General features: G+C 45.9%; 6 protein-coding genes and 1 pseudogene across 15 annotated transcripts in view; 4 read left to right on the forward strand and 3 right to left on the reverse strand.

Annotated features, from left to right (window-relative positions):
- The window catches only part of PRKAR1B (protein kinase cAMP-dependent type I regulatory subunit beta), a 516,439-nt gene extending 504,080 nt beyond the window's left edge, over window positions 1–12,359 (reverse strand). The window contains exon 1 of the mRNA XM_086940549.1: window positions 12,172–12,359. The gene's annotated coding sequence lies outside the window, so the exon portion shown is untranslated. The remainder of the gene's footprint in view (window positions 1–12,171) is intronic.
- A 142,531-nt stretch (window positions 12,360–154,890) lies between these two features.
- On the forward strand, window positions 154,891–350,703 carry DNAAF5 (dynein axonemal assembly factor 5). 2 transcript variants are annotated; one of them, XM_086940560.1, is made up of 14 exons: window positions 154,891–155,523; window positions 158,800–158,984; window positions 175,063–175,187; window positions 203,266–203,384; window positions 241,231–241,463; window positions 244,239–244,451; window positions 248,114–248,257; window positions 248,937–249,105; window positions 250,584–250,731; window positions 267,786–267,936; window positions 273,130–273,286; window positions 282,596–282,787; window positions 327,342–327,545; window positions 349,491–350,703. In XM_086940560.1, exons 1-13 carry the CDS (start codon window positions 154,914–154,916, stop codon window positions 327,494–327,496), a joined length of 2,601 nt encoding a protein of 866 aa, XP_086796686.1. In that variant the 5' UTR covers window positions 154,891–154,913; the 3' UTR covers window positions 327,497–327,545; window positions 349,491–350,703. The 2 variants fall into 2 exon arrangements, with proteins under 2 accessions (XP_086796686.1, XP_086796685.1); XM_086940559.1 differs by lacking the exon at window positions 349,491–350,703 and having other exon boundaries at window positions 327,342–328,551.
- Window positions 349,513–761,692, reverse strand: LOC147684713 (uncharacterized). 2 transcript variants are annotated; one of them, XM_086940561.1, is made up of 6 exons: window positions 761,543–761,692; window positions 452,412–452,483; window positions 439,901–439,936; window positions 439,676–439,813; window positions 386,569–386,687; window positions 349,513–349,650 (listed from the first exon to the last, which is right to left on the reverse strand). In XM_086940561.1, the coding sequence occupies exons 1-6, from the start codon at window positions 761,622–761,624 to the stop codon at window positions 349,519–349,521; spliced, it is 579 nt and encodes a 192-aa protein (XP_086796687.1). In that variant the 5' UTR covers window positions 761,625–761,692; the 3' UTR covers window positions 349,513–349,518. The 2 variants fall into 2 exon arrangements, with proteins under 2 accessions (XP_086796687.1, XP_086796688.1); XM_086940562.1 differs by lacking the exons at window positions 452,412–452,483; window positions 761,543–761,692 and adding an exon at window positions 443,965–444,243.
- LOC147684714 (uncharacterized) lies at window positions 586,202–587,074 on the reverse strand. The gene has a single exon (XM_086942267.1). It carries the CDS (start codon window positions 587,072–587,074, stop codon window positions 586,202–586,204), a length of 873 nt encoding a protein of 290 aa, XP_086798393.1.
- On the forward strand, window positions 599,360–608,587 carry LOC147684715 (uncharacterized; annotated as a pseudogene).
- SUN1 (Sad1 and UNC84 domain containing 1) lies at window positions 657,303–973,575 on the forward strand. 8 transcript variants are annotated; one of them, XM_086940550.1, is made up of 24 exons: window positions 657,303–657,547; window positions 666,985–667,079; window positions 733,466–733,663; window positions 776,031–776,227; window positions 798,359–798,385; window positions 798,478–798,669; window positions 822,218–822,337; window positions 823,161–823,280; window positions 823,895–823,978; window positions 824,349–824,459; window positions 826,051–826,149; window positions 826,838–826,931; window positions 842,948–843,006; window positions 870,347–870,486; window positions 870,716–870,949; window positions 872,231–872,317; window positions 910,635–910,681; window positions 911,251–911,392; window positions 912,031–912,282; window positions 963,153–963,237; window positions 963,950–964,065; window positions 967,395–967,562; window positions 970,450–970,542; window positions 971,181–973,575. In XM_086940550.1, exons 2-24 carry the CDS (start codon window positions 667,003–667,005, stop codon window positions 971,295–971,297), a joined length of 2,859 nt encoding a protein of 952 aa, XP_086796676.1. In that variant the 5' UTR covers window positions 657,303–657,547; window positions 666,985–667,002; the 3' UTR covers window positions 971,298–973,575. The 8 variants fall into 8 exon arrangements, with proteins under 8 accessions (XP_086796676.1, XP_086796680.1, XP_086796677.1 ...); XM_086940551.1 differs by having other exon boundaries at window positions 657,321–657,547; window positions 911,254–911,392; XM_086940554.1 differs by lacking the exon at window positions 823,161–823,280 and having other exon boundaries at window positions 911,254–911,392.
- A 68,448-nt stretch (window positions 973,576–1,042,023) lies between these two features.
- GET4 (guided entry of tail-anchored proteins factor 4) overlaps window positions 1,042,024–1,102,907 on the forward strand; it is a 102,122-nt gene continuing 41,238 nt past the window's right edge. Inside the window, exons 1-3 of the mRNA XM_086940563.1 lie at window positions 1,042,024–1,042,243; window positions 1,083,762–1,083,840; window positions 1,092,854–1,092,935. Coding sequence (XP_086796689.1) covers window positions 1,042,095–1,042,243; window positions 1,083,762–1,083,840; window positions 1,092,854–1,092,935 — 310 coding nt within the window. The 5' untranslated portion in view covers window positions 1,042,024–1,042,094. The remainder of the gene's footprint in view (window positions 1,042,244–1,083,761; window positions 1,083,841–1,092,853; window positions 1,092,936–1,102,907) is intronic.

The raw sequence follows: 1,102,907 nt of genomic DNA on the forward strand, positions 1-1,102,907 counted from the left end.
TGTTACAGCGCGCGAATGGTGCTTCTGGTGTGAGAGGTCGAGGTGTTCAGCAAGCTCCTAGAGGTAGAGGACGTGGTGTGTTGCCCCAGAACGCGCGTTCCTTGTCTCCACAGAATTCGATGAATTGTTTTGATCAGCAGAATGGTGTGTCTGGTAGGACGACTCAGTACTATGCGGACAACTACTGTGTCGAAGGTGAGAATATGGACGGTAATGATTGCTAGGACAGCCATAGACAAAGAGAGGGAGTTGTTTCAGTTCCAGTAGATCAGAGTGAACCTTATATTGAAGTGATTACATCAGGTGTGTCAGAGCCTTTTCTGTTGGATACTGGTGCTGCGAAGAGCTCTATTATGCACTCTAAACTCCCTGGCGCACCTTTGTCTGGCTTGACGAATGTTTCAGTAGGTTTTTCTGGCACCCCGGTTAGTAATCCGATTTCTAGTCCTTTGTCTCTTTCTGTTGGACCTTATGAATTTGAAGCACCCCTTATTCTGACGACAGGTTGTGGTGAGAACTTGTTGGGATTGGATTTGTTGAAAAGATTGTATGCAACGCTACATTGTTCTCCTTCAGGAGTACAGCTTACATTAGGTAAGAGAGTGATCTCTACGATGTATTTATCTAAAGATTGACTTCCAGTAGAATTGTCTTCTCTTCCTGATTCTCTTTGGGCTACTGGTCCTAATGATGTGGGTCTCCTGGAGATTCCACCATATGTTGTGACATTGAAAGCGAATGCTAGATTGCCTCGTATTCCCCAATATCGGATTTCCAGTGATGGTGAAAGAGCACTTTTAGCGATCATCTATGATCTGATTGAGAAAGGTGTGATTGAAGAAACGAGAGGTAATGTGTGCAATAGTCCGGTTTTGCCTATTTTGAAACGTACTGATTCTTCTCAGCCGCCTGTGTACAGATTTGTGATTGATCTCCGCGAGGTGAATAAGATTGTAGTTCCGCAATTCCCAGTTGTGCCATATATCACTGCTTTACTGACTGATTCCAGCTTCTGCTACTTGGTTTTCGGTGATTGATTTGAAGAATGCTTTCTTCAGCATCCCGATTGCCGAGGACAGTAGAGATATTTTTGGTTTCTCTTTAGGAGGCCGAAGTTTCCGGTTCAAGCGCGCTCCTCAAGGCTATTGTGAGAGTCCATTGATCTATAGTCAGGCTTTGAAAACACAGCTTGATACGATTGTCTTACCTGATGGTGCTGCCCTTATCCAGTACGTCGATGATTTGTTAGTTGCTGCTGATAATGAGGAGATTCGTAAAGATGCTATTTTGTCGTTGTTGCGTCATTTGTCTGCTTTCCATCATAAGGTGTCTCTTTCGAAGTTGCAGTATTGTCGACAAGAAGTGACCTACTTAGGTCATCTCTTATCGAAGGAGGGAAGAAGATTGACCCAAGAAAGAATTCAAGCGATTGTGAAAATGAGTGTGCCAATGACACAGAGAGAAGTGCGTGCTTTCCTGGGTATTACTTCGTATTGTAGACAGTGGATCCCGAATTTTTCGCTTCTTGCGAAACCTTTGATAGCTCTTACTGTCAAGGATACCCCGAATCCTCTTCCTTGGACTGATGAATGTCAGTAGAGTTTTTCTGAATTGCGTGATGCGTTGTGTTCGGCTCCTGTGTTGGGTACTCCCGACTACAGTAAGCCTTTTACACTCTATGTCCACGAGAGAGAGGGATGTGCATTGTCAGTTTTGACACAGCAGTTCGGCGATAAGCAACGTCCATGTGCGTATTTCTCGTCGACTTTGGATCCGATAGCTAGAGCGTTGCCGAGTTGTTTGAGAGCTACAGCGGCAGCGGCTGTCTCTATTCGACAGTCTGCTGGTTTGGTGATGGATAATACTTTGATTGTAATGGTTCCACATGCAGTGGATACCTTGTTGAATAGGACCAAGACACAGCACTTAACTAGTGCTCGATTGTCAGGTTATGAGTTGACACTCTTAGCGAGTCATGTGCACATAAAGAGATGCAATACGTTGAATCCAGCTAAGTTGTTGCCGATTTCAGTAGAGACAGATGTTTCTGAACAGCATGATTGTTTTCTTAGGACAGAGGAGGAAACAAAAGGGAAAATAGACCTTAGGGACACTCCTCTTGCGAAGTGTGATGGTACCTTATGGGTGGATGGTTCGTGCTTCACGCTTCCGAATGGTGATACAACTGCGGCATATGCTGTTACGACTTAGCATACGATTGTTGAAGCTGCACGTATCCCACATAATTCAGCTCAAGCAGCAGAGTTGATTGCATTAACAAGAGCGTGTGTGTTGTCAAAAGGGAAACGAGTCACTGTATATACCGACAGCCAGTATGCGTTTGGTGTGGCTCATAGTTTTGGTCGCTTGTGGAAGGAACGTGGGTTCCTCACGTCTCATGGAACGAAGATTCAGCATGGTCAGTTGGTGAATGAACTTCTTGAGTCGCTTACCTTGCCGTTGCAAGTTGCGATCGTGAAATGCAGGGCACATAAGAAGGTTACCGATGACGTTGGTCATGGTAATGCGTTTGCGGATGAAGTTGCGAAAGAAGTGGCGAGGGATGTGATGAGTCGAATATATGTTGCAGGTCCGGCGAGATGGGTTCCAGATAGAAGTATGTGTGAAGATACGATAGAAAGTGTGAAGTCAATTCAAGCTGAAGCTACAGAGAAAGAGTTGAGCGTATGGAGAGAGAGTACGGGTAAATTGGATTCGAATGGTTGTTGGGTTGAGTTGTCAGAGCATCAGCGATGGTTGTTACCCGATGCGTACATACTTGCAGTGGTTACGATGGCGCATGGAATGGCTCATATCAGTGCGAAAGGGATTTGTAAGTTGTTGGCGCCAGTATGGCAAAATGCTGGAATTCCTAAGTGTGCAGAGAATGTGGTCAAGAATTGTATGGTTTGTCTGATGTACAATCCTGGTAAGGGAACTCCAACTTCAGCTGGTCATTTTGCGCCTCCGACGTATCCGTTTGAGGTTTTGCAATTAGATTTTATCCACATGGAGAGATGCAACAACCTGAAATACGTACTCGTGGTTGTTTGTGCCTTTTCGAGATGGGTAGAAGCATATCCCCTGAAAGATAATACTACCTTGTCCACAGCTAAAGCCCTTGTTAAGGAGTTTTTCCCTAGGTATGGTTTGCCGAGAATGGTCTGGAGTGACAATGGGAGTGAATTTGTGGGTCAAGTGATGAAGAGCGTGTGTGATGGTTTAGGTATCCGACAAAAGTTTCATGCTGCAAATCACCCCCAATCTGCAGGTTTAGTTGAGTGCTATAATGGCACCCTTACATTGAAATTGGCCAAGATACAGGCGAGCTCTGGTCTCCAATGGCCCGATGCTTTGCCATTAGCACTTTTGTCAACTAGGATGACTGTACATTCTCGAGTGGGACTTAGTCCATATGAGATCGTTTTTGGTCGCCTGGCAAACATATGGGGAGTGCCGAGGCCGACCAAATTCAGTGAGATTGAACACCCTGTATTGCTTGACTATCTGTATGATTTGACGGCTAAATTGCGTGTCTTACATCAACAGGTTCATGATAGCCTCCCACCCGCGTCTGTGGACCCAGGTCACACCATCAATCCAGGTGACTGGGTGTTAATGCGCAATTTTCAGCGGACCAAGAATGATTAGCCCCTCATCAGGTGTTACTGTCTACAAGGACATCCGTGAAAGTTTTTGGTAAGAAGAATTGGATCCACAGCGTACAATGTAAGAGGGTACCTTTACCTCTGCCGTACGACTAGTGGATCCGTGAAGGTATTGCAGACACCGAGACTGAAAGGTTGCCAAAGTTCACACCGTTTAGCGACGCTGAGTTGGTATGGAGAGGGTCTGAAAAAGAAGACGACAATGTCCTACAAGCAGCTGTGCCTTCACCTCTGAGACTGGGCACCACCGAACCTGAACTGTTATTTCGAAGCCAGACAGAGCTTGGTAAAAACCGTTATGACTTACGGCCTAGAGACAATGAACTAATAAAGAACAAATAATTCCCTTATGATTTTGAGTACTGCACTCTCTCAGCCAAGAAACTGTTTTGACCTATTTTTCTTTTTCGAACCGCCATGCGGGTTCAGCTGTAGGGTCGCGGTGTAAAGACTTGGGGTTGCAGCCGTGTAGACACAAGGTCGACGGTTTTGGTTGGTCTTAGGGCGTTCCCTGGACTGACAGACGCATTCCTTAGCACGGAAGACCCAACCGCCGCGAACAGCATGGTTAGAGGATGGAGTTTTTTGAGTTTGAGAGAGCTGTTGAGAATATGAACTTGAAAATGAAAATGCGTAGTATAATGCATAGCAAATGTTTCCTGATCACATGTATTTTGATGTGCCTTAGTATGGCGTTAGCTTTGGTGGGTGGGATTGTTTTTGCTACCCAATTGACTTCTGCACCCACTTCCCAACCTATGTCTTCTCCTACTGTTACTTCTTTGCATTCTTTTCACCCTTTTCCTGAACATGAGCAGGTTAGAAGATCAGAATTCGTAAACAATTCTTTTGTACAGGTCCTGCATCAACACCAGTTGGTAGTGAACACCACTAATTGTTGGGTGTGTGGTCTTATGCCACATACTACGGATAGAGGTATTCCCTATCTGGTTCTGCCGTTTAGTCAGAGTGGGTCTTTATGGGCTTTCCAGACGATGTTCATTTATGCCATCGAATTCTATACCCTGCGTTCCACGAGAGACAACACATGCAATAGTGCCTTAGTGAAAGGAATAACAGATATGATTAGAGATATCGATACATATGAGACTTTTCCTAAGGATGAGGCGCTAGCTTATATCGGTTGGAACGCGACCGGATATAGTATTACTCTGAGTGAGAAGCAGAGACGGAAGAGGTCACCTCCGATTTGGATAGTACCCCACCGAGGTCATTATTGTCTGCAAGGTAATGGCAAGAATCCAAGAGCTCAGTTAGGGAAGAGTGTTTGTACTCAGACATACGTTTTTGCGTCTCAGTCTTCCCCTCCCTTTTTGGCAGCTAAGGGTATGTATTTTGTTTGCTACAACAGAGCATATACATGGTTGCCCCCTGATTTTTCAGGAACATGGTATGTTGGATATCTGTTGTCTCCTACATATATTGCTGCCGCAGATTACCACAAGACAAGAGTTGTTAGAGGTGTCTTCGATCAGGAAGATACCGCTGGACAAGAAGTGGGAGACTTCTTTAAGGGTTTCCTACCGTTTTGGGGCCCTAAGGTTAACAGTAGAAATCTGCGGCAATTGACAAGAGTGGTTGAGTCCACTGTAAACGAAACTGCTGGTGCCCTTAGTAATTTGACAGCTGAGCTTCAAGCGGATCGCCTTATGACATTACAGAATCGTATGGTTTTAGATGTCATACTTGCGGATCAGGGTGGAGTATGTAAAGGGAGCCAATCAAGTTGCTGCGTTTTCATTCCAGATAATGCTCCGACAGTGTACCAGGCCATTTCCAGGTTACATAAGATCTCCGAGTCAATACATGTGGACGAAGGAGATTGGTCGTTAACTGGATGGTTTTGGGAACTGTTATCCGCTTGGGGATGGAAGATTCTGACGGTCATTGGTGTGGCTTTAGTGATTCTTTTCTCGTGTTGTCTTTGTGTACAGTGTGGTCCCGCCATATGTGGCCTTTGTGCTAATACGTGTGTAAGGAGACCGCCTGTCTCAAGAGACGTACAGAGAGATAGGATGATGCTCCAACAACACCTTGATGAATATTGACATTGATTCAGATATAGACTGAGTGATTGCCTATGTAAGGGCAAAAGGAGGATCTGAGGTTCCGTGAATTCTGAACCTGGGTCATAAAGGTTGGGGTTCTGTTACGAATTTGGTAACAGCGAACCGTAAACAGTGATTTCAGCAAGTATGAGTGTTTTCGTCATGTTACACCGATGGATTCCCTGTGTATTTGAAGATTTTGTTCTGTACCCTCGGGTTCCATTTTGTGCATGGCAGCCATTTTGTGGTTGCCCTCACATAGGCTGATGACTGTGGCCAAACAAGTCTTTTGGACACATACACCTTAGCTTGAGTTTGTGCTGACTTCTGTTTGACCTGAGTGAACTGACCCTGTTGCCTGAAGCTGACCTTGCCAAACCAGTTCTTGCCCTTTAGCTGATCAAGATTAAGGATCAGAGCACAGGACATCGTAAAGTTTTACCACACACAGACATGCCTTATCCTACTTCTATCTGTTTCTGTTTCCTTCTTTATGGTCTATTTATGATGTGGGTTGTGGTCCTTTTTTATTATGGGTTTGTCCGGCTTGTCTAAAGAAGAATGTTTATCTTGAGTTTGTTTAATGATTATTATGGGCTGGACAAACTGAAAAATGGGTTTGTCGTCATGCAATGCTTTTTGTCGTGGAAACATGTGAGTGGTCAAACTGTAAATAAGGAATGTTTGCCTGAAGCACAATTTTTTGTATAAAAAGGGATGGCTTGCTTTGTAAAGTTGAGCAGTCTCCTGAGAACATACACCGTGTTGTACTTCTACGACCTCTGTTACTGGCTGAAGCTAATAAATGTGATCTTTGACGCCACCAAGAAGTATCCCGTGTCTCTGTATTCTAAGACAGCTGAACCCGAAGACTTTGGGCGTGCCCCTGGCGCCGCTGGGTTTAAATCCCGGTTCTTCAGCACACTCTCTCTCACACACTCTCTCTCTCTCTCACACACACACTCTCTCTCTCTCACACACTCTCTCACACACACACTCTCTCTCTCTCACACTCTCTCTCTCTCACACTCTCTCTCTCTCACACTCTCTCTCTCTCACACTCTCTCTCTCTCACACTCTCTTTCTCACACTCTCTCTCAAACTCACACTCTCTCTCAAACTCACACTCTCTTTCTCACACTCTCTCTCTCACACTCTCTCTTTCTCACACAAACTCTCTCTCTCACACTCTCTCTCTCACACTCTCTCTCTCACACTCTCTCTCTCACACTCTCTCTCTCACACTCTCTCTCTCACACTCTCTCTCTCACACTCTCTCTCTCACACTCTCTCTCAAACACTCTCTCTCAAACACTCTCTCTCAAACACTCTCTCTCTCACACTCTCTCACACACTCTCTCTCTCACATTCTCTCTCTCACACACTCCCTCTCTCACACTCTCTCTCTCACACACTCTCTCTCTCACACACTCTCTCTCTCACACACTCTCTCTCACACACACACTCTCTCTCTCACACACACACACACACACACTCTCTCTCTCACTCACAAACGCTCTCACACACACACACACTCTTTCTCTCTCACACTCTCTCACTCACACACACTGCGCACAACATTTGGACAGTTAATGTAGCTCGTAATAATTGGAAGCTGCAGACTTAGACACACATTGAGTTATGCTTCAAAGTGCTTGTTTGCTCACAGAGTCACGCTTAATCTCACTCATGGCACGAATATGAGATTTGACAACACTTTTTTAATCACTCTGAGCACGCACTATAGTTTACCTTGACTTGATGTAATTTCATGTTCTTCATGGGCAGCTGCCCAGTGCTAAACAATGCTGACAGTGCATGGCAAAGTCGTGCTGTCTGAACAAACATATTTTTGGCTACGTTAACCTGTGACCTTGGCAGTATCGTAGCACCCAAATATTCAAAAGAACTTATGTATAGTGAATGGCATGCTCGTCTACCCAATAACTTATAATAGGTGATTTTACTGACTGCCCCTCTCTTGGGTCAAGTGCCCATATGCTAAGCCATCCTAGTAAAGCAATCGGCACAACGTTTTAGAGCAATGTATATGTACATCAAATGGTATGTGTGGTGTCCAACACCCCTTTAGTGATCTTTCACCTCATTATTCTGCATCTCCACGCCAACCCTTCTTTCTCCCCTCTTCTCTCCTTTCTCTTTCCTACCCTCTATCTATCCTCCTTATTACCTTTCCACAGCATCACTCAACACCACAGCATCACTCAGCACCACTCAACGCCACAGAACCACTCAAAGCCACACAACCACTCAACTCCACAGAACCACTCAACTCCACAGAAACACTCAATGCCACAGAACCACTCAACGCCACAGAACCACTCAACGCCACAGAACCACTCAACGCCACAGGGCCACTCAACGCCACAGCACCACTCAACGCCACAGCACCACTCAACGCCACAGCACCACTCAACGCAACAGCATCACTCAGCGCAACAGCATCACTCAGCGCAACAGCATCACTCAGCGCAACAGCATCACTCAGCGCCACAGCATCACTCGGCACAACTGAATGCCACAGCACCCCTCAATGCCACAACACCACTCAACGCCACAGCACCACCCAACGCCACAGAACCACTCAACGCCACAGAACAACTCAACGCCACAGCACCACTCAACACCACAGCACCACTCAACGCCACAGCACCACTCAACGCCACAGCACCACTCAACGCCACAGCACCACTCAACGCCACAGCACCACTCAACGCCACAGCACCACTCAACGCAACAGCACCACTCTACGCAACAGCATCACTCTACGCAACAGCATCACTCTACGCAACAGCATCACTCTACGCAACAGCATCACTCAACGCAACAGCATCACTCAACGCAACAGCATCACTCAAGGCAACAGCATTACTCAACGCAACAGCATCATTCAGCGCCACAGCATCACTCGGCACCACTGAATGCCACAGCACCCCTCAACGCCACAACACCACTCAACGCCACAGCACCACTCAACGCCACAGCACCACTCAACGCCACAACACCACTCAACGCCACAACACCACTCAGCGCACAGCATCACTCAACGCCAAAGCATCACTCAACGCCAAAGCATCACTCAGCACCACTCAACGCCACAGCACCACTCAACGCCACAGCACCACTCAGCGCACAGCATTACTCAACAGCACATCATCACTCAACGCCACAGCATCACTCAGCACCACTCAACGCCACAGCACCACTCAACGCCACAGCACCACTCAACGCCAAAGCATCACTCAACGCCAAAGCATCACTCAACGCCACAGCATCACTCAACGCCACAGCATCACTCAACACCACAGCATCACTCAACACCACAGCATCACTCAACACCACAGCATCACTCAACGCCACAGCATCACTCAACGCCACAGCATCACTCAACGCCACAGCATCACTCAACGCGACAGCATCAATCAATGCCACAGCATCACTCAGCACCACTAAACGCCACAGCATCAATCAGCACCACTGAATGCCACAGCATCAATCAGCACCACTGAAGACCACAGCGTCACTCAGCACCACTGAAGGCCACAGCATCACTCAGCACCACTGAACGCCACAGCATCACTCAGCGCCACTGAACGCAACACCATCACTCGGTGCAACCATTCAACAACAACTGGTTCTAATATGTTCTCTCAATGTTTCAAGCTTTATTACAAATGTCAAAAAAGATGTTAATATTTCACTGCTGTTCTTGGATTTTTATCACAATAAAATACACTGAACATAATCTTCCCAAAAGTTATTTACAAAAGTTTAAGCTATTGCCATTATAAATTACTATAACTTTTATTTAAGTATTAATTATCAAAAAAATAAAAGGTATTGTTATTTGTATTATTAATACATCTAAGTCATGTAAATACAACACATATTCCATTACAAATGCTATAGTATAGGTGTCACGTTTTCAAAAGTTAAAACTTTTGGCATTGTAAATGACAAAGCTATCAATTTCCTATTTTCAAAACCAACACATAAATAAAATATTTGTCATTTACAATACCAATAGCTCAAAATGTCCTAATGCGAGACCTATTGCATTGCAAATGCTTGTTTTTGTGGTGGCAGATACATGCAGAATACACTAAAGAGTAATTCCATGAAAAAACAATCATCACTTTTGTCAAGGCTTCTAGAAATTTCTAGATAGCTGCTTAGATCACCAATACAGATCTTGTAGGACTCACATTTGGCAAACGGAGGTTTATGTATATATTTATTTATGCAGTAATAGGTTAGTACACTGTCCACAAAACACCAGATTTGTCTTCACAACCACTATGCAAATTAGCAATATATACCCAGCTATGTCTTCGTAGTTGTAAAATGTAGTTGAACCTTGCACTGGTAGGCATTCAATTTAACGTGCTACCATAGATATGCTTTCAGAATATTAAATTCGAAATTTACTTTGATTTTGCGTACTTTTGCTGTAAAAATTTGTATTGCCATGTAAATACCTCTTCAATTGCATTCTTGAAAATAAATATTAACCTCTATGAAGTTAAATGTGTATAAATTACATGTAATTTTTTAAAAAAAGAAAACAGTATTGCTCGGGTTTCCGTGCTTTTGGCATTAAACAGACAATGTGTAACCCAGAGATATTTTTAACAGCTCACTTCCCACTCAAATCGTATGAATACAATTGCTTGCAAGGCACTGAACACATGCAAGGGTGTGTTTTAGCAAGATGCTGAGAGCAGATCTTTTTATTTCATGCACTGAGTTCAGATGCTTGAACTAATAAATCTAACGTACGGTTATGCACATATGATGTAATTAATTTGCCCTAAATTCTGATAAATATAAACCAAGAGCTCAAAGAAGGTCCTATAAACTAAAATAATGCTACGTATACAGACTACTTGGTAATCATTGCTGTGCTGTTGCCCAACCAAACCATCTAAACGGAATGTAGCTATAGATTATGGTTGATTTCTGGCCAGTGAAGAAACAAGAAATCATAACATTTGATTAAAGTGGCAGTTTGGCACTTATCATATGGCCGTCAAGTTGAACTGTCAGGGGCAACTTTTGCTGTCACATCAGACTAAAACAACATACCTATACAGAAAAAAGCTTCCAACTGTGTTATACGCTTGATGTAGCTACTCTTAGCAGTGTAAATACATTACACCATTACCACTGTGAGGTACTCAAAAGTACACTGGCATGCAAGGAAATTATGAGGTCCTCCAGCACACCACTGGTTCGCGATCACAAAGTAGGTATGGCAAAATCAGTCACGTGCCTGGCAGACCCTGATGTGTGACTGCCACAGATCTAAAGGGGCAATATCCATGCTGCCCGATAAGCCAGACTCATCTGACAGAATTTAAAAACAAGGTCGCTGCGATTTCAGGACCGTGTACATCCATGCCATGGCAAAGGACGAGACTGCAACTGTTAACCAATGACTACGAGGCAATGAATGATCCATCTGTATTCAAAACGTATCCCAGCCTGTGGCAAACGTATATTTCACTGTTCCCTCGCATGTTATCAATTGCTTTCATAAATTACACAATATTGGGAGGTAAGGACATTTCAGTGACGAGAAGCCAACCAGTTATGTCACAGGAGACGAAAAATAAATAACAGCTGTTCTCTCACGGCACTTCCGCTCTCATGGCAGAGCTGGGCTGCAGGAACTGCTTGTTCCCAGTACACTGTGTGTTGTTTACCACCATACTGTACATACAGTACAGGCTGCTGTTACCTTCTCCTGCAATGGGCAGGTGTCTGTACATTCATGGAAGGTGAACAGCATGCATAGAAGCCCTCAGGAGTTCAAGCACAGCAATGGGAATGGGTGATGCTGCTGGGATTTAACACACAAAGACTAGGAGCTAAATTCCCTGGTGGGAAGGTGGAAATAACAGAAACTAGGCAGCTCGTGCATACACGGAAGACACAATGGATGCTCCTTGTAGCTCTTCAGCCTGGGGTTTAAGAACGTATTTGGGAGGAGGCATAATACATACAACTAGTACTGTCTTAAAATTAGTGTATTATTTCAAATATATACTACACTACACTGAACTCAATGGCAAAAAATGACAAAACACAGACAGTTCCTCAAAACCAGAAAAAGATTAAATATGTGAAAAAAACATTTGTCTCTTCCTGCGGTATAATTCTATTATTACACGTCCCTCGCAACGTCTACCTTCTCTGTTGACAAATGGCCCTAGCCCTTTACCAAGGTGGCAGACAGGTCGCGCCACTGTGCTTGGTTTCTTTTTGAAAAACGCACCGGGCCACTAAGAACTTTGAAATAACAGCGGCTTCATCCCCGAGACAGGGGGCCGCGGGGGGGGGGGGGGCTCGATAACGGCTGAGGGGAGCGGGGCGGTGACAGCGAGGCAGGTGCCGGGGGAGCGCCCCCTTACCGTGGCCGCCGGTCAGCTGGACCCGCGAGCGGGCGGGCAGCAGGCGGAGGGAGTCTGCGGGGTGCCGGTCGAGCTCAGGGCGGAGGGGCGAGGATGTTCCAGCGGCTCGGCCTTTCCCAGGATGCTCGGTGATGCCGCGGCCGACGTGTTTGCTGCCGCCGCTGTGACGCAACAGCGAGCCCGCCTCTGTACTGTAGCCGGTGCTCTGCGGCACGCTCCCCGCGGCGGCGGCCGCTGCTGACGCGGATGGGGCTCCCGAGCGCGAGCCGGGTTCAGAACCAAGCGCGAGCCGGGGTTCAGAACCAAGCGCGAGCCGGGTTCAGAACAAAGCGCGAGCCGGGGTTCAGAACCAGGCGCGAGCCGGGTTCAGAACCAAGCGCGAGCCGGGGTTCAGAACCAAGCGCTGATGCTCAATCAAGCCACAGGTTTTAGATAGCAGCAGGAGCCCTTTTAGTTTTAGGTCTGGTTTTAAACACTTTAAAGTGTCCCATACTCCTATCATTTTTAGGCAGAATATCAGGAAATACTTATTGTATTGAATTGAAGGAGAATTTATACAGCGCAACTTTGCCCGTGGGCGTCAAGGCGCTAGTGATGGTACAGACTGTGCAGGACAGAAAGGAAAGGCGAAGTTACGGCTAGGTCTCCCTGAAACCAGGTCTTTAGAGCCTTACGAAAGAGGGAGTGGGACGACTGTTCCTTAATATCAGCCGGGAGGGTGTTCCGGGTCTTGGGTGCTAGGAAGCGGAAGGCCCTCCCGCCCCATCTGGCTTTGAAGGTTTTGGGAATCACCAGGAATTTTTTTTTGGCAGATCGAAGGACCCTACCAGGAATGTAAGGGGTTAGCAAGGCTTTGAGATCTTCTGATCCGCCGGCATGCAAGGCACGGTGGGTGAGACGCAGAACCTTGAACTCTATCCTGGCCTGTATAGGAAGCCAGTGAAGATCCCTCCTAATGGAGGTTGCTGATGAAAGTCTGGGGGCATCGACGACAAACCGGGCAGCTGCGTTTTGAACCATTTGAAGGCGCTGTACCTGTTGTTTGTTGATACCCAGGTACAGTGCATTACAATAGTCTAACCTTGAGGAGATTAGTGCTATCGTAACAGTTTTCCGGGCCTCTGGGGAAAGATAGTGTACCAGCTTCCTCGGGATTTTAAGAGCTCCACAACAGGTGGAAATCGTCCTGCTGACCTGTTTGTTAAAAGAGAGTTTATTGTCGAAGATGACACCCAGATTTCGAGCGGACTGGGAGGACGTGGGACAGACCCCAAGTACAGAGGGCCACCAGTCCGTTGACCAGATCTCCTCCTTGCCTCCGAAGACCAAGACCTCAGTTTTTTCTCCGTTCAATTCGAGAAAATTCCTGATCATCCAGCCAGCAACTGCTTCCATGCAGTGTCTGAAATTCTGGGCTGTGATGTCGGTGGATTGTGAGAGGGAGACCATAATCTGGGTATCATCGGCATAGGACAGGACTTCCAGCCCGAAGGATCTTACAAGTCTGGCAAGTGGTGTCACATAAATGTTAAAGAGTGTGGGGCTCAGGGAAGACCCCTGAGGAACCCCACACTGCACCGGTTTTGCTGGCGAGAGGAAGTCGCCCAGTTTGACCCTTTGTGCACGACCCTCCAAAAAAGATTTCAATAGGCTAAGCGCCGGCTCATTCACTCCTATCTCCTTAAGACGTTTGACTAGAATAGAAAGAGATAGGGTGTCAAACGCGGCTGTAAGGTCGAGCAGGACCAGCAGGGTAGCCTGGCCATTGTCGACCCTAGCACAGATGTTATTGGTGACAACAGTGAGAGCGGACTCGGTGCTATGAGCCCTGCGAAAGCTGTGTTGGGAGGGGTCAAGAAGACTGGCGTTCTCCAGAAAGACACTCAGATGGTTGTTAAGGTGGGCCTCTAACATTTTTGCGGGGGCAGGAAGTAGCGAAATAGGCCGAAAGTTCTTTAAGATACCGGGATCCAGTGAGGCCTTCTTGAGAAGAGGCTTAACCATGGCCATTTTCCAGGGGGTGGGGAAAACCCCTTCCAGGATTGCCAGATTAATTACTTCAAGGAAAGAAGGAAGAAGAGCATCTCTGCATTCCTTAAGAGTCTTTAGGGGGCAGGGATCCAGGGGGGAATCCAACTTCAGCTTATCCAAATGCAGATTGAGCTGTTCTAGCGTGAGCTGGGGGAAACTGTTAAAATTGCTATGAGATGATTGAACCGAATCCTCTTCCACAAAACGTGGGACAGAGGTAGCTGAAAGTTCTGGTTCACGATTGAGAGCTTCTAGATCTTAATAGATATCAGTTATCTTTACATGAAAGAAAGTGGATATCTGGTCACATAGCTCCTGAGATGCAACCGTGGGATCTGGCGATTGCAGGGCTGATAGGGAATCAACGATATTAAACAGTTCTGGATGACTTAGTACAGAGAAGGTTTTACAGTGAGGCAAAATTGTGCCTGTGTCATTCAGAAACAAATCTTGGTTAACAGGTCCTTTTATTTCTTTAGAATGATGTAATTTGGTGTTTGGGTGCCAACTGGGACACCAAGTACACCAATGGTGGCCATGAATGAACACACTTATGTAATGTCAGAATTATACCAGAGGAGTCTATCACATTGCTATGGATACCCATACTATGGGAAAAAGTACCCCCAATATGCGATGTCCGACATTTTACCAGACTTTGAATGCCTCTGTATGCCAAATATACCCACCAATGTGCCAGGACCACTGTTTTGGGAAGTGTCTTTTGTGCAGATTTATATAGCGCAAACTCGACCCGATGGTATTGGAGAGCTTTACATGAGCTCCGGTTACGTTACACAATACAATAATGTTTTTTTTTTCTTTGGTAGGCACGGGGACATTACGTGATTTGCCCACAATCACAGGGTGGGAGTAGATTGAACATACCAGTATGGGTACGCTAAGCCTCGCCTCCATGTCCTTAATAGAATATAAACTTGCCGTTATGATAGCTAGGACATTTTTCATTCTATGTCAGGACCTGGAGGCAAGGATTAGGCTGGTCCAAAGCTTATCCACCACTCACGATGCCAGATTTGCAACGAGTTTGAAGTAAAACCTCTTGAAGGTAGAGTCCGAGGACCAGTCTGCTGCATTAAGACTGTCTTTGAAGCGCGCTCCCAAAGAAAAGGCTCCTCTTACCAAATTAGCCCCAAACTTGGAGGTATCAATAACGGCTTCCTGCATGGCCTAGCTGACCCATCTGGCAATAGTAGGGAAGGAAACAGCTCTATGCAGTTTCGTAAGGGCAATAAGCAATTGTTGTTCACATTGAGGATGAATGTCCACTGTTATAGATTCATAGGCCTTAATCACCCCAACCACACACAATTTTAGAACATCACGAAAAGACGGGAAATAAGGCCATTTTTTGAATTGCACTTCATTCTTCTAGAAATAAAAAAAGGTTACACCCTCTGGAGTAAACACTCTGCCTGTTAGATCCAGTGCTCTCACATCCAAGCCTTTGCGACAGGACACCAAACACACTAAAGTAGCCAGCTTGGCTGACATCTGTTTTCTTGACATATATTTATTTGAGGGTCATGTCTTAAAAATAGGCTAGACCTTGTTAACATCCCATAATGTCAAATACCTGGGTTCAGGCGGAAAGGATAGCCTGATTCCTCTTAGGAGTTTGCAGACCAATGGATGTTCTCCCACAGGTCGCCCCTCTACTGGTGAGTGACCGGCGGAAATGGTCAATCCAAAGGTATTAATGGACCTGTAAGCTAGCCCCTCCAAGACCAGGGAGGCAAGGAAATAAACTTCAATTCAGAGAACATTATTTACATGGTCGTATTCCCCTGCGACTTCCAGTATATTGGCATGCAACAGGCAAGATACTCATCAGAATCACTGAACATCAGAAGTCAATGCAGTAGTACTCGTATGACTAACAGCTACCTAGAAAAATGCCACAGCAAAAAAAACAATAACTGCAGAAGGAATAACGATGGGTCTGCAAGTTACATACACATGACTGGGCTAAATGATAACCTACCCTAGGCCTAACCCAAGTCTCTGAAATCTGATACATAGCACCATTTTTTTCTCAAAGTAATTATTCCTTTAGACTTTTAAGTAGATACTTAATATGTACATCGTTTAGCGAAGACCTGGTTCGTTATCCACCTAAGTGCTCTGTCCAGTGAAAACATTCTATGGTGCGATTGCACTCCTGAATACAGAGAGATGAGACGATCTTAACCAATTTTCAACTTTATTCATAAATTAACTGTTTACGGCTACTGTATTTTTTACCATTCAGCATTCACAATAAATATTTTCATGGCAAATAATGTTTTCATTTTTATCGTGCTGTACATTTTTCAACAAAAAACAAACAAAACAGAAAAAGACACACAAATGATGGATGGAATGCAGAACAAACACATATTCACCCCAGTCAGGAGAACTAGGTTAAATCCATTGTTCTTTTGCTCACCATGCCACCCCAGTTTAGACACAGCCATATGCAAATCAGTCTTGACCCTGCTCCTCATGAGACCAGTCCAGCCTGAACTGCTAAGCCAGGTCTTCCCTTGATCAGAAACAAGCATCCTGGGACCAGTTTTGTGGTATCACCCCTCATCAGCCAGGCTAGATTGAATCCAGTGACACAGTGAGCCTGGAAACCATGTCTGGGCATACCTGGCACACTTAGGGCAAGAAAGCAAAAGACACACAAATGATGGACGGAATGCGGAACAAGTCAAACATTAACTCTCAGTCGACAGATCTAAGTTAAATCCATTGTTCTTTTGCTCACCATGCGACCCCGGTTCAGACCCATCCATATGCAAATCAGTCTGGACCTTGCTCCTCATGGGAACAGTCCAGCCCGAACTTCCAAGCCAGGTCCTCCTTGGACCAGAAACAAGCATCCTGGGTCTGGTTTCAGGGTATCACCCCATATCAGCTAGGCTAGCTTGAATCCAGTGGCAAGTGAGCTCGGGACCTACATCTGCGCACCTAGGGCAAGAAAGCAAAAGACACACAAATGATGGACGGAATACGGAACAAGTCAAACATTCACCCTCAGTCGAGAGATCTAGGTTAAATCCATTGTTCTTTTGCTCACCATGCCACCCCGGTTCAGACCCATCCATATGCAAATCAGTCTGGACCTTGCTCCTCATGGGAACAGTCCAGCCCGAACTTCCAAGCCAGGTCCTCCTTGGACCAGAAACAAGCATCCTGGGACCGGTTTCGGAGTATCACCCCCTCATCAGCCAGGCAGACTTGAATCCAGTGGCCCAGTCAAGAGATCTGGGTTAAATCCATTGTTCTTTTGCTCACCATGCCATCCTAGTTTAGACCCAGCCGTATGGAATCAGTCTTGACCCAGTTCCTCATGGGAACAGTCCAGCCAGAACTGCAAAGCTAGGGCTTCCCTGGTCCAGAAACAAGCATCATGGGTCTGGTTTTAGGGTATCACCCCATATCAGCTAGGCTAGCTTGAATCCAGTGGCAAGTGAGCTCGGGACCTACACATCTGCGCACCTAGGGCAAGAAAGCAAAAGATACACAAATGATGACCGGAATGCTGAACAAATCAAATATTAATCCCCAGTCAAGAGATATGGGTTAAATCCATCGTCCTTTTGCTCGCCATGCCACCCCTAAGTGGGAAGGGTATGCCCAGGCCTGGGCCTCCTGCTTGCTATGCCACCAGATTCAAGCTAGCCTGGCTAATATGGGGTGATACCCCAAAACCGGTACCCGGATGCTTGTCTCTGGTCCAGGGAGGACCTATCCTGACAGTTCGGGCTGGACTGTTCCCATGGGGTTCAGGGTCAAGATTGATTTGCATATGGCTGGGTCTAAACTAGAATGGCGTAGCTTGCAAAAAAATGTTGGGTTTAACCCAGATCTGTGACTGGGGGGTGAATGTTTGATTTGTTCAGCATTCCGTCCATCATCTGTTCTTTTTGCATTTGTCGCACTGAGTTGGAAGGATATGCCCAGAAATGGGTCCTGTGCTTGCTACACCACCAGATTCAAACTAGCCTGGCTGAGGAGGGGTGGTACCCCAAAACAGGTCCCAGGATGCTTGTTTCTGGTCCAGGGAGGATCTGGCCTGGCAGTTCAGGCTGAAGGGTTCCCATGGAGAGCAGGGTCAAGACGGATTTGCATATGGCTGGGTTTAAACTGGAATGGCATGGTGTGCAAAAAAACAATGGATTTTACCCAGATCTATGACAGCGGGTAAATGTTTGATTTGTTCAGCCTTCCGTCCATCATCAGTTCTTTGTAAATTATTCAATAGCACTTCATGTCACTTGCAGTAGAAAAGTTACATTTGCGTAACAATTTCCGACTCAACAAATTGATCACAACTTGATGCTTTCTTATCAATTGCAATTTCTGGACATACCACTTCAAGACCTAATGCTATCTAAAAATACCCCTACACCCTATTTGGGTGTATTGTTCGACCAGAAAGGATCCTGGGGCCCTCAGATAAGAGCAAAGAGATTGGCCGTAATTAGATCATCTTCAGCACTTTTGGGTTTTGCTGACAAGCTAGGGGCCAGGCCCATGGAAGCCCTCTTAAAAATCTATATGAGTAAACCTGTGGCCATAGCGTTATATGGTTCCCCTTTGTGGGGGTATGTAAATCTCGACCCAATTCAGAGAGCAGAGAATAGATTTATCAGATCCCTGCTCTCTGTACCACAGTCAACCCCAACTTATTCTATTCATAAAGAGGTGGGCCTACCCTATCTGTCAGATACATTGAGTCTAGCCCCCCTGATTCTGTGGTTGAAAATGTGGTTGAATGAAGATCTCCCCTTGAACTATAAAATTCTGCGTGACGTCTTATCCCTGGACAAATATAGTAGTATCCCATGGTTGGCCTATTTAGTTAAAACATTTACAGATCTGGGTCGCCCGGAACTTTTTTCATCCCAAGAGAAAATTAGGGTACAGGATATAGACTTTATAAAAAAGTAATTTAAGGAAAGGCAAGAAGCGCGACGTGAGGAACACGAATTGTTGAAACCAGCGGTAAGGGAACATAGCCTTCTGGTTTGCTCATCTTCACTCGCTCCTTATCTGAGTTTTGTCACATTCCCTTATCACAGGTTTTTATTAACCAAGTTTAGATTTAATTTGCTACATTTTTATTTGGGTTCTTTTAAGAGTTGGCAGAAGCCAGATTTAGCCCCTCCCTGTAGCTGCGACCATTTTTCTGTGCAGGATACAATGCACTTTGTCATGTTCTGCAGTTTGTATCGAGAGCAGAGAAAGAAATATTTGCTCCCTATTTTGAAAGAAGCCGGCTTTACACAGGTGCGACCGGCATTGCTCTTTTTACAACTTTTGTCCAATCCTCGTATTACTTTCTGCATGGCAAATTTCCTGGTAGCCGCTGCTAGGGCGAAAGCAGTTGGCCAAATTTCGCCTTAAAGTTAATAGTTTTACTATGTATTTGTGATATGAAATGTAAAATCTTTTTTTTCTTTTTTACCATGTATATAACTTTTTAAATCGTACACTTAGATGGTTGTCCTCTAGGAAAATGTAGGAATAAGTATTGCATGTAATGGTTTTTATTGTTTTTGTTTCTTTGTATGACTTGGAACAAGTCGAATAAAGATATTCTGACTGACTGACTGACAACTCTAAGAGTAGCAACAATTATGCAAAACTCTCCTCTGTATTGATGCAGCGCACTTTACGTGATATTTAACTTGTGTCTGATTAATGTGAGTGCTCTTTCCTTTTTGGTATTAAGTGTTTATAAAATATATAGGAATCATTGGCAATGTCAATTGATTTGGCTTTATAGGAATTTTGTATGATAATGTGAAGCATTACCAGTAAATAGCAATTGAATGGATATGTATTTGTGTGGAAGGAAAGAACTGTAGAATAATATTAGTGTAGGTTAAAAGGTCAGGTGACATTTGCATTGTCACGCTGGACTTTAAAATTAATGTAGGTTAATGACTACATTCCACCCATCTGTGCTGCTGCCAGTGAATAAGCAATATAAATTACCTAGTTATCTAAGACACTATAATGGCATTCCAATGCCATGTGTGTTCTCCTGGAAAATTCAAGCTTAGGCAGTAGGATAAATAAACAAAATGATCACAGCTGTGTGGAGAGCAAGCACTTTTTTTGTGGAAGCACACATCTGCCCAATTAAATTATGTACTCCTGTCTCCCAACATGTGGGCGGAGCCAAAGCCCCTCTCCACTGATGCTCACAAAATTGTCTGGTGACAGCTGATATTCAGCATGGCTAACAGTTAGTGGGGTAAAGGAGAGTGGCATGGAGTGGAGTGTCAACGTTGAATACAGTGGAGTGTTATCGAGTAGTGTGGAACAGCGCAGAGTGGTGTAGAGTAGAGCTGTGTGGCATGGAGTGAAGTAGAGTGTCATGGAGGGAGTAGAGTGGTGTAAGGTGGAAAAGTGTAGAGTGGAGTAGAGTGTCGGAGTGAAATAGAATGCCATAGAGTGGCATGGCATAGAGTGTCATGGAGTGCTTTACAGGAGATGGATTAGAGTGGTTTAGAGCGGAGTAGATTGCTGTAGAGTGGAGTAGGATAGAGTGGAGAAGAGTGTTGTAGAGCTGAGTGGTATAGAGTAGAGTGAAGTGGCATAGAGTGTCATAGAGTGAGTGGCATAGAGTCAAATGCAGTTGTGTAGAGTGGAGTGGAGTAGTGTGTCATAGAATAGAATGGAGTAAAGTAGCATGGAGTTGTGTAGAGCGCTTTAGAGTGGAGTAGAGTGGCATTGAATGGAGCAGAGTGTCAGAGTGGTTGTATGATGTTACAACACATACTTTTACAGCGCATACCTTTACAACGCATTTTTTACATCGCAACATCCTTTACATCACAGGGTTTTACATTGCATGTTACTACAACACATTTTTAGAAACTACCTTTACAATGCATTCCATTACATCGCATTATACATTTACAACGAATACCATTACAACGCATACCATTACATCGCATTATACATTTACAACGCATACCATTACAACGCATACCATTACATCGCATTTAAGGTAAGTGTTGGATAGTGTAGGGGTAATAATTACTATTCTAACTTCGTATCCTACTTGAATTTTTTAAGCACACCATAACCCTGGTCAAATTTTCTCTTTTGGACTTGTTTGGAACCATCCCAATTAGTTTTAAGAGCTTAGGGCCCGATGTAGGTAAACGGGATTTTCCGATTTCAAAATACCGAGGCGGGCCGAATCGGTATTCTGAAATCGGAAAACGAGATGTAGGAAAAAAATACCGACTGAAGACCGATTCGGTCGGCATCGGTAATGAGATTCGGTACGTTCCGATTCAGCTCGGTCCGAATCGGAAATTACCGAATCGGCCAACAACGAATCGGATAATACCGAATCGGCTACCACCGATTCGGATATTTCCGATTCGGCGAATACCGAATCGGTAAAAGCCGATTCGGTAAAAACCGATTCGGCAATCATAGACCCATGGCGAAAAAGCCCATAGGAATGCATTGCATGACCCGATTCGGCTTTTACCGATTCGGATAATACCGAATCGGATTTTACAGAATCGGATTTTACCGAATCGGATTTTACCGATTCGGATTTTACCGAATCGGTAAAACCAGACTCGGCAATAGGCGATTCAGCCAATGAGGTGGCTCCCCCTCCCCCACCCAAACAGGGAGTGGCAACCCTGGCAGGTGCAGCCAATTAAGAAGTTTCTAGAAGTTTCTGGAAAGCCTGCCTGAGCCCAACACACAGTTAGCAGCAGTGGGAGAAGGAGGTTGCAGACTGAGCAGGAGCAAGAGAATATGGCAGATCAGGCAGGAAGCCAGAAGTCCTCCCAAAAGAGGAAGCCCAAATTCACCACCACAGAACTACAGGTGCTGGTTGAGGAGGTGGTGAGGGTGCACCGCCAGCTCTTTGGCAAGCTGTCCCTCAACGTGCCAGACAGCACCAAGAGGCGATTGTGGGCAGACATCGCCCAGAAGGTAAATGCTGCTGGAGTCACCCCCAGGTCCATTGAGGAACTTAAGAAAAGGTTCTATGACCTCCGCAGCCTCACCAAGAGGAAGCTGGCCGACCTCCAAAGGCAGGCAGGACTCACCGGAGGAGGCAAGAACCCGGCGCCACCCCTCACCGAGCTGGAGGAAATTGTCTCCAGCACCATCGAGAGGGAGAGCATTGTAGGGATCGGGACCCTGGACAGCACTGCGATGGCCACAGCTACAGGTAAGAAGCATGCGCATCATGACACACCCTACCAGACACCTCCCCATTATACACAATGCATAGGCAAACACCAGCACTGTACTGTCACCAACATACAAGAGACAAGCATCATGGTACATGTAGTCAGCAGGAGTTAGCCAAATATGTCAGTGCAGAATCACAAGACAGGAAACAGTGTGACACGGTGTAAGGAGATGCAAGGACATGTGGAATGCCATAATTGTACTGACTGTAATACATCGGCACTCAGTTTACAAATGCTTCTTTGTACCTAGGGGCACCATCAGGCGGCACCACTGTGGCAGCAGAGGGAGCTTCGACTTCACATACTGCAGTGGCAGGGCCGAGCACCAGCCAGCCTGGCCAGGAGGAGGAGGAAGAGGATGAGGAAGGAGACACCCCAGGGCTTGGGATGGAGGGAGTCCTGGTGATTGATTTCCAGGCAGTGCACTCCCCAGTACTGCCCAGCTCACCCCCCTTGCAATTTTCCCCATACAACTCCCCAACAAGGCAGACCATTCCGCCGACAACATCTCCTGCCACAACCGTGGCCTTGCCACCCGTCCTACCTGTCCTGGGAGCAGGGGCTCCGGGACCGGCCAGCACCACACCACCACCAGTGGCACCCCAGCCCACTCAGCAGGCCGGAGGCAGCAGTGCCAGACGCCGTGCCACCACCACCACCACCACCACCACTGCTGCACCAGCACGGGAGGGCAGTGTGTTCCTGGGCCTGGAGGGCCAGATGGTCAAGATCCAGCGCCAACAGGCCAGATCCACCATGGCCTGCCAACGCCAGCTCCTGCAGCACAACCTGCAGATGGGGGAGTTGGTGAAGGGGTTCCAGGCTGTTGTGGACAGCAACAAGGAGGTGGCAGCAGGGTTGGGCAGGCTGACCACTGCCATCACCCACTCCTCTGCCAGGCAGGAGGAGCATGAGGTTGCGCGCAGGAGGGATGCCCGGGTGCTCAACCGGGCCATGGCCCGCCTTGCAGCGGCGACTGCACAGCTGTGCCATCGTAGCGCAAATCAGGAGTCGGTGCAGAGTCAGCATACTGCTGAGCTGACCAGGGGGATGGCCAGGATCACCACGGCCATGGAGGCCATGTTAATTTCAAACGCCGCCTCCAATCCTGCCCTGGACCTGGGTGATGCTGGTGACAGCAGCAGCCGCAGCAGCCCGGCCAGCGCTGCATCAGAGCCAAGGAGGAGCACCAGGCGCTCCGCTGATGCTGCTGGCCATTCGGAGGGGGCCGAGGGACACCCCAGTGGGTCTGGAAAGCGGGCCAAAAAATAGGCTGGCAAGGGGGGATGATCATACCAGAACCCTGGACTTTATTTGTTTTGACAGACTCCATTTTTCTATGCACTTCAGTGATGTAACTGTGGTGCATCACTATTAAAAAGTTTATTTTCCAAGCAACATTTAGCTGTCTTTGCATCTGTACTCAGTCAGAAATAGTTCTCAGTGATCTCCTCACGTCTGTATCTGCCATCACATGGCGTACACACCCCAGCTGGCTGTGTCAGTGGCACAGCTTCGTCGTCGTCATAGTCCTCGTAGTCAGACAACTCCACCTCAGTGCCCTTCTTGACCGCAAGGTTGTGTAACATTGCACATACAGCTATGATCTTGCAGCAGGTGATGGGGGTATACTGCCTTGCACCTCCACTCTTGTGCAGGCATCTGAATCTACTTTTCCAGATGCCAAAGGTCCGTTCAACAACATTCCTTGTGCGTATGTGGGCCCGGTTATACCTCCTTTGGCTGGGTGTGGAGGGGTTGAGGTAGGGGGTGAGTATGAATGAGCGGAGGGCATATGCACTGTCGCCTGGAAGAGAAAGGGGTCACATTAGACACATGCATACATGTATTACACCTACCTACTATGTGTTATGGGGGTCTGATGATGTGGCTCACCTAGGAGGTATCCTTCTCCAAAATCGCCAGCCATCAGCCGTGCATATATGCCGCTCTGTTGGAATATATAGGAGTCATGGGTACTCCCTGGAAATTTTGCTACCAGGTCTGTGATGGTGCACTTGGCATTGCAGATCACCTGCACGTTGATGGTGTGTGTCGATTTCCGATTGCGGTATATGTATTCGGTGTCCGCTGGTGGGCAAATCGGAATATGCGTGCCATCTATGCAACCGATGACTTGGGGAAAGTGTGCCATCTGGTAGAAGTCCGCTTTGGTTTGTAGCAGTTCTGCGTGGGTTGCAGGGAATGAGATGTATTGGTCCATCCTGTCTATCATGGCGTCAAGGAATATGTGGAAGAACCTTGACAGGCTGCTCTGGCTCACCCCTCCTGCTGCTGCTACTCCACTTTGATAGCTGCCAGACGCTACCAGGTGTAGGCTGCATAGCACCTGGACGTGCGCAGGGATGGCGTGTGCCCTTGGGGTGTGGTGGTCCAAGTATGGCTTAAGGTCCCTGATGAGCTCAAGTATGGTGTCAGAGTCCAGCCTGTATCTCTGTAGGATCTCAGCCTCAGTGAGCATGAACAGGGTTATCCTCTGTCTGTAGACCTGTTCATTTCTTAGCCATTCCCTCAGTCCTTCCTGCTGTAGCCGTAGCCGCCTCGCAATGACATAGAAAGCTGCCATCCTGCAAGTTGCAATGCATTTTGGGACTGTTTATATGGGTTGGAGTTGGTTACCACCTGATTGCAATCCATGGTAAATACCGAGTGAATTCTACCGATTTTGAGCCGATTTCGGTGTTTCTGTGCCTCCCTACATCTCCCCAACTGTCGGAATCGGGGAATTTCCCGATCGGAGATTTATACGAATCGGCATGTTTTCCGAATCGGATCATGTCCGAATCGGTATTTTTTCCGAATCGGTACATGGACCGAATCGGTGATTTTCCGATTCGGTGTCGCTAACGAATCGGTAGTGGGACCGAATCGGTGATTTTCCGATTCGGTGTCACTAACGATTCGGTAGTGGGACCGAATCGGTGATTTTCCGATTCGGTGTCACTAACGATTCGGTAGTGGGACCGAATCGGTGATTTTCCGATTCGGTGTCGCTAACGAATCGGTAGTGGGACCGAATCGGTGATTTTCCGATTCGGTGTCACTAACGATTCGGTACATGGACCGATTCGGTCTTTGTAACCGAATCGGTGTTTTTCCGATTCGTTACATATCCGATTTTCGGTATGTACGTATCGGATTCTTTCACATTCGGTACACATTCCGATTCGGTTTTCTGTCCGATTCGTTCTGTTTTTGGTCCCCTACATCTCGATGGCTGTTTACCGATCGGTAAGGGCCAAAAATCGGTATTTTCGGCCGATACCGATCGGTAAAGCCCTACCTACATCGGGCCCTTAGTGTATAGATTGCAGGTCTGAAAAGTGCTAAAGACAAGCAACAATTAATAGCAGAAATTGTGAAACTTTTAATTATGAATTATGATTATATGAGATGTCTGTGGTCCTCAATAAGTAGTATAATTTCTACCTCTGGTGCAATATAAAACAAGAAACCTACTGTTCCAATTTCTGCTTCAGTTGTTCCAGCTGCAAAACTGTTCCCCTACAGCCCGCCCCCCTGCATTCCCATTCGCCACCCCGCTCCCGCCTCCCAGCTGCTCCTCCCTCCCTCGTGCCCTCATATGGAAGCCGCACAGCGGTAGAGAGAGCAACCCTTGACCCGGTCACCAGGCAGGTCGCTCCCCTCACCGCCACGCAGCCCCCCTGTGTGACCTCAGCTGCTGCCGCCCATACCTGGTTTGTGCCCCGCTAATTACTGCCTGCTTCTTGCATATACTGTACCTCTTCTGTCTTTTTTACTCCCTTGTGCCCCATTTGTGCATTTTCTCCTGTGCCCTGTTTCCTGTGCCCCCTTGCCTCTTGTGTCCCCAGCCCGCTCCCCACTCCGTGTTCCCGCTGCTGCGTCCCCTGCTGCCCGCCCCCCTGCATTCCCATTCGCCACCCCGCTCCCGGCTCCTAGCTGCTCCTCCCTCCCTCATCCCCTCATGTGGAGGCCGCGCGCAGCGGCAGCGCCACAGGCTCGTCGAAGGCAAGCCCGTCTGCACCGGGACCGCGCCCAGCGCCAGGACCCCTGTCCCCTGCACACACCACGATGCCCGCCTCTGCTACGACTCCAGCACCCTCCACGCACTCAACACTGGATGATCACGCACCTGCTGCCTGGCCACCCCGAAGCGCAGCCAAAGACCCTTCGCCTGCCGGAACTGCAGCTTCACCAGCATCCAGCCCGCTAACCCACCCACCGAAGGTCCCAACTTCCTCAGATGTATCCTGCTCAACGCCCGCTCCGCCCGCAAACACGCCGTCGAACTCTGGGACCTACTCGACACCAACGTCCCAGACATCGCCTTCCTGACAGAGACCTGGCTGACCCCCTCCTCGGCACCTGACATCGCCATAGCCATCCCGGAAGGCTACAAGATCACCCGCAAGGACCGCACCAACTTAATAGGAGGAGGAATTGCCATCGTCCACAGGAACACCCTCAAAATCTCGACACACGCCGATGACACCCTCAACACCGCCAAACACCTGCACTTCCAGATTCACACCGACTCCAACATCAACCTCAGAGGCACCCTCATCTACAGACCCCCTGGACCCCGACCGCAGTTCAGCGACTCCATCACCGACTTCATCAACACACATGCCCTCACCTCCATGGACTACATCCTCCTCGGCACCTAAACTTTCACCTCGAGAACAACAACAACGCCAACTCCTCCACCCTGATCGCCAACCTCGGCAACCTCAGACTCAAACATCTCATCACAACACCCACTCACTCCGCCGGCCACACCCTTGACCCCATCTTCTCAGCAAGCACTCACGTCTTCTTCGACCGCACCACTGAACCGACCACCAATGCATCCACTTCACCTTCCCGAAACCCACCACACCCAGCAGATGCCCCGCCGCAGCTGGGGCAAGATCACCGAGGACCAGCTAAACGCCACCCTCGCCTAGAGCCCACCCGCAGATCCGACCGACACCGCAGCCCGCAGCCTCAGACAATGGATCAACGACTGCGAAAACACCATTCTCCCCGCTCAAGAAGCCCCCCAACACCCACACCAGCAAGAGAGCCAGCTGGTTCACTGAAGACTTCCAGGCCTCCAAGCGAACTTGCCGAAAACTAGAAAAAAACTGGACCCGCGAAAGAACACCAGAAAGCTTCTCAGCCTACAGGAACGCCAACCGCCAACACCACCAACCAACTCATTAGATACGCCAAAAGAACCACCTTCAGAGACCGCATAGACAACAACGCACACAACAGCAAAGAGCTCTTCAGCATCGTGAAGGAACTCTCCAACCCCAGCTCCAACACCAACGACATCCCAGCGTCACACGACCTGTGCGACTCACGGGCCACATTCTTCAACTCCGTCACCACCCCGGCAACCACCGACACCCCCGCTCCCACGACCACCACCAGCACCAACCGCCTCCTTGCCTGGACCAACATCAAGGACAACGACACCATCAAGATCATGAACACCGTCCACTCCGGATCCCCAGAAGACCCCTAGCCACACCACATCTTCAACAAAGCCAGCAGCATCATCGCACCCCACCTCCGGAAAACCATCAACATCTCCTTTGAGACAGTGACCTTCCCGGAGAGCTGGAAGCACTCAGAGATCAACGCCTTACTAAAGAAACCCAAAGTAGACCCCAAGGACCTCAAGAACTTCAGGCTTATCTCCTTGCTCCCGTTCCAGGCGAAGGTCATCGAAAAGGCCGTTAAACAACTGACCAACTCCCTCGAAGAGAACAACATCCTGGATCCGTCCCAGTCCGGGTTCGGCAGCAACCACAGCACTGAAAATGCCCTCATCGCCGCCACCGACGACATCAGGATTCTGCTCGACAACGGAGAAACAGAGGCTCTCATCCTCCTAGACCTGTCAGCCCCGTTCGACACAGTTCGCCACCGCATATTAAGAGCACGCCTCCACGATGACGGAATCCAAGAGAAGGCCCTGGACTGGACCACCGCCTTCCTCTCCGGGAGAACCCAGAGCGTCCGCCTCCCCCTTCTGCTCCAAAGCCACCAAGATCATCTGCGGCGTACCCCAAGGCTCATCCCTCAGCCCAACGCTGTTCAACGTCTACATGGCACCACTCGCCCATGTCGCCCGACAGCACAACCGCAACAATATCTCCTTCGGCGACACCACCCAGCTTATCCTCTTGCTCACCAAGGACCCCCACACTGCCAAAACCAACCTCCACGAAGGAATGAAGGCCATCGCCGACTGGATGAGAAACAGCCGTCTGAAACTGAACTCGGACAAGACGGAGGTCCTCATCCTCGGTTCCACCCCCTCAGCCTGGGACGACTCCTGGTGGCCGATGGCACTAGGAGCACCCCGACACCCACCGACCACGCACGAAATCTGGGGATTATCCTCGACTCCACACTCTCCATGACAAAGCAGGTCATTGCAGTCTCCTCCTCCTGCTTTAACACCCTTTGCATGCTTCACAGGATCTTCAAGTGGATCTCCACCGAAACTAGAAGGACAGTCACCCAGGCCCTCGTCAGCAGCCGACTGGACTACAGCAACGCACTCTACGCAGGAGCCCCGGCCAAACACCGTCTCTAACGCATCCAGAACGCCTCCGCACGCCTAATCCTCGACATCCCCGCCGCAGCCAAGTCACACCTCACCTGAAAGAGCTGCACTGGCTCCCCATCAACAAGAGGATAACCTTCAAGCTCCTCACCCACGCACACAAAGCACTCCACGACACCGGACCAGCTTACCTCAACTGCCGACTCGGCCTCTACACCCCTGCCGTCCAGCTCCGCTCCTCAGACCACGTCCTCGCCACCGTCCCCCGCTTCTGAAGAGTGACCGCCTGCGGCCGATCATTCTCCCACCTCGCTGCCAAGACGTGGAACACCCTCCCCATCCACCTACGGCAGACCGAAGACCTCCTAACTTTCAGGAGTCTCCTCAAGACCTAGCTCTTCGATTAGTAAAAGCTTCCCTCCATAGCGCCTTGAGACCCTCACAGGTATGTAGTGCGCTTTACAAATGCTATGATTGATGATTGAAAACAGTAGATATGTAGAAATGCACCAGAAGAGAGAGGTAAATTATGTACTATGATTATAGATTACTTCAGGAGTTCAGCCTTGGGGACAAAAGAGTGTTCTCTAAGAGCAGGTTGCTGATGATTAATTCCTGAAAGGTATAAAGTATCAATATACGTGAAGCAATTAGTAGCCATAAGACAGTGTTGTAACTATTGAGTAACGGTAGGTCAACAATGAAATGTAATGTGATCGTGTGACTTCCAGGTCGCCCGAAACGCACCCACTGACCCTTCTCCTGCCACACCTGCAACTTACTTCACATGTGACAGAACCACCAAAACCCCAAGGAATGGACCCAACCACCTCCGCTGCATACTCCTCAACACCCGCTCCGCACGCAAACACGCCGTCGAGCTCTGGGACCTGCTCGACACCACCGCCCCAGACGGTGCCTTCCTGACCGAGACCTGGTAGAACAACTCCTCGGCACCTGACATCGCCATAGCCATCCCGGACTGCTACAAGATCTCCCGCAGGGACCGCACCCACGGGATGGGAGGAGGAATAGCCATCATCCACAAGTCCACCCTCCAGGTCCAACACCTCATAGATGACTCCCTCAACTCCGCCGAACACCTTCACTTCCGGATCCACACCGACCCCAACACCACCCTCAGAGGAACACTCATCTACAGACCTCCTGGACCCCGGTCCTTCTTCAGCGACTTCGTCGCCGACCTCACCAGCAATCATGCACTCGCCTCCACAGATTACATCCTCCTCTGGGACCAGGACTTTCACCTCGAGAAAAACAACGAGGCCAACTCTGCCGCCCTGATCGACAACCTCGCCAACCTCGGCCTCCGACAACTCGTCACCGAACCCACCCACGCCGCGGACCACATGCTCGACCCCGTCTTCTCCACAAGCACCCACATAGCCCTCAACCACACCACCAAACTCTACTGGACTGACCACCGATGCATCCACTTACCCTTCAAGAAACCCACCACACACCACCGCACCCAACAACTGCCTCGCCGCTGCTGGAGCAAAGTCACTGAGGACCAACTGACCTCCACCCTCGCCCAGAACCCGCCCACTGACCCCACTGACACAGACGCCGCTCGAAACCTCTGACAGTGGATCGACAATTGCGCCAACACCCTCTCCCCAATCAAGAAACCCTCCATCAACCACCCCAGCAAGAAAGCCGCCTGGTTCACCGAAGAACTTCACTTCTCCAAACGAACATGCCGGTAGCTGGAGAAGAAATGGCCCCACGACCGCACACCAGACAGCCATGCAGCCCACAAGGACGCCATCCACAGACATCACCACCTCATCGGAACAGCCAAGAGATCGTCCTTCAAAGCCCGACTGGACATCAACGCACACGAAAGCAGAGAACTTTTTAACATAGTGAAGGAACTCTCCAACCCTAGCGCCAACACCAACGACATCCCGCCCTCGCAAGATCTGTGCGACTCACTGGCCACCTTCTTCCATTGCAAGATCGCCGACATCCACGACAGCTTAAACTCCTCATTCGCCCCGACCGCAACAGACTACACCCCGAACGCCACCTGCACCAAACAGCTGACCTCCTGGTCCCACGTCAACGACGAAGAGACACGGAAGGTCATGAACTCCATCCACTCAGGTTCTCCATCAGACCCCTGCCCACATCATGTGTTCAACAAAGCTGACTCTACCATCGCACCCCAACTGCGGAAAATCATCAACACCTCCTTCGACACAGCGAAATTCCCGGAAAGCTGGAAGCACGCCAAAATCAACGCCCTCCTCAAGAAGCCCAAGGCGGACCCCAAAGATCTCAATAACTTCCGGCCCATCTCCCTGCTCCCCTTCCAGGCGAAGGTCATCGAGAAAATCGCCAACATGCAGCTGACCCCCCACCTCGAGGACAACCACATCCTAGACCCATCCCAGTCCCGATTCAGACGCAACCACAGCACCGAGACTGCCCTTATTGCCGCCACAGACGACATCAGGCGCCAGCTCGACAACGGCGAAACCTCAGCCCTCATCCTCTTGGACCTGTCAGCCGCCTTTGACACGGTCTGCCACTGCACACTAAGAACACGCTTCCAAGAAGCTGGAATCCAGAAGAAGGCCCTGAACTGGACCACGTCCTTCCTCTCCGGCAGAACCCAGAGAGTCCGCCTCCCGCCCTTCGATCCGAAGCAACCGACATCATCTGCGGCGTACCCCAGGACTCATCCTTCAGCCCGACCCTGTTCAACATCTACATTGCCCCCCACGCACAAGTGGCCCGCCAGCACGACCTGAACATCATTTCCTACGCCAACGACACTCAGCTCATCCTCCCCCTCACCAAGGACCCGCACACCGCCAAAACCAACCTCCACGAGGGAATGAAGGCCGTCGCCGAGTGGATGAGGAGCAGCCGCCTGAAACTGAACTCGGACAAGACGGAGGTCCTCATCCGAGGCCCCACCCCCTCTGCATGGGACGACTCCTGGTGGCCGACCACACTGGGAGCAGACCAAACACCCACGGACCACGCACGCATCCTAGGATTCATCATCGTCTCCTCCCTCTCCATGTCGAAGCAGGTCAACGCCATCTCCTCCTCCTGCTACAACACCCTCCGCATGCTTCACAGGATCTACAAGTGGATCCCGACCGAAACAAGAAGAACAGTGACCCAAGCCCTCGTCAGCAGCCGGCTGCACTACGGCAACGCACTCTACGCAGGAATCCCAGCCAAACATCTGCGACGACTACAACGCATCCAAAACGCCTCAGCCCGACTGATCCTCAATGTCCCCCGCCGCAGCCCCATCACCCCCACCTAAGAGACCTGCACTGGCTCCCCGTCAACAAGAGGATTACCTTCAAACTCCTCACCCACGCACACAAAGCACTCCGCAACACTGGACCAGCCTACCATAACAACAGACTCAACTTCTACACCCCCGCCTGAATGTAAATGTAAATTTAAATGTAAATGTGTGTGTCTTGTAAAGCGCACTGCTATCCGGAGGCGTCCTGGCGCTATAGACCGCTGGGGAACCCGTCCTGGCTTTCCCTGTGAGATGTTCCCTCCTGGGTATCTCTAAGGTGAAACCAGGCATCCCCGGCGTTTGTGGGGGGCCGATGTGGAGATGAGGCAAGCTAATGCCCAGAGTTGCCGAGTGTGATCCCTGGTTAGAGTAGGCACCGAGGCGTGAATTATCGAGTCCGCTGACCCTGGTTCACGACCCTGCCGCGTCAGTAATTGAACCCTGGTCCCGCGCCGTCCTCTGCTTCCGGGTCTGCAGCCTCTAACCAGTGAGCCACTCCACCTGACAGCTCCGCTCCGCCAGCCTCGCCCTTGCCGCCGTCCCCCCATCCAACGAACGACCTCGAGCAGCAGATCCTTCTCCTTCCTCGCCGCCAAAACCTGGAACACCCTCCCCAACCAGCTACGGCAGACCCAAGACCTGCTCACCTTCAGAAGGCTCCTCAAGACCTGGCACTTCGAGCAGTAGCAGCACCCCTCACCCCCAGCGCCTTGAGACCCTCACGGGTAAGTAGTGCGCTTTACAAGTTCATTGATTGATTGATTGATTTTGGCATCTCTGGCAGGAGAAGTTGGTAGTGCAAGCTCTAGTGACCTCCTGACAAGGGCCCCAGCACTTTTTGTTTCACAAATTAAGCATGAGCCCTAACCGGCATTGCCTTTGGGGCGGTTTGACCTGCTGAATGTCCATGTAATTCGGATCTCAGCCTCAGCCTTACAAATTTAGTCTACAATATGTGCCTGTATAAATTACTTGTTAGACCTACAATATATTTAAATGAGGGCATGTTTATGCTTAGGACCTGCAATCACAGTTAGGCTGTACATAGTACATTATGTATTTATACAGCTGGACTAATGTCCTGATGAGACCTTCTGACTCTTTCTTCTAGGTTCAGAATGATAGCAATACAACAATGGTTGTTTTTGATGAGCACTTCAACCTGCAGAATCTTCACCTCTTGAAAACTCCTGCAAGAGCCAGACTGGTCCGGAATACTCCTTCAGATGCTGGACTGGTCTGTAAATGTTCTGTTCTTGCACTATATATCTTATGTGATGTAATTCTCATCCTGCTGCTTCAGTGGCACGGAAAAATCGATGAGAAACCGACGTCAGTATGATGGTGTGGCACTTTACAGGGTTAGGGATGTCACAGGGGCGTCACTTCCGGCGGCTAATTGAGCGGGAACCCCCCTACAGCAGGGGTCTTCAAGCTGGAGGGAGGGCCCCCCTAGGGGGTCCTAAAGTGATCCTAAGGGGGCACCAGGCACGGCCAAAAGAAGCATTATACTGATAACAGTCCTTTGTTTTGAACAGGAACAAAGGAGCAGGCTTGGTAATGGGCCATCACTAACAACTGTTGTCATTTATATTCTGCTGGGAGAAGGTGACAAAAGGAAAGGGACTCCAAATATTCTTCAAAATCCCCATTTCTAATAATCACACTGTGGATACTTTTACACACGTTAGAAAGGCCTGCCGAAACAGAATAGTATGTTTGGCAATCATGCATTTGATTGCATTTGTAAAACGGTAACAATCAATCAAGCATTTGTAGAGGGAACTAATCACCTGTGAGGGTCTCAAGGTGCTGAGGGGGTTGGGTGCAGCTATCGTTCGAACAGCCAGGTCTTGAAACGTCTCCCGAAGGTCAGCAGAACCTGGATATGTCGCAGGTGGGTGGGAACGGTTTTCCATGTCTTGGCGCGAGGTAGGAAACTGATCTGCCGCCAGTGGTCGTCCTGTGGATGCGTGGAACAGTGGTGAGCGTGAGGTCAGCGGAGCGAAGCTGGCGGTTCGGAGTGTAGAAGGTGAGTCGTTTGTTGAGGTATGCTGGTCCGTCGTTGTGGAGTGCTTTGTGAGCGTGGGTGAGGAGCTTGAAGGTGATCCTCTTGTTGACTGGGAGCCAGTGCAGGTCTCTCAGATGGGCTGTGATGTGGTAGGGGATGTCAAGGATAAGGCGTGCAGAGGTGTTCTGTATGCATTGTAGTCTTTTCTGGAGTTTGGCCGTGGTTCCCATCGTAGAGGGCGTGCCGTAGTCCAGTCTGCTGCTGACGAGGTCCTGAGTGATCGTCCTTCTGGCTCTGGTTGGGATCCATCTGTAGATCTTGCGAAGCATGCGGATGGTGTTGAAGCAGGAGGAGGAGACGGCATTGACTTGCTGGGTCATTGAGAGCGATGAGTTCAGGAGGAAGCCCAGGTTGCGTGCGAGGTCGGTGTGTGTCGGTGCGGCTCCCAGTGCAGCTGGCCACCAAGAGTCGTCCCAGGCGGAAGGGGTGGAGCCCAGGCTGAGGACCTCTGTCTTGTCTGAGTTGAGCTTCAGGCGATTGTTCTTCATCCATTCAGCGTCGGCCTTCATTCCTTCGTGGAGGTTGGTTTTGGGATTGGCGGGGTCCTTGGTGAGTGAGAGGATCAGCTGGGTGTCGTCGGCGTAAGAGACGATGTTAAGGTTGTGCGATCAGATGATGTTTGCGAGCGGTGCCATGTTATGTTATATGTTCTAAAGGGATTTGTATTGCGCACTGCTACTCAAGAGTGTCCTGGCGCGCAGGGGAACAGTTACACAGGAGGCAGCAAGAGCTAGATGGACTGTTTAAACAGATGAGTTTTTAGAAGTTGTTTCCACAGGGTGGCGGCTTTTACCACAAAGGACTGCCCCCCGCGCTCGCCGAAATCTGGGGATCACAAGCTGTCTATGCAAAGCAGAGCGGAGGGGACGGCTAGGAAGGTAAAAGGAACCTGGAACTAATATAGGCAGGGCCCGAGCCGTGGAGTGCCTTATGCGTCATGGTCAGAGCTTTAAAGTGCACTCGCTGAGCGACGGGCAGCCAGTGTAGGTTGCTTAGCTGCTTACGAAAGCTCACATACCTCGGGATGTTAAATAGAAGCCTAACTGCAGCATTCTGGATGGCCTGCAGCTTTCCCAGGTGGTACCCCGGGATGCCAAGGTAGAGGGCATTTGTTTGAAAACTAAGGAGTTAGGTCCGTACAAGGAGTGGGGAAGGCTGGACCCTATTTGTAAATTAAGAAAAACACAACTTGCCAACACCCACTTTTTAATTTCAAGGAAGCCAATTATTTATGAGCAATAGAACAAACACAATTTCTTTATATTTGACCTGGTATATTTATTTATACCCATCAATTTCAGTATTTTTTATTCTTTTATACTTTTTTTATCAAAGAAGGGCAAAATATACAATTACCTATTTTCAATAAATCTATACAACACTATCTACACAACTCTTAATATATACAATTCACTTATACAATTGACAAACATTCTACATGTAATACAAAAAACACACACCGATTAATTCAAAATATTGTTCAATGAAATGATCAAATCAATGCTCATACAGAAAAGGAAAAAAGAGACAAAGTCAAAGAGGAAGGAGTGATAGTTTATTCTTTTGAAAACGTTTAGTGTTATAAATAATTCCCTCCAATGTGCCGACGCGTTTCTAGTCCAAAGAACTGAATTTCTGGACTGTCATCAGGGCTCTGTCACTTGTCTGTCAAATTTTAGCCACAGTTGGTGTTCTTCAGGGCTGAGACTTCTAGACTGTTGTCTTATCTTTAAGTACTCCTGACGCCAACCCCACTCTAATTTTTTACATCCTAGCTGATCCGACCAGGTAACAGGCCTGAAGCTTGAAGTTGGAGCATACTGGATCTAATAGGTGACCACATTTGTGAGTGGAGTCAGGGACCCGCTGGGTCAGGTTGCATAGATCCGACAGGTCCCCCGTCCCTGGAGCTAGCGGGTTCTCCACATGAATATTAAAGTCTCCTAACAATATAACCCTGGAGAACCAGAGCACTCGCGAGGCAATAACCTCGTCGAGAGATTTAAGAAAGGTGACCGGCGGGCCCGGGGGACGGTAAACCAATACCCCACCCAAAGTAAAATGAGGAGATATGTTCAGCGAGAACTCAAGAGCTTCGCCTTCCATAATCTCCCCCGTGAGTTCCTTGGTGAGAGTCCACATTTCTCTAAAAACCACTGCAACACCACCCCCTCTACCTGACTGACGGTCAACCCTGACTATCTTATAGCCCCGAGGGATAGCTCATTCGACCACTGGTGAGCAGGAATCATTCAACCAGGTCTCCGTGACAAACAGAAGATCTAATTGTTCGTCAACGATCAGCTTGTGCATGTCCGCGGCATGTTTCGCCAGCGGGCGTGCATTAATAAGAGCCACGGGAATATTAGTTTTCCGTACCGGGGGAGGGGGGGATCGTGCTGGTCTATTTGAAAGTGAAAGTGACAAGAGGGACAGGTCAGCTCATGTCATTAAGAACCTCCCACTTTCTAGCACTGTTGCAAGAAATAGTGTCTAGCTTTATTAATGTCTCCCGGTCGTAGGAAAACCTTTCAGACGCGGCCCTGGCCGTGTTACATCCAGCGTTCCTGGCACTGTGCGCTGCCGAGGCGTGAACGGGCGCAGACGGGCTTACCTTAGGCGCACCTTCGGCGCGCCCGCTGCGCTCGTCTGCTGCGCGCACGAGGACACATGTGCGTTTTATGGCGTGCTCCCACAAGCAGCTGGACCGCTACCTTCGGTCCAACCGTGCTTCGGGACGCACCCAATATGGCGCCCCGCCCTCCACACAATTGGCACAAACAGCCGCAGTAGACCGGGGCAGGGGAGGCCACAGAGAAAGGTAAGAGATGCTCTGGCAATGAAGATTTAAAAAACGAAGCTTCACAAAGTGCAAATTAGCAGTTATTAAAAAAAGATCGGCGCCTGCATCTAAATCATGCTGGAGCAGTCAGCGTAATTCCAGCAATGTCTAAAATGTCATCAGAGCTTAAAGTGTTAATGCTGCCCCTCACTGCCACAGTACCCCCAGTGGGAAACAGGAGCTGCCACCACCTGAATAGACCACAGCGAGCCCAGCGCAGTCTGCCGCTTTAGGGCGTGCTCCCACGAGCAGCTGGACCGCTAACTCCGGTCCAACCGCGCTTCGGGAAACACCCAAGATGATGCCCCGCCCTCCACACAATCGGCACAAACAGCCGCAGTGGACCGGGGCAGGGGAGGCCACTGAGAAAGGTAAGAGATGCTCTGGCAAAGAAGATTTAAAAAACGAAGCTTCACAAAGTGCAAAGTAGCGGTTATTAAAAAAAGATCGGCGCCTGCATCTAAATCATGCTGGAGCAGTCGGCGTAATTCCAGCAATGTCTAAAATGTAATCAGACATTTAGACGTTGAAAAGGGTTGGGCTGAGGGATGATCCTTGGGGTACGCCGCAGGTGATCTTAGTGGCGTCAGATCGGAATGGGGGAGGCGGACCCTCTGGGTTCTAGCGGTGAGGAAGGGGTGATCCAGTCCAGGACTTTGTCGCGGATCCCTACGTCGTGGAGGTGTGTACGTAGGGTGTGGTGGCAGACGGTGTCGAAGGCAGCCGAGAGGTTCAGGAGGATGAGTACCGCAATTTCGCCTTTGTCCAGTAAGGTCCTGATGTCGTCGGTGGCATCGATGAGGGTGGTTTCAGTGATGTGGTTGCTGCAAAATCCGGATTGGGACAGGTCCAGGATGTTGTTCTCCTCAAGGAAGTGGGTCAGTTGCCTTCTGACAATCTTCTTGATGACTTTCGCCGGGAGTAGGGAGATGGGCCAGAAGTTCTTGAGGTCCTTTGGGTCTGCCTTGGGTTTCTTGAGTAGGGCGTTGATCTTGGCGTGCTTCCAGCTTTCCAGGAAGGTGGCGGTCTCGAAGGAGCTGTTGATGATCTTCCGGAGTTGAGGTCCGATGATGCGGATTGCTTTGTTTAAGATATGGGGAGCCGGAGTGGATGGTGTTCATGGTTTTGATGGTGTCGTTGTCGTTGACTTGAGTCCAGGAGATCAGGAGGTTGGTGAGGCTGAGGGGTGGTGATTCTGCCATGTCGGCAACTGTCGAGAAGGTCTGGGTGTTGAAGCTGATGTGGATGTCTGTGATCTTGTTCAAATGTTTAAATAAGTCTAGACATATTTAAACATTGGAGGTTTAATAGAATAATTGTGGAAAATTGAAGGGGGCCCTAGTGATTTGTTTACCCACTGGTGGGGGTGGCATTAAAAAGTGCGAAGGCCACTGCTCTACAGTCCAGAAAGTAGGAATTTTCTTGCCTGACCCTCCAGTGTGCCTCTGCTAGGTTTGTGTATTGCATGTCTGGCTTTTCGATGAAAGGGGCTGGAGAATTATGTGGCTCCAGAAGTCTGATGAGTGAGGGCTGGGCTGAATGGACTTGGGTTGCATTTGGAGTAGGGGGAAAAGATTTCCTTTCACCTGCCGGGGCCTGGTCTGCCTTCAACAATGCTGTCTCCACCTCCTGCCAGAAACCTGCACCAGTGAGGACAGATCTGATTTTGGCTGGGTACAGACACTCTCTGCCTTCAGAGAACAAAGGATTTGTGTGTATAAAAAGTGGGGCCCAGACCCCAGACTTTTAGATCACTTTTGAGAAATCAAGAGGAAACCTTTGCCAAGGAGAAGAGCTGGAGAAGCTGAGGAGGAATTCTGCCCCTGTGCTGTTTGCTGTCTGGGGTTGGCCTGCAATGGCTGCTTGCTGCCAAGGAAAGGAGAAAATGACTTTGCTGTTTTGCTTTGTCACCTGCTTGAAGAAAAGATCTCCAAGAGCTTGAAATTGAGCTTGCCTCCTGTTCTGAATTCTCAAGAACACAAAGACTTCACCCCTTCTGTCTCTCTGCATCTGGAACTGCTCTTTCAGCACCGACGCTGGCGAGCAACGCCTTAACCTGCACTGAAGCCTTGAGCTCTGCTCCGACTTGCGACGTAGGCCCGCCGCCTGCTGCCGTGCCTCATCGACTCCGAAGCGGACTTCATCATCGCGGAGCCCATCCTCGACGTGGGTGATTCTCGAATCCATCAATATTGCGCCATCGTAAGGAATAGAGGCTTCGGCGCCATTGTGACGTCACCTCTCCGATGCAGTAAGGAACAGTTGTCTCACCTCCCTTGCGCTGCAGTAAGGAACAGATTAAAGAAATGGGGTGACCCAAACGGTACTGGACCTGGGTAACGTATTAGTATAAACAAACAGTGGTCCGAGACCTATATATTTCAAATATGTAAAAAATCACAATTTAATCAATTAGAAGGCGTATGTTATTTTAACAGCCCTGATCAATTAATGATGAAAAAAGTAGAGAATAGGCAACAGCAACAAACTCAAAATGTATATGCAATATTTTAATCTATTGTCAAGTTTTTAGAAACAAAAGCACAATTCACAGTATTATGTACTTTTCTTTATATACATTTTCCCGTATTCAGAACGTGCAGTAGAGCAAAAGAGGTGTCAAAAGAGCGTGAACGTGATAAGGTGAAAAGAAGTTAACACACAGATTTGAGAAATAATATTCCGAACAATTCAAAAGAACACCAGCCAATGAAGGCCGGAACCATATATATCCTGGCCACTTCAATTAGTCAGCACAATTTCCCTAAATATTATTCCTAGGCATACGATGTAAAAAATGTCTGCACTATATCATTGGGGGTGATATGATTAGTGGTCCAGGTTCATTAATAAAATGTCGACGTTTCGACTCGTCTTGCGGCCTTGCGGTCGTTTATTCCTGGGCCATGCGAGTCTTCTTCAGGACAGGTGGGGCGGGACAATATAGGGATCTCATTGATGACCCCTTCTAGGGATATAATGGTCGTGATTTCCACTCCAAATTGACTCAGTCCTTACGTTTCCAGGAAGGTTATCCAAGTATTCTCTGCAGTGTGGTTTGTTTTCCTATCCACGTTGGATATACATGTGCCACTACATGTCTTAAAAATCTGGTCCCAATCGTGGGTATTGGACAGTTTCAATATAGTTTAAATCAGGCGACTCTTCACGAATCAATCACTTGGCCTGAGTAGGTGAATTGTCTTGCTTAAAGTCGGTCACTTAATCGATGCAGGCAAAATCAGGCATCGAAAATTAAGGTCAGAGATTCTTAGAAGAGACACGCGTCTGTCGGGAATCACAAGCGAAATGCTCAGGAGTGAGCATTTCGCTTGTGATTCCCGACAGACGCCAAGTGATTGATTCGTGAAGAGTCGCCTGATTTAAACTATATTGAAACTGTCCAATACCCACGATTGGGACCAGATTTCTAAGACATGTAGTGGCACATGTATATCCAACGTGGATAGGAAAACAAACCACACTGCAGAGAATACTTGGATAACCTTCCTGGAAACGTAAGGACTGAGTCAATTTGGAGTGGAAATCACGACCATTATATCCCTAGAAGGGGTCATCAATGAGATCCCTATATTGTCCCGCCCCACCTGTCCTGAAGAAGACTCGCATGGCCCAGGAATAAACGACCGCAAGGCCGCAAGACGAGTCGAAACGTCGACATTTTATTAATGAACCTGGACCACTAATCATATCACCCCCAATGATATAGTGCAGACATTTTTTACATCGTATGCCTAGGAATAATATTTAGGGAAATTGTGCTGACTAATTGAAGTGGCCAGGATATATATGGTTCCGGCCTTCATTGGCTGGTGTTCTTTTGAATTGTTCGGAATAATATTTCTCAAATCTGTGTGTTCCCTTCTTTTCACCTCATCACGTTCACGCTCTTTTGACACCTCTTTTGCTCTACTGCACGTTCTGAATACGGGACAATGTATATAAAGAAAAGTACATAATACTGTGAATTGTGCTTTTGTTTCTAAAAACTTGACAATAGATTAAAATATTGCATATACATTTTGAGTTTGTTGCTGTTGCCTATTCTCTACTTTTTTCATCATTAATTGATCAGGGCTGTTAAAATAACATACGCCTTCTAATTGATTAAGCAGTAAGGAACAGAGGCATCACCTCCCATGTGTAGAGAGGAACCGACACTGTGCAGCGCCAATAAAGCATCACTTTCCCGACGCTGTGAACTGTCTTTGTTTTCATAGTTTCCAAGGTACTGTTCTTTGTGGGTCTGACGACGCGCACCTCGCGGTCAGCGCCGTACTTTGAGATTTTCACCGTTCACGACGTCGTTATAACTCCAAGTGTATTATTTGTTGCTACAAGCTTTATTTGAGTGAATAACCTATTTTTGAAAGAAGTCATATTTTGATTACTGTATTGTGGACTTTTGTCGTTTGGTCTCGTTTGGTTTAGGTAAAGATTACTTATTTTTCTAAACTGGTGTGGTGTTCATTTGTAGTGTTTTCACTGTATTACTGTATGTGTTCACAAATGCTTTATACACTACCTCTGCTCATGCCAAGCTACCAAGTGGGTGAGCAGGGGTTATTTTAGAAGTGCATCCCCCTTACCCTGACTAGAAATGGGGGCCCTATTTGGACAAAGGTGCAAACCATTGCCAACTAGAGACCCCCATTTCTAACAACAGCAAAAGATCAAAGACAATTGTCATTTCAACTGACCAGGGCTCACGCTAGAAGCAATCAGTTGAAGCCAAAAGTGTAAAGTATAAAAACAAAACCAATATATACAGGTTTTCTCTCAATACAGGTCAATAAAGAAAAACGTGTGACATAAACTTGTTACTCTCAGTGAAAATCTTTCTAATATGCAGGCGGCAGGATCTTCCCCTCAAGGAAGAACAAAGCGGCCTTGAGGAGAAGATAAGATTTGTGTACACAACACTAGGCTTATTGTTCTCACACAATCCTGCTTCCCTTGCCAGGTTTGAAAACAAGGTTATGCTGTTAGGAAATGTGCACGATGCAACCCTGAACCCTGGCCTACTAGAACCATGAATGCTTGCAAATATATTCAGTGTCACAGGAAGCCTCAAGCTAATACGAAACAACAACCATATTTGATGGAATGTTTGATACATTCCGAACTCCTATGCGGCTCCTAATACTGAGTCACATAAGAAGATAAGAACGTGATACAGACAGATACTAATTTGTTTTCACAAGTACATCCCTTATAGTGCTCTAACCCTCTTGGTCTGTACTCTTGCTTGTCTCCTGTGACCCCAGTTTCTTCAGAGAGCATACTTGTAGTTACCTCTTCTGCTACCTTGTTAAGTACCATCTGATGAATGCCCCTCCCCAACCTTTGTTTCCTGACACCCGGTGCTGCACTCATTGGCAGTGACAACTACAGATAATGAGAGGTGGGTGTGATACCTAGAACATGACCATGATTTCTTTTGTATGTGCATTTCAAAAGGATTGGTCTGCATGTGCCAATCAAGAGATACAGAGTCCCACTGTTCAGAAGCCATAAACATAAAGAGTTTACTGCTCTGGCAGCTATATTGGATTATGAGGAGACCTATAGATGCCACAAAGCTCATTTTTCAGCTGTACTGACAATGTTAAAAGCAAAACAACTGAGAAAGACTTCAGAATGTTGAAAGGCCAGTTCAGAGGTCTACACTGCAACCAGGGGGCTTTGCTCTATGTTTTAGATAAGGTGCAGTCCGTCCAATGTGCTGCTCAGTTGCATGCTGCTTAATATAGCTTTAAGCATTCCTGAAAATGCAATCAGGGTTAATGAGGGAGATGAAGACGCAAGTGATGGCGAAGAAGAGGTACAAATTAGATTTGCCAACTGCGCCAGGATGTCAGAGTGGAGGCATACTGCCCTCCCATCGAGGACACCTGGAGGTACGGGTAGTGAGAAGTTGGCCTGGTATATGATGTCCGCTATTCTAGTGGGCACCTTGCACCAGTCCAAACGACCCTTATTGATGGTAGGTTGTAAAGTCAACCTTATAGAAAGCTATCCTAGTGGTAGCTGTGGAGAGCAGCCTTCAGGCTAAGACTAAGAGGCGAGTTAAGCAAGTTGTTTTACCATTTATAATCTCTTGAGTACCAAATGAAAGCACACCACACAAGGTATATATCAAATATGTATGATTTTATTCTAAAGACAACCCCTCTGGACTCTTTATGAGGTCAGAGGTAAAAGTACAATACAAGTAACTTAATTAGCATACAATAAGTTGCACAGTATATGTTTTGCCCTCGGGGCTTCACAAACCATATACTAAAATAGTGGTATAAGAACCACGGGAGGAATAGAAAGCAGGCCTAGGGCTTGGGGAATCGCTGGGGCTGTCTAGAACCACTAATGGATAGGGTGCAGGAGGCCCCGGGAGACACGTGCAGTGACTAAACACAGCCACGGGTTACCATTGACTTTCTAAGGGAAACAAACAAGTTACAATTTTAAAGATTAAGGACACTTCTAGGTTAACTACGATGAAACCCTTTTAGACTAGGACACTTGGAGGGCCAATACCCTAGGCACTACCAGAGTACTCGTGTTACCTCACCCATGGAAGCCGGGTGCATAGGTGTCTTTTGGCGTCGGGTTTTGTCGTCGATTCCAATGGAGAGCTGCGAAGAAGTGCTGCAGGCTACCAGAGAAAAAGTGTCCGGGTGGATCCAAGGGTGGATCGAGGATCTGAAGAACCTGAAAGCAGAGGAGACAGAGTTTGGGCCACTTGCCAGTGACCAGGGCAGCAATAGGAAGATGCCACCAGATGTCGGGTGATTTCAGGTGAAAAGGTGAAGTTTGTCTCTTCAGCCACGAGGTCCAGGAGGCTTCAACGACGACCAGGAGCGAGATTCGAGCTGTCCCATAAAGGATCTAGTTAAATAAATCGTAAATCATACGTTCTTATATAGCGCCTTTCACCGTAAGGTCTCAAGGCGCTTGCTTTGGGAACCCGTCCTGGCATTTCCCTGCGAGATTACCCCTACTGGGCATCCCCAAGGTGAAGACCAGGCATCCCATCGCAGTGGGGCCGTAGTGGAGATTAAGCAAGCTATTGCCCAGAGTTGCAGAGTGTGAACCCACGATTCGAGTAGGCACCGAGGCGAGAATTATCGAGTCCGTGGACATTTTGAGCTCAAGGCCCTGCCGCGTCGGGGATTGAACTCTGGTCCCCGGTCTGACCTCTGCATCAGGGACTGCCTCCTCTAACCGGTGAGCCACACTTCAACTGCGGTGTTGGTATCCGGATTGGACCCAACAAGCCTTGGATAACACAATCCATGCAAGATGTAGAGATTGGCTTCGGTGCAGACCAGCAAGGTTTGAGGAACTTCTCTTTTGGGGAGAAGTTGGAGCAAGCCTGGAGCAACCAGGAAAGCAAGTTTAATAAAAAAGTTAGTCTTCTTGGGGGCTCACTGGCCAACGGACTAGGAACCGCAAAGACGCATCGAGCTGAAATGCACAAAGTGGGCCCACGGGACACTCGTGGAGTGTGGGCCTCTGAGCTTTGGTGTAAACGGTGCTTGAGGCTGGGGCTTCAAACACCCCAATGCACAACTACGGGATACCTTGGGAAGTAGGTGGATCTTGCAAAATGCAGGATTTCCAAGAGGTCCGGTCCCACGTCTCTCGTTTCCGCCACAGGTCTCATCTTTGCTGGGAACGTAAAGCAGCATCAGAGATGTCTGGAAGTCTATGTCCTGTGTCGCAGAGTCTTCAGGATCCGGCGGGAGCCTCGACAATGCAGACCGGCAAAGATGCAGTTGGTGCCTGTTTGAACAGGGTGGTCAATCCTTGACCACAAGGGAGATTTCTTCCATCTTCCAGTCGATATGGAATGTCGAAGGTCCAAGATATATGTTGCAGAGTTTCGTCCAGGGTCATCTAAAGTCCTAAGGACTGGGATTCTATTCTTATAGTAAAAATAGGGGATGGACTAACTCTATGGCCCCACCTATGGGAGGGCCAGGGGTGGGGGTGGTTACACCCCTTCCTCTTTGTCCAGTTTCGTGCCAGAGCTGGGGCTGAGTGCCCCAGCAACCGGTTTGAACTGGGAAATGCATGGAGCACCTTGTGTGCCCCAGGCAGTGTCAGAAAAGTATTCACTGAATGCAACCCACCCTGCCCCAATACACTAAAGCCTGTCTGGGAAGGTGCTGGCACGTCCCTGGACAGGAAACCTTTTGTCCAAGCCTTCCCTGCCAGAGTTTCATCCAGCAGCAGGAGGGCAGACTCGTGTCTGTGGCAGCAGCATCCATTTTGTAATGCTGAAGCTCTGTTTAACTTTAACCGGGTTTACCAGTAACTACATGTCTTCTCCGTCTAGACGGGTGGAATGCTACCCCCCTCCGCCAGAACTGACGGGGGTAGTATTCCAAAGTGTTTGACACCTTACACAACATGTTCTGATAAAGCCAAACCAAAGTTAGCATTAACCGCAAGAGTTATAATGCACTTAAGAGTATATGGTATGGCTATATCATAGAACAGCTATAAGGAGACGGTTCCGAAAGCTGCAGAGGGGCTCAGCTCATGGCAGGGCACCCTCTCACATAAAACCAAGCACTCTGCCTCCAGGATTGTTAAGGCCTGCCATAGGAGTGACTTATAGGTGCATATGTGTCTATATATATATACATATAGATATAGGTATACTATATCTAAGTAAGGGGTGATTACACCACCTTACCCAGTTTGCAATTGCTGACCTGTGGTGTCAGTCTGGAGGCCCAACCAGGGGTGGCACAATACATGCTGCAGCCCCTGGTAGGCCCCTGGTAGGCACCTATGCCCTGGGTACCTATGGTACACTATACAGGGACTCACAAGGGTGACCCAGTACCCAATCTGGTATGTACCTAAAGTACATGGTTTCAATTGAGGGAGAGAACAGCTAGGCTGTGGGCCTGATTAGCAAGACCACAGCCATACTAAAGTCGAAAAACCAGTGAAACACAGCAAAAAGTGGGGGTAACCATAGGAAGCAGACCCTACTCTCCTACACGGGTGCAGCGCTGAAGAGCGGAGGCAGGCGAGCCTAACTCGGACGGTCGTTGTTACTATACCGAGATCCCGGGTGCAATGATGAAATGCGGAGGGGAGCATTGGTGAAGCGACGAGGCAAAAACACCTGTAGCCTCACACTTGAATCAGTGTTGCTCAGGGGTGATCACGGGTGGATGTATGATGTTACAACGCAAACTATTACAACGCACACCCTTACAACGCAGTTTTTACAGTGCAGCTTCCATTACCATGCATGCCATTACAACACAAGCCATTACAACGCATGTTCCATTACAACGCATTTTCCATTTCAACGCAAGGTCCATTACAACGAAAATTACTATTCTAACACTGCCGGGTGCTTACCTCAGGGAAGGTGCTGATCAATGAGGGATATGTGTTGTAATGGCATGCGTTGTATTGGAACTTGCGTTCTCTGGACTGCGTTGTAAAGGCATTGCGTTGTAATGCCCATGTAGTAATGGAGGTTTCCCTCACATGTGCAACAGTGAGGCATAAATACATGGAGCCCATGCCAGGACCATCATCACTGCTAGCTCACGTGTCAGTAGTTGCAGACATCCAGTCTGGGTATTCACGTCCCACTGAGCTCCTCCATATTGGACTTGTTAAACTTGGCTCAAGTCTGAAATCAGGCAGATTTTCTACTTGCCATGCGGCCTCTTTTTCCTTCTTTATGTTATAGACGCAAAGTCTTTTCCTTAGTCTCTTCCTCTATCCTACCCATCCAGGATAGATCGCAAAGATGTCTGCCTCCGGTCACAGCCTCCTCTACACCGGCTGGCAGAGCACGCCCAAGCAAGCGGCGAACAGCAGGGGAGGTGGAGATATGTTAAAGTGCAGGATAGTGGCATTTTGGGTCAAACCTTTTCATGGAGCCATTCAGTCAAAAACGCATTCCCTTCAGGTGTGCCACATCTCCATGGCAACCCGCCTCCAGGGCAGCTGCCCCTCTCAGGTAGGGGATTGAGGACCAAGTGAGTATCGTCCATAAACTGTTATTGCTGGGAATGATATCCAAGGTGGTGCAGGGCTGGGTAGACAACTAACTTTGTTTGCTTAAGATGTGCAGCTTTACAATTCCATTGGCTATAGCACTGGTTAAGGTGTTGTTCATCTAATGCCATTGGCTAGGCTCACTTAATGAAAGGATCTTCCTGTTCCAATCAAGTGCATGGGATTTGGACTCAGATACATGCTTTGGGCTTTGCAATGGTTTCTGCATGGAGGGGCGGCATGAGGTGCAAGGAACAGACAAGGAAAAGGGAGACAACAATTCAGACAGCCACTGAATGCAATAAACCACCCTATAACACTAGGACTGCATACTTTTCCAGGGGTCCTAAGCGAGGGTAGTCAAAGAAAGAGCACCAAGATTTCAAATCAACATTGTGTCAAAAACTGTAGGTCCTACGCCAGGCACCAAATACCCAAACACTCTGCTAACTGTACATTGAGACTCTGAGACCTAACCTTGGTACCTTACCCTACCACCTTTTAAACTTAGTTGGGACTGTGTTTGTGTTTGGTTGATAGCAGTAGGTAAGTAATCGTTTATTATGCTTGATTAGTTAAAACCATTGCATACATTAAATACGCATTAAAACCAGCTCCTTGCTCAAATATAATGAATTAAAACTATGTTTGGAGTGTCCACATTATTTTTCACATACATAAAGTTAAAAAGATTTTCACATAAATGTTTCCAATCGAGCCAGTTAATACATAATCGATTAAAACTCACATTAGTGAGGAATTAACAATTAAACTATCAACTCTCAAGGTAATCCTTTGCAGACCTTACTCTCATGGGTATATTAGTAGACTGTGACCACGGGGTATTTCCTAGACTACAGTTAGCTTCTTCAACACCTGCCCAGTTTTAACGTCTTAGGGCCAGATGTAGGTAGCTAAATACCGGTCGGTAACGGCCGAAAATCAGTGATTTTCCCGTTAACAACTGGTATTCAGCCCTTTCTGATGTAGGAGGCTGGTTTTAAGGATTCGGTAATTTACTGATTCCTTATTTTGAGGATTCGGTAAAATACTGATTCCTTATTTTAAGGAATCGGTAAATTACCGAATCCTTAAAACCTATGAAGGTAGCACTCAAGTGAGTGCATATTTGCTTTGAGGATTCGTTATTTACCACCAACTACAAGTTGGTGGTAAATACCAAAAACCTTTAAAAAGCAATAATTAGCTTTTTTCAAGGTGCCATGCGGCAGACATACATGCCCTTAGGGCATGTATGTGCGCCACATGTGCACACATGCACGATTCGGGGGTGCAACAGGGTGTCAATCTGCCACCCTGCCACCCTTGAATATGCTTCGCTATTACCGATTCGGTAAATACCGAATCGGTATTAGTGAATGGCTTCCCATTAATTCCTATTGGCCTCCAGGCCCATAGGAAATGGGAAGGTATTTCTTAATACCGAATCGGTATTACCGAATCGGTTATAAGAAATATTACTGAATTGGTAAATTTTACCAATTTACTGGCAGATGCATCAACATAGCCTTTTGCTATTCCTAAATAGCGATTTTTAAGGAATCGCTATTTAGGAATAGCAAAAGCCTATGTATGTAGGAATCGCTATTAAAATAGCGATTACTTAACATTCCTTAATTGCTACTCGCAAATTGCTAGTCGCAATTAAGGAATGCTGTCCCATTCATTCCTATGGGCCTACAGGCCCATAGGAATGTATTGGAGATTGCATGAGCAATTTGCGAGTACCAGTAGATACTCGCAAATTGCTCATGCAATTTCAAGGGTGTCAAAATGACACCCGGATGCACCCCTGAAATTGATCTATGCACATGTGTTGCACACACACATGCCCTAAGGGCATGTGTGTGCGCAACATGAACCTTTGAAAAATGCACAAATGTGCTTTTTTCGGGGGGCAGAGCCGGGCCGGCGACCAAGATGGCCGCACGGAGTCCCGGCTCCGCCGACCTTCTCCCCTCACCGCCTGATTTACTTGCCTGCACCGTGCGAGAATGGAGCTTCTGTGCGTCGGAGGGGTCGCGAGATGAGGCGTCCGACTCCGGCGAAATTCTGCGCTCCAGGGACGAAGATGTGCTCCTCCGCTCAGGGAGGCCCGCCCGGGTTGGGCTGAGGGATGATCCTTGGGGTACGCCGCAGGTGATCTTAGTGGCTTCAGATCGGAATGGGGGAGGCGGACCCTCTGGGTTCTAGCGGTGAGGAAGGGGTGATCCAGTCCAGGACTTTGTCGCGGATCCCTACGTCGTGGAGGTGTGTACGTAGGGTGTGGTGGCAGACGGTGTCGCCTTTGTCCAGTAAGGTCCTGATGTCGTCGGTGGCATCGATGAGGGTGGTTTAAGTGATGTGGTTGCTGCAAAATCCGGATTGGGACAGGTCCAGGATGTTGTTCTCCTCAAGGAAGTGGGTCAGTTGCCTTCTGACAATCTTCTTGATGACTTTCGCCGGAAGTAGGGAGATGGGCCAGAAGTTCTTGAGGTCCTTTAGGTCTGCCTTGGGTTTCTTGAGTAGGGCGTTGATCTCGGCGTGCTTCCAGCTTTCCAGGAAGGTGGCGGTCTCGAAGGAGCTGTTGATGATCTTCCGGAGTTGAGGTCCGATGATGCGGATTGCTTTGTTTAAGATATGGGGAGCCGGAGTGGATGGTGTTCATGGTTTTGATGGTGTCGTTGTCGTTGACTTGAGTCCAGGAGATCAGGAGGTTGGTGAGGCTGAGGGGTGGTGATTCTGCCATGTCGGCAACTGTCGAGAGGGTCTGGGTGTTGAAGCTGATGTGGATGTCTGTGATCTTGTTCAAATGTTTAAATAAGTCTAGACATATTTAAACATTGGCAGTTTAATAGAATAATTGTGGAAAATTGAAGGGGGCCCTAGTGATTTGTTTACCCACTGGTGGGGGTGGCATTAAAAAGTGCGAAGGCCACTGCTCTACAGTCCAGAAAGTAGGAATTTTCTTGCCTGACCCTCCACTGTGCCTCTGCTAGGTTTGTGTATTGCATGTCTGGCTTTTCGATGAAAGGGGCTGGAGAATTATGTGGCTCCAGAAGTCTGATGAGTGAGGGCTGGGCTGAATGGACCTGGGTTGCATTTGGAGTAGGGGGAAAAGATTTCCTTTCACCTGCCGGGGCCTGGTCTGCCTTCAACAATGCTGTCTCTACCTCCTGCCAGAAACCTGCACCAGTGAGGACAGAAATGATTTTGGCTGGGTACAGACACTCTCTGACTTCAGAGAACAAAGGATTTGTGTGTATAAAAAGTGGGGCCCAGACCCCAGACTTTTAGATCACTTTTGAGAAATCAAGAGTGAAGGACTGGGTTATTTAAGACCCAGCGGTGCCAGGGGACAACACCTGAAACCTTCGTGGGTAACCTGCTCCGGCGTACGAATGACAGAGACACGGGACACTTCCTTCGGCGTCAAAGATTCAAGGTTTATTTACTGCAGGGAACACAGAAGTCACAGGAAGTACAACGAATGTAGGTTCGAGGAGACTGCTTCAAATTGCTACTGTGGATCGCTCCTTTTATACAAATTTCTCCCATAAGATTGCATGGTACACAAAAGTTTACAACTCGGTTCCCATAATTATCCCCGAGAGGGGTCACTTTGGTCGCTTTGATACATCCAAGGTCCGGGGCATAAGTGCGGAAACATTTGGCGGTTCCCAACTGTAAAAACCCATCTTCCCACCATTAGTACATTCCAATCGGCAGTAAAACAGATCGAAGAAGGAACAAGGACAGGTGCAGAGGAAGATGGAAACAGTGGGGAGAGCGAAAAGGGTGTAAAAGGGAGGTATCAGGAAACACGAGCTACAGGCATCAAAGGGACGTGCCTAATGAGATGCACGGCTGAGACAATAGACCGGCACGGCAAGATGAGCCTCGAGCGGGGCCATCTGCCTTACAGTATCATCCCCCTCGTCATAAAGACACTTTCAAAGAACATGTGTCTTCCGTGGATGTCTTGGGAATCCCAGGGTCGCGAAACGGACAACGTCCGTTCGCTGGCTACTTGAGGGCAAGAAACAAAATGGATGCCGTATCTAAGATGGAACCCGTGGGTACAGATGAATAAACCCACGTAACAAACGAACGGTTTGAGTTAGCACAGCGAAACTACGCACACTTACTAAACTCGTCATTTGCGGTTCGTAGATACCAGACTCGACCATATTCGTGCGAGTCGAAAACACCACTTACAATTGTCACGGAACCTCAGACGCTCCTTTTGCCCTCATGTAGGCAAGCACTAGTCAGAATCATACTCGATATTCATCAAACCATCTAGATGTTGCTGTAACATAGCTCTGTCCAACCGAGTCCCCTTGGTAACAGGTGGCTGTCTTATACACGTTGTAGCACAGAGGCCACATAAGGCAGGACCACACTGCACACAAAGGCAACACGTGAACAGGAACGCCACAACAACTCCGATGATCATCAGAATCTTCCAACCCCAAGTCGACATCAGGCCCCAAAACCACCCAAGTAGCGTCCAATCCCCTACATCCACGTGTATGGATTCGGAGATCTTATGCAACTTTGAGATGGCTTGATAGACGGTCGGAGCATTATCTGGAATGAAAATACAGCAGCTCGAATGGATCACCTTACATACCCCACCTCGATCTGCTAAGATCACGTCTAAAACCATACGGTTTTGTAACGTCATAAGTCTATCCGCCTGAAGTTCTGTGGTGATATTACCAAGGGCACTGGCAGTAATATTAGCTGTCGATTCTACCACTCGAGTCAACTGTCTCAGGTTCCTACTATTAACCATAGGCCCCCAAAATGGGAGGAAACCCTTGAAAAAGTCTCCTGCCTCTTGACCGGCAGTATCCTCTTCACTAATTACGCCTCTCACAACTCTAGTTTTGTGATAGTCTGCGTCTACAGTGAACGTCGGAGGCAACAGATTTGCGATAAAACATGAGCCCATAAAGTCAGAGGGCAACCATGCATACGCACGATCGTGGCAAACAAAGTATGTACCCTTGGCAGCCAGAAACACAGGGGACGAGACCATCGGCAGAATGTAATTCTCGGTGCAAGCACTCTCTCCAAGTCGGGCTTTCGATCTTCGGCCACGACCCATTAGACAAAAATTACCAATGTGGGGTACGACCCATATCGGAGGCGAGCTTTTAAGCTGTTTTTCACTCGTGAGCGCACTATACTCGACCTTACTCAGGACTCTATAGGCTTGTACCTCTTCCTCTGGGATGAGCGACGGCTCATAGATATCTCTATCTAGATCTTCTATCGCTATAGACAAAGGCTTATGATACGAGCCAGGGCCAAAGTAGGGAGAACGTGGCTCTCGACTGGGGTAAGAATCTAGTGCGCTTCGAAACATTGTTTGGAATGCTCGAGCTGAACCCTGGGAACTATACGGTAAGACCAAATATGGAATTCCCTTATCCGTGGTATGTGGCATCAGTCCACACACCCAACAATTAGTAGTATTAACCACTAACTGGTGCTGATGAAGGAGCTGAATAAAGGAATTATTTCGGAATTCTGCACGTCTAGCCTGCTCATGTTCAGGTAGGATATGGAAAGAATGAGGGGATGCGGTGGAGGTAAGTTTAGGGTCAGAAGTAGGAGTAGGTATGGCAGAAGGTAAGAAGTACGACATCATGTAATACACCCCACCCGCCAATAGCGCAGAAACAATCAAGAGCAATACAAACATTTGAAACATAAAACATTTGGTACGAATTAGTTGTTGTAGCTTGAACCTTTGCGCCTGAGCTTCTTCCAAGTCCATCAGCTTTGAAAACGCCATCCCCTATGACCGTCCGCAACGTTTCTTGACGCACTTCGTTCTGTGTAGCAGTAGTCAATCCCTAGGAGTTCCCAGGAACCGACGGTCTTTAACCTAGCGTCAAGACCTACTAACCAGAAGGAAGTACACGCGCGGCCCTACGGCCTTTATTCACAATGTATATGCAAAATGTCTCTCAGCTGTGGAAGCAAAAATACATGTGGAACGAAACTCAATATATACAAAAATAATTACAATGATACGGGTGTTCAGACTGGTCGTGGAAAACGGGATAATGCAATTGTCAAGGGACAGAACGAAATCTTTTTATTTGTCCTTAGTGCTGGAACGCAAAAAGTATCGAGTTTTCCCAGGACGTGTATGTTCATCAAACAAAGGATCCGATGAGGGAACAGAGTCCTGTCGATCAGTCGAATGTTCTGGTCTCGAGTCTTTTGATGACAAATGTTCAACAGTGTCTGTCTGCTGCACTGAGGATTCTCCGACGGGTTGTGCGTCACTAAAAGGTACAAACGCCGGCAATCCTTCGGATTCAGTTGAAGCAATGCCCCTCCTCACCCACGAGTCTGCCGGTAAAGGAATAGGAACTTTCTTCGTATGGGTGGCATGCACCCAATTTTTTCGACCCTCTAAACGGACGGCAGTTCTCGTGGCAAGGAGGACCTGGTAGGGTCCAGTAAACCGGGGTTCCAAATTCTTCTTGCGGGCAAAATTTCTGGTTACCACCCAGTCTCCAGGCTGGAGCTGGTGGCCTGGACCCTCCGTCTGCTTCGGCAATGCTTCGTAAACCTGTTGGTGAATTAACCTCAGTTTAGCAGTCAGATCATGAAGATAGTCAATCAACATTGGATATTCGAGACTGGAGAACACACCCGGTCTAGGGACCCCCCACACATTCGCAGGACGACCGAACACTATTTCATAGGGACTAAGCCCTACTCGGGAGTGTACGGTTGCCCTAGTTGAAAATAAAGCTAAGGGTAAAGCGTCAGGCCACGAAAGACCAGTCGTAGCCTGAATCTTCGCTAGTTTCAGTTTAAGGGTGCCGTTATACCCTTCAACCAAACCAGCTGACTGGGGATGATTGGCACTATGGAATTTTTGATTAATTCCAAGGCCCTTACACACACTCTTCATCACACTCCCCACAAACTCACTTCCGTTATCCGACCATACAATCCGAGGCATTCCATACCGAGGAAAGTATTCCTTCAGTAGCATTTTCGCAGTCGACAGGGCAGTATTGTCTTTAAGAGGGTAGGCTTCAATCCATCGGGAGAACGCGCAAACCACAACTAAAACGTATTTCAGGTTGTTGCATCTCTCCATATGGATGAAGTCTAATTGGATCACCTCAAAAGGACATGAAGGGGGAGCAAAGTGTCCAGGAGGAGTTGGGGTTCCCTTACCAGGATTGTACAACATACATACCATACAATTCTTAACCAACCGTTCAGCACATTTCGCGATACCATCATTCTTCCACACATGGGATAGCAACTTACAAATACCTTTCACACTAATATGTGCTAACCCATGCGCCATTGTCACAAAAGCTAGCACATACGCGTCTGGCAACATCCATCTCTTATGTTCCGACAAATCAACCCAACAACCATTCGCATCCAACTTTCCCGTACTTTCTTTCCACTTCGTCTTTTCAGTCTCGGTGGCCTCATCTTGAATCGCTTTCACACTCTCGATAGTATCCTCACACATACTAGTCTCTGTAGGCCACCTAACCGAACTCGTCACATACATTCTAGTGCTAAGGTTCCGGGCAGTCTCCTTAGCAATCTCATCCGCAAATGCATTACCACGACCAACATCATCCGTCACCTTACGATGTGCACTACATTTAACAATCGCTACCTGTTTGGGCAACGTAAGTGCATCCAAAAGATCATTCACAAGTTGTCCATGCTGAATCTTCGTACCATGCGACGTCCTAAAACCTCTCTCTCTCCACAACCGTCCAAAGCTATGTGCGACGCCAAATGCATATTGGCTGTCGGTAAACACATTCACACGTTTCCCTTTCGCTAACACACACGCTCTAGTTAGAGCGATCAGCTCTGCAGCCTGAGCAGAGTTCTGATTCAATCTCGCAGTTTCCACTACAGTATTCAAAGTCACAACAGCATACGCAGTAGTCACATCACCATTCGGCAATTTAAAACATGAACCATCCACATACAAAGTTCCATCTGGATTTTCTAAAGGAGTGTTTTTAAGGTCCACTCGACCTTTTGTTTCCTCTTCAGTCCTCAGATAGCAGTCATGGGCTGCTATTTCATCTGACTCTGTGCTAATGGGTAACAAAGTCGCCGGGTTCAGGACATTACAACGTTTTATCTGAATATGACTTGCCAACAGCGTCAACTCGTACCCAGACAACCTCGCACTCGTCAAGTGCTGAGTTTTCGTGCGATTCAAAAGAGTATCGCATGCGGAACCATCACCGTAAGCATATTATCCATGACCAATCCTGCTGATTGTCGGATGGACACCGCAGCTGCCGCTGTTGCTCTCAAGCAACTCGGCAATGCTCTAGCTACCGGGTCCAAGGTCGAGGAAAAATATGCACATGGACGTTGCTTACCACCAAAAGGTTGCGTTAAGACACTCAAAGCACAACCTTCCCTCTCGTGAACATATAGTGTAAACGGCTTACTGTATTCAGGGGTACCTAACACAGGAGCCGAGCACAATGAGTCACGTAATTCAGAAAAACTTTTCTGACATTCTTCCGTCCATGGTAAAGGAGTTGAAACATCCTTGCACGTAAGAGCCACCAATGGTTTCACTAGCAATGAAAAATTTGGAATCCATTGCCTGCAATACGACGTGATACCTAGAAAGGCACGCACATCTCTTTGGGTTATTGGCACAGTCATTCGCGCAATTGCTGCAATTCTCTCTGGGGTCAACCGTCTTCCCTCCTTTGACAATAAGTGACCTAGATAGGTTACTTCTTGACAACAATATTGGAGTTTAGAAGGTGACACCTTGTGATGTAAGTCACAGAGATGTTGCAGCAACGACACCGTAGCAATTTTGCAAATGTCCTGAGTATCTGCAGCCACCAATAAATCATCGACATATTGGATTAAGGCCGCACCAGCCGGCAACGAAAACGCATCCAGTTGACCCTTCAAGGCTTGACTGTAAATTGATGGACTCTCACAGTAGCCCTGAGGAGCGCGTTTGAACCGGAAGCTGCGACCACCAAGAGAGAAACCGAAAAGGTCTCTGCTTTCTTCGGCAATCGGAATGCTAAAGAAAGCATTCTTCAAATCGATCACCGAAAACCAGGATGCAGAAGCTGGAATCAGAGTCAGTAGCGCCGTGATGTCAGGCACAACAGGGAACTGAGGAATCACAATTTTATTCACCTCCCGTAAATCAATAACAAAACGATAAACAGGCGGTTTCGAAGGATCTGTACGTTTTAGAATGGGTAATACAGGGCTGTTGCACACGTTTCCCCGCGTTTCTTCAATAACATCTTTCTCGATCAGATCATAAATGATCGCTAGCAGTGCTCGTTCACCATCAAGAGAGATTCGATACTGGGGAATACGTGGCAGCCGTACATTAGATTTCAGCTGAACAACATAAGGGGAGATGTCAAGCAGGCCCACGTCGTTGGGACCTGTTGCCCACAAAGATGCAGGAAGAGAACGCAATTCCGGTGGAAGCTTATCGAGAGACAAGTACATAGGAGAGACAACCCTCTCTCCTAACGTAAGCTTTACACCCACAGGAGAACAGTACAAAGTTGCATACAAACGTTTTAGCAAATCCAGGCCCAAAAGATTTTCACCACATCCAGTGGTCAAAATCAAAGGAGCTTCAAGCTCACGTGGCCCAATTGTAAGTGGCAATGGGCACGAAACCGGATTGCTAACAGGGGCGCCAGAGAATCCAACGGAAACATTTGTTAAGCCAGACAAAGGTGCGCCAGGGAGTTTCGAATACATTATGGAACTTTTCGCTGCACCAGTGTCCAACAGAAAAGGCTCAACGACGCCCGATGCAGCAACTGCGACGTAAGGCCCTCTCTGATCAACCGGAACTGATACCACTCCCTCTCCTTGTCTATGGCTATCCTAGTAATTACTGTTGTCAGCATCCTGATCGACGTAATAATCGTCCACATTGTACTGCGCAGATCGTCCTTGCGATGATCCACGTTGGTCAAAACAGTTATTGGAATTTGATGTGTTATCTGAACGATCATTCTGAACACCACGACCCCTACCACGTGATGACTGCTGAGAACCACCACGACCTCCTCTAGATGAATTACCACTATTACGATCGCTTAGAACAGGACAGTTGAATTTTAAATGACCCTCCTGTCTACAATAGGCACACTGATTGTACCCTAACGAAGACCTTTGGGAAGAGGAGTCATTTCGAGGTTGCGACCTATTCGATTGCGACTGCGGTCTATTTTGCTGAGGAGCGTTCTGATTCGAACGCGGAGGATAGGCCTGCTGCAACAACACTTTTGTTTTAAGTTCTTTCGTCTTTTTATCAGCGCGGTCGTTCTCCTCTTTCTCTCTGTTCTCATAATACTGTGCCGTAGCCAATATTTGAGCAGATGTAGAGACGGCCCACGCACTCTCAGAATTTCTTAATTTATTACTCAAATCGGGCAATAAGTTAGAGACAAATTTATCCACAAACAACCGTTGACCACCCTCAGTGCTCATATCCTGACCACTATGATCGATGAATGCCTCCTCAAATCTCGTAAAGAAATCAGAGACACTCTCGTCTTTCTTCTGTTTACAGGCTGACAACTTGTCCCAGTTCACCCTCATCGCTGGCATAAGTGTTTTCATTAGTGTAATTATTCTTTGAGGGAGAGCAGTAATGAGCTGTTCAGGCTTAGCCCCGCCAACTTGTCGTGTATCGGCCGCAGTAAGAGCAGCCCAATCGCCACCTAATTCGTTCTTCATGCCGAATCTTAGCCCATACCGGTTGCGGTACAACATTACCAAACAACATATCGATATCGGCAAGATTCATTATCGTAGCATCTACGAGCTGCGACAATTCTTTATAATACCCTGCAGGATTTTTGCGAGGGTCAGGCAAGGATTGCTTCACCTGTAAAACTTCTGATCGTTTCCATGGGAGATGTATCCATACTCTCTGGAAATGTGGCAGGATCGGTGGATTTTGAGCAGCATCACCTGGCATCCACACTGGTGGAACTTCACGCATAGGAAACTGACCAGACGGATCTAACTGACTCTCAACATCCTCAACGAACAAGGCTTGGGGTATAGGAGTGGGACGGAAAGATAACAACCGCTCAACAGCACGTCGAACGTTAGTATCCACTATCAGTCCGTTCGAGAACTGAAGCTGCAGATCAGACAAAGCGGTCAACACACCGTCAGGTGCATCGGCCGAGATCTGATCACGCAGAGTCTTGCACATTTCTTCGAACACGTATCTTTGTGTCGGTACATTGAATTGACAGAACGTATTAAGTACAGCACGTGGAGGATTTCTAAGAGGGTGCGTCATCCAACCCATCGCCATATTATATAGCGCAGCACGTTCCCTGTTACCGGGAAGCTGACTACGTCTTTGAGGACCGTCCGAACCAGCGGACCCAAAAACAGGTCCAAGAGAATTAAAGAAGCTAGCCGCAACCGGAGGGGTACGACTGCGAGTAGATGGAGAAGTATAGCACAAAGGACTAACAAGAGAAGGGGTAGAAACAGAGGAAGCAACAGGAGTAAGTAAAGCAGGAGCAGTAGCGGGAGCAGGAGTATGTGGAAGCGGAGGAGCAGTAGGAATAGCAATAGGCAAAGGAGCAGGAACAGTCGGAAGAACGGGTGCAGGTTGAGGAACAGGTTGAGGAACAGGTACAGGGGGGACCACAGGAGCTGCGGTACCCTGTACGTACGGAGGAGGTGACTTCATAAGATAAGACATTAAAGGATCCTCAACTGATTCTTCCTTCTTATCCGACTCCATAGGCAAAGCAGGATAGCATTTATCTATAGACATACGCTGTAGCCTATCAAATACTTCCTTTTCCTTATCCTCCTTATCACGCTGAAACTGCTCTGCTTTCTTTACAATGGTAGCAACACCATCTCTCTGATTACGTTTAGTCTGTCTGATCTCTTTCTGTCGGGCTTCTTTACGCCACAACCGAAAGGCATCAAACATGGCCGGCCTTGACTTTTTCTCAAACAATTTAGCCTCAAGATTATCTAAAATCGTTGTCTCAAAACTACCATGAGGTGGCCAACTAAGGGCACCATCTTTTTTGGTATAACGAATCCAGTATTTATTAAAAGTAATCGGGCCTAGCCCGTGCCTACTGTAGAGCTCATAAGTGGGAGTTCCAACCGGAGGTATCGGACACGAGTCCTCCAGTCGGGAATCCGTACCACAACGTCTGAAACAACTAAACAAAGTACTACGACCAGGCATCTTGCACACTAGCCGAGTTTCACAAACGTCAAGGGTTACGGGATTTACCAAGTCCCTGCAAAAAGCAACAACCCTCGGTCTTTGGCGGCTGCAGTCGTCAAATATCACAACAAAGTACCAAGAACCACAAATGCAATGGAACCATGCAACAACTAAGCAACCACAACCAAGAACTCTGGGAGCGACCCACAAATACTTAACTCAAAGATCGATGGCGTCACCGGGAAGGCCCGTCAGTCGTCTCGCTATACCAAGGTCTACGCCAGGCGCCAAAACAGGTCTACAGTCAGGGCAGCACTCCGTCGCAGCCGTCAGGAGGCGGGAATCTTCGCAGGAAAAGTCTTCGGGCCACTTGTTTCGACAACAGGATCGATGAAGCGGAGTGCACCTTCCCTCGGAGATTTCACACGAAGTTCCTCACGATCGTCGGGCTTGGACCGGTACCACTGATGCAGCCCCAAGTTGGGCGCCAACTGAAGCACTGGGTTATTTAAGACCCAGCGGTGCCAGGGGACAACACCTGAAACCTTCGTGGGTAACCTGCTCCGGCGTACGAATGACAGAGACACGGGACACTTCCTTCGGCGTCAAAGATTCAAGGTTTATTTACTGCAGGGAACACAGAAGTCACAGGAAGTACAACGAATGTAGGTTCGAGGAGACTGCTTCAAATTGCTACTGTGGATCGCTCCTTTTATACAAATTTCTCCCATAAGATTGCATGGTACACAAAAGTTTACAACTCGGTTCCCATAATTATCCCCGAGAGGGGTCACTTTGGTCGCTTTGATACATCCAAGGTCCAGGGGCATAAGTGCGGAAACATTTGGCGGTTCCCAACTGTAAAAACCCATCTTCCCACCATTAGTACATTCCAATCGGCAGTAAAACAGATCATAGAAGGAACAAGGACAGGTGCAGAGGAAGATGGAAACAGTGGGGAGAGCGAAAAGGGTGTAAAAGGGAGGTATCAGGAAACACGAGCTACAGGCATCAAAGGACGTGCCTAATGAGATGCACGGCTGAGACAATAGACCGGCACGGCAAGATGAGCCTCGAGCGGGGCCATCTGCCTTACAGTATCATCCCCCTCGTCATAAAGACACTTTCAAAGAACATGTGTCTTCCGTGGATGTCTTGGGAATCCCAGGGTCGCGAAACGGACAACGTCCGTTCGCTGGCTACTTGAGGGCAAGAAACAAAATGGATGCCGTATCTAAGATGGAACCCGTGGGTACAGATGAATAAACCCACGTAACAAACGAACGGTTTGAGTTAGCACAGCGAAACTACGCACACTTACTAAACTCGTCATTTGCGGTTCGTAGATACCAGACTCGACCATATTCGTGCGAGTCGAAAACACCACTTACAATTGTCACGGAACCTCAAGAGGAAACCTTTGCCAAGGAGAAGAGCTGGAGAAGCTGAGGAGGAATTCTGCCCCTGTGCTGTTTGCTGTCTGGGGTTGGCCTGCAATGGCTGCTTGCTGCCAAGGAAAGGAGAAAAGGACTTTGCTGTTTTGCTTTGTCACCTGCTTGAAGAAAAGATCTCCAAGAGCTTGAAATTGAGCTTGCCTCCTGTTCTGAATTCTCAAGAACACAAAGACTTGGACCGTTCTCCTGCTTCTCCTGCAAATTTAGCGGCACCGACAACATCTCCGCTACGACCACACCACAGATTCCCGACCCCAACCACCTACAAGGCATCCTTCTCAACACCCGATCAGTCCACAGGCACGCCATTGACCTTTGGAACCTACTAGACACCATCTCTCCTGACGTCGCCTTCCTAACGGAAACATGGATGAACGCCTCCTCCGCCCCTGACATCGCCATCGCTATCCCTGATGAATATAAGATCACACGCAAGGACCGCACCGACCATACAGGAGGAGGAATCGCTATCGTCCATAAGAAATCAATCCGCATCTCAACCAGCTCTGACGCAAACCTCGCCAACTCCGAACACCTTCACTTCCAGATCCACATCGACCCCAATACAACTCTCAGAGGCACCCTCCTCTACAGACCACCAGGACCCCGCGCAAAATTCAGTGAAGACATCACGGACTTCATCACCCCACACGCCCTCCCCTCCAAAGACTACATCCTTCTGGGAGACCTCAACTTCCACCTTGAAAAGATCAACGACCGCAACACCGCCACCCTCTTAGACAACCTCGCCAACCTCGGACTTAAACAACTGGTCACTTCCCCCACCCACATCGCAGGTCACACACTCGACCCCATCTTCACCTCCAGCAACCATGTCTCCTTCAGCCACACTACGGATCTCCTCTGGACTGACCACAGCTGCGTTCACTTCACCTACAACAAGCCGAAACCCATCATCCACCTCCAACCAACTCTACAAAGAAACTGGAACAAAATCACCACGGATCAGATCTCCACATTGCTCCTTCGAACCTCCCCAGCCCTCTCTTCTAACGCCAACGAAGCCGCCTCCAACCTCACCCTTTGGCTATCCAACACCGCCGACACCTTAGCACCACTGAAAAAACGTCAACACAAACTTGGCAACAAGAAGGCCTCATGGTTCAACGATGATCTCAAGAAGTCCAAGAAACTGTGCCGCTCCCTTGAAAAAGCCTGGAAAAAAGACCCATCCACCAGCAACAAGGACACCTTCAAAAGCGCCACCCGTACACACCACCAACTGATCCGAAAAGCCAAGAAAACAGCATTCAAGGATCGACTTGACAACAACGCCCACAACAGCAAGGAACTTTTCAACATCGTCAAGGAATTTTCCAACCCCTCGGCCAACTCCAACGACATCACCCCCTCTCAAACCCTCTGCGACTCCCTAGCCTCTTTTTTCCACAACAAGATTGCTGACATCCACAACAGCTTTGACAACCAACCCGGAAGCCAACCCACCCTACCATCTGCTGACCATCTTCCCCCCGTAAACACCCTTAACGACTGGAACCCTATCTCCACTGAGGACACCATCCGCCTGATGAATTCCATCCACTCTGGATCCCCCACAGACCCATGCCCTCACCACATCTTCAACAAAGCAGACTCCATCATAGCTCCGCACCTCCGAGACGTCATCAACTGCTCCTTCAACTCCGCTACCTTCCCAGAAGACTGGAAACACGCTGAACTCACCGCCCTTCTGAAAAAACCAACAGCAGACCCCACCGAACTCAAAAACTACCGCCCCATCTCACTTCTTCCATTCCCGGCCAAAGTCATCGAGAAAGCCGTCAACAACCAGCTCGCCGCCTTCCTCGAAGCCAACAAATCACTCGACCCCTCACAATCTGGCTTCCGAGCCAAACACAGCACTGAGACCGCCCTCATCGCAGCAACAGACGACATTCGAACTCTACTGGACAAAGGGGACACTGTCGCCCTCATCCTCCTCGACCTCTCTGCAGCCTTCGACACAGTCTGCCACAGCACCCTTTTACAACGCCTCAGAAACATCGGAATCCAAGGAAAAGCACTGGAATGGATCACCTCGTTCCTCACCGGAAGAACCCAGAGAGTCCGCCTCCCACCATACAAGTCCGAGGCCTCTAAAATCATCTGCGGCGTACCACAAGGATCCTCACTCAGTCCCACCCTCTTCAACGTATACATGAGCCCCCTTGCGGCCATCGCCCGCCAACACAACCTCAACATCATCTCTTACGCGGACGACACTCAACTGATCCTTTCTCTCACCAAGGACCCCAGCACCGCCAAAACTAACCTACACGAAGGAATGAAAGAAGTCGCCGAATCGATGAAACAAAGCCGTCTGAAACTGAACTCAGACAAAACAGAAGTCCTCATCTTAGGCACATCCCCCTCTGCATGGGACGACTCCTGGTGGCCGGAAGCCCTTGGAAAAGCACCCATCCCGACAGACCACGCACGGAACCTTGGCGTCATCCTGGATTCTTCACTCTCAATGAACAGACAAGTCAGCGCCGTATCCTCTTCCTGCTTTAACATTCTTCGCATGCTCAGAAAAACATTTCGCTGGATCCCCTCCGAAACAAGGAAAACAGTCACCCACGCTCTAGTCACGAGCCGACTGGACTACGGAAACACCCTCTACGCAGGTACCACCGCTAAACTCCAGAAGAAACTACAACGTATCCAAAACGCCTCAGCCAGGCTCATATTAGACATCCCACGCAACGAACATATCTCTTTTCACCTTAAAGACCTCCACTGGCTACCCGTCAATAAGAGGATCACTTTCCGACTGCTTACCCACGCACACAAATCACTCTACGACATCGGACCAGATTGCCTCAACTCTCGACTGTCCTTCTACACCCCCTCCCGCCAACTTCGCTCTTCCAGCCAAGCCTTCGCCAATGTACCTCGCATCAACAAGACCACCATGGGAGGCAGATCCTTTTCATACCTGGCTGCCAAAACATGGAACTTACTCCCCGCCTACCTTCGCCTCACCCAGAATCACCTAGCGTTCAGAAAGCAGCTTAAAACGTGGATATTTGACAAATAATCCTCCTCCCCTTCCTAAGCGCCTTGAAACCCTCTGGGTATGTAGTGCGCTATACAAATTTTATGACTTGACTTGACTTGACTCTCTGCATCTGGAACTGCTCTTTCAGCACAGACGCTGGCAAGCAACGCCTTAACCTGCACCGAAGCCTTGAGCTCTGCTCCGACTTGCGACGTAGGCCCGCCGCCTGCTGCCGTGCCTCATCGACTCCGAAGCGGACTTCATCATCGCAGAGCCCATCCTCGACGTGGGTGATTCTCGAATCCATCAATATTGCGCCATCGTAAGGAATAGAGGCTTCGGCGCCATTGTGACGTCACCTCTCCGATGCAGTAAGGAACAGTTGTCTCACCTCCCTTGCGCTGCAGTAAGGAACAGAGGCATCACCTCCCCTGTGTAGAGAGGAACCGACACTGTGCAGCGCCAATAAAGCATCACTTTCCCGACGCTGTGAACTGTCTTTGTTTTCATAGTTTCCAAGGTACTGTTCTTTGTGGGTCTGACGACGCGCACCTCGCGGTCAGCGCCGTACTTTGAGATTTTCACCGTTCACGACGTCGTTATAACTCCAAGTGTATTATTTGTTGCTACAAGCTTTATTTGAGTGAATAACCTATTTTTGAAAGTCATATTTTGATTACTGTATTGTGGACTTTTGTCGTTTGGTCTCGTTTTGTTTAGGTAAAGATTGCTTATTTTTCTAAACTGGTGTGGTGTTCATTTGTAGTGTTTTCACTGTATTACTGTATGTGTTCACAAATGCTTTATACACTACCTCTGCTCATGCCAAGCTACCAAGTGGGTGAGCAGGGGTTATTTTAGAAGTGCATCTCCCTTGCCCTGACTAGAAGCAAGGGTCCCTATTTGGACAAAGGTGCAAACCATTGCCAACTAGAGACCCCCATTTCTAACAACAGCAAAAGATCAAAGACAATGGTCATTTCAACTGACCAGGGCTCACGCTAGAAGCAATCAGTTGAAGCCAAAAGTGTAAAGTATAAAAACAAAACCAATATATACAGGTTTTCTCTCAATACAGGTCAATAAAGAAAAACGTGTGACATAAACTTGTTACTCTCAGTGAAAATCTTTCTAATATGCAGGCGGCAGGATCTTCCCCTCAAGGAAGAACAAAGCGGCCTTGAGGAGAAGATAAGATTTGTGTACACAACACTAGGCTTATTGTTCTCACACAATCCTGCTTCCCTTGCCAGGTTTGAAAACAAGGTTATGCTGTTAGGAAATGTGCACGATGCAACCCTGAACCCTGGCCTACTAGAACCATGAATGCTTGCAAATATATTCAGTGTCACAGGAAGCCTCAAGCTAATACGAAACAACAACCATATTTGATGAAATGTTTGATACATTCCGAACTCCTATGCGGCTCCTAATACTGAGTCACATAAGAAGATAAGAACGTGATACAGACAGATACTAATTTGTTTTCACAAGTACATCCCTTATAGTGCTCTAACCCTCTTGGTCTGTACTCTTGCTTGTCTCCTGTGACCCCAGTTTCTTCAGAGAGCATACTTGTAGTTACCTCTTCTGCTACCTTGTTAAGTACCATCTGATGAATGCCCCTCCCCAACCTTTGTTTCCTGACACCCGGTGCTGCACTCATTGGCAGTGACAACTACAGATAATGAGAGGTGGGTGTGACACCTAGAACATGACCATGGTTTCTTTTGTATGTGCATTTCAAAAGGATTGGTCTGCATGTGCCAATCAAGAGATACAGAGTCCCACTGTTCATCAGCCATAAACAAAAAGAGTTTACTGCTCTGGCAGCTATATTGGATTATGAGGAGACCTATAGATGCCAAAAAGCTCATTTTCAGCTGTACTGACAATGTTAAAAGCAAAACAACTGAGAAAGACTTCAGAATGTTGAAAGGCCAGTTCAGAGGTCTACACTGCAACCAGGGGGCTTTGCTCTATGTTTTAGATAAGGTGCAGTCCGTCCAATGTGCTGCTCAGTTGCATGCTGCTTAATATAGCTTTAAGCAGGCCTGAAAATGCAATCAGGGTTAATGAGGGAGATGAAGACGCAAGTGATGGCGAAGAAGAGGTACAAATTAGACTTACCAACTGCGCCAGGATGTCAGAGTGGAGGCATACAGCCCTCCCATCGAGGAACCCTGGAGGTACGGGTTGTGAGAAGTTGGCCTGGTATATGATGTCCGCTATTCTAGTGGGCACTTTGCACCAGTCCAAACGACCCTTATTGATGGTAGGTTGTAAATTCAACCTTATAGAAAGCTGTCCTAGTGGTAGCTGTGGAGAGCAGCCTTCAGGCTAAGACTTAGAGGCGAGTTAAGCAAGTTGTTTTACCATTTATAATCTCTTGAGTACCAAATGAAAGCACACCACACAAGGTATATATCAAATATATATGATTTTATTCTAAAGACAACCCCTCTGGACTCTTTATGAGGTCAGAGGTAAAAGTACAATACAATTAACTTAATTAGCATACAATAAGTTGCACAGTATACGTTTTGCCCTCGGGGCTTCACAAACCATATACTAAAATAGTGGTATAAGAGCCATGGGAGGAATAGAAAGCAGGCCTAGAGCTTGGGGAATCGCTGGGGCTGTCTAGAACCATTAATGGATAGGGTGCAGGAGGCCCCGGGAGACGCGTGCAGTGACTAAACACAGTCACGGGTTACCATTGACTTTCTATGGGAAACGAACAAGTTACAATTTTAAAGATTAAGGACACTTCTAGGTCAACCACGATGAAACCCTTTTAGACTAGGACACTTGGAGGGCCAATACCCTAGGCACTACCAGAGTACTCGTGTTACCTCACCCATGGAAGCCGGGTGCATAGGTGTCTTTTGGTCTCGGGTTTCGTTGTCGATTCCAATGGAGAGCTGCGAAGAAGTGCTGCAGGCTACCAGAGGAAAAGTGTCCGGGTGGATCCAAGGGTGGATCGAGGATCTGAAGAACCTGAAAGCAGAGGAGACAGAGTCTGGGTCGCTTGCCAGTGACCAGGGCGGCAATAGGAAGATGCCACCAGATGTCGGGTGATTTCAGGTGAAAAGGTGAAGTTTGTCTCTTCAGCCACGAGGTCCAGGAGGCTTCAACGATGACCAGGAGCAGGATTCGAGCTGTCCCATAAAGGATCTAGTTGACTACGGTGTTGGTATCCGGATTGGACCCAACAAGCCTTGGATAACACAATCCATGCAAGATGTAGAGATTGGCTTCGGTGCAGACCAGCAAGGTCTGAGGAACTTCTCTTTTGGGGAGAAGTTGGAGCAATCCTGGAGCAACCAGGAAAGCAAGTTTAATAAAAAGTTAGTCTTCTTGGGGGCTCACTGGCCAACGGACTAGGAACCGCAAAGACGCATCGAGCTGAAATGCACAAAGTGGGCCCACGGGACACTCGTGGAGTGTGGGCCTCTGAACTTTGGTGTAAACGGTGCTTGAGGCTGGGGCTTCAAACACCCCAATGCACAACTACGGGATACCTCGGGAAGTAGGTGGATCTTGCAAAATGCAGGATTTCCAGGAGGTCCGGTCCCACGTCTCTCGTGTCCACCACAGGTCTCAGCTTTGATGGGAACGTAAAGCAGCATCAGAGATGTCTGGAAGTCTATGTCCTGTGTCGCAGAGTCTTCGGGATCCGGCGGGAGTTTCAACAATGCAGACCGGCAAAGATGCAGTTGGTGCCTGTTTGAACAGGGTGGTCAATCCTTGACCACAAGGGAGATTTCTTCCATCTTCCAATCGAAATGGAATGTCGAAGGTCCAAGATATATGTTGCAGAGTTTCGTCCAGGGTAATCTAAAGTCCTAAGGACTGGGATTCTATTCTTATAGTAAAAATAGGGGATGGACTAACTCTATGGCCCCACCTATGGGAGGTGCTCGCGGACTTCGGAAGCATCATCTTAAACAGAACCCCCGTTAGAACGCTCGAGCACCATTATACAAAGTGGTAAATACCCCCAGCCTGTGCAGCTGACAGCGCTACTAGATCAAGATTAACTACAAAGAAAGTGACTTAAAATCTTGTACCTCTTCGGCGGTTTGCCTTGTGAAAACAATACTTCACAAATATCAGATATCTAAGAACCAGTTTTCAGGATTAAGGATCCCAAAGATTCGCTTTACTCTTCAACCAACCAGATTCACCATAACCAAAATGTGATTTGGTGGATAGAAAGCCCTGTGGCAGGAGTAAATAAGAATATCTAACAGTGGACAAATGATATTAAATGTGTCACCATAAGAAGCAAAAGTGTTGATACGTCAACCTGTCCCTTGTTGTGTTATATCACTTTTTTTATTTATGTGTAATATACGAATGACGGTCACCTGACGAAGGCCTCAGGCCGAAACGCGCGTAGTTCCACTCAACCGCATTGCCTTCATCAATTATACCAACAACTGAATATTTCGTATATCACTGGGTTAATGTGTATATGTATTTATGTTTATGTAAATTTGTCTGTTCTCACTTATTAATTCTATACATCTTTGATTGTAAATAATTAACTGTATGCTTATGTTTTTGATATCATGTAATACACATCAAGGTTCTTTTTAAATGTGAACAATGAATCAAAAAAGTAAATGAATTTTGCTTAAAGGATATAAATAACAAACAAAATATACTAAAAACAAAATATAAATAAATTAAAGGATTTTTGTATAAATTTTCGTTTCAGCACACACTTATTTGATTGCTCTAGAGGGTCTATTATTTTGTTTGGATTTTGATTCAGGGAATATTTACGCCCTTAGAGTTTAGCTACACTGTCTTTTTCTACATAGCCCACCTATGGGAGGGCCAGGGGTGGGGGTGGTTATACCCCTTCCTCTTTGTCCAGTTTCGTGCCAGAGCTGGGGCTGAGTGCCCCAGCAACCGGTTTGAACTGGGAAATGCATGGAGCACCTTGTGTGCCCCAGGCAGTGTCTGAAAAGTATTCACTGAATGCAACCCACCCTGCCCCAATACACTAAAGCCTGTCTGGGGAGTTGCTGGCACCTCCCTGGAAAGGAAACCTATTGTCCAAGCCTCCCCTGCCAGAGTTTCATCCAGCAGCAGGAGGGCAGACTCGTATCTGTGGCAGCAGCATCCATTTTGTGATGCTGAGGCTCTGTTTAACTTTAACCGGGTTTACCAGTAACTACATGTCTTCTCCCTCTAGAAGGGTGGAATGCTACCCCCCGCCGCCAGGACTGACGGGGGTAGTATTCCAAAGTGTTTGACACCTTACACAACATGTTTTGATAAAGCCAAACCATAGTTAGCATTAACCGCAAGAGTTATAATGCGCTTAAGAGTATATGGTATGGCTATATCATAGAACAGCTATAAGGAGATGGTTCCGAAAGCTGCAGAGGAGCTCAGCTCATGGCAGGGCACCCTCTCACATAAAACCAAGCACTCTGCCTCCAGGATTGTTAAGGCCTGCCATAGGAGTGACTTATAGGCGCATATGTGTCTATATATATACATATAGATATAGGTATACTATATCTAAGTAAGGGGTGATTACACCACCTTACCCAGTCTGCAATTGCTGACCTGTGGTGTCAGTCTGGAGGCCCAACCAGGGGTGGCACAATACATGCTGCAGCCCCTGGTAGGCCTTGGGTGCACCTCTGCCCTGGGTACCTATGGTACACTATACAGGGACTCACAAGGGTGGCCCAGTACCCAATCTGGTATGTACCTAAAGTACATGGTATCAATTGAGGGAGAGAACAGCTAGGCGGTGGGCCTGATTAGCAGGACCACAGCCATTCTAAAGTCGAAAAACCAGTGAAACACAGCAAAAAGTGGGGGTAACCATAGGAAGCAGACCCTACTCTCCTACACAGGTGCAGCGCTGAAGAGCGGAGGCAGGCGAGCCTAACTTGGACGGTTGTTGTTACTATACCGAGATCCCAGGTGCAATGATGAAATGAGGAGGGGAGCATTGGTGAAGCGACGAGGCAGAAACACCTGTAGCCTCACACTTGAATCAGTGTTGCTCAGGGGTGATCACAGGTGGATGTATGATGTTACAACGCAAACTATTACAACGCACACTCTTACAATGCGGTTTTTACAGTGCAGCTTCCATTACCATGCATGCCATTACAACGCAAGCCATTACAACGCATGTTCCATTACAACGCATTTTCCATTTCAACGCAAGTTCCATTACAACAAAAATTACTATTCTAACACTGCCGGGTGCTTACCTTAGGGAAGGTGCTGATCAATGAGGGATATGTGTTGTAATGGCATGCGTTGTAATGGAACTTGCGTTGTCTGGACTGCGTTGTAAAGGCATTGCGTTGTAATGCCCATGTAGTAATGGAGGTTTCCCTCACATGTGCAACAGTGAGGCATAAATACATGGAGCCCATGCCAGGACCATCATCACTGCTAGCTCACGTGTCAGTAGTTGCAGACATCCAGTCTGGGTATTCACGTCCCACTGAGCTCCTCCATATTGGACTTGTTGAACTTGGCTCAAGTCTGAAATCAGGCAGATTTTCTACTTGCCATGCGGCCTCTTTTTCCAATTGTCGTGCAAGATAGAACAGCATACCAGAATGAGTGTCTCCGATTACTGGCAGACCACAACAGCTACCGTAGACTACCGGTGGACCCAACGGAAGATCTGAAAAGCGAGATAAAATCACTTGTGGAGTACGGTGAAACAGAGGGATACATATCAAAACAGGAGGCAGATTTCCTATGTAAAAGTGAGGGGAAGATATCCTACTTTTATACACTCCCGAAAATACACAAAAATAAAATGCCCCCTCCTGGTAGACCAATTGTCTCCGGTCTGGGTTCCCTCTTGGAACCTTTGTCACAATTCTGCGACGTGTTCTTCAAGACTTTGGTGCAGAAAACCAGCACGTACCTACAAGATACCAAAAGCTTACTACAAATTTTGGACCAACTCACCGTGGATAATGACACCATCCTGGTGAGTTTTGATATTGAGAGCCTGTACACCAGTATACCCCAGGATGCCACACTGGATGTACTTAGGAAGGCGCTAGAAAAGGAGGAGTGGACATCGAGAACCCCTAGGCAATTCATTATGGAGTGCGCCAGACTGGCCCTCAAAAGAAACTATTTTGAGTTCGAAGACAAGATATTCCTGCAGACTGGGGGTACATCCATGGGCAGCACTTTTGCGCCGAGCGTAGCGGGTCTCTATGTCCATGATTTTGAGGAGACGTACCTCCTCAGCAATACCAACCCCTACAGTGCCAATATTCTATTATGGAGAAGGTACATCGACGATGTGCTGACCATATGGAAAGGTAGAGAAGAAACCCTAATGTCTTTCTTTAACTGGATTAATACATGCGACGACCACTTAAGGTTCACATATGAGAAAGATATGAACACACTGGTCTTCCTAGATCTGACGATTACAAAAGAGAACGGAAAATTGACAACGGTCACTCATTACAAACCGACTGCCAAAAACAATTTACTACGGTTTGAAAGTTTTCACCCGAGACCACTACGTGAAAACCTGCCCTACGGGCAATTTCTGAGGATCCGCAGAAATTGTAGCGAACTGGAGGACTATAAGAAGCAAGCCCACGACCTTACCCAGAAATTGCGGAACCGGGGGTACCCAGAAAGGATACTACACAAAAGCCAGAAGCGAGCGCGAAATCAACCTCGAGCAGCTTTACTGGAGGATACAACTAAAACAGTGGATGAAATCCCCCTGACCTGTGTTACCACATATAACACCATTTCCAATGAAGTTACCAGAATAATAGGGAAGCACTGGAACATTCTCAACACAGGTAACCTGAGATGGGAGAAACCCCTTTTCTCGTACAGGAAGGCGCGGAGCATCAAAGATGCAATAGTCAACACCAGGCCAAAGAAAGAAACCCTAGAGAGAGAAACAATAACCAACTTATGGGGTCTACCGAAAGTGACAGGCCACTACAAGTGTGGGAGTTGTAGCATCTGCCCATACACTAACAATACCAAGACACTACAATTGGAACCCAATAAGACCTGGACAATCAGAAGGCAGACTAACTGTAACAGTGAAAACGTCATCTACAGATTAACATGTCCTTGTAACCTACACTATGTGGGAATGGCCAGTAGAAAAGTAAAATTACGTATTGGAGAGCACAGGAGTACCATTAGGTGCAAAAAATCCAACACAAGACTCACTGAACATTACTTGTCGGTGGGACATACACCTGACGATTTACAGTGGACAATCATTGAGCAGATCAAACCAGGAGCCAAGCTGAGTCAACGCCTGTTCGAGAGAGAACAGAGGTGGGTGTACAGACTTTCTACCCACAAGTCTGGTTTGAACGATAATATCCCGTGGAATACAGTGATGGGATAAGCACGTTGTCCTACAGTTTTGTTAATTAAGCTGAGCATGCTCTTATGAACCAGGAAGCTGCTCTTAAAAACCAGCAGGCTACTCTGCGCCACATTTCCTTATGGAAATACCATGACAATATTGATATAAGACCCCTGTGGTTTACCTGCCATTCCCTTCCTTTACCATTCTGTCAAAATCCTTTATACCCTATTATTTTCTGTTCAGGGTAGGAGTCCGTGCGATATTAAACCCTCTCCTCCCGCAAAGGAGAAGTGGCTAGCATGATCCCCATGGTAACTAGACTACTGCGTAACATGCTGCAGCCAATATGCGATCGGGTAGAGGTAACAGTCCCCTCCACCGTAACGCACTCCGATTGGCTCACGTAGAATCACAAGCCAAGGCCAGGCCCAACCAGGAAGTGCGAACGGCTTACTTCCTCGGCATCCCGTAGACAATCCGGTCATTCCACGGGGCACCTCCAGCAGTAACCAAGTAGGTTTACCGCAAGACGAACAAAAGCCGCAAGTAAGTGCAATCATGCTGACCTGCGTGCGGGACAGCAATCCACCGCACGATACTACTGAATTTACTTCTCTGTCCGATTCGGGCAGCTCTTGGCTCATACTTTGCCTCTGTTTCTAAACTTACAGGTGACGGACACTTGCCGTCTCGGAAATGTTGATGCCCATAAAGCGGTATTTTTCGCCTCAAGTGTAAGCTTAACAATGTCGCCATTGTGATCCACCATAGCGACTTTAGCATTACACGTAACAACCCACCTACGTAGCCGCCCACAACGCAGCACGATAGAGATCACTCTCCCTTACTACGCCCCCCCCCTTTTTTTCACTAGATCCCCAGTTGCCAAACCAGTTCGACACCTCATCCTGGCGCTGGTTTTTTACCTCAGGCACTTTCCGGTAAATATCACTGGAGCACTTTTGTCCTGATCGCAATAGATGGACCCTACTGTTTTAAACAAAACGCTGGCATGACTCCATCTATTGATTCTTCGGTTGTGACTATGACCAGCGGAATATGTGTTAAATGTTATTCATTGTTCTGTCTACCCTGGTGTGTGATCCCAACCTTCTTTTGTTCCCCCGTTTGTCTTACAGGTTTTTTCCCGAATAAGGAAAATACACACCTTTTTACACCATATCGCAATTTGCAGTCTCCAATTTGAACTAGGGCAGGGCGCACCTTAGCGTGTGCGGACCACCCAGTTCATACATCACGGTCCTGACGAAAACCAAAAAATCACATCAATGGTTGAAACATGTAGACCTAATTATTAGTAGTTTTCTTGTAAAATCTCACATAGCACACCTCGCTATTTTTAACACACCATACTTCTTAAGACACCAAAGCCTACCTAATTAGGCACGGGTGCCACACTGTTTTTACAAGGGTTCAAGCACTCAAGAATAAATACTTGAAGTGAGTAGTTTTGGCCCTTTTTTAATACACTTGTCAATTCTGATAGTTATGCACATATAAAAGAAAAACTAACCAGCTCCACTGTAGTCAGGTGTCGCTGCACACCCTGTGGGCACTCGGCCTATGGGGTGAGACCCCTATGATGAAGCATGTCACCAACTAGGTTGGTGAGTGAGGGGTCTTCTATAAGGATATGCATTATCCGACAACGGGTTGGGGCATAATGTGCTGACTCGAGCGCTAAACCCTAGACTTAGAGAATTTTCTCTGCCTCCCTTGATGAGGGGATACTCCTCCATTGTTTTTGTAAATTATTCCGGGGACCAGGAGTTCCCACCTCACATAGTGTATGTAAATTCCCTGACTCTCTCCTTTGATATAGAGATTGCGTTGTAATGCCCATGTAGTAATGGAGGTTTCCCTCACATGTGCAACAGTGAGGCATAAATACATGGAGCCCATGCCAGGACCATCATCACTGCTAGCTCACGTGTCAGTAGTTGCAGACATCCAGTCTGGGTATTCACGTCCCACTGAGCTCCTCCATATTGGACTTGTTGAACTTGGCTCAAGTCTGAAATCAGGCAGATTTTCTACTTACCATGCGGCCTCTTTTTTCTTTCTTTATGTTATAAACGCAAAGTTTTTTCCTTAGTCTCTTCCTCTATCCTACCCATCCAGGATAGATCGCCAAGATGTCTGCCTCCGGTCACAGCCTCCTCTACACCGGCTGGCAGAGCACGCCCAAGCAAGCGGCGAACAGCAGGGGAGGTGGAGATATGTTAAAGTGCAGGACAGTGGCATTTTGGGTCAAACCTTTTCATGGAGCCATTCAGTCAAAAACGCATTCCCTTCAGGTGTGCCACATCTCCATGGCAACCCGCCTCCAGGGCAGCTGCCCCTCTCAGGTAGGGGATTGAGGACCAAGTGAGTATCGTCCATCAACTGTTATTGCTGGGAATGATATCCAAGGTGGTGCAGGGCTGGGTAGACAACTAACTTTGTTTGCTTAAGATGTGCAGCTTTACAATTCCATTGGCTATAGCACTGGTTAAGGTGTTGTTCATCTAATGCCATTGGCTAGGCTGACTTAATGAAAGGATCTTCCTGTTCCAATCAAGTGCATGGGATTTGGACTCAGATACATGCTGTGGGCTTTGCAATGGTTTCTGCATGGAGGGGCGGCATGAGGTGCAAGGAACAGACAAGGAAAAGGGAGACAACAATTCAGACAGCCACTGAATGCAATAAACCACCCTATAACACTAGGACTGCATACTTTTCCAGGGGTCCTAAGCGAGGGTAGTCAAAGAAAGAGCACCAAGATTTCAAATCAACATTGTGTCAAAAACTGTAGGTCCTACGCCAGGCACCAAATACCCAAACACTCTCTAACTGTACACTGAGACTCTGAGACCTAACCTTGGTACCTTACCCTACCACCTTTTAAACTTAGTTGGGACCGTGTTTGTGTTTGGTTGATAGCAGTAGGTAAGTGATGATTTATTATGCTTGATTAGTTAAAACCATTGCATACATTAAATACGCATTAAAACCAGCTCCTTGCTCAAATACAACAAATTAAAACAATGTTTGGAGTGTCCACATTATTTTTCACATAAATAAAGTTAAAAAGATTTTCACATATATGTTTCCAATCGAGCGAGTTAATACATAATCGATTAAAACTCACATTAGTGAGGAATTAACAATTAAACTATCAACTCTCAAGGTAATCCTTTGCAAACCTTACTCTAATGGGTATATTAGTAGACTGTGACCATGGGGTATTTCCTAGACTACAGTTAGCTTCTTCAACACCTGCCCAGTTTTAACGTCTTAGGGCCAGATGTAGGTAGCTAAATACCGGTCGGTAACGGACGAAAATCGGTGATTTTCCCGTTAACAACTGGTATTATGCCCTTTCTGATGTAGGAGGCTGGTTTTAAGGATTCAGTAATTTACTGATTCCTTATTTTGAGGATTCAGTAAAATACCGATTCCTTATTTTAAGGAATCGGTAAATTACCGAATCCTTAAAACCTATGTAGGTAGTACTCAAGTGGTTGCATATTTGCTTTAAGGATTCGTTATTTACCACCAACTACAAGTTGGTGGTAAATACCGAATACCTTTAAAAAGCAATAATTCGCTTTTTTCAAGGTGCCATGTGGCCGACATACATGCCCTTAGGGGTGCAACAGGGTGTCAATGTGACACTGTGCCACCCTTGAATATGCTCCCGCTATTACCGATTCGGTAAATACCGATTCGGTAAATACCGAATCGGTAATAGTGAATGGCTTCCCATTAATTCCTATTGGCCTCCAGGCCCATAGGAAATGGGAAGGTATTTCTTAATACCGAATCGGTATTACCGAATCGGTAATAATAAATATTACCGAATCGGTAAATTTTACCAATTTATTACCTACATCATATTTAGCGATTCCTAAATACCGAATGGGTAAAATTTGGTATTTAGGAATCGGTAAAATGAGATTACCTACATCTAGCCGTCTTTAAAAGATTGAATTAGATTTAACAGGACAGTTCAAGTGCTACTAAAGTTTGTTGTTGGGGAGTGATTCCTAACCAAGGGAGAAATATTTTTTCAATCTCTGTGCTGTAATGTCAAGAATTATTTTTTAAAGTGCAGTTTAACTGCACTAACGTTGGATTAACGCACATCATAGCTGCCTGTCTGCATGACCTGACCCCTTGCTGGTTAAAAAGAGGTTTTAATAGAGAACACACTGCTTGTGTTTGGTTGATAGCGTTTTGGGAGAATGGATTTTTGCACTGTTTGTGTTTGAAACCCAACTGTGGGGTCTCAAACCCACTGAGTTGTTCCGCTTTGCTCCCAAAGCAAAAGACACTGAATGAGGAGGTACACCCAAGTGTAAACTGTATTATTCTGTCTCACACCTCTGTCCAGAGTCTCCATGATCATAACTTAAGCTAGGGCTTGAGTTATATGTCTAAACCAATTTGTCTAAGCCAGTTCAATGGTTTGTCTGTAAGATAATATTCGCCATAGAACCCTATATTGTTGGTGTTTCTTTCTTTCTAATGCTTCACTGCAATAAATATGTATCTGGCCTCAAGATGGGCTAGCACCTAGTTGTCGTTTGTGTGCATTATTTAGCTGCCTACATTCATACCTCACTTCCCGACTTCACTACTCCTGGAGACAAAAGCCCATAGGGAGAAACTTGGTTATCGAATTGAGACGCAATAATATAGATCGCTCTCGGACACAAATGATAAACAACTATATCTACTTAGGCCAATGCACAGTAACCACTTACTTATAGAGGAGCTCTAGAATAGGGCTCACTTGAGGATAATGGGATTTGGCATTATCAAGCCTGATGAGGATGATAGTTTTGACCAATGAGATGAAAGGTCAAAAATAGCATCAATTTCTAAAGTGCAGCTTGCATAGGAGTTCACCAACGAGTTGACTTGCTCCAATGAAAACTCCTTGGTTTTAAGCAGGTGTAAGAGGTTGCGTACCTGCAGAATTAGGCCACTGAAAAAGGGGTGTTGGGGATACCAAGGGCCTTATTTAGAGTTCGGCCGAAGTAGGGCAGTTGCAGATGTACCATCCTTCGAGTGCACTGATGTTAAAGGCACTCTACGTAAGGCAGATAGGGCACCCACCACCCGTTGGTGGATGTCCCAAACTCCCAAACTCTGGACAAGGCCCCAACTTGTGATATTCAATTTTTTGTTATGGTCAACCAAGGCCTTTGTGTCATTCTGTGATAGGAGACGTTGGTGCGCAGCGCTCTACCTGGTGCAATGGGTTGGGTGCATCCAACTAGATTTGGTGCTCAAAATGTTAATTCTTGTTGCCTTCACATAAGACCTCAAATAAGCACTCAAAGAAATGAGTAAAGGGAGAAGAAGTCTTGTAGAAATCTGAGGTCAAGCCGGTGGGGTTGGAAGCAGGGTGGATCCATTTTCAAATGTTGGGAGAATTTGGTTAGGAAATATCTCCCATGCAAGATACAGATCTGAAATTGAAAATCATTCTTATATCCAGGGCCACTGGAACTATGCAATTCTGATGCCGCAGAGTTTTCCGTATAATTATAGATATGCCACATTTGCCACATAATCTGTTATCTACTTCATAAAACTGCAGATTCTAACAAAACAAATTGTTTCTAGCTCAAACTGATCAAAAAATTACTAAATCAGAGCGATTTGTTTTGATGCACAGTGCAAGGCCCTATGCCAAGACTTTACGGTCAACTTTCATGTACTTATTACTGTATTTGTATGTTATGCTGGTACTAATGAGTGAATCCCTTGCCCAAATAGTGTTATAATGTGTCAAATTGACAAAATTATGAAGTAATACTAGCACACAATGTGCCGTATTAGGTTGTATTATTTGCCTTTTCTTGCAGCATAATTTAGTCATCCCTGCCGCTAAATTTGGATCTCCCCTGCAGCATAATACCAGTTTGTTGATGGTCATTGCAAAAGCGAGTCGCACCGTAAACTGTAAACGTTCTAGTATTGGAAAGATTATGAGGGCTCCGGGGGGCCGATATTTAACAATTTTTATTTTATTTTGCGAGAAACCTTCGCTGGGGTGTACTCAACAACTTCACAAAGTTTCATGGCGATCGGATGAATGGTGTAGTAATGCATAAAGGACAAACAGACATACTTTCGTTTTTATATATATAGATGAGCCCCCTAGTCCAGTTTTGTGGTCCGACCACTACATATTAAAATTTCAGATTCAAGCACCTCTGACTACAAAAAACACACTCAGAGAACCCACACTGTGTAGGTCATGGGACAAAGTTAATTTAGCCACCTTCTCTCTTGATTTTACCACCCCTTTCAAGGCAGACACCGATAATGCAAACACGGCAGCTGAGTCTTTCGAGGCAGAAATAAGTCGGACCCTAGACAGAATTGTGCCTGAAAAACAATTCATCGCCATCACAAACTGTCACCCTGGTCCACTGCCGACCTAAAATCTGACAAACTAGCCACTAGGAAAGCAGAACGCAGGTGGAGACATACAAAAAGTACAGTTGACAGACAGATTTACAAATCCACCCATAGGCAATATCTCGATCATATAGCCAAGGCTAAAAAAATCTACCTCGGGGACAGAATCCATCAGGCCTCTAACTCCCACAAAGAGTTGTATAAAATTTTAAAAGAGTTTACCGGCCCTAGCTCCTGTCAGCCAACGCAGCTCTTATCACAAGAGTGGCTGGATACTCTGTCCGTTTTCTTTGAGGACAAAATTGATAACATCAACAGCCTTTTCCCCCACATAGACCACAATAAACAATATCATGAGTCTGACCTCAACAACCCTCTGACTTCCATCTCTCTCTACAAATTTACAGAATTCTCCAAGGAGGATGTCAGAATCACTCTTGGTAAGGTCAAATCTGGATCTCCCTCTGATCCAGTTTCCTCACATATTCTGCCCAAAATTGGGCCAGCCCTTCTTCCCGGCCTAACCAAGTTCCTCAATCTATCTCTAGCAAACTCTTTTGTCCCAACGAAATAGAAAGAGGTCATGGTTAGACCTATACTAAAGAAGTTCACTCTAGACCCCGGCCAGTCTAACAACTACCGACTGATGTCCCTTCTCCCTCTTTTCGTAAGGTCCTCGAGTCATTAGTCAATAAACAACTGTCCACCTACATTGAAAGTAATCATCTGCTGGACCCCTCGCAGTCTGGGTTTCGGGCCTCTCACAGCACCAAAACGGCCCTGCTGGAGATAGTTGATTACATCAGACTTTATCTCGATGCCAAACAATCCACCATCATGGCCCTTCTGGACCTGTCGGCAGCCTTCGACACCATCTTCCACAGTACCCTTCTGAACCGTCTGCGGGAGATGGGTGTCGTGGACCCCGCCATGAATTGGCTCAGAGGTTACCTGACGGATCGAACCTCCAAAGTTCTGATGGGTTCATTTGTCTCCAGCAGCCAGCTCTTAGATAAGAGTGTCCCCCAGGGCACCATTCTGAGCCTCACACTCTTTAACTTGTACGTGGCCTCTTTAGCTAGTGTGATAAAAGCCCATGGCTTTGACACGGTATTGTACGCCGACGATATGCAGTTATTAATCACGCTCGGCCCAGACCCCACTGACACCAAACTCCGGTTCAGACAATGTATGTCTTACAGCCACCACGGGATGCTAAATAACCACCTCCAACTTAATGCCAGTAAAACCGAATAATCCTTTTCGGTAAAGCACAAAGCCTGTGGTCAGGTGACTGGTGGCCTCCCAATCTAGGCTTATGTCCCTCTCCCAAGCCGGTAGTTCGTAGCTTAGGAGTGCTGATCGACAGTGAACTTTCCATGTCCAACCACGTCAACCACTTAACCAGCATTTTGCTACGGACTAATGCATAGCCTTCGTAAGATCTTTAAGCGGGTCCGACTGTAATCATGCCACTGGTACAAGGATTGACCATAAGCAGGTTGGATTTTGGCAATGCCCTTCTAGCCTCTATCAACGAAGAGCACCTGACCAAACTCCAGGTTCTTCAAAACACGGTGACCAGGCTAGTATTAAACCTGCCACTGCGATCCCCCTCGGCTCCTAGTTTGAGAGCTTTGCACTGGCTCCCTGTGAGAAAACGTATTACATTCAAAATCAACAGTCTAGTTCACAAAAATCTTTAACGGTCAGGGCCCCCGCTCCCTTGTTAATAAACTGAAAAGGTACCACCCCTCCAGAATTCTTCGATCCGCAAATAAGTTTACCTAAGATCTGCACCGCCAGGAACGACAGTCGAAATTTCTCTTGTCTTGCCCTATGCTGTGGAACACTCTCCCTTTTCATCTTCGAACTGAGACCAACCACAGAAAGTTCTGCAAGTCTCTTAAAACTTGGCTGTTCTGAGGTTGTTTCAACCCCAGTCAGCCCCCTTTCTTCTTTCTACCCGTTACCTGTTGCAGGCTAGCGCTATGAGACCTTTGGGTGATATATGCGTGCAATAAAAACCCATACATAACATACATAACATATCAACATGCATAAGTTAATGTGATTTAATAAAAAAATCCAATAAAATCCTGTTAAAAACGAAATTCCTTAAAATAGACCAAATCTGTGTGTCATCACGTTGACCATTTTTTGCGAGTACTCACTCATTATCATAAATTATTTACAATACTGGTTCCTACATACACATAAAAAAACGTTTACCAGCAATCATAAACCTCCCAATAGCACATGCAATAGCCAGATATTGCATGTTGGTTAAATGTTCTACAGCTTGTGCATGATTTCTAATTCCATATCTGAGAAGAAATTGGGTAAAAATTCAATTTCCACTAGTTCAAAACCTTTAAACAGTCAGATAGAATGTGCAAAATATTGCATTTTATGCTCAGATCTCATGTACAATTCCCCCCTGGCATCAGACATTAACACTTATATCTTACCATTGACATAGCGGGGTTAATTCCAATCCTTAATTTTAGCAGTTAGTATCTAAACCAGCAATTAGGTTATACATTTACATACGGGAACCATGCTTCATTCTGCCAAGAGTTAAGCATAAATTGGACTGACTTTTTTCCCCTCAGATACTGCTGATCATATTTACTCTTTTAGACCTATATTTGTAAATTCTGAGGGCTTGGCTTAACCTTCATATTCCTACAAACTACCTCCCGGCTTTATTTGACACCTTTGGCCCATATCAGCATACTGTGCTGGATCTCCTTTTTACACCATGGTGAGACCTTTTGCTCCTCCCCTGCACTCAGGCATTGATAGAATCTTATTGACGCCACATTTGGACCAATATGCTTCGGGATATCGTGCCTGTCTCCATTCTTACTGCATGAACAATATAAGTCTCCGGTAGGAGACAGTAAGCTTTATAAACATTTCACCTCCTCGGCATCCCACCCACTTTTGTACCTAATACAGAGCAACTCAGCTCCATATTGAAACTGTGAGGTATTATGGACACGTAGGCTTTTTAACACAAGCATGAGTGACATCTCATCATAATCCCTGTTACATTTTGTCAGGCAATGAACTGAGGCAAGAGCCCTTACTTTCAGGGATTCAATATGGGCATCCCATTTCAGGGATTTGTCAAACCAGACCCCTAAATACTTATATTTGTTAACTATTTGCAATTTGGTTTACCAAAACTCAACACCTTAGTCTTATCCATATTTACCACTAATGTTTTATGGTTACAATTTCCCTAAACGTATCCAACTTCTTTGCAAGCCTATCTCTGTTTGATCTAAAATTACGAGATCGTCTGCATACAGAAGGCATGCAACATGTTTAACATTTATTTGGGGGCTAACTCCCCCAGCCACCGCCAAGGCAGACGGCAAGTCAGATATAAATAAGGAAAAGAGTAGGGGGGCCAGGACACATCGTGTCTCAGCGTATTGCTGAACGGAATTTTCTGTGTCAAGGTCCCCTCGGTGTCCATGATAACTTGAGCCCAGTTGTGCATATGTAGGTCCTGAATTAAAACAAAAAGGCCTTTTGGAATGTCCCATTTTACCACTATTTCCCATAAACAGTTCCAGTCCACCAAATCAAAGGCTGCACGAAAGTCTACGAAGCAGCAGAACAGGTTGCCCCTCTGCTCGACTGACTTCCGCGTGATGGACCGGAGGAAAAACAGTGATCAATTGTGAAGTGTCATTCCTTGAAATCCCACTGTTCTGGGGGCACAATATGGCTTCATTCAGGCCATTCCTTCAGAATTCCCAAGATAATTTTTGTGAATACTTTTCTCCCTCATCGAAAAGGTTAATCAACCTGTAATTCTTGTGAGCTTTTATATCTCTCTGTTTGTGAATGAGTCTGATAATTGTGTCTCACCAACAATGGGGGACCTGACCTCTCTTTAATATGTCAGAGAACATCCGAAAAAAAGAATTCTGCCCACCAATCCAGCCCGGTTTTTATTAGACTGGCTGGGGGGGTTATCAGGTCGGGCTGCTCTAGTCAGGGTTAATTTCGCTATAATGTCTAATATTGCATACCTTGAACTGAAATCTAATGTCCTTATCCACACTTGGCCATAGATTTGCTCTCCTCATTGCAGACTCTGCCCTTTTACCATATATTTTGTCCAAATACTCCTCCCATACATCTTCCACCACGCAATGCATGGCCCCCTGCATCTTACCTGAGCCTCCCTGTACTAACTCCAGTACTTTTTACATTTTTTGTTTCTATTGCTTCCAACAAATTTCGCCAGCACTTCTTTTTATATGTTCTTTTCTGAATTCTGTATACTTTCCTTCTCTTTCAATGTCATACCTTACCTTAAGGCTTATTTCCCCTTTCCTTATCTGCGCCTTTAGTTTCCTACGTTCCTCATTAAACTAATCATTTCTTTTATGCCGGTTACTCTGGCTCCTATTATCCCCAGTTTTATTTCCTTTTAAGTCAACCCTTAGACAGTGGACCACTTGGCTGATAGTATTTTCATACCACTCTACATTGTTGACAGGGGCATTAATCAATGTTTGGTTTGGCTCTGCTGGAAGTTGGCCTGTTTTTCCTAACATTTAGGTAAGTGTGTAAGTGCACTATAATGCTTATCAGATTACATAACAAATACAAAACAAGGGTTTTAATTCACAACTGAGACCTTACTTGATCTTACTTCAAGTAATTGTGTATTTCCTATATTACTGCTGGTGCTTTTAACCCCTTGCCCGCGGCCAGAATTCCGCTCCTGTGCGGCACATTCCGATCGCGGGCGTGGTCATGACGGCCTCCAGCCATCATCAGCACACAAGCACTGTGTGCCATGACGCCTGGGGGCCGTCATCAGCATGGAAGGGGTTAAGGTTAAAAGCCACCTTTCTGACAATACCTCACAGTACTTTAATGTTTGCATTGCTGCTGTTCATGCCTGGTCCAGCAAATTCCTTGCGGGTGCCAGATGCTAAAAGCTGGCCTTTTTCCCTTTTCATTTCCCATGCCAGCCCACTTCAGCCATTGGCTAATTTCACTATGAGTGATGGTATTCTGCTACAAGGAGTACATCTGCACATAAAGAAGTTCACTTTTTTGCCAGTGACTGCAATGGCAATATGTGATCTGGAACCCAAATACGTATTCTGGCTTCTAGCCATTACTTTTGTTATATTGGCAGGGTCTAGCAGACCCGCCTACAATAACGCTTTACAAAAATCATGACAAACAACCATGTAGAAAGCCAAAGGGCCGGCAGCCAATGTTGGTCCATTGGCCTTGCCATAGGCACTGGAAGTAAGGGTGCGGGGAGGTGCTGCAGCATCCCCAAAATAAACATGCTGCAGTTCCGAAGGTGAATGAGCATACATTTGCCTTTCAATTTAGTTTTTGTTTGCTGTGCATTTAAAGACAGAGGTAAAATCCCAGGCTGTCTTGTGACAAATTTGTGCTCTTCTTTTATACATGGAAAGTGGTGTTTACTTTTCTTTCTCTGACCACAAATTGAGAGGATTTTGTAAAATAAACTATGTGACAATATTGCTGCTCAGAAAAGAAAGTGTGCAGGATACCAACACATAACAAAATTTAAATACATACAAATGAACTGTACATATATTTCAAAATATATCAACAGTTAAGAAAGGACAAATGGGTGTTTATTTGTAAATCTGAAGTGTGATGAAAACCAATATTTTACTAGGATTAAAACAAATCAAGACACTTTACTCGGTGATGTGCAAATGACAAATATTCACTGAATCTTGATTTCCATATGCTATCGCCTGTGCACTATATAGTTTTGTGAGAAAAACTGTATGTCTCTGCAAATTTAATGGCCATTTCAATGGATAATTTGCTGGCCATAAATGGCAGTCCACCACCACACCATGCTTTAGCAATATATTTCCGACAGTGTGCTTTTAAATGCACCACGAGCTACATACTGCACCCGTGCCACGAATGGCTGTAGATCGTTTGCTTCACTTGTTCTTTGTGTAATTTTTGTACGTTTCAGAATCCTTATAACGTCAGTGATGTGACATTGATGGCAGCACCCCCACTCTGGAAAATGTTCCAGCACCACTGGGCTTTGCCAATACTTGTTTCAATTTGTTATCTATTGTTGTATGTAGTCAACTTCTAAAGGTCGTTTTTAAGGGGGTGTCATTGTTTTCAAGTTATTATTAAGCAGAGTTAGTGCTACTGCGCATGCTCATGAGAGAACATATCCATGCTGTAAGTGTACCTTTCTCTGCCACTCAGTAGCTCAGTAGCAGCACCTATGGGCGAGTGAGGGCCTCAGGACCAGTTTGTAGAGGTCTAGGGGGGGTCAGCATCTTCCCAGTGTGTCCTGAGCCCTTGCAAAGGCGAGACACATAAGACCTGCAATCCCTTCTTTTTTGAAAATCTATTAATCCTAGGGACAGGAGATGTTGTGTGTGGCTGTTTCATCCTTTGGAGTGTCACACAAATAGGTTTGGGACAATTTTCCAGTCATGCTATTACCCATACGAGCTAGCTCCCCTCCACAGTAATGGTAAACACATATGTGCCAGTGGGTAGCTGGCTCAAAGGGTCTTGTAGCTCACAGAACAGCCCTTTAAATACGTGCACTCGGCCTCAGTGTAGAAAGTCCAGGTTCTTTCAGAAGAGACTAACAATTTCCAAGGGAAATGCCATATAACTGGAGGGGGTGTGGCCTAACAACCAGAGCTGCCAACTTTGGAACTGGGGAAACAAGTTCGAGCCTCGGCATCCTGTGATTCTGGGCAAATCACGTAATCTCCCTGTGACTATTAGGGACATTGCATACAAGTAATTTAAAAAGCACATTCAGCTTAAAATCCTTAAACATTTTTTAATAAGGTAAAATGACAGGTGTTGCTGGTGACATATTGTATGCATTCTTGGAACAACGATCCCCAGGTCTGATGAAATGCTAGCACCGTCATGATATTAGCAATATTAACCTTCCTTAATAAAATAATCACTAGTGCTGCCCGAAGCCTCACCCCATAAGATTGGTGTGATCTGCCTATATCCATTCACAGATCCCCAAAAATACTCACACACCCACACAGGCACTAGACAGCTACTCTGACACCCATACAGTCACTCTCACAATCAGTTACACACCCCCAAAGCCGCTAACAAACCCACTCATACAGCTATATAGCACCTCACACACCCATATAGTTACTTACTCCGCTACTCACAAACCCATACACGGGCAGAGATACAATTATATAAATTGTAATAGGATATGTTTGTGTTAAATGTGTTGTTTTGTTTTGGATGTGTGCTTTTGGTTAGGAACGGATCCATCACGGATCTGTCATGGATCTACCTGCAACATAGCCAGCATACCCCTAATTTGGCTGAGGTTCCACATCAAATCCATGCATCCAAGTGAGGAATTAGAAAAAAGTATTTGAAAACACAAAGAACCAGTGTTTGGGAAAAGGGTTGGCTCTAAAAAGAGCCTTTGTGTTTATGTTGTGTAGATAATAATTATACATAGAACAGTATGCAGTTTTTAAGTTGTTGAGGAACATCCTGTTGGCTATGTCTGTGAAATGGACTACGTCTTTTCGATATAATCTGTCCATGTCAAAGTGTAAGTTGAGTAAGTATATAAAGCCCATGTTGTGGGCTCCGAGAAAATCTGAAACTGGTTTTATGACATGTTTCCTGTTTTTCTCTATCTGCTGACAAAATTAGGTTGACCACTGCCATTTCCGTCATTGGCAAATGTTGGAGAACACCACTGCAGTATGTGGAAAAGTTACATTAATTGCAGTCCTTCCCTAGTTATTGTGTCTAGGTCATTGCCACCATAGTGCACATCCATGAGATCTGGATGTTAGCAATCCACAATGCTTTCTACCAAAGTTAGCAATTGATGCCACTTTAACACTCTCTGGCTAACCCAAGTCATGTCTACATTAGGTACACTTGATGTAAGTGGCTGTATCGATTGGTAACTGGCTGTGTTAGTGGGCATTTGGGTGTGTAACTGTGTGCAAGTGGCTCTGTTAGTGGTGGATGCATAAGTGCTGTGTGGGTGTGTTAGTGAATATTTAAGTGCCTCTGTCGCTGTCTGACTGGGTGTGTGCGTGGCGGTATGGTTTTGTAAATAGGTATGTGAGTGGCTGTATGGGTAGGTGACTGGGGGTATAACTGGGTGTATGGGTGTGTAAGTGTGCATATAATGGACTGTCTGAGTGCTGGGTCCATTAGTGGCTGTATAGGTGTGTAAGTGGGTGTTGAGGTGCCTGTTTGGGCGTGTGATTGACTATAGGTGAGTAAATGGGTGTGTGAATGGTTTTATGGGTGTGTAAGTCACTGTCTGGCCATATGAGTGGTGGGTACATAAGTACTTTTGTGGGTGTGTAACTGGATCTGTAAGTGCCTGCCTGACTGTGTCAGTGGGTGCAAATTACATACAATTAAATTGCATCCTAAAAGCAACCACCACATCTAATTTCAATCACATTCATTCATTCTGGCTCAATAAAATAACGATATTTTCAGTATAGCAATTCCTCTTCACCCTTTGTTGCTCACTATGGGCCAATTGTATCAAACAATTTTGCATTTGCAAACGGTGCAAATTGACAATTTCAGCCTTTTGCAAATGCAAAATAACCTTTCAAGATGTATGAAAGGCTTTGTAGTCGCAATTTTAGGTAACCGCCAAAATAGCGATTACCTAAAATTGCAATTACAAATAGGGAATGCCTTAGCATATGTACCAAGCATTTTTTAAATGCAAACTGTGCTTTAAGGAAAATGCTATTACCATTGACTTTAAGTCGATAGTAACCATGTGCAAATTTTGAAAAATGCACAAAAATGCTTTTTTCAAAGTGCCATGTAGTGCACACAGGGCATGTGTGTGCATTACATGTGCATATTTCTTTTTTTGGTTGCTTCAGGGAGGGCTTAGGCCCCTGGGCACCGTTGTCCTTGTATTACCCAATTTGCAATGACCAATTAGGTAATCGCAAATTAGCTTAAGGAGAAAGTGGTAAAATTACGGCGCAGAGCGGTATCGTCCTACCTTGCACCACCTGTGGTTTGGTGCTGACCGAAAAACCGCAGTGGATAAGTGGCGATGGTAGCAGACGGCCAGCCCCTGAGCCTGGTATCATGATGAGTTGGATGGAAGTGGGACGAGGCAGGAGCTCCAGTCAATGTTGCTGGAAGATAGGTGCTCTGGCATAAGGCCCGTCTCCACTCCTCAAAAATGCAAAGATTTGGGAGCAGGGTTCAGCTTGAAGCAGTGGAGAGTAGGGAGAGCAACAAGCCTCAATGGAGGAGCGTGTAAAGGAGAAATAAAGAATACTACATGCTGCAATTTTAAAGAACTTTTGATCGAGTTGATTGTTTTGCACAAGGACTAATAACACTGTAATACTCTTCCTGCAGACTGGGACATTTATTTTTCGGCCAGTTTGATAAAAGAAATACAAGGAGGATTTCCTTTATTTCAATGGAGGGACCGATTTGCATTAATTAAACCAATCAGCACGTGATTCTAGATTGAAAAAGGCAGGCAGTGCTGAAACGGGTCTCTGGGAAAGACAAGCAGCTTTAAATAAAGTTAAATAGCCCACCCTCCCTGGAGTGTAAGGACTCTTTTGTAACTTAAGGAGAAAGTGGTATATATATATATATATATAAATATATATATATATATATATATATATATATATATATATATATATATATATATATATATATATATATATATATATATATATATTTTTTTTTTTTTTATTTTTTTATTTTTTTTCCACGCTCCAAATCCTTTCTAGTACATCGATAAGGAAACAGCACTCGCGGGGCTTCAGATAGCAGCAGTGGTATTTTTATTTCAGGCGCGTTTCGGAGAAATTTCCTTCGTCAGTGTGAAGGAAATTACTCCGAATCGCGTCTGAAATAAAAATACCACTGCTGCTATCTGAAGCCCCGCGAGTGCCGTTTCTTTTTCTATGTACTAGAAAGGATTTGGAGCGTGAATATTGTGCGGTGCACCACCGCAATACCGGCACCAGCACATGAGTGCCCCACCTTTGGTGCAGCAAGGAGCGGGATATACATATATATATATATATATATATATGTATATATATATTACCTACTGGCGGTCGCCAGTAGGTAGTTATAATTAGGATTATTTTGTATAGGGAATTTGCAACATTCTATTGGGAATAACTTTGGCGCCGGTTGAGGAATCTGCCTGAAATTTTCCTCAAATTTGCCTTGCGGCGCTCCGCTCCTTCCCTGAAAGTTTGGGGGGGGGGATTCGTCAAGCGGGGGCCGAGATAAAAGGGGGGTCCCAAAACGTGTTTTCCCCATGTTAATTTCCATAGGGCAGTCAAACTCACTTTTAGCCCGAACGGCTGAATGGATTTCCACCAAACTTGGCAAAATTGTAGGGACTGGTAGCCCGATGTGTCTTTGCTATGTCTCAAGATATGTGCTCCAGTGGATTTTGAGTAATTTAGGTTAAAAAAAATATATATATCTATAAGCGCGCCCCGGTACGCGCACCGGGGCGCGAACCAGCGCGCTACGCAAGTTCGCGCGCGGAAAGCTGATTGGCTCTCGGGTGTCTGTCAACATTCCAAACAGTCAGGAGCGGCCGCCATCTTGTGTCTCGGTAGGATCGAGACACAAGAGGTGGCAAAAACCAAGGGGGAAATGACCAAAAGGGGGCAGAGTAGACCCCCCCTGACCCCCTAGGTTTGATGTGGGGGCCATAAAAGGGCCCCGCGGGGGAAAAAAACACAATTTTCTTTTTTTTTCCGATTTGCGCGGGGGGAGCGCCTGGTACGCACACCGGGGAGCGTACCGGGGAGCGTATCATGGGGGAAAAAGAATGAGTTTTTAAAAAATGTAGCCTTTTTTTATAAATTGGAGGTAGTTCTAAAAAGAACTGTTTTTTTCTTCTTTTTGTTGTTTTATATTTTTTTTTGAACATTTTGTACTTTTTTTGGCTTTTATGAACAATTTTATATTTTTTTGTTATTTTTATGGGGATAAATAAAAAACAGGGAATTGTTAACGGCTCGACTGGAGCAAAATAAAATCAGGAAAAAAGTAAGTTTTTTTGGGGCAATTGTGGTTGTCACCAGCACGGTTGATGAGCTTTATGCTTTGCTCACCATAGGTGATTGTTTTACCACAAAAAATACAAGTGATCTTGTATTGCCCAAACTGTGGTTGTATGTTTGGGACCATCTCCCTTGCCTCTGGTCCCGATGGAGGGGGTTGCTTTCTTTTGGAGGTGCTGGGTGAAGATTGGGGAGGGTTACTGGCCAGTTCTCTCACCTCTGCCGCAGCATAGTTGTTAGGGTGCTTGCGTTGCATATGGCGAATCATGGTGTGATTACCAAAAGAATATTTTTTTGTAGGGTTCCCCCTGGAAAGTTCACAGCCACAGATCAGACAAGTCACTTTTGCTGCATTGACTTTCTTCTGGCCTCTTGGGAATTTAAAAAACTCCCACACAATGTGCTCTCTCGGTTTGTAAGGGGGATTGTCTTCAGGAAGGAACGTCCTCTCCTCCTCCTCCTCCTCTTCTTCACCACCAATGTGGTGTTGTGGTGGTCCTTGTGGTGGTGGTGCAGATGCTCCTGCTGCTACTGTAGCCATTTCTCAATGAATGAAAACAGGTCTTCCTCACTCAAAGAACAAAGTGAGAATGAGGAAAAAAGGTGGGAGCTTTCATCATTAGGAAATCAGAACTGTCCTGAACCAATGAAAAGTGTTGTTTTCAGGTCACATGACCAGGGCTTTCATCATTTGGAAACCAAAACTGTCCTGACCAATAAAAAGTGTTATTTTTAGGTCACATGACCCGACGCGCTTATGCTACGCGCCCCGGGGCGCGCCCAGGGCGCGTCGCATAAGTGCGTCGGATGGTTACGTAGCGCGATCGTATGCGTATGGCCGGGATGCCTCTCACCCCCTCCCAACACAATCCCCACTCTCTAAATAAAAATTGTACATCCTAACATTACGGGCCAACGGCAAGGTCGTAACCGGTGTCAGATCCCTACCACCAGATCTCCCCCCTCACGTGTGAGGGGCGGGCGCACAGAGGACTGTACCTCTGTGCCAACTTCCAATTTCCCTTGTCTTAGCGGGGGCCCCTTATTTAACTCGACGCCATCTTAATGGTCGTCCGAGGACTCGTGTGAGGTGTCTAGAAGGTAGCGTGGAACCCCCTCCCACCGCACACTGTTCATCACATCCGCCGTCGCGGATATCCTGGCCCCGGGAAATTCCTAGGAGGGGCATCGAGCCGCCTCCTCCCCCGGGAGGGGCCTATGACCGCCTTCCCTTCGGCGACCCCATACTTAGTGGGTGCCGCCTCCCCGTGTGAGGGGCCAATGGCCACCTCCCCCGGGCGCTCCCATCCATAATGGGTGGCGCCCCTCCTCTAGGGATCTTGAAATTACTGCTCACCGATCATGACCTTACCGCCCGACCAAAATAAATACGACGTTTTTGAACTTAATTAAGAGCGGAAAAGCAGTTAAACTGACATTGCAATATTCATCCTCTTATCTACACATGTAACACATTTTCAATTAGACTGTGATACTCCGCTCAACTGAGTGAGAAAACATGCTATGAAGCAGATCAATGTATTGCAGCTCAAATAGTGAAATCTTTATTACACACGAAAAAACCTTGGAGAAAAAAAAAATATATTATCAAAGCAAATCAACTTAATTGCACTATTAATCGTTGCCATAAGGGGCTGGTGGGTGGGTCAAAATTGCTCCTTGTTCCGTCGAGGGCTCACGTGCAACGAGAGGGTGCAGCTTCCAAGCAAAGGAACAAGAGGATGCTTCTTTGGATTGTTGCTCCTTTTATTCCTCTTCGGGAGGGCGTGTACCCTCCTCTGGTACGCCTACGGGGCGTGGCCAACGGTGTAGGTGTCTAGGACAACCCCTCTTGGGTGGGAAAAGGCGTGCCCCGGCTACGCCGCTTCAGGCATACCAGCCGAGACACGCCCTCCCCGCCCAAAATGGTTTCCCGGGGGGATCCGGGCCCCCTACCATACGTTCGGGGGGACCGAGTGGTCGCCCCTTTCCATATGGCCGGGATGCCTCTCACCCCCTCCCAACACAATCCCCAAGGATGGGAAGACGGATGCAGTTCTGAACTTTTGGAAAGCGGGAGGGAGTTACCCTCCCGGCCGTATTTATTAAAATATGAAACAAAATTAAAACATTAAAATAACAGTTTCATATCATGTACAATTTTTCATTTATACATTACGATGTTTATTGGCTAACCTTAACAAATCTCTGATACAAAGGTTCTCCTAGCCGAGTCTAAACATCCTGCAAATGCATACTCTCTAAATAAAAATTGTACATCCTAACATTACGGGCCAACGGCAAGGTCGTAACCGGTGTCAGATCCCTACCACCAGATCTCCCCCCTCACGTGTGAGGGGCGGGCGCACAGAGGACTGTACCTCTGTGCCAACTTCCAATTTCCCTTGTCTTAGCGGGGGCCCCTTATTTAACTCGACGCCATCTTAATGGTCGTCCGAGGACTCTTGTGAGGTGTCTAGAAGGTAGCGTGGACCCCCCTCACACCTCACACTGTTCATCACATCCGCCGTCGCGGATATCCTGGCCCCGGGAAATTCCTAGGAGGGGCATCGAGCCGCCTCCTCCCCCGGGAGGGGCCTATGACCGCCTTCCCTTCGGCGACCCCAAACTTAGTGGGTGCCGCCTCCCCGTGTGAGGGGCCAATGGCCACCTCCCCCCGGGCGCTCCCATCCATAATGGGTGGCGCCCCTCCTCTAGGGATCTTGAAATTACTGCTCACCGATCATGACCTTACCGCCACAGGCCGGATAGTTGACCGGCTATCCGGACCCCCCACACTCCTACTAAAGGTCATGATTACACAAACCCCTCAACCAAGCTATGAAGTCTCCTATGAGTAAGACATTCCCCTCCCGGGACAAATGAACCCCATCCTCGAGATACATATCATCCCCCCGAATACATCCATGCGGAATACAGTGCAACTGTCCTGAACGAAACAGTCTACCCAGCTTGTTATTGACTTTCTTTACTGAATGATTCAAGGCTGACACAGAGAGGGCCCCCCGCCACACCTTCCTTGGAATCATGTGTGACCATGCTATCGTGCACCCCGGAACCCTCTTTGCCAACCAGCTAACAGTGGATAGAACCCGCTCGAGGAGTACTCGCCGACCGAGCGTCACCAAGTCATTGCCCCCCAGATGCACTATGATTATAGACGGCGGTGACCTTGTCCGCCCTAACAGTCCCTCAACAAAACATTGAAACTGGTCAATACAGAGCCCGCCCCTTCCGTGGAAGGTCACCCTGTACCCGTATTCCCCAGCTGCGTGAATCATGTCACCTGCTTTGAATACGTCCGCGGCACGCCTCACGTATGAGTGGCCCACGACCCACACCACTCTTTCCACAGCCGGTGGTCTTTGACCGCTGGTCTCCAGGTGTCGGGTCGACTGCACAGTCCGCCCCGCCTCGCAAGCTCGCGAAACTGTAAACCAAACAAAAACAAGAAGCGTGAGTGCATGACATTAGCTTCACAACATGTGCAACCGCACATACCTTTTATAACAGTTTGAGGACCAACGCCCCAATTGTTTCACCATTTCCACACTCTGACCCCTGGCTGTAGCCTCTGTAGCAGCCCCTATCCTGAAGGAATGGGTCCCAAAATCGCTCGGGTCCAAGCCCGCTGCCGCGATTGCCAAAGTTAACACCCGCTGAAACTGAAACCTTGTCAGTGGGGTGGCGTCAGTGTGTCTCAGCAAGCTTCCCCCCCATGATGCCGCCCTTTGCGCCAGATATTCTTCAACGCACTGCACCGGGCATATGGGGGACCCTCGCATGCGCTGGACTACAATACTATCCCCCATCGCACCCTGATCAGTTTTAGACCTGGCGATTGTGATTACCATTGAATCACCCTTAATCTGGACATGCTCCCGACACAGGCCCTCCCCCACATCCTTCTTATTTCTTGCCACCAGCTCGCTCACCCGCATAGCCCCATGGAATGCTAATGCGAAAGCGGCCCGGAACAGAACTGCTTCGGACTGGGAGGAACATGTCGCGGGGAGTACCGACATCAACAGAGACAGTCTTTCAAACCCAATCAGGTGCCTCTCGTCTACTCTACGACCCTCGAGGCGTTGCCACCCTCGCAGTGCCTTCTTTACCAAAAAGGACGATGTGGGGTCCCTGATGCCATACGCCTGCGCCATGAATGCAATGGCGGCCCGGTGCCCGGTGCCTATTAGCCGTTGCTGCTGATCGGCCTGCCTTGTGGAGTGCCACTAAAAATTTCAGCACATACTCCTCCTGCCCCCACTTATCCCCTCCTGTTGGACCCAAAAAAGCACAATAGGAACGAAACGCTCCTTCGTACGCCTTCCATGTCCTGGGGGCTAAGCTGGCTCCCACGAGGTCCTGTAATCCGGGGCACCGAGTGACCAGAGAGCTTCGGGAAATGGTGCCGCCACCAGATCCACGGAAGGTAGATACCCCCTGAAGGCCTGCATGTGGGAACGAGAGAGTGCATCAGCTGCCTGATTCAGTACACCCGGCACGTGTCGTGCCCTAAACTGAACGTTCAGTCTCATACACAGTAGTACAATTTCCTTTAACAATCTCAAAATCCACTTGCAGCGTGCTGCCTGGTTATTAATGCATTCAACCACAGTCATGTTATCAGACCAGAATACCACTGAGCGATCACGGAATTCATCCGGCCATGCCTTCCGGGCCACAAATATCGGGAACAACTCCAGAAACCCAATGTTACCTGTGAGCCCACTGGTGTGCCACCACGTCGGCCATGTTTGCGCCGACCATCGATTCCCAAAGATGGCGCAAAAGCCTACGCTCCCTGCCGAGTCGGTCCACAAACCCAGCTCTTCAGAGGACGCTGGTGGTTTGCTCCATACCACTCGACCGTTGAAATCCGCCAGAAATGCCAACCATATGCGCATATCCTGGCGGACCTCTGCAGACAGTCTCGTGCGGTGGTGTCCTTCCTTGAGACCAACCATGGCTTGTGCCACAGAGCGCAAAAAGGGGCGGGCCATTGGTATTACTCTGAGGGCAAAGTTAAGCTGGCCCACCGCTTGTTGTAACTGATGTAGAGTCACCTTGTCTTTGCTAATGCACACCTCCAACGAGGCCCTAAATTTCATTACTTTGTCCCTGGGCAAACGGAAGCACCCCTCCACTGAATCGAGCTCAATTCCAAGAAACTCGAGTGAAGTTGATGGCCCCACCGTTTTCCCCGGTGCCAATGGCACGCCGAACCGTTTCATGAGATTGCAAAATTCCAGTAGCGCCTGTGCACATTCCGTGTCACCGGCTGGCCCCAAGAACAAAAAATCATCTAGGTAATGCATGACCTGTGTATAGCCCGTAGCTCTGGTGAACGCCCATTGCAGAAAACAGCTGAATTTCTCGAAATAGGCACAAGAGATGGAGCAACCCATTGGCATACATTTATCCATGTAATAGCGTCCTTGAAACACAAAACCTAACAGACGCTGATCCTGAGGGTGTACCGGGAGCAACCGGAACGCTGATTCAATATCCGATTTTGCCATCAGCGCTCCGGGCCCCAGGCGATTCAACATGGCGACGGCCTCATCAAAGGATGCGTACCGTACCGAACAGACTCCTGGGTCAATCGCATCATTTACCGAAAGACCCCTAGGGGCCGACAAGTTATGAATTAACCTGAACTCACCTGGGTCCTTCTTGGGGACTACACCCAATGGTGAACAAATAAAATTAGGAACTGGCGGGTGCCCATATGGGCCAGCAACCCGGCCCCGGGCAACTTCCTTCGCAATCTTGCTTTCTACCACCACCGGGTGCTGCTGCACGGACAATTGATTCTTACACAGTGAGTCCCCCCGAAAATCCCCCGCCGGGATGCGGAAACCATTCGAGAAGCCGTCCCGCAACACCCCAGCGGAGGCATGATCAGGGTATTCGTTTAGCCAAGGGATCATTGCCATAATGTCTACGGGGGTAGGTAGTGGTACCCCTCGGCCAGTATTAGACCTGTTTGGCACCTCCTCTACCCCCGGTATCCCCATTCTTGGCCCTGCACGAACTCTCAGGGTGTGAAGAATGTCTGCATCCTGCACACTCATGCCTGAACTTACATGTCCCCTGTGGCCTCGTGCACCTGCCTCTGTTAAAATTCCAGCAAACCCCTTTTCTACCCCCATTCCCACCACTCCTGGGTTGGTGATCACTAGCAGGGCTTGCTCGAAAGGGCGCAGCTGATTGATGGCGGGAAGGCGCCGACCCATACTCGCCGAGCAAGGACGACTTTGTCGTGCCCGGCAAGAGCTGCTTCTGCCAAGAGACGGAGTCGAGACAGTCCCACGTCAGAGAAGAATCGTGCTCCTTGGCCTTACGAAACTTACTATCATAACCCCTCCATTGATCGCCCTCATACGTCTCATAGAAATCCATTATGCGTGTCTGATAACAGGCCAATTCACTCAAAATTTCCGGCTTACGTTCACCCATATTAGCAGTAAACATCCCAAAGGCCTTGGCCCAATTAGAGATCGTCTCATCCACCCTGAAGCCCGCCATTTTTGCGCGCCATGCACTCGGATGCAACAAATTCTTCTGAGCCTTAACATACTCAATCTCATGATGGTCAGTCAGGAGCGAAAACATATTTACATATTTATGAGCCCAAATCATTTCCTTCGTGGCCAGTGGAATATGCTGAACTACTCTTTCCCTCCTTGAGGGCAAAGACCCCCCATTTGCCATTGGCAATGGCTGCTTACCAGACTCCAAAGCTGGTCCCGCTACTTTTCCACCGGCAGCCGCTGGTTCTTCCGAGGGAATCTGTGAGGGGATAAGAGGGAGATTCGCCTTTGCAGCATCTCGCGTTTGCCGCAACTGCTTCATTAGCAACCTAGCCTCTTTAGCTGTGTCTCCGGGTGCCGTTGCACCATCGGCATTCTTTCCAAGCCATGCGGCCAACTGGGCGGCTAACTCCGGAGGCATTTCCTCCTCGCTGGTGGGCGTAACTACAACCGGAATCGGCTGGCCTGCATCCGGGATCGGCACCGGGGCCTCGACCGGACTAACTGGGCTTACCGGGGGTGACTCGGGAACTGGGGCCTCCCCCCCTGCCGCCCTATTCCTGGCCCTTTTACCTCTCCCTGCGGGAACTACTCCCGGCAATGCTGGTCCGATGACTTTCTTCGGTCTGCCTGTATTGTTCATTGCCGCCATTTGCTTCTTCATGCTCGCCATATCTTTCATCAGCATGCGGAGCATCTGCTCCGTCCCTGCCTTCTTTCCGACCTTCTTGCCAGGCATCGTTGTTCGGATACTCGACCCTTGCTGCTTAGCTGCTCAACGGGGTCCTGGATCCGGAGGTCCGAGGTGAAGAGAAGGCTCCTGGAAGAGAAACACAAAAATTACAAGTTCTCAAAATTGCTCCTTGTTCCGTCGAGGGCTCACATGCAACGAGAGGGTGCAGCTTCCAAGCACAGGAACAAGAGGATGCTTCTTTGGATTGTTGCTCCTTTTATTCCTCTTCGGGAGGGCGTGTACCCTCCTCTGGTACGCCTACGGGGCGTGGCCAACGGTGTAGGTGTCTAGGACAACCCCTCTTGGGCGGGAAAAGGCGCGCCCCGGCTACGCCGCTTCGGGCATACCAGCCGAGACACGCCCTCCCCGCCCAAAATGGTTTCCCGGGGGGATCCGGGCCCCCTACCATACGTTCGGGGGGACCGAGTGGTCACCCCTTTCCACTCGAGTGCTTCCGGGTGCGCTTACGCCGTGCGTATCACGCGGATGCGGCTAAGCGATACGTCACGATAATGTTTTTGTTCGCGGAAAAAGCGCTAACGGGACGCTCACCGGTACGAGCCCTGGGGCGCGCAGAAAGACTGCGCTTACCGGTGCGCTCACCGGGACGCGCACCGGGAGCGCGCCAGGGCAAAAAAAAAAAAAAAACATGAACAATATACATAAAAAAAATTGTATTACATAAATATACAATATAGGATTCATTATAAAAAAATATTACATTTCATACCTATAGAAATTTGCTATTAAAAAACCTTTGAAATTCACTGAAAAAACCATAGGTTTCCCACCAGTTATAGTTAGGAATTAGCATTTAAAAAACCTATGAAATTCACTGAAAAAACCATAGGTTTCACACCAGTTATAGTTAGGAATTAGCATTTAAAAAACCTATTAAATTCACTGAAAAAAACATAGGTTTCACACCAGTTACAGTTAGCTGGAACTTTTACTGACATAAAGCCATTGAAATTCCCACGTTATAGTTAGTTGGACTCACTATAACTTGCGCGCCTGCAATGCACTGCTGATGACGTCACATATTACATCACTCATGACATGGTCAGTGACATCACTCATGACATCACTGATGACACCATCCTTCTGACAGACTGACAGACCTCCTTTCAGTGTAATGTAACCGTTGAAACACATATTCAAAAATAGAAACTAACATTTTCAAAAAAATGGAGATACCCATACCAGTTACAACAACCAATTCAGTAATTCCACCATCTATATACACATCCACTCATTCAGCAACAGTTCTATATAGTTACTCATACATATACTCACTCATCATATGTAGTGATACACATATACATCCTGTTACACACCGACAGTCATCCAAAAGTTACTCACACACATACTCACACATGCAAATAACCTATTGAACATCCATTTATTTGCATATACAACTATACACACACTACCACATTACTTCTAAGGAAATGTACACAAACTTACTCTCTTAACACCTTAGCTGCGTGTAAACATCCCTCCCCAGTGCTGCGCTGTCCATTGGAACCAGTGCTGAATGGACGTCCAATGGTCGTGCGCAGCACTGGGGAGATAGCGCTGCTGACGACCATTGGCCGTCAGCAGCACTTAAGGGGTTAAACAATCACTTATAGAAACACATACTTATTTAAACAGGAACTCTTTCTATCTCTCACTCTCATATATACTCACTTATATACATCAATACTCACATATACTAGATTAAAACATATGTAGTTACTCATAAAGACACTAGTGAGGCAGGCATTCACTCACTAACACACACATGTAAACACTCATCCACCCATACAGTCCTGCACATATGCTGTCTTCAAAACACATACAAACAGTGAGTCCGTCACCAACCCATGCAGCCACTTATACACAAAGTGAAACACTGATACATATATTTAAATATTTAAAAATTACTCGCTAATATATGTATTCACGAAGATACACTTAATAAGCCAGTTAAACAATCAATTTTTTGTTTTAAAACATCCATTTTCTTCCATCGACCTTTACAAATACATTTGTAAAACATATTTATTTTACAGAAAGACACACATTCACTAGATGGTGTCATCAGTGATGTCATGAGTGATGTCACTGACCATGTCATGAGTGATGTAATATGTGACGTCATCAGCAGTGCATTGCAGGCGCGCAAGTTATAGTGAGGCCAACTAACTATATATGGGAATTTCAATGGTATTATGTCAGTAAAATTTCCAGCTAACTATAACTGGTGTGAAACCTATGTTTTTTTCTGTGAATTTAATAGGTTTTTTAAATGCTAATTCCTAACTATAACTGGTGTGAAACCTATGTTTTTTCAGTGAATATATATATATATATATATATATATTTTCGCTCCGTTGCACCAAAATCCGGGTCACTCGCAGGCGGGTGCCTCTCGTGGCGGCGCCCCACGTAATGAATCTCAGCTCAAGTTTCTTTCAAATCCAAGGAAAGAAATTACGGCACTCACAGGGAAAGTGTTCAGTATGTTTTTACTTGCTCAGCAGACAAACGCGTTTCGGTATTCCTTCGTCAGTGTCTACCATTGACACGGAAGGAAGCGTGTTTAAAAGGTTTACATCGCATTTGTGCATGCACATAGAAAGAGGACTGACGTTATACCTCCGTGAGAAACGCTATTTACATAGTAAATTACTTTTTACATCAACATTTCAGAATTCACAATCATAAAGGCATATGAATTACGTTTCAAATATTAAGGCACTTTGTATTTTGTGATTTACCAACATTTTAGCATACAAGTGTAAAATATTTTTGCCTTTGTTGTGTGGTGTGGGTTATTTAGCCGTGGATCGGCATTGCTCACGGGGCGTGAGCAATGCCGATCCACGGCTAAATAACCCACACCACACAACAAAGGCAAAAATATTTTACACTTGTATGCTAAAATGTTGGTAAATCACAAAATACAAAGTGCCTTAATATTTGAAACGTAATTCATATGCCTTTATGATTGTGAATTCTGAAATGTTGATGTAAAAAGTAATTTACTATGTAAATAGCGTTTCTCACGGAGGTATAACGTCAGTCCTCTTTCTATGTGCATGCACAAATGCGATGTAAACCTTTTAAACACGCTTCCTTCCGTGTCAATGGTAGACACTGACGAAGGAATACCGAAACGCGTTTGTCTGCTGAGCAAGTAAAAACATACTGAACACTTTCCCTGTGAGTGCCGTAATTTCTTTCCTTGGATTTGAAAGAAACTTGAGCTGAGATATATATATATATATATATATATATATATGTATATATATATATATATATATATATATATATATATATATATATATATATATATATCCACAGAAGGCTTCTCACCACTTCAGAAGAAAAACCGAAGGGACACAGCAGGGGAGCAGGGAGACACCTTTAATTTCATACAGCAGGCATGACGCGTTCCAACATAAATGTCTTCTTCAGATGCCCCAACACTGTAAACTGTCACTGCCGCTATTTAAACGATCCTTTTAGCTTCCTTTGGTGGAGCCCCAGCACGGCAATTGATGTTAGAAACGCCCTCTCGTAGTCTCGATCGGCAGACTACGGCTCCCAGAAGGCACCATCCCAGCCCTTAGGTAAGTGTTTCCTGTTGCCTCATTCAAACTCAAAGTGAGTGCTGATGATTGAAAAGGGCGTGTGTGGTGCAGTTTTTAAATAATCCAGTGTCCAAATGAACGAAGGCTTCCCTCCCTAGTCCCCATCGACGTCTCCCCGCAAATGCCAGGATTTTGCAGGATCGAGGGGTAGACTGCAGTGAGCCATGTCCTTCCGTGCAGTCACGGACTACAGTCTGTAGCGAAACTCTGCTGTTCCTGGAAGCGGGGGCCAGAGCATACCAATCCCTTGGTCAGAAGCCAAAATGACAGCACCGAAGCACTGCCTTTGCCCTTGTTGCTGGAGCCAAAAACGAGACGGGTCCCTCCCGCACGCCCAGGGCTGGCGCGCAAATATCCACAGAAGGCTATATATATATAGAGAGAGAGAGATATATAGATAGATATATATGTAGCAAGAACCTGTCTCCACATCCAATTTTCTGGACAAACGAAAACGGACCCAGGTAAGCAATTTGCAGTGCTTTATTTCTTCAGTGTACCATGTACCGCCATGACGCGTTTCGGGTCCGATGAGCCCTTGATCACGTGACGTTGTACAAACAAGCCCCAACATTTAAAGTGCAACAGTGCATACCACATGACCAACAGGCCTATGGACATAGTCAGTCAGTCATAAGCTTTTATTCGATATGCAAGATATCTTATAAGCACATTTATAATACAATCAATATAATGTACAAATAAATCATTGCCACAAGAAGTCAGTATAAGATATTAAAAGAGATAAAAGGACGTAAAAGCCCGTTGATAAATTAACTAAAAAGAGAATTAAACAGCTACTGACAATCTCTTACAACGAATAAGCCAAAACTGCTTTAAAAATTTAGCTGTTCCGTACACAATAGGGGGGGAAGTGTCCGTGCTTAGGATACGCAAGGCTACTAAATGACTACGTGTGCCCATATTTCGGCATAGTGGTTACAGCCAGAAACTCCTAGGCCTTGCGTAATCCGGGCATTCAAATAAAACATGCTCAATGGACTCAACCTTACTCGGGCAACATGCACAGTTGGGAGAAGTACGGGCCGCTAGTGACCAATTCGATACCAAAGCACCTAGCGGGAGGGAACCAACTCTAAATTTAAAATAAAGAGCTCGGTCAAAGGGGAGAGTAATCAAGTCCAGGTAGGGTTCAAAGGCCACAGTGTCTTTAATTTGTAGGAAGGCGGCAGTGGACCTGCAGTGGTTGGAGTTTGTAATTAGACGCTCCGCAGTCCATTTCCAATAAAGCGCCTTGACAACTTCTTTTGGAGGGGCTGAACGAGATGACCAGCAGTCTCCTAGTCCGATATTCTCCAAAAGCTTTTTGGTGTCACTTAACCAACTTATCTTAGCCCAACCCCCCAGGCTCATTATGTCTCCCAGGGCATCAGCATAGGATTTTAATTCTTCGCTCCTCCAAATCCGTGTCCACAACAGGAGCGGGCGAAGCTGGGCCTGGTCTTTGATGTTTTTACATCCCGTGTCCATCCATACTGGTACTGATGGTGTGCTCAGCGGAACAGAGATGAGAGATTTTAAAAGCTTGCTCTCCGCTGTCACTAGGGCATCCAATCGGCAGTGGCCCCACAGTTCTGCCCCATACAAGGCTGATGTCGCTACTTTGGCCTTGTAGATGTCGAGTACTGGGGTAAGTGATCTCCTAGTTGAGGCCCTGTATTCCCTCATGAGAGCTCCTCCTACTCTCCTATGATTAAGGACCATTTTATCAATATGGTTTGCCCAAGTCATCCTATCCGTAATCCGGATACCAAGGTAGTCGAATTCGGCTACTTTCTCTAGGGGGATAGAATTAAGTGTAGGTGGGCGGCCCAATTTTTTAGGTGGATTTACAACTAAGTATTTCGTTTTGTCCACATTTATTATTAACCGTTTTGCAGCACAGAACTCCTGGAATCGTGTTAATAATTTCTGCAGGCCTTGTGGGGTCTTCGAGATCAGGAGCGTGTCGTCCGCAAAAAGCAGGGTTGGGATGCGGACACCTCCAAGACAGGGGGCGTCGGCTGGTTCTTGTTGAAGATGTTTTACCACCCCATTCAAATATAGTGAGAATAGGGTGGGCGCCAAGACGCAGCCCTGTCTTACGCCCCTGGACACTGGTATCTTCTCAGTGAGCTCTCCGTTTTTACCCCAACGGACCTGTGCAAAGGTGTGATCATGGAGGCTTATGAGAAGGGACAAGATGTAAGCTGGTAGTCCCAACTCACGAAGGACCCTCCAGAGCTCTTCCCGGGGAACTAGGTCAAAGGCAGTCTTCAAGTCTATAAAGGCTAAATAAAGACTACCCTTGCCCAGTTCCACCACCTTCCACCCCAAAAGGGACAGCCTAAACACCTGCTCTATTGTCCCCATACCAGCCCGGAAACCTGCCTGAAAGTCTGATAGGATTTTATTCTCCTCCACCCAATGGAGAATCCTACCAAGGATAGCTTTACCAGCTATCTTTTGGGTGGAGTCTATCAGACTTATGGGGCGATAGTTTCCCGGGGTTTCCCTACACCCTTTTTTGTAAATGGGGACCACCACCGCCCCTTTCCAGGATTCTGGCACTACTCCTCCCCTCATAATATCATTTAGGAGAGCTGCTATGATCCTTCCCCATTCCGCTGGGTATGCCCTCATGAGGTCACCCGGAAGGCCGTCCGGGCCCGGTGCCTTGCGAGGTGCTACCCAGCCTATAACCCCCTCGATCTCTAAGGGAGCGAAGAGGTCATAGGCATGAGGTTCAGTTGCTAGTGTGAGGTCCCTCCCCACGGACAGTTCCCCATCTGGAGGGAGGTATAGGGACCCAAAGTGTTTTACCCAACTTTGAGGCGGGATGTTGCAGGGTCTCATGTCTGCATCGGATTTACTCCGTTTGCTTATGAGATTCCAAAAGGCCCCTGAATCCCTGATTTTACTAGCCTGGAGTAGGTCTTCCCAATATTTATCTTCCCACTCCCTCTTAGCCAATTTAAGGGACTTTTTATAGGCCTTCCTTGCTTCCTGGATCACACTTTGGGATTTGGATTTAACCGCCTCAACCAACTTTGCCTTGTGGCCCCTACATGCTTGGGTGTACCAACCATCAACTGTTTTTTTAATTTCTTTATTGCCCGACTTTTTAGGATACAAGGTAAACACGTTGGTTAAGGCTTCAATCAGGGAGACAAAAAACCCACTCGCTTTACCCACCCCTTCTAGGGAGGTTCCGAGGGATGTTACCACACGGTTTAGATGGGATTGAATTTCCCCAACTTTTGCCTCAGATAGAACCAGTTTCGCCCATTTTATTCGTCTACCACAAGGGGAGACTTCCGACTCATCTGGTGGTACGGGTGCCAGGTTAATGTTGGCCCTCCTTAAGGGTTGCCACCACTGTTCCATTTTTAGGGAGAGTGAGTTGTGATCACTTTCTGACGAAGGGACCACCTGCATGTCCCTTACATAAGACCATAAGCACACATCTATCAGAATATAATCTAGCCTAGAGGTGTGCCCTGGTCTATTGTAGGTGTGGGCACCCCCCCTATCCGAGGAAGTCCTCCCATTCGCTGCCCTTAGGTTAAATTCAAGACTCAGGGAGTATATCTGGAGCGCCACTTCTGTCCACCTTTTTATCGGTGGGATGTCCAGTGCCGGGATCCCCCGCCTAGCATCCTCCTCATCTTGGTCGAGGGAAACGTCCGAGCCCAAGGGCTCGAACGTGCAGTTCATATCACCTGCAACCAAGGTGCGTGTCTTATATGGGGTGTTGTTTAGCAGGGTCTCGAGGAGAGATATTACTGGAGACTTTCTCCCACCCTTTGTACCCCGGGCATACACATTATAGACGTTTAAAACAATTCTTCCCCTTTGATCTATAAGGGTGATATTTTGTAAGTCCGGGGAACCTGTGGGAAAGTCCACTACTCTGCAGTTTAGTGAAGCCGCGACCCAGATGAGAAGGCCGCCCGAAGGTCGCCCTCTCCCAGATTCCGAGACCAGCGCAGGGGAGGAATAGGAGGAAAATCCCACCCTATGGACCGGCACCAGGCTCCATGTTTCCTGGAAAAGGCACAAGGAGTGCTCATCAACCCATGCAGTAAAATCCGGAAGAGCCAGTTTTCCTGCAATCCCTGCGACATTCCAGCTGAAAACCTTAAAGACCAGGTCCGTCACAGCTGGAGGGTCGCTGGGCGCCTGAATGCCCCTATCTATAGAACTCCTCCGCAGTATCCGAGGAGAACAGGGATCTTGTGGAATCGCTATAGAGTCTCCCATCCCGCTTGCAAGGTTTGTTTGGGTGGGTGGTGCTCCTACTGGGTCTTCTCTGCTCACTGTTTCCAGTCAGCAGGGGCCTATTGCCCACATTTGGTTCTCCCTGTTGCCCCCTACAACCCCAGCCCAGTTTTGACCAAAAATAGGGGAACTTACACTTCCTCCATTTGGGCTAACAAGGTGCCTAGGGTAAAAATACGAAAGATCTACAAGTTTAACCCCCGGGGCCCCCATATTTTTGATAGGAGTACAAATGGATGGAACTACTCTGGGGTCTTGGAAGTTTATGATTACACAATCCCCCTCCTGCATTTTTTTCCCATGCCCTACCCAACCCACTCTGCGGACACTTAGGATAATGCCGTCCACACCCAGGGGGATTGGCTTGTTTGCCTTCAGCCAGTGGATGCACTTGTTCTTGAGTGATTGATGGTTTTCCAACTGGCCTTCCTTTAGGGGGGGCACATTAACCATGACAGCAACAAAAGGTTGACAGTCTGGTGGGAGGTTAACCGGGGGGATCCGTCGTGCTGGATTACTGGGGGCCGGTGGGGCGGTAGATGGGGCAGAAGATTGGGTTACAGGCCTAGGGGCTTTCCCTGTCGTTAGCCCGTTGGATTTGCTACTCCCCTCTGGTTTTTGTTGGGCTTCCTTTTTACCACTAGTTATCTGTTGCTGCTTTTGTGGAAGAGGCTTGGGCTTATTATTGTCAGGCTCTATATGTGTTGATGGTCCCTTGTGACTTGGGCCTGCTTTGGGATGGGGAGGAGATTTAGGAGTTGGGATTACTGGACTATTAGGAACAGCTTTGTTTTGAGATATTAGGGGCTTAGGGCCTCTCTGAGCTGGTTGTTCATTCCCCTTTGCACCCAAGTCCTTATTTTCAGTCACTCTGATTATTTGTTTAATTGTTGTTTTGAGTGAGTGAAACCCGTCCAGGGTTGACTGTTCTAGTTTGTCAATCCTCTCCCCTAAACCCTTGACTTGTGCTAGTAACGGTTTCAAGAGGGTATATACCTTCTCCAAAATATTTTCAACTGTTACTAAGTCAGGTGGCTTTGAGACCTTGGCTGGGTGTAACCCCCTGGGAGAGATCAGAACATCCCCTTCTATGTCGGTTTCGTTCAGCATAGGGGCACCCCTTGTAGTTCTCGTACTAGATACAGGAGACTTCCTTACTCTTTGGTAGAGGGCGGCCTGTCTCACTAGCCTACCCTTTTTGCGTTTACGCGGCTTTTTACCTAAGGGCAAAAACTCCTGCCTAATATCAGGATTTTCGGTGTTAGGTGAAGCCCCAACTAACTCCCCTTCTGATATAGCTGTGGGGGGAGCAAGCGATTTTGAGGACTCAGGATCTCTGATGGCTTCGCTTGTGGGAATAGGTGGTAATGATGTGGACAGGTTACTAGGGCCACCGTCTTCCACTGTAACTATAGGTAGAAGAGCGGCCAGATTTTCCAGCCTATCTATATTTTGCTCTATACCAATCAACTGGGGGGGGTCTGAGGGAACGCCGACCACACTAGGAGGGGTACCTGCTTGAACCCAGACGATGGCTGGTGTGAGCGACTGGGCGACTGCCCCCAAGGATGAGCGTCTTGAGGGGAGGTAAACTTCAGATAGACGCCGCTCAGACATAGCGATCTCCTTTTCAATCACCGCCGCTACCCTGGTGATAAAACGGTCCATTGTTCCTATGACAGGGCTCGCGGCATTTGATCCCCTTTCAGCTTCGCTCCTGAGAGGCTTTCCTGAACGGGTAGACATGGTTTGGGCAACAGAACGGGGACAGGCGCCGGGCGTATGTCCTCACGGCTGGTAGAAAAGAAAGGGACGTGGCCCAGCCCAGCCTCTGACAGCCCCTGACTGCCACAGACTGCCCGCCCTTTGCTCGGGCTTCGCTCGGCGTCCCGCTCGCGTCCCGCTGAGCGTCAGGCTGTTTGCTAAGTAGTGGGCGTTGCATAGAAAACATTGCCACATAATGTTTAAAATATTGCATCAAATAGTATTAATATCTACACCATAGACAAGTAAAAGAATCAGGAAACAGCGCCAACTGATAACGTAGTGCAAACAATTTAAATATGTGCAAATTACGCCAAAGTTGTGCAAATGTAACAGTCTAACCATGTAATAGTGCACATTTATATATATATATATATTTTTTTTCTTGTTTTTGTTTTATATATATATATATATATATATATATTTATATACATTTATATATATATACACGCGCACACACAAAAGGTCTTGCCTAAAACTGGACCTAAAAAAGGAGGCGAACTGACACTAGGAGGTAACATTACTGTCTCTCAGACATGCCCTAGAGATTCCATCAATTACGTTTCCATCACTGGCAATCAAACTGCATTTCTCCCACAGACAAGCTGTTCAGTAGTTGTCCCAATGGTGTTGTTATGGTTGATCCTACCGTCAAATGAATGCGAGTGTCTCTATGATGAACATTGTTTGAATAACATTTTGTAAACTAATGCTTAAAATTTTAAGTATCTCACGTTTTAGTTTGTTTATTGTTAGTTGCCGGCACATACGTGACTTTTATTTTATGCAAAACAACTTTTATACGTCTGTAAATGTAAATGTAAATGTGTGTATACTTGTAAAGCGCACTATCACCTGACAGGCATCTTGGCGTTGTATACCGCTGTGGAACCCGTCCTGGCTTTCCCTGTGAGATGCTCCCTACTGGGCACCCCCAAGGTGAAACCAGGCATCCCAGCGCTGTGGGAGTACATGTTAGAAATACGGGTACGTTGTGATTAGGGAGAAAATGGGACACTCATCCTTCAAACGCAGAAACACTTTTTTCTTGCCGTATTGAATAGACACAATTTCAACTAAGCTATTTGCTGTAAAGCAACGTCTTTGCGCATTATAATCACCTATTGTAATTTTGCACAAGAGGCTATTTGGTTTTGTTATGTTGCTATTTTGTTTTTAATGTTAAGTAGTTGCCAGTTTTCCAATTAAATGTAACAAATATGTGTCAGGGTCTGCACTCATAGACCCATAAATGACAACATCCTTATCTGCTCGTTGGCTGAATTGACCATAGGATCTCCTTCTTGATTGGTGCTAAACTTATTTACACTATCGGTGTTCCTATAGTGGTCTAGCTTGATACACCAGGACATTCCATTGATATCTGCCATGATGTCTTCAGTAGTCGACTTTACATCCCATACATTCATGCTTGATTACTGTTGGAAATCCTCAAGTCATCAAATCCACACATGGAAACACTTAAATCTGAGATTGCCATTGGTTTTCTGGTGGTGCCGTCTTTGAGTACATAGATTTTCAGCGCTTTCACTCTCACCTAATTTGCAAAGGTACATTAAAGGAGCATTGGGATGTGTAGGAAATTTGCCTTTTCTCCATGGTCACCCTTGATTTTTTTACAATTTGCTGGACCCTATTTTATTGCTGGTTTTTAGACTCCATGGCATGAAATGTTAACTGTGACCTGTGGACTGCAGCACTTATTGTCATATCCACCAGTGAGACAAAAGAAAATATGGCTTTAGGCCTACACAGTGTAGCATGACTGCTGCAGTTTAAAACCTGTAGTGCAACCTGTTTAAATGCTCCTTTGTAACAAGTAAAAACCTCCCTTTTAAATATTAGTAAGTCACCCCTATGCACGCCTTGTACCCCACAAGGTAGGGTACATGGTATTTAATGGTGGGACATGTAGAAAATTAATGTAACCATGTACCTTTACTGACAAGACCCTAAAAGCTATTTTCACTGTGGTAGGCATAGCTGTCAAATGCAAAAAGTGTACAGATTAAACAAGCATTTACAATGCAATGGTCTCGGCATCATTAAAGGTGGAGCTATTGGCATTGCTCATGACATTTCTTTTTTTTCTTTAAATCATAAATAGATGGCATTGTCATTTACATTGCCAATACACAGCACTCTGCACTCAACAGCACACACCACTCTGCACCTGCACTCACTGCTCTGCACACTCACTCTGCACTCACTGCTCTGCACTCACTGCTCTGCACTCACTGCTCTGCACTCACTGCTCTGCACTCACTGCTCTGCACTCACTGCTCTGCACTCACTACTCTGCACTCACTACTCACTGCTCTGCACTCACTACTCACTGCTCTGCACTCACTACTCACTGCTCTGCACTCACTACTCTGCACTCACTACTCACTACTCTGCACTCACTACTCACTACTCTGCACTCACTACTCACTACTCTGCACCCACTACTCTGCACTCACTACTCACTACTCTGCACTCACTACTCTGCACTCACTACTCTGCACTCACTACTCTGCACTCACTACTCTGCACTCACTACTCTGCACTCACTACTCTGCACTCACTACTCTGCACTCACTACTCTGCACTCACTGCTCTGCACTCACTGCTCTGCACTCACTACTCTGCACTCACTACTCTGCACTCACTACTCTGCACTCACTACTCTGCACTCACTGCTCTGCACTCACTGCTCTGCACTCACTGCTCTGCACTCACTACTCTGCACTCACTGCTCTGCACTCACTACTCTGCACTCACTGCTCTGCACTCACTACTCTGCACTCACTGCTCTGCACTCACTACTCACTGCTCTGCACTCACTACTCTGCACTCACTACTCACTGCTCTGCACTCACTACTCTGCACTCACTACTCACTGCTCTGCACTCACTACTCTGCACTCACTACTCACTACTCTGCACTCACCACTCACTGCTCTGCACTCACTGCTCTGCACTCACTACTCTGCACTCACTACTCTGCACTCACTACTCTGCACTCACTACTCTGCACTCACTACTCTGCACTCACTACTCTGCACTCACTACTCTGCACTCACTACCTACTACTCACTACTCTGCACTCACTACTCTGCACTCACTACCTACTACTCACTACTCTGCACTCACTACCTACTACTCACTACTCTGCACTCACTACTCACTACTCTGCACTCACTACTCTGCACTCACTACTCTGCACTCACTACCTACTACTCACTACTCTGCACTCACTACCTACTACTCACTACTCTGCACTCACTACTCACTACTCTGCACTCACTACTCACTACTCTGCACTCACTACTCACTACTCTGCACTCACTACTCACTACTCTGCACTCACTACTCACTACTCTGCACTCACTACTCACTACTCACTACTCTGCACTCACTACTCACTACTCTGCACTCACTACTCACTACTCTGCACTCACTACTCACTACTCTGCACTCACTACTCACTACTCTGCACTCACTACTCACTACTCTGCACTCACTACTCACTACTCACTACTCTGCACTCACTACTCACTACTCTGCACTCACTACTCACTACTCTGCACTCACTACTCACTACTCTGCACTCACTACTCACTACTCTGCACTCACTACTCACTACTCACTGCTCTGCACTCACTACTCACTGCTCTGCACTCACTACTCTGCACTCACTACTCACTACTCTGCACTCACTACTCACTGCTCTGCACTCACTACTCACTACTCTGCACCCACTACTCTGCACTCACTACTCACTACTCTGCACTCACTACTCTGCACTCACTACTCTGCACTCACTACTCTGCACTCACTACTCTGCACTCACTACTCTGCACTCACTACTCTGCACTCACTACTCTGCACTCACTACTCTGCACTCACTACTCTGCACTCACCACTCACTGCTCTGCACTCACTGCTCTGCACTCACTGCTCTGCACTCACTGCTCTGCACTCACTACTCACTACTCTGCACTCACTACTCTGCACTCACTACTCTGCACTCACTACTCACTACCTACTACTCACTACTCTGCACTCACTACTCTGCACTCACTACTCTGCACTCACTACTCTGCACTCACTACTCTGCACTCACTACTCTGCACTCACTACTCTGCACTCACTACTCTGCACTCACTACCTACTACTCACTACTCTGCACTCACTACCTACTACTCACTACTCTGCACTCACTACTCACTACTCTGCACTCACTACTCACTACTCTGCACTCACTACTCACTACTCTGCACTCACTACTCTGCACTCACTACTCTGCACTCACTACTCTGCACTCACTACTCTGCACTCACTACTCTGCACTCACTACTCTGCACTCACTACTCTGCACTCACTACCTACTACTCACTACTCTGCACTCACTACCTACTACTCACTACTCTGCACTCACTACTCACTACTCTGCACTCACTACTCACTACTTTGCACTCACTACTCACTACTCTGCACTCACTACTCACTACTCTGCACTCACTACCTACTACTCACTACTCTGCACTCACTACTCTGCACTCACTACTCACTACTCTGCACTCACTACTCTGCACTCACTACTCACTACCTACTACTCACTACCTACTACTCACTACTCTGCACTCACTACTCTGCACTCACTACTCTGCACTCACTACTCTGCACTCACTACTCTGCACTCACTACTCTGCACTCACTACCTACTACTCACTACTCTGCACTCACTACTCTGCACTCACTACTCTGCACTCACTACCTACTACTCACTACTCTGCACTCACTACCTACTACTCACTACTCTGCACTCACTACTCACTACTCTGCACTCACTACTCACTACTCTGCACTCACTACTCACTACTCACTACTCTGCACTCACTACTCACTACTCTGCACTCACTACTCACTACTCTGCACTCACTACTCACTACTCTGCACTCACTACTCACTACTCTGCACTCACTACTCACTACTCTGCACTCACTACTCACTACTCTGCACTCACTACTCACTACTCTGCACTCACTACTCACTACTCTGCACTCACTACTCACTACTCACTACTCTGCACTCACTACTCACTACTCTGCACTCACTACTCTGCACTCACTACTCTGCACTCACTACTCTGCACTCACTACTCTGCACTCACTACTCTGCACTCACTACTCTGCACTCACTACTCTGCACTCACTACTCTGCACTCACTACTCTGCACTCACTACTCTGCAATCTGCACTCACTACTCTGCAATCTGCACTCACTACTCTGCACTCACTACTCAGCACTCACTATTCACTACTCACTACTCACTACTCTGCACTCACTACTCTGCAATCTGCACTCACTACTCTACACTCACTACTCACTACTCACTATTCACTACTCACTACTCACTATTCACTACTCACTATTCACTACTCACTACTCACTACTCACTATTCACTACTCACTACTCACTACTCACTATTCACTACTCACTACTCACTATTCACCACTCACTACTCACTACTCTGCACTCACTACTCTGCACTCACTACTCTGCAATCTGCACTCACTACTCTGCACTCACTACTCAGCACTCACTATTCACTACTCACTACTCACTACTCACTACTCTGCACTCACTACTCTGCAATCTGCACTCACTACTCTACACTCACTACTCACTACTCACTATTCACTACTCACTACTCACTATTCACTACTCACTATTCACTACTCACTACTCACTACTCACTATTCACTACTCACTACTCACTACTCACTATTCACTACTCACTACTCACTATTCACTACTCACTACTCACTACTCTGCACTCACTACTCTGCAATCTGCACTCACTACTCTACACTCACTACTCACTACTCACTACTCACTACTCACTACTCACTATTCACTACTCACTATTCACTACTCACTACTCACTACTCACTATTCACTACTCACTACTCACTACTCACTATTCACTACTCACTACTCACTATTCACCACTCACTACTCACTACTCTGCACTCACTACTCTGCACTCACTACTCTGCACTCACTACTCTGCACTCACTACTCTGCAATCTGCACTCACTACTCTACACTCACTACTCTGCACTCACTACTCTGCAATCTGCACTCACTACTCTACACTCACTACTCACTATTCACTACTCACTACTCACTACTCTGCACTCACTACTCTACACTCACTATTCACTACTCACTACTCACTACTCACTACTCACTACTCACTACTCACTACTCACTACTCACTACTCACTACTCACTATTCACCACTCACTACTCACTACTCTGCACTCACTACTCTGCACTCACTACTCTGCAATCTGCACTCACTACTCTGCACTCACTACTCTGCAATCTGCACTCACTACTCTGCACTCACTACTCACTACTCTGCACTCACTACTCACTACTCTGCACTCACTACTCACTACTCTGCACTCACTACTCACTACTCTGCACTCACTACTCACTACTCTGCACTCACTACTCACTACTCTGCACTCACTACTCTGCAATCTGCACTCACTACTCTGCACTCACTACTCTGCACTCACTACTCTGCACTCACTACTCTGCACTCACTACTCTGCACTCACTACTCTGCACTCACTACTCTGCAATCTGCACTCACTACTCTGCACTCACTACTCACTACTCTGCACTCACTACTCACTACTCTGCACTCACTACTCACTACTCTGCACTCACTACTCTGCAATCTGCACTCACTACTCTGCACTCACTACTCTGCACTCACTACTCTGCACTCACTACTCTGCACTCACTACTCTGCAATGTGCACTCACTACTCACACTCTGCACTCACTACTCACTATTCACTACTCACTATTCACTACTCACTATTCACTACTCTGCACTCACTACTCTGCACTCACTACTCTGCACTCACTACTCTGCACTCACTACTCTGCACTCACTACTCTGCACTCACTACTCTGCACTCACTACTCTGCACTCACTACTCTGCACTCACTACTCTGCACTCACTACTCACTACTCTGCACTCACTACTCGGCACTCACTACTCACTACTCTGCACTCACTACTCGGCACTCACTACTCACTACTCTGCACTCACTACTCGGCACTCACTACTCACTACTCTGCACTCACTATTCACTACTCGCACTCACTACTCGCACTCACTACTCGCACTCACTACTCGCACTCACTACTCACTACTCACTACTCTGCACTCACTACTCTGCAATCTGCACTCACTACTCTGCACTCACTACTCTGCAATCTGCACTCACTACTCTGCACTCACTACTCACTACTCTGCACTCACTACTCACTATTCACTACTCTGCACTCACTACTCACTATTCACTACTCTGCACTCACTACTCACTATTCACTACTCTGCACTCACTACTCACTATTAACTACTCACTATTCACTACTCACTATTCACTACTCTGCACTCACTACTCTGCACTCACTACTCTGCACTCACTACTCTGCACTCACTACTCTGCACTCACTACTCTGCACTCACTACCTACTACTCACTACTCTGCACTCACTACTCACTACTCTGCACTCACTACTCACTACTCTGCACTCACTACTCACTACTCTGCACTCACTACTCTGCACTCACTACTCTGCACTCACTACTCTGCACTCTGCACTCACTACTCACACTCTGCACTCACTACTCTGCACTCACTACTCACACTCTGCACTCACTACTCACACTCTGCACTCACTACTCACACTCTGCACTCACTACTCTGCACTCACTACTCTGCACTCACTACTCTGCACTCACTACTCTGCATGCTGCATTCACACTCTGCACTCACTACTTCACACTCTGCACTCACACTGCTCACTCACTCTGCACTCACTACTACTCACTCTGCACTCACTACTTCACACTCTGCACTCACACTCTGCACTCACTACTTCACACTCTGCACTCTGCGCACTCTGAACTGTGCGCACTCTGCACTCACACTATAATAATCCTTATGTAGAATTCCTCTAAAGTATAAGCAGCTTGGGTTTTTCCTATAGGCGCCAAAGAGTCAATGATAGGAAAAGAGGGCAGAGAGTGCTAACCCCATCTCCCCACCCACAGACAACAAAAAATTATCTTCTGCGTTGCTTTGTTCTAATAATATGAATAAGGAATTTAAAGTATATGTAAGGGCGAGTGGAAGGTGATCTATCGTATTCAATATATTTTAACACAGTTGGTGTTCATGGTTACCTTTACAAACGTGAGATGAAGATGATGCTCACTTTTTAGTTATATAAGGATATTTTGTCGAGTACATTCAAGTTCAACCCACTGGCTGTAAGCAACAAGCTGAGGATCAACGGGCGCGAAACAGCGTGGTGGGCGCGCACGAGACGCAGCGTGGGCGTGCACATCACCTGAAGATCCCTGGAGAAGACACCGAGTCTGCCTGCTGCCATGACTGACCCGCTGCGAGGGAAAGAGCCCGGTGAGTGGGGGTCGAGGGGGGGCGGCAGAGAGGGAGTCGGCAGAGAGGGAGGGTGTGTGTGTGTGTGTGTATGCATGCGTGCGTGCGTGAGTGTGTGCTTCCGTGAGTGTGAAGCACTCACGGAAGGGTGAAGAGCAAGAGATGTGCACGGCTCCAGGAGGCTCGGCGTGCGCGTCCACGAGATGCAATCGGCGCTCGTTCACCGCTCTGGCTCCGTTGAGAGTGAACTCAGTCACAATAGGTCTCGAAGCCGAGACCTAAAAACGAATACTAGATCTCTGGAATGGGGCCTGCTATATTAAATATTTAAGCCACTATTTTAAATAGTTATACAAATCTAATTCAATGGTGAAATTGGATTTTTATTAAATATTAAGGAAAAGTAACATTTAGGAAGTTCCCCGTTACCTGCTTGATATGTCAGATGGCTAATTAGCATACACCTCAGCCAGCTCTCAGCCTGTGTCCCAGCCTTGAATAGGTGGTGAATGAGTTGTAAAATGCCTCCCAGGAGCAAACAATAGGTTGACCTAAATGGGCAGAGATGACTACAATGAACGCAACAGAATATTCAGAGTGCGGGCTGTGGAAAATCTGTGAACCCACACTGCCAAATCCTGCTTAACACATCTGTTGAGCAACGTTACACTTAGGGCACACTTGAAAGGGAGATAACAAGATGCTAATGCAATTCTTGTGTATCCCTTGTTTGGTTGCTGAATGTCCCTGCGTTTGCTTTACCAGCAGTGCTTAATTTTATCTGGTGGTTTCCAGTGTGGACTACAGCAATTATTTTTGGGGACTGGCACTTATTTTCCTACATCAGAGAGTTGCCTAGTGCATGAGAGGGAAAAACACACAAATCAAGTTTAACTTCACAGCCCCGGCTTCTGAGCAGAGCTTCGGGCACCAACAGTCTTAATATCACAAATTAAGCACTGCCTATGGGGCTACTATATTTGGGTTTGTTGTGGTTTTAGTGCCTGCTTCAAACTGGATCTTAGTGTTGGATGATGGAGGGCACTAGGATAATCATAGTACACTCCTCCCCCGATTACCACAATACACTCCCCAAACACACACACACACACCCAGCCCTCAGAGCCTAAGTTTAGTGTGGCTGAAGATTTTCACCATCTTGAAAATGCCTAAACACATGGAATTTCTAGCCTGTTTGCAGTAATAGAAACTTGAACTACTGAAAAGGTGGGTAGGTTTGGCCCAAATAACTTTTACCCCACTGGTTAGAGAGTGCCAAGAAATCATCCACACCCACAAGCTGGTTCCAGGCATAAATGTGGCACCTCCAGGACCTGGATCTGCTCCCTCCCGTACCCAGGACAGAGACGTGAGTTCCAAGGGACCTCCTTGCTTCAAGGAGATCAAGTTTGAAGAGACCTTTTCCTGGATGTACCCAGCTGAATAGTGGCAACTGGAACTGGACTGGACCCTGCTGGTGGCTTCTGTCTGAGTCTGTGTAAGTCTCTTGAGTGCCTCCACTGAGGTACTCCTGTATTTGGGCATCAGAAAAAAGTCTGGGAATATTTCCTCTAGATCAGAGGGACTTTAAAGACTAAGGGCCTGATTTAGATCTTGGCGGACAGATTACCCGTCCGCTGAAATATAAATCCCATAGGATATATTGGGATTTATATTTCAGTGACTGGGATATCCGTCACCGTTGTGACAGAGAAACCATCCCCTAAGATCTAAATGAGGCCCTAAGTCAGGAGGTAAAATATTTTACCGCGATGAACCTGCTTGGTATACCCAATTTGCACTCCATCACGTCCACCTAAAATTGCACCTAGGTCCTGGTCTTCCACAACCAAAGACTATATTGGGATTAGCGCTGTTCTACTGACTTCACTATCTCATCTAGTCTATCAATTTTTAGTCTGCACTGTAGAGAAACCAGTGACATACCCGCTCCTTCTAGCCAGAGGTATGGCAGATATTTCCTCTCACTCATCACTTGTATCAGAAGAAGAAGATGACTTATTGGTGTGTCAAAATCCTATGTGTTCATAGAAGATAACCTTTAGTTTTGCTTTGCTACCAAACTACGGCTCTTAAGACTTTAGCATAATGATTCACCATGCTGCACATTGAACTTATTTGTCATTTTGCAGCATCAGCCTGTCCATGGTTGAGTATACCAATAAATTAACTACACCTGGCTTTGGATCTGAGCATATGTTGAAAAACCCTGCAAAAACAGGTATGTGAAGGGAACACTTAGTTTAATGTCTTATTCTTCCGATGATCCTAAAATATTTGATGCTTCTCTCATTGAAAAATGTCTTCATGGCCACAAACAAAAACTGAACTCCATTGTCATTTACCATCTGCTTGGGAAACCCTGTTTGTGTAAACAGCTGTCCAAGAAATGTGATCACAGCTTTAGTAGTAGGCTAAACTATGAATTTTGCTTCAAAACATTTACCATAATAATCTACTAGCATTTCTCAAGAGGTAAGCTATTCCTGGGTCCCATAAGATCAATGGCAACTTTTTGTCCAGGTCCATCAAGAGCAAACAAGGGTGTTATGGGACATTTGTGCACCTTTAGAGATTTATCAAACAACTCACACACAAGATATCCTCTTACACACATTTCTACATCCGAGTCCATTGTACAACACCAGTAATTCTGCCTTGTTAGGCTACATATGCGCGCCTTCAAGATTTATTAGCCAACTCATGCACAAGATATCTTCTCACATATATTTCTATATCCCAATCCATTGATAGACACCAATAACTCAGCCTTATTTAGTGGACATGTGTGTGCCTTTGGAGATTTCAGTCGACTCACACAAACAGTATCCTCTTACATAGATTTCTATATCCCAGTCCATTGTAGGACACCAGTAAATCAGCCTAAGTTGTTTCCTTGTGCCAGTTACAACTTGGTGTCCTTCATGGTCTAGTCCTACTAATGTGTGTCTATATATATATATATATATCGCCACACACTCCCAAACTGTTGTGTTCGGAAAAAACGGCAAGCACTCCGATGTCGTGATCTTTAGATTAATTTATTTCCAAACCCCCCCAGCACCCCCGACAGACGCGTTTCGCTCAAGGCTTCGTATATATATATATATATATATATATATATATATATATATATATATATATATATATATTTAGGAGTTTCAATCTCATCTTCTTCCGCAAACATACTGTCTTCAATAGATGGTTCTTGACCAACTTCTCAGGATTCATTTATAACGTTTTATATAGCACGAACTTGACCCTAGAAGGGTATCATAGCACTTTACAATTGGTTAATGTCTCAAATTCACACTCTGGGCTTTTTCCTTAGGACATTGTCCTACAATCATCCTTCTTGTGTTCAACCCATACTCTGTGTCTATTCCTTTCTATTGATGGCACACAATCATTTATCGTCACCAGTCACCCAAGCCACAGATACATCTTCAGCTTCAAGATCATCTTCATCCGCCTCACTTTTGCTAGTCATATGCGACAAGTAATCATATGGTAAATTTGTTATACCGCACTAAATACATACTCATATAAATTTCATGCCAGTTTGGCTACTCATACTGACGACTTTCATGTTCTCTGGGTCATCAAATTGGTTTCTAATGGCTTGTTGTCAGGTTGAATGATGAAAACCTACCAAACAGGAAAGTCTCATCTTGTTTACCGCCTAAACACATGACCTCAATTCCACTTCGACTACCAAGTATCTTAATTATACGACTATGTGTTTTCATGAGGCAAAGGCTATTTTCAGTACACTTTAGAACCACCCATTTCAGTTAGTACCGCCCCCTGCCCTACTTGGCTGGCATCCCCAGTCACCACATTCACAAGAGTTGTATCGAAAGATTGCAGGTGAGGTGCTGCATGCACCTGCTCCCTAATCCTTCTCATGCAACCTTCACACACTGTGTTTCCTTCAAAGCTCACTTCCTACTTGAGCACTCTACATTGAAGCTGAATCTTCTCTGAGAACCTCTCAAGGAATTTTGTGCAGAGCTTGAACATTCCAAGAAAACTCATCATTTCCTGCTTATTTTTGGGAGCTGGTGACTTAAAAAGAAGTAGAGAAGACTTTGGGTGAACACTTTCTGCATCAGTTACATCCCTTAAATACAACGTGTGACTGCTTGAATAGGCACTCGTCTTTTTCTTAAGACAGCCACTCTCCTTAATTCTGCTCAAAACTTAGTACAACACTTCTAAGTGCTTTTCCACTGCTGAACTACCTAGTAATACAAATACATTTTGCTGGAAAGCATGGACTCCATTCATGCCCTCATTCATTCATAGTCCAAACACAACCGAAACTCAGCACAGTGCAAAAGGCAGTCAAAAGAATTAATATGATCCTTCCGGAGTAATGAAGGCAGTAAGGCTTCCTGAGTTCCTGTAAAGTTTCATCTGGCAATAGGCTGCTTTAAAGTCTGACACTGGGAAAACACATCACTTGCCAAAAGTCACACCATTTTTAGGTTTCGCCTGCCGAAGTCTGCGCTCTGCGCAGCTTTTCGGCGCAGGCGAAATCTATTGTTTACTATATGGGCTTCAAGAACGTCCCCTGGCTCCCATTGGCTAGCATATATCACAGAAAAGTATCAGAGGGTCAAGAGTTCAACAGGCAACTATTCCGCACAGAGAGGGTGAAAGTGAAATGCTACCTCTAGCCATATGACTGAAAAGATAGTGAAAAGGCCAGGTCAAGTTGGTGTCTGGTCTCTGGCACCCATCAGTCACCACTCGGAACCGCCCTTCATCATTTGGGGCTCCGAGGACCAACACTGTACATGATCTTGTTCTCTAACAGAAAGAGATTGGCCTTCCTGTTAGTCAGTGTATGTTGGTATTAGAGTGTTGGTGATGTAGCCAATGGGGTAAAAAACCGTGCAGTGCAAGGGAAAACCAAGGAAAAGAGTGAATAAAATTGGTTTAGGGAGCGAAATTTTTTTTTTAATAGGGTTAAACTCCCAGCACCAATGTTAAAAATAGCCAAGACAGGGAAACTTTATAAACTGTCTAGTGGTGGAACGTGGTCGACATGTTTCAGCAAATAGGGCCAATAGCCTTGCTTTCTTCAGGACCTATGTATTTCGCTACTGCAAACAGAAAAAAACCCCAAAAAAGTGATAGAAGTGTCATAAATTAGGAGAAAAAGATAGTACTGGAACTACATCAATGTGTAAATGTCACCTGGACATCCTAGGTGTGCTTGTTCCAAGTCTTCTCACACAGTCTGCAGTGGACTGAAAAATAAAAGCATGGCGTAAGCATATCACTCACCATCCGTCCGAAAAATGCCTTCTGTTACACCTGTTGTAGTTATCAACTTAGGTGAGATCCATATCTAAAGACTATGGATGAACACACTGTTTATACTAGTGTAATAGCGTTTTTAGAAATTGAAACCTTACAAGTTTCTCACACTACTTCTTACCTGGTTTTTGAGAAGTAGAGACCTCACCCCACCTGGCTGCGGCTCAGGATATTGGTGAAGCATCGCTCTGTAAGGGTGAATAAATCCAAGTAACTGAATTACTCACCGAAAAAGTGCTGAACACAGGTCTATCTTAACTGGATGAGTATGATGTAAAATTTAGCACAGCATGCGGGGCGGTTTTTAGAATGTTCTAACTGCCCCAGATCAAGGATTCATAACCAAAAACCAGCTGTTGTCAAAACGGACCAGCTGTTATCATTCTGAAGTGAAGAGCGCACATTGGTATCTCAGCACCTAGGTAATGCCCCCGTAGTCTCACAATGCCTAGACGAACACTCTAGAATCTTTCAGAAGCACTCATATTTTTAATATAAATCATAGTGGTAAACTAGCAATGTAGTTAAGAGTGTTCTAACCGCTCCACATCAGGGGTTCATAGTCATACATCAGCTGTTGTCAGTGTAGACCAGCTGGCTCTGATGTGAAGAGCGCATATTGGTATCTAAGCACCTAAGTAGAACTACCGTAGTTTTACAATGCCTGGATGAACGCTATCAAATGCACTTGTATTCTAGTTTAAATGATGGCAGTAAACTAACAGTGCAGGAGCGCATATTTGTATCTTAGCGCCTAAGTAATGCTCCCGTGGTCTTACAATGCCTAGATGAGCGCTCGAGAATTTAACAGATGCACTCGTGGTAAAATTCAAATAATCGCGGTAAACTAACAATGCAGGAGAGACTGGCCAATACGCTCTTCGAGGATGCGGGTATTGAAAACGGGGGGCCTCAGGCGATGAGGACACTCACCTAACCGTCGGTACTCCAGCGCGGCATCTGTGCCGTCTGGGGAGGTACCGGCGGGTTGTTGTCCTTCAGTTTTATTATCCTCCTACCGATTGGGCACAAAGGTCACGTGACGCGCTAAACGTGCGCGTCACCCATCGAGTGTGTTACCGATGTTTTGATTGGTTGGGCCAACAGCGGGATTAGCCAATGGCGCGCTTCCTAGATGTAGTTGATGTTGTAAGTAAACAAACATCGGCAAAAAGTGCCGATTTCGGCATTTGGCAAAGAGGGAATGTTTTGGTTACTACAATGGACTAAGGTTTCATTCTGCAAGTAGATCTCCATACGTTAAAGGATATGGATCTATCTGTTAAGCATGGTTTTTTGTGAAGGAATTAATGATCACAAATATCTTGGTCAGGCAAATATTATAATGATTTCAGAAAGATGACCAGAGTATGTCATCATTTAACCCTGTACGGTCGGTACCAAGCTTTAAAACCCATTTCTGTTCTTTCTTGTGAAGGAATTCACTCACATTAGTGACATGAGAGGGGATGAATGGTTTTTCTAAAACTGTCCATATGAATGATGTAGGTGAGTGATTTAGAGTGATGAAGGGGGTAGTGAGTTTGGTGGCCTGCCTTCTACAGTTGATGGTACTTCTGTGTTCAGACAGCCTCACCTTGATCTTACGGGTGGTCATCCCCACATATCTAAGCCCACAGGGACAGGTGATTAGATAAATGAGTTTGTCACTGTTACAGTTAGTGAACTTCACCTGTTTCCAAGGCCTAGAAGTCCCGATGTCAATTTCTGTAGTTTTAGTTGTTTGAGCGCATGATTGACATGTGCCACATGGATGGTGGCCGGACACTGGTGGTAAATCCCAAAGGGTACCTATTGCTCTGGGGGTCTCATCACGCGGTCTGGTATGAACCATTCTGTCTCGCAGATTGGGTCCTCTCTTGAAGGAGAACAGTGACTGTTGGATAGAGTGGGGTCCTGAATTTAAGATGGACCACCGTTTCTTCACAGCTTTCTTAATATTGTGAGACAATGTACCGAAAGTATGTACAAAAGTCAACCTTTCTAGTGGTGCTTTCGGAATTTTAGGCTCCAGTAGTGCTGTTCGGTTATTGTTACTCGCTCGCTTCATGGCTCGATGCACCAAACGAGGAGGATATTTTCTTTTGACCAGCTGGTTTTTGAGTGCAGTGGAATGGGTCTTGAAAGCCGTGTCTGTGGAACAATTTCTTTGTACACGTAGAAATTGCCCAAAAGGCAGATTGTCCCGTAGGGACTTCGGATGATGGCTGTCGTATAACAACAGGGAGTTTCTGGACATGGGTTTTCTGTAAAGTTCGGACTGCAGTCCCGTAGTGGTTGCTTTGATCATCAGATCAAGAAAGGCCAGACTGTTGTCGCCAATCTCTATGGTGAAACGTAGAAAAGGATTTCGGCTGTTCAACCATCCCAGGAAATCCTGGCAACTTTCTCTGGAGCCCCGCCATACCACCAATATATTGTCGATATATCGTTTCCAGGTTCTTATCTGCTCAAAGTATGGATTTGACTCATCCAGGACAAACCGTTGTTCGAAGTAGTGTACGTAAAGGTTAGCCAAGCTGGGGGCATAAACGCTCCCCATGCTGGTTCCAGACACTTGTAGGTATATGTTCTCTTCGAACTTGAAAAAGTTTTTCTTCATGGCCAGAGTGGCACAGGCCATGATAAAATGTACCGGGGTGATGGTATCCCTCTCGGTAGTGTCAAGCAGAGAATGGATGACTTCCAGGGTTTCGTCCTGGGGTATCGAGGTGTATAAAGCCTCTACATCGAACGAGACCAAAAGGTCAGATGTACTGTCAAAGTCCAGGTCGGGTAGTAGACGTAAGACGTCGGTGGTATCTTTAAGGTAGGTTGGCATTTTTAGGACCATCGGGCGTAAAAAGTGGTCAACAAAAGTCGACAGGGGTTCTAGGAGCGACCCAATGCCCGAGATGATCGGTCTACCCGGTGGCGGACGTTTCTCTTTGTGCACCTTGGGTAAGATGTAAAAGTATGGGATCACTGGATGTTCGGTGTTGAGGAATCTGGCCTCTGGCTCAGTAACCCATCCTTCATTAAGTGCCTCTTCCGTCATGCTACAAATAGTTCTTTGTAGGTCCGCTGTTGGATCCTGATCTAGTAGGCGATAGGATCTAACATCGCTGAGTTGCCTGAGGCATTCGGCTCTGTACGTCTCAGTATCCAGGATGACAATGGCCCGCCTTTATCGGCGGGTTTGATGGTTATGGACTTGTCAGCTGATAATGATTTGAGAGCCTGGTGCTCTGCTTTCGGGAGATTGTAAAATGGCTTCACATCATGTTTAAACAGCTCATCGATGTCCCTTTCAATTGCCTGTTCAAAAGCCAACACATTAGCTGGCATGAGGTGAGTTGGCGGATTAAAGGTTGATTTTGGTCTGAGTCCTGTGTTAGTCATAGCTTCCTCTTGGTCTGATTTCTCCTTATCAATGAAGAAGAAGTGCAGTCGCACCTTCCTGATGAACTTAGCCAGTTCTAATCAGGTTTCAAAATGTTCATTCCGATAAGTGGGAACAAAACCCAAGCCTCTATTGAGGGCCGTTTGTTCAATCTGAGTGAGAGTCCGACTGCTCAGATTGATCACGATGCTGTCTCCGTGGGGGCTTGTTCTTTGTTCTTGGCCGTGGTGCTCCGTAGGTTCCGAGTCGAGCTCGTCGTTGGTGGTGAATTGAACTGTACTTGGGGTTGTGCTGGTGTTAGAGCTGGAGTATGGCCTCTCCTCCTGCCCCGTGACCTGCTGTGGCCATGCCCTAAAAAAGGCTGTCCATTGAATTGTGCGGGGAAAGCAGGTGGAAAGTTGGGTAAAAAGGGGCCCATGGGAGGTTGGAACGGATTCTGTTGATTAAAAGGGAAACCGGGACCCCCATATTGCCAGGGGTTGGGTGGCCACCACTGTTGTGGTCCCTGATTATGTTGGTTCCCCCGCCAATACTGATTAAAGTTTCTCTTGCCTCGGCCCCTGTATGGTCTGGACTGATTTTCACTGCTAGAGTCACTACCCGAGGTGTTACCGTCTGAATCAGAAGTACCATAGTTGGAACTGGTTTTGCGATTATTAGAATTGAAAACGGGCGGAGCATAGGACTCACTGGTGTAGGGGTACACCCGTTCAAGTTTGAATTTCTCAAGGTCCTTCTTAAATTTCTCCATTTTGGTGAAAAGAATGTGATCTTTATAGTCGCTATTACTTTTGTCAGACTCCTCTTTCTTCTTGCGGAAGATTTTGTCAGAGAGGGTAGCCTTAATCTTAGATTCAGTGATCTGGATTTCAACCAAAATGGCATCAGCTGCCAATTTGGAAGTCTTAATAATCAGAATTAGCCAATCCCTTGTGCAGCGCCAAGCGATCATTGCCCAACTTTTTAGAAACTCTTTGTCTTTTAAAAATAGCCTGGGGGCGTTGGTAACTATAAGCCCAGTAGGGGCGCAATCATTACGTAGATATTGGGCCATAATAGTCCCATGTAAGGCTGTTCTCGTCATGGATTTTTTAAGGCCCAGGAGCTTGCCCCACTCCTCTTCACTGGTCACAACAGTTACAGGTGTGACATCTAGTAAGTATGGGAAGTCGGCTAATGCCAACTGTAAGTCTGCATCATCAAATGACAGGCCATGATTCTCTGCCATTGCTGCTAGAAGAAAATCAAATATGCTCAGCAAAAAGACAAAGCAAGAAGAACCACCCAAATGCGGGTGGATGCGGTGTAGTCTATTCAAGATCAGAACACCTAAAAGGGGGTCCGCAGTCCAGCGACTGCTCATATACAACTAAACTACATACAATACGGGGGACCCAAGGGCAATTTTAACGACCAGCTCTGAATACACGCCCAACAGACATATATCACAGAAAAGTATCAGAGGGTCAAGAGTTCAACAGGCAACTATTCCGGACAGAGAGGGTGAAAGTGAAATGCTACCTCTAGCCATATGACTGAAAAGATAGTGAAAAGGCCAGGTCAAGTTGGTGTCTGGTCTCTGGCACCCATCAGTCACCACTCGGAACCGCCCTTCATCATTTGGGGCTCCGAGGACCAACACTGTACATGATCTTGTTCTCTAACAGAAAGAGATTGGCCTTCCTGTTAGTCAGTGTATGTTGGTATTAGAGTGTTGGTGATGTAGCCAATGGGGTAAAAAACCGTGCAGTGCAAGGGAAAACCAAGGAAAAGAGTGAATAAAATTGGTTTAGGGAGCGAAATTTTTTTTTAATAGGGTTAAACTCCCAGCACCAATGTTAAAAATAGCCAAGACAGGGAAACTTTATAAACTGTCTAGTGGTGGAACGTGGTCGACATGTTTCAGCAAATAGGGCCAATAGCCTTGCTTTCTTCAGGACCTATGTATTTCGCTACTGCAAACAGAAAAAACCCCCAAAAAAGTGATAGAAGTGTCATAAATTAGGAGAAAAAGATAGTACTGGAACTACATCAATGTGTAAATGTCACCTGGACATCCTAGGTGTGCTTGTTCCAAGTCTTCTCACACAGTCTGCAGTGGACTGAAAAATAAAAGCATGGCGTAAGCATATCACTCACCATCCGTCCGAAAAATGCCTTCTGTTACACCTGTTGTAGTTATCAACTTAGGTGAGATCCATATCTAAAGACTATGGATGAACACACTGTTTATACTAGTGTAATAGCGTTTTTAGAAATTGAAACCTTACAAGTTTCTCACACTACTTCTTACCTGGTTTTTGAGAAGTAGAGACCTCACCCCACCTGGCTGCGGCTCAGGATATTGGTGAAGCACCGCTCTGTAAGGGTGAATAAATCCAAGTAACTGAATTACTCACCGAAAAAGTGCTGAACACAGGTCTATCTTAACTGGATGAGTATGATGTAAAATTTAGCACAGCATGCGGGGCGGTTTTTAGAATGTTCTAACTGCCCCAGATCAAGGGATTCATAACCAAAAATCAGCTGTTGTCAAAACGGACCAGCTGTTATCATTCTGAAGTGAAGAGCGCACATTGGTATCTCAGCACCTAGGTAATGCCCCCGTAGTCTCACAATGCCTAGACGAACACTCTAGAATCTTTCAGAAGCACTCATATTTTTAATATAAATGATAGCGGTAAACTAGTAATGTAGTTAAGAGTGTTCTAACCGCTCCACATCAGGGGTTCATAGTCATACATCAGCTGTTGTCAGTGTAGACCAGCTGGCTCTGATGTGAAGAGCGCATATTGGTATCTAAGCACCTAAGTAGAACTACCGTAGTTTTACAATGCCTGGATGAACGCTATCAAATGCACTTGTATTCTAGTTTAAATGATGGCAGTAAACTAACAGTGCAGGAGCGCATATTTGTATCTTAGCGCCTAAGTAATGCTCCCGTGGTCTTACAATGCCTAGATGAGCGCTCGAGAATTTAACAGATGCACTCGTGGTAAAATTCAAATAATCGCGGTAAACTAACAATGCAGGAGAGACTGGCCAGTACGCTCTTCGAGGATGCGGGTATTGAAAACGGGGAGCCTCAGGCGATGAGGACACTCACCTAACCGTCGGAACTCCAGCGCGGCATCTGTGCCGTCTGGGGAGGTACCGGCGGGTTGTTGTCCTTCAGTTTTATTATCCTCCTACCGATTGGGCACAAAAGTCACGTGACGCGCTAAACGTGCGCGTCACCCATCGAGTGTGTTACCGATGTTTTGATTGGGCGGGCCAACAGCGGGATTAGCCAATGGCGCGCTTCCTAGATGTAGTTGATGTTGTAAGTAAACAAACATCGGCAAAAAGTGCCGATTTCGGCATTTGGCAAAGAGGGAATGTTTTGGTTACTACAATGGACTAAGGTTTCATTCTGCAAGTAGATCTCCATAAGTTAAAGGATATGGATCTATCTGTTAAGCATGGTTTTTTGTGAAGGAATTAATGATCACAAATATCTTGGTCAGGCAAATATTATAATGATTTCAGAAAGATGACCAGGGTATGTCATCATTTAACCCTGTACGGTCGGTACCAAGCTTTAAAACCCATTTCTGTTCTTTCTTGTGAAGGAATTCACTCACATTAGTGACATGAGAGGGGATGAATGGTTTTTCTAAAACTGTCCATATGAATGATGTAGGTGAGTGATTTAGAGTGATGAAGTGGGTAGTGAGTTTGGTGGCCTGCCTTCTACAGTTGATGGTACTTCTGTGTTCAGACAGCCTCACCTTGATCTTACGGGTGGTCATCCCCACATATCTAAGCCCACAGGGACAGGTGATTAGATAAATGAGTTTGTCACTGTTACAGTTAGTGAACTTCACCTGTTTCCAAGGCCTAGAAGTCCCGATGTCAATTTCTGTAGTTTTAGTTGTTTGAGCGCATGATTGACATGTGCCACATGGATGGTGGCCGGACACTGGTGGTAAATCCCAAAGGGTACCTATTGCTCTGGGGGTCTCATCACGCGGTCTGGTATGAACCATTCTGTCTCGCAGATTGGGTCCTCTCTTGAAGGAGAACAGTGGCTGTTGGATAGAGTGGGGTCCTGAATTTAAGATGGACCACCGTTTCTTCACAGCTTTCTCAATATTGTGAGACAATGTACCGAACGTATGTACAAAAGTCAACCTTTCTAGTGGTGCTTTCGGAATTTTAGGCTCCAGTAGTGCTGTTCGGTTATTGTTACTCGCTCGCTTCATGGCTCGATGCACCAAACGAGGAGGATATTTTCTTTTGACCAGCTGGTTTTTGAGTGCAGTGGAATGGGTCTTGAAAGCCGTGTCTGTGAAACAATTTCTTTGTACACGTAGAAATTGCCCAAAAGGCAGATTGTCCCGTAGGGACTTCGGATGATGGCTGTCGTATAACAACAGGGAGTTTCTGGACATGGGTTTTCTGTAAAGTTCGGACTGCAGTCCCGTAGTGGTTGCTTTGATCATCAGATCAAGAAAGGCCAGACTGTTGTCGCCAATCTCTATGGTGAAACGTAGAAAAGGATTTCGGCTTTTCAACCATCCCAGGAAATCCTGGCAACTTTCTCTGGAGCCCCGCCATACCACCAATATATTGTCGATATATTGTTTCCAGGTTCTTATCTGCTCAAAGTATGGATTTGACTCATCCAGGACAAACCGTTGTTCGAAGTAGTGTACGTAAAGGTTAGCCAAGCTGGGGGCATAAACGCTCCCCATGCTGGTTCCAGACACTTGTAGGTATATGTTCTCTTCGAACTTGAAAAAGTTTTTCTTCATGGCCAGAGTGGCACAGGCCATGATAAAATGTACCGGGGTGATGGTATCCCTCTCGGTAGTGTCAAGCAGAGAATGGATGACTTCCAGGGTTTCGTCCTGGGGTATCGAGGTGTATAAAGCCTCTACATCGAACGAGACCAAAAGGTCAGATGTACTGTCAAAGTCCAGGTCGGGTAGTAGAGGCAAGACGTCGGTGGTATCTTTAAGGTAGGTTGGCATTTTTAGGACCATCAGGCGTAAAAAGTGGTCAACAAAAGTCGACAGGGATTCTAGGAGCGACCCAATGCCCGAGATGATCGGTCTACCCGGTGGCGGACGTTTCTCTTTGTGCACCTTGGGTAAGATGTAAAAGTATGGGATCACTGGATGTTCGGTGTTGAGGAATCTGGCCTCTGGCTCAGTAACCCATCCTTCATTAAGTGCCTCTTCCGTCATGCTACAAATAGTTCTTTGTAGGTCCGCTGTTGGATCCTGATCTAGTAGGCGATAGGATCTAACATCGCTGAGTTGCCTGAGGCATTCGGCTCTGTACGTCTCAGTATCCAGGATGACAATGGCCCCGCCTTTATCGGCGGGTTTGATGGTTATGGACTTGTCAGCTGATAATGATTTGAGAGCCTGGTGCTCTGCTTTCGGGAGATTGTAAAATGGCTTCACATCATGTTTAAACAGCTCATCGATGTCCCTTTCAATTGCCTGTTCAAAAGCCAACACATTAGCTGGCATGAGGTGAGTTGGCGGATTAAAGGTTGATTTTGGTCTGAGTCCTGTGTTAGTCATAGCTTCCTCTTGGTCTGATTTCTCCTTATCAATGAAGAAGAAGTGCAGTCGCACCTTCCTGATGAACTTAGCCAGTTCTAATCGGGTTTCAAAATGTTCATTCCGATAAGTGGGAACAAAACCCAAGCCTCTATTGAGAGCCGTTTATTCAATCTGAGTGAGAGTCCGACTGCTCAGATTGATCACGATGCTGTCTCCGTGGGGGCTTGTTCTTTGTTCTTGGCCGTGGTGCTCCGTAGGTTCCAAGTCGAGCTCGTCGTTGGTGGTGAATTGAACTGTACTTGGGGTTGTGCTGTGTTAGAGCTGGAGTATGGCCTCTCCTTAGGTGGCTGTGATTATTGTCGGTCACATGCTGGGACACGTGGACGCTTAACACGGTGCCCCTTTTGAGTGGTGCTGGTATGTGCTAACGTAGCACCCTCAAGGTAAAATTACCTCAAATTGCGTGTCATTATCTAGCTGCTTCAGTGATGCCCCATATGTAGGGGTTTGAACGACGCACTTTTGCGTCTCTTCTTTATCTTTCACACAGGTCCATAACTTCATGAAAAAACTGAGAATTTTTTACCCCTCATTGCCCTGATGAAATCGCTAAAATTGCAGCGATGAAACATGTCGGCTTGAGATTGAAAAGAGTTATGGTACATATTTACCATTTTTAAGAAGTGGGGTTCTGCTGCATCAGAATAAAACGGTAAAGCAAGCACAACCCTACCACACTTTTACATATTATTTGTGTGTTTGGTTAGGGGTCTGTACATCTGCTCTGCACACTTTAAATTATGTGTCAGCGGTGAGACGTTTGTCACTATTTGTGTTTTTTCACATCACTATTCTCACGTCTGCACTTTTATCTTCCTTTAGTGCACTTTTGTCTTTTCACATAGAGAGAGTGGCCAATGATGAGAAGTGGGTATACCGGCAATTACTAACCGGGAACCCCCTCGGGTGGTGCTACCGTGAGGTACTCTCTCTATCTTTCACACTTTTCTGGTGGATGAAGTAATAGTGGTCCTGTGTGATTTTTAGTATTTACACACATCCTAACCATTGGATCCATGTCATTGACAAATCCCTGGGGACACTAACAAGGAGGGGTCCCTACTCTTGGTGGTTTTTTATGTGGATGTGTAGACATATAGGTGAGGCTCCAATTGTTTAAACACTGTACGAGTGGGGGCCGCCTTACCTATTCCCTTCCCCCTATACCCCAAGTGATTGTTATGTCATCATTTAACCCTGTACGGTCGGTACCAAGCTTTAAAACCCATTTCTGTTCTTTCTTGTGATACATAGGTCCTGAAGAAAGCAAGGCTATTGGCCCTATTTGCTGAAACATGTCGACCACGTTCCACCACTAGACAGTTTATAAAGTTTCCCTGTCTTGGCTATTTTTAACATTGGTGCTGGGAGTTTAACCCTATTAAAAAAAAAATTCGCTCCCTAAACCAATTTTATTCACTCTTTTCCTTGGTTTTCCCTTGCACTGCACGGTTTTTTACCCCATTGGCTACATCACCAACACTCTAATACCAACATACACTGACTAACAGGAAGGCCAATCTCTTTCTGTTAGAGAACAAGATCATGTACAGTGTTGGTCCTCGGAGCCCCAAATGATGAAGGGCGGTTCCGAGTGGTGACTGATGGGTGCCAGAGACCAGACACCAACTTGACCTGGCCTTTTCACTATCTTTTCAGTCATATGGCTAGAGGTAGCATTTCACTTTCACCCTCTCTGTCCGGAATAGTTGCCTGTTGAACTCTTGACCCTCTGATACTTTTCTGTGATATATGTCTGTTGGGCGTGTATTCAGAGCTGGTCGTTAAAATTGCCCTTGGGTCCCACGTATTGTATGTAGTTTAGTCCCATTGGCTAGCTCCATAAATGGAGGCTAGCTATTGGGAACCGGATCTGTCCGTCAAGGCTGGACCAGATTCGCGGGCGTTCCCGCGATTTTTTCCCTCTCCACCCACTTCTGATCGTCATCGCGGCGGTGAGTGTGTGTTATTTTTTTTTTCGAGTCGGCCTGTTTTCTTCCTTTTACAAGTGTCTGTTGTTGGAGTTGGCTGCAAGATTTGAGTTCCCACGAGGCGATCAGGTAAGGAGCATTTTTTTTATAAATGTGTTTTCACTTTGTAAGTTTACGTATTTTGTCCTGTGCCCGTTCCCGGCCCCCCCGTCCCGCTGTCCGTGCGCCGTTCCCGCCCCGCCCTCCCGCTGTCCGTGCGCCGTTCCCGCCCCCCCTCCCGCTGTCCTGTGCCCTGCTAAATTCACTGCGTACCTTTGTCTTTGTATGGAGTCCAAGATACAGAGTCCAAGAACGAGCAAACTGGAGGTTAGCTGAAGGTGAGCGGGGATAGATGAAAAGTTACCCCCAGACCCCCCCCCCCAGGCTCGCGGTACTTGCCCACTGCACCGTATGGCATGGATCTACTGCAACTGCAGCAGCGCCCCGACACCTCGGCTCCGCCCTCAACCTGGTTTGCCGAGTCCTCCCTCAGCCAAAGCCTCATCAAGTCTGATATGAAACAAGAGAGCGGGGCACTTTCGGCGTTCCTATCTCCTGCTCCCATACCGCTCCCTCTCACACTGCTGCTGCACTCTCTCTCGGTGAACTAGAAACTCCGGACCGCACTACCAATCAAGGCTCCCTTGTACCTAAATATTACATGTATTGGGAAACACCAGTAGTATGGGATCTTCTCAGTCGTGAGTAGTTTTGACTTTTTTCAGGGGCCTACTCACGGCAAGTGTCAAATTTCAGACGTCATGAAATAGCGTGAAATACTATGGTTTCACCCCTCTCATTTTCAGATGGAAATGATGCTCTCTTGTTATGACATCAGGAGTTCATTTGTTAGTTTAAAAAGAACTAATAACCTGTGTGTGCAGTACACAAAACTGTAGGCATGTCCTGGTCCTGCAATAGCAATGCGAATAGCTCCTGGACATATCTGGCCAGGTCCTGGTTCGTAACCAGTTCTTAATACCTCCAGTACGTATATTTTGCTGTGATCGGATTCTCCCATCTTCTGCTTTGTCAGTTAGCCACTGGCATAGTTTCACTCTCTCATAGGGCCCCTTCAAGATGGTCCACACTTACCCAGCATCTAGCCTACATGCACTGGATTGACTAGAGACTTCATAAAGTCTGCCTTAGTAGACCCATTTCTTTTGTAAATGCCATCAGCTTTCGATTGGATGTCTCCCCTGGTAGCCAGGGAGTCCATATTCCCACTGGTCTCACTGTAGGCTGGACTGGCTCCTGTCGGTTGGATTGGCTCTCATTAGTCATGGTGCTTGCGGGTGAGGTTGATTTATACTGTGGATTCCGGGTACTCAGGAGGTCTCTTATGAAACACCCTCCCTGGTCTTCCGTACAAGCCTTTTCTTTTAATTCCATTTCACTCTCCCAGGTTTGGAGCCACCCAGAATATGCAGTGAAGGCATCCAATAATAGTATCAATAGCTCTCCAACTTGGCAGACTTCTGGTCACTATTAGTCATTTTGGAGGCTAGGCACCCTCCTCTAGGGCTCAGAGTGTCTCCCCACTCCTCTGGCTGCGATCTTCCTTTTCATCTTGTCAATCCTCCAAAGCTTCTGGGGTCTTTTATTGTAGACACCATGTCCCTGCGCCTAGGCGATGCCAACCAGGAACTCTTCTCTCAGGGCTCTGTCTCCAATTTCGGCGCAGGCGAAATCTATTGTTTACTATATGGGCTTCAGGAACATCCCCTGGCTCCCATTGGCAAGCTCCATAAATGGAGGCTAGCCATTGGGAGCCGGATCTGTCCGTCAAGGCTGGACCAGATTCGGGGGCGTTCCCGCGATTTTTTCCCTCTCCACCCACTTCTGATTGTCATCGCGGCGGTGGGTGTGTGTTATTTTTTTTTTCGAGTCGGCCTGTTTTCTTCCTTTTACAAGTGTCTGTTGTTGGAGTTGGCTGCAAGATTCGAGTTCCCACGAGGCGATCAGGTGAGGAGCATTTTGTTTATAAATGTGTTTTCACTTTGTAAGTTTACGTATTTTGTCCTGTGCCCGTTCCCGCCCCCTCCCTCCCGCTGTCCGTGCGCCGTTCCCGCCCCCCCTCCCGCTGTCCGTGCGCCGTTCCCGCCCCCCTTCCCGCTGCCCTTGCGCCGTTCCCGCCCCCCCCGCCCCCACCCCCTCCCGCTGTCCGTGTGCTCGTGGTGCTTGTGCTTGTTTCTTTCTTATTTTTTCTTTTGTCCTATTCAGTCCGGGTGATAAGTAGCCATGATCATGCCATGACTCAATCTCTCAATGGGAGTGGAAGTTTCTGCGTTAAGCAGGTTTATATAAATATATTTGAATGAGTGCTTTCTCTTCGCACTCTATTGTCACGCTTTAGTGCGGCAGCAGGAATTCGCAGATGATTGTCTGGCACAATTGTTGCTACCGCTCAGAATGCGCCTTTCTAATATGCGCTTCTTTATGTATACTGGATGTTTTTAGGACGTTCCCCACATACGTATTGGACCTTTAGGAAAGGACCGTTCACACGCGACCCTCTGTTAAATGGGATTTCGAGGGCATTATGTATGGGGTATTTTTAATATGACATTTGTTCCCCCTTTTTTCACAGTCCTTTTTTCACAGTCTCTTTTTCAAATTCTGTTTTCTCAGTTTTTTTCTTGTGATCGATCCTTTGATTCACAATTCGTTTTAGCCAGGTTAATATGGCTGCCGGGTCCTCGATAGTAAGAGGAGCTCCTTTGTTGAAATTTCGTCCTTCATTTATGTTCACGGTCACATTCTGTCTCGTCACTTCCGCTTACGGAGTTGGACGTCGACGCAGGAAAAAAATGGCCTTTAAAAATGGGTTTGCATTTGGGTTCTTCGTTTGGATCCACCATGTTACCATGCCGGGAGGTCGTTATCATTGACCGGGGTAAGTTCTATATGCACACCGCTATTTACGCTCGAGTAACGTCTAATTTAGAGTGTGGGGTCATCCTGTTTGTAACTTTTCGTAACTCCCAGCGTGTTTAAATTTAATTTCCGCCGTAAGGATAGCTTTGGGAACCACGGTTATTTGCCGTTGCATATAAGATAAGGATGCTTGTACTATATATTGCTGCAATAATTTCTTTTACGGCACCCCGTGGTTTTATGCCTAATATTTACAGGCTCATATGCTCTCCTCTGTGAGTGGCGCACAACATGCAATTACCTCGGACTGGGGCCATTGCATTATTTTTAAATTAGCATTTACGACAATTTGGTTTTGTATGTTGTGCTCGGACAGTATGCACACTTCAATCCAGTGTGTGGCTTGTAAATGTACAGCTGCTTGTTTTCCTGGCATATTATCCTATCGACATATCGGATTGCCTTCTTGACACCTATATGTATTTTAAATTCTCTAATAGAACTTTAAAGGTCCGCGTGGCTGCTGTTTGGATTTAGACGCAGGCCAAGGTCAGTGCTAGTTTAATGTGGGGGATAGGATATATGTCTCGACACTATCGGGGCTAACTAATACTGAAATGAGCTTGGGCAGAGGTGATTATCTAAAACTTTCATTGCACTATTAACTCGCAGCTGTCTTTTCTTTCAATCGCGTAATATTTGGTATTAGCAACACATGTTGCCTGCTTCTATTATAAATATAGATCAATTTAGGGTAGTAATGTTATTATCATGGCATATGTATTTCAGATGCCATATTTATGGGGCTTCTCTTTCCCCTTCAGCATCCTCTTTTATAGATAGGAGGCAATACATACTGATCAAAAATTTCACTTCGCAATCAATTATCTTGGCGTATATCGGAAGGGCCAGGTAAGACATTGGGGGCTTTTTATCTTCTATTGATACACTCTGTTTTTGGCGTTTTTTTGTCTTCTGGCATTAAGTTTTTCTTTTCAATATAGGAGGTGATATATATCTCTAAGAAGTCACTTTTCATCGTTTGACTCAGGAGAGTTCTTCTGTCTCAGGTAAAGCATCACGCTATTGCTATAGTTATGATCCTTTAAGCTCTATACATCTAGTGATTTGTGTTTTTGAATTCTGCACGTTGATACAACTTGATGAGATGATACGCCGATCAAGCTGGCCTTCTATGTGATTTAGATAATAGCTGCAACTAGAATATTATAATACGGCCCGCTTACTAATTTCACTATTTACTTTATATTACGTGTTTCACATTGTGGTCATAGCCAAGAGCTCAGCCTGCCATGTTCTGTATTGTTCTTAATGTATTTCTTTTTGCACTTTGGATTTTTTGGATTTCAGTGCTTCCTTCATTGGTAGTGGACTGGGTTTTCTCCTCCTTCTTGCTCTCTCTCTCCTGCCATCCCTCTCTTTTCTGCCTTCTTACTCCCTACTGGCCTCCCTCTCCACCTCTATCTTCTGCTCTCTTTCACCTTCTTGTCCTCCATCTCTCTCCTGTTCTCTCTTTCCTGTCCTCTCCTCCTCTAGCCCTCCTTCTCCTTCCCGCCCTCCCTCTCCTAGCTGCCGCCCTCTCCTTTCTGCCCTCTCTCACACACTCCTACCTTCCCTCCTGTCCTCCCACTCCTTCTTGCCCTCCCTCTCCCTTCTGCCTATTTTCCTTCTTGCCTTCCCTCTCTCTCCTGCCCTCTCTTCCTTTTGACCTCTCCTCCTTCTTCCTTCTTACTCCTGCCCTCCTACATTCCCTCCATTTCCCTTCTGTCCTCTCTCTTGCTCTCCCACTATTTTCTGACCTCCCACTCCTCCTTGCATTTTCGCCTTCCTACCCTACCTCTGTATCCTCCCCACTCTTCTTTGCATATGCCTTCTCAACATGCGTTATCACTGCACACAGCCTCTCAACACACGGCCTCTCTGCACATGCCTCTCTCCATATGATTTCTCTGAACAGGGCCGTGTGTAGAGAGGGCAAGTGAAGATAAGGCATGTGTAAAGAGGGTGTGTGCAGAGAGGGTGTTTTCCAGAGAGGCACTCCATATTTCTGTGTAAAGTAAAACACATCAACGTTTTACACATAATTCAAAGAAGTTAGAAAAGACCATTTGTCAAAAGCAATACCAAAAGCACAAACTTTAACAAAGGCGAAACCATTGCATTGTAAATGCTTGTCTGTATTGGAGTAAAGGTTGACAATCTACCACAAATTGATCATTAAGTTGTTACAAATCTATTCGCTATCGGAGTTCTACTCCCCTCTTCTAGAGGTGGTTGAGCCAACACATTTAAAGGGAGAGCCGGGTCGGGAGTCTGGTTCGGCTCTAAGAACTCATCCATGAGCCAAGCCCTGAAAATGTTTGCTGTATACAACAAATATCACATAAAATATGATGAAATCTCTTCTAAGTTCAAAAAAGTGTATTTCTTTAGCATGTGGAAGCTTCAAAATTAATAATGAGAACTAATTATTAAAAGTTATAGTTTTTAAACATGAACCATTAGTGAACTATGAAGCAAGACAGTTGTCAAGTAACCCCTGTATGTGGCCCAGATTATTATAGAGCAACAAAATAGTCTATTAAATCAAACACAATAGGTTTTTGTACAACTGGTATTCTGACCTCACATATTTGAAAGTGCTTTCATGTGTGATAATGAAGAAAAAGGAGTTTTGGTGAAATTAAATATTTGCCTAAGATCACGTAATTTAAGCAAGGAAGATGAGATTTATTGAGGTATTCTGGTTTCACTTTCTACAAATCAACTACTAAATGGGTATCTTTTCATTTTTATGTTAATTCTTTGTTTTTACCTCTTTGCACATTTTTATGCAGTTTTTATACAGCACAAACTCGACCTGAAGGTATTGGAGCAGTTTACATGAGCACAAGTTACATCAGAGAAGGACGGATGTTTTTGACTCAGGGAGATTAAATGATTTGCCCAGAATAACAGGATGTTGAGCTGATGCAGAGATTCGGACCTGGTTCCCCAGTTCCAAAGTCTGCATCTCTGGCAGTAACATAATATCCTGGGTAGAGGGAGGGTGGCAGACAGGAAGGCAGAAACAACTTCAAAGCTTGGCTTGTTATGGGCTTGTAGTTCCAACAGGACCTAGAGCTGAACCAGAGCCAGGCGCTATGCTTGAGCTTGACTCGAGCTTTCAGTGGCTCGCTCACCTCTACTTTCTTCCAGACAACTACCATTGGAAACAGCCATGTGAAAGCATTGGTTGGCTTTCACTAGCCCTCCAGTGTGTTCTTGACTTTTGACCTCACTGAAAAGTGAAGATTTCATACTTTCTCTTTACCTGGTATAACTTTAACTTTTAATGTGATGCGAGCCATTGAAAGCTCAAACTAAATGCCTGGCACTGGCTCAGCTCGCGGTTCCCTTGGACCCTCAAGCCCAAAAGGAGACAAGCTTTAATTTGGACCCATGCTTTAACCTAATGTGTCAATAATTAACAAAAAAATGAACCTGTGATTTAAAACAGGATAGGGATCTAATGGCCGAATTGCTGAATGGCACAATGTGAAAACAGAACGCCTAGGAATTTTACCTTCTGCTAGCTTGACCAAACTGTGTGATCCAGGCAAATATTTTATTTCACAGTACTTCCTTTTTCCCTATAACATTTGAAAGCACTTTGAAATACATGAGTTCAGGGTGAGCTCTACATGCACCTCTCTTGTGTCTGATTTAAGCAGACTGTAATGTTGCTCCAAGTAAAAGTCTAGGTCACATACAGGCTGCACGACTCAACGGGACTGTAACTATATTCATGTTTAAAAACTGTCACTTTTACCAAAGGCCTCTCGGGGCACTAATATAATCTGATGTATTAAGCTGAAACGTTTCTGCATGTTTAGGAAATGCACTTTTCTTAAAATTTGAACAGTCTTATCATATTTTAATATAGTATTTGTTGCACAGTTTACGTGCCAAGCATTTTCAAGGCTCAGCTGGTGCATGGACTCTTAGCGCCCAGCCAGACCCTAGGCTCTGCTCTGCTTGTTATTTTGTGGGCTCACCCACCTCTATGCCCATATGCATCACCAATGCTGAAGATCCGCATGAATACAGCTACACGAAGGGAACACTAAGGGTGTCATTCTGATGGCGGTTGGACCCCATCCGACAGCTCATCGGATGCGGTCCAACTACCATCTGCTGCTGCGGTCCGATCAAAGCATTACAATGCGTGCAGTCAGAGGCAGCAGGCAGAGGGACAGTAATCTCTACAATAGGGGTGGTGTATGCTCAGGCACCGCCGTAAGGATTACAATGTCCCTTTTGGCTGCCCATTCATGGCGGTTGGCCGTCCATGAAAAGTCAGGTGGGAACTGACTTTGGGGGCCCCTAGTGGGGCCCCCTGCCCCCATGGCCCTCTGCTATGAGGCCTGGGGGCACCTATGTTGTCCCCCAAACATCTCTGCACCATGTGGCAGGCGCCGCATGCTGCCTGCCACACAGTGCAGGGATGCTTTTTAAAGTGTACATTTTCTATTTCCTTTATGAGTCCAGACGTGTCTGTAGACGGCTAGAGAAGAGATAGAGGAGCAGCAAGACCCTGGAAGACCACTCAGCCTTCAAGGCTGCTGTCACCGCACACCACCACCCCACCAGAACAACTAAGAAAGCAGCCCTACAAGAAAGGATCAATGCCAACGCACTCAACAGCAAGGAACTTTTCACCATGGTCAAAGACTTCACCTGACCCAGCAAAGAGACAGCAGGCATCCTCCCCTCTCAAGACCTCTGCAACAACCTCGACACCTACTTCCACCACAAGATCGAGGAGATATATGACAGCTTCTACAGCCTATATCCAAGACCCTCCCACCCCACCACCCTACTCAGATGGACCCCAACAGACCCTACTCAGCTGGACCCCCTTCACTGCGGATAACACCCTAAAGATCATGAGGAGCATCCACTCTGGAGCACCCTCGGACCCCTGCCCACATCACATCTTCAACAGAGCAGGCACCACCATCGCACCAGAACTCTGCCACACAACAATGGCTGGATCAACTCCACCACTTTCCCAGTAGACTGGAAACACGCAGAGATCAACTTGTTGCTGAAGAAACCTTCTGCTGACCTGATGGGCCTCAAGAACTTCAGATCCATCTCTCTCCTCTCCTTCCCAGCCAAGGTCATCCAAGAAGCCATCAGTGCCTAACTTTCTGAGTTCATTTAAGTGAATCACATCCTGGACCTCTCCCAATCCGGCTTCCAAAGTAACCACACCACTGAGACCGCCATCCTCGCTTCCACAGACGGCATCCATGCCCTCCTCGACTGAGGCAAAACTGCAGCCCTCATCCTTCAGGACCTCTCAGCCTCCTTCAAAATCATCTCTCACTGCACCCTATGCACAAGACTCCATGATGCCGGCATCCACGAGAAAGCCATAGAAAGATCCGCTCCTTCCACACTGGCTGAAAACAGAGAGTCAGAGTCTGTCTGTTCCTTTTGGAACCCACAGAGATCAGCGGCGGAGTATCTCAAGGCTCCTCCCTGAGCCCCACTCTTTTCAACATCTACATTACCCTGTTCGCAGCCATTGTCAGAAACCATGGACTCAACATTGTCTCCTACACAGACGACACCCAGCTGATTCTCTCCCTCACCAACGAACCCACAGTCACCAAGAACAACTTTCACGATGGGATGAAAGCTGTCACCACCTGGATGAAGAACAGCTGTATTAAGTTAAACTCAGAAAAGATGGAAGTCCTCATCATGGGGTCCGCCCATCTGCCTGGGATGACTTCTGGCGGCCCGTAGCACTTGGAACCTTTCCCACACCCACAGACCATGCATGGAACCTCTGCATCATCCTGGACTCCTCGCTTACCATGATCCACAAGATCAACTCCATCTCATCATCCTGCTTCTACACACAATGCTGCTCTGAAAGATCTTCAAATGGATCCCCACCAAGTCCAGAAAGATGGTCACCCACACACTTGTCAGCAGCAGAATTGACTACGGGCATACACTCTATGCCTGCATCACCCTGAAACTCCTAAAGAAACTGCTGAACATCCAGAACGCCTCTGCCAGACTCATCCTCAACATCCCCTGCCGCAGCCACATCACCAGCCACCTCAAAGATCTCCACTGTATGCCAGTCAACAAAAGAATCACCTTCAAGCTCCTCACACACACACCTACAAAGCCCTACACGATGCAGGACATGCGTACCTTAACCACTGCCTCGCATTCCATGTACCCACCAGAGAACTCCGCTCTGCCCAAATGGCCCTGGCTACCTTCACATGTATCTGCAAGCCCACAGGCGGAGGAAGATCCTACTTCTACCTCACAGAGACGACCTGGAACACCTTGCCTCTCCACCTCAGGCAATCACCGTCACTCCCTCAATTCAGGAAGGACCTGAACACCTGGCACTTCGACTGCACCAAAGCACCTTCGACGGACCAGCAGCTCCCCCCAGCCCCCACCACAGCACCCTGGGACCCTTACCGGTGTGTTGTCATGCTTTTCAAGCCACTGATTGATTGATTATTGCAGCTTGTGCTGCAGCCCGCAGCACAAGCCAAAATAGGAAATATACACATTGCGACCACCGTGAAGGCAGTTGCATTTTAAAAAAGGGCAGCGGGACAGCCAACTCCTTGTCGGGCGGTCCCGCTTCCACGACGGTGCCGGTTGGAAAAGAGTCCGACCAGCATTGTAATGATGTCCTTCGTTTATTGTCTTATTATTTGTTTGCTAGCCCCAGAATGCACATTACCCTCTCCAAACTATCCTCCTCCTCCTGCCAAACCAGAGTTATAACCATCTCTGATGCTAGCACAAGCCAAAATGAAAAGGAAAAAACTACAAACCACGGAATACAACAGCATAAGAGAACTTCTCACTTGTCCATCATGTTTTCTCTCTGCAACAATTCTGTAAGTCGGATCATGCCGGACACAGACCTCTGCGAGCACATTTTCCAAGTGGGTTGCCCAGGTATGTTGAAGATCATGCGACTTCAAGCACTGATTATAGACATGTTGGAGGCCCAAGCTTGGAAAATCAGCACCCGTGAATCAACCAGGCCCTCACTGCATCTTTATGGTCAGTTAGTTCACATTAGCTTGTCACTTTTCCCAAAATTGTATTGAAATTTAAAATCAACTCCTCTCCTTCAATTGGCTTTTTATAACACTACCATAGTTTGCTTTACCTGGGACTTTAAAAATATGAATTTATGGCAGCCACTACAGCGCTGTAACCTGTTGGGTTCTCCTTTTCATTCACACAAAGGAAAATGTAGAGACAGGTAATCGTACTAAATGGTGCTTTATTGGAAATACCCCTCTCTATCCATTTTGTCCTTCTATTTCTAGGGAACTTGCTTCAAGCATGCTGGTGCTGCACTATGCTATATTGGAGTGCCATGCTCCACATCAAATTTCTTGTCCACTGTCCTGTAAGTACTAAGCTTTGGAGGGTCTCAGTGCTGTTCTCATGATATGACACCTCCCACCTCTTTAGAGGAAAATTACATATCTTTGATTAAAAAAAATGTAATTGTCAATATTATTATTTATTATCCTCAAAAAAAGTTTGGAAAACTACTAGACACAAAATTGAAGGTATTCACAAAAAAAGGTAGGAATTTCCCACCATGTCTATATCCCGAGTGGCTACAAAGCACCCCCTGATGTAGATTATGCATCACTTCCATTTTGTTATATGGGTAGAGGGTACCAAGCACAGGTAACAGGCGATGACTTACAGTTCGGGGTAAAAGCTGCAGCTGCATCCTCCCCAAACATGTACAGATCACTCCTATACCCACTTGTGCTCAGTATTATGTCCTGGGAGTCCATGAAGCAATCAATGCCCTTTTCTTCGTGATTTACAATGAATTGTAATGTAAACATTTGTGACTTGCAATGCTGTTTTGATACACATTGCTTTGGTTTATGAAGGAGAAACACTTTTACTCCATCAACTAGCTTGCACTTCCTTAAAATGACTGGTTAGTTACCAATAAATCTCAATATGCTTATCCCCTAATGTACTTGTCACAATTTTTACTCTTGAGATAAACTGCACCCCAACCAGGAGGAAAAAAAAGGGAAGTCTGCATAATGTTAAATGCCATGTTGACACAATCACAGGTTGGTTTCTTCAAATCAACAGAAAAAAGAAGTTGAGAAGGTACCTCCAATAGTATTTCAAAATCAAAAGCGAATCGCTTGGAAGGACCGAAGGCCTAGATGTAGGTCTAAAGATAGCAAAACTCTTTAACAGCCTCCCATGTAGCTAGAAAATTCTTATCCACCCTCCGCCCGGGAGGAGTGATCCTGTCTCAGGATAGTCAGGAATGCTGGTTTCTGCTAGGAGATCCAGATTTCCCCTACTGATCTCCATGATTTCTGGAAACCTTGTCATTCTGTTTTCTGTAATAGTAGAACTCTTGTTACTGCTCTAGATTTCCATGCTGACGGAAGAAGGATTTAGACAAGACAGAGCGGAATCCAGATGAACTCTCACTCTGACAAAAGGACAGAGAATACTTCATCTCTTTAGAAATTATATGTAATTTCTCCTCCATGTCTGTACCAAAACGTTTATTTCCTTTAAAAGCCATTCTTAAGGCCATAGTTTTTTTATCTGCATCAGTGTGCCACTCCTTCAAATAAAGATTACATCTGGTGGATATGGAGACACTCTCTGCAAGTGCCAAAGCACTCACAATGTCAAACGAGATATCTGACAAAACCTCTACATTGTTTTTCCAATGCTTTCATAAGTTCTGAACACTCTGTGTTTTCTTGAACTGCTTTAAACAAGCTAAATAACAATTTTTGGAGCACACATGCACAGTTCAAATTCTTAATTAGTAAAAGTCAAAGAAATACAGCAAAATATCAATGGGGCTCTTGTTGTTCCTTTCATTACTTTCACCACACTCCAATCCCTCTGTGCGAACGCGTTTCGCATTGGTAGGGTTTACCTACGGCTTCGTCAGGGCTGGAAATAATACTGAATTACACATTTGTAATTACAAACAGTAGCACTGTAAGTGCCAATAGAGCCCACAACATTGCAACCCAGTGCAAAGGAACTTGTCAAAAATTCAGTGTGAGTATCATTTTGTAACAGTCCTGTAATTTATCTTGTTGTTATCAAACACCCTCATAAAATAGAGCGCGAGTACATGTTTCAAATCTACAAAAATACAAAACTACAAAGTACATCCGTATTCTCCTATAACATCTAGTTCATAGTGACAACCTGATCATCCACTCTCAACCCCGATTTGACCAAGGTGTATTTAAGTTTAGGTAGCCCATGTGAAAATGAAAAGTAAGTGAGCATCTATCTGATGCCTGTACCTTTATCTTATCTCTGATGTTTGTTCCTAATAAGGTAGAGGATAGTCCCTGATTAATTCACAGAAGCTGCGAGGCAAGGTTAAATACTTCAAGGTTATCTTTATTAAGTGAACCACAAGTATAAAAGAATAAATCCTACCTCGCTGAAGTTATTTATTTGTTGCTGACTACGTCCTCAAAGTTCCTTAAAATTAAGCAGTCCAATTCCAAAATTTCAAAATGTGGTCCCAGATATTCAGGGAATTCAGGGAATGTGTGAATATTTTTCCAATAAATTGAAAACGAAGTGTTCAGTCTAAAAACATAAGGTGTGTTAGATCGTATTATTCTTAGCCAAATATCCAAAATCTCCAAGATGTTCACAAGCTATACTAATTATTTATTCAAAGTCTCTTCTTACCTCCAGACGAGACAAATATACTCAAACAATCTCCCAAGTACTGGACATCAGAAATCAGAAAGTGTGAGATATAAGTGGAGTGGAGTGGTGTGGCTCACTGGTTAGAGGCGGCAGACCCGGAAGCAGAGGTCGGCCTGGGACCAGGGTTCGATTCCCGAAGCGGCAGGGTCTTTGTCCATGGTCAGCGGACTCGATAATTCTCGCCGTGGTGCCTACTCCAACCATGGGTCCCACTCAGCAACTCTGGGCAATAGCTTGCTTAATCTCTACTAACGGCCCCATCAGTGCCGGGGATGCTTGTCTTCACCTTGGAGATGCCCAGGAGGGACCATGTCACAGGGAAAGCCAGGATGGGTTCCCCAGCGGAATACAGCGCCGGGTCGCCCCTTTGCTGGGGCAGCTGTGCGCTTTACAAGTATACGACATTTAACATAAGCCCAATAGATACCGGCCCTCATTGCTAGATAAGCTCCTGCATATGCATTCTTCCGGGGAGAATCAATCTTCTTTTCTATCTGGTCCTTAAGGATGAGTTCCTCTTGGATGTATGACCTATACATGCATGCTTTTACAACGCATGACTTTACAACATGGGCAATACAATGAACGTGTCGTTACCACACGTTCGGTTACAATGCAAGTTGTTACAACGACTTGCCTTAGGGAAGCGCTGGACTTAGGAATATTATATTTTACTACTCAAACTCCAATTGTGCAACAGCAGGGAAGGTGTTGGATTTAAAATCCAACAATGCCTTTCCTAAAGAAAGTCATTGTAACGTAGTGCCTGCGTTGTAATGGCACCGCGTAGTTCTGTCTGCACTGTAAACTATTTCCCTTTCCTCGGTCATAGACATTCTGGCACCCACAGAACCCACAGACTCAGAAATAGACTTCTACAACTCTGACAAAGAATAAAACCGGGTCATTGATTTTGTCTGGGCCCTTTCAGTCCCTCTTCACTACATCCACAACATGCTGATGATTGGGAAGGCTCAGTACTTTGGGTTGCTGAAATTGCCTTAGAATAGGTTCTTCAAAGGTACTAGGCACCTCATTTGAAGGTAGTGCCATATTCTGCCTAATCCTGGCTAGGATTTCAGGCATCAACTTTGTATTAATAGATTTACCCTTCATGTCAGAAGAAGCCAAGGCCCTCCAACTTCACTGGTTAGAGGACCTCCAAATAGATAGGGGCACATTTCTCCTCTAACTCCTGCCCTATACATGCAAAGGACTCCTTAATCACCCCGTGCCAGGCGCAATGAGAATAAAGGGAGTCAAGAAGGGCCCAAGCCTGGAGGAGGTCCACATGCCTGTTCTCATTCCAGTCGTCAGGAATAAACAAGCATTGGAAATGCAATAGGGCTCGCATTAGGAAAGTTTGAGCTATTGGTCTTATAAATGAATTTTTTTTTATTTGTGTTATTTTTTAAAATAGCTAAATAAATAGCTTTGTCATTTACAATGCCAATAGTTCTAACTTTCGCAAACACCTATAGCATTTGTAATGCAACATGTTTTGTATTTACGTGACTTAGATGTATTGATATTACAAATAACAATGGTTTTTAATTTTTGTAAATAATTAATACTTAAATAAATTTATGTAATTTGTAATGGCAATAGCTTAAACTTTTGTAAATAACTTTTGTGAAGATTATGTTCAGTGTTTTTTATTGTGACGAAAATCCAAAAACAGAAGTGAAATATTAACATCTTTTTGTGATTTTTAATAAAGCAAGAAAGCTTGAAAACCGCTTGAAACATTGAAAGAACATATTTGAACCAGTGATGCTGTGGTTGCGCTGAGTGATGCTGTGGTTGCCCTGAGTGATGCTGTGGTTGCGCTCAGTGGTGTGTGCATCAGTGGAGCTTAGTGGGTGCATTGGTGGAGCTGTGTGGTGGGTGCATTGGTGGAGCTTAGTTAGAGCATCGGTGGAGCTGTGTGGTGGGTGCATCAGTGGAGCTGTGTGGTGGGTGCCTCGGCGGAGCTGTGTGGTGGGTGCATCGGTGGAGCTGTGTGGTGGGTGCATCGGTGGAGCTGTGTGGTGGGTGCATCGGTGGAGCTGTGTGGTGGGTGCATCGGTGGAGCTGTGTGGTGGGGCATCTATGGAGCTGTGTGGTTGGGGCATGTGTGGTGGGGGCATGTGTGGTGGGTGCATCGGTGGAGGTGTGTTGTGGGTGCATCGGTGGAGGTGTGTGGTGGGTGCATCGGTGGAGGTGTGTGGTGGGTGCATTGGTGGAGCTGTGTGGTGGGTGCATCGGTGGAGCTGTGTGGTGGGTGCATCTGTGGAGCTGTGTGGTGGGTGCATCGGTGGAGCTGTGTGGTGGGTGCAGCTGTGGAGCTGTGTGGTGGGTGCATCTGTGGAGCTGTGTAGTGGGTGCCTCAGTAGAGCTGTGTGGTGGGTGTCTCGGTGGAGCTGTGTGGTGGGTGCCTCGGTGGAGCTGTGTGGTGGGTGCCTCTGTGTAGCTGTGTGGTGGTTGCATCAGTGGAGCTGTGTGGTGGTTGCATCGGTGGAGCTGTGTGGTGGGTGCCTCGGTGTAGCTGTGTGGTGGTTGCATCAGTGGAGCTGTGTGGTGGTTGCATCGGTGGAGCTGTGTGGTGGTTGCATCGGTGGAGCTGTGTGGTGGTTGCATCGGTGGAGCTGTGTTGTTGTTGCATCAGTGGAGCTGTGTAGGTAGATCTGTGTGGTGGGTGCATCGGTGGAGCTGTGTCGGTGGAGCTGTGTGGTGGGTGCATCGGTGGAGTTGGGTGGTGGGTGCATCGGTGGAGCTGTGTAGGTGGAGCTGTGTGGTGGGTGCATCGGTGGAGCTGTGTCGGTGGAGCTGTGTGGTGGGTGCATCAGTGGAGCTGTGTGGTGGGTGCCTCGGTGGAGCTGTGTAGGTGATGCTGTGTGGTGGGTGCATCGGTGGAGCTGTGTGGTGGGTGCATCGGTGGAGTTGGGTGGTGGGTGCATCGGTGGAGCTGTGTCGGAGGAGCTGTGTGGTGGCTGCATCGATGGAGCTGTGTGGTGGCTGCATCGGTGGAGCTGTGTGGTGGCTGCATCGGTGGAGCTGTGTGGTGGGTGCATCGGTGGAGCTGTGTCGGTGGAGCTGTGTGGTGGCTGCATCGCTGGAGCTGTGTGATGGGTGCCTTGCTGCAGCTGTGTAGGTGGAGCTGTGTGGTGGGTGCATCGGTGGAGCTGTGTGGTGGGTGCATCGGTGGAGCTGTGTGGTGGGTGCATCGGTGGAGCTGTGTCGGTGGAGCTGTGTGGTGGGTGCATCAGTGGAGCTGTGTGGTGGGTGCATCGGTGGAGCTGTGTAGGTGGAGCTGTGTGGTGGGTGCGTCGGTGGAGCTGTGTCGGTGGAGCTGTGTGGTGGGTGCATCGGTGGAGCTGTGTGGTGGATGCATCAGTGGAACTGTATGGTGGATGAATCAGTGGAGCTGTGTGGTGGGTGCATCCGTGGAGCTGTGTGGTGGGTGCATCAGTGGAGCTGTGTGGTGGGAGCATCGGTGGAGCTGTGTGGTGGGTGCATCGGTGGAGCTCTGTCGGTGGAGCTGTGTGGTGGCTGCATCGCTGGAGCTGTGTGATGGGTGCATCGCTGCAGCTGTGTAGGTGGAGCTGTGTGGTGGGTGCATCGGTGGAGCTGTGTGGTGGGTGCATCGGTGGAGCTGTGTGGTGGGAGCATCGGTGGAGCTGTGTGGTGGGTGCATCGGTGGAGCTCTGTCGGTGGAGCTGTGTGGTGTCTGCATCGCTGGAGCTGTGTGATGGGTGCATCGCTGCAGCTGTGTAGGTGGAGCTGTGTGGTGGGTGCATCGGTGGAGCTGTGTGGTGGGTGCATCGGTGGAGCTGTGTGGTGGGTGCATCGGTGGAGCTGTGTCGGTATAGCTGTGTGGTGGGTGCGTCGGTGGAGCTGTGTCAGTGGAGCTGTGTGGTGGGTGCATCGGTGGAGTTGGGTGGTGGGTGCATCGGTGGAGCTGTGTCGGTGGAGCTGTGTGGTGGGTGCATCAGTGGAGCTGTGTGGTGGGTGCATCAGTGGAGCTGTGTGGTGGGTGCATCGGTGGAGCTGTGTAGGTGGAGCTGTGTGGTGGGTGCGTCGGTGGAGCTGTGTCGGTGGAGCTGTGTGGTGGGTGCATCGGTGGAGTTGGGTGGTGGGTGCATCGGTAGAGCTGTGTGGTGGATGCATCGGTGGATCTGTGTGGTGGATGCATCGGTGGATCTGTGTGGTGGATGCATCGGTGGAGCTGTGTGGTGGGTGCATCGGTGGAGCTGTGTGGTGGGTGCATCGGAGTTGGGTGGTGGGTGCATCGGTGGAGCTGTGTGGTGGATGCATCGGTGGAGCTGTGTGGTGGATGCATCGGTGGAGCTGTGTGGTGGGTGCATCGGTGGAGCTGTGTGGTGGGTGCATCGGTGGAGCTGTGTGGTGGGTGCATCGGTGGAGCTGTTTGGTGGGTGCATCGGTGGAGCTGTGTGGTGGGTGCATCGGTGAAGCTTAGTGGATGCATTGGTGGAGCTGTGTGGTGGGTGCATTGGTGGAGCTTAGTTGGAGCATCGATGGAGCTGGGTGGTGGGTGCATCTGTGGAGGTGGGTGCATCGGTGGAGCTGTGTGGTGGGTGCATCGGTGGAGCTGTGTGGTGGGTGCATCGGTGGACCTGTGTGGTGGGTGCATCGGCGCAGCTGTGTGGTGGTTGCCTCGGCGAAGCTGTGTGGTGGGTGCCTCGGCGGAGCTGTGTGGTGGGTGCCTCGGCGGAGCTGTGTGGTGGGTGCCTCGGCGGAGCTGTGTGGTGGTTGCCTCGGGGGAGCTGTGTGGTGGGTGTATCGGTGGAGCTGTATGGTGGGTGCAACGGTGGAGCTGTATGGTGGGTGCATCGGTGGAGCTGTGTCGGTGGAGCTGTGTCGGTGGAGCTGTGTGGTGGGTGTGTCGGTGGAGCTGTGTCGGTGGAACTGTGTGGTGGGTGCATCGGTGGAGTTGGGTGGTGGGTGCATCGGTGGAGCTGTGTCCGTGGGTGCATCAGTGGAGCTGTGTGGTGGGTGCATCGGTGGAGCTGTGTAGGTGGAGCTGTGTGGTGGGTGCGTCGGTGGAGCTGTGTCGGTGGAGCTGTGTGGTGGGTGCATCGGTGGAGTTGGATGGTGGGTGCATCGGTGGAGCTGTGTGGTGGATGCATCAGTAGATCTGTGTGGTGGATGCATCGGTGGAGCTGTGGGGTGGGTGCATCGGTGGAGCTGTGTGGTGGGTGCATCGGTGGAGCTGTGTGGTGGGTGCATCGGTGGAGCTGTGTGGTGGATGCATCGGTGGAGCTGTGTGGTGGATGCATCGGTGGAGCTGTGTGGTGGGTGCATCGGTGGAGCTGTGTGGTGGGTGCATCGGTGGAGCTGTGTGGTGGGTGCATCGGTGGAGCTTTGTGGTGGGTGCATCGGTAAAGCTTAGTGGATGCATTGGTGGAGCTGTGTGGTGGGTGCATTGGTGGAGCATCGATGGAGCTGGGTGGTGGGTGCATCTGTGGAGGTGGGTGCATCGGTGGAGCTGTGTGGTGGGTGCATCGGTGGAGCTGTGTGGTGGGTGCATCGGTTGACCTGTGTGGTGGGTGCATCGGCGGACCTGTGTGGTGGGTGCATCGGCGCAGCTGTGTGGTGGGTGCATCGGCGCAGCTGTGTGGTGGGTGCATCGGCGAAGCTGTGTGGTGGGTGCATCGATGGAGCTGTATGGTGGGTGCAACGGTGGAGCTGTATGGTGGGTGCAACGGTGGAGCTGTATGGTGGGTGCAACGGTGGAGCTGTATGGTGGGTGCAACGGTGGAGCTGTATGGTGGGTGCAACGGTGGAGCTGTATGGTGGGTGCATCGGTGGAGCTGTGTCGGTGGAGCTGTGTGGTGGCTGCATCGCTGGAGCTGTGTGATGGGTGCATCGCTGCAGCTGTGTAGGTGGAGCTGTGTGGTGGGTGCATCGGTGGAGCTGTGTGGTGGGTGCATCGGTGGAGCTGTGTGGTGGGTGCATTGGTGGAGCTGTGTCGGTGGAGCTGTGTGGTGGGTGCATCGGTGGAGCTGTGTCGGTGGAGCTGTGTTGTGGGTGCATCAGTGGAGCTGTGTGGTGGGTGCATCGGTGGAGCTGTATAGGTGGAGCTGTGTGGTGGGTGCATCGGTGGAGCTGTGTGGTGGGTGCATCGGTGGAGCTGTGTGCATCGGTGGAGCTGTGTGGTGGGTGCATCGGTGGAGCTGTGTGGTGGGTGCATCTGTGGAGCTGTGTGGTGGGGGCATCTGTGGAGCTGTGTGGTGGGGGCATATGTAGTGGGGGCATGTGTGGTGGGTGCATCGGTGGAGGTGTGTGGTGGGTGCCTCGGTGGAGCTGTGTGGTGGGTGCCTCGGTGGAGCTTTGTGGTGGGTGCATCGGTGGAGCTGTGTAGGTGGAGTTGGGTGGTGGGTGCATCGGTGGAGCTGTGTCGGTGGAGCTGTGTGGTGGGTGCATCAGTGGAGCTGTGTGGTGGGTGCCTCGGTGGAGCTGTGTGGTGGGTGCCTTGGTGGAGCTGTGTAGGTGAAGCTGTGTGGTGGGAGCCTTAACGGAAATTACAACTCACAAAACAAAAAAAAATCTATCCTTTAACGATGCTGGATAAATTATGACAAGTGCTTGCTACTGTTCCAACAGATACATGCAGAAAAATATGTAGGACTTTATTCTGGAAGTAAAACTAAATCACAGAAAAGAAAAGAGTACGAACCGTAAATGAGAGGTTTGTTTGTTAACATCTGCATTGGGAGAAGGTTTTGTTAAACCTGTCGGTGTTTAATTAATACCGAAGCTACACTATATTTTAAGGAATGACGAATTTTAAAGGTCTGCTTAGAAAATGATAAGTAGCAGGGCAAAATAAATCGCAACAATGTGTGCAGAAAGGAAAGAAAATATATATGAATGTTGTCTGGGCACGGCAACAGCACATGGCAACATAACTGCGCCTTAGCTAGCTACTACACAGTGCACTCAGTACTTAAACCAAAACTCCGAAAAGCCCTCTTAAGGAAAGAGTGAATAGATATATGAAGGACTTCAAGAACATTCACCGCCCATATAAAATCAAAAGTACAAGGCCTGTGTTGTAATTAAATTATGCTCTACAAAGATGCAGGGAGACCTGTTCCTTTGTCTTGAGTGTTGCTATTCTCTGGCGAAACCTGCTTGGCCCAACAGCCAGCCCGAGAAAGCATTTCTTAGTGGTCGGCATAGCCCGAACACCTAAAGCCCACCCATGCATCCTTAATTAAGTCTATCAAGCCACTGGCGGTAATTGTTTGAAACAAAATTGACGCTTCACGCACTACTAAAGGTGACGAGAAAAATTATTTGAAGGGGCCAGGTCATGGGACCCAGGCATTAAACGCAACCCCTTACGCCGGTGCCTGAATCACACTAAAAGTAGGAAAGGCAGCGCTGCACTGATGTGAGAAACATAAAATGGCAAGGTTTGATTGTCTTCAGACCGTACGTGGCAAGCCAGTAAATTCATAAATACAAGGTTTCCAAGGTGAAAGAATACACGATAAAAGGTAAGACAATATCAGACGTACTGCCAAGGTTTGGCTAATGGGGGCATACATCAACACTTGACTTTATGCAAACATCCCATTGCAGCTTATGACGCTGCCGACCTCCACTCCAGCCTGACCCGACATCTCCAAAGGCTAACTGCTGCGCAGCTGGAGAACGCAGCTTGACATACCCGAGCTCTCAAAATACTAAACCATGTGCGTCAGCACAAGGAAACGAATAAAAATCGATCTTGTCCATGGAGCAACTTAAATGTCTGGCCTTGAATTTTTTCCAATCTCACCTCCCGTGCAAACACGGGATGTAGGGAAAAAGTGACTAGTGCTGGAAAAAAGCAATCAGCAGGTCGAGACTTTATGAAGAGTGGGTGGTAGGACAAGGCAAGACAAGCCAGCCGCCTAGGGTGACAAGTAGAGGATTACCCACTGTCACTACAACCAGGAAAAGATGTTCCTTTGCTCAGGGACAGGGGGTGGCAACAAGCTGTCACTTCGAAAAGGGCACATAAATCTAGCATTAGTTATGAATCTACAGTATTTTAAACTATCCACGATGTGTTGCAAAAAACAATCAAACTGCTACCTGGACAATTCTTCACATGGGAACTAAGGATTAAAGCCGGGGGTCCTTTTCGCCCAATCCTGGTTCCTCACCAGACAATGAAGACTAGTCTGTCTAATTACAGATCGAAAAAGTAATTCATTTTGGAAAATACACTAAAAAACAGCTAGACTCGGGTGCAATCTAATGGGGCAAGAGATAACTCAACTGATGTGTGGCATGCCTTCCGCTATAACTCCAGGAGAATGCATACTTTTGTAAAAGACCCCAAGAAGATAAGTAGTGCATGGAAATATCTTTGCTTTTCAGATTTTCAGTTAGTTACATCTAATTTACAAAAACTTTTTTTGGGACGAAAAGTGTGAAAGAAAGGGTATTGTTGAGCGCAGAATGTGATATACTGCACACTAGGACAACAGTTGTGCACGCCAACACATCCGATTTCGGCAGGAGACTTTAATTTTGAAAGCCAAAACTTGCTCCACCTCTGTGCAAATCAAAGGGGAAACTAAATTCCCAGATTTTTAAAGCAAATAATGCAACATCATAATAGCTAGTCCCAAAACCTGATAGGTAAAATGGAATTCGTGGTCCTGGATACAGCATGCATTCCATGTTTCTTTTCAAGCAGAGCATAAACAGTTGTTGCAGCAAGGGGCGGGAAGATTAGGAGACGAAACTGAAAATACGGCCGGCAGGCAGTGAATAATTAGGAGGTGACAAATGACCTGGGATGGCTGCCTTTGATGTGGTAATGCGAGGCAGGCAGGCAGATGGCTGGTGGCATTGTGCACGCGCTTTTTAGGGCTTGCGCTTGCGCAATGACCTAAAAAGCACATGCACTTAAAGGAATCGCCAGTGGAATCGCCAGTGGAGGTTCAACACTGGATAAGCCCCTATAGAGCTTCCAGCTGTGCTCATGCGCACAGCAGGCGAGCCCTAAAAACAACAGTAAGTGTTGTGGGTGAAAGGGGTGTTTACGCTACAGGTGGTAGGGCTTACCATACCACTTCCTGGTTATTTTCTCCTGGTTGAGGTGGAGTTTACCTAAAAAGTAATGACCGGGACGTGGAAATGGGACATATGGAAGACATCACTTTCAAGCGAAAAGCTGGTTGATGTTAGATACTAAACCAACCTGTCATTCTATCAGTACAGTGCATTTAGCATTATGCAGGCATGTATTTTACATTGAAGTACGGGCAGATATAGTTATTTGTCCAGAATCACACGATTACTGGTAAAAGGCAGAAAGGATTAGGACTCCTAGCCTCCTTGACATGTCACAAAATACCGCAACCAGAAGGGCGCCAATAGTGTAGAAGGTACGTGCGCCTTGGTACTGGTAAAGTGCAGAGGTAAAAGTGGGCAGGGAAATGAGGGAACGACGTTCCCTAGGTTTGAGTCGTTACAGGTTGAAAGATGAGAAGAAGGGCCTCCTGTGCTGTGAAGTCAGAGAAGGGACAGGCACCTAAGGAAGAAGCAAACGTTCTCCCCAGAATGCCTACTATCTGTAAGAAATGAAAATGTGTGCAATTAGTTAATCGGTCCGCAAATGTGAAGGCTACTTGGCAGTCAGTATATACTTTAATTGATAGAATCTGGAATGTGTCTTTTAAATGGAAACCTATAAAAAGGCCTGCACTAGATTCAGTGAGTGTATTACTATTAACTTTTATAAGCATTGTAAACGTTTAAATGTAATCTTTTTACGTTCTTTGAGACAGCCCATTTATACTCTGTTTAATAAAACATTTTTTAATAAATGACTTACATATTCACAGTGCTTTCTGTCACAAGCTTAGACATCTTATCACTATAAATACATGCCACTATTTTCCCAGTGCAGTGACCAGGATTGCGAAATATAGCAAAGTATTTTCGTTCTCTAGTATAGTTGGAGAACTATGCTCTTCGCAGTGGGGAAAATCTCCACTTAAAAACTCACCTTGGTATTGCTAATCTATTAGCCATACGTAAATGTGTGCGCCTAGTTTTCAATAGTGTGTTTCTGTCTGGTAAAAAACTTCTAGAGTATGTCGTAAAAGCTCTCATGTGAACGATAAATAGCGTCACTCTAACTCGAATGAAACACACTTTGCCGTAAAGCACCTGTGACGAGCCTAATTACAACACATCTTAAGAACTAGACCGCACAATCACTTTTGTAAAAGGACGAAGAACACGTAGTTAGTGATTGGCCTAATAGCACAGCTCACTGCTTCCATTGGACGGTTGAAATATTACCTACACCCAAAATGGCGCCCTCTTAGACTTTTTTTAACGCATTTGACGGGTACGCGGTCTAGTGTTTCAAGATGTCTGTCGGAAGAAGCGTTGGATACGCTGTGAGTCCCTTGGTTACCGAGGGAACAGCATGGCGGCGAATCCGGTAGCAGAAAGAAGTGAAGCCATGGGTGTTACGCAGGTTTCAGACAACCAGGGAACTGTAGAGGCTCCGCAGGTCGGTGAAGGTCGGGCACCGACGGAGGTGTTGCAGACACTGGCGCGACACCTAAACTGCCTGCAGGATGACAATAAAGCAACTCGGCGTCGGGGGCTGTGCGGCCTGCGACAAGCACTGCTGGACCCCGGGCTGTCGGGCGCTACACTGCAAGAGGTGTTTAGTTCTCTTGTGGCCTCGCTGCTGCGGTGCCTGACAGACCCTGCAGAGAGCTGCCGGGAGCTTAGCCTGGAAGTGCTCACAGAGGGACTGCGCTGTCTTCCCAAACCTCAGCAAACTCTGCCCTACCTCATGCCCGCCCTCCAGCAGCGCTTGGGGCAGCCCACCCTTGTGGAGCCCTCCGAGGAACTGCGGCTGGGCCTAGTGCAGCTGCTTTCTCTAACTGTGGAGGTGTGCGGGGCCCGTCTGGCTCCTTACCTGGACGAGATGGTGAGGATCCTGCAGCGAACCATCGTTGACCCCTTCCCTGAGGTGAAGAAAGAGAGCTGCAAGTGTGCGTCGAGCTATGCCAAGAGCATCCCAGGTATCTAAATCCTTCCTCGGTGATATCGGAAGAGTGTTCAAACTCTTCAACCCAGTAGCACCCTGGGCACAATCCCTAGTGGCATCCTTGAAAGCTGCCTCCAATGGCGTCTTGGATACCATCACCGGTGGCAACCAGGGTACCATCACCCAGTGGAATCGTTAGCATCTTCTCTAACTAGCATCCTGGGCAGACGTGCCCGATGTCATCTTTGGCACACACTGTCTTAGCGTAACTTCTCCCGGCTTCTGTCAAACTATTCATATCCTTTAAAACCCTGCTTTCATCACAGTATCTTAGAGCTGAGCAGGGAGCACATGGTCAAAGGAGGAAAAGCCGTAGCATTCTCCATTTCTCACAATACCCAACACAAATGTTAAGAACATAAGGCATTTTCCTCCATCTCAGTCCGACATTTGGTCAATTTTCTCCCTCGGTGAAGCAAAAGTTGATACCCCAGGGTACAAGTTCTAAAAAAGAAGTGGTTGGGAATAATCAACTTAGGCAGTATGCAAGTGACATCACGGCACGTGACATCTCAAGTGGCATCACAACCCATTACCTCACAAGAAGTGACATCAGATCTTAAGATCTCACACATATGTTTAGCAGATTATCTTGAGTACATTTGTGCTCATTGTAATAGTTAACAAATGAGTTTGTGTCTGCGTTGCGCCTAAAAAGTGGCACAACCCAGACGCAAAAGCTAGGCCTCAAATTATACATTTGTTTTTTTTAACCTGGTTATAAAGAAATTGCCAACAAGGCGAAACATGGCAGTAAAACTGTTCTTAATTAGTTGCCAAGTGTGGATTTTAAAATATATTATGGGGGTTTAGGCACCTGCTGCAGAAATCGTTTTGTGCCCAGTAAATCTCATGGAATAATAATAGCGGAAAAGTATCTCAGGAGGTTAACATATTTGCTGGAGAGATTTGTGCTTTGTCTAGTCCCAGTTTTGAATCCAGGTACAATAGAGGGATAATATGTCTCCTGCAAAGTGCGTCATGCAACACGCAGATGACAGAGTTTTAGTTTAAGGAAATTGGTAAGTGGGTTACTGCTTTTAACTCGGAGATCCTTTTGTTATTTGCAGTTCATAAATTGCAATCCTTCTAATATAGCACAGCAAGCTATGAAGGAATGTGACTCGTACACAGTGTAACCCCCACTGTTTTATGTAACCCATCCTGTAAACTGATTTACACACAAATGCTTTATTGTTAATGTATAATGTGTACGTGTGATTAAAGCGTCTGACACCATGCATTGGAATGAGTAGTGCTGTAGCGCTATAAAAGAAATAAAACAAAATTGTGGTATTTAAATTATGTGTGTAAATAGTGGGACAGACCAAAACATCTGACATTCTTACAGCCCATGCATATGTCTCATATGACAGAAAAAAGCCAACAGCATGCCTCTCTTAAGTACTTGCAAAGTAATAGCAAGCTGTGAACCTTTGTTTATCTTCCATTGCATTTGCATCTAGGTGTAAGGCCAGATAGCTCCCAGCCATGATACCAGATTGCCCCTTAAGTTTGGGTTTTGATTTGAGCCCAGCTGGAATTTAAGATAGCAAAGTCCCTCGCCTGCACGTTGCTGCTCAGAAGGAATGCAGACAATGTGCAGGCACCGCTGAATGTGTCCCAGTATCTGAAACCCTGTGATTCAAAGCCTGACCCATCCTAAGATCCTCATGGTCTCCTCTCCCAAGCCACTTCTCTCCGTGTTTGGCAAATATCCCTTTATGCATTCAAAGGCAGAAACTATTTAGTTTACGGATATAAGCTGTTCTCTTAAAATGTAGCTTTAATTATGAATCATTTTAAAGTTTGATTGAACCAATACATGGTTTACATTCTTGGTGTGCTAATGCATTGAGAAAACTAGAGCTGGCTTTTTACAATATAAAGCTTTGGTGGGATGAATAAAGATGCTTTATGTGTCGAGTTTTGATAGGTTATGTATCTAAAGAGGGTGCTTTGACTAGTGCCAACAGTGATCAGACATAGCTGCCAAGTTTCCTAGGTGCATGTGTGATGTGCTGCTCCAGTCCAGATTTGTCCTTCGAGTTGTGGGACTTGCAGTCCATTTTTATAATGGAATAAGCAAGACTACAAATCCCAAAATTCACAGAAAAAAACATGGACTGGAGCAGCACATCACACTTGGACCTGGGACACTTGACAAGGCTGCACAAAGGATAGAATAAAAGTGGGGTTTGAACTTAAATTTTAACCTTCTGGTAGGACGCACATGAGCAGGAAATATGAGAAGCTAATCCCTCTTTTTAGGAGGGGCGCTTTACTTGTAATGGGGCTTTTGCAACACTGCCTAGCAAAGCTGCCGTATTTTAAAATGCACTATCAATGACTTCTCATTATTCCTGTTGTGCTTTAAATCCGAGAGTACCAAAACGTCCCACCTACGGCGCTATACTCCTGATTGGGTAGAACTAACTGCTAGATGTTTGATGTGCACTAGTTGCACTTCTTAGCAGGACTTTCATATTTTAATTGCAACAGTGTAGGCACTTATATACAGGTTGTTTTATACATAGGACATTATGGGCAATTTTCAGTAGGGCTACTATACATTTAATGGGACTTTATCTGCACTTCATCTTTGTCGTCTTCTTCATTTAAATACCTTTAAGATTTCCACTGCAGTCACAAGCATCAGCCAAGTTTTACACATCACCCCACCTCCACGTTACCTTGATGGGCCTTCTAGAGCATCACAAGCTAATCAGCAAAACCAGGCATTCAAACCTTGGATCTCTCAACCAGTAGGTCCTCTTGAGCGCCCAGCACGCTTTAGAGAGATGACGTTTCTACACATCAGACAGTCCTTCCTACCTTATTTTGAGATATCTCATAGTACTTAATCTATTCCTGGGGTTCAGGTATTGTCTCTGGTTATCCAGTACAACATATTCAGCCAGGGCCTATTTGCAGCAATCTAAGGCCGAGGCACACATCTCTGACCTTTCACACCTTGTCCAATGATGTTTCACCACGAAACCCATGGTTCTAACTAACCCTTCAAGTGCCCTTCTCGCCCAACTCCTTCACCCTGCTCTTGGAAATTCGGATCCGGAAGAGTTAGTATTCCCGCACACCCTTATAGGTGTTTTCCGCCATGGTGATGTAAACTTATATTCTGCTGATAAAAATGGTTACATCCTTTGTTTCTGTTGACACTAATCAATTAGTGTTTTTGAAAAATACATTTTATACTACAGTATTCATGTCGTTTTTTCCCCTTTTTCAGAACATTTCCATATGCAGTCCGAATCGTTAATCAAACCTTTAATGCAAACCATTTCACACCAGCACTCTAAGGTTCGTGTAGCTGTGATTCAAACTACGGGGACTGTGATCCAATATGGCAACGGGAAGTCTGTGGATGATGTTCTTTCTCATCTGGCGCAAAGACTATTTGATGATTCACCACAGGTAACTTACTAAAGGGAAAAATCTTAGCAAAGCGTTGTCAAGCAATTATCTTGCTTGGATTAATTAAACTTTTGTAGCTGGCACCCAAATATATGCTTTTTGCTAATGGTGATGTTGCTATTATGTGCTATAATATTGGAACTGTCATTATTTGTTAACAGTCTGTGCTTTGAGATGTTTTCCTGCACTAAGAGGAAATGTGAAGGTTATTAAAACGTCACTTTTTGTAGAGTGTAAACTCCGTGGCGGCTCCTCTGCTAAGGCGGAGGAGCGTCATCCCACTGCCTAAACGAAAAATAAAAATGATGATGATGACGTATGTTGTTATCATTTTATTTTCCCTATTGCAGTCAGTGGTGGGGTGGGGCATGGGGCGTGGCTGGCCAGAACAGGGGATGAGTTGTGTGCACTCCCTAAGTGCGCATGAACTGTTTGGCAGTTTGGCCAAACAGTTCATGCGCACTTTGCATGTTCCTACCAGGCTGCATTACACAGCCTGGTGAAGAACATGCACAGGCTCCCTGTTCTAGTCTGAGCGCCGATCCACCATACTCAGACCAATCACAACGCTGCATTGCAGCATTGTGTTTAGCTCGGGGGAGCCTGTGTGCCCTGGTGCTTCCTTCTGCTTGCAGCAGCAGGAAGATGAAGAGGACAGAGGAGTGGCGGCAGCTAACCATTAAAGGGAAGTCATAAAAAAAATTAGATTCTCCTCTCCCGCCCACCCACCTCCGCCTAACCACCCCTGTCCGGTAGCAGTCGCTATTGTGTAAACCTCACTAGTAGGAAGTGACTTTAGTCCTCATTTTGAGTGTGTTGGTTTGACCTTTGTCTGTCAGGCAGACAATCTTATGTTTGCCACTCTGGCAGACAGAGGATCGCCATATTTAGAGATCACAGACCGCTTAGCGCTGATATCTGTATGTTCACAGTGGCTCCTGTGAAGGCAATGAAAGTTAAGTGCGCAACCACTGTGTTTTTAGAGGCCACATACCAGATTTTTTTGTTTTTCAAAACATACTCCCAAAGTGGGTGTTTAATTTTGAAAAACCAGTAATGATTGTGACAGTGTACCCTGTCGGCCCTTATATTTGGGTTCTAATGATTATGACAAATCCCCCCTAACACCTCCCGCCAAAAATAAAAAAAACATTGATACCTCATAATATCCAGTGTATCAATCACAGGGTTGTCTCTGCACACTGCAGATGTTTTTATCACTGAGATTGTTTTTCAATTTTGGATAATCCAATATTAATACTTTCCTATACTGAAACCAGATGCTTCATTGTATTGATCCACAATTTCAACCCGCTCAACAATTGTGTGTTTAAGTATTAGCCTACTGCCTTTTTTCTGATGAACCCACAAACTACAAATGTGTTTACAAAATGTATTAATGCAGCAATTTGACTATTTCCAACAAAAGTATTTCCAAATAAATCGGATATATTGGTGTGATTTGAGAGTGCGATTAAACAATGGCTTCCTAAAAATATTAGTCGGGATTCTCAAGTTTCCAATGCAGTCAAGAGAGCTAATTATAGTGTTGACATTAAAGTACTTTTTGTATAATTGCCGATTAGAAATTATCATTCAGCAAGTGAAGTAACTGTCAGGTGGCTAAATTTGCAAAAGCAGGTGGCAAGGATCGTAGTCCCAACTAGCCCACCTGCACTGTTTGTGATCCTGGGCAGTTGCTTTACATCAACTCGGGTATCTGCTCTAAATTGTATTAATGGTGGGTTAAAGCACCCAGGTGACATTTACGACAAGTTCAAAATGAAAATCCATACTGTAGTAAATGTATGGTTTTATCTCTCCTCAGCAATCTGCTCTGTACTTCTCTATTCACTGTGTAACCCCACTCTCCAATGCCAGCTCTGCTGTCCCATACTTTTTGAACTGCTCAAGCCGATTTGCCTAACATGACTGTGAGCAGATGTAACCTATATAGGACTTCATTAAAAAAAAAAAAAAGTTTTATATTTTGTAGCCACAAACGGAGATAGATTACGTGGACAGACTATTTCATAAACAATATACCATTAACCTCATAACGGCTATGGAACGTCCAGCTCCAGTGCTGGACGTTCCATTGCAGCTATGAGGTTCGAACGTTCAACGGCCGAAGGCAGCACTCCTGAGGTAGTGGTGCTGTCGGCCGCTGAACGTTCGAAGCACTTAAGAGGTTACACCAATCGTAATCATAAACAGGAGGAAAGAGAAAAAAACAAAGAACATATAAGGGCATGAACAGAAAACAGAGACATAACCACATTATAATTTAACAAATACAGATTAGTCTCTCAGTCCCATTGAAGGCAAGACCATGTCCTATTCAATTTACGCCAAGTCCTAGGGCCTCTAGCTTTAGCTAATGCCATCTCCATTTCATAGATTTCTCTTAGTAAAACCCAAAATTCATTAACACTTGGACTCCTGCTCTGGATCCAGGAGCGAGCTATACATAGACGAGCACCAGCTGATACAATAGAAGCGAAGGACTTAGTAAAACAGCCTGACTCTGAGAATATTCCCAACTCCTGCTCTTTCTCAGTGACCGCATTATCGTACCCAGCCCAGACTGCGAGAGCGAGGGTAATACCAGACCAAAATTCTTTCAGTTAGGACACAAAAAGAACAGATGGTGTAAATCTGCAGCAAATTCCTGGCATTTCGCACAGTATGATTTAGTATTGTTAGAGCTAGTAGCCCATTAAGAAACACGCTCCGTAGTATACTAAAGCATAAAAATTAGTCTAATTTTCTGGATCTTCAGATTGACTGAAGTTACTGCTGAGTCTATGGTTTCCAGAGATTCGTTAGTCTCCTCCTTAGTAACATTGCAGTTAAAAATCTGACTTAATGTAGCCGCTATTTGTATAACGTCGTCGCTACCCCCCCCCCCCCCTATAAGTTTCTGGTAAGTTTTGCCGATAATACCTCGTCTAGTAACCCCAAAAAATGCAGACAGAGCCTCAGAGGAGCTGGATAGCTCTAGCAGGCCTCGGATAAAATAGTCCCTGATTTGCAAGTATTTGAAAAAATATTTTTGTGACAGGCCGAACTCTTCTTTCAAAGACTGAAAAGATCAGAAACTCTGTCAGTCGTATAGATGACCGGGCCGAGTCACGCCTGTGTGTTGCCATTCTTTTCTGACATGGTCATGGAATATACTCGGCAATAAAGGATTTCCCCATAATACAGTATATACATGCAAATCAGGGAATTTGTATGTCTTAGAAATTTCACGCCATATATTAGTTATGTCTCTTACTATCTTGAATCTCACCCTCTTGAAGTAATTCGGATCAAGTGTTTTATATAGTAAGTACCCAGAGTCAGATCCAAAAGCCAACTGGTATGAATGCCAGCTGGCACCAGCTTCAGGTCCTTTGACTAAACTCTGTATTCGCCCAGTGAACGCAGCCCAAAAGTATAACTTAAAATCTGGAAGTTTGAAACCACCCTGCTTAAATGATAATTTCATATATTGTAAGGCTCTCCTGGCACGGCGGTATCCCCAAATAAAACTACAGACATCGCTTAAAAAAAGTTTGGGGCACCCTCAGAGGGATGGTACGAAAAAAAGACAAACATTTCGGGAGGACATTCATTTTAACGACGTTACATCTCCCATATATACTTAAGGGGAGCCGGTGCCAGCATCATAAGTTCGCAACTACTTTCCTCAACAAAGGTTCATAGTTCAATGAAATAATATCCCTAACTTCACTACTAAGAGAAATTCACAAATATATTGCATTCTTTGTTATGCCTGAGGCTGTTGGGAGATTATCAGGTTGAAAGTTCAGTAGTGTCTGTGTTTTGTTCAAATTGAGTTTATAGCCGGAAAAAAGCCAAATCTCTGTGCCTCAAGAGTCAGAGCATTTACCGGCTGACTCCAAAAAACAGCAATATCGTCCACATGTACGGTTAGTTTGAGAACCACCCCATTTAAATTAGTCGGGATTATATCGGCACTAGATAATAGATGTTTAATAAATGACTCAATATAGATGGCGAACAGCAGCGGGGATAGTGGACAGCCCTGCCGCGTACCCCTGTGAATTGTACAACAAACGGATGACTGGCCATTCAGTTTGATTGCTGCTTTTGGGCTCCTATATAGTTTTTGTACTTCCGAGATAAACCTTTGAGCAAGGCCCATGGAAGACATCGTTGCTCCTTAGAATTCCCCAACTTACTCGGTCAAAGGCCTTCTCGGCATCCAACATCCGCATCCCCAGCTGCTGACCAAGTTGTCCTGAGACATCATATACCGCAATCACGGTATTATTAACCGCCGCTGTGTCTCTTCCGGGAACAAAGCCGTGCTGTTGATCTGAAACTAACAGATGAATGATGAGGACCAATCGCATAGCAACAATTAAAAAAAAAGTTTTGCATCAGCATTTATCAGTGCAGTAGGATTTAAGTGGGTTCTACTAATCAGTAGGTCCCCATTTCATCACGTTTCAGCTCTGTGCTATACACATTGTTCGCTGCCCCTAGTGTAGCTAAGGCAAAGAAGTATCGAAATGAGATTGATGTACTTCCCTTCTTGTTCACTACCCTCTATCCCAAACCCCTGGGGCCTCACTCTTTATTTACACACTTTGTCAGGTAAAAAGGAGTGGCACTAATTTTCAAGTGGGATACCTGGTCCAGGCATGATTGTGGAGTCTACTTTGCCACACATCACCCATAAATCCCCAAAACAGATGGGAGAGGTGGTGTGGGACATAATGGCAGACTTGACTCCCCAGCATAAGACCGCATAAGACCTCGGGAATATGGGGGATTTTGGCACCATACTTCAGGTGCCACCAGAATTCTCCAACTGCATGTCATTTGCGCGTCCTCTCCTCCACCTGCTAATCTCTATTTTAAAGTAATGCCACCTCTGCCCCTAAAAAAACAACAGACTTTTTTTTTTTTGTCAGCTGTCGACTTGCACACATTTTGTCAGATTGTGCGCTTGTATCTGTCTGGCTGCACCCAGACAAACTCAGTTTTTGATTACTTCGATATCTGTCCGTGGGGCAAATGTAAGGTGTCTAGGTTCCTATGAATACTTGCCAAAGGTGCCCAGCAGCAACCACTGGCTCATACATTATAGCAGTATGGTGGCCAATTAAGTTTTAGGAAGCCAAATTATGGCACCCTTTTCAAAATCGATTTGATAGCGTACTATAGCTGCACCACTGGGATGTGTTAATCCAAAAACCAATCAATGGTCCTAAGCTGTTATTATTCGTTCAACGAGCCAAACTTCTTTGAAGTTAAATTTTGATTGTATCGGTAAAGCTGTGAATTGGTTTTTTCTGTCTTGAGATTAAGGACGTTTGATATCCAGTTGGAAGGTTTTGAAGACCGGTTTTCACAGTATGCACAGCATGAATGGAATTTCTATAAATTGGCAAATGGAGGCACTTAACTCCACTATCACCGTTCTAGTGGGCAACATAAACGAGTTGAACAATGCAAGGGCCAGATGCAAATCAATGAGACTCTTCAAGTGATCTGCATCATGTCTGGGGAGAAGGTCCTTATTATTATCAGCTTTTTATGGGTGGCCAACAATGAGGTGAACCAACATAGAACACGTCCTTTCAAGCTCTTGCATGTTTTCCGGACCTAAAGAAGGCCTTTGTTGTGATAGACTGTGTTGGAAGGACGCTGAGAGTTCCATAAGGACAAGGAAACGTAACATTTACCCACTATGTGGTGTATTTCTTCAAGTATGTTTTAAGTTGGTGGTTTCTGCGCTGAATCCTTTTTGAAATCGTGATTGTTCTGGTACTGGGATCCTTATTTTCAATGAAAGTGTGAAGTGGCTTGGAGGGTCAGTTGTCGATCATTTTATGGAGTCTCGAGGTTTTTGACATGCCAATAGTTTTGAGTTTATTTAGATGCGCTTGGGCCTTTTCTAGTAAGGAGGTGAGATGGCTTCTGGATAGATTCCTTTCCTTAGTGATAAGTTATGAGTTGGCACCATTGCAGAATTGATTCCGTTTCTTTTTGATAGTCGTGACTGGGATGACGTTGTATAATGTTAGTTTTAGCTCTTTGGCTGGTTTTATTAATAGTCCCTCCTAATTGGGTAGAAAGTTGCCCAAGCGTATTTAAGAGATGATAATAAAAAATATATTGTATCCATGTGCAATTGCTGGGATGAACGTTTCAATGATGAAGGAAATAGAGTAGGACAGAATATTTTTTATCGCAGATGTACATTTGAAATTCTTGGCATTTGAATTGTGTTGTAATTTGTCCTGTCTTTTTTAACTCAGCTCTGTTGTTACCTACAGAGTCTTAGGGGCCTCATATAGAATGGTTGGGTGTCCTGGGCAGACAGGTCAGTTGGTTGGTGACTTGTCTAAAGGAGGCTGTGCTTTCTGAGGTGGATGCAATAAAGAGATATAATACAACTAATGCAGTGCTGGAGTCTTTTAAAAAAAAAATTGGTGATGAGTTGGTGCATCCACTGATAAACCCTGCACGCGATTACTACAAAATCTGGATTTCAACACAGTCGAGTAAATTGTGAAACTAATTTTTACTTGAATTTATAATGGATAACCGGCGATGATTTATTGTGGGTGCTTAAACTCCTAGATTGGATCGTATCCCTCTATTTTGTGGCTCTTATCCCATTAACATGCCGCTAGGAGTGCGAGTACTGTTCCTGCATTTGAAAAGACCGTGTGCTGCCGCCATGTATTCTAAGCATGACAATCTAGTGCGCCATTATGAAAGGCCTGTGAGCCTGGTTGGCGCTGTGGTCGGAGATCCTGATGGAGATAATTGCTTTCCTGTCCCCAGCGCAAGTGCAGCACGTAGAGTCATGCTCATGTCTGATATGCATTTACAGCTAATGGGCACAGTGGGGAGGATAAAAAGCAAATTGTGATGTGACAGCTTGCAGATGGATTGGGAAGTCCTTGGTGGTGCAACACACATCAAAACTATGCACTTTTGAAGTGGAGAGAACAAAACTGAACTGTTTTGAAATGGTCAGCCAGACAAAGCCAGGCCACATATACATGAGCCGCATGAGTGACACTTTCCCTGAATCACAGTTTTTGTGGGGAAAGGTGCAAAGGTGTTTTTTTTGGGGTGGGGGGGTTATTGTTAGGTAGAGGTATCCAATGATAGTACACACAAACAGGTATTGGAGTATGTGGTAGGTTGGCTGAACATCTGCAAAATATCTGAAGGGGCCAAGAACATTTAGGAATGTACATGAGGAGCGGAGTATTGTTGACAATTAACTTTATCGGGTGGAACGGTTGGTTCCTCTGGAAGGTCTATAGGACAAGATCCTCAACCTTGCCAATTAAGTAAATTTTTGCCGAAATTTAAGCAAATCCAGGGTGGGGAGAATTTCTAGTGTTGTGCACTTCCAAGTGGTTTGCGGCGGCTTGCATGAATACTGTTGTAACTAAAACTGTTTTGGAATTCTTGAGGGATGTCTTTGCGTGTGAAGGTATTTCCAAAACCATTGTGATCAACTATGAGCTCCACTGCACTTCACTGGAGAGCAAGGAGTTTCTCGAGGCTCAGGCAATTGTGCATCACCCCAGTGCCATGTATGCACCTCAGGCAAACGGTTTAGTGGACAGCATGAACCATCTAGTGAGAGCATGTGCACAGATTGCCTTAGAAAACGGGTTACCATTGAGAGGGATCATGCATGAGAAATTGTGGGCACATCACACTACACCTAGCAGTGGACAGGAATCTCTCCTTTCCAGAAATTCAAGGTTCGAATTGCTGGTTCCAAACCAAACCTGTTTTGGTTCAGTGGTCATAAGGTTGTGGAGTACAGGTCATCACTTAAGATTAAGAAATACCAAGAGGCATTTATGAAGCGATTTGATGAAAAACCTGGTGCGAAACAAAAGAAGTGGTAGGTGGGCGATTTGGTTTATGGGAAGAAACCAGTTAGGACCCCAAAAGGAGACACAAAGTTTGTGGTACCGGAACGCTTAATCGAAGTTAGGAAAACTTTTGTTGTGCCATGTTCATTGGTGCATTTTTATTCTTGGGGAATCCTGTGTTCATTATTGTAATCCCATGCAAGATTAGAAGTTGAGTTTTAGTGAGTGACCTATATCATATTTCGTATGGGCAATGCTTTGCCTTTATAATGTTGCAACCTTTGACTCCAAACCCTTTCTAGTTTGTGGGTCGCATCTTATGTTTTTTTTACTTATCTTTTCTTTTACTTATCACTGTTTGCTGGTTATTGCATATTTGGGAGGAAGATGTGTTGTAACTTGTCTCTGTCCCTTTAACTCAATTGTAACCTACTGAGTCTTAGGGGCATCACATGGACTGGTGGGGCGAACCTGGGCAACCAATTCAGTTGATTGTTGGCTTATCTAGAGGAGGTTGGGCTATCTGAGGTGGATGCAATAAAGAGAGTTAATACATTCTTGGCGGTGCTGGACTCTTTGTAACAAATTGGATAAGACTTTCAGGCTATTTATTTTTATTTATGGAATTTTTAATGCGCAGCTACTACCCAAGGGTGTCTAGGCGCAGTATGGGATTTGATGTTGATTTTTACTACGCAAAAGATTCCTTTTGGATAGCTCTTGGCGTGCCAGATATTGTCTTACAGGACCGTGTCTTTTACAGTGATTGTACTAGGCTTGTACTCTTGTTCCAGGTTACTTTAACTGCAGATTAAACTCTTGCGCATTTGATAAAATTAATCTTCTTTTCAATTTATGTAGACTTTTTGTCTTCGCCTTCAAATCTCAGACCCTGTGCAGCTCTTTTGATTTTAGAGGTGCCAGCTTATTAATGGCAGTTTGGATTGCTTCATTATAATTTCCAAAGGCATTGCTCACCTCCAGACTCTCTTTTAAATCTGCTACGGTTGAGCTGATAGTTTGGGGCAGTGCGACATAAGGAACTCTCTTTATTGCTCTTTACAATATATAATTTTTTGAATCGGGTCACATACATTTTTTTTGCAGGTAAAATGAGATAAAAGTGTAATCTCCCCGCGCAACTTCAAGGGGTTTGAGGCGTTATGTTTTCTTGTGGCTGGGAATTGCTTTGTCTAGGATTCTGCTTTTATCTTGTGTCTGATGCATGGAAAGCTCCTAAGGTCCTTGTGTTCTAAAGTTTTGATGAAGGGGGACTGCAAGATGATAAGTGGTGTTTCACAGTTAATGCTAAAGACCCTCATGTGTATTTTGTGCAGTAAGAATTTGTTAAACACTGAAGTCATTTAACCCTTCAAATAGGTCTTTGTTTACTTTGGGAGGAGGTAAATTATGTGCAAGCTGATAGATTCAATATGAAATATGTTAAATGCTATTTTTAAGGATTCTAATAGCAAATAGGTTTATGTTATATCTTGTGTAAATGTTAGTTATGTATTGATACTGTCACCTACTCCCCTGCTCCAGCTCCTGGTAGGGAATTTAGATTGTAGAATGTTAGAGGAAGGCTCTGTCAGGGGACAGGACCTGGCAGGTGGAATGAGAGGTGGCTGTTGGTCAGGGATCAATGCTGGTAGCTTAAAAATACCTTTAAATATCACATGTAGAGTGATTTAGCTCATCAATATAGATCTTGTCTGTGGCTCTTTATTCCAATGGAACCAGTTTGTAAGGAACCGCGACCCCTGATTTCACTGGAAAGACTTGGCAAGCAGTTTACATCTTCCCTATGCTGATTAAAGTGGGGGCAGAATTTCCTGTGGGCGGCAATTTTTTTTGGTGTGTTCTTGCAACTTGTATGTGCCCTAACCCGTATAACGAATCACTGATCTGTTGAGGTGCATGAGAGCCTGCCTGCTGGAAGTGCTTTGAGTTGCTACGGAATCGGCAATTAGCAAGTAAATTTTCATGTGTTCATGCCTGGATCGTAACTTGTGTGGGCCTTAATCCGAGTAACGTGCCACTGCGCGTAGATCCGTTGTGATGGGCGAGGTCCTGCCTGCTGGAAGTGCTGTAGAATCAGCTCGTAACTCTATCTGCGATGCTCTTTGTGTGGCCAAGTTTGCGGTCTAAGCCAGCGTGCATTGTCTGCCTGGGGGAAGTTTACCAGATCGGTCCGTGAGGGGTGCGCCAGAGTTCATATTGGGCCTCTGATTGTTAGTTATTTGGGGCATAAATAGCACCTCTTCTTTGAGTTGGGCCTCATGTGGTGGGAGAGTGCGCCAGTGATCGGGTGTGGGATTGAGCCTCTGCTGGTTTGGGATTGGAAGCAGGGCACGCCTTCCGCGTGTCTAGAACACATTGTGACTTATGGCAGGAAATTGGAAGACTATGGGGTGCTGTTGAGTAAACATTATTTAAGTTGGCCTAATGTTAAAAAAGGTCCATTTGTGTCATGATAATTGCCCAGGAGTATTGGCTGGGAGAATAACTGCTGCGACTACGGTGTGGTTCATCTGACCGTGCATGTGGCTTACTTATGGCCAGTTGTCCAGGCAATAATACAGCTGGTAGAGAACGGTTGCATTATTGGTGTATGCCCACTCAATTGCGTATGCCCACTCAATGACATTCACTCTAAATGCATTGCTGAGTTAAATTCTTGGGTATATAATGACAGTTGTGCTATTTTATTGGGGTGCAAAAGTTCATATGTGGAGGGAAATGTGCTGAATTGTGTGCTAAGTCCAAGAAGAGTGCACTGTTTCATGTTTGCTAGGGACCATTTGTGTTCTCCAACTGATTTGTCTCTAATCATACTAAAAGTAGTACGACAACGTTGTTTAATAGCATAACGTGGTGGATCTTTTAAAAAAAAAAAAACTCTACATTTTAAGTAGTTTCGGCGCTGTCTATTGTAATATTGCTAGTGTGCTTTCACTGTGTAACTAAAATATCAGTTCTAGGAAGCATGACCGGGCAATCTATTCCGGCACCTCTGATGTTTTTTTTTACAGGATCCAGGGTCTTCGAGTATGGCCTAGGAGGATTGAAGGGATGCGTTTGAAACGTATCTGGAGGCCATATGAGGAGACATTTTTGATGCTATGAGAAAATTAGCCGTATTAAAGCACAGTCTAGGTGTGGAAGGGAGAAAAGTCCTTAAAACGTTACTTGTAAGGGTGAGTGAGAATAGCAATGCAGATGCAGGCTTTGATGTGGATGGGGATGATGTGTGTTTGAGTGCTTTGAAAGCATTAAAAGAAAATAATGGCAAAAATACAAGTATCATGATAGAAAGACACAAGTTATTTTCGTGAGCTCAAGTGCAGGGGGAAACTATTGAGCAATATGTGGCGGTATGTTATGTTATGTTATGTTAAAATGTGTTTATATAGCGCTCGGCTACTCTAAAAGAGTGTCCCGGCGCTTTCCACATAAAGCTACAGTGTATAACAACATAACAAGAAAAACAAAAGCCCAGGAGAGAACAAAGAAGAAAATCCACCTAAACAGAAAGGTTAAAAAGCCAAGTCTTCAAATTCCCTCTGAATTGAAGCAGGGTGGGAGTGCTGCGAAGTTCCAGTGGAAGCGAGTTCCACAGCTGGGAGGCCTTGAGGCGGTATTGAGAAGGTTGGACATTCCGTGTAAGTTTAAAGATTTACATGATGAAATAATAAGTGCTCAGTTAATAAATAGAACTAATAATATAAAAATACAAGAAACGTACGATTTGAAAGATCCCTCACTGGAAAAGACAATTGACATCGCCAGGTATGTGGAGAATACTTCACGATATGTGAAGGAATTAAATTGTAATGCATCCACGGTAAAGATGGGAACAAGGTGAGAGTACAGATGTGAATGCAGTGCACAAATCTTCATGCAAAACTGAAAATACTGTATTTGACAAAAGTGCTGTAAAAGCACAGGACATGGATAAGAGAAGGGTGTGCTATAGGTGTGTTGGTGTGAGGCATACTGCAGAAGCAAGTAATTGTCCTGCTTCGAGGGTGAAGAGTTTCAGTTACAAGAAAGTGGGACACTTCTCTAGAAATGTAAGAGATGGGGAATTCCAATACCCAACAGAGTGTTAATCTTGTGAATGAAGGTGAAGCATTGCAAAATGAGGACAACGTCAAAGTGATGGTAGTGTGTGGAGGGGAATCCCAGGGTGGTATGAATTTAGTGAGTGGGGCTTACCACCCTCTGAAGTGTACCGTGAAGGTGAGCGTCATAGAAGTACAAGTATAGGTAGACTCATGTTCACCATTCACTTTGATGGACAACTCTGTTTGGGAGGACATAGGAAAGTGTGAACTTTGTCCCACTGATGCTGAACCAGAGTATTACTTTGGGAGCAAATTGCCAGTGAATGAATATTTCTCAGCAGAATTGGAATTTCAAGGGAGGAACGCAACAGGCACGGTCTTTATGTAGTTGAGAAGAATAGAACATTGCTGGCGTGGTAGGAACAAATGGCTTTGGCCCTGATACTAAATCCCAACCAACCTTATCAAGTCATGCTCACAGCACAAGGGCATGTGAATAAGTGGAGTTCTTTGTTCCCAGACTTGGTTGCCAAAAAGTTGGGTTGCTTGAGGAAGTTTGAGCATAAGATTGTACTGAAGCGAGATGAGGTGCCAAGGGTGCACAAGGTGTGGAATTTTCCGTTTTCCTTGCGTGGACCGTTAAAAGATGAATTGAAGCTTTTGAACGACAATGGTGTGATTGAGCCCATCGAGGCTTCAGAATGGCTAAGTCCCGTTGTTCTTGCCAGAAAAATGAATGGCAAGATTCAAATGTGTGTGGACCTGCGTGATCTAAACAAAAATATATGGATAGATCAACATCCCCATCACAGGATAAATGAGATGTTGACTGTGAAGGGTACTGGGCATTTCACTACCTTAGATCTGTCGAGTGCCTATCATCAGTTACGACTACATCCAGAGTGAAGGCATCTCATATCTTTTCTGACTCCCGAAGGGGCTTACTAATTTATTCATATGACATTTACTGTGGTATCTGCATTGGCTGTCTTCCAGAGAATCATGCAGGGTATATTGCAGAGACTGTCTAATGTGTTGGTGTTCCAAGATGATGTTTTGGTGTGGGGTAGAAACGAGGAACAGCATGATGGCGTGTTGATGGAAGTTCTGAAGGAAATTGGGGGAGCATGTCTTACCATAGGACTGGACAAATTCAAGTTTGGAGTGGAGGAGGTTGAGTATCTGGGCCACACACAATCAAATGAAAGGGTCAAACTGAAGTTTAGCTTGGTGAAGGCTATTGAGAATGATAGAGGAAGGTTCTGTTGGGGTAGAGGAGCTGGCAGTTGGAAGGAGAGGTGGCTGTTGGTCAGGGGTCACTGCTGGTACCTCAATCAACTACCTTGAATTATCCTATGCAGAGTGACTACTTCCTAAAAGTTTGTGTGGTTAACGTTTTGCTTTTAAGGGGTTTACGATAGATAAAAACAATTACTTCTACAATCCTATTCTGTCTGTTGGATCTGATGAACTAATACCCTTTCAAGAATATGATATATGTGATCACATGTGAATTGTTATTGAAAGTTTCTGTGAAAAAAATATTGCTTACAAATTAGATTCTGGAATAGTGTCTGAGATAAATACGCCATTAATGTTTGTTGAAGTGAATTTCTATAAAGCACGTTTCATTGTGTTCAATAGTCTGTTGATTTGTAGCTTTGCTTCCCGGCAATGTGGGGGAGGTTGCTTTGCCGACTATCCGTCTCTGACTCTATTTGTAGCTTTAACATTAATAATTTGAATTAAAACTAAACCTGTGTTTAGTCAGTCATGGGCTAAAAGTTAGAACACTCAGTGATGATGTAATGAAGATGAAACAAGTAGTTGTTGTAGACAAACTTTTTTTGGGTGAAATAGTAATTATTCTTTACTTTCACATGCTTAAGATTTAATGTTGAGAAGCAGGGGGAAAGCACAATTTATGGCAACAAATTGGTGGTAGAAAAAGAGGAAACCGTCTTCTTTGCAAGATACCTCCTGCTTTAGTCTTCCTTTGTAGCTTCTTTTGCCTGTGAAAATATGTGCATCATTTCCTGATAGCTACTTTTCCAGTTGTATGTGTTTATTGTTTTGTGTTTCAATGGAAACCTCAGTAATGGGTCATTTTACCAGTAACATTCAGCTGGAGACACAACTGATGCCAACAGTTTGATTGGTAGAAAGTGAAATGAAGCTCTCTTTCAAGTTTTAGAACGTTTATAGAAATGTGGCCCCGCTGCACTAATAGCTGTGAACAATCTGGTTGGATAAGTAGCAGTATGACACTCTGCTTAGGGTGGGCTCTTCAATCTACCCAACTGACAGAATATTCCAGGTGACTCCAACCAGTCGATCGCGAGCTACCAGTAGCCCACAGAAACCTTCAGAATAGCTCCCTGCCTTGAGTTGATTTTTACCTAAAAACTGCAACAAATAAGTGTTGCGACTCCTTTTAAAGTTAAGGAAAGGCTATATTTATTTTACATTATATTCAGGATGCAGACAGCAGAGCCTGATAATGAGCAGTGCTCCACTCAGATTTATGACCAATGTGGGTCACAGAGGTTCAAAACTGACGCACAGAGGCATTTAACTCTTAAATAAGTCGTTCTCAACTCAATATTGGAGCATGACAAGAAAATTATATTTCTGAATGCTTTTAAATGAGAAAATTCAAATGAAGCGTTAACTTAAACATCAATTAAATGATTCCCCTATCCAAAGTGTCAACTGGCACCTTAGTCCAGTGGCTGCTAGACACACTGAAAAATAGTCATTTTCTTTTAAATGGAAAACATTTAAAGTGAGGAATTTTTTTTCATTAAACATTGTCTTTTCACAACTTAAAGTTAAGCCACTTAAGTCCTAATGTTTTATCAAGCATGTTTCACTTCACTTCACTTTAAATTCCTCACACTTAAACAGATGACTGTATTCACCTGTTATAAATATAGCGCAATGTCTACAGGCCACTGGAAGTAATACACCTACTGTGTGTAAAGACACTTTGACAATGGAGAAAATGATGAGTTTTATGTAATGCATATAAACATAAAGGTAACTCTCCAGTTTAATTTTCTCCGATTTTTTTTTGTTGTTGAAGTTTTGCATTTACACACACCAGGCATCTTGTTCCCAGTGGCTGGTAGATACACTGCCATTTTTATAACTGAAAAATTCAGCCGTTTTTAAAATAGGGGAAATGGAAAGTGAAGAAAATATTTCCATCTAGTGCAGAAAAATGTTCTTTATTAAGAACATTTTTCTGCACTTTACATTTCTCCAATTTAAAAAAAAAATGAAAATTGTTGTTTGTTTGTGCTGTACATGTAACGGTGAAACATGTGGCGGAAGGTATGTCCTGGGCTGCAAGTACATACGACACAGGCTTTCAGTCACCCATACACATAAATCCCATTCATTCACACACGTTCATACATCCCCTCAGACCATGCACTCACTGACGCACATGGGAACCCTATCATAGTACCCCTAGTCACAGTATTTTGTTTAAACCATAGCATTGGGCTCCATGGACATTAGGTTTAAAGTCAATGAAGCTGAGCGAGGGGTGTCTGATAACTATGTGCACGTTGTTTGTCCTACAATAGCTCACGACGATTTTCACTGATCAGAAGTAGCTCTTATTACAGAAAAGGGTTGAGACCCCTTGATTATTCCATTATTAACAAGGGACACTTAGTGTGTGGCAAAATAGAAATATTTTGTACTCATGGTTATGAATAATTTTGTGGGTGAGTTGCAGTGTATGTTACCAGTTTTTGTGGCAGACTTTTGCAGCCAGAAATACATTAGTATTCAACTAGCCCATTAGACGGGGTCAATAACATGTTTCAGAGCAAATCTGAAAAATAATGAAAAAAAACATTTCATGACAACAAAATCTGATTTAGAGTTGGAACTGTAAGTAAAGATAATTTCAAGATGTTCACGAAAGGCACAAAAGTCACAATTAATGGTAATAGACATGTATTACTTGGCAACGGTTTCAGCTGCTCTAATTTCAAATGTCTATTCTACAATATATCTGCCTTTCATTCGTGAATGTTTTCCTATTGCTTTTTTACTGAGCTGTAATTTGTACCAATATTCTTCATTGTTTCCATTTTTTACTAGGTGCGGCAAGCAGTCATGCACGTCGTTGGAAACTGGCTCTTGGAGCTAAGAGACAGATATTCATACTTTCACAAGCTCATCCCCCTCCTCTTGAGTTGTTTCAGTGATGAAATGCCAGACATTAGGTAACCAGTGAAGTTGTATACAATTTGCAAAATCCTTTTTCATGCTGAATGTTTTAGAAAGTAAACTTGCTGTCTCAGAAAAAACCTGAAAGTAGAGTTGTCAAAAGTCCTTTATTTCATCTACTAATCATGTTGGCATAGAGTGCAGACACCCAAAGTAGACCCTCCATTTGTTTTACAGCTTTATTTTATGGCTTATTGCGGATGGGTAAAACACACATGGAAGATGCAATTCATCACTGTGTACATTTTACAGGTACAAGAAAACGAAATAATCAGTAAGAAAAAGAGAAAAAAGTGTATAGATTTTGACATGACTGAGTCACATTCTGATGTATTGTACATTTGCGAGGTTACAAATGTTGGGCAATTTGCTTCATGCATGGCTTTTTCAGGTGCTAGGGTTTGTCTTGTGATCATATTCAGAGGAGGATATACAAATACCAGAGCTGGCCGAGTCCTAGACATTGTCATAAGGATGCCACATACTCTCTCCTCGTTCTCTTTTCATGTGAGTGATAAATGGACGACATAGTTTCAAGTTTCAAGTTTGTTTATTGCACAGTTAATTAAAACCAATGCGATACAGTACACAAATAGCAAAGTTAAAATACTCATAAAAACATGCGTTTAAGATCGATTCTATTCTATATTGCAGAAAACAAACAGTTCAGCATACAAGTTGATTTTGTTTGCTGGCCGCCCACGTTAGGCCTTCTGTACTTCTCATCCACTTTATTTTTGGTAGTTTTTTTTCCACTGCTTTTAAAAATTTCACAAAACTGCAACTGAGCTGAGGATCCTGTGCTGAGAAGCAGGTTAGCACTGCACTCCTTCGTGTGCGTACCCCCTGTAAAATAAAGTGGCGTTTCAGCAGGAGCTTTCTTTCTTCTTGTAATTCTTCACACGTGCATAGCAAGTGCATCATGTCTTCAGCCCCAATGCCACATAACCTGCATAATGTTCCAGCTTTCGATCTCAGCCAGTGAGGGAGGTATAGAATACATGGTAGCAGGCCCAGTCTATATCTTAGAAAGGACAATTTGTTTTTTTTTGTGTAACCTAGGCCAAGATAAGGCTGGGAGGCTTGTGTCAGGTATGTATTTAATACCATCCATGCGTGAGATCTTTTTGATAGGGTTGCTTTGTCCTGGACCCATGACTGAAGCTTGATCGATTTCTTCACCAGTTTGTTGAATGATTTGTGATCTACCGGGGACGCCCAGAGTTCTGCCAGTCCGGTGTTCACTATACTCTTTGCCGAATATTTTGCTGCTGTCGAATTTTGGGTCTGCTCTAGTTCTTTCCATAAGTATGCGTTCAACGTTCCTTCGGTCGTTTTTCTTATTTTGTCCCATGAGCAGATATATGCCCCTTGTCTTGCAAAAAACTGTGACTGAATACCAAACTCCAATCTGATCTGTGCTGGGGAGGATCGCTTTGGAAGGCCGAAGATGATTCTGTATGCCGAGACGATTGTACTGTCAAGTGTTAAGGCATCTCTGCCTCGGTGGGCCTCACTCCCATAAGTTAGTGTTGGTAATAATTTTGCACGTATGACATGTAGTAAAGGGGTCAGAGAAGGGCCAGAGAGGTTGTTATTTAGTGTTTTTAAGGCGATTGCCAGAGCAAGGCCTTTACCTCTTATGCTGGCCCTTTGTTCACTGAATTGGCCACCCCTATCAATCTTCACACCTAGATATTTATACGACGAGGTGTTTTTGATGCGGATGTTGTTCCAGAACCACGAGAAGCTTTTCTTGTGTTTGTTCTTGCTGATTGTCATTGTTTGCGTCTTCTCGAGGTTCGCTGTTAAATCATTTAGCTCAGAATATCTCTGGGTTGTATTTAAGAGATTTTGAAGCCCTACTTTAGTATGGCTTATTAACACCAGGTCGTCTGCGTATAGGAGGCATGGTAGATTTAGGCCTCCTAATTTTGGCGAGTGTGAGTTGCAGTTATTTAATAGGGGCACCAGATCCGCCAGGAACAGATTGAATAGTGTGGGTGCCAACACGCAACCCTGCTTAAGGCCGTTGTTGGTTTGTATCCGCCTTGACAGCATTGAGCCGTCCCCCACCTTGATCTGAATCCAAGTGTCTGTATGTAGGTTAATTAATGGCTCCAGCAGACCTTTTGGGATACCCCAATCCTTGAGCTTTGTCCATAGTAAATTGCGGTTGATGTTGTCAAATGCCGCCTTGTAGTCTATAAAGCAGAGGTGCAGGGGCATTTTTTTCATCTCTGCCTTGTCTATTAGCATGCTCATTGTCAGTATGTTTGTTGTTGTCCCCACGGCTTTAACAAAACCTGTTTGATTGACAGGTATTAGAGACTTCCTCGTGGCCCATGTCTTTAGATCTTCCAGTATTAGACCTGCAAAATACTTCGCATCATTATCTATTAGAGCAACTAACCGATAATTTTGAGGAATACCTCTATCCCCTGCTTTATATATGGGGGCAATAACGGAGCCCTTCCAAGTGTCTGGTAGGATGTTAGTATGCCTGATCTCCCGAAAGAGGGGTTCCAGTGCCGCTGCCCAATAATCCATGTCTTTTTTAAAAAGGACAGGCGGAATCCCGTTTGGACCCGGCGCACCTTCCCTTCTTCCTTTCTTTATTTGCTGCTTTATTAAGGGTTCCAAAGATGTATAATCTGCGTCTCCTGCCATTTCCTGATTGATTGGGTGCATTTGTAGCCTATCGCCGACATCGTGGCCTCGTACCTGGCGAGATTTGCTCATAATCTGATTGGCCGACAGATCTCGGTTAAAGTGGTTTTCAAGATATGCTGCCCAAGTTGCTTCTGCAATGTTAGATGTAATCTCCATTTTTGCAGGGTGCGTTAATGAATTTATTTTCTTCCAAAAATTTGCACCGTCATTCTTTTTTATGTCCTCATGGAGTGTTGCCCAAAGTTGTTCCTCTTTAGTTCTATTTGCTTCCCATTTTAGTTTTTTTAGTGAAGCTTTTAGTTTAGAGAGTTGATGCAGCATCCCTTTGTTGTTCTGATCTTGTTGTACTGCTCTCATTAACTTTGAGATTGAATATTTCATTTCTTTTACTTTCCCTCTATATGCTTGGGGAAGGGTGCCCAGGTTATTCATCCTTGTGTGCGCTTTTGGCTTTGTTGCATATTGCCCCAGAGTAGTAGTGAACTGCACCCATTTCGCTACTTCATTGATGCCTGTGCGCTCCATATAGTGTTTTTTTGCCTGTCCAATCAAAAGTTCGCCCATTGCAACCGAATACTTGATCTTTTTGAAGTTTACGGTATAGATGGACTCCTTGGGAGCCGTTGAACGCTCATAATTTGGTTTGGCAAGATCCATAGTAATTTCCTGAGGACAATGGTCACTGTCTGTTTGATTCCCTATCCGATAAGATGTTCTAAATTGAAAAAGTGGGAGTGACACGAAGGTATAATCTAGCGTGTTACTCGCTGTTCCCGAGTGAAAAGTTGAGGCTGGCGGGTTATCCCCTGTAAACCTGCCGTTTAGTGCCCTGATATTAAAATTTTCTAATGCCTCAAGTACCTTCTTTCCCAGTTTTGATTGATCGGCTCTTTGTGGCTTGCCTTGTTGTGGTAGTGCCCAAATAGTATTTTGTGCCAGGATGCCCTCCTCTTGTGTTGTTCCCATGAGATTGAGGTTAAAGTCCCCAGTGAGTACTAGATTCGCTGTTTTTTCACCCATGATACACTCTTCTATATATGCATATAACTCCTCCGCTGCTTTTTTCTTTTCTTTGGGGTGTATATAAGCATTGACCAGGGTGCAGGTGTTAATTGTTTTGCCTTGTCCTGTAGTCAGAGTCAGATTAACTGCAAGTGCAGCTGTCGCCGAGGGCCCGATTTCTTTGGCCATCACAAAGCTGGTTGTAGCTACATATGTTACCAAGCCTCCTCTTAAATGACCATACTTGGCTAAACTCTTTGCGCCAGAGAAAAAACGTAGGTATCCCTGAAGGTGCGGAGGCTCAGCAAGCCAAGTTTCTTGTAGCGCGATTAAGTCAAAAGATCGTATATAAGCTATGAAGTCCAAGTCAAGCATTTTGGATGCTTGGCCATTTATATTCCACGAACATAGGCGCAATTGATCCTGTAGGTGCTCCATTGTTGTCCGCTGCATTTGTCAATTGCTGTTTGTTATGGTCCTCACGAACCGTCTATGTTCCTGCCACCCGTTAGGGGCTTGTCTTCCATTCTGCTCCCCTAGAGTGAGTTCAAGGAACCCATTTCTATCTGTACAACTAGGCCCGACAGCACCCCTGAGAACTGAGATAATTCTTCCTTTTGCCTGCTCCCTCGGGTTCAGGCTTCTCTCAGAGCACAGTACATCCGGGTATCGAGGCTTTGAAAAGGGCCTCAACATGATGCCCCAGTTTTTAAAAGTCTCAGATTCCATAAGGATCTTTTGTGCCAGATCTACCGAAGACCAAATCGTCTGCGTTGCTTCTTTTCCTGTGCCTTCCACGGCTATGAATTCAATGGACTTCAGGTCAGAATTTGCCACAGTTGTTAGTGAAGGGATATGGCCCAATAATCGCAAGATGTTGCCTCTGTTAAGGATATCGTGTCTCCCTTTGGAGGTATAGTCAGGGGTGAACCATATGGTATCCGAAGCTTCCCCTTGGTTGATGGCACCTCCAACCACATTGTCCATGTTTAATCTTGCTATTAACTTCATATTACTTGTTATGTTTGCTGATGCCCCGGAGCCCTCTTGATGGTGCTCCCGTGCTGGGATTTGATCACTTGCACATACAGTAGGATCAGTGGTTTCACGGAATGGAAGCTGCTTGTTTAAGGTCAGGTCTACATGTGCAATTTTTGACTTTGACTGTTCCGCTTGTAGGTAAGTTGGCACAGTTTCGTGATGGCTAATATTTGGTTTTCAGGGGGACCTAGATCTTGTCTTCCTTTTTTTTCTCCCCTTGGAGTTGTTAAAGCTTTCGGGCTTGTGCAAGGCTTCATATTGTGCATTAGCCCGCTCCGTAAACCAGGGTTGGCCAGTGAAGTGATGGACCCAGAAAGTTGGGGCACCACAGCTTGGTTTCTTGATGGAACAGCTGCTGTTTCCTCTGAGCTTTTGTTTATTGATTGTGGAATGTCTTCAGGTGGGCCACATCTTTCGTCGTGTTCACGATCTAGTGATAATTCTTCCACCAAGTTGCTCATGCTTTGTTCTGCAGTCTTTGTTTGCCCAAAAAGTTGCCTAAAACCTTCACGTTTAGAGCAGAGCTTTTGTTTTCTTCCTTTACGTTTTTTCGCTCTCCTCTGTTTGGCATTTAATTTATAGTTTGTATCAGTGTCGTCTTCGACGCTTGCCAAAAGAGGTGTTGATGGCTCCGTCCTGTTCTCCCCTGTATCCTCAGTTTTCTCTACCATCCTTGGGTGATCATGCCGTTTGGCATCATTGTCCTTGCTACAGGTAGCGTCAGTCTCAGCCTCCTTTGTTTGTACTATAGACACTTTACCGGGACCATTTATTTTTGGGCAACCCAGTGCGTCACTGTCGATCCTCTGTCTATAACCGGCAGATCTTTTGAGGTGTCCACATAAGTCTGACATTAGTGTTGGCAGAGTGGCCAGTTTATCAATGATTGGGCCACATTCACACTCAATGCCATTTCTCCTTTTGGAGTCCTCAGGTTGATTTAATTTGCTCTGAAGAAGCGAGTTTAATGTGCCCAACTTCCCATCTATTACAACTACAAATACTGCCAACGTGTCTAACAATGTTAGTTGGGCGTCCATTTTCTCCGATTGGTAGTGTGCTGCGTCCACCAGGAGTTGTACTGTGTTAAGAAGACTGGGCCACGCGCTTTCTTGCCTGTCCTGAGCTGGAGTTGCCTGAGCCGGGATTGTATCCTGATTTCCGTGGCACTCTTGGAGTCCCGCTTCTTGGGGCACCGGTGGTTTTTTTAAGGGTTGCGCTGTTCCTGGCCCCCCTACGCCTACTATATTTAACTCCAGCTGTGCCGTTCCACATTTTGTTGACTCGCTGGCCAGCCTGCTTGCACTCAGGTCTTTTGGATAAGCCGCCATGAGTTCCTCCCACTCCTCTTTCCTTAAATAAGAGGAGATTTTGATCACCTCTGGTGTGCAATTCTTCTGACTTATATCTTTATTTCGCATCCCTTCTGATGCCTTGGATACTTGTATGGATTCGTTATTTGTTGTATCGAGGACTTATAATGAGGGTTCCATCTTCGTTAACCATACTGGTGGAGTTGCAGTTTCCTCTTTTCTAGTACCCTGCTCATTGTTACTTATGCCCTCCTTGCCCTCATAGCCTGGTTTGTTAGTCATGCTGGCATTCTCGGTTTTACCGTTGATGTTTGAATTCTTCTTCTCCATAATTGATGGCAGCAAATCCATAGTTTCCTTTGGCCGATGTATTTGTATTAGTTTGGCATCTATGATTAGTTCCCGTCCTACCGGGGTACCTGTCATCTCGAGCTTTGGCCCGAGCTTTTCCCCCATTTTGATGTTATTGCGCTGAGGTGTAGAAGTTTTTTGGGGTGGTGTTATAGATGTTGTACTTTTGTCTCCTCTGCTGTTACTGATGCTATTGCTGTAGCTATCGTCCAATCGGGGCCGCTTACCTCTAGGATGATGGTTAGAGGCTGATTGAAATGGTTCAAAAGGCGATTGAAGGCCTGATGCTTTGTTAATCTTTGAAAATAAAACGCCCCCTGGACTCTTTAGAAAACAAAATTTTGTATAAATTTTAGGCTGAACCAGAGTTATGTTCATTTTATTTCCCCCTTCTTTTTTCGTTGTTTTTCTTGTTTGTATGGTCGTGGCAATTTGGTCCTGTATTTGTTCCATTGTCTCACTTGCTACTGTCAGGTCAGTTGTTTCTGGTAGGGGGGTGTTCCCCCTAGCTGTAGATGTAGAGACGTCCGTCTGAGCCTCCATCACCCCCTTAGCTAGCTTAGACCTTTGTTTTCGCTTATTTTGCCCTCCTTTGTTCGTTTGGCTCCCCCGAATCTTGCCAGATCTCATGTTAATCTATTGGTATTAAGATGCGGCCCACCAACAGACAGACAGCGGAGGGTGGAAGTTGGAGGGCTGGGAAAAACTAGGGAAAGCTTAGGATGCTCACTGACCGTGATATTGATGTTGCTGTCCCAATGGAAAAAACACACTAGTCCTTTTTGTCCCTTAGCACCCCCCCTGCACCCCTGCACTAGCACGCAGCACACCAAGCCCGCCACTCACCGTTTTTTGTCCTGTTATGTATCCAGCACCCGGAATGATCAAGTTCTACTGGCAAAAGTCAGCGGCTTCACGGGCTCGTCCGCGTGGACTCCATTGCAAACTATTTTGAGGCAAAGGTCCAGGATCTCACAAAAGCCTTCCCCACACCATTGTTGAGATATAAAATAGGAACATCAGACCCAGATACCAGAAAGGCGGAGCTGAATGAATTTCTGCCAATTAGTCTGGAAGACAGCCGCCAGGCAATCTTGACTGGAAGATCCGGTTCACCTTTTGATCCATGCCCCCCCCCAAGATACTACACTCTTTGATTGACCTAGTGAACCCGATTATTAATAACATAATAAATTCCTCTCTTACATCAGCTAAAATCCCTCAGGAATGGAAGTTAGCGGCGGTCAAACCCCTAGAGAAGAAAGCGATGGCCGATCCCACCACTCTATCAAACTTACGGTCAATCTCATTACTACCGTTTCTCTTCAAACTCACCGAGGCAGTTGTAAACAAACAACTGACCAAATTTCTGGAGGATGAGGATCTTTTACACCACAACCAATCAGGTTTCAGAGCCGCCCACTCAACGGAATCTGCTCTCCTTTATACAACGGAGACACTGAGGGCCGCCATGGATCAGGGGGACAGGGCAGTCCTTGTTCTCCTGGATCTGTCGGCGGCCTTCGACACGATCTCACATGAGATACTGATTAACCGTTTAACTACGGTGGGCATAGGGGGCACGGCCTTGGCATGGATGGAAAATCTCCTTGCGGACAGGAAACAGACTACTGTCCTTGGACAGTATTTATCAGCAAAAAAATCTAATCCAACAGGTGTACCCCAGGGATCAAGGCTAAGCCCGGTGCTGTTTAATCTATATATGACACCTCTAGTTGAGCTAATAACATCATTTAACATCAATACAGTATCATACGCAGATGATACTCAGCTCATCTTAGTCTTAGACAGCAAATCTATAAGAGCGGAGGAGAATCTTGGAAAGTGCCTCACCGCTACCTTTAACTGGATGAAGACTAACCATCTGAAATGCAACACGGGCAAGACTGAAATTCTCCCTGTGGGTCCCCAAAATCTGTTCTCCCCCCAGCTATGGTGGCCCCCTAATGAGGAAATCCCGCCAAAAACAGTACTATCCGCACGTAACCTGGGAGTCAGATTTGATGAAAAACTCTGTTTTAAACAACAAGTGAATGCAGTGGCAGGATCGTGTTTCAACATCATACGTGGTCTTCGAAAGTTTTTCAACTTCATCCCTTTGGAAGCAAAGAAGACAGTTGCAGTGGCACTAATTTCATCACGTTTAGACTACTGCAACAGCATATATGCAGGAGTGAATAGATCTACCCTGCACAGGTTGCAGGTTATCCAAAATGCTGCTGCACGCCTGGTGCTTAATCTTCCAAGGAGATCTTCTGCTTCTGCTGCCTTAAAACAGTTACACTGGCTCCCCATACACAAGCGAGTGCTCTTTAAGATACTGGTAATTACTTTTAGAGCATACCACAAAAAAGGGCCTAAATATCTGCTCCCACGGTTCAAGCCGTACATACCTAGTCGGAACTTGAGGTCATCATACATGTGTCTCCTAACAGTCCCCAGATTTAGACTAGCCACCAAAGGAGGAAGATCGCTTGCCGTCCTTGGTACTAAAGCCTGGAATAAACTCCCACAAAGCCTACGGCAAATCTCCATTGAAATCGAATTCAGGAAAGCCCTGAAAACCTGGATTTTTAATCTACCAGACACGGCTAGTAAACAGTTAGTCTAGGCTCAAATAAACCTTCAGGTACTTTGAAATTGATGTGAGTAGTATTTCCGGCCCACCATTCCAGGCTACGGTTTTTACAGCGCCAAGATGCTCCGTGGAGCGATAGCATGCGCTCTATAAAAACTATTTTACAATTACAATTACAGGAGGAAGGTTAGTTAACCGATTGTCCGATGACCTTGCACCCCTCTGCTTGGCTGGCTATCCCCTCCCACGTAGTCTGTGCTGTGCTGTTGCTGTTTATGTGTATACTGTGGCTGTGGAAGAAAACTGTTGCAGGTCTTTTCAATTGTCACTTCGGGAAATTACTTTGCCCCCTTTGCTCCATTGTTTGCCGGTTGCCAGTTGCTGATTACCGGTTTGCCCCTTCTAACTCCGTTGGTGGCTGAGGTCCTCCGTGCAGCCCTGCTCCGCTCTGCTCTCCGCTCTGCCCTCGGAGCAGACGGGCAGTCAGGCGATCAGGCAGCGCGCGGGAGTGGGAGTGTGGGTCAGCCGTACTATGATGATCAGCAGCTGCCCTTTGCTCTTCGCTCCTCACCCCCCGCTCCTCGCCTCTGCTCACAGTGTACCGCTGCTCGCACCTCCCCCCACACTCTGCCCTCGCTCGTAATCCGCAGGAGGAGAGTGCGGGAGGGAGCACACCAAGACTTCTCTCGACGCGGTCCGGTGATCTCTGGCGTTCTCGGACCGTTGCTTCCGCTGCTCCGCTGCTACTCGTCACTGCTCTCTGCTGGCCTCTACTGACCACACCACCTGGACGACATGTTTTCTCGAGTTGTGGACTCGATCATGGATTAGTAGGAATAGTTTTTCCATGGCGTGTAAGGTCCATATTTTTCCCCACCACCAGTTGAGTGTTGGAGTGTGTGGTTGTGTCAACATCTAGGCAAAGCAATTTTGTGTGGTTGTTGGATACACTCTATAATCTCCTAAGATTATGAGGAGTGGGTCTTAGGTTAGGGTAACATTTGTTATAGCTTGGATTTGTAAAAGAACCTCTTGCCAGAAGCACTGGATGTGAGGGTATGACCACCAGGTGCGGAGGAGGTGGCTTGTTCAACACTACCGTTCCAACATAAGTCGGGGCTGCCAAACATCTTATTCAATTATGCTCGGCTTAGTTACCCCGTGTTAGTATTTTATATGCATTTGCTATGTGACCTATGCATATTGAGGACTTTGCAACCCTCTTCCAAGTAGTCTCACAAGCCTGAGAGATTTCGCTCCTCAAGTCTCTCTCCCATTGGGTAATATAGGCATGATTCTAATGAGGAATACGCTCAAGAACATAGCAGAAAAGCCTGGAAATACCCCTGTATGATTTTGTTGCTGAAAAGGGATTCTATAGGTGATGCATAACTAGACAGCATTTCTTGGATAGACATCCTCCAAAACCCATTGTAAGGCCTGTGGGAGCCTATAGACGTTGTGTCTGTCCAGACTACATTTTTCAATTAAGTCGGTTCTATTCTCGAGATCACCAGTCCAAGAAACCCGTTAGGAGGATGGATGTTCCAGGTGTGAAATCTAAGATCTATCATGCATGGAGGAAAGTCTTGGCTTTAATCAGCAGGGGTCAAAGGAAAGAGGTAAGAAGGAAATGTCTGTTTGTGGAATATTATTTGCCTCATCTTGCGGGATGGCCATAATACACCTTTAATGGAAAGGTCGAGAATGTTTGTTCTACTTGTATCCAGGGTTTGCTCTCTGGGTTATGATTCCAGGCCAGAGACTGACGTATCTGGGTCTCTAAAGTGTAGAATATTATGTCAAGAATCCTAAACCTCCCTTGTCTATGAGGCGTGAGAGGTCTGTGCATGCCACTCTTGGGAACTTGCCTTGCCATGTAAAGTTAAGAAACTTTTGTAAAATTAAAAACAATGTTGTTTTAGTTATTGTGAGAAGAAGTGTTTATAATGTATAGACTAAGCGTGACATGAAAATCTTTTTTAGACAGCTCAACCTACTCAACCAAGAGATTTCAAGTTTGACTCACTGATATAGGATATTAAATAGTGCAGTGATTAGTGGTGCGATGTTGCTCTCATACAATGCCTGAGTGTGAAACGGTAGATTGACCTCTAGCTATTTGATAGTTGTTTCAGTCTATGTGAATCCCCCATGGTTGGCTCTCGTAAGTGGTTGTGTGGGTTTGCCATTCCCATGCTTGGCTATTTGGAATGATTCATTTTGAAGCCAGACACTTGTGCAAAGCATCACAGTTCCACTTGTAATGCAGGCATCATTCATTCTGGGTTAATCACAAAGCAAAGGTATTTGCAAATAAGGTGAGTTTATGCTCCTTATTTCCCACCATCAGTCTGTGTATTTTGGGGCTTCTCTGTATACTAGCTACAAGTTGTTCACCGGATAATGCAAATATTATGAGTGGATAGGAGGCACCCTGTCTCATTCCTCTAGACAAAGGAATCTCTGGTGTGTAGTCCCCAATCGTAATTTTGGTGGTCGGTTTTTGGTAGTTCACCTGAATTCATGGCTTTCATCTTGGGGACAGTGTGAATTTCATCTAGCAACTTCGATATATATGGCCAATCCACCCTGTTTAAGGCCTTCTCTGCATCTAGTGAGTAAAGTGTCATCTGCTGGTTCCATCTCTTGGCAGCATGCATTAGTCACCGCCAGTCTGGCATTATCATTTGCTTGCCTATTCAATATAGTATTCGTCACAGCCCCTGTTAGAAAATAATTGTTAGAAAATATTTAAGAACTGCTGTGAGGGTTTGACTAATAGGGAGGCATAGGCCTTGTAAAAAGAGGCAGTATAGTGTTCGGGCTTGGGGAATTGTTGCGGGTAATAGTTTGATTTCCTCACGCGCCTAATTAATTGAGATGTCCTCTTCTAAGACATGCATTTCCGCCTCCAAGTGCGGGGCCGTATAATCTCGGAGATATTCATCTTGTGCTTACTTGTCTAGTCCCCTGGTAGTGGAATAGGGTTGTGTAATATCATTGGAAAACAGATGGAATCTCTTGTGTTTCCTGGACCATCTGGCCTTCTTCATTTTCAATTGCTTTTATATGGCTCTGTGGACAGTCTATGTTTATATGCTAGTAGCCTATCCGCCTTATCGCCCTTTTCGTGATAAGGTTGAATAATATAAAGTAATATCTTGGCCACTTCCTTCATTTGTATTTGTTCGAGTTAACCCTCTAATTCATTGGAAGTCTCTCATGGTTCTGGCAAATCCTACCTAGGCCTGAGATAGTTGCAGTTCTAAGTCTGCTTTGTGTTGTTTGGCTAGGCTTTCGAACATGGCTGTAAGGGACACAAGTTCACCCCAAACTACTGCTTTACCTGCATCCCAAAGGATAGAGGGGGTTACTTCATAATTGTCTTTTTCTGAAAAATAATGTTAGATTGTGTCCTTGATACATTCTTTACGGGTTGGATCTCTCTGTGTTATTTTGTTTATTATCCATGGCCGTGGCAAGACTTTCTGAGGTGTTAGAAGGCTCACCAGCAGCCAGATTGGGGCATGATCGGACAGTGGTTTGAAATCTTAAGTAAAATCTATCAGTCTGGACAGCAGGCTCTTAGAAGTTAGGAAATAATCAAGTCGGGAGTAAGTGTGTGGATGTTGGAATAATACATACAATCTTTCCCGCCATAATAGTAGTGACACCAAGTGTCCACAAGGTTAAAGTCCTTTATCCCCTGAACCAGTGAAGGGAGTGTTCCCCGTTTCTGGAGTAGGAACGATCTATTGAGGGGTTCATTAAAGCATTATACTCTCCCCCCTCTATAATGATGCCTGAGGCAACAGAAGAGCTTCTAGGAAAAAGAGCAGCATAAGAATTCTCTTTATACTCGTTGGGACCACAGAGAGAAATAAAAGTCAATGGAGACATGCCCAATTTACAGCATATACCCATTTTGGCGACCCCCTTGATCTTTGTATGTATTGTTGAGTTGGAAAGTTAGGTCTCTCTGTATGAGTATTACCACACCTCGTGTTTTACGGATGTACGAACTGTGGAATTGCATGAGGTACCTATAACAATGAAGTCGTTTAGTGTCTGCTTTAAGAAGTAGGGTCTCTTGAAGTAGTGCACAATCTACCTCTTTCTGTTTGAGCCATAGCAAAAATGCTTGCCGCTTGATTGGAGTGTAAGGCCTTGCACATTACGCAAGACTATCTTTAGGGGTGTCATGGTAGTGAATGGGGTGTTGTGCAGTGTGTGAGGGTGGTAGAGAGAATAGTCAGTAACTTTCTTGCAGTTACCTGTAGTGTCCTTCATTTTTGTTTTTGTGTGTTGGAAAAATTGTGGCAGCGTTTTAAAACCGAAATAGAATAACAGTGGGATAAACTGGGAAAGGGTCATGACCTGAAACAAAGTTGAGATATTTGTCTCAATCTTATCATTTTTAGTGGACCTGAACCAGGAAGAATAAAGTAAGGAATTGAGGTATTGCTCCTATATCTATTGTGTGAGCCCTTCCCCTTTGTTCTTGGACTATAAGAAAACTGTTATCAGCTTGACAGATATTCTGTTTGTTAGGGTCTGGTATTCTTATGATTGTTAATGGTAGTTTTACTCAGTGTTAGAAATGGGGTCTCTAGTTGGCAGAGGTATGTACCTTGTCCAAGTAGGGACCACTACTCTAGTGGGGTAAGCTAGATACACACTAAAAGATAACCTGTGCTCAACCTCTGGTAGCTTGGCACAAAGCAGTCAGGCTTATCTAAAGAGGCAATGTGTAAAGTTTTTGCACAAAAAACACCGTCTCCGCATAGAATCAATAAGCGCCTGGGAAGCTTACCTGGTTGTGCTGGACTGGGGCAAAGTCAGCAGTTCAAACCAACCAGGATAGAGCGCAGACAGGGGACAAGAGCCACTTGGGCCCAGTGAACAGAGTACCTTGATCCTGGTCGCAATAACGAGATGCGTCAATGTCAAGTCCACACTCGAGGTGATGCACCGATTTTTCTTCGCACATTGGGGGGTGATGCTTCGAGTCCGTTGAGTAAGGTGGTGGTTACGAAGATGATGCGCCTGATTAATCCACGCTGTAGGGGCGATGCTTCTATCTCCTCCATGCGGTGGCGGGGATGCGTTGGTTCCGAAGGGCTGGTTCCAGACGGGATGCAATGGTTCCGAGTATGATGCGCTGATTCTGCTCCTGCAACAGAATATACTGGAGATGCGTCGATTTCTCTGGTGCAGGGGTAGAGGCTTTGATAGGCCTGAGTCTCGAGCAACAGAGGGTAAGCCATCAAGCCCTTAGGGATCACTTCAGTTGGGAGGCAGAGTCCAGCTCTCCTCAGCAAGTTTAGAGAACAGCAGTCAGCAGGGCAACACAGCAGAAAAGCAAGCCTTCCAGGTCGGCAGTCCAGCAGAGTGTCAGTCCTTTATGCAGCACAGCAGTTCCTCTGACAGAGTCCAGTTGTAAGTCCAGAAGTGTCTGATCTGGTGGGATGTGACACCCAGTACTTACACCCAATTGTGCCTCTAAAGTGCACAAAGGTCCTTTCTTTCCATCCCTGGCTCCTTACTATCATTAGAAGGTAGTCAGCCCTTTGTGTGGGGACAGGACACTACCTATTGAGGTGCAAGTGTCCGCTCCTCCCTCCTTTCCTGCCCAGGAAGAGGCATCAAAATGCATGCGAGTGGTCAGACACACCTAACCTTCCTGCGTTTGTGGCTGTCTAGAGGGAATGCACAAAGTAAAGCTGTTACCCACCCCAGACGTGTATTGAAGACAGGCTGCATGCACATAGAACAGTAAGAAAATAGAAATGGCCACTTTCTCAAAGTGGCATTTCTAAAATGGTATTGTTAAATCCAACTTTATCAGTTAAGATGATTTATCATTACTATTAAAAAGATATAAAACATGACATATCTACTCTTTCCAATCAGGAATTACAGCTTAAGAGTCTATTAAGAAATGATCAGTGTTAACCTATGAGAGGAGTAGGTCTCACAATAGTGAAAAATGAAAGTAGTCGTTTTTCACTACCAGGACATGCAAAACCTAAAAGTACATTTCCTACCTTTTACTTACACACCACCCTGCCCTATGAATTACCTAGGGCCCACCTTAAGGGTGACCTATGTATAATAAAAGGTGATTTTAAGGCTTGGCAAAGGGTTTTAAATGCCAAGTTGAAGTGGCAGTAAAACGTCACACACAGGCCCTGCATTGGCAAGCCTGAGGCAAGTTTACAGGAATACTGATGTGGGTGGCACAATTTGTGTTGCTGGCTCACTTGTAGCATTTAAGTTAAAGCCCTGGGTATATGGTATATGAATTTGCAAGGGACTTACAAGTAAGTTAAATATGCCATTTGTGTATACGCCAACCATGTTTAGAGGAGCACATGCACTTTAGCACTGGTCAGCAGTGGTAAAATGCTCAGAGTTCTAAGGCCAACAAAAAGAATTAGCAAAAAGAGAAGGTATGCAGGCAAAAGGTTTGGGGAAAGACCACCCTAATGCTGCGGGGTCTAACACTCAGGGTAGACCATTTTCCACTGATGACGACAGACTGCGCTCATTTTCCTCCTGGCATCGAGGTTTCTGAATCTTCCAGTGAACATGCAGAATGGAAGCACCAGCCGCCACCCTGGTCCAGCAGGTTGGAGTGGGCCGGACCTTGGGCTCGTTGCGATGATGAAACTAAGGAATGCGAAAGATCTATTGTGCCTCTAACGCATGGTGCTTCTCTTTATAGATGAAAAGGAGCCGAAAGGGGAACCACTCCAAATGATAAGGGATCTTTTCCTTTTGGAGATGTTGAGTAATTTAGCGAAAGTCCTTCTGTTATGCCAGTGTTTAGGCTGAGGTATCTTGGAAAAGTAGGATAGTGTCCCCTTGGAATGTTAGTCTCCCATTGGTGAGCCGCAATTAAGAGTTTTTCCTTATGTGGAAGTAGTGAACTCTGGGGAGAACATTGGGAGGGAAATCACTTTGTTTATGATAAGTGGAATTAACCCTGTAAGTGCGGTCTTGGAGAAACTGAACATCTTTGAGCAGCTGAACTATGTGGATGAATAGGGTCTGAATATTGGCATCCAAGTCTGCTGTGGTGATTGCTGGTATATTGTCCTTAATCCTAATATTGTACAGCTGGTCCGATCAATATGCTCATTGGCCTGGTCCCCCACTGTGGTTTCTACATGTTCTAAATGAGTCGGTTTGGCATAGTGTGGTGGGGTCTGTCAGGGCTCTAATGAATATGTGACGGAGAGACGTGATGTCCTTACGAAATTCTATTAGCAGTGTCTGGATACCTTCTTGGGTAGCTGGCGTACGAGGATCTGGGCTCTTGTGTGACTTGAGTGGCAACGTTTGGCAGCTCCCTCTTTGCAGTTGTGAAGCCTTGAATTTCAGAAGTATGTTTCTTATGGAGGAGAATCGAGGTGTCTTTGTTTGTTTGGACGTTATGGTCTGCGCTTTAAAGATGCATGCAACATGATTGACAGGCAGGAGATGTGTCGGCCACCAGGTGGGTGGCGGCCATTGCAGGGCCCTGGGCCGCCTTTGTGGTACCTCAGTTCAACACATTTGTGAGGGCAGGTCAGTAGTCGGAGATGCCCCCCTTCACTTTCTCATAGACTACAACCAGTGGTAAGGCCTGCAAAGTGTTCCCTCTCATGCTACCAACTGCATCTGGTGTACCCAGGAGAGCAGTGTGCAGCTTGATGAAGACCACCATCTTATCCAGGCTGGGCGCAAATTGGTCAGGGGAGATACCTTTGCAAGTGTAATCTGTCCTCAGGTGACTGAGCTTGGCGCCTGCACTCCTAGGTCTGCTCCATCCCCTCAAGGTTCTGGACTTTGGCGTCTTCCTTTGCTAGTGGCAGGGAGCCCTCCCTGAACCCCTAGGGTGCCTGCTTCAATGCCCGTGTGGGTCGAGAACCCTGAGGGGAGGGGCCCAGTGATTCCGCCTATGCAATTGTCACAATGTTGGCAGGGGTGAGGGGCACAATGGCAGCATGGCAGGGATTAGACCTTTTGTGCCTTTGCTGTAGTTGCGGGAAGCTCTTCTCCACCAGGCGGTGGAAGTGAGTTTGTGGCAGCGGAGGTCTCGCATTGTTCCCATCTGGAAATTGGGTTCACATGGTGTTGTCTTGTCGCCCTCCACCGTCACGCTAGATTCAGGGGAGGCCCACAGAGCAGTGCCCACTTGCACCTCATCTTTCTTATTGCCATTTGTTATTTGATCTTGGGACACCCTGGGATTCATATGGCCTCTTGGAGCACTTGGGTCGGAATTAACTGGTGTCTGAAACTTAAGGCGATGATTTCAGAAGCTCTAAGGCCGGGTTGGTGAAGCTGCGGCTGCCTTCTTGGTCTCTGCCTTGTAGCACCCGGTTTGGCCTAAATTTGGGGGAAGCCGACGGCGGCAATTCGGTGCCTTCACTTCAGGCCAGAATGTGTCGTTTATTCTCGTGGTCCTGCTGGTTAAGATAACATTTAAGTGGTAATTTGGGACTCAGATTGTAGAGCTCAGAGGAGAAACGTCTTGGAGAATCTCCACTCTGGCCTTGCCCCCAAACCCTCCATTTGTAAAGGAACAAACTTTGCTTAGTTCCTGGACAAATGCGGTCACCTTTTTGTACTCTTGTGTTCCTTGAAGTTCTCACTCATGCAACTGAAAATTTCATACAATATTGGACTCCATATCATTCAAGTAATGCTGGTACTGCAGGTTGGGAGTTTTAGTTGGAATGTATCAGTATCTGATGCCTCTTGTCCTGTGATTCTTCCCTGCAAATTGGATATTGGATGTGTGCACAGAAGATATGTAGTTAATTTTGTTTTGGTGGTGTTGTGATATATCCTTTAGTTACCTGGCGTCTGAGACTCCATAGTTAGAAAGAGATTACCAATTGGTAAACCTTAGAAAAGATGATGCTATCATATGGGGAACTTGAAACTGGTCGTCTCCAACACACACTGCGCTTGGATACTTGACAGTATCGGATTCCTTCTGCGGCTGTGTCAGTCCTCATAGTCCCAAGCTTCTCTGTGATCATTTGCTAGTCAGTCTGCCACTTTGTTTCAGAGTGCCATTCTAATTGTGTTACTTAAAGGTGTGCAAAGTTGCCTCCAGCTGAATTTGCTCCTGGCTTCTGTATTTAAGAGTGAATATGGCTTCATATATAGTAGCCCCAGCATTGGTTGTACCTTGAAACTGCTGTTCTCAGGTAAGCGTGAAAAAATGACATGCAAGAGGGAAAGGAACCTAGGAGGAAGAAGGAATGCTGGAGCTTAGTCCTGAAAGGCTTGAGAGTGCAGGTCAAGATCAAGCACTTATCATTATCAACAAAATTTCAGTCATTATGAATATTAAAGCAGGAGTGTGAATCCTTAGCAATGTGTGCTGAATAATCTATTTCAGATAGCATCCAACAGTCCATTTAGGTCTGTAGTGAACCGTTCTTTTCGGTTTGTACTATTGAACAGTCCATTTCTTGTTATTGCAATGTGCAGTCCATTTTCTATTGCTGCACTGAGAAACTAATTTCTCTTTCAGTCACATGCAGTTGATTGTTGTGTTCTGTGCTGAATAGATTAGTTCTAATTGCAGTAACTCTGTTCGTTCAGTTTATTTCATTATTTTAGTAGGTCTCCTTCATTGTTTTGGTAATTAACTAATAACAAGTGTATATCTAAAGACTTCCACAATGGAAGGATAATCTTTCTAATTTTCTTAATAAGTATAATTTTGATTTGAACTGTATTTTAGCTTTGGAGCAAAGTGCAGCTCAAATCAGAATATTTACTAAGAATATTAGAAAGGTGGTTGCTGCCGACGATTATTGCCACAGTAAACCTGATCTGGTAGTTGATCTCACTGGAAACTTTATATACTGAATATTTTAAATAGTTTGCCCTGGTGTAAAGCAGAGGTCTTCAAGCTTTTTTAGGTTGAGCCCCTTCCCCCTCCCCCCCCCCCCCCCCCTTTCCAGCTGAATTTGTTAAGATGTCGGCCCCCCCCCCACTATCACCTGACAGAAATTTCGGGAATCTGTTTCACTACATAATCAACCGCCATCCGCATATCTCACGCCAAATCTGGCAAATAACGGATTGAACCTACTACACTCACAGCCACTTAGAAACATGAGCTTCAAGCAGTAAAGTTTTGAGCTAAACAATGGACATTGTAATTTGTTTTGTTTTACTGAGATGAACAATGTCCTTCAGCACATTAATCCTTCCATATAATGTTCATATCGTTAGATTTGTGAAACCGTTTCTATATATTCTACTAAAAAGAAAAAAAGAGGGATCACTGGTTCCTTGCTATGTAGATCACCATGGTGTACCCCGGTTTTATGGTTCAGGAAGTTCCAAACTTTCCCTTCCTGGACTTTTAGGTGCCTTATTATTGAATGCTGTTCGGTATGCTACAGCATTTTCTACAAATTGATGCTTTTATCCAGCTTGCTTTCTCTGATTCCTCATTTTTTCCATGTGTTCTGCTGCTGGGCCTGGGCTACTAAAACCTCTGATGCTGCAGCTCACCCTAAACCGGTCTGTTGATCTTAAGTTTGGGTTATGCTAGCTTGTTCTCTGTGACCTCTCTGCCCTACATTGCTGTGAAGAGGAACTGGACTACAGTCAAAACTATCTCAATGAACCCCAATGCTGACTGGGCTTACTGTTCTAAATAACTGAAAATGCATGCTCCTAACCCTGTCTGTTCCTACTGTCCAGGAGCTCCAGCCTGCCCTACCCTTTTAGTTTATTTATTTATTTATTTGGGATTTGTAATGCGCATGGCTGGCCCAGCAACGAGGCGTCCCAGCGCAAACCAGAAACCAGAGAGAGGACAGGGAGAGCTGCAGGCGCCTAAACATCAGATAATGGAAACAGCCAAGTTTTTATGGTCTTGCGAAACATCAAGAGATTAGGAATACCTCTGATGTGCGCCGAGAGAGAGTTCCAAAGTTTAGCCGCTGAAAGGCCACACTTGAGGGACACAAGCCCACGGTCGGCAGATCTCAAAGCGCGTCTGGGCATATAGGGCTTCAGTAAACAGGATAACCCAGTAGGAGCTTGGTGCATCAAGATTTTATGAGAGATGCACAGCACCTTAAACTGAATACGCTGTTCGATGGGCAGCCAATGAAGCTTAGGGAGCACATGCACCACCGAAACAGGATCTGGGTAGAGCCACTAACAGAGGCTCCGCTGCGTTCTGAACTGTCTGCAGGCGTTTGATGCTAGCTTTGTTGGCACCTAGATATAGAGAATTTCCATAGTCAAGCCTAGCAAGAATGGAAGCCTGCACGCTAGTCTGACGCACTCTGAGAGGAAAAAAACACCAAGCAAGGGTCTCAGTCCTCTTAAGAGCCCAAAGCAGACCGCGGCAACAGCCTTTGTCTGTTTCTCAAATGTCAATCTATTATCGAACCAGACACCAGGTTCTTAACCGCCTCCTTGGGTGACGGGCTGGTTTAAGATGGTCAGGCCACCACTGTTCGGACCAGAGTTCCTGGTCCTTCCCAAACAGTAAGATCTCTGATTTGCTGGCATTTAATTGAAGACAGTTCGCCCTCATTCAATCCAAGATGACCAACAAATCCTCCTTAAACCTCTCCAGGTTGGCACAGCAGTTGTTTGCAAAGGCAATCACCAGCTGGGTGTTGTCGGCGTACAACACCAAGGACAGCCCCCTGCCTAGTTGGGTACACCTTGATGCTTGTTAGGAAACCTCAGATTTGCACGCCCCTAACATTATTGAAAAGGTATGCCTCCAAATGCACATTCCTCTGGAAGAACAAATAATACAGCTGTGCTGCCAGGTATTTGTGTGCTCCCTTTACCAAAAACAGAGGATCTGTTGAATACACAGGGATTAGCACCCTTTCCATCACAAGAAGACTAACTTTGTAAATGAACCCCAAACTAGCGTATTACAAAAAGGAGATGTCTTATTTCATGGCAGAAAGCAAGAGGCCATCACTTAAATGTCTTAAATGTATCGCTTGTGGTGCTCCTTACTGACCAGCCTTTCTATATTACTACCATGGATAATGCACATTGAAGTAAAGGTTGCACACCACTCCTTACTGAATCCACATACATCCAAGTGCTCAACATATGTGACCAGATAGTAGTGGACCCACTCTTCGCAAAAAGGCCTGGTTACTTGCCTTGGGATACTCCATTTCCAGGCCCTCCTCTACTACCTTCATATAGTGGCTTCTGCTGTATCAAAAGGGGCCATGCAGGGTAGTGTCTACGAGGGCTACAATCAATATTTGCTCTGTCAAGCCTCCTGCTGTACCACCTGCATCTGGAGTACAAAACTCCTGAAGGCATCGGTGCTTTGGGGGATTGAAAGGTTGTTCACAATTTTAAAGACCTAATTGAAAAGATGGGTTGGCACTCACCATTGTCCCCTGCTAAAATGACTTTAGTGTTCTTGTTAAACAGCTGTTGGGCATACCTCTCCACCTTTAGACCTGCTTGAAGAGCAAAAGCCAGACCACCACAACTATGACCCCAGCGACAACACAGGGAGAAAGCTCACATGGCCTTTGACATCAGGTCTTTGCTACCTAACTAAGTGGCTATCAATTTATCGACCTCAGAAACATGTATTGCTGAATAGACCTACAGGTAATCGAATATGTGACCATGGGATCGAAGACATTACTGAGATAAACAATGGGGCTGGCACCCCATTCAGAAAAGTACACAGAAGCACATTTTCATCATGTGACTGCGCTGGGACAGCTGCATCTTTTCATTCATAGTTCTGAAAAACACGGACCTTAGTTAATTAGCAAATGAATACACAAACTCGTTCAAAGACAGCGGTTAAACATTTAGGGCCCGATGTAGGTAAAAGGGATTTTCCGATTTCAAAATACCGAGGCGGTCCGAATCGGTATTCTGAAATCGGAAAACGAGATGTAGGTAAAAAAATGCGAATTAATACCGAATCGGTCGGCATCGGTAATGTGAATCGGTACGTTCCGAATCGGCACGGACCGAATCGGGAAGTACCGATTCGGCTAACACCGAATCGGAAAGTACCGATTCGGCTAACACCGAATCGGAAAGTTCCGAATCGGCTAACACCGATTCGGAAATAGCCGATTCGGTAAAATCCGATTCGGCAATTATAGAATCGTAGCTATGAAAACACACCCATGGCCAAAAAGCCCATAGGAATGCATTGAAGAAACCGAATCGGTAAAATACGAATCGGATAATACCGAATCGGATTTTACCGATTCGGTAATATCCGATTCGGTAAAAGCCGATTCGGCAAAAGCCGATTCAGCCAATGAGGTGGCTCCCCCTCCCCCACCCAAACAGGGAGTGGCAACCCTGGCAGGTGCAACTAATTAAGAAGTGTCTGGAGAGCCAGCCTGATCTCAACACTCACAGTTAGCAGCAGTGGGAGTAGGAGGTTGTGAACTGTAGTGAAGAACATGGCAAACCAGAGCGAGAGCCAGAAGTCCTCCCAGAAGAGGAAGCCTAAGTTCAGCACCACCGAGCTTCAGGTGTTGGTCGAGGAGGTGGTGAGGGTGCACCGCCAGCTGTTTGGAAAGCTGTCCCTCAATGTGCCAGACAGCACCAAGAGGAGGATCTGGAGCGAAATCGCCCAAAAGGTGAATGCTGTGGGTGTCACCCCCAGGTCCCTGGATGAGCTCAAGAAGAGATTCTACGACATCCGCAGCCTCACAAAAAGGAAGATGGCAGACATCCAGAGGCAGGCTGGAGTCACAGGTGGAGGCAGGAACCCGGCGCCACCCCTCACAGACCTCGAGGAAATGGTCTCCACCACCATTGAGAGGGAGAGTGTTACTGGAATTGGGACCCTGGACAGCTCTGCCAGAGCTACAGCTACAGGTAAGAAGCATGCGCATCATGACACACCCTACCAGACACCTCCCCATTAGACACAATGCATAGGCAAACCCCAGCACAGTACTGTAACCAACATACAAGAGACAAGCATCATGGTACATGTAGTCAGCAGAAGTTAGCAAAATATGGCAGTGCAGAATCACAAGACAGGAAACAGTGTAACACAGTCTAAGGAGATGCAAGGACATGTGGAATGCTTTAATTGTACTGACTGTAATACATCGGCACTCAATTTACAAATGCTTCTTTGTACCTAGGGGCACCATCAGGCGGACAAACATTGTCATCAGAGGCAGCAGCACCATCTGACACTGCACTCGCAGGGCCGAGCACCAGCCAGGCTGCTGAGGAGGAGGAGGACGGAAACACCCTAGGGCTTGGTATGGAGGGAGACCTGGTGATAGACTTTGAAGCACTGCACTCCCCACAAATGCCCAGCACACCCCCTTGCAGTTCTCCCCAGAGAACTCCCCGACAAGGGACCCCCTTCCACCTACACCAGCTCCTGCCACAACCATGGCTTTGGCACCAGTACAACCTGTCCTGGGAGCAGGGGCTCAGGGACCGGCCAGCACCACACCCCCACCAGTGGCACCCCAGCCCACTCAGCAGGCCGGCAGCAGCAGTACCCGGCGCCGTGCCATCACCACCACTGCTGCACCAGCACGGGAGGGCAGTGTCTTCCTGGGCCTCGAGGGAAAGATGGTCAAGATACAGAGGCAGCAGGCAAAATCCACGATGGCCTGCCAACGCCAGCTCCTGCAGCACAACCTGCAGATGGGAGGAATGGTAAAGGAATTTCAGGCCTTCGTGGAATCAAACAAGGAGGTGGCAGCAGGTTTAGGCAGGCTAACCACTGCCATAACCCAGTTGTGTGGCAGAATGGAGGAGCAGGAGCTGGTGCGCAGGCGGGATGCCCGGGTGCAGAACCGCTGCTTGAGCCGCCTTGCTGCGGCAACGGCACAACTGTGCCAGCGCAGCGCAAACATGGAGTCCAGCCTGAGTCAGAATACGGCAGAGCTCACAAGGGGAATGGCCCGCATCACCACTGCTATGGAGGCCATGATCATCTCGAACACAGCCACAAATCCTGCCCTGGACCTGGGGGATGCTGGGGACAGCAGCAGCCGCAGCAGCCCGGCCAGCGCTGCGTCTGAGCCACGTAGGAGCACCAGGCGCTCCGCAGATGCTGCTGGTCATTCAGAGGGGGCTGAGGGACACCCCAGTGGGGCTGGCAAGCGGGCAAAGAAATAGCCTTGCAAGGGCGGGTGAGGCAACCTGGACCTTGGACTTTTGTTTTCTTTTCCATTACACCATTTTTTTGTTGCACATCAGTGCAGTAACTGTGTTGCAACAGTATTAAAATTTGTTTTTTCCCAACAACCATTTAGCTGTCTTTGCATCTGTACTCACTCAGAAATAGTTTTCAGTAATCTCCTCACGTCTGTATCTGCCATCACTTGGCGTACACACCCCAGCTGGCTGTGTCAGTGGCACAGCTTCGTCGTCGTCATGGTCCTCGTAGTCAGACAACTCCACCTCAGTGCCCTTCTTCACCGCAAGGTTGTGTAACATTGCACATACAGCTATGATCTTGCAGCAGGTGATGGGGGTATACTGCCTTGCACCTCCACTCTTGTGCAGGCATCTGAATCTACTTTTCCAGATGCCAAAGGTCCGTTCGACAACATTCCTTGTGCGTATGTGGGCCCGGTTATACCTCCTTTGGCTGGGTGTGGAGGGGTTGAGGTAGGGGGTGAGTATGAATGAGCGGAGGGCATATGCACTGTCGCCTGGAAGAGAAAGGGGTAACATTACACACATGCATACATGTATTCCACCTAGCTACTATGTGTTATGGGGGTCTGATGATGTGTCTCACCTAGGAGGTATCCTTCACCAAATTCGCCAGCCATCAGCCGTGCATAGATGCCGCTCTGTTGGAAAATATAGGAGTCATGGGTACTCCCTGGAAATTTTGCTACCAGGTCTGTGATGGTGCACTTTGCATTGCAGATCACCTGCACGTTGATGGTGTGTGTAGACTTCCGATTGCGGTATATGTATTCGGTGTCCGCTGGTGGGCAAATCGGAATGTGCGTGCCATCTATGCAACCAATGATTTGGGGAAATTGTGCCATCTGGTAGAAGTCAGCTTTAGTTTGTAGCAGTTCTGCGTGGGTTGCAGGGAAAGAGATGTATTGGTCCATCCTGTGTATCATGGCGTCAAGGAATGTGTGGAAGAACCTTGACAGGCTGCTCTGGCTCACCCCTCCTGCCGCTGCTACTCCACTTTGATAGCTGCCAGACGCTAGCAGGTGTAGGCTGCATAGCACCTGGATGTGCGCAGGGATGGCGTGTGCCCTTGGGGTGTGGTGGTCCAAGAATGGTTTGAGATCCCTGATGAGCTCAAGTATGGTGTCAGAGTCCAGCCTGTATCTCTGTAGGATCTCTGCCTCTGTGAGCATGAACAGGGTTATCCTCTGTCTGTAGACCTGTTCATTTCTTAGCCATTCCCTCTGTCCTTCCTGCTGTAGCCGTAGCCGCCTCGCAATGACATAAAAAGCTGCCATCCTGCAAGTTGCAATGCATTTTGGGGCTGTTTATATGGGTTGGAGTTGGTTACCACCTGATTGGAATCCATGGTAAATACCGAGTGAATTCTACCGATTCTGAGCCGATTTCGGTGTTTCTGTGCCTCCCTACATCTCCCCATCTGTCGGAATCGGGGAATTTCCCGATCGGCGATTCATACGAATCGGTATGTTTTCCGATTCGGCTCATGTCCGATTCGGTCTATCTACCGATTCGGTACATGGACCGAATCGGTGATTTTCCGATTCGGTGTCACTACCGAATCGGTACATGGACCGAATCGGTTATTTTCCGATTCGGTGTCACTACCGATTCGGTACATGGACCGAATCGGTGTTTGCATACGAATCGGTGTGTTACCGATTCGTTACATATCCGATTTTCGGTATGTACGTATCGGATTCTTTCCCATTCGGTACTCATTCCGATTCGGTTTTCACTCCGATTATTAATTTTTTTGGTTCCCTACATCTCGATGGCTGTTTACCGATCGGTAAGTGCCAAAAATCTGTATTTTCGGCCGTTACCGATCGGTAACGGCCTACCTACATCGGGCCCTTAGTGAGCGCCTGAGTGGTTTTATTCACTCGGCTCTGATCTGTATTTACAGATTTCTGTATCTCAGCCATTTGATCGGGAGAGGTGACCTACAGAATAACCCAGTTTACTTTTTGCTTATGCTTAAACAGAAAACAGGCAGGCTCACTGTGTATGCATGTGTGCTGTTTTTGCGTGAAAAATGGCACCTTTTCTTACCGTTCGGAATTGCTGTCATGTCTTAGCACAAGTTCAGCCAGTGTGCCACATCATTGTCTGAGAGGCAGGTTTGGACCAGACCCCATCACATTGTCGGAGTCGCTGAGAGAGCCGAAGACAATAGGCAAACGTTTTTCTTTAAACTACAAAAGTATGGGCACGTCGTACAATGAAAGGCAGGGTCAGATTATAAAGTGAAGTGCGCGCCCCCCTTGAGATGATGTTGCCCCCCCCCTCCCTCCCAGGGGGCGCGCCCCACAGATTGAAGAACTCTTGTGTAAAGTGACTTATTTTCTTATTAAGGAGTTTGTAATGAATGTGTTGTGCATACCCTAATTAAAAACTTTCAAGGTAAGTTACTCCACCAATAGGGAACCAAGATTTTACAACACTTTATACGCAAGTCATAACTCTCCAAACTAGCATGTTTCAAATGTGCTGTATGCCGTACTAGAAGAAATTAGGGAACTGTGATTCTATCCAAGATCCCCCATAACTCTCACTTGGCCCACCTCAGCTTTCTGTTCTTATCTCTGGTACCATTTGGTTGTTTTTCGTGTGTAGTTGTAAGCTTATCACGTATAAGCAGGTAAAATTACATGCATTAAAGGCTTTCAGTTTTCTTTTTTTACAGATTTTTTTTAACAGATAAACACAGACAGAAAACAATCGATTTTCTGTCTGTTGATTTTTAAAAGTGGAAAAAAACAAAAAATGATGCTTGTTGTGAGTCACTCTCCTTGTTGTCCTCATGAATTCCATACCAAATGCTAAGCATATAGACACCATGGGGATTCAAAAACAGATTGAGGTTCCCTTAAATACAGGTTTATGTTTACAGACATTTGTATGAAATGCTAATATTTATCTGTCGGAGTAGTGTTTAGTGGAAATATACCATTTTACGACTCCATTTATTCTCAAAACAAAAAATAAATATAGATAAATACCAATGAAATGGATAAATACAGACTGATATATATAAAAATATACCATAACACCGGGAGCCCTACATGTATAATGCACTCTTTAAAAAAATTAAAAATGTTTTATTGATTTTATACAATGTTACGCCTTGCTTATGTGCTTATGTACTGCTTTAATTGGTACGTAACTCTTGTAACTCATTTACATTGTAGCATAATCTTCTTAACATTTTACATTCAGGTTCAAATAATAGCCCCTTTAGGATCGACCAATTGTATTGGCTATTTCAGTTGTATGTTTTCCAACAAAATCAGATAAAAACAGAACATTTCTTAACTACCCCCCACCCCCTTCCTCTTTTCTGGCTCACCCCAGATGTATAATGCACTCTATAACACTATAGAAATGCAATGTAAGTAAAATAATGAAATATCAGATAATTGTTAAACATGCATAGATGTTAAGTTAGAAGGTAAAGATCTTGATGAGTTAGCATAACTGGGAATACTGCAACTAGCAACCATTTTTACATAAATCCTGTGTTTGTGCGGTCCTCTGAACTTTTCTTTCAGAAAATTAATTTGAAGTACATTTGTGATTCCATAGTTATTTCAAAGAGGCATGTGCAAAGAAAAAAAGGAGGTAGGTTACCCCAGGATATCCAAAGATGTTCCTTTTGCTTAACTTGGTTTTCTTGAGCACAGGTCAGCTAAATGTTTTGTACAACAGTGATTAAGTTGGAGCCACATCACGGTCTGTATTTGGCCTCTAGACATTGGTGTATCTTTAGAAATAAATTTTTTTGTATATCCTACTTGTGACAAACATTTTCTTTGGCATTAAATTGGCTGTATTTGATGCATCAGCATTTCCTGATCTGCACACACAAATGTTGTTTTTACCTCTCTGTTTTGACTGTAGACAGTTGGCAGCAAATTACTGGGAGAAGATTGGCTTGAAGTGGCAGCAAGAAAATGAGGAAGATCTAAAGGACAAACTGGACTTTTACAGTTCTCCTAGCCCATGCTATCCTGAAGGAGGTAGGAATTGTAATGAAATATTCATAGGAAACAAACTATTCCTTGGGCTGTTAATGGTCCTCACTATTTCTGCACAGTACTTATGGTCAATTATACATTCCATTAGTTTTCTTGTCCGATTATAGAAACATTTAATCATTTGTAGACATTGTACCAGGTACCTACTGTGTAATACATTTATTCCGTCGGTTCAGGGGTCTGCAAACTTCTTTTGTAACAAGAGTTAGTTATGTTCAATGAAAATTATCCCAAGCTACTGATAATATTAGTGATCACATCAGACCAGATTACATTAGTGGCCCCATATGCAAGATTCCTAGTAGTGATCACATACCTACACCAGGCAACGTTGCCAGCAATATTGTAAAAAATGGCTTGCCAATTTGGAATGCCACTAAATGATACATAGCATCCAATGCTGCAGTGCCCATGGCACCAACGATATATTAATAAGTGCAAGTCTCCGCAATACCACCTTACTTATCACTCAAATATCACCTTTAAATATATTTAAAAAATGTAGCCATGTTCCTCCAAATTTCAATTTATGAGTTCTGAAGACACAGCCATTTTCGCCTCAAACACACACTTTCAATTTTGGTATACTAAATATTTCAACTAAGCAAAAGCTTCTCATTTAGTAATGGGCAGCACACAGCAGTGATGCTTACAGATTGCTAATGAGCTTCCAGTTGCTCGTTCGCTACTTGTTGGAGAAGGTTGGTCTAGTTCAATTCCAGTGTAGTATTCTGCAGTGTTTTATTTTCCTTTTAATTTTCGTATTGTTACCTAAACTGGACACTTAACAAATATTGAAGAATTTTGATTGAGTTGTGTTTTTAAACGTCTAGTGTGGAATTTGTTGTTTGTTTTGGTATTAAAGGATATGTAAAAGGGAAACTATTGTTTGTCACTATTTGTTAGATTAATCCTATTACACCGGGTTATCATATCTTCACGTTAGAAAACTGCAACATGGTTGGCATCCAGAGGTAGTGTAGTACGAGGAGTGATGAGTCACTGACGCAGCGGGTAAACTGTGGTGTTATAGGAAATTATTTCACTGGAAGATTCTATTTTTCATTCCATCTTGGAGCAACGAATGTCAATCTTGTTCGAAACAAACATCGAGAACATTGCTTTGTTGTCCAAGTATTGTGTTCAAAACACCCTCTTTGTCTCTTATCTTCCATTCGTAATACATAGGATCTTAGTACAACCTAGATTCTCTAGCAACTCATCCAACCTGCATTCCAGACCAGGCTAGTGGTACTGGTACCACCTGTGAAAGAAGCCTACTCCATCTACACTGTTTGTCTTTCAATTGTATCCAGACTTCCTTTGTAGTATTAGTTTATCCTGCAATTTGTTTGTGGACTAAAGAATTTTGCAACAGCAGCAAGCTTGGAAACTGACGCATGGACACAGATAGTCTTTTATGAATGTGTCATTTATGAACGTGCTAAAATGTATCCTGAAAAATGGAAGATAACTGAAATCCACTGCATACTTCCATCCTTTTAATTGTACTATTCTGTGGGAATGGTATAGAGATGACTGACTGGTGTGACATTGTGACGTTTCAAGGCGGATCTTGTGTTTCTGGGTTGGTCTTTTGTCCTACCTTTGGCCAAGCGGCAAACATACTTTTTGCTTTTTTGAGGGCCTAGCTGGACAGAAGGGCAAAGAGTGACAACTGCAAAAAAAAGCCTGTTTACTCTCTGTTCCTGCTGTCCATCCTTTCATGACCTTGGAGAATCAAGGTAGCACGGGCAGGTCCCGGGGTCGCAAGGGTGAACCAGAGATAGTTGCTTCTACCTCTGACTCAGCTGTGTTGTCTTGGTGTGTTGGTAGGCCCATCATGCGGTATCATGGATTGTTACTGTCCTAGCTGTGTCTTCTTAGTGTGTTGGTAGGCTCATCATGCCCTTTCATGGCTTGTCATTGTCCCAGCTGTGTTGTCTTGGTAGGCCCATCATGCGCTATCATGGCTTGTCATTGTGCCAGCCATGTTGTCTTGGTGTGTTGGTAGGCCCATCATGCTGTATCCTGGCTTGTCATTGCTCAGCTGTGTTGTCTTGATGTGATTGTAAAACCATCATGTGCTATCATGGCTTGTCATTGATCAGGCCGTGCTGTCTTGGTGTGTTGGTAGGCCAATCATGTGCTATCATGGCTTGTCATTGTTCAGGCCGTGTTGTCTTGGTGTGTTGGTAGACCTATCATGCGCTATCATGGCCTAGCGTTGCAGTGCGCAGCACTGCTCGTGCAGCGAGAGACCTCTTGGAGGGGATTTCAAAATCGCCCTAGGAATCGCACACGCTTGTGCCTGTGCTTTTCCTTTTGGGCCATGCGATTGTCCTTTCCGTGCGCTTTTTTATAAAAGACAGCACGCAATTGGCCTAAGGCAGGCGCATTGCTCCGCCCCTGGCCTATTGGTGTCTGTTACGCGCACCATGGCATGTGGTTTCAATTATCGTAACCGAACACAGGCGTGATAATTGAAATCACTTGTCTCGCTGTGGCGCGCGCGCACCACTCTCGAGTTTGTTTTACAATAGCGATCGCTTTCACTGCAGCTTGTTGCCTTCTGTGTTTTTTTTCTGTAAAGCATCTGTGAATCAATGGTTATGTAAAGTAGGTCATGTTCACTTTTAGAAAATGCTTGTTACTCCATTTCAATTGGGGGTGCTGGGAGAAGAGGGGGGAGACTAGTGTTAAAGATGTCTTCTGTAAACACTTCTCCTGCTGAACGACTCTCCTAAGGGGCACATAAAAAAACACAACACCGATGTGTACTCCGTGCAGTTCGCTGTGCACTGCACTTGTGTTTATGGGTGAATATGCAACTGTTTTACAATTGTCATGACTGAGGCGTAGAGCCTATATTGGTCTTTGCTCATAGTCAAGCCAGTGAACTCAGTATTAAAATACCATATTCTGTCTTCCATTAATAGTAGTTGCATTTATTATATCATTCCATGATGTTTGTTGCTTTTATCGTGCCTAGCCTGTTAATGGGTCGTGACCTGCCTCCTAGAACCAAGCCAGACACCCTACTTATTCATTTACAAGCCTGTACGCGTTTGTTTATAAGGAGAAAATGTGTAAATCGCGTTATTACTGAAATAAAGCCACTTTTTTTTTTTTAACAACTCTTTTTATCGACAAATCGCATAAAAGATACAGCTCTCCGTACCCCGGAGGAACTGCGGCAAATACAGTACAGCATATTCAGCGATTCAGTTTACAATAATATAAAAAGAACCCCCAACCCCTTACCCCTTACCCCAACTACCCTGACCCACCCCCTCCCCTACCTATCCCCTGCACGGCGTCTCTCCTGCACTGTATAGAGTGTACATACATGACAATAAGGTATGGAGCTTCTTACTCATGTGCCCGTCACATCCGCCCCTCCACATCTCTTGTCTGTGCCGGAGGTTCCAGCCACAGACCCCCTGTGGTCCGCCCATCTTCTCCAGATTTTATAATGCTTTGTGGGGCAGCCTCTGGCCTCCAATATCGGCCGCTCCAGACCCATGTAGAAGTCTAGGCCCTTTTTCCACACAATCACTTTGGGAGTTCTGGGGTCCTTCCACGCCTGAGCCACATCCCTTTTCGCCACCGTTAGGCCCAGCAGTAGTAGGTGTCTCTTATAGATGTTACCCCCAACCCCTTCGAGGACATGAAGTGGGCCTAATTTAGGGGTACGTGGGAGGTCCCAGCCCAGCACTTCCGACAAACAGTTCCACACCCCAGTCCAAAACCTCACCAGACCAACACAGAAATAAAGCCACTTTTAGCAACTCTATATGTCTTCACTGCTGGCATGCCTCCAGCGAACGGGAAGAGCGTGAAAAAATAGAAATTTTATTAAAATAAATCATCACTGCACATCAACGATTAGTTAAGCAACAAACCATGATGAAATCCAAGCAACAAACATTCGAAATCTTTCTTCCAGGGACATGCATCCGGCCGGTATAGCGGTCTTGCCCACAAACCCAGAAACTCTATTACTAGCCCAGCTGTTGAATCTATCAATTGCTACTGAGATACATGTGTGCCCATCCACAACACTATGGCAGTCTGTTGTTAACATATGTAAGTTCCATTAAACTTGCCTTTAAAACGTTAAATGCTGAGAACACTACCTGTCCTCGGACTCTTCCAGAGTGGGGCGCCGGGCCTCAAACCGCTATATCCCCGAGAAGGGAACTTTTTGCTGGCTTTTCGCGCCCCGCCCTCCTCCCGTTACGCGCAGAGCGTTTCAGAACTTACACTGTTCAACGGAGCGCCACCAGCCGCATTTCCCGCGTGCACCCGTTCACAAACAACTCGCACTATAGATTCCTCCCGTGATTGGTCCTTTTGCTAGGCTGTTGGCTTGATCGGCGGAGTAGTACCTGTATGCTAAATGAAGTAAAGTGCGGCACAGTTTCCCCCCCACATTAAAATGTTACCCAATGCGTAACCCCCACTTACCTGGTCAGTATAGGTCACACTTAGTCAATGAAGGTATATGGTATTTAACTGAAGAGTGAGGAGCCAGTGGATATGTCTGGCGCAAGCTGGAGCCAGCTGTCCATCACTTTCATGCGCTGCTCTGACCAGGACTCAGTGCTTTTCCAGCTTGTTGTTACGAGTAGCGGCGGTGATACTTTTCCGCCCGACTCATTTTTCTTTCTAGTGCTGCGCTGGCACTACAACTTTATTTATTCTGGCCGATTAGGAGTTGCCGCCTCAGTCACGGCGGTTGTTTCTTTCTGGATTTGCCGCTTCAGTCACAGCGGTTGCTTCTTTCTGAATCTGCCGCCTTAGTCACAGCAGTTTTTTTCTTAAAGTGGCATAGCCGCTTTTTTAGCCGTGGTTATTCCTTCACCCGGGCGCATTCATGTGACTGTTATTTGCGCCTTTGGAATATAGAGCAGCTCCTCAAACCAGCTCTTCCGATACAGCCCCTGAGTATAGATTTTCTTCAATTTCTTGTGGACATCGTTTCAGTAGCAATCCAGTGAAGCCTGAAACCTATACATATTCTCGTCTCAGTGGTTGTGTGAGTGAGAAACAACCACACTGAGTTCTTGCACCTTCGTGTTTTGGATACCTGAGCAACTTTTTCAGCGTTTTATCTTGCTGTCCACGGTGAGCCTGAGAGAGTACACAACAACATAGACAGGGTGTTGTTATTAGCAATGCCAATAGCTCAAACTTTAATAATGCGAGACCTATTGCATTGCAAATGCTTGTCTTAATCCAGGAACTTTGACAAACCATTTATCTGCGGGGCACTACAGAGATCCCCTAATTATAGCTGTGGTCACACATGGTGTGCTTGTCTGTGTTTTTTACCATCATAAATATGTTATATTAGCTCTCTGAGGATTTGTCGAGGGGGCTGCGAGGGTGGAGTAGGTGAGGGGCAATTAGTGCATTAATTCTGTGCATTTCTGGAGACACACCAGAGCCAGTTGCATATGGAATTTCCCATTTCCTTTGTGCACAATAACTTTGGATTTGTAATTATGGGAGGGGTCAGTGGCTTGAGCGTTCACAAAATACTTTTTTGAAATCTCAAACAACTGGCTTTGGGTCAGTCAGATTTGTGTTTGGGACATCTGATCAGCCTGAGCCTTCCCTTTTCAGTGCCTTATTGGTGTCTGACTCCTATTAATGTATTTTCAAAGCCCACTTTCTTTACTGCAATGCTAATGTGCTCATAGTGCCAACAATATTTGCACTGTATATATATTTTGAGGTGGGTCTACACCAAGTGTCCGTCTCAGGCTGCTATCTTAGATGCATACTTTGTGCAAAGTGATTGTTCACACAGAATGTAGAATTGGAGATGTTTCCAAACTGGAGCACCCAAACATATCCCTTATGAATTGTGAATTTCGCACCTACCTGTAATCAGACTCCCTGAAGTGGAATCAAAGACAGGCAAAGGGCAGGCCTGATCTTGGAACACCCTCACCTTGAACAACAAAAAAATGTAGTTCCACCATTCCCCCACAACCACCTTCCAAATGGCAAAGTTGAGAAAGAACTAATCAGCAGACCTAAGCTAACCAAATCTTTAATACATCTCTAAAGATAGCCCAATCCCCATCTGCTTTACTTCAGTGTCTGGATCTACAACCTCCACAGACATGAATGAATACAGGCAATATACTTCCACTGCCTGGGAACGCTGTCTTCATCTAACCCTTTGAGCCATGCTAAACCAGGAACATCCAATCGTACATGCATGTGCTCATGAAGAGGCCAAAGCCTCTATCCCTTGCTGCAAAGCAGTGGACCTTATCTTAAAAGAAGGACACTCACAGTTGCACTCTCAAGTCAATTTTCACAGAATTGACTCTGAGTGAGACTCCGTTAGGAAGACTCACTCACAGTAAAAGTTCAAAACTGGGTTGTTCAAAAGCAAGGAATTCAAGGGGATTAAATGGACTGAACCCATTTGCTACAAGACTTCACTAATTTCAGTACTTAGACTAATATATATTCAGTCCTGCTACACGTGTGCTAAATGCATGTTACATACTCTCTCCTCAAACACGCAGGATGTCAGTGCAAGGTGCATAAATTTCACATATCAGCAGAACTATACATGAGAGAAGCCAATCGCCCATAGCCTCACTGACACAGATAAAAAGGGACTTGTCAACTATTAGATCATGAAACCTTATATGTTACTCCCACCGCCTTATGCACTAACTTGAAGATCAGGACCATAGTCCTGTTACCACTCCGAATGTACCCTTGATGTGTTCCCCAGGTCTCTGGACAGGTGCTGAAACTTGCATGGGCAAGTACAGGCTTAGGTTTCTGAGATCACACTAGATCAGTGTGATGACAGGGCTGAAATAACAAGGTGGCATAAACATAGTCAGGGATACAAGCAAGGGTTGCATGTCCATATACTATGAAAAGGGCATTACTCTTCTAAAACGAAATTAATTCCTGTGGCAGAAAGACTGTTTTGCCCGATTCTAGTGACGATCAAAATACGCTGCAGCGCTATCTCGTATACAAATATTGTTTACCTTTCTACAGTTTTAACATCCTGAGTTTGCATGCTATCCTAAAAAGCCTCATCCCAATTTATTCTAAAATCCTGCCTGAAAATGTGACTTTGACGTAAAACTTTAAATTGCTGCCTGATCTTTCCTTCTTTTTAATAGCTCCCCTTCATACAGCCATCCTCTGTATGTGTCCTCTGTATGGTTATAGCCCATTCTAAGTTACGTGCCAGTTTCCCTTAATCTCATTTACTGTATTTCTTCAAGTTGCCTGCACATTGTATGGTTGATAACAATGTCCCCTCCTTTGAACAATACCCATGCAACCTAACCAAACATAAACTCCTCTACCATATCTATTCATCCCACCAAACATTTGCAAAAACTCTCATAGGCCCCTCTTATGATCACACCTAACGTCTGTTAATCTAATCTACCACAAGAACCTCGAGCAAACACATGGGATGGTTTTCTAGGGGGCACAAGACTAATCTCAATTAACCACCAATAATCAATAACCACTGGCTGACCACCATTCTTTGTTCTGAAGTAATTTCTTGTTATAAAGTGCTTCTACGCCTCATCAGACTTGTATAAACCAAATTACATTGCAATACAAGATTATATATATAATTTTACTAAAACCATAGGGGCACATGCATCAGTGTAAGGAATTGGGATTTCTTAATAGCGATTTTTAAGAAATCGCTATTAAAGACTCTCAATTCCCCATGCATGTAGGAATCGCTAAATAAATTGTGATTCCAACACATTCCCTATTAGCAAATCACAATTTGCGATTCGCTAATGGGGAATGCCTTCCCATTCATTCCTAAAGGCCCATAGGAATGAATGGCCCATAGGAATGAATAGGAAACCACTTGCAATTTGTGATTGCCAAAAAGACAATCGCAAATTGCGATTCCCTAACTGCATTCGCAAAATAGGTAATCACAAATTTTGCGATTACCTATTTGGCAAATAGCTTTGGGCTTGATGCATCCCAAAAGGCTATTTACCAGTGGCAAAGGGGACGATTCTGCACATCGACCCCTTTGCGACCAGGTAATTAGCTTGATGCATGTGCCCCATAATGTCTTGTCTAACACAAAATCTAAGGGGCACATACATCAAGCTAATTACCGGTCGCAAAGGGGCCTATTAGCAGAATCTGCCCATTTGCAGCCGGTAAAAAGCCTTTTGGGATTCATCAAGCCCAAAGCCATTTGCAAAATAAGTAATTGCAAAATTTGCGATTACCTATTTTGCGACTGCAGTTAAGGGAATCGCAATTTGCGATTCCCTAAATGCAATGCAAGAATCATTCTCAGAATGCAACTTTGCATTAAGGAATCGCAACTTTTCAGAGATTTTCAAAGTGATGGTAATTTGCTATTCCTCAGAAAAATGCACAAAATTGCCAGGTTGCGTGCATACATGCCCTTAGGGCATGTATGTGCGCCAAATATGCACACTTACCTGTTTTGGGGGTGCATCGGGGTGACCTTTTAGGGGCACATGCATCAACCTAAATACCAATCACAAACGGGCCCATTTCCAGAATCGGCCCCTTTGCGACCAGTATTTAGGCAATTGGGATGAATCAACCCCAAACCCATTCGCAATGTAGGTAATCGCAATATTTGTGATTAGCTAAATTGCGAATGCTTTTAGGGAATCGCAAATTGCGATTCCCTATTTGGGATGCATCAAAGCCTTTCCTAAATGCAACTTCGCATTTAGGAAATTCTAATTACCATCAACCGCAAGTTGATGGTAATTTGCAAAAACTTTGAAAAATGCCCAAAAGTGCATTTTTCAAAGAGCCATGTGGCGCACACATATGCCCTTAATGCATATGTGTGCGCCACATGAGCATACATGCCAAATTTGGGGGTGCATCAGGGTGGCCTTTAAGGCCCCCTAGCACCCTTCAAATTGCATTTGCAATTTGCGAGTTCCTATTTGGTACTCGTAAATTGTAAATGGCTTCCCATTCATTCCTGTGGGCCTATAGGAATGAATAGGAAGGCATTCCTTAATTGCAAATCACAATTTGCGTGTCGCAATTAAGGAATTTTAAGGAATCCATTTTTTTTACGAATCCTTCATGCATTGCATTTTGCGATTTCTAAATAGCGAATCGGTAAAATTCGCTATTTAGTAATCGCAAAATGCGGGTTTGATGCATGTGCCCCTTGGCCCCCTATCAGCCTTGAAATTGCATTCGCAATTTGCGAGTACCTATTTGGTACTCGCAAATTGTGAATGCCCTCCTATTGATTCCTATGGGCCTCTAGACCAATAGGAATGAACGGGAGGGTATTCCATAATAGTGAATTGCAATTTGCGATTCACTATTGAGAAATATGTAGGAATCGCAATTTTTTTTGAGAAACCTACATGCATAGGTAATTGCAACTCCCTAATAGCGATTCTTTAATAATCGCTATTAAGGATTCGCAATACCCTACTCTGATGCATGTGCCCAATGTAGTTTGAAAATGTGACGCTATAATGAGTGATTTAATAAGGCTTTGGCAGTTTTTAGTTCTGGATTGTGCCAGTGCAGAAATCAAACCAACATATTGCTTACAGTATACATAGTGTAAGTTTATGGAGAGCCCATTTAAACCATCATCTTTCTTCGAGCAGCATCTTTCAGCCATTGGCTTGAGACGTTGTCAGTCGCGTCGTAACTCATCCCAGTGGAGTAGTCATTTCTCACCTAATGATATTTGCTGTTTTGATGTCTGCTTCTGCCTCCACTCGTGCGCTTGCAATCAACTGTCTGAGGGGGCTACTTTATAACCGTAGCTTTCTCTGTCCACTCCAGCTGGCTTTCTCCCATGTATTCCACTCTAATGTGGTAACGCTGCATGTTTGGCCTATTTAAAACAAATCTGTTGTCTTTGCCTGTGCTTGTCTGAGTAAGTCATTGAATTTATAGTTTCATTGACCAGAGTGGTTGTCGCTGGAGTAGGTTGTGACTGGTACCCCTAAACCAGTGGTTCCCAAACTTTTTTGACCCGTGGCTCCCTTGACCTAATTGACAGTTGGCCGTGGCTCCCCACCATTTTTTTACCGGCGCACCGGGGTGCCGCGGCGCACACTTTGGGAACCACCGCAGTAGACCTTTGTACTCTCTACTATTCCTATGTGACTCTTAGAGCTTATCCATTTGTATCTCTTCCTTGAGTGACTTTGCAACCTGTACATTTGCAATTTTTTATATTTGTCTCTTCCCTGTGTGACTTTACAACTTGTACATTTGCAGTTTATTTCTGTTTATATCTCTTCCCTGTGTGACTTTATAACTTGTACATTTGCAATTTTTTTCTGCTTGTATCTTTTATGTAACTCATGTAATCCTAAATCCTTATGTATCGCAACTGGTTCTTATGTAAAGCGCTCTAACACCTTCCGGTAATGTTTGCGCTATATAAAATCGCATTAAATAAAAATAAAACCGAAGGGTGTACGTTCTGATATGTATCTTAATGTAGTGATTTTTCTGCTTGGTTTTAATTGCAATTAGGTTTCACTGTCTCATGAAGCACACTTAAACCCTAGGAACCATGTGATATATGCAAAGCGATACTCGTTTGCGTCTTGTCCGGTTTTGTAAAATTACACACACAAAAACACAATGGTCATGTCTTACGAATTCATGTAACTTTTCATTTCACAGACAAACACGTGTGCCCAAGGAAAACCTATCTGTTCGCACCGAGTCAGATGTGCAATCTTGGGAACGCATGCATTCAATTAATCGTGCTTCGGAAGTCGAGGAGACAAAGTCTGCACATTTTATGGGATACAGCATTTTATCTATCTCTTCCTTTAGGCAGCTGCAGTTTTAGCCATTTCGCCCGCTGCTACAATTTTTTTATTTGTATTTTATTTATTTGAAAAGTTTTATATAGCGCTGGCTAGACCCGGAGGTATCAGAGCGCTTTACATGAGGACGAACATTGTTTCAGAGCATAATTACAAGTTACATGAGTTACTGGAGCGAAGTTACATGTGTTAAATGTTATTCCACCTCCAAATACCAACAAGGGGCGACAGGGACAATGTCTGATGCTTTCTCACATGCGTTGGTTTTTCAAGTTAAGAATAAAAATCGTTACTAGGCCAGAAATAAGAAAGATATCAAATGACTCCTAATTCCTGCAAAACTACGATATTAACGCACACAGAGAAGTGTAGTTTTGCTGCCTCAGTGATCCCAGGCAATACGATATCCAAAAGTATTTTATAGGTAACTGGTACACAAGTGTGGTAAACACTGATTATTTTAAATGCGCATGCATGTTTAAGAGCACGAGCGCAATGCGCCACAACTGTTTTTAATACAAACTGCTTTTAGACTGCATTCTGTCAGAAATTTTACAAAATGTAAGCAAAGTTACATTATCAAAACGCTAAATAAAGTTATTACGGAACTGTTAAAAAAAGGATTACAACCACTTGCAACATGGGATAGATAAAGATTAACATTTATGCTCTGCTAACAAAAGAAATATACTCGGCAACGTGCACCCAATATCTAATTAAATCACTGTTTAAATGGAAAAGAGAGAGCTTTACCTGTCTCCCTTTGGCTTTCGTTTCTGTACGATCTTCCCTTTTGGCCGTCGCTCACCGAGCTCTTAATTGAGCCATTTAAATGCAGAGGTCGAGGGCTGGGATCACGTTCAGAACAAAGGAGCCACATCCTGGGCGGCGCCGCGGCGCCCCTGGCTTCTCATCACGGCGCACTGGGGCGCCGCGGCGCACACTTTGGGAACCCCGGCCCTAAACTGAGATTAATTTGCAAAGACTGGTGATTTTAGATGCCAAAGCAAATAGCACATCGCAGAAATGGGTCTTGGCATTTAAACATGTGGTAAACGTTTCCCAAGCCGGATCATCAATAACGTTTTACTATCTTTCCTGTGTGGAATTCAATTCATTTTGTAGTGCTTTATTTTCATGACTTATCTTTGCGCCCATTTAAAACTATAGTGCCGTCAGGGCATTAAAAAAGTAAGTGACATTATGTGCACATCGGTTTTGTGATGAGCATAACAATCATCATCTGTATAACTGGTACCAGGGACACATTCAGATGAGGATGGGCTTAGGGCTCGGTGGTCCTGGTGCACAAGCACCCCATGGTGCAATGGCACTGGGGCTCAATGGTGCAAGGGGCCCACTGCACCCCAACCCTAGTTTTTATTGCTGAACGAAGGAATTGGGACATTTTCCTACTACCTGACTCGGAGTCTAGTGGGGGCACGAGAGCTTCAATTTGGCAATTTATTGTGACTGGGCTCGTAAGGAAGTTATTTACATCACCCAGCCCTTTCCTCTCTGCTGAAATGGTCTCTTTTTGTTGAGAGGGTCTCGGGGTGACCTGTAAATTCTACTAGTGATACATCTGCTTATTGGAAGACATGGGCTTTGGACCAGCCGCTGATTGTTATCCTCGGCCCAAAAAATAATATATAGCAGAGTTTCAATGTGTTTTCCTTCTACGGAGCCATATTTAGTTAATCGATGAAACTTCTAGTGTTGGGGTGTTTTTAGCCTTGCCCTGGCGGCTTAAGTTAACTATCAGAAATCTGCAGAGGACGCAGAGATGAGACCGAGCCTCGCGCTGCCTCCCCGGCCGGTCTCCACCGTGATTGGCAGCTCTCTTGAGGCGGGAGGGCCCGGCATCGGCTGACTGGAGTCCGTGCCTCATGACGGACGCTCCGAGGGGTGCCCCGGGGCCCTGTCGCGCCATGACAGGCGGTTCCGGAGCGCTGGTCTCCTTTGAAATTATATTTTTGTTATAATGTATGTTACCTGGCAATGGCGGAGCGCAAGGGGAAATATTTCACTCTGGTGACTGATTTGACAGCGCAGGCTTAACCTTGAAAGGAGTATGTTATTGTGTCTCCCCTCCGTTTCCAGCTACCGCCCCACTACCCTTGAAAACCAAATCAAATCTGTGGATTTAAGTCCGTTAAAAGAATTCCATGTAGTTCTGTCCTGTGATGAGTATTTTTCCTCCCCATGAAGTCGCGTTTGTCCTTCTTTTATTTCACTTACAATGCCAACTAAATGTCCCTAAATGGAGTTTACGTCTCATCCTGGAAATGAGTGTTGACAATGTGATGTACTCATTCGCTTTGATTTTGCCTTCTGCATTTGTGGAGTGTGCCTTCCTGTGTTTAGTCGCGCTGGCCCCTGAAGGCCTCATTACCCTCATCATCCTATTTTAGCATGGGTACCAGAAGCATAATGATGGCTGGGCACAGAGCATAAGTGCTTATGAAGGTGTATGTAAAAGGTATTGAGTCACTTTCCCGTGCGCATTCTGGGAAAATACTGTATGTTCCATACTGTGACATGTTTTCACCCAACCCCTTAGCAAGGACGAACTTTGTTTTGAATGAAAAGACTGTGTCTCTGATTGATGGATATCCACAGGAGCTTTGTCGCTTAGCTGCGTTTAAGTTGTTAGATGCTTTTTCATTTGTTTGCTTAGCAACAGTGGTTGCGGAATGTGGAAAGCAAATCACCTCTGGCAAGGCATGGGCACCCTTATTCAGCTCAAGAGCTTTCTGACCCGATAACTGATGTTCTTTTACTAACAAGTTTACCTTGGAGAAGATGACAAGTCTGCAGCAGCATTTCTCCTGCCTGCAAGCTAACAGGAGACTGTTCTGCAGGGGCTTTACACAGGCTCATGCAACGCAGAGGCCCCAGTATTCAATCTAAGGCCTATGAAAAGCTCTGTGATATGGGAGAGAGACAGGGGCTCACCACGTTTTGCATGGACACCCTGTTATTTTGTGTTATGCCACTGCAGCAATCATTCGAAAGGCTTATGGTAAGAAATGTGGGTATTAGTTGGGTGGAGTAAGGAACCACCTCAAATTATATCCACAATTCTTTTCAGGGTGTACCACCGAAGACCCTAAATAGCCTGAGCTGAACGTCCTGTTAGCTATGCCAAAGAGCAGACAGACTTAACTTAGAGGCAATGTGTAAAGTATGTATGCAGCACTCAAACAGTAATAAATAAAAAAAAAAAACAATAAACATCCCAAACCAATTAAAAAAGGGAATTTTAATCGGGGATCTGTGGTCTAAGTATTTCTTTGTTTCCATTGTCTTCTCACACCTGGGGCAACAGGACAGGGGATCTCAAGTCTTATAATCACCCCTCAGGCTGATTAATTTTAAGACGCCCTTGAATGATTTTTTAGGAAGAACAGACAAAAGTTATTTACCCAGCATCTGCCAGCTTTCGCACCTCTCTCTCGTCTGGGTCCCCGAACCCTCTGCAAATTTCAGGAGCTATAAAATAAATTCCACCCCTTGCATCTCATGGTTGTGGGCACAAATTCTTTGTGACCACCTACACAGTTACAAAGCATGCAATGGTTCTTGTCTTCTATACAGACTGCAATGGACATGCAGTAACCATTTACAAAGTGCAAGCAGTCAATATTTGACAGCGGACAGTGTGCATGTGCAGCATAAGAGCATAGTGAGGTGCAGGCAGCGTTTCTACAGACTGGACGCTGGAGTGGAAACTATAGTCAGCGGAATGGTAGCAACGTGAAGTTTCATGAGGGAGCTCTGTATTACTTTGCTCTGCATTAGCTCACGTCTTGGCAGATGCCATCAGTCCAATACTTTACTCAACGTTTACAATTTGAGTTTGTGTGATAATAGAGCTCCCGAAAAGTTGTGCTTCCCACTGACAAAGTGGAAGCATCCCCTAGCGCACAGCTGTTAAATCCTGCTGGGAATCACCCAGAGTTCCTCAAAAGTTCAAAACAAATTTTTTGACTGTTTGTATGTTTCTTTATTTTTCAAAGAATATCATATTTGATTAAATTCATCAACTTTTTTCTTATGGATGCATTTTTTAGTACTTAAGTCCAATGCATTTCGGTCATTTAGATCTTCATCTGGGACCACATGAGCTGAAACAAGGTATAACAAAAAGACGTGTCACAAAAATCATTCTACATAAAAATCATACTACATAAAAAGATAACTTAATACATATTCAATAATCATAGTGACTAATTGTGAAATACACCCCAGTGCGTGAACCAGCTTCTGTGTAATGGTGACAATTTATCGCAAAAAACGCCCATGTGGGCACTCACATTTCTAGTATTAGCCAGCGTCTCGTATCTTATGCTTGTGGTCGCATGGGTAAAAATGTCAAGGAGAATATGTGAATAACTTCAATACAAAGTCCACGTTCGTAATCCTAAATGCTCAAAAAATAAATTCACACTCGACGAGTGATTAACAAGTTATTCACTTACTTTCTCGACGCAAAAAACAGCGTCTTCTCTCTCCTAGTCTCGAATAAACAGCTCGGTCAATCTCCCGGCATCCATTAGACGCCGGACCAATCCGTATCCATATAGCTCTCACTGCGCTAATAGTAGTTCACACAGTTACTGTGATTGGGCGATTCCCGGTCATGTGATCGGGATAACGTCCAATCCCAATCTGTTACTAGTTCAAAGGCGAATTGATAAAACATTTCAAAACGTAAATATAAACTTAAACAGTATCTGATTTCATTGGAATGTGAACGCTTTGATAATACATGAACTATGTTAAATAAAATAGTGGAGATAACAATAACATGAATCATCTAAAATGTTAAACAAAAATCAGAAATGGATGGCTTTTGCATCCTCCAGTGTAGGTAAGGCAAAGCACAAAATGTGCTTAATTCAACTTATTATCCAGTTCATAAATAGCACATGAATTCTATCCGATCATTGAGTCCACAGGGCTTATGGGTATTCAACAGGTACATCCAGCTATTCTCCCTCTGAAGGAGAAATCTGTTGTTATCACGACCTTCTCTTTTTTCAATTACTTCCAAGATCGTAAATTGGAGTTGGGAAATATTATGTTTAGCTTCGTTGAAATGTACTGCTATTGTAGACTTGGCATTAGCCGTTCTTATATTTGATTTATGTTCATTTAGTCGTGTTTTGATTTTTCTGGTTGTTTTTCCCACATATGCCTTTCCGCATGGACATTTAAGCATGTAGATAGCGTTGCTCGTGTCACAGGTAGCATTGACATGTAGTTTTATGTTGTGACCCTTCATAGGATGTGTGATCGTGTTTCCTTTTATGATGTTATTGCAGTGGCCACACTGCAAACATGGTCTTGTTCCTCTATATATCTCATCTTTAGAAGTCTTTTGTTTCAACAATTCTCCTAGATTTTTACTGCGGGTAAATGCAAAGATTGGCTGTTGTTCAAAACTGGGTTTGAAGTCAATTTCCGCTCTAAGGATACTCCAGTGTGCTCTTATGATCTTTTTAAATCTGTAACTCATGGTTGAGTATTTTGATACCACTGTCATTCTTTCCTGTTTGTTCTTTGTTTGTGTTTTCAAAAGATCTGTCCTCGGTATCTTGTTCACTTTTTCAATGGATTGTTCAATGAGAGTATTAGGATATCCTCTTTTTCGAAACCTGTCACCCATCGTTTTCAAAGTAAGATCAACTTTGTTCTCCTCTGAAGTGATTCTTTTGGCTCTCATCATTTGAGATATTGGAAGATTGTTTTTTAGTGATTCTTGATGAAAGCTTTGAAAGTGAACTGTGTTATTTCTGTCGGTTGATTTTCTGTGCATTTCCGTTTCAATTTTTCTATCTTTTAGATTGACTCGCACATCCAGGAATGTTATTGTGGATTTGGAAGTTTCCCATGTCAGTTGAATTCTGTCGTGTTTCTGGTTCAATTCCGTTAACGCTAGTTGTAATCTGTCTTCAGTGTTCTTCCATATTAAAAATATGTCGTCTATGTATCGGACGAATATTTTCAGATTGTTTGTCCATGTTGGGTTGTTTAGTATATGCTCTTCTTCATAAGCCTTCATGTATAGATTCGCATATACAGGGGCCGCACAATTGCCCATCGATGTTCCGACTAGTTGTTGGTACCAATCATCATTAACCTTAAAGTAACTGTGGTATAGCGTAAAGATTATTAGTTCTAGAAGAAAGATTTGCATGGATTTATCATGATCAGTTGCCAGGATAGCTTGTTCCATTGCTTCGATGCCACTTCCGTGGGGTATCGAAGTATATAGAGACTTCACATCCGCTGTACAAAGAATCAGTTCCTCATCGTCTTTAAGTTCCAACTGGTTTAGCTTGATCAAAAAGTCGGTGGAATCTCTGATGTATGTAGTCATGTTTTGGACTGAAGGTTGCATGTATTTATCTATGAATTTCCCTGTGGCTTCATGTATGCTGTTTTTTGTAGATACAATGGGACGCAATGGAGGGTCCATTAAGTTTTTATGCACCTTAGGTATCATGTAGAACGTAGGACTGTTAGGATTCTCTTTCAACAGAAATTTCTTCGTTTTGTCATTTATAGTACCATTCTCCCTTGCTTTGTTGACTATTTCAGTCAGTTTTTTGGTATATTCTTTTGTGGGGTTTGAGTTCAATTTAGAATAGGTATTGGAATCAGCTAAATGTTCTTCGACCTTTTGTTGGTACATCGTAGCTTGCATTATAACAAGGGCTCCGCCTTTATCAGCTTTGGTGCATCTTATCTCTTTGTTATCAGCAAGTTTTTTCAAAGTATCCAAATCTTTATTGGTTAGGTTTCTACGAGGTCTTCTTTCAAACTTTATTTTGTTCAAGTCTTGCTTAACCATGGTTTCAAATAAGTCAAGGGTTTTATGACTTGATGGTGCCATAAACGTACTTCTGGTTCGTAATCCTTTTAATTGATCCTGTTCAGTTGCCACAGGTTTATCCACTACATGGTCAAAAAAGTAACGTAACCTTAGTTTTCGCATCAGTTTGAAAAAACTAATTTCCAATTCCAGTGGGTTCGTCAAAGTGGTGGGAACAAAAGAAGTACCCTTTTCCAAAACTGTGAGTTCTTGGTCTGTCAATTTATAGTTTGATATATTGATCACTAGGTGGGTTTTGGTGTGGTCTTCTTTTTCTCTTTCTCCTTTATTTTCGTTGTCATGCTTCTTGTATTTGGAGGTTCGTTTTCTCCTCCTGGATCTCCTTGTGGGTCTGGGCCTTCGGCTAAAAAATGATCCTCTGTGACGCCACCTGTTGCTGAGGTCGTAGGTTCTTCAGTGGGCTTATCTATTCCAGTAGTTCCCTTCTTAGTGGTCCTTTCTTCATTGGTTTGTGCATTCTGTGTTGTTTTCTTAGATTGATAGTTTCTGTTGGGAGGTGGTTTGTTACTGCTATCGCTTCCTGATGATGAGGTATCGGTGTATGGGGTGTATGGGCGATTTCTTCTTCTTTGGGCGTACACATCTGCCCATGTGTACACCTCCCCAAGCTTATAGTCAAGCGTGTCCCGTTTAAATTTTCTTAGTTTTCTCTCATTAACTTCTTGAGTATGACGATCTATTTGTTCTCTAGCATCCTTTAAGGCTTCGTCTAGTTCTTCTGTGGTCATCATTTTTGATAAGTCTTCTGTGAGTTCCTCCATTTCTTTGGTCAAGTCTATCAGGATAAGCGAAAGTTCCTCTATGATTAGTAGAATGAGATCCAATGAACAGCGATTCAAAATGGCATACCATTTTTCTTGGAAGGGCTTGGAGTTTTTGCACAGAGATGGTTTGAGGGCCCCATACACCGATACCTCATCATCAGGAAGCGATAGCAGTAACAAACCACCTCCCAACAGAAACTATCAATCTAAGAAAACAACACAGAATGCACAAACCAATGAAGAAAGGACCACTAAGAAGGGAACTACTGGAATAGATAAGCCCACTGAAGAACCTACGACCTCAGCAACAGGTGGCGTCACAGAGGATCATTTTTTAGCCGAAGGCCCAGACCCACAAGGAGATCCAGGAGGAGAAAACGAACCTCCAAATACAAGAAGCATGACAACGAAAATAAAGGAGAAAGAGAAAAAGAAGACCACACCAAAACCCACCTAGTGATCAATATATCAAACTATAAATTGACAGACCAAGAACTCACAGTTTTGGAAAAGGGTACTTCTTTTGTTCCCACCACTTTGACGAACCCACTGGAATTGGAAATTAGTTTTTTCAAACTGATGCGAAAACTAAGGTTACGTTACTTTTTTGACCATGTAGTGGATAAACCCGTGGCAACTGAACAGGATCAATTAAAAGGATTACGAACCAGAAGTACGTTTATGGCACCATCAAGTCATAAAACCCTTGACTTATTTGAAACCATGGTTAAGCAAGACTTGAACAAAATAAAGTTTGAAAGAAGACCTCGTAGAAACCTAACCAATAAAGATTTGGATACTTTGAAAAAACTTGCTGATAACAAAGAGATAAGATGCACCAAAGCTGATAAAGGCGGAGCCCTTGTTATAATGCAAGCTACGATGTACCAACAAAAGGTCGAAGAACATTTAGCTGATTCCAATACCTATTCTAAATTGAACTCAAACCCCACAAAAGAATATACCAAAAAACTGACTGAAATAGTCAACAAAGCAAGGGAGAATGGTACTATAAATGACAAAACGAAGAAATTTCTGTTGAAAGAGAATCCTAACAGTCCTACGTTCTACATGATACCTAAGGTGCATAAAAACTTAATGGACCCTCCATTGCGTCCCATTGTATCTACAAAAAACAGCATACATGAAGCCACAGGGAAATTCATAGATAAATACATGCAACCTTCAGTCCAAAACATGACTACATACATCAGAGATTCCACCGACTTTTTGATCAAGCTAAACCAGTTGGAACTTAAAGATGATGAGGAACTGATTCTTTGTACAGCGGATGTGAAGTCTCTATATACTTCGATACCCCACGGAAGTGGCATCGAAGCAATGGAACAATCTATCCTGGCAACTGATCATGATAAATCCATGCAAATCTTTCTTCTAGAACTAATAATCTTTACGCTATACCACAGTTACTTTAAGGTTAATGATGATTGGTACCAACAACTAGTCGGAACATCGATGGGCAATTGTGCGGCCCCTGTATATGCGAATCTATACATGAAGGCTTATGAAGAAGAGCATATACTAAACAACCCAACATGGACAAACAATCTGAAAATATTCGTCCGATACATAGACGACATATTTTTAATATGGAAGAACACTGAAGACAGATTACAACTAGCGTTAACGGAATTGAACCAGAAACACGACAGAATTCAACTGACATGGGAAACTTCCAAATCCACAATAACATTCCTGGATGTGCGAGTCAATCTAAAAGATAGAAAAATTGAAACGGAAATGCACAGAAAATCAACCGACAGAAATAACACAGTTCACTTTCAAAGCTTTCATCAAGAATCACTAAAAAACAATCTTCCAATATCTCAAATGATGAGAGCCAAAAGAATCACTTCAGAGGAGAACAAAGTTGATCTTACTTTGAAAACGATGGGTGACAGGTTTCGAAAAAGAGGATATCCTAATACTCTCATTGAACAATCCATTGAAAAAGTGAACAAGATACCGAGGACAGATCTTTTGAAAACACAAACAAAGAACAAACAGGAAAGAATGACAGTGGTATCAAAATACTCAACCATGAGTTACAGATTTAAAAAGATCATAAGAGCACACTAGAGTATCCTTAGAGCGGAAATTGACTTCAAACCCAGTTTTGAACAACAGCCAATCTTTGCATTTACCCGCAGTAAAAATCTAGGAGAATTGTTGAAACAAAAGACTTCTAAAGATGAGATATATAGAGGAACAAGACCATGTTTGCAGTGTGGCCACTGCAATAACATCATAAAAGGAAACACGATCACACATCCTATGAAGGGTCACAACATAAAACTACATGTCAATGCTACCTGTGACACGAGCAACGCTATCTACATGCTTAAATGTCCATGCGGAAAGGCATATGTGGGAAAAACAACCAGAAAAATCAAAACACGACTAAATGAACATAAATCAAATATAAGAACGGCTAATGCCAAGTCTACAATAGCAGTACATTTCAACGAAGCTAAACATAATATTTCCCAACTCCAATTTACGATCTTGGAAGTAATTGAAAAAAGAGAAGGTCGTGATAACAACAGATTTCTCCTTCAGAGGGAGAATAGCTGGATGTACCTGTTGAATACCCATAAGCCCTGTGGACTCAATGATCGGATAGAATTCATGTGCTATTTATGAACTGGATAATAAGTTGAATTAAGCACATTTTGTGCTTTGCCTTACCTACACTGGAGGATGCAAAAGCCATCCATTTCTGATTTTTGTTTAACATTTTAGATGATTCATGTTATTGTTATCTCCACTATTTTATTTAACATAGTTCATGTATTATCAAAGCGTTCACATTCCAATGAAATCAGATACTGTTTAAGTTTATATTTACGTTTTGAAATGTTTTATCAATTCGCCTTTGAACTAGTAACAGATTGGGATTGGACGTTATCCCGATCACATGACCGGGAATCGCCCAATCACAGTAACTGTGTGAACTACTATTAGCGCAGTGAGAGCTATATGGATACGGATTGGTCCGGCGTCTAATGGATGCCGGGAGATTGACCGAGCTGTTTATTCGAGACTAGGAGAGAGAAGACGCTGTTTTTTGCGTCGAGAAAGTAAGTGAATAACTTGTTAATCACTCGTCGAGTGTGAATTTATTTTTTGAGCATTTAGGATTACGAACGTGGACTTTGTATTGAAGTTATTCACATATTCTCCTTGACAGTTTTACCCATGCGACCACAAGCATAAGATACGAGACGCTGGCTAATACTAGAAATGTGAGTGCCCACATGGGCGTTTTTTGCGATAAATTGTCACCATTACACAGAAGCTGGTTCACGCACTGGGGTGTATTTCACAATTAGTCACTATGATTATTGAATATGTATTAAGTTATCTTTTTATGTAGTATGATTTTTATGTAGAATGATTTTTGTGACACGTCTTTTTGTTATACCTTGTTTCAGCTCATGTGGTCCCAGATGAAGGTCTAAATGACCGAAATGCATTGGACTTAAGTACTAAAAAATGCATCCATAAGAAAAAAGTTGATGAATTTAATCAAATATGATATTCTTTGAAAAATAAAGAAACATACAAACAGTCAAAAAATTTGTTTTGAACTTTTGAGGAACTCTGGGTGATTCCCAGCAGGATTTAACAGCTGTGCGCTAGGGGATGCTTCCACTTTGTCAGTGGGAAGCACAACTTTTTGGATTATTCAGTGGGTGTCCGAAGGCAAGAGACGCCGCCCTGACTGCACGCAAAAACTGATAAAAGGTACAAACCACAAGGCAGAATACAACACGTCAATAAAATAAGCAGTGCGCTCAAAACCTCATTTTTCTTTCAATAATAGAGCTCCCGCCCAGAGAGGTGTCTTGTGTGTTTGTAGGATGTCTGCCCCCCTCAATACAGTTCATAGAGAATGTAAATCTAATGTTATTTTTTATATGATCAAAGATATTATACATTAATAGCCAAAGTGCTGTGGATGAATTACACTGTAATTTCTCAGGGCTGGAGTTTAAAATGACACCACTTTAAACATTCTCTCTGATTGCTGTTATTCAAGGCTGAGTGGATTGTTAAATTGTTGCTGCTGTTCTGCGCCTCGACCCGCAAGGTTTTGTCCTTTTTGTGCAGTTAACTAAGTTCACTTGTTCATTTATCCTTTCACGGATCTCGCCCGCCGAAACACTGTAATTATGTTTTAAAGGAAATGCTCGAAGATAATTACAGAGTAGATCCCGCACCTGACCCTATAAGGCTGGTGCTTAGAAGTTCAGAACAGCAGAGACCCTCAGGCCTTGGGAGATGTCTCCGCAATTCATTTTGCTGCCAGGCTGCATCCGATCGTTCCTGTTCAGCTGTCGCCTAATAACTGAGCGACGATGAACGCCCACCTTTGATTTTTAATAAATTAGGATGTGTAGACAAAGGAATAATTCCTGCTGAAGACATGTTGCCTACGTTACTTTCTGTGCTGCACTCCTCTTGGGTGTAATAAATTGTGTCTGGCCATCCTTTTCTGCTGTCATTTTTCTCACCATGACCTTGAGGTGCTTTGATCTTATGGTGACAGGTGGTGAAGGTCGACGAAAAGTGAATGGTGCCTGGGTCTGTGGGCCAACCCCCTCCACCGGGGGGGGGGGGGGACTTTCCATTGAACAGAAGCAAGCACGCTTCAGGCACAGGGGCCGACAGATGATGGTGGAAGGGGAGGTATGTGAGCATCAGCCTGGAGGCAGACACTGTCTAAAATGGATCCTCTCCAGGTCAAACAAATGCTACTCTATAGTTACTCGATATTTAATTGCATAGACATTTTTCCCCCTCTTGCTTGACCCGTTGCCATCGCTTGTCAACTTTTGTAACTTGTAATTGCTTTCTTGTGAAAGCATAAAGGAGGATGGTCTGAAATACCTCACACGTGCATTAAAACGCATTCTTTGAGGATTCTTTTCAAACAAGGGTTGGTTTTAGGTCATGTGGGTCCCTTCGTTCACCCTCCAGGCAGTTTCTCGCGTGAAGTAGAGTTGGTAGAAAATGTGAATGGGTATTGTCTTACCTTTTTTTTATTATTATTATTATTTTTTTTACTGTCAATATGTAAAATCTATTTATGAAAAAGAATCCATAACTTCAATGTAGCATCGCCGCCATGTTATCATTTTTGTGTAATTTCGGATTCTTTAGTTACAATCATGTTGAGTATAGTCCAAACACACACATAACACACACACACACACAACACACACACACATAACACACACATGACACACATACACATGACACACACACATAACACCCACACACACATAACACACACACATAGCCACCCACTTAGCACCTACTTAACACACACATACATCGTTGGCTCAGTATGACTAACATGAGGGAAAAGTAAACCTTTTACTCCAAATTCCGTCTCACCATTCCAGGTAGTAAGGTCTTGCTCCACCTAGTAGGAGGTACCAGCCCCTTAATGCTATTGGAAAATCGAATGAAAGAAGGATCCATGCAGAATAGCTATGCCAGCTGACCATATGCCAGCAAAGTCTTATGCACCTATATTATGCTTGACACCCCACTACATCTGCAGTTCAAAGTACACTGCATATGGGAACAAATACAAATGTAAATAGGAGCTTTCAAAAAAGTGTAACCAAGCATTCTTTCAAAATTGTATTTGGCGTTTTAGACTGTGAATACCAGATCAGATTTATATCCGTTCCATATCAGTTTCACATCTAATTTATTCTGCAGGTCAAACACCCACTGGGGAACAAGTGCCAGGGCCTTGAGCGTGTCTCAAACTTAATTCACTGCAGTCTCCATTTGTAAATCTGCTCATGCACTCTTTTGAGACACTAGCAAATTACTTTTGAGCTGGGCTACTTTCCCTCATCAAGTGAATGTGGCATACTCAGGTGTTCATTCCAAATTACTCCTAAGAGCGGTGCAAGGATTTTTGGCACTCAAGGTGGTTTTGAGTTTTTACCTTTGGAACGCTTCCCATGCCGTTTTAAAGCCTTCTATAAGAGGGGCATCTGAACCATGTTGTTGATAATATCTATAGTAAGATTTAAATAGTACCACTCTGCCACCCCTCAGATTTTTTGGCAATGAGCACTGAATACTACACTAGAAGTTAGCCTATTCTGTGGTTATGATGTAGGTCTTAGTACAATATATCAGACTTCCTGCAATTGTTTTTAGCTTTTGCTAGTTGCTGCTGGCACCGGTTTGATTGAACAGTGTACCAAATGACCCCATAATGGAAGGGGGTCATAACATAAAGCAATTCTCACTGCTTTGCTCTTGTTCCACGACCACGATATTTTAACCTATGGTTAATTTGCTTTATTTCTTACTTCTGATGACTTCAGCAGATACTTCCACTCTTAAAAGTACTCCTTTGTAAGACGAAGCAAGGGACTTCGAGTGGACGATTGCATTTCCATGCTATTGATGACATTGTGCACACCTAATTTAAGGGTGATGGAAACACAGTTGATTACTGATTGCAGCCCCTCTTTTGGAACTGCCTTCCCGCCATGTTACAATGATAGTGATTGCTTTCAATATTTAAATATGTACCTAATATCAGGCTGGGACCTTGGTGATTAGATTGATCTACCAAAGCTTTACAATACCCGGCTAATATCATCCTTCCATTAAGGGAGTTTCACATAAAGAGCATTTAGCTGTGGTACTCACCAGTTTTGCTCTTGTCTGACCTATGGCAATGACCCCTGTCTCTCTCGGATGACATCTAATCCTAGTAATCTTCTATTAAATTAAGAGGATTTTAAACCCTGCAAGTGAAATACCAATAACGGATAAACACTACAAGGTGTCCTGCTAACACTTGGCAGAGCTTTTACTTTGTCATTAGCAATCACATGCTAACTGTCCCTTGTGTTTGACAACCTGGCAACCAATTGTATGAGTGTTTTTTTTTTATTTGGTCTTGCATATTTTGAATACCAGCATTTTAAAGTACTCCAAGCCAAACCAACATGTTATTTAGCATGTGTAGTGACCTGAGAGTACAGAGTATTTCCTAAGTGGGATAAGGACACTTGGGACTCTGCCTTTTATTACATTTTCAATCAACTCTTCACAAACTGTTGTCTGAGTAATATTCAGTTGCTTCTGCATTATAGGTGTAACAAAAAGCATCTGTGTTCTTGCCTTATTCTCAACTTCCTCCGTTTTAGCTGGATAGACTGGATAAATACATTGCAGACTAAGTATTTCTGTGCTGCCTCTGTTTCTCATCAAAGCTGATCTGTTAAGAGATTTGTTGTTTTAGTAATTCTCAGCTGCTTCTATGTTGCTCCTGAGCTGACTTCAAAATGAATTTATGGTCTGAGTATTTCTCAGTAGCCGTCTCATCACACATCTGGGTGAACTGGATAAGAGTCACATGAGGTGAGTAATTCATGCATGCCCCTTTTAATGACGTCACAAAGCTGGCTTGGAACCTGAAAACCAAATAAGGATGTGTGTTCAGAGTTAATTTCTCTGATGCCCTTATTCCTTTTCTGGTTGAATTATTAGAAGATCTGTCATCGAAATATTTCTGTTTCCACTCTCGCCTCTCACCAGAGTGGGAAGGACAGAGGACCTCAATTCGGATAATGATTCAAGCTGAATAATTGTAAGATGCCCTTGGGTGATTTTTTTCAGGAAGAACTGGAAAATGCTCTTTACCCAATATCTCCCAGCTGTCGCACTACTCTTTTATCTGGGTCCCTGGGCCAGGTCCAAATTTCAGGAGCTAAAAATATACCAAATACATGCCATCTGAAGGTGAACACATCCTCAGCAATAGTAAAACATGTTTTCTCTCTTTATCCTCACATTTTATGGACTGCCATCTTCAGTCATCTTCCACTATGTTATATCACTGCTCCTCACTCTTTTCCATGCCACCCCTTATTCTCTCCTGCCACATTCACACCTTTTCATTGCCCAGTCCTTGAGACTTTCTACCTTTGACCCATTCCTGGCCCTGCAGGTTATTCCTTTCTGATGCTCTCCATCCACTCCTCACCTTCTCTTCACTCTCAAACCCAGCCACCATTCCTCCTTTTGACAGGTATCCTTCCCACTGATCCCTCTTTTTTCACTCCCTGTATTTGACCTCTTTCCTTAGTTTAACCATTTCACACATCTTTCCCTCTTTCCTTCTTCGGCCTCTTCCTATGTTATCTCCATCCTCTGTACATCCCCCACATGGCCTTCTTATCTCCTTTGCCTTACTAGTGGGCTGCTCTTCTGATGACTTGCACCTCCTTTCATTTTTTCCTCACTTTAACCCCTGCCATTCCTTCCCCTTATTTCACTATTCTTTCAACAGCCTTCCCAAATGAGACAGTCGAGGAGTAGCTATTATGTACGGAAATACCTTTTTTACCCCCCCCCCCTTTTCTTACCTCTTCAGCTACCAAATGTGAAACTTTCCCTGTCGGGTGGATGTTTTATCACAACACCTCTCACTTCTTTCTCTTTGTATATGTGCACCTTTCTAGAATTGTCCTGAATTTGTCCTTTGAAACTAGCACCCTTAATGTTTACCTCAAAGTCTTATGTTAAATCTATACCCAACAAGCCTGATGTTGGCATAAGCAACATAGTACATTGGAGATCCATTGCAAAACAGTACTTAATGTTATCGTGGTAAATTGGCTGTTGTGTTTGCTCTTGGAAGCGGAACATCTTGGTCATAAGGCACTGTACACTTACGCCGGATCTTAAACAATAGCTTTAACTAGCAGTTGGATGGGGTGGGGAGTCTGCGGGGGGCAGGGAATGGTTTGTGAGCTTTTGTAAAACTTGTGTGGTCTAGAATCACTTTCATCATTCATTGTTGACACGTGAAGTGAACTTCAGGACTACTAATCCAAGTTCATCCATTGACCACAACAGTTTAGATGGTACATAATGCCTAGTTTATCCCACAGAAAGACTTGACCCAGTTCTTTAAACTGGATCCTTTTTTCCAGGAGTCAGACAAGTCTTATATGCAGCGTTCCATTCAGAAAGACAAGGGGTTGTGTCATGACCTCATGTTTAGCCTAGATGAGTTCAATTCTCAGATCCTCTTCAGGTGCCTCTGGTTTCACTTTTACTTGCACAAAAAGTGCAGATGTGGTGCCCAGTACTTTACAAAACATCATAATTAAATGTGTTTATTTGTTGCCAAACCAGGTTTTTCCGGTCTCAAAAATAGACAGTATTTTGGCTTGCTTTCTGTACCATTGGGGTTTGTTAATCAATATTATGCATATGTTTTGTTGGAGATCCTTACTGAAGTCACTAACTCCTCTCCCAGAAAATCCTTCATTTAGAAAGCAAATTGACTTTTCAGTGGGTGGCATTTCAGGTGTCTGTTTCCAAATTGAATATAGTATATTTAGCAATTGTGTTTGTTGGGAAATTTGAGAATGATAGCTTCTAAATACATTTGCTGCAAATGTTTATTTAGTCGAGAACTGTAGGCAAATCCGATTTTTTTCAACACCTTTGAGTTTTTGTTTAGACCGAACTACATATAATAGTACAATGCATACAATAATAAAGAGGTCTGTTCATATCATCAATGATGGGGCTAAATTCTCATCAATAACATTATTTCACTACAGGACATTTCATTGCCTAGAGGAGCGAGTGATAAAGATTGTGTCCTGCCTGTGCAGTTGTTTCAAGTGCATTTGAAGAGGGCCATTCTCGCCATTCCTAACCACCTTATTACATCAGGGATGAACAAGACTGCCATGTCTAGCACAGGATAGTTTCTCAAACATCTGACAAACTGGGATCATACCTCCTCAGATTTGCAAAGATTATTGTGGATTATCGCCATCAGTTTTACAATGGTTAAACATTCCTCAACTTGGACCATCATATGCTCAATTGGGTTCTAGTTTGCAACCTCTATAATGGCACAACAGAGTCTCACGGCCAGAAATATATGTGTAGTTTCCCTGTAGGAGCGTAAGTGCGTAGAATCTGTCATCTCCAGGTTAACCCAGCAAGACTGTTATATGGTTCGGGTGTCAGAGTGATGCAAGTTATTTCTTGGATGGTGTTCAGTATTCATTTCCAATGTTTTGAGTGTCAGTTCACAGCCACCACATATGGTTCATTGTTCGAGTCATGGAACTCCCTATAGCATTGGCTCGAATACATGTACATACATTGCAATCTAGTTGATGAAAAGTACCATTGTAGCAACATTTTGTTTTAGTTTTCAGTATGATGTGTGCATAATAAGGACTTTACAGCCCTTCGTATAAGCGACCATACATCATCTGGCAACTCTTTGCTTTGCTCAGCCTCCCGTTTGGTCATGTACTTGTGCTCAATATCTGTGTGTTATTTTTGCAGACCTGCTTATAGTCTGGTTATTCTACTTCTTGTATATTGTTGGGCATAAAGGGATTCTATAGGGCCTTATCCCAACCAACCTATACTTTACATTTTTCTGTGCTGGAGCAGCAGAGATGGTGAAACAATCTAGAATTACCTTGTGATTATCAACCGAAAGTTTTCAGACAGCTCTCTCTGATTATCTCACCAGCCATTCACAATTCTGTCTTGTTACACTCTAACCTAAAGCTTTACTGTGAAACAGGACCAATACTGGAGTACAGGCCTTGTCAACGTGTGGCTTGTCAATGCCACTTTCACTTCTGAGTTTAAAGAAGTAGCTTTTGCCCATCATGCGGAATTTTGGTTTTCCAAACAAAATTCGACAACTTTTGATTAGATGGTAGCCTGTGGAATGAATAGAGGAAGAATCTGGAGGACATAAGGAAGACTGGCATGAAATATATTTTAATGCTTGCCACTTGGCCCAGCGATGAAACCTCCAGCTATCCCCATCTATGTAGGTCTTTGTATAGTGTGTTGATTATGTGGGGAATGTTTGCTCCTAAGAACAAGGTTCTTGAACTAGGGAGATGAATTGAGGTAGGGAGGTAGAATTAGGACCTTCTACAAATATGTTAACATGACCTCTATTGTTCTTTAGTAATCAAAACACCAATTCTGACTGACTTTGAAATGTTAATTTTAAGCATGAGACTCAGTCTCTGTTAGTAGTTCGGGAAGTGAGGTACCAGGATCTTTTAGAAAATGGAGAATGTCACTCCCAAACAAATCTTTGGTGACCTCTGACCTTTTTAATTCTCTTGGTTCATGGGTTTGTCTTGATGCCTTGAGCCAGAGGCTCCATCAACAGAGCAAGGAGGAGGGGGACCTCGGACGTCCCAAAATTGTTCCCATGGGAAGTTGGACAGCCATGGTGAACCCTACATTTGTATTTATTTTCGTAGCTGGTCTTGCAAAGTTTGACCAAATGTATCTTTTCATGTATAGACCCAGGCCTGAACTATTAGGGAGATCATTCTAAAAAAAAAAAACAGTCAACTTTGACCAAGTCCTCCTAGGTATCATGGGATAGAAGTACCATGTATTGCTTCTCTTGCTTTGCTATGTTTATTCTAGTAGGTCAGCAGACATATGGATATTGTCCCAATTCTGCCTCTCTTTAATTTAGTCTGGCTGAAAAGCTAACATGAAATCAGGCCAGGATTAAAGTGTAAGACTTGGAATCCAGTTATTTAATAGTTCTAAAGGTCTGTAGGAGCGTCAGTTGGCCACACTGTTTTTAGGTCTCGCCTGTCGATGCGCATGCGCATCGAGCAAGCGAGACTATTGCGAGTTATCCACTCTTTATCCACACTGCAAGGAATCGTGGCGATTCCTTGCAGTGCCCGTGACTTTTAAGGTCAATGCGCATGCGCATTGAGCTTATGCGCATGCGCATTGACCTTAAAATCGCGTGCGCGTGCACGTCCGTCTCCTAACAACACACACACACCCTCTCCCCCGCTCCGCCCCCTCCCGCCGTGTCGCATTTCTCTTTCTCCTCCCCCTCCCCTCTCTCCCCTCCGTCTCGTTTCACACACACCCTCTCCCCCGCTCCGCCCCCTCCCCGCCAACACCGCCTCGCGAGCTCGTCATTCCAAACCCGCCCTCCCCCGCCTGACCCCGAGCCTAGTTTTCCTGGTCTCTCACTATCCGTTCCAGCAAATGTATCACATTTCAGTTTTCTGAGAGGGCTGACTGAATATAGCGGCAGATACATTTTCATGTTTTTGAGTTAGGATCTACAAATCAGGCCCTAGCAGAAAACAATTTAGTTGTCACAGATGATACTGTGAGTAAAAGTTACATATAAACCATTCAGTGAATAATTGTCTGTGTTTTCGGTGCGTGAAATTAATTAAATTGTTTGGTCCATCGACACACCCTCTCCCCCGCTCCGCCCCCTCCCGCCGTGTTGCATTTCTCTTTCTCCTCCCCCTCCCCTCTCTCCCCTCCGTCTCGTTTCACACACACCCTCTCCCCCGCTCCGCCCCCTCCCCGCCAACACCGCCTCGCGAGCTCGTCATTCCAAACCCGCCCTCCCCCGCCTGACCCCGAGCCTAGTTTTCCTGGTCTCTCACTATCCGTTCCAGCAAATGTATCACATTTCAGTTTTCTGAGAGGGCTGACTGAATATAGCGGCAGATACATTTTCATGTTTTTGAGTTAGGATCTACAAATCAGGCCCTAGCAGAAAACAATTTAGTTGTCACAGATGATACTGTGAGTAAAAGTTACATATAAACCATTCAGTGAATAATTGTCTGTGTTTTCGGTGCGTGAAATTAATTAAATTGTTTGGTCCATCGGTCAATTTAAAATGTCTGTCTATTTTTGAAGAATTTCCCAGCTTGGAGTTTTTAGAATATGGTCACCCTAGTTCAGGCTCCTACACTATGCTAGCTTAAAACACTCCGACTAACCCTCAGTAGCCCTCCTTACAGGCCCCTCCTGTTGCAATCTATGGAGAGCCCCCGTCTCCCTGCTGTGGGAGCCGGAGGATAGAGGCCGGAGAGGTCACTCCTCCAGGAGCTCTGAGATTGCTGCCATGGCCGGGCTGGGCTGCACGCTCTGTTCCTGCTCTTGGTGAGTGTTTATGCCACCGGTGTTAAAAGGCTGCCTCAATTCCGGTGTACGCTCTTCCCTGGTTAGAAATTGGTGTCTTGTTTCTAGGGAGAAGTTTTCGGGTGTGGAGTAAAAACATTTTTTTCCTGCACTAGTTGGAACCACTGAAGCCGGTCCCTCCAGCGGGAAAAGAGGCGTGCCGCGGGCTGCTAAAGACCAGTACACGGATGCAAGTAAAACTGCGCCAGTGGCTCGTATGACCTTGAGCGATCCATTCAAATGCTTCTCTGCATCTATCTGCTGCTACAGCCATAACAATGTCTCTGCTGGACTCGGGTTTAGCCTGCATGTTATTGGCTCCGGCGCCAAAGGTGGTGGTTTTCAATGGTGCATTATCTGAAGGTAAATTCACATACCCATGTTGCCGTGGTGCCCTCTCGGAGTCAGCCCTTATGCTCTGTTCTGCTCCTTGCAAAGTTGGCGAATGCTTGGTATGCGCAAGACTGCTTTGCACGTTCAAATCAACAGAGACATTATTTGTTTACTTACATTTCCTTGATGATAATACTTTCTAAAGCAGGCGTCTGTTTATTGCTGCAAATCGGGTGTAACTTGGGCAAGCTTTAAAAAAATTGTCCAACAATAGCGACTTTGCGCAGCATGACCGGATTTTTATCCCTTTTTTCATATTTACCTTTGCAAAAACTTGCACAGAGCGCAGACGATGTCAGGAGTGAGTCAAAGGGAGAAAGCTTGGGAGAGGATGTGGTCTGACGGCTAGAGCTGCTGACTTTGGTGCTGAAAACCAAGGCTCAAGCCTCGGGGTCGACTCCACATCCTGTGATTCTGGGCAAATCACCTAATCTCCCCGTGCCTACCAGAAATTTAAAAAAACGAATGTGGCCCTTAGAGCTACTCACCCTCACTCACCCTCACTCACCCTCACTCACCCTCACTCACCCTCACTCACCCTCACTCACCCTCGACCCCTCACTCACCCTCACTCATCCTCACTCATCCTCACTCATCCTCAACATCTCACCCTCACCCACCCTCAACCCCTCACCCTAACTCACAATAACACTCTCTCACCCTCACCCTCACTCACTCTCACTCACACTCACCCTCAACACCTCACTCACCCTCAACACCTCACTCACACTCAACTCCTCACTCACCCCCACCCTCACTCACCCTCACCCTCACTCACCCTCAACACCTCACCCTCACACAGTGCAATAGGTCTCGCAGGATTTTTAGTTAAAGCTTTTACATTTGCTTATTGCTTTTTTGATTTGTAATTCTTTTGCATTGCCTACAAAAAAATAAAATGCAAAAGATTTACAACAAAAAACCTATAAACAATTCTAAAAGCACTAACTCTAATGCTGCGAGACCTATTGCATTTCTAATGCTTGTTAGATTTTGACAGCTGTGTCAGCACAGACCCCATTATGGCGTCTTGTGTGTGGAAGTCAGAAAGGAACACCTTGTTAAGAGCCTCCATTAAAGTATCTTGGGGAGTCTTATAAGATGTATCCGTGAACCCTTCAGAGACTCCTATATGAGCGCCTGTAATTCAGATATCCTTAGTGCCCCTTCATGGTATTGTTGTTTAAGGTAAAGCATGTTATGGCCTGACTCTCCTATAAGAAGTTATTGAAGCTGCACTCTCACCCTCCTTCAGGTTTCTGTACATTTTCTGTCCGCCATTGCGTGTTTATGCTACTGTGCAAGTCTATGTATTTGAGTTTCAGACACAGATTTCTTTTGTAAGTCACAATCGTGTTATAGTCTGTGAAATAAGCTCTCCCTTGATTCCTGCTTTAGCAACATCCCAGACTGTGCCTCTATATGTCCAATAGATGCATCTCTTCAAAACCGTGCTTTTGGACGTTTATTGTGTCTGACAAAGGCTACCCCCTGGAGAAAGGATTGATATTTGGGCTGGACATGGTTATAGTTGCCCTTTAGCATCAAATTTTCCTTGATAAAGTCTGAAATTATGGGCAAAAGGTCCCTGTGAAACTTTTTTTTTAATTGTTAGTAGCACCAAAGATTGAGAATAAATTGAATGATCTTCCTGCCTGTGTTCCCCGCAACACCAGTACTCTCTCGTCTCTATCTCTGATGATCCCCAGGAGCCGCCTGCTCCGCTCGCCTCCTGGAGGACCTTTACCGCTGCGCGATTCATTCCGAAGATTGATCAAATCGAACTGTAACTGGCTAAGCGCAGATAAGCCTTCTGATCTTTGGAATTCAAAGCCCATCTCTGGATTTTCACCAGTTCTTGGAGCCTAAGGAGTCGGTTTACACTTCCACCCCAAAGTATGTCTTTTATATAAATACATTGCAGATTGCTTTGTCTATCTGTCATGGAGTATCAATTCTAAGGTGGTTTCTCTCTTGAATCCCACATATACATCTGGTCGCCCTGATGAAGGTATGACCCACTTTGGGTTAGACATCGAAACGCGCGTTGGCGTTGAACAACCTCGTGCTTCCAGATCTAGCTACTGTCTTCAACCCAGAGAACGCACAAGAGCTCCCTCTGTTAGCTAATATCCGCTCTCTGTATAGGATTGTGTACCATTTTGTAATCGTAATTGTGTGGTTTATTTGTTGCCTAAATGTTGATGACTGGCTGAATGTTTGAGTGTGTATGAATTCTGAAATGAGTGTTGGTCATTATTGTTGGAATGTGGGACCGTATTTATATGTACTTGTTTTACCAAAATTGACAAATTAAACAAATGTTAACAATGAAAATATAAACTCTATACTTTGTAATAAAAAAAAGTTCTTTGTATGTTAGCCCAGTTTTGTTGATTATTGAGTGACCTTAACAGGCACATGGGATATTATTAATAGACAGGTTGAGTTCCTTAAATTGCCTTGGTCTATCTCTGTTAAAGTCAGCCCATGTTTTAAAAGGATAGCAATTTTCCTTTTCTTGCTTGTGGCAATCCAGTGGAACTGGGACGGATGCCAATATGATCTGAGGTGTCCTACGTCTACCCTATTCGAGTGGGTCTCTTGCTATATCTGTTTCATTAGTAGTTAACCATTTAAGCCTCATTATGCTCTTCATGGGTGAACTGAGGCCCTCCCTGAACATTTAAAGTCGTGATTTGAATCAGTGTCATTGTATTGTAGTATCAGGCACTCTCTGCCATATTCCACAATACCAATATCCCCACATATATGCCTCACCCCGGAATGAGTCTCCAAACATGGGGCTCTGGGCGTAGGCAGGCTCAGGGAATGGACCACCGTGGACTTTCATGTCAGATCTTTACTTCCATTGTCGTTTCGAACTATTTGGAACAATAAACAAACGAAAACCACAAATTTAAAAAACAACAATTGCTGAGTTAATTGCTTACTTAGAAGCTATGTCAAATGTGGAAACCGGAGGTATTAACATAGTGAACCAGTGTTAATCATCATAGAGGGGCAGTAATCGGGAAATATCAGACACCTACCAGGTCTAATTCTAATCCTAGGATGCCCCCATCCAAGCCAGGCTAGTATTTTCTCATGGAAAGAGCGGGGAAACTCCTCTAAAAGGATGCCAGTGCATGATGAACTGAAACTTGTTTCCAGATTATGGATGTAACAACAAGAGAGTGGGAGAACAGTAGATGTAATCTAATTTATAGGCAAGGGGGCCACAGGCTCGAGCATGACATTTCAGTTATCAGCTGAGTCTGCCTCTACATCAGTCTCCTGTCGGATCTGCAAATTTCATGTCCTTCTGCACTACCTGTTTCAGCATATTGTTGTCAAACCTAGAGTGTCCTCCCTCAGAGAAGAGGATAGCTCTAAGTTTGTGTCTTGATTAGGGTCATGTAGCCCTCACAACTTTTGGGCCTTTTGGGATGCTCACCATGTTATGCTGTTTTTTTTTACAGTAAATATGAGATCGAAAGGATGGAATGTTGTTACCTCCTTGGGGGGCGAGGGGTGTGTGTGTGTGTGTGTGTGTGTGTTTGTTTGCTCGCTCCTTCGCGGCAGAAACCTGTGTACTCTAAAGGGGGAATGGCGTGCAATGGGGAAAGAAAAGAAACTATAACAATGGCAAAATATTTTTTTTGTTCTGATTTCTAAGCGATAGAGTACAAGCATCCCACTAGCTCCACACCCTAGTGAAGAATTGTCATGTGCATTTTAAATTAAGCAATGGTCTTTACGGAAAGACCAGAGGATACTGGGATAATGGTAGGTCTTTCCATGTGAAAAGCACTTTAAAGCTATGCAAGTAGATTGAGTCTAGTTATGAGCTAAAGTTCAACTAGAGTCTAGAACCGGAGACTGCCGGTGCCACAAACTGCGCTGTAAACTAAAGACAGACCTGCGCCATGACTGTTGCATTAGTCTCTCACGTATCCTAATTGTGTGCACGCTGCCGTAATCATAGCAACCAGTAAAAGTTTATAAACAACACTTTTCGACTGAAGTGTATCTCTCGTCACATACTTGTTTTATTGCATCCACTAGCACCACCCAGTTACCTTGACAGCCTTAAACACTTAAATATTGCTGTTGTGTATTTTCTAGCTTTAGCTAACACCTCTGTGCTGAATTCCAGTAAAATGTAATGTTTAATTTTTCCCGGGCAGAAACGCTCAGTACAATTTTTGTTTTCACTCAAGACACCTCTTGGAAATACTCAGGTGTGCCTTCCATCTGCCTGCCCGGCGCTCCAAGTTTGCTGTGCATTGTGGATAGAATGTATAACTCAGTTAAACGTTTTAAAAAGCATAACTGTCTGGTTTCACATAGCCTCCACATTTATGCTTTCATTGACCTAATAAGAGTGGACTCAAGTCAAGGGTTAATTATTTTACATTTGCACAAGTTAGAGATCCCTACTTTAACATGTGTACTATCCAGGCCCCCTTCTTATGAAAAAAGCAAAAATTATTTTTTATATACTCCTCACCCACCGGGGATTCCCATTGGTGGCCTGCTTCATCACTAGGTTCTTTCTTGTTCCGCTGCCGAGTGGGACGTGCTGCGACCAATGAGCTACACAGGAGCACTGAATAATTTCAGACTCTATAGAAGACAATAAGAGTTGGGGCGGGGGGTGTCTGTAAAAAAAATACCTGACTGGTAGCATCTGTTACTTTAATAAATGCCCACCCTCATCATCTAAGGGAGAATCTCCCTTTTGGTCATTTTTTAAGGATTAGGCGCAGTTGCACTGATACCAGCGATTACAATGCACAAGCTGCAAGTATTGCCATCAAGTTCAAAGCTAGGAAATATCCAGACAGAGTGGTTCAAAAAGCCATGAAGAGAGCATGAAACAATGACCGGATGCCCTTCTGGATCATACTCCACAGATACCAGACATATGAACTCCTGATCTGCATCACGATGTTTAACATCGCACCCGACACAGTCGGCAAAATAACCAACAAGAATTGGGGCATCTTGAACAGTGACCACCTAAACTTACCCAAGCCAATGTTCTCACATAGGAGAGGAAGAAGCTTAAGGGTCTCATTGGTTCCCACAAGACCACTTACAAAGGTATCTGAGATTAGATAGATACCAGGGACACTCCTGTGGGTAGTGGGACACCACCCATGTGGTAGATGCAATGTTTGCACCTTGACGAAGACCACAAAACAATCAATTGGGGAACAATACGCGGTGGAGGTTGAGACAGTTCACCAGCTGTAACTCACCAAGGGTGGCATAAATGTTAACATGCCCATGTCAACTCCCATACATAGGCATGGCAACCCGTAAAGTTGAGATACGGATTGGAGAACACTAGAGTAATCTTAGATGTGGGAGAAACACAACTAAGATGTCGGCACACTTCACTGAGATGGGACACAAGTCGATAGATTACCAGTGGCTGGACCTAACTAACTAGCTTAGAAAAAGACATTTCTCTTTTATGGCTTCAGACTGGCAACTATGTTCTAACGTGGCCCTGTGATTGGTCTTTCTGGTATAAATGCTTCATTCTCAAATAGGAACAGAATAAAAAGCCAATTTAAATGACAATAAATAACATCACTGGCGGGACTGTTGTCATAATTTCACACAACATTTTTTCTTCTCACAGCAAGCTCTGGATGTGATTGGTGTCTCAAAAGGTTTTCGTTGGGGACATACTGGTATTTGCGTGGAAAAAGTCTATTCGAAGTAAAAAATGTGTGGTAAATGTACTCCGAAGTAAAAACTTAGGAGTAAAGGCTGTTTCCCTTGTATTTAGTGATGGAGTCTTTACGTTCATCCTTTATATTGATTTGCCGTAATAGCATTTTTCTACCCTATCTTTCTTTTAGTCATTCGGCCGCAACTGGGATGTCGTGAACTGATTCACAGAAACCTCTTAAAAATCCTTCCAGCTATCAGCCATGACATCACAGACTGGGTCGTGGGAACCCGAATAAAAGCAGCCCAGCTTCTAGCTGTTCTCCTGCTGCACGCGGAGGATCACATCACGCAGCACATGGAGCTGATACTCAGCACCTTGTACCAAGCATGTTCAGATGAAGAAAGTCAGGTGGTCAACAACGTAAGTTTAATGGCGTCTGTCACCTCTTTGCATCCCAAGACACCAGTAGTTACAGTTCGTTTACATAAAAATACTTCCAGGGGTCCCGCTTTATGAGCGTACAAACCAGATGACTGCAATCTTCCCTCTAAAGTTGTGAAAGCCAAATATTGCTCCCATGTTAGTTTTGCTGGACACCCCTAAAACAGTTATCATAGATCCTTAGATTTTAAATGAAAAAGTAATACACACCATTCTCATTTAAATATTCATTGCTAAATGTCTCTTATGTGAACCCGCTTATTCCCAGCTAATGTTTCTGCTGTTGCCTTGGGCTAGTCCATCGTATTTCTTGAATCATCTACATTTTCTTTCATAAGTTCTATTTATGTTTTGTCCATAATTGTTTTACAGAGGAATGTATTGTGGAGAATTATTTGGTTTTTGCTCATTCATTCCAAAGGCTCCTATCATCAAACCTGTTTCGGGTTGGATTACATTGACATTCCAACTGGACTACTGTGATAACACATCAACCCCCTCATTTTTTTGGGTTTCCTACAAGTGCTTTGTTTTTGCTTCCTAGGCTATTGCTCCCTTTTACCCTTTTTTTGTAGTGTTATGAGCTAATGTTGAATGACTGTATCTCACCTATTCTGCCAGCACGAGGGAGTGTATGCCCTCCTAACATATGCAACAACTTAATTAAGTGAATGGTTCATTTTCATAAGAAAGAAGTATAGCACAGTAATACCCACAAAGAAGTCAGTCTGGCCATAAACATGTAGCACAAAGATCTCAGTACCAGTTGTAGCTGCTGAGAGGTATGAACAACAACCCCATGATAAAAGGTGACTTGCCTCAATAGTACAAGCACTATTATTATCACAGTGACTATGCTAACACTGTCCCTAAAGTCCCCTTAGAAATCCCATTTTCTTCCATTAAAAGAAGTTCAAGTTGGTGCAGGGTGGCCAGTGTTTGGCACCCACCGCTTCACCCATTTCCTCTAGAACCTACTACTGCTGCAGATGCTTCCTGTGGGCATCTAAACTATTTGCAAGTCTGCTTACCTGTGGTTGAAAGTTTTCGGATTCCTCTAACAGGGGCACTTATTGGATTGATATTTCTTTTGCCTAGAATCATAGTCTTTGCTCAGAAAAGAGACAACCTACTTAAAATTCCAACTCCAGTGGCATAAAATCGCACAGCAGTCTTTTTCTTATTCTGCCCGAAGTTCTCATTCCCTCCTGAGTTGTACCAGACCTCTTCAAATTTTCCAGACACTGATGCCACTGCAATGAGCCACAACAGCAAGCCGCCATTGTTGAAAGTTATGTTAGTCTCCATTGGCCACTCATTCATCAGTTTGTGGATGATCCCAAAGGTCTCACCGTCTGCTTCGGAGAGCTCTTATTCCCATCATCCCACACATTCACAACTTAGAAGCTTGGCTCCCGTAAAACAAATGTTCCACATATTGCATTTTAAATTTGAAAAGGAGAATGAGCCTCACATCTTGGCCTTTCTTGCTTTGGACAGACACTGGTGCCTGCTTTTGGGACACGCTCACTACTGACTTTCACTGTTATCGCACTACTGAGATCTGCTAGAATCTGAAGCCAATGGGAAGAGAGAATCAAGAAGATAGACCTTATTTATTTTTAAAGGATTTGTTTAAGATTCTATTGAAAATGTTGAAACTTAATGCGAGACAGAACATGTGCTGCCACTGCAAATGTTCATGCAGCATTTCCTTAGATATTACTGCGCATCCCAGTCTTACTTCTGTGTCAAAACGTGCATCATAAATTCATTAAAATGTTTCTGGCTTGTGTAAAGACTTTCATTGTAATTTCTACTCCGGTTTGTGATTACCGGTCGCATGGCGTATGCACGCAAGGTACGGTTGAGATACTCTCCCTATGGACTCCGTAGAGAATTGATGCATCCTGGTGAAAATACATTCCAATATTTATTAAATACGGCTGCAGTAGGGTTTTGGGAGGACCCCATGAGTGAAACACTGACGGCAGACTGACCCAATGGACCACCAGTGTTTCCTTTTGCCAGAGCGGTAATGGTTGTCTGAACGATTAAGTATTGATAGGGTGCGCTGGAATTGGTGACCCTTGCTTGAATATTCCTGAATGCCATATGTTGGCGAAACGCGTTGGCTGCACATTTCTTTGCATATATGTGGAATAAAGCACAAACAATAAAGGATAAAACACTCCAACAGAGGACTTTCTTGTCTTATTTACACAAGTCTTCATTATTACTCTGTTTCAAAGATTCATCTGTTAGTTGCCCCTCGTATTTGTTTAAATATATTTTATATTGTTTTATAACATCAGTTTTTAAAAATTGATTATTTTCTTCAGGTAAGTTTAACCTTAACAAATGTAGGACATGCTGATATACAGTGTACTCCGCGTTAACTGCCACTTGCTTGCTTTGTTTCAGTTGGATGTACTGTAGCAACCTAATAACCTTCAAGAGTGTAATGAGAACTGATAGTCTTTCCAACAATCATCTTCTAAATAAGAAAAAGAGGATTCTGTAGGAATTAAGTATTAAATGTACAATCGGGCTTTTAAGGCCCATTTTACTTAGTGCTCTGTGCTCAGTATAGTGAGATGAAGAGTACTTTACTGCTGCAGATGTTTGCTACGAAGGTAAAACGATACTAACAAATAAGGATGTGGGATATTGGCAGGATAGGCAGTTGGCTGTTTTTTTGTGGGGTGAGGGGTTTGCTGCATATTTCTAATGCTTTGTCGTATTACGTTGTAGTGCGTGAAATCAGCGGAGTTGATTGGAGCGTTTGTTAATCCTGAGGTATTTTTGCGATTAATCATGTCGGCGCTCCAGAAGTCGCCCATGCCCTCCCATCTCATGGTGCTGGCTGCCGTTATACGAGGGAGTTCTGGCCAAATGATTAAACCGCATCTGACTAACATTGCTAATGTCCTGTCAAAACCGGAAATTTGCCAAGGATCTGAAAAGGTAAGAAAACTGAAGAATTGTGCTCCAATTCTTTCTGTTATTAGTAATAGTGTAATATGCAGTGTATGCCTCTACTATGTAAAATATCCATCTCTAATCCGATTAAAAACGTTCTTGTAAAGTTGTTACTATCTGGTCCCTAACTAATGTTTCTGCAGAGGATAGCATGCCTTTTTAAACCTCAATCATGCACAGGTTTAAAGAGTAACTCATTAGTTTGTTACGTATTCTTCCTTTTTAACCATCCGCAATTCCCCTTTTTTGACATCTTAGTCTTTCAGAAATGTTGAATTACAAAGTATGTCCATCACGAGGAATTTAAATGATTTGCTAAATGTTCTTAATTTGTCCCTTGTGGTATTTTTGTTTTAGACCTTATGTGATAGTAAAAGTAACCAAATGTGAGAAGATTCCCCATTTTCGCTTTTCTCCGCCTAATAATTTGATATGCATATTTTTGCAATCTTACACCCTATCATTATTTCAGAGTGATGCCAGACTACAAAGGCACTGTGGGCGTTCCAGCTTGCCTGTACTCGGAGTTATTTGTCTATCATTGGGTTGTTTGACAGTGACTGCTTGCTGGGGGATCGCTTTCGAAGAACCTGCCTTAGAGGCATAATACATCCACGCTGTAATAAGCATCTTTGTGTGGTTCATCCCGGAAAAGGGCTTTTCCATTCTTTATGCTCCATAAGCCGCAGAACAAGATCTATTGTCCCTTGACTTCCTTGTGGTTTATTTCCTAAATTGTAATTAACCAGAGAAAAATGTGCCACAAATCACATCTGTCGCCTTCCCTTTCAACGTTGCTCTCAGTTGAAAGCATTTGTGAAAGTCTACAGCCATCTTAAATGTAACTGCTGTCTGTCTCGTGTTAAGTCCTTATGTGGTATATATTACCACAGGGCCCCATGATACGCATGCACAATTACACTGTATTCATATAAACTTTTCAGAACTTCTGCAGGCAAAGCTGCCCAGAGTACTACAGCGAGGTGCAACATGGGCCAGATGTACGACTGGTTTTAACAGTCGCAAATGGAAAATCGGGCCGTTTGCGACTGCTAAAATATGTTGTAGCATGTACAAACCCTATTTGCGAGTTAGTAACCTATTACCGACTTGCAAAATAGGGTTTGGGAGTCACTTCTAGGAAGGGGCATGACAAGGGCGTCCCTTCCTAATAGCAAGTCGCAAGGGGATGTATGATTGATTTGCGACTGCAAATGTGGTCGCAAAACAATCGCAGCTACCACCAATCTCAAATTGTTGGTAAGCCAGTCGCAATGGGGAGGTGTCCCCAGTGGATCCCTTCCCCTTTGTGTTTGGCAGCAAAAATATTTTTTAAGAGCAGGCAGTGGTCGCACGGACCACTGCCTTCTCTAAAAAATAAAAATAAAACTTTTTTAGACGCATCCCATTTTCGTTTATGAAAAACGATGCATGCGGAAAAAAAAGTTGATATTTAAAAATTGAATGCAAAAAGAACAATTGATGGACAGAATGCAGAATAATGTCCTACATTCACCTCAGTGCAGAGATCTGGGCCTAAATCCATTGTTTTTGCTCCCCATGCAATTCCAGTTTGAACCTAGACATATGCAAATCAGTATTGACCCTGCGCCCAATGGGAACAGTCCAGCCCGTACTGCCAGGCCAGGTCCTCCCTGGACTGGAAACAAGCATCCTAGGACCGGTTTCGGGGTTTCACCCCTCATCAGCCAGGATAGCTTGACTGCATAAAAAGCAAGCACAGACATGGTTGACTGCTGTCCCCAACAGGCCACCATCCCTATGATTGCAGTCCATTCCCAATGGGTCACAAATTGCGACCTGCCTCATGAATATTGATGAGGCAGGTCATTTGTGACCCCATTGGGAATTGCTAAATGTGTCTGAGATACATTAGTGCATTCCCTATTGCGAGTCGCAAAAAATCGCAATTTGCGACCCAAAAAACTGGATAGTCTTATGTCTGGCCCTAGAGGTCTTGGGTGTAGTGCTTGAAACATCTACATGACACCACTCAAAGACATAATCAGATCACACAACATCAACACCATCTCCTACGCTGACCCTCAGCTCGTCCTCTCACTCTCCGGAAACCCCAGCTTGACGAAGACCAACTTCCACAGCTGCATGAAGAACGTTGCAAGATGGATGAAATACAACTGCCTGAAATTCAACACCGACAAAATGGAATTTCTGACCTTCAGCAGACACACTGACCTCTCGAATGACTCCTGGTTGCCAGCAGAGCTCGGACCTACCCCCACGCGACAGACCATGCCCTCAACCTCGGCATCATACTGGACCACGAACTCTCCATGAAACGTCAGTTCAACACTGTTACCTTAGCCTGCTTCCACACTATCAGCACAAGAAAGACTGAGACGCAGGCCTTCATCACCAGCCAGCTCATCTACAGCAACGCACTCTATGCTGGCACATCCACCAAACTCATGCATAGACTCCAGACAATCCAGAATGCAGCAGCCAGAATGATCATCAACTTGCCCAAGAGGACACACATCACCAAGCACCTGAAAGACTTCCATTGGCTCCCTGTCCAGAAGAGATGCCAGTTAAAGCTCCTGACCCATGCCTACAAAGCCCTTTATAACCAAGGACCAGGCTACATGAACCACCAGAAACTGACCTGACCTTCCACCTAACTATCAGAAACCTCCTCTCTGCACACCTCGCCCTTGTTCAGACACTACGTATCTGAAGCAAACGCTCTGGAGGATGAACCTTCTACCACCTCGCTGCCAAAGCCTGGAACTCCCACCCCTTCCACCTCTGCACTTCTCCCTCGTTGAACCACTTTAGGAAGGGACTCAAGAAATATTTTTTCGACTGATACCTGCAACGCAACGCCAGGATACCCCCAGGGTGATTAGCTGTGCTATATAAATGATTGATTGATAGTGTATAGGCTAGAAAAATTATTTTACTACTTATAGGGAAAAACAGGAAACATATTTCCGTAAGTGTATGGATCCAAAGCAGTTCTGAACAGACTTGCCTGTTAAAGGATGTTCACATTTGGCTACTGAAGATAAATTGCAAAGTTTCTGTACTACTACTCTTTTTCAGAAGTTACACACAATGTTGCTCAAAGGTTTGTTAAACCATCCTGGGAAGGCAAATAATTATTTTTGTTGTAGTTCTGAAACAATGTACTGGCCAAACATTAAGATGACAAATGCAGTGTTATAATGTAGTGGGACAGTTGTAAAGAAGTATACTGCCTCAAGTAATTTGTCTCAAAACTGAAGTAAATCTACAAACTAATATTATGTTCAAGGATCCTAATAAGTTTGATCCAATTCGAATGTGTGTGTAACAGTGAGTATTCGGGTGACAACAAAGAAAAATAAGTATCCGATATCTAGAGGATCAAATAATATCATAGTAAAAGACTGAAAGAAATCTACAGTTGTTAGAATCTACAAAATACTGGATTGGTTTTAATGGGAGTGATAAACATCTTATACATTTGAGCAACTGAGAAAAATGATGATTTGTCCTGCTGATAAATGTCCAGAATATTTCATCTGATCGCTTGCCTCTCTCTTATGTGCTTTATGGTTTGCCCTGTCCTTTTGCTGGTATCTGTGGATTGGGATACACCTGAATTCCCTTTATTTTGTTAGGTTGTGTACCTGGAACAGTTGCTTTGCTGTATGCTGTCAATGATTAAAGCATCTGGGGAAAATTGCAGTGAAATAAGCTTGCAGTTGATGAAGGTGCTTGTGACAATATTGGCCGTGCCAACCGGTGAAGATCTGTTCAACAAGGTAATGCTTCAGATGAAGATATATCTATATATATACGTCAATCATATTGAGGGATTTCGCATGAACAAGTTAATGGTTCTCTCTTGTTATTTTGTTTCTTTCAAAAGTGAGACAAGTGTGGTCCATCGTATAGATTTGGACACTTACTTGCATGTTTTATGTCCATCTCCTGGGGTGTTGAATTGGATGCGTCTATGAGAATGCTACCCTAATCCACACCAGTATTTCCCCCATCTGCAATCTTCTCTCCTGTCAAGCTTGTTTTGTTTACTTGTTTCTCGGTTATTTGATGTTGCTCTACTTGCTGCAAAATGATCAGGAAACAGTTAGTACTGTTGTGTGTAGTTAGGGGCGTCTTCATCCTACTCTGTTTTTTAATTCCCACACACCCGCAGTTGGGCATTTTTACTCACCAGTTTCTATACATTTCTATTAATTTTGTTTGCCTGTTACAGTCTAATTATTTGCATTGGCTGAAAGCCAACCCTTCTTTAGCCATAGCACTCTGATTTTTGGAGTGGCTTTTAGTACCTTGGTGTTTTACAATTTGTCAATTGCAATTTGCACGTAAATGTCTCTTTTAGAAGGTTATGCCACAACAACTGTTTTGGTTCTTTTAAACCACAGCTTAGTGTGGACGGTTTTCTCTAAAATTTGCAACCCATTTTTCCTTGAACAGGTTCAGGCGACAATGCTTTCATTAGCTGAAGTTCAGGGCTTGGCCAACATTCAGGATCTTTACAGACAGCACATGGATCAGCTGATGGAATGGGTAGCATCAACACATGAGCATTGGACCAATTTTTCGGTTGAACGATTACAGTTTGAAATAATTGTCGCTCAATCAGGTAGGTTCGTTTGGAGGAAAGCATATACCCTCAAGTTTGTCTGTAGGTGTCCATAAGATCTTAAAATGTCCCCAGTGGCTTGTTGCTGATGCCACGCTTTTGAAGCACAAGAAAGGTAGAATTTTTAGTAGTTTATTTTAGGTGCTGGATAGGGGCACGTCAAATATTGGGATAGAGCAATGAAAATGATGGAAGTCCAAAATGGAATACAACCAAATCAAGGCCCTCTCAGACGTGATGCTTTCTAATCTCCAAAGAACATGCACATCAGTAACCCCTTGTCCTCCAAACACAGGTCCATGGAACCAAACTGGGCTAGGTCACGAAGTGTTTAATTTAGTCCAACACACGGAAGCAAAAAGCACTGTCGAGCACAATATACTAAATCCACTAACAGCAGTTTTTAGAATTTGCTTCTCAGTTCCTCTTCTCTTAAATGTACAGACGGTGGCCATTGCGAGATCTGAAGTATTCAAAGCCGGGCTGTAGTTTGCAGTGTGAGGTTACCCTAATCTTGGTCAAAAACACCATGCATGCCTCAAAATTCCATGAACGGTTCAGAAGATGTAGATTCGTAGGTAGATCAAAAACCACCAAATTGATGTTCAGTTATCAAAACTGGCTTCATGTTTCCAGTCAAAATCGGATTGTTTTTGGGAGATATAGTTTGTGTCCTGCAATTGACAAACTTATCAGATAATGATAACTTTGAATTGAAAAGCCGTAGAGTAGTAAAATGTCACCTTCAATGCTCCCCAAGAGAGACTACAGCCTCCCCACCTTAAACACACTTCCTCTTGCCCAATGCCCCCTCATCCCCTCTGGCCCACCGAGAAATATTTACCATCTGCTCCGTAGGTAGTAAATATTTGCATTACACTCCTAAGAATCGAGGTAAACCTGTGTAACAGGACCCCATAATTGAAGGTCCGGCTGGTTATTCCCCATTCCATGGTGTTTCAGCTGTGATCCTTGTTAAGTCAAGGGGAGATATCGGCCAGATTTGTGAACTGAGACCCTGGTATCTTCCAGTGGCGTTACAGGAGTACGATGGCCGAAGTGACATTAAGAGGTGTTTGGGCCTTAAATTCTAGCATTTTTCAATGTCTACTGTGGCTGTCCTGTCATAGAAGTCAGGTAGGAGGAGTCTTAGTTTTACTATCCTCGGCTACGCTAAGCATAGTGACTTTCACTGTAGTGTTTTCCTTGCCACATAGTTTTTCTTGACTTTTCTTTTATAATGTTAATGCCATTACTACTTTTCCAAAACAGCCAGGATGACGTTCATAAGTGGCAGGCAAGGAAAATGGCTGGCTAGCAGGGTAATAGACAGTGATGTGTTCTTACTTTAGCAGTTCTTTCAGTCTTAGCTAATACTTATGCTTATGATATGTGTATGGCGAGTCATTCTGCTTAGACCAAGAATGAAATCTGATGGAATATGTTGAATATGTATGTTGTACATCTGTATTTTCCAGGTCCTGTGATAGGCGAAGCACTGCATCACCTTATGCCGATCCTAAAGGTTTGCCTTCACCCAACCAGAGAGCCACAGATGCGCTTAAAGATTTTCACCGTCTTATCCAAACTGCTGCTTAACGCAAATGAGACGGTCAACTCGCGAGGGTAGGTAGAACTATCAGTGTCGGCTTGTAGTGAGGCCATGAAACACCATTCATAGATGAAGAGCAGGGGTGGTCCTCAGCAGGGGTGGTTTCCAGCAGCAATGGGTCGGATGATTTGCAGCAGGGGTGGCCCTGAGCAGGGATGGCCCTCAGCAGAAATGATCCTCAGCGGGGTTGATTCTCAGCAGCTATCTAGGATCTAGGTTTGAGCCAATTTTATACATTGATGAGGTTCACTTTTTGGAAGCTACAGTGAGACCCTTTTGTATTTTTCAGTCTTTTTTCATGCCTCTTTATTTAATCTTGATCAAAGGAACTAGACTTTAAAACGTAATTAATATATCATAATTCCTCCGCCAAACTGTTTATATTTTCTTCACCAACTGTGTTTATGTTGAGGTTTTTTTAAAAAAAATAATAGGAACCAAAACATTTAACCTCGGGTGGGAATAACTACTTCATCCCTACACAATCTGCATTATTTTCAAATGATGGGGCTTGGGCAGACCACTTATGTGCTTCCTAAAACTGAACACACTGAAACTGAATTGCGTTCACCACTCGTGCTTCCTAAAATATTTGGAAGCTCATTCCTGTTTCACGAATACACCCTCATTGGTCTTTTCGCAGGAGTCTAGTTCTACAGCACAGGTTTTGCATAGTTTCAAATGCTTACATTCTTCTGCCACCCGGTGGCTTGGTCAGGAACTTTTGGTACATTTTCAAATAGATGTGCACCCGTGATAAATGTCAAATGTCCTAACTTCAACCTTACAATCCTCTTTTTAGGGATGAGCTTCCAAGAGCATGCGCTAGCGCTTCCAAGAGCATGCACTAGCACATGCATCTCCCTTGCGAGACACTGTTGTTAACAAAAAGGGCTTGAAGCCTGCCTTTTCCTTCCCATTTGTTGGCTTACGTGACACTCCTCTTTACACCCTCCTAAATCGCCAAAGCCGGCCTTACAACATTTCCGTTCCTCTCTGTGGAGCAGGGACCAAGCACTGATTGATTTCAACTTAAACAGTGCACGTCCGCTGTTCCCGACGTGCTCGAGGTACTATTTTGTTCTGTTTAACTTTTAGTGCCCTGCAAACAGAAGGCATGTGACTGACAAAAACTGCCCAGCAGGACAAACAAAATTGTAAAGATTGATTTTCTATAGTTAACTTTGTTTTATTTTGCCAAGTCTTCTTTTCTCACTTTGCACTCTTGTTTTCTTTTGTTTTGCTCATGGACGCTGTTCTCAAAAGACCATTTATAGAGCGCAGCTGATCACCCTTAATGGTCTCAAGGTGCTGGAGAGGCTGAATAGCCAGGTCTTGAGATCTTTCCTGAATTGCTAGATCAAGGGTGCGGTCCTGAGGTGCAGGGAGAGGTTGTTCCATACCATGGCCAACATCTGCAAAGAGGAACTTCCACTGCTGTTGGTTTGGTGGATCTGGGGGGTGTCTGCCAAGAAGAGGGAAGCTGATTGTAGGTGCCTTGTAGGTTTGTGGATAGTCAGATGTTTGTTAATGTATGCTGGTCCTTCGTTGTGTAGGGCTTTGTATGCGCGGGTCAGCATCTTGAAGTAGCATCTCTTCTGGATCGGGAGCCAGTGTCGCTTTCTGAGTTGGGGTGTGATGTGGCCCCTTCTAGGGAGGTCGAAGAGGAGTCTTGCAGCTGAATTTTGTGTTGTCTGTAGTCTCTTCAGGAGGGGAGCGGTGATTCCTTCATAGATAGTGTTGCTGTAGTCCATTCTGCTGGTGACATGGGCCTAGGTGAGGGTTCTTCTGGTGGTAGCTGAGAGCCATCTGAAGATCTTGTGGAGCAGGAATAGGATGTGGAAGCAGGCAGATGAGACTTCGTTGACATGTTTTTTCATAGATAGATTGCTGTCTAGGATGATGCTAATCCAAAACAGCCTGCCCCACTCCAGTCTACCCCACTCCGATCCACCCCACTCCGATCCAGAACAATCTGCTCACTCTATTATGCCCCACTCAATCAGAAACAATCTGCTCCACTCCAATCTGCAGTCCGCGACACCCAATGTGAGTGTCAACTCTCCAGGCACAACCTCTAGAAACGAACGAGGCGTTTTGAAAAAAATAATTCAATGAATTCAGTTCATTTGGTGATATCCTTAATCATCACGAACATTTGCCCATGTGGTTTGATATATACCGGAAAAACCTCTCGCAAATTGAAAACATGAATTAATGAGCACAAAAGTAACATTCGGACTGAAAATGCAAAATCTAATGTGGCAATACACTTTAAGGACAACAGACATAACATAAGTCAACTACGGCCCCTCGCGGCGGGATGCCTGGCTTTCACCTTGTGGATACCCTGCCGGGGTTATCTCACAGGGGAATACCAGGACGGGTTCCCTAAGCAAGCGCTTAGATGCCTGCGATGTGGGTGGTTTGCGCTATATAAATACATGTACATTTTACATTTGAAGTAGTGGACAAGCGTGAGGGTAGAGACAATAATAACTTTCTCTTGCAACGTGAGAATCATTGGATTACATTTTTGCAATCTGCTAAACCTTTTGGTTTAAATGACCGGATGGAATTTTCTTGTTATTTATAAATGAACAGCAATTTTCTTTTGTTTTACTCAGTTTTTAGTTCCTTGTTTTTTCACTGTATTTCAACATATTTATTGTTATATTTTTCCCATTACATTTTTCCCATTATAATTGTGAGAATGTATCGCCATTGTTTCATTTCAAACCGCTGTGTCATTTTGCGTGTAATACACCATTCCAATATGGCTACCATTTTCTGTCCTCTGTCTATCCGCACATCCCATTGATTCTTAACTCACACGCGATACTGACTAACTTTCAATCGTAGCGAAGGACGCACGATGTTGTGGGGTCTCTCCATGTTCAATCTTAAGTAAGTTTTTCTTTCATTGCTGACGCACGTTCGTCTCACCATATCTCATTTAATACACTGTGGCTATCTAGTTCATAATTACGTTTGTTGATGAAATTCTGATTAGCGTGTTTCCTTTCGGTAGTAGGTGTTTCGCTCACGCTCTCACCCGTTCACATAATCGTTTGCGTTCAGTTGTTTATTTCACATAACGGCACCGCCTCGTTTTTAATTTCCTTACCTATCTCGTTCACTTTACCTTGACACTTTTCTGCCTTTCCATTTTGTCATATATATCGAGTTTCTAGCTAATGAATATCGAGTAGACATTTGTGGTATTACTCACAGGATTATATTTGTATTATTTGCAGACTGCCCCTGATGAAGGACTTGGTCCGAAATGCATTGGGTGATGCTATTGGTTTAAAGATGAATTGAACATTTTGTATCTGATATGATATTTGGATTAGAAATTTCAACTTTGATGCAATGGACCTTGAAAACATGTGAATAATAACATGGAATAAATGGTCGTGATGATTAAGGATATCACCAAATGAACTGAATTCATTGAATTATTTTTTTCAAAACGCCTTGTTCGTTTCTAGAGGTTGTGCCTGGAGAGTTGACACTCACATTGGGTGTCGCGGACTGCTTATTGATTACTACACCTCTGTCGGGGAGTGATATCTCTAGTGCACGCCACAAACTTACAATTTGATTATCAGCGGTGTGCGTAATCCAAATAACTTTTTTTCCACTCCAATCTGCCCCACTCCAATCCAAAGCAATCGGTCCTACACCAATCCATCATACTCCAATCTTCCCCACTCCAATCTAAAACAATCTGCCCCCACTCTAGTCTGCCCATTCCAATCTACCCTGCCCCACTCCAATCCAATGTACCCCACTCTAATCCACCTCACACCAATCCACCCCACTCTAATACAAAACATTCTGCCACACTCCAATCCAAAACAATCTGTCCCACTCAATCCAAAACAATCTGCCCCACCCCAAATCAAAACAATCTGCCGCACTCCAGTCAGCCCCACTGCAATCCAAAACAATCTGCCCACTCCAGTTTGCCCCTCTCAAATTTACACCACTCCACTCCAAAACAAATCTGCCCCACCCCTATCAGCCACACTGCAATTCAAAACAATCTGCCCCACTCCAGTTTGCCCCACTCAAATTTACACCACTCCACTCCAAAACAAATCTGCCCCACCCCTATCTGCCCCACGCAATTCAAAACAATCTGCCCCACTCCAATCTTTCCCACTCCAATCCCAAACAATCTGCCCCTCTACAGTCCATCTAACTCCAATCTGCCCCACTCCAATCCAAAACAATTTGCCCCACTTCAATCCATCCAACTCCAATCTGCCACACTCCAATCCAAAACAATCTGCCACACTCCAATTTAAAAAAAATCTGCCCCACACCAGTCTGCCCACTCCAATCCAAAACCATTTGCCCCACTTCAATCCATCCCACTTCAATTTGCCCCACTCCAATCCAAAATATTAATCTCCACTCCAATCTTTCCGACTCCAGTCTGCCAATCCACCACACTCCATTCCAATCCCCCTCACCCCAATCCACCCACTCATCCCGATTCACCCCACTCCAATTCAACCACTCCAATCCACCCCACACCAATCCATTCCACCCCAATACAATATGTCCCACTCAATACAATCCGCCTCACCCCAATGCAATCCACTCTTCTCCTTCCCCAATCCAACCCATCAATCCACCCCACTGCAAACAATCTTTCCCACTCAATCCAAAACAATCTTTCCCACTCAATCCAAAACTATCTGCCCCACTCAATCCAAAACTATCTGCCCCACTCAATCCAAAACTATCTGCCCCACTCAATCCAAAACTATCTGCCGCACTCAGTCCAAAACAATCAGCCCCGTTCAATTCAAAACTATCTGCCCCATTCAATCCAAAACTATTTACCCCGCTCAATCCAACACTATCTGCCAGCTCAATCCAAAACTATCTGCGCCACCCAATCCAAAACAAGCTGCCTCGCTCCAATCTGCCCCACTTTAATCAAAAACAATCTGCCCCACTCCAATCTACCTATTACAATCCAAGGCAATCTGTCCTACTCTAATCTCTCCCAACTCCAATCTCTCCCAACTCCAATCCAAAACAATCTACCCCACTCCAATCCAATTCACCCCACTCCAATCCACCCCACCCACCCCATTCCAATCCACCCCACCCAACTCCAATCCAATCCAATCCACCCCACTCCAATCCACACCAATCCAATCCACCCCCAATCCAGACAAATACAATCTACCCACTCCATTCCACCCTATCCCCCACCACCTATTCAGGCCACCGCACCCCAGTCCAATCCACCCTAATCCAATACACCTCACGTCATTCCAATCAACCTCACTCCAATCCAATCCACTCCACTGCAATCCAATCTGCTGCACCCAATCCACTCCACCCCTCAGAAACTCAGTCCACCCCTCTCCAATCCAGTCTACCCCACTCCAATGCACCCCTCTCCACTGCAGTCCAATCCACCTCACTGTATTCCCATCCACCCCAGTCCACCCTGCCTACCACACTTCAATCCATCCCTCTCCAGTCTAATCCATCCCTCTTCAGTCCACTCCTCTCCAATCCACCCCCTTAAGTCCAGTCCAATCCTTCCTTCACCACTCTAATCCAGCCCACTCCAAACCACCCTACTTTAATGTAATCCACCCCAATCCAATCTTCCCCACCCCAACCCATTCTAATGCACCCCAGTCCAATACACCCCAATCCAAGCCACCTCGCCCCATTGCAATCCACCTAACTCTACTCCAATCTACCTCATCCAGTCTACCCACTCCGATCCACTCCAAACTACTCAATCCAACCCACTCTGCCCTAATCCAATAAATCCAAATATACTCAAATCAAATTCATCCCAATATCTCACTTCACTCCAAACCACTCCACCCCATTCCACCCCACTCCACTATGCCACTCCACTCTATAACACTGACACTCAATGCCACTAAACTCTACTCAGCTCAACGACACTCTACTCAAACAAATCCAGTCTATGATACTCTACCAGCTGCACTCCACTCTTGGCCAGTCACGTCACTAACATTTAGCTTTGCTAAACAGCAGCCACACTGGTGTGCAACATGGCAAAAACACATTGCCAAAGCCAATACATCTTGTATAGGCACGATCTATTGGCTTTGCCAATGTTTGTTTAAATACGGGAAGGCCAAAAAAATGCAGTTTTTCCATTGACCAATTAGACACAACTACAGACAAAACGGCTGAACAGAATGACGCCTAATATGGCAGAAAGCTTGATCTTGGCCCAGGAAGTGTGCCTTTTGTGATTTGGTGTAAATGTGTTCAGTAATGTTTGAGAAATTAAGGTTAAAAATTTCGGAATATTTCATGCTGCAGATCCACCATGGAGGATCTGCTACTGCTAATCCTGCAGTGTTGTGATTGGCTACTGGGACTAAGCCCGATGGATCCTCAGATCTGCGAGGCCAAATGCGTTTTGTGATTGGCTGGCTGCAACCTGAAAGAAAAGTTGCGGCCGCCGTCTTAAGAATCTGGGACCTGGTCCTGGAGTCCTAGAAAATAATATTAAATGAGGTGTAAGGGGCAGGTTTGAGGTACCCTGACCCCCTGAGCCTTGTGGGTGTCCCTCTGGGTCAAATTGTTTTTCACCATTTCGGTGATCCGTGGAATGGGAGTTGGGCGCAGGCTGACTGTGTGCAGCTGGGAGTTGGGCAATGGGTCCCGCCGTAGACCAGGCCCTGCACCCAACCCCAAGCAGCAAACTGCCTTCGGCTGAGCGCAGCTGTGGGATGGGCGCCCCCGGTGATGGGTGTTACACATGGCCACAGGCTGACCATACACTAAACCGCCCACCGTGCATGGCCTTAGACATCTTAATATATATATATATGTGATCAAGGCCGTTTTGTGACGGCCGAAACGCGTCATGCCGATGGCGAGGGAAGAATAAAGCCACTTTTTTGAAATCTAACCTTGGTGTTTTGGAGATCTGTTCCGTGGTGATGTGAGGAGACGCATTGCAGGACTTTGTTTCTATATATATATATATATATATATATATATATATATATCTATATATATATATATATATATATATATATATATATATATATATATATATCTGATTTGCCCTAATAAAGACACTCTGGTAAGAAATTTTGATGAAAAACTACCAAGTATGTTATAGTTGGGGAAATAACAACTAATATTTGATACTGATGATGCAGCTTTGCTCCCGCTAAGTGTAAATATGCACGGAGAATAGAGTACTGCTTATTCCAGAACAGAGACTAATTATAATTAAGGGTAAAATAGCATATTGTAAATTTCAAATGGTGTGGCATGGAGGCTGATGACAATTATGTTGCCGTGCCACAGTTTGTGTGTGTTGGTGTACTTGGTCCACACTCCACAGGCACTAGTCTGTGGACACTGATACAAGATTGATGGTCTTCCCGTTTCTGTGCTTCAGCTGAGTTTCATTCGGAGGTGCATGCTATTGCCATGAGTAAGTCTGGATAATTGAATTAAATCTTGTAGTGGAGTGTGAATTTAGGTCATTTAATTTTGGGTTAAAATGCATGGATCTAACACTTGATCGAAGAGCAGGTCTATACTAATATAATAAAGAGAGAGCCCAAACCTTTGAGGCGGGTAATCTCAGGAACCACAGCACCAATCACAACACCCAATACAGCGTTGGAAAGGGCAGTTGCAGCAGAAGGACATAGGCTATGCAGACGCCCACCATATACATTTAAAAGGTAAAAGAACCGTGCCAGAAAAGTAGTCCCTTGTGGGCGTGTCTGCTTTGTGCTGTGGGCGTGTGCTGGGGCGTCACAAACGCTGAGGGCGTGTGGTGCGTTCCGCCCTTCATGCCATGTCTCATATCATGTGCTAATCCCACCCTGCTCCCTTTAAATACCCCTGCACCCCATAATCATAACCCATCCTTACTCCTTAAAATACCTCAACACCCTTAAACACTAACCCATCCTAACCCTATAAATATACCATGTACCCCAAAACCCAAACCTAGCCCTAAACCCTAAAAATACCCCTGTACCCCAAAACCCAAACCTAGCACTGAACCCTATAAATACCCCTGTACCTCAAAACCCAAACCTACCCCTAAACCCTAAAAATACCCTTGTACCCCAAAACCCAAACCTAGCCCTGAACTCTAAAAGTACCACTGTACCCCAAAACCGAAACCTACCCCTGAACCCTAAAATATCCCTCTACCCCAAAACCCAACCCTAGCCCTGAACCCTTAAAATACCCATGTGCCCTAAACCTACCCTTGAACCCTAAAAATACCCCTGTACCCCAAAACCCAAACCTAGCCCTGAACCCTAAAAATAACCCTGTACCCCAAAACCCAAACCTACCCCTGAACCCTAAAATACCCCTGTACCCCAAAACCCACACCTAGCCCTGAACCCTAAAAATACCCCTGTACCCCAAAACCCAAACCTACCCCTGAACCCTAAAAATACCCATATACCCAAAACCCATACCTATCCCTAAACCCTAAAACTACCCCTGTACCCCATAACCGAAAACTATATCTGAACCCTTAAAATACCCAAACACCCCATAACATATATCTCAGTACCCCAAAACATATACCCCTATACCCATACTTACCTTATCCAAACATTAAAAAAAAAAAACATGCTTTTACTATTCATGCATTTACAACGAATTTCGTTGTAAATGTATGCGTGGTAAAAGCATATAAAATGTAATGCCAAGCGTTATAATGGCATTGCGGAGTCATGTTACTTTCGTAATGACAGTATGCGGAGGGATGGTATGCGGAAAGGAAGTTGCGGAATAATGGGTGTTTACCCTCCCCCTGGTATGTACATTGGTGGCACGGCGTCCCCATATTTCCAGCAACATACATATTTTTTCACCACCCATTTGAAAAATGCACAGGTCTCTCTCATTGATGGCCAGCACCGACATACACTTTTAGACACACCTCCCGCCACAAGTTCTAGAATTGCGAACTTTAGCGCTGGGGAGCTACGTTCGAATCGCGGCATCAGCTCAACATCCTGTGATTCCAGGCAAATCGCTTTGTCTCCCCGTGCCTACCACAAATTAATGTGTTCTTCTGTAATGTAAATTGTGGTCATGCCATGTTGTCGAGTTCGCGCTATGTAATATTGCAAGGAAAAATAAAGTAGGGAAACTCGAGTTCACACACTACTGAACGTGCACTCTTAAGTGCATCAGCAGTGCACTGTGAATCTGAGCGTTTCACAGGCCTGCCAGATAAGAAATGCTATCAAAACGAAATCCTACAAAACAATATACTACTGGCCGGCAGCAATTCATACCCGGAGAACGTCGGGACGGGCTGCTAGTATGTAAGTACAGCACTTGATTTGGCACACAGAAATCCTCAAGCAGGTTAGCTTACCAAGTCAGTATAACCAAGCTTTTTATTGTTAGACATTAATTCAATAGTGCACTCTTGTGTCTTCGTGTATAAATCATGCCTTACATATATTGACCTTGTTGACCAATCAAACATGAAATGTCATTTCCACTTTAATGTGAAAACATCATTGTTACCTTTCCTAACTAATGGCGAAACAGTATTATAATTGTGGAAATCATCAGTAATGATTAGCACAGTCTCACATCTATGAACCATGTATTATTATATGTAGGGATATAATCTATTCAATTAAAACATTAGTGTAGTGCAAGTTTAGAACCAAATGTATGCATCCTAGCAACCAACATCTAAAAGTTTTATAGAATGCCTGTGTATTTCAGCGCCTAACTAAATGTATCCATGAAGAGGGTATGCCTCACCTCACTTGTTTGTTAGCCATAAAGAGCGCTGAACCATGGTGGTTATGCTCCACTATATAAAAATATGTATATAAATGAATAAATATATATGATCTCTGACATTACTGCATATAACCTGGTTTATCCCTAGGAATGTGGCCTCCGTAGAATCTTTCACATGCTCAGATTCTCTGGGATACTCTGTGGGATCCCCGTGGATGTGTGCAAGTTCCTACCAGCTCCTAATTGAAGGCAGCTTGGCTCATGCATCTTTGGTAGTGTTACTTCTCACAGAACCTTAATTTTTGCATCATAGAATCTTTATTGATAGTCATAAACCTTGAATAATTCCGTGCTGCCTGTGCGGACCCCGGAACACCTTATTCCATATATCCAGAATATCCAGGAAAAAGATCTGTGTAGTGTTCATCACTGAAATACATTTTCCATTCATTTGTAGTGTAGGCTGTCAGGGTTGTATTTTCCTGGAACATGCTGGTAGAGATTGCAGGAGGCAGGAACTGCAAAGCTTACAACACTTTCATAAGGAAAAGGGCTGTGCCAGAAAGTGTAGAATGCAAGGAAAAAACATCCTGATAGTGTAACACTAGGAAGTAAAAAATGTGACCTGTACCATTAAGAATCCCAGAGGGAACCCATCCCACAATGCACTGAAGTAGCAGTTTGCCCAAGAGTTTCAGTTCTTTTTTCTGGCTCCTTCTGTCAGGATCTCAGGATACATCTGGTGAATTTTTCCTCTTTATTACTCTTCTAAAACATTTATTACTGCTTTTTAAAGCTTTTTCTTGGCAGTGTTGTATCTCTTCTGCCAAGTAGGTTGTTTTTTAAATTCTTTGCTGGTGGGAAAATGCCTACTTTCTTCACAAAGGGCCTTTCCTGTGGCAGAAAGAAAACTTCCTCTGATGCCCACAGCATTCACACCTTTACATAATGCTAATTCTGCAGCATTACTGGGCAGATATCATAGAGAGACTGGGAAGTGACTAAATCTTTTATCCCAGATCTACCAGAACCATGACAACAGGATTACAGAGACATGATCCGAGAGGGCTCTCATTTCAAATCAGTCCACCAGAGCTGCTGTTGATTGTGCTGATCTGTACCCCACTACCTTTTGACTTGGCATTTCATTAAGATGTACATCCTAGGTAAGACTCCTATTTGAAACAAGACTATCAACTGAAAATGGCAAATCTTCGTTTCTCCAGATCTTCCCTATTTGGGCGGCACACAGAAGATGAAATACTGCACATGAAAAAGTAATTGGAAACGCTCAAGGCAGTGGCTTTTTAACAACAAACATTTATTCAAACAGTTCAAACCGAGGACAAAAGAAGTTTTACCATGGAGTTCAAACCTCTAGGTGGCATTACCAATGCTAGCAACAAAATAGGCAACCTCAGCGTACCTTTCAAAACAAGTACCAAAACGGAGATCATCCCCACACAAGCCCTCACAAACCAAGGATAAACCTTCCCAGTCAAAACAATGAAGATCACATACCCCCCTCCCCCCCCCCCCCCACAGTTGCCCACTCCAGTTGGGGCAGCGGTACAGTTCCATTTGAAAGAGTGGAAAAGGATTGCTACAGACAAATGGGTCTTAAATATAATTCAAAATGGCTACTCACTGTGCTTCACCAGCGCTCCACCAAAAACCTCTCTACAACCGACCTTACCGTCCCATTTGCACGGCCTCAAGAATGAGACCGCTATCCTACAGCGCAAGAGAGCCATAGAGGTAGTTCCACTACATAAGAGGGGCAGAGGAATCTATTCAAGATATTTCTTGATCAGAAAGAAAGATCATTTCCGTCATTTTTGGCCAATTCTAGACCTCCTGACCCTCAACAAATTTATAAAGCGAGAGATGTTCACAATGCTTTCACTGCATAAAATGTTCCTACGCATTAGAAACAACGTTTGGCTCTGTGCTGTAGATCTACAGGAAGCATATTTTCATATTCCCATTCTACTGTTTCACAGACAATGTCTCAGATTTCGAGTGGGCTTTCATCATTATCAATATGCTGTGCTCCCCTTTGGTCTAAAATCAGTGCCACAAACCTTTTCCGAATGCAAGGCAGTCGTCGTTGCCCAACTGAGAAAACAAGGTATTTTCATATATCCTTAGCTGGACGACCGGAATAGCAGAGTCTTTTCACAAAGCAAAGGAAGACTTTGATGCCACAACCTCTCCTCTGGCAAGACTAGATATCCTGTTCAATTCACAGAAGTCCATTACAAATCCAGTTCAGTGCCTAACCTTTCTAGGAGCTATTCTGGACACTCCAAAAGAAAGCGTGTATGCTTCAGTTGAGTCGCCTCAATTCAAATTAAATGTTTTCAAATTCTTCGCCACATCAGACCAAACAGTATGCACTGTAGCATCACTGCTAGGTTCAATAGCTTCCTGCATCAACATTGTAACGAACACTCGCTTGAATATGAGACCTCTACAGACATGTCATGAGGATCAATGGTCTCAAAGAACAGGCTTCTGGAAAGATCGGATTCTCCTGACACTCAGTGTACGCCAGTCCCTATCGTGGTGGACCAACTCGGAAAATCTACTGTAGGGGGTTCCTTTCCAGAAACCAATCCCATCCCAGACCATCATCACAGATGCATCCCTAAAAGGATAGGGTGTCCACATGGACGATCTATCCATCCAAGATCTGTGGTCTTGAAAAGAAATACCATATAAATCTCCTAAAAATTAAAGCAGTTATTCTGGCCCACAAAACGTTCCTTCCATCGTTGTATTCGAAGGTCATCATGCTTTAGACAGACAACACCACCACAATGTTTCATGTCAACAAACCGGTTGGAACAAGGTCCAACCAGTTGTCTCACCAGGCACAAACTCTATGGCATTGGGCTCTGGCAAGACACCTCTCCATTACAGCTTTTCACATTCCAGAATTTTTAAACGTGGAAGCAGATTTCCTCAGCTGCTTTACCGAAGAAAACCATGAATAGGCCCTCAACAACAAAGTCGTAGATGCCATCTTCCAAGAATGGGGCACTCCAACCTGCGATCTATTTGCTACTGCCCAAAACTCAAAATGCCAACATTTCGTATCTAGGGATCCCGAACCTAAGTCTCTGAGCAATGCCCTTTTCATAGATTGGTCAACTCCATTTCTTTACGCCTTTCAACCAATTCTGTTAATTCAGGGGTTGATACAGAAGCTACTGAGTTCACACACCACAGTGATCCTCATAGCTCCGGACTGGCAGAGACAGTGGTGGTACACAGACCCGCTCTACTTATCAATAATCCACCACAAGCGTCTTCCCCTCAGATCAGACTTTCTGTACAGACATCAGGGCAGAATTCTCCATCCCTCGATAGTCACTGAATTTGGCAACATGGCTCCTCCGTTTATCCAATATGGACATCTAAATCTTCCAAAAGATTGCATGCACATTCTGAAAGAAGTAAAGTGGCCTTTCACAAGAGCTTGTTATGCATTTGATGTTGTTCAAAGAACTATGATTCTATTACAGTACAGGAAGATATCATACTAGCTTATTTATTACATCTTGCCAAATCTGGCCTACAGGTGTCCTCAATAACCGTTCACCTAGCAGCAATTACTGTTTATCGTAAATCTCCTATACAAGAGTCCTTTTTCAAAATCTCAGTAGTGAAAGACTTTCTGGAAGACCTCAAAAAAGTTTTTCCTTCTCGAGAAACCCCCCTCCTCATTGGGAGTTGAACATAGTGTTATCAAATTAATGTGTCCCCCTTTAAACCGATCCATAAAGCATCGCTGCAGCACTGGTCATGGAAAACTGCTTTTTTTGTTGCAATTACCTTGGCTGGTAGAGTCAGTGATTTGCAAGCTCTGTCTTCTGTAGAAACCTTTACAGTTTTCCACCACTAGGGTTATTTTACGTACACACCCTTCTTTTTTCCCTAAGGTAGTCACAGATTTCCATCTCAATTAATCTATCAGTCTTCCTACCTTTTTTCTAAATCCCTCTTCTGCAGTGAAGAGAACATTACACTCACTCGATCTTAAGTGTCGTTCATTTTTACCTAGACAGCTCAAAATCAGTTAAGATCCTACAATGCAGAAAGAAAAGTTGCATGCCTGTAGGTATAGCTGGCAGATGACAAAGATTGACATCACCAAACTGTCAGTCTTCCACACCAATAACCTGAGAAGAATTTCGCGCATCATATGTTTGCGAACCATCTCCACCCAGGATCTGCTCACCAAATGCAAGCAGGAGAGCATGGACACCATCCTTATGAGAAAAAGATGGAGATGGATAGGACACTCAACCAGAAGAGAACAATAATCAATCAAAAGCACAGCTTTCCACTAAACCCCAGAAGGTAAATGGAAGAGAGGCAGTCCAGAGAAATCCAGAGGCGATCGGTGGAAAAAGAAATTAAGACCCTGAACCACAATTAGGGAATTGTACAAACACATTCCCAAGATAGACCGAAGTGGAGGTCGTGCATTGATGTCCTAAATGCCAGTTGGCTTAGCAGGCAGTCAGTGAGTAAGTAATAAATTCAGTCCGACAGAATTCTGCAATTTACACTAGGTTTTTCTAGAAGTGCTCTTGCAAAAACACTCAAAGATTGAGTTATTTCTCTTTTCTTGGGATACAAAAGTGCTAGGAAAAAGTATAGCGAGGGATACGAGGTTAAAGTGGTTTATTATTATTATGTTTCTTATATAGCGCCAGAATCGACCCCCGAAGGGGTATCTCCGCGCTTGCCTTGGGAACCCGTCCTGGTTTTTCCCTGTGAGATAGCCCCTACAGGGCATCCCCAAGGTGAAAGCCAGGCATCCCGCCGTGGGGGGGGGGGGGCGTTGTGGAGATTAAGCAAGCTTAATGCCCAGAGTTGCAGAGTGTGAACCCATGATTAGGTCAGGCACCGAAGCGAGAATTATCGAGTCCATGGACGTTTGAGCTCAAGACCCTGCTGCGTCGGGAATTGAACCCTGGTCCCGGGTCTGACCTCTGCTTCAGGGTCTGCCTGCTCTAACCAGTGAGCCACACTTCTCCACAAGAGAAGTTTAGCGGGCTAATGTTAAGCTGTTGCCAGCCAGTCTTTTCTGTGATGCACATCATGTGCAATTAAGTTCTGTTCAATCAAAACTAGCAATAGAATATTGGATAGGGTTACTTCTCCACCATGGAATCTTCTGTAAATGCACAAGATTATCAGAGGTGGCTGCTACTTAACAGGGGTGGTAGGGTAAATGAAAACAACAATTTAAAAAAAACACCTGCAGGCCGGCCGAAGCCTCTCGGTCCTCTTCGGCTCCTCGGTTGACAACAGGAAGCGCAAGGGCTCCCAGACTCCCCTAGCCAATCACGGTGCTGCCTTACAGCAGTGTTGTGATTGGTCTGAGCGCCGTAAGAGGGACTAGGAGGCTGTAATGCCCATCCTGGGTGGAGAATATGCACAAACAGTGGAGAACATGCAAAGTGTCATGCGCACATAGAGTGTGCTCGCCACTCCTCCCCCTGGCCCCTGCTGTGGCCAGCCCAGCGCTTCCCCGCAACTAAGCAGGAATTGAAAACTAAAATGATAATAACATTGGTTATTATCATTTTAGTTTTCCTTTTTAAACTGCTCCCAGAGCAGTGGGGCGACACGCCTCCGCTTTAGCGTAGGAGCCGCCGCTGACTTATGTTGTTGACTGTTTACTGGTTTCAGGCAGAAATCTCAACCACCAGTGTTTATATTTCTTTAATACTAATAAGTTAATCCAAAGAAGTTCATATGACTTAGATTACCCAAACTGGTTTAAGGAAAGGAATGTTTGCAGCACACAATTCAGTGGTATTTGTTTTAAAGGCTAAACAAGCCTTGGGGAAGGGTGCTTCTCCCAGCAAGTTCAATTCATGAACTTCTCCTCTGCATTTAATACGGTAGACTGAGGAATTTTAAGTTGGAAACTCTCAGGTTGGGGTGTGCTAAGATGCTTGATGCTCCTGTTTCTTTCCTGAAAAGGTTGTTCTGAATCGATCGCATGACAATGTGAAGCTGTCATTTATTGTAATGTTTGCATTCTTGTTGTAATGTCTGCAATACAGTTACTTACTATGCAAATGAATAGATTAATGTCCTGCGATCAGTTTATCCTGTAACGACTCACGTACAGTCATATGTGTTGAAATGCAAATAAAGAAATATTTAATAAAAACTAAGATGCTTGATACTCCTGATTACAGTGATCCACAGGGTTACATGGGCATCCGTAAGGGTAGGCTGCACAGATCAATGCAAAGTATTTTTTACTGGTGTTAGGTCTGCGTTTATTGTGCCACTGCTTGCCTCACTGTGTTCCTGTGCTAAATAAAATTGTGAGCAGCTGCCTTGTCCCTTCAAATCTTGGTTCAAAATATATAACCACATTGCATTATGCAGATGAGAAAAACCCCTGTGAAGTCAAACAAGACTGCATTGAAATTAGTACTTCAAGTAATTAAAGGTTAATGTAGAACAGAAGTTAATGACTCATTGGAACAAGACCCAAGCACTGAGATTTGTAAAGGCCAGGTTGGAGGGAACCTTTAGCTGAAGCATTGACGCTAATGATAAATGCCTGAGAGCATATCCGCACAATAAATTTAGAGTCAATTAGAGTTTGCAAAGGCCCTCTAGACCCCCTTGTTCTGTTTGAGCATGATAATATTTACATTACTTAACCCCTTGGCTTGGCTTCAAAGGAGTTAAGTATTTAATGACACCTTCTTTCCATATATAGTTCAGAGCAAATAACAGAGCCAGTATACTACATGGCTAGTGTATCTAGATTGCAAGTCACAAAAATGGCTATGTAGTGCTTATTTACATGGTTGGAAAGGTTATTTGTGAAGAATGTAACTATAAGACATCTTCTTTAATAGCTGAACTCTGAGTCTGTTTTTTTATTTTCCTTAGTAAAAGTTCTTAGCCATGTCCAGTTTTTCCGGATTATAGTAAAGCCTTTATTCTGACATTCCTCTACAGTGTAATGTTGTTTTTTTATTCATTTGCAAGTGTGCGTTTTGGTATCTCTTTGATAAGTGTTGATGTCTTCCTCAAAACATTACAGCTTGGTTTGGGGAAAAATAAATAAAACCGCATTTATCTTTGGTAACAGTCCACTGAAAAGTTCATTGCAACAGAATTTACCAGTCCACAAAAAGATTGGGCTAACGCCAAATTACCTTGGGGAAATAAACGAATTACCTCTGCTTTGTACTGCTCTCACAATGCACATTTTCCTTCTTGTTTCTGGCTTAAGGCAGTTCCATCTTTATCTGGAGACTATGGTACAAGATATATTGGTTCCGAATCTACAGTGGCATGCAGGGAGGACATCGGCTGCAATCCGTACCATAGCTGTCTCTTGCCTTTGGGCTCTTCTGCAGAGTGAAGTTCTTTCATCACAACAGGTAAACGATTGTTTACAATTTGAGCTATAAAAAGTGAAATCTTAGTTTTAAGATTACTGATGGCATATTAGGAATTCAGCAGTAAGTGAATTACCTGAGACTTTTATTCACAGCACATTACACCACAGTAGACAACTTCTTGGATTTAGCAGCATCTCAGTAACTAAAATGCCAATGTCATCAATGACTGTTTCTCAGACTCAGCCCAACCTACCTCGCAATGCCCAGAGTTATCACCTAGAAATCACCTAGACATAGTCATTATTTTTCACACAATCTTAAACTGGATCTCAAACTTCACATACATGGCCTGCATCCTTAAAAATAAATCAGATAAACAACTTGCTTAGTCAGTTGGGGGTTTTTCTTTTAGTGGTCATCTGCCGAAGAATTATAGTATCACCAAATGTAAATCAATTTGGCAAAGACTAATTGCAAACTGCTTTTCAAAATGTATATGACAACCAGAAAAATGTCATCTTGCCAAAAATTACAATTTGAGTAGTGATTTTTGAAAAATATCTTCCCAGCAGGAATTAGGAGGTTAAAATGACAGGACTGTGCCCTGTGAGGAAGGGGCCATTTACTGAAGATCAATGAGAGCAGATTTTACTTATGCTCTTGTATGAACTGTGTAATTTTCACATGTGAGGGATATAGCAACAACATCTTATTTTTGATAGTGGATCAGATGACGTTTTTTAATATCACAGAAATACAAGACCTTGCAACATATGATATTATGGACTAAGGTTATCCTGATTATATGTCTGGCCATAGCACTATTCCACTGCTAATGCTGTTAATCTCAGTGGGACCAAGATTCAAGGCAATTATCAGCAATTCTTCGTTATGTGGTAATCCATTACTAGCACTTGTTTTTGAGAAAGTCACACAGGATCTACATTACAAAGAGGAAATGGCTCTACTATGTAGTCTTCTTGAAGAAATATCCTTTTACAGTCTTTGGTAGAATGCCATGAGAAAATGTATCCTTTGGATACTTTCATGAGGAAATGTTTGCTGTTCCATCAGGATCGTCCCATTAGCTGCTATTCCATTAAGGAATTTGACTACCTAGATCTTCAAGAAACTACCTTGCAGACAAGTCATGTGTCAACTCTGCCCCCCCCCCCACTCCACCCTCCATCACCAGCCCATCCCCAATCCCTATTCTCCTCTGCTCTTGCCCTACTGCTATCCAACTTTGCATGGACTGTGCATGAAGAAAGTCTTTAGCTATACACTGGTAAAACCCTGATTTCCACATACATGCACCTAGGCACTCTAGCCTTCTCAATCACTAGTATAGCTACTTGAACTGAAGAGAGGTTCAAGGTAAATTCCTACACTGTCTTCATTTTTTGCCCTTAAGCCAGTAGTCCTGCCCTGGTGTCTCCTTGTCTTTTCCTTTTCTCCATTCCCTTCTCATGACACGCAATTTTCTGTTCCTAATCCATTGGATTAGTCATTAATCTACACACATTTTAGTGTCTCTAATAGAATGCACTTTCCATTTCCTGGGTGCACTCTTCAAAGTATATACAATGGCTTGTTGCACAATATCCATTTCTATAGATTGCTTACTGCGACAATTGCATTGACGTCACAAAGATAGACCATGGTTAGCAGCAACATAGCCATTCTTGTGGATTACTCACTTGATGCTCCTCAGTAGACTTCCCAAATGATATTCAATGGTTGGTAGCATAATGCCCATTCCAGTGATTTGCTACCAGTCGTCCCTGCTTGATCCTACCCGTGATCACCTTAAGGTTAGACTCGGTGACCCCTACTCCATCTTCTATCATCCTAGAACTTTCAACGGACTTAAATTGGTGGTCTTGAAGTCTTAATTTCCAAGGTTGTCCCAGTAAAGTTGGCCGTCAAAAGCACCTCTCTCAAGTAGGATTTAGGGTTCTGGATCAATATTCCTCCAGGCAAGGTCTGACTGCTCATGGGCAGTCAGAGCCACTTTGAAGAGATTTGATGAAGGCATATTTATCCAGGTTGTTGACTTGCTTTTCTTCTTTCTCCCTATTTCTTACCCTTGATGATGTTGTGGAAGTAATGCAATGTATCAAACCAATGGGAGTCAGAGAAAATGAAGCAGTGCAGGAGTACTGGCTCCGTCCAGAGTCTCATATTCCACCTATACGATAAGCAGAATGTGATCAGTAGGATTCCAGAGCAACCATTAGATTCAAGGCCGCTTCCAAGGGCATTGTACACCAGGTATCGCAATGAGGAGCATGTGGCAGTATCAGTGGTGGGCCCCTGAGTCATATGCAGAGAAGTTAATCAATCAATTAATCAACTAGGATTTGTGGAGCACAGCCAATCACCTGCTAGGGTATCCAGGCACTAGGTTCTTGCTGGGATCAGTGGAAAATCCAGGTCTTGAGTCCCTTTCTGAATTACGCAACAGAGGATGATGTTCAGAGATGAAGGATAAAGGTCAATCCACGACTTGGTAGCGAGATAGGAGAAGGATCGTCCTCCACAGTATCTTTGGTGGATGCGGGGAGTGTGTGTGTGTGAGAGGTGGAGTGCAAGTGTCTGAAGGGTTGGTGGAAGTTCAGATGGTGGTTGATGTGTGCTGGTCCTTGGTCATGAAGGGCCTTGTAGTCGTGTGTCCACATCTTACATTGGCATCTTTTCTGTTTGGAGGGCCAGTGGAGGTTCCTGATGTGGGTGGAGGAAGCAGGGGGAGGGATGATGTGGGTCCATTTGGGCAGGTTGAGGAACAGGCTGGCAGCTGAGTTCTGTATCGTCTGAAGTCTCTCCAGGAGATGTGTGGTGATTCTTGCATGGAGCACATCACCGTAGTCTGGCCTGCTGGTGACTAGGGCTTGAGAGACGGTTTTCCTGGTGTTGGCGGGGAGCTATCTGAAGATCTTTTCAGAGCAAGCGGAGGGTGTGGAAGAAGGCAGAGGAGACTGCATTGATCTGGCATTTCATGGTGAGTTTGCTGTCCAGGATGATGCCCAGGTTATTGTCAGTTTGGATTTGTAACGCGCACAATCACCTGCAGGTCTCTAAGCGCTTGGAAATCGATGTTATTACAATAACTTGCAGGTTGCAGGCGTAATCTGTTGTTGTGAAGGTGGGATCAAGTTCGGAGGGCCACCAGGTGTTCCACGGGGAGGTGGTGTTCCCAAAAATCAGCACTTCTGTCTTGTCCGTGTTGAGCTTCAGGCAGTTGGTTTCATCCAGTTGGCGACAATCGTCCTGCATTTGTGGAATTTGGTCCTAGTGGCGGAGGAGCCTTCTGAGAGTTAAAGGAAGAATTGGGTGTCGTCCGCGTAGTTTGATGTTGAGGCCGTGGGTTGTGACGATGTCGGCCAAGGGTGTCATGTAAGTGTTTAACAAGGTGGGGCTGATGGATACACCTAGAGGGACGACACAAATGGCGGAAAGGACACTGCCTCTTCCTGTGGCCACCACTAAAGCATGAGTATGGAGCACATTAGGGCCCTAAAGCAATCACGAAGTGCCCCCTTCTGCACTCCATAGCCGAGATTTCAATCTGTTCAATCTACTGGCGAAGGCAGGGGCAAGAGTCCCACAAAGTCTTGGCACCGGCTACCAATTACCTCTTCTTCAACCCCTAGTCTAGAGCAGTTCATTTCCAGTATAGTAACATCAGTGCCAGTCCAATCTTTTCATACGGGCTAGAGAAGTAATAACACTGCCATTCCTCTTACCAGAACCAATCCCTTTATTGCAAGTGGCTGCATGGCAGTTCAGTATGCCTTGGAGCTCTATTCTGAAAAAGCCCAGTGATGCAGCACTAGTTTTCTAATGCATTGCATGAGCCAGGCCACGTCCAACCTAAAAGTCCAAGGGTTACCAGCATCTCTGTAGAATGTGTTGGTGACCACCCATGGACTCTTTGCTCTCTTGCGACCTCCAGCTGCTAAAGGTAGGTTGTCAGCTCATTCATTGGCCAAGATCAACAAAGAAAGACCCTCATGTCATAAAGCCCCTCTGGTCCCAAAGTTCCCTTCTCATAGGAGTTGTTGGGAAGGTCACTGTTACTTCCTGTGACCACCAAGACTATGGAGCTCAGTTGACCCCTAAGGAAATCACTGAGGGCCCCCTCCATGGTGCAGCCTTCAATCTGTTCGGACTACCAGCAAAGTCAGGAGCAAGACTTCCGCAGTTTCTTGGTGCTGGTGCTCATATACCTCCTTTTCAAGCTCGGGTTCCACCTCTCTGACAGGGAGTCAAGGACAGGAGGATGAAAAGCCCACTCCAAATGTCCATATCAGGGAGACCCCCTCAGGGAATCCCCAAATTGTACTGCAAGCAGCGACAGACCAGGATTTCAGAATGATATTTTGGGCAATTCGGGAGCTCACAAGTTAAGGACTCATCTTGCCGCGCATTCAGCCACACACCTCTTTACTCACACATTCTTCATCACCAAAAACACTGCATACAATAGATTGATCAAAAGGAAGGTGACAAGAGGATTGCTGGCCATCATCCAAAGGACCTGGTCTAGTGCACTGTTCCTTACGCCTTTAACTCCTTGGAGTTTCTCTGTTTTCTTTACACTTTATTGCTCTTCTAAATAGCCACCATCCACCTCATAAACATCTTGGACTCAGCCAAACTTTTATCTAGCTAATTACAGACTATTCATTACAGCAGACAACTATTCCAAAAGTATATTTTTTTGGGAAAACTCAGCCTCCAAGAAAGCCCCACCACTAAGACCTGGAGAAAGGTTTGCTCAACCTCACTGAGACTCTAACCATCAGTCGGAAAATTGTTGATCCATTCACATAAAAGGCAATGCTGTAAATGTCATAGTTTTCTCATCTGCCAACCTCTGGTGCCACTAAACTGGAATCACCTCCTGTTTCAAACACTTCTATGTTGAGTCTGTGAAACAAGGTCTTACAAACATGGCATCCATTTCAGAGTCACCACACAATACCTCCAACCAACTCGATTCTTTCTACCTCGCTGTAAAAACCATTGTAGATTCTTCTGTACACACCCCCCAAACTATACTCTGTACCATAATCACTAGCTATAATACTTAATAAAGGGCAAGTAAAATATTCCTTCACCAAAGCTGTAAGTGTTTTATAATTGTTAAAAGGTTCCAGTGGTTTTGCAAGTAAGCAATTTACCAGGAAGTGCCTGGTATATTGATGCAGTGTTTTTGTTTATTTCTAGATTTTGCATGTGCAGGACATGTTGATGCCTCAGGTGATTACAACACTGGATGAAGATTCCAAGATGACTAGGTTATTGTCATGCCGTATCATCAACACACTGCTAAAAAATTCTGGGAATCAGTTTGACCCTGATAGACTAAACAAAATTTACCCTGGTAAGAATGGTTTATTATTTATAGAAGCATGATGTATATGACTCTTTTGCAGTCGATGAGGCATTACTTATGTTATAATTGTTTGAACCGTGTTAATACATTTGTGTAACACTGTTGGAATTGGGGGTTGCCCAAGTCTCAAAGGGGGTAGCATGGCATCAAGCGGGCAGGCCAAATTTGGAGGACATGTGAAGCACTCACGCAGTACCCTCAGTCAACACACCAGGCACACTACAAAAGAGGCAGGACACCAATCTGAGTTGGAAAATTAAACAGTTTAGTACCTCCAACCTGCAAGGCAAAAATGCATTCACAGTGTCATCATAACATGGCGCCAACTGGCACCAGAGCCAAGTATTTCAGAGGGGGATTATTTACATGGGACCAAAAAGGGATTGAGTCCATAGTCCATAGCTATAAGGAAAAAGGGATGGTTAATCAAACATTAGACCTGGAGCCCAATCTGGCGGGGCCAACTCAGGGTCTCATCCTCAGGGGTGGGCTGTAATTGCAAACTCTAATATTATGCATTAATACACTTTATGCGTTATTACGCCAAACCCCACCTCTGTAAGGGAAAACAGGACATCACAGAACCTTTAATATTAGACAGGAGTACCTGTAATAAAACATCAGGTTTCTTCCCCCCTCCCCCTAGGGAATTACACGTCAGGCAGGGCCTACTCAGGGTCTCATCCTTAGGGGGGTTGGCTGGAAATGTAAGATACAACATTATGCATAAATACACCTCATGTATTATAACGCCAATCCCCACCCCTGTGAAGGAAACTTCAGGGCATCACAGAAAATCCCAACATACAGGAACACCTGCAATAAATCAGATTAGGGATATCAAACATCAGTCGGAAGCATTAATATGCATTAGCATCAGTAACCTCCTATCACTCCGACACGACCCCTGTAAGGGAAACATCAGGGCATCATGGCACAGAATAGACAGGAGCACCTGTAACAATTCAGCAAGGCTTGCTCCTTAACAGGGGATGGGACTAGGGGCCTGGAACAACATGTCAGGCCAACCTCTGGGCTCACCTGCAATAAAGGGCACCACCCGGTCTACTCCATCATCCCTGTGGGTTTATCACAACAGCCCAAATACATTTAAAATTCGGCACACACCTGCAAAAGAAAAAGTCACCTTCACCTGCCCGGAGGCACAAAAGCCTTAACTATAAAACCACCTAGGCAGTACATAACGGTAGTATCAATCATAAGCAGGGGCGCAATAACCTAAGCACCCAGCATTGACATAAGGTGTGGCCGTGTCTCAGGGGGGCATCGATAATTCCCTGGGGGACCCTATGGGCTAGCTATCGGCCTCCTCCTACTGGCACAGTCTACTGGGGCCACAGACTCCGGCGGGGCCCAACGTTGCAGGTACCCACTGCCAGACGGGGCACCTGATAAGGTAACTCAGTCCCCGGGGGCGGGCACCGGCAATGTACCCCGTTGCCCCCCCTCCCTCCACCAACTTAAGACAGGCCCACACTCACCGGCAGTCCAGGGACTCCTTGGCGGTAGGGGCAGGCACCGACAATGTGCCTCGAGGCCCCTGCCGCACAGCGTTCAACTCACGGGGCTTCCCCGACCAACCGGGAGCCTCGCGGGTCCTGCAGCACCCTCACATCAGGGTGGAAGAAAGGAGGGGTTTGCGCTTCCTCGAGCGCCCCTCCCAGCGGTATCTTTCGGCTTCTCCCGGGCCCTTCTGCCTCACAGGGGCCCGGGGTTTTCAAACGGCGTCGGCGGGGCCACCGGGGACGGCGCAGGGACCTGGCCCGCGAGGGGGAAGCCTGCCTGGCTTTCCTCCCTCCTCCTTCGGGTCGCTTCTTCCGTGTCGGCGGGCTGGCACCGACAGTGTGCCCCGGCCCCGCCTTCTCCACTGGCCCCTCACTCTGGGGCTCAGACCGGCGGGGTGGCCTCCCGCGACGGTCGCTTCTCTCGTCGGGGCTCCCCCTTCGTCCACGGGGGCCCCACACCAGCGCTTCACCCGGGTCCCCCTCCTTCCTCACGGGGACCCGGGGCTCTGATTCCGCCTCTTCTGGCCTTGCCGGCCGTCAACCAATCCCTGCGCGGCCTCTTAGGTCACGGCCGCGCAGGCCAATCCGTGCGCGGCGGGGGCGGGCCGATGACGCGGCCTGGCTCCCCCGTCACGTGATGCGGGAGTCGACGGCCTCAGGGCCGAGCGCGGCCCTTCCTTCACTTCGGCGGCCCTCTCCTGGTACCGGGGGCCGCCGCAACGACACCCACGACAGTGGGGGGTCCCCACGACAGCGCCGGGCCGCGGCAGTGATATCGGCAGCACAAGGGGTAGGCTCCCTTTTTAATTAATTATTTATATGCAGACAGCGCGCTGACACGAGGGTAGGCTCCTCAGCGCTGTTTTCTCCTCACAGTTCCCTCAGTGCCCGGGCTGCGATAAAGGGGTAGGCTTCCTTCCCAATTGACCAATTAAATGGCGGACAGCGCCAAAACGAGGGTAGGCTCCTCACACTCGATCCTCCTCACAGTGCCCTCAGGCCACAGCGCGATTCTCCTCAGCAGATGGCGCTATTTACAGCGCACTGCTCTTCAGCGCTTCACCACACAGCGTTATTCTCAACACACTGCTTCCTGCGCCCACACGGCAGTTCTGGGGCAAATTAGCGCTATTTCTCCTCACAGTCTTCTCAGTGCTATGGCGCTATTCACAGCGCACTGCTTGTTCAGCAGTCCAGGGGCAGGTTGACTGAGGCAGGTCAGTGAGGCACAGTTCCTCAGGGGCACACTCCTCACCTCCTGGGGGGTTCAAGTCCACAGCATTCCTCCTCATGTGGGCACCTCTTTCCTTCAGCGCTGGCGTAGTTCAAGGTCCCACAGCGTCAGTGTCCTGGGTAGGGCCCTCCCTTGTCAGGGGCCCATGGGGACAGCAGCGGGGGGGGTTTATAGGGGTGCAGGGCCCAGCTCACAGGCCCATGTGGCGGTCGCACCTCACAGCAGGTCCCCCTCCCTTCCTTGTCCCAGCGCTGACTGACTCTCTGGTGACACTTCCCCCTATTTATATCCTCCTCCCAGGCAGTGCCAGGACCTTCTAGAATGTTGGCACATCTAGCCTAAACTGGTTCTAGGGGAGGGGGTGAGCACCCTGGGTGCCAGGCTTTCCCTCCAAAAGCTAGGGGTTGCTGGGTAATGTTATCTAGACAGCTGACCTATGTCAGTCAGGTGGCAAAACCCATGGCCATGGCATCCATTTTAAAAACAATACATTTCAGTCAGGTGCGTTTTCAAAATGGGGGATATTTACAAGTGTTCACATTATGTCAGGTAATTACATGTTTCAAAAGAGGTCTCACACCACTCATGGCCTATACAGGTTTAATCCCATGGGGGAGACAATCCAGATAAGGGGGGTCAAAAGCGAAAAATTTTGGGGGAAAAAGGCCAAGTCCAACACGACTCCCCCCCAGCCAAAAGCCAGGGTAGACACATCAATGCCTTGATGGGCTTCCCTGCTTGGGGCGGAAAAAGGTGGACGCAGGCCTGCAACTACTGGAGCACCTGCAGTCTCTCCTCCACTCTGGAACCCAATGGTTCTCCTTCGCAACCCTCCCTTCACCAACAGAACCACCCCACTGGTGTTCCCTAGTGGGATGTCTCTCTTTCCTAGAGTGGGAGGCTCTAGCCTCAGGCTTGTGATACTCTGGAACCACTCTCTTCTCTCCAAATTTCCACTGGTCCACCCACCTGGGGTCTACACCCTCAGAATGACCAGCCCTTAGGGGCGAGGCTCCCCTCCCCCTACTTCTCCTCCTTGGGTTCCTCCATCTCCTACGCCTGGGGACACCCTCACACAACTCTCTCCCCAACCTGGAGTCGAAACTCACAGGCTGAACCGGTGACAGGGGCGAGTCCTCCCTCTCCCTGCACCCCCTCCCAGAATTCTGCACCCTCCTACCCGGAGAAGTACCCCTGGGAGTCACTTCAGGGGGGACTCTGATTACAGATGTCCCTCCCACCAGGGCAGGCAACTCCTGTCCCTGGCCACCCAACCCGGGATCTATGCCCTGTGGCTGAGCTGGTGACAGAGAAGAGACCTTCCTCCCTCTGCACCCCCTCCCAGAGTTCCGCACCCTCCCACTGGAAGTGGTACCCCTGGGAGTCAATTTGGTAGGGACCTGCTTTACAGGAACCCCACCCTCCAGGCCAGGCAACTCCTGAACCCGGAACCCCAGTCCAAGATCTAGACCCTGTGACTGGTCAGTCCCCCGAACCACTGGAGCTCTGATTAATGATGCTCCGGGTTCTCCTGACATAAGGGGATCCCTCCCTCTGGATGACACATCGGGGCAGCCTAGCCTCCCAAGCTGGGGTTCTCTTAAAGAACACTCCAGGCCTGGTGGCCGCAGCTGGGGTACCTTGGGACACCTCCCCGTCTCACTCCCTTCGGGATCATTCCCCTCAGCCTTCCCAGACACTCTGGCACTTACCCAGAGGTCTGCCTCCCGTGCAAGTTCCCTGGGGTCTGAGAACCCGCACTGCAACAGATGGTGACGCAGTCTTGGGAAACAACTCCTCAGCATGTGCTCCCGGATAACGGCATGGCACAGCCCTTCCCAATCCTCCACTGCTCTCCTCACCACCCAATCCTCCAGTACAGTCCAACACTCCTCCTCAAATTCTCCCCAGGACTGATGGGACAGCTTTCCCCTGCCCCTCAACACTAACCCGTCCTCCTCTTCCGGGGAATCAGGCACAGTCTCCTGGGCTTCGGGAGTGGGACACCTTGCACTGGTCCTACACTCGCTGCCACCACTGGATCCCACCCTCCTTGGTGAATCCAGACTCCTGAAACCACTCTCAGGGGTCAACCTACCCACCTGAGCTGATCTCTCTCTGGCGAAGGCCCTCTCCGCCTCCGCCATCCTCTCCAGCGCTAGGACTCTTTCAGTCTCTAGGCGCTGCTCTTCTACCCTCAGCTGCGCTAAGCCCTCGGTATGCCTGAGCTTTGCCAGCGCCAGCTGATACTCCCTCTCTTCCCTCCTATCTACCCATTCTTCTGGGGACAGGGAAAGGGATGGGGCAGTGCCCCCGGGACTGGACCCAGTGCGAGACTCCCTATCTTCGGTGTCCTCCACAGCTACTGGCATCTCCGCCCTCTCCAATTCTTCCTCCTCCTCGGAATAACTACCTCCCAGGGTTCTGGATGGGGAGCCCTCTTTCTGGTCTCTAACCCACTGACCCTTCAACACCTCGGGGGGGTAGTCAGACAAGTCCCCATCAATCTCCAAAGGCTCTCCCCTCTTGAGGGCCTCATAGAGAAACAGGTTCCTCCTAATGTTCCCTACTGGGGGTATCCCTCTCTCCAGGAGGAAGTCTATCACCTCCTGTTCGGTGTATTCCATCAGTTCCACTTCCTGGTAGACCAACCCCATCGTGGCGAGGTACACCCGGGACACACCCTCCCAGTGGAACAAGGGGACAATTCAAAACACTCTTCTGGAGGAAGCAATCAAAAAACAATAATCCCCACAACAAGGCTCGGATTACCTCCAAGCTCTATTTGCAGTGTAACCTGTGGCCGCTGTGGTACTGCGCAAGCACAAGTCCTATCCCACCGCTCTGCCACCAAATGTTGGAATTGGGGGTTGCCCAAGTCTCAAAGGGGGTAGCATGGCATCAAGCGGGCAGGCCAAATTTGGAGGACATGTGAAGCACTCACGCAGTACCCTCAGTCAACACACCAGGCACACTACAAAAGAGGCAGGACACCAATCTGAGTTGGAAAATTAAACAGTTTAGTACCTCCAACCTGCAAGGCAAAAATGCATTCACAGTGTCATCATAACATGGCGCCAACTGGCACCAGAGCCAAGTATTTCAGAGGGGGATTATTTACATGGGACCAAAAAGGGATTGAGTCCATAGTCCATAGCTATAAGGAAAAAGGGATGGTTAATCAAACATTAGACCTGGAGCCCAATCTGGCGGGGCCAACTCAGGGTCTCATCCTCAGGGGTGGGCTGTAATTGCAAACTCTAATATTATGCATTAATACACTTTATGCGTTATTACGCCAAACCCCACCTCTGTAAGGGAAAACAGGACATCACAGAACCTTTAATATTAGACAGGAGTACCTGTAATAAAACATCAGGTTTCTTCCCCCCTCCCCCTAGGGAATTACACGTCAGGCAGGGCCTACTCAGGGTCTCATCCTTAGGGGGGTTGGCTGGAAATGTAAGATACAACATTATGCATAAATACACCTCATGTATTATAACGCCAATCCCCACCCCTGTGAAGGAAACTTCAGGGCATCACAGAAAATCCCAACATACAGGAACACCTGCAATAAATCAGATTAGGGATATCAAACATCAGTCGGAAGCATTAATATGCATTAGCATCAGTAACCTCCTATCACTCCGACACGACCCCTGTAAGGGAAACATCAGGGCATCATGGCACAGAATAGACAGGAGCACCTGTAACAATTCAGCAAGGCTTGCTCCTTAACAGGGGATGGGACTAGGGGCCTGGAACAACATGTCAGGCCAACCTCTGGGCTCACCTGCAATAAAGGGCACCACCCGGTCTACTCCATCATCCCTGTGGGTTTATCACAACAGCCCAAATACATTTAAAATTCGGCACACACCTGCAAAAGAAAAAGTCACCTTCACCTGCCCGGAGGCACAAAAGCCTTAACTATAAAACCACCTAGGCAGTACATAACGGTAGTATCAATCATAAGCAGGGGCGCAATAACCTAAGCACCCAGCATTGACATAAGGTGTGGCCGTGTCTCAGGGGGGCATCGATAATTCCCTGGGGGACCCTATGGGCTAGCTATCGGCCTCCTCCTACTGGCACAGTCTACTGGGGCCACAGACTCCGGCGGGGCCCAACGTTGCAGGTACCCACTGCCAGACGGGGCACCTGATAAGGTAACTCAGTCCCCGGGGGCGGGCACCGGCAATGTACCCCGTTGCCCCCCCTCCCTCCACCAACTTAAGACAGGCCCACACTCACCGGCAGTCCAGGGACTCCTTGGCGGTAGGGGCAGGCACCGACAATGTGCCTCGAGGCCCCTGCCGCACAGCGTTCAACTCACGGGGCTTCCCCGACCAACCGGGAGCCTCGCGGGTCCTGCAGCACCCTCACATCAGGGTGGAAGAAAGGAGGGGTTTGCGCTTCCTCGAGCGCCCCTCCCAGCGGTATCTTTCGGCTTCTCCCGGGCCCTTCTGCCTCACAGGGGCCCGGGGTTTTCAAACGGCGTCGGCGGGGCCACCGGGGACGGCGCAGGGACCTGGCCCGCGAGGGGGAAGCCTGCCTGGCTTTCCTCCCTCCTCCTTCGGGTCGCTTCTTCCGTGTCGGCGGGCTGGCACCGACAGTGTGCCCCGGCCCCGCCTTCTCCACTGGCCCCTCACTCTGGGGCTCAGACCGGCGGGGTGGCCTCCCGCGACGGTCGCTTCTCTCGTCGGGGCTCCCCCTTCGTCCACGGGGGCCCCACACCAGCGCTTCACCCGGGTCCCCCTCCTTCCTCACGGGGACCCGGGGCTCTGATTCCGCCTCTTCTGGCCTTGCCGGCCGTCAACCAATCCCTGCGCGGCCTCTTAGGTCACGGCCGCGCAGGCCAATCCGTGCGCGGCGGGGGCGGGCCGATGACGCGGCCTGGCTCCCCCGTCACGTGATGCGGGAGTCGACGGCCTCAGGGCCGAGCGCGGCCCTTCCTTCACTTCGGCGGCCCTCTCCTGGTACCGGGGGCCGCCGCAACGACACCCACGACAGTGGGGGGTCCCCACGACAGCGCCGGGCCGCGGCAGTGATATCGGCAGCACAAGGGGTAGGCTCCCTTTTTAATTAATTATTTATATGCAGACAGCGCGCTGACACGAGGGTAGGCTCCTCAGCGCTGTTTTCTCCTCACAGTTCCCTCAGTGCCCGGGCTGCGATAAAGGGGTAGGCTTCCTTCCCAATTGACCAATTAAATGGCGGACAGCGCCAAAACGAGGGTAGGCTCCTCACACTCGATCCTCCTCACAGTGCCCTCAGGCCACAGCGCGATTCTCCTCAGCAGATGGCGCTATTTACAGCGCACTGCTCTTCAGCGCTTCACCACACAGCGTTATTCTCAACACACTGCTTCCTGCGCCCACACGGCAGTTCTGGGGCAAATTAGCGCTATTTCTCCTCACAGTCTTCTCAGTGCTATGGCGCTATTCACAGCGCACTGCTTGTTCAGCAGTCCAGGGGCAGGTTGACTGAGGCAGGTCAGTGAGGCACAGTTCCTCAGGGGCACACTCCTCACCTCCTGGGGGGTTCAAGTCCACAGCATTCCTCCTCATGTGGGCACCTCTTTCCTTCAGCGCTGGCGTAGTTCAAGGTCCCACAGCGTCAGTGTCCTGGGTAGGGCCCTCCCTTGTCAGGGGCCCATGGGGACAGCAGCGGGGGGGGTTTATAGGGGTGCAGGGCCCAGCTCACAGGCCCATGTGGCGGTCGCACCTCACAGCAGGTCCCCCTCCCTTCCTTGTCCCAGCGCTGACTGACTCTCTGGTGACACTTCCCCCTATTTATATCCTCCTCCCAGGCAGTGCCAGGACCTTCTAGAATGTTGGCACATCTAGCCTAAACTGGTTCTAGGGGAGGGGGTGAGCACCCTGGGTGCCAGGCTTTCCCTCCAAAAGCTAGGGGTTGCTGGGTAATGTTATCTAGACAGCTGACCTATGTCAGTCAGGTGGCAAAACCCATGGCCATGGCATCCATTTTAAAAACAATACATTTCAGTCAGGTGCGTTTTCAAAATGGGGGATATTTACAAGTGTTCACATTATGTCAGGTAATTACATGTTTCAAAAGAGGTCTCACACCACTCATGGCCTATACAGGTTTAATCCCATGGGGGAGACAATCCAGATAAGGGGGGTCAAAAGCGAAAAATTTTGGGGGAAAAAGGCCAAGTCCAACAAACACTCTAACCTAATGATGTACAACTAAGTACTTGCAGACAAAGGCGTGCAACGTATAACAGAAGGCATTGCAACTTTGCAGCCTCTAATACAGTTATATATAGGATAAAAAAACAGGTTGTTAATAGGTAGCCAAAGATTGGTCAAAGTAGTGGTCCATCCATGATCTGAGAGCTTGCATGAGTCGTGTTGATGTAGTAGCCAGCATATTAGCTTGTAGGTGTGATCAAGTGGTACATCAGCTGAGGGGTTCGTGAATTTTAAATGCATGTGAATTTGTTGGATGTCACACTAATTGAGACCTAAACCTACTATTCCCCACCTTTCTGTTTTTTTTTTTTAGAACTCTTAAAGCGCCTCGATGATGCGTCCGATGAAGTGAGAGTTGCCGCTCTTAAAGCCTTGATCACTTGGTTTAAGAGTATCACAGATGATTATGAAAGGACTACTTTTAAGGCACATGTTGAATTTTTATACCAAGGACTGTTGGTCCATCTTGATGACCCTGACAGCAGTATTCAGGGAGCTGTGTTGGGTAAGTCATAAAAAATACAGTCTGTTGCTTGAGCGCATGATAGGAAAAGAAACACTGAAATCCAAACTCTTTAAACCATCCAATCAGTAGTCAACGTTGTTTCGAATGAATTGAAACTATATGTATTGCAGCATAACAGTGCTTATCGTAGCAAAGTGTTTGAAGAGAGGCATGGGCAAAGGAACTGCACATGCTTTAACAATAAACAGGAAAAGAGTGCAAAGCATCCTTGGGAAAATAATTGAGGAGAAGAGGGAGGGCAGCAAAAAAAGGCAGGGTGTAATGGGGCACTGATGAGTTATTGGGTGAATACATTGGTGAAGGTGAAAAACCTGTGGGTTTAGATTCTGCCTCCCAAAATCAAAATAATTGCCAACTGGCTTTCAGAAAGTTGGTTTTGATGTTTTGGGATGCAAGTATTTCTTTTGGATCATACGACATATATTGGGTATTGCTTAACAAAAAACATTGATCCATCATGAGTAGTGTCCAGTCTGGCTTTGAATGCTGGGTTTCGAACGTCCGGAGTAGCTGCATGTATTCTGTGCATCTTCCTTTATTATCTTATTGCCAAGAGCAGTGTTTTCCTATTAGGCATTTTCTTGGCTGTTTAAAAGTAAAAAGTAATGCAAAAGAATACAATCTAGGTTCCTGTTTCTAAAACATAACATTGGGAACCTCCATGCTAAACTTGTTTTACTGGTTGTAACTCTTAAATATTTTCATTTACCTAACTATTATGTTTAAAATACCTGATATTTTAATACAGCCTCTTGCTGCCATAGACTTTAGCTCTTCCACCAAAAGAACTGGTTTGCGTCTTTACAACAGTGGGTATGCTGACATAGTATAGATGTCTTCATGCTGACAGTTTATATATATTTCAGTGTGTCTTTTTCAGAGTGTTTTACTGAGTCTGGTGAAGATCTTTGCATCAATCATTTCAAGCTTTGCTTGCTCTTAGACCTCCGTACAGCCGCAATATTCAAGCTCTGCGTGGCGTTTTAGAGTGTGCTCATCAGTGATTAAGCTGTATCTGCCAAGTACTGCAGTTCCAACATTTACTTCATGAAAAATCATTTTTCATGTCTGCCTTGTAAAACTGTGAATGCTAAAACATAGAAATGTTTGGAAGCGGATGGCACCTGCCCGCATCCGCCAAGGCTGCTGGATCATCAACACAGTAAAACTACCTTTAAATGACGGGCAATCATTTGATTTGAGCATCATGAATAAATCCCAGTTTCTCTTTTAAGGGTATTTTCAGATAAGAATGGTTTGTATTGCCTTATTGGCATGATATCAAACTCAAATCAAATAACTTCAATTCAAATAAAAGTAAGATGCAACACTAAAAAGTGCAGGTGAAACACATAATTAAAAATGAATTATGAAACTTCCAACTGCAAAAAGATGTTTTTGATTCACAAAACTGTCAATGGAGATGTTTTACCCTCTTGAATTGGGTTTGACATACATGGTAATTCAGCTATGTCTTTCAGGATACAACTTAGAAGGGTACCAAGAGCAGGTGCAGGTACCTGTATTACAATGCAGATATTGTGGGATCACACAGTTATTTATCTGGAGAATTGTAATGCAAAACTGCTGTTAAGAGAAAGAGGTCTACTGAGGGTTGGAGACTTTGGTGATCCATGGAAACATGGAACATCTTATGTGTAAGACTCTCCATATAATTGGTCTTATCTCCGTGCAAGTCAGACATATTAGATTTGTCAAAGCCACCTTGTTTATATACAGGTCTTCCCTACCCAACATGGCCACCATGTGCATTCACTCCCTATTTTGGGAGACAGGTGGTGATGACAGCATAAGAGGCGAGGGTTCCATTCAGTCTGTGCCTTGTCATGCTGAATTGACAATTCATCACCACCTTGTCATGAAGTTCTTTGCGCTGGGATCCTCAGATCTCATGCGGCCCGAGCACCACAGCCTGCACCGTGGTGTTGCCCTGCTGAATATAGGCCGGTCCATCTGCCTGCACGAAGACACCTATTTTTTTTCCAGTGAGAAAGGAATGTCACCTCCTAAAACGAGCATTTAGTCCTATTGGGGAATGTTGCAAATAAATGTCTATGACCAGTTCCCATGAGGTGTACCTTTGGTGCTTATGTTCTTCTAACGACGCTAAGCCAGTGACAACTGCGCCCAGATGCACCCTAAAGTCAATTGGGAGCATGAAACAAAGCTCTACATGGTGAAACACCAGAAGAAAAAAGTCCCTGAGCTTAAGGATATCCCTTATGTCGTAATACAGCCAGCCTAAGATGTTTGTGGGAGGCAGTATCCGACCTAAAGACTGACCTTACAATCTAGTTAAAACTATGTTTTTTCACTAAATGGTGGCTAAACGTCAGTTTGGAAACTCTGTATAAAATATAGTAGAATCATGCAACATTTAAAAACACTCTAATATGCACCAGCAATTAAAATCATCAGTTTATTTCTAAAAATTAATGACATATTCAAGCTTCACAATACATGATAATACAACAAAATACAAATAAAAAAACAAAAGTCGACGCGGCGTTTCGGTGTCTTGTGTAGATAGGTACACCTTCTTCAGGACGGTTTTTTAAAATCACTAAAAAGAAAATGCCACAATTAAAATTCACTTCTAACAGAGTCCTGATGTGTACTGACGTTAGAATTTTATCAAAAGTGGATAGGACACTTGTAACCACTTATACCGAGAGAAGTATTGAAAAACCCTCATAAACGTTGTGTATAACGAGAAGCGGTATATCTTATTCTCCGCCCCACACAGACGTTATGGCAACAATCATTGGGTTTTACAATTAGTATCTTTGCCAGCCTCACACGAGGCGATCTCTGGTTTTTTCGTGGCAGTCTCCAGAGAAAAATTTTAGTCACCCCACTGAAAGTGCGCAATATGGATAAAATAGTTTCCAGACGATTTGGGTACTCTTTATTCGAATCGCTGGACCACTAGGTTAAAAATATCGGTATGCTCTCAGGAAATTTAAGAGTCCATAGCATATATCAATAGGACTGAAAAAACGTCAACATGTTTCTGCTCTCTTGGCCCGTGGGTCTAAGAGCATTCGTCAGGACAAATAAACACACACTTAACACAATTTAAAACTACTATCACTATTTGTGATGTAGATGGGTCGATTTTAACATAAAAGTCTTACCCATTGAGGTTCTTAGGAGTCACCTCTAAGTTGGGTGAACTTGGAATGAACGTCTTGTGCTGACTCTGCCTCCTGCCCAGGAGGCAGAGTCAGCACAAGACGCGGAACACGCTTCCGTCGCGGCCTGGGACAATTGTCCATACCTCCTGAGGGAACCTTGTACAATCATTCTAAGGTTCATTCCAAGTTCACCCAACTTAGAGGTGACTCCTAAGAACCTCAATGGGTAAGACTATTATGTTAAAATCGACCCATCTACATCACAAATAGTGATAGTAGTTTTAAATTGTGTTAAGTGTGTGTTTATTTGTCCTGACGAATGCTCTTAGACCCACGGGCCAAGAGAGCAGAAACATGTTGACGTTTTTTCAGTCCTATTGATATATGCTATGGACTCTTAAATTTCCTGAGAGCATACCGATATTTTTAACCTAGTGGTCCAGCGATTCGAATAAAGAGTACCCAAATCGTCTGGAAACTATTTTATCCATATTGCGCACTTTCAGTGGGGTGACTCAAATTTTTCTCTGGAGACTGCCACGAAAAAAACAGAGATCGCCTCGGGTGAGGCTGGCAAAGATACTAATTGTAAAACCCAATGATTGTTGCCATAACGTCTGTGTGGGGCGGAGAATAAGATATACCGCTTCTCGTTATACACAACGTTTATGAGGGTTTTTCAATACTTCTCTCGGTATAAGTGGTTACAAGTGTCCTATCCACTTTTGATAAAATTCTACCTAGTTCTGGGGAACAGATAGGACAGCCATTCCTCTTCCCTCACATTGATAAACGTGTACTGACGTTAGCAATTACAAATTAACTATATTTTCCTATGAGATCACATTTTCCAATGATTATCACATACAAATGTTGAGGTTTACACCAATCACAAATTATACCCAATAATCGTCCCTGATTTCTTATGAGACCCACTTGCAACAGAATGATCATCATTTTTTTACATTCATTTGGCCCATGATTTATTGCCTAATTCACATATATAATTAATAGCTGTTACATTTGAGCAAAACAATATCGCAACATACCTCGAAATTTGAGGAATTCGAGGTGATAAATGATACCTTGATGATACGGCTTCTTATTCTTTTAGCAGCGTATCTTGCATTTTTGGCAATGGATTTTGTAAAAATTTTCCACCTAAAGAATACGTTTCATGCCACAGTTTACTCAAAACTCTTATTTACATATATTCCATATGTCTATTTTAAGTCTCTATGTATCAAGGATTCCTACCTGAATCCAAATATTCCGTTAATTGGATGATTCTCTGTACCAGGGGTGACCACCGTATGGATAATAAGGTCAGATACAGATTTGCTAGAAATAGACAGAAATACGTGATATTTTGTTTAGCCTATTACACATTTGTATAATAAACATGAGTCTTTTGTTAAAGTCAAAACCTCAGTACCTTTTTTAGGTCTCGGCTAAACGCGCGGAAGCGCGTCTCCGCCGAGATCTTTTGTTCGCGACTGTGCTTCCCAGGAGACAGTTTCGGCCACGCGCATCCTTGGAGCCGATTTGAAACTGGAACGCGCGCTGTGGCCAGGCGCTGTCTCCTGGGAAGCTCAAGCACCACACACGCATGCGCATACACACACACAAGCGCCCATGCACGCACGCACATACATACATACAGAGACACCCCCCCCTGACACATACACACACACGCGCAGACACACAAGTGCACCGAGGCCCTCCCTCCCCCACCGTCACCGTTGCACACATACATACACACATGAGCATACACGCACACACACACACACACACACAAGTGCACCAAGCTCCCCCAGCCTTTTGGAACTTACCTGGCCAATGTCTGGGACTCTGCTCTCAGGACGCGGCGCCCAACCTCCTGCTGGCGCGGCCCCGGGGCTCCACACCGCTCACAGGTGCCCCGGGCACGAGACGCATTTGACTCCGCCTGCCTCCTCTTCCGGTCTGGACGTGGGGGCGGCCGCGGCGGGATTCCACCCGACCATGCTACGCCACTGCTTGTTGAAAGATGTGACGCAGAGATAGGTCATTGTTTTGCTAGAGAATGAATATCGAGTTTGAGACCTCTCGCCCCCACTCTCAAAAATCGCGCAGAGAGATAGGGTGACTAGATTTTTAAAACAAAAGAACATTTCACAATATAAATAGCACTGCAACTACCGAGGGGCACTGACTTAATTAAAGGCGCTCGATCACCAGCATAGACAACATGTAGACCGTAAGTAAGGCAATACGCACAGTGTCATTGGTGGCATCTAAATTCCTCTGTGATAAGGGCTGCTAACTAATATTTACACCGGATCAGGTGAAAACTTCCCTCCCTCTGTGTTTGAAAATGCCTTCTGGGTTTTGTAGTTTCAGACACGCAAACATTTAAAAAAAAAAAAGAAAGAAGGAGATTCTGTAAATAAAACCGGAGAATGCATTTCCCCGATTGACTTCCATTTAAGCAGAGGCAATTTTAGGTGGAAGACATCGCAAATAAAGCCATGTTTTGCTTTAGAAATCGAGTGACTGCCGCCTAAATTGGGTCAATTGACATGTATGCTTGTGCTTTAATTGAGTTTTTAGCACACTTGAAATCAAAGATTTGTAGGCGGAAAGTTCAGGCATGGAATCACTGCACGTAATTACATGGAGTGAGGTGGTCATTCTACTCTGGGAACCAGCCAGGCATTCACTAAGTTTGAAGAAATTAGTCAAAGAAAGAGGTGGGAAACTGGAGATTTTCCAGTAAATCCGCGATGGCCGGTCACCTCACAGAAAGAGTGACAAAAGCTCTTGCTTAAATCGGAGGCTAACATGTTTTTGTTTTCGTAAAGATTAAGATAAACAAGGGAACATAACGTACAGCATGCTTTAAAATGCATTTGTAAAAGTGGCTTTTACTGCGCGGTTTTCATGACGTGTGCTGGACAGAAAAGCAGTGACAGACAACTGGAAAATGCTTGCAAAGTGTTTTTAAACAAGGCAGTAAAAGCAAGAGGGATCCGCCGCGGGTTTAAAGAGTCCATCTGGCTGTCATCGACTTCAAGGCCCCCTCCGCCTCCAGAGAGAGTCGCACTGACTCTTGCGGGGAATAGCCTTCCCTGGTGATGGACACAGTCCATGGCAAAGTGGCTCATGGCAGGGAGCACATGGGCCCGAGTAGCAAAGCTACAATTAATCAATGTGTTGTGTTTAGTGCTGCATGCTGGAGCGGCCAGATACCAAGTGCTAACCAATTACAGCGGACTTAAGCGAGACAGGGGAAGTAAGTGGCCAGATCAAGAATAGATCACACAGGCTGTCAGTGGCATTTGGGACTGAAGCTCGGGAATGCTTCTCTCCACTTCCAAAGCCAGAGCCAAGAGGTAACTCGCCCTCTCCCTTCTCTGCCCGGAGCAGCGCCCAGCTGACAGGACAGGGACTACAGAAGACTTCTGCCCCGGGCAGGACAGACTAGGCCCGCAGGTATTGGCATTCTTTCTGAAAGGTCTAACATTCCTCATAAATCCTTCTTCATTCCTCGCTGGACCTTTGACCTGCACATTTTTTTTTTAATCGCGTTTTATGTCTTTTCCTCCACTGTGTCGTTTCTGTGTGAAACATGGAGACTTCCTTATTCTCTGGATGACAGGCCTCATGCTGCCGAGTTTTCCTACGATTTTAATGCTAGCATTATTCATCTCAGAAACACAAATGGAAATGTCAAATAAAAGGCTTTCAGTGCCTTAACGCCAAATGCCAAAGTGGCCCACACAGCAGCATGTAGGAAACATGTTTCAGGTTTGCACTGAGAACTCCCAAGAGGCAGGGGTGACTGCAAAGGAAGAAGGAATGTGCTGGCCGCGGAGCCTATTGCTGTATTTTTTCTCGCTCATATAAATCATTAAGTTGCAAATTGTAGTTTGATTGCAAAACTTCCTGAAGTGAAAGATGTGTGCTCGTTTAGTAGATCTGAGCTAAATTCACAAAAAAATGTAAATTAAAGATATGCATGCATAAACCTGTTTCCCGATTGGCCGCACTCACACATTGCAATTTATAAAGCATGTATTTTTGGTGTGTCGTCAAATCATTGTGCTGCCAAGGGATTCACTTTTCATTCAACCGCGCTGGGCATACTGGTGCTCGTAGTTTTTCCCCCCTGTTATTTTTTTATGAGTTTACAAGTCCAAACAAACAAAATGCTGGCTCTTAAAATTCAAGGACTGTCTGAAGGTGTCATGCACCTCTGACAACCTTAACAACCCCTCCAGTCACCTCTGTCCTTTCTGTGCCCTCTGCCAACCTTAACACCCCCCTCCTCTCGCGTGTGTGGGTGGCACTGTGTGTGTGTGTGGGTGGCTGTGTGTGTGTGTGTGCGTGGCTCTGCGTGTGTGTGGGTGGCTCTGTGTGTGTGTGGGTGGCTCTGTGTGTGTGTGGGTGGCTCTGCATGTGTGTGGGTGGCTCAGCATGTGTGTGGGTGGCTCTGCGTGTGTGTGGGTGGCTCTGCGTGTGTGTGGGTGGCTCTGCGTGTGTGTGTGTGTGGGTGGCTCTGCGTGTGTGTGGGTGCCTCTGCGTGTGTGTGGGTGGCTCTGTGTGTGTGGGGGTGGCTCTGTGTGTGTGGCTCTGCGTGTGTGGCTCTGTGTGTGGGGGGGTGGCTCTGTGTGGGGGTGGCTCTGTGTGTGTGGGGAAGCTGTGTGTGTGTGGGGGTGACTCTGTGTGTGTGTGTGTGTGTGGCTCTGTGTGTGTGTGGCTCTGTGTGTGTGGCTCTGTGTGTGTTTGGGGGTCGCTGTGTGTGTGTGTGTGTGGGGGGGTCTGTGTGTGTGGGTGGCTCTGTGTCTGTGTGGGTGGCTTTGTGTGTGTGGCTCTGTGTGTGTGTGAGTGGCTCGATGTGAATGACTGTGTGGGTGGCTCTCTGTGTGTGTGTGGGTGGCTTTGTGTGTGTGCTCTCTGTCCGAGTGTAAATGCAATAGGTCTCACATTTGCGAGCGATTAAGCTATTGGCATTGTAAATGACAATCCCATTTATTTATGTTTTAAAAACAAAAACATAAATAAAAATGTCATGAGCAATGCCAATAGCTCTAACTTTAACTTTAACAATGCCGAGACCATTGCATTGTAAATGCTTGTAATAAAAAGCTAGATACAATCCCATCTTGGAGTCATTTGTAGGAGGAGGCTTATGGCTGTTGTGCCGATAAGGGATGGAAGGGTTTTGGTACTTGCTTCCTTCTTCCGTTTTTGTATTATGTACGTATTCTGCATTTAGGTCTAATTGGAAAATTACCCCGTGTTAGTATCGGTATATAACAACCTTATATTTCAAACGCTTTTTTTATACACTTTTATTGTGACTTTCGACCCTTAGATATAGGTCATCTATACCGTTGTTTTGCAAAGCCTTATATATATACTTTTACTACGGCTTCACGAGTATTATGTCAAATTATTTGTCTCCATTTCTTGCTAGTTTGGTATTATCATTCTTCATTAAGACCGCAAATATACTCTTTCGTTTGTTTCGAATTTTAGCCCCTTGAGATATGGCACCATAATGTACCAATTTTCTCTTTACTTAGGCGGACAATACCTCATCGTTAGGTGACCCGCAGAGTGAGTACTATAAGTAAATGTTAATCACAACTCACTTGGTAGTTAGCCTTCTTAAGAATTAACTCTCCTTAGGTGTACTTAGAGCAGCATTCAGCTTATTATGACAAACATTCTGCAAGCTCGAAGGATCATTACTTCAACAGTTCCCCCGAATTTGACCCTTATACCGTATTTAGAGTATTAAAAGTTTACCCGTAAACAGTTTGTTTTAACGCAGCACGATTACTACAGCGGCTCTATTACTACAGCGGCTCTCGCGATTCTAATCCACGTACCTTCTTAAAAAACAGCGGCCTCCCTGTCACCGGGTCCTGGTACAGCTTTTTGATGTATCGGCTGTTTTCTAATTCTGCCGTTTATATCCCGCCATTTAGTGAAAAAACATAGTTTTAACTAGATTGTAAGGTCAGTCTTTAGGTCGGATACTGCCTCCCACAAACATCTTCGGCTGGCTGTATTACGACATGAGGGATATCCTTAAGCTCAGGGACTTTTTTTCTTTTAACCCTGTCTACCCTGTCCCATATTGGTTCAGAGGGTACCTCCCTCCTTGTGTTTTGGTTTTGAAACACCAGAAGACTCAGCATTGATCTAGCTCCACATCAAATTGAAAGCGAGGACCTATTCCCGCTCTCAATCCTGAAGTCGTTCCAGAGGCAGAGTTTTCTCACTGGTGAAGTCTTTGAGTAAGTCGAAAGAGAAACATCGGGAGGCCAAGTGGGACTCCATTCCTTTCCACTTTCCTTGTTCTCTGGAGAAGGAGCAAGTGTTTTACCATGACTCAGGGTCTCGCTCCTACTTAGACAAGATGATTCCATCCAGGAATCCACCTGTGACGTTGTAGAAGGTGGAGCCCTTTTGAGAGGCAATGTTGTGCATCTTTGTCATGCTTCCTGGTCCCTCAGGCACGTCTCCAGGTCCTAAAGCTCAGCAGAGTCTTCCAGTCAGGTCACCACTGGCAGATTTGCCCTAAGCACTGTCTGGGTCCCTTGACCCCACTTCAGGTTCAGTGCCAGTGTCGGGGCCTGTGCCAAATTCTGCACCAGTTCCACAAGCATTGATGCTGGCACAAATGGCACTGGAAGACAATACGCAACCCATCATGGTGTTCGACTTGGAGCCAGCACTGTCTCGACTCGGCAGAGACCAAGTACTGATCTTTATTGTATTGCAGCTTCTATTGAATCTGTCTGACTCAGGCATGATTCCACCGCTGCACATTCGCGCATTATACCAACTTTATGTCTTGACTCTGACCTTAGCCAGCATTATGGAGATGATAGTGATGCAGATGGGGAAGATTTTGCATCAGTATGTGGTGGTGAAAACTGGTACATGAACCCACAGGATGCAAGTGGCCTGGACACCACACCCGATACTGGGTTGTTCCCCACCCACTGGCCACCATCAGAGGAAAGACCTTCATTTATTACCGTGACCAGCATGGCTGCCGAGGTCCATGACCGCCACCTCCCCACTATGGAGGTTAAGACAAACTTATTAATAGAGGTCCTACATGCTGGCCAGACTCCGACGAACCTCCTTCGCCATTCAATGAAGCCTTCACTGACTCAAAGCCAGGCACTGGGGCTAAACCATGTTCTGGTCCCCTAGTCATCCAATAGGTCACCAGCCATAGACCTGGTCCAGGAGAGCCAGACTTCCTAACACAGCATCCATTAGCTGAAAGACTGGTGGTATAGGCAAACATCAATAGAATGAACGCTAACACCTTTCCAACCACGACTCGGGACAGTCAAAATGAGCAAACCCATTTAGAAAATGTATTTTCTCCTCAGCCAGTCTCTGCTTGAGGTTGGTCAACGCAATATGTTTGCTAGGTCACAAAACCCACACACTATAGGGCACAGAAGTGTGAATCTTACCTTTAGTCCCAGGGGACTTACGAGCTTCTTTCGCCCGAACCGTTTAAGATGGTCTGGATGTGGCCAAATTGGTCAGCTGCTTGCGCCTGAACACCACAGACCCTCTGGGTAGAGCTATGGGAACCGGTGTGGGACTTCTGTGACACATCAGGATGAGGTCCACTGGCTTCTCAAAACACGTCCAGGCGTCCTTGATGGGCATGCCTTTTGACTACTCCTGTCTGTTTGGTGAGAGGACAGATTTGGCCTTGTAGCATTTTAAGGAGAGCCAGGTCAGGGCATGCTTCTTGGGCCTTTTCTGGGATATGGCAGGACCTTAGCATATCATCAATGTTGCGCCCCGCCGCCTGCTCCACAGGCATCCCAGACCTTTTGAGGTCCTGAATGTAGGCCCAGTAAACAATGACCTTACCAATAGGGTAGGGCTCCTTTCAGTCTTCTATGGCTTCAGCCACAACCTCCAAGCCATTTTGGTGCGCCCTTACTGGTGTCCACCCATTCTGTAGGGGAGGATCTGACGGTTCCTGTAGCGGTGACAACAAATTACATCCAAAAAATGGGTCCTGCAGATTGTTCAGCGGGGCTACATTCTACCATTCCTTTTCTACCCACTGCATTTGCCACCTGTATCAGACCACTTCTATGTCTGTTTTATGTCGGGAAGTGCAGGCTGTGTTAGTTATTGCAGCCATAGAGATGGTACTGGTCTCGGAACTAGGTAGTGGGTGTTAATTCTGGCACTTTCTTGTGTCAAAGAAGGACTGAGGCCTCTGTCCTATTCTAGATCTGGCCCCTCTCACTGCCTTCCTGCAAAGGACCAATTCAAAATACTCACCTTGGCTCAGTTCTCTGTGCCCGATATCCCAAAGACTGCATGGTAGCACTGAGCCTGCAAGACGCTAATTTTCACATCTCATCCTGCAGGCCTACAGACAATACCTGCAATTCAAAGTGGTCCAAGAGCACTGTCAGTTTGCCAAGCTTCCTTTCAGGTTCACCCGTGCCTCATTGGTGTTCACAAAGGTGATAGCAGTGGGTGCTGCCTCTGGAGCTGGCTGGCTGAATCATCAAGGAATTTTCCTGGTGGTACACCACATGGTGGGATCTTTAAATGCCAGAGCAGACAAACCCACCCGCAGCGCCTACAGGTGTTGTGTAGCGTTTTAGGATCCAAGCGTAATTTACCGATTCATGCCCTTATATAGGTAAAATTCACATTGCCCTTATATAGGCATACAAATCATGCCCATGTTTAGACATAACCCATCCAGTCAAAATACAGGCATGGCTACTTCCACTAGTTCCAAAAAGCCACAACGATTTCTTGGAAAACTCAGCTTCAGCAGTCAGGGACATCCCCTTGCTTGAATATTGATTTGTCCTAGAAATCATGGAGTTTTCAAAGAACTACCATTCCCTTGGGGTTCTTTGGTGATGTTATTATGTCCGACTTTACGTCAAACTAGTCTTCACTGAAGCAAATGCAGTGTTGCATGTGTTTCACTTCTACAAAGTAGAGGATAATCCAACGGAATACACTCCTTTCGAGGATGTGGAAATTCAATTAACATACCAAGAGCATGCGCTTTGGTTTAAAGGCGCCCTACAACATCAAAATCACATTACCAGGCTCGGTCCACTAGGTAGACCAGAAGCAACATGGCCGGTTTTAGCCAGCTATACACCACACCCTGCCATTGAAGAAATGACAGGTGCAGAACTATTAGTTCAACTAAAACAATTAATCAAAATACATAGACAATTGGTTCAATATGTCATGCGGACTCTAAGGGCCCGATTCACAGAATGAACTTAAGACTCAATCCTAAACTTACTACTGTTTTGGTATTCACAGATTGCACTTACTACTTTTGGTATTCACAGAATGAACTTACTACTTTTGGAATGAACAGAATGCACTTACTACTTTTGGTATTCACAGAATGAACTTACTACTTTTGGAATGAACAGAATGCACTTACTACTTTTGGTATTCACAGAATTAACTTAATCATTTCGGTATTCACAGAAGTTAGGTACCTTTCTGCTCTTTCCGCCTTCTTACGGCTGCCTGATCAGCATCCTTATTCAAGTCCCCCATTGTAAATAGGTTTCTGAAGGGCATCACACACATGTTCCCTCCTGTTCCCTTCGTGATGCCCCAGTGGGACTTGAATCTTGTACTTACTTACCTAATGTGTGCTCCCTTTGAGCCGCTCCATAACTGTCCCCTCCGTCTTCTTACTCTGAAGACTGCTTACCTGGTTGCCATCACCTCTGCCAGGAGAGTGAGTGAGCTCCAGGCTCTTTCCTCTACTCCTCCTTTCCTCTCTGTTCATCCGGACAAGGTTGTGTTGCGGACAAGACCTTCCTTTCTGCCCAAGGTTGTCGCGGCCTTCCACATCGGGCAGTCCATTACCTTGCCCACCTTCTTTCCGCCTCCGCATCCCTCGAAAGAGGAAAAGAGGCTCCACCGTCTGGACCCAAAACGTGCGCTCTCTTATTAACTTGATCGCACACGCCAGTTCCGGGTGGATGACCAACTATTTGTTGGTTACGTGGGCGCGAAGAAGGGAAAGGCGGTACACAAGAGGACCATCTCGCGGTGGATCATCTTGTGTATTCAGGCATGTTACTCCATGGCCAAAAAGGAGCCCCCTGCTGGATTGCGGGCTCATTCCACTCGAGCCACGGCAACAACAACTGCCCTGCGCCGAGGAGTGCCCTTGCAGGACATTTGCCAGGCAGCTACGTGGGCCTCGCTGCACACGTTTGCAAGACACTACTGCCTGGACAGTCAAGTCCGGAGGGATGGCTTCTTTGGCCGTTCCGTCCTCCAGGACTTTCTGGTGTGATTATTGGTTCACAGACCCACCACCGGGGTTGGTATTGCTGGGGTATCTATTTTAAGGTAAGGAATCCATCACTAACGTGTCTCTTTCAGATGCACAAGTTACTACTTGTGTAACGATATATCTGTAAGAGACATTAGTTAGTGATGGATTCCTTTCTGACCCACCCACCCACCCATCCTCCCCGTTCTGCGAACCGATATCTAGGGTTAAGGTCATCCCCTTTCAGGGCCCTAGTTTCATGGCACCAGTGTTGGTTCTATCATGGCTCTGCGTATCTGGTGCGGAAAAGCTGTGTATCAGAACTGACGTCAGCGCGCATGGGCGGTGTCTAAGTACTCCGACGACGTCATTCCGGCGCTAACGACGCCGACGACGGACGCGGAGCCGCAGACGACGCCTACCGACGCGCTGGGGTATTGCTACGCAAAAATTTCCGGATCCAGTCTGACGCCTGGGGATATTCTAAGGTAAGGAATCTATCACTAACTAATGTCTCTTACAGATATATCGTTACACAAGTAGTAACTTGTGTATCAGTCATTGGTAAATTGCCTGCAAAAACGGAACACATTCCATTCTGGATAGCTCAGAAAATCACTCAAATCGAGACCGTATTTCCTGACAGTACTCCTCATGAGAAACACAGAATTTTGACAATCTGTTTACCAATGGGGATTGCACCACACTTGGAGGACTGTGACACTTGGGGTACAGTCTTTGCTGCAATCTACAAAAAAACACATGGTGTTCCGTCTATGGCGTCCTGAAACAGATTCAAAATGAATACGGGGCAGAGCCTGCTTTGAATCTGGGTATGAAATTACTGAAAGATTTCAAACAGGTCTCTGCTATGATATTAGCTAACACCTCACAGAAATCGGAAAGAAGAGGACAGTCAGAACACAAAGAAGAACGTGTGAAGTCCAAAGACGATCAACACGTTACAAAAAATTAGAAAACCCAATTCACCAAAAAGAAGGTAGTGGTCTAAAAATCAGACATGCCGAGGATCTTGAGAACACAACTCAAGAACAGGGAGTGGGCTCAGACAATGCTGGACAGCGCAGCAGGGAGTCGCCATAGCTCGCAAGATCTTGAAGGATCCTCTGGAGACATTGGACTTGAATGAGTACATTTAAGTTGAAACTACGATACCAGGGTTAGTGTACCCCATAAGTTATATGAAGTAACGCTCCGGATGGAGGGGGACATAACTAGGAAAATAAGAGCACTTTTTTGGGAGAGGTTCTCTAAGGGTTATGACATCCTTCTAGCTGAAAAAGACTGGCCCAACAAAATTTGTCAGGGAGTGCCCACATGGCGAAGACATCATTATGCCAGCCTTCTCGAATCATATTCCAATTCACTTAAAATACACTTATGCCAGAAAATGGGCTGTAGCCCAGGCTCCAGCATTATATAAAAATCATGTGGGATGGGATGAGGATTCTCCTCACCATAAAATCCAGTTAAAAACTCAACCAACTGCACAGTTGCAGTTTGACTATCTACTTGCCTGATGCAGCTCGCTACAGCAAGTGCCGAAGGAAGCCCACCCTCCAGCTGACGCACTGACAGAGAGGCTGCCTTTCTCTCGCTGAGAATCCAGCTTCAGTGTTTCCAAGCGCCCCTCGCGGGGTGTTGGGAAATCGAGTCTGAGTCAGCGATACCAGACCTCCTTCATTCTAAAACCAAGGTACGGAGCTGATTAGACCCTAAGAGAAATCTTGGATAGATTCTTGGCAAAGAAACTAAACCTATGCTACACCATACTTACTTCTTCCCTCGTACGAGACTTAGGTTAGGTACATTTGGGTAGGCGTATTTTAGAAGCACCAGTTGAGTACTTTTAGCTTTGTTATTTATGTATGTATTCTATGGCTTAGAAACCATACCATGCTTTTACAGTATTATTTTATAATACTCTTCTTGCTGTACGCATTATACTTTACAGCCAGTATTACGATTGTAGCAGTTCATTTTTTTTGCATGAGAAAGAAGACTGTTCAATAAATCCTTTTATTGAAAACGCCCGTCTCTATTTCTCTGCACCTCTGATGAAACGAAGCATGAACGATTGACTGAGTAAAATATCTATCTATTGTTTCCATGACTCTGAAGGTACGTTTTATCTTGGGGAAACAAAGTTGTCATGTTTATGTGGTTGTCAGAAACTAATCCCTTCTTGTGTATTCGAGAAAGTTTCTAGTGACCTCAGAGCTAGCTAGCACTCACAATTAAGTCTAATATAGTCAATAGAGACCTAGTCGACATAAGTCCTACGTCAAATCTATAGGATATGTTATTTCAATGCGCAGAGCCTATTGGTAATATAGGAACTACACTACACAGGGTCACGAATGACCATTAAATCCGAAGGTGGCATAGGGCAGCTTCTGACAGTGGAGACAACCCTGGCTTAATATCTTAGCTACTACATCAGTACTTTTGCTTACTGGAGTTCTCAAGAAGAATTTCTCAGCGATGCATTACATCTAGGGTGGAGCATGATACTACTGTATGCCTTCCCGCTGCTACCTCTCTTGCCCAGAGTTCTGAAGAATATCAGGAACCAGGCCCAAGTCATTCCAGTGGCTGTGGATTGGGCCAGGAGTGTGGTACCAGGAACGTCTGAACTTCAGCATCCATCTCCCGATCAGGCTGTCACTTTGGGAGGACCTCCGGTTGCAGCAGCAGGGCATGGTCTTGCACCCAAGCCTGCATAACCTAATCCTCCATGCATGGAGATTGAGCTGCAACAGTTGTTCTCCTTTATGTCATTTTGGCAGGTAGGTGTTCTTGAACTAAATTTGTGTATGCAGGGTGCTGGTACAAATTTGTATGTTGGTGCTATGCCCACCAGTTGGAATTGTTTTATGCTTTGGTTTTGGCCCAGAGTGGTCTTGCTCTAGGTATATTTAAAGGTTACTTGTCTGCCCTTTCTGCCTTTTTATGTTTACTGGACAATCCAACCTTATTTAAATCACCGGTGGGGATACACTTTCTAAAGTATTTAGAGCACTTTTCAACAGTAAACCTGTGCGATGCCACTGTGGGGCTTAAAACTTGTTCTCACGTTTCTAATTTGTCCCCCTTTTGAACCAATGAACAGTCATCCTTTGCACCTACTCACTCTAAAAATGGTCTTCCTTGTTTGTGATAACATACGCATGCCGGGTGAATGAGCTTCAGGCCCTTTGGGTCGAGCCTCCTGAGATCATCTTCTTTCCAAACAAAACTGGTGATAAAGGACTCGAGCTGCATGTCTACCGAAGGTGTTGATGCCTTTTCATGTTGGCCTGGTCATCAAACTTGGTCTTTATTTTCTCTGCCTCATCCATCGCAAGAGAAAGATGGACTCCATCATAGTTCGCGCTATATAAAACTTTATAAATAAATAAAAATTTAGACCCCAAGAGGCCACTCAGTGTTCACATCATTCACATGAAAGAATATTGGGTGGACAATTCGCTCTTAGTGGGGTTCTCCGGAGCGAATAAGGGCACGGTGGTGCAGAAAAGGGTCACCTCTTGATAGTTTAGATCCTTCTCTGCATTAAAATCTACTATGCATTGGCTACTAAGCAGCCTCCAGAAGGACTAAGGGCCTGACCCACCAGCGCCATGGCAGCGACCACTACCTAGCATGCTGAGTGCCTGTCATTCACTTTTGACATGCAGCCAAAGGGGGCATCGGTGCACACGTTAATAAAGCTCTTCTGCCTCGGCAGGTGTGTCAAGATGGCCCTTTTGCTCGCTCGGTCCTGCTGGACATTTTACTCTGAGCCATTCCACAGACTCACTATCTTGGGAGTTACTGCTTTGGTGTCTGTTCTCAAGTTGAGGAATTCACGGTTAAGAATTATCCATCAGAAGAGTAAGTTATGTGCCTTCAGTAACACTCTTTCTGATGATACATTTATCTAAATGTACATTCCTCACTGCCCTCCTACCTCCGGTTCAGTGGTATGGTCTCGTCCTTCTTAAAAAGTTCCCTATTTTCTTGTATAAAATAGTTAACACGCAAAAACCTGGATTTTTGAAAACATTTTTGCAGGTAGAGTTCCACCCTGGAAATGGTGGTTATTTTACACTGTTCAAAGGCAGGAGTAGATCTATTTTCAGCATTGGACTGGGAAAAAGCACCCTGAAAACTTAATGGGATGTCGAAAAATAGGCTTCTCTGTTGGACATGGGGACATTTTCTTGTGAGAAGCAAAAAAAGGTAGCAAGTGTCCAGACACTTTAGCATCGCATTTCCTTATACAGAAAAGTGAACCTGTACATCTATGTGGGTCATAGATATGCATAATCTTGTTTTATTTTTTTAAAAATGTAAAGTTTATTATGACTTTTCAAAGATAAGATTGACAGTGGTATAAATGATGCAAGCAACTGATAACGGGTATGGAATAAGCATTTTATCTGGACCAGTTATAAGAAACTGTCGCTGACACGGCACCCTCCCCACACCCTCTGACCCGAGCACTTTACTCCATCGGATCTGGAAAGCGACTGAACCCCTGGCTCTTCAGAGCCATCCCTGACCGTGTTACAGACTTGGTGGGAGGAAGACTTGGGTCACCCCATCACGCAGAGAGAATGGGCCCGGCCCCTATCCCTCCCCCACAAAACCTCCTGCAGCGCCAGTTTCCAATACATTCTGCACAACGTAGCTCATCACGTTTCCCTTCCCCAGAGCGGCTCAGCAACATTTTTGCAACCGCATCTTGTCCACGAGGTTTGGTCTTGCACACAGATATAAAATACATGTTCTGAGACTGCCCCAATGGCCGGGCTTTCTGGGACACTGTCTGCACTACCCTTGTGAGAGGCACCTGCCGCTAGGACCTAGAATGCCGACTACTGCAGCTCCAAGACTCATCGGACTATGACCAGATTCCTAGGTCTGACCCTTCTTATTTCCTGACATTCAATCTCGAGGAGTTGGAAGTCACCTAAATTGGGGGGCGGTTTAGGGTGACTAACTGTCATGGGTGCAAATTCAGGACGGTGAGTGTAAAAATTCAGGACAAAGGGTCAGAATTCATGACAAAAATTCAGGACAGGGGGTCAAAGTTCAGGACAAATCTTCGGGACAAAAGGTAGGTTTTACAGACACATCAAAGGAGGTCGCGCAATGGTATATAAGTAATCCCAATTATATCCAAACATATTCATTCATTTGCAAACCTATCCATTGTGTATCCTTCCAGCCATCATTTCACTCATCCATCCCTCCATCCACATTTTCACTCATCCATCCATCCACCTTTGCACCCTATCCATCCATCCACTCTTCCATCCATTTACTCTTTCACCCATCCAGCTATCTTTCGCTTACTCATCCATCCAGTCACTCATCCTTTCACCCATTCACCTTTTCAGTCATCCACCCATCCTCCCTTTCACTCTCCATTGACCCTTTAACTTAGTCATCCTTCCTTCCATCCATCCACCCATCCTTCTACTCATCCACTCATGAATCCATCCATTGACCCTATCACTCATCCATCGTTTCATCCATCGACCCATTCACTCACCGATCATCCACCCTTTCACTCATCCATCTGTCCTTTTGCCCATTATCCATCTATTCACCTTTTCAATCATCCATGAACAAATCCATCCATCCAGTCATCCATCCCTTCACTTACTCACTCGCCAACCTTTTCATATTAATTATGAGCTGAGCCTTCGTCTGCAGAGTTCCAGACAGAAGAGACCCATCAAAAATGTCACCCTTGCTGTAGATCCTAAAGCAAGGGGTTGGGTGGCGGAGGGTTCACTATGCCCTTGCACATAGGCAATCTGAAAAAGTGGAAGTTGTGCATGATGCACAGTGCCAGGATGTGAGGTGACTGTTACATGGTGTTTTCAGGGCTTTAAGCGGGATGAAAAAGGGGGGGGGGGGGCATCTCTCAAAAGGGGGTGTTCGATGTAATTAAGGGCGGGGCTTAAAACACCTAAGCGAAATCTGTTTTTAGCATAGTGTGCCACCGGACTGGTATTTTGCCTCTTCTGTCATTGTATGCAGATAAATAACAAGTAACGTTACACCTACAACAAGCCAGACGTATTGGCTTTGTCAGTGGTTGTTAGATGCATAAATTAAGAATGCAGCAACCATGGCTTCCTGAATATAATATTGAAACTGCACGTTTCTAGAATGATGAGCCTGAAAGAACTCTAGCCCGGACCCCTTCTTTTCAACTTGTTTCACCAGCTTCTTTGAATGAACTGGATTCTGTAGCAGCACTTGCGTGTTTGCACATTTCTTCCAAAATGTGCTGCCCTAGACCGATGCAGGATGAGGCCCACACCATGCAGTAACACTCCAGACGACCCATTGTCATTCTGTATGTGACAATCATCAGCCCCATACAGAATGACAATGGGCGAGTAGGGGCTGCTCTTGTACTCGAGGATGAGTGCAAAGCGGCCCCATCAGAGGGCAGAGGCTTCTCACAGGGGAGCAGTGCTGCTCCCTGTGATGGCCAAAATTACGGACAAAAGGTGTCCGTAAAAAGGATCCTCACGGACAACGGACGTGAGGTCCAATTTACGGACTGTCCATGAAATTTACGGACGGTTGGTCACCCTAGGGCGGTTACCACAGTGGCTTGCCGAAGTCCTCCGTTGGGCCAAAGCGGAATTAATGGCTCTATGGAACGAGGAAGCCAGAGGCAGGGCCGGACTGGGAACCCAAAGCAGCCCTGGCAATTTTGTTGAACTGACCCCCAACCCCGTAAGTGGGTGTGGGGGGGGCAGCATGAAGCACTACTGCTAAACAAAACCGGCCCCCAGCACTGCTGCTTTTCTTACTGGGGGCAGATATTGCAGCATTGCTTCAAACTGGCCCCCACCGCTTAAAAACCGGCCCCCACCCTTACAGCCAGGGGGCATTGCATCGCTGTTTATGGAGTGCTGCAAATATGACACCTTCACATCTACACATTTCCACGGTAATACTACACAACTTGAGATCTCCTTTTCGGCCTTTACTTATCAAATTATTTTGCAGTGGAGCAAAGTGCACAACCCCTGAGCCAATGGTCTGTTTCTGTCTTTATTTGCAGTCCTGTTTTTTAGGTTTGTGAGATGTGGCAGTCTAGTCCTATAGTAGTTGGTGCTGTATTGTAGCCGTCCAGCCAGGGGCGGCTCCTACACTAGGGCGGAGGAGCGTCGCCCCATGCTTTCTTGCAGTGCGAGAAACAGAAACATAAAATGGTAATAATTACTTCCCATTATTACCATTTTATGTTTAGTTGTGGATGGGTGAATGGGCGGGGCTGCTGTGCCAGCAAGAGAGGAATGGTGTACCCACTGCTTAGGGCTGAATGACTGTTTGGTCGGCCCTATGTAGGCAATGCAGCCTACATGGAGAACATGGCCTCCCCGTAAGCTACTGGCTGGGCGGCGTCCCCACCAATCACAACGCTGCTATTGCAGCGTTGTGATTGGCTTAGGGGAGGGGAGGGAGGCTGCCTGCTTCCTGTTCCTGGAGGCAGGAGAGCAGGCGAGCAGGCACCGAGAGAACGCAGGACCCGGCCAGCAGACAGGAAAGTTTTTTTTATTCATTATTAAATTAAACCCATCCCCCCCCCCCCCCCCCCCCCCCCCCCCCACGATTATTGCTGGCTGCGACTGTGTCCAGCCTCCGCGATCTGTACCTACTCTTAGGCATACTTCTGTCTTAGTGGCCTTCCATGTTTTTGGTTTTCAAAATATGGTCTCTCTGCGCCCTGGTAAGTGCATCTCTCTTTTTGTCTCACATCTATTACTCCATCTCAACCTTTAGCATTCAGTATTGTTTGGCATCATGTAATAAAATAAAAACGTTGTCCTGGACTGGGGTTCCTAAAGTTTGTCTTGTCCAGGGCCTAAAAATTCCTAAAATGACACTGCACCCTGGGAACAGTTCACGGTTAAAAAAGGTGGTGTCCTGCCGACACAGCGATTTGGCAATGATAGTGAATTTAGCAAACTCGCCGGTTGTGTTTGTATCTGGAGTTAATTGTACAGGCTTTGCAGTTCACATTTATAACCGCCTGGTGGCATTAGAGGCCTTCAGAAGCGCAGCGGTGACTTCAGCTCCTCTATTCTGTACTGTTTGTTCATATCGCTTTAAACAGCTTGCACAGAAACAAACACGAGTCAGGTTTCTATTTTTGAACCCGTGAAAGACGTTTATTTTCGGAGCTAATTTGTAGTGTTTAAATGATTTAGTTAAAAATACTCCCCAACAGTTGTCACAGGAGACTAGACGATCAGTTTCATGGCTACTGTTGTCATTTGTGCTTGATGTAAATCACTTGTGAAATATACTTTCGTTAGATTTTAGGGGCGGGTTGATATCTGGAGTTGTGGTGAATGAATGACATTCTACTATCCCATAATACGCATCTCCGATGTCAGCGCGAGGATGATGCACTGCGCTGTAAATACACACTTACCGAAGCCGCAATTCAATCGTGATATCTGCTATTCTTAGCATCAGATTGTTTTGGGAACATTTTACGGAATATCCATCTGCAGTGCGTAAATAATGATGCACAAAGAAGAAAGCTGGGCTGGACAGCCAGCTCGTGCTAGCCATGCCTTGTCGAGTTATTTATTTTAAAACACACATTACCCCAGTGAGGGTTTCTAAGCGCTAAATCAGAAACAGTGTTTGGTGTCACAAAGGGGATTTTCCTAACTGATCTATGGCACCCCACAAATGCCAATGGCGTTTGTTCTTAGAGGATGAGGCATGTTGTGCACGAGTGTTGGCTTCGGCTCCTTATGCTGTCTGAGGATTGCAGTGTGTGTGGCAAGATCTTAAAGTGAGCTCTTGTACTGTACTTTCCTGCTGTCAGTGTGGCGAGGGGGTGGCGGGCCAGACACGCCCTTCTCCTTGGTGTAGAACAGAAACTACGACCGGTTGCTCCCATGGCCCTGCCCAGCTGAAAGTACTGTGAATTCCAGCAAAAAGAATGGGACATTGAAAACCATCACTGAAGATGCAGAGTGCATTAAGACAAAAAACAGGAGTGGAAAGCAAATTGATTGCATCCACTGGTACTTAATCTAGACCGCATTCAAATGCATCTTTTATACTCTCTGTGCTTCTACAGACTGGGATCAGCCATCTGCAAATCAATCTTGGTCCTTCCCCAGTAGAACAGTCCAGCCCAAACTTCTAGGCCACAGGTCTCATCCATAAGGTGCAGCTCGTGTTGACTGTCGTATGGTTCCGACTAATTCAGTAAAACTATGCGTTTAGGTAGCATAAGCGTCAAAACTGTGGGGGACTGAGTCCACTCATAGCATCAGAATATGTTGACCTAGTTCCTAGCTAGCTCACAGTGTGCCATCTGGACCTCGAAACCTTATAAGGTACTGGATGGCGTCTGTAACCTCAGAACATGACCACCCTGATTTCCCCAAGGAAATCGCGGAAACAGATCTACCCTTTCGTTATTAACTAAGGCATGCCCAAAGGGAGACACAAGAAATACACAAATTAGTCTCTCCAATATTTATTGAAGCAATTGGATTGTTGTGTAAAATATGTGTGCTGTAATAATGAGTAGAATGAAGCAAAGCACAGTAACTAGCATTACAAGAATGATGGATAAGGTAACCATTGTGCACTTACATTGATTATACAAATACATATAATTGTACTCCTACCTAGCGCTACCTGTCCTAGGAAAAACCTAGGATGTGCAGTTCTGTCACAATACCTTGGAGTGGTCTAACTCCCCATTTACCTACGTGTGTGGGTCATCTGATAGACAGTTTTGGTGTAGAGTATGCTACCGTCCCTCTTGGGATAGTGATGGAATTCAGGTGAGTCATACCCCATTTTAACACTGAGATCTGCATTTCTTTTCTCACAGGGACCAGTGGCCACTGAGTGACACAAACACTGATAGTGCATCTGCACACGTTTTCACTGATTTTCTTTCTTTTGATTTCACACCTCTGAGAAATTTGAAAACACGCACTCTTTTTCTTTATGGTCAAGAAAGTTACTGATTATGACAACGTGGGCAAACTGGTGAGTACCAACCAGCAGCCCCCCTGGGTGATGCTGACATTAGGTACTTTCTGACCTTTCTCACTCTTTTTATTAATTTGGTCACAAATGTTTTGTGGGTGCAAATTTCTTCTTGATGCTTATATGGAATGTGTGGGACTAACAGGTTAGCGGCAGCGAGCCTGTCCTGTGAGGGAACTTTTATGTTGGTTTAAAAAAACTCCCTGTATGTCTTAAAAATACAATTAACTGTTCAGAGCAAGTCGGGTCTTTTTGTACCTTCTAACCTTACAACATGACCTTTGGCACATTGAGCTGTCTGGGCGTAAGCATAGCAAGTAGGGCTTCTCATTGCATACAGATCCCATTCGCGAAGGGTGTGGAGCTCCCGTGCCTTAGAGTACCGTGCAGTGTCTCGGGCTATCATGATACCCACTGTCAGCAGTTGTTTAGCCTATCTATTCCCTTCATGAACTTCCTTTATGCCTAGCACTGCCAACTTGGGGTGTAAGGTTATTATTATCTTTTCCAAGACTTTAGCCTTTATCTGGTGCATTTGTGTCCAATAGTGGACGATAACAGGTGGCCTCATATTATGTGTATTAATTTGCTGATTAGCAAGAGTCTGCCAGACATCTGCTCAGAAGATACCATGTGCTTTGCGACTCGTGTGCCCACCAGGCATGATAGATCTGTTAAATGCCATTACTGGAAGGCCGCCAGCTTCCTCACTTGAGGGCGGCACGTCCCTTGCCAATAACAGTTCTTTTCAAAAATTCACATTCAAGCAATGTTATTAATCCCAGAGGTGCCAGCTGCAACCATTGCAGAGACTGATACAAAACTGTTCTCATTTATAGGCATGTGAAACACACCCATCTTACGATGTACTTTAGTGGAACCTTCTCAGTTGTCCGCAGTGAGATGTCGTAGACTGCCTGATACAGCAGGCAAGGCAAAGAGTAGCGAGCATTTGCAATGCAATAGGTCTCGCATTATGAAAGTGTGAGCTATCGGTATTGTGAATGATATTTTTTTTTTAAATATGTGTTCGCTTTGAAAATACATAAATTAATAGCATTGTTATTCACAAAGCCAATAGCTTACACTTTCCTAATGAGAGTCCTATTGGCTATGGCAATGCTTGTTGGTAGCAAACTAGGACAGTGCTGTTGTGGTGCTGAGTGATGCTGTTGTTGGGCTGAGTGATGATGTGGTTGGGCTGAGTGATGATGTGGTTGGGCTGAGTGATGTGGTGGTGTCCCAGACTGATGTGGTGGTGTCCCCGAGTGATGTGGTGGTGTCCCCGAGTGATGTGGTGGTGTCCCCGAGTGATGTGGTGGTGTCCCCGAGTGATGTGGTGTCCCCGAGTGATGTGGTGGTGTCCCCGAGTGATGTGATGGTGTCCCCGAGTGAAGTGGGGCAGCAGTGTGTGGCGTGCAGCAGTGTGTGGCGTGCAGCAGTGTGTGGCGTGCAGCAGTGTGTGGCGTGCAGCAGTGTGTGGCGTGCAGCAGTGTGTGGCGTGCAGCAGTGTGTGGCGTGCAGCAGTGTGTGGCGTGCAGCAGTGTGTGGCGTGCAGCAGTGTGTGGCGTGCAGCAGTGTGTGGCGTGCAGCAGTGTGTGGCGTGCAGCAGTGTGTGCTGTGCAGCAGTGTGAGCCGTGCAGCACTGTGAGCCGTGCAGCAGTGTGAAGCATGCAGCACTGTGAGTAATGCAGCACTGTGAGTAATGCAGCACTGTGAGCCGTGCAGCACTGTGAGTAATGCAGCACTGTGAGGCGTGCAGCAGTGTGTGGGGTGCAGCAGTGTGTGGGGTGCAGCAGTGTGTGGGGTGCAGCAGTGTGTGGGGTGCAGCAGTGTGTGGGGTGCAGCAGCGTGAGGCGTGCAGCAGCGTGAGGCGTGCAGCAGCGTGAGGCGTGCAGCAGCGTGAGGCGTGCAGCAGCGTGAGGCGTGCAGCAGCGTGAGGCGTGCAGAGGTAGAGAGAGAGGTAGAGAGAGAGGTAGAGGGGTAGCAAGAGAGGGGTAGCGAGAGAGGGGTAGCGAGAGAGGGGTAGCGAGAGAGAGAGGGGTAGAGAGAGGGGTAGAGAGAGAGAGGGGTAGAGAGAGAGAGGGGTAGAGAGAGAGATGGGTAGAGAGAGAGATGGGTAGAGAGAGAGATGGGTAGAGAGAGAGATGGGTAGAGAGAGAGATGGGTAGAGAGAGAGATGGGTAGAGAGAGATGGGTAGAGAGAGATGGGTAGAGAGAGATGGGTAGAGAGAGAGGGGTAGCGAGGGAGAGGGAGAGGTAGAGAGGGAGAGGGAGAGGTAGAGAGGGAGAGGGAGAGGGAGAGGTAGAGAGGGAGAGGTAGAGAGGGAGAGCGGGAGAGGTAGAGAGGGAGAGCGGGAGAGGTAGAGAGAGAGAGGTAGAGAGAGGTTGAAATGCAGATGTTCACCCTGGTAGAAGTTATACATCTTTGCAGTGTTTTTGACATTTCTTAAAAGTGATTTTTATTTTACATGATTGTGAACACATTCATGCCTGCCACCCTGACAACTTTGCTACGAGTGCACAAAGAGTCGATGTGGATAAGACAAAGAATGGCAGCTCAGCTTTTCACGTCTTTCCAATGACAACAAACTGAGCACTGGTGAATTTTGACAAAGCAAATCAAGTTACTTACTGGTTAGCGCTGAGAAAAAACACACTGCGGCATTTGGTGCTATCTTAAAAGAAAGTTATAATCAACGGCCAGTGTATCGAAGAACAACAAGCATTGGCGTTTATTAGTCAAACAAAGACGCGAACACATTGTGAGGGTGAGGGGGCAACGCAGTGGGCAGGATTGCAAACGCCACGGGAGAGGGGAGCAATTGGAGTGCGGCAGAAGCATCAAAGGGCTGGGAATGCGTGGGGGAAGGGGCGCAACACTGTGACATGGAGCAAGCTGGCGCTGCGCATGTTCAAGCTTGCAGCCAGGGAAAACAGGGGTAGCAATTGGAAAAGCCCCTGTACAAAATGTTGCGCAAGCTCGACCTAACAACAAAAAAAGGAAGCAAGCTTGTGTTATGAGATCGCAGAAGTACAAACAAAGTGTATTCCTTAGGATTCACGTGTGACAGAAAATAGTGGGATGAACACCCATGGGACAACTACAGACCAGACAGTCTCTCTCTGATAAGCAACTCTGAGGTAAAGGAGATCGCAGGGGAATGGGGGTTTCTCTGGCCACATAGCGGGTGGTGGTTGGTAGAAAACAGGGCAATGGTTCAATGAAAAAGACCTGGGGGAGAACTGAAGGGGGAAGTGGCAGCTTTTGAAATCTCCGGAGTAAAGACTACATAGCCAGGAAGAAAGGGCATTAGGGGAAATCGAGGGCAGGAAAGAGAAAGGAAAGTTACTGGTTGGTAGCTGTGCCTGTAAGAGGTGACCAGGGGACACACAGTCAAGAGACAGCAATCGACAGAAGAGAAAAATATTTCAAAGTTGTAATTCCTTGTAATTTAACGACACATATTTGTTCGCTTTAATCACGAAAAACACCCTTCACTAAATAAGAATGAATTTTGTTTTCGATTCAAGACAGAAAAGCCCTATTAAATGGCCTTTTACTTGTGTGACAAATTGCCATAAATTCATGGAAATGCAATGATAGTGTTTCATCGATTGTTAAAAGGAGGTGTGCCTTCTTCCACAAAGCCCCCGAGCTGCAGGCATGCGTTAAGAAATGGCTCCTTACTTAATGTGAGATGCTAAAGGAATCAGGTTTGTATTCAGAGATCTCACGTTATCCCACGCCAGGCGGGTATTTTTGTGTGTGTGACCCTGCTGTACAAAGAGAGAGGCTGGACTACAATTAACAGAGTGAAAGATTGCAGACACAAGGCCGCGGGAGCATGGTGCACCGTGAAGTCTCCGCATTTCCAAGGCGCCGTGCATTAAAAACACGCAGGAGCCTCGAGCCCAAACAAGCTCTCGGCCATGCGTGGCGGGGGAGCAGGGGAGCGGCGTTCCTTTGAAGTCTGAAGGGTTGGAGGGAACGAGCATATGGGGTGTGAGCGATAATGATAGGGCTGGCGGTATCCAAAAAAACAAGGTAAAAGACTTTAATTTAAACCAAGCATACTGATCAATACCTGGAGGTCAAGACCATGACAGTAGTGCAGAATCTAAAACATGGGGAATCCTCAAATCCAAATAGGTTACAGACGGAATTAGTGAAAATTCGTCATCAGTACACGCAGTGTCACTTCATGAAAATGAGCCAAGTCAGATGGAGAGGAACCTACATGAACAGAATAACATATATGTGGAAACAGACAATCTGCGCAGATGAAAACAAAACAAACACAGTGAGGAGCATGAAAAAATAAAGAAAGGAACATGAAAAAAATGCACCAAGTTCTATTCCAGACCTTCAGCAAAGGGATCTAATAAGGACTGGAGTTGCTTGGAGTAGAAACCGGACACCGAAGTAGGAGATAGATAGTTTAAGATATTCAAGTCTTATGTTAGACTGACTGTCTGACATGTTGCCTCGGGGTGAACCTCCAGCAAAAATCAGCAAGGAGGGGAACCGACATAACACTGAATAGAAGTGCCTGCATCAAGCATACTTAGGACAGGAAGCTTAGAATGCTGTATAGAGCACGGCTGAGTTAAATGCGGGAGACATCGCTAAACAAGCTCTCGGCATTGCGTGGCTGGGGAGCGGCGTTCCTTTGAAGTCGGGGAGGGAACGAGCATATGGGGTATGTGCGATAACGAAAGTAAGAGGGGAAAGTAAGAGGGGGAGCAGGAAGTGAGGCTGATCACGTGCTGGCGAAGCTTCGTGCTTGAATGCCTCACATGCACTGGGCATAATCCGCACTCCAAAACCTCTTGGTAGGATTTGCTGGTGGCCCTCTATATCTCTCGCCAGCAATGCGCAAGCGCATTGGCAGGCGAGACCTAAAAACAACTCTCATAAACGTGCATAGATTCTGCCTATAACCATAGACCTCCATTGTTTTCAGTTTCCAGTTCTTATGTCCTGTAACCACCGAGCAGATTTCTTTCCCATCAGTGTTTTTTTTTCTCCCTGTCCTTCACTTCTCCTTTTTCCTGCACCCCCTCACCTACTCACATTTCATGTTGCTTCCCTGGCCCATTCTTACTGCACTAATGTTATGTTATTGATTTCGCATTCTAGCACCTCTGTTGGATTTTCTGCCTCAGTCTCAACCTGGAAGCCTATCTCCTTTCACTTTCAGCAGTCTCATTTCTCCTCAGTCCAGTTTTAGCTTTTCCCATGGCCTTTTAATTTCATCCATTTCTATTCAAATGTTTCATTTCTTCTGACTTCCTTTCACTCTCTGATCCTCTCTGCGCACTCCCTGCTTGTTTTTTCGAATCTATTTTTTTTACTAGATACAGGGCCACTGAATTATGCCATTTTGCGGCCACAGTGTGTGCTGCATAATTATGGATTTGGCAGAACTAAACCTGATCAATAATCTGACTTGCCTGCATATTACTCAAAAGAAGCATTTACTCTGTTGATATGGATTTTAGTGCTGTTTAGCTACTATTTCACCTTGCATCCTATGGATCTAACACACCTGTCATCACCTAGTGGCATCCTATTTTTATAACATTAGCCTATATAATTTTCTGAATTTTGATTTCAGTATAAGTACACCAAGTGAAGTTCATAATTAATAATGGAGTCAAAATCAAACTGTTTTGCGACAACCAACTAAGTAAACCCTTCCTTGCCTTAGCTGTGCAACCTGTTCGATTATTATTAAAGGAAATAAAATGTTTCCAAATACTGGTAAAGTAATCGCATTTTAGAGTTTCACAGCGTTCACCGAGATTGGGATATAATCAATCAACATACTGTTTCTATCCGCTTTACTACGAGGTACAAACAAAGAGGCCAGGCATCATCGTATATCTTTATTCGGTCTAATTAGACCATAAAAGAATAAGAACAACCACATGTTAAAGCACATTAGACAGTATACAAAAATCCATTACATATCCATTTTAAAATTCATAAAACATTACATAAAAACAGTGGCCCTCTGTTTAATGGCACATTCAATAAATACAGCAGCAAAAATATAGATATTAATAGTGGGCAAAGACTGCAAGTAAATAAGAGTGGTTCTGCAATAACATATATTTGCCGCCCCAAGAATGGGCAGCAGATAGCATTTCCTCAGCAATGAGTAGAATTTACAGAATAACGTAAAATGTAAGGTGGTTTGGGGGGATTGATCGTCACAACGTAGTTGAGAAAAATAGGAACACTGTGAAGGGAAATTAGTCAAAAAGTGCACGGTGCATAACCTGTGTCTAACCAGTAAAAATGTATGATGCGTATTGCCCACCCATATTAAGTATGGTGCAAGACTGACACTCAAACAAATCCCCATGAAAGTCTGGACCGTTGGCTTGTCTACAGCCCTCTGCATTCTGCCCTCCAGAAAGCCTTCTAGAAACACATTCTACAAAGTCACAATGGAGTTAGTTAGCGCATTGCTGTGAGAGGTGAACAAATCCTCCCTCCCAAACCACGACAGATGTTCTGGATATAGTTCATCCTAGGGATACTCAGACAGTGGTCGAGTTTTAAGCAATCCGCAAGCACGGCCCTGTTAAAAGAAGTCTGGCATTTTGTCCAAATTTTGAGCCACTGAAGGAGGGGTTGCATTTTAATGAAGTCGCTATTGTAACCAATCCCTGCCTCCGTGTGGCAAATAAAGGAGCTTTGGGGTGTGGCTAAGAGCCAGGGTCAGATTGGGATCACAATTCGGCCCGGGCACTGACGAAAAAAGTGGCCCACATTCAAGAGGCGTGGCCCATATTTAAGGGGCGTGGCCAACATTCAAGGGGCGTGCCCTTTCATGAAACACCATTTGCACAGACAAGGAATGAAAGTGGGAGGATACTGTTCTTGCACAGGACACAGGGCCATGGTGACAATGGCCTACATGCTGAGCAACTAAAAAAAATAGCAAGGCCCCTTTTTGTCACAAAATTATTCCAGCCCTCCAGCACAGGAGCACCTGAAAAGCAGCAACGCCCCTGCTATTACTAACCTACTTAGCCCTCCCCAGACCTTCAGCACAGGAGCACCTGAAAAGCAGAAAAGCCCCTGCTATTACTAACCTACTTAGCCCTCCCCAGACCTTCAGCTCAGGAGCACATGAACAGAGGTAAGGCCCCTGCAATTAGTAAATTAATCAACCCTCCAGGCCTTGGGAAAATGTCCTGGCAGGGGAGCACAAAACACAGCTTTCTGGGTCATCCAAGGTAGCCAGGTAGCCAGGGGGGAGGCTGAGGTGAAGCTGGTGCATGGGAAGTGCCTTCCCAGTGTGTTCTGGCAGTTTGAGTATTTACCATTTACTGTAGTATTACCCTTGTACCTGTGTATGGTACCCTTTTGTAACTTGCACACGTCACTTTTCTCTTTTAACACACTGTTTGCTACCTCTCATTTTTGTTTGCTTTAGATACTTGCACAAGTGCCACCATTGCCTACGTAACGTGCTCCTCTTGTATTTTGGTTGCTCACTATTGTCACTTTTCATTCATGTAACTTAACGTTTGCTTTTGTAATTTGTCCACTTATAATTTTCTCTTCATGTATTATTGCTGTTCCTAGTGTGAAGCGCTCTGACACCTTCGGGTAAAATCCGCGCTATATAAAATCGCATAAATAAATAAATAAAACAAAAAAATTCCAAACATCACCGGGCCCCCACAGCAAGACCCATTCTTCCTCGCCCACTATGCCCTGAATGTGAAGGGCTGTGGGCGAGGTGTTAAGACTAACACCGTTTCTGGGCTGCATGGGCCCCAGGGGGGCCGAGGTGCAAATGGCTCAAAGGCCTGAGAAACACCTGGCCCCCAGGGAGGCCGATTATTGCAAACAATCACCCCTGCCCAGCCTCAGCTTGATTGCTTGGCAGGGCAGGGGTGAAGGAGAGGCCACAGCTGACAATGGCTGTCTGGCCGCACAGCGAGGCTGCTTTCATTTTCTGTGTCTCTGTCTCTGTGCACTCCGACTGTGAGCCGTTTTTTTTCTCCCCTTTCCTAGTCCACTCTCTGTGGACTGGGACAGGGGAGAAAAAAAACGGCCCACAGAGGGCACTGAGGCACCGGCCCTTCGGCCCATTCCCGAATGCCCGCCTTGCCAATCCGCCCCTGCTAAGAGCCTCTTAATAAAACCGTTTTCACATTTTTCGAGGCTCCCCCTTACCCTGAAGAGACCAGTTGAGACCAGACTGAACGAAAACCCATCCAATATTCATTCAAAAATGTTAACAAACCCATTAGTAAAATATTTCGAAGCATACAAACAAAGGATGTATACAACTAAAATTCCAGGGAGTGCAACCTACCAAAAATTGCAAAGGCAGGAATACTGAAATACATTTTTGAACCAGAATGAATGCACATGAATAAATAAATTGAATGCTTTGGTGCCAAGAGGCGCTTCGCGAATTTCAGAATTATATGTGCTTTGTTTACCGGACGTGATTAACCAAGTCAGTGGAAAGGAACCTGAATGGGAAACTGATTTGGAGCTGAATTGAGTTTAATGAGAAAACAAGCATTGGTGAAGCTAGTAGGCCTGGCTTTAATGTGCCATTCAATGTATACAAAGGCATTAAAAAATAATGCTTACATGCAAAAATACTATTTAGCACGTTAAAGCCTGCCCTCATTGCTTTGCCAGTGCTGGGAAATAAAGCAGTAGAATTGATTGCTTTCTTAATAGACTGCATACAAGAGCTAAAGAATTGAATACCATAAACAGACTCATGATTGAGTGTACTTTTCAGATGTAAAATTGTTCAGCGGGCATTCCAATTGAAGCATTTCCTAAAAGGCTGAATGACACTCTGCATATTTGAAAGAATTGGTAACAATTTATGTATCAGGCTACTGAACTGTGTCTATAAAGGTCCACAAATGGTGGTCTAACTCGGTGACGGTCAAAGCAGCAAAGGAATGCCAAAGCATACTATTTGTTTAAAATATTTTACCTTTTACAAGAGGGAGATTATGGCCTCTCTGACCTTCATATACGACATGCCGCTAGGTGACCTAGCAGGGAAAATGGGAATGAGGAGGTTTGATGCTGGTATAGTGAAGGACAGAATGTTTGTACAGAAATTAAGCATTCACATTCGGTGATATGTTTAGCTTTTTTTTAAAGCTATGAGGTACCCATTTAAAACATTTGTGTTACATTCAAGGCAGTAAAAAATGGGAAATATATTGCCACTAGAGCTGATCGAGATAAGTGTTTCATATGGAAATAAAGGTTGGAAGTCGAACAGTGGTATATGGAGGAGGGCAAATTAAGCTCACTGAGTTACCTCAGATCGCTGAAAGGGCAACTCAACTTGTTTCTTATGGAGAGGTCAGAGGGGGTTTTGTTGTGGCTAAAATACCTAGTATGCATGACATTAATGGTCTACTCACAGCCTCCTTTCGATTCCTTTTTTTCTGAATCTTATATGAAGACTATATGTTCACTCCCTGCAATTTGGGTGCTTTTTAGCGTTTCTTCACTTAATTGACCCCGCCTTTAACCAAGGTATATAATTCCTTCTTAGCAGCAGAAATGGTCTCCCCACAGAAGCCATGGAAGCCTGCAGACACCTGTTCCTCTTATACACCCACATGTTTTCTTAATTAAGATTTTAAAATATTCAATAACATTCTAGTCAATCACATGAAAGATTACAGTCCCTTTTAGATTGACGCTAATCAATCAGGATTTATTAAATACAGGCAGACATTTGACAGTATTCAGTGAATATTACACCTAATGGAGAAATTGTATAAATAGGATATCCTGTTGGCATCCTTGCACTCACGCCCACCGAAAAAGCATTCTTACAGTATATACTTATTAAGGCATATGTTGGCCCAGTTATGTATAAATAGCATCTGAAAGAAACAGGTTAGTGTTAGATTCCTTACCTTAGAATATCCCCAGGCATCACTGGATCTGGAAAGTTTTGCGTAGCAGTACCCCATTGCGTCGGTAGGTGTCGACTGTGGCTCTGCGTCTGTGGTTGGCACCGGGATGACGTCGCCAGAGTACTTAGACGCCGCCCTCGCGCTCTGACGTCAGTTCTTCTTTTTTCCGCGCCAGCAAGCGCAGATCCGGAAAAAGCAGTACTCCTCAGTCACTTTTTGACTAACTTTTTCGATCTTTTTGATCCTGTTTCGAGTCGTAAGACTATTGGTGCCGGTAGGGATGCCCAGGTTCAAGCCCTGTGCCGATTGCAGCCGACTGATGTTGGTTACCGACCCCAATTGCTGGTGCCTGTATTGCCTTGGGGCCGACCATGACGACAAGTTGTGCCCCGACTGGCTTGATGCCGAAGGCTTGGCGGGAGCGGTCCTGTAAGCGCCTCGAGCTCCGTCAGTCGGCCCCGAACCGTTCACGGTCCAGGTCGAGGAGGAGGTCGAAGGACCGGTGGCGGGGCCACAGTCATTGAAGCTCGAAGAGTCAACACCATTCGTCGGGCTCCAAGTCCTCAGGTACAAGAAGTCGAAGAGACGATATCGCTCTTCCGACTCCCCCCTGACGCTCGTGCGATGTGGCCGGGGGTTCGGGCGACACCGTCCACGCAGCTCCGCTGGAGCTGCAGGCGCCGCTGCCAGCTCCATACCCGCCGGTCCCTGGGCTGAATGCGACGCCGGAAATCGATGCCTTCCCTCATGGCCATGAGGCCGCTCTCTCCTCCGTCGGGTCCCGCTGTGGCGCCTTCGGGCCCCGCGGCCCCGACTGGGAGCCCAAGCGGGCCGGGTGCTTCGCCCCGGCCCGCCGCAGGGCCGGATCCGGGTCGCCTCTGGTTGACCTTACGACCCCCTCCGCCAGCACGAACCCCCAGGGTGTCGCCCCCGACGCCGTCCCAGGACGACGTCCCCGGTCCCTCCCCGGTCCGGATCCGGTGTCGCTCGACGCCGCATTCGACGCCGAGAGAAGAGCAATTCTTCTATGATCCGGCCCCATCCTTTGAACCTGACTATCAGTAGATGGGAGGGGAGGGGGACTGGGAGGGGTCTGAGGACCCTCTGGCACGAGAGTGCCAGTCGTTTCAGGACTGGGCAGTGGATCTAGGGTAGGCCAGTGGGTTGGCCCAACACTGGCTTTGCCTCCCCTCCTACTGTGGCTACGGAGGAGGGGGCTGCTTATAGAGTGGTGCTGACGAGGGCGGCCAAGGCCTTGGGTCTTGAGCTCCCCGTCACTGCCGTGAGGAGTAACCTCCTCACCGAGGTCCTTAGACCGCAGGCAAGCTCTTCGGAGCCTCCACTGCCATTTAGTGAGGCCCTTACTGACGTTCTGTTGGGCACGTGGTCCAGGCACGCTACAGGTCCCCCTGTAGATCGGAACCTGGCCAGGCGCCACCGCCCGGCCCCAGGCGACCCTAGCTTCCTGTCCACCCACCCCGAGAGCCTGGTTATCCAGGCCTCTAACTCCCAGACCGCATTCCCGACTGCACCACCTGATCGGGAATCCAAAAGGTATGAGCAGTTCGGTAAGGATCAGTTCTCCTCACTTAGTTTGGGGTTGCGGTCAGTCAACACCGCTTGCCTTTTGGGCAGTTATACCCACTCTCTGTGGGACACGATCGCGGACGTGCTGCCAACTTTCATGGAGGAGGCCCGGGTCAAACTCGCTCAACCTCTTGCGGAAGGGTGGGATGCAGCACGGTGTTCTATCCGATGTGGGCTGGATACCACAGACTCGTTGGGCAGGGCGATTTCCACGATGGTGGCGTTTTGCCGCCACGCCTGGCTGAGGTCCGCCAACTTTTCGGCTGATGTCCAGAATTCCCTCATGGACATGCCGTTTGATGGCTGTCGCCTCTTTGGCGACAAGGCAGACAGTGCGCTTGAGCGTTTTAAGGACTCCAGGGCTACGGCCAAGTCCTTGAGCCTGTCGGGCCAGCGCCAGCAGACTTCTGCCTTTTGCTCCTTTCGTGGCCAAGGAAGGGGCGCCCCCTGACGTCCTGCCAGCCACGGGCCGCAGACTAACATCCAGAGTGGCGGCGGACGTGGTAACTGCCGTGGCGAAGCCAGGGGACAGCGGCGAGGCCAGTCCACATCCAGCCCGCAGCATCCGCCTCAAAGCTTTCCTAGTCCAAGCTTTCAGGCCCATTCGACTCCAGTGGGGGGCAGGGTTCGCCATCACCTCTTCCACTGGCGCTCCATCAAATCGGACAGGTGGGTGCTGCAAATCGTCCGAAGGGGCTACTCCCTCCCCTTCGAGGCAACCCCTCCAGCCATGCCACCGCAGTACCACCACGTGTCGGAGGATCACTTGCAACTTCTGCAAGAGGAAGTTACGGCCCTCTTGGCCAAGAGGGCCATCGAGCGCGTTCCTGGGCCAAAAGTAGGGTGTGGTTGTTACTCCCACTACTTTCTGGTTCCCAAGAAGGGCTACACCCTATCTTGGACCTGCGGAACGTCAACCGCTTCCTCCGGAAGGAGAAGTTCAAGATGCTGACTTTAGCTCAGGTCTTAGCTGCCCTAGACTCGGAAGACTGGATGGTAGCTTTGGACTTGCAGGACACATATTTTCACATCCCCGTCCTGCCGGCCCACCAGCGTTACCTGCGGTCCACGGTAGGCCACGAGCACGTTTACCGTGCTCCACTTCGGCCTTACCAGCGCCCCTCGGGTGTTCACGATGGTGATGGCGGTGGTCGCAGCCCATCTGCGCAGATTAGGGGTGTCCGTCTTCCCCTATCTCGATGACTGGTTGTTGAAGGCGGGCTCGCCCCACACAGTTGTCAGCCCCCTCCAGACTACGGCCGACCTCTTGCACCTGCTGGGGTTCTCCATCAATGTGCCGAAGTCACACCTGTGTCCCTCTCAGAAGCTCCTCTTCATCAGAGCTCTTCTGGACTCGGCGCAGTTTCGGGTTTATCCTCCCGAACAGCGGGTTCAGGATATTCAGGCTCGGATTCCGATCTTTCAGCTTTTATCCCGAGTCTCGGTCAGGTTGACGCTGCGGCTTCTGGGGCTGATGGCCTCCTGCATCCCTCTGGTGCATCAGGCCAGGTGGCGGATGCGGGCTCTGCAGTGGGACCTGAAGTTTCAGTGGGCCCAGCTTCAGGGCAACCTGTCCGACCACGTCCTGATCTCGGAGGGCACTGCGAGACAGTTGCAGTGGTGGCTCACGGACCGCGATGGGGTCAACGGCAGATCCCTCTCCCTACCCCAACCGGAGCACGTAGTAGTGACGGATGCGTCCCTCCTAGGCTGCGGGGGCCACATGGGAGAGGCAGAGATCAGAGGCCTCTGGTCTCCGGCGGAGTCCCGGCTCCATATCAACCTTCTGGAGCTGCGGGCGATCCGACTTGCACTGAATGCATTCCTTTCCTCTGTCCGGGGAAGTGTAGTGCAGGTGTTCACAGAAAACACCACCGCCATGTGGTACTGCAACAAACAGGACGGGGTGGGGTCGTTGACCCTTTGTCAGGAGGCTCTGTGCCTCTGGCAAAGGCTGGAGCACCAGGGCGTCACCCTGGTGGTTCAACACCTGGCAGGTTCCCTGAACCCCAGGGCGGACAAACTCAGCCACCAGGGCATGAGGGATCACAAATGGCATCTGCACTCGGACGTGGCGCAAGGTCTCTTTCAGCGATGGGGAGAGCCTTGGTTAGATCTATTTGCCACCGAAGAGAACGCGCAATGTCATCAGTTCTGCGCGTTGGAATTTCCAAGGCGGCACTCGCTCTGAGACGCTTTTCGTCGCGAGTGGAGCTGCTGTCTATTGTACGCCTTTCCGCCTATACCACTTCTCCCCAGAGTGCTGAGGAAGATCAGGCGCGACCGGGCCCAAGTCATCCTTGTGGCTCCGGACTGGGCACGAAGATACTGGTATCCCGAGCTACTCAGCATGTCAGTCGATCCCCCGATTTGTCTGCCTCTTCAGGAGGACCTTCTGTCGCAGCAGCAGGGGACGGTCTTCCACCCGAACCGGTCCAGTCTCCACCTCCATGCGTGGAGATTGAGCGGCGACAGTTGAGGCCATTTGACTTGCCTCCTGAGGTCTGTGATGTGATTCTGGCAGTCAGGCGTCCCTCCACGAAATCGGTATACGCCTGCAGGTGGAACAAATTTGTGGCATGGTGCACAGCAAAGGCTGTGGATTCCCTTTCTGCCCCCCTTTCAGAGGTTCTTCTCTTTCTTCTTTCTCTTGCCCAGCAGGGCTCTGCTCTGGGCACTGTCAAGGGCTACCTCTCTGCCATTTCAGCCTTTTTACGGCTACATGATCAGCCTTCTCTTTTCAAGTCCCCTGTTGTAAATAGATTATTGAAGGGAATCACTTACATGCTTCCTCCTGTTCCTTTCGTGATGCCTCAGTGGGACTTGAACCTTGTTCTTACTTATTTGATGTGCGCCCCTTTCGAGCCACTTCACAATTTCCCTCTTCGTCTTCTCATACTTAAGACTGTCTTCCTGGTTGCCATCACCTCTGCCAAGAGAGTGAGTGAGCTCCAGGCTCTTTCTTCCAAACCTCCTTTCCTTTCTGCCATCCGGACAAAGTTGTCTTGAGAACGCGTCCCTCTTTCCTGCCCAAGGTAGTCACATCCTTCCACATCGGGCAGTCCATCACCTTGCCCACCTTCTTTCTGCCTCTGCATCCCTCGAAAGAGGAAGAGAGGCTCCACTGTCTGGACCCAAAAAGTGCGCTCTCATTCTATCTGGACCGCACACGCCAGTTCATGGTGGACGACCAGCTCTTTGTTGGTTACGTGGGCGCTAAGAAGGGACGGGTGGTGCACAAACGAACCATCTCTCGGTGAGTTGTGTTGTGCATCAAGGTATGCTACTCTTTGGCTAAAAAGGAGCCTCTGGTTGGGCTGAGGGCCCATTCCAATCGGGTCACAGCGGCTACTACTGCCCTAGGTCGGGGAGTCCCCTTGCAGGACATCTGTCGGGCAGCCACATGGGCCTCGCTGCACACGTTCGCTAGACAGTACTGCCTGGACAGCCAAGTCCAGAGAGATGGCTTTTTCGGCCATTCTGTTCTCCAGGACTTTCTGGTGTGATCATTGGTTCGCAGACCCACCACCGGGGTTGGTATTGCTGGGTTATCTATTCTAAGGTAAGGAATCTAACACTAACCTGTTTCTTTCAGATGCACAAGTTACTTACTTTCGGTAACGATATATCTGTAAGAAACAGTAGTTAGTGTTGGATTCCTTACCCCCCCCACCTATCCTCCCCGTTCTGCGAACTGATATCTAGGGTTAAGGTTCTTCCCTTTGAGGGCCCTAGTTTCATGGCACCAGTGTCGGTTTTTATCATGGCTCTGCGTTCCTGGCGCGGAAAAGCTGTGTATAAGAACTAATGTCAGCACGCGAGGGCGGCGTCTAAGTACTTTGACGTCATCCCGGCGCCGCCGCCGACGGACGCGGAGCCGCAGACGACACCTACCGACGTGCAGGAGTACTGCTACGCAAAACTTTCCGGATCCAGTCTGACGCCTGGGGATATTCTAAGGTAAGGAATCTAACACTAACTACTGTTTCTTACAGATATATCGTTTCCCAAGGTAAGTAACTTGTGCATATGGGCTGCTTATGAGACACCTAAAGCAAAAGTGTTGACGAATGGTGTGAACTCTTTTATTTACTCTGATCGGCAGAAGGACTAGCAGGGTGTCCCCTAAACCCTTCCTGCCCCCTGATTTACTTTAAATTGACGGCAGAGCCTTTAGCTATTCAAATTAGAAAGAGTCAGGACAGTTTGTTAGGGAGCACACCATACATTTACTTGAAAGTGTTATCCTATTAACTTTAATCCACCCTGAACCGTCCATTTGGTGAATTCTAGAGCTATGGCAAGCACAACAGTGCCTCGGGTTTAAAAATTATTGCCACTGAATAAGAACTGATGGACATAGTGATGGGGCTTTTATTATAGGGAAAGGATTGAAATTATCTTTCCCTTCAGCTGAGCGAAAGATGGAATTAAGTACTAAGAGACTTATTTTTAGGACTCCCGGTTTTATGGTATTGAAAAAAAAAATTACATTTCCGTCTGTATTAATCCATATTTCTTTTTGATAATTTTATCTATATTTATCCATATTGATTTTGGGTTTTGTGAAAAAAATTGAACTAAAATTAGTTTATTTCCACATTTATTGAATCAATAAATATGAACTCCTGTTTGAATGCATACCAGGTTTCAATGCTATGAACACCCGCAGAACATAAATCAATTCACTTAATTGAAAATATGCAAATTTCAATATCAACCTTGTGCATATTTACTGCTGTTTAAGCCTCTTTACTAAAATTAATTTCTTTTTTTTACCTCCTTACTGATCAATCCACACAGCTATGACCTGGCAGTCATGGGAGAGAGTATTTAAAGTCACTCCAAAAGCAAGACAATATCTGTTTTTTTCAACATTTAAAAATAAATACAGACAAGAAAATAAATGTTTGTCTGCATGTATCTGTAAAAAATCAATAAAAACGGGAAACAGGGAGCCTTATTTATATTACACCCAACATGCAAGGGTTGTTTTGCAAAGCAAATTACCCAACTCTTTACAAAGCGCTCAAAGGAGACCTTCAGAGGTGGCACCCATTGGTATTTCATGATTGGGGAGAGTCACAGTACCATAAAGTAATGCTTTACCCCAATGGTTTTATTTATCTGAAGATCTACACAGAATTACCCCCCAAACAGGAAATTGATCTACTGCAAAATGTCTATCATAAAAGTATTGGGAGAGGAGAAGGAGGATACCTAGGCAGGTTATGCCAGCCAAAAAGGAAGGGTGGGGGGGGGGGGGGGAGGCCTAATTCTACTGAACCTAGAACACTAATTGACAGTGGCCTAGTTGTAAGTGACTTGTTTAAATGGCCCCTCCAACAGACTAAAAAACGTTGACCACACATGGAGCACCCTTGCTGGGTAGGTCAGTATGGGACCGTATATAGTTACCTCCAAGGCACAGGCCAGCAATATCATCTGTTGCAGAAATACTGTGCCCACGCATGGATACCTGAAATAAAATATTGCAGAATCCTGTGTTTTTGATTTCCTCCTTTTACAAACCTATATATTACAACACTGACTTAACACATGCCATAGGGGGAGAAGACGTCTGTAAATGAAGTGTAGAGGAATGTTACATGACAAGTGATCTGCACCATTCAAGAACGATTAAGACTTCCATTACCTGTACAAGAGCGTTTTCTGTCAATGAGACTGAGAGGGTATGATATCCAGACCCATCACTGGGCTCTGTCCCTGAACAAATAGTGGAGAAGAAACAATTAATGGATGGAATGCTGGACAATGCAAACATTCACCCAGTCACAAGGATCTGGGTTTAATCCAGACATATGCAAATCAGGTTTGACCCTGTTCCTTGTGGTAACAGTCCAGCCTGAACTGCCAAGCCATGTCCTCTCTGGACCGTAAGCAAGCATCCTGGGACCAGTTTCAGGGCATCACCCTTCATCAGCCAGGTTAGCTTGAATCCAGGGGTGTTGTGAGCAAGGGGCCCACGTCTGGGCATACCCTTCCCACTTAGGGCGACATATGCAAAAGAAACAATTGCTGGATGGAATGCTCGACAATGGAAACACTCACCCCCAGTCACAAGGATCTGGGTTTAATCCATCATTCTTTTGCTCACCACACCACCCCAGTTTGGACCCAGCCATATGCAAATCAGGTTGTGGGAACAGTCCAGCCAGACCTGCCAAGCCAGGTCCTCCCTGTGGGGCATCTATGAGAGACGCGAACCCTTTTGGAAACATTTCTGGCATATATCACCATGGAAGTACTGGTTTCAGATATTTACCAGGTTCTCAGATGAAATGCCTAAATGGCCTAAATGTCCAGGTGTGAGAAAAATTGAGCAAGACAAGAATGCAAGATCAATTGCAGACACTTTGGAAGGATCTACAGGGATTGACTTGCAGTGTAAAAATAGGCATTATAGAAACTCATGTTCAGCAGGTCTAGGACGCTAAATAAACTCAAACCTGTATCTTGGGTGCAATGGGCATGATAGACTCTTTGCGGCATAGAGCGTAATGAACTTCATGGATTGCGGGAGTGCCCAGAGACCAAGACCTACTAGAAAGACATTGTGAGACACATAAAAATAACTCTAGACTACTAAGGAACGCCCGATCCCACTGTTAGATTCTAGATCTAAGACCCCAAAGGCTGGTGATATGGTTGAAAACCTACTGTATTCTCATGATATAGATGTTACTTTAGGTCAGTGAAACAATAGCATCCTTTTGAAGAGTGATGACCTCTCCATATCAAGTGACTGCACGAAACGACTTTGGTTGCTGCTCGCAATGAAGATACTTTAATACGGCCTACATGATGAACGGTGGACACCTGAGACCATCTGAAAGCCAGTGAGGCTCCTTTGTTATCCTGCTGTGATACTTTAAGACTTGTGAAGCTGTTGTGACTTACTGTTAATCGCACCTCAGTGGGTGGACAATCAAAGTAATTTCTTATTTGTCTTGAGGTGACGAATTTATAATGTACATACTAAGTGGGTACATGTGCAGGCTATTGTATTTTTAGCTCCTGCAGTGAGAAAAGGAGGGAGAGAAGAAGTGGGTATAACGGAGAGAGCATAACAGCATTTAAATTGTGTGCTGTTTATCATTCAGTTTCATTTGAAAGAGTTGCCTCTGGAAATTGTGCTACATAAGTTAAAATCATAAAACATCTCGGGGGGGGGAGAACAAATGGAAGTATAATATAGGATTATTTCAAGTAATTAACATTATAAAATGGCATTCACATTCTACTATAGAAATAGAAGAAAAATTGAATGGTAACAAAATGTTCAAAAGCAAGAATGGGCTCAAATAAGATCATAACTTTTGTGTGTCACACACAGTAGGTAAGCAGAAGTGATTCTTTATTAGCAGGTCTCAGACTACCATCAACACATGTAGTTTAGGCCATGAGTGACTGATGGAAGTGGCATGAATAAACTAAGAAAGCTAAGACCTTGCAACTGTACATCAGTGATTAATTGTCAGGATATGGACTTTAGTATGGTATAAAATTCTCTTGAAGGTTGAAGATTTATTTTTCGGCATCTGAATATTCAATTATTTCTGTCATGTAAAATTCTGCTTCCGAATAAGCGTTCTAATGTATCAAGTGAATATTTAGAGTCTGACATAGTTTTGTTTAAATATAGATTTGCTTGAAATACTTAGGCATTTGCATGGAGACATTTTCCTGACGGAGTAAATACTACTGCGAAAGGCATAGAAATTTCAAGTATATACCACATGGTGTGAAATGAACTATGGAAGATTACCTTGAATTATTAAATAGGGTTCGGGAGTAATGTTAATTAGCCCGTTTTCCTTGCAAAGCTGCTACTATTGGAAGAGCGCGGTGAAGATTATATTTGCCAGTAGCTAAAAAAAAAAAACAGCTTTCAAGGTGGTGACTGGAGCGACGGCCCCTCTTGGCTTTTTGCTGAGTCAGTGGACAGATCTAGAGAAGTTCTACCAAGAAAATTGAGAAAGGTTAGCAATGTAAAGGAACTGAGACCGATTTGGGATATCAGACGTTAGTTCAACCTTACTCACGGCTTTAGCACGTACCTAAAAACGTAAGGAGCCATAATCACATTATCTTGAAAATGTGCGTAATGTAATTAGGGATAAAAAAAGGCCAGTGTACCTTCTAATTGGCTTAGTGGCGTGTTCCTACCCACTGTGCATTATATCTTCGGCTCTCTAATCTGTATTCAATCAGACAGCAGGTGATCTAGCTGCAATAACATGTTCTCAAGTATTCCCTTGCTTCTAGGAGCTGGGTTTGTGCGGTTTCAGATGCCTGAAATGATCAAATAAGTCCTGCAAATGGAGTGCTTTCTGTGGAGGCTGCCGCGGGTCATTGAATTGCATTGTTTCAGAACTGAGATAATGATAAAAGGAGTCCTGTAAACTCAGTGTTTACTGTAGAGGCTGCTGCTGGTCACGGAATTTTAACTGTTTCAGACCTGGAATAATAAAAGACGTCCTGTGAACACAGTGTTTTTCGTGCAGGTTGCCGCTGGTCCCTGTTTAAGACCTGAAATAATAATAAAGGTAGTCATGTAAATGCAGTGCTTTCTGTGTAGGTGATAACATGAAAACGGGGACCCCCCTCTCAAGATACTTAGGGCTAGGGAAAAGAGGGGAAGTAAAAGAACATAATACTAATATATTCCCTCATAGCCTATATACTTTGAAAAAATTATGAACCATGTTTCAATTTGTAAAGACCTTCAAAGCATAACAATTACACTTAAAGTGATTCTATTTTTAAATTCTTTATTTATTTTATACCATATTTCATTTTTTCCCTTTTTTTTTAAATATAAAAGTTAATCAACTCTTTTTATCATTTCATGGGTACAACATATAGAGAATCTTTCTGAAGTTTTTTTAAATGATCGCTCTTCTGTACAGTACACAATACTTTTTAAATAACAACAAAGAAACATATTTTTGGTTATTCAAAACAACCACAAAAGCAAAAAAGAACAAATACCTTGGTTACACAGCATCAATATAACTAACATACAGCACTCACACCAATTCATACAATGCTGTGCTTTATGTGGAGGTGGCCTCTGGTCACTGAATTGCACTGTTTCAGACCTGAAATAATAAAAGGAGTCGTGCAAATGTAGTGCTTTCTGTGGAGGTGGCCTTCGGTCACTGAATCACACTGTTTCAGATGCCTAAATCAACAATAAAAGTAATCCTGCAATGGCAGTGCTTTCTGTGGAGGCTTCCGGTGGTCACTGAATTGGAGCCTCTGAATTCTCACTGGGAACAAAAACACTTTAGATACCCCGAGATCTTGCAGTGCTGTCTGATCTGGAATTCGAAGAGTGGAGGGACAGAAAGTGTGACCTTTAACTGCCACACTTTTTATACTATGATTTCTAACGCATGCAAGTTGAACCGTGAATCTGTTTGCCTTTCAGAAACGTTGAAAGAGGGAAGTGCCGTCCATCCAGCCCTGCTAGTGCAAGAAATTGAAGCCGTGAAGCACAAGCATCGAACCCCAGCCTACTGTGACCAGCTTCTACAGCACATCCAGTCCCGGGGATCCCTCCCGTCAGACCCCAGTGTTCTCTGAATGCAAGGCTCATGTCTTCTGAGGAACTCATTCACAACGTTTGTTTTCTGTGAGTGATTCTGTCGTACTCCTGACTTGAGGGTGGCTTACTCTAGAATATCTAAGAGTAAGACCGACTTTACTCGCGGAAAAAAAAGTTGTGAACTAGGCCCTGTGTTTATATTATTATAGAGTTCATTTTATTTATTTCTCAAATTGTGCTTTAAATGTTTTTACTTCAAGCGCCCTTTAAAAAAAAGGCACCAAAAGTAAAAAATATGTAAGAAATATCCATAATTGACACTGAAATCAACAAATGTATTTGTATGCAGTGCTCCGTGGGCATTTACAACTAATTCAAATAACTTACTGAGTGAAGTTTTTCAAGTAGATGCACACATGGAAAACAATTCTATTTGCCAAAATTGACATGAAGAAGAACCATGCTGGAATGTTTACTGATAAATGCGCGCCAACTTATTCACCTTTACTGCCTAAGTACTATGCAATGAACAGCCAATCTTGAGGAACTCTGATGCTGTGCAACATCCAACATGAGGCCTTCTTCACAAAAACCTGCTTCCCGTCCGTTTTTTTTTTTGGAACAGTGTCATTACAATAAAATCGTGCATGCATTTGTTTGTTGTTTTGCATATTATCCAGTCCTCTCTGCACTGTACCGAGACCAGTAAAATCCTGTTATTTTGAGGAAACCAAAACCTAGAGATCCTAGATGCAAATTTAAATGTTGCTTCCTTTTTCAAACTTGGATGCATTGTTGACTTTTTAAATTTCCCCGTACTATAAAAATAGGGAGCCTTCTGGTTGTTGCTCAGAAGTTTTAAAGTTGAAGTATCCTTTATTGTTTTCGACTTTTGATACTATTGATTTGATTTATCTTTCATCTATTGTAAAGTGCTCTGATACCCACAAGGGTCATGTGCGCGCTATATAAAACTTTCTAAATAAAAATAAAACTGGGACAACACAAAAGGTTTGATGTACTTGCATGAATAAGCTTATCTCCCGGTGTGTGTTCTCCCTCGACTGCGAAAATAATAATCACTCGCCTCCCCTGAATTCCTCCTCATTCAACTATTCCCCTGTTTAAAAAAAAATCAATTTTAAATGCAGATTAAAAGAAACTACAGCACTTCTCATTTTTATTTAGGAGATATGTCCAAATAACATGTATAATTTGGAATCCATCAACATTCCAGCATTCACCGTAAAATTAGTGCTGATCTCTTAATACAAAAAAGCAGAAGGAAATGCAGCTAAATAGGCAACAGTCATAGAATGCTCAAAAATGCTGAAAATGATGACCGAAATCAGCTGTTTTTTCTCATTTTTCTTTCAAGGACAGTTGATTGATGTTTTCTCTGTTTGTGAAGTGCCCCATAAGTTGGAGAAAAAAAAGGCAGCCAGTGATCTTTGTTGAACTGTTCTGCCACTCGTACTGTGGATGAGTGATTTATGCAAGTAAATTTCAAAGGTACCATGAAAGATAGAGAAGATATCCGGCTGAGAGGAAGGCAAGAGAATGCCTTTCTGAGGCAGAAGGAGTTCCATGAAACGCTGGAGAGGCAGGCTATAGCGACCAGAGACTGTGTTCCTTCAGCAGAGGACCAACTCTTACTTCCTACAAGCTCCCACAGAAGGAGATAAAGGAAGAAAAAAATGGAGAAAAAATATTGTCACTCCTATTGATCTCAAAGGTATAGAAGTACATCAAATGTATCACCTGCTCACAATAAAAGACTTGACGTCAAAGAAAAGACATTTGCTGTTGAAACACATATCGATGTTTCATCCTTTGACTTCCAAACATCAAATACAGCTTGACATTTGATTTCAACTTCCAAGTTCCTGAATCTCCTGAAGAAACAATATAGTCTGGTATAAATATTGTACTCAATTGCATTCACTAATTATTTTTGGATCTAATATTATTCACTTCATGTTAACAAATTTGTTCCTCCTCAACCAAAGAGATATTCACCACCGAGGAGCTTATCTCCTGTTCCATCGGCACACAACCCAAATGAAGGAGCCAGCCTCTTTTGCAACCACCTCCTGTGGTTTCACAAATTCCTAGAATCACACTTTCAAAGACCCTAGGGTGCCTGCAGACCACCAGCTAATATAAGGCACAGTAAAAACCGAGATATTCCCCAACTCCTACATGCTTGCTTTGCCATCTGTTCTCCAGGGAGAGTTTCTCCTGTTTAAATCATAACTTTCCAGGATGTTTTGGCTTTCAGAGCAAGAAAGCTTATATTCTTCTGAAAATTCCACAAATATCATTGTAAAAACCATACAGCAGAGGGTAATGTGCAAGACCTCGTCTACCACTTGTGTCATAGACGGCAAAAGAGAAGTTCCTTGCTGGGTCCTTCCGTGGCGCAAGGACGAATAGGTCCAAGGAGGAACCAGACTGCAATACTCGGTCTCTTTCTCTGCCAGGCGACCCATGAAGCTTTTTACAAGATAAAACAGATCAAGCTTGAGGGAATCCCCCTCCAACCGTCATAGCGCCTTAGTGTGCGCTACACATAGCCAAAAGACAACACAACCACTTAAATTTAATTTTATTATTTAATCTGCACGTTTTTCACATATCTAAACGGTCCTGAGGAAAGCCAGCTTAAAATCTACAAGGCACTGGCTGAAACATGTAGACCACACTAGACGTTGGAGGTCATAACTAGCACTCCAATCTACGTCTTCCTGCCTTTCATCTGCTAACAGAGGCCCAGTTCATTAAAATTAAGTAACCCTCGGGTGCTGGGACCTACTGTATAGCTTTTAAACTTCACCTTTCTCACCATATTCACTGCACACTCAGCAACATACCAGCTCCGCAGTCACCTGGTGTTGAAGCACACCCGGGGCACATTCGGTGCCACTGTGGTGGGCCCGATGATGAAGCATGCCACCGACTAGGTCGGTGGGTGAGGGCTTTATAAGGAAAACAGTGTTTTTCCTTATTTGTTGACGTACATACCTGAGTCCTCTACTTCCCTTAAACTAGCTAGTCCTTATTGATATATATATACATAATCCAAGGGATACGGTCTAGCTTATCTAGTCCTCTCTCTCTCTCTCGTTGATTTAAGCATGACCAATATCCTCTCTTCTAAAACTAATTGTATCCTGAATCTTCATTATTCCCAATGCAATGGTAAATGTATGACTGTTACAGCAATGCTTACAGGATCCGCAGACTTAGTTGTAAGTCAAGTGGGAGGACAGATTAGTCTTGTCTTCAGTCTGCCACAGAGGAGCCATTTCCAAATCTAATGGTAACAGTTCAGTTTACCCACTTACGTCGTATAGATGGTTATCACAGGTGTATCTTTGGCTGGATGAGTAGTTCCATCTGAGTAGGTTTCTGTACAAGGAATCTCTTTCATGAAGGGAGGGCTTAATATTGTATCAACCTTGAGCGCAGAGCAGTGCATGTCACATAATAGGCTTTCCTACCATCTCTGATGACAAAGAAAGTACTGGTGTGAACATACAATATTACAGCTATGTGCGCTTATAACAAACAAGAGTGTACCATATACCAAACACTCTAGAAGCCTAATCAACTTTTAAGTTGTTCATCTCTAGAAAGTAGTCTATAAATATGGCACATCTGCCAGGGATCATAAGTGTTCTAGCAGATCCTCTGAAAATAAAGTTCTTCTAAAACCACAAATGGATCCTGACAATGACATTCTAGAAGACATCTGCAAATTAATTCAGGAAATGCACAAACTTCATATAGCCATAGGAAATGCCCTTTTGATCAGTTGGTTTTGAAAATATCTTTCTTGCTTTGCCAATACCACTGATGCTTTAGACCCTGATCAAACTGAAACACTTGAAGGAAAGAATGATCCTGATTGTTCTCGAAGGCCAGAGACAGGGGTCATACAATATCCTGCTGCGCCCATAATCAGCTATCAAAATTGATGTGCAGACTGGATTGTTTGTCCTGGATAGAAGGACAAATATGCCATTCACACACAACTTACCATTGTTCTACTTGGCAGCATGGTTCCTGAATAAACACAATACGGGCATATGAATCTCCAGAAAAATTATATTGGTGCCTATCTAGCTAGAGGCTAAAAGACCCTCCACAAGTTTTGTCTATGCTTTTAAATAGAAGAGGTTCTGCATGTTGTACAGCAGAATATCATCAACCTGATTGCCTGACAGGAGGAAGCAGTGTTGCCACACTTGCAAGACTAAATAAGGTCTGAAGTACTCCCCCATCATGGTAAGCCTAGCATATATCACAGTCTACAGGAAAAAACAGTTTCAGACTTCTTTGTTCACAATTCCAGTGTCTTAGGATTTCTTAGAGTGCACAGAGCATTTCCCCCTCCACCCCCATTAAGAGACTGTTGCCTCCTTGGGAGCATAATGAGGTTTTGACAAATTTAAGGTCTCCCACCATTTGAGCCTATTCACAAACTAACTTTGCCACATCTATCTTGGAAGGCAGTCTTTTTAGTGGCAATAGCTTCAGCTTGTAAAGTCTACACTCTGTAGCATGAAACCATACATGGTTTTCCATTGTAACAAACATCTTGAAATACAGATCAATCTATAACTATCTTCTATCTTGAGACAAATTATTTTCTTGGACCCATTCAATCTGGCTGTGTTTCACTGTATGGTACTGAGTTGGCATTATTGATTATTGCAGATGAATCTCAAAATGACTATAGATTAAGACTCACCTCTGTCCTTATACATTTTGAGTTGTCAGTGGGTTGACACAGTGAATCATGTAATCTTACTGTATAGAGTGGCAAGCTGAGGCATACAAGGCAAAGCAAGGCATTAGACTGGATAAAGTCTTCTTGAGGACGGATGTCAAGTGGTTCCCATACCAACAAAAAATCTGTTTTTCATAAGCTAAATTGCTTAGTAGCTCATGGCTTATAGAGCCTGAAATATTTCTGCAGTTATGTTGCTCCACTGTCAAAGCTCATTAAGTCATTTGGATTGTCTGTGATGGCCTATGCTTATGATACTCTTATTGTATGCTTGACCTGTCATCGGAATATATATATATATATATATATATATATATATATATATATATATATATATATATATATATATATATATAGATAGATAGATAGATAGATAGATAGATAGATAGATTCCAGCACAAGAAAGAACGCCGAGCCCCAATTTCCAGTGAAGCAATTTTATTCCTTAAACAGCATTGGCAAACATCACCTGACACGTTTCGGAACCAGCCGGTTCCTTGGTCACTTGGTCAATTGGGGCTCGACGTTCTTTCTTACGAAAACGTGAGGATATTGTGCTGGAATATAAAGGCTCGCAACCTAGCCGGAAGCCCGCCGTCACAAGAAGGCAGAGGTAACCTTGCGAAAGAGATTTGGCTAAATATATAGATAGATATATATAGATAGATATATATATATTCCCAACACAAAGTCCCTCGATCCTCGGGACTGATTTAAAAAAAGAGCACTCAGAGTCGCTCCAGCGTGGTTTGCCATATTTTATTCCAGCATTTGCAGTCTAGCAAGGTTACAAACTCGTTTCGGCCTTCGTCAGTGTAAAAAAAATATATATATATATAATCTAATCTAACTTTAGCCTCTGTCTTTTGGAGGCTGCATCCTTGAATAAAAATTACTTTAAACTAGATGTGCAAAAAACTGAACTTTTGATCAAAGGTGCGTCTCCAGAGCGCCTGACATTATACTTGCGGCCTACTGAACAGGGATCACCACCTCCTTCTAAGAATTCTGTTTTAAAAAAAAACAGCTTTCCTGTTCTTCAAAGCATTCTTCTTTCTAGCCTTGACTGTGCAAATCCTCTTTACTTTGGTGTTCCTAAATAGCTGCTAAAAATCCATATCCTCCAGAATTCAGCAGCCAGGCTTCTTTTTTTAGGATTCCTCATCACCAGAACAATTGTGATGGCTTAGATCAACTATATTGGTTCCCCATTGAAACGGAATGTTTGATTAAGGCTCTTTGTTTTCTCTTAGGGCCCTCTATATAAATGACTCTGTCTATTTGCAGACCAAATGTATTATTTGCCTTTCCATACCTTTTGTACTTCCTCAATATTCCTTAGTCAAAGTCCTAAAAACAGAAATATTGCTTAGATGGTCATTTCTTCTCAATGTTAGCATTTTGGTTTTAGATTTCTGTTCAAAGGGTCTGCCGCCTCAAATCCAATTACTATCTTTTTTGTGAAAAACTTAAAATGATCATTTTTACCTCACATTTGTTTGTTGCATAATCTTCAATTGGTTCTTCCCTAGTGCCAGGATACCTCATGTGAGTAACAACACACTGTAATATCCCTGTCATTCTCACTGTGTAATCTTTCTACCATTTTATAACATTTGACTATTAATGAAGATCCTGTGATGAAGGAAATCTTACTAACTTGAATCCTAGTTTTGCAAAATAGAAATCTTCATTAAGGTCATAAACAACTCTCTTCCAAAAGCTTTAAAATGGTAAAAAGTAAATAGTTGTTATCCATTACAGGCAACATTTCCAGGCTATTGTTGCATGGACGAGTTGTCAAAGAACCCCATTAAATAAGCATGTTTTCCTCAATCTCTGTCTGATTGTATGTTAAGTTTTAAGGATACTTACACCACCTTAAACCTCTGACGAAATACGCAGCAATATAAATAGGAGACACTAAGGGTCTTTTTAACACAAGAAAATGGACTCCACAATCATAAATGATTAGGAGATAAGATGACATTAACATACCATTCTCCATAAAAAATCTACTATACATATATAGTGTGTGACTACAGGGGAGGTGCCTCATGATCGTGACTATGATGGTAAATATTTACCCTAGGGATGCAGTTCCAGAGAAAGGGAAAGGGGAGTGCACAGGTCTCTACTGAATGCCCTCACACACCCCGAAGGATGTCATGATTCATCATTGGGCTGTGCTTCTCGTCGGTCCGTCGCTGCAATGCCCGACGTGCACCCACAAAGGGGCTCTTTGCCGGAGATCTTTTTAAGAGACAGCTGTTGTGTGCGTGGGGGTGGTGGTCAAGGTAGTGAGTTGAGAATGAAGAGTGAGTTAGAATAGGTCTAGTACTACCCTGTGTGGAATACATTTTTATTCTGGGGTGTACTAATCTAACTAAAATAAGTGGACCCTTTCTGGAGGCTATGGTCCTACAGGGTCAAGATAGTGCAAGTGGTCGACATGTTTCTCGCCTTCAGCCCCCAACAGGTCAATCGGCGATTCTTCAGGACCGGTGTATATTTTTATAAAGGGGGAGGAAAAAGGTATTCCTAACTCTAACATTACCTCAAGGTCGGTGCTGAATATCTTTTTGTCACCAGCGTTGCTATTGAAGTTCCAGGGTGGAGACCTGGATAGGTGAGAACTGAAAGGGTAGTAAATGCAGTAAATACAACTCTTGTAGTTTGAGTCCTAGATTGCAGTATAGTCATAAAGTACGTTGTTCCCATGCTCAACTAGATGCCACCAGTGGTGAACAGTGGGAGTGCAATTAGGTAAAGTGAATATAAAAAAATACAGGTTATGACTTGGGACACATCACAGTGTATTGTATCAAAGCAGTCTGAAGCCCTGTGTGGCAGTGCCATCATCTGTGCTAATTAGGTAAAATGGATTTTAAAGAAACTGTTTTTTGATTTAGAAAACATCACAGCATATTGTATCAAGGCGTCCTGAAGCCCTGTGAGGCAGTGCGGTCATCAGGGCTAAAGTTATTCTTAGAAACAGAATGTGATAAGAGTACTCGATTTTGTAGTGGAGGTACTGGTTAAACAGCGTCGGGTGATATCATTAATTTAAACAGGCAGGATCATACGCATCGCGGATAAATGTCGATTATTTTTGGAGTGTAATAGGACTCGGTAAAAGGACGGTGCATCGTAGTAGATAAATTCTGTGCTAATAACCAAACATAGTGACATAAAACACAACAAGTTTTTGCTTTTGCACAACCCGACTAACCGCTGAAATAGAGGTCCGTTGCCGACAGGTTATGCAAAACGAGCCCTTCGTTTCTTGATTCTTTTGGGAATAAAATAAACAAAGGCGGGTGGCCACACATATGTAGAAACGGCAGTAATCCACTCTTACCGGCTTAAGATCGTAGTGTGGAGTTCTTTCTATGCGTTAGTGTTAGGGGTGTTCCATTGCAACTGGCCTGCTCACGTAATCCTGAGGTGCATTGGCTCGCTTAAGTTTCTAGTAGACCGTTGTGATTATGTTAACAACACTGTAATTCTCTGTAATTAGTTCTTTACTGGAAACAAGAGCCAATTCAGTTCTCTGTACAATGTTATTGTTGATTTGCCCCAGCCAATGCTCTCTGTATTGTATTATTGTGGATTTGCCCCAGCCAATGCTTGTTTGCCATCGGCTTGATGGCGACAGTAATTCAGCGCGTGAGTAGAGAATGAGACACTCGCAGCTTCACGCGGGCGAAGACTATATTAGGAACCTTTGCCAACGGTTCAGCGCTTCGTCTGTTGTTGATGTGACGAAGAGCGCTTCAGACCCGCTGTGCCGTCCGAGATCTTGAAATCGTTGAAACCCTTTTCTCCCCTTTGATCAAGTGAGACTATTTAAAAGCAGTCCCTCGACTAAATCCAGTCACCTTGTCCAAATTGAATGCCCGTTATGAAATTCCCTATCTTTCGTTCAACAAGGAGAAGTGCTTGAGGACTTCTTTGAAGTGAAACAAGCGCTGTTGACAGAGGCAGCATTTCCTTCACGACGCTTCGGCAGATCGGAACTTTCCTTCTCTGCCGACCAGAGTCCACGATGAGAAAAGGAGAGTAAGACTTAAAGAATAATTAAATCAATGTAAATAACTTTCTGAGACTGCGCAGGAGCTATTAAGCGATCGAGTTGTTTGGAATCGCTAGTCAGATCTAAATCTAAGGTCAAAAGATAGTAGGCAGAAATTAAACAAGACTTGGCAAAAGCAAAAGGTTTAGTCTGCTCATGTACCTTTGTGTATACACTTAAGGAGGGTTATTTGACTCAAATGTTACGAAACAAGGTGATTTAACTCTGTGGTTGAAACCTATTCTTTTAATGGGCAAGTAATTTAAGGAATAGGTTGCTGTCTGTTTCTTTCTGCTTTCTTAAAACTACAGACCCCCATTTAGCAGATGATGACTGGAATCTTCAGGTATGAGCATATGCATGGGTTCAGAGTTGAATTAGTCTAATCTAATTAACCTACTAACCTTCAAGTTAGTTACTTAAGAGTTGTATTGAATAATTTCAACTTTATCTAAAGGAGTCAGTTAAGTTAATCAGCAACGTTTGACTCAAGACCCAGAAAAGTGTGAACAAGGGCCGTAAATTCAAATGGTCAGTATTTCTTAAGGTGTTAAAAACATTTTAGAAAAAGGATTGCTTGAAGAAGTAGAATTGTTAATTAAATGTATTGTACAACAGGATTACGGGAGTCCAGATTTGCGCAAAGAAAAAACAACGGCCTGGTACACTTTTAAGAGAGACAACGACAGGAAGCAGTGTTGTTTTTGTTGTTTGTTTCTCTCTCCACTTCCCCTTGGGGACTAGTTAACATAGTCAGAGTATCTTTCCTGATTTTGTTGGTTGATCCTTGAGGGAGCTGGGAGTTTGCGTCTTCAAGAGGAAACGTCTGGAGTGACTCTCGTTACTACTCAACAGGTAGAGAAAATACTTACAAACGGGTGGCGCGTAACTTGCCTGCATCGTACCCCTGCTCTGGCTCCCGTACAAGTGACTATCTGGCCCTCGATAATATCGGAAATGGTCTTCGCGTTGGTGCGTGGGAAGCTAGTCTGCGGTGGCCATCTTAGGTTTATCATTTCAACATTTTTTTATTGGAAATTTCAGGTTTTAGTAGCATACAAATCAGAAGTAGCAATGTACATATAAACATTACATAACATTATATAATATGCAAAGAGGATATAGCGTGAGTATTCGCATATAGAGGCTATAGGTCCCTCAATGATGGTCATGGTGCTGGAGGCGGTCTCTATGGTATTGTGGCAATCAGCCGTGAAGCCTTACTAGGCCGGGCACCTGAGATGATAGAATACAGTAGGGAATGGAAGGAAGTGAAGTAGGTAGGAGGAATAAGAGCAGAGAAGGGAGAGAGAGCAAAGAATAGGTGTAAGAGGTAAGAGGAAAAATATACGATAAGAGATGCGAGAAGTAAGGTGGAACACCACGATGCGGCATAGTAGTACAGGGAATGGGTAATCACGGAGGTTTATGGGTTTTGAAATATATATCCAGCGAGTTCCAAAGTTTCCTATGCGAAGGGCGTCCTGGTGTGTTTTGCAGAGAGATGTTGTCAGCCCCTCGAAGGTTAATCACCCAGTTTAGCCAACAGGCAAAGCTTGCCTTTTTTGTGTTTTTCCAATTGTTTAGAATGACTTTCACGGCCGCCGTGAGGAGGAGGTCAAGGAGGGCCCTGTCGGTTTCTGGGATTTGGGTCTCCTTTGTAAAGCCGAAAACAAGATAGGGGAGTTCTTTGCCAGGTGATATGTTAAATACTTTGCGGATGACGTCAAATACCCTATCCCAAAACGTTGCGACGCAGTCGCATTGGAGGATGAGGTGGTCCAGGTCTCCTTCAGCCCTCTTGCAGTTCCAGCAAAATGCGTCAGGGCTGAGTTTGTGCGCGTATAGGCGGGACGGTGTCCAGAAGACTTTATGCGTGAGCCAGAATTTGGTTTGTGATAATGTAGGGCTAATTTTATGGCTCGTGCAAGATTTCCACGCCGCAGACCACTCCAGCTCTGAGATGGAGAAGGAGGCGAATGACGACCAGAACTGTGTTGTTTTGGCATTTAGCATGGATGATTGGGGCTCAAGAGTTTGTACAGCCTCGAGACCTGGTGGCCGATTTTATTTAAGGAGGAGAGGAGTGATGGAAGAGCCGGTTGTTTGGTTGTCAATCCCGCTTTTGTAAGAGCAGTTTTGATGTTAAGGAATATGTAAGAGAATAAGCAGAGCACCCACCATACTGGAACCGGCCACTGGTATATCGTTAGACGCTATTATGGCGTTTGACATGGTTGAGTGGTCCTACTTATTTGTGGTTTTACACAAACTAGGGTTTGGCTCGGAGTTTACGGGCTGGATTTGTTTTCTATACTCTGGCCCTATGGCCCGAGTAGTGGCAAATAACCGCAAATCTCCAGCTCAGCAGGGGGACTCGACAGGGATGCCCCTGTCGCCACTTCTTTTTGCATTGTCCCTGGAACCATTAGCGGCCTGGATCAGACAAGATCAAGTAATCCGCGGAAGGAGGTGGTCGCTAGACTGGGAGGATAAGATATCTTTATATGCGGATAACATTCTTCTCTATGTGACTTCCCCCAGAGTATCGTTAATTGGTCTCCTGGATATACTGGCTATATTTGGGAGGTACTCTGGATTTACCGTCAACTGGTCCAAGTCAGTGGTTTATGTCATCCACGGGGACCCACACAGAATTCCGCTAAACTGCCCAATCCAGATTGCGCCCGAAGGCTTCCGATATCTCGGCATCCATGTGACGCTAGATTCGAGGCTCCGATTTGCTCGCAACTTAGATCCTCCCATGCAACGACTTAAGAGTGCTGTATCACACTGGAGATCCCTTCCCCTTTCCATGTTAGGAAGAGCGGTCCTCTTTAAAATTATGGCCCTGCCTCGCTTCTTGTATGCGCTCCAAAACGCGATGGACTCGGTCCCAGTTTCCTATTTCAGGGAAATAGTCTCCAGAGGCAACTCCTTTGGGAGGGCAGACCCCGCATAGCGCTTCCTAAATTAACTCTCAATTGGTACGACAGGGGGATCAGCCTGCCCGACCTAAAGATTGGGCATCCCAACTTGAGGCTATTAATCATGGGATCTACGGCCGCCCAGATGATCCAGGATATGCCATGGATAGGTTGTTGCTCCCTGGAGGTGACTATAATAGAGTTTTGTATGCCAAGCCCCGTAGATTCCCACTGACTGGACCTGCAGCTCATTCCATCCATATATGGCATGCAGTCAACAAACACCTGCAATGGGAAAATAAACTCACTTTGCCACTACGTTGTGGAGTTCTGAGAAACTTGGGAGCCCTTGGAGTTCTAAAGGGTGTGATAAGTGGGGCCTCATTGGGATCTCGCTAATAAAGGACATCTGGGGGGAGGGTACGGTCCTTCCCTTTGCTTCACTTAAAAAGCAATATAGTTTAGCTGACACTGAGTATTATAGATATCTCCAGGTCAGGCATGCTCTAATCTCCCAGATACAGAGTAACACCACGCTCCCGGAAGCCTCCCCCTAGGAGGATAGAATATTGGATGGGCACCTTCCTGAAAACACCATCTTCCTCATATACAAGAAACAAATTAACAATATGGCCGATCCACTACAGGTCCTCAAGGGGAAATGGAATAGTGATGGGTTGAAACTTGATCAGGAGGCCTGGCAGGTGGTGATATCATCCCCACCGGAAGTTGCAATACCAGCCCGACTGCGGTTAGTGCAGCTCAAAATACTGCACAGAATATATGTAACAGGACCTAGACTGGTCCAGATGGGAAAGGCAGAGAGTGGAGAGTGTAAAAGAGGTTGTGGAGAACCAGGGATGTTCCTCCACATACTGTGGGACTGTCATTATATACAATTATACTGGAGACACATACATAACATTCTGCGGGAGGTATTGGGGGTAAACTTGCAGCCAGAGGCGTGGAGGTGTATCCTCAACGTCTGGGAACCCACAGATCTGAATACCAACTCTACGCAATGGGTAACCCTGACATATATGATCGGAAAAAAATGTTTTCGCAGCAGTGGGGGGCACTCCAGCCGCCCCAATTAAGGAAATGGGAGGTCGGTTTAGTCGGAAAAGTCGGTTTACGTGGCCAGAGGGTGCCCTGGGAAATGGAGTAGGGTGTGGGGAGCGTGGAATCACTATAGAGGCGACATTTGCACCCCACCTAATCGACAGGTCGTCACTGAAACTCTTGATTTACTCAGCTTAATAATCGTGATTTCTATTGCAATATCAACGTCAACAATGTAAAATGATGAAGTCGCTTGCCTGAATACAATTGTTGTGATGTATGTCGAAATTGTTTAATAAAAAAATATAAAAAAATATATATATCTCCCGCAAAGAGCCCCTTCGCAGGTGCCTGTCGGGCATTGCAGCACCGGCCCGACGAGAAGCACAGCCCAATGATGAAGCATGACATCCTTCGGGGTGTGTGAGGGCATTCAGTAGAGACCTGTGCACTCCCCTTTCTCAGGAACTGCATCCCTACTTAGCCGACTGACTTTCAGGAGCACGGTGCAGGACCTAATTTAAAAAGCTCGCAGTTCCTCCTTTTTGTTGAAAATATTTACCCTATTCATGGGTATTTTTGAGGAAGTAAGGTATGAGTGAAGTTTAGCACATGCATGGACTTTACATTTGGCAGTATAATCTTAGACACAGAAAATAGCATTTTGCTTGCCAGTTTGAAGTGCCCTCGATTGGGAGTGAGTCTGCTGGAAGTGACTTTCGGAAAACAAGTCATCCATCAGAATTGATTGAATTTAGAAGTTTGTTAAGAACTTTATTAAGTTTATTAAACTCAAGTTTTTTATATCCTTTTCTCATTATGATTGTTACCTGAAGGTGTCCAAATCTGATCTCACAAGGCAGGCATGGGAGCCTTATACATGATAAATAGCCAGGCAGGTATCATTTAGGCCATGATGAAGACCATTGACCCATAAGGGCTTAGCTATCGGTCGAAGCTTTTCTGCGATAAAGAGTGGATAGATGAATCATTGTATCCCATTAAATATCCATCGAAACAATTTTTTAATCAGATCAAGCAAAACCGCTAATAAAGGGAACTCGTAAGGTACACCCTTAAATATTATTATTTTCTACCTGGATCCCTGCTATAGTCCAGACAAAAATTATCTAAGAACTCTGGAAAAGTTTAGTCTGATGCATTGGTACCTACCTACTCCAGTGCTGAGAGGTTGCAGAAGATGAAGTATGCCACGATAAGTTGTGGTTGAGGCCGCCTCTCTAATATATTGTGGATCCCTTCAGCTGAGACTTTTAGTGGGCAATTTCTAACAGTCTTTGTTAGTCTCTAATTTGTGTATGTTCTGTTGTCCTTACCATCATTGTCGTTACAAATGCTGAATGTCAATAGATGTCAGGGCATGGTCAAATAAAGTTATGTAGCGCATCTCCAGCAAGATCACATTTTGCTTTTAGGCAGTGGTGGCAAGGAAATGATCGAACATAGCATATGTATGATGAGCACTGGATTAGAATGTATTGTATCATTTATATATCGTTTACCACTGAATTTCTGAGACTTAATAATTTTTGATTTAATTTTATTTCAAAACCTAACTATTCACCTGCCCACAACAGTTTTTTTTCTCACATACAATTGCTCTTTACCTTTGGCAAATCAAGTATCCTTGTATGTACTCATCCTATGTAGAATGTAACTAGGATCCTTCATTATATATTGTCCTGAAGATGGTCTCACAAATATATTCCTTTGAGAGACGAAACGTTGACCCCTCTTCTGCATCATCATTGTTTGAAAATAACACACATTTGAGATTTTGGCACTTTTTTATGTGTTTATTTGCATAACAGGTTGACACTGAAACACATTCTCTCAATATTGTACAAACGTGTATTATGCCACCTCCACAGACGTGAATATCCAGAAAAGTATGAACTGCTCAGACCTTTGGCAAATCAAGTATCTTTGTATGTACTCATCATCCTATGTAGAATGTGACTAGGATCCTTCATTATATATTGTCCTGAAGATGGTCTCACAAATATATTCCTTTGAGAGACGAAATGTTGACCCCTCTTCTGCATCATCATTGTTTGAAAATAACACACATTTGAGATTTTGGCACTTTTTTATGTGTTTATTTGCATAACAGGTTGACACTGAAACACATTCTCTCAATATTGTACAAACATGTATTATGCCACCTCCACCGACGTGAATTGCCAGAAAAGTATGAACTGCTCAGAGCAGAGCAATTAGGCCAAGGTATCCCATCCATGCCATGGCGGATTAGATATCCCCCCTTTGCCTTCCGACACCCTCTTCCTCAATCCATAAAACGACTCCACTATTGGCATATTTTGATAAATTTCCTGGGGCAACCCCTACTCTCATGTTAGCCTCTGCACCTCCACACAGGCCAAGTCTTGCCTAACATTTGTTTATGGTCAGCATCGCCAGAGCAGCCCATTTCTGAGCCATGTCTTTCATTTCTGCTGTGAGGGCTAGCATGCAGAATATGAGTTTGGGTCTAGGTAGGGCCACCTCTGTAGGTATTCCTAAAATGAGGTACTGAAGTTATGGGGATATGTCTCACTGTAGTACTTGTTGTTCAGACAGTATTCATTACCAATAGTCCTGCAGTCCAATGCTGCATACAGGAATGCGGCCTAGTCAATCTCGCATTACATACAAATAGGTGTAGATGCACTCCCCAATTAAAGAGCCTACTTTTGTTGTAGAATACCTTGTGCATATATTTCAGCTATATGCGATAGAAGCTGGCCCGTATCGCAACTCCCCTTTGGTGCATCAAGGCCGACTTCCAATCTATGTCTTCCATTTCCCCCAAGTCTGCTTCCCACATATTGGTCAACTTCCAGCGTCCATCTGGCATGTTGTTTATAAGTGCAGACCCAGCCCCAGGATTCCCAGTGGCGCAAATTCAGGGATGTCTCTTGAGTTTAGTTGTTCCTTCTGAAGTGTGTGCTTTAATTGAAGATAATCTGAGACACTTCACTCAAACTAAGGGGCTCCAAAGGGTGCAGTCGGTGGCAGCCAAGGTGGCTCTTAATAGACCATGGAGCTCCTCAACATCCTTGGCACTGAGAGACCTTCACTGGTTACCAATTAAAGAACGGGTCAGTTTTAAATCACAATGCATAGTCTTTAAGGCGGTTCATGGACAGGGTCCTCTACCACTGCTGGATAAATTTAATTGGTACGAGCCCCCTAGGCAATTACGGTCTGCTAACACTGGCCTAGTCCAGGTCCCTAGATTTAAACGGTCTAGAATGGGAGGTAGGGCTTTCAGTGTGACAGCTGCACAGTTATGGAATGGGCTGCCACAGGACCTTAGGGTGGCCAGTTGCCTGTTGAAATTCAGGAAGGAACTGAAGACCTTACTATTTCCTAGGGGCTAGTTCATTTTCTCTAACCTGGAACTTTAGGATACTCGTTGATTCTTGTCTGATCGGCAAGATACCCGTAGGGTGATAGCAGTGCTATATAAGAACACAATACAATACAATGTGGTTGTTACACCTTTCAAGGCCATGTGGATAAACGTGGGTACTCTATATTTCACGTGACCTTGTTGGTGTATATTTACAAATGTGACCCTATTCAAGAATTGTACATATCTTGATATATGATTGTTATTTTAGCATTGAAAAAAACAAGAATGGAAAAATTATCATTTATATTTTTGGTATTAAAAAAAACTTTAGTCCTTTGTCTGTTAAATTAATTTTTGATTTATTTCCAGCACTGACACAGAGTATGTATATGTTTACTTAAAAGTTTATTGACTGTTTAGATTAGATCTATTTAACCAATCATCCAGTAATTCAATAATTCCATCAGGAGTTTTTTTGTTATTAGTTTATACTTACCCATTTCCTGAGGGACGATTGGGTTGCCCTTGTGTTGACAATGTTTAATTTAAGGCAACGTTGACCCTAATGTGACCCCATCTAAACATAAATAATAAATAAATAACATCCTCTTACTCTACATTCGGTAGGACCGTGTATTGTGATGTTTTGCTTCTGTTTTGAATTTCAGCTCATTTGTCACCTTCATTAGTATGTCTGTATCTAACCCGACTATCACTTGTAGTCGTTTATTTGTAGTTGTCCTTACAAGCCAGGTTGGTACCAAGCGTTGGCGGACTGGGAGTTTTTGTAAGTGCATTTCAGCTGTGATTGAGCATCATTTTAAGGTCTCTTTTCTAAAGGATGGGTGCCTACAGTGCCTCCATTGCTCATCTCAACTCCATGTAAAGAACAACAGTTCATAAAAAGTGTTTTGGGGTCTTACTTAGGGGTTGGCAGATGCAGATAGCTGACAAAAAATGGCTTCCGTTCACCTCTAATTTGGACAGGAGAGCTGAGAGGTGGGTGGGCAGATCATATACCATTTGTTCGGCAAATGCCCTACATCCACCAACTCCTATTTGAGGCCAGAGCATTTTATGTTGTTTCTAGTAAGTATATGAAAATAGATCCTGTTTTTGTGGTACGAAAATGGCTTGGTATGCTATTTGTAGTTGTTTTCTGATTCTATTTGAAGTTTATGAGATACAATTAATGGCATTTCACTTCAGAAGACCATTTGCCTGAGGTTAGATAAGATATGGACCAATAACTACCTTTTCTGGCCCACCAGCGCCACGTTTCACAAGATGGAGATATCCAACAGCAACACCATTTAGGAAAATACCATTAGAGGGAATTTGCGCAGAAGCTGCATTTATATCATTGTGTTTATTTCTTGCACGATATTTTGTGCAGTTAAACGAATCTGAATGAAGAAAATTCAGAAGAAATTCACCTTCATTAGTGCTAGGACCTTACTTTTGATATTCCAGGTGGCAAAAACGTCTTTAAAGAGAATACTCCTACAAGAGGAAAAGACAATCTGCTCTACCAGATTAAGAAGCAGTGAAGAACAATTATTTCAAGTTAGTACCTTTATTAAAGGTTGTCTAAATATTTTTGTCGGGAAAGTTACAGTGAGTTAATATGCTACGATCACGCTTGCGCAAAGAGAAATAATGTTCATATACTGTAAAAATGAAAAGGTTAACAGAACAAATACAAAAAATAAGAGTTGATAGCACCTTGTGCCTCTCTCGGTAAGCCTCTCTCCACACTTGCAACAAGGGGCTCTGATTTATAGACTATTCGCCTGGTCATAGTATCGAAGATTCTGGTTTTCAATTACCAAAGTTATGGGTAAAAGCGCATGTGTGATGCAAAATACAGCATCCGTTTACTAACAATTATTAAGGCCAGCAAGCACATCGTTAAAATGTATTGTGCTGTGCAAACGTCCACCCAATTTTTAGTACTCGTTATTTGCTTGCCTTTGTTTCCATTAATATTTCCAAATTTCTCTTGTGCACCATTCTAACAAATGCTGTACATTTATTGGAAGTAAAGTTGTACCTGCAGTTGCTGTACCACTATGGTCTGCAACAACTGTGTGTAGGTTGTTTGTGGCGAGCTAGATATGTTGCCTTTACGCTACCTTTGAGCATGTCTGTGTTTGTAGATCATAACCTGTTCTAAGAGTCCTACATTGGTGCTCAAGATATGAAAAGGCAAAAATCTGTAATGCTTCAGTGAATAAACCCAAATGGACAAGCGCTGGGTTAGTAAAAACAGTTTATGTCTTATGTAAATGAGAAGGCTCTATTGTATTTGTCTTCTTATTCATATTCTCTCTACCACATTGTGGTTCTTGGGGGATATAGGTGTGTAGGGTGGTCCGCTGGTAGAAATATTGATTGAAAGCAGTCCTGAAGAGGGTGGTTTTCAGTTCTTTTCTGAATCTTGGTTTGTTAGGGTTGTGAGCAAATGGTGACGTTTCTTGCAGTGCTCCGATCCTATTACTTTCAGAGCTCTTTTGCTGTGTTATTTTCATATCACTTGTTGGTGGAAGGCCAGGGCTCTGGCAGAGCACGGTTGGGTGGCAGTTCACTTCTTGGTTCTGTTGGAAGCTGGTGAAGGGTTTCCGTTTTGGGTGGTTATAGTGACACAGCTCAAGGCACACCTGCCCCACTCTTTTATTTGCTGGAATTTTGCAGTGTTTGTATATAAAACTTTTATACATGGTGTAGCAGTACATTCAACTGTTGGGGAGAATAAGACTCTTACTTGTCGTATTTGCCAGTCCAATTGGAGCAGGAAGCAGATGTTCATGAGTGTATTAGGCTGGTAATTGTGTTCCTTTCGCCATTGTACTGGTGTGTGGATTAAAGAAACGGGTGATCGACATCTGACTTTCAAGACCTCACTAAATGAGGTAAATCCTCTTATAGCAACAAGCAAGCATTTTAAAATTGGTCTGATTAGTACCCAATCTGCCAAAATGCATGTTCTGGATATTTCAGATCTACTAATTGAAACCCACTGCATCATGCCTAGGTCTGACAGCTGGTTGGTCAATACCACTGTCACCTATTTTAATGTGCTTCTGTCTCTGGCCTTCAAGATCATCCATCCAGCTCCCCTCATTCAAGAGTGTAGTTGCCTGCAGCACTATCAACCTTAACAGCACCTTTGTTACTGCAGTGATCCGCCACCCCTCTGGCAATATCTCTTCGTTCTTCGAGGCATTCCTCAAACTGACTTTGCACCTTCAGACAAAAGAAAAGCACATTTTTGGTTTGGGTCATTTCAATATGCGGATTGACCAGAATCAACCAGCTTGATGCTTTCCTAAAAGCGTTCACGCCTACTGCTTCGCTTGAGTAGTAGCCCTGTCTGACTCAATTTAGCTGGTTACACTTGTACCTATTCATCAAACACAACATGGGCACAGACAACGTGTCAATCAAACCACAGCCTTAGTCTGCCATCTTATTCACCCCCATCAGCCTATCAAACCTGCTCTACTCACCCACCGCCCTTAACAACCAGGCCTCACAACCAATTAAATCAAGGCACAAAGTTTGTCTGTAAATAGGTGTTTTCCTCAGGATCCGTGGGCCACCCAGAGCTCATTTGATTTAATTTTGTTCAGAGGTAGCTTTGGGAGCTTCAGAGCTCCCACAGCCACAGTCCAGTTGCTTTACGCTTTTTACCCCTTGATGGCAAACTCTCCTTTGGATTAGCCATTCAGCGATACAATGCAAGACTGAATAATTCTTTGTTTTGGTAACTTGACATCAAAGGTTCTGAGGGAGACCTCCCATGTGAGAAATCCTAAACTTGCTTACTTCATAAGAGAAGTGAGATGCTGCAAGACATAATGCTACCAGATGTGGAGGACTGGGACAGGCATTCAAATTTAAGATATCGCAGAATAAGCACTAGCGATTTAAAAAAACCAAAGAAGGAACAAACACAAGAAACAGTAAAATCACGGAGAAGCTAGTGAATAAAAAACTATCACTATTCCTAGAAAGTAACAGCTTACTCAGGAACTCCCAGACAGGTTTCCGCCCAGGCCAGGGCACCGACACCGCCCTCCTGGCGGCAGTGGAGGAGAAGGCCAGAAGCATTCTGGACACAGGAGGATCAGTGGCAGTGATCCTCCTGGACCTCAGTGCGGCCTTCGACACTGTAAACCACCAGACCTTAATCCAACGACTGGGAGACATCGGAATTAGGGGCACGGCCTTGAAGTGGCTGATGTCCTTCCTGGATGGTCGCTCCTTTCAAGTCTGGGAGAATGACAGCCACTCCCCCTCAATCCCTCTCCGCTGTGGAGTACCGCAGGGCTCATCTCTTAGCCCTACGTTATTCAACGTTTACATGTCCCCGCTGGAGCAATTGGTCAACCCGTTCGGCGTAACGATCATCAATTACGCCGACGATACCCAGCTGGTGGTGACTCTCTCACACCCTCACCAAGACCCCTCCGACCTTCACAGCTGTCTCACAGAAATCCACAGCTGGATGAACACCTCAGCACTAAAACTGAATGGGTCTAAGACCGAGATCCTGCTGCTCAGACATAAAGGGCCCTCCTTGCCGCCTAACATCTGGCCAGACTGTCTAGGTGACCCCCCTGCTCCCAAGGAGGAGGTTAAGAGCCTGGGCGTATGGCTCGAAAAAGATCTGAGCTTCAGAACTCAGGCCAAAAAGACGGCAGGTATATGCTTCGGTCTCCTTAGGGCTTGCAGGAAGGTCTTCCCCCTGCTTCCTGCCACTTCCCGGAAACTATTGATCCAGGGCCTCATCCTGGCGAGACTAGACTACAGCAACGCAATCTACCTGGGTGCCCCTGAAGCTACATTCAATACTCTGCAGAGAATCCAAAACGCCGCGGCCCGACTACTTACTCACACCCCTGCCAGATCCTCGGCAAAGCCAGCCCTGAAGCTCCTTCACTGGCTCCCAGTCAGAGAAAGGGTTGCTTTCAAAGCCCTTTGTCTGGCCCACAAAACCCTCCATAACACAGGTCCACCCATCTTCAAAGAATTCATCACCCCCTACAAAGCGACAAGAGCCCTTCGATCAAGCGGAGAGAACCTCATTACCGTCCCCAGAGTAAAAAAAGCTCGGTCTGGAGGACGCCGCTTTTCGGTTCACACGGCCAAGCAGTGGAACAGTCTCCCCCGGAGACTAAGAACTGAAACGAACCTCCTTCAGTTCAGGAAGGCACTGAAAACTCTTCTTTTCCCCTGATTCTTATCCCCTTCCGCTGCTATTCCCTCCGGAATTCAGGTTTTATGCGCTGGGATGCTCAAGGGTTACTATGCGCTCTACAAAAACCTTAAATAAATAAAATAAATTAAAGATCAGAGTTGTATTGAGAACAATAGAAGACGTTTATGAGTGTATCCTTATCCGAGTATAGATTGTATGGCAGAGCAGAACACAGTTAATCATAAAAAGAAATTCAAAGAACTCTGTGAAACTTATAATTAAATTGCATTGAAAGCTCTTTAAAAGGCTTTGTAGTCATGGCAGGTGAGTAGAATGAAGAGAGACTACCAAGTTTGTTGTCTATTTTATTGTGACTTCAGTATGCAGCAAAACTGTCTTTACTTGCAGCATCATTTTTTCACGCCTTATAAAGATTGCCTGACTTTACAATGGCTGCTGTGATTTTGTTTCCAGTTGTCACTCTTCATATTCAGTATAGATTGTTTATTTTAAAGACATGGGCGCGAAGGCGTACGGGGTTAGCTGCCGGGCTGGTCCATAATCTTTCTGTTTGTTTCTTCCTTACACAAGGACCTGGTCGACTGCCGGAGCCTTCACATTACAGCTCCTCTTTGCGGAATGCATTGTTGTTATCGCTAGCATGCTGGACTGGCCGGACACGGCGTACCTTCTGGCCCTCTCTTTTCAGAATCTCATCAACCATCGTATCGTGGAATCCTTCGGTATTATCCTACGGAATAGATTTAAAAAAACATGTGTTTCTGTTAGAGAAAAAAATCTAAATACACAGTTAACAACAAAACAGGAGGATAAGCAGTTTATTTAAGACGCGGAAGCCTGTGATTGTTTGCCTTGTCATGTCTGTTGTATACTGATTTGTACCACTGGGAGGGAGTCTACCTCTTACTGCCAATGGACCTTTGTTAATATTAGTACAAAATACCCAGATGCATGCACTCACAAGGGCAAAGGGTTGCGTAAATGGACTTAAGAAAAAAAAAGGCCAACATGATAAAATAGCCACCTACTGGCCACAGGTAGTATTAAAGTAGAAAGAAGAGTGGTGGTGTGCTGTAGGTGGAAGCACTTATTTATGCCTGACGAGATGACTGTTCAATGGGATAGTGACAAATGTGTAGCCACAGGGACAAAGATGGATCTCAGAATCTGAATTCTGTCAGCTGAACATGTACTAAAGAGAATTCATGCAGATATAGTTGAATATCAATTCATTGACCACAAATATTTAAAAAACACAGTTTGTATTAATATGCACATCAGACAGCATAACTCAATGTATCCAATGATATGTATACAGTGCATGAAATTACTGTGAGTCTATTCATAAATACCCATATTAACAAGCATTTGCAATGCAATAGGTCTCGCATTAGGAACGTTTGAGCTATTGGTATTGTAAATGCCAAATATTTTATTTATGTGTCGGTTTTGAAAATAGCGAAATTAATAGCTTTGTCATTTACAATGCCAATAGTTTTAACTTTTGTAAATATGACACCTATAGCATTTGTAATGCAATATGTGTTGGATTTACGTGACTTAGATGTATTGATATTACAAATAATTATGGCTTTTAATTTTTTTAAATAATTATTACTTAAATAAAATGTATTGTAATTTATAATGGCAATAGCTTTAACTTTTGTAAATAACTTTTGTGAAGATTATGTTCAGTGTATTTTATTGTAAAGAAAATCCAAGAACAGAAGTGAAATATTAACATCTTTTTGTGACATTTGTAATAAAGCTTGAAACATTGAGAGAACATATTTGAACTAGTTGTTGTTGAATGATTGCACAGATTGATACTGCGGTGGAGCTGAGTGATGTTGTGGTGGCGACGAGTGATGCTGTGGTGGCGACGAGTGATGCTGTGGTGGCGACGAGTGATGCTGTGGTGGCGACGAGTGATGCTGTGGTGGCGACGAGTGATGCTGTGGTAGCGCATGGTGATGTTGTTGTGCCCCTGAGTGATGTTGTGGTGCCCCTGAGTGATTCTGTGGTGATGCAATATAGTGAATGCGACAGATAGATAGAGTGAGGGCGATAGATAGAGGGGGGAGGGTGATAGATAGATAGATAGATAGATAGAGGGAGGGCGACAGCTAGATAGGGCGATAGATAGATAGATAGAGTGAGGGCGATAGATAGAGTGCGATAGATAGAGTCAGGGCGATAGGAAGAGTGAGGGCGATAGATGGAGTGAGGGCGATAGATGGAGTGAGGCCGAAAGATAGAGTGAGGCCGATAGATAGAGTGAAGTCGATAGATAGAGTGAGGCTGATAGACAGAGTGAGGCCGATAGAGTGAGGCCGATAGATAAAGTGAGGGTGATAGATAGAGTGAGGGCGATAGATAGTTAGAGAGATAGATAGATAGATAGATAGATAGATAGATAGAGTGAGGGCGATAGATAGATGGATAGAGTGAGGGCGATAGATGGATAGAGTGAGGGCGATAGATAGATAGTGAGGGCGATAGATGGATAGATAGTGAGGGCTATAGATGGATAGATAGTGAGGGCTATAGATGGATAGATTGATGGTTGTGTGTAAGTGGGGGGTTGTGTGTGTGTGTGGGGGTTGTGTGTGGGGGGGGTGTGGGGGGTGTGTGTGTGGGGGGGGGGTTGTGTGTGGGGGGGGGTTGTGTGTGTGGGGGGGTTGTGTGTGTGGTTGGGTTGTGTGTGGGTGTGTGGGGGGGTTGTGTGTGGGGGGTTGTGTGTGTGTGTAGGGTTGTGTGTGTGTGTGGGGGGTTGTGTGTGGGGGGGTTTGGGTGTGTGGGGGGGTTGTGTGGTTGTGTGTGTGTAGGGTGAGTTGTGTGTGGGGGTTGTGTGTGTGTGTGGGGTTGTGTGTGTGGGGGGTTTGGGTGTGTGGGGTTGTGTGTGTGGTTGTGTGTGTGAGGGGTTGTGTGTGTGGGGGGTTGTGTGTGTGGGGGGTTGTGTGTGTGGGGGGTTGTGTGTGTGGGGGGTTGTGTGTGGAAGGGTTGTGTGTGTGGGGGGTTGGGTGTGGGGGTTGTGTGTGTGGGGTGTGTGGAGGGGGGTTGTGTGTGTGGGGTTGTGTGTGTGGGGTTGTGTGTGTGGGGTTGTGCGTGTGTGGTTGTGTGTGTGGGGAGGGGTTAGTTGTGTGTGTGGTTGAGTGTGGTTGTGTGGTTGAGTGTGTGTGGGGGTTGTGTGTGGGGTGGGCTGTGTATGTGTGTGGGGCTGTGTGTGTGTGTGTGGGGCTGTGTGTGTGTGTAGGGTTGTGTGTGTGTGGGGTTGTGTGTGTATGTGGGTTGTGTGTGTGTTGGGTTGTGTGTGTGGGGGTGTGTGTGTAGCGTTGTGGGGGTGTGGGTGTGTGGGGTTGGGTGTGTGGGGTTGTGTGTGTGGGGGGGTTTGTGTGTGGGGTTGTGTGTGTGTGTGGAGGGGTTGTGTGTGTGTGGGGGGTTGTGTGTGGAAGGGTGTGTGTGTGTGGGGGGGGGGTTGTGTGTGTGGGGGGGTTGTGTGTGTGTGGGGGGGGTTGTGTGTGACGTTGGTTGTGTGTGGGGTTGTGTGTGTTGGGGTATGTGTGTGGGTGTGTGGGGGTGTTAGGTGTGTGGGGGTGGTGTGTATGTGGAGGTTGTGTGTGGGGGTTGTGTGTGTGGGGTGAGTGTGTTGGGTTGTTGTTGGAAGGCGGTGACCCCAGGGGTCAAGATGATTCTCCTAACCACCCGGGACCTCCTCTCCCACAATTACTGCCGAGTCTTATCGAGGGGGGGAGTCCCCACCGGGGAGGACTGATCGTACACACTGTCGACACACCACACTTATGAGCAGACACCACACCGTGATTCTTTATCAAGAAAGACTTTATCAAGATTAATTAAAGAGCAATACACAGCGATCGAGGGATCGCGAAAGTCTCGTAACAGGGGGACGGGGGAGCGGGACAGTCTTAGAGGGCCAGAGGGCACGCCACGTACCCGGCGCACAGTTCTCAATCCTCGAACTGGGGGGTACGGGGCTGGCAATGGGACTTGCTGTCCTACTCACTTCGGGTTCAAGCTGTTCGTGAAGGTAGCGTCGATGGTCCAGCCGGACCAGAGAGTTCGTCAAGCCGCGACGACGTCAGCAGGGCTTGGGTAGGAGTACTCCGTCGTACTCGGAAGTAGATGGGGCCGCGACAGCGTCAGCAGGGCTCCGATGTTCAGGTCTTGTGCTTCAAGAGGGAGCCGCGACAGCGTCAGCAGGGCCCCGATGGTTCAGTTCCGTAGGTTCTAGCATGAGCCGCGACGTCGTCAGCAGGGCTCGGTGGATCAGAGTCGGTTCTCCTCGAAGTCAGCCGCGATCAGATCAGCAGGGCCTTCTTGTCCAAGATACAACTGCCGACTAGGTGGGAGGCAGGCTGTCTTATAGTCGTCAAGCTCTTTGATGTCCGGACCCTCATAGGCAGCAGGCCGGAGGTCCGAGGGCCAGGCGCCTCATCGTCTGGGCGGGTAGTTCTTTGATGCTTTGGACCATGCGCCCATGGAATCCCAGACGCCCATCAGGACCTGGAGCCAGCTCACTAGGAGGCCCAAGGTGCAATCGAAACCAGCCCCCAGGGATAGTTCCGAGGTGTGAGGGAAACCAGTTCCCCGGAAGGGGGCCGGAGGTGTGATGGAAGTCTTGGTTTCGGGTACTTGATGAGTCGTTCACCCCCCGGGTGGATCTGGGCGCGTCGGACGCGCAGGCTCAGTGGCCATCAGGGGCGGCCAGGGCTGCCGAAAGGAAAGAAGGCCGGCCGGGGTGGCCAAACATGGAGTCTGATGGTCACGTGCACGGGTGCAGGCACGTGGTCTGGGGATCGTCTCAGGTCCAGTGTAGGAGGATTATGTACAGTCATGAGTGGACGGGAACCAGTTCCACCCGTAGATCCAGGGCTGCGGAGATCAGCGAGGACCACGCCACGAGGCCGGGTCCAACATGCGTCCCCTCCAGCTGAAAGCCGAGGGGAACTACCCATCCTCTTGGGGGTTCTCCTCGCTGAGGCGGAAGAAGCGGGACAGGCGGTCGGCGTTGGCGTGGTCGGCACCAGGCCTGCGTTCCACGGAAAAATCCATCCCTTGGAGGGAGATGGACCAGCGTAGCAGTTTAGGGTTCTCTCCTCTCATTTGCATGAGCCACCGGAGAGGACGGTGGTCGGTCTGGACCCGGAAGTGGGTCCCGAACAGGTAGGGCCTCAGTTTCTTCAAGGCCCAGACTACTGCGAAGGCCTCTCACTCGATGGTGCTCCATCTCTGCTCCCGGGGCAGTAGTCTCCGGCTGATGAAGGCCACCGGATGATCAACCCCCTTGTCATCCACTTGGGAGAGTACGGCCCCGATGCCATGCTCGGAGGCGTCGGTCTGAACCACAAACTCTCGGGAGTAGTCAGGGGCCTGTAGGACTGGAGCGGTGCACATGGCTTGTTTCAATACTTCAAAGGACTTCTGACAGGCGGGGGGTCCAAATAACCTTCTTGGGGTTGGCCTTGGCTGTCAACTCTGTGAGGGGGCCTACAATACTCCCGTACCCCTTGATGAATCTACGGTAGTACCCTGTGAGTCCTAGGAAGGCCCGCACCTCGGTCTGGGTCGTGGGGGTCTCCCAGGCATTGATAGCGTCTATCTTGGGTTGGAGGGGGGCCACGAGGCCGCTGCCGACCTGGTGCCCTAGATATACCACTGAGCTTTGTCCTATTTGGCATTTACTAGCTTTAATGGTGAGCCCGGCTCGACGCAGGGCGTCCAACACCTCCCAGAGGTGGTGTAGGTGCTCGGGCCAGTGAGCACTGAACACCGCAATGTCGTCTAGGTAGGCTGCACTGAAACCTTCCAGCCCAGCCAGGACCTGATTGACCAGTTGCTGGAAAGTGGCGGGGCGTTTTTCATGCCGAAGGGCATGACTCGGAAGTGGAAGTGGCCATCCGGAGTGGAGAAAGCAGACCTTTCTTGGGCCCTCTCCGTGAGGCCGATCTGCCAGTAGCCACTCGTGAGATCGAAGGTACTGAGGTACTGAGCCGACCCTAGGCGGTCAATGAGTTCGTCGGCTCGGGGGATTGGGTGTGCGTCGGTTCGGGTGACTGCGTTGAGTCCGCGGTAGTCTACGCAGAACCTCAGCTCAGGAACGGTGCCGGGGGCGGCGGCCTTCGGAACCAGGACCACGGGGCTAGCCCATGGGCTGTCGGAGGCTTCCACCACTCCTAGGTCCAACATTTTGTCGACCTCCGCCTTGATGCAGGCTCGGACTCGGTCCGGGACCCGGTAGGCTCTGCGCCGTACCGGAGGGCTGTCCCAGGTGTCCACGTCGTGGACGCACCAGCTGGTGACACCGGGAGTGAGGGAGAAGAGGTCTGAGAATTGTCCCAGCAAGTGGCGACATTCTTCACGCTGCAAGGGGGTGAGGGAGGAGGAGAGACTCACTCCCTCTACGGAGCCATCTTGATCCTTTGCACACAGGAGGTCGGGTAGAGGGTCCGTTTCCTCTTCCTCTCCGTCGTCGGTGGCAAGGAGTAATCCCAACTCAGACCGCACGAAATGGGGTTTGAGCTGGTTTACGTGTAACACTTTCAGGGCATTCCTGGCTGATTTCGTATCAACGAGGTAGGTGACCTGGCTCTTGCGCTCTATCACCTTAAAGGGTCCAGTCCACTTGTCCTGCAAGGCACAAGGTTCCACTGGGGACATGACCCAAACCTGTTGGCCTGGTTGAAACTCGACCAGAGTGGCATTCTGGTCGTACCAGCATTTCATCTCCTCTTGGCTGGCCTCCAGGTTGGCCTCGGCCAGCTCGCGAAACTTCCGCGTCTGGTTCCGGAGGGCCAGGACGTAGGAGAATACGTCGGGGGTGTGCTCGGTGGGCTGCCTCCCAGCCTTCCTTGACCAGGCTGAGGGGTCCCCGGACGGGGTGCCCATAGAGCAGCTCGAAAGGGCTAAACCCCAAGGATTTCTGGGGTACCTCCCGGTAGGCGAACAGGAGGCAGGGTAGTAGGACGTCCCACTTGCGTCGCAAGGGCTCCTCAAGACCCATGATCATCCCTTTCAGGGTGCGGTTGAACCGCACAACCAGGCCGTTGCCCTGGGGATGGTAGGGGGTGGTGAACCTGTAGGACACCCCACACTGTTGCCAGAGGGACTTCATGTACCGGGATATGAAGTTCGTCCCTCGATCGCTTACCACTTCTCGGGGGAATCCCACCCGGGAGAAGATCCCCATGAGGGCCCGGCCCACGACTGGGGCCGTCACGGTCCGGAGGGGGATGGCTTCGGGGTGTCGGGTGGCGTGATCGACCAGAACCAGGATGAACCGGTGGCCTAAGGAGGTCCGGGGGTCCAGAGGTCCGACAATGTCGATTCCCACCCTCTCAAAGGGGGTACTGACAACTGGAAAGGGCTGGAGGGGAGCCTTGCGCTTGCCTCCGCTTTTGCCGCTAGCCTGACACATGGGGCAGGACTTGCAGTGGCGTTCCACATCAGCCCGCATGTGGGGCCAGTAGAAGTGGGTCACTAGTCGCTGGAAAGTCTTATCTTGGCCCAGATGTCCTGCCAGGGGCACATCCTGAGCCAGGTTAAGAAGGAGTCCACGGAAACGTAGGGGTACCACCAGCACGCGGGCTGACCCTAGTTCCGCGGTCTTCTGTTCACTGTACAGTAGGCCGTTTTCCCAGTAAAGGTAATGGGAGCCGGACTGGTCTCCGGCGGCCTGGGCTGCGGCCTGTCGGCGGAGCCCCTCTAGGGCAGGGCAGGAGGTCTGCTCTTGGCAGAACTCCTCTCGGGACGGTCCTCCCTCTTGGCGCCACTGGGCCAACTCGGGGAGATCTGCTAGGGTCGGGACTGGTTCGACGGCTGGTCCGAGGGGACCTTCGTCGGATGCATTCTCTTTGAGGGAGGGCTGGTTGAGGACCGTAGGGGGCTCGCCGTCCTCGGGTACATCAGGGGCTGGACTGGGGAACTCAGGTTCTTCGTTCTCGGGGTTGGGCATTCTGGCGGTCATGGCCCGGGTGCTCACACAGGCCCAATGGGGCAGTCCTAACATGGCTAAATGGGTCCTTCTCTCCACCTCTTTCCACGGGGAACTCTCTAGGTCATTCCCCAGGAGGCAGTGTACAGGCATGTCCGTGCGAACTGCCACCCGCAGATCGCCCGAGACTCCCTCCCACTCAAACGGGACCTGTGCTATCCTGCAGGAGCGGACAGAGTTATCGGCTGCGATCACCCGACAGGAGGTGTGGGGGATGATCATGGACTCAGGGACTAGCGTGTACCTAACAGATGTGATGCTGGCTCCTGTGTCCCGAAGGGCTCCTATGCTGCGCCCGTTAACCTTCACTGTCTGGCGGTACTTTTCTGTGTTGTCGGGCAGGTAATCCCCTGGGATCATCTCGCTATTCCCCAGGGAGGCTAAGACCATGGCTGTGGGTTCCCACTCCCCCTGTTCTTCTACCTCTTCCTCTTCTAAGGCTATGGAGGCTATCTGTCTAGTGGAGGGCCCAGTGGGAGTGGATTTCGGGGTCAGGGGACATCGGGGGTCACCGGCATAGTGCCCGGGTTGCTGACACTTGAAGCACGTAGAGCTGGAGCGGAGCCCCGGGGGTCCTGTACTCGGGGCGGCTCTCGTCGTGGGAGGAGAGCGCGGGGTCTGGTTTCTGGGGGGACTACGCTGAGGTCCTGACTGGGAATTTTGCTGCTTGCCTCGACCTCCCCCACCTCGCTGGCGGAAAGATCCTTGGTCGTTCCGTGGGGGGGTCTCCCCCGGGCGCCTTCTGGACTCGGGTGGCCACCCATCGATCGGCTTCCACAGCCAGTTTCCGTGGGTTGGCGAGCTTGCTGTCCAGGAGATGCTGTCTCAGTTCCACAAAGCAATTTGCGGACAGGTGTTCGTAAGCCACTAGGTCGACTAGGCCCTCGAAGGTGGTCACATTGCTGCCCTTGATCCATCCATCTAGGGCCCGGGTGTAGTAGTTCACATAGTCCACCCAGGTGGTGCCAGGAAGCTTCTTGCACTCCCTAAACCGCTGGCGATACATTTCCGGCATCAGGCCGTAGCGGAATAAAAGAGCGTCTTTCATGTGTTGGTAGGCGTTCATGTGTGCCGTCGGTAGGTCCAGCAGGGTGTCTCTCCCCTCGCTGAGGAAGCGGCTCCACAGGCCGGCCCCCCAGTCCTTCTCGGGGACCCGGTGGGCGGACATGGCCACCTCGTATGCCTTGAACCATTGTTGGATATCGTCTCCTTTGTAGAACTCCTTTACGACATCCTTGGGGATATGCACCTTCGTTTCTTTGGGGACCACCTGCTCCCCAAGGTTCGGTGATCCGGCTGCTTCTTTTCTGGCTTTCAATTCGATTTCCTTGAGGCTGCGCTCGTGCTCGAGCTGAAGTTTCCGTCCTTCATGCTCCCTCTGGAGCTTCTTCTCCTCTAGCTCTCCCTGGAGCCGCAACTGCTCCACCGCCAACTTTTTCTCTGCGAGTTTGAGTTCACCCTCTAATTTGAGGCGTGCTAGTTCGAGTTCATGGCTTCGGTCACGTTCTCGCTCGGTCATCTCCTCTGATGACCGCTTTCTCCCGGTTGCTGGGCTCCGGGTTAATTGCTGTGTTCTCTCACCGGTCGGTGTACCGGGTTCGGTCAGTGGCCTCCCTCCCTCGTCTTCGATCGGGAGAAGGGATGCTCCGGACTCTACCCAGGCGGTCAGCGCTTTCTGAAAATCTTCCTTAGTACTTAGACCGGTACTTGGGATACTCAGTTCTTTGCAGAACTGCTTCAGCTCTTTATGTGTGTAATCTTCCAGGAGGTCCTTGTCGAAGGTTGTCTTTGCACCAGCTTCTGTAGTCATCATCGTCGCTTTTTCCTTGTGCGTTTGCTGCGTGTAGGCTCACGTAGTGTGTCAGTGGTACGATCTTTAGACGTAGGTTCGTATCGCGTCGCTGCCACCAATGTCGGAAGGCGGTGACCCCAGGGGTCAAGATGATTCTCCTAACCACCCGGGACCTCCTCTCCCACAATTACTGCTGAGTCTTATCGAGGGGGGAGTCCCCACCGGGGAGGACTGATCGTACACACTGTCGACACACCACACTTATGAGCAGACACCACACCGTGATTCTTTATCAAGAAAGACTTTATCAAGATTAATTAAAGAGCAATACACAGCGATCGAGGGATCGCGAAAGTCTCGTAACAGGGGGACGGGGGAGCGGGACAGTCTTAGAGGGCCAGAGGGCACGCCACGTACCCGGCGCACAGTTCTCAATCCTCGAACTGGGGGGTACGGGGCTGGCAATGGGACTTGCTGTCCTACTCACTTCGGGTTCAAGCTGTTCGTGAAGGTAGCGTCGATGGTCCAGCCGGACCAGAGAGTTCGTCAAGCCGCGACGACGTCAGCAGGGCTTGGGTAGGAGTACTCCGTCGTACTCGGAAGTAGATGGGGCTGCGACAGCGTCAGCAGGGCTCCGATGTTCAGGTCTTGTGCTTCAAGAGGGAGCCGCGACAGCGTCAGCAGGGCCCCGATGGTTCAGTTCCGTAGGTTCTAGGATGAGCCGCAACGTCGTCAGCAGGGCTCGGTGGATCAGAGTCGGTTCTCCTCGAAGTCAGCCGCGATCAGATCAGCAGGGCCTTCTTGTCCAAGATACAACTGCCGACTAGGTGGGAGGCAGGCTGTCTTATAGTCGTCAAGCTCTTTGATGTCCGGACCCTCATAGGCAGGAGGCCGGAGGTCCGAGGGCCGGGCGCCTGATCGTCTGGGCGGGTAGTTCTTTGATGCTTTGGACCATGCGCCCATGGAATCCCAGACGCCCATCAGGACCTGGAGCCAGCTCACTAGGAGGCCCAAGGTGCAATTGAAACCAGCCCCCAGGGATAGTTCCGAGGTGTGAGGAAAACCAGTTCCTCGGAAGGGGGCCGGAGGTGTGATGGAAGTCTTGGTTTCGGGTACTTGATGAGTCGTTCACCCCCCGGGTGGATCTGGGCGCGTCGGACGCGCAGGCTCAGCGGCCATCAGGGGCGGCCAGGGCTGCCGAAAGGAAAGAAGGCGGCCGGCCGACCGGGGTGGCCAAACATGGAGTCTGATGCTCACGTGCACGGGTGCAGGCACGCGACTGGGGATCGTCTCAGGTCCAGTGTAGGAGGATTATGTACAGTCATGAGTGGACGGGAACTAGTTCCACCAGTAGATCCGGGGCTGCAGAGATCAGCGAGGACCACGCCACGAGGCCAACAGTTGTGTGTGCGGGGTTGTGTGTGTGCGGGGTTGTGTGTGGGGGGGTTGTGTGTGGGGGGTTGTGTGTGTGTGGGGGTCTGGGTGTGTGTGTGTGTGGGGGGGGGGGGGGGGGTTGTGGGTGTGTGGGTGTGGGTACGAACACACAAGTACTAGCACATTGACCCAATGCCAGGAAGCGCAGAATGGTAGATGTGCTGTCAGTGGAATCACACTGAAAAGAAAGAAAATATAAAACAGCAATTGTGCTCAGGTAGGACTAGTGCACAACTGTTGTCAGTGGAATCACACTGAAAAGAAAGAAAAAATAAAACGGCAATTGTGGTCTGGTAGGACTAGTGCACAAGTGTTGTCAGTGGAATAACACTGAAAAGAAAGAGAAGGAAAGAGAGACTTGAAGATAAACAAGCAGGAAGCAGAGCCAGACAATGTAGGTTACCCGTGTATTATGGAGTGGATGTATGTGGTTCCAGTAATTACCTTAAGAGACCACCAAAAAGAAATGTATTCTTTACAAGCATTTGAATTGGCTCTTATTTCAAGTTTTGGTTGAAGGGGCTCTGGCATGGAATAAACATCACACAGTTGCTGTAACACATCATGCGGCATAGCCCACAACTTAGGTCTGACAATCAGCAGCTTCACAAGCAGAATGCTTCAATAATAGTTACATGAACCCATTATTAAACCTGCCAGAGCATCATAAAAAGAGAACCATACTTTAATGTAAATTGTTCTATGTAACTTGCATCCAAGCGACAGCCAAACTTCGAATCTGAAATCACAAACTATCCACTGAAGAGGCATGGAGGTCAGAAAAGTCTTGAATAAAGATAAATAAAGAGTCCTCCATGACAAGATGTTTCAAACTGCAGCAACACCAGGCAAGGGCATCTGTGCTTTATAAATCCTGATTGATTTGAATGATTAACCGTGGGAGTCTAACTGCCTCCAAAGCCTTCTAAGTCATTTTTAGCACCAGAGTGCTGTGTGCATGGGAATGAGAAGACAAACAATGTCACACAAATAGAGAGACATACCATTTACCCTTGTGATGGAGGCAGAGAGTGCAGGCAGCCCCCACCAGAGATCACTTGCACTCTATAGCTGATTAAGCAACGTGTGTATGCGAACTCCCCTGAGCCTATGCAAGAAAGGGCTGTTTGGGGGGACCGCTGTGAAGCCTGACAGGCCAGTTAAAAGTACCGAATGTGACCAGGATGAACATAGCATGGATTGTTTAAACAAATTACTGTGTGATTTTTAAAACGTCACTCTAGTACAGCCTGTTGCTGGATGCAAGGTTGGAAATGGATACTCGATAGCGAACAGTTTTGGCAACGATAAGCCGGGGCTGTTAGTGACTGCGGGGAGTGAGACACAGAAAGAACAAGGGGTTAGCAGTCTGGAGAGAGGCACAGAGATAGAGACTATTACATGTAGAAAGTCAAAGAGAAAAGAAATTGTTAAAGGCAGACAGAGAAGCAGATGTAGGGTTGAAACAGGGAGAAAGGCAGGGGAAAAGGTTGTGAGCGATTAGACAAAAGAGGAGATTAGAAAAGAAAATAAAGTGGGGAAATTCTGGGGGTAGAGTGGGTAGAGAAACATAGGTGTAGGAGAAAGAGAAAAGAAAACAGCAGAGGTGAGGTTGGTGACTGGGATATACATAGATAGAGAACGATAGACAGGAGGGAATAAAGTGGAAGGAAGAAATTAGGGTTGACAGCAAAAAACACAGAAGTGAAGATAGTGGGAGAAAAAAGGAGATATTGAGAGAGGTGAGAAAGGCTTAATAGACAGGAAAAACTGAGGGAAAGAGAGAAAGAGGTTGAATAGGGAGAGAGGAGAGAAATATTAGAAGATGTAGCGATGGAGAGCAGGTCTACAGTCAGTTTCAGATAGTTCAGCTGTAAACTGTGATCGCTCAGCTGCCCATATTTTGCTTTGAAGTACATTGAAAGAGAGAAATGTTCTGGTGGTTCACGAAAGAAACAAAAAGTTATGTTTTTATGACAACCAAGTCCACTCTTCCAGGGCAAAGGCATGTAGTTTGCGGATCACCACGAGTGGTGGGGGGACCAGACGGACATTTGTTGGAGAGCTGTCTTGCGTGGTACCAGCATTTTGTTTCCGGCGGAAAATACATTCAAGCCTTTTCAAGGTGAGCATGCATGGAAGGGCAGGGTTGAATCTAAAGAAACACGGTTCACCCCTTGCATTAGGATGGTCTTCCCTTAAGCCGCCGATTTGGGAATGAGCAGCACGACTTTGCCAGAGAGCCACTGGTGACTCCTGATCGACCTATAGGAGATCCCTTCTGTATGCGTTGGTAATATTGAAACCAGTTTACCCTATATCACCGCCTTAAAGCTGGCAACTGGCATTTGTTTGCACATTCAGGGTCAGATCCATCCACCCATGGTCTTGGCGAGAGATCCCACCGTTCCTACAGCCCAACGGAGAACGCATGAGAACTGCAGACAGTAACTCAGACTGCTTCCAGAAAACACACGCAGGCAACATACACTCACTTTGCACAACGTGTAATGTGAGAAAAAGGGTGTTTGTTTTTGCAATAACAACAAGTACTAATTTCGCTGAACAAACTTAAAATAAAAAAACTAAATAAAATAATAAACAAACGTGCACACATGGTACTTTGTAGAAAAACAGGGTGCAGATGGAAAAAAGTTACAATACTTGGGAACATAAATGGTTTGATTGCTTTGAATAGAAATGCCCACGGCCAAGAGAATCTTCGATGCAATAAATGGTTGCGGGGGCTCGGATATGTATGCTGGTGTTTGAGGAGACTGCTCGTAGAGAAGGCAGGCGGGGAGAGGTGCCTCAACGGCTGCATCAGCTCCCTGTTCCCATGGCTAGCCAGGGCTCGGATCTGCCTCCAGGCAGCGCTAGCACCAGAGAAAAGGAGCCAGCTCACAGGAGGAAAGGCAAACAAACTGGCATCAGGGTGCGAGGCACTAACATGGAAAACAAGCTCTCGGCATTGCGTGGTGGGGCGGGGGAGCGGCAATGCGCGGCGGGGGTGGGGAAGAGGCTTCCTTTGAAGTCAGCAAGTAGTCATTTCACTGAACAAACTTAAAATAAAAAAACTAAATAAAATAACAAACGTGCACACATGGTACTTTGTAGAAAAACAGGGTGCAGATGGAAAAAAGTTACAATACTTGGGAACATAAATGGTTTGATTGCTATGAATGGAAATGCCCACGGCCAAGAGAATCTTCGATGCAATAAATGGTTGCGGGGGCTCGGATCTGTATGCTGCTGTTTGAGGAGACTGCTCATAGAGAAGGCAGGCGGGGAGAGGATTCCTTTGAAGTTTGATTGGGGAGGGGCGGGGGAGCAAATTCCTTTCAAGTCTGATGCCGAGGCTCAGTCAAATGGTGTGCGATGTGGCTGGCGATGTGCACAAGCCTGGCTCACATGAACTGTACCTGATCCACAGTTTGGGTAGACTTTTGAAAGCCTTACTATAATCTCTCCAAGCAGGGAGACCTAAAAAGTAAGAAAGCTTCTCCGATAGGATTACTCCCATGTTTGGAGCAGATTTCTGATTCTTAGGGATACACATAAAATCCCAGGAGTACTCCAGATATCATACAGCTGTTGTAGATTTCCTAGAGTAGTCCAAAGCATATTAGAACATTGGAATGTGGAGCACTCCATTGAATACAATGGAGTGCTCTGTGCTTCTACGGTAGAGGCTGCAAAGCAACATTCCAATGTTGTTGTCACAAAGGCCTCTCGGAGCCCGAGGGGATTTAAACCCCCTCAGGCTCCGAGAGACCTTTGTTTTATAGGTTAGAACATTCTGCCCTCTAGTGGCAGAATGTTCTAATAGCCTTGTAGCCCTTGTAGCTATTAGAACATTGGAATGTTGGGAGCTCCATTGAAGGCAATGGAGTGCTCCATGCTTTTACGGGCCGGTAAAGACCAGCAAAGCAACATTCCAATGTTGTTTTCAAAGGCCTCTCGGAGCCCGAGGAAATTTAAACCCCTCTTACTCAGAGAGGCCGTTGTTTTATTTGTTGGAACATGCTGCCCTCTAGTGGCAGAATGTTGTAATAGCCTTACAGCCCTTCGTAGCTGGGCTATACCAGCTATTAAAGTCCCGCTCCATTGTTAGAGTCCCTCGCCTTTGGCTCGGGCCCTTAACACTGGAGCGGGCCTTAAATAGCCGGTATAGTGGCGGGCTATAAGGCTATATTAAAACATTGGATTGTGGAGCACTCCATTGAAGTCAATGGAATGCTCAGTGCTTATACGGGCCTGTTAAGGCCCGCAAAGCAATATTCCAATGTTGTTTTCACAAAGGCCTCTCGGAGCCCGAGGGGCTTTAAAGCCCCTCGGGCTCAAGAGGCCTTTGTTTTATTTGTTAGAACATTCTGCCCTCTAGTGGCAGAATGTTCTAATAGCCTTATAGCCCTTCTTAGCTGAGATATATTGGCTATTAAAGTCCTGCTCCCTTGTTGAACGCTGGAGCGGGCCTTTAATATCCGGTATATCCTGCTGCGACGGGCTATAAGGTTATAATATTTACACTTGCAAAAACTCCACGTTGTGGAGAAGAATTCCTGCTTTGTAAGTGATGCCCAAACTTGCACATATAACGTTCTTCCCCTCTAAGTGGGAAACAAGTTTGTAGGTGTTCATGTTCAACCACACAGGGTGCCTCAACCATAAATGCAACTTTAAAATGTCCAGATACCCCACTCAGTCAAAATGTCCTAATTGTAACCAACAAATATGTACCGGCCTTTGCTACCTTAATTTTACAATATATTTCCTCAGTCAACTAAGATGTACATATTATTGTCTTGAATCTTTTTCAGAAGCTAAAATGTCAAGATACGTTTAATCGGAAGTAAAGAATATGAAACGAAGTACATTTGTAGCTTGCTCCAGGTTGCTGGGTACCATGTTCTTGGTCCTACGCTTCATTTGATAAACTAATACATTTTATTAGTTGTATTTTTTTTTATTTTTTTTGATATGGCTCGAGCATGACACTTGCGGGTATAGGAGCGCTTTACAGGGATAGAGAGAGCAGACAAATAGTCTTCCTTTGCTGCACTTAACCAACGCGTTAAATAACAAGTAGTTTGCTCTTGTAAAACGTTTACTTCGAATGGATGAGAGAGGGCCTTGTACAGCAGGCATGACTTTGAACTTTGTGCACACCCACAAACTTACCATATTTATGGGGATTTTCAAACCAATTTCTAAGCCCTACCTACTTGGAAAAGATGAGATATTTACTCCTATGATATTCAAGAGTAATCCTTTTCCAAAATCATAGGGGCATAGGGGAAGGGGTTTAGCTAGTGTGTTTGCAGTGGTGCGGCAGAAAGTCTCCTCTGAAAAAGTATATGTGTACATTTTCTCTCAAGCGAAAATTTAATTCACTAACAGGTTCCAGTTGTACGCCTGGACATCTTTGACTGTCACAGGTCTCCTGGTGCTTTTCTGAGGCTTTGTGACTTTCCAGACGTTGTAAATCTGCCCTCATCTGATGGTGTACTTTGCGGGTCAAGGTTACAACTGATGTTGAGAATCTGCCTCACAAAGTTTGACGTAGATGGAGCAAACTGTAAACCATCCAGGGTAATATGTTTCTGTTAAAGAAGCAAAAGAACCTGATTGCCACATTTTTTTTATTAAATGCGATTTTATATAGCGCAAACGTTACCCGAAGGTGTCAGAGCGCTTTACAAAAGAACCAGTTGCAAAACATAAGGACGTAGGATTACATGCGTTACATAAAAGATACAAACAGAAAAATTGCAAATGTACAAGATGTAAAGTCACACAAGGAAGAGATAGAAACAGAAAGAAAAATTGCAGATGTGCAAATAGTAGAGTCACTCAAGGAAGAGATACAAATGGATATACTCTAAGAGTCACATAGAAATGGTAGAGAGTACAAAGGTCTACTGCATATACTAGTGATTAGAGTTATCTCTATATACATAAGGAAGGGATACGAATGGATATACTCTAGAAGTCACATAGGAATGGTAGAGAGTACAAAGGTCTACTGCATATACCAGTGATTAGAGTTATCTCTATACACATAAGGAAGGGATACGAATGGATATACTCTAGAAGTCACATAGGAATGGTAGAGAGTACAAAGGTCTAATGCATATGCTAGTGATTAGAGTTATCTATATACATTAGGAAGGGATACAAATGGATATACTCTAGAAGTCACATAGGAATGGTAGAGAGTACAAAGGTCTACTGCATATGCTAGTGATTAGAGTTATCTATATACATTAGGAAGGGATACGAATGGATATGCTCTAAGAGTAACATAGGAATGGTAGAGAGTACAAAGGTCTACTGCATATACTAGTGATTAGAGTTATCTCTATATACATTAGGAAGGGATATGAATGGATATGCTCTAAGAGTCACATAGGAATGGTAGAAAGTACAAAGGTCTACTGCATATACTAGTGATTAGAGTTATTTCTATATACATATATACACATAGTAGATTTTCTCAGGTCAAGACCCCAATAAAAGAAAAAAACAGAAAAGTAGAGTTCCATTAAGTGGGGTCGGAGGGGGGATGCAGTCACAGCACCAAGGGAGGGTGGGAGGGATACAAGGGTATGGAGAAAAGGCAAATCAGAAAAGGGAAGAAACATTTGAGGATCGTCAAGGGGGAAACGAGGGAAAATGGTTAAAGGACGAGGGAATGGACAAGATGGCGGTCCAGAGTCCAGAGAAAAGCGGCCGAGAGCAGCAGCAAAATGGCGGCCAGGATGAAAGAAAAAGTAAAGAAGTCCAGGAGAGTCTTTAGCGTAGTTTCTTTCATTCGAATGTGGCTGCAGGGCTGCTGCCTGCATCTGGTGTTTTCACGGCCCGCTGCTTTGTTTTGGGGAGGGGTGTGTGTGCCTCGAGGGATTCTCCGCATGGGCCCTCTGTGCTGGCCCAGAATTGCGGGGGCTGCTGCAGACGTGGGGCGGCCGGGGAGCGCGGCCAGGGCTCACCCTTCTCGGCGGGGGCTGCATGGTGATCCTGCAGGTCCGGGAGAACCATAAATCCCTGGTGTGGCGAGGAGCCCGCGGCACTGCTCTGGCTCCCGGGGGAGTGAGGAGCACGGGCTCCGCTTCAGAGCGGGCCGGGGCAGCCGCTGTTGTTGGGTGGCGGGTTGGACGCCAGGCTGTAGGGACGGAGGCAGTGTGCGCGGGGCATCCATGGAGCGCGAGCCATTAGGTACCGATGGCCAGCCGGGCAGCCCGCTCCGACTGCTGCTGTTGCTGCAACCCGACGGTGGCTCTTACTTGCTGCGTGTGTATGTGTACAACAAGGAGACAACAGATAAAACTGAAAACTGGCATGCAGATGGCACTTCATTGTTAGTGACGTCATCTTTCCAAAGATGTAATTGATTAGGAATGGATACCAATCTTTCCTCTATATCATATTTGATTTTCTGTCCAAAGAGGCTAAATATGAAACGCTCTGTCATCTCTGTCTGTCTTCCATTGTTAACTGTGTCTGGCCCTGATTTCTCACGTTTGCACCCTTACCCTCCCAATTGATAACGTCTCACCTCTACTGCTCCATTCAAAGCCGGTTTGTCTCTCCTTTCTGCTTCAAGAGTTAATTGGTTAAATTGTGCTTTCGACTGTCAGTCAAAATATTTTGGAGAATTTCTAAGAATTCCGCGTATTAAGTACACATCTGGTCAACCGTGACACTGAGGATGCCACAAAAATCAGTTTGGCACCGCCCTGCTATGTAAATTTTGGCAAATGAAAAAATGGTTTGTGCCGATTCTTGGCAAGGGGAGTGCACCGCTGGTTCCAGAAAAATCCATCCAGGCAGTGTGCCCTAATAAGACATTTTAAGGCACACGCCACCAGGTTTTCAATCATAGAAAGAGAAAGACAGGCAGCAAGGGATAATTAACGCTGCACTAACCTCTTATAAACTCTGATTTTAAAAGGCACAGATTTCTTTGTTTCCCGCCTCCAAGGTCCACTGCCTATAGACCGGTCAACAATAATACAAAAAGAAAAGCAAAGAGAGGCTTCACAAAGTTACAACAGCATAAATGCTAAAAAAGAGAAAGGATTTTTCCGGACTCTTCAATTTCGTCAATCACGATATTTTAATAGTTGCTTTGTTCAAAAGAACTGCGTTGGTGCGAGGTTTTCAATCATTCCTGTCAAATTAAGGTATGACGAACCCACATAGCAACTGTGCAGCTCAAAGATAACTGAATTCCCATCAAAATGACACAATCTGCCACTCTGGTTGTCTTCTGGTGCCCACTACTTACAGGTAAGAATTCCATGAAATTGAGTCTCCTGAATTGAGATAAAATACATCTAAAACTGGCTGTCTGCATTACTGTTGCAGGAACTCACACCAGAGCAGCAGGGTGGTTTAAACTGACCAGGGACGTAACGCAGGCCCCCCGCAGCCCCTGCGGTGCGGGGGCAAGCTCCAGGGGCCCCCTCAGCACTGCACTTCTAACACGGCAATTCACTTTGGTGAACCCAGTGAAGGGCCAAGCATGTATTTATTTGTCTGCCTATATGTCGGGCAGGATTTGAAATATGGAAGGTGCCCAGAATTTGCTGAACTACAGAATTTACGTTGTTGCTACTGAACTTTTTAGGTCTCGCCTGTCGATGCGCATGCGCATCGAGCAAGCGAGACTATGGTGGCTTATCCACTCTTTATCCAACTTGCAAGGAATCGTGGCGATTCCTTGCAGTGCACGAGAAATTTAAGCTCAATGCGCATGCGCATTGAGCTTAAAAGCACGTGCACATGCCCCCAGCCGCCTGCCTTGCCTACTCTCCCAGCTGGTGCCGCTCCACCCCCTGCGGCATCAAAGGCTTTCACGGCCGGCCGGCCATGCTTTCAGTTTCACGACCGGCCGGCCGTGTGAAGTACATTTCAAAGCCCGCTCTCCCTGCTCCGCCCCCTGCTCCGGCCGAGACGCATTTCTCCTCCCTCCTCCCCCCTCCTGGGTCAGGTTACCCTGCTTTCTCTTTCGCTTTTTTTTCACCCGGTGACATTGTTGCCTTTAGCCCTTCCCTCACCTCCTCAAGCCGTTACTCGTTGCCTCTTACTCTCTCTGTATTTTGTTCCAATATTCATTTATTCTTCATTCAGGTTTCCGCAATACGGACAATACTTGTTTTGTTTTTGGGAACCCGGTAGAAAACGGTGAAACATTTTGGATGTAAGTTTCCTTCATTTTTTTTACTGCGGTTGCCATTTGCGGCACGCAATGAGGATTATACACAGTGGTGAAGGTTCACTCGTATCTATTATTTCCATTTAGCACCACAGACTATGTACCTTTGACTATTTTTCGCATTATATGAACACGACCGATATGGTGTAACTTGATGTGCAATGGGAATGTGTTAAACAGACAATAGTGCCAGTAAGGGACACTCCACCCCGCCGGAGCCTCGCATCACTCTGCAGTCTCTGCCTCGCGCCCGCCATTGCCCCCTCCCCTTCAAGGGGACTGAGCACGTGCTCTCATTATCTCACCTCCCTTTATAATTAATTTACGGTCTTTGCAACTCCCCAGCCATATGTTGCTTTGTTTTCGCTGCTTCTTTGTTGTTGTGTCGCCACACATCCGCCTCTCACCGCACCGACGCCACTCACCCTCACTCACCCTCAACCCCTCACCCTCAACCCCTCACCCTCACTCACCCTCACCCTCACTCACCCTCAACCCCTCAAACTCACCCTCACTCACCCTCAACCCCTCACCCCCTCACCCTCAACCCCTCACTCACCCTCACTCACCCTCAACCCCTCACCCCCAACCCCTCACTCACTCTCACTCACCCTCAACCCCTCAGCCTCACCCTCACCCACCCTCAACCCCTCACCCTCACTCACCCTCAACCCCTCACCCTCACTCACCCTCACCCTCACTCACCCTCAACCCCTCACCCTCACTCACCCTCAACCCCTCACCCTCACTCACCCTCAACCCCTCACTCACCCTCAACCCCTCACCCTCAACCCCTCACCCTCACTCACCCTCACTCACCCTCACTCACCCTCAACCCCTCACCCTCAACCCCTCACCCTCACTCACCCTCAACCCCTCACCCTCACTCACCCTCAACCCCTCCCCCTCAACCCCTCACCCTCAACCCCTCACCCTCACTCACCCCCTCACCCTCACTCACTCACCCTCAACCCCTCACCCTCAACCCCTCACCCTCACTCACCCTCACCCTCACTCACCCTCACTCACCCTCAACCCCTCACCCTCACTCACCCTCACCCTCACTCACCCTCACTCACCCTCACTCACCCTCAACCCCTCAAACTCACCCTCACTCACCCTCAACCCCTCACCCACCCTCACCCTCACTCACCCTGACCATCACTCACCCTCAACCCCTCACTCACCCTCAACCCCTCACTCACCCTCACTCTCACTCATCCTCACTCACCCTCAACCCCTCACCCTCACTCACCCTCACTCACCCTCAACCCCTCACCCTCACTCACCCTCACTCACCCTCAACCCCTCACCCTCAACCCCTCACTCACCCTCACTCATCCTCACTCACCCTCAACCCCTCACCCTCACTCACCCTCACCCTCACTCACCCTCAACCCCTCACCCTCACTCACTCACCCTCAACCCCTCACCCTCAACCCCTCACTCACCCTCACTCTCACTCATCCTCACTCAACCACCCTCAACCTCACTCACCCTCAACCCCTCACCCTCACTCACCCTCAACCCCTCACCCTCACTCACTCACCCTCAACCCCTCACCCTCAAACCCTCACCCTCACTCACCCACCCTCAACCCCTCACCCTCACTCACTCACCCTCAACCCCTCACTCACTCACCCTCACTCACCCTCAACCCCTCCCCCTCGACCCCTCCCCCTCAACCCCTCACCCTCACCCTCACTCACCCTCACTCACCCTCAACCCCTCACCCTCAAACCCTCACTCACCCTCAACCCCTCACCCTCAACCCCTCACTCACCCTCACTCTCACTCATCCTCACTCACCCTCAACCCCTCACTCACCCTCACCCTCACTCACCCTCAACCCCTCACCCTCACTCACTCACCCTCAACCCCTCACCCTCAACCCCTCACTCACCCTCACTCTCACTCACCCTCACCCTCACTCAGCCTCAACTACTCCCCCTCACCCTCACTCACCCAAAACCCCTCACCCTCACCCTCACCCTCACTCACCCTCAACACCTCACTCACCCTCACCCTCACTCACCCTCACTCACCCTCACCCTCACTCACCCTCAACACCTCACCCTCAACCTCAACCCCTCACCCTCACTCACCCTCACTCACCCTCACTCACCCTCACTCACCCTCACCCTCACTCACCCTCACCCTCACACAGTGCAATAGTTCTCAGACCATTTCAGTTAGAGCTTTTAGAAATGTTTATGGCTTTTTTTATTTGTAATACTTTAGCATTGGCTACAGGAAACAAAAATGCTAAACATTTACAAAAAAAACCCATAAACAATTCTAAAAGCACTATCTCTAATGGTGCGAGACCTATTGCATTTCCAATGCTTGTTTCTAAGAGCCACCTCGACTTCTCACATTCAACCAGTCCTCTGTGCTGGGAACCCGGTAGGCTCTGCAGTTTGGCCTGACATTTCAAAGCCGTTTGACCTTTGTATGCTAGGTAAGTAATTCAAGAAAACCAGTGTCATGACGATAAACATTCCCTGTGGAAGAATAGAAGGTGCGATTTCTTACACTGTTCTAGTTATGCGAGGACATTAGTTTGTGATTGGCTATAGTTTATGTGTGGAATTGTCCATTTTTGCATGCATAGTCGGTTTATGAGCAGCCATATGTTTTAGCATGTCATTATTGTTTTTTCGGTTCTGGGTGTTTAGCGGGTGCCTACACATTTTAGCATATTGTAGTTGCAATATATCAGTAATTTTTCAGTTGTTGTCCGTTTGGGATCAGTCATGTGTTTCAGTGCTTCATTGTACCTTGTTGATTTGTGGTCAGCTATGCGATGTAGCACTTCCTTGTTCTCTGTAAGCAATTGTTCAGTTCCAGCAGCTTAAATATATGCAGTTTTTTTAATCATCTAATCGTGATATGTTGGCAGTTCAGCTCTAGTCAGTTTGTAGTTAACTTTGCATTAGCGTTAATGGAACACTGTCTCTATTCCTGCTTGTAGTATAAGGGCTTAAGTGTGAATTGACCAGGGTATTTTGAAGACAGCGCAGTGGGCTAATGCATTCGTTGTTGAGACCTGTGTATTATATTGTAGCCAGACAGCCACAGCTATGGACGTCTATGACTCCTAGAGCCAGTGAGTTGGGAAATAATTGAGAGAATATGGCGAAACAGCCAGAACAGCCAACTTTGGAGTTGGGGAGCTACGTTAGAGTCTCAGTGTCGGCTCAAACTCGTGGGCAAACTTAATCTCCCCGTGCCTTCCAAAAATGGACGTGTCCTTGTGTAATGTAACTGGTGCTCAGGTAAAGCGCTCCAATACATTAGAGTCGAGTTTGCGCTTTATAAAACTGCAAAAAATAAAAAGAGTAAAACCTACTCTCCGCACCTATTGATGAATCAGGCAAATCTAGCGACGCTATGGGTCTACATGCAAGGAAAGACAGCGGGCTCCCAAGCCGCAGCTGGTACTAAAGCACTGCCCTAACTTGGGGGTAGAGTGCCCACAACACTTCTGGGTCCCTTGCTGCTAATAGTGGGATGAAAAAACGGAAGGGGGATGTCAGAGGGGCGTGGCCAATAAAATTAAGAGTGTGACCTAAAAACACGTAAGCTAAAAAAATTGTTTAGAGGTAATTAGCCTCCCCTCCTATGCCAGACACAACACGATCTCAAATGCTGGAAACCTTTATATATCTCCTGGCTGGGGCAGAAACACGCTATAAAAATGACTGTGCTGCCAACAATTTCATATTTATTTCAGGCCCTGCCAATCGACCTTGAGAGGGACTGTCTCCTCAGATTGCGCTCACTTATCACACAATATATATATGGCTAACTGGCAGGGTGCTCCTTCCGTTTCATACTCTTAGACGGCCGAGGGACAAGGGAGGAATGGCACTCCCAAACATGGACCTCTACTACAAAGTGGCACAGCTACAGGTGATAGCGGAATGGTTCATGTGGGAATCGGACAAACACTGGTTGCACATGGACAGGGCTATTGTGGGAAGGGCAATTTGGGAGGTGATTTGGAAGCCAAAAAGGGATAGGCCACCGAACGACTATCTAAGCACACCCACGAGGACCACACTCTGGGTTTGGGATGAGGTAACTAAGAAGCAGGGATGGACGACGTTCCCCTCCCCATACACACCAATCCATTTTAATCAGGAGTTTCCGCCGGCACTGCAGGAAGGGACGTTTGATGCTGAAAGATCTATTTCATAATTTTGACATATTAACGTTTGAACACTGTCAGAGAGACTTCAAATTAACACCCAACGAACATTTCCACTACCTCCAACTTAGACATTGGGTTCTCCACCCAGATATAAGGGAAGCAGCTACACGAGACCCCATACCAGTGGAGTCTTTCGTAAGAAAGGTGGGTTCCATAAAAGGGGTGATTTCGTTCCTGTATGGGCTTTTGTTGTCCACGCTTTCTGCACCACAACCACGATACGTGGCCTTTTGGAAGGGCATAGTAGGGAGGGACATACTGGACAACTAATGGAAACATCTTTGGTCTGTTATAGCGAAGATCTCAGAGAAGGGCACTACAAAACGCTCCTCAACTGGTATCTCTACCCAACCAAACTTAAAAAGATCTTCCCAGAGACCTCAGATTTGTGCTGGAGGGGCTGTGGATTACTGGGAGACTTCCGCCACATACGGTGGAATTGCCCTACGATTCAACCGTTCTGGGAGGAGATCCTGGCACAGATGAAAGACATGCTTGGGTATCCTATCCCGGTTTCTGTAGATGCAGTCCTCCTGGGGCTTCGCGATCTACTATTGAATCACCAAATCACCAAAGAAAGGCAGATAGGGCAATTATGTGGGCTGGTCTTGGGGCTGCAAAGAAGGTGATTGCTGCGGCCAGGCGGAAAAAAGAAGAGCCGGTGCTGGCACAATAGCACACATGGCTATGGAAAATTCTCACTATGGAAAGTCTAGATGGCATTTTTAGAGACGCATATAAGAATTTTGAATACAAATGGGGTCCTCTAGTGTCAAACCATACAAAGGGGATGCCGTGGCAGTGTGCCCACCTAAGATGAGGAATATGCATCCCTTCCAGTTCTAGTCGAGGAAAGGGCCCAACTCTGACGATATAATTGAAGCTATGAAGGCTAGGGTAGCATCACACAAGGCCGGAAGACAGACTTGTTGTATGGGCGCTCGAGGCTAACGCTACACTCACAGCCTGAGAGTGGACTTGAAAGCAACACCACCGGGATTTGTCGAGGAGGGAAGGTTGAGGGAGGGAGAGATAGTTGGGATCTTGGTTTTATACGCTGAAAATGTAAAGAATAATTTTGGTGAAACAAAGATATGGAGTTATGACTTGGGTTACAAAGGTGGGGATCTTCACACAAAAAGCAGCTGTGTCTTCTTTTAGATAAAGGATGAAAATGTGGGACATTTGTATTTAACTCTGACTCCGTATGTGTTGTACCCTTTCAATAAAAAGACTTTTGACAAAAAAAAGAATTCGTAGGTCTTTCATTTTGTTTTCGAACAACCTTTCTAGCCATTGAGGAAGTATATTTAAACCCTATTGCTCAGCTGTACATAAACAATTATCTTACTGGTTAGCAATCTGTACTCACTGTAACCCAATACGTAGACTGCGTGGTTGCTTAGTAACTGATAACTGTCTTTTGTTTTCCCACTAGAGGTTGGCTGGTCACCAGTAAGTACGCCATCTTTGTTGTTCGAGCCTACCTGCGAGGCTCATGAGTACGAGGGAAGAATCAGGTCAGTAGGAGGAGGAGAAAACAATTTGTTGGCAGGCACCAAATAAAACGTGCGACAAAATACTTGGAGCATAAATGTACACTTAAATAAGAATAATATTAAGTAAATCCTGCAATACTTCCAAGTGGAAACAGACGTTAAATACATATCTGGCAAATGCACAGTCTCTAAGTTGAGCTTCTCAAAACTAAACTTATCTTTAAAAAAAAAAAACTTCCCTACAAAAGTTGTGTCTTGAACTTGATTCAAAATCCTACCAACCACTTCCAATTTATATTGAGGGGGCTCTCCATTCTAACAATATTTGAAGAGAAATTGTGCATTTTTATAACACACATCATTATATATTCAATTTTATTAGCTTTTAAAGAATAGTAAATGATGGCCTTACAGTGCACCAGGATGCAACAACCTATGCTGGGGACCTTTAACCCCTTGCATGCTTGTGACGGAACCGTTCCGTCACAAGCCGTGGGTGAGCTGTGCTTGTGACGGAACGGTTCCGTCACGGCCCACTCTGCGCGCCTGCGCGGCGCTGATTTCGCGCCTGCGCGGCGCGTTCCATTGAGCGGGCGCGTTCGGGACGGAACCGTTCCGTCACAAGCACAGCTCACCCGCGAGCCGTGTCGGAGCGGTTAAGTCACAAGCACGTGACCGCCGCCCTACCCCCTTAGCACTGCGGCGGAATAGCCGCCGCAGCGAAGGGGTTAATGATTCCCTCATGATCACCTTCCAAGAAAAACAGCATCTCCCGCAGAATCACCACTTCTGCACCAGCAGCGTGAGGGGTAGGTTGGCAGCTTGAATCGAGCACCGACTACTGACCGTCAGAATGCCTATTAAGCGCCTGCCCGGACCAGTTCAATTGGGGCCATCGCTCCACAGAGCTCTGGTCTGTCCCCAGAAGGTATACTACATACATGTGCAAAGTATACAGGGAATGGTTCATATACACTCTAAATGTGCATCCCTGTGTGAGTAGATAGCCCGATTAGACCACTATGTCTACCTCTTGCTCAGCCTACGTTTTTAACCATGACAAAGGGACCCAGCTATTAAAATAACCTGTGGATCCCTCTAGTCATTTTTAACACACATTCCCTTCCTATTCTACTCACATCTAGTAATCCACCCTTACTCTTCACACCGGCAAAAAGAAAACAACTCTGGAAAAGTGCCCCTTCACGAGGCCCATTGGGAATTGAACCGCCGGCCCAACGAGGAGCTGCCCAATAATTAAGCATGGCACCCTTTGGGGTGTGTGAGGGCCCTTGCTACTAAAAGGAGCGCTCCCTTTGACTTATCCAACTGGCAGACCTGGATCAGAGCACAGGAACTGCACATTCCTTATGTTTATGACTGGTCTAGGGGCGCTTGTGCTGGACCTTATGTAGCCCCCAGTCCCTCCTCTTTTGTTTGTCACCCTCCAACAGTGCCCCCATCTCTCCATAGAGCCTCTGTCACATGTATTTCATTTGTTTTATAGTGCCTCTCATACTAGTGTAGTGTGTCAAAGCTCGTTTACATCACACACACATAGAGACAATGAATAAAACGTGTGTAAATCAGTGTATAGAAAATGATATATAGGATAAAAGGGACTAGAAAGTGTAGGATTCAACATGCCCTCCATACTGGTAGGCATTTTATGACGGTGCTTGATATGGAGAAGCACAAACTCAGGATTCAAAACGCATCGCAGTGGTTAGGGTTGACTTTACCAATAAGAATGTATTTCTACCCAAACAAACCCTTCTTACTAGGATAATGAAAGACTGGGGGATAAACAGAACTTTTTAACCGGTACTTGCAGTTTGCACGTATCTCTTTGATGCAAGTTCATAGCTCACTGTGCTAGATTACAATTGCAATTTATGAACTGCACAGTAATAAAAGGATCTCTGTGGCGAAAGCATTACCCACTGAGGTATGCACGTAATTAACAGTACGGTGGTCTGTGTGGTACACGCTCTTTGCAGCAGGCATATTGACCTTCTGGACTACCTCAGAAGAGTCAAAACTGCCACTAGACAAAACTCCGATCTCTCGCCAGCAGGAAGATTGATACCAGAGATATTCTGACACTTTTGTTGCTGCCTGAAAAGTGCTAGATATACAAGGAACTCCACAGCGGGTGATTTTAAAACCATAAAATATTCTAAAATACAGGAAGACTGGAAGCGAAAGCGAGTGCTGAATGGATTATGCTAGCCTGCTGATTTTGTTACAGGGGGCCAATATTGCATCCGTGCTGCAAAACAGTCTCCCCCCACCACCCCGCCCCCCCCACCCTCCGTAACAAACCCGGCCCTCCACACTCCCGGGGAAATGCCCGATACATACAGCCAGTACTGCCTTGTTCTGAATCCAGTCTTAGCATATACTAGCAGCCCGCCCCGGCGTTGCCCGGGGAAGAAGGGGGCTGGGGGCAGCATCGCAGCAGGAGAGGCGCAGCAGAGCGGCAGTAAGCAGCAGAGCGTACTTACAGTGTTTCCTTGCTCCGGTTTTGTTGGTCCTGGCCGCTTCTGCCCACGCTCGTGTCCGCTGTTTCCCCCGACGTCCCGACTTTGAGGAAAAGGCTTCCGAGCACTCATGGCCCCCGCCCGTCCCTCCGTCCGTCCCTTGGTGCGCACCCGCGGCTCTTGTCCGCTGTTTCCCCCGATGTCCCGACTTTGAGGAAAAGGCTTGCGAGCACTCATGGCCCCCGCCCGTCCCTCAGCCCGTCCCTCGGTGCGCACCCACGGCTGCTTCACTTACCTCAGCCGCCGCTCCTCCCCGCGCTGCTGAGTTTACCGCTCCTCACCGCATGTCCGCCGCTCGCCGCTCCAAGCCTGTCCGCAGCTCCTCCCCGCGCTCATGTCCGCCACTCTTTCTCTTGCTCCTGAACGCCGATCCTCCCCACGCGAACCGATGTCATCACGCACGTCGCGGCCGGCGCTACTTGCAAGGGACTACTCTTTTTATTCCTAAATTTTTTAAAGAACGTATATATTTTTTTTTATATAGCCTATGTCCTTCTGCTTGCCTGAGGTTTTCAAATATGTCTTGTTTTTTTTAGGATTGGTGGTGTACTTTTCGAGTTTACCTGGCTCAAAGGACACAGTTCTCTCTATAATAGTAGTATAGATAGGTTTAAGTTGTAGGTCCAAATCTGCACTGGGAGATATTCATGCAAGGTTGAGAATAAGGGAGTTTATGATTTGGAATCTACATTTTTGGCACAAGCTGTTTTTGCACTATTTCCCAAGATATTTTCTCACCGTGGCCTACAGCATGGTTAAGAGACCCCCAAGATTAAAATATGGGGGAGGTGGGGGGGGGGCGGTTCGGGCAGGTTGTCCATAGAAGTATCAAATGTTACTGTAGAACTCGTGGTGGTAGAAAGTGGTAATTTAGACCAAGACGATAATGCTACTTGGGTGTCACTGATTGGTGCCAGTTTTCATACTGGCCTAGATGTAGAGCTGAGCACAGATCACACAGTTTACCTCCACAATTACCACTTTAATATGGTGGTAAGTGTGAGCACACAAGGAGCTATATGGGAATACTGTGCACACAATGAGCACTAATGCTGTTTTTGAAATTTATTCCTTTTTTGCCAGTGTAACAATGAGGTGGAAAACGGATGTAAAACAAGCACTGGCAAGCCAATAGATTTGTTGTTGGATGCCATCCTTTGGGCTTGGTCAGTTTCTGTTTTGTTTGTCTTTGTTTTTGTGTGCATTTTTTATTCTTTATTGTTGGGCCTTCGCCAATAATGTTTGTAGTTTGCAGGTGTTGCTCCCACCTTAGCCTCTAATCAGCGAACGAGAGAATGTTGTGGACTAAGTGCAAAATAAGAAATCGAACCTGTGATGTCATTGGAAGTCAAAATATGTGTTATGTCATTTAAGCTACCCACACCATTTTCGTGATACAGTGATCATGGCCCCTGTTTTGTTTTCTATATTAACGACAACAGAACATGGTTCAGGCGGAGGATAGAGATGATGGTTAAGGTGATAACTAATTGCATCCATGGGCATTATTTTATTTTTAATACCGACCCCATATTAATGGGTGAGTTTGGAATCTCTCACCCACTCCAAGTGGATTTCAGAGGGTTCACTCCTCACTTCCACCAGAGGCTTTTTTTTTAATTTTGGCCAAATAACTCATTTTACAGCACAATTTCCCAATCTGGTGACTAAAACCAGTAGTATGTGCAAGCAGATCCGAAGAGAAACTTATGAGCTGTTTCGGTACTTCACAGGTAGTCAGAGAAGTGGCGGCTCCTCCTCTAAGGCGGAGGAGCGTCTCCCAACTGCTTTGCACAGTGAATAAAAAAGGAAAAATTAAATGATAACTCAAGTTATTATAATTTTTTTTGCTGCAGCTGATGTGTCTTGGCGGGGCGGACCTGCTCTGCTCTCTGAGCAGGGGGAGGAGTGGTGAGAACTATGTAAGTGTGCAATAATGTTTGGTCGGCCCTATAGGGCAAACATTAATACACACTTTGCATGTTCCCCACCAAGGCTGCATTACAGCCAGGGTGGAGTATATGCCCAGGCCCCCATTCCCTGGCTGAGTGCCAAACCGCGGCACTCAGACCAATCACAACTCTGCATTGCAGCGTTGTGATTGGCTATGGGGAGCCTGGAAGCTCGGGTGCTTCCTGTTTGCAGAGAAGAAACCAGGAAGAAGACAGAGGAGAGGCGGCGGCCGACTGGCCAGCAGGTAAGTGATTTTATTTATTTTCACAACAGTGGCTCAAAAGTGTTGTAATGGTTTGTAAATCGGCCCCTTAGTGTTTAATTCTGGTCTGCATGGGGCCCCTATGCCCAGCGTGCCCATGCTTTAAGAAGGCAATGGTCAGAGTACCCAGGTGCATCACTTCTCTGCAACAACACATCATCTATGTCTGGAAGGGCTTCCTCAGTGCTGCTTTGGGGATTGCTGGTCAGAGATGCCATCATCCACCATGAAGACTAGCCCACTGTTTTCCATCTTGCTGGGGGAAGGTGTCCCCTGTAGCCTGTCTAACCTGTCCAGCCTTGCTACACACATGCCCTATATTGATAGATTTCCAGTGCCATTATGCTTCTATCCGTATGACTCAATGTACGCAGCATGAATACATATGCATATGCTGCAGAGACATAGATCAGGCAATGGATAAACACTCTAAAAAGGAAATATGCTGCTTACCAACAGAGAAAAACATTGTGATTTGTGGACAACATAGTCAATCAAGACTACAAGAGACGCTGCTTCTCAGTACCCAAGTGGTGTATTAAGGGAAAGAATCAACCATCCAGCAGTGCAAGTTGGACCCACATCTCCACTGAACAGTACAGAACAATGCAGCATTAGAAATTACAATCAGGTGTATTGTGACTGTACAGAACACGTCCAAATCCCCCCATGTTTAATGACTTCTAGAACAGTGGTGCCAGACTTAGATCATGTCACAGGATTTCGATGGCGCATGGATCAGATCTGAAGGACCTGGATCCTGCAGAGTGAGTGCCCATTCTGGGAGAAGCTGATTTTTCTCTCGAAGGGAGTTCTGATGACGCCTTTGGACTCTGATCTTTCATATTAATTGGTTATGCATAAAACACATCAAAGCTCCACTAGATATGCGGTTGAAAGAAGGAAATCTTTTGGATCAATGTAAGCTTAACTACAGAACACCTCCTAGTAGCGCTGAAGCAGATCATCAACTGGGCGTGCAGACTCGCCACAACATTTCAGATAGACTCTAATCAACATACCTAAATGTGCTCAAACTAATCAAGGATAGACTGTAAGGCTCTCCATATGAACTACTGAGATGTAAAGTGTTGCGGAATTCCTGCGGTAATGATAGAGGGGAAAATGAATAGAAAGTGGAAGGGAACGAAGGTCTGGATTTTGCCTAAATTTACAGTTCCAAGTGATTAGAATGTGTAGCGATTGTTACAATATTGTGATGCCTTGTACACATCGTATTCGCGGTCAGGGATATTTTAGATTTAAGAGGCGCATTGTGTATCTGTTCAATCTACCTCTGTAAAAATTTAAAAAAAAAAATTAAAAACCACAGAAAAAAGGTAAAACTGACAGTGCCGTCAAAATAAAATAGCAGCATACCTAAATGACTTCTTTCAACAGACATGAGTATGTATTGTGCAAATAAGGTTCAGGATACTTGCAAAGAACTTAAAATGCAGGACTTATCATGGACCATATTTGTCTCTGCGTCCTAAGCCACACTGAGAGCTTGCAGCACTTTGTACCAATCTACCTTTGTTACACTAAGATCAGGAAATACAGTATCCAGCCGGTTTGAAACATGAACTGACCAGAGATAAGGTGTCAGCAACGCTTTGTTGTGTTGGGTGACACTGACAGTAATGGGACAAAGAACACAGGGCACTCCCTTGTAGTTCGTGATGGATAAGATCTCGAGAATGTCAGCGAGCCTGCCACTGCAAGTTGTACTAAGAGTCGCTGTGACTAGACAATCAGTATGCAGATGAGCAGCCAGAGGGGCATATGTGCAAGGAAGCGAAGTGTGCCCTTGGGATAGAGTTACCATCTTACTCCATGTCATATCCAAGGATACGTTTTTAACACATTACTGTTGGCGCTACACGGGCAATGAATATATGTTTATATTAATTACCTACTGGCTATAGCCAGTAGGTAGTTATAGTTAGGAACAACCTTTTCCCATAGATGAACATTTTTTGCTTTGTTAATAACTTTGATGCCGTTGAAGATGAATCTTTATGAAATTTTCAAAACTAGAAGGATAACTGCTTTAGCTGCTGTCTGGAACGTTTTGGGGTGATTCGTCAAGCGATAGTTGTAGGTAGTTATAGTTCGGATCAACCTTTTCCCATAGATGAATCATTTTTTTGTTAATAACTTTGATGCAGTTTGATGAATCATTATGACATTTTCAAAATTAGTAGGCTAAATACTTTAGCTGCTGTCTGGAAAGTGTTTGGGTGATTCATCAAGTGGGGGCTGAGAAAAAGGAGGTCCCAAAACATTTCCCCATGCAACGGCTATGAGGCTTTGCATTTTGTTTTACATGACTACAGCCTGAAATGCTGAATGGAATTACATAACATTTAGCATAAGGGTATATCTTGGTGTAGAAAGAGTCTTTTTTTTTTTAATTTAAGGAAATCGGTTCAATAGTTAAGGAGTTATTATAGACTGAAATACATACATATCTAGAGATGCGGTCCACCTATGGGGGATCCGCGGAAAGTCCTAATTGACTAGCTGCAACCTGAAAGGAAAGTTGCAGCTGCCATTTTGTTTCTCTGCTGGGTTCCGGGGAGGAAACATGAATACAAACTGATATAAGGGGTCAAGATATGGGGTATTCTGATTCCCATAGGCACATGGAGGGGTCTCAGAGGGACCCTTCGCGGGCAAACAATTGCCCCCCAAAAACCTTTTGGGCTGAACCGCAGATCCACAGCAGCCCTCTGCACATCCGCCCCAGTGTAACACCACAGAGGATCTGTGGATCCGCAGCCTAATGAAGAAGAAAAGAAAACACTTATAGTGCGCAGCTTTGGGTATGCTGCAGGCCCTGCAGCCATCCCCGCCACATCACTGCCATGGAAATTCACTGAATAAACAAAGGTTACAGGGATGTTGTAGTTCGGATCACATTTTACAGACACAAAACCATAGGAATCCAGCAGTTATTGTTATACTTTTCTGGCCACTTATAGTTATACTGATCTGAAGAAACTATAACTCGTGCCATAAAGTAGCTTTAGGCCACAAGTTATAGTTTCTCATAAGTGGACAGATAAGTATAACTATAACTGCTGAATTTCTAGGGTTTTGTGTGTGCAAAATGTGACCCCAACTATAGCGTCCCTGTAACCTTTGTAGTTTTTGAGTGAATATATATATATATCGTCAGTAGGTAGCTATAGTTAGAACCTAGTTTCCATAGGAAAAACTGGGTTTTTTTGCTTATAACTTTGGTGCAGTTTGCCGAATCTTCACAAAATTTTCCAACTTGTTTACCACCACTGTCCACAATGTTTTGGGGTGATTAGTCAAGTGGGGTCCAAGAGAAAGAGGATGGCCCAAAATGCTTTTTCCCATGCAATATCCCATTGTGATTTTAGACACGACTACAGCCTGAACCGCAGAACGGAATTACAGCAAATTTGGCAGAAAACTAGATCTTGGTCTAGGAAGAGTGCTTTTTGTAATTTGGTGTAAACCTGTTCAGTAGTTTTGGAGTTATTAAAGAAAAAAGATGTATGTATATCTAGAGATGTGGATCCACCTCGATGGATCCGCGGTTCCACTTGCCAACAGCAATGCCATGATTGGCTGGCTGCAACCTGAGAGAAAAGTTGCAGCCACCATTTTGTGAATTGGGTTAGGGTTCCAGGAGGGGGATAAAGGAGGAATACAATATAAGGGGTCAGGATAGAGGTAGCCTGGCCCAATTGGACTGATGGAGGGGACTGTGAGGGATCCCTCATGGGGAAGAAATTGAGTGAAAGTGTTTTTATGTGTACATAAAGATCCGTGGATCCACTAAGGTGCTCAGTGTGACCCCTCCCAATTTAAAAAAAAGCATACAGACCCACTCACACTCTCACACCCCCACACAACCACTCACATACCCATTATACCATCCATAAACCCATTCACACACCTATAGTCCCTCACACACCCATGGTCACTCACACACCCATACAGTCACTGATATATCTACTCAGAAACACAGAGAACCACACACACAACCAATCACACAGTCATGTAGATAGTCACATACACATACATACAACCACTTACACACCAACTCACAGACCCACACAGCCACTTACACACCACTCACGTACCTATTTCGCAAAACCACTGACACCCACCCACACAGCCACTCATACACCACTCACAGACCAACCCATACACCCACCCATCCATCTCACATGCCCACTTACATACCCATGCAACCACTCACACATCAACTCACACACCCATACAGACACTCACATGCCCACTCAGAGACCTAGAAAAATACTTGCACACCCATACAGACACACACAGTCCCCCGTGTTAATCCACGGTGAATCCACAGATCCAGGCCCCAATTTAAAAAGCACATACACCGAATAACAGACACAGTCACACATTCTCACACAACCACTCACACCTCTCATACAACCATACAGTCACTCATACATCTACTTAGAGACCCAGAGAACTACTCACAGACCCTCACAGGCACTCGCACGCTCACTCACCCACCCACTCACACATACAGTCTCTCACATACCACTCAGAGACCCACAAAGCCACTCATACTCCCACTCATCACACACTCACTTGCCCACTTACAGAACCACTCACACCTATACAGCTACTCACACAACTACTCACCATACACTCACACACCCACTTACACACCCATACAGCCAGTCATGCACCCAATCACAGACTCACATAACCACTCACACACCCACATATCCACTCACACACCCACATAACCACTCACACACAATTACTCACACACCCCTACAGCCAATTACACTCATTCACAAATCCAGACATCCACTCACACAGCCACACAGGCAGTAGACAGCTACTCACACACCCACACATTCAATATCATGCCCTGTTACACACCCACACAGTTACGTACACAGCTACTCACACCTTACACACAGGCAGTGATACAGTTATATAAATTGTAATAGGATTTTCTTATCCATTTTTGATTTTTGATTCTTGATCCCATGTGTTTCATTTATTCTTTTTATATCAATTTTATGCATTCGTGTATTTAAATTGTTTATATGACTTTTTCAAAACTTTCAATAAAGCTTATTTTGAACTTAAAAAAATTTTGTAATAGGATAGGTTTGTATTAAATGTGTTGTTGTTTTGTATTGAAGGTGTGCTTTTGATTCCACTGGATTCACGGATCCACCTGCAACATAGCCGGCAGACCCCTTATTTGGCCAAAGATCTGTGGTGGATCTGAGTGAAAAATTAGAAAAAAGGATTTGAATACAAAAAGAACCAGTGTTTGGGAAAAGGGTTGGCTCTGAAAAGAGCCTTTATGTTGTGTAGATAATAACTATACATAGGACATGATGTAGTCTTTTAAGTTGTTGAGGAACATCCTGTTGCCTGTATCTGTTAAATGCACTCCATCTTTTCAATCCATGTCTAGGCGTAAGCTGTTATGGTTTAACCTCTTCCGTGCTCATGACAGCTCCCGGCCGTCATGATTTACGGTGGACGTGTGCGCACGACAGCCGGGGGCCATCCCCGGAGAAGTGTGGCTCACTGGTTAGAGGAGGCAGACCTGGAAGCAGAGGTCAGCCCGGGACCACGCTTCAATTCCCGGCTCGGCGGGGTCTTGAGTCCTAAAAATGTCCATGGACTCGACAATTCTCGCTCCGGTGCCTACTCGATTCACGGGTTCACACTCTGAGACTCTGGGCAATAGCTTGCTTAATCTCCACAACGGCCCCTTGCGGCGGGATGCCTGGCTTTCACCTTGCGGATTATCTCACAGGGGAATACCAGGACGGGTTCCCTAAGCAAGCGCTTAGAAACCGCTCGGTGATTTGCGCTATATAAATTCCTGTACATTTACATTTACATCCGAGCCACACCCGCAAATGGAATGTCCCAGCACTGCAGCGGAATTCGCGCCGCAGTGAAGAGGATATAGAGCCCATATTGTGGTCTTGGAGAAATGCAGAAATAGCTTTATTAACATGTTTCCTGGTTTTCTCTATCTGCTGACAAAATTTAGTTTGACCACTGCCACTTCTGTCTTTGACAAATGATGGAGAATACCAAGGCAGTATGTGGGAAAGTGACATTAATTTACCAAAGATATCCTTCATAAGTATTTCTAGGCCTGCCCAGTAATTGTGCCTAGGTCATTGACACCACAATATATTATCATTTGACTTTTATTACACAAAGTCAAATGGCTAAGTGGCCAAGCAGAGCAGCATATTGTTGTGAGTGAACCCATGTGAACGCTGATAGGTTGCATTTCTTAGTGCACTTTATCGACAACATATCATTCTGCAGAGATATGTTTTGTTTGCCTATAATGTTGAATCATAGTCTAAGACCCGATGGTACCCCTTTTATCCTGGCGTTAATGCAAAAGTGCCCTAAGAAACAACAGTATGATGCTTTAAATGTGGCACAATTAATTGCTGCGTGTCATTGGAAAACGAAAGAGTGCCCCGGCATGGGACTTGTGACCCAATTAACGAGACTAAATTAGACAAGTCACAAATTTGTAAGAATATGCTGTTTGTTATGTTTTCACTTCTTCCTCTTTCCTTCCTATTTCTCTTTCCAACTGATGTGTTAACTTGTGCAACATGCGAGGTATTTTAACTCTAATTTCTTTACTCATAAAAAACTACAACAAAAAAACAATAGTTATTAATACAGTGCTTACCCGAAAGTCTTCCCTCTTCAACCCAGTACATGCCTTTGAATGTTCATAGCATAAGAAGGCTTCAAGTTTGTCTTTATTCTCCGTCAAAATGGCCTCTACGAAGGACCCTTTATTGGTGTCTGTTGGACATTAAAGGAAAGAATGTTTAGCAAAGTGATATCAATATTCTGTAAAGTACTGGCCGCGCTCCAGTTGCAAGAAAGATCTGGACATCTGGAGTTGTGCAAACACCGCTAATGCCTGATAGATTAATTTGACTCCTATTCGGTAGAGTTACTGCCACCGCTCTACAAGATGGCGATCCCTTGAAGTTGAAGGTAGAGCCCGCTCCAGAGCGCAAAGGTATCTAACCGTGGACTCTGTGATGATGCATGCAACTAGAAAGAGCTAGAGGTTGAGAGTACTTAGATTTTTTTTAAAAAACCTTTTGGATGTCCTTACAGATAGAAAAGACGGAGACGTTCTGCTTCTATTGAGGGTGCATCTTTTATAAAGCCTGAGTGCCAATTTGTCTTTAGTTTCTGAACAAAAAAGACTGATGATCCAATAACTCGTGGCCATGAAGACAAATTAAAACAAATGAATGCGCAAGATTTTTGGATAGGGCTGTGTCTTTAAGACCGGCTAAGACCTGCAAACAGCATGCACATCCAAGAAAAAATTGCAATAAACCAGCAGTTTAAATGTGTCAAAGGAAACACACCATAGAGCAGACACCGGGTTTCAATTACTGGCTACACATCTGGTTGAATCTGCAGATTACCAAAGTGTTACTCAATGACTATCACCAAAGCTAATGGGGACACAAATGGGAAAATGTAACTACCAATGGCAAACCATGAGAAACACACGAAAGCCAGTGGCTGAAGGAGGTACCTAAATAAAACTCTTTTTCTCTGTGCTATTGTTTAAATAAAAATAAAAGTGACACGTGGTCTTCCATACATCTAAAACTGTCTACCGCCAGTTCAAAATATCAGTAAATTAGCTACCCGAACGTCAAGTACATAAAGAAAAATAATGATCACTTGATTTCAAGTCAGATAGTTGTTCAAATATTCAACTGTCACTAGATTATCACTATCTTCTTTGATTTCCCTTTTAGAGTAAATGTAGCCCATTCAGCTGGTTGCTTTAGTTCCTTATTCAGCTGTTTCAAGGTCAGCAGAGAAGCAGTTAATGCTAGGCCTGAAAGAGTATACAAGAATGCACAAAACCTAAATTCAAGAGGCTAGTCCCCCATTTTGTCAGTCCCAAAACGTAACCATCAGGCACAACTCATATCCGTCTCTTGCAATTCCGCCAGTCTTGCTGGGTGGTCTTCAATTAAGGCTGGACTGGCAATAATTGTACTTACATTCAACTTCAAACACAGCTTGCCGTAATAATACCTTCATATGGATAATACTGTATAGTATACCAAATATGTATATATTGTGTAGTCAAAGGCTCCTATGACTCCCTCCCATGCACCTCTTCCCACCCCAACATGCATGCTGTTGGGACGGAAAAGTCCTCTGCATTGTACCGGACATGCACCCCTGCCCCGAGTACCCAACTAGATGCATATCTGGATCCCAAATGCGTTTTTTTGTTGTCATCTGTAAACATGGATCATGTGTGTGTGCCATGAAATAAGCCTGTCTCACTGATTGCGGTGTTGTTGGGCTGAGTGGAGTGCCCAAAGCACTACCCTCACAGTGGTGGAAGGCTACTGCCTTCACCAGGAGTTAAACAGCACAAGCATGGGGGTGGCAGCATACTGTGTAGTGATCAGTAGGAGTGAACAGGTCCTTTTTAACCTGTTTCACGAGAGTGAAGCCTACAGGTGCACAAGCTCCACTGCTGTGTGCTTATCTCACACCTGGCCTACATCACATTGGTGTGAAGTGCTACGCAGCACAGAGGTGGTGTATCTATGATGGGTGTGTGTGTGTGTGTGCCTGGGAAGGGTACTATACAAGGTGTAGTGCAGTAATGAGTAGTTTTTGCATGATGAATGCAGGTCCTGGGTGCACACGTGTCTATCAGTGGTACAGTACCTGAAGGATGTAGTGCTGTGAGGTCCATGCATGTCAAATGCATATGATGGGGTCCCTGGGAGTGGTGCAATACGTGAAGGGTGCAGTGTGTGAAAGTTAAATGCATAGGCTGGATATGTGTGTGCATATGAGTGGGATAATACATAAAGGATACAGTGCTGGGTAGTGCTTGCATGTTAAAGTTGAAATGCTCGCTACACCTTTAAGCCCTGCGCTGGGTGTTATTCTTCTTTACTAATCATTTGATCCCCTCCTAGTTCGCTGTGTACCAGTTATTATCTTATTCTTTGCTTACCTCTTTTGATTGAAACCTTTTTGCTTGTTATGCCTATTTGATATGTGTTTTGGTTGGTATTCCTATTTTGATGCCTGTACTGTAATTGTTACCTTCCTTTCCCTCCAATTGTAAAGCGCTCTGATATCCTTCGGGATCATGTTCGCGCTATATAAAACTTTATAAATAAATAAATAAAGTAAGTTCTGGATGCATGTGTGCCTGAGTGGTACAGTGCATGGAGGGTGCACTACTGTGCAGTGAGTGTATGCAGTGTATATGCACTGAGTGTATGTGTCCCTGTGGCTGGTACATTACAGAGAGGGCCAATGGTTCCATTTTGGGAAACCCAGGCCTGCATGGTGAAACATGGAGAGGAGACAGAGAGCCCACCCCCTAGCTCCCCCAGACACATTTGTGTATTGCGGCATTTCTGGGACACACACTGAGATGGGGAAGACCAGGATTTCCCTGTACGCTTCAATGGGTTCTCTTTGATTCAGTGAGAGGTCACAAGGAAGGGGCCTGGGCACATCTCATTTAAGAGATGGGGCTGATAAAAGAATCATAAAGATTATGGCTGGTGGATCTGGGCTACTCTTCGAGGCACATATCACTGTGGCTGACATCCAGGTGTGAAATCTAATTACTCCCATGGCATGTGCTGTGGCACTATCAGCTTTCGAGACAGACAGACTGACCGTCTGAGGAAGGAAAGCTCTGCAGGACTTCTGCCTGTGCCAAAGACTAGGGTCCAAGGCCTGCTGTGAGAGGACATCAGTCAGGGAATCCACGACCACCTGCCCTTGAGCACCAGCGCCTGCTTGCTTGTCAAGACCAGTGTGCCCTGCGAGGAAGAGGATAGCATTGGATGGAGCAAGGTCCAGTGGAAAGCCCTGTCGAGTGGATTCCCTGTGCAAGGTGTTAGGAAACAGCTGCTGCACCAATCGGGTTATTGCCCCAGTATATCAGGATTAGAAGGCCTCAATTCCCACGGTTGCTCACAGCAGACCCTGCTTTTCTGTCTATCCATGGACGGCCCTTCTAGGGCCCTTGTGACTATTGAACACAACATGCTAGTTAAGTAATCCTTGGGAGAATTCTGCAAGTTACGGGCAATAGCTTAGATCAGGTAGTCACATGGATAAATCAATGTTGATTACAGAGGAATGGGTAAGACCAGTATGAAAAGGAGTTTATGAAAACCCATGGGAGTCCATGTAATCTGCAGTAGGGTGTGGTGGTCAAACGTATTGATGGTTGCCAGGAGATGGAGCTAAAACCTGAAGGCCTGTATCACCTATTTGTGCCATGAGGAAAGTCTTTCCACAACTTGAAGAGTTGTTGTGTCAGTCCTGCAGCATGGCCTCAGTACTGACTGGTAGTCCAGAAGGATGGAATTTTTTGGTGGCAAATATTTTCCCTATGAACTTTAGCCCTAATTTACTACCTGTGGTGCAAGGGTGTGTGCGTTGGCGCATGGCAGGCTAAAGGGTGCCTGCAGAGGGAGAGAGGAAAAACACAATTTCTTAGCAGATATAGCGCTGTCCTGTGGTCTCCATTTCACGGAACGCAGCAACTTGGTTGCTGTGCTATGCAAAAAGCTAGTAAATCTGCTGCTTTATGAAGAAAGGTTAGTGTGCGATAAGAATACGACTGGCAGATTTTGGTTAAGATGTCAGAGTACAGAATATCTTTTGAACACCCACCAATAGAGCAGACTGCTCAGCTCCGCCCAGTATATTGTCACATGCAAAAACAACAATTGATGGACAGAATGCAGAACAATGTCATACATTCACCCCAGTACGGGGATCTGGGCCTGAATCAATTTTTTTTTGCTACCCATGCCATTCCAGTTTGAACCCAGCCATATGCAAATCAGTCTTGACCCTGCGGCCAATGCGAACAGTCCAGCCCGAACTGCAAGGCCATTTCCTCCCTGGACTTGAAACAAGCATCCTAGGACCGGTTTCGGGGTTTCACCCCTTATCAGCCAGGATAGCTTGACTCCAGTGGCATGGAGAGCACGGGACCCACATCTGGGCATACCCGTCCCACTCGGAGTGACAAATGCAAAAACAACAATTGATGGACAGAATGCAGAACAATGTCATTCATTCACCCTAGTACAGAGATCTGAACCTAAATCCATTGTTTTTTCACTCCTCATACACCACTGGATTCAAGCTAGCCTGGCTGATAAAGGGTGATGCCCTAAAACCGGGCACAGGATGCTTGTTTCCGGTCCAGGGCGGACCAAGCTTGGCAGTTCGGGCTGGACTGTTCCCACACGGAACAGGGTCAAGACTGATTTGTATATGGCGGGTCCAAACTGGGGTGGTGTGGTGAGCAAAAGAATAATGGGTTTAACCCAGATCCTTGTGAATGGGGGTGAATATTTGCATTGTCCAGCATTCCGTCCATCAATTGTTTCTTTTGCATATGTCGCCCTAAGTGGGAAGGGTATGCCCAGACGTGGGTCCGGTGCTCACTACACCGCTGGATTCAAGCTAGCCTGGCTGATGAATGGTGATGCCCTGAAACCGGTCCCAGGATGCTTGTTTCCGGTCCAGGGTGGACCTGGCTTGGCAGTTCGGGTTGGACTGTTCCCACAAGGAACAGGGTCAAGACTGATATTTGCATATGGCTGGGTCCAAACTGGGGTGGTGTGGTGAGCAAAAGAATGGATGGATTTAACCCAGAGCCTTGTGAATGGGGTGAATGTTTGCATTGTTCAGAATTCTGTCCATCAATTGTTTCTTTTGCAGTATATTGTCACAGGCTGTACATAGAGTCACAACTTCAGATATTATGACTTTGGATACAGTATTCTTTAAATTTCTTGATAGTCCCTTTTTTTGTTCCTTTTTCCACTTTGCGTTCTTCTCTTTTCTACCTTTTTTCAAGTAATGACTTGTTCTAATTTATATTTTACTTTGTAAAAACTCACAGCCTTGAAAAGGTCACTGTGTGACAAAACATGTGGCTGTTTCTGAAGAATGAAATTGTGAACATTTGATTGTGCCGAAGATTATACAAGTTCTTACACATACAATAAACCAAACTATTGTTTGAGAAGCAAGTCCTCAACGTTTGGACCTCATACTAATTTGTGATACAGTCTGAGTGCTTTGGTTTTTTTCTATATAAAATTGTATAAATTCTGGTTCCAAGGATACAGTGTGTAAGTCATACCTTGGGTAGTAGAGTGCGTATAAACTAATAGCACCATCCTTTGCACTAGCAATTTTGTTACCATAGTATACCAACAAAAAAGATAAGCAAGCTAACGAAGTGCAAATATTAAACCACTTCTACCCATTGTTTTGTATTTTGCACATAGAGGCCCGCAGTAAGCCTGTTTACCAAACAACAGTACAGATCATATTTCACCGCTCGAGTTGAGAAGTCTGTCCTGCTGCTTTGCTCGCCACTGGAGTGGTTGGGAGCCAACGCCTACCTGGGGGAACGTCCTTTGCACAGTCCGGCCGCAGTGGAGGTGAGAGGCGCAGGCGAGCGGGACTGCGAGGACCAGCATTCCATTTGACATCGCCAGCTGGTTCCTCTTCCCGCCGCGCCGCGCCCCCTCCCAGTGCCATGCCCCCCTGCCTGGAAGTGTACTTTACTCCTCGCGGCCCCCGCTTCGCGGGAGCCGCTCGAGTTGAGAAGTCTGTCCTGCTGCTTTGCTCGCCACTGGAGTGGTTGGGAGCCAACGCCTACCTGGGGGAACGTCCTTTGCACAGTCCGGCCGCAGTGGAGGTGAGAGGCGCAGGCGAGCGGGACTGCGAGGACCAGCATTCCATTTGACATCGCCAGCTGGTTCCTCTTCCCGCCGCGCCGCGCCCCCTCCCAGTGCCACGCCCCCCTGCCTGGAAGTGTACTTTACTCCTCGCGGCCCCCGCTTCGCGGGAGCCGCTCGAGTTGAGAAGTCTGTCCTGCTGCTTTGCTCGCCACTGGAGTGGTTGGGAGCCAACGCCTACCTGGGGGAACGTCCTTTGCACAGTCCGGCCGCAGTGGAGGTGAGAGGCGCAGGCGAGCGGGACTGCGAGGACCAGCATTCCATTTGACATCGCCAGCTGGTTCCTCTTCCCGCCGCGCCGCGCCCCCTCCCAGTGCCACGCCCCCCTGCCTGGAAGTGTACTTTACTCCTCGCGGCCCCCGCTTCGCGGGAGCCGCTCGAGTTGAGAAGTCTGTCCTGCTGCTTGCTCGCCACTGGAGTGGTTGGGAGCCAACGCCTACCTGGGGGAACGTCCTTTGCACAGTCCGGCCGCAGTGGAGGTGAGAGGCGCAGGCGAGCGGGACTGCGAGGACCAGCATTCCATTTGACATCGCCAGCTGGTTCCTCTTCCCGCCGCGCCGCGCCCCCTCCCAGTGCCACGCCCCCCTGCCTGGAAGTGTACTTTACTCCTCGCGGCCCCCGCTTCGCGGGAGCCGCTCGAGTTGAGAAGTCTGTCCTGCTGCTTTGCTCGCCACTGGAGTGGTTGGGAGCCAACGCCTACCTGGGGGAACGTCCTTTGCACAGTCCGGCCGCAGTGGAGGTGAGAGGCGCAGGCGAGCGGGACTGCGAGGACCAGCATTCCATTTGACATCGCCAGCTGGTTCCTCTTCCCGCCGCGCCCCCTCCCAGTGCCACGCCCCCCTGCCTGGAAGTGTACTTTACTCCTCGCGGCCCCTGCTTCACGGGCGCCGCTCGAGTTGAGAAGTCTGTCCTGCTGCTTGCTCGCCACTGGAGTGGTTGGGAGCCAACGCCTACCTGGGGGAACGTCCTTTGCACAGTCCGGCCGCAGTGGAGGTGAGAGGCGCAGGCGAGCGGGACTGCGAGGACCAGCATTCCATTTGACATCGCCAGCTGGTTCCTCTTCCCGCCGCGCCGCGCCCCCTCCCAGTGCCACGCCCCATTGTCATACTTAGGTGAACCTGCTCACGTGCATCGCGGGACGCGCGCGGGGCGGTCACCGGGGCGAAGACCGGGCAAAGAGCGGGCCGTTCTAGGCCGTTAGAGGCCGGCAGAGACCGGACTGGGCCACCCCTCTGACGTTCCCGGCCCCGTAGCGCCTCCCTACACACTCCATAATGGCGACCAGAACTTCACGAAGTAAGTCCGCCCAACAAGGTCTAAGTACCCTGGAAAAATTCTTCCCAAAGGCGAGTAATCAAGCTAGCAAATGCTCGTCAATCACAGAGGCGCACCTCGAGATGGGTCCGGAAAGTGTGTTCTTGGAACAGGGGGATACTTTTTCTACAGATGCTAGCACACCGATCCCACTGGATGCCACCCATATGTCATTAATGGACAGTATTGATCAGACGATTGAGTCGGTCCTTCAGCAGTTAAGAACTCCCTTGACGCAGAGGGATAGGAACTCCTCCCGGCTATCTGGGATCTCTGACCATCCTGCCATTCCGGAAATTAGGGGAATAGACTTGCAAGATGCAGGCCAGGTCGACCTGCTTCCAGACCCGGCAGGCAGTGGCGTGGAACAGCCCCCAAAAAGGAAAAGGTCCAGGAAAGCAAAGAAGGCAAAGAGGGCTAAAGTCGACGCAACTGAGCTAAATCAGGTTGACAGCACAGACATTTCCGCCTCCCCTGATCTTAATTTGTCAGGGTCCAGGTCGAATCACATGGGTTCTCCAACTACTGCTGCCCTACCCTTGCACTCGGGCCCTTTTATTTTTGGTGGGGCAACTTCTAATAGCACTGACACATTAATTAATTCACTCACAGATATCATGAAGAATTTGCTAAACCCCATCTCAGCTAAATTGGACGCCATAGAGACTAGACTGTAGGCCTTGGAAAACAGTCACTTAAGGAAAAGTCCTGGGTCAGCCATAAATGCGATAAATGCCCCTCCAGCCCCCCGGGCACCATCAGGGAATAGACCGTTGCTCTCTGCACCGTCTCAGGGCTCCAATACGATACTGCTGAGTACGGGCGGTGCGCCTGTTCCCCAGACGCACCCTCTGCCACCTTCAGCACCTAGGCCCCCTGTCCCGGCCCCAAGGAGATCTAAGCAACTTCCTGCACCACAAACAGGGGGAGTGGTGAACTCTACCAATGGTCCTACTGATGGTACCACACCCCCTTTTGACAGGCGCAGGGTGGTTAACCTGCCCCCAGAAGCAGTCCCATACACGGCAATTATGGTGGGAGTACCTGAGTTAACTGGTGATATGAGGGAGCCTCAAGACTCTTTACGCAACAAGGTGATAAGCTGGCTTAGTATTAATAGGCCGCTGCCTCCTAACCTGAAAGGCGAGGTCCTGATGGTTAGGAGGATCCCTTGGATTGGTCTTACCCCAAAGAATAGGGTTGGGGATTGTATTATTATAAGTTTTAAAAGCCCCCACGTTGCTAACTACATCTGCAACTGGCTTGTAAGGCCTGACAAGTCCAATATCGAACTAGTCCCCCTCTCATACTTCTACCCAAATGTTAGCAATACAGAGGCAGGGGGGAGAAGGGGTGGACTAGAGTAGGCTTCGCGGTAGATGGCTCATGTTACAGACCAAGGCATTACTTACCACCTGCCCAGGTAAATTTCATACATCATAATAGATTTTCCTGCCTAGATCAGGTCGACTGACCACAAACCGGGGTGACATCCTTCAGCCCTGGGAAGATGGTGGATGAGGTGCAAAGTCGGGTGGGAGAGAGTACAGCCCCTGTAACTGAGCATGGTCCGCAGGATAATGCTATAGATGAGGTGGAAAGTCGGGTGAGAGTGAGTGCAGCCCCTGTAATTGAACATGGCCCGCAGGATAATGCTAAAGATCGATCACTTAGTCCGGGTGACAGTCTGGGTCAACAGGGGCCTCCACCCAACACCGGGACTGACCATATTCTGCAACCCGGGGTGGCGGAGTTGGCTGGTCCATCCGCCATCGCGGATTGCATTACTGTTTTGCCAGGAATCCATCCACCCACAGGCTTTGCGCAACCTCCTATTGTAGGTCAAGGCCCTCTACCAACAGATCAGGGCTTGAGAATTGTCTCATGGAATGTGGCAGGCATTGCAAATAAGGAAGGCACACCGGAGTGGGACCATCTGGTGGGTAGTAGTGACATTCTCCTTCTCCAGGAAACATGGGCGAGGGACACCCAAGCTAGGAGAGGGTTTGAAGTATTTGAAATCCCTGCCAAATGGGGTGGGAGGGGGAGGCCGTCAGGTGGCTTGGCAATCTGGATCGCGAGTCACACTGGGTGCCAGGCGGAACAGGTGCACACGTTCTCGCAGGACATCCAGTGCGTTCGGCTCACATGGCCTGGTAAACCATCATGGGCTATTGTGAATGTCTACTCGCGACCAGTTGCCGCGCCAAATGAATCACCAACCCTAAACGACTTGTCCTCCTTCCTGGGGCAACTCCCGGGAGATTTCAAGGTGGTGCTTGGAGGAGACTTCAACTGCCACTTTGAACCTCTCGAGGGCATATTGGAGGGTGCCCTCACATCCGAGGATGACTACTGGGGGGTCCCACCCTCGTCTTCCCCTCATCCCAAAGCCTGGTCCCCCCTTGCAATACAACTTATGTCCCTTACCCTGAACTACGCACTGAGGGCTTGCAATGGGCGTACCCCTTCCGATACCCCCTCAGTGTGTACTTTCAATAGGAGGGGCCATGAGTCGAGGATAGATTATATCATGTTAGATATTACACTCTGGCCCAAAGTCCTCGACTTTAGGGTAATAAACAGGTCAGATAGTGACCACAATGCCCTTTGTTTAAACATCCAGTGGCCCCTGCATTTAGCGGGCATATTGGTAGAAAGTCCAGGGGGAGACACGGGGGAACTGGTCCTTACAACTAACAGGCGCCGGGTTAAGTGGGGAAAGCTTGTGAGCTCAGAAGAGGCAATCAGTAAGCTATACGAGTTGGCACTCCCAAGGTTTATGGAGGTGGACGCACTTCTAAATGCACCAAGAACCCCAGAATATAATGAGAAACTGGGTGGCATCCACCAGGATCTTGTCAGGGATTTGGCTGAGGTATTTCACCCGGTGGTGCCAAATCGAAAGAAAAAGACCCATGTTCCCACCTGGTATACCTCCTCTTGTAGGGCAGCAAAGTCTGAGCTTATTGCTGCAATAAAAGAGGGGTCTAATAAGGCCAAGGTACGTGACCTTAGGAAACACTACAAAGCAGTGACGGCGACTGCTAGGACAGAGTGGGACTGGAATCACTGGCAAGATCTTCATGATGCCCTAAAAGTCAGGGACTCCCGTAAATTTTGGGCCCTTGTTAATAATGGGATAGGGGAACTTAAAAAAGCAGTGGAACCCAACATTGCCCCCGAGGTTTGGGAGGCCCATTTTGGGGCGCTTTACCAAGACACTAACTCCTGCCCTGATATAGCCCTGCTAGCGCCCTGTGGCGCACAGGACCATGACATGGAACTATCCCTGGGGGAAGTGGAGGCAGCCCTGAAGCATTTATCATTGGGGAAGGCGCCATGTCTGGATAGGCTACCTGGGGATCTGTTCAGGCATCACTTGGACATCTGGGGTCCATACCTTCTCATTCTTTTCAATGCCATTCTAGGAGGTATGTCAATCCCCGGGTCGTGGCTGGGGGCAGAGATTGTTCCGATCCACAAGAAGGGATCTACTCTGCTCCCCACGAACTATAGGCCCATTAGCCTAATAGATGTACCCCAAAAGCTTTTTGCACGCCTTATCCTTAATCACCTCCTGGACTGGGTGGAGGACAATGACATCATGAGCCCCCTTCAGGCTGGCTTCAGAAAGAACACGTCGACCATGGACCAGATCTTCCGCCTTCTCCTTCTATATTGGAAGACTGTAACACTAGAGGGAGGAAGACTGTACATGGTCTTCGTGGATCTGAGGTCAGCCTTTGACCTAGTCCCTAGAGGGAAACTATGGGAGGTTCTGCAGAAGCTAGGAGTACCCCCCCACCTCCTTAGTATTATCATCAGGTTGCATGAGAACAACTATGCACAAGTGAGGTGTGGGAGGGATGGCAAGCTTTCGGGCAAATTTCCGGTCCGTCGAGGAGTCAGACAGGGCTGTGTCTTGGCGCCGACCCTGTTCTGTCTTTTCATTAACAGTGTCATTCAACATCTTGACACTGTTAAGGACAATGATGCCCCGCTTTTGGCAGGCAGGAGGGTCCCGGCAATTATGTTTGCTGACGATACCCTCCTGCTTTCCAAATCCCCCATGGGAATCCAGAGGATTGTGAATGGTTTTGGCCTCTTTTGTCGTCAACATGGGTTGGAGGTGAACACAGAAAAAACTAAGTTCATGATCTTCAATCCCCCTACCAAAACTAGACCCAATCCAAAACTCGGGGAAGTTAGTCTTGAGAGGGTCTCGACCTTTATATATCTGGGGGTAACACTACAAGAAAACTTAGCTTGGGACTGTCAGATAGCGAGATCAAGGCTGAAACTATCCCAGCTATCGGGCGCACTCCTGAAGGTGGCAAACAAGTCCACCTTTAAGCCTGTAAGCCCGGCCCTGGAAACATATAGATCCCAAGCGAAGGCAGCAGCCATGTATGGCAGCGAGTTGTGGGGTCACAAAGCAGGGAAGGCACTGGCAGCGGTGGAAAATAGTTTTTTGAGACGCTTACTTGCTCTCCCGCAAGGTACGCCACTCCTCCCCCTACGACTAGACTTGGGTTTACACTCCATTGCTGAAGATCTCCTGTCGAAACCCGTGAAGTTTTGGCACCGGATATGGACTACCGAGGAACTGTACCATTACAGACAGGACCTTGTTCATGTATTGAGGCTGAATGGTAGCAACAAAATTCCCTGGCTGGCTTTTATCAAGACGGAATTGCACAGTTTGAACTTGCCAGACCTATGGGATGATCCAGCTCAGGGCTGCCAAAGGATTACGCGCAAAACTCTCACCCAGCTCTACAAAAACAAAAATCTGGCTGACATGGATAATGCTCACAACAGCGGCACCTTGACGGGACGTTTTATGGAATCCAAAAATTCTTATCTTTTCGAACCTTTTATGGATTTTATCTTTCCTCTTTTGGCGAGGAAACTGTTCTTGCAATGGAGGTTTGGTACACTCCCCACCAAAGTATTCACCCATAAATGGTCCACAGGGGGTGACAAACTTTGTCCTTGTTGCAAAACCCAGGATGAAGATGATTTACACATAATGTTTGTTTGCCACGCCTACCAGAGTCCCAGGAAGCGTTGGATAGCACCCCTGTGCCGAAACCTGGGTTTTAGGGAGTACTTACAGGCATACAGGGTTATGAAAACTAACACCCTGGGCCATATTGTCTTTGCTGTCTCAAAATTCCTAATGGCAGCATGGATAATAAGGAAGAAAATGTCCCCCTGAACTGGTACCATGTATTCCTTACCCCATGCAGATCTAGTAGATCTTTTTATATGTAAATACTGTGTAATATATGTACTGTATTTTATTGTATCTTTTAAGGCCTATGTGGCCGAAATAAAGAATTTTTGGAATTGGAATTGGAATTTCACCATTGCTGCATTTCTTTGGCTACCTGTGCATCAGTGGTTGTAAATAATCACCTGTCACACAGTGACTTCTATAGGCTTATAGACCTTAATAGCAAATGCATCTCTATGGTCCTAACAAACATCTATGTATGGATACATCTGAGTGTACAACACTGCTTAGTTAAGCCCATGGACTAAAGACCATAGGTGGTAGATCTCTCTCCATCCCACTGTAGTAGTTTTCCTGGATCCAACTTCCCAAAACCACAAGAATCATCTCAAACTCTACATTTACAAGTGACCAATCCATTACATGCATCCATTAGGCCTAACTCCAGGTTTAAGGAGCTCACCAGTGTCCAGCTGGCTTTTCCTTGACATTGTGATGTCCTGATTTGCCCTGAGGTGCAATACAAGTTATTTTTCTTTCAATCACTCATTCATTTAATACAGAACAAAAAATATACCTGGGCACCAAAATAAAAGTGGCCCTGATTAGTGAATCACGTAGCTAAAAAAGTGGCCCACATTTCCAAATCAGGGCAGTTTTAAACTGGTCAACACACGCTGTATAGGTGTTTTGCAAGCAATGGGAAACGGGATGCATTTGTGCTTGTTGTTGGCAATGTTTGTGGTAATATGAGGGAAATCAAAATTAAAACCCGGCTCGCCAGACCATAAAACTTGCCCACAAACTGCCAAAAAAAGCTGAGATGTCAGACCAACCTTTCTGGCGGTGCCAGATTTCCTCAAAGGCCAGTCCGACACTGAATTCATTCCCTATATGATCAAATCAAACCATGGCTGAGTCATTCATGGAGACGAATTATGATAATCATCGCTAAAACTTGGAAGGAATTTCTCAAATACTGCTCACCTCACTTGTAAATCGATAAGACGAGTGTGGTTGCTGCCGCTAAAAATCTACCTTAACCCTGTTCATCACATGTGAACACCTGGCACCTCATTTTTGGAACAAATACTTGTGCCTGTGGCAAAAGGAAGGAAATACATTTGTTGGTGCCTATGCAGTGCTTAATTTGAGCTGGTGGTTTCCGGTGCTTTGCACCGCCACTTAATTATAAGCACTGGACCTTAATTGTTGACACCAGCAGTTATGATAGCTGCCACATGGTGGCGCAGTTTGTATAATTTAGAGATGATTCAGAACAGCAATTGTTTATTAATATAATATGTATTAAAAACAACCAATACCTGTCGCCTAAGCTATTTTTTTAAAATAAATTAAGCACTGCGCCTAGCCTATGGAATGTATATGTAAAATACCATACACTTTCTTGGAGACATTTGAGTCGGTGATTGGCTGCTCAATAAGAAGACACCTTTTCAATGCTTCCACGGGGACCGGTCAGATGATTTTAGACTGAGGTGACTAATCCCCTTTGGGCCGGGCTTTGGCCGTGGTTGCTGTAACAAAGATCTCATATAGCAGCCTCCTCCAGACGAGGCACAAACAATTTCCATTTATATATCTTTGTGGGACTGTGGGGCGCAACTGGACTTAATTGCCCTGTTGTGGATTTTCAGCCGTTACCGCTCTAGAGAATATGCAAGTTAATCTAATTACATTACATTATTGCGGTGGGAGTGTGAAATCACACAATCTTAAGGAATTTAGGAAAATGTTTTTAAATTCGTAAAATTACTCTTTCATGGCCCTGCACTGTTAGAATGATTGTTTCATGTTTTGGTGTTTCTGTGATCTACGTTTGTAATGTATAGCTATATTTGAAATGCTCGACAATAAAAAGATTTTGAAGGAAATTTGTAAGTGCATTTTTACTGTGCAATTGAATGAGATTTCATAACACCAAGGCCCCCCACTTAAAGAGCAGCAAAACACCTTAGATATATCTGGAGCCCAGTAGGGTTGTAACTCCTTTTTAGGAAGGCGAGCTCCCATGTAGTTTTAATCTATTGAGAGAAGTTGTAACAAACTGTAGTACCATTAATAGAACTTGAAATTTCCCTTGGAGAACCACCTAGAGAGGAAGGCACCACCGACAAGCACGTCACCTGTACCCCAGTGTTGGCCCTGGACACTACCACTTAGGAAAACAAAAAAAGTGACAGGCGGATGTGTTAAATTAATTTCAACCACACTTAGGTCAACGGTAATGTTGAGGCCTGTCAGAAAGGTGGGAGTCAGAGTATATTATCCCCCAGCCCCTGCACTTTTTCTATGCCAGCCCTTGTGCTGCAAAATGTATTTATAGATTGTAAAGCAAAGATGCTTTATTTATTAATGATGAGGCAGCTAATATGGCCAGCGTAGCTGTAGCTGTAGGGAGTCTATAGAACATGAGTAACAGGGAGGACAGGATTAATTACACATCCTGAAACCACATTCTCATAGCTGATGTTGTGGACCGGTACAGCAAACACAGGGCAGAACAGACTACAGGAATTACTTATGTTTCTAATGCTACGTCTTTACTGCCACCCTTGTGTGTCGTTCTATAGTTCTTGTTCAACTACGAATGGGCTACGTAGCCCTCCACTAATGGCAGCTGTCTTAGTTTCTCTAGCCACTTCCTGCCCTCCCCCTTCTTGGAAAGGTCATTGTACACTGGGCTTTGATGAGCTTTAGTCCCCGGACCCCGACTCCCAGGCAACAAGTCTTAAAAAAAGAAGTGGGGAGTAACCGAAGTAATCAGTATGCAAGTGGCATCAAGGCGCGTGACATCACGGCACGTGACATCGGGGCACGTGACACTGCGGCACATGTGGCGCGTGACATCACAGGAAGTGGCATCACAAGAAGTGGTGTCTAGGAAAGACATGGCTTGGTAGTTTGGGCTGGACTGTTCCCATGAGGCACAGGGTCAAGGCTGATTTGCATATAGCCATTGTCTGACCTAGGGTGGTGTGGAGTGCAAAAAAACGATGGATTTAGGCCCAGATCTTTGTACTGGGGTGAATGTAAGACATTGTTCTGCATTCTGTCCATCAACTGTGTTTTTTGCAATCACAAGAAGTGACATCAGATGGTAAGCAGGCCGGACTAGCCGTAGCAGGCACTGGGCAATCCCCCAGTGCGCCGCACGGGTGGGGGCCTGTTTTGGGCCCCTGGCGGCCGTTTTTTTTACAGGCCGGTTTTTGCAGCATAGCTGCAAAATTGACCCTGTAACAAAATTGGCCGAAAACGGGCCCTGGCAAACTGCTCGGCCGCACCCCCAACCCCTGGGCGTGGGGGGCGTCCGAGCACTTTGTCAGGGCCGGTTTTGGTTCCCAGTCCGGCCCCGATTGTAAGCCCTCACATATATGTTTGGCGGGCCTATCATGAGTACATTAGAGCACATTTCGAGTATACTTGCAAACCCTCCTGATTTAGGCAGAAGATTCACACTTTTCTAAGCTTCACATAAACCAATGTTGACTTTTGTCTGCGTAAAGCTTCCTCTACCAATAGTGCTTTAAAAGAACAAAATTGTGACAAAATTGTGATATTTAAATTATTACAACGCCTCCTCAGGGGTAGTAAGCACTATTTAAATGTTATTTATTTTGTGAAAATACTGGGAAAGATCAACACAACTGCCGTTCATACAGGCATGCATATCTCCTAAACAGAGCCTGAACAAAGTGAAAAGCTGCCTCTCTTAAGTATATGTGAAGTGCTAACAAGGTTTGAGCCTTTGTTTCCCCTCTGCTTCATTTGCAACAGGTGTGAGGCTCCTGGCTGCTCCCAGCCAGGAGACTGGAACAAAAGGAGGCCTGATGACCCCTCAGATTCGGCCTTTGTTATGGGCCCAGCAGGAGTACATAGGTGACACTGGGAAACTCGGTTACACCGCCAATATGGTGGTTGCCAGGGAAGCCCCGAGAATTCCCGACCGCCAGCTCCAGCGCCCGGAGGTCTCCTGGAATCCTCCTGTTCCGGGATGTTTGTCCATGTCCAGGGAGGCGACTCAGCAATACCAGGCCATATCAGAATTAAGAGAGCTCCAGCTGATCTAAAGCACATAACGTACAGGCATTTGCAAATTACACCGGGACGAATTCAGCATCTTTTGCAGGGGGGCCTAACTTCTTGGCAGGGTGGACGGCGTCCACCATGTGAAAAAAGTGGGTGGACGGCGTCCACTCACGTGTACCCCCGAATCGTTCCCTGCCAACCCATCTTTAGGGTCTTAGCTCCGACTTTATAGCAAGGGGGCTCCTGTTTTAAGAGAAACCTTCAGCTGGTACTGATGCTGCAGCCAACAGGACTTGCCATTCTGGGACTTGTAGTTTTCTTTTTACCGTTAAGATGTTTAGACTTCAAATTCCAATGTGCAAAACACGATTAGCTGAACACCAGGCCTGTCACAAAATGTCACTAGTGACATTTAGCCATTTAGCCACTGTGCTTGCCTGACTTGGTCCTCTGTGCGCTATCATTGTGATAACAGGGAATATTCCAAAGATCAGATTGCAAAGTAGTGATACCTTGGATGCAACAAAGTGAATGATTTTTAACTGGATTTGAAGTAAATAGGATTTACCAACAGATGGTGGATACAACTCACAGAGCTGCCCGTAAGGCATAAAGCCTTACTGTAAGAGATTGGGTTATGATGTGAGTCCTTCACACGTAATAGGTCAGCAATTGCCTCCTTTCTGGAAACAAAGTACTTCATTGTAGCACTTGACTCTCTCAGGGTAGCTAAGCATAGCAGTCCACGGTCTACTCAGGGTAGGTGGTGTGAGCTAGTAATCCCAATACCCCGACATGCAACAACAATCAAAAATGATCGTCCGATCAGTGCTTTTTCTTTTAAAAAGGAAAAGTAAATTTTGTTTTACACACAATACTAAATACTATGCATTACATTATCAAAAATATTCATTCAGGTAGGTGGGAATACATTTGGTGACAACCTCATACAATTATACACCCCTAGTGGGTCATGAGCCCATAATAACAATGCACACTGCACCTACACCAGAAGTAACATAACCCTATAAGGGGGTGTCATTATTTATAAGTCAGAACTATTGGCTGTATCATAGTGCCACATTAATAAAATAATCACGTCATGAAATCACCATTAAAATCAATAGAAACAATAGTTTCAATAAAATAATTAAAACATTGAAGATTAAAAAACATGTGTCAGAAATCTTTCAACTGTATAGGCTACATACGTAGCCATAGGACCCTAGAGGTACAGTTTCCTCATGGGACTGTTTTGCTTACGGTTTCCCACTTTCTAAACAGGTGTCCACTTAATGGTTAGCTTTGTACATTACTTCAACATTGGTTTATGCAGCATCCTTGTCCGTACAATGTAAAGGCTTCTCTTGATTTTTCTCCTTGATGAGCAATACCCTAGGCAAGCCCACCTTTTCGTTTTTTACTTCACTCTTTGTAGGTTCCCTTCTTTCACAATTGGGCAACTAGTTTTAGCTCTCCCTAACTCTCCTTCAGGTTGCTTTCCTAAAGTGTATTTTAGATAAATGTCCCAATGATTACCATTGAGGTTGAAACGACAACATCATTCTTTATTTGCCATATGGACTGAATTTTTTCACATTATTATGCTTATGAATAAGTAGTATATGGCTTCTATGAAATATTTACATGTATCACACACTTAAGGCAGCCTATTGATACTTTAGTTGTCATTTTTCTCACTGTACATACATTTGGTTCCCAACGTCTCACAATTTGCATTGCGCCATCACAAAATGCATTTGACTGCTATTCTATTGTTATTTGTTTTTGATTAATAATACGTCATAATTTTGGTTGTCTGGTGTTCAACTGTGTGAACTTGTTGGACTTATCAATTTTAAGATACATGGACAATGAATTGTCTCATTATTTTAACAATAGTTAGTTGTTCTGAATCATTTGTATATTTCCCCTAACCCCCGAGTGAACCATTATTAGTTTATATGGAATCTGGTTATAATCAGAGCCAGAAAATATGACAACTCTTGATGTCTTATAAGATGTGTATGTTTCTTACTTGGAACTGCACATTGAAGCTTGTTGTGCAGGTTTTACCCCAGTCTGACAACTTGCTGGACTGTGTGGGAGTAAGTGGAGCAAAACTGCACTTTGAGGCAGATTACACCTATGTATAAATCAGTGAAAACACTACATTATTTTCCAGTAAACCCTACTGACCTTTCTATGAATGGCCTCTAATGTATAAGGCCTACTGCAGGGCAGCTCTAATCCATGCAGAGTCCCTCTTGCACCAGGCTACCTGTGTGCAATTACTAGGCTGCGCACGACTATAGTCTCACTCTCGCAGCCTACACATGTTCACATGTAATCAGCTCAGTGCCCCCGGTACCCTAGCTGTGCAGCAGCAGCCTGGTCTTAAAAGGCAGACATTGGCAGTTAATATACTCAGTCCTGTTACGATTACATTACAGTGAGTGAGATTCAGGTAGTGAGACTCACTCACAGTAAAGGTCCTAAAACTGGGTGATTAAAAGTGAAAAATCCTGGAGGACTAAATGCACGGAACTAATTTGCAACACCAACATACAGTTATCAGATTATTCTATTTCATCAAGGCCGTTTGTCATTCCTCGGATTTCCATCAACAACATGTTTAATTTAATTTAATTTAATTGCGGGTTTATATAGCGCTAGAATCGACTCCCGGAGGAGTATCTCCGCGCTTCGACCGCTGGGGAACCCGTCCTGGCTCACCCTGAGAGATGGTCCCTAATGGGTATCTCTAAGGTGCGACCAAGCATCCCCGGCGGTCTGGGGGGGCCGTTGTGAAGATGAGGCAAGCTAATGCCCAGAGTTGCCGAGTGTGGTCCCTGACTGGAGTAGGCACCGAGGCGAGAATTATCGAGCCCGCTGACCCTGGTCCACGACCCTGCCGCTTCGGGAATCGAACCCTGGTCCCGAGCCGTCCTCTGCTTACGGGTCTGCCGCCTCTAACCCGTGAGCCACACCACTCCACTGTATTCTTCAGCGTGGTGACCCCAAGTTCAGTTTTCATTATCTGCACCCACGTGGGACACCCACTCAGAGAGTCCTCTTAATTTCACTAAAATAGCCCTAAACTTGCAAGAGCAACAGGCAGGACTTTAAGTGGGCCGGGTCCTGGTGGTGCTCAGTCCCGGCAGTTCTAAAAAGCAGGTGCTGAGATGGATTTCTATAGGGCTCTGAGTTTTTGCCCTCACCCTCAGGCTGAAAAAAAAACTTAACTCTGCAGCAGTACCACCCTTCACTGCCTGTGATGCAACTTCAAAGAGCCTCGTTATAGTTTTTTCACGGTCTCATCATTTCAAAACTGAAGCATTTACAATATTCTACACAACGAAGCCATAGTTGTCGATTATTTATCTTATGCAACTAACATCCATTGACAAAGCCTATAGCCCTGCCATGTTGTAGGTGTAATGTTACTTGCTGTATTATAGATCTGGATGCAATGATAGAAGCAGCAAAATCCCAGTTGGGGGCACACTCTGCTAAGCACAGGTTTTTAGCTAAGGTGTTTTTTAAGGCACGCCCTTAATTACATAAACCACGCCCCTTTGAGAGAGACCGCAATTTTTTCATCCCACTGAAAGCCCTGGCAACATGTGTGATAAAAACAACCACATTATTCAAACCTAGTTCTCTAACCGCGTTGAGCTCGACTGCCTCACAGCCAGTCATACCTGGTAACTGCTTGCAGTTCTTTGACAAGTTGAAGCAGAAAATGGCAGCGCCGAGGAACAGGAATGTTCTGTGAAATGGCCGGTTGAGACGTGGCGTCTGCCTCGCGGCGGCGCGCGGGGCAGTTAGCGTGACGTGCCCATATTCCACCCTTTAACCTGTTGACTCATTAAACAATGGCTGCCGCGCCCGCGTTCTCTTCGCGCATGTACACTACCGGATTCCGTAGGCCTCAGCCGGGGTCCTCGCTCAGCAAGAGTTATGACCCGGGGCTTTGAGGTGTCAAAATACGCATTCCACGTCTGAGAATGCAATTCACACGACTCACCACAGTGAAACGGACACCTGCAGCAAGATTTCAAAAAATGCGGATCAAACTGTCCTTCACCTTCCCCGAGGGCAAGGCGGGACACAAGGCTGAGGCAATGCCTTCATTCCTGTCACCGGCTTTCTCTTTTCATTATAAAATGCCTCTCGTTGCGTAAGTATTTCTTTTTTGCTAAATGCATTAATTGTTTTCCAGACAAGTAGCTGTGCTGCAGGTGCATTGGTACCGGGGCTTAAAGAGACTCGTCAGCCCCAAATTTTGGTACCCGATTTATTGATAAAGGGCCCATTTTGCTTACTAGGCCCCAGCTTTTAGTTTCGTGGACAAAATGTTTTTCAACCCATGTCTTTGAATTGGCCATCCAATGTAAAGGAAAAAAATATTTCTCTTTACTCAGTACTTCATTGCGAACAATCAACAATAGCCATTCCAGGATGTTCTTTTTATTTGATGATGTCAGCTTGGGGTTTGAAACCTACTGTGACAGCATTCATCAGAAGCTTCCTCCTCCTTCAAGATGTCACAATGAGCCTCGAACTCGAAGCAGACCTCATCAAACTAAAGAATGTTTTGAAATCCCATTTGTTGTTGATGCAGAACTGTGTGCTGCTGGATCACCCCGTTAAAATGTCTTCAAAACGAAATCATCTGTCTACAAAACGTCCCATCTCAATCTTGGCTCAAGAAGGTCTGCAACAGGAACAAGGCGATGGATGCTTGATTTAATCTCAGCCTCCGGCAATCACTTGGGACCACATGCCAGTCCATCACTTTTCAACCACCAGGCCACTCTAGGCAAATGCCTACCTTCTGCAAATTTGTACTGACTGTGCTCCGCATGGGAACAGTCGGTCTCAGAAAGCCAGGCAAGGCATCTCTAGGAGGGACCACAAGCAACCTCATGCCAGTTTCACCCTGCGTGGTGCCCGTCAGTAGAGTGAAGCTTGAGTCCTATGCACAGTGAACACAGAACCCACATATGGCCATACCAGTGGCACTTAGGTTGTCAAATGCAACAAGGTGATGGATGGATGTTTGAATTAAAATCGATCACTGCCAGTAGCTTTGGCTGCATTCCAGCATATAGTTTTCACCCAGCTTGCTACTCTAGTTGAAGGCCCGCTTTATGTAAATAAGTGCGGTCCCTGCTGTTTTACCCGGTACTCCATTGCTAACATTCAACAACAATAGCCATTCCAGGATGTTCTTTTGTTTGATGACGTCAGCTTGAGTTTTGAGACCTACTGTGACATAATTCACCAGATGATCCCCTACCCGCCCGGTTAATGATTTCCCAATAGGTCTCAAATTACAAACAGCCATTGTCAAACTTAACAACGTTTATAGAATGCCAATTGCTAACTATGTAGAACTGGGTTTTTGAATTGTTTTTTTGATCTATGCTGGATCGCCCACTTTAAATTGTCTACAAAGCAACATCAATCGCCTAAAAAAAAGTTCCATCTCAAGCTTGGCTCAAAAAGGTGTCCGGGCAGGTTCTAATATATACATATAACTGAACACAGTGCTTTAAATGAGCAGGTGCTGTCCGGTGCTGAGTACCTGCACTTATCAGCATTGCTGAATACATTTAATGGGATATCAGCAGCACTCCGCAGCAGGTACTCTAAATACAGAGTACCTGGAATTCTAAATTTCCCTTTAAAGCAAGGCTGACACATTTCCACTGAAGGAAATTCTGCAACTGTTGAAAGGAAGAAATGTTAAATTGCTTCTCAAACTTACCTGCGTTCTCAGACTGGTTACCTACCAGAGAAGGAAGAAATGCAATGGTGGCACCTGATACATCCAGAATTACTTTTTTTGTAAATATAGTTACCAAATGACCTCCGTGTCATCCACACACCACTTTAACAGTCGTAAACTTTCCTTTTTTATCAAGCACTTATCAGATGTCAGGACAAGCACTTTAATTGAGAAAAGCGCACACTACCACTCCCAGCTACACTGCCCTTAAAAATGAAAGCTCAAGCCTGAAAGGTGGTGTTTAGGTGACACAGAACCAGGTAGCCCGATTCCTTATTTATTTTGGTCTTGTGTTACTCTTTCAGCCTAGACACAAATTATTTGGCATTGAGATTAGGCCAAAAGTTTTTAGAAAAAAAGGGGTATTTATTTGCAAGGGAAAAAAAAGAGAAATGCAATTATTAAAAAAAAATAATTCTGTTAGAAATAATAGGCATATTAAGTTTTAAGAAAAAGGCAAAAAACACTGAAAATGCACAACATTCTGCATGTGCCGCAAGATGTGGGTTGCGGGACATAATTTCCCACACGTGTGTTGTATAGTACGTAGGTAGATAGAGATGATGGGGGGCACGCTATCGGTCAGAAGCAGTGAGAGGTTTTTGGGACTACCAGAGTGTTGCCGGTTTTGCACAAAATGTAGTAACATGTTGCTAGAGGAGATCGGAGAGTGAATAATGCTGACAGGCTTAATCTAAAGCATTACAAACAAAATGTAAGTCTTTTCATTTAAGACCCAGTATAAGAATTGTTTAAGTTGGAAATGGCTTTCTATTTCGAAATAATAAACATCCAATAGACATGTATTTTTTTAGAATATCTGCACACACAATACCTTAATAAGACACACTCATGGTAATTTTCAAAATGTAGGTCCTTTGAATGTATTGTTTCTCACTTCGCAATACAAAAGGCACATTTTCAAAAGCGCTGCTTTTATTTTCATATTTTAACATTTCTCAGCCAGGTTCTATTTAGACAAGGCTTGTGATAACACGGCTAGGTTATGAATCCGTGTATTATTCATTTGTGTCCTCGCTCACACATCCTCACCCTTTGTCTAGAGGGCTGGGCTCGCCCTGCCTCATAGGGCGTGCCACCATAAACATTGCCTGTTTGCCTCTATCTGCATAGGACAGCAAGCCACAAACCATGGAGAATTCGCAGAGACGGGAAGTTTCTGCTAACTTTTTGTTTCAGATAATCATCGTCTTTGGTACATGCTGCCGTACTCCATTCCTATGACACTTCAAAAGAAGTACGTCCTTCTGTTGCAGCTCTGAAGGTTAACTTCATGCTATTTATTGGCAGTCCGCGGTTGGTGTATAAACATTCAACACAAGACAAACTTTTAGTGGCAACTCTGACTCCCTGGATATTACACACTTCAGGCTTCGTTTAAAAAGCAATTGTGCTCACTTAACCTAAGCTTAGAAATGTAAATGGCATGATTTGCAAATGCAAAGTCACGTTTACACTCGTAAATCGATTTGCTAACATGTGATATTACACTGTTATTGTCATTAAATATTGTTGCCGGAAAGTGCATTGCTCCCAGGGTAGGGTGTTCCTGGGTGACAAATACTAGGTGAACACCCATTAACCACTTCGCAGCGGGGGTAATTCCCCCGCTGTGCTGGAGGGCGGGGGCGCGCACAGCCCCCCGTGCTCATGACGAGCTCAGCTCGTCATGAGGCACAGTGCTCGTGTGCTCATGTCGAGCTGAGCTCGTCATGACCACACCCGTTACCATGGAACGTTCAGCACAGCAGGGGAATTATCCCCGCGTGTGAGCGTTACACGGCTCATGACCAGCTTAGCTTATCATGAGCACCGGAGCACCTTGCCTCATGACGAGCTGATGAGCACGGAAAAGGTTAGAATACAATCACAGACGGGTTTGTTCGTGTCAAGGGCAAAAGTAAATCTACATCGGGGGTGGGAATTGGAGAGAGCACCCCAAAAATGGTGAGATTTTCAGGAAGCGGTTTCTTCACAAGGAAACAAATTTTAGTCATGGACCAAAAAAGAAAAGTTAGGAGGTCTGTTTGCATCTGGTCAGAGATGTGTGCATACTGAAATTAAAATGTGTACATTTGCTCATGCAAAAATGGATTCACAAAATAATGTGAAAACTGAGACTGTTCCAGATTCCCATCAGTGTTCCTAGAAACCTTTGTGAATGTTGAAAACGTTGGAAATGTACTTCGGATATAGGAGGAAACCTATGGAGTAAACTTGTGACTGATGTTTGTGGATCAGGAGCTGAGTGTTCAGCAGAACAAACAAGCATTAGCATTGCCAATAGCTCTCGGCTTTGGGACCTTATAAGAGTTTAGCCATGCAGCACATTATTCTGGGTGCTACAACATCTATTGTTGTGTCACGTGCCACTGGTGAACGGCCACACACACCCAAGGTCAGGCTTTCCTGCTATTTAATGAACACTGGAAATACAATTCATGCTCAGATAGGGCAAGGCTGCAACCTAAAGGATTGTAACAATAAATACAAATAATCCAAGAAAAAGCTGAGGAAATGCAAAACAAGCAACATTCCCATACTGTGCTCTTCAAGCAGAGAAGGGATCAGGAGTGCAGTATTGTTGAGACAGGCAATGGCAGGTAGTGTCGGGGTCCCGGGGGGATGCGACGGGCCTTCTGGGTGGAGCTGTCGACTTTGGGGCATTGGGTGTGGTGTTCGGATTGCATGTGGATTGACGTCCGATAATCCTGGGCAAATTGTTTGGTGTCCTCGGAATAGCACGGACAGAGGAGGAGGGGGGACTTTGTCCGGGTGTGATGCAGGGGGTGTTCATGAAGGCAGACGTATCCACACTGATTGGGGTTTGGTTGGAGATGGAAGCGCGCCAGCGGGAGCGGTGGGGGAGGGGGCACTGGTTTGGGCAGCTGTAGAGGAGGCAGCGATGGGTCTGGTTACAGGGTTAATAGGGGGGAATGAGGCCGTCCAAAGGAGGGAATTTTCCAGATAAAGATAACAGGATGGGGGCTTTCTGTGATCCATTGGGCGGTCCCGCACATCTGGTCTGTGCTGGGTTGGCACAGTTCTGACAATGGACGGAGTCCTTTAATGTTGCGGACATGTATAGCACAAGTAGAGTGCAGTTTTGGGATGTGGAAATGGCTGCCGAGGTTTCGGATTGCTGTGTGTGACATTTTCATGGTTTCGGTGTAATTGTGGTTGACATTTTGGCCACTGTGGGTGACACTATCTGCGACCGGAGAGCGGGCAGTGGAGACGAGGAGAGCAATGATGTCAGTATTTGCGCCCATTTAAGCAACAATAGGCCCTATGTGAATCTTGGGACTGCTGCAGGTCACCAGAGATGGAGGGGCACTGGCCTGGTGCTTTTGTGGACGGATTGTGGTTTTGGGAGTATGCGGAGCATCATTGGACAGCCAAGTGCTTTCAACAAGGATGTTTGGCCCCTCCTCTGTAAAAAAAAAATCGCTGGGGTGGTGGTGATTTGGTAGTACCTTGTCTCTGGTGGAGTCACAGCGCAACACTCTTGCACTTGGGTGGGGAAAGATGGACACAGGAGCAGCTGTCGATGTCTTTGAGAGCTTTCTCTGTGGGTTTGTCTGCCTCGCACTCACTGGTTCAGCCCACTGCATGCGCTCAGCTGCTGTACAGTAGCGGGGTTGGGTCTGTCCCCAGTCGCGACCCTGGTGGGGAGCCCCCAAGAGCTCTCGGTTCTTGACTGCCACTGCTCAGCTGATGTGAGGGGCGTGTCTGCCCTGGACACGACCTGCTCGGCATCTCCCAGACTACTGGCGCATGTTCATGGGGGCACGGGCTGAGGGTGGAAGGTATGCGGTGCATTTTCATGACGGCGCAGAGTGCCGTGAGTGGTGTGTGTGATGGGTGATAGTGAAAGTCAAATTGCCGGCATTGTGAAAAAGAAATAAAAGTGAAAGCGTGCAGAAAATAAACATGAGAAGCGCCCGCCATTTCCGCAAGTGGTGTGTGTGGCGCCCACTGCTGCTATTGCACTGACATGGGAGGGCGAGAGTCAAATTGCCGCCATTGTGACAGTTAAAAGTGAAATCACATCAGTGTGGATTTAATGTGCTGAGAAGTTTGATACCAAACTTCACAGTCTTCAGTGTAGCCATTATGGTGCTGTGAAGCTCGTAATGACAACCTCCCAGCACCATATATTGGCAGCACTGCACTTACAGTGCCCAGGAATGGACCTGGGTACTGTAGGGGTACAGGGCTTATGGACCTGTGCCCACACCACTGGCATAGCGCACCCAGCTAGAGGGGTGACCGAGGTATGCCAGGGCAGTGTGTTTGAGGGCATGGCACACAGGGATGTGTACAATGTCGACTCTCTGTTTTGCACCAAGACGCTCAGCCTGCAAAGGCAGTGTGTGTGTGTCGGGGTACAGGGCCTCTAAGTGTGGCACAATAAGTGCTGCAGCCCTTAGGGGCCTTCTCTGGTCACGATGCCCTGGGTACCTAGGGTACCATTTACTATGGACTGACATGTGGCCAGAGATGCCAATTGGGTTTAGGCTTAAATGCAGTTTTAGGGAAGGAACACAGGCCCTGGGTACCTGATTGGCAGGAGCCCAGGGCACACTCAGTCAAAGCGCATCAGCAATTCAGCAAAAAAGGGGGGCATACGATGCAATAAAGATGGCACTTTCTCACACCGAAAGATACCAATTCACCTATTTTGTCTTTGCATTTCGGCACAAGTAGCTAGGGTTGCAGATCAAGGAATACCCATAGGACGTGTCTTACAGTCCGAGGCCTTAATTTCGCAAATCACTGTTTTCATGTATTAAGTCCATTTGGTTCACTGAGTAATTCCAAGACTACACCTCCCAGAATGCGCTGGTTTCTTAAATAAATGCACAGGACTGGAAGTCATGTATCTTTATGCATCATGGAATACAGCAGGCCTATCTGTAGTTTGTTTTCATTAACGATTTGCATTTCATTTGATTAAAATCGCGCTTACTTCCCCAGGCGAGGCGCTGAATATATGGAGAACTTTAAATACCAGAATCAGATGGAATGTTCTATTGGCCGTGCATCAGAAGCCAAGTAAAAACCATTTACAAATAGACACATGGATTTAGATTGCTGCACCTTCGGGTGTCATTGATGTGAGGGGCAAATCAATCCGTTTTCACGTGGATGTAATGGTATTCGTTAACTTCTGTCACAAGTCTAGCGTTGCCCAAAATGAAACCTGGCAGCAGCTACACATGATTACACTCATTAAACACTTTTTACGCTGTTTGAACACATGCTTTAGTCGAGTGCTGGTGTAATTAAGGTGCAGGGCGGGCTTCGTGTTTACAAGGTTGTCATGGCCGCCGCCTCAGAGCCTAACAGGTGTCTGATTACAAGAGCATCAAGTTCAGGGCACAAGTCCTAAAAAGAGAAGTGGGGAGACTATGTCACCGGAAGTGACGTCACAGGAAGTGAGGCCACGAAAGGTGCGCTCTGATCTCGTCCCAGAGAGGCCAAAAAAGTGAAGTCCAGCTGTTTGGCAGGGGGGACGGCGTCCACCCGGTAAAATAAGTGGGGGGACGCCGTCCACCTGCGTGGTACCCCGACTCGAGCCCTGATCAAGTTAATGCAAACAGCAAGCAACTGGTCGTGCCACAATGGCGGGAACAAGGGGAAGGCAGCTGATGGGGTTAACCATTCTGTTTTGGTTTGTATATTGGGGGTTTTAGGAAACACCCCTCGGCGACAACTGAGTGGGTGCACCCACTCAAGCAAACATAACAGATATAACTCGACCCGAAGGTATTGGAGCGTTTTACATGAGCACCATATCTATTACACAAGGACACAATCATTTATTTGTTTTTCAGGCACTTGGAGATCAAGGAGCAGATTTACAAGAAAGTGACGCATCTGTGAAGATGCGTCACTTTCCCTGCGCCACCCTGAGAAACCCTTGCGCCACTATGGATGCGCCGTATTTACAATACTTATAATTAACTACAGGAGTATGACCCATAGACCACGTTGGGATCAGGGTAGCTAACCAAAATAAACAAACAATATCCCAACTGGTATTATTGTAAAGACAATTAAAAATGCATGCGAAAAACATTGCAAGAACAGAAATAAGGAGACTCAAAATGTTTTAGAACGTGCACATGGCATCGTATAATTGGAGAAAAAAAATATAATAATAAATCACAGTAGGAAACACAGTTGTATCAGCAATATACATGAATAGATAACAAAACAACCTGAATTGGAGTTGGTGCTAGGTATGTGCATGTAACACATGGGTGGCGACGCAAGTGACAATTGTGTTCAGCGTAACCGGCGCATGGTGTGACAGTGTGTTTAATATATACAGTGAATCGAAAGGTTAATATGGCTCAAATTAGGCTACAATGCGAGAATTAGTCGGATTTGGACAACTATGATTCAGATGAGCCAAACTGGGGGATGCACCATTTAATGAGCTGAGGGGTCGACGACGTTAGCAATATCCGGCACCCTGCACACGATCGTGGCGCGGTTATGCTGTCCCCCGCTAATCCATTCAGTTCCAGGTTTGCTCCAATAGAGGCACCTTCCTTCAACCCCCTCCGGGACACGCAGCCCCCCGGCATTTCTACACCCCCCCCCCCCCCCCCCCCCGGAGACCTGGCCTCCCCTGCAGGTCCCACGGGTCAGCAATTGCCCTACTCGGTTCCCCAATCCATTCCCCCCCCGCCTTGCTGCTCCAGCACCATTTTTCAAAAAGCAACCTGGTCCTGAAGATGATCCTGACTAACTAGGATCGAAAAGCCGTCGACCCCTCAGCTCATTAAATGGCGCATCCCCCAGTTTGGCTCATCTGAATCACCGTTGTCCAAATCAGACTAATTCTCGCATTGTAACCTAATTTGAACGATATTAACCTATTGATTCACTGTACATATTGAACACACTGTCACACCATGCACTGGTCATGCTGAACACAATTGTCACTTGCGTCGCCACCCATGTGTTACATGCACATACCTAGCACCAAGTCCAATTAGTGTTGTTTTGTTATCTATTCATGTACAGTGCTGATACAACTGTGTTTCCTACTGTGATTTATTATTATATTTTTTTCTCCAATTATACAATGCCATGTGCACGTTCTAAAACATTTCGAGTCTCCTTATTTCTGTTCTCGCAATGCTTTTCGCATGCATGTTTAATTGTCTTTACAATAATACCAGTTGGGATATTGTTTGTTTATTTTGTATTTACAATACGGCGCACCATGGCTTAAGGATTGACAGATGCGTCAGAAATTCTGACGCATCTGTTGACGCAAATGTCACGCATTGCTAGAGTCATGTTGCAAGTACAACACAACTCCAGCAATGCAGGGGGAGGCCTACCCTCATTGTGCTGGGTCACTCCTTACGCCCGCTTCAAGCAGTCGTAAAAATTTGACGCAGTGGCGTCCTAGAAGTGGTGCAGTGAAATCTTGTAGATTTCACTGCGTCACTTCTACAAGGCTTTCTTGCGTTGGAACGCCCACCCTGCATACATGACGCAGGTATAATGTGACCCAGGGCTTTACAGCGCGATGCATCTCCCTAGATGTGTCACATTTTTACGCTGCATCACAAAACTTGCCGCAACGGCGGTGCAAAAATGACTCAAGGGGCTTATAAATATGCCCCCAAGTGATTTACCCAGAATTACACGATGTTGAACCGACACCGATCCTCGAAACCAGCTCCCCAGATTCAGCAGCTCTGGCTCTTACGTCACACCCTCTCCTCAGAAACCCTGCGTCCAGCCCGTCAAGTACCACACATCAGATGTTAGACTAACCCATTTCAGTGAGAAGATCCGCATCAGCGCACTGAAATGCAATGTCATGCATTATAACAGTGCCTTCTCAGCTGTCACCTGGAGCGCTGCAATAGTAATGCACTATACAAGCTGGAGTGGCAGCCCGCACTGGGCGCTGCTCCCAGCAGACTTGGGGGACCATGGCTGAGCTCAGCCTGCACAGTGCTACAATCTAACACTATGCACCTGACGCCGGCGCAGCATTATCAATCATGTCAGGACGTCGGAGTCAGTGCACAATAGCACACACTAATAGGCGGGTCATTCCACCCCGGCTGTCTCTTGCAGTGTAAATGGGGGGTCGTCAGCAGTTTTCAGAAAGTTTTGGACCCAACCCCACCGGCTCGCTGTCTTGTGAACCACCTGCTGGCACATGCTGTTAGCAATCCTGAGGATCCACTGGGGCTCGGTTCAGCACGCACTTGCCATCTTTTACTTTCTAGGCAATAGGGTGCATACGCCACACTTCACAGTTCAATATTAAACAAAAGGGGGTAGCCCTACTATTCCGACCGCATCTGGGCATATGTAAACATATAAATATACAGAACAATGCGTCAGAATCGATATTTCAAAAAGCAATGAATGAGGAGGAAAATATTAATTAGACCTTCTTTCGAGAAAGGATTTCTCACTTTTAGTTGCTTTGAATAAACGTCACCAACTCAACCTGTGGTTCGCCATATTTTAATTTCTAAGTATATATTTCTTTAAGAAAAAGCTTGGAAGAACGATACATTCATCAATCAATCAATCATGAAATTTGTATAGCGCGCTACTTACCCGGAAGGTCTCAAGGCGCTTGGGGAGGGGGGTCCGCTACTGCTCGAACAGCCAGGTCTTGAGTTGCTTCCTGAAGGAGAGGTGGTCTTGGGTAAGACTGAGGTGGATGGGGAGGGAATTCCAGGTCTTGGCTGCCAGGTAGGAGAAGGATCTTCCTCCCATGGTGGCTCTTCGGATGCGGGGAACGGCGGGGAGGGCGTGGCTGGTTGATCGTAGTTGGCGGGTGGGAGTGTAGAAGGTCAGGCGGTTGTTGAGGTACCTAGGGCCTAGGTCGTGGAGGGCTTTGTGTGCGTGGGTGAGGAGGCGGAACGTGATTCTTTTGCTGACGGGGAGCCAGTGCAGGTCTTTCAGGTGTCCGGAGATGTGGCTGTGACGGGGGATGTCCAGGTTGAGTCGTGCGGAGGCGTTCTGGATGCGTTGGAGTCTTTTCTGCAGTTTGGCTGTGGTTCCGGTGTAGAGGGTGTTTCCGTAGTCCAGTCGGCTAGTGACAAGTGCCTGGGTGACCGTCTTCCTGGTTTCGGTGGGGATCCATCGGAAGATCTTTCACAGCATGCGTAGGATGTTGAAACACGATGACGAGACGGCGTTGACTTGTCTGGTCATCGATAGGGAGGAGTCCAGGATGAAGCCCAGGTTGCGTGGGTGGTCTGTTGGTTTGGGTGCGCTGCCTAGGGACGGGGGCCACCAGGAGTCATCCCAGGCAGATGGTGAAGATCCAAGGATGAGGACTTCCGTCTTGTCTGAGTTCAGTTTCAAGCGGCTGTTCTTCATCCACTCGGCTACTTCTTTCATCCCTTCGTGTAGGTTGGTTCTGGCGGTGGCGGGGTCGTTGGTGAGGGAGAGGATCAGCTGGGTGTCGTCGGCGTAGGAGATGATTGTGGAATTTTAGTTTACGGGCTGAACATCGTCTGCGCCAGCTTGTCACCCACGTACAGCGCGCACGACGGCCATTTTAGGTATCATGGTCTCCCTGCCCACGATCTACCGCCAGCGCGCCCCTCTGACCCAGCAAGCATCCTCCGCGCACCCTGGCTCCCCCTCCCTGGCCCCCCCTCCCTCCCTCTCATGAGCATAACCCTTCTGCATGCCCCTGTCCTTGGGAGTCACGCCTGCGCCTGACCAGCACCTCCTCTCCTTCCATGAATGCCCCTCTGTGATAAACCCTCCCTCCGCGCTCAATTGTCCACGCGGCATGAATACCACTCCTTTGATGACCCCTGCCCCGTGTCCGACTGTCCACACAGGTCCGAGGCCATCGCCTAAGCTGGGAGATACCGTTTACTGCCCCTTAGTGTATGGAGTCGCTCCTCTTCAAAGGCTCCACTATTGATCACGGCCTCCCCACCCCATGGGATACGATCAGGCGCACACATCCTAAGAATCAGCGGAACACTCAGCCGCGTGATAGCCCCCTCCTGTTATCAGCAGGGTGAGGACCTCTATTGTGGATGTATGTGGGGGTGGGTTTGACACGAGGATTATGGGGACGTCATTCCATAAGTTTAAAGAGTCTTTTATGCAATAAAGAATGCTGACATGTCATAAACCAGGGTATAAGAGGCCAGGCCTCAGAGAGGCTGTTAGAGCACCTCGAGACGATACCTTGTTGTCTGATCTGATGTGTTCTGCTCCGTCGGAATAAAACTTCTGTTTCCTGCCTTCTGGTCTCCGGCGCCTGCCTCATTGCTTGACAAGTTGAATGGTACAAAGGCGGTTAGCGCCGGGCAAATCTTGAAAAAGGTCATAGCCCTACCTTTATTCCACAATTGGCGTCCCAAAGCGTGGGGCCCATCAGCGACACGTGGATCCAGTGGGAGAGGTCCCGACGACAGAGTGAACGACTGCAACGATCGGGAGAGCTCGTGTCCGATAGACCCTCGTCTGACAGCCGATCATCCGACCTTCACTAGTTCCGAACAGACCTCTCTCGAGTGATCTACGGTCCTGACTGGGAACCATCAGGAGTGCCACGAACATCACGAAGAAGAGAGGACGATCGGGCGCTGGATTCGGAAGACAGGAAACCGTCCATGCGGTCCGGGTAAGGTCGTGTAAACACGACAAATTAAGAAATGATTGTTTGATTTGGATAATACTAGTATTACGCTTTGTTGATCCCTCTGGAGATTCACCGTCTGCAAACGGAGAAAACAACAGGCTCTCTCTTTGCAAGCAGTGAAGGATAGGTAACGCAGACTTTTGTCCCCATTGTAATCCATCGTGCCTATCTTCCTCCCCCACTGTTTTCCCGAACTGTCGTTCGTGGATTGTTGTCTGGAGATTCTCTGTCTGCAAACAGGGAAGAACAAGGTCTCTCTTTGCAGGTAGAGAAAGAGTGGGTAACGCAAAACTTTAACACGTCGTGCCCACTTATTCTCCCCATTGATTGTTTGATTGACCGTACACTAAGTGTTCGGTATTGGTTCTTTTGAGGTATTCACGGCCTACAAACAACGTAGAATAGAAATATTCTGTCTAGTCTTTGTCCGCCGTGATAAGATGGGTAGTGCAGACCTTTGTCCCCGTTGTAACCCGTCATGCCTATCTTCTCCCCACTGATTGGTAGCCTGTACAGCCCGGACCGCTTATTAGAGATGAACCATCCAGCTCCACTGGAGGGCACCCCTAATAAGGACATGTTCACTAAGCATGGACTAGTCACTATAGCTTATACTAAGCTATGGCATAAATATACAAAGAAGAACCCCGAAAGTCAGTGGCCACTGATAGGTTCCTTTGATGAAAATAAAATAAAAACATTGGAAATAGCGCTCCAGAAAAATAAGACCACGCCCACTATGCTTGATAGTATTGGCATGTGGCGCAAAGAAACGGAACAACTAAAGAAAAGAGAAGAAGCAAAAATAGGGAAAGAATTACGAAAGGCAGCCCACCTAGCCGCTAAGCAACTAGAAGAAGAAATAAAAGAAAGAAAAGAAGCTGCACAAAACCAAGAATCAGGGTCGACAGGTCAATGCCCTATTAGGACCCCCTCTGCGCTCTACCCTGAATTACCCTCCAAACAACGGACGAACGATGAGTTACTACTAGGCCCCCCAATCATCTATATGCCCCCTCCATATGCCCCCAGCCAGCAAAGCTTGCAAGCCCCGAGTGCGAGCGAAAGTGACCTCAGCGCTAGTGCACCAGCCCTCACGGCCTCCGCACCAGCCACATTAACAACATCGCCAGATGACCCCGAGGCTAGCAAGCACCCACCAGCCAGACCAAATAGGTTGAGCAAAGATGAACGGGATGGGATTGACAAGATAGCAAAGACATTAGTAGAACGAAGGGAGAGCGAAGAATACACAATGAACATGTATAATTCGCATGCCGACAGCCACAGACGGCATTTCATTTTGCGATTTAGCTACCACACCCTGAACGCATATGAGGATAGGTATCAAAGTAAGGGCCCCGCTAAACTGACAACGCTGTATAGGAAGATCGATGTTGGAGATGGGACTGAACGTGAGGCGGCGGAGCTCTTCATGCAGACGCTTGAGGTCTTCCGCCACCTCACGGAACAAAAACCAGAAGCCAAGGTTACAGTCCCCGAAACGACCTCAGTAGAAGTAGCCAACACTATGATGCCCATTAGAGAGGCGGCCCCTTACTGGATCCCGCCACGTGGCCAGGGAACTAGCGATGATATTAATCACACAGATGCAAAAGGAAGGGTTGTATACAATTGGGTTTACCAACCATGGGACCGACAAGATATCCTAACCTTTAAACAAACTCTGCCTGATTTAAGAAAGAACCCGACAGCATTCTATACTGAATTAGGCACAGCCTTGGGTTCGACGATAATGACTTTAGCGGACATTGACTTGTTTTTCGGGTTATGCCTGCCAGCTGACGTGTGGAAGCAAATCCGGAAGGCTGACCACACGGATCTGTTTGGACATACCTGGGACCAACTCAGTAAACTAGATGGACAGCGAGAGCCTGGAAGGAAACCAGTAAAGGACATATTAGAACTCCCAGACAAATTAGTTCAGAAGTTAAAAACACTAATCCCAGAGAAAAAGGTAGATTGGTCGATAGTCACGGCCTGTCGTCAGAAACCCCAGGAAGATGTGTCAGAATACTTCTCCCGGTTCGAGACAGTGTTCTCCGACTACAGTGGCCAAGACATGACCACCGCCACTGGACAGCACCTGTTTGTACAAAATTATGTAAAGGGCCTATCACAAGAGGTCTCCCAAAAACTGCAGACGAGTGAGAGTAGTTGGGGGGCCTCCAAACCCGCAGCTATCCTTCAGATGGCTCAGTATTACGAGCACCAAAAGAATGAGAATGATAGGGCGTCCGAGAAAAAGAAGAAAGATTTAAAAGAAAGGGTGATGATAGCCCAGATACAAGGTATAGCGGTGGGACGGGAACACCAAAGGGGGAACTACCAATCGACCACCCCCAGAAATCCACCTCCTAAAGATCACACCCCAACACCCCACACTGGACGTAGGGACATTAGCGATGACCAATGCGCCTTCTGCAAAGGATTCGGCCATTGGAAATCCCAATGTCCGGTTCTGCTAGAGATGAACAGAAATAGGGACCCCAGGGATGTGGCGGGTGGTCCGAGAAATAGAGGACAAGGACGAGGGCACACAAACGACACCAACAATGACAGATCAGGGAGATTGAACACCTTTGACCGCCCCCGACAGAACCAATATCAACTATCCGACGGTGAGAATGCCCCCGATTTTGCATAGGACTGCCAGGGGCAAGGGAGGGATCCAGTCGAGCTCTGTGTTGACCAGCAAGGTCCTTATGTCACCGCTAAGGTCCTGGGTACAGAGTCTCCATTTTTGGTAGACACTGGGGCGACACGTAGTGTGTTATCGAAACGACTGATTCCAAGGGCACCCTTGTCTGGCTCACACATTACATCGATAGGTTTCGATGGGACGCCCTCCACTAACCCCCTGTCCATACCTATCACCTTTGACCTAGAAAACAACACCACTGACACAACATTTCTGCTCTCCTCCAACTCCCCTGACGCCATTATGGGCATTGACTTACTGAAACATTTTCGAGCTACCATTAGGTGTTCCCCAGATGGAATCCGAGTCATCCTGTACGACAACCCAGACATACCCAAATCTTGCCCTGCACGACACATGTGCTCCATAACTGATGCTGACCTGTCCATGCTTGATACCCTGCCTCCGTACCTATGGGCCAAAAATGACTCTGATGTGGGACGAATGATGATTGACCCCATTCATATAACAGTAAGACAGGACGCTATGCTTCCGAAACTCCCACAGTATCGGATATCTCCCGAGGGCGAGAAGGCACTGGTAGCAATCATTCAATCTCTGGTGGATGCAGGAGTGGTTGAAGAAGTGGTTAGCAATGTCTGCAACAGCCCAATCCTACCTATTGTTAAGAAGCAAGGTGAAGGAGATGAGAAGGCGTACCGCTTCATCATCGACCTACGAGAGATTAACAAAGTGGTTGTACCCCAATACCCCGTGGTCTCAGACATCACCACCATTCTGACCCTCATCCCGTCCACTGCCACCACCTTCACTGTTATCGACCTCAAGAATGCGTTTTTCTCTATCCCCATCCATCCAGACAGCCGTTATCTCTTCGGCTTCACCTTAAAATCCCGCTCGTACCGATTTTGTAGAGCTCCCCAGGGGTACACTGAAAGCCCCAGCATTTACAGCCAGGCCCTAAAAAGACAGCTGGATGCCTTCCAGCTACCAGATGGAGTGGTGTTGATCCAATATGTCGATGATATCCTTTTGGCGGCCGACACCACCCCACTTGCAATCACAGCCACTGTCCAACTCCTACACTTTCTTGCAGAAAATGGCCATAAAGTTTCCAAAAAGAAATTACAGTTCTGCCAGCCACAAGTGACATACCTAGGCCATCTCCTGTCCAAAGAAGGGAGGAAACTCACACCTGACCGAATCCAAACCATCCTAGACACCCCCGTCCCAAAAACACAAAAGCAAGTTCGCTCTTTGGTTGGCCTAACCTCTTTTTGCAGACAGTGGTTACCTAATTTCAGCCTCATTGTGAAACCCCTACTTGCCCTATTAACCAAAGATGCCCCCTTCCCGCTCCCTTGGACCCCTGAGTGTCAAGCATCCTTTAAGGAATTGCGAGATGCCCTCTGTTCAGCGCCTGAACTGGGAACCCCGGATTACTCCAAACCCTTCTCCCTCTTCACTCACGAAAGGGAGGGGTGTGCATTGTCGGTCCTGACGCAGTCTATAGGTCCTAAGCAGCGCCCTTGTGCCTACTTCTCCGCCACTCTTAATCCTGTAGCCAGAGCTTTGCCTGCCTGCCTTCGAGCGGTAGCTGCCGCTGCCGTCTCTATCCATCAGAGCGAAGGAATTGTACTTTCAAACTCTCTGACCGTGTTAGTACCCCATGCTGTCGACACCCTTCTGAACCAAACCAAGACTCAACATTTGACTAGCGCACGACTGACAGGGTACGAACTGACGCTACTTGCACCCCACATCACACTAAAGAGATGCACGACTTTGAATCCTGCCACATTGTTGCCCCTGCCTGAAAATGACCCCGACGTGCCTCCCATACACGACTGTGTGACCCTCACGGACGAACAAACTAGGAGTAGAGTTGACCTCCGAGACACCGCTTTCACTGACCCCGATGGAGAGCTATGGGTAGACGGCTCATGCATCAAACTCCCAGATGGCACCACTTCAGCTGCCTATGCAGTAACGACAGCCCGAACAGTAGTTGAAACAGCCTGCATCACACAACGATCTGCCCAGGCAGCAGAACTGATAGCCCTCACACGAGCATGCATCATAGCCACCGGGACCACCGCGAACGTATATACAGACAGCCAGTGTGCCTTCGGGGTGGTTCACCATTTTGGGCTCCTGTGGAGGGAGAGGGGATTCCTGACGTCCCACGGCACCCCTATCCTTCACGGAGATCGGGTTTCTGCCCTGATTGAAGCGGTTCTCCTCCCCAAACGACTAGCAGTGATCAAATGCCAGGCACACAAGAAGGTGACAGACTTAGTCGGACAAGGGAATGCGCTGGCCGACATCACTGCACGAACCACAGCTGAGAATAGGACGGTGACACGCATATATGTGACCAGGTCACAAGCAGAGAAATGAACTGACGCAAGGGAAATGATCAGAGACATCCAGTCGGCCAGCACCCCTCACGAACTGACTAAGTGGGCCGGGGTGGGTTTGAAGGATGATGAGGGCTGCTGGCGAACAAAAGATGCAAACAAATGGTTGCTACCTGACTCATACCTGATCCCCATACTGACAATGGCTCATTCCCCCGCACACATAGGATCTGCACCCATGATTGAACTCATTTCCAAAGTCTGGCACAACGACAAAATCCCCGACTCAGCCAGACGCCTAGTCCAGCAGTGCTTTATCTGTCTGCAACACAACCCCGGGAAAGGAACTGTGGTACCCCGGGGAGGGTTTGGGACCCCCAATCACCCCTTTGAGGTTCTTCAGATGGACTACATCCAACTAGAGAGATGCCAAAGCTTGAAGTATGTACTAGTCATCGTATGTGCCTTCAGCAAATGGGTAGAGGCCTATCCAACCCGTGACAACACTGCCATGACTACTGCCAAAGTACTACTGAAGGAATTCCTTCCTCGCTATGGCCTTTGTCGAATTTCATGGAGCGACAATGGCCCCCACTTCATAGCTGAGGTTATCCAACTAATCCTAAAGGGATTGGGGGTGAAACAGAGATTTCACGCAGTCTTCCACCCCCAATCCGCCGGCCTGGTGGAACGCCATAATGCCACACTGAAGTTGAAATTGTCAAAAATAGTGGCAACCACCGGACTTAAATGGCCAGACGCTCTCCCTTTGGCCTTGCTATCGATGCGCTCTACTCCCACCAAACACCATTTGACCCCCTACGAGGTTGTATTCGGGCGACCGATGAACCTCTGGACTGCTCCCAAACCAACCTCCATTCATGACGTCCCGGACGTCCTACTGTCTGATTATTTGTGCAAATTAACTAAGACGTTGTCTGTCATTCATCAACAGGTGCAGCAGGCCATCCCCGATGCTTCCAGGGGCCCCGGCCACGACATCCAACCGGGAGATTTCGTTCTAATACGAAACTTCCAACGGACCAAGAGTCTGGAACCCCGGTGGACGGGCCCCTGGCAAGTGCTGATTACCACACGGACGGCGCTTCGAGTGGAGGGGAAGAGGCACTGGCTGCACGCACATCACTGCAGGAAGGTCTCTGCGAACCTGGACACGACCGAAAACGTCAACACCCAAGAAGAGCTCCTGATCAAAGACCGACCGACATTGAACTGTTATCCCGATACTGGGGCACTTGAACTTGCAAAATTCTCCGACCCCACTGTGCCAACCAGAGAAGGGTATTTCCTGCGTCGAAAGGAGGGAGCTTCGGCTAAGTAGGCCACGGACTAAGTTGAATCTCAGAACGGTGACCTAAACACAACCAAGGGTTACCGGGAGAGAAGCTAAACGAAGTCTGTGGTTCTGCCCGCTACCGAGCCCCCTTGAAGATGATGGAAGCGCCAGATAAGAAGATGATGGAAGCGCCAGATAAGAAGATGATGGAAGCAACAGGAAATACCCACTATAGAAACCCAAAGACTGACAATTTGCACAAATCAAAGACAATCGCCCTCTTTATTGTCTTCCTCTTCTGCCTCCTCCTCATGACCTCCTTCTGGATCCTGGAGGAAAGCACACCGGCTCATGAGGCATTGCTGCCCACTGCACAACCAACCCCCCTGAAAGAGCATCACCTAATCTCCCTGTCGCCTCAGCTCCGAGAAAGGCGCAGGGAATTCTGGAACAATTCCTTCGTGCAACTGTTGCACCAACACAACCTTGCTGCAAACGCTACGAACTGCTGGATTTGCGGGCTGCTCCCGCATGCCACTGGACACTCCATCCCCTTCATCCCTTCTCCTTTCTCAGTTCACGGCTCCTGCCTCGCCTGGTTGATCCTCATGCAAGAGAGCCACAAGGACAACGCCACCTCCAGCCAGATAGTGTCGCACTTCTACTCTGGGTTCTGGCTGAACAAAACCGGAAAGACCTCTGCTGCCCTGTGTCCTGCGCTCACGGGCGCCACCTTCCTTAAAGACATTCCAGCCAAAGAACGTGTCGAAGTACAGGTGCTCCACAATCCAGCTAGATCCACCTTCTCTCATCTGCAAAAACAAACAACCGCCACTCTGACTGTGGCTCTTTCTGTCATCAATGTCACAGGTCTTGTGTGTCTCGAAGGCCGGGGAACACAGCTGGTGGGTCACAGTTCCTGCCGAATCACCAGAACATTGAACTCAGTCGATCCCCCTTCCTTTGTTGCTTCTCCAAATATGTACTTTGTGTGTGGCACCAAAGCTTACACCTGGCTCCCGAAAGGTTGGAGGGGTATCTGTTACATTGCCTTCGTTCTTCCCCCCACGTATGTAGCCCCTGCCAACCATCACCGGCAGAGGCGTGCAGATGACATTGGACAAGCCGACTCCACTGGAGCTCAGTTCTTGGATGCAGCAAAGGGACTCGTTCCCCTGTGGGGCCCAATGGCAAACAGCCGCGCTATCCGACACCTGACCCAGGCAGTAGAAACAACGATCAACATCACGGCTGGCATCCTCGCTAACAACACGGCGGAGCTTCAGGCGGTCCGCCTTGTGGCCCTTCAAAACCGCCTGGTTCTAGATGTGGTCCTAGCCGATCGAGGAGGAGCATGCCACATCATCGGATCTAGCTGCTGCACCTACGTGCCAGATAACTCGCCTTCTGTCTACAAAGCAATTGAGCACCTCCACAGACTTTCCTCGGAGGTTCACCAGGAACAAGAAGGATGGTCGCTTGGGAGCTGGTTTTGGGACACTTTGAAGGACTGGGGTTGGAGGTTGCTTTCCTTCGTACTGATACCTGTGGTGATATTATGTGGGTGTTGTTTAGGTATCCAATGTCTGCCATCTTTGTGCAGTTTTGTTTCTAACTGTATGTGCCCAAAGACTTTGGACTTCCGAAATGAGCACATGAGTCCCCTTTATGAAGTAGAAATACGTGGTCTTATGGGGATAAATCCGAACTGACAAGTTGGCGAGACATGTTAAAAGGGAGGACTGTGGAATTTTAGTTTACGGGCTGAACATCGTCTGCGCCAGCTTGTCACCCACGTACAGCGTGCACGACGGCCATTTTAGGTATCATGGTCTCCCTGCCCACGATCTACCGCCAGCGCGCCCCTCTGACCCAGCAAGCATCCTCCGCGCACCCTGGCTCCCCCTCCCTCCCTCTCATGAGCATAACCCTTCTGCATGCCCCTGTCCTTGGGAGTCACGCCTGCGCCTGACCAGCACCTCCTCTCCTTCCATGAATGCCCCTCTGTTGATAAACCCTCCCTCCGCGCTCAATTGTCCACGCGGCATGAATACCACTCCTTTGATGACCCCTGCCCCGTGTCCGACTGTCCACACAGGTCCGAGGCCATCGCCTAAGCTGGGAGATACTGTTTACTGCCCCTTAGTGTATGGAGTCGCTCCTCTTCAAAGGCTCCACTATTGATCACGGCCTCCCCACCCCATGGGATACGATCAGGCGCACACATCCTAAGAATCAGCGGAACACTCAGCCGCGTGATAGCCCCCTCCTGTTATCAGCAGGGTGAGGACCTCTATTGTGGATGTATGTGGGGGTGGGTTTGACACGAGGATTATGGGGACGTCATTCCATAAGTTTAAAGAGTCTTTTATGCAATAAAGAATGCTGACATGTCATAAACCAGGGTATAAGAGGCCAGGCCTCAGAGAGGCTGTTAGAGCACCTCGAGACGATACCTTGTTGTCTGATCTGATGTGTTCTGCTCCGTCGGAATAAAACTTCTGTTTCCTGCCTTCTGGTCTCCGGCGCCTGCCTCATTGCTTGACAAGTTGAATGGTACAAAGGCGGTTAGCGCCGGGCAAATCTTGAAAAAGGTCATAGCCCTACCTTTATTCCACATGATGTTGAGGCTGTGTTGGCGTGCGATGGCTGCGAGGAGGCTCATGTACACGTTGAAGCGGGTGGGGCTGAGTGATGATCCTTGTGGTACGCCGCAGATGATTTCGGTGGCCTCGGATCTGAAAGGGGGGAGGCGGACTCTCTGGGTTCTTCCGGCAAGGAACGAGATGATCCACTCCAGTACCTTCTCTTGGATTCCGACGTTGCTGAGGCGTTGTACTAGGGTGCGGTGGCAGACAGTATTGAACGCTGCGGAGAGGTCCAGGAGGATGAGGACCGCTGTTTCCCCGTTGTCGAGCAGGGTTCGGATGTCGTCAGTGGCTGCGATGAGGGCGGTTTTGGTGCTGTGGTTGGCTCTGAAGCCGGACTGTGAGTGGTCGAGGGATCCGTTCGTCTCGAGGAAGGTGGCGAGCTGTCTGTTGACGGTCTTCTCGATGACTTTGGCAGGAAACGGGAGGAGCGAGATGGGGCGGTAGTTCTTGAGGTCGGTGGGGTCTGCTGACAGTTTCTTCAGGAGGGCGCTGAGTTTGGCATGCTTCCAGCTCTCCGGAAAGGTGGCGGTGTTGAAGGAGCAGTTGATGATGTCCCGGAGTTGGGGTGCGATGACGGAGTCGGCCTTGTTGAAGACGTGGTGGGGGCATGGGTCGGTTGGCGAACCGGAGTGGATGGTCTTCATCGTGTGGATGGTGTCTTCGGTGTTGACTGGGGTCCAGGCGCGGAGGGTGGTGGTGGGGGGCGTTGGTTCTGCGGTTGGGTGCATGGATTGTTCGCCGAAGCGGTTGTGTATGTCTGCGATCTTGCTGTGGAAGAACGTGGCGAGTGAGTCACAGAGGTCTTGCGAGGGAGTGATGTTGTTTCCGGCGCTGGGGTTGGAGAGCTCTTGGACGATGGTGAAGATCAATACTTAACAGCAAGCTTTTAAAATTACCCTAATCAATTTTACTACATTGGACTACCGTTATTTTAGTCCTTTTCTCAATCTTTTTGTACTCCCATATTTGTTATACCATTTCTTTAATATTTTGTGGGGCTTCTCTTCTCAGTTCAGGCCACCGCTGGTCAAGGCTTTTGTCACCCACCGGCACTCCGCGTAAGCATCCGAGTAAGCATTAATGGGGCTCTGCGTACGGGGCGCAGCACGTCAGGATATCAATGCCCATTATGCCCCCACTTAATAGTTCCTGAACACTCGGGAGGCCCACCTGCTGCTGCATCAGGCACCCAGCATCAAGTTTTCACCAGTCTTTCCTCTCTGGTCTCTGGATGGGGCAGGCGGGCCGAGACACCCACACTCTCAAGGCAGGTCGTCATCTACTGCCTGGCACCAGAGTTAAGTTCTGAGGGCAGTGTCAGGTGAGTGTTCAAATACAAGTCTTTCGTTCCTCAGATAGTGATAACATGATAATAATGGTTTGCAAGTCTGGAAATATTCAATTGCTTTACTGAATATTTAATCATATTGTATCATTATTTTATTGTGTGGATAGTAATTCACTTCCCATTAGGCTCATGAGAGAGCTTTCATATTGAAGCCTGTGTTGGGCCCAGGTCCTGAAGAGGTGACCGGTTGATATGGAAACTGATCTGGGCCCGCCTAAGTTATTTGCTGGGATTTTGGTTACAACATCACATGGGCTATCGGTGAGGAGTTGATACCACACGTTGACAGGGAAAAAAGCAGAAAACCACTATAAATAGTGGATGTCCAGCTCGTTTTCCGAGGCTTTGAACTGCAGGCGTCCATTAAGGGGTGTGAAAACAAACCCAAACCTGGATTCACTGACCAACACTGAGCACTTTTCTCATATGCACGTTCCCCCTTGGAGCAACCTCCATTCCCCTCTTTTGATTGAATTCAATTTGATCTTTCACCAGAAACTAAGTGCATTAAATCGCTTGGTGAATACAGGTTTAGGTTTGTTTCATTTTTGTTCATTTGATGTATAAATATTTGACTTGGGTTTAATGAGCTTTTCTTAAATATATCCTTTACAGCTCCAATTTACACTAACGAACTGTACCAATTAGGTTATCTGATTGACTGCTTTTATAAATCAGATTATAGGACCACTGTCTTTTGTACCACTATTTGCCCAGGTCCAGGACTATCCTTGGGTACACCCCATTTTTTGAAATGGTGGTATCAAGGGAGACATTTACACAATAAAAAGTACACAGCTTACATTCCAATACTGCTGTTTCAATATACAAATAGTGCATATATTGTGCTAAATCCCATTCAGCCCAGTAGGCACCTGGGAGCTGCACATTACAAAGCAGGGGTCATTAGTGTGTCTGCTTTTCACATTTAATAATAAAATCACAGGTTTCTGGAAGTTGCCTGTAGGTGGGCCCACCCATGTTACGTTTGTTTAAGAGTACGACCAGGTCACAATGACTTTAGTGCCCTTCTATTTCTAGTGTTTTCCAGCAGATTGAATATCTTCTTAGAGTTTCGGATTGCTCAAGTGTAATTTCTGATATATATAGGTTTCTCTCATCTTCATTGCTTGATTTTGCTTGTGAGAAAGTGTCACTCATAGTCGTTAATTATCACTCATTAATACAACTAAATTATGGAAATGTCACACATAAGCAATCTTGGACCTTGGCAGCTATGCACCTCATATGCAACAGGCTCATCCAGTGTAGCAATAACTGTGTCACATTTTGGTGCTTTGGCGACAAAATGAGCCTGCCTATATTGACATAAAAGACCCACCATGTATGGTGTATTTGGGTGTTTGTTGCCTTTTGATATACAATATATATTTTAGTAGCATACAGACTGTACCCAGTGCAAATATTTGTTATAACAGGCCATTCAAATCACGCACAGATTAACACCCTTACAATACCTCTCCCCTTTTCCTGTGTCTCCTGTGAGCCTCTCATCGTAGCCCAGTGACTCTTGTGACCCCTTTCTTCTGTGGCTTCTCTGGCTCTCTCTATGCACGGCCCTGTGCTTTCTGTAACCCTGTGCCTCATGTTCTCTCCTGCTCATGCTTCTTCTGCTCCACTGTCCGGTGTCACCCATCACTGTGAATCGCCTAGCTCCTCTACCGTCTAAATTCATCGGGATTCTTCTGCACCATCCCCCCATGACTCTTGCGCCTTGCTTCTACATGTCTCTTCTGGCTCCCCATTCCCACTGCCTTGTGACTCCTCTGCCACACCCTCTGGTCTCTGGCCACCCAAAGCTCCTCTGGACTCACTCCCAACTCCATCTGGTCAACCCTACCTGTTCTCCTTTAGCCCATCCCCCATGTCTCCTCTGCCCCTCCCATCCCCCTGTATCTCCTCTGCCCTCCCATCACTCTGTGTCTCATCTGCCCCACCCATCCCCCATGACTCCAGTGGCCTCCTTCCCCCATGCCACCTACTCAGCAGCGGCCCGTGCAGGTAAGAGCGGTGGGGCCGTGGGTGTGGGATTTCATCAGACGACAAAGAGGGAAAATTATTTATTTATTTTATTTTCCCTCGTTGTCGTCTGTCAAAATCCCCCCACTTGGCCCCACCGCTCTTACCTGCACGGGCTGTGGCTGCGCCTACTCCTAGCCAGTCTCACACGCTGCCCCATGTCACCACTGGAAAGCAGGTTTTCCACTGAGGATGCAGAGCTTTAAGGAACCCAGCAGCAGATCGCCTCTTGTTCTGAGGAACTATGCTGCTGGAGTCTGCTGCTAGGTCATGGACTGTTACCTGGCAGCAGCAGTCGAAGTGCATTGAAAAAAGTGTAGGAGGGGGAGGAGCCTAGCCTGCAGCCGAGATGGCCGCCTAGTCCCTCGGCTCCGCCGACCCTTGTGCCCTTCTTCATTATCCTGCCGAACATCCTGTACCTCCATGCGCCACGCTTACCTGCGAGATGCTCCTGACTACGTTGCTGCAACTTTCGGCGAAAATGGAGCGGTTCCGGCGGTGAGGAGTCCCGGTGTATTTCCCGGCCTTTCGAGTGGCCGCAGCCGGGTCATTGCCTGTGGGAGACGGCCGGCAGCGACAACAACAACAGCGGCCGCCGCGGAGGAGGAGGAGCCGATTGTCTGGACCTGCAGTGTGGCGCTGGGCTTTTCGCCGCAGCTCTTCCCTCCGCTCGGCAACCCAGCGCGCCTTGCGACATTGTACCGGCTCCTCTACATTGTATCCCTGCCTGGCCGGGAAGGGGCCAGGATTGCTTCTTTGTTGCCTCTCCTCCGCAGCGGACGCCATTTTCCGCATTGGGAACCCTGCGCCAGTCAGTGGAGTTCCCTGCTCATCTCGGGGGCTCGTTGTCTGTCGGCTTCCTCCCAATTGGAGCTCTTCCACGACCGGCTGCCTTCATGTCTCTGCCCCAGCTGAGCCCTGCAGATTTTCTACGGAATCGTCGAGTGTCAATGCCTGACAAGGGAGACCTGCTTTCTGAGGCGCTCTGCGGCCATTCGCCCTGGACGGGGGTCAATGCTGCATCCTCCATTCTGGATACACCGCTGGGGCTTCGGGATATCCTGGAGGCTCTGGGAGACCTACGGTTGGCCTTTCGTGACATTGCCAATGGTTTGGGGCCCGGCTTGCTGAGATTTCTCCAGCCGGCCATGATGGTCCTTCAGTGCAGCACACTACGCCACATCCTCAATTTGCTAACGGTGAATCACCTGCCCTGGAGTATGTGGAGGCGACGGATGGGCGAACCTCAGTATCCGCTGCAGCACTCTCCGCATTTGCTTTGGAGGAGTTTGGCGATAATGAACCTTCGAGATGGCCGGTGCTTCTACTTCGGACGCCATGTTGCTCATCTCCTTTGTCCTCTGATGGCATGCTTCTTTGCGTCCTTCTGGACTTGCTGTTCGCGCATCGGCCGGCTGCTACGCTGGAACTCTCGCCTCGTCTTGCTCCCTACTGTACTCTCCACGGGCAGTCAGAGGTGACTTCTTTTGTCTTTTGTGGCCGATCTCCAAGCCAGTTTGATTCATCCCAAGCGCCTCGACTTCTGCAATGGATTCCACGGTGGCCCTTCCCGTCCATGTTGGCGGTTTTAGAACTGGACTCCGTTGTCATGCCGGTTCGGAGGGGACAGGGCTGAGGTTGTTTCTTCTTTTGCTGCAACCTGTTGCTTGCATGGCTGGGACTGTGAATGACAATTGTTGGAGGTACATGTTGGTTAGGTACTAGGTCGGGGTCCGGGGTTGGGTGGCCGCGGGTAACAGTATTGATTGCTTTGGTTTTATCCTTGGCCCTCCTCCGGTCTTATGTGATTCCTCTTTTCTCTTCTTTTTCTTTTCTTCTGAATTTCGGGTACTCTTTTGGGGCGACAGACACACTGCTAGGGGGGGGTAGGCCGTAGCCTCTGCATGCGTGTAGGGTGGGGGGTTATTTCTTCGATCGTTTCAGTTCCTATGGGCCTCTATTTTTCCCTTTTTTCTTTTTCTTACTCTTTCTCTTTTATTCTTTTCTTTTCCTATTTCCTTGGGTCAGGGGGAGGATTGGGAATTTGCGGGTAGCGACTGGGGGTCATTATGTTGCGTGTTCATCCTTTATCATGACTTATTTGCTTACAGCCGTTTGTTTTGCGGATAATGCTTGCTGACTTTCTGTTGATCGTTGCCCACTTCTGCCCTAATCGTATTGTTTTGACTCGGATCCTTCTTGACCTTTATTGCTATGGACTCATTTTAAAACTTTAAAATTAAACCTTCATTATCCTACCTCTCGGCGGCGCAATTACGTATAGTGTAACTTGGATTAATCGTGCCTGCTCTGATATGCTGCTGAGTCGTCTAATTGCTTGCTGATGTGCCTATTATTGTCGAGGCCGGCCTGTGGGTTGTAGGCCTGTATCTGTTTGCACATACTGCCTAATAAAGGTTTTCCCCCCAAAAAAAAAAAAAAAAAAGTGTAGGAACTGTGATGCGGAGTGTAATGGGGGAGGGGTTACTAAGCATGGAGGTGAGGGTCAAAGGCGTGGCTAAAAAGAACAACATTTTCTGTACCTATTTTGTTGGCTCCATCACCTACAGGTACTGCATATAGCAAAACACACACACCCCTTACATAAAAAAATAAAAAATGCAAGTTAAACCAATCAGTGGGAAATGTACAATTTCACGTTATGAAACTTCTATTGGTTAATGTGACTACTGCGGATGTCTGTGTGTGTAACCAGAGAGCCACAGAATTAGATCCTGGTTGGTGCAGTGGGGACTACAGACTAGTGTTTTTTAAGTGCTACGAAGTCCCCGCCTGTGACAGAAACCACTGTGAATATGCACGTCATTATTTTAAACTTACAAAACGCACAGCATTGGATACACTGCTCCAAAATGCACACAAAGATTTAGGTTTAAGATAAAAAAAAGTGCTTCCACAATATAGATTTTAGTAGCATGCAGACTGTACCCAGTGCAAATATTTTTTATAACAGGCCATTCAAATCACGCACAGATTAACAACCTTACAATACCTCTAAAAAGTTATTCTTTTTTATCACCAATGTTAAAGGGATTTTATCAATTAAAGGCAATACTGGCTTCCAAGCAGCCTTCAGATATGCAGATTAACCAATTACACACATTTGCATTTCTTTCAAGCAGCAGACACCCTGGCAAGAAGGCTTGCTTCTTGTTTAGCTGCCCCACCCACCATCAGCTTCACAGCATAGAATTTCCACTTTTGCTTCTCAGCTGTCTGGATTACCTGCTTCAGCCTCAGGACGGTTATCTTAAATTAGTGGGAACTGTTTTTGTTAAATTTAAAAGGTACGGGCCCATCGGGCCCCACACACCCCACCCATTTTGACTCCTGCCTGGCAGTCTCCAGCAGACAGATCACAGGCCAAGCAGTTGTTTAGGACAAGCCTGGGCAGCGCAAGCGCTGCTCTGCGAGGCATTCTGTATTCGAGTATGGACTTGAAGTTCCGCCCACTCTCCGCCCATATTTTTCATTGGCTTGTGTCATTATCCTTTGTAAATGCTGACTTTTGATTTGTTAATAGTCTTGGTAGGCCCTCCTTAGTACCGCCTTGTCTTCATATGTAATCTCCCATGAGGACTGGCCCTTTTACTTTTGTTGCTACACCGTATGTCTTATATAGTCTGTAAGCACTATTTTCTTTCATGAGTTTCTCCTACTGTGGGCACGCCATGCTTTCCTACAACATTCGTCCCTATAAGGGTACAACGATAGCGGTACCTATACCAATATGAAACAGAACACACTGACCACACTGACCACAATAAAGATTAGAGTAAAGTTTTAGTCATATACTTTTATCTTCTCTGAATTGTATTAAAACATTGATTATAGCTGTCCAGACAAACACAAAACATATATACCGCATACATTTTGAGTAGGACACATATACATTTAAAACAACATACAAAATTGTCAAGTCACGAAATTATTAGTAGCATCAACTATAAGAGCAATAATCCACTAGGCATATCAATCAATTCTTGGTTCCTAGTAGATTTTATAAAGTTGATTTCACGATAAAGAAAATGCGTCGACGTTTCGACCCTGGGGGGCGATGTGCTGGTTGTGCGCATCAGGGGCGGGTCTTCATCAGGACTGTACGGTTGTGGGACAGCCTTTTCTGGACCTCGGCTTCTCTTGGGTACCTGGTCCTATATACGTAGTATTGGTGATCAGCCGACTCAGCCAATATCGGAATAATTCTTAGATCTCTGTATTGATTATTTATACAGCGTTGACACGATCGGTAAGGCGTTGTGTCCGTGATATGTAAAACAGGTGTCACGGTCTAACTCCTTCCTTCTGAAATACAGCGTTGACACGATCGGTAAGGCGTTGTGTCCGTGATATGTAAAACAGGTGTCACGGTCTAACTCCTTCCTTCTGTTTTCAGAAGGAAGGAGTTAGCCCGTGACACCTGTTTTACATATCACGGACACAACGCCTTACCGATCGTGTCAACTCTGTATAAATAATCAATACAGAGATCTAAGAATTATTCCGATATTGGCTGAGTCGGCTGATCACCAATACTACGTATATCGGACCAGGTACCCAAAAGAAGCCGAGGTCCAGAAAAGGCTGTCCCACAACCGTACAGTCCTGATGAAGACCCGCCCCTGATGCGCACAACTAGCACATCGCCCCCCAGGGTCGAAACGTCGACGCATTTTCTTTATCGTGAAATCAACTTTATAAAATCTACTAGGAACCAAGAATTGATTGATATGCCTAGTGGATTATTGCTCTTATAGTTGATGCTACTAATAATTTCGTGACTTGACAATTTTGTATGTTGTTTTAAATGTATATGAGTCCTACTCAAAATGTATGCGGTATATAGGTTTTGTGTTTGTCTGGACAGCTATAATCAATGTTTTAATACAATTCAGAGAAGATAAAAGTATATGACTAAAACTTTACTCTAATCTTCATTGTGGTCAGTGTGGTCAGTGTGTTCTGTTTCATATTGGTATAGGTACCGCTATCGTTGTACCCTTATAGGGACGGATGTTGTGAGTAACAAACCAGGAAATACTATATTACTGTGTATTTCAGTCCGACAGAACCATTATTATTGTTCTATTACCCACCCAGGTTCTGAGGGTTACAGGGTCACCCCATTACATGTAATAATTTCCTACAACATTAAGCGTGCCATGCACACTTTTACTTTCCAAGCAGCCTGGGACAATGGTGGTCGCTTCTTTGAAATAAAATAGGTTTCGCATTTACAAGCGTTTGAGCGATTGGCATTGTAAATGACAATGCCTTTTATTTATGTGTTGATTATCAAAACAGATAAATAAAAGGTAGAGTCATTTACAATGCCAATACCTTAAAGTCTCGCAAATGCTAGACATATTGCACTGCAAATGCATGTTATGAGAGGCACCTTTTCTTCCTGTCGCAGAACATCACCCACTTTGGGGTTTGGGGCAGGAATTTTTGTTTGTTACAAATTGTGCCAGCACAGGTCCCAAATTCCTATGGGGTCTGTAAACCTGGGCAAAGTGGACGCACTCAGTTTACATGACAAAGTAAGTTAACTGGTCCAAACAAATGGTATTAGTTTTAACCAACATACGTTAACTTTAACTTAACAGTAACTTTGTCTCCGTTGGCATTTAAGAGCTGCAGTGGTGAAATACTTCAGGTTTCTAACCCCCGCTTGGGTGTTGAAGTGACATCCCCTCTCTGGTGACCATGTCTAAGCCTAGTTATCTTGTTTTCATCAGATCTCCTTCTCATAAACTTAAGCTACGAAGTACCAGCAAAACCATTAGAGTTCACCTTTATAATGAAAGTGCTACGCTACTGGCTTTGCCAATGCTTGTATGTACAGCATTATTTTTAAAAATTCAAAGGAAAAAACTTTAAAATGCTGGTGTAAAATCAAACATATCTTAATGTATCTCGAAAATGAACACTGAATTCAATATTTTCAGTCTTTGTAAACAGCATGATTTATGTTTCAAATTTCACAATGGAAACTTTGAACAGAATTTAAACAGACAAATTTCCTGTAATCCGGTTTAAAAGTAACATAGACTACTTAAAACAGCTTAACAGCTGCCTGATGAAGAGTCAAAATTCTAAGGAATACACTTGCCATGTACTGAACTGGAAGATAAGCACAGGTCTCTGCAGCAGCCTAGGGAGCAGATTGATGGCCCTCCAGGAGAAAGGGCATGTCCTAGCCAGTCACTCTAAGTAAACATTCTGCCCCATATGCAGGCAAAGCGAGGGCTGCAGCCTGCACCTCCCAGGCACCAAATAGGTTGTCTTTGTATGCCAAAGCCAGGGCTTTCATACAACATGTGGAAGGCAGCAGATAAAAGAAAACCAACCCAAAACATCTGCTCTTTATTCAAACCTGGAAAAAATACACATGTTGGAATGACTTTATGGGTTGGGAACAGGGGCGACTCCTCCGTTATGGCAGAGAAGCGTCGTCCCACTAGGTGGCAGCAGAGTTAAACACTTGAAAAATGAAATGATAATAAACCAATTTTATTATTATTTTATATTTCTTCTTACCTATGGCTGCCAGCCAGGGTGGGGCGGGCCCGTGCTCTCTATGTGCAACAGCAGTGGGGAGGAGGGGTGATGGGCACTACTAATTGTGCATGACAATTTGGCTGGCCGTCTTTGGCTGGCCAAACCGTCATGCGCACTTAGCATTTCTCCACCCAGCTGTGTTGCACAGCTGGTGGAGAAATCCACAGGCCCCCAGGCCCAGTTTGTGTGGCAAATCAGGCCACTCAGACCAATCCCAGTGCTTCATGAGAATAGTATTCCCAGCATGAGAGCAGCGTCATGATTGGCATCTGGGAGCCTGCACAGTGTGCACCTGCCCTGGAGTCAAGGAACGAGAGAAGATCAATGCTGCGACCACAGCGGCAGGTAAGTTTTATATATTTTTTACATTTTATTTTCTGTGCTTATTGTTGTATTCCCCTCTCCTCTCCCTGCCAAACATCCCCTCCTCCCCCTGTCCCAACACCTCCCCCCCACCGGCCTCACCGCTTCAGATCCAGAGCAGCCGCCACTAGGGTGGAGCAGTGTGTGTGGATAGTGGGGATGTGAGGGAGGAATCAGCACATGGGGAGAGAGAAAGAAAACACATGCACTTCCTGTTCAAAGAAAAAGAAAAAAGGTGTTCCCTAATGTGAGAGGTGGAAGTATACAAGTTATACAACCAAAAATATGGGAGAAGCTATGCTCCATGGGAGGGACAAAAACAAGAAGAGGAAGAAAGTCATGTAAGAAGAAGGAAGAAAATGAGAATAATGATAAAGCCAACCAGTGGTAAGCAATGGGTTGGCCCAAAGCCCCCCTGGGTATTGGTACTGCCCACAATAGCGGATCAACAACAGGCAGCTATAAACAGTCTATATGTGATACATTAAAATGGGTCACCTGACAAGAAAACAATTGCTGCAGTTAGGCCTTCTGCTCACGGTGTAAGAGGTTTGTGGGCGTAGACTTACCTATTACATGCTTACAGGCTTTCGCTGACAGTAATTTTGAGTCTTTGAAGATTTGCGCTTGGCACACCTTCCGGAGCTCCTTTTCAACCGTCGACTTGCTGAGCTCAGGAGAAGGCAGACTCAGGGCATGCTTCAGCTCTGCAAGAAACCCGGAAAAAGCGGTAAAACCTGTCCTTTCACAACCGGGAGCACAATTACCCCTGCCTCGGAGACGCACATACATACCTCCGACGGTTGCCAGGCAGCTCTCACAGTACATCTCTGTTGGAGGAAGAGAAAGGGTGTACTTTAGTTGAAAAGCAAGCTACAAGCCTTGAACACAAAATAACAGACATGTTAAGAGATGTTAAATCCCCCGAGCAGCATGGAATACTTCTTGGCAGACAATATGCGCTGCAAAATATTTGTTTCCCAAAAAAGCAAAAGATGTTAAATGCTATCAACACGGTAAACTGAGGCAGCTAGGGTTCTCACGTTCCAGGTCCATAATTGGGCAGCTCGTCCAGGACTTTTCTTTGTGTTCTGGGATTTGTAGTCCTATTTCCCTATTTATAAAATAATGCATACAAGCCCCAGAATGCAAAGAAAAAACCTAGACTGGATGAGCTGATCATGCAAGGACCACAGAGGCTTGAAAGCACCGCATGGGCTTTCAGATGTGAACTACTGTCGCAGCTGCAGAGATATGATACTGTGGTTGCTTGCCTGTAATCTTTATTACTGTGACTCTCCCTGCAACATCCAATTCTTCACTTTGTGAGGTGTTTCTGCCTAACCACAGGCACACAACGTGACCCCACAACAGAAATATCACCTCCCACAACAAGGCCTCAAGGATTGAGCATAAAGGTGGTCGCCAGACCTTGTCAAGTTCCATGTGTAAGGTGCTGCTTCAGTCCAGTTTTTTTCTTTGAATTCTGGGACTTGTAGTCCTATTTTGTAATGAAATAAATAACACTGCATGTCCCAGAATTCAAAGGAAAAAACATGGACTGGAGCAGCACATAAAGCATGGACTTGGGAAACTTGGTAGGGCTGCCTCCAGGAGGGGCAAGGTATGTAAATAATGGGGCACAGATGGAGGAATCAGTGCAAATATAATTACCAGTGACTAATCTGAGTGATACCTTCTCACCAGCCCTTACCCTGTACAAGTTTGTAGATTATGACAATCTACTCAAGATGGTTGCCTTTAACCCTATCTCAGTACCGAACTAGGGTGACCATTTCACTCTATGTTATTGTGCACGCTGTTTGCAAATCCTGGGGTTTTCAGTGATGCCCCAGTGCATTCGGGGTGTTGCAGTCTTGGGTTGCTTCCGCTGAACTAATATGACTAACCCCCCTGAGATCAATGAAAAATCCAGAACAGAAAACATGCCCATCCCATTTACAATGCAGCACAGCTTTTACCGAAGGCATACAAAACCTTCATCTAAGGGCTTTCACTCAGTGTGGCGAGGAGACTCCTAGGCAGCAGCTCATGAAATAGCCACGAGTGAGGCTAGCAGATGACTCCATGTTTTAGGGACTCCGTTTCCACTGCTGAAATTTGAGTCAATAACCAAAAACATCATGGCAGTTGTAGTCCTGATGTTCATCAATTGGACTAAAGATCCAATTTATAATATTTTTTTAGGTGAGAAGAAATGGACTGCAATAAAGTATACTTGATGGCATGGAATATTTGGTGTTCTCTTCCTCCTGCCTTTGCTGTCGTTAGGCTGCGGTTCCAGTAGACTTTTTTTTAAACCACTTGGACTGATGAAAAAATGAATGAACAGGTTTCTGTAAACCATAAAATCGGTGCACGTGGAAATATACAGAGCTTTCAAGTTTCCTAGCTCATGCATGAGTAGCTCATCCAGTCCAGGTTTTTGCTTTGCATCCTGGGACGTGTGGTCCTGTTGATCCCACTGTAGGATCAAGACTGTTAGCCCGAGAATGCAAAGCAAAAGGCTGGAATGTATGGACTTCGAGCATGGACCTGGGAATCTTGGGAGCTTTGGGTGTGTACATTCACCTCCCTAGAGACGTCTGCCTAATTGTATGTCTCTTCCTCTACCAAAGCAGAAGCAGGGAAAAAAGATGGCAGCCTTACTTACTGTTCTTTATGAAAAGCAGAAACTTATTTAGCGATTATGACGCTGGGCCCTGTTTCCACTCTTAGCTTATCTGACCCCCCCCCCCCCCCCCCCCCCCCCCCACATATATTAGCAGTAATACCCCCAGCCCTCCAAGCCACCTGGCAAAAGTTTTTCACCCAAAAACATTAAAAGAAAGGAATTTAGAACCATGTCACATAGGGGATGAAATGGAGCCTTTTGAAGAAATGACAAAATTTGTTGCCAGTTTCATGCTGGAGTGTTGCTACCTGCCGCAGATGGCAAAAGTTTGAGTCGATGATCAGCCAGTTTCTCATTGGGTGTCCTACTGGCTGCCCACTGCACCTGCAGAGTAGAAAAGTCCAATCATGGATCAAAGCCATCTTGTTGGACCTGCAAAACAATGTAAGGTTGGAGCTCCACGGAACCAGACCCCAATAAAGGCACCTAGAGAATTGTGAGGTCCTATAATAATCCCAGGCCATTCTGGTAGAGTCATGGTTTGACTCTTGGAGGCGCCAAATCCAAGGACAATTCTAACTACTGAAGTTCCAGCCACTTAACTTCTAGTCAACACCTTTAACTGAAGGGAGGAGAGGACGGAGAGGTAGGGGCTCCTCAGAGAACAGCGAGTCGAGGGCATGGATCAACAGTAGAGAGAACAGCCCCATGCAAGGCCAGAAGGAGACCACCAGCATTACATTCCCTCGATCCCTGCAAACTCTACATTACAATCTAGAAATCAGAGGGGAGCATGGAAAGCTGTAAAGTAGGAGGGAATCAGGGAGAAGTCATAGCGCATACCCTGCATGTTTCCTCTTATGGGAAGTTATAAAAAGTAGGCCTCTCCAGTACATAAGTCAACAGAGACAGACAAAGAACAGGATGAGCTAGGGATGAAGGCCCTTTGTGGTAATTCCATGTGGTAAGCGGCGGGCTGGGTGAGGGGACAGGAGAGAGCAAACAAAGTGTTTTAGGTCTGCCTTGACGGCACATCTGTCTGCTAAACCTATTGTTACCCAATCTTTAAAATATACATAGAGTTTGCTTTGGGTTCGTCCAGGAGCATTATTCTCTCACCTCATACTATTGGCTATTGTACATTTCATTCCACCTCCGATGGAGGGCTTGCATTGCAAAGCATGTGCGACTATTTTACATCTCAAAAGTACACTGGATCATTACATATTACATTCTATATCATATAGGCTTTGTACAAGGAAAATTATCTGTTTTTAAAAAAAATGTCTTAATGAGGAATCGTGTACGAATAACAAACATGTACATATATATGTTTACACACGTGCATGAGGGGCACAATCCAGTCAATGAAAACAAGAACTGGCTAAGCCAATATGTTCTGCTGTCATGGTATCATATGAAACCCCAGGCAGGCATTTATCCAGTTTTCATTCATCAACACTTTAAACTAAGCCCTATTTGCTTTGCCATTGCTGCTTGGCTTTGTTTCTAGCTTTGGACAGCTGCTGCTACCATGTAATGTAAAGACTGTAGCAAGCATTCATGGTTTCCAGTCTGGTTCTCAGCATCACCAAAAATCTAAGATTCCCTAAAATTCTAGTACAACTACATTCCCAACAGCAACATCCCATTGAGATAAATATCAGAATAATTTAAAACTACAAGGTATACATTAGTTTTAATATTTTGTAAAATCTAGACAGGAGACATACTGAACTTAGCATACCCAACCAAATGAGGCCACATTGCTGGAGCACGGCTGTACCAATCCTGGACGTTCCTTTTACATGTCTTTGCTGCCAGGTGCAATAGTCAATTGGTTCAAATAGACTGAACCGAGACTACAGGTCCCAGAATGCATTAATTTACTAAATCTAAGCCCTGAACTGGGATAGTGGAATTCTGTTGATGCAGAGTCATCTGGTCACCAGGACCTAGTCTTCTGATAATTCATGCAGTCGCTCTTCTCAACTAGTGAAGGCGTTCAGGTCATTCAGTTCCGCGAGCTGTGCTATGCAAGTACATCCATCCACCAATCAGTTCATTCATTCATTCAATCATCCACTAATTCATTTAGCCGTCCAACAATTCATTCATTCAATTATCCATCAATTTGTTCATTCATTCATCCATCCATTCATTCGCTCGCTCGCTCATCCATCCATTCATTCATTCTTTAATCAAGAGTTTGTCTCCACTTACTGCGGTCCACCCCTTTGGGAAGCACAATCACAGAATTCACTGGTACAAAGATGCTTAAAATAGCCAAGACGGCAGCTGCCTCCCCAGCCTTCATTGTTTTGGGTGAGTTCTCGCCACACGTCGGTGTTTGCTGACGCCTCTCACTGAGTTCTCAAGGTAGCTCTACGCCGAGGAAACCAACACGAGGGTGTCAGAGGAGAAGACAGGCAGTCACGGAGGAGGGCTTCGGACCTCGGTGGCAGAACAAGTGTCTCTGTGGACGCCAGACTTCCTGCAACCCACAGAACAAGAAGCACTGCATGGCAATCCCCCACGAAGACAGCTCGCTATGGAAACCGAGAACAGCAACAACAGAGCAAAACTGTCACAAAACTAGAAACCCGGAACAAAACAAAAGGCTTCTATGGTTCACATACAATGAGACAGCCGAAAAGGGACTCCTCGGCACGTTTTTCTGTTCATTTCCTTATATGTATTCATTGATTTCGGTGTTTTATAGCGCTGCGGCCAGTTCAGTGCGCTAGAATAAAAATAAAAAATGAATGAAAATGGGAAGTTCTGAGGACACATAGAAGAGTCGGGCTGGAAGCGTAGGATGAACCGAGGTCGCAATATTCTGCAGATTTCTTTTACATTTTATTGTTTTTTTCTTCAAAAATATCAACATACTGGACATTAAATACATGTTCAAAAATAGGCATTAATAAATGCTTTCGTTGAGAGCATTTTGACCATTTACAGATATTAGTAGAAGCTTTCTAGGTCTACAGGCGATCCCGGTGGGTCGCCATATAATGATCAGTGACCCACTGGGGGGGTGTGGTGGTCATCCAACATTATGATATGGGCCTTCAACAGGACGTTCTGTCCTCCCTTCTTTTATTGTGCCTCTCAAAATCAGATGTGTGCCCCCTTTCCCATTCCTTCTCTGTCGTCCATTCAGTCATCTTCTGAAGGGTCATCTCCCAGCACCTTCATAACATTCGATAATTTGTCGTCCTTTCTTGTAATTTTTGTTTTCTACCAGTGCATAGCTATGCATTTTTTCGCTAAGATCATGCCCAATGCACACAATTTAAAATTTTTGGCAATCGCACTAGGCCACTGCCTAAGGCTACTGAGAAGTGTAAAAAAGGCCAGTCATCTTCTGTAACTGCTGCATGACACCCGACCAAAAACTTCCTATATGGTGGCAGCTCCATGCCATATATGGGAAATCCATCTTCAATTCCAAGCAGAGGGTCTCTGCAGGTGTATCATACTCAGCTGGAATCCAGAAAGGTCATGCACCTCAGCTCATTCCTGGAAACTTACGTGGTGCTCAGTCAAGTATGAGCTGAGGAAAAAGGGGGGGCCCAAGTAAAGGTGGGGGGGGGGCAATAGGTTGAACAGTTTTACACCAAATGTGGCAGAAAGCTAGAACTAACTTTACTCAGAAAGCATGCTTTTTTTGTGATTTGGTGAAAATCTGTTCAGCCATTTTTCAGATAAAAAGGGTAAAAGAAAATAGTGATAACTAATGCCACAGAGGTCCATTTTGAATAGCTAGTACAGTAGGACTAACCAATAGGGTTCGGCTGGCCGCAATGCGAGGAGAAATGTTGCTCCTACCAGTACAAGCCTTGGGACACAGTACCGGAGGCCTGAAAAATAAATGTAGAAAAACATAGAGAGGAGCATGGTAAGGATACCCTCATCCCATAGCACTTGGGGGTGGGCTCTAAATGGCTAAAATATACAAAAAAAATGTTTTGTCTCGTCCCAGTCCCACCTGAGCCTGTATGTCCGCTCTGTGTTGTCCTGTGGGAGCCTGCGTTGACTACACAAAGGCCACACTGTCTCTGCTAGGAGCCTTGTGGAGCTGAAAAAAGTGATTAAAAAAAGGAAGACTGTGGGATAGCAGTTCGAGTATGGCTGGCTGTTAAAAGGGCAGGTTGACTGTCTGTGAAAGTTGGATGAAGGGCCTGAAGGCAACCCCATGATGAGCTGTAGAGGGGGGGTTGGCTGTCAGCGGAGGGGTGCCCAACCACTCGATGCTCGTACCTTGACTGCCCATGGGGGGCAGGGGATTATGTTAAAAAAACATAGAATTTCACTTAAGAAAATCAAGCTTAATGTTGAATTTTACGTAAGTAAAGCATTTAGATTTTAACTTACATTACATTTTTTTTAAAAGTCACGGAAAAATCCAAAGGTTAAAGTGGAGTTATACTTAGGTGTTCTAATAATAAGATATCATAAGATATTACCATATTAAAACCATAAAACCCTGAAATTCAACAGTATTACTTAACTGTCTTAAGTATAACTTGTACAGCTATGGTGCACTGCTTATGACATCACATATTATATCACTAAGGACAAATGAAATATATGGAGGTGCAAGTAAGTTAAAATCTTACTAACTTATGTATAACTCTACATTATCCTTTGTTTTTTTCAGTGATTATACAAACACACAAACTAGTGAAGAGTCAATATTGATCACATTGGGCACCTCACAGGTAAGTGCACACAGAGAAGAATCGCTTAACGACGTCGAAATAGAAGGACGTCCTCTAAATCCTTCACAATGAAATGGGGACACTCCTCTGGCTTGTCTAATGCTGATATATATTTCTCTTAACATCCATGGCTGAAGCTCAACATGTTTCGGCGACTCCGCCTTGATTAGAACCACAACAAGATGTTCGCTGGCCACCATGTTCATCAGTAACGTTCCATAACATTCATGGACATGAACAAAAGACTGGCTAAAACATAGAAAATAGTTCTTCTGCAAAGCAATGCGTTTTAGTAGATACCAAAACTAATATTAAAATGCTCTCTTTTCAGTTACCGTAGATCTATGTATCAATATACAGGTCAGTTGTGTTTACAATGTAGTTCACAAAATTAAGTCCTTGAAAGCAGTTTATACCCTGTAAAATGCCATGAATACTGGCACCACTAGATATGGAAAAATTGATTAAAAATTGAAGATGAGGCTATCAAAAATGCTCTAAAAAGCCAATTAAAAGGTAAAACACTGAAGTGTTTAGGGCTTAAAGGGTTATTTGGTTAGGTGCAGTGCCTACATTGAATAGTAGATAGGAGGCAGCTGACAATCCGGTTACCTGTCAGAAGCCGAAGCAGCTAATCCTGATGGGAATTTCTGCAACCAACCGTGGGAGATCAATTAAATAAACTCCAAACCATCTTTTTCAGCCCCATCAGAGAGCAGGTAAGCCAGAGCTCACAGCACTACAGCCATCTTGGTGCACATGAGATACTAACTCACAGGTAAGCATGTTCTAATAGGGACTTAAGAGGAGATAAGGATGTACTTAAACACTGTAGAATTACTGTTACTAGATGAATCTTTGACCAGGAAAACTGATGAAACTTTGGCATGTCTAAGACCTGTTGGAGTATTGTTGGACACCGACAGGTTCGAATGGGACATAAAATAGTCCCAGGTCCAAAATTAAAAGGATGCACCATTGGTGAATTAGATAGCTAAAACATAGCAAATAAGTACAGTGTATATCTTTTAAGGACATGCTGTATAGGTCTTTTGCAAGGTATGGAAGACTGTATGCATTTGTTCTTGCTGCAGGCAAAGTTTGTGTTAATATCAGAGAAATCAACAGAGGAAACTGGCCCACCAGACAATAAAACCGACCCACAAATAGCCCAAAAAACGCAGCTCATATACTGATCTGTCAGATCTGCCCTTCAGGCACCGCGTGCTAGCCCTATAGGTTAGTCTGATCCTGGGCTCCGTTATATACGGATTTCACCGGATGTCCTGAATCGAAATCGTTCAGCTGTGGTTGAGTCCCTGACACTGTTTTCATTAACTGTCTCTTAAATGCACAAAACTCCTGAGAACCTGAAACCGAATTGGAGGAAGGCTCCCAGCTGTGTTCATAACAGGCCTGATCTCTCTTTTCATGTGATTTCAAAGAATTTGACTCATGCTTTGCAAACAGGATTCTAAATTTGACAGCTTCTTCTAAGGCTCTGCTTTATAATTAGAATAATCCTACTGTTATTAGCAAGACTGAAACTGCATGAAACCATGGGTAATCACTTTCTGTTGTTTGCTCCATACATTTCTCAGTTATATGTAAAACTCGATACAGTGCCTCATACGTCAAGGTTTAAGGTGCAATGCAGGCAAAATATAAAGGTAACCAGGAACCTGATGTACGAAGTGCTTCTCAGAGGCTTTGATTCGCAAAATTACAGGGCTATGCAACAGAAAAATGTCTTTTAGGATGTAAAAAAGACTTTTTAAGACCCATTAAAGGCTTTGCATTGGGAAAAGCTTTCAAAAGCACTTTGCGAGTCACAAATAGCAGGGACGTGAAAGAGTCAGCTTCTCCTCTGTGAACTGCGTTGCAGCCCTTGAGGGATCTAAAGGCGAGAAGGCCTCCATCCATGCATTCCCAACCAATCACCGGGTGGGGGGCTCAAATTAAGAGCTCCCTCCATAATAATCATTTGGCAGGTTGTTTTGTGAACCCCTGCAAATGGACAACTTGAGATGCAACCAACGTGTATATAGCCTCACAAACTGCATCCCCGTTTGCAAATCAGTTATGTACACATTGCACATCCTTGGTCTGCGAACGTGGATAATGCATACGTAGGCAACTTCACGAACTACCGCCGACCAAGGTATCCGTACCATCTACCTCCCTTCTACAGCGGCCTCTTTCCCAGCAATGGAAGGCCCAATCAACTCTAACATTTAGAATCAAGGCTTCTTTGAGCCTTCTCCAAAATGGGCTTTGTAAATTTAAAGATCACCTAGACGACCTATGGGACTGGTGGCAGCCAGCCAGCCTGCCCTGGCAGGTTTCCACTAGCTGCTGACGGATCCAGGCACATATGCTTCCTTGGAACCCACAAAGAACTTGAAATGATAGGGCAGCCTGGCTTCTGACAGCCGTTATCATTTCTTTTGTCGATCATCTCCACATCCTTTATTCTCATGATTATGAAGATAAATTAGTAGTCTAGACTGCATTCAGCAGTATGTTTACATTCACACATATTTGGGGAGCTTGGAGATTTTGAGTAAAAAAAATTCCAGGGCTTAGTTTTTGCTGCTTTCGGTAGCTGACTTCCAGATTCAACACAACTTCTTGGTTGCGGCGGTGGGAGGGTGAGGGGTGTGGCTGGAAAGAATTGGGATTTGACTGGAGTGTAAAGTTTATCCCCTGGCATTTAACCCCTTCACTGCAGCGGCTATTCCGCCGCAGTGCTAAGGGGGTGGGGGGGTCGCGCGGCGGTCCTGTGCTCGTGACGGAACCGCTCCGTCACGGCACGCGGGTGAGCTGTGCTTGTGACGGAACGGTTCGGTCACGGCCCCGCCCACGCTAGAGAACGTTAGCGCAGGCGCGGAATTCGCGCAGCGCAGGCGCAGCGAGAGGGCCGTGACGGAACCGTTCCGTCACCAGCACAGCCCACACGAGCATGGAAGGGGTTAATGGAGCAGAAAGGTCTAACTGTCGCGTATTTGAGTCTAAGGACATTTGTATGGACCTGCTGCCTGTAATCATTGCCTTAACCCAACATAAGTTCTAGCAGTGACAACTGGGTACTAAAGGTTGGTGGAAAACAGACCTGTGCGGATACAGATCAGTGGTGACCATATGACCACTGGGTATTCCACACCTTTACCTGCAAAATGCCTAGGAGTAATGCTATGACCACTGTAGGGAATTTAAGCAATCAGCAGGAGAGAGAGGAACTAGAGTAGCTAGTTCATTTCCCCTAGGGTTTATCAGGTCAACAAGAAAAACTAGCTACTATGACAATGTACGTGTGGTGTCGGCAGAGGAAAAACCAGTTGGTTTTTTAAGAAGGTCCTCACCCACCAACCTAGTTGGTGGCATGCTTCATCATTGGGCCCCACCCGAGGTACCGAGTGTACCTCAGGTGTGCTACGACGCCCGACTCCAACGGAGCAGGTTTTGTTATGTGATTGTGGGTGTTGCGCGAGGTATTAAAATTCTGTCTGAAGGGTCCCAAACATATACTTTATTGTTGGTGGGCCCTTGGCAGGGTTAAAAACAAAGGCTTTAGGACGTATAGGCGTAGACTTATGGTCTCCCACGTTGAGTGTGGTCTACTAGTTTCAGCCAGGCCTTTTTTCTAAACTGGCGTTCTTCAGGACCGTTTTATGCGTCCGGGTGGTACAGGGGTCTATTGTGTTGTCAGTGCCCTGCATGTGTAGCACACACTAAGGTGCTATACTTGTGAGAGGTGGTTCCTCTCCTGTTTGTACTCCTTGCTACTGGGGACAAAGTTTCAGGGGTCTCTGCCGGTGTGTCCGAGACCTGTGCGCATTGGCAATGTCTTCGGTACTGCAGCAAACCTATAGTCCGGTCAGGAGCTCCGTGGTTATGGGTTGTCCAAATTCCTTCAGGAACCTGGCTATGATTATCCATTTCCAAATGGGAATTCTACCCTAACATGTAGTACTGTTTCCAATAACCAAAGATGGCAAGTATGGCAAGGTTTAGAACAGACTATATCATTTTTAGGGGATAATGTTGCTATCCAGATCGAATGACAAACCGCTTCAGATAGAATTTTATTTTGAACCACACAAAAACTAAACTAATTTTAGAAAAAGAATTCACGATGGAAATATGCAGTGTGTGCACCTATACATATTAGGATCAAAAATAAGTTGTTGCCAAAAATAATACCCGCATTTGTGCAGATTTGACCTCGACCGTCAGCGACTCTCGCAGCAGAAGCCCAGCTAAATACATTTTTGAAAGTACATGCAGATTGCTTTCAATGCCCTAAGGCAGCCCACCACCTGAGCAGCCTGACTGCTGTTGTCTTGTAAATCAAGCAAGCAGAATCTCCCAGTTCCATAGCATACATCTCATGCCACAGACTGTTAAATTAGCTACCAGGCAAAAAGCAAAACTCACAACAGAGACATAATGCAGCATGTTCTATCTCAGATGGAAACAATTACACTTCGGAATGCACAATAGCTAAAGCTATGAGCCTTGAAGACCCTTAACTTATCTTATGTGCTACACACAATATGCATTGCCACAACAACTGGAAATGTCAGAACAGAACGCCCTGATGCAATAACTTGCATTGCTGCAGTACCACAGGACTGAAGCTATGCCTCACTGATGATGCCTAAGTAGGTCAAGAACAATTGGAGGTTGCTTGTGCTCCTATATAGTGGGACCTGACTTGGCCAATTGGCTGGTTTGTTCCTACTGAAGCAGGACCAAGACTGATTTGCAAATGGTTGGTCTCGGTCTACAGTGGCATAGCAGTCTAGGAAAAATGTTCTGAAAAGCCGTCCCACACTCATGCATTCCTTCCATCACTTTGTTGTTTGATGGTACAGTAATCTACAGTGTATGCAATGGTACAATGCTTGCAATGGGACTACAACAAGCCCTGGTATAACGGCCTGCAATGGTTCCGTCACATGGAATGACATAATAACCTACAATGGCATGCAATGTATGTGTATGTATATTTTGGTATTTCTATAGAGCAAATATAGCGGTCTGAATTTAGAGCACTAAAACTAGTCGATGTGCTACACCACGACCCATTACTTATTCCTCGTTTCAATAATCATAAAAGAAAGACAAGAAAACATGTGAATAAACTTCACATCACGCATACTACATGACAACAGAACTCAAATTTGCTCCAACACATCGCCACGACATAAGCCCACAGTAACAGAAATTCCCAAAGCACAATTAGACTCATTCCGTACCGACCATAAATACCACTCAAATCTGTAATACATTTATTTGAGATGGACAATAAAGGCAAGAAATGCCACAATCCCAGCAACATCCCTTCAGCTACACTTCCCACCTCTTCACTTTCCCATACACACAAAGAACAGATCTTAAACGAGTAACCACTACTTATACAGAAAGAGTGCACTGGATAAAGTATCAATAACTCGCACACATAACCTTTATATACGCCATTAAAAAAAAAACTCCATCAACATTGTTTTCTTATAAATTCTCACTCAATTAGCAAAAATAAATACATCTTTTATCTATTGGCAGATGAAGAACCAACATACTATTGATCTTTGAAACCTGGTTCCCAAAAAAAATGGCCCTGGCAGTGCCAGAAGATTTCCCACCTGGATATCATGCCATTATCCACAACAGAGAAGGAAAAAAGGAGACGACTAGCCATTGTAAATAAGGTCAGCAGAGCAATCACCAAGTTGGAAGAGGGGACTATACAGAGCTGTGAAGCCCTACTTGCTAAATGCCAACCCAGACCCACTTTTACCTGCCACTTCCTCTTGCGTTACATACCTCCACCCAAAAGCTAAGCTTTTACTTATGCTTTCTTGGACACAGTTTCAGATCAATCAACACAACAGTCTAATATATCAATCAATCATGAAATTTGTATAGTGCGCTACTCACCCGGATTGGTCTCAAGGCGCTGGGGGGAGAGGGGTCCGTTACTGCTCAAAAAGCCAGGTCTTGAGTTGCTTCCTGAAGGAGAGATGGTCCTGGGTTAGCCGAAGGTGGATGGGGGATCGATACTTGGTGACCTAAACATCTGGCTTGGTAAATATAATATGCCTCCACCAAATGCTACCCCATTGGGCAAATAAACACAATGTACAACAGATTATCTCTGGACCCACCCACATAGCAGGTCATAGAGTGGATGTAATTTACTCAAACCATGAACTAACCATTATTTAACAAAATTCCCCTGTTACATGGACCGGTCATCACATTGTTACATTCTACTTCAAAACCCAAAGAACACCTTCCCACTACATCATACAGACAGTGGAATAAACTAGACATATTGGAACTGGAATCACACCTAATACGTATTTGACTGAAATACACATTAGAACACCAGTATGAATACATGGTCTCAGCCTTTGACACATCAATCCTCTAAAAATCTTTGAAACAATGCAAAAAGAAAGCAGCGCTCTGGGTGAATGAAGAGCTGAGAAATATGAAAAGGACAATGCTCAACTCTTGAATGCCGATGGCTCAATTTCAAGAGCACCTAAGAAAAAAATTGTCTACATGCAAAATAGAATGCACAAATCATACATAAAGTATGCCAAAAAAACAAGTCACTTACCTTCAGAAACACTCTTTCTGGTTGATACTCTATTTAACTAAAGGTCCTTCACCTTGTAATACTTCCCAGGTGCCAGCAAGGATCCAGAAAACCTTTTCATAGTAGTGCTCCCACGCACCACCCTGGTAGTGACGGAGCAGGGCTGCATCCAAGTGCCACCCACCCCTGTGTATTAACATCAGCTTCTTATTTAGTACCCTTTCTGTGCCCTCAGATGTGGAGCGTGAGCAATCATTGTGCTGAGAACTAAAGTACAAACACTTTACATGTTAAAAATAGGCTTCTCCACAGAATGGGGAGGAGGGAGGGCTGTGATGAATCTGTGGTTCGATAGTGTATCCGCTAGAGAAAGCCTTACCAAAGGTAAGTAACATGTTCTTCTGATGGACACTTCCAACTGCAGAGTCTTCACTTTACGATAAATACTAAAGCAGTACCTCTCCAGGTAGACAGTCTGTAGAGTAGACTCAGACCAAGAAGTCTTGCCCAACCGAGTGGGAAACATTTAATTCCCACCAGACCTGGATGTGTGTCAGATGCACTGAAAGTGCTAGAAGCTTACTTATGCGTTAAGCAGACGTAATTGCAATGAGGAAGAAGGTCTTAAAGGTCAGGAGATACAAAAAACATCTATGCTTTGGTTCAAATGGAATCCACAATAGAAATGTCAAGACTAAGTTAAGATACCTATAGGGCATCATGGTTTGGAAGGGAATAGGTGTGTCAAACGTTTAATAAATCTCAACTTATTTGTCATTTCCCCCCACTGTAGTTCCTCGGTTATCTGAATTTTTGATTGTTTTGCTAGCTTTGCTCTTTGGATTACAGTTATATTTTGGGATATTGCTGTGAAGCTCCCTATTCCTTCCCTTTGCAGAGAGAGTCCTGATGAGTCACTTAATACTCACACTTACCAACTTCACTTGGTTTAGGTTCATTGTGGCACAACGTCCCAAGGTCGGTGAGTATAATTTTTTGTTATTCTATCATCATTAAAGTTTTGTGCTTTCACCAATACTGAGACCCTGTATGTGCTCTCTCTGACTACTGAGTCCTTCTGTTGTCGGGGAAGGCCTTAGTGTATAACCGTGCTAAAATCAAAGACGTAGAGCTGTATTAGCGAAGACTTGGGCTTCTTGTGTGTCACTCTCTATCTCGCTCAGTCTTGATTCCCTTTCCCTCTTTTATTTGGCTTTCTCTGGTATGCCTTCCTTGGTACAGAGCCACATTCTGGGGTATGGGTCAGATTGCTGTTAGAACTTGTCAGATAACGCTCGCAAAACATGACATAAATGTCCACTACTTGAGAAGAACAACTTGGACCATCAAGACCCCAATAGTTACTCCAATGCACCGGTCCTTAGCAACCTTTCACCAGACGTCAGAATTCATAGCAGAAAACAAAATATTCTGAATGGCAAATAATTTTTGTCCAGGAAGAGGGGCCAAATCTGCCCTAATCACAATCCAAGATGAAAACATATTCAACAAAAATGGCGTTGCTGACTTACAACTCCTGGACCATATAGCAGCTTTAGACTGAAAGATGTCAATATACATGCATCACTCTAAACTGTTTCGCCTCAAACCTAAACAAGTAATCCTACCAGATTCACAACACCCCTTTTTCTTCAAATCATTACTGCATAAAAGCAGGAGATCCACATCTATCATCTCACCCTTGCTTTTTAACATATACATGAAACCACTACTAAATCTGATCATCTGTTTTAAACTCATATGCACCAACTATGCAGACAACACAGATATTCTCAAAGTGGAAATCCCTAAAGACATAGAAACATCAAAACGTAGTACCTGCTTCATAGTTGTACATCAAAGGAAACACTTCCAAAACTGAAATATGGGTGAATGGAAAAATGAAGACCCTATATCTTTCGGGCTAGATGCATTTAGACACTTACTCAAAATAGGCACAAACAATATGAGAAATCTCAGAAACTGCAGAGGCAGTCTCAATCAACTTCCTACCCAGTTAAAATACCTAGGCACATCTTTCCGCATTTTGTATTTTGTCAAACGGTACAAGCAACATCATTCAGCCTCTGCAAACTTGACTATGCCACAACATTCCAGTCTCAACTATCAGAAGGCTACAAAAAATGCTAAAGTACAAGTAACTTACATTTTGTAACACTTATTTGGTAGAGGCTCTAGCTGGCCACAAATTTCTTACCTTAGACTATTCCTTAGGCGTCAGACTGGATCCAGAAATTCTTGAGCAGTACCGCTACGTGCCGGTAGGTTGGATCATTCAGCTTTGTGTCAGCATTGTCCGCACTGGAAATGACATGTTTGGTGTCTATATAGGCACCACCCAGCGTGATGACATCAGTTTTTTCATGACATTTGCAAGCCAGAAGCACAGAGTCACAACAGAATGCTGATGGACCAGTGTGCAGACACTAAGGAACTACAAGGGTCATCCTATGTAGAGAAATCTATACTCCGTACAGGGAGCTTTGGGAGGTCGGTAAGGAATCTGCAGCTAAAGAGAGTCTTGACCAGATAAGGCATTATCGAATGTAAGTAACTTGTTCATCTCATAGAGACTCCTTACCTTAGAATAGTTACCCAAACAATACCTTCCCCGAGATGGGTTTGTGAACAGATTTAGATCAAGAAGCTCTGGAGTACAGAATGGGCAAAGTGCTTGTCCATGCAGTAGTGCTTTGTAAATGTGTGCAGAGACACCCAGGTCGCAGCCTTGGCTCTGGTTGAATGAGCTCGCAATCTCAGGGGGTTGTTTCCTGGCCAGTGCGTAGCAGGTTTTAATGCAGAGCACAATCTACCTTTAGATGGTCCTTTTCAGCACATCCTTTCCTTCCTTCGCCCCACGAGCCCAGTGAAGAGTTGATCATCCTTCAAGAACAATTTGATATGATAGATATAGAACACTAATGCTCTTTTTGGGTCCAAGGGGTGAGACAGAGCACAGAAGGTCAGCAGTACGATGGTCTGGCCTATGTGAAAGAGTGTTTCCACTTTCAGTAGGAAAGAGGCATGTGCCCGCAGAACCAGTTTATCAGTGGAAAAAGGTTGTGCAAGGAGGGTGCACAGAGAGTGCATGCAGTTTGCTAACCCTCCTGGCTGATGTAATGGCCACTAGAATGGCTGTTTTGATGGTCAAGAGACTTAGAGGGCAGCTATTGACATGCTTGAATGGTGAGCACATAAAAAAGTCAAAGCCAAGTTAAAGTTCCATTTAGGCAAGAAGAAGGGTTTAGTAGGAAAACGTGTTGAAGACCGGAAGAAAGCCGATATGGGTGAAAAATACCTTTAACTGTGCCCAAAGCAAATCCTTGACGGACTAAGGAAAGAACAAATAAAAACATCTCTGATAATGGTACAAAAAGGGGAAGAGTGTGCAGGTAGCCGCAACAGTTGATCATCTCGACCGATACTCTTGCTCAATAGTTCAGGATACCATGCTCTCCTTGCCCAATCGAGAGCCACAGGAATGACTTGCACCCAGTCATTTCTTGAGAACTCTGGGCAGGAATAGTATAGGAGTGAAGGTGTACAGGATGAGCTCCACTCTAGCTGAAAAGCGTCTTTGATCAAGAGTCGCCTTGGTAACTCCAGTGCACAGAAGTGTTCATAAGTGCTGACATTGCGTGTTCTTGGCACTGGCGAAAACGTTTAACCAAGGTTCTCTCCAGTCTCTGAAGAGACCTTGCACCAGCTCTGGGTAGAGACACCATTTGTAATCTACTAGGCATTAACTGCTTAGTTAGTCTGCTCTGGCATTTCTGAGAGCCCACCAGATATTGAACCACCAGGAATATGCCCTGATGTTACAGCCATGTCCAGAGACCCACAGCCTCGCGCCAGGATACTCCCAAGTAACGGAGCGCGTTACAAAACGGTTTATACATACATACATATACATACATACACAGGATGAACGACCCCACCCCACCCTGTTTGTTGCAATACCACATTGAGGTGGTGTTGTCTGTGAACACCTGAAATAGCCTTCCATTGATAGAAGGAAGAAAGCCATTAAATGCCAGGTGAATCGCTCTCAAAGCCAAAAGGTTGATATTGATCCGAGACTCTGCTGGAGACCGGAGTCCTCTGATCGCCACCTCTCCCAGAAGGCTGCCCTACCCCAGGAGTGATGCATGTGTCACTACAGTAATTTCTGGGTGGGGAAGGGAGAGGGGTGTACAGCAGACCCAATCACAGTTTGTCAACCACCATTGCAGGTTTTTAGCATTTCCCTCTAATATCTGGACTAGGTCAGAGAGAGTCCCCTGATGCTGTGCCAACTGGGACTTCATGTCCCACTGCAGAGTCTGCATATGCCAGCGGGCAGGTGTCACCAGCATGCAGCAGGAGGGCAAAAGACCCAGCAGCCTCAGTGTCAGTCTCACCAAAATCCAGGATATAGGTTGAAAAATTTGAATCATAGCCTGAATATCCCTGACTAGCCGCTCTACAGGGTAAGCCCGAAACTGCACAGCATCCAGAATAGATCAAAGAAAGGGAGCGTCTGAGACGGAGTCAGGTGTGACTTCAGCACGTTGATTGCAAATTCCAGTGAATTCAGGAGGTCCGCCATAGTCTGGTGATGGGAGAAGACTGCCCAGGGGGAGCCCACATTCAACAGCCAATCATCAAGTTAGGGGAAGATTTGAACTCCTGACTTCCGCAGATGTGCTGCAATCACCGCTGTCACCTTGGTGAACACCCAAGGGGCGCTGATGAGGCCAAAAGGTTGCACAGAGAACTGAAAATGCTTCTGGCTCACCGGGAACTGCAGGTAACTAACCTTACAACTCCTTACAGATCTTAAACTCGCCTCCTGAGGAATAATTTCTGCAATAACTAGCCTTGTCTAGCCTATCTATTCAGCACACTCTCAAAATCACAAATTATCCTTCTGTGCACACTCATAATATTGAACCACCTCCAGTATACATTTTTTTCACTTGCTTGAACTCACTAATAATCACACCTAACTTCCAATAACTTAATCCACCACTAGGCACTGAAGAAAATGTTTAGAATAGTTACACCACAATAGATAACAACCACAGTGTTAGCCACCAATTTAGGGAAACATGTGTTGCACTGCGCACCATTCAACACCGCGTATGGGGCAGTAAGAACTATGGGCCACATGTATCAACCTGTTTTGCATTCGCAAATGGTACGAATCGCTAAATCTGACCGTTTGGGAATGCAAAATAGCCTTTTAAGATGTATGAAAGGTTTTGGCAGTGCATTGTAGGCAATCGCTATTTGTTGACATACCATTCTGGATTCCTTAAATAGTGATTACTTAAAATTCGCTATTTAGGGAATGCAACATTTATTTTTGATACATGGCGCCAGATCATTGTAAAGCAGGCACCTTATAGGAGTAGGAGCAGGTTTTTGCAGAGTTTGCAAGTCGCACTGTTCTAACTCCTGCATGAACAACAGGCTCCAACAGACCAGCAAGTAGAGTTGGGAATAATAAGCAGAAGGGGCATTTTCAGACCCATCCCCATGACTGTTAAAAACAGCAGGTGTGTAGCTACAACTAATGCACAACCTGCAGTAGCATGAGGGGCTCAGCAATGTGAGTTACTATGTGCACCACTGTTATGGTTGACTTCCTATACCCTTGCCTGTGCTAGGGCCCACGTGTACACTTGCTATGCCAATGGAGAACAGAACTACTTCCTGCCCCAAGTAAGACTCCTTTGGTGCCTGGTGTGTGCAGTGCCGGATTAAACCCTCTGGGGTCTCCTAGGCAGTCGAAATGTCGGGGCCACCATTGCAAATTATCTCCTAATACCCAATGCACCGGATTTGTTTTACAAACTGACAGCTGCCAGATGATGAGCTATTAGGAGACAAACTGTTATGTGAATCTGATGCCTCTGGTTTATGTACTTTAAGTTGTTAATGGGCACTTACATTAATATTGTATTTTCTCTATAGAGTCTTTAATGTAAAGTGTTCGTGTCTTTGAGTTGATTCTTTTTTTTCTATCTTTTGGAAACAATATTTAAGAAAGCTAGATTGTATTTTTCTTTCAAGATCAAATCAATCTTATTTTGATCTGTTGTCGCGGGCCCCTAGAAGGATTGGGGCCCGTAGGCTGGTGCCTACTTTGCCTATTTGGTAATCCGGCACTGGTTGAGCATCACACATCAGAACATGCGCTAGGACCAGGATTTCTACCTTGTAGATCCCTTTAGTGATCACGATTGAAGCACGTTTGCTGTGTAGCCTGGCCTGCAAAGAAGCACACTCCCCTTCAGTGAATCTGGGTGTGGCTTAACCACACTGAATTATCACACGAACTTTGGAACCCAAGGTGGTAACTCGTAAATTCTCAAGGGTTGGAAGTTGAAACAACTTGAATAGGAAAGTTTATCAGAAGATTGCGACAAAAACTTTTCATCAGTCTTTAATTACAGCCACCTCAATGCTATCAGGATTTATTAGCGATTTCCTAATCTATGGAGTTCAAACTGTAGAACAGTGCTTTCGGTTTCAGGCTAATGAAATCCCAGGCTACCTCGGGCACACGCTATCGAGCAAGAAGTTTACAGAGTGAATACAAAAGAGCTAAAGGATAATAAGTGAAAGCTCTAATTTTAACAAGGATAGGGCTTGTCGCGGGTTCCAGGTGATGAACAAGGGAAACAATGAATGCTGCAGGCTCGATGCAGCGTTCTCATCCTCTGAAGAAAGACACAAGTCCATAATGATGGGCGCCATCTTGGATATCTGAGTTGCAGAAAGCACCAGAGGTCACAGACTAAACCTTCTGGTGTCATGATGGGACCTTCACGTCCATAGCGCTCACATCCAGGCGCTATGGATGTGGAAGCACCATTAAAGTACCAGGCTCTGGTTCCCTCCCTGTTAAATAAACATTAGAGGGACCCTGAGAAAAGCCTATCAATAGGGAACAAACCGCTAGGGGGAAAAATTATACTGAAAATCATTAAAAGGGCGTCCCCAATGTATATAAGAAGCGGATAAAAGTTCCAGAATGTATGAACTATAGACAATTACACCCACAGAACCGCTCATTAGGTTTCATATTTATTTTTCATTTCATTTTTCATTATGATATTTTCTTTTTTTATATATAAATGATGTAAAAAACAGGATAAAGTGAATATAAGCCAGATCATTGACATAAATACAAATAAATGAAGCATCACAGTGACCTACTAATCCTGTGAACGTTTTTGGGGGAAGACACTAACAATGGGAAAAGGCAACCCATAATAAACAGAAAGCAAAAATAAATAATTAGAAGTTCACACAATTAAGGTTCAATAAACAGGGAAAAATCACATAAAAAAGCGGACACAGGGTTCAAAATTACATTCAGGGACATGAGACAATATAAATACCACACCAATATTGAACAACCCCAGGGGAAAAGTGCCGACGCGCGTTTCGGAAAGTGCCAGAGATAAGTTTTATAAAAATTCCTTCGTCAGGGCGCACATCTTATGTTTCTTAGGCCATTAGCGACCCAGGATACAGTCGTCTAACTATAAAATTCTGAACCAGTGTGAACATCAGGGTTACCCGAGCAAATCTAAATGGTCTGTAGTCAGAAGTCGAGAATTTCCTTAGTTCAATAGAATTCCAAAAATGGATATCCCATGCAAAGCAGTAATCCTAAATCGGCACAGGGCTGAAGACGACCAAGAAATCTCTTTCCCTACATAGTTAAACCAAACAATAATTCCAGTACTGTGTATCCTTATAGTTGGAACTGAAGAAATACGGAGAACCCTTTGCGGTCTGGATAATTAAAATTCCCAAAGAAGACCTCCAATGAGTTGAATCCTCAATAAGTAGAACTAGAGGGAATAAAGTAAGTTATGTAGTCGGGATAGTTGCGATTCCTGGATTAGGGATTCCTCCTCATAGTTTCTGAATGGCGGGCCGTAGTCATGAAACGATCAAGTCAAACCTCCCTGCCCCTTTCTTGTCACACTACCCTGAGTCGGAGCAGGTGCATCCTGCCAATGAGGCGATCTAGTCAGTGACATTCAGGGCTCGAGTCACGGTACCACGCGGGTGGACGGCGTCCCCCCACTTATTTTACCGGGAACTCGATAACTGGGGCAAATAGAGCCACACATTCACTCTTTGGCCTCTGTGGTGAGATCGAAGCTCATTCAGAACGCTGCTCAAGCGCTTGCTTCTCTGATGCAAATCGCATCTAATGGGTGAGCGAGGGGAGGCAATGAGTCTGATGGTGCAAGGTACCTTTCGTGACGTCACTTCCTGTCGTGATGTCAGCGTCCTCCCACTTCTTTTTTTAGGACTTGTGCCCTGGTGACAGTAACGTGTTTTTGGCAGGCTTGGCAGTCTAGAAACAGCTTCCCAGTTTTCCTGGGAGCGTGAAGGGGGATGAATGTGGCCCTGTTCCCCATGCACCCACGAAATTGCGCCAAAAGGGACGTATTGTCGGAAAGCTGAAAAACTCAGCTTCCCATGAACACCTTTCTTTCCCTGCAAAGTGCTAGGCGATCACGGATGTGATCAGCTGATACTTCCTCTCGAACCAAGGTGTTTAAAGGGGAAATGGAACCTTGGAGAATGGCCTGTGATCCCTGCACCCACTTCATAACTTCAGGCTTTGTGCCTGCCCCCAACCGCCGGGAAGGAGCATATGAGGGTGATTAGCACCAATCCCCCTAGTAGACATCATGGATATCTGGGGGAAAAAATGAAACTGTTGGAGCGGCCCACCAAGCACAAGGCCCTGCCACCACCCCAAAAAGAGCAAAGCAGTCATTCAACCACCCCTGGGAGCAGATCAGGAGGTTTGCCCCAAATCTACCCAATCAGCTTGCTAGACACTAGGGGTATATTTATAATATTTATAATAGAATTAACAAAGGGGTAGGGTTTACCCACCCTGGCCTAGGGCCATGCCCCAAACCCAAAAGAGAACAATACAATCTTTCTGTTCCCAAGGGGGGCAGATGAAGGTGGATGTTTGCACCCAGTCTTTCCCTTGCATGGGGTAAAAATCTCACTAGACACCAGGAAATGGTTATAAAAAAGGTGTGGGCAGCCCACAGCACATGGTGATGCACGCACCTCAAAAGGGCACTACAATCTTTTTGCCCCACTGTGGGATGACTGGGGGGTTGTTCCTAATCTGTACCTCCAGGGAGTAGAAAGCCACTAGACCAGAGGGATATATTTATAAAAAAAAGAAAACAAAGGGGTGGGGGCAGCCCACTCTGGCCTAGAGCCAGGCCCCCTCTCCAAAAAGTTGGTCTGCCCACCCTAGAGTGTGGATGTTAGTTGGCTGACTTCCCTGCCATCAAGCATTACTCACACCCTAGAAGGGGAAACAGAGTCTTTGTTCCCCCAGCAGCAGATCGGTTTGTCCCAAATGGGTCGCTTGCCCCTAAGCTGAGCCCTGGGATTTTGTATTTGGGCAAAAGAAAGGCAGTGCGGGCATCCTACCCAGGCGAGTACCGTACACCCACACCAAAAGAAGCAAACAAGTTTATGGCTGCCCCTTACCACCCACAAGGTCACAAAAGTAGTTTGCCCCAATTTGCCCCGGGGCGAGGAAGCAAAAAGCCCACTTGAACTCAGTACTATTTTTAATAAAATAATCAGGTGGGGTGTGGCCAATTGTGACATCAAGCCCCACCATCATCCCTAAAGCTTCAACAGTCTTTCTTCTCCCCTGCAGACTAAAGCATCCCTTTCCCTATGGCAAGCAAGAGGAAATGTCGATTCTTTTGGACATTGTTTTCATATATGGGCCAACAAAGTTGAGCTAAGTGCCAATATCATCCCACTTGCCATGCTGAATGGCTACACTTTTCGGGCTTGGTCGGCTGCCCGCTGCAAAAACCCACAAAACATTGACATTTCCGAAACTAGAAAGCAAGGCAAGTCAAGAATGCTTGCCTAGTGTGGATCCAACAGTGTTTTCTTACACACAATGGCCTGCTAACATCAAACATTGCCTAAAATCACTAATTTCTCTGGCGTAAACTTCCAGATTTCACAGGGATCCAAAACATTCCTACCACCGAGCGTTCCCCCGTTTCTCCCGATAAAAACACTATGCCCACTTGTGCGGGTCAGCCTAGTGTCCATAAAAAAAAGACCCCAAAACACAATGTGGAGACATCAGCAATAGAGGTAGCTGCAGGTTTTGGGCACCTATGCAAACCTAACAATCACAGACTTTTCAGAAAACTAGATACTGGGCATAAGAAATTGGGTTACTATTTGAGGGAGGTAAAAACCTATTCAACCAGAAACCACAATCCTTGTCAGGGTGAAGTCATAAGCAAACTCTAAATTAACCTGTGCTCAACCCTGAGGTAGCTTGGCACAGAGCAGCCAAACTCAACTCACAAGCAATGTATAAAGTATTTGGGCAACACTTCAAACAGTAACACGGGGGAAACACACCACAAAAGAGATGCCAAACCAGTTTAGCCGAAAAGAGTATTTTTTAATAAATAAAGCAAGATCAAAACAATAAAGATCCAATCAGTAGAACCAGACTTCTGCAGTTTTAAAGATTCCAGTAAATATAGCGTCAAAAAGCACAAGGTAGCAACTGCGGATACCTGGTTGTGCCGGAGCGGGACAAAGTCACAAATTCAGGCTGACAGCGATGGAGTGCCGGCAGGCTACAAGTACCCAGTGAGGCTAGCTGGCCATCTACAGGGACCCAGTGAGGCCTGCTGAAAAAGAGTACCTTAAATCCTGGTTTGCGGAGCGCTGTGAGTTGCCGCGCTGAGAAGGCTTTCGCGTAGCCGAGGAGATGTGCTGGTTCCAAGGAGCTGCAGAGCTGTGATGCAAGGTCCTGCATCATCGCCAAGGATCCCATGGACAAGGGCCTGCGATGCAAAGTCTGGTGTCGAGAATGTATTGGGCAGTCGAGACGATGCTTACGTTCCAAGGAGCTGTGGATCTGCAATGCGAGAACCTTCATCGTCGTTAAGGCTACCATTGACAAGAAATTTGCAATGTGAGGGCTTTTGTCAGGAAAGCTTTGCACAGGTGGCGATTCTGATGTGGGCTGCGAGGCAGATGCAGAGTCCTTTGAGTCAGGCGAACCCTCGCAGTACAGGTGCTGCGCTGGTTCTGCTCGGTGTTGACCCACACAGCAGAAGAGATGCGCCAGTTCTGCTGGGTCCCCAAATGGGCTGGCAGAACACCTGCAGACCCTCTTCCCAGGGTCCAGATCTGGGGTGGCACCGCTTGGCAGGGTAGGCCTCACAGATGGCAGAATCCAGGAACTGGTTTCAAGGTTGTTGGAGCCTTCTGTCCCTGAGGCTCTAGTCAGGAGGCCAGCCAAATGGCCCCTTGAGTCACTTTGGGGTCATGGGTTCAATAGATGCAGGTCCAGTACTTCTCATCCAGGCAAGCAGGCAGCAAGCCAACACAGCAAGGCAGCAGTTCTTTTTAGAGCAGCAGTCCAGCAGAGTGGCAGTTCTTTCAGCTGCACAGCAGTCCTTCTTCCTGGCCTAGTATCTACAGGTCCAGAAAAGTACTGAAGCGGTGGTGTCTGAGGTCTAATATTTATACCTGGTGCCCTTCCTCTGGAAGGTGGGAGAATCTTCTAGAAATTCTCTTTGAAGTGCACAGGTTTCCTGCCTTCCCTGCTGTCGTGTCAGCAGTCTCCTAGTGCCCTGTGTCCAGGTCACGATATCCCCCCCTTTGTTGCAGAAAGAAAACATTGATATTGATGCCAAACTGTTGTAGAGAAAGAGAGAGAGAGAGAGAGAGAGAGAGAGGGAGAGAGAGAGAGAGAGAGAGAGAGAGAGAGCATCACATGTCTTCAATCAGTCTCTTTGGTCTCTTGCACTCTCTTCTCTGCCGTACTTCTCCTTTGTCCATTTGAGCGCTCTCATCCGGTCTCATGCCTCCTGTTGCGATTGCTCCTCCATCTTCGTCCATGATCTTGAGTTCCTTGAAGTGTGAGCTGTTTCATGTTATGTGGTAGCGTCCTGCTGATGCTGTTATCATGGGCCTTTTTTATCTTAGTCACCTTCAAAGGGTCCTTTGAGAATGGGTTGTCCGATTTTCTCAGCTGCCGCACCACCACTGTATCTCCTTGCTTTAGCTGCGCCGGAGTGAAGTGTCTCCTTGCATCTGCATATGTCTTCATTTTCTCTTTTGCCTCTTGATCTTTGGTGGCAATGCTGCTTTGCTCTTGCTTCGCTGCTGCTTCCAGCTGCGGTAGCCTCGTCCTGCTTGATGCTTAGAGGGACACAGTCCTGTGGAGCTGTGAGGAGTGTTTCTATAGTCTCTTAATACTTGGCACAGAGCCTGCCCTATTGATATCTGCGCCAGTTTCGCTCTTTGTACAGCTTTCTTTATGTTACCCATGAATCTTTCCGCCATGCCTTTTGCTTGTGGCCACAGTGGCATTATTTTCCGGTGATGGATCCCTAGATAGTCCATGAATTTTCTAAACTCCTGCCCTGAGAATGGGGGACCATTGTCTGTCTTTAGTGTTTGTGGGGAGCCCCACGCCACGAAGATGTCGTCCATAGTTGGCAGCGTTGCGCTTGCTAATGTTGACGATACTTGTTGCATAATGGGAAATCTGGAGAATTCATCAATTATTACGAGCAGGTAGTTTCCCGTTTCCAGGGGCCTGCTGCTAGCTCAGTCCACACTGCCCTAGGGAGCTCTGACATTTGTAGTGGTTCCGATTTTGCTGGCTGCCCCGTCACTTGCCAGATATGGTAGTGTGTGACTGTGGCCTCCACCATGTTGTCCAAACCCTGGAACCACACTTTCTCCCGTAGCAGTTTCTTTGTTGCTACCATGCTTCTATGTGATTTGTGCGCCAAGCTCAGCGTCTGTTTCCGCATAGCTCTTGGCATCACTATTCTTGTTCCTCTCATTACTATTCCGTTTTTGGTCTCTGAGAGCTCTCCATGAATCCTTTTGAATGCCAGCATTTCCTCTTTGATCACTCTGTTTTTCAGGATGCTGTTGTTGTTGACATGCCTCCACCTCTGTTGTCTTGTTATCGTTTTGACCACTTGCATGACCTCTGTTCTAGTTCTAACTCCTCCATCGTTATTGATGCCGGAGTATTTTGTTTTAATGCAAAGTTCAGGTACTCCTCTGCTATGTATGTTGCCTCAGGTGCCTGCGGCAGAGGGTGCCACTGCATGTAGTCTGCCGGGTTGTGCGCTTTCCCTGGTTTCTGTACGATCTTGAAATTGTAGTCCATCAGTCGTATGCCCCATCTCTCTATTCTGGGTGGTATTTTCGCGTTAGGATTTCCATAGATCGTTACTAGGGCCTGATGATCTGTTATGATGGAAAATGGTTTCCCATATATGAACATGTGATAGTGCTCACATGCCCAAACTACTGCGAGGCTTTCTTTCTCCGGCTGTGAGTACGCCCTCTCGAAATCGGACAGGCTTTTGCTTCCGTAGGCCACTATGTGTCCACTAGGATTCTTGGCCTGGCCTATGCTGTGCCAAGATCGCTCCTAGCCCTACCGGGCTGGCGTCCACCATCAATTCTGTGCATAGCAGAGGATCAAAGTACGAAAGATGGTCCACCGCTATCACTGCCTGTCTGATGGCCTCAAACGCTTTATTGCAGTCCTTTGTCCACGTGAATGTCTGGCCTTGTTTCGTCAGTTCCCTCAGTGGTGTGCTTACCGTGGCAAAGTCTTTTATGTATCTGGCGCAGTAGCTGGCAAGCCCAAGGAACGACCTCACTTCTGCAACGTTGCTCGGATGTTTAGCTTTTTCTAGCGTGTCCACTATGCTGCGATCTGGTTGCATCCCTTTTTTGAGAAGATGTGTCCAAAGAACACCAGTTCGTCTCGCCCTATTTCACACTTGTCTTCATTCAGCGTTAGACCTGCTTGTTCCAACTGGGAGCATACTTCTCGCAAAGCTTTGTCATGTTCATCGTCCGATCTACCAAACAAAAGAATGTCGTCACTGTAGTTGAGGCTGTTTTTTCCCGGCCTTATTACTTGCCTTATTGTCTCTTGAAATGTTTCAGCCACCGATGAGATGCCAAAACTCAGTTGCTTGCAGCGAAACAGACCCATGTGCGTGGAGAATGTTGTAATATATCTTGACTGAGGGTCAAGTTCTAACTGATGATAACCTTTGCACAGGTCCAGCTTCGAGAATCGGCATGTTCCTGTCAGGCAGCTGATCATGTCGTTGAGGTGTGGTCCAGGGTGCCTTTCACGTTCAATTGCTGTGTTTGGTATCCTCATGTCGACACAGATGCAAATTTTGGATGTGTTCTTCTTTAGCACAGCCACTATTGGCGACACCCACGGTGTCGGTCCCTCTGCCGGCTCTATGATGTCCTGACTTAGCAATGATTGTATTTTCTCCTCCACTTGCGATTGCAAGTGTATCGGCACTCACCTGTGACTGGTTTTACTGCTTCATTGATGTGCAGTGTTATTTGTTGTCCTTTTAGCTTCCCTAATCCATGTAGGATTCCGGGATATTCTCGCAGGATGTTCTTCTTCTATGACATGTGGTACGTCATAGCGAGGAGGCCCATTACCTGCGCAGTGACGTCACTCAGTAGGCATGGTGCTGGAATGTCACCCTTTAGTACATGTATGTCTTCCTTGCTTGTTTGGCCTTTATATATCAGTGTCTCTGTGAATTTTCCCATGTTCATCACTTTTTTTTTTGATCCCCACGTGAATACTTTAACTCTGGATGGCACCAGCGCTGGCTTTACTTCCATCTTTTTATATTCGGTTACACACATGATGTTGCATGTGGCTCCGCTGTCTAACACGAAGCGTGTTTTGTGTTGTCCCACGTCTATGGTCACAGTCTCTGTTTTTTTTACTTGATTTTTCTCGATTAAGTGGATGCTTTCTCGTCCCGTGTATTCTTCTGCGGACACACCAACAACATCAGATATTAAGTATAACCGTTCTTCACTGCTTCTCCCTCAGATTCAGCCGATGAGCTGCGGTTTGTTGTTTCCATGTGCTGGCATATCTGTTCGTCATCATTCGCGGTCTTCCCGGTCTTCCTCTCTCACTTCTGAATTGCACGCCCAGACATGTGCTTGCGAAGTGATTGCTCCTGTTGCATTTCCTCTATGTCTGACCCATTGCCAGGCACGCACCAGTGTTTGGGAATTCAAGTTGAATGGGAGAGGTCTACGGTATTGAGCGCACTGCTTCTCACTCCTTTGTTCAGTCATTTTGGGGTCTGTGGCGCTTCTTCCTTTTTTCCGTTTTCTTCTTGTTTTTCAGCGTTATCTTTGCTTTATTCTTCTTCTTTCGTCTTTGTTTGCTCTACTTCCACTACTTCCTGTGGTTTCACTGGCTTCTTTTGAGCTCTATTTCTTTTTTTTTTTTTTGCTTCTGTTCTGTGTGCTGTCACTTTATATTCCTGTTATTTAGGCTTGTTTTTTACTTTGTCTTTTGTTGCTTTCTTTCTTTTGTCACTTGTACTTCTTATTCTTTTACTTTATTTCATTTCTTTGGCCCTTCTTGTCCTTTTTAACCCCTTTTTAGGTCTCGTGTTTGGCAGCGCATGCGCTGCATGCGCTGTCTCAGCGAGACTAAAGTAATCTCTATATTGGCTTTACCTTCATGTAATTTCTCCTGCCCCTCGTGATTGGTTTATGTCTGGCATTGCTGTTGTTTTCTTGATTTCTGCTGGCTGTTGGCCCTGTGGTCACTTCCGTGTAGTCCTGAGGCAGCGGCGCCTAACTACAGTTTCACTCCGCTGGCACTTAATTGCCTGCAGTGTGCCATCTGGTTGGGGGCGTGGCCCCCCTCCTCTCCCTCGTTCCATGCGGGTGCTTGTTTTTCTTCCAAGTTCTGTAGTTGAGAGGGTTGAAATGTGAGCTCCACTCTGCAGATTGCTCTCCCCTGTCTGCCCTTTGCCCCCTCCTTCACAAGGCCGCTGGTCTGATCCAAGATCAGTGAGTAACTTTGCACTTAGCACCTCGTAATGCAACAACACAGAATCGCTTAGGAGTTTAATTAAAAATCGACCCTTTCCTCCTAAACACAGAAAGAATCGTAATTAAACCCCACACGTGGCGCTGTACATTTTCGTGTTGATTTCGAAACTTCTTGAACAGGTAGAGTGCCGACGCCTCTGCTGGGAGACCGCCAGCCCCATTCAGAGGCGAAGCCCCTTCCCTGCGCCCATATTGTACTTGAAAAAGCAACATTGTACTTGCATATTGTGCATGGAGTTGGCGATACCGGTTGTACTTGAAGGAGAGCGATCAGTGATTCAGGTTGTACTTGAACGAGCATCAGAAGAATGAAGTGTTTTTTCGACATTTAAATAGCACTGGGGCTGCCTACACATTTCCTACTTGAGCCTATACTTAAAAAAAAAAGCTACTTTCAGGACAAAATGTAGGGGTTCGGGTACAAGGTCCCAGCATTGTCTTAGGTGTGCTGGAAAACATACTATTACTTTACAAGCTTCCGCTTTTTACTATAGAGATTGCGAAAGCGATCGCTTTCAGTGCTGCTTGTTTGTTTTTCAAGCGATAGCGAAAGTGAAAGCGATCGCTTTGTCTGCTGTTTTGTTCTTCTTTCTCGTTTGGTGTTGGTACGGGCAGCTAGCATGAATCACTGGAGATAGCAGGTGAGTGTTTGTTAAAGTCTGTAGTAAGAACCCAAAGTGGGGGAGGGTGGGGCGACGCAGGTGAAAAACACACCTCTGCATCTTGGAAATCACTGCGCCAGTCAAACAGTGCTCTCCTACGCATTTACCGCTTCAGAAAAAATACACCGCCCTCCAAGGGAAGACGAACTATACCTGCAGCCGCCCTTAATTAGCTGTCCGCGCTACTCTCCAGCCTGCTGGCTCCATGCAAGCTGCAAATGTCGCAAAGCGCCTGGCTGCCTTTCCACCAGTAGGGGCCGTGACCCTCAACACTAGCGGGGCGTGGGGGGGTGACAAACCCAGTTGGGGGCAAAGGGATACATTTAAAAAATGTATTACCCGCCTTTCGCTCCACGTTTCCTTCTTTTTATATTTATTCATCACAATTACGTGGCTGACATCTCTAAGAGATAAATAACGTTTTTTCCCTTCCGCTTTGGGGAAGTGGTGGCAGCTGTAAAATGATCACATGTCTCCCTTGTCGGTTCTCACGCTAGCACCTCTGGAGTTCTGGAGTGCCAGGCTGGAGAGAGGCCAGACTGTGTGATATCACACACTTTCCAAAGTCCGCTTTTTGTGTTTTTCTGACACACAGATTACTTCACATAATGCTGACTGACAATCTCGGTTCCCTCAATTTACACCTGCTCTCATACCAAGCTAAGCTGGACAAAAAAAACAGACCGTTAGTGTGCACTGTAGCCCGTCGATTCTTTTATTACAAGCACAATTTCCCTTTCTTTTCTGATGGACACTGTTTCTGTATCCCAAGAGCTGTGTACATCCTGATGTGCTGCAAAATAAGTTTGCATCCAAAACAGAATCCCAGCTGTGGTGCAAATTGTGCACTAAGGGGTTGTGTGCGTGCCTGGGCGTGTGTGCACATCTGTGTGTGTTTGCCTGTGTATTTGAAAGCATTTGTGTGTGTGTGTGTTTGTCTGTGTATGTGAAAGCATCTGTGTCTGGGGATGTGTGCGTCCCTATGTGTGTGTGCCTGTATATGTGTGCGCATCTGAGTGTGTGTGCGTGCGTACCTGGGCCTGTGTGTGCATGCCTGGGCGTGTGTGCGCATCTGTGTGTGTGTGCATGCCTGGGTGTGTGTCTGTATCTTTGTGTGTGTGACTGCTTGTGTATGTTTGCCTGTGTATGTGAAAGCATCTGTGTGTGTGTGTTTGCCTGCACTTCTGCAATGACGGCAGTCCTCTGCTTCAGTGGCGTAACGAAACTTGAGGGGGCCCCCCTGCAAACTACATGGAGGGGGCCCCCCTCCCATTCTCCGTGACAGTCTAGAGCTCTCAAGCCAGCGACCCGCCATACTGCAGGGGATGCAGGGCTATTGTTACGCCACTGTCACCAATGCAGCCGTTGTAAGTAACACTGGATGGTGGAGTTAACAGTTGGGCTTAGTCTGCCCGCAGGTTATCATAGGTGGTGGTCTATTCATTACAGGGTCCCTGCCATCAGTAGGCCGGGGAAGTTTGCCCAAATTTAGGTTGGTTTCCTGATGCAGACTCCTGTCATGATATACAACATCGGGTCCACTCATCGTTCAGTTTTGACAAAAGTGCATCCACTGCTCCTTCTCGTTTCCGTTTTAAAACATTAGACAATGCGACAATGCTGTATTTCAAAAGCAGATGTAACTACAAAGAGCAAATTTGTATAATACATTTTTATTAGCAGACAATAGCAATCTTAAGAGGCATTGCATAGCTTCATACACACTCTGACCCCAATTCCATCACAGTCTCTCTCTCTCTCTCAGTCAGTCTCCCTCTTTCAGTCAGTCAGTCTCTCTCTCTCAGTCAGTCAGTCAGTCTATCTCTCTCTGTCATTCAGTATCTCTCAGTCAGTCAGTCTCTGTCAGTCTCTCTGTCATTCGGTCTGTCAGTCAGTCGGTCTCTCTCTCTGTCAGTCTCTCTATCTCTCTCTCTTTCTGTCAGTCAGTCTATCTCTGTTAGTCAGTCAGTCTCTCTCTTAGTCAGTCTCTCTCAGTTTTTCAGTCTCTCACTCTCCTGGTCAGTCAGTCTCTCTCAGTCAGTCAGTCTCTCTCTCTGTCAGTCTCTCTCTTTCTGTCAGTCAGTCTCTCTCTTTCTGTCAGTCAGTCTCTCCCTTTCCGTCAGTCAGTCTCTCTCTCTGTCAGTCTCTGTCAGTCAGCCTGTCTCTCTCTCTGTCAGTCAGTCTCTCTCTCTCTGTCAATCTCTAAGTCTCTCTGTCAGTCAGTCTCTCTCTCTCCGTCAGTCTCCCTCAGTCAGTCATTCTCTCTCTACCTCAGTCAGTCAGTCTCTCTCTCTCTGTCACTCACTCTCGGTCTGTCACTCTCTGTCAGTCAGTCTCTCTCCGTCAGTCAGTCTCTATCTCTCTCTCTCTGTAAGTCTCTCTCTGTCAATCTCTCTCTCTGTCAGTCTCTCTCTCAGTCAGTCTCTCTCTCAGTCAATCAGTCTCTCTCTGTCAGCCTCTACCTCTCTCCATCATTCTGTCTCTCTCTCTGTGTCAGTCAATATCTCTCTGCCTTAGTCAGTCAGGCAGTCTCTGTCAGTCAGTCTCTCTCTCTGTCAGTCAATCAGTCAGTCTCTCTCTCAGTCAGTCTCTTAGCCAGTCAGTCTCTCAGCCAGTCAGTCTCTCAGCCAGTCAGTATTCAGTCTCTGAGTCAGTCAGTCAGTCTCCCTGCTCTCTCTCCACTCTCTCTCTCTTCTCTGTCCACTCTATCTCCAATGGGTCACTCTCTCTCCACTGTCTGTCTCTCCAATCTCTCTCCACTCTCTCTCTCTCTATGCTGTCTCTCCACTCTCTCTCAACTGTCTCTCTCCAACCTCTCCACTCTCTCTCCAACCTCTCCTCTATCTCTCCACTCTGCCTCTATCCACTTTCTGTCTCTCCACTCTCACTCTCTGTCCAACCTCTCCACTCTCTCTCGCTCTCCAACCTCTCCAATCTCTCCACTGTCTCTCTCCACTTTCTGTCTCTCCACATCTACTCTCTCTACACTGTCTCTCTCTCTCTCCAGACTTCACTCTCTCTCTACTCTCTCTCAACTCTCTCTCTACTCTCTCTCCACTCTCTCCACTGTTTATCTCTCCACTCTCTCCACTGTCACCCTCCACTCTCACTCTCTCTACTCTATCTCCACTATCTCTCTCTTTAGTGTCTCTCTCCACTTTCTGTCTCTCCACTCTCTCTCCACTCTCTCTCTCTCCACTGTATCTCCACCGTCTCTCCACTCTCTCACTCTCTCTCCACTCTCTACTCTCTCACTCCCTCCGGTCTCTCTCCACTCTCTCTCTCCCTCCACTCTCCCTCCACTCTCCCTCCACTCTCCCTCCACTCTCTCTCCACTCTCTCTCCACTCTCTCTCCACTCTCTCTCCACTCTCTCTCCACTCTCTCTCCACTCTCTCTCCACTCTCTCTCCAGTTTCCCCACTCTCTCTCCACTCTCTCTCCACTCTCTCTCCAGTGTCTCTCTCCAGTGTCTCTCTCCAGTGTCTCTCTCCAGTTTCTCTCTCCAGTGTCTCCCTCCACTCTCTCTCTCCACTCTCCCTACTCTCTCTCCACTCTCTCTCCACTGTCTCCCTCCACTCTCTTTCTCCTTACTCTCTCTCCACTGTCTCTCGCTCCACTCTCTCTCTACTCTCTCTCTCCCCACTGTCTCTCCACTCTCTCCACTCTCTCTCAACTCTCTCTCAACTCTCTCCGCTCTCTCTCCACTGTCTCTCTCCACTCTCCCTCCCCACTCTCTCTCCACTCTCTCGCCACTCTCTCTTCACTGTCTCCCTCCAATCTCTCCCTCCAATCTCCACTCTCTCTCTCTCCAATCTCTCCACTCCCTCCACTCTGTCTCTTCACTCTCTCTCTCTCTCTCCACTCTCTCTCTCCACTGTCTCTCTCCACTTTCTGTCTCTCTCTCTCTCGCTCTCTGGGGGGGGGGGCATGGTTACATTACCGCCAAGGTATGCAGGCCATTATGTTGCACCCTTGTTCTGGTTAATTATAATGTTGCGTAAATATGATCATTTTAGGACGTTAATCACCTTGACATAAACCATTGCTTGCTAAATGAGATAATAGACATTTCAATATATATATGTCATTCAGGCATATGATTCATTTTTGAACACTCACCTTTTGTAAAACCCTTTATAAATATAACTAGCAAAAGCAATGTTGAGTAACGGTGACTCAAAAGGCAGCATTGTTCTTATATAAATAACTTTTTGAAAGCACACTGTCGTCTGGAAACATTTTAAATTCATAACCACAATACAATACCTCACAAATATCTATGTATTCTCAGATGGAAATCCATCTGGCTACCTACTAATGTTTTTACTCGGGTCAGTTACAGAGCATGAGATTTAAAAGGGAGTACACTGGAAAGAACATCACAATAACCAGTTGCAGGATTGCAGTGTTCCCCCAGGAACACATCAGGTGTCAAAAAACAATATGGTAGCTACTACATCTAGCAGAAACTCTTTGCAATCGGCCAACGGGGATTTTCACTAGGGTTGTGAAGAGGCACCATCAGGGTTCAATCAATGCAGAGCAGGGAGCATGGAGGTCACGGGCTCCAAAACACACACAAATTAAGCTTGTATTAATTATTCTACTTTGTCGAAAGTCACGTGCATGCGCTATATAGCTCAAGGTTAGGGGTGGTCAACAGTGGCGTAACCAAACTTGATGGGGCCTCCCTGCAAAGCACATGGAGGGCCCCCCCTCCTCCGGCGGCACGGCCCACCATCTACCACTTTGCCCCACCACCCAGAAATCTAGCATATTTTGATTTGAAACCTCCAACATTTCGATGAAATTTATTTAATGCAACTTCCTATGCTGATGATACCCAGCTAGTGTTTTCCTTCAGAGACCACTCTGACTCCGCGTTCACCAACTTCCGCCTGTGCCTCAACAACATCAGTGGCTGGATGTCGGAAAACCACCAGCGACTCAATGCAGACAAGACAGAGGTGCTGTTTTTTAACCAGAAAAATTCCATCCCCTCCTCCTGGTGGTGGCCCACGGCACTTGATCCCGCTCCCTCTCCTGTCCACTCGGCCCGCAACCTGGGTTTCCAGTTTGACGACTCCCTTTCATGCAAAACTCAGGTCAATAAAGTGACCTCTGCCTGCTTCCTGAAGTTGCGCATGATCAAAAAGATACTCCCCTATCTCCCTCTGGATTCCCGCCGTACAGTTACCCATGCCCTCATCACGTCCCACCTGGACTATGCTAATAGCCTTTATGCTGGTGCCCCCCAATACCTGATTGACCGGCTTCAGATTGTTCAGAATGCGGCGGCCAGACTGATTGGCAATATTCCCTACCGTCAATCAGTATCCGCATATCGTAAGGAACTGCACTGGCTACCAGTGGCCAGCCGTATCCAGTTCAAGATCCTTACCCTGACCTACCGAGCCATCAACGACCGCGGACCAAACTACCTGAAAAAACGTGTCTCAATATCCCGTTCCATCAGATCTTTGAGATCCAATGACCTCCGCCTTCTGATCTCTCCCCATTTCAGACTCTCCAGAATGGGTGGCAGAGGGTTCAGTGTTATTGCGGCAAAACTATGGAACGCTCTGCCAGTCGATCTTAGATTCTGTCCCTCTGAATCCATCTTCCGGGCCAGACTCAAAACTTGGCTCTTCTCTGGACTCTGATCTACTCCGCTGTTTTCCCTTCTTGCTCCTCTCCTCTCCTTTGGAGGTTCAGGTTCTAGCGCCGGGACACCCCTTCGGGGGTAGCTGTGCGCTCTACAAACTACATAAAATAAATAAAATAAATAAAATATAGGGCGAATATTACCCGAAGGTGTCAGAGCACTTTACATAAGAACCAGTTGCGATACATAAGGATTTAGGATTACATGACTTACATTAAAGATACAAAGAGAAAAAATTGCAGATGTACAAGTTATAAAGTCACACAAAAATGCCTCTATATTGTCTTTCTCTAAGTTCTAATAAGAAAGTGGGAAACACTCTTAACATACAAGCTATGCCATTTGTGACAATACTGTCAAAAGCAGATTATTTAACTGAGGCAGCAATCAGAACAATGCCAAGGAGTGATCCTATTGTCTCAGAAACTGCCTATGGCTGAAGAACAAAGAACAACTATGAAGGGTCTGAAATAGAATTGACAATACCTTGAAACTTTGAAAGACCAACCCAAACCTGCAATTCCATGAAAACTCGACTGACAATATACATGAGAAGTACACAAGCTATAACTCAGTGTCCTGCGAAAGTCACGAGAAATAGACTGGTGCATTATCTGCATGCCACACACTAGCGACTGTCAAGGGTTGTGCATGATAATAACGTGAACTGAGGAAGCAATTTCAATCATAATGTCTTATTAGTAAGCACTGCAAAACAGGCAGGCAAACAAGGCTGAGGAAGAAAGCTGTTTGAATGCTTCAGAACATTGCAGATGTTTGTCTGTTTTAATTTATGATTTCTGTAGTGTAAACAATGCTAAATACAAGATTTAAGCTACTCGTATTACAGACAAGTGCAAGCAACACCATAAATAACACCGCATGTAGAATAAAAACAAACCATATCAGCAAGTACCTAATGACAATCTATACAAACTGTAGTTTGTAAAGCAAAAGAAAAAGTGCAAATACTTTCAGAGTGCAAAATAAAGATATCACCAGTTCAGCAATATACAACAATCAAGCATGTTTTGTAAAACAATCCAACCTTCGTCTTGCATCAAGGTGAAAATACTTTCAAAGTGCATGGTAAAAACAAGTCCAGCAGCTTCCCTCACAAGGACTGACCTGCCCCACCAGACTAGGCCTTACTTCATAACAAACAGAGGCCTCAGACCTCAGTGTGTCAACACTGGTGGTATTTACAATTTACTAAGAGTATAGACACGCCTGCTACATTACAGATTCACCATTGCTTCCAAATGGCTCTATCGTCACGTGTGACACCGCCAGCCAGGCCTGGATTTTAAGCCAACAGAGCCTTACATTCTGGGAGTTGTGCTGTGACCATCTAAGTAAGGGGTTAAACATTCCAGCATGCAAAGTGTTGTTGGATAAAAGCTAGGAATGGACACACCATGGCGCCAATGCCACCTGGCAGCTATGTTTTATACAAGCACAAGGGGATGTTTACTTTCCTCAACACAAGCTGCAGAAGTCTGGCGTCAAATAGCAAACATGTTGTGCGGAGAACCCAGAAACGTGCTGTGTTTAGCCCCCGTGTATGGACCTGAGGTGTCATTCTCTAAGAGACCCAGTGGTAAAAGCCCACAGTTGTCTCTAATGCAGGTTAGTACCAGGCAGTGGTCGAAGTGGGGGAAAAAAAGTAGGGGAACTGTGGGAGGAGAATCAGAGGGCGGGAATAACCAATGGATTGGGTCAGTGGGCGGAGTGAGAGGTGTGGCAGAAAGAGCAAAATATCCCAATTTTTAATATTCGTTTCCCATTTCACTAACTGGTTACAGCTTATTACATTATTTAATTTAACCAATAGATACACGTTTATTTAAGGTTAAATGTGGGTTATTGACATTAAAATACATTCACAAAGTGGGATACGTTTCCAATCACAGAATGTCCCAAACATCCTTAAAAGTGCAATTGCACGTCATTTGTCTCCCAGCCATGGAGTTTCTGTCATCAGCACTTCTCCTCCCTTTTTCCACAAGAGCAGTTCAAACATGAATGGCAAAATATCCTAGTTTGCAAATGTTTCCCACATATCTATGGCTTTGCCATATTTGCCACATAATACATCATCTGCTGCATAATCTGACGATTTTAACTAATACATTGTTTATAGCCCGAACACATCAAAAGTTACTAAAAAATGTGACTTGTGCTGCTGTGAAATGGAGGGCCCTTTGCAAAGGTTGACTGGTCACCTTTCTCATTGCTGCAGTTGTATGTTCCACTAAGGAAAAATCTTTGCAGAAACTGTTAGCATGTGTAAAAATTCCAAAATAATAAAGTATCAGAAAATGTACAGCACCACTAATACCAGTGTAGGGTGTCAGAGCACTTTACATCACACATATTACACAGAGACAAATCATTCATATGTGTGTAAATCACTGTGTAGGAAATGTTACATAAGACAAAAGACTACAAGGTGTAGGAGTCGGTATAGAGACAAAATATCGACTCCAAAATATCGACTGGACATAATATCGAGTTTTAAATATAGACTGGACAAAATATCGACTGGACATAATATCGACTACAAAAATATTGTTTTTCAGGTAAGTGAAGTAATATCGACTGTATAAAATATAGATAGCAAAAATATCGATTTTTTAATAATATATAATATTTTATAGTGTATTTTTATGTAATAATATGTGTGAATAGTGTGTATTAATGTTATAAAATATTTTATTACATGAATTTTGTTTTGATAATAATTGCGTAATGTAATTCTGTAGCGGGTTGTGGGTTTATAGGGGAATAGGGTGGGAAGTAATTTAATAATAATTAATTAATTCATATATGTTTGTTAATATTTTTAATTAATAATTAATTGATAATTAATTAATATTTATTAGTTAATTAATTAATATAATTTTGAATATATTTTGTATTAGTAAATAATTGTTAATTAATTAATTGTAATTAGTTAATTACATTAATTAGAGTACATTTTTTATATATATAATTGTGTTATTTTTAAGTAATTAATTTTGAAAAAATAATATTAATTATTAAAATAATTACACCTAATGTTCTAATATATTTACTTTATTGTTATTGTTAATTAATAATTAATTGGTAATTAAATAATATTGATAAATTTTGGGTAAAGGAGCATTTTTAGGGTTCAGGGTCAGTTTTCAGTTCATGGGTAAAGGGGTATTTTTAGGGTTCAGGGTAAGTTTTCAGTTCATGGGTAAAGGGGTATTTTTAGGGTTCAGGGTCAGTTTTCAGTTCATGGGTAAAGGGGTATTTTTAGGGTTCAGGGTCAGTTTTCAGGTCATGGGTAAAGGGGTATTTTTAGGGTTCAGGGTCAGTTTTCAGTTCATGGGTAAAGGGGTATTTTTAGGGTTCAGGGTCAGTTTTCAGGTCATGGGTAAAGGGGTATTTTTAGGGTTCAGGGTCAGTTTTCAGGTCATGGGTAAAGGGGTATTTTTAGGGTTCAGGGTCAGTTTTCAGTTCATGGGTAAAGGGGTATTTTTAGGGTTCAGGGTCAGTTTTCAGTTCATGGGTAAAGGGGTATTTTTAGGGTTCAGGGTCAGTTTTCAGGTCATGGGTAAAGGGGTATTTTTAGGGTTCAGGGTCAGTTTTGGGTTTTTGGGTAAAGGGGTATTTTTAGGGTTCAGGGTCAGTTTTGGGTTTTTGGGTAAAGGGGTATTTTTAGGGTTCAGGGTCAACAAATAAGATTTTAAAACATTATTTTTATTATTTTCATTTATTATTTTATTATTATAATTTAATTTAAGTCGTTTTAAGTATATTTTAGTAATTAAAATGTAATATTAATTTAATTTAACTGTTTTTAATAAAGTCGATATTTTTTACATCTATATTTTTGTTAACGATATTTTGTACTCGATATTTTTGTACTTACCTGTTTGTAGATACAAACTCGATATTTTGACTGTCGATATTTTGTCCACGATATTTTGGCAAGTCGATATTTTGTCAGTCGATATTATTTCAGTGATCCGTAGGAGTCACATGACAACCATACTTAGTAGGCAGCATAGTTTAATAGTGATTGGTCTGCAGAAACACAAACTCAGAATTAAAAACATAATACCATGGTTGGGGGTTCTCTTTAATAATCAGAATGGATTTCTACCCAAATGAACCCTTTTTTGCTACATTAGGATAATCGAAGACTGGGGAAAAAAACAGAACGCTCTAACTTATACCTTAGAGTTTGCATGCAGCTCTTACATGACAGTTAATAGCTCACTGTTCTATGTTAGGATTATAACTTATTAACTGCAAGTAATAATAGGGTCTCTCTCACCACAAAAGCAGTAACCCACTGACCTATTCACATTATGTGCACTTTGTGATCTGCATGGCACGTGTTCTTAGCAGCATGCACATTACACCTCTGCCTTTCCTTTTCAGGAGTCAAACCTTCCATTAGACAAAACATCACCTCTCTCTACTAAGAACATTAATCACTGGAGTTAACAAGACATTTATATTGTTGCCCAAAAAATTTGGAGGCAGCAAGTGTTTTTAAAACCATATTATACTTACAAACACGACGCCCCCACCTGAAGTTAGCACCCGGTGTGGTCGCACTGCCCTGGAGCCACCCTGCTCAAGGGTCCTGTGACCTCAGTGACAGAGTCACTGCCACTCTATGGTGTGCTGCTTCATAGGTCTGTCCCCAAGACTGGAGGTGAACTTCATGGATAGTGGTGGACAGGCTTCCAAGGTTAATCCACACTTGCCACCGCTAGGGTCCACCTGCTGGTGCTAGGACACCAGGGCTTTTAATATTTTGCAGCCCCTTCTAAGGTGTAGCACAGGAATGTGCTCCCGCAGGAGAGTGGTCTGGGAGCCTGGTCATTAAGGCTGAACCTGGTTCCCAGTTCCACTTCAGCAGCTTAGACCATAGTGCTACATCCTATCCCCCACTGAACACCATACCTCCCCACTTAGAGAAACATGCACTGCACTGACCCGCTATAAACACCCGGATGTGATTCAATTCTATTTATGCACTAGACAAGAGCGATATGCTGCCTAAAATATTTAACAACATCCTAGAAAAAGCAAACACTCATAGGGAATGCACGATTAAGTAAAGCATGTGAAATGTAAGCAGGAACAACATGGTTACCTTTTTCCTTTTACACTCATTCTGAAATTAGTGAATGCTTTTGCATGAAAAGGTAAGGCCATGACTCCAGGGCCCGGAAGGAACCCGTTGTAATGCCCATTGCTTATATCCTTGCAAAACATAGGCAGTATGGTTTAAAAAGACCACATTCGTAAAGACACTGTCGCTGTACACATTTTGTTTTCCAATTCACCCATCAAGCAGGTATTGGTTCTATTGTACCTCCAGGCAAGGTGCACTTTCCCACACAGGGAAAACAATGTTGTTCAAAGAGAGAGGAAAAAAAAGTACCACTTTACTGGCAAACACTGTAAAGTGGCGCTAATGTGTTTAGGTGTGAATAAATCAATCAATCTGGCCACCTTGCAACCACTCTGTCTTGCTTTAATTATTAGTTATTTATTTTTCACATTTGGAATGTTTTATTTCTCTCCACCCTGAGGCTGCACTCGTGTCTGAAAAAGACAATGTTTCCAGCAAAAATGGTTTTCTTTTTTGGATTCATTTCACAGGGGAGCAAATAAACGAACGGAGGAAAGAGAGGGTAATACCTGTTTCTTCGGTTTTCACTAGGGAGCGAGACAGAAAGAGAGGGAAGGCAGACTCGAAGGCTTAGAGGCCATCACTGTGGCGTGCACGGCACAGTTTAATTTATGGGGACTTGGAGAGGCCGCGCGCAGGAGCACCATTTTATTTGTGAGACTGTCACTGAAGAGGCTTGCTTGCAGGCGCAGCCGTCTCCCGCTGCTGAGAGTGAGGGGGCCCCTGGAGCGTGGGGGCCCCTCCGCACTGCGGGGGCCTGTGTTACGCCTCTGAAGAGATGTGTCACTTCATTAACCCCTTACATGCTCATGACGAGCTCAGCTCGTCATGCAGTACACTGCTTGTGTGCTCATGATGAGCTGAGCTCGTCATGATCCATGAAGTTTAAGATTCCTCAGCACAGGGGGGAATTGCTGTAGCATTGATGTGGTTAAATTGTCTGACTGGCATAAAACCTTTTTGATTGAGTGGATTATAGAAGGAATTACTCCAGCTAACCTTCTAGCTATGATACCTGTGAACGGAGCGAGATGAGAATTTTAAGGTGGACAGACTGGTCTACTTTGATATAACTATTGTATTGGAGAACTAAGGGCGTAGAGGACATGAGACCCAAGATAAAGATAAACACAGCAGTGATTTCTTCATGAGGGCGGTGGTGCTTCGCCTCCCCACCCGCTGCAGCCCTGTTAAATCGTAAAAAATAAAATGGCAATGAAATAAATTTTATTGCCATTTTATTTTTTACGCTTCGCACCGCAGCCTACAGCCTACCCCCAGCCAGCAGAAATAGGGAGGTGTCCTCCTCTGCTGCCGATGGGCAGCATAGAGGACTGAAGGAGCTAGGCTAGCTGGATGCTCTAAAGTACGCATGTCAGTTTGGCCAGCTCCCTTGTGCCGGCCAAAGTGCCACGTGCACTTTTCAGCTCTCCAAGTAGCTGTCTTGAGCAGCTGAGTAGAGACCAAGCACTGGCCTCCAGGGCCTAAAGGAGTGTCCAGTCGGCCAGTTCCATCCAATCCTGGCGCTTCTCTCATTGTGGTTACCAGCGCGAGAGTAGCGCCAGGATTAGTTAATGGAATTGGCTGGAGCAGTGGCAAGCAAGGTAAGGGACTGTATTTTTATTTTATTCATAGCCTCCCAGCCTGCATGCATGCCCACACCCACCCACCACCCATTTGCCTGCTTCACCAATATATGGATGTAATCCGGCATCCTCGTCTACCTCTCTGAATCGGCACCCTGACGAGCCGTGCCATTCCTCGAACAAGGATCAGGAAGCGTCCCTAACACCCAGAACTCCACCCCTCTGTCCTTTCTTCCAGGAACCAATCCCGGCCAAAGACCCACCGGAAGAACATCCGGTTGACTCCGGAAGTCCCTCCCTAATCCCGAATCCCGAAACCGGAAAAAAGACGGACGCGGAGAGAGGAGCGTCGTCGGAGAAGCGAACTCGTGGCAGGAGGCTCGGACCGAAGCGGAACCAGAGACGGTGACCAGAGAAGAGGAAGACGTGTGGAGTGAGGACTGGTGGAGTCCGCAGGAGGTGGCTGGGGAGCGGCTGCAACTCACTGGAGAGTTGCGGCGGAGCCTGTGAGTATTTCAAACCCCAAGCATATCCATTCGAAGCACATTAGGTGCATTGTACATAACTTCGTGTCACAGGGGGTTCTATTAAAGCACTATAAAGTACTGTATAGCACTCTTTTGGGTTTCCACTACCCGTGTTCTGTACTGTTGTATATATCCTCCCCCCCTTTCCTATTGCGAAAACCCTCACAAACACCCTCCCGAATGTTTACTCTCTTTTTCATCCCATACTGATCTCCCATACCCTACCTTCCTCACGCTCGCTTTCAAGTCCCTCACCACCCGGCTTGCGTAAACAGTAATCCACGCTCATAGTCCGGTCAGACTAATGGCTCCTTTCTTGTTTCCTTTTTTTCCCTACGACCTCTGAGGACAAAGCCAGGATAACCCCACGGAGATACGACGTCCCCGACCCTTCACAGGAGGAAGACCAGAGACCCTTTCCACTGGAGCCTAAAAATATTGTTTTCATCAGCCTATCTTGATTTATCGTCTGTACTGACTGCAAGAAAAATATATAGACATTGCACACTTTATACAGCCTCCACGCTTGTTATTCCGGCCCGCTATACCCACAAGATCACAGGTAGTGTCAGAAGTGGGATCAGCCGGAAGCATGGAGGCTGCAGTCCAGAAGATGGCGGAAACCCAGGAACAGTTGGATAGAATGATGGAGAAGTTCCTCAAAACAGCTGAAGACGATAGGGGACAGCTACACGATATACTCAAAGGTCAAGGAGAGGCACAGGACCTGCAATTGGGGAAGCTTACTGACGCCATGTGACAGCAAAGGCCAGTCGCTTCCTTACCTTCGGTTGTCTTACAGAAATATGTGCCGGGGGAAGACCCGGACTATTTCTTTACAAATTTCGAACGGTTGGTCCTGGACGCTTTCTGGCCGGCGGACCGATGGGGCCAATACCTGGGAACCCTATTGACGGGGGATCTACAGGCCAAGTACCAACAAGCCAACATCCATGGCAACACTCCGTATGATGACATCAAAAGATGCATCCTAGAACGTCTGGGCATTGATGACGAGACTTATGGGGTCAAGCTACGACAAGCAAAGGAAGGACCACAAGAAACTCCCAGAGCTTTATCCTTCCGTATCAAAGACTTAACCAACAGGTGGCTCAGACCAGCCACTTCCTCAAAAGAAGATATACTAGCCAAGATATACTTGGAGCAATTTTTGGCATCCTTGCATCCCTCCACCCAGAGGTGGATGCGACAACACGCACACCTCACCCTTGACAGTGTGGTAGAGATCGCTAGCGCGTACAGCCGAGCCCAAGAATTCCAGAGAGGAAGAGACGACCATACAACCCGGCCCAACAACCCAAACAGTACATGACCTCATCGGGCCCCCATACCTCGAAAACCGGACCCCCTCCCTCTCCTGCCAACTCCTATCGTATACAGACCCCCTAAACCTGGGCCACAGTGTTATAATTGCGGAGCTTATGGCCACATAGCCCGAATGTGTCCCCAAAGGGAGGAACCTATGGAGGTGGGGGTAGCACGAAACTATGTATGTGCCACCCCGGGAACGGTACCTCCGCCTTATCGCTGCCCTGTGAAGTTTGATGGGCAGTCCGTATTAGCCCTGGCTGACACAGGGTGTAGACAAAGTGTTCTCCGACCCAAAGACATGCAGTCGCCAGTCGCTCCCCTCACTGGCACAGTTGCCATTCAGTGTGTTCATGGCAACACCAAAAGATATCCAACCGCCCAGGTACGCATTCAACATCTCACCGATCCTGGAACCGACTTAACAGTGGGACTTATACCCAGACTACCGGAACAAGTGATCCTAGGGAGCGATTACTCCGGTCTCCCAAGTCTCCTACAAAACACAACTGACTCTTTATCCCAATGGTGGAATGAAGCACCCTTTCCACAAGTCCAACCCTCACCGGATTCACCGTCCAAACAACGAAAAACCCAAAGCCAGAAAAGGAAGGAGAAAAGAAACTATGTCACTGTATGCCCTGTCAGAATCGAAGAGCACCCATGGGAGACAGACAGGGAATTCCGTGCCTCCCACAGAGAAGACCCCATCCCACATGAGGCATGGGGAAAAGCCTTGGACAATGAAGACCCTTTACAAGTAGGTCCCTACATTTTCAAGAAGAACGGTTTATTATACAGAAAAGGCAGTCCCCGACAGCCACCCCAGTTGTTAGTTCTGGGTCCCTTTCGTGAGAAAATCCTGTTTCTTGCCCATAGCCACTTGTTAGGGGGTCATTTTAGTGATGAAAAAACCGGACAGGCCATTTTAGACAAATTCTATTGGCCAGGAGTTCATCAGCAAGTAAGAGTATATTGCCGGGAGTGCCCGGTCTGCCAGAGAAACAGTAGGTATCGTCCCCCAAAAGTACCCCTTCATCCCCTGCCCATCATCAACATACCGTTTAGCAGAGTCGGAATGGACATCATAGGACCCCTATTACCCTCCCGAAGCGGGTGTCGGTACGCTTTAGTCCTTGTGGACTATGCCACCTGCTTTCCCGAGGCTTGACGAAGTCTTTAACCTACTATCGTCATTAAAATCTGGTTCGCCAGGCAATCTATGTCCTCCAAAAACCTATGGCTCTTCTATCACCCAGCTGCGCCCAGGAAATTCTCAACATTTTTAACAGCTCGATTCAATCTGGCATTATTTCCACTGCCTGGAAAGAGGCATATGTTCGGCCTATACTGAAGAAATCTGCAGCCGACCCCCGGACCTTAGCAATTATCGACCTGTATCTCTTTTACCCCTGTTGGCCAAACAATTACAAACCATCATAAACAGGCAGCTGAGCGCATTTCTTGAGTCTAATAAAATCTTAGACCCTTCCCAGTCCGGATTCCGGCCAGGCTTCAGCACTGAGACTGCCATTCTCGCAGTTACTGACTCGCTGAGGCAGGTGACAGATGCTGGGGGATCCGTTGTTCTGATTTCTTTAGACCTCTACGCAGCATTCAACACGATCTCTCACTCTATGCTTGCGGAGAGGCTATACCTGTGTGGTATCCGAGACTCAGCCTTGGAATGGCTCAGAAACTTTGTCTGATAGATGGCAAAGGATTATGCTAGGACCTTATCTCTCACAGAAATCTTGTTTGGACAAGGGCGTCCCTCAAGGATCTTGCCTAAATCCTACATTCTTTAATACTTATATGACCCCCTAGAAAAAATTGTTGAACCGTTTGGATTCGAGATAATCTCCTACGCTGATGATACTCAGCTGATGTTTCGAATCGGTTCTGACATGGAGTTTGAGAGAACCCGATTTGCAGCAGGCATGCTTGCAGTTTTAAACTGGATGACAGAGAACTGCCTCCAATTGAATCCTAGCAAGACTGAGATTATGCTTATGGGCAAAGCATCTACGATCTGGACACACAAGTGGTGGCCGTACCAGTTGGGAATGACTCCCATTCCAACCCAAGCTGTAAAAAATATCGGATTAAAACTGGATCCAACGCTATCTATGAAGGATCATGTGGCAGCCACTATTAGCTCCTGCTACTATAGTCTACGCCTCCTACGCAGGATAGTCCCCTACTTATCAATCGATTACCAGAGAACTTTGGTTCAAGCCATGGTGATGAGTCGCCTAGACTATGGGAATGCCTGTTGGCGGAGGTGGGAGAGACATTGCTTGCTAAATTGCAGGTAATCCAAAATACTGCAGCTAGAATGATTTTAAATCGTCCCCCTGGCTCATCCTCGGCCCCTTTGTTGAAACAGCTACATTGGCTACCAATGAAGAAGCAATCCTTCTTTAAGATCTGCTGTTTTACTTTTAATGCCACGAATGGCAAAGGTCCTCTTTACCTTCAGAAGAAATGTATAAAGCAGGTTTCGGGCCACAACCTAAGATCCAACTCTTTGGCTCTGTGAAAAGGAGCCCCAAATCTGCCTTAAGCCGCACTGAGGGAAGAGATTTCTCGTACCTTTCCCCGTGAAACTGGAATCAGCTTCCCGTTGCCCTGTGAAAATGTTCTTCATATGTCATTTTTAGGAAACAATTGAAAACTTTTCTGTTTTAATATATACATTAATGTGATCGTCTACTATCCTCATTTCGCTGGGGAAGCGCCGAGATGCCTCCCGGTGAGTCGTGCGCTATAGAAATCAATTAACATAACATAGCATATAACACCTATGAATATGTATTTGAAAGTAGAATACTCTTGGTATATTATTACATGTAGGGTTGTGTTTAGCAGACGTTCGTATTATATACACTGATTAATACATTCTTGCACATTGATGTATTTTGTTCTATACTGCTTAACAGGGGTGTATAAAAACTGTTTACCCAGATATTTTAGATCTTTATTTCTGTTTGTCCCTCTCATCTAAAATATAGGTGCTATTTCTCAATAATTCCTCAATAAAAATGCAGCACAGAAGGAAGTCAAGCACTTAACATTGAGATACAGTCTCCAGCCTAAGTAACTTAACTACAATCCCCATGAAACTTGTATACTCTGAGCAGCTCCGATGTGGCAGGAATAAGACGACTGACAACATAAGAGCGGTACAAAAGGGGGTGGTGATGGACGGAGCATCTGAATCAATCAAACACTCACACCCAGTCAAAAGATCTGGGTTGAATCCATCACCGTTCTTTAGCCCACTCTGCCACCCCAGTTCAGACATGGCTATATGCAAATCAGTCTGACCCTGTGCCTCATGGGAACAGTCCAGCCCGAACTGCCAAGCCATGTCTTCCCTGGACCGGAAACAAGCTTCCGAGGACCGGTTTCTGGCATTCAAGCCGTCTTCAGCCCGGCTTGCTTGAATCCAGTGGCAAAGTGAGCAAGGGACTCACGACTGAGCATACCCTGCCACACTTATGGCGGCCAAAAGCGGTAAAAAAGGGGGTGGTGATGGACGGAGCATCATAAGAGCAGCACCTGCTTTCCAATCGCATATCTCCTTTTTTTTGGTTTTGCTGAGATTGGTGTAACATGAGTGTTAGTATTTTGATTCAACGTGTGGTCGGCGGTACACCTACGGTTAATTAAGGTGCACACTTATCAGCAATATTATATTGTTGAATACTAAAGAGCATGTATTCACTGGGGCACATAGATCACTCATTTTATTTCAAGTATCATAGGAAACACGTCTTGACTTGGAGCTTTCATTATTTAATTGAACACCCTTTCAAGGAATGGTTTAAGGTTGGATAACGACCTATATCACAACAAAGCACAGTTGATCATATACAATCATGTTAAACATTGAATATATTCATCCTGACTTCCTACTCTGTTTTCAGTTGGTCCTGAGGAAGGACTAATTGAATTCCGAAATGCATTGGGCATTCACCATATATAGCAAATAATCTTGGATGGTCAAATGATTTTGTAAGTGAAAATTGGGGGCATCATTGCCAATCTGTATTATGTTAAAAAAGAATGTTTAAAGAATTTGTTGAAATTGTAAATTAAATTGTATACATTGTGTATTTTGACAAAGATTGTGTGTGTTTGATGGGAAACAGTCTTTACAACGAGGTTTTTACCTCTTTAAGCCTTTACAACGCATTTTTTATCGCAGATATTTTTACTGCGAATATACATTTAAAACGCATGCCAATACAATGCATTTAAGGTACGTTGGGGCGGGGGTCTCCCCCCACAAATACATTGTTTATAAATGTCAAAACAATGCGTGGTATTGGCATGCGTTTTAAATGCATTTTCAATGTAAAAACATGTATTCTAAAAAATGTGTGTAATAGGAACGCAAAAAAATTGCATGCGATGTATAGTCGTACAGCCATGTTTGATTTGATAAATTCAATAGTAGTGCATGCAGCTCCACACAATTATTGCATGGTTTCATTCAAATATTATGCAAATGTATAATAGACAGGACAAGTCATGGCACAGCACAAGATAAGTCATTGAGCTTTGGAGCAAAAGTTTAAAAATGCATAAACGGGTGTGCACCGTACACCTTGCCCCTTAGCCATCTTACACCACCATGTAGGTATAAAAACAGGAAGCGCGCACAAGACAGTGCTTCATAATTTTTCTGCTCCTGCACAAGCAATACAATTATGTTGTTCTGGTTTTACTGAAAATCAGTTTTCATTAGGAATTACTGTGGATCTAACAGATTCTGGACGTTAATTTCCCCAAGCCATTGCTGTGTCCCAAACCTCAGTGATTTTAGGGCAAAGCTGAAAATTGAACTTTTCAAATTACTCACAGCATACTAATGAGGCAGCAAGGTGGGACAGCAGAGAGATGACTAGCAACATCAATATATCAGATCTCAAGAACGGAACTAACAACTGTCAGGGACCACTGGGAAACACCTGAGTAACAGCCCGAGATACCCACTTGACATCTGAAGCCAGGAAACATAATTAATTACCAAAACAACTCCCAAAAGACATGTATCACAGAATGCACACAACAGAACAATCTCCCTAACAGCAGCATAATTACATGTTGCAATGTGTATGCTGCAATATAAGATGGGTATAATGCCTTTATGCAACTCCATGGTGACAAATAAACCCAACCACGCAGCGGCTACTGAAAGCAGCCTACCGGTTGCCATGAGTCACAAGAAACAAGTATATTGTGCAGGACATGCTTTACAAACCAAGTCAACATACTTATTGCCCTATCACGCATGTACTACCTTTTAATTTCATTCTTTGTATACATTTCAAACTTTGTATCTTTTAGTATACAAATAAATAAAAACAATGGGATTATGTTGTCTACTCAGTGGATTAAAAACAGGGACTTCATTGTATAAAAGCAGTTACATATGCAATGTAATACCAATGATGGAAATTTGGTAGTTTGAAACCTGAAAGTTAACCAGGGTGGGATGAAGTAACATACCAGGAAAGTCAACTATAATCAGCTGGGATGGGGGCATGGCAGATGTTGACAGGTTGTTAAGATGGGATGTCCCATCGCCAATATGGTTTGCGGATAACTCACGGGCTGAATGCGGTCACCGAATGCATTAATCCCCTTTTTAACGCACAGTTCGGACACATGCTGTGTCCTCTCCGTAGCCATGTGTCATTCGCTCAATGTATGAAACATTATCTACATGCATAGCGGACACATGCCGAATCCTCCCGAGGCCAGATCTTGCTCTGATCCTGCATCTGTTACCCTGCCGTTCTTACAGATCGCTTGGATTTCTTGATTGATGCATGGTTCTCCATTTCTATCTAGGTATCTATCTCAAGCATTACCTCAAAGTGGGACAAGTCACGCCGCTACTTAAAAAACCTGGCCTTGACCCGGAGGACATGAACAACTTTAGACCGGTATCAAACCTTCCTCTATTTTCCAAAATTCTAGAAAGATGTGTCTTTCCACAGCTAAACCAACATCTAGAGAACATCAAACTACTAGACCCACACCAATCAGGATTCAGAAAGGGCTGCAGCACCGAAACCGCAACCTTAAATGTCTTAGACGATCTTCACATGTCACTTGATTCTGACCAATGTAGCCTTCTCATCCTTCTAGACCTTTCGGCCGCGTTTGACACAGTTGACCACACCCTGCTCCTCAAAGTCCGCCAGGAGAGAGCGGGTATTGAAAAGACGGTACTAAAATGGTTCGCCTCTTTTTTCCACAACCGCACACAAAGAATAAAAATCAATAGCTTTGAGTCTGACCCCTTTCCCGTTAGCAGAGGAGTTCTACAAGGGTCAGTACTCTCTCCACAACTGTTCAACATCTACATGGAACCCCTCACCACACTTCTAAGGAACTCCAACATCTCCTTCCACCTCTATGCGGACGATACACAACTTTATCTGGAATCCACCTCGATCGCAGACGTACACAGACTAAATGTCACGCTCATTGAGGTCCAACATTGGCTCTCAACCAACCACCTCAAACTCAACCAAGAGAAAACAGAAGTGCTTCTCAACTCTAATAGAGACGAAAACCCTCAAATCGAAGAATGGCTAAAAGCCATAGACGCCCTCAATGGTGCCCTTGCACCAACGGACTCGGTAAAATCCCTAGGGATTACCCTCGACCCCAAACTGGATATGAAAAAACACATCTCAAAAACCACCAAAAGTGCGTTCCTAAATCTGAAGCTGCTTTACAAAATAAAACTCTTCCTCCCCTCGAAAGATCTTAAACAGGCCACTCAGGCATTGGTGCTCTCCAGAATTGACTATGGTATTGCACACTGACCGGGACAGCAAAATCTCCCCTAGGTCCTCTTACCACTACCCTCAACGCCGCAGCAAGAATGGTCACAGAAACGAAGAAATATGAGCACATTTCACCGGCGCTCAAGGAACTGAAGTGGCTCCCTATTGACCAACGAGCCAGCTTCCGCACAGCTTGCCTCACGCACAAAGCCCTGCACACATGCGAACCAGAATATCTGGCCCCCAAACTCAAAAGGGCCGGTCAGTCTAGGAACCTCAGAAGTTCCAACACGCTTCTACTCATCCCACTGAAATCACGGAAACACAAAACCGCAAATAAATCCTTTGCGGGAAATGCACCCAAGATTTGGAACTCCATCCCCCCCACATCAGAATGACCACCTCCTTCCCGAAATTCAAGATACTACTCAAAGCCTGCTTCATAGAGCGCTCTCGACCGTAACGAGAAATCCACAATTGACTAGGGGAAGGACATCCATTTCCCCTTCTCGAAACCCCATAACCTGAAGATGTGCTCTTGAACTCTGTTCCATATTGCTCTTAAGTTGGTGAACTCCAGATTATTATTTTTCTTTTTGTTCTCGGTTCTTGTTTTCCGCCCAAAATTTCTTATTCATAACTGTAAATGCAGTGAAGCGCTCTGATACCCCTGGGTCCAGCTGGCGCTATACAAAACTTTAATAAATAAAAATAATAAATGATGATGATCTCATCACAGTGTTAAGAATCGAAACACAGTCAACCTCAGCACCTGGACACTGATTTGTTCATTCGTTTAGTGTAAATACGTGCAATGATTGTATCTTAGCCACACGATGTTACGCCTCTGTTAGGAAACTCTTTCTCCTTGAATACTGTCCCACTTTCCATGGTTTTCTTTATTTTTAATGTAAATACAATTATAATGTTCCCATTGGGACTCCTATAACATAGATAGTGTATCTCGGTATTCATTACTGGCTTTTACTTATGTTTTAAGAAACCACTGTTCCTGTATAAAGGAAAGATTATTAAGCAGGAAATCCATTCATTAAAATTATAAAGTATAATTTTGTCAAAAGATGCATTTTGTTATTACATGTTTTTTGTTCTCTACAGCAAGTAAAATAAAAGTGATAACATTTAGCGTATCAGTGAGGCAAGAAGAGTCTTCATAATTTCACAAAACAAAGGGCACATTTCTTTAACTGAAACAGTTTTAGAGTTTCAATAAAACTTTCTGCTAAAAGACAATGCTAAGATGAGGTCAGCGTATGTGAATGTTCTCGTACTTTTTAACAAGCGGTCTAAAGCATTCAAGATTTACACGTACTGCAATTTCTATTCAGACCGTGTTTTCTGCACTTTTAAATGTCATGTTTATTTAATACTAACTGCACTTTATTTCTACACACACATTTAATTATTGTGAGTTTAATAAAAAGCACACTTCTATAATTAGGCCAGAATCTTAAAACAGTTCATAGAAACAGTTGTCCCAGCAAACGTTAATCCAATATAAAAATCACAACATAAATACAAATTCAAGATTGAGACAGAAAATATTTGTTGCTCATGGTGTTTAATTCACACTGAGCATTGGTCTGTGTAGGAGAGTAGGGTCTGCTATCCTATGGTCACCCCAAATCTTTGCTTTTTGCTTCACTGGTTTTCGACTTAATGAGGCTGTGGGCCTGCTAATCAGACCCCCAGCCTGCTGTTCTCTCTCTAAATTCACATACATGTAATATAGGTACATAACCCAATAGGAACTGGACTCGTTGTCAGCCCCTGTACCATGCACTATAGGTGCTCAGGGCATAGGTGCCAACAAGGCCTACCAGGGGCTGCAGCATATCTTTTGCCACCCCTGGCTGGTACTTAAATCGACACAACTGGCTGATCACTCAGCTGGGGCAAGGTGGTGTAATCACCCCCTTGCTTAGATATAGTATACCTATATCTAAACCTAACTGGACACATATAAACCTATAAGCCACTCCAATGGCAGGCCTTAACAATCCTGGAGGCAGAGTGCGTGGTTTAATGTGAGATGGAGCTCGAGCATGAGCTGAGCCTGTCTGCAGCTGTCGGGAACAACTCCCTAAGCTGTTCCGGGATAATGCCATACCATATACTATTAAGTGCATTATAATCCTTTCGGTTATATGTTAACTTTGGTTTGGCTTTATCAAAACATGTCGTGTAAGGTGTCATACGATTTGGAATACTATCCCCTCGACAGTCCTGTCAACGGGGATAGCATTCCACCCCTCTAGAGGGAGAAGACATGTTACTTTACTGAAACGCGGTTGATTTTTAAAAGAGCCTCAGATCCACAAAATGGATGCTTCTGCCACAGACACGAGTCTGACCTCCTGCTGCTGACCGAAACTCAGCAGAGGAGGCCTGGACAAAGGCTTTCCTGTCGCAGGGAGGTGTCACACCACCCCAGACAGGAGATAGTGGATTGTAGCAGGGAGGTTTGAAAGAAAGCAGACACTGCCTGGGGAGCACAAGGCTTCCCCTTGCATAATCCGGCCAAACCGGTTCTGGGGCAGACGAGCCCCAGACCCAGCACGGCCTGGACAAAGGGAAAGGGGTGTATCCACCCCCTTCCTGGGTCCCACCCATAGGAGGGGACCTAGCAGGTAATCCAGCCCCCTAGATTGGTATAAGAATGGGAGCAGTTCCAACGCACTCAGATTATCCTGATGAAACATTTGAAATGAAACTCTGGACCCTTCGACATCCTACTCGACGTAGAAGACTGAAGAATCTCCCTTGTGGTCAAGGAGTGACCACCCTGTGCAAACAGGCACCATCCAGCACCTCGACGTCAGCTTTGTTGCAGTTCCCGCCGGAACTCGAGCGACAGAGATCGACGAGATCAAGCTTGCCTGCTTTCTTACAGCCCGATCCACAGTCCCTGCATAGCTGAGACCCGTGGAGGCCACCGGAAGCGTGGGGCACGCCATTTTGAAAAGACCACGAGACGCTGACTGTGCAGCCCACGAGTGACCCTCGAAGCTGTACACCGGGGTTTGAGAAGCCCCAGCCCTGAGCCACTTTTGCACCGAAGCTCACCACTCTACACTTGACGAGTGCTGCGTGGGGCCTTTCTGCTTCCTTTGGCTCAACACGTTGGCCTGGTCACTTGCCAGCTGGCTTGTGGCCCCTGTGCCGACGAAAACTGAAATACGACTTGTGATTCTGGTTGCTCCAGACTTGCACCCGCTCCTCTGAAAAGGAGCACCCGCTCTGACCCTCCTGGTCCGAGTGAGAAGCAATCTTCCAATCCCGAGTGGATTGCTCTTGCCAAGTGTTGTTTGCTCCGATCTTGAAGTCGACAGCACCGACGGTGAGAACCTGCATGGGACAGCTCGTGACCTGCTCCTGGACATCGCAGATGCCCCAGAGCCCACGTGGCAGCGGAGAGAAGCTCCTCGACAACCACCTGATTGCGCCCAACATTGCCTGGTTCCGTCCTGGTTCCACCCTGGTCACAGCTGAGTGACCCAGACTCTGTCCCCTCTGCTTTCAAGTACTTTATGACTCTGATCCACCCTTGGATCACACCGGACACTTCTCCTTCACATCGCCTGCAGCATCTTCAGCTTCAAGCACCATGAACCTGCGTGACGAAACCCGACGCCACTTCGACCATATGCACCCGCTTCCTGTGGGTGAGGTAACTCAGCAACGCCGGTGTTCCCACACTGGTACACACCTCTAGGAATTGTGTCTAAAGTTTTGTCCTTCTAGGTTCAGCGGAAGTATCCTTAAACTCTATTTGTTTAACTTCTACGCACCATTGACTTTGCATTGGTGCATGCGTGTGCTTTAAGCGCTGCACCCGAATCCCGCGGTCTTTTCCCGACTTCAGCATTGCTTGTCCCGACTGCTCCCAGCGATGCCCTAGGCCTAACCACTGTTCGATTGGTATCTCTTATACCACTTTCTTAATATATGGTCTGAGTGGCCACCCGCCCTCATCCATAATTGTGTAACTTTCATATGTTATACTGTGCTTTTGTTTAAACGCTTGTGCCCCTTTGCTCATAAAGAGTACTTGGGATTATTTTGAGTAATAAATACATATATTTTTATAATATATACTTGTGTGGTGTCCTTTCATTTGATATTACAGGATTGTGATTGGTAAAACAGCTCGCTTAACACGATCTCTTGAGTTTAGCCTTTAAGGCTGCTTAGTCTAGGCTACCATTAAGATAGCTTGTCTATAAGGTTGACTTACAACCAGACACCATAAGGGATTGTTTGTGGTTCCAGAATTGGAAACATCATATATCAGGCCAACTTCTCACAGTCTGTTATTGACATGGTTCACATGTTATTATATACAGTGATATCCCTAGGTGGGGATATGGGGGGGGGAAGGCAAAAAGGTGGGGTGATTGTGATTCTTATTGGGACTGTTGTATGCTTGTAACGGTTGATTATCTTTATATTGTGTATGTAGTGTGTGCCTGCACATACAGTAGTATGTCTGTAACATTACTTAAGCGAGTTGCCTATTGTGAGTAGTATTAATTAAATGATCAACTTGAGTGCGGGCGAACTTGAGGTACACTGTAAATAGTAGTAAGATTGTATTGGTTTGCTGAACTTGTTGCATACATGAACATTCCCTAACAGAGCCTAGATCTGAGACAGGATAGATTAGGATGGATCCATGATCTGGGTAGAGATAGGTATATATAGCTTATTACAGACTAGTGTAAAGTACTATTGTTGGGCACAGGCTATGATGTGTTAGCAGTAGCGAGCATAGGCTAAATAGGGTTGGCACAGTTGACCTAGAAGAGATCAGTAAATATTATTTGCTTATAACTGTAGTATTTACAACATGTTATGGTTTACATAAACTGCTTGTTGTGGCATTAAGCAATAGAAGCATTAAGATTGAGGCATGGTCGCTTATTAAAGGGAGTCCACAGTCTGAAAGTCATTTTGATTGTGGAACACATGGATTCTGCCATTAGCAATTACCTTACATCTTGATGAACCTACAGGAGAAGGTAATGGTTCTGTCTTTGAGTCTGTTACGGAGTGTTAAGAAGCCTTTGCAGTGCTTGACCGTGTATTTGGAGTACTCTTCCGTAATGATAATCGAATCTAAATATTGGGACTGACCTGTCTCTTTGTTGTGGTTCCTGGCAGCTCCTGGCTCCCTGCTGATAGCACCACGCACACGCACCTTGTCCCTAACGCTGGTCTCCCCCCGCCGCCGCAGCCTCTTGAAATCTCGGCCCGGCCGCAGGGAGGGGGGACTACATCACCCAGTGTCCCCAGCGGCAGGAAGCCGCACACGCCTGTTCCGCGCCCGGAGGCGCATAAAAATCCCGGAGAGCCCCCGCGTCGCGGGACGCGCACGGGCAGCGCCAGGCTAAGCCCGGGCAAAGGGCAGGCCATCTGAGGCCAGAGGAGGCTGGGCTGGGCCACTCCCTTAAGGCCTACCATCAGACTCGTTTATTGGTGTCAAAGTTCCAGGGGAGACGGACATGTAGCAGATCCCGGAAGCATCATCAACGATTATTGACTGTTCAGAGCTCTTCAAAGGTACTGTTTATCATCGTTGTTAGTAAAGTAGGGACTCTTTTCAATCCTGATCATGGCGAAATGTAAGCCAACACAGACTAGGGTGGGGGGAAGAGGGAGGGGGACTCTGGACGCTTTCATCTCAAGAGCAGAGTCCCTTCTAACACACGAAATACAGCTGACGGAAAAGAGACTGTCACTGGACACACTAATCGCACAGAAACGATCTTCTATGGGCAAATTAGCGACGTGCCCGTCGCCCAGAGTCGACACTCCCTTAGACCAGGCTAACCCTGCGCACACTACACCTATTCACCGCACTAAGGCACAAGTCCACACCAACCCACTAGTACTAAGGATTGGTGAGTTAGCTAAACCAATTGAGCAGATCGGAACTGATCTAAACCTAGCTCAAACCCCTGTAGGTGAAAGAAACGGGATCGCGGCTATCCCCCCAGGGTCAGTGGAGATGAGTGGATCGGGGGAAGGGACAGCCCTAATAACATTGGATGCGGGTGAATCAGATTCCTCTCAAGGGTCAGTCAGGGAAGTGGTCACACGCTCCAAAAAGTCTCTACTCATCACAAACTCTGCCCCTTTAGTCACCCCACCAGTCGTCACTAGGGCTTCTGGTAACCCAGCTAAGGGCGGGTCACATACAACAAGACCCAAAATCACATCTAAACGGAAAGGGGGTGATAAGATTAAAAAAAGATGTGGAGGGGGGAACCGTGAGCACAGTGTGTCAAAGTTGCCCAAATTGTGGAGGAGTGGATTGGTCCCAGGGAATTGCTATGGCGCTAGAGTCAAAGCTTTAATTGCTTTTAATCGCACACCTAGGGCCGGTGCTTGAAGAAATAAATAGATTAGAAGGGAAAATATGCAGGATATTAGAGCTAGATAGGGGACAACCAACCGTGATTAGTGCACGGGCGGCGGATGAGAGGACAGGGTCCTTGCATTGCCCGGACCCAGCTAGCACCAATAAGGGATTAACGGAGGGAAACTCTCATGTGGACAAGCCTACAGGCGGGAAAGAGGTATCTAAGGAGGGACTAAGGGCAAATACCAGGAGCCCAATAAGTTTGGGGCCAAGTAATACCCCCAACCTCTCTACAGCTACAACACATAATGAGGGAAGAAAGGAGACTGTCACTGTCCCATACATAAACTCAACTGGCCATGTATGCAGTACCCATGGTCTCCAGACCCTGGACTTACCGCCGGCAACCTGTCCCTACACTATAGTATTGGCAGGGGTCCCAACATGTAGCCAGGATAGAGAAGAAACAACAACAACCCTGATTAATAAGGCAGCACATTGGATGGCTAAAAATACGAATGCGAGCACATTCCGTCACAGGCACATTCTCATGCAAGGAGGGTGGCATGGATAGGAGCTAGCAAGAAGAAGTTGGCAGGAGATTGTGTAATCGTAAACCGTAGACATCCAGAGTTAGTTAGGGACCTGCTCGCCTCCCGGCAGTGGGGCCCCCATGAGGTAGACGGTGGGTCCTGCATTAAAATGTTGCCCTTGAGTTTTTTTTATAGGGACACAGTCAGAGAGGTAGGCAATGCAGGCTACAGGCGGTTCATGAATGTTTCAGGATGAGAGGATAGGCCTAAACCTGTAACCAACAGATATGCCCCACTTGCTAGTGCATTCATACTGGATGAATTAGATTGACTGGGAGCAGGGGAGGAATTTGAAGACGCTATAATACAGGAGAGCCCCCTCAGGACTGAAGTTAAAGGAATGGTACGCACAACAGAGTTAAGCAGCCCAATCTCCTTGGAAGTGCTATGCTGGGGGAGGGCAATGAACTGTTTGTAAGACGGCTTGAGACGCTTTTAATATTAGGGAAGGGTACCACGGGGAATAGGACGGATAATCTTACAACCAGCGAGATTAGAGCGGTCTCATGGAATATTGCAGGATTATCGGCCAAAATACAGAATAAAGAATGGTTAGACTTTATCAGAAAATTTCATATCATCTGCCTTCAGGAAACCTGGGAAACTAATATCAGTGCCCCTCACCTAGATGGATACAAAATGTTTTTTGTCCCGGCACGCAAAACAACCATGGGGCGTGTTAAGGGCGGCTTAATCATTTATGTGGACCTAACCATGCAAGGGACCTGGGAAGACTTGGGTTGGGACTCGGAATTCATGCAGGGAATTAGGTACTGCAAGAAGGGACTAAAATACATTTTTATTAATTTTTATAACGCAATAGTGGCAGGACAAACCACGTTAACAATGTGTGAGCTAGACGACAGGCTGGCTGGCATACAGGAGCCAGGGGATATACACTCTCAGCTGATAATAATGGGCGATTTCAAATGCCACCAGTGCCCCTTCCTGAAATGGGGCAGGGGAGAATGGGCCTCCTGCCCAACTAACAAGGGCTGGCATTTAGAACACTGAAAAGAGGGCAGGGAATTTAGCAAGATCCTGGGCACACATGCCCTCACACATACGATGGACCTGATCAAAAGAGGGGAAAACAATATAGTCATCCCAACCTTTAAAGGTAGGGGCAGGGATACCATCATTGACTTTATCTTCGTAACTAACACACTTAAACAAAGGATCACGAATGTCAGCATAGAGGTCAGCATTTTCAGCGACCATAACCCACTGGTATTGTCCATCAGGGATATTAACCCATCGACTGAGCCCGGTCAAAGGAAATGAATGAATGAATGTAGATTTATAGAGCGCATAGTTACCCGGAATCATCCCAGTGCATCCCAGTGCTAAACCAAAAAACAGAAAGACCGGGGCGGGAGCCAGAGAAACAAATGCAACAGATTAAAGGAAATAAGTGAGTTTTTAAGAGTTTCCGGAAGCGTAGATGGCAGGGTTCAGCCCGTAGTTTCAGGGGGAGGGAGTTCCACAGTATAGCTGTGTTAACCGAGAATCGCCTTCCTCCTCTACGTGCCTTTTTCACTCTGGGCACGATGACCAAATGCTCGCCATCTGGGCGAAGTGATCTGTTGGCTTTGTAGGGTAGTACTAGTTTCTTCAGTATGGGGGGCCCCTTACCCTGCAGCAATTTGTGGGCGATACATAGGGATTTTAATTTTACCCTTTCTCGTATTGGAAGCCAGTGCAGCAGTTTAAGTGCGGGTTTGGCTGACATTCTGACTGAGGTGCCCGTGAGGAGCCATGCTGCAGCATTCTGAATCTACTGGAGCTTGTTGAATGTCGTCTCTGGTGCGCCGAGGAGGATAGCGTTGCTATAATCCAGTCTGGACAAGATCAGACCCTGGATAAGCAGCTTCTTAGAGGGGTGTGGAAGAAGTGGCAGGACCTTCCGTGCCGATCGGAGGAGACCAAAGCATACTCCTGCCACATTTTTAGCTTGGGTCCTGAATGAGAGGTCTTGTTCCATCCAGACCCCAAGGCTTTTGATCTCGTTCTTAGGGGCAGGGGGGTCCAGTGGCTTAGTTCAAGCCACTGATCAGGGCAGGAGACTGAGATGGAAGAACATAGACGGGGAAGCGTTTTATAGAACACTTCTCGCCAAGTCTGAAAGCCAGATTTGGAAATGCCTAGACCCAGCAGTGGAGGGGGATGAACTGATCAGCGCATTGGAGAGCACAGCGCAGCACATTGATGGGTTATTGAGGGGCAATAAGACGAAACATGACCCAATGCACCCTAGATGGTTCGACCACAAATGCACCTTGGCACAGAGAGAATTGAAGCTAGCACTTAAAACCGTCCCAAAAGATAAGAGTAATGTGGTTGACTGTAGGGCACACTATAAACGGGCCATTAAACAATGTAAAACCAGGCTACAGAATCAGGCTTGGGAGACACTAAAAGATACCGCAGAGCGCAGGAATATGAATGAATTCTGGAGAGTAATTAACGATCCCTGTTTCCAGGAATCGAATTAATCGAAGGAGGCTTGTCATATTCTCCCGGATGCGTGGGAGGAGCACTTTAAAGGCCTGTATAATTATGGTGCTCGGAAGATTCAATAGTACCAGATACAGGAAATGTAAACAGCACGCAGATAAGCTTTTCCCTGGGAGAGATCAAGGCAGGAATAGACGGGCTGACACGAAATAAGGCCCCAGGCCCCGATGGGATCCCGCCAGACCTTTTTAAGAGCCAGGTAGACCTTTGGGACCCTATACTCACAAGAGTTCTCAATACAGAAGTGGAATCAGGGATGCCTAGGTCATGGTCCATGGCCATCATAGTCCCGATTTTCAAAAGGGGAAACAGGAGCCACCCACAATGTTACCGCCCGATCTCGCTAATAGATGTGACAGTGAAAGTCCTGGGAAGGGCCATCCTTAATCGGTTGACGGATTGGGCGGAGGAATATGATATTATTTCGGATACCCAGTATGGGTTTAGAAATGGCCGATCTACAACGGACCAATGCCTCAATCTATACCACCTGGTGGCCAAGTACACGTGTCAAATAAGGGGATGGTGTACTTGGCCTTTATGGACCCGACGGCAGCTTTCGACCGGGTCAACCGGAGGAAGCTGTGGGAATCCCTGGGGCTGCTTGGTGTTGACCCATGCCTGATAAATATCCTGAGAGTGCTCCACCAGAACACCGCGGCACAGGTCAGATTCAATGAAGAGGGGAATACAACTAATCATTTCCCTTGCTCAAGAGGTGTGAGGCAGGGATGTATCCTGGCGCCTTTTCTATTCACATTATATATAAATGGACTGGAGAAGGCGCTCTGAGATCTAGGGGTGGACTGTCCACGTATAGGTAGGAGAGATATACCGGTCCTACTGTACGCGGATGACACAGTACTCCTGGCCCGCACCGTTCGAGGACTACAGTCCCTTATTGATGGTTTTGTCAGTTTCATGGAGGATCTAGATCTAACACCCAATCTCACTAAATCATACATAATGGAAACAGGGAAAAGACCATCTAAGAATTCTATTTTTACAATAGGGTCTCACAAATTAGAAAAAGTTCAGGCATTTAATTATCTAGGGATTTTATTTGATAAGCACCTTAGTTTTAAAACATTGATTAATGATAAATGTAGTTCACAAATCAGCTCGGTGGGCTCAATTATGAATTTTGCAAAAAGACTAGGCCGCTGGTCACCGAATGAAATAATGCACCTGTATAACTCTGTATGCTGTGCTAGGACCTTGTATGGAAGTGAGGTATGGGGTTTTAGAGATACCACGCTGATTCAAAATGAGAAAAATAAATTCCTGAGAAGGGTGCTGCAGGTACCACAAAGCACGCATTCCCATATTGTCCATGAGGAGTTAGGCCTCACTAATATTAGCGATAGGTTAAGACTCAAACCCATAACCGGTTGGATAAAATATGGACGAACCCTGAAGCCACATTAAGTAGGCAAATACTAACAGACTGCATTGCCCTGGATAGGGGACGAATTATACCTTGGCTCAAATATGTAAGGGAAACCTTGAAAGGGTTGGGTTATGTCAAGTATTTCGATGAACCCACTAAACTTTCGCCTAAAGACAAGGGCATCATAAAGATGGAATTTTTAAGGCAAACAGCAAATGAAATCCTCGGTGAGAGCCCACTTGCTAACTAAATCAACTCCAGGAATGGAATTTTACCTGTCCCATATGTACAACAAACACAACAGATTCCTAATGACCAGATTCAGGCTGAATCTTCTGTATCACATTTTATCAGTTCCAGCAGGGTACACATCAAATATCAAAATAAAGGGACCGTGCGGCTGCGACCAATGGTCTCCCCAGGACACTCTTCATTTCGTTTTAATATGCCCCTTCATTGCGTACCCTAGGACAATGTTTTTAAAAGCTATTTTAAGGCAAATTAGATACAACCAGGCAAAGGTGGCACTACTGTTTCTGAAATTGTCAGCAGATCCACTAACGCTGTTTAGTATGGTAAATTTTTTAAGATCAGCTATGAGATTAAGGAACACTAGAGGCGATGAATAACCGTCTATCATCCTCCTTGTTGACAGAAGGGTTGGCTGCACCAATATTGCCCAGGATTCTTGTTTTTATTGTATAAATCGTTTTTAATATGACTTTTTAGACATGAAACAATTTTACTGTGAATGTTTATATATTTCTTTATTTTATCACGTAACTTTCAGCGGTTGTAATGCCTTTCTCTTTTAATAATGCACTTTGTATGGCATTGTTTCTATACCAAATAAAGTAATTTTGATTGATAACTTATACACGGTAAGAATTGTTTGTTGTGATAGTATCTTAGGAGGTCTGACAATAATATTTCTTGGAGTCTTTGGATCTTTAGGCTTCTGGGTTGGGGTGCGATGGGTGCGTTCATCCTGAAAATCTCTTGCAAAGGTGATTGCTAGTGTTTTCGGTAGCTAGGATTTTAAAAAAGCCATGCAAGATGTTGATTTTGCGTCCACATCTTCCTGAAATACAAATATACAGAGACGGAGTCTCCTGTTCCCCAGTTTGCACATTTCTTTCTAGAGGGATAATATTTTAGATGTTGCTTGAGCTCCTTGTGTTTGTGTTGGCGAGTCTTCCAGATGACATTCTGGATTCGGATTCAGTGACATGGAGGGTTTGTTCTCTAGAACCTTTTATGATGCGTGACATCTCTGCATGCATGATGTCTGTTTTTTGATTCAGTACTTGGTACTAGGAGATGGACAGCTGTTTCCTAAAGATTATATTCATGTTGATCCTGCAGACAGAATTCTTTGATTTGAGAGTCTGGAGTGGGAGTGTCAGTTTTGGGCTTATTTACTGTTCTTTTTCTTTCCTTTAGTCGTGATTGGGTGTTGTGGTGAGATATAGGAAGTGAAGTGGTAGGCGTCTGAGCACTGTATGACAACTCAATGATGCTGGTATACTTTTCCAAATAAAACACCCAATAGGCACTCAGAATCACGCAGAGAGCCAGACCAGTTACCCATGGTTTGGTGACATACAGGCAGGGATTCCAGTGATTTAGTGCAAGGTTCTGGAGACCGAGTTGCTAGAAATTCATACCATGTTTGGAGCAAGATCAAAGATTGCAGGTTGAAGCGGATGTCGAATGCTGGTTGATAAGGCATGCACTAATGAACACTTATGGACACCAATGCACCCCGCTGTTACTTACTATTTCCTATTACTGATACTAATTATGGGTCCTTACTGTGTTTTGTGCTGAAAGCTGTCTCAGTATCAATGTCTGAGGCAAATTAGTGGAAGCCACAAACTTCTTAGTATTGTAGTTATGACGGATGCAAAATCCCTGTAGATTGTGGTCATTAGCTGCATGTATGAGTGGGAACCCAATGTTGTGCTAGGAGAGCCCTAATTCTGGGCGGGGCTCAGCATAGCGATATGGCACACTGCTCCATTCCTATAGTGACCATTTTGCTCTGATAATGGGGTGAGCAGGTAAAAGCAGCCAGTAGGTGTCGTGCATGGACGCGTTGGTGCATGATGTTTTCAGTTGTGGTTTTGGGAGGGATGTGCCTGTGCTGCACTGGTGAAGGGCAGTTGATCGTTGACAAATGGAAGGACAACTGGATCTGGTAATTACTGGTCTGGCATTGGCTGAGTTACTGGTGATTGATGACAGTCTCCATCTTGAGGGCAAGTATTGGGGCTAGGTGAGACCAGATGAGAGGATAGATATTGTGTTGAGCTTCTATGCCTTTCTTTTGTGCAGGTTATTCATGGCACATTCCAAACACCTATCCCACAGGTGCCTGTGTTTCCAGCAGCCTTAGTGGGCATTTTAGGAGTGATGTTCGGAAGGGGGGACAGCAGAGATTCACAGACTCCCGACCAATTTCTGTGTTCTCAAACCATGCTCTCAAGAGTTTTAGTGTCTGGAAGTTCAGGCACTGAAGAGGTTGTTGTTACACTGCTTCTTGCGGAAGATATAAGAATGGCTCATAGTGTGGGGTTAACTGTAGGTGTTATAGTGGACATTTCGGGGACCTTTTGGATTGTTGTTTTTTGTGTAGCATATGTTTAACTTTACTTTAGGTTCTTGGATGCGATGGAATGGTTAACCGGCCAGGTCATCTCAAACAGACTATATAGTAACCCAAATTCTCTTAACAAGACTAATCTTGTGATTCCTCTCTAGATGATGGATGTAGGCCCAGACCTCTTTACTGGGGTTGAATGTTTGACATGGTTCAGCATTCTGCCCATCATCTGTTCTTTTTGCATTTATCGCCCTAAGTGGGAAGTGTATGCCCTCATGTGGGTCTCGTGCTCACTATACCCCTGGATTCAAACTAGTCTGACTGATTAGGGAGTTATACCCCGAAATAGGTCCATGGATGCTTGTTTCCAGTCCAGGGAGGACCTGGCTTGGCAGTTTGGGCTGGACTATTCCCAGGGGGAGCAGGGTCAAGACTGATTTGCATATTGCTGGGTCTAAATTGGAATGGTATGGTGTGCAAACAAAAGACGAATTTTGTCCCAGATCTCTGTACTGGGGGAGGGGGGATGCTTGACATTGTTCAGCATTCAGTCCATCATTTGTTCTTTTTGCAATCCTCTCTTGAAGTAGGCTGGACATGGTGTCCCAAAACCTCCCATTTGCAATGAATCTTCCTTTCAGGGCGGAAGAGATTCTAGAAAGTATCAGTGACATCAATGCAGGACACACGCAGCATAGTGAGATTGGATTAAAATGGGTGAACTAGGAGCAAAGGCATGGGTTCTGCTCAATAGACTATGAGCATGTATTTATCAATTTTGCAGATTTGTAAAATAATGCAATTATTAGAATCCGATTTTGAACATTACAGTGGGAGTGTTCTATTAAGGGATAACAGCTTCGAAGTATTCAAGCATGAGATGCAAAATGCATTCAGTCTAAGAGTTTAGGCATCAGATTTATCATCCAATATTGATGTGAATTTCCATACTCCAGAAGGTGAAGAAAAATCTGTCAAGTGTGAGGTACTCCATAAATGCAGAGGTTCCTTCACACATAGAATTACTTTGGGGAAGAAAGCCATTTGATAGAAAACCCAACTGCACATGTGCACATTGAAAATATACACCTCTAAAATGGTGGTATATTGTGAGTGCGGACATATTTAGGAATCAATCCTTTTTATTAGTGGAAGATAAAGGCATCATACACAGCTTCCTGACTGCATCCTTAGGCCGGCAGAGCGATCATAAGGTGAACTACTCAGAGTTGTAAGTCAACAACTAGGGGGCCGGCCGCGTATTGAGCTTGACTAGTGCTTTGCCAAATCGTATCTTCCAGATTTGGAGAAAAAGAGTTAAACAACACATGAAAACATAACCTATAATCAAGAATAGGAAAGCAAAATCCCACCCCCACCCTCCAGTCCCACCCCCACCCACTCAAGCGTATATATTTAGACTAAGAAGATGGGGTTGTTGTCCTGGCACGTTTAGGACACTACACTAATCACACAGTAACCCGGACTTTCAAATAGATAACTGTTGGATATGGTGGTTGAACGCCTCTTTTGACTGGGTGAGTGTGCACCAATATTGCTGGTGGCGTTACCTCTGTGCACTGCTGGTGGAGACAGAAATATGTCTGTCTTCCACGTGTCTTACTCTATGGCCCTGATTATGAAGTGACTGGATTTAAAGGTGGAGCTTTTGTGTGGCTAGAAAAATGTTTCAGACTGGTATTACAACAGCTATTGTGAGTATTTGCCCTGGAATGTGGAACAAAATGTGGACCCAGAATTACCACATCAAAATCTGCTTGTGGTGCCTCCATCAATTCCAAGGATAAATGCACTTCCATTTACCACTTCCTTTGAGCAGATGATACATGGAAAAGTGGTGCCAGTTTGGAGGTGAGGACTTGAGGAGGGTTCCAAGGGACAGCAAAGACTATGGGTTGGCAGGGGAGAATTACTCACTTCCCTTGCGCAATATGGGAGGGTCAGACAGGAATCGGGGCCCAAGCCTAAAAAAAACCCCTCAAAGACACCAGCAAGAGAGCCAACTGGTTCACCCTGGAACTCCTAGCGTCAAAGCGCACCTGCCCGAAGTTGGAGAACATATGGCACAGCGAGAAGTCGCCGGGCAGCCGCGCAGCCCACAAAGACGCCATCTGCAACCACCACCACCTCATCAGGACCGCTAAGAGTGCCTCAACAACAACAGCAAGGAGCTCTTCAACGTCTTGAAGGAACTCTCCAACCCCAGCTCCAACGTCAACGACATCCAGCTGTCGCAAGCCCTGTGCGACTCCCTCGCCACCTTCTTCCACCGCAAGATCGCCGACATCCACAATAGCTTCTACCCTCGGACAACCCTAACAGGCCCCAACACACCGGAACCACCACACCCCACCGACCACGACCGCCTGACAACCTGGGTCAACGTGAGGATCGAAGACACAATAAAGACCATGGGCACAATCCACACCACATCTTCAACAAAGCCGGCAGCTCCATCGCACCCCACCTGCGCAACATCATCGACCTCTCCTTCGGGACTGTGACCTTCCCTGAAAGCTGGAAACACGCAGAGATCAACGCCCTACTGAAGAAACCCAAGGCGGACCCGAGCAAACTGAAAAACTTCCGGCCCATCTCCCTGCTTCTGTTCCCAGCTAAGGTCATCGAGAAGATAGTCAACATCCAGCTCACCCGCTACCTGGAAGACAACAGCATCCTGGACCCCTCCCTGTCAGGATTCCGCAGCAACCACAGCACCAAGACCGCCCTCATCGCCGCCACAGACGACATCAGGATCCTACTGGACAACGGCGAGACAGCAGTCCTCATCCTTCTGGACCTTTCCGCCGCCTTCAACACGGTCTGCCACCTCACACTACACGCACGACTCCATGAAGCAGGGATCCAAGACAAGGCCCTGGACTGGACCTCCTCCTTCCTCTCCGGCAGAATCCAGAAAGTCCGCCTCCCCTGATCCGATCCGAAGCCTCCGAAATCATCTGCGGCGTCCCGCAGGGATCCTCCCTTATCCCGATGCTGTTCAACATCTACATGGCGCCTCTCGCACACATCGCCCGACATCACGACCTCAACATAATCTCCTACGCTGACGACAAACAACTGATCCTCTACATCACCAAGGACCCCCTCACCGCCAAATCCAACCTCCACCAGGGAATGAAGGCCGTTGCCGTCTGGATGGAGGATAGCTGCCTTAAGCTGAACACAGACAAGAAGGAGATCCTCATCCTCGGATCCAACCCCTCAGCATGGGACGACTCCTGGTGGCCCGCGTCTCTGGGGACACCCCTCGCACCCACCAACTACGCACGCAACCTGGGAGTCATCCTCGACTCGAAACTCACCATGACCAAACAAGTCAACGCTGTCTCCTCCACCTGCTTCAACACCCTCTATATGCTCCGCAAGCTCTACAGATGGATCCCGACAGACACAAGGAAAACAGTCACCCAGGCCCTAGTCAGCAGCAGACTCAACTACGGAAAAACCCTCTACGCCGGAGCACCGACCAATCTCATCAACAGACTGCTAAGAATCCAGAATGCCTCTACACGCCTGATCCTCGACGTCCCACGCCGGGACCACATCACCCCCCACCTGAGAAACCTGCACTGGCTCCCTGTCGACAAAAGAATCTCCTTCAAGCTCCTGATCCACGCACACAAGGCACTCCACAAGACTGGCCCAGCCTATCTCAACAGTCGACTCTCTTCTTACGTACCCAACAGGAAACTCCGCTCCGCAGACCTCTCCCTGGCTACCGTCCCACGCATCTGCAGAACCAGTCGGAGGCAAATCCTTCTCCCACTGCGCCGCCAAGACTTGGAACACCCTCCCCCTCATCCTACGACAAACCGAAGACCTTCCAACCTTCAGGAGACAACTCAAGACCTGGCTGTTCGACCAGTAGCAACAGCACCCGCCCCCTCTCCCCACCCTCAGCGCCTTGAAACCCTTGCGGGTATGTAGTGCGCTTTACAAATTATTTGATTGATTGAAGCCTCGTGTGATATGCCCCCCAACATGTTAGCCCAAGTGCAAACATTGCAGCCGAATATGTGGGAACCTGCCACTTTCTGGCAGATTTTCCATCATCGCTCTCTTCTAAATCATACACAATGTTCTTAATATATTTCCTCAACTGCATATCCGTTTCTATGGGCAATAATAAATTATTGCTCAGGGTCAAGAGACGAAGATGTCAACACCACCCAGCGAACAAGTTACACCAAACAATCAGATCTTTAGATTTCCGCTACACAAAACTGTCTGGTAACTAACATTAATGGATATTGTAAAGGGCTCTCTGTCCTTGCCTTTTGAGAGGTCAAGTTCTTTCTGACTGGACCAGCAGCTGCCACCCACCCCTACTGTTGCCCTCACTGCCTTATTCCCATTGGGCTGCTGTTCTCTAATGTTATTTACAGTTTGAATGCCTATGGCCTCATGGACGGCTGTGTTCAATGGCTGAACCCATTGGTGCTCTGGCTGGCTAACTTCTTAACATTGTACAGGACCAAGGAAAACTGTGGCAGTCATCAAGGAAGCCTTGAGCTTTTCATATTGCCTCCTGTTTGTCCGTAAATAAGCCGGCTATGCAGCATGGCCATGTCCTCCATGCTTGTGTGACAGGTGGGGACAGCAGGAACCATGAACGTGTGCATCCACGTGTCTTACCTTGTTCGCCTCCTATGACAATGGGGGAGGGGGTGTTTCATGATTTCAGCTCTTTTTTTTTTTTAACATCGTTTTTATTGCAGTACCAAAAATTTTGCATAGACATTACAGCAATGGATTATAAATCAATACAGCGTGATGGCACACATTTAGACCACTGCCATTATCATGCTGCTCGTGCCCCCAACTAGAAAGCCGAGTTGCGTCGATAATATGTCCATCTCCTGCTTCTTCTCCCAATGTCCGTTTCTCGAAAGCACAGGAGGACGTGGACCGCTTTTAAGTTTTCGCCCCTCCCCCTCCCCCTATCAACCCCCCCCCCCCCCCGAACTCTCCAACACCCCCCCTCCCCCCCCCGTGGCAGCGCTGTAACGGAATCTTAGAGAAAAGTAAGGACTGGTGTGTGCAAGAAGGAATTAAACATTCGCTAAAGGTGCGCTCCTGGTGCGTTAGTGTGGTCAACCATATCAGGGTCCATATCTTCTCCTTCCTCCTCCCCAGTACCATCCCGGAGTGCCTGCACTATCATCTCCCACGCTGTTGCCCTCTCCAAAGCTTTCTCATCTGCAGTCCTCCTAGCCATCTGATATCGCAGAGTACTTTCACATGCCGCCTCAAACATTCACTATACCAACGTTTGTACGTGGATCCCACTTTTGACTTCCAATTCCTGGTTATTTCCCTCTTCGCCAGTATCAATCCCATATCTATAAACCTGCTGGTCGTCTTATTTTTAGGCGTGTGTGGAAACCAGTGTAGCACTCCCACTGCTTTGGTGTATTGTGTCTCTCTATCCGTGGCGTTGTTCAGTGCTTTCCCAACCTCCTGCCAATACTCCCCCAGTGTAGGGCAGTCCCAGAGCATATGTCCCAAGTCTGCCTCCAGTGCACTGCATCTAGGGCAGGCCGCCTGTTCCACTCCAAAGTATTGCTTCAGTTTCCCTGGTGTTAGGTACGCCCTATGAATAATATAGAAATGTATGAGTTGGAATCTGGCGTTCCTCGTACTCTTCCGCGCCCTCCGCAGCAGTTGGCCCCAAGTGGCCTCAGGAATCTCCATTTGGAGGTCCAGTTCCCACTTAGCCTTCAGGGCAGCGAGCGGCCGCAAGGTTTCTCGCAACATTCGGGAATACAGACAGGTCACTGCCTTAAAGGTTCCCACCGCCATCATCGGTTATTGGCACGCCATAGAGGTAGCGGGTTCCTGCAGACCGTCGCCCCAGTGTTCTTGCATGGCGCCAGTCACTGCCGCGTGCAGAAGATAATCTCCTCTCGGCAGGTCAAAACGCTCCTGTAACTCTTGGAACGGAAGCAAGGCTCCGTCCTCATAAAGGTCACCCAGCATCTGGACCCCAGCTTCCTCCCATCCCAGCAGTCTCGACCAATCCCCACCATGAGGTAGGGCCGTGACCATGCCCAGCGGAATCTCCGGAGCATACATTCGATGGATTCCAGCTCGTTTGCGCACCCGGTTCCAGCAGAGCCGAAACGTCTGTTTCTCCACCGTCAGGTCCCTGACCAGCATTTTCTGATGAAGAGTAATATACGCAAGCACATGCCGCGGGGTGCCCTCTTCTCTGCTGTGTTGTGGGCCTCGATACACCCTCGCGACCTCCAGGGTAAAAGTTTGTAGCTGTGCCGCTAGATAATAGCACTCAAAATCAGGTACTGCCATGCCTCCCTCATCCTTGGGCCGCAAGAGGGTGTCCAGCGCTATTCGCCGCCGACCCGTGCCCCATATAAATGCTATAATCAGTGATCTCAGACGGCGAAAGACTGAGCCGGGTATCCATATCGGTAGGGTTCTAAAATAATATAATAGCCTAGGGAGTGCCACCATCTTCAGCAAGGAAATACGACCCGCCAATGAAAGTGGGAGGGTGGCCCAGAAGTCCATTCTCCCCTTCAAGGCGTTAATGCAACGGGTGATATTACCATCCAGCATATCTGCAGGTGCATGATACACATAAACCCCCAGATAATGCAGGCAATGAGGCTCCCATCTAAGTTCCTGTGAGGTGAGAGGGCACGGCTCCCCCGTCTCACTGGGAACAGGCAAGATTTAGTCCAATTGACCTTCAGGCCCGATAACCGCCCGAACAATTCTAGCAAACATCTTGCTCCCATCAGTTCCTTCTCCGCATCAGCCAAAAACATCAACAGGTCGTCCGCGTACAGCGAGATGGCGTGCGGCCTGGCCCTGTAGACCAGTCCCTTATAATAGCGTCCAGATCTGGCTTCCGCTGCAAAAGGTTCCATCGCCAACGCGAACAAATGGGGGGAAGTGAGCATCCCTGCCTTGTACCGCGTCGTACCGGATATGGACTCGAGATCAGCGAGCCCACTCGGACCCTCGCCGTGGCTTCAGTATACAGGACTTTGGTCCAGCTGATGTAGCCCTCCCCTAGTCCGAAACGCCTCATCACTCCATATAAATATTCCCACTCTAGGCTATCGAAAGCTTTCTCGATGTCTATGGAGAACACTAAAGGAGTAGACCCCTCCGGCAACCGAGCTCCCAGCAGCCTAGTCAGCCTGCGGATGTTGTGGGTGGTGTTTCGTGTTGGAATGAAACCAGACTGATCACAATGGATTAGGCCTGTCATGTGGGTTAACAATCTATTAGCCAGGATTTTGCTCAGGATCTTGTAGTCATTGATGTTTTATTTTTTCTGACGACATTAGCCTAAATGCAAGTAGACCTGAACCTCCTTCATTTCTACACAGGAGCGTGCTACCTATAAATAATTAATTGGACCGCTCTGCTCCTGTTGCCTAAATAAAACCAACTGCTGACTCTACTCCCTGATGGAAGAGTGTCAATAAGAAGATAAGGGCATTAGTAACAAGTGCGCAGTTACCACTACATTTACAGGTAAAACATTCGATGAAGAATCAAAAGTAGTCATAACATTTTACCCGTTTTTCGCTTATAGCTAGGGATTAAACCAATAGAAATAGAGCTAAAGAACTTAAGTACCAATATGTTTTGTCTTTTAATTCCAACAGATATCACATACTGCACAATTAATACAGAAAAGGTGTCCTACCCCTTTTTTCTGCCCACCCAATATCTTGCTTGTATAGTCTTCTACACAAGAGCACAGTGGAAGGCTGCTACAAAACCCTTTCTAGGTAAGACATTTGTTTGATGACATTAGTCAAATAAGATAAAGCTTAGAAGTATAACTAGAATTGAATAGTAGTTACTACAATAACTGTGTAGACAAATGTTTTGTTCTATTAGTAAGGGTCCAGTAGGATAAACTTCGTTGAAATACCTAGGTTTGTCACATATGAACAAACCTGTAAATGAGTCTTGCCAATAGGAATTCATCCTCTCATTACCCACGAAAGAACACCTTTCTTTCCGGGTTTCATTATAAATAGGTTACTACTAATGTGCTTTGCACTCTGTAGTCTCTACGATTCTGTATTATCACTCCCAAGTATATAGTAGTCTGGCTAAGGAATATCATTCAAAGCTATCAACCTTTTTTTGAGCATATGCTCATTATGTGTTCATTGTAAATACTTTTGAAGAAAACTATCTGCAGACTGTTACAAAATGTTATGAAATGTTATGAATTGCTGGCCAATTTTGGTCAGTAAGAAACAAAAGTTGCTACATATAACTTAGAAATTGTTAACCTTACATCTATGTAAAATCTGTTCTGTTTTATTTAGAAAAAAAGTGGCTGCATATTTTAAAGTCCTGATGAAGACAAAAGATTGTCGAAACGCGTTGACACAGCCCAAGTCTAACAAAATCTGAAGGAATAATCTGGGAATTATCTTTTTTGTATATTTTTTTTATATTTCTTGGTTTTTTTAAAAATGTATCAGATTTGTCATCTCATAATCAATGTTTTATATTCATCATATCTACATAGCAACATTGTCTGAATTGTTTCACTATGCTATTTTTTAAAAAAATATATCAAGATTAAAAATATATTTTTTATATCTTAACAGTCTGTTGTATTAATTGTTTTTTATCAATCTTGTGTTTATCATATGTTTTGATCATAATGTGTTAAGAATTAGCCAGTTCCTTGTAGCATAAGTCTGCCTGGGTATATACCTCTTCAAAAATCGTTGTTTCCCTGACCCAGGAGCTAGATCCTAACAGGGGGTCCCTGATACTTACCCTACTTAACAATCTATTAGCCAGGATTTTGCTCAGGATCTTGTAGTCCGTCGTGAGCATTGATAATGGTCGATAAGAGGAGAGGGCGTCACTCGCTCTACCAGGTTTCAACAAGGGGACCATAAGGGCCTCACACATTGAGTGCGGCAGTCTCCCTCTCGACTGCGCTTCATTGTAGACCGATTGCAGTTGCGGGGCCAAGTGCTCCATGTATTTACTGTAGAACTCGATCGGCAGGCCGTCGAGCCCCGGGGTTTTATTCCTAGCCATCTGTTTCACTGCGCATCAATTCAATTCATAAAGCTTTATTCGTAACATTTAAAAGACATGTCCATAAAAGCACATACAGTTACAGATACAAACATTTCATTAATATTACACATTTCATTAAAGAAAACACATGATACATAATATCCAGTGGGGGATGGAATAAATATTTAAAATGTTTAAAAACACATACTTTTCCTGGCGCTAATAGCTTTAAGCAAAAATGTAGCAGTAAAAAAACAAATGTCCGGATGGTTCAAATTAAAAAGCAGTCTCATAGCGTCCGTAGTTGTTCTCACTCCAAATCTAGTTAACATTGGCTTTAGGTAGAATTTCCGTAATTCCCTATACAATTCGCATGTTAATAAAAAGTGCTTAGTGCTCTGTTCCGTTTTGTTATCACATTCACAGGGGCCAATAGGGCGCATTTTAATGTTAGGGCACGCAACAAGATAATGTACTATTCCCATCCTCGTTCTAGTTAGTACAAACTGGTGCGAAACTCTAGTTACCTGTGACAAATACGGATGAAATCCAATAAAATCATTCATGCTATTGTACAGTACACATGTAGATAATTTAGAATCCTCCCAAAAATGCCTTTCATTACAATAATTCAAGAAATTATTTTCATGTTAGATTTAGAGATATCCGAGACACTGTAAGGATCATTAATCACATTGGTCCCAAAAATCTTTTGGAAACATTCAATAATGTATTTAATCCAAGGGATCTTTAAGTGCTGGACTAATGAGAGACAGTCCTCAATAATTGCTCTATTCAATGAGGTACCGTCACTGAGCCAAATGGAGCGCCACAATAATAGGGGTCTTAACATAATCATATCACTTAGGGCTTGAATCCCTGTTTCCTTATGAACCAAGGAGTTGGAGGTAGACTTGGGTAAACACAGGAGCCTTTTCAGGAAGATATTCTCCTCTACCTGAAGGCTCCTCGCTGGTGACACACCCCAAACACCAGCCCCATAAAGGGCCGCAGAAAGACATCTGGATTGATAGATTTTTAACATATCTTTAATACGTCTATTCCCCAGCTTCTTGGCAAATAAAAAGACCCCGTTAGCACTCCTAATCATCTTTGTTCTTACAACATTATGTTCAGTGGCCCAACTCCCATTAATGGAAAAAGTAATTCCCAAATAGCAAAAATGTTCAACTTTTTTGACCAAATCCCCATCGATAAAATAATGGCTTTTACCTTTGATTTTAGCTCTTCCGGGCCCACACTCCATCACATATGTTTTTGATTTATTAATCACCAATTTCCTGCTTTTGATGAACCGTACAAAACGGTCCATCAGACGTTGAAGACCCAAGGGAGTCCTAGACAGTAACACTGCATCATCCGCATAAAGTAATACAGGTATGTTAAGATTGTTGACTCTAGGGGCATCCGCCGCGACTGTCTGCAGGACAGAATCTACCTCGTTTATGAAGAGGGTGAAAAGCAGGGGTGCTAAAACACACCCCTGTCTAATTCCCCTTCCGATCCCAAACTTGGTCGTACACTCCCCATTAGGTCCATAGCGGACACTGGTGCTAAGCTTTTCGTATAGGCGGGCGAGGAAGTATATTATACCTTCAGGTGCCCCCATTTCTAATAATTTGACCCATAATATAGCGTGGTCTACCAAATCAAAAGCGCTGCTTAAGTCAGCGAAACATAAATAAAGCAACCCTTTTTTGGCCTGGGTATATTTCCCTACCAAGAGCTCTAGATTCAGGCACTGTTCAATGGTGCCACGGCCTTTTCTAAATCCAAACTGGCAATTACTTAAGATCTCATTGGTTTCTACCCATTCCTCTAGTCTTACTAGAAGGACCCTACTCATGATTTTGATAGATGAGTCCAGTAAGGATATTGGTCGGTAATTTTTGGCATCGCCCCGGTCACCTTTCTTGTAAATGGGGACGATTATTGATTCCTCCCAAGTAGACGGTATTTTACAACAAATGGCTGCATTAAAGATTTTGGTCAGCAATGGACCCCAAATCTCCGGTGCAGTCTTATACACGTCTATGGGGACGCCATCCGGTCCCTGGGCCTTCCCTCCTTTACTGGTTCTTATACTAGCCATGACCTCATCTATAGTAATATCTAAGGCTATGATGGGCCAGCCTTCCCCATGGGAAACTGTTATATTACTTGAATCAAAGATAATGGAAAAATGTTGGATCCAAGATTCCATACTCACATTTGATGTGAGTTCTGGTGCCTTTTCATCTTTTAGGAATGGACTATTCACCGTGGACCAAAACAGGGTACCGTTCTTCATATCCGCTGCTTGACTAAGGTTGTCCCACGCTTCCTGCTGTAACTCAGCTTTTCTACGTTTAAGGATCAAATTATAACCCTGTCTAAGTTGAATCACCAGACTCTTATCCCTTGGTTTAACAGCTAAAGCCTCTTTAAGATCCGACCGGGCAGTAGAGCAAGCATGATCAAACCATCCCCTTTTATACCTATTCTTGTGCCCAGCCTCTTTGGTAAACTTCTTGTTAATGGTTGAATTGATTCTATTAAAGTGTTCAATACTGGTAGCCGAGGTTTCATCCTGTTCTAAGATTGCCGTGATTTCCATTAGACAACTAGAAATGATGGATTCAGATATGATGTCCGCTTTTTCTCCCTTCCACCTCAACCTATACCCATTCTGTCTATGGGGTTCAATATTAACAATATTACCCTGTTCACGTACATAGACATTGTTCCAAAAAGTTAATTCAGTAGTCAAACAGTTATGATCACTTAACATAATATCAATCACCTTGGGCATTGGGCATAACGGAGCAAGGGTTGAAGACATGCAGATAAAATCAATAATAGTGTTAGCGCCCCTTCCTTTAAAAGTCGGAATATTTTCACCCACATCATTTTTGGCATTTTCCATGATTTCCAAATCATGCTGTATCAAAATATTATTCAGGGTTTCACCATAGGTGTGATGAGGAAAATGGACATCAGCATCCCCCAGACGGTTATACACACCGCATAACTTCTGAGAAGATAGTGGGCATACAGAAACATTAAAATCCCCCACAAAAATAAATTCAAATACACCATTAAAATTCTTCACAAGATTGTTCAGTGTCCTATCTAATTCGTTAATTGCAACATGTCTAGTGCCATCAAATGTATTATTGTAGAAATTAATCAAAAGTATATTTCTACCAGCTTCTTGTGTTAGCCATAAGATTTGTGAATGAGCCCCCACTTTTAAGTACTTTTTCACTGAGATGGGTAATTTAACTGAAATCAACACCAGCAGCCCCCCTTTAGCTCTTCCATGGGTTGAAGCCAAGGCTGGGAGTTCATAGGATACAAAACCGTCGATGCCATTAAAGTTTTTGCACCAGGTTTCCTGAAGGCAAAGAATATCAAATAAATGCACAAAATCCTTCCATCCTAACGTATCCTCCTTGGCCACTAGTCCTGCAATATTCCAGCTAGCGATATGACAAATTACCATGTCACTCTCTTGACTTACAATGAGCTGTTCATCACTAAATATGGGCATGGTATTCCCTATATTAAAAGGCTCTATGTTATACATTGAATTTGAGACTTCTCCCCCTATCGGCGTACGGTCTAAGCACACATCGTTGTCCAATTCATCTACAGATATAAATACTTCATTGTTATTACTATTTATAGATGCAAATACTTCATTGTTATTACTATTTATAGCATCCCGTGAAGGGTCAATCTCATGTCAATCGTTTTGGTCTAAGTAGCTCAGGGACTGCAACCTGTTCTGAGTTGTAACTTGATCGACCATCCCACTATCAAACAAAGGCGTACTTCCAAAGGTTACAAATGGGTTGGGGGTGTGTGTTAAAGAATTATTCCCGCCTGACATAGGATTCACCATATGCATCGGCGGGGTGAATAAACCATTTTGTAAACCAGAGCAGAAGTTAGACAACGCAGGTCTATTTACAAAAGGTGGATAAGTAAAATTACTCGTTGCCCTCTCCCTACAATTGACAGGAGGTTGCCTGCTTAGGTGATTATAAAAATAGCCCAGTGGTCTAGCAACTACTTCTGTCTCTGCCTGTGTGATTGCGGCTGCTCTAAGCAGGACACTCGCTACATGTTGCGGGTGTTTAAAATTAATGATCACACAATCCCCCCCACATACCTTTTTGGTGTTACCGATCCAATTGACTCTTCTGATAGAGATGATTTGATCAGAGTAGCCAACTGGGTAACCACAATGGCGATTTAACCAGGAAATTGTTTTATTCCTCAAAGAATCCGCCGTCTCCTGATCGTTAGGGAGCTGGGTTAAGATCGGGACATTAGTTAAAACCACAACATAGGGTACACAATCGGGTGGAAGATCAACTGGACACCTACATATCCGTATGGGTACCCCATTAGTTCCCCCTGTGACAGCTGGTGGAGCTAAGACCGCTGGTGCCAGGGCTGTCCTGGGGGCTGGTAATGTAGGTCTATCGCTCTGTAAAGTACCCGACATAGTGCTTGTCACCCCAGCATTTGATTGCTTTGAAGGTCTACCTGCCTCCTGGGTCGTAGTAAGTAACGGTACAGGTAGCTCTTTAGATGGTTGTATCCTGGTGTTAGTGGGGGGGGCACTAATTGTAGATAGTGGCTGCACCCTATCTTTTGTAGAGACAGTAGCTGTGCACGCTGGTATTTTAATATCTGATATAGACTTTTCCAATTTATCAGCATGCTGGTCCACCACGCCCCTTAGTCTAACTACTTCCGCCTGTAGATCTCCAATTTTGATTAACAAAGGCTCTACCACCATATTAAGTTTACTGTAGATAGTACTCAGTAATAGATCAATTTGATCGGGCTTAATGGAAACAAATTTATCATTTTCCGAAGACCCTATTTCCTCGGTATTCTCCGTGTGAGTGGTATCTTTTTTATTCTTTCTAGTGGGGTGATTACCTCGCTTAGGAGCCGTTTTCCTACAGGCTCGCATAAACTTAGTAGCCCTAACAGATTGTTGAGGAGTACCCCTAGAATTATCACATGGGTCATCTTCCCCCCTTATCAAATTGTCTGGAGCCGTAGTTAAATCAACATTATCACTGGTATTATCATGCTCCGCTACAATGCCTGTCTCAATAACGATATTGTCCATGTTATTACAATTATTAACATCCGCAGGCTGAATCAGTGGGAGGTCTGGAACAGTACTTTTCCCCAGTGATTTCCTTCTGTCACTATTGATTCTGGAGACCACTTTCAGTAAGTAGTTATTCGGTAAAGTACTTTGAACTGACATTTTTGGGGTTGATCAAGGTTCTCAAATGTTTAGTTTTTTAAAAACAAGGGGAACAAAGTTGTTTCCACGATTGATCACCTACATGTACTCACAGTTCGAACCAAAGGGGGGTGGCCCTGCCCGGCCTCTTCTGGCCCCTGACGGCCACAGACGGCCCGCCCTTGTCCCGGGCTTCTCCCGGTCGCTCCCACGCGCGACTCGCGGGGCGAGTGGGGGGGGGGGGGGGGTCAGCCTTTTACAGGCGCCTCCGGGCGCTCGTTGCACGTCACGAGCGCGCTGCCGCCCCAGGGGCTGCTGGGGAGTGTGGTCCGCTCGACCGGGCTGCCTCCCGGCGTCCTGCTGCTGCCGCCGTTCCCCTCACGGCTCTGGCCCGATGGCGTGGCAAAGGTAGGTTTTTGGTGTTCCCCCCTGGGCTCCCGGGGGGTCAGCCTTTTACAGGAGCCTCCGGGCGCTCGTTGCACGTCACGAGCGCGCTGCCGCCCCAGGGACTGCTGGGGAGTGTGGTCCGCTCGACCGGGCTGCCTCCCGGCGTCCTGCTGCTGCCGCCGTTCCCCTCACGGCTCTGGCCCGATGGCGTGGCAAAGGTAGGTTTTTGGTGTTCCCCCCTGGGCTCCCGCGGGGTCAGCCTTTTACAGGCGCCTCCGGGCGCTCGTTGCACGTCACGAGCGCGCTGCCGCCCCAGGGGCTGCTGAGGAGTGTGGTCCGCTCGACCGGGCTGCCTCCCGGCGTCCTGCTGCTGCCGCCGTTCCCCTCACGGCTCTGGCCCGATGGCGTGGCAAAGGTAGGTTTTTGGTGTTCCCCCCTGGGCTCCCGGGGGGTCAGCCTTTTACAGGCGCCTCCGGGCGCTCGTTGCACGTCACGAGCGCGCTGCCGCCCCAGGGGCTGCTGGGGAGTGTGGTCCGCTCGACCGGGCTGCCTCCCGGCGTCCTGCTGCTGCCGCCGTTCCCCTCATGGCTATGGCCCGATGGCGTGGCAAAGATAGGTTTTTGGTGTTCCCCCGCATCCTATTTCCCCAATCGTTATAGCTCGGCCCAGCTCCTCCGCCTCCGATTGTTCTAGTTGCGGTAACTGCAGCGCTCCAAGGAAGGCTTCCAGTTCCTCCACCCCGCCCGTCGGTCCGCTCTCATACAGGCCCTCATAATACGCCCTGAACCTATCCAGTATCCCGGCCTGGGTGTGGCAAAGCCCGCCTCCCTCCTCCTGAATGGACACGATTGGGGTACCTCGCCGAAGCGGATTGGCAAGCCAGGCCAGCATTGTCCCCGGCTTATCGCCCTCCGCATGCGCCCTAGTTAGATAGACCTTGTGATCGAAACTACGCAACCGCTCCAACTCCCCCGCCATCGCTTCTCTGGCTTCACTAACCCCCTCTTGAAGCTCGGGATGATTTGGGCGCTCACGTTCTATCTCCCTCAGCCGTCGCGCGGCACGATCGAGGTCGTCCAACAATGTCTTACGAGCACCCGCAACGGTCCCAATACAGTGTCCCCAAACCACCACCACCTTAAACGCATCCCACTCCACAGCCCTGGTGGAAGTGGAGCCACTGTTCTCCTCAAAGTAACGAGTCACTCGCTCCCCCAAGGCCTCCCTAAATAGCAAATCATCCAAGGTATCAGGCTGTAGCCGGCAAGTTGGGACACAAGAGACATCTACCATCCAATTCAGTGACAATAACAAAGGGTTATGGTCTGATAATGTGCGGGCCAAGTACTCCGCGCTTCCTACCACTGCAAGCACGGGTGAAGAGCACAAAAACACATCCAGCCTAACATGAAGGTTGTGTATACTAGAATGAAAGGAGTAGTCCCTCGTCATAGGGTGCAGTGTCCTCCAGGCATCTCCCAGGACCCAACTCTCCTGCCAATCTAATCTCTGTTTCGCTACCCTATGTACCGGTGATGAGTGTAATGGAGGGTGAGACCTATCCAATATGGTATCCACCACTGAGTTAAAATCCCCTCCCATGACCATTGGACCCGCCAAGTAACTCGCCAGTTTGCCCGAAAGAGCTGTCAGGAAGGCGGGCAAGTCCACATTCGGAGCATACACACTACATAATGACACCATTCGGCCCCTAAGTCTCCCCTCTACAGCCACAAACCTGCCCTCTGGATCTATTACTTGTTTGGTGACCTGAAATGGAACCCCAGCCCGTATCCAAATCAAGGCGCCCCTTACAAAGGCCGAATATGTCGTATTAAATAGCTGCCCCCTCCACCTTCTCTGCAGCGCCACTCCTTCCTGTTTCGTGAGGTGCGTCTCTTGAAGAAAAGCTATATGCACTCCCCTACGTTTCAGATAAGCATGGACCTTGTGTCTGCGCACCATGGTGTGTAGACCCCGCACATTCCAGGTCACACATTTTAGAGCCCCCGTATTAGCCATACTCCCCTGCATCCCCAGACAGAACAATAACAACCTTCGACCATGCGCTCATGCCAACATAATACTGAACCCCCCACCCTCTCCAAACAAATTAACCCCGTACCCCTCTGCCCCCAACCTGAGCTTCCCCAACCACTCTCGGTTCCCACCCCCCCCAGGACAGGACCCCCTTCAATTGGAAGAGAACCCATCCAAACTGTTGCAACTAAGTAGTTCCCTCGAAGAACACACTACAATTCGCAGTCTCCACTGCGATGACCTAAAGGGCCAGTAGGGCGCGGTCGGATACCGAGGGAGTTCGTCAAACCATATCAGTCCCGCATGTCCCGCCCCGTAATCCCCCCATGAAAACTCTCGAACTCCCACAAAAACGTGAAGCTACACTCACGGGCACAGCGCCCCAGTGTCAGACCATCAGGCCGCTCTCCAAAGCAAGTGTCTCAGTCCTCGACGATCTCTCCCGATGTTTGAGGCGTCACAACGGGGCCCTTGGCACCTCCGAATTCTGAAAGTTCTGTTTCCGACCCCGTACCCTGCTCCTCCGAGTCTGTGCCCTTCCCGGACTGGCTCCGCGTCGCACCTGAGAGATCCACCACCGCCTGCAGAGCAGCCTTCCGTTCCTCCTCAGTCTGCGACACTGATGGTTTCCCAGTTCTCCGTCGATTCTTGCGAATACGTTGTGATTTCCTGGTCGGCTGTTTCTTTTGAGCCTCCTCTGCCCTGGCCCTGGCTCCGTCCGTTCCAGCCTTGTACGTGTCCCACCATGCCCAGGCGTCTGCCGAGGTGGTAAAGAAAAGCGATTTGTCATCCACCACCACCCTTAACTTCGCTGGGAAGAGAAGGGAATATTTGATGCCCTCTCCACGGAGCTCACGCTTGAGCGACAGGAAACTGGCCCTGAGTCTCTGGGTCTCAAAAGTGTAGTCCGGGAACAGGGTGACCCTGTTATTGTCAACTTGGAAGGGCCCTGCCTCCCTTGCCCTCTGCAGTAACCAGTCCCGGTCTTTGTAGTGAAGCAGCTTAATCACCACCGGGCGAGGGGGCAGGCCAGGAGCTGGTGGTCGGGCCGGAACTCTGTGGGCCCGTTCTAGCGAAAAGAAGGGAGAGAGCCCCTCTGGCGCTACTTCAGTGCGTAGCCAATTGTCGAGGTAGCCCACCATGTCGTCTCCCTCGGTTTTTTCCGGAAGGCCCACCAGACGAACGTTGTTGCGCCTACTCCTATTTTCAGCGTCCTCGGCTCTCCTCTCCAACACTTTCAGCCTGTCCAGGGCATCCGCCATCTGGCCCCTTAGCGTTTTGTGATCCGGGGTCAATTCTTGCAGGGAGATCTCTACGCTCTTGACCCTGTCTTTAAGCTTATCATGTTCCGCTTTCAGGAGACCCAGGCCTGTCGCTACCTGGGCGATGTCCTGCTGCAGAGTGTCTTTCGTAGTTGTGATGGCCTCCAGTACGCGGTCTTGCATGCGTTGGAGAGCAGGGTGATCATGATCCGCTCCATCCAGCGCTTCTGGGTCAGCCGCTCCATCCCCCTTTCCTTTCGGTTTCCCCATCTTGGCGACAACAATCGCTGGCCCCAGGGGCACCGACCAATCCCCGCGTAGTCCGTCAGCCGCTCAGGACCTCGCCTCCGGAGAGTTCCCGGAGCAATGGGGCCGGAGATCTAGAACACACACAGGACACTGAGCACTGTTCAGATCTCTCCCGCGGGGCGGTCCGGGTCCCGGAAGCAAGCGTCGATGATGGGGTCCCGAAACCTCGGTCCACACGCGGAGAGTGGTAATCACCTCACAAAGCCGCCGCCATTTTGGGGTTACCTCGGTGAACTTTCCTGTTTCCCCATTCCACCGTCAAATCGCCACCAAAGCGAGGAAAAGGTCACCCGTGCCTCCTCACAAGGTTGAGAGAGGCCCTCCGGTCCAGCAATCACCGCTGGCACTGGGGCATCAGAAGTACCGGGCCACGAGTCACCTCCGCACTCCACGTCACCAGTCCAGGCCTCAGGGCGCCATCTTAGATTGAAGTCTACCGTGCCCAAGGCACTTGCCAAAGTTCGATTTTCAGGACGATAAGCAACCGTAGGTCTCCCACTCCGAACGCCGTCGCCTCCGTGGCACCTTTAGCCAGTGGATTTTCCAATTTTCGTTGGAATTCGCGTGGATTATCAGGATGATATCTGGGATCGGGCGCGGAGCTCCAGGCTCACGCTGCCTACCTCCTCGGCATCCAAGCCACGCCCCCATGATTTCAGCTCTTGTACACATTAATTTACGTCTGCTGCTTTTTTCACAATTTATAAACATGCTATTTTAATTTTCTTTTTTTGTCACCATAGTGGTACCCTCGAGCTATGTTTCTTGCTCTTTTTTTCTGATTTATTTTGGTGTTTTTTTTCTGCCATATTTCATTACTTTCTGTACAGCGTCTTTGCTGCAGTGCAATAGAATTTCAACAAATTAATACATGAAAAAACAATGACCGGTGGATAATTAATCCAGAGCCACATTTGATGGACTTTAAATCAGCAAAGACAGACTTAATAGGCAAGTGAAGACAGCTCTATACTAGGAGACAGATACAGTGCCCTCTGTATGCGGCTCTCTAATAAGCTGATGGCAACTGACAGGCCATTGCTGACGGGTGGCAGTTAATAGAACTCTGCATTGAACCAGTATGGAGCTGTAAAGAATTTTCACTAGGACAAAGAAAATCAAATTCTTTACACAAACCCAGAGTCCTGTTATCCACACGAAGAGAGACAGCTGTGTGAAATCTAACAATTGGTATTCATGCAATCTGGGCACTGCAAATCACAGTTGAATGGGGTATTCATAACTTGAAATGTGCAGATTCAGCTCCCTGGCTTGGTCACAGATACATGTATATTAGAAATGACTTGCCAAGAGCAGGGAAAAACAGCTACAAATTTGAAAACATTCTTGAGCAAGAAATATTTCATATAGGTCAGCGGGCATGCAAATATTCATCCAACGCACAACAGTACAGTCTGGTCAAAAAATAAGTATAAACCAAGACGTTTTCTATTCAAGGTATGAGGAGTGTTTTTTTTTAAATTGTTTATACAATGTTAAAAAAAAAACTGAAGTTAAAAGGTCGTAGAAAATTTGTTAAACAGCTGTTTAAAAGTTGTGCTTTACATGCATTGATACATAATTAGATATCAAAAGAGCATATGATAATGCCATTTAGTGTAGTACAGCAGAAATAACATCTTCTCCATTTAACAATATTTTTTGTTATATACAGCTGAAGACAAAAATAACATTACTAGTCATTCTGTATTTAAACATAAGCATGAGTTATATTGTGGAAGGCTTGAAGATGTAGTGACTACACGCGTTTCGCCAGAAGTGCCTTAATCAGGAAGCTGTTACATCAATATCTAAGAAAGGACACAAAAACAAATAATCTACATACATAGTATGCCCGCAACAAGATCATTCTTCAGTTTCAACGGATCAAAGAAACAATAAAAAAAACAAGGGTGTATTTTTCCAGAGATAACAGCCACAATCACCGTGCTCTAACACAAGAGAGGAAATTCCCAAGTGTTCGTGAATAGGGCGAGGTAAGTGTTCGTGAGTAGGAAGGGGTACATTTATTTATAAATTTTGAAAGTTTTATATAGCGCGAACAAGATCTTTGCGATATCAGAGCGCTTTACAAAAACAAGGGGTAAGCAAAAGAGAGTGATTAACAGACTTTTGAGCACAGAATAGTTGTAGGTAATAAATGAGTAGCAGAATAGGGTAGGTATATGAGGGAGCATAGTCAATCAGATAAACCAATAATACAAACAAACAATCAGATAAACAAATAGTACAAATAGTACAAATAGGTGCAGAGTCTCAAATAGATCCAAAGTAAAAGTTCAGGTGAATTTAGCCATGAGGATAGCTTTTACTTCTTTCTTAAAAAATGTAGTGGAGGAGATAAGCCTGGTTTCTGGAGGGAGTGAATTCCAGATCCTGGGGGCCATTCCTGAAAAGGAGCGTTTATATGTTTTTTCCTTCCGGAATCTTCGAGGTTTCAGAAGAAAATTTTTTGTGCTTCTAGTGGTTCTTGAGCCACCAGATATTGTCAGCTTCTGAGTGAAGTATCCGGGTGAGTTGAGGTGTACAGCCCTGTGTGTCATGCAGGCAATTTTCAGATGTATTCTGGCTTCAAAAGGAAGCCAGTTCAGGGATTTTAAGTCAGGGGAAATATGCGAGTGTTTTTTTTATCCAGTGATGAGTCTTGCTGCAGCGTTCAAAGAGGCTCTTAGGGGTGCAAATAAGTGCCCAAATCCACCTCAAGCAAGCTTTTACTAGTGAAAGGAGCACTAAAAAAATACCTGTAACAACATGGAAATTACCTCTCCACGGTAGCTTAGACTAATTAAATCGGCCCCAATGCTTCTTAAGGGCCGGCTTTGGTAAAGGGCATTGACAAAGATGACACAGATATTGGAGGTATCCCATAACTAATTTACATAGTTACATGTAACTAATTTACATAGAGAGAAAAAATGTATAAAAGTATGGAACAGTCAGCATGCAACGTTAGGCAACTACGCATAGCATGTTGCTAGAGTTTCAATATAAATTCACTGTCATATTGAATAGCTTGACTTACCTGAGATTCTATAAATCAATGCTGTATTGGGCAGCACTGGCAATACACAATAGGGACACTGCCATAAGGAAGTTGTGTGGTATTGCGTCGCCAAAAGAGGACAAAGTAGAGAATAAACACTTAATGGCAGGATCCTCTAATGTGATAGAGGTTACTTGGGTAATGGGCCCAGATACTTAGGAAGAACTGTATACAACAGCAGATTCAATAATAAAGAAGGCTTTTGTCATACGCCCATACAGCGGGGGGAAAAACTACATGCTACAGCAGGTTCAATGATAAAAGACGCTCATATCGTTCTCCAGACTATAAGTGAACTAACAAGAATTCTTTCTTGAGTCTGTCGCTAATAGAGCTACATAAGGGTAATTAGAGTTGCCTGTTCATGCGATAAATAACCATTTCAAGCTGACATCAGGTAATACACTATAGGTGTTGTAAAGCTCATGTGGTATACAAAGGGGAGTGCAGGGGTTACTCAAACTTAAAACTTAATGGTTGGAACATGGGAGTCAATCTACCCAAGCTGCCTCGTTAAAAGAATGCTTCAAGATACATACTTGAAAGTTATTGTAAGAGCATGGTAATACCATAAACATAACCATCACCTGGCTATATTGGGCTAGCATTGAGTAGTACAATATGGCTATTGTACAGATCATGTGATAAATATGGGTAAATGCAGGGATCACTCAAGCTTTCAGCGCAATTCGTGGAACATAGAAACCAGCCTAACCAGGCTGTATCTATGAAAGAATGTTTCCATGCTACTTACTAATGTTCTCGTCTGTTGGGTATAAAAGTCTAAATAAGGCTTAAGACGCAATGCGTGGAACATGAAAACACACTTCCCCAGGCTACTTTGTTAAAAGAGTACTTCAAAACTACTTACTGATGTTCTTGTATGTATATCATAGATGTCCGGTGAAGGTAAAGTCACTCCGAATGATGCTGACACAGTTTGTTGGAGCAAACAATGGCTGCAAAGTGGAGAAATATATTTATATAGCAACAATGTCTGCCAATGACTGTAGGATAATGCCTTCTGTATTGCTAAAGGTTAACTAACCTTGTGATCCTGGTTCGATGTGGCCACTGGCAGCGATGTGGCCACTGGAAGCGATATGGCCACTGGAAGCGATATGGCCACGCTTTTGTGTGGCTAGGTTATACCGGAGGTCTGAAAAATCTACACCCGGGTCACGACTCCCGTAATGCGAAAAGAAAGCACCATGTTTAGATGGGTGTTTATTTGATAAAACTAAACATAAATTAACATAGCCTAAAAAGGTATCTGCAAAGTCTGAACTCCTAAAATAGGATAACCAAAATAGTGGTGGAAATAGGTACGTATGTCCAAATATTTGTTGAAAGGAAATAATATTTCCTGAAAATAGTTGTAATAATTCAGCTAACCTTGAAAAGTACCAAACGCCAGCCAAGAGCATGGTATATGTATGTGGGAGGCAAAATGGAATATACAGAATTGGGCTGATCAAATATATGATTCCCTGCAAGTAACATGGTAAATCAGCCACATTTATCTGTAGTGTGATGGCATCCAAGCTCACAAAAATTCTACATAAAGGTATGGGTCCATGAGTAAAATAAAACTTGAAGAGAAAGGGCAAGGTACGCCGTCTTGGTATGGGCAACTCCTTTCCCCAACCTCACTTGAAACCCAAGGCTATACTTGAGAAAATAAAAGCTAACAGCGAAGAAGAATTTGACGAGGATCTAATTTCAATGTAAAGAAAGTTGTCCTTCTGGATCAGAAGAATATCCAAGGACCAGAATGTATGTTTCCAATCAAAAGGCTTAACAAGTCCAGGATACCTTGAATATAATAACCAGATTATACAGTATGGCAAGGTGGGATGTCCAGAACAAAATGGCATACAGTCATGGAAAAGCAAAAACAAGTGGTCTTGTATTATAAGCTATAACATACATATGATTGAGGTCGTCGTATTGAAGAAAACAATTAGGTGTAACATGCATAGGGGCCCAACAAGAGCGTGGTTCTTACTACAACATACATCGGGTTGAGGTTGTTGCATAAGAGGTAATATACATCAGATATAACTTGCATGGGGGCCCAACAAGGATATGGTTCTGTCTACAGAGAGTTTAATAATGGAATCTGGTCACTGATACATACTGGAACCTGAAGCTAAACTGCTTAGCTGTGTTGTAGGGTTCAACAGGGCCTGTGCTAACGTCTCCATTTTAAGTTCAAGTTTAACCTAACATCTTTTTATAATGGTACATTTCTACATCCTTTGCATGTATATAAAAGCATACTTCGAAATTATTTTTCATGCAGTGTATTTCCTAGAAAGCATATTATCAGGTTCGCCTGTACACTCTGTTAGGGACATGGAGCGTGATGCCCTTGCATTGGGTTGCCCAGTTGGAGACATCTCTAACTCTCAAGACAAACAATCATATCAACTCTGCACCTTTGACAGTGTGGTTGGAACAGCACTTTCATTATATATTCCACTTTTGTGCCAAATTCAGTAGAGGAGCTTGGATGATACTGAATCACTGTAAACTGTGACTGAGATGTAGCCCTGATGACTCCAACCTTCCTCCTGCAAACACCGATAGTCTGCTCTACATCAGATCAGTTTCCAGATACATTAAATGCAGGTATGGGGGTTAGGTTGTCCCAAGAGATCTGGCACAGGGTACTCCCACTATGCTATTGCTAATATAGGTAGAAATTGGTAGAAGTATGAATATAATTATGTAATCACAAAATGATGGTATAATGTTTGAACTGTTAATCTTTTCACCATTCATTATTATGAGAGTAACAATGTTATGTTTCATCCTACTAATAATTGCAGCTCATGCTTTTTATACAAGAATACAATTGTTTCAATAAATGTTTAAAAAACCAATTCATATATTTTTGGGATCTCCCTTGGCCCTGCCGGTGTAACAACGAAAGTGTAGATCCATTTCCACAATTTCCTTAGAGAATTAGAGTGGTCATGTTCTGAGGTTGCAGATACCATCTGGTACCCTAGTATGGTTAGGGGTTCAGATGGGGGCACAGTGCGCTAGCTAGGAATTGGGCCAACATATTCTGATGGTGAATGTGGACTTCCCCTCAGTAACTTTAATAAAAATTTAAGAGCTACTTAGCAAAACTCATTTGTGATCTTCTGTGGACCCGTGCCTGCCAGAAATGCTACATATTGTACCAGAGACAATTTGTGGCTCTCTAGGACTACATTTACCCATGCTTTTCTTTTCCTTGCGGGGTTCCACAGACTTCGTCACTGACCCCGACAATTTTCAACTTACATGTGACCCCTATGGCCAGTTTGATAAAAGCATTTGGCTTCTTGCTGGTGTTTTACGCAGATGACACTTAAATAGTGGTGTCAGTAGCAAGTAATTCAGAGGTTACAGCCTCACATTTCCATAACTGCATGCTCCGAATTGGAAAATGGATGAGCGACAACTGCTTAAATGTAAACTCTTCCAAAATTGAAGTCTGTCTATTTGGCAGAAATACCACTTTCTGGTCCTCTAAATGGTGGCTTCAAGAACTAGGGACACTGCCTACCCCGGTTGCGAAAGCGAATAACTTGGGGGTTCTTTTTGACAGCAAGCGGGCATTCAGAGGTCAGGTTAAAGCGATTACTTCCTCCTCTTTCTATCTAATGAAATTATTAAAGAAAGTCCTCCCATTTATTCCAAAAGAGCTACAGAATATGGTGGTATCTTCTCTTGTTCTCTCAAGAATGGACTATTGCAATGTTTTATTCACCAATATTCAGAAAATATTTCTCAAGAAACATCAGGTTCATCCCCAAACACAAGGCCGCGTCGCAGGCTCGGCTGCAGCTTCGCTGTTTGCCAATCAAACATCACATTGACTTTAAAGCCCTCTGCATTGCGTTCAAAGCACTGCAAGACTCTAGCTCGTTTTTATTTAGACAACTCCTTCAACAAATTTCTCCTTCTAAATTGCTGATTTTATCCTAAGCTCATAATCTAGTAATATCTAAAGTCAAAAAATTGTCTTGGTGTGGCAAGAGTTTTACTTTATGCACCACCAAGCTTCTCCGTTTAAGGAAAAAAAACTGATCTATTTGATTTTAGGAAAGCATTAAAAGCTTGGCTTTTCAATCTTCCAGCGTGATTATTCTACCTTATTTTCTCTTTATGCTTCCGTCCTGTGGTTCGCTCCTAAACACCGTAGGGTAGTAGAGCTGGGTTACAAATTTTATTTTCATGTCATTACCTTTTTGACCCACTGACAGGCCCTGTAAGGAACTCGCAGTGCCTTCAGCCTCAGCTCTAGAGCTTTTCAATCATGGCCCATTATAAACATGTGGTGCGACTCCGTTTCAAGAATGCACTGCACAAGAGTAATGTACTACGTAAAAAAATACAGTAACAACATCCTCGAAATAGCTAAGACATTTAGAGAATGCAAGATTAAGTAAAACATATGCAACATAAACAGGAACTAAATCACTGATCTTAAAACTTTTAAAAATGTTAACATTTGCTTACCTAAATGCACCAGTTTTTGTGACTGTCACAGTGGTTTGCACTCTGTTTGCGATTTCCCATCTCTGCCAGTGCACAATGTCAGATGTGGCTCCAAATGCGAGTCCCAGAGCAGAGCCAACTAACCTAACCAATCCAGTCTCTGGTCTCCTACTGTTTATAATAGTAATCAGCATGAGATAAGAACCAGAATGGGTTGGAGAAGACTAACACCGCACTCTTTATGAGACTGAGTGCCTGTGTTTGCACTCCATCTGGCTGTCTAAACAGCTTGGGTTGGAAAGGTCTGAAGTTCACATGTCGGGCTGGCCATCGCAAGACAGCCAGCCAAACCGGCATGGACTTCAAACTTTACCCTGCGTCTTACCTGCTGCCAATAAGCAGTAATGGCCTCATCATAACACTGCAAAAACCACAGTTGATGGACAGAATGCAGAACAATGTCATACATTCACCCCAGTACAGAGATCTGGGCCCAAATCTATTGTTTTTTTGCACTCCACACCGCCCCAGTTCAGACATGGCCATATGCAAATCAGTCTGACCCTGTGCCTCATGGGAACAGTCCAGCCCGAACTGCCAAGCCATGCCTTCCCTGGACCGGAAACAAGCTTCCGAGGACCGGTTTCTGGCATTCCAGCCGTCTTCAGCCAGGCTTGCTTGAATCCAGTGGTGTGGAGAGCATGGGACTCACGTCTTAGCATACCCATCCCACTCGGGGTGACAAATGCAAAAATCACAGTTGATGGACAGAATGCAGAACAATGTCATACATTCACCCCAGTACAGAGATCTGGGCCCAGATCTCTGTACTGGGGTGAATGTATGACATGCATGGGGCGGTTACTTCTCAGCCCTTAAGGAGGAGCTGCCACTGGGGCAGAGCAGATCCTTACCCAAATGCTGTCTCAAACATGCTAGGTCTAGCTGATCAGATTGACTGTTACCAAGAATTCCTAACCTGCATTTTAAGACAGCCTGAGAGGTTTATGTCAGGAATACCCTAATTCCTGTAGATCAGAAAAACTCAGTTTCTCTCACATTACCTCTCTTTGGTTTGTCCATAGACGTAGTCAGTAATTCCAGGCAACATGCTCCCCATTACTTCTCTGACCCAACCTCCAGTGCTCTCTGACCCACTAGCGATAAACATGCCTTCACTCAGTCTACCTCATCAGCTAGACATTTTGTGTAACTTGAATTGCACTTTTTTCTGTAGCCGAGATGGTGTTGACTGCAATATACAGCAGCTCTGAGAGAAGGAAGTGCTGTTGCTCCTCTGCAAGAATTCGAACTGTCAACCAGCTGCAAATATAAATGAGCTGCCTTCTAATTTAACTGATTTGCTTTGCAAGGTTCCTTCCACACTGTGGTCAACAGAGACCAGTGATGTGCGATCTACAGCCTCAATGGAACCGGTGAAGCCCAAGATCATCCAACAAAAGAAGCGGCCTAGAATATCTCAGTATCTTCTTAAACCGGAGGCATGAATTTGTTCTGTAACAGTTGACCTAATCAAGCAGAAGGGTTTCAATATCCATTGTCAGTAGATGCACTACCCCAATCTTGCTTATCAAGCAAGTAGGAAAGGTGGCCAAAGTTTACAGATTTGTACAGGATTTGCACCTCAAATAATGTGGTTATCTCTAGCTGTCATCATCATTTATTGCCTCCCTGCAAACGCCAATTGGTTTACCATGGTGGAACCTTATTCTGTCTTCAATTCCATCCCCATATACAAAACGAGTCAGCTCTCCTCTGTCAATCTTTTCCCATGCCTTGAAGAAAGATCTGACACATTTGTCTTCCCGTGTGGTTTTACTTTGGTTCAATTCGTAGACAACGTTCTCTTGGCGTTGGGTACTTTATATCACTGTGAGGTGGATTCACTCGACCTACTCATTGAATTGGCCACTAAGTGGCACAAAATGTGGAAGAGAAAATGCAGTTTTAACTTCTGAGATTGATTCTTTGATCATGCAGCCTCAGCTGGCAAGTGCCACCTGTCACCCGACTGCACCGAAGCCATTCACAAGCTGCTCTGTCCAGTGAGCATTTACAAGATACGCACTTTCTTGGATATGGCCGGGTACTGTAGACAATAGATCCTAGGCTATGACACTATGGCAAAGCCCTTGCAAAACATTGTTGAAAAGACAGCCCTGAATGCATGCAGTGGTCTAAAGCAGACTAAAAACACATTTGTACAAATGAAACAAGAACGGACTTCTGGACCTGATCTGGGGCTGCCAGATTATGCAAAACCGGTTAACTGTCTATAGTCATGAACACAATGGTTTTGCCCTTGGGGTTCGGAGTCAGATCGAGGAGTCAAAAAAAAAAGCCTGCAGATAACTATTCTTCTGCTTGGGACCCAGTCTTCGCTTGGATCCTGGCAGGTCTTCATTCTGTAGCAGCTGCTGGCCAACTTGCCGAATGCCTCTGAAAACACTGTGCAAAATATCACTTTATTTGTTTGTGCGCCCCATTATGCTGTTGCCCTTCTGCTCACTATCAAAACTCAATTCTTTTCCACTGCCAGAGAGTCTAGAAATGAAAGTCTAGATATCGGGGAGAGGATGTAGCCTTACGGCTTGAGCGGTTGACCTCGAAGCTGGGGAACCGGGTACGAGTCACAGCAACAACGCTCAATATCCTGTGATTCTGGGCAAATCAAATGTGCATAACAAAAATTAATGTGTCCTTCTGTAAAGAAACTGGTGCTCATGTAAAGCGCTCTGATACTCGATGTCTCGGGTCTAGTTCGCACTATATAAAACTGTGCGCCACTTTGAATGTCACTTCATAGATGCCTACCCATAAATTGGGAGAACCCCACAACTGCCTGAATGTAATTACCCAGGTCACCAAATCCCATATGGATTTAACATACATTCCCAAATCAAACTGTGAAGTGATGCATTTTGCTCATGTCGAAATGATGAAGGTGTCCTGGTTGCAGGTTATGCTGTATGTACTGTATATACCAAATTGTTTAAAGTTGCCGATCGCCATATGTTCACACTGCTCAATTTGCTTAACTTATTGGCCCTGACTTGTGCCTGCGTCTTGGCTGAGAAAAAGTTTGTAACAGTATTCATGGACTCAAAGTATGCCTTTAGAGTGATGAATGACTTTGTGTTCCTCTAGATGCAAAGTGGGTTTCAAACATCTGTTGAAATCCCTGTAAAAAAATGGAAAATATATACAAAATATGTTGAACACTTCGATGTTAAGTCCTAATTTCTGAAATCTCAACAGACCTTTGGGGGTTTTGGTCATATGCCCTGTTTTAAACTAGTATCTGAGCGGGTCCAGCAGGAACAAACTACTGGTCACTTCACTTACCACCTGTGACACCAGTTCCCAAAAAGGGCAGATGAGCGTGCAGAACCATAACTGTGTGAAGGAAGTCGGCAGGCAGAACTGCACCTTAGGCATGTAATAGAAGCACCGGGGAACATCTTGCTAATCCTGCGTGGGGTGAGATATGCCCGTGCAGGAAGTAAAATTGTATAAGGTGAAACTGCTTGTTTTGTCTTCCTGTCCCAATGTTTGTCGGAGACATCAGTTCTGAGTGCCAAGCTGCACCAAATCTAGTAAAGGCGCACCAATCATGCCTTCATACTGGACACCCACAGTGTCGTGGATATAGCATATAAATTGGTTGAGACAGCACACAGTATTTTGGGAATTGCTAGTGTGACCAGACCTATTTATCTCTATTAATGAGAGTGTGACCTACAAATCCTTTTTGGGCAAATGTATGCCTAGTACTTTGCCCTTATCACTGGTCTTCCCTGCAACACAGAATATAAGTGCGTAATGGCCCTTGCGGTGACTGAACACTGATTATTGCCATATTTTACTACTAAACAAGAAGTCACAAGAGCAATTTCCTTGCAGGCACTAGGGCCATGATTTGAATAGTGCAGCAGGTGTAGTGGGACAGGGGCCAAAAGCTCTAGGAAACCCAGTGAACACAGATTATGCTATATTTTAGTACTAAACAAGCAGTCAGGAGTACTTTTTTTTAACCATTGCACCCAAGTAACACAGATTTAAGCATCACTGGAATAAAAGCTGTAACCTATTGGACTTTTCTGTCTACCTACAACTTATGTTACATTCAGCTAATTTATAGGACACATTTTCACAGTTTTGGACAGTCTTAAAATGCTTCTGAATCTGAACACACCAACATCTTGGCAAAGGCATTCTCCATTCTATAACATTAGCACTTCAGTGGTTGTAAACACTATATAAATACTTATAATTTACTAAATGGCATTCCATACCAAGCATTGGCAAAACCAATAGATCTTGCATTGGCCAGACCTATTGGCTTAATATACAGCAGCACTAGCTTTAGTGCAGCATAACTGAAGACAAGAAGGTGCTATAACACTGACAACACTGGCTGTGTACAGCGTTTTTTACGTTACTTTCAGCCATTTGCAACACAGCTATAAAACATTAGAAAAGGCAATAAATCTCACATAGGCAAGACCTATTGGTTTTGCATGTGCTTGTTTATCCTTCACGGTCCATCCTAACACAGGCTGGCAGCATCATCCCTGCATGGTGTGCAGACCATCCAAGCTTCCATTCGGCCACTGCGTTACATGTATCGCTGCAACAAGGCTCGGGGCGGGGGCATTTCTTGGCCTGCTTTCTGTTGCTATAGCAATCCCTACTTTGCGGTTGCATTGTTTCTAACAGCACATCTCCGAGCTCAACGAAGCTGCATTCTGGCTTTTAAATGGTGCATGGCGACAGCATTCTTTATAATCCATTAACAAGAAAAAAACAGAAGATGGTTTAACTTTAAACCATTCATTGATGCATCTGGCAAGAGTGAGGGTGGGGACAGACAGCAAAGATAGTGAAATATATGTTTTTTGTTACCCAAGAAGGAAGTAGGCACAACTTGCGGCATTCGCAACCCTACAGGGTAACTCCTAGGCAGCCTCTGATGTTTTTAATACTTTTGATTCAGCACTCACAGCTGCAAAAAGCAGCAGATGATACAAGTGCCCAGAGACAATCTAACTTAGAAAAGCCATTGGAAATGCTGGCTTCAATTTGGCTTTCTTCTTTCTCAGCCCATACTCCTCCCTCAGTGGTGTCAGTGGCCACTATTCAGCACCTCAAAGCGCCCTGTAAATGCAAGCACCTGAACAATGCCTTACCCGGGGCTAATGGGGTCATCCTGTACTGGTACACCCCTCCAAAGAGAGCACAGCACTACACTGATTTGGATGCCCAATTGTTCACCCCAAAGCCATAATAGGGGAGGTTGACGAGGATATGACCCAAGGCGAGGCGGATGACTCTCCTCAAGTGTTTTGCTCTCAAGGGACACGGATGATGTGCCTGCTACTTTCCCACAGGATACTCTAGATGTTCCTGCATTTCCTCCTGCGCTTTCCACCTCAAAATCATCTATCCTGAATTTGTTTGGGGAGCTTATGTTTGATTCCTCTACAACGCTAATGCTGTTACGGCCGTTACTGTATTGGCCATGCTTTAAAGCTGCCAAAACCGGTTGTGAAACACTTTGGTCCCCTTTATCTGCCTCATTGAAGCCCTTGAATGAGCTGCTGCCATACTTAAATGGACATAACTAGATGTCCTCTGCAGATGGGCCATCAGTGCCCTATTGTTCTGAGAGGCGACACTCACCCTTGTATTATGGCAGAAAGACACCGCTCTACATTGCTACACTTTTATTCTAAACTGGCAGACCGATCCTCAAAAACCATTCCGGATCCCACTGATGGTCTCCTCTTAAGGGAGGAATTCATTAAAACTTACTAAATGTGTGTCCACACTCACTTCTCTCGATACTGCAGGCCAATATTCGACACATATTCCGCAAGCAACACTTTTTGCATTGTGTGGCGTTCAACAGGGGTACTAGTCTATCAGCTTCAAGGTCATTTCACTTCATGACGTCCATTAAAAGGAAGCCTCAACTTCCCTTGGCTCCCATACACCCACCTTCTACCCAAGAGAAGCTGTGACCCAAAAGCATCATAAGCAGCCAAGCCTCTCCTCCTCTCCCCCATTCAAAGTAAACTGAACAATCTTATTTGTTCTATCTACTTCCGAACAGGGGTTGCATTGCTTTTATCCTCCCTATTTGGTACCACAACTTCTCACCCATTGATTTTTCTATCTCTCTCCAATTATCCAACTTATTTTGGGCTACACATTCAAGAGCGGTTGCCTCCTTCCTCCCACTCTCTTTCACAGGGGAGACTGCCCTGTAGATCAGGAGATTTTGGAAATGGTTCAAAAGGATGCCATCATTGCTGCCTAGTGTGTTTGTAAGCTCGCCTTTTCTTATATGCAAACATTTTATTTCAACATCTGAGAACTCATTATTTGGGCATCGTACCGGCATTTCAGAAAGGAGGGTATCCACCTTCTGTGAAACACTCCTTCTGGGAGACTGAATAGACCAACTCGACCTCAAGGATGCGTATTTTTAGTTCCCATATGCGGAGACCAGAAGTCATTTAAAGTTTCAATTGAAACAGGAGATATACAATCCTATTGATGCATCAATCTCCCAACTATACTTTCCCAGCAGCTTGAATTGACAATATGCCTCCTCCACAATCTGGGCTTTCTTGACAATTTTGAAAATACATTCTGCCTTTGGTCTCAAATATCAGACCACTTAGGCTTCACTGTAAACACAGCCACCGGCACTCTCAAGCTTCCAGACAAGAAAATTGATGTTGATAAGCAGGAAGTGAGACCTGCTCTATCAGCCCACACGATTCCTCCGAGAACTCTGTCCCAACTTATTGGGCCTTCTTGAGGTATCGCTCTGAGCCTTCTTTCCGCTATTGAGCCTTCCCATGGAGGAATCATGTTCCTTTTGAAAGACATTTTTTGGTGGCTTCACACTACAGAAGCTTGGAATGGCAGAGCAAGATTCAGTTCTCCTCAAATATGGTCATCAACTGAGATACCAGAAGTCAATCGTAGAGTGTCCGTGCCAGAAATGGATCCTACTGACTTCAGTACTCAGGCTCACTCACACACACAGCCTTACAGCTGCACTCTATGCATGCACTCAACATACAAACAGGATGGGGGCAAAGTACTAGGCATACATTTGCACAAAAAGGATTTGTAGGTCACACTCTCATTAATAGAGATAAATAGGTCTGGTCACACTAGCAATTCCCAAAATACTGTGTGCTGTCTCAACCAATGTATATGCTATATCCACGACACTGTGGGTGTCCAGTATGAGGGCATGATTGGTGTGCCCCAACAGGTCCAGGGCCTCGGATAACCAGAGACAGGTGTATGCCTCTGCCCACACAGGGTAGATCACCATGATACTAGAGCCAACAACAAAGTCAGGATACCTTATTTACATGCAGCTAGGCACTCAGGGAAGGGGGACACATATGTTTACTGTGCAGGGAACATTCCCTGCCAGGGAGTGTTGTGTTACAGACTTCATTTGTAATTACTGCATCAACAACACTAGTTTAGTTTGCAACTCACTTAATTTTCTTACATTCCTTTTGATAATAAAGCTGTATATCAATTAATCATATAAAAGACTACTAATACCTTGTTTATTTGAATACAATGCATCTTACCTCTGCAGAAGAGGATTCCTCTTTGATTTCCCACTTAGGGAAGTGATAAAATGGGGACTTTGCTATAGAAATGTATGGAAGAAAGAGTAAGAAGCTCTTTTTACAGTAAAGAAAATAGACCAGAATACTTTTGCCCTTGACCACAGACCATGTGGACGATTTTAAGGGTAAAGGGGTTTTCAGGTGGCTTAATCAACAGTGTGAGCAAACCTATATCAACTGCATATGTGTTCAGTGTGGATCACACTCTGTTATAGTCTACAATCAAGACGCATGTACAATTAATAAAGTGCAGCATAAACGTGTCTTCTGTTTAACTACTACTTTTAATCATGGTCTGCAAAAATAATTGTCTCAATCAGTAGCACAGCTAGAGCATCATCTATTAACAATGGATTAAATGCCCATATTTCCGGGTAGTTCAGAGATGTCTAGGGATAACTTCTCCAACGCTATAACAAAGACATTAGCCAGCAAGACTGGAGATCTCCTAAGGGGCGCATTTTCATAATACCATTTTAATACTTCCATTCAGATATACTAGACCATTACCCATATGTAGGAAAGTGGAGGAGGGGGTATTCACCCTCAGCTAGTAATACTACCACTATCACTAATAGGTTCAGACAAGTCTCAGTAATTTATTCCTGGCTCAACCCTTCGTACCTTGGTAAAAGAGCACTCTGGCTTAATTTAGGGGAGAAGTATGTCTAAAGCATTTAATGAAACCAACACAATAAATAAGTAAAGACAACAACAACAAAATCAACACAAATTTATAAAGATAGGACATATGTTAATCTTTAAAATGACACCAAAACAACAACAATCTAGTTTAGGGTACCAGGAATATGTATTTATAAAGATTTAGGTAAAAGTAGTGCCAAAAGGAGCATAGCGCCACCTGTGGGTATCTCGTCGAACTGGACCCGGACAAAGTCACAAGGTAAGGCCAACCGCAATAAAGTGCAGGCCGGGCACAGGCCAAAGTTAGGCCCACTCAGTATTGTACCCTATGTCTTAGGTATGCGCTGAGTTGGTTTGCAAGGCTTTGCGTCATCCAGCGTTGGTTCCGAGAAGCTGCATGGGCTGCGATGTGAGGTCATGCATCAAGCTGAATCACGCTGCTTTGGTTCTGTAAAGCTGTGTGGTGAGGCTTAGCAAGGCTTTGCGTTGACTTGCACTAGTTGTGTTGAAGCTGGCAGCTGGTGTCACGCACTCACATGGTTCCGACCCTGGAGATGAGTTGAATCTCCAATCCCGCCCTGGGGCAGCAAATGAAACAAGTAAATACAACCTTAATTCACCCACTGCCCTTGGGAGGATTGAGGATTGGGATAAAACAAGAAAAAGCTAAACTTGCATTACTGAATCTTCTCTGCTGCTTTGTGACACTGCTCAGGAGGATCTATACTCCCTGGACCGCTTTGTGTTGATGCTGGTGTGGTGCATTAGAAACAAACAAAAAATGCTGTTTACTACTAGTTCTCAGCATATACTGTTTTAACAGTTATATAGAAAAATAATAGCACTTACAGGTATCTTAAATTATGCTTCAGTGGAGATACAATTCAAAAGAAATCTGGAGTTTCTGGCACTCCTAAGAATGTATTAACAAATAATGTTCTGTTCAAACTTGAATATATAGAATATGTGCTCAAAAGACTTTCCAACTTCATGATAACAAACTGGTGAAGAAACAAGGACGTGGAGACATTTACTTCTGAAGCAAATAAAGTTCTGAGCACCCATGAGAAAAGGTGTCAGGAGCACTAGAACTTTTAGAAACGTAGAAACAAAGAGTATCTGATTCCCAAAAACGGATTTTCACCTGCAAAGAACTTAGTCTTGACTTAATCTAAAACGTATCTATGGATTAGAGTGCACTACCCTGAGAATTGAGTACTTAGCCTTGTCTTTAATTTTTCAACGGGAATCCAGAGTAAGACTGGAGACTGTGATGCAAGAAGCCCAAGAAGAGGTGGAATCGTAGCACTGGAAGCAAAGACACTGGAAACATCGACAAAGCTCTAGACGCGAAGACACTGGAACATCAACGGATTCAGGACCACAGCAGCAACAGCTTGGTGGAGGGTTCTGGGCATCTCAGTAGGTGAGTGCAGGGAAGATGCTTGTGCAGGAATAAATCAAGGCCAAGCACTGACTCAGGTTCAGAAGGCGTATATATACCCGATGGAATAGAAGGTTCTAGAAGGGCACGTAGCTCACATGGAAGGCCGGGAAGTTCCAAAGGAAACCTGGAAAGGAGCATGTGTTAACGTAAAGAATGTGACATTAGCTAATGGCAGGAGCAAGTGACTTTTGGAATCAATTAACCATGGAAGGCAGAACCAAAGAGTATTAACCTCAGGAGTCAATAGGTCAAGACAGTTGGCTCCAATAACCAAGGTAGGTGGAACAATGAAGTCTAAATGGGGGCAGTCATGGGTAATGGTGCACAGTGCTAATTAACCAAGAAACAAGTGACTCTCTTACAAGAGTGCAAGCAGAGGGAACAATGGTACAGGAGGTTCAAGGGGGGGGGGGGAGAGCTCTAGGAGGAGCAATATGGGTTGCAGGAGGCCGTGAGGTGCCACAGGGGAAAGGCAACATGCACAAATCTCACAGTACAGAGGGCGCAAGAGTGGGTCATGACAGCTGGGTGGCAAGGCTTTGGGAGGCTCTGCTTGGTCTTTCATCAGTTCTGATGAGGCTGACAGCTGTTTCTTGGTTTCTTTGGGAAGATAAGTTTCCGTTAGCACTTCCCACGGCTCATAGGCTCTGGGTTGCCACTTGGGGGTTAGGACTCCCACAATGACCTTGCGTAGTCCAGGACAAAGTCCAGTTAAAAGTGGTCAGATGGGGTGTCCTCTCTTTGGCATTACAGGTGACAGCTTTGAGTCAGGCACAGTCCTTTCTTTGTGGAGCCTTGTGAGTGCAGCAGGTGCAGTCTTTTAGAGTGCAACCCTATCTTTAGTGCAGTTCAGGGGGTCAGCAGGGAAATATTTCTTCTCTTCTTCTTTTCCAAGCATTGATCTGGTGAGCTCTGCAGGGGTGTCCTATTTATCCTTCATTTCTGGGCTAGAAGGAGGGGGCACCCTAACCAATAGAAACAAAACTACCTCCTGCTAGTAGACCACGTCCTGTGAAGTGAGGAAAACTTTTAGCTCGGAATGCAACATTCTCCCAATAATCATAATGGGGAACATCTCTCCTTGGTGTGTCTGTCTGTGAAACCCACCCCACAGGTGTAGCTAGCAACTGACTAAACTCTCCTTCCAGCACCTCTCTTAATCTAAATAGTGGGGTTTCTATCTGGCTAGAGATCAAGAAAGTGGTGGGGTCTGATTCCTGTGACATCTGCATTCTGTAGAGGCTCCCTCCTTTAAAGTCCAGCGTATCTACCTCACCCCCATCCTCTCCCTGGCTTCTCCAGGAAGGAGATCTTATTTCACCAAATAGCTGTACTGTTGATGCCCAGACATCTTCACACAGACGCAGGAAGCCGCTTGGCTCAGGCTGTGAAAGGCTGGCAATCAGTAGAGGCAGCTACCGGGCTGCTTTAGGTAACTTCAGGGTAGTAAGTTCTAAAACGTTTTTCCTGCAATAGTTATATTAAATTCGACCTTTACAAGTTTGTTTATTATAACTATTAATTGATACTATGAATATGGCTAGCTAGCTCCAATTCAAAGTTAGAGTTTATTAAATGTAATAAAGTCCTCCCCATATTAGCATATGCTACTAGCAGCACTACAATAGGGAAAATGACTCTGGCGGATTTTCCCTACCAGGGAGGACAACATTGTTTTTATATGGTCTCTGCTGTTTATAACAATACACCCTACCCATGGGACACCTAGGGCAGACGTTAGGGTGACTTATAATTACTAAAGAATGTAGTACTGAACTTTGGAAGGGCTTATAATTCCAAAGTCGAATTTGGACATAGTTTTATCTTAAAACCAGCCTGCAAGGAGGTCTCTCTTTAAAACGAGATCAAACACCACAGCAGTGCACACTTAGACACTGGGGTCTCTAAATGTGCATGCACTACCACATACTAGAGGCTTATAGGTAGGTTGCCCATATCAATTTGAATTACACCAATCTGCATATACTTTTAGAGGATAGAACACTGGCTCTGGGCCTGTTAAGCCAAGCATAGGGCATTTACAGAGTCAGAAACCACCAGCATCAGTCCAAAAATTGGGGATGATCAGGGCAAAAAGGATGACTTTCCTACACCATCTGTAAACAATATTTTACCAGCTGTTTTAAGGTCTTTGCCCATCAGTTACTATTCATCTTAAATACTGCACTGAAATTCCTTTCATGGTCATTAGATTTAGATTGTATTTGAATAGCGGCAAATTCTTATTCAATTGAAACACCATTAAGTGACTGTTGATCCAAAGCTTCTTTTGTTTGAAACTTAAGATAATGCACAAGAGGTACCCCATAGAATGTCATATAAACCAGAGTGTGGCCTCCACAATTGAATACTCTACACATGCCTTCAATAACTGACCAGAATGCTGAAACTGAACCATTTAGAACTGGTGCCTATATGCCAGAAAAAGTCTTGATCTTCAAAGAACTGGATACTTCAAAGGAGGATGCTAAAGCTTAAAAGCATGAAAATGTTTATTTCGCTACTTATTCAAGCTAATATATATTTACACAGACACTCCTCTCAAAGCAGAAGTGATTGCATTCATTGCTCCCAAAGTAACAGATATTTACTTAGCACCCTACCCGCTATTGTTCCCCAAAAATTCGTGACTTTGTCGTTGAGTTTGGTTGATTTGGGGCATAGGGCTTTGTGTAGGTGTGCCACTTGGTGTCCTAGTGTGTTGAGGTTAGCGGCGTGTTGTATGAGTGATGGTGTTAGACCGTTAAGGTTTGCCTTCCTAATTGCTACCTTGAGCTTCAGAAAGTTGTACAGTTCTATGCTCTGTAGGTTGTGCTCTTCCTTGAGGGTGTCAAAAGTTAGGTGCGTGCCTTGTTTCTGAAGGTCGTTGGCAATGGAGATGCCATGTCTATACCATGAGTACATGTTTAGAACCTTATCCCTGTACTTTATTGTGGGGTTGTGCCAAATGAACTCTAATTGACCTTTTCTGATGCTTGTTGCCATTAGTTTGTCAACGCTTAGAAGCGCTGTTTTTGTGTTCTTTAGGACGGGGTTGTCCTTGATTGCTGGGTGTCGGTGAGAAGGGTGATGGGGTTCATACCTTTTAGTAGTCCTCGCTCAAGTGTCAGCCATGCGGGGGTGTATTCCGGTCTCGGGTCGAGCCAGTGGAGCCCTTGTCTGGCTATAAACGCTACCTGGAGTCGTTTGAAATTGGTTAAGTTAAGGCCTCCCAGGTATTTTGATAGTCTAAGCTTGTATAGGCTTATTCTGGGTTTTTTCTCCCTCCACAGAAAGTTGTTCAGCATTTTGTCTAGTCTCTTGTGGAAGTCTTCTGTGTTTATTAGTGGAAGCATGCTCAGCATGTAATTAACCATTGGTGTGAGCATCATTTCAATCGCTTCCACTCTTCCCCACCACGTTGTGAATTTGGGAGACCACCCTTCTACTCTATCCTTAATTTTCTGGAGGGTGGCTTGCTCGTTGTGTTCCAGTGTGGCTCTTAGGTCCCTCTCAAAGAGAAGGCCTAAATATTTTATGGGCTTCTGTTGCCATGTTAGGCCGGACGTTCCTAATACCGGTTTTGTTGTGTGGACGTTCAGCGGTTTGCATTCGGATTTGTCCCTGTTCAGTTTGTACCCCGAGACCTGGGCATATTGTTCTATCGTATCCGTCAGTGCTTTGATTGATCTTTCTGGGTCTTCTGTGACTATTAGTACATCGTCCGCATATGCCGCTAACTTGAAGGTTTCTCCCCCTACAGGTATTCCTGCTATGTCTTTGTTGGTTCTGATCATGGTTAGGAGTGGTTCTATGGCTAGTAGGAATAGGGCTGGTGATAGCGGGCACCCTTGTCTGGTCCCCCGTCCTAGGTTCAGTATGTCTGATGTACCTCCGTTTATTATCACCCGTGCTTTAGGGTCGTTGTAGAGGGCCATCACCATCTTCCTATAGTTTGGTCCTAGCCCAAATTTCCCCATGCATTGGTCTAGGAATGGCCATGACACCCTATCGAATGCTTTCTCCGCGTCTAAGGCTATCATGACTGCCGCGTTGCTACTTTTGGAGGAGTGGTTAATTATGTGGCATAGTAGCCTTGTGTTGTCGTGGGACATACGGTTTTTAAGGTAGCCTACTTGGGAGCTGTGTATAAGCTTGGGTAGGTATGCATTGAGTCTAGTTGCAAGTATTTTTGCGTAGATTTTACAATCTACGTTTATGAGTGAGATTGGTCTAAAATTCTTTGCCTGGTTTGTGTCCTTCCCTTCCTTTGGTATTACTATTATGTTTGCTTCCGCCATTGACTGTGTCATGCGTCCATTCTGGACACACTTCGTGAAGACCTCTTTCATGGTTGGTTTGAGAATGTGCAAGTACTGCTTGTAAAATCCGGCTGTGAAGCCGTCTGGCCCTGGTGCCTGGTTTTCTTTAAGGCTTGCTGTGGCTCTCCCTATCTCATCCTCCGTTATGGTTAGCTCGAGGATGTCTCGTTCCTTTTCTGATAGTGTCGGTGTAGATATGCTTCCTAATAGCTCTTTGCCCCCATCATCTTTTAGTGTTTCATATTTCGTATATAGACCCTCGTAGAAGTCTCTGAAGACCTCCAGAATGTCTTTGTTTGCAGTCTGGGACTTGTTATGTCTGTCTTTAATGGCCCCTATCGAGTGCTGTTTCCGTTTCCCCCTTAGGTAGGATTCTAGGTTTTTCCCCGCTTTGTTTGCGGTGCACAGGTTAATAGATATGTATTTATTAATCCAGGTCCCTGCTCTCTCACTCAGTATTCTGTTGAGTTCATACTTCCGTTTAGTTAGGCTAGTGAGGGTGTTCTTATCTTCTAGGTTGGCTATGTGGCCATTCTCCGGGTTTTTAATTTCTTTTTCTAGGTCTTCAATTTTTTTGTTTCTTTCTTTGTTCAGCCTGCCCTTGACGGTCATAACGGTCCCCCTGATGGTGGCTTTTAAGGCATCCCATAGCAGTTCTCTGTCTGTCTCTGGGGTGTCGTTGATTGTCATGTACTCTTTTATTGCCACCTCTATCTCTGCTTTCGCTGAGATGTTGGTGAGCAGATTGTCATCAAACCGCCATCTTCGAGTTGGCTTTTCATTGTGCTTCCCTGATAGGGTTAGGCTTATATGCGAGTGATCTGAAATTGTCCTAGGCCCAATTTCCGTGTGGTCTATGAGGTGGGTGTGTGTTTCTGACATAAGGATGTAATCTATTCGGCTGTAGGAGTTGTGTGGGTTGGAGTAAAAGGTATATTCTCTGGCGTCTGGGTTACTTAGGCGCCATGGGTCCTTCAGGTTGAGTTTGGTGCACAGGTTCTTCAGGATGTTGCCTCGGTTTGTCGCTTGGCTCGGTCTGTGTGAGTGCTTGTCGATCGCTGGGTCGAGAACCTGGTTCATATCGCCAGCGACGACCAGAAGGTCGCCTAGTGGTAGGGTGTGTAGTTGTGCTCCTACCCCCTCCCAGAAGGGTTGGTCGTCAGTGTTTGGGCCATATATGTTGGCCACGTGGATTGTTTCCCCGCTCTTCTTAGGCTAGTCACAAGAGTTCTTCCCTGGGTGTCTGCCTGTGAGTCCACCACTGTTAGCTTGGAGTTTTTGCTAGTAATTGTTACCACCCCATTTTTCTTGTTCTGTGCTGGTGACCCTACAACCTCGCCTACCCAGTTGGCTCTGAGGCGCTTTATGTCCTCGGCTTCCAGTCTTGTCTCTTGGAGTACATATATATCGCTCTTAAGCTTCCTGAGGTGTTCAAGCACTTTCCTCCTTTTCACCGGACTATTGAGACCCTTGACGTTTAGGGATACTATCTTAATGTCAGTTGCGAGGTTTGTCTGGTTGTTGTGTGTCATTTGTGTTGCTTTGCATTTTGCGGTCTGTGTGGCCTTGCTCTGTGTGTATTGCTGCGGCCCCCTCTTCCTGGTCCTTGGGTTGTGTGCGGGTACCTGTGCCTACGCCTGCGCTTGCTGCTCCTAGATGTGGGTGTGGAAGTTGTAGAGAAAGAGTAGTAGAAAAGATAGTGAAAGAAAGTAACCCCATGTATGTGCTCCCTGCTCCCCCCACCCTCTCCTGTCTCCCCCGCCCTCCCCTCCCACCCCCCTCCCTCCCTTACTTGCTGAGTGGGTGTGCGACGACAAAGTTCCTTTGCACCGCATCGTCCCTGAGGTAGAGTTTGTGTTCTTTATTTGGTAGAGCCTTGAAAGTGGAAAAAGGCACAGTCGGACTCTGTCGCTTCCACTTGGTCGATTGTTCCTGTTGGTTTGACACTCTTTTTTCGCAGTCCTTCACAGTGCTGAGGTGGGTTAGAACGCGCTCATGAGTGTGGCTTTGCTTTCCAGTTCTGCACTCCGCCAGCCTGCTCGTTTTGTCTCAGATGAGGTAGATTCCCTGGCATGTGAGGCTGGCCCTTTCTCATTTTCATATGTCACTTGGTTGCATGAGGTAGACATGTTGTCTTGTAGATTGTAGTGCACCCTACTCCGATTGTCCGGTCACGTCGGGTGAAGCGCTTCTTTTCGCTGCACCGGGGCTTTTTGTTTCCTCCATCTCCTCAACCGGTGGTCCCTGCAGGTACCGTCTCAGGTCTCCTGGGCTTTCAAACACCATTGTTTTCCATTTGTCCGTTACCTTGAAACGGGCCGGGCCAACGAAGCTGAAGCTGGCGCCTCTTTTCCGCAGGGTTTCTCTGACGGCTAGAAATCCTTTCCTGGTCTCGACCGTTGGCTTAGAGTAATCCTGGGTCAGCACGATCTTGCAACCTGCCCATGTCAGGTTCTGATTTTTCCTGGCGAAGGCAAAGATGGCGTCTGTTTGGCTCCCTCTCAGCGGATTGCATATTATTGATCTTGGTCCTTTGCCTGTCGTTGGTTTCCCTGCCGGCACTCTGTAGGCCTTTTGCACCTCGAACCACCTTTCGAAGGTGATGCCTGTGAGTTTGGGGATCATCTCCTCAAGCATGGCTGCACACGAGCCTGCTTTGTCCTCTGCCCCCTCTGGCACGCATAGGATCCTTACGTTGCCTCTCCTTGCCCTGTCGTCTTGCTCAGCTAGCTGTCTCTGTATGGCTTTCGTGGCCCTCTGACATTCTGCTATGGCCTTGGTATTCTCATTGGTTGCATCCTCCACAGAGCTGATTCGACCTTCTGCTGCTTCCATTCTTATGCTGGTTTTGTGAAGATCGGCTCTTATTGCCGCCAGCTCAAGTTGCATGTTCTCCACTTTTAGTTTTGTTTCCTTCGCCACCTCATTCCCTTCATTGATTCTTCTTAGGATGGTCTCTAGGGTGGCTGTTTCGCCTTTAGTTTTCATTGGGGATCCTTGATTGTCTATTTTGGGCATCTTTTGGTCTCCTGCCGTTTTCCCCTCATTGTTAGCCATAGTTCCAATGCCTCTTCGCGACAGAATGTTGCCTAGGCGCCCTCCCTTCTGGACTGCTGCTGGGGTACTTGCTAGAGTTGCTTTTGATGTTGGTGCATAAGATCCTTGAGATCTGTATCTGCTTGGCTCTCTAATGTGCCTTGTTCTGGTCTTGGCTTTGGGACCTGCCAGCGTGTGCTTTGTCTCGTTCACGGCTATTGCGCCGCCTGCTTGCGAAGCTTGCAGAGCTTTGAGGTTTGAGGCTTTCAGTGGGTGTGCGGCGTGTGTTGTTCTTGTTGTTCTTATTAGACACCTACTGCTTGCAGGTATCGGGCCCCGCGTAGTTTGCCTTAGCGGTCTTTATTCGCAAAGCTTCGCACAGTTTGAGGGCTTAGATTAAGCTGGGTAGCGCATTGCCTTTTGCGCCCAGTGGTGTGTAGCTCTGCGCCTCCGCTTTGCCTCTGCTTCCCCCCGCGCAGTTGTCCGCTTCTGTTCCCCCGGCTTGTGCGCTTTTGCGTTCTCCTTTGCCCCAGGGGGTGGCGGGGGTCACGGTCGCGGAATTTAGTGCTCTTGTGCGTTCCTCCTTGCGTGCCACCTTTCGTTCCTGCCGCTATTCCAGCCTCTCTGTGCCCTCCTGCGTCGACCAGCCGCCGCCTCCGGGTATTGTCGCGGTGAGCCCCGCTCACCCCTCACAGCTGCCGCTTCTTGTCTCGTAGCCTCGCAGCTCGGGACTATTTTGACTGCAGCACTGGTCGTAGTCGCGGTGTTTGCTGTCGGCGCGCCCTACTGGGTGTGCACCACTTCCGGCGTACCTTTTTTACTCCCAGCTTCACTTCCGGTGACGGCGGCCCCCTTGTGTGGTGGTGGTTTCGTTTCCGTTTCCTTGTTATTGGTAAGTGATACAAGCCGCCGCCGTTAGCCGCTTTACCGCTTGTCGGCTCTTTCTGCGGACCCCTCCATTCCTTCTGCTGTCGCGCCCGTCCTCTTTGTGCCCTGCAGCCGCTCCGCTCTGCACCGCACCACTCCCCCGCTCACCTCCGGCTCTTCTGCTTCCGCACTCACGGTTCGCTGTGCCTGGGAGCTCGCTGGGGTGTTAGTGTGCGGCTCTTCTCCTTTTTCTTCCGAGGCTTCTCCTTCTGACTGCGATGGCTTCACCTCCTACTTACTCGCTGGGCGCCATTTTGGGGGTCGCACCTCGGCTGGGTCTCGGGAGCTTCGAGGTCAGATATCTTTGTTTTGCATCGATTCTGTTTGGCAATACTTCGACTCACACGTAGCCTTGCTATTCCCCTGCACGAAACTGGTTCACTCGGACTGCACAAACTTGTTTGGCGGGTAGTTATGGCCTTAGTTTGCCTCAGGGGTGCGGAGCGAGTGGACTCAGACGACCGTCCACATTGCCGTCCAAGCCACGCCCCGACGGCAGATGCTTTCAACCCTAAAGCTATTCCAAGGGAAACACAAACATAATAAACACGAAGCATACAATGACATTCTGCAATGCAATTTCCTACTAGAAAGAAGTGCATTCAGAAGCCCTATAATGTGAACACCTAGTAAGCCTGAAATTTAAGACAATGTTTTAAATGTAACTGGAACAGACAGAAATATTTAACTACAAGAAGTCTGTACATACGCCTGTGTTTTTTGCTGATTGAAAAGATGCATGTTACTCAATAACCGTTTTTTGGCTATATTGGACGTATTATGGGCATGCAGTGTGGAGGGTCTGATATCATGACCACTACACACTTGTGCAACCTTTTTTAAAGAATTTTGTTACAGTTGAAACCTTGGCTTTTAGTTAATCCATATATTGCACTGCTAATAATTCCGTATTCAAGTACAATCCCAAATAATCGTATGAATTTACAGTCTCCATGGTTAGTTGACAGGAATTCTGTTTTAGCGATATTAGCAGATAATCCATTGATCGGACAGAATTCATTTAGTGCTGTAAAATGGCCCTGAATGGCAATTGGAGTCTGCGAAAAAATTACAAAGGTCATCCGCGTAAGCTGAATAGCAAACGGGGAGATTTTCTAATTTGGGTGGATCAAATTCTAATTTATGTACATAAAAACCTAAATTTAAAATGTATAATTAGAAAAGCAGGAGGGCTAAAACACAGCCTTGCTTAAGTCAATTTTCAATTTTAACCTTGGGGAAATAGCAAGCTTTTCCAATAATTTGATTTGCAGACTGGTGTTAGAATAAAGAGCACTTATCGGATATAACAGGGTGTTGCAAGGCCAAGTGCGATAAGCTTAGACTATAGGAGATTGATTTACTTTATCAATGGCTGTTGGTGAACTATGTCTTGCATAGTATCAGTTGAGTGGGCATACATTTCTATCTTAAGGAAGACATTAATTGTTTCAGCAGTGGGAGCCAGTTCGCATCAATGTGTTAAAATGTCAAAGTAGCCTGAATGCCATGCTCAAGTTGCTAATCACAGAGTGGGAAAGACTCTGGGATTTGATTTTAAGAAGGCAAATTGACAAGGATCCAGTCTCAGTTATGGTTACTGATCTAAAAGGCACCATTGTTCTTAAATATATTTGAAATTCCGGGAAAGAAAAACTAGTCGTGGACCACAGAACAGATTTCCACCACAAAATTGATATGGTCTGTGATATTAAAAAGCAGGCCACGCAAAAGAGAGTGTGCTCTAATGAGACAACGGCAAGAAAGGAGAAGAACCATGCCAAGCACAAGGGGTGTAGAATGGGGCACAGGCACTCGGGCAGGGAGAGGGCATGCAGGACCAACAATCTTCATCCATGAAAGGGCTGTAAAGGTGTTGTACAGGTGGGCAACAATGATGTTGGCATCTTTTACGGAAAGCTCTCGTAATACCCTTTAAAAAAAAATGCCTCTCCAAGATGGTGGGTAGATATTCGTACATGTTTCAATGTGGTTCTACTACACCAATATTTGCACCGTCAAATAGTTTGTGTTAACAGCCAAAATGCCTTCATAAAGCAAAATGTGAAAGACTGCAGTGGGTCAGGTTTGATGCGACTGTCGCAGTGTACAGAAAACATGTGACATTGGTCTATCCCTGCAACTTAAGTGTACCTATGAAACAAATATTTGGGATAAGAAAGCCTATATTTTAGTGCTACAAACAATATCAGAAGTGCAAGTCGTGTACATTGACAAAATGGGAATATAACCCCTACTGACTATTAAGTATCAAGTTCCTAAAGATTTCATGTTTATATGCGAATAAATCACACAATGCCAACCAGCTACACATTTGAAGAAAAAAATCAAATCACTGAATTCAATGGAACTAAAAAAAAAAAAACAACAACAAGTAATGTTTTTATTGTTTGAAAAGTCAACTAAAAAAAGTGAGGCTCTTCTTAAAACCATACAGATGGCAGAAGTGAAAAAGCCAAAAATGTCATCATTTCCATTAAATTATTAAGCACAGAATGAAAAATTATTTTTTTTATATAAAGTATGTCATTTTGCTTAAAAAACCTAACTTAAATGATGTTTCTAAAATGTAGATGTTTGAGAAGTTGCAAAAAAAAAAAAGACTACAGGTTTTTTCTACGGTCTTCAACTCCACAGAAAATTGGGCATTTGAATTAGCGGTACTGCAGTGCTATGGTAGCATCCTCAGTCTTACAGTCCAGGGGTAAATTGGTCTTTTCTTCACATTTGGAACCTTAACGACAGTTATCTATTCAGTTTGAATAGAGTTCCCGCACCGACCCTGCTTCCCTAATCCGCAACCAACAGACGTATTTACCAATTTTGCTGATTTTGATTTTTTCTTAATGGTACCAAAAAAAATCGAAAATCGCCATAAGTACTAAATTATCCTGTGTTGAAGCGAAGTCAGCCATTTTTCCTTATAAATCTTTGAGTTCACCACATACATCGTAGTTTTGTTTTTTTTGCAGATGAAACTAAGGCTGGCGGAATGCGTCTCTCGTGACGTACAGCGATTTGCCAACTGCCACTATTGTTCCTTTAAAACAAAAACACGAAGTGTGGAAACATAAGTAGCAACTATTATCTCGAAAATATGTTCCTTCTAAACGCCTAACAGAGGTCGGTCCCACATTCCTGCTCCCTACCTTTAAAGCGTCTGCGGTCCCAGAGTAACAGTAACAGCAGTTGCACTACGCAGCCAATAACAACACACCCATACGCGCGAGCTCCGTGACCTGTCCAATTAAAATGGCTTTGGTAATTGGTGGTGTACGTAAGCCAATCATAGCGTTTTTCGCTGTGCGTGCGCGGGAGCGAGGCCAATCTGACCGTACCTAATAGTTCGTACACGGGTCCGCGCAGGGAGACGTAGCTGAGCAAGGAAACAGCGGCGGAGGAAGTGGATTGACGGCCCTGACTTCCTGCGCGACTTCCTCTCTACTGGGCAGGTCAGAAAATTGTCGGGGAAGATGGTAAAAGTGGGTGGAGGTCCCATGGGCTTTCTTTCATGTTTTTTCCTGAAACAGGAGCGGAACGACATGAATAGGGAGGAAGGAGGTTGTGTTTTGTCGGGCCTGCCGGGAAATGTTTTGGGGGGGGTGTTGGGAAAAGGAAGGTTAATTAGTGGAATAATCGGGGCAAGTGACGGGATATCTTTTTTTGGGTGTTGGGAAAAAGAAGGTTAATTAGTGGAGAAACAGGGGCAAGGCTTTACCCTGTGTATTGAAGAAAGAAAAGTGAGAAACCATGGTCTATGGTCTATTTTGTGGCATTCGTCTTGGGTAGGATGCAGCATGAATGTGATGTGCGTCAAGTGAATGAGCAGTGATGGATGGAACAGGATCAGTTAAAGAATCGCTCTCAATGGGGCTCTGCCTTCTGGATTAGGGAAAAATGAAGGTGGGAAAAGTAAGTTATGAGGGGAGCTTAACTTTTTGTCCAGGAGAGTCTGTGCCCCCTGGAATGTGGCATGAGATATGGAAGATAAATACGGGAGGTCAGTTATCGAATTGAGAAGCTTTACTGGTATGCACTCCTTCGGGAGTGAAAGAGTGTGGGGGTGGTCTTGTACTGTCTGTCTTGAAAGGGCTCAATGCTACTCTTGTGCATATCCTACGGTTGAGGGAAATAAAAGAAAATGTGAGTCGAAACAGGTTTGAGGGTAACTGATAGACCTGTCTTGCCCGACGGTGGGGTGGGATGCCTTGCTTTGGGTAAATTGATGTAAGGAGGCAAGAAGGCTGCTGGGTGGTAAGGTATTCATGTTGGCAAGGGAGTGTTTTGTCTCATAAACTTAACCAGTATTGACACAACTTCAGTAAACAAACAAGCTTTTGCTATGCAATGGGTCTCGCATTTTCGAGAGTTTGAGCAATTGGCAGTGCAATAACTTAGACTCTCGCAAATGCAAGACCTATTGCATTGCAAATTATTAGCGCCCATGTGGGGCTTTCACATTCATGGAGGCCACGCCGCTTTCTTTAGACAAACAGTGCCTAAAGAAAGGGAAAGGGCAGATATTAAAGTAAAACCATTGCATGGAGCCGCTTTGACAAACAGATTTTTTTTTGTTTTGTAGAACCGCCCATGCTGTAATTTCACTTTAATAGCGGCTGCACACTTTTCTTTGGACGCAGCTTTTCTAAAGAAAGGGGTGCTGCCTCCAGAAATGTGAAAGCTCCGAATGGGTGCTAGTAAACAAAAAAAACAAAAAAATAAGCGCGGCCGCTGTACTTAAAACAGACCGCACTTATACAATAAATAAATAAACGCGCCCGCTATAGTTAAAGCGGATCGACATTAGTAAATAAAATATAAGCGGGCAGTGTGCTGCGACATAATGAGTTGTATAGGGGCAAATCATTAAACAAAATAGTGCTCACAGCCAAGAGAAAGCAGAGCATGCAATAAGACAAGTATACGGTCCAGTCACTATGGAATGTAACAAATGCAGACAAAGCGGTACCAAAGAGGGACTAACAAGCCTAATGATGACTTGGAAGCCAGCATTTACGAAGGTCAATTACACAAGCCAAATAAAAATGTGTTGAGAATGGGTGGAGCTTCAAATATATACTCCAATACTGCATGTCTCGTGACAGCGCATGCGCTGCCCAGGCATGACCTAAAAAGGGAGCTAAGATGCGGCTCCCTGCCTCCTTTGGTACACATGTGCAACACTCCTGTGTGCACTTACAAAATAACACAAGTGCTTTTTTTTTTCATTTTATTTACTGATTAGAGTTGAATATGTAAATTTAAATAAGGTTTCCATTTTTTTGGGGGGGTGAAGAGGGAAGCAATACGGTGGGAAGCAATACGGTGGAGAAGCAACATCGAGTGTGTGAGCATAATTGCGGGTTGGAAGCAAAACGTGTGAGAGAGAAAAACATGGAATACAGGAGTAGAAAAACAGAGGTGGATGGTAGATAGAGGAGGGTGGAGCTGTTGGGCGTGAAGCAAGTGGGTGAGAACGCAGCATGGGGGAATTGCCTACATAGTGCGCAATCAGGCAAGAGTGAGTATAGTGTTAGTATGTGGGGCTCAGCGGCTGTGCTTAAGAAGCCCAGATAAACGATTATATAAACACTACAGGTACATGCTTCTCTTAAATGGTCCTATGCCGAATGCAGGAGCTCAGGGAGTGCTGAACAGGCCTCTCTGAAAGCATGGAAGGATGATTAGAAGTCTGTCAGTGCAGCGGAAAGGGGGCATTGTCTTGGTCTCTGGGTGGCAGTGGTGACTAGGTCCTATGGTTTGGGCTTCTCCTGCCTGGGTTCAGATGAGGAATGGGTATCACTTTCGAAGTTCGCTGGCTGTGTCTCCAAATGACCCTGGTGACCTCCTGCGCTGACAGATTAGCATATGAAGCCCATTGGGTGAGAATACAATATTTCTGTTGTCAACTGTATAGTAATGCAAGCTATTCACAATTGTCTGGCCTGTATTAAACATATAACGGTTGAAGCAAAAAATGACTGCTTGTAAGGAGATGTAATCTGGTGCTTCATATCAGAACACTCATGTGTTCTTATTACAGTAATTACACCTTAACATAGTTCAGTATTTGTTTATACTAGTGCAAATAACTTGTTAAAGAATAATGCTGAGGGTTTTGCCAGAAACAAATTTGTTTGTTTTCCTAAAAAAAATGTAAAAAAATTCAAACGTAGAATTTTGTGGTGTTTAGTGCTGTCTTCCCCTCTTGACAATGTGATTATTGACCACTAACTTGCTCAACGTATGCCACTGGTGCACTAAATGCGTCTGAACAGCTACTTCCACAATTCTGTGCCACTGCCTCTCCTTTCACGGACAAACTATGTGCTCTTATCATCTTGGCTCTCAAAGTTAAAAAGTATCCCATACTTCCGTTATATGCCTGTGTTTACAAGTGAAAGACCTGGAAGAGCTTAAGTGTAAGAATGTCCTTATGTAGCACAAGACGCAAAATGATTTCAAACCTGTTCCTCATTTTCCCTATTTGATCCAGAAAATGTGCGCGCCTCAAGGCGACTGCATTCCGTGCTACACAAGAAAATTCTTACAGTTCATGCTCAGCAGGACTTTCACTTGCCAAAACATGCATATAATGTAAGTATGTATTAATGTTTACGGTTTCTGAGAGCTAAGCTGACTAAGAGCACATGGATATTTCCGTTGTTGCTAGAATATGAATTTTCCTTGAAAAAACAAGACCAGAGGCATTTTGTAAAACAGAAACAATTGGTTAAATTAAACACTTCGGCCGGGAGCACCGTTAAACAAGCTGGTCTGAGGACTGTCTGAAAGTACAGTCAATCTGAACAGGGTTTTATGCATTGCTTTGAGTATCATAAAGTACTTTTGTGGATCCTTAATAGGTAAAAGAATGCAGTATTTGTCTGTGGAGTCTTAAATAGTGCTCCTGATAATATGCAGGTGGGCCTCAACCTTGTGTGGACACAATGTGGGCCAGTGGACAACATGTTTGGCATGAGGGTTGCGTGATCCTTCCGTGTACTGTGTGTGCTATGTTCTGATTGGCCGTATGTTCCTAACTTCAAGTGGCATCTGATTTATGGTGTTTTGGGAATGCTCACAACCCTCTGGCCATGTGTGCTTTATTGGGGACCATCTACCTGGACCTTTGTAGTGTTGCTACACTTTCCTGGGGGATGGACCATGAGTTTCCTGTTCGCATATTTGTCTGCCGGCTACGTGCCACCACCAATGACCTGTCAATCAGTAACATTAAGCCTAGGTCCCAGAGCCTGTCTGACCACGTACTTCTGAGTGAGGGTTGACCGAGAGTTCATCATGGGTGAAGTTGATAATAATAGTAACGCAATTTCGCTCTTATGTGCAAATGTATCATTCTAAACACTGGCATCAACTTAATTAATATTGACATTTCCCCCTCTAGTTGAATTTTTATCTACATTATCTAACCCATACTTCATGACAGCCACATTATTGGGGACTTGTTATCATTTATGACTATTACTACGTCTGTAGTTACTTGCTTTCTACCCAATTTGAGGACTGCCTTTTTCCAGCCGGAAACCCCAATTGCAGGAAGCCACACAAAACAATAAAATATGAAAAGTGCAACAGTGGCTTGCACCATCTCGTCAGCCACCTGGGTAGCCAAGAGAACCTATTCAGGCACCACTGCTGCTCAAGGGCACCTCCCTCTTCATGTATGTCTCTTTGTAAATGGTGCAATGCTTGGATGGCAAGAGTCAGTGCCTTTATCCAGGTCATTGCCTTAAAATAAACGTGCAGTAGGACGCATCGATCTTGGCACACATCACTCTCTCCGTTGCAGTCATTAAGTCCAACATATATTGATTGATGTTGCATCACCATGAGGGAGATGGCTCTCAGTTCTTCCTTGATCGCATTAAGGCTCAGCTCAGTGCTGTTCATCATCCTGAACATCTCCCACCTGGTTATTTATGTGGTCGCTTTTGTCTGCAAAGTGAAGAAGGTTACTGACCCTCCTGCGTTTTACTTGTGTGTCAGAAAACAGTCTGAATTCTTCCTGAATGTCATTGTACTGACCCCAGCGAAAATTTTCAGCAGTTCTTCTTCTTTTTTTTCCTCTCAAATTTGATGCAATAACAGAGTTGTCGTCTTCTTTAGTAGGTGTTGGTGCTACTGTGACGCCAGGATAGGGGGTGTGTATAGTGACGAGTGTAGGCAAACAAGCTACATTGCCAGTATGTATTCATCAACGGGGAGGTGCCCCATTGCATGTCGGAAATGTGCAGTTTTGTGCCTCAGTTTTAATTTGTTCCCAGTGTAATGGTTCCCTTGAAACACAAGGAATGCAGTGTAAGTTTTCATACAATTAGGGGTTGTCCCTTCCCTTCTAACCACATGTATCTATTCACCTCAGTATCCCATATTTCCTGCATGGCGTACGTATGCTGTTGTACAACCCTCCCAACTCATTTCCCTCTGTATCATCAAGGTAGATGGCCTACAATGGAACTCCATGTCTGGCGTCCATTTGTTATTAAAGAAGACGGCCCCAGATATGCTAAGGGCACCCCAAGACCACAAATGGAAGAGGGAGCAAACGTGTTCATGCATCAGTGTGATGGTTTTGCTACCTTCAAGAATCTCTCCAAGTTCATTGGAAAGTCTTGGGGTCATACATTATCCTCTCCTATGGTACCCTTCCTGCGCATCCTATCTCATTTCGAATGTTGATGGGCTTGATAAAAGGTCCAATGCTGTGGCATTTGTCTTGTATCTGGTCAGGATCACTACTACTCTTGGGTTGTATTTTGGCCCATAATCCTACATAGGTTTAGGTGGAGAAGGCATTTTGCTTTTACAAGGGCTATCTCTTGGGACAAGCAAAGCCTGTCGGCCTACTGCATGTGGTATCAGCGAACATACGTAATATGACCAGGTTCATGTCTTGGCGTCCACAGTGGTCATGTGCTGATACCATGTGTTGTATAAGAGGGCGCAGTGTAGTGGGTGTGGAATGCTACAGTTTTTTAAAGTATAATTATAAGTGATGTGTGAAAGGTCCCCATGCAAGCGCAGTGATAGCTTCCGGGTGAACTCATTAGGTTAGGCATGTCTTTGGTGAAAAACGGATGCAACAGCACCCACAGTAAACAGAAGAAGGTACATGGAAGTACAACAATACATACCTTATTGAACATAGCAGGTTATGGGATGAATCCAGGGGAGGTGCCTGTAATCCTCTGGTAATTGGAAGTGTCTTCAGTTTAACAAAGTTCGAGGGGGAAAAGTTCACAGAACAATTCGTAGTTCTCAGTTCTCACACTGTAGATCTTGGCAGGGGCTGATGTGGCTGCTAAAAAGGTGGTGAACTTGGATATTTGTTTGCGGACCAGTTGAATAAGCGCTGCATCCATTGGTTGAGAAAACAGTGCATTATTGGACGTGTCATTGTCAATCATTTTCTTTGAAGTTCCTGTGCTTTTCTTAAGGGTGTGCTCTCCAGACACAAATCAAGCAAAGTTTTAGTGAGACACCGGAAGGCGGCACCAGTCGGGGTATCTATTTTTGGTAGGTTTCGTTAAAAACGGGTTAATTTTTATGGGTTGTTTGGTCTCTTACAGGGTGATCTTGGTGAGCATGTGGATGGTCTCAGTTAACTAGCGCTCCGTGGTTGATGTCAGTCCTTAAATATCCTATCCAACCTAGTTTGTGCTTGGGGGTTGCTTATCGGTGTGGTCAGTGTATTTTGACCTACTTGTGTGTGTGGCGATGTACAAAGGAGAGGGCGTGTCCCAACTGAATGCTGTTGGCGATCGCAATGTGCCCTGAGTTCACTTGTTTATCTCTCTAGTCCCGGCATGCAATGGGACCCTTTTGGGCTAGTTAAGGGTTCTTTTTGTTGGTCTATTGGGCACCTCACTAGATTTCACATGATCTATTGTCTTATTATTTTTTTATTTCTTTATTGTTGTTTTGCTTATACAATGACAATTTGTGTATTGATCGATGCCAATAAATGACATACATTTGGTTACATCTCCACAACAAACTTAACAATTAACTCACAGGACAGCAAGTCATACAAGAAGAAATAAAATCAGTGAATCTGATTAGCATTACCAGTGTACTTGCCTATAAAGTTACTTTACACTTTTACTATTCAACTACCTAAACGGAAGCATTATTTGTAGGTCATATTATTCAGGACATCTATGCACCATGGTGCGGGTCTAAACACTTGACAATACCATTTCAGGGCTGGAACGGTCAGCTTCTCCTGTTTGTTTCATGCGTATCCATTCCCAAATCGGATCCATATGTCTCTTGGCCTGGAGGTGGAGGGCACAAGTTCCCAGTATAAAGAGCTGGGTTAAGCAGTAGGTGATATCCTGCAACCATGTCTTGGTCGACGGCACGCTAGGCTTCCCCCCAATGCATAGCCACTCTTCTCCTTGCCAGCAGAAGGAGCATGGCATGCAGTGTCTGTGTACCCACCAGGATCTCCTTCACGTATCCCAGTAAGCCTATCAATGGTATAGGGTCAGTTGGAGTCCCCAGGGCTTCCCCAATTATGCTGAAAATGTCAATCCAGTATCTTGCTACAGGAGGGCAACTCCAAGCTAGGTAGTAGGAATGTTGCTGGCTCTGCCTTGCATCTCCAGCAGCTAGCATCAGGTCTAAGTCTCATGCCGTACAGTTCGACAGGAGTTCTATAAAATCTATGCAGGAATTTAAAATGTATGAGTTTTAACTTCTAGTTGGTAGAGCGCATCCGTAATTGGGCACAACAAAACCTACACTGCTCTTCCGAGATTGGAGGGTTGATTTCGGTGTTCCAATCCATTAATGCTTTGGGGATCAGCACCGGGCCGTGTTTTGCATGGTACTATACAATCGTGTAATGAGTTTGCTCAGTGATGGGCCAGACAGCATATGTTCAAGTGCGTCTAACATGGGTGGGAGCCTGGGGAAAGTAGTATGTACCTGTCGACATGCCCTTTTATTCAATGGTATAAGAATATCTCTGATAAGGTGCGCGTAAGCCCCTTTTGCTCTGCTGGAGAGGGGCAAAAGTTGTTCTAAGGATACACATCAGCAAATGTTTAATTCTAGCCCCCGAGCTTGCATCACACTCCCCTTGTCTTTCATTGGGGGGATATGTGGGTTATGCGCCACTGGTATAGAAGCCACATATATGACCTCTAGTTTGGCTCTGTTTCTCAGGTCCTCCCGGCCTCACCATAATGTCTTTACTGTGTCAGTCTCATCGCGCCGCCGTTTATATGGTTGGTATAGTATAGTGGAGTGGTGTAGGCGCAGCTTTGTCCATCTCCACCGTGACATGAGGCTTAAATGGTACAGGATGAACCCAGTAATAGAGGAATTGAGCTTGGGCACAGTATGCATGCAACGGAATGTCCGGTGCTCCCAGCCCTGCCTTTGCCAAAGGAAGTGTTAGGAGCTCCCATGAGACACAAACCGGTTTCTCAGCCCAGATCAAGAGATTTTAACAAGGACCGCATTGTTTTGAGAAGGCCTGTGTACTTGGAAGTGGGATGTTTATGAACAGATATTAAAAAAATGCAGGTAAAATCATAATTTTACCTATTGCGATTCGACCTGCTAGAGACTGAGGCAGCCTAGTACAAGTCCCTATCATGCCTGCCAGCTATGCCACTGCCTTGCCATAGTTCATGTTTCACAGTTCTTGAATATCGCTGCTTAGCCATATTCCCAAATAGCACACAGGGCCATCTGCCCATTTCAGAGGGTACTTCGGTTGGTCTTATTTTTTTTTTTTATGAAAGCGGAGGCGGTCAGTAAGCTGTTACGTGGCCCTGTGTCACTTTGCAGTGTTTGAGGCTAAGCTTACTGTTTCTTCTAGATGGTGTATTTAAGGCCTTGTGTATTGGATTATTGCTAGGCCTAATATGGAGGTGAGTGCGTTTTAGTCTTGCTTGGATCTGTGATGGACTTTGTGGACCCCTTCTTCCAGGCGCCCACTCTCTTTTGCATCGTGTCCTTTTCAGGGCATGTTCCTGGCTGTGGTTAGGGACATGTATGTATACTTGTAAAGCGCACTATCACCTTTCAGACATCTGTATACGGCTGTGGAACCCTTCCTGGCTTTCCCTGTGAGATGCCCCCTACTGGACACCCCCAAGGTGAAGCCAGGCATCCCAGCGCTTTCAGGGCCGTTGTGGAGATTAAGCAAGCTATTGCCCAGAGTTGGACCCATGATTAGAGTAGGCACCGAGGCGAGAATTATCGAGTCTGTGGACACTGAGCCCAAGACCCTGCCGCGTTGGGATTTGAACCCTGGTCCCGGGTCAGACCTCTGCATCAGGGTCTGCCGCTTCTAACCAGTGAGCCACACTTCTCCACATCTAAACAGTGCCACTCTTCTTTTGTTGTTTTGAAGGGACATGACCTAGTGAACAGACAGTGAACATTTGGATGACTTGAGGGAAAGGAAGAGAAAAATTGCTGCATGAAGAGTTTGAGTTTAAGGCCAAGAATTCATCAGAATTCGCCTAATGGTGATTGATTGGGATAGCTCGTTGTACTGTTGAATCCCCCCCTTGTAACGGACATGGTGCCATGCAGCACTTCACAATCTGTCTGTTGTGTGGGTGTTGCCGAGGTTGTGAGGTCTTCACTATCCCAAGCGCATGAAAAATCTGAATCCTGACACTGGGGGATAGTTACCCCTACCTGCTGTAGCTGTGGCCCCTGTCCCTTTTGGGCTGGGTTTTCTGTCAGTTGTTGCTGCTGCCACGCATTCGGCCAGCTACTTGATCCTTGTTGCAGTGCCTGAATGACTCGTCCTGGGTCTGAGTGTAAGGTGCCTAGGCCTTACTACCTGTGTTCGTGGTATGGATTTGGGGGGCAAAAGTTGGCTATGTGGCCCATTCTGTGACAATAGTAACATTCTCCAAGGTCTGGCTGCTGCCAGCCACCCTGACTTCTGCTGTTCTAGATCAATCAATCAGGTGACTTGTAAAGTGTGACTACTCACCTGTAAGGGTCTCAAGGAGCTGGGGGGCTGGCGGGAGAGGGCAGGGTTGCTGTTCCGCCGAAAGCACTGTGTTTCAGTCGGATAGGTCCTTCCTGAATTGAATCAGTGACCGTGATTGCCTGAGATGGAGAGGAAGGGTGTTCCAGGTCTTTGCGGCGAGGTAGGAGAACGACCTTCCTCAAGCCGCGGTCTTGCGGATACGTAGGATGGTGGCCAAGGCCAGATTGGTGGAACAGAGCTCACTGGTGGGTGCGTGGAATGAGAGGCGGTGGTTAAGGTACGCAGGTCCCGCGTTGTGTATGGTTTTGTGTGTGAGGAGCAAGGTTGAAACCCTTTGGAGTCCCCTTCAAGACTTGTGCCATTTATATGCTTTTTAAAAAAAAGTTAAACATTTTTATTGGCACTAAAACTGTAACGAACAATACAACCACGCTGTGATCCGTTATGTACAGAATGATGCAGTACTTGTATACATCTTATCTCTATTGTGATATACTTTAATAGTCCATTACAATGACTGTTACACCAATAGTCCATTATTCATCCTGCGGGGCGATAGTAGTTTGCTGAAGTAAATATTGCATAAGTGGTTTCCATATATCTCTTCGCCTGGATGTGGCAGGCAATTCCTCCGCATACAGTACTAGTTGCTCATTATTTTTTAATTTTGAATTTGAATTGGATTTATATATCGTGCACAATTGCCCTGGGGCGTCTCGGCGCTTTGCAGTAGAGGAGGCCGGGGGTGGTGAATTAGCTTGAGAACAACCATGTCTTTAATAGTTTTCTAAAGCCGAGCAGGGTTGGGCAGCTTTTGATGTTCTTCGGGAGAAGGTTCCAGAGCCTCACAGTGCCCAGCACAAAGCTTCTTCCTCACCAACTGGCTCTCTTGAATTTGGGTATCTGGAGGAGTTTACTCTGTGCTGAGCTCAGTTGCCTTGAGGCTTGGTACCAGGAGAGGTGCTGTTTCAGGGAAGTGGGTCCGTATCCATGAACAACTTTATATGCAAAGCCTAGGGCCTTAAAATCCATCCTTTTCTTGACAGGGAGCCAGTGTAATTTTTCCAGACCTACGGAGATAGAATGAAACTTGGGAATGTCCAACAGTAGTCTGGCGGCAGCGTTTTGTGCTCGCTGAAGTTTAGTCATGTGTTGTTTCTGAAGGCCTAGGTATAGTGCATTACGATAGTCCAATTTGGACAAGGCTAGGACTATCACAAGCGTTTTACCGCTTCAGAGGGAATGAAGGGACGTACTTTACAGATTAATTTAAGAGTGAGGAACACTGACGAAACAACTTTATTGACCTGTTGTTGGAAGGTCCACTTATTGTCGAAAATAACACCAAGGTTACTTACTTTCTGGACTGGGGTAGGGGCAGCACCCATGCTGGAAGGCCACCAGTTAGGGGTCCAAAAAGATGTCCGCGCCTAGCAGGAGGACATCAGTTTTTGCTCCATCGAGCTTCAAACTGTGAAATCCCATCCAGTTATTGATGAGGGACATACACTGGTTGAAGCGTTCTGCAGTGTCCTCTGGGCTGCTGGAGATCGATACCACAATCTGTGTGTCATCAGCGCATGACAAAATTGTGAAGCCGTATAGCCTGATGATCTTGCCTAGGGGGGTCACATAAAGGTTGAACAAGGTGGGGCTCAGGCAGGAGCCCTGTGGTACCCCACAAGGCAGGGAGAACTCATCTGAGCAGACGTCCCCTATCTGGACATATTGATATCTGTTGTTCAGAAAGGATTTAAGCAGAGTTTGGGCAGAGTTTTTAACTCCCATCTCTTGAAGCCTCTTTATTAGGATAGTATGGTTCATGGTTTCAAAGGCTGCCGACGGGTCTAACCGGATCAAGGCGGCCTTGGCACCTGTGTCCAGTATGGCTCGTATCTCTTCTGCTGCCATGATCAAGTCAGTTTCGGTGCCATGGCCTAGACGGAAACCATACTAAGAGGCGTCCAGTAGGTTTGCTGATTCGATAAAGGACGTGAGTTGGGAGTTTAGGATTTTCTCCAGGATTTTTGATGAGAAGGGGATCCTTGCTATAGGTCTGTAGCTGTTATTGTCATTGGGGTCTAGATTTGGTCTTTTCAACAATGGAAGGATGGATATTAGTTTCCACGCATCTGGAAAGACACCTGATCTAATGATCTCTTTAAAGGAATGCCTAGTTGTTCATGTATTATGTTAGGTGCCATTTGGAAGATGTTGGGGGGACAGGGGTCAGATGGTGCTCCGGATTTGATTGACTTCATTACGATCTCTACTTGCTCTCTGTTTGGTGATTCAAACGAGTTTAGGGAAGTAGAGGGGGTGAGGAAATTATAGCAGATTTTGCTGCTGTATTAGCTTCCCTGTCTATGAGTGAATTGAAGATAGCTTCTACCTTGTTCTTAAAAAAACCCTGCTAGTTGGTTGCAGAAAGGTACATTAATATCTTTTTTTAGGTGGTTCAGGAAGTTTGACTAGCTTTTTTACTGTTGCGAATAGTGCTTTGCTGGACTTGCCTGCTTGTTGAATCTTGTTGGAAAAGGTGTTACTTTTCTTTTCTAATACGATTGGGTATATAGCGTTTTATTAGCTACTAGTAGCCAATCCCGACGTTGTCAGGGTATGAATTGCTGCCTGCCAGTAGTATATTGTTTTGTAGGATTTCGTTTTGATAGCATTTCTTATATGTGACAGGCCTGTGAAACGTTCCGATTCACAGTGCACTGCTGATGCACTTTAGAGTGCATGTTCAGCAGTGTGTGAACTAGAGTTTTCCTACTTTCTTTTTCCTTGCAATATTATAAAGCGTGAACTCGACAACATGGCATGATTACAATTTACATTACAGAAGAACACATTGATTTGTGGTTGGCACGGGGAGACAAAGCGATTTGCCTGGAATCACAGGATGTTGAGCTGATGCCGAGATTCGGACGTAGCTCCCCATCTCTAAAGTTCGCAATTCTAGAACTTGTGGCGGGAGGTGTGTCTAAAAGTGTATGTGCGTCGGTGCTGGCCATCGATGAGAGAGACCTGTGCATTTTTCAAATGGGTGGTAAAAAAAAATGAGTATGTTGCTGGAGATGTGGGCCGCCGTGCCACCAATGTACTTACCGGGGGAGCGTAAACACCCGTTATTACGCAAATATCTTTCCGCAGACCATCACTCCACATACTTTCATTACGAAAGTACCATGACTCCGCAATGCCATTATAACGCATTCCATTACATTTTATATGCTTTTACCACGCATACATTTACAACGAAATTCGTTGTAAATGCATGAATGGTAAAAGCATGTTTTTTAAAAATGTTTGGATAAGGTAAGTATGGGTATAGGGGTATATGTTTTGGGGTACTGAGGAATATGTTTTGGGGTGTTTGGGTATTTTAAGGGTTCGGATATAGTTTTGGGTTATGGGGTACAGGGGTATTTTTAGGGTTCATGGCTAGGTTTGGGTTTTGGGGTATAGGGTTATTTTTGGGGTTCAGGGGTTGGTTTGGGTTTTGGGGTACAGGGGTATTTTAAGGGTTCAGGGCTGGTTTTGGGGTACAGGGGTATTTTTAGGGTTCAGGGCTATGTTTGGGTTTTGGGGTACAGGGGAATTTTAGGGTTGAGGGGTAGGTTTGGGTTTTGGGGTACAGGGTTATTTTTAGGGTTCAGGGGTAAGTTTGGGTGTTGGTGTACAGGAGTATTTTTAGGGTTCAGGGGTAGGTGTGGGTTTTGGGGTACAGGGGTATTTTAGGGTTCAGGGGTAGGTTTGGGGTACAGGGGTATTTTTAGGGTTCAGGGCTAGGCTTGGGTTTTGGGGTACAGGGGTATTTTTAGGGTTTAGGGATAGGTTTGGGTTTTGGGGTACAGGGTATATTTATAGGGTTAAGATGGGTTAGTGTTTAAGGGTGTTGGGATATTTTAAGGAGTAAGGGTGGGTTATGATTATAGGGTGTATGGGTATTTAAAGGGAGCAGGGTTGGATTCGTTTTTAGGGTGTAAAGGGTAATAATATAAAATATAAATAAAAATAATATAAATAAGGCAATTTAAAAAATAAATGTTTTTAATTAATTTTTTAAAAAGTGTGTGATATATATATATATATATATATTGACGAGGTGCGAATAATAAAAAACTCACCTGCATCCTGGGTCTTCCGTTCCTTCTTTCTTTTGCGTTCCAAAACTGTAGGACGTGTTTGTCAGTTTGGTTTATCTATCTATCTAGCTATCTATCTAGCTATCTATCTATCTATCTCACTCTGCCCTTTCCTTAAACGAGGAGGTGTTGAATATATATTCACTGAAAAAACCATAGGTTTCACACCAGTTATAGTTAGGTGGAAATTTTACTCGCATAAAACCATTGAAATTCCCACGTTATAGTTAGTTGGACTCACTATAACTTGCGCGTGCAATGCACTGCTGATGACGTCTCATATTACATCACTCATGACCTGGTCAGTGACATCACTCATGACATCACTGATGACATCTCAAATGACATCACTGATGACAACATCCTTGTGACAAAGTGGCAGACCTCCTATCAGCATAAAATAACCTTTGACACACACATTCAAAAATAGAAACTAACATTTTCTTAAACAAGCATTGGAAATGCAATAGGTCTCGCATTAGGAAAGTTTGAGCGATTGTTATTGTAAATGACACTTTTTTATTTGTGTTGGTTTTGAAAATAGCAAAATTAATAGCTTTGTCAGTTACAATGTCAATAGTTTTAACTTTCGCAAATGTGACACCTATAGCATTTGTAATGCAATGTGTGTTGTATTTACGTGACTTAGATGTATTGATATTACAAATAATAATGGCTTTTATTTTTGTAAATAATTAATACTTAAATAAGTTATTGTAATTTATAATGGCAATACCTTAAACGTTTGTAAATAACTTTTGTGAAGATTATGTTCAGTGTATTTTATTGTGACGAAAATCCAAGAACATTGCATTTGCACCTACACACACACAGAGCCACCCGCACACACACACACACACACACACACACACACACACACACACACACATATAGATGTGGTGGTGGTGGATCTGGGGGATATGGTGGTGGTGGATGTGTTGGTGGATGTGGTGGTGGATGCGGTGGTGGATGTGGTGGTGGTCATGGATGTGGTGTTGGTAGATGCAGTGGTGGTGGATGCGGTGGTGGATGTGGTGGTGGTGGATGCGTTGGTGGATGCGTTGGTGGATGCGTTGGTGGATGCGTTGGTGGATGTGTTGGTGGATGTGGTGGTGGATGTGGTGGTGGATGTGGTGGTGGATGTGGTGATGGTGAGTGTGGTGGATGTGGTGGTGGTGGATGCGGTGGTGGTGGTGGATGTGTGGTGGATGTGGTGGTGGTGGTGGATGTGTGGTGGATGTGGTGGTGGTGAGTGTGGTGGATGTGGTGGTGGATGTGGTGGTGGATGTGGTGGATGTGGTGGTGTTGGATGTGGTGGATGTGGTGGTGTTGGTGGATGTGGTGTTGGTGGATGTGGTGTTGGTGGATGCGGTGGTGGTGGTGGTGAATGGGGTGGAGTGATGCGGTGGTGGATGTGGGTGTGGTGGTGGGTGTGGTGGTGGATGTGGTGGTGGTGGATGCGGTGGATGTGGATGTGGATGTGGATGTGGATGTGGATGTGGCGGTGGATGTGGCGGTGGATGTGGCGGTGGATGTGGCGGTGGATGTGGCGGTGGATGTGGCGGTGGATGTGGCGGTGGATGTGGCGGTGGATGTGGCGGTGGATGTGGCGGTGGATGTGGCGGTGGATGTGGTGGATGTGGTGGTGGATGTGGTGGTGATGGTGGATGTGGTGGTGATGGTGGATGTGGTGGTGATGGTGGATGTGGTGGTGATGGTGGATGTGGTGGTGATGGTGGATGTGGTGGTGGTGGATGTGGTGGTGGTGGATGTGGTGGTGGTGGATGCGGTGGTGGTGGTGGATGGGGTGGTGGATGTAGTGGTGGTGGATGTAGTGGTGGTGGGTGTGGTGGATCTGGTGGCGGTGGATCTGGTGGCGGTGGATCTGGTGGCGGTGGATCTGGTGGCGGTGGATCTGGTGGCGGTGGATCTGGTGGCGGTGGATCTGGTGGCGGTAGATCTGGTGGCGGTAGATCTGGTGGCGGTAGATCTGGTGGCGGTGGATCTGGTGGCTGTGGCTGTGGCTGTGGCTGTGGCTGTGGCTGTGGCTGTGGCTGTGGCTGTGGATGTGGCTGTGGATGTGGCTGTGGATGTGGCTGTGGATGTGGCTGTGGATGTGGATGTGGCTGTGGATGTGGCTGTGGCTGTGGCTGTGGATGTGGCGGTGGTGGATGTGGTGATGGTGGATGCGGTGGTGGTGGATGCGGTGGTGGTGGATGTGGTGATGGTGGATGCGGTGGTGGTGGTGGATGCGGTGGTGGTGGTGGATGCGGTGGTGGTGGTGGATGCGGTGGTGGTGGTGGATGCGGTGGTGGTGGTGGATGCGGTGGTGGTGGTGGATGCGGTGGTGGTGGTGGATGGGGTGGTGGTGGTGGATGGGGTGGTGGTGGTGGATGGGGTGGTGGTGGTGGATGGGGTGGTGGTGGTGGATGGGGTGGTGGTGGTGGATGGGGTGGTGGTGGGTGTGGTGGTGGTGGGTGTGGTGGTGGTGGGTGTGGTGGTGGTGGGTGTGGTGGTGGGTGTGGCGGTGGATGTGGCGGTGGATGTGGCGGTGGATGTGGCGGTGGATGTGGCGGTGGATGTGGCGGTGGATGTGGTGGTGGTGGATGTGGTGGTGGTGGATGTGGTGGTGGATGCGGTGGTGATGGTGGATGCGGTGGTGGTGGTGGATGGGGTGGTGATGGTGGTGGTGGTGGTGGATGGGGTGGTGGTGGTGGATGGGGTGGTGGTGGTGGATGGGGTGGTGGTGGTGGATGGGGTGGTGGTGGGTGTGGTGGTGGATGTGGCGGTGGATGTGGCGGTGGATGTGGCGGTGGTTGATGCGGTGGTGGTGGATGCAGTGGTGGGGGTGGTGGATGTAGTGGTGGTGGGTGTGGTGGATGTGATGGTGGATGTGGTGGATGTGATGGTGGATGTGGTGGAGGTGGATTTGGAGGTGATGGTGGATGGATGCACACATGGATGGATGCAAATGTGAATGGGTGGGTGAATGGATGCATGGATACGTTTATAGTTGAAGACTAAGCCATGGCTGTGTCACTGAAAACTATCGAAGCCGAATTGTGACGAGCCCATCAGAAGCTATCAGATCATTTTCATCAACACCCGCCGCTCCCCACCTCCAACTGGGCAATGAGGGCGTGTTTGGTGATGCAAGCAGGAGGAAAAGGTTCAGCTACCTGCGGAACTCTAAACAACCCCCATTTGAACAACAGACTAGACGGAGCCGAACACGAATCAAATAAAGCCCACGAAGTCCATATATTACAGTAAAAACACAGTTGAAGGCAAGCAGACATGGGCTGCAGTCTCCAAGGTTGCTTACCCGTAGAATAAACACAGCTGTACACGGGGTAAAATTAGACAGACATTCAGAATAACAAGCTTTAAACAAGGGGCGGATCGAGGGGGAGGTGTGCTGGGAGAGAGAGTGGGGAGGGGAAGAGCTGCTGGCGGAGTTCCAAGCGCTATATGTCAAAAATATTATTGTTAGTAATTTGATGGGCAATTAATTTGCAGTGGAGGAAATACACTAATAACAGAACATTCAGTATATAGACCTAGACAGAGGGAGGGAAGGCAAGAACGCTATTTGCCGTAATGAAAGAATCAAAGTTTGGGATGAGGATTAACCAGCTGCTTTAATAGTGAAGGACCTCTTGGCAGCAGTCATAATGAAATCTTCCTGAAAAAGGCAATGAGCAGAATAGTCCACAGAACCTGGACTCAATTCTTCCTGCTGAATTCCGTGCTGTATGCTGGAGGGGGAGGTGTGCTGGGAGAGAGAGTGGGGAGGGGGCGGAGCGGGAGGAGCGTCGTGAGGGGAGAGAGAGTGGGGAGAGGGCGGAGCAGGAAGAGCTGCTCTCGGCATGCTGGGGAACAGATGCTGCTGTTCGTGTGCCAGCAGGAGAGGTCCGCAGTTGTGCGTCTCCTCCCTCATCATCTGGCTCCTGGAGGAGGGTTAGCGGCTCTCGTGATGTCCTCGGGCAAAGGGAGGAGGGTGGGAAGAAGCCGGGGGGAGGGAAGGAAGGGGGAGGAGAGGCGGGATGTCTTTTCAAGGTTTAAACAAGGGGCGGATCGAGGGGGAGGTGTGCTGGGAGAGAGAGTGGGGAGGGGAAGAGCTGCTGGCGGAGCCTGAATTCCGTGCTGTATGCTGGAGGGGGAGGTGTGCTGGGAGAGAGAGTGGGGAGGGGGCGGAGCGGGAGGAACGTCGTGAGGGGAGAGAGAGTGGGGAGAGGGCGGAGCAGGAAGAGCTGCTCTCGGCAGGCTGGGGAACAGATGCTGCTGGGGAAGTGATGAGGGGAGGTGCCCTGAAGAAATGCGACACGGCAGGCAGGGGAGGGGGCGGAGCGGGGGTGTGGGAAAAGACGTGCAAGGCAGGCGGCTGGGGGCATGTGCACCCGCTTTTAATGTCAATGCGCATGCGCATTGAGCTTGAATTTCACGGGCACTGCAAGGAATCGCCATTGATTCCTTGCAAGTTGGTTAAAGTCTGTTTAAGCCCCCATAGTCTCGCAAGCTCAATGCGCATGCGCATTGACAGGCGAGACCTAAAAAGGAGAAACCAATACCAATTACAACAACTTATTAGGTAATTCCAACATCTACATACACATCCACTCATTCACCAACAGTTCTATATAGTCACTCATGCATGTACTTACTCATCATATGTACTCATACACCTATACATCCTGTTACACACTAATACTCATCCATATAGTTACTCACACACAAATTCACACATGGAAATAAACTACCAAAAAACCATTTACTTGATTATACTGTTATATGCACACCACTACACATTCTTCTACAGAAACGGAAACATATTTACTCTCTTAAACAATCAATTATAAAAACACATACTCACTAACCCACCCATACACACAATCATCCACCCATACAGTCTTGCACACATGCTGTCTTCAAAATACATACAAATAGCGAGTCACTCATTCATGCATCTGTGCTCTAAGTAATATCCCCCACCGAACCATACAGACACTGATACTGATACTCAAAAAAACAACTAATAACCCATATACACACTCGTGTAGCTACTCACCAACCCATGCAGCCACTTATACACAAAGTGAGACGCAGATACAGATATTTAAATATGTAAACATTACTCGCTAATATATGTATTCACTAAGATACATTTATTAAGTCAGTTAACCAATCAATTTTACACAAAAAAACATCCATTTAGACCTTTATTTACCCATTTATTCTTCCATCAACCTTTAGATATACATATATAAAAAATATTTATTTTTCAGAAAGATGCATTCACTGGATGATGTCATCAGTGATGTCATCAGGGATGTCATCAGTGATGTCATCAGTGATGTCACTGACCATGTCATGAGTGATGTAATATGTGACGTCATCAGCAGTGCATTGCACGCGCAAGTTATAGTGAGTCCAACTAACTATAACGTGGGAATTTCAATGGTTTTATGCGAGTAAAATTTCCACCTAACTATAACTGGTGTGAAACCTAAGGTTTTTTCAGTGAATTTAATAGGTTTTTTTAAATGCTAATTCCTAACTATAACTGGTGTGAAACCTATGGTTTTTTCAGTGAATATATATATATATATATATATATATATATATATATATATATATATATATATATATATATATATATATATATATATATATATAATTTCTATGGCACAATGAAACCCCTCATTTTATACTTTTGTCATAAGTAAGACTGTTAGCGTTCTAGTTGTTCTTTAGAACACTCCGGGACATTCTGTCACTGGGCTATAGTTGGGCTACATCTGGCTGATATTTGGGCTAAATTTGTTTTTTTTTGTCTCTGGTGGCCATCTTTGGGCTACATTTGGGCTCTAACATTTATATATATATATATATATATATATATATATATATATATATATATATATATGTAGCCCAATATATATTTTTTCAAAGTTAATTTTCGTAAAAACCACTGGAGCATATGTCTTGACATAGCAAAGGCACATCGGGGTACCAGTCCCTACAATTTTGCCAAGTTTGGTGGAAATCCATTCAGCCGTTCGGGCTAAAAGTGAGTTCGACCGCCCTATGGAAATTAACATGGAGAAAACACGTTTTGGGACCCCCCTTTTATCTCGGCCCCCGCTTGACGAACACCCCCACATTTTCAGGGAAGGAGCGGAGCGGGCCACGAACTTTGAGAAATTCTCAGAGATTCGTCCACCGGCGCCAAAGTTATTCCCAATAGAATGTTGCGGATTTCCTATGGAAAGTAGATCCTAACTATAACCACCTACTGGTGACCGCCAGTAGGATGGAATATATATATATATATATATATATATATATATATATATATATTCAGTCAAAGTCTGCCAAAACAGTGAGGACGCCACACAGCTAGGAGTTATGCCTTTAATGAGATGCTGTAGCTCGGCGGGGTGACATACTCGCTTCGAAATTCAATGCGCAGCCCAACGCGTTTCGAGCACTGCGGTGCTCTTGTTCACAGGCAAAGTAAGGGCAAATGACCGGCAGTTCTGCAGGAACGCTGATAAGCAGTTCAAGTAGTCCCGCCCGTGTAGGCGTGTGCACGCCAAGCATGCTGGTACTTAGAGTTCCTGCAAGTTACTGTCCAAGTGGGTGCCTTGTCATTGCTCAATTAATGTTCAAAATCTTCCCCCAGTGGGTTGAAGGGAGCTGACAGCCATCCGCAGAGCCTTCCTCACGGCCAAATCACACGGCACTCCCAGCTCCAAACGGGTTCGTGCCTACGAGCCCCGGATCTGCATACCAACAGCGGAGCGTCCTCGCGACCAGGCCGGCCGCTCAAATTCAGTCAAAGTCTGCCAAAACAGTGAGGACGCCACACAGCTAGGAGTTATGCCTTTAATGAGATGCTGTAGCTCGGCGGGGTGACATACTCGCTTCGAAATTCAATGCGCAGCCCAACGCGTTTCGAGCACTGCGGTGCTCTTGTTCACAGGCAAAGTAATGGTGCCTTGTCATTGCTCGAAACGCGTTGGGAGTGCTGTGTGATTTGGCCGTGAGGAAGGCTCTGCGGATGGCTGTCAGCTCCCTTCAACCCACTGGGGGAAGATTTTGAACATTAATTGAGCAATGACAAGGCACCCACTTGGACAGTAACTTGCAGGAACTCTAAGTACCAGCATGCTTGGCGTGCACACGCCTACACAGGCGGGACTACTTGAACTGCTTATCAGCGTTCCTGCAGAACTGCCGGTCATTTGCCCTTACTTTGCCTGTGAACAAGAGCACCGCAGTGCTCGAAACGCGTTGGGCTGCGCATTGAATTTCGAAGCGAGTATGTCACCCCGCCGAGCTACAGCATCTCATTAAAGGCATAACTCCTAGCTGTGTGGCGTCCTCACTGTTTTGGCAGACTTTGACTGAATATATATATATATATATATATATATATTGATGTTTTAATATATGGGTTGTAAACGTTTTAGAAATGATGTCCTTGCGGAGTAATAGTCCTGCGTTATAAAAATTGCCGAGTGATGGTATGCGGTATGTTGGTTTGCGGAATATCATCACATATTCTCGGGTAAGGGATAGTCCGTTTCTTGCTATTTCCGTGGAGGTGGGCCTTGTGTCCGGATGTTCATGGCGCGTGGCCTGTGCGCAACGTAAGTGGAAAATCTCAAGTGTGCGCTTCAGGCGTCACCGGACGTTAAGGCAAGATTACATTTCCTGCACAATGGCCCCTGTTTGCGCTCCTCCCGGTACTTGGGAATAGCGCCATGTCTGACCTCCATACAGTAAAGCAGGTGAGCGTCACGGGACAAGCACACCCGGAGCTGGAATGTACAGAACCTGGAAAGAAAAAACAATGAAATATTGGACAAAACGCTCGCTTTTTTTTCTCCGTAATCCCGCGCCCCCCTAACGCCCACAGCACACGATGTGAGACATGGCATGAAGGGCGGCACCTACCACACGCCCCGAGCGTTTGTCACACCCTCAGCACACGCCCACAGCACAACGCAGACACGCCCACAAGGGACTAATTTGCAGGCACGGTTCTTTTACCTTTTAAATGTATATGGTGGACGTCTGCATATCCTATGTCCTTCTGCTCCAACTGACCTTTCCAACGCTGTATTGGGTGTTGTGATTGGTGCTGTGGTTCCTGAGATTACCCACCACAAAGGTTTGGGCTCTCTCTTTATTATATTAGTATAGATTGAGTAGTTACTTCTCCAGCGCCTCTCTGCCTGTCTGCAAAGTTGTTTCTGTTTGCGCAAGGCATCACAGAACCAGGGCTCAGATTTCTTTGTGCGTTTGTTAGCTGAGCTTTTTTCTCTGATGCCAATGAGTTGACTGCAGATTTAATCCAATTGGAGAAATGATCTGTGGCTCTATTTGTATCACATTTCAGGTCCGGTGTAAAGGAGGTCAAGGTGTTTTGCAACTGCTGTGGGCCAATGTTCCTCCAATTGCGTCCTGTGGCTGATTTGAGGGTAGTATGAGCCCTGGGGATATGATGGTTGGTGGATATTATGAACAGAATAGCTCTATGGTAATGTTGATTTATTGTCATTTGGATTTTCAAGATGGTAGTTGAAGTCGCCTAAGATACAATATTCTTCAGAAGTGGTACTTTATTCTATAATTTGACTAATAGTTTCCTCAAATTTGGTTTTGCTTTTAGAGTTGGGGGGTCTATAAAGTAGGGTGCCATTAAAGGTGTAATTGGCACTCAGTTTGATTCTAAAGGAGAGTAGTTCACATTCGGGATTACTTCCTATTGGGAGCCCATTAGTTCAAATGAGTTATTGACAATGATCGCTAGACCACCACCCCGTTTTTCTTGTCTATCATTTTTTAGGATGGAGAATCCTTGGGGAATGGCCAAGGCTAGATCGCAATCTGTGTTACTATTCGCCCATGTTTCGGTCACAAAGGCCATGTAAATTTTGTGCGTGGATAGAAGTTCTTTAAATTCTATATTCTGTTTATAAGGGAGCGAGTGTTCAGTAGCAAGCCGGTCACTATCTTGGAGGTTGGTGGCTGACCATTTATGTTTACGTTTTCTGTGAGGCATGCTTTGGTTTAGTATAAAAGAATTTTAAGTTGCGGTATGGGCAGGTTCTAGGCTCTTTGGCAGGATTAAGCCGAACAAAGGGGCAATTGGTGTAACTTTTATTGAGGTTCATAAGAGTTGCATTTGAATAAGTCAACCTTTTACCTGTGTGTGAGATGTTCTGAACAGGGGGAATGGCCCTGGGCCCTGTCCAGGCGTGGATGGCGCAGACGGGCTTGCCTTTGGCATGCCTATAGCGCGCCCACTGCGCGTCTGCTGTTGCATCTGAATTTATGCCGGTGGCAGGGGATTTGGCGCGGGCACAAAAGCCTGCCCCCTATGACCCGGAAGTCAATCAGGGTGTTCCGGTTTGAACTGCCCTCCACTGCGAACGGCACCAGCCGCGGTGGAACTGGGCAAGAACACGGAAATCAGGTAAGTTTGACTTGCGCTAGCGTTCTAGTGCTGCAGCTAGGAGAGTTTTAAAATAGTTAAAACAGCGTCTGAAACTATTTTAAAAAGTGGAGAAGAAGATTCAAGATCCTGAGCTTTCTCGCCCGGAGATGCGAGATGCACCAGTCAAGTTACAATTGCGGCTTTAGTAGAGAGAGACATATAGTATGCGGCATGGACAATAGTGCAATACGTACAAACTTTCCCAGTGCTCCCCTCAACTGTGGCACGAAACGTAATAAACAGACTGTGGGTGTACACTGTAAGGTAGTCCCCGTCATTTCTTGCAGTCATTGCAACACACCCTCCCAGTACAGTAAGACACGTCTGCACCCCCATGCAAGGTGAAGAAAGTCCGCGTCAGGATGACCACATCGTTTACAGTTACTTGTATCCCTAAGGCCGCATCTATGCAGCTTGGCCGGGGTGTGGTAGGATCGGTGGATGAATTTGAAATGGAATATGCACAAGTTTCCGTTGGATGTAAGGGCCCCGGTCAGACTACAAATATGCTCAAAGTCTTTGTCTGATAGTTGAGGAGTCACACTTTGATTCCAACATGCTAGACTCTTGCCCGGCGCAGGGGCACTCTGCCCTCACTTCCCTGTACAGTTTTGTAATCAACTTTTGTTGAGATGGCGCAGTGAATAGCGTCTGTAGGGCACGTAATGTTGGTGGTTCGTCTGGATATGTGTGTTAGTGGTCCCTGACCGCGTGCCGCAATCTGAACATGGTAAGCTGAAACAATAATGAGGGATTTGTTATATAGGGTAATTGTTCCTCCGTCAGAAAAGGTCCTTCCATATATATGTCCCGCATGTACACAGGACCGACTTCCCTCATAGCCCTAATGGGTCCTTCTTTGCGCGTGACAGAAAGGGCCACATGATGTGCTATGGGCAGTGCTGGTGCATATATAGGCAGTTTGTTAGTTAGTTTTCCTATGGCTTGCCATGCTCCTATGGTTGTGTCTACTAAGTTAATTTCAGTACGGGGCGTGGTCCTGCGCTGGGTGTGAGAATCCCTGCCAACGGAACCAGGTGTGAATCCCCATCTTCCACCGCAACATGCAGAGTGAAGGCGTGCGGTCTGAACCAATGATATGCGTATTGCACTTGTGCACATAAATAATAGAGATAGAGGTCTGGTGCATTGAATCCATCCCTAGCGTAGTCTAGTGTCAGTGTTACATAAATCCCATTCAATGGAATCAAAAGCCTTCGCTGCGTCCAATAGGACCGCAGCAGCTGTCAGCGCCGGATCTAAAACATGAAACATAGCGAAGATTGTTCGTAAGTTATACGACTTCGACCTTTCCAGGATGAAGCACGGTTGATCTGGAAGGACCAGGCTGGGCATTAAGGGCTGCAGTCTAGTAGCTAAAATTTTCGCCAATATCTTGGCATCCAGGTTGATTAACGACAGCGGCCTATAAGATTTGCAAATATCGGGGGCTTTGTCCTTTTTCAATAGTGTAATAATCAGGGCTTGGCGAAGAGTCGGCGGCAACAAGCCAGTTTCATGCGTCTCCGCATACATCTCAAATATGTGAGGGGTAACCAAATCAATGTAAGCTTTGTAGAATTCGGCCATGAGCCTGTCAGGCCCCGGCGCTTTTTGGTTGGGCAGTATAGCCGCATTTCGTAGTATCCACACATCCACAAAAGCAGATCAAATTCCAGCATAGCATAATCAACACTCTGTGCCATTTTAGGTGTGCGTATACCTTGTGGCCTCGATTTGTCTAGCTGTGGATTTAAATACGTATTTAAAGTCCTCTCCCCACACCGTGGCTGTCTCGGGCCACACATGCATAGTGCTGTACAGTTTTGTAAATGTCTCCTGGTCGTCCCGCTATGGGGCCATAAACTTTGATCAGGGTGATGAGGGAAGTACAATCAGCATGTCAATCGAGCGGACACGCGGATTGTGAACGGGGAATACTTCTCGTGAAGGAATACAACGGGCGAAAGCCTTCCTGTAGAGACTGATACTTGGAGCTATTTGGACAGCACATGCAGAATATTAGACAGCAGAGGACCCCCGTAGAACCCCCATGCGGGTTGGAATTATCATCGCATACTGATTGAAAGAGAACAGATCTGGAAATGGCCTTGAAAAAGTTGTGGGTTACATTCCCAATTACTACTAAACACGTGTCGGCTGTGTGGAAAGTTTCCAGTGAACAAGAATAAACACAAACTGATGTACCAATAATAACTACTCTTTGTGATTGTATCAGAATGTGGAAACACTTGTATATATAACATTACTGTGACTTACGTGTGCTAAGGAGTGTTATAGCTTGTGTAAGGCTTGTGCCGCGTTTGGAAGGATTAAAGTGGTTCCTTCTACCTTTTAGCACCGTCTGATATAACCTCTAAGTCAAATCAATTGTGAGACTTTCCAAGTGGCGCCAGATAACCTATACCAAACCACTGCTTGTGCTTAACTTTGCTTCGAATATGAATTGACCATGAAAAAACATAAGATGATCATTTGGCAAAACAGTAACAGTTGGTTTAATTAAACACTTCGGCTGGGATCGCAGTTACGGAAACGGGTCTGAGGACTGTCTCAAAGTACAATCAATCTGAACAGGGTTTTACACATTTCTTTGGCTATCATAAAGTCATTTCTTAGATCTTTTTTTTCTTGTAAAGTATGCAGGCCTTGTCTGTGGAGTCATAAATAGAGTCCTCTCATAACAAATGCAGGTGTCCATCGACCTTGCATGGGCACAATGGGCAACGTTTCCAGAGGACCGTCATGATGGTGTGCGTGATTGGCTGTGTGTTCCTAACCTCATGCGGGGTCTGACTTTATGGTATTTTGAGAATGAGCGCACCACTCTGGCCACGAGTGCTTTATTGGGGCCAATCTCCATGGACCATTGTGGTGTTTCTGCGCTTATCTGGGGGATGGACCTGAGTTTCCTGTTCGCGTGTTCATCACGGGGAGACGAGTCTAGCCGGTGGCAGTGGCTGATTCTATCCGCTAACGCTGTGTGTAACAAGACCTGCACTGCGAGCGCTGATTACATAGCGTCTTTTTAAAACTTAGCGATTTGCTGCTAATTTTAATTGTACAGTTTACTTCTTGTGTAAAATTTTAAACTGTGCCTCACCTGTAGGCTGACGTAATTTTGCTTGGGGATTCACTCTTTAAACTCCCGCCCCGGTCCGCCGCGTCCATTTTGGGCGTTTGAAGCGGAGGGTGGAGGAGCCCAGCACTTCCGGGCTCAGGGCTGCAAGGTCAGCGCTCTAGCTGCGCTGTATGAGTGAGTGAATAAAAACCCTGCTTTGGCACACCCGCGTGGTGGAGACGAGTCTAGCCGGTGGCAGTGGCTGATTCTATCCGCTTACGCTGTGTGTAACAAGACCTGCACTGCGAGCGCTGATTACATAGCGTCTTTTTAAAACTTAGCGATTTGCTGCTAATTTTAATTGTACAGTGTACTTCTTGTGTAAAATTTTAAACTGTGCCTCACCTGTAGGCTGACGTAATTTTGCTTGGGATTCAACTCTTTAAACTCCCCCCCCCACCCCCCCCCCCCACCCCCCCCCGGTCCGCCGCGTCCATTTTGGGCGTTTGAAGCGGAGGGTGGAGGAGGAGCCCAGCACTTCCGGGCTCAGGGCTGCAAGGTCAACGCTCTAGCTGCCCCTACCTCTCCTATAAAATGTGCGTAGGACCGCGACCGCGCAGCGGACGCGTGCAGCGGGCGCGCCGGAAGCGCACCAAAGTCGAGCCAAAGTCAAGCCCGTCTGCGCCCGTCCGCGGCCGGACGGGGCGCGGGGCCAGGAATCCTAGTCCTCCAAAATCCTCCAAGATACGGTACGGTAGACAGGAGCTGTTGGATCTCTGTCCCACTGTCGCCCTACCCTGTAAACACACTATGGAGGCGCTATCGCTGCATGTCTGCCCTCTGTGTCCTTTCACGCCTGATGAGGTACCGACCAAGGTGCCCTCTAAAAGGCAGATTAAGGCGGGATTGATAAACTGCAGATCTCTTGGCAAACATGGTATTCAAATATATCACCTACTTGAGGATGAAGGATTTGATATTTTGTTTTTCACTGAGACCTTGCTAGGAGAACTCTCAGACCCTGACATCATAGAGGCCATGCCTCCTGGTTACTCCCTCTCCAGACTGGATAGGAAGGATGGCAGGGGTGGAGGTATAGCAATTGCGATTAAAGCTCCTATGGAATGTTCCCTATCTCCCCTAACGATTGATCACTGTGAAGCAGGCTCTTTCACTATCATCATAGGACCTCAACACTCCTTCTCGGGCATTCTTGTGTACAGACCCCCAGGTAGGCTGTATGATTTCACTACTAGCCTGACAGAAGCCACAGCACACCTAGCAATGAGAAAAAGTAGATTTTTGGTGCTTGGTGACATGAATGTTCACTTTGATGATCTCCTTGACAAAGATGCTAAGGACATCAGGTTAGAACTTCACTCCCTACAACTAGACCTAATAAATCATGACCCCACTCATAGACTTGGACATCTCCTGGACCCCATCTTCGGGAACTGGACCGGAGTGCAAGTTCTATCTCCGATTCCGGTACCCTGGTCTGATCACTCCCTAATTCCGTTTCACATTCAGTTATCTGAGTCTGATCCTAAAAAAGACTGTGATCACCGTTACCTGTGTCGGAAATGGAAAAATTTCTCCCAGGACACTTTTAACGAAATACTCGAAACAGGAGGACCTCCAGGAGGCACTGACTGTGAAACAGCCTATAGTCGTCTACAGAACCGTATTTTAACGGCCCTAGATAACACTGCTCCTATTCGAAATATGAAAAACTCTAAAAATGCGAGAAAATCCACCCCGTGGTATACTCCTGAACTCCAGGCAGCTAAATCCGCCTGTAAAAAATTAGAACGGGAATGGCGTATCCACTTCTGCCCGACTATTAAAACACAATATAAAAAAGCGCAAAAGGACTATAATAAAAAAATACGTACTACCAAAGCCTTGCATTACAAAATTCGCATTGGGGAAGCAGAGAACTCCTCTAAAGAGCTCTTCAAAATCTTTAAAGAAATCTCTGTGCTCACAACTGATAATACGTCCCACACTGACTCTGTGGAAACCTGCAATAAAATCGCCAAATATTTCTCTGGGAAAATTACCGACATCTATGCCAACTTTTCTGGAAACCTGACATCTGGTCATGATTTTATGGAAAGTGAAGGAGTTAGTCTTACAGAGTCATGCCTACAGTGCTTTTCGGTCCCCCCTCCTGAAATGCTTGTTAGCGTCTGTAAAAGCATCAAGTTGGGCTCCCCCCGTGACCCGGCCCCTCCGAAAGTACTTGGAGCAAGTCTAAAAGTATTGGAACCTTACTTCAGGCACGTTATCCAAGTCTCCTTTTCCTCAGCCTGCCTTCCGGAGGATTGGAAGAAAGCAATGGTACTACCAATCAAAAAGAAACCCAATGTGAGCCAGGTACCCTGGAAAACTTACGACCCATCTCTCTCTTATCTTACCTAGCGAAAGTGGCCGAAAAAATAGCCAATAAACAACTTATGGCTCACTTAGAATCTAATAACTCCCTGCATAGCTCCCAATCTGGTTTCCGGACGAGCTATTCCACTGAGACAGCCCTCCTGAGAGCGACTGAAACTCTACGGGCAGGAGCTGACGAGGGTCACACGATGGCACTTATTATGCTGGACCTCAGTGCTGCGTTTGACACTGTAGCACACTCCATCTTGCTACAGTGTCTAAACAAAGCTGGGGTCACCAAGGCGGCACTAGGATGGCTGAAAGCTTTCCTCACAGACCGCTGCTTCCAGGTTCAGAGAGGCACATTCCTCTCAGACAGCATTGCCTTAGAACAGGGGGTGCCTCAGGGCTCTGCCCTGAGCCCCACCCTGTTCAACCTTTACATGGCCCCGCTGGCAGATGTGGTTCAATCATACGGCATAGAATTAGTATCCTACGCCGACGATACCCAACTGCTCATTTCCCTATCCCAGGCTCCCACCTTAGCAGCCGCCAACTTCAAAACCTGCATGCAGGAGCTTGCAGGCTGGATGAACCAACACTGCTTGAAGCTCAATGGCTCTAAAACAGAGGTTCTTGTGATAGGAGGAAATGATGCTAGTTGGACTCAGGAATGGCGGCTACCCTGTCTTGGTCCTTTACCTACCCCTTGCAAGGAAGCAAAGAACTTGGGTGTCTGGGTTGATCCCAAACTCTCCTTTGATGGCCATGTCCATAAAGTAGTAGGGAAATGTTTTGGGGTTCTGAAGACCCTAAACCGTACTTTGGACCTTCTTCCTTTAGAGGCCAGACGCACCATGACCCAAGCCTTAGTCACCTCCCGTATTGATTACGGCAATGTGCTACTTTTAGGGACAACGGAAAAGAACATCCGAAGACTGCAGGTTCTCCAAAACACGGCAGCACGGCTAGTCCTCAGGTTACCCAAAAGAGCAGCCTCAAAGCCGACCTTGGCCGCTCTCCACTGGCTTCCTGTAAAAAAGAGGGTCCTATTCAAAGTGCTCTTAATATGCAATAGGATAACCTCACAAAACCCCCTGAATACCTGAAGGATCTAGCCATCCCTTACGAGCCCAATAGAGCACTTCGCTCTAGGGGAACTGGTCAACTTAAAATCCCCCGGATAAAAAAGCCAGAATGGGAGGCCGCTCCTTTCGTGTGATGGCAGCCAACAAATGGAATTCTCTCCCAATGAACATCAGGCTAGCAGAGACTGAATCCATATTTAGGAAACTTTTAAAGACCCACCTGTACACCCTTTAGGTCCTTCCTACTTCACCTGCTGCTCTATCCAAAGCGCGGGGACACGCCGGGACGGCGTCACCAGGCGCTTTACAAACCCCTTTATTATTATTATCTGCCGGTTACGTGCCACCCCACCTGTAACTCGTCAATCAGTAACCTCAGGCCTAGGTCACAGAGCCTGCCTGACCTTGTCTTTCTGAGCCAGGGTTGATGGAGAGTTTATGACTGGTGAATTTGATAATAGTGATGCGTTTTTGTTCCTATGTATGACTATATCATTCTAGACATTGGCCCCGATTTTTATCAATATTAACACCGTAAATGACAGGCAGTGAGCCAGGTAATGGGAAATGGCTTTGGTTGAATGCACTTCTTATAAGTATATACAGCTGAATGATGGCATGATACTTGTACCTATCAATTTAAGATGGATTAACACTACGTTCAGCCTACTACTCTCGCCCCTACCAAGCATTCATTGTATACAAATATGTGCACAAGCGTCATGTGGGGTATTTTTCTATCCACAGTTTCTTTATCCCCCAATATTAAGCCTTTGTTTTTGATTCAGAACGCTAGTCTTCTCACCCCAGGCTCCTATCACCTACATATATTCTGTACTAAGCTGCTTTTGCCTTGTGAACTTCATGGTTGCTACTCAGTCGTTCAGTCCCAACTCTTTGATTTCTTTTTTAGAACCTGAGCATTAGTAGCAACATCTCTGCCTTCAGCCACCATCGACTATAGACTTGCAGTGTAATCTACATTTGAGTTTCAGCATCCAATGATGTCCTCTGTCTTCTGTGCCTGTAAACTTAATTCTTCTGTTTTGAACTTCAACTCTGGTTGTCACTCCTCCACTAGAAGGTACCAGATACCCACCTCTGCCATACCGCTTTTCTTTGAAACCCCCAGTGCACTATGCCTAAGCACTCTATGAACTCAACGTTAAAACATTCATTTTATTCTTTTGTCTCTTATACCCACATGCGACTACTTCTGACTTTAGACCGCAGGTGTCTTTTCTACCTTTAACCCTTGACATTTAACTTGTCTCAACCTTCAGGTCGCCTTCCTTACATACAATCTACAGTGTGATTCCACCCAACCCCCCCCACATTGCTCCTTCTAATCCCCGGGGCCATACTCTTTGCTACTAGACTCTATATTATGCCCCTCTTCAATTAACCCCCAATGCATTCCTGTCACTGCTGTTAGTTATGCAGTGCGAACACTGCTACATTCAACCCTTAGTGCCAGCCCACTCGCCCTTTAAAACCACAGCACACAATCCCCATTACCCTTCGGGCCAATGAAAGAGCAGAAAAAGGTTCCCCTCCACTTTTTCCTTTTACCTGTGCACGTTGTGGCTATTTTCGCTAATGTAGCAACAGTCCTTGTTTTTTTTTTTTTGTCATTCCATACTAACAACGTGAGACGTGTTTTTGCGAGAGTTGTGTTGGTGCATGAACGTTTCTGAGGCTGCATTAAATTTGGTCCAACCAACTTGAGAACATGATTGTGGCCAGGGCTCGAGTCGGGGTACCACGCGGGTGGACGGCATCCCCCCACTTATTTTAAGGGGTCTTACCGGGTGGACGCCGGTCCCCCCTGCGCAAAAGCTGGGCTTTAAACTATAGCGGTATTCGCCCTCACGGCCGGCCGCCCCGTCGATCTCCCAAGTCAGTCCTGCAGAGGTTTACTGCTCTGATGGGAGGCTCTCGGCCGCCAGTTGTGCGTGTCTATGGCAAGTGCTTCGTGACGTTCTGCTTGGGAAGGCGCCACGCCGGTCTGTCAACTCCTGTGTGCTGCAGAAAATGGCGCTGGGGATTCACTGTGAGGTAGCCTTCGGGTGCACCGCTCCTACACTCCTACAGGGTGTTGAAAATACCGAGCCTCTCTGCATCAGGGACGGCCAAGCCCCCATAACAAGGTCGGTACAGACAGCTATGCTTGGCATCTGGTATGAGACGGAAAACTAGGCCACCGGCTGCTCTGTCGCCGTCTTAACAATCAAAATAAAGATGCAATGGCCAGACAGGGTCGATATTTGAGCGAAAGAACACCCCTTTAATAACCTCTGAAAACACACACACCATAAAAGCAAAACAACATCAGAGGACCACTAAGTGTAGATCGAGTGTTTTTTTACCTTTCGTGACGTCACTTCCGGGCGTGACGTCACTTCACGTATTTGAGCGTCCCCCACTTCTAGGTTTTTTACCTTCCGTGACGTCACTTCCTGTCGTGACGTCACTTCCTGTCTCTGAGCGTCCCTCCCACTTCTTTATTTAGGACTTGTGCCCTGATTGTGGCCTATGCTTCGCAAAAAACTAATCTACTTCAGTCTGTTACTTATATAACCAATCTCAATCTAGCAAAATCAATCATTGTAGTGTTTGTATAGTGACCAGCAAACTGGGAGGCTTGTGTAGAATTCAGAAGAGGTAGCGCATTGTTTCACATCGTCTGGTAATGTTGCATAACTGATGCACATGTGAGTAATGATAAACTGATGTTACCTCCTGCAAGTGCTCTTTTTGTTAGGGAAGCTTGCAGACTTCTATCCAGATGTACTTATTTTGTGGAGGTTGGTGGCCATCTTTTCACTGTACAAAAGTCTCCTCAATTGGAAGTATAACGGGTGTGCAGCAAAGCAAGATGAAACGCTGTGCAGTCTCAGCTAGGAGGGCAGAGGGACAGGCTAACGAAAACTGGAACGATATGTAAGGAGCAGGGCAGGGGGCAAGGAATGGGTATCTTCACAAGCGAGAGGGAAATTGGTGGAAGATGAGCCCACCACAGGGTCCAAGCAATATTACCAGGTCTGTCCCACCCCCTACAACTTTAGGTATTGGTTTTACAGTAATTCACAGAAAGGGAAACCGGAGTAGTCCTGCACCTCCTGGTCGTGTGCGCCCCTCCGTGCTGCCTTAGCTCCACGAGCCTGGGTCTCTGCTCACTCTCTCTGCAGTCCCAATGTTCGATCCCGCAGCTTCAGGGATACAAACTCAGCCACAGTAGTATAATAATTTTAGACTACGAATTTAAATAGCATTTGGAATTTGTTTACATTTCACATAGATTGTCTGGGGGCATCCTTAGAGTATTTTCCCGCTTTTGCCATAGTCCCCTAATGGCAACCGGACCCCCCGCCCCCACACATGGATACCGTACAAACATAAATAATACACAGGACACAGTGTTTGGTTGGAAAGAAAATGCTGCAGGATTTATTACATACAACATATGTAATAGATGGGTTATCTTATGGGTAATCCAAGGGCAGGCCGCATTCTCGCCACCTGCCCGCCTGTTGAGCCGGGCAGCACAGTGTGTGGCCACCTGTGTGCTGCCCCATATCTTAATTAAGTAGACTCACGCCCCGAGGGGCGGAGCGCAACTAGGCAACCCCCGGTTGTACAGGCCCACAACCGCCCGACGGACTACTGAGGTGCCGACACGTGTACCATGACCTCCCATGAAGTCCAGGTGTTAGGCTCTGGCACCCCTATGTGCCTGCTGAGGTACACCGCTGCACCTCTCAGCTTCCGGATCACCCTGTAACTCCGCCACAGCCTGGCCGGTGGCTACCGCCGCCGCCCGGGCCCCCCATCCCCTATGCTCCTTCCTACCTGCAGCCTCTCTCCTGCAAAGCCTCGTACAAATCTAGGAGGAACAGGTCCAAGCCCACTGGATTGAGATGCACGCCATCTAACTCAAAGTAACCCCTTATCTTATCCTGAATCATCTCATGTCGGATGAAACCAATGCCTCTCTGCGAAGTGAACTTGCAAATATCACGGTTCACCCTCCTCCTAGACCTTTCTATGGCTTCGCTTGACCTTGCGCCCCGCCAGACTCTGCGTGGGAGTAATTCGGACCACCAAACCTCACAGCTCCCCATCATTCTGCAAACCTCCACCAGGTCCGCCTTCATTTTACGCAACAATGCGGACCTTCCCATGTTGGTAATGTCGTTGCCCCCCAGGTGAATGACTAAGTGATGCGGCGGAGGGCCCCCTGTAGCCAGTGAGTGCCTGAGTCTGGACAAGAGGCCACTCCAGCGCATTCCCGGGAAACCTAACCATACACACTCTGTGTTGGAGAAACCCCGCATCCAGTTCCTGGTGGCAGCCCAACGACCTAACTTGGAGACAGTTGAATGGCCCAGAACCCAAATTCTCGAACCTGTCAACACAAAAGACACCAATCAGTTTGCTCTTTTATTGCACGCTTAACACAGCAAAAGACATGATACATCAAAGCATTATTGTTCCCATAAAATGTAAGGCCCTTGTGCAACCCAGCAAAGAGAAAGATACACCAACAACTCATGCATATTGTTCCAATAACTATAACATCTTTGTGCTACACAGCACGAGAAACGGTACACATTAACACCTGCTACAGACCCAATAACTGTACGGCCCTTGTGTTACGGGCGGACATAGCGCTTGTAACAAAGTGATTCCCAGCGCCCCACCCTTCTAATGCCTTCTGGTGGCATACCAGCCCGAGAAGCAGAGGTGGCCGCCCCAATACGAAAGGAGTGGCTGGAGAAACGCTTCCCCTCGCCAGTCAAGCCTGCTCGGGCCAGGCAGGCCAGCATTATTCTATCCATCTGGTACCTGGTAAGGGGTGAAAGGTCCTCATGCACAAGTAGGTAGCCCGCCCCAGGTGGCCGCAGGGCGAGGTAGCTCCGGACTGCCGCCACGGGGCACCCGGTTTGCTCTTTAATGGGAGTCAGTACAATGCGAACCCCCTTCCCGGTTTGGTCTGTCTTGGACTTCCTGAGCGTGACCGTCATGTCCGAATCCAATGTGACATCCCCCAGGCACAGGGCATCGCCGGAAGCATCAGTCTTAGAGCGTGCCACCAGCTCGCTGCTCCTAAAGGCCCCGAAAAAGGCGAGGCAGAACGCTGCCGTGAACAAGGTGGCCTCAAAGGGTGAGCGGGCTACTGAAGGTAACACCCGCAGCATGTCCTGCAGCGTGCTGAAGTCGATGGGCGCTCTGTTGTCCGGAGCCCTGGGCTCATCCCGAGACCAGCCCTTCAGTGCTGCCCTGATGGCAAAAGCCTGGGTGGGATCCGTGAACCCCCGTAATTTAGCGTCATGGCCGATGGCCGCCAGATGTCCGCAGACCCAGGAGTGGGACTGTCCCCTCTTTCTAGCCCAGACAATGAAGGCTCTAACTCTGTCCTCCAGGGGGAGCTCCCCCAAGCCCAATTCATCCACTATCCCGTGGAACGCGGCCAGGTGACTTCCATAGCGTTTCCTGGTGCTTGGTGCCAGGGCCCTCTCCCCCATGGCTCTCAGTTCCTGCTCCACTCCAAAATACGCCATAGCTCCGGCGGGAAAGGGGTCATCTCCTCTCTCGCCTGTGGGCAGGCCGCCCGGAAACGCTCCCACTGAAAACGAGAAAGTGCATCCGCTGCAATGTTAATGACCCCAGGGATGTGCCGCGCCCTAAATTCCAGGTTGCAACGCAGGCTACTTCTCACTAAGTCCCTCAATAGGCAGAGGACCAGCGGACAACTGGCCGTCTGCCCGTTAATCGCCTGAACCACCGCCAAGTTATCTGACCAGAAAAGGACCTTCCGATCTGACAGGGGGCCGGGCCATAGATGGAGGGCAATGACGATGGGAAAAAGCTCTAAAACAGTTATGTTAGCCGTGATGCCTCGCTTGCGCCATGCATTCGGCCACTTCTGCGCACACCACTGCTCGCCCATAATCGCTCCAAAGCCCTCCCTCCCCGAGGCGTCGGTGAACATGCTGAGTTCTGGACTGTCCGCCCAAGGTGCCCTCCAAATGACGGTGCCATTGAAGTTATCCAAGAACTCCACCCATACTTCCAAATCCTGCTTCATTCCCGCTGAAAGCTTCACAAAGTGATGGCGCTGTACTATGTTCGCTGTTGCCCTGGCTAGACGTCTTGCAAAGACCCGCCCGGCCGGGGTGACCCTGGCTGCGAAGTTGAGTTTGCCGAGCAGGCTCTGTATGACCCCCAACGGTGCCTTGTTCCTCCCGAGCAGATCCCGAATGTCCCGTTGCAGTTCCTGCACCTTGTGAGCAGGGAGTCTAGACACCCCGTTTACCGTGTCTAGCTCGATGCCCAGGAAGGTGAGAACCTGTGCTGGGCCCTCGGTCTTGCCCGGCGCCAGAGGCACCCCTAGGTGGCCCGCCAGATCCAAGAAACACGACAACCCTTCACTGCATTCCTTAGTCCCGTCCTTCCCAATGAACAAGAAGTCGTCGAGGTAATGCGTCACCGCCTCGACGCCATACTTAACTGAGAGAGACCACTGCAGGAAGGTGCTGAAGGCCTCGAAAAAGGCGCAAGAGACAGAGCAACCCATTGGCATGCATTTGTCGAAGAAGTACTGACCTCCCCATTTGAACCCCAGTAGGTGGTGGCTCTCCGGGTGTACTGGCAGGAGCCTGAAAGCCGCCTCGATGTCAGCTTTCGCCAACCAGGCCCCCCTCCCCGATCTCCTGACCTGATCGATGGCGGTGTCCAGCGAGCTGTAATGGACGGAGCTTGCCTCCTCTGCCAGCCAGGAGTTAACTGAGTCCCCTTCTGGGAAGGACAGGTGGTGAATCAACCTGAACGCCCCCTGCTCTTTCTTCGGGACGACCCCCAACGGAGATACCACGAAATCTGGGAGAGGGGGGGGAAGGAAACGGGCCCGCCACCCTCCCCAGGAGCAGTTGCTTCCGGATCTTTTCAGTTACCACCGCAGGGAGGTCCCTGGCTGATTTCAAGTTGTCCGCCTCCCTGCTGACCCTTGGACCTAGGTAAGGGATCCTAAAACCTTCGAGAACCTTCGGCTAGCGTTGCCCTGTCTTTAGCAATGGGGTAGGATCTCAGTAGTGCTAGCAGGTTGGGGATGACAATTGGAGAGGGGCCCTTGCGTTGGAGCTGGCCCACCTGCTGACGAGGGGGGGTTCGTACGCTAGGTAATGGGGGGAGAGGGGGCTGCACCGGGGCCACGGAGGGGCTGTTACTTTTCCTGTTTCTGGTTGCCCCCCGCTGAACCCTGCTTCTCGCAGGAGGTTGCTGCGTGAGAGCCACTGCATTTGCTGCATGTGTGCGAGAATCTGCACGCTTTCCCCCATGTGCAGTTCCCTGCATTGAAAAGTCTGCATGTTCCCCCAAATGCTCGCTTCCCCCCCCTATTGTGGGCCCCGCTGCCTCGCCCCCCTCGAAAAGACTGTCTGAATTGACCCTTTTTCCCCCCTTGCTGCCCCCTCGCTACCTCCTCTTTCTTGTCGCTGGTGCTAGTTTTGGCAAGACTCTCGGCCTTCCCCTTGCCCATGTGCTGCAACCACAATCTGACCTCTATCTGATCCCATTCCAATTCCGGACACATGGACATCTTCTTCCTAAATTCATAATCATATCTGTACCAGCCTGTACCCCCATTTTCCGCTTCCTCAGTAATAATGCTCTCATACTGAAAGAGCCCCTGCGCCTGCTCTGGGAAGCGCTCTGTTATTACTGCCGCTAATATCCCAAAAGCCTGCCTCCAGTTTTTAAGTGATTTCTCGGGCCATGCCTGGTATCGTGCCTTTTTCTCATCCTCTTTTGCCCCCACCTTCCTGATGTCCACCCCCTCCACCCCTATCATCAGAAGGGAGAAGATGTCTATGAACTCCCTGCGCCAGATGGCCTCCCTACCCGCCTGTGGCACCAGCCAGGCTAAAGAGCATTTGCCTGAGAGCAGAGGAGCCATGGTCATCCTGGAGGGCGCGGGGACGCTTGGCGATGAGAGCGAAGTACTGGGTGACGCAAGGGGGGGCACGGTTGAGGAGGTGGACGATGCAGTGGCCGATGAGAGCAAAGTAGTGGGTGACGCAAGGGGGGGCACGGTTGAGGAGGTGGACGATGCAGAGGCCGAAGGGACTGGAGAAAGTATCAAAGGCCCCTCGGTCGCCGCGTGGGTGAGGGATAGCACCGGCGCGCTGGCGGTCGCTGAGCCACTGCTGTTGACGCATCCCTGGGAAAGTTGCCCACCCCACGCGTGCGCGAAAGACATCTCCGATGTCACAGTTGGGGCAGGGGAGGCAGCAGCACCTTCGACTGCCGGCTGGACCGCCGCCTCCCTGCCTGCTCTCATTTCGTTCATGAATTCCTGCAGAGAGCTGGTGAGCTTACCCAACTCATCCCGTGTGGCAAAATTCAAAGAAGGGGCCACCACTTCCTGGGGTGGCGTCGCCTGGACCACCTGCAAGGGGGATGATGCTGCCGGCACGTGTACGATCACATTCCGAGCCACCTCCGGTGCGCGGCTTTTGGCTTGAATCGGTTCTGCTGGAAATTCCTTGCAAGTGGGCTTCTTATGTCTCTTGGACCTCTTGGGCCCAGTGTCATTATCCTCAGTGATTTCCTGAAGTACCGTCGGGGTTGCCACCACCACCCCGGAGTCATCTTGGCTGTTGACCCCCAGTGCTTCACTAGCCCACGCCACCCCCTTGACCTTTATTATGTCCAAAAGTGCCTTCAATTGCGCATCGTGCGCGGCTCCCGAAGGGGTTTCCCCAACCTGGCTCGTCTGGGGAAAAAAGCGGAGGGGATCCCTGGCTGTCCATTCCGCTGGCTCCCGTTGACCCTGAAAAAGAAAATGCCCGGTGAGCTACACTACCCATGCTGACGTCATAGGCAAGCCGCCACCCCGTCATCCTGTACTCCTGAGCCACCCTGTGCCCAATCTACGTACCTTCCAAATGAAGACTAGGATGCTGAACGGGTGCGACTGCGCGTGTGTCCGCTGCAAGACGCCGCCTGGAATGGAAACGGGAGCATAAGTAACTAAACCGCCCGGTGCCTCTGCATACCGCAGGCCACCGCGCCTGGACAGCCACCTTCCGCGCCAGCCTTGTGGGTGGCGAAAGCCCGCTATCGAACACCACCCCCATCCCCCACAAAAGGCTAATCTGGCCAAAATTACCTGAAAATCCCTGTGTGTGGCCTCGCCAACGTCTCCCCCCTGGCACCTGCAAACAGAGGAAACTATGAGCGGCCATCCAGTGCACTTTCAACTTCACCTGCCGGATGGGGCGGATGCCCCTCACTCTATGGGCAGGGAACATCAAGGTCCACTTCACATGCACGTTAACCAGCCCCTGCCGGATGGAGCTGGTGCCCCTCACTCTATGGGCAGGGGACATCAAAATCCACATCACATGCACCTGAACAAGCCCCTGCCGGATGGAGCTGGTGCCCCACGCTCTATGGGCAGGGGAACACAATTTTTTGCCTCCCAGTACCTTTCCCATATCCTGCCGGATGGAGCTGACGCCCCTCACTCTATGGGCAGGAGACACCATTATTCAATACATCAACCACAACCCCTTGAGACACCCTCGACCAATCGCCCCTCAGTATCACAAACCGGTGGCGAAGGGGGGGGGGGGGGCGGGGGGTGGTTGGCGCGGTGCGCACGCTATCGGTTAGTGCGTTGCGGCGTGGGCGTCACGCAATATATTCGCTTTCCGTTGCAGGGTGCACATGAATGCCCACGCAACGCGTGTACACGCATAGCTGCCCCTGCAGGAGCTCACCCCCCCCCAGCAGAAAACGGGGGGGGGGGGGGGGGAGCGCGGGCCGCGCATCGCTCTGCGTGAACTGCGTAGTGCGCCCCCTGGAGCCCGCGTCCTACACGCTGGCCATGTTCGTTACCCGTGGGCTCCCTATGTCACCCTGTGAGTCCAGTCACCACGCGCTTTCTAATACCAAATGCGCGGCGCTACAGCGTGTTTCGGAGCGCTAAGGCTTCCTCCTGGCATCCGTCAACGCTCCACTTCCACTGCCCCATGTGTCCGTTTCACACATCACAACCATGGAAACGGCCCATGCGCCCGACACCGAGGCCAAGGCCGGTATTCAATACATGGAAGCAATCATTCACTGCGCTAGCGTAACGAGGTGCGGGGAAGGGTTTCAGCGGTCCTAAGCTGCCCTGTTTGTTTATAAAAAGCGTCCGTCTCACAGGCTTGCTTCGCTGTAAAAGCTAGTAAATCAGTGAAGCGATAATGAAATGAGGGGCGGGGAAAGTTACAGCGGACAAAAGGCGTCGTCGCAAGGCCGGGGGCAGGCCTCACGTCCCGCTATAATATGTCTGCTCGCTGCCGGACCCGGTTGCAGTGCAAATGATATCCCTGATCGGTAGGCGCGGCCTCGGCCCAAAGGCCGGCGGGGCGGCCTATGCCCCATCTTGGATTTCTAAGGCCTAATATGCCTGGTCATGTGGCAACCACCGCGATTTCGTAAGACGCGCCACCCCTGACCCGAGGTCCCGATACAGGCCGCACCCGCCCATGGTCGCTCCCCTCCGATTTCCCTAATGACAGGCATTGCTGTTATCGACCGGAGAAGACTGAAAGCCTGAATGGCCGGATTTACCCGAGGATGTCCCTACGTCCAATAAGCGCGGCCATCTAGAGTTGTTAAGGCCCAATGGGCCTGACCACGTGGCAACCACCGCGACTTCGCAAACCGCGCCCCCTCTGTCCCGAGGTCCCAATACGGACCGCGCACACACCTAGCCCGCTTCCCTCAGCAACACAGTGCCGCTAACAGGCAACCCAGCTACCATTTCCGTAGCCTTTGGCCTTCCCAACCCCCCCCGTGGGTTCAACCACAGGGCCCCGTACAACCTGGATCAAGTACCAGGGACAGGGCCGGGGGGAGGCCAGCGAGAGGCTCACATACCTGATGTTTGAATTTGCAGCACGGGAAGGCGGACGGCGCAGGCCGCGAGCGGGGACCGATTGCAGGGCCGGGTGAAGTGCGTCTAAGTTGGTGGTCTGCACGTGGCGGCGAGGGGCGGCAAAGAGGCCTGAATCTGGCGAGGGGGACTTAAGTACCCCTCGCCCGGCCTGCCGCCCCCCGAAGCACGTCACTGGGCCCGCCCCGTTCCCTGCTGGACCCCTCCTGCCCGAGGGAGGAGGGAGTACCTGCATGCAAGGGGGCGGGGGGGGGAGCCCCCCGGCGACTAAGGTGCCGCCCTCTTGATGGCCACCGGGTGGCCTCGGGCAGCTGCATTTTTGTTGCTATTGCAGCTTTTTTTGCTTCCCGCCCTCCCGCTTCCCTGACAGCTCCTACCATCTCCCAGTTGTGCTTATGGAGGCCCATTTTTGGCTGCACTGCTGGGGCACCGAAGGCGCGTCAAAGGCAAGCCTGTCCGTGCCAGGACACATGGTCCTTCCACCCCGTGCCCCTACACTGCCTCTGTCCTCCGAGCCCTAGACCTTGGACGCCCAAACAACCACTGCTGCCAATCATCCTTCCAAACCACCAAAGGACTGTTCTCCTACCGACACCACTGACTCCCCTTCAGGGACGCCCGAGGTGTGGTGCCGCGGCCAGGACGACTGACGCTGTAATCTGGGGCCCACGGTTCGATCCCCGGCGGGAGGTCAGCCCAGCACCATGTGACTCTGGGCAATAGCTTGCATAATCTTCCAGACGGCCCCCAGCGCGTGATGCCTCTAGGTAACTGTTTGCACTTTAAAAATACTGGATTTACATTTACATTTACCTCCAAGGCAGCCACGTCTTCTACTTCGACCGAGTCCACCGCAACACTACTCCCAAGCCATCCTACTCAACGCTCCCTCACACGGCAAACATGCCACAGAGATTTGAGACATGATCTCTTCCCTCACCCCAGATGTCATCTTCCTCACAGGAACCTGGCTTAATCCCGCCTCCACCCCAGACATTTCCATCGCCATACCCCAAAGCTACAAGATAACACACTGTGACCGAACCAACACATGTTAAGGGGAATCGGCCATCTCTACAGGGACACCATCCATTGCACGACATCCTCTGACAACCCAACGCCAATAGTGGAACACCTAAACTACCAACTCGATAAAAGCATCATCTGAGGCACCCTTGCCTACCGACCACCCGGACCTCATCCCAACCTCTGCAGTGCCATCCAGGTCCTCATCACCCTGCTCTCAATCAACTCTGAGCACTACATCTTCATAGGAGACCTCAAATTCCACTTCAATGACCCAGGCGACACCAACACAAATGACATCATGGAGAACGTGAGCAACATCTGCCTCAAGCAGCTTGTCACCGACCCCAACCACATTGATACACACCCTCAAGCCATCTTCACTTCCAGCAACAGAGTCTGATAAACCACCACACAACTCACCTGGAGCACCCACCACTACATTCACTTCACCATCCCTGGACCCCCTCTCCCGAGCACCCCCGATACACACGAGGGAATTGCAAACATTATCTCAAGACTAGTGTAACAACATTCTCCGCTCCCACTACCCAGGCTTGACTCACTGCCTAGAACAAGCTGCAAATTGTATCTCCCAGTGGATCACAGAATGCATCGATGTCATAGCTCCCCATGGCCAAAAACCCAAGCAGAAGAATCAGCAGGTTCCCTGAAGAACTGTGCTCTGCCAAATGCTACTGTAGTCCACTCAAAAGGGAGTGGCACCTCAGCAAAAAAACACAGAAGACTGGACTGCCTTCAGAACCACCCTCCACTAATTCCACCACCTCCTGAAGGACACCAATAAAAATGACCTAGCACATTGAGGCCAGCACAAACCACAGCAAAGAACTCTTCGCCATTGTCTAGGAATTCACCATTCACTGAGAATGACAATACTTTCTCGCAGAAACTATACAAAAGCCTTGCTGACTGTCCAAGACAAGCTCTCGAGCATCTATGGAAACTTCGAACACCAACCATCTGCCACCTACAGCATTAGCTTGCTCCCACCCACGAACTTAAACCCTGAAAACCGACTCACCCTCTGGGATCCCCTCACCCCACAACACACAATCTCCATCATGAACTCCATGCACTCAGTAGCACCCATGGTCACCTGCCCCCACCACGTGTTCATCCTCTGATGCAAGACAATCTTCGAGCTCAAGACAGTCCTAAAGAGCTCCCATCAACACGGCCTCCTTCCGTGGGGACTGTGAACAAGCTGAAATGAGGCCCCTCCTGGAGAAACCCTCAGCCGACCCAGCCAAACTAAAGAACTACCAGCCCATCTCCTTGCCCCCCTTTCCAGAGAAAGTCTTCAAGAAAATGATAAACCAGCAACTCGCCCAATACCTAGAAGACCACAACCTCCTGGACCCCTTCCAATCAGGATTCCTAGCTAACCACAGCACTAAGACAGCCCTGATCTCAGCCACTGAGGTCAACATAGCCCTCCTGGACTGCGGGGAAATAGCAGCCCTCATCTTCCTAGACCTGTCTGCTGCATTCAGCACAGTCTCCCACAACATTCTGATCAACAGTCTACACCACATCGGGGTCCAAGGAAACACCCTCAAATGGATGGCCTCGTACCTCGCAGTCAGAACCCAAAGGATACGTCTCTTAACTTAAAACCTCTGAACCCAAGAGGATCATCCCTCAGTCCGACCCTCCTCAACACCAACATGACCCCCCTGGCTGATACCGTCTGATCACACGAATTCAGCATCATCTCCAGCGCTGACAATTTACAGCGTATCCTCTCACTGTCTGAGGACCCCTCCACCACCAAAGGCAACTTCCAAAGATGCATGATGATTGTTGCAGACTGAATGAAGGATAACTGTCTCAAGCTCAACACAGACCAGACGGAAGTCCTCATCTTTGGAAATAACCCCTCACTTTGGAATGACACATGGTAGCCAGCAAAACTCTACACCTCCCTGCCCCAACAGACCACACCCATAACCTCTGCATCATCCTGGATAGCAAGCTATCTATGAAGAAACAAGTCAACGGTGTATTTCTGCCTGCTTCCACACCCTTTACATGCTCTGCAAGATCTTCAGGTGGCTCCCGACCAGCACCAGAAGGACCATCACTCAAGCCCTTGTCACCAGCAGACTGGACTATGGTAACGTACTCCAAGTAGGAATCAGGGCACGACTCCTAAAAGAAACTCCAGACAATACAGAATGCAGCGGCACGACTCCTACTCGACCTCCCCAAAGGGACCCACTTCACACCCCATCTCAAGAACCTATACTGGCTCCTGATTAATGAGGGGTGCCAGTTCTAGATGTTGAACCACGCCTACAAAGCCTGCACAACGAAGGACCAGCATACATCAACAGACACCTCACCTTCCACCAATCGACTCTGCACCTCTGATCATCATCCCTCTGCCTCGTAAATACACCACGCATCCGCTGAGCCAACAGCGGAGGACGCTCCATCTCACACTTGGCAGCCAAGGCCTGGTATAACCTCCCCCCCTGCAACCAAGTACTTCATCACTCCAGCAATCTATAAGAGAGGTAAAGATCTGGATGTTCGAATAATTGAACCCCTATGCAGTAGTGTTGCGCTCTATAAATGTCTGCTTGAGTGATTGCGCCTTTGACAGGTCGCAATGACATCCATGTGCCTTCAGTTATTCACATCTGTCTTTCTGGTGGGCATATACCTTCGGGTAGTGCGTTAAATGGGCCGGGACCAAGGCAATTCTGAATTTTTTGCCCTCGAGTACCAGAACTTCTCCTTGGCCAAAGAGTACCGGTACTCACTGGGCAGCAACGCAGAAAGGAAATGGGTATGTGTTGAAAGAAGAGCAAAACAGCTGACAACGAGTCAGCCTGTTTTCGTGCAGCACTCTGATAATCAAGTGCTAACTTGCACTGTGCCAATTCGACAGCAGACCCAGGCGCGCAATGCCCATTGGGCTCAAAGGCCCCCCCCCCCCCCCCCCTTTGTGTGTGTGTGAGCCCGGTCTGAGGCAGCTTCCTGGGCGCACACACAGCCGCACCAGAGTACTTCACAGGTCTTTAAAAGACCGTTTACCTGTTAATGAGAATTTGTTGTTCTTTCACCCTTTCTTAGAGCACCTGCATCTTTACTCTGCTGATAGCTGGAAGAAGAATCAGCCCACACCTGAAATTTTTATTCGCACACCCGAGCCCCCCAAGCCCCCCGCCCCCCCCCCCCCCTCATCCTTTCCTGGAATTTCACTCTAGATGTGCCTCTGGGCAGACCTATCCATGAAATCACTCAGTGGAGTCAATAGCACTGTAGGTGTGTGCGAAGGGCCTACTACCAGCTACATCTTGTGACTTGAGGGGAATCGAAGTGGCGTGCAAGTACATCGGAGTATGCCAACACTTGTCTGGAGCATGGTTATAGGAAAGAGGTGGTGACAGACACTGAGGCAGAGAGGGTGGTAATCAAGGTTTTGTAATCCGTGGCCAGCAAATGTAACCATTTCTAAAAACAAAAGTATTGAATGCAGTTGACTATTGAAATGGGTCGTTGCCAGTAGAAGACTGGATTCAGAGAGTAAAGGCAAATAAGTAATAAATGAAGCCCGTTCCTCCACTATCAAATGTTGACCGTGATAATCCAGTTCAATACTTTAAAGCAAGAATATTTTCTCAAGCTTCATTGTACATAAGTGCTTGTGTGTCACTGTGCATGATTTTGCATGCATGAGTGTTGTCTGCCGTGTTCAGCACAGCAAATGTATAGCTTCCATCCCGAAAAGCCTTGTATTACCACAGTCCGGTGTGAAGCGCATGTAAAAGTGTTCGCTTATAGAAAGTACTAGGCCACTCTTTCTCTACCCAGTGCAGATATGCTTTATCTGCAGTGTCTCAACACAACTGTATTTTGTTTTTAAGGGGACATTTTCTCGAGGGTTAATGGAGGGGTTCTGGGAGAGGCAGAGGTGGGCAAACCAACAAATAAACCAGGATAGCAATTCAGAGTCGCATCAAGAGTCCGGATTGGCGAGCCCTTACATAAATCGATCCTTGAAAACATTAAAATTGAAATAAAAATTGAATTCTTTAACATGTGGAAGCATTTTACCTTGGTACATAAGATTATATCATAGCATTGAGAGGAGTTTATTAAAAGTGATATTGAAGTTAGAAACTTTTGAGCTCCGACCATGACCACAATGCCACTAGTGAACTAATAAGCAAGTCAGTTCTCATGTGTACATATATATACCCTTTTTTGTTTTATGAATAAAGCAACATTATAGTAGATTAAATCTAACACAAGATTTGACTGTACAGCATACATCCGGAACTTGTGTATTTGAATATACGATCATATGTGATAATGAAGAAAAAAGGAAGGCTTCTGTATCATTATGCTTATTTGCACACCAGGAAAATCTCAATAAATTTAACTATGTGCTCCTGACACGCCCCTTAGTACCGCCCATAGCCCTCCCCCAACCCACCCCTAGTCCACAAATCAATTTGGTGAGTACCTGCCTCTATTTTTTCCATTTAAAGCACTGCCTTCGAAACCAACAAAGTACATAACAGTCCTCTGTATTCACACAGTCCAGTTATTGTTCCAAACCAACAGCTTAGTTCTGTTGCTGCCAGCTAGGGGCAGCGGGATATATAAAGTAGCATGGCACAGTGTGTTCGTCGAAGCGCGTTTTATAGCGCCCAAATTAATTCCTCCCCATCCTTCAGCTCCTCTGGCCTCGAATTAGCCTCATGAACTCCTCTGCGAGGTTGCTACGGTCCTGTCTTTGAGCCAACTTTCCCTGCTTGGTATGAATTTGGATAACTAAAGAGCAGCGCACTGAACCGGTATCGCATTCGGTCTCCTTAGACTGTGGTAATAGAGGGGACCTATACGTATTTTTTGGACCATAGACTTCATATGGCCCGAAGCACTCTGTAGGTATGGTTTCTCCCCAGAAGTCGCTCGCCATTGGAAATTACCACTCATGTGCATGAAGTCTGCATTTTGGGATACCAAGGTGAACTACCGGGAAATATTTTATAAAGCACAGTGGGCTTTAAATGCGGCTGATTCAAGATTTTAAATGGCATCGCTTTAAATAGGTTGGTCAATACTGTAATCTATATTATACAGTTTTCAAGTCTGTATGTTTTTTCATTAGCACCGTTTCCGAGTCTCTTTTTTAGGTCTCGCTGCTCTAGAAGGGCCTTTAGCCATCGGTCTTCACTTTTCAAGCACTGCACTCGTGCTTGTGGCGGCATCCACCTTGCGGGAGCGAGCGGCGGGGCGCCACAAGCACGAGTGCAGTGCTTAAAAAGTGAAGACTGCGTGCACACGCACGCACCACTCCTGAAACAGCTGCTGCTTGTTAAATTAGTGCAGCGGACACCACTCAGGTTTTTTTAAATTTTTTTATATTTTTTGTGTGCTTTTGCGGCATGTGACCAGCTCTTGATCTTTCTGTGTTAGCCTGTTCCCTCAATTACCTCTTGCCACTGTTTTTTCAGCCATTCCTACCTTTGTTTACGTCCATACCTTTTCATGTGCCTGCAACTTTCTTTCTCCTTGTTAAAGCTTTTGTTGCTGTTTGCTTTTTCCTTTGGGCTTGGGAGGGTGGGTAGAGCAGTTACTATGTCACACCCCACACTGCTTCCAGCTGCCCGACCTCTGCTTGTTGTCGCCGTGTTTACAACTGTGACACCTGTGACTGGAAACACATGCCTTTACAGCGAACTCATTAGCTGGGATGGGCTTCCTATGTCGTCACCAGATTCACATCATGCCCAGGGCTGTATCGCAGGTGCACGGAGACAAACTCCAAAGGCTTAGAGTGCAGACAAGCAAGATGGCGGGCACCTCTGATCCCCTGGAGGAGATGCTCTTCTCAGAGGTGGACGAAAAAGCAGTCCGTGACTTAGTGGGTTCTCTCGAATCGCAGCTGACTGGACACGGGCCACTTGCAGCGGGGGTTGTAACTTGGGCTTCTCGGGGCTGAGCAATGCTCAGCAGCAGCACAGAGCTGGTGGCTCGGTGGAGCGACTGTGAGCAGCTGCAAAAGCCAGCTTCGCTCTACTGTCAGTGCTCAGCCTGTTGCAAGTGCGCATGTAAACAGTCGGGGCAGGCAGCAGCAGCCGTCACATGGGGCACCCCATGACGCAACTTCGGTGGCTCCCCATGCCAGTGTATAACTAATGAGCCCGCCTGGCCCAACCACAGCGCTAAGAAGTTCCAAATCACCAGCAGCCACTTTGCCACCGGTGACCCCATCTGCCCCTGCAATAAAGACTAACTCTGGGCCCCTAGCGTCTTTATCTACACCATTCAGGAGCTTGATGCTGCCTGCTGCTAACAGTCACTTCCACCAGCCTACTCAGCACAGCTCCGCGTCGCATACGTATCCTGCAGGGGCAGTCGGCAGTGCAAGCAGCAGTAGTTCAAACATGACTATTATATGCAGTCCCAAAAGTGCATCTCCTGCCGCTCATCAAAGTCCGCTTCAAAACAACTTGATGTATGGCGCCAACCAGTCCTCTGTCCATTTTTAAAGACCTCAAGCTCACATAGTAGTCATTACACAAAATGGGCATTGTAGCTCAGTTGACCCTATATTTATCCAGTATTGGGGTATCTTTCATAGATTCACATGCCTGAATCATTCCCCGTCGTCGAGGCGGGAGTCCCACGGTAAATTATATATATATATAGCAGTGCCTAAAACCATTAGTAGTAGGCTAAAAAAGGATATAGGCCCAACTAGGCCCAAAACTTAGCAGCCTATCTACCTCATTATGTAAAAAGAACTGAAAATGTAGCCTCAGCCAATCAGCTAACCTCACCCTCTAGAACCTTCCCAGCCCAGGCAGTTCTCCTCAGATTTTCACCGCACTTCGTGTGTAAGGGAGTCTCCCTAGTGCCTACTCAGTTTTCTTCAGAAATTTCTTCAATTCTTTCAAGATGTCGGAAAAGAAGGCTTTATTCAAGGCCTGTGCTTCATGCTTCAAGAAGAGAGTTCACGTGGACGACGAGCACTCGGTCTGTATTTATTGTTTGCATCCTTCACATGTTGTGAAGGATTGCAGGATATGTCGAACCTTCCCTCCTAAGACCAAAAGGGATAGAGAGGCGAGAGTTCTTTTGTGGCTGAAGTCGTCTGTCAGAGATGACGAGGACAGAGCCTCTACTTCAAGTAAGAGAGCCAGTTCCAAAGAGAGGTGTTCCCCTGAGAGATTGAAAAAATCTAAGTTCTCTCATAAACCCTCTGAATCCACAAGGAGTGCTGCGTCAACAGAGTCTTCAACTGTGAGTACAGTCCGCACTAAAGCTGTCACTTTAGTGTCTTCTCTCACTGTTACCACCTATTCTACGTCTTCTACTTCTTCAAATACTGTTACCACCTCAGCAATTACTTCTCCTGTGATGTCCGTCATGGCCTCTTCTTCTGAGACAAGATCGTCAAAGAAAAGCGCGTCGTCGACGAGTCTACCGTCGACGACCAAATCACCATCTTTGAAGCGCTCGTCATCGCTTCCGTCGACGCTCTCGTCGACGGCTCCCCCGTCGACGAAGACTTCCACTATCCCGTCGACGAAGACCCAGTCGACGAAGATCCCGTCGACGAAGATCCCGTCGACGAAGACCCCGTCGACGAAGACCCCGTCGACGAAGACCCCGTCGACGAAGACCCCGTCGACGAAGACCCCGTCGACGGAGGGCCCGTCGACTGAGGGCCCGTCGACGAAGCGCCCGTCGACGAAAGGCTCGTCGACAAAGACCCCGTCGACGACAGGCCCGTCGACGACAAACACGTCGACGAAGGTTTCAGCTCCGTCGACGACTAGCTTGACGACGAGGAGTCCGTCGACGGATCCGTCTACTAGGACGCCTTCCAAGAAGTCTTCATCCATGATTACAATACCTGTGACGATACCGTCGACGACAATATCGGCAACTCACACATCGGTTTCACTTTTGCCATCGACAGCAGCGCTGGCATCTTTGAATGTGCCGTCTACGCATTTGTTGCCCACATCTCCGGTTAGGGTGCAGTATACCCATTTTCAGATGAAATCTTTTCAGAGACAGAGTTACTCTCATTTGTCTCCCCTCTTGCCTTCGCATATCTTGGAAAATTACGTGGAAGCAGATTCGGATAATGAAGAGGATGATGATGATGATGATCCTTTTGGAGTGGCCCATCACCCTTCCCAGTTGCACATAAAATATCAAGAGGATGAGGATGATGATGAGGTTCATTACTATCAGGAAAATTTAGCTACTCCTTATCATCAGGAGCAACAACACACAGAAGACACGACTCATCTTCCGTCTGTTCTAGTACAGGATTTGCAGGCCATGCTGGCCGATTATCGTCAGAGGTTTCCACCAACTCTGCCTACTCCAAATACTGTGCCAGAGGACATGCCAGTAAATCCACCGCCACATCCTTCACACTCTCCAAGGCAGGATGTTGACCCCGGGACTGGAGGTCAGGATGTTGACATCTCATCTCCAGATGAGGATGAAAGAGAGGATGGGGAACTTCCGGATTCCAAGCCTACGGAACCATGGAATGATTACGTCATTCCTATGCCCTCTCCTAATCTGCCAAAACCTTCAGATTCTCCGCCAGAAGACATAGGAGGTTTTCATAACATCATGCACCGGGCAGCTGCTCGATTTGCAATCACAGTTTCGGTTGAACAAACCGACTGTTTTCTTCATGATTTCAAAGAAGGGTATAGAAGGGTGTCCAGATCTATCCCTATCATTGATTATATCTGGAAAGAAGGGATTGATATTATGAAGACGCCAGCTTCCATCCCGGCGGTTCTTCCAAGAGTCGACAAGAAGTACCGAGCACCACCGGACACTCCTTCATGTTTGATTGGTCATCCGCGTCCTGACTCAGTGATTTCACAAGCGGCTCAACAACGATCCAAAAATCCGGTTGCACCTCTTTCAACGCCTCCAGACAAAGAGGGCAGGAGATTGGATGCAATTGGAAAAAAGTTCTCGGCTAATGCCGCTGCTACTGTCAAGATTGCTAATTCTTTGGCAATTTTAGCACGGTACGACAGACAAATGTGGTCAGATCTGTCGGAGTTCATCAATTTGGTTCCCGATGACCGTGTTGAAGAGGTCAGGAAGGTTGTCTTGGAAGGCGAGCGGGCAGCTTCTGAAATTATCGATTGCGCCCTCGATGTATCTAATACAGCCTTTAGACAATTGGCCGGAGCGGCAGTTCTCAGACGGCAAGGATGGCTCAAGGCGACTTCTTTCAGACCTGAGGTCCAGACCAAAATACTGGACATGGCCTATAATGGCGAGTTATTGTTTGGCAAGCACATAGATGAAGCATTGCTTGCGATAAAAACGGATACTGATACGGCTAAATCGCTTGGTGCACTACAGTATAAGCGAGGTTTTTTCAGAGGAGCAAGAGGCCGTGGTTTTTCATCAAGAGGACATTATCAAAATCAGCAAAACCGTCAGTATCAACCTCAAAATAAGCCGTACTACCAGCAGTCCTATCGGCAGTCATCGTCAGCGGGTTTCTCTCGTCAAGGAGGGAAACGACGTTCTAACTACCAGGGACGTGATTCAAATAAACGCCAGTGAGTTTTGCCGGACACCATCCTCCCTTCCCTCCCTCCCTGTGGGCGCCAAGATTTCCGCCTTTTATCAACAGTGGCGGAAGATAACTTCAGATCAGTGGGTTCTGGACATAGTCAAACACGGACACACTCTGGAGTTCTTGCAGAAACCTCCAACATTACCGCCCAGGGGTCCCTCCCCTCCTCGTCTTCATTTGTTATACATGGAAGCCATGAAAATGCTGCACAAAAATGCGATAGAGAAAGTCCCAACATCCCAGAAAAATCAGGGGTTTTATTCTCGCTTCTTCCTTGTGGAAAAGGTTTCAGGAGAGTGGCGTCCAATTCTGGATCTACGAAACTTAAACACATATCTGAAAAAGCAGAGTTTCCGCATGGTGACACTCACGGATGTCCTCAATTGCCTCATGGAGGGAGATTTCATGGCTTCCCTGGATATGGAAGACGCTTACTTCCACATTCCAATTCTTCCAAACCACCGCAAGTATCTGAGATTCACAGTGGCTGGTGTCCATTTTCAATTCAAGGTGCTCCCTTTCGGCCTGAAGTCTGCACCAAGAATCTTTACCAAGACTCTAGTCCCAGTTGCAGCTGCGTTGAGGTCACAGGGAATCCAAGTATTCCCGTACCTCGACGATTGGTTAATAAAGAGTCTGACGAGGACTTCGACAAGGCAATCGGTCAAGAGTGCTCTGTCAATGTTCTCGAATCTGGGTTTGACCCTCAACGCCAAAAAATCTCAACTTCAACCCAGACAAATTCTGACGTTCCTGGGAGCAGTACTAGACACTTCTCAGTGCAAGGCCTTCTTAACCCAAATTCGTCAGGACAAGATCACAAAGCTGGCAAGTCAAATACGGTCAAAAAAGTCTCTTTCGGTCCGACAGTTTGTTTCCCTGCTAGGGATGTGTTCCTCCGCACTCCATCTAGTTCCACTGGCTCGACTCAGAATGAGGCCTCTCCAGGAGGAATTGCATCGACAATGGCGGCAGATAGACGGATCTTTCGAGGACCGTATCAAGGTCACGCCCAAGATAAAACAAGCTCTTCTGTGGTGGGCGGCAAAGAACAATTTGTCTCCGGGGCTCACTTTTCTTCAGACTCTACCGGAATTTACTCTAACGACAGATGCCTCCATGGAGGGTTGGGGAGGTCATCTCCAGGACCTTCAGGTGCAGGGACGGTGGTCCCATCAGTACAAGCACAAACACATCAACTGCCTCGAGTTGAGGGCAATTTTCCTGTCCTTGCGAGCCTTCCTGCCAAGAATTGCAGGCTCTGCAGTACTGGTGCGCACGGACAACACCACCAGCATGTTTTACGTAAACAAGCAAGGGGGCACAAAATCTCTGGCCCTGTCTCTTCAAGCGCAGGAAATGTGGGAATGGTTACTCCACCACAAAATTTCCCTCAGAGCGGAACATGTTCAGGGAATTCAGAATTCTCTGGCCGACGATCTCAGCAGATCGTTCACAGGATGTCACGAGTGGGAACTCGAACAACGCCAAGTGGAAACAATTTTCCAGCTCTGGGGCACACCAACGCTGGACCTGTTTGCCACGCAGCAGAACAGCAAATGCATATACTTTGCCAGCAGGTTCCATCAGCAAGGATCGAGAGGAAATGCCCTGTTGATGAGGTGGACCGGAATCTTTGCATATGCCTTCCCGCCGATTCCTCTCATTCCAAAGGTTCTACAGAAAATGAAGAGAGAGCGTTGCTCTCTAATCCTAATTGCTCCTCGCTGGCCGAGGCAGTATTGGTTCCAGGAGCTTCTGATACTCTCCCATCAACCTCCACTGCGCCTCAAGCCGACACTTACAATGCTGACAAGGGAGGAAGGACAAATACTTCATCCAGATCCTCAGTCGCTACACTTGCACGCCTGGCTCCTGATTTCTTAGAGTTTAAGGACCTAGAGATTTCTCCAGACTGTAGAGCTGTTCTATCTCAGGCTCGTGCACCGTCTACCATCAGAACCTATCGCTTCAAATGGAAGAGATTCTGTTTATGGTGCGGAGAGCATGACGTCCATCCACTACAGGCTCCTCCAGAGAAGATTCTGCCTTATCTGCTGTCTCTAGCCAGATCAGGTCTCGCTTTTTCTTCTATCAAAGTTCACCTTGCTGCCATATCCAGATTCAGGAAGAGTTACAACAAACCATCTTTGTGCTCTTCTTCTTTAATTAAACAGTTCCTTAAAGGATTATTTCGAGTTTTCCCTCCAGTGCGGCCTCCTCCTCCTGAGTGGGATCTCAATATTGTGTTATCTCAGTTGCTGAAAAGGCCTTTTGAACCAATTCATAAATCGGAACTTAAATTCTTGACTTGGAAAGTGGCTATTCTGTTAGCCCTCACTTCAACCCGGAGAGTAAGTGAGATACAAGCGTTCTCTATATCAGAACCTTTCCTACATTTTTCAAAAGACTGTGTGACACTTAGAACTCATCCTAAGTTTATTCCCAAAGTTCCGACCCAGTTTCACATCAACCAACCGGTGAAACTCAAGACTTTCTTTCCAGACCCCAAGACTCCAGCTGAAAGGATGCTGCATTCCTTGGATGTCCAAAGATGCCTCAAATTCTATTTACAAAAGACAAAAGATTTACGCAAATCTACCCAACTGTTTGTGGCTTATGGACAAGCTACACGTGGTCAGGCAGTGACGAAGGCAACTATAGCCAGATGGCTTTCCTCTGTCATCGTCTTCTGTCATGAGAAAGCGAACAAGCCCCTGACAAGAACGGTTAAGGCGCATTCCACCAGGATGATGTCAGCGTCTACAGCCCTATTTGCAGGGGTGTCCCTGGAAAACATCTGCCGTGCTGCTACATGGAAAAGTGTGCATACTTTTACGAAGCACTATTGCCTGCAGCCGGTACTACATGGAGATACGTCAGTGGGAGAAGCAGTGTTGCAGCATCTTCTTCACTGAGGTCAGCCTTTTATGGTTTTTCTTTTTTCTATTGCTAGATGTTTACTAATATACTGTTTTAATGTTCTATATATAGATACATATTATATGAAGGTGTTGTCATGATTTTGCATATGTATTGAGATATGTTATTGCTCTAGTACCTTCCAGGTTGTGTGGGGATATATGGTTTGGATTGTCTCCCACCTTCCTCTACCGACAGTTATGGTTGTTACTGCTTGCTACTCTGATTCAGGCATGTGAATCTATGAAAGATACCCCAATACTGGATAAGAAAACAAGTTACTTACCTGTAACTACAGTTATCCAGTATTGGTATCTTTCATAGATTCACATGCACCCACCCTCCTCCCCGGCTAGGCAGTTCTTATATAGGATACTACTTCTCACTTGTGCTGGGAAAATCTGAGGAGAACTGCCTGGGCTGGGAAGGTTCTAGAGGGTGAGGTTAGCTGATTGGCTGAGGCTACATTTTCAGTTCTTTTTACATAATGAGGTAGATAGGCTGCTAAGTTTTGGGCCTAGTTGGGCCTATATCCTTTTTTAGCCTACTACTAATGGTTTTAGGCACTGCTATATATATATATAATTTACCGTGGGACTCCCGCCTCGACGACGGGGAATGATTCAGGCATGTGAATCTATGAAAGATACCAATACTGGATAACTGTAGTTACAGGTAAGTAACTTGTTTTCTTATGCAAAATGTGGACCGTGCAAGGCGCACTTGCGCACCAACATCAGTAACACACGTCAACCACCAAAATCCATCTATAACTCACTGTAAACTGCACTCGCAAATGCAGCCTAAAACATCAGTAGTGCAACTTCACCATGCTGCAGCAGCTTCACCTTGCAAACCATCAACGTCTCTTCCAATGATGATGCTTCCAACAAGCATAACTCACAATACTCCATGTTCTACCTCTGTAGTGTCAAACGACACCCTGCACACCAGTATTACACCGTCACCCTTTGAGTTGGGTGTTCCATATTCCTGCTGCAGGTGGCATGCAGCAGAGCACAGTTGCACATGTCATGTCCAATCCATCACTGTCGCCATCACTGAGGTATGTGATGGCGACTCTTCTGAGAACAGTTGCCCCACAGCTCATTATGCGGCCCCCTCAACAAAGCACCATCCAGTTGCCTCCAGGTCTTTCTATACCACCTGGTAAGTGAAATTGTAATCTTTGTAGCCTTCTTAAGTTTTTTATTTGGCCAAACTATTCAATATTCTATATTTGTAGTGATTATACCTATAAATGAATCCTAGTTATGAGGGAAAAAAATCTAGACTTTTCACTTATTGTGGAACTAAGCATAGATACGAATAGATTATTAATTCCTCAGTGATTTCTGACATGGTGAGATCCTAAAGAAAAGAAAAAAACAACTAAAGGATTAAGTATAGTTGTTTTATTTAAGTTTCGTGTAAAAATATCTGTCAGAATTGTCAATTTGTTTTGATGGATTCAACAGAGTTTCAAACCATGAATTTTTTAATTGAAACATAACAGGCTCATTGTGTGATCCCCTCAACATAGCACAATTAAGTTGTCTCCTGGTCTTCCTATTATACCACATGGTAGGGAAAATTGTAATCCTTGGAGCATTCTTGCCTTTTCAATTTGGACACACCATTCTGGATTCCAGGAATACAGAATGGTGTGTGATACCACCCTATTGGTTAAAACAATAGTGAAGATAAGATCAACTATGGAGGATTGGTAAATCCGTCTAGAAAATGTGACTACATTTCCTTTCCTATATTTCACACCTACACTGACTGGTGATCACAATATGAGATGGAGGGAGGGTGATTGTATTTAGGGAATTTACCTCTTTTTAGCATTTCTTTTTTTAAATGGAGTTGGAAAAAAAGGCCCGTCTTCGGTGTATGTATATTCCTTGCTGGAGAGACTTGATGCAATTGTGGGAGTCCAGCGAAATTTCATGGTGCTCCAGGGGCTCGTTGCTGCAACTGTGTACAGGCTTGAGATTAAGGTAGAGGCATCCAGGAAGCCCCCTATCAATGTTGGAGTAACCCAGGGCTTTGTCCCGTCTGCCATCTTCACCCTCCACATGACACTATTTTGACCCTACTCACTAACAGCCAACATCAAAATTCATCAATTTGTTGACCGCACACCATTCAACATAAATTAATCCTCTGCTGTCAACATCGATTAACTTAAGCTCTGCCTCTTTCTCATTCAGATATGGACTTTACGCACCAACTTTGAGCTCATTCTCACCAAGACCCAATTTCTCCATATTTGCCAACATCACCAAATAACATCTAGTCCAAACCTGGCTCATCTACATAATTCTCGATATGAGAGAGTTGGTGTTGTTTGAAAGTTGTCTAATATATCTTTAACATGTAGCTGCAACCAATGCCAATTCACTTGGATTCAGCGTCCACACTGACCTGTCCATCAGTGAACAAAGTCACAAAAAGACAACGTTTATAGAGTACCAGCTCTCTCTCTTGAACATATTGAATCCTTACCTCCATTGACAGTGTTTTCAAAAGTGCTGTCCAAACCCTACCGCTCTCTTGTCCTTTTTCAGGTCTAGCCTAGCGACGCAGCACATGCGCTACTTGCGTGCGAGATCTATTGTTGTGGATTGTGCTCGTGAAGGGGGATAGGAGATGTGCACACCCCGGGACAGGCGATGTGCATGCCGCGTTTCAACACAGCGTGCGCATGGCGTGCTTTCACTTCCCCTCCCTCCCTCGGTGTTTCAGCAAAGCCCGCGCATGGCTCGCTTTCACTTTCCCTCCCTCCCTTCCTCCGTCGGCTCCAGATCATCTCAGAAGCTCCTGGGGACCCTGCAGGGCGTCAGCAGTCTCCGAGTTGGCTTGTTCCTTTATTGCAATTGTAACTTATTGGCTTCTTTGTTTGTAGAAAAAAAGATAAATCCATTTACAAAAAAGAATACCAGTTTCTTGTCCTAGTTCATTGTATTGAGCATGTGAAAATAACTGGTATAATCAGACCCTTCACCGCCGTGTTGGAAGTGTACTTAATTTTACATGATTATAAATGTTTTACCAGTTGAAATATTTTAGGTCCTAGTATGGTACATATTGCAATCATTAGTTGTTCCATTTCTATTGCCCCAAGTGTGCATAACTGGTGTTATTAAAGTCTCTTTTAATACGTCTTTTTGTAATAGTGTATGCACTTTATCTGTGGTGGGGACACTTATTTCCGCCTTTATCATCAGGTTTTATAGTATCTTTTTTTTCCATTTTACAGTAATAGTGTGTTTTTGTTACTGACTTTACACCAGTCTCATTATTGTGAGCGTGTATAAGCCCCTCTCAAAACATCTTTTCAACCTAATACAGCAATTCACATGGCTCCTGCTGAGAGTTATGGTTGGTTGAACTGCTCAGCGACTTCACATTCTTAGCCTGTAGCTGATTTGCTCTGCAATTGAACCTGGTATTTAAATTTCTCCTTCATGTCGGCGGTTTGAATTGTTTTTTGACATACTTTGATTCTGTATTATGTTTTCTCTTTCTCCAACCCCTTTTACGATCTCTCAGTGGTGAATCCCTCCATAACGGTATTTTTTCTGGTCTCTTAATTCTTGATGCTGGTGAATTCCTCTTTTACCATTTTCGGTTCTGGTGTATTGCACTTGGCTGACCTATTTGAGGATTGATTTGGCCAATTATAAGCATATCCCTACGTGCAAGTGTATCTTGTTGCTAGGAAACGGTGAAGAAAAGGTGACTACTGAGAAACCTAGTGATTGAGCAGATATGTTTAGATGTTTACAAAAATCATAATGAGCGTAAGTAGAAAAAGGCTCAGGAAGATGACGTTTCAATAAGTCAAGCTACAATCAAAGAGTTAACAGACATTTTGTGATAATGAAGGGAGAGAAAAGGAAGGCATTTGTGAGAAAGTTCCATCTTTCTTGCATGGTACTTTTTGCTGAATTGCTGATGTGCTTTGAGTGTGCCCTGGGCTCCTGCCAATCAGGTGCCCAGGGACTGTGTTCCTTCCCTAAAACTGTGTTGAACCTAAAACCCAATTGGCATCTCTGGCCACATATCAGTCCCTGGTAAATGGTCCCTCTAGGTACCCAGGGCATTGTTACCAGAGAAGACCCCATAGGGCTGCAGCACTTATTGTGCCACCCTTAGGGGCCCTGTACCTTGGCACACACACACACTGCCTTAACAGGCTGGTGTGGGCACAGATGCATGAGTCATGTACCCCTACAGTACCCAGGGCCATTCCTGGGCACTGTAAGGGCAGTGATGCCAATTACAATATATGGTGCTGGGAGATTGTCATTACGAACTCCACAGCACCATAATGGCTACACTGAAGACTGACAAGTTTGATATCAAACTTCTCGGCACATTAAACCCACACTGATGCCATTGTGGGATTTAATGTAAAATGCACTACAGAGGATATCTTCGAGATACCCCCTGAAATCTAACCTACAATCCACGTCTTGTCTGAGAGGCTGCCTAGGCTGCCACTCAGCAGACATGTTGCTGGGCCCCTGGGTGGAGAGCCCTCCGCTCTCCTGGGCCTGCAACAATGCACATCCTGGGTGATTTGCTAGGTCTCCTCCCCCAGGATGGGAAGGGGGAAGCTTCAAAGGCCTGCCGCCTTTGTGAGCTTCTCCAGGCCACTTGCTGTACTCAGCAACTGGCCCCCACCGGTTCTGACCCCCACTCTGGCGGGAAGGCTGGTGGGAAACCCTATGTGAGGAAAGGGGGTGTGCCACCCTGTGCCAACTCCACCCCTCAGATGGGAGAGCCGAGGTAAAGCACAACTCCAGGCTCCGTGTGTGTGTGGCTCCGTGTGTGTGTGGCTCCGTGTGTGTGTGGCTCCGTGTGTGTGTGGCTCTGTGTGTGTGTGGCTGGCTCTGTGTGTGTGTGTGGCTCTGTGTGTGTGTGTGGCTCTGTGTGTGTGTGTGGCTCTGTGTGTGTGTGGCTCTGTGTGTGTGTGGCTCTGTGTGTGTGTGGCTCTGTGTGTGTGTGTGTGTGTGTGTGGCTCTGTGTGTGTGTGTGTGTGGCTCTGTGTGTGTGGGGGGGGCTCTGCGTGTGTGTGTGGGGGGCTGTGTGTGTGTGTGGCTCTGTGTGTGTGTGGGGGGGGTCTGTGTGGGTTTGTGTGTGGCATTTGTGAGAGATTAAGCTATTGGCATTGTAAATAACAATGCCGTTTATCTGTTTTCAAAACCAACACATAAATAAAAATGTTGTCATTTACAATGGCAATAGCTCTAACTTTTGCAAAGGTGAGACCGTTTCATTGTAAATGCTTGTTTAGGACTCGTGCCCTGCTTTCAACCCTGCCAACTTTGTTAACGATTATCTATAATCAGCAAGTCACTCCACCGTCTTCCCCAGTCCTAAGATCCAACCTTCTTTTTGTTTTTCATTAGTCGACTTTCACAGAGTGGTTGACTCTTATGTCTAAAGTCAGCTGTCAGTTCGATTACATCTGTCGATCCCCAGTAAGACAGCCCGAGTCTTACAAATAAACCTACTGCAATATTCCATACCTCGGTCCAAGAGCTAAGACTTCGCCCAGTTCCCCACATGATCGATCATTTCTTCATCAGTAAGACATCCCCTGTAAATATCTTTTTTTCTCTCAGTATGCCATATTTTAAATGGCGTTCTCAAAATATATCAACCCCAAGTGTGAAAGATCATCCATCCCGCTTTTGACAGTGGCACCCCAGCGTGGACCACGAGTCCTCTTTTAAATTGTCTACTCCAGTTGGGCAGAATAAGCTTCTGTTGTTGTGTCTGTTAACTCTTCCTTCAGTTTATTATCCCTCATAAGGAAAGTTAACCCCCTCAATATGCCAATTGTCTAACACATTAACATCCCCTTAGCCTGCACCTCCCACTGTGAAACGTAGTTTCACCCAGGATGCCAGCCCAGTCGTGCAGGTCAACAGTCTTTGTATTAATATCGATGTGATCCTAAACACAAGTAACATTATCAGGCCCCATTGTATGAACATTGCCTCTCATAACGATCTAGTGACTTGAATAATCTACCCTGCCTAACTGTAATGCTCTTGACTTATAAACTGGTCTCAAATTGTGTGATCTTATGCAAATATTTAATTTTACAGAGCAGCCTATTTCTTCAATATCACATATGAGAGCACCTAAAAATATTAGAGTTCAGCATTTCTACCGTAGTAAAAGCTATTTTGTTTGAATTATTAGACTAACCTTTTGCTCCATGTGTAATCAAAAAAAAATACCCACGTATAGGGTACTAATGCACCTTGACTTACCGCATAGTTCACTAAAAGCATTGTCATCAAGTCAGGGGCAGTTATGTTTCTAAGTGCATGTGTAATAACTCTCACTTTTAATATATTACTAAAGCATGATGTGGTAGTGCGCTGTCCTTTACATATCACACATTTTCTGTTGAAACTGTCATAAAGTTTTGCATTAACATTCAGTTTTACTGATTAAACGATATTGTGTATAAAAGATAATGTGTGGAAATCTAGTTTCAGCAAATATTTATCATGTGTGCATCACCAAGTAAAATGTTCTGCTTTGTTTTGATCCTTTTAAAATCTTTATTGAATCACACTTCATAGTTTAAAAATAATTTCAGATATATGTGTACAGTTTATTTGCAAGCTAATTAAATGTTGTGGGGGATGGGGGGGGCTGACATCCTATAGCCTTTCAGTCAGTCAGTCAGAAAAACTTTTGTTGGAGGCAATACTGGGAGCTTCTTCCTATAGGCTTTCATTGCACACTCCCTCTACCCCAGAAAGATCACTTTACAAAATACTCTAACTTTGCAGTCAGAGAAGGAAAAGTAAATACCAATCTCCAGTACAAAATAAGCAGCAAATTGTCAGAAAGGCATAAACGTATATTTGACCATTGTCTTTGACACACAGCAAATGTTACAAGATAAAAACAACATTTAAAGGCCTCTTTATTATAACTCACCATAGAAAGTGGGTGGTTAGATTTTTCAATGTCTTGATCAATTGAGTACTACCCCGTACTCCACATGTGTATAATGGGCCAGATTCACTCTGTCAGCTTCTTTCTTTCTCCTTCATTGTGACCAGTAATTTTCTTATCCATGTTTGTTTTTATTCATGTACTCCACAGTTGCTGTCCTGAGTAGAACTTTGTGGCGCTACGTAACTCAAACATGAACAAACAAACCAATAAGGCAATATACAAATCCATACGAGATACAGGGGTGTCGAATTTAATAAAATAGCTACTTGTCCATCGGACAGTTTGATCTCTTGTCCTGTAACAAAATCCAAGTGTCCTTTTGGTGCCATATAGTGCGGTGACAAATTATGGCAGAAATCTCATGATACAAGAGCTCTGGTAATATCCTCTCTGATGATGCCAAAGCTCATACTATAGTAGTATTTAAATACTAGCAATTAACATTTTTTGCGCCTTTCCGCACATGTACATACCGGGGCTGGAGGTACCAGTAAGCAATAGTTGCCGGATTGGGAATGCCCTTTTGAGTCTGTGCAAACCTACCTGCTTGCATGTTTTAGGGATTTTCACAAGCTTTTCTCTAATCTTTTACCATACATTCCCAACTCTTGGGAATGTATTTCTGGCAAGGCAGAAGTCAAATTTCTTCCAGGGTTGGGGAAAAAAGTGTTTCAAGGGAAAGCGAACTTGTAAACTCTCAACAGATTTTGGCATGAGCAAATCGACACATACATATTTTCACATGCTAAAATGCAGTTCACAAATATTTTCTAGGAGTTCCATGTTCTTGTCTACTTTTGTTAATTCTTGAAAGACTTAACTCTGCACTAATGAACGGACATATACCATAGGTGCACTTTTGTACATTTATTTTAAGAAACCGGTCCCAAATTAGGTCTGGTGTTAACCAACACCTTTTTGTTTTTATTAGAATTCGGTCTCTCTCTTTTAGCTGGCTACACTATGAGTGACCACATTGTGCTTTTATCACAAGGGGCATTTAGGCACACAAAGTAGTTTTTGTTCAGTGTAAGGCACTACTGTGGCAGTGCGTGCTTTTTATGTTTAAAGTATTTTATTGAAAGAGTACACAGATAGAAAAAGACATTCAAGCGATGGTATTAGTGCTGTAACCCCGGGAGCCCATCTCAAAGTAGTGCCAGGCACCCCGCAATTGTAGTAAGGGTTATGTGAGCTCCGCTCCCATTTGCATAACATTAAACGACATCCTGAGGTATAAATAAACTCTCTGTGCCCTCCCCATTTTCAAGAAACTGTCCCCCCAACTCTTCCCCCCCCCTTCCCTCCCTCGCCACCCCCGTCCAGTGCCTTGTTCAGCTAAACTTACATAACTCTGCCCACACTCCTCCCCCCTCGCGCTTCCCAGCCTAGTGGTTGTTAAGCAGTGTAGTCTATCGGTGGTGTAAGTCTCAGTAATCTCGGGTACCTTGGACAGGTTAGCTCCCTGAACTCGATGGCTAGTAGTGCATGGAAGGGCTGCCACAACTCCTCAAATTGTTCCACCTCCCCAGCCATCATAAGTGACAGTTTCTCCATGCCCAGGACATGCCACAATCTATGCAGCCAACCTGTGATGGACGGAACAGTGGTAGTGCGCCAGTGTATTAGGATGTTTTGAACCGTGGAGCCAGTGCTATGGCAATTTGTCTACCCCTGCGTGATTTCAGTGGATACATCAACCCGTTCGGTAAGCCCAACAGGACGTATGCTGGGAAGCGGGCCAACTCTATCTCAAAGTGGGCGTCCATCTCATCTAGCACCTCCTTCCAGTAAGGATGTAGTAGCGGGCACTCCCACAGGACATGTGTCAGGGTACCAGGTTGCCCACACTCCCGCCAACAGGTATTATCAATGTGCTTATTCGTCTCATGCAACCGTTCCGGGGTGTAATTCCAGTATGTAGACACTTTGGTGAATGTTTCAGTTAGTCCTATATGATATGCGGAGTGTCGTGGGCGGTACGAAACCTGGTCCCACTCTTTATTGCTCAGTGTTCTACCCAACTCCCTGTTCCAGCGTTCTCTACCATGGTTATGAAAGTGGGTGGGAGGGGGTTGTAACATTTTGTAAAGATCCGTGATAAGCTTTGCATCCGAGGCACGCGTCACCAACCATTTCTCGTACGGCGATAACTTTGTCTGCCGATTCTCAAAACTGTGGCTGTAAAGCCCAGTGTCACACCTGCCAGTAGCGCATCCTGTCTGACTTTGATAACCGATACTCCTCTTTGAGACTCAGAAAAGGGAGGACTCCGTCCGACCCGTACAGATGGAAGAGAGCCCTGCATCCGGCAGCACGCCAGTGTGTGAAGGCTCCCGGGGCAGTCCCCGGCGTGAAGTCCGGGTTGTCTGCAATAGGTGTAAGCGGAGAGGGGAATGTGTTGAGCTCGTGTGTCTTGTTAGTAACGTCCCACACCCTCAGCGGGACCCGCGTAACAAAAGATGCGTAGAGGTTCGGCGGGCGATGCGTTCTACGCAGAAAGGGCACCTCCTGTAAGGGACGGCCCGCCACCGCCTGATCCTGGAAGAGCCAGTGTTTGTCTGACTCCCACCGGCCCCATTCCACCAGGTATCTCAGCTGCGCCGCTTGAAAATATTTGCGCAATTCTGGGACACCCAGTCCCCCCGACTCCGGTGCCAACGTGGAGAGAGCCCTCCTGTCCCGGGGTCTGCGGCCCTGCCAGACAAAGCGGGATAAGACCGCTTGCGTCTGCTGGATCCAATCTTTAGGTGGCTGCAGCGGCAGCGCCCGGAACAGATATAAGATCTGGGGGAGGACCGTCATTTTAACCGCCGCCACCCTACCAAGCCAGGATATCAAGCCCTTACTCCATCTCCCCAGTTCCTCCTTAATCTTCCTACCCAGAGTCGCATAATTAGCGGTCACCATTGCCTGCAGCGTGGGTGCCAACAAGATACCCAAGTACTGGACTTGGCGGGCCGACCAATGCATGGGGAAGAGACCTTGTAACTCCCGTCGTGTTGCAGGTGTCAGAGAGATGTCTAGGGCCGTAGATTTCCCCATGTTCATTTTGAATCCTGCCACCCTTGAGAAGGCCTCCAGTTCGCCAATGCACGCGGGCAAAGCACGCCTCGGTTCTTCTAAGGTCAGTATCACATCGTCTGCGTAGAGGCTGACCGTGTGAATGTATCCTCCCATTTTCACGCCAATCGCGTCCGGGTTCTGCCGTATTCTCTGGGCGAAGGGCTCCATGCACATAGCGAAAAGGAGTGGGGATAATGGGCACCCCTGTCTGGTGCCTCGTTCAATGCTAAACCTCTGAGAACTACAGCCATTCACCTGCACCACTGCCGACGTGAACCGGTAGCAATTAAACACCCAGGAGCGAAATTTCCCGCCGATGCCCATCCTCGCCATTACCCGCTCCAAATAAGGCCAGTGCACTCAGTCGAACGCTTTTTCAGCGTCAACCGATAATAGCATTCTTTCCCCGGGGACCCGGGAAGCTTTCTCTAAGATATGTACCGCCCTCTTGGTGTTATCCACCGTCTGCCTCCCGGGCACAAAGCCAGCTTGATCCGACTCCACCAGACCCGCAGATGGAGCGCCAGGCACGCTGCCAGAATTCCCGTGTACAGTTTGAGGTCAACGTTTAAAAGGGAAATCGGTCGGTACGAGCTGCACTGGGTCCGGTCCTTCCCTGGTTTGGGTATGACCGACACCGTGGCTTGCAAGAGATCAGGTAGGATCGCCCCCGGTTCGGAGAAAGAATTAAACAGCCTTGTCAGTATGGGCGCTAGTGTGGCAATGAACGTTCTGTAAAAGAGTGCCGTGTAGCCGTCTGGGCCAGGGGCCTTGCCATGTTTAAGCCTAGAGATGGCAGTAATTACCTCCTCTACCCGGATCTCCCGTTCTAGAAATTCCGTTTTGAGACGGTGCTAGGGATGAGAGGGTGACTGAATCCAGGTAGTCCTCTGACTCCTGTGCTATCAGGCTCTCCCCTGTGTATAATTCGGCATAAAATCGGCGGAAGGCCTCGGCTATCTGAGCATCATCTGTGACCTTCCCGTCATTCCCCGCTGCAATCTCCTTCACCCGGTGGCGTTCGTGGGCCACCCTGAGTTTGTTCGCCAGAAGGCGGCCACACCTGTCTCCCCTGTGTAATAAGCATGTTTCAGCCGTAGCGCCGCGTATTCCGCCCTGTCCATATCCAAAGATGACAGGAGTTTCCTTGCTGTTTTCAGCTGCTTCCAGATCCTGGGGGCCCCTGTGCGCCGATGCACCTCTTCAAGTTCCCTGACTTTTTGCGTGAGCTCATCCCGCTTCTGTCGCCGATCCCTATTCTCTGCCGAGGAGACCGCAATGAATTCTCCCCTGACTACCGCCTTAAGTGCGGCCCACTGGGTCGCCACTGAGGTGTCTGTGTTATCATTGTGTGTTTGGAAGTCCCTGATTGCCTCCGTGAAGGGCTGCACAACTGTTTTCCTTTGCAAGAGAGTGTCTCTGAGACGCCAGACCCCACAGGGAGCCCGATCAGCCGGCAAAGAAAAATTCCCCGAGACCGGCACATGATCAGATAGAGAGATGACCCCCACCTCCGACGTCGTGGCCAAATCCCGGACTGGACCGGTTACTATAAGGTGGTCCAACCTAGCATATGTCTTGTGTGCGTGAGAGTAGAAAGAGTAGTCTCGGTCTGTGGGGTGTAGGTGGCGCCAAAGATCATGAAGATCCAGGTCTACTTGTTGGGATTTTGCTAACTGTGATAGTTCCCCCGTCTGTGGGGAACGCTGGGCTGACCTGTCCACAGCCGAGTCAAACACCATATTCAAGTCTCCACCCAAAATAATGTGTCTGTCCGGAGACGCTGTTATGTCCACTAGCGCTGATCGAAGGAAGCTGTCCTGATGTTCATTCGGACAGTATATCGTCCCGATGGTAAACGTCAGGGCCCCTAGTTTGAACCTGTGTGCTAAGAGTCTCCCCTTCTGCTCTGCAGACTTGTGTAGTACCTCCCCCCTGAATGATTTAGACACTAAAATCGCTACTCCAGCTGTTTTGGTGGTGTTCGAGGAGAAGAACTGCGTGGGGAATATGCGGGATCGTAGCCTATGGCAGTCCCGCACAAGCAAATGGGTCTCCTGGAGGAGACAGATGTCAGCCTGCGTGTTCTCCAGCAAGGACAGGACTGCCCTCCTCTTAACAGGGTTGTTAAGCCCCTTAACATTAAGGGTCACAACCTTAAGGGTCGCCATGGTGAGTTAGAACGAAGTGACACATGCAATGGTTCCATGTTAGTGAGGGAAGGGTTGTGGGCCCTAACAGCCAAAAGTTCCCCATCTGGGCATTGCGGAAGCATCAAGAGCACTGAATGGACTGTACCCACCCCTCCCCGTACCCAACTCCCAACTCCCCAACTCTCCCTCCTCCCACACCCCTCCCATTTCCCCAACTCCCCAACCCCCCCACCCCCTCCCCCTCCCGATCCCCCAACACCTTCTGAAAAATTGTCCCAGCCCTGTCCTATCCGGACAAGTCCGTGGTAGAGTATCAAAGTGGACATCCAGCCACACCTTTCCTCCCTCCGCTCCCTCCCCACCCTCCATCGCCCCAAGCCTGCAATAACAGTAATGCAATGTCGTTCTCCCCCCAGAGCAGTCTTACGCTGTTAGCGCGACACCCTCCTGCACCTCAGTGTCTCTGGATGCTGCTTGGATGGCGCTCGCCATGTTGGCCCGGATGGTGGGCGAGCTTGGGCGCTGGGACGCCGCCGACGTTCTGCGCCTCGAGACCCTGCGCCATCCGTCCTCTGTAGCGCGTCTCCTACGTGGCGTGGTGGAGTCCTCTTCCTCCGCGGTGATCTCTAATACCTCGCACGTGTCCTGTAGGGACCTCAGCTGATGCATCTCACTATTCCACTTGAAAATAAGGCGGAAAGGATGACCCCATGAATAGGACGTTTCGTGTTGTTTTAAGAAGTCTGTTGCGATTTTAAACGCTTTACGCTTTTGTAGGGTGATCACGGACAAGTCCTGATATAAGGCCACAGGGTGCCCTCGGAAGGCCAGTGAAGGTTTTTTCCGGGCCTCCGTCATGATTCGCTCGTTCAGTGGGAAATCAGGAACAAAGGCCAATATGTCCGGGGGTGGGGCTGTAGCACGCCTCTGGAGTCCCACTCTGTGAGCTCTGTCAATCCTTAATGGAAAGTCCGCTGCTTCACCCAGTATGTCTCTGAAGAGTTCCCGTAGGTATCCCGCCACATCCGATCCCTCTTCCGTCGATGGAATTCCCCGCACCCTTATATTATTCCGCCGAGAGTGATTTTCCAAGTCCTCATTATGTGCTTGGAGGTCCATCTGTTGGTCCCTCAGGCGCAATACTTCCTGTTGTAGCTGTGTGATTTCCTCGTCCTGCCTTTCTGTAGAGCATTCTACCGTGGCCACTCTCTCTCCTAGGCCATCCACCTCTCTCCGGATTTCACAGACCTCCCCGGCCACTTCCTGCTTTAGCGTTTGAAAATCGTCTCGCAACGTGCCGACTCCAAGAAAGACCTGGTGACCGGAGGTTCACTGCCTCCTGCTGAGTGAGAGCCACTCGCCGCACCCGGTGATGGTTGATTTCTGTCCCCCCTGGTCTGAGATCTGCCGAGCATCTCAGGGAGCATACGCTCATTCTTTTTACTGCCTTTCTGGTTCGCCATCTTGTCCGCAGAGTAGCTTCGCCGTCCACAGTTACTGCGCCAAACCAGGCCTCCGGCCTCCAACCCCACGTGTCTCTTCCCGATGGGGTCGAAGAGTCCTGCCCGCTCCCAGTCCGAGTGTGCCACTCCAATTGGTCCGCGACAGCGTATCCCCTTCAGACCGTGCCAGTGTCCACTGTGTTGCGGCCCGCCAGCTCCTTCGGAGCGCCAAGTTCCTTAGTCTGCGTGCCGCGGCCGCAGAGGGGCCACCCGGCGACTTCTCACCACCCCTGGTGGGCCTTTGGGGGTTCTACAGGCTGTAATCTTTAGGGTCGCTCCATGCGTAGCACCCCAGGAGCCAGGCGTCCTTGCGGTCCGATCAGACCCCTGCGCCAGATCGTCTCCTGAGGCTCCCTCACGCACAGGTCGGTCCCCTCGATAGCGGTAGGCCCTGTCTCTTCCAGCTGTTCCTGGCTGCCCCACCCTGAGTGGTCACGGGCGAGGCCTCTCACTCCTCTCCCTTTGGGGGACTGGCCTCAGTGGGCCCCTCCGCTGCAGCGCCTCTCGTAGTCCTTTTCAGTAGTGCTCTTCTGCCGGGTCCCAAGGCTCTGGGAATGTCCTCTTTAGTCCGGACACCACTGCCGGCCCTCGGCAACGTATCGATCAAGTGCTGGGCCCAGACCTCAACTGCCGACCACGTGGCACGGTCTCCGCACTGCTGGAACCAATTCCTCCCCCTGGCTCTCTTCTCGTAGGCCGCCGCTGCGGTCCTCGGCCAGCCGGCCACCTTCAGAGCGTCTCTTAAGGGCACGGTGCACCACAGTAGGCCGCCGCCCCCTCCTCACCTCCCAGGCCGTCTATGGCGGGCCTTCGCACCTCTGCAGGCCGCTTCACCGCCTTCGGCGTCGGCGTAGTCTCGGGTCTCCTCCTTGTCTGACCTCGGGGCTCGATGTAGGTCGCCCTCGGTCAAACTGCTCCAGTGCGGTTCCCTGGTTGGCTCCGGTCCCGCCGCTGCGGCCCCTGGTTCCGTCTATGCTCCCAGCGGCCCCTTCCTTCCGGCCCGCGGGGCCTCCGTTCATCTAGGCCGCAGCCGAGGCCTCGAGTTGGGGCGGGACCGTCAACAAGGGGAGGGGCCTCCCGGCGGGCAGCCGGCACCTTTCAGGGTCTCCCAGCACCGCTGCGGCGCCCAGGTGCTCCTCCACTTCCTTCCGCAATGCTACCGCAGGCTTCGATGGGCGCCGCGGAGATATCCCCTCCCGACCCCCGACTCGACCGCCGTCCGCCTCCGCTTCCGGACTCGGCGCCGATCAGTGCTGCGTTCTGGCCTCCGCCTCCCCGGCCACCTCAGAGCTGGACTTCAGTCCTGGAACAGCCTGGCCGGTTCCTACACCTTCCCCACTCGGTCCTGTGCCGAAGAGGGGGAGAACAAGCAATTTAGAAGGCTCCGGGCTAGGGCCGGGTCGGGAGCTCCGGGCGAACGCTTCTCCTCACTCCGCCATCTTCAGTGCGTGCTTTTTAGACCCAGAAATATTTTTGCTTTTTCCAGTGTCTGTTATAATAGTGAGGGCCTGGCAATTTCCAAAGCAATAACGTTTCTTGTCAAAATAAGGCACGCATGGATAAAACCTCCATAAGAATGCTGCTTGAAGACACTTCACAACTCGGACTCAATCCTTTACATCTAAAACACATTCAGAGCTGGATCGTATCGGCATGTAATTTTTAGCTCTAAAGGTGATAATCAACCACCATCTTTGGTCGCCTCTCTTCAATATCTGCCCACACCTGCACAAGGAAACATCTTTCCCTCAGTGTGAGGCTGTGCATCTTGATAAGCTTGCCTTAAACCCACTCTGGATTGCACTCTCAAGCATTGCTGATCAACCTTTCCTAATATATCATATCCTTCCTGATACGGGGAACCCGATTACAGTTAATAAATAAAAAAAATAGTCCTGTTACGTTTCCATCCACAGAGTAATGGGATTGTTTCTTCTCAATATGTGACTTCGAAACAGTATGGCAATCTGCTTTTGCTCTCCTGCTCAGCATGATAGCATAGCTTTGGATACGAGCCTAATGGCATTCGTGAAGTGCCCTTTTCTATCCTAAGGTTTTACTTCTCTTGTAGAGTCACATTCAGAAAAATGTGATCTTTTAAGCTGTTTGGAGAAAACAAATTTGTTTAGTTCAAAGCTCCGAAGGATTAACATTTTGTAATATAGAGCCAAAAGTACAAGCTATTATCCTTCCTTTGATGATGGAATAGAGTGATTCAGTGAAAGTATTTTAGCGCTGAATGCAAGTCACAAGTTTGTTTATAGGCTTGTAGATATTCTAGTACAAGAGTGCAGTTTCATTGACAAGCTTGCTAGATTAAATGAGTTTTACTGACTCTTAATGCTTTAAAGGGAGCCAATACAAGAACTTTAGTTGATAGACAGTATGGTCCGATTGTTGTGGTCCAACCTGGGCAGTACCTGATGCAGGTGCATTTTGGACCAAATGCAACTGCTTTAGGGGTCAGTCCCACATGCGTCAAGTACATTTGTTATAGTTGTAGTGCCTTCCTTAATAGGGACTGCATAATGTTTCCCATAATTATAAGTTGGTAGAAGCATGAAGCTCTTCCTGTACTGGTTTGGGTTGAAATTTGTTATGCAGTAACCAGTCAAATCCCCCACGGTCAATTTCTTGATTTATCCAGTCAGGAATTGCTTATTATGACTTATTTTCTCATTTCACCATTGCGTCACGCTTGTTTCTTGCTCACTATATTAGACTTGTTTATGACTGCAATGATGACCTATGAAGCCAATCTGGATGGGTGATCTCTCTGTATTGAAACTGTTGGTTTCTTCCTTCCCAAATCCCCAGTGATTCAGTAATGCTCTTCCCAGAGCCATAATGCCCTGTTATTACCAGTTTGACAGTTCTCCATCTCCTCTAAGTGAAGTATCAAATTCCACCAATCTAAATAATTTCCTGCTTCATGTGTAGGCCACCAAATATAGTCCCATTACAATTTTCGACACATACATCCAGTTTTTTTCTCCACAATGTGAGCTCTGTCTGCCAGTGTCGTAGGTTTTGTTGCTGGAGTGTGCAGTACCTATTTTCTTTAGTTTCCTGTTTTAATACAGGTCTTTATCTTCAAGTTATTTTGAAGATTTTCATATGGGATGGACTTTCAGTGTGTGATTGTTTGTTACGTGATTTCTCTTTCTGTCCTAAGTTGCCCTCCCATATAGAAAGTCTTGCACTAACCATACAGAGTTAATTTGTCTATATGGTGGTCCTTTCTCTTGCCGCACCGGACTGTTTTACTCTTGTATTAGCATGTCTTCTCATTCCCTGACGGGTTTTCTTCTCTGAATTGGCTGCTGCTCCTTGTGCTGTGTAGTCCTCCTAAGTAGGAGCCTTCTTTTTTAGGTCTCAGCCTGTGAAAGACTGCGCACATGCGCAGTCGAGCTGGCGAGTTTTAATGATATGAGGGATTTTCTACTAGCGATGTTATGCCCCGCCCCTCTTTTCCATTGGCTGGCATCCTAAACAGTGCCCAGCCATTGGAGAAGAGGTCCTAGTGACGTTCTTCTTTCTCTCTAAGCCCCGTCCTTTTCAGACTAGGTTACTTGACTTAACTGCTGAAGTAAAAGTTTTCTTATATTTTTTATGGGTCCAGGTGGCCCCATAAAGATAAGGAACCCTTTACCCCAGCAGGAAGTCGGGCACCCAGACTGGAAAGGACGGGGCTAAAAACAAAGTTGACGTCATCCCGAGCGCTTGTTTTTTAAAGTCTCCCGTGTTTGCCTCTGCAGGTTGCTGGAGCAGTGCGTATGTGGGATGGTCTGACGGAGACTGAGAGTGCAGGGGGAGGCAGAGGCGGGCTCGAGTGAAGTTTTGCAAGCTCCAGCTTTTGGCGGCGGCACATGGAGCTCGCTTCTCCAGGCTGTAAGTGAACCTTGGACATCCACTTCAGTATGGGCACAGTGAGGGGTTCCTTTAATGAAAGCACAAAAGTAAACAGCAGAGTGGGGCTGAGGCAGCAGTGGGCGTTCCCTCGGCAACTCTGACCTGCTTTACCGAGTCAATGAACACACAGAGGGTCTCCAATTGTCTAGTTTACTTTTTTGCGCGCGATCTCTGTGTGTTTTTTAAATGTCAATGAGGAGACTTGCAGCCTGATTCATCAAAGACCCGTTTTGCGAGTCTTTATTAGCGATTCATAAGGAATCGCTATTACAGATTTTCAAAACGGGATTCATGTAGGAATCGCAAAAAAAAATGCGATTCCTACACATTCCTTATTTACGATTAGCAAATTGCTAATCGCAAATAAGGAATAACTCCCCATCCATTCCTATGGGCCAAAAGGCCCATAGGAATGGATGGGGAGTATTCCTTATTTGCGATTAGCAATTTGCTAATCGCAAAAAAGATAGCGATTTAAAGGGTGCTAGGGGTGTCCAAAGGTCACCCTGTAGCACCCCTGAAATGAAATCTACATTGGTGTTGCGCACACACATGTCCAAAGGATATGTGTGTGTGCAACATGCAACTTAGAAAAATGCTTTTAAAAGCATTTTTCTAAGTTTTCGCTATTTACTACGAGGTTTGACCTCGCAGTAAATAGCGGCCCGAAATTGCGATTTCGCAATTTGAAAATGGATGATGAATTGCATTTAAGGAATCTCAAATAGAGATTCCTTAAATGTAATTCCTTGCAAATTTGCGAATTCGCTATTACCGATTTTTGCATTTAGGATGATGAATCCCAAATGCAAATATTGCGCTTGCAAAGGGCCAGATTCTGAGAATCTGGCCCTTTGCGAGCGCAATTCACCTTCATGAATCTGGCTGTTAGTCATCGTGTTTTTTAGTTTTTTTTTTTGGGAGAGGGTAAGGGGTGAGTTGCACAATATTGTGAGTAGGTAACAATTGTAATTAGTCCCAGCCGGCTGACTTCCACAGACAGCCCGCTCTGGCAGCATCGGGGGGACGCGCCCCCGTGCGGGCACATGAAGGGCTCGCCTCTGCGATCGCCCGTCCCGGGATCCGGTTACAGGGAGGGGCTGCGGCGCCTGGGATCACATGCTGATCGCTTCTATTTCCAGGATTAAGTCTTTGAAAGTGTCAGAAAGCTCTCCCGTGCACCCCTTGTTAGAAGTGGGGGGGCTTCCCTGACCCAGCCTGGCAGCTCCATGCTCCGGAGGACTCTTCCTGGAATATCTCACCGTCTCCCCGGGGTGCAAGGGCAGCTCTAATTGGTTTCTCAATGAAAGCTAAATAAAAGCTAATCGGCCAGTCCCGGGAGAGTTCCCGGCGAAGATGAGCGTCCTAGAGGAGGACTGCGCCAGGATCCTGATGCTGAAGGAGGAGCGGATCAAGGACCTGGAGAGCCAGCTGGCCGACAAGGACGAGGAGATCCAGGAGCTCAAGCGGAAGCTGCACTAGTACTAGTACCAGTCTGTGCTGCCCATGCCCACCACCAGCCCGCACATAGGGCCCAGGACCACCCGGGCGCAGGGCATCTCGGCAGAGCTACAGGTCCTACCACGACCTCACCAGGCAGGCATTCCGTAAGTTCGCCAAGTCTGACAGGTAGGACATGCTGGGCTTGCAGCATGCGTGCAGCAGCTGCGCTGGCACTGCGGGCTGCGTGTGTCACTCAGCGTGTGTGACCTCTGGGGCTAGTGTCGGGTCAGAGCAGGCGCAAGAGTCGCCCTCTGGTCATCGACCTTGTGCTTCCCGTCCCCAGGCCTGAGGTGCCCGGGTCTTGGCAGATTGTGTACAGACCAGGCACCAATTCCCACACCCATGCCTGAATCTCTGTCCTTAACGTAACCCAGGTCTATCCGTGAAAAACAAGGAAAATAAACTTTTTGGGAGATCACAAAGTAGATAATTTCTGATTAAGGTGAGCGTAAGGAAGGTGGAGTGATGGCTATCCCTATTCCATCTTGGCAAGTGACTGTGACTAGTGTGGGCATGATTCTGTGGTCTTGCTCATGCGTGCATTACTAGTGCACTCCTCTGTGTAATTCACACAAGTGATGGACGCCCCACAGTGCGTATTACTAGTGCTCTCCCCGCTGTGCTGCACACCCTCCTCTGCGCGCATTACTAGTGGGCTCCCCTATATGCTTGTGGAGAAGTCCCGCCTGTCCCAGATGTGCTGCTCAGTGGCGTGCCCCGCTACCACACTACTGTACTGGGTGGATGCAGGTCCACCCCTAAGCAGATGTGCTGCTTGTCAGAGCCTCAGCTGTGCCGCGTCCCGGGGAGCCGTGCGTGTGTGGCTGTGTGTGTGTGGCTGTGTGTGTGTGGCTCTGTGTGTGGGGCTCTGTGTGTGTGTGTGCGTGCAAATGCAATAGGTCTCGCATTTGCGAGAGATTAAGCTATTGGCATTGTAAATGACTGCCATTTATTTACCTGTTTTCAAAACCAACACATAAATAAAAATGTCATTTACAATGACAATAGCAATTACTTTTGAATAGGCGAGACAGTTGCATTGTAAATGCTTGTTTCATTAGTTTATTACAGTCCGCGCCCATTTGTCTGTCTCTTATTATGCCAGGTGTGGTCAGTCTTCAGGCGGCGCACTGTGAAGAGACGAATCTACCTTGTTTTCTCTCTTTCTGGTCACAGTGCAGACCTCTCACTCACCCTGTCCAGCCTACAAGTTCACCCGTTTCAAATCGTCCAACGTCTGTCAATCCTGGTCTCAAGCCCCTTCTGCAGGTCTCCTTTTTATCCCGTAATTCCTTACTTTCCAGATTGTATACTTGCATGGATAGTGTAAAATAGCCTTAATTGGGTAATTAAAAATTACGCTTCCCGTCAACCATTTCTTCTGAGTTATGCTCATTAATGCAAACTGCCAATCTGTCATTTTACACAATTTCCTCCAGTTGTCCCTCCAAAATGAAATCTTCCCAAATACTCTACGTGCTCAAAAGACATCTAACGCAAGTAACTCGGCTGTGCCCTTCGCCTGCTCCTCCGATCAACTGTGAGCCACCCCCCACGCCCCCTTGGTGCCTTTCTAAACGCCACCGGTGCTCAGTGGAGAGCAGAGCTGCGCGGTCGGTTTTCAAACCCTCCAGAAGTGCCTCTTCGACATGGGCCTGCCTGCAGGAGCTAACACCCAGGAGACACGCTACACACACGCGGGGGGTCGCGGTGAGGGCCACGCGTCCAGCTGTCCACCCATTGGGACCAGTGGTCGAAGTGGGAACAAAAAAGTAGGGGAACTGTGGGCGGAGACTCAGGGGGCGGGAATAAGCAGAGGATTGGATTAGTGGGCGGAGTCGGAGGTGTGGCTAAAAATAGCAAAACATACCAATTTTTAGTGCATTTGGCATTTCACTGACCAGTTACAGCTTATAACGTTATTTAATTCAAACAATCGATAAACATGTTCATTTGAGGTTTAATATACAAGTTGTTTATATTTAATTCATTTGCAATGTGGGACATGTTTCCAATCACAGAATATTCCAAATACGCTTATAAGTGGAATCATAAGCCATTTGTCTCCGAGCCATGCAGTTTCTTTCATTGGCACTTCCTGCATTGCAAATCCCTGGTGAGTTTGCAATGCAAAATGGAGGCACCAATGGGTGAGGTGGACTGGCCTCAAGGGTCCTGTGTATCATCCCCAGATCGACCCTCCCCTTCCCACCGTCATTCTGGCATCGATCAATACCCTGCTTTATACATACCCATATTCTGTCCTCTCTTTGCCACCATTACTTCCTGTCATCGCTCATTTCCGTACTTCTGGCATAGCAGGGTTGAGCCCTCTTCTTACCAACCTACATCTTGGCCTCACTCTTAACCCTGATTCCAGCAAACCCAGATCTAGCCTTCCCCAATTTTAATTCCTGCCATCGCACATTACTCTGCTTCTAACATACCCAGATCCAGCTTTGCTTTCGCCCACTCTCACTTGCTGGCCTTGAACAAAATCCTGCTTCTGGCATAGCCAGGTTCAGCCCTACCCTTGCACCCTTAGCCCCTGGCATAGTCGTTAGTATGCTTCTACCATACTTGGATCCAACCCTCATCTTGTCACCCTTAGGGTCTGGCTTCGCTAACTACCCAACTCCTTGCATACAGGGTATATCCTTCCTGTCACCTTACTTCCTGGCATTGTCCTTTACCCTACTTCTAGCACCCCAGGATCAAACCATTCTGTTGCCACCCCTATTTAAGGCAATGCTAATTACTTTACCATTAGGATGTCAGGAGCCAGCTCTCCCCTCACCATCCTCACTTTCTAGCACTGCTCATTACCATGCATCTAGCATACCCAAATACAGCCCTCCCATTACCGCCCTTACTTCCTGGCACTCATTACCTTGCTTCTAGCATACCCAGCTTCACCTCTTCCCTTACCGCCTTTACTTCATGTTATAGTTTATTGCCATGCTTCTACCAAGCTTAGATCTAGCCTTCATCTCGTCCTGCTTAGTTTCTAAAATCACTCACTACAAAACTTGGAGGATACCCAGGTACAGCCTTCCTCTGACCACCCTTACTTCCTGGCATTGCTCTTTACCTTATTTCTAGGAGTGATTCAGCCCTTCCGGTGCCATCGCTACTTCCTGGCATTGCTAGTTACCTTGCTTATAGCATTACTAGAGTTAAACCCTATTTGCTAACCTTACTTCAAGGTATCCCAAATTACCTTACTTCTAGCATACCCAGATCCAACCATCCCCTCACTACCCTTACTTTTTAGACATCATTACCCTGCTTCTAGCATAGACAGGTTCAGCCCTTCCCTCGTCCTCTACCTCCTTGCACCGCTTATTATTACCCTACTCTAGAATACCCAGGTCCCACCCTCCTCTCGCCACCCTTACTGCCCGGAATCGGTTATTACCCTAGGTCTAGCCATAGTTGGATCTCGCCCTCCCTTCGGAAGCCCCACTTCCTAGAATCATTCATTCCCCCAGCTTCTAGCTTACATGGTTCATTTCTCCTCTTTCCACCCTTACTTCCTAGCAACACTCATTTCCATGCTTCTTCATACCCAGATTCAGCCCTTTCTTCACCCCTCTGTATCCTGGCATCCCTCATTACCCAACTTCTAGCATACCCAGATCCTGCATTCCCCCTCATCCTTACCTCCCGGCATCGCTCATTACCCTATATTTAGAGTACCCAACTCCAGCCCACCCTCCCCACCCAAACTTCCTGGTATAACCCATTACCTTGCTTCTAGCATACCCAATTGTTCACCCTCACATCGCTCATTACCCTGCTTCTAGCGTCCCCACATCAAACCCTTCCTCACCACCCATGCTCTCTGGAATTACCCTGCTTCTAGCATACCTACACCCAGCACTCCCCTCCCTACCCCTCACTTCCTAGCATATCATTACCCTGCTTCTGGCATACCCACATCCTGGCCTCCCCTCGCTCCCCCTCACTTCCTGGTATCACCCATTACCCTGCTTCTAGCATACCCACATCCTGGCCTCCCCTCGCTCCCCCTCACTTCCTGGCATCACTCATTACCTTGCTTCTTGCATACCCACATCCTGGCCTCCCGTCGCTCCCCCTCACTTCCTGGCATCACTCATTACCCTGCTTCTAGCATACCCACATCCTGCCCTCCCCTCGCTCCCCCTCACTTCCTGGCATCACTCATTACCTTGCTTCTTGCATACCCACATCCTGGCCTCCCGTCGCTCCCCCTCACTTCCTGGCATCACTCATTACCCTGCTTCTAGCATACCCACATCCTGGCCTCCCCTCGCTCCCCCTCACTTCCTGGCATCACTCATTACCTTGCTTCTTGCATACCCACATCCTGGCCTCCCGTCGCTCCCCCTCACTTCCTGGCATCACTCATTACCCTGCTTCTAGCATACCCACATCCTGCCCTCCCCTAGCTCTCCCTCACTTCCTGGTATTTCTCATTACCCTGCTTCTAGTATACCCAGATCCAGCCCTCCCTCACCACCCTCACTTCCTGGCATTTCATCCATAGACTGCAAACTGCCCAGGGGGCACATAGGGCGAGGGCATAAAAAAGACTTGAAGGGCATCAGCAGAGCCTCGGTGCTGTAATTGCAGGTTAAGCTGCACGTCTGGATTGAGATAGGCAGGGACAGCAGAGTCGGGCCCCTACCAGCAGCACAGAGAGCAGTGGCAGATCGGGATAGATGCCCTTCGGTGGAGCAAAATGCCAACATTTTAGAAGAGTAAAGAGGGAGATTTGTTTAAAATAAACGGAAGAATGAATTTGCCCCATTGACTTCTGCAAAAGCAGAGGCCGCAGTCTGCAGAAATAAAGCTGGTTTTGGCTTTAAAGGTTCTGCGTCTCCCGCCCAAATCAGGCCTTTGGACATGTATGAATTTTAAATGCACGCAGTGAGCCTGACATCGGTGGTGCCGCCACCTGCACTGGCTTCTACACATTGAAAAAAAATAACATAAAAAAACAGCAGATAAGAAAATTGACATTTTCTGTTTATTAAACAAAATGCAAGAGGTATTTTATTCCCCCTCGTGCAGGCCCCAGTTCAGAGAAAAGGGCAGAGCTGTAAAGGAGGGGTCGGGACCTCTGGGCAGGCACGGAGAGTAATTTCCAGGACAGGCTGGTGGGGCTGGGTCATCTTTTCAGTGAATGGCTGGAGAGCAAATTCATGTATAGCAAGGCACAAAGTCCCCCAGGTGGCGTCCATCAGTCTGCTTGACACCAAAGAATCCTGATGTGACCATTGTCACAGGTCACAGTGGGGGCTGGCAGGCAGCGTCCTCACAAATGAGGTGTGAATCACGGGCTCACGTCACGGCAGCCAGGGCCATCCGAGGTAGCCGCTTTCGCGCTATGCAACAATGATGGCCCTTTCAGTCTCACTTTGCAGGCCCCTAGACAGAGCAGGGAAGGGGAGGAGGTCGGGCGCTCTGCAGAGGCCTTCGTCAATATTCACGTTGAGTGGAAAAAAAAGGTGTAATTTTAAAGTATGCCTATTCCTACAGTCCGGGTACGCTCTTTCAAAAACAAGAAGTAGGGGAACGGACTAGCACAATTTTTAGAAGTAGGGGCACGCCGTGCCCTTCCGTCCCCGCCCACTTCTAACACTGATTGGGACACAAGTGGGCTTTTGAGACGGACAATGGGGGCTCCTCGTTAGCTGGCAGAGCGGTCGCTGCCTCCTGTCCCAGGGACAGCGCAGCCTCTGTGAAGGCGCCAGTGACAGCTGCGTGGGGCTTGGGCTGGCAGCTGCCGGCTGGCGCGGCCTCTGGCATGCCCAGCTGGCAGGCTGCCCGGCGAGGCGATGTTTGTAACTCGCTCCATGGAAGGGGCCGCCCCACGAACCCCTTCCCAGGAAGAGATGATGAGTCCTCTTGACGGCCGCGCCCGTCCCTTATCTGAAGACACGCCCTTCGATACAGTGCTTGCAGCGTGCTTTATTGGCCTGGCAGAGCAGCAGTGACGAGGCACGTGCATGCCATCACACACAAAACAAGTGCCCCCGGCCGTGCCCATTCATTTCTATGCACACGTTCTGGATGTACTTTCTTTGGTGGTGGAAAGTTTAGACTTGTTTTACTGAGGTGGCCGCCTTTTTGCGGAGTTACAGATAAGATACTCTGTACAACGCTCCCTTGTGACATGCGAGGCGGGTTCGTCTCCCTCTCTTCTATTCGCCTAACCATGTTCAGAGTGCACACGAACACATGGGCGCCTGGTTTGTTAAACGTGCTATAGTACAAACCGATGATACCAGCTGCAAGTCTAGGCGAGCGCTTCTGTGGTGGCTAATCTCTTCAACGGTCCACTAGAACGTGTTCGCTCGGTACTTTAGTGACCCTTGTACACCAAGCCCCTCACGGCTCACTGAAAAAACATGCATACGTCAGAGTTAAAATAGTACAGGCCACCGTGGAAGTCAGATTTAGGGACGTTTATTACACTGTCGACGAGTCTGGGTCGTCTGGTTTGATATTTGGTAACACTAATACTTGGGTTTTGGCTTCATTTAGCTTGTAGCCAGAGAAAGTTCCAAATCTGTTAGTCTCCTCTATTATATGATCCAACCCAACTGGAGGATTAGATAAAAAGATAGCAACCTCATCTGCTTGATTTTAGGTTCATCACCACCAGAGATCAATGGCTGAATTCCCTCATTCAACTGCAAAGATTGCAAGTATGGCTCCTTATAAAAAGCGGCTGTGAGATTTCGTAGCATAAGCAATCTTGGCACAAAGGGACCTATATAATGACTGTGCCCATTTACAGAAGCGATCCCTCACACCAGAAGCTCCCATTGTCGTTCATAAACACTCCCACACAACGCTGTCAAAAGCCTTCTTGGCATCTAATAAAATCAAACCTATTCAACTGTCAGATCTAACTGCAACATCAAAAGCAGTGATTGCCATATTGATGCGACTTGTGGTGTCCTTGCTTAGTATTAAGCTGTGCTGCTGCTGTGAGACTAAGGCTGGCAAGAGGGGACGGGAGCGAGTTGCGTAGCTAGAATCTTTGAAAAAACCTTTGTGTCCGCTTTTATCAAAGATATAGGTCGGTAAGAATCCCGATCATCAGGTGGCTTACCTTTCTTTAGAAACACTATAATATTAGTCATGTTCCATGTGACAGTCACTTCTCCACCCTTATTAATATGTTGAATAATACTTAGGAATGTATGAATTATGAAATCCGTAAACACTTTATAAAACTCGAGTGGGATAGAATACTCTCCTGCCGCCTTGCCCTGTGGTAGGGCTGCAAGCACAGTCTCAGTTTCCCAGACTGAAATGTCTTTCTGAAGTGTAAATGCCTGATACTCCCCTAAAAATGGCAGTCTGCAGCCCTGGATATATTTCATGAATGCAGACTGACTAATCGCTTTGGGCAGGTTGTATAGATCCTGATAGAAAGATGAAAATTGCTCTGCAGTACCTTGGGGATGAGTATGGACAGCTCCATCACTGCCTTCAATACACTGAATAGTGCCCCTTGTTTTTCTACCCGAGATTTTCATGAGCCAGAACCCTACCTACCCTATTCCCATACTCTTATTTGAGAGCCCTTGTCTAGAGACGAGCAGCCTTCTTCTCTCTCAGCCCCCGCCTCAGAAGAGACAGTTCTTCAATTAATTGGAAGTATAGCACCTGCCCGCCGAAACCTCCAGTAGTAATTACTTGAATGTGCAATATTTCCAACTGTAAGATTGACTGTCTGAGAAATCTAGCAGTCTTGCATACCCTTTTTTATACTAAGAATAAACTGCAGTATGATGCCCCTTATGCATGCCTTCCTCGTATACCACCCCACTGGTAGTGGGGCCATACCTGCAGTAGCCCCCCAAAATTCCGTAAGCAAACCAGGCATATGCTTGCAATACTTAGGATTTGAGAAAAGGTTACAAGCAAATGAAAACTGGCGCTGCTCCCCTCTAACCTCATTAAGATTAAGGGAGAGTAATATTGGGTAATGATCAGAAGTGATCTTGGGATAAACTTCAATTTCTGCATTTTCTATGGGGCACCTACTAGAAAAGACCATATCTATCCTGGAATAGAGTTAGAGTGGATGTGAAGCCCTTCATACATCAGACAGCCCATGTAGACTGGTGATTTCCAGGATAGATGCCCTCATTTTAACCATGTGGGATGAGGCAGAGTGGTTAGTTGAATCAATGTTATAATCCATAACACAATAAAAAATGTCCATTAGAACTACTGGACTGGTCAGGGGAGATACTTCTAAACCGAGCATATCCAGTATGCAAGGCTCATCTATATTTGGCCCGTACACCGTACAAACATATTCTCACCATGCATGAACAACTGGGCAATCGCCCATCTGCCTCTAGGGTCTGATGCACTTTTCAGTACCTTAAACTCAGTTCTTAGCAGACATTTTAGCAACCCCCGAAATGTAAACAGATTGTGATGTACTGGTAATAATATTATAGCCCTGTTGACTTAGCAAGAGACAATTTTTATAGGCAAGGTGAGTCTCGGTTAGAGAAATTAACGGTGGGTATGCCTTTTTTATCTCTTTTCGAACTAGCTGTTGTTTATCGATCAAATTAAGGCTGGCAACCTTCCAGCACATACATTTAAACCTAACCATTGCTATAAACCATCTTCCATATGAGCATTCCGTATTACAGACCCAAGCCCATATATGACACGTAAAAATAACAGTTCAAATAACAGAATTGACCATTCTGACCTATTTCATCCCTCAGCGCAACTAACCAACCTGTTGCTAAATTTCTCTTTGACAACCTACACTGTTTGATTCCCCCACTTCGCCTCTGCCCTGCCACCGAGACCTATCCCTGTGTCCATAGAAAGGAATCATCCTCACTCCAAGGCTGTCGGTGGACATGACAGCCCTGAGTACTTCTCCTCCGAGCTCCCCCACCACCTGCACCTACCACCACCCTTAAGGGAGAAAGAAGTGCACAGACCCAACCAAACAAAAAAATAAATAATCCCTTATATACTCTAGCTAAGATACCTGAATAACAGCCCAGATAATGGTTAGCTTCTAAATGCAGGCGAAGAAAAAAAAGTTAAAAGATATTGCAAACCATGCAAAATAGCATAAAAGAAAACACAAAAACTTCATCAAAACGACCACAGCCCAGAGAGAGCCATGTCAGACTAACTATACATGTATCTAAGTTGGAATAGCAAAAGTCAGATCTGCAGCGCAGATCCCTAAAAATTGCTAAGGACTTGTGTAGCGTCTTGCTCCATATAGCATATGTGTCTGTCCTCCTTTAAGTATTTAAGCGTTGCTGGTTCCTATAAAAGAACCTGAGCCAAGTCAGCCTACAATAGGTAAATTATTTGACTGAGCTTCCAACATCTATCTATTTAATGTTTTTTTTTTTTTTTTGCAGTTTTATAATATAGCGGGAACTCGACCTGTAGGTATTGAAGTGCTTTACATGAGCACCAGTTGCATTCTTTTTCTCTAGGCACAGGGAGATTGAGTGATTTGCCCAGAATCACAGGATGTTGAGCCAACGTCGAGACTCGAACCTGATTCCCCAGTTTCAAATCAGGCAGCTCTGGCTGTTACACCACCTCCTCTCTTCCATAGTAGATTTACACAGGTCTGAGGTCACTGATATAGACATAGCATCAACAAATTGCGTGCCTTAACAGAAAGGTCCCAATATATTAAGATTGGCAGAGGATACAATGACTTGACATTACCAAAACCTGCATTGTTTCGATTTATGAGGCGACGATGTGCTCGTTGAATTTGAGCGTCCATGTCCCAGTCCCCAAGATCAGGGAAATCTTTCCCAAATGACTGAACGGTGAACTGTCTGGGATAGTCACCCTCTTTCCCTTCTGGTATTCCAAACACTCTGAAGTTGTTTCTCCACTGACTATTCTCCACATCTTCAATTTTAGACGGGACATATGCCATTTGGGATTCCTAACGGACTTCATGGTAGCCGCTCCCACTTCCTCAGCATTGGCAACTTGCTGCTGTAGTTCATCCATTTCCGTAGTGAGAGTAGTTACCTTACCAGTTACTTTGACCAGGGATTGCTGAATTGCCACAGTGTCTGCTCTTACTTGAGCATAGTGCTGTTGCACCTATGACCGCTGAGCCTGTAACAACTGTAGTATCACCAGAAAGGAAGGTTCCTGAATTCTGTTTGCTATAGAAGTTTCAGTGGATACCACTGGTGAGAGGCAGCCACAGCAGACACCGCAGGATGAATCAAAACAGTTTTTAGTACATGAAATGGCTTCTGGGCCAAGATGTTGTGGGGTGCAGCTCAGCAGCAAGCTGCTGATCAACCATTATCAGTGGACCTGTTGAGTGATTAGTTGACATCTGGGAGATTAAGGGTTTCACCTTCCCTTTTGACAACCCAGTTCTGCAGCAGGCGACCTTTATTACTACTACTTATGACTCTATTCTTAACGCCGCTGACTTACCATACTGAGGAACTTTTGAGATCGCGCTACATTTCTTGATATTACCCCATTTGTTTTGAAAAGGCTGCTAGTCACTCCTCATTCGGTGTACCTCCGTATCCGATGCTGCTATGTCCACAGGTATGTCCAGTGTGTTGCCATAGAGAGTGCTACCAGCGGCAAGGGCAGAGGCCAAAGAGGTGGGAGATAGCAAAAGCGTGCCAGGTCCACAGCCTGCTGGGGTAGCACTGTTGCAAACAACACCAAGAGGTTAGAAGTATCCCCCCCCCCATTCAGTAACCTCCTTTGTACACCCCACCACACCCACAGTGTCTGACACCAAAGCCCCCTTAGTACTCCCTATATTAACTGAGAGTTCAGAGCAAGGATTTCTGCTGACTCCAGTTCTACAGGGTCCCCAATAGTCTGATGAGCAGAAACTAAAGGCTTTCCAGGAGGCTGGAAATGTATAGTTTGTTACACACAGGCAAAGTGTGCTATCTTCGCAACATTGTTGCCTACCAGTGTCAAGCACACTGATGTAGCCATTGAAGAGTCACTCCCTCTTGTTTTGATCTGAAGCCATTAGAACTTGAACAAGGGAAGACTCGTCACCTGGGAGAGACAGCTTGTTGCTCCATGCCTGCAGGAAACTAACTTCTTTTCCCGATCTGAGCAGTTTTAATATTGAGCAACCGACGTGTGAGGTACAGCTGTCTGCTCGAAAGGAATGAGAGCCGGCCCCATTCTCTATAGTTGCATTGGGGTCTAAATCTTCCAAGCGGCTTTAACTGGGTATCAGGCCTCTGCCCGCCACGGACCGCACACGTCTACCGCGGCGCCATGCTGCTACAAGTGATAACCTGGCTACAGGCAGGAGAGCGGAGGAACCTCGACTGCTGTATTCGTAGTGGTAGTGCTGTTAGACTGAGCAGCCCCCACTGATAAAGCTGTCACATAGGTGTGTCCCGCAACTTCTGAAACACTGTAGCCTCAGCCAGTAATGACTTTGGTGCTGATTGGGGAGCTAGGCGGTGTAGCAACGGTTGGCGGGGATCAAGGGAGCAAATCAAGAGAGAGTGTGATCAGCCCCACATTTTCCTTTCCCGCCCGCGTTTAGTCTGTTAAATCAACACGTAACTAAAGGTGCTCTCATATGTGATAATGAAAAAAAGGTGACTGTAAAATAAAATATTTGCTAAGGATCACAAAATTTGAGACCATTTTACGGTTCAAGTACATTAGAGTTAGGTCGAGTAGATTATTCAAGTCACTAGACCTGCACGTCTGATAACTTTTTAATGATTTCTCTAGGCTCCTGCCAGTGCGTAACAGCTGTATCAGTAGCTGATCAGGCAGCACAAGCTGCTTTGTGACCAACTTGAGTGCCCTTCAAGAAGGGCAGCCCACATGTTAAAACTAGAAAGATAAAGCTTGAGGAAGCACATCAAATATGCAAACCAGGAGGAAGGAGTGCGACAGAAACGACTGGGGAGTTCAACAACGGACATATGTTTTGTTTCTATGGTGGCCCAGACAAGGCAGACCATAGTTTATTAAGTGTTGTGGTGGCTGGCAGAAGTGCAGAAGCCCCCAGAAGATTACCCTCAAAAGTCTCACCCTAAGTGTCCTGTTGAAGGGTGGGGATCAAATTACTGACTGCAGGAGACGTTTCATGTATTAACAAACGCTCTTGGGGAATTTGTCCAAATCCTGTTGAATGTGTGGACATCTGCTGGGTCTCAATGATACTTCGCAGCATGCAGAAAGACTGAGAAAAGACTTGTGCACACATTTATTGAAATAGTTTATTGACAATGACAAAGTGAACAGTGAGTCATTGCAGGTCCTAATGAGTGTTGTAAGATGGTACCATCCTTAGTGGAGCTGATTTGGTCTATTATGCCATTTCTGCAAAAAGCAGAACTGATGTTTTTTCATAGCAAAAACCTAGATATTACAATAGACTACAAACCATCAAATTACCCAAGCTACAACGATAACTGGGCACATAATTAACACCACAAGCGTATTAAAAAGATGGGGCCAGGACCATACAGGGATCTTGGGTGCATGAGAGCATGGCTGGCTAAACTTCTGCTGCCCCAGATCAATTAATCAATTGACCATAGCTCACTTTAAGAAAAGTCTCTCAATCTAAAGTAGACTTAGGTTCGAGGCATGTGGGCTGCTGAATTCATATCTGTGCATAGATCGCCGCCTAGTGTTGGGTCCGGATGATTGCACATTGTTGTCCTGGAAGAGTCTTCGAAGTATCACGAGATAGGTGGCTCCACCCCTGGACTACAGTGCGCATCGGCATCTACTCCATCCTCAGATTGTTTTTTTCCGCCATTGGGTTCGGATGTATATTTGTTAACTCAAGTTCGGAATCGATAAACTTTCTTTTTGGCCAAAAGGCCTTTAGTTATCGTCGGTATTGTCTTTGCGATCAGTGCCCAGTACTTGTTCCAGCTCTGTCCCCGAGCCGGACGTCAAGAGGAGCCGTGTGGCTTTTCGGCACTGAAGGCCCGGTCGACGCCAGAGGCCTTATCGACGATCCATCATGGAACGGAGCCCGTTCAAGAGATGTCCCGTTTGCAACTCCAAGTATCCCCACATCGATGTCCACCCGGTGTGCAACAAGTGCCTGTCTCCGGATCACGATGAAGCTAGCTGTACGGCTTGTTCTCGGTTCCGCTCCAAGAAAACTATTAGTCTTCGATGCGATGCGCTGCGCGGAAGGAGGCCCAACAGACGGCATCTGACCCGGTGAACATCTTCGATGCCGAGGATGATGGAGTCGAGCAGGAACTTCAGGAGTCTGATCCTGCATCGGAGATCGACTCCAGTTACGACGCGGATGTGGGAGGTAGCAGACGACGATGGGGCCTTTGGGGCCGTGGAAGATAGCTCAAGCGAGGAACTAGGCCCAGCCATTAGTTCGGGGGCCACAACCAAAACACTCGATAAGGCTCAGGTCGAGGGATCGCCACATGGCCTTACCCAAGATCGTACGCTTGGTTCTACAGCCTCGCTTCAAGGCCCGGCTATGGACATTTCTAACGAGCCATTGGTTGACCGATCGAAATCGAAAGCATCGGTGTCTACACAACCGAAAGCACTGGACACTAAATCGAAACCAAAAGTGCGTATTACTTTGGTCGGTTCGAAGACCTCTGAACCATCGGCACCGACAAAACAGAAGAGTGTTATCGACCCGGTGAGGTCGCTAAAGGGTGTCGAGCCGAAGACCGGGGCACCGAAGAAACTGGTCAAGGACGTCGACCCGAAGAAGTTGGCGCTGGACTAAAGACTTCTCTTGGTATATACAGTGGGTATTTCGTCTTCCCCGTTACCTGTGCTGGGATAGAACTTGTATCTCCAGAAGAGTTTTTCTCCTCTTTGGATGCTCTGAAGAAGCTCGCCACGGGTGAAACGCGTTGACTGTGTCTGCTTTTTATCTTAAACATTTGAAATAAAGGATCAAAAATCCAAATATATCCTCTCATCCCATGTGCATGTGTCCAGCAATTTTGCTGCTCCTATTTGATTGCTTGGTTATGTGCCTCTCAGAGCTTTCGCTTGAGCATCTGATAGATGTGTGTAATTGTGTTTGTTTATTTTCTGCAGGATTAAGATCTTTTGTATCGGTGCTTAAAGTAATACAATGCAATATGTCACAGAAAGTTAGTCACACAATGTAGCTAAAATTAAATGTTTCTCTCCGGGGAAAGACGCAAGTGCTGGGGAAAACTGTGGTCATGAGTCAAGCGTTGAGGGGCAGGGCAAGGTATGTTGTTATATCTGTGTATGGGTTTGACTATAGAAAAATGAGGAGGTATTTCACATTGGGACTGAAGAATATTGGCTATGCAGTTTGTCTTGGGGAGTAACTTTTCTACGGACTTAGCAGAGGGTTGCAACATATGTGGTGAGAGTAGCAAAAATACCAGCAGAAAAGACGACTAGGCAAGAAACTGTTCAGGTTAAGGAGATGCATGGCAGAGGTGAGTGAAGATATAGGTGAGAAAGAGGGAAGTTTCGATTTTTTTTTTTTCTCAAAGATCTTTATTTGTACCGCACAAACTACTCACCCTTACGGGTCTCACAGCACTGGGGGCTGTCATGGAAATTTAGTGAGCTATTGCCCAGAGTCGTATGGTGCTGAGCTGCCGCTGGGGATCGAACCGGGAACTCTGTGCTTCGAAGTCACTGCCCTGGCCGCTGCACCACACCTCTCTACTAGCCTGGGAAGATTTGAGAGACCGTGCAGGAGTTGAATGAAAAAGTACAGTTGTGTGTAGGTTGAAAAATAGACTGCTGGCCAATGTAGGTGAGGAGTATTTGCTGGAGGTGTAGAGTGTATAGTCCTCCCCAGCCCGGGTACGTGTATATGATCACGCCACACACGGAGTTTGGTATTACACGTCTTTCTTCCTCGTCTTGTAACCATTAAATGAAAATTCTACATCAGGAATGAAAAGCTTCCTAGCTATCAAAACTAATATTTAAATTCTATTGAGGGCACAGAGGCGAGGTTTAGGCTGTTCTTTCTCCACTTTTTATTAAAGCAGCCATTATGTAAACAATAACTTAATCAAAAACGTAATTTCCCGTGAAACCCTGGAAAAAACTAAACTGTCAGTCCATCAAATCAACGTCCATGAATGCCCTTCAAGATCCTCTGCAGACGCTCCTGCATCCTCTTTTTCCTGCGACCGCAGCCAATCGTTTAGTGATTCATTCTGGTTTCGCTGAATCTGTTCCTAAGGAGGTAAAAACCATGTGAACCTCAAGTCACCAACCGTATACAGTTCAGTAAAAACATAAGTCAATAAGTCACATTATAAAAATAGAACAATGTTGTCACAATAGCTATGATGCAATATATATCCGAATAACGGAAAAGACCATGTACATACATGTCAAGTCGATAGAACTCCTCTTGACGTGCAAAATGATATTGCTGCATCACATTGGGCGGCTTACAGGAATCTTAATTCAGAAGGATGGGTGAATCCTCACCCCCATGTCCTTTAATAGAATTGAAATTTTCCTTTACAATAGCTAGGAAATTTTGTATTAGGTGTCTGTACTGGAGGCGAGTATTAGGCTAGTTTAAAGCTTTCCCTGCACCAACGATGCCATGTTCTGAACTGGTTTAAAGTAGAACTATTTAAACGTAGAGTCTGAGGATCAATCTGCAGCATTAAGAATGCCTTCCAGACGCGCTCCCAATGAAAATGCCTTGGAGTCCATGGTGCCCCTCACAGAGTGCGCCCCAAATAATTTAGTATCCATGCCAGCTTCCTGCATGGCCCAATTGGTAATGGTAGGAGAGGATACTGACTTATGAGGTTTAGTGAGGGCAATGAGTAGCTGTCTTTGCCTTGGGGGACAACAGTCCTCTGTCATGGATTCCTAAGCTTTTATTGCTCTTACTACACACCGTTTATGAACATCTGGAAACATAGGGTATGAAACAGTTTTTGAATAAGATTTTGTTCTCTTGGATATATGAAAAGAACCCCATCCCGAGCAAATACTCTACCTGTTATATCCAGGGCTCTGACATCCAAAGTGCGACAAGATACCAAGCATAGTAAGGTAGCCAATTTCGCAGACATTTGTTTCCGCGACAAATACTTAGAGGGCCAGGATCTAAACAAATTTAAGACTATTGACATCAATTAAAGAAGAGTATCTGGGCTCCGCAGAAAGGGAAAGTCTGTCTTTGAGAAGCTTACATACCAAAGGGTGTTCCCTCCACCAGTTGTCCACTCACATGAGAATGGCCTACTGAGGTTTCTGAGCAAAATGTATTGACCCACCTATACGCCATACCCTCTGAAGCTAAAGAAATTCCAAATGTGGACAAATTGTGTTCCCACAGGGATCCAGTTGTCCTTGATGCCACCAACCCAACAATCGAGCTCAAGCTGAGCGGTATCTTTTGATAGTGCTGTCTGCCCATGCTCTGGAGAGCAATGAGGCAGCTTTCAGTGTAAGGCTTTGGACTTTCCAGTGTTTCCTGTAATCCTCCATGCCATTATATAGAGAGCCCACCAAAACCTGGTGATCTAGATTTCCCAAGGAATCACATGAGAAACCTGGAAATGGGGGTTGACAGATTGGAGTATCCCATGAAAGTTCCTTAAGAACTGGAAACCAGACTAGAGACCTCCAGATTGGGGTGATTATCACTGTGTTTGCTTGCTGCCTCTGAACTTGGGTGGATAACCTCATTATAATGGCAAATGGGGGGGGGGGGGGGAAACGCTCATCCTTTGTCTTTCCAGCTGTAAAGGAATGCATCTGTTGCCACTGCATTGGAATCTGGTCTTCTACTGTAATACCTGTTGATTTGATGGTCCGGGCAGGATGCAAAAAGATCCACAGTAAAGGGTTCCCATTTGGTCTGTAGTTCCTGGAACACTTGTGGATCCAGTTTCCACAGACTCTTCGTGCCAATGCCAAGATTGCCAATCTGGCACCTGATTAAACTTTCCCAGTCATAGAAGTCTGGTACTCCAGACAATGGGCCCAACAGCTCTGGGTTAAGTTGAATAGAATTTTTGAGCGACCTCCTTAGATCTTGTTTTATTTTGGCAAGCTTCTGTGACGAGAGACTCTGGGTGGTCCAGACTGAATCCACTACAGAGCCCAAAAATTATAAGGATTGGATCAGGAAAATGACTGATTTCTGTTTGTTGATGACTAACCCGAGGGACTCTGGAAGGTCGACGGTCAACTAACTGTAGATGCCCCAACAAACTTCTCGGGCACTGGCCCATGAGTAGAATATCGTCTAGGTACCCAATGAGTCTGATGTTCCAGGCTCGCAGGTGTTCCATCACCGGCTTCTGAACCTTGGTGAAGCACCATGGCGCTTAAGACCAACTGAAAGGAAGAGTGGTTAACTTGAAGGCCGGTGAGTCCAATTGATACTGCAGAAAATGAGGTGGAGGGAAGATCGAAGTTGTGAAGTAGGCGTCCTTCAAATCCATGTGCTCCATCCAATTGTTTGTCTGCAACAAGTCTCTGAGGAGGTGACTGCCTTCCATCCTGAAAGTGACGGAAAACCAGTCACTTGTTGAAAGCCCTTGAGTTGATAACTGGATGCTGCCCCCATCCCTCTTCTCCATCAGGAAGAATTTGCTGAGAAAACCAAAGGGGTGTCGTTTCGTTTCAACAATCGCTCCTTTCGCCAAGAGCTGTGTGTTCTCCGTATCTACAAGGGCAGCTTGAGATTGAGAGAAAGAAAGGGGTTTTGGTCTGTGAGGTTTCTATTTGGAAATTTCTTATTGCCTGAAGAACCTAGGCGTTTGAAGTGAGAACCTCCGAATTGTGAAAAACTCTGACAGTCTGCCCCCAAGTCGGGTCTCTGAGAAAGGTTGAACGTTCACCTTGAGAGGTACATAGGAGCCACTTTCTCTGGAGTTCCCTCTCGAGCCTCGTTGACGTGGGTAGTTTCTGATAGGGTAGAGGGCACCAAATTGTGATGGATCATGCCACTGGGCCGACTTACACCTGAATCTCTGGAGGCGGCTTGATGGAGAGCACCGCATGTCGGGCATGAAATCCTTTTAATGGAGGCATGAGCACTAAGGAATTGAACATGGCTGCAAATATCCCTACCTCACGTATGAAGGGATCTCCAAATAGACCCCCCTTGTGCAATGGAGCCTGCAGCGGACGTCGCCAGTACCCGCAACTCAGTATCTATCTTTATTAGTAGGTACATACGCCTTTTGTTTGAAATTGTGCAATTGGTGTTTCCTATCAAAATTATGGCATGCTGGACCCAGCCTATTAGTTCTACAGGACAAATCAAAGGCACTCGATGCCTTAGCATCCTCTGCCCTGTCCAGGATATTGGATAACAGTGCTCACTGTATCCACTAACTTTTTCCTGGCATGAGTGCCAGGAGTAATATAGCCCAGTCTTGGGGTCCCAGACACATTTCACCAAAAAGATAGCCATCCTTGCATCAATTTTGAGAGTGCAGGCAACCTAGCTCTCCGATGAGGGGGATGAGCACTCCTCCCGAAGGCAACATTGGACCTCCTTGTCGAGTGCAGTGGGCCCACCACATATGAGGCAACTATCGCTGATGTAGTCCACTCTGCGGAGATTGGGTGTAATAACTCATCCGGGCTCTCCATGTCAGAGCCTGGGTCTTTAGGGGCATAATCCGAAATGGATTCACCAACAGGTGTTAGGGGAGTCCCCAACGTCCAAAGGTTTGGCAGACTGGGTCCCGCTTGTGAGAGGATTGAATTGCCCCTCAGAAGTACTGAGGAGAGGGGTGGCAGGGAGTTCAAAACGCAGTGGTTGGCAATTCATAACTGCCTTTTTGAGGCAGTCAATATTGTCCAGATTAACACCAGGGTCTACTTACCTTCTGCCGGAGTTGCAGTAGGCAGGCCTGGAGGTATGGGGAACAACTGTCCAGAGGGGTTTTCTCTGGAGGGTGAGGGAGGAGGAGAGGAGGAGGAGGAGGAGGAGGAGTTGTTGTTGGAATTGCGCTCCCATCTGAAGTAATTTCCTCTCCAATGGGGCCACTGCTTGAGGAAACTGCTTTCTGAATTGAGGCATCAGTGATGCCGCAGAAGTTATCATCATTTGTGAGGTAAATAATCTCCTCCTCTATATAGTCATTTGCAGGACCCTGCTTGTGTACTTCTGACTTTTTATGCTTTAAAGCTGCTGTGAATGAACATTGACTTCGCAGTGGTGCCGAACCAGCCCATGTGTACACTTTGGTTTTCGACAGTTTATTTTTTTATTTGCATAGTTAATTAAAACCATTGCTTACAGTAAAACCAAATCAAATACACAAGATAACAAGCATTTGCAATGCAATAGGTCTCGCAGCATTAAAGTTTGAGTTATTGGCATTGTGTATGACAATGCCAATAGCTATAACATTTGCAAATGTGACACCTATAGCATTTGTTATGCAATATGAGTTGTATTTACATGACTTACTTGTATTGATATTACAAATAACAATGGCTTTTCATTTTTTTAATACTTAACCACATCGCTGCTGTGCATTTTCCCCTCCTGTGCTGATTTTGGAGTATTCCCATTGTTCATGACGAGCTCAGCTCGTCATCAGCACAGCTCCACTGTGCCTCATGACGAGCTGAGCTCGTCATGAGCATGGAAAGGGTTAAATAAAAGTTATTGTAATTGAGTTGGTGGAAGGGTGAAGTGGGTCGTGTCCCCGAGTGATGTGGTGGTGTCCCCGAGTGATGTGGCGGTGTCCCCGAGTGATGTGGCGGTGTCCCCGAGTGATGTGGCGGTGTTCCCGAGTGATGTGGTGGTGTCCCCAGAGTGCAGCCCCAGCCCACCCTCTAACTTGGTTTTCTAGGATAAAATGAACTTGTATGGCCACCCTGTAACCCCTACATAGTCTGAATCAATAGCAGTGTATAACAAAAAGTCGGATACAGAGAACATTTTGTTTAACCACAAAAACTAATTTATATAAATACCCATGCCCACATCAAATACGGATTTAATAAATGACTAGTTGGAATCATGCCTGAAATCACACTGTGCTTTAGACTAGACACACAAATATAGATCGCATTTTTTCTAGGATTTTGTAAATATATTGCTTTAGTGGTCATTATTGTAGAGGATTAAGAAGAATGGGTTTCAAGAGAAATTCCGAAAAGGTGTCCTAATTTACGCACAACTAACTAGTTATGCCTTTGACTTATACACATTAAAAATATGAGTTCATTCTTTGGGCTGATTCCATAAGGGAAAGATGTCAATGCAGTTTTTGTCAACTTTCTGCCCACGCAATTGTACATCTGCTACAAATTTGCATGCTGAAATAGTTAGGCATTGTATACTCTTGTATTCTATGACATGCGTTGACATCTGGGCATACTCTTAAATTTTTTCTAAATGACATCGAGATCGGAAACGTACTCAAAATACAGGAGTAACCCAACAAAGTAAACTTCTGACTATTTTTTTTTAAAAGATTTACTTATAGGATTCATGCTCTAACCTTTGTAGGGGTAACGCAGAAGGTACTGTGACTAGATCTTGGGCCTCAGCCTATAGATGATATGGGTGCTTTGCCCTGGATCTGGTTCGTTTCGAAGTTTCAGACCTATAGGAAACATATAGAAAGGGTAACAGCAGTTACAGAACACCCTTTCGGATGTTTTACTCCTCAGGAAATTCTCTCCTTACACCATGTTTAATCTTTTTTTCCTGCAGATACCGTGTTTTGCGAAGAAAGTAGTCACAATGGGGTCTTTAGAACCTCATAGCACGTGGCCTGTTATTTGAGGAGGTAATACCGCACCTTTTAAATGCTAATACGTCCTTGTGCCGGGTATTACCTCTCCTTTCCAAGTTCCATATCTCGGAATGGGGAATAACTCAATAGTACCTCATTTTTTCCCTGCTCTATAAGACTCAGAATGTTGCAGGTTTAACACATGCAATTGTCTCCTGGTCTTACTTGGTGCAATATTTGTGCAGGAAGAAGTATGGTATTTTAGCACGCCTTGTAGTTATGAATTAATAGCAAAGTCGTGTGCGCTCCCTCTTGAAGTGAGAGCTTAATATGCTTTCTATCACTGTTAGCCTTTTCAGGTTTACAGATGGCGCCTGTGGGATGTTTTGACTGTTCACAGTCCCTCACCCACTTACAGTGATTTACAGTGGAATCCCGCCGCGGCCGCCCCGGATGTCAGGCACGGTCGCCTGTGACTGGGGCGGGGCCACGTCCAGATCGGAAGAGGAGGCAGGCGGAGTCAATGCGTCTCGCGGCCCGGGGCTCCTGTGAGCGGTGTAGAGCCCCGGGGCCGCGCCAGCAGGAGTTTGGGCGTCGTGTGCTGAGAGCAGAGTCCCCGACATTGGCCAGGTAAGTTTCAAAAGGCTGGGGGGGCTAGGTGCACGTGTGTGTGTGTGTGTGTGTGTGTATGCTCGTGTGTGTATGTATGTGTGCGACAGTGGGGGGGGGCCTCGCTGCACTTGTGTGTGTGCACGGGTGTGTGTGAGGGGGGCTCTGTATGTATGTATGTGCGTGCGTGCATGGGCGCTTGTGTGTGTGTCTGTGTGTATGCGCATGCGTGTGTGGTGCTTGAGCTTCTCCGGAGACAGCGCCTGGCCAAAGCGCGCGTTCCAGTTTCAACTAGCCTCCAAGGCGATGCGCGCGGCCGGCACTGTCTCCTGGGAAGCAGAGTCGCCAACAGTAGATCTCTAGCGAGACACAGCGCTGACGCGCTATGTTTTCGCTACGAGACCTAAAAAGGATATAAAAGGTAAAATTACGAGCATCTCAGACCGGCTCTAAAACCATTAGCATTTTTAACATTTGGCGGAGCATTTCTAGATTAGTGCAAAAGATCCTGCGATTAAAAGTCTTATACAAAAAAAGGTTCTGTTCAGTCGGTCTTAAAGTTATTGTATGTTCTTTAGAGGTGGCCCACATTGACTTTAGCATCATAGCACATCGGCCAGAACCCAGATCTTAGTCATAGTTTGATATAAGATAAGTTTACATATGGCATAGATGGTCCTAATGCGATTGGAGATGAATCAGAGAGGATGGTCTTTTTTGGAGCGCATTCCCGGAGATAGGTAGAGTGAGGAGGCTAAACATTGTTTGTCTTAGGCATTCTTGAGCAGTTTATGTTCGGCTTTCGTTAAGTATTTTACTAGATGGCAATTTAGCTGGGTATTTCCTTGATTTAGACAGGCTAACACAGCTTGCCTCCTGGTGTGAATGCCTTTTAGATTAAATGTTTTTTTAGGAGATTCCACTGTGCTTGAAGCATTTCTTTGCATAGGCAGATTAAATGTAATATGTCGCCTGATTTAGCGTTGTACAGACTTCAGGTGTTTTTGCAGAGGCCGCCGCACCCCCCCGTAGGGGGGGGGGGGGAGGCTCGAAGGCCGGCGCCATAATCCTCGTGGTGCCACCAGTGGGGTAAACTGGTTCTGGGCGCCTTGATGCGCCCAGGAACCAGCGGAAGCAGGGTGCGCACCAGCCACCGACCGGAAGTGACCTTTCGACCTGGGCGCCCCTAAAGGGCGCCCAATCGTCAACCTAGCGTTATTTGAACCCCCCAATCAGGGGGACTCACCTGAGGCCTTCATGGAGGGCTCAAGAGGATTTAAACGCCACCGCCCTCCCAGCAGAAGCACAACGCCTTCGAGGAGCTGGGAGAACGGCGCGACAGCAACAACGACTGAAGGGAAGGAGTAGACGCGGCGGAGGACGAAGACGAAGGAGGCGAGGCCCTGTCGGAGATCCAGGTCATCGTCGCCGAGGACACCTCGTGGAGTACGGCGCGCCGTGCCAGCTCCCCCAAAACAAGAATTAGTGCGGAGGTTTCGAAGGCGCCAGTCCGCATCAGGTAAAGCGGCAGCAAGCTCAGAGCCCGGGGTGAGCACACGCATTCGGCTGTGCCCCAGCCGACGGCCTGACGCAGACGCGAAGAACCAAGAAGCCACACAAAGTGCGCAGAGGCTCACGACATGTCGGAAGGCCAGCCAGACGAGAGGGCAGAGGTACTGAAGAAGATCCGCAAATTATCGGCTATCCACGGTGACGACTGGCTCCACCCTCACTTGGGTAAAGGGAAGGAGAACAGACCAGTGGACCAGGCAGACGAAGAACCAGGGCCTTCCGCACCCAAGAAGCCCAAAAAGCATGCCGATGAAAAGAACATCCAAGAGGAACCCTCCGAGGAAAGTTCGTCGGAAACCTCTTCCGTCGGGACCGGAGGGCGGCGACCAGGGTGAGACGACCGGCAAAAAGAAAAAGGGTGAGCATATTAGCAACATCGTAAAAGAATGCTTGAAATCGCTGGCGCCAGGGCTGCTTAATGGCACAGGGCAAGTATTAGCAGGGCCCAGGGAGCAGCGCGCAGAAGAAGCGGCAGGTCTGACCTGGCATATGGTCGACCCGGGGTGGGCCCGGCAGACGAGAGTGCAAGAGCAGGTAGGCTTGTCCGCCCAAGGTGAACAAATTTCCCCGCTACCCGGGTGGGGTCACGGCCCCGTGTCCGGAAGCCCACCTCCGGGCGGGCTAGTCAACGATCCTTACATCCGGCCATCCCCCGGTCCGGCGTCCCTGACTACGAAAGCCACCGGTTTAGCATGTCTCATCCCCCTCGCGGTTAAAGAGAGGATATGGCGCAAGGAATTCATAGACCTATTTTCACTACTGGAAATACAGCTAGAGGGGCTCGATCTAACCACGTGCGACAGAAAGGATGAGGATAGGAGAGAAAGGCGCGGGGCCAGGAAGGAGCGCACCTTCGACAATTGGTTAGATGCATTCAGGATCATGGCATGCATTATAGTGGAAAGGTTCATCCATTGCGCTGCTGATTTGTGGCTGTACGAGGCCAACATCCACCTAGCACAGAGGCAGTTCCCTGGGGATGCCTGGCTAGAGTACGATAAAGGCTTTAGATTAAAAATGCTGAGGCACCCCGAAATGGAGTGGAATGAGGAGGATGTCTCGGGGTTCATCCACAAGATGCTTACAGCCAAAGAGGTTAAGGCCTGGGCGGGCAAAAGCGACCAGCCCTTTCGGAGCTCGTACCAAAAGGGGAAGAATAGTACATATCAGAGGCGGTCTACCGGGAGATCTTACTCCCCAACCGCAACTAAGGCGATCTGTTGGAGATACGAGGCGGGGGACTGCGCATGGGGATCCTCTTGTAAGTTCCAACACGCATACGCTAGCTGCGGGGGCAGGCACGCTACCGTTGCATGCAAAAAAGTTCCAAGCGCGAGTCCAAAGGGGAAAAGAAGGAGAAGAGCAAGAAGCGTTAGCCCCAACGCAGGAAGAGGAGGGGATCTGGTGGACATTCGTAAGTGCCAGCTGGCCAGATCCCCCATTATTACACAACAGCTGCGCAGATTGGCGAACAAATATCCGAACAGAGCAGATGGCAGGTTACTGGTGAAGGGCTTTGAGGAAGGCTTTGTTATCCCATTCCAGGGCCCACTCCCCTTAGCGGGGGCGAGCAACTTGAAGTCAGCAAGGCAACACCCCGAGGTTGTTAGCGCTAAGATAGAGAAAGAATTGAACCTGGGTAGAGTCGAGGGCCCCCTCCCAAAGGAAGTGCACGGAGGCATAGTCGTCTCCCCGCTGGGCGTGGTCCCCAAGAAAGAAGAAGGGCAATTCAGGCTGATACACCACCTATCATTTCCGGAAGGTTCCTCCGTGAACGACGGTATTGACCCCGAAACTTGCTCAGTGGGCTACGCGTCAGTCGACGACGCAATTGAGCTGGTGAAGGCGTCGGGCATAGGATACCTCATGGCGAAAGCAAATATCGAATCAGCTTTCCGCCTATTGCCGGTCCACCCCTCCAGTTTTCACCTACTGGGTTTCCAATGGGGGGAGGATGTGTTTATTGACAAGGCCATGCCCATGGGCTGCGCGATATCATGAGCCTATTTTGAGCAGTTCGCCACTTTCTTAGAATGGGCGCTTCACGACCGGCACCAGGAAGGTGGAAAACTGCACTACCTAGACGATTTCCTGTTCACAGGCCCGGCAGGATCCTCGGTGTGCGCTAGTACACTGGCAGCCTTCGAGGAACTGGCCAGGTCCCTAGGGGTCCCCCTCGCAAAGGAGAAAACGATGGGCCCGACCACGAGACTCACGTTACTGGGCATAGAATTGGATTCTATAACAGGAACGGCCAGGCTGCCTCCAGACAAAGTGAAGGAATTTCGCGATGAAGTGTCGAAGCTACAGGGTTGGAAGAAAGCCACCCTGAGGGATATCCAAGGAGTAATAGGTAGACTTAACTTCGCGGCTCGGGTAATCCCTCCCGCCAGGGTATTTTCTAGGCACCTAACAAGGCTAACGGCCGGCGTCACCCACAAACACCACCACATCCGGCTGAGTGCAGGTGTGAAACAGGACCTGCAGGTGTGGGACGAGTTCCTACAGGAATTCAATGGGGTGCGGATTTGGAGAGAGGGGTGGGTGACGGCCGAACAGATAGCTCTTTACACGGACGCAGCCGGAAGCCTGGGGTTCGGCGCTGTCCTGGGAAACAGTTGGTGCGCCAGCCAGTGGCCGGACAAGTGGCATGCGCAGGGGCTCACTAGGAACATCGCGTTCCTCGAGCTGTTCCCGATAATTGTGGCACTGACCATCTGGAAGGAAGATATAAAAAACCTGAAACTCACGCTTTGATCAGATAACATGGGAGTAGTGCAGGCCATTAACAGAGGCGCAGCGAGATGCCCTGACATGTTGAGGCTAATGCGGCGGTTAATTAAATTACAGCTGGAGGGAAATCTGGAGCTGAAGGCACGCCACGTGCCAGGGGCAGAGAACACGGCAGCAGATGCACTTTCCCGGTTCCAAATGAAGCGGTTCAGAGAGCTGGTACCCGGGGCGGACAGGGAGATGACCCCCTTTCCACTGTGCCTTTGGGACCTGGGGGAGTAGACTTGTCCTGGCTAATAGGGCACTCACTTACTGCAGAGGCAGACAGAAGATACAGGACCTACGCGAGCACGGTAATGAGAGTTGGGGGCATAAAATCGCTGGAAAACAGGGCAGAAACTCGCACAGCAGTCGAGAAATTCATACAATGGGCATTCAAGTCGAAGAAAGCGAGATCGTGGGCCCAGGCGCACTTGTCCGCCATCGCCCACTTTGCCAGGCTTTATACAGGCGAGGACCCCACTACCTCGGCCTATCTAAAGACAGCCTTAAAAGGTTGGAGAAGGGTTGAAGGTAAAAAGGACAACAGGCGTCCCATCAATTTCGCCAAGCTGGGGCAGCTCCTAGGAGCCCTCGCAGGCATTTTATCAGATAAATACGAGCTGCTATTATTTAGGGCGGCATTCACCACGGCCTTCTTCGGAGCATTCCGAATCAGCGAATTAGTAGCTCCCAACAAATCGGGCCCAGCGCAGCAATGCCTGCAGGCGAGGGACATCAAACCAATGGTGAAGGCTGTGGAATTAACACTGAGACAGTCCAAGACAGACAGGGCAAGGAGGGGGACGACGATTCGTCTCCATTGCATCCCAGAGGCTGGGCTCTGCGCGGTATGCTGGCTATTTAAGTACATGGGGGCTCGCCCGGCGGGCGAGGGGCCCCCTCTTTGTACATAAGGATGGAAGGAACTTGAGTAAGTTCCAGTTCACGGCCATAATGCGCCAAGGCCTTGGTAAAGCCGGGTACCGTGCGGCATCGTTTGCCTCTCACTCATTCAGGATCGGCGCAGCGACCTCGGCAGCGCAGCATGGCATGCCAGAGGACAGGATCCAGGCGGTGGGCAGATGGCGCTCCAGGGCGTACAAGTCATACATACGCCCTCACCTCGTATAAAAAAAAAAAAAAAAACAAAAGGGGAGGAAGGGGAAGTAGTCACTTTGGGATGCCGCACGGCAGGGTGATAGCCCCCCCGCGACCACATGTGGTGCACAGAAGGCCACCTTAACAGAATTCTTTCTCTCGACAGGGGGACGCCCGCGGCTGGTCTGGGTGGTGGGACATTCATTTGTGTCCCGAATGGAGTCTTGGTGGCGGCAATTGGGCCACAGCACAAGCAGGCCCAAATCAACGTACATCCGCTGGATAGGGCAGCCAGGTATGAGATGGGAGCAGCTACTGCCGACGCTGGACGGCCTCATGGCAGATTCGGCCTGGCTGCCCGACGTCCTGATCATCCACCTTGGGGGCAACGACCTGACCCGGCTAGGGCGAAAAGCAGTCGGGCAGGCCATCCAAAAGGATCTCACCAAAACAGCAGCGTGGCTGGGCCCCACAACGGTAGTCTGGTCCGAAATGATCAGCAGGAAACATTGGAGAGGTGCTGATTCCGACAAGGCCGTCGATAACGCAAGGAGGAAATTAAATATCGCGATGCACAAGTTTTGCTACGCCAATGGCCTGGAATCAATACGGCACGGCCTCATCCACCCGGGCCGCCCGGAACTTTATGGGCAAGACGGGGTGCACCTCTCCGAAAAGGGGATGAGGGTGTTCTGGGATAACTTGTGGGGTGCAATGACACTCGCAGGTTGCAATTAAAAAAAAAAAAAAAAAAAAAAGAGGAAGGAAGTTGGAAAAAGGTGGGTGCCACGAACCAGGTGCAGGGGGGGAGCCGCAGTTAGACTTAAGTCTCCCTGCGGCATGGCGGAAATCCTACACTGGTTGGCTAAGAAAACACACCGGCGGGTGGTGTGTAAGAGGATGGCCACTCACTTTTGAATGCCGCACGGCAGGGTGACGTGGCGGCATAAAGGAGGGGAGTAACAGGAGGAGACGGCACTCGCGGCCCAGACCCGGCCGGAAGGCAGGGCACAAATGGTAGCGAGCTGGGGACCTAACTCCCGAAAGGTAAGCTCCCCTCCGCAACACGCAGAAGGCGTGGGCAACCAACCACTGGAGCACCAATAGACTGGCAACAAACTGGTTTGTGTACAAGTCCCATTTTCGAACTAAGGAGGGCACAAAAAGACTGACACCTGTTATCACAAGATGGTGTCATAATTTGTAATATGACATGTATGATTGATGATTACTGTTCAAAAAATGGAAGATTGCTTAAAACCAGTTTGTGTTATTAATATGTCTTTGGTTATTAATAAACTGCGGCCAACAACGACCACCACTAATATCAGTATTGTTGGCTGACATTATTTCCCACCATCGGCAACAGCAGGATGCGGGGGCCGGTAAGTATGTATGCTTGGGTCTCCACAGAATAGGCACATGCGAGGGTTATTGCAGAGGCCGCCGCTCCCCCCCCCGTAGGGGGGGGAGGCTCGAAGGCCGGCGCCATAATCCTCGTGGTGCCACCAGTGGGGTAAAATGGTTCTGGGCGCCTTGATGCGCCCAGGAACCAGCGGAAGCAGGGTGCGCACCAGCCACCCGACCGGAAGTGACCTTTCGACCTGGGCGCCCCTAAAGGGCGCCCAATCGTCAACCTAGCGTTATTTGAACCCCCCAATCAGGGGGACTCACCTGAGGCCTTCATGGAGGGCTCAAGAGGATTTAAACGCCACCGCCCTCCCAGCAGAAGCACAACGCCTTCAAGGAGCTGGGAGAACGGCGCGACAGCAACAACGACTGAAGCCCACCCACACCTAAGGAACAGCAAAGTCGCAGTGCTGGATAAGGGAAGGGGTGTTAGCGGAAATCCTACACTGGTTGGCTAAGAAAACACACCGGCGGGCGGTGTGTAAGAGGATGGCCACTCACTTTTAATGCCGCACGGCAGGGTGACGTGGCGGCATAAAGGAGGGGAGTAACAGGAGGAGACGGCACTCGCGGCCCAGACCCGGCCGGACGGCAGGGCACAAATGGTAGCGAGCTGGGGACCTAACTCCTGAAAGGTAAGCTCCCCTCCGCAACACGCAGAAGGCGTGGGCAACCAACCACTGGAGCACCAATAGACTGGCAACAAACTGGTTTGTGTACAAGTCCCATTTTCGAACTAAGGAGGGCACAAAAAGACTGACACCTGTTATCACAAGATGGTGTCATAATTTGTAATATGACATGTATGATTGATGATTACTGTTCGAAAAATGGAAGATTGCTTAAAACCAGTTTGTGTTATTAATATGTCTTTGGTTATTAATAAACTGCGGCCAACAACGACCACCACTAATACCAGTATTGTTGGCTTCCCACCATCGGCAACAGCAGGATGCGGGGGCCGGTAAGTATGTATGCTTGGGTCTCCACGGAATAGGCACATGCGAGGGTTATGTGTTGTTTGCCTTTGCCATGGTGGAAGGTGCTGAGCACGAGGCAGAATTCCCAGTCTGTGCCTCATAAAACTAATTTTTGTTGCCTTGGGGTATCCCTGATTGAAGTATGTTTGAGGACCGAATGCCTTGTATGTGTTGAGGGTCATCCATGCATGAGCTCTGTTTGAAAAGGTTGCCTTATCTTCCACCAATGAGATTTGTTTGATGGTCTTCCAAACCATTTTTTTGAAGTTGTGGTAACCAATTTGGGCATCCCATAGCCCCTTGAGTTTGGTGCATTCCAGGGCTAAATTGAGATAGTCCCTGGCTTGTGAAATCTCCCTTTGCAGTAAGTCATGCCACAGCAGATGGTTAAGCAAATGATTGGGGGCGCTTTTGATCTTGAATCAGCAGATGATATATACCTCGTGCCTTGCAAAATCTTGTCGTAGAAGCCCAAACTCCAGCCTGATTTGGGCTGGGGAGGTGTAATTCGGTAGGCAGAGCATTTGTCAGTAGGCTTTGACCTGTGTATTGTCCAATTCCTTTGCATCTCTGCCCCGCATAGTTTCGCTGCCATATGCAATTGAAGGCAATTGGTTTTCGACCGGGTTAAACGGGGCACTGGAGAGACTACTTGTACTTTTTCACTGGAATGTTTGACGGATCACTGTATGATAAATGGTATGGAGCACCCATTTACATTTTGAGACGGTGTTCAAATCAATTTTACTTTTACACTTGAAGATCTTGTTTCGAGTGGCACTCTTCCTTGCAAGAAGCTAATCCTACAAGCTTGCATTGTCCAGTGATCAATGTTGACCTCACACACCCATGTCCCTCACTGTCACTTGACAATGACTGACTACCTTTTAGACGTGGAATTGGGCGACAGTCAATGTCCTGCAGTTTCTACTTGCCTCAACTGATGTTTCCTCTTTGCCTTGCGAGCGTATATGGAATGTATCTTGAACTTTCTGCCATTCTTTTGGTTTTCTCGATATGACTCCCTTCTTCTTTCCTTCGCAGACCATTACAAAATGTTTCTCTTTCCGACAGCTTTTGTGTATCTGTCCAATAGCTGGCCATTTAGCTTCATGCGGAAAGGAAAATCCACATTGAAAACACCATCTTTTTCTTTGGAGGCATTACATTATGGCCTTCTACCTTGTGTTTGGCTTGCTTTTCACATTCCGCACGGATTCATTTTGGGCTGTTCCGGGCTTCATGTTAGTTGCTTGTCTGCCAGCTTAAAGCGAACGTTTGGTAAGCCTGTCATTTAGCGCTATATTTTAGCTTGAAAATTGTCTTTGTGTTGATTATTGATGTAAGATACATTTCACTCTTAAAAAACCCCACAATAAAACTCAACACAGTGCTACACCCGTAGGTGGGCGTCTTTTAGGACCCTGGACCGCCGCGGCCCGTATCCCATTCAGGCTTTTGTGATACCGAGTATTGCTCCCTGTTGCCACGCGTCATAAGATGCATTCGGAGCGGCAGAGATAGCAAGTCGCATCCTGTGCACATCATTTCCGCCACTGTGATGGCCAGGAGTATACATGGTCCCTGGCCTCTGCCTTTTAGAGCGGAGCATCGTGGTGGCAGAGGTGCACAGAATGACAAATTCTACCCACCCAAGTCTTAATGCAAGGTTTGGAATTACCCAAGAGGTCTGGTGGAACCTCTATGCCCAAGTTCACCCTTAGTCAGCAGAGGCTTCTCATAGCCGCACCAAGGGTAGGGTCCTGCCATCCTGAGCCAACCAGAGGATGTACGCACCAGCTTGGGGGCTAGGGCACCCGGTTCACCGGGGGTGGGCTGCTGCTGGTCACGTCATCGCAGCCCTTCAGACAGCTTGGTATTTGAAGGGGGCTAGGCCCTAGGATGCAGACTAGGACACAGTGAGGCTGGGATCGCCCCTTACTGATACGGGTGGTTACTCCTGTGTGGTCCAATTGTGTATGGGCTTACAGAAGCCCCTGGTGTCTGAAACTTTATGGTTTTTGGAACGGTTCTGATGTTTTTGCTATGTTTTTTTTAATGTGTTTTTCACAGGTGCATAATCGTTCACGATATGTAGTTGATACACTAACTGTTGTCTTGATCCTGCTCTGTGTAAAAAAAAAAAAAAAAAAAAATCACTTTTTCCACCATCCTCGGTTTGCCTGGTCGGTGATCCTTTTGGGTTAAGGAGGGGCGCGGGCCAGACTGGGGGTATCCCGGTCCTACGTGCATGAACAGCCGCTCACATTCTGGTTCAAGTTGTTCCCATGCTATGATTTTGCCATGAACGCCAGTGTAATTATGCAATATGGCACAATTCCAGGAACTCCACGTAACATTGAATTCCCCAAATTAAGCAAATTAGGCTGGAGTCATTTACATTGTGTCTTGAGCTATTAACACCCCTGATGAGGTGCAGAAGTGAATATGCCGACAGGCTGAACCCAACACAGTGGGAGGGCTGTGTTTGGAAGCCTGAGTAGCTGGCTAATTTGTGCGAGGGCCAGAGTTGTGCTTGCAGTGCCTAGAAAGAAGCCTTTGTTTAGTAAATGTATGTTTACATCTGTTGATAATAGTTAATCATGGGGTCTTTGTCGATGTTTTATGTGTAACAAATGGGGTTTACATGCAGACTGCTCCTTGCACGCTGCTAGACAAGACCAGAATCGTATGCATGTTCCCCCCCCCCCCCCCCCTCCGACTCCCTCCACCCCCCACATTCATCCAAGTGTGACATGTGCACTCTCCATATAAACGTTTTTAAACTCGATCTTCTTTTATTTGCTTTCTACAGCTATAAAGTTAGAGGATGATGAGTGCGTTCTTGTGCATGCTGTTCTTCCTTCCCTGTGGAAGGCAGTTAAAGGGTTAAGAGTGTGGGCTGGCTCGCCGTTGCCGTATCCAATGCATTTGAAGTCTGCCTCAGACTGACAAGAGCCGCTTTAAGTGGGTGGACAACATTGCGCTGATCCTTCAGGCTTTGTGGAGGCAGGGAAGCCATTTTGGGATCGCGCAGCAGTGTGGAACTGAAAACACTGCCAGCCAGCTTCCTGAGAATGACAGTTCCTCTGCTGGGATCTCGGGAAATGATCTAAACTCTGCATCTTTTTATCTGGGGAACAGAACTTTGGCTACGTTTAAAGACGCCTAGGTTTGGCAGTATTTTATTCCTCCCTCGCATCCTGCTGTGATTATCTGGTTTGCCGCTGGGCTGTAATGAGCAAGTGTGTGGAGTTTGTTTTGGTTGTAATTGCCTTCTTGCCGCACTTTGTGTTTGCGTTTGTTTGGTTGCAGTTGGCGTGGGTTTGTACAGTAGCGCTGCAGTTTTGCTGTATTTCCATTCAAAGTCCGCTTACGCCTGTTAAGTATTCAGCTTCTTTTAAAGGGACTGCTGCCTTGAGTAGGCTGATTTGCTGGCTTGTTACTGTAGCATTGGCCCCATTTACCCTCGTGTCATTTACTTCTAACGTTGCATTGGCATTGCTGGCTGAAGAGCAGTTTGATAACCGAATATGACCTTGCTTTCTATTAACTGTTATCAGTTACCTGTGAAAGTTGACATTTTCAGCGCCTTTGAGCTGATGCTTGGTATATTATTAACCACTCTTACGCAGTTTGTGATTTGCATGCGGTCTGCTGGAAGGAGGGTCACCTGTGTGAATTGTAGTTCAGGCAGAAGATTCAGTTTGCAGTACGTGCGCGTTTTTGCATTTGTAAAACGGTGTGATGGTTATACACAGCATAGAGGAGGGCATGATGCCAGTATGTCTGCTTGAAGACACCCATGGTCAGGAATGATGCAACTATATATTCACAGCGTGATAAAGGGTGTACATTTTATAGCGTGATACACGTTGAACATTCTCTTGCATGTCCTATGTGAAAGCTGCAGTATTTCTCTGTGGTCAGTATTTGATACATTCGGGAACTCTGGTTTTAAGTCCAGAAACCACTTTATAACATTGCACACGTATTTTGAATTGGGGTTCTCTAGCTACATTTCTCGTAAACAGCATGTACGCATTTAAAACTAGCTATCAAACTATTTTTATTGAGAAATAATATTGTGTAAGGGAACAACACGCCCGGTTCATAGACGAACACTTCTGCTACATGCCTGGTTTACAGACCACATAACCTTTTGCCAGTACTAATTGGGGACATGTGTAGTATTTTAAAACACGTAGAGGTCTAGGGATCACGTAGTGTGGTGCTGACTCATGTTCAGTAAAATTGTCCCACAAGTTTGAGCGTTGTTACTCCAATCCCGTGCAGTTTGCCTGTGCTGAAACTTACAAATTACAATACTCTGGAAGATCGAGCATTTCTTGGAATCTAAACATTATTTAGCTGACAAAGGTACTTAGAGAAATTAAGCAGTCTACCTATTGCTAAAGTAAATAACATTGGGAATCGTGATGTACTGATTTAACATTCATCAAACACATAGTAATTATTGTTGGGATTTTTGTCCCCTAAGGAAAAGGCCATGTTTGCACTTCATCTGCATAGAGTGCATACAGAGTCCATCAGTAGTCAGCCTCGCATTCTCGGTGGTTCACTGTGTGGGATGACTCCTGCTCCCTTTCCCCTCCTGGGTCATTATTGACCAGGAATGCCTAGAATCAGGGTTCTCCGCTAAGCCAGACAGCGAGGCCTTCAGCATAACCAGTTTTACTATTCGCTGTCAACATAGTACAGTGGAACAGGACACAAATAACCCGGCATGCGCCATATCTGAAGGATGACCCTGTGATTTCCATTTCAGTCACTTTTCAATTTACTTTACAAAATATATGGTGCTGAAACACTGATCCAGAATGTGAGCAGGTGAACTGCATTATTGAATCCTAGGCCATTGCTTTTCGACTATTTTTTTTTTTTTTTGTTTCACGCATTTTCTACTGACCCATCCCGTTTTTCCACGTAGCGTCAAACGTAGGTTGATTTTGAGAAGGTTGTTCTCTAGGACCGAGCTATTTAGCACAATTTAATACAGCCGTGGCACGTGGACAGCTTCATTAAGAAAAATAATTATAATAATTAACTGCTGCCATCGAAGACCTTTGGATAGGTGACTCTGTTTTTGATGCTGCAGCTAGCTTTAAGCTTTAGTATTGTAGATTCCGGACGTGAAAATGACTAAAGAAGTAAAATAACAAGTATTGTCGGATATAGGATGCTTCTAAGACGTATCACAGGGCCAATTTTTAAATCCGTCTCGAATCAAATCAAGGTACTCCTCTAAGTATCAGGCAGGCAATAATTATGCTCATTTTCTGTCTGACTTTCAAAATAATGTGCCACCTGTGATTTTGAACTTTGACGAATTGCACCATCAGGATTCAAGCAAGCCGGGCCGACGACGGCTGAAATGCCAGAAACAGGTCCCCGGAAGCTTGTTTCCTTCCCAGTATAAGAATTGGCTTGGTAGTTTGGTTTGCCCTGTTCCCATCATGCACTGGGACAGGAACATACTAATTAGCATGTAGCCAGGTTCTGAGCTGGGATGGTGCAGTGAGCTAAAAAACGGTGATGGATCAAGCCCTGATCTCTTGACTGGGTAAGAGTATTCTGCATCATTCAGAAACTCTGTCCATCACCACCCCCTTTTCCAAAATAGATCAGACCCATCTACAGCACAGACTCAGAATAGCACAGAAGTAAAGATAAGGATGCTGCATTTAATACGAGTGACTTAATTTCTACATGCACATTCCATTGCATCTTTTTTAGCTTCTTATGCCAGTGCAGATTGGCACGAGTCGTTTACCTCTACTCGGCTCTAAAATAGTCTAGCTTTGATAACTAAGCTTTGTCCTTTCTGAATGGGAACACAAGAAAACCACTGGAAGTCCCTCCAACTCAGGGCAATATAATAAACCAAAAACGAGCCTTGTCAAAAAATGTTCAATTCAGCACCACACTGCTGGAGCCTGCAAGTGGAATGGGGATTTGGATGTATGGTTGGTTCAAAACAGCCCAACCTGATTTGAAAGCTGCTCCGAACCTAACTCATCCCTCAAAAATTGCCAGGGGGTGGGAGGCAGAATGGACAGTTCGGCACTGGGGATTTAGCTTTGTAGCTGGAGGTGTCATGCCAGCATCGGTCCACCAGATGTGGATGTCTTCATGAAACTTTCAGTTCTTGAACAGTGGTTTGTTGCTCAATGCAAAACACCATCTCCTTCTATTTGGTCGATTTATCATAGTGTGCACAAAAGTGGCCACTTCTCACCATAGTAGGTATATTTACACGCAAGCAATCAAAAATTCTCTCTACTAAACTTTTCCTTTACAAAATGTTATTTGCCCGTGCTGTTAAGGAGAATATTAATTTACAGTTTTCCGTTTTGGGATCTACGTGCAAAACGGGATACAGAGAAATGTAGCTACAAATCAATGGAATGTGCTAAGCTTTCGGCGCAGTGGTTTAGTTTTCCCATTCTTACTGCACCCTTTCCATTACATGCACTTCCCATGAACCGTATTACAGCTTCTGCCTCACGTGATAACATGGAACATTAGGCTGGCATAATCCAAAGCTGTAATAAATCCTCTATTATCAACCTCAAGGACATATGCCGGCCAGGGCTTTTTGTAAACACCTGCTGTTGTTCCAGACACGTGTTCATGTTGTGCACTGGTAAGCAACTTTCACGGGCCCTCTGTTTGCCTGTTATACCATGTAGGCAGTGTGCCATGTTCGTTGGTCCATTGCCAGACTTTATGAGCTCCTCTTTTAATCTCTTGCTCATTAAACTATCAACTTGACTTTGAAAGGGCAATCCATCTAGTAATGGAAGTTGGTTGAAATGAAAGCACGTCCATAGAGATTTCCATGGATCCGAATACCTTGACTGCCACCATTCCTCGGCTTGATTAATGTGTGACCTGCACTGTGTTGGGATGGTATAGGTCGGAGGTTCTCGATTTAGGAGCCAAGAGAATTGCAGGGACTGACCACTCTCTCTAACCCCAATACAGTTAGTTCTATGTGTAAAGTAATCACGCTGTCTCTAGCTGATTAATTGAAACTGCTGTCGTCCACAGTGAGAAAAGCAGCAAAATGTCAGGGAGGGTCTGTGGACCAGAAGGGGATAGACTGTCGGGCATAGGTGAAACGTCCAGGGCTTGATGTGTGTACAAAGTCATAGGCCAAAAGGGAGTCTACCAAGAGCAGCCTCATATTCCCTCCGAGATCAGTGGGTAAAAGGTATACGTAGTTAAAAACCGTGTTGAATGCTTAGAACCAAATAAATGACAACAAACCCCTCGGGGCGCTTGTCCTGCAACTTGGTCCTTCACTCCCAGCGGCACAGGATAAATGGGTAATACCTCCCAAAGAGAAGGCACCCATGAGGGGCATGTTTTGCCTACATGGATACCAATGGGTGGGTGCGCACACTTTAAAAAGTGTGTTGTAAATTCCAGACCGGATATACTTTTACACACCAAAGTGTGGCAGTTACGAAACTCGTATCTGTTACTGTTTTACTCACCCACATGGTCAAATTTCAGAAAAAACATTGTTTACTTTCTGAAAGTTCTCATTGTACAGCCCTCCTTAATAGCACTGTTGATTTAAATATCATATTGACAGATAAGGGTTAATAGGATCACTCTTTTCAGTCTTGATCGTGTGACAGTGCTGAGGACTTTGCATCAGTTCGAGCAGCAAAATTACATTTATTGCACTGCAGAGCCAGAACCTACCTTCGGTATTGTGCTACTTCACATGTTGTGTAAAGGACAGCGGTACGTGTACTGGGAAGCAAAGCCCAATCCTACACAAGTGGTGAAGTACATGGTCACCTGCACTGTGGCACTTAAGTAATCAATCACTTTGGAGAACTACCCAGGAGTTGTGTTGGTTTTTCCTGCACTCAACCATCATGCACCAAGCACTTTTTTAGTCTTCAAGCCTTGGAAGATGATAGCCTCATACCTCCTGTTAAGATGCACCTTGAAATAAAATGGGGCTCTAATACCCTTTCTTACCCGTAGGTGAAATTAAGTCCGTATAGAAAATTCTGAGTGACTGTTAAAACGTAATATGTAATAAGTTCTCTCTTCCCTTGCACTAGAATAGTCACAAAATTGGTCCAAAGCTACAGATCCCAGTACACAAGTGACTGTATCTAAGTGGCGCAGTAAGCAAGTAATTCCTTTTTGCTTTGAATATGCAAAAGGCTGAGTGCTTTTGAAATCTCTTTGCTCAAATATAATTAACCTCGCAACAGCTTGCTGTCAGGCTAACTGTTATTCTCTGCTAGAATGCAGGTGTGCCACTGCTTTAATGGCTTAGGAGAGCGCTGCATTTAAATTAGGCGACTGGCTGGAAAGAGATTAATGAAAGCTGTGCACTTGGTTGGCAGTTTGAAGCCTTATAGCGTCTCTTAATTTTGGTTTGCGCTTGCTAATAGCGCTAGAGCAGGACCTCTTTCCAACAGCACTTTCCCCACCTCTGCCTCTATTTTCAAGATCTCCTCATTAAGCAAACACTGCAGACAAGCCTGCAAAGCGCTTAAACCAAGACCTAGAACATTTACTTTCGGTTTCTAAAAGTATGCATTTAAACTACCCCTGGAATTTTCGCATTGGATGGTACCTGTTGTGTTTCCTTCCATTTAATGGCTGCAGGCTACCTTCCTCTTCTACTAATGGATGCTTCGAGGAATAAAGTGACAGAAAATGTGTTTTAAATTACCCACCGATAAATTGTAGTTTTAGAAGGTCAAGGGACTGCATTACAAAGTCGGATTCCATTGTTCAGGTACTAGGGGCTCTGGAGATTGGGGAGGGGAAGATGTTCTAGATCTAGTTAAGGGCAACCTGTGTGCTCCAACATGGAGTCTGAGATGGAGCAGGGCATTGCCGCCATCCAGATGCAAGAGTACGAGTTCTTGAATAGGTGTCCCCTTATCGCTTTCTGGGAGGAAAGGTTTTATTTTCTTATGCAAAGTGAGCTGGAAGAATTACATTTTGGTTCTGTTGGCCATGTGTTCCTTGAAGATAAGAATGATGTACACTGCATCTGAGTGACTTGGCTTTTAAGTGAAAGTTTGAGATCAAATCCATCCAAGTTACTGTTGTTGAGCCGTTCAGTTGCTGGGTGCTCTTGCTATTGAGAGAGGGGTAAAGGGCACTAGATTCTGTTATGAGTTAAACCAGATCAGTTGGTCACAGTCAATTGCTGTACAGTCAATAGCAGGGCTACTGATGCTGGGTTTGGGGTAACACAGTCTGTTTCCCAGAATTACCAAGGTTTATGAGCTGTTTGATGAAAACAGTTGGTTGCTCTTAAGCATTTTGCGGCACATCAGTTCCAACCACACCTGGGGTACCCACTGGAATCAATGGTTCCTCCAACAACTGAAAAGTGTTATTCATGTACAAGGGTCTACATTTAATAACTCACAAAAAGGCCAAGTATTATTTACTGGCCAGTGGGTACAGACCACAGTAGACTAGAATAGCGTTTAGTGTCTGACTAGGCGACCGTTTTAGCTTCACCACTCTTTAACAATCTGCACAGCTCATCCACACTTTTTACCCACATAGGGTAGGTCAAGAATCAACCAGGAGCACCTCCTATTTTAGGAGTTTGTACCCCACACCATAACCGATGCTGTGGTTTTTGGAGGAACCCTATGATGAAGCATGCCACCTCAGGGTGGGTGAGGGTTCTCGTCCCTTAAAGTCATTTCCTCTTTTTGTATCAGTCTGAAAAATTGATTGTCAGCAGATCATTTAATCTTTTCCCCAGAAGTATTAGACCCGGGTATATTGTTGTGGTCATTAAGGGTGTACATTTGCCATTGCAGCAATATATCTTCAGAAGCATGAGGGCTTGTAAAATGACTCTGAAAGTTCAGGATTCTGATTAACCAGCCTTTAATACACTACCCTAAAACCAAGGATGAAAATGTCAGTTTCCCTCTTAGGCTAGAGAGTGGCTGATGGCTGTTTCTATAAAATCCAGTGTTGGTCTGGTTTGGGTAAGGTACACTGACAACATCTGTAATCTTGAAGTGTCTCATGCAGGTCTTAGACCCTATGGTGAATCAGATGTCGATTGGTTCAGATGTATTTAACTGAACTGCTACGTTCTTGAGGCTCTGGGCTGACTTCCTGCACACACACCTGTCCTTGTGACGGAACAGCTCGCCTCTACCTCTCAGCATTACAGCTTCCTCTTCTTCGGTGCCAAGTCATAGAAGCAGAGCTTCCTTCAAAGTCCTAGGCTAGTCTCTAGTTTTGAGATGGAAGTGTGGTGTTACTGGCACCTTTCAGAGGCCTGTTCTTATCAAATCTCTTTCTATTCTGGGGCATTTGTGCTTCTCAGATGTTCAGATGATTAAAATGAGCTGGTGGGACAATTCTAAACCAAATCAGTGGTTAACTGATCTGATGCTAGAGACGATGAAAGGGTGTGCTATGTTGAATATCCATAACTCTACCCTCCCAGTGCATGTTTCCTCTTCCGGGCTTTCTCAGTTGAGGAAGACTTGTAGCGGACACCACTCTGTGGCTGGAATTTATATTCAAGGGGCATAGTGTGCACTTCCATGGTGGGATCATTGTAAGCTATAAATAACTCGCTGCTATACTAAGTGGAGGAAGCCACTGATGGCAACAGGGCGTAGATTTTAAGAATGAGAGGTTAGCCACTCCAAGTAGGGTAAACTTTCTGCTGGACAGATATGCAGGCAGAGCTGCTAAAAGCTGCAAATCTGGTTTCCATCAGTCCTTTGTTCTTCACAGCATTGGTGAGGCAAGATGTTAATGTCGAATCCCAGTTGTCTCAGACGGATTTGCAGACTGAAAGCTAGAGCAGATTGTCATGTACAGAAGGCAGTCTGGAGGAGTGATTACATCTTGTGATGAATACATAGTATCCACTCCCAGAACACCAGTTAGCAACTCTCAGACAAATAATATACCAAACACACGCAGATGTTGGGCAGTGCGATTTTCCAGTTATGGGAGCGAGTCTACTTTATACAAAGGTTTGCTAATCGCTTGTTGTCACTGGTTAAAGGGCCTTTGCAACTTGCTAGGATAATCTGTTGCAAGTTGGGCCACCCACCCCTCTACATTGAGTGTAAACCAGTCCCAAAGAGCCTTGTGCTCTGCTGGTGCAACTCTGTGATCCCATGGACTAATTACAGATGGTTTGCAGATGTCTGTCTAATGAGCGAGAATATGAATTGGGACATGGTTGTCCACACGGTGCAAAGACTTTTGTCTCTTCTTGCACCCATCTGGTCACAATTTTTACATTAACATTTTTTTTATATTCAAGCAAAAATTCGGAGGCATTACTTACTTCACTATGCACAAAAAATAGTTTTTACTAACTTGAGTCCTTGTTACTTTGGCCTGTCGTAACGTATCCGAAAAGACACGCCCCACAGTGGAGGTAGAGAATGTTTGACCCTGAACACCCTTAGAGGCTACTTTAGTTGGTAAGTGGCACGTTATCAGTTGGGTGAGTTTCGGAAGGGTTGGCAGCACCTTGATAGTTAGCAGCTGTGTGTGGAAGTCACTGCGATCTGTGTACACACAAACGCTCACATCCGTGAACTCTCGCACGCTTTTCTGTGTCTTTTTGGCGAGCCCGACTAAGAAGCATTTAGCCTCTTTGCATACTCCCTGACCTGTGATTTGAACAACTTCACGGACAAATTACAAACTAATGTAGAGTATTTGAATTTCACGTGATTGTTAAGTAGAGAATGTTTTCGTTTTCTCTGTATCATTAAACACTCCATAGACTCGCAGAGTGAATGGAAACTTGTAAGCCGCTCTGTGTAAACCGAGATGCAGCTTTGAAAATCCACAAGGCTGTTCGGCTCGTCCTGAGTTCGCTGAAGCATGTTTGTGACTCATACGCAGTTGCTGTCTGGGTGTGTCGAGTATTTCTATCCCCCCAAGGAACACCCGTGCAGCCGATCTACAGGAACCGATGATCTGTTCCGCCTTTAAAAACGAGTAAAAGAAACCGTTGCTACTTGGTGGTCGCATTTTCTAGGACAACCCTCCTTTCTCTTGAAGGGGTGCATGCTTCCTGAGCAGTAATAATAGTAGTAGCTTCAGAGAGGGACTTCGGCCAATCGAAGTGAGCACTACGGGAAAACTGAGGCGCTGTGTACATTGAGGCACTCTACACTCCTTGAGGCCGCTCTACACTCCTCGAGGCACACTGCACATCGAGGCACACTGTAAACTTATTTTAAGTCTGTTACGTTATTTAAAAAAAAATGTGTAGTAGATTTTGTTAGAATTACATTTTAATTGTGATCAAAACGCACAGAGCAAAAACTGCGGCTTTCTTTGTGTATTGTAGTGGGAGATTGTGAACATTGAGGAGCAGCCATATCATTCATCTTGGGGCAGAAATGAGTTTTCTTGGTGACAGAGGTTTGCTTTTGTGCCCTGGAGACTGAGTAGCAGTGAATATTTATTAGCTGCTTCTGATGAGTAAAATCGTTGTTTCCATCGGCGCGTTTCACAAGTTTGCATGCAAGGAATGTTTTTTTAAAGTGATATTTAAGTGCCAACTCTTATTTCCCACCTTTGCAGTATGGTTTGAAACGGAACATGGATTTTTCACATCTTCACACATATGCGCCACCCCAGTGCGCGCCAGACAACACTGGCTATACATATGCACTCAGGTGAGATGAATGGTTGTTTTGACTTTTGCTTGATCAGCACAGAACTTTAATATTTTAAGAAATGCTGGTATTGTGATGTTTGATTTGCTTAACAGAAACTCGGAGCATTGACGCAACTTGCTACATTTTAAACAGTGACTTTTGGGCTTTGGAACGGGGAGCCACATGGGCGTAACATATTATATAATGTGTCCTAACATTGAAAAATATATGTATTTGACACGAAAAACTGTGTATTATAAAAAATCGTAGTTTGGAGAAAAATGGCCAAATGTTTAATATATATTTGATTGATAATCCATGTGGCGTCGGGGGGGGGGGGGGGGGTGGTGAAGGGGGGGAAACGACTTATTACTAAGATTGCCATTTTTACGTTTCTGCTGGTAACCACTCCTGATGCGCTGAGATGGTCATTGTTAGTAATTTTGCATATGTTGGCCGCGAATATAATCCTGGCTGATGAAGTCACTATTACAACACTTATAATGTGACTAGTTTAGATGAGTTTAATTGAACATAAGTAACTCTTATTAAAGAAAACGTTAGGCCCTTGGTATAGCCTAATACTGCCTGTAAGTGCCAAAGCAGGCAACTATGTTTCCACCGTAGGCTGGAGGCCTAGTCCTGTAATGTGTTAGAGGTGTTCCGGAGAGGTGTGCTAGGGATCTTCAGGGATTCATAGACACCGTCTGGATGCCCTCTGTGCCTGTGATGGGGAAAAGTAAATTCCCTCACTTCACTCAGTAGCTCCTATCCAGTGTTGTAATAACTATTCCTGCTTGGCACAGCCGTTTACACTTGGTGCTTTTATAACTTTGGCTGTACATGAATGAACGACATTGTAGTGCGTTCTGTTGTGGTAGATTTGTCTATTGTTAATTAAAACGCAGATTAGGGACCATTCAAGTGTTGTGTGGCAAGCTGACGAACGTTCATCTCAAAAATCCTAAGCAAGCCAATAAATAGTATTTTGTAATTATTGTGTTTACCTTCTAACTTGCTTTGGAACTCTGCCTCTAATAAATGCTCTTATTCAGCCCAACACTACATTTGTTCTGGATTTCACTTGCCCCTGTGCGATTCAGGAGAGCTGCCAGTTCATCTCAAGTTGCTGCCATAGTATTTCCTATGACAGTATTACTTTTTTGGGTTATTTAATATCTGCGATTCTCCTGTAACTCTGCCAAGCAATGCTTTGAAACCATGTGTTAGCCTTATACAAGAAGCAACAAACAAATGGCCTTTAAAATCCCCAGTTTTCTGTTTTGGGCTGAAGGCCCACATGCACACCGACACCTGTCTACATCTAATTATTTTAGTTAGTAAACGGATTTACACGCAATAGTGTACCTACTTCTGTGGTTTCTGTACTTTGCTCCTCTCTTTGGAGTCAAACTTGCACAACTGTAAAACACTTGTCTGTACACATGATTATGACTGTAGAAAGTCCTCTCATTGACACTACTGTATGAAGTATTGCAGCAGGCATAGCAAAAGTTCAAGTAGGAACAAAATGATCTTGGACATGGTAATTGGATGGCGAAAGAGACAATGATCTAAGCAGGGAAGGATGAATTAGGGGAGCCAATTGAGTTTTCTTGACTGGTTCCTAGGAAGTCGCGTTTCACCATCATTGATGAATGAGGTTTGCTCTGAAAAGATTACATTTTCAGCACCACTTAGAAGTGGATAGTAAGCTTGGCAGAGGTCGGGAGGGTGCTACTCCACATACTAGGTACATAGCTTGACAAGTCTTGTCTTCGGTTTTCTTTCCTTGTTTGATGCCTTAATATGAAATTAGCATTGATATTGGGAATGTACAATGACCACTCTCCTACTTCTAGAAGCAAACACCACAGATAAAGTGGCTCACCTTGAAAGTTTGTCAAAGCTGAACAACCCAGGCACTCTGCTGAACACAAAACCGGGAATTTTAAACCACTGTGATGGAGGTTGAAAACCAAAGGTCTAAGCTACACTACAGGTTGTTTCAGAGACCTGGAACTGAACTTTCCAGATCCAGTCCCTTTTTAGGTCTCGCCTGTCGATGCGCATGCGCATCGAGCAAGGCGAGAGTATTGCGAGTTATCCACACTTTATCTGCACTGCAAGGAATCGTGGCGATTCCTTGCAGTGCCCGTGACTTTTAAGGTCAATGCGCATGCGCATTAAGCTTATGCGCATGCGCATTGACCTTAAAAGTCACGGGCGCGTGCATGTCCCCTCTCCGCCCCCTCCCCTGTTCCGCCCCCTCCCCTTCCCGCCGTGTCGCATTTCTCCTCCCCCCTCCCCTCTCTTCCCTCCGGCTTGTTTGTTGATTTGACCCGCTCCGCCCCCTCCCCTTCCCGCCGTGTCGCATTTCTCCTCCCCCCTCCCCTCTCTTCCCTCCGGCTTGTTTGTTTATTTGAGCCGCACCGCCCCCTCCCGCCGTGTCGCATCTCTCCTCCCCCCTCCTCAACAGTTTACCGCCTTCAGCCCTGAAGATTTGTAGGCGTGCGCACCTCTCAACGTGTAGCCTGTATTACGGTAAGTCAAGCCTCAATTGCTTGTTAACTTTTAATATAGCTTACTTTATTTCAGGTACCGATATATAGTTTTGTAACTAGCTTGTGACCAAGCTGCACGACGGCTTCTGCTACCGGTGGCGTGAATGGCTTGACCAACTAGTTGCCACAATCTTCTAGGGTCTTTGTGCAATTCTTACTCGGGACCGGTAGCAGATCATGGCCCTGTGCAGAGCCGGTAAATATGCTGGTCAGTCTTGTCCCCACGAGAGAGTCAGCGTCTATTTTTACTCTAGCATCATGCCACTGTCTTGCAGACGAAATGTTGAGCCCGCCCATAGATTAACGGGAGTAAAACTATTTGAGCGGCGTTCCTGTTATTTTCAAGGACATCTCTCATCCCCAAAGAACTATTTTACTGCCGACATTACGTGATCCTTAAAGAAGTACCAGGAATATGGTAGCTCGCGTTAGTCCTTGCAGTGTCTGAGTTAGTCACTCGAGGCCTGCTAAGTGTTAGACAACTAGTCTCATATATTGTAGACTCACGCATTTGTATTCCTAAGGCTTTGGAAAAGTGAAACTAGTTAATGCCACAACAAATCTAAACTGTTTTCATAGCCGCTCCTTAACAAAACTAACTAAATGTTTAACAGTTATTTAATGTTTCAGAATTTAAGTTTTGAAATGAGGAGATGCAGTAGTCAGTAGGCGGAACTTTCTAGTCCTGATAGTCCACTTACTTACATAAATATTATGTATGTTCTTGCCTTCCTTAAAGATTTGCAGAGTTCTGTGTAGTAATGATTGTTTTAACAGACTGAAGTGCCTGCTTGAGTGAAGCTACCATCGTGCAAACATTATGCACCTTGTTTTATCTGCACATGTTTTTATACTGTACCTCTATGTTGTGCATTGCTTTTGTTTTGGAATGTCGAATTATTAAGCAGGATTACGCTACCAATCAGTGCTGAGCAGCTTCCGGATTTTCTGTGGGTTTAACGACATTTTTAAAACTTCGATTTAGGAGGAGTTTCTAACAGGAAAATGCTTGCCGGAACAAAAGGGTTTAAAAAAAATAAATACATCTAGAGTGACTTGGTTGAGCATTGCAGTAGATCGCCCCATAAAATACTGTACTTGACTGTGAAACATCAGCAACTGCTCCAGCTTTCCTCTTGAGGCGAAACCCAGCTCATCTAGTAAAATGGTCCTATTATCCAGAGGACGCTGAGAATCACTTCCCTTCACTGCAGGTACTAATGCAGCTATAATACGAATGCTCCCTTGTGTAACCCTCAACCCCTCACTCACCCTCACTCTCACTCACCCTCACTCTCACTCACCCTCACTCACCCTCACTCACCCTCACCCTCAACCCCTCACCCTCACTCACCCTCACCCCCTCACCCTCACCCCCTCACCCCCTCACCCCCTCACCCTCAACCCCTCACCCTCACTCACCCTCACTCACCCTCACCCACCCTCACTCACCCTCACCCACCCTCAACCCCTCATCCTCACTCACCCTCAACCCCTCACCCTCACTCACCCTCAACCCCTCACCCTCACTCACCCTCACTCTCACTCACCCTCACTCACCCTCACTCACCCTCACCCTCAACCCCTCACCCTCACTCACCCTCACCCCCTCACCCTCACCCCCTCACCCTCACCCCCTCACCCCCTCACCCTCAACCCCTCACCCTCACTCACCCTCACTCACCCTCACCCACCCTCACCCACCCTCAACCCCTCATCCTCACTCACCCTCAACCCCTCACCCTCACTCACCCTCAACCCCTCACCCTCACTCACCCTCACTCACCCCCACTCACCCTCAACCACTCACCCTCACCCTCACTCACTCTCAACCCCTCACCCACCCTCAACCCCTCACCCACCCTCAACCCCTCACCCACCCTCAACCCCTCACCCACCCTCAACCCCTCACCCACCCTCAACCCCTCACCCTCAACCCCTCACCCTCAACCCCTCACCCTCAATCCCTCACCCACACTCACACTCACTCACACTCACCCACCCTCACCCTCACTCACACTCACCCACCCTCACTCACCCTCACTCACCTTCACCCTCACTCACCCTCAACCCCTCACCCTCACTCACCCCCACTCACCCTCAACCTCACTCACCCTCACCCTCACCTTCACTCACCCTCAACCCCTCACCCTCACTCACCCTCAACGCCTCACCCTCAACCCCTCACCCTCACCCACCTTCACTCACCCTCACTCACACTCACCCTCACTCACCCTCACCCACCCTCAACCCCTCATCCTCACTCACCCTCAACCCCTCACCCTCACTCACCCTCAACCCCTCACCCTCACTCACCCTCAACCCCTCACCCTCACTCACCCTCACTCACCCCCACTCACCCTCAACCCCTCACCCTCACTCACCCTCACCCTCACTCACTCTCAACCCCTCACCCACCCTCAACCCCTCACCCACCCTCAACCCCTCACCCACCCTCAACCCCTCACCCACCCTCAACCCCTCACCCTCAACCCCTCACCCTCAACCCCTCACCCTCACTCACCCTCAACCCCTCACCCTCACTCACCCTCAACCCCTCACCCTCACTCACCCCCACTCACCCTCACTCACCCTCACTCACCCTCACTCACCCTCACTCACCCCCACTCACCCCCACTCACCCTCACTCACTCTCAACCCCTCACTCACTCTCAACCCCTCACCAACCCTCAACCCCTCACCCACCCTCAACCCCTCACCCACCCTCAACCCCTCACCCTCAACCCCTCACCCTCAACCCCTCAACCCCTCACCCTCAATCCCTCACCCTCAATCCCTCACCCACACTCACACTCACCCACCCTCACCCTCACCCTCACTCACCCACCCTCACTCACCCTCAACCCCTCACCCTCACTCACCCCCACTCACCCTCAACCCCTCAACCTCCCTCACCCCCACTCACCCTCAACCCCTCAACCTCCCTCACCCTCACCCTCACCTTCACTCACCCTCAACCCCTCACCCTCACTCACCCTCAACGCCTCACCCTCAATCACCCTCAACCCCTCACCCTCACCCACCTTCACTCACCCTCACTCACCCTCACTCACACTCACCCTCACTCACCCTCACCCACCCTCAACCCCTCATCCTCACTCACCCTCAACCCCTCACCCTCACTCACCCTCAACCCCTCACCCTCACTCACCCTCACTCACCCCCACTCACCCTCAACCCCTCACCCTCACTCACCCTCACCCTCACTCACTCTCAACCCCTCACCCACCCTCAACCCCTCACCCACCCTCAACCCCTCACCCACCCTCAACCCCTCACCCTCAACCCCTCACCCTCAACCCCTCACCCTCAACACCTCACCCTCAACCCCTCACCCTCAACCCCTCACCCCCTCACCCTCAACGCCTCACCCTCAATCCCTCACCCACACTCACACTCACTCACACTCACCCACCCTCACCCTCACTCACACTCACCCACCCTCACTCACCCTCACTCACCTTCACCCTCACTCACCCTCAACCCCTCACCCTCACTCACCCCCACTCACCCTCAACCCCTCAACCTCAACCCCTCCCTCACCCTCACTCACCCTCACTCACCCTCACTCACCCTCAACCCCTCACCCCCTCACCCTCAACCCCTCACCCTCAACCCCTCACCCTCAATCCCTCACCCTCACCCACACTCACCCACACTCACCCACACTCACCCTCACTCACACTCACCCACCCTCACTCACCCTCACCCACCCTCACTCACCCTCACCCACCCTCACTCACCCTCACCCCCTCACCCTCAACCCCTCACCCACCCTCAACCCCTCACCCTCACTCACCCTCAACCCCTCACCCTCAACCCCTCACTCACCCTCACCCTCAACCCCTCAGCCTCACCCTCACTCCCTCACCCTCACTCACCCTCAACCTCATGCTAAAGATTTACAAAAAAACCCATAAACAATTCTAAAAGCACTAACTCTAATGCTGCGAGACCTATTGCATTTCTAATGCTTGTTTAAAGTGGGTTCATTCTTTGATTCATAAATGTTGCTGAGCACTACTGCCCAATCTGTAATTAGTACATCTTGATATAAAGCACATCCCTCCACGCTAGGATTTCTCTCACCAAGTCTTCAGCACCAGAAGAATTCAAGCTAATAGTTTGTACATTCAGTGCTTGAAACATCTGCTAAACAATCTGATTGTATCAGACAGATGAACTTCTTTCTCCATTTAACATTTGTATTTTTTCTCTTTATTTAATTTCTGACGTTAATGGAGGCTTATATAACACGATTTCAATTAGTGCGCCCTCTCAGTGCCTTCTATTCGGGTACCTTCTTGTCTGGTTTTGAGGATTTATTTAGACCGAAGTCTGTTTTCTGTTTGAATAAGATTAGTTGTCTCTTATGTCCAGTCCTTCGCTATTACCTAGTCCTTCCCCTGTTTTTGCCTTTCTTCCTTTTATCTTCCTTTTAATTACTCTATGTCCTAGCCGTTCTCTTGCTTCTAGTGGCATTCGCTTGACCCCCTTTTAATCTTGTTGATGTTTTTCTCTTCCTTATTCACTTCAATGCAGGGTTCTCATCTCCTCTGTTGTCCTTCTTTCTCAATGAGTCTTGGTGTATCTTCCTTTCTTCTCTTGTGTTCCTGGGTCTTTAGATCATATGATTGCTAAGAGAGTTACTTTTTTTGCTCCAGAAAACTCCAAACTAAGAATATTTGTATTTTTTTACATCTGGTGAGTATGACCATAACATTATGGTGCAAAATCACTTCATCCTTTTTCCTGTCCCCTTTTATGTTTTATCTGACTCTGTGTAACTGACCCATATCTTTTCTTGCATTCTGCTTTTGTTTGCATCTGATGGGATACAAGAGAGCTAGTGACTACATTGCACCATGAAAACCCGGGTCAAAGCTAGGCTTAGAGCGTTTGACAACATTTTTGTGGTACTTGGAACATCACTCCGGTCCCTGTGCCATGGTTCTGTTATTTGCCAAAATCGGTAGCACTTAATAACTAGGGGTCGGCGGAATTTGCGTAGTCGCGCTACGCCACGCTCCACAAAAAGCTAAAAAATCTCCGCGAGCACGCACAGTACTGCGAACACGCGGAAGTGCTTGTTCTGCCCGTTTGTGATGCTTTTTTCCTCTTCGCGAACTCTGTTCGCGTGCTCGTGGGAAATATCTCCCGATCACGCATTTTGAAAGCGCGAACAAGCCAAAAAACTCTGCGAAGCCGCTGATTGCGGAATTTTTGGCAATTCCGCGTTCCCTCGAGAAATTACCCAAGTTCCGCAAGCAGAACGGAATTTACCGCCCAGGCCTATTAATAACCAAATAAACATCAATATTAGCAAGATGAAATACAGTTACCTTCCTCTTTAACTTGAAAGCATGTGGGTAGGATTTTGACCTCTACAAGCCTAGTACTAATTTTATTGTAGCAGCCTTTCAATGGCGCTTATAATTTGTGACAAATTCCCTATGTGCTTCCTGGTGGGCTTTAAAGCACGCTGCTCCTTTTGTTGTGTTTTGTTGATGGAAATGTGTCGGATGTAGAAGTAGTTTATGTCCTGCTTGAGAAGTAGAGAGGCACTCCTATTGTGCCAATGCTAGCTTTTAACTTCACGTAAGCATGCAGAGAGTAGGGTGATGGTTACAGTCATCTTTGCTGTTACATATCCGCTTTGTGTGGGTGATTGATTCCTTCTTCATAAATGAAATCTGAGTTCGATGGTCTATCGTAGAGAAGATGTTTGGAAACTGACACTTTTTGACTGGCTTCCTGAATTCCATGTGATTGTAATTATTTTTTATTTTGCAGCAGTGCGTTCTGAAGGTTACCTGTTTAAACAGATACATGTCTCACCTGTGCATCTCTTCTCAAGTTTTGAATTGGCCCTTGTATGTTTTGCTCCACCTGTATTTTCCCTGTGTGTCATGCTGGTGCATGTTCTGTTCCCGTACCAGTGATGTATATTTATTTGTATATAGTTGAACGCGTGAGCCAAGCTTCTTGGGTATTGCAGCAGCTGTAGACTACAAATCGAGTATGTATAACCATTGTGTTGATTTTTACATGGCAATGCAAGTCTACAGTAGTGAAGCAGAGTATACTTTTTCTTCATGAGCACTGTGCAGCCTTCTAGTTACAATACCAGTAGGCTTTTCTGACTGATACCTCTACCTGCAGGTTCTTCACCCGTTGAAATTAATTATCATGGCTTCAACCTGGATCTAAAAACTTCAAAGCTCTTGGATGCCGGTTGGGGATGTAGGCTGTGTGCTGGTGCCTTAAGCAATGCTTGGGTACATCACTGAAGTTCTATGATGCCCACCCCGGCACAACGCCATCACTTCATTTTTTCAGCGCTTTCCACTCTGATCTGGAACCGCCCTGAGTGTTTTGCACTGCGGCACATTACTTAAACCGAAATGAGCGTAAACAAGTGCAGTGCTAGGATGTCGCCTCCAAAGCGTTTGAAATTTAAGTCCTGTAGAGACTGCGAGCAATAGATGACCATTAAAGACCCCCATACGATCTGCCTGTGATTACTGGGGCTAGACCATGGACACTGTAATTTGAGTCTTTCCTCAATAAGCACCTCCAGGCAATTGAGGAGAGGGAGGGGAGGAAAACGTTTCAGGGCATGGGTCTGCAATGAAAAGATGCAGACGGCACTCCCTGGGCCCACTAGAGGTCCCCTACTCCTCTCATTCCTTGAGCAGACGGAAGAAGCACAGATTTACGAAAGGTAAGTCACCCAGGTGCCTTCCAACTCCCACAGGATCTTAATCCTCAAAGCTGGAGTTCGTTTTTGTCTGCCTCCAACCGCCACATGAACCAGCCACGTTGGTGGATTCAGCTCTGAGTTGTGGCTAAACTGGCCCAGCCTCCAGCCCCTGTACCTGCTTATCCAGACTTCTTGACCTCTGGTTTGAATCCAGCTGTGTTTCATAACGCTGTGTTTTGGAAACTTCTCCAAGGCCGCAAACCCATCTGGGGTGCCCTTTGGGTTCCATTGATCCGAACGGCATGCTTATGTTCATGCCATTCATACTGACCTCTGTCATTCAGCCTCGACCCTTCACCGCTTGCCAGGTCACTCTCTTTGCGCTGGCCCAGAGGTACAGGGCAGTCTCCTCACCTTCAGGAACTCCGCCGGCACCAACTTCTGCTCCACTACTGGCTCATTGTTCAGAGCTAGTACCCCTGTAGATCTGCAAATATCCACGAATAAGGCCCTCAGTTTATATTGCAAGGATTCTTTCTCTCTACGAGCACGTTCGGCACCATCTTTTCAGGTCCGAGTCAGATCACCTAAATCTGTATGAACCTGGAGAGGGATTGAACTAGGGTCCTGTTGACCCAGCTGCAGAAATTGATAGCCTTATTTTGGACAGTAGCCTTGTTTAACTCTAATGAAATAGAAGTTGAGTTCTCCTTCCAGCCTTCCACTCCTGAGGTCATGGCAACGAAGTTCTGGAGTTGTCTCTGTCCTCCGTTAAAGATCAATGTTTTCACTGAGGCCCTCCAGGTTTCTACCACATCTTCTGAATCGCTACTCCCCTTTAATGAGGCCTTTCTTGACCTGGTTCTGTTGGTATGGGATATGGCCACTTCTGTCTGAATGTCGGGGCTGACAACCTGAGCCCACGTTATCTGTGCCTCTTCTCCTGGAGGTAGTCCTGGATGTCTTTGCCTTGTGAGTCACTCCTCAGGTGGACTTTTCAGCCTCCTCTGAAAATGCTCAGTGCCAGCTATTCTGACCCCTCCAGTACCGATGAGGAGGCTTGATGGACACATCTCAGTTGAGGTGGATCTTTCAGCTTCACTATACATTAGCCCATGCTCTCGATTACTCGAGTTCTGTATTGGGGGTTTGAAGCCATCCAGGTTCATGTTATTGAGCCATGTTTGTACTATTTCCTGCTTGTTGTTCTTGGCAAATCACAGTGATTCTTTCTTGTTTGGGTTTGTTAAATTAAATAGCCTAGAACGCTAGGCTTAACCTTAAGGAAGGAATCTGGTTGAGAAGATCAAAATTCATTTTAATAGGAGAGTGTGTCATCCTTCTGGTGGTCTGTTTCAGTTCCTGGAGCTATTTGTTTTATATAAAAAAATGTATGCTTCTGGCCTTTATGGGCAGAAAGTGTTGCTTCATAGATGGGACGGAATAAAAATATAATTAAAAATAAAAGGCAGGAGGGGGGCGGCGGCTTGGGTTGGGCTGGTTCACGCACCGTACAAGGGAGGTACTGATAGGAAGGAGGGCAGGGGGTTTTCTCTGCTACTTTCTTCTCCTTTCCACTTGGGTCGAAAGGAACCCTGCTAATTGGGGATGTGGGTAGTTCTGAACCTACGGAGCAGGGCAGCAGGGTGTGGGGTTGGGGAGAGGTGGAGTGGGGGGAACTGGAGTTGCGGGGAGGGGATGGTGGGAGGGGTTGGGGAACGTTCGGCATGGAACTGTTTTGTGTTGTCACAGCTGATTGAGGTGATTATATTAGAGCATTGTACCAGGAGCTTCAGGGCTTTTAGCGCAGTTCACAATGTATACCACAATGAGGTGGGATAAAAGCCTCAGGATTTGGAGTTGGAATGTCAACGGGCTGGGGGATAAACTCAAGAGAACCATAGTACTACAATTTATTAAACAACACCTACCGGACGTAGTACTCCTGCAGGAGACCCATCTACTGGGAAACACTTGCCATGCGCTTAACAGATTCGGGTACTCCCCAGTAATTCATGCTGGTTTTACTTCTGGGTCCGGCGGGGTGGGCATCATGGTATGACATGGCTTTCCCTTCGTCTTAGACCATACAGACTCAGATACACTGGGTCGCCATGCTGCCATCTCGGGTAAATGGGAGGGCCGTAGGGTGAACCTGGTTACTAGTTACAGCCCGGGCTTCAAACACAATCTTTTCAGGATCTAGGAAAGTTACTCCTCTCCCTTCCGGATGGGCAACTTTTTGTGGGGGGCGATTTTAACGCTGTGATCTCAGGGCACTGTGACAGGCATCCTCCAAGGGACATACGTTCCGGTCAGACATGGTTAGGTGACTTCGTTGAGACGTTCGGCCTTACTGACCTTTGGCGTTTCAAATACCTCAACGACAGACAATACACCTTTTTTTCAGGTCCTCACCGTTCATTCTCCCGCTTGGACTACATATTCACAGCTTTACAGCACGGCACCGCCGTTCATGAAGCCACACACTTAGCGCGGGGTATCTCGGACCACTCCCCCCTGCTGGTCCATCTTACTATCTGAGACCGACTGGGGGAGGGGAAGTATAGCGCAGATCAATGCCTGGTATCTCTAATGCAGGCATGCGTAAAGCTCTCACGCTGGCGATTGACCGATATTTTGAGGCTAATGATGGTACAGTGGACTCCTCGGTGGTTTTATGGGAGGCGTTTAAAACAGTACTGAGAGGGGAGGCCCTCTCGGAGTTTGCGGGCCGTCGCAAGGAGCGGGAGGCGCAGCTGGTCAAACTGGAGGGAGATTTGCAGGACCTGGAGGCAGCGTTGCTTGCCGAGGGAGATCCGGCGATAGCCCACCAGTTGCAACTCAAAAGGCCTGAGTATAAGGCGCTGGCCACTGACGCTGCTAAAACCGTTCTTAGAGATAGCGAAGGTAGGATTTACGACCAGGGAGACAAGGCAGGCAAGCTCATAGCATGGTTGGATAAAAAGGAACAGGTGCAGTAAGTGGTGGCGGAACTTAAGACTGAAATGGGAACAGTCATTACCAAACCTCGTGAGGTTAAGGGATTTGAGCGGCACTACCGAAAGGTCTATAGTAGAGGGTCAAACCGGCCTGAGGAGGACTCTGTCGACTTGTTGGCAGGCATCCACATGCCTGCCCTCACAGCAGAAGAGAAGGAGACCTTGGAAGCTCCGCTTTCTGCTGAAGAGCTGGGTCGAACCATCTGTGATCTCAGTTTGGGAAAAGCCATGGGACCCAATGGGCTTCCCATTGCATTTTATAAGCTCAAATCTGACGGCCTCAGCCCATATCTTAAGCGGATGTTTGAGGAAAGCAAGGAGCAGGGAATGTTGCAGAGAGACCAACGTATAGCCACCATTGTCGCCATCACGAAGGATGGCAAACCCAAAAACTCATGTGCCTCCTATAGGCCTCTTTCTCTGCTGAACGCCGAAACCAAAGATCCTGGTTAAGGTTCTCGCCAATAGGCTCCGGCCAGTCCTGCCGACGCTGGTTCATCCGGACCAGTTGGTTATGCCACACCGCAATACTGCACTTAATCTCCGTCGGGTCCACGGTGTGCTGGGGCGCTGCCACACCATTCGGGAGGATGCAATGGTGGTATCACTAGATGCCGCCATGGCTTTTGATACCCTGGAATGGCCATATATTTTGGCGGTCCTTTGGAAATTGGGCTTTGGTCCAGAGTTCATAGGGTGGGCGCGTCTCCTCTACTCTGGGCCCCTGGCCCAGGTCACTGTTAACAATAAGATTTCCGAGGTCTTTGGTTTGGCGAGAGGGACGCGACAGGGGTGTCCCCTCTCGCCTCTGCTTTTTGCCCTGTCTCTGGAGCCATTGGCTGCCTGGATTAGACAAGACCTTTCTATAAAGGGGCTCCGCTGGGCGGACGGTTGGGAGGACAGGATATCTCTTTACGCGGATGACATCCTTCTATACCTCGTGAGCCCTCGCAAGTCACTTATGGAGGCCATGGACATCTTTACTAGTTTCGGGAGGAACTCCGGATACAATATAAACTGGGGCAAGTCTGTAATGTATGTCCTTCACGGCGACCCTCTGACGGTACCCCGTAATGGCCCGATTAAGATCGCCACAGATGGGTTTAAATACCGAGGGGGTTTTTGTTTCCAAAGATGCGGTCACCCGGTACGAGAAGAATCTCCTGCCACCTCTGCAACGGTTTAAGAGGGACTCGACCTCCTGACAGAAACTCCCGTTGTCCCTACTGGGCAGGGCGTCAATATTTAGAATGATGCCGCTGCCGAGATTTTTGTGTGCCCTGCAGAATCGCCCTGATCTGGTGCCGCAGTCGTATTTTACATCTCTCTAAACCACGCTCAGAGGGCTATTATGGGCCGGGCGCCTCGTATCTACCTCCAGAAGCTGACGTTGGGCCGGTTTGATGGAGGCATAGCGCTCCCGGACATTCGTAAATACTATTGGGCTGCGCATCTTGCGCCCATCAATCAAGGCACGTACTGCGACGGTAATGATCCGGGGTACGGAATGGATCGGTGGCTTTTACCTGGGGGGAACTATGAGGCGGCGTTTTCTGGGCCTGGCAGGTACCCGCTTACCGGGCCCACCAAACACTCAGTACAAATCTGGCATATAGTGCAACGAAAATTGGGCTGGGCCGATACTCTTTATGGCTACCCCGTTATGGGCTTCCGAACGACTGTGTACCCCAAATCGCACCAATGGGTTCCTCAATTGGGACTTGATTGGGATCTCCCACATAAAAGACCTATGGGGTTCCGGGAGTGTGGTGTCCTTCGCCTCCCTCCAGCATAATATGAGCTTGCACAAACAGAACATTACCGTTACCTGCAGGTCCGACACTCCCTCCAATCCAACATCCCCCCCCAGGGACTCTTCCCCCAGCCTCATTCCCCCTGGAGGACAGATTACTGGATGGCTACCTCCCCGAACACGCCATCTCCCACACATACAAAAAAAATATGAACAATTCCCCAGACGTATTACAATCCCTTAAAAGAAAGCGGGAATCAGATGGGTTGGAAATAGACAAGGAAGAGTGGAAAAGTGCGCTAGCGTCCCCTAAGGAAGTGGCCATATCAGCCAGACTTCGTCTGATTCAGATGAAAATTTTCCATTGAGTCTAAATCTCACGGACAAGATTGCAACTGATGGGCCGCAGTGCGGACGGGCTTTGCCGGAAGGGATATGTAGAGGTAGGGACATTCTTCCACATTATATGGGAATGTACATTGCTCCAGATTTATTGGCAGCGGATACACCAGTGCTTGCGGGAGGTGTGGAAGGTGGAACTAAGGGTTGAGGCGAAGAGGTGTCTATTGAATATATGGGAGCCCACTGATCCGTCACCTTGTGGGAGGAACTGGGCCACACTGGGCTTTGCAATAGCGAAAAGGAATATTGCTAGGCTGTGGGGCCTCCGAAACTTGGTCCCTGGAAAACTGACATGGACTGGTGCATGCTCCATGAGAAGACCGTCTATGTAGCCAGGGGCTGTCCACAGAAATGGGTCGATATCAGGTCCAGATGGAATGAACGCTTTGTGGGAAAGGGACGTGCACCGCCTTTTTATTCAAAACTTTTACCGTGCTGGCATGGAAATCACTCCCCTCCTGGAGTGTATGTGTTAGAACTAACTAGTTGCACACCTATGAGCCCATAGGTGTGTCTCCCATGGCACCAGTATCAATTGCTGTATACTTACAGCTGAAGTTATAATCCAAAGAAGACTTCAAACGAAAGTTTATATTGTTCAAAATAAATTATATTTCAAATTTTATCTTTAGTTCATAACGTGTAGCAACAATCCTGTTTGTTCCAATGCATTTCGGTGAATACAAACACCTTCATCAGGGAACGTCTACAAATGAACGAAAAAATCTACAATGTAACAATTCGCTATCAAAACATCTTAATTCACACGTTCTGTTATGTTTTAACTAACTGGTAATTGGCTACAAAAACATGTTAAGACGCCTTTGTTACTAACGTGATACTCATGCTTTACACTCCTGTGACCCCTCTGTTTGTCATCGATGTTAGTTTTAAGCGCTCGGTTCTCTTTATTCTATCGTCTAATGACTCGCATAGTCGGTTCTCAGAGGGTGGGGGCCCTTCACTAAGTATCGCGTGCCGCTTACGCATAGCATATCTACGTTTGCCGAAGCTCACCTTCGTTGCTTTAAAAAATAATCCCGCTCCTGCGTGTGGGTTCCTACTGCGGTTTGCGTCCTCACCGATTGTGAGAACTCCAACTGACGCCGCGTACCTGGCGCATGCGCAGTGTCTAACTCTGGCATTTTTTTAAAAGAAACCCGTTTTTTTTGACAACACAAAACTTTAGCATTCAAACCTCAGTCTTTGAACATAATCTACAGGTAGAGGTTAATCAAGACACCACATATTGTATTTACATGCATCTCATGTGATCGTTCTAATGAATCTGCAGCATAATTAAATAAAGGTACATTATTACAAATAGCACAAAAATTCAGTGCGATCATTTAAACCATGCGGTTTGAGGCTGTTCAAATAATAAATCCAGTGATTTTCTCGCTTTAACAGGTTTTTTTTTGTTCAAGGCTCCCTCTTTCCTCAGTACTATTTCCAATACACACGCTCTCAATTGATTCAAGTTGTGGCGTTTTTCTGTAAAATGTGTAGCTACCGTGGATTTCGTGGAGTGGGGTCTGATATTGCTTTTATGTTCAGTCAATCTCACTTTCAATTTCCTTTCCGTGTGTCCCACGTACACACTCCCACATGGACATTTCAAAAGATAAACCACATTAGTGGTATCGCAAGTAGCGTTGACTTTTAGGGGTATTTTGTATCCTTTCATGGGGTGACTGATGTTTGTCCCCTTAATGATGTTGTGGCAGTTTGCACAGTTTAAACATGGGACGGTTCCTCTGTATATCTGATGTGGTGTTGTTTGCTTGGGTTTCTTCAATAGTTCACCTAAGTTTTTTCCTCTTGAGTGTGCAAATAAGGGTTCTTGATCAAATATCCCATTAAAGTCAGTTTCCATTTTAACTATTTGCCAATTCTTGTATATGATTCTTTTGAACTGGGAGCTCACATTTGGGAATTTGCTGACACACGTTATTCGTTGAGGCTTTGTGGTAGTTTTGTAGGTTAATAACTCTTGCCTGGTTTTTGTCTGTGCTCTTGCCTGAGATTTCTGAATCATTTCCTCTGGATAGCCTCTGGTGGAGAATCTATCTGCCATGGTTTGTAGTTGTTCTTGGCATACGTGATCCTCAGATACCACTCTCCTAACCCTGAGAAATTGAGTGTATGGGAGGTGGTTCTTCAATGATGGAGGATGGTGACTGGTGTATTGTAATAAATTGTTCTTGTCTGTGGGTTTACGGTACAAGTTCGTGGTAATGGTGCCGTTTTTTAATGTCATTTCCACATCAAGGTATTGAATGATGGTATCATTGATATTCCACGTGAATTTAATTCTCTCATTTCTATCATCCAAAATTCTCAATTGTTGTTCTAATGATTCCTGTGTGCCTTTCCATATGATGAACATATCATTCAATACCTTGATGTGGAAATCACATTAAAAAACGGCACCATTACCACGAACTTGTACCGTAAACCCACAGACAAGAACAATTTATTACAATACACCATCCTCCATCATTGAAGAACCACCTCCCATACACTCAATTTCTCAGGGTTAGGAGAGTGGTATCTGAGGATCACGTATGCCAAGAACAACTACAAACCATGGCAGATAGATTCTCCACCAGAGGCTATCCAGAGGAAATGATTCAGAAATCTCAGGCAAGAGCACAGACAAAAACCAGGCAAGAGTTATTAACCTACAAAACTACCACAAAGCCTCAACGAATAACGTGTGTCAGCAAATTCTCAAATGTGAGCTCCCAGTTCAAAAGAATCATATACAAGAATTGGCAAATAGTTAAAATGGAAACTGACTTTAATGGGATATTTGATCAAGAACCCTTATTTGCACACTCAAGAGGAAAAAACTTAGGTGAACTATTGAAGAAACCCAAGCAAACAACACCACATCAGATATACAGAGGAACCGTCCCATGTTTAAACTGTGCAAACTGCCACAACATCATTAAGGGGACAAACATCAGTCACCCCATGAAAGGATACAAAATACCCCTAAGAGTCAACGCTACTTGCGATACCACTAATGTGGTTTATCTTTTGACATGTCCATGTGGGAGTGTGTACGTGGGACACAAGGAAAGGAAATTGAAAGTGAGATTGACTGAACATAAAAGCAATATCAGAACCCACTCCACGAAATCCACGGTAGCTACACATTTTACAGAAAAACGCCACAACTTGAATCAATTGAGAGCGTGTGTATTGGAAATAGTACCAAGGAAAGAGGGAGCCTTGAACAAAAAAAACCTGTTAAAGCGAGAAAATCACTGGATTTATTATTTGAACAGCCTCAAACCGCATGGTTTAAATGATCGCACTGAATTTTTGTGCTATTTGTAATAATGTACCTTTATTTAATTATGCTGCAGATTCATTAGAACGATCACATGAGATGCATGTAAATACAATATGTGGTGTTTTGATTAACCTCTACCTGTAGATTATGTTCAAAGACTGAGGTTTGAATGCTAAAGTTTTGTGTTGTCAAAAAAAACGGGTTTCTTTTAAAAAAATGCCAGAGTTAGACACTGCGCATGCGCCAGGTACGCGGCGTCAGTTGGAGTTCTCACAATCGGTGAGGACGCAAACCGCAGTAGGAACCCACATGCAGGAGCGGGATTATTTTTTAAAGCAACGAAGGTGAGCTTCGGCAAACGTAGATATGCTATGCGTAAGCGGCACGCGATACTTAGTGAAGGGCCCCCACCCTCTGAGAACCGACTATGCGAGTCATTAGACGATAGAATAAAGAGAACCGAGCGCTTAAAACTAACATCGATGACAAACAGAGGGGTCACAGGAGTGTAAAGCATGAGTATCACGTTAGTAACAAAGGCGTCTTAACATGTTTTTGTAGCCAATTACCAGTTAGTTAAAACATAACAGAACGTGTGAATTAAGATGTTTTGATAGCGAATTGTTACATTGTAGATTTTTTCGTTCATTTGTAGACGTTCCCTGATGAAGGTGTTTGTATTCACCGAAATGCATTGGAACAAACAGGATTGTTGCTACACGTTATGAACTAAAGATAAAATTTGAAATATAATTTATTTTGAACAATATAAACTTTCGTTTGAAGTCTTCTTTGGATTATAACTTCAGCTGTAAGTATACAGCAATTGATACTGGTGCCATGGGAGACACACCTATGGGCTCATAGGTGTGCAACCAGATGGAATGAATACAGGGGTCACATTTGCGAACCCCCTCGACTTCCCGGGTTGACGAACCACTCGCATTGTTGAATGTATGATGATGAACTGTATCTAGTAATGTCTAAGTTATACAACCTCCTGTCTTCTGCTTTGACTTTCCTATGGTACAATTGTAAGTCCTTAACTGTATAATTGTGATGTACACCACTGTTTTCTGCACAGTTAATAAAAAGGGCACTCTACATGACAGTAACTGTGAAGATTTATTGTGTGTTTTCTTTAGAACTAAGCAATTAATGTTGCCCTCAAAACTAATCCTCCTTATATTATATATGATATTTATTACAGGGTTGAGTGTTCTGATGGCAGGGATAATGGGTCTTAAATCAGGGTCGTGAGCAGATTTGCTTACTTATTTGATGGTTTGCCTTCCTCTTCTTGTGTTTGCCCTCCCTTGGAGCCTAGCTTCTTTGCCACCATTTTGACTGGATGACTTGTATGCACTTTATTTGTAGTTTCTACTATGATCACGTGTGATCTGATTTTAAAAATGATTTCGCGCCAGTAAACAAACTATCGGTGAACAAGAGTGCGCAATCACTAGAAATGCGTATGATGCTGGCTGAATAAAGAAAATGAAAAAAACGCACGAGGCTTCGTACTTGTACGATATATATATATATATGTGTGTATGTATATATATGTGTGTGTATGTGTATATATATATATATATATGTGTATGTGTATGTATATATATGTATGTATATGTATGTGTATATATATATATATATATATATATATATATACACAGTACCCCTTCCCCAATGTGGTGGTTGGTGGGTGCCCTGGATAGGCACCCGGCAATAATTGATGCAGGCCCAGCGATGGGGGCCCTCCGTCTATAATGTTCCGGGAGGTGGGCCGCATGGCTCCCCTCAACTTTTTTATTATAATTGGCCTCAATCAGGGGATCAGGTCCCTGGGGCCCAATGGCTGACCCTATGCTGTGCATGACAGGCTGTGCGTGGCGTTGGGTTGGCAGCCTGCTGGGGGTTTGAGCACCGGGCCTGGCTCGAGATCAAAGCTGTGCACAGTGTGGGCTTGGCTTCCTGCCAGGCCTGGCGATCAACCCCACGCCAGACACGACCAAAGGCTGTTTGCGGCATGGGGTTGGCTGCCTACATGTGGCACCGGCTGTGCACTGCTTAGTTAATGTGAGGTATACTGGTATATCGTGCTCCTAGGATTACTCCCCGCTCGGGAGTTTAATGAAAATCTAAAAGGGGTAGCACCGACACTAGTTGTGTGGGTGTCTCCTGGGGCACTGATTTAGGTGCTGGCAACGTCCAGCAAAAGTTTATCAATAAAGTTTTTCTTTGAAGACGTTTTTTGTATATGTCCAAAGTATTTTATTCATACTTCTGTGAAGGTACAATGTTTGTTGAATTTTTCATAACTATTCAATTCTTCATTTGATAAATCACAACAATTCTTCCAATGCATTTCGGCACTAGGCCTTCATCAGGGAAGTCTGTAATGCAATATATATATATATATATATATATGGTATATTCAACATAATCAAATTTTCAAAACAGATACTCTTAATCAATATTGTAACCACATTTGTAATAATGATACAAGCCAATTACTATGAATGCTCCTTGAATCATGATTCAATAGTTCATGTAAATGAAAACTTACTTCGGGATGCTCAAAATCGAGGTGACAAAAATTAAAAACTAAACTCAATGTTTATGGTAATATCATAATCTAAATCAAGCAATAACTGATAATGTGCACATACTAAATGTGCGCTCTAGTTTATGAAAACTAATTCTCACGGTGCTCGCTAAGAGGAAACGATGTAGGAGCTGATACTTAAACTAACTACAAAGACGCCACAGTAAATAAACAAAGTAACAGTGTGTGGTGGCTCAGAAATATAGTTGCCCTGATGCTAGTTACAATTCTTACTGTGTACCGCTTGAGACTGCTTCCTGAAACAAAGCTGCCGCCATTCTCGATCACGCGGAGAAGCCGGCGTGTGACTTAGTTGAAAGAGGGCGTGATTCTAACTATAACGCATATCGCGGGAAGGCTCAAATTAAACACTGAACTTAACCTCATAGATGCTATTAAACATTCCTCCCCAGTGCTGCGCTGTCCATTGGAACTAGTGCTGAATGGGCGTCCAATGGTCGTGCGCAGCACTGGGGAGGTAGTGCTGCCGTCGGCCAATGCACTGAGGCAGCACTTAAGGGGTTAAAGGGGCCTCGCTAAATACTCATACCTCGTAATCGGGTGAATGTAATGTGACGTGTGGGCTATTAGGAACATCTCTAAAGTAGTTAGTCACAATATATCTCAGAATATGAATATGCAAGTAAATGATATGTCATAAATGTCAAATGAAATTAAAATTGGCTGTAAATTAATTACATACATGTAAAGTATTAAGTGGTTACATAGTCAATCCATAAGTATAAAACGATTGAGGTAAAAATCAGCGAATAGTCTGCCATATGACTAAATAGGTACCAAAGTCTGTTTTTTGTAATGTTCATAAGTAGCAACCAAATTCTGTCCGTTCATTCATTCCTCTTGGTTTCAAGGTTTGTAAGAAATATATCCAGTAGTTCTCTCGCTTCAATAGCATTTTCTTATTGTCTCTGTCATGGTTTTTTTCCACCACTTCCAATATACATGCTTTTAATTGGCTTATTTGATGATTCGCCTCAATGAAATGTGTTGCCACCACTGATTTAGGTGCTTTAGTCCTGATATTACTCTTATGCTCGTTGAGTCTTACTTTCAATTTACGCTCCGTCTGACCAATATAAGCTTTACCACATGGACATTTGATCATGTATATTATATTGGTGGTATCACAGGTTGCGTTTACATTTAAATGTATCTTGTGTCCTTTCACGGGATGGTTGATGCTTTTGCCTTCAATTATATTATTGCAGTTGCTGCAGTTTCTACAAGGGATTGTGCCCTTAAACTTTACTTTAAGTCTTGTATCTGGGACATGTTTTATGATTTCTCCCAAATTTTTTGCTCTATTAAATGCAAATACTGGCTAATAGGTTCCGGGAGGTGGGCCGCATGGCTCCCCTCCACTTTTTTATTATAATTGGCCTCAGGGGATGTGGTCCCTGGGGCCTATTGAGGCTCGTGGAGGAGGGTCTGCCGCCCCCTTTTCCCCTTCTATATCGGCCTCAGGGGACCCTATGCTGTGCATGACAGGCTGTGCATGGCGTTGGGTTGGCAGCCTGCTGGGGGTTTGAGCACCGGGCCTGGCTCGAGATCAAAGCTGTGCACAGTGTGGGCTTGGCTTCCTGCCAGGCCTAGTGATCAACCCCATGCCGGACACGACCAAAGGCTGTTTGCGGCATGGGATTGGCTGCCTACATGAGGCACCCTTTGGGGAACCCCATGCCCTGCACTATGAAACCAAAAACCACCTCTGGGTTTGGGCTTTCCACAGTAAGGCCAAGCCACTGACCAATATAGAACAAACCAAATGCCAATACTGTTACCTTTGTTTCTATTCTTATTCTTCAGTACATGCGATTTAAACACCACATACCTCCACTATTTGTTGGATTGATTGAATCACTTCTTTATTTTTTGCTTTACTTTACAATCATTATTTTGGTTGTTTCACCAATTTTATATTTCAACACATCAACATCAAAAATACATAAAAATGAATACACCTTTTCATAAAAACATCACCCTCAATACATTCATATTCTTTTCAAACTCGCCACGATTCCATACATTCAACATTCAGTCTCACACATTCATAATCCGCACAAAATATTTACATATTTGTTACAACTTTACAATATTCACAAAAAAGCCATAGATAATTGATCTGTTGGTTGTGACAAATTTGGAGCTCTTTTTCGAACAGTATTCTGAAAACGTATGGCTCAATAAATATGGTCTACGCGTTTCAAACTACAAAACAGTTTTGAGTTCTCATCAGGACCGAAGCTGTAAAAGAAACACCTAAATCCCCCAAGACGAGGGGATACATGTACTAGAATCGTTTTTAGAAACTCGAGAAAAACCCCAAAAAGAACCAACTGATTTTATTGTCAAATTGGCTGATTTTGCTTTAAAAAGAAATTACTTCAACTACGATGGTGACTTTTACTTTCAAATTGGCGGAGTCGCCATGGGATGTCCTTTCGCTCCTGAACTGGCAGTATTATTCATGGCCAGATCGGAGAATAGAAACTAAGGTAACCGTATTGGCATTTGGTTTGTTCTATACTGCAGTATGGAAAGCTTGCGCAACATGGTGTTGACTGCCTCTGGGTGGGTTGGCCCCAGGGCATGCCTGTTGCCAACTTCCTGCTGTTGAGGACGGGAAGTTGGCTTTACGTATTGTAATAAAATTTACAGTTTATAGTTTAAAAAAACAAACCACAGAAATTCACTGGAAAAAAAGGTTAAATTGACTTTATGGTTTGGTGAATACATCCGTGTCAACCTAATGTTTTGAACTCAAAAAAACACAAATTCACCATTTATGGTTCGCAGATACTACTATAAACTTGCACTGCTTATGACCTCTGTATTACAATACTCATTAATTGTTTGGTGACCTAATTTGACATTCCTGATGACATAATCCAATTAATATTAGTTTGTTTTAGAGTTTACGTAGTGGTGGTGGTAGCTATCTACCATATTACTTTTGTACCAAATTTTGGACAGCAAGTGTGCAGCTAATGGGTGAGTTTACAAAACGGATGAGTTTCTAATGTATCATAGGTTTGTAGAGTGACACTCTGCATAGTTGAAAACCTGTGTCCAGTGTGTCCCACACAACTATTTTGATTTTGCAGAAAGTTTCCAACAGGTCAAAGATTCTACATAGTAGATACTAAGTATTGTTTGCAGCCTTGAGACCTTAGACTGAATTGTCATAGCATGACAATTTCTTCATAACCTAGACTGTGTGCAGGAGGTGCTAACCCATGTACATATGCTTACTCCAAAAGATGGGATGTCGGTAAAGTTTTCGCCACTGTATGAAGGTTGAAGGTAGGATGATCTTTAGCACCTGCCGACCTTGGTTATTCTTAGAAGATAGTCTGTCTTTGGACACGTTTTCCATAATGTACATTGTTCTTAGTAGATACTTTTTAATACTCTGTGGTGAATTTCTCCTGAGAGTCCACTCTCTCCATAGAGTAAACACTCTTTATGTACCTACTTTTCTACTCGTACCAACTTAATTTCTCAATTTAGGTTTGGTACCTTTGAGGGGTTTGATACAGATAAACGTTGTCTGTAGCACAGCATTAATTGTGGAGCAGATGTGAAATATTTTGTGGGTGATTGTTAATGGGAACAAGGCTACCTGTGAAGTGTATTGTATAGGGTCAATTTTCCACATAAAACAAACTTGTTTCACCTAAGGGATTTGTGTCTCACAGTGGCCTGGGCGCTGACTCGGGGTGGGGTGGCTCACGGTTAGATCCCCAGAGCTGGAGGCAGATCAGCTCAGCATCATGTGACTCTGGGTAGTAGCTTACTTAATCTCCCCGATGGCACCCAGCGCCTTGAGACCCCTAGGGGTGATTAGTTTGCGCTTTACAAATACCCGGTTATTATTATTATCTGTGATGCCGTTGATGATGCTTGACATTCTGAACTAGTTTGTGCTTACTTTCAGACTTCTAATGCCATACTTGTTTATAGAGTAATGTGTGGAAAAGAAGCTAGTATGATGTCACCAGTGATGTAATATGTGAGGTCATAAGCAGTGCATGGTGGGGGCACACGTTTGCTCTGCAAACTAGAACTGGTGAATTGTGTATTTTGTTCAAAACATTGTTGGCACTGATATTCTATTAACTATAACGTCACATAACCGTAGCCTTTTTCAGGGTTTTTATGTGTGTGTATCTATCTATCTATCTATCTATCTATCTACAAAATTGTTACTAAAACCAATTTTATTTCAACTAATTGCCCCAGCTTGCTTTATTTTAGAAAATTTAAATAACTTGTTACAAAAATCTACTAACACACTGCTATGTCCAGACCTAAAGGCTTGCCAATGCTTGCTTTTATTTACTGTTCCAAGTTGGGCACCCACCATCGTGGAATGGTAAATTAAAAAGGAAATACAGTTGCTGCTTCAGTGTCATGAGACGTACGTGTGAATGTGTGCTGACACACATACATCAGGCTGGGCAGCATTAGCGCCATGATGCATACATGCGTATACATCATCAAACTGAAGCCTTTTCATTATTTTCCTAGTCCCGTTCTGCATTGCAATAGACAACGACGAAAATAAATGAAATCCATCAGCAAGGTGAGACCTATTGGCTTTGCTAGTTTTTATGTCTGGATTGACGTACTAGTTCTGTTTCTTTAAAATATAAATAGAGTGGGCTTTAGCTCCACACGGTGCTCTATTGCTCTCTCACTTAATGTTCTTGGCCTTTTGGTGTATCATTCTGCATTTCAGCGAATGCACGAAGGACTATATTACATCTAAAAGGCACACCATGATGCTATTTGTCCGATTCAATTTATCTCCGAAAAGCATTCTTGAAGAAGGCAGTCCATTTTGCTGCTTTTTCCCCAGCATTTGCAAAACCATTAGGGCGGGCTTTAATGTAACAACAAGCACTTGTTCATGTCACACCTGCAAACAGCATTTGCGAATGCTTGTGTTTACATGGTTTCGCATGTTAAAGTCAGAAATATTGATTTTGATAGTGCTTGTTGTCACTGATAGCATCTTTTGATTAGAACCTTTCTGAGGTCTTTAGCTGGTCTGTCAGTGGAGAAGCTGATCAGTTCCTTCTGAGGATAATTCCTGTCGATTACCACACAGCTTTAATTCCCCATACTATACAGTGCTTTGTTCTCGGCGTCAAGTGCTCGTATTTCAAAACCTGTCACAAGTGCTAGAAGCAAAACTGCTGTCTGTACTGTGTACCCACCGACGGGTCTACACAAATGGGATGACTTCACTGTCCTCGGGGAGACTTGAACAATGGCATCACTGATTATATTGCAAAGTACATCACTGATGGGCTGACTGCTTTTACTTTTTTGAGTGCATGTGGTGCACATGGAAGGCTCAGTTGAAACGTAAGTTCATACATTATATAGTTTAAAATGCGAGTTACTTATGATATAATCCTGTGATGTTGAATCCTAAAGATGGAGGTGCTGTTTGCTTATTTTATGCAAAATAAAAATGGAAAGACTAAAGCAGTCATGCAGTTCACAATAGTAATTGAGTTTCTGGTCTGGGAAGGAAAATATTTGATTGCAGTTATTAACAAAGGTATGATACAAGGCGCAGAGATATTTAAATTGAATTGTGTGTGTATATTAGTGTTTACAAACTCTAGGCTAGAGTTCGCATCTGGGTTTACTGAATCTGCATGCATTGGTGAACACTGAAGTAAGGGGTTTCATCAATAGAAATATCTATTGAAGAAAATCTACAGATGAAGATACAAAGGTTTGGGAAAACCAGCGCAAATCCAATCTGGCACAAGAATCCTATTTCCAAAATTGTAGCAATAAAGTGTCTCTAGAGCGCAGACCTTATATCTGTCTCTCCCCATGGCCTAAAGAATGCGTTGAACTGCATCCACTACTTCAGCCAGGTCTGACTTTAATCTGAGCATTCAAATCCCACATCAGATCCCTCACTGGCACACGTCATTGGCACTTGCTGACACATAGCTGCAACCTTTGCAATCACTTGTCTGTTCACTACATTATGCTCCTTTGAATGCCACCATTGCCCATGGTCCTTGAAAGAAAAAGCTTAAGATGAGCAGCTTTGGGGACACAGTGGCTCTTGATACAGGACACTGAAGCATCATTTGCACGAAGGGTATGAATGGGTAACGCTGCACACAACAGATGCATTGCAATGGAAAGAGTCCTTGATGGTTATTTAAAGATATATGCCCGATTAGCTACTGCTTGCAGAGATGTCAATTTCTTTTAAGATATTTTGCAGTTGTGTCCCCTAAGACAGACCTAAAAATCTAATGGAAGACAGTCTGAATGATAAATTGAGGCAAGGGTAAAAGATTGAATAAGAGTGTGAAGTAAAATAATAAAAGTACACATGTTAGCAATGTATGCTTAATGATGCACAAGGGTTGGGAGGAACTGTAGAAAGTGTGGATAACAAGGTAGTGTGGATGACTACAGAAAGTCAGGGGGTGCAAGTGCAGCATTTCAGTTTTGCTTTAAGGATGAATGAAACTATTAGCAGCAATAGGAATAGAAAAAAGCAGTAAGGAAGGGGGTGAATAGAGATTTGTAAAGTTGGGGAAACTGGAACTCAAGAAGGGAAAAAAATGAGAATGGGGAGAGTGGAGAGGTACAAAGAATGGGGTGAGACCAAAGTGAATGAGAAATGAAGAGGCAAAAAAGTAGGTAAATTGCTGTCAAAACAGCTGTTACAGGCCTTTTAAGTGAACTTGATAGTGTCTGACACAGACATAAATTGGCATTTTACGGAGTAGTAATACTACACCTGACATGAAAGCATGCATTTCATGTCGGTCACCTTTTGCCATTTCTTATTGTCCCACTAGTTTAAGCACACAACTCTACTGAATGTGAAGGCTGCTTCACGAGGGGCTTAGGCGCATTATTATACATTTATATTTTATTTGAGATATATATTCACTTAAAAAAACCATAGGTTTCAGGCCTTATATAGGGGCCTTTTAGGATGCGTCCGTCCGCCACCCCAGAGGAGGAGGGACCGTCCGCAGGGGCAGCGGCGGTCCCTCTGTGCTAATTAGGATGTGACCGCCACCCTGGCGGTCACATCCTGTATTTTTAACATTGTGGCGGGTGCTGCTTGAAGCAGCACACACCGCAATGTTAAAAAAAAAACATGTTTACCTTCGCGTGCACGAAGCTGCATGCACCACGTGGTGCCTGCTGCTTCGTGCACGCAAAGGCAGGGGGGTACCATAGGTACTCCCCATGGGCACACCCCCCCCCCCCTCTTCACCCCTGAGGGCCGCAACGGCCCCCCAAAGAAAAGTCTGTATGCCTTTCCACGGCGGAAATGCCGCTGTGTAAAGGCATGGGACCGCTGACATCCTAATATGGCTGGCGGTGTCTGATAGATACCGCCAGCCATGTTAGAGCTTCCGACCGCGGCGGAAAAGCGGCGGACAGAAAAAAGATCCCCCAGCCATCCTAATCTGCGGGGGGTCTTTTTTCAGCCTGCAGCGGTTAATCCGCATCCTCCGGGCCGGCGGTGGCTTCCGCCGGCCCGGAGGATGCGGATTAACCGCAATCCTAACGAGCCCCATAGTTAGGAATTAGCATTTAAAAAAACCTTTGAAATTCACTCAAAAAACTATACGTTTTAGGGGTGTTGTAGTTAGCTGGACAATTCGATCCAAGGCCGAGGTGCAGGAGTTGGAAAAAATAAATAAAAAAAAAATAAAAAAAAAAAAATATATATATATATATATATATATATATATATATATATATATATATATATATATATATATATATATATATATATAGGTTTTATATCTTAGAAATGTTTTTAACATCTTCTATTTATGTATATTTATATATTTTTTCTTAAACATTTGGGAGAAATATGTTTACATTGTTAATCGGGCACTATGCCCTATATAAAATGCTTGCTGCCGAAAAACACCCGCAGTATTTTTTTTCTCTGTTCATGGTCTAATTGCAAACAGCTGTTACATTGCACTGACTTTGACTTTAAATGCCCTTGTTTGTGTTTATGCAAAAACCACAGTTGATGGACAGAATGCAGAACAATGTCATACATTCACCCCAGTACAGAGATCTGGGCCTGAATCCATCGTTTTTTTGCACTCCACACCACCCCAGTTCAGACATGGCCATATGCAAATCAGTCTGACCCTGTGCCTCATGGGAACAGTCCAGTCTGAACTGCCAAGCCATGCCTTCCCTGGACCGGAAACAAGCTTCGGTCAGACTGATTTGCATATAGCCATGTCTGTACTGGGGTGGCAGAGTGGGCTAAAGAACGGTGATGGATTAAACCCAGATCTTATGACTGGGTGTGAGTGTTTGATTGGTTCAGATGTTCCGTCCATTACCACCCCCTTTTGTACCGCTTGTTTGTGTTTATGACACATCATGTGATCAAGCCTCCTTGGAGGCGAAACGCGTCATGGCGGATTGCTGGCGCGATTCTGCACAAATAAAGCACTAAGGACTTAGCACGAAATTGTGGTTTCACTCTACGTTATTCTGTCTCTGCGGGAGTAGGAGACATTGGGAAGGCGTTTTCTGCATATATATATATATATATATATATATATATATATATAGATATATATATATATATATATAGATATACTCAGTCTCCACCTCATACGGTGCACTCTCAGGTGGGTACTGGCTGCGGTAGTGGAAAAACCTCAATATAAAAACGCTCAAATTCTTTGAATTCCCAAAAGAATTACCACGCTCAGGGGGGCGTTTGCGAACTTATTTATTTTCTGCTTCTGAACAAACTCGTTTCGGCATCAAGCCTTCTTCGGTGTTCATGACACCTCGATGACGGCATGTTAATAAAGCTTTGTTGTCATGGATAGAAATCAAGAAGGGACATACACCCCTTAGCAGAAAATGGGCGCCATATTGGAATTCATGAATGCATATTTACAAAGCACACCAGCAGTTAATATTGCATAAATTGTTGTGCTATAGGCGACCTAATACAGCCGTTTATCGGCATACATTTTTCACAATTACAAGGGGTAAAAAGAGACTAAATCTCGCTGTGGATCTGCTGGTGTCCCTAACTTTGAAAATTCTAACATATAATATCTGCGAGAACCAAAATTATTACTATTTACAACAGCATTGCTACAGTTAATCACATTCTTCTTAAAACACTTATTCAATTCATAAGCATTAAATTCATATAGTGCTTTACTAGAAGACAACTGACATCTGAAACCGTAGCGGAGGACTGCTCTACTACTTCCCCAGATGCACTACTAGCTCCTCTCCACTGTGCAAACCCTTCGGAAATTTTGTCAGTAAATCAATGATGTATCTAGATTCTAGACAACGTAACTTGCGTTGCCTGTCCCCACCCCTGATATTAGTTGGGATAAAATCCAAACCAAAGTACTGTAATTTGCTTCTGTTGCTATGATGGAACACGGCAATATGTTGTGCAACTGGATAGGCAGGACCAGCTTTATCGCTCTCAGATGTTCCAGGACTCTGATTTTTAGCTGGTGTATACTGCTGCCTATGTAGCGTAGCCCGCACGGGCAAACTAAACAGTAAACTGCGTAAGGTGTACTGCACGTAATGAATTTCGAAATTTCTTTGGATTTCCCTGTATCTGGTAAGGTGTAGTTGAGAACTCTTACTGGTAACGCAAGCCTTGCACCTACTGCAAGGGAAGAAACCCTTCATCTCTATAAGAGTTCTAACTCTTGGTGCAACTTTCTCTAAATGGCTCTTAACCAACATATCCTGTAAGGACCTAGCCTTTCTAAATGTGACAAGTGGATGTGAAGGTATATCCTCTCTAATAACACTGTCAGTCTTAAGAATATGCCAGTTCTTTTTCAGCATTTTTTTCAAATGGTTTTGCTTCCGAGGAGTAAGGAGTAATCATTCGAAATTTGCCTTCTTTATTGGTGTCCTTGTCCTTCGGTTTATCCATAAGGAGTATATTTTACCTCTGGATCTTTCTGACACTCTTCAAGGTCCGATCCAGAGAGCCCCGATCATAACCTCTCACGTTAAATCTGGTAATGCTCTCTGAGGCAGCCGCTCTAAGTCTTGTTTTCTGGAAATATTTCTCTGTAATCTAAGGAGCTCGCCATACGGTATACTTTGAATTACTTTAGGCGAATGGTTACTACTGGCAAATAAGATAGAATTGCCGGCAGTAGGTTTGTGAAAGAGTCCTGTGTGTAATTCACCATTGTCGACAAACACCCTTAGTTCCAAATAGTCCACTGGACTAATGGTACCCGAGAAGTGCAAGTTGTAATCATTCTCATTAAGAACATCGATATATCGCTGAGCCGTGTCCACCGTCCCTTGCCACACAATGAACATGTCATCGATATATCGATGCCACTGCACTACTCTGTCCCTCATACCTCATACCGCCTGGGCACCTGCTCCTCCCACCAGCCAACGAACAAGTTAGCATAGTTGGGGGCAAAGCAGGTGCCCATAGCTGTACCTGACACATGCCTGAAGAATTGGTCCTCAAACAAAAATAGAGACAGAACTCAACAAATTAAAGTAACATTAAATTGAGTTGCGCATAGCGTAGCTGCCGTTGATCTAGATATTTTCGGACAGCATTCAAGCCATGCTCATGTCTAATACAAGTATATAAACTCGTAATGTCCCACACCATTAGCAAATAGGTGGAATCCCAAGTAGTATTGGAGAAGTGTGGCTCACTGGTTAGAGGAGGCAGATCTGGAAGCAGAAGTCAGCCCGGGACCAGGGTTCAATTCCCGGCTCGGCGGGGTCTTGAGTCCTAAAATGTCCATGGACTCGACAATTCTCGCTCCGGTGCCTACTCGATTCACGGGTTCACACTCTGCGACTCTGGGCAATAGCTTGCTTAATCTCCACAACGGCCCCTCGCGGCGGGATGCCTGGCTTTCACCTTGCGGATACCCTGCCGGGGTTATCTCACGGGGGAATACCAGGACGGGTTCCCTAAGCAAGCGCTTAGAGACCGGTTGGTGATTTGCGCTATATAAATTCCTGTACATTTACATTACATTACATTTACAATCTTGTTTAAAAAGTTTTTGTCCTTTGTATACGATTGGAGCTGTGCTACAAAAGGAAACAAATAATTGACAATGAATATAGACAAATGCTCCGTCAAACTGTTCACTGAAGACACAATCGGTCTGACAGGTGGATGTTGGCTGTCCTTGTGCAATTTCGGAAGATGGTAGAACGTAGGGACCATAGGGTTGTTACTACGAAGAAATAGATGTTCCTCCGTCCCTAACATGGATCGATCATACCACTTCTGTATAAGTCCGTCATACAGTTCCACACTATGCTTGTATGCCTCATTGTTGGTTTTTTCACAGTACCTCTCATCCGATAATTGCTGGATTGCCTCTTTCCGATATTCTTCTCTTGTTAGCAGGACCACATTCCCACCTTTATCCGATGGTTTTATAATAACTGTGGTGTTCTTCATGAGATCTTGTAATGCTGTTCTCTCCGCTGGGGTAATGTTTCCTCTTTGCACATAGTTGTTTTTCTTCATTCTGAATTTCAGAAGATCATTAATCCTCGCCTCAGAGAAAACGTCAATAGCGTCCAAAGGCATCTGGGGATTGAACACAGAAGGTGGTTTGAAGAAACTCTCCCCCTTTCTTGCTCAATGCCTTGTTTTATCGCTCTCTCTGCCATATTCATGGTCGCTGCTGGATGTTCATCTTGTTCTCATCTCAAATCTTCAAGAAGTTCCATGCCGAGAAAGTCTTTCAAGGTCATTATGTCAGTTGCCGTTAATCTTAACGGCACAGTCTTAGGGTCTTTAGTATGAGGTTTTAATTTGAAGTACTTATGTAGTTTTGGTTTCCGTATGAAACCGAAAAGGTCTATCCGAGTTTGGGTATATCCAAGATGACTACTCGGGCAAAAGGTTAATCCAAGGCTCAAAAGTTTAGTTTCTGTATCCGTGAGACACCTCTTGGTGAATTTGATCACTGTTAAGTTTGTAGTTTCCACTAGCATTTGTTTGTTCTCTTCTTGCTTCTGTTTGTCCAGGTCTGTGTTCTTCCTCTTCCTGCCCCCGCCTGCTCTGCGGGTTTTTCCAAGGGTCCCTCTGGGGGCTTGTATTTTCCTCCTCGCAACCAGGACTGACTGATGACTTTGAACTCGTCGTGAAAAGGGACAGCGTTTCCCCTCCTTTCCACTATTTGATGCATTTGGTCATTGCTCGAGTCATTCTCTGTCACCTCGGACTCAAAAGTTTCCACATGTGGCTTTGGTGTTTGTTGCATTCTCCGATACAAAGCTTTACTTGGGGCATCAAATTTCCTGGCAAATGTTAGAACTCGCTCCTGCAGATAGTCGTTTTCATCACGGGTATACTTTTCTTGTTTTCTTGTTTTAATCTTCTGTTCATATTTGGATAATCTTATCTTCATTTTTGCCCTTTAAGTTCATCAACTCTGCTTGTGTCTTCCTCTTTGCGTGGAGAAGTGTGGCTCAGGGGTTAGAGGCGGCAGACCTGGAGCTTGAGTTCGGCCCTGGACCAGGGTTCAATTCCACGCCTCGGCGGGTCTTGGGCTCAATAATTCCACGGACTCGTTAATTCTCGCTCCGGTGCCTTCTCGACTCACGGGTTCACACTCTGCGACTCTGGGCAATAGCTTGCTTAATCTCCACATCGGCCCCTCGCGGTGGGATGCCTGGCTTTCACCTTGTGGATACCCTGCCAGGGTTATCTCACAGGGGAATACCAGGACGGGTTCCCTAAGCAAGCGCAGAGATGCCCCAGGGTAAGTCATGCGCTATATAAGCTTCATACATTTACATTTACATTTACATTTGCTCAGGTCCTCTTCTAAAACCTTGATTTCAGCTAATGCCTTTTCCCGGTCACTCCAGGCATATTTAACAAGGATTTTCAGAGTGCCTTCACAGTAGTGGGCCGTATGTTCCGCCCAATCAGTGAGGAGTTGAGGGTCAGGATTTTCATAAGAGGGCACCGTATATACCCTTAATCCCCTGAGAACGCGTTTTTCCTCTATGTAGCTCTGCAAGCTGGTGGCCTCCCACCACTTGCGAACTTTGTGCTCGTAGAGTCTTTCCATCATTGTTAGAATGTCATTCAGTCTGTAGCCCTGTTGTTGTGTAACTGGTACTGTTGATGGTGCTGTAGCTCCATGTCTTTTTTTTTTTTTGTAAAATTTTTATTTTGCAAAACACAGAGAAAAAAAAACAGTGAACAAAAGGTACCACCTCGGGTGCACAGATGGTCCCACACAGTGGGAAAGCAGTAAAGTAAGACGAGGCAATAATGCAACGCGAGAGAAGTGAGCAAAAAATAGGCTCCAACATCCGCAAGACGGAGGCAGTCGTACACGTAGCCCCAAGGCGGGGTACTCTGTTAGTTCAGCCGGCAGAAAGTCCAGAGTCACAGAGCCGTCGAACTAAGCCTCGTCCCAGCAGCACAGATGTCCCGATAGCAGTACACAAACCCAACTTCCCATTCCCCCCCCCCCCCCCCCTCCCGTGACGGCGCCTCACTCATTCCCCACTCATCCATCACACAAACTTAGAGCTGAAATAGATGTAAGGCCCTCAATGATGCTGGGCACACTGCCGAGGGTAAACCAGTAGAGAGAAAGGACACCAGGGGGCCCCATATGTGTTTAAAGTGTTTGTAGTTGCCTAGGAAGATGTCCGCCATTCTCTCAAGACTCAGGAGCCTCCACAGTCTAGCGTGCCAAAGTGAGATCGCCGGCGCCTCCTTCCGCTTCCAGGCTGACGCCAGCGTGAGCTTGGCAGCGCCTAGGCAGAGCCATAGAATCTTCTTGTCTGCGCGTGTCTGGTGCTCAAGGCCAGGATCTCTCAGGCCCAAGAGTACGAATGCCAAAGAGTTATCGATAGGATACTGCAAGATATCTTTAATATGGGATAGGATCTCGTCCCAGAAGGGTTTGATGATCGGACAATCCCACCAAATGTGGCGGAAGTCCCCCAGAAGGCCACAACCCCTCCAACATCTGTCCGAGACAGCCGGGTAGATACGGTGAAGCCGGGCCGGGACCATATACCACTGTGTGAGAGTTTTTAAGTGCGCCTCCCTCAGGAGTATTGAGTGATTAAATTGCGTCATGTCCCTCCACAACGCCGACCATTCTCCATCAGTGATATCCCTCCCCACCATCTCCTCCCATTGCTCCATGTATCTCGGTCTAGGGGAAAGGGCAGATCGAAGCAGCAGTTGGTACAGAAAGGAGATGGCCCCCTTCATGGTAGATGTTTTTAGCAGGAAGGCCTCAAATTCGGAGGGAGGCCTCGTGGCTGCCTCCCGTACTCCCGGTGACGTGGCCCAGTGGAGCAGTTGTAAATGCCTGTATTTTTCAGTTGGCTGCACTTGGTAGTCCAGCATGCAATTCTCAAAGGTCAGGGGGTCAGGGCCGTGGAACAGATGGAGCAGCGCACGACATCCTCCCTCTCTCCAAGTATCAAAGGGGCCCTCGGCGAGTGCCGGCGGGAACGCCGGGTTGAAATGCAATGGAGTGAACGGAGACGGGAAGGTCGTCCATCGCTCATCCCCCGCCAAGGTGTCCCATACTTTCAGTGTAGTCCCCGTGGGCGTACTGATGTACGCATTCACCGGGCGGTCACGCTTTGGTTTCCAGGCCAGATCCCAGACGGACCGGCCAGCCACGCTCCGGTCCATATGCAACCAGTGTTTTTCGGAAAATTGCTGTGACCATTCCACCATGACTCTTAGTTGGGCAGCTTTATAATAGAGGTGTAGATCCGGGAGGCCGACCCCCCCCGTCAGCCCGTAACCGTCGCAGGAGTGCAAACGAAAGTCGTGCCCGACCTCCCTGCCAAACAAATTTCAAGATCAATGTTTTGAGCTGGCTAAAAAAGGAAGTGCTCAGTGGAATCGGTAGGGCCTGAAAAAGATATAAGTATTTGGGGAGAAGGACCATTTTAATGGCATGCACCCGACCTAGCCAGGACAGGAATTTGGGCTTCCACTTCTCCAGTTCGGCCCGCGTCTTGGCCAGCAGGGGCGGGAAGTTGGCTGCAAATAAGCCACCCACCGTGGAAGTGAGGTGGACTCCTAAGTAAAGTATCGAGCCCGAGGCCCAGGCTAGTGGTGTTGTCGCTCTCACCTGAGCAACTTCGGCCTGTGATAAGGTTAAATTCAGGACATAAGACTTGCCGTAATTAACCTTGAAGCCAGCCACTCCCTCGAAGTCCAGCAAGATATCCCGAACGCATGGGAGAGAGTTAGCGGGATCGGCCACCGACAGCAGGACATCGTCCGCAAAGAGAAATTTTGTGCTGCTCTCCTGTGAACGGTATGCCCTTCACCCCCTCATGCTCCCGGACCGCCATCGCCAAGGGCTCAATGCTGAGCGCGAACAGCAAGGGAGAGAGGGGGCACCCTTGTCTGGTGCCTCGCGAGTGCCGGAAGAAGGCCGATAGGTGGCCGTTCACCGCCACCCTTGAGCGTGGGCTACAGAAGTTTGCCCTCACCATGGTGATGAATCTGTCGGAGAAACCAAACGCATGCAACGTGTGAAATAGAAAGCTCCAGTCTACTCGATCGAAGGCCTTCTCCGCATCCAGGCCCACCAATACCGCCGGAATGCGGAACCTGTCCGCCTTCTCAATGAGATGAATCACCCTACGCGTATTGTCGTGCGTCTGGCGGCCTTTGATGAAGCCGGACTGATCCGGATGAACAATCGCCGGTAGCAGGTCCTGGAGGCGGCTCGCTAGAATCGCCGAGTACAGCTTCGCGTCAATATTAAGTAAGGCTATGGGACGGAATGAAGTACAGTGCTCCGGATCCTTCCCCGGCTTCGGCAGGACCGTAATCACCGCCTCCGCCAGGGTCCCGGTATTCACTCCGGACGTAGCCATGTCATTAAAGAGGGCGACCAGGAAGTCGCACACCTCAGTCGCGTAGGTCTGATAGAAGACTGCAGTGTACCCGTCCGGGCCGGGGGCTTTATGTAATTTCAAGTTTTTAATGGCGGAGAGGACTTCCTCTCTCGAGATCGGAGCTTCTAACAGGTCGTTCCACGCACTAGAGACCTGCGGGAGCGGCAAGCGTTGCAGGAACTCCCGCTGCGCTGCAGCATCCAGCTCCTCGCCCGTATACAAATCGGCATAGAAGCGGCCAAATATGTCCGCCTTCACCCCGTCACGATGGTGGAGTACTCCTGCGGGGTCTCTGATCCCCCCCTATGTATTCTCGTTCCCTCTTGTCCCGCAGTTGCCGGGCTAAGTGTCTGCCAATCTTATTACCACTGGAGTATGAGTGCCGCCCCAGCCGCAGGAGAGTGACCTCGGCCCTGTTTGCATAGTGTGCCTTCAGTTTGCCCCTAACCGCCGTCAGTGGACGCAGGGTGACCCTCGAGGGGTTGATCTTATGAGCCCTCTCGAGCTCAAGCACCTCGGCTTCCAGCGCATCCCGTTCCTTCCTACGCAGAGTGTTTTGCGAATTGAGGCCCAAGCACGTCCCTCTGATCGTCGCCTTGAAGGCGTCCCACGTAGTCGTCAGAGAAGTGTCCGACGGGGGATTGCAATCGAAAAAATCACGGATGGCCAGGCGCAAGGCTCGGTTGGAAACTTCGTCTCTAACCACCGACGCCGGGAAGTACCACTTTCGGCTCGCGGTGTCGGGCGGCGACCAATGGAGAGTGAGCACCAAGAGGCTGTGATCCGACACCGAGATCGGAAGAATGGCGGCATCTAGAATGTTCCCTCTGAGGGATTGACTAAGGAAGATGTGATCCAAGCGAGAGTAGGAGTGGTGCACATGTGAAAAAAATGTGTAGTCTTTCATGGCGGGGTGAAAAAATCGCCATCCATCTACTAGACCCAACTCCCCCACCCCTTGCTGCGTGGAATCAGAAAAGACCCCTGTGTCCGCTCTGCGTCCCCCCGAGCTGTCCAAATCCCTGTCCCACACCAAATTGAAATCGCCCAACATGAACAAGAGCCCCTCCGCAAAGTCCCCCACCTTCACCAGCAATTCTTGTAGATACTTGTTCTGACCGGCATTGGGCAGATATACCACCACAAACGTACACAACCTACCCTGAATGTGCCCCTTAACCATCAGCCAGCGACCCTCCCTGTCGTTGCGGACCTCCACTGGTTGAAAATGCAACGTAGCCCTGAACAGAAGTGCCACCCCCCGGTGCTTCGTGACAGCAGAGGACCTGTAGATAATGGGGTACGCCCTATGGCGGAGCCTCAACTCATCCTTCCGTGCCAAGTTTGTTTCTTGCAATCCAACTACATCAAGGTGATGGTCCATCACATATTTCAGAACCCTCTGCCGCTTCTGAGGCGAATTCATGCCCTTAACATTCCACGTCCCTACACTAAGCGGCATAGCAGATACAAAACCCAGAACCCGCTCTCAGCATGCCAAGTGTCATCCACCCCGCATCCAGCCCCGCCCCCAGGCAGTAGACAACCAGTTGCTTCCAGAACATTCGCGGCACGACATCACCAACAGTAAAGTACGCACTCAGCAGCAGACACACAACAAACATCCCCTTCGGCCCTCCGTCACGGGTCCCCCCCCACTGTCCCCAACAACCCCCATCCCAACCCCACCCCAAAAGATATGCAAACCAAACAAAGTGCAAAGTCAAAAACAAAAGTGCAGAAATAATACTCATCAAGACCAGTAGGCCGAAGTCCGTAGGAAGCCTCCCACTCAAGAAGCAGGCCGGGGGAACAAAGACACTATTCCCCATGGCCATAGTCGAGGGCGTCTCCTCCAAGAGTACTTTCAGCCCCCTCAACCAGAAGGCCCGGGCCCCTCCGGCGCCGATCCGCCATTTCCCGGGGATCACGCCGTCCCAGAGCTATGCTGTGTGCCGGCCAACGTGACCGACGCCACCGAAGCGACTGCTGCACCCCGTTCCTGCAGGCTGGCAGAGAGATCCGGCCGTTGTCTGATGGGTGAACCCCCCACCCTTTGCCATGAAGACGAACGACGGCGCCTTCGGGACGGGGAAGCCGTCGCGGCCCGCGAAGGCGGTACATCCTCCAGGCCCAGAAGTTCTTTTGCTGCCTGAAGCGTGCGGATTTGAGCGAGGCGATTCTGCCACCTGAAAATGATCCTGAAAGGGTGCCCCCAGGAGTAGGCGATGCCCCTCTCTTTCAGGAATGCTGTCACCGGTCGAAACTCCCGCCGCTTTTGCAAGGTAGACGCCGCCAGGTCTTAGTATAGCTGAGGCCGATGCTCCCGGAACTGTAGCGACTCGATGGCCCTGGCCTTGCGTAGTATCCGTTCCTTAAGCTGGAAATCGTGTACGCACACTAGGATGTCGGGGGGGGGGGGGCCCCCCCGCGCCGGGGCAGGCCTACCCTGTGTACTCTGTCCATCCGAATCTCCTTCGTGTCTTCCTCGTCCAGCACCTGGAGGAACAGCTCCTGGACATACCCCCGCAGGTCCCCAGCCTCACCGTCCCACGGCACCGCCCGTATTCGGATGTTATTTCTACGGGAGCGGTTTTCTAAGTCCTCCGTGTGCAATTGTAGGTCCAGATTTTGCTCGGTGAGGCGAATGATGTCTTGCTGTAGCAGGTGAACGTCGGTGGCTACGCTCAGATCTCGGTCTTCCAGGGTCGCCACCCTCTCGCCTATGCCGTCCACGTCTCTCCGCACCTCCCTCAAGTCGGAGGCTAGCTGCGCCCTGAGTTCGGAGATGTCCTCCTTGATGGAGGCAAACAGCTCGGTCATAAAGGCTTTCGTCGCCGGTGCCTCATCGTCCGATTGTTTCGACGACTCACTCGCTCCAGGGGAAGCCGGTTGCTGAGATTTCGGGGCATTGTCTTTCCCTTGGCCCCGTTTGCGCGGCACAGTAGACATGGCGGCTCACAGCGCTCCGACCCGGCACCACGTGGCTCAGGATAGTGGCGGGCGCCTCAGGCAGTCCAAACGCACAACAAGGCTCGCTCTGTAGCTTCCAGCTGTGCCCAGGCCCACGTACACAGCTACTCGATCCGTGGGCCCCACCGGAGCCCAGGCAGGGCACAGCCCAAGTGCCGGCGCCGGCTTTCCAACGCCCTCCGGGCCTTCGTGCGATGCAAGATGCGCCGGTATCCGCTGGCCAGTTCCGCGCCCTTACTCCACAGTAGGCTCGGCGGCCCACAGTGCTCAGGCCCCGTGCCTCGTGGCCAAGTTCAATGGCGGGCTTCGCCGTTCAGTTCAAACGCTCACCATTACTTGCTCTGTAGATGCCGGCTGTGTCTAGCCCCACGTGTGCGGTGGCGGGTGGCTCTGACCGTGGATGCCTCCGACTCCCGTGCGCCACAGTCAGTGCTGGAAACCGGTGCAGCAATACCCCAAGGGCAAGGGGGGTCGATCTGGGTCTGTGGCCAGGTCCACCTGTCGCCGGAATGCAGCTACTCTCCGCCTTCCGTCTGCTCCGACTTCCTCAGGGCAGCTCCAGGGCCCCGCCCATCGACCACGCCGGGCCTCGATGTCAGGAGAGCCCGGGGTCTCACAGGCCGTGGAGCGCGTTCGATCTCAGGGGCGAACTCTGGGTCACACCGCTCCGGCGACCACACCAAGGCCAACCGCTCCGTCAGGCGGACTTCCCCGCAGCTTTTGGGGCAGGTGAACTCCCACAGATTCGTGCTATTAGAAGCTTTGTAGGATTAGCGCCGGAGCGGCACGAAAAGGCGTCCTACTCCGCCGCCATCTTGGCCACGCCCCCGCTCCTTGTCTTTTAAACATGCCTTTCGCCGCTTCGCGGCGAGTGGTCTTGCAGAACATGCCTATTAAAATTGGCGTCTGATCTCTTTAAGCTAAAGAAGTTCGCTACACGTCCCCCTGCGCCTTGCCGCTACAATCGCTGCAGTTTGTATGAATGGGCTCACCATTAGGAAAATGTTCTCGGACTCTCGCCACCCTTTGTTTTCTCGGCAATCCACCGGTCCGGTCCAATCCACACGATTGCAGATCCTTGGCCAGCTAGCTGCTGCGGTGCGCTGTATTTTTTACAAATCTCGCTCAGTCTCCACCTCTTACGGTGCACCCTCAGACGAGTGCCGGTTGCGGTAGTTGAAAAACCGCAATATAAAAACGCTCAAATTCTTTTGAATTCCCAAAAGAATTACCGCATTCACGGGGGCGTTTGCGAACTTCTTTGTTTTCTGCTTCTGAACAAACGCGTTTCGGCGTAAAGCCTTCTTCGATGTTCATGACTCCTCGAAGACGGCATGTTAATTAAGCTTTGTTGTCATGGATAGAAATCAAGAAGGGACATACACCCCTTAGCAGAAAATGCATATTTACAAAGCCCACCAGCAGTTAATATTGCATAAATTGTCGTGCTATAGGCGACCTAATACAGCCGTTTATCGGCATACATTTTTCACAATTACCAAGGGGTAAAAAGAGACTAAATCTCACCGTGGATCGACGGGTGTCCCTTACTTTGAAAATTCTAACAGGTAATATCTGCGAGAACCCCCGTGAGTGCGGTAATTCTTTTGGGAATTCAAAGAATTTGATATATATATATATATATATATATATCAGCATGTTTTTCTTTGCACAATAAGATGCTTATTGACATGGTTAAAATGTGTCTAGAACAATTATTTTTACTTCGATAATACTATTTACCAACAGATAGGGGGAGTTGCTATGGGGGCCTGCTTTTCCCCCAGCTATGCTTGTTTGCATATGGGGTTGTGGGAAGAGCAGGTCCTCAAACGGCAACATGAGGACATCTTAAACAGGCATGCTCCCCTATGGCTAAGGTACATAGACAACCTTTTCGTTATTTGGAGGGGGTCGGAAGAACTAGCCAAACAATTTATCGAAAAATTGAATGCTAACCATTTGAATCTTGAATTTACCGCTCATATGAGCAAGGAATCAGTTGTCTTTTTAGATACGGAGGTCTTTATATCCAATGGCGCCCTATCTACTAGACTTTATCGCAAGCCCACTGCTGGGAAATCATTGCTGCATGCACTTAGTCACCATCCACAGCATTTGATCCAGAGCATCCCATATGGGGAGATGCTAAGGATAAAGCGCATCTGCAGCAGTGATAATGAATGTAAACTAGCTCAGGAAGCTTGCAAAAAGAGATTCCTTTTGAGGGGTTATAAAGCATCAGTTATTGATAAGGCTATTAATAAAACTAGATCCCTTACTAGAGAACAGGCGTTAATCCCAAAGGAAGCAAATCCAGACAAGGCTGAATTAGTCATCTAAAGTTAGTCATCCTGACCTTTAATAAACAACATGGGGCTATCAGAAAGATTTTTAAACGACATTGGAATTTGCTCCTAAGGGATCCAATATTCGGTGAGGACCTAACAAAGCACAATCGGTTGCCCCAATTGACCTTTAGAAAAGCTAGGTCCATGGGAAATTGTCTTGTGAGAAGCAATCCTGAGATTAAATTGCCTTCTAATTGGTTGTCTAAGCAAAAGGGTTTTTTCAAATGCCTTATTTGCAAAGCATGTAAACATGCAAAAAACGTAAAAATGTACAGCACTCCATTTTTACCTCGTTTAGTAAAAATGAAGAAAGAATTACCTTTAAAACAGAATATGTAGTAAATGTTTTAGAATGTCCGTGTGCACTAAGATATGTGGGCAGCACAAAACTGCCCGTGCACAGAAGAGTCCTTCAACATATACGGGCAATTGTCAACAAAGATCAAGCATATCCTGTTGCAAGGCATTTTGAGGCAGTCCATAGCAGTGATCCGACTCATTTGTTATTTTGCTATAGATTGCATACCGTTGTCCCTTAGAGGGGGCAATCGGGAGAGTGCACTCCGTACACTTGAGACCAAGTACATATTAGAGCTAAACACTAAATCCCCTTTTGGTTTGAATGCAACTGAGGATTTATATACATGTTTATGAATTAGCTTTTTAATGATGATTGGCAATATTAGCTCTGATGAACTTTTTGACCGCTTTACAACTGTGTTCTCCACCTATGAAATTTGATAATAACTGTGCACTATGAACTTATAAGATTTTATCTTGATTTGTTTTTCATTTTCACTTCGGTGTGACTTTAATTTAACTTTATTTTCCTTTAGCAAATCCTCCCCTTGCCTTCGGTTAAGGGTTGTATTTGCCAAAAGTTCGGCCAGTGCCTTTTGAAAAGCTAGACTTGGCACGCTGTGCTTGCCCACTTGGGCACTATTGAGAGTTCTTGAAAGGATATGGTGAATTCCAATCTTTGATAGACTGCAATTATGAATGAATGCTTGGCAAAATCAAAAACGTGGTATAATGTGAATAATTGGCGGGATGTCGGGTGGTGTCTTTAATTTTAGGCACCTTAACCATTGATATTTCTCATGTAATTACATATATAATTTTGAGAATTTTCAAATTGAACTTCGCCTAGTTTTACCGCTTATACATTTTAACGGTGGAAAAACGTGTTTATTTAACTAACAATTTTATAAATATTCTTATTAATATTTATAATTGTAAACACAGACATATATTCCTGTTTTAGATTTGTCTACCATGTTTTTTGCCGGGTATACTGCATTCCTAACAAAAATTCTGTTATATCTATTTGTATACATAAAATCAAATGTAATATTATGGAGCATTTAGGCCGATATTGCATATGTATAGTCTTTCTTCTATTACAAATCTTGGCACAGCACAGCTGAATGTAATTCAAGTTGCACTAGCACTTTAAAAAGGCTTTCAATTGCACGTAACGCGTCGTGATCAAGGTCCAGGTGGGACCGAAACGCGTCATGGCGGCTTTGATGCAGGTTGTTTGAAATAAACAGCGCGAAGAACTTTGGGTCCGCGTGTTCATCCTTTTTCTACTTGTACGGGAAAGGTCTGGGTGAAGTGTATATATATATGTAAACAATGAGAATACGCCGAACACCCAGAAACGCTTCTGGGTGTTCGGCGTATTCTCATTGTTCACATATAACCACAGGGGTGTGGTCATTCCCCTGAAAGCCGAACCAGCAGTGAGCGCGCCTTTAGTGACCATTTGTGAGGAATATATATATATATATATATATATATATATATATATATATATATATATATATATATATATATATATATATATTAGACTCTCCTCGCTTCGACCTTCACAGTAGAAGGCACAGCAAGCAGGTAAGATTTTACAAAAGTTCGTTATTCACACACCATGTGCAAATTAACGTGCATTGAATCGGACGGCCTACGCAAATCGGCTACTGCTAGCCTTGTGTGTATATATATATATATATATCTCCAAGGTTGCCACACAAGTTAGGAAGCACACGGGCAGCTGCGAAGGTTCAACCTTTAAACCTTTATTAAAAGGAACGGGCGGTGCACAGCAAGCTGGAAACATTGTAGCAGTAATCAAGACAGCTTGCCTGTCGAAACACGTAACCTACACGAATAAACCGTGGTTTACCTTCCGAGAGTGATTCCTTCTTTGAAGAAGACACTTGTGTAGAATATAATTTTGCCGGGAGACCTCCCCGACGCGACTAACCACCTGTCTACGGGCCACAGACTTCAGTAATCCTGGTCTGTGTCTGTCTGTCAATCTATCTGCCTATCTATCTCTCTCAGATCCAATGGACTCCCAGCACACTGGGTATTTCATCAACCTGCACTATATTCACCAGAAATTCGATTCCTTAGTCCATACGGAAGAAAGAGAATCACACCGGATCACATAGTGCAACAGGTTTTATTTTCAGCTGTAAAACGTGAAGCGTTGGCAGTGTCTTGATCACATACGGTCTGCTTAACTAAAGTGCATATATAGTGCACACAACATAGTTAATAGACTCCCCAATCCAAAGTGCAAGGAACACACATTGTGCATAATGAAGTAGATAGTCAAACTAAACACATTAAGTTGCATCAATCACTCCCTACCCACATTGAGTGGAATCTATAAATGTTGGAATACCCTTCCGGACAGTCTGCGCCTCACTTTATCTGTAATTCAACACCATTTTTGTGAACAGATATTTTTGGCACCACCAATTCAGCAATTTTCTGGTTCGTTACTATATCATTTAAAAATAAATGGACTCACTGAATCATAGTCTTATATAAATTATGGCTGACTTTGCCACAGTTAATCCTTGTACACCATGCAGCAAACAATCATTTACCACATATAGTTCAGCAGTTATCTAGTCCGTGACAATGTGAATAGGAAAGACTCTGCTTTAAATCCATATTTGTATATATACATTATTGCTAGTATTGCCTCAATTCATCATAGTACATCAAACACAATTACATTAGTGCTTCATTTTTCGTAATAAACTGTAGTGGTTAATCGAACTTATCCTCTTAGTTCTAATCTGGTCCTAGATGTTTCAAATAATCGTCGTGTAAGCAATAAAGAATGGTTTTAATACATTCACATATAGTTCTCTTTCCATGTCACTATCAATTGAATGTTGATAGCGAGACAGTCCTAAAAAGACAATAAAGGTCAGTTGATCAATCAATAATGTACTACTTCCATAAAGTGCATAAAATCCATATATCCTCTAAACTATTACAAACCACTTACTAACCAATGTATTTACAGTTCTCCAGTATTAGGGGTGTCTTTCATAGATTCACATGCTTGAATATTCCCCGTCGTCGAAGTGGGGGTCCCACGGTAATAAAAATAGCAATAATGCTAATAATATATATATGTAATGACATAATACATAATAAAATAGAGATAATACAAAGTGATAAACCTCTACAAAGATTCCTCCATAGGAATGCATTATAAGAGAAAAACTCATTTGTAACATATCAGTGTTGTCATGTTAGTCCAAACTGCAGCCAATCAGGCTCAAGCACCCTCTAGAACCTTCTCCTCAGAAGCTCCCGTCCTCAGATTTTCTACCGCACGTCGTGTGAAGGGAGTCTCCCTGAGCTCTGCTCAGTTTTTTAGGTCTCGCCTGTCGATGCGCATGCGCATCGAGCAAGGCGAGAGTATTGCGAGTTATCCACTCTCTATCTACACTGCAAGGAATCGTGGCGATTCCTTGCAGTGCCCGTGACTTTTAAGGTCAATGCGCATGCGCATTAAGCTTATGCGCATGCGCATTGACCTTAAAAGTCACGGGCGCGTGCATGTCAGTCTTTGTTTACCCGCTCCCCAGCTCCGCCCCCTCACTACTTGATTGCACGGCCGCTAGGCCGTGCCTCCCCTACTCTCCTCCCCCCTCCTCCTCTCCTCCCCTGCCTGCCTGCCGCTAGTTTCCATTCGCTGCTCCTTTCTCGTCTCCCTGGCCCCACCGCCCTTCGATGTGAAAGTCCCCCCCCCCCCGCCCCCCGTCCCCTCCTCGCTCACCCTCATCTCCACCTTGTTAATATACCTTCTATATCCCCTTTTCGCCCTTCGCTCCTAGCTGCCTCCTGTAGTCCCCGAAGCACCTCATCCCGGTAGAAAGCCTCGGAACAAGTACGATGCCGCACGCCACGGTAACAGCTCAAGCCACAGTAAGACACGTTACATCGGGGGCAGGTATAGCGCGAAGGGACTGTCATGCACAGGGCACACGGGCCACCCCCTATAGGGGAGGACATCCCTTCAAAATTAGGAGCGCGATTATTAACGGCAGGCTCCATTACTCATCAGTCCTTCCTCAAAAGTTTTGTATTAATGGCACAGCTGCTCATGGAATATTGAGCCAGTCACAAACACAGTAGCAAAGCATATTTAATTACGCACAATGCCAGCAAATCGGATCAGCTCAAGCCACAGTAAGACACGTTACATCGGGGGCAGGTATAGCGCGAAGGGACTGTCATGCACAGGGCACACGGGCCACCCCCTATAGGGGAGGACATCCCTTCAAAATTAGGAGCGCGATTATTAACGGCAGGCTCCATTACTCATCAGTCCTTCCTCAAAAGTTTTGTATTAATGGCACAGCTGCTCATGGAATATTGAGCCAGTCACAAACACAGTAGCAAAGCATATTTAATTACGCACAATGCCAGCAAATCGGATAGCCGGACAGTGAGCGCTCGCTCTACCACAGCCAATCACAAACGCTTTCAGTTTTATAGTACTCCCCGAGCCACATGGATTGTGTCTTACTCGATCTGAATGGATTGCAGATAGAGGGAAGGCGCGGTTGAGGAGAGGCTAAAGTTGAAGTTGATAACCTGTGACGGCCGCTTCGAAATGCTCTTGATTGCATAAACATATATTAACTAGGAATACAAAGGTTGTACTTCAATGAGCCTTAACTGAGATAGAAACCAATTTGATGTTGGTTATCGTGGGTTTGATGACCGAAAACTGCAAATCTAGCGGCCATTTTAGAATGGGGTACTTCTTGAGCACATTAGCGTAAAGTACTACAAACGTTACTAAATCATTGAAATTACTCTTAAGATCTTAGTTAATAATTGTTAGGTATAACAGTAAATACATTATGTTAAAATAGTAGGTTTAGCCTCATATGTATTACGTAGTGCCGAGCCCTGCCGATAGTACGAACGTTATGCTTTTATGATGTAGACCCGAGAAGTAGGCGTACTTGTATTGCAGCTCATCGGAATACACGACAATTCAAGATGGCGGCCAGGCATGTCACCCGCTGTCAAAGGGTTGACATGAGGTACTGATAAGTGCTCAGTGCTAGAATACTAGCTGAGCTGCTTGTTTGATCTTCTAAGCGTTTTGTGGCAGTTTGTAACAAATGCATTTACTGAGAGCCATGACGTTTCTGAACCTAACCACTGAATAACCGTACTGGAGGGGAACCTGCTATAGTGTTTTAAAATTGTATTTGTTATCTAGTGGGTGTTTCTGGGTGTATCATGTACGTCTGCTTTTCGTGGGAGATGTTTATCTATGTGCTTTAAACTATCCCTGGCCTAACAGAAATTGGGGGGGGGGAGGGGGCAATGCATGCAGACAGAATTTAGAGGGTTTTGATAAGGGCATGTAGTAAGTCCTTCCACGCATTCCTCGCAGATATGTGGTACTTGCTATCATGTTCTGTTTTGTATGAGGGAGACTTATTACCATGTTCCACTCCTTAAAGTACTATAAAGCTGCCTCCCAGAAGAGGAGGCCCCATTTCCCACGTGTGAGCGCAAACAGCTGCTGACCCTCTTGGGCTGAGGACGTTGAACAACCTGTCCCGTGGGATGCCTTCATCGTCCTCCAACGGCACATAAGAGGCTGCAATTGACCGGGGTCCCCACTTTTGGGACGCCCATGTCACCCTCAACCCCTCACCCTCAACCCCTCACCCTCAACCCCTCACCCTCAACCCCTCACCCTCAACCCCTCACCCTCAACCCCTCACCCTCAACCCCTCACCCTCAACCCCTCACCCTCAACCCCTCACCCTCAACCCCTCACCCTCAACCCCTCAACCCCTCACTCACCCTCACTCACCCTCACCCTCACCCTCACTCACCCTCAACCCCTCACCTACCCTCACCCTCACTCACCCTCAACCCCTCACCCTCACCCTCACTCACCCTCAACACCTCACCCTCACTCACCCTCAACACCTCACCCTCACTCACCCTCAACCCCTCACCCTCACTCACCCTCAACCCCTCACCCTCAACCCCTCACTCACCCTCACTCTCACTCATCCTCACTCACCCTCAACCCCTCACCCTCACTCACCCTCACTCACCCTCACTCACCCTCACTCACCCTCAACCCCTCACCCTCACTCACCCTCAACCCCTCACCTTCACTCACCCTCAACCCCTCACCCTCACTCACCCTCAACGCCTCACCCTCAATCACCCTCAACCCCTCACCCACCTTCACTCACCCTCACTCACCCTCACTCACCCTCACTCACACTCACTCACACTCACCCACCCTCAACCCCCCTCAACCCCTCATCCTCACTCACCCTCAACCCCTCACTCACCCTCAACCCCTCACTCACCCTCAACCCCTCACCCTCACTCACCCTCAACCCCTCACCCTCAACCCCTCACCCTCACTCACCCTCACCCTCACTCACCCTCAACCCCTCACTCACCCTCAACCCCTCACCCACCCTCAACCCCTCACCCTCAACCCCTCACCCTCAACCCCTCACCCTCACTCACCCACACTCACCCTCACCCACCCTCACTCACCCTCACTCACCCTCACCCTCACCCTCACTCACCCTCAACCCCTCACCCACCCCCCACTCACCCTCAACCCCTCACCCTCAACCCCTCACCCTCAACCCCTCACCCTCAACCCCTCACCCTCAACCCCTCACCCTCATCCCCTCACCCTCAACCCCTCACCCTCATTCACCCTCAACCCCTCACCCTCAACCCCTCACCCTCACTCACCCTCAACCCCTCACCCTCAACCCCTCACCCTCACTCACCCTCAACCCCTCACCCTCAATCCCTCACCCTCACCCACACTCTCCCACACTCACCCACACTCACCCACACTCACCCACACTCACCCTCACTCACCCTCACTCACCCTCACTCACCCTCACTCACCCTCACTCACCCTCACTCACCCTCACTCACCCTCACTCACCCTCACTCACCCTCACTCACCCTCAACCTCATGCTAAAGATTTACAAAAAAACCCATTAACAATTCTAAAAGCACTAACTCTAATGCTGCGAGACCTATTGCATTTCTAATGCTTGTCTTCATACCTACTCTTCTACTCAGTGTTTTCTCAGGATGTCAAGTAAGAAGTCTTTATTTAGACCTTGTTCTTCCTGTGGGAAACTACGTTTATTTGAGAAGGACCCCCACCAAAAGTGTATTTACTGCCTGTATCCAGAACACAAGGTGGCTGACTGTAAGTTCTGTAGAACTTTCCCTCCTAAAACCTTCAGAGACAGGGAGGGTCGTCTTCTTTTATGGCTGAAGCGCCTTCAAGATAAGGACGCAGTTATTTCAGACGCAGAAAGTCTCCAGTCAGTTCCTTCTTCTGTGGTTTCTAAGCGTGGCAGTGTTCAGGAGTTACCATCTCCTTTTCTAAAAAAGAGAAAGCTGGCTTTGACTGTGGCTACAGTGCTACCTACTGATACTGTGACTGCTGTGTCTGCGCCCAGGAGACCTGGCTCTCAGGCGTCTTTTCCAGCCTCTATAAGTGTGGTTACACTTATGACAGCGCGGTCGTCGACGGGCTCGTCGACGACCGTTCCAACGACGAGATTGGCTACTGTGGCTTCGTCGACGACTACAGTCACGACGACATCGGCGTCGTCGGCAAGATTCTCGTCGACGGCTATCACGTCTACGAAAACCTCTATCTCTGCGGTCCCGTCGACGATCCCTATTATATCGTCGACGAAAAAGCCACCGTCGACGAAGAAGCCATCGTCTACGGTTCCGTCGACGTCAAAGATCCCGTCGACGGCTAAGCTCCCGCCGACGTCGAAGACACCGTCGACGACCCAGTCGACGTCGAAGACACCGTCGACGACCCAGTCGACGTTGGAGACACCGTCGACGTCGAAACACGTCGACCAGCTCGTCGACGACCACATCGTCGACGGTAGGGGCAAAGCCTCCTAAGTCTACGGAAACATCTAAGGCATCACCGTCTACATCTACGGCTGTGTCAACGACAGCCTCAAGTTCTCTGTCCTTTGCCAATATGCCATTAGTGCCCTTGGACACTTCAGTCCCGACTACGAAGTCTTCTGTCAGCATTGTGGAGGATTCTTCTCTTCAACTGCAAACACCTACTTCACAGCCACCATCTCCGTTGTTCGTGTCGGACCATGAGACGGAATCCGTTCCGGATGAAACTGTTTATGGTGACGCTCAGAGTCCATCGGATTTGATAATCAAATGTCAGGACACTAGTTCTGAAGAAGATGAAGAAGAGCCTGTAGACCAGCATGAGGATCAATGCGTGCAGGTTCCTATGGCGGCAATTCCTATGTCGCTGTTTTCCAACCTCCAACATATGTTGGATGATTACAATAGACGATTTCCACCTACCCCCCAGGGTACTCCGGTACATGTAACCTCTGACGCAGCACTGTCGTTTCCGCCTCAGCAAACTCCTCCTAGGCAATCTGCTTCAGACCATTTGCGTACATCTCTTCCCGCTAATCCACAACCAGATATGAATGATGAGTTGAAGCCAGAGAGGGAGGAAGGTGAGGTTAATCAGGATACGGATGATGAACAAGATCCTTATATGGCGGAATTCGATGATTATCGGGTTCAGACACCCTCGCCACAACAGGGCGCTTCAAGTGATTCACCTCCGGTGGACATCGCTAGTTTTCATAAACTAATGGATAAAGCGGCAGATCGCTTTAAATTAACAAGGGTTCAGCGATATGAAGACTGTTTCCTTTATGATTTTAAGAACCAGCCTTATAAGCAAGTCCATACCATTCCAATTATAGAATTTGTTTGGAAGGAAGGGCAAAAGATCATGCAGGCTCCTAACTCCTTGCCTGCCCAAATACCTAGATTGGAGAAGAAGTATAAGGCCCCAACGGGCTCGTCTGCATGTCTACTCGCATCCTAAGCCAGACTCCGTAGTGACTCAGGCAGCACAACGTCGGGCGCGCAACCCAACAGCGCCTATCACTTCCCCTCCCGATAGAGAGGGTCGACGATTAGATGCAATTGGTAAGAAGTTCTCGTCCAGGGCGTCTACTTCAGCCCGTGCCGCCAATGCTCTAGCTATTCTGGGTCGTTTCGACCGGCAGATGTGGTCAGACATTTCCGTGCTGCTTGCACAGCTTCCAGAGACATCCAAGGCGGAAGCGCTTCAAATCCTTCAGGATGGGCAAAGAGCTTCGGAGGAAATAATTGACTGTGCTGTGGACGTGGCAAATACTGCGTTCCGTATCCTTGCTAGTGCTGCGGCGCTCCGACGCCAGGGATGGTTGAAATCCACGTCGTTCAGGCAGGAGGTCCAGTCAAAAATAATTGACATGCCGTATGATGGAGAATCTTTGTTTGGTTCACATATTGATAACTCATTGGAGACCATAAAGAAAGACACCGACACGGCTAAGTCTCTTGGGTCTTTACAGTTCAAGAAGCAGCCTTTTCGTGGAGCGCGTGGACGGGGCACCTCGTCCAATTTTTCACGAGGAGGACAATTGCAGTACCGCCAGTACAATCAGGGGAACCAACGGTACTCAAATCAGCAATCTTCTCGTCAACAACACTCCAAGTCCTATAGAGGGAAGACCAACTATAGAGGTTCCAACAACTCCAACAAGCGGCAATGACTTTCCAGGTCAGCAGGAAGTTGGAGGTCGAATCTCTCAGTTTTACTCTCAGTGGTCTCAAATAACATCAGACCAATGGGTTTTGGACATTGTGCACAAGGGTCACGCCTTGGAGTTCACAGAGATTCCCTCTCATTCTCCGCCTTCGGGCCCGCCACCTCCCCATCTAGAAGAACTGCAACATCAAGTTCTGCTTTTATTAATAAAGGGTGCAGTCGAAGTGGTTCCTGTATCTCAGCGAGGGAAAGGTTTCTATTTGAGGTTTTTCCTCATTCTAAAAAAGACGGGGGAGTGGCGTCCCATTATGGACTTGAGAACTCTCAATCTATTCCTAAAGCAGCAATCCTTTCGCATGTTGACATTGTCGGAAGTCTTGCGACTTCTCTGCAGCGGAGATTTCTTAACGACAATAGATCTGCAAGACGCCTACTTTCATGTACCAATTATCCATCGACATCGGCGATACTTGAGATTCAAAGTGGGTCACGACCACTATCAGTTCAAGGTCCTGCCTTTTGGCCTCCGATCGGCTCCTCGTGTGTTCGCGAAGGTTCTGGCCCCGGTCATGGCTTACCTGCGTCTTCAGGGAGTCCAGATATTTCCTTATCTGGACGATTGTCTTCTGAAATCCCAATCCTCACTCCAGTTGGATCACAACACACGTCTGTGCCAAACCCTGTTCAAGTCTCTAGGGTTAACCATCAATGTGGAGAAGTCACACTTCACACCTCTGCGAAACAGGACGTTCCTCGGAGCTGTAATAGACACGGACGTGTCAAAAGCGTTCATTTCCGCCGAACGGCGGCAGAAGATTGTTCATCTGGTCTCCACCATCAGATCAAAAACGTCAGTTTCAGTGCGAATGTTAAAATCATTTCTGGGGATGGCATCATCTTGTATCGCACTGATCTCAAATTGCAGGTTGCGTACCCGTCCAATACAGGAGGAATTGGATCTGCAATGGCGACAAGTGTCAGGGTCGTTCAACGACCAGGTGACCGTCACACCCTGCATGAAGACCAGTCTGCTCTGGTGGGAGCAACGACCCAATCTGGCCGAAGGGGTTTCTTTCCTTGCCCAGCCTCCGGATCTGACATTGACCACGGATGCATCCATGGAAGGATGGGGTGCCCATCTCCTGGACCTTGCCATCAAGGGAAAATGGACGGCAATTCAGCGAACCTGGCATATCAACAGGCTGGAGTTGATGGCAATTTTCCTGGCGCTCAAGGCTTTCTTACCCGTAGTGCAAGGGGAATCGGTGCTGGTTCAAACAGACACCACCACCAGCATGCACTACATGAACAAACAGGGCGGCACGAAATCTCAGCCTCGGTCTCGTCTTGCTCAGAGAATTTGGGAATGGGCACTTCGTCACAACATTTCTTTGATGGCGGTCCATCTGCCGGGAGCATCCAACATACTGGCAGATTCCCTGAGCAGGTCTGCGTCATCCACTCACGAATGGGAGTTGCACCAACCAACTCTGGACCTAGTGTTCCGTCGATGGGGTCATCCCAAGATGGATCTCTTTGCATCTCCAGTGAATCGGAAGTGCCAGACTTTCGCCAGTTGGCATCCACATCCAGAATCCAGCGGCAATGCCCTACTCATGGATTGGAGCGGCCTATTTGCTTATGCGTTTCCACCGATTCCATTGCTGCCAAGAACGTTGTGGAAGATGCCCAGGCAACCCTGTCGCTTGATTCTAATCGCCCCATGTTGGCCCAGGCAGGCTTGGTTTTCAGAACTCCTTCTAATGTCACAATGCAAGCCCATTCGTCTACATCCACGTCTGGACCTCCTGACGATGGACGGCGGACAAATTTGCCATCCAGACCCGTCGACGCTTCAATTGTCGGCATGGAACCTGAATACGTTGAATTTGCCTCTTTAACTATGCCCCAAGAATGTAGAGACATTCTAGCGTCTGCTAGAGCTCCATCTACCATCAAAACATATAAGTTAAAGTGGAAATGTTTCTGTCATTGGTGCGCTGCATCTAACATTCATCCAATCGATTCCACTCCGGACCAACTTTTGCCGTTCTTTCTAAGCCTTGCTCAGTCTGGTCTTTCACATGCCACATTGAGAGTTTTTCTGGCAGCCATTTCACGCTACCGCCATGATGGCTCTACGTCTCTCTGTTCATCCAGAATCATCCGACAGTTCTTTAAAGGACTTTTCAGGAAGTTTCCTCCATTAAGACGCCCTCCTCCGGCATGGCACCTCAACGTGGTATTATCACAACTTATGAAACCGCCATTTGAGCCGATTCACCGAGCACAAATCAAGTTTCTTACCTGGAAGGTTGCTTTACTGTTGGCTTTGACATCGTTTCGTCGTGTAAGTGATCTACACGCTTTTACCATCAAGCCTCCGTATTTACAGTTTAAGCCCGATGGAGTGTCACTTCGTACCAACCCTTCTTTCCTACCTAAAGTACCTACTGACTTCCATTTGAACGAGCCTGTCTTCTTAAAGACTTTCTTCCCGGATCCTAAATCTCCTGCAGAACGACGACTACATTCTTTAGACATAAAACGTTGTCTAAAATTCTACATTTCCAGAACAGCCCCTTTCCGTAAATCTGATCAGCTATTTGTAGCATATGGATTGCTGCGAAAAGGGCATTCAGTGACTAAACAAACAGTGGCACGATGGCTCTCTTCAGCCATATCATTTTGTCATCAGCAGGCTGGCAGGCCTTTAGAGAGTCCAGTTAAGGCACATTCTACAAGAGCGATGGCATCGTCCACTGCGTTGTTTGCTGGGGTGCCTCTACACCAGATTTGTCGAGCAGCGACATGGTCCAGCAGGCACACATTTACCAGACATTATTGTTTGGAAGCTGTCAACGAAGCGGATACCGCAGTGGGGCAAGCAGTGCTTCGTCATCTTTTTCAATAAGGTGAGCCTCTGATCCCTCCTCCATTTCTTTCTGTGATTGCTATTTGCTTTAAGCTGTATGTTATTGTCTTCAACTTTTGAGGATGTACTTTGCAATCTCAGCTCTAAGGAGGGTACTGCTATCTATTCTATTCAAGCATGTGAATCTATGAAAGACACCCCTAATACTGGAGAAGAACAATTGTTACTTACCTGTAAACAGGTGGTTCTCCAGTATTGGTGTCTTTCATAGATTCACATGCGACCCACCCATCCTCCCCTCAGAGGCTCTTTTCTCCTCAGGCACTCTACTTTACTTTGGTGCTACGAAAATCTGAGGACAGGAGCTTCTGAGAAGGTTCTAGAGGGTGCTTGAGCCTGATTGGCTGCAGTTTGGACTAACATAATGACACTGATATGTTACAAATGAGTTTTTCTCTTATAATGCATTCCTATGGAGGAATCTTTGTAGAGGTTAATCACTGTGTATTATCTCTATTTTATTATGTATTATGTCATTACATATATATATTATTAGCATTATTGCTATTTTTATTACCGTGGGACTCCCACTTCGACGACTGGGAATATTCAAGCATGTGAATCTATGAAAGACACCAATACTGGAGAACCACCTGTTTACAGGTAAGTAACAATTGTTCATATTCATGGTGCAGTGAACATGGATATTGTACACTGGCAGACATTTCAAGTTGTGTTAAGAATTGGCAGTTTAGTTTACCTGTATCTGTAATGTCGACGCTGGAGAAGTGTTTACACTTCAGAAAAGCTTATAACAATGGTTCTCAAACATTTTTGAACCACAAGACTCTTTTTAGAAGGAGACACTTTTGTCACTCACTTAACTTTAATGGACATGAGAAAGGGTGATTAGGTTTAGTCAGCAAAAGCTGCTTCTCTTTATTAAAAAAAAAAAAAGCTTACAAGGGCTTTGGAGCCTGACAATTACTTACCTTTACTTGCCATTGGTTTCTCCCACGTCACTCTTTTCCTTGCTTGCTGTTGATCTGCGTCTCCTCCTCACTCCAGGCTTCCTCCTAGGCTTCAGTCTTTGTTCCTTGTTGTCCATGTCATGGAGGATGGAGCAATTACTGCTTCCTTTGGCTACTGGCAACAGGCTCTTTTAGGTATTCACCTGTCCCCTTTGATTCCTTACTCCTCTGTTTTTAATACATTTTTTTCCAGATTTACAGCGCAAATTCGACCTGTAGGCAATGGGCTGTTTTATATGAGCACCATTTACTTTACACAAGGACAAATTCATTTTTGAGTTTTTGACCTGGGGAGTTTGTAATTTTCCGAGAATCACAAGATGTTGAGCTAATTCAGAGTCTCAAACATGGTTTCGCAGTTCTGCAGGTGGCAGTTCTGGCAGGAACGCCAGTTCCTGCTTAAAAGACATTATCAAAGCTCAAAGAGAGCTATTTGGCTTTGTTAATGTTTTTTAAAGATATTGGTTAGCGGCATAAGCAACATGACTTGGGTAAACAAATATAGTGCTTCGACACGGGCACTGGCAGTGCCATAGGGCTTTGTTTTTATTTACTTTGAGTCATGTTACACAGCAGCCCTCTGCCGAGAAGAGGTCATAGGGAGACAATGCAATATATACCTTTGTCGAAGGAATAAAGGAGATTTTTGTCACCTTGTGGTTGAGTGATCGCATCAATATAAAATTCTTCGCTCTTTGTGTAATTGATTGGTAGACAAATTCCCATGTTATTCACTTGCCCATCTATAATTGTATGTATTACGGCACCACCTCTGCCCCCCTGCCCTGTTCTCCAGCTTCACATGAAAATTGTCACATACCCATTGGTTTCATTGATTGGATGTGAAATGGACAGACACCACAATGCTGACTCGGAAGTATGTGCTCTACATGATTGCTACTTTAAAAAAAAAAATGTTTAGTCTCTCCTACCAGACAGTACAAGCTGTTTGTATGCAAAAGACCTATTGTGAACTTACAGTGGGGTTTTAGCCGACCCATTGCTACTAACCATTGTTGGCTTTCTCACTCAGTTCTGTCTGATTTGAAGGCTTGCCTTTTCTCATATTTTATTTGTCCCTCCCCTGGAGCATAGCCTCTTTATGATCCTTTGTAGTGGCTCACTGCATCCTTCCACTTCTTACATTCGAGAACATGTTTTCTTTAGGTCTCGCTATTCCATTCAGCAAGGAATGAATAGCGAGAATTATAGGGTTGCATCAGGAAAGCTAAACCAGCCGGCAGATTTCTACAAGTGCATGTGATCGTGAACGTGCATCCGCCTGCTGGTTTAGCTTTCCTGATGCAACTCTAACTGTCACTTCAAAGGGATCCGCTCCGCCCCCTGCTGCACGCGCTTTCCATCCAGCGCGCGAAGCACGTCCACACCGAAGCATCTGTTGCTTCCCCAGAGTGTCACCAGGGCTTTAAATGGAAGCTTTTTCAATATTATATACAAGCCATAGACTGGGGACAGTGGTTCTGATAGCACAGTCCACATGCTAATGCAATTTCCTTCTCCCCGCCTTTATCAGCATTCACTTGTTAGCGCACCAGGCATTTCACCCCTCAGGGTTCTCCTGCGCGAGTCTATATTCATGAGGCAGGGAGCCATTAATCAGGCCCCTTGTATCTGGGGCAGCCCCAATTCACATCCGAATAAAACTGTAATTTGTTGAAATGCGGCAGACCGCCTCCACTCCCAAGTCTTCTCTGGCCAGATCGGCATCACCAGGCAAGATGAGCGACATTACCGATTTTGCCTTAAAAAGTGAAAAATTCATTAGGAGGCCGTTCATGTCACTATTCCAATTAGTTTCGGGCTGTGTGTGTGTACAAGAGCTGAAACATACGCGTGACATTTTTCCTCTCGGAGGACAGGCCTCCACGGTGGGGAAACTAGTTAGCTTTAACAGGCGCAATAAAGCCGGGAAGTTTGCAGATTGCTTCCCATTACTCTTCTGTTCCACAGATCCAGTTATGCCATTCACAGAAGGGGAAGGGGAAGGGGAGGCAGAACGCAGTCGGTCATCTTGTAGTGAATTACTTAGTGTTACACAATTACGGGCACAGTCTTTAAGTAAGATGAGTTGGCAAGGTAATTCTTGAATTGACTGCCGTTGGTTAATCCGATGGTCTAATTATGACACTGGTTCCAATTGAAATTCTGAAACAGCATGCTTGTACAACAATTTTGATTGCCCACCATCAGCCACACAGAGCAGTACCTTGTGGCTAGGCCATTTCTGATTAGTTGATGGCAGCCCATTCAGTAAAATGACCGACAGCCCGTGATTCCCTGTACTGTTTTGTAGTTTGGCAAGGTGTGGGACACAAACACTTAGGATGGTTTAGTCCATTCATTTTTCTGGGGCATACTTTGCTGATGGCTATGACTAGATGTCTAGAGGGAAAGCCTAGTGCGTTTGCGAAGGATACTTCTTTCTACCTGCCAATTCCTCACTTGACTAGACTGGAACTGGAAACATTTCCATGCATATCCCATGCCAATAAGGAGTGCGAAGTCCAATTCAGCACCATAAACCAGACCACGGTGATGGTAGTGGAACCTTAAAGCATCCACCTTTGCATACCACTTGTTACTTGATTTATTATTTTGTTTGTCCCTTCATGGTTATTTGTAAGAAAATGTCCTTTTTGAAAAAATGAAATAAACTTTCTGTGCAGTGCTTCAGGTAACGTCCGCTCTCAAAAAGGCAGACTTCAAGCTCTGTAGCGATGGAGATGGGCAAATAGCCTCTACTGACCTCCATGAGGTCTGCTAGGTTTCTCAGTTTGAGGCACTACTTGGTCATGCAAGCTGTGCCAGAGCATGAATCTCAATGCCCTAAAGGAAGGCGAGGCAAAACATTTTATGGTAGAGGATGAACTTCTGGGTGAATGTGGTTTGCGCTTCAGGTCAAGGCACCTATATCGGTCTCCTTCCTCTTCTTTCTTCCCCAAGTTCTCCAGGGAAAAACAGACAAAACGTAGAAACAGGAAACATCGGGGTGGATTCTCCTTGATGCTGTTTGAGATCCAAAGGTAAGTCTTTATGACCCAATCAACCCCAGCGGATTCGTCCTCTGATCTAAAGCCCATGGATTTAACTCCCAACAGTGCTACTGAAGTATGCTCCAGTGCCCTCTCATGTCCCACTACCACTAATGCCTTTCATTTTGATGATGGTGGCTTATCCGGAATACCCAGTCCCTGGGCCTAATCCCCAGCTCAGTTCCTCCAAGTGAAGATGGAGATATTACGGCAGATTTTAGTTAGTTTCCCCAGCCCCCTTCTTCCCCCAACTCTGGCAACTCCGGGCCACATCGGATCATTGAAGGGTTCGCTTGGGTTTGGCCCCTGGGTCCTTCCTCATTTCAAGCATTTCTTTTTCTCCACTAGGACCTCTTCTTGCTCTGGATAGAACCATTGCTTCATCTTCACTGAAGCGGTTGACACCAGGGCTGCTGATACTGGTTTTGCTGGCGCCAGTGTCCCACCCTCTCCCACAAAAAGAACAGCTGGTGCTAAAGTCAGCAGATGTCCTTCTGCAGTCCAGCAAAGAGGCCCAGAGGATTGTGGAGGAGCAAGAGTACAAGAAGGGACAAGCTGCCTCATGTAAGCAATACTGGCAAACCATGCATGCCATTGGGGTCCAACGCAGATCCCTTTTAGATATCAGAATGGGTACAGCATAACATTGATGACAGGAGTGAGTTTACCAATTGGCTGCTCCTCCCTTACCTAGATATGATGAATTACTTAAAGCTGCACACCACAGCGCCCCACCCACCCCCTCTCCCCTTTCAAGACCATCCTCCACAGAAGTGGCTTTGTTTCTTAGAAAGGCGGCAGGGTGTTCGAATTGTTTCTTGTTTCTGTAGAATCGAAATCTGATATCTTGACAGAAGTCCTACAGCCTTCCTCCTCTTCAGCAGAACCACCACTGCTGCCCTTTAATGAGGCCCTAAATGAGTCAGTAAAGACTTGTGGGAAAAGCCCACATCAGTCTCAGCAGTAAAATGCATGGTGACCAGGAGATACAGGCAAACTTTAGGTGAAACTGGTCCTAGGATGCATGTTTCCAGTCCAGGGAGGACCTGGCAGTTCGGGCTGGACTGTTCCCAAGGGGCACAGGTTCAAGACTGATTTGCATATGGTTGGGTCCAAACTGGAATGGCATGGTGAGCAAAAAACGATGGATTTAGGCCCAGATCTGTACTGATGTGAATGTATGACATTGTTCTGCATTCTGTCCATCAATTCTTTTTTTTTGCTAGCTTTAGGTGATACTCTGTTATTGACAGTATGTGCTTTCCCCCTAGAGTCTGGTGGTGCAGTCCTCTTCTTGTAGTAAACAGAAACCGGGAGCTTTCCTGGTTCATCCTCCTGGCAGGAAGTCTTAAGGTAAAAACTGTTAAGTGGAAAAAGGTCTTCTCGACAGCCACCCTAGTTCTCGGCTCCATTAATGCAGCCCATTGGTGGGGTTATATAATCATGCTCTATGGTACATGGCAGCCGTGCTTGTCCAACATGCGCTGTGCTACCTTAAGAAGCATTTTTCTGAGGTTGTCTAGGATGAATAAAATAAGACACAGCATAGGTAAAGTCGATGTAACATATATAGGTCCATGTAATAAAATTTACATATGAAGTACCATCAGACCACTCAATTAAAAGGTCCGAAATTATTACTGGAGCATTCAGAAATCAGACAAAAAATTGCCATTGGTTGAACTCTATGATGAGTGTCATCTGGACCAACGGATATTCACCTTCCTTAGGATTGAAAACCCCAAAAGGAGGTGACCAAGAACTGTCACTCTGAAAACTGGAAAGTGAATTTATACTAAAATTTGACTGTCAAGCAGAAACACCATACGGATTCTGAACTGCATAATTGGCTGCTTTGAAGCGAAACCAGTCACTTGAGGTACCCCTTTATCATTCAAACAGAACTATTAGAACAGTGTGGGAAAAAAAAGTTTTTGAACTGAATATAAGACTTTCATTACCCACATGGCTTCCCAGGGGGCATCTTATTAGAAAACTTGATACTGATTACTTGTGCTTCGTACGTATATTGATAATGAGATTAATAGTCATTAGGAAGTAATACACATTTTTTGAGCAGTGCATTAGTACACTCGCCTAGCTTTCTCTTCTCCTGGGTAACTTTGTACCCTTCTTGTGCTACTAGTTGTTGGACTTGTACACTGGACCCCGTAAAACGTAGTCCATTCCGGTTCCCCCTTTTGTCTAAAAAAAAAAACCTGTACAAGCAGACAGTCTTTGCCCTGTGAAACAGTACGCGATGCTTAATTGGAAGGCAATGCTGTTTTTTAAACTTTGGAGCTCCCGTCCATATATATTTCACTTTATATTATCTGGCTCTACATGTCGTCAGATGTTTCCCTTTATGTATCTGTGCATTGAGGATAGTTAGTGTAACACTGAATTTCAGTGTCTGAATGATGTCCTGAAAAGAACTCTTCATTTCCACTTGATTGGAAAGGCGTGTGCCCAGTTAGAGTCTTGGCTCCAGAAAACCATCACCAACTAAACCCGCAACAGCAGGAACCTGTGGTGCTACTTTACTTCTGTCCGGTGCTCTTGTTTGAAGAGTATATCTGTTGTGTAATTGCGGTGCTCGTTTGACCTAAGAGGATAAATGTAAGGCAGCTCCAGCCATTGTGACATTGATTAGAGTTGCGGTATCACGTTCTCTGCCAATTCCGCGTGAGAAACCTTAAGTAACGCTCAGGAATCCGAAGGGCATTTATTTGAAGCATTCATGTGTAGCTTGTTGTCACCTAGCGAAGGATGCAAGGGTACGATAAACGCTGTGGGAGTGGGAGCTAATCCCTCTCATAAAGTCGCGATGCAGAGTAAAATACATTAATCCTCAAGGACGAGTCACATGACGTGGACTCCTTGGGCTCGTTTTAGCATATTTCTGGGTTCAGGAAGAAGGTGTTGCAGTCCCTGTAGGGTATTCGCCGCAACTGATAAAAATTTGAAGGTCTTGGTTCGGTGTTTGTGTCTGTGGGTGGAAACACCATACTCGTCAATTTTAGAATGTATTTTTAGTTTTGCTACCTCCCAGTCATTTGCCCAGCTAAGACGTTTCAGACTAAAAATGAAAGTCAAAGTGTCCGTTGGAATTATTAGGAGGATGGGTAAAGAAAAAGGAATCCACAAGGCGTCACTGGGATCTAAAATAAAGTTTTGGGCTTTCATGGAGTGGCGAGTACATAAAGGTGGTATGAGGTAGGTCTGATCAGTTGTCTTTTGCAGGGCAACAACCCATCAAGCTTTTTATGTCTTGCACTCTTTTATTGGGTACCAGTGTGTCCAGAGTTTTAGCAATGACCGAACGAGTGCTTGCCTGCCTTGAGGAACTTAAGAGGGGCTTATGGCATGAGCTCCTGCTCAAATTGGCCTCTTTCGGTAAGGAGAAGTAGGTGCAATCTGGATTTGGAAAGTGTTGCTTTTGTTTTCCTCATGTGGCCTACTTTCAATGCCATTTTAAGTGCTTTTGTTGTTCTCTTTGCTCATTTGGTGTAATTTACCTGATTGTCCAGAATCCTGCTTTTCAAAAAATGTTTTGTTTCTGTTTAGGTTATCGGTTAAATTACTGGACTTAGTGTCATTAGAACTCTTTGTGTAAGCATTCCGTCAACTCTCCTGCCATTCGGGCTAGTTTTATGCTAAGTATTTCCCGAACAGCAAATCCATAGTATAAAAAAAATAGCAACAGAGGCAATGGCCTTTTTGCTTGTAACAGCATTTTATGATGCTCAGACTCCGTATTATCTAACGGTACACATTCAACAGAACTTGTACATCGAAAAATGTCCCCCGTATACACGGCAGGCCTAAAAAAGATGGACTAGCATGTAGCTTCCAATAATTATCAGTGGCTGAGATTATTTCATGCATTCTACCCATCACTGTTTTGTATTCCTCAGTGCGACTTCTAAACGCAACAGGTATGCCCAGATGTGGGTCCTGCATATCGTATTACTGGAACCAAGCTACACCCAATGGCCCAGTTAGGCTGAAACTGGTCTTGGGTTGCTTTTCCGGTTCAGGCAGGACCTGGCTTGGCAGTTTAGACTGGGCTGTTCCCATTGGAGCAGCACCAGGGCTGATTTGCATATATCTAGGTCTAATCTGATGTGGGCAAAAAAATTATCTGGCAGAGGCTCCTTAGCATTTGCCAGTGGCTGAGATTATTTCAAGCATTCCATCCATCACTTTTTATTTCTCAGTCCTTAATAGGCCAACACACACTTCAATGAAAATTTAATAACTGCCTAATCGAGAATACAACCAGATCCCAATAGCAGGAACACATCCTTGAAAACAGACGGACAGGAAACATTCTCCCAAGTGGAAACCTTCTGGATAGTTAAAAGTGCGAAGAGGCCATTATAGTGCCATATTATTGTGCTATATAAATACTGAGAACATAACCTGCACACCGGAGTAGAGTCATATTTGGGAGTGCAGAGCAGTAGATTCACGTTTGGCAGAGGGCTGAAGTTTCATCATTGGGTGACCCTCCGAGGGAGGACCAGTTCGTACTTAAGACCTTTTTTTTGTTACTGATAGTTTACTATTTTTTTTTTTAGGAGTACAAAGAAAAAAAACATAAGAGACTGCTTGTCTAAGGAAACTAGGCACCATGCTCCAGGTTCCATTTGAAATTCGATGGATAATCATTGAACTGAGTCTCCCTGAGCACCATTGGAAAATATTTTTTATTGGGACTTATCGAAATATTAGTGCAGCCACCATTCTATATTGTGTCTCTGTAACCTTACTTTAAAAAAATGCACCACCTTTGTTAGAGAGCCAGTGCTGTCGCTTAAGAGGGTTAGTTCCTATCCAGGTATTGCATATCTGATTTATGGCTACCGGAATTGAACAGAAAATGACTTTCATGCAGCAGACAAGTCAGTTGTGTGACTGGTTGGCATACTAATTAAAATTAACATTTCACTCCCCTCTAAACTGATATTCAGCATTTTGTTAGAGTGCTATTGACATACTCCAATAAAATGTCCGCTCCATTGATACAGGACACGGTCACCTTTTGGGTATCTGTAGGTTCCCGTCTGGATGAACTTGTGATGGTTGGAGAAGTTAGAGGTGAGCCATTAAAGGACTGTGTCTGAGAAGCCCTTTCAATTTCCATTGTGCTGATTGGTGCTAGGTGGTAGACTGTTTTGAAGGCTGTATGACCTACTAATTTGCATATTGTTCATCATTTGAAGATTCAAAATTGAATGGGGAGATGTATGTGGAGTGGTGTGAAGAAGTGAGAAGGGTATTGCGTGAGGAGGATAGTTACAGTCCAGAAGCAGTGGTGGCTGGTATGCAACTGGGGTGGTTGGGGTTGGGAGTGGGGGCGAGGTGAAATAATAAAAAAAATACCACTTACCACCCCTGCAGGGTCGCCCTGTCTCCTCCGTCGTCATTTCTCCTTCTGGAGTTAGGAAGCAAGCAGGCTCCCCTAAGCCAATCACGACGCTGCAGGCAGTTGGCAGGGTATGCTCAGACGTGAGTCCCTTGCTCACTTGGCCACTGGATTCAAGATAGCCTGGCTGATGAGGATTATGAATCCGAAACCGGTCCCAGCATGCTTGATTCCGGTCCAGGGAAGACCTGGCTTGGCAGTTCGGGCTGGACTGTTCCCATGAGGCACAGGGTCAGACTGATTTGCATATGGCCATGTCTGAACTGGGGTGGCTGAATGAGCTAAAGAATGGTGATGGATTAAACCCAGATCAGTTGACTGGGGGTGAGTGTTTGATTTGCTCAAACGCTCCTTCTATCATCCCCTTTTGTATCGCTTTGGCACCAGCATGACAGCAGCGTCATGATAGGTCTGAGCGCCGTGGTTCCGAGCTAGGACAGGGGCTGGGAGCCTGTGCATGTTCTCCACCCAGGCAGGGCAATAAAGTCTTGTGGAGAACATGCTAAGTGTGCATGACTGTTTGGCCGGCCCAAGACGTCTGGCCAAACCATCATGCACACTCAAGTGCATCAACCAATCCTTCCCCTACTGGCTGTGACGAAAGCCAAGTCTTGCCCCAAAACTGCCTTCGGCCTTCTTCATGGAAAAATAAAATAACGTGTTATTTTCTTTTTCCTTTTTTTTTCCACTGCTGAAAAGCAGAGGGGGCGACGCTCCACTGCCTTTAGTGGAGGAGCTGCCGCTGTCCAGAAGTTCTGCAACCTTCCGTTCAATTGATGGAGAGGCTGTTATGATGTGTTTGAGGGTGTTGCCTTTGGCAACATTAGGATCGGTGATGTGGTGCTCGATGTCCGTGATGTAGAGTAGTTTTTCAAGGGGAGCTTTTGTTTTCTTGAGGCTTGTGCCTCCAGGGAGGTTGCGGTATGTAACGTTTGTGGGGTTAGGCGTATTGAAAGGAGGCACTGGGTTCTGAGTTCCCCGATGACTCCTTTTGATGGTCCGAGTCATCTGGGATAACAAAGGTGAAAAGTGGCAGGTGAGGTGCATGTTAAAGATTCAAGCTAGCCTGGGCGATGAGGGGTAATGCCCCATAACCGGTACCAGGATGCTTGTTTCCGTTCCGGGAAGGACCTGGCTTGGCAGTTCGGGCCTGACTGTTCCCATGAGGCAGTGTCAAGACTGATTTGCATATGGCTGGGTCTAAAGTGGGGTGGCATGGTGAGCAAAAGAATGATGGATTTAACCCAGATCTCTTGACTGCGGTGAACGTTTGATTGCTCTGCATGCCGTCCATAAATTGTGTGTCTTTTGTTAAAGATTTTTAAGCATACGTTTTATACATTACAATTTGCAACTTCTTTTCCTGGTAGTTGGCAGCGAGCTTGAATTAACGTACAGCTCTGCAGAAAATAAAAAAATTAGAAAATGGTGTTCAACGAACTAGTGCCTGCAACTTTATTGCAAGTGAAATTTTATAGAAATGCCCCTCAGTGACTGAATACCAAACCCATGTTTGCTTTGTTTGCCTTTCTGTGTGTTTCTCTCATATTCAGCACACATATGTAAAGGACTCCTAAAACCATTGAGGTTTGCCTGTCAAAGTTACTTATCGGGTTGAACTGGTTGTCCATTCATCTTACCAAAGATACGATTAAAGTAGATTTGAATTTTTCTTTATTATAGGTTGAATTTTGAAACGTTAAATTGCAGCATTTGTACAGCACGTCATGTCCCTTTTTATTGGCTAAAAGTAAATGTTCCACCTGACCCAAATTTAGTATTCCTATTCCTCAAAGTAGGTACATTGGCTTATCTCTGGTTCATTGGCAGCATTTCAGAATAGCCAGCTCGGCACTTGTTACAGGGTCGGATTACTCAATTGGACTAGTGTGGCGTTGCTTCTGTCGCATTTGTCTGAATGAATAAAAATATTTTCCTACTAGTGTAGCTTCTGTTTTTACAACGAGTGCATTTTATTTCCGGCATTTTAAATCCTGGATACAGGCCAAGAGCCAACCGCACTTTAGCATAGTGAACATGTTTCCATGGTAACATTGCTCAAGTCTAGCTGGCATTACCCTTGCTTACTTTGTTAAATCTCTTTCTGCCATTTATGAAACGATTTGTAGGTTTTATTTTCTTACTCAACGATGTAATACTCTACCACAATATTTTTTTTTAACGGAAAGACAACCATTCTCGCAGCCACAACATATTTTACACCTTTTCACGCAAGTGCTTGTGATTTAAAAATAATAATAATAATAATAATAATACTTCTTGGAATTGCCTATTAAGTCAAATATCCATAATTGATCTCACCGTAATGAGTTCCTTGTCCTTCGGTGTATTCTAATGTACCAATAATTGTTTTATGCATTTGTATCTAAAAAAGATGTACTAATTGATTCCAGTTCAAGTTATTCGACTGCTGCGTTGGATTTCGAGACCCAGAACAAACTGAACCCTGTCTATGACTCTCCAAGAATGTCGCGACGCAGCTTACGCCTTGGCACTAGTACAGGATATTATGCATCAGATGACATCCAGAATGACAGCATTAATAGCAACATCTCCTTCACTGGCAGCGTGGCCTCTTCGAGGTCGTCCAGGTAAAGACCATGTGTGTTGTTGCACTTATGATTATGTACTTGATATATAGCATTTTCTACACCAATTAAACACGAAGAAAAACGGCTTGAGTTGCATGGCCGTGCAGGACACAATACACACATTTTTTGCAGTTTTCTCTGGCACGGCTTGGTTCTCAAAGTCTCCAGGGGAAGAAAAATGTGAATGTTATTTGAACAGAATATTCAATTAAGTAAGCCGACTTTCAGTTTCGTTGTGTTTGTATATATGCTTGTATCTTTGTGGGACATTTGAAGTAGTGTGGCTCACTGGTTAGAGGCGGCAGACCCGAGAGCAGAGGACGGCCCGGGACCAGGGTTCGATTCCCGGCGCGGCAGGTTTCTGGACCAAGGGTCAGCGGACTCGATAATTCTCTCGCCTCGGTGCCCACTCTGATCAGTGATCACACTCGGCAACTCTGGGCATTAGCTTGCCTCATCTTCACTAACGGCCCCACCAGACCGCCGGGGATGCCTGGTCTCACCCTGGAGATACCCATTAAGGGACCATCTCTCAGGGAAGCCAGGAAGGGTTTCGCAGCGGTCGAAGCGCCTTGGGACCCTACGGGTAAGTAGTGCGCTATATAAATGCCTATACATTTTTTTACATCACGCTGAAAAGACCGCTAAAGCGGTCTGTAGGGCAGACCTAAAAATAGGTGCTTGCCACGGGGATGTCAACGGGCGAGTGATTGTGCGGGTTGTCCCATCACCCATGTACATCATGACCTCATATATTTACTACAATGTCATATGCGTGAATGGGCGGCTAATTTTCATTGTCAAATTGATAGTTAATTCGGGCAACCCACCGTATGAAAAAATTGTATTTCTGTAATTATTTTTTCTCAAGATTTGTAAGCAGTTGGTAAAATCGGAGTAGTGAGAGGTGTGTGTAATTTTATAAAATAATTTTCTATTTGTAATAATTTAAAAGGTTTGGATTAACTCCAGACATTGATGCAGTCGACCACCTGCACATTAGTGTTTGAATACTGTTTTTCCTTGTGTTTCCTTTAGTAGTTATTTTGTCATCCTTGCTTCTGTTGTGAGGGGGGGGGGGTATATGCCCCTCTTGGTACTGAGCCAAATGCTTATAGCCAGTGCCTTTTACTGGAGAGAAGGAATTTCAGATCACTTACTGCCTGCCGACTATACAATCTGAAGCTTATTTACCATCTTCTGCTAGGCATGCAGAAATAGTACCACTTATACAATTGGAATTTGCAGAATCTTCTGTTCCCGGGTGTCATGACAGTAGAAAAACTGCAGCATGGGCAGGTTTTCAAGTTGAAACGGTCTGGTAGGAATGTCTAATGGGAGTGCCATAGGCGTTCACATTTCAAATGTGGCAAACGCCTACAAACTTGTAAATTTGTGGTTTCTTGCAAACATTTGAAACTTCTTGGCCCACTCTCTACATGCTACAATTCTCATAAGCAATGTAGTAGTTGTGGTAGTGCCCCAAACACCACTGTTTCAAGAAAATGATTTTTTCAGATGCAAGTTTTCCCCCCCGTTAAATGCCAAAAGGGGAGGAGGGAAAGCAGTTTGCAGCTGCATATTTACACTAACCCTACACCTGTTGATTTTTCTGCACTGTGGGCAGACTACAAACTTCAGGTTTAGACTGGCAGACATATACAAAAACCAAGAGTATTGATTCTTGTGTGCTTGTAGGTGGGTTGGTGTTGGACTGTAAAACACAGTGCATGTATATCACTTTGAAAATCCAGGCAGTGCACCTTCGTGGACATCCATATTTTGAGTCTGACCTATTCTTTCCCACAGGTTTCATTCAGCACCTTAGTGCGTTCTGGTACTTTTCGTCTCCATACACCTAGTTTGGAATATAACACCTAATAATTTGTAAGCACATACTTAAGGTATATCTCTAGATAAATAGCTGTTTCCTTTGCTATCTGGCAAACCTCAGCTGACCAATGGGGGCAGACCATGTGAATGTTTCAGCACCCTTATTAATCACGCTCCTATTCGTCACAATTTCTTTTTTAATATGGATGTTTTGAGCAATTACAGAGCTGATTCGCCACAGTAAAAGAAAGGGACTATGAAGGACTGATTGTAATCTATACATTTCCCTATTTATGCTTTCCGACCTGAAACTCCTGGATTAAAGCCCTGTTTTTACCACTGGTTTCAATTAAACTAGTTACATTTTTCTGTCATATGCATCCTCATAACATTTCGCTTAACACAAATCCCTGTGGGTCAAGGGTACCTTCAGCTATTGAAGTTGGCTTGTCCCATGTTAAGGCATGGACAAAGCCACCAAGTTCTGCCGTAACAGTTCGAGACTAGAAATAATTGCCTCTGGTTTTACGCTACCCCTACACTTCCATTCGATTGATTACAGATCTTGCAACCCACCATCTACAAACATCAAGTATGAAGCATTTGAGTACTGTTATTCAGATCTTAGTTTCTTTCCCTTCGTTACCTCAGTTTTTAGGTCTCGGCTAAACGCGCGGAAGCGCGTCTCCGCCGAGATCTTTTGTTAGCGAGTGTGCTTCCCAGGAGACAGTTTCGGCCACGCGCATCCTTGGAGCCGATTTGAAACTGGAACGCGCGCTGTGGCCAGGCGCTGTCTCCTGGGAAGCTCAAGCACCACACACGCATGCGCATACACACACACGCGCGCCCATGCACGCACGCACATACATACATACAGAGACACCCCCCCTGACACATACACACACACACGCGCACACACACGCGCGCACCGAGGCCCTCCCTCCCTCCCTCCCCCGCCGTCACCGTCGCACACATACATACACACACGAGCATACACGCACACACACACACACAAGTGCACCAAGCCCCCCCAGCCTTTTGGAACTTACCTGGCCAATGTCGGGGACTCTGCTCTCAGCACGCGGCGCCCAACCTCCTGCTGGCGCGGCCCCGGGGCTCCACACCGCTCACAGGAGCCCCGGGCACGAGACCCATTTGACTCCGCCTGCCTCCTCTTCCGGTCTGGACGTGGCCCCGCCCCCGTCACAGGCGACCGTGCCTGACTTCCGGGGCGGCCGCGGCGGGATTCCACCCGACCATGCTACGCCACTGCTTGGATCATCTAATTACTCGGAACTGCCTTTGGGTTACTTTTATAATGGAAGCTGCAGTGACACAGCGGGATCAGGCATAACCAGTGGAGTGTAGAACTCATGAGCAACACCTCTTCACGTGGAACTATCTTTGTCTGTGACTAGAACACCCGAGGAATACTCAGGCGCTCCCTCATTTGTGACTGAACCCTGAAGTATAGGACACTGTGTATAATCGGTGCGTTGTCGTCCTGAATCTTATATTTCACCAGAGCCGCTTCTGTACGGAACGTATAAAAATAAAAACAATATTTACAGTGCTTCAGTGCTTCAAAAACATTGCTGCTTGGAACTCTGTGCAGAAAGTGTACCACCACATCTAAGAATTATATTTTGACGCCAGCACTACAGTTTCTTATTGATTAAAAAAAACTGAATGCTTGCTTTTTGCATTTAATAAACCCTGCAGCTTACATACGGAAAGATTACAAAGCAAAAAAATAGCAAACATCATATTATGAAACATGACACAAACTTTTAGAAACGCCGGTAATATATCCCAAAATTATTCATTTTGATGACCTTTCCTCCAGTGAGAAGGACAAACTAAGTGCATTCCTTAGCTTGAGGCAAGCAAGTCTTGCTTCCCTTCGCCAACTTTCTTGAAATAGGAGATCACGAGGGGGGGCTGTTGCTGGAATGAAGATCTGCCTAATACAGGACCAGATTCCCCCTGTGAAAACTAACTTATGATTTAGTCAGAGCAACTCACTCTGGAGATACTGATTATTGCCCAGGAGGTAAAACAAGGTCATAGCTTAGTGAGAAGTGAGTGCAGAGTAGTGAGTAGTGAGTGCAGAGTAGTGAGTAGTGAGTGCAGAGTAGTGAGTAGTGAGTGCAGAGTAGTGAGTAGTGAGTGCAGAGTAGTGAGTAGTGAGTGCAGAGTAGTGAGTGGTGAGTGCAGAGTAGTGAGTGCAGAGTAGTGAGTGCAGAGTAGTGAGTGCGCAGAGTAGTGAGTGCGCAGAGTAGTGAGTGCGCAGAGTAGTGAGTGCGCAGAGTAGTGAGTGCGCAGAGTAGTGAGTGCGCAGAGTAGTGAGTGCGCAGAGTAGTGAGTGCGCAGAGTAGTGAGTGCGCAGAGTAGTGAGTGCGCAGAGTAGTGAGTGCGCAGAGTAGTGAGTGCGCAGAGTAGTGAGTGCAGAGCTTTGTGTGCTGTTGAGTGCAGAGTGCTGTGTATTGGCAATGTTAATGACAATGCATTTATTTTTGATTTAAAGAAAAAAAAGTCATGAGCAATGCCAATAGCTCTACCTTTAATGATGCCGAGACCATTGCATTGCAAATGCTTGTTTTCTTATGTATTTATTCAATTGGAATTTTCAATAAACGTGAATACAGCAGTACACAAGAAATCCCTGGGTAAGGAGTTACAAGAATAAGCAATGAATGTGCAGTACAGTAATAAGTAAGGTACCCTGAGCTTAGCTGAGCCTCCTCATGGCCAGAGGCGCAGAAACAGACCTATAGTGCATTAATGTATGCCAAACTGCACATGCACTGACAGCAATGTATAAGTTCCCATTGCATTGATTCTGCAACTTAGGGAGGGGCACGAAGTTGAGTAGCGGCCGAGCCAGGTGTGAAATAGTGTATCTAGCACGTAGTTGTATGGATGGTGCAATGGTAGTAGCTACCAGGAAAGTGGGTGGGGAAGCCCATAAATCGGCTCTGCACTGTGGGTTAAGAGGGGGGGGCAATGGTTTTGGGGCTTTAAGCAGTGATGTACTGTATAGGACTGCTTGCCAGGATCCCCCAGAGCCTGTCCTCGTGTCTGTTGTGTTCATGGGGTGAGATCTTCAGGGGGATGTAAGGTTAAGAATTACGTTAAGAGTGTCTTGCACTCTTGGGAGATTGGGCCCTTCTTCATATCGTAGGGCTTCAACCTCCCCCTTTCCCCATTTACGCACCAAACTCTGCCATGCCGCTACCGCCGGGGCAGCTGGGGCCCTCCACTAGATGAGTAAGTGTTCGTTTTGCGAGTAAGAGTGCCATGCCCATGAAGCGAGACCGTGCTGCATTCCTCTTTTTGTGTTTGAAGATACCCAAGGCGCAAGTCTCCCTGTTGTATAGATCTGTGAGTTCGATCACCTTTCACAGTGTCTCATGTACTCTCCGCCAGTAGGCTATCAGGGCAGGGCAGTACCATAACATATGACGGAGAGCCGCTTCCCCTGAATTATAGCGGGACATTGCAGGTCTGCCATGGGGAAATAGCGTTTGAGCTGTGTAAGTGTGTATGGTGAAGTATGGAAAATTGTATATTGAGATTTTTTGAGGAAATGCTAGATCCTGTACCCACTCAGTGTCATTCAGCACCCTTCCCAAATCGGCCTCCCATTTGGCGCATAGGGGCTTTTGGGAAGCGTATGACATTGTATTGCTCTATAGATCCATGTGATCAAATGACTGCCCTCCCCCTGGTAAAAATTGCCTGGAAGACAGCATGAGAAAATGCTCCTCATCTCGTGTGGACCACAGAGTATGACATGTATTATGCAATTAACAGCATGTAAGGAACTGTCCCAGAGGAAAGTCCTAGTCCGCCTGAAGCTGTTTAGTGTAAAGAAGGTGGTCTTTTGGGAAAAGGTCGCCAACTGTGGTCAGTGATCGATTCCGCCAGCCACGCTGTTTAGCAGCTGAATATGTCCCATGGTATTGTGGAAGACCTAGGAACGGAAATCCTGGAGTGTATGGGAGATGTGCTGTGTAAGGAGTTAAACTCTGGGGGGGGGGGATTTGCGGACCACAAGCACTTGCAGGTAATTGGGCATAAACTTGGGGAGCAGGAAGCAGCAGATTGTGGTGGTCGCCATTGGCTGTGGGCCATGGTACGTTTTCAGCCGGTTGTGGCTCGCTAGCCACCTGCCGCCAGGTAGTAGGCTTCAAATTATGCAGCACCCAGACCCCGCTCCCCCCCCCCCCCCCCCCCTCCTCTTCCCTGGTGGCAAATGCATTTTTTTTTTAGAGCCATGCAGTGGCCTTTTCCCCAAATAATCTCTCCCAGCAGTGTGTCTAGTTCACTGAAGAAGCATGAACTAGCATAAGCCTAGGCAAAATCACCATCTTCGTTAAAGCCATATTCTTCGTAGTGGCAAATGGTAACCTCTTCCAGAATTGCACTTGTGATTTTAATGCAGTCAGCGCGGGTCTCAGATTACCATCAAAGAGGTATATCGGGGAGTGGTAGAGGTAAATCCCTAGGTATATGACAGCAGAATTCTGCCAGCAAAGCAAGGACCCTTGCATTCGTAGCTCTTGTGGGGCTAAGTATGGGTGCAAATGTAAGACCAAGGTCTTCCCCCCTGATTGACCTTGAGGCCTGCGTCTCTGGCAAAGACCTGGACCTCACCTTGGATGGAGGAAAGGTCTGAGCGGACATACTGAACGTACAGAAGCAAGTTGTCCGCGTACAGTGACACCGTATACGTTCTGTCAGTGAGTGGTATACCCCAGGATTGATCATCTCTCCGTAGCCAAATGGCAAGTGGCTCCATTGTCATTGCAAATTGCTGGAGGGAGAGGGAGCTAACCTTTTGAGAGCTGTGCCCCACCCGGAACATGGAGAAGATGTAGAACCCCAACCGGACACGGGAGAGAGACTTAGAATATAACAGCCACGTATAAGTCGGGAGGAGTTTGCCCACCCCCATCTGCGTTAAGACCTGGAAACAGGTATTCCCACATCAGCGAGTCGAACACCTTCTCCAAATCGAGCACCAGGAACGCCGCGTGGGGAAACCACCCGGCAACTGATTTTGGATGTGGAACAGATGCCTAATTATTTTGACATACTACTTCCTGGGACAAATACATTTTGGTCTGGGTGGATGAGCTCTGGAAGGACCTGGGCATATCTACTGGGCAAAAGTTTCCTCAGTATTTTATAGTCTGCTCCCACTATGTCAATACATCAGTACGAGGGCAGTTGGGGTCCCAGTCTGGGTTAGGAATAGATACCAACAAGGACTCTCGGAGGGAGGGTGGTAGCTCCCCAGATTTTAGGGAGTCATTATACATTTCTGCTAATCAAGGTGCTAGGTTGCCACCAAGAGTGCTGTAATACTCTATAGGTAGGCTGTCTAGGCTTAGGGTCTTATTCCCAGCGAGTTCCTGATTTGCCAGTTTTACATCTGCAGCTGTGATCAGTGTCAAGGTAGTCGATTCCCCACGTTACCTCTGTTACTAAGTCTTTCACCACCTGCATCCACCAAGAGGGGGTTCAATCCATTCTGTTGGTGATCCTTGGAATCACCAGGGTCATCAGAACATGCACGTCACACCTTTACTATTGCAGTTTAGTCTATAGCAGTTCTTCAGCAAAGACCTGGAGGGATTTCTAATGACTTAAAATCATGCCGCCCTGAATGTTCTTACTTTCTGTAGTTTGATTATGCAACTCCTGCTTGATTGCCTTACACTGACTTCAGCACAAGGTGCTTGCACTTCAATTTCTAATCTAATTGGAAAAACTTTTCGTTAAACACTTTGGGCTAGCTCACACCCTTAGTGGCCTTTAGCGGCTGCACTTCCACCCTTGATTGTCCACTTTGGCTCTGAGATATCCACACAGCTGCTCTGAAGCAATATGGGGACAGATCACACAAATCTCACGGTTTAATCTACTGCTATTTTAGTTCTGCTCACATCAGACTTGAGGAGAACTTCCGATCTATCTAGAAATTCTGGAAGACCATGCACTTTGAATTGCTTCTGATCCACAGGCCCTATGATGCTTGAACATTTTTGATGATTCATAAAGAACTTAATTCCTCCAACCCTGGCTTGTTTCTCCTCAAGTTCCTTGGAGAGTCCTCTTGATGTTTTGAGTCCTATATAAGAAATAGAAGTATAATATGTTTGAACTACTCCTTTATTTATGTCCAGAGAACTGCCTCCGGTGTGGTCTTGTGTTAATCTTTACCAAATCTTTTTTTTCCATTAAAGTTGATTATTCAAATTGGAGAACTCCGTTTCTGCAATGTCTAAATGCCATCCAGTGTTTTTCTCTGGCAGGAATTAGTGGTACATTGGTTTGCCTGTTTTTATTAGGTGTTTTTCTTAACCCGTTAACCGCAGCGTAAATTCCACTGTGGTGCGGGAGATTTCTTGCGTGGGCGGCTCCGCGTCAGCCAGAGACCTGCACAACACTACCGAGGTAGTGCTTGCGACAGCCGTTGGCTGACAGGCGCAGCTTACGGGTTAATAAAAACATTTTGCAGACCTATTGATAATTTGAACGGTGTAATTTAAAGATGTTTGCATACCTCCTACAATACAATTTTCACTCCCTGTGCTCCAAACCATTTTAGAGATACCTCAGGGAACAGCTGAATGACTTCCTTTTTCAATGCAGGCTTGGGAGCTCTCTTAATTTCGTTGGCAAATCACACCCTATCTTAATATAATCTGGCAATGGCTTAACTGGAGCAGCACTCTTTTTGTTAAGAGGGCAAAAATATCTCTTCATATATTTATAATTTTTGTATAGCTGTAATTGTTTTAGATCCCAGGTTCAACCGTGCAATCTTTTCTTCTTTTGGGAATTATTATCCACACGCTGGAATTTCTCTCAAAATATTCTTTATAGTAATCCGTGCTCAATCACGTTTTAGCAGACCCAGCCAACACGTTTCATCCTCTGTAGGTACTTAATCAGGGCAAAAACTTGTTTCCCTTTCCCTGTTCATATTGATAGCCTGTCTACCTAAACCATAGAGCAGCCCCTCTCCCAAGTGTTCCTTATTTGCCCTTCAAAGGCAGATTTGCCTTTGAAGCTCACCTATTGGCCGAACACTAGTGTGACTTCCTGCCTGGAGAAGGTAGCATCTCCTCTAGTGGCAGGTTTAAAGTATCTTTCCTGGGAGTCATTGGCGCATCTCCCCAGGAGGGCAGAAAGCTGTCTGCAGAACATACCTAGAGTGCAACCGTAAACGAGCGCTGGAAACCATCGGCAACTAAAGTGGCAACTTCTAAAGTGGCACTTTGCCCAACAGTGACATTAAATTGGATTTAACCATTACATCTGATTGATACCTTACAGTACTAACTTTAGTAGTCTCATTCAGCAGTGACGTGTCGGCCTGTATCTGTGTACTTGCCAAAGGGGCTACCAGCCTTTTCCACAGTAAAAATGACAATTTAGGCTGTTTTCTGCGGGAACATGTAAAAATACAAGTTCTACATTTTAACATACAACACTCTGCCTTAGGGTTTGTTAGGCCGACCTTAAGGGTCACTTGCATGTATTCAAAAGGCAGATTTGGATTTTGCCATTATCTTAAATGTCAAAGTCTATTTAGCAGTTTACAACTGCTCATCCACTTTGCAGTGGAAGGCTGGGAGCCCTGTTTGACCGTATCCCACAAGTGCTGCAGTCCGTGGGGGATGCTCTAACTTGCAGGACCTGGATATTACTGCCACCATATACTAGGTACTCCCATGTAAGTTAGGCTGTGACAATTGGGAATAAGGCAATTAAACATGCACCAATTTAAGGATTAGAGCACCTGCACGAAGTCCTATTTAGCATGGCTCAGGGAATTTCAGCAATTACCCTAGTACCCATCAGTCAAACTGAGAGAAAAAAATGGTGGTAAGCCTGCTAAAAGCCTTTTTCCTTATAATAATTACCAGTTCTTTTGAAAGTACACACATATGATTTTATAACTTTTAGAACTGTAGTCCACAACAATGATCTGCAGAAACACATTCCAGGATAGCTATACTGATAAACTACTGCTAACTTTCACAAATCACCCACAAGAAGAATTACCTATTTTTTAACCAAACTAAAACCTTCGGTTTCTCACAAATTGCACTTGTGGTTTACTATTAAAAAGTAACTGAAAGACCGCTGTTCTCTGTAGCTCTAAAGCATTATAGTGTAGGATTACAAGGTCCTTTTTACGTCGCTGATTACTATTTGGCAGTAGCCAGTCGTAGGAGAAAATTATTGTAATTGCTCTGACTAGCCATGGGAACCTCAACTATAAAAGAGCAGGGGCCAAGACACAATGGTTAGACTGGAACCCCGCCCCCATCTACTCTGATGGAGCAGACTTACAGGCACAGGGCCAAGCATTTAACTGAGCCATAATCAGTCTGGCAAACGTTCTGGAACAGTATAGGCATTTGCGCTTTCTCCTTTGAAGAGATGTGCTGTAGCAGCTCCTTTTTAGGTTTCGCTGGGGGACGGAGCTGTAAGCTCCGCCTCCAGAGAAATCTCTTGATTTCAGTAGTGACTCTGGAATACGCCCCCCTGTCCCATTGGCTAGCTCCATAAATTTAGGCTAGCCATTGGAACAGAGAGGCGTCCGTCATGGCTGGACCAGATTCGGGGGCGTTCCCGAGAATCTTTGGCTTTTGGCTACGTCATGCACGTCAGCCAAAAGCCGGGAACGCCCCCGAATCTGGTCCGGCTGGGCCGTGCTTGCTGCTGTCCTGCCTTACTCTGTGTCCCTCCTACCGCCGTCCCCCCTCCCCCTCCCCCCTCCTCGCTGTCCTGTGCACGTTTCCCGTTTTTCGACCACGGCCCCTGGAGGAAGCCCTCGTGAGTGCATGTTAAATCTTGCCTTCCCGCCCCCTCCTCCCCCTCCCCGTGTGTCCGTTCCGCCCCCTCCCCGTGTGAAAGGGATTTGTTTCTGGAGCTCGGCTCGGGTCCATTCCCGCTTCCCGCCCCCCCCCCCTCCCAAGTGCGTGTGCAGTTGCTCATCTTGCCTTCCCGCCCCCTCCTCCCCCTCCCCGTGTGTCCGTTCCGCCCCCCTCCCCGTGTGAAAGGGATTTGTTTCTGGAGCTCGGCTCGGGTCCATTGTCGCCCCCCCTCCCGCTTCCCGCCCCCCCCCCTGTCCTGTGCCCGTTCCCGCCACCCTCCCTCCCTGTGCTCGTGGTGCTTGTTATATCCATGAAAGACGTGCCTGCAGTAGCTTCACTAGCGTCTTACTATCGAATTGTACGAGTTTCTGGGTTGATTGACGGCAACACACTGGGCCTTCGTGCTGTGACTCCCCCTCCTGGGACTTCCGAGGCAGAGAGATGCAGGTAAGTGCGAATCGATTCTTTTTATGTTTGGTGTATGCGTGTATATTTGAATTTTTGGGAAGGAGTGTTGTGAATGATGTGTGTGTGTGTGCACGTGTGTAAATGTATGGGCGTGAATGAGTGTATGTGTGCGTGTGTGTCCCGTCCACCCTCCTCTCTGCTAAAACCCTCCCTGGTCCCTGATCTAAATACTGGCTAGGGAGTGTAGTAGGGAAGACTGTTGCCCTAGGCTGTTGTAGAATCCTATTTGGACCTGAAAGCAAGCGGTGTGCTTGACACTTCAAGGCACTAGTCCATAGCTGCACGCCTTCGAGCGGAATTCAGGACGGCGCCTGTCTATTGGGATAGGAATTTACATGAATAATTCTGTCTCACTGACTCCGCCTCTCATCATTCACTACACGCCTGCTTACAAGCTGCAGCGACTCAGCCTCTCATCATTCACTACACGCCTGCTTACAAGCTGCAGCGACTCAGCCTCTCATCATTCATACACACCTGCTTACATGCTGCAGCGACTCAGCCTCTCATCATTCACTACACACAACGCACAACTTGCACTACGCTCAGCGGTGCGTGTTTGCTGCTTTAATGAAGTTAGTAACGTATGATTTGTGTTGTGCGCACAACTGTTTATTTCACACATCGCTCCCCGTGCTAAAGTGTTGCTGGTTTCTTAGCGACACTTTTTTTGTTATTTGGTTTAGAATAATGCCAGCGGTGTAACTCCCACGCACGTTTATCGATTTTATCATGATATTTGACATTTCTTTCCTCTGAATTGTTAATTGTGTTGTGTACTTTCTGTGCTGCTGTATGCGGACGTTTGGCCGGACAAACAGCACACTTGCTGTGTCTGTGTTGTCCTTATGCCTCTTGTGCGGCACGCGCTGATGCCCTTGCAACTTTGAATGAGAGAGCACCTCTGGCACTTAACAGTAGGAAACGGGAAGTATGGTACAGGACGTGGCGTTGTGGCCCGAGCTATCGCCGTGGGAGCCAGGATCGAATTAGAGGGGGAGGGGGGGGGGGGAGGGGGAGGGGGAGGGGGAGGGGGAGGGGGGGGGGTGACCTTGTGTTATGTAACTTATGCTCTCCGATACCTGCGGGTCGAGCTCGCGCTATGTGCCTTCTCTGCTGCATACCATCGCTGAACACTCGTTGCCCTCTCTGCCATTTCTGTTCACAAACTGCCCCCGTTCATACACTGCCTCTCTTCTGGGCCCCATCTGAAGACTTAATGCTGTCTCCACTCGCAACCACTTCTGCTCACACACTGCCCTCACAGCTCCCTGTCCCTTCTCCTCCCACACTACCCCTTCTCCTGTGCTCCTTTTTGTCTCTGATCAATCACTGCCCTCGCAGCTTCTTGACCCTTTAGTTCACACACTGCCCTGCCCCTCGCTTCCTTAGCTCCAGGCTATATTTCAAAAACATTAAAAGCAGCATGGCATTTAGATGTGGGAAAAGTATTTTCCGTTCATAAATATCACACCATTATTCAGCTAGGGTGACAGATTTTCCAATGTTGTGAATATTAGTTATAGCCTAGGTTTGGATAATTTTAGCATGATCTACCTACCCCCCACAAATAGACGAATACTTGCAAACATGTAGGCTTGTATATTTTTAGATTTCTTCAGCATGTGGGCTTGCACACAGTGCATTAACACAGGGTTACTCTAGTGAGAGATACAGGTGACTTTCTTGGGTGAATGGAAGACGCTTGTCTCTAACAGAGGCGTAGGTGAACCGCTTTTCCCTGGGGAACCATATTCTTTCTATGGAAAAAGAACAATTGTTACATTTACAATTTCACATGATATTCTCTTGTTTTCCACCTCCTGGAAAGTCTGCACGAGTGAGTTGTACAGGTTTGAGCTTTAAAGAAATCTATGATGGATTTTATGGAGCGATTTACGGAATTTGTGGTGGGAGAAATAATCCACTAATTTGCCATATGGGTGAAAGCTGACCATTTTTCAAATCACTGACATGCAAAGCAAAATTACGGTATAAAAAATGCATAAATTGACTGCAAGTAAACCTTGAGAAGCAGGCAGAATTCAGGTGTTTTGGCCAGCTCATGTATTTTATTGTGGGTCTTCCTGGCAGCAGGATCATGGAGACTCACGCAAACAGCACATCTTTTACAAACTGCCCACAGAATAGGCACTTGTTTGCAGTCTCAGACCTTAATTTGTACCTATGGCAGGCATACAAATATCAGCACGGTGTGATCCGGAAAAAATGTCTGGCCTTAACCACTTTTCCTATTCTTTGTATAGTGTCAATAAATATTGCTGTGCTCCTGCCCTTGCTGTTCATGCTTTGCCTGTTACTGAAGCTCGTTGAAACATTTTCAGTATACTAAAGTCAAATGCCTGATGGGAATGAAATAATGTACTCCAGTGAAACTGATGGACAAGGTTTTAATTTAGTATTTCATGTGGCTCAAGCAGTAACCAAATTGGTAATGGAGTGGACCATTTTGTAACATTTAAAAACAGAGCAACACAGTGATTGTATGGCACAGGTGACTACTTAAGGTATTGATTGCTGTACTTTTCAGTCCACATTTACAATGTTAAAAACACAAGTTCCGCAATACGAAATGCTGCTACATGAAAAGCCAGCACTGCCTGAAGGCAGGGAATCTCACAATAGGCCATGTGATAACTTTGTTAAAAGTATTAAAAACAAGTTTCAGTTTGTGACTTTAGGCATTTATTCTTGAAAGCAATCAATTATCGAAGTGGGAAACAGGCATAGATTAAAATTCTAGTGTAAGTCTTGATAAAACATTACTTCCTAATGCACTGAGACCCTCTTGGGTTCTGACTAATGTTATATAGCGCATCCTGCAACTCCCACCGCTCATGTACTTACGCTGCAGAGAAGCAGCAACTGACCGACTCCGAGCAGAATACAGCAATCATGTATGAAGTTTCGTTCCTTAGCAGTTCCCAAGCCTTTAATGTGCTTTCAACTGCTGCAAAGTGGAGCTAATCAGCTGAAATATTGATTGGGCCCCACAGAAGTTGGCGCCCATGTTCAGGGCATGCACACATTTATCTTTACACATGACCAGGTGACTCCGGGCCTTTATTGGGGTTACTTGAATGGGTGTATTTCTATGCAGTTCTTGTTTTGGGCTGCTGTATAACCACCATGTGTTTCTGTTCTGTATACTGCTGGAGTATGCTGTTCTGTTTGCGAGGGTTTACCTTCTCTGAGTGAGTTCTGATGTACATACTGTAGTTCTTCATACAGACTTCATCTTTGTAAACCGCTTGAACCCACTCTTATGTTTTAGCATTTGCGCTTTTGGCATAGCAAGCTGTTTGGTATACCTTATTTGCTGTTTTGTCGTTGATTTCTCCCTGCTCTGTGTCACTTTTTTCTTCTTTACACAGCAGACTGCTAAATGTCATCGTACGACGACATTGTAGATCTTGTGTGAATGGTAATAGATTTTACTGCATATTTGTGGCTTGGTGAGCACCAAGCTTCGGTGCTATGAGCATAAAAAAAATCATTACTAGAACACCATGGTTTGTAGTAGTATGAGTGGAGGAAGTGTTTGCGTTCATGCTTTTGTACATGTATGCACACGTTAGTGACGCCATGAGTTGTTGTGGTGCCAGGGTATGTACCTGTGGAGTTACATGTTCAGTCTGGGCATCCACTTTTTTGTTTTGACGTAGCAATTATATTTATTCCCCATGTTTACATGCTTTTTACTAAACTCATTTTCCTGCAAGCCTGTCTGTGAACACCCTCAATAAGACAGTGGTAGTACTCTTCGGAAAGGACTCTCCACTCTGTCCCCAGCCTGCTTATCTGAACTTGGACCCATCCCGTGCTGCTAGGCCAGGAACCTGGGAATCATTGTAGTCAACAAACCAATGTCCAGTCACCTGATTACCTCTTCCTACTTCCACAAGACTTCCCTCAACACCCGTATCCAAATCTTCAGATGCTTTCCTTCTACACCCAGGCACCCAACCAGATTACCATCCAGGCGCTCAGCAGCAATCTAGTCTAAAGAAACACGCTGTATGTCAGATTCTCCACCCAGCTGACCAAACTGCTCCAGATCATTCAGAATGCAGCAGCCAGGCTCACTCAACCACACTCCACTCGCCTCAATGACCTCAGCTGGCTTTCCATGCACACTAGTGCACTGTTCAAATTACACACACATATAAAGCACTGCATAATCTAGACTCCTCTTACCTGAATAGCCACAGCAGCTTCCACACCGCCTCTAGACACATCTGCTCAGACAACCTTCTACTTGTTGCTGTCTCGCATCCGACGAGCTAGAATCGGCGGTCCGCCCTTCTGGTACCTGGCTCCTAAAGCCTGGAACAAACTCCCACCTTCATATTAGGGCTGCTAGCTCAGTCCTTGAATTCAGGAAGAAACTGAAAACATGAATCTTCAAGTAGGCCCTGTTAGACCTGGCACCATTGGCCTGGGTCTTCCTTCCATTTTTGTTGTTGCCCCATGTATTTTTGCTGGTATTAGATGCTTTGGGCACTGTGCCACTGCTATTCAGTGCCACAGTGAAAGTGCTCCCTATTGTAAGTTGATGTACTAATCGGTGGTTCCATGTTTGGCTATTTGGTTTACTTGTAAGACCCCAGTCTAGTGCGCTGAGTGCCCAGGGTGTGTAAATCCAAATGCTGCTGGTGGGCTTGCAGCACTGGTTGTGCCACCCACGGAAGCAGCCTTGTAAAATGTGTCTAAGGTCTGCCATTGCAGAGCCTTCGTGCAGGCTGGTACTGTCATGCTGACTGGGCAAGTGCACCCACTTGCCAGTCCCTAAACCGTCCCTTTTCTTCATATCAGTCACCCATATGGTAGGCCCAAGGGCAGGGTGCATTGTAAGTATAAGGTAGGACAAGCCCTGATGTGTGTGGCATGTGTGTGTGGCTCTGTGTGTGTGGCTCTGTGTGTGTGGCTCTGTGTGTGTGTGACTCTGTGTGGCTCTGTGTGTGTGTGGCTCTGTGTGTGTGTGTGGCTCTGTGTGTGTGTGGCTCTGTGTGTGTGGCTCTGTGTGTGTGGCTCTGTGTGTGTGGCTCTGTGTGTGTGGCTCTGTGTGTGTGGCTCTGTGTGTGTGGCTCTGTGTGTGTGGCTCTGTGTGTGTGGCTCTGTGTGTGGCTCTGTGTGTGTGGCTCTGTGTGTGTGGCTCTGTGTGTGTGGCTCTGTGTGTGTGGCTCTGTGTGTGTGGCTCTGTGTGTGTGGCTCTGTGTGTGTGGCTCTGTGTGTGTGGCTCTGTGTGTGTGGCTCTGTGTGTGTGGCTCTGTGTGTGTGTGGCTGTGTGTGTGTGGCTGTGTGTGTGTGGCTGTGTGTGTGTGGCTCTGTGTGTGTGGCTCTGTGTGTGTGTGGCTCTGTGTGTGTGTGTGGCTCTGTGTGTGTGTGTGGCTCTGTGTGTGTGTGTGGCTCTGTGTGTGGCTCTGTGTGTGTGTGGCTCTGTGTGTGTGTGGCTCTGTGTGTGTGTGTGTGTGTGTGTGGCTCTGTGTGTGTGTGGCTCTGTGTGTGTGTGGCTCTGTGTGTGTGTGGCTCTGTGTGTGTGTGGCTCTGTGTGTGTGTGTGTGGCTCTGTGTGTGTGTGGCTCTGTGTGTGTGTGTGTGTGGCTCTGTGTGTGTGTGTGTGTGGCTCTGTGTGTGTGTGTGTGGCTCTGTGTGTGTGGCTCTGTGTGTGTGTGGCTCTGTGTGTGTGTGGCTCTGTGTGTGTGTGTGTGTGTGGCTCTGGGTGTGTGTGTGTGGCTCTGGGTGTGTGTGTGTGGCTCTGCGTGTGTGTGTGTGTGGCTCTGGGTGTGTGTGTGTGTGGCTCTGGGTGTGTGTGTGTGTGGCTCTGGGTGTGTGTGTGTGTGTGGCTCTGGGTGTGTGTGTGTGTGTGGCTCTGGGTGTGTGTGTGTGTGTGGCTCTGGGTGTGTGTGTGTGTGTGTGGCTCTGGGTGTGTGGGTGTGTGTGGCTCTGGGTGTGTGTGTGTGTGTGTGTGGCCCTGGGTATGTGTGGCTCTCTGTGTGTGTGTGTGTGTGTGTGTGTGTGTGTGTGTGTGTGTGTGTGTGTGTGTGTGGGGCCCTGGGTATGTGTGGCTCTCTGTGTGTGTGTGTGTGTGTGTGTGTGTGTGTGTGTGTGTGTGTGTGTGTGTGTGTGTGTGTGGCTCTGGGTGTGGCTCGGTGTGTGTGTGTGGCTCTGGGTGTGGCTCGGTGTGTGTGTGTGGCTCTGGGTGTGTGTGTGTGTGGCTCTGGGTGTGTGTGTGTGGCTCTGGGTGTGTGTGTGTGTGGCTCTGGGTGTGTGTGTGTGTGGCTCTGGGTGTGTGTGTGTGTGGCTCTGGGTGTGTGTGTGTGTGGCCCTGGGTATGTGTGGCTGTGTGTGTGTGTGTGTGTGTGTGTGTGTGTGTGGCTGGCTCTGGGTGTGTGTGTGTGTGTGGTAGTAATTGCTGTCTGCTGAGCTCGTCAGTAGGGTACAATAGGTCTCACATTTGCGACAGATTAAGCTAATGGCAATGTAAATGACAATGCCACTAATTTATCTGTTTTCAAAACCAACACATAAATACAAAATTTGTCATTTACAATGCCAATAGCTCTAACTTTTCCAAAGGCGAAACCATTGCATTGTAAATGCTTGTTGTCACTTCCCTCCTGATCCACCTCCACTGTAACAGAGCAGCGATTAAAAAGTGATTTTTGGTCCCTGCTTATTTCTTTTGCAGAACCATTAGTTTCCTCTCACTTGTGTGTTTTGTGGTAAAATATTTTGCAGTGCCATCCTTCTATACAACCACTCGTCCTCCCTGAACTGTATAGTCTTGAACACGAAATATTACATTACCAGTTTCTGAATTCGCTGTAAGGCCGTTGGAAAAGCAAAGTTTTCTGTTGGCTGGAATCCTGGCCATTTATTTATTTTTTCACAGTCTACCCGTCCACAGATGGAGCTTACTATACACACTTCAGCTTTGGTCGTGTTCCACTTCAGTGGCCCAGCCTGAACTGCAGGCCAAGTTTCTGAAAATTTGCAGGTGACTGATTATTAATCTTCACATTCCATCAATCACTTTTTTTTGTGTTTTGGTTTTGTGACAGATTTGACTTTTTCTGACCGTCTTTAACGTCCACCTTCAGACACCATTTGAAATGTTTGACCATCCATTAGTTGTGTAAGTTAGCGTGTAGAACTTTGTCAAGCTATTTAAATGAACAGGTTTTGATTCTCAAGAATATGCTGTTCTGAAACACCCATTTTCTATTTTTTTTCTGAAGAGTGGCAACTCTCCCATGGGCTTTAAGGCGCTGTTGGGTGTGTACTGCCAGATAAGATCACGAAAATTGATACTCAAAAGTCTTTGAAATTGATAAAGTAATCAGGTGTTATAGCTTTTCTGAACTTCGGCTCCATACTGAAAGGGAGGAGCACTATATTCCAAAGTGATGCTTTCAAGACTTAAAAAGCTTTATCCATTCCAGTCAGTTTGAATGATGGAACGAAAACAATATGCGGATCAGCAGAACACTGTCCTTGACCATTCTCTATCACTTAAACAGATTTGCCAGAGGGTGTTCATACTCCATGACGACGGTTATAATAACCCAGCATTCTTAAACAAGACCACAAACTAGATTAGGAAGTATACTTCTATATTGCGGAGAAATTTGGTGAGAAGAGAGAATTCTTGAGTGAATGGTCAAATTTGAACTAAAGCTCCGGAGATGATAATTGTATCTTGTCAAGGAAATACCGGATGAAAAGATCCTTATAAAAAGGTGTTGCTGAATAATGTAGGTGACCAGAGTCTCGACACCTCACCCAACAGTGAAAGCTATTGATTTTTTAAAAAGCCTTCTATTTGGCTAGCTGACGGTACACTGGTGCAATATTAAAGTGACTGAGCTTTGGGAAAGATATGCTAAAAGGGATTGTTTTATTGTATACCTCGCCAGAGCCGACATAGTTAGCATAGTTTTGAACTAATATTGTCCTGCAAGGGGTACAGAGCCACAATAGCCCTTACCACGGTTTATTTTGTGTAGAGGTATAGTCCTCAATACAATCAAACTCTGAAACAGCCTCCCACCCCATCTCAGAGCTATCCCTTCATTAACATCATCCAGTAAGTAGATAAAGACCGGACTATTTAACCTCTAATGATTACTCACTTGCCGTTTGACAGCGCCAAGACACCTATGGTAATCGCGCGCGCTTTAAAAATCTCCCAACATAACATATTTTCTCCTTGGCCATGGAGTCCCTCGCAGACATGGTAAGCCTCGGTAACGGACCTTGACATATTGATCATGCACAGACCTTGTTATATCCATTGTACCAATGGCATGCTATCATGTGTTCTGGAATCTGACTGGTGTGGTGACCCATTAATGGATGCACTAATGCAGAATGAGGCAGTGAATGGGTTAAAAGTAAACTGGTCGAAAATATGCAGCTTACTGGTTCAGTATGAAGCTGACCCACTTCCTCTCTACTGCAAACATAAATGGGAACAACATGCATTAGGATACAGGTTTACCAGGCTGATTTTGACATTGATTGCAATATTGAATGGGGCTTGGCCTTGTTGAGAAACAACAAAATAGCTTTGGTGAAAATGGTGCCACTGCCATGGCAATTTCACTTTCTTGCTTACTTGTCTGTGCAACTAACCACTAACCTGTTTAGGAAGCTATAGGCTATCCTTGTCATGCAAATTTGGAGTTCAGGCATGAGCGAGTTCATGCGAGCTCTGGCTCCCCACATTTCAGTGTTTATGAGGATTAAAGTGCGTTGTCACCTCGCAGATTGGCGTGGTGGGCCTTGGAAGGTAGAGGGAGTGAGGAATGGGAGGACCGGGGCAGCCGGGTAGTAACCTGGTGCTGAGCAGGTGAAGCTAGCCAAGTCTAGCAAAGGCTGAGAGTAATGGCAATGGCCAGTCCTTCAACTTCTTGCAGACCTCATACATCGAGGATTAGGCTCTGATATATAATGGCAGTTCATTCCATTTTTTAGGAGTTAGGTGGGAAAGAGCTAGAACCCCAGAATTGGTATTCAGATGCATTGGATGTGTAAAGTAAGAGTCCGGCCGAGCGGAGGTGTCACTCTAGATGGTGTGTGGAAGGAAATGCAGTTGTTGAGGTATGCTGGGCCAGGGTTGTGTAATGCTTTGAAGGTGTGAGTAAGAAGTTTGAACTGAGCTCGTTTGTGTATGGGGGAGCTATTGATGCTCCTTAATGTGTTGTCTGATGTGTGTATGTGTGGCACAGCTCGTTGAGTCTTTCTGGCCGCCTAGTTTAGAAGGTTTGCAGTCCTTTGAGATGTTTTCTGATCCCAGTATAGAGGTCTAAATGTAGTTCAGCTCTTGCGAGTGACCAGGGTCTTAGTGATGGTTTTGCTGGTTGGTACCCACTTGCTGCTTTTCCTCAGCATCCTTAGGGTGTGGAAGCAAGAGGCTATTTCGACTTTGGTCATCTTGTGGAGTTTGCGGTCAGTTATGGTTCCAAGATTCTTGGCATGGGGAGGATGTAGAGCATAGTTCAGCCAATTGTCCCCAGGTGAGGTGTTGGTTCTGAAGACCATGAATTCTGTCTTATTGAAGTTCAGTTTCAGACCGTTGGTCTTCATCCAGTCGACTTCTTCGGTCATACAGGCAGTGAACTTGGTCCTGGTGTTGGGAGTCTTGCCCTAGAGGGAGAGTAGAAGTTGAGTCGTCTGCATAATTAAGGACATTGATATCATGTACACAGATGTTGCTGGCAAGTGGGATCATGTATGCTTTCAAGACGTTCGTGCTCAGTGATAATCTTTGAATGAGGTTGCAGTTGTCCAATGAGTAGGGAGCAGACAAACTGAATCCTTCCAGTCAAGAAGGATCTGATTCATCTAAGAGAGGGTTTTTGGATTCCATTGTGTCATGCAGGTGTCGGATGAGGATGGGGTGAGAGATCATTTAAAAGGCTGCGAGAGGTCCAGGAAGATGATGGCTGCAGTCTCTCTTCTATCAAGGACCATTCGGATGTTATCTGGCGTCTATGGGCACAGTTTTTGTGCTGTGTTTGGGGGTCTGAGTCTGAACTGTGTTGCATCAAGAAGTAGCTGGTCATCGAAGTGATCAGTGAGGTGTCTGTGGAAGAGTTTCTCTAGAACCTTGGGCAAGTACAGTAGTAGGCAGGTCTGTCTGTATTTAGTGAACATCAATGGGTATTCAGTAGGTTTCTGAGCAGGACGAGGACAGTGACGTGTTTCCAAATGTCCAGCAAAAGAGGTAATTCTGCATTGGGACATTTTAAAGAAAGTAGAGCCATGGCACACTACATACCACTGCAAGAGACTTGGATTTGGAATGCAACATGCAGACCTACAAGGACATCAATCATCGCAGCCCCCGTCCCCTGGGCAACAGCTACCACGCCTCTTTAGCTTGCCATTAGTGGCACACACACCTACCCTGTGGGAGACTGGACCCAGCATTCCCTTCCATGAAGGCGATTCATCACGTCTGATAAATAAGTTGTTCAAATTTTTTCAGCCTGGATGTGCCATACCCTTTTTTCTGCTCCACCAACCGTTCCCCCACATTAGAGTGAATCTCTGGGGAGCACCTGTCCATTCTGTTGCAGGAAGTCCGAGTTTGGGTGAGGGTTGCTATTCTTGCTATTTCCTTGCACCAAAGGTGGTTTGGGCCTTTGTCCCATCATACACTTCCATCTTCTGAATGCCTTCCTATGGAAGGATGAATTCAAAATTACACTTGCTCTGATCCAGTCTTTTTGGACCTGAGCGACTTGGTGTCCTTGGACCTGCAGAACGTATGTTTTCATATCCTTGTCCTTCAGTCCCACAGAAGTTTCCTCTAGGTTTAGGTACGCCTGGAGCATTTTCATTTGGCTCTGCCCACCTTTGGACTCACCAGTGTCCCTCAGATGTTTCCGAAAGTGATATCTGTGGTCATGCCCGTCATCTGAGTTCCGGGATACCAGTTATCCCCTACCTTGAACACTGACTATTGAAGCCTGGCATGCCACAGTTAGTCGTACACAAATGCCAAGCAACAGCCAACCTCAGCCAGCCAGCCAATCATTGGAGTTCCTCATTGAGCCGAAGGCGCACCCAACTCCTTTGCACCGGCTTCCTTTCCTTGAGGTTGTCCTGAATATTATACAGTTTATGGCGGTCCCTCCTTTCCAATGAGTCCAGGGAATTTGCGCTATGTTCTTGATGGTTCAGCATCGGTCCTGGGTCTTGGTGAGAGTAGCTGTGAGTCTTCTTGGTTCTTGCGTCTTCCATCTTTGCTACACCAGGTGGTATATTCGGGCTGTGCAATGCAATCTAATGTTCCAGAAGACCTAGCACCAAGGAAACATACCGAAGGCCATTCGTATTTTGATGGAAACTGCATTCGATCTGCCATGGTGGTTCTAGACTGCAATTGGACCAGCGGCAGGCCCCTCTCAATTACCCGCCCACAGCGGATGATGGTGATAGATGCGACACTGCTGGGTTAGGGAGGTCCTTTGGGAGAGATGATGACCAGGGTCTCTAGTCACCAAGGGAAGCCCGACTCCACATAAACCTCTTTGAGTAACACACCATTACTAGGCTTTGGAGGCCTTCCTACCATCATAGGGAGGTTTTGCAGATCCTCACAGACAACACCAACGCTAAGGGGTATCACAATAAGCAGTGCTGCGTGGGGTCTTGTATCAATTTATTCTTCAGTAGATTTTTTTCTCTATCGTGAAATAAGTTTCTCTAACCTCTGCTGAACGAAATAGGGCAAAGGTCATGTCGACTAGTTTTTTTAAATCTAAAATTGTTTTGTTTTTCAACTTTTTTAAATTAAGTTTTGAAATTGGCATTACTTTAACTTGAAATCAAATTATAGATTGTACATCATAGGACAGCATAACTGACCCATGTGGATTTACTTGCAGGAGAAATGAGTCCAGTTGAATGGCATTTCATCTGTAAAAAGAAAAAGGGCAAACTCCTGGAGCTGTAGAGGGTCCCCAACAACATACTGAGTGTATCCTTAAAGATTGCACCTCAAGGCTCTCGAAGAGTATCAAATGTTCTCCCATTTTTGAGCACACACACACACAACCCTCATCCATGCTTGTACACCCATCAATGCCCACTCTTCATATGGACAAACTTGGTACATTGTTGCCTTCCCCTATATATATTCGATGTTCTGTGCCCTACAATAAGGCCAAGATTCTACAGGATTCATTTATATTTGGGCAATGTTGTTAACCCCTTTTTAGGTCGAGCAGACCTACCCTCAATGCGTGAGCATTGAAGGTGTCTGCTTCAGACCTATTGTGGCCCGTATGGGCCTGTACCTAGGAATGTGGACAGTTACCAGACACGCGCTTTGAGGCTGTCAGATTTCACCTCGGGAGCGCGCTGCTTGCCGTGTGTGGAGTCTTCGTGTCAGTTTCACTTTTCATTACTTTCGTTTTTGCCTAGCCTGGCTCTCAATGAAGAACGCTTGCTGCAAATAAATGTTGTTTTATTTTATTTAATAACATGCTTGTGTTTAGCTTTATTTTTAATGCGCAATATTAATGCCGGCAATGTGATAACAGTTCAGCATGTGACTATTTAATATGCTATCTTTAACTGGTAATAAAATGCATACGTTTTTAAAGTCGGCGTGTTGTTTTTGTCTAGGCTGGCTTTTAATGAAGAATGCTTGCTGTTAATAAATGTGGCTTCTTTTATTTAACGACATGCTTCAAATGGTAAAATTTGCATGTTAAACAGTAAATTAACTTGCAATACTTTTGGTCTAGGCTGGCTGTCAATGAAAAACGCTTGCTGGGAATAAATGTGGCTTCTTTTATTTAACAACATGCTTGAAATGGTAAAGTTTGCATGTTAAACAGTAAATTACCTTGCCGTCGTTTTGTCTGCGTTTGTAAAGTAGGCCCCATGCAAATGTGGAGATTTTGCCAAGCAAATGTGGAGATCTTTTTCGAGTAATACTGGTGCTGTGTTACAAGGTGTGCTTTTGAATCACTGTCCTCGCCCCCGTGTTGTCTGCAATACATTTCCCAGTAACTGGGTAGATTTTGAAGAAACGAAACTCCTATTTTAAAGCTTCCCCTTAACTTTTTTTTTGTATTAACGTTTAACCTAGACGTCGTGTTGTTTTTGTCTAGGCTGGCTTTCAATGAAGAACGCTTGCTGGGAATAAATGTGGCTTCTTTTATTTAATGACATGCTTGAAATGGTAAAGTTTGCATGTTAAACAGTAAATTAACTTGCTGCGTGTTGTCTGTGTTTGTAAAGTAGGCGCCATGCAAATGTGGAGATCTTGCCATGCCGAGTGCATATTTTCATATTATCACTAATAAAAGTTTAGACGTCGTGTTGTTTTTGTCTAGGCTGGCTGTCAATGAAAAACGCTTGCTGGGAATAAATGTGGCTTCTTTTATTTAACAACATGCTTGAAATGGTAAAGTTTGCATGTTAAACAGTAAATTACCTTGCCGTCGTTTTGTCTGCGTTTGTAAAGTAGGCCCCATGCAAATGTGGAGATTTTGCCAAGCAAATGTGGAGATCTTTTTCGAGTAATACTGGTGCTGTGTTACAAGGTGTGCTTTTGAATCACTGTCCTCGCCGCTGTGTTGTCTGCAATACATTTCCCAGTAACTGGGTAGATTTTGAAGAAACGAAACTCCTATTTTAAAGCTTCCCCTTAACTTTTTTTTTGTATTAACATTTAACTTAGACGTCGTGTTGTTTTTGTCAAGGCTGGCTTTCAATGAAGAACGCTTGCTGGGAATAAATGTGGCTTCTTTTATTTAATGACATGCTTGAAATGGTAAAGTTTGCATGTTAAACAGTAAATTAACTTGCTGCGTGTTGTCTGTCAATGAAAAACGCTTGCTGGGAATAAATGTGGCTTCTTTTATTTGACGACATGCTTGAAATGGTAAAGTTTGCATGTTAAACAGTAAATTACCTTGCCGGCGTGTTGTCTGCGTTTGTAAAGTAGGCCCCATGCAAATGGGGAGATTTTGCCATGCAAATGTGGAGATCTATTGTATAGCTAACCTTTAACCTTTGCTTTCCATTGACGTTTAGCAGACAAGTCCTTTTCACACTTGTAGCTATTTTCACACTAACCCTATGTGTTTCTTCTCTCTGCGCATCTTGCATTTTATTGCCCTAAACGTTCCTATCTGATGGTAAACAAAAGGTACTTAAACATCAAGCTTGTCTCCATGTTAAACACATGCTACTTGCCGTCTTCCAGAACAAGCTTTTGCCTCGTACTTTACAGTTCTTAGGGATTTTTCAGCTGCATTTGGACGTTCGCGTTTTGGGATTTTTCAATTGCAATAGGTAAGCTTATTTATATATTTTTACATTAACTTCTTCCCGCTCCGCCTTTCCCCTTCCCCCCCCCCCTTCCCCACCGGCCCCTCTCCGCTTCAAAATAACGCATTATATAGCTCTTTTTTCCTCTCGCACCGTGCTCCAGCTAACCTTGCACTTCTCCCCTTCTTTTCTTCCCTGTTGCTACCCTATTTCGTATACATCCATTACGAAACTATTACATACTATTATTTACGCCTTCTCTTTACTTCCAGCTGCCACTACTTATAAACACTGTCATTTTACTACTTCTTCTTTATCACAGTTGCCACCCCCTGTGCACTACATATACATTTGCTAAATATTAACATTCTTTTATTTGCGCCTATCTCTTTATCTCTAGCTACCAGTACATAGCCTTCAATCTCTGTTATTCACTGCCATTTTACTACTCATATCTTCATAGTGTATGTGCAAAGCATTATGTAAAATAAATACTACAAAATAACATACACATTATTTTTTAATATGTTAATGTATTGCTATGTAACGTAATGCAAATTTACAAGTGTATGCATTTTAAATAATATACATGACAATGTTTACTTTTAAAACTATATAGCGCTTTTGCCCAAACATCTCTGCTGTACCTAACGTCTCCTGCTCCCTCCCCCCCCCCCTCCCTTTTCTTCACAGTTCGCATCACCGGTCCGTTACATGTACATTTACAAAGCATTAAATACTATTTTCGTTGAGCTGCTTTCCACTCCTAATTTCCACTACGGACTTATTCTATATAATACACCAACACTTTACATACAACTTTATTACTTTTGCACACAGCCTCGCATTTGGTAAAATATATGATAACTCTACAGTAGTAAACATATAACACCTTACTAGTCTATATATACTTGCAAATAATTATATCCCTTTTATTGCACACCGCTCTTCTCCTCAAGCTACTATTCCTACCCTCCCCCCTTTCCAACACCCCTTTCGCTGCGAACTCTGTTCACTCTAAATTCCCACTTAATACTGCGCTTTTTTTACTCGCTCTCCGCTACAGCTAATCATTCCTATCCTCCCCACCCTCTCCTCATTCTTGTCGCCATGGCCTGTACACTCTATATTCATTTGCAAATATTTAAATATTATTTTTGTTGCGCCCGCTATTTACTCTCAAGTCCAATTACATGCTTTCTTCCCTGTCACGCTCTGCTGTTTTACAAATCGCTTTGCGGTGTATGTGCATTGCATTATGCAAATAAAAATACTGGAAATAACATTTAAGTATTGTTAGGTGATATAATGTATTTGTAATGCAAATATAAATACAAATGCGTTTTAAATAATATCCATGTATGTCTCCGCTTTTAACATTATTTTGCATCGTATTACTACACGCTTTTTGGCGCTTCGCTTTTGCTCTCCAGTTATTATATAAAAAACCAAACTCCTCACATAGCATTAACTTACTGCTACAAAAAGCCTCACATATGCTCAAATAACATAAATCTGCAATAGTAAAAGCTCTTCTTTACTAACTGCTGTCACGCAACATTCTCTCTCTCCTACGATTCCGCTGCTAACACAATACGCTTTAGATTTGCACAAACTCACCAATTTTTCCCGAATATCTCTTTGCTTTAGCTAATCGTCCTTATTGTACTTCCATTTTCTGCCTTAAACATTTTATTGCATAGAATTAGTCCCTGCTTTTTTAACTATTCACTGTCATCCTCCAGTAATTAATAACACACCGGCTCCAAATACCACACTTATTTACTCCTACAAAAAGCCTCACATTTGCTCAAAATAATATAAGTTTGCAATAGTGAAGGCTGTTTTCTTTTACCAACTGTTACACAACACTGCCCCCTCCCCCTATCCTTATCCGCTGCCAACCCAGTTCGCTTTAAATGTACAAAACGTATCAATTCTTTCAAATTGCGCGACTTTCTGCAAAGCTCTGCGCTGCTATCTAATATTACTCGGCATACTCTCCCATTTGCTGTTAAATATTGTTTTCTAATTATGATATTTGACACACTTAATGCTACCACACTAAAAAACAGCCTCTCTCTTCACTTCACCCCGCACTTTGTTAAAGCCGTACTTCAATAAAACACCAGTTAAAGTCAAATGCGGCATAGTTACAATACAAAAAAATGCAATATTTGCCTTAAAACACAATCCCTTACAGGCAAATAGGCTGTGTTGCCTCATGCGTTACAATCAGTTTAGTAAAATAGGCCCGTATTTAATAATAAAAGTAAAGCGCCATATTAAGTCTACGTGCAATAACTTTCATATAGTAACACCTAAGTTACGCTGCTGGCAATTTGTCTTTTTTCACTCACCCTGACTTAGCTGCATTATGCACATTATGCGGCCAAACAATTGTGATATCTCCCTGCTGCCAGTCCGACCGTCTGGTGCCATTATATCAGGAATAGTGAGCACTAATTAAAGCAGCCTGCAGCTCACTCACGTAACACGGCTTGCTAACTTCCTGTCAGTTGCTGGCGGCCGGATATCATGTGACGCGGCATGCCACACATCCGGATGTTCATATATTCGATATATTGTAGCGTTGTATAGCCTCCCAAAAAGCTGAACACGGGTGTTAACTGTTTGCTGCTGGGATTCAGGCGGTCAGCACCCACAGCAGTAAGAAAGCCACACCATAACGGCACAATGACAGGCTTCGTTATAAAATTGCATAACGTTACATTTCAATGCGATAATAAACATTATCTCACTAAAATGTGTAGGCGTCGCACGTGTTACAAAACGCTTTGCAAAACTATATGTGATGCAATATATTATGTATGTATATATAATGCAGCACAATATATATGTTAAACATCACAACTAATATTTAAAGTAATGCAATGTATATATAGAAAGCAGCTCAATATGTGTGTATACATGTGTAAAGCAAAGTTTCATCTTACCTCAGTTGATAAAATAAGCACTACTGCGTTGATTGGTAAAACCGGTGGCTATACACTATTTACGAAGGTTAGGTAGGAAACTGCAAAATCGGCGGCAGTGGCTCGCGCAGAATCAGTTTTTTAGGTGTATCTATATTACTTTGATATATTATGTTGTCAAAAAATCGAAAATAAACACGTTTTCCTATAAATGCATTTCTCTACCTACCAGCAATCAAGCAGTTGTTTTCCAGTCTCTGTCACCGTGTTCATATAGGGCAGTCGTAACTTATGTAAACTCATTAATTTTATTTTTGTTTAAATGTAAATCATTCCATGTCAAGCCGTGTGCTTCCAGCCTGCAGGCGGCTGCACCGCTCTGCGACCAGACGTTTGAAGCCCATGTTTTGGGCCAAGCAGAACACCATCACATTTAAAAACAGCCACGTGCATTGGAAATAAATAAAACAACAGAATGAGTCTTGTAACCCTAGAACTGGATGTACAGACGATTCAAGGGCTTCCAAGGGGTTTATAATCCTGCAGTGCCAGTCTAAATCTAGCTGTTATGAAGTGCAAATGCGTCATTCATGCTGAAGTAACCAGGGCCTTCCACACATTGGACACTGCGCTGCCTCACACAAACTGCGCTGCCTCACACACACACACTACGCTGCCTCACACACACACTGCCCTGCCTCACACACACTGCGCTGCCTCACACACACTGCGCTGCCTCACACACACTGCGCTGCCTCACACACACTGCGCTGCCTCAGACACACTGCGCTGCCTCACACACACACACACTGCGCTGCCTCACACACACACACACACTGCGCTGCCTCACACACACACACTGCGCTGCCTCACACACACACACACACTGCACTGCCTCACACACACACACACTGCGCTGCCTCACACACACACACACTGCGCTGCCTCACACACACACACACTGCGCTGCCTCACACACACACTGCGCTGCCTCACACACACACTGCGCTGCCTCACACACACACTGCGCTGCCTCACACACACACTGCGCTGCCTCACACACACACTGCGCTGCCTCACACACACACTGCGCTGCCTCACACACACACTGCGCTGCCTCACACACACACTGCGCTGCCTCACACACACTGCGCTGCCTCACACACACTGCGCTGCCTCACACACACTGCGCTGCCTCACACACACTGCGCTGCCTCACACACACACTGCGCTGCCTTACACACACACTGCGCTGCCTCACACACACTGTGCTGCCTCACACACACTGCACTGCCTCACACACATACTGCGCTGCCCTCCCTCACACACACTGCGCTGCCCTCCCTCACACACACTGCGCTGCCCTCCCTCACACACACTGCGCTGCCCTCCCTCACACACACTGCTCTGCCTCACACACACACACTGCACTGCCTCACACACACACACTGCGCTGCCTCACACACACACACACACACACACACACACTGCGTTGCCTCACACACTGCGCTGTCACATAATTACCCAGCTCTCAATGCAACATACACTCCAAATACCACTCAGTGCCACATAATTATATGCTACATAGTTACACTGCACTCAATGCCATATACACTCCAAACAATACGACTCAGTGCCACAAAATTACATATTACATATTTACACTGCACTCCATGCAACATACACTCCAAATACTACTGAGTGCCACATAATTACACACCACATAATTACACTGCACTCAATGCAACATTCACTCCAAATCCCACTCAGTGCCACATAAGTACACTCTACTGAATGCAACATACACTCCCCATATTACCACTCACTGCCACGTAATTACACCCCATATAATTACTCTTCTCAATGCAACGTAAATACACTTCACATAATACCACTCAGTGCCGTATAATATGCTACATAATTACACTGCACTCAATGCAACATACACTCCAAATACCACTCAGTGCCACATAATTACTCTACTGAATACAACATACACTCCCCATATTACCACTCAGTGCCACGAATAACACCCCATATAATTACTCTTCTCAATGCAACGTAAATACACTTCACATAATACCACTCAGTGCCGTATAATTACACACCTCATACTTACACTACTCAATGCAACATAAATACACTCTATCTATCTAGCGCACTTACTCTATCTATCACCATCACTCTATCTATCTATCGCCATCACTCTATATATCTATCGCCTTCACTCTATCTATCACTTCGCCACAGTATCACTCAGCACCACCACAGCATCACTCATGGGAAATACAACATCACTAGGCGCTACCACAGCATCAATGAACACCACAGCATCACTCATTGCCACCACAATATCACTCAGCGCCACCACCGCATCAATCTGTGCAACCATTCAATAACTGGTTCAAATATGTTCTCTCAATGTTTCAAGCTTTATTACAAATGTCATAAAAAGATGTTAATATTTCACTTCTGTTCTTGGATTTTCGTCAAAATAAAATACAATTAACATAATCTTCACAATTTTTTTTACAAAAGTTTAAGCTATTGCTATTATAAATTACAATAACTTTTATTTAAGTATTAATTATTAAAAAATGTAAAAGCCATTGTTATTTAAAATATCAATACATCTAAGTCACTTAAATACAACACATATTGCATTACAAATGCTATAGGTGTCACATTTGCAAACGTTAGAACTATTGGCATTGTAAATGACAAAGCTATTAAATTTGCTATTTTCAAAACCAACACAAAAATAAAAAATGTGTCATTTACAATACCAATAGCTCAAACTTGCCTAATGCGAGACCTATTGCATTGCAAATGCTTGTTAAATCCTTGTTGTGCTGTATTAGTGGTCAACTCAGAAAGCATACCTAGAACTCCTACTTAATCTGTGTGAATTTCATTTCAGAAAAGTGTGAATCCATCGTCAGCAGCTCCTTATGACATGAAGAAATGTACCTAATTTGTTGGTGTAGCTTCCACAAAAAAGAATCTTAAACCATTGTGTAGAACCTTGTTCTTAAACCATATGTAGACCAAGAGCCGGAACTCTTAATGAAGGCCGAAACATGGCCAAATGTCTCCTCTGCTCCTATCCTTGACATACTTGTCCCGCCCAGCTGTGACATTATTAGGTTAGACAGATCTTGTGGGCAAAGGTGGGGGGTTGTTATTGCCTGCATCTACCGTAGCAGTCTTGTGGTTACACAACTTCATTCTGCTGCTCTCCCTGCGTATGAATACCCATTCATCGAGGTCGCCAGCAAAACCAGACAAGTCCGCAAATTCCACTTGTTCGATCATCCCCCTAGAGACAATCTTTCCTTTATTGAACAGATTATGGAAGTTCTCTACCAACGCCATCATCACAGCACTCCGATCTTCCTTGGAGATTTTAACCTCCACTGGAATGACTCAAATGACCTCTCCATAGATAGTCTCAAATCTTTCCTTAGTGAATTCGATCTAACCCAGATATGTGACAGCCCTGGAGCTACCCTAGACCTAATCATTGGCAACCAAAATCTGTTCAATTTGATTCTGTCATCCCTTGTGACTGGTTTGATCACCACAGCATCACCTTACACATCTCAGAATGCTAGCACAAGCAAAATTCAACCGAAAAAAACCTAAACATTAGCAAAGATCACTGTGAAACATGAACCTTGATCCATTGACGCCAATCAGCAATAACCTACTACCCCCCACGGTGCTATGACTGACATTCACGATCTCACTGAACACTACAATGGGTCCATGACAAGCATTCTAGACACGGTCACCCCTTTACAGTTAAAAAGAATACCTTTCAAAGTCTCCAAACCCTGGTACAACGGCAGTCTAAATGCTGAGAGAAGGAACCTGAGACAAGCTAAAAGACTGTGGAGATCCTCGCCGTCCCTTGATCATCTCAAACATCTGAGATCACTAAGGAATGTCTATAACATACGCATAAGACTATGCGAAGCTAACTTTTTCCCCAAATCAACTGAACCTAGCAAAAAATCGATCAAAGAACTGTTTGAAATTGTTAAATCTCAATTGGACAGCAATATCAACTCCACCCCCCCATCGATCAGATCACGCCCATTGCCTCTTTCTTCATCGGAAAGACAACTAGGATGGAACTTGAGCTGCAGACCGCTTTGGAGCTCTTGTCAATCTCACTCCTATCAGTTCACACTACCCTCAATGTTTGGTACCGTCACTCACTCCATGTTTTACCCCCAAGAACAATGCATCCTGGAGCGCATTCGAAATCTTGGACGATAACCTCATTCTCCAAACGCTCTCAGCACTGAATTCATCCAGCCAATTCAACGACACTCTACAATTTAATTTCTTCAAGGAGATCAAATTATCCCTACTCCCGCTACGGGCCAAGATAGTCAGTGCCTGACTGATTGAAGGCTCTGTCCCAGATTGTCTCAAAGCTGGACAGGTTACGCCCATTCTTAAAAAACCGACCGCAGATCATGCCGACCTTAACAACTTCCAGCCAATCTCCAACATTTCGACCTTGACAAAGCTTATTGAGAAATGGGTCCACATTCAGCTTTGCAATCGCATAGAATGCTTCCAACTACTGGGCCATATCTGGCTTCTTTCACAGTCATAGCACAGAATCCGCCATCACCCACATCATTGATGCTGGACCAGAACGATTCTTGCTTTCTGATCCTCCTCAACCTATCGTCCGCTTTCGATATAGTCAAACATGACTGATTATTCGACCTACTGGTACATAGGATGGGGTTTTCAGGGCCCATCATAAATTGTTTGTATCTTTTCTCCACAATAGAATTCAAAGATTCAAGGTCAATCAAATCTCTTTGTAACCCTTCCTCGGTCAATCTTGGGGTTCCGCAAGGGTCCACACTCCAACTCTCTTCAACTTGTTCATGGAGCCTCTAACTGAAATCTTAAAACTATCCAATATCAACTATCATATCTATGCCGATGATACCAAACTGTACCTGAAAGTCTCCTCCTCTGATATCAGCTCCCTTAACACCACCCTACTGAAAGCCCAAAACTGGTTGACTCTAAATCATCTCAAACTCAATGCTCTGAAAACAGAATTCCTTTTAATCGCCCCACCTAACCATTCTCCTGTCATCTGTGAATGGATGAATCCGCTAACGGCTCTTAACTGCATACCACACATCATTGACTCCACAAGTTTCTTGGGCATAATGATCGATAAGAGCCTGAACATGCAGAAACATACTGCTGCCCTCACCAAGGGAGCCAACTTCCAAATGAGTATCCTATGGAAAATTAAACTTTTTATGCCTCCAAACTACTTCAAATCTGCGGTGCAATCTCTGGTGATCTCCAAGTTGGACTACGGTAGTGCAACACTCTGTGGACTCTCGATCAAAGATGGCGCCACTCAGGGCCTCTCTTAACTCTGCTGCTAGACTCCTAACCTGCTCGAAAAGATACCACCATATAACTCCGGAGCTTAAATCCCTAAATTGGCTCCCTTATGAAGCAAGGATACAACTGAAAGTTGCTTGCATGACTCATAAAGCCTTTCACTACAACACCCCACTATACCTCGCACAAAAACTTGTACTATCTGGTGGCTTTTGGTCCTCCAGAAGTGCCAAAATTCTTCTGCTGTAGTAGCAGAAATTCCATAAAACGAAAACGTATGATCGAGCCTTCTTGGGTATCTCCCCGAGAATCTGGAACTCCCTTCTTCCGGAAGTCAGGACGATCCCTTCTACTCATTTCAAAAAGGAAGTTAAAGAGCTTCTGATGAACACATTTTTGCCCTAGAATCCCCTTCGCTTGTACGCACTCAAAGACTCTTCCTCTCTGTCTTCAACCTGTCTTTTATTGTATTTGATTGGATGCACTTTTGTACTCATTGTATTCTCAGTTTCCCCCCAGCTCCGCCTTATGACTTTGTAACATGCTTTGTTTAGTCTTGTTCCTTTATTCTCTATGCCTTAGACTGTTTATGACTATATATGCCATGCCGACATAGTTTCCCTGCCCTGACACTTCTGATCACCCTGTTTGATTTTTAGGTCTCCTCTCTTTTTCGCTCACCTGTAAAGCACTCTGATACCCTCATGGGTCTTGTACGCAGTATATATAACTTTAAAAATAATAACATAAATATGTTGGATTTACACTATTAATCTGAATGAAGATTAGTAACTTCCTTGGGTTATGAAGTCTGAAGCTCTCATTAAAGTAATCTTTTACTTGGACAGTGTATAACATACCTTTCATATTCGGAACCATTGGCTTGTACGGTTCATATTAACTGTGGCTCAGTAGATCTTTGAAACGGCCCCTTTTGTTAATTCTGAACTCTAAACTACAGTTGAGTGAAAATGAAGGTATTTGAGATATTTCTTCTGTGCAAGATCAAATTCCATTTACAGGGTATAGAACCGTTTTAAACATTGATTCTGACTATTTTCTCCCAGTTTCGAAGTGCCAGTAAGGTCACAGACCCTTTTTAGGTTTCGCCTGGCAATCCGCTGCGCAGCAGCGTCCGCGCAGGCAAAATCTTTTGAAAACAGTATGTTTAGTCCCGCCTCTCTTTCATTGGCTAGCTCTATAAATGGAGGCTAGCCATTGGAAGAGAGATCTGTCCGTCATTGTGTGAGGCGATTCGTGGGCGTTCCGGCTTTTTTTTTTTTTTTTCCCTCTCCGCCCCTTGTAGAACGTCATTGCGGCGGTGGGCGGTGTTTATTTTTTAAAATTTTTTAAAGGTTTGTTTTGGGCATTTCTTTGAAGATGGCGCCCGGTGGAGAGTGATTTCAGCCCCTGCTCTGTATCCCGCAGGAGAGTGAGCTCTGCCCGTAATGCTTGTTACGATTGTAGCCCAAAAATGTGACGATTTTAAGTGCAGCCAGTAGAGGGGAGATCTGGGAGCTGCGCGAGAGGGAAATGGCCGAAAATTGTAATTTCCTCTACATCGACTAGTTGGGAAACACAATGGAAGTTTTCGGCCATCTGCAGCTTGTTGGTCTCAAAGGAGAAATAGAAGGAAAAAATGCAGTTTTGTACAAGGAGTGGATTTTGTTAACACCTTGGGTGCTATGGGTTTTCCCCCCTCCGGTGCTGAACTCCTAGAATTCCCCTTGTTCATGACAAAGCCAGCTCGTCATAAGCACAGGGCAGGTAAAGCCCATGACGAGCTGGCTTTGTCATCAGCACTGAAGGGGTTAAAGAAAAAACATACACCCTCTACCAAACCTCGGCAGGGGGTGTTAGTGTTTTTTTTCTTAGTGTAATATCCTGTTTGATGTTTCTGTTTAGAAACCGCTTTAAATAATATAAAACTTACTTTGGGGAAAAAGCGCACTTCGAAACTTCTTTTTTACAGCGAATCAAAGAATAATATGTATTTTAAAGCCTCTGCTAAATATACCTTCTGTAAAACATAGAATCTCGTGGTGCTTAAAAATGTGCTTGTCAGTGGTGCTGTGGAATAAAAGACACTGCATTGTGGTTTGCCTATGTAAAAGGTACCTTTTTGTGGTACTCTGCTGTAGAATGGATTGCGCCGTGACACTCGGGTGGAAGATGTACCGCGATGCGGGATCCCGGTAATTCTAGTCTAGCATGTACCACTTTAGTTAATCCGAGGTGGATTTCTGGAGGTGTCCTTGGACTGCCCCCAGTCCTTGCCAGTGATCCACCTGTGGCACGTATTGCAGGAAGAAACAATTGCTGTTTCGCCGGACATGACTCGAGCAATGTACATGCAGTGCAGCATTTTTCATCAACTTTGGCACTGCATGTCTATCGCAACACAGCACATTAATACTGTGCACTCTGTGCAGTGTGGCGCACTGGCAGCGGCTCTGCGTCTAGACCAGCATAGGCTGGCTTTAACTCTGCATCCCAAGGTAGTACTGTGCACTGACTGTGGCTTTGCACACTGGCCGTACCACTGTAGAACGATTGCAGCACTGCTCGGTGAATGTAACACTGCACATAGCCCAGCAGTGCCTGTTGACTTTGACAGTGCAGACTGACTGTATTGAAGCTTATTGTCAGCACAACTGCGCACTGCATTTGGCATTGTGCATCAGCTGTAGCACTGTATGTTGGTTGCAGCATTGCGTTCTGTACCGCAGTAAAAGTATTTGTGACACTAAACTGTAAATGGGACACTGCGTCTTTCCTGTTGCACTGCAAGTTGCCTGCACTGTTATAAATCAATGCACACTGCCTGCAACACAGTTTGCTGTCTGTGACACTGTTCACTGCCTGTGACACTGTCAACTGAATGTCATATTTGCCACGGATTGTAGCACTGCACGTTGGCGTAGAAAGAGTCCGTTCCATAGCACTGCAGACTGACTGAAGTATTGTGCCTAGCAGTGCAGACTGACTACCACTGCACACTTACAGTAGCACTGCAGTCTTTGGAGCTCACATTCGCTAGAAGTTCACAGTCTGTGTGGTTGCACACTGAATGCATGCGTTACCTTCCAGCGAATTGTGTAAGGCTGAATTTTCATTACTAAGCGTAACACTGTGTGATGTGTGTAATAGTGCAGTGACAGGTAAGCACTCTGTGGTGCTACATGTTCGCTCATTTCAATACTGCACATAGAGTACAGCACTCCATGTTGGAATTAGCACTGCACACTGACGTTGGTATTGTGGGTTGTTGTTTGTACACCGATGCCCAAAGTTTAGCAGTGTGCATCGATTGTAGCATTGCACAGTGACTTAAGCAGTAGCACTGCACATCAATTGTTACACTGCAAAAATGGCAATTGCGCTATTGAGTGGATGCAGCAGTGCACACTGACCGAAGCATTGCAGAATGACTTTAGCACTGCACATTGACGGTTACACTGCAAAGTGTCTGTTGCACTTTTGAGCGACTGCAGCTTTGCACAATGACTTAAGGAGTGCACAACGACTGTAATTCTGCACAGATAGGGTAGCACTGCAGACTGTAGCAGTGCATAGGACCTCTACTGCCTTGCAGAGTGTCAAGAAAGCCGTGCACCCCCTCAGGGGCGCAACACCCATTGGACTCACCGGGCTTCAGCCCCCGCCCCCGTCGTGTGTGGCAGCCCGGGATGAGACAGATCCCGGGCACACACACAGCCGCACCCGAAGGTTTCACAGGTCTTTAAAAGACCATTTGAATGCTAATTAGGCCTTGCTGTTTCCCCCCTTGTTGGAGGCCCTGCAGCTCCACTCTGCCTACTGATTAAAGGTTCAGCCCCCCCCGAAATTTTTTCTTAGCCCCCCCAAATTTAGCTCTAGTTGCGCCTCTGCACCCCCCTGGCCCGCTGCAACGGCCTCAGCAGTGGCGCTTTGAGCCCGGGTCTTGTGCACAGAAACGGATGGAAAGCAACGGTTAGATTAAGCCAAATGTCTGAAGCTTTTTCACAAAGCATTTCTGGCCGCAGAGCCGAAAACCTGAACCTAATTTATGGGTAATTAGAAACAGTGCATTAGAGACAGTGAAAAGCAGAGCGGGGCCCGTTCGCTGTGTCCCGGAGAATTTAGGGATCCGTACCCTGCTGGCTGTCGAGAGCGCCGGGTCCTGGAATAGAGCGTCGCGAGCCTCGGGAGTGTGCAGCCAGGCCATGGGGGAGAGTGAAGGTCTGGGGAGAGAGCATGGGTCCCGGTGCAGAGTGCCCGCGAGCCCCGGCGAGTGTGCAGCAAGGCCATGGGGAAGAATGAAGGTCCCAGGAGGGAGTGCAGCAGCGTTTGGGAGAGTGAAGGTTGCAGGAGAGAGTGCAGCAGTGCTCGCGGAGACTTTAGGTCCTGTCTAGTGCGCCTTGAGGCCCAGGAATGTAGGAGTAGAGGCGCCCAGAGAAGACAGTTCAGAAGGGGGTGGAGAGTAGTGAGAGGTCCTAGGAGAGTGCTGCAAGACCCCGGGAAGAATAATGAAGGCGCGAGGGGTTGGGGAAGGGTCGGTGAGAGACTCCAACAGAGGACCAGGGTGGACACGGGTAGCTGGATTTGGAGTAGACTGCAGATGGAGTTCAGGGGAGAGAGATGCCTTTAGCATTTGTTTTTTTGAATCGAGTTTTCAATGCGTTCAAAGACTTGGCTCAAATGTCAGGGTATATCTTCTGTCAAATTGTTGCTTATACTTGTAAAATCGAGATTGGCGTTTACTCTACTTTCTCTGACTGCATAGTCACTATAAATAAGCTAATGGCACTGGCCATCTCATGTTGCACCACTTTGAACATTTTGACATTTAATTTTTTTGTGTGAATTCGGCCTTATTCATATTTTTACATATGTTGAGTTGTGGTGGTTTTGAGACTGTGTGTGTGTGTGTGTGTGTGTGTGTGGCTCTGGGGGTGTGTGTGTGTGTGTGTGTGTGTGGCTCTGGGTGTGTGTGTGTGTGGCTCTGGGTGTGTGTGTGTGTGGCTCTGGGTGTGTGTGTGTGTGGCGCTCTGTGTGTGTGTGTGTGTGGCTCTGGGTGTGTGTGTGTGTGGCGCTCTGTGTGTGTGTGGCTCTGGGTGTGTGGGCGTGTGTGGGGGGCTCTGGGTGTGTGTGTGGGGGCTCTGGGTGTGTGTGTGGGGGGCTCTGGGTGTGTGTGTGGGGGGCTCTGGGTGTGTGTGTGTGTGGGGGGCTCTGGGTGTGTGTGTGGGGGGCTCTGGGTGTGGGTGGGTGTGTGTGTGTGGCTCTGGGTGTGGGTGGGTGTGTGTGGGTGTGGCTCTGGGTGTGTGTGTGTGTGGCTCTGGGTGTGGGTGGGTGTGTGTGGGGGGGGCTCTGGGTGTGTGTGTGTGCCTGTGTGTGTGTGTGTGTGTGTGTGTGTGTGTGTGTGCCTCTGGGTGTGTGTGTGTGCCTCTGGGTGTGTGTGTGTGCCTCTGGGTGTGTGTGTGTGCCTGCCTCTGGGTGTGTGTGTGTGTGTGTGTGTGTGGCTCTGGGTGTGGGTGTGTGTGTGTGTGTGTGTGGCTCTGGGTGTGTGTGTGTGTGTGTGGCTCTGGGTGTGTGTGTGTGGTAGTAATTGCTGTCTGCTGAGCTCGTACGAAGGGTACAATAGGTCTCACATTTGCGAGAGATTATGCTATTGGCAATGTAAATGACAATGCCATTTATTTATCTGTTTTCAGAACCAACACATAAATACAAATTTTGTCATTTACAATGCCAATAGCTCTAACCTTTCCAAAGGCGAAACCGTTGCATTGTAAATGCTTGTTTCAGTTGCAAGCCTCATCAGTTCGTCCTTGGTGCTCATTGCTTTCACCACAGGCAAAAATCTTCTTTGTTAGGGCTCATTCAACAGAATGATAGCGAGAATTGAACTGTATCTAAAATATCCTCTTTTGCAGTGAGATTTTGTTTTGTAAACTGATAGTTAAATGTTTTCTAAAATGTCTTTAGAAATCGGGAACTAATTTTGCATGTGGTTTTTTCCCCAAGCCTTAATACAGTAACTCTGAGGTCCATTATGCCATTGATGGTTTCCTGTTGGAATATGTTTTAATACCTGAGGAAGTCACATGCATTTGGATGTTGATTCAAAATATTCATATCCAGTTGGAAGAATAAGAAATGTATACTCCAATTACTCACTGAACATATCTTAAACCTTCTGATTGTCCCCAGATCCGTCCCTACCTTTATTCCTTCTAGACGCCACTTCAATATTAAAGTAGTGCTCTGACCCACAGCCCCATATCCTAAATTCAATTAGCCTGCTCAGCAGTCACCTTCAAGCAATGCTTTTTTTGTCTTGGCTACCACTCTAGTAGGTGTTGGTTCTCATCCACCCAGCCCTGGGACCACCTACGCTTAGCTACCCCAGGACTCTGTTCACATTCCTCCTTTGCCCCATAATTTATCAATATGGTCCTGTAAGCATCCTGGCACCATGTGCTTCTTTTAAATGTGGGCCTGTGATTATGCAATTTGGGAATCCTTCTAGCCTACATCGTTTAGGTTGTTAGCTTTGCTCACCCTGTCTTCATCTCCTACTCTCCACTGTTTGAGACTGCGTGTCAACTATGAGCACTTTGCCTTCTCCCTTGTAATGGGGTTATTTACGTTTCTTATGTAACCCCCACCATATACACAAGCATGTCATTTTTCTTCCTCGGTGTAGGACTTCATTCTTTGGTTCACTGACACATTCAGAGTGCTTTAGGAATTGTTCTGTGGGGCTGCCACATATGTGTGCCCTAGTCCTGCTTCTGTGCGCATTCATTGATCCCATGGAAGTTCACCTGCCTTACTGAATAACTTTATCGGCCATTCCACTTCCATCCCCTTAATTTAATCCCAGATGGTATAGGCTTCTGTGGGTCTCAATGGTACTTCATCACTGGAGGAGGACTGCTGCTTTTTTCTCACATTTAGTAGCAGATGAGTTGGAGAAAATGCTAGAGGAAATTCTTGCCTTTATTCTCTGATTTTTTTCTGAGGCGAACTCCTGAGTATTCCCTGCTTACTTTCTCCCCAGTTCTGTTTTAGTAAGGCCCTTACATTTTCCATTGGCATGCAGAATTTCCCCATTAGTGACTTTGAAACTTGTGTGCTGCTTTTTTTGCACATGCAAAAACCACAGTTGATCGACAGAATGCAGAACCATGTCATACATTTACCCCAGTACAGAGATCTGGGCCTAAATCCATCGTTTTTTTGCACTCCACACCACCCCAGGTCGGACATGGCCATATGCAAATCAGTCTGACCCTGTGCCTCATGGGAACAGTCCAGCCCGAACTGCCAAGCCATGCCTTCCCTGGACCGAAAACAAGCTTCCGAGGACCGGTTTCTGGCATTCCAGCTGTCTTCAGCCCGGCTTGCTTGAATCCAGTGGTGTGGAGAGCATGGGACTCACGTTTGAGCATACCCATCCCACTCGGGGTGACAAATGCAAAAACCACAGTTGATGGACAGAATGCAGAACAATGTTATACATTCACCCCAGTACAGAGATCTGGGCCTAAATCCATCGTTTTTTTTCACTCCACACCACCCCAGGTCGGACATGGCCATATGCAAATCAGTCTGACCCTGTGCCTCATGGGAACAGTCCAGCCCGAATTGCCAAGCCTTGCCTTCCCTGGACCGGAAACAAGGTTCTGAGGACCGGTTTCTGGCATTCCAGCCGTCTTCAGCCCGGCTTGCTTGGCATGACAAGAACAATGTCATGCATTCATACATTCTGCATTCTGTCCATCAACTGTGGTTTTTGGTCCTCGGAAGCTTGTTTCCGGTCCAAGGAAGGCATGGCTTGGCAGTTCGGGCTGGACTGTTCCCATGAGGCACAGGGTCAGACTGATTTGCATATGGCCATGTCTGACCTGGGGTGGTGTGGAGTGCAAAAAAACGATGGATTGAGGCCCAGATCTCTGTACTTGGGTGAATGTATGACCTTGTTCTGCATTCTGTCCAACTGTGGTTTTTGCTTTATTTTGCACAGCATCTTATGTTGAATCTTGATTTGGGCTTTATTTCGTCTTCTGACATTGCTACCTTGTTAGTCTGGTATTGCATGTTGCAAATAAGAGATTAATAGTAAGAATATGAAAGTTAATTTCATGATGTAGCTGTTCATTTGTGCTGGGTCCTTCCTCTTGGATCTGAGGACCTGGAGTTCATCAGCTTAGGGTTGGGTGAACATACTGGTGATCATTGATCAGTTTTTTTTGTTTTATTTTTTAACTGAACGCCTACTTGGTCTTCACTGAGCACTATTTTAGATTGACCCCAGTTTTGATACTTTAGGCCACTGCAAGTTTTGTGGAGTATTTTATGTGTGTAATTGAAATTCATGAGCGAAGTCACTTTTTCCCTTTCCTTCCTTTCAGTATGCTGATTTTCATTGTTATTTTTAGAATTTGAGATTTAGTGTACCAGTTCTTTGATTTTAGAGAGGACTTGGGGATTTTTTAGAAGGATATTTAATTGCACCTTTTTTGTTCTTTAGAACTGCAAAGCAAAGTCGAAGTATCAACAAACAGTCCGCTGTTGCAATACATCACACTCCACGGAAAAGTGCATCAATTACATCCATGTCCATTGGACACAGTAGTTTTAACAGCCACATCAGTGACACTTCGATAGTATCTACTGTACTGGATGAGACATTGATCAGTGAGCAGACTGAAGTGGACCATTTATGGGGTAAGCAGTGCATGCTCTATTGTAAGACTGCTTTGATTTGTGATTACTCTTTTGTAGTTCAACGCATTACAGTGTAACATCTGTAGCTCTCTTGCTTTTCTCTACTTTTGAGTGCCAGTATTTGATGACTTGTTAATCGTTGTACAGCATCTGCTTATTCTTAACCTGGTTTGATTTACTACACCATATACTCCAGTATTTCAACTTCTGGTTTGGCTCTTCACAGCGTACTACAGCTAAAACATGTAATTTTCATTACTTCTTACCTCCCCCATCTCTTCCGCTCCCTTACTTAAGTAGAATCATAGCAGCCAGATTGCTCCTCTCATTTGTCAAATACTTTCCATAAATCCACATTCTGATATGGCTTTGATACCCAGTGCACAGTCATTGTGTGCATCCATACCAAGAATCTCATTGAGCAGAGTGGTTTTGTGACCAAGCCTGACCAAACTGTGTTTCAGCTGTTATTAATAACCGGCCAGTTTTTGCTGACAGTGCGAGAAAGGGGCATGTTTGCACTATATTTATTGGCCCGCAGCAGAATGACATTGTTGGAACTGTAATGTTCCTGGGTGCCCAAACGGCATGTACCTGTGATCCTGTTTTTGATTTTTGGTCAACGCACATACTAATCCTGTGTGCTCACGTTGAACCAGGGCCTGTCTTTGACAATAAGTTGTGGACCTTATCCTGAATCTGGAGGGGCGCAACCTTATAGTGACAGAGGACTACCATCCCTGTTGCAGGTTTCATGTGTGCCACATGGTGCTGGCAGCCTACCGTAGTTGATGATTTCTAGTGTCAGGCCTTTTTACCTGCGAGACCTGAATGCATGCTTGCAGGCTCATTCTTTTAAAATTCCACTACTGCTGAGGATACGGGAATCCTGAATGCCGGCATCCCATGCATTTTACATGTGCTTGTGCATGGATTGATAGCATGCCCTGCACAAGTGATAGAGGTCTGCGGGTTCCATTTTAGGAAGCCCACAGCCTTGACGAGGAGACCTGATTGAAGAGAGGTTGCTTTCCCCAAACGTGTGTTTTGCTGGCCTCGCCTAGATGGGGAAACATCAGATGCTGTAGTGATAAATAGGAGGCAGACTTTATTTAGAAGTTCCAGGGCCCTTTCTGATACATTTGGATGTAAATGACGTAACTGAAGCTGCTGTTTGGTAGGTGGCATGGTGCTTCAGGCTGAGGCCAGCGTTACCTTTTGTTAGTGCAAGGAGTCCTTTTGAAGGGGGACAGATTCTGGTCTCTGTTCCTAATCTCTTTGAGGAGGAGTTGTAAATACTGGAGTGCATCCTGCTCACAACTCTTTATATTTCTATGCTGGGCTCTCCACCTGGAGTATGTCCTGCTGCGCTGAGCAGCATTGCAGAAAAAGGTTATCTCTGGAAGGTGGCTTGGCCAGGACACACAAAAAAAAAAACGAACCCTAACCGGTTTTAAGGAAGCAGACCTGGAAAAAACATCCTCCGTGTATGAAACCGGTATAAAGATGGCAGTCCAGCGCCCATCTGTGTTAGTTGTTATGGCCTCTCTTACTGAAAATGGGGGTACTCCACAGAGTATACTCAGGGACTACTAAACAGTCCAGGATTGGTGTCCCTGACGGCCAACTCCCCAGAGGCAAGGGAACTTCGCCTATAGTCCATAATGAAGGAGGAATTACTTTAGTGTCCTGGGTGCCCAGACAGGGATGCTGTAGTTGACCCATGCATAGGGTTTGTCTGACAGACTGCCTAAGCAAGGGTGCCACAGAAAATCACTGTACTGCCAGACCTGCAGTGTGATATTCGTCACATATCTCCATTGTAGCTACCAAAGCACCTGGAGCAGTGTCCTTGAGTGGTAGGCCTGATGATGCCAGGATAAGCATCTGCTGATGCGGCACATGAGCCACAAGTTGAGTGGATGACCGGGACACTGCCAAAGTGTGCCATTGTGTCAGGACCAGTACGAAAGTCCAAGTGACCTAAAGGGTGTCACTGGGGTACCTCATGAAAAATCAAGGTTGTCACAGTGAGGATCTGTGTGCCAAACATTTCACCTGTCATCTGTTTTCACTGTAGAAAAATAACTTTTGGACGTGTGGCCGTTGTGCTCAAGAAGAACCAAGTACTCCCCAGAGTGTTGAAGAGAGCTGTGTCATGTGTCTGGTACCCATAGGAATGTCTGAGTGAGTTGTGCTCTAAAGCAGTCACCAGGAAGAGGGCCACTGTTGGAAGCCTCTGCTCCTTAACTGAAATCCATGGGCGTACTGCGTGGTGAGCTGCCATGCAGCTTCCCGGAAGACTACTGTGCCGACTGAAATACTCCTCCTACTGGTAAGATGCTGAAGGAGGGCGAAATGGTAAGACACAAAGAGGGGATGTGGGTTAGGAGCTACCCCAATAATGCTTACCTCAAAGTCTGAACCTGAGTGGTGGTGGGGTGGGGGGGGGGCACCCACAGATGGGCTGTTGTTGGGGTGATTGACTTAGTCGGTAGAGGCACCTGAATCGGGAATTTGTGCACTATTGAACGTGTAGTGGAAGTCTGTGTTTACTGTGTAATAAAGTACTTGTCTTTTCAACAAAGAGAATCCTTGGGTTGGACATTTATCTTATTTAGGTGCTGGGGGTTGATATTGATGCTTTAGTACCCCCACATTAACCTCCTGAGAAGCCTGTAACTGCTTGCTCTGCTACCACAGTCAGCTGTGACCTGGTATATAGGATCACAGTTCACCCTTGATTCAAGGTGAGCGGGTTTTGGCAGGAGGGTGGGTTTGGCTGGGAATTCCAGCAGTGGTCCGGATTAGGCAGAGAAGTGCAAAATTCAGTGAATAACTGGCAAAAGTTGTATTGACACTCAAGCAGCTGGGAATCCTCTGTATCCGCAAGGGAAGGTCGACCTGCTTGCCTCCAAATATCCAGTCACCTGAAATCAAGTGTATTCAATCATCCTCTGGACCCAGTCCATGCCAGCATCTTACCAAAATTGTACTTCTTTGAAAGATTAAGGTAAACTATTGTCTGTTTGTGGGGGCTTTTTGCTTATTTTAATCCCTTGGGCTCACAAGCATTTTTTGTTTGTATTTGTGTCTTACTTGGAAGCAGTTCTGGGTTTGCTGTATGTTCCCCCCATGACACTGATTATTGATGGTTGGCTACACCTGGGTTGCCAAAATGTTGGTAGCAAGCTGGATCTAGCCCCTGAGACTGAGCAAGATACTCTACCAGGGTCACCAGTGAAAGAGTGCCACATTTGTTGCGTGAAAGGCAGCGGAAATGCTCGATTTACAATTGCCTACTATTGAAACCAACGTATAGTTATTAACTGAAATCCTTGAGTCAGGTCCAACTTCTTCTAAGCCACATTTTGTTGTTCAGCGATGATGTAAAGGACACTTATATGGCCATTTGGTCCAAGTAGTTCTCGGGCCTTTCAGTCAGTCGACCTGTTTGGACTCGGCACATGCCAGCACCCCCCAGTGATGCTGATGTAATTACAAACCAATATGTCTGGAACAAAGTCACCCCCGATCCGGAAGCACTGTTGCATCGCCAAAAAATGCCACAATTGATTTCCATTCAATCTTTTTATTCTTGTTATTCAAATCATTTCAATATTTATGGAAACGTCAGCATCAGATGTATATACAAAATATGGATTTCAAGTGCTAAAACAAACAAATATTGAAATGATTTGAATAACAAGAATAAAAAGATTGACTGGAAATCAATTGTGGCATTTTTTGGCGATGCAACAGTGCTTCCGAATCGGGGGTGACTTCGTTCCCGACATATTGGTTTGTACTTTCATGTAGCCGATGGGCGGACCACTTTTCCGGGACGCACGCAATTTAAAATGATTCAAGATTGAAAACAGCAAGCAAAAGGAGTGCACTTCATCCCGTCATGTAGTAATTTAACTTTATAGCCCAATTTGAAGTAGCACCCAGGGGGTACATGGCTCACTTTGATGAAATGGATGGTCACTTGAAAACCTTGTTTGCCTCAACTTGGGGGAGCGAGTTTGAAGTGCTCCGGGTGCAACAAACGTAACGGACGCTTGTGTTTTGATGGTTTTAAGCACTTTACTACAAAAAGTTCCGATATGGAGCAGCTTATTATATGGACTTGAATTTTGAAAAACAAATTGTAATTCTATTAAATGTTTGCATTTTGTACATCTTAGGCTTCATGTAGAGTTAAATCAGGCGTAGTAGGAAACATCGCAAGGGAGGGCGGGTTAAATTGGTGCAGGTGTTGTCATATGTTGATCATTCACAGCCGTAACGGATAGTTGATTCCAGTATCATTGAATAGCGTATTATGGGTCCTGTAGTGTAGCATGACGTAGAAGAGAGGGGGGGAGGAACCTCATAGGTAGTCAAAAGGGAAGCAGGTGTGAGAGAGCTGACATCCGGTTTTGTAAAAAAAAAGGAGGAATAAGTCCAGGACATGCTAACACAGGTTCGGGAGCGTTTTTATAACGTTTGGTTTGATGCGCATGGGTTGAACTTATAAATTCAGGCAGTGGGGCGACATTTCCACATAGTGTTAATATGGTTAACTAAGTGAGACATAAAGGGAGAAGTAATGGGTTTTATTAAATTTAGGTCTTGTGTTGTTGACTATTGAGGGAAAACGCCAAGTGAAGCAGTTTATAAATGTATTGAGCATGTTACAAGCTTAGGATGTGAAGTGTTTTATACATTTCAACATAATGTCTAAAGTTATTGCTTATATTTGTAGTGAACCCCTGAAGAAGGGCAGGTAAAATGCCCGAAATGCATTGGGAAAGACACACTAATGAGGATGAAATTTGTATGAGTCCTGCTTTATGGAAAAGGCCAGGATGGGCATACCTTCAGCATCAGATGTATATACAAAATATGGATTTCAAGTGCTAAAACGAACTGAAATATTGAAATGATTTGAATAACAAGAATAAAAAGACTGAATGGAAATCAATTGTGGCATTTTTTGGCGATGCAACAGTGCTTCCGGATCGGGGGTGACTTAGTTCCCGACATATTGGTTTGTACTTTCATGTGGCCGATGGGCGGACCACTTTTCCGGGATGCACGCAATTTAAAAAGATTCAAGATTGAAAACAGCAAGTAAAAGGAGTGCACTTCAACCCGTCATTTAGTGATGTATTTACAAGACATCATATGCCTGAAATCTTTGTGGTACAGGTACAAGTCTTTCCTAATGTCTGATCCTCCGAATAGAGAGTCTAACTGTATTAATACGTTCGGAAAGAGCACACTCCTTGGTCAGTTGGGTCCTGGAATTTGGTTTGCATTCAGTGCTGGTATACCCATGTTTTATGGGATGTGGCCAGCAAAATCTTGATGGGCGTCCCAAAAGGTTGCAAATCCATGCTGGCTCAAACCATACATAATGGGCAGGATTTGATGAAGTATGCCATGCATGCTGGTTTGATATCCACGTACTGTATAGGCGTAAAGATAGGCACAATGTGTTGCTCCGAAGGCAGACCTGCATGTGATCCACTAGATTATCCTGGGATGTCCACCTGGCAGTTATAAACATGCCCTTTGATAGCTTTAGATTGTTTAGGGAGAAGGCTGAATGGGTGCTTGAAGGATTTGTAACTTGAGCCAAAGCGTGATCCTCTGGACTTTTGTCTCTTAACAACCAGTTCCTCCAACAGTACAGTAAGTTTAGGGGCTATTTCTGGGGGAGATTTATGTACAATGCAAGCCTTCCCAGCATGTGAAGCAGCAGCAAACCCACTCCTTTTGGGACAGAAGTCATGGCAGTGGCCGAATCTGTTTTCACCAATAGAGGTTGCTCTTCTCTACCTCTTCTGCTGCAGCAGCTGCCAAGGTGCTTTAACTTGCTTTCACAAGTACAGGCGTAACTTATAGGAAGCAGGATACATCATTACTTCCTTGACTGGAGAATCATTATGCTGGGTCTTTCAGCTCATTTGAAGGGGCTAAACACTGCCTTTCATTTCCTCCTCACCCTGTAATCTCCCCTTGTCGGAGAGACCATCAGCTGACCGTTCTGCATTCTTGCTGCAAGATGTACCCTACTGTCCAAAGGCGCCATTGTGCAGGGACCAGTTTAGGAGAGAGATTCTTTCTGCTTTGGACCCAGAACACTTGTCCAAGGACAGTCCAAACCTGTATTTTCATTTACCCATGCTATAGTCAGACGTTATCTGCGGTTCCTGGTGGTCTTGGAACACTTCCAATTTTCTGTGCTCCCCTTCTGCCTTATCTTCCCTCCTCTGGTGTTCATGAACGTGATGGAGGTGATCACTGGCAACCTTTTGGAGCTTGTAAATACATGTGTTCCAGTACCTCATCTGTAGATCATATCCTGACGGTAATTGAACTCCTGACATATTTAGAGTTTACCCTCAATGAGCCAAAGCCCCACCTGTGCCACACACACAGGATTCCCCTCATTGGAGCTTTCCTGATTACAGTGAAATTCAAGGCCTTTCTACCTCAGCATTGAATCTTGGAAATTCAGGTTCTCCAGTATTGGGGTGTCTTTCATAGATTCACATGCCTGAATCATTCCCCGTCGTCTGAGTGGGAGTCCCACAGTACATAAAAAAGCAATAATATGCCTGTAACAACCAAAAAACCTTGGTAATAACCAACCAGGAAGTAAAGTAGCCCTAAACTACAGGAGCAAAAGCTCCCACACTCTTGACTATCCTAGTCATTTTGTATAGACCAAACTGCAGCCAATCAGGCGACAGCACCCACCAGAATGTTCTCCCCAGAGGCTCAGGCTCTCAGATTTTCTACTGCACTTCGTGTGAGGGGAGTCTCCCTGAGCTCTGCTCAGTTTCTTCTTACTTTAATTGCTTTTTACCTTCTCAAGATGTCTACTTCTAAATTCCTTTTTAGGGCTTGTGATTCTTGTGGAAAGCTGAGGCTGTTCAAGGAGGATCCTCACAAGAAATGTATATATTGTCTGTATCCAGATCATGAGGTGAAGGAGTGTAAAATCTGCCGGACCTTTCCTCAGAAAACCCTCCGGGACAGTGAGGGTCGTCTTCTCCTGTGGCTCCAGAAGATAAAGGACCAAGATAACCCCGTTTCTGAGGTAGGGAGCATTGCCTCGGGGTCTTCTATATCCTCTAGTAAGAGGAAAGCGGAGATTGAGTTAGCTTCTCCTGGGGCCCAATCCTCTCAGGATTCTGGCGTGCCTTCTACTTCAAAAAAGGCTTCTCCACCTGTTAAATCTGGTCCTAGTATTCCCTCAAGGAAAACTGGAAAATCTGCATCTTCCAAAGCAGCTTCTCGAAAATTTTACCTCCGGCTGCACCTTTGACCACTTCAACGTCAAATACAGCTTCACCGTCGCCATCTCTTCATGTGGCCTCCTCTTCAACATCTACGGTGACTTTCTCCTCACCAAAACCAGCTATGGTGATGTCTACAGCCTCCTCACCGTCGATGTTGGTTCAGGTCCAAGTTCGACCCATCTCGTCGACGAAGATAGTGCCATCTATCGTCGACGCCCCACCGTCGACGAGTACTCCGTCGTCGACTCGAACGTCGACGAACATCTTGCCGTCGACTAAGCTAGCCCTACCGTCGACGACATCCTCGTCGACTAAGATACCAGTTCATTAAGCTTTATTCGATTTTGTTTCAAATCATAAAAGCATAGTTAAAAAAAAAAACATAATTTTGCAAACAACATACATTTTAAAAGCAACATGATCACGATAGGTTAAGTAGAATTAGCTAACCCAGTTGTTAATTATGTCTATAAAGATTTGCATAGTATGCACCCGCCTAATATTGACAGTTGTAATAAGGCGTGAGAGGATTAAAATGAGGTAAGTTGCTATACTTAAAAAAGCTATGCGGAGAAAGGTTAGAAAAGAGGAAACTGCGCTCATTTGGTGGACCTGATCTGTGACCCAACTGAGTGTAGTGATCGGCAGTTTGTTTCCGGAAGGGGGTATATGTTTCACTAGGGTAGAAGTCATGTAGGTCCCAGGTTGTTATGGGACCATCACCTTCTTGGGGCTGCCAAGACTGGAGGTAGGGGACAACTTGACTACTCCTAAATCTGATTAGTACCAGATCCCCGCGGATATCTTTTCGAAGGGGACCCAAACATCCCACTCTCCTCACGCTGACTATCCTGCCATCAAGGTTATGGGGTAAGGGCCTATTTTTCGATAGCCAAAACTGAACTTTATTTAGCAAATCGCTGGATCTCTCAGATTTTCCATGTGGCAGGGGAAGAATCCCCGACAGGATGGACACGAATGGAGCGGCCTCTGGGGGAAGATTAATACGAGGAGTCTTGGTTCTTTTTAATCTAGGCTCAACATTGCGATCTGGGGCAGGTGAGGGTGGTGCTTTAGGGTCAAGTGGGCACACAGTAGTGGAGACTGATACTTGTGTTGGTGAAACTGAGTTTTGCATAGTTTGTTTGGGTAAGTTAGGGAGACCAGCCTGGGGTGAACACTTAGATGTTACAGTGTATGCCTGATTGAGTTTAACAATGTCCTCAATCCCCGTTAGTCTGTCCCCCAAGATGTTGATTTTGTCGATCAGAGGGTGGATAATAGTTTTGATCAACTGTTCAATCATGGTCAGTAAAACCAATTGGGGAGAGGATGCTGGGTCATCTAGTTTTTTGCCCATCTCTGGAGTTAACAGAGCCATGTGAACGGGTGGATTTAAATCTGATGACACACTCTCCAGTTTTGATGTATTGGTTTGGGACCCACTTTCTCCAACCCCTTCATGTTTCCTTTTACCAGATGTAACCTTAACAGGAGTTGTACTTTTTGCATTTACTTCTACGGAAGTCGGTAGAAGCCCCTGTGAACTAACGCAGTGAGCTCGTGGACTGCTGGTAGATACCAGATCGGGTGAAGTAAGAAGGGTGTACCTAATATTACACATATTGTTTAAATCGTCTAGCCAAGGGGGAATAGGCACTGTGCTAGACGTTTTGGAAGAAGGATCCATGCTGGTGGGGGTCTGTTTAAGGTGAGCAATGTGATTGAGGAACAAACAAACAACAGTACTTAGGGCATGAGTTCAACTAGGGTGATATATAATGTAACCACTCCCTTATTGGTATAGGAACAATGTCAGGCCAGATGAGATAGTCAATGGGGTGGACAGTCAGTGGCTTTACCTCTTATTAGGAGACCAAAGGGGGTGGCCCGTCCCGTCCTCCTCTGGCCTCTGAGGGCCACAGAGGGCCCGCCCTTTGCCCGGCGCCCACCCGCGCGCGTCCCGCGACGCGGCGGGAGTGTCCTGTTCAAGTAGCGCCTCCGGGCGCGCTGTGGCCGGAAGCAGGAAGTGGCCGCAAAGCACCCTGGGAGCTGTAGTCTCAAGCCGCGAGGTGGAATGCGGCGGCGGCGAGACTGCAGCGTCAGGGACCCAGGAGCAAGTGTTGCAGCGTCTGCCCACAGGTAGGAAGCCCTCCAAGTGATTATCCGCCCCCGCTCCACCGAGGGAGCGTCCTGTTCAAGTAGCGCCTCCGGGCGCGCTGTGGCCGGAAGCAGAAGTGGCCGCAAAGCACCCTGGGAGCTGTAGTCTCAAGCCGCGAGGTGGAATGCGGCGGCGGCGAGACTGCAGCGTCAGGGACCCAGGAGCAAGTGTTGCAGCGTCTGCCCACAGGTAGGAAGCCCTCCAAGTGATTATCCGCCCCCGCTCCACCGAGGGAGCGTCCTGTTCAAGTAGCGCCTCCGGGCGCGCTGTGGCCGGAAGCAGGAAGTGGCCGCAAAGCACCCTGGGAGCTGTAGTCTCAAGCCGCGAGGTGGAATGCGGCGGCGGCGAGACTGCAGCGTCAGGGACCCAGGAGCAAGTGTTGCAGCGTCTGCCCACAGGTAGGAAGCCCTCCAAGTGATTATCCGCCCCCGCTCCACCGAGGGAGCGTCCTGTTCAAGTAGCGCCTCCGGGCGCGCTGTGGCCGGAAGCAGAAGTGGCCGCAAAGCACCCTGGGAGCTGTAGTCTCAAGCTGCGAGCTGGAATGCGGCGGCGGCGAGACTGCAGCGTCAGGGACCCAGGAGCAAGTGTTGCAGCGTCTGCCCACAGGTAGGAAGCCCTCCAAGTGATTATCCGCCCCCGCTCCACCGAGGGAGCGTCCTGTTCAAGTAGCGCCTCCGGGCGCGCTGTGGCCGGAAGCAGGAAGTGGCCGCAAAGCACCCTGGGAGCTGTAGTCTCAAGCCGCGAGCTGGAATGCGGCGGCGGCGAGACTGCAGCGTCAGGGACCCAGGAGCAAATGTTGCAGCGTCTGCCCACAGGTAGGAAGCCCTCCAAGTGATTATCCGCCCCCCGCCACTAAGATACCGTCGACGACATTCTCGTCGACGAAGAAGTCGCTTCCATCAACGACGTCATCGTCGACGAAGAAGACAACCCCGTCGACGAAATCATCGTCGACAACAATGTTACCGTCGACGGATACACTGTCGACGAAGGTTAGATACAGGTTTTTCACCGTCGACGGTGGCACCGTCGACGCCCCCACTGTCAACCTGTACGGAAATGCAAGTATGGTCATCGAAGCCATCCGCAATACCTCTGCCTTCACCGTCTACCACAGCTTAAATTTTGGAAAAGCTTGGTTCATCCTTGACAACTCTGTCTCCATTGAAATTGCCAGAAAAATTACTAGATTCTCAGGAAGAGGAATCCTATGAAGATTACACTTTCCGTGCAGCCAGAAGCCCGTCTGAGCTGCTTATAAAACTTCAGGACGTGGAGCAGGATGAGGAGGAACAATTCCTTGAGCCTTCTGGACGACAAGTCAGTATCGTCGGAGTGGGATGAGTATCAGGCACAAACTCCTTCTCCAGCTGGCCCACCTACGGCGGTTTCTCCGCCGGTGGACATCGCAACCTTCCACCAAATCATGGACAGGGCAACAAAGAGGTTCCTCATCACAAAGGAAGCTAAGCAGGATGAGTGCTTCCTATATGATTTTAAAGATTTACCGCAAAACCAAAGTTGGTCCATCCTAATAATTGATTTTTATCTGGAAGGAAGGTCTGAAGGTAATGGCGATGCCAAACTCTCTACCTGCAGTTCTACCTCGGGTAGATAAGAAGTATAAGGCGCCTAACACGTCACTGGCATGCCTTATTGGCCAGGCAAAAACCGATTCTGTTGTTACCGAGGCGGTTCAGAGGAGAGCCAAAAATCCATCCACGCAGGTCTCTGCTCCCCCGGATGGGGAGGGAAGACGCCTCGACTCAATAGGAAAGAAGGTCTCAACTATTGCGGCAACTACTGTCCGTGTCGCGAACTCCCTTGCAATACTTGGGAGATATGACCGGCAGATGTGGTCGGACATATCGCCGTACATTGAAAAGCTTTCAGAGCCTGACCGATCTGAAGCCAAGAAGATTTTACAAGAGAGGGAATGTGTTTCATCTGAAATTATTGATGCTGCAGTGGACGTGGCAGCCACAGGTTTCAGACAGCTGGCGGGTGCAGCTGTTCTGAGAAGACAGGGATGGTTAAAATCTACATCCTTTCGCCTGGAGGTCCAGTCTAAGATCATGGACATGACCTACGATGGAGAGTTCCTTTTTGGACAACATGTGGATGAGGCTTTACAAGCCATAAAGAAAGACACTGAGACTGCACGGTCCCTGGGATCTCTTCAATTTCGTAAGTCTTCCTTTCGTGGAGCGAGAGGAAGAGGCAATTTCTCTAACAGAGGAGGTTATTCACAACAGCGTTCCTACAACATATCGCAGGGTAACCAAAGATACCAACCATACTGTCAACAAACGTATGGTCAAGAGAGAAACAATTACTCTCAGGCAAGAGGAAAAACCTTATCGAGGAAGAGACAACAACAAGAGCAAGTGAGAGCATCCTGCCACCACTTTTACCCAACCTGAAGCAAATTGGAGGAAGAATATCCCTATACTACTCAAATTGGTCCAAGATTACCATGGACAGATGGGTCCTGGACGTGGTATCCAGGGGTCACATTCTGGAATTCGTCAAAGCCCCTCCAAATTCTCCCCCAAAAGGACCACCACCAGCTCATCTCAAGGAGCTGTTCTCCCAAATATATTCTATAATCCGAAAAGGAGCAATCGAGAGGGTACCTCAACATCAAAGAGGAAAATACATTTATTCGAGATTTTTCCTAATTTTGCAAGAAGTCAGGGGAATGGCGCCCCATCCTCGACCTCCGTGCCCTCAACAAATGCCTCAAGGAATTGTCCTTGAGAATGTTAACGCTTCAAGAAATCCTCCAGTTTCTTTCAGAAGGGGATCACATGGCAACACTCGACCTTCAGGACTCATACTTCCATGTACCCATTTTTCCCAGACACCGGAAGTTCTTGCGGTTCAGAGTGTCTGGCAGGGACTTTCAGTTCAAGCTCCTCCCCTTTGGACTACGGTCAGCCCCCAGAGTTTTTACAAAGATGCTAGCTCCTGTGGCAGCCCACCTGCGATTGGAAGGAATTCAGATTTATCCATATTTGGATGACTGCCTTATCAAGGCCAGTTCTTTCCTCACAGCAAGAACTCACGTTCAGAGATGTCTGTCGCTACTTCAGAGCCTAGGTTTCTTGGTGAATTTCGAAAAGTCTCATCTGACTCCATCACGGAGAAAATCTTTCTTGGGAGCGACGCTGGGCACAAAGCTCGCCCAAGTCTACATATCAAGAGAAAGGCAGTTGAAGATTCACAAGATGGCTTCTGCATGACTAACAAGAAAGTGCGTTTCTGTTTGCAAGTCCCAACTGCCGCCTATGGATGAGGCCCTTACAAGAGGAACTCAGTCTTCAGTGGGTACAGGTAGCAGGATCGTTCGAAGACGTGATCAACATAACCCCTCGGATGAGGAACTCCTTTCAATGGTGGGTGCAAAAGTGCAACCTGCAGGCGGGATGTGCATTCCTAACAGAAGTGCCCACATTCATCGTGACCACAGATGCTTCTCTGGAGGGCTGGGGCGCCCACCTTCAAGGAATGACAATCAGTGGCAAATGGAACATACAGCAGAAAAAATGGCACATAAACCTCTTAGTTATGAGCCATTTTTCTTGCCCTGAAATCCTTTCAAGCAATTTTAGAGGTTTCGACAGTTCTAATTCGAACAGACAACACAACCAGCATGCATTACCTGAACAAACAGGGAGGCACAAGGTCGGCCCGATTATCCCATCAGGCACAGGAGATTTGGAATTGGGCCCTGGATCACAACATCAATCTGTCGGCGGTCCATGTTCCAGGGGTTGCCAATGTACTAGCAGACTCCCTCAGCCGGTCTGCGTGCAATCACAAATGGGAGCTACATCAACCAACCCTGGATCAAATATTCCAAGAGTGGGGTCATCCCGACCTGGATTTGTTTGCGATGAATCAGAACCGGAAATGCCCACGCTTTGCAAGCTGGATTCCCCACAAGAACTCATGCGGGGATGCCCTTTCGATGAACTGGTGTTGGATATTTGCGTACGCTTTTTCCGCCGATCCCCAAGGTCATCAGGAAGATGAGGAGACAATCATGTCTTCTAATCCGGATTGCTCCAAGGTGGCCCCGACAATATTGGTTCACCGAGCTTCTCCTCCTCTCGGAGTGCAGGCCGATACAGCTGCCTCAAATACCGAATCTCCTGACAATTCAAGAGGGCCAAGTGTACAATCCAGACCCAGTTTCTTTGAAATGATCAGCTTGGCTCCTCAACACAATGAATTTGCCCACTTAAACATTCCTCAGGATTGTCAAGAAGTTCTCGCTAATGCTAGAGCACCATCAACGATTAAGACCTACAAACTCAAATGGAAGCGTTTCTGTGCGTAGTGTCAAGCTGTTGATCTGCATCCCAATGCTAGACCAGAACAAATTTTGCCTTTCTTTCTGCATTTGGCTAGGTTGGGTTTGGCACATTCAACCCTAAAGGTATTTCTGGCAGCCATTTCCAGATTCCGTCAGGACGGAATGAACTCTCTGTTTTCTTCCAGAATAATCTAGCAATTTTTTAAAGGTCTATTTCGTATGTTTCCTCCAATTCGACGACCACCTCCATCTTGGCATTTGAGCGTGGTGCTAGCCCAACTCATGCGTCACCCCTTTGAACCCATTCATAAGATTGATATCAAGTTTCTTACTTGGACGGTCTCTTTGCTATTGGCTTTAACATCGGCTAGAAGGGTCAGTGACATTCAAGCATTCACTTCAAAATCGCCTTTCTTGCAATTTACCTCAGACTCTGTGGTGCTACGTACCAATCCTATGTACATGCCCAAAGTTCCATCGGATTTTCACCTAAATGAGCCAGTGATCCTCAAGACATTTTTTCTAAATCCACAATCACTGGCTGAAAGAGCTTTACACTCTTTAGACATCAGGAGATGTCTCAGGTTCTATCTTCGAAGAACGGCAACTGTTCACAGGACAGACCAATTGTTTGTGGCATATGGAAGACTGCGCCAAGGCTGCGCAGTATCCAAGCAGACTATAGCCAGATGGGTTTCGTCAGCAATTGGGCTATGTCATCAACAGGCAGGCAGACCCTTGCAGTCCGTACCAAGAGCGCATTCTACTAGGGCGGTTTCCTCTTCCACCGCTCTATTCGCTGGTGTGCCCCTTCTGCAAATCTGCAGAGCTGCAACGTGGTCCAGCAGGCACACCTTTACAAGACACTACTGTCAGGACTCAGCAAGTGATGCAGATGCTTCGGTGGGAAGAGCAGTGCTACGCTATCTTTTCAAATAAGGTGAGCCTCTGTTCTCCCTCCTCCTCTATGCTCTTGTTTAGACGGTTCTAACATGTTATTGGTTATTACCTTGCATGCATATCTGCTGTATACTGTAAGCGTCTTACGAGCATAATGTTTTTTCTTGTACTGCGATCTACTCTGATTCAGGCATGTGAATCTATGAAAGACACCCCAATACTGGAGAAGAACAATAGTTACTTACCTGTAATCTGTGGTTCTCCAGTATTGGTGTCTTTCATAGATTCACATGCACCCGCCCACCTCCCCTCAGAGGCTCCCTCAGGCAATTATGTTGGTTTCACTCTTGTGCGAGAAAATCTGAGAGGCTGAGCCTCTGGGGAGAACATTCTGGTGGGTGCTGTCGCCTGATTGGCTGCAGTTTGGTCTATACAAAATGACTAGGATAGTCATGAGTGTGGGAGCTTTTGCTCCTGTAGCTTAGGGCTACTTTACTTCCTGGTTGGTTATTACCAAGGTTTTTAGGTTGTTACAGGCATATTATTGCTTTTTTATGTACCGTGGGACTCTCACTCCGACGACGGGGAATGATTCAGGCATGTGAATTTATGAAATACACCAATACTGGAGAACCACAGATTACAGGTAAGTAACTATTGTTCTTACGATTCAGATGATTCAGACTCTGTCCTGGCTCTCAGTGATGACTGCAGTGAGGCCCCTTGGACTCCTAGTCACGAACATCCACCTCATCCTGAGTGCATAGATGGTCCCAGTAGTGGAAACTCAGGTTCCAAAGTGGCCTGCATCAGGTTGTTCATCCAACTCCATCCTGATCTCTGTGGATCTACATACCCTAATTAGATCTGCTTGCTATTGGTTAGCTCTTAGTGCCAACTCTATTGGTCACACTGCAGTTTCGTCTAGAAGAGTCACTAGGAGACTGGGAAGGTACACCGGTCTCCTGTACGTGTTCCCGTCCCTGTCTCCTACTTGGAGATTTGAGAAAAGTCGGGACATATCACGCCAAAGTCATACTAATATCCTCTGACTGCCCCAGGAGAGTATGGTACATAGAGCTCCAGAGTGGAGTAGTTGCCCTCTGATTCAGCTCCCACTTCAGGATCATGTCTGCCTCCGCAAAAAGAGGGTCTTGCACCAGAGTCTGCAAGCCCTACACTTTTGTGACTGGTGATTGAACTACAACAGTTAAATGCGTTTGTTCTGCCAGCTGCAGTAGTTATCCTTGCAGCTCCATGAGATTCAATAAAGTTCATTTATGCTGGCTACTGGGAGAAGTTTGTTTTCTGGCGATGTGCTAGTCATTCGGAGCCTTTCCAGGCCAGGTTTTAAGATGTGCTGTTTTTTATTTCTCATTGAGCCAGCAAGGCCTTTCAATGGGCAGAGTTAAGGGTGCTATGTTTGCCCTTTCAGCTGTTCTGTGTTTACCTGATCAACCATGTGTATTTAAATCACTTGTTGTGATGTTTTATCATAGGTTTGACTTGCAATTTTCTTCCGAATCCATTCGTTATGCCGCAGTGGCACTTGAACTTACTGCTGACTTTTCTTTAGTGCGTGCCTTTTGAGCCAGTGTACTGCTGCACGCTGTGACTGGCACTCTTCCTGATTTCCATCACCTCTGCATCCCCCCTGAGATCTGCAAGCACTCCTCGCGCAGCTGCCCTATATCTTCACCTTTCTGGACAAATTTGTGCTGATGACCCAGGCACCTTTCTTGCTTAAAGGTGTGCTGACTTATTACATTTGCCAATACATCACTCCACCACCATGTTTAGCTTCTTTAGAAGAGAAGGGGAAAAGGGTGCAGAAAAAAGACCCTGTCAAGACTGTTAGTCGTCTGCATTAAAATCTATTTGACATTTGCCTAGGGTCAACCCCCTGAAGCAATGCAGACTCATTCTACCAGGTTTAAGTCTGCTACCGTCGTATTAGCAAGAGTTCAGATGCTTGACATCTGCATGGCTGTGACTTGGGTGTCTGTACACACATTTACAAAACACTACTGCCCTGACACCCAGAGCCAAAAGAAGGGCCATTTTGCCTGCTTAGTCCTGCAATACTTTCTGTTTTGGGTTCACTTCCCATACCCTTCATCTTTAGAAGGTATTGCTATCATATCTGCTGTGAAGGTGAGGCATCTTCAGTTAGAGATATCGATTAGAAGAACAAGTTACTCCCCTTCGGAAGCGCTGTTTCTGGTGAATACTCTGAGATTTCTCACTGACCTCCCCCTCTGTGGAGTGGAAACCAGAACATCATATTAAGGTTCGAAGTTGGTTTTTGGCACACTGTCACCTGCAACTTGTTCTATGTACTCTGTGTCTGAGGGCATGGAAGAAACAAGATTATGAAACTGAATTGATTGGTACAGAAGAGGCATTTATTTGAAGCTCCACTCTGTCATTTCTGGGGCTGAATGAAGTTGCTGTGGAGCCACATGAAACTGCTTATAGGCACACAGCATCCTTACTGTGATAATTCTCTGGTTCTAGTCTAGTGTCTGAGGATATTCTGAAGTTGAGAAATCGGCGGTCAGATAGTGAAACACTAGAAAATACTTGTTTACCAGGACAACAACATTGTGGAGGTTAGTCTTTACTACTGAGCTTCACAAACCAACAGAATCCTACTAAATGTATATTCTCATCATCTAAGAACAAAGCGGCGTGAGGAACTAGCAAAATGCCTAACTTATTCATTTTCTTCTTGAAGCATATTCGAGACTGATAGAATGTCTAAGAATTTTGTGTCTGCCCCCACTTTGCTCTTTCTCTCAGTGTACACTTCTTATGAACTTATTTGTGGTTAGAATACCATGGTTTAAGACCACTTCATGATTTTCCCTTTACTATTTCCATTTTTGCCTCCTGCATGGAGTGGGGATGGAACAATCTGTGATGCATCCTTTAACTACAGCTCTGTTTCATGCCAAATGCAGTGTCCTTGTTGCTTGTTTATATTAATTATCTTTAATATTGTGTGCAGGGTCATCTTTTATTGCCTAAAATCACTTTAAAAAATTTAAGAGTATATTGTGGAGTTTTCTCTCGACAAATCTCAAAGATTGTGCACTTGAGTAGCCTTGCAGCTGGACTCTGATGCCTCTGTTTATCAACACAAAGGGTTACCAGAAGGCATCCCTTGTAAAGTGTGCTCTCCTTGCTACATCAATAGAAAGAAAGTGATGGCTTCTGTGGCTAGAGACTTGGACTGAGAGGGGTTGTTTGGCGACATAATTTGTAGGTGTGTGCCACTTTAGAGATACTGGCCATTAGAGTACAAAATGTGTGGAACTTCCTTGGTGATTATGTTCATTTTTTTTGGAATTGGTCTACAGGTGGTAATGTCCAGTCTTCTCTGCTTTTGCTATTGCCCTTTATAGTGGATTTTGGGTCTGCAGCGGAGATCTATCTTTATTGGACATAGGACCCATATTAACTACACCTGATCCGTGGAGTATTTCTCGCATCCCCTCTCGTTGGCAGCTAGTGCGGTTTAGGTTATAAATGTACCCCTTCAAATCTAAGGTACCCTACAATCTTGAATGAACTTGATGCATTTCTCATGTGTAACTGATACCTAAACCGTGTGAAAATGTTGATGAAAACAGCTGTTAAACTTAAAACCCCATCTAACTGTATTGAAATGTTTTTGCTACATATAGGACAGTTGGTCAGTTACCAGGAGGTGAGTCTTCAGAGTCTGTCGGCCTTGATCCCTGACTAAAGCAGTGGATCACTATATATCTATTGTAACCAATTTCTACACTATGCAAAGTGGGTACAATACTTTATGGAAGCAAATTGCCTCTTAATGTGCCTTTATGCTAGAATGTGATGCCATTCTAATGCCGGAGGTCCACAACCCCTTCATTATCCCCTGTTCAAGTTATTTTAATATTTGCTACTCTATTATGCTCATACCAAGACAGTCCTTATGAATTGATCTCAACACTGTCATCCTGTTATGTCCATTTGTGTTTAGGTCTGGTGGTACAGGTCCAGACACTCAGGAAGTACAGCTCACAAAACATTTCACTTTGAACCGTGAAAAATAAACTAGCAATCATTTGCTTGTTCCACTGCCTGATTGTCGGTCCTTGAGAACTAGGGATATCCGTTTGAAGTCACACACTGGAGACTTCCTTCAAGGCCCATGCAACCGTGAAAAAGAAATGGCCAAAGGAAACTATCAGCATCCTGGTTTTATATTCTTCATGCATCACAGATTCTTAATGTCTCATATTCTTAACACAGTGCAAATTTGATGGCATTAGACCAACTTGCCAGAAATAGAGTATCTTCTAATGATCATGTGGAACCTGTTTGATTACACAGTTATTTGTGTACATTCATTCGCCTAATTCTTTCTAACAACAAATCAATGCTTTTTTAATTAGCGAGGCACTGCGCTAACTCTCTACCCACCTCATGAACTAGAAATCATAGTGAATATTAAGTGTGGCTTTCAGTTGCCAATGTTTGATTGGATTTTAAATCAACTTGATCACAAAATGTTTTCCACCATTTTTTCTCTTTAGACTTATGAAAGATCTGCTTCTTCCTAGATGTAGGTTTTAACTTTATGACCTGCTCTAAAGCTAAACCACATCTGTCAGCTGCTAATATCCAGTTTGCTACAAGTGTCATCAAAAGTCTGTCACTTCAGGAGCATCCAGTCCTCTATATGAATCGTTCTGGGTTTATACTTTGGCTTTTGGTTTGGGAATGATTCTCTTGAGGTAGCAAATTCTGCATCCTAGGCTGTAATGGATGGAGGGAGGCTGCATCTGCAAGTTTCACTAGAAAACTCCTTGGATTTTGATGAAGTTGACTTTGGGTTGCTGTCGTAATCCGGACGGACAATTTGATAGCAATGTATTATATACAAAAACAGGGGGGACACACTCTCTGCAACTGTCCCAGCTTGCACAGAACATTTGGAGATGGGCCATTTCTCAAAACATACACCTGACAGTAGAACACCTTCCAGGAATTCACAATCAGATAGCAGATCTGTTTAGTCGACAGTCACAACAGATTCACGAATGGGAGATGCATCCACAACTTCTTACACCATTCTTCCAAATGTGGGGTCATCCACAGATAGATCTGTGTGCCACCCACGAAAATGCAAAATGCCCAACCTTCGCCGCCAGGTTTCCACTCCCACAGTTTGAGGGGAATGCAATATGGATGAACTGGTCAGGCAGATTTGCGTACGCTTTTCCGCCTCTCCCACTCATTCCACTAGTAGTGCGCAAGCTCAGACAACAGTCTCTCAAACTAATACTAGTAGCTCCCACATGGGCACGTCAGCCGTGGTTCACCACACTACTAGATCTCTCACTGGTTCCACATCAAAAATTACGGCTCACGCCATCCCTGTTAACACAGAACCATGGAGAAATAAGACACCCAGAACCAAGCCAACTGAATTTGGCGATCTGGCTCCTGAAGTCTTAGAGTTTGGTTACTTAAACCTACCACCAGACTGTATGAACATAATTAAAGAAGCTAGAAGACTCACTACCAGAGCATGTTATGTCGCTAAGTGGAAAAGATTTGCAATATATTGTAACAATAATCACATTGATCCACAGGATGCTTCCATCCAAAATATTATTTGCTACCTTCTACACCTACAAAGGTCCAATTTAGCTTATTCTTCCATACGCCTGCATCTGGCAGCAATTGCAGCCTATTTACAGAATAGACAACTTCTATCTCTCTTCAGAGTACCTGCAATCAAAGCATTTATGGAAGGATTAAAACAAATAATCCCACCTAGGTTACCACCTGCTCCAGTATGGAACCTAAACGTGGTCCTTACAAGACTTATGGGACCCCCTTTCGAGCCTTTACACAAGTGTGAATTGCAATTCCTAACATGGAAAACTGCTTTCCTTGTTGCCATCACCTCTCTCAGAAGAGTTAGTGAAATACAAGCATTCACAATACAAGAACCATTTTTTCAGATACATCATTACAAGGTGGTTCTTAGGCCTAATCCTAAATTCCTGCCAGAAGTTATTACTCCTTTTCACTTTAACCAATCAGTAGAGCAACCAGTGTTTTTCCAAAACCCGGACTCTGTTGCAGAAAGGGCTTTACACACCTTAGATGTTAGAAGAGCTCTGTTATACTACACAGACAACACTAAATCCTTCAGAAAGACAAAACAACTATTTGTATCTTTCTCTCCCCCACACAAAGGCAACCCCATCTCTAAAGGGGGGTTGCCAGGTGGATTGTAAAGTGTATACAAATATGCTATCAAAAAGCTAAACGTACACTAACGGTTCCTCCTAGAGCGCACTCCACTCGCAAACTAGGAGCCTCTATGGCTTTCTTAGGAAATATACCACTAGAGGACATATGCAAGGCAGCAACATGGTCTACAATACACGCCTTCACTAAACATTATTGTGTTGATGTGCAAGCCAAGCAGCAAACTGCAGTAGGCCAAGCTGTCCTTAGAACACTGTTTCAGAATGCTGCAACGGTTGCAAGCGACCACCGCTAGGGGAGAAACTGCTGCACAATCGTTGCAAAAGTGTACGATCTGCAGCTCATATGCCTCGAATGGAAAATGCTACTTACCAGTATGCATCTGTTCTTGGCATGTAGAGCTGCAGAGTCGTACACGCCCTGCTGCCTCCCCGGGACTTGTATCCGTTCCAGTACTCCTCTTACTTAGATGCACATACATGGACATCCTTTCTCTATATTCTACTAACTCCATCATTTCCCACCATGGCGAAAAACAATCTGAGGATGGAGTCGATGACCATGGGCAGTATTGTCCAAGGAAGGAGTCCCCTATCTCGTGTCTACAATGACTTTTTCCAAGAAGACCACAACCTGCAATCATCAGAGTCCAACACCAGGTGGTGATCTATTGCAAAAGTGTACGACTCTGCAGCTCTACATGCCAAGAACAGTTGCATACTGGTAAGTAGCATTTTCCTTTAAGGGCTTTTCAGGTGTGCCACACAGCTGGACACTTCTACATATATCGGTTTGTAGTCCACAACTTCAGTATGCCATTGCCCGAAGAGTTGCCTACTCTGCATTAGGTGATCATCCTTGTCTCTTAGTTTGAACCCAACTGATTATGCATTTTCTCTCCCAAATATTGTATCTATCGCAGTACAGTCCTAGCATAATGTTTTGTTCTTGGATGTTGACTCTCCCATTCTGGTGACTTCAGACAGTATCTTTGCAAAAGGAAACTATTGAAGGTACTGTAAGGGTTGCTTCTTTGTTGGGATCATTTAATAGAAGTCCCATACTATTTCATTTGGATATGATGATTATTTTGCAGTATCTACTGTTTGACAGGTGATGCAACTATTAGTTGTTTGCCACACATTGATAGAATCTTTTATGTCTGTAGTTAAGTGACAAGTGTTCTTGTTTTTCAGGTCTTGACGACGATGGAGATCTTAGAGGTACTGTAAACTAAATCCTTCTAATGATTCTTGGTTCGCTTAGTGTGCTGTAAGATCATGTACATTATTTTTTTCTTTCTTTTATAATACAGGAGGGGATTCAACGTTGATTCAGACAAATGGTGGTCTTGCTACAGCAGAAACCCAGACCACTCTTCTAAACGGTTACACCTGCAATGACTGCAGCATGCTTTCTGAACGGAAGGATGTACTTACAGCTTATAGCACTCAAGCAGCAACATCTACAGTGTATTCTAGAGACCGGAGTCAGAAGCATAAATCCAGTAAGAGCTTTTCTTTTCTTTTTTTTTTTTTTTTGGAAAGCAAGTGTTCCCTTTTTCTGTTTTAAATACAAAACATTGAACAATTATCACTTTGGAAAATAAGACAGACTTGTGCACATGAATCTTCATTCAATTATGTAGCCTGTTTATAAGGTTTTGTAAAAGATTTTATGTCGCCCACCATGTGCACTGAACTAGAGTTGAGTTATTAAGAAAAGTGACCCGTGTTTGTTCTTATTAAACTTGCCTTCTAAATGAACAATACAATAATATAGTAGGAGATGGCACCAATGAATGAGTAAAGGCCAATAATCCAAGGAGAACTGAAGTTTTCTACACCTCTTGGAGTCTTCAAGTATTACACTCCCAATGAATTTGATTCATGTGAGGGGAGGTATTGCCTAGTCTGTTCTAAACACGTGTTAACAGCTGTAGCCGAATGCAAGACAGCTGCTCTGTGACGGCCATGCTGCAAACTCTCCTTATGCAGTTGTTGCAGCTCGCTTTAGAACTGATGTACGTTTCACCCAAATAATTATACATTGATTCTCCTCATCTCTCAATGTTAAATCATCATTGCCATGGCTATTGCAGAGATCGACATAGAGTAGATTTCAGACATTAGTTTCCTAGCACTTTTTAGTTATTGTAGCGAATGCTCATATTTTAAGTTGCTTGGGTGCAGTTGAAATATAGTAGTGATGTTCCTGAGCAAAAGCAACGTTTTTTTTTTTTTTTTTTTATATACCTTTAGAATCCTGAACTGGTTCAAGGACTTGAGAGATCAATCACCAAAATATATAACTTCAGTTTTTCAAAAGTAGTATTGGACATTTTCTTAAACTAAATTGTAAATGCAACAATATCTATCCGGTCTAGGAGTGGTGAGTCAAATACTGACAGCCTGGCTTGCTTCTTTTATCTCAGCCCATGTATCTTTTAGGGTGTTATCTCTGCGGCCCCACAAGTGAACCAGTAGTACCATCTTCTGGCCAACTCGCTGAACAGTGAGGAACAGTAAACGTAATGTTGTAGCAGGATAGCCAGGTAGCCAATTTCAAAACTGGGGACGGTCTGCCTGCCTCTGCCACAGGGAAGGTGGGTGTTTCTATTTGATTATGACCAGCACATTCCTAGGTAGGTGTCAACATGCTTTGGCGGTGATTAAAGAATCTATCAATTTAAGAAATATGGATGTTGAAGGATAAATGAAAACATCTTTTTTTTTTTTATTTACCTTTATTAAATTGAGAGAGTGAGAGCTTTGGGAAAGATCATTCTTCTGTGACCGAGTTAATAAATATTCCAGTGGATCGTACTGGATATTGGCACAAACAAAATCTTAGCTCCATATTCAGTCTGCGGCACCTGTCTGGTCCGAGGAAATATCTCCATCTTAGTCTGTGTATATGTAGTTGAGAGTATTGACCGAAGCCTGCACTCATCCATGAGGGTTTTTACATGTATATCTTCGTGCAGGGTATTCCTGTAATTGAAGAATACAAACAAAGCAAGTTACGAGGATAATGAAGACTGTACAATTCTGCTGTGACAAACTTAACTTATTTTATCTGCATAGGATTGTCTGAGGCTCAGCCTTTATTTCTAACTTCCTGTCTTATAACTACTTTGTGATGTTGGGCCATGCTAAAAACCAAAAGATATATCACAGTAAGAAATGTATCACAAGTTGACCCTATGAGTAAATATGTCCTAATTTATAACCAACATACCTTTTGGTATTTGTACGCCAAGACCAATGTCAGGCCTCACTCAGAATTCATTACCCGAGAAAGTACCCTTCCTCAGTGGTCTTCCTCCATACTTTTCTCAGAGAAGTGTTCTGCCTCAATTACTTAACCCTCATGTCTGAGTAGTTGAGAACTTACGGCGACATTGTACACAGTAGCATCCTATTGCCTTTCTAGATACCAGCTGTTTCGGTAATTTCACCAGATCCAGATTGAATGCACTTAGTACTCATGCCTCTTGTGCTACTACACCTTGGAGCATACCAGCCTATTACAACTAAATCATCAGAACATTGATTTTGTTAAATGTTACACATTTGTATTCAGTGCAGTATTCATTAAGCTATTTCATTTAAAGTTAACTGGGAATAGGCTGGTCTTTTTAGCCCACGACCAGTAAATGCTTCCCTTTCCAAGCAAAGGATTTTCTTGAAATATTGATAGGCGTCACTCATGATATAGGCAGCTATATTCCATATATGTTAGCAACTTCATTGTAGTATTTTGGGCTCTGCCTTTCTTCTAATGTATGATCTATTTGCAAGAACGGCTTAGATGCCAAACTACCAGTAAAAAAATAAATGTAAACTTTAAGTTGTGTATTTGTATAGTGCTATATCAGCTGGGAGGGTATTGTGGCAGTGAGCAGGTGTGTGTGCCTGGCTCCGCTCATGTTAGATTGGTTATTTGAAACGTCAGGTCTTCAGCTTCTTGATAAATTCAAGTAGAGCGGAGGAGGCTCTCATATGGCATATAAGGTTGTTCCACACATTGGGAGTGATGAAAGAGAACACCCATCCTCCTGATATGGTTCTATGTATGCATGGGATGTGTGCAAGAAAGAGTCCAGCTTAGGTGTCTGGTTGGTTGGTGGAGTGAGATGTGACTGCTCAGGTAGGTTCGGCCTAAGTTGTTATTTTGAAAAGTGCATTGAATGTGTGTGTGAGAGGAGCTTGAATGGAGTACATTTGTATATCTGGAGCCAGCAGAGCTTCCTGAGGTGTGGTGCAAGAGGAGTCATTTGTGGCAGTCTAAGGATAAGTCTGGCTGCTGAGTCCTGGTTAGTTTGTAATCTTCTAGTGAGTAGCTTGGTCATATCGGCATAGAGGGTGTTCCTATAGTCCAACTTCTAGGTGACAAGGGCGGGAGTATTGTTTTTTCTGGTGTTTGGTGATCTTCCTTGGCATCTTCAGGGTGTTCAAGCTGGGTGCAGTGATTTCATTGACTTGCGCTGTCATGTCCAGTTTGCTAGTGATGATGATTCTAAGGTTCCGGACATGGGCGATGCATGTGGGCCTGAGTTGTCAGGCCACCATTTGGTGTCCCATTGTGAGGTGTTCTTGCTGAAGATCTCTTTTGTTGCTGTAGGTTTTGAAACAGTTGGCGACTTGGGTCATGTAGGCGTGAACTTGTTTCTTGAGTTGGGGGTCTTGTCCGAGAGGGAGAGTATGACTTGTCTTCTGCATTGAAGAGGATTTTGATGTTCAGATAATATTGGCCATAGGGCTGCCGAGGAGTAAGGTGCAGGATGACAGCTTGTGTTCCATTTGTTAAGTAGAAGTAGATCCTGCAGAGAACGAGCGCATGGATGGAAATCTCTTGCAGGCATCTGATGAGGATGGGGTGTGAGACCATGTCATATGCTGCACAGAGATTTCGGAGAATCAGAGCTACCATGTCTCCTCTTTCAAGGATAATGCTGATGTCTGTGGCGGCAAGGAGTGCTATTTCTGTAGTGTAGTTGAGCCTGAATCTGCACTGTGTAACATCAATGAGCTGAAAGTTGCTCATGGACTTTGAGTGGGGATGGTAGGAAGGAGAAGGGAGTGTATTTGGATTGCATGGCTGGGTCAGCAAATGTTTTCTTGAGTAGTGGCGTGACTGTGGTGTGTTTTATAGGTCTGTGAATGTGGTAGTTGATGCAGCTGTTGAGGAGATTTGTTAGTGCTCTGTTGATCGGTGGGAGTTCTTTGGTGAAGGCATGATGTAGGTTCTGTGTGGATGCGCTTCATGACAGCAATGGGTTTGATGGTGGTGACGGCGGGCCACAAGGTTGGGGTTAATTTTCTGTCTGTGATGGGAAGTTTGTTGCAATCGTGATGGGGTCCAGTTGAGAATTGAAATTGTAATATATGGAGGTTTTTCATTACAGAATGTTTTCTAAGAGCTTGTTGCAAAGGTCTTGTGTTGGCCCAGGTGAAATTAGAGAAATTTGGCAACTCTGCATTACTCGTAACACAGAATCTGATAGAGACTGCTAGCCGCAGATTCCTCCACGTAGAATTATCCCCAGGCGTGAGACTAGATATGGAAAAAATGTTGCCCTGCGTGCCTGGGGGACGGCATAACGCGACTCCGCCAAGGCATTGTCCGCGTATGTGAAATTAGCGAGGTCACGTAAGTCTCACCCCGGCACGCCTACGTCAGTTTTTTCCTTTTCCGCGTGCAACGTGGATCCGGATTGTGCTCTGGGTTTGTTTAGGCCTTTCCCTTTCACTATTGCGTGTGTGTTTGAACTGTGCGAATGCCTTTGGGCTTTAAGATGTGCTCGTCTTGTGGACACCTGATGTCTGTGACGATCCTCACCCCATCTGCATGTGGTGTTTGGGGGAACACCACAACTCCACTGATTGTGAGGCGTCCCAGCAGATGAAGCTGAAGTCCCGGCGGGAGCGCCGGATGAAACTTCTCTCGGTTCGCATGTCCTGGTCAGCTGTGTCATCTCGCCCGGCCCCTGCAGAGGGTTCTCGAACCCGCTACCTCCCTTGTCGACATCGTCCTTCTCCCTGGTCACATGAGCGTCGCTCGCCTGTCGGTAAGTGTCGCAGTTTGTCCCGAGGGTCGGCTTCCGGCCTGTCGGGGCGTGGGCTCTTTGCGGGTGGTGCAGCCCCGCGTGTCATCCCCTTATCCACAGTTTCCCGGTGTGGGGCGACTAGAGCCCAGTTGGAGACATATGCAGCGGCTTTGCAGGCTTCGCTGGCTTCTCCCCTTCCTGGGATGTCAGCGAATCCCTTGCAGTGTGCGGGGCCCTCCGTGGTGTCACCAGCGGCTCCGGCGCCGACTGGCTCCGATCCAGGTTCGGAGGATGTGGTGCCGTTGGGGTGCGGCCCTTCGGCGGTCCCTCCATTGGACCACAGCGCCTCTGCTTTGCCGCAAACTCCCGCGGGGGTCCTATGGTGTCGCATTAGGTCGCTGGGGCTCGGACGCACCCCTGAGCCCCTCTCAGTCCTCTGGACAGGCGGCGATCTTGTCTGAGGTGACGCCGCTTCGGCGCCGGTGGCTGCTGGCCCTGGTGGCACCACATGGGTCGGCAGAGGACTCCTCTCGTCCCATCAGGGGTCGAGTCTGGCGGGCGACTCCTCGACCCTCTCGTCCCTCCACGCAGGCAGCTGCCTAGTCGGTCAGGTCGGTGCCTTTCCGGCGCTGCTCCTTCGCCGCCCCGGTCCCCTACACTGTGCGCAGTGTCGGAAGCCGCCCCGGCGTCTCCTCAGGTGCCGACCGACGACGATGTCCTGCCTCTGATTGCGGACTCTACGGTGCCAGGCTGACATCGGGTCGTTAACTAGTCTTTGGACGCCTCTTCTTCTCCAGAGGTTCAGCGTTTGCTGGTGTCCTCCTTGCCGGAGACGGGCTGCCGTGTCGTGGCTTTTTCACTGATGTTGTTTAAGGGCGGCTCCTCGCCGTCTCCGTGGCCGCGGTCTTAACCAGAAGAGCCACAGGTTCCCCACTCATCGGGCCCTCCTCCTTCTTTCCGGACCTGGCCCTTCCTTCCTCTAGTTGGCTTGGGGGATGGCCACCTTAGCTTGCAGCCGTCTCCTAACTAGGAGCTTCTTTCCCCTCCGTGGGGCCCTATGGAGGCGGGTGCGGCTTTCGCTCGCGCTGTTTCCATGGCTGTGGGAATTTGGCGCATGGGTGACCCAGCTACCCATTTCCCCGCTGATCATCTTCTGGAGGTTCTCCATCAGAGCTCTGGTGGCAGGGTGCTGTTGCTTCCCTTCAAAGGTTCCCTCCAATCTTCTTCTTGGAGTTGGGGCCGTCCCGCCACGGGGGACCCAGTGCCCCAACACCTTCTGCACCGCCATAATCTGGCACCGAGTGATCTGGTGTGTCTTTCCCTTCACCCCTCTCCCAGAGGTCCCCTTTTGCAGACTGCCTTTCCTTCTCTGCCGCCGCTGTTGTCTTCCCTGTCATGGGAGGTCCGCTGGCTGGACTCCTGGGGGCGCAATATGTTCACCTCAACGGGTGCCGCTCTGCGAGCTCTTAACACGCTGTGTGTTTTGGCTAGGGCCACTTCTTGTTTGTGAGACTCAGCGGAGTCCCTTATGTCTACTGCTTCTCAGGAGGGTCTGTGTTGATTTGAGGCACTATGTGTTGGATGGCCTGGAGCTGGAGGAGTTTATACTTCGCTCCGGACATCTCGGAGGTGCTGGGTCGTGCCATGGCTTCTTCGGTTGCCCTTCGTCGCCATGCCTGGCTTCGGGACAGTGTGTTCCCGGAGAACGTTCGAGAACGGTTGGTGGACCTTCCATTCGATGGTGCTCTTTTGTTCCATGCACCTGTGGACTCTGCCATCCAGAGGTCCTTGGCGGGGCTTCGTCGTCCTCCTCCTCCCTTCAGTGACCTGCAAGTTGATCTAGTTCTTGGAGGTGTTCTTTCGTTGGAGCGAGTTGCCCTGGTTGTCAGTTCTGTATGCTTCGTGGTCACTCGAGCCCTCCTTGTTGGGACTGTGGTTCTGTCGGCTGTTGGCCAGCCCTTCTTGACTGTGTGTTTCTGCTTTGGGTTTTCTACACCATGTTGCCCTGAGATTGGGCCTTCTGTGTTTTTTCTCTATGGCAGCTGGATAAGCCTTCTGCGGATTTTTTGCAGCAGGTCTTTTCTGTTGTTCTCTGCTGCAGAAGTTTTTTCCTAAGAGGTTCCCATGTCTTGGGACGTGACCTACCCAATGTGGGGTAATGGTGGCTGTTATATAGCCCTGTTATGTGCTGGGGAGCTGTGGACGCCTGCGGGCTTCTGCTCTCCGTGGCATTATGGTATGGTATGGTATGTTGCAGATGCAATCTTCTTGTTGTTGGCTTAGACTAGCTTGAGTTCCTCCCCAGGGAGTTCTTCTCTGGGGTCGCTGTGTCGTTTGCCTGGTCTGGCCTGCTGTCCGTGGCCTCGCGTCATGGTCCTGGGGGTCCCACTTCTTTTTGGGGCCGTATGTGCTGTCTCCTCCCTGAGGCGTGTCTGGACTCTTCCTTGCCTTCATGCTCTGTCTTCGGCTGGAGTCTGGCTTTCTCGGAGTGCTTCGTTCTGTGGTGTCCTCTGCTTCTGGCGGAGCTTGCCGGTGCCGACTTATTGTTTTCTCTACATCGTTGTGCCTGCTTGGGGCTTTAGTGGGACTGTCATCCTGCCTGATCCGCTTCTTCCAGTGGGCTTTGCACCCAGTTCTACCTCTTCTCCTTGTGAGAGGAGTTGGTCCCTGACTTCTTGTCCCTCTTGCGGGCGCAGTCCGTCCCTGCGGGGCGTTGGACGGTTCTTCCTGGGTGAACTTGAGTTACACTTTTCGGCTTCCGCCTGCTTATTGCTGGCAGCGCCGTCCTGTCTGGGATTGCCTTTGCTCTGTGTCTTCTCCTTGGAGTCTCTAGGTTCCTCTTCTCCTTCAGGGCTCCTCTTCATGGCCTTGGATGGAGGTTTTGTTGCCTTGTATGGGCGTGGGGTGCTTGGCCTCCTTTCGCCTTGCCTTGCTTCTTCTGCTGCGTGAGGACAGGCTCTCTTCTTTCCCTTTTTCTGCATCCCCTTTGGGGTTGGTGGTCTTCTGGTGGTGGGGTTCCCCTTGCCTGGGGTGACGGGGCTCATCGTCCTGTCTTGGATCTTGGCCCCTGTGGGACCCTCTGTTATGACCAGGCGGATAGGGTCCTCTCGCAGACCCTCCTTCCCCTTGGATATGGCTAGGTAATCTATTCTACGTGAAGTGCCTATCCATGCGCTTCAGTGTTGTGTGATGGTGTGTGCAAGCATGCAGCAGTTGGTCGCTAAGGTTGAGACCACGGAGTGCAGTAGGGTAGCAATGGATAGTGATAAGACTACGGTTCCTGGAGCTGGGCATAGTCCAGGGGTAGATGAATAAAGATGGACTTGTCTTTTGTGTGCCTTCACTCCGGTACCAAATATGGTCGCAATATACTAACCACATCAAAACTCCATGCATACTCACTGAAAACATCCCAAAGTGACAGTGGACTGCAACACCTTAAAGCGCATTATACTAACCACATCAGAACTCCATGCACACTCACTGAACACTTCCCAAAGTGACAGTGGACTGCGACACCTGAAAGAGCTTACAAAAAGTGTACTTGTAACTCAGAGGTGACAATAGCTACAGAATGGTTTACATGAACATCCTGTAAATTGCAGTAAGTCTTCAGTATTAAGTGGTCAGGTAAGCACAGAGTTTCATACGGATTCCAAAATAGTATCTAGATTGCAAAGTCCGGGCTGTCTGTTAGAAGGCTGCCCTGTTTTAGTGTGTTATGTTCACAGGTCACCCGCCATGAGGATGCGGTCAAATAGGACAGTGTAATAAATAAAATCAAGCAGATTATGATTAGTAAACAAAAAGCACACAAGTTACTATTTCCTATGCACCATTTAGTTGAGAAGAATGTCTTTTTTTTTATTTATTACCGAATTATTTTTTTGGTGTGTTTAGAAAGCATGTTGGTATAAATCAATTTACAACACAAGTTGACACCTAAAATTATAAACAAGTACCAGTAATGAGAAAATACATCACAATTTTCATCCCTTCCCCCGATTCCCAACATAAAAACAGGAAAAATAAAAACATATGAAAAATAAAACCATGATCATCTGCTGAAATCCGGTTAGCGAGAACATTACCTTCTCAAACAAGTTTCAGGGCTAGAGAAATTATCAAGTCTGTGAGTGACCTCGGGCTATCCTTTGCTGTTATTGAAGCCAACATATCTGGGAAGAAAGGTGCACTTTTCTTGATGCATTAATGGCTTAACTCTCTAGCACAATAAAGTTAAAGTTCAAGTTTAGTGCTTCTAATTGAACCAGACATGCAACTGTGGGCTAACCGTGTCAGAGGTGTTCGTGAAGGGGGGCCAAGATGGAATCAAAATCTTTGTGTATTGGTGAAAGTTTTTGAAAGACACTCCATTGCTTGAATGCCCCATTTTCTCATGAACCAATGTGCTATTAGCGGTTTGTTTCTTTTTCCAGCTTACAGCGATGCTGGATTCACCTGCTCCCAATACCACATTAGTATTTTATCTGCCTTGGTTTGATCTTTCAGCTTTGGATCACCTAGCCACAGTAGTCAATATGTGTCAGGAGTGGGTATCCGAGGATAGTTTTCATCGCTGCCAGGAATTCAACCCAGAAAGGTTTAATGAATGTTGAGTCCCACCTATATGTCTGAAATGGACTAGTAATCTGCTCCCCCTCCAGCAAAGGTCTGACACCTTGAGGTAGAATTTCTTCAATTTATTTGGGTAAAGATACCAATCAAATGCTGTTATTTAGTTGGGGTTTCTTCCCTGTGCTAATTGTATTTATTTGCAGTGTCACTTCAGAGGGCAGGCCGCTGCTTATCCTCTGTTAGTTTCTTGAGTACCTCTGATCAGTGGGTCCAATAAGGATGTGAAGATGTGTTAGAAGCTTGTAAAAGGATGGAACAAATGTTACAGCATCCTTTGTAACCCCTGCATTTTTCGCAGTTTTCCAATGGAGCGAGGTCTAGGGTGACTGAGATTTGATTTCAGGGTGCATCACCCAATGTCACAGCTGTAGGTAATGATAGCGTTTTGTTCCATCTAAGTACATTTTCTGTTTGCAAATAAGAAAATTATCTCCGACATGGATAAGAGATTTGAGATCGTTATACAGTTGTCGGCTTTCCATTTATAGCAGGTCCTTTTTTGACCCTATGATCCCTAAGTTTGGAGCTCATAGCAAGTAATGACATGGCCTTTCAAGCTGCCTGCATAACTTGAGTATCCTGGTGAATAAGGCTGTTTGGTCTGGCAGGAATCACTCGAAGTCTTTTGTGTCTATTGCCAGCTATGCAGAAAGCTATGAAGTGGCTTAAATAAAGAGGTGCAAACAAGGAGGCTAGTTCCTGAATGGCATTCCAGGTCTTCATTTTAGGCTTATATTTACGTTATGTGGGAGCAAGTTTTGCACTTCGTATAGGACAATGTTTGCACTGTCCATGAATAGAGATCCTGTGCTTCACTTTGTCATGTCTTCCTGAACTTTTATCTCGCCTTTTGAGCCTTCTGTGCATGGGTTTCTAGTTTCAAGCCCACTCGGTTTTTCTCTTGGGGGTCAAAGAGCATTGCCTTGATTTCAGGGTCATAGTCCACTACTTGCAAAATCGGAGTTCCATTCTAACTTCTCGTATTCTCTGCAGATCCAGTCCACCCCCTTGTTTCAGAACACAGGCCTCGAATTACCACTTTGAGTGCTTTTGGTACTGTCGACCTATTGTAGGGAACACTGAAACCCTATGTTGTCAAAGGCAAATTTCTCCACGTTTTCTTGACTGATTAAGAGGACCTGGATTTGTCTCAATTGAAGACATTTAACGCAAATGCAGTATTTCAAAACTAGTTGCGGCTCTAATTTGGTAGTTGTGAGAGGGTCATATAGAATGGAACGCAGACCTTGCCGGAGGACCCTTAATGAGACATACAGATGATTGCAGAGACAGCGACTGGCCAGTAGAAGGGAGCAGCCTCGCCAATGAATCCAGAATTCCAACGTTAGTTCAAATTCATGGATAGTTCTAGCCTCCCCCGCCCCCACCCCTCCCTCCCATGAAATGGGATGTACAACACTATTTTATAACCTGTACCTCGTGCAGCCCAATAGGGCACGTGGCTGTGGGACATTCTACTTGGGTGTGTATGTGGAACAGATGGCAAGCAGGGGCTCCACACATATGAATATAATACGGCCATCCAGTATCAAATGACTTGTTCAGTACTGTGTTTATCTACATCTTGAAATAATGTTGGAAGGGAAAGAGCTTTCCCGTATTTCATATACAAAGGATTGAGTGTAACCATACTTCCTGGCATTTTAAAATCATTGATTTTTATGCCTAATATTTTGATAGTTCACTCACTTGAAGGGTATAGCCTCTTTTAGTCGGAGGCAGTTCCCACCCTTTATCTTCTCTAACCGATATAGCCTTTGTTAGGGCTGGCTTTTAGCATGGACAAGCTGTACCCAGGCCGTCAATCTTCAGTGGGCACGCAGAGCACTTTCTTTGCATTAAGGTCCTGTGCATATGTCCCTCTATCTTGGCTCCAGCGACTTTAGTTTAAAGTTGTTCAAATCATTTTTAAAGTGTTGCAATCGCTGTATTTTAGTCCCCAGCTGTGCCTTCTCAACTTTCACTCCCTGCTGCTAAACACCAACGCCCTCTCCCCTCCCCAACAAACAACTTGGCACCAGCCTGACTGACTTAAGCTGTAGGTGATTCAGGTGAGTTGGCGGAGGTGCAAGATGTTTAAAATCAAAGGCTAGTCACTTCTTTTATGCAGCCATCCAGGAAATAGCCTGAGAATAGCGCCCCCCCCGATACCCCATATTACAGCAGCGGAGGGGGGCAAATGTATTTCCTCTGAGGCCACACTCCGACAAGAGGCCGGCTCTGGCCTCCTCTCACACTTCATAGACGTTTCAGTCATGTGGGTTTGGTGTAGCAGTCTTGTAGCTCTTTGACATCCCCACAGGAGTAATTCATTGTGATGCTCCAGTACACCCTATCCTGTAGTTAATGGATCTCTTCGCATCATGTATTTCCCTGATCGCATGCAATTTCAGTATGCCAGATAGTGTATCAATGACATAAGATTTTGGCCTGAGAAGCTAATATCAGTCAAAGTTTTAAGTCTTGGTGGCAAACATAAGCATGTGTGCAAATGATTGGGAAGTTGAGTTAAAATTGTGTTGGCTCTATTTTGCACTTTGTTTTAATAGCAGCTGTATGCACATGATAAACTTTTGCATGGAAAATGGGGCATCAAAAATAATTTTTGTCTGCTAGTCCTCTTTATTAGCAAAATATTAAATTGACTGTTTAAAGTCTTGCACAACAATCACCCTTCTCTTAGGCTCGCTCTCTACCAACTCTGTGGGCCATCCTTTCCCCTCCGTATCGCCCACCTCCACCTTGAGAGATCGCTATTCTTTTGTTTGTTGTCATTCATGCTGAGTTTCTCCTAGGTTAGCTGGCCTCCTCATTTTCATGTACTGCTGTGTCATCTTACTGTAGTATGAACATACTATGTGCATGGCATGATTCCTACCTGGCTGCTCCCCACCCCACTCTCTTGTAATTTGTAAGATGTATCGTACTGATGATGTAGCATGTTGCCAATGTTTCAATAAAAAATTGCAACAAAACAAAAACACTTCCGCAACCAATTTTTTGCTGTATTTACCTAATGTTGATTCACATAATGTACAGTATTTTCACATCTTTTAAAATTCTACGGGGGGAGGCAAGAAGGCGCCTGCACGTCAGGCGTGTTTGTGAGAGCTCCGTTTGGGCGTCCTGACAAGCTGTACCTGAGCTTTGGCGGCGTTTCTGGTGGCTGCCGAAATGCGTCTCTGACTGCTGACCGCCGGTGCTCCGCTGCTGTTTTTTCCCGGGCTTCGTTGTATTCTACAGCTGTGCGGAGGAAGCCCTGGAGAGCTGGAGCTGTAGCATTCTTGGAGCACTCTGGCCGTAATCCTCTGCCCGGGTGGGAGGCGCCTGCTGTGCCGGGACGGGCGTGGATGCTGCAGCGGCACCTGGGGAAAACCACACGCTGATTTTTGGTGCAGCGGAGGGCTGAACGAAACACCACGGAGCAGATGCTTTTCAGAAAAACGCTGAATATCAGACACTGCCGAGTAAGATTTCTCTATAAACTTTGAAGCTGAAAACAAAAGTAGATTTAAGTTTAGTGGGGAGAAAACGCCTGTATATTATTCTTTCTCTATTAAAAAACGGACTCTGAAGGGGCTAAAAGGATTTAAGGAAGCCTCAGAAGGTCTCCGGCTCAGAGAGACTTGATAAGCGGCAGATAAACGGCAGAAGCTGTGGAAAAGTGGTCTTTTGTAATTACCGGTATAAACCATATAATATGGCAATATGCCCCCAAAAACTGCGCGTGGTGGGAAAACTAGACCCAGTGGTGATAATCCGATCGGGACTCGTGCTGCACTTGCGGCAAAATCAAGGCAAGATAATAGCAATAACTACCCGGATAACACCCAACTGGGCACCCCAAAAATTCCACAAATGTTTTCCAAGGGAAAAGCAACAACAATAATTAATACCGACCCTCGGAATGATGGAGGAGGGCAGGGAAAGGGCGGTGTACCTTCGGTTAACGACCAAGATGAGACTCTAGTAGCTGCACTCGAACAGTTGATTGTTTCTCCAACAACCCCTTTGGTTATTCCATCCACATATGCCTCTTCATCTGACCCCCTCGTAGTATCAGAAATACAAAATGATGCTGCTCTCAATGGTAACGATGAAGGGCCCGCGGAATTGGACCCACCCCGATTTGTGAACTTTTTGAAGAAGCCTTTCCCGATGTCAAAGAGTGGGACTGGTCTATGGAGATCCAGAGGGCACATCGCTTCCCTTTTCGCAAACAAACGGCACGGAACACCCAAACACGGCAATACCCTCGAGCCATTTTGATATCCTTGAATAACTTCTTGGCAAGACAGAAATTGTATGATCTGGCAAGGCTGGATAAGAAGCGCTCTGGGAAGGGTATAGAATTTATTGTACGCCCTGATTGCCATTCTACTGTAGAAAATCGTTGGAGAATGCGCCAAATGATCGAACCATTTCAGAAAAAGGGTGCGCAAGCTTTTTTGCTCCAACCATCCACACTAAAGATTGTATATAAGGGTCAAAATAGATTCTTTACCGCTGAAGCTCTAGCAAAGGCATATCTGAATACATTAGAGTGAGAAGTAAGACTTTAATATCAGAGATTAAGTGTATAGTATGGTATAAACTCACTCTATCTAATGGACTTTTGGTCACGCCCAAACATCTGTGGGGCTCTCACATACATCACCGGGGCAATAGGCCCCTTTGCCTTAATGTTGGGGAAGGGTCACGGGAGGGGGGGGGGGGAGTAGCGCTGGGGTCTGGGTGGGGTGGGATGTTCACGGGGGGTGTGCTCGGGGCGAAAAAGGGGGAAAAATTCAAAGTCATGGAATATCATGTTGAAATGAATAGTTTTTTTGTTGTTGGAATGGTACAATGGTATAATTTAATTTCTGCAATGAACTTCTATTTTTTTCATGGCAAACTCTAATTTTCGAATATGTTCTTTTAATGTATGTGGTCTCAATAATGTGCAAAAGCGTAAGCGCGTGATGCATGAAATTCGGTTAATACAACCTGATATAATATGTATCCAAGAGACGCATATACCATGGGTGAAAAGACAAGTATTAACCGATCTTGGATTTATAGTGTTGGCTGCTTCACAACAATCTACTACGAACAGAGGGGTGGCTATCTTGGGTCGACGATCTGTAATCACGACGGGGAATGTTAAAGTAGATAGTGTAGGACGTTGGGCAATTGTGGAATGGGTCATCGGCAATGTTGTGACTACGATTTGTACAGTATATGGATCCAATGTGGATGACACTGCAGTTATAGAATATTTAAATGTAGAACTAGCCCTATGGAGTACTCCATTATTTGTACTGGGTGATTTCAATATTCATGGGGAACTGAATACATGGGATCCAAAATTTACTAGATATCTAGGTAGGAAGCCCAAGGTTTTTAAGGCATTACGTCAACTCTTATCTCAACATGGGTTGATTGATGGATGGCCTGTGACTCCTCTGAAAGACCCTGGATATACTTATTTTTCTTCACCACACAAGAAATTTGTCCGAATAGATTATATTTTCATACCTAGATATATGGCACAAGGATCCAACATGTTTGTTAAACCACGTATCACCTCAGATCATGCCCCAATTGTTATGAAATGAAATGAAATGAAATGAAATTAGATTTATAGAGCGCGTGGTTGCCCTTGAGCGTCCCAGCGCTACCTTAACAGAAAAAAACAGAAAGGCCCTGAGAGCAAAGAGAAGGGAACAAGGTTTATTCAGTTTTGGGAAAGAGAAAAGTTTTAAGCAATTTTCTGAACTTTAGATAGGAGACTTCCATCCGGATTTCCCTAGGGAGGGCGTTCCAGTGTTTTGCTGCATTCAGGGAAAACCGGCGTCCTCCGGTCCGGGCTTTTCTCACTCTAGGAACGAAGACCAGGTTCTCTCCGTCAGAGCGGAGGGTCCTTGGGGATTTATAGGGACAAATCAGTTTTCTTAGGGCGTGAGGACCTTTGCCTTGAAGTATCCTGTGAGCGATACACAGAGTTTTGAATGCGATTCGTTCCTGGATGGGGAGCCAATGCAGGGATCTAAGAAGTGGTTTGGCCGAGGCCCTTCTAGGAGCCCCCAGGAGCATTCTGGCTGCCGCATTCTGTACCCGCTGCAGGGTGTTAATTGTTCCTTTCGGTGCAGCTAGAAGGAGAGCATTACCATAATCAAGTCTTGATAGTATTAGACCTTGGATTAGGAGCTTCTTAGATTGGAAGGGCAGGAGTGGGAACACTTTCCGCACTGAACGCAACAGACCGAAGCAGCTGCCTGCGACTTTCTGAGCATGGGTCCTGAATGTTAGTTGGGGTTCGAACCAAACCCCGAGGCTTTTGATTTTCTCCTTTGCTGGGGGCAAATCCCCCATACAGGGGGGCCAAAGCTCTGAAGGCAGAGATGTGAGGTGATGACCTAGGAGCATTATCTCAGTTTTGGCTCCGTTAAGTTTCAGTTTGGAGTCTGTCATCCAGGAAAAGATTGCCGAAAGGCAGCTCGAGAGGTTGTGGGGGCATCCCCCTAGTTGAGATAGAGAGACGACGAGTTGTGTGTCGTCGGCATAGCTAATAGATTTAATCCCGAAGGGGGCTACTACATCTTCCAGCGGGGCCATATAGACATTGAACAATGTGGGGCTCAGGGAAGATCCCTGAGGAACCCCACATTGAAGAGGAGTGGATTTTGACATGGTGCCATTCTCCCATATCCTAAAGGACCGATTGTCGAGAAAAGATTTCAGCCACTTAAGGGCGGACCCTACGATACCCAGTTTGGAGAGGCGGTGTATCAGGGTAGTGTGGTCTACGGTATCGAATGCAGCGCTCAGATCCAGGAGGATCAGAGCTGCTGATCCCCCTGAATCTAAGATGCACCTAGCCTCTTCTGCCACCACTATGAGGGCAGTGTCTGTGCCCTGTCCGGGGCGAAATCCCGTTTGGGAGTGGCCCAACAGGTCATTGCTCTCGAGAAATCCAGAGAGCTGCCGATTCACTAACTTTTCGGCGATTTTTCCTAGTCCAGGCAGCAATGAAATAGGGCGGAAATTCGCCAGGTCAGCAGGATCTAGTCCTGTTTTTTTTAGGAGGGCTTTGATTTTTGCCTGTTTCCAGCTCGGGGGGACGATGCCAGTGGTGAGTGAGGAGTTCAATAAATCAGTAGCGAAAGGGGAGATGGTGTTCATGATTTGCTTGAGAACATGCATGGGAGCTGGGTCAGATGGTGAGCCACTTTTAATGTTGGTTAGTGTCGAGCAAAAGTCTTCCCTGGTGATACACGAGAACGACTCGAGTAAGGGTCCTGAAGTGGGAGGGGGGAAGGGATCGGACATCAGGGAAGAACCAGTTTGAGGGAGACTGTCTAGTATTTTCTGTATTTTTTGGTCAAAAAACTCTGCTAACTGGTCACATCTTGATGTGAGGTCGTTTTGTATAGTGATTGGCGCTGGGATTTTGGTCAGCTGAGTGAGTATTTTAAAAGTTTCCCTGGAGGAGTTGGCTGCAAGTCTTATTTTCTCTTCGAAGAAGGAGGCCTTGGTCGTTTGTCGTGCGTCTTTATAAAGTCTCAAGGCCGCCTGGTAGGAGGTTTTGCTACTATGGGCCCAGTCCTTCCTCCAAATACGTTCTGCCTTTTTACAGGATTTTTTAAGATCTCTCAATGCGGTGGTATACCAAGGGGATTTAAAAGTGCTGCTCTTTTTCATTACCATTTTTCGGGGCAGAACCAGGTCCAGGGAGTTGTTGAGCCAATTCTGAAAGTTCTGGTCTGCAAGCAGAACTTCGGGTACTGATTCGGGGACAGATTGTTCAAGGGCGGATTTCAGTTTTTCCACTGAGAGTTTCGGCCAAGCTCTTTGGAGAATACGCAGTGGGGGGGCGTTGGACACTTCCAGTCGTACTTCCCAGAAAAAGGGCACTACAAAATGATCGGACCATGGTAGGGGCAAAGGTGAAGTGGCTAAGAACTGGGTGTTGTTAGAGAAGACGGGATCTAACAAATGCCCTTTGTAGTGGGTAGCTTCCTTATTGAGAAGATGAAGTTCGAAGGTTTTAAAATTTAGCAAAAGTTCAGCCAGTCCAGTTATGGAGTTACCTATATCCAACACTCATCGAACACAAAGATCCTTCACTTTTAATAGGAAATTCTTATTAGATGAAACATATGTGAACCAAATTATGGACTGGGCCCAGCAATTTTTCGATCATAATAGAGCTTCTACATCTTATGCAATGGTATGGGATTGTTTTAAGGCAGGGTTACGTGGTGAAACCTCTAGCTATAGCTGGAGTATACAAAAGAAAAGCAAAAATATAATGATAGAATTAATACAAGATTTAGCCAATGCAGAGCATGATTTAATGCGCGATATTAGATTACAACGTAACAGTGAAACATCACAAAATGAAGTCGCGAAACATAAAGCTAAGATAAACGGGATTTGGAGTCAGGATATAGCACAACAATATAAGGCGTTTCGCGCAGAAAGATATGAATATGGGGAAAATGTGGGTAGATGTTTAGCACAGAGAATGCGTGGGAGACAGACTATGCAGCGTATAAATTCTATAGAAAATAATCAGGGAATTCGTATAGAATCGCCAGAGGGGATACTGCAGGTGTTTTATGAATACTATACAAATCTTTATACCCAAGAAGACTCTTCTTTTGATTTACTTGACCAATATACAGATAAATTGGAATTGCCCCATTTAGATTTGGCACAGCAGGAACAATTAGAGCTTCCTATCACAATTGAAGAACTTGAGACCTCCCTGAAAGAATTAGCCCTCGGGAAGGCCTGTGGCCCTGATAAACTTCCATTAGAAATTTATCAAATTTTATTCCCTATAATTAAAACAGACATGCTTGCAACGTTTTTAGAAGCACAAAAGGGCCATCCCCCACCATCATGGGAAGATGCTAGCATAGTTATATTTCATAAAAAAGATAACCCTTCGCATTTACCTGGGTCGTACCGCCCCATCTCCCTCATAAATGCGGACGCAAAATTATATTCTAAAATCTTCGCCAATCGACTGAGTCAAATTGTCCCAACCTTAGTTTCTCAACAACAACATGGCTTTCTCCCAGAACGCGGCACTATCAACCATGTACACCGGGTTATTGCAACACTAGATTATGCTACTGCAGTACATAAAAACGTTGGATTGGTGTTTTTAGACGCTGAAAAAGCATTCGATCGCGTCTCATGGGCATTTTTGTGGGCAGTTATGGGGAAAATGGGATTTGGATCACGACTTATGTCTGCGTTACAAATTATGTATAGGCACCCGAGGGCTAAGATCTGTATATCTGGACAAGAATCTATGGCAGTCAATATCACGCGGGGCACACGACAGGGGTGCCCCTGCTCACCCTTGTTATTCGCTATTTATATAGAACCACTGCTAAAGGCCTTAATGTCATCTCGACAAATTCAACCCATGGTTCTACTGGGAGGTGATATAAAGGTGTTAGCTTACGCTGACGATATCGCAGTGGTAACATCTGATCCGGAATCTGCATTAATTGAAATAGAAAATCAGACAGGCGAGTTCGGCAATGTGTCCGGTTACAAACTTAATAGCCAAAAAACTCAGGTTATATGCTCAGCAGGTCTATGTACTAATGATAGCAGGGTTACTATAGAGGCCAAATATTTAGGTATCAAAATTAGACTTATGCCTCAACAGTTAGTTTTGTCAAACTGGGCAGATATATTAGTATCAGTAAAAAATCAACTAGACAAAATTGAATGTTTGCATCTATCATTGGTTGGGAGACGTAATGTCTTAAAAATGACTATTCTTCCGAAAGTTTTATATTATTTCCGAGCAATACCACTGGAAATACCCACACTACAATTGAAGAAATTGCAATCTATAACTGATCGATTTTTATGGAGTGGGAAATCAACACGGAGAGCATCTAAATTTATGACATTACCAATCTTAAGGGGGGGCTGGGGAGTCCCGAATTTTGCACTTTACTATCTGGCATGTCTTATGCAAAATGTTAAATATTTTTCAATAGGTGGAACCCCACCCTCATTTGAAAGCCCAGATATTTTTTCTCTTTTATTAGGCCCACAATCTCGACAAATGTTACTTCGTTTCATAGAACCTAGTTATTACAAAAGAACTAGAATCAAACTTATATGTCCGCCTTCAAAGGATGGCGTTCTAGTCGGAAGCTTATCTCATTGGGTCGTATTAATTTTTATACTCCGTGTAATTCTATAGAACTTCTCCCGTTAATTTTTAGGGATCGTACTATGGGTATTTGGCGGGAAAAGGGTATAATACCCATTGGTGACTTGGTTAAAAACGGTACAATTGCCTCATTTCAGGAGTTAAGAGATCAATTCAGTCTTTCGAAACATGACTTCTTTAAGTATTTGCAAATAAGGAATTTCATCTATACACATCCAGTTATTGTACCATTATGTTCCAATGAATTTATGGAAATAATAAAAAAAAACAACACGCATAGAGATCATTTACAATTACCTGTTAAATTTACAGCAGGATGATATGGAACAGCAGGCATCAAAATGGCTTCCGAGACTAGGTACATCTGCAGTACCTTTTCAAGAATCAATATTCATGGCTGATAAAATTATTCTATCTGCCAATTTATATTCACAACATTATAAAACTTTATTTAATCTTTATCACACACCACTTAAAATGTTAAAATGGAGTAATGCAAATAATGGGAAATGTTATAGATGTCAATGTGATTTGGCAGATATTATACATATATTTTCAGACTGCCCTATATTAAAACCGTTTTTTGTATCCATAGAACTTTTTTTAGCACACATTACAAAATGTGATGTAAAAATCTCTAGAGAGATGATTATTTTTGGTTTATCGAATGATAATGAACTGTTTTTAGGTTATCAAGATAATAGATATATCATATTCATGGCTATGGCTGTAGCTCGCCTCTGTATATCATCAATGTGGTTAAAACCTGAAGCACCTTCATATGAAATGTGGCGAGCAAAGTTTTATAATATTTTTAATTTGGAGTTTAATCTCTATCGCATTAAATCAATTATGAAAAAGAGAAGAGGGTACAAAATATGGCAGACTTTGATAGATTATTTGAATCATTAGCTATTATTATTTGTTATTAAATAAGATAAAGCTGCTGTTTAGATTGTATTTATCTGATGTTAAAACCATTCTCAATCCTTTATGTCTATGTATGTTGAATATGCTAATTATTAAGCTGAAATATTGATATGTCTTTATTTTTTGTATACATGGCTTTGAACTGAATCGATAAAAAAAAAAATTCTGAAAAATGTGCTTCTTTTAAAATGCTTATTTTGAAAACCCTCTGTAGAGCATAAAATATGAATGGTAACCACACAGAATGAGAAAATAAATGCAGAAATGGGCAGCGAGAATATGAACATCAATAATCTACTTAGCAAGTTCCAAGCATCCTAAACCCTTACCTTATTGCTTCTTATAAATTCTATGCTCCCTTTTAGCAAACAATAGAAACCCTATAAACGGAGTTTTCTTAAATTGGATCGCATAGCATACCTTCTCTCTGTTTAACTATTTTTTATACGTTTTAGCTAATCACGATCATAGCGTGAAGCTCCTCTTATTAAAGGTCATACCTGGGTTTTTATTGTGTTTAATTGCCGATTTGATCATGTTTATAGAATTGGAAAAGCACTTGGAGAACCTAATAATGCCTGGATAAAAAACAAATATGGTAATTAATGTGTCCTCTCTATTTACGTTCAGATAACCTGCCCCTGTAGCTAAAACAATAGAAGCATATCCGGTTTCACCATAAAAGTCCTTACTGTTATGTCCGCAACCATAATAATAACAACAAAAATGTCACTTGGATAGGAAGTAGACCTGATTCTTACAGTTTTGCGCATGTCTCCATTTTCACACATTCTAATTAAGAAATAAAAGAATCTGCAAGTACATGCTAAAAGAGGACATACTAGTGTGGTGCGACATGCTCAGCTGTAAGAAAATACAATACATTTAGCTTCCCCAGCGAGCTGAACTGCTCTGCAGGATTCAAAGAAAGAGCTTCAACATGACCAGTCATGTCTCAGCTTGGATGCCCAGATTACAATGTTCTCTTTTGATGTCTTTGGGTCCTAAGATATCATAATCATATTACCCAAAGGTAGCAATGTCCGTGGGAATTAAAGAAATATTGGCAAAACTCACAAGTGTAAAAGTGCGGTTATAAGCATAATTCAGCATGATTTGTTTAAGAGTACTGTTGAATTGTTCAGCAAATCCAAAAACCTACACATGTATAGAAATTGGTCTCTTATTGCCCTGGGAAATGATGAACAATACTACTAACCAACAATGTCTATAATTTGTAAATTCCACTGCAAATAATTATCTTCTGTTGAATACTTTCTCTCTTCTTAAAAAAAGGCAGCTACAAAATGAAGCTAGCCGGAGGTTGTGTAGTTGGCGAGTATGCAGGCACTCCCAGCTCACAAAACATCTTACTCACTCTAAATTCACTCTCCCTGCATACACCCATTAGATATTTGAAGGAGCATTGCACATAGAGCGTTCCAGAATGATTCATTTCTCATTGTTTGGTCCCGTCCACCTTGAGTGTATAGCTATGTCTTCTAGTCAGAAGGAGGCCTGGAACAGCCAGCCTCTCCTGATTCTCCTTACAAAGGACCAAGAGTCTGGGTGGCACGATATATATAGTGATTACTAAGAGTTTTCTAATCCTGCAAGGCTTTAAACATCTTGTTTAAACGTCAGTTTTTAGATGCAAACAAGCATTCCTGTCCATTCTCAGTGCTCTTCCAGGCCCTTGAATAGTTTCTGGAGGCCATCTGCCAGTGTCCCAGGAACTCTTGTTTTGGAAAAACAATGATACTATTGATGTTTAGAATAAATTGATATTGCCACATGCAAAAGATATTAAGAAAACACAGATAAGCGCTTTGGACACCAACATTCTCTTTTGCTTACTTATTTTGTGCCTCCCACCATACCGATGTTCTGGCAATGTCCTCCATCTTCACCTTTCATGCGCCACAACATTGTCCAAGAGTCAAAGCCCAGGAGACACTAAATGAACTGGTTTTCGGTAATGCCGGATCCCTCATAGTACAAGACCCTGCAATATGAGAGGCTGTCCAGGAGGAGAATTACAGCTGTGTGTCTGGTGTGGAGCACCAAGGAGAAGATAACTGTAATCAGTAGCACAGCTGACACTGACCTAGACATGAGGTCACCCAATCTCCATGTGTTGTTAGCTAATGTGGCGAACTGCATCAAGAAAAAAGCTAATTAAACCAGTGGCATGTTTTCTGGCATTATCACCACAGATCCAGAGGACTTGTGCGGCTCGCCACGCTGTGTATTCTGTGAAGATGGTCATTGCTGCCATATCAGATAGACTTTCCACTACTGCCTGGTGCTAATACTGTAAGGCTAGGATATTGGAAAGCTCGCATTATATAAGCTGAAATGTGAAGTGTGTAATAAGAAATGCTCAATAAAATATGTAAAAAAGGGAGGGAGTCCAACACTTGTTTTTATTTTTATTTTCTATTCAAATCTCCAGTAGGCAAGGCTGGGAACAACTTTTCAGCTTGTTAACTCGATTATACCCATTATTTCTCTTGGATGGCATTGTCTAAGGTAGTTAGTTTTTGACTCTGAGGAAGATGTTCTAGGGAAGGAACAGTTAAATAACCTTTGGCAATGGCTGTTTGTTATGGATATCATCTTTTCAGGAGTAAAGGGGCAAGTAATCTAGAAGAAGGTCAATCTGTCCAAAATTAGCAACCCTGATGTTGATAATCTATAGCTAACAATATTGAGAATCCCAGCTGCGTAGTTCTAATGAAGTTAAATGTGTAATTAATAGAAATCCCATGGCCCTGGAAACTGAAATGGAGAACAAAATTATTAAAAGGAGCAATTTGGTGTGCCAATTTTATTATTGCGACATTCTGACTCCGAAATGAAGTTGATACTCGTAACAGTAATGCTGGACAGAATTGGATAACGCTTTGTCGTTGAGAGCCAGGCAAACCTAATGTACACATCCAAATGTTCGGAGGGTTTGGCAGTGAAAAGGGAGTCTGGGTGTGCATGTATCCGATGAGGACTTCAGTGTATGTAGTTTAAATATATTTTAATTTACAGTACCACGATTACTCATTAGTCCATTGCATCTCTGTAGCATTCATGATCCTACTATTGAATGAAGCCCTGCACAATTGTAACGCAGCTCGTGGCATTTCAGATTTACTAAATGTTTGCATTTTCATCTGATGCTCCATTTTGCAGTGGGAAGTAATTTTTCTGTCCACACTTTTTTAATAGGAAACATTCACTTCAAAAGTAAATTTCGGCAGGTCTTGAAAAATACTGCAACATCATTTGCATCGGTATTCATGCATCTATTTCAGTTGATTTCACTGAAGCGTGGTTGTGAATCGGAAGGTATATTGCATATTTTCTGATTATTTTCTATTGCATTATAACAACTTCCTCCCTTAAGTTTTTTCATCTCATAGTGGTGTTATCCGGTGTTGCTTATCACGCACGTCATTAATATCGGGCTTCTTTGGTGGTCACTTGATTCCTACTTTGCACAACTCTTAATGTATAGAATGGCGCTCATGCTTTTATTGTTTGGGCGTCCACTTGAAATGCAATCTGGTGGTGGTGTTCTGGGCAAGTAATCTAGAAGAAGGTCAATCTGTTCAAAATTAGCAACCCTGATGTTGATAATCTATAGCTAACAATATTGAGAATCCCAGCTGCGTAGTTTTAATGTAGTTAAATGTGTAATTAATAGAAATCCCATGGCCCTGGAAACTGAAATGGACAACAAAATTATTAAAAGGAGCAATTTGGTGTGCCAATTTTAATATTGCGACATTCTGACTCCGAAATGAAGTTGCTACTCGTAACAGAATGCTGGACAGAATTGGATAACGCTTTGTCGTTGGGAGCCAGGCAAACCTAATGTACACATCCAAATGTTCGGAGGGTTTGGCAGTGAAAAGGGAAGTCTGGGTGTGCATGTATCTGATGAGGACTTCAGTGTATGTAGTTTAAATGATTTTTTCATTTACAGTACCACGATGATTACTCATTAGTCCATTGCATCTCTGTAGCATTCATGATCATACTATTGAATGAAGCCCTGCACAATTGTAATGCAGCTTTTGGCAGTTCAGATTTACTAAATGTTTGCATTTTCATCTGATGCTCCATTTTGCAGTGGGAAGTAATTTTTCTGTCCACACTTTTTTAATAGGAAACATTCACTTCAAAAGTAAATTTCGGCAGGTCTTGAAAAATACTGCAACATCATTTGCATCAGTATTCATGCATCTATTTCAGTTGATTTCACTGAAGCGTGGTTGTGAATCGGAAGGTATATTGCATATTTTCTGATGATTTTCTATTGCATTATAACAACTTCCTCCCTTAAGTTTTTTCATCTCATAGTGGTGTTTTCCGGTGTTGCTTATCACGCAAGTCATTAATATCGGGCTTCTTTGGTGGTCACTTGATTCCTACTTTGCACAACTCTTAATGTATAGAATGGCGCTCATACTTTTATTGTTTGGGCGTCCACTTGAAATGCAATCTGGTGGTGGTGTTCGATGCTGGCATCAGTGGTGGCGGTCTTAAGGTCCAAATGTATTTAAAATAAAAGTTTTTTTAATTCTACATCTACACGTTGTTGTATTTTCGGCAGTTACAGTCTGTGTTTTGTGAAAGGCTAGACAAGCGTCAAATGTTTTTGGAAAGGATCTGCCCTCCTTAAATTCAGTGAAACAATCCATGTCCAGTTGCTGAAACAAGTTCACAAGGCCGCATATCCTAGTACTGCTCTGTGCACTTTGACGTGGCTTTACCTATAAACAAATTGTGCCTCTGCTGGGTACTTGTTTCCCAGGCTACATGCAAATATGAAGGACATTATCTTTGCGTATGTGTAACTATGCTCATCAAGGACCATTTTGTTTTTTGCGGGTCTTTCAGTGCATTCGAATTACTGTGGAAGTATGAATGTGAAGGAGCTTCTCAGAGAGGATGGCCACCTCCATGTGAATGGCGACTCATTGTGTGAGTATGGCTTCAATACAAGTGTGTTCTCATTCCTCGTTTGGGGTTGATATTCTGGGGGTCAAAGGGTGCTAATTGAGACAACAGTTTTACATTCTCGCTGGAGCAAAGGGCTATTGCTAGGGACTATACAGCGACTGAATTCTGCTCACTTGACATATGGCAGGACTTGGTAATGGTTTACTTACTGGTGAGCAAGTGATACTTATTATTTTGTTTTCGTTGATTTGGGCATAGGTAGTTCTAGCACGACTAATTGTTCTTATTTAATTTGGCACTTTAAAGTTTTCTAGAATTTATGTTCGTTTTTTTATTACTTTTGTTTTGTTGATGTATTTGTGAAGTAATTGCTTGTTACCACAACCAACAGGTGATGACTGTAAGGGGAAGAAACAGCTTGAATCACACACAACAACCTACATTCAATCTTCAAGGTCAAAAAGGGTAGAAAGGACCCTTTGGCACATCTTTTCTTATGCAGGTTGACACTTGACATCTTTTAATTTTCTTTAACCTATCTTTTCGCAATGCTTCACTTAATTTATATTGATTACTTTATGTAAAATTAGGTATTGTGCTTAAGCAGGACTGAGCAGTGACACTGGTCTGTACCAGCCAGATTTCATGATTCGATATCCAAACTTTTCTAAAATCATGCATTGTAATTCTTCCTAACTACATGTTTGCAGTGTGCCTAGGACGTAACATTCAGATTTATGTGGCTACGGTCTGAAGGAATTTAAAGGCAGCTGGCTTAACTTGTGCATTCTGCTTTATGCTGCATGTTGTTGTCATCGAATCTAGGGCACTTTCTCTTTACATATTGGCTTATTACCTTTTCGAAAAAGGGACTCCAATTTATATTTTGGCCTCCTGAGTATTGGTGCTGATTTCAAAATATTGCCATGATGATTGGTGAACCCCCTCCCCCAAACAATTAACCATAGCACATGCTCTCTTATTAATAAATAACAATATTAATGCTTCAGTTAAATGTGTTATTGCATTTAAATGTTATATTAATTTATTTCAAAGTGAAAAACATAGAACGCCCTAATTGTACTGACAGCTGTAATTTTGATTTCTTGCTGGCATCATGGAGATGCTAGAAATTATGAACGCCCTCAGAGGTTTGAAGCAACGTTAGGAAACTGCGTAAAGCAGTTCTCTTTTCATCCCTTAACCCTTTGTGCTTTTGCTAATTGCATGAGTGTACTTCATCTGACCTTTCGATTACCGTTTTTGCAAAGTTTCTAGCTCCCATGTGCCTTTTTGGGTATGGAAGCAGTAGTAGTATTCTTTATACCACCTCATTTATGCTTTTGCGTATTCTGGTGGCACTGTAAACTGCTAGACGCGCTCTAATTCGCTTGCCATTGCTGTCGACTACTTTAAACTTGCAGGGGAAAGGGTGTAAGGGGGGGAGAGGTGGTTGCGCTCCTGTTAATCAGGGCAAAATAGCTGTTAGTTTTCTGAAAAGAGGGACCTCGTACATGGAGTCACACTCCTTCAGAAACATTGCTTCCCTGCTCATCTGTGAGAGGAGTCCTTAAGTAAAAAAACGAGATTAGAAAACTTTGAAGTTTTTTTATCAATATCTGTAGCATCACTCTTGTTACTAAAGATGTTCAGCCTAGTTAAAGTATCTTTGAGTTTAATTCTGGCCTTAATTGCTCTCGCTCTTGTATAACATAATAACCCCCTCTCATTTAACTGAAAAATAGTTAAAAACCAATATTAATGTTGGGATTGTATGCGCTTTTTCTATATTTCTTCTACATTAAATTAATAATGATTCCAAAGAAATCCCAGATCACCCATTTATTTGAAATATTATGACACATTTGTTCAGAAACATGATTGTGGTCTTTTGCTTAAATATTGCTTTGGCTAGTGTTAGATCATTGTAGATGGATGGGATTCAGTTGGTCCAAGATAGAGGTTTACAGTAAAAGCAATCTTTCAAATGGTGGTGTCAGTTGAACAAAGTAGGTCCATACACCCTTTTGTCCTTTTGTGAAAAATGGTAGATGTGCTTATGCGCAGGCATTCACATGTAATCTGTATTATAGGTTACTTTTTACAACAAGCAGTGCAAACCGTGGGAGCAGCAGGATGGTTTGTATCCAGGAAGGTGTTGTCGTTTCTTTGGTTGGCCATTGTTTCTCCAGGTTATTATTTTAATATTGCTTTTGCATGTTTGGCATGATCCCTGTCGCTCATTCGGTTATTGTATATCTGACTTTTCTAGTGCTTGCTTGTCTAGTGCCTTACAGTCCTTTCTCCTGGTTTCTCTAGGGAATTTTCATTGTGAAAAGCATGCATTGAGTTCTTAGTGTGTTCAGAAACTTCCATTTGATCATTCTGCGATAAACATTGCCTGCTTATCTTTAACGTAAACTGATCATACTTTCTCGATACCTAATTGCATATTAATTCAAGGTAGTGGCATGAAGAAAATGTTTAGCAAAATTCTATTTATGCACATTACATGGAAAAATGCAACCATTATGTGTTAATGCTCCAGCATGCTGCTAACATCTATATTGCTTTCTTCACCGTCTGTCAAATAGAAATAAAATTTAACTCAGACTTGTGACTTGAGATGCTTTCCTAATCTCGCTGGAAAATCTGATTTTCTGCTTCAAAATGTACCTTCCCTGTGCATGACCTTTAGTGTTTCTGTGGTTTAAAATTATGTCTGTATATTTAATATGAATGCATTTGAATCTCTGTCTTTTTCTTGGTCAATTAGCATTAAGTATCTGCTTGGCGATGCGTCGTGTGTTGCCAACTCCATCAGTTCGTACTGCTGTTGACTATACAGGGTTGATCTCATAGAGGATTTTCTTCTCACAGGGAAAGCAGCGTCTGGAGCATATTGGTGGCTTGGCACTGGATGGTACCAACTTATTACTTGGATTTCATTATTCAATGTGTTTCTTCTCACAAGGTTGGTCTTTTAAACATTGTTTCCCATTACCAGACCAAATTTGTTTTTACATCGATTTGTGTGTTTTCTGACATAATGTAAGTTTTGAAAGTGTCTGTCAGGTAAAGCATAGGTTTAACATTTCCTTTCTACTCCCTAATCACAGATGGTGGGTAGAGTGGAGAAAGTCGACCGAAACTGTGTCAATCCCAAATAATCCAACTGTTTTAAATATTTATGTGCACTAGAATAGTTTAAAAGTTCGTATTAATTACAGGTGTGAGAGAAACACTTAGCCTTATTTAAGAAAATAAATGTATCGATTTTGCATACTTGTCCTACAATGGGTAATGTTACAGGAATGACATGAGCCCAATTAGAGGGTCATTACTCGGTAAGCATGTTGAAGGACAGATGCATAAACATGGTAGTATTGACTGAAGATCCAACGATAGTAGAACAGTTGCTGCAAGAGAATGCTTATGAAAAGGTTTGTACTTTTTGTAAGTGGCCATTTTATTAATTGAGAAAGAAGTAACTATTGGACCTTTCTGTTTTATTTCAAGGTTTGAGCGATTTTGATTGTAGATGTGATTCTGTGGTGCAGTCAAGGCATCAGGGGGAGGCAGGGCGATGACCTGTGAGGGGAGGAGGGCTGGCACTATATTTAAGGTGTAGATGAAAGAGATTCCCGAGACATTGATTGGCCTTGTTTGTCATCCTATCTAGCACCAAACATTATATACTTGGCAGGTCAGGCAACAAGTAAGTTGTCGGCTGCCTGCCTGGTATTTTGAAGAATGAATCTGAAAGTGCACTCAGTCATAGTTTATTAACTAATATTATGTTCAAAGAGTATCATGTGCATTCCCTTTGTAATTTGCATGAGGTCCATTTTGCTAGTGTCTGCATTTTCATCCAGTACTGGTTCTTTCTTGGCACTTTCACCCCCAATTCAGATATCAGTTCACATCTTGGGATATGCATGAGTATCGTCAAAAAACCTGAACCTAGCCAGAAGGCAGCCATTAATCCGTTAAGGCTATTTCCAAATGTAAAGCTTTTCTACATGCTTACAGAAAAAAACAAAATATATATATCGAGAACTGAAGCCCAACCTATGTATAGCGAAAATGTCTACAGTAAGGTGCCATGTCCTCCAATTAAGCAGTGATAATTTTTCATAAGCTCTTGCTCTACCATATGAAGCTGCCCTTCGTGGCATGGAAAGATTGAAAAGATTCATCAATTGTTATTCATCAGTTCGTCAAATTCTGGGATTTCTCCACAGTGAGGAGAAACAAAATTTGAATAATCATTTTGTCACTGATCGCGTTTAAGCTCTCGCTTCCCTTGAAACACTGCAGTTTTTTATACTGGAAAAAACAGCTTCCCACCTGACTTTCTTTTCCACCGGCTGGTCCTAGCTTATGCAGAATTCCATCACCTTGTCACTGACTTGAAAGCAACGTAGAGAATTTTCAGAGGGTAGAAAATTACCCCCGTGCCTCCCAGTACAGTATTTAGTAGGGAGAATAAGGAATATGGCTCAAATTGAATGTACATTTTTGGTTGAAGTTATTATTGACATACTTTAATATTGATATTTTAGTAATTACTTTGAAAACGAAAATTTGACCATAAAAAGAGTTGAAATGATCAGCAATTCTTGACTAATGGCCATTGTCCAAATTACACCTGGTAATTTTATTGTCCCGTACTGCAACTATAACTTGCATAAATCACCAACTAGATGTTAGTAACACTCCAAACTCAACACCTGCTTTTCACGGCTAGACTTTCCTAATCTTTTTATTTAAAATGGCTTTAAGTATACGTGAACAAACACTATTTTTGAGCTTGAGAAACGTAATTTGAATAGAGGGCTGATATCGGAGCTTTACAAATGATGAGGAATCTGTGGTTATAGAGAGTCTCTAGCAGAAAAAGCATTACTGAAAGTCAGTAACTTTTTCTACACGAAGTGCCAGAGGGCACGACAGGTGCGCATGTGCCTACTTTCTGCACCTCCAGAGCACTTTGGCATTTATAGAAAGGACAGCTTATGTATGTAGTGCTTGCCCGATATCAAGGGGGTGGTGGCTTTGCTCGCGGCCCCATTCAAATAAGCCAGAGTTTGGCTCTGCGCCATTTCCATATTAGACGTGGACACAGAGGTAATCGAACTGTCAAGGGTGTTACTGACTGTGTACCACAAATGGATGGCTCAAAATCAGTGTCCCCACTCCCTCAACCAGGGTCACCTTTTGAAAGGTGGGAAAGGCGTTCCTAAAGACTACCAAAATATACCCTGGAGGGTAGTGCAGGTACTCTCTGCATTCTCTTTCAGGGGGCATCTCTGCTCCCTTTAAAATGCAGGCAGCGTTGCCGCGTTCAAAATGAAAGGCAGACCGGTGGCTTCAAACAGCTGGTTCACCGTTCATGAAAGTGCTGCCCAAAGGGCAGTCACAAGTTTGGGACTCAGTGCGGTGCAGCACTTTATCTATAATAGGGCACACTGTCCCAGTCTTCATGCAGAGCACCTTTTTAAAGAAGCAAATAGAGGGACAGTGTGCCCTCTATGTAGTGCTTGCCTTGTGGACTATGTTCCCATTTACATTGTCTCGTAAGTCAGATTAAGGTATGGATGAAGTCTGATTAAGGTAGGGTGTCTTGTGGCACCAATGTGACCAGATCCATTTTTAGGTCTCGGGCCTAGCGTACACTGCGCAGCAGTGTCGCGCAGCCTGAGTCCTTTTCTCGGAGTTTTGAAAATGGACCTAGGAATTCCACGCAGCTCGTGCGTTTTACTTCCTAGGCACATTTTCATTGGCCTTTGTGTGCGTGTACTTTTATAACCGAACACGCAGTAGGCCATGGACGGTCGCGTAGCTCCGCCCATGGCCTATTGGTGTCTGTTACGCGCACCAGAGGCCATATGTCTTCAATTATCGCGGCTGTGACGGCCGCGATAATTGAAGACATATGCTCGCAGTGGCGCGCGCGCATCACTTACGGGCTTTTTTTTTTTTTTTTACAAGAGAATCGCTTTCGTGATCGCTTGTTTTTTAGTCAATCCAAATGCAGGTATTGTGAGGAAACCCACCCTTCAAATGCAAAAGTAAGTTGGGATTTCTGTGGGGGATCTCTTGTAAACATCTAAAGTAAATTTGAGGTCTGAATCCTTCCTTAACAGCACCTTATTTTAAACATTGTTGACATAGCCTATCGTTCTCCCTGATTAAGATTGGCCTTGTTAATTCTGATATGAGCTGTAACTCCTGCTAAGGCACAGATGGAATTAATTCTCTGCCCTATCTCATTCGCTTGACCTTTCTCTCTCTCGCTTACAATGAGCCTGCCCTGGTATCCCGCTAGCCGGGCCTCACCAGCTTTTTTGGCGTAACCCCTGGCCTGTGCTGCCCCTAGTGTCAAGCCCGAGCTCGCATTGAAGCCCGTTGCCCGAAGGAGTCAAGCCGCCCTGCACAACAAACCCATGCCGGTCACTGGCATGGAGTGCTGGAATGCAGCGCTGGGGAAGCACGTCACTTCCGGTTACGTAGCACGCAGCAGCACGGCACGCTGAGAATCGTAGTTAACCACTGCGCTCGTGGCATCGAGGGTGCAAATGCCCCGCGCTACCTCTCCCCATCGGATGGATGGCGTGCCCTGTTTGCGCAGAAACTACACGCCCCATGATGCACCTCGAAGAAGAGTAGGATGGTAGAAGATAGGATGGTAGAAGATAGAGGAAGCAGGGGCTGAGGTACAGCGAGAAGTTCAGCCGCCGGACAAGGACGATCGTAGGGACACTTTCCTGTTCCCAGCACGGATGCCGCTGCCAGTGAGTTTAATTGCACCCTTAAAGGTTTTTACTGCGCGCGTGTCATGGGATCGTTGCACGGTGTTTGGGTGACAGTGGCGTCACTGTAAAGTGTAGAGTGAAAGTGAGGATATGGTAACGTTTATAAAGAGCAATCATGTGGTGACTGTTGGGGACAGTGACGTCATTGTAAGATCTGTTGATATTCCTGACGTCACATGGCAGTTTTTTTGAGTGCAGGTATGACGTTACTACATGGACTTCAGGAATCAGAGATACACTACCATGGGAAGACAGTAAAACGAGACCTTTGATAAAGAGTGCAGCCAGAATTTTGTTCAAGCTGTAATGCCTTTATAGGGCCCCGAAAAATTCCAAACAATTGGCAAAGAATAAAAACTTGAAGACATTCAGAGTCCTTCTGCTGAAAGGGCAATCAATACACGTTCAGTGCTAAGAGGCCCTAGACAAGGGTGAAGATTGGTGGAAAAGTTATGGTCGTCATACTAATGACAAAAAAGCAAATTGCAGCACTGTGTGATGGCGGAGTAATACGTTCCAGTGTATTGTAGTCGGGCAGATTTTACAGAATATGTCCAGGTGGGCCCATCATAGCACACCACAGTGCTCAAAGTCTGCACTCCCTGCAAACCGCTTCCAGACCTCTTTGAGTATAGGCTGCTGTTACCATCCACTAAATCGCACCCCATCAGCAGTTCTTGACATCGCACCCATGGTTCTGCTATTTGGCTGAAGCAATAACAGAATCCAACCCCTAAATCCGCACAAGATGCAAGGCATCATCCCATCTAGGGGTCTGCCTTTGATTGATTGGTTCTTCCTGCACTATATATTGTAAGGTGATGACAAGTCCTCTCCTGCTAAATTGCCATGCTGTAATGGCAGGCAGGGTATCGAGATCATGTTCTCTAAAGTCAACTTAGATGTACTATTTCATAGTTTGCAAGAATTCTCCTTTATTAGATTTCTGTAACCCAATCTTAAATTTTTAGCCAGCATCACTTTTTTTTAGTATTTTAAATCCCGACACATAGTGTTAAAAGTGAAAGTGCTCGCCTCAAAATGCTGGTACGGCCTACTTAGTTTTTGTATTTGTATTTATAGTTAGACTTATAAGGCGCTCAGCTACCCACAGGGGGTCTCCCGGCGCCGCTTGAGGTGGCACTGAAAGCCCAACAACTATCACTGAGGGAAGAGCCAAGTTTTCAGATCTCTTCGAAATTTTATCCAAGATGGTTCGAGTTTCAGCGCGGCAGGGAGAGAATTCCACAGTTTAGGAGCCAGACAAGAGAAGGAGCGTCCGCCCATTCTCGTCAGCTTAAAACGTGGAATCCGAAAATTCCCTAGGGATGAAGATCTTAGGAGGCGAGGTGGAGAGTATTGTTGGACCAGAGACTGGAGGTACGCCGGAGCAGGCCCCTGCTTGATCTTGTGCATGAAGCAGAGAGCCTTAAATTTAACTCTGTTTTCAATGAGAAGCCAGTGTAAGTCTTTTAGATAAGGGGAAATAGAGGATCTCCAGGGGACATTACAAAGAAGGCGTGCGGCTGAGTTTTGGACAAGCTGGAGTTTCCTCTGGATTTCCACGGTAGCTCCAAGGTAAAGCACATTACCGTAGTCCAGGCGAGAGGTGACCAAAGCTTGGACTGCAGTGCGCGTTGTCGAGTCCGGGAGCATCCAGAGGATTTTCCGGAGCCACCCTAAGATGGAAAAACAGGTGGCTGCCACTCTGACCACTTGGTGCCCCATAGAGAGCGAATCGTCCAAAACAAAGCCAAGGTTTCGCACCTGCGCGACAGGCAGGAGTAACGGGCCCATTTCCAGAGGCCAATGTTGGGGGCCCCAGAGATGTTTATGCTTGCCCAGGATTACCACCTCCGTCTTATCGCCGTTCAATTTCAGGAGATTCGCCTGCATCCACTCTGCCACTCGGCTGAGTCCCTGTTTGAGAGCAGATGGAGCACTAGGCTCAGCCGAGGAAAGGAAGAAGATAATTTGAGTGTCGTCTGCGTAGGAGTAGAGGGAGAGTCCATCGTCTTCCACAATGGTTGCCAGGGGTCTCACATAGATGTTAAAGAGCATAGGGCTCAGTGAGGACTCCTGGGGTACCCCATGCGCAGACGAACGGACAGAGGAAGAGGAGTTAGAGGAGTTAGAGGAAGCAACCTGAAATGATCGGCCGCTCAAGAAAGAGGACAGCCAGGCCAGCGCAGAGCCAGTCACCCCAGCCACCTTTAGTGCATTCAAGAGGACAAGGTGCGAGACCGTATCAAATGCGGCGCTTAAGTCTAAAAGTGTAAGCGCCGAGGTTTCGCCCTTATCGAGGCGCGAGCGTAGGCTCTCGGTAATCCCCAAAAGAGTGGTCTCTGTGGAGAAATGGGTGCGGAACCCAGATTGGGACGGATGCAAAAATCCTGTACTCTCCACGTGGGAGGTTAGATGTGTGTTAATGTGCCTCTCCAAGATCTTTGAGGACATTGGCAACAAAGAGATGGGGCGGTAGTTAGAAAACGTCTTAGGAGATCTGCGCCAGGTTTTTTCAGGAGTGGAACCACCATGGCTCTTTTCCATTCATCTGGGACGATAGATTCCTGTAATGAGGAATTAAGGAGCTCTTGAATGACCAAAAGTAGATGCAGAGTGGCAGATGACGGTTAATGTTAGAGGATAGCCAGTGAAAAACTTCCTGATTCAAAGAAGTGCACTTCAGCTTGGTGTTGGGGCGGCTAGCCGATAGTGAGGCGTTAAACGCGGGAATGTTCAGCTTGGCCCAGACCCTGTAGCTACCCAAAGCGCTGGAAAAAGTCGCTTTCTTGGCACTCAACAGCCAAGCTGAAATGAATAGCGAAGTGGTCTGACCAGTCAAGTGGAAGAGCGGGGACGCTACAGTCGAACAAGATGTTAGAAATGATGGGGTCAACTAAGTGTCCAGCCTTGTGGGTTGGGCCTTGATTGCAAAGTATTAAGTTGATGGCCTCGCAGTCAGATAGAAGCATGCTGCTAACGCTGTTTTGGGTGTCTTCTAAATGAAGGTTAAAATCCCCCAAAATAGTGAAATTGGCTGACTTCAGAGCAAATGATTGCTGCTAGCTCCGCAAATGTTGATAGCCACTGGGTAGGTTTGTTGGGGGGGCGATAAATCCGCAAACCTGAAAGTGTCAATTGAGGGGACACCGCTAATTTGAACAGAGCGGCTTCTCAGTCAGGAAAAGAGAGAGCTTCTAGGTGACCGGAATGGATATCCATAAAAACGATCGCTATCTCTCCACCTTTCCCAGTGCCTCTGTCTTGTCTAACAATAACATAGCCGGGGGTAAGGCACTGGCCACATCCGGCCCAAAACTGGCATGAAGCCAGGTTTCTATTAAGAACAGAGCATCTGGCTGGGCGGAGGTAAGGAGGTCGAAAATGTGATCTTTGTTTTTTGACAGTGAGCGGCAGTTAATGCTCCAAAACTTGTAGGATTGAATTGATGGCGCTACATACTCAGTTTCATGGCTAAGAGCAAGGTGACAGTGGGGGCATATCGCCGGGACTTTAGCTGATAAGTCAAGGGGCGGACAAATGGGGGGGTTGTCTCCCATCCTGCGCAGCTCCTCGGCAGAGTATGAGACTGGGCAGCGAGTTTCTGCCTCGTCTAGGGCAGAGTTTCTGGCCGCAGGGCGCTGCAGAGCGCGGACGGGCGCAGACAGGCTTGCCTCTGGCGCGCCTCCGGCACCCCCGCTGCGCGTTTGCATCCGGTGGTTTAAATACCTGCCGGGCAGCGCTAGAGGGGCGTCCTGGAAGCCGGCAGAGTCCTTCCTCTATCCCGCAATTACAGCGAGAGAAGGGGAGGGCGCCGAGTCTCAAGGGTGCAGTTCTCCCTAAAGGCTAAAAAGAAAGTCACTGGGATAAAGTATTGCCCTAGCACGGCGCAAGACTGCAGTTAAAAGGAAATCTGGAACAAAGTTCCAGTGAGTATAAAATCTTTTATTGTGCAAGTATGCGGAACACAGAAAGAAAAGTGATCTTAAAAACAGGCGTCACCAACAGCAGTAAATTAGGACTGTCCTTTGTGAAAGAAGCTTGAACAACAAAGATAGAGTGTTATTAACTATAGAACAAAGGAGTATTCAAGCACAAAGGAAAACAACACCTATTTGGTGTGTCTAGAAAGCCCTCATTCACCGACCTGGTCGGTGACATGCTTCATCATTGGGCCCCACTGGGAGTGACCGAGTGCCACTTCAGTGTGCTTCAACGCCAGATTTACTGCGGAGCGGGTAATGTGAATATGTGGGAGCTAAGTGATAGTGTCAGTGATAAACGTGTGAATAGTGAGTTTAAAAATGCCTTAGCTGTATCAAAAAATGTTTTATTAGCTGATCAATAAGACATATTAAAACTGTGTTGGAAAACTAGACCAACTAAGTTGATTGGTCTGCTTCCAGTAATATTAAGTGATGGTCAATATGTTTCTGCCAATGTCGGTTTCATTTACTTGGCATTCGTCAGGACCTAAAGTGGGCTATACCCCGGCGGTATGGACACGCTAAGGTCCACCCTACCAAGGGACCTGAAAGTAAAAACCATCTGAAAAAGTGCAAGTGAAAGGGAACACACAAGAAAAATTCCCTTTAGGGTCTCTCTATTCTGGAGACCGAAAAAATTAAAATGCACTTTTAAGCTGAGGCACTGTCACCACATAGACCTTGGGAGGAGGGTGGTAGCGTATTTGGCACACTACCCGCAACGCTAGGCACCCGCTAGTAGACCTGCATGCTCCCTCTGAACCGGGTCTCGACAATGAAAGAAGCTTGCCCAATAGTGCTGTACGCGTTGGGATTGAGTGGTGCTGTAAGCGGTGGGGATTGAGTGGTGCTGTAGGCGTTGCCGGTTGAGTGGTGCTGTAGGCGTTGCAGGTTGAGTGGTGCTGTAGGCGTTGCAGGTTGAGTGGTGCTGTAGGCGTTGCAGGTTGAGTGGTGCTGTAGGCGTTGCGGGTTGAGTGTTGCTGTAGGCGTTGCGGGTTGAGTGGTGCTGTAGGCGTTGCGGGTTGAGTGGTGCTGTAGGCGTTGCGGGTTGAGTGGTGCTGTAGGCGTTGCGGGTTGAGTGGTGCTGTAGGCGTTGCGCGTTGCGGGTTGAGTGGTGCTGTAGGCGTTGCGGGTTGAGTGGTGCTGTAGGCGTTGCGGGTTGAGTGGTGCTGTAGGCGTTGCGGGTTGAGTGGTGCTGTAGGCGTTGCGGGTTGAGTGGTGCTGTAGGCGTTGGGGATTGAGTGGTGCTGTAGGCGTTGGGGATTGAGTGGTGCTGTAGGCGTTGGGGATTGAGTGGTGCTGTAGGCGGTGGGGATTGAGTGGTGATGGAGGCTTTGCGGGCTGAGTGGTGATATACGCGGTGGGGATTGAGTGGCGCTGTGGGCATTGCGGGTTGAGTGGTGATGTAGGCGTTGCAGGTTGAGTGGTGCTGTACGCGGTGGGGGTTGAGCGGTGCTGTTCGCTGTGGGGGTTGAGTGATGATGTAGGCGGTGCACGTTTTCAGCAGGCACACTCCTCCAGCCGTCAGTGCACACTTTCACCAGGCACACACCACTATCCTTCACTGCACGCTTTCACCAGACATAGACACCACCAGTTGTCAGTACACGCTTTCACCGGGCACAAATACCACCAGCCGCCAGTGCACGATTTCACCGGGCACAAACACCACCACACGTCCGTGCACAGTTCCACCAGGCACACAACACCAGACGTCTGTGCACGCTTTCACCAGGCACACACACACACACACACACCACCAGCCATCAGTGCACGCTTCCACCTAGCACACACACCACCAGCCGGCAGTACACAATTTCTACAGGCACACACACCACCAACCATCAGTGCACACATCATTTGTTAACGCATCCACAATTAACTATTGTAGCAACCGCAGTATGGTGCACTTTACTTTTAAACATATTCATCTAAAGCGCAGCATGCCACCATTGCTACAAAAATAAATACACATTTTTTTGGCCTACAATTTATAGACTTTTGTTGCAATTGGTGTTGCAATATTGAGCAATGCCAATAGCTCAAACTTAATTAATGTGAGACCTATTGCATTGCACTGGGTGAACTCTCCCCTGCCTTTAGGACTGTAACTACTTGATAATCGGATATCCACACCTCGATGGACTTTTTTGACTAACCTGCTTATACAAATTGCACTTCACCAAAATTGTGGACACAGATACCATACTGTAATGATTTGTACGCAATGAACCAATTTCACGCCACACAATTCCACAACTAACAATTCCAATCCAACCCACATAATTCCACTACACACCACATGCATACACTCCAAAACACATGGCTAAAAGACATTGCCATTTACAATGCCATTAGCTCTAACTCAAATAAATCCGAGACCTATTGCATTTCCAATGCATGTTTTAAATGTGCTTGCTTTGAAATTAGGGAATTTGTTGGGTGTCCGGAGCTTTTTTTACTCTTGGGGCTATTTTTCATTTTCGAGCGTGGTGCGCTGTGCGTTTTGTGCACACGCCCATACTTGTATAGCAGCCATGTTGGCTGGCCCGCTATTTTGTGTAGGTTAGCACTCCAGCTAAATTTTTCCTGCTCTCAGCCTCTATTTAATTGCAGCCGTGGTGCGAACACGCGCAGAGGGCGTTCCAAGGGCAAGTCAATCTACGCCCGTCAGCACAAGAATGGGCCCAGGGGACAGAAATGCTGACCCTTTTAACTCTAACAGAGTTTCTTCCTCTGTAAGCCAGTTCAAGGCACTACATCCTGTTTGTCCAGGAGCCTGCTTTTCGTCTTTAGACTCTCTGTAGAGGCCTTTTTATTTTTATTTTTTTTAAGTATTTCTTTTAAATTTGCAATGGCATGTCAGCATTCGTTACAGCATTTATATAGCCATATCCTCAATATCACTGAGCGATGAATATAAACATACAGTTACTGTGTGTGGATAATGTTTGGTTCCCCGACACTCGTCACAAGTTTCGTACTGGCTACAGCCAACAGGCTTCAATGTACACATTGGAATACTAACTCCTTATTTTAGGAGAACTACCAACCCGTCCCGCCCTCTCCCTCACCTACCCCCCAGCTTCCAGTCTATCACAGGAGTATCGAACGATGATGCTTACTTATTTTTGTCTCATTTTTGTCCTGAGAAGTCAAACAAATGTAGCCGGCCTCATTGAGGCTAGAGATATAACACTAAATGTCTTGAATCAACCTGCCTTCTCCCTCCATCTCCGCAATCTCTACTGAGGTGTTTTCCTCTAGTGGATCTAATGATATTTGTGCCATAGTACCCCAGGCCAGTAATTTGTGCCATAGTACCCCAGGCCAGTAATTTGTGCCATAGTACCCAGGCCACCAAGGCGTCAGTAGCCTTCACATCTCTGCACTTTTTTTTCATATGTGCCCCTCCAGCTCCTGCCCACTCAAGTAGGTCCCTTTTCCGGGCCTCATCTGATTGGGGCCGGGGGATAATCCAGCTAATCGCTATGTGCTCCTTTGCCACAAGGAGCCCAAGAATTGTGTATCTCTTTTTAAGGTTACCTGGGATCAGTCCCAGCTGGCATTGGAGAATCAGTCTGAGGATGTCCTAACCAGTGATATGTGTAATACAGGACAGGACTTCTGTCCAGAAAGGTATAACAGCACAGTGCCACAACATAGCCAAAAAGTCTGTTGGCATCGCAGCTCAGCGTGGACAGTGCTGATCTCGGCCTGGGGTATATGGCGGGCAGTCTCTTAGGGAAAAGATATACCATGTGTACAATATTATACTGTATCTGCTTGAACCTGGCACAGATTGACACCTTACGAACCCCTGGGTGAATTTTTATCCAGTTTTTTGGGGGGTTATTGGTTCATCACAGACTGTCAGGCCTCCTCTACGCAAAAGTTGTGATAATCTCTGGTCTCCACTTATAACCCTGTATAGGTGTGTAATGAGTCGGCGTTCTCTGGTCTCCACTTATAACCCTGTATAGGTGTGTAATGAGTCGGCGTTCTCTGACTGTAGATAGTAAAGTCACCAGAGTATGTGTAGAGTCTGGAGCATTGGGGAAAGTTGGCCATAGTGTACACCTAGACAAAGCCACCATCTTAATTAATGCAAGTTTACCCATCAGTGACAGTTTAAGATGTTCCAGGAATGTAATTGAGGGATGGAGATTACGAAGCACTCGTCCCATATTCAGGTCGAATGATCGCCGTCCCCGTGCACAATCTGTATGCCCAGGTACTTGACGGTATCCACCTTCCTAGGTTAACTCGCTGGAAGGAGCTGGTCCACAGTGACCGTTTTCAAGAGTCCCAATGGGAACAAGGTCGACTTAGCACTATTAACCCACAATCCTGAGTGTTCCGGAATATTCTCATTATGTTAAGCATTATCATGCCATAGAGATCTGGTTGTCGTAACACCCTCTGGAGAGTCTTATGAAATGTAACCACTGTAACTTTCCGATCCCTACTGATTATAATTCCCATAAATCCTCCCTAGAAAGCTGTTCTTTCCTCTCCTGTGGTCTCTAGGGAAGAGGCCTTAGGCACATGTTACACTAAAGGCACTATTTTTATCTTTTATAACCTCCATTGCTGATCCTTGCCAAAACATCAACTTTACGTTTATAACTTTCTAATGGTTATTCCACAGACTCATTGTTTCTTACTGAAACATTGCTCAATAAGGTCTCAACGCCTGGCAATTGCACCTTTCCCCTCTAAATACTGCAATATTCAGTATTGATTGCGTGGACAAGAAAGGAAGTGGCATAGCCATTGTTTTCAAAGAGAACTACCAATGTAAGATACAAGTTCTTCTTATCCCCCGACTGTGAAGCATCCATCTTCTGCATTTGTCTCTCACATAATTTGACTTTATTTGGTGCTTTGATCTATGGCCCGCCAGGCTATGCAGGCAACTGACGCTCTACGGTATCAGACATTTTATCTCCTTATATCCCTAAATGGGCCAACTTGATTCTGTTAGAGGATCTAAACATACACCTGGAGGAAGCCACTTGTGGCTTTGGCTCCTCCTTTCCAGGGGACCTTACAGCTTTGAACCTCTATCTAATTAACTCTGTCCCAATGCATAAGGCAGGACCTCTACTTGACCCTCTATTTTCGAGTCTTAAGGGTCTTACAACAGACCTTGTTACTTTGGTCTCACAATGATGCAATTCCTTTCTCTATTCGGACATATTCTCTGCCCTCTGCTGTCGCTTCAGGGCCCTCCACTCTGTCCAGAAATTGCTCCAAGCTTGAAATTTTTTTTTTACCTTCAGCTGCCGACTACTAGACACTTTGCCCAGTCTAGAGCAGTCCATTGATCTTGATCAACCTGTGGTTGATGCCTGGGTTCAGGACTCTCTTGACCTAGTTTTGCCTGTCAAATCCACCCCCTCTACCGGACTACACCCGCCTGCCCCCTGGTTTAATGAAACCCTCTGAGGGGAATATAAGCGGTGCAAGCTTCTGGAAAGGTGCTCTAGCAAATGTTACACAAGGGAAAATAAACCCAACCTATAGAGCAGCACTGAAAGAATACCATACACTATGCAGATCTGCTTGTACTACTCTGATAAATTCACTGCTTCTCAGAATTGTTCCAGAGCTCTCTTCAGAGTATTTAAAACGTTTTCTGACACTAGCAACTTATCTCCTCCACACTAAACAGTTACAATGTGATGAACAAGCATGCCTTTTTGTTAAAAAAAAATAAAAAAGAAAAGCAACGGACATTCAATTCTTGCTCTCTAATGCTCTGCCTTCTAAGCCTCTGATGGATAGAAAATCTACTGACTGCCGTATTGACTGCATGCACTAAATCCAACACCGATAACACAGTCATCCCCTATTATAAAGATTCATTTTCTTCATTGGGTGCCCTTCCCTTTTGCACACTATTGCAATTCATAAAGTCAAGCTCTCCTCTAAACCCTCTCCCCTGGCCAAGATCAGAACACTTGGTCTGGACCTTTTATAAATGTTGGTCACTCCCCTTAGTTCCTCCTTACAAGAGGGGCAGATTCCCCAGGCATGGACCATGCTATGGTCCTGCCTCTATTGAAGAAACTCAATCTGGGTGCTTCCAACTGGTCTAAATATAGGCCAATTTTGCAGCTTCTTCTGTTCTCTAAAATTTTGGAGAAACATGTCAACCACCAAATATCTGCCTTTATGGAATTGCAGAATTTTCTCCATGAGTCGCAGTCTGTCTTTTGAACTGGCTGCAGTAATGAAGTCTTATTGCTGAGAGATACTGGGCACCTCAGACAGTTGTTGAATGATGGCAGTATGTCAGCACTGATCCTGCTTGACTCGAGCACGGCTCTCAATACCGTACCTCACTTAACTCTTCTACAAAAAACGAGAACCGGGGTCTCCAATCCACAGCTTTGTAATAGATGACCTCATACTTGCAGGATCAGACATTTCAGTTCTTTTTTTTATCTAATTCTGTGTCATTATTAGAACCTACAGTGCAGGTGTTATGGGCACTGCTCTAAACTGGTTTACCTCTTTCTTGAAAGACAGGACCTTCTAACTCTGTGATAGATGCTTCTCACTGGATGTCTTCCATTTGAGGTGCGGAGTACCACATGACTCATCCCTAAGCCTGACTCTTCTCAAAATATATTCTCGTCCAATTGGAGACATAGTACAATCATTCAGGATATACCTGGTTTCAAATGCAGATGACACCCACTGGTGTTTTCTGTAACCCAGGGAGATGACTCATAATCATTCACACTAGGACCCTGGCTGGAGTGAGTAGCTAGATTGCTGGCAGACTCCTGCCTCAAACTAAAGGGGGAGAAATCAAAGCTGCTGGTACTGGGCAATAACCTCAATATCCACCTCAACCTGAGCTGGCATGCTTGCTTAGAACGCTCCCCTTCTCCCAAGTCCGTTACTAAAATCTTGGTGGTATGGGGGTATGGCTGCATGCTGCTAAGGCATTCTCAGAATGCTCCCCAAAATACTACACCTATTCCCCTTCCCTTCCTAGAGGTACGTGACCAGGCACTTATCCTCTCACGCTTGGACTATGAGAACTCCCTATGCCTGGGAGCCCTAAAATTGGTCTTAAAAAAAACCAAGTGGTGCAGAAGGCATCCTCCTGAGCTCTGCTGAATATGCGTAAACACAACTCTGCCCAGCAGGCTCTGGCACCCTGCCTTGGTTCCAGTCGAACAACGGGTACAATTCAAAACCCTATGCATAGCTCACTGGGCACTCAAAACAGAAGGCCTGATTATGCTCGGACCTCTGGTGTTCCCTTATGCTTGTTGGAGCCCTCTTTACCACGACAGCCTGCTTGGTTACCGTTCCATGTATAATGTATGAGCAAGAAGTGTAGGGCGGTCGTTTGGATACACGGTGGCCAAATTATGGAATACCTCTCCCCTCCCAATGAGACTTACTGATAATGAACTCAAATTCCATAAACTTCAAAAAACTTGGCTACTTGATAACTAGGTCACCCCTGAGTACTTAGACGGGCTCTGTGTCCTGTTGCTAGTTCTGGGATGCCCACGGGTCTCCATACGCTCTACAAATACACTTAGAAGAGGTTTCACTCTTTCTTCTGGAGTGCCGCATTGGAACACGCTGCCCCATTCACTGAAGCTGCCAATCTAGGTCCTAGATCGGCAGCTTCTCAGTGAATCGGGCTGTGTGTTACAACGCTTGGGGCCGAAGTAGGAAAATGTACAACCCCCAATACAGGTTTTTTTTACACTGGGGCCCTTACAGATGTGGCAGTTGCTCGACTAAAGCGAGCAATTGGGCAGAATGTTCCACAAGCTGTTGCAGGTAAAGTGGACCAACATTAGACCTAACTTTATGCATATATCATAGGGCTTTAAACTGTATGTTTGTCCACCAGAAGCCAGTGGAGATCATGAAGAAAACTGTCACAAAAACCTGGATGTTCACTCTTCTTTCTCTGGCTAATTACCTACCTTTGTCTAGCGGTAGGAAACCTTTTTGGGTATCTATGCGCTATTTATACAACTATAATAACTAATTGCATAATCATAATGGTGCGCCTGTCGATTGAACTTAATTTTTTCATATCCATTTTCAATCACCTCTATTTTAGATCAATGATGACAGTATTGTCTTGTGTAGGATTTTATGCCCTACTTTACATTAATTGATCACATTCATATTTTTAGATGCCTTCCGAAAGCTTTCAAGTTGTTATTGCTGCTCATCCCACTTTTACTTTTCTTCGGTAAGTAAATACTTTCTATTTTGCTGAATTATGTAATAAACTGTTTCAATTTAAAGATTTATTTTGGTCACTAAGACACCGTTTTCAACCTACTGATACACTCAAATTATTATTTGTAGTGTATTTTGTTTGGTTGCAGTTTAGTTTAAGGTGCTGCATTATCAAATTCAGTAAGGATTCATTTCAGAATATTGCAAATTCCAGAAACCGATCCAGCCTCTGCTAGGTTTTGGAAGGTACTTCCTAGCTTTGAATATGATAGCATTTGCACCTAATTTGATAAGTATGTGGATCAATTGTTTCAGAATACCTGTATGTCATGACAATTTATTTTGTCACTGTGATGCAAAAATGAGAAAGTTGATGACAGCCACATTTTACAAGAATTGTTTAATTTGCTGGCTGCCAAAATGTGTGGCTATTCCAATCACTCCCAAACCCACTTCAGCATTTTATTTATTTTGTACTGTCCATTCTGGAATGCCTTTGCCATATTGTAATGCCTTCAATACAACCGTTTACTAGCAATTCCTGGGCAAACCTGATCTTTCAAATTAAATTCATCTGGAAGTATGAAGCTGGTCAGAGTATTAGTCCCACAATTTTGTAACACATTTAAGGAATCCACCCAGGCTTCTAGCCTTGAAAAGAGTGTAGTACAATAGTCTTTTCATGGATGCTTTCCCTTCTCATGGAGACAATACTAAGAATTAAGCCCATCCTACCCCCTTCAAGAACAGGCGTGATCAGGACCCGCATAACTGTCTGCAATTTTTTTTTTAGAGTTCAATAACTAGCAACCCCCACCTTGCAAACGAAAGGACAGTGAGTAAGTCGTACGTACTTGTAGCCACTTCCAAGTGGTCAAATTAACACAAGTTGGGAGGGGTGTTCCCTGCAGCACAAGATGTTTATCGCATGACTGCAGCACTCGGCGACCCGTGCCATATATCCTGCATTTACCCTGACCTTGCAGCATCCGTCCAACAAAAATAGGATCCCCCCCCCCCCCCCCATGGCTCACCAACAACCAACCAGTGAGGCCTGGGAGAGAGGATGCTTGAGTACTCAGTTAGGAGCCTGCTATGACTGATTTATATGCCAGCCTTGGGCGGCGGTAGCAGACATAGAGCTGCCTGAACCGGCTTGGAGAGAATCATCTCAAGCTGTGTGGCGTAGTACCAGTCCACTTCCTAGTGAGTTCCTACGAGATTTTGATATTCTGGGAGGTGGGCACAGGAGGGCCCGTAGGCTTCACTGCAAGGAAGGTGGTGCCCTGCTGTGGGCTTTGGGAGTCTGTGGCCGGGTTGTGCAGAGCCTGCAGTGCCTCCCTCAAATTTATCACAGACCGCATGAGCACATCAGCAGCAGACCTTGTGTGTCCCTGTGTCAAGCCTCAGAGGAGTGGGGGCGTTTGGTGCTCTATGACCCAGGCTTGCCACAAACAAGCAAGAAGGGCCCACATAATTGACATTTGATTTTGTGTCCACCCAGATTTTGTGACCCTGCCTGCTGTATATAATCATCTTGGCAATAGGGCATAAACTGGGACGGGGTGCAGTTGCCTTCTCTCCACACTGCGCCCAGTATCAGCTACCCCATCCTCCTTAACAGCCTCTGTATTCATAGGGTAGGTGTGCCAGCTCCACTCTCTTGTGACACTATAGATGAACTACTTTGGCCAGTGGAGTGGTGATCATAGAAGAAAGTGTCACTGCATCTACTGGCTCTCATATGCTGAGTTGGTTTTGAAACCAGGAGGTTGGGACACTGTCTGGAGAGTGAGTCCATAGATGGATGACTCACTAAGTGTCAGAGGCAGCCTGCTGTGTTTGCTTGACTTAAAGAACTCATTTGGAGAGAGATACTTCTGGGGTGGAATTGTTATGGGGTATTGTAACTTTCGTTGGTTATGGCACTAGGCAAACATTAGCTTTCAAAGCGCTTCCCAGATGCATCAGCGGCAGCCACACATTAGAGACCCTAACCATTTGAACTTCATGTTGTGGAATGATTATGGCTTCCTTGTTTAAAATTAATAGGGAGTCCCCGGGGATCGTCTTAGTGCAAGAAACGCACCTCCAAGGTGTCCTTGGGGAGATACAGTAACTCTAGGGTACCCCACACTGGCTTCACAAGAGGCTCCAGAGGAGTGGGAGTGATGCTACGCAAGTCCTTCTCTTTAAGACTACTACAGTTTACACAGACAACATGGGTCTCTTAGTCATTTTAGAGGTGACTCTAAAGGAACACCCATGGACTTTTTGTAGTGTTTAAGCTCCTCCTTCACTGGTCACAGGCACACTGCAAGTGCTGTCAGATGTCGTACTCCAAACATTAGCTGGGGATTTAGTGATTGGGGCAACTTTAATTGACAACTCATTTACAACTCTCTAGATGCCGAAACACGTTGCCCTTAGATGATCATTGGTTTTGAATAAATGGGCAGCTTCCTTGGGCCTAGTCTATGTATGGAGCACCTGTCATCCTGGCGAGTGATACTACACACACTACCGAGCCATAGCTATTCCAGGGTAGACTACTTGTTTATGCTACCGGTAGACTCCGTGAAACAGCAGATACTGCCTAGAGGTCTTTTTGACCATAATTCAGTGAAAGTTTTTTCATGCTCCCAATAGAGTACCTTGGAGCATATGGCGTCTGAGCTCCTGGTGGTTGAAAGACCGTGTCTTTGCGGATCTCCTCTGCGAAGTGATTGAGGACTACTTTGAGATGAGATCACACTCAGTCAGCAGCATCCCAATTACACTGTGGAAAGAATACAATGCAGTAATCAGAGGTAGAACCCTTTCATTGGTCTCCATACATCCAGGTTTTGCATTGATGTTTCTTTTCTTCCTCACCACTGAGCCCATTTACAAGCGATCACTGTTTTCCATGTTGTACACATTTTTGCTGATGTCTTGTAGAGGAGTTCTAGTTGGAAAGGGCTGAGGTTCCAGATGGGTTCTCCCAATAAAGTCACATGGCGAGAGAGACTCAAAACAATCTATGAGCATTAACCTTATTTGGGAGTTTGGGTAGTACAAGGCATTAGAATTTTCAGAATTGCAGTAGCTGCCAGATTTACCCTTCAAAGATGTTATTTGCATTTTATTCAAATAATGGCACTGGTGCTGGAGTCTTCTCAATAGAAGTCCTATCTTTGCCATCCATTGCTACGTTAAGGCCACCTTGCAGGATATGTCCTGTTCACTGCCCGCTGAAATCTGAAAAATTTCCAGAAGAACCCCCCACAGGAAGCTCCCCTGTACTATTTTGGGAGCTTTAGATAACCTTCAAGGGCATTTCCCGGTCCTCTATTAGTGCAATAACAACTCTGTACCTCCTTCCCTTGTCAATTTTAGTTTCTGAAATGCAAATTGAAAATGTTTGCTTACGATTCCCCAACTGCACTGCTTGGGGGTTTTTTCTTTCATTAATTGGAAGGACTATTTTTTTTGTCTGACATTTGATCTTTCATATATTCACATGCTTATTTACTTTTTTTTTTTAAACCGATTTCATTATTTTTCATAGAGAACAAGTGAACAGCAGATATCGGAGTACAAGACATGCAGTACATCTGGTAAATTTCTGTCAGCCTTATTAATAGCAGAGCATGACACATATGATTTGCTAGAACCCAACCAAAGTGCATCCACCCAACATATTCAGACATGTCACAATGCACTAGACCCCTATGCAGTATCCTCCTCCCCCACTGTGTGGGTCTCCCTCACCCCCATAGTCCCTGTTGCCACTGTCTTGGAAGCCGTAGTAGACCCAGGGTCTAGAAGCGCGCCACAGAGCTCCCTCCAGACTGCGGGATCATCTTTTATCTTGTTGTCTCTCCTACTAAGCACCATGTGAGTTTCCTCTTCTATAGCCTATTCTTATGTCTTTTCGCTGGTAGTCAAATTCAGGTGATCTCTGACCCATCCAAGCGATGACTATCCTGCATTGTGCCAAAACCAATGCCAATTGTAAACCTGTATATGTCACTGTCTTGCCACTTGGATGTGTGACGTTGCTCAATAGGCAGCACTCGGTTGTCAGTTCAAGGGGGTAGTTGCACCTTTCTTTTTTTCAATCTGCAACCATCAGGGTCCAAAAACACTGGACCTCATGGAAAGGCCAAGCTAAATATTTAAAATAAACGGCACCACATCGAGGGCAGCTGTCCGATCTGGAGGACATTTGATGTAGGTCTCAAGGGTGAGATAGTTCCTGCCCAGAAAATTATAGTAAAACAGCTTGAGGCAGGCATTGCATGATATCGTGTGTGCAAAGCTATTAATGTGGACCAAAGCCCCATCGTCCAGAATTAACTCCAGATCTGCATCCCTTGCTTTCCTTGACCGCAGAAGGGGCCCAACTGTTTCTGTTCTCATGACCATATAGAGGAGTGTGATCAAGTGTGGGCCAGAACTGCAGGTTAAAATTATGCCTAGAGTGTGTGTAAGTGTAGGGGCAGCAGGGTGGGTAGGCCACGTTCCTCGTACCATGTTGGATAAACCAGCATGGTGTATGAAGGGGCCGGGTCCAAGTGTAAAGGTAAGACAGGTCTCTTTGAATATGAACGTCTCTCTGGGGTACAAGTCCCCAAGATGCTCACACCCGCCCACATGCCATGCTTGGAAGGACATATTGACCATCATTTGTTGTATGGGTTTTAGTATCCAGATCGGTAGCTATCAATGGAACCGGCCCTTTTCGGGACCGACTAGGAGAAGCGCTGCCACAGTGCAGACCTATGTCAACTATGTGAGGGGCATTTTGTGGGCACCGTGCCCTCCATCAGGAGTTTTGAATGCCATCTGTCCGGGACCTTGCCTTCCAGCAGGTGTTTCTCCTAATTATCATCTGGGCCCAACGTTCTGGCGGCGTGCCTTAGGTGAGCGGCATAGTAGTATAGGTAGTCGTGGGACCTCGATTCCCTGTTTTTCATACAGATGTATCAACATCAAGGCCACCCTGCATATATTCAAATTCCTGATTCATTCTTTTGTCAATCTGGGAATTCCTGGCAACCTTTAAATAGCAGTCAACAATGTTAAAATAGGCATATGCTTCATCAGCGGTGTTTGGTTGCATATCCATTCCATTTGAAACATTCCAAATTTCAGTCAATGAGGTTGGAAGTGTGGAGATTTCTTACCCCTCCTAGCAGCCACCATTGCTCAGATGTTCTGCTGCACATTGTGCATAAGAGAGTCATTGATAAGAACTTTGCTCTAACCTGTGTTAGACCTTAAATTGGTAACAGGACTACTGACAGCCCTGTCTTCAGCTACATCAAACGGTGTTGTTTTTGGAGAGTTTCTGGAATTTGTACCTACCACTAGGCCAAAGCGGACTGTCAACTGTTGCCAACAACTGCAATGGCTGAGAAAGGGAAATGATCTCTCCAATTCCTGGTGTGTCTGTGGATAAAAAAAATCCCTACACTAACGATCCTCTTAAGTTAGCTTATTGACTTTAAACCACTCGTAAAAAGTCTCACTGCTACATCTGCCAAACATTCCCTTCAAAAGTGCTTAAGTATAGAGAAAGGAGGTTGGCTATTTATGTACTTGAAAAGAAGGGAAAATTCTGTGAAAGTGCCCAACAAGCACTGTCATGAATGACGTCCCAAAAAGCAAGAATCAGTAACTTTCTGAATTTTACTTCAAATTCATCTGCTTGAAAAAGGTAGCTGCTGACACTAGAAAATGGATAAAAAAGGTTGAGGAACAACCTGAGCCAAAAATTGCACTACTGACATCTTGTCAGATTTTACCAAGTTGTCAACTGCCAGTGTGCCCTCATTGACTAGAAAGACCTTGTAGTAAGCAAGCATCTGAAAGAGACAGGTTAGTGATAGATTTCTTAACTCAGAATATCCCCAGACGTCCGTCTGGATCCGGAAAGTTTTTCTGCTTAACAGTACCTCTGCACACCAGTAGGTGACATCCTGCGGCTCTGCATCCGTCACTGGCATCGTAGTTCTTTCTTTTTCCGCCCCAAAAGCGCAGATCCGGATTGAGCATGTACCTCTGTCGCTTTTTGACCACTTTTTTTAGACTTTTTGTCTCTCTCGTCTCTGGTGCACGTAGGGATGCCCGGCTTTAATTCTTGTGGGTCGTGCCACCGTAACATGTTGGTGGTGGACCCCCATGACGTCTGCTTTTACTGCCTGGAGAATGACCATGACTCCCAAGATTGCCGGCACTGCCGGGCTATGGCCCGAAGGCTTTGTGAGAACAGCGCCGGAAGTTGCATGAGGTCCGGCACTCCTCTTACCGCCGCTCCGGGTCTAGGACTCTTAAGTCATCACCTTCGGAATCAGATAAGCGAATTCATAAGAAGAAGTCGAAGAAGCGTGTTTGCTCTCCGACGCCCCCCCCCCCCCCCGTCGCTCCCCGGAGTCGGACGTGGGGAACAGGGGCTCCACCCCTGTGGCTCCTCTGGGAATCCAGCGGCCTACCTGCTATACCCGGGTCCGTCGGCGACTCCCGAACAGTTGCAAGAGCTTCTTGCTGCCTTCGGAGATCCGGCCTTCTTGACCGCTCACCCCACGCCTGAGAGCAAGCATCTGAAAGAGACAGGTTAGTGATAGATTTCTTAACTTAGAATATCCCCAGACGTCGGAGATCCGGCCTTCTTGACGGCTCACCCCACGCTTGAGAGCCTGGTCATTCAGGCACTCTACGTCGCAGAGTGCCTTTCCCACCGCTCCGCCGGATAAGGACTCTAAGAAGCTGGACCAGTATGGCAAGATGATGTTCTCCTCAGCCAGCTTGGGGTTGCGATCAGTAAATACCGCCTGCTTGTTGGGCCGTTACTCCCACGCGGTGTGGGATTCTGTCGCGGAGGTCCTGCCTCGGTGCTCTGAGGAGGTCCAGGCTGTCCTTTCCCAGGCGATTGCGGAGGGCAAGGATGTGGCAAAGTTGGCCATCAGGTGTGGTCTGGGAACGGTTGATTCCTTAGGCAGGGTTATTTCCTCGACACTGGCGTTGCGGCACCATGCCTGGTTGCGTTCCACTGGGTTATCGCCCGATGTCCAGAGCTCGCTCATGGACATGCCCTTTGATGGCTCCCGCCTCTTTGTTGATAAAGCCAACAATGCCCTGGAGCGCTTTAAAGACTCTTGGGCCACGGCCAAGTCTTTGGGCCTTTCTACTAAGTCCCCTGCCACTCCTGGGTTTTGTTCATTTCGTGGCCAGGGCAGAGGCACCCAAGCGCTTCTCCAACAAGCCTGTGCAGAACCAGCCCCAGAGCTGCCGTGGACGTAGTTTCCGCAAGGGCCGGTCTGGGAACCAGCGCGTGTGTCAGTCCACCTCCACCCCTGCTGCTTCTGCCTCCAAACCTTCCTAACCCGAGCTTCAGGGAGCACCCTACTCCAGTCGGTGGCAGGGTCTGCCACCCCCTCCACCACTGGCGCGGCATTATGTCGGACAAGTGGGTGCAGCAGATTATCTGCCAAGGTTACTCGCACCCCTTTGTGTCTGCTTCTCCAGCCATGCCAACACGGTTCCACTGCATGTCGGGGGATCATTTGGCTCTTCTCCGTCAGAAAGTCACGGCCCTTCTGGCCAAGGGGGCCATCGAGTGAGTCCCTGATCAGGAAGTCAGATGTGGTTGTTATTCCCACTACCTTCTGGTCCCCAAGAAGGACAAGAGGGACTTGAGCCCCATCTTGGACCTCCGGGATGTCGATAGCTTCCTGCGGGAGGAGAAGTTCAAGATGCTAACTCTGGCTCAGGTCCTGGCTGCCTTGGACCCTGAAGACTGGATGGTGGCGTTGGACTTCCAGGACGCATATTTTCATATCCCCGTCCTACCGGCGTTACCTGCGGTTCACAGTAGGCCAAGAGCATTTTCAGTTTGCCGTGCTCCCCTTCAGCCTTACCAGTGCACCTCGGGTGTTCACGAAGGTGATGCCAGTGGTCGCTGCTCATCTGCGCTCGTCAGGGGTGTCAGACTTCCCCTACCTCGACGACTGGCTGTTGAAGGCGGGCTCCTCCCTGGCAGTCGTCGACCACCTTCAGACTACGGCTCACCTCCTGCATTTGCTGGGGTTCTCCATCAACGTGCCGAAGTCGCACTTGAGTCCCTCTCAGAAGATCCCCTTCATTGGAGCAGTTCTGGATTCGTCCCTGTTTCGGGTTTATCCTTCCGAGCAGCGAGTCTGGGATATTCAGGCTATGATTCCGATCTTTCAGCTCTATCCCGGGTCTAGGTCAGGATGACCCTCCGGCTGCTGGGCCTGATGGCCTCCTGCATCCTGCTGGTGACGCATGCCAGATGGCATTTGCGGGCTCTGCAGTGGGACCTGAAGCTCCAGTGGGCGCAGCATCAGGGCAGCATGTCCGATCACGTCCGGATCTCGGAGGGCGCTGCAAGACAGTTGCAGTGGTGGCTAACTAACTGCGATTGGGTCAGTGGCAGATCCCTCTCCCTTCCCAAACCAGAGCACCCAGTGGTGACTGGTGCGTCCCTCCTGGGATGGGGAGGCCACATGGGAGATGCAGAGATCAGAGGGCTCTGGTCTCCGGCGGAGTCCCGGCTCCATATCAACCTTCTGAAGCTGCGGGTGATCCGACTTGCACTGAAGGCATTCCTTCCCTCTGTCTGGGGAGTGTTGTGTATAGGCATATATAGGCATTTTTTATATAGCGCACTACTTACCCGGAGGGTCCCAAGGCGCTTCGACCGCTGCGAAACCCTGCCTGGCTTCCCTGAGAGATGGTCCCTTAATGGGTATCTCCAGGGTGAGACCAGGCATCCCCGGCGGTCTGGTGGGGCCGTTAGTGAAGATGAGGCAAGCTAATGCCCAGAGTTGCCGAGTGTGATCGCTGATCAGAGTGGGCACCGAGGCGAGAGAATTATCGAGTCCGCTGACCCTGGTCCAGAAACCTGCCGCGCCGGGAATCGAACCCTGGTCCCGGGCCGTCCTCTGCTCTCGGGTCTGCCGCCTCTAACCAGTGAGCCACACTACTTCACCTGTGCAGGTGTTCACGGACAACACCACTGTCATGTGGTATTGCAACAAGCGGGGTGGGGTCCTGGACCCTTTGTCAGGAGACTCTGCGCCTTTGGACATGGCTGGAACATCAAGGCATTACCTTGGTGGTTCAACACCTGGCAGGTTCTCTGATCGCCAGGGCGGACGAACTCAGCCGCCGGTGCTTGATGGATCACGAATGGCGTCTGAACTTGAACGTGCTGCAAGGTCTCTTTCAGCAGTGGGGAGAGCCTTGGGTAGATCTATTTGCCACCGAAGAGCACGCAAACTGTCATCAGTTTTGCATGTTGGAATTTCCAAGGCGGCACTCGCTCGGCGACGCTTTTCGTCGCGAGTGGAGCTGCGGTCTGTTGTATGCCTTGCCGCCTATACCACTTCTCCCCATAGTGCGGAAGATCAGGCGCGGCCGGGCCCAAGTCATTCTTGTGGCTCCAGTCTGGGCTCAAAGAGTATGGTATCCCGAGCTACTCGATATGAGCATCGATCCCCCGGTCTGTCTGCCCCTTCAGGAGGATCTTCTGTCACAGCAGCAGGGGACAGTTCTTCACCTGAACCTGTCCAGTCTCCACCTCCATGCGTGGAGATTGAGCGGAGACAGCTGCCACCTTTTGATCTCCCTCCCGAGGTCTGTGATGTCATTCTGACAGCCAGGTGTCCCTCCACTAAGACGGTGTACGCCTGCAGGTGGAACAAGTTTGTGGCATGGTGCACATCAAAGGCTGTGGATCCCCTTTCTGCCCCTCTTTCTGAGGTCCTTCTCTTCCTCCTTTCTTTGGCCCCGCAGGGCTCTGCTCTGGGCACTATCAAGAGCCATCTTTGCCTTTGTACGGCTACCAGATCAGCCTTCTCTTTTTAAGTCCCCGGTTGTTAAGTATCCTCAAAGGCGTTACACACACCTTTCCACCGGTGCCCTTCATAATGCCTCAGTTGGACTTGAATCTTGTCTTGACTTCACAACTGCCCTTTGCGTCTTACTCTCAAGACGGCCTTCCTGGTAGCTACCACCTCTGCCAGAAGAGTGAGTGAGCTCCAGGCTCTGTCTTCCAAACCTCCTTTCCTTTCTATGCATCCGGGTTAAGTGGGTTCCTTTCACATCGGGCAGACCATCACTTTGCCCAACATCTTTCTGCCTCCGCATCCTTCCAGGGAAGAGGAGAGGCCCCACCGTCTGGACCCAAAACGTGTGCTCGCATTCTATCTGCAGCGTACACAGCAGTTCTGGGTGGATGATCAGCTCTTTGTTGGCTACGTGGGTGCCAGAAAAGGGTGGGCGGTGCACAAACGGACCATCTCCCGGTGGGTCGTTCTGTGCATTAAAGCATGTTAGTCCTTGGCCAAGAAGGAGCCTCCTGTGGGGCTGCGTGCCCATTCGACCAGGGCAACTGCAGCCACTACTGCCTTGGGACGAGGTGTCCCCTTGCAGGATATTTGTCAGGCAGCTACATGGACCTCTCTGCACTTGTTCACCAAGCATTACTGCCTTGACAGTAAAGTCCGGATAGACAGCTTCTTTGGCAGTTCTGTTCTCCGTGACTTTCTGGTGTATTCCTATTCGCAGACCCCCCACCGGGGTTGGTATTGCTGGGGTATCTATTCTAAGGAAAGGTATCGATCACTAACGCGTCTCTTTCAGATGCACAAGTTCTGTAGTAGGGGGTCTCTGTGTATAGTCATAATCTAGTGAATAGTCCCGCCCATGTGCGTGGACCCCAGTATCCCAGAATGCACAGCAGGTCCCTTTTACTTTCAATTCTTTTTTCCGGCTCCTGCCAGCAGGACCCTGGAGCATTGAGCTCTCCCTTTTTAAGGGTTTTCTTGATGATTTTTCACTTCTTTCAAGTTATTTAAGTGCTTTTTCTAAGTGCTTTGGTGCTTTTCTTCCGGTTTATCCTTTGGTGCACTCTTTGATTGTCGATATGCCTGCATTATTTGACAAATGTCCTGAGTGCTCCAGGAAGAAGGCCAAATCGGATCCACACGAGGTGTGTATCATCTGCCTTCCCTCTTCTCATGTCCCAGAGGAGTGTGACATTTGTCAGGGTTCTCTGGCAGGACCTTGAGGGATAGAATGAAGATCAGACTTCAGGGCCTGGAGGACAGAAGGCAGAAGGCGCAAGGTGGGTCTGGAAGGGCTTCCTCTGCCTATGCTGAGGCCTCTGGGGGGCTCCCCAGGGGCTGGAAGACCAGCAGGCGTCCCCATTCTCTGTCTGTGTCGATTGCACCGACTACGGCGTCGAGAGGGATGACTGCAGTCTGTTCCCCGTCTCCCCAGGGCTCTGGGTCGAAGCAACGTCGACGCTCGGCGTCGAGGGAACTGAACAGACCGCCGTTGAGATCTCCTGTGACGATTTCGTCGTCCTCGTCTGAGTCGTCGTCGAGTACTCGACATCGAGAGGCCCGGCGTCGGTGCTCACCATCGAGGCGACACCGCCGTTCGCCGTCGGCGAAGAGGAGAAGGTCGTCGTCGAGGGGATCCTTGCCGTCGAGGTGAAGAAGGTAGCCGTCGAGGCTAAGGAGGTCGACGTCAAGGCGAAGGCGTTCACCGTTGAAAGAGTTACGGTCGCCGTCGAGGAAAAGACACTCGTCGTCGAGGTGCCGATGCTCGCCGTCCGGTCGCAGTTCTTTGACACCAAGAAGGCGCGGAAGGAGTTCTGGTGCCAGGAGTCAGTCTAGCAGGCGCCAGGTGCCTATGAGAGACTCGCCAAGGTCCCAGCCTGGAAAGGAAGGCGGATCACCGGGTTCGGTGTACTCCGCGGTGTATACCCCTTTGAGGCTGATTACGCCCCCTCCTCCCTTACTGAGGGGTCTTCCTCCGCGGGCTCCCACCACTTCCACCACCTCAACCTCTACCTCAACCTCAGCTGCCGGCAGACAAGCCGCCTTCGATTCCTCCGAGGTCGGTCTCACTGCCCCGACTTCCGACTCCTCCCAAGGGGACCCCTCGGCCGAGGGCCCCAGCCAAGCCAAAGTCGCCCGCCCGGTGGAACCGGCGGATCGACAGAAGCCAAGGAGGTCACGATCCCACTCCGGACGGAGAGGGAGATCGAAGAGTCGTCATAGATCCTCCACCAGCTCGAGAAGGCGCCATAGGAGGCGCAGATCATGGTCCCGTACGGACTCTTCCAGGACCTATTCATCGACTTTGTCGGAATCCCCGGGGACGAGAGTGTCTCCTGTGGACGACATCAGCACGTTCCAGGATGTTCTCCAGAGGGGTGCAGCAAAATTGGGAATCACGGCGACGGCTCCAACACCCACGACGTCCGTGATTTTTGAGACTCTTCAAAAGAAACATTTGCCTCGCCCTTTACTACCGCTCGTACCAGGATTGGTAGAGCCCGCTGAGGAGTTGTTCCTCACGCCAGCAGTGACGAAGGCCGCTCCTTCCCGGCTTCTTAAGAAGTACAGGGCCCCGGATTCTGACCCGGCTTTTCTGCAAACTGATCCAATTCCAGACTCTGTTATAGTGACGGCGGCCAGGAAACAACATTCTACCTCCCCGTCTTCTACCATGCCTCCTGATAAGGAGAGTCAATGGATCGATTCAGCGGGCAGGAAGGCCTGTGGTTCGGCATCTACGGCCATGAAGGCGGCTAGCGATGCGGCTCTACTAGGGCGGTATGATCGTCCCCTGTGGGACTCCCTCCAGAAGTTCACGGAACTCCTGCCACGAGAAAAGGAGGAGGATTTCCAGGAGATCCAGAAGGAGGGGATGCTGGTATCGAACCAGATCATCAGAGCGGCTGCTGATGTATCTCTTCTGGCGGCGTATGGATACTGCCACAACATCAATCAACGGCGTCCTGCTTGGCTCCGCCTCACCTCACTCAAACCAGAGGAGTAACAGCGAGTGGCCAACCTGCCCTTCTCTGGGTAATCCCTGTTTGGCAAACATGCGGACGATGAAATGGCCCGTATGAAAGCAGAAGCCGAAAACCCGGGTTAGAGAAGCCTGAGAAGAAAAAGAACTACCTCCCGTTCCAGAGACTGTTCGGAGCTTCAGGCAGAGGGCGAGGGCAGACTTCCGGACAGCAGCAGCAACAACAGTAACCGTTCCGGAAGCCCTTCCAGAAACGCCAGAGGGGCAGAGGAGGCCAACAGTCTGCAACAGCGACTAAAGCCCGGCCGGGTCTAGGCCCTGAGCGTTTACTTCCCCTACCCACTCCGGTGGAGGGAAGCGTTACATTTTTTCTGGCAGAGTGGAGAAAAATTACTCCGGACAAGTAGGTGCTGAATATTGTTTGCAATGGATAAAGTCTTCGGTTCACCAGCCCGCCTCCAGCTATTCCGCCGGTGAGCTCGCAGTTTCAGCTGCGTGGGCTCCAGGCAGAGGCCGACATCCTGTTAAGGAAAAGGGCGATAGAAGACGTATCTCTGCCTCAAAGGGGAAGAGGTCTGTACTCACGGTTCTTCCTGGTTCGCAAGAAGGACAAGAACGAGTTCAGGCCCATTCTGGACTTGCGGCAAGCAAACAAGTGGATTCGCAGAGAGAGATTTCGCATGCTGTCGTTGCAGCAGATTTACCCTCCGCTGCAACAGGGAGACTGGCTTAGTGCTATAGACCTACAGGATGCGTACTTCCATGTGCCCATTGCACAGAAACACAGGAAGTTCCTGTGGTTTCAAGTCGGCGCCAATCATTATCAATACACAGTACTGCCATTCGGGATGAAATCTGCGCCCAGGACGTTCTCGAAGTGCATGGCAGTAGTAGCTGCACACCTGCGGAAGAACAAGGTGTTGGTCTACCTGTACCTGGACGACTGGTTGAACAAGGCCTCCTCCTTCTCGGAAGCTCAAGCACACTTCCAGAAGACGTGCGTTCTATTAAACAAGCTGGGGTTGCATATTAACATGTCCAAGTCTGTCCCGACTCCGGTCCAGTGCATAGAGTTCTTGGGAGCCTCCATCAATACGCTGTCAGCAAACGTGTCTCCTTCGGAGGAGCGACGGTTATCACTCCTTCGGAAGGCTCAGGCTCTTATGACCGCTCCATCTACAAATGTGAGGACGGTGTCTTCTCTACTAGGGTCGATGGCCTCTTGTATCTCTTCCTCACGCCTCACGCACGGCTGCCCATGAGACCGCTGCAGGAGTGCTTGGAGGATCATTGGGATCAGAGGACTGGTTCTTGGGACGACAAGATATGACTGTCTCTGCATGCTCTTCAGTCTCTGAAGCTGTGGTGTTCGGCGGAGAATCTCCTCAGAGGGGTTCCCTTTCACAAGGACATTCCCACACAGACGAACGTGACGGATGCGTCTCTCCAAGGCTGGGGAGCGCACTCCGGAGACTTACAGATTCAAGAGACATGGTCTCCAACGGAGTCCACGTACCACATCAATTTCCTGGAACTCAGAGCTGTTCACTTGGCGCTGAAGGGCTTTCATCCGTCCTTTCAGACCAACTCTCTGCTTGTACAGACGGACAATACGACCACGATGTATTACCTAAACAAGCAGGGGGGGCTTGAGATCACGCACTGTCGCAGGAGGCGGAGGCGATCTGGCACTGGCTTCCGGTCAGAGGACTAACGATAACTGCTACCCATCTGCCAGGTGTGCAGAATGTTCAGGCGGACGCACTGAGCAGACTGATTCAGGAAAACCATGAATGGGTCATAAACGACGAAGTGCTAGGAGAAGTCTTCTCAAGGTGGGGGACTCCAGACGTAGATCTGTTCGCCACCGCCGAAAACAGCAAATGCCGAGACTTTGCCTCCAGGTACTACTAACAAGGGACGTTGGGGAATGCCCTATGGATCGACTGGTCGAACAGCTTTCTGTACGCTTTTCCACCTATTCCCCTGATTCCGGCGGTGCTCATAAAGCTGGCCCGGTCCAGGGCGCAGATGATACTGATTGGCCCGGAATGGCCCAGACAGTGGTGGTTCACGGACCTGCTTCACTGGTCTCTCCTTCCTCACATACAGTTGCCGTGCAGGCTGGACCTTCTCACGAAGTTCAAGGGGCAGATGGTGCACCCGAACCTCTCGTCTTTGAGTTTGGTGGCATGGCTCCTGAGATAGTGCAATATGGCCATTTGAATCTACCAGAAGATTGTATGGACATACTGAAGGAGGCTAAGCGACCTTCCACTAGGACTTCCTATGCTTACAAGTGGAAGAGATTCTGCATCTGGTGCAAGTCAAAGAACTATGACCCTACGACGTGTAAGGAGGATGTCATCCTTCCTTATCTGCTACATTTGGCGCAGTCTGGCCTTAATTTCCATTCCATTAAGGTCCATCTCGCTGCATTGACTGCCTACAGGACATGCCCTTCACAGACTTCCTTCTTCCAGATCCCTGTGATCAAAGACCTTTTGGAAGGCTTGAAGAAAGTATTCCCTCCTGTCAGGATTCCTTCGCCTTCATGGGAATTAAATGTGGTGCTTTCCAGGTTGATGAAGGAGCCCTTTGAACCTATTCATAAGGCTTTGTTGCAGCACCTGTCCTGGAAGGCAGTGTTTCTCGTGGCCATCACATCGGCCCGCAGGGTGAGTGAAATTCAGGCGTTGTGTTGCCAAGAATCTTATACTGTATTTCATGCTGCTAAGGTTGTTATGCGTACTCGCCCTAAGTTTCTTCCCAAGGTTATTTCTGATTTTCATGTCAACCAGACCATAACTTTGCCTACGTTTTTTCAGAATCCTTCATCTCCAGCGGAAAGGTCTCTACATTCCCTGAATGTTAGGAGGGTGTTGAAATTTTATCTGGATAAAACCAAAGATATTCGTAGGTCAGACCAATTGTTTATCAATTATGGATCAGTCGGGATCGGTCTTGCTACCTCCAAACAATCCATTTCTAGGTGGATTGTGTCCTGTATCCAATTGTGTTACCAAAAGGCTAATAAGACCTTAGGAGGTAAACCTAAGGCTCATTCCACCAGGGGCAAAGCTGTCACGACTGCTTTGCTACGTAATGTTCCAATTGCAGTAATCTGCAAGGCGGCCACTTGGAAGTCTGTCCATACCTTTGCTAAGCATTACTGTCTGGACACTGATGCCAGGACAGACGCTCAGGTTGGGCAGGCTTCGCTGCGAAATCTGTTCGCACAGTAGTGGTGTTATTTCTTTACTCTCCACCGCCGCTTTGGTGTGGGGATGGGCTTGCCATTCTATTCACTAGATTATGACTATACACAGAGATCCCCTACTACAGAAGGAGTAGTTTCTGTCCTGTAACTCCAGTTCTGTAATAGGGGTATGTCTGTTATAGTCATAAGCGCCTGCCCTCCTCCCCGGTGGAGAAAGATATTCATGTAAGGAATGCCACAGGTCTGGCGTGTTACGCCTTCAAAAAGAACTGAAAGTAAAAGGGACCTGCTGTGCATTCTGGGATATTGGGATCCACGCACATGGGCGGGACTATTCACTAGATTATGACTATAACCGAGATACCCCTACTACAGAACTGGAGTTACAGGACAGAAACTACTCCTTACTACTTGTGTAACGATATATCTGTAAGAGACATTATTTAGTGATAGATTTCTTACCGCTCCACCCGTCCTGTGAACTGCATACTAGGGTTATGGTCATGTCCTTTTAGGGCCCTAGTTTTTTGCACCACTTGTCGGTTCTTGTATGGCTCTGCGTTTCGGCGCGGAATAGTTGTGGACAGAACGTGCGTCCGCGAGCATGAGTGGTGCCTAAGTAAACTCCATGATGTCATTTCGGCGCCAGTGACGGATGCAGAGCTGCAGGACTCCACCTACTGGCGTGCAGAGGTACTGCTAAGCAGAAAAACTTTTCAGATCCAGCCTGAAGCCTGGGGATATTCTAAGGTAAGGAATCTATCACTAACTGATGTCTCTTAAAGATATATTGTTACACAAGTAAGTAACTTGTGATTCACATCTACAGTGACACTATGTTCTCCCATGACCTCATTGACCACCACAGCAATAAGTACAATTTCAAAGAGAGGAATCCCTTTTCAGTCTTTAACATTTCCATGTTTACCCCTAAAGGTTTATGCTTCCCCCCCCCCCTCCCCACCCCGTACAGAATATTGGATCTAGTATTGAAAGCTGATGACCAGGAGCCAGCTTTGGACACAGTCCTGTGCAGTTGGATATTCACTATGTAACTGACTTTTCGGAGGGTCCATATGAGGATGGTAAATACCAGCAGGACTATCCGACTCAGACCATTCTCGGGGGAAGGCCACCCAAGCAGTAATTACCTATCTTTCTGGCTGCGCCCCTAGAAGCACCCACCTGTGTTACAAATGTATGTGGCATTCATAACCAACTTTATTTCCATAGAAGCCTCAGCCACTGACATGACCATTGCTGCCACCTCTTTCCCTGTGTACCAATACACTCACCACCATCTCCTCCACAACTGGAGCTACCTCTCTCCACTTCTCTGTATGTTTTGATGACCTATCTAGTTCCAGGCTATGTACCTCTGATATATAGGGTCATGGGAGAACAAAGCACATCTGATTCCGACCTCATGTCGGATATTGAAGAAAAGGGTGAACTTTGTGTGGATAGACAAGATGATGATGAGAGACTTGATGAATTGGAAGACTGTAACCTTCCTAAAGAAGGTGGCAAATCACCTACACAATCTAATTGGCATCGAGATGACATGGCCTGCTTTCATGGCCTGCTAGGGTTAATGAAAGAAATGTATTTGACTGTATATGAGAAATATTTGTATTACTGAAACAAAGTGAAATGAAATGATAACATTGAACGTTTTATAATTTTGATTGTTTGAAATGTATGCATAACATGATTAAAATGCTATAAAGGAGCACTACTTCTCGTTGATGCATGTCACAGTCCTAGCTGCCACCAGTGGGCTAGGCCACTTTCAATTCATATGAATGTTAGCAGGCATTAATCTGACATTGCACACATACCAGAATAGCGGGATTAATTGTTAAAACTTGAGTGCGATTTCCACACACATTCATCTGCTAGAAAGTGCAGTAAAAAGGTTTGACCACGCCACCGTGTCCACAGAGCACTGGTGTTTTCTAAAGAACAACTTGGAAATCTACAGACTCCATCTCTATCCTGTATTTTTTCCAGAGGGAGAGTCTTAAACTAATGCATATGCTGACTACAGGTCAGGTAGTCCTACACAGGCATATGAACATGGCTCCATAATCTGCACCAGCTTTCTTGATTGGCCACCTGAAGCCTGACTCTGTCATTGTGGCAGTTGCCCAGTGTACATCAGCTGTGTGGTTGCGATATACATAAAATCAGAATGTATTTGTCCTTCTGGGAAATGATCATCCGGCTGGCACAACATTTCAATTATCAATCTCCTCCATGAGGATAGAATAGCAAATTAGAAGGCCTTTATCAAGGAAGGCACATATACATCAACTGCCATCTTCAACGCAGTGATGGATGTTTCCAGTCCAGACTTCTGTCAATATGCAGAAACGCCAGTCTTGCACAGATAGGGATTGCCCCTGTCAGAAGTCAGAGAAAAGATTTTGGGCAAGCCTTTGATGGCCATACTTAATTTGGAAAACTTGTTGAAGATGTCTTGCTGAACTTAAGAATGACACAGCTTTCTTTCTGGGACCTTAACAGTACAGGCGTCCCGCCTCCGTGCCTTTATGTGGCTCAAGAGCAAATGGAAAGGGCGGGAGAAAAGACTCTGAAGACCACCCCACAACTCTGTTTATTGAATATCTGGGGTGCCACTGACCTCACACAAACTGAGAAAACATGGGTCTCACTGGGATGGGCCATTTCCAAACGGAACATCGCACAGAACTCGGGGGTGGGGGTGATTCCGACTAGGTGTGACTGGGCAGCTGATCTGGACAGAGCAATGATAGCAGAAAAAGATGTCTTCAAACACAGAGTGTGCCCTACTGCCCTACAAAATGGGAGCGAAAGTGGGGTGGGTGGAACAAATGCAGAGGTGACATCCGCTTGTCTCTGACAATTGAACTGCGACGTAACCGGCTCAGAATGGTAGACATATCAGACATTGACAGCGTAATTTTACAAGAGAGCGAGAAGTGAAACTTCACAACTCTGTTTCTGAACACCCTATGTGTGTATGCCAAAACCTTGGTGGGACACCGAACTTTGATCAAAAACTGCGATTGCTATTGAAAATATGATTATGCGTTGAGATGTGAAACGTGATTCCTGCAAACATGTCTTACTGTACTGTGACCTAGCTACATGGCTGTATTGCAGTTTGTTTTAACTAATAAACTGGTTATTAAAAAAAAAATCACAAGAAAATCGCAAGCCTACCAAGGAGGCTTCTTCACCCAATGTGGAGGTGGTTATATGGTTCCTACGAACATAGCAGGACTATGTATCAGACCAACACGAACTTCCTAGTATAGTGACAGTCAAAATATACCATCAGTAAGTGTTGGTGGGTTTTAGCTAGCTCACAGTACCACATCTAACCCCTAAACTGACCAGGATAATAGATGTTATTGGCAACCTCTAGCATGACACGCTGATTCTCAAGGTATCCGTGGAAACAGATCTAACCCTTTGTTTGGTCACTCTTGCATGCCCAAGGTAAGCACAATAAAGAAACAGTGCATTTTCAAACATTTATTGAAATGATAGTGTTTTTCTAAAGAAAGCATGACCTGCAATTATTAGAAAGACGCGAAGTAGCTGTAATCAGAATTATCTGAATATAATGCTGAATACAGCTACTTCGCATCTTTCTAATAATTGCAGGTCATGCTTTCTTTAGAAGAATACGATCATTTCAATAAATGTTTGAAAATGCACGGTTTCTTTATTGTGCTTACCTTGGTCATGCAAGAGTGACCAAACAAAGGGTTAGATCTGTTCCCACGGATACCTTGAGAATCAGAGTGTCATGTTAGAGGTTGCCAATAACATCTGTTACCCTGGTAAACAATATGAACAATTCAACCATGTTACTGGTGATAATTTGAGCTTATTCCTATTTGTATCTAATAATATACTAAAGGGCATAGCAGGGATACTCTCGCCAGATCAATTGAGATAGCCTAATCACTATACCTTTGTCTTGGGTGTCCGAGAGCCGGTCGCAGTACACAGGTTATCCTCCTTAGCAGGATGAAGGTCGGAGTCAGCAGGGCTGCTTCTCAGTCACAGTTTGCAGCTGTTCTGTGATAATCCCAGCATGGAAATACTCCTTTAAAAGAGCTGCTCTTATACACTATGGCAGAGACGCAGAGTAGCTCATTTATTTTGCCTAGTTAAAATGAAGTGTCTCCAGAAAGAAAGGCAAACAATGGCATTGTGTTCTTCATAAACAACCCTGGTACTAATTGTACAGACTACTGGGTGTCCGTGCCCATCAGAGATGCACATACAGCACATTCTTGCATGAGCAGAAAGTGTGACAAAGGGCACCATGAGAAAGAGATGTCAACCTAAGAAGTTGAATCTAAAATAGAGAATAAATGTAAATATAAATTGATACTTGTATAGCGCACTCTTCACCCGCAAGGATCTCAAGGCGCTTGTACGAATACCGCTGTGGAACCCATCCTGGCTTTCCCTGTGAGGCGTCCACTCCTGGGCACCCCGAAGGTGGAGGCCAGGCATCCTTAGCGTTGTGGGGGCCGTTATGGAGATTAAGCAAGCTATTGCCCAGAGTTGCAGAGTAGGACTCCATGATTGGAATAGGCATTGAGGCGAGAATGATCAGGTCCGTGGAATTTTTGACCCCAAGACTCGCCGAGGCGGGGAATTGAACCCTGGTCCCGGGCTAGACCTCTGCATCAGGGTCTGCCGCTCTAACCATTGAGCCACCTTCTCCACCAGAATACATGTAAGCTATGCTGCAAAGCCACAGAAGGCTCAGACAGTGAAGGCACAATCCGGTCTACTCCACTCTAACTTTTCTGTATAAAGAGCTACTTGTGTTCAACTCTTTGACCGCGATTAATAATATTGGAGTTGCAATAGTGACCATCATCCAACCCAATTACATTAGTGCTCCCCTATACAAGATTAATATCTGCGATCACCTCCGTGTATCAGGTGAGGTTGCCCAATGTAAAGTATTTATTTGTTTATTTGCAGAGTTTTATATAGCGCTGGCCAGACCCAAAGATATAAGAGCGCTTTACAACATGGGGGATAACGCGCAGTTCCGCAGTAGTATACAAATTGATTCCTGGTGCATCGGAAATCGTGGTGCGCTGAGCAGCATTGATGGCACGGAAGAGACAGAATGATGCAATAATTAGCGCGCTAAACAACATTGAGGGCAAATAAGACATGGAATGTCGCACTAGTAAGCACCTAGACTCGAGCTGTGCCTCCTTTAGGGAGGGGGGGGAATAGAGGGGCGAGTCCGAAAGGGGATGAGGTAGAAGTCTTAATGACAAAGTGTCTGTGTCGTGCAGCGTGCAGGCTTGAGCGTTTCGCCAGCAGCTATCCTTTCGGGAGAGAACGGTTGAGGAAGAGGTCTTTGAGCTGTCCTTTGAATCGTATGAAGGTAGTCCTGATATGGACTGGGATGGAGTTCCAGATTTCTGGCATGTTTCCAGAGAAGGAACAGAAAGCGTTTTTTTTATTTTCAGGTTTTTGGAGGTATGAGGAGTAAAGTGTTTGTGCTCCGGAGGCTCCTTGTCTGGCCGGCATTCTTGAGTTTGGAGACCAGGTAAGCGGGTTTCCCTGTATGCAAGGCTTTGTGTGAGGCAGGCCATTTTGAAGTTGGCACGCATTTCAACTGGGAGCCATTTTAGCTTTCTGCGGGCGAGATGTGGTCATATTTCTTTTCTCCAGTGACCATTCTGGCTGCTGCATTGAGAGTTGTTCTAAGGGGAGCTTAGTGGGATTTTGCTGTACCTGTGAGGGAAGCATTCCCTAGTCTAGTCTCAATAGCACCAGGGTTTGAGTAGCTTGTTTGAGGTTGTTGGATAGGATGAAGGGTTTTATTTAGTTGAGTAGCTTCAGGTTGAGGAATGAGCTCTTTGCAGTGTTCTTGTTGTGTTTGTGCATATCTAGTTTTGGATCCAGGGTGATTCCCTGTGATTTTAAAGTAAAAATGGCTTATGCCAATATGCAATGCCTATATATGGGTTACACGTGTTTGTCAGGGCCTCTCTATACTACTGATGAGTGATACTTCTAACATGTCATCTGATCTATATCTATTTTTTTAAAGCTGGTGTACTATTTATCATTAAACTAGCCACTACACGGACTGTCCTCTGCTGATGTATGTGTATGGTTGTGATTTGCGACTGAGACTTCACTCCACAGTGATGGCTGAGTATAGTTCTGTTTTATGACATACTGACCAATTTTCTTGGATCTCTCTCTTTTTTGATGAATGACAGTAGTAGTAGATTACAATAAATTAATCTATTCACGAAGACCTTTCTCTAGGGAGATGTACGAGTGTAGTAGACCTTTACAACAGACTCCCCTCTCTGCTCATACCTTTCCCCAGGATAAAAAATAATTTTACTAGTGGTCTGTCACACAGTAGCCTGTCCGCTAACTCCTCCCTACTGGTTGTATGTTGTTGTGGACTGTGTTAATCCGACATTTGCACTAAAACCGCTTTCCAGGTTCACGAATGCTGATGGTGTGGTTTGTAATAGATTTACTATGCAGATAGACTTTTTACTTTGGTCATTAGTGTTTACAGTAATGGTTTTGAAAACACAGGACTATATGCTGTGAACAGTCTCTTAAGTGATAAGTTAGTGTAGAAAAGGTTACAGCACTGTGCTGTACATCTCTCACCTGTGTTTTCTTCTTACTTTAAATTAAATGTAAATGGTATTTTGTGAAGTATGTTGATGATTACTTTGCTAGATGAAGTCATCAGTGATGTCACTGACCTTGTCATGAGTAATGTACTATGTTAGGTTATATGCATTGCATTGTGGGGCATAAGTTTTACCTGCTGAATTGCCATGGTTTTGTGTGTGTAAAATCTGAGCCAAATTATGTCCATGCAACCTTTGGTTTTTTTCAGTGAATTTCTAAGGTTTTTTTTAAAATTCGATTTCTTAACTTTAACATCCCTGTAACCCACCTGTTTTCTTTCAAAAAGATAGCCATTTTCCCCAAAATGAGTGGGTGTTTGTGTTTAGTTACTAACCTATGCTGATTGTATTATTTATTGACAACAAATCTGTCAGTCTTTCACAGGAGCTACGTTTTTTGGCTAGGTTTAGTAATACCTTTGATCTAAAATGAATTATTTTTTTATCCAAAGTAATTGGCATGGCAGAATTCCATCAATGGAATGTAATTGGGATATTGAAATTAGCAGACATGGTGCCCAGGTGGTACTTAAGACAAATGTCACAAAGAATTTTCTCTTTTTGACTCCCTAATCTTTAAATACATATAGGTAAAACGTGATTTATCAAAACTCTCTGTTCTCATTGCTTAGTATTGGATAAATATACTCTAGAATACAACGTTTTGGTTGCTTTAGTGATGAAACTTGCAATGTACTTGGTCTATGGGACTACGGTGTACACTTCTTGTGGCACACTAGGTTCACTCAAATTCAGGTGGGATGACAATATTGGGTCATTGATATTTCAAAGGGTGTGAAACACCGTGATGCTGGTTTCGTATTGCATGGGTATGTCCTTGGATACTATCTCTCTGGAAGAGCGTTATTACCTGTTCATCTCATGTGCCAAGTATCAGCGTTAAAAGTATGTCAGGACTGACCCTTGAGATTCTGGAGTGAAGAAATGCCCCCATATAGAATACATTATTTTTCAATATAGCTTGTAAAGTGGCTAAGCAGAGTATAGCCGATTTATGGGGTAGCCTAGTTCAGATCATCTTCAATTGGCTGCCAGGGCAGGAAGTGGTGCATGATAGTAGAGTGGCTTATAAAAGCTCTGGGTTCTCTAATGAATCTGATCAAATGTGGGAGTTGTGGAGTGGGTGTCAAGGTCTAGCCTAAAAAGATGTGAACTGAACCCAAACACGGATATATTACATTTTTGCTAGAGCTCTGCATTGTCAATACTATGATAGATGTGAGAGTGACCCTAGCCATGTCCATCAGGGGATGGAAAAACGTGCTCCTAGTGTTATGATGGTATTTACTTTACTTATTTTATCTATGCGAGTTTCTGTAATTGCATGATGCTTGAAGATATGCATTTTCATTTTACCGTACAAAATGTTTGCAAAAAGATGTAATGTTTGACACATTAGCTTGTTCTTCCATATGGAGGGTACAGTTATGACCAATAAAGGCCGTATAAAGGTATGATTATCTGGGTATTAAAATGTAATCTAACTTAACATGGGCTCTATAGGAAACTGGGTTGTGTTGCAGTAGTCCCCCTTCTTTTAGCCTAGTATTTGACTTTGACTGATGTGCGGTTGGATCCTGCTAATTGGGTCCCCAGTGCCAGTTTTCTTTCCCCAAACCAGGACAACTGGTCACTTGATCCTCAAACGGCCAGGCCCTTACCACCTCTGTAAGTCCCTAGTAAGTGGTACCTTGGTACCTAGGGCATAGGTAATAAAGAGGGTCCTGAACACTTTTGGGTGCCATGTCCCCTAACATGGTATGTAATATTTGTAAGCCACCCCTACATCAGGCCTTACAACCCTAAGGCAGGGTGCATTATATTACATGTGAGGACATATCTGCTTGAGCATATATGACCCTGTGCTGGCACATTACTGACATTACAAGTGATCATGTAAGCCATCTGAAGGTATGCACTGGGCACTAGTAAAAACGAGTTTCCCAGCTATGTAATGACTTTACTGAAACCTATGGAAATTGGTAACGAACACCTCCATTAATAGATCCACACAGATTTCAATGTTTAATTTACAGTGTCCCTCTTTTTAGTCCACTATATAAAGAGTCCGCTTCCTATGGGCTCTACATGGTAACATCTGAAGAAAAACTTTGGAGCGTTACAGAGGTTGTGCTGCAGTTTCACTGCAAATGTTGTATAGTATCTTGTTGCCCAGGACTGGGGAATGTTGGCAGTAAAGTGTGTTGTATTGTTTAATGCTGCTTACTGTCTCAATGGCAAAAGTAATCCGATCTCAGAACCCAGTGTTCTTAACTGAGGAATATATATTAGCTAAAATAGGGAACTCTGGAGATGAATTATACATGGGAATATCACTAGTAGCAACACAAAGTGAAGAATCATTTCTGCTGTATTTTATTTATTTTTGTCAATTTAAACTCAGCAAAAAATATTGGCTATTTAACAATATGTGAAGTAGTGTGGCTCACTGGTTAGAGGCAGCAGACCCGAGAGCAGAGGACGGCCCGGAACCAGGGTTCGATTCCCGGCGCGGCAGGTTTCTGGACCAGGGTCAGCGGACTCGATAATTCTCTTGCCTCGGTGCCCACTCTGATCAGCGATCACACTCGGCAACTCTGGGCATTAGCTTGCCTCATCTTCACTAACGGCCCCACCAGACCGCCGGGGATGCCTGGTCTCACCCTGGAGATACCCATTAAGGGACCATCTCTCATGGAAGCCAGGAAGGGTTTCGCAGCGGTCGAAGCGCCTTGGGACCCTACGGGTAAGTAGTGCGCTATATAAATGCCTATACATTTACATTACATTTACATTTACATTTACATACATGATCATTATGACCGTACGAGATTCAAAAGTATGATAAAGTGCAATGTTTTTAGAAAAGCTGTTAAAAGACTATGATGTGGCAGTCTTCTGGAATGTCAATTCTGCCTCGCTACTAAAACTGAAAAGTGTTCCATAATTGTGAAAAAGTTTTGGCCCCAGAGATGTTCTGTGGAATTTTGAAGTTCTACTCTAAGAACATGTATAAGCCTTAGATCAAAGAACATTTGTAAGCTTTAGATTCCAGTATGGGGAAAAAAACTTAATTTGAAGGAACCTGAAATTACTCATCTAGTTAATGACGCAATGATGCTCTGGTTAGGATTCAGTTGGACTTTTTAAAGTTTAGTTCTCGTCTAACTGCAGTCTGAATTAAGTAAATTGTGTTTGAAACCCTTATTCAGTTTGTACTGCATACTTTGCCTATGTGAAGTGTTTTTAGACCAAACATAGTATGGAATGCTGATGATAATTTGTTTTAGGGTTATGTAAAAAGGATGGTTCATCATTACAATTGGAGTGTGACATATATTACAGGTTTAGCTTTTGTATTACAGTGCTCGCTGCATTTTTATTTACAAAGGTAAACATTACTTAGTTAAGGGAAATGGAAAAGGTTATGAGTCTAAAAGTATAAAAATTTGAGATTGAGGATATATTTGCTTGTATGTGATACTGTGCCCTGTTTCATGTTGTGGTCCCTGCCTGTTGCCTATGGTTTTCACCCCAAACCATACCCCACCATCTACCCCAGCCGCTAATTACTGGGAAATTGAATAGCTGACTTTGTCAAGTAGTCCTTCTGGGCGTACTTCACCATGGTCCTAGTAGGAGACATACACTTGAAGCTGATAGGATAGTGTGGTATGAATGTTGTTAGGAAGCCTAACTGTATTGTATTGTATTGTATTGTATTGTATATTGGATTTATATAGCGCTTATCACCCAGGGGTCTCTAAGCGCTTGCCTTGGGAGCCCGTCCTGGCTTTTCCCTGTGAGATAGCCCCTACAGGGCATCCCCAAGGTGAAAGCCAGGCATCCCGCCGCGGGGGCCGTTGTGGAGATTAAGCAAGCTTAATGCCCAGAGTTGCAGAGTGTGAACCCATGATTAGGTCAGGCACCGAAGGAAGAATTATCGAGTCCATGGACATTTGAGCTCAAGACCCTGCCGCGTCGGGAATTGAAGCCTGATCCCGGGTCTGACCTCTGCTTCAGGGTCTGCCTGCTCTAACCAGTGAGCCACACTTCTCCACTCCAATGTTTAGAGATCAATACGTTTTTCTTAATTTATAGAAAGGCAGATAAATGTTAGTACCTGGCAGATTCCCCTAAATTACAGGTAGTATCTCTAGCTATTCAAAGATATACGATCATTGCAGACGTCTGTGGGACATCCATATGTACAGTCACTCATTTCGTTTGGATGCCTTTTACGTAGTTTAGTAGCCTTTAAACGTTGGTACTTTGAGTAAACATGGTGCTAAGTTAATTCTATTCCATTATGAAGTGCCCCAAAAATAGTTGATAGCTTTTTGTAGATTCAAAAGTACACTCATTGGTCATTTCCATATGCATGTGTAGAGTAACGGTTGTTTCCAGGTTTTTTTGTTGCCGAAGCTTGTCCATAAGTATATTGCATGCCAGTAACGTATACTTTGAGGGATGTTTTACATTGTGATGCATGAAATTGCTTCGGTGCAACTGCTAATTGTAAACTTACCATATGTTTGTTAATGCTTTTCATCCTTATTCTAAAGGTTTGTTGTACTGGGGACTTGAAGGAATTCTTTCTCTACTGCCGGTCTTAATTGGAAAAGGTGTACCTAAAACACAAACAGAAGAATCCACTATCCCTATCCAACAGCCTGATTATTCTGGCTCTAGTCCACCTCCAAAGGTAGGTTATGTGTTAAGCTTTAATTATTTATTTATTTATTTATTTATTTATTTATTATTTGAATTTGTTAGGCGCTGCAGCTACCCAAAAAGGGTTTCCCGGCACCAAATTATAACACTGCCTGTTGAAGAATGTTATTTTGTACTCGTTTTCATTTGTTGCAATAATATGTGTAAATTGGAAAGTACAAAATTAAATAGTAGTATATGTTTGTACCCTCTTCTCTTAGGTTGCAATACAGCTTGACTCTCATCATGTTGCAGAGTTAGAAAAACAGATATCTGTGTTGTCTGATAAATACCATCATCATATTGAAGAATATAGTAAAATGGTTCTAATCCTTCAGACGCTTCAACAGCAAGTTGCACAGATGGATGACAAAAGTGGAATGTCAGCAATGATAACAAATTTAATAAGCCAACATTTTCAGTCAACTACAGCTGGTCAATCAGTTTTCTCAAGGGTAAGCTTGTAACTAATTCTATATTGTTTAGCAAACTTTCTAAAAATCGACTAGCCTCAAAAAGTTGGTTTACAAATGCACAATATAAAGTGCTGATGAATTCTTGCAAGGCCCTTTTCATGTAGGTTCTCTAGCAGAATCATATCCTCAAAATCAAAAGTGGTTATTGGTGTCTAGCAGATTTTTGTTTTGTAATTTTAAGGTGGTAAACCAAACAGTCAGAACATGTTTGTTTTGAAAAAATAAATTTACATAAGGAAAGATTATGTTGTACTTCATGATTGCTCTAACTTGAATATTTTGAGTATCAAATAAATGTGGTCTAAAGGGATTTTTACTTTCAGTGAGCCGTTTCATTTTATTTCTTTACATAATGTAATTTCACAACTTTTTTATTAATTTGTTTTTATTACAAAGTTTAAGATATTATATCAACTGCTATTGTAGTTGTATAGGTTTATTTCATGCAGTCTGTTTTTATTGTATTTAATTTTATTTGGGCAGATAAACCTAATTAAATGTTAATTATTTTAATTGTAAAACCTTTATCATTTAATGCAGGCAAATTTGTCATTTCAGTGTTATATTTTGCAATTGAGCCACTCAATGATTTACATTTTTATATGATTTGGAAGTTTAACCCAGTAGGTTTTGTAATTAAAGTTTTCATTATTTGATCATTAATTGTGCAATTAATTTGTTTTTGGTATATTTAATTTTGATAGATTGTTGATGGCAAACTGATACATTAGCTTTGGTTTATCAATGAATTAAAACCATCGGTTCTTAATCACCAAAGCATGTATTTGTACATTCTCTGAAGTACCAGTCCTGCCCAAAATGGAGAGAATGGTGCAGCCCCTCCACTGGAATTGTATTCAAAATACCTTTCATTGACCCTTCTTATTCACTTTGTGCCAAGTAGCATATTCCTTACTGGTACTGGATGGAACATGTTTTCTAATGACATCTCTCACCTTGCCTTATTTGTGAAGCACACCTAATAGTTACTTTTGCTAGATTTCTTTTACATCTTTTGCTGGTTATGTTAGTCTCTTTTGGTGATTGCTTACTCAAAACCATATGAGTATTCATGACTTTGAATTAGTGTTAAGACGTTGAGTTGATAAGTTACTATTGTGCCTGTGTATATAACTAATATCTGGATAGTGCTGGACTAGTCACTGAAGATTGCATGTCCTGGGGTCAGTTGGTTTGAGATGTTTCATATGCCAATATTCATGTTCAAGATTCATTTTAATGGGTGCATTTTTTTCAAAGGATGAATTCCAAGTTTACCATAAAAGCACTGATGAACGTATTTGGAAGCTAGAAGATCTGTTTGCAAAACTTCTTGCCAAATCTGAGGTATGACATTTTATTTTGTATGTGTTGGGTCCATATGAGCATTTACATATCATGGCTATAAGTTCAAATTTTAGATATTTGTTACCGAAAGTCATCCCAGCTTTCATTTTATTTAGAGAAGTGGGTTGATTCCATACTTGCTGGAGAGCCACACCGGTCATCTCGTTCTTCTTTTGCTGTGATGTAAATTGATATCTACTGAATTGCATTAATCTAAACTGTATGAGGAAAGATCGTCTGCAGTTTCTTCCAAGGCTCTTTAAAAGCCAGTTCAGTGGAGAATGATCTGTACTACTACAGTGAACTTAATGAGATAGGAAATGTATATATACTTATAAGGGATACACGACAGAAGGAGCTCTGTTCATCAGAGGCAAAGGTCTTGTATTAATACTGGCAAGGAAATGGCTGCCGGTTATTTCTTTAACTCTGTATCGAGTGGGTCAATGCACCATGGATTTTATCTATGCCTGAATAAACTTTCACTACTACTAAATCCTCATTTAAGGGACTCCTCATGGGGAAACACATCCAGGATACATATAAAGTGAATAGGAGGGATTATTTCTGGACACAAGATATGTGCAGTCTTAACTGTGTGTCTGACATTGGACCCTATTGAGTCATATTCAGGAAGGAAATACAACCGGAATTAAGGATCTTCACTTATTGAATATAGCCCTGAAGAAGTCGCAGCGCACAACCGTAAGTGCGATGAAGCACGTGTTGGCTAAGGCTGTTGTTAATAAACTGAAGCGCATGTTCCAGCAAAGACTCAACCTTTTGACACGGTTATTGATATAATTCATATTCTGGTCCTGTGTGCAGGGAGACTGTTCTGTTTCATGAGTGGATATCCACATGTTGGGGAGGAGGGTGGCTTTCCCTACCCATATGCACTGCAATCCTCACTCAGTACTAGAGTATACTTACCTGCGTATTGCCCAGGAGTGCCAATACCCATACAACCACCTACCAAGACGTTTTACTTCTAAGGGATTGCTGTCTGGGACTATGTACATCTGTAGATAAAATATTGTATTTTTGACAAGACTCAGTGGGTTATGTTGTAAATGTTTGTTGATGTATCACCCGAGTTCACGAGCATTGGAACCTAATGAAGGTTTAGTAATTGCTAGACATGTTTGTGTCTGGTCAGTTATACAGCCCATTGGAATTGACAGGAATGTTCATAGATTACTTTTGGTCGGTACATTGTATTACACATAGATGTGGGCAGTTACACTGGAAATATGTGATACTACAATGTTTAATGTTCATTCATCTGATAAATATTTAGCATATTGTAGCAAAAATATAGTTCCTAACTCAAGCACAACAGAGGTTACTAGATACATTTTCCCATAATGGCAGGCACTTTGCAAAGGTTAACTGGTCACCATTCAGTTGCTGCTTTCTCACCAGAAACTATTAAGATGAAACATACAGCCAGACACTGTTCACTTGTGTAAAAATGGCAAAATAATAAAGTAATAATACAAGATTGTGCCATATCGTACCCATAATTCACCTATCCTTGACACTAAATTTAATCAACCTGCTGCATAATTCTAGTATCAAATCATGCTGAATTGCTAATTGACCATGTAAAATACTATTCTCAGTGGGCCAGAGACATTTAACTAAAGCAAAAACATATTTAGGATATCCTTTTGAATCAATAATGTGGCATTGCAAGCCAACCAAAACAGAGTGATCTTTAATGGGCTACTAATGTGGGTAAAATGGTGTAAATCTACAGGCGTATAAACAGATTTCACATTTAGTACGATGTTTTTTCCAAGTTTCATTCCATCAAACCTATACATAATGCAAAATTTGAAAACTAATTTATAAGAAAGCTATAGTTGTATTAATCACTGAAAGGTGAGCAGCATGCAGTCTCTTCTTTTACCACAGATGGCACCAAAATGAACCACATCCTAAGTAACATTTAGTATAAACATTTGATTATAAGGTAATCATAAAGTTTCTCCAATGACCTACGCACATAGTCTGCCAATCTCAAAGCTGTCTGGAACCCAACTACTTCCTCTTCCAGGATCCCATAGTGAAACTAGCTGAACCTAAAATACTTTTCCAGAAACTCTGCTACAAAGCTTCAAAGTGCAATTTACCAAGTAACTATTTGCCAGCTAGTCCATTACAGCAAAACCGTGGTATATTGTTTTAATAAATCCATACTAATGTCTATAGTGTGCAAAGATTGGGGGAAGATTTTATGATGGTTACAACAATCCTGGTGTCCCTATTTGCTTTAGCTCTGAATCATATTTCATGACCTCACATGCTCGCCCACATCCTTTTGAATATGTGGCTACTGCTAAAGACTCAATTGTAAACTCTTCCTTTGATTATGACATTCAATTAATTAGATTTTGACCCATGCCAGTGTAATTTCCACACTTGTGCATCCATGGCAGAACATTGATGCAAAATCCCACTTAACTTTGTGCAGCCAGGCTGTTTCTGCTCCTAATCATTCATCTTTTCTTTGTCTGCAAGAGCTGGACTAATGTTAATTATAAAGTCATTGTTATGCAATTTTATGAATGTGTAGTTGCCTTGCTCAAAGGTGCCAAGCATATTTGAAATTCTGCCAGACTGTATGGCAGGCAAACCAATCAGAGGTGTATTCTTTGTTCATGGTTCATTGGCTTTTGTCCTCAAAGTGCCTTCAGTCATAAAACAATTGTATTGCTACTTCTGCTCCTTTTCATAGATAGTATTTTTTCTTCAGTTAGTATGCAGTTAAAACTGTTGGTCCATGCTTTTGAGTAAGGATGCTGTGCAACTTTGTTGATGGAATCTGCTGCAAGGATGAAGGGTTGATCATTTTGTTTTATCAACCAAAACTGAAGCCTATGTTTATTTGCAACTTAGCAGATTAAACAACAAGTTGGCCAAGTAACCAGGATCCAGTCAAGTAAGACTAGAAATAGGTATAGTGCACAGTAAATTATTTTTATAATTGCACCGCTGATGGCGTTCACTATATTCCTTCACAAAGATCTGGACTGTCAGCTAGAAAACCCTTATCTATCCTTAAAAATTCAGGAGACCCAAGCCACCACAGTCACAGTCCAACAGTCTTATCACTTGATTTAAAAACTGCTAAAAAAAATGTTTTTAACCACCTTAATAAATTTACTTGCTCAACATAATTATTGAATATTCCCAGTATTTGAGCATTATTTTAGTGCATCTGTACATCTTGTGATTCTGTTGGCAATAACATGTTCTATTTATTATTCTTGTTTAATCCCCGAGCAACAGCAAAGTAAGTACAGCATTGATTCATTTTCAGATCTAAAAAACAGCCTTGTTGCATTTATCCCTCCCAATGGATTCTGGTTTTAAATCATGAATAGTTTGTTAAATAAGCTGGCCAGGGATTTTTGTCATGGCTACGGGTCTCAAATTTAGATTTTTTTGCATTCTGGCATATGTTACAAAGGTCATCACCATTGATTTTTAGTTGGTTTAATTTCAACCTGTTTTCAACATTCTACTTATATAATGCTTTAAAGGCCCTGCAAGTCAATATGAGTTTGAACAAGTATAACATTATCATTGATGTATTGCAGAATTTAGAGTCGATGGTTATCGATTCGTGGTGGACAGGATCTGGCTTGAAAGCACCACTAATAATAGCAATAGAGAGGCTGAACAGCAAGGGGGCCAACATGCATCCTTATTTGAGCCCCCCATCTGTACATTTGCTTTGAGGTTTAGTTTCCTCTGACTACTTTTATTCTTACCCAAGTTTGAGTATGAGACTACTTTCTCTAGTCGAGTGTCTATACTCCCCAAGCCTGCAAGTTTATTCGAGAGAATATCACGACCCACTATCAAAGGCGATAGTGTAATCGATGAACCATGCAAACAGTGGACCACTTTTCCCTGGGATTGCGCGTTGCACCAAGTATGACATTGTGACAATATTATCGTTGGCGCTACAGTTTGGTCAGAGGCCTATCTGAAAGAAGTGAATTATTCACTTCTTTTCTGATCAAATTTCTTTACTATAACCCTGGCATAGACTTTCCTATCAATGTCTAACAAAGCCATCAGGCAGTAACAAGATGGGCCCGCCCAACTGAACCTTTTTAAAAAGGGGACATAGAATTTCGCACCTGGTTTCTATTGTAATAGATAGTTGGAAAGATGTTCTATATACCAGAGTTAATCAGGTTTCCCAGTAGTCGGTCTGCTTTAAACCGAACCCCAGGAATTTCATTTTGCCTGTGACACCATCTGATCTGCACCATTTTAGGGCTAATTTGGTGTTCTATGCTTTGAATGCACAGCTGAATCCAAATTCTTGAGTCTCCCATCCCTGGTTAAATAGTCGGGCTGAATGAGGCCTGTTTTTTGGACCCAGATTCTCGCCCGATCACAATTATTGTAGGTGTACCTTTGGCGAATGTGCTTTTCCTATTCAGATGTGCATGCTCGATTTTCTGTAACACTGTAGTGTTGTCATCTAGTCTGTTTATGCAGCTGCAGGATTTACTTTTTTCTCTTAATTTAGCAATATTGTAAATAAATTGGCATGTGTTTCAATCAATTGTTTTTGATTCCCACTGCCATTTCCTATATTCTGTTTTTAATTGGGCTAACTTCTCCTTAAAACCTGATGTTATCCCCTTTTGTGTGTATTCTTTAGATTTTCCTGATGACCGCTTTAAAATGTTTTCGTTTGTATCAGGCTTCAAGTGACTTAGAATTGGGGTCCTCCTTCACCAATAATCACCTCTGGCCAGAGAGTTAGAATACAGGATTCCGTTTTTATTACTGCAGAAATATATATTGTCAAACCACCTGATGATATGCCAAAGTTGCTACATGAGTTTGCTGAAATATGGTGTTCTTGGTAATAGTTTAAACTTTTATGATAAATAAAATGTTGTTAAGGGTGCTGATCAACACTACGCCTCAAAATCAATGGAAGCTATCTCCAGTCTGCCTTGTTACTATTGAATATGTAGGTATAAAATAGAAGTGTCCTTGATGTCCACCTCCTAATGTAATTTGAATTGCCTCTTTATAGGTTTGATGAGATGATGTAGGGTCTTGCTTCCCATTTAAAATGGATTGATGCTTACTATCTAGGGCAGGGGTCTACAAACCGGTCCTGGAGGGCTGGATCCATGCCAGATTTTTGGGATATCACGATTGAGATACATGTAGTAATTTAAAAAATCTGGCATGGATCCGGCCCTCCAGGACCGGTTTGGAGACCCCTGATCTAGGGGTTCCTTCGGACGTGAAGAGAATAGTTTTTCAGGGTATTTTTCTATCTCTTTTTTTTTGCTCACCCAGATGGCAATTGTTTTCTTGAGACTGTACACCAGGTCTGCTATTTCAGCTGGTCTCTATTTTGAGTTGCCTCTGAAAAATGGAAGGTAAAAAGTGAATATTTAGATCGTGTGATTTTAATATCAATAAAGCTGATATGGCTGACAGATATTTCCCTCTAGAAATATGCTATAAATGCGTGTGACCTGTTCAGATCAGGATTTTTTGTCACAGATGTAATTTGCCTTTAGGGCTTGTACCAGTAATCCAGCTTTTTCTTCCTCTCTGCTTCTGCCCATTTTATGTTTAAGAACATTTGATGTTTCAGTATGCATAAATTCTGAGCAGGACAGAAGCTTTATGTCCACAGATAATTGTTTTTTAAATTCTCTAAAGGTTGCCAACAGTCTATAGATGTTTGATTATCTGTATGAGTATCCTCTTGCCTGATGGGTGGTGTTAAACTAATCTGTTTTTGCTGTTCAGGAAGGGGGCTTACATTAGTGGTTGTAATTTGTTGAGTTCTGTACGTAATCATGTGTGCTTTAGTACCTGGCTTTGCTCGTTGTGTATTGCCTTACCGGTATTTCTTTCTGTCCTCTGAGGATCTTATGGATTGGTCAAAACTCTGTCAGATTGGAATTAACTGTTTCTTTTCTGATATAAATCATACTATCCATTGAACTAGAGAACGTCAACTGGCATGCTTTACCTGCAATAGTCTGATAAAATGCTAAGACTTGAAGTGTATTCTTTCGAAGTTTGAGCAAAAATCGGATATATTATGCTCGCTTCGTGCAATATTTCTGGTGGATAATGAGTTATTTGAAGATTACGTGCCTGTTAAAAAAGTTTTTTCATTAGTAGTTGAAGATCCTCCACAGCCTTAGCCCCTTTCGTAATCCTCATGCACCTTAGATTGAAGACTTGTATTCAGTCATTACAAATAAAGGTATTACAGCAGTTTTGCAAATTTGTCTGCGATATTAAGCCATTCTCTCAGTTACCAACCATACCTGCAAGGGTTTTTACATGTAATGCATTTAGTGACTTAATGTTTCTTGATTTAATACTTTTACAATTTCAGGCAAAGTGCATAATTTGTCAACTATTGGGGGTTCAAGCTCAGGTGTGGTTACTGGACGAAAGACTAGTTGAAACTGAGTCTAGTCCTAATTGAAGATTGTTGAGTTTGATGTCCAAGTTGGATAAGCAAGTGGCAAGAAATTGTAGGAGATCGACTTGTAATTCAAGTTTGAGAGATTGCCAATTCAGTGCCTTTATAGCTATGGCTAATGAAAGATTAATATAGACAAGTGTATTGGTTTGCATGTTCCCTGGAGTAGCTAAAATTCCTTGGCTTAACATGGGATCATTTGTTCATGAATAGTACAGGTTATTCATTAGTTTCACTTCAGAATTGTTCAGTACAAGGCTATCAGAGTCGAGGCACATGTCACGGAGGTCTTGACCTCCCTCTCTTCTGTTGTCAGGGGCACTGGTTCCTGGAACATTCCTGACGTGCACTCCTGACAGTCGCCCCTCTATCCGCCCTATCCGGGGGCGTGGGGGCGACTCTGGCTCAAATGGAGGCATATGCTGCTGCTTTGCAGGCCTTCCTTGGTTCCTCTCCCGTTCCTGGGGCGTCTTCGGGGCCTCCGCCTCTTGCAGGATCTCGCCACTGGATCATATGCCCCCGGCGCCCCTGGATCCTTTGCCCCCCTTGAACGTCAGAGATGTGGTGTCATTAGGGCGCGGCCCGGTTGGGTGTTCCTCTGCATTCCACATGGATTCGTCAGGGCGCGGCCCAGCTGGGTTCCCTTCTGCAACCCACGGCGCCTCTGCTGTGCCGAATAGCCCCGCTGGGCTCCCTGTGGCGTCGCAGGTGGTTGCTGATGCTCATAGCCCTGCCTTGAGCACACCCAGACTTTCGGGCAGGCGTCCTGTCCGGAGCCGGGGTCGGCGCCGCTTGGCACCGTAGGCTCTGGCGCCTTCTCCTTCTTCGGAAAGCGATCTTGTTGTTGTTTCGGCACCGGACGGCGCCGACTATGCCGAATGCGGCAGAGTTGGCACCTGACGAGGCACAATCGGTGCTGGCACGCGTTGTTTTAGCGCCTGGTAACTCTGGTTTGTGGACTCTACTCCGGAGGCCTCTGGAGAGAGTTCGGCGTCACCCTAAAGCCCGGCGACGCTGGAGGTATTCTTGCTGGTGCCCCCCATGGAATTTGTGGAGCCTCCTCAGGAGCTCCCAGATCCGGCAGGCTCTTCGCCTCCCCAGGAGCCCCATCAGGATCTTCATTTTTCGATGGGGCTCCCTTCAGTGGGACATTGGTCACACCCTCTGTGTTTTGGGAGGGTTAGCTTACAACCCTCCCCCACTGATCAGCTGGTGTCCCCTCCACGGAGGGCTACAGAGGTTAGTGCAGCTTTTCTGAGAGTGGTCTCCTTGGCCCCTCGCATTTTAAATATGCAGCCCCCTTGTCTGTGGACTCCTTGCTTGATGATCTTCACCGTGGGTCCAGGAATGTGGAGCTGCTTCTCCCTTTTGAGGCTTCCCCTTATGACGCCGTTTTGGGTACCTGGGTTTGGCCTGCTTCAGGTGATCTGGTTGCTCGTTCAGTTTTGCATTGCCACCGTCCTGCTCCACAGGATCCGGTTTGTCTTTTCGTGCACCCTGATGCACAGGGGTTTGTTTTGCAGACTGCCTTCCCTTCCCTGCCTCCACTTAAGCATCCTCCTTACCTTCCCTGCCTCCACAAACGCATCCTCCCTCTCTGGAGTCCAGATGGCTTGAGTCATGGAGGAGGAACATCTTTGCAACCACTAGTGCAGCCCTACGGTCCTTAAATACAGTGTGTGTTTTGGCTCGGGCTACTTCTGCCCTGTGGGACTCTGCAGAGTCTTTGCTTTCTGCCACCTCTGAAGGTGCTCGCGTTGACCTCCTTCATCTCCTTCGGGATGGCTGCGACCTTGCCTAATTCACAATCCGCTCAGCCTTGGATACTGCGGATTCTTTAGGCCGAGTTATGGCGGTTTCTGTCGCCATAAGGCATCATGCTTGGTTGCGAGATAGCGTCTTCCCTGAGAATATCCCAGAGCGACTGATGGGGTTTTGCTGTTTGATGCTCACGCAGAATCAGCGGTTTACCGGCTCCTTGCGGGCTTTCGCCCTCCCACTTAGGTCTTCTTAGGCCTGTCTTCCATGGTGGTACTTTTTCATTTATCATCCCTTAGATGCGTTCTGTGTTTAAAATGGGCAGTTAGCCTTGGGTCTTCTTTTCGTATGGTCAAGGATAATTACCCTTTTATTGGCATCCCTTGGATACGTTTTGCTTTGAGCTGACTGTTGGCCGGCTGTGGCAGTGTACCACAGGTTGCTGGGTCTGGTCCTCTGACTGTGGTATCGCCTCGGACTGTGGTATTGAGCCGGTGGCTCAGCTCGGTAATGTCATGGAGCTTCGAACTCAAGTTCACGGGTTGTATTCGTTACTGCGCTCATTTGGCTTGGCTTTATTGCCCTAAGAGGTGTACCCCGTTGTTTGGGGTGTGCATACTCCATGTGGGGTACTTGTATGCTATTATATAGCTCCGCTTATCTCACCTGGGCCTGGAGATCCTGTGGGCTCCACGTGTCGTTTGGTAGTCCGTTGTACGGTGTTCTATGTTTTTCCTTGGTGTCCTCTTTTATGCGCAATGGGTTATCCTGCCTGTGCCTGTTCCACCTCCTTGGGAGGTTTCATGATCTCCTCTTCTAAAGCGGCTCCCGCCTGCCTTTACTGTACTAGGTATGATCCTGTATGGACATGTTTCTTGGTCCTGGCTAGTTCTGTCTATACATCTTTATATGTTTACACATTTATGTATAAATGCCGGTTGCCATGATATTACTCTTCCTGCGTCGCCACCTCTTTTCGTGGCTGCGAGGTCTAGACCAATATCTGTTGGGGAGCTTTTCACTTTGCGAGTTGCCCATAAGGTTCTCCTTGCTTCCACTTACTGGGGTGATTGGTGTTGGACGCTGTACTTGTCCTTTTCTGGAGGGTTTGGTCTCGGATTCTGAGACTCTTACCACGATTCTTTATCTTGGTGTTTTTTGTGGCCACTTCCTTCGGATATGCCTCTTCCCACATTATCACCCTACTATTGTCAAAGCTACACCTGCGGGACAACTCTTCTGCTGGCAGTGGTCCTTGGCTAATCCCTACAGGGCTATATTCGTGGGTTACTGTCTCACTTTGGCTTCATACTGCCCAGTCGGGCACTCCTATGCTTTCTGGTGAACGCCACTTTGAGGTCTCTATGGCCGCTTGCCTGCTGCATGTCTCTATGGTGCCCTGTTTCAGCGGGCTTTAAATTGCTGCTGTTAACCCCTGTTTTCCCCCTTTTGGGATGGGGTGTGCACTTGGCGTGTTTATTGTCCCGCATGCTATTCTCAACGCATTGCTCAGTCTCTAGCTCTTGCCCGTGGGCTCTTGGCACCAGCTCTTTTTCTTGTTCTGGTATATAGCTCATGCCGTTCTACCGGTAATTTTTTATACAGGTATGGTGTAGTGCCATTCTGGCATTTTTAGGATGTCTGCCATCCTGTTCTATCTGCTCTTCCGAGCTGCTTTGGTTGCTGTCTGGCTGTTCTGCCACAGCCTCCCCCATTATCCGTCACTCTGTTGCTGGATCAGATGCTTGGCACTTTCTGTTGTTCTCTCGCAGGCCCACCTCCCCTTGGGGTATGGCTGTGGTATCTATTCTAAGTTAAGGAATCTGCGGCTAGATGTCTCTCTCAGATGTACGAGTTACTTACCTTCGGTAACGATGTATCTGGTAGAGAAGTTGTCTTGCCTCTGATTCCTTAACGCCCACCCAGACTCCCGGTTCTGTGAGGACCTTGCCAAGTGGGGTACTCCACTGGCCTCTTTCAGTTGCTATTGGTTTTCTCTCACAGGTGCTCACATTGTTGCGTCCCTTTGAGAATTGCCATAATACAGCTGACTCCCTCCAAGGGGTTTTGTTCCTTTAAAATGGTTCCTTTTGATCCACCTTCACCAGGAGATTCATCTTCTTTTTCTTTTCTTCTCCTGCTGCCTTCCCTCCTTCCCACCTTCTCTATTAACTCAGGGTTCTGGTCTCCTCTATAGTCGTCGTCTTTGGGTATCTGTTGACCTCTGTTTCAGACCTTCATTACTGTAGAGACTTTGCCAGTCTTTTCATACCTTCCTGCAGTGGACTATTGTTCTCTCTGTGCTCCGTTCTTGCTGGACGACATAGTTCTACATTACATGGTATTGATAGTCTATTTTTGTCTGAGATTTTCTTCCCTTGGAAAAGGGTCTTTGCTTAGCTTGCTGGGCTTTTTCTCACGGCTTTTCACTTCTATGTAGACAGTGTCTGATTCGGTCTGTTACGATGGTGTCTTGCACCACCTTCCTTCTTTATTCACAGATTTTTCGTCCCTTGTACACTGTTCCATACTTTCACAGTTTTTCTGTTGGTAGCTCAGCTTTGTGCCGCAGAAAAGTTTCTCCAAAGAAAACTGACGTCAGCGCTCCGGGAGGGACTTGTATGATCTCGCTGACGTCACGTATGTGGACGACGTTAGTGCTGGGTCGCATGGTGCTGCTGCAAAAAAATTCCGGATCCAGTCTGATGCCTGGGGATATTCTAAGTTAAGGAATCTGCAGCTAGACAACGTCTCTGCCAGATACATCGGTTCGTTAGGTATTTGAGTTGTGAGGTCTGAGGTTTATCAGTCGATGTAGTAGAAGAATGAGGTTGTGAAATGGTGTTCGCTATATTGTAATGCTTGTCATGAAGGAGGATATAGATTGTAAATTAGGCCTCTCATCTAATCTTATTGAGAGATTTTCTTTATTTTCTGGAGTTAATATACTATCAACTCCTTTGATTTTGTAACTTCTGATTTTTTGCTCTGTGTAATTTGTAGTTTTAAGTTGCCTTTTCATTTTTACGATTTGTTGCTTGCCAAAGCACATTTACAAGGTAGTTTTCAGGTGGGACACTTGGAGTTCGTTTTAATTAATCCCCTGCAAAACGCTCAGACCTAATTACTGGTGTTAGTATTTAGTTTCTTAGTAGCATGATCGTGAAATCTTTTTATTTACATTACTTGTTATGGATCAACTCTTTTTATTAAGAAAGGTTGTACATTTAAACCCATCTGTATCCACCGGCAGGTAAGCAGCAGAGTCATTGTAATAGGAAAGCTTTCACCTATGGTGTTAATCGTAGAACAATAAACTCCCTCCATCTCCCCAGTCCCCGCCACCTTCCCACATAATTTACTTTTTAAGTATTCCACATGCTAAAAATACAACTTGCATCCTGCTTCTGCAAATATCAGCTTGAGTTTACTTCAGCTGCCACCACCCTAAGTGTTAAAGAGACTAAAATCCTTCTGATGTAGAGTTCATGTTTATATGTAATTTAGCTCACCCAGATTTGTCTCAATGAAAGGTAATCAGAAGAAACACTGGCGTTGCCAATAGGTCTCGCAGTAGGAAAGTTTGAGCTATTGGTCTTGTAAATGACAATTTTTTTTATTTATGTGTTGGTTTTGAAAATAGCTAAATTAATCGCTTTGTCATTTACAATGCCAATAGTTATAACTTTCGCAAATGTGACACCTATAGTATTTGTAATGCAACATGTTTGTATTTACGTGACTTAGATGTATTGATATTACAAATTACAATGGCTTTTAATTGTTTTAAATAATTAATACTTAAATAAAAGTGATTTTAATTTACAATGGAAATAGCTTAAACTTTTGTAAATAACTTTTGTGAAGATTATGTTCAGTGTATTTTATTGTGCTGAAAATCCAAGAACAGAAGTGAAATATTAACATATTTTTGTGACATTTGTAATAAAGCTTGAAACATTGAGAGAACATATATATATATATTTTTTTTAATTTTTAAAACCTTTATTTGAAAAAGTGCACACAGCTATTCAGCCTGACATCCCGGAGGCAAGGCAGCATATATGAGCAGGAGAGTGATAGGGCAAAAATCAATGTCACAGTACAATGAAGGTTGATTTTATTGTTTTGTTGCTTCATGAAGGAACATAGAAAGAGAAGAAGAAAAAGACGCCAGAAAGGCGCAAAGAGAATGGCAATGGGGTAGAAAAAACGAGTGAAGCGTTGTCAGTGGGGTAGGGAGGGAGCAGTGGGAACACAAGCACGGAAACAGGAGAATAGAGCAGGATAAAAGGGGGGGGGGAGAAGAGAAAACAGGATAAGATTTCACAGCGTGTCACAGTTGGCGTTGTAGGTTATGGCGACAGATGTTCCTCTAATTATACAGGTTCCGGGGGCACACAAATGTCACCCCTATAAGCATTCCAGGCCCCCCACACCTTCAACCACTTTTTGGGCTTACCCCTGGCAACATAGACCGTCTTTTCCCTGAACATACACCAATCCATGTTGGCTTTCCATTGCACCACCATGGGAGCCACCGAAGCCCCCCATTTCTGAGCGATATCGCGTTTAGCCACCATGTTGCCAAGGGTCACGCACTGCGTCTGAGCCACATTGTGGTCCGTCGGTCCCCAAATGTTGAGGAGGCATCTCCTAGCTTCCGCATTCGCCACCACCCCAGTGACTTCATCCATAATCAGGTGCACTTGTCTCCAGTAGGAGGCTATGGCGGGGCATTCCCAGAGAATGTGCATAAATGTAGCAAGGGCACCGCAGCCGCGGCGACACAGCCCATCGACCGAGTAGCCCATATGCACAAGCCGGGGGCCAGTCACGTACACCCTATGCAGGATTTTGAGCTGCACCAGCCTGAGACGGGAAGAGATGGCGACCTCCTTAGGGGAAGAAACTGCACTCTGCCAATCCTCATCGTCTATTTCCAATCCGCCACGCACCCACTGGTCCCGCACACCCAGGAGGAGGTCAGTGCGAACATTGATAAGTTTCTTATAAGACAGTGAGATGGCACTGTCAGGCATATGGCCGTCCAGCACCCTGTCTTCCAACGGGGAGCTTTCTGGAATCGCCCCCTCATCTGGTTTAGCAGAAAGCAGTGCGTGTCGCAACTGGGCATACCGGAAAGACTCTGAGGTACCCAGCTGATATTCAGCCTGCAGCTGGGAAAAGGTCTTGATCTCACCTCTCGATAGCATATCATCTACCCTGGAAATACCTATGAGGTCCCACTTATCAAACCCTTTGGAGTGCCATAACTTGCCCAGAATGTCTGAATCATAGAATGGGGTGAATCTAGTCAGCCTGCCTTGCCAGCCCTGAGCCTTGGTGATTGCCCTCAAAATATGGACCGCCGTTCTCGTTGGGCCCGACATCCGCCTGTCCAGAGACCTCGATTAAAGCGCCCTGTAATAATTACCGCCACCCAAGAGCCACTTATCCATCGCGTATCCAGGGTTATTTTCCAGACATAGAAACCGTGATTGATGGCCGCCAATTGGGAGGCCCAGTAGTATCTACGCACGTCCGGTAGAGCAATACCCCCGTCGTACCACGGAAGCGTGAGCTTCGTGATAGTGATACGGGGTCAGCCATCCCAGAGCAGGGCACGTTGAAGGCCCTCGATCTCCCGGAAGTATCGGGCGGGAACCGGATCTTGGGTGTTCTGCAGGGCGTACAAGAACCTGGGCAAAGACATCATCTTAAATAATGCCGCGCGCCCGAGTAAGGAGAGTGGAAGTTTGCGCCAACCCTCCACGTCTCGCCGAAGGCGGAGAAGAGGGGGAAGCAGATTGTGTTCCTAGCGCGCTTTCGCATTACCAGAGATATAAATCCCTAAGTATTTAAAGCCCTGGCTGGCCACCTGGATGCCGCAGCCTCGAGGGAGGCGCGGTGTGTCCCCTTTCAGTACATAGAGAGAAGACTTGGCCCAGTTAATAACGAGGCCAGAATACTGGCCAAAAAGTCTAAGTACATCACATGCCACAATGAGTGACTTGCAGGGGGAAGTGAGGTAAAGCAGAATATCATCCGCATAAAGGGAGACTCTGTCCTCGAAGCCAGGGGCCCAGCTGATACCATGTAGATCCGGGTGTGTCCGTAACAAGGCCGCTAGTGGCTCAAGAGCGAGCGCAAACAGAAGAGGCAACAAGGGGCACCCCTGCCGGGTGCCCCTGTGAAGAGCAAAGGTCGCCGAGATACGGCAATTGACGGCAACGTTAGCCAGTGGGTCAGCGTACAAAAGCTTCACCCATCCCACATGAGAGAACATATTTAAACCAGTTGTTGAATGGTTGCGCGTAATTATGTGGCACTGAGTGTTATTTGGAGTGTATGTGTTTTGTTATGCTATGCTATGTTTTGTTATGCTATGCTATGTTTTGTTATGCTATGCTATGTTTTGTTATGCTATGCTATGCTATGTTTTGTTTTGCTATGCTATGTTTTGTTATGCTATGCTATGTTTTGTTATGCTATGCTATGTTTTGTTATGCTATGCTATGCTATGTTTTGTTATGCTATGCTATGTTTTGCTATGCTATGCTATGTTTTGTTATGCTATGCTATGTTTTGTTTTGCTATGCTATGTTTTGCTATCCTTGTGTGTGGTTATGTGTGTCTGTGTGTGTGGTTGTGTGTGTGGTTGTGTGTGGGGGTTGTGTGTGTGTGGGGTTGTGTGTTTGTGTGTGTGGGGTTGTGTGTTTGTGTGTGTGGGGTTGTGTGTTTGTGTGTGGGGGGTTGTGTTTGTTAGTGGGGGGTTGTGTTTGTTAGTGGGGGGTTTTGTGTGAGGGGGCGGTGTGTGAGGGGGCGGTGTGTGAGGGGGCGGTGTGTGAGGGGGCGGTGTGTGAGGGGGCGGTGTGTGAGGGGGCGGTGTGTGAGGGGGCAGTGTGTGAGGGGGCAGTGCGTGAGGGAACAGTGCGTGAATGGGAAATGCGTGAATGGGCTGTGTGTAAGTGTAGTTGTGTGTGTGGGTGTGTGTGGGGGTTTGTGTGTGTGTGTGTGAGGGGGTTGTGAGTGTATGTGGGGTTGTGTGTGTGTGGGGTTGTGTGTTTTTTTGCATGTGTGGGGGTTTGCGTGTGTGTGGCGTTTTGTGTGTGTGTGGTTGTGTGTGTGTGTGGTTGTGTGTGGTTGTGTGTGTGGGGGGGTTGTGTGTGTGGGGGGGTTGTGTGTGTGAGGGGGCAGTGTGTGAGGGGGCAGTGTGTGAGGGGGCAGTGTGTGAGGGGGCAGTGTGTGAGGGGGCGGTGTGTGAGGGGGCGGTGTGTGAGGGGGCAGTGTGTGAGGGGGCAGTGTGTGAGGGGGCGGTGTGTGAGGGGGGCGGTGTGTGAGGGGGGCGGTGTGTGAGGGGGGCGGTGTGTGAGGGGGGCAGTGTGTGAGGGGGGCGGCGTGTGAGGGGGGCGGTGTGTGAGGGGGGCGGTGTGTGAGGGCGGCGGTGTGTGAGGGGGCGGTGTGTGAGGGGGCGGTGTGTGAGGGGGCGGTGTGTGAGGGGGCGGTGTGTGAGTGGGCTGTGTGTGAGTGGGCTGTGTGTGAGTGGGCTGTGTGTGTGTGTGGGTTGTGTGTGTGTGTGTGTGTGTGGGTTGTGTGTGGGTTGTGTGTGTGTGGGTATGTGTGTGTGTGGGGTTGTATGTGGGGGGTGTGGGGGGTTGCGTGTGTGGGGGGTTGTGTGCGTGTGTGGGGGTGTGGGTATGTGTGTGTCCTGTTGAGTGCCACTCACAAGGCTGGGAAGCACCATATATACTGTTGAGGTCACCTCATACGCATGTTTTCTGACGGTATTGTGCCAATTAAATGTCATAGTGCATTTAACCAGGACCGGCTTCATTAGTTCGCAGTAGAATATTAACAATTTCCTTACCTTCAGTTCACCAGTAGTGAGGTCAGAAGAGAAGGTGCAGCTTGTCCTGTGAATACTGTTCAAAGGTCTGACCTACTGGAAGAGGGAAGAATGTGCTGTTGTACTTTGGCTGTTTTGTGCAATGGGAGCAGAGGAACATGGGAATAAAGGCATGCCTTTCCACCACAGACGTGGCTGGACACAGAAGAATTAATGACTATCAAGTGGGCCCATTGTCATGAGATTCACTTTCATCCAATCCGGGCTTTTTTACTAACAGCACTTTGGATTATTGGAACTGCTTTTCTAACTATATGCAAGTGGGGGTGATCTGGCGTCCCGGATTTGTCAGATGTATGCACATTTCACTAAATGTAGCCTATATCCTGGGTTGGATGAGGTTTCGCTGAACACTGACTGAGATCAATTCGCATGTGTTCGAGAGCAGGATTAACTGCCTCTAGCAGAAATTAATTTACTTTACACTGATGTGTAAACGTTGCATTGAATTCCACTCAGTGCCTCATTGTCTGTTTTCCGTGTTGATCAGCGGTGCCACTAATTCCCAAACTCGATGCAAATTTTTGTCCTACTTCTATGTTTGCAAAATGTCCCAGTTGTTGGTTTTCGAAATCTGGTCACTCTGGTGCAGGTGGATGTTGGCTAAAATGCAAGTACTGGGTGATGTACTCCCCCCACCCCCACCTCCTGGGATCCAGGAAGCATCTTGGATTTGGGCACACGCCCCATCCATGTGTCTGGTTGCGCTTTGATTCAAGGCTGCAGCCGGTGCGGAGTACACATGTTTGGAGGTAAATCAGCGCCATGTGTGTGACGTTACACAATCAGGCCTCTTTTTACCTCACAGCACACACTTCGCATCCAAGCATTGTTACCTCGTCTTTCGTCTACAGTTGAAGTGGCGCACATTATGCCATCATTGTATGCTTAATTTGTATTTAATGGGCATACGGGATACATTTGTACTAAACAAAGTATACCGAGGTATTGTACCTGCGCTGGTAACACGCTGCACACAATGCGCCACAGAGCAGTGTCCCTTGCTGAAGTCCACAAAAGCACACGGCCGGCCTTTTATCTGAGCACGAGTGCTTGTTGCGGCTGTTTTACGACGGGCCCACATTGTCTGGCCGCACTCAGTCTGTCAGGCAGTCGGTCTGCCTGGCCCGGCTCCCATTGTTCCCTTATCGGCACCTCTGCGGCTTGCAGGGTGGGGGAGGGGCGCACACTCTTGCCAGGGGAGCTGCAGGACCCCTAAAGTAAACACAACCTCCAGCAAGTGTATGGAATGGGCAAAGTTAGGCAGGGCGCATTGTTCTCTGTTTTATCAGCCTCTAATTTTGGCTGAAGCGAGATTAGTTCAATTTGAATCATAGGTTGTTGTTCAAGGCCTGAACCACTCCAGGCATATCCACGAAAGGCCACGCATTTGTATACAAAAATGTATCCTTAAGTACACGTACAGGTCAAGCGCAATTTGGTAACAGCAAGTGGGGAGGTTTGGAGCTGAAAGACTATGGGGCTATTTACAAGCCTCTTGCACTACAACTCCCTAACTTTCAATGCGCAGTGTGTCGCTCTGTCACTTTAAGAGGGTGGGTGGAAGCCAGCAGACTAACGTCGGCCAGACTAACAAAACCACTTGGCAAAAAAAAAAAAACACTGTACTTGGCATGAGGACACAGTCGTCGCTTTTCATTGCTCTGGCACAAGCCGCCGAGCTATTCTCCAAATATGTAGGTACAAATACACAAGGTATCATAGCGCTTACACGAGCACCAGTTGCATTACACGGACACATTCGCCTTTTTTAGGCACGGGAAGATGAGGTGATTTGCTCAGAATCACAGGATGTTTGTGCCTCCCACCGTACTCTAATCTGTCTCCCTAGCTTCCCCCAGGTTCTGAGCCTTGCTGTTGCTGTTGAGCAACGTGTAGACAAGCTCAAAAGGCAGACGACAAGCATGCTTTCACACTAGCAAGCACCGGAGAGTTGATGGTGGTGTATAAAAGTGCCCATCAATCATTCATTCACGGACTCAGTTTCTAGAAATAAAACTGGTTTTCATTGTGTACAAATGGTCAAATAGTGGAGCTACTCACCCCCGGGAACCAGTTATGATGGTGCGAAGCCTGCAACACTGCAAGTTACGTGTCCGAGAAAAAAAAAAAAACTCTTTCTCTTGTGCGGAGTGACCCGTGATGTACAGCAAGATCCTTACACAACGACACTTCCTCGTGAATGCGAGCAGAATCAACAGTTTTAAAGTATGAATACGGAAGTGCCTTTAAAACTGACCACCCCAGGTCACCATTTCAAGCAACGTACACAACAGGAGATGCACAGCAGTGTGATATTTCACGCGCTCTCTCCCTGCCTCCGAGAACACGCACTTGGCAAGGCTGGCAAATGTGCACCTCAAGCCGTGGTCGTGAGCTGTGCTCACCACACATACAGAGAACACATGCATGTATCATCGTGGTGGCAGTGACCTCTTTAGGGCGGCCAGCCATGAATAATTAGGGGAGGAGAAGCCGCACAGCACACGCTGGGAGAAGCCCTTTGATGTGCTGTGCGGCCGTGAAAAAATGCAATTAGGAGGGAGGGAGGGAGGCTGATGCGCGTGCTTGTTTGGTCACGTGATTCACATGAACTCAAACAAAACCGCACGAACGAAACCCTTGGTTTCACCAGTATTTTGAGCACTTGAATTCTCGCTCCGCTCAATGCGCTTGCGCGCATTGATAGGTCGCGATACCTAAAAAGCTGGCTCAGGAGGCGAGGTAAAAAGAACTCTATTGGAAATCTCCCAGTGCTGTGTGTGTGCTGCCCCGTCTCCTCAGATTGCCCTGTACTCTCACATCCTCCCTGGCTTCCCAGAGAGGAGGCACAGGGACTATGGATGAAGAGAGAGGAGTGTTGAGTACCCTCTAGTTCATTCATGGCTTACACTTATGATGTGGTACTTTGGTTTCCCCCACAACTTTCCCAGGTGGCTCCCAAATAGTGCCCAACTGTGGTACTGCGTAGACAGGATACGAAGGGCTGAATTAGCCGCTTTAACGATGGTGTTGATGTCTACCTCCTGTAAAAGTAGATGCTGCGAGTGTTCATAGGCAGGCACGACTGGTCATCGGGATATGCGACAGAGGAGATTCTCCGAATATCGAAGGTTTCTGTGTCAAAACCTTGGAAGCTCACACTCGTCTGGTAACCAATGTGATTGCTCCGTTTGATCCAGGATTGTTCATTTTTGTGCCCATGCCAGGACAGTAATTAGCATTTTCTAATACAAAAAGATGTTTTCAAGTGTTGTACTGCTTGCAGGGCTACATACTTTCCATGATTATGGCAAGCAGGTGGTCCTATACAATGGTTCAATAGCTAGATGAATCTGTGGGATCAATACATAGTTTATTTAGGAGCACTCATCAAAGCAAGAATTCATCTTTTAGAGATTTTCATTCAGCATTGCTTATTTTAGTAGTGACCAGACAAGGATTGAACAACATCTCTTACAATAACTGTACACATGGATCACCTACGTACATTGAGTAACAGGCTAAAATGTGAAATTACACAATTTTCACCCTTCTTTATAGTAATCTGCTAAATAGTTTGAGACCTAATGGAAGTGTTGGGTCTAAACAAAAGGTTCAGTTCAATGAGAGCTGAGCTGCACTGGTTAATAAGTTTCCTCAGGTCACCACTCCACCAGTGGTCTGCACTTCAAGGAGAAAATGGTTTTGAAATACCACATTGGTATCTGGTAAGAGTTTAACTCGAGCTTAACAGTAGTAGCTTCTGTTTGTAGCATGTGCTGGTATAAATCACATATTCTGCACACTCCTTCCATCTAATGGTGTGATGGATATTTGCAAGTTGTTTTTATTCTAAGAAGTCATTAGTCGTATGATGTCTTCTGACTACTTCTTAAATCTTACAGTGCACCAGGCCAAGGACTCCTCACAGATTAAACGAAGCTGAAACTTACGGAGTACAGGTGCATTTGGAGAGTAAAAGCCTCCCCATAAGCATTGGTTTGCCTCTGGGGAGGAGGGGCAGTGCAAGTGAATCTGCTGGACTACAGGCTACTAGTCAGTGGAGTAAGTTACGTTTTCCGTTTGTAGCACATGCTACAGAAGATCACATGCTTTGCATAGACTATAAGGGAGTGCTCTCCATGTAAGTAATTGTTAGTGAGCTGATAAAGCAGATGTGTGAAACTAAGTTCCAAGCACTGCCTGGCCAGCTCTCAACTCTTTGTGGACTTGATTATTCACATAATAATAAGTAAAAGTGTTTAGGGTTGATTACGTAGCTGCTTTGTGTATGTCTGCTAGTGGAGTCATACCAAAGAAAGCTATTGTAGCCGCTGTGTTTCTCATGGTGCCCTCTGCAGCGAATACAAAGGTTGTTTTACCTTTGAATAGCAGAGTGGTATATATTTTAGACTACACCTTGCTAAACGAGAAACCACTCTGGAAAGAAAATGGGGATTAGTCCTCCGTTCGAACCTGCAACTCACTGACCCTTACAGAAGGGATCCCATTCAGAAGGCTTCTTTTCAACAAAGATATTGCATTGCACAAGAGTAAAGTGGTTCAAATGTAAGCTGCATGAGCTGTGCAAATTTCACATTAACGTCTACACCCAATGCTCTACAGTGCAATTTGGAGAGTAAGCAAATCTACAGCACTGTAAGCTACAAACAATAGTTACTGGGTAGCAGCATTTTAGCTTAAGTTCTTTAAAATTTCGTTGGTACATTTGCTTGCTGTAAAAAATTGTGCTTAGCCAGATATGCGATGAGTTCATTTACCTGAATATGATTTCTGCCTTTAAAATATCTGTTTGGCTTTTAAGCATATTGTTCTAGTTGTGTCCCAAATTAGTAGAAGGAAATGTTTGAACTGAATTGTTTGGGAACATGCAAAGTTTAAAACTGTTTATCCTACTAAACTCTGTGACTAAGTGGTGGCAATCGTACTGACCCTGAAGCACAGAGGTCCCTGTCATTGTGCCATGGTCTGCTACGAATTGAGCATATTTTACCTGGGGAATGTGGTTGAGATGTTCGACCAGCAGTCCAACCAGGCCAGACGTAGAAAAGCACAATGGTTGTGGCAGGAAAGCCACATCAAGAGAAGAAAATGATGCCCACAGGGTCCATTCAGGAGTATATACATGAGTAAGTTAACTGCTGTATGATAGTTTGTGACATCTCCCTCGCAGCAGAAGTACCTGTTGAGGAAAATAAAGAGTTGGTTGCTGGAGATTATACCCCAATGATTGGTGTCTTTAGGCAAGGAAATTTTAAGCTGCAGTACTTTGGAGCAAATAATTCCAAAAGTACCCAGTTACAATCATCTGCACCCCCAACACTGTTTACAAGTGAGGGTGAAGCTAGCTTAAGGCTACAGGACCTATTTTAACTAAGGAACCACAGGCCAACACATTTCTTTTGGAATACCAATGATGACTGAAAGTAGGAGGAGGCAACAGCATCCAAAAGTTGATAGTGTCTACTGGTCAGTTCGTTTTTAATAATGCAGGACTTTGTGTTTCTGGTCATTACAAACTGTCACGAAGACCCTGCAAAAGTTAGAAGCCTGAAACAGAAATGTTTCTTTGGTGGAGTCATTGTCCAGTCAGGTTTAATAGAGAAGGCAGTGCGGTATGGTATGGGATTGATTAATGGGTTAAGAGATTATTATAGAACTGAATGGCTCATATGAGGACCTCGATCACTTATAAGTATTTGCTCAGTTTCCTAGGTCTGTGACCGCCTTGGTTGGGAGGAAACTGATAGTGATTTTTTATATAAACCAAATACCTAATTTCTGGTGGGGTTGCATGACTGTAAGCAGCCCCCTGGCATAAGTGATTTGAAATTGTTTACAAAAGAAAAAGAAAAAATTAAGATCCATTCTGGTGCCTGGTAAGTGGTTCATATAAGAGATCTGTGTAAGACTTTGTATCCACAAGAGAGAACATTACCATATGCAAGAAACGTGTTGCAACCACATTAATTGCAAAGAAAAATTGGAATAAACAAATTAAGCATAGCTTCCGTTTCCCCTCCCCATGTCCTTCTATTCTGCCTGATACTTCTTCTGAGAGATTCCAGCGATAGTAACTTTACTCACGATAATTAGGTTAGGCAATCTACAACAATTTCCCCTTCCCCGCCCACCAATCCCTCCCTATCGTGTCCACTAGAGGACAGAGCCTGCATTCACAGGGGTCGCTCTTCTGATTTTGGTCTTAATTTTACCGGATAGGCATCCCAGTGCCCCAAGGGATCCTCTCCGCTGCACTGTAATGGAAAACCCTATGAATATCTAGTTCCACACTGGTCCACTTCACAGGCCGAGCAACATCAGACTTTCAAGCCATGGCTCTGCATCTTTTTGCCAAGATCAGGGCTATGCTCTGGAAACACAGATGGCCCTTTGCATTTTTGGTAGTGGGTCTTGCCTCTAGTAAACATTCAAGGGATTCTAATGAAAGGAAACGGGCATTCGCCCACGTTAGGCTGTGTCACCTGTGTCCAGAACCGGGATATCCCTCGACATGACCAAACCATGTGTAGAAAATCTGCATTACCTCCCCTGCATCTGGGACAAGTGCTCCTTGCCCCTGCGTACATTCTCCCAAGTCTCTCCAGGGTCAAATAAGTATGGTGGAGATAATTGAATTGGACAAGTCTGAATCAGACATTCCGTGGCCACTGCCGAACTGATTGTAGGCAGCGGCCCCATACCTTTTCCGATATGTCAGTAGCCAATACGGTACTCTACCACTCTTTAAGCTGTCTGGTTCCCCAGAGTAGGCAGGTAATGGCATTCCTGTGCCCCCCACAAGTCAGTAGCACCTCCAACGGAGTCAACGTGGGGGGCACCCTTCGATCAGTGCCCCAGGTCGCCTGCATCACTCCCATTAGGACGGAATAAAGCATACACTGCCCTGGTCCTATTCACTCGCTAAGTCCTCAAAGGTTCTCCGATCACCAATGGTCATCACATCTGCCCACACCTGAATCGCCACTTCTGTCCAGTCTCCTGTCCAAGATGATGTTCGGAGGGGTGCCCATTGCGGCATTGCCCAAATGGGGAGACTTTGGGTAAAGGGTGTTTTCTTGGTGCTCCTATGGATAAACTGTCTCCTGGTCTGTTGCTGCACGCATTAATGCACTGCCTGTGCCTCAAGGCGGGGTGGCTTCTAGTACCAAAATAGGAGAAGCTGCCCTCCCAGTTTGTCCAAACCCCCTTCGTATACAATGGTACTTGAGCCAACCATCATTGTGGCCACTGCAGCTGCGCCACAACTAAATACAGTTCAGAGTTGAGGGTCCCCAGTCCAATCTCCTCTAAGGGGGTGTAAAGCTTACAGAGTGCGACCCGGCTCCTGCCTTTCCCCAACACCAGTTATGTCAGCAGTCGCTGTAGCTTCTTAAAGGACTACCACAGGACGCCGGGATGGCTGTGAAATAATAAAGGAGCTGGGAAAGTATCAGTATTTTTGAGATGGTAACCCTTCTGATTGGTGACAGTGGCAACCTTGTTGAAAAGGGGTGCAAGTGGCGAATCAAGGCCACTGCCCTGCCTAGAGTTCCGTCTACTAGATTGGTCTCCACATGGTAAATTTGGACACCTAAATATTTGATAGTGTCTAACTCCCGTTTTAGACCTGGTCTGGGCAGGGCCGCTCGTTGGGTTTCAGTCAAATGTCAGCCTGGACAAGATGAAAATTCAGATGCCTATTTCTCTAGTTCAGGACCTATAGGACATGCTGCAGGATTAAAGGAGAAGAGTTACTGAACCTCCACAAGAGCAGCCACTCGTTCCACCCCAGCCTGCTTCTCCTGGCCTGCCAAGAATTTATCCGATAATGCTCCAGATGACACCGGTCGCGAACACTGCAGCACCTCCATCAGAGAACCACACATCCACAGAGGATGAGATCCCTGACCACCAAAATCCACGTGACGAACGGGATAACTACCTTGTCCCTACTCAGTCTCCTCTATCTCTTCATCCGTCACTCTCCCCCAGAGGATATATGGGGTTTTCATAATCTGATGGACCGTGCTGCAGCGAGATTCCATCATCCAACTTCTGTCATGCAGTCTGACTTTTTTCATGATTTTATAAAGCCAGCCAGAAAGTCTGTGAGAGCCATCCCAGTTAAAGACTACATCTGGGTTGGGGGGATAAAGATCATGAAGTACCTTGGTGACGGTAGTGCTAGTCCCGCCTCGCCTCGACAGAAAATACAAGGCCACTGATGATTCCTCTGCTTGCTTCACCAGTCATCTCAAGCCTGACTGTCATCTCTCAAGCGGCACAAAGGCACTCTAAAAATCCTTCCGCACCCATCTCTGCACCACCAGACAAGGAAGGCAGGCACTTGAACAATATAGGGAAAAGATTCTCCCTTCTGTCTACCATCACAGTCCGAGCAGCCAACTCATTTGCGATTCTGGGGTGCTGTGACCGCTAAATGTGGTCGTACGTCAGCAGACTGCTTTATTTGATCCCTGAAGACAGTAAGGCGGAAGGAAAAAAGATCCTACAGGAAGGAGAACGTACTGCTTCAGAAATGGTACTGTGCTCTCGACATCGCCTCCGCAGGTTTTTGTCAGTTGGCCTGAGCAGCAATCTTAAAATGCCAAGGATGGCTTAAGGCTGCCTCTTTTAGACCTGAAGTCCAATCAAAGCTCGTGGTCATGGCCGATGACAATAAAACTTTGTTTGGTAGATCTATTGATGACGCTTTATGGGCTATCAAAACTGACACTGCTAGGTCTTTTGGCACATTCCAATTCAAGAAGCTTCCCTTTCTGGGAGCTAGAGGGAGAGGCTTCTCCACCTTCAGAGTGGTGTTTCATTGACCTTGGCATTACCAGCCTCATTCTCAATATAGGCCTGCCTACCGCTAACCACCCTCAACAGCCTACAACAGGTGCATACCAAAAGCAAACACCCCCCTAACCCCACCCCCTTTCATGGAAGCAATGCAGGCCACAGTGTCCCAGGCCAGGTACCGGCTGCATCTGCTCCTTCCACCGATGTGGTCGTGAATATCTCCAAATACCTCCCCCAATTTAAGGAGATAACATTGGACAAATGGGTGTTGGACTTGATAACCTACGGACATACCTTAGAGTTCCTGCTGAGACCACCAGACAATCCTCCAAAAGGGGCACACCTACCTCGTCTTCACTTACTGAGCAAAGAAGCTCTAATAATGTAGGCCAAGGGTGCTATAGAAAGGGTTTCTTGTTCTCAGAAGCGCATGGGCTTCTAATCCTTTTTTTTTTTTCTTATACGCAAGAAATCATTAGAATGGAGACCCATCCTAGAGTTTAGGAAACTAACCAAATTTCTGAGCAAACAGTCTTTCCATACTGTTTCCGACTTTCTCCACCTACTGAACAGCAGAGATTACTACATGACCCTGGATTTACAAGATGTGTTCTTCCACATTCCTATACAGCCAAAGCATCTCAAGTATCTCCATTTCCCCATAGCCGGTACCCATTACCAATTCACTGTCCTTTCCTTTGGACTCAAGTCCACTCCTCTGATTTTCCCGAAATCCCTCGTCCTGGTATCGGTCGCACTTCGCAAGCAAGGTAAATGTAAATGTAAATGTGTTGTATTTGTATAGCGCGAACAGTAACCCGTAAGCATCCCGGCGCTTGTACTCCTACCACATGGGAACCCCTCCTGACTTTTCCTTGTGAGGTGTCCACTCCTGGGCATCCCATGGTGAAACCAGGCATCCCTTGTGTATCGGGGGCCGTTGTGGAGACTAAGCAAGCTATTGCCCAGAGTTGCAGCGTGGGGCCCATGCTTAGATTCGGCACTGAGGCGAGAATATCCGGTCAGAGGAATTTAAGCCCGATCCCGCCGAGGCGGGAATAGAACCCTGGTCCCTGGCCAGTGCTCTGCATCAAGGTCTGCCGCTCTAACCATTGAGCCACACTTCTCCACGGTCATTGGGTATTCCCTTACCAAGACGACTGGCTGCTAAAAGCCTCAACTCTGTAAAATGCCTCCAAGGCTACCTCGGCCTGCAGTTAACTCTTTGACAGACTAGTCCTCACAGTGAATTACCCAAAATCCTTGACCATCCTAAGTCAAACCAGGATACCAACCTTGACACCATCAGAAACCAGGCCTAATTGTCACAAGATAGACAACAAAGATTATCAAGCCTGACCCTACAAATCTCCAAAAGGTGGTCTGTTTCAGTGCAGCTGTTCAAGTCTCTCCTCTGCATGATCTCATCCGCTATAAACCTGGTCCCGCTTGCACGGCTGAAAAGAAGACCACTGCAAGAAGAACTCCAGATGCAATAGATCCAATCAAAAGGCTCCTTCGAGGCTTTAATTGACATTACCCAAGGATGTGGGAGACACTAGCCTGATGGTCTCAAGCAGATCATCTCTCTCAAAGCTTCACATTCCTCCTTTCAGTTCCAGACTTCGTCATCACTACAAACGCCTCTTGGAGGGCTGGGGCAGCCATTAGCAGGACCTGCAAATTCGGGGAAAATAGTCAAACTTTAGAAATCGATGCAAATCGGTCGTCTAGAGCTCAAAGCGATTTTACTCACTCTTCAAGCCTTTTTGCCTCGAATAGCAGGAGCCTCTGTGCTGTGACTCATCCTCGACATCCCACGAACCAGCCACATCTCCGGACATCTGAGAGACCTGCATTGGCTCCCCGTCAACAAAAGAATCACCTTCCGCCTCCTCACCCACGCACACAAAGCCCTACACGACCAAGGCCCGAGCTACCTCAACAACCGAATCAACTTCTACGCTCCCAAAGGCCACCTCCGATCAGCCAACCACGCCCTCGCCGCCGTCCCCCGCATCCGAAGAGCGACTTCAGGAGGAAGGTCCTTCTCCTACCTGGCCGCCAAGACCTGGAACGCCCTCCCGACCGTTCTGCGCCTGACCCAAGACCACCTCTCCTTCAGGAAGAAGCTGAAGACCTGGCTGTTCGAGCAGTAGCGGCACCCCCCTCCCCCCCAGCGCCTTGAGACCCTACGGGTAAGTAGTGCGCTCTATAAATGCCATTGATTGATTGATTGATTGCTGTTCTGTACAGACAATATGACCATCATGTATTACATCAACAAGCAGGGGGGGAACAAGATCTCTAGCTCCCTCTCAGGAGGCTCAAGACCTTTAGACCTGGCTTACGGCCTACAGCATATCTCTAAAAACCGAGCTTGTCCGCAGTGGACAAAACCTTGGCGGAGTCTGCAGAACCAGAAACAGTTGACTTGAGTGTGAATTGAATCAGCTGGTGTTGGACAGGGTATTCTCACGCTGGGGCAAACCAACATTGGATCGTTTTGCAACAGATAATGTCAAATGTTGTACGCCGGTCCACACCCACTCCCAGGGTCCTGGAGGAATGCCCTTTCAATAAGATTGTCTGGGATATATGCATACGTTTTCCCCTCTTACCGAGAATCCTCACCAAGATTAAGATGGGGCATTGCTCCCAAATGGCTCAGGCAGCAATGGTTTACGGTGCTCCTGCTGCTCTCGGAGTCTGAGTGCAATCCCATCTGCCTACCCAAGATCCAAACCCTCGTGACGAGGAACAATGGCCAGATCCTACACCCGGAACCAGCGTCTCTCCGTTTACATTGCATGACTCCTAAAGTCAACAAGACTGTAGAAACATTGTTGCCAAGACAAGAGCCAAATCAAAAAACAAGACATACAGGTTGAAATGGAAAAGATTCTGCTTGTGGTATCTGCAATCTAACCTGCATCCCTCGGAAACGTCAGCTGAACAGATCCTGCTTTACCTACTCTCCCAAACCAGAGCAGGATTGGTACATGCGTCCGTAAAAGTTCACCTGGCTGCAATTTCAAGATACAGACATTCTGCTCTTTCTTGCTGGAGAATAACATTAGTTACTTGCCTGTGAGTGCAGTTCTCCAGTATTGGTATCTTTCATAGCTTTACTTGCGACCTACCCTCCTCCCCTTGCAACTCTCCCCATAGATCTGGATTATTTATTCCTTCTTATGCTTTGAAAATATGAGGGACTCTGCCTCTGTTGGGAGTGCTCTCCAGGATGCTGTTACCGGATTGGTTGTAATTCGTTTGGTCCTTTTTTTCATTTTATTTTTTTAAAGGACATAGGGCCAGATGTATCATAGGGTTTTGCCCATTCTGCGTCTATGGGGAAATGTGTTGATACATATGGCCCATAGGCTATTAAGGTGACTTTGTATGGAAATTATAGCCTTTGGTGCGATTCTATACTACTTTACTATGGTACCGTAGAACTACCACTGCAAAGGCATCTTTGCCACGCCGCCGAGAGAGCGATAGTTATATTTATCTTTCCATTTAAAAGGCTTTTAGTTTTGAGTTGCTAACCACTTTGATGCCACTTTACAAATGTGCATGAAATTTGACAGTTACCACATCCAGCTACATTTTGATATGTCAACGATTGTGCAGATCTGTCCGTATGGGGCTAATGGGAGATTCAAATTAGAAGCGCTTTTCAAACTTAAGTTTCATAGGAATAACTGCTTTCCACCACAGCAAATCCTGTTAAAATGAAATATACCATAATGCCATAACCAACATGAAACTAGAAATATGTTTAAAATGGAATATTTTGTGGTTTGAGGTAAATCAGTTTAATAAACTGTAAGATTTATTTGAAGGAGTTAATTTCTAGATAGTTCAGAATTTTGTTTATGAACGAAATTTATTTTGACAGACCTGATTGGTTGGTGAAAAGCCCCAATGTATTTCCCTCTATCTTGAATTTCACTTTCAGGGGGAAAAAATTATAGGGCTCTGAGGAATCTTGATAATTTTTCTTCCTTTTTAATTTCTCCTTCTTACTCCTCTCAATCTTTCCTCCCTTACCTTCTTTTTTTGACCTCTCTCGCTACTCTGTCCTTGCCCTATACCAAATGTCCCACTCACACTCCCTCTGTTGTCTATTCATCTTTTTCTCTCTACACTTTTTTCCCCTCTTTCCCACACTCACCCTATTCTAGCACCTGTGTCACCGCAGTTCTTTGTAAGGATCTCTCCTACATTTAGTGCATCGTGTGCAATTATTTTGACAGGCTGAGTTTGATCAAATTTGTCGTTTCAGAGTGGGTTAAAAATAACGAATACAGGGCTTGGTGCACTATATGACTATGTGACGTGGGCATTCGTGTACAATAGTTTATGGCCACTACTGATTTGAATGGCATAAGGTTGGGTGCAATGCTTAAAACAAATCACTAAAAATACTTTGTTGATGGGTGGTATTTATATGTCTTTAGAAGACTAAACAATTGCTAAAGTAGCCATAAAACTCACCTTAACAACATTCAGTTGCTGCAACAAAGTGTACAGCCAGCTCACACTCCGCTATCGCTGTGCACAGTGAAAGGAGTTCAGTTCAGACAGATGCTGGGTAGTGGCCTCAAGACTGACCCTTGTTACATACTGCCAAAGGTCCTGTGACGTGGCTTATGATAGTACAGGGGCTTGGCATAGGGCTTGGCATAGGGCTTGACAGAGGGCTTGACAGAAGGCCAGGCACTGCCTTCATGTGATGCTGTGCTTGGTCTTTGCTGTGGTGATGTGATCACAATTCTTGTCCTTGATGATGTCAATGCTTACGGCGTCCCTCAAGGGTCTATATTAAGCCCATTGTTGTTTAATATTTACATCAGACCTCTTGCCTCCATCGTAGAGGACGCCGGTCTGTCCATATATTCATATGCAGACGATACGCAGATTGTGTTTTCTCTTTCTAGCAGCAGGGCCCAGGAAGTCTCTGCCCTCAAAATTGGCCTATCTCGCGTTGCAGCTTGGATGCAAGACCATCTGCTGAAGCTCAACGGAGATAAGACAGAGGTTATCATATTAGGCAAGCATAAAGATCTGTGGGGCTCTAGACACTGGCCCTGTGATATGGGTCCTCTGCCTACCCCTGTGCCTGTTGCTCGTAACCTCGGGTTCCTGATTGACGACAAACTCTCGATGAGGCAGCAGGTGACTAAGGTCGCTGCAGTCTGTTTTTCCATCTTACGCTGGCTGCAGAAGATCTTATGGATGCTGCCTGAGTCCACCCGCAGAATTGTCGTTCAGGCCCTTGTGATGTCCCGCATTGACTATGGCAATGTGCTTTATCTTGGAGCGGATAAAGCAACAATTAAACTCCAAGTGGTACAAAATTCAGCCGCTCGCCTCTTGCGTAATGTTCCACGGAGAACGTCCGCAATGCAAGCCTTGCGTGACCTACACTGGTTGAGAATCTCAGATCGCGTGACCTTTAAAACACTGTGTTTTTTGTTTAAGATCCGTCAGAGTTCTGCTCCTACTTACCCCCTGAACCTTGTCCAGCCTTATCTACCTGGCCGTTCTCTAAGGTCATCTTGCACTTGCTTGTTTTCTTTCTGCAGTCTGTCCCTGGCGCTGGGAAACCCATTGAGGATAGCTGAGCGCAATACAAATCCAATAAAATAAAAAAATAAAATGGTGAGGTTAGACATGTCATTGAAGTGGGGTTATGAGCATTGATTTGGGTGACAATTATGGTTGCATTGGTAACCATAACTAGCACTTTTCCTTGTCCTTTTCAGAGGAAACTATCTTAACTGTAACATCCCTTCAACTGAAGTGTTTTTTGAGGGAATGAATGTATATCTGTATTCCTCAAATGCATTGACGTGGTTCATTAAAGTTCTTCTACCTGCACAGAGGTGAACATTTCAAAACCAGCGAAGTAGCACTAAGTGAAGCCTGATTTGCTGTTAAAAGGTTCAGTACAGTTGTGGCTGGCTTGTTCCATGTTGGATGTTTTAAAGAAAATTGGGTAGTACCTGGGAAAAGGTCATTCAGTGGCTCTCATCTTCCCAAAAACAATAGTTGTTCATAACATTGCTGTCACCTTTCGGTTACAAGAAGGGAAGGAGCCAAGACTAGAGGGCGACGGTTTATCTATTTTATTGCGGTTTACAGACTGTAGATCAACAAAACAAAGTCTTTCAGTCAGACACGGGGTCGGTGGTAGGTTTGTAATCCTCGGGGCACTTCCTGGGTCGGGGTCCGGGACACTCCAGCACATGGAAGAAAAGAAAAGAACGTGGCTTTTAGTGGGTTGTTCCGTTTACTAGAAACTCTCGGAATAGGGAGGGTGTGCGGGATAAAGCAAGAACCACCACCACATTCAGTGAGCTATACACGGCTTTGCTAAACGAGGTGCCCCGATACTTGCACGGTCCCCTATCCGGTCCCTCCCTTCTTAAAGTTTAACAAAGAACCCAAACGAGCATGCACCTGGGAGAGCCACGCGTCCTCCTTCGCGTGGCTGGGCGAAACGCGGTGTCGTTGGCCTCCTGGCTTTACAGCTACCTCCGTCCGCTCCTCCTCTGTTACCGGTCCGGCACCTTCTCTGCTCCTGGTGTCGTCCACTTCCAAGGATTCCGTCTCCACGGTGCTTTCCGTCCTCCCGGTCGCGTGGTTCTCCTGGCGTCTCACTTCCTCCTCCCACGACGGAGACACGGCGTCTTCCGGGTCTCTCCTCATATGGTGAGAGGCCACTCCTGATAGGCCCGAAAAGTCAGGTGGTCCAGATGCGAAGCCTCCGTCACGTACACAAAGGCTATCCTTAAAGGGCCCATAGTAATCCGCCTGTTGAGGAGACGGACAATCAGTTAGCCCTGCCGGGGCTGAGCATGGGACCCCCTGACAAATCCCTCCCCTAGACTTTTCCCGTTCGGGGGAAAGTGGATAACGGGACAAGTAGTCAGCATTCGTTTGAGCCGTACCCTGACGGTGACAGACTTCAAAGTCGTACGGCTGTAAGGACAGAAACCAACGGAGTATACGCTCATTGCGCCCTTTGTTCCGCTGGAGCCACTGCAAAGGGGCATGGTCAGAGTACAGCATAAAACGCCGACCATCCAGATAATAATGCAGCTTTTCAATGCTCCATTTCACCGCAAGGCACTCTTTTTCTATCGTAGGATAGACAGTCTCTCTGGGGAAAAGTTTCCTGCTTAAGTACAGAATAGGACGTTCCTTCCCCTCTTGATCCAGTTGAGACAGAACAGCCCCCAGTCCCACCCCGGAAGCATCCGTTTGCAGATAGAAAGGTTTGCCAAAATCAGGTGTAATCAGGACTGGAGACGAGGAGAGAACATCTTTCAGTGCCTGAATGGCGGACTGAGCTTGGGCAGAGGGTTGCTTGAACGGAACAGAAGAGGCAGTTTTCTTCAACATATCCGTCAAAGGGGCTGAGAGCGTGGCAAAGTGTGGTATAAACCGTCGGTAGTAACCAACCAAACCAAGAAAGGCCCGGAGATCTCGCCTATTTTTAGGAAACTCCTGTTGTTGTATAGCCTTCACCTTTTCTTGTTGCGGAAACAACTGACCGTTACCCAGCATGTAGCCCAGGTACTTCACTTGAGAAAAGGCAAAACGGGATTTCTTTGCATTTATGTGTATTCCTGCCTTTTCCAAAGCCGTAAGGATTTGATTCAAGTGATTTAGATGGGTCTGCCAATCTGGACTATGGATGACAATGTCGTCTATGTAGGCTGCCGCAAAGTGTCTATAAGGGGCCAACACGGTGTCCATAAGACGTTGGAAGGTAGCAGGGGCCCCATGAAGTCCAAAGGGCAAGACAGTGAAATGAAAGAGACCATCAGGGTTGGTGAACGCTGTCTTTTCCTGATCTTTTGGAGAAAGAGGCACCTGCCAATAACCTTTGGTGAGGTCAATGGTTGTTATGTATTGAGCCTCCCCAAGGCGTTCTATCAACTCATCTACCCTGGGTAAAGGATAACAGTCTTGTTTTGACACTTTGTTCACTGCTCTGAAGTCAATGCAAAACCTCTTACTCCCGTCAGGCTTTGGCACCAATACCACTGGGGAAGACCAATTGCTTTTAGAGGGGACTATAATCCCTGCTTCTAACATTTTCTGTACCTCCTCTTTTATCACTGATCTTCGCGCTTCAGGGACCCTATACGGTTTCTGTTTTACAACTACCCCCGGAGCTGTCGGGATATGGTGTTCAGCCAAGGTAGTTCGACCTGGCTGATCCGAGAATATGGCCTGGTGGGTTAGCATCAGTGCCTTCAGTTCACACCTCTTAGGAGTTGTAAGGTCGTCATTTACAACAGCATGCTCGATGGTATGAGCAGGCGGTGTTGCTAGTGACACTGAGACATGAGGCCTCGGAGGGGTACCCAACCACTTCTTCAATATATTAATGTGGTAAATCTGGGTTCGAGAAGGAGATCGTTTCAGCGCATATGTGGTCCTACCAATTTTCCTGACGACCTGGAAAGGTCCTTGCTACTCCTTCCGAAGCTTGTGAGTAGAAGTAGGAAGAAGGACCAGACCCCAATCACCTATGTCCAACTCTCTCCACTTTTTGCCTTTATCGTAAAAGGTCTTTTGTCTGTCTTGAGCTTTCTCTAGGGTTTCATAGGACAGGGTCCTTAGCTTGTGTAACCGGGATTTCAGCTGCTGGGAATAGTCCAATAATTCTTCAGCATCTTTTGAGCTTGTCTTTTCCCAACTATCCCTGGTTATTTCTAACCAGGTACGGGGTTTCCTGCCAAACAATAACTCGAAGGGGGAAGTCCCTAAACTGCTTTGGAACTGGCTTCTTAACACATAAAGTGCCAACGGTAGAAGTTGATCCCACTGTTTACCATCTCCTGTCAAAAGTTTCTTTAGAGTGGTTTTTAATAATCCGTTGTAGCATTCAACCAGACCATCGGTTTGTGGATGGTACACAGAGGTACGCAGATGTTTCACATTGAGGAGATTACACACTTGTTTCATGAGGCGAGACACGAACGGTGTCCCTTGGTCTGTTATAAGATCTTTAGGGAATCCCATCCGTGCAAACAACTCAACCAGTTTTTGGGAAATGGCGCTAGTGGTAGCTGCTCGTAATGGGAACGCCTCTGGATAACGTGTCGCATAGTCTACTATTACCATAACGTATTGGTAACCCCTATGTGATTTCGGTAAAGGGCCTATGATGTCTACCCCTATCCTTTCAAAAGGTTTCCCTATGATTGGTAGTGGAACAAGGGGAACCTTAGGTGGGATGTACGGGTTCCTCTTCTGACAAATCTGGCATTCCTGGCAGTACTTCTTCACTTGTGCATACACCCCGGGCCAATAGAAATGCTCAATGATGGAATTAGTGGTCTTTTCGGCACCAGAATGACCTGCTAACAGATGTGCATGAGCATAAAACATTACTTGCTCACGGAACAGGGTAGGAACTATTAGCTGTGGAGTGGCCTGACTCTGCCCTACTCTGTACAGAAGACCGTTTTGTTCAATGAAACAGGGATAAGTAGGGGGATTCCGATTCTTATCATCCTGCGCGTTTTGCCAGGCAGAGGTCAATGTGGCATCATTTAGCTGCGCAGCCCTAAAGTTGGTATCGGTGGACCTAGGTTCTTCCGCTAACAGACCCTCCCTGACCCCGCTTCTACCTTGTTTCTCTAACACTTCTGTCATCAGGGTAGAAAACCACTTATTGTCTGTACCTATAATGAGTGGTTCTGGTAGATTAGGAAGGACTCCTACTTCACACTGTACTTGGGTTCCCTTTTCTGTGGTTATCGTGACCCTGGCTAGGGAGTAAGTACGGATGTCCCCGTGTACACATTTTATCCGTACACTACGGTCCAAGAGCAAAGAGGAACTGTTCAGGGCGTTTTTCTGTATCACCGAATGGCGACAACCAGAGTCCAACAGGGCACAGGTTTTCTTACCGTCTACCAAGACACTTACATAAAAGGCTGGACCAGTTTCTTGTGCATACAGGAGGGCACGCGGAGCATACCCCACCTCCATGGGCTCTTCCTCCTTCTCTTTCTTTTTACGGCAGTACTTGGCAATATGTCCCCACTCGCCGCATTCATAACACTGAGGACTTGTAAAGACCGGTGGCTCGGGCTTCAAAGGTCTAGGTTTTATAGGAAGAGGCTCGTTTTGAGGTTTGTATGGTTTTTTCTCAGGTTTCGTAAGGTTTTTGTTCACAACAGGTTTTTCTGATTCTCGGAAGACGAGCCTGGTTTGGGCTCTTGCATAGGAATTAGCCATTTCAATGGCGTGTTCTAAAGTCAACCCTGCGTGCTGTCGGAGCCACCTTTGGGTGCCATAGGGCAAAGCTTCAAGAAATTGTTCCAAATAAATCTTATTCATAACATTATCGATATTCCCCTCTTGTGGTTTTAACCACCTATCTGCTGCATCTTTCAGCTTATAGAAGAGAGTTTTAGGAGCATCAGTTGGGGCTCCCCTCTCCTGTCGAAATTGTAAACGATGAGTCTCATCATCGACTCCTAGTCTATCAAGGATTATTTGTTTCACATGTCCATAGGCCGCAGTACCGTCCTTATTGGCCAACTGATAGGCTGCCTGGGCTTCTCCGGTAAGGAGAGGTGCTAGATAAAAGGGCCATCTCTCACCCGGCCAGGCACTAGCGCGGGATGCCCTTTCGAAATTTAGGAAGAAGGAAACAGGATCGTCTCCGGGAACATATTTTTGGAGCGGCACGACTGCCCCGGGTGGGTGTGCGGCTCGACTTTGACCCAAAACAGCCAACAGCTACGTTTGTCCCTCTGAGAGTTTAGTAAGGTGATCAGCCTGTGTCTGTATGGACGCAGTGAACGTAGCTCTATCACTGTCCGCTTGTTCGTTAGACCGGTTAATTGCCCACTCTAGCTTGGACTGGCCTTCACTCAATTGATTTAGTAAGGTCTCCATCTTGTTTAATTCAGATGGAATGTCTCCTGGCTGGCTCGTCACTTGTCACCTTTCGGTTACAAGAAGGGAAGGAGCCAAGACTAGAGGGTGACGGTTTATCTATTTTATTGCGGTTTACAGACTGTAGATCAACAAAACAAAGTCTTTCAGTCAGACACGGGGCCGGTGGTAGGTTTGTAATCCTCGGGGCACTTCCTGGGTCGGGGTCCGGGACACTCCAGCACATGGAAGAAAAGAAAAGAACGTGGCTTTTAGTGGGTTGTTCCGTTTACTAGAAACTCTCGGAATAGGGAGGGTGTGCGGGATAAAGCAAGAACCACCACCACATTCAGTGAGCTATACACGGCTTTGCTAAACGAGGTGCCCCGATACTTGCACGGTCCCCTATCCGGTCCCTCCCTTCTTAAAGTTTAACAAAGAACCCAAACGAGCACGCACCTGGGAGAGCCACGCGTCCTCCTTCGCGTGGCTGGGCGAAACGCGGTGTCGTTGGCCTCCTGGCTTTACAGCTACCTCCGTCCGCTCCTCCTCTGTTACCGGTCCGGCACCTTCTCTGCTCCTGGTGTCGTCCACTTCCAAGGATTCCGTCTCCACGGTGCTTTCCGTCCTCCCGGTCGCGTGGTTCTCCTGGCGTCTCACTTCCTCCTCCCACGACGGAGACACAGCGTCTTCCGGGTCTCTCCTCATATGGTGAGAGGCCACTCCTGATAGGCCCGAAAAGTCAGGTGGTCCAGATGCGAAGCCTCCGTCACGTACACAAAGGCTATCCTTAAAGGGCCCGTAGTAATCCGCCTGTTGAGGAGACGGACAATCAGTTAGCCCTGCCGGGGCTGAGCATGGGACCCCCTGACAATTGCCTTGTTGATGGTCAAGTCAGTGTGCACTTCTGTGATCCCAACATAGAAAATGTATAGGGATTAAGGCAAAGCGTTTGCACCACTATTTAAGTACTGTGTCTAAGTCCGAAAAGAAGGTGCTAGAACCAAGAACGTAATCCCTATACGGACCTGACAAAGAAAGTAAGGAAACCCTACTTCCTTGGCCTACTAGACTTTGAAAATGGACAGCACCCTTCAGGATTAAATACACAATTTAGGATAGATAGCAAAGTGATATCTCAACATTTGTTAAATCACATGTGACAATATCACAATTGTTTTCCCAACAAATACATAGACAAGAGACTCTGTGTCTTCAGTTTTCTGTCCTTTATTCAGTTTTTCATTTTCATTAAAAAATCGCTGATAGCCAATGTGTTTCGTCCTTGACCGGACTTCTTCAGGGCTGAATAGGACGTGTTATTTTCAGGTTCATATGTGACATATGAACCTGAAAATAACACGTCCTATTCAGCCCTGAAGAAGTCCGGTCACAGACTAAACACATTGGCTATTTGGCTATCAGCGATTTTTTTAAATGAAAATGAAAAACTGAATAAAAGACAGAAAACTGAAGACACAGAGTCTCTTGCCTATGTATTTGTTGGGAAAACAATTGTGATACTGTCACATGTGATTTAACAAATGTTGAGATATCACTTTGCTATCTATCCTAAATTGTGTATTTAATCCTGAAGGGTGCTGTCCATTTTCAAACTTCTGTGATCCCACCTAATTTTTCAAAAGTCTGGCAAGTGTATTTCAAAATAGTTATTGTACAGTGGACAGCATGACAACGTTGTATTATGTGAGAAAAAACGCTATTATTTACTTACCGTTTTAATTGTTCCTTAAAGGAAGTTCTGCATTCACCCCTTTGAGTCCCTCTTGGTGAGAAGTATTCCAGCTAACACTTAGTGCAAACCTTTATTTTCCACACAAGCGACGGGTGAACTATCAAATTTTGGTGCCTGTGTTAGTTCTAAGTCTTCCTTTGATGAAAATATTTGCTCAGATTCGACTCTCAGTATGGGTAGGGATTTGATCCTTGGGGTTACTGTACACCTGAAGTGGATACGTTCTCATCAAAGGGTATAAGTAGAGTGAATGGCACAAAGTGCGATGAGAAGAAGGGAGTACTTGAGGCAAGCTTTTTAAGGACAAATGGGGATGAACCTTGGGGATGAAACTTGTGGGGTTAAGTGTGGGTAAGTTGGCCTCCACAAGCTTTCTCCAGCCTACAGAAAAGGGCACTCAAATAAGAAATTTTGGAACACTGTTTTGGTCCCACAGAATAACAAAAAGGCAACCAGTTCAGTTTAGCTAGTGAAATAATTGCAGTCCAATAGTTGTCCTCATGAATAGAAAACTCAGCAACAGCAATTTGAGGAAAAGATGGTTTCTGCCCATTCCACTCAAAGTTATCAGTCGCCATAAAGATAATTTTTCCTGCAGTAAGGCTAAAAACAGTTATTTCATATGTGTTTTCTTTTCCTGTTTTAGGAGCTCCAGAAAGAACTGGAGGTTGCAAAATCCATGAGATCAGAGAGGTATGGCCATTGCTTTTTGGTTGATACATAACGTTTTATTTAAATCACTAGTTTTTAATGAAATGGACCTAACCATATACAAATTGTTTCTGATGAGAAGTGCATTGGTTTTCTGAAATATTTCTGAATCCTTAGCAAGTTCTGTTGATTATCTAGACTACAAAAACAAGTGTGCCATTCTTTGAAGTGGAGTACTTTGGAGAGAGGGCACTTTGTGTATCTTTTCAGTAAGCCAATATTAAAGATCAGAAGGAGGAGGATGGGTTGTAAGAGTGGTGTCGATCCTAGACCCTGATGACCAGAACACCCATATCCCATTTGTGCAACTTAAGAAGAATGAATCCTTTCAAAAGGGGAACAATTTTTAAATCTGTTAATTGTTCTGCATTTCAAAAGGTATTTGCAACCAACCTAATATGAGACCTATTAAGTAGAATATTATAATCTAACTGAATGTATTGTACTACATATTATTTAGGTGCAACAGATTGCTAAACTGAGGAGAGGTGAACGTTGTTTTCTGAATTTATTTTCTTTTTTTACACTTTGTTTCATGCTTCTTTTTTCAGTAGAGGATTTGGTGAGCAAGAGGAGTCCCTGATGAACAAAATTCAGCATCTGGAGTTAGAGTTGGCTGAAATTAAAGCAGAATTGTGGAACTGGCAAAGCTTTAAGTCCAACTGTGAAAAAATGGAAACCATACATGAACAAGTAAGTCTTATGTAGGCAATCTATAGGGTTGCACACGCAGAATAGGGTGTTTAGATACAAAAACTACTATGTTGAGTACTTCACTGTTGATTAGTCTTTTTAAATATGACGTGGTACTCGAGATGCTGGACAGAAAATGCTCTGCGATGTAAAGAGTGTTTGCCATATAATGTTTTCATGGGCGTAAAGAGGTTTGTTGACAGTTAAGATGTAGCACATGTTTTCTCTAAAGGCTGTAGTCTTTTAATTTGGTGCTTCCTAGTTGGTTCAGTTGAAGAGCCAACATTAGTTTTGGGAATAATAACTCAAACTTTTTTATGTGAAAAATTATCTAGGCATCTATGGTTGTGTAATAGTTGTATTACACATTATAAGAAAATTCCAATTACATGTGCAGCTGATCAGGTTTCAGGGTTTTATGAAATCACTGGGTTGGCAAGCTGCATATCTTTGAATGCCCAATATCTTACTGCGGGGAATATGGGTGGGCTGGCAAAGCAAAGAGGGAAGTAGTTTCAAAACGTCTATGGTCTTGCTTGGTAAGTTAAAGTTCATCAATTTAAGTCTATTTTCAAAAGTATAATGGCATTAAGACGTGTGAAATTTTAAAAATAATTGATTCTTTATTGGATTGTTAGGTAAATGCCCAAGTAAAGGAATCTGTTAAGGTGTTATTTTTTGGAAACAATGAGGAAGATTTGCCAGAATCGCTTCTGCAATGGCTGTCATCCAAATGCGTGAGCAAGAGTGAATTCCATGTATCCTTGCAAGATTTGGAGCTCAGGATACTTAAGAATATCAGTCAACATGTGGCTGTCACAAACAAAATGCCCACTTTGGAGTTTGTCGAGAGTGCGGTGGCTGGAGGGATTACTGGAATCACTGCAGAGGTAGGCCTGCTGTTCTTCTTGTGTTTACCACATACACTGAAATAATAGTTATCTTATGTAGGTGTGCAGCAAGTCCGAAGTACTAAACATACTAACGGAAGGCTGACCAGGTAAAAATAAGCATGGAGAATGTTGGTGTTTCACTGTCATTTCTTCTCCAATCAACAAAACATGAGAAGGAAATATCAATCAGTGTTCTTTTTAACAAAAAAGTCTAATTTCTGTTTGTGTTGGATTTGCAAGCACTTTGGTTGGTCCTAAAACTGCTTAACATTGACATACAAGGCAAATTACGTTGACATTTCTACTTAAAAATATATATATAATTATTAAAGCCACTGTGCTTTCTTGTTTTGTGGTTGTGTAAATCGCACAAGTTGGATCCCTCAACACCACGCCATTCCATCGGAGTATTGTATTTTAATGTATGGTTAATAAAAACCTTTACAAAGGATAGAAGAAAAGTGAACAACATGCAGATAAAATCACAAATCGGTATCACAAGTGCCTATGGCCCTAGTTCTTGTAGGTCGTGCTGCTTCTAGTGCAATAAAAATGTAATCGATGAACAGAATGAGGCCTCGGACCTAGTACAGGACAGGGCGTAATGAGTGACTCAGGATGGTGAGCGTGGTCTTTAAAAGCAATAGACCGTTCTTTAAAATTAGGTAGGGCAGCAAACAAGGAGGACCGGCTTGACAAAGGCACTGAAAGCATGTGCAAATGTCGCATAACACAGTACTTAAAGTGCGATAATCGGCTGAGCTGTGGCGGACAGCAAGCGGGTACTTTTGCAAAGGTATGCCTTGTGCAGTCCAAGCCGTGAGGTGTAATGCATTTCAGAAATGTGGCAAGGTCTGCCTCCCTCATTTTTTACAGATGGTAGTAGCGGCCAGCACGGTGCGAGGTTTTTGGTGTTAGAAAGGAAGATACTTCATTGTTAGTACAGTTGGCCGAGTCCAGTTTGCTTGCTGCAGTTTGAAGAGATTTGACAGTTTTAATGTTTAGTGATGTATTTTCTGGATTCAGGCTGGCGATCACTGCTTGCCAGCATGTATGCACCCCTAGCCAGATAAGGTCAACTCAGAGAAGATTTCTCCTTTGCTCCATGAGTTGAGGACAGGTGCATAAGATGTGACTTATGGTTTCTTTGCCTTCTCTGCATAGACGGCAGCTGGTGTCGTGGGTAACTAGGCGGTGCCAGGGCAGGAAATGGGCACGGATGTTCCACTCTCCCATTCTTAATGCTACAAGCCGCAGTTTGATCCACATTGGGTAGGTGCAGGTGATGTAGCACTGCAGCTTGGGTATATGAGTTTGACTGAACACGCGTGAGAGCGCTTTCACAGAGTTGTCCTGTCTGCTAATTTTGACAATTTATTGGCCATTAGGGCTGCTAGGCTCTTGAAGATATGTTGCGAGACGTTTGTTCCAAGCTTAGGCTAGAGAAAATTCAGATAGTTTGGCGTCGAGGTGTTGTTTGAATGAAGGTGTTTTTGAGTCACAATGCCCAAGTTCATGCCAGATTAGGCCATGCATGGTCTTAGGTGGTGCATGTCTGAGATTGTGGCAGAAGTTGAGGAAGCAGCTGCCTCTGGTCCAGTGGTGACTTGTGATGTTGAACTCAAGTCTTACTTGCACCAGTGATGCTCTTTTAGGGAGAAGCAAAGTGGATTTGTATATCTTGGTGACCAGTTTGTCTACGGTCCCTGCTTCCTGGCCCAGGGTGACTTCGCACCTGTATGTTAGATTTGGTATGATTTTTGCTTTCATCACCTGAAGGTGGGTGTCAAGGCTTGGGCCTTGTAGCTTTGGCACAATAGATAGCAGGGCGAACATTAGGCTAGAGCCCTTGTTCTTTATGTGGAAAATGTGAGACGTGAGTGACCATTTGCCGTCTATCACTATTCGTAAGTGTTTGTAGTACTTACTGTGCTGGAGCCTGGAGCCCTTGAGCAGCCACCAATGAGCCTGGTATGATTTTGGCTAAATATGACTTGTCTTTTCCTGATTAATTTTCAGCATGTACTTGCTTAAGTAGTTGTGTAAGGTGGTCAAGTGCCGTTGGAGGCCGACCTTTGTCTGAGAAACACCAGGTCATCCACATAGAACAGATGTGACGTGCTTTGACCTCCTAGCTTAGGCAGGTGGCAATTTGTTTCATCAAGTTGCCGCAACATGTCAGCTATGTATAAATTGAATAGCAGAGGTCCAGCATGCAGCCTTGCTTCAATCTAGAGCTCGTGGAGATCGACCTTGAGATGCAGGTGCCATCTCCTAGTTTGATTCAAACACATGTATTGGTGTGGAACTATATTATTGCTCTCAGTAGGCCGTCTGGCAGCCCCCAGCCCTGCAGTTTACACCGGAGGGTCCACGAAGCAGGAGTAAAGCACCCTTTTGCCTTTGAATGCTTTGTCGCACATGAGGGCCAGAGCCATCAGGTTTAGGAGGTGCCACACTTGTCCCTGAAACCACATTGATTATTGGGTATGATCTAATGAAATTCCGCCCAGGCTTTGAGGTCCTCAAGTAGCAGGCTGGCGTACAGTTTGGCGTTGTTGCCAATTAGAGCTATGAGACAGTAGTGACTAGGGTTAGATTTCGAGCCCTCTTTAAAAATTGGTTGGATTATAGATCCTGTCCAAGACTCAGGGATGGAATATGTTGCCAGGCAGTGTTTGAACAGAGGAGTTAATACCTCGGACCAGAGAGCTGGGTCTTAAGCGAGGAAAGCAGTGGATAACCCTTTAGGGCCAGGAGCTCAGTCTTTGCGCAGTGTTGCCAGTTTTTGTGTGCAGCGTTCCTCTTAACTACTCCAAGATTCTGGAGGATTTGCGGGGCCAGCCATTTTGCTGGCTTTTGAGGGCACAAGTCTGGCGCTGCAGGTGCCTGTCAGGCTGCTAAGATGAATTAAGCTTTTCGGCCCGCCTGCTTCCAATTGTGACTTGATTAATCTGGGACCAAAATGTCTTGGGTTCCTTCCCTTACTGGCTGCTAGCAGGTGAAGTTAAACACAAGTGGGGCAGCGCCTAGAAAAGTGACATGCAGTTGCTTAAACTTGCATAGTGAGTGTAGACATCTCACAAAAAGTGAAGGACTGGCCTCACACCCCACCTGGTGTCATGCTTCATCATTGGTGTCCTCGCCCTCTAAAAACCTGGTTTGATAGAGGGTGGGCATACACCGGACGACAGGGATGCACTTCAAAAACTAAGTGGAGGCCTGTGAGTGGTGAGTGTGGTTTAAAAACCATTACAGTTGTCCTCATTTCTTTCCCTTTTAGCACACCAGAGTGCTCTCCTGAATAAGGATCTTAATAGATTCAGGCTGTTTCTTGCAGCCATGGAGAAAGGTTGCTTAGTAGCAGCTTGTGTGTTATGGTTGACTCTACTTTTTAGCAGCTTTAGATCTTCTGTTAGTTTGAATTTAGAAAAGGCCATGTTGCATGGCTTTGCCAGTGGTAGGAGTTTGACTAGGGTTTACTGGATGATTTGTTCAATTAGGAGAGACCACTGCCTGATAGGAGAGTTGTTTTGGGCTATGACTTTGGCTAGTACAGCTATGATCCATGGCATTGTTTACTGGCTGATTTTGTCGTCCCATCCCAGTCGCTTTAGGTTGTCTGCCCGCACCCCGGTGCTAGTGAGCGGAGCGGGCTCCAGTCTTAAAGGGCTGATGGACAACTTAATGTGCTGTAGCCTATGATTGCTATTGTGGGGGTAGCCCTAGGAAGAAATCTCTGATGTGATCAAAAAGTCCCACAATGCTGAGGGTAAAATCTATCTCGGAAATAGACTTACCCTCAGATCTTGTCCAGTTAGGTGGGGTGTGGCTACTAAAAGAGCCTGAGGCCTAGAGAGTCACACAGGTTTAGGAAGAAATGTAGATTTTGAACTGGAAGGTCTTACTCCATATCCAAGCTTCAACCAATTAGCCCCCCGAATAGGTTGATGTTGAAGTCATTGGATAGCAGAATATTAGTGGAGGAATATCTTAACTCGAGGTTGGTTGTTATTAACACCTGTTTCTTCAATATCACCCTTTTCCTATGCTTGGTTGGGTTAATGTACATGGTAATAATCATGAGTGAGTGGTCTTTAGAGTTTGGGGCGAGAGTGAGGTGAATACTTGAGCCCAGATTAATTTCTCCTGCTGTATGCTACAAAGCTGAAGAGATGTAGCTTGATAGGCCTCCCATTGGACGACCACACCTGTTTACTTTAAAGGCTGGCTTCTGGAGTCTGTTAGTGAGACAGTGGGTTGGGCCCAGGTCTCTTGTAGCATGAGGACATCAAAGTCCTGCCAAAATGGTGGTGTTTCGATATTTTGCTGGAGCCCATGTATGTTGCAGAGGCGAAGGCTGTCCCTACGTGGGGGATTCCTGACTTGGACTGAATTGCTTTTTGTCACGGGTTGCCCCTTTAATGAAGAGCGGTTGGCAGCTAGCCCCAGCTAGGACACATTGTCTCTGTTTTGTTGTGGTTGTGTTCTCCTTGGTGTCTCCCCTTCCCAACTGGTGGATTCCCCAGAGAAATTGTATGGGTGAGCATGGAGGTTGATTTGGGGCTGTGGGTTCCTTGAGCACCTTTCAGTATGGCTTGAGTCACAGTGCTGAATTGGTGCATCAGCACTGTGGGATACCCTTTGGCCCTCACACTCAATTTTTATGCCCCAGCTTCCAAGGGCTGTAGAGTTTGCCATGATCAGGTCCCCATAAGTGGACGATATAAATGTGGCCTGTGTAGGTTCTGGTTCATGCTTCCTTCTATGTACCCCAGTACTTATCTGATTTGTAGGGTACCTGCAGATTTATTAAATCATGTCTTATCAGCATGTATGAGCAGTTGGGGTGAGTTATTGAACCTCAGCCGGCATGTGAACACTAACAGTGCAAGGAATAAAGTCCTGGGCTAGAAGGAATCTAAAGTGGATGTCTAGACATTCCTGCTTTTTTTTTTTAATCATTATTTGCATTTATTTTTTTACACATTTGCCATCAATGATCCGTTATTCACCACATTAGGCTAAAGAAAGGTTAAAAAGACATTTATTTTAAATCCTGGGCTATTCAGCACATGAGAAAATGGGTTATTAACTGGTGAAGATATGATTCTGACCCGAGTAATCCCAAAATCCTGTAAAGTCAAACCCAATATTTAAATCTGGACTTAATTGCTGATAAATATGGCACAGAAAACAGGGGCTTAATTTAGGAGATGTGTATAGTGTGCAGCAACACTAGAAATGTCAAAGCACAACTCCATCAAAATCATGCAACCCATTTCTCAAAAATAAACGACGTGTATTTATTTTATTTATTTGAATACTTTTATAAAGCGCAAACAAGCATATGCTGACGTCCTGCACACGCCCGACTCTATAGTGGTGGTGGGGGGAGACCTCAACTTAGTCATTGATGCTGAGCTGGACTCTTCAGGTTCGCCGTCCGGGGTTGCGGGAACCCTGTCAGCAGGTGGTGGTGACTGGTTGCCCAACGCGGGGATCCGAGACGCCTGGCGCTGTCTACACCCAGATGAGCGGGACTTTTCATACTACTCGGCTATCTGACCATGCACACGTTACCTTGACCATGCGCTTTCCCTCTGTCCGATCTTCCCCCATCTCCCACTGGCGCTTGCATGACTTGCTACTCCAGTCCCCGGCTGTGGTGGATGACATCAAGCGTTGCCTGACTGACTACCTAGCGATTAATGACACAGGTTTTACGCCACTATCCTCTGTATGGGAGGCGCTTAAACTGGTTGCAAGGGGAGCGCTAATCGCCAAAACAGCTTAGGAAAATTAAACCTGACGGTCCAAGTGCGCAGCCCTAGAAGCTAATGTCGGGGAACTGGAAGCTAAACGCACTGGCGCTTCCAGAATCTGGTGACAGTTCGAAAAAGAGTGCCTTCAACTTCGGAGGCTAGATCTTGACCGGGCTGGGTACGCTATAGTCCATCAGAAGCACAAATTTTATGTGGGCTCAAATAGAGGTTGGACGTATGCTGGCTCACTGCCTGCGCAGTCAGCATGCGGTGCAGGAAATTAGAGTGATAAGGGGAAAAGGTGCCGACATACTGTCGGCCTTCCACTCTTTTTTACAAAACTCTCTGAACCGCTGATCATTCCCTGCTCACCGATCCCACTGAATACCTTCAAGGAGCAGGAGTGCCTCCTCTCCCTACGAGCGAGGCGGAAGTCCTGGAAGCTCCCATATGCGTTGAAGAGGTGATCTCTGATATCGCCCGGCTGAAGACTATGAAGGCACCGCGCCCTGATGGCTTTAGCGCCCTCTTTTATAAAACCTTCTTACTGAACTTGCCCTGCTGCTCACCCGCGTGTTCAATTCCTTTGCGGACATGGGGTCCCTTATGGCCTCAATGTTACAGGCTTGCATTTCAGTCATCCCTAAACCCGGGAAAGACCCGGAGCTTTCCATCTACTACCGCCTGATCTTTTTACTGAATATTCATGCGAAGCTCTTCTCAAGCATTCTGGCCTCCCGGTTGAACTCTCACATGCCGGGCCTGGTCGACCCGACCAACTCGGCTTCATCCCGGGTAGGCAATGTGGAGATAATACCAAACGACTCTGCCACTTAATTAATAAAGTGCACCAGTCCAAAGAAGAAGCTTTACTACTAGCGGTTGACGCCGAAAAGGCTTTCGACCATGTGCATTGGCCATATTTATTTGCTACCCTCAAGCGATTTGGTCTGGGGCCCCGATTTCGTCAGTGGATTGCGAGCATTTAGAGTGCTCCAACAGCAGCAGTGCGGGTCAATGGCTCGCTTTCAGATAGCTTTGTTGTGGAGAGGGCGATGCAGCAGGGTTGCCCCCTCATGCCTTTACTCTTCAACCTCTATATGGAGCCCTTTGCCCAGCGACTTCGAGACCACCCCATGGCACAGTGCTGTGTCGATTTTAAATACCGTATATAGATTTCCCGATTTATGCCCTTATTTAGGCACAATTCGCATTGCCCTTGTTTAGGCTTAGAAATCCAACCCTTATTTAGGCATTATCCATGCTAACCAAATACAGGCATAGGTGTTTGTCACGTTTTGAAAATAAAGAAACTGCAACCAAATCAAGGCGAGTGCGGCGAGTTATTGGTACTTTATATATATATATATATATACATACATATAAACACACATATAATAACTATATATAGATAGATAATATGCATTATACATATGCAGCCCAAAATAACCATACTAGGCTCAAAAGACTGCCCCCAAATGCCTGAAACAAATCTTTACATTTGTGAAATAAAGACATATAAATGACATTATATGAAAATGCAAAGAAGAAAGCACTGCCTTTGTTGTCTTTGAAACACACCACCTTTATTTTCAAAGTTAAAACAGGCAGGACCATAGAGGCAGCTTTAGCCTAGATAGGCTGCATTGTAACAATAGGAACAAAAAACTGGCACCGTGCCTTTAAGACCTCTATGAGCCTCCAGGCTCCCATCATGCACCACAGGTGACAGTTAAGTCAGTTCTTTTTTCCGGCTCCTTCTGTGAGGATCCTGGAGCATTGAGCTCGCCAGTTGGTGATTTTATTTCACTTTTTTCTGGTAGTTCTTTCAATTTTAGTCTTTATCTGACTAATTCAACAATTTTTGTGTTTTTTTTACCTTTTTTCCAGTCACAATGCCTGCCTTATTTAGTAAGTGCCCGGCCTGTGGAAAAAAAATGTCAAAATCAGACCCTCATTTGGTCTGTGTGGCTTGTCTTCCATCTACACACAAGCCAGAACTTTGCTACCATTGCAGCAAGTTAACAAATAGAACTTTAAGAGAGAGGGAGAAGAGCAGGCTTCAGTTCCTGCATGACCGAGGTGAAACCGTGAGTGGAAGAGAAGAACTTCACTCCAGGAAACCTTCTTCTCAGCGGAAAGAACATAAGGAAAGAGGGGAGAAGAGAAAACAAAGTTCCCCGTCGACTTCGAGGGACAGATCTTCTAGAGTTCCGGTATGTTCGAAATCGTCGAAATCAGCGTCACGTCTTCTGTCGAAGTCGCCGTCGAAGAAGGATTCGCCGTCGATGAGAGGTGAGAGACGCCATGAGCGTAGGCGATCCAAGTCTTGCTCCCCTACGACTACGAGAGGACGGGACTCGACGTCGTCTCATCGACGTCGACGTTCACCGTCGAGAGGCTCAAAAGAACAGTCAAGGCCGCCGTCGAGAGGCGCTATGACATAGACGTCGAACCGGGCATTGGAGGTTTCGATGTCGAAGAGCCCTGACCAGTTGGCATCGAGGTACACAACGCCTAAAAAAGCGTCGTCGTCGAGGCGCTTGACTCCATCACCTAAGAGACACTCGACGTCGAGGAGACCACCGCTGAGAAAGTCGCCGCCGAGGAGTTCGCCGCCGAGGAGTTCGCCGCCGAGGAGTTCGCCGCCGAGGAGTTCGCCGCCGAGGAGTTCGCCGCCGAGGAGTTCGCCGCCGAGAAGATCCCCTTTGGAAAGATCAACGTCGAAGAGACCACGCTCCACGTCTCCTGCAGCTAAACGACCTAGAACGGTTTCTAAAGACCGATCTCAGGTTTCTGTGGCTGTTTCTGGGAGTTCATCTTCATCCCCTGGGCTGAATATAGTACAGATCTCTCCAGAGCCTTCAAGAGCGCCATCGCCTACAGGGGCTAACATCTCCCCACGATGGTTGGGAGAACTTAGAGACTGGAAGATAAGGAGAATCAATCTCCCAAAGTCTAGGTCCAGGTCGCCGGTGTCGGAAAGACCCGTGTCAAGATCAAGGTCACCTCTTTTACGAGTGACCCAGTCTCCTGGTAGGCGGCAGCGTACTCCGCAGAGGAAGTCTCCATCCGTGAGAAGGCGGACTTCACCTTCTCCGAGGTCTTCACATCACCGATCATCCAAGAGACGTGATACGAGATCCTCTACAAGATCTACAAATTCGAAGAGAAATTACTCACCGACGTTATCTTCGACTCCTCCAAGCAGGATATCGCCGATTGATGACGTAATCACATTTAATGAGGTTCTTTGCCGCGGAGCAGCGAAACTTAATATGGAGATGCCTGTCTCTACTGCGAAGACTACAGTTATCTTCGAAACTTTACATCAAAGGTTATCATCGAGACCTTTACTTCCTCTGGTTCCAGGTCTCTTGGAGCCTGCCGAACATAAGTTCTTGACACCGGCTTCTTTGGGAGCGGTTCCCTCATGGATCGCAAAGAAGTACAGGGCTCCGGACATTGACCCGTTATTTTTAAGAGCAGAGCCGCAGCCTGATCCGGTCATCGTCTCAGCGGCACGTAAAAATCAGAATGGATCGACTTCCTCGTCTGTTCCCCCAGACAAGGACAGCAAAACTTTGGATTCGGTAGGAAAGAAAATGTGTGCCACTTCTGCTTCCTACATGAAGGTTGCCAGCGCCTCCGCTTTGTTGGGTCGCTATGACCGTTCTCTTTGGGATTCCTTATCCCGGTTCGCTGAAAAACTTCCCAAAGAATGTGGTAAATTAATTTTACCGTATCATTTTTCCATATAATTATCAATAAAAGACAGCTCATTCAAATGAGAGGCAGAGTCCGTGGAATCTGAGTCATACGGGCTTTAATGGAAAATCCTCGAGGATTGGACATCATGTTCCATCACCACTAAGGTTCAGGAAGGGACATTCAACGTTTTATTAGCATTACACATTATATATAGTAAAATGGTACAATTGAAACCAATACAGTAGGCGTAACAGGTGAAAGAGAAGAGATAAGAACACATGTGCCTAACAGGAGGCGTGTAAAAAGGCGTACACATGGGCGTGCACTGGACATGTCAGAGAAACGTCACAAGAAACTTCACAGGTGGGTGGATGCATAGAGAAAGTTGCGGAATCAGCAGAAACCTATGACCTGAATGCGCGCGCAACTAGCATGACGTGTAGCTGGGGAGAACTGGGGGCTTTGACTTTAGCACTAGTGGAGGAGACTGGTGTCTGGGATGTCAGGGCAACCTGTACCTATAACATATCTGGTATCTCATGTTTGGAGGATGTAACGTCTGAAGTAAAAGGTCTCTGGGGCAGAGGCCGTTCAATACTGAATGCTAGTGCATGCTTACGTGTCTTGGTGCAATGCGCGGAGCCATGGGCCTACCATGGTAACAGGTTCAGTAAATCACTTGCAAGGAGGACAGGAAGGCCGGGCCCTTTGCTCTGCAGCAGAGAATATGTTTACCTATTTCACTAGACTGGAATGTGTTTTCGAGGAGGCTGAGCAGATAACTGTAGGCAAAATACACTTTTTGGCAGGCAGTCCAGGCCGAGCCGGGCACTGCTTCGCTGGCAGGAAGTAAGGCAGGGGTCAGGGATGCATACAGTTTTCGGAGACAGGAGAGATGAGGCTCAGGGGCCTCGTTTAAGGGCCTAGCTCGACTGGGCCAGGAAACATGGAGAAAACGTGTGCGAGATTCCGAAGTGCACCATATAAAGACGTTGGCACCATAGGCCTAGAAGCCATATTAACGGGATTTCTTTGCATGACTGGATAGCTGACATGTTAAGGATGGACGCAAATGTATTTGCGTCTTTCTAGCATGTACAGAACAGAAGTTACACGACATACAAGGAACATGGGTGCATGGATAGGGTGCGAGTGGGGGACACATTAGCTACCTGAAAATTTCTATTACCTCATTCCCTCCTTGGACCCTACTACACCCTTTAGGATATATCTATGTTCATGAGACCATCTATCTGTTCATAAAGCATCATTTGCTCATCTTTCTTTATTCAGGAACAGGAACGTGTACTTGGACGGGGAATACAAGCTGTGGCGCACAAGCCGCAAATCGCTGGCCCACATTGCAGACAGAGACAACAACTGAATACTATGACCAATATTATTCCTAGGAATGATAACAATTTCCATCCCCAAGCGGATATCACACTCCAGAGCCAACCGGACCAAGTCCAGGAGCCTGGATTCTGGTGTATCAGGTGAGCTATTTCATGAAGCCGAGTTATGGCCTTATACACGGACGGTGCGTTATTTGGAATAAACACGCAACAACTGGATCCGATGACTCTACAAGCCCCGCCCCTATCGGCCAGGATGACGTCAAGGACAAGGCGATTTTGAAGAACAACAAGTCTCATAGCAGACTGTTCCTCGGTCAGGTTACCTAATGCAGAAGTAGTCTCATTCACTACTGCTTCTAAAGTTCTTGTTAATTTGCGTATCAATTTACTATTCTGGACAAGACCTACAAAGAAAAAAGATCCTTTGTTGAAATCAGTATATTGCTCCCATGTTGTTTCAGTCTGGTCGACAATCGGGGTCTTGATCTCCCTTCTATGTCTTGCATGTACAAGACGTGGATTTCTATGATAATCAGGCGGGGCTAGAAAAACAGGTGGTAATAGGAACGCAATATAACACGTCCCATCCCAATCCAATGGCAGACGTACATAGGCTGTCTGAAAACATATGAAATAGGAATGGCGGGAAGCTTTGAAAGTAGACTTTCCTTTATCACTAAATTCGACAACAGTATTACAATCACTGTGTCCTAGATGTACTGAACCATTCTTTTTGATGCATAATTCACCTTTCACTGGCAAAACTGTAATAGACGGCAAGTCCGAATTAGTCTCAGACTGCACATTCAGGATCATGAGGTTAAGTGTAAAATTACCTAATCCATACACTTCGTTTTTTAGATCGGTCCCTGTCCTTTGGGGAAGACCTTCTTGGTCTGGGAAACGTATTTTATTCATGACTGTATTCAGGTTCCCCCATATCCAATTGCCTTGGGAAACCTTGGACTTGCCCTCTAGGGAGGACATTAAAGTAAACCTTGCACCACACGAACCATTATGTGTGAACGGATAAGGAAAGAGGGGCAGAGCTCCCTTGTACTTCTGATAGGGAGGGAGTCGGCCACATACCCAGCAATTGGTGGCATTGCTGGTCTGGTGAGAATGATGTAACATATGGATGAATGTATTGTTGCGCATGGCTAAACGATAGGATAATTCATGGGGGGGCAGGTCACTAAAAGTGTGCTCCACAGTGTCATTAGAGGAAGCATGTACATGTGAATCAAGAGGAAAAAAAACGTGTAACATTAAACTTATGCATATAATCGTAAGACTCAGAAGAAACATGGAAATTAATGCGATAATGCATCTGCTATGCAAAACTTTACAGTACTTTTTTCTCTTTTCATTACGCCTATCTCTCTGACTACTTGGGTCTATCTTATTCATGTCAGAAACCTGTCTAACCGCTTCACCCGAGGGGGACTTAAACAATTAAACGCTGTCTGACTTGCTAGACCTTAACTTGGAACGATACTCCTCTTGAGGAGTTTTCTCTAGCAGGGGGAGTTTAGAGTCAGTCTCTGAAAGTGGGCAGTCCTTAATCTTGTTTTCTGGACACAGTCCGTGAAATGTCTTAACGTGGCTTGAGTGCAACCACCCCTTCCTGCCTTCCAGCTTGACCGCGGTCCTCGTTGTCATCAACACCAACTTCGGCTGCTTCCATCTGGGTTCCAGCGGACTTTTTCTGTCAAAATTTCTCACGTAGACATACTGGCCAGGGACGACTTCATGCGGTTTTACTTGGGTGTTGTCCGGAAAGGCAGCCGCGACCTGTGAACGACAAGATTGTAGTGCAGACATCAAGGAAGCCAAGTAATCTGTCAGCATAGTACTATCAACATCAGTTATGCGTCTGGTCATAGGCGTACCCCACATGTTCTGGGGACGACCAAAAATAACTTCATACGGAGACAATCCTGTCCTAGAATGGGCTACCATTCGCATGTAAAAGAGTGCAACTGGCAGGGCAACTATCCAATCTACACCTTTCTCTGCACAGACTTTTGCTAGGCGTGTTTTCAGGGTCTGATTATGTCTCTCTACGAGACCTGCGGCTTCGGGATGTCGGACACAGTGGAACTTCCACTGGTAACCTAACAGGAGTGATACCTGTTTCATAAGCTCGGACGAGAATGGCTGTCCATTATCAGAGTACACGACACGGGGCAAACCATATCGTGGGAAAAACTCACGTACCAACTGTTTGGCAGTGGTTACGGCAGTGTAATCGGGGACTGGATATGCTTCTGTCCATCGGGAAAAAGCACATACGACTACGAGGACATACTTGAATCCTCGGCATCTGTCCATCTGGATATAATCCATCTGGAGGACCTCGAAAGGATGGTCAGGAGGATGAAATCCATCTTGTTCCACGGGAACACCTTTGCCTGGATTGAACTGACAACAGATCATGCAGGTACGCACTTTGTTTCGCTGCTGCTCGTAAATGTTTGTTGAACCAGAGATTCTGTAGACTGTCTAACATGGCTTTCTCTCCTAAATGTGCTGGACTGTGTGCTGTATTAATGATTATTTGAACCATGGAGTCGGGGAGGAACCATGTGGCTCTTCCCTTCGTCATCCATCCCTGATCTGTCTGGATCCCTCCTTGTTCAGTCCATTTCTTGATTTCGTCTGGGGTGGCATGTGTCTGTATGTCGAGTACGTCTAGAGTGGGATTCGATCTGCCAGGTCGTTACCCTGGGAAATATTGTCGGTGACTTTAGTATGTGCTTTGCATTTCATAATGGCTATGGCTGTAGGCAAGTGTATTGCTTCTAACAGGGCTTGAATAAGGGGACCATGCTGGATCTTGGTACCGTGAGAAGTTAAAAAACCTCTCTCTTCCCAAAGAACACCGAAGTCGTGTACGACTCCGAATGCATACTGTGAATGTGTATATGTTAACTTTCTTGTGCTTGGCTAGTATACAGGCTTGGGTCAGAGCAATGAGCAGATAGTGTCAATATGATGTGTTTCAATGATTTCAGTTTCAGTGGTCACTGCATATGCGGCCACTAACTCTCCTGTGCTTGTTCTCATACATGAACCATCCACGTAAAGTGTCAGGTCTGGGTCGGTCAGTGCAATATCTGTCAAGTCTTGTCGGGGCTTCGTCACTGTATTGATGACTTCTACACAGTCATGTGGTGCTGGATCTGTTGTACTCGAGGGTAACAATGTGGCAGGGTTAAGTATGTTGCAGCGTCTGATTTCTATGTGTGGCTGGAACAGTGTCAGTTCATAACCTGTCAGTCGTGCTATGGTTAAGTGTTGAGTCTGGGTACGGTTCAGAAGAACTTCCACGGAATGTGGAACTTGTACTGTCAAGGGATGTCCTAACACTATTGAATCGCTTTGTCTGATAGCTAAAGCTGTTGCTGCAACTGATTTTAAGCACACAGGCAAAGCCTGGGCTACTGGATCCAATGTACTGGAAAAATAAGCACAAGGCTTATGGTGTCCTGCTTGATCTTGTGTGAGAACAGATAATGCTGTGCCATCGCGTTCTGTGACAAAAAGTGTAAAAGGTTTACTGTAACATGGTGTCGCTAAAACTGGTGCTTGACATAAAGCTTTCTTCAAGTCATTAAAAGCCTGTGTATGTTCCTGAGTCCAAGGGAGGACAGTCGAAGTCGCTGCCTCCTGTGTTGTCAACTGTATGAGTGGCTTGGCTAGAAATGCATACTGGGGAATCCATTGTCTGCAGTACGAAGTGAGGCCAATAAAGGCCCGTACTTCCTTTTGAGTCTTGGGTTGTGGCAGATGTGCAATTAACTGGATACGATCTGGTGTCAACTGTCTACCCCTCTTGGACAGCAAGTGTCCAAGGTATACCACTTGCTGGGCACAGAATTGGAGCTTCGAAGGGGACACTTTATGCCCCTTTTCGGCCAGAAAATACAAGACTGTCAGTGATGCGCGCTCGCAATCACGTTCGGTCCGTGCAGTGATCAATAGATCATCAACATACTGCAGTAGGGCAGTGTCAGTAGGCATGTGAATACTGTCTAGTTGTCGTTTCAGGGCTTGGCTGTAAATACTAGGACTTTCCGTGAACCCTTGAGGTGCACGTGCAAATTTGAAGCTTCGGCCATTTAAACAGAATCCGAAAAGGTATTGGCTATCGGGATGAATGGGGACACTAAAGAAGGCGTTCTTAAGATCGATTACAGTAAAGAACGCAGCTTCGGCATCAATAGCAGTCAATAGTGACAAAATATCTGGGACTACCGGGTACTGTGGCACTATACATTTATTGAGTTCGCGAAGATCGATCGCCAGTCTGTAGACTGGAGGTGCATTCGGGTTAGTTCGTTTAAGAATCGGAATGATTGGAGAATTACATACATTGGAGTCGGTTTCTACAACTACTCCTTGGGCAATGAGTTCGTCAATAATTTTCAGTAAGGCTGCTACAGCCTCAGGGGGCAATTTGTATTGTCGGATTCGGGGCAGTACAACAGCTTGCTTGAGTGTGACACGATAGGGAGTAATATGCATACAACCTACATCAGTTGGACCTTGCGCCCATAAATGCTGTGGAACATTTTTCAATCTTGCATCAAAATCTCTCAACACATAATGACCCTTAAAGTCACGTAAAAATAATCTCACTCCTTCCGGAGAACAACATATTACTGCTCCTAGAGCTTTCAGCGTTTTAATACCAAGCAAGTTTTCGGGACATAATTTCGTAAGTAACAGATCTGTAGTATGGGACAATGGACCAACTGCAAGGGGAACTGGCTTTGATACTTCGTTAACAATAGGCTTTCCTGAAAATCCAAGGAAAACATTCTGTGAGCCTGAGAGGGGTGCCCCTGGAACCTCGTCATGACTAATGGTAGTTCTGCTCGCCCCTGTGTCAATCAAAAATTTTCTGTCTTTCCCTAATACCTGACTATGTACATAGGGACCATCTTGATCTACAGGAACCTTGATAAGGGGCAAGCCAACCTCCCTCTCTAGGCTGTTTCATGTATACTGCTGATAATCGGGATAATCTGACTGTGCATACTGGTACGTTTGCTGCGTGACATGTTGCGTTGCGGCAATGGGTTGGGGTTGGGGTACAGCTACTGTCTGTTGCTGTACATTCTGTGGAGGTTGCGTATTCTGTGGAATATTCTGTGAAACATTCTGTGGAACGTGTTCTGGTCTAGACGGACGTGGTCTTTCTTTCGTTTTGCCTGTAGCAATATTGTGTCTTAGAACGGCACATTCGTTTATGAAGTGACCTGGCTGCTTACAATAATTGCAATTCCCTTTAACAGGAGCTGCAGAATGGCTAGTCTGTGTGTTCTGCGTGTTACCCCTCTTCTGACCGTCTGCTGGAACGGACTGGGCAACTAGTACTTTCATTTTCGTGTCTTTCATACGTCTCTGTTCATGATCGTGTTCCTCTCTAATTCTGTTCTGGTGGTACTGTAACATCTGTAACATTTGGGAAGGCGTATTTGCTTGCCATGTGCTTTCGACTTTCAATACTCTGTTTTTAACCTGGGGTAAGGAATTCTCGACTAATTTGGTCACAAAAAGATGTGGGTATGACTCGCTACTTGTTTTCAGGCCACTATTAATAATGAAACATTTCTCGAATCTGGAATAAAAATCGCTAGTGTCTTCGTCTTGTTTCTGTTTGCAGGCTGAGATTGCATCCCAGTCTTCCTTTTTAACTGTCAATAATCTAGGCAAGACTTGTACTAATAATCCTGGTAATGCTTTGGTTTTGTCCCCAAGACCTAAACCTGGGGTACGTCCCTTTTCCTCGTCTTCTAATTCAGTCCAGATAATCTTTTTATCTCCAACCTCCCATTCTTTCTCTTTCAGTTTCTCGTAAATTCCTGCTGGCAACAATACTTTTAACATTTTAAGAATGTCGGGATACGTGTAGTCTCCCATGAGTAACATGTCCTTTAATTCACGGTGGAACCCTGCCGGATCTTTATCGTGACAAGGTACTATTTTCTTCATTTCCAATAATTCCATTTTTGTCAATGGAGTGTATACGAATACGCGTTGAAGCGCACCCCCTGGAATCTGGACGGGATGAACTTCTCGTAAGGGATTCTGTCTGTCTAGGTGAAGAGGCTGTCTTACTGGAGGTGGAACAGAAACAAAATGTGGAGTCAGGAAAGTTCTGTATTTGTGACGTTGTTCTAGAATGGTATTAATTAAATCGGTACCTAGGCCTCTCCATCTTCTCAGGAGTAAGTCTTGCAATATATTATACAATGGACCTGGATCGGATTGCTGATTTTCATACAGTGTAATGAGATGTTGGATCATGTATATACCAGCTAGTCGCTGTTCGCCTGGAGTAAGGCTCAAAAATGTTTGCGCTACTGAATCATCTTTATATACTGTCATTTCCAGCCCATTGGACTGCTGACCGTGCTAGTTCCTGATCACGCATGGTACTAAGTTCATGATAACCTATTCTTTCTTTCAATATTTTATCAGTGTCTTGAAATACATGTTCAAGAGAACATTGTTCTGGTATCGGAGAAAGGAAACGTTTCTTGTTTTCTAGACGAATGGGTCTGTCAAAAGGTCTATCAAAAGAATACTGTTTAGGAAGCTTCACTCTACCTACGTACGCTATTGTGCCTTGATTTTCTACTTGATTATCTATTTCTTCCTCCTCTGAGGATTCATTCTTGTCTGACTCGGCTTCCTTTTCAGCCTTCTGTCTTTCAGGCATTGTTACTATTTCTTTACGGATTTTTCTGGACATGGCATCTATACAATTCTGTTTATCATGTTTACAATCTGCAATATTTTGACTCCATTTTGTCAGTGCATCCATCTCTTCTTTGACAACACCTGGCCGATCTCGTTCCCTTATCAAACAGTTTATCAAGAATCGTAATATTAAACCTTGTGTCTCAGCCTTCTGATATGCCATGGCCTCACGAATACATTCTGGTCTCTCCCCCGTTCTAATAAAATGATATATATTGTCTAGATGGTTTGTCATTTCTGGTAATAGCATCAAATAATCTGTAACACGTCGTAGACGTAACGAGGCTAACATCATGTCTCCCTCTTTGCCAGGTACTGGATCATATCTACAATCTGTAATATACTGTCTAAGGTTTTCGTATGCAACCGCTTTCGGTGTACGTTGCAATGCTAATTCTCTGACTGTCATTCGTTTCACTTGTGGCGGGGTGCGGAGGTGGCCTCCTACGGCACCTCCTGAGGCGGAAGCGAGGGTATGAACTGACTGGGTTGTAGCTGTTGACGTCATGGCGGGTATAAGAGGTATATGTAATGAGGGTGGACTCTGGGTTGCATCTGTCGAAAAAGGATTGAGAGGACCAATAGTAGGGGGACCAGTAGTAGTAGTAGCAGCAGCAGTAGGGGAAGTGACAACAGGCGCAGGAAGCGAGTCTTGGAGACGTGGAGGGGTCGTGGCTTGAACAGTCGGAGCAGGCTGCGGTACCTTATTAACGGGTGGTACGGGTACATTGGTATATGCTGGAGCTACACCATCTAAATAGGAAGAAAGGAAAATGTCTGCTGCGGTCTGTTTGTGACGGAGTTTAGTCGGAACCAATGGTGGTGGCAAGTTACGGGGTACTTCCGGGTTCGCCTTGGGCAGGCCCTCGGCAAGAACTGGATACATGCCTGTAATAAGTGCATTTCTCGGACGGTCCAATTGTTCTAATCTGACCTGTTCTCCTTCTTCTAGTAACTCTTTTTCTCTGGCTTTTTCAGATTCTTCTCTACTTCTCTCTACTTTTCTGATTGCTTTTTCTGTTCTTCTATGTGATTCTTTACGCCACAATTCTATGGCATCTTTCTGGGATTGTCTGGCTTTCTTTTTCCACAATGCTTCTTCTACTCTCATGATGCATTCAGCATCCCATGTCCCTGAAACAGGCCATCCATGCTTCTCTTCCAGATCCTTAGTGTAGTCCACCCATAAATCTAAATACAGCACGGCATCTAAGCCATGCTTGTGGTACATAAAATATCCTGGAGTGTCCCTAGGTGGGACCGGGACTGCTTCTTCGAGTATCCCTTTCCTAGTTCCTATCTGACGTAATTTCGAGAATAGTGGCATGATTGGAGTGATTCGGACGTGAACACAAACACAGTAATGAACAGCAAACAATCATTCATACCACAACATTAAAACACATTGAGACATTTCGGACTGAAATTACCTGGAACACAGAAAACACATATTCTGAAAATCTTGAGATAATACTGAATAACTAGATGCACTGCTAAAACAGTACAGACAATACCGGTCCCATAAAGAGACACGTCGGACCGTATCCACCTAAGTGAACACGTCTGGACCAGATCTGTGTACCCAGACCTGTCTTGACCGGGCACAAATTAATGAACCCGTCTAGATGCGTTCCCAACAACGGTACTCACCGGGAAGCAAGAAACTGAAGGCCTCGGAAACTGGACTGGACTGATGGGCTTCCGGACTCCTCGGACCTTGCTCTCTCGACTAGGGCTCTGGTCGGGATCCTCCGCATTCCTCACCGCCTCGTCTGGACGCCGGACCGCAGTCTCCGTCTCCCCCGTGGGCCCGAGGGAAGATAGCAGGAAAACCTGCAAACGTGCAAGGTTTCCGTCGCAGCTGTAGAAGGGGTCAAAGCCTGCGTGACTTCACCGACGAGTGGGGAAGGGGAGGTCCCTGTTCGGGCGCCAAATTATGTGGTAAATTAATTTTACCGTATAATTTTTCCATATAATTATCAATAAAAGACAGCTCATTCAAATGAGAGGCAGAGTCCGTGGAATCTGAGTCATACGGGCTTTAATGGAAAATCCTCGAGGATTTTACATCATGTTCCATCACCACTAAGGTTCAGGAAGGGACATTCAACGTTTTATTAGCATTACACATTATATATAGTAAAATGGTACAATTGAAACCAATACAGTAGGCGTAACAGGTGTAAGGAAAGAGATAAGAACACATGTGCGTAACAGGAGGCGTGTAAAAAGGCGTACACATGGGCGTGCACTGGACATGTCAGAGAAACGTCACAAGAAACTTCACAGGTGGGTGGATGCATAGAGAAAGTTGCGGAATCAGCAGAAACCTATGACCTGAATGCGCGCGCAACTAGCATGACGTGTAGCTGGGGAGAACTGGGGGCTTTGACTTTAGCACTAGTGGAGGAGACTGGTGTCTGGGATGTCAGGGCAACCTGTACCTATAACATATCTGGTATCTCATGTTTGGAGGATGTAACGTCTGAAGTAAAAGGTCTCTCGGGCAGAGGCCGTTCAATACTGAATGCTAGTGCATGCTTACGTGTCTTGGTGCAATGCGCGGAGCCATGGGCCTACCATGGTAACGGGTTCAGTAAATCACTTGCAAGGAGGACAGGAAGGCCGGGCCCTTTGCTCTGCAGCAGAGAATATGTTTACCTATTTCACTAGACTGGAATGTGTTTTCGAGGAGGCTGAGCAGATAACTGTAGGCAAAATACACTTTTTGGCAGGCAGTCCAGGCCGAGCCGGGCACCGCTTCGCTGGCAGGAAGTAAGGCAGGGGTCAGGGATGCATACAGTTTTCGGAGACAGGAGAGATGAGGCTCAGGGGCCTCGTTTAAGGGCCTAGCTCGACTGGGCCAGGAAACATGGAGAAAACGTGTGCGAGATTCAGAAGTGCACCATATAAAGACGTTGGCACCATAGGCCTAGAAGCCATATTAACGGGATTTCTTTGCATGACTGGATAGCTGACATGTTACGGATGGACGCAAATGTATTTGCGTCTTTCTAGCATGTACAGAACAGAAGTTACACGACATACAAGGAACATGGGTGCATGGATAGGGTGCGAGTGGGGGACACATTAGCTACCTGAAAATTTCTATTACCTCAAGAAGACAAGAATGACTTCCTGGAAATACTTCATGAAGGTGGGCTAGTGTCTAATCAGGTGATTAGCGCAGCTGCGGATGCTTCCGATCTATCCACGCATGGCTATGCTCATGGTCTTTGCGCGAGACGTTCAGCTTGGCTAAGACTTACGGGACTTAAACCTGAAGCCCAGCACCGCATTTTGAACCTGCCTTTTAATGGGAAAACGCTCTTTGGGTCTCATGCTGACGACAATGTCAAAAATGAAGACAGAGCTGGATACTGTGAGAGCTGTAGGTCTCGAAAAGAGGAAGGACAATTTTAAGAAAAAATACAGTCCTTATGATCGGAGACAGGGCCAGCAGAGGGTTCAAACCCCTCAATGGGCTTCTCAACAGAATCAAGGAAGATCTCAGTTCTCCCAGCGTCGCCTGGTAGAGGAAGAGGCGGTATTTCCAGACAGTCTGCTCCTGGAAACAAGCAGCAACAGCAAAAGCAGTGAGTGTTTGCTTCCCCTGAGCCCGTTGACCACTCCGGTGGGGGGGAAGTGTGCGTTTTTACCTGGAGGAGTGGAAAAACATCACAAACGACGCATGGGTGCTGAATATTGTGCAAAATGGATATGCAATCAGGTTCAAGTTTCCTCCACCGTCAATTCTTCCTCAAAAGACTGTATTCCATCGTCTTCACCTTTTAAAAAAGGAAGTGTCAGTGTTACTCCTAAAGAAAGCCATTGAAGAGGTCCCAAGGACACAACGTCGAAAAGGAATTTACTCCCATTACTTTCTAGTTCAAAAGAAAGTTCCAAGCGGGGAGTTCAGGCCCATACTAGATCTCAGGCGCCTCAATCAGTTCATTCGGCGAGAAAAGTTCAGAATGCTGGCGTTACACCAAATAATTCCACTCTTGCATCAAAAGGACTGGATGTGCTCCATAGATCTTCAAGATGCGTATTTTCACATCCCCGTTGCCCCAAAACATCGGAAGTTTCTAAGGTTCTGCATCCAAACCAATCATTACCAGTTCGCAGTCTTGCCCTTCGGGCTAAAGTCAGCTCCTCGCACCTTTTCAAAGTGCATGGCAGTCGTAGCGGCTTTCCTAAGAAAGAGGCATATTTTTGTCTATCCCTATCTAGATGATTGGCTGATAGAGTGCCTCTCCAGTTCTACTTCAGCAACATCTCACGTTCTGTATTCATCAGCTGCGAAGACTAGGTCCGCACGTGAACTTCAAGAAGTCTATCCTCAATCCCACACAGAGGATCCACTATCTGAGCGCACTTCTGGATTCAAAGGACGCAAAAGCGTGTCCTTCGGAGGAGAGACTATCATCCATTCTCCTCAAGTGCCAAACAATGTTAAAGACTCTTCGACCAACGGCCAGACAGATCTCGTCTCTGCTAGAATCCATGGCGTCTTGCATTTTCCTAGTTCTAAATGCCAGGCTACACATGAGACCTCTGCAACAGTCGCTGGAGGATCAGGGGTCCCAGTTTTCAAACCGATGGGAAGACAAACTATCACTGCCTCTGTCGGTGCGAATCTCCATTCAATGGTGGATGCAGCGGAATCATCTGGTTGTGGGAGTACCTTTTCAGGAGGACATGCCCAAACGATCCCTGGTGACAGATGCGTCCCTGCAGGGTTGGGGCGCTCATCTAGAGTCACTTCAAGTTCAAGGAGTGTGGTCGGAGAAAGAAAAGTTGTATCACATCAACATGTTGGAGCTCAGAGCTGTCCATCTAGCTCTCAAGGCTTTCTTTCCTGTGCTCAAGACATCCTCTCTTCTTGTTCAGACGGACAATACAACAACAATGTACTATCTGAACAAGCAGGGCGGAACGAGATCCAGACCTCTGTCGCTGGAAGCGCAAGCAATCTGGAAGTGGCTTCTGGCTCGGGGTATGAAAATTTCAGCTGTCCATCTGCCCGGTGTCCTCAACGTCCAAGCAGACGAACTAAGCAGACACTTCGCAGAAGCGCACAACTGGGTCTTAAAAGACGAAGTAATAAGAGACGTCTTTCAAACCTGGGGGTTACCAGAGATCGATCTCTTTGCAGACGCCGAAAACGCAAAATGCCGCGTCTTCGCATCCAGGTACCCACAACGAGGATCCAAGGGGAATGCTCTGTGGATAGACTGGACAGAGACGTTACTCTACGCTTTTCCACCAATTCCACTCATTCCCTTGGTGATCAAGAAACTGTACAATTCCAAGACAGACATGATTCTGGTGGCTCCGGATTGGCCTCGCCAATGGTGGTACCCGGATCTCCTGCATCTCTCCAAGATACCGCACAAGAGACTTCCTTGCTTTCCGGATCTGCTGACGAGAGAGAACGGCAGGGTGTTCCACCCCAACCTGCCGTCCCTGAAGCTAGCAGTATGGTACCTGAGTTCGTCCAGTATGGTCACCTAGGTCTCTCTCAGGACTGTATGTTCATCTTAAAGGAGGCAAGGAGAGCTTCTACAAGAAAGACATATGCTTTCAAGTGGAAGCGATTTTTCACGTGGTGTGCTGCTGAAGGTCATGACCCCATTCGAGTTCAGCAACAGGTACTGTTACCATACTTACTTTCTTTGGCCAAAGCAGGTTTACAGTATTCATCTATTAAGGTTCATCTGGCAGCAATAACAGCTTATCGAAAGTCCCCTACTCAGGTTTCTTTCTTTCAAATGCCAGTTGTGAAGGATTTCCTGGAGGGTCTCAGGAAGGTGTATCCTCCCGTGAGGGCCCCCTCACCTCCTTGGGAGCTTAATGTGGTTTTGTCTAAATTGATGGGTCCCCCATTCGAACCTATACATAAAGCTTCTCTTCAACATCTGTCGTGGAAGGTGTCTTTCCTTGTAGCTATCACTTCTGCGCGCAGGGTGAGCGAGATTCAGGCGTTTTGTGCAACAGAACCCTATCTCGTTTTCCATGCGAATAGAGTGGTACTTCGGACTCATCCGAGGTTTCTCCCTAAAGTAATCTCAGATTTTCACATAAATCAATCAGTGACACTACCTACGTTTTTTGCTACTCCGAGCTCTTCTGCAGAAAGAGCTCTGCACTCTTTGGATTTGAAAAGAGTTTTGAAGTTTTACCTTGATAAAACTAAGAGTGTCAGAAAGACTGATCATCTATTTGTGAACTACGGTCCTCTAAATACGGGTTTTCCTGCTTCTAAGAGGTCCATTTCTAGATGGATTGTGTCATGTATTTTGTTATGTTATCCGTTGGCACGAAAGCAGCTCCCGGGTAGACTTAGAGCTCATTCCACTAGAGGAAAGGCTGCTACTATAGCAATGCTTAAAAATGTTCCTGTACATGAAATTTGTAAGGCAGCTACGTGGCGGTCGGTTCACACATTTGCCCGCCATTACTGCCTTGATTCTGATGCTCAGGCTGATGCCCAAGTTGGTCAGGCATCACTGAGAAATTTGTTTGGGTAATTCACATAAGAGTGTGCTGTTTAGAAGGTCTGGTGTTCGTCCGCAGGGTATGGGATGGGCTTGCTACTCTATTCAGTGCTTATGACTATTGATGAGTATCCCCTGGAAGAGAAGGATTAGTTACTTACCTGTAATCCTAGTTCTCTTCCAGGGGTATACTCATCAAAGTCTTAAGCACACCCACCCTCCTCCCCGGACGAATACCAGAACTGGCTATTTTACACATTACCCATGCTGTGTTTACACTGTTATACGCCGTCCAAAAAGAACTGACTTAACTGTCACCTGTGGTGCATGATGGGAGCCTGGAGGCTCATAGAGGTCTTAAAGGCACGGCAGCAGTTTTTTGTTCCTATTGTTACAATGCAGCCTATCTAGGCTAAAGCTGCCTCTATAGTCCTGCATGTTTTACCTTTGAAAATAAAGGTGGTGTGTTTCAAAGACAACAAAGGCAGTGCTTTCTTCTTTGCATTTTCATATAATGTCATTTATATGTCTTTATTTCACAAATGTAAAGATTTATTTCAGGCATTTGGGGGCAGTCTTTTGAGCCTAGTATGGTTATTTTGGGCTGCATATGTATAATGGGATTTACTGTTGAAGGATCCGGTCATTGGCAATGACTTGCTTAAAGACAATCCCACTCCCTTGATAACCTTTCGGAAAGCCAGGTCCATGGGAAACTGTTTAAATAAATGCAATCCTGAGGTTAGACCCCCATCCAACTGGCTGTCCAAGCAAAAAGGTTTTTTCAAATGTCTCCTATGTAAAGCCTGTAAACATGCGAAAAATGTCAAAGAATACAGTGTTCCATTCTTGCCTGACCCTGTTAAAATTAAGCGACGCATAACATGCAAAAGTGAATATGTCGTATATGTATTGGAATGCCCCTGTGCATTACGCTATGTGGGCAGTACAAAGTTACCAGTACACATGAGAATCCTGCAACATCTCAGGGCCATCAATAACAAGGATCAGGCTTACCCTGTAGCAAGACATTTTCAAGCAAAGCATGACAGTGACAACACCTTGCTTCAGTACTTTGCTGTGGATTGTATACCCTTTTCACGTAAAGGTGGCAATAGGGACAGTGCTTTAAGAGTACTAGAAACTAGATATATTTTGGAATTTAATTCCAAGGTCCCGAATGGTCTTAACACCACGGAGGACTTATATACTTGTATATAAACTGTAAAATATCTCATTCTATTGTCTCAATACTGAACACTTGGGTTTACTGGCTTCCAGGATAATTTGTTAACAAATCAATTGTATAGATACTTTTGCTTGCCAGCATGTCCCAGAATCTCATAAATCGCCTTTTCAAATGTCTCTTGCTAGTTTACATCTCTGCGCTATATAACATATTTGAGTAATACTCAAATTCTTAAATCACTTATACACATTACATTACATGGTATCTCTGTTATTTATACAGGGTCTAAGATGTTTGTTGATTATATTATAATTTTTTCACTGTTGCACTCGTTATCACTTTACTTATTCGCCTAGACATTTTAGGTAGTTGATAACATCGATCCCTTCATATCCTAGGACCCTTTTGCCTATTTCTAAAGTGATCGCCCACTTGGGCTATATTTAAAGAAACAGCTAAAATTCTAGACTGCTTTTAAAGTGAATGGATACAAAATAGAATTTTGGATGATTTACTTATAACATTGGAGAATCGTCTTTTAATATATCTCTAATTTATTTAAATATGTATATCTATATATTTTTATATACATGATTTTCTATTGGGATGTATATACATAGATATATTTTTTGTATCATTATATTGGTGTATATTCATGAATTTATTTGTAAATAGTATCCACTTTTATTGTATAACATTTATATGGATTGTATATATGTTTGCTATTAGCGGTCTTGTCGACATTTACAACTTTGCATAGTCTGTTTTCTAGATCTACGATGCAAATGTTACAGCTGTTTTTCATTATTTATTGCTTGTCACTTTAAAAGAGGCATGGGTCCATGAGTAACGCGTCATGTGATCAAGGTCCAGGTCGGACCGAAACGCGTCATGGCGGCAGACTGATGCAGGCGAAACCTTTTCTTTAAATAAACTTTGAAGAAAGCACGAAGTACTGGGTCCGCGCTTGTCTATCCGAGTCCTGTTGTGAGTGGATTCTTAAAGATAGAGTACTGGAATATATATATATATATATATATATATATATATATATATATATATATATATATATATATATATATATATAGTTATTATATGTGTATTTATATGTATGTGTATATATATATATATATATATATATATATATGTAGATATATGCATATTATTGGCTATTGCTCCGGGGTCCCGCACGAGGGCGGGACTATTCAGTGCTTATGACTTTGATGAGTATACCCCTGGAAGAGAACTAGGATTACAGGTAAGTAACTAATCCGTCTTGCCTTCCCTAATGTTACCCTGTACTACCAAACTTCATTGCTAAGATATCTAGTGGAGTGGAACCGCCCTATGACTGAGAAATACTGGGTCTTCATGGACCAGACCGTAGCGGGCCACCCCATCTGGCGTGGTGCCTGGCTACCGCGTTATGCTCGTGCCTTGGGGGCTTCATTCCTCCCCTGTCACCCGCCCCACCATGTTGGTCTGGGATAGGGTCTCTCTGCGGGCTAAACTCACTACATTTCCCGCGCCAATGATTTCTATTTTCTCTAATCCTGCCTTCCCACCTGGGATGGACAAAAAGATAGCAGGCCGCTGGTTAGAGGGAGGTTGCAAGCGCTTAGGGCATCTATTCAATATCCAGGGTCTCATCCTGCAGGAGGAATACGGCCTCCAAAGCTCTGATCTCTTCCTCCACTCCCAGATGACGCATTGGAACTCAAGGGCCACAACACGCCCCTTGGCACACCGCCCAATGCGTCCCTTTGAGAAATGGCTCACTTGTAAAAAAAAAATGATCTTGGGCTGATTTCTGGAATATACTGCTTCCTCGCTTTAGGCATCCAGAAAGTTCCTACAGCGGGCAGGGATGCTGGGAGGCGGACCTGGGCGCACACTATCTGATAAGGAATGGGAAGATATTTCTTTATAGGTCACACCACACAGCACACTCCATGGGCCATGCAGAAACTGGTTTTAAAATTGCGTCCTATTGTTACTATACCACAGCCCAACTCGCTAAGTGGCACCCCGGTTGCGACGGCCTCTGCTGGCGGGGGTGTGGTAGCCCTCGTACCCTCCTCCACCTGTTATGGCACTGCCCAAAGCTCACATGTTACTGGGAGAGAATATTGAACGACATTGACAAACCCTTCCACACCAACATTCCCAGGCTTCCGGCTTGCACTCCTCTAGGTCTGCCCAATGCGCTGACCTTCCTCTTGCGCTCTATTAGAGGGAAACAGATGGCGCTCGCACTAAATGCTGCGCACCGAATGATTCTGGCGTGGTGGAAGTCTGATAGGATCCCGGACCATACACAATGGTTGCAGCAACTCTGGTACCTTTTAGGTATGGAGAGACTCTTGATGGCTGCCTTGGTGAACTACGCAGACTATGCCAAGTTTTGGGCCCCATTCATAGCCATTCTCCCCACTGAATTTCAGGAACTGACCTGCCCCAGCTGTCTCTGACTCCTGAAACTGATCCCTGAGGATGATACCCCCGCTTAATATGGAGGATCCCCGTTAGACTCATAAACCCTTTGGATTTCTTGGGGTTCTGCACCCTACACTACATGCAGACCAGACTTCCTTTTTCTTAGTTTTTGCTCACTAGGTAGGGGGGAGGGTGTGGGGGTGGGAAGGGGAGTTAACTTCATCTTTTTATTGATTTTGCCTCTTATGAAAAGCGTCCAAGTAGGAATCATTCACAATATAAATTTTACATTCAACAGTGTCATAACAATGATCACTAAATTGAAGAGGGTAACCAAAGGGTTTCAGCAACAGCAGACAGTAAATAGTATCAAAAATATATATTTATTTTTTGCTTTTCAATTATAAACTTTTTTGTTTTACAGTTTTTCAAGAATCAAAAAGTCCGGCAACATTAAACCACCAAAACCATATCTCACGAATCATATGGTGGCATATAAACACCTTTACCACATAGTGTGGACACACTAAAGGACCACATGCACGTTATTATATATGCAGCCTAATTCACAAATTGTAATTTCAAGTGAATTATACAGTATGGTTGTATAAAAGGTGTTAGGCGTCGACGTTTCGGTCCAAGTAGGCCATAAAGATCCGGAGGACCATCTTCAGGACAAAAGAGGTTGCACAGGAGTATCTAATACAAACATAACAACCTCAAAAATCAGTGAAACCCTAGGGTACACAGAGATTTTTTCAGCTCAATATAAAGAACAAAGTGACGAAGTACTAGTGACAAAACACTTAACTTAAGACATAATTAGGTGTGGCATGCACCTATAAATAACCACCAAGTGTACGTAAAACCAACACAAATGTGCCAAAAAAACAACCACCAAGTGTACGTAAAACCAACACAACTGTGCCAAAAGGGGACGACCAAGTGCCTGTGGGACCTTATTACTACCATGCCAGGAAGATACAGAGCGATAATCCATTAATACAAAATGTACCTGTGTATTAAATCGTGCTTGCAAAGCCAACAAAAACGCCTCACAGGTCGTTCTGCAAACCAATCAATGACTGAGTCAATTACACTGCGTGAGCTAGAATGCCGTTTTAAAAGTGAATCGTTCTAAAAATAAAGCATGCAGATAATGTAACTTACATCTGGCAGCCGCCAAAAGTTCTGAAAAACAGGCAAGTATCAGAAACATGTCTATGCCGAGACTAACTTAAATATACCGCTATCCTGCCTTACACTTACCAAAAGACGCCGGCTCTCAAGAGTCCGTGTGTCTTCTCCGTGAATGAACGCGGAAGCCTTCCATTTCCGCGTCTGACGTATATAACGTTAGGCGCCAGGACGTCAGTTCCATGGATTAACGTGGCGGCCATCTTAAAGTGTACTAAAAGGGGAGTTTCTAGTGTTATTACGATAAACAATAGTGGATGACACACTATTGAGAATACAAATGTAAATATGCAGGTCAATATGCCCAAACGCACTATAATCCAGAAAGCTACTCGCACATTGCCGTGTGTGAAATTCCAGCTTGAAGTGACAAGAGAGGTATTGTAGGTTCGATTATCACACAACAATAAACACTCCTACAGTGGGACAATAACAACAGACTACAAAACTAACAAGTATACCCAAACGTCCTACGTTACAGTAAAAAGCAACATCCAGCTAGGTAATTCTATCTCACATACAGCCGTATGTGACAATCCAGATCCAAAAGACCTTTAATAAAGGGTGGCCAATGAATGCCATTCTATAAGAGTGTTCAGCCCATTATCTACTGTATCACAAAGCCAAATCAGTTTGTTCTCTCTTTGAGCAAGAAGTTTTTCCACATTGGGACGTCTCCTTGTACCCTTTACACACTCAATAACAAACCATTTCATATCCGTGGGAGCATGTGACGTGTTGATGAAATGTTCTACTAGAGGCGCCGTTTGAATTTTGCATCTAATGCGTGATTGATGTTGTGTTATACGTTTCCTTATTTCTTGTGTTGTTTTTCCTAGGTAGTTGAGTCCACAAGGGCACTGGATACAATAGATCACATTTTTGGTCATGCAATTAGAGTGTTGTTTCAGCGTCAACTGTCTCCCATTAATGCAGCAGGTTTTGGTTATTTGTGTGGTCGCACAAGCTGTGCATCCACCGCATGGATAGTGTCCGACAATGGGTGCCATGCCCCACATACTACTTAGGGTATTGATCTTGGGTTCCCTGTAGGCTTTGACCAAATGGTCTCGTAGATTCTTACCTCTTTTGAAGGCAAATCTGGGAATGGCTAACTGGGGTTCAACCTTTTGGATCAAATGCCAATTGCGTTTGATGATTTTCTTTATTTCTGTGGATTCAGTACCAAAAGTCAGGACACAAGTTGGGGGTATTGTGTCTGATATGGTATTAGCGTTTGTGAGTTGCTTTGTTTGTAGGAGGGCTTGACGGTCATAAAACCATGCACGCTTCATAGCATGTTTTACCAGCCGGTATGGATATGACCGGGTCACAAGTTTTTCTTGCAGAACTTTTGCTTCCCTAAAATAATCTTCCCTCTTAGTACAATTCCTCCGGATACGGAGGAACTGACCAAAAGGGAGATTATCCCGTAGGTTACGGGGGTGGTGGCTATTATACCTCAAAAGGGTATTACGTGCCGTGGGCTTAGTATATAGACTCACGGCAAGTGTCCCTTCCACGTTTAAGATTTTCAGGTCAAGAAAATTCAAGGATTCACAACTACTTTCAAGGGTGAATTGCAGGTTCACATCCTTTGTGTTGAGCCAACGGTGGAACTCTTCCAGTCTATCTTTACTTCCCTCCCAGACTATACAGACATCATCGATGTATCTTAAATAATGCACCAAATTAGTTGCAAAGGGATTATTGTTGTAGATAACTTTTTCTTCAAAGTCTGCTACAAACAGATTCGCTATTGTGGGAGCGAAAACTGCTCCCATTGCCACCCCCTTCAATTGTGCAAAAAAGTCATTGTTGAAGAGAAAATAATTCTCATTTAGAGCAAGTCTTGCACATTCAGTGATAAACCAAGTCGGAACCTGGTGGGGCCGAGTACGAGTTTCCAGAGTGTTATAGATTACCTGCAGAGCTTCAGCCTGGTGAATGTTAGTGTATAGACTTTCTATGTCCATTGTAGCCAAGATGTTATGATTAGGGCTAAAATGGACACCTTCTAATTTAACAATTGCATCTCTACTGTCTTGAGTGAATGATCTGGTGGTGGTAACAAATGGTTTTAGGAAATAATCCACATATTCAGCCAAGGGTTGAAGAATAGATTGGCAACCAGCCACAATAGGTCTTCCCGGTGGTAATTGACTGTTCTTGTGGATTTTTGGTAGCGTATGAAACGCAGGAATACTGAAATCATCCTTGTTAAGGTAATCGAATTCCTTTTTGCTCAGCCAGAGTCCTTCTTGGCCTTTAGTAGTCAACGTGAGGATCAGTTTACGGATCCTAGCCGTAGGGTCACCAGAAAGTTTCTTATAGTGTTCTTGGTTACTCAGTTGTCTGAGGGCCTCCTGATCATATGCAGTTTTGTCCTGTAAATAGATTCCTCCCCCTTTATCAGCCGGTTTGACTACTAGATCTTCCCGTTCTGATAAAGTCTTAATGATAGACATATCTTTCGAGAGATTAAATCTCACAAACTTTCTGTTTTGGAAAAGCTGTTCGATTTCAGTAAGTACCACATTTTCGAATGTGACCATCTCTTTGGGTATTAGATTGTTAGCTGGGAAGAATGTCGATGGACATTTTAGGCCACTGATGTTGATGGGCATGCTAGTAGTGGTTTTGTGAAAGTAGTGTTTCAATCTTAGGGTTCTGAAAAATCGATGAGCCTCTACTAGAACTGAGAACAGATCATTCCTATTGGTGGGGACGAATGATAGCCCATGACTGAGGACTTCTATCTCCCTGGAATTTAATTGGTATGAAGACAGATTAAAGATTGGTACAACTTCCATATTCGGGTGGTTGGTGGTGAACATAACTGTATTGTCACTAGAGTGTGTGGTTACCACTCGTAATAGTTGTTGCGAGTCTGTCTGAATCCCGGGGTATATTGGTTCCTGAACCAACCTCGTCTCGGATTCCGAGATCGTCCCCTGTGCGGCGTTTGGCCTCTCCCTAAAAAAGGTGTGGAACTATTTCCTCTGTTAGACCTATATATGGAGGCTGCTCTATTATGATTGTCGTCAGAGCTTGAAGAACCAGAGTCAGAAAAAGTTGTGTGCTTGGGTGCCGGATTGTCCTGATTTCCTGTTTGTTGGAAAAAATCTTTTTTCAGGTATGGATAGGTGCGTTCACGGTTGTAGTTCCTAAGATCTTTCTGTAGTTTTTCAGTTTTTTTCAAAATCTTAGTACGTTGGAACTCAGCTATGGTCACGTCAAGTTTACTTAAAAACTCATTCGCATCAGAAATTGCAGGATCTTCACGTATTTGTTTTTCCAGATCTGCAATTTCTGCCTTGATTTTATCAATTAGACGTGCAGCTGTCTCTATACTAAGCACCATCCAACTTCTGGAACACTTATTGGATACAAAACTAAATCCGGTCTTGTATTCCTCGTCCTCTACAAAGATGCAAGGTATGTTCCGCACTTGTAAACCTATCGGAATGATATTATTAGAGAGGCAATCCCTTAAAAACTTTGCATGCAATTCTGTTCTAATCAATTTTTTATGGAGTCTTTCCAAATTGTTGCGTAGAGTACTCTGTGGGGAATTTAGACTACTAGCATTCGGTTGAGGACCTAAAAGTGAGGGTCCACCTGCAATAGTTTCGATATAATCATCTGTATAAGTGATGGTTTCGAGTTCAGACATTTGGGTATTTCAACATATATCAGTAAACCGACAAATATGTATGGCACAGTAATCAAAACATAAAACAAATCATAGAAAAAATTACAACATGAAAGAGCTGACACATATACTCTAACGAATAGGACAAACCACTTGAAAGACAGTCCCGGTGGGATTATTGGGTGGCTCTGTTCTAATACTACTCTTATGAAAAGCAGCACCACTATGAATATTCGACCTGTCGTAGGCTGTCGCCTACCATTGCCCGCTTGCCTGGCAGCACACTGGACCATATGGCTACCCATGCGTTGGGGAAGCGGTTGCCGCCTCCTTTCTCCTTTACCTCACGGGTTGTAGGCGACATGCTGTGTTAAAATCCAGTTGGTATGCTCTAATTCGTTGTCCAGTTGCCTTGTTCTGATCAAATGTTAGCCGGCCCGCAGGGTTGTAGGCGTCGGTGTCCTGGTCTTGCTTCGTGCTTGCCAATAAAAATTGATTTAAAAGTAAAGCGCAAACAAGACTATTAAGGGTATCGGAGCGCTGTACAGAATTGGCGAAAGCAAGGGGAACAAACACAATGGGACAGTAAGTGAAGTTGCAACAAAGGGGAAAACAGATCAGTTCATGAGTTGGGGGTATCAGCGGTGCCCTAGAGCACAAGAACAAAATAGCATAAAGCATACAATAAAACCCACCAGTGTAGTACAATAGGAATCAGAGTATTAACAAAACAAGAGCATGATCACCAGTTCATGCTGTTAAAGTTTGTTCAAGAGTAGCTGTTTAACAAGTTTGCAAGGTTTGACAAGGATGCAGTGGAAGGATTGGATTCTTGGGGCAAGACCAGTGAAAGCACGATTGTAAGATCTTTTCTTTTTGAATCTTGGTGGTTTCAAGAGAAGGGTGGACGTATTTCTAAGGTTCTGACTAGAGCCCGAAAGTGCAAGCTTATTCACCACGTAGATCTGGGTGTAATGTATGGCTTTATGGGTCAGGCAGGCTATCTTGAATCGGATTCTGACTTCGATAGATAGCCAATTTAGTTACACCTGGTTGGGGGGGGAGGTGTGGTCATGCTTTCTAGAGTCCGTGATGAGTCTAGCTGATGCGTTTAGGGTAGATCTGAGTGGGGCCAAGCTAGCTATGGGAAGTCTAGCAAGGGTCACCAGACCATATTCCAATCTAGAGATAACCAAGGATTGAACCGACGGCCTGAGGTCTTCAGAGTGAGGAAAGGTTTGATTTTCTTCAAGATGTTAAGTTGGACTTTGGCTCCCCTAATAGTAGCACCGATGTGCACTTGCATGGTTAAGTGTTTATCCAAGGTGATACCTAAAGATTTGGCAGAGTCTACAACATGAGGGGTGCAGTTCAGAGCATTGAGTTGTTTAAGCCAGTCCAGGAGCTGAGTGAATTGGGGGGGTGGGGTCAAAAGAAATTCCGTTTTGAGAGTATTTAACAGCAGATGGTTCTGATCTAACCATTGTTGGGTTTGTGCAAGTGCAAAATTTTGTGTTTGTAAATCCTCTGAGAAGAGATCTTCAAATACAGTTGCGTGTCATCCGCGTACTTGTGATACTGAATATTTGCAAGGTTCAGAATGACAGAGTGGTTCCATAAAAATGTTAAAGAGAGTGGGTGAGTGCGCGGATCCTTGAGGCAGTCCTATAATGACAGGGGTACTGGATGCAAGGGAATGGTTAACTTTGATCCTTTTTGTGCGGTTATGCAGTAAGAAGGCAAACCAATTTAGGACCGGGCCCGAGAGATCCATCCTGTGTTGAAGATCAATCAGTTTTTCATGTTTGATGGTATCAAAGGCTGAGGACAGGTCCAGAAAGATCAGGAAACAAGGGATATGTAGGAAGAAAAATAACAAAATAATTGCTAATCTGCAATAAGGGGGATGGGAAGTGTGTACCTTAAAAGTTTAAAAGTAAAAAGCACCAAGAGAAGTGAAGCACCAATCAAAAATCGCTGTTGGTGATTGACTGGGACCTACACCCGATTTCAGGCCAACCACAATAAAATGGAGTTTGAATTCACCAAGCTGATTTTCACAGTCAAAGGTTTTATGTTCCGACATTGATTTCCATTAAAAAAAGTCCAAGTCCTCTTGCTGGCCAAATGGGAAGTTTCATGGTTTGTTGAATTCTTTTTTCTCCTTACGCCTTGCCAAGATCTCTACCTTCAGGCTTCCAGCGTGGTGACCCTGAAGATGTATTAAATAAACTAAGTCCTCTCAAGATTGCATACCTTTACTATGAGGTCACAATGAAGCTTCTAAGATTTTGAAAGTTCAAACATTTCCCAACTTTTCAGACTTTCTGGAGCTGTTCCTCTTAGTAACTTCTAAGGATACCAGGACTTTAGGGATAACACTTAGTGGCAAGGACACACTATAGAAGAGGCCACTAGCAAGGTTCAGTCCAACTTGTCACTCCTCGAAATCAAATGGCCTCTTCAGCTTTTTTAAAGTCCTTGTAGCCACACAGGAGAGCAGCCACTGACCCTTGGAGTCCATTTCGTATTTCTGGGTACAAATGAGAGCAGGTTTAATCCATCAGGTCTCCACAAAGATTCAGCCCTCTTTTGCTACAGGTCCAGAAAGTGTTCTGGTGAAATAGGGTAAGATTCTATTTTTGTTTAGTTCACTAGCCAGTGGATAGAAGTGACTCCTGGATGCTTTGACCAACCACAAACCTTCCCACTATACAGCACACCCTCTTTCCTCTCTGTAAACTATTACATAGTGCACCATTCTATGTAAAGTTCAAAATGTCGGAACCCTTCTGACCCTGGAGGAAGCTTGGTGTGTCTAAGATATTGTGCATGTGTATTGGCCTCCCGCTCAGTCGTTCCAAAATGGTTCCTAGGCTAGAGTGTATCATGAGGGCATAAGATACCTCTACTCGAGGCTTTCCTTATCAGTATGCAATTAATCTACCCATCTCCAACTAGCCCCATTCAAGTTACTGAAGTACCTGGATCCTTTTTAACTGTCCATCTTGGGTTAAACATTGAAACAGGTTTCACCTAACCCAGCCTACCAGGCCACTGCCATTTTCTTTCCTCTGATAACAGTATGTCACACCTCATCCAATTAGCTTCGACACTCCAGCTACAGGTAGGCTAATGGTAATTTGACTGTCAAGGCAGGCGATATCTGCATTTTTAAAAGTTAATGCTCCTACATATTTTTAAAAAATCGTGCTTTTCGTTCACAATAGAATTCGATTTTTAATAAATCTTTTTAACTGTGGTTGAATCATTTCTGTAACATATCCTAAACCAACGTTAGCAAAAATAGTTTTTTAAATGTGCCTTAGCAATGACTGTAGCTGCACCTATGAGAAAAAACTATCATAAAATACTTACATGTTCCACTTTTAAAATCTAAGCATCCTGCCTTGTAGGCTACAATGCGTACTTATGGTTGACTAGTTTAGTATTTAAAAGTAGGTTTCCATCCCATCAAACATGATTATTTGACCGCTTTGATTGTAGATTTAAATGATGTTAGGCTACACTCTTGGGCCTGAAACCATGTTTTCCTTGTTAGTCTAGTCAATGGCACAATAGGTGCTGTACTCAACAGATGCTATTAACTTTCTTGTGTCATTGGTGTATTTTCCTGCCCTTTATACTATGGCCTTACAGGTTAGTTAACCCCTTTGCTGCTGATGACGATCTCAGCTCGTCATCAGCCACGGTGGTCATGTGCGGATGACGAGCTGAGCTCGTCATGTAACGCGGCTTTTAGAAAAAAGCTGCACAGCGGAAAAATAACCGCCGCAGCGATGCTGTTAAATATGCCATGTAGGAATTAGTCTGTTTTACCACGTATTGGGTATCGGAGCACATACACTGGATACTGGACAGCAGTACCCCGTGCACAGAGTTCAAAATTCAGAAATATCAAACCCCAGAAATGGGGATGCTCACGCAGAAAGAGGCACTGTCTCACAACAAGCATTGGCAAAGCCAGCCGGCCTTGCCTTTTGGTTTTGCAAGTGTAGATGTGTTGGCTTTGCTAAACGTTTGTGCTGATGTCTGTTCAGCAAAACAAGGGGAAAAATTGCTGTAAGTAATGCAAAACCGCATTGGGTAAAAAAGGTGTAATGAGGTACAAGTGCACTAGAGGTATCCATGTTTGCATATGCATCCTAATGCTACTGTGGCCGCTGTATGATGTTTACGTGACACTAGACTGTTTTATTAAATGTAATCTTTACTGTACTAGGGTGAAGGATTCCAGTCTAGAAGTGGTAAATAAAAATGTAAAAGAATTGTGTAAGAGCGCATAAAAGACAAAGGAGTGGCCAGATAGCCAGTTAACACAAATAGGCCCTTTATTGGGAAGCAGAAGAAGAGGGAACAATAGAGATCTGCGTGCAGAAAGATCTTTTTGTGATTTGGTGCAAATCCATTCAGTAGTTTTTGAAATATTAAAGGAAAAATAAATGTAGATATGTAGAGATGTGGATTCGACAGATCTCCTGCTGAGATCTGTTTGGCTGCCAACACTTCAGTCGGGAAGTGTTGGCAGCTATTTTGGGACTCTAACTCAGCTGAGCCCCCCACCCAAAAGCTAAAAAAAAAAAAATGGAAGGGGGTAGGGTAAGAATTCACTGACCTCCCAGACATGGTGGGGGGGGGGGGGTCGCCCAGGAACCTGACTAGGGTCAAAAAGCATTTTACATGCACAAAACCAGAGTAATAACATCTTTTATGACATCAGTCATAGTATAACTGCAACATTTGCAATAAAATTTGTGATGAGAAATCTGTGCATGACCGGGCACAAGTTAGTTACGTGTGTGTGTGTGTGTGTGTGTGTGTGTATATATATATATATATATATGTGTATATATATATATATATATATATATATATAATTTTATTTTTTATTTTTTTTGGTAATGACAACGGATGAAATCATCATCAATCTGTCAAATCGGACTCTAACGGGGGAAGAAATGAAAGTACTAAAGAGATGATTAACTTTATGTACAACTGCGGAATTCGATCTGGTACAGACACGGATAGACTTATTTAAATACATTCGAAAATTAAAGTTTCAAAAAATCTTTCTCCTACATCCCAGTATTAACAACAAGGGGGAAGAACACAATAATGTAGGTGGGGACTTTGCTGAATTACGAGGTGACGATTTAGAGACTTTGCTTGCAATTCAACCTATGGATCAAACTGAAATGGCAACTGGTGGTAACTTAATTAAAAACTTGGAGGAGACAGGGGTCACGCAAATAAGAGACCCCAGCAACTTCAAAAACAAATCGGAAAAAACTCCTAACCACACCGCATAATGCCATAGATGTCTTCAATGAAGCAATTCTCATGGATTTAGAAAAACAAATAATGGAGCTGGTAACAAACTATCCAACATAACACGCAAAGAATGGGAGGCGATAAAATCCTTGAAGGATGAAGGCATTGAAATGAAACCTTCTGACAAAGGGGGAAATATTGTGATTTTCAAAAGGGATGCCTATGTACAACAGGCACTACGCCAACTTTCAGATACTGAGTGCTACACATTAATAAAAAAATCTGAATATGTGCAATGCACCATTGACTACTATACTCTGTTGGAAGGCTGGAAAAATGAAGGGATGCTTAGTGTGGAAGAATTTTATTTCCTACAATGTGAGGCACCCACAATACCAACTTTTTATCACCTCCCCAAAGTCCACAAGAACGCCAAAAATCCACCAGGGAGACCGATTGTGTCCTCTATCAGTAGCCTATTGGAGAACACTTCAAGATTTATTGATTCTTTCCAAAGTCCCATCGTGAAAGACTTGGCCTCGTATGTGAGAGATACGCAGGACTTCCTTTGACTCATGGACATTATAATGTGGGAACCAGACATGCTTATCATGCTAGATGTAACCAATCTTTATACATGTATAGGCCACGAAGATGGCATTTCAGCAGTAAAATTGTTTTTGGACAGAAAACCTTTCAAGTATTATAAACACAACTAGATGCTGCTTAGCATGATAAGATTCTGCTTATATAACAACAACTTTCTCTTCGCAGGCAAGCTCTATAAACAAACAAGGGGGACTGCGATGGGCATGGGCTTCACCCTCAGCTACGCAAACTTATTCGTGGGCTGGTGGGAGAAGCACGTGGCCTGGGGCGACACACATGACCACTGGAAAGACAAAATAAGGCTATGGACTAGGTACATAGACGGCCTCTTTGTTGTCTGGCGCGGTGACAGATCCTCGGCTGAGGAATTCGTGGCAGTGCTGAATAATGAGTGGAACCTGAAAATTACTAGCACCATGAGCCTAACCTCCGTATACTATCTGGATCTAGAGGTTTTTGTAGACCACAACATCCTCCAGACCAGATTATATAGGAAACCTACGGCAGGTAACGCCATGCTGCATGCAGCCAGTCATCATCCCAGGAGTCTGGTACGTAACATCCCCTTCGGTGAATTCCTACGCCTGAAGCGTAATTGCTCGGCAGAGGAAGATTACCAAAGCGCTAAGATTAAAGCCAGTACTAGATTTAAGATCAGAGGATACTCTAACAACATTCTGAGAGAGGCTGCAGACAAGGTAACAAAGGTTAACAGAAAGGACCTTCTGGTAGTGAAACCAGTAATTAAAAGAGGAACCTACCAGAATGATCAGATTTGTTTTTTTAATTCAAATCATTTTTATTGAAAATTTTGGAAAAAAGAAAGACAATACAATAAATTTCCATTCCATAGATTGATTCAACCATAGTAGTAAGTGACGTCTACACAAAATCAAAGAAAAATAAGGACAAGTGTGTCCGATACATCAAATCTAAGCAATCAGCGGGAACATTAACCACGGTGCATTCAGAGGTAGAATATACAGTCAGTGGAGCATACGGAGGTAGAATATACAGTCAGTGGAGCATACATAGATAACAAACATTTGCAAGTCTACATCATGGGGGATCAAAGTGGGAGGACGATGCGTCAAGAGAGGACCATAACTTTTTGTTGGAAGGTTTCCATGTAGCTGATTGCAGCGCTGGGTTATCTGCCCCTCTCAAGAAAGAGAGCCACTCTACCCAGATTTTAAAATTGACCTCTGCAAAATGTTTCCACTTACAGAGGATGACCTTGCATGCCAGCGTTAACATTACATCTAAAAGTTGTCGGTCATGTATGTCTGGCAATTGTGTGTCTAGTGCACCTAGTATGATATAGATAAATTCCTATACAGGTTCAATTCCAAATATCTGGTGGATATAAGCAAAGATCTTCTCCCAAAATGTTTGTAATAAGGGGATGTCGAAAAGCATGTGTGCTAGATTCCCGGTTGTTGACTGGCAATTCCAGCAATTGGGCGTGTCTTTCAGGTGGCATTTATACAGCCTCTGAGGAGTCCAGAATGCTCTGTTCAGCAGCATGTATTTCGTCTGGCAGACGATTGGGGAAACCTTATTGGACAACGCAGTATTATGTATTACATCCCAGTCTATCGCTATTCCTGTCTAATTAGGTTCCGATTACCATTTACCTTCCACTAGCCTATGGGATTTCTTGGGCATGGGAAGGAGTAGCTTATAGACTCTAGACACGAAATGGCTAGCATGGGTCAGAATTGGCAAGCGCGTCATAAGCCAAGGTGATTTGTTAGTAAGGGCACGTTTAGAGATGGTGGATTTCAGTTTCAGGAACTGGTAAAATTCTATGGGTGGCAAGTTATAAGTCGTCTGCAATTTCGAGAAAGGGATGGGTTGTGTACCATCGTAGAGGTCTTTAACCATGTTAATGCCTTTTTCGGCCCATAGATCCCAATAGAGGGTTTTGCCATCTATCTTAAACATAGGATTCCTCCACAATGACACCAAGGTAGATTTTTTGACTACCGAGTTCGTTTTATGGGATTGGTCAAGCCTTAGTAGGGCTCGTCTAGTATTTAACAGGATGTATTTGGAGTGAGGTAAGTGTGTTAAATCCATGGTAAGGAGGGCTGGAAGGGGTGCATGTGTGATGATAGAATTTTCAATAGTTAGCCACAGTGGAACATAGTATGGGGAGTCTACCAGCCAAAGAGCACCCTGTTTGCAGAGGAAAGCCGTATGGTAGTTCCTGAACGAGGGGAGGCCCAGGCCGCCTTTCTCTTTTGCTAGTTGCAACTTTTTTTAATGATATCCTGGCTCTTTTCCCTCGCCACAGAAACTCCCCAAACAGCTTATCCACTTTCTTGATAAAGTCGTCCGTAAAAGTCATTGGGAGCATGCTAGCTAAGTAATTAACCAGTGGTGTGCACATCATTTTAAGAGTTTCAGCCCTACCCCACCAGGAGAGAAACTTGGGTGACCAGCCGTCCAACAATGTGGATATCTTTTTTACGGTCAGCTCCTCATTCACTTTTAAGGTTGATATTAAGTCTTTCCCGAAATCCAGCCCTGGGTATTTAAAATATTGTGGTTGCCAGGTGAGGCCAGAGGTTCTGAGTATGTCTTTATTTCGACATTATTCAGGAGTTTGACCTCCGTTTTGTCCTTATTCAGTTTATAGCCTGAAACCCTAGAGTTTTCATCGATAGTATTCATTAGCGCAGGAATAGCTTCATCAGCTCTTTCCGACATAATGAGCACATCGTCCGCGTACGCAGTTAGTTTTACAGTACAGCCATTGAACGGCACGCCAGCAATGGCATCGTTATGCCTTATATGATATAGGAACGGTTCAATTGCTAGCAAAAACAAGGATGGGGAGAGAGGACATCCTTGTCTCGTTCCCTGTTTTAGACAGAAAGATGAGGAAAAGGAGCCACCTGCTCTAACCTTCGCAGTAGGGCAGGCGTACAGGGACATTACAAGTTTCGTGAATATTGTGCCTAGGTTGAATTTGTGTAACACTGCTTTGAGAAAAGCCCAGTCTACCTTGTCGAAGGCTTTTTCAGCATCCAACGTGATTGCCGCTGTGGGGGTATCTAGAAGTTTTGCTTTTTCCAACACACGTGCCAATACTCTGGTGTTATCGCTGGACAGTCTGTTTTAAAAATCCAACTTAAGATGGGTGTATCAGGTTAGGGAGGACTCACTGGAGTCGGGCTGAGAGAATCATAGCTAGTATCTTACAATCGAGATTAATCAAGGAAATTGGTCTGTAATTTTTTGGCAGGGATGGGTCTTTGCCCTCTTTGGGGAGTACCGCTATAATTGCCTCCGCTAAGGTACCCTTCACCTCACCTGTGTCAGTAATTTCTTGGAACAGGTGAAGAAGAGGATCCATCAGATCTGATGCAAAACTTTTGTAGAATTTAGCCGTAAAGCCATTAGGGCCAGGTGCTTTTCCACACTTTAGGCCTTTGATCGCTTTCTCTACCTCAATCGCACTGATCGGGTCATTTAGACTCTGTTGTTCCTCTGATGACAGTTTTGGTAAGTCACATTCATTTAGGTAGTCCTGAATCTTACCCTCTTCTTCAGATGTGTTCTTAGCGTATAGGGTTTCATAGAAGTCTTTAAAGACTTCCGTTATTTCGTGTGGATCTGAATGGCCTACCCCTGCAGAGTCCTTAATAACATTGATTGAGTTCTTCTGAACCTTGAATTTTAGGTAGGCTGCCAGGCTTTTGCCCGCCTTATTAGATTCGCAAAGTTTAAATCTTCGCCTTCTGTCCAGCCATACGCCCGCCCTTTCACTCAACAATTTATTGTATTCGTATTTCTTATTAGTCATTGTGTTAAGTGTCTCGTTGTCCCTATATGTCTGGTGTCTATTTTCTAAGTCCGATATCTCACGTTCTAGGGTTTCCAATTTAGTGTTGTTCTTTATTCATTGCAGAAAGAATTTTGATACATATCCCCCTGAGCGTGCTTTTCAAGGCCTCCCAACGTACAAGGTCTGAGGTGTCCCCTCTCTCAATCAACTCTAGATACGAACGGATGGCTGATTGAATAGCAATCCGATGTTGGTCTTTATTTAAGATATCCTCATTTAGTCTCCATGATGTTTGTCTTGGGAAGGGCTTAATGTTGCTGATGGAAAGGGAGATACATGAGTGGTCTGACAGAACTCTCGGCTCAATAGATGTATTCTCTATCTTCTGGACCCCATTCTGTGTAATAAAGATGTAATCAATACGTGAGTATGAATCATGTGGGGATGAGTAGAACGTGTAGTCCCTATCCGTGGGATTCTGTATTCTCCATGTGTCAACCAAGTGAAAACGACGGCACAAATTAAGAAATGCATTATGTGATTTGTTTGGCTTGAAAGTACACCGTGAGTCTCTATCCAGGGCTGGGTCAAACGGGAGATTGAAATCTCCGGCCAGTAAGTGTACGGCCGAATCAGGGATAGTCTCGATCTGCTTCACTAGTCCCTCACAAAGGTTTAGGTCGCTAGTATTAGGGGCATAGATATTGGTGACGTAGAATTCTGTGTTGTCTCTGGCAAGTTTGGCCGTAACCCATCTACCTTTTTCATCAGCTGATGAAGAAAATAGTTCCACCTTGGATTTTTTCGCTATTAGTATCAACACTCCGTTCTTTTTACCTACCGCCTCTGAACCCACCACCTCAGAATAGAACTTATTCCGTAGCGTGTAAAATTGTTTCGTGTCTAGTTTGGTTTCCTGTAATTGCACAATATCGCCTTTTTGTCTGCGTACATAGTCCAATATCTTCTGTCTTTTTATGGGTTGATTTAAACCTTTTACATTCAGGGACAATATTTTTAATTTGTCCAAGGAAGCCGCCCCGAGCGGCGTGTCAAGTGTAGGATGTACCATTTCAAGTTATTGTGGACATTATAAGAGCATTATAAACCTCGAAGAAATGTGCTCCATGCAGCACAAAGGGTAGGGTGTCCCCCCTCTTGTAGTGTGTGGCACTTGGCTGACTAGGACCTCGAGCAAACGTGAAAGCAAGCAAGTATGGCATACAAACGACACATCTTGTCCAAACAAAGAGTAAGCATGAATAAAATTAAAGTAAAAATAAGAACCAGAGCATACCCCCCCCTATCCTCCCCATCCCCCCCACCCCACCCACCCCTACTGCAAATAGTAAGCATGGTGACTTGAGGAAAACCGCAGTAATCCCTCCCGTCAATGTTAATATTGCGTAAACATTGGAACAACCTTCTGAAGCATTGAACTTTATGCTATGTCTCTTAGAACCATGAGCAGTGTAACTCAACTATGGAACCTTAGTTCCGGCTATTCTAACCAATTCTTACATATTGAACATCAAACGAGACAATCTTGTGAATGGAAATCGAAAGGAAGCCATTGTGGATTAATTTTGCCACCAGACTCGCTGTTCTGGGGTTTCCTAAAATCTAAAATGAAATGATGCATAAGCAAGAGTGACTTACTATCAACAGTTGCGCCTTTCGCCAACAATTTTAACACCTGAGAAAAGGCGACAATACCACAAATTTTAGACAACCTAGTAACTGGTCACAGCAATAGAGCAGAACAGTAATTAAAATCAATGAAACAAGAGGCCAATTAGGCGCATACACAGGTGAGTATTACAAACAGAAGCGGCATCAAGGAGTCAAGAGCACAATGGTTTGCTGATATTTTTGACCCAGAGCAATGCGCTAGGGCAAAGCTCGCATTAGCAGGTGAGGCTCTCGAATGTAAGATCCTGGCCGAGCAGTCACCAGAACCATAGATTCATAGATATGGTGAATCAGTGCCAACAATAGGGTTAATCATAGGCAGCATATTCCAAAAATGCTCATTTGTATCCAGTGGCCGTGGCCGCCATAGTGTCGGGATTATTGGTGTCCATGTCGCGCTCCTCCAAATCATCGAGCATACGTTTAAGTTTCATAGGATCCGAAAAGATGTGAGGAGACCCACGAACAATCACTCTATACTTTGCCGGACCCACAAAGCCAAATTGATAACCCCTTGATTTTAGTGGTGGGCGCAGGGCCAGAAACGCTTTCCTCACTTCTACTGTTTCTTTGCTATAGTCCTGTGAGATGTAGATCTTTGCGTCCTTCCATAGAATATGGTTGTGTTTCCGGACAAAGGCGAGGATTTGTTCCACGTGTTGATATCGTAGTGGATTACAAACGATGGGTCGGGGGCCTTTTTGCGTTTTAGTGATCCTTCCCGGTACTCTGTGTGCTCTGTCAAACTCCAGAGGATTGACGAAGGTCAAATTTGTGGCCTGAGCAAACCACAACTCCAAAAATTGAACGCCGGATCCCTGCAAATCCTCGGATCCCTCCGGAACCCCGAAATTGCGCAGGTTCCCTCTCCTGTTTCTGTCCTCCAATTCGGCCAGCCTTCTTGTGGTTTGGTCTGAGGATATGTTTAGGTGTTTCAGAGCCGCACATGTTTTGACTTCATTGTCCTCAAGTCGGCTAATCCTGGATTCTGTCTCTGCAAGACGCGCGTTAGTGTCCGTAATATTCTGCCGAATGGCCACTACTTCCTCCTTAGTTGCTTTGGCCAAGTCTTTAACCTCATCTAATATGTGTAGGATCATGTCTATTGCGTCGGTGGTGACTTTCTTGGTTTTGATAGGTGATCCCGGGTTCGAGTGGTCGGATTTAACCCTTTTCAGGGTATTTTGCTCTTTGGTGTCCATTATGTCCACTCTGGATCTTAAACGTTGCCTCGTGGGAGTCGTCGCTACAAGCACGTGAAGCAGACTTGATCGACTTCTGTGTTTGGCCCGTGCAGTCATCACATACAACTACTTATTGTGATATTGTCAAGAACTTGAAAAGTCTCTCACCGCAATTGGGAGCGCCCTGCCATAGATCCTGAAACAAAGCCCATAGCATAGAAAAGCATAGTAAGGTGTCCCCCGTTGATGTGAATTGAAGGTTAGGTAGGTTGATTAGAGCTGGGACGCCATTTCTTGTAGACCAAGAAAGTGAGAGCCGGTATCTTGAAACGCTGTGTGGGACTTAGCATCTGACGATATTTGAAAAGACCTGTTCTCCAGGTTACAATCTTTTCGCTTCTACGTCACATGTGGAGAGCAGGTACACGTGGGGAGCTACACATAATCTCTGCGGGCATAGTCGGTCAGGTCACATAAACGCGAAGCCTCGAAGAAACACCCTTGGCGTTGATTTTGTGCGCGCCACGGGGTGCTGCAGGAGATCACTTATGGCCGATAGGACACCTGGCGTCATGGGGGCAAGCACTGCATAACAGAAGTTCATGTGCGCTACTCATTCGCTACTCGTTCGCCAGACCTTCGTCACTAGTTGAAATCTGCGTGTCAGCTCATTATTAACTGGTTTCAGTACTGGCCATTGACTGATTAGCCGGTGTTAGAGGCGTTAGAGGGTCGTGTTAGGCAGTTGTAGAGATGGCGGCCGCCATCTTTGTAAAGGTGCTGGGAGCCAGGAGCGCTAGCATGGCGGGCTGGTCAAAGTTTGTAAAGTACTCACGCGTCCGGAATTCGACAGCACTGTAGCCCCAGAGCAGGTATGAGCCCTCAAGCCTTCAGTCCTTCATTGTGCTTCAGACCTTCGTCTCTCTGGGCATTTGGTCTGCCTCGTCGTCCGCGCGGCACACCGCGCTCGCTTCCTCGTCGACTTCACGGCTGGGGCGGTCCGGATTCTCGCTCGAAGTTTTGCCGGTTCTCGAGCAGCCCCGCTCTTGAAAAACAGCTCACTGCATTCCGCTTGTGTTCCGATTTGCAAATCAGCTCTCACATCTCGGGTTCAGCTGGGAAGAAGCGTTCCAAACTTTGATGTGGGATCGCTTCACGGGAGGAGAGACTCTCTACACCGCCATCTTCCTCAGCGTCCAAACCACTCCCCGAATGATCACAGATTTTAACATCAAATCAGAGGTGGTGCATATCTTTAAGAAAAACTGGCACATCTTAAAAACTGATAACGTTCAAAAAAACCTTCTACCTGATTGTCCATCGATAACTTACTGGCGCTGCCAATCACTCAGGGATCATCTAGACCATAGTCACTTTTCAACTCCATCACAATCCCATAAAACATTAACGGTAAAGGGATTTTACCCATGTCTCTGCTGTAAGGCCTGCAAACACAGTAAAAAGGAATTTAATTATCCAGGAAGATCCCACTAGAGAGATCAGAAAGTTTCTGAATTGCAATTCAGAATACACAATATACTGCCTGGAATGTCCATGCGCTATATAGGCAGTACGATCCACCCTGCGAAGAAGCGGGTGCTTGAGCAAATGCGTGCTATAACGAACAAGGATAAGACCTATCCTGTAGCTCGCTATTTTGCCCAACACTATCAGAGCAATAAGGATCTATTAGGCTTCTACAGCTTAGATCAGATAGACCGCAGGGAAAGGGGAGGAGACCGAGTCAAAGCACTCTGAATCCTGGAGTCTAAGTCTAAATATATCATCGATCTCCAAACCAGGGCCCCTTGGGGATTAAACAATGATGAAGAGATGTGGGTACATCTATGAAGATACTGAAAAACTAGAACTTAGAGTGATGTAACAGGGTGAACCTTTTGAATAATTCAATCTTTAAAAAGGAAAAATGAATACACAAAGAAAGTGAGCTATTGTTCCATTTGAATTTAGATTACATCATGTATAAGAGAATATGTTTCTTTATTCAATAGCTCATATCAATACTGAGACATCTGCCCATACAGGGCGAGATATTATGGAAGGGAAGCATTATCGAAATGAAATGTATATTTTGTGACACAGATTGGTCATTTGAGTATATTTGGATGAAGGATTATGAATTGATATTGAAAACCTTAGAGAATCACTGTTTTTATACTATACATGATATATTGATATCTACTACACGTGTCTTATTTTTGATATATTGACAAATGCGTAAACTTCGATTTGTGATTCCCCCACTTTTTGCACATACGCTGTTTTGTTGTTTAATTTTAGAAGCACCAATGCACTTTATTACATAGCCTTTTCTTACAAACACACATTGAAGAATACATGTTAAAAGATGGCCGCAGCATTTTTAACCTTTGCTGTGGTCCTTCCTTTATATTCATGTGATGTGTCACGACTAAAAACGGCTGCACTTTACACGCAACAAACCGACACTGACCAAGCCGTGAGGCGAAACAAGTCTGTCGGGGGTGAGGGGTCTGCAATAAACATCTTTGCAAAAGGATACCTATGTGCTCTCTGTCTTTGGCCTGATCAAGCTGATAATACCTTTGTAGTATAGGCAATGATAGTTATGAATCATGAAATAACCAGTCCTTAAGTTTAGTGGGTACTTAAATAAGCCAGAGTATGTGCCCTTTTGTAAAGTTTGTACTCTAGTTGGACAACGTAATTTGTGAGCAAATAAAGGTTCCCTTTTTATCATTTAGTGCTCTTGAAACAGTCCATCTACATAAACTAATTACTACCTGCTTAGGTTGCTCGGTAGAGGGCATCCTTGTTCACATCAACAGATTCATTTTTGCTTAACAGGAAAGGTCTGTATTTTAATGGGGGGGTACCATCCATCGCCACTTTGCGATGGATGGAGTGTGGAGTCCAGAGCGGGTGGGGCCGGAATCCCGCAATCCTTGGCCGCGTGGGCATCGCGGCACCCCTCTTATCGGCGGCGGACCTTGGTACGAGCGGCGCTGGTGCGCGCCATAGACCGGCGGACGAGTCCCGACAGCCCCCGCCATTTTGGACACTGCGGAAGACGCCTGGCGAGTTCCCCGGCTCGCACACGGATGGACGGGGTCGTGAATATCCAATGCGCCGTTGGGAGGCAGCTGAAGGGCACTGATCGGACTTCTGCCTTAAATCACGGGGAGCGTCCTTGGAGCCGAGGCTGCCTGACCCCATCGTGGCGCCCGGCAGTCGGTGACGTTCCCCCGGATACGGTTGTGAGGTGCTGGGCGAAACGAGCCCCATGCAGACTGTGAGTAGAAGGGGGCTTCCCCCCCCCCCAGGGGTTGCTGTATGCTGGGGGGAGGGGCGTTGACCACCTGCCCATCACGGAGGCCCCACCAGTATTGTGCCTGACCTTAAAATGGCGGCTTAGCTCGCCACCGACCACCTCCATCGGCAGCTCACCATCAAGAAGGCACATCCAAGGGCACCTGTGGGGGGGGGAGGGGAGGGGGGGGGGGCGATCAGTCCCAACAGTGTGTTCTCCCTACTCGTCGCTGAAGCCCTTACGCGCTGACCCCCTAGCCGGCTGGATCTTATAGGGCGCCTGAGAAGGAACGGACCCACTTTTAGAATGATTCAAAGCTGATCCATGGAAACTTACTCCGAACTAGCAGCATTTTTCCGGGGGCTCTACTACCTATTTCCCCGGTTGGACTCCCGTAACTGTAATTCGCTTAGCCCTATTCATTTGACCTGCCCTCTTCTTCCTCCTGATTTATGGCGATCCTCCATCTACCCGTGTGCGCCTGTGTGGCCCGTCTTTCCGCTATCCCTCCCCGCTCTCCTCTTCTCCACTTTCCTGCTAATGACCTCTGCCCTCACCTGTTTTTGCCCCCACCCTGTTTATCTACGAATTTTCCCTCGTCAATTGAGATCTAGCTATTTTGTTCTGATGCCCGATGGAGCTACCTAGTTTAGCTATAGGAGAGACAGGTCAGGGATTTCCCTCCTTGTACGTCACCTACCCAGTCGGTTTTTAGCCAGACTTCCTTGCATCTCTCCTGTCGTCTCTTCCCTCATCCTCCCTCTATTTATGTCTCTCCTTCCCCCCCCTCTCTCTTAGTATTGAGACTGATCTATTTTATCTGATGCCCGATGGTGCTACATGGCTTAGCTATAGGGGAGATGGACCGTGGATTCCCTCCTTGGTCGTCACCTACCCAGTCGGTCTTTAGACAGACTTCCTCTTGTCTCTCCTTGTTGTCTTTTCTCTCTTTCCTCCCTTTCCCACCTCCCCCGCCCTCTCCAATGCTCCTCTCTCCTTTCTCTCCTCTCCTAATGTTTTGCCTATTATTTTTGATGTATTGTGTAATTGTTGATCTTGTCTGATACATTGTTGATCCTCATGTATAGTGCGCTGATACCTTTGGGTCTAGCCAACCTCACTTTCCCTCCTCCCCTCCTCCCCACTACTTTCTCGCTCCTCTCTCTCCTCCCCTAATGTATTGCTGACTGTTTGAAATAATGTTTTCTTGTTTGATCTTTTCCTATATATCGTTGAACCACATTGTTGCACTTCCTTTCGTCTCTCCTGCAGTCTCCTACCGCATCCGCCCTCTATTTATGTCTCTCCTACCCTCCTCTCTTAATGTATTGAGACTGAACTATTTTGTCTGATGCCCAATTGAGCTACTTAGTTTAGCTATAGGGGGGAGATGGGACGTGGATTCCCTCCTTGGTCGTCACCTACCCAGTCGGTCTTTAGACAGACTTCTTTTCGTCTCTCCTCATTGTCTCGTCCCTAGCTCCTATCCCCTCTCCCCCGAATTCTCTCCCCTTGCCTGCTACTCTGCCTACCCCCTGTCCTTTGTGCCCTTTGACTAAGCACTCCTTCTCCCCTTGTTGGGGAAAGATCCAATATTTATACTCTGGAGTCTCAGCGAACCCGCTGAGTGAGTCCACTGCGCCAAGGGAGCCACTCACACTTGAGGTATGGTATGGCACCCCTTGCCAAAGCACTCCCTCTCTCCTTTCTGGGGGAAGGATCCAGTATAAAGGCCTTGGAGTCTCAGAGACCTCTCTGAGAGAGTCCACTGTGCAAATGGAGCCTCTCGCAACCGAGATGAGGAAGTGATACCACCTCCCCTGGGATCACAGCTTACTGGACTTTGGACGTTTGCCTTGATTCGTCTACCGGTTTGTCTACCCGTCACCCTTCCCCTCCTCTTCCCATGCTGTGTTTCTCACCCTACCCTCCTCTTTCCCTCCTTCATTATCTGTCTACTTCCCCTGCTCCAAACCCCCTCCCCTGAATCTCTCACCTTGCCTGCTTTTCCCCTTACGTATTTGTGCTTATTGTTTATCTCGACCTTACCAGCAACTATGTGGCCATGCTCTAGGAACTATGTAACCTTTGTTATGATGTAACCTGTAACTGTGATCTGATGCACATGTAAAGCGCTCTGATACTTCCGGGTCTAGCCAGCACTATATAAAACTCTTGAAAAATAAAATAAAATGTTGCCTCCTGGACCCTCACTGTTCACTGGCATCACAGTACGCAGGATGTGGTGCACAGCTCAGGATTTGTTACATTCCAAAACTGAATTTTGTTGTTATGTACTTTGCTAAATATTCAGCTTCCTATTTCTGTATTCATGTGTTTTTAAGTTGGCATACAATGTCTTTAATTGGCAATAAACGTTTTTCCATTTGTTTTCACAGCAAGCACACATCATTGTTAATAACGCATTAAAGCTATATTCTCAAGATAAAATCGGGATGGTGGACTATGCTTTGGAATCTGGAGGTATGGTTAAATGAAGAAATGTTTTACCTTCCTCATTTTCCAGGTTGTGTAATGTGTTTTAATGGATGTGATTCTCTGGTAACAGTTCAAACTCGTTACATGGATACCTTTAACACTTTCAAGCTAAGATAGGGATTCAATGTGCATATAAATGATAAGCTTGTAATCCATATTTAATAATATATTAATACTAAGCCGAGAGAACAAGATAAGTTGTGAAAGAACCCTTTTTGTTTTGACCAGTCAGTGTTATATCCAAACACTGGCTACACAGGTGATCCTTATTTGCATAACTCCAGAGTATATGTGTCCATTGAGACTATGACTGCAGACACTGTAGACCTACTCAGATAGGACTGAGGAGCTGTCCAAGAATCAAATGAAATGTAATTTCTCTCCAGAATTCTTTCTTTGCAACCAGCCAGAGCTCTTTCATTTTCAGGGGTGAAGTTACAACCAATTTTGCAAGCATTCAATAGACTTGTTTACTTATACGAATTCATTTTCTGGCCTTTTATGACTTATGGAATGCTGGTTAATGCTAGGGGCCAGGTTGTGAATGAGCTGTCTATTGGGAAGGTGACCTCAAAAGGGACATCACATGATGCTTTGAGAGCAAGTATGTTTGCTAAAAGCTGCTCATTGATTGCAGGTTGGAGATTGGACTTCCAAAATACCCAATTAGACTGATGTAAGATTTTCCTTCTTTTAGGTGGAAGCATTCTGAGTACTCGCTGTTCTGAGACGTATGAAACCAAAACTGCCCTAATGAGCCTTTTTGGAATTCCTTTATGGTACTTCTCACAGTCTCCTCGAGTTGTGATCCAGGTAAATTTGAGAACTGAATGGGACAGTAGATCACTACTTTTTCTTCTGAAATCACCAGACTTACACATGTATGTATGTATGTGTGATCGTTCTGCTCTCCACCATGGCCCTCAGGCAAACCTGTAATAACTGACAAAGTGGGGCCCCTTACAAATAATACATCCACCTATAAGAGTAACAACTAGTCGTGGTGCCCTTCTACAGGATTCTTTTGTGAAGGTTACAGAGGGAACAATTCTAAGGTTAGAGAAAAAAGGCCGCATACCCCATAATTCCCCTTCCCCAAATAAACAGTGACTCCCTGACTATACCACACTTGTCGGGGGAAGAATGCAATAATTCCTCCCCATTTGGCGGTCTATAACTACAGAGAAATGGGTGTTAGGAATTATCCAACATGGCTATTGCCTGGAGCTTACCACCAATCCTTCACACATTCCACCTCCTTCTCACAAAATGTCACAGGAACATTTGCACCTGCTCAAACAAGAAGCACAGACTCTTTTACTCAAAAGGAGCCATAGAGCCTATACCGTTACAATATCAAGGGTCAGGAGTATACTAATCCTTTACATAATGTCAGAACATTTCCACATGAGGACACGTCAACAAGTGCTCCCACTCCTACGGCAGGGCAACTTTGTCTACTCTAGACTTAAGACACATATTTCCACATTCCAATTCACCCTGCTCATCGCAAATTTCTTAGATTTGTGATAGCAGGGCAACATTGCCAAATCAAAGTACTATCGTTTGGAGTCACCACTGCTCCCAGAGTGTTTACCAAATGCCTGGCAGTAGTCGCCGCTCATCCGAGAAGGCAACACATCCATGTATTCTCATACCTGGACGACTGGCTCATCAAAGCCAGCACTTACCACAAGTATCTGCAACACACGGAAGCCACAATCTAGTTGCTACACCAACTAGGTTTTACAGTGAATGCCCTGAAGTCCCATTTGCAGCCTTCCAGCATACAAACTTATCCGGGAGCCACCATAGACACTCAAAGAGCTCTAGCCTCTCCCAATGCAGCCAGAATTCTTAGTATTCAGTCTCTTCTCATTCAGTTTCAGCCCAACAAATCGTTACCAGCAAGAGTCTTCCTGCAACTGCAAGGAATGATGCTGTCTTGCATAGTAATCAATCTTCATGCAAAACTTCACATGCATCCCCTCCAAGAATGCTTAACAAGTCAGTGGAACCAGTCGCAGGGTCAATTGACCGAACTAGTGTTGGTAGATTGCTGCACCCATCGCTCTTTGCAGTGATGGAACCCATAAAATGTATCCAAAGGGTGGACCTTCATCGACCCTGTTCCACAGACCGTGTTAACAGCAGACGCATCACTCACTGGTTGGGGTACTCACTTGCTCAATCACACTATCCAAGGATTGTGGAGTCTAAAGCATAAAACGCTTTATATAAATCACCTAGAAGTACTAGCAGTGTTTGTAGCTCTCCGAGCCTTTCAAACTCACCTCATAGGCAGAGCTGTCATTGTCCACACGGACGACATGGCAGCTATGAACTACATACAAAAACAGGGGCGGGGGACACACTCTCTCCAACTGAGTCATATTGCCCAGGATACAGGCCCCAAATGGTTAGAACAAGAAAATGCCAACTTTCTAAAAGTGGCATGTTCTGAATTGTGGCTTAAAATCCAACTTTTTACTATCAACGAGGGTGTAAAATACAATTCTTTGGATACCAAACATCAGCATTGCTACCTGCTCCCAAATGAACGTTGTAACTTAGCAGATGTAATAAGATAACCCCATGTTATCCTATAGGAGAAGGGTAGGTGTAGTAGTAGTGAAAACGAATTTAGGAGTTTTTCATTACCAGTACATGTCCAACTTTTTAAATGCACTCCACCCAGCACTGTAAAAAGAAAGGTTTAGGTCTGCCGAAAGGTTTATATTGGCAGGTCGAAATGCCAGATTAAAACTGCACACAAAGGTTGCAATAGCAGACCTTCGAAGTGTTTAAAAGGCTATATAAGTGGTGGAACAGTAAGTGCTGCAGGCCCACTAGCATTTAATTCACAGGCTCTGGGTGCATGTGGTACCCACTTTACTAGGAACTTAAATGTAAATTAAATGTGCAATTTTGTTTGTAAGGCAATCTTGCCATGTGTAAGGAAGTCCAACACAGATTTGTTAGGGCAATCTTAAAAATGCTGTCTTCTCCTTATGCCTGTTCAAAGAAAGTTAATCAAAATATTGGTTCCTGGATGATGCATAGTACTTTATGTAAAGGTGTTGTGTTTTTGTTTTCTAATGTATTCCATGAAATTCCCTTTCTTGTATTTTTTGTATTTTAATTTACTAAGTTCTAATCATTTGTATTTGGCTGATGCAAAAAAATCAGGCTGATTAACGTGATATTTCGCTGCAGCTCATTTATCTGCCAATGTCTTTTTAAATAATGTATGGGATAAAGTACCCACTGCCATACATTATAAGGACATTACAATCACCGAGAAGTTGCTGGACTATAGAGATGAATGATATTGAAAGCAGAGTTCCGGTCATGGAGCTATTAGCTGACTTCCTTTTAATATATGTCAGTGGATACTTTATTACTTATATTGTATAGTCACATTAGCACCCTTCCCACAAATGTCTTCAATCCTTCGTGGTGTTGCTCTTTCGTATGAAAGAGATAGGATGTATGCAAACATGATAAATAAAAGTGTAAACTGTACTTTAAAATTAAACACACCAAAGAGGAATTGGATATCTTTTGCTGAAAGATATCGGAAAAAGATTTTTTTTAAATGTGTAGCTTAGAATGTGTAGAAACATGTAGGACAATTTCATCTGTCCTATAATTACCCCAAGTGCGCAAAAAATAAGCATGTTGCAATAAATATCTATTTTCTCCTGATAACCGTTCATCTAGAAAAACAGAGGTTTTGTTTTTGCTGTTTAAATTGTAGCTTTAATTATACACGGTTTCCCTTCCTTCCCCCTCTTGGTACTGGCTCTGCAGCAGCCATTATGGTGTCAGAACTCAACAGTAATATGTTATTACAGTTGAGCAGCTACATCATTTCTTTATTACAAGCAACTGGAGACTTCACAGGTTGCATATAATTAGAAAATTAGAGACTAGCTTCATACAGGGATTTCAGGCTCCCATGTATTAGAAGTCTGTTTTAGGCTTAGTAGCTTGTTGCTCCCAGATGTAATCGACAATGTGAAGAGCTGGGTGTTAATTTTCCAGTATGTATTAGATGGGATTAGTTACTTTAATGCACCCCAAAAAAATTCTAAAACGTTTGGAGATTGAGTAAATATTTTGAGTATTTTTTTTAATAGCCTGATATGTATCCCGGAAACTGTTGGGCATTTAAAGGATCCCAGGGCTATCTAGTGGTTCGACTTTCTATGCAGATCTACCCCACGGCATTTACACTGGAGCATATACCAAAGACACTTTCACCAACAGGAAACATCACCAGTGCACCTAAAGAGTTTGCAGTGTTTGTAAGTAAGCCTTTTGTGGTTCTCAAATGATGGGATGATTTGTTTGTTTTCAGTTTTTATCTGGAATGTTACATTTTCAAATGCTTGCCTGTGTATTAGTACAGTACAATGCATGTATCAAACTTGTGGCCATAACTGAAAGACCATTTGCAAGTCTTTACCCTGGTAATCGCAGAGGCAAAATACAATTGCCCTCCTCTTCTTTCTTCCATATGTCCCAAGTCCTTTTGTTAACCACACGTAAGACTTCTGATCCTCCTTAAACGCAACTCATACCTCCCAGCTGTAAGAGAATTGTGCCTCTTGTTAGACTCTACCTATCCACCATAACCACCATCAATGTAATCTAATCAAAACTGAGGGAACACGCTAAAAATGACGATGTACCGCTCATCCATCTTAAGCACCCTTTTTAGTTTTTAAAAGGACTTCAGTCCATTATTGTTAGAGGCATGCTAGAGTTCTCACCGAGATAACCTTGCCCAGATGCTACCTGTATCTGGATGGGCACTACCTTGCTCATCAAGGGAGCTCTTTTCTTTTGGGAAGGGATCTGAAACTAAAATTGCCTAAGGGGACCCAAGGTATTTCTTACAATGTTTTTTTTCCAAGTGTCCCCTGGGAAGATTAAAAACAAAGCGCAGAGCCTTAGGAGAAAGTAATCAACTCCAGCATCTGGGGACTACAAGGTTCAGCCACATTAAATAAATAAAAAATAAGAAATAACACAATAATTCATATTGGTTTTTAGATCTTCTCGTACATTTTGTCTGTTTAACACAGGCAAACAGGCACCACACTGCGTTGACTTTCCGAACATTTACCCAGACAACGGACATTTAGCTATATTTGGAAACTGACTTGTGAAATGTCCTGCAACCAACGCAAGGCAATTGCTTGTCCTGTACACTCCGTGGTGTTTTGATTCCCTTTTTGTTTCTCCAGGCATTACTGTTACTGCAAGCTTAGCATAGACTATCAGGCCTTCAGACATTCTGCAGGTTCCTATTAAGTGTCAGAAAATGGAATCTGAAATAAAGTAGACTCTACAAACTGAACCTGTGTAGCCTTCCTGCTGCACCTCAGTCTATCAAGAATCAAACATAGGTAGAGAATGCGGGTGGATCTTATTACAGAGGTCCACAGATCAGTTCTTGACACCACTGACTTTCAGAAAATACCCCGATATAGTCCACCAGTGGTATTTCCATCACCACTCTAACCTTTTGAAGAAAATACTGTGCTGAATGCTTCCCCAGATGAACTCTTCTTCCAGGAACTGGAAGATTCTACATTACCACAAGGCATTCAATCCAGCACTTATACCCAGCCATACATCTCTAGTTGTTGCAGACGAGGAACTTCTTGACACAGACTCCCCATCCTCTGCTGCCCTTATTTTTCATTTTGGCATTGTCCTAATTGCCGCTTAACATTTGCTTCCCACTTTCTCCTTGTCTGCTCACCATTCACTGTCATTCCTTTTTCCCAATCCCCAACTGTCCAACTTTTTAATGCACTCTTGACACTCCTGTTTATTTCTGAGTCGAATCATACCTTATGATATTTTCAACAAGCATTTTTTTTATTCCTATATTACTCACAACATCTAATAGTGGACTTCTATTTTAGCCCATTTTTGCACACTTCAGATGATCAGTCTGACTTGCCTGTTTTAGCTCTGTCTGAATCATAGTGATCTATAAAACATGTAGAAACCTCTTGCAGCATTAAAGGTTTCCAGTCTCAAGCTTATCTTTGCTTTTGTGCTTGACAGTAGAAATGTGTCCCATGAACTGCGTTGTTATGCAGTGAAACTTCTGGATAGTTGTGTTCTAGGATGCTGGTGCCTTGTGAGGTGCTAACAGCAACTTAATATATGCAGATTTGCAACATATCCATACTGCAGTATTCTATGATTATCCGAGTTCCATTAAGTGCAAAACTGCCGTAAGTGAAAATGCACCTTTATGCAAGTGAGGTGTATTATAAATTTACCAAAGGGGATGAAGGACGGAGTGTTGAACAATGCAAGCACTCACCCCCAGTCAACTGATCTGGGTTCAATCCATCATCATTCTTTAGCTCACTCCGCCACCCCAGTTCAGACATGGCCATACGCAAATCAGTCTGTCCCAGTGCCTCATGGGAATAGTCTTCTCGCTCCGGTGCCTACTCAACTCACGGGGTCTCACTCTGCAACTCTGGGCAATAGCTTGCTTAATCTCCACGACGGCCCCTCGCGGCGGGATGCCTGGCTTTCACCCTGTGGACACCCTGCCGGGGCCTCTCACAGGGGAATACCAGGACGGGTTCCCTAAGCAAGCGCCAGGATGCCCTTTGGGTGACAGGTTGCGCTATATAAATACACCTACATTTAAATTTACATTTACAATAGTCCAGCCTGAACTAATAAGCCATGTCTTCCCTGGACCGGAAACAAGCATCCTGCGACTGGTTTCTGGCTAATCAGCCGTCATCAGCCAGGTTAGCTTGAATCCAGTGGCAAAGTGAGTGAGGGACCCACGTCTGGGCATACCCTGCCAACTTAGGACGAACAAAGCAAAACCAAAGGGGCTATTATAAATTTACCCCAGCATTAGGTGAGTGTTCTCACCTACAATGTTTTGTGGGGGGAAGGGATCTAAAAGTGACAGGAAAAATTGGGGTTTGGAGATGGGTAATTTGTTTACAGTTTTACACTATCCATACAGAGTTCTCTGCTTCTGAGAGTATTGATGTTGAAAGGGAGCATACTGGTCCTAATATATGTTGAAGTAATGTGAATTGTAAGTACAATTGTTCACTTTTTGACCAGTTTGGCTGAGAGGCAGATCATGCAATAATGGTGTTAATATCGCACTGTAAACACTTGTTTCGGTCACAGGGTTTGGAAGATGAGTATCAAGAAGAGGGAAAGCTTCTTGGCCAATACATGTATAATCAAGATGGAGATCCACTACAAACTTTCCAAGTGACTGTAAGTTTAGTTTCAATAAGAATTTTGTAATTGTTTAAAATTAAAGGACATGACATTTTGAAATATTTCTGTTTTGAGAAATGTTAATTTTGGAAATTAGGGTGATTAGTCATTTACAGTTTTACATTTCAGCTAAGCAAAAACATTGGCGTAAATAATGCATCATCACGCCACTTGACATTGCATGAATGTCTCAATAATCCCTTATAATGAAAATAATAGATTTTCAGGGTTTTTTTTGTTTTCTTAGTAGTGGTCAATAATTAAGTCAAAAGTAGTAGTCTTTGTGGCGGGATCTTTTGCAGGTCTGCAAACTGCCTAGTAATTTACATTTAGAATTTTATTGGAATATTTAAAGTAACTGTGAATGTAAAGAAAATTCTCTTGTCCTCCCCAATCAAGTATCCCAAACAATCCTACAAAAAGTATTGAATATCCGATTTGTTTGATGTCTAGTGGCATCTAAACCCATATTTAAAACTCATTACTAGAAAGCGCTGTTCCTACCTGGAAAGGCTCTCAAAATTATTTGCATGGTTGACATTTGTGATGAGTAACATCAATATAATTAACCAAAGACCTTCCTTAAATTGTGTTGTGTGGAATATTAAAAAAGGTATTTTGACATTAACTTGCAGGAAGAAAATGAAATTGCCTTTCAAATAGTGGAACTTCGTATCCTGTCTAACTGGGGTCACACTGAGTACACCTGTCTGTATCGTTTCCGGGTGCATGGGAACTCTGCCGTCCGATGAAGAATCCTGGGTCCTCGTTGTTTGTACATTTTATTATTTGTATATTCTGAACTCCTGAAACACTGGAAATTTCAGGGATGTATAGAAGTGGCTTATACAGCAGAATCCATTTTCTCTTCCAGTTAAATATAAAGGTCTGTCCAAGTACATAAAAACCATCTAGTGCTCAGCTTGTTGGTGTCAGTCCACTATATTGCCAGATTTGTACCCGTGTCTCCCAGTGGAGAATAATAGTGCATGAAAAACACTTGGCAATCAGGATGTCCATTTAATTTAATTTGGTTGTGCTCTGAGGAGTCTTTTGTCTTAAGTTGCTTGTTAAACTGAAAACTGTGTCTGCTGTCATCTTAACTACTTCGGATAACATGGTTTAGGCAATTATTCTGTTTAACTGTATTTTTGCGGAAGACTTGTTGCTTTGAAGCGATCTTGAGATTTATTTTCTTTCGTCCATATCGTTGCTGTTCATCGACCCTGTATATTTTGTGCTGGAAACAAAACACTGAATTATAAAGGCCACAGTCACTGAGCTACTGGTCACCATATTGTTTGTAGTTCTGGGCTCTAAGAACACACCGTTGGCACTTTGCATTATATCCTGGTGAAGAGAACAGAATCTTGTCAGGCTCATTAATGCTAGTTATTTAAATTGGTTTTCCCTTGGGTAAAGAAATAAACTGTAGTGTGTTCAGGGTTGCAGGAGACGCCAAACAAAACGAATATATTTTGAGCAGTTTACAATGACATCCAATTTTACTCCACGGTATAAGAATACTATTATGGCTGTTTGACGTTTTTCTGTTTTGAACTGCCTGTATAGTAAGTACCAGATGCAGGAAAATTGAACAGTCTAGCACTTATTCTAGCTTTTATTGGATGTTTGAGGGTATGTGTAACAAAAAAACTCCAATGAAAACTCTGACCATGCGTCATTATGCCGACTGAAATGGCGCAAACTTTGAAGAAATGGATTTTTAAAATAGTTAGTCTAGCTCCAACAGAAGAACAGCTCTCATCTCTCATTTATTTGTCTGATAGCCTTGAGTGGAATAATTTTTTTTACTTCTGTCTTTGTGACAGTTGAATTGAATTTATGAATCAACGCAAATGTCCAAAGTTCAACATGCCTAAAATGTCTCAGAAGTCCAAGATGACTATGTCCCCTGTACCATTATAGTTGCATGTTAAAACACAACGGAGTTTTAAGTCCTATAAGCGATATTCAAGAGCAGGTGGAGGTTGGGGAAGGGATATCAACTGCACTGAAGAACATCCATCCATGGTAGTTTGTTTTGCTTCAGATTTGAATTAAATGCAACATGGGAGGTAAACATTGCATATCACAAATGGAAATGTGCAAGCAATGGTGTTTCTAGGCTTGTGGATGAGCGTCATTGAAATGAATGTGTGCCATAATTAGAAATCTTGTTAGTGTGTAACAATTGAACCTAGCCCCTTTTGTTTGTACAGTTTTTACTTTTACAGATTACCTTTACATAAGCTTTTGCCTTATTTCTTGAAGTGTCAGTCATTTATTTGTAGAATATATTTGCCCTTTTTGTATTTTTGTTCTGTAAAACTCCATTAATTTTAATGTTTTTATTTGAAAAAGTTACTAATTTATAAGCAAGATGTATTTGTTATATGTCATACTCTAGACTCCAAAGGCTGAATTTTGGTGGTGGGTTTGACCAATATTTTTAACCAAAATACATTTCTCAAACATTGTTTTGCTTTTTGTACAGAGATTTTAGTGGTGATTTTTGTATGTTTTATTGAAAGAAAACCTCTCATCTGCCCTGTACCGTAAACCCTAGTGTACTTCCATGATGAGAAAAAATAATGGCTTCTTTTTTGAATAATTGACTTTTTATTTGTATGTTGCACAACTGTCCTAAGACAAATGAAAGCCTCACTGTAGGAATTGCCTCTGTTCATTCACCCAGCTGTTGTGCAGAACCCGTGGCCTATGCAGGAAAGTGTAATAAATGTACAGGAATTTCGTATATATTTCAAATATATAGATGAAAGGCATACTATGTAAATCTAAGATGGGATAGGGGATAAGTATGGGGACATTTACAAAAACTCTAATTTATTTTTAAAGAAATAAAATAGGACTTTGTGCAATGTATTTTTGTAAACGCTTTCCCAGTTATTTTGTCTGAATGTTTACCTGCTTTCAAAATTGTCTGAATTCTAGTCCAAGGTTTAAAGAATGTAATTTTGAAATTGCATGTAATATTTGAAAAACAGTAATAAACAGTGTATTTTCTTTTTTCGTATCTGTTTATTTTTGTACGTGGTTGCTCTACTACTACTACTAGCACTAAATTGGGTTGAAGGAGACGCTGAACCTCTGTTAGTGCTGCCTGTTCACAAACCCATAGGTGGTTGTCTATCAGCTAAGAGACACATGGGCCACTATCTTAATGCTGCTGCGGCCAGCCAAAGCCAGACTTGTTAAAGGACCAAAACTACTCAGTGTGACTTAAATCAGAAAATTGGCATCAAACCGTGTTTTGAATCACAAAGATTTTATTCCTTTGATTTGGTTGAATTACATCTTTGCCAGAAAGATTTTGTGGTGGTTGTTTCTTTAGGATGGCTGTGCTGGGTTGGCAACAGGGTTTTTTAGATTATGTACACCCGCCCCCGCCCACCCTTTAAGTAAAAAAAAAGTGTGGGTGCTTTGTGTGTTTACTGAACATGCTGTCACCTTTTCGTGATTTCTTAGGATGCTGGATCATTGATTGAGCGTGTGAAATAGATCAGTTAATATACAGTAGGAGGTAAGTTTGTTTACATTTTAAGCTGAATTACCTTTTCCATGTGTATGCTTTGATTAAATCCCCTAAGAGCCACAGATGGTCAATAGAACTTTTGGCATCACTTCAAGAGCTTTCTAATGGGAAAATTTTGTAGATTTAAAAAGGTTCTTCCTAATTTAATAAATAAGGTGAGATTTTTTATCCACTAGTCCCCCCCCCCCCATATGTAGTTGTCAAATTGCTGCTAGAAACCTGGACTCCGCAGCAGTAAGGGAATTCTGAAATCTCCCCTATTGCCCCCCTGACCAATTCTGTGCTAAACTCCGCTTAGCTTAATGTAATGAGTATTTGTTTTCCCGTTGCATGCTATTACTAAATTATCAGCCATTTGCTCACCCCTCCATTCTGCCCAACATTGTGAAGTGTGGATTGTCTATTAATCAATTACTTTTTTAAAAAAAAGTTCATTTTGGTTTAAAAAAACAAACGTTCAGTTCCTAAAACAAGAATAAGTAGTTATTGAGGACGAAATACCTACCCTGTCGCTCACGGCTCCCACAGTTTTATTCATCATAAATAAATAGGTCTGTAATGTTAGTCTAACATAACATAATGTGTACTTCTAAAGACACAGCTAACTCCTGGGTCACTTGATGCTGCAATAACATGATTTTGTTGTTCCCTACCTCAGTAGTACTCATTTTATTGACCTCTGAAGGATGTGTGACCCACCAGGATTTGGAACTGACTATTGGGCCAAACACAGAGGCCTAGGGTTTAATTATATAGGAAGGTAGGCTACTTCTATCAATCAATCAATCAGATACACTTATAAAGCGCGCTACATACCCGTAGGGTCTCAAGGCGCTGGGGGGGGGGGGTGGGGGGTGCCGCTACTGCTCGAACAGCCAGGTTTTCAGCTTCTTCCTGAAGGAGAGGTGGTCTTGGGTCAGGCGCAGGTCGGACGGGAGGGAGTTCCAGGTCTTGGCGGCCAGGTAGGAGAAGGACCTTCCTCCTGTAGTCGCTCTTCGGATGCGGGGGACGGCGGCGAGGGCGTGGTTGGCTGATCGGAGGTGGCGTTTGGGAGCGTAGAAGTTGACTCGGCTGTTGAGGTAGCTCGGGCCTTGGTCGTGTAGGGCTTTGTGTGCGTGGGTGAGGAGGCGGAAGGTGTTTTTTTTGTTGACGGGGAGCCAGTGAAGGTCTCTCAGATGTCCGGAGATGTGGCTGGAACGTGGGATGTCGAGGATGAGTCTGGCTGAGGCGTTTTGGATCCGCTGGAGTCTCTTCTGGAGCTTGACGGTGGTCCCGGCGTAGAGGGCGTTGCCGTAGTCCAGTCGGCTGGTGACGAGGGCCTGGGTGACGGTCTTCCTGGTCTCTGTGGGGATCCACCAGAAGATCTTCCGTAGCATGCGTAGGATGTTGAAGCACGCCGAGGAGACGCTGTTGACTTGCCTGGTCATGGAGATGGAGGAGTCCAGGGTGAAGCCCAGGTTTCGTGCATGGTCTGTCGGTTTGGGTGTGGTGCCCAGGGCGGGAGGCCACCAGGAGTCGTCCCAGGCGGAGGGTGAGGAGCCCAGGATGAGGACCTCCGTCTTGTCCGAGTTCAGTTTCAGGCGGCTGGTCGTCATCCACTCGGCTACCTCTTTCATCCCTTCGTGCAGGTTGGCTCTGGCGGCGGCGGGGTTGTTGGTCAGGGAGAGGATCAGCTGGGTGTCGTCGGCGTAGGAGATTATGCTGAGGTGGTGTTTGCGTACGATGGCCGCGAGGGGGCTCATGTAGACGTTGAAGAGGGTGGGGCTCAGGGATGATCCTTGGGGGACGCCGCAGATGACTTTGGAGGCCTCTGACTTGTACGGTGGTAGGCGGACTCTCTGTGTTCTTCCGTCCAGGAAGGAGATGATCCATTCCAGCGCCTTGTCCTGGATTCCGATGTTGCTGAGGCGCCGTACTAGGGTGCGGTGGCAGACAGTGTCGAATGCCGCGGAGAGGTCTAGGAGGATGAGGGCCGCTGTTTCTCCATTGTCCATCAGGGCTCGGATGTCATCGGTGGCGGCGATGAGGGCGGTCTCGGTGCTGTGTTTGGCTCGGAAGCCGGACTGTGAGGGGTCGAGGGATCCGTTCGTCTCGAGGAAGGCGGCCATCTGCTTGTTGACGGTCTTCTCGATGACTTTGGCTGGAAACGGGAGAAGCGAGATGGGGCGGTAATTCTTGAGGTCGGTGGGGTCCGCTGTTGGTTTCTTGAGTAGAGCGCTGAGTTCGGCGTGTTTCCAGCTTTCAGGGAAGATGGCGGTGTCGAAGGAGGTGTTGATGATGTCTCGCAGGTGGGGTGCGATGACAGCGTCGGCCTTGTTGAAGACGTGGTGAGGGCAGGGGTCGGTCGGTGATCCGGAGTGGATGGAGTTCATCGTGCGGATGGTCTCTTCGGTGCTGATCGGGGTCCAGGCGTGGAGGGTGGTGGTGGGGGGGGGGTGGCTGGTCGGTCGTGGTGTGCGTTGGTTGGTTGTTGAAACTGCTGTGTATGTCCGTGATCTTGTTGTGGAAGTATGAGGCGAGGGAGTTGCAGAGGTCTTGCGATGGGGTGATGTCGTTGTTTCCTGCGCTGGGGTTGGAAAGCTCTTTCACGATGTTGAAGAGTTCCTTGCAGTTGTGTGCGTTGTTGTCCAACCGGTCCTTGAATGCAGTTTTCTTGGCGGCGCGGATCAGCTGGTGGTGTTTCCGGGTGGCAAGTTTGTAGGAGGTTCTGTTGTCCGGTGTCGGTTCCCTTTTCCAGACTTTCTCGAGGGCTCGGCAGTTCTTCTTGGAGCTTTTGAGTTCGTCGGTGAACCATGGGGCCTTCTTGCTGCCGGGTCTGCTGGGCGGGGTCCTCAGCGGGGCGAGTTCGTCCGCGCAGTTGCTGATCCACTTCGTGAGGTTGTCGGCGGCCTGGCTGGGGTTCGCTGAGCTGGCAGGAGGGTGTTGGCTCAGGGAGGTGGCGAGCTGGTCTGCTGTGATCTTGTTCCAGCTTCTGCGGGCGGTCTGTTGCTGGTGTTGGTGGGTCGTCGTTCTCTTGAAGGTGAAGTGGACGCAGCTGTGGTCCGTCCATTGAAGCTCTGTGGCGTGGCTGAAGTCGATGTCTGTGCTGGATGAGAAGACGGCGTCGAGTGTGTGTCCGGCGAGGTGGGTGGGGGTGGACACCAGTTGCTTGAGTCCCAGGTTGGCGAGGTTGTCGAGCAGGGTGCTGGTGTTGCGGTCGTTGTTGTTCTCCAGATGGAAGTTGAGGTCCCCCAGGAGGATGTAGTCAGCGGAGGGGAGGGCGTGCGGGCTGGCATGGTTACCCCCACTTTTTGCCTGGTTTCAGTGTTTGCCCCAGTATTGGAACTTTCATAGATTCCCATGCTTTGTATCATTCCCCGTCGTCGGAATGGGAGCCTCTGTAAATAAAAAACATACCATAGTAATAGGTACAAAAGAGAAAACTAGGCCTAGGCCTCATCTCATTTTGTAGCTTATCAACCTCTTTTTGTAAAAGAGACCAAACTTTCTGCAACAACCAATCAGAAGAGCCTCACCCCTTGTAACCTTCCCGAGAGAGCCTCGGATTTTCTACCGCACGTTGTGCTGAGTGAGTCTCTACTGGGCTTTGCTCCGTTTTTTCTTCTACAACTTTAAAACAACCTTTTTTCTTGGAAAATGTCTAATAAGGAAAAGAAAGCTTTGTTCAAGGCTTGTGCTACTTGCTCTAAAAAGCGTCTGTATGTAGATGGCAAGCATACAGATTGCATTTATTGCTTGTACCCAGACCACAAGGCTACGGAGTGTAAAATCTGCAGGACCTTCTCTACAAAAACTTTGAGAAACAGGGAAGGACGTCTTTTGACCTTACTCCAAAAGATGAAATCGAGGAAGGAGGTTGTTTCCAGTGATGATGAGGATTTTTCTTCGGCTTCCTCTTCAAGGAGATCAATGAAAAGGGCTAGGTCATCCCCTTCGACCTCTACTAAGCCTCCTTCTAAATCCACTCAAAAGATCTCTGATAGGTCTGGTGGTTCTGGTCCCCTAACATCTCCTCACCGAGGTGTAAAGGAGAAAGTGGGATTGAGTGCTGATGTGATTTCTACTCGGAAAGGTCCCCAGGAGCCTTCGGTGGCCTCTCCGCCTTCAGAGAAACCAAAAGGTTTTAAAAAACCTGCTTCTCTGCCTCAGGACTCGAAATCCGTGAAGAAAACCCACTCGTCGACTATGACATCATCAGGTACGTCGACTATGACAACGAAAATCCATCATACTGCCAGTTCTGCCCCGTCGACGGTGGCGTCGACGACGACAGCTTCCTCGTCAACGAGATTGGTATCCTCGACGAGGATGACGCCGACGGTGATGACGACGACGATGGCTATGACGACGGCAGCCTTCATTTTGACGACGAACTAGTTGACGGTGCCGTCGACGCTTACACCTTCGTCGACGATGACTAGTTCTCCGTCGACGACGGTTCCGTCGACTGTGTCCGCGTTGACGGTGGAAAAAGTACGGATTGTGATAAAAAGAAGGCAAATTACGCCTGAGATGACGACCCAGTGAAGGGTGACGCCCCTACCTCCTGCTTTACTTTTTGATGAGGATAATTCAGAGCCGAAAGAGGATGAAGACAATGATGGTCCTTATGGAGATGCTTACAGTCCTTCGCAGCTCCAGGTGAAATATCAGGACTCTGATTCTGATGGCTATTATGAGGAGGTGCGTCAACCTCCTCCCAGAGAGAAACTACAGGAACAATCCCAGCAAGGTATGGTGGCAATGCCTTCTTCGCTTCTATCAGACCTGCAGATGATGCTCATGGACTACAGGAAACCGTTTCCTTCACAAACTCCTGAAACCATTCACATGCCTCCTCCTGTACCACCTCCCACTAGATGTTCGGCCACGGAATCCAGAACCTGAGGAGGTTCATCAACCATCGATTCGGGTACATACAGTTCAGGATGATAATGATTCCTCGGACGATGGTGGGGATGTGACGGAGGTCCCTAATCTGAATAGAGAATGGGATGATTACGTGCTACCTGGTCCATCTTCTCCTTCACCTGATCCAGTGGATTCACCACCTGCAGACATAGGTGGTTTCCATAACCTCATGGAGCGGGCTGCCAAACGGTTTGGTTTGCCAGTTACTACAGTTCAACCGGACTGTTTTCTATATGATTTCAAAGAGCCATACAGAAGATCCGTCCGCTCTATTCCCATCATAGACCATGTGTGGTCTGAAGGAGTGAAAGCTATGCAATCATCGGCATTCGTCATCCCGGTCTTACCGCGAATAGAAAAGAAGTACAGGGCACCTGATGGAAGTCCTGCGTGTCTGATTGGCCAGCCAAGGCAGGACTCTGTGATCTCCCAGGTGGCTCAAAGGAAGTCTAAGAACCCGGAGGCTCCTCTAACCTCCACCGGACACGGAGGATAGACGCCTGGACAATGTGGGGAAGAGGTTTTCCTCTGTCAAGTCTCCTAGTTCGTGCCTCCAAAGCGTTGGCGATCTTAGGCCGCTACGATCGCCAGATGTGGGGCGATATGGCTCAGTTGATAGACCAATTACCGGAGCCTACTAAGATGGATGCACAGGAAATCTTGGATGAAGGAGAGCGGTCTTCTGCAGAAATAATTGACTGCGCCATGGACATAGCGACGACGGCTTTCAGAGCCCTAGCAGGTTCTCCTGTCCTTAGGAGACAAGGCTGGCTTCGGGCGTCTTGGTTTCGCCCTGAAGTACAGAACAAGATATTGGATATGCCTTATGACGGTGACATGCTTTTTGGAAAGCATATCAATGAGGCCTTACAGGATATCAAAAAGGACACACAAACAGCCAAGTCCTTAGGCACTCTTCAATATTGTAAAGTGCCATTCCGAGGAGCGAGGGGAATGAATTTTAACAGAGGAGGATACCAACAACGTTACTACTCGTATTCTCAGTCATCGCAGTCCTACACACCCCAGTATACTGAGAGGCAAGGTCAATCTACTTCTTTCTCTCGGCAGCAAGGCAAAAGCCGTCAAGGTCGCCAGGGTAGAGACAATGCTAAACGTCAATAGTGGCTTCCTGGCTCTTTCTACTGTTCCTACCCGTCTGATAACATCCGTGGGGGGCAGGATCTCTAATTGCCTGAAAAACTGGAAAGCGATTACATCAGACCAGTGGGTCTTGAAAATCATTCGGTGTGGCCACACCTTGGAGTTTCAACAGCTTCCTCCAACCAGAGCTCCGGGCGCCTGCTAGTCGAAACATCTACGGCTCTTACGTCTCGAAGCCCACCAACTCTTCATCAAGGGGGCAATAGAACCGGTCCCTCGTTCACAAAAAGGGAAAGGTTTTTATTCCAGGTTCTTCCTGGTTCGCAAAACGGAAGAGAAATGGCGTCCAATATTAGATCTACGGGAGCTCAACACCTATCTCATAAAACTTTCCTTCAGGATGGTCACCCTGCAAGATATTCTGCGTCTTCTGAACAAAGGGGACTACATGGCGACACTGGATCTGGAGGACGCATACTTCCATATTCCGATCCATCCAGCTCATAGGCAATACCTACGCTTCACAATAGGCAAGAGCCATTTTCAATTCAAGGTGCTTCCGTTTGGTCTCAGGTCGGCACCACAGATATTTATCAAAGTACTTGCTCCAGTAGCAGCGTCTCTCAGAAAGCAATCTCTAGAAGTATTTCCCTACCTAGACGATTGGCTTATAAAAGCTCCGACCTTTCAAGCAGCTTCCAGGGCAGTCTCAAGTTGCATCCAACTTTTCAGCCACCTGGGCCTGCAACTCAACAAGGAAATCGATCCTTTGCCCATCCAGGTCAGCAAAGTTTCTAGGATCTATCCTGGACACTGATCAATGCAAAGCTTTTCCGACGGAAGAACGTCAGAACAAACTTGTACTGTCAGCTAGTCTCTTGCAAAAGAGGAAATCGCTGTCTGTCCATCTTTACAAGTCCCTGCTTGGCAGTTAACTATGCCTCGGTCCTGGTGCTAGGTGACTTTAATTACTGGCCCTCGGACCCTTTAGAGTGCACCTCCTCCAAACAATTCACTGAATCCCTCCTTTCCCTGAACTTTGTCCCTCACATATCTGTCCCCACCCATGCTCATGGTCACATACTTGACCAGGTTTGGTCCCTCAACCTTTCTGTTTCCCCGGTGTCTGTTTCCCCCTGTCCCTGGTCTGACCATGCCCTTATTTCTTTTTCCATTATTCTCAACTCTGTCTCCAAGGCTCCGCTTGCCAAAAATACCTGGGCGCGGAACTGGAATCGAGTTGATCTTCCTTCTCTGACTTCCCTGCTTCAAAATTCACCTCCGACCCTTACCGGTCTATCATCCAACTCACAAGCCATTGCGATTAACACCTGGCTGGCTGGAGGTTGCGATTCGGTTGCTCCACTACGTCGAATCTCCACTCGACGACCTAAAGATTCCAATAGGTGGTTCAACGACGACCTAAAGAAGCATAAACTAGCCGTACGGCAAGCAGAGAGGCAGTGGAGAAGAAACTACTGCCCCTTACTAAAAATTCACTACTCAGCATTATTAACTGAGTATAAAAAAGCCATCCTAGCTGCCAAAACCATCTATTTCTCCACTAAAATTCTTACAGCAGGAAACAAATCCAGGGAGATTTTCGGTATAGTTAACAACCTTGCTTATTCTGATAGGGCCTCACCTCAAATCCCTCCGACCCAGTCCTTGTGTGACCAACTAAACTCTTATTTTCTGGACAAGATTGCAACCATCAAGGCTAACATCCCCCCTCCCTCCTCTATTTTTGTTGACCCTTCCCCCCCCACTGTCCAGTGTCATCTTACCTCAATCCCTCCCCTCACTGAGAAAGTATTCCTGGAGATACTTCCCAAGGTCAAGTCTGGTTCCCCGGCAGACATCTGCCCACCACGAATCCTTCAACATATCTATTCTACCTGCCCTCAGCCCCCTATCACCTTTCTTAACAGTTCCCTCACACAAGGAGTGGTGACCCCCGCTCTCAAATCAGCCACAATAGTGCCCATCTTAAAGAAGTCCGGCGCTGACCCATCCATCTCAGCCAACTACCGCCCCATCTCTCTGCTGCCCTATTTGGGTAAGGTGCTTGAGCGCCATGTCACCTCGGTACTCAGCACCCATGTAGAAGCGAATGGGGGTCTGGCAGCTCGTCAGGCCGGCTTCCGTCCCAGGCATTCTACCGAATCGGTAGTGGTGTCGGTCCTGGACAACCTCAGGGAGGGCATGGATTACAACAAACATCAGGCTCTGGTGCTCCTCGACCTCTCAGCCGCCTTTGACACGGTGGACCATACCATCTTACTTTCACGTGTCAGGGCGGCGGGAATCGAGGGCTCAGCCCTGGTCTGGTTATCCTCTTTCCTGAGGGACCGCACCCAGGCGGTTCGGTTGGGGGATTTTACAACCACCCCACTCCAAGTCACTTGTGGTGTCCCCCAGGGCTCCTCTCTTTCTCCCCTACTGTTCAATCTTTACATCTCTCCTTTAATCTTTGCACTCCAGCAGCTGGAGGTCACCGTATATAACTATGCGGATGACCTCCAGCTCATCTTTAACCTCTCCTCCTCTCCTCTCTCTGTCTCAAGTTTTCATTCTACTATGATTTTCATCAGGGACTGGATGAACCACAACCATCTTAAGCTGAACCCGGATAAAACCGAGTTGGTCCTCACAGGTGGTTCGTCCAGTCCCTGGAACTCTTTCTTCTGGCCCCCTTCTCTTGGTCCCTCCCCCACTCCCTCCTCCACAGTTAAAACTTTGGGTGTCAAATTGAATAACCAGCTCACTTTGCACTCACAAATTAGTTCTGTCGTTTCCTCTTGTTTCCTCACTCTCCGTACTATTCGCACTATTTCCCGTTTCTTTTCCCCCCAAGCACTTAAACTGATCATGTCCGCACTGGTGATTTCGCGGCTAGACTATGCCAATGCCCTATACAACGGCATTCCTGCATACAGCCTGCGGAAACTCCAGATGGTTCAGAACCAAGCGGCTCGTTTGGTGTACGGTCTCCCACGCTTTCATCACTCCACACCTCTCCTTAAAGAGCTTCATTGGCTCCCCATCAAGGAACGCTCTCTTTTCAAAACTGGTTGTATGGTTTTCCAGGCTCGCCAGGGCACTGCCCCCGCCTTCATCTCCTCTCTGATCAACGAATATGTTCCGGTCAGAGAGCTCCGCTCTTCTTCCAAATCCCTTTTACAAATCCCACGTTACAAGCGGAAAAAGTGGGGAGGAGCCAATTTTTCAACTCTGGCTCCCACCTTCTGGAACTCACTACCCGACCATCTACGATTTGCTACCCACTATTCTTCCTTCCGCAAAGACCTAAAAACTTTTTTGTTTAAGCAGGCTTTTTCACTGTAATCCTATCCCCACCTTCTTTGCACCAGGTTGTCCTGCCTGGAGTTGCTGGACTCTTCTATATAGCGCCAAGAAACCGTAGGGTGAACGCTGCGCTCTACAAATGTTTTTTAAATTAAATTAAATTAGGATCGATATCATCCTGCATACCATTGATTCCGCACTGCAGACTTCGAATGCACCCGCTGCAGGAACAGCTGGACAAGCAGTGGTACCAAGCAGAGGGCTCGTTCGACGACAGGATAACGGTGACACCAGCAATGAAAAAAGCGTGCAGTTGGTGGCTGGTAAAGGACAACATCTCAAAGGGTTTGACCTTCACGCTACCTCCGTCTCCCATGGTTCTCACCACGGACGCCTCATTAGAAGGTTGGGGAGCTGTTCTGCAGGAGCTACATGTGAGAGGTCATTGGGATCCAGATCAGCGCAGGTTCCACATCAACCTATTGGAGCTCAAGGCTATTCGCTTGGCCCTATAGGCCTTTCTGCCACGGATTCAGAATTGTGCAGTGCTGGTCCGCACGGACAACACGACGGCCATGCACTATGTAAACAAGCAAGGCGGGACGAGATCCCGAACACTTTCCAAAGAAGCTCAAGCGATTTGGGGCTGGGCGATTCTCCACAACATTGCTCTTACAGCAGAGCACCTTGTGGGGCTGCTCAATACAACAGCGGATGCGTTGAGTCGCCAAAGATTGATCAGTCATGAATGGGAATTGAACCAAGCCATTCTCGACTAGGTCTTCGCATGCTGGGGAACCCCAACCATAGACCTGTTCGCGGCTCCAGAGAACGCCAAATGCCAGCTCTACGCAAGCAGGGATCACCATCGGGGATCCTTGGGGAATGCGCTATCGATTGCCTGGTGCGGCGCATTTCTCTACGCCTTTCCACCAATACCCCTGATCCCGAGACTAATCAGGAAGATCAAAGCGGAACCTTGCCGAATGATCTTGATTGCACCAGCGTGACCCCGACAGTTCTGGTACACAGAACTCCTTGTACTTTATCGGGATCTGCCAATTCATCTGCAGCCGGTTCCGTCTCTCTTGACGATATCTCAAGGTCAAGTGGTCCATCCAGATCCGAGCTCACTCCACTTGACAGCGTGGCTCCTGAGTACCGAGAATTTCTGGACCTGAACCTCACCAAGGAGTGTAAGGATATTCTGACTCAAGCCAGAGCCCCAAGTACGAATAAGACCTATCGGGATAAGTGGAACAGGTTCTGTCTCTAGTGTCAGAGGCAGAGTCTTCACCCATACACTTCAGCTCCGCATCAGATTTTGCCATATATTCTTTCTCTGGCTAAATCGGGTTTGGCTCATTCTTCGATCAAAGTACATCTGGCGGCCATCTCTAGATAGAGACGGACATCTTCAGGCCCTTCGCTTTGGTCTGCGAGGATTGTGAAACAGTTCCTGAATGGCCTTTTCACGGTTTTTCCTCTGGTCCGGCCTCCTCCACCAGTATGGCAGCTTAATTTGGTATTGGCTCATCTGATGAGAACCTCTTTTGAGCCCATTCATAGGGCGGACCTTAAATTTCTATCATGGAAGCTGGCTCTTCTCTTAGCTTTGACATCAGCTAGAAGGATAAGTGAGCTCCAAGCGTTTACAATTGGAGAACCTTTTCTACAGTTTAAGTACTGAGAGTCTGAGAACAAATCCAAAATTCATCCTGAAGGTTCCATCTGAAGGAGACGGTAATTTTGAAATCTTTTTTCCCACGACCTTCTACACCAGCTGAGAGGTCTTTACATTCTTTGGACGTTCAAAGATGTCTGAAATTTTATCTGGAATGCACAAAACCTTTCAGGAAGTCTCCTCAACTGTTTCTCTTATAGGGCCACTCGAAAGGGATTCCCGCTGTCAAAGCACAGTATGTCTCGTTGGATTTCAAATGCTATCCAATTTTGCCATCAAGAAGCGGGCAAGCCGCTGGAAAGACGAGTTTGTGCTCATTCAACCAGATCCATGGCATCGTCAATGGCTCTATTTTCAGGAGTCCCTATCAAGGACATCTGTAGGGCAGCTACGTGGAGCAGTACCCACACCTTCACAAAGCACTACTACCTGGATTCTTCTATGAAGAATGATGCAGCTGTTGGACAGGCTGTCCTGAGAAATCTTTTTCAATGAGGTGAGCTTTCCCTACAATCCCTCCTTCCAGTATTGCACATTTTGTATCACTTGTTGTATTCCTGATTATGGTAACATTTATGATTTGTTTCCTGTGAGGATAACTATGTAACACGTAATGCTATTCATGTAACAAAATGTGCTTTTATGGCTTACTGCTAGCTATTCTGATACAAAGCATGGGAATCTATGAAAGTTCCAATACTGGGGCAAGAAAACCAGTTACTTACCTGTAACTTTGGTTCCCCAGTATTTGTAACTTTCATTGATTCCCATCCGCCCACCCTCCTCCCCTGGGAAAGCTTGGCCTCTTTTCATGTTATGATTGCTGTTACACAACGGCTACGAAAATCTGAGGCTCTCTCAGGAAGGTTCCAAGGGGTGAGGCTCTTCTGATTGGTTGTTGCAGAAAGTTTGGTCTCTTTTGCAAAAAGAGGTTGATAAGCTACAAAATGAGATGAGGCCTAGGCCTAGTTTTCTCTTTTGTACCTATTACTATGGTATGTTTTTTATTTACCGAGGCTCCCATTCCGACGACGGGGAATGATACAAGGCATGGGAATCTATGAAAGTTACCAATACTGGGGAACCAAAGTTGCAGGTAAGTAACTTGTTTTTATTTTTAACTAGTCTGACTGGGATCCAGCTAATCAGGACCCTAATTTTGACAATGGTAAGTACTTTCGTACCTTCCCAATTGGCTACTGGTGTACCCTTCTAAGTCCCTAGTATATGGTACTTGGGTACCCAGGGCATAGGTACACCTGTGGTCTCTCATGGGCTGCAGCATGTATTATGTCACCATTGAGTGACCACTCAAACTGTGACTACAGGCCTGCCATTGCAGCCTGGCCGAGCAGGTGCTATCACCACTGACAACAGATATAAATGTCCTTATATCTGAGGTCACTGCACTTAAAACCTATAAGTTACCCCCAAGGCAGGCTTTTCAATCCTGAAGGCAGGGTGCTAGGTTAGAAACAGGGCACCCCCTACAAACTCAGGAGTCGATTCTCTTGGCTTTGGAAGTGCAGTCAGTCATGTTATACATATAGTGGACATCAAGTCAATTACACGATGTCTAACTATAAATTGGCTTCACCAAAACCAGTCCTGTTTGGTATCAAACATGTTTGAATGCTACCCCAATAAATATTCCAGTGTTGGATGTAGGATCAATGTACTGGGGGGCTACCGTAGGGATTCTACAAAGTCACAGAACTATGCTTGAGATCATAGAACCTTAGTAGGCCGGGACTGAGTCATCCTACCACCCGAGTACCCATGAGCCTGGAACCTACTATCTATAGTGTCTCACTTGCCTCCTACTCACTCACAGAGGAACAAGTGATTACACACCTGAGAACACAACACTCCCAATCCTCATGAATTGTGGGTACCGGGCACACCCTTTCACACTCACACTAGTCCACAATAAGTTCTGATAGAGACACAAGGAAAGCTAAAATGTTTATTTTAAGTATCATGCTCTAGTATGCAGTATACGTGCCACAACAAGTAGGAAAATGCCTAATACAAATATGGTCAGCATAGAAAGTAGTCCGTAAATCACAAACTGAGCTGTCATTATATAGGATAGTGTAGCGTAACCTCCCTCCCCTTCTACAGAAGCAAAATAATCATCTAAAAGAAGATCTATGGCTGCTGGCAACAGACCCTGTACCTTAGTATACACAGTGGAAAGGTCTACATTTCAGGTGCTGTCACGATCTGTTCCTTCGAAAGATTCCTCTCCATGTGTGTGTTACCTACCTGTGCATACCTGTATGATAAAAGTACATGTTTCCAAACAACAGCTGTATTTGCGTGTTTTGTCTAGGTGCTAGGGCCTGACCAGAACAGAATAACAAGGGACATTGTTGTTCGACCTTGTCTATATGTTCAGACTAAATCCCAGGAAAGAACAGAACGCAAAATCAACCCTATGTTCTGTGTGAATGTACAGTGTGGCACAAAGCAAATTGAGTTAGAAGAGTAATATGTGCAAAGAAAAGGACAGTCTACTACGTGCTCATGCTAACATAGGAAAAACGACATTCGGCCTGCATGGGAAAAATTACACCCTCCCCTTGGTCAGGACGGTAGCACTAAATGACGACAGATGTCGGATAAGCAGAACCAAAGCGTACAACCAATTGCATTTGGAGAGCGTCTGAAGAATAGTATTACCTAATGAAAAGGAAAGTTTTGTGCCCAAAAATATATCTATCCAATTACAGCGTATCGCTAGCACCCAGGATGTAAGATGCCAAATGGAACATGAATTCCAAACCTTCCAAATTGGAAATAGCCATCCTTTTGAGGAGGTTAAAGGAACGAACAGGCTCCTTGTTTCCAGTTGTCGATAGGACCATCCAAGGAGAACCTGTGTTGACTTCGATGAAACTGAGATCCAGGAGAAAGCTGTGCAGGTACACAGGGATTACCTCCAACCACTGGTCCCAACGCTGGGTTTTACACAAGCCTCATACCCAAGGAACAGTCCTGGTTATGGGCCACTAAGGGACCCATCAACAGTTCGAAATCCAGGACACGTGAGTTGTGGTAGGCAAACAGATATCCAGGGACCACTGAAAGGAGCACCGGATGAAGTGAAACACAGGTGAAATAGGCATACCGGAAAGTTAGACATCATTTGGCATCTAGAGCGTTTAGGGACACCATTCAAAAACGTTGTAGCATTCGCTCATGGTACAGCTGCAGCAATGCCTGTCCGGGCAGGACCACAGATGGAGCAGCCATTGCGCAATAGAAGGAACAGCACGATGATGCAGCAAATCAAGATGAGCAGCAGCGGGAGCCCACCGAATACTCTGAAAAAAATAGAATGTATAAAAGCTGGGATTACTCCAAAAATCGTTGCCCTGGTATCAGACGCATTAAATATTTGATGTATCATTTTCCGGAAATGCAGGGAGAGATTTGTGTACAGCAATGATTGTATTTCACTAGACGTTCTCACCACCTGCAATTCGAAGGTCTCACATGCTGAAGTGAGAGCAACTTCTTGTTGAAACAGTAGCTCTTTGAGTCTGCTTAGATTACTGAAATCTGTTTTCAGTTTGGAATGGAAAGCCACAATGAACTATCTACACTCCCATGTGGAGGGTGAAACAGGACGTAGTTGCAACAAGTAACTAACTTGTAAACAGACACCACGTACAGGATTCCCGCCTGCAGACCACAGCAGTCTTGATTAAGGACAAGATAACTGCCATTTGAAAGCAATGTGAAGGTGGGAATTATTGCGGGAACATGCGTCGTTCCTTTTAAATAACATGCCAGATTGGGGTCAGAAACATTACATGTGCTGTGGATTTTTACTTGTTGACACACAAAGGAATGTCCAGCAGTGAAATCACATATGTCTCCTGTAAGAAAACTCCTCTTTCGGCCTATTGACAATGATACATAAAAGGCAGGGACCATAACTCATGTATATAACTGCTCCCAGAGGTTCATATCTACCTATAGAGAAGTTCTTCATGCGGGCAGCATACTGAAGCATCGAGATGGGCAATGAGAACCTTGTGTATCAACCAAACTGCAGAATGAGTGAAAGGAAGCTGTTCAAGTTTTTTAAATGTAGCATGGTATAACTAGCATCTTTCATAGCTCTTAATTGCTGTTTGCGTGTTAAATTGAATGGTAAGAACAATACACTACAATTCAGGTAATGCCAAGGCACACGTTTATTTTTAAGTGTTTGCAGTGTCCAACCAAATTGCATAACAGATCTAAGTTGATTTTGACCATGATACCTGGTAGACCCTTCATTCGGTACAATATCTGTAATATAAGACACAACATTATCCAAAGTATAAATGCAAGATGATAAAGTAATAATGCTGTTTTTGACAACAGCAAGTACTTTGTCTAAATTGTCCTGATCAATCTGGCGTAAACGTACAGCAGCCTCCATTTGTTACAATTTCCAAAATTCATTATATGCAGCATAAACAAATAGTTTCGGGCCCAAAAGGAACTCAAAAAGGGTTGTCTTCCTATAAAAGTGAAAGATGTTGTTTCACTGCAGACCGTGTAGAATGTTCCAACCATTGTTGACACACTTTATTAACAGAATAAGTAGTAACAGTATTGGAATGTGGGTAAAGTGGACCAGGTCATTTTAATGTAAACCCTGAAGTAATGTTCACAAAACGAGAATGACAGTCATTAATGTTCAGTGGCCATAATGTCTATCCAGGCGGAACTATTATAGTTGAGTAAAATGTACCATTTTGTTCCATACTATTTAGTTGGTCTTCAGTATAATTTGTATAAGATTACAAATAGTCATATGGGGCCAAGGATGGAATAGTAGGAGTATTTAATTCCTTAATCTTAGCAAACCCCAGACATGTAGTCTGTTGGACCGAGTCATCAAGAAATATAATTTGAGCAGATATCATACATGCAAGGAATAAAGATTCAATACCTTGGACCTGCCAGGACTTAGTACACCATACATATTTCAAGTCCATATTGTCTTTCCACTAATCATATCCTTTCAGGGCTAAGTTATGAATAAGATGCATATATTAACTTGGTCTGAGTAAGCATGTATTTTTTTTTATAGATTGGTAGGCAATTCAAAATAATAAGATACCGGATCCGAACAGATAAAATGTGTACTTCATCTTTTGTGTGTTGGAACTACACTGAGATGGATTTGGGCAATGTTCCCACTGAGTACAATTGACTTGGGAATGCTGTCCATTTGCTCTATGCAGAAAATGATGTCTGTAATGTTAACAGAAAAAATCAGCATAGTTAGCAGAATTCAAATAGAAATCCTCAGTATCGAAAACAGTGAAATATTGCAATTTGGTAAACATTGAATTCACAGCATGGATATCCCACTCATCTGATTGCAACCCATGTATTATCACATCACCCCTAGCAACATGGAATACATATGGTATCTGTAGGGTCCCATAGGACCAAAGACATTGAATGGTACTTTATCCTGTACAATTCCGTCAGTGACAGGGACCGCTGAAATGTTAACTTTTATGAGAGGAGGAATGTGGGGCCAACACCCCGTCTACAAGGTCTGCAGCAGATCGTTCTGGGAGGTAGTGGCTGTTAATCAAAAGGGACAAAAAAGTCACAAATCCAATCCACATGAACAGAAATACTAAGGAAAACACGATCCAGCCATACGTCCAAGGTGGAACCAGATAAGAGCATTTTAACCAAGATCTGAACACACAAATCCATGCTGGTGGTGGGATAATATTGAAGACAACAAAGAATTGTCTGAAGAAAAATTTGATCGATGTAGTAACCAGAAGAACTCCGCTGAAATAACGGAGGCTGGGATTCTGGAATTGAATTTGAGGTTTGCACTCCCACAGGGGACTCAAGGGGTGAATCAGAATAAACGGGTTTCATTGTAGAGTGTAGAAGTTAAAACGGATACCAGATCAACTGTAAACTTGACATCGGCAGCTGGGGAGAACCAGAAGGAACGAAGCTCACCGGGTGTAAAGGACACCCCGATGCGTACTATTGAGTATCGGCCATATGGTGTAACTTGACATGTTCATAGAAACAAAGCGATTATCTTTGTATCCAGGCAACAGAAGTAAAATCACATTTCTGGTACCCTGAACACCAACCGCTGGAACAGGAGCATGATAGGAGGAACCAAGTTTCTTCTTGATCGCCACCTTTTCACGAACCAAATCACCAACTTTTGGGGGCCAACCGGAATCAGAACAGCTGCGTCTTCATGCGAATTCGGGGGAAAATTGGTTTTAGCCAGAGCATCGTGACTTTTTTGTAGATCCTGTAAGACAGCACAGTGATGATCTACGTCAATTGTTGCGGCAGCCGCCACAACGTCTAAACAATCAAGGTCTGAAACAAACATCTTGAAGCCAAAAATCATTTCGTATGGGGACCGCCTACCCAGAAATCATCTTGGGAGAGTATTAAGAGCACGTTGAACCCCATAAAGGTGAGTTAACCAGCCACAGCCCCTACCTAATACCCTTCCTGTTAAAGATTTCTTTAAGCCATGGTTCATCTGCTCCACAACAGATTTGCCCTCTGGCCTATATGGAGATGAGAAATGCATCTGCACTTCCATAGACGTCATTGAATCACGGTATGCCTTTGGGGCAAAAGGCGACCTTGGTCTGAATGGAAAGCGCCACAGGCATAAGTCCAGACAAAGACATGCAAATCCTTTATAACTGCAAGCGTCGTCAGAGCGCTATGGCCAAACCCAGAGGAACTTAGTGCATGAATCCACTGCAACCAGAATATATTTGAATGCGTTATCGGACAGTGAAGGACCACAATGATCAAGGTAAATGCAATCAAAAGGATGATTAAAAATGAGAAGATCAGCCTGTGGTGGACGCAACACAGTAGAACTCTTAATCGGTTGACAAACATCACAGCAAAGGACATATTTGCGAGTCTGCTGGTACAAACCGGCCCACCAATATCATTGATGTAAAAGAGAAACCATAGCTGCTACACCTACGGGAGCAGAAGCCATACCTCCATGGGCAGCCACTATAATAGACTGTCTGCAGTCAAGGTTTGTAATCACGCGATCTCCAAACGTAGGAATAGATACAATGGGGACCTTGTCAGTAGTCAACTGACAAGTATATCGAGAAGGGAAGCCTTGCGGAGAGTGAATACCTTCCTAATCGCAGCAATAGCCGCCAAAATGTCATTGTCCATTTTAGTAATTGAACGAGTAACTGAAGCTACTTTAACTGGCTACTGCAGATTTGGCTGCTTCATCAGCCATTGATTACCTACAGTTTGCGCACCCACGCTTTGATGGCCCAATGTATAGACGACCTGATTAATGGCAGGCGTTCTTTTAGAGCGGCCACTCAAAGTGGTTTGTGCTTTATCGTGCTACCTGTAGAATCCCAAAAATAATTTTGTTTACAAACAAAGAAATTGTCATTGAAGGACTGAACACTATAAAAAGAATCACACACAACAGGGTGGGTAATTCAGGATCAGCATATTCTAGAGCTAAAAGAGCTCTCAATTATGCTATTTGGGCCGTGCAGTCCCCAAGGGACTGAGTATGAACCAAGGTAGAGTGGAAATCTCTATCCTTCATTGAACCTACAACAATAGCGCAAGCTGCAGAGTAAGACTTGTTTAGAACCAATGGCTGGTTGTGCTGAATCATCAGTGTAAATGATACATTTGTACTCATCCAGACGAAGAAGGGAAATGGTAAACATGTTCATACTGAAGAAATTCTTGTGTTTGCAAAGAATGGTCAAAAACAAAACGGACATCAAGCGATGTCAACGACGTAGCCCATTGAATTCAGCGCGGATGCAGATCTTTAGAATTAGGGACACTACCTTTTATGACCGCCTGTAAGGCGGGCACAGGAGTAACAACGTTTACCTTGTGCAAAAGGGCGTTTCTTCAGAAAAGCCATCTGCACAGCAGTCAGAATCTTTTCAGTTGAAGAAAATCACAATTCTGCAGTAGTATACAGATGCGATTCTTAACCGATTGGGACATTGTGATTCCCCTCATTAAAAGTCACATTAGTGAAGCCGATCCCACCAGGCAAAATGCGGAGGACCAACTTGGTAGTATTCAATCTAGTCAGCAAATATTGCATAGAAAAAAAATCAGATTGTAAAGCGTGCAAAATAGCTGTATGTTCCGGAAGCCAAGACAAAGCAGAAAAAGAAAGGTTGTGGATATCCCATCCCTCCCTTGAACATCTCTACCATTTGAGATCTCTGAGAAGCATATACGATAAACTCATCAGGTGCTTGATTGCCACCTTTTTCAGAACTCAACTAGAGCAAGCAAAAAAAAGTTTTAAAAAACTGTTCGAACTCATCAAGTCCCAAGCTAACAGTCATCCTAATCTCATCACTGGGTCAAGGGACATTGCCAAACTGTGAAAAATTAGCTAATTTCTTCACGGATAAGACTATTATGATTGAAACTGAATTACGCTCTGCCCTTGATCACCTGTCGATCTGTCTACTGAACACCCTCCGTCTCCCAGGGTTGGATATCACTGACCCTGCGCAGCCCTACCTCCCCAAAAACAATGCATACTGGAGTCTATTCCAAACCTGGGATGAATGCACTATATGCAAAATGCTGTCGACTTTGAAACCTTCCAATCATTACAACGACCCCCTGCCGTCAAACCTAGTCCCGGAAGTTAGATCCTCCTTACTAACAGTTTGGACTACTATCATAAATGCATCACTTCAACAAGGTTCTATTCCGGATGGCTTAAAATCGGGTCAAGTTACCCAGATTCTAAAGAAACCATCTGCTGATCCCATGGACCTTCATAACTTTCACCCAATCTCTAACATCCCCACCTTGGCAAAGCTCCTGGAGAAATGTGTGCTCGCCCAACTCTGTAACCACATCGACCATTTCCAACTCCTGGACCAATGCAAATCTAGTTTCTGCCCGGGCCATAGTACAGAGTCTGCGCTAACCCGCATTAGCGATGATGCGCTAAGAATGTTGGACCATGAAGGTGGTCGCAATCTCAGCGTGCCTTCGCCTTGTTCAGCTGAAAATATTGCACAGGGTTTGTCACAGGGCCCCGCCTGGTCCGGATGGGCCTGTCGGAGACGGGTTTGTGTAGAAGGGGTTGTGGCTGTGTGGGTACTTCTCTTCATATTATTTGGGAGTGTCGTACTGTGGTCGAGTATTGGAGTGGGGTGCATGATGTCATGCGAGAAGTTCTGGGAGTCGCTGTGATGCCAGAAGCACGGAGATGCCTCTTGAATATTGGGGAACCTACGGATCTAAATGTGGCGCAGACCAAGTGGGTAACTTTAGGTAATATGATTGCGAAACGGAATATAGCACAGAGGTGGGGGTCTGAGAGGGTGCCGACCGTTGAAGAATGGACGGAGAACATGGATTGGTGTATGTCCCGAAAAAAACCTGTTTATGTGGCAAGGGCCCACCCCCGTAAGTGGACACCTGTGTGGGCGCTGTGGAACCGTTATAGGGGGGACATTTGTCTGCCACCTGTGGATACATCCATTGATATTCCTGCCTCTCCGTGATTGTTTATGATTATGTATCGTGTTTACTGGCTTCCCCCTCCATTTTTCCCTTTGTCGGATGGTGAGCAATATGGGAGAATGTCTCCCCATGTACTGTTGTTATTTTTCTTATTTTTATGCCTTGTGTTAATAAATAAAAGAAATATTAAAAAAAATGAATGTTGGACCATAATGAGTCGTGTTTATTGATCCTTCTTGACCTTTTGTCAGCATTCGATACTGTCAAACATCGAAACCTATTTGACCTCCTGGACCACAGGATGGGGCTGTCTGGGCTTGTACTAAACTGGTTCTCTTCGTTCCTTCAGAACAGATCCCAAAGCTTCAAGGTGAACCAATCCCTGTCCCATCCTGCACCGGTCACTCTGGGGGTTCCCCAGGGTTCAGCTCTTTTTGTTCATGGAGCCCCTGACAGAAATTCTGAAATTATCCAACATTCATTATCACATGTATATGGATGATCCCAACTATACTTGAAGATCGCCTCACCCGAGGACTTTCAGTCCCTCAACTCAGTCCTGCTGGAAACACAAAGCTGGCTGACACGTAACCACCTGAAGCTAAATGCTTCAAAAACTGAATTCCTCCTAATCTCACGCCTCAAACAATGTCATGGCATGGAACAATGGTTGAATCAGCTTATTGCTCTTAACTGTAGACCTCACCTCGTGGATTCGGCAACCTCTCTGGATATTATATTAGACTAGTCTGAACATGCAGAAGCACATCAGTCCCTCATCAAAGGAGCGTACTTCCAACTCAGCATCCTAAGGAAACTCGAAACCCTATCTCCATGCTCATGACCTAAAGGTTGCAGTGCAAACATTAGTGATCTCAAAGCTGGAGTATGGTAGCTCAACGTTTTACGGCTTGCCCAGAGTGAAGATGGCTCCTCTTAGGGTTGCCCTCAATTCTGCTACGAGGCTCATAACTGACACCAAAAAATACAACCATATTTCTCCGGACTTGCTGGCCCTGAATTGGCTTCCATATGAAGCTCCAATACAAAATTGCATGCAAGGCACATAAAGCCATCCACTTCAAGACCCCGCTTTACCTCGCTCAGAAACTGGAGCTCTCATGTGGTTCGAGAGCCTCCAGAAGTGCAAGCACCCTATTGCTCAAATCACAAAAATTCAAGAAAAACAAGACCTACAATCAAGCCTTCTCAGATATGGCTTTGAGGATCTGGAACTCCCTTCACCCCGAAGTCAAGGTGAACCCTTCCACTGTCCTCTTCAAAAGTAGTATAAGGGCTCCTGATGAAGACATTTCTGCCTCAGTCTAGCTTCTCCAGTTGACACTGGGGCCATAGCCGTTGATGTGTGGCCAGCTGCCTGGCTTACAAGAATTATGGACAGAGGGGTCCCGGACTGGAAGGAACAATTTATATACAATACAAGGATTTTATGAAAATGAAAGGAAACACAGATGAAAGATGCAATGTTTTTAATCACAAAGCACCTATATCAACCTTTTCATGGTTATATGATATGTATCCAAGATAAATTTCCATACTTTATCAAAATATTCGTGCCCACATATGTACAAGGGGGGAAGGGGGGATGAGTGCTGTGAGGGAAATCAGTGAACAACGTGGAATTAGGACATAGTAATCATTTATATACATCATTGGTCAATGTTCATATATACATTCCTGAGATGGTCCCCCTGAATCGGAGCCACATGGAAAAATATGCAAATGTCACTTTATTATTACACAAAACCAAAACTCCTAAATAGCTGTACAAATCCTGATTGACGATAGGAGTTGGTAAGGGTGGTGGGAATAGTCAACGTTTCGACCCTAAGAAGGTGTAGGGTAGGTCGCCCTTACAAAGCGGGTCTTCATCTGGACTGGGGAGGCGGTGGGCTAGCCTCCTAGGGTAAAAGAGAATAGGAAAAACGAATCAGACTTGAGGGTCTACGAAGATACCCGATATTGCCATAACGGGTATACCCACTTAGCAGAGTCGTTAAAATACATACACTATGTGAGGACTAACATACAGGATGGTTCAGTTCATGAGCTACATTCTCTTAGTTCAAGGACTAGTTAGGTGAACAGGTAATCCCCTTATGAAAGGAAAAGCAAGAGACTAGTTACATGATGAACAGGCATTTACCTTAAGAAAGGAGGAGCAAGTAGGCTGGCATCTGGTGTGATCCAAGCAGCCTCATATTTGATCTAAAGGCGCGAAAGAGCTATAATTAGGGTGATTACTGTTACCGTGTAAAAGGAACGTTTAAAAACACACAACAACGTGATCCGTTGCAATCTCAGTGGTTTACCTCACGTCCCAGGATTCGAAGTCCGAAATGGTTTGGAGTGTCCGTATCTGTAAGACAGGAAGGGGAGGACTAATGAATACGAGATTCAGTTTGGCCCAATTTCCACACGAAGAGGAGCTTTGAGTCACCCGATGATCGCTTACCTATCCAGAGAGTTTTCTCGGCATTAGCGAGGTCTCGAGGCAGTCAAGGCATGCATCTCTTGTAACCAGGAAGTAAAACAGTAAGGGGCATGGTTACGTTTTTTATCGAGTGCGGTCGAAACTGAAGAAAGACTCGCTGAAGGGTTGCTAGGTAACCGTCAAGCTAGCGCTATATAAAATTTTAAAAAATAAAATACAATTAAAATAAATTGCCGTTGTACGAGTCCCCCAGCACCCCAGCCTTGCACCCCACAGCCCCCCTTAAAGGTCCTGAACTGGAATAAATCACTTACAGCCACTGGATAGTCCACAGATCGCGATGCAGACAGTGCAGGAGGAGGGCGGCGGTGATAAGCAAGGGGGCTCTGGTTCCGGGGGCCATAGTCCGGTGTGCAGGATCTGGAGGTGGTTCAGGGGTGCTCAGGCCAGAGCAGGGAAGATAGATAAGTCCGGCAGGGGAGACGGCCTGCTGCAGTCCCGGGAGACACAGAATCCGCTTCCAAAAAGTTCCTAAAATCGCTTCTCCTGGGCACTGCTTGCTGGGCGCTGCCCTGCTCTGTGCTGCTGGCTCTGCCGTCTGTCCTGGCACTGCTGACCGGCCGGGCCTGGGGCTGGGGGGGCTCTCACCGGGTCTGCTTCTTGCTTCTCCTCCTGCCAGCCCGGGGTCGTCGTCGCGCCACTCTGCCCCCGCCCACGCGCGGCATCCAATAATGGATGCCGCTCGGTGGACCAGCACCAGGATTGGCTAGGGGGGCACACTGTGTGCTCGCCCTGGGCAGCCTTTGGAAACCCGGCCAGGCTGAAGCCACACCCCCGGCCCCTTCTCTATGCTTGCTGGCATCGGCGCATGCGCGGGCAAGTCTCAGCACGGCAGTCTCATGCACACAGTGCTGGCCTGCTGCAGACTGTCACTCAAGCAGCTGCAGCAGACCAGCAGCCCCCCCCCCCCCCCCACCCCCTGCGCACTCCGACCGCACCACCTGCCATTGACTGTATTTGTATTGTCATGATCCGATCATCCGACATCACATGTCACACCCGCGCTGCGCTCTTTAACTTAAGCTGCCTGCAGACTAGTGCCACGGTGCGTCCGGGGCTTAGTAGGGCTACGCACCTACGCCCCAATGGACGCACCGCGCCTGGTAACAACCTTTTCAACTAAGAGCCATGCAATTAAAAAAGCTGTGAACAAACACTGGACAATGATTTCGGAAGTCCTGGGCTGCAACAGCTTACCTTTGCATTCTTTTAAGAAGGCTAAAAACATATGTGACCATGTAGTTTGTTCATTCTTGGACAGCACCTCTACACCTACCATCACTTCACGCTGGAACCTCCCACCCATTGTGGGCCACTTCAAATGTTGCACCTGTAAGGCTTGTCCATCCACCATTCAAACGAAGGAATTCCTTTTCAAACATCACCGCATAAAATTAAAAACACACACCAACTGTAACACTACAGATGTGGTGTACTGCATAGTCTGCCCATGTGACTTAATTTATGTCGGTCAAACGCAAAAACGTGTCAAAATGCGTTTTCTACAACACTGCAGTCGCGTCAGGTGCAAAGTGACTGGGGCGCCTATAGTTGAACACTGTATGAAAGAAAACCATCCTCCAGAAACCCTTAAGTGGATTGTACTTGAACAAGTGAAACTTGGCCCCAGAGGAGGAAATATAGCCCCCATCCTCAATGTCAGAGAACTCAAATGAATGATTTTTTCGAGTCTGTACAAAATGGCCTAAATGAGTCTGAGTAGTTTTGCACAACTGGCTATTCTGTAAACCTCAGCACAACTGGCTATTCTGCATACCCTTCTTATCTACTATCCTATGGCTCTTGTCAATACCATCACTATATGAAAACAAAGGCATGTGTTTTACCACCATGTCGGGTAGGTACATGCACGATATCTTGAATCTACCATCCCTCTTTCTTTCTCTTCAACATGGTTTTTAAATAATCCTTTTCAACTATTTCATTGTTCAGTCTGGCATAATCTGTTGAATATGAAGAGTATCAATCCTGTGATCCGGGGTTTTTTACCAACGTGTTTGTTAGGTACACCCGCTTGGGCTCGATTGATTAATCGTATTTCGTGTGTTTTACCACCATGATTGGTAGGTACACACACTTGCGTCCATTTAACTGATTTCATTTTGAATAATAATCCTGACTAACCCGCGTTTCACGCATATGCACAAATGATCATGTAACTCTACTTCAGGTAGATATACGCATATATGGGTTTATATCGCTCGAATAGGCCCGTTTTTTCCTGGCCGACCACAGTGAATAATCATACACACACAACCACTACCTTGTAAGCGGACCTTGGGTAGAAATTATTTAGCTCTGACAGTCCCCTGGCTCAGGGCCAGACAGAATGTGTCCACGGTTACCTAGCAACCCTTCAGCGAGTCTTTCTTCAGTTTCGACCGCACTCGATAAAAAACGTAACCACGCCGCCTTGCTGTTTTACTTCCTGGTTACAAGAGATGCGTGCATTGACTGCCTGGAGACCTCGCTAATGCCGAGAAAACTCTCTGGATAGGTAAGCTATCATCGGGTGACTAGAAGCTCCTCTTCGTGTGGAAATTGGGCCAAACAATCTTGAATTCATTAGTCCTCCCCTTCCTGTCTTACAGATACGGACACTCCAAACCATTTCGGACTTAGAATCCTGGGATGTGAGGTAAACCACTGAGATTGCAACGGATCACGTTGTGTGTTTTTAAACGTTCCTTTTACACGGTAACAGTAATCACCCTAATTATAGCTCTTTCGCGCGTTTAGATCAAATACGAGGCTGCTTGGATCACACCAGATGCCAGCCTACTTGCTCCCCCTTTCTTAAGGTAAATGCCTGTTAATCATGTAACTAGTCTCTTGCTTCTCCTTTCATAAGGGGATTAACTGCTCACCTAACTAGTCCTTGAACTAAGAGAATATAGCTCATGAACCGAACCATCCTGTATGTTAGTCCTCACATAGTGTATGTATTTTAACGACTCTGCCGAGCGGGTATCCCCGTTATGGCAATATCGGGTATCTTCGTAGACCCTCAAGTCTGATTAGTTTTTCCTATTCTCTTTTACCCTAGGAGGCTAGCCCACCGCCCCCCCAGTCCGGGTGAAGACCCGCTTTGTAAGGGTGACCTACCCTACACCTTCTTAGGGTCGAAACGTTGACTATTCCCACCACCCTTATCAACTCCTATCGTCAATCAGGATTTGTACAGCTATTTAGGAGTTTTGGTTTTGTGTAATAATAAAGTGACATTAAGTTAAGGAAGGTCTATAACCAAGTGACATAATCAAAATATGTTTATATGGAGATCATGGTTGATATAGCTTACATATGAGATTGAGAATGGAAAGTCCAACTAATATATAGATAATCTCAAACAGTGAAATATTCTCATTTGATTTTATTGGTAGATATTATATATATATTTATCAATTCTTTTAAGATTTACATATCTTATATTCTTTTTGTGTTTTTCTCTTCTGTTTTCTTTTCTTATAGTTGTTTTTCAATATAACAAAAGTCAGTTAAAAGCATACTAGAAAAAATACATAACCAATAGACATGAGACTGACCAAAATGTTGAAGGCAAAGCGGTAGATGTCACTAATCTTTCATCTGTGTTTCCTTTCATTTTCATAAAATCCTTGTATTGTATATAAATTGTTCCTTCAAGTCCGGGACACCTCTGTCCATAACACTTGTATACCCAGGTCCCAGTGACTCTTTTTGGGTTCAACCTTTTTTTTTTTGCAGCATGGCTCACAAGAATGTCGGACATTTGCAGACTGAATTCTCGCTTTGTTGAATCTGTTTTGTTTGCTTTTACCCTTCTTGATGCATAAACTGTAAAGCACTCTGATACCCTCGGTGGTCATGTTCGTGCCAAATAAAACTTTCTAAATAAAAAATGAATAAAAGGTTGGTATGTGTAGTAGGCTGGCTTAGTATATGGTGCATACTTATTTAAGTGACAACCCTTATGGTGATTTTAGTGGTCTTAGACAACCATTGAATACTCCCTAAGTGGTAGCTCTGGAGAGCAGCCTTCAGGCTTGGTCCAGAAGCAGTGTTAAGCAGCTTGTTTTACCAGAACAAGTCATATAGTGTAGGTTAAACAGAAAAAAAATAGTGTAGTTATAAAATTGTAATATATATTATACATACTTACTAACACATTGATATATCTTTTACCCGGAGATATGAACACAAAGCATGCAATATTTCAAAAGGAAACAGGTAAGTAAACACAAAACCACAGTGGTCTCCAGCCGGAGACCAAACCACATACTAAAGAAGTGGAGTGCAAACTGCGACCGAAGTTGAGACTTGACCCAGAAGACTCAGAAAAGCTGGGGACCCAAGGAACATCACGGAGGCTTGCGCAGAGTGGAAACACAGCCACTTACTCGATGCAAGTCAATAGGGTAGTCGTGGTTGCAGTTTTGAAGAAAGATCCTTCCCAATGGACCCTGAAGAAACCCAGTGGAAGATGGAAGGTTGGAGAGTCACCCCACCAATGGATATCCCAGGAACCAGGATACCTACAACAGGGAAGCCCTGTGCATAGGTGCAAAGTGACTGCAGAAACCACGGTATATCACAATGGAGGACTTCAGTAAAGATGCTACTGGCAAAGAAGGGGAAAGAGTCTGGTGGAATCCAAGGGTGGTTTCTTGAAGAGGACTACCTGCAAGCGGAGGGGACTGAGTTTATTCCACTCTGAAGTGACCAGGAAGCGCGGGAGACCGATGGCGGATGATGCAGGAGGGTTGAATGTGACCATGTTGTAGCAGCTATGAGGATCAGGCCATGCTGTAGAAAACCAGGAGCCGTTCACAGGCTGTCCCACGTTGGAAGGCAAGAACCAGGATGTCGGTGCCCGGCGGGAACACCAACAAGCCTTGCCAGAAGCAACAGATGAGGAAAGCGAAGAAGGTGCAGTGTCGGGACCATCAAGGACCAAGAGACTCACCAAGTGTAGGAGAGTCAGAGCAGGCCCCAAGCAAGCAGGGGAGCCCACTGGAGCCTACCTAGACCCTCAAGAGGACCAAAAGGATGAAGGCACAGGAATTGTAAGAGGACCTCGAGCAGCTCACCAATGATGCAGGCCCACGGTGCAGAGGATGCGGTGAGGACGAAGATCTTGGTAGCAAGAGATGCTGGGGCTTCTTGGATTCCAAAGATCTCTGGAAAAAAATCAACTTGGCAATGGCAAGTCGACGTGGTGCACAGGGGTGCTGTTTCAGCAATTCCGACAAGGGATACTTGCCTAAACCCTGTGAGGAGACAGTGCATGCCTTCGAGGGAGTTGCAGAACCACCACCTTTGTTTCTCGGCCTTGTGACTTCCAGAGGACGTCGGGAGCAGCAGACCTTTCAGCTTAGTTTTGGTGCCTGCAGATGCAGGGGAGTGACTCCTTCACTCCAAGGGAGATACTTTCGGTTGTCTTTGATGCCCACAGGACTGGAGAAACCTGGTTGGAGCTTAGGCACAGATGATGCAGAAGACTGGCAGGACAACGAGACCAAGAGCAGCTGGAGTCTTCCAGGTGCAGTATCAGTTCCCAAAGCGAAGTCCAAAGTGCCCAGACGGTAGAAGTAGAAGTGGTTTCGCATCTGAATCTTCACCCACGATGAATCTGAAGTGCCACCCACAGGTAAGCCATTAAGTTCCCAAAGGAAAAGGTTAGGACAATCCAGGGGTCCCTCCCAGAGGAGGGGCTGGACAGAGGGGCGGATACTCCCACGTCATTCGTCCAGTTTTGCGCCCTAGCAGGAGCTAACTGCTCCCTGAACTGGTTCCAACTGGAGCACGCAAGGAGGGCACCAAATGTGCCCTTCAAAGCAGTCTGGTTGCGCTGGCAAGTGCCCCCACCCCAGGCAAATACACTGTGTCCTGTCTGGGAAGTGTTCACAACTCTCTGTGACAGGAAAACTATTGTTCTACCTTCCCCTGCTCCAGCCTGGCTCAGCCGCAGGAGGGCAGAATCGTGTCTGTGGTCAGCTGCAGCACTAGCTTCCTGTTAGACCCTGAAAGGCTGGAACCGGGAATACAGGGTGGGCTCCCTAGGGGCGCCCCCAGGACATGGGATCCTACCTACAACACTGGAATCATTGTTGGGGTAAGATTACATGTTTGATACAAAACATGACTGGTTTTGGTGCAGCCATTATATAGTTAGACATAGCGTAATTGACTTGATGTCCACTATATGTCTAATATGGCTGACCGCACTTACAAAGCCTGGGGAATTGGCTCCTGGGTTTGGAGGGGGTGTCACCCTCACACTTATAACCAAGCACCCTGCCTTCAGGATGGAAAGGCCTACCTTAGAGGTGACTTATAGGTTTTAAGTGTTGTGCTCAGATATAAGGAAACGTATATCTGTTGTGAGTGGTGCTAGCACCAGCTCTCACAGGCTGCAATGGCAAGCCTGTAGTCACAGTTTGTGGTCTCCCATAGGTGGTATAGTATATGCTGCAGCCTATAGGAGATCCCTGGTGTACCTATGCCCCGAGTACCTCAGTGCCATATACTAGGGACTTGGAATGCTACACCAGTAGCCAATTAGGAAGGTACCAACGTTTTTGCCATTGTCCAATTTAGGGAGAGAGCACAGTGACTGGGGTCCTGATTAGTATAATTCCAGTCAGACTAGTGAGAAAACAAAATGATACCATCAAAGAGTGGGGGTAACCATGAAAGCAGATCCTACTTTCCTACACAAACACCCACTCCCAAACGAAAGGACATGAGACTAACCTTGCCCAGTTGAGTCTTCATTTTCTAAGTGGAAATATCTGAAGAATCCATCTCCATCTGCATTGGCATGGTTACTCCCAGGTCTATGTTCCACTGAAAAGTACATCCCATATAGGGAAATGGACCTCCTCAAAAGTTTGGGATTTTCACCCTTCATCTGTTGAAGCCATAAGAGTGGCTTATGGTCTGTCTGAACAATGAAGTGAGTATTAAACAGGGATGGCCTCAACTACTTGAAGGCCCAGACTACAGCAAAGGCCTCCCTCTCAATAGCTGACCAAGTGTCTCCCTGGGGGTCAACTTTCCACTTGTAAAAGCTACTGGTTGGTCCTGGCCCGCTGCATTAATTGTGACAAAATTGATTCTACCCCTATCTCACAAGCATCTGTCAGGACAATTAAGGTTTTGGAGTCATCAGGACTTTGCAGAATGGGAGCAGTGCGCATGGCCTTCAGGCAATCAATGCCTTTTGACAGCTAACTGTTCACTGAACTTTCTTTGTCATTCTCTTTGAGGTGAGATCATTAAGGGGAGTCACAATGGATCCTGTCAGGCCCAAGAAAGCTCTGACCTAAGTCTGGGTAGTTTGAGCAATCCAGTACTTGATGGTCTCTATTTTGTTCTCCAATGGTTGAACTTGGCCTCCACCTACCAAGTGACCCAAGTATACAACCTTACTCTGCCCTATCTGGAACTTTGTGGCCTTGATAATGAGGCCTGCCTTTTGCAGGGCCTCAAGGGCATTTCTGAGGTGGACCAGGTGATTCTCCCAGGTGGGACCGCAGTATCATCTAGATATGCTGCACTTTATGTTTCCAGGCCTGTTAGGACTTTGTTCACCGGCCTCTGAAATGTGGCAGGTGCATTTTTCAGACAAAAAAGCATCACAATAAATTGACAATGCCCGCTAGGGTTTGAACATGCTGTTCTAGGCGTGCCATCCTCACAAACTCTGATTTTACAACAGTCAGGTCAAATGTACTCCGATAATTGGTTGAGGCCAGAGTATCAATAATCTTATCTGCCTTTAGAATTGGATGGGCATCAGTCCTAGTGACTGCATTCAGTCGCCTGTAATCCACACAAAATCTCATCTCTCTCTCACCATCTTTGGTGTGAGAATTTGGTACCAGGACTACTGGACTAGCCCAGGAGCTCTCCAAAGGCTCAATGACAACCCACCTCCAGCATGTTTTAGACCATAGTCCTGATGCAGTCTGACATGGTCAGGCTGTGTATATTTTATTTTTCACAGGCAGACTGCCGCCTGTGTCCGCTTCGCTTCATGGGTACACCAGGTGGTTTGGGAGTCAGAGAAAACATGTGGGAAAACTGAGGACTTTCCTGCAATCAGCTTGCTGCTGGTCGTTGAGGCTGCCTGCCAAGGCTACTCCATCAGCTGACCCATCAATAGGGTCCTGAGAGAGGAGATCAGGGAGAGGGTCATTCTCTTCCTCAAGTCCCTCATCAGTGGCCATGAGCAAGTACATGTCAGTCCTGCCAACAAAAGGTATGAGGCCCCATGAAGCACCCTGTGGGGACTTACTAGGAGTACCTAGGTCAACAAAATGGGTGACCTTACCTTTTTTCTCAAGAATGGTGTAGGGGCCACTCTACTTGTGGAGACCTGCTGGGCCCACAGGCTCCAACACCCACACTTTCTGTCCTGGCTGGTAAACAATCAGTACAGCCTTTTGTTCATGCCATGCTTTCTGAAGCTCCTAGCTGGCCTCAAGGTTTTTGCTGGTTTTCTTCATGTACTCAGCTATACGTGAACCCAGGCCAAGGATATAGTCCATAATGTTCTGCTTAGGAGGTTTGAGAGGCTGCTCCCAGCCCTCCTCAGCCAGACACAATGGACCCATAACTGGATGCCCAAGCAGAAGTTCAAATGGGCTGTAACCAACCCCCTTCTGTGAAACTTCTCTTTAGGCAAAGGAAAGGCAGGGTAGTAAGACATCCCATTTTTGCCTAAGCTATTTGGGAGCCCCATGATCGTACCCTTGAAGGTCTTGAACCTTTCAACAAGCTCATTGCACTGTGGATGGTAGGGTGTGATGAACTTGTAGTTCACTCCACACTCTTCCCACATTGTAGTGATATAACTTGAAATGAAGTTTGTACCTCTGTCTGTTAAAACCTCCTTAGGGAAACCCTCTCTGGAAAAGACTCCCAGGAGGTCTCTAGCCACCACAGGAGCTGTAGTGGTCCTAAGGGGAATAGCCTCCTGATACCTAGTGGCATGGTCCACCACCCCTAGGATGTAACTATGCCCAGATGCTGTTGGAGAGTTTAAGGGACCAACCGTGTCTATCCCTGCCCTCTCAAAGGAAACCCTGTCCACTGTGAGTGGAATTAAAGGGGCCTTTGTGGTGCTACCTGACTTACCACTGGTTAGGCAAGTGACACAGGAGTGACAAACCTCCTTGGTATCTTCAGGCAAATGGGGCCAGTGGAAATGAGGGACAAGCCTGTTCCAGGTCTTGCTTAGACCAAGATGTCCTGCAAGGGGAATGTAATATGCCAGGGACTGAACCAAACTCCTGAACTTGTGAGGTATTACCAACCTCCTGGTGGCACAAGGCATGGGATATCTACACTCAGAGAACAGGAGCTCATCTTTCCAATAGATCCTCTGGGACCCACTGACATTCCCTGCTTCTTTTGCAGTAGCTTGTTGTCTGAGCTGTTCAAGAGAGGGGCAGGATGTCTGCTCCAAACTCAAGTCTGGAAGGGCTCCCTGCCCCCAAGAACTGTGGCTGTTCAGGCCTACGTTCCTCTGGGACAGTTTCTTCATAGGGACTGAGATCATCTCCCTCCGGAGTTTGATCATCACTGGTAGTTTGGGAGGAGCATAAATCCTTACCCTTCCTGCTCGTTCTCTTAGGAGCCAGCTGGTCCCATTCTTCAGGATCCAGTGCTTCCTCAGTGCTTAGCTGTTTGGCCTGAGCCCTGGTGACAGCAAATACACTGGCAAAGATTCCCATCATCTCTGCATGTGCCCTGAACTCCACTTCAGACAAGGCTGAAGTTTCTAAATCATTGCCCAACAGACAATCTACAGGTAGGTCTGGAGAAACTACAACACTTTTAGGGCCAGTTACCACTCCCCAACTGAAATTAACAAATGCCAAAGAATGATCAGTTGTGACATTGCTGGCGTTGGCCAGGTGGTACAGTTCAAGTATGATTTGTTCAGGGGACACAAGTTTCTCTGTCACAATGGTGGCACTGGCCCCTGTGTCCCTGTAAGCCATTGCTTCTTGTCCATTAATCAAAGGCTGGTGCCTGTACTTGCTCAAGTTAGTGGGGCCTACTTTTTTTTTCTTTTTATCTCTTTATTAACGACTGCAGCTGAATCATGATCATAAACAGATGTATACAATCATCAGTCTGTTTTGAAATGTTCTCCTTTCATTACATAAGTTGGATATCTTCATCCCGTATATTTTACAAATAAACTTATTAAAGGGCAGGTTAATCGTCCCAGACATATGTTGGCTTATCATTGAGTAGATGATTCAACGCAATTCAGATATAAGAGATCAGTTATCATCTTGAAACTTAATAAACTCCCACCCCAACAATCCCTCCTCCCATTCCCACCCACTCCTGGTCGATCCATTGTCAATGAGTTAGATTCCCCTGGGCAGTCAAGAGGTTGTCAATCTGCAGAGCATGGGCGCAAGTATCTCGCACCACTTCGTGCTGACAGGGACACACTTCTAGATGGGATCCTCTAGATCGTGCATGTTATTGCGACCTCGCCACCTGAGATGGGACCAAGTCGACCCCTTCCAGTTCCAACAACATGGCTTCCCACTCTAATGCTATGGGTTGTTTTTGGTGACCTCTCTTCTCCTCCACCTGAGGGATGCTCCCTCCACTCGTCCCCACTGTAATAGAGCCGTCTGCCATGTAGTCACCATAGGGGACTTCCATCTCATCGTTATGACCCTGACTGCCAAAATGAGGGCAAGGTCCAGAAATGTTAACATAACTTTGTTTCCTTCCCTGATCTTTTACGTAATCCTACCAGGCAAGATGAGGCTTCAACCGGAACCGCCAACTGTGTCACAGTATTGAGCACTTGATATATTTCGGCCCAGTAGCCCCGCAGCCGTGGGCAAGACCACAACATAGGTATAAAGTCTGCTTCATCCCCTTTACAGCGAAGGCAGCAATTAGGGGGGGGGGGGGAGAGTCTGGGAACATATGATGTATCTTCTTGGGAGTGAGATATGCTCTATGGAGCACCATTGCCTGGTAAATTTAAACCTGGCATTACGTGATACTCTTTTAGGATGCTCTAATATAAGCTGCCATGCCTTATCCGTCAATTCAGTATGAGTCTTCTGCCCAACATGTTCTAAGGGTCATGAGTGAGATTGCTGCGTGTTCCCTAACTCCGGTGTATAGCCAGCGTACAAGATGTCCACCTGTTCCCATATAGTACAGTAAATGGACAAGTTTGTGTTGTGTAGGTTTGAGCCTTTGTGGTGCTTATGTACTCCTAATGTAATGTGTTACAGTGGCATGCAATAGGTACAGTCGGGGAGCACCTGTGATCTGTATAAAGGATTCGTGATCAAGTAAGGTTTAATCTCCGAAAAAGGCTCCAACCTCCTCTATCCCGTTATCTCTCCAATGGCGAAGTGTATGCCACGTGAGTCTGCCTTGCGGTGTAGGCATGCCTAATAAAGGAATATTTGCCGTGCAGGGTGGTATTGCAGAAGTATAAGAGAGGGCCTTCCTCCAGCACAACAAGGCAGTACGCAGTAGAGGGGAGAAGTCTGTGGGTATCCGGGCTTTGGGCAGTAGCAAGGAGTGGAGTTCTCCTCTGTCAAGTCGTTCTCTTGTGAAGCCGATCTCGTGGAGGTTCCTGCCCGCGGTCCAATAAGAAAGCCACTGAAGTTGGCTAGCATAGTAGTAGCCCCGGAAATCAGGAACCCCCGAAGCCACCCGACCTAGTCCCTAATTGGAGTTTACGAAGGCTAGTCCGTCTCCGACCGGTACCCCCAGATAAGGTTGATCAGAATAGTATTCAGTGTATTAAAAATATTTTAGGGAAGGATCACTGGTAAATTCACAAAATAATATAGAAGGCGAGGAAGCCTAATCATTTTGGAGATAGCAATTCTGCCCATAACTGACAAGGGTAAAGAAGACCAGAACACTCCACTACACTACACTACTGCGAAGCCGTGTTATAGCGCGTTGGATATTGCCATCTATTTGGTCTTCCGGTGACCTGTATACCCAGATATTTAAAAGTGGTCTGGGCCACCGGGATCGGATATGTACCAAATCGTATATGGGAAGAATGTGGGCCCTTTCTAAAGAAGAAACCAATCGATTTTTCCGGGTTGATCGCTAGGCTTGACAAGAGCTCGAACCTCTCAAAGATGGCACAAATCGACGTGTGATCAGCCCTCAAGTCGCGCAGGTACAACAGAATGTCGTCCACATAGACAGATATCAAGTGTTGCGTCCCATCTATAGGGATGCCCTCACGGTCTGCTCTGCTATGGAGGGCCAGGACGAATAAAATTGGGGACAGGGGGCAGCCCTGTCGTGTGCCTCTATGTACATTGTATCGTTCCGAAATGTGTCGACCCGTGCGCGCCCTAGCTGTGGGATTAGAATATAATAAACAAACCCATCTTAAGAAGGTATCTGGGAAGCCGAAGCGTTTCAGAGACTCGAACATAAATGCCCAGGATAAAGAATCAAATGCTTGTTTCAGATCAAGCGCTATACACCCTGCCCGGGGAAACTCCTGTGGAGTGTCCGTCATTAAAGCATGTAGTCTACGCATATTCAGCGATGTGCTACGCACGGGAAGGAAGCCACATTGGTCTTGATGTATTAGTGTGGGAAGGTGGGATTATATATGATTGGCCAGAGCTTTACTGAGGATCTTATATTTGTTGGAGAGCAAGGAGAGAGCTCTATAATTAGCCATGTCTAGCTTGTCACGGCCAGGCTTAGGTATAGATGTAACGAGTGCCTGCATAGTAGATTCCGGCAAGTGGCCCTCTTCAAATGCTACTCTATATACCGTCTCTAGGACTGGTATTAGGATATCCGAGTAAGTTAGGTAAAACTCCACAGGGAGTCTAGTCTGTCCATGCCAGGCGTTTTATTACGGTTGAGGCTCATGATCGCTGCATGTATTTCGTTCTAGGTAATTGGGCCTTCGATTGCCTTCTATGTATCAGCTGTCAGAACCGGAAAGGAGAGCTCTTGCAAGAATTTTGCATTCTGTACAGATTCCTCTGGGCCACAGGGTGCATAGAGAGCTCTGAGATGGTCGTGGAACGCCACTTTAACCTCCACTTGTGTATGAACCAAGGTGCCTGTCGGGGTGTAAATCTGAGTTATGGTCGGTGGGTCTGGTTGGTCACGTACTAGTCGAGCAAGTAGTGTGCCAGATTTATCAGCGTTGGTGTGTTGTCGGCGTAGGTATTCCCTATACTCTATTGTCCATAGTGGGGCCTACTTGTAAAGTGGCAAGATTCATACCACCATCACAGAGACGGACAGCCTGAGTGGGAGTTCTGACTAGACCAGAACCCACTTCAGGCCCCACGGTTAACCCTACTAATCCCTTGTTTGCTGTACTACCACTTTTACTGCTGCTAGGGGGGCAGGTACCTTAGGAACAGTGGTAGTAGTCTACTTGGTGTTTTCATTAGGACAATCAACATCTCTTGTCCAATGCCTTTTTTCCTTACATAAGTAACACCAAGGTTTCTTTTTATCCTTCTTGGAGTCTTGGGACTCACCCCCAGATGCTGGTATTTGGGGACCTTGAGAAGACTCCTTTTTACCTTTACACTTCTCCCTACCCTTTCCTTGGGTTTTAGAAGAATATTGCTTCAGATGTTGATTATTATTAAGAATGTGCTCCCTCATCAACAAATTCTATAATCCCTCATAGTCCTGTACCTTGCGTCCATGAAGCCAGCCTTCTAGAGCCTTAATAGCATTGTCTATGAAATCACCCCAGTTTTGAGTGTGTGCCTTCTGGGTATACCTGAACTTAACTCTGTACTGTTCAGTGGTTAAGCCAAACCCATCTATGAGGGCACTCTTTTAGACTGAGTAATTGTCAACATCCTCTTCTCTAACAGTGAGGAGCTTGTCTCTACCTTTGTTTGCAAAGGAGAGCCACATGATAGCTGGCCACTGTCTTTGAAAGGCCTTCTGAACTTTACAGGCACTCTCTAAAGCAGTGTCCATTTATGTATATCAGCCCCCTCCTGGTAAGGAGGGAATATCTTGCTCAGGTTCCTAGTATCAAAGGAGGATTCTCTGTCTCTAGGTACACTAGTGCAGCCACCATGGGACTCTAGTCTCAGATTTGGCCTAGCCCTCTGGACTTCCAGGACAAACTGGTCTTGCCTGAGCTTGAGTCTAACTCTCTCAAGTTTGATGAGATGGTATTGCCTTTCTTAAAGAATCCTCCCTCTTGCTAGAGATGGAGGTTCCTGTGGAACTAATAGAAGCATTGGAATGTACAGCGGAGGATCTAGACCTCCCCTGCATTCTCTGCACCCCTCCCCAGGAGGAACAAAGGGGGACCTACCTCTAGGCACACCCTCTGTACCATCTATACTGTTCCCTGGGGGATCAGAGTTCACCAGGGTGGAGTAATCAGACTGGTCATGCTCAGAATTGGGGTCACTAAGGGCAACCCTCCTGATCCACCTCTTGAGCATCCCCACCCACTTTGTCCTGTTCCTCTGACCTATAAGGAGGTCATCTAGAAAATAAGCAGCTCTAAGAGGTGCTTAGTGGTGGGGTTACTACCTGTCTTCAATTTTCTAGAGGTACACAGGGTCCTTAGTTACTGGAACTTGAGACCACTGTATAGAGAGGATTGGGACTCACTGGGTTCCATAACTAAAGACATGGTGTCTAGGTGTAATGTGGTATTGCAACTACCTACCCTAGTGAAAACAATACTTCCTAAGATTGGAGTAAGGGTTGTGCTAGACCCTTAACCAATATAAATGTTCAGTAGAACTTACTTGTCTAGAAAAATATTTTATATGTGCCTAATGCTAGTGATGTTTTTTCATTTAATCCACACCTATATTAGCTAGTAAAACAGTGTCGGTTTATATCCCACCGAGGCCACCAATGATGTGAGCTGGCTTAGTGTTTGGTGCTGACTTATTTAAGTATAGCACTCTGCACTAATCCAGACAACCCTTATGGTGATTTTAGTAGTCTTAGGCAACCTTGGAAAGCTCTCTTTGTGGTAGCTGTGGGAAGCAGGCTTTAGGCTTAGTCCAGAAGGAGTGTTAAGCAGATTGTTTTACCAGTGCTAATCATATAGTGTAGGTTAAACATATCAGAACTACACAGTGTAGTTATGAAAATAGTAATATTTATCATACACACTCACCAGCACATTGGTATATCTCCTACCCAGAGAGATAAACACAATACACACAAGTTGAGACTGGACACAGAAAACAGCTGGGAACCCAAGCAACCACCCAAGGACCCCATGGAGGCTGGGTGCTGGGTGGAAACACAGCTGCGTACTCAATGCAAGTCAATGGGGACGTCGCAGTTTTGCAGAAAGACCCTTCCCAGAGGCCCTGTGGAAGATGGAAGGTTGGAGAGTCACCCCACCGTGGATTCCCCAGGAACCAGGATACCTACAGCAGGGAAGCAGGGTGCATGGGTACACAGTGACGTTGGAAACTGGCATAGACCACAATGGAGGATTTCAGTGAAAATACCACTGGTGAAGAAGGTGAAACAGTCCGATGGAATACAAGGGTGGATTCTTGAAGGAGTACCTGCAAGCAGAGGGGACCGAGTCTATGCCACTCAGGAGTTACCAGGAGGCACGAGAGACAAATTATCAGAGATGAGAGAAGATACAGGAGGGTTGACAGTGACCTTGTTGCTGCATTTGTGAGGACCAGGCAGTGCTGTGGAAGAGGAGCAATTTACGAGCTGTCCCACAACGGAGGGCGAGAACCAGGAGGTCAGTACCTGGCAGCAGCACCAACAAGTCTTGGCAGCAGCAGCAGACTAGGAAAGTGATGAAGGTGCAGTGCCTTGTCCAGTAAGGTCCAAGGGACTCACCAAGTGTAGGAGAGTCTGAGCAGGCCCACTGGAGCCAAAGAATACTCACAAGAGGACCCACAGGCCAAAGAGACAGGAGTCGCAAGAGGACCTTGTGCAGGGTACCAATGATGCAGGTCCATGGTGCAGAGGATGCTGTGAGGACGAAGATCTTGGTAGCAGGTGATGTTGGGGCTTCTTGTAGCCCAAAGATCTCTGGAGTAGAGTTAACAAGCCTTGGCAACGGCAAGTCAATGCAGTGCTGTTAAGGCGGTTCCGCCGAGGGATACTGGCCTCAAACTCTCTGAGAAGACCGTGCAAAACTTGAGGGAGTTGCAGAACCACCATCTGTGTTGCTGGGCCTTGCGAATTCAAAAGAACGTCTGGAGCAGCAGACCAGTCTGCTTAGCTGTGGCGCCTGCAGATGCAGGGGAGTGACTCCTTCACTCCAAGGGCGATTCCTTCGGTTGTCTTTGATGCACACAGAACTGGAGAAGAAACTGGATGGAGCACAGGCATAGACGAACCAGAAGACTGGCAGGATGACAAGACCAGGCCAGGAGCAGCAGGAGTCTTCCTGGTGCAGTCTTGATTCCCAAAGTGAAGTCCAACGAGGTTCAAAGTGCCCAGGGGGTAGAAGGAGGGGTTTCGGATCTGAATCTTGTCCCACGATGAATCTGAAGAGCCACCCGCAGGTAAGCTGTTAAGTATCCAAAGGAAAGGATTTGAACGATTAAGGGGTTCCTCCCATAGGAGGGGCTGGACAGAGGGGAGGGTACTGTCATGCCTTTTGTCCAGTTTCATACCAGAGCGGGAGCCAACGGCTCGCTCAACTGGTTCCAACTGGAGTATATTCCCTTCAAAGTAGCCTGGTGGCGCTGGCAAGTGCCCCCACCCCATCCCAATACACTAAGTCCTGTCTGGGAGGTGGTCTTACCTCCCTGTGACAGGAAACCTGTTATTCCACCCTCTCCTGCTCGAGCCTGGCTCAGCAGCAGTATGGCAGAATTGTGTCTGTGGTCTCAGCAGCAGCCCTAGCTTGCTGTTGGGCCCTGAAAGGCTGGTACCGGAAATACCGGGGACGGGGGGCTCCCTAGGGTAGCATCCCAGTGCATGGGATCCTACATCCAACAGGGAATTGGGTTTGGGTAGGATTCCAATATGTTTGATACCAAACATGACCGGTTTCTGTGCAGCCAATATATGGTTGGACATCTCGTAATTGACTTGATGTCAATTCTATGTATAAAATGGCTGACCGCATTTTCTGAGCCTGGAGAATTGCCTCCTGGGTTTGTAGGGGGTGCCCCGCTCTTGCAGGGCACCCTCACATTTGTATCCAAGCACCCTACCTTCAGGATGGAAAGGCCTACCTTAGGAGTGACTTATAGGTTTTAAGTGTAGTGACCTCAGATATGGAAAATTATATCAGTTGTGAGTTGTGCTAGCACCAGCTCACACAGGCTGCAACTGGCAGGCCAGTACTCGCAGTTTAAGGGGTCTCCCATGGCTGGCATAACATATGCTGCAGCCCATGGGAGACCCCTGGTGTACCTATGCCCTGGGTAGCTCAATACCATATACTAGGGACTTAGAAGGGTACTTCAATTAGGAAGGTACCAAAGTATTTACCATGGTCCAGTTTAGGGAGTGAGCACAGAGACCAGTCAGAAAATAGAATGACTTTCACAAAAAGTGGGGGTAACCCTGAAAGCATATCCTACTTTCCTACATGCGGTGTTCTTGGGCCTGCAGGGATACCTGAGCTGGTGATGGTCATAGGGGTAGAAGGCCGGGTGGTGGTTAAGTATGGAGGCCTTATTGTTCACAGAAACAATTTTAATGGGACTATAAACATATGGCCACGTTTCACTACTGTCTGCAGTGGCTTTCTGTGACAGAGGTGTGCAATTAAAGTACTTTGCCTGGTGCTTGAAATGATATGAATTGAAAGAATTATTTGTTAGGTGCGATTTGCACCTAAATTAGTTACATTTGTGCCAAGAGAAAAGAAAATTGAAAATACGAAATGTGGTTCAATGAAAGGGACAGAGTAGTGGAAGAAATGGTTTTCAAGGCTTTTCTCAAAGCTCCTAAAAGAAAGGATTCCAGAATATTGATCCTAAACTGCTTCAGGTTTTTCCTCCAAAGCTGCCCATTTTGAATTGTGGATTGTACAAAAGAAAGTGTTCGGATCTTAAGGATCTGGAGGGTGTGTATGACTGAAACAAATATGATAATTCACCGAAGGCTTTCTGCAAAAGACAAAGAAACTGGAACTGGGCGCTATGCTTGATTGGAGATGGCACAGCTCTCTTTGTACAGGTGACATACGGTCAACTTTCTTCAGCCCCTGGACCGCTTTCACAGTGAAGGTTTGGATGCTCTGGAGCTTCCTATGAACACGAGCAGAAAGTGCTCAATGTAGACTACCTTCAATTGATACAGGAAGCAACCACCAGCTTTCCTCGAGCTATAGTTCGTAGAAGCCGTAGACCGAAACACCTTTGCTCTGATCTTCAAAGGGTAAGGTAAGCGAGAGCGGACACTGCACCCAAGGATTTAACCTTTGGAACCCATGTTCGAGAGTCTTCAAAGGCAGAATGTAACAGTGAATGGTTCCAACAATTTTATATTTTCCCCACAGTAAAAATGTTGTTTTCCAGAATTAAGTTTTTAGAAATTGTGGCCCATCCATTGTTGGAGGTTCTTGTGTCCATGCTTGACTGGTGTAGGGGCTTGCTGGACCAGCCAATCAGTAGAAGCCAAGGCAAATTAACCGATTGGTGAGATCACTTTGGCAAATGGCCACATATTTATGTTAAGAGTAGCCTGAATTTTTCAAGAAGTAAACCAGTTCGAAATAGAATGAGAAATACCCACCTCAATATGTTTGTCCACAAGAATTTAGGAATTCACAATGTTGGATGCAGGCGAGTGATCGAGAACAATTGCTCCTAACGCTTCCACTGTATCTAAAAGTGCTCCCATCTCTTCCAACATCACCTCAAAAAACAATTCTGTGCCCAAGTGTTGGCAAAGGAAAGTACCTTCAAATCAAGAGCTCTAACTTCTTCGAGTTATTTCGACACTCTGCAAGTCTTTTTGCCAGCTTAACTGCTGCTTTACATAGGATGGTGAGATGATAGACGTGTTTTTATTAAACAAGAGTCCAGCTCAAAAAGTGCATGTGGTGATTTAAACTAAAACTCTGTTTAGTTGCCCACAAAACTCCAGTGATAATAGCTGACTTTATGCCTTAGTTCCGCCACTTACTTGAAACTCTGAATGCCCTAAGCCGAGAGACTGGTGAAGAGCTTTTTAACTGGCTGCAGAGGAGCTCAGTGACTTGCTCCCGTTTGAAATAAGGTTCAAATCACATTTTAGGTGTTGTATGAAACAGTGCATGTTTTGTTGCTTGCAAGATATTTTGTTTAGATACAAAGGGCTTGGAGTTTACCATTGGTTGGCTTCCTGGCGGTCGCTCCTGCTTGGTCAGCACATGCTGGTTTCACTTTTTCATTATTTGTTTCTCCCCTCTGTGGGGCATGGAACTGATTGATTTTTATATTTTTTTTTATTAGTGACCTTACGCTGCTCGAACTGGGATTGAGTTATTTTATTTTTTCATGTCCCCCTCCAGTATCGTTGCTTGCCCATTGTTGCTTGATTTAAAATGTCTCGCCCGTTCAAGTAGAAACAAGAAAGCAACAACTGAGCCTGCTCCTGCCCTTTGTTGTGCGGCCACATCATAGAACCTTTTTTCCCCTCTGTATGCCATGTTGCAACATGGCTAGAAAACATTGACAAAGCCAATAGATTGCATACAGACAAGACCTATTGGCTTTACTAGTGCTTTTTTCTGCAAGTTCCCTCTACTCTTTCCATTGTAGTTCCTACTGGTTTTTAATCCGGTACTTCTATTAACTTCTCAGCACTAAGCAGTTATCCCATAACGTTATGCTTTTGACATCCTAAGCCAGAACCTCCCTAAACATAATATACTAAAAGCAATATTTTTAATGTATGTTTATTGGTGTTATTCATTTTTAGGTTGAAGCCTACCAGACAGCACAACTGTCAGGTTGCAAACACATATGGGGACATGCTGCAAGCTTACCTAGGAACGCATTCCACCTACTGCTTGTCATTGGCTTTGTGTTTTGTCACTCACATTTGTTTGCTGTTCATTTGCTGGGTTTATTTTCTTTAACCCGTCCATCTTTTCTTTGCTCCTCCCATAGAGCATATCCTGCTTACCACCCCCCCCCCCTTCTGTTCTTCCTCAGGTGCTTTCATTCTTTTTCATACAGCACTCCACAAGCTGTCTTTGCTCAATTCCAGTGCTCCACATTGTTTTCTCTCCTGTGCTCTTTTATCCCATTCTGTTGCCTGTCGCCGCAGCCCTTCTACCACAGCCTGCCCTCTTGCCATGTTACTTTGTTCCCTCCAACCCCAGCCTGGATCCACTCCTGTTTTTTTTTTTAAAGACTAGTTTGTGTAAATTTAAAAGCACTTTTGGCAAAACCTTTTATTTTCCAGTCCATCTTAGATTGGTAAATAAAAGGAAAATAATATTTGCCTCATTTTGCAGGAGTGGCCATGCATGTTGCAGCGTGCCTTCAAAATGTTGACTTGCAGAGAGTCTAAGGATATTTGGATCTGCTTCACTAGTGAGCAAATGACCTGCACAGCTTTTGGATCAAGTTAGCCAAGGTAAACTACTTCCTTTAATAACCAAACCTCATCCGGACACCTAAATGTGACTCAGCTCATGTGTAGTACAAAAGCATTGCAAGACCTACTGGCTTTCCCAATGCTTTATTTACTGTGCTAAAATAAACAGGATTGTAACCCTAAAAACAATGAAAAAAGCAGCCCAGGCTAACACAGCCGTACTACCTGAAATAGTCACCTATGTTGTACTAATACAGTCAATGTGCCCACCTCAGTGATCAGCTGTTCATTGATCAAACTATCAACAAGAATTATAAACAAAAAGCCACACAGCCAATGTGTTTCACCTTAAAAAGGCTTTGTTAGGGCAAATTACGTTGAACACTGGAAGGACAAGGGATTATTGCCACTGGCAACGAGATGTAGACTGTCTCATAAAATGTGCACTTGACCTGAAGTGTGATATATAAATTCTAAACTGTATGAGGACGTTTAAATATACAAGTGGGTACAACGTAACATATCGCCTCGTGACGTTGGCATTGTTGGAAGATTGTGTAGCCGACTACGTGTGACTATTGTGAATAATCCCTTGTCCTGCCAGACTGTCCAACGTAATTTGCCTTGCATAAGCCTTTTTAAAGGTGAAATGCGTTGGCTTTGATTTTGAGAAAAAGGAAGAAAGAAAAAAAAGAAGAAAATATAATTAAAGCAAAGAAATTAATACCATTAATGCAGACCTGCGATTGTTCATTTACTTGTATTCTAACTGTTGATACTCATCAATAAATTGTGGTTGCCTTTTTTTTGTTTATCATTAAAGGATTGTAACCCTCCCAACCTTATCCGCAAGCTTTCCCTGACTTCAGACAATCACAAACCTCATGGGAGTGTGCATACATGGAAACCTCTTAGCCCTGCTCCAAAGTCCTCACCATCAGATCAGCTGCAGCAGCATTGAACCATGAACAGTGCATCAGGCACACACTACTATCCAATGAGGCATACATACGCTCATTAGTGAGCAGGCAAAATATAGCTCTTACAGTTGATGCTCTGCTTGCTTATGCTTTAGTTAACCTGGTGGTGCAGCTGCCACAACACGGTATTCGCGTAGTGAACACTTTTTCTCAAACTTCAAAAAGAAAGGTACCATGTGGACATCAGCAGTGCAAGCTTCCATCAAATATACACAGCTGGTGCCACATGGGCATCCCCACTGTATGTGTTCCTCACGTAAACAGAACAGGTACAGCATGAGCAACTGCTGTGCCAGGCACGCGCAACTGGTACATAGTGCAGGCTTACAAGCGTCTATCACACAGGTACAGCTTGTGCAGTAGCAGTGCAAGCTTCTCTCTACTACACACAACTGTTCCAACAAAGGTCGTGGCTGTGCAGTGTTGGAAATGTGTTCAAAGGCAAGCAGTGCAAACGTCCCCTCCCGAAGTACAGGTACAGCCAGTGAAGTAGTCCCTCACATTCACAACAGACTCGTCTAGGGCTGAAATGGTGCACCCATAGTAACTAACTTTCAGCAGGTGACCGCTGCACTCACTATACTTGTAGCCTGAGGTGGAGTTTGCAAGAGAAGGAGAGCAATTGCCCAGGTTGGTGCTGCGAATGTGGGCTTGAGTGATCTGCGAGTAGTGGAACAGTGTGTGACTGGACCAGGCCAGAAGCTGTGGGTCTTGTGACATGCCAAGATCTGAAGAGAAGATGGGGCAGCCGGATATGATGCACTAATGACACTGATAGTCTGGATGGCTCTCAGCGACAGATTGCGCTGTGCTGCTTTAAGGCAGAATCCAGTCTTATTCGTCCTGCCTTGGGGGAGGTTCTATGCACCAGCACCAATCCTCTTGTCACAGGGTACCTGTGTTTTTAGGCTGCTGAAGTCCAGGTCATAGCTCACTAAAATTAATTGACAGAGGCAGTCAGCTGGCAAACATGGCAGCATAACATCGCTATGCTCCTTTCACTGAGCCCTCCTACTGTTGTAAGGGGGGGAAATGCAGCAGATAGTTACACAGCCAGGGGTACATGCACTCTAAACTGCTCCAGAGCCGTTAAGGCTTTCCAAAAACACCTTTAATGTTACAAGCCTTGAAATTTGCCACCTATATGTTTTTAAATCTCATATTTTTGAGTCCACAATTAACCACTTTTGTTATGGAAACGTGCATAAAATTTACAAGCGAAAGCTAGATTCAATGTATTGATGTTCCCTTTTGTAAGTACATAACATATCCAAAAATAACCAAAAGGTTGGATTCATAGCATCACTAATGCACCGTGGATGGCTAGTGCTCTGGGATCAACCAATATGATGCTAGTGCTCTGGCTTCTGTCTCCCCCCACCTGCTCAATTTGTGTGCTGTGAGTTTTATATTTTGTTGAATATACTGTTTAGAGAAAGTCTTTTTATACATGGTTAAGTTACTACCTTGCTGTCTTTCGAGGCTTTGCTTTCTATGAAATATTCATCTCATAAGTAGGTTGACAGTGTAAACTATGTTTCATTTGTCAACGTTGAATCCAGACCACTTATCGCCATTGATCAAAACTAGATCCGGCTCAATTCATGGCTCACTTAAAGCAAACAGGGCATGTGCACCAGGATCACATCGATACATAGGCTGACAAATTCAATACATGAACTACTAGTGTATTTGATACAATTTAACGTTGCCGTCCCCCCCCCAACTCCTCCCCCTTTAGCCTTATGGTGCATTACTGATTTGACTTCAGCGAAGAGAAGATGTAAAAAAACCTGAACGAATGTGGTGGCTCAGTTCTAAATTGGAGGATAAACTTACCTACAAACCAGAGCTCAAGAACTATAAAATTCTCTTCGAGGAGGTGTGTTGCACATTTTACAGAGACAAAATTCATGATGCAAAGGATCCTGCCAATAGGGTTGGTCCCATTTATAAATCATTGACCAATCAGGAAATACTTCACTTTCCTGTCATTGCATCTCTGACTTTATGCTCCGAATTAGCTAATTTATTTCGCATAAAGGCTGAGCGTCTTCCTGTTGACTTTCTCCACCACTAACCTACCAATAACAACAACACCGATTCAGTGTCCAATCTGAGTATTTTTCCAACTCCTTTTAAGTCTTCATCATATTGGTCTGAGCTTTGTCAATATCAGCGGGTGTTATTGTCTCCACACCTAGCTCGATTAGCTCAGGTCGTCCTTGGATCCTTGTCCTGTTAAATATATCAGTTTTATGCACTTTTGGTGGCTCCTGTACCTGCCTCAATCAGCAATACTTCACTTTCTGTGGTAAAGTTCCTTATTTCTGTAGAACTCCGCTATTATTTCAATACTTAAGAAACCATCTTTAAATATGTGTATTAGGCCAACTGCCAACCCATCTCCCTCCTGCTAGCAAAGGCTAAAATAATGGAAAGGCATGTCCTCTCTCTATTGTCACTTTATACTTAGTATAAGGTTGTACTCCGCAGTCTGACTTTCGACTCTCCTACAGCACTGAGACCATGCTAACGGCCGCCTTCAACTGTATTTGCATGATATTGGGGGCTTCGCACCCTCATTCTCCTTGATTTGTTGGTGGCCTTTGACATGGTCTCACACAAGATTTTCCTAGCTAGACTTGATGAAGTAGGTTTTCAGGGGAAGGTGCTGGGCAGGTTTAAATCTTTTTGGAGCATGAGGTCACAAGCTGCCCATCTGCGTCCCTTTCAGTCAGGCTCTTGGCAGTGGTGCCACAGAGTTCTTCGAGGCTCATCGCTGAGCCCTACCCTTTGCAATCTATATTTGTAAGAAACTGGGTTAATAGTTGAGAGCGGTGGAATCCCCACTCAAATAATGAGCACAATCCTTGTCCGGGTGGACCACAGACCTCACTGAATAACGTGTGCTTAACCCTCTGTTAGGTTGGCACAAAACAGTCAGGCTTAACTTAGAGGTAATGTGTAAAGTATTTATGCAGTACACACACACACAAAGTGAAAACACAGCACAAGAAAAATCCCAAACCAATTTAGGAAACTAGAGTAAGTTTTAACTAAAAAAATGACACCAAAATTATCTGAATCCAATCAGTAGAACCGAAGATATGAGTACCTTTTTATGTGAAAGTAACACCAAGAAGAATAATGCACCCTCTCAGTTATCTGGTCATGCTGGACCTGGGGAACGTCCCAAGTTGAGGTTGACCATGATGGAGTGTGGGTCAAATACAGGGACAACCTCAAGTCATGCGCAGCAGATGCCATTCCCATTGGCAGGGGCTGCAAGAAGGAGCCTGTTGGCATGAGGAGCAGGTTGGGCATCACAGACTGTCATCGCTGTAGGACGAAGAGCGGGTTGCCGCTGGAGCATCATATTGGTTGATGCCAGTGGACGGTTACTGTCTGCGCGAAGTGCTTGTCTCGTGTTGCCGCTCGCCACGGACAGTCACTGTCGGCTAGGAGAGCAGGCCTTGCTGGAGCTTTGCATTGCCGGTCATTGCAGGAGGTCGATTCTCCGCATGAAGAGGTCACTTCTTTGGCTGCACAGATCCCAATACTTCTGTGTTCACCTTTTCTTCAGGAGGAGGTCACACTGATGTCAGCAAAGAGACCAGGACTTTGGGGCAGCTCTTGGGGATCTGGGCTCCCTCCAGCAGAGGCCAGCTGCAAGGCTCAGGCAGGTCTAGTTGGAACTGGGCAGTTGGGGGGAGTGGGGCTCTGGAAGGTTGGTGTGTCCCTGTAGCTCACACCAAAGGTCAGACAACTGACCCTTGGAGTAACTCTGGGTATGCTGGGTTCCAGGCAAGCTGGTCCAATCCTTCTTCAGTCAGCAGGGCAGTCTCTTTTCTGAATCTTTCACGGGTCCAACAGTGTTCTGAGGTCCCTTTTTTTTATATCTAGTGCCACCCTTTGTGTAGGGAAATTCCCTTATCTAACCCCAAACGGGTTCTTGTCAGTTCTTCCCCTTCCTCTGATCCTGGCTCCAAACTCTCTAGGGTGATGCAAGGGGAGGCCTGGTGTCAGTTTCCTGTGTGTGTGTGTTGAAGGCAGGGCCTTTTAAAGTGTATGTAGGGCAGGGTACAGCTCCCCCCCCCTCCATTCTGTCAGAAAGACCCGCCCCCTCACATCTAGGCTTCCTTTCTCTCACTTTGTCAACCTTTAAAGAGGCAGTACAAGCCTGTCTCAGAATGCGTTCTTAAGTGGTAATCAACATTACCAGATTTCCAAAGAAGGATTCCATACTTCTAATTTCTAATTAAATCATCCAATTGGTATAATGCAGCTGGCTGGCCATTGGAGGCTAGTTTTTTCTTTGGTGGAGACAGGCACAGTAATCGACCAGGACAGTGTAATGTCACAGAAACAACTACTTCCTTAAGAATATGCCATGCAGTTGAGCCATTAATATCGCATCCTGTCAGCTCGGCATCATCCCCCAGAAGCCCAGGGTCACTTCAGGGATGCTTTGCTGACAAATGTCGGAAGGCTTGTAGGGGCTCAGTTTCAGAGCGCTTACGTTCATCTTATACCTTATATATATAATTTGCTGATAAGATAGAGGCTGGGCTGTCATAGAAAGACTAATTTAATTCTAATCCTAATATGTGAAGCACAGCTAGTATGAGACATATAGGTGTCTATGATGGAAAATAAATCCCATGAAACATGAATTGCAAATTTGAACCAAGAGCTTAGTCAAAAAGGGACTATACCTTGAAATAATTCCTAAAAGAGGACTTGGTCTTACAAAAGCATGATTTGTAGGAACTGGGTCTTGTAAATGCTTCAGTGTTTCAGAGGAATAATTATTCCTCACATGGTCAGCACACGCTGTCTATTTAATTCAGAAGCAACCCATCAATTCAATTCAAAAACCATCCCTCAGAAGAGGGTACAGGAGGACTGGAAGTTGTGACCTGGTAGTTGATGGTTTCTTCAGGGGAGGCTTACAGCGGAGAGAGTAGAATATCTAAATCTTTAGTGGATATACTGAAGATGTTGTATGCAAAGGCTCAGCAATAGCTCCAGTAGATTCCACTTGTCCTATCTCTCTCGATATTCCTTGGGGCCCCTCAGGGGCAAGATGTCTTCTTCGATTCAGCCAGAAGCACCAATGAATGATCAAACCAGCTACTAGGACAAATAGAGTCGACAGAGGTGGAAGAAGCAGCAGCAAAATTCAAGCCAATTAAATGTCCTACCTTATGAGTAGGAGCAATTATCCAGGCCATGGCCTTGAAAAACCTGTAGCTAGAATCGACAGGGTGAACAGCGTGTAGGTTGAAATCTCCATGCAATATTAACTCAACAGAGTGCAGTGTTACCATCCCTGTGAGAGCTAATATTTCACCCAGCCAGGAAGGGCTGTCTAGGGAGCTGTATGTGAGGATAAGTATGCTCGTAAAACTATGAGAAAAATGAACTCAGCAGAAGAGTCTCTCAAATTTAACTTGCATTCTGGACATAGGACAAAGATATAAAGCGAAGTTATAGATGGCAAATCTCTCGCCTGCCAATTCCGTTGCAACAAAGGATCTTAAATCCAAATGGTTATACAATCTTGAAATCAAGATTGGCAGTCTACCGCTACCAGGATTCTGTAATTGAGAAGTTCAGAGATTAGACTGTAGTTTTCTCATTGATGTTTGGGAAATGATCTCAAATTTTAAGGATAAAAATTCAGATCCTAAGTAAAGAGCATGGGGTCTCTTCTTCATTAGGGTGGGAAGGCTCTCCACAAATGATTAACTGTATATCCCGAGGGAGATGATGAAACGGAGCTTCTCAGAGTTGGGCTTCGGTGTCGTCTGTTTTGAGATAAATAACTTCTGACTGATGTAGCTCAGACGAGTTTTGAAGGTGACATTACCAGCATATTTTACAGAAGGCACAAACCTGATGTGGATGGGTGCAGACAGGCTTAATTTCGGCGCACTCCCTGAACACATTTGCTGCATGGCCGAGCAGTCCTGGTGACTAAAATGGCAAGCCGCCTGTCAGTACATAATTAGGCATAAAAGACTAGGCTGTCATCTGAGCCTTGGCTGGGACGTTGAAGATTGTGGTTAGAATAGAATGAAGACCACCCCTATAAAGTGCCCAGAGAGACAAGTATAGCAGATCAGTATTATTCTCTCAGCACAGTCTTAATAGCCCCTGGTCAAGGCTCTCTTAAAGTAGCCCAACCTTGACCAAGATACCCCCAGCAACTATCGGCCAATCTCCTAGCTACCATGGCTAAGTAAGGTAAGGTAAGAGAAACATGTTTATTGTGTACTAGTCGAATTCCTGGAAAGTAATCACATACTCGATCTCTCACAGACAGGGTGCATGGATCCGAGACCGCCCTCCTCGCAGTAACCGAGGAGGCCAGGCTAATCCTTGATCAGGGAGGTACTGCTGAAATTATCCTCTTAGATTTAAGTGCTGCGTTTGACACGGTAAAGCACGACATATTGATACACAGACTTATCAACGTAGGTGTCTCAGGAAATGACATCACCTGGTTTGGATACTTCTTAGCGGACCGCTCCTTCCAGGTTTTCGAGGGCAATTCCACCTCCTCCAGCCTGCGCTCAGATGTGGTGTCCCTCAAGGCTCCTCCTTGAGCACCTCACTTTTCAACCAACGTATATTTGAGGCCCCTAGCTGAGATTGTCCATCCTTTCGGCATAAAAATGATCTCCTATGGGATGACACCCAGCTATTGGTGGCCCTTAACCAGTCAAGCATCTCTCCATACAACCCGAGTAGCTGTCTAAAGGAGGTGGCAAACTGGATGACACTTTCCTGTCTAAAATTGAATGGTGAAAAAACGAGCTTATGCTCTTTGGACACACTCCCTCGCTTGATCTAAACTTCCAGTGGCCTACATGTCTCGGCCCCACTCCACAGCCAAAAAATACAATAAAAAGCTTGGGCATCTGGTTGGACCACTCCCTTAACTTCAACCATCAAACAGTGAAGCTATCTGCTTCCTGTTATGGTCTACTCAGACTGCTGTGGAAAATCCTTCCTCTGCTCCCATTTCTGGCAAGGCAAATCATGGTCCAGGGCCTTATCCTGTCTCGCTTGGATTATGGAATGCCCTTAATTTAGGGTCCCCTCAATCTACTACCCGCAAATTCCAGATTATCCAAAACTGTGCAGCACGAACCCTCCTTCAAATTCTCTGCCGGCATTCTATTAATCCAAGATTAAAGAGCCTACACTGTCTCCCGGTCAGGGAACAAATTCAATTCAAGGCCCTGTGCATTGCCCACAGGGCATTCTGTAAAACTGCACCGGCCATCGGCCAATCACTAATCACTCCCTACCAGCCTACCAGCAGCTCTGATCAGCTTCATCCTTCCTCGCCCTTGTCCCCAAAATCAAGAGTGCAAGGTGCAGGGGTCGATCCTTTGCCTATAACTCAGCCAAACTGTGGATCTCTCTTCCCCTCCCTCTGCGAGCAGAGTCCAACCTGCTGCCCCTCCGCAAACTTCTAAAAACTTAAAAAAAAATTTAAAACCCATTTAAACCCTTGCAACCTCCTTGCCCGGGTTTTGTCTGCAGCGCTAGAACGCCTCAGGGTAGCTACCGCGCTTTACAAATATTTTGATTTCATTCATTCATTTCATTACACAGAAAGTAAAGAAGAAAACTTCAAAATAGTCAGCTCAGGGAAGGGGAGCTGACCTGGTATATCTATGTCATCCTACATGCATCCCTGTGTGGCCCAGGTGACTAAATTCCAAACTGCTGGTCCGCACCTGATGATAGGGCAAAAACGACCACACCGTCAACTGTGCTTAGGGTAGGATGTTGACTAGAATCCACGAGGAGGACTATATACAGCGAAGACAAGCTCTAAACAGAGATGGGAACTCAAAATGGGCGGGGTCCCAATCGGACTGGAAGAACTGAAACTAGAGTGTCCCTTTAAATATCAAATGCCATTAGAGAATGGAATAGCATGGCAGTATCAAAGTACCATGCTCAGCACAATCTAAACCGTTCAAATAGGCAGAAAGCACAGAATAAAACTGTAGAGCAGTCATCTCAGAAACGGGAGAAAACCCAAACGTTGTGCTATGTCCTACTGCCTTCAGGCGTCTCCTGACTAAATACTGGTCCGGTTGTCAGCACATGATGAGGCAAAAAGGTTAGTCCCTTTTACTGCTGTGCTATGGTGGGAGTGAAGGAAAATAGTAAAGTAGGTTGCTATGTATGCTTGCAATTAATATCACAGAGTTTGACATCAGTCTAATGTCACTGACCTTTTGGTGGGCTCAAAGTTAACTTGGTCATATCAGGATTTGCAACAGTGACATGAAGGACACATGATCACACCAACCGCTTAACTAACTAAGCTGTCATTCTGTTTTTAAACTGCACACTTTTAAGATCGCCACCAGCTAGGCGATTTCCTTTTACAGTCGTGTTGGTTTGTTAATGAAATTAAACTGAATCAAAAATGTAAGTAACTATAAATGATTGTTCTAAATAAAATATCATGTAGAAATAATATTAAGCAGAAGACTTCGCTACCACAAGAACCTAACCTATCTCAATAAAAAGTAAAGCAATCTTACTTACAAGTATTCGCATGGTGCATCCATGAAAGAGATTGGAGCATGTTCATTAAAAGAATACCAGACCTGCTGGGAACTGTCACGAACAAGTATATCACCCTTGTGGACCTTTTATTTCTGATTTTATATTGCATTAAATTTAAGAAAGTTTTAGAATTCTAAGTAGTAAATAAGACTAGCCTAATTAGTCACGCATATATCTGGGCAGCCCTGCCAAGTATTCCAGGTCCATGCGTGATGTGCTGCTCCAGCCCACGTTTCTTTTCTTTGAATCCTGGTACTTGTAGTCTTGTTTATTTAATTATGACACAGGAACACATGTCCCAGAATTCAATGAAAACCATCTGGACTGGAGTATCACATCATGCATTGATCTGGGATACTAGGAAGCTACGTTTAAAGTATGGTAGCCCTGCTAAAAGTCAATTTTCTTTCAATGACATGTATGCTGCCTTTGCAAGAAAGTGTGTTCTATGCTGTCTAAAAACAGTATGGCGATCTGTTGGACCAGGCCTTCTCTGTAGTATCACCCTAAACCTTTTGCCTTCACTCCCTTCTTTTGCTGAACCTGTTTTTGTTGGCTTTATCCGCTGTGTGCGGCAAAATTCAAAGAGCCGTGTTACATGACGAGCTCAGCTCGTCATCAGCACACGACCACCGTGACTGATGACGAGCTGAGCCCGTCATCCGCAGCGAAGAGGTTAAGGACTCTGTGCACTTTACCACTGCTAATCAGTGCTAAAGTGATTGTGTTCTCTCACTAAAGCATGGTACAATTGCCATACACATGATTTTTTTACTTAATAAATTAAAAATTGCATATCTCTGATTCTACTAATTGGATTTTTGTCATTCTGGTATCATTTTATCTAATAAATGTACTCTATTTTTCTAAATTAGTCTGAAAATATTCTTGTGTCATTTTTTTCACGTTCTTACTGTTTTATGTGCTGAATAAATAGTTTGCACAATGCCTCTAAGTTAATCCTGACTGCTTTAGTGCCACGCTACTAGAGGGATAAACACCGGTTTAGGGACTTTTGTAGTTCAAACTGAAAAGGATTGTTCTTGTTGCTTGAGTAGGGGTTTACCACCCTCAATCAATAAACCAATTTCTTTCATTGGTGATTCAGCAATGGGACCCAGTACTTGTGCAGTACCACTTAACGATTTTGTGCAACACTAAAATCCCACATTAATAACTTGATACCAAATTTGGTTTTTTGTAATTTTCCCTGATTGGCTATTTTTCCTTTTTTTCTAAATGTAATTCCTGGCTCACATGTTGTGCACCTGTGACTGTTGCTTGCAAAAACGGAGTTTGATCTAAAAAAAACCTTGAAAGCTGCTGTATGTCTGAGTTGAAAATGTTGTGCAGGGACAGAGGGATGAAGCTAGCCAAGGGCACTCCAAAATTGGAGTATGCGCTAGCCATCTAAGCATGGGAGAAGGTCTGTATAATGCAAGATTCAAAAATGTAAAATGTAAATGTTGTATACTTGTAAAGCGCACAGCTGCCCACACCGCGGGCGTCCCGGCGCTGTATACCGCTGGGGAACCCGTCCTGGCTTTCCCTGTGAGATGGTCCCTTCTGGGCACCCCCAAGGTGAGACCAGGCATCCCCGGCGTTGAAGGGGCCATTGTGAAGATTAAGCAAGCTATTGCCCAGAGTTGCAGAGTGGAACCCAAGGTTAGAGTAGGCGCCGAGGTGAGAATTATCAGGCCCGGGGACCTTTTTACCCAAGAGCCTGCCGCGTTGGGAATCGAACCCTGGTCCCGGGCCGATCTCAGCTTTCGGGTCTGCCGCCTCTATCCATTGAGCCACACTTCTCAACACAGGAGCAGGAAGATGATGGTGAAGAGGAAGAAATGCATGAGGAGAATGAAATAGAGGCTGATGAGAATAACTTTGAAACAGCTCCTGAGCTCAAAGGAGAGGAAAGTCTTCTGCCCCAGAACCAGAGGTGAGTGGGAGACTGACAGGTGTGAGGTCCACTCCAGAGTCGAGCACAAGAAGCAGTGGGTCCTCTCACCTCCTATTCCCTGAGAAACTGGAGGACAGGAATGCTGAAAGGGAGTTCAAGCCTCCGCTGGCTTAGCTGGCACTGGCCGCATTAGCTACAAGGGCTGAGGCAGAAAGGGCCCTGGAGTAAAATAAACTTTTATGAGCTTATGAAGAGAGTCTAAAGGAGCTGGACCTAAAGATAAAGTCAGTCTGTGAGTCCAGATGAAATGGTGGTAGCGAAAACACAGAGTCCAGTGGAGACAAAAGGGTCCACATACCCAAAGAACTGGTGCCTGGCTTTGATGTGGGGGATGAAATTGATAAGTGACCTGCAGCCTGCGAGGTAGTCCTAAGGATGAATAGAGTCCCAAGAGAGGTTTTGTTGGGGGGGTGGGGGGGGGGGGGGTTGGTTGGTCTGTGGAGGCACATGCCAGCTATTGGGTGGGACGCCCTGTTGGCTTTAGAGGTGGCTAAGTAGATGTCCTATACACCCATGAAAGCAGCCCTTCTCACAAAGTTTGGCCTCATCCCAGTGAGATACTGCTTAAGGTTTAAGGATAGTCACAAACTGCCTGACCAGTCTAGGGTAGATTTTATGGACTTTTTCAGTAAGGCATTGAATGGTCAAGTGAGTAGCTAAGAAGGTGGGCACAATCTGATTTTGAGAGAGCACATGCTCAGTAACTGTTTTCAAGAGCTAGGTAAACACCTAATTGATAGCAAGCTCACTGACCGAAGGGAGCTTGCCAAGGAAGCGGACCTCTGGCTCAGCATGAGGGTCCACAAGAAGGTACCTGGGAGTTACCCTTAGGAAAGAGGTACAGGCACCCCCAGCAGAGTGAGGGGGAGGTCCACATTGACACAAACAAATTCTAGCATAGTGTGGGGGTGGAGGGAAAGAGTTCCTATGCCCTTTCTAAGAATTGGGGGGGGGAGAGTGTTTGGTGGGAGATGGCTCAAGGCACCTGATTTCCCATCCCGGTGCTTTGATTGCTGCCAGATCTGGCACAAGTAAAGGGAATGGGTCTGTACCAAGAAACCATCAACTGCTGGGAGCTCCACGTGGATGGCCAGTTTGGTCTTAGGGGAAGGTGGTACCCAGGGGGAGTAGAGCATACCCTAGTGTCCCTTAGCTCGGTGACGGATTCCAAGGGTAAACTTGTGATACCTGAGTATGGGAGTCATCACTTCCATGAGGTAAACGTTAATGAAATACCTGTTGCAGCCCTAAAGGATACCTGTACGAGTCAGACCATGATGGTAAAAAGACTGCTTTCCTCAGAGCAGTACACCAGACAGGTGTGTAGGGTAACTACTCAAAAGGGAAAGTACAGAGGCCCAGGTGGAGAAGAAGTGGCAGGAGGTGGGGACAGTCCACAGTGGAAGGACCGGTGGATCAGGGGATGCCAGCTTTGAGAACAGAGCACCACAAGACTGACCCTGGTGAAGCCACTGCTAACCTGGAGGTGTACCCTGTGCTGTCAAAGAGTCAGAGGTCCAGAGACCTACACCAGACACACCCCTGCATGTCACAGACAGAGTGAGTCCCCCTTGGGGGGAAGGTGGGGACCTCCCTGGAAGACCTGGCCTGCCAGGCACCTTTTCAGCTTCAGGGCACAGACTGTGTGCTTACTGGCCAGTCTCAAGCTACCATCCCTGAATAGGTGAGAACAAGAGTAGAAGTAGTGAGCCTAACAACCGAGCTGCTGCCTACCACTCTGAGAAACCTCAGAGGTCAGGGAAACCTCAAGATCAGTTAGGCCCAAGGCTGTAAGTGAGGCCTGCCGAAGGTCCCTGCTTGGAGCCTCCACCTGGGAGTGAATGGCCAGGCTCTTGACACTCACAGCTGTCAGTGGCCTATTCATATTGCTGTCCTTCTGGGAAGAGTTTTCCTTGAGTTGGGGACAGAAATCTGATCCAAGAAGCAGAATAGGCGTCATGTTGTTGACCATGGTGGTACTGTTTCTCTACTGGGATGCATCTGTGAACAGGGTAAAGTTAGGAGCTTCAAAGTTGGAGTCCACATGTGAGGAGAAGGGTTATCTATGGATCAGTTCGGTGGCTCAGGGACATGTTGACGGGGGATCCAACTAGGTTCAGAAGGGCATTGAAATACAAAATGTCCATGCTCTTATCACTTAAGCAGGGAAGCCCACCAAGGTATTAGTCTACCCTAGCTATTGGCTGGAGGGGTGTCATGTTGGACCTCGCCCTCTTTGAAGGGTCACCCCAAACTTTTTGTCCTCAATCCCTTACTTTACTAACCAGTGCTAAAGTGCCTGTGCTCTCTCTGCAAAATATGGTGAAATTGGCCTACACCAGATAAGCACATTTGATTTATTTGTAAGTCTCTAGTGTAGGAAAGCGAATTTGTGTTGCAGCACCCCCTCACTTTTTGCCAGACTTCTGCTGCGCTTTGACTTGATGTGTCCTGGGTCCCTGCCAATCAGGTTCCCAGGGTCTGCGTTCTTTGCCACAACTTTACCTTTGTACTCCCAATTGGCACCTCTCTGGCCACATGTAAGTCCCTTGTAAAGGGTACCAAGGGCATTGTGATCAGGGAAGACCTCTAATGGCTGCAGCGCATATTGTGCCACCATTAGAGGTCCTGTACCTTACCACACACACACACACACACTGTCATTGCAGGCTGTGCATTTTGGTGCAGAGAAAGGTGAAGAGTCAACATGGCACACATACCTGTGTTCGCAACGTGAGGGCACTCAATTGTGCCCTCAACCATAGCACAGTTGCAATTGCAAATGCGTCTTTTAAACCAATGTTCATCATTTTAAACTTTTTTTTCCCTTTTTTTTTATCCATGTTTATCACTTGTTACTTTCTTGTTGGTTCATGAATCGTTTATACTCCACATGTAGAGCAATGCTAATTTTCTATGTTTCCAGTATTTCTGATGGGCCATCCGAACCTCTTCGTTCAAAAATACGCGCTGAAGCTGATTTCATTAAAAAGCAGTTTATTTTTCAAACCCAATGCATTTCGGGCCTCCGAGGGCCCTTCGTCAGGGGTAACTAGAAAAACAATTAATTAACAAGTATTACTAAACATTCGGCCATTACATGTAAACATTTTCCATATTTTACAATAAGTGCCTTGTCTACTGGCATCTTAACTGAGTTCCCCATCGCAAAAAATGTTAAACTTTTAACCTCAAATACTTCATCTCGTGAAAGACTAGCATTAACCACATGGCTGCTAGGCGTTTTCCCGTCCTGCGCTGAAAAACCAAAATCACCATAATTCATGACGAGCTGGCCTTGTCATCCGCGCACGGCAGGTAAGCGCCATGACGAGCCCAGCTCGTCATTAGCTTCGAAGGGGTTAAACACTGGTTACATGTTCACTCAATATCTGTTAATAACGTGCACCTAATCACCGTTCTTCCTCAATGATAAAACCATCATTCTTCCCCCTCCCCACATGACTTCTACCCCATTGTTTATAGCGGTGCCCCGTTTGCTTATGCCCTATTTTCCATGGCTTGCTTAGCTTTTCAATACCGCCAAATCAGATAACCGCCCCTGTCAGATGTTGTAAATATCCATACTTAACATTTTATTTCGTACTGCGCTGTATTATTATTCTCGCCTTTGCTTCCTGAAACAAGTTTCCTCAACAAATAATATCACATTCCCCCCGCAATGTAGTCTCACACATCTAAACTGCGTAATTGACCTCCTCTCTTCCCACTTATCAACCAGGAGCTGCTACACGTACCTGCTGGCTCATTGTCGAGCGTTTCTTTCAAATAACAAAACAGGACTCCCAAGCTCTCACCCCACACCGGATCTTTAAAGCCAGCTCTTGCCACACCCCTCACTCTACCCCTCCCACTCAAGTGATTAGTACATCACCTGTAGCGTGCTGATACTGCTATTTGGTCTCACGCACTACATTGCCCAGGGTACACCATAAAAAAACATCGTTACATGTCATTATGTTTAGCAAAATCGTTTTGTTACTGCACATTCGTTATACATTACTACAGTTTCAGTGTCCCAGTAATGTGCTTTTTAAACCTAATCCCGTGTGTGATTGTCGAATTCCAGTTACTTCTAACACTTCGTAGAAAGATAAATGAATAAATCGCTCTCCATGAAATCTGATATTCCGCCTTACATGTGGTACGAGACTTCCTTTGCATTATTTCTTTATTTTCCATTCTTGGTGATCCATTCTTTGTGGGTGCATACCTGTGTGCCATGCCTGCAACCCACTACCTATGGTATAGGTAAGACAGCCCTCTAGATGGGTGCACTATATCACTGGTGTGGGTACAGTTACCAGAGCTCTGTACCCCTACAGTGTCTAAGTCCATTCTTAGACATTGTAAGTGCAGTAAAGCGATAAAGAGTATATGGTCCGGAAGTTTGGCATTACGAACTCCACAGCACCATAATGGCTGTACCGAATTCTGGGACGTTTGGTAGCAAACTTCTCAGCATAATAAACCCACACTAATGCCAGTGTGTGATTTATTATTCCATGCACTCATAGGGCATCTTAGAGATGCTCCCTGAAAAAAAGAAGACCAGCCTCTGGTGGGTTTCCTGACTGGTTAACACCAGACTGCCACCACGAGACATGTTTCTGGACCCCTGGGGTTGGAACTCTTTGCTCCCTGGGCCTATACACAAAGTCTACCCTGGGCGGAGGTTTTCACTCCTCCCCAGGTCAGTTAGAGCCATCTGCGGCAGGGGAGCTTCAGAGGCCTTGTTGCCTTTTGTTACACAACCCCAAGCCCTTCTTGCTATCAGGATCAGGCCTCCATACTGTCTCACCCCCTTTTCTGTGGGAAGACAGGCAGGAAAAATTAGAGCAGCCCGGAAGGTGTGCCCACCTCTGCCAACTCCACCCCTCAGGTGGGGGAGGCGAAGTGAAGCCCACTCTTCGGTGCCCACCATCTTGCAACTGGCAGGCACTCTCCAATCAGGATTAGGGATTGTGCCCACTCCCCCACGTGGGATGAGCACACCAAGGGTGTAGTCACCCTAAGGTCAGAAGGCCATTGGCTACTGACCTCGAGACCCCTAAAACATACCCTAAATACGGTATTTAGGGGCAGCCTTGAACCAAGAAGGCAGATTCCCGCAACCTATGATGAAGAAAGACTAAAGAAGACGCTCAGCAGAGGAGACTGCAGAGAAGAACTGACTTGACCCCAGCCCTAAAGGCCGGTCTGCAGTTTACAGAGTTCCTGCTCCAAAAGTAGCCTTGTCCTGCAGCCATCGACCTCCAGAACCTCTCGGAGGACTGACTGCCTTTAACAAAGACCAGATCTCCTGTAAGCAGCAGCCCTATTCAAAAGAATCACCAAAGAAAGACTCTGAGGTTCCAGACGCCTGGAACCACCACTGCACCCAACACCTTCGGCCCGAGCCCGAGTGGCTCACCAGTGGCTCACCAGTCCCAGCGAGGTCCCCAAGTGCTCCGGGATCCGTGTTCACCGTGGGTTAACCCCTCCAGGTCTCGCCGACATCGCCTGCAGCCTCTGCACAGAGACCCACCACCACCACCACAAGTGGCCTGGTAACGTGAAATTCACCTTAAAAGGCACTCCTGCATCCGGCCGCACTGGAGAAGAGTACCAGAGGTGCACCTATGTCTCCGAGCCCTCCAACTTACATGCCCAGCTGTTGGTTCCCCCCGGAAGACTTCCTGGAACGAGCCTGCAGCTAAAAACAAAACCGGCAATCCCCATTGAAAACAGCAGGGCACCCAACACCAAATCAGCACCCTGCACCCCGCCAACACTGTGCATCTGTGGGTGCACTTTGGGTGCTAACTTGAACCCCCCCTTGCCCTGAGCTTAATTCCAGGAGCTTTGCTCTCACTACCTTGTGGCCTGCATATGAGCAGCCACCAACCAGAGGCCCCCTATTCTCCATTGGAGAATATTGGGCCTCAGCACTCTGCACCCGGCTGCCCTAGTGTGGCTGAGGGTACTTTTGAAGTGCATCCTTGACCCTGGGGGAACCCTTGTCTAACCCCAGAAACTCAACCCTCAAGACCGTTTAATTACCTGCAAAACGATAACCCCATTTTCCTCCATATGATTGCATTCAACTGTTTTCCTCCGAAAAACTTCTAAGTCTGGAGAGTGTTTTGAATGGAAACCTAAGAAAAGTAATTGAAAAGTAATTCCACAGGTTCTCAGCAATTGACCTACCTATATCTACATTCAACTGTAATATCAGAAAAGTACTATTTTTACTTACCTGCACCAAGTTTGGCTTGGTTCTATAAATAAAATACAACAAAGAAATATTTTTGATACAAACAATTGGTCTGAGTTCAGTCTTTGAGTGTGTGATATCATGTCTTGCCTGAGTGGTACAATATATGCTTAAGACAACCCTGTGATAAAGCCTTACTGCTCGCCAACACTACTACAAATAGAGAGTAAGATATTATCTACTTTTACCTCTGCCTACCTTTAGGGATTCACTGGACTCTGTGCACACTATACTTTACTTTGGTTTAGTATATACAGAGCCAGCTTCCTACACCTAGTTTATGGTGCCCAAGACCTGTAATTTAAATGCGAATAGTATGCCTGCAGCACTCATTGTGCCACCCACTATAGTTGCCTTTTAAAACATGGCTGCCACTACAGTCTGTAGTGCAGTTTTAACCCGTTTACCGCGGCAGACATTCTGCTGCGGTGCGGCCGTTCTATTGAGCGGGCGGGCTGCTTCGGCTGTTGGTCGTGCGCAGCACCCAGAAGGTAGTGCTTGCATCGGCCAAAGTCTGACGCAAGCACGGAACGGGTTAAACTGCCATTTTGACGTGGCACAATAAACCTTATTTCCATGCCCAAACCTTCCTTTTGAATACATATATGTCATGCCTAAGATAGGCCCTAAAGGATCCCAGAGCAGAGTGCATTGCATTTTAAAAGTAGGGCATTTGGGTTTAAGCTTGACATCTCCTGGTAGTGAAAACTCCTAAAGTCATTTTTTTACTACTGCTGGGCCAATTTCTCCCATTGACAAACACTGTGTTACCTTATTGCATTTAATAGGAAATACCTTTGGATTAGGAGCAGGCAGAGATATGTTGTTCAGACAAATGAATTGTAATTTAAAATCCTCTTTCATGGAAAAGTCAAATTGTAAGTCATAATTTTGAAAATGTCACTTTTAGAAAGTTGCCATTTTCTCGTTTTAACCATTTGTGCCTTCTACCAGTATCCTGGATCACATGGCATGACTGTGAATGCCTCTGCTGTTGGGGTTGTATATTCATGCCAGACAGTGACACAAATATGGGCTAAGGTGTGGACAGGATGGGCCATCCTTGCATGATGGCTGGAGGCACAGCTGTGCCTTGCCCCACTTACACTTCAAAGGGCTTACCTCCAGCACATAACAAAGGAATCTGACACCAGCTTTTTGTCACCCAAGACTGGTTGACAGGGGAAGGGAAGAACTTTCCAGAACCAGTTGGGAGTAGGACAGGGTGCCCCCCACTCCACACAGGGTAGCACCAGGTATAAATATTGGACCTCCAGAACCACTCTTCAGTACACTCCTGGACTGTCTTGCTCCTCAGAGACAGCCCTGCTGCTTGATGCCAGCCTTACTCTCTGAGAAGGAAGACTAGACTGGCTTTCTTCATCTCAGGCTAACCAGAGTGAGTCCCGGGGTCAGTTGGCTGACCTCCTGTCTGACCTACTGGGATACAGCAAGCTCCAGAAGCCTCCGCACCTGCCCGAAGCTGCCTGAATTAGCAACTGGACCTGCCTGAGAGATGCTGGCCTCTGCTAGAGTGAATCCCTGGTACCCAGGGTCCTGGACCCTTGGCTGGCTTCTTAGTTCACTCCTCTTCAAGAAAAGGAGAAATCCTGAAGTTTTGGGTTCTTGCGATCGCAGATGGGCCTGTTTGCACCAAGACTCTGACACCCACGATGATCAGCAATGCAAAGCTCCGGTGAACCCGATTCTATACACTACAGCGCCCACCAGCGACGACTAGAAATGCGAGATTTGCCCTTTGCGCTACAACACCGATAGCCCTCAGAGACCGCCAGCGTGAAGTTCCAGTAACGACTGTCCGCTATGCTAGCAGGGATCGGAGGGGGGAGAGCATTGGCCGCCCCCTTGTTATCCTTTGTGGACTCTGCCTACTTGGTTCGGCCCAGCACAACCTGTATCCAGCATGCTGCTTCCCTCACCAAAAATCCAGAGAAAATCTATTTGTATATATATGTATATAGCGATAACTCTAACCACTAGTATATGTAGTAGACCTTTGTACTCACTACCATTCCCATGTGATCCTTAGAGTTTATCCATTTGTATCTCTTCCTTGTGTGACTTTGCAACTTGTACATTTGCAATTTTTTTCAGTTTGTATCTTTTATGTAACTCATGTAATCCTTATGTATCGCAACTGGTTCTTATGTAAAGCGCTCTGACACCTTCGGGTAATGTTTGCGCTATATAAAATTGCATTAAATATATAAAAAAATATATAAAATATATTTTTAAAAATCTGCTTTTCACGCTAAATCGATGACCTTCCGCTACGCTCTCCCGTCTTATCCCAGCCTCCTCCACTGCAAGCAGAACTCTCTGCACCAGACTTTGAGAAGGTAACTTTTTCAGTAGAACTAACCATGTCCCTGTAGCCAGCTTGCGGTCCATCACGTCATCCTGAACTTGCGATTTCCCCCTGTCCAGCACCATCAGATGACCATGAATGGGGCTTTGCACTTCTATGAGCTATTTTACCTAGTAACTTTGGAACTGCAGATCTCTGGTTCAACTAATTGGATTTTCTGGTCTTATTTTATTTATTAATATTTACTTTTTTTCTACATTTGTCTGAGATTTTTCTTGTGTTGTGTTTTTCTCTTTTACTGTACGTGTACTGCATAAATACTTCGCACATTGCCTCTAAGTTACACCGGATTGCTTTTGTACCAACCTACTAGAGGGTTAATTTAGTGACTTTTGTGGTTCACTCTGACAAGGATTTTAATTGTAATTATATAGTGCTTACTAGCCCTGACTAGGTGTTGAAGCGCTTTTTGGCAAGTAGCTCGCTACTCCAGAACACAAAGGATTAATGGTGGATTAGTATAGGCAAATATAAGTTGTTAATTTGAGCAGTGGACATGTAAGTCTGTTAGTTTGATTGAATAAGATACAGGAGGGAACAGTCTATAAATGGTTATTAGGGAGATCATAGCAGTAAAATTAGGTTTGGGCTGAGTCAAAGAAGGAATACAGGGGAGAAGAGTCTACTCTAGAAAGTGTTATTTTTGCGATCATAGTAGTAAAATGAGGTTTGGGGTGGGTCAAGGAGGGATAGAGAGGAAGAGTCAAGAAAGGATCTTAGGGAGATTATAATAATAGAATGAGAATTGGGTGAGTCAGAAAATGGCGGTTGGAGGTATAGGAAGAGACAGAGTAGTACATTGGAGGGAGTTGAAGGTTTTTTCATTTTGTTCTTTCTACAATAAAATATAGATAACTTTATGGGTCCCAGAGTAGCGTGCTACTCGCCAAAAAGCGCTTCAACACCTCATCAAAGATAAGCAAGCATTATATAAATGCAAATCTTTTTCTCTCTTCTATCCCTCTGCTACATTTCTCTATCCAACTGAATAACACGTCCACCACTCAAACTACTTTCATATTTCACAATATTAATTTTCAACACTAATCCCTTATGGGTTCCAGAGTAGCGTGCTCCTCGCCAATAAAGCGCTTTAACACCCCATCAGGGTTACAAGCAATATATAAATGTACACCCTTTCCCTTTTCTAGCCTTCCCAAACCGTTCTCAATCCCAAATAACTGACTAAGATATCCACCACTCAAATTACTTTAATATTTCACTTTTTCTTATTCAACACTAATCCTTATGGGTTCCAGAGTAGCGTGCTACTCACCAAAAAAGCGCTTCAAATAGCAAGCACTATATAAAAAAACAAACCTCTTTCCCTCTTCTTTCTTGTTGCTACCCTTCTCTATCCAAATAACTGAATAACCTAACCACCACTCAAATAACTTCATATTTCACTATACTAATTTTCAACACTAATCCTTTTATGGGTTCTGGAGTAGCGTGCTACTCGCCAGAAAAGCGCTTCAACACCCCTTCAGGGGTAACAAGTGCTATATGAATGCAAACCTTTCCCCTCCTTCTATCCTTCCAATATCCTTCTCACCCCAAATAACTGACTAATATCCACCACTCAAATTACTTTCATATTTCACCATACTAATTTACCACTAATCCTTTATGGGTTTCCAGAGTAGCGTGCTACTGCTAAAAAATAAGAGAAAGAAAAAAAAGCACTGCAACACCCCATCAGGGGTAACTATCCTTCTGAATCCAAATAACTGACTAACCTATCCACCACTTTAATTACTTTCATATTTCACTATACTAATTTAACAGTAATCTTTTATGGGTCCTGGAGTAGCGTGCTACTTGCCGAAAGAGTGCTTTGACGCCTCGTCAGAGCTATATAAATGCAATTACAATAAATACAATAGAAAGGTTATACATGTATAAAGAACAATAATAAAGAGATATAAAATTGTATTGCATAAAGTTCAATATCTGCAAATATGGATAGTTAGATATTCTGACTTTTGAGTGTTGCTGTACATAAAAGCTAATTGTATTTCTGTTTATAGTGAGACACTTATACACTTCTTAGGATCATATTTACATATTGTGATAGATAAATAAACAGAGGCCCATAGGCATCTAATGAAATAACTTATATGAGTAGGGTTTCAGCCCCCACAATCAATAACCCAATTTATTACAAAATCTTACTGATCCTGCTCTGTCTCTGCTGCCCGCCTGGGGGGGAGCCCGAGGACTCCGACCTGGCTAAGGAGGAGGACCCCCCCAAGGAAAGCACCTCTACAATGCCGAGATGTTCACTCACGCCATTACCGAGGCGCAGTATTTCATCATGTTCTTCGCTCCCTGGACTTGGAAACACACCGCGGAGGTGAGAGAGTGCGGGCGCCGCTCTCCATGGCTGCTCTGAGCCCCTCATACTTAAACCTTATTGGATCCGATTCTTATCGCTGATGATTCACCTCCTTGCTAGACTTCAGGGCCGAGTTGAGTCACAGCGGAGGTTTGGAAGTTGCACTTCTCTCCGCGACTACGCTTGAGCCCATCTTTCTACTATCGCTCTGGTGAGAGGCCCCCTCCTCCTTCCCTTTAAACTTTGTTTTTGACTTTGCTGCCTCCCGTTCTGCAAACAGCTGCCTTGGCGCCTGTGTCTTTCTTCCCTGACCCCTGGTCTCCGGATCGAACTCCTCTGCCCCAGCTCCTCATGGACGAAGAGGCTGTGACTTTTCTGCGGACTGCCTTTCTCCCCCCGGACTTGCTGGCTATGGCAGCCCTCTTCCTGGACTTTCGGACTTGGACTTTTGTGCTCCCCGCCATTTTCTTTTTATGACTCGCTTCTTCTTCTACCTTTCTCCTCCGCCATTTTAGCGATCTCTGACCTCCCCCTCTGTCCCAGCGACCTTTCTTTTGTCTCTCCTGTTGCCTGTGACACACTCCTCGCTGTCTTACTCGTTACTATCTGCTTCCCTCTCTTGTTTGCCTCACTTTCCTGCCCTTCTCTGTCCCTCCCTTGCTGGTGCTGTGACTGCATCCCCCCTTCGACCCCACTTAATGGAACTCTACTTTTCTGTATATAGAGATAACTCTAATCACTAGTATATGCAGTAGACCTTTGTACTCTCTACCACTCCTATGTGACTCTTAGAGTATATCCATTCATATCTTCCATATGTATATAGAGATAACTCTAATCACAAGATTATGCAGTAGACCTTCGTACTGTCTACCATTCCTATGTGACTAATATCCACCACTCAAATTACTTTCATATTTCACCATACTAATTTCCCAATAATCCTTTATGGGTTTCCGGAGTAGCATGCTACTGCTAAAAAAAGAAAGAGAAAGAAAAAAAAAAACACTTCAACACCCCCTCAGGGGTAACTATCCTTCTGAATCCAAATAACTGACTAACCTATCCACCACTTTAATTACGTTCATATTTCACTATACTAATTTACTAGTAATCTTTTATGGGTCCCGGATTAGCGTGCTACTTGCCGAAAAAGCGCTTCGATGCCTCGTCAGAGCTATATAAATGCAATTACAATAAATACAATAGAAAGGTTATACATGTATAAAGAGATATAAAATTGTATTGCATAAAGTTCAATATCTGCAAATATGGATAGTTAGAAATTCTGACTTTTGAGTGTTGCTGTACATAAAAGCTAATTGTATTTGTGTTTATAGTGAGACACTTATACACTTGTTAGGATCATATTTACATATTGTGATAGATAAATCAACAGAGGCCCATAGGTATTTAATGAAATAACTTATATGGGTAGGGTTTCACCCCCCCCCCCCCCCCCCCCCCCCCCCCCCCCAATCAATAACCCAATGTATTACAAAATCTTACCAAGAAGCGTTCGGATAGTGTAGTAATAATGCTGAAATGTGTTGGTCACAGTTATAATGAAAACATAGCCCTACTAGAGGTTTTGTTGCTAGGAAGGTCACGGCATAATGGTCTCTGAAAGTACTTTTCAAGAGAGGCAGCCTAACAATTCGCGTTATTTAAGGCCAGAAGGCACCATTCCGGTATGGCCGCCACGTTAACCTACTTGGACGAATCTAGCAAACGCGACGAAAAATGATCTCTCCTCTCGGAAGTGACACGCCCGCCCCATCCTCGCGAGCCACCGTAGCCAATCGGGAAACGCTACGGAAGCCGGCAAGACGGCGGCCCCGCAACGCCAGCCTACAGTCGGGCCAATAATGTCCGCAATGATGGCGGAGCAGGAGGGCTCAAAGAACAGCGCAAGGAACCGGGGAGGGGTACAACGCGTGGAGGGCAAACTCCGTGCTAGCGTGGAGAAGGGGGACTACTATGAAGCGCACCAGATGTACCGCACCCTGTTCTTCAGGTAAGGCAGCTGGCGTCCTGCATCCAAAGCCTGGTCTTCCAGGGCTTTCTTTGCTCTTTAGTGGAGGCAACTCACTGTCGTCAGGCCCGCCCCCTCACTCGCATTGGCCTGTTTCGCGGCTTTAGCGTTGATGTGACGTTTTGATAGGTCAGAAAGAATGTCAGTTTCAGGAAGGCCTGATTCTTTCCCCATATAGAAAGTGTCAGTTGCTTTCGCGTCCTTTAAGTCTTTGGCCTTGCTCAGTGTCACTTACACACTGAATGCCGCGCCCTAACTACTGTAGACCTGTCCAAATGCTTGTAACAGCTGGGGTTTAACGCAGTGTGCAATATAATATGTAAAGCTTTGGTGGGGAATGGCAGCGGACACACAGGTCGCCCAGCACTGGCATTTTCACTAAACAACTAAGTCAACTGTATGTTGACTTTTTATTTTAATTTTAATCCAGATCTGTAATGTTATAAACAACTCTTGTGTCCTAGAAGGTATTCTCTTGTTTGCTAAATAAAATAGATTCCTTGCATGTGTTAACTCTGACACGAACCCGATTGAATAGTATAGGTATACAGCTTGTCTGGGGTAAGGTCTTCACTTGTGTGTACTTCTAACGCATAGAAAAGTCATTCTGTTCACCTCAATTTTTTCCCCTAGATATTTTGAATAGAACCAACCTTATAAAGCTAATTCATTAATTACCAGGTCTTGAAGGAATAATTCCCACTATCTGTAAAGGGTTGGCTTTATACCCGGCCCTGAGGTAGGCAGTTGAGTCAGCTATAACATGGTGGTCAACCCTTTTTTGGCAGAAGAGATATTGTCACATAATGCCACCTTGGAATGCTGGGGGATCTTGGTAGTAGAAGGGGCCCCAGAGCCATACCCTTTAGTGTTCAAAACCTCGTTTGTTGCCAAGGATCCTCCAAGGTAGCCACATACAGCTTCTTTGATCAGCAAGGGGATCGAGCTCCTCCCCTAGTAGTATAGTTCTTTTGGCTATAAACAGCTACTAGCTTAGAGTAACTATTTGTGCTGTAGAAATCGAAAATCGTCCTGCGACCACCTGATGCAGTTGTCAAAATCCCCCATCCCACTAGACCCTTCCAACTTTAGGCAACTGTGCTTGCACCTAGCCACCAAGCTTCTCTACTCCAATACTTTCATCCTGGGCCATATTCACAATCGCAACTACAACCACAGGGACAACGCCAATCACAAATACAGAGAGCATAGGAGTTAGGTCATGCTCGGAAGGCAAGCGGGCAAACTCCACTACTCTGCTGGAATATTTCAGAGCTCAGGGCTAAATTGGATGATCAGGATTTAGTTGCCTTCATTTAAGTGCACAATATTTGTTGCTTCCAGGAAACTGGGTCTGTCAGCGAGGTGGTCTTTGATGGTTATTTGACTTTCTGCACAACCGTCACAAGAGAAGGCAAAGAAAGGCCGAATGGTGGTTTAGCAATCTGGGTTTATACAAAGACTTGTTCTAACAGATTAAAACATCACAAAGGTAATTCAAACATCCTGCTTGTAAGAATAGATAGTGAACTGCGTACAACTGATATTATTAACGACTATTGTCCCCTGATGCTATCAAGAACTACTGCACTATCATCAATGACCTGGAGTGATGTATCTCCAAATTAAAGGTTGAGCTTCTAGATGTTATTCCCCCTTGTAGCAAAAACCTCAGACCTCAGACCTCACACCTTGTGTCTGTGGTGACTTGAATACTAGCCCTGACTCAACTATGCTGCATGTGGAGCTGTGCAAGCAAAAGTCCATATGATGTCTCTCCCCCCCCCCCCCCCCCCCCTCCCATATGAACGTCCACAAAACAGGATCTTCCAAGCGCAGCAGAAGTTTAACCCCTTCCATGCTGATGACGAACCCCAGCCGTCATGCACTACGGTGCTCGTGTGCTGATGACGGCTGGGGTTCGTCACAGCCCGCCCCTGTTCGTGTTGTTTACAGCACACCAGGGGAATCGCGGCTGCATGGAAGGGGTTAAGAGTCCTCCTAAATAGGCCTAAATTATGGTCCCTGAATGGTCGCACTATATAAGACTGTCCTGGTCATACATTCAGAGCATGCGTTCAAGCTACCTTGATTGATTATATATTTATGTACAGTGAATCCTGGCATATCATCACTGACATGACCATCATGAGGTGGCTAGAAAGTGACCATGACCCTTTAATGGCTACTTTAAATGTGCGCTTGGAGCTCGGCTTGGGAACAGAAGTGGCTAGAATCTACAGCTCAACTAATTTAATCGTGTCAACAAGTAGGAAAAACATCACGTGGCATGCCAGTCGCTCTGCCAACAAATTTAGTCATGATTAATTGCTGGAAGCAAGAACGCGACGACCTCGTACTGCAACAAGACCAAATTGATCCAACTGCTCCAGTCAAACTTGCTACATTCCGGAGACCAGCATCAAAGCTAGTATCAGTTAGTAGTCCGCTCTTGCATTGCCTGCTGGATCCTATAGGCAGTATGTATATAGCTTGGTTTGACGAAGAGTGTCTCTAACTAAAATCTGCACTGGTACCAGCCCTACACTTAAGAAAAAACTCTATTATGCAAATATCGCCTTTTGTTATTAAGGAAGGCATGTAAGCAGATGATAACATTTAAAAAACGGAACTTGTATGTTAAAACCTGGTCAAAACGTATGGAGGCAAGCCAAGGTAACACATAATCGGGTGGGGCTGTGAAGGTGACTGAGAAATATTGTCTCCAGCTTTTTTGCACAGGTCTGGATTGACCATTTTACTAACATATATAATCTAACATGATGTAGCCAAGTGATTAAACAGGGGATTCGGCCGTTGCCAAAGATTTTGCACTGTCTGATGCTGTAATGCCACTCGTGACCACTCTGGGCATCAAGAGTTTAGAATTTGTGGCAAGTGAAGTTCTTAACTCCATTCTGAGCCAAAAATATTTGAAAGCGCTAGGCAAAATTCTAATCCAGCCATCTGGATCCCAATTCTTACTGCTGCCTATAATGCAGTTCAGGAATATGGGAAAGTCCCAGCTTCCTGGAGAGACACAGTCCTTGTTCCTCTGCCCTAAAAAGGTCCACTGAATGTCCCAGGTAATTATCTTCCAATCTCCATTTTGGACAGCACAGGAAAAATCTATGCAACTAACTCGATTAGTCTACGGACCAAAATATTTTGTCTTCAGTTCAAGCCGGCTTTCACAAGTCGCAACGCACAATCGACCAGGTAGCCAAGTTATACTCCATCTGTTAGAAATACACCTTCATTAAACATTGGGCGCTCTTTTTAATCTTTATGGACCTCAGAACAGCTTTTGACTCAGTTTACAAGTGGCCTCTTTGTCTCACACTGGAGAAGCATTAAGCTTCTGCGTGCCATAAGGCTGCTTCACCAGAGTGAATCAGCAGTGGTGAGATTTGGCTCCATTTGAGAGTGCACATAAAACTGTGGCATTAAACTGAGTGTCAGGCAGGTGTGCGTGCTCGCACCTCTGTTATTTAATTTATCAATGACGTTGGCAGTCATTTGCTAGCCTTAAATCTGGGCGTCCCAAGGATAGGGGGGGAATAAAACTCAAATCCCGTTGTTTGCCGACAACGCCATTCTACTGTCATTCACTGAACTTTCCATGCATAAACTCCTTAAAGGCTTTGAATCCTATCATTCTAAGAACCTTAAAATATACTTCTCAAAAACGAAATACTTGAAGGTCAATTATCGTGACAGCGTGAAGAATACGCTCAGTCTACAACCAGCCACTAGAACAGGGTTACTGCTATGATTACCTAGGGGTAAGGTTCTTCACTAATTATACTTGGGGCAAATAGCGGAAAAAGAGCAAAATTAGCATGTTACAACAGTTAAATGCTGTTCTTTGCTTCAGCATTAGAGTTGGGCGCAGAGCAAGTAAGCCAGCGCTAGGAGCGTACCAAGCCAAATCACTTTCAGTGGCATTATATGGAGCTGAAAGTTGGGGTGTTAGCAAGACAGCAGGTCTTCAGAAAATCATTTTCTACGCCATCTGTTGCTACTTCGGGCTGGGACTCCAATTTCATCTCTTAGACTTGAGATGGGCTTGAACAACATCAAAGCCATGCAGCCCTAAAACCACTCTTGTACTGGCACCGAATTTGGTCCAAGCTGAGTTCCTCAATCTATTCTCAAAGCAATCCGCACATTTTGGGAAACCCAGCCATTCTTACAGGATGCCGTGGCTCAAACATTTTGCTAATACCCTCAACATCATTGGTTGCTATGAATGTTAGACCAATTCGGAGACCATGGGTCCCTCAAACCTGGATAGACTTAAGGGTAACTCTTGGTAATGGATCTCCAACCAGCTCCACGAAAAACTGTTGTTCACCCTGGGGGGAATTAACCCAGCTTTCGGTTTCGAGAACTATATTGATCATATATTCCGACTGATAAAGAGATCACTGTATATAAAATTCTGGCTACGATGCTTCTGTAAAGTTCTTTACACAGAACTGGTCGACCTACAATGACAATTTCATCTGTCCCTACTTGCTAGGTGGCATTGAGACTCTTGCTTACTTTATGCTGCTATACCCCCTTTATTTATTAGCAAGGAGAAGATTCCTTCTTTCCCTTTAAAAAAAATAATAAATTACCTTAAGACATTGCAATACCACATGCACATATGTTTAGGAGCGGGCATTACCACCATTTTTGACCCATTATCCTCATACATTGATGAAGCTTGGAAATTTACGCGTGCATGCATTAGACAACATAGTGTTAGTTTTGAAGCCACCCTCACGTTGAAAACCCATTCTGGTCAATCTGCAATTTACTGCACAATGCACTTTACTTGGGGAGGGGTGGGTGGGGGGCTCTTATCTTAAGGGCACACATAACGCTTAGCCCTGGGCTGGTTGTCTCTTGCAATTTTTCATGATGCCAATTTAAAGATAGAAAGTTACATCTCTCCCAGGAGAAGGGGGAGGTTCCAGTTTTTCTAGATTTGTGAAGCAGCGCTAAATTTCTCTACTATAAATCTGTAGCAGGAGTTTTCCAAACCTGCCCCTACATTCTTTTCACTGTCAAAGTTCCAAGCCACCAGGCACAGTACACTAGAGGGCACACGTGGTACAAGAAGGATACACAACAGGTCACATGTGGTGGTGGAAGGAGGGTACATGACAGGGGGCACTTGGTGGAGCTGTTCAACAGTTGCACTGTGTGTACTGCACCAATAACCAAGAAGTGATGTTCTAAATTCTATGGTTAATTCCTTCTATTAAATTAATTCACGTATGTCCCACGGCCCAAGGTTTTCTAAGAAGACAGACCCTTTCTTACAGCCTGTGAATTTGCCTGCTTTCATTAGTTCACAACTGGGTGGTCTTGTGAAATACCTGAAGCACAGATAATAGAGGAACCCCCGGATGTTCTTCTCCTATCCACCACCATTCCAGTTTCTTATACCCCATCCACCTTGTACCTCTTTCTTCTAGCCCTCACACAGTCTGTTTCACTCCCACCGGAATAAGAAAGGTAATAGTTCACCCCTAGACGAGACCTAATGGTTTTGCCATTGATTGTTTAGCTTTGATATGTTTTAACTTGCATATGTTCTTTGCGCCCCTTTCCTGTTCTGACTGCTATGATTTTTACTCGTGGAGTTAAGTCTTTTTTTCCATGCTGGAAAAAATCCTGCTATTCAGTTATGCATAGTGTATTATGAAAGCTATTTACTTGAGTTAATGCAATGTCAACATATTTTATCGTAGCCATTTGGTCTGGCTTTAATGTGCAAATGCATATAAAGACAGGCTTGCAAACAGAGTAATTGTGCCGTGTCACATGTCATTGTAAATTTCAATTAAAAAACAAATCGCAAACATAAGAGGCACAAATAGTCTGCATCTTTGTTTCTGCCTGTGTTTACATAAATTTGCCTATTAGTGTGAGGCCTCACCAATGCGTGATTGTTTCTTAATGCAAAGAATATATAACCATATATGGTTTCCTTGGATGCTGTGAAATAGGACTGACCAGTACTATCTCAGTGTTGAGGTCGATCAATCTGAAATCGGCGCTACTTGTTTCCCATCTAGAGGGGACCCGGCTTAAAAGTTGGGGTACGACTGTTACCGTTTGAGCATGACTGGCTGCTTTTCATATGGTTTGCTCTGGACTATAGCGGCACAGTACCAATGGGTTGGAATGCAGCACAGAGAGGCTGAGATTAATTCAAGGAGTGCAGCCTGTGGCTGAGATTAATTTAATAATTCCACTCGTCACTTGATTGACTTTTCTCAGTGCTTATAATTGCCGTGACTGCATTTTCCCTTGCTGGCTGTTGCATTTGATGTCTAATCTATCATTGTTGCTTCTGCAGTTCCTGTTCTTTTCCCTGCTTTGGGTTCAGTAGTGGACCCACGTTCCAAGCGACAGGGTAACGAATATAATCAATATAAATAAAGAATTTCTCGTGGGTAGTTGTAGTCAACTCTTGTCTCTGCCTGGCTGGTAGCTGTTGTTGTCCCTACTGTGGCCACTGCTGGGTTTCTTCTATGGTCACTGAAGTTGCGGCATCTGAAAATTTCAGTGAAGCAGTTTAGATTTCTTAAAATTAGTATGCACTATGTGATTTTGCTTTTCTGTGAGCTCGCACACACTTGTTTAATTTTGCAGTGCTTAAATGACAAAGTATTTAACTCTGTCAAATTTGTATAGGGCTCTATACCCCTGATGATGATGCCAAGTACTCTGATTTGCTTTGGTACCTGGGTCCCCTTTTGGAGGTTGAAAGGGTATTTCTGCCTGCCAGTAGGGCGCTACAATCCTCTAACAAGCATTTACAATGCAACGGTTTCGCCTTCGGAAAAGTTAAAGCTATTGGCTTTGTAAATGACAACATTTTTATTTATGTGTTGGCTTTGATATCCTAAATAAATGGCATTGTCATTTACAAAGCCAATAGCCTAATCTCTCGCAAATGCGACACCTATTGCATTTGCACCCACACACGCACACAAAACTGGATCACAAGAAGGGAACAGAGGCACACACAAAACCGGGTCACAAGCAGACAACAGAGGCACACACAAAACCGGGTCACAAGCAGGCAACAGAGGCACACACAAAACCGGGTTGCAAGCAGGCAACAGAGGCACACACAAAACCGAGGGGGCAGGGAAGCAGCTCTACTTGATAAGAATAAATCAGAGATCTGGCAACGATGGGCGTGATCATGGAGGGAATACCCAATCCACAAACAGGAGAGTAAGAAGCACTGCAACCAAATTTGCAAAGTGAGGAAAACATCAGAACCCATAAAATAAATGACAGACTGACATTGTTTATGTAACCGCAGTCTAAATGCAGAAGTGTTTAAGTAAAATGTTTAATTAGTTAATACACAGGCCACATTATAATATTATGATCGAGGCCAATATCTGCTGAGCAGTGCAAACCAGCCGGATAGCTGGGGTATTGAAAGTATGTGGTTAGTAGTGGGCTAGATTTCAATGTACTGAAACTATAAATATACACCAAATATTGAGTCCGGAAATGGAAAACCCTTGTTAACAAATAAAGTATTGTATGCCATTATAGGCTTGTGCTTAGAATAAAAAGTGCTGAGCATAAATGCTATGTTGACTCTTGCCTCCTTCAATGTACGTCATCATATACACACACTAGTACCACATACATCACCAAATACATAATTCACAGTCAGGAGCCACATACTCAATTACATACAAATAAACGCCTACTTTAAAATGCACTTGACCAAGATGTACATCATTACATGCACAAGTCACGGCAGAACATAGCACAACCCATACAAAATATTGCCACAAATGTCATCACAAACACGTCACACTGGCACATAACTACCACATGCATAAGTCACCACCATGACCATATCACAGACACACATCACCATAATAAGTAAAGAAAAGACATTGCACTGCAGTAACCCAAACAAAGTAAACTGCAGCATTTTATGGGTTTTTAAGAGGGAAGGGAGAGGAGAGAGTGGGAAGGATAGGATAAAAAGGAAGAGCGAAGAGGCTAGGCGGGGAGACAGTGAAGGGGTAGGCAGTCGTAGTGTAAGGGACGGGAGCAGAAGAGGAATCTTCGAGCTTGGGTACATTACGGCTGTACGTTTGTATGCCGAGGCCTTATTCTTTGTGGCCCCTCTGAATACTTTGGCAAAGACAGCCTCATTTGATTACTTCATTGAGTTTGGGTTCCAGATGGTGCTACACTTTGCAAATGATTCAATTTTGTCTGAACCTGCCCAACGCGCAGAGTGCAACATTATTGTCAGATCTAATGGGTGTAAAAGTGTAATTTCAGGGCAGAACAAATAGCCTTGGTGTCATAATGTGCATGGAGCATGGTTTACAAGTAAATGTAAACACAATTGACCTCCTCATCTTTCCACAACAAGACAGATCAAGTATAAATAAACATTGTATATGTTTTTTTAAGCTAGTTCACCTTGACGCACCATTTTAACTGTGGAGAATTAGTTCCCTGGTCACCGGCCCAATGTGCTCTTCATGTCCTTAAAATAACCTTGTCCAGCGTACTGTTTAGGGCTTCATAGCAGATTATAAGGGTTAACATCAAACAAACCAGTGAAAGATTCGCTAGCATGTTTAAATTCAGTTGTCATGCACTAATATTTGCTTTAATTTTACAGGAAATTTTACATTCATGTATAATGCAATACACTTATCAGAATATCATACAAGTAATAAAAAACACATACAGAAACACAGTATATGTTGATTTTAGTCTGCCCTTTTGGAAATGTGAGCTATGTTCCAAAAAGCAAAACATAATGAGTAATTAATTTCGAAGTGGAATACATTTTCAATTCTTCACAAAAAAGCTCATATTTTTTGTGGCATAATTCAAACTGTAAGAAATACATGTTAAAATAGCATATAATGTGCTTCTGCACGTGTTGTGTAGGATTGTTCGACCAAGAATATGGATCAGACCACCTAAATATTAACCACTTCTACTTTAATGCAATATGCAGTAAAACTGAAACTGCATCTACTCACGTAAATTTGATCGAAGAAATAACTAGTTATTTATGTTTTTTAAACGCAAAACCGATAGACATTTGGTGTACTGTACTGCTTCTGTTTTGGCATGATAACATGTTATGATTACTGGATTTGTTGCGCGTTTTTGCACTTTTTTTCAAACATTTCATTTTCTAAGACGTAGATGCTTTGCTGAAGCAATGTAGCACGCTAATGATTAAGGCATTATCGTATTAATTACTATAATGCCGCTCCTATAATCCTATCTCGAACAACAGAGCATCGCTTCAAGGAGAAACAGAATTAGATTTACTTTTATGGGGGCGATCAAATAACTCAATATCAGGAGCCCTGAAGAAGCCTTGATTTGGAGTTAATGTCACGCAGGGTATCCCACGCACGGAGCGACAGGACAAACCACACTTGACACCCAGACAGACCCCGGGAGCAAGAAGGAAAAGTGTTAGCATTTCTACTTTTTCAGGAGGCGTCCAGGTCACGTGACCCATAATTAGAATGTGTTGCAGGGATGATTTATCGTGTCTATCAGCGTGTTTGAAAAGGCCAGGTCACCCATGAACGCTGATGAAATTCCAAAGATCTGCTCCCCGAGGAATCCCGGCATCTGCCGCCCTCGGTGGCTGCGAGAGAGCCCTGGCCACGATGCCCATTATGGCTCCCCAAAAAATGTCGACATCTTGTCAGCCATAACATTATCCCTGAGAGCCGCGCCTGGCGCATGAACGTGTCTTTTGATCTCATTTGCCTTGGTATGTATTCAAAGAGCCCCCGGGCAAACAGACAACAATTAACAAGCGGCGGCGGGACTTCCGGCTTGCTTGCGGCCCGGCCGGACCAGATTCGGGGGCGTTCCCGGCTTTTGGCTGACGTAGCATGACGTAGCCAAAAGCCAAAAATTCTCGGGAACGCCCCCGAATCTGGTCCGGCCATGACGGACGCCTCTCTGTTCCAATGGCTAGCCTCCATTTATGGAGCTAGCCAATGGAACAGAGGGCGTATTCCCGAGCAACATACTGTTATCATTAGATTTCTCCTGCGCAAAATCTGCTTGCGCAGCTTTTTGCAGTCGAAACCTAAAAAGGTACAGAACCAGTTGTAAACCCACAGATTAATTTAGTTAAACTCTGATGCATTTTGCATATTTAGTTTTTCCGTTTTGCTATTATAAATGGTTGCAAACTCATTAGTAGGTGAGGGTAAAGTGTGTAACACATTTCACGATGTGTTCTTGTGGGGGCTTCACTATACAGACTGTGTTGAAAAATCCATAAGCCTTCGAGGTAGAATAGGTCCTCTACCCTTAGCCAGTGGAGTTTTTTCTGCCTGCAGAAATCTGATAATATATATTTTAGTTTGTCACCCTGACACATGATTTTTTGCCATGTACAGTTCTGCAAGTTTTTGGAAATTTTCAGATGGGAAGAATGGGCATAATGCATTCTGGAATTTAATATTGAGCACTGCAAGTCCTGTGAGAGTCAGAGGAATGAGCTGGATAAAGTTCCCAAGCAACTGAAGAGGGAAGAAAATATTACTTGCAGTCGAGTTGACTTTAATTTTCCCTCTGATCATCAAGATTCTAGCAGTGGCCGGTATGTTGACTAGGTCCAGTAATGGTAGTTTTTGTCCTGGGTACTAACTATCTGAATTATTTTAAGTATTTACATAGTTTTATACAACTGGCTAGGTCTTAGTTAATTATTGCCAGCTTTACTTTTATTTTTAAGGGTCTACATGCCCTTGAAGTACCATCTCTACAAGTAGGGCTTTTCACTGGGGTCGAAAATCAGTTATTACTGAGCAGTGTCTCTTGTGGATCTTGTCATTTTGCATGCTATACCAGGGTACCAAGGGTAAGCAATATCAGACTTCTCTAGAGGGTAAAATGGGGCCTCGAGCTCAGAACTTTAGTCAGTCAGCAGACCCCCGAACTTCAACACCCAGCTCTGTGCTTGTCATTTTAGAAAATAAAGTTTTTAAAAAAAGTGTATCTTCATTGGCATTTGCAATTGTACATGTCACAGCGATGATGAAAATGGTATACAAAACTGAGACAACACTGCCGATTTAAACAAAGAATGCAAAGTAGTACATAAGAACATTTTTGTTTTTGTGAATACCTGTTTGGTATGTCGTATCCTCTCCGCAGTAATGACAACTTCACAAGTATGTGTAGAAAGGAAGTTTATTCCTAACTGAGCTGCCATGGTCAAACACAGCCAAGCCGCTTTGTTTGGTCTACAACTGCCGTTCACAAAGCGTTCCAAATTCTATGGAACACTTTGCTTACAACACAATGCTACATTACTTAACACCTATAATACAAAACAATTTTTTTTTCTCCGTGGTTAACAAAATTAAGATAAAAATATAAAATAGTTACACAATATAATATCTAGAACAACGGACATAGATAAAACACAGTCTGGATGAGACACAAACAAAGGTGTGCTTGCCACTGCTTCAACCTGTAGGCACAATGCTAGAATCACGTGTTGGACCAATAACCGGATTTGACCCACCTTAATTTCCACAAACGCTGACAGTTTCCCAATAAAATGGTCTCTCAAAGTGCTCACATCCTGATATAAAATGGCTTCACGCTGCATGTCGTCAAGAGCTTGACAGGTGATGCACACAGGCTGCTCAAGTGCTTTAAGCCTCAACTGCAAAACGGCATCAAGTGACCTGCAAGGGACAGTCCCACGGCAGCACAATCATAGCCAAAGTTAATGCTCCACACAAGGAACTCGGAGATAGTCACACAAAGGAGTATCAATAATGTCTTATCTTTGGGGTAGACTCCTTGAGCTGCGTTAGAGAGTACGCTGTAACCGAGGTGGGTTCTGTCATATTCTCTCCGCAGTAATAATAACTTCACAGGTATGTGTTAAAGGAAGTTTATTCCTAACGGAGCTGCAGTGGTCAGACACAACCAAACCTCTTCTTCTGGTCTCCAGATGCTGTACACCTAAGCGTTCCAATTTGGAACTCTTTGGTTACAACACAATACTACAAGATAGTTCTCTTTCCAAGTGTCCTCCTCAGGCTGCTCACCATTCACAGCCATTGTGTGAAGTGACACATCTCCCAGTAGGTAGCACTTGAGCAATCTCCAAACTGGAGCACCCACAAAATGTGCACAATGAAGTGTGAAATTTCTGCACCTAGTTGTCATTGGCTTCGAAATGCCCTCCCCTTTCACAACAGACCTCAGTCGCACCCCTCACCAGTACCATTAATCTTGCAAAGCTCAGGAAGAGCTAATCAGTAGCCTTGATGACAACATTCATAATAGAATTTCTAAAGGGGGTCTTGTTTCCATGCTCCACACTTAAGTGTCTGGATCGCCAGCCCCCAGAATGCAGACATGTCTTTGTAAGCTAACCTCATCCTCCATCTTTTGCTATGTCAAACCAGAGACATCCAAAATGAATCTCACTGGCTTCAATACTCATGTACCGGTCCCTACTACTGCCTATGTGCTAGATGCACACTCCACATGAACCCACACTCCCAATATGTACCCAGGATGTAGTTACATGATTTTTGGCAATCACACAAGAGTGGAACTTTAAACAAAGTTTTGTCATTGACCCTGATAAATAAAGGCCTTGTAAGCCTATCAATCTTAAAACATGATGTTGTCACCACCGCTTTAGATGCTATCCCTGGGACAGGGCCAGAAGTCTTGTTTTCATTATGAGGGATTGCCATGTGCTCTCTTCCAGGTCACCTGACAGGTGCAGGAACTTGCAAAGCCAGGACAGGCCTGGACCTTAGTGATCACTCTTATATTAGTGACGCTAGGGTCAAAATAAAATTCAGGATACCCGATGCACGTGCAGTTGGTCATGCATGACAGGGGAACTAAGCTGGGGACATTTCCGCCCACAGCCTGTAACATACGCCATCTGACGGCTAGATTAGCCATCTAAATCTAAAGCAAGCAGTTGTTTGGCTCTATTGTGGTTGCATTTATAAAGCGTTTACTACCACGGACGAGGCATTAAAGCACTTTGTTAGCTTGCATGCAGCTCTGCAGCCCAAAGGTACTGGGTAATATAGTGATGTATTAATTTGTATTGTAGATTTGTTGGTTATTAGGTTAGTCTTGTGCTCTAAGGACCATGAAGTTCTCCCTCATTTTGACCATATGGATGTGCATTAAGTTAACAGGAGTTTAGTGTAATTATTAGAGTAAATTAATGCAAGTGGAAAAAGAGGGGCGAGAAAATATGGTGGAGGAGGTTAGATAGGTAATAGTTAAACAGAATGAGACATGGGAGGGGGATGAGTAGATAGAAAGGTTTTGGTTTTGTAGGAACGTTACTCAGTTTGATTTGTAAGGAGGGGTATGGGTAGCTTACTTAAGAATATTACAGCTGCAGGAATGTGATAGAATAGGGTGAATTCAGAGGCACAAATGCATTTAGAGGAGAGGTCTTAAAGAGTTTTTTCAAATAAAAAGGCACGAGTGAAAGTAATACCTAGTGAAAAATCAGGTTTTCATGCAGGGTTTTTTGGAATGTTGAGGTAGGATGCAATCTGAGAAAGTAGAAAGAAAGGTTGACATTTGATTACCTGTGGGCAGGTGATACAAGTTTGACTTAGTGTCTGTTTTTTATCATCGAGTACTGATTTTATGCAGCGTGTCTGGGTAGTGGTTTGTTATGCCTGAGATATGAACGGTCAATGGGGTGTGCATTGGTCATGCTATTATGTGTTTGAGAAAGTACCATGAGTGGGTTTCAAGGAGGTGTGGTTCTCCCTCATATTAAAGCAAGGGTCTCCTACCTTTTCTGTCATAAGACCTACTTATGTTAAATGAAACTCATCAAAACTACTAATATTATTAGTGTTGAAATAGTGACCACTTCAGATATGATTACATTAGTGGCCACCATATGCAACATTTCTACCAGCAATCATCTCAGTTTGTCAGGTACGGTTGCCAGCAGTAATGTATAAAAAAAGCATTGTCGATATGGAATGCTTGCCTCTACATGAGTAATACATAACCTCAATAGCTCAATGCCTTTGGCACCAAAGTCACAACGTATGTAAAGCGTTTTCCCAATGCTACGTGATTAATTGCTCCAATATCAGCCTCCGATATATTTTGAAAAATCGCCTATTTTTCTCCAAATATCAGCTTGTGAGTTCTGAAAATAAGCACATTTTCATCTCGACTATATACTCTAAATTGTGGTATACATATAATGATTAACTAATTAAAAGCTTCTAAATTATAGTCTGGGCTACTAGCAGATACCTGGAGAGCAACCAGTAGCTCGCCAGCTACTTGTTTGAGAAGGGCAGGCTGTATTAAAGTTTGTTTGTTTAGGGATTTTGCTGAATTAGTACTTCCTTGATAGAGGGTATCTCTCTGTAGACAGGAAATGAGAATGTGTACATAATTTGTTAGATCGCATTGGGAAGGTCCAGGTCTTAACTATCCTTCTGAACTCTAAACGATGCTCAGTGATTATTTGCAGGTAGAGAATTCCAATGTAATGCCACTATTGTTTTTCTCCCTATAAGCAGGAATTATTTTATCACAGTGACAGTCTGGAATGTAAGTTCCTGAATTGGTAATATTTTGTGTATTTTTTATATATTTTATGCCTAAATTAATTTTGGTATTTTGCCATTAGCAGCTCCGAGTGATGCATAGTAGTTTGAAAGAGTATCTTCTTGCTCTTGGCAGCCAGTGTAGAGACTTCAGGACAGGAGCTATGTTGGTTTGTATATTTTACATTTAGAAGTAATCTTGCTGCTGAGTTTTGGATTCTTTGTAGCCTTCTGGTATTTGAAAGTAGAATGCTATGATGTAGTCAGTTAGCAGAGTCCAAGTTTTGAGAAGACGGGGAATGTTGCAAGTACCCTTTGAAGACTCCAAAACATGGAATGATACATTACATTGTTTTAATTGTGTAGATGGTTGATTGGGACAGCCTGCCCTCTTCATGAAAAGTATACATTCAAAGAATATTGCACTATTTTTCATATTTGTGGCTCTTTTTGTTGTTTTTGCGGGGTCCTAAATCTGACCGGAAAGATATATAGTCTTAAGATTTTCCAATCCCTATTGGTCAGTATTTCAGTTTTTGAAGCACTTACCTGGAGGAGATTCCATGTCATCAATTGTTTTACGGCTATAAGGCATGTCATTTTTTTGATGTTCCTAGGTCCTTAGTATTTTCCATTTTGAAAATAATCTGTGTCTGCATAGCTGTAGCAGCAAAGTTTGAAACTTGATAAGATTTAGTAGTGGTTTCCCGTAGATGTAAGATGATAGGTCCTTGTGCAACTCCTCTTTTACAAAGTAAGGATTTGACGAGAAAGATGGTTTGCGAATTTGGCATGATCTGTTCTTTAGAAAAGAGGAAATCCAGTTGCTTGTTATGCCATCTATACTGGCTTCTTTTAGTTTAAGAAGTAATGTATCATGTTGTACTGTATCAAAAGCTCTCAAATTGTAAGTATTTCTTTATAAAGTTTTATACAGCACAAACAAGATCCCAAAGGATATCTGAGCGCTTTACAATATGATGGAAGGAAGTACATAAATGCAATATCAACATCAGGTAGAGAGAAAAAAAACATGACTGGTCGCAGAATGAAGGACAAATGCGCCCAGGACGGTAATACTAAACAGGTGTAAGTAGGCAACGGGGGGGGGGGGGGGTCACAGTAGGGCAGATGTGGTCCCTCTACCTGGCTGGAACATGGTTTATCAATTTGAGAGTGGTTAGTTTTCTTGTATGAATTCTGAGACATTGCGAAAGGCGGCTCTTTCCATAAGTTTGCTAAGGAAAGGCGCATTGGAGAATGGTGTGTAGCTCTTGGGGTCTTGAAGGTCTGGGTTGTGCTTATGCAGTTGGCGTATACATGCCTTCTTAAATATTTCTAGGTAAGTTCCTGTTTTTAAGGAGTTGCTAATATTTCTGACCGTAATAAATGCTGTTGATTAAAGGTTATTTTTGAAAATGTATTTATGGATGGTAGTGGTCTGAGGGGCAGCTGGCTGGGATGGTAGCTTTTAGGTCTAAAATATTCTGAAGGTTGAGTATCTCTTATAATTGTTAGCTTAATAGAATGGGAAGATCTGTTTCTCCTGGCTGTGGAATAAGAATGCAGAGTGTCTACTTTGTTTAGATAATGAGTTGCTAGTTTATTGTACAAATCTTGTGAAAGTGGGGTGGAAGGAAATTTGATATCCCTCTGGATCGCAGAATTCGAAAAGATTGTTTTGGATTCCCTTGACTGGGTATTTGGCATTGTTGATAATGCTTGACTAGTGAATTTTTTAGACCTTTATGTATGATTTGTACATTGTTTTGTCTGTATAGATACATTTTATCGGGGGGGGGGGGGGTGGGGTTGGACTTGGCCTGCCTGCACTGAAGTGTTGAGAGTTGTCCTTTTCATTTTCTTCAGCTCTTTATTGATCCAGAGGGCCCCCTTCTTCCTTTTACCTTGTTTCAAAGAAAGATGTTTTTGGAACTATGTCAACAATTGTGTCAAGCTCTCATTGTTGGTAATTGTTCTTCCTGTTAGTTATTTGTAAGTTTGAGTATGCTTGTTTCCGGTTTGCTTGTGGCCACGAGTGCTGCAGTTAATAGCTTAGGTCTCCAGCACTTGTCAACTGATCCTTCAGTATAACCTTTGGATAACATAATGGGCAGTGGGTGACTTGGGATATTATGTTAAGTTATGTTAATCATAATTTATAGAGCGCACGGGCACCCAAGGGTTTCATGGCGCTGAAAGTGAGGAAAATTAACGGCAAATAACCTATACAGATGCTTGCTTAAAGAGCCAGGTCTTCAAGGCTCTCCGGAACACCATAAGATTTTCACAGCTCCTGATTGTCAAAGGGAGAGCATTCCAAACCTTAGGGGCAAGGTAAGCAAATCGACACCCTCCCTGTCGCTTCCGCTTAAAGGAGGGTAAGGTAAGCAGAGAAAGATGAGCTGAGCGGAGATTACGGGAAGGCTCATGCTTCACAATCATGCTGTTGATAAACCTAGGTCTCTTTACATGAAGGGCCTTAAAGACCAGACAGCCGACCTTAAATGTCACCCGTTGAGCAATAGGTAGCCAATGAAGGTCTGCCAACAGCAGTCTTGCTGATTGCCAATTAGGATGTTTATGGATGAGTCTGGCCGCTTGATTCTGGACAATTTGCAAGCGCTTTAATAAAAATTCAGGTAACCCTAGATAGGTGGAATTAGAAAAGTCCAGTCTGGATAGGACCAAAGCGAGCACCACCTCTATGAGAGCAGAGTGGGTCAGCAGATGGGCAATTTTTTAGGTCTCGCCTTTTCCATTGGAAAATGGCGAGAATTCAAGTGCTCAAAATACTCTTGAAACCAAGGGTTTTTTGGTGCGGTTTTCTTTGAGTTCACGTGAATCACGTGACCAAACAAGCACACGCATCAGCCTCCCTCCCTCCCTCCTAATTGCATTTTTTCACGGCCGCCACCACATCAAAGGGCTTCTCCCAGCGCCTGCCAGGACACAGAGATAAGAAGCCCCGGGCAGCTGACAAAATGATTTCGCTTCGAACAAAGGACGACAGTCTGTACACGTTTGTAAACAGAAATAAAACATTGCTGTTAATTCCTGTACAGAAAACATGGTTTCACACATCTCTTAAACACACTGAAGTACCACAGCAGGCACTGACACGTGTAATGATGACATCAAGTTCCCCTCTGCGTGTTCTAATTTCAACATTATAGTTTATTAGGCAGTTTAATACCACCATAACATCGGTATGCCCCTCTTAACATATAAAATTGTTATTAAACTTATATTCGTTAAAACATTCACTTTAATACATTCAATAACAAGAACCTTTTTTTTTATTTTACTTATGTTGTGTGGCTTTATTCTTTTTCTCATGCCTGTGAAAAAGACTTAAAGTGATAAATAGAACAAACCAAACCGAGCGTATGCACACAAAAATACACTGAGCGCTGCAATTGTATATCTGGCTTAAGCAGGGGTTTCTACTATTTAGTCTTAGGGATTTGGAAATGAGGACATTACAGGGAAGACAGATGCAAATATACAAGTTTAAAAGAAGGCGAAGGGGCGCCTGCGGTTGCGCATACACCCATATCGTTAGACCGGTGACGTAGGCACAAATAATCGAAGTGATGCCAAACTAAGTGCATGTAAACGGAAGTAGTTGCAATTTCAAAGAAGAGGCACTGAGAACATTTCAATGAAGTTCACCCAGGACTTCAAAGGAGCAGGTGCTTTCTACAAAAAAAAAAAAAGCGTGCGTGGAGAGCACAGATAGGTAAATGTTTGATGCTGCTGAAAAGGGGTGCGGAGGTCGTTGTGCATTTCACAGGCATGTGCTCATTGTCATGCCCGTGCCTGCTGCCCCTGGATGCAGGTGAAGCGCCTCGGACTTCCTGTGATGTGGGGTCTTCCCGTGGGAGCGCGGGCCTTGCATGCGCTGCCCCTCCCCGGCAGCGCGCTGTATTGTCATGCTCTCCGCGCGCCTCCTGTGAGGAGGTGACACCTCTGATAGCGGCCGGGTGTGTAGGAGGGGAGGCGCCAGCGAGTCTCCCCTCTATTAGCATGCAGCAGTCGGGCGCCTCCTACAGAAGCAGGGTTTGGCACCTCTGCGCCTGCTGGCAAACAGTGAGAAAGCGGGTGCGTTGAAACACCGGTGTGTGATACATTGCCATTTAGAAATCGAGGCTGACGTATCTCTGGAGTGCCTCCGTTGCATAACGAAGAGAAAGGTAACAGTGCCATCTAGCGGGCATGCATCTTATTAACTATTAACATGCAGGTAGAAAGCATCATTGTTTGGAGCGCACCTTTCAGTTGACCGCTTCTTTCGGGCATACATGACTTGCTGCACTTTTGGGGTAATTTGCAGGCCACAAGCGTGACATTCTGCAAATCCAGATCAGCCTTCAATACACTGGTCTACTCAGTACCATCACAACGACTAAAGCAAACTTCTAGTTGCAAGCACTGGCGTTGCCAATAGGTTTCGCATTTGGAAAGTTGGAGCTATTGGTTTTGTAAATGACATTTTATATTTATATATTGTTATTGACAATGCCAATAACGATATATAAATATAAAATGTCATTTACAAAACCAATAGCTCCAACTTTCCTACTGCGAGACCTATTGGCAACGCCAGTGCTTGTTTAATTTTGCGCAGTTGATGGAAGCTGGAAGAGCTTACAGCTCCCACCTGTCCTCTAAGTGAGAGATCTGAGTTAATAGTAATCCCAAGGCTTTTCACCGAAGAGGAGGGTGAAGGTGGTAACCCCAGTTTTGACGGCCAAAAGTGCGGGCCCCAGCTGGCCTCACTTTTGCCAGGAAGCACCAGCTCTGTCTTCCCTGGGTTAAGTTTAAGATGGTTCTGATCCATCCACAACTGGGTATGCAACATGGTGGCCTGAAATTCATTGACATAGTCCGGGGAGTCCAATGTAAATATTAATTGTAGGTCGTCGGCGTAGTTAAAGGTTGTGACCTTTCTGTTTTTTAGAGAATGTAAAAGGGGTTTAAGATATAAGTTAAACAGAAACGGGGACAGTGATGAGCCTTGCGGGACACCGCAGGTAGTAACCAACTTAGGTGCAATGAAGTTCCCAAGCCTGACAGCCTGGGTACGGTCAGTCAGGAAGGAGTTCACCCAACTGAGAGCAGAGCCCCGCAGGCCGGCCTGTTCGACAAGGTGCAATAAGATGGTGTGATCGACCGTGTCGAACGCCGCCGACAAGTCCAGGAGCACTAAGGCTTGATGGATACCCCTATCAGCATTGGGTCTCATAGTGTCCAGGACCGCAAGAATCACAGACTCAGTTGAATACGCCGGACGAAAGCCTCTACCCTGTGCAAGTGACTCGTTAAGGAGGGGGAGTACACTGAGAGGTAGGACCGAAAAAACGTCCTTTAGGACGTGAGGGGGCAACAGTCATTGGGTGAGCCCGATTTAACCCGGGACATCAGTTCGACTAACATTGAGTGGTCAATAGGAGGGATAGCATCCAGTACAGAGGGGTTGCTAGGCATATCTTCTGTGAGGACCATACTGGGATAGGAATGTCCTCTGCATGTTAAAGTTTGTGTACTCCTGCTCTGAATGGCCCCAGCACACAGACAATCATGTGTGCACCCTGCAGGCCTTGATCTGCAATTTACATTGAGGCCCAATATCTGGCTCTTAGGTCATGGAGAGGTGCCAAAAAACTACCCTTGGATGGGCGCACGACTACCTTTTATGTCCCTGGCCAATGACAGTAAGTAGTGGTGCTTGCTTACTGCATTTTGAGTGATCAGTATTTGAACAGGACATTTTACCTGATTAGTGATCTGAGCATGGTGTTTCTAGGCCACTTGTGTTAGGTTATTCACTTTTGTCACGGGGCTGACATCCCTGAGTGTGTGTGTGTTATGCTGAACAGGTAAATGTGCCTTCAAGGGGTTTATTAAGGTACTTAGTTGTATTATTCTTAGTCACAGTTGGGTGCGATTTTTTGTTTACTTGCTAATTAGTTTCTTTTATCAAGTTATTTTATAATACATTTTCACTTATGAACTAATCATGTGAAATATATCCTCAAGGAATATATATCACAAAGCAGGTAACGACAAATGGCAAAATGTTAGCACAAATTCAGCGAAAAAATTAGTAGAGACATGGGTACATCTAAAATTAATTTTATCATCAAATTTCATAAAGGGTACATATATGAAACAATAACAATTAAACAAGAAGACCATATTAATTTCGGCCTTCACTGTTGTAATTGTCAACACTTTTTCACAGTTATAGTTGATGATTTTTTTGAAAAAAGTGATCAAGTCGATGCTTCGGTCTCTATCCTTTCGTTGTTGAGACCATCTTCAGGACTAAAAATGTTTAAAGTAGTTGGCCCCTGAGTACTGTTATCAGGATAGTTTGACTGATTCAGGCACAGCAGCTGTTCTTTAGTGATTATATAGAACACTGAGTAGGCCAATCTTTGAAAGGCAAAACGAATACTGGAATAAAAGCACTCTTCGTATCTTGGGCTATCCTTCTGGTAAAGCCTCTTAAATTTTTGCTGAGTTCATGGTAGCCGCCTCTATTTAGCGGTTTGTGAAAGCCTTCAAAGGTGGGAGCTTCGGGATGCTCTCTCGAGTGTCCCGAAGCTCCCACCTTTGAAGGCTTTCTTGTTAGACTAAGAATAATACAACTAAGTACCTTTTAATAAAACCCTTGAAGGCACATTTACCTGTTCACTTATTTTGCCCAAGCCCTCAAGGGTATATTAGGTTATCCATTATATTTACCTGTGTGTATGCTAGCAGGACGCCACATTCTTTGCAAGTGTGTATGTAAGGTGTTACCAATGAGACCCAATTTGGATTGCTCCTCGTCGGACTTGGCACCAGACTGAGGTTGTGAAACTGGCCCTGGTGAGTGGAAGTGTATTACTGCTGAGGAGTGTTGTGTAACTCTAGATACAGACGTGTAGGGATGAGTTCAGGACTGCCTTTAGAAAATCTGTTAACTATTTAGCAATTGATTTGGTGATTATTCTTTCCTGAGTGCTGCCATTTTGGTTACTAGTGAACGAGGGTGGGACAGCAGGGGCAGTTGCTAGTGAAAACATTGCTGGGGGGAGCCTGGGCGCTTGGTTTTCCATTAAATGTTGCTTCCTAGAAAGCTAGTCAGGGCTGGGTGCATATACACCTATAGCACTTGCTGACAGAACTGTCTATCTGCTGTGAGGGGCCACCTCATTGCCCCAAAATAAATCTCCACAGAAGAGGAAATTAGACTATGAAAAAAACCCTGATAAACCTGTTTGATAACTCGGACAGTGGATCTTCATCACTTGTCTGAATATACAGGTATCTCTATCCAAGAAGTGCCACTGTGCTCATGGCTGATATTGATAATAATAACCTGTCCGAAGGTGAGGGAACCTTTCCTGGATTACTGGAAGTGTTGCTGGAAGAAGCTAAGGTTCTGCCAGTGACCCTCCGAGCAGCCTGCCTGCTGAGAGAGGGAAGAAGAGAACCTTGTCTACCAGAAATCCGCCTGCCCATAGATGCAAACCCAGCTGCTGAGCCCTGTGTGAGGTCCATAGGGGGCAGAGGAAATGCAGGACAGCACTCCGACCCGTGAGGGGTCCCCTGATCTCTCTGCCTGACTGCAGAGCCAAGTCTGACCTAGGGGAGAGGTCGTGTCTGACTTCCCAATGCCACCTAGAGAGTGAAGATGGCCTGATTCTGAGACTGCCACATAGAGGAGACAGCCATTCTGTGTGACTCTACCTTTGGTGCACTTCAGTGATGACACCACTAAGGAGCAAGATCTTTGTGGGGCAACTATCTTGGTAACAGGCTGACCATATAGAGACTTAGGTGAGGATACCTGAACACAAACCCAGGTGAGCGCGACATCTTGCCCTGTACCCTTATCTTGGTAACTGCCTGTCATTTATAGCGATCATTATCACTGATCATTCCCGTGACAGGGTTGAAGGTAAAACTTTAGGTAGCCTATTTCCAAGAAAGATGCTGGGCGTGGATTAATATGCCATTCTGCAAGTATGTCAATGATTATGAGCAAAGCTGTTGAGAGGTGTGGGGGCCGATTAACCTCTGCTTAGCTGAGGATGTAGGTCCTAAGGCAAAGTTGATTTAATTTTGCTGATCTGAACTCGTACATTAGTGAATTGCTTATGAGGCCTATTGTTAATAGAATACATTTTAGTAAATCTTGGTTTGAAAAGGCATGTTTAGAAGCGAATAATTGGCTGAGAAGGGAACTGAATTGTGTCCCCAGGGACCAGGAGGCGATAGGCACTTGTAGAAGGCCTATACTCAGGCACTTGGAAAAAGAAAGATTGATATGAAGGTTGAGATATGGTAAGCCTTGATTCTCGCCTGCCAAGTTAAAATTCACAGGCCTTTTTGGAAGGCTGTAGGTGCCGGCCTCTCGTCAGATTCTTCCCCTGATACAGTTCTCACTCATATAGGCCCTGAGGAATGGGTAAGCCATTTTAGCAGAGTATACTATTCCAGTGACTCAACTCATTAAAGAGTTTGATTTTATGTTGCCCCAGAATATCCAATTTTCCCATGAGGAGGTATTTGATGCCATTATTAACATCTCTTAAAAAAAAAAAAAGCACCAGGTCTGACCGGATTCGTATGGACATATTACAAGGAAAATCCAGGGCTCTGGACTCCCTTGCATACTACTGTCAGCAATTTCGTCTGTACTGTAGGGTTCCCGCCCTCCTGGCACTTCTCTACCCTTGTGCCAGTTTTTAAAAAGTATTATGCGCAGGGCCAAAAGTGCTTTTATCCAAATGCATTATTGGATTCGGCTGTTAAAATTATTGGCAGACTGTTACTGGATAAGCTGCTCTTTTGGTCCATCGAAAATAACATTCTCTCCAAGGTCCAATTTGGCTTTAGAAAAGGTCTTGGAACTGTAGAACAAGAGTTACATTTACATCTCCTTGTATTCAAGTATAAGTTTGCCAAATCCAGTCCCCTCCATGGTTGTTCGATTGTGTTAACAGATCTAGGCTCTGGGATATCTTAAGTACCTTGGGCTTGGAGAAGGATTTGGTGACCTTTTATGGTGTTTTCATACAGCCCTGCTTGCCTCTGTGAGGTACGGGGATGGAGGGGAGAGTTTCAGTCATACGTGGAGTATGCTAGGTATATGTGATGGCACCCATCTTGTTCCTACTTTATATAAATGAGCTGGAAGCTGCTTTAATGAATTCAGGGGGTGATGATCCACTGTAAAAAAAAAAAAAAAAAGTGCCCTTGTGATCCTATAGGCAGATGGCGCTGTGCTGTTAACCAGAAATACCAGTAGTTTAAAGGTATTGATTACCTCTTTTGTGCTGTTGAAGCCAATAGAGTTGGAAACCAGTTTATCAAAAAGATTTATTATGGTTTTGGCTCAAAAACATTAAAACTTGCTGCATTAGTATTGGTGGGAAGGCCATCGAGAAGGTGACCCAGTTTCCTTATCTGGGCTTAATGTATGATAGTGTGTGCACATGGATCCCATGTGTTATTGGTTGGAAGAATCGTTTTTTTGCACTCGACCTAGCATAATTCTTTCCCTTGCTGCCTCCATCAGCAGTAAGCCCGTTCTTCTTTTGCTTGGAAGTATATAGAGTATATAGGAGGAAATGTCTACCCATATTGACTTGCGGTGCAGGTGTATGGGGTTACAGGAATGGGAGTAATGGCTAATCTCATGAAAACAGGGTGTGCCATTTTCTTTTGGGGGTCCCTTTATCAACTCGCTAACTTTGCTATTCATCGAGAACCGGGTTTGGAGTACATTGAGGACCAGATTAATCTTGCTCCCCTGGTGTTGTGGTGCTCCATTTGGCACAAAGAGGAAGTAAGTCTGAATAGGGAAATTATTTTGGACTGCCTTTCATGTGAATGCTGGAATAGGATACCCTGGATTAAATATATTTGGGAGACAATTTAGCTTTGTTGCCAGTCTATTTTTGAGAAACCCTCAGATATTTGCAAAAAATAAAGAGGGTGGATCAGGGAGTGTTTCTCTCTTTTTGAAGGGCTCAGAGAGAGGGTATAGAATTAAAGAAGCCCTCAGTCGGGGATTACTGCCTCACACAAACAATGCTGGGGGTGGCACCCTACTTAGGTGTGGTACTGGGTACCTGGGAACGTACTCCTATCCCACTTTAGGCTAGGTTCAATTTGGTGGCTACTCTGTTTGCCACAAGGTAATTTCACCTTTTTCTGATGTTTGCACATGCCCGTGTGATGAGATGTCACACCAGACCCTGTTACATTTTGCAGAGTGGCGTTGTTCTATTTGTTGCAACTAGATTGCTCTGATGTTTGTATAGCAATTGGCTCTTTTTTGAAAAATGCAATTTGCCTGCGCAACTCAGTGATGTTTTAATGTCTGTTATTAGCTTTGATAGTTACTTTTATCATTTTTTTACTGATCCTGCTTGGTTTTTAAATTCTTGCTTGTGTATCTTATATGATCTGCTTTGCTAGTGATCGATTAAAGATAGATTGTTTGACTAATACAGTTTTTTGGGAAAATGTATTGATTCCCCCCCCCAAGCCCATGAACTGAACAGTAATTTACTATGGCCTGACCTATGAGTCTTAGGATGCTAGGAAGCAGTACGGCTGCAACATAGTGAGCCTCCACCTGAGCTTTAATCTGGAATACTTCAATGTTGTCATTATGATGCACCCCAGTATAGTTGCTTACTTTGTGTGTAGCATATTAATTTCTGCCATGGTTAAAATACTTCTCTTCTCCTACAATGACGAGGATTGACCTGGATGCTACATTATTTCATCAGTTATGTAATTGTTTGAGTTCGGACAGACTCTCTACACCCCACACACCATCCTTGAGACAACTTGGCCTGCTTACTCTTGCTACCCTGAGAGTTCTGCGTGGAAAGAGTGTACTTGGCCCAGTTTGTAGAGTTGGAGTAGAATGGGGTCCAGGATATTAGTGGCATATGACCCTAACCACCATGGTTGGGGCTCAGCAGCCTCTGTGTGCGCTCCCAAATGGGGTCTGACACTAACATCCGTCTTAATAGCAAATCTACCAATATAGGCTGAAGAATTTTTATTGATTCATGTTTGTTTTAACACTTTCAGTTACGGTAAGATATTCTCTGGTAAATATGGCAACTAAGTTGCAAGTGCACATACCTTATTGTTTTGTTTACCTGAGTGCAACTGGGTGACCAGGTTACTGATTTCCAACATTATCATATCTAAATTGAGAATTTCTGATGTTCGCTGATAAGAGTTTAGTCTTTTTCTAGCCACTTTGCCAAAGAGCGTTCTGAATGTTTAGAGACTTCACACATACGCTGTAGTTCGTTTGGTCAAGTTAACAGTAGATTGACTAGGGTTTCGTCATAAAATGCTAGAAGAAATCATAATAATTAAATTGCTAATTAACATAAGTAAATAACTTCTTCCTGGAGTCACTAAGGAAATTAGTCTTTGACCCTTTTATCGATTGGCAAAAATTAATATCCCTGTTTGTCACTGAGAGTGGTGTACCCCCCATGTTCATGTTCACGTATCACCATCTTGTTATCCAGAAAGCAGTCCTAAAAGTGAGCCCTTTTAGCTTTCAGCCATCATATCTGTAATCAAGCTAGTTAGTTCACAAATTAGTACAGCCATCAATTTATCCCACTTTTAAAAGAGAGGTTGCCCGGACCACTCCTCGCTAAGCTAGCTGCAAAACCAAAAAACGTTTTGGGCCAGGTCCACAAATTTCACTGCTGTCACACCAATCCTTTCAGTTGTAATATTTCATTTTGTAGAACTCTTAATTGGGTATAACAAATAATTAAACCAAGGACAAACAATAGAGTTCTTGCTAGCGTCAGAGTTGCTCCCTGTACTCTTCATATATGATGTAGGAGTATAATGACTGGATTAATGAGGCCACCATTCTGTTTACTTTTCAGGCAGACTTTCGTTCCAGGGTAAGCACAATTGATTAGATCTTTTGATCCAAACTTATTGTCTCGAAATATCTTAGGCTGCTCAAGGACTACTTGGCTTTTGTGGACCTTAAAGCCGCCTTTGCCAAGGCAGCAACTATGGTCCACCCTTGCAACTATGGATATTGGTCCCTCTCTGCTAGATGTACTCATCAGGTTACGCAAGAACACTTTTGCACAAGTTATAGGGGAATGGGCGGTGAGCTGACTGACCGTATAACAGTTAAGTGAAGGGTGCACCATGGATGCGTTCTCTCTCTCCAATATTTTTCTTTTCGTATATAAACGATCATGTCAATTTCCTTAGTGCATGTGTCCATGACTCCCCTAGGCTCGGTGGTAGTCCCACTCCAGCACTGCTATTTGCAGACAACGCCCATTTGCTATCTTGTACCCCGTCTGGGCTCCAAAAGCTTAGTACAGTTGTCCGTTTTTTTTAGTTTTTTTTTAGTGATCTTGATCTTTGTGGTTTAGAGATGAACACAATGAAAACTAAGATCATGGTATTCAAACCTCATAGATCAAGCAGAGTCAGGTTCTCAATGAAGGGGTCGACTCTGCACATTGCTGACAAATTTGATTATCTGGGATAATTGATAAATCTATGAATTGGAAACCTCCCATTCTAAAATGTGAATTAACTTTGCTTCACAGTGCTTCAGCAATAACCGAGATCTAAGGCCACCACCCCCAAATCTGGCTCTCCTGCCATTGAAGTCTATAAGGCAAAGGCACAGGCAGCAGCCTTGTTTGGGGCTGATATCTGGGTGATTGAAAACACCAGTGGTTTGACCTTTAAAGAGAATAGCTTTTTGAGATCCATGTTTAGATTACCACAGAGCACCCCATGACCCCAACATTCTTTGATACAGGGATCAAAAAGATAGGTGAAGTAGCATCGCTAAAACAGCATCTTTATTGGGTTAGGTTGTGGTCTACCCCCCGAGCTTCAGCAATACAGGCTTGCTACAGAGGAATTCTTGAAACCCTGGCAAAATAACCTGTATGCCCTGGTGTGCGTATGTTGAATCCCATCTCAATTACCTGGGTTTAAGTACTTACTGGAGAAATTCTTCATCAATTAATACCGGAGCCAAGGTTGCAGTAAAAACGACTGCTTTTTTGAACAGTAAAGCCATTGCCCATTACTATAATGCCAAACCTGGGTGCTGATGGGAGAATTTTTGTCCTTCAAACCCGCACCCACATTGGAACTGTATATGGATGCAATCCAACCGCCTCAGGTCTGCACTTTGTTTATAAAAGTTAGATTGAGCACTTTGTTGGTTAGTAATTTACAAGCAAATGGATAACCTACCAAACCAGATCATCAGTATGTGCACTTTGTAATCATGAGATCAAGGATGTTGAACATATTATTCTTTTGCTCCGCGTATGATAGGCCAAGGTATACTTGGATTAAGATACTTTGCATTGCTCTTGGTGTGAGACACTTCAAAGTGGCTTACAGAAACTTACGGTCTAACCCTAGTTCTCTCATAGGTTTGGACTATGTTCGTATTTATATGCAGTGTGGTTATACAGAAAATGTATGGGTATCCCGTTATGACCATTAGCATGCACTCCTTTTACTAATAATGTTTCCCTTTTTCCTGCTGATTGATTCTATATGTTGGTATGTCTATATCGATATGGCTCTATGCAATCAGGTTCTACCTTGCAATCTATTTCACTTCTAGCTGCTGTTGTTCATTTGCTGATGTATAACTAAGATTGCAACTTCAGACGTTCTATTCATTTCTTAGATCTGTCAGTACCCATTGCCTGCTGAAATGATATTTTTATGTGTAAATGGTTTTTATATGTCATTCTATGATGTTTGGATATGTTTTATGTGCTAGTTCCCAAAATAAACTTAATGACTTGAACTAATGGGATTATCTTTATGGCTGGTCTTTGTCACCTCTTTTGCTGTGACACCACTTGTGTGTTTCTTTTTTTGGGGGAGGGGGAAGGGGGGCGTGTTTGCATTTTTCAAATATGATCAGTGATCTTTATCCATTGGTCTGCTAAATAGTCATTCACACTTTGCTTCTCTCTACCACATCCTAAAGCTTTAGGCCGTGTCACTGCGTACATCTTCCATAAAGAATTCCTCTCTGTACCAAATCTGTTGGAACAATGTGTGCTTAATATAATATACAACAAGATCTTCCCTCCTTTCCTTTCTTCTCCTTTCTTCACCTTCCTTCTCCCTTCATATACTTTTTCCCTTCTTCTTTCTTCTTCTTCCTCACCATGTGAAAAGTGCCTAATTATCATTGCCTGCTGTCTGCCTGGTTGCCGCTTTGCCTTATTTGTACTTTGCTAATTGTATACTGTTGCTTTGACTCTGTTTCGCGCATTTGCCCCAAGCGCTCGTCTGTTCTCCCCCCTCCGCCTCCATTTTGATTGTTGTTGTCCTCGGTAGCCAGCCCCGCCTCCCAGCTGAGCCGCCCTCGCCCCTCCCCCTCCACTATCCATATATGACAGCTGCTCCCGCGCGCAGCGTTCACGCGCAGCGACCGCGCCCAATCCGCGCCGAAGGTGCGCCAAAGGTAAGCCCGTCTATGCCCGTCCGCGCCTGGACCGCGCCCAGCGCCAGACCCCCTGGTCCTCGTAATGCCCACCCCTCCCGCATTACGTACGATGCCACCACCCTCCTAGCCCTTAACCCCGGCCGTTCCCCCAACTGCTTCCTAGCCGCTCCTGGACACACCCATGGACCTTTCTCATGCAACTCCTGCAAATTCATCGGCACCGACAACAACTCTGCTACGACCACACCACAGATTTCCGACCCCAACCACCTACAATGCATCTTGCTCAACACCCGCTCGGTCCACAGGCACGCCATTGACCTCTGGAATCTACTAGACACCATCTCTCCGGACGTCGCCTTCCTAACAGAAACATGGATGAACGCCTCCTCCGCCCCAGACATCACCATTGCCATCCCAGAAGATTATAAGATCATACGCAAAGACCGCACCGGCCACACAGGAGGAGGAATCGCTATCGTCCATAAAAAATCCATCCACATCTCAACCAGCTCTGACGTAAATCTCGGCAACTCTGAACACCTTCACTTCCAGATCCACATCAACCCCAAGACCACACTCCGAGGCACCCTCCTCTACAGGCCACCAGGACCCCGGGCACAATTCAGTGAGGACATCAGACTTCATCACCCCACACGCGCTCCCCTCCAAAGACTACATCCTTCTGGGAGACCTCAATTTCCACCTTGAAAAGAACAACGACCACAACTCCACCACCCTCCTGGACAACCTCGCCAACCTCGGACTTAAACAACTGGTCACTTCCCCCACCCACATCGCAGGTCACACACTCGACCCAATCTTCACCTCCAGCAATCATGTCTCCTTCAGACACACTACGGCTCTCCTCTGGACCGACCACAGCTGCGTTCACTTCACCTACAACAAGCCCAAACCCATCAACCACCCCCAACCAACTCTGCAAAGAAACTGGAACAAAATCTCCATCGACCAGATCGCCTCAACTCTTTTTCTAAACCCCCCAGCCCACTCCTCAAACCCCGACCAAGCCGCCACCAACCTCACACTATGGCTATCCAACAGCGCCGACGTCCTAGCACCACTGAAAAAACGACAAATCAAACTTGGCAGCAAGAAGGCCTCCTGGTTCAACGATGATCTTAAGAAATCCAAGAAACTCTGCCGCTCCCTAGAGAAGGCCTGGAAAAAAGACCCAACCACCAGTACCAAGGACGCCTTCAAAAACGCCACCCGCATACACCACCAACTGATCCGTAACGCCAAGAAAACCGCCTTCAAGGACCGACTAGATAGCAACGCCCACAACAGCAAGGAACTTTTCAACATCGTCAAGGAATTTACCAATCCCTCGGCCAACTCTAACGACATCACCCCCTCTCAAGCCCTCTGCGACTCCCTAGCCTCATTCTTCCACAACAAGATTGCAGACATCCACAACAGCTTCGACATCCAACCCGGAGACCAACCCACCCATCCACTTGCTGGACCTTCACCCCCCTCGAACATCCTCAACGACTGGAACCCAATCTCCACTGAGGACACCATCCGCCTGATGAACTCCATCCACTCAGGATCCCCCACAGACCCATGCCCTCACCACATCTTCAACAAAGCAGACTCCATCATAGCACCGCACCTCCGAGACGCCATCAACTGCTCCCTCAACTCCGCCACCTTCCCGGAGAGTTGGAAACACGCTGAACTCAGCGCCCTTCTGAAAAAACCCACAGCGGACCCCACCGAACTCAAAAACTACTGTCCCATCTTGCTCCTTCCATTCCCGGCCAAAGTCATCGAGAAAGCTGTCAACCACCAACTCGCCGCCTTCCTCGAAGCCAACAAATCCCTCGACTCCTCACAATCTGGCTTCCGAGCAAAACACAGCACGGAGACCACCCTCATCGCAGCAACAGACGACAATCGAACTCTACTGGATAATGGAGACACAGTCGCCCTCATCCTCCTCGACCTCTCCGCAGCCTTCGACACTGTCTGCCACAGCACCCTTCTACAGCGCCTCAGAAACATCGGAATCCAAGGAAAGGCACTAGAATGGATCACCTCGTTCCTCACCGGAAGAACCCAGAGAGTCCGCCTTCCACCATTCAAGTCAGAGGCCACCGAAATCATCTGCGGCGTACCACAAGGTTCCTCACTCAGCCCCACCCTTTTCAACGTATACATGAGCCCCCTCGCGGCCATCGCACGCCAACACAATCTCAACATCATCTCCTACGCGGACGACACTCAACTGATCCTATCACTCACCAATGACCCTAGCACATCCAAAACTACCCTACACGAAGGAATGAAAGAAGTAGCCGAATGGATGAAACACAGCCTTCTGAAACTGAACTCAGATAAAACAGAAGTCCTCATCTTAGGCACCTCCCCCTCGGCATGGGACGACTCGTGGTGGCCAGAAGCCCTTGGAAAAGCACCCATCCCGACAGACCACGCACGGAACCTGGGAGTCATCCTGGATTCCTCACTCTCAATGAACAGACAAGTCAACGCCGTCTCTTCATCCTGCTTCAACATTCTTCGCATGCTCAAAAAAACATTCCGCTGGATCCCCATCGAAACTAGGAAAACGGTCACCCACGCTCTGGTCACGAGCCGACTGGACTATGGAAACACCCTCTACGCCGGTACTACCGCTAAACTCCAGAAAAAACTCCAACGAATCCAAAACGCCTCAGCCAGGCTCATATTAGACATCCCACGTAAAGAACATATCTCTGATCCCCTGAAAAACCTCCACTGGCTCCCCGTCAATAAGAGGATCACTTTCCGGCTCCTAACCCACGCACACAAAGCACTCTACGAAATCGGACCAGAATGCCTCAACACACGACTGTCCTTCTACACCCCCTCCCACCAGCTACGATCATCCAACCAAGCCCTCGCCACGGTACCTCGCGTCAACAAAACCACCATGGGAGGCAGATCCTTCTCCTATCTGGCAGCCAAAACCTGGAACTCACTTCCCACTTACCTTCGCCTTACCCAGAACCACCTAGCATTCAGAAAGCAACTTAAAACGTGGATATTTGACAAGTAACTCCCCACCCCTCCTCAAGCGCCTTGAGACCCTCTGGGTATGTAGCGCGCTATATAAATTCTTTGACTTGACTTGACTGATTCAGTCTTAGACATTTCAAAACGATTTATTTTAAAACAGATTTTATTGATAGATCACATAAAAATCGCAGAGCTCTGTTCCCCAGAGGCAACTGCCAATCAAGTAGATACACATAACGCATTGCAATCCATCATGTCTTTTACATCAAAAACCATAAAATGAATGCAATTAACAACCCTCCCTCCGCCCCCCCCCCCGCACGGTTTCAACCAATGTCAGCAATTTGTGTACACACATCCATCGGCACAGCACGCTCAGACATCCAATATCGGGTCCTGTTCTGGCGGAGGCTCGAGCCAAATTCCCCTGAAATCAGCCCAACGTTTCCAGATCTTATAATGTTTCAGAGGGCAGCCCCGGGCATGAAATATGGGCTTCTCCATCCCCATACAAAAATCTAGCTCCCTCTTCCACGCTGCCAATGTCGGAGCCCTCGGGTCCTTCCACGCCTGCGCTATATCTCGTTTGGCAACTGTAAGTCCCAGTAACAATAAATGCCTCTTGTAGAGGTTTCCCTCCACTCCATCCAACACATGCAACAGTCCCAGGCGAGGCGTGCGGGGGAGCACCTATCCAAGGACCTCATCCAAGCCATTCCAAAACTCCATTCCAGAACCTGTCTAAGTGGCCACAACTCCACACCGTATGAAAGAAGGTGCCCTCCTCATATACAATCCTGGTACAGTTTGGGGATGCAATAAGGCCCGCCTGCCACAGCCTCCGCCGAGTGAAATATACCCTGTGCAGGTATTTGAATTGGATCAACCTAAGGCCGACAGAAATGGCCGCTCCTCTGGGGCCTTTCAGAGCCTCATTCCAGTCCTCTTCTAACGCCCCTACATCGTCCTCCCAGGTCCCCTTCAGTTTCTGCAAGTCGGAAGAGCAATGTATAATCAGGGATTGATATATGCGTGATATTTTTTTGGTCTTGATGTCTCCCATAAAGACCCGAGCCTCCAGCGGACTAAATTCCGGAAGAGATGTTAATCCCTCCAGATATGGGGCAATGGCATGTCGGAACTGTAAATAACGGAAGAACTGAGTGCGGGGCATATGGTATTCTGCACTCAAGTCATGTAACGACTTGAGCGACGTACCCGCCATGACATCTCCCAGTTTAGAAATTCCGATATCGTCCCACCCCGCAAAGCCCCGAAGGGCCGCCAGGTCCGGGAAACAGCCATTTCGCCAGAGAGGAGTTTCTTCAGTCAGGGTTTGCCACCACCCTATTCGCCGCAGGGCTTGCTTTCAAACATCAAAGACTACCTGTGTCACTGACGGCAGTGCCCTGCGCCTTTGCGTCGCGTACAGCAACGTGTGGAGCGTGTGGGGCTCCATAAGGAACCGCTCCAGCGCATAGGCCGGGTCTCTCCTGTCCCCCCATTCATTTAATACGAGGAGATGCGAGGCTTGGTAATATGAGCGAACATCGGAAGTCGCCAAACCCCCACCATACATTGATCAAAAGCACGTGCGCAGCGCCACCCAGACCGCACCACCCACCCATAGAAATTGTCCCAGAATCGAGTCCACTTGCCTAAACCAGGAAGGTGAGATAGGATAAGGATGATTTTGCAACTGATAAAGTAGTCTAGGCAGAGCCACCATTTTAAAGATGGCCGACCTACCGTAGATAGTCAGTGGCATGCGGGACCATACTTTAATATCCGCCCGGGTCCGCTCCCAAACTGGCACCACATTGCGCTCCCAGGATACAGCAGGGATCTCGGACAGGAACACCCCAAGATATTTAATGCCTCCCACTGCGGTCTGAAGGGCCGACGCCCAGTCTCCGATTGGAGGGCCATCCCCCAGCACCCAAAGGGTAGATTTGCGCGGATTGATATAGAGGCCCGACGTCTCGCCAAAAATTTGTAAGATGCGCATAAGACTGGGCCCGACCTATTAAGGTCCATTAAGAAGAACAGGACATCGTCCGCGTAGAGCACGATTCTGTCCGACAGACCTCGCTCCCACTCAAACCCCCGCATCTAAGCATCCACACGGACCCACGCAGCCAGCGGCTCCATGGCCAAGGCGAATAAGTAGGGCGAGAGGGGGCAGCCCTGCCTTGTTCCCCTCCCTATGGCAAAGCTCTGGGACGACACCCCCACCACGCGAACGGAGGCAGTCAAATCTGTGTAAAGCAATCTCACATAGGACACGAAAACGTGCCCTAGATTCAGTCGGGGCAGGAGCGAGAACAAATATATCCAACTAAGCGAATCAAACTCCCTGTCCATGTCGGCCAGGAAGAGCGCCGCCTGCACCCCAGTGGAGCGAACCGCCGCCACCGCAACATGAGCCCGCCTAATATTATGCTGAGTCGCCCGTCGGGGCATGAAGCCAGCCTGATCAGGGTGTATGAGATCAGTAATATATGGCAGTAGCCGATTGGCCAACGCCTTGGCCAAGACCTTGGCCTCCACATTTAAAAGAGAAATTGGACGGTACGAAGCATGCTGCTCCGGGGGCTGACCAGGTTTGTGAAACACCACCACCTCAGCATGCCTTTAATCTGGGGGCAGGTAGCCACTTTCCCCAGCCTTTTCCACCACTGCTCTATAGTGGGCCCCATGTTGTAAGTGAAAATATTTTATAAAAATTCGCTGGGAAAGCCACTAGGGCCTGGGGCCTTACCTGTGTTCAACTCCTTCAAAGCAACACCCAGCTCATCCTCAGTCAGTGGAAGATCGAGGCGGTCACGAGCTTCATCTGAAACCGCTCGCGGCGGCAGATCAGCTGTACATTTGTCAATCAGATCCGCGGAGATGCATTCATGTGGGGCATACAGATCGGCATAGTACGTCGCAAAGCTCTCCGCTAGCGCCCTAGGTTCTGTAATCCGGGATACAGAGCCATCTACAACCCTCTGGAGGGTCTGAGCCTGAGTCGTGCCCTGACACAGTCTATGGACATTGTCCCTGATTTATCGCCCCATTGGTATATGTGACTCTGGGTCCCCTTCCACATCTGCCGTGCCTCATCCAATAATAACGAGGCATAAGATTGTTGAGCAAACAACAACTGCCCCACTGTCTGGCCTTCACCCTCCAGGCTGCTGCGCCACTCCAGGTCCCTGATCTCTGTCTCAGCCCGATCCTGATCTTCCCTACGCCTCTTCATAGCCACCGCACACCAAGCAATATCATGCCCCTCAACATGGGCTTCCTGGCCTCCCATTAAGTCGCCTCTTCCGCCACCGTCCCCATGTTTTCCGCCATATAATGGGCCATGGCCTCCCTCATGTGTATTTGATAGTCTACTAGTTGCAGATGCCATACGGAAAGGTGCCACCGAAATGGCTGTCACCGCCAATCTAGACGAATAGTAACGGTCGTTGGGGAATGGTCCGACAGCCCACGTGGCAGTATATCCGCGGTCTCAACCCTGCCCTGAGCTGCCGTAGGGACAAACAAATAATCCAGTCTAGAGAAGGATTTATGGACTGCGGAAAGAAAGGTATACTCTCGCCGGGTACCATGGACATGCCTCCAGGTGTCCACCCAGCCCAGATTCCTGATCATATCACTCAACTTGGTACCGCCGGCTGCCATTGCCCCCCCCCCCCCCTCCCCCTCAGACCTGTACCTATTTCGTGCACCGTCTACAACATCGTTCCAGTCACCACCCACTACTGCTAGTACATCTGGGATATCAGCCCACACCGCCATTATCTTTTCCACCAGAGACCACTGTAACTGGGGTGGGGCGTAGACGCAACCAAACACAACGGACTCCTCTCCCAGGGCACCCTGGACAAATATGTATCGACCCTGCGTATCCACCCATTGAGTGGTATGGACGTATGGAACCCTACGATGTACAAGAATGGCCACCTCTCTGGAGCCCCTAGCAAAGCCAGCATGAAAGACCTGAGTATAACCATATCTTTGGAAGGAAAGGGTCTTGTTACCTAAAAGGTGCGTCTCTTGTAGCATTACCACATCCGCCCCACCTGCTTGGCCTGCTTCAAGACCGCCCCCGCTTAATCTAGTCTAATACTCCCCTCACATTCCAACGGAGGACACAAAGTGTGCCCCTGGGCCCATCGGCCCCATCATCCGGGCCCGACAACAAAGACCTTCTGTACCAAAGAGCCACTATACGCGCCATGTGTGCACACACTCAGCCACCACTGCGACATCACCAGGACCGTGCACCCCCCCCCCCCGTTTCAACATTAAACATTCCCCCGTGACCCCTACCCCCTCCCCCACCCCATACCTCAAGAACAATGAAGCACCTGTCGCGGTGTAGCAGAGTCTCCACCCTCAACTTGAGGTTGGTGACCCTCCATCCCAATGGATCCCCATAGAACTACCTATCTCCCCAAAAACTTTCAACTACCAACTCACAACTAGGGGGTCCCCCCGCCCGTAGGTATCCCTCCCCCACCCCAGTCACCCACAAGGCACTCACAGAAACACTCAGGCGCCTCCAACACGCTACCACCACCCCCCCCCCCATATTTGACGGGGCCCCAACTCCTCCCTGTGCAGGACCCATAGTCCATGGAGGCAAAGGCAAAACAAAAACAAAGGCATCAACCTCATGTCATTCTAAAGTATTCAGGTGCCCTTGGACTGTTTCCCGGCTGCTCCCGCCTCCTTCTCCGAGGCCGCACGTGACACAGACCGCTGCCGGGACCTGGACCTCCAATTGTCGTTGCGCCGTGCTTCCCGGGGGGGGGGGGCACGCCTGTGGCCTACCATGAGAGGAGTCAGAGTCCAACCCCGGAGGCGTATGCACCCTCACCGGCACAGTTTCGTCAGTCCAAGTAAATACCTCCTCCGGGGAGTCAAAAAAGTGCGTGCGGGATTGATACACGACCCTCAGCCAGGCCGAATACAGAAAAGCGTACTGTATTTTCAAATCACGCAGCCGGGCCTTGGCCGCCGTAAATGACTGTCGTTGTTGCTGCACCAAGCGGGTGTAGTCTGGAAAGATTAGGACACAATGGTTTTCATATAGCAATGATTCCTTCGCTCTGGCCTGCTTGAGGATCATGTCCCTGTCGTGGTAATTTAGGAGCTTAGCAATCACTGGCCGCGGTCGTGCCCCTACTGGCGGCTTCTGCATGAGAGCCCTATGCGCCCGCTCAATTACAAAGCAACGGGATAAAATGTCAGGTGGAAGCCAACTCTCGAGCCACCGCACCAGGAAGCCCTCCATGTCCCCCTTCTCACAGCCCTCTGGCAGGCCAACAAAACGGAGGTTATTGCGCCTGGCGCGCCCTTCAGCATCCTCCACCCGAAGCGCCAGGCCCTTCTGAACAGATTCATGCTGGCCACCTTGCGCTTAAGAGTGGTCACGTCGTCCTCTACTCCCGAGATGCGTGTCTCGGCCTCGGTGATGCAGGAGACTGCATTCCGTAGATCCTGGCGCAGCAGAGTGACATCCGATCCCACCGCCCCTATTTTTGCATCCAAAATGTCTTGGGATTGCGTGATGGCCGCCATAAGTCCCGCATTATTCGGACCTGCATTCTGAGGTCTACTGGAGGCCCCCGCGTTTCCACTGGGCCCCGTGAATTTGTCTATCGGGCCATGTTTAGGGGCTCCTCCACCACCTGCACCGCGTGTCATGGCCGTCCACGTGGCCCCACTCAGAGGCCCGCCGGCTGAACGCACCAGATCGTTCCAAGGCACAGTGGACCCGCCAGCCGCACTGCCAATGCTGCACTCCGTGTCTCACCGCCCTGCTTTACCGCTCTTGTCCTCTACTGCAATCGCCCACGGTGCCACTTAGGTCCCCTCCCAGCGTTATCCACAGGTTCAGCTCCAACTCTGGGCCCGCTCCGGGAATCGTTCAGCGGCCTTATCCGCCCACAACAGTCAGCGGTCAGGGGCCTACCCTTCACTGCCCCTCGTTGCTCCGGGACTCGGGGGGGGGCCCCCTCCACCTGGGCCCCTCTGCAGTCCACCAAGCGACTACCGGCGTGGGCCCCTGTTCCCTGCAGGCCCCCAGGCAGGCAGATTCCTCGGGCGCGCACGGGGCCAATGGCAAACAGGGCAGATCACCGCCCGGGTCCCAGAGTGTGCTGCACCTCAGTAGTCTGTCATCACGGGGCAGGGCTCCAGTCCAAGCACCTCATTTAGTGTAGGCCCACAGCCGCTCCGACCCTCCACACTACGCCCCGCGGCCTGAATTAGCCGCCGAGTAATCTAGCGTCGGCCCCGACAGGCCGCCGCACCACCGGGGCCCACACAGCACACCCGGAGGACCACACCTCCGCACATCCGCCCCAAAACCACCTGCCAGGCTCACCGCTTGTTTCCGCTGCCAGAGCGCCCCACTGGGTTAGTGCTGGGTGGTAGAGGGATAGGATAAATCAGCGGATCAATAGACGACGGGACGGAGCTCGTCTAGGATGCGTCCGCCATGCTGGCTTTCTTGGCCACGCCCCCCTTCAAAACGATTTTTGACTCCGTGTGGGTATAGCGCCCCAGTCAGTAATAAACTTCTTACCGTGCATGCACATTACCATTTGACAATTGCGCCCCAGAAGGCAAAGATTACCCTGCAGGGTTTTTCCAACAATTAGATTGTTGGGGAAAAAATATATACAATTATACCTCTCATGGCATTTCATAATCCAGTCCATAATAGCCTGGCCAAGCATGTAACTCTGACCCTTAGTCATTATTCACTAAATGCTAATGTACCATTACAGCTTCATTATGCCCAAGTGTGCCAATGGCAACATCATATACTTTTACAAAAATCAGTGCCAAATACTGTTGTAGTAATGGTTATCATTTCGTATAACTCAATAGTGCCCCAGTGGGTGCGTAATCCAGATTTAATAAAACAAACAAAATCTTGGTTGGATGGACGCCCTAATGTGACATGCTCAACTCTCTTGTATTTAACAGACCTGCAAAAGAGAATAATAAAAGAATATGGAAAGTGAAGAGACGTGTTAAAGGAAAAGAATAACAGTACAAAAGTATACTGTAGAATAAAACAAGAAACTGTTTAATCCGTAATATACAGTCAGTATGTAATACAAAAACTTGTTGACCTGTATAACCTTGAAACCAAAAGTTCAGAAATATGTGATCAACCTAAATGAACATGCATTTCTTAGTCCATGTTCTAAGCCATTGGGTGTCTTGGTATTGAGTTCCATAATGCATTTGGACTCTGCCTCCATGTCCTTACTCTATCACCCTCTTTCGTTTGCTGGTAGTTTGTCCATCACAATTTTTTTTTACTTTGAGGTGTCTCTATTGTGAAATGTGTCAAAACGATGAGCTACTGGATACTTTTTATCTTTGTGCCTGATTGCTCTAGCATGTTTTAGTGTCCGATTTTTAGTGGGATGTGTGGTACTCCCTACTTAGCTCAGTCCACATGGACAATTCAATACATAAATAGTGAAATCGGAAGTACAAATGTAATATTGATTTACCTTGTTTTACCCCTACTGTAAGGGTAGACCGCTATTTGGCCACTTCCGTTCTATGTTTGCAAGCTTTACGATTTAAGCACGGGAAGAAACCTTTGACGTCTTTATCTATGTTCATCTTTTTGAGACCATAATTAGGACTTAGTTTGTCTTTGAGTGTGGTGCCTTTTCTAAAAGCTACTCTAGGGTTGTTATCTATGCATCCACAAGAACTGTTTTTAAATGATAGTATTGGCCAGTATTTCCTAATCTCCTGTAGTGGCCAAATATCTGTCTCCGTTAATAGGTGGGGTAAAAAAACGAAATCAATTTTACACATGCTTTTCTGATTTCACTGTAAGTCCTTCTTTTATTTCAATCACATGGGTTTTAATACCAAAGCAAATATCATTTCATCACCCATGGTCAAGGTGTTTGTTACGCCGAAACGCCTAGGGTGTTTTTTCATCCACCTCACATTGTGTTTCCAAGGGCTGATTTTATAAAATAAATCCTTTTGTTGCACGCTGCGGGAGTGCTCGTCCTACCTCTTTGTGGATGAATATTCTCATAGTTTGGATCCTCCTACAAATTATTCGTTTTTTCAACAGTTCTAGTTGTACATTTAATGTGCATGCTGACGTTGTTAAAGAGGGGCTTATTTCTTCCTTATATATACTTCACTTCTACAGAAATAGGATGTTGAAGGGCGAAGGATTACGGAGAGAAAGTTAAGGAAATAGTTTGTCCCATTATACTTCGGTCCAAAAGGCAATAGTATCTGCAAAAACGTTATATTTTACTTCGTTCTGATGAGTTCTTTATAAGGTACACCATTATTCTCGTCCTCTTTAAACTGCTACCTGAGGCTCAGTGAGAATGAAACTTTATTAATTCGTTTTGTAAATTTGCATGTGACATCATTTCACTCCTATCACTTTGTAATGTGATTTGGGAAATACTGTTTGTTTGAACTGTGCTGTAAAGGACTGGATTCCTGATATTTTCATCCTTCTGCAACTCTGGGAATTCGGTCTAGTTAGATATTGGAGTGAGCATACATGCTAATTCAATCCTCTATCCGAACCGCTCATCCACTGTAGTATTAGAGTCCCTAATTTTGCTTCATCTTTCTTTTAGTTCTGTGAGGTAAACCCCTCACTTCAAATGGTGCAGTTGCAATATTTCAAACACTGAATAAGATAAAATACTTGAGTATTACTGAATAAAAAATGTATGTATAAGACCAAAATCTCGAAGGATAGGAACATCAAAAAAGCACCTCCCAGCATCCCTCCAACTTAGCAGTTCCCACCTGATTTGATGATTTGTCTTATCTACTTAGAACAATATTATTGCAGAATGCATTAAGTACACTGCCTTCCCAAGGAAAGCTGTGCCCATTTTTTAGCCCAGTTATTTGTAATTGGCCATCAAAGACCGAACATTTCCTGTCTTTAATTCTTGGTCAGCGTATAGATTTTCCTTATCAACGGCTTAAATTAGAAGTGATGACACTAAAGTGAATTGGATCTCTTTTGTTTAGCACTTCTGTACCTATTTTCCCTGGTTAATTCCTATGCAAATACATTCCTTCTTGATTTAATTTCTTGATATTTATGTCCGACTCCAAATATCGGTTTTGATTTGTTGATGGCATGCTTGTTATATTAGCCAGCGCCATTAGTTTGTTTGTAATTTACTTACTCTGAATATGTGTTATATATGCAGCATAATAGATGGCGGTTTTTGTTTGTAAAGTTATGTGGACCCTAAAAGGGACTAACATGATCATTTCTCTTGTGTCTGCTTCACAGGTATATGTCTCAAAATAAACATGTAGAGGCAAGGGAATTACTGTACTCCGGGGCTCTGTTGTTCTTCAGTTATAACCAGGTAAGTTGTATACTACAGATCTTCAGTTGCAGGCTCTTCTTGAAGAGTTTCTTGTTTAAAGTTACTTTTTGGCCACCTAATGGCCAGGCGCCCAGCTTTTAATAGAATTTCAGGAAGCTTTTCAACCTCCACATTGACCTTTCATCCCTCCTAGGATTCTCTTTGACCAGACAAATAGAGTTAGTGAGGGTGTTTGTGCACCGTTGACACAAGATTGAACCCCTCCCATACCACTTGTCGTCTTTTTAACTAGGCTGCATAGTTCAATCTTCACCAAACACTCCTGCCCTGTTGTGCCAGTTTGGGTACCTCATTGCCCCTTCCATCAATGATCTGGCTCTGCAGAGGAGCTAAACCCCGCCTCCTAAATAAAGATGGATGTTCTATTCCCGCGCCTCTATTTCACCCCATCTTGTGAACTAGAGAAAGGTGGGTTAAGGGGCTCTCTCCAGTCTGACCTCCTAGATGAGAAGAGTTTTCCTTTGTTGCAACCTCCCATACAGAGGGGTTTGTCACCAAATCACTCTTTGGCGTTTATCTTGGGACCATTGCTTAGATGGACGTTCTCCTTCCGTTCTTCAATTTGGGCTGTCCGTGGCCTGATGAGCTCATTACTACATGTAGTCAAAAAGTATCATTCATACACTTGAAACTGGAGAGGAGAGCTGGTTCAGCAAGGGAGTATGGGCTGGAAGGAACAAAGCCTAGGCCCTATACAGTTTGCAGGCTGTCTCTTTGCTGTGATGCAGCATAGTCACGACCCCACTGACTTGCTCATTCCATTCTTGACGCCGTACCTGTGCTACCTATATCCAGTAATGAAGCAGAACATGAGGAGGCAATAACCTGTCTGCTGATCAAATGTTTATCCAGCCAGTTGGTACTAGTACAGCAGAGCTAGCATGTGTGCAACAATGAGGGAGTTGCATCTGTTTAACCACCTTAGGGTTGCCCTGCTCTGGTACCAGAGTGCCAAAAGTCTCTTTATCAGAAATGTTTCAACCCACATGCAAGAAGCAAGGCAACGGTCAGCCTACTTGAGTAATGAACTGGGAAGACTAATATACCTCTTGTTTTTAGAAATAACGATCCATGCTTTGCCCTCTCCTTCCTCCCCCTGCTTTCTTTGCCATTTGCTTCCTCCCTTTCTTTGCCCTCTGCTCCCCCTCCCACTTTATTTCCCTTCTGCTTCATCCTCACTTGCTTCCTGAGCTGTGATGTGCACTCCCTTACCATGGTTAGTGTTTTCCCTTGTCACACGCCTCTCAACCACATCTGTGCTGTGTTTGTCTAAAGTCGTTCCGTGCACACTTATAGCCATAATAGCCTGTGCTTCAGAGGGACGAACGTTTCCCCACCTAGGTGTTATCTGAGAGCATCACAGGGTTCAATCTGGACAAATATTTTATTTCTTTAGGTGTCAATAAGACACCCATGGTGGGATGAAAATGGCTCTAAAAGAGCTGAGAAGAGAGATCACAAGTATACGTACCTTCCAAAAAATCAAGAAGCTTCTCTAACCACCTACAGAAGCACAGCAAAGAGCCAACTCTGCAGTTATAGTGGGGCTTGAGGTTTACTGTTGATGTTGAACCTTCATGTGGGATAATTTGCTAACACCAACAGGATCACATGATAGATGAGACAATGTGTTAATACCTGTAAACATTTCAAATCAAACGTGATTAACTACAGTGTCAGTGAGTTGCATCTTAATATTCGGACGGAGACTTTATCCTTTTTTTTGTTTTGTTTGATCAACATTTACTTAGTCATATTGCTCTCTGTATAATGCTAAAAATCAAATCTGAAAGAGACACGTTAGTGATAGATTCCTTACCTTAGAATATCCCCAGGCGTCAGACTGGATCCGGAAATTTTTGCGTAGCAATACCCCTGCGCGCTGGTAGGCGTCGTCTGCGGCTCCGGGTCCGTCGTCGGCGTCGTGAGCGCCGGGATGACGTCGTCGGAGTATATAGACGGCGCCCATGCGCGCTGACGTCAGTTCTTCTTTTTTCCGCGCCAGCTAGCGCAGATCCGGAAGAAGCTCTACCCCCAGTCACTTTTTGACTGAAAACTTTTTTGATCTTTTTGATCCTCTATTTAGTCGATTCTCGACTATCGGTGCCAGGGATGCCCGGGTTCAAGCCTTGCTCGAAGTGCGGCCGACTCATGTCGGTCACGGACCCCCATCGCCGGTGCCTGAAGTGCTTAGGCCTCGACCACGACGATCGAACCTGCTCCGACTGCCGGGCCCTGACGTCGAAGGCTAGGCGGGAGCGGTCCCGCAAGCGTCTCGAGCTGAGGCAGTCGGCCCCGCGCCGCTCCAGGTCCCGGTCCCGGTCCCACGGGAGGTCGAGGGACGGGTCGCGAGGTCGGAGTCATCGACGTTCCGGGAGTGGACACCGATCGTCTGGTTCCAAGTCCTCAGGTAAGAGGCATGAGAGGTCGGAGCGACGCCATCGATCCTCCGACCCGCCCCGTCGCTCGCACGATGCGACCGGGGACTCGGGCGACACCGCCCACGCGGCTCCGCAGGAGTCGCAAGCGTCGCCGCCTGCCCCACACCTTCGGGTCCCTGGGCACGGCGCGTCGCAGGAGGAGGTCGAGAGGTACCTCATGGCCATGAGGGCCCTCCCTCCTCAGTCGGTTCCCGTGGCGCCTTCGGGCCGATCGGCTCCGTCTGGAGGTCCTTCAGGGTCGGGCGCTTCGGCCCCGACGACGTCGGGTACTTCGGGCCCGGCGCCGCTGGCGACTTCGGTCCCGGCGCCGCACGACCTCGCTGGATCCGGCTCCGGATCCGGGACCTCGCCGGTCGATCCTACGACCTCGCCGGCGCCGTCCCTTCAGGTGTCGTCCCCGGCAGCCGATGTGGTTGCCGCCCCCAATGTTTCCTACGGTCCTCCTCAGGAGTCGGAGGGGCGCCGCTGGGCGCCGATTCCGTCGGCCTTCGGAGAGTTCTATCTCCACGAGGAGGCCCTGGCTGTTAATCCTGGTCTCCAGGAGCCAGGTGACGAGGAGCAATGGGAGGGGTCCGAGGACCCTCTGGCACGTGATTGCCAGTCACATCAGGACTGGACATATGAGCTTGGGGAGGCCAGTGGTATTGACACCTCGCCAGACACTGGATTTACGTCGCCCCCGACTGTGGCTTCGGAGGCGGTTTCTGCTTACAGTGTAGTGTTGACGAAGGCAGCTAAGGCCTTAAACCTTCAGCTCCCCGTCGCGGCCGTGAGGACTAATCTCCTCACTGAGGTCCTCAAACAGCAGTCCGGCTCCGCGGAGCCCCTCCTGCCGTTCAACGAGGCCTTGTGTGACGTTCTTCTGGGCACTTGGTCCAAGCCCGCCACAGGCCCCCCTGTGGACAGGAACGTGGCCAGACGCTACCGCCCGGCACCGGGCGACCCTTGCTTTTTGTCCACCCACCCCACCCCCGAGAGTCTGGTCATCCAGGCCTCCAACTCCCAGACCGCATTCCCGTCGGCCCCGCCCGACAGGGAATCCAAGAGATATGAGCAGTTCGGGAAGAAGGTCTTCTCGTCTGTGAGCCTAGGGCTACGGTCAGTGAACACCAACTGTCTCTTGGGCCGCTACACCCACACTCTGTGGGACACGGTTGCGGAGGTGCTGCCACAATGCCCTGAGGAGGTCAGGGCTAAACTCAGCCAAACCCTTGCGGACGGCCGAGATGCGGCACGTTTTTCTATCCGGTGTGGGCTGGATACCACGGACTCACTGGGCAGGGCGATGGCAACGACGGTGGCGGTTCGACGCCACGCCTGGTTGAGGTCCGCCAACTTCTCGGCCGGTGTCCAGGCCACCCTCCTGGACATGCCGTTTGATGGCCGTCGCCTCTTCGGCGACAAGGCAGACCATGCGCTGGAACGTTTCAAGGACTCCAGGGCCACGGCCAAGTCCTTGGGCCTTACGGCCCCACGCCAGCAATCGGGTGCCTTTCGCTCCTTTCGTGGCCACGGAAGGGGCGCCCCACCACGGACCGCCAGCCACACGCCGCAAAATGTCCAGCAGCGCGGTGGCGGACGTGGGAACCGCCGCGGCGGTGGTCGGGGTCAGGGGCGAGGCCAGTCCACACCTCCCTCAGCAGCCCCCGCCTCAAAACCTTCCTAGTCCGAGTTTTCAGGCCCATGTGACGCCTGTGGGAGGCAGGGTTCGCCATCACCTCTCCCACTGGCATACAGTCACTTCGGACAGGTGGGTGCTGCAAATTGTCCGAAGGGGTTTCTCCCTCCCCTTCGAGTCTTCCCCTCCATCCATGCCACCTCAATACCACCGTGTGTCGGGGGATCACTTGCAACTTCTGCAAGAGGAAGTTTCGGCCCTCTTGGCCAAGAGGGCCATCGAGCGCGTTCCTGGGCCAGAAGTAGGACGTGGCTGTTACTCCCACTACTTTCTGGTACCCAAGAAGGGCAAAGGGGGCCTACGCCCTATCTTGGGTCTGCGGAACGTCAACGGCTTCCTCCGGACGGAGAAGTTCAAGATGCTCACTTTGGCTCAGGTCCTGGCTGCCCTGGACCCAGGAGACTGGATGGTAGCGTTGGACTTGCAGGACGCCTATTTCCACATCCCCGTCCTGCCGGCCCACCGGCGTTACCTACGGTTCATGGTAGGCCAAGAGCACTTTCAGTTTACCGTGCTCCCCTTCGGCCTTGCCAGCGCCCCACGGGTGTTCACGAAGGTGATGGCGGTGGTCGCAGCCCATCTGCGCAGGCAGGGGGTATCAGTCTTCCCCTACCTCGACGACTGGTTGTTGAAGGCGGGCTCGCCCCAGACAGTCGTCAGCCACCTCCAGACTACGGCCGACCTCCTGCACTTGCTGGGGTTCTCCATCAATGTGCCGAAGTCACACCTGTGTCCCTCTCAAAAGCTCCTCTTCATCGGAGCGGTTCTCGACTCGGCGCAGTTTCGGGTTTACCCACCCGAACAGCGGGTTCGGGATATTCGGGCTCTGATTCCTGTCTTCGGGCCGTTATCCCGGGTCTCGGTCAGGTTGACGCTGCGGCTTCTGGGGCTGATGGCCTCCTGCATCCTTCTGGTGCGTCACGCCAGGTGGCGGATGCGGGCTCTGCAGTGGGACCTGAAGTTTCAGTGGGCCCAGCATCAGGGCAACCTGTCCGATCATGTCCTGATCTCAGAGGGCACTGCGAAGCAACTGCAGTGGTGGCTCACGGACCGCGACTGGGTCAGTGGCAGACCCCTCTCCCTACCCCAGCCGGAGCACGTAGTTGTGACGGACGCGTCCCTCCAGGGCTGGGGAGGCCACATGGGAGAGGCGGAGATCAGAGGCCTCTGGTCTCCGGCGGAGTCCCGGCTCCACATCAACCTTCTGGAGCTGAGGGCGATTCGTCTTGCACTGAAGGCATTCCTCCCCTCTGTCAGGGGGAGCGTAGTGCAAGTGTTCACCGACAACACCACCGCCATGTGGTACTGCAACAAACAGGGCGGTGTGGGGTCGTGGACCCTCTGCCAGGAGGCTCTGCGCCTCTGGCAGTGGCTGGAACATCAGGGCGTGTCCCTGGTGGTTCAACACCTGGCAGGCTCTCTGAATGCCAGGGCGGACGAACTCAGCCGCCGGTGCATGATGGATCACGAATGGCGTCTGAACTCTGACGTGGCGCAAGGTCTCTTTCGACAGTGGGGAGAGCCTTGGTTAGATCTATTCGCCACAGAAGAGAACGCGCAATGTCAGCAGTTCTGCGCGTTGGAATTTTCAAGGCGGCACTCGCTCGGAGACGCTTTTCGTCGCGAGTGGAGCTGCGGTCTGTTGTACGCCTTTCCGCCTATACCACTTCTGCCCAGAGTGCTGAAGAAGATCAGGCGCGACCGGGCCCAGGTCGTCCTTGTGGCTCCGGACTGGGCACGAAGATACTGGTATCCCGGGCTACTCAGCATGTCAGTCGATCCCCCGATTCGTCTGCCTCTTCGGGAGGACCTTCTGTCGCAGCAGCAGGGGACGGTCCTGCACCCGAACCTGTCCAGTCTCCACCTACAAGCTTGGAGATTGAGCGGCGGCAGTTGAGGCCATTTGACTTGCCTCCCGAAGTCTGTGATATCATTCTGGCAGCCAGGCGTCCCTCCACAAAGTCGGTATACGCCTGCCGGTGGAACAGATTTGTGGCATGGTGCACAGCAAAGGCTGTGGATCCTCTCTCTGCACCCCTTTCGGAAGTGCTGCTCTTTCTTCTTTCCCTTGCCCAGCAGGGCTCTGCTCTGGGCACTCTTAAAGGGTACCTTTCTGCTCTATCAGCCTTCTTGAGGCTACCAGATCAGCCTTCTTTATTCAAGTCCCCTATTGTAAGTAGATTTCTGAAGGGCATCACGCACATGTTCCCTCCTGTTCCCTTCGTGATGCCCCAGTGGGACTTGAATCTTGTTCTCACCTATCTGATGTGTGCTCCCTTTGAGCCACTTCATAACTGCCCTCTTCGTCTCCTTACTCTAAAGACGGCCTTCCTGGTTGCCATCACCTCTGCCAGGAGGGTGAGTGAGCTCCAGGCTCTTTCTTCTTCTCCACCTTTCCTGTCTGTTCATCCTGATAAGGTGGTGTTGCGTACGCGACCTTCCTTTCTGCCCAAGGTTGTCACGGCCTTCCACATCGGGCAGTCCATCACTTTGCCCACCTTCTTTCCGCCTCCGCATCCCTCGAAAGAGGAGGAGAGGCTCCACCGTCTGGATCCAAAACGTGCGCTCTCCTACTACCTAGACCGCACTCGCCAATTCCGGGTGGATGACCAACTCTTCGTTGGTTACGTGGGCGCGAAGAAGGGGAAGGCTGTACACAAGAGGACCATCTCTAGGTGGATCATCTTGTGCATCCAAGCATGCTACTCCATGGCGAGGAAGGAGCCCCCGGCTGGATTGCGGGCTCACTCCACTCGGGCCACGGCAACGACAACTGCCCTGGGCCGCGGTGTCCCCCTGCAGGACATCTGTCAGGCAGCCACGTGGGCCTCGCTGCACACGTTCGCAAGACACTACTGCCTGGACAGTCCAGTCCGGAGGGATGGCTTCTTTGGCCGTTCCGTCCTCCAGGACTTTCTGGTGTGATATTGGTTCGCAGACCCACCACCGGGGTTGGGATTGCTGGGGTATCTATTCTAAGGTAAGGAATCTATCACTAACGTGTCTCTTTCAGATGCACAAGTTACTACTTGTGTAACGATATATCTGTAAGAGACATTAGTTAGTGATAGATTCCTTACCGCCCTCCCATCCTCCCCGTTCTGCGAACCGATATTTAGGGTTAAGGTCATCCCCTTTCAGGGCCCTAGTTTCATGGCACCAGTGTTAGTTCTATCATGGCTCTGCGTATCTGGCGCGGAAAAGCTGTGTTATCAGAACTGACGTCAGCGCGCATGGGCGCCGTCTATATACTCCGACGACGTCATCCCGGCGCTCACGACGCCGACGACGGACGCGGAGCCGCAGACGACGCCTACCAGCGCGCAGGGGTATTGCTACGCAAAAATTTCCGGATCCAGTCTGACGCCTGGGGATATTCTAAGGTAAGGAATCTATCACTAACTAATGTCTCTTACAGATATATCGTTACACAAGTAGTAACTTGTGCGTCAGGTGGCTGCATGTATTCTCAGTTTTGCTTTGCACATTTGCTTCATACGCTGCACTTCATATTTTGGTGTGTGCAAGCTAGGTGCATGTTTGACTAGTAGCTTTACCACTTGAAAATTTGCCCTTTGTGGTAGAGTAATCTACGAATGAGCACTTATTACTTTCACACTTATCAAGTGGGAAGTTCTACATTGCCATCATATTTGCTGTACGTGCTAAACAAGACTATAATTGTGATCCATCTAGATCTAAATATTACAAGGTACTATGATCATTCAGTGGTACTGTGACTGGCGCACTGGTTAGAGGCGGCAGACCCGAGAGCAGAGGACGGCCCGGGACCAGGGTTCGACTCCCAGCGCGGCAGGTTTCTGGACCAGGGTCAGCGGACTCGATAATTCTCTCGCCTCGGTGCCCACTCTGATCAGCGATCACACTCGGCAACTCTGGGCATTAGCTTGCCTCATCTTCACTAACGGCCCCACCAGACCGCCGGGGATGCCTGGTCTCACCCTGGAGATACCCATTAAGGGACCATCTCTCAGGGAAGCCAGGAAGGGTTTCGCAGCGGTCGAAGCGCCTTGGGACCCTCCGGGTAAGTAGTGCGCTATATAAATGCCTATACATTACATTACATTACATTACATTACATTACTGTCTGCCAGAGACTCATGTGTTCAGATCCTTCTTGTTGAACACAAAAATACATTTTTCCTCATACTATCATGACAATTATCAGACTCTTCGTAACAGGAAATCCCACGCGGTCCTTCATTCCCTGTACAAACTTAGATTACATCACGATAGGGTCATGCAAGAACTGTAGCCGTGCCAAATATGATTCAGGTTGGGGTTGCTCTTTATTCCAGTTTTATGTTTTGGGGAGTTTGCTTCCTCAGAAACCAAGGAGCACAAGTTTCATGATAACTGAATAGGGTGGCTAAAGGTGGTCCTGCATACTTTACTTGTTCATAATGCAGCCAGAGGAGTAAAACTGATTACATGAATGCTGTGGTATTCTATTGGAAAAGTGGCATCTGTGGTTGGATTTCATCACTGTACTGAGTTTGAGCATGCTCTAAAGTGTGAAAAATGCTTTTCTATGAGTTCATCTGATATTTTCTAGAGTGGAGGCCACAGTATAGGGCGGGTTCAGTTTGGTACGCAGTAATGGTATTCATTTTGGAAATAAATTACAGATATTTCTGTTGGGGCAGGTACTGTCAATTGTTTCATGTCCTCAAGGTTGCTTGTTTCTCTAGTTATCCAGATGCATTATTGTTTGGCTGGCTTTACTTCCTAAAGCTAACCTCTTCTATCTCACATCAATAATTTTTAAATAAAAGCGCTCTTGGTATTTTGGTCCACATTTAACAGTTGTTTTGCATGTTCTGTTTTTAAGCATTGTTTGTTTCTCTTTTAGCAAAACAGTGCTGCTGATCTCTCAATGCTGGTTTTGGAGTCTTTAGAAAAGTCTGATGCAAAAGTGACGGACGATCTCTTAGGTAAGCATGCCTAGAATTCAAGCGCATTCCTACACTGTTTCTTGTCTCACTTTTCATTGAAGCTCTAAAGTGACTAAAAATCTCACTCTTTCTAATATAGACAATTTATAATCAAGTCAATCTCCAGCTTGGGAACCATGGAAAGGGCATTAGCCCTCTTTTGAATCCCATGTGATTATTTTCTCTAAACCAGTAGTGGTGCAGTAAAACGGCCAACTTAGTGTTTTTTGTTTGGCATAACTATTACATAAATCATACAAAAGCATTGCTGTTCACCACAGCTGTAGTCTATTTCCATGGTCACTATGCATGTCTTTTTTCATTTCACATGCTTTTATTTTGGGTACATTTCATTTGCAAGAATGTACAACTGTCTTCCTCAGCACTGTTAGGTTCCTCAAAAGGTCCACCAGTAACAAGTACCTGCTAGTGGTAGTAAGAAAGCAGTCAAGCTTCTTCCATTCTAGTTTGTTGCATGCTGTAAAAAACTTGCAATCGCGCAAACAGAATGGGTATCGTCAGGAAAAATGGCGGTGTTCAAAGTGAAAGGGAGAAGGGCTTTGAGTGATTGTGGATGTAAGCTACATTCAGGGGAATCGGAGTGTTTTTTTCATTGACAAGGCTGTCAGTCTGCCGACTTCAAGGATAAAGAAACGGTTTCCTCCACACCCACCGACACAGGCCTGAGACTAAAATCGACGTTCACACCGCCAGATACCACTTTGCCTGTGGAGCTACTTGCTTTTGAGAAGGCAGTAATGACGATCTGGGCAAGCTAACTATGGACAGCAGCAATGTTGCATAACACCAGAAAGTTGGAGCAGGAAGCTATTCACCAATTATCTGGAAACCAGGAAATCGATATCAAACCCGCGAACAAAGGGGGTCCGATTGTTGTTCAAACAACATCTGCATATGATCAAGACTGTCATAGACTCCTATCGGATAGAAGAAACTACACAGTCCTACACAAGGACCCGACAGAGCCACTACCTATCAGGATCATGGAAATGGTGGAAGAAGCTCTGGCACATGACTTGCTGTCCAAAAAGGAGGTCGAGTTCCCAGTCCAGAAATCACCAAGGACTCCGTACTTTTACACCATTCCCAAGATACACAAGGACCTGGCACACCCGCGGGGGAGACCAATAGTCTTGGGCATTGGTTCCATTTTGGAACCTCTGACTTTGACGGGGTTCATACTGTAGCAGAGTATTTGTGTGAGCCAAGTTAACTGGCAGCACTATGAAAAATGAATGGGAAGAACTGGACCGTACTCTATTTCAATCAGCCCCTTTCATTCAGAGTGCATTTTGTATTTCCTAAAGATCTACTGTCGGGCATGGTCGATGATCTAAAGGGGAGGGTAGTATACCTACTCCCACCCCTATATGAACACCATGGCTCTCACTTGAGAGCAGAGATTATATATCGGTTTGGTCTTGGCTCCATGGAATACTCATTGAGAGCTAGTCTCCTGCTAAGGCTGGACCCTATTTTAACCAAACTTTGAAGATCTCTAGGAATATTATGGTTCCCTTTACAGGCGATCAAAAAACCTTTTTTGTGAAATTCAGGGGCGGCTATAATCCTGCCTAGAAGAAACATGGGAAAGTGGTAATTTTCAGATGGAAAATTATTTTGTTATTAGTAGTCCCAGCAGAAGTTCTAGTCAAGCACATGCTAGTGGAAGGATTTTCTCATAATATAAGTAAATTGCCCTTTGAATTGTGTTGTCCATACACACCTAAGTAATACAGTATAATGTCTTATTTTTGACTCTATTCGATCCACTTCAGAAAAGATCTATTCTTGGTTTATTATGTATGTGCTCCTTGGCCTGACTTTTAACACAGTGCATCTTGCAAATCTTACATTTATTGCCAGTACAGTAGAAAAAGAACAGGTTGATCAGATCCTAATTGTTGGTGACTTCAATGGAAAATAGTTAAATCATGTCCTTCTCGGAGTACAGTAGAGCACATAAGAATGGGATAATAATTCTTGAGAAATTATAGGAGCTGGGTTTATGCTCCTTATTGGTCCAGTGGAAGTGGATTCACCACTGGCTCATGTCCTCGAATTTCTGATGGGAGAAAGAAGTATGCTGATCTATTGTTATATAGCCGGAACTAAGTTGCTTAAACTAAGAACTTTCTAGCATCTAATAGCTCTGAAATGTGGGTTGAAAGAAAAACCTTTGGGGATAGCGAAAGCGTTATTAGGAATGGACCCTAAGGTCTTTCTTACTTGTATGCTGTAAGGAGAACAGTAAAGTATGTGAAAAGGACCATGATCCACCACCACCAGCAACAGGTTGCACGCAGAAGCTGGAACAAGATCACAGCCGACCAGCTCGCAACCTCCCTGAGCAAGAACCCTCCCACCAGCGCAACAAACCCCAGCCAAGCGGCTACCAACCTCACGAAGTGGATCAGCGACTGCGCAGACTACCTCGCCCCTCTGAGGACCCCGCCTAGCAGACCCGGCAGCAAGAAAGCCCCATGGTTCACCGACTAACTCAAGAACTCGAAGAAGAACTGCAGAGCCCTTGAGAAAGCCTGGCGCAGAGACCCAACACCGGACAACATGACTGCCCTCAAGCTCGCCACCCGAACACACCACCAACTGATCCACACCACCAAGAAAACTGCATTCAAGGAACGACTGGACAACAACGCACACAACAGCAAGGAACTCTTCAACATCGTTAAAGAGCTCTCCAACCCCAACGCCGGAAACAACGACATCACCCCTTCGCAAGACCTCTGCAACTCCCTCGCCTCCTACTTCCACAACAAGATCGCAAACATACACAACAGCTTCAGCACTCAACCGACGCACGCCATGACCGAACCACCGCCCCCCACCACCACCCTCCGCGCCTGGACCCCGATCAGCACCGAAGACAGCATCCGCACGATGAACTCCATCCACTCCGGATCTCCGACCGACCCTTGCCCTCACCACGTCTTCAACAAGGCCGATGCTGTCATCGCACCCCACCCGCGGGACATCATCAACACCGCCACCTTCCCGGAGAACTGGAAGCACGCCGAACTCAGCGCCCTACTAAAGAAGCCATCAGCCGACCCCTCCGACCTCAAGAACTACCGACCCATCTCGCTGCTCCCGTTCCCCGCAAAAGTCATCGAGAAGACAGTCAACAAGCAGCTGGCCGCCTTCCTTGAGACAAACTGATCCCTCGACCTCTCGCAGTCTGGCTTCAGGGCCAACCACAGCACCGAGACCGCCCTGATCGCATCCACCGATGACATCCGAGCTCTGCTCGACAACGGAGAAACAGTGGCCCTCATCCTCCTAGACCTCTCCGCGGCCTTCGACACCGTCTGCCACAGTACCCTAGTACAGCGCCTCAGCAACGTCGGAATCCAGGAGGAGGCACTGGAGTGGACCATCTCCTTCTTCGCCGGAAGGACACAGAGAGTCCGTCTCCCCCCGTTCAGATCAGAAGCCACCAAAGTCATCTGCGGCGTTCCTCAAGGCTCCTCGCTCAGCCCAATCCTCTTCAACGTCTACATGAGTCCCCTCGCAGCCATCGCACGACAGCACAACCTCAACATCATCTCCTATGCCGACGACACCCAGCTGATCCTCTCCCTCACCAACGACCCCGCCACCGCCAGAGCCAACCTACACGAAGGGATGAAGGAAGTAGCCGAATGGATGAAGAACAACCGCCTGAAACTGAACTCGGACAAGACGGAAGTCCTCATCCTGGGATCCTCACCCTCTGCCTGGGACGACTCCTGGTGGCCACCCGCCCTAGGCAGCGCACCCTAACCAACAGACCACGGACGCAACCTGAGCTTCATCCTGGACTCCTCCCTCTCCATGACCAGACAAGTCAACGCCATCTCCTCGCCGTGCTTCAACATCCTACGCATAATACGCAAGATCTTCCGGTGGATCCCCACCGAGACCAGGAAGACGGTCACCCAGGCCCTTTTCACCAGCCGACTGGACTACGGCAACTCCCTCTACGCCGGAATCACCGCCAAACTCCAGAAGAGACTCCAGCGGATCTAGAACGCCTCAGCAAGACTCATCCTGGACATCCCCCGCCGCAACCACATCTCCGGACACCTGCGAGACCTGCACTGGCTCCCGGTCAACAAGAGAATCACCTTCCGTCTCCTCACCCACGCACACAAAGCCCTGGACAACCAAGGACCAGGATACCTCAACAGCCGCCTCAACTTCTATGCTCCCAAACGCCAGCTCCGATCGACCGGCCACGCCCTCGCCGCCGTCCCCTGCATCCGAAGAGCTACCACAGGGGGAAGGTCCTTCTCCTACCTCGCCACCAAGACCTGGAACTCCCTCCCGACCCACCTCCGCCTGACCCAGGACCACCTCGCCTTCAGGAAGCAGCTCAAGACCTGGCTGTTCGAGCAGTAGCGGATCCCCCTCCCCAAGCGCCTTGAGACCCTCCGGGTGAGTAGCGCGTTATAAAAATGCTCTGATTGATTGAAGTCTGTAAACTTTCTGGAGCTTCTCTGTTCTGTTATACTGTCGTTGAAAATCACGTAAACCGATATTAAAAAAAAAAATAGGTAAGGGCTGGCCTGAGTGACCTTTGACTTGGATAGAAAAGTCTGCACAATTATCTAAGGATGTAGTGAGAGTGGATCAGGACATAGTCAACGAAGTGAACCCATAACTTGAACGGTCAGTCGAATTTAGGGTATGTAGAATAATTTTACTGTTACTATTTAATGGCCTCCCATTAAGAGCCACAATAGGGGTTTGGCTTGGCATTTCTTAAATAGAAATTACTGGCCCTATCTGTAACCTCAGTGCCCACGACCTTAAACATGTGTGTTTTATTTATAAGGTTTTAAGATCACAGTGCTATTTTGTGCCCACTCTTTTACATATATAATGTTAAAATGTAAAAGTTAAAGCCTCCTCTTAAGATCTGTCTTATAAATGATGATGCCTGCTATGTTTCTAAGGTTTGAATGTTTTGGATCTAATTGGTCAACTCACCAGCTAAACAAGGAACGAGAAGCAAAGAAACCTTTGTGAATAACACAAAATGTACAGATAGTATGTGATGTACATGTCCGTATGTTAAGTTTAATGTCAGTATAATTAGCTTTATGTTGAATGGGGAAAAGTGCCTAATCTGCCTCCGATTGAAAAACTTGTGTTTCAAGTCTTCATAGCACCTTCTTAGCATAAGAGGCAGACCTTCATTCTCATAATCTGAAGGTCGTGAGTTCAAAACTCTTAGTGGGCATGTGTTTTGCGATATAAGTGTTTGCATTTTGATAATTCTCAAGCCACCTATTTTAGATTATACTTAACATTCTTTCTTCTCACAGATTAGTTTAATATCAGGACGTCGTTTGTAAAATAAATATAAGCACGTAATACTTTGGCAGCTAAGTTTATTGGCTGTATTTTAGATCCTTCTACATTTCTGTTTGACAATGCAGTGTAAATTATTAAGCATGTGCTATTCTTCAACAGTATGGTGCTGATTTTAATTGTCAAATTGTGCTAGACAAATATAAGCACTAGAATTTCAAGTTCACACTATGCTGTAATTATTGAGCACAGCTGTTTGCTCTACATCTGTGGGCATCCTTGGGGAATGGCGGGATGCAGTAACTGACTGAGGTTAATGGGTAATTGGATCATCCACTAAAGAGTAAGTTAAAAACAGAGGATCATCAAGCAGTGGGCTACATTTTCCGGATATAGGGCCAGAACCGACTTGTCCATAACATAGTAAGATACTGCTGCTCTCCTAAGGCACCAAACTAAAAGAACTCAAGAGGAGAAAAGGGAAAATTAGAGTGAAATGGACAGAAAGTGGAAGTAGGTTGTTGAATGGGAAGGGAGAGCAGCATATAAACATTCAGGTAGGGCTTGGTGTCAGTGCCCCACTGAATGTATTGCTGCTATGGTTAGTAATGGTGGCACCTCTCTGTTTTGGTCCGTGTGTTGTTGAAGGGGTTCTTACATGCCCTCAAGGGTGTATGGATTGGTGGTATGCCTAGAATGTACTGATGACACGGTTCTGAGAATGTTATGATTTTACTGAAGCAGGAGTTGAGGAAGGATGTAATTCTGCATTGCTGGATGAAGTAGTTTTCCATGATACTTGATTAAATGTGCATTGCACTTTGGATCCACTGCCTCCTTCCTTTTATTCACCACATTAGCCACAAGCGGAAGAACCCGTCCATGGATCTCAGCCAGCAATGTAGAACTGTATCCTTCCAATCATATTTAATGAAAGCTCGTAGGTTAAGTAGTTTTGAGCCGGGTCAGAAAACTATTTTTAATGACCCATGCCAGTCTTAAAGGCTTAGGAGCTGTATTCATGCAGATTATAGATGGTCACAAGACCTCTATGAATTACTTACTCCATTATAGAAAAAGAAGCTATTTATTGGTCTATAAGAAAGTTACTTAGGTATTGCATTTAAGACTAAAACTGACCACAAAATGTTATTTTTTATGCATGAAGATGTAGACTGTTTCAAATACAATAGGCAAATGGTTGGCAGCTCTTCAGGAATTGAGTTTAACTCCTGTGCCTGGTGCCTAGAGTTTGTTAGCTGATCAACAGATCTTCATCACAAGACCCAGCAAAATCCACAGTAGTAAGAAAGAAGAAATTTCTAGATACAAGACTACTATTTAAAAAAATGAACATCAAATATTGTATAATCTATCCTGCCTGCTGCAAAATCACCAACAAGGATAAAACAAAAACTTTTAATGAACCACAAGAATCACAAAATTTCCTCTGCAATTTGAGCCCAATAGTAATGATAACCAATCAGTACTCCCATCTCGAAATATTCCAACTAGCAGCCCACTCCAGTACTCCAAATAGAAAATGGGAGCGGCCCCACCACTCTCCAACTGACTTTAACTCAATTTCTCATTATGATGTGCCACCCTCTCAGATTATCCGCTTTCTCTTGTTCAATAACACCATCCCCCATATTGGTTGATCTAGGCCGGTTTGTTCTTATCGGAGTCTGTTGGCCTAATTCTATTGTACTTTCTCTTCGGCTCCTCTCATTTAATGGACCGTGAATCATCTCAAATGCATCTGTGGAATGTAAAAGGAATCAATAACGCATTAAAAGGACAGACAATCCTCACCCACTTGAAAAAGCGGAGATGTAAAATCGTTCTTATACAAGAAATTCTCCTTAATGAATTTGAAAGCCTCAAACTGGAAAGAAACTGTGTATGAGACATTTCCTTCTTGCAAGCTGTAAATCAAAATACTTCTACACACCCTCTCTTGGCAACATCCATTTCTTGAAAGAAATAAAACACCATCAGGGAGATCCCATAACATCAAGACTTAACTTTGGGTGAAGATTGCATGTCCTTTATCAATGTCATATTAGATGATAAACTTGTCCCCAGGAAATTTAAAAAGGCATTCCAAAAACATATATAGATTGAAAATGTGGCTGATCTGTCGGACTTTGCCAACCACATCAAGCAAGAATTTGCTTTCTACTCAGATCCCCACACCTCAAAGATCCCTATTTAAACTATGTAGATACAGATATTGGATCTTTAGGATCACGCCACTTGTCGACCAAGCTGGAGAACAGAACAGTAAACAGTCCCCCCAGATGAAGGTGCAACACCAAACTATTTAAATGGCCCAAATGATATGTTATAAATTCTACATATTTTTAAAAACAATTTGGGATATTCATGCAATGCAGAAAAGAAAAACTTCATTAACAAGCATCACACATCACATTATTGCACTTACTGAGCATGCTATGCAAACCTAGCCATTACAATAGTAAGAGGAGTGATGGAACCATTATAGCATGCATTCCAGATCAGGAACTGCTGCATCACAGCCTTGCGCACATTCAAAATTAGAAACTAAAGAGTCTGCATTATCTCTTTTATGAGGCATTAGCATCACTGAGCCTATTCAGCATCACAACTTTCCTGCACCATTAATATAACCTATGTCATGAACCAGTTGCAGGAGCATGATTAGGGCATTGCAGGTAAGACTGCAAGGAAGCCCATATTCCCTTCGGTCCTAATGTGAGGGATCTAGGGAGGACACGCACCTGAGTTGGGTAAGCCTCTTATTTGCTTGCTACAGTGTGCCAGATCTCCGAGCCATTCTTTTCGTGTGGGTGTACATCCCTGTCCCCTCTTCACAGCCATTATTTTTTTAGCACCATCAATGCTGTAGCTGTGAGCTTCCAAATCTCTGGAGGAACCTCTTTAACATATACCAGAAGCCATTTTTTTGGGCCAGTAATGAGGTGCAATACAGTTGTGGTTAGCGCAATAGTTAAGTATTCCAGTAGCTCAGGACCTGGACACAGGCCTGGTCCACTTAGAAATAGCCTCTGTTGCCTCACATCTCGAGTAATCTTTAGAATTCCTTAGTCCACTAGTGTACAAACTCCATTGGGAGTAGTATATCCTCTGAAGGTATTTATTAATGTGCAGCATTCAGTCTGCTGTTGGGGCCCAAGTTTGAGTGAAACGGTATGACTAATCTTCTTCCAAAAATTGTCCTTTTTAGATCTTGTAAATGTAATTTGCACTTGTATAGCGCCTATCACTCAGGGGTCTCTAAGCGCTGTACGAATACCGCTGTGGAACCCTTCCTGACCTGTTCCTGTGAGGTGTCCACTCCTGGGCACCCCCAAGGTGAAGCCAGGCATTCTAGCGTTGTTGGGGCCGGTGTGGAGATTAAGCAAGCTATTGCCCAGAGTTGCAGCGTGGAACCCGTGATTAGAGTAAGTACCGAGGTGAGAATTATCGGGTCCGAGGACATTGAGCCCAAGACCCTGCCGCGACGGGGATTGAACCCTGGTCCCGGGCCAGACCTCTACCTCAGGGTCTGCTGCTCTAATCGGTGATACGTGCAAACTAGTGACTATCGTCACTAGACCCTTCCCGCACTACCAAAGGCGGAACGCCATCTGCCTGTATAAACTGAAAAATACTCCTTTTTTGCTTGCTCATACAATTTTGATTTAATAACCTGGCTTAAAAATGTCATTACTTCAAACATTTTCTATATACATTTCTGAATAAACAATCAATATGTCATTGTACAGAGCTAGACATATAAATTACTATCTAAGCATAAACGTTGGTTCAAGCAGAACATTAAAGTTTCATCCAGTCCCATTGCATTTCGGGAATTATCCCTTCGTCAGGGGCACTGAAACAATACGATGGTGAACTAATGCAAACGCACTGTAGTAACGATAAAGCGATGGTCCAACCAAAATTGATCGCACCTTCAATGCAGTATTCTAGTGCGAAGTTGTAATAACTGCATAGAAACGCTGATGCCGAGAGCTTCACTGAAAAACTGCTGTTCAGTTCTCGTTCTCAAGTTTGGGTCTTGTGAGTGATGTACTTTTCGCTGCGTCGAAACGCCAATATCAAGGACTTCACTAAAAAAACGGATGTTCAGCTCTCGTTCTGCGAAACAAGAATGGTTGTGAATAGAGCCTCCTAACGTCTACCCGTCTCGAACTTCGCTACACGCTTCCACCAAACTTAACGCGGTGTAGCCAGGTTATTTATGGCTAACTAGCAGTGGCGGCTCCTCCGGTAAGGCGAAGGCAGAGGGGCTTCACCACACTGCTTTTTAGCAGTAAAATAAAGGGAAAATAAAATAACTTGAGTTATCATGTTGGTGTTTCCACCTTCTGCAGCTTTGCGTGAGGGAGCAGGGGAGGAGTGGTAGCACTCTCCTAAGTGCGCAATGACTGCTTGGCCAGCCCTGATCGCTAGTGAAAATTCAATAAAGTGTATTTAACTAAAACAATAAAAATATATATATATATCTAAATGGGGTAACTGATGTATTTATCTCCAACATCAGTTACCCCATTTAGAAGAGCCAGCTTACAGGTAGGTAAATCTTCGTTTATTGTGCAAGTTGTCAGCGCAGTGCAGGAAAACAGA

The sequence above is a fragment of the Lissotriton vulgaris genome, chromosome 10, assembly GCF_964263255.1.
Source record: "Lissotriton vulgaris chromosome 10, aLisVul1.2, whole genome shotgun sequence".
In the NCBI taxonomy this organism is placed as follows: domain Eukaryota; kingdom Metazoa; phylum Chordata; class Amphibia; order Caudata; family Salamandridae; genus Lissotriton; species Lissotriton vulgaris.

What these genes read in the sequence shown, in the direction of transcription:
- DNAAF5 (XM_086940560.1), top strand. Translation starts at nt 154,914, where the DNA reads ATGGCGGCGAATCCGGTAGCAGAAAGAAGTGAAGCCATGGGTGTTACG. An exon ending in GATGAAATGCCAGACATTAG is followed by an intron (nt 175,188 to 203,265) that starts GTAACCAGTGAA and finishes TTTTGACTGTAG; the next exon opens with ACAGTTGGCAGCAAATTACT. An exon ending in GTGAAGATCTGTTCAACAAG is followed by an intron (nt 248,258 to 248,936) that starts GTAATGCTTCAG and finishes TTCCTTGAACAG; the next exon opens with GTTCAGGCGACAATGCTTTC.
- LOC147684714 (XM_086942267.1), bottom strand. Translation starts at nt 587,074, where the DNA reads ATGGGGGAGAGGGCCCTGGCACCAAGCACCAGGAAACGCTATGGAAGT.
- SUN1 (XM_086940550.1), top strand. Translation starts at nt 667,003, where the DNA reads ATGGATTTTTCACATCTTCACACATATGCGCCACCCCAGTGCGCGCCA. An exon ending in GCCTCTTCGAGGTCGTCCAG is followed by an intron (nt 733,664 to 776,030) that starts GTAAAGACCATG and finishes TTTGTTCTTTAG; the next exon opens with AACTGCAAAGCAAAGTCGAA. An exon ending in GTCAATCAGTTTTCTCAAGG is followed by an intron (nt 870,950 to 872,230) that starts GTAAGCTTGTAA and finishes TTTTTTTCAAAG; the next exon opens with GATGAATTCCAAGTTTACCA.
- LOC147684713 (XM_086940561.1), bottom strand. Translation starts at nt 761,624, where the DNA reads ATGGCACCAGACGGTCGGACTGGCAGCAGGGAGATATCACAATTGTTT. An exon ending in GCGCCTTGAGACCAATCCGG is followed by an intron (nt 439,937 to 452,411) that starts GTGAGTAGCGCA and finishes TTCCTCCAACAG; the next exon opens with AGATGTACTGTGAGAGCTGC. An exon ending in AGCCTGTAAGCATGTAATAG is followed by an intron (nt 386,688 to 439,675) that starts GTAAGTCTACGC and finishes AATGTCCAACAG; the next exon opens with ACACCAATAAAGGGTCCTTC.